Below are 1,153,433 nucleotides of genomic sequence, written 5' to 3'. Positions count from 1 at the left end.
TTATAGGAGTGAAAATTAATGCTGACTGGATTTTCTACAGAGCTAGTATATCAATACTCTAAAAAGAGAAGTCTGAAGCATTCCCTAATACCCAGGTATAACTTGCTCTGTGAAAAGCTATACATCTAAATCATTTTATTTAAGAAACATCTCTCGGGCTTGGCAGTGTGGCCTAGTGGCTAAGGTCCTCGCCTTGATCCCATATGGCTGCTGGTTCTAATCCCGGCAGCTCCACTTCCTCTCTGTCTCTCCTCCTCTCAGTATATCTGACTTTGCAATAAAAATAAAATAAATCTTTAAAAAAAAAAAAAGAAACATCTCTCTTCAGTGTGACGTAAGAGTGGTCTTAGAATGTCATGATTGGATTGGACTGTAAATGGGGAAATATATGTTAGAATAAGTTCATTTAACTGTATGCAAAGTGCTTGAATAATGTGTGAAATGAAGGGAATTAGACTTAAAAAGTAAGGATAGGTTCTGAAGAATAAAATGTGAAAATTTAAATAAACTAATTTGTCCTTTCTGTAAGCTTCTTTTGTCATGAGTTCACTTTTAACAGTTTGGCTGTATAGAAATCACCACAGTAGTCTCACCCCGTTGTGAAGTGACTTCATCCTGAAGTGACTTCTCTCAGAGTCACAAGCAGGAAGTTGCCTAAAACACATGATCCATACAGACATGCTACTTTGTCTAAATTGCTTTATAAATTTTTATAGTCAAACTATAATCTGTAAAAGAAATATGACATGTAGAAAAATTATTTCAAAAACACGTAAAAATGATATACAGAAAAACTGATATTTTCATTTTCATTCCTGACTTATATAAAAATCTCCCCTTAACTGCTTGTTTTCGCATTGTTGAGCTTCATTCTCTCTCAATTTTATGAAGTACAACTACTTTAAAGATTTGCCAATTCCTCCTAAATGTTCAAATTTCATGTGGCTATACAATGTCCTTCATGTGAAATATCTCATTGATTATAAAGTGATTCCCCTCCCCAGTGTCAGCCTAATTTCCCTATTTCCTATTTTGGTGAATTCCTCCAGAGCTGCTAGAATATTTCTTTATTCATCGCAGTTCATCTTTTACCCTCACCTTTCTATGAAACTGCTATGTAAATACCACCAAGATTTTTATACTGCAAAAAGGCAAAGGTCACCATGCTGTCTTCATCTTACGTGATCCATGAATATCTTTTTAGTTGCTAAATGCAAAGGTCAGCATTCTATTTTTATCTTACATGATCTAAATCATCAAATACACAGATGATTATCACCCCCTCCTCATTAAACACTTTAGGAGCTGATTTTTCCAGAACTTGCTACATTTTTAGTGTCACATCACTCAATGATTTCTCCTTCACGGGTGTTTCTGTCAACGTCTCCCTTTCCTTTTTCTTCTCACATTGGCGGGCTAAGGACTGAGTGTACCATTCTTTCATTCTTTTTCAGTATTTGTCACGTTGGAAGTTCCAGTGCTTTAAATACCATTGATTCCTTCTTGTCTCTCAAATTCCATAACAAACTTTTCAGGAAATTTTGTTTTATTTACTTTCAACCTGAGGTATACTGACCTCTGCTTTCAAAGAGGACATGGTGATCTCACACCAGGATTATTGCAATAGCCCCCTGACAACAATCTGAGACCTTACCCCATCTTACTGTACATTTCTTAGTTCGGAAGAAAGAATAACATCTGCAAATGTAAATCAATTCCTTTAAGAATTCTCTCGTGGCTCTCTTTTCTCTTAAAGTAAAGGACCAAAAGATCGTTGCCTTATTTGATGTCTCTGCTCACTGATGTTTCCAGCTACTCTCTGCTTCACCGTGCTCCTTGCTGTGCCATGAAATTAGCAGCAACCCCTCCCTTCGTGGGAATATTTCATGTGCTTTTTCCTATTCTAACCCAAATACCTGCACATCCATTTTCAAGGAAACCTACTGTAAGTAGCCTTTATAAATTTCAGCTGCCAACTTCCTAGACATGACCTCCCAAATCCAAGCATGTATTATTTTTAATAAAACTAAAAATTATTACACAATTATTACCATTTTTTGATTTTGCTCTTTGTTGACTCCCATTGTCACTTGCGCTGTGTCACCAGGAACCTGTCACTTGGTTCACTATGGTAGCTTATCACCCAAAGCTGAGCATGGGGGAGAGCAGCTGCTCAGGAAATATGCATAATAAATGAAGGAGTGACATTACCTCTGTGTCTATTTCACTTGTTTTGTTTCTATTATTATGACTGATTTACTTATTCTTCCAACACATACACACACATACACACAACTCACAAACATTTATACACACAACATACAGTCTTTGAAAGTCTTTCCTGATGCTGGTAAGACACAAGTATATTCCAGCAGCCTAAAGCCAAGTTAAAATATTCCTCATAAAGAAAGCTAACAAATCTAAGGAATTCCAAAATCTAAGGAAGAATGAAAAGTTCTGCAAGAATAGAGACTCAGAATCTGTTTGAAAACGTGCATGAGTTGTATAGCTTCTTTATGCAGCCCTTTATTTGTAACATAGAAATGATAGTAACTACCTTACACAATAATTGAGAAAATTTAATGTTAATGTATGTCAAACAAATTTAGGTTGGCATGTAGTAGGCACATCATAGACATGTACTATAAAGTGCCACACAAAGGATGAAAGGATTTGAGATAATTTACTTTTCAGGTGTTACACTGAGTTTTCATCCTAAGATTTCTATTCTTGTATTTGTGATCTTTCATGAGAAACTACAGTGCTGGGGCATCTTTTTATTCCCCAAAAAAGAGAATTTATCTAGCTGACTTTGCAGATTTTTACCACCATTGAATGTTCATGCTTCTCTACATGTTTAAGAGCTAGAATTTCTCTTCACATGAGCATTCATCTTTAGCCCTTGAACAAAACCCAGGCAGCTATGGGATGGTGCTTCCTTCCACTGACATCCATGGCTACTTCAGGGGAAGGGTGAGACTTACGGTTAGGAGATTGAAATACAATTGTTTTATTCACATCCCGTGGTATTTCTTTATTTGGGTGATGAGAATACTTGACAAAAAGGAGAAGGAAAAGCAATGGGTACAGTTAGGACAATGACAATATCATAAGAGGTGATTTTCAAAATAATTAAAAATAGAAACAACATAGGTACTGATAGAATGTATGACAGCTCTATAGGTACAGGGAATATTTCAAAGATCAAAAAAGGTAAATTGGAAAAGCTATACTAAAGGAAAAAATGAGGAGACATTAGTATGCAGTAACACTGAGAATAATTAAAAGTTTAAATTTCTCCTAGCCCTTTAAACATTTTGTGACTCACAAAACAGCACATCACAGAATTTGCCACTTTTGAGCTGCCAGGATTGTGATCTGTCTGAGACATGACTGACTTAACAATGTCCTCCAACAGGAAACTGGAGGTTCTTCAATGAAAGCGTTTGTTTTGATCCTCCAGTAAAGGAAAATCTACTTTGATCTCAGCAGAAATAAATTTATTTGGCAACTCCATTACAATTCAGCACATTTATTTTTCTGGCAGGATAACTCTAGCAAGGCCCAGGTCTCTTAGATCTGCATTCTGCTTCCTGTCTCTCATTTATAGTCCCTTGTACTATAAAGTAGGAGCAGCTTGAATTCTTCTGGGTCCCTTGAGAGCTGATGCTACTGCACTCCCTCTGCCACTTGGCGATTGGCTTCTGGCAGCACACACTGGCAAGTGTGGTGCCCACTGTTTCTAGGCTCAGAAGAGCAAATGTTTATTGCATAGTGTTAGGAATAAAGATTCTGATGCCAGGCTGCTGGAATTCAGATCTTTACTCTGGCACTTACTAGGTGTGTATGACTTTCTACAAAGCAACACAACACCATCATGTTTCTTTCTTTGTGATTTCAAAATAATAATATGCTGTAACTGATATTACTGTTGTGGGTATTAGGTTTGGTATTAAATCTGTGACACCTTAGTAGGCACTCAGCATGAGTATACTATTGCTACTAAGCTTCAGTTGATTTACTAACACTAAATATTTCATGTAATTCTGAGTTTGTTTTTGAGATCGTCTTGCTTTTTATCCTAGAGACAAAACTTTAAAAAAAAATCACCAGTGCAAGCGTATTATGAATAAAGATAAAACAATCACTGAAAACCATGTTGTATAATTAGTTCTTCATGTTCAACATACAAATCTTTTAACTAGTATCCATCACAGTTTTGATGACTTTGACAGTTTCACAATTTTTTAATGGTAAGCACACACAGTTATTGCTCACTATGCTCTTTGAAAATTATAAAACTGCTTAGAATATAGTGATAATATGTTTTGTAGTTTTATTATTTTTTCTAAAATAAACCTTTTTAACAATTTACGTTAATAATACTTCATTGCAACTGTGTACTGGTGTCTAGAAGATGGTTAAAAATAGGCCTAACACATGCATCACTTGCCATGGCAGTATGCCAAGGTGGCTTAGCTGAGTTTTGGTAACAGTAACACCGTTTCTGACCCCTGGGTCTACAAGGAAATGTCTTAAAGGCCAACTGCCTAAGACACTCTCTGGAACATTCATCATCATTTTAATAAGGGAAGAAAGACAAGGTGATCACCTGAAAAGCTCATTATCTTCTTCCAGTCATTAGACCTGTAATCCTAAGAGTTACAAATTCAATGTTGCCAGTTTAAAGGTATGGGCAATAGATAAATATGGTGCTTTAAAAGCCACTTTAAGGGTTATATTTAGAAAGCAAAGCACTGGGTATTTTCACAGACAGAATATTAACATAGTTTCTCTCCTTGAACACGAAAATGAAGTTTAGAATCAGACTGTGAATACGTTTAGCCAAAAATGTATTATGAATCAAAGTTCTCTTTACACTGGTCAGCAAAAGCAAGAAGTCAGAGAAATGTTCTAATCTAATATAGTAGATACAGTTTCTAAGTAAGTTACAGTGCGTGCACTTACAGTAGTTCAATCAATAATAATTAACCCACCCCCACTTCCTGCACATTTTGTTGGCAGCAGTTTAGGAAAAAGGCAACCAATAAGGCATAACCTCTGCTTTGATGCCATCTCTTCTGGGGAAAAGATACCTGTTGAACTGTGATAATGTACCGATTATTAAAGATTGGGAAGACATTTTTTAAGTGTCTGCTCCCTGTTCACAACTAGGACTGACCATCGCTATCAGAGGTAGAACTAAGACCCAATTTCTTTTTAAAAAAATGTCTTTTTATTACAAGCATTTTAAAATTTTTATGGTACAATTATGCAGGGTCTGAGATTCCCCCGTAATTTCCCTCCCCCAACTGATTTTCCCCATATTCTTACAATAGCATAATCCTTCATAACAAGTTATAATTCCATCAGCCTGCTAGTTAAGACCCAATTCTAAACCTCCAGTTCTCCCTGCCATTAGAGAGGTAGGATTTGCCAGATTAGGCCTCTGCCAGGAGTCACTCTCATGACTTTCAGCAGAGGACACAGTATTGCAGAGACAAAGGAAACCAGAACAAACACTGTCCCTTTAGTATTGGCAGCAGAAGAAGGAAATGTAGGGAGCTGTACATGAGACGTAAGGGCTTTGATTATCTTATTCAGAATCCCAGTCACAGCTCCTATCATTTGTGCACCAGTTGCTGAATGTACTTAATCGCTTGCCTCCATATTTGAAGGAAGATTTGAAACTCAATATATGTTGAGACAGTATTAAGAATTCATTCAGTGAAGAATTTCCTAACCCCACAGTATACCCTTATCCAAGTTTGGACAATAGACTCAATATTGAAAAAAGTACATGTAACTACATATTTGTAAATTATGTTATTCTCATTAAATAACTTTAAGGATTTCCATTGCTAGTGTCCTTATAAAGGCCTCATTATTTCTTATTACATTATTTCAATGCTATTGAAATTGTTTGTTTTATTTGTTGTTTTTATAGTTGCCATACATATATGGGAATGATTTCCATGATAGTTTAATTTCTGTTTACCTTTAGAATTCTTATACCATGGATGGACCAGAGTACATACTCAGAAAACTTGTGACCACCAAACCAAAGATGTGAAAATAATAATTCTAAGTTCAGAAAGTTAGTAAATCTTATTGGTATACAACATAAGATTTTGTACTTCTAAGCAAAAACTTTCTCCAAGCTAGCCCCAATTATTATTCCAAAATTATCTAAAGCATTACATGAAAAAGTGTACATTACAGTTCAAGTTTCAATTCAATTAAAATAGATCATCTCATAAGACATTGTGGTGTTGGATGTCCTTATAGAATTCTGTCAGCTGAACCTAAAATTCATTTATTTTCTTCCTTGGCTTCCATCAAGTCAAATTCATACTTCAAAACCTAACAAAAGTTTCACATAATCATGAACGATCCTACAACTGAAACAAACTTTGGAGCTTACAAATCCTCATTATGAGCATTTTCAGCAGGAAGTCATAATTCAGCTCAGTGAAAAATTATTGTGAACTCATTATTGAGGTTGAGCTGGTTGCTGAAGACTCAACAATGTGACATAGTACCTGCCCTTTAGACACACAGACTAATAGGAAATTCAGACAAACATATACACTACTGGTTGTGCATGTTTTGCCAGCTACAGGCACAGGGTTGTAAACACTCAGTAAGTAAAATAGTTGAGATTTCAGGGAAGACTGATGTGAATACTACTAGTATAATGGGATGTAACAAATCATCATTTGAAACTATGAATGAGCCCAAAAATAGAAGTATGATTTTGCCACTTTCCTGCCCCAAAAATGTGTAAAATCCATTTATCTTCTATAAAACATAACTCATGCTACCATGCATTTATGGCTGCAAGAGAGTTAGTCAAATTAACATAGGCTCAAAAGAGAGAAACAATGATTGTAGCATATGATAATTTGAAGGAGAGAGAGAATACCACACACACACTGGACTCTCACCATTTCCAACCCACTTGACCCCTGCACTTCTCTTCAGTTACAAAATAGCTTTTATTGGCCTTTTTATAAAAGTGATAAAGTATCCTTTATTCTTTTAATCTTCAACATCAGATGGTAATTTCTTTATTCAAGAGAAGTTATTTTAGACTCTGCAGAATGTTACGCACTTGTAGGACACTGATCGACTAATTATGATAAATATAATTAAGTATGATAGCAATATTCATAGGAGAAAGATGTTTCCTCTTTATACATTGTTAAGTCACATCAACTATTAATCAACATTAAAACCAGCCTCTGCAAGAATGGACCAAGTCTGTCTGACATCATTAATGTACAAGGAGAGGTGTTCTCTTTTCCCTCTCCCCCACACCCCCACCACAGACACACTTCTCTCGCCCCTCCTCCCCTCCCTGGCCTTCTCCTGCTCTACCGGCCGCTCACATGAATCTGCGATTCTCATGCAATGAACATTAAAAAATTAATAGTTCTGTTCAAAATAAAAGTAGCCTCTAACTTCCCCCCAAATTATTTCAATTTATTCTCTAGTCTGTTTCCAGCTGATTCACAGTGAACCACAATTTCATTTCCACCTGTCAGAGCCCTTCATTTAAGATGCCAGAAGTTGATGTGAAGTTTCATGCCTCAGGCATCAAAAATCTTTCATCTTTTCCTGACTACACTGAACTGGAGCTTTATTTTTTTTCCATAGGATTTCATTCTATCTGCTTGAATTTTACAGTTAGAGAACACGATGGTATATGAATTCACTCTTCCTGTAGTTTAAAGCATGAGGTGAAGTCTAGGAAAATGTATGGGGGTCACTCAATATATTTCACCATTGTCTGCCTCACCTCTTCCTTCAGAATATAATTGATGCATCTTCAATACATCACTCTAGAGCTTCTCATCCTTACAGCTTTACCTTTATTTATGTTTAACGTTTCCTAAATTTGTGACCTGGCTCTAACTCCTGAATTCAAATTCTCAGTATTTAAACCAGAGGAAGCAATAGCGATGACTTAAGTAGTTGAGTTGCTGCCATCCATATGGGAGACCTTGATTAAGTTCCCAGCTTTCAGCTTTGATGGGAGCTCGCCCTAGATGTCACAAACAGTTATGAATTGAACCAAAATGTGGAAGTTCTCTGTCTACCCCTGCCCTTCTACCACTCTTGCTCTCCTGTATTCCTATTCTCATTCACTCTCCCTCCCTCCATGTGGATTCAAATAAATAAATATTTTAAATTGTTTTAAGAGTAATGTAAGAAATTTTTATTTCCATTAAATAGTTTAACGTAGGTTAAACTATTGATGCAACATCAATTCCAAATTTACAAGTACACAGTACCTGAAAACAAGAACTTTCCCTGACATAATCACAATATGACTATCATACTAAGAAAATTAACACTGGTAAGTTAATGCCATCTGTTATAGATTGTTTATATTCCCCCTCCCTCAAATTTACTCCTTGCATCTATAACCTTCAGTACCTCGGAGTCTGATTCCATTTGAGATAAGGTCATTAAGGAAATGATGCAGATGAGGCCGATCTAAAAGAGGACAGACTGGCATCATGATGGCATAGTGAGAGAGTAAAGTGCCACCAATTCAGATACCTGCGTCTCATATGGGCATGGGCTCACATTCCCCCTTCTGCACTTCCAATGCTGCTCCCCACTAATGGTCTGCGAAAAGCAGTGGAAAAATGGTCCAGGTGATGGGCTCATAGCACCATGTGAGACCTGAATGGAGCTCTGACTTGTGATTTTGGCTTCGCCCAACCCTGGTCATTTCAACCATTAGCGGAGTGAAGCAACAAATGGGATTTCTCCTTTCTCTCTTCTCTCTTTCTCTCTCTCTCTCTTTCTCTCACTTGTTCTCTGTGACTCCAACTTTTACACAAATTTCTTGAAAACTAAATAAAAATAATTTTTACTATTTAAACAATGTAATTTGTGCTGTTTTTTAAATGGGATCATAGAAAACCAAGATCTATGATAATACACAATCCCCAACCACATTATTCAAAGTTTTTCAAGAATAAGATGTTTCATGATGGATCCGGTGCAGTGGCTGAACAGGCTATATCATTGGCCTACAGCACTAGCATCCCATATGAGTGTTAGTTCAAATCTGGGCTTTTCCACTTCCAATGCAGCAACCTATTTATGGACTTAGAAAGTAGTGGAGGGGCCCGTCACAATAGCGTAGTGGTTAAAGTCCTCTCTTTGCACATGCCAGGATCCTATATGGTAACCAGTTCTAATCCCAGCGGCCCCGCTTCCCATCCAGCTCCCTGCTTGTGGCCCGAGAAAGCAGACGAGGACAGCCCAAAGCTTTGGGACCCTGCACCCATATGGGAGACCTGGAAGAGCTCCTGACTCCTGGCTCCGGATTGGCTCAGCTCCAGCTATTGTGGTACTTGAGGAGTGAACCATCAAATGGAAGATATTCCTTTGTGTCTCTCCTCCTCTCTGTATATCTAACTTTCCAATAAAAAATAAATAAATCTTTAAAAAATGAAACTAAGAAGGATGGCTGAAGTCCATGAGCCCCTGTCCAGAAGAAGTTCCTGGTTCCTGACCCCTGGATTCAGATCAGCTTAGCTACAACCATTGCGGCTACATGGGCAGTGTACCAGTTGATGGAAAATCTTTTTCTCTCTCTGTCTCTCCTTGTTTCAGTGAAATCTACCTCTCAAATAAAAATAAATAGTACTTTAAAAGATGCGCCATGATATAGTCAAGCAAGAATTGCTATCTATATTTGTCATCTCTTCATTCTCTTTCATTTCCTAATATTCCAATTATATATGGCTTTAAAACTTGAATAATATATGTTTGCAATGTCATTTTATTAAAACATTATCATTTATCTCATTTGTCCTCATAATTAGACTTAACTAATACCTCATGTATTTTTTCACTGACTCCTACTATGGACAAAATCCAGTAGTAGTGATGCTAATATGAACACTATTTTAGGGCTATGTCTACTGTGATTTTCTACTTTAACGATGGTCTTTTTGCAATTAATTAAGTTTGCTGGTGGTGGTTCACAGTTACTCATGGAAACATAGTTTGAGGTTATTTAAATATTCTGGCTTTTTCATAATTACACCCATTTTTTGCATTCATAGACAATTCTTGCATGAACCTACTACTATAATGTTTGCTACCTGGTGAGCCGTAAGTATCCTTTTCTGATAAACATGTATTACATAGCTTATTGCACAAAAATATTTGCTTTTGCTTCATTTATTCACTTTTTCATATAACATATATTCACCTATTTTGATAATAAAATCCTGATTCAGCAATGGGAGTCTCTTTAAAATGGATTTTGTTCTGTTTGACATGTGTTTGGTATCCTTTGAGAACTGTCTTTACAAAACATCCCAGGCTAATATTGCATAAAAATACGAGATTATAGCCCTACTCCTAGAATCAGTTGTTTCTTCAAGAAGTTCCAGTTTCTCTTAGTGGTAGTGGTTTTCAAAATCCAAAGGACAGATAATCCTAATTTAATATTATCAGTGTTATTAAAAAAAGAGAGGACAGACTGGCATTATGGTGGCATGATTATGGTAAATAAGCTAACGGCTGGGGCTGTTGTGATGGCTCATCTCACTAATTCGTGGTCCATAAGTGCAAGTATCTCACATGGGCACCAGTATGTGTCCTGGCTGTTAACTTCCCATGACCTGAGAAAGCAGTAGAGAAGGGCCCACAGTCTCTGGATCCTGCTTACATATGGAAGACTCAGGGGAAGCTCCTGGCTCCTGGTTTTCAGATCAGTTCAGTTTAGGCCATTTTAGCCATTTGGAGAGTGAACCAGCAAATGAAAGATCTTTCTTTGTTTCTCTCTCTGTAAACCTGACTTTTCAATAAAAAATAATTTTAAAAAAATCACTACTTATGCGTGTTATTTACTCTAAATTCTTCTAGTTCTGTGGAGAGGAAACGGGGTGTGTGTGTGTGTGTGTGTGTGTATGTGTGTGTGATTAAAACCTTGAATTCACACAAATAACCCCAGCCTAATTCCAACATCATAGCTGTTTTTCCATATTTTCAGCTTCTTTGTCTGATGGTGAAGAATCTGGTACTTTAATACATTTTAAAGTGCAAATTTAATCAGTCCCCTTTATTGCAAATAATATGCTGCTGACACCATGCCGGAGTGTCAAATTCTTCCCCTTTTATAGACTGACATTCTATGCTTGGTCGCTTTTCCCCTACTTGATAGCAAACCTATCTCAACAATGCATGACTAAATTACTTTCCTCCCAAGCTAAATTACACAGATAAAAAGGCAGCCGTGACATAAGGAGCCCATGTTTTTTAAATGATATGTTTTATTGTTTATTTATGCATTTTTCCAAGGTGTCACCAAAATATAAGTAAAAGTGATTCTGAAATTGCAATAGTTCTTCTATATCTGTTTGATTACAGTTTTTATTTCATCTGATGAGATCACAAACATCTATGCCTTTGACTCATGACACTCATTTCTTTCAATTCTGCTAATACTGAAAGCTGTGGTTATATATCTCATTAATCACTAACAGTATGCATTTTATATGTATTACATTTTTAAAGATTTATTTACTTGTTTATTTTACTAAACACAAATACAGAGCACAGGAGAGATCTTCCATCTGTTGGTTCACTCACCCCAAAAAGGCCGCAGCATCTAGAATTGTGCTGGCCTAAAGCTGGAGTCCAAAAGATGCTTCTGGGTCTCCCCTTGGGTGCAGGGCACAAGTGCATGGCCCATCCTATGCTGATTTTCCAGGCACATAAAGGAAGTAGAGCAGCTAGGATTCAAACTAAATACCACAGGCAGAGGATCAGCCAGCTACACGTTCGTGTTGGGCCTTACATGTTATCTGTTATGTGAAACACCAGCAAATCTGGAAATATTTCTGACACAACTCCAGAACAATCAAATCATAGTCTCTGGTATCAGGTGCAATTGATAAGTATATCTTAAAGTTCCCATAGATTTGCACCTTGAGTTAAAAAACCACTGATTTTTTTTTATTAATTATTTTGCATTATGTGACAGTTTCATAGGCTCTGGGAATCCCCCCACCCCTCCCCCTCCCCTCCCCCCTGGTGGATTCCTCCACCTTGATGCAGTATTACAGTTCAAATTCAATCAAGATTCTTTCCTTGCAAACGTATACCAAGCATAGAGTCCAGCTACTTATTGTCCAGATGGGTTGAACAGTTTCTTGGGGAGATCATTTCTGGTCCGAAGTTAGAGCTGGTAGAATATCATCCCAGTCAATTAAGAATCCCAATATAACATCAACAGCAATTTGCAACATTATGGAATTGACATGGTTTTGAGTAACCAGTAAGTTAAAAAAAAAAAAAAAAGCAGGTTCTTAACCACAACCTCTGATTAGCTCATTGACATTTCAATTTTAGTTTATATGAGCCTGAAGCAATGATGGGTAGAAAATCTCACTGCCCCATCCTATAACATTAGATTATATCGACATGCAACAAAATGTGTTCTCAGCCATCAACAATTGACTCTGGAGAAAATGTCAACAAGGATGTAGTCTTTGTATAGGAGAAGTCTATAATGAAAAAGCGCTTGTCATTGAGTTTTCTCTTCATCTTCTAAGAGTCCCCTCAAGCAGAGCCAAGGCTACTGAATTAGAGCGGCATCATTCCAAAATCTGCAACAACAAACTGCTCTAAGTCTGAGGCGCTGCAAGTGACACGAACCTCCTGTGACACACAGTATCTGAACAAGTAAATATTGATAACCAGGAAGTGGGAATTCAAGCTACCAGTAATCATATGTCTTATCGCAATAAAAACAGTTTCTGAAAAAGAAAAAAAAAAACCACTGATTTACAGCACCACAATTCTTCCCTTTAAAAATACTTGCTGCTGAAATCACATCATTTGGCCTGTTAATATTGATAGACAAATACTAAGGTATCCATGATTATCTCTATCCACAGTTATTTTAGCCTTTTTACTCACTTTCTCTTGACTCTAGGCAGAAATTACTTCTAGGCAAAAGAAAATGGAAAGTGCAGAGGACTTGTGGAGACAAACTCCACATCAATTCAGTTTGAGTCAATCAGAAAGGAGATTACTTTGCAAGAATGTGACAATTAATCGAAAATCCTTATAAGAGCAAATCAACTTCCCCTAATAAGAAAGACTCTCTGCCTCTGACTGAAAAAAGTGAACTGTGCTACACACAGCCCTGGCAAGCAGACCACGGGCAAGAAGATTCTAGGAATTTCAAGGACCACCAAAGAAAACTGTGTCCTCCGTTCTGTGTCAGCAATAAAAGGTGTTTTACCAATGACCTAGAGAGTTTGCAAGGACCCCTTCCCTTAAGTAAACTAAAGCTTTATTGCTTGCTGAGCAGAAGGCCTAGCCATCCAATATCTAAATGTCCAACACAAAAAATATGAAATAGTCAATGTCTGTAGGCTTAAGTTGTTAAACATATGGCAATCTGTTATGTGGCACAGAAAACTAATACAGTTACCAACATCTTCTTGCCTGGCACTGTTTTCCAACCTTTAAGAGAGATTTATCTTATCTGCAAGCAACAATGAGGAAAAAATAGTGCTTTGGGCACAGGGAAGGTGATCAGAGGAGATTTTTTACTGGTTGTAAATTCCTTACAAATATAATGCATGACTAAAAGAAAATGTCTGTTATGATAATATTTCAACTTCCCAAATAATATTTACACTGTCAAAGGGAATTTGTTGTTTTTTTTTTTTTTTACCTTCTTTTTCTGTGCTGGAAGAAATACCAGCAGCTTAACATCCTTTTCTTTAAACTGCTTAACTATATCTTCCCCAAATTCATATACTAAAAACTTTAACACCCTATGGAAGAGTACCAGAAAGCCAGGCAATCTAGGAGATAATTAAACTCAAACATAGCACCCTAATGATGGGATTAGTGATCTCATAAGCGGTACAAGAATGTCCTCTCTCCTTATTCTTTCTCCTGCTTCTCTCTCTTCTAAAGGTTTAGCAAGATGTTTTAAAAGCTCTCATCAAGAACCAAATGATCTAGCATCTTGATGGTATACTTGCCAACCTGCAGAAGTCTGGTAAGTAAAATCATGTTGTTTATAACACATGTCTACAATATCTGTTTGTAACAGTCCATACTAAGGAAAACTGGATCATTTTACTGACTATGAGTTGCTGGCGAATAGTTGCTACAACAATAAATCATTGGGGTAGAACTTAGAATTAAAAACTTTCTAAAATAGATTGTAGTGTGATTATCTCATTTAATGAAAATAGCACTGATTCCATTCAATCTGATTTGATCCTTCTTGCTCATGAATTCCTCAATCCTAAACACATACAAATCATTAGATGAGAAACTCCACAAGCATGAGTCTTTCAACCAATTTCATAATATCCCCCTTTATGAAAACTCATAAACATGTCCCAAGAATGAAAAACAATGACTTCCCGCTTAATTTTTCCAGAAGTAAAAACTGAAATACAAGCAGAGTTTGAGGTTGTAACATTTGGACAACATTAGGCTCCCCGAAAATGGCATGAAAGCTTTGATAAGTACTGAACATCAACCTGAGCAAGAGGGTGACACTAGCAGAAATCTTACTCTGTATCCTACAAAACTCTTTATGTTACTTCCTTGTCTTAAATTTTCTGGGGATTGACATCTAGTTTTAAATAGTCGATAAGCCTTCACTATCATCTCTACTGTGTAAATAATAAGCTCAACTCCCACTTCAACATCTGGAATACTTGTGCTCCTTCAAAGTTTCAATGTATTATGTGGCAAGCTATCTTCTTAGCAAAGCAAGAGATGCAAACAGCAGAGTGGGCAATCAGGTCAAGATAACTATTTTCTTTCCTTGTTTGCTCTATTACATTTTCTTTCTTCATTATTGGAGTTGGTCTTTCAAAACTGATATAGCTTCATACAAAACCTGAAAGAAAAGTGTAGACCTTTGGCCTGGAGGCGTGGCCTAGCCTTGAACGTGCCGAGATCCCATATGGGCACTGGTTCTAATCCCGGCAGCTCCATTTCTCATCCAGATCCCTGCCTGTGGCCTGGGAAAGCAGTTGAGGACAGCCCAAAGCTTTGGGCCCCTGCACCCAGGAGGGAGACCTGGAAGAGGTTCCTGGTTCCCAGCTTTGGATCGGCGCAGCACTGGCTGTTGCGCTCACTTGGGGAGTGAATCATCGGACGGAAGATCTTCCTCTCTGTCTCTCCTCCTCTCTGTATGTCTGCCTTTCCAATAAAAATAAATAAATCTTAAAAAAAAAGTGTAGACATTTCCAAATACCTGCATAGCCTCTCTCATTCTCAATGGTTAAAAAATTAATGCAGCTGTTACAATTGATAATCCCATCTGAACACATCACTTATCATCTAAATTCTGCAGATATAACTCAATATTTGTTCTTTATTTGTACAGTGTAAAAATTTAGACTAATAAACGGGCCGAGCACGGTGGCCTAGCAGCTAAAGTCCTTGCCTTGAATGCCCCGGGATCCCATATGGGCACCGGTTCTAATCCTGGCAGCTCCACTTCCCATCCAGCTCCTTGCTTGTGGCCTGGGAAAGAGGTCCAGGACGGCCCAAAGCTTTGGGACCCTGTACCCGCGTGGGAGACTCGGAAGAGGTTCCTGGTTCCCGGCTTCGGATCAGCACATCACCGGCCGTTGCACTCACTTGGGGAGTGAATCATCGGACGGAAGATCTTCCTCTCTGTCTCTCCTCCTCTCTGTATATCTCACTTTGTAATAAAATAAAATAAAATCTTCTAAAAAAATTTAGACTAATGTGGGTCCTATATCTCCATTATAGCATACAGAGTTTCACCATTCTAAAAGTCCTCTGCACTCAATCTAGTCATCCTCTACCCACAACCCTGAAATCACTGATCATTTTGTAGCCTCCGTGGTTCTTTCTCTTTGTTTTTCTAAAAGTTTACTTTTGTTTATTTGAAAGACAGATTGACATAGAGAGGGAGAGAGACTGAGATACTGAGACAGAGATCAATATTCCCTCTACCATTTTACTCATAAACGCCTACAGTAGCAAGGGATGTATGGAAAGAGCACAGCCACAATCCAGTAACTCCACCTGGGTTTCCCATGTGAATCGCAGGAAGCCAAGTACTTACTTGCTGCTTTCAAGGGTCCACATCAATAGAAAGCTGAATCTGGGACTCAATCCGGGCATTGTTTCAAACTGCAGGTGTCCCAAAGGTGGCTTAGCATTCCATGATGCAGCACACGCCCTGCCCCCATTTTTGGAAATAGCAACTTTCAAGATCATAATGCATGTTTTTTCAAATAGACTTCATTAACTTCGATGGTATGTTGGAGCTTTTAATTGATCGGGATGATACTCTGCTGGCTCTATCTTCAAACCAGAGAGGGTCTACCTAAGAAGCCATTGAACTTGACTGGACAATAAGATGCTGGACTCTATGTTTGGTATATGCTTGCAATGAGGGAATCTCAACTGAACTTGAACTGTGGTTATGCAACAAGGTGGAAGAATCCACCATAGGGGGGAGGGTTTGGGGAGGGTTTAGGAGGGGTGGGGAGAATCCCAGTACCTATGGAACTATGTCACATAATACTATGTAATTAATAAAAAATAATAATAATAGTGCATGTAAACTCATTTCTTCCTAGAAATGAATAGTATTCTGTCACCTGCATATATTACAGGATTTTTAAATTCATCCACCTACCTGAGGAGCATTTTGGTTTCTTATAAATTTTGGCGATTATTAGTAAAGCTGCTGTAAGGTGTGCAATTTTCTGTGAGCATGAATTTTCTACTCCTTTGATTTGACACTAAGGAGTACTCACATGAAACCTTATATGAAAACTATGTTTTGTTCTGAAAGAAATCATCAAAGTGTCTTTCAAAGAGACTATACCATTTGCATTCCCAATAAATAAATGAAACCTTTGGTTGTTTCACATTTTCACAGCATATGATATTGTCTTATTTCTAGATTTTGGCCATTCTAACAAGCAGTAAAGATATATTGCTATTGTTGTAATTTGCATTTTGCTGATGACACATGTGGTATACAGCATATTTCCATGTTTTTTATCGCTATATCTTTGTTGGTGGAGTATCTATTTAGATATTGAGCTGGCTGTCATGGTCTTGGATTTGTTTTCCTATCATTAAATGTTAAGTGTTCTTTGTATACTTTGGATCACAGTTCTTTATTAGCTATGTCATTTGAAAGGGGGATATTTCTTATAATACATAATTTGCCACCCCAATTCCTTGATACTATCATTCAGAGAATATATGTTTTGAATATGAAAAGTGTCCAAACAACCAATAACTTACTTGTAAGTTATATTTTTAGAGGTGTAAATAGTCATTGCCTTACAAAAGGGCATCTTGTTTCTCTCCTACATTATCTTCTAGGAATTTTAAATGATTTATTATATTTTTTATTCATATCCATGGTATATTTTAAATTGACTTTTATAAATGATCTGTTTGTACCAAGATTTGTGGGGGAAGCAAAGGAGATGTCCAGTTGTTCCAGCATCATTTTGCTGTGAAAATTATCTCTGTTACATTCTGTTGTCTTTACTCCTCGGTCACAGAGAAAATGGCTATAATTATTGATTCTAATTCTGCTCTCTCTATTCTCTTTTCTTCAGCTGCGTGTCTCTGCTTTTGAAAATGTCACATTGTCTTGGTTACTGTGGCTTTATAACAAATTCTGAGTCAAGTAGTGTCAGTACCCTGACTATGCTCTCTTTCAATACTGTGTTAACTATCCTAGGTCTTCAGTTTTAAGCATAAGTTTTAGATTTACTCGGATCTCAATTGAGGCTTTGTTAACTCTACAAAACAATCTGAATGAAATTGACAAATTCATAATATTCAGTCTTCCTGTCTATGAACAAATATCATACTTCCATTTAGTTATTTTGGTTTCTTTAAAGATTTATTTATTTGAGAAGCAGAGTGACAAGTGTGTGCGGAGAGATCCTTACTGGCTTATTTCCCAGATGAGTACAACAGCTACAGTAGGACGGGGATAAAGCCAGGAACCAGGAATCTCCAGGTGTGTGGCAGAGGCCCAGGTACCTGGGCCATTATCCCCTGTTTTGCAAATTATTAGAAAGCTGGGTCAGAGAAAGAGTTGTCAAGAATTGGGCACTCTGATCTGGAATACCAGTGTTGTTGATGGGGACTTAATACACTTCATCACAACACAGGCCCCTAATTTTTTTGTTTGTTTTGTCAGTAATATTTCTGTGTTTTTCCATATATATGTATGTAAATGAAATAAGTAAAAGTACAAAAGAACAATGTATAATATGTATTATATATTCTATATATTGTATCAGATGGAAGTAAATATATAATATACAATATGTATATACTACACATAATGTATGTGTTCTATATAGATATATATTTTATGTTATATAATTATTTATTATATATATTCTGTCTGCCTACTACCTGGTGGGCATGGCTTAGAGCTTACCTCCCAATGGCCTGAGGCACAGCTTCCAGGGCTATATGTGGAGTGTGACCTTCAACATGGCTAGAAAGTCAAGGGGAATAGACATGGAACATGACCAGAAGGTAAAGGGAAATTGACATGTCGTATAGCCAATTAGAGTGTCTTTGGTGGGCGTGGAGTCTGAGGGAAGGCTCCCTTTTGCCCTCCCCTTCCTTACCCTTTAAAAGCTGCAACCTGTGCATAATAAAGCGGACATTCCTCACCAGCTTGTCTCCAGTGGTTCCTGCAGCTGAAGGACACCTTTTGCCTCACCCTCAGTGTTCTCAGGGTGAATATTCTGCATATATTTTAGGTTCTTTTATATCTTATTTATTTCATTTATTGGAAATAGCAAGTAAATGACGTGCTTTTAATTTCAAATTTCTCTGTTCACTGATATTGTAGGAAAAAGATTGACTTTCGTATGTTGATCTTGTATCCTATAAACTTGTAAGGACTTTTTTGGCAATAAATTTGAATTTTTCTCTAAGCTTTATTTATTTTTATTGGAATGGCAGATGTACAGAGAAAAGGAGAGACAGAGAGAAAGATCTTTCATCTGCTCATTCATTCCCCAAGTGGCCACAACTGCTGGATTTGAGCCCATCCGCACCCAAGGCTTTGGGCTCTCCTCAACTGCCTTCCCAGGCTGCAGGCTGAATGGCAAGTGGAGCATCTGGGACATGAACCAGCACCCATATGTGATCTCTAGGCGAGCAAGGCATGATGAGGACTTTAGCCACTAGGCTGCTGCTTTGTGCCCAAATTTTCATTATATATAATGATGTATTTGATTATATGTAATCATATCATCTGGGAAAAAAGAAGATTTTTGCTTCCTTGTCAAGCCAAGCAGTTTTATTTCCTCTGTTCTTGTGTTACAATATAGCTAGTACTTTCAATAATTTGAAAGTGAGTGAAGAGAAAGAATACTCTTGCCCTACTACTGATCTTACTATCAAGGTTTAAATTTTATTTTTACCACAAGTATGAATTTAATCATAGATTGTTTTATGCATATTTTTTACTAAATTGAGAAAAATTCATGTTCCTGCTTTGCTTAGGATTTTAAGATGAATAGATGTTGGAGAATATGTGAATTTTGGCAAATTGTATCTTGGAAGAAATTGAACCATTTCATCTGAGTTATTAAACTTTTCGACATAGAGCTATTTTTATTATTCATATTTGTTTAGTATCTGTGAAATTTATAAAGACAGTGCTGCTTTCATTTCTGATATTAATAATTTAGCATTTGTAATCCTTCTCTCTCTTTCTCATTTGTTTGCTTTTTGCATTTATTTTTAGTTAATCTGGCTATAGGCATCTCAGTCCTTGCTTTTATTTTCTCCATTGGTTTTCTATTTTACATTTCATTGATTTTTAAGTTAAAAAGTTACTTCTCCTGTGTTTACTTTGGATTTAATTTGATTATTCTTAACCATTTCTTAAGAAACTTGTGATATTGATGTTTGCTCTCCATTCTTTTCTCATACTGGAATTCAATGTTATAAATTTTCTAGTACTGAATGTATCCACTGCATTGTATGGGCTTTAATAAGTTATGTTTTCATTTCAATGCATTTGATTCAAAATGTTTTGTGATTTCCCTTGAGAGTTCTTTCCTGACTAAAATGTTACTAAGAAACTAGTTGTTTAATATCCACAATTTAAAAAAATTTTTCCAGTTATCTTTCTGTAATTGATTTCTAGCTTAATTCCATTGCAGTCTGATAAAAGAAAATATATAATTTATATACTTCCATATTTGATAAAGTGTTTTACAGTCCAGATTGTAGTTCTTTTGGCCAAATTCCTTGTTTGCTTGAGAAGTGGGTATTTTTTCGTCAATGTTTTTAGTGATATTCTGCCTAGCACATCTGCTGTATCTGCCCCTTCAGATGGAGGAATATTGAGGTCTCCAACTATGATAATGTGTTCAATTATTTCTTCAAGTTGATGTACATGTTGCCACATCTTGTTTAAGATGTTTTGTTTGGCACACACAATAAGGAATATTATGTGTTCTTGAAAAATTGACCCCTTTATTATTATTATGCAACACCTTATTTAACCATGATTATCTTTCTTTTGAAATTAGTTCTGCTTCCAAGTAACTCATCTGCACCGCTCTGTTTTTGCTAATGTTAGTGTGATGTATTTTCTTTATCCATTTACTTCTACTTCAGATGTATCTGCTATTAATGTGTTTCTTCGTATTAAAAAATTATTTTAAAAAGGCAGAATGGCAGAAAAAAAGAGATACGGAGCAAAGGAGAGATGGCTTTGATTTGCTAGTTCACTCCCCAAGTATCTACAATAGGAATCTGGGTCAGGCTGGAGTTGGAAACCAGGCGTTCCATCCAGATCCCCCATATGGATGGCAGGGACAAAGGAGTTTCAGCCCTCATCTGTTCCCTCCATGATGCATTTACAGAAAGATGACTGGATCAAGAGGTGAAGGCGGGAATACATCTGAGGAACACTGAAATGGAATAGGGGAATCCCAACCAGCAGCTTAGCCCACTGTGCCATAACATTTGCCACTAACCCAAGTTTCTTATAGGCAATCAATTATTCAGTCTCAATTGCTTTCCATTCTGCAGTAGGTACAATTAGCATTTTCAGTTTCTTATCACTCCTCTCCTTTGGAGCCTCCAAGCTTCTCTCTCCTAGTTCTTCATGATGTAAAGTGTGTTACTGTGAACTATGATCACCCCACTGCGCTCTGGAGTTCTAAAAATTATTGCTTCTATTTAACTGCTTTAGTACTCATTATCCAATTATCCTCCCTCCCTCAACCAGCTTCTGATAATCATTCTTCCACATTTGGATTTACTTTTTCTAACTTCCAAATACAAAGAAGAAAATGTGGTATTTATCTTTCCCGGGCTGGCTTTTTTTTTTCTAACTTGGCATGATGCCTTCCAGTTTTCTCCATTTTGCTGCAAATGCTGGAATTTTAGTTTTGAATATATACTATTGTGTATATAGACATTTTCAGGGTTTTTTTTCTGACGATGGATCTTTATACTGATATTTCAGCTATTTAAATGGTTCTTCAATAAATATAGAATTGACAGTATCTTTTAGAAATGGTGATTTAATCTATTTTGAATGTATACCTGGTAGTGGGATTGCTGAATCATATAGTAAAACTATTATTCACTTCTAAAGGACTTTACATTCTGTTCTCCATGTTGGCTAAACTGAGCCACCCTGCAAAGAAAAATGATAAATTTATGCACTCAATACAAGTAGACTGTTTTTATCATTCTGGGGAACAGTGCAGTGTTTCACAGCATGTGCTGATCGAGCTGGGAAACCAGTCTTTTCATTTCCCTGTCTTTTCATTATATCTGAGGTCTACCAACTCCTCCAAACACTTAACATTGTTAACTATAGCCACCATATTCTCTGCAAGGGTTCCTCCTGGAGTAGTCAATATTTAAAGCCCTCAAAGATTACACCAAAAACATTGACTCTAAAATCAAAGATGATTAATTGATAAGAAACACATAGATTTTTTTTCCTTTCTCAAGTCTTTTGGTTTTATAATTTACAACATAAGCTTTTTTTCCCCAAATACACAACCAAAAAGTAAACGTGCTAAATGCTACCATCTGTTCTGAAGTAATTTGCACCGTTGCTATACATAGGTGAGGGAACACTTTCTTAAATGCCCACTTTAAGCAGGTGTTAGTAGTGAATGTTAGGTAACTGTCAAACAATATGGATCTTTGGAAGGAATAATGTTAGCCTAATATAGTTTTATCATTATTTATAAGTATTAATAATGATTATTCTGGAATAATACTATGTATTTTGGAAGGCTTTGTTAGTATCTATGCTGAAAGAAAAAGATGATGCCATGTTTGTGCTGATTTATTTACGACAGCAGATTTACATGGCCAAAAGACCAGGTGAGCTTGCTGGCATGTGCATTTTCTGTTTTTTCATATCTTTTTGTCGTTTTTAAAGTTGTACTTATTTTTCTGGAAGTCAGAGGTATCTAAAAAATCAGTGCCCCTGAGACAATTAGTTGGATTTTTCCAGAATAAGTGATCAGAGAGATCAGGTGAGTCAGCAGAGTGTCCATAATTAAGGATTTAAGTCCAGTCTAAACAAACCGAACCACTTACCCATTAGCCATTTAGTAAGGATCGCTTTTGGTGTATGTGCTATTTTGTCTATAATAAGTGATGAAAGAATTCTCATCCATAAGGATCATTGTGAGCATTTTATTATGGAAAGTCTGGTAAAAAATATAGTAGGCTCACATTCCATTGGACTTTTATGCCAATTTTTCCTACACAGTTCAGCCAGATTATGTCAGCTGAGACAATGGGCCAGTCTACAGCTCTGCTTTCATGCCAGCATCTCATCTAAATGTTGCTTCATGTTCTGACTGCTCCATTTCCAGTCCAACTCCCTGCTTATGAGTTGAGAAAACAGAAGATGGCTGAAGTCCTTGGAACCTTGAAATCACAGAGGACTCCCAGATAAGGCTTACAGCTCCTGGCTTCAGATTGGCTCCACTCATCTTTGTGGCCATTTGGGGAATAAAGCAGCAGAAGTATCTCTCTCTATCTTTGTGCGTGAGTATGTCCTTCTTCCTGTAATTCTACCTTTCCAATAAAACCAAATAAATCTCTTTAAAAAGAAGAAAAAGGATTCAATATGTACAGTAGAACAAAATATTCAGCAATCCTGGCTGCTCTCAAGTATTGATGTATGCTTGGAATATTTTCCTCTCTCCAAGGTTGCACGTTTGGGCCTTGGCAAGTGCTACCAAATACTTCCTTTATGTGACAGCACTACTGAGGTTAGGTATGAACAGTAACTTTACTAAATATCAACAGGATAGGAGGACTCCAATATGGAGTAAGATAGAAAGCAATCATCTTGTTTTTAAAATCTGTCTTACTCTTTTCTGGGGTGTATCCCAGGCACCCAGTTTCCCAGTTTCATTATATATACGTGTGTGTGTGTGTGTGTACACACTTTGGTAAAAACTTTACCCTAGGTTTCTGCCCTATTGGATGTGGCTGCCAATTCTCAGAACCCAATATTCTAGGAGTCTGGACTTGGCAATGTGCTAGGCTTCCTTCATTAAGAACAAACATGTAATCCTGATTTCTGAAATACAAACTGAAACTCCATATTCTCTGCAAGAAAGCTATTGGCACTGATGGATTTTTCACAATTTTTCCTTTCTATAAAGCTATGAGGGAGTTACTACACTCATTTACCATTTTAGGAACTTGATAATTATAAAGGTTAAATACTAGCCCTAAGTCACACAGCTGGTACGTGGCAGAGCCAGAATGACAGCCCGAGTCTGCCTGATGCCAATGACATTGCTCTGTATAGTCCTCATTAATCACCTCTCACCTGGATTATTGGAAATTGCCTAACTTCTGTCTCCTTTTCTCTGTTTTTTTTTCCTACTTTACTGCTCCTATTTTAAGTGGAAAATTAATATGTAAGTTTCTGTACTAAAGATTTCTGTACTTGCAAGTTTCTGTACTAAAGATTTCTGGCTTCCAATTGCTTCTTAGGTTAAGGAACAAACTCCTCATTGTGCCATTTAAGACTGCAAGAACAAGGATCCAATCTCATATCAGCGTGTTCTTCTACCACCATCCTCTTTCTACTCCACGCTTTTCTTACCTTACAAGTTATTGCTGTTAATACAGCTATGACATTCTGTTCTATACACAATGAAGAGGAAGATCATCCAGCGAAAAACTCACCAGTTCACTCAATCCAAAATATCAAGTAATGAGAATGTGCAAGTATATTAACCATTCCATGGAGATTTTTCAGTATTTCAACATGAATCAGTCATTCCCACTTTACTACTGTATTTTACACAATGTATATAATTGTACACATAATATAATGGTTTAAACCTATGAGCCCTAGAATCTAGAAGCTATAGGTTTTTACATAAACTCTGCACTCCCTTATTATACTTGGACAAGCTATTGAGCCTTTCAGAACTTAGTTGCACATTTAGTAAAAATAACATGATAGAATTTCCTGAACAAGTTTTTTTTTCATTGTTTTGTTCATGGTAACAATAAATAGTTCCTTAAGCACAATGCCTGATTATAGTCAGAACTCAATAAAATGTTTGCTGCTTTTAAATTTCACTTGACTTTATTACAAGTAAATATCTAATAGGTGATGAACTTCTTAAAGATTTTTATTCTTTAAAGACAACTGTTAATGTTAGTAGCCTTAAAGTAAATATATACTACTTGAATGAATGGATTTTTTTAATGAGGAGGATATTTAAGTTGTCTGAACATAAAGAATTAACTCATTCATGACTTCTTCTGATGACAGAAAATGTCATAAAAAATATAACGGATTTTGGAGTAGAGGGTTTTGGATGAGAGAACAGATTAACAGATTGTATTTTAGGAAAGAGACTGTAGGGAAGAATGGAAAAACACAAAATGAAGAAATGTTGAGGTAGTGAAAATACTTCTTACAAATTGTCCCAGGACACTCAGTGAAGTAAAATATCTGCCAAAACTGAGATTGCAGAGAACAAACTGGAAGCTCAGGAGCTGAAGAGACTTGAATTATTTTGGAGAGCAATGAGCCAAAAAGGCAATGAGGGAGAAATATCAGGCATGCTGAGCAGTGGTCAGGGCCAAGTTGCAGCTGGTTGTTATAAACATTAAGTAGTCCAGGTCTGCTTGGCTGTAGTTCTTTTTCCAGTGTGGATACAGAAATAAAAAGGGAGGTCCTCATCATGGCACCCGTGAAGGGCAGCACAAAGTGAAAACAAAGATTAAATAGGAAGACTATAAAATGTTACTGCAGTCTTCTATGGAGAACCCAATCAAGTCGCAGTGGAGTACAATATACTAGGATTTTAACAGATATTGAAAAGTCTTAGTGTTATAAGTAACAAACATGCTACTTCTGGAGTGTATCTTTCATGATTAAATCACAAATGAACAAACAGGAGTTGGTTTTAACAGCGCCATATTTCTCCTGAGAAAAAGGCATTTTGTAACTGACTTGCAAAATTCTGATATTTACTTTCTAAAGGATACTCAGAACAGGATTATCAGAAACAAATAAATTACTAAAAATAATGCCAGGCTGCTTTCCCTTTGATGATTATAATTGGAAAGCATCTTATCAAAGAAAAGGAAGGCTCCTTTTTGAAATGAATCATCACTTGATTTTTTCTTCAGATCACAATTATCACAATAAAGATAATGAATTCAAGTCAATTTAGAGAATTAACACATATAAATATGCTTCGTTTTCATGAGTAAAAATGACACAATCTAACTAATACAGATATATCCTGTGCAATTTTTTTCTTGAATTCACTTTTACTTTCATATGCCTTTAATGGCATAATGGGAAGGGAGATCAGAAAGAACAATACAAAAGAATAAGTATGAGAGGGAAATCGTGGAAACAAAATCTGCAATTAGGAGCTCTGACATTTGGACAAGGAGAGGTAAAATGAACTGTTCATTTTGGATTCTTCATTTGGACTTTTCAAAACATATCAGAGCCCTATCAATGCTTCTAGTAATGAACTTCAATGGTGTCACAAGCAAGGAAGCCAGGAATTCGAAGGAAGAAGTAATGCTAGCAAACCAACTCAGGCTTTTTGGAAAAGGGGTGACTTGCATGCCTTAAAATCACTTAACTTGTGCTCCATTTGGATTCTCTCTCTCTCTCTCTCTCTCTCTCTCTCTCTCTCTCTCTCTCTCTCTCAAGCACACCCACACAAAAGCACACATTTATACAAACAAGTAAAATGGCTCCAGAAACTTTAAGTGTGTACTGTTTGGCGCTCTTGGGTTTCTATCATAGCTATAAATACACACTACAGCAAAGTGGATGTGATTTTTGATGACCATAGGGCGTTTTTTTACATGTATCTGCAAAATTACACAAAATAACATCTCATTAATTTTTACAAGAAGAGATGTTTCCTGGAGTAGATCCAATGCTCCCAACCCAACTCCATCTCAACTGTGCCTTGAAAATAAAAATTAAATTAAATTAAATTAAATTAAATTAAATTAAAATAAATTAAAATAAAATAAAATAAAAACAACATCTCCCTTAGAAGCACTCCTATGTCTGTTTGGACACACAAGTAAAATATGACAAAGACCTCTGGAAGCTAAGATATCATTTAGCTTCCAAGAGGAATTAAATGGCTTCATGTAAGTGAAATGTCAGTGTCAAATAGCAGGAAGATGGATCAAGCTTCCTATCTTATGTCTGGGAAGATATCTTAATGAAATTTGCATGCCTTCGTGTCTTCTCCCATCTCTCTAATATTTACTAAAGCTTTTGTCCATACCACCTTCTCAAATGCACTCTGTTTGCCCTACCCCTTTGATGTTTTCACCATCCCAATCATCCCAACAGGAAATTGCATTTCACCCTCATTGCACAAGCATCCGGATTGTTGTGGTATGGGAAAGCAGTAGAAGTTAGCCCAAAACCTTGTGGGCCATCTATGTGGGAGACCTGAAAGAAGTTCCTGGCTTCAGATTGTCTCAGTTCCAGCCATTATGGCCTTCTGGGGAGCAAATCAGCAGATAAAAGATCTTCCTCTCTGACTCTGCTTCTGTCTGTAAATCTGCCTTTCCAATAAAAGTAAATAAATCTTGTTTAAAAATCTGTAATTATTGGGCCCGGCGGCATGGCCTAGTGGCTAAAGTCCTTGCCTTGAATGCCCCGGGATCCCATATGGGCGCCGGTTCTAGTCCCGGCAGCTCCACTTCCCATCCAGCTCCCTGCTTGTGGCCTGGGAAAGCAGTCGAGGACGGCCCAAAGCTTTGGGACACTGCGCCCGTGTGGGAGACCTGGAAGAGGTTCCTGGTTCCCGGCTTCGGATCAGCGCAGCACCGGCCCGTTTGGGGAGTGAATCATCAGATGGAAGATCTCCTCTCTGTCTCTCCTCCTCTCTGTATATCCAGCTTTCCAATAATAATAATAAAATCTTTAAAAAAAATCTGTAATTATTTCAGAAAGGCAAATATATACTACAGAAATCTGAATTGTCCAAACAATGGTAATAGCAAAAATATTTTTGTTGTATTTGGAAACTAAATAATAATAAATACTAGAATAAAGTTTGCCTTGAATTATAAACACACATGCCAAATGGCATGATTATTATACGGGATATCACTTTTGCCCATAAAATTTTATTCATTTCTTAGGATGTTAGTTATTATCTGGAAAATGGTGAAAGTATATGTTCTAAAAGGTATGTGTCTTGTTCATGATGAAGAAGAAGGACTGCAGAATACAGGAAATGCTGCAGTGCAGCTACTTTGGTCCACTGGCGTATAAAAACAGTTCACAGTCACTGCTTTCCATGTAATTCCTTTCCTATATCCATATAATTCCTTTCCTATATCCATATGCTAGATTAGTGAGAAGTACCTAAGCAAACTCACAACACCTTCTCCCTAAATATTGCTCTCTCTAGCTCATAAAGAATACTGTCCAAAAATCTTACTCATCAGAAAGGAATGGATAAATTGCTGAGTCACAGAACCTAGCTGACTTCATTTTGAATAGAGGAAGGAGAACTCTCCTAGTTAATTGGAGAACACAAAATAGTCGAAGAGAAGCTCTCTAAAAGTAGTTAGAAAAAAAAGATATAAAGATACAGTGCAGTAACCAATTTGAAAGAAACAGCCAAGGAGGCGAATAGGAATCTGGAGTTAAAAATATTGTTATAAAAATCTGGTCTGAGTGTGTAAAACTGTAAAGGAAATTAAAGTGGTATGCAAGGAAGGATTTTAAAAGTTGAAGATAAAGACAAAATCAGAATGGTCTGAGCTTGCCCATGTCGACTCAGCAGAATGACAAAATTTGACACATAGGGTTGAACTGATAACTAAGATTAGAGAGTGTAAGAAGGGTAGTGAGGAGATGGAATATTAAGAAATAGGTTATGAGCATCAAAACAGTGCATACCTGCTTACAAGAGTTTGAGATCATAGTTTATTGGGAACAATAATATAATACAAGGAGTGTTTGAAATGACATCCATGTCTTGCATTTCCTAGGATTTGGGGAATTAAGAAAACGCATTTAGTATACTGAAAATGAGACTGTATCCCTAGGGAAAAAGTGGGTATCAGTAAAGATCAAAAGGAGGGCTCAACGTGCACACAGCAAGGTATTTTGTTTTGCTGAGATTCAAGTTCCTGGGCTGAGTACAAAGGCCTGGGTTGGGGTGAAGGATGGCTCTGTGCAGATGACTTAGTCATGGGAGAATAACATTACAAAGAGAATACGTTATCCACCACTGCTGAATGTTTCAAAGTTGCTTTTACAAATCAAGACTTGATACCCAGAAACTTGAATCCCACATTTCCACTGCATCTAGCGATGTCAAAAGTACCATAATCTGTGTTGAGAAGCATTTGCTGGGTTAAACTGTCATGTGCTCCCAGGGTAACATCAATTATGGTTTTACTTCCTTTTATCCTCTCACTCAAATGTTCTCTGGCGTGATCCTCCCCCAACCCATGGATCCCATTCAGTTACACACCTCCTTGGCATGCAGAAATACTCCTCCACCACTTACGTTCCATCTATTTTTTAAAAGAAAACTAGTTAAGTAATACCCTCATGGATTCTTTTATGACACAAGAGGATATTAACTGAGTTCGCACAACTGTTTATCACACGTATGGGGAAAAGTATTGGGAAAATTATATCCACATCTAAGACCTTTAATACATTTCATGACCAGATATTGTGTTACTTTATGTTATGTATTAGAATTTAACTTGTACACATTGCTTCCTTTATTTCCCTATTTCTTGCCTTTTATTTTCTAGAGAATTCTACATTTCAAAACCTTTACTAAAAGAGTCAAGTATTCAAATTTGCAAAATTACTTAATTTAAGTAGTGTAACTTTTAACATTTTTATCTTTATAGTTATCAAGAATGTCCTTTATGCTACTTTCAATAACATTTATTATTATTGAAAATATTTTATTTAGGGCCCGGCACGGTGGCCTAGCGGCTAAAGTCCTTGCCTTGAACACCCCAGGATCCCATATGGGCGCCGGTTCTAATCCCGGCAACTCCACTTCCCATCCAGCTCCCTGCTTGTGGTCTGGGAAAGCAGTCGAGGACGGCCCAATGCATTGGGACCCTGCACCCACACGGGAGACCCGGAGGAGGTTCCTGGTTCCTGGCTTCGGATTGTCACGCACCGGCCCATTGCGGCTCACTTGGGGAGTGAATCATCGGATGGAAGATCTCCCTGTCTCTCCTCCTCTGTGTATCTGACTTTGTAATAAAATAAATAAATCTTTTTAAAAAAAGAAAATATTTTATTTAAATACTTTTGAAGATATCCTGGAAAATAATTTACATTTAAGGAGCTAAAATTATCTTTGGTCATGAGAATTCCATATTCACATGGTGTGGTGATTCCGAGCCACCAAAAAGCATCCTGTTCTTGAAACAGTTCCAAGACATCTGATCTCTCCCTCTTCATATAGCTTGGTCATACAGTTATAGGGTAGATTCAAAGTGAACCATTCAGATTCACTTTCTGATGTGCAATTTTGATCCAGATCAAAGAGATATAGACTGGAATATCATGAGACCTGAGACACTTGATGACCCTTCCTTGGTTTTAATATCTAGGAATTCCTTGTCACTGAAGTTTTACTATTAACTGTCCTTTCAGTAGCTCTGCTTCCAAGGTTTTTTTTTTTTTTTTTTACCATTTGAATACTGTTAAATCTTATACTGTATCTCCTTAGCATGTAAGTAGGCCAAGGTCCAATGCTTTCCACTGCATGTACCGGAAATAATTTTAAAAATACAACAAGTTTACTAGTGATAGACACACAACCACTCCAAACCCAAGGACATCACATTTACACTTGGATAGCTTTTCAAAAATCTCTGATATAAATATCTGTTCAATTTGGACAGCTATATATGGGTGAATCAGTGAAAGTTCTTTTGCACAAATGGATATGCAAAAAATCATTCTAAAAGTAGAGAATAACACAAAGGCATACTTCTGAGATGTGTATGTATTGTGATTATAAAGATATATGGCTCATTTCTTAAATGTGTCATAGAAGTGATTTTATTGCTAGTTACAGCATATGTTTATCAGCTATGAAAAAAATTTTATGGGCTAAATTTCTGTGACAATTTCTACTTTTGTGCAATTTACCAAGGGAAAAAATGAAATGAGACAAAATTAATCTATCTTTTATATTTACTCCTGTTCACTCTATAAAATAAATTGAAAGTGGTTGAAGAGGCAATTATGAGATTTAGGTTTCTCTTTAAGAAGCTCACGGAACTTATCTGTCGCTATTCAGTTGATTTCATAGGATCCCCTTGTGAGTTGGGGAAAAACATCTATTTTATAGCCAGAGAAATTAGTGCAGAAGCACCACATATTGTGTTAACTAAAAGAGCCGGATTAGGACTCACAACCTCTGACTTACATTATGTCAGGTCTGTCCCAGCGCTTGTATAGCTTCCTCCTCTGAACTGTGCTTCCAGAGCAGCAGCAAAGTAATTGGCTGAGCATTTTATGAAGCTTAGCCTTAATTGTGAAAGAAATCACATGGTGTCAATTAACAGCACTCATGGATTAACCCCTGTCTTTACAGTTCTCTATGAAAGCATATGGGTCACTGCTAAAACGTTCACTGGCAAAAGGATTAGGCAAAACCAACCTAGCACTTACAGTCACTTTTTTTAAAAAAAGATTTCTATTAATGCCTCTAGCATTCTATGTGTCTATTATATTTTCATTGCCATATGCCCTTGATTCCTATATTTGCCATCCACTGAAGCCTCAGTTGCTTTATTTCCCATTAGATAAACATCAGTTTGATCTTTTTCCACTTGATTCCTTTACGTTTCAATTTTCTGCGTGAATCAGGTAGCTTCTCCTGGCATAAGGACATCGTTTTAATTTTACTCTAACCAATTCCTACCTATCCTATGTTCTCTATAAGCTGTTCCTTGGAACTTCAATAGAAGTGATCCTCTTTATTCTTACTTCAAGTCACATTTGCTTCTCTGTTATTAGGAATATTAGTATTGCTTATTGGAGTCCTCTTTCCTTGTACATTTGTCCATCAATACTTTTATTATATGCTTTATATCTCTTCTTCTCAAGTGACTAAAAAATCTTCCAAACACAGGGAAACTGATTTACCTCAGGGTACATAGCAACTAACATACTAATTTACTTTTTAAGATTAATTTGTGTATTTGAAAGGATCAGTTAAGGAAAAAGATAATCTTCATGAATTGATTTCTTCCACAATGACCACAATGGCTACGCTTGGGTGAATGCAAAGCTAGGAGTCAGGAGCTTCACATGGAACTGCTCTATGGATGGCAGAGGCTCAAGAAATTGGATTATTAACTGTTGCTTTCCCAGGTGCATTAGCAGGGAACTGGACAGGAAAGGGAACTGCCAGAAACTAAGCCAGTGATATATGAAATGCTGCCACAACAGGCGAAACTGGCCATTCAAAGTAATTTCTGCACATATAAAATAAATGAACATGGTTGACATTTGATTAATTTTGTGTCAGGCTTAAATAAATTTGAGACATGATGTTTTGCAAGGAAGAGGGAACTAAATTATTGATTTGTATCTATTAATTATTAAGAAAATTATGTATTTCATATTTTCAAAATGAATAAATATTTTTTGCAATTTAATAATGGAAAAATGATATTTTATGCAAACTAAGCTTACATACAGTGGGCTAAGCAGCACAAACACTATGTAAATATGATCTTGATAGTCTTGTAGTATAAAATAAAACTTTCTACTGCTTTCCTTTTATTTTAATCTACTGTCTATCAGTCAGTCATTATATTCTGCATAGAGATGAAAAATACCAATAAACCTTCCTGGTGTTTTGAACTTCACTAACAGAATGACTTTTTTATAATTAAATTATTTTTTTTTTTACAATCTTGACATAATCAGAGTAAAAAGGTTCAAGCACTACAAGAAGATGGGCAAAACAATTAGTTCTATATTGTTTCCTCAATATATCTGAGGTAAAGGGGATTTTAAGGGAGAAGCCCCACCCAGTCTCCCACCCACCCCAGGTTCCTGATGTGGGCATGCGCCGAGGGTCTTGCTCAAGTGCTTTTGAAAGTTCAACAGTTCTGAATTGCTGCCAGTCTCGCCAATCCAGGCACGATGAGGTCGTTGGAGAATCCACTGATTGACATAGTCCAACATAGAGTCTCCGTTTGCCCAGTATTTTCATTGCCAATATATAGCTGAGGTGGTTGATTGACTTGTTCTGTCCTCTGTCTTTTGATGGTTAGGGTTCTGAGTCCGGAAGCTCGATTGGGGGGATCCCCAAAGAAACTTTGTCTGAGGTGTTCCCAGACCAGATTCTTGTATGTACTAGCAAGCACAGGGCCCAGCACAGTCCATTGCCCCAATCAGCTGGTGGTTGCAATTGCTGGGTTGGTTCTGTTTCCATCCCTGACTTCCACTTGAACCAGTGGGTGTTTGCAGTCCAGCCTGGTTCTGCCCAGCACACACTCGGCCCTCACATAAACCAGTGGGAGCTGCAGCCTCGTTGGAGCGACCCACAATAACCCCCACCAGGCCCGCCCCCTGCCCTGGTTTGCCAGTATGTGTGGTAGACTAGTCCAGTCTGTCCCACATACTCTTCTGCTCTCATACATGTCAATGGGTACTAAAACCTCGTTCCATCTAACCAGCTCAACTATCCAGCCTTCACGGATGTTGTTGGGTGTCTCTCTGTCTAGCCACCCCAACCCCTGTCCTAGTTTGAGTACCCTCCTGTGGGAGTGGTAACCCAAGAGGGAGGAACCCACTATTTCCCTCCCAGGCCACTCCCACTCCCACTGCCAGATTGTGCACTCTCCTGGTGGTTCTGTGGTTTGACTTGACAGAATTAGCCCCCAGTGCCAACTTCTGCCAGCTGATGCTGCAGCTAAGCCCTATCAACCCTCACTCACTCAAATTGTGGATTGCACCAGTAGGAATAATCAGCCCAGCCTGGTTTTTCCCTGATCTGGTCCACATCAGGTGCACAGGTGTTGTAGCCCTGCCTAGTCTGGTCTACCCCCATCCCAGCTCACACTCTCCAGTGGGAGGAGCTGTCCAGCAAGGGATGCCACTCCCCATATTCCCCCTGCCAGCTCTGCCCCCTCCCTTCCTGATTCTCACGCGTGCTGGTTGGGTGCTGCAGTCACAACTGGCACAGGCAACCTCATAACACAATGGCTTTTGCAATCTTTTGGTTTGAACCTCACTCATGCACAATTGCTCCCCTAATTGTGTAGTTGATGTTGTTCCTTATTTTGACTCTTTTTGTGCAATTGCTTTCACAGTACTTTCCTGGACAATGTCATTCCTCTGAGCTTCTTCCAAGAATTTCATCATGTTCACCCTTACTCAAAACAGTACACATGCAGTGGGTGCCAGGCGGGGCATGTCCATGATCGGTGCCTAACTCCAGCCACCACGTGCACGTGGTGAGCTGTTCGTGGGCCTGCGCGGGCTCAAGTGGCTGCTCCCTTTGGGGTGCGTACACAGAGGGGGGAGGTCTCGGGGACCCAGGCAGGCCCTGGCCCCATCCACCACCACCATTGGGTGGGGAATGGGATTGGGGAAGGGCACGATTTGGGCCTGGGGGCTGAAACTTCAGGCAGCCTGCTGGCTGCTGGCGGGTGCCAGGCTGGGACGTCTCTCTGCTTGGCTCCCTGATTCCAGCCACCATGTGCACGTGGTGAGCTGTCCCTGGGCCTGCCTGGGCTCAAGGGGCTGCTCCCTTTGGGGAGAGTACACCAAGGGGGGAAGCCATTTGGCGCCAGGCTGCTGACCTCCTGGCTTCTAGCTCTGGGGTTTTGGTTCTTTGAATCACTGCTTATGTAGCTCCATGTTGAACCCACTGTTCTTCTGGGATGTGAATCAATCCTAAAGATTTCCAATGACAGAGTAACTTTTCCTTTGAAGAACTTGTAATCACTGAACAATGCTGACCACCAAACACCAGCCCATGCAAAACCTAAGACTCATGTCTTGTCTAGCAGGAGCATATCCTATTACCTGACATGATGGTGGTTCAGGAGACTGGTCATATTAGGCAGGGCCACCACATTAACCAGCATGCCAAAGAACCATATCCAGGGGTAGATTCTGTGGGTGATGTGAGGGCCAAACCCTGTAGAAATTCTAGCCCCACTGGTTAGTTCAAGAAATGGGGTGGTGCCTGATTAGGCTAGGTGTGGCCAAGGAGCCTGCCATCAATCACTGGTAAAGGAACCGAAAACAGTCTGGACTGGTCAAGGCAGCAGCACCCGAATATGCATCCTGAATAGGGTGTGGGGTGGGCCAGGCTACAACGTTCACCAGTTCATACAAGGCCAAATGGAAGACCAGGCTATGCTGGGCAATGGTCTAAAGCCCAATGGCATGTGTGAGAACCGGGTCTGGGAGTGAATCAAGCGGAGGGACTTGGGAAACTCCCCTGGCGAGTCATAACTCCCACTGGTGAACATGTGGTCCAGACCTGGGGGTCGGACAAGCTAGGCAAAGTAGCTCCAATGGCTGGCCAATGTGTGAATTGGTAATAGAATGGGATGTACCAGGCAGGACTGAGCAAACCTTAGCCTACAAGTAAAATTAGAAACCAGGATGGAGCACAGGTCATGCTGAGAGAGGCTCTTGCACCTAACTACTGGTCTGCATGAGCCAGGGATGCTAAGCCACAATGTCTAAGGCAGGGGTCAGGACAGGTGAGGGCCTGTGCCAAGCTGAGATAGAGCAACCACTGGCATGCGTGCGATCTATGGCTGGGAACAGGCCCGATTGGGGAGCTAAGGGAACACCCTAGCTGGGTTGAGGTTCCCACCAAGGGGCACATGGGCTGGAATGGGGGCTGTTCTGATCAGGAAATGGTTGTAGTTGCACTTGACAAAAGTGTGGATGGGGACTGGATGCACCAAGCCTGGCCAGACTGCAACACCTTCTGGTGCTCTCGAGGACCAGGATAGATGTGGGACAGACTAGGCTAGGTCTCAACCCCTACTGAGCCATGTGTGAGCTGTATGTGGTTATGGACGAGCCGTGGCTGGACTGAGACATCCAACAGCAAGAACCAGAATGGGTTGAAGGCCAGTCAAGAAAAGCCACTGTTCCTACTAGGACAGGAGATGAACTGAGTAGGGCTGGCTTATGGAACCATTGGTATGTGCAAAATTTGGCACTGAGAGAGGTTCTGATGGAGGAGCCTGGGCAACTCCTCTGGCAGGACACAAACCCTGCAGGTAAGGCCAAGAAGCATGATAGGAAGCAGCCCAGAACAGGCCATGGAAAGTATCCCACTGGCATACATTTGGCATGGGTTGGGGGCAGACCAGGCTGAATAGGTTCACATCATCCACTGGCGAATCTGAGCACAGGAACTGAGTGTGGGTCAAGCCAGGTTCAGTTGTGACAAAAACCAGTGCACAATATGGAATGCCAAGGTGAGGTTGCCTGTATCAGATGTGACTGCAGCACCCAACCAGCACGCGTGAGAATCAGGAAGGGAGGGGGCAGAGCTGGCAGGGGGAATATGGGGAGTGGCGTCCCTTGCTGGACAGCTCCTCCCACTGGAGAGTGTGAGCTGGGATGGGGGTAGACCAGACTAGGCAGGGCTACAACACCTGTGCACCTGATGTGGACCAGATCAGGGAAAAACCAGGCTGGGCTGATTATTCCTACTGGTGCAATCCACAATTTGAGTGAGTGAGGGTTGATAGGGCTTAGCTGCAGCATCAGCTGGCAGAAGTTGGCACTGGGGGCTAATTCTGTCAAGTCAAACCACAGAACCACCAGGAGAGTGCACAATCTGGCAGTGGGAGTGGGAGTGGCCTGGGAGGGAAATAGTGGGTTCCTCCCTCTTGGGTTACCACTCCCACAGGAGGGTACTCAAACTAGGACAGGGGTTGGGGTGGCTAGACAGAGAGACACCCAACAACATCCGTGAAGGCTGGATAGTTGAGCTGGTTAGATGGAACGAGGTTTTAGTACCCATTGACATGTATGAGAGCAGAAGAGTATGTGGGACAGACTGGACTAGTCTGCCACACATACTGGCAAACCAGGGCAGGGGGCGGGCCTGGTGGGGGTTATTGTGGGTCGCTCCAACGAGGCTGCAGCTCCCACTGGTTTATGTGAGGGCCGAGTGTGTGCTGGGCAGAACCAGGCTGGACTGCAAACACCCACTGGTTCAAGTGGAAGTCAGGGATGGAAACAGAACCAACCCAGCAATTGCAACCACCAGCTGATTGGGGCAATGGACTGTGCTGGGCCCTGTGCTTGCTAGTACATACAAGAATCTGGTCTGGGAACACCTCAGACAAAGTTTCTTTGGGGATCCCCCCAATCGAGCTTCCGGACTCAGAACCCTAACCATCAAAAGACAGAGGACAGAACAAGTCAATCAACCACCTCAGCTATATATTGGCAATGAAAATACTGGGCAAACGGAGACTCTATGTTGGACTATGTCAATCAGTGGATTCTCCAACGACCTCATCGTGCCTGGATTGGCGAGACTGGCAGCAATTCAGAACTGTTGAACTTTCAAAAGCACTTGAGCAAGACCCTCGGCGCATGCCCACGTCAGGAACCTGGGGTGGGTGGGAGACTGGGTGGGGCTTCTCCCTTAAAATCCCCTTTACCTCAGATATATTGAGGAAACAATATAGAACTAATTGTTTTGCCCATCTTCTTGTAGTGCTTGAACCTTTTATCCTAATTAACTATGTCAAGATTGTCAAAAATATAATAAAAAATGGGAAAAGTTTTTTTAAAAAGTACATATTCAATTAAACAGATATCTTTTGAGCAGGTTACTGGGCTGGGTGCTTTCAGTGCATACGGTACTGTGTCAAATAGGCAAGAAAGCATAAAATGCGATTTGATTAATTTATAACACCTTTAAAATTTTATCCAAAAGAAGCCACCAAAAGTCACAAATACCATCCATGTGTGATCATGTTCATTATAGCATTATTTGAAATGCCAAAATTCTCAAAACCAAAACATGGAAAACAAAAACAATACATTTATAAACATGGCCTAGCATATCAGCAATAAGGAATATTGCAAAATAATTTGATGATAAGCACACATGGGAACTGCATCTTGATGTACGGCATAATTTGTTTATTCATTTATTTGAGCATATTTAGAATTACTTACAGCCTGTCTCAAATGTATTTATATAATTCACAACAACATTTATATAGCTGTAAACAATTAAATATATCTCTGACCTTGTGAAGCTTATATATTCATGGAAAATAATACAAACACAATAAAGTGTCAGGTAGTAATGGAGAAAAATATGAGAAGCCTGACTTGGGTGATATTACATGCATGGCCAAAGAGGATAGAATTAGTGAAATAAATATGCAGAAAACAGCATTTCAGATGAAGCAAATAATAAAGTCTATTGAAATGTGTTTGATACTGACTGTAACTGGCATTCAATGCCAACAAATACAAGAATGAGTAAAAGAATGAATTATTCAATTCTTTCTGCTGTGGTCTTAGAGTGTCATAAGTTTTATTGTTTCAGCTCTATACAGACATATGCAATTAGAATTGGTCTTATAATTATGAATTGCCTGTCATTTTCCAGGTACCTTTTCTTACTTACTTGAAATCCTTATCACAAATATAAAAGTTTGAGATTATGCCTTCATCTTTAAAGAAAAAGTGGACTGCAGGCCATGTAGGTAATGTATATTTCCATAGCTCTGCAGTCCAGATTTTAAAAACAGTTATATTGTTTTCTTTCCAAAACTTTCTAGCATATTTCATTGTCATAAAGCTATGAGGATACAAATATCTCCATTTTAAAAAATGTAAAAGTTGTCCCCAGTGTTTGCTTCTATATAAAAATAATTATGAGGTTTTTCTGTTTTTCAAAAATACATATGAAAATAAAACATACTTAACTAATTCTTGATAAGTTTAACACATATACTGCTAATTTGATTTTAATGCATATTTTTCCACAACTTACCTCTTAGTAAAATTCTAATTGATTATCATTAACATTTAATTTTACTATCCATATAAGGAAAATTAAACACTTACTAGAACTAGAAGTGTCATACCCAGACACACACAGCAGATACTGTTAGGCCTGAAGTGAAAGATAGACCCCAATGCAATCTTAGTGGGATAAGAACATGACGAATCTCTACAATAATAATAATAAAATAGATGGAATTAAAAGACACAAAAAACAGGAAAATCATTTACAATCAATGTGAATATTGAATTTCAAGATGCTGACCTTTGAAATAAGACTCCTGCCATATACCTTTTGCAGAAATTCTCTCACAAAAATTCAAGCTGATAAATTTCAGACCTGAAGCTGTCAAAGTACTAGAAGAAATTAGGAAAAATGATTAAAGATTTTGGCATATGCAAAGACTTCTTAAACAAAACTTCAGATTGTAGGCAATAAATGCAATAATTTAAAAAATGGAGCTAACAGGCTAAGACATTCCTGCTCAAAAAGGAAATATTGAGAAAGTGAAGTGGCAACTGACAAAATGTGAGAAATCATTTTCAAAATCTGCATCCAATAAAAGATTAATTTATAGAATATATAAACAGCTCAAGGAACTCAACAACAAAGGAACAATCCAGTTAAGAACTGGGCAAAGGAGCTAATATAAATGGACAACAGCATGTGCAAAAGCATTCAGGATCAGCAGCCATTATGGAAATACAGACTAAAATCACAGAGATATATCAACTTTCTCAAGTTAACACAGCTATTATCAAATAAGAAAATATGCCAGTAATACGGTGGAAAAGAAGATACTTTAATTCACTGTTAGAGGAAATGAAAATGCTTACAACCATTGAAGGAATCAGTATGGAGACCACTCAGAAAATTATAAAGAGAGATAACTTATGACCCAGCTATCCCAATTTTGGAGATATATCCAATGGAAATGGAATTAGCCACTAAGAGAAACATGGAGTCCCAGGCTTATAGCAGCTCATTTCACAGCTGTGCCTGTAATACGCTACAAACATAACTGTACCCACAATGCTGCTGTAAACAAGAGACTACATGAATATATGCATAATCTGATTCAGTTTACATTAGATAAAGAAAATTAGTATGCAGAATGTTGTTCAGGCATATAAAATTGAAATTCTTATATTTGCAACAAAAAGACTATAGCAGCAGATGATAATGCGACGAGTAATAACCACTCCATTTTTTGTCTACATGATAACTATTCATTGCCATGAGACAAAGAACCAGCTCTGAACTCTGAACAGAAAGACAAATGATCACATTTTCTCTTACTTGTTGAAGTTAATACATAGAGTACAAAAATTATGTGGCTGTTCTATCATTTGCAATAATACTGCTTCACTGAATCATACCATTTAAATGACACCATGCCCTTCCTTCCAATGTTACAAATTTAAAAAGGGAAGGGGAGAAAAGGGGGTACTTTTGGGGTACTAGTAACATTTCATTATTAATTTGAGTGCTGGCTATGAATTTGCTCAGTGGTCAAAAATCTCATTTATCTGCACATCTATGTATATAAAGTGTATCTTAATTTTTTTTATTTTCAAAAAGCAAGAGATGTTATGATGCAAGCCCTATTCCTAAGTCCTTTTTTTAGGCTACCATCAAGTGTCATCGTCTTAAAAGTGAGCACATGATCTAACAATGGCCCACCTAACTAAACCGAATATCTCTGAGCACAACATCCAATATGCCATCTTAAAAGTTTCCAGAAGCTTAGAAACAAGAATAGCAGTCATCTTGCTGCTTGGAGGGAGAAAATCGCATCCAAAGAATGGCACAGAGAAATATTGAAAAGTCCAGGTTCCTAATAGAATCATTTAACTTGTATGCAAGCTCTAATCTGCTTATTGCCAGACTTCCTATTAAGTGGGAAAAATAAATCTATTTGTGTGAGACAGTTTTCTGTTATTTTCAATGAAATGCATTCCTAGCAGATAAAAGAAGAAATAGGACCTGAGAAACTCTGTTACAGAAACGTGTATTACCAGGAAAGCAAAGCTAACATATATTTAAGTAAAATATATCAAATTTTAAAAGTAATAAAATTACAGAGATTTTTAAAAGACTTGTGTGTTTTTAAATAAATCTTAGAGAGAAAGAATTTTCCATCTTCTGGTCACTTCTCAAGTGATTGCAATGCCTGAGCTGAGCTAATTTGAATCTAGTAGCCAGAAGACTCTCCAGGTCTCCCACATGTGTGCAGGGTCCCAATGATTTGGGCATTCTTTAGTGCTTCCACAGGCCACAGGCAGTGAGCTGGATGGGAAGGGGAGCAGTCAGGTTACAAACCTGCACCCATAAGGGATCCCCCAGCACATACAAGGCATGGATTTAGTCACTGAGCCATCAGGCTGAGCCCTAAAATTATTATTAAAACCGGTATCCTCAAAATCTACTAAAAGATAGTGCTACCTTCATATAGCAAATAGTCATTTGCAAACATAGAAGGAGAGTTCTATCAAATTTCCTACACAAAAAGGTCGTCCTAACATATTGACGAACTAGAAACAGCACATCTTAAATCTCAATTTTGAAAAAGATTTTGAAAGGGAGAAAAAGAGAGAGAGAGAGCCCTCAGTTCATTCTGTGATACACTTCCCAGATGCTCACTACAGGTAGGGACAGCCAAGCAGAAGCCAGGAGACAGCAACTATGTCCAGGTTTCTCCTATGGGAGGCAGGAGCCCAAGCACTTGGGCCTTCATCTGTTGACTCCCAGGCACATTAGCAGAAACCTGGGTTGGAATCACAGATTAGCAAGAACTCAACCGGGAGACTGTGATAGGAACTGCAGAAGTCCCAAACAGCTTAAGCCATTGTGTCACAAAGCCCACCCTAAATTCCCAATATTTGGTAGGTGAATTACTAGCATTTGTCAAAAATACTTGAGAATGTGATCAAAAGCAATTTCTTTGTGTGTGTCTCTGTGTGTGTGTTTTAAGTTATGTACTACAGATTTTTTTTTTTTCTCACAGTGCTGGAGGCTAAGCAAATCACCCCATGGTAGATTAGAATCACTATCTGCTAAAGACCTATTCCCAGTTCATAAATGATAACTTCAATATCTTTACATAGCGGAACCAGCAAGGCACCACCTGGGAATTCTTTACAAGGGCACTATATCCATTAGGGAGCATTCGTCCTCATGACAATCGCCCCGTACACACAACCTGCCTTCTAATACCATCACATTGGTAATTAAGTTTCAACATTAAAATATTGGGTGGGAAAGGACACACTGAGATCATAGCACTGTGCCAGCTGCAGACTCTTCTCTGTTAAAAGAGCTACTTTGTGTAGGCAGAGAAACGAATTTAATCAGTAACTGCCTCTTTTTAACCAACAAACTGCAACTTTATTATTTGTTTGCGGTCACTACCCTCTTTGTTCACCTCTAGTCTCTGGAGGATTATATCCTGTGCTTATCTAATGCTAATTAATTCAAGGTGTCTGATTCAGAGTTGCTCAAGCAAGAATGTGCTGATGAAGTTCCAAGAGATTCTCTTTGCTTCAGATTCTAGTAGGTCAGGAGCAGTACCTGAGATTCTGAAAAATCCCCAGCACTGTGTTCATGATTCACCAACTATATGAATGCAAGAGAGAGAGAGAGAGAGAGAGAGAGAGAGAGAGAGAGAGTTTATCCTTTTTGATTCATTCCTGGTATTCCCCCAACATATTAACATGACCAAGCCCTCACCCAATCCTCAATAGCTCTACAAGTTGTCCAAGAACATGTTTACATCTTCAATAGTCAAATGTAATAACTGAATGTTCATAATTATTGCATTTTGAAGTCACTATCTTAATTCTGGATCTTTCTTGGTTACCTGATGGGCATTTTTTTAATAGTTTCACACATAGAAATCTGTTTGCTAGTGATCACTATAAAATATAATGCTTATTATCACTACTTTGTTGAAAATATTCCAAAAATTTTGAATTTCAGAGTGGAAAAAAAAGACAACACGATATTTCCTAATAAGTACTCTACAAATCTTGCTAGTTTCATTGCTACTATCCAATGCTCTTTGTTAAGCTAAATTAAGGATGTAATTGACATGATTCTTTTTTTTTCTTTGCCTGTACCCAGTACTTTGTAATTTCTACATGTAGCTGCTCTTAAACTGTGAAAATCATTTCCCTTCACTTACTATGATAATTTTGCATTCTCCTTAAAAAGAAAAGTGTTTGTCTCATTCATTCAGACATTGTAACTACGTGGAAAGATGATTGTTCTTCATTATCCTTGGGTTATTGGTCCCAAGACTCCATGTGCATTTCAAAATCCACAGATGCTCACATTTCTTATCTTAAATGGCATGGTTTTGCTTGTATCCTACAAACTGTCTCCAGTATATTTTAAATTATCACTCTATTACTCATGAAACAATCTAATTTAAATGTTACATTGTTTTTGTTATTCTATTTTTTAATAGCTACTTCTTTCTTATTTGAAAGGCAGATCAGATTTACAGAGAAAAGGGGAGACAGAAAAAAAACTTCCATTCGATGGTTCACTCCCCAAATGGCCACAATGTTCAAAGCTGAGCTGATTCAAAGCCAGGCGCCAGCAGCTTCTGCCGTGTCTTCCATGTGGGTGCAGAGTCCCAAGGCTTTGAGCCACCGTCTATTGTTTTCCAAGGCCACAAGCAAGGAGCTGGATGAGAAACAGAGCAGCCAGACACAAACCGGTGCCACATGGGATCCTGGGGCTTGCAATGTGAAGAATTAGCTACCGAGCCATTGCACTGGACCTTAAATCTTCTGTAGTTTTAGCATTGTATTATTTAAGAGACCATTGACAAGAATATGTTCATACATGCTCTATCTGGTGGTCATTTTTTTTCAAATCCTTGATTCACAATTAAATATATTCTTTTTTAAGCTTTATTTATTTTTATCAGAAAAGCAGATTTACAGAGAGGAGGAGGGACAGAGAGGAAGATCTTCTGTCCAATGATCCACTCCCCAAGTGACCACAACGGCCGGAGCTGGGCCAATCCGAAGCCAAGAGCCCAGAACCTTCTCCTGGTCTCCCACATGGGTGCAGGTTTTCAAGGCTTTGGGCCATCCTCAACTGCTTTCTCAGACCACAAGCAGAGAGCTAGATGGGAAGTGGGACTGTCGGGATTAGAACTGGGGTCCATATGGAATGCCAGTGCGTTCAAGGCGAGGACATGAGCTGCTAGGGCGCTGCTCTGGGCCCTAAATATATTCTTATAGAACCTGTGCATGTGGAAGAACAACCAAACTTACATTCTCACAGTAAGCACGTAATTCAGAAACATGAGTGATTGTGATTTTCATCTATTTCTTTTGTGTCTCTGATTAGTCTTATCGATCCTTATCAATATTTACGGCGTGGTAGAGATAAGTATTCAAAAATTTGTGATTGTGATGGAATACAGACATACATTTTATGAAAAACAGAATTGCAACTGCTTTTCAAAGATTTATTGCATTTATTTGAAAGGCAGAGTTACAGAAAGAGAGAAAGAAAGGGACATATATATTCTTCCATCTGCCTTTTCACTGCTGTATCCTGGAACTCCATCAAGGTCTCCTGTTTGGCTGACCTGGGTGCGAGTACCTATGCAATCTCCTGCTTTCTTCCTATGAGCATTAGCAGAAAGTTAAATTGCAAGCAGATCCACTGGGACAAAAACAGTTGATTTGAAATGGAGTTCAGCCTTTGCAGGCACCAGCTCAAGACTTGGCAACATAAGACTCATTCCCAAACAATGTTTAAATGAAGCAAATAAACAGTAGAAAAAGCATACAACATTATATTCACTACTTTTCTTCTCTGACCCCTGATTAGAAGACAACCTGGGGTTAGTTGGGCAAGGTGTTAATTTAATCTACTTTGTCATACAGCATGAAAAAAAGAAAAATAATCAAAACGTGACATGAATATATTTTAAATAAAACATATTTAGCTCACAACTTTAATTTTAGATGGCAGTCACTTGTTAATTCATTAATTCATGAAATATATACTCAATATCTACTGTACACCTGGATGTTTGAAATTTGTCAGAGCACACCAACAAAAATAAATTTTACAGTTGAACTTTGTGGATTGCAAACTTATGTTCTCTCCAGATTAGCACGTTAAACTTCTAACCTTCCATGTGACCCTGTTTAGCTATAGATCTTTGATGATGGTTTTCCAAACTGCAGTGTAACTGTATTTGGATATAGGTCTTTTATGAATGCAATGGCAGAGGTGGTTATAAAGGGGAGTGGTAGGAGTCCTGACCTAACAGGATTTAGTATCCTTAAAAGAAAAGATCCAACAATGATTGTTCTTGGTCTTAATCTACCATGTGGGTACACAGCCATGAGGCAGCTATCTACAAGCCAGGAAGAGAACTCTAATCAGGATTCAGGTATGTTAAAACTTGACAATTTATAGCCTTCACAACTGTAATAAAATGAATATTCTTTGCCTAAATCATTTAATCTATGCCCTTTTTTATGTCAGCTGCAAACTAATACAGCAAGATAACAATATCAAAGGGAGAATGTATGCAGTTTTTAAAGATAAAAGTGCAGACAATTCAGTGATATTAATAATCTTGAACAAATAATGCTTGAACAACCAGGCATTGTTTTCAAAACACTTAAAGGGGATTCTCATACCAAATGCAAAAATTAACTTAAAATATATGTGACAAACTACAAAATTCATGAAGAAAAAGCCCAAGTTCTTCTGAACTTGAATAAGGTGTTGATTCTTTTGGTCCTTTTTGCATAAAATATAAATCAGCAAAGAAAAAATACAGATAATGGGCAGAATCATAATTTTTTAAATGATTATGATTTTAAGCATTATCATGAAAGTGAATATTGATTCCACAGACTGAGAGAAAGTATTAGCCAGTAATATATTAAGGAAAGAACTAGTATCATTTGGATATATTCCTAGGAATAGGATAGCTGGGTCATGCAGCAGATTTATTGAAGTTCTCTTAGCATTCTCCATACTGATTTCCTCAGTGGTTGTACTAGCCTACACTCCCAGCAACAGTGAAGGAGGGTACCTTTCTCCTCAAATCTGTGACAGCAGCTATTGCTCAGAGAGTTCTGAATGTAGGCCAATCTCACTGGAGTTAGGTGGAATCTTAGTGTAGTTTTCATTTCTATCTCCCTGACAGCTAGGGAGCTGGATCATCTTTTCATGGCTGCAGCATCCAAGGTTGGAATGGCCAAAGCAAGAACCTAGTAACTTCTTCCAAGTCTCCCACATTGTGTTAGGGGCTCCAGAACTTGGACCATTTTCTGATTTTTTTTCAGGCCATTAGCAGGAATCTGGAAAGTAAGTGAAGTATCCAAGACAAAAATGGATATACATATGGGATACTGGACATGGAAGACATTGACTTTATCTGCTGTGCCACAATAGCAGCCCCCAAGTTTATAAGTGCCTACCTATATTTCATGGTACTACTTATTAATTAAACTGCATTACTCCACCACTATGAAATTAAATTTGTCTAATAGTAAATCTCAGTAAATATTTTCATATGTATCTGTAGTTTTCTTTACCAGCATTCTATTTAGAAATTACAATTATCTTGCATTTAAACTGCTTTGGTATTTCATAATACATCTACTTGCATGTCATTATCTTTAAATTTTTTATCCTTCTTATCTTAAGTTAATTTAAATATGTATGTACTTAAAATTTAGACTTTGTAAACAAAAATATCATGATGACATATTAACATTATTATAAATCGTGCATTAATAATTTTTTGAAAGTCTGTTTAATTCCTTCACCCATTTCTTCACAGGGTTGCTTGTTTTGCTGTCACTGATTTTCTGATGGTCTTTGTAAATCCTGGATATTACTCCCCATATCAGTTGTGTAGTATGTAAAGATTTTCTCCTATTCCATTGGTTGCTTCTTCAATTTGTTGATCATTTACTTTGCTGTACAGAGGCTTTTTAGTTTGATGTAGTCACATTTGCTTATTTTGGCTTTGACAACCTGTTTTTGGCATCTTTTTCAAGAAGTCTTTCCCTATTCCTATCCTATCCAGATGTGAAAATACAATACAGTAAGCATCTCTACTTCCAAATCAAAGATGGACTCCCAATGAAATTATTAAATATATCTTGACAATAGGATGCTGGACTCTCTGCCCTTATTTATACCTGCAATGTCAAAATGCACTTAAATGGCAGAATGATGGGTTTATAATGATGGGTATAAAGGACTATACTATTGTAACAATATAGGAGAAATCAGTGTTGGGGAAGGGATTGGAGGAGGGTTAAGAGAAATCCCAGAGCCTATGAAATTGATAATAAAATAAAGAATAAAATTTTAAAAAGAGCTAGTATCCAAAATATGTTAAAGAAATATGACCAATAAACAAAATGGGATAGATTTTCCACAGTTTCTTCATCCATCCCTCTTTCGGTGGGCTTCTGGGTTGTTTCCGTGTCTTTGCTATTATGAATTGTGCTGATTTCACTTTCTTTAGTTATCTTCCCAAGCGTGCAATACCTGGGTGACACAGCAGATCAATTTCAAGTCCTCTGAACACCCTCCACACTTACTTCCATAGTGGCTGCATGAGCTTGCATTTCCATCAACAGTGAAGTAGGGTACATTGTTCCCCACATACACACCAACATGTGTGGTTAGATTTCTCAGTTTTGGTGATTCTCACTGCAGTTAGGTGGAACCTCAAAGTGGCTTTACTTATATTTCCCTAATAACTAGGAAGTCGGAATATTTTTTCATATTTTTATTAGCCATTTGAATTTGTTCTTTTGAAAAATGTTGACTACTCATTTCTTTTGCCCATTTTTAAAAAGGTTATTTGTCTTGCTATTGATGAGTTTCTGAAACAACATTAAATTTAACATTAAATACCATAAATTCTGTTTATTAGTTCCCTATTTGTAATGTAGTGTACAGAGATTTTCTCCCATTCTATTGATTACAAGGAAAAAGAATGAAATTTTACCATTTGTAACAAAATAATCCCAACTGGAGACCATTATGTTCAGTGAAGTGATCAGTCCCAAAAGGGCAAATATCAGGATCTCTCTGACATAAGGCAACTTTCATGCAAAATGTAAAACAAACAGATATGTAGGTGAGCAAGTATATACATATATTCTTACTGATGAACTGTGTAATGGAGACTAGCATGCCAGAAAATGAAAATTAATCTTTACTTCTGAATAAAATAAGGAATCCCAATGAAATAGCAATGAGAATTTGAAACTAGATTTTCCACCTTTGCCTCTCCCTACAATGCCATGATATACTTAAATAGCAAAATTTTAAACTTGTGTTATTAAAGGACTATACTACCATAATAACATGGGGGAAATATGGGAGGGGAAATGAGAAGTGAAAAACAGAAGGGAAAGGAAGGAACCCCTATACTTAGAAAGTATATCATGGAAAATAATGACAATTTTTGAAAGTTTTTAAAAGAGCAAAATGGGAACAAAAAACAAGAAAATGGACAAGTACTTAAATGCACATTTCTTTCAAGATGATATGCAAGTAGAAAACAACACCAGAAAGAATAGAAACATCATTAGTAATATGGGCCATGCAAATCAGAAGTAGAAAAAATGCTACCCACTGGCTATGATGCTAGTATTCCATACTAGAGCACTAGTTTGAGTGTTGGACATGCTGGATCAGGTCCAGTTCTCTGCCAATGCACTTCAGAAAGCAGCGGCGGTTGGCCCAAGTAGTTGGTCTCTCACAAACATGGGAGAACCCAATTGAATTGCAGTCATCTGATTTTGGTCTGTCCAACCCTGTCTGCTGCAACCATATTCCAAATAAATTGGCAGATAGATCTCTCCCAGCTCCCGTCATCCTTTATCTTTGTCTCCCTCCATCACTCTTTCTGTTTTCCTTTTTTTTCTAAGATTTTAAGAAACATGTTCCTTTTTTAAAAGATTTTTTAGTTTTCAAAAATTTTAATTTTTTTAAAGGATTTTAAGAAACATCTTCTGTTCACTGGTTCACTCCACAAATGCACACAACAACAGGAGCTGAGCTGATCCATAGCCAAGAGCCAGGAGCTTCTTCCGATCTCCCACGCAAGTACAGATTCCCAAGGCTTTGGTCCATCCTCTACTGCTTCCTCAGGCCACCAGCAGGGAGTTGGATGGGAAGTGGAGCAGCCAGGAAATGAACCCGCACCCATATGGGACCCTGGGACATGCAAGGCGAGGATTTAGCTGCTAGGCTATTGTGCCAGGCTCCACCCTGACTTTCAAATAAATAAAATAAATCTTTTGAAAAATGGAAGTTGAATGAGTTGTCACTTAATACATACTAGCATGGTCTTCATCAAAATCAGGGATAAGCACAGGAGTATTACTTGTGGTGAGAACTGGGAAAATTAGAATCTTTCTACATTGCTGATAGATGATGATTGCTAAGAAGATAGTTTGGCAGCTCTTCAAAAGGCTAAACATGAAAGTGTTATATGATCCAATAATTCTACCTCTAGAAACATACAGAACAGGTTTAAAAACATGTGTACACACACAAAAGTTTCATACAAATGTTCTTAGCATGATTCATAAGAATCAGAAAGTAGGGCCCAGCGCAATAGTGTAGTAGTTAAGGTGCTCGCCTTGCACGCGCCAGGATCCCATATGGGCGCCGGTTCTAATCCCAGTGGCCCTACATCCCATCCAGCTCCCTGCTTGTGACCTGGAAAGGCAGTTGAGGACGGCCCAAGGCATTGGGACCCTGCATCCGCATGGGAGACCTAGAAGAAGCTCCTGGCTCCTGGCTTCGGGTTGACTCAGTTTCAGCCATTGCGGTCACTTGGGGAGTGAATCATCAGACGGAAGATCTTCCTCTCTGTCTCTCCTCCTCTCTGTATATCTGCTTTCCAATAAAAAGAAATATGTCTTTAAAAAACAGAATCAAAAAGTAAAAATAACCGCAATATTCTCCACCTGTTAGATTTTTTTAAAACAAAATTGAATATTCATGCAGCCAAATAATCAAATATTTGCTGCAAAAATGAAGTTATAATAAGTCACAACATAGATGAATCTTGAAAATAATTTTTAAATATTTAGTTTTTACTTGAAAGTCAGAATTACAGAAAGAGAGACTCCCCGTGGGCCTGTAATGGTCAGAGCAGCAGCAGCCTGAAGCTGGGAGCCAGGGGCTTCTTTCATCTCCTTTGTGGGTGCAGGAGCCCAAAGCTTTTGTCTTCCACTGCTATCAGTTCCTGGAGGAAAAAAAAAGAAGGAATGAATAAGTGAATTTCAATTACTGGAGAAAATGTCCATGTTTGTGTCATGTAGAAAAGTATGCATTTTATCTCTAGACTTCAGAATTAATCATTATTCCACAAAGAATCTTTGAAAGATCTCTATATTTAACTTAATTAGGAAAAATTATACACATCCCTTTATTCTCACCTTTTGAAAACATTTTTTAAACTTCTACACTTCCATTTAAGTGCTTAAAATGTCACTAACAAAAGGAAGAATAAATTATTTCTAAACAAACTGGATAGATATACATGTATGTAATAACACGCTGGTAAAAATTCAGCAGTTTTATTCAAATCAGTAATGTAAATCTATTCAACATATAAATAAATAGTTTAATTCTATTGTTTCTATGCATAAATGCAGATTTAATGTGTGAGGTTTCTTTTTAATTGCATCAGAAATTGACTCCAAAGAAGAAATTCTCATAGCATGCAATATCCTTAAATAGTTTGAAGAATTATTGTTTATCCTATGAAATGAATTTTATTTCCAAAGATTCACATTTTGAAATCATAATTTATAACAATTGGGCCCGGCGGTGTGGCCTAGCAGCTAAAGTCCTCGCCTTGAAAGCCCCGGGATCCCATATGGGCGCCGGTTCTAATCCCGGCAGCTCCACTTCCCATCCAGCTCCCTGCTTGTGGCCTGGGAAAGCAGTTGAGGACGGCCCAATGCATTGGGACACTGCACCCGCATGGGAAACCCGGAAGAGGTTCCTGGTTCCTGGCTTCGGATCGGCGCGCATCGGCCCGTTGTGGTCACTTGGGGAGTGAATCATCGGACGGAAGATCTTCCTCTCTGTCTCTCCTCCTCTCTGTATATCTGGCTGTAATTAAATGAATAAATCTTTAAAAAAAAAAGAAATCATAATTTATAACAACTTAAATATTACTATTTTAAAAGTCTATTAGACATTAATAAAGGTAAAATGAGGTCATTAGAATGGGAAGTATTCTAACATGACTTCTGTCTTTCTAAGAGATTTTGACACAGATACAATCAAGTACATTTGAAGAAACAGTGACATAAAAACCCCCGGTTCCCTATACACCTCAATAAGTCTGCCTTGGTAATGTTGTGGTCAAATGGACCTGGATTTCTGGTTTCTTCAACTGCCAGAAAATGAGTCTTTTAAGCATTCAGAGAGTAACACAAATTTCAAGCTGAGGAAACACCCCAAGTGCTTGTTATACACACAAAAGATTTCAGATTTGACTTGCAAGCCCAGCCACTTATCAAAGTCTTGACTAACATTCAGGGACCAGGGTATGTTCCAGACATGTGACATCATTGTTCAATTACAGAATATGCGGTTCAATTTAGGGTGGTAAACACTCTCTGAGTAAGAAACTCTTGAAAGATTCAAATGCTAAACTAGGATGAGAATTTGGCAGATAATTCACTAGGATGCAAAATAAGGAATTTTAACATTGGTTGTAATCTTTGAATGCATTACTCAAAGAGAGACTGGTGAAAATTTTTATACCCTAGCAAAATAAAGCAGTTAGATTGCAAAATGCCATGCAGCCCATCTCAAAATATTAACCAAATATTGTTAGGATTTGGAAAATATGAGCTGTGTGAAAGAAATGTATAAAGAGCTAATCATTTAGACATGTTGACAATAATATCCTCAAAGCAACAGGAGGATATATTTTGAATGATGACTCCACTGAGATATCTTTTAAATACATCTTAGATTTATAGAATGTCAGTGCTACTTGTTTCCTTTCCATCTGCACACATATTAAGATAATATCTTCTAAATGATAAATAGGAGACCAGCAGAGTTGTCAGCAACATGGCTTGGAACTCATGCAGATCATCATAAGAGAAGTGATGATTCTGTAATGCAGAATTTCCTGTGTGAGACAGTAGAAGATAAATGAAAGCATCATACCCAATTGTCTGTTTCATTATTTGGTGACAGCCAAAGCTGACTGTGATCAAAAATGCTACCAGGATCAAACCTTCAAATAATAAGATTTTTTTTTTGCCAGTGAGAGGTGCTGTCACAGTGGATCAAACAAACAAATGCTGCCAATATAACATGGGCAGTGGATTAGGGGATAAGACCCTGGCAACAACAAAAGGCAAAGCTGTTAAGCTGTTTATACTATTAGTAAGAATTCCAGAACGAAATGGATGGCATGTGAACATTAGGACAGCTTGACAGAGAAAAATATATATATGAAAGTGAAGACACTGTGGGGAATAAGTAATGAGTGGTGCCACATCCATAGCATGGAACAGAACTCTTACCACTCCTAGAAATAATGAGATAATAGCAGGAAAACATTATTAAAACTTAGAGGGATGTTTGTGGAGAAGCTGGGGACAGTCTTAAGGAACACAGCTCATTTAAATTAATTACTGAAGCAGAGTCATCAGGGCTGAAAGTAGCACCACTGCCTTATCCACAGCTTAACTTTCCGCAGTTTTAGTTACCTATTGCCAGTGAAGGTCTGAAACCGATAAATGAAGAATTCCACAAGTAAATAATTCATGAGTTTTAAATTGTACAGCATTCTCAGTAATGTAATGATATCTAGCACCACCTTGTTCAACACCCTTTAGAACCATGCTGAGTGTGTTTACTTGCTAGGGAACAGTCTCAGTTGCCGGATTAATGGTCACGACACCATAGTGTTTGCATTCAGGTATTCTTTATTTTGCTTCATAATGGGTCCATAGAACAGAACTAGTGATACTGGCAGGTTTAATACACTGTTTCACTATAATTTTATATAATAGTTATCATTGTAAATCTCTTATCCTAATTCACAAAATAACTATCTTGGTTGTATATGTGTAGGAATAAACATAGTATGCATAAGGGTTCAGTACTATCCATGGTTTCATATATATTTTGGAGGTCTTAAAACATGTGCCATGCAGATAAAGAGGGGGCACTGAATAATCTGACTTTAAATTACTTTATCCTGCTAATCTTATAGGCCCTCCACTATACGAAGCCAAATAAAAGCTCCAGGGCATAGAGTGTGTAAAGAGAGACTCAACAGAACAAATATCCCAGACAGAGAGGGAAATGGTAAAAATATAGAGAAATATGAAGGAGAAAATGGATAGTAAGCATAAAAGGAGATTACGACCTCCTATCACTACATTAAAAAACTCGTGGAGAATCTGTCAGAAGACTAATGAGATCTCTAAAAATTTACACTGCAAACTATGCTCCCATCAATATGATAATGTCTATTTCCACTCTATTCAAACCAAGGAAGAATGAGTTACTCTTGATCATTTTTCTTTACATATTCAAAATGCATTGTAAGAAAGAATTTAATTCCCTGGTATTCAATATATATATATATAGCTACAAATTATCTAATACAGATTTATTTTTTATTTCATGAATGATAGTCTCTGAAAAGTATAGTCATATACATTTAAACTTACAGGGTTGCTCTTATCACATGCATACAGATAATTTATGCTTGTAAAATTAAATCATGTAGGATAATGAACATGTAAAAGTAATTTGAAATCTCCATTAATATTTATAAGTATATATCTATATATATATAAATACAATGCATATTGATGTGAAACCATTATATTTCTTTTTTATAGTCTTAAAACTATTTTAATGATACACTCCTGTGGGTAGAAACAAAACTATATCTCCATACCTTTGACAACTAAAGCCAGAGTTCCCACTGAGAATATTAGCAAACTATTGAGATTAATTTTGTATTATTTATTGAAATATACCTTGCATACTTCAAAAAGAGTGGAAAGCTCATAGTAAGGGTGAACTTAATGCAAAATATGGATATTGGAGATATAAAATGGGGTAAAAACTATTTAAAAGGAGTAGGGAGACTAAATACTGTCATATAATTTTGTTTTGCTTATTATATTCTGAGTTTAATTCTAAGCTTGTGAAAAATATAGTTCATAAAATTTATATTCTAAATGCATAGATGTGCACACACACAATCTTAACCTAATAACAAAAAAGTTGTTTTACATAAAATTTTACTGAATCGAATATTTGCTATATATATTACTTCACGTTATAATAACCAATTCCAATGAAAATATTTTTAAGTTTAGTTTTCCGAAAGAAAAAAAAGATACTATTGAAATAGATTTTGCAATGAATTTTCTGAGTCCAATTGATGCATTCAAATATTTGATGTGTCCAATGCATGTATTGAATATTCAATAAATGCTACTTATCATTTATTTATTGTTATGAAGGCTATGATTGTCTCTTTAATTGACTGCTCAATATCATGTCAATTCAATCCATAATGATGTTAATTGTTGCAGACGGTATATTAGTGCTTTTATTTGACCGGGAAGATACTCTGCTGACTCTGCCCTCAGACCAGAGGGTCTTCCCAATAAGTAGATGGACTTGTCTGGACTATGGGATGTTGGACTCTATGCTTGGCAAATTCTTGCAGGGAGGGAATTTCAACTAAACTTGAACTATGGTTATGCAGCGGGGTGGAGGAGCCCACCATGGGGGGAGGGTGGGAGGGAGAATCCCAGATTCTATGTAATTACAACACAATGTAATTAATGAATACATTTAATAAAAAAAGAAGAAAAAATATATATAAAAAAATACTTAATGGAAACACATATGACTTAAGTAAGCATATATGGTTATTTAAATTCTGGTGATATATCTTAGTATTGGGATAGAATTCACAGACATAAGAACCGATAATTAATACATCTGTTAGATTCTTTCTGTGTGATATTTCGCAAGTCCTAAGCCAGCTATTGGCAGTTTTTATATTTCAGTCAATTAGGATTGAAATTCTTGAAGATAAATTCTCATGTACAAATTATCTGCTGATTAAAATGAACCATATATGCTGTAAGTATTGAATGTGAGAAAAGATATATTTCTGTTTGGAAATTGTAAGAGCTGTCCTTGAGTCTCATTCTTTTATCCTGCTAATGTATTTCACTGCACTCCTCAGTAGTAAAATTATCTAAAGGTATAGTTTGTTTTAAGTAAGAGGGTAAAGGAATCTCTGGCCAGTGGGGAATACTAGAAAGAAATCAGAAGGAGAAAGCTGAGTGAGTTCAAGATATTTCTTTGTCCTTCCCCTCTCCTGATGCAGGTTGACTAGAAATGGCCGGTGTATACAGCTCTTTCTCATGCCAGAGTTCAATATTCCCTGTTGTCTTGAGGTAGTCTAACTACAGGTGCTCAAATGACAATCAGACATGGCATGAATAGGAGCACAAATAGAGGATGTATTTGGAATTATGCGGGATTTTGTACTTACTCATTGCAGGGACAAACAGCAGTCGCTCACTTGCTCACAGGAGCCTAGAGTGTGAACCAAGGCAACGGAACATTGAAAGATATATGCACATTTTATATATACATCCTTATATAGATATATATGTACACATATAGATGGATATGTGTGTGCTGTGTACATACATACACCCATCATACATATATAACAATGTAATTTGTAAATTAATTTCCTGGTCACATTTTGAAGTCTGTTTTTATCCATCTTTTAAATCGTTTTTATGTGACAGAGAGATAGAGAATCATAGAGTGGAGGGGGGAAGGCGGGGCTCCCATTCAATCACCAATTGCTTAAAATGGCCAACATAGGACTGGCACCAGAATCAGCGCTCCCAGGTAGGGGGAAGGTACTCCACTACTTATGCTACCTCTGTGGCCTCCCAGGTCTGTATTGGAAAGAAGATAGAATGACGAACAAGAGCCTGGGACAAAATTCAGGTATTGTGATGTGGGACAAGGACCTCTTAACTGTTGGCCAAAATGTCCATGCCTAAAGGAGCCTAAGTGATATCAGTTTTTAACAACCTGGAAACTTCTTAGTTTTTAAAACATTTTCTAGAACAGTTTCTATTTTAAAATATCATATGAGTATCTTCAGTGAATTTTAAAACTTAAATCTAAAACTATCTGGGACCAGTGATTTTTTTAGTTAATATTTAAGGAGAAGTTTTATTATTAAAATGGATAAAACCATCAACATTTTCTGTTTCTTTGAGAGTCTGATTAGCAAAGTTATTATTTTCTAGGAAGTTAATATTTTCTTTGTTACTAATTCTATATTTTTAGTAATCTCTCAAGTTTTCAAATCCAATAGGCAAGTTTTATAGATTTTAGGTAATTATCATCTTCAATTTTATTGTTTCTGTGTGTTATAGACAGCACAAGAGAGATGCATACTGCATTGTAGCCTCACATCTTGGTATGACAGTCTTCATTACACAGTTACTATACATCCACTTAAATGAAAAGCTACAATACAAAATCAACAACAGGAAAAAAAATAGGAATTTACAATGTCATGAAGTTAAATAACATGCTACTAGATATGACAGTCTCCATTACGCAGTTACTATACATCCACTTTAATGAAAAGCCACAAAACAAAATCAGCAACAGGAAGAAAAAAAGAAATTAACAACGCCGTGAAGTTAAACAACATGCTACTGAATGACTAATGTGTTGCTGAAAAAATGAAAAAGAAAATCAAGAACATTCTTGAAGAAAATGATACTCCTGCATGATCTATGAATCAATGGAGAATTTAATGAGAAAGTGTTTTGAAAGATGAAACTAAAAAACATCAAAATCTATGATATATAGTTTCCACTGATCTTTGTTGATGAGATATGTCTCCTGTAGGCAACAAATAGATGGGTTTTGTTTTTTTAAATCCAGTCTACTAATCAATGATGTTTGATTGATGGATTTAAGACATTTACATTCAGGGTTAATATGAATGGATGGTAATTTAGTCCTGTCATTTTAGCAATAGGTTGTTCATTGATTTAGGAAACTCTACAGGCCAGAAGAGAATGGAGTGACATATTCCAGGTTCCAAAAGCAAAAAAATTGTCAGCCCAGGATAACGTACCCAGCAAAGCTTTCCTTTGTCTTTGAAAATAAAATAAAATTCTTCCACAGTAAAGTTTAAAGTTAAAAGAATATGCCTTTTCCAAACCTGCTCTACAAATGATACTTAAAGATGTTCTCTTGACAGAGAAGAGAAATAGCATCCACCAAAACCAAAGGCAAATGGGAAGAACATCCCAGTAAAATAACAACAGAGATTATTTTCTTTCAACATTATGAAAAAAGAATTACTTGAATTCAAGTTATATTGCTACTGTTGATATTGCTATAAATTTTCTCCAAAATATTGAATGTTATTTTTATTTTTTAAAGATTATCTAAAAATGTTATAATTAGCACTTCTGAGAAACAAATAAAAAATAGCCTTTTGGTTTTGCAAAAATGTATTTAAACTGACATAGAACATTTATATTTTATGGTATGGATTTTAATGTATTCACTATTTTTTCTCTTTTATTATTTTATGATAGAGTTCCTTAGGCTCTAGGATTTCCCTTCCATCTCCCCAATATTCTCCCCTCCACTGATTCCCCAAATTATTACACCATTACACTTTTTAAAAAACAATCCTAAGTCTGTCATCCTGCTATTTAAGTCTATTTTGACATTGTAGGTATGAACAATAGCAGAGTCCATCATCCTCTTGTCATGATACAGTCAACAATTTCATTAGGAATCCACCTTCGATTTAGAACTAGAGTTGCATACTGCATTGTATTTTTATATCCTGATATAATCTTTATTACACAGTTAATTTATTTACTGCTAATGTAAATTTTCTGTGGCATATCCATTAAACAGCTATCACAAGAATATTGATTGGGGCCCAGCACGATGGCGTAGCGGCCAAAGTCCTCACCTTGGACGAGCCGGCATCCCATATGGACACAGGTTCTAATCCCAGCAGCTCCACTTCCCATCCAGCTCCCTGCTTGTGGCCTGGGAAAGCAGTCGAGGACGGCCCAATGCGGGAGACCTGGAGGAGCTTCCTGGTCCCTGGCTTCAGATCGGCAGAGAACCGGCCGTTGCGGTCACTTGGGGAGTAAATCATCGGACAGAAGATATTCCTCTCTGTCTCTCCTCCTCTCTGTATATCTGACTTTGTAATGAAAATAAAATAAATCTTTTTAAAAAAGAGAAAATTGATCTTGATCAGGGGGTTCCTCAAATCCTACATGTGAGGAAATTTAGTGTTTTCAATTGGATTATTTGACATAGTTTTGCTTTTCATTTATTTAGTAAAGAGGTGTGTACTCATTAATTTTATTGATTTATTTATCTGAAAGGCAGATCATCAAGATGGAACGAGAGAGAGAGAGAGAGAGAGAGAGAGAGAGAGAGAGAAAGAGAGAGAAATCTCTAGTTTGCTGGTTTACTCTAAAAGGCCACAGTAGCCAGGTCAGAGCCAGCCCAAAGTCAAGATTCGGGTCATCCCTTGGGTCACCTATGTGGGTGGTAGAGGCAAAGACACTTGAGCCACCATCCCTTGGGCCACCTATGTGGGTGGTAGAGGCAAAGACACTTGAGCCACCATCCCTTGGGCCACCTATGTGGGTGGTAGAGGCAAAGACACTTGAGCCACCATCACTTTGGCCACCTATGTGGGTGGTAGAGGCAAAGACACTTGAGCCACCATCACTTTGGCCACCTATGTGGGTGGTAGAGGCAAAGACACTTGAGCCACCATCAGTTGCCTTCCCAATTGCATTAATAGGAATGCTGAATTAAAGCAGAGCAGGCAGGACTTTAACTGGAGTTTCGATATAGGAGGTGAGCACTGACATTGTGCCATAATGCCAGCCCTGCTTACCGAGACTTTTGAGCATCTTTTACATTCTGGATATTAGCCTGTTGTCAGGTGAACTCTTGATATATTTTCTCACATTCTGTTGGTTGATTCTTTGCTTTGCAGAAATTTCTGAGTTCTATATACCCCCATGTCTATTTTTGTTGCTGTGCTTTTAGGGATTTATCTAAATGTCTCAAAAGACTTTGATCTACTTTGAGTTGGTAGGGCATAATTTACAAAAGATAAGAGATTGAAATTGATCCTTCCACACATGAATATCCAGTTCTTCCAGAATCTTGTATGGAAAAGCCTGTCCAGCTCTGCCATATGTTTTGGGGAATTTTACTGAAAATCCACTCAATGTGTATCTGCAGAGTCATTTTTATTCCCTCAGTCACTTATATATACATTTTTATGCATGCAACATAATTTATGATCAATCAAGCCTTGCTTAATTAAATCTAATCAGCTATGCAGGAAGTGTGACTAGCACAGACATGAAAACAGGCTTGGATTATGTCACTCCCACAACTAAAATGGAATATTAACATAATAAGGTAGAGCACTTTATTTGGATATCATCATAAAATAGTTTGTTATTAATGATCTGGCTTGAATATTTTAGTAGGTAAAAATTGACAGCAACTTAAAGGGAATTAGTGCTTTATCTAAGGAGCTACAGAGTCAGTTGCCTTATTATTAAAAGTAGGATTGAGAGAACTTTTATCTTTTTTAAAGAATTCATATTTTTTCAAGACTTTGATAAATTTGTGATTTTGTTTTACTATTGATTCAGATATTGAGATATTTGGTAAAATCGTTTTATTCATGAATAACAGAGTATTTATAAATATGTTTTTAAATTTTGGAACTTTTATCTTTGGATAGCTTTTAAAAAACATGGAGTTCTGAGTTGTAAAATGGTAAAACTAATTGTATCTATATAAATGGATCAGTGAAATGAGTTCTGATGTCAAGGAGCATTATAATTAGCTTATTGTTATTCAAAACAAAATTTAATATTTCTCATGGCTTTTAGAATATTCCAGAAAGATTCTTCATGGTTTTTAGATATTCCATAAATATTGTATCACCACTTGAAAAATAGCATTTTAAACTATATTTCTATTCTCTTTAGTTAGAGGAAGGAAGCTACATATCATTAATGGGACTAAAAGAGAATAGGGGAATATTAATGGGGAAAACAAAAATACTTTTGTATCATTGGTCTGAATAAAATAGTTACCTGCTTTATACATTAAAATTAAAGCAAAAGAAGTCAAAATAGCTTTATGCTTAGAAGGATTTTGATTAAATGGTTGACATAATAGACGAAAGTCACAATGAATTCTCACCATTTTAATAAAGGATATAGGTGGATTCTCAGCTGTTTAGAAAATTGTTAATGGCAAAAGTTTATGTATCTAATTAGATGAAACAATTAGCTATGCATAAAAAGTTAATATCAACAACAACAAAGCTGTTAAATCAACACAAATCACAACATTAGTTGCGGTCAGCTATCCCAGGAAAGCAATTCAATAGTCCCAATGGGATGGGTACAACATATTTCTTCTCCTGGAAAAGCAGCTGAATGCACACTTCCAGCTGTTGGCAATTCAGCAACAGCATCTTAATTCAGATGAAAACTTTGAAACAGAGGTAGCCAAGAAGGTATCTGTGACAAAACACTAGACACAAAAGCTAAAGTGAACATAACTGAAATAAACAAGTTTTTTTATTTACCTTCGTATGTATTTTCTTCTCTCGATTTATCCCTGAAAAACTGACCCCTCTGAATTACCGCATTCAGCCTCTCCTTTCAACTAGCTTCCTAGTGAGTACAGCAAACAGGTGACAGGCCAGAAAGCAGTGGGAGAGTCGGGTTTTATATTCTTGCTCATCTCTGTACTCCAAACAACAAAAGACAGAGCAGAGTGACTACATTTTAGCTTCCTAATATTTACAGATACTGCCTTTCCTGTCCAGGTGAATCTCAAACATCAACAAAGAAGCTGAGTTAGTTGTTCAATTTCCATTCATCTCCAACTCACCCCACACGTTCTCCCCCTTGTCTTTTCCCCAAGTGTCAAAATCTGCCATTTGGTTCTTTTTCCCCCGTACCAATTGCACATATTATAATTTTTGAACAATTTCAGTAAATAATTATTTCAGTACATTTTCTTAAGTTTCCAGGGAGATGAAGTTTCACAAAAACGAACAGATCCATAGGACCAGCTCCAAAAACAAGAAACGACACACCCAACATCTCAGAGGCTTGAGATGCTGAACACGATAATCTCCACTCACACCTTATTGTCGCAAGACAGGTTTTTGTTCTTTTTATGACTGAGTAGAATTCTATCACGTATGTATACATTGTCTTTACTCAGTCATCAATTGAAGCACATAAGGGTTGATTCATATCTTAGCTATTGTAAATTGAGCTACTATAAACATGGGAGGTACAGGTAACTTGTTCATATGCTGATTTCAGTTTCTTTGAATATATTCCCACAAGTGAGATTGCTGGGTCAGGGTATTCAAAGTTTTCTTTCCTGACACAGCTTTTGTACTCCTAGTTTTCACTCAACTTGAACCAAAATTATGGTGATGTTTTCACACCTGGCTGCATTCACTAACAATTGTGTATTTATTGTCAATCTAGAATCCAAATGTAATGATCTGTCTGCCTATTTCACCTGCACGTTATGGTGCATGATTTTCCTTCACAGGAGCATTCCAAATTGCTACTAAAATCTGGTGTCTGCAGCATGTCTACCACTCTCTGTTGGTCCTTCCTCTGACAATGACAAAAAAAAAATGATGGCTATTTTGACTTGAGGTATAAAAGTATACTAAGGACAGCCATTGAAACACAATGCGGTAAGTCACAACTTAGAGTCCCCCCATCACAAATTGGCATGTCTGAGATCAAGTGCTGCCTCCACTTCCAGTCCAGCTTCCCACTAACTTATATCGAAAGCAGCAAGAGAAGCCTCAAGTGCTCAGGCCTTGCCACCTACCTGGAAGACCTGGATGGGTTTTCAGCTCTGGCTTCAGCTCTGGCAGTTCCTGCTGTTGCACATATTTGAAGAATGAACAAGAGAGTAGGATCTCTCTCTCTCTCTCTCTCTCTCTCTCTCTCTCATTCTCTCCGTCATCATGCCTTTCAAATAAATATTTTTAAACACTTATTTTTAGCCACTAAGCTATTGTTACAATATAAGGGATAACAGTGCAGGTGGCACAGGTGGAGGGTACAAAGGGAAATCACTGAACCCAAGGATCTATATCATGAAAACTAAAGTATTTTTTAAATTATATTTTTATTACTTTGAGAAGTGAAAAACAAAGGCATGGTGAAAGAGATCACCCATTTGTTGGTTCACGTCCCAAATGGCCACAAAGACAGAGTTGAACTGGTTCAAAACTTAATGCAGGTTCCCCATGTGTGTGAAGGGTACCAAGCACTTCCACTACTGTCCAAGGTGCAACTGCAAGATGCTGAATTGAAAGAAGAGAAGTTGGGGTGTGAGTCTGTACCCATATAGACTGCTGTGTGGCAGGGGCAACTTGAGCTTAATCCATTTATGAAACAAGGCCAATAAAACAATTTCTATGCTTGATATTAGAATATAACTCTGGATGTCTTATTGAATCATCGTTCCAATTGTTGATCTTCAAGATCCTCCTCAAACCAATATTTACACTTTCACTTGTTTATCCTGTACTCACTCTTTTTTAAAAAAAAGATTTATTTAATTTTTATCGCAAAGTCAAAGTCAGACATACAGAGAGGAAGAGAGGAAGAGAGGTAGAGAGGAAGATCTTCCATCCAGTGATTCACTCCCCAAGTGACCACAATGGCAGGTGCTGCACTGATCTGAAGCCAGGAGCCAGGAACTTCTTCCAGGTGTCCCATATGGGTACAGAGTCCCAAGCATTGCGCCATCCTCCACTGTTTTCCCAGGCCACAAACAGGGAGCTAGACAGGAAGTGGGGTTGCCAGGATTAGAACCTGCGTCCATATGGGATCCTGGCGTTTTCAAGATGAGGGCTGTAGCCGCTAGGCCACCGTGCTGGGTCCTGTACTCACTCTGCATTTTGCCCTTATCTTCAAGAAATTCCCTACATCTATGACTACCTTTAGTAACCCTCCTATAACTTAGTGCTGTAATTGTTCTACCATGTTCCAGTTTCCTTCCAAGATCCATCCTTAAACAAACAGCAACAACAACAAATTATCAACATCCCAATCTGAATACAAAATAAAGCCCTTTGGAATTTTCAGAAACTACTAAAAAAAAAATCTATGACCTGCTAGTTTCTAAAGGTGGTGGCATATTATAACAAATTTGTTATTTATTTGCTCAATGTAACCAAGAATAAAAGGGGAAAAAATGAAGGAGAAATCAAGTGCCATTGTGCATATCTACAAGCATAAAAAAGCATGAATTGCTTTTTTAAAATATGATTTACTAAACAATCATAATGCTTTAAAGATCAAATTTCCAAAATGAAAAACATAAATTTCCCTAATGTTTTACATGTGCCAGAGGAAGCACCAATTATGAAGTCACAGATGGTAAAATCACATAAATCACTTCAGCAGTGACATGAAGAGGATAAGTATACTTGGGTGCACTATTAAAAAATCATCAACAAACACAAGGAGTCACAGCAATATGTACAATGTTATTCAGTTCTATTGTCGATCACACACTCCTGCTATCCATACAAAGTAAGTAACAGAGTGCCCAGAGTGGTAGCCTAGCAGCTAAAGACCTCACCTTGAATGTGTTGGGATCCCATTTGGGTGCCAGTTCTAATCCTGGAAGCCCCACTTACCATCCAGTTCCCTACTTGTGGCCTGGGAAAGCAGCTGAGGACAGTCCAAGGGCTTGTGCCCCTGCACCCATGTGGGAGACCTGGAAGAGGCTCCTGGCTCCTAGCTTCAGATCAGCTCAGCTCCAGACACTGCAGCCGCTTGGGGAGTGAGTCAGCAGGCAGATCTTCCTCTCTGTCTCTCCTCCTCTCGGTATATCTGACTTTACAAAAAATAAATCATTTTTAAGATTTATTTATTTTTATTGGAAATGTGGATATACTGAGAGGAAGACAGAGAGAGAGAAAGATCTTCCGTCCGATGATTCACTCCCTAAGTGGCTGCAACGTCTGGAGCTGAGCCAATTCAAAGCCAGGAGCCAGGAGCCTCTTCCGGGTTTCCCACACGGGTGCAGGGTCCCAAAGCTTTGGGCTGTGTTTGACTGCATTCCCAGGCCACAAGCAGGGAGCTGGATGGGAAGCGGGGCTTCTGAGATACGAACCTGTAACCATATGGGATCCAGGTGCACTCAAGGCGAGGACTTTAACCGCTACGCTATCGTGTCGGGCCCAACAATAAATAAATCTTAACAAAAAAGCAAGTAACAAAATTAAGAACACCACACAGAGCAAATTGAAACATCATATAGAAGATTATATAATATGTGTATGATGTAATTTGCAAAGCAACTGTGGTAAAATCCTGAGGAGTAGTTTATAGAAACATAGTGGGAGGCATAAGAAAACCCATAGATGGAATAGAAGGAAAAAGGTGTAGCAAGAGTAGCAATAAAAATAACAATGAAATACATGGATATATCTGAAGAGGTGCTGTGCTTATTTCATGTTTTAGTATCAAGTTTGGGTAAGTATTTATGAACAATAACTCCCCAAATTTGGAATTTTCCCTGAATGTGATTATTATGAAATATTTTTGAAGAGAAAAGAAGTACATGTGTGTTGGTGGAAACCGGTGGGTCATTTGAAGATCCACCTAATGACTGCTAGGAAACATCTGGATGGACTTCCTGTATCCCCTTTTTAAATCTAATTCACAAAATACATACTTCAGAACTGAAAAGGTTATGCAAACATGGTTTGAAAATTGTGAGAATCAAAGATAAACTGGTGACTTTTACTTTGAATTTGAGATTTCTAAAAAGGAACATGGAAAAGTAAATGCTGAGAGCTCTTCCTCTTTCTACTGCACTTATTGCATAAGTAATTGGGTTGTTTTTTATTCATCTGCACAAAATTTAAGCTATAACAAAGAAATATAGAATTGTAAAATTTAGCAAATAGCCTAGTTGGTCAGACTACTTCATTTGAGCATAGTTCTTATCCCTGTAAGTGTGTTCTTATGCAACAGTGATCAAAACGTCTGATCTAAAGATTTTACTCTTTAAAATTTGGTAAACATGGATAAACCTCAGATCAAATTAGAGCCTTATAAGATGACAATGTCAGACTGTGTTTATTTGGCCATTTGAAGAGGGAGCATCTTAGGGAGGCCTTTGGGGGATCAGCTGTATTATTAGTTAAAAGATGGGAGCGAGGACAATTCACGATTACCAAGATATAGAACCAACCTAGATGTCCATCAGCTGGTGAGTGCATAAAGGAAATATGCCATATATACACAATACACTATTACTCAGTTATACAAAAATTAATGAAATTCTGACATTTGTGACATTGCAGTAAGGGAAATAAGCCATCAGAGAAAGGTAGCCAATTTAAATAATAATAATAAAATTTCATCATTCCCCCAGATAAAACTAATCATTCAATTCTTATCATTCAATTTCACTTTCTTCAATTCCTTAAGTCCAAACACCTCTACAAAAATAATTACTCCATACTTTTTCTTTATATAGAGTAATATCACAAGACACCTCTGCTTCCAGTCCAATAAAAATCCATTTTTACACCAGCACATGTAGGAGACCTGAGCAAAAAAAAAAAAAAATCTATTTTTAGGTCAATGACATTACAATTAGAAATACATTATGCAGAGCTAAGTTTTTGAATAAGCTGAAAAACTGCTCCTAAAATTTATAAAGGAAAACTAGGGAATCAGAGCTGCCAAAAAAAAAAAAAAAGAGTGTATTGTATAGATATCTTCCTCTTAGGAAAGAGAGAGAATACTGGACCACAATACTGGGGTGAAATCAGACAGAGCAACCACCTTCTGCCCTGACACTAGAACCCTACCTGTGGAATATTTGGAGCTTCTGCAGGCTGCAGGCCTTTGCCATCACCATCCCCAACACACACTGAAAGTCTAACTCCCCTTGTGCTGAGACACCAGGGGAGAGTTTACGACCATGTTAGAGCTCAAACTCTGGCCTATCATGCCAAGAACTGGCACATGATAGAGACCAAAGTCTTATAGACCAAAGGCTGTGCTCACAACCTGAGTCTTTACATGAGATTTTCCTGGCATCAGGTAGAGATCTGTGCAACAGGCTGGATTCTCTCATGTAGGTCATTGCCAGCATTTGTGAACAAGCAGCCCCATGATTTACAGGGACCTGTGACTAGGGACAGTGGTATGACCATCGTGGGGCTCATCTGGAAGGCCACCTGGCTGTATCTATCCCCATCCTCCAACCTTAGATGAAGAGCCACAAAACTGTCTTGGGACACAATGCAGGGCTGTTAAAACCCAATACCAGGAAAATCCCAATGAGTCTGTACTGAGACAAGTGCCTGTGGACAGAGTTCCCGGACACTCCGTTGAAACAAGCATAGATCTTCACCCTGGTGGGACAGACCTGTTCTGATGCATGTCATCATCAGATTGGCCCTTCCTCTGTAGCTGAAGGGCCTCTGTCACACAACCTACAGCTTTAAACACAATGAGGAATCACAAGAAAGTTATGTGACTCTTAGTTAAACAGATACAATATAGCCTTGAGCAGATCCTAACAAACCCTATCTCAGAACCAGAGCCTATAAACACAGCCTCTGGACCTATTCATTGCCCACTGGAGATTCATGGTTCCAGTTAAGCAGTCTTACACTCCAGTCAGCATCAACAGTTGCTGAGAGATGTTTTGATGGGGAGTGTACCCACCTCAACAGTAGACAGACCATGGCAATATAAACTTTGATCCTACCCCAAGGTTACAGTACTGTTACGGGGCTCAGGGCTCTGGGTGTGATTTGTTACCATGGTCTTTGTGGGTTAAGGTCAAGGAGTCTTAGCCGACCAAAAGGCAGTTCCCAAGTTCATGATGAACATCAACCATAATTTGGGTGCAATTTAACTTTCAGAAGTATTGTAAGACTGAATCTGGAAAAGCATAGCAGCAAAACTGGGCAAACCCCAACTTGAGGTACTGTCTGGTAGTGAAATAGCAGAAGAATACATAGGCTCAGAGAAAACATGCAGATGCTTATAAATTCCAGAATAGCCACATTCACTACATTAAAATGTTATGAGTTCTGGGCCCGGCGGCGTGGTCTAGCGGCTAAAGTCCTCGCCTTGAAAGCCCCGGGATCCCATATGGGCGCCGGTTCTAATCCCGGCAGCTCCACTTCCCATCCAGCTCCCTGCTTGTGGCCTGGGAAAGCAGTTGAGGACGGCCCAATGCCTTGGGATACTGCACCCGCGTGGGAGACCCGGAAGAGGTTCCAGGTTCCCGGCATCGGATCGGCGCGCATCGGCCCGTTGCGGCTCACTTGGGGAGTGAATCATCGGACGGAAGATCTTCCTCTCTGTCTCTCCTCCTCTGTGTATATCTGACTTTGTAATAAAATGAATAAATCTTTAAAAAAAAAAATGTTATGAGTTCTGCAATACAGTGGAGCTGGGACAGTGAATTAGCAGGCTAACTCTCCCCCTGAAACACTGGTATACCAAATGGGCACCAGTTAGTGTCCTGGCTGCTCCACTTCCTATCAGGTCCCCACTTACAGTTAAGAAAGAAACAGACAATAGCTCAAGACCTTGGGCCCCTGCATCCAACTAGGAGGCTCAGAAGAAGTTCCTGGCTCATGGCTTCAGATTGGCTTAGCACCGTTGTGGTTATTTAGGGAATGAACCAGTGGATGGAAGATCTCTTTCACTGTCTTTCTTTCTGTATATGACTTTATTTCAAATCAAATGAAATAATCTTTTTTAAAAAGTCATGTCACATAGTAAGAAGTCAAATGTGGCATCTAAATTTCGAAATGCTATGAGTGGGGCACAAATATGTTTACCTCTTTCCCTATAGCTTTAATGAAGGTTAATTTATTATTTCAAGGAAGATATTTATGCTCACAAAAACGTTTTTGCAAGTCTTATAGATACTACCACTGGCATGGGCATGATCCTGGGAGCTGGAAGTGGTGATAGTGATGGTGTGTAAGGGCCAGGGGCTCATGTCGAGGCAGGCAGAGCAAGCCTAGGGATTTCCACAGGTGCTTGATCCTGGGCAGGATAGGCTAAGAAGGGAAAAGCCCTGGGTTAGCATGCTGTATGATGTGCTGGTGGTCGGGGCTTGGGGAACTGTATGATGTGCTTGGATCTTGGGTGGGCAGAGGAGTAGGATCTGGAACTAGCACAGACACCAGAAGCTTGGGTCTCTGGTGGGTGGGCAAAGCTCCAGGCCAGCACACCACCCCACCGGAAATATTGGGCTAGGGAACCTATGTGTTCCTGGGCGTAAGGTGTGTGGGAGGGAAGATCACTGAGGGAGCACGTTTCAAGTGAGGAATGACTTCTGGGGGACTTCACTGACAAGGCCACTGCATTTGCAGGTAAGTGGCGAGTTGAGACTGGGAGGTTTGGAAGGGGGAAGCTAGAGGGCCTTTATGGGTCAGACCAATGCACCAGCCCATGTGAGAGAACTGAGCCTTGCTCACCATCTGGAAAAGCAGTGGAGGATGTCCTTAAAGCCTTGGGACCCTGCACCCACATGGGAGACCTGAAAGAAACTCTTGGCTCTGGTTCCTGACTAGGTTTGGTAACCATGTGGGGATAGAACCAATGGATGGGAGATCGTTCTCTCTTTTGCTTTCTTTTGCTCTCCTTGTCTCTGTAAGTCTACCTTCCAAACAAAAATAGATAAATCTGAAAAAAGTCATCAGCATCATTATACATCAAAAGTGAATCATCTGAAAAGGAAAAAAAAAAAATTTTCAATTGCTGCAAAAATAAAATACCTGGAGATAAATGTAACCACAGATGTGAAAGACCTCTACAGCAAACACTGCAAACCATTAATGGAAGTAATTGAACAGGACAGAAAAGAACAGAAAGACATCCTGTGTTCATGAATTGGAAAAACCAACAGCATTAAAGGGTGCTTGCTACCTAAAGCAATTTTCAGATTCAGTGTAGTTGTGGCAAGCCGGGATGACATTTCTCACAGAACTAGACAAAAAAAATGCTTCTGAAGCACAAAAGATGCCACAGAGCTAAACTAAACCTGAGCATCAAGAATAAAACAGAAGGCACTATTTTTAGCTGAATTTAAAATGTATAAGAAAAAAGGTACTTGAGGAAGTGTTGCATTGACGTAAAAACAGATATATAGATCAATAATGCAATATTGAAAACTACACATCTTCAGCCCATGGATCTTTGTCAAAGGTGCTAAGCACATGCATTGGGAAAAGGACAGTCATTTTCTTTTTTTTTTTTTTTAAAGATTTACTTATTTTTATTGGAAAGTCAGATATGCAGAAATGAGGAGAGACAGCGAGGAAAATCTTCCGTCCGATGGTTCACTTTCCAAGTGACCGCAATGGCCAGTGCTGCGCCGATCCAAAGTCAGGAGCCAGGAACTTCCTCCGGGTCTCCCACGCAGGTGCAGGATCCTAAGTATTTGGGCTGTCCTGGACTGCTTTCCCAGGCCACAAGCAGGGAGCTGGATAGAAAGTGGAGCTGCCAGGATTAGAACCGGCGCCCATATGGGATCCTGGCATGTTCAAAGCGAGGATTTTAGCTGCTAGGCCACGGCGCCGGGCCCTGACAGTCATTTTCAATACACAGTGTTGGGGAAATCTGCTATCCACATGTGAAAGATTAAATGAAACTAGACTCTAATGTGCAAAAATAAACTCAAAATTAGATACATACATAAGATAAATGTTAGCATTAATACAGTTGAATGTTTTTATTTGATTGTTGTTTATAACCATTGCTTGTTTTTTTCCTCAATTGTGACTTTCACTTTTTGCTTATTGATATCTTCATTTAGTGCAGAAAGTCTTTCACTATAATGTAAATTAGAAACGTGTTATCTCAACAGTTCTACATAAGGGCCAAGCATGGTAGCCTGTAGCTAAATCATCACCTTGAATCCACCGAGATCCCATATGGGTGTCAGTTTCTAACCCAGCAGCACCACTTTAGATACAGCTCCCTGCCTATAGTCTTGGAAAACAGTTGAGGATGGCTCACAAGCCTTGGGGCCCTGCACCTACATGGGAGCCCCAGAAGTTCCTGGCTCCTGACTTCAGATTGATTGTGTTCTGGCTGTTGCAACTATTTGGAGAGTGAATCTGGAGAGAAAATCTTTCTATCTCTCCTTCTCGCTCTCTATCTACCCTTCCAATAAAAATAAAATCAAATTTAAAAACAGTTTTACATAAAATATTAAGTTGGAAAAATGCATTGCATAGCTGAATAAGACACTGAGAATCTCAAGTGTTTAAAAAAAACCTCCAGAGAGTGTGAATGGTGACGAGTTTCTACAGTAGATCCCAAAAGTATAAGAAATAAAAAACAAAAATAAGCTGAAGTAATTTTATCAAACTAAAGAATTTCTACATAGCAAAGATAAAGTGAAGAGGGAACTTATATGATGGGAGAATATATTTACTAAGCTCTATGACTAACAATAGGTTACATCAATAGTTAAGATCCAGAATATATAAGAGACTCAAGCAACTCAATAGGAAAAACAATAGTAATCCAATTAAAATAGGCAGCAAATTCAAAAGGATAAATGTCAAAGGAAGATAAACAAATGACCAACTGGAACTTGTAAAAACGTTCAACACCACTCATCATCAGTGGAATACACATCAAAACCACAATGTCAAGTAGATTCAATCCAAAAAGACAGAAGATAACAAACACTGGCAAGAATGTGAAAAACGGAGCCCTGCACACTGTTAATTGGGACACACATCCATACAACCACTGTGGGAAACAGTTTAGAAAATCCTCAGATTCTAAAAATAAAACTACTATATGCCCTAACAATCACTGTTTTGTGTGTACACCTAATAGAAACAAAATCTAACAAAGAGACATCTCCCAGGTTTATGGTAGCACAATTCTCAAAAACCAATACTGGGAACAAAGTATTCATCCACCAATGAATTGATAACAAAATGTGCTGCACAGACACCATGGAATATTATTTAGCCAAAAAGTGCATCAAGTCATGCCATTTGCAACAACACTGGTAGATCCTGGAGGTCATATACTACATTTTACAGGCCAAACACAGACAGTTCTCACTTGATCTCACTTATACACGGAATCCAAAAATTATGTGATCTCTCAGAAGTTGATATCAAAGTGTACCACAGGCTAGAGTAGAAAGTGGCAGGGATGATACAAGGAAAACTGACGGATACATAGTAATTTATGGCCAGGTAGAACTAAGAATTTTAGATCTATTGTATTGGAATGTGACTATATAGAATAACGTTAGTGTATTCTATGGTTCTCGACGTAAAAACCTAGAAAATAGGATTTTATATTTTATATTTGGAAAGGACAACTATGAGTGTATTCACCATATATTCACAGCATATACATCCAACATTACATAGTACCTCATAAATGTGTATAACTTCACATGTCTTAAATTTTAAGATAAAAAATGTGAAAAATTATATTAAAAAAACCTTCAGTTGCTGGTAATTTACTTATCAAGATGATAAAAATATCCTGGATACAAAACTAATTGGAGACACATTAGTATACATTACAGAACTAGGACTTCAGATAAGAAAAGATAAAGTTCACATCAGCATAGATCTGAAGAGAGTTAAAATGATAGGAAAAGCTTTTAAATTTAGCAGTAATTACTCAGATGGTAGCCATAAATAAAGGACAGTAAAGGGAAAAAAGAAAATTTATGCTAGTAGCAACAGTGACATCAATTAGTAGAGGTAAAACAGATGGCATCCAATAGTTTCTGATTTTACCTGAAAGTGTAGAGTCGGCAGGCAGGGCAGGAGGGAAAGGTGAAAAGAAAGAGGGAGCTAGAGATGGAGAAGAGAGAGCCAAAAATCTTCCATCCACTGGCTCATCTGTCAAATGTCTGTAGCATCCTCATCCAGAGTATACTGAAACCAGTAGTCAGGGTCTCAGTCTGGGTCTCTCACGCGAGTGGTAGAAACACAGTAATTCAGGCATTCACCTGCTGCCTTCTAGAGTGCACATTAATGCGAATCTGTAATATGTACATCTCAAGTGGCAACTTAACCTCAAAGCAAATGCCCACCCATACAGCCAATGTTTACATGCATTTTCTTAAGACCATACATGTGGTTTAGGAAAGCTTATTTTGGGGCCTGTCACAGTTGCCTAGTGGCTAAAGTACCCACCTTGTACCAACTGGGATCTCATATCACCACCAGCTCATGTCCCAGCCACCCCGCTTCCCATCCAGCTCCCTGCCTGTGGCCTGGGAAAGCAGTTGAGGATAGTCCAAAGCTTTGAGCCCCTGTGCTCACATGGGAGACCCAGAAGAGGCTCCTTGCTCCTTGCTTCGGATTGGCTTAGTTCGGGCCATTGCAGCAACTTGGAGAGTGACCCAGTGGATGAAAGATCTTTCTCTCTTACTCTCCTCCTCTCTGTATGTCTGACTTTCCAATAAAAATAAACAAGTTTTTATATTAAAGAAAAATATTAGAAAACAAGAGAGGGTATTTTTCAAAATTAGAGAAAAAACAGGATGAGAGAGGAAACTGAGAGACATCCACTACATTGCATGAGTGCACTTAGGACCACTCACAGATCTGAGTTTCTCATGGATAATGCAGAACCATTAAGCAGAATTTTTAGCAAAACAAAAATATGTATTCCACATATTGTTTGAAAATATTAAGTGATGACAATGTATCAATTCTCTGATAAAGGAGGAAAATTATTAGGAAGAAAGTTCTTTTTATGATTCAAATAAGTAATCCTGAAAATATCCATGTGAGTGTAAAAGCAGTGCTAAATTAAAGCTTATTTTTGAAAGAGGAATCAATTCAATTTGATCGCTGATCAATTAAAGTTGATTTCAAAGTTACTATTGAATACAGTTGTAAATAACAAAAGTTGTAATAAAAATAAGGAAACAGGGTAAGAGAGGGAGATGGAGAGAGATAGAGTAGAAATAGAGAGATAGGAAGAGACATATAGAGATGTGTGGGGCAGAGAGATTGAGGCAAAACCAGAGAAAACTTGAGTGATATATGTAATACAATTGGGAGAAAGAAGTAAAAATAATCTATTTTTAAATTATATTCTATTTTCCATCTTGTTCTTTGTATTTATATTTACCTCTCCAAAAATATATAAATGTCCATGAATGAATAATTATGTAAATATACAGCAACATTTCTACTTTACTGGTAGACTTTCCTGCGCTATATCAAGTGACTATTTCCCTTATGTTAGGAAATACTTGCCTAACGCAACAACTATTTATATACTCGAATTAGAACTCATTCTTCTAGTAAGCACATTGTTACCTGAAAGCAAATTGGACACATTTTCACATTGCATCAAACACTACCATCCAGGTGATGCTTCTGAAACCAAATACAGTCTCACACTTTATAGGAACTGATTCCGCTTTCAAACGCAGCTGACACTGTGCAATGGTTTACTGTCTATAAAAATCAGGTTTTGGTTTTATCCCCATCTTTTCACCTTATGATTTAAATCTAACTTCTTGGGCCCGGCGGCGTGGTCTAGCAGCTCAAGTCCTCGCCTTGCACACCCCGGGATCCCTTATGGGCGCCGGTTCTAATCCCGGCAGCTCCACTTTCCGTCCAGCTCCCTGCTTGTGGCCTGGGAAAGCAGTCGAGGATGGCCCAAATCCTTGGGACCCTGCACCCATGTGGGAGACCCAGAAGAGGTTCCTGGTTCCTGCCTTCAGATTGCCACAGAACCGGCCGTTGTGGTTACTTGGGGAGTGAATCATCGGACGGAAGATCTTCCTCTCTGTCTCTCCTCCTCTCTGTATATCTGACTTTGTAATAAAATAAAGAATAAATAAGTCTAAAAAAAACTAACTTCTTTTTATATTCTTAATAGCACCTTGTAGAAATCAGACCTACCTGGGAAAAACTTTTACTTTTCCTATTAAGGCACAGAGATATAGAAGCTGTTTCATTTATTATTTGCCCTTTGGGAAAATATATCTAATATGACTACATTCAGGAGCTCAAACAGAAGATTTTGGCTTAATATTTTGACTTCATCTGTTTTGATAACCACTTAATACAAATAAATTTCTCACATTTGTTTGTAATATCTCCAGTGAGCTTTTTTTGCTCCAAAACAGTGTATACAAAGAAAAAAGGATAAATACACAGTAGAGAAACTTGGCATACACCGTTCTAAACAAGTTAAACTCTCAACAGCAAGTTAAACTAATAGTTTATACAGCCTAGAGTAATTTGATGAGAAGAAAACTCATCTCAGTGAGACTCTTGTCCCAAAATTGTAATTCCAGTCCAACATTAGGAAAACATCTAATCTACATTGGATCCACAAAATGTCTGAACAGCACTTTTCAAATGTGCCAAAGGGGTAGATATTTAGCCTAGTAGTAAGTCACTGGTTGGGACTCCCATGTCCCATATTAGAACACTTGGATTTACTAACAGGCTGTTACTACTGAGTTGAGGTCTTGCAATCACAGGCCCTGAGAAGCAGCAGTGAAAATTCAATTAGATTATTGTCCTCCAAATGGGAAATTAAATATATATATATATATATGTATATACTTGATTAATATATATATATTAATACGAGGAATCAAAAAACATGTATTAAAATTGTATTTGAAAGGCAGAAAAAGTGCTCTCACCCAATATTTTACTCCTCAGATGTTTAAAACAACCAATGTTAAGTCAGGCTGAGCAAGAAGCTAGGAATTTGATCCAAGTCTCCCATATGAGTACCAGAAACTAGTATGTTTGTGCTATCATCTGTGTTATTCCATGGTGTTCATTAGTAGGAACCTGGAATCAAAATTGGGAACAGCACTCCAACTACAGGCAAAGCTATGTCATGAGGGCATCCAAATAGCACCTTCTAGCTACACCGAATATCCACCCAATGATTTTTAATTGTCAAGGGACTGAAAAGTAAAGAATAACTGAAAAGATCATAAACTGGAAAGAACTGGTGACTTAATAACCAAAAATAATAGAAAATTTAGGATGAGATCTGGGTAGCGGAAAAGAGTTATTGAAACACTTGTGAGATGTAATGTCCCAGCTGCTCCACTCCCCAGCCAGCTTCCTTATTATGGCCTGAGGAAGCAGCGGAGGATGGCCCAGGTCCTTGGGACCCTGAACCTGTGAGGGAGAATTGGAAGAAGCTCCCTGTAATGGTCCCCAGCTCTTGGCTTTGGGTGGGCTAAGCTCTGGCAGTTGCAGCCATTTGGGGAGCAAAGCAGTGGATGGAAGATTTTTCTCTCTGTTTCATCTTCTCTATGTAAATCTCCATTCCAAAAATAAATAAGTAAGTACATTTTAAAAGAAAAACAAAAAATGCTTTCATCTAGAGATTAAGCAGCTGTATGGAAATCATGAGGTTCTTAAAATCAATTAACAGAAAGGCAGAATTGTAATCCAATTTCCTAGTTCACCAAATGCCATGATTTCCTCTTATATACAGTAAGAATAATTCAGCAGCAATGCATTTGCCCCATGTATTGCCATTTGTCTATATTTGATCTATTTCTTTGCTTTTAACCCATTATTTTGCATCTTTATCTTATACAAGAATGTTTAGTAAATCGTGGTTTGTGGAATACGTACAGAATACAAATCTGCTTAGGCTTTAAGCCATTGAATTACAAGAAACAATGATGCAAGTTAGATTTTATGAAAGAATTTTTTCAACTATAATTGTTATGTTACTAGTTGGATTCCTATACATTCCCACACTATTGTGAGTTCTGGAATTGATCCTTCATCTTGTGTGAGGTTGTTAACGCACAAAGATTACATGTAGCAACAATACATTTCTGACCCATATCTAGAAACTCAACCCACCTTGCACACAGATTTATTTATATTGTGCTCATATTTCATATTTGCCAAAAAACAATACTTTGGGAAACCCAAACTGGATATGGTATTTTATGTGCAAATGGTATTGCAAGGAAGTATGCATTACATCAAACATCTACTGAACACACAGTAGTCACAAATGAATATAATTCTCACTTGTTTAATGTGGTTACTTAATGTGGCATACCTTAATTATTTCTATCAAATATCTGTTTCTCCCTCTTTCTCTCAGTCTCTATCTCTATATATAAGCCCAGCAAAGAAATAAATAGTTTTGTTAGGTGTCTATGTCTTCTTCCTACAGCTATGGAAAGGTGGCCCACCCAAACCAGTCCTTTGGGTAAAACGTGATTGAATCAAGCTAGATACAGTGACCTTATGGCCCACCAACTTCTCTGTCTAGAGTCTTCACAGACTAATCTGAAAGTTATGAATGAAGAAAGATGAAAGTCATAAGCCATTTTTGTGCGCTAGGAATGCATTTCTGTCCTCCTACTTAGGAAAAGAAGATGGTTTCCTAACTTGGGTCAGTGACATGTGTAGAAGTGCTATGTAGAATACTGCAATCATACGACCACCTTCCTGAGAAGAGCAAGAAAGCAGTACTTTCTCTCAAGGTTAATAATCACTTACCATCCAAGACATTTTAACTGCCATATTTAACTCAAGCAAAAATCAACTGTTGAATAAACTAATTGATCTGTAATGTTTAGTAAAGGTAAAGTGATCCAATTTATATTGCAACTAAGTATAAAAACTAGGGTATCATTGAGCTCCCAATTCTTTTTAAATTTATTTATTTTTAAAGATTTATTTGTTTTTACCGGAAAGTCAGATATACAAAGGGAGAGACACAGAAGATCTTCCATCCAATGATTCACTCCCCAAGCTGCCGCAACAGCTGGAGCTGAGCCAATCCGAAGCCAAGAGCCAGGAGCCTCTTTCGGATCCCCTATGTGGGTGCAGGGTCTGACAGCTTTGGCCATCCTCAACTGCTTTCCCAGACCACAAGCAGGGAGCTGGATGGGAAGTGGGGCTGCCAGGATTAAATCAGTATGTTTGTGAAATCATGTTTAAAAAATTTCTTTGTACAAAATTTGTCACATTCAGAGTAGTATGTGCATGGACTACCAGTTACAGCTGTGACCTGCAATCCTGTGAAACTGTAATCTTTTGCTGTTCATTTGCTCAAATCTTTGATGGAGAATTAAGCCTATTATTGTAAGGTAAAGATGGAAATTTTCACAAAAATTACAAGAAAGAGAACATAGCATCAGGGAGGAAAAGGAAAATAGAAGTGGGGAGGAAAGTATTGTCTTATTATTAGAGCTATAACTATGACTCACATGAAATTTCTTCTCTTTATATTGATTTAAAAGAGAATTGCATCAGGGCCTGGTGCAGTAGCTTAGCAGCTAAAGTCTTTGCCTTGCATGCACCAGGATCCCATATGGGAGCAGGTTCTAATCCCAGCTGCCCTGCTTCCCATACAGCTCCCTGCTTGTGGCCTGAGAAAGCGGTCAAGTGTTGCCCAAAGCCTTGGGACTCTGCACCAGTGTGTGAGACCCGGAAGAGGCACCTGGCTCCTAGCTTCGGTTTGGTGCAATTCCAGCTGTTGTGGCCACTCAGGAAATGAATCAATGGACGGAAGATCTTCCTCTCTCTCTTCTCCTCACTGTATATCTGATTTTCCAATAAAAATAAAATGAATCTTTAAAAAAAAGAATTGCTTCAAACTGTAGCATTACTCTAAAATAGGGCTTTTTTATAGACTTTTCAGCATTACTCAGGGTTATTCTTTGGATTAAATAATGTGCAAAATACCATTATAATATTTGTCATACTGGGCCCGGCAGCGTGGCCTAGCGGCTAAAGTCCTCGCCTTGAACACCCCGGGATCCCAAATGGGCGCCGGTTCTAATCCCGGCAGCTCCACTTCCCATCCAGCTCCCTGCTTGTGGCCTGAGAAGGCGGTCAAGGACGGCCCAATGCATTGGGACCCTGCACCTGTGTGGGAGACCCGGAGGGGGTTCCAGGTTCCCGGCTTCGGATCGGAGCGCATCGGCCGTTGTGGTCACTTGGGGAGTGAATCATCGGACGGAAGATCTTCCTCTCTGTCTCTCCTCCTCTCTGTATATCTGACTTTGTAATAAAATGGATAAATCTTTAAAAAAAATAATATTTGTCATATGCTATTTATACCATATGCAAATTAAATCGTTTGTATAAATTGTTTGACTATTAGTGCTATTGTCAATACATTAATTTTCTCTGAAAAAATGAAATATTCTGGAGAGATTTTTCAAGGATTTAATGGAAAATGATTGGTTACTTGGTTCTTAATAAAGCTATTTTTATTGATGGATTAGATTATGAAACTAAAGTACTTATAGCATAATAATTGACGGGTAAGATATTAACAAGAATTACAAATATACATTCCTTTACATCAAAAAAGTATATCAAAAAGTAAATTTTCATTCTCAAGCAAATAAAATCTATTAATAACCATTGCTATTTGCACAAACTGAACACTAAATTTTTTGGTTAATAAGTTCTACATTCTGAATTTGATAAATTAATACCAATTACAGTCAGTCTTAAAGTTTTCTCTTGGAGTGGTAAGACAGTGTAAAATTTTGATTTAACAACAAAAGATAAGAGCCTGGCACTATGACTCAGCTAACTAATCCTCCTCTTGAAGCACTGGTTCATATCTTGACTACTCCACTTCCCACCCAACTCCCTGCTTGTGGCCTTGGAAAGGTCATGGATCCCAGCTTTGGATCTGCTCAGCTCTGGCCATAGCTATCATTTGGGGAATGAACCAGCAAATGAAAGATACCTTTCTGTCTGTCCTTCTCTGTAAGTCTTCCTTTCCAATACTGATCATTAAATCTTTAAACAATAACAAAAGACAAGCAAATGTTTTTCTTACACTCATCCCTAAGCATTTGTACACATAAGGATGATATAATATACAATCTAGATTTTTATTAGTTTTATACAAGCACATAGATAAATACACCATTTTTTTCTGAATCACATTATTCTTTAAAATTGAATACAATATTTTTCTATTAAAAAAACATTCTGTAATGCTAAGTTTAGCTTACCAGGCAAGAACTGACAGATTATAAAATGTCTCACACATACATGGTAGGTCATCTACCGGGTCACCTTTTTCTAATAAGCATAAATGCTTACTGACTTAAGCAAATTAGGAATTCATTCTATGCCTACGATGACTTCTTAGAATCAGGAAGAATATTGGAGAAGGGTTATAGAGTCAAGAACAGAGTTAATCTAAAATACCTGTACTTTCTACAAGATGAGTTTGCCTGGGAAGCATTACTCAGACTAATTTGATTCTTTGCTCCCATTCATACTCCTTTCTCACAAAGTCAGAGACATCAAGCACAAGTATTTGCAGTTGACTCCATGAATGCTGAGAAGGATACAGATAATCTTTAAAAGAGAGAGTCCTTGCCCTCAAAACGATTGGAAACTAAGGCTGGTGTTGTTTTGCAGAGGGGTGGACCACTGCCAGTAATGTCACCATTCCACATGGTCACTGGTTTAACTCATTCTGATCCAGCCCCTGCTAATGCATTTTAGAAAGCAGTGAATGATGACCTGATTGCTTGGGACCCTGACACCCATGTGGGACACCTGGGTGAAGCTCCAGGTTCCTGGCTTCAGCCCAGCCCAGTCCAGGCCAGGCCCCCTATAGCCATTTAGGAAGTGAATCAGCAGATTAAAAATGTATCTGTCTTTTCTCTCTCTCTCTCCCACATTTTCTCTGTGTAGCTCTGTCCTTCAAGTAAATAAAAAGAAGGAAAAGATTTGCAATCTAATATAAAAGACATTTTCCAACACAGGCAAGGAATTTGACAGAAATATTAGTGAAACAGAACCTAAAACTACCAAACTTGCCCATTAATCTTCAAGGCTATCATCGGTAACCGTTCTTGTCTCAACATCATTTCCTTCCATAGGTCTTTATTTCAAATTCTTCAGCTGGAATTCTTTCTTTCTTTATGCATCAAAGCTCTGGAAAACTGTTCTCACCAAGTTCAAATCTAACCACTTCTATTAAAATGTCTGGTCCACATAGCCTTAAGTAATTTCTTGCTTTCATAAATATGCCTAACCAATAGTGTATATGTTATCCTATTGGTCAATACATATGTATAACTTGCCTTGTAATGATTTTTTTGTTTGTCTTTTTACACGTCTCTCTTAGCCAAACTGTATGTATGTGAGGGAATAGTCAGTCCTAATTCTTTTTTTTAATTTTCATTTTTTTTTAATTTTTGAGGATGTTTACATAGCCTATCAGAGCGGGAAGTGTTGAGGATGAGGGGAAAGTGGTTGAAACCATTTTTTCCAAATTTCTTCCTTCTTTATCTGGGGGTAGGGAGAAATAAGGGGAGAAGCCACAGACAGCCTCCCAACCACCTCAGTATCTGGGCATGGGGAATAGCTACCCAATGTAATCTATGTCCTGTAGATTCTCAGAACTGCCAGTGAGTGTTATGAACTGGCCCAGCCTGGCCTGTCCCCAGACCTAATCCACACATATGCTGGCAAATATTGTAACCTGGCTTGGTCTGGGTTGGTCCCAGCCTTGGTTCTTGCACTCACCTTCAGGGACTGCATCCAGACAGAGGAGTTTCCTAAGCTCCTCTATCAGGTTACCTCTCAGTGGTAGATCTCACACATAATGGTGGGTTCTTGGCCCAGACTGATTTAGGAGCAATGGTCTTGCCTTACCAGTCCACACCCATTCCGGTACTTACTGTTGAGTGCTACAGCCTGCCAAGCCTAGACCATGCCACAACACAGCTCTCACATGGTTCAGCGGATGCCAAGACCAAACCCAGCTTGTCCTACACCCATGCTTTCATGAGCACCAGTGGGTGCTGAAGTCTAACCCATTCTGATGCACCCCAAATCCAGTCCACATCCATGCCAAGGGATCCTGCAGCCATGTCCAGCCCAGATCGCTGCCCCCATTGTAGCTCTTGCACTCACCACTGGGAACCACAACTCAGCTGGGACATCCAGTTAGTTCCCCAACCAGACCTCTTCCCAGCCACAGTTCTTGCATATGCCACTGGTTGTTCTGACCCAGTTTGGAATTGCCCATTGCCCATATTTGCCTATGACATCGGATGCTTCAGTCTGGCCAGGCCAGGCCTGCTCCTAGTCCCAATTCTCACTGGTGGGTGCTGCAACCTGAACCCTATCCAGTCTACACCCACACCTGGCTGCTACAAACTGGTAGGTGTAATAGCCTAGCCTGGCATGACCTGCACCCCAGACTGGCTCCTGCAAATGACAGTAGGTTAAGGTTTGGCGCAACCCTGCCTGGTCTAACCCCCTCACACACTTGCTAATGGTTGTCACATGGAATGCCATTGTCAGAGGTGGCAGCTTACTCAACTGTACCACATTAGCCCTGTCAATATATAATTTAATTAGTAAATATTTGTATTTATAAGGACAGAATTCACTTATCCCACTGTCTGTGAATACCATCAACGTGATTATGGGAAATTTTAATTTTTCTTAGCTTCTTAAATTAATACAAAACATTTGTAAATTCTAACAGGTACAGTACATCAGTTCCATACTTACACATATTGTGGATTGGTCATTCTTTCATAATTTTCTTATACTTTTTTTGTATTTGAAGTCTACTAACTCCTTTTTTCCAGTTACTTAGTTTGTAGTACATCACCATGAGCTACATTTACTTTAGTGTACTGTGGAGCACTAGAATCAGTTGTTTTTATTAGATTGTGTTTTGGTAATCATTATTCAATCTCCTTCAAATTCACCTGCCCCACCATTTCTGGCCTCTAAGAATCCCCATCCCAAGTTATGAGCTATTTTTCAAACATCAGTATATGACAAAGAGCACATTGGGCCCAGCATGATGATGACTCAATGGCTGAGTCCTCACCTTGTGGCTGCTGGAATCCCATGTGCAGGTGCTGCTTTGTGTACCAACTGGTACATTTTCCATCCAGCTTCCTGAGAGGGCAGTGGAGAATGGCACATGGTCCTGGGACCCTCTGCCCGTGTTGGAAATCTGGAGAAAGTTCCTGGCTCTTGGCTTCAAATCAACTCAGCTCCAGCCACGGTGGCCATTTGGAGAGGGAGCCAGCAGATGGAGGATCTCTGTCTCACCTCTCCATGAATCCGATCTGCCTTTCCAACAAAAATATATTTTTTTAAAGGAGGAGAATGTATCTTTCAGTGTCTGGCTGATTACACTGAACGTAATGATCCACAATTCCATGTATGTCACTGTACACACATACATTATTTATTATTAAAAACAATATTCCAGTTGATCATTATGTTTTATCACTTTCAATGATTACTAAGCTTATTTTTTAAAATTATTAATATTTATTTAGTTCTGTTTATTTGAAAGACAATAAGTTCACTCCCCAAATGTCCACACAGTCACAGATGAGCCAAGCCAAAACCAGAGGCCAAGAAATCATGGGGGGTCTAGACCCCAGGTGGACGACAAGGATCCCATGTCTTGTGGCATCACCTGGTATCACCTTAGGTACCCAGGATACTCATTACCAGACCTTAGACTAGAACACAGAAAAGCCCAGACTCAAATAACTAATCAGATAAGAATCTGTGCCTGTCAGCAGTAGCTTATCCCAATGAAGCAGAACAGCAAACCAGGTATACCACTATATTCAGTTTTCCAGCATTTTGTAAGAATTTTCTATCTATATTCATCAGACAGATGGGCCTGTAGTTTTATCTTTCTGTGTCTGTTTTGGTATAGGTCTAATGTTGTCTTCATGAAAGAAATTTCTGATTTTTGAAAAATTTAGCAAGATTTAATGTCAGTTATTCTTCACATATTTTTTACTAATAAACAGTGAAACCACCTTTCCTTACACTTATGTTGTTGTTGTTAGGACATGCTTTTTTACTGATTCAATCTCATCACTGTTTATTGATATATATGGAAATTTTCTGTGTCTTCATAATTTAATATTAGTACATTATTCATACCAAGAAACTATCTTTCTTTTAGACTTAACAATTTGCGGGAATATAATTAGCTATGTCCTCTAACACACTTTTATATTTCTGGGGCATCAGTTGCAGTTTCTCCCTTTTTCCTTTTTCCATATGGATATCAATCATTTGAGCCTTTTACAGCCTTTTTTAAGATTTATTTTATTTTTATTGCAAAGTCAGATATACAGAAAATAGAAGAAACAGAGAGGAAGGTCTTGCATGCAGTGAATTACTCCCCAAGCAACCACAATGGCCAGAGCTTCACTGATCTAAAGCCAGGAGCCTGGAGCTTCATCCAGATCTCCCATACAGGTGCAAAAACCCAAAACCTTGGACCATCCTGAACTGCCTTCCCAGGCCACAAGCATGGAGCAGGATGGGAAATGGAGCCAACAGGATTAGAACTGGAGCCTATATGGGATCCCAGTGCATGCAAGGTTAGGACTTTAGTCACTAGGTTTTCATGCCAGGGCCATAATAGTTTTATAGCTAGTGTGATGAAACACCTTTTGATTTTGTTCATTCTCTTTTTTAAAAATATTTATTATTATTGGAAAGGTAGATTTACAGAGAGAAAGAGGGAAAGAACTTCCATCTGTTGATTTACTCCCCAAGTAGCTGCAATAACTAGAGCTGAACCATTCAGAAGCCAGGAGCCAGGAGATTCCTCTGGATCTCTCACATTGGTGCAGAGGCTCACAAATTTGGATTATCCTCCACTGCTTTTCCAGGCCACAAGCAGAGGTCTGGGTCTGAATTGGCTCACACCCAAATGGAATGTTGGTGCTTGCAAGAGGAGGATTACTCAATTGAGTCATCACCAGCCTGTTTGCTTTTCAACATGTTTCATCTCTTCAATTTATTCATCTTCTTGTTGTTTTTAATTTTCTTGTTCCTTTATTTCTGCTTTGATTTTTGTTGTTCTTCAAATGGTTTTGTATTATTTGTTTTTGTTTTTCTAGATACTTGAAAGATATAGTTAAATTTCTCATTTGGTATTTTTCTTTCTAATATCAATTATGTATCTATTTATTTGTTTACTTATTTGTCTATTTGTATGAGATATAGAAAGGGCAGAGAGAGGGAGATAGCCATTATGACAGAGAGAGAGAGAGCTCTCATCTATTAGTTCACTCCAGAAATGCTAGCGATAACTAAATAGCAAAATGTTAGAAACAAGGGATTCAATCCATGTCTCCTAATTACTTCAGCCATCTTATCTCCCAGGGTCTAAACTAGAAGAAAATGTTGAAAAGAGAAGCTAGAGGTGCAAATCAAAACTATTGTTGATAAGTGAAGAGCCAATATTTTACTGTGGCATGTTTTCATCACGGTTATTACCTTTTATTTTGTTTTGTTTTTGTAAACAGGGAGCTTATGCAGCTTTTGTATGGATAGACTGGTATTATGAAATCCTTCAAATTGTGCCTAACTTGAATTTTCCTTATTTGTGAAAGATAGCTTCACTGTATAAAATGTTCTTTATTGGTAGTTTTTTTTTTTTCCTTTCAGAACTTAGAATACATCATTCCATTCCCTCCTGGCCTATAAGAATTTTATTAGAAAATTCTGCTGTGTTTCTAACTGCATTTTTCCTTAAAAGTGCGTTGAGACTTGAAGATTTTGAAATCCTCTCTTTGTGTTGTATTTTAGAGATTTTGGCCACAGTGTGCCACAATGACAATCAACTCTTATGTCTACTTGGTATCCAATGAGCCTGCTGTTCTTAAATCTTCTTTTCCCCAGATGTTGGAAGGTTTCTACTATTATTTTATTAAGTTATCTGCTTTTACTCTTCTCTCCCTGGGTAATTACCACAATTCTAAATATTAGTTTGATTAATGGGATCCCAGATGTCACAAAGCTATCTTTATTTTATTTTTAATTTAGTTTTTTTTTTTTTGTCTGACTGGGAAATTTTCAAAAAATTATCTTTAGATACTATTATTTTTTTTTTACTTTTCAATATATTTTTATTTTGAATTCTGAATTATGTGGTACAATTTCATATAGGCTGGATTCTCCTCCCAAACACCCACCCCCGACAGATTTTCCCCATTTTACTACAATGGTGTAGTCCTTCATAAGGAATCATAATTCTATCAGTCTCTTATTTAAGTGTACCCAAGCATTGTTAGTACAGACAGTGTCAGACAGTCCAGCATCCCGTTGTCTACACATGTCCAACAGTTTCATTGGGAATCCGCCTTTCATCCTGAAGCAGGGATGCACATTGCATTATACCCCCACATCTGTATATGATAGACCCCAGTACTCCATCACTATGCATTTTCATAATTGAGAGGCCATGAAATAAGGTCATCAACTGGTATGAGTTACAACAGCCACAACAACAACATCAAGAACAAATTGCGGCACCATGAGAAAATGTGCCACTGAGTAACCAACACAGGATTGACAAAAAGGAAACACAAAAGTCTGTTGGGAGAAATGCTACCGTGTAATCCATGAGTCAGTGATGAATTTGACAAGAGAAAAGAAATTATTTGAAATAAACGAAACTGAAATAAAAAAACATCAAAGCACATGGGATACAGCCAAACAAACAAAAAATCAGTATGGATTGGATTATTGAAGTTACACTTTGCATGCTGGTTTCCTTATATAAGAGAGAACATATGGATTTTGTTTTTCTGTGATTGACTGATTTCACTGAGCATAATGGTCTCTAGTTGGGACCACCTAGTTGTAAATAGCATAATTTCAGTCGTCTTAATAGCTGAATAATATTTCATAGAGTAGATGCACCACAGTTTCTTTAACCACTCTTCTTTGGACGCACATCTGGATTGTTTCCATGTCTTTGCTATTGTAGATTGTGCTGCTGCAAATATAGGATTACAGATCCCCTTCTCATATGCAGATTTCACTTCTATTGGGTATATTCCTAGGAGCAGAAGAGCTGGGTCATATGGCAGGTTTATTTGCAATTTTCCAAATACTCTCCATACTGATTTCCACAGTGATTGTACTAGCCTACACTCCCACCAGCAGTGAAGAAGGGTGCCTTTCTCCCCACATCCACGCCAGCAGGTGTTGTTCGTTGAGTTCTGAATGTAGTACCAGTCTCACTGGTACCTCGATGTGGTTTCCATTTGTATCTCTCTGATGGCTAGGGAGCCTGAGCATCTTTTCACATGTCTGTTAGCCATTTGAATCTGCTCTTTTAACAAATGTCTATTTCCTTTGCCATTCTGTTACACGGTTGTTTGTTTGTTTGTTTTGCTAGCCCTGGGTTTCTGAAGCTCTTTGTAAATCCTGGATAGTAGTCGCCTATCACTTGTGTAGTGTGCAAAAATTTTATCCCATTCTATTGGTTGCTTCTTCACTTTATTGTTTCCTTTGCTGCACAGACGCTTTTTAGTTTGATGTAGTCCCATTTGTTCATTTAGGCTGATTACCTTTGCTTGTGGCATCTTTTCTAAGAAGTTTTTCCCTGTTCCTATATCTTGGAGGGTACTTCCTATGTTTTCCTTTAATGGTTTGATGGCTTCTGGGTGTAGATTTAGGTCCTTGATCCATTTAGAGCTAATTTTCATATACTTTGACAGGTATATTTTAGCAAATTTTTATTGAAGCTATGGTTATCTGGTATTGGAGCTTAGAAATAACACAAGCACAAGCACAGCATAAGATGACACCTAATGATGTATGGAATTGGTCACATGTATTTTTCCTTTGCATAATGCCTACAACTAGGGTATTATGTGGGTATTAGTTTATGTGGTGATGACTGTCCTCTGGTGCAGCTCTGAAAGTATACTGAACAAAAGCTCTCAGGTTTCATCGTCCATCTTTCCCTGGGTCCTTGGGTGAATTACTTATCTCTTTTTTTTTTTAATTTTATTTTAAATTCATTAATTACATTGTATTATGTGACACAGTTTCGTAGGTACTGGGATTCTCCCCACCCCTCCCCAAACCCTCCCACCATGGTGGATTCCTCCACCTTGTTGCATAACCACAGTTCAAGTTCAGTTGAGATTCCCCCATTGCAAGCATACTATTATTTTTAAAATTTCATCCAGCCTGTTTTTGAATTTTTGAAATCAATTTGTTGTGATTTATTCAGTTTCCTGTCTAAGATCTTGTCTGGTTCTTTTTCAATATATTTCTTCACATTTCTTATTTCGTCATCCATTGATCTCCTAATTTCATTTGATTATTTGTATTCTTTCGCTTTGAGTATCATTATAATCATTATTTTGAATTCTTTGAGATATTTGATAAATCTTCCTTTCCATGAAATCTGATATCAAAACATTATTAAGTACCTTTAGGTATATCAATGCCTTTCATTTTCACATGTCTTATATCCCACATCGATATTGCACGTCAGGTGAAAAAAATGTCTCTTTTCTTTTGTAGGGTGACATCAGGGTTATAAAATTTGCTTGTTTGTTTTCCAGAAGATGTATCTTTTGGTTTTAGTTTGGCAGGTTACTTTGTATTTAGTTACAAATAGATGCAGAAATTTGGTTTCTCCATATGCCTCACCATGTTTATGGTAGCAGTAGTAACAGGAGCTGGGGGGTAGGCTCTCTTTGTCTCAGCAAAGGTTTTTACATCTCAACATCAATGACTGAGGTCATAGCAGTGCTAGAATCATGTGCAGAACATGTGTGTGTGTAGCTGCAGAGTCAGTATGTTAATGGGTATCCATCAAAGCCAGGCCATCCCAGGGTCATTGTGGGTCCAGATTCCACCATGCTCACCAGAGCTGGAGCAGGATGTGCAGTAACCCCTGCCTTGGGGGATGACATTAAAATGGCTTCCTCTTTTCTTACCTGAAGCAGAATTCTAGTTACCTAAATATTTTTAAATAGTCTTTAAACATCCTCTAACATGTTCTTGAATTTCATTTTCTCAACATAATAAATGCATAATTTTCTACTTCACACAGCATATCATGTCACTGTCCCAGTATGTTTACTCATTAAGTGATCAATGTATTAATGTGAGCAGTGCAACCATTTTTTATGTTACTTATTTAGTATTTATTTTGCTTTATGGAAGCAGACATAATGAATCTGAGTGTTTTAATCTAGTTAGTGTGCTCAGGTAACTGCTCAGTTGATTTTTGTATTCCATCAAGTGACAATTGTTAAGAAAACACACTGTATGGTTATCACTAATATCACATAGGAAAAAGAAATTCCTTTACCTATGGAAAATTCATTTATTGCTAAGCTTTCACTTCTAAAATTTTGATAAGTTTATCATTTCTTTGAAAATTTCAAAGATATATTTGTCTTTATCCTTTTAGATACATGTTATTTCTGTTTTGAGTATTTAATTTTTATTATTGTAGTTTTATTTGCTAATATAAAGAATACAGATTTCATTAATTCCAAAGATATGATTTCAAGAATACTTCTCTTGCCTTTCATTTTTTTTTTTAATTTTTGTGATAGCATACTTTAATCTACTTTGTAATTACAGGTTCAATCACAAGCTTCTCTAAACAAAGAGCTCTACAAGTCAAAAATAGATAAACAATTCCTCTACAGGATTATAAACAAGTGTCATACACAATTGAATCGCAAGATGTCAGTTTAGCTTAATATGCATTAGGAGTTGGTTTTTGTTCATTTGTTTGTTTTTGTTTTTATTTTTGTTTTTACATCCTATGTATTACCTGTAATGGATCAGAGAAAATATCTAACATTTATCTTTTGGAGTCTAGCTTATTCCACAAGCATAATGGTCATAGTTAAATTCATTCTGTTGCAAAAGACAAAATTTTATTCTTATTATAGTTTCTTTATCCAGTCATCAACTGATGGACATTTGGGTTGAATCCATACTTTAGCTACTGTAAATTGAGCTTCTAGAAACATGGGGGTGCAAATAACTCTTTCACGTGCTAATTTCTTTGATTATATTATCAGAATTGGGTTGTAGTTTAAAAGCTTATGGCTCTAGACTTTTTTCTCACAGATTGCTGATAGATAACATAGCTAAATATTAATCTATGAAACTGTTGAGTATATTTAAAAATTAGGAGCTTCTTTCAACATATCAAATACAATCAAGAATGTGTTTAATTTTCTGTTAACTCAGGTTATGAGATAAAACTAACTTACAGTTTACATGAGCATAATTAACCACTCAATCCATTTACTTATACCGTATATCTTCTATTATATCACTTATTTTGCACTTAATATTTCATCTTTTTAAATTTTCTCTTGCCTTCTTCATTAGTGTATATACAGAGAAGAGGTTTAGGCACCTATTACAATTCATTTAACAGCATTCCATAAATACTCTATCTTTTCAAATTAATCTCAAGAATAAAGTCTGAGATGTGTACATATTCATATAAAATATATGAAATATATATTTCATCTTTAGACAATATTTTATGTAGAAATCACATGAAGATTGAAAGGTCTGTGAATGTATTGTATATTTTTTTGTAAATGGATGTAGACTTCTCACGCTCTTTTTCAGTACAAAATGTTAGCATGCTTAGAATTTCTCAGTTCTATCATGAATTTTCTATAAATAAGAAAATCTGTGTACAAGATGTTAGCCAGCAGCTGACATTTAATTTTTTTTTTTGCTTGATAAATGAGCTAATTTATACACTCCTGCTGAATAACTGAACTAAAATGCGTGAGTTGTTGAATTAGAGAATAAGAAAACACCATTGAGGTCACTTACATTCTTTGATACTAAAATTTCAAGGTTTTCTTTCTTGCAGCATGTATTTTATATTGCTTTCTTGAATTTCAAAATGACCTTACAAACTTAAGATTATTGAAATTGCTCAATTTTATCATCACAATAGTATAATTCAGACAAGAAAACAATAACTGTCTCACTCTCTGTTCAAGATACAAAGAAAGGGGGAAAAAAAGAAACAAAAACAAATCAGAATTCCCAGGCAATGATATTTGAAATTCTAAATGAATACGGTCCTTTATTTTGCATATATACTGTGCAAGAGCTAAGCTGGGAACAAAATCACTTCCAGTTTAGAGCATAGTACAGTTCCCTCAGAGAAAACATTTCTGTCGTGGCACTCTACAAACTCCACCCAAAATAACTCCAGATATCACTCAGACATTACAGCCAGCACGTGTTGACAAGATCAGTGCCACCAAAAACCCAGTTATTCAGGACAGCTGACATTTTCCTAATCCAGGGCACTGATTGAACATAAAAATTGAATTGTAGACCTGTAGGTGGCACATCTAAGAGACCTGCCCGAAGGTGAAGAATCCACCAACCAGAACTGCAATGACAAAAGCTGAAAGCAGAGACAGAGGCACCATGAGCGTTACTGAAGACTCTCGGGCAAAAGAACAAAATCTCTGCCACCCTCAGAGTTAATTGAAGAAGACATTAAGAAAATGGGGTTATCCAAGAATTTTTTTTTAATTATTTATTATTTAACTTCAGTAATTACATTGTATTATGTGACACAGTTACATAGATACTTGGGTTCTCCCCACCCCTCCCCAAACCCTCCCACCATGGTGGATTCCTCCACCTTGTTGCATAACCACAGCTCAAGTTCAGTTGAGATTTCCCCATTGCAAGCGTATACCAAACATAGAGTCCAGCATCTTATTGTCCCGTCAAGTTCAACGGCTTCTTAGGTATACCCTCTCTGGTCTGAAGACAGAGCCAGCAGAGTATCATCCCAGTCAATTGAAAGCTCCAACATACCATCAGCAAAAATTTACATCATTATGGAATTAATTGACATAGTAATGAGTAACCAATATGTTAAAAGTAAATGCGGGTTCCCAGCCACCTTCTGTGACCACCTCACCTATACTTCAATTTTAGTTTATACACAACATATAACATTCAAAACATAACATGTTATACATAACATCATATCATCTTAAATTAAGGCAAACATGTGGTATTTAACCTTTTGGGATTGGCTCATTTCCCTTAGCATTATGGTTTCCAGTTTGGCCCATTTGGCCACAAAGAACTGCATTTTGTTTTTTTTAATAGCTGAGTAGTATTCCATGGAGTAGATGAACCATAGCTTTCTTATCCAATCCTCTTTTGATGGGCATTTTGGTTGTTTCCATGTTTTTGCAATTACTGATTGTGCTGCTATGAACATAGGAGTACATGTTGGTTTCTCATAGAACAAGTGTTCTGGATATATTCCTAGGAGTGCTATTGCTGGATCATACGGTATGTTGAATTTGAGTTGTTTGAATATTCTCCATACTGATTTCCATAGAGGCTGTACCAGCCTGCAGCCCCACCAGCAGTGGAGTAGGGTTCCCTTTTCCCCGCAACCTCGCCAACAAGTGTCGTTGGTGCTTTTATTCATGTGGGCCAGTCTTACTGGCGTTAGGTGGTACCTCATTGATGTTTTAATTTGGATTTCCCTTATTGCCAGGGAACTTGAGCATTTTTTCATATGTTTATTTGCCATTTGGGTTTGTTCCTTTGTGAAGTGTCTGCCCATTTCCCGTGCCCATTTCTTGAGTGGGTTGTTTGTTTTGACATTTTGGTTGTTTTGTAGCTCTTTGTATATTCTGGATATTAGCCCTCTATCACCTATGTCGTGTGCGAAGATCTTCTCCCATTCTGTGGGTTGCCTTTTTACTTTGTTGATTGTTTCTCTAGCTGTACAGAAGCTTCTTAGTTTGATGAGGTCCCAATTGTTTATTTTGGTCTTGATTTCTACTGCATCTGGAGTCTTTTTTAGGAAGTGAGGGCCTACCCCTAAGTGTTCCAGTGTGTTTCCAACATTTTCTTCCAAAAGTTTGAAGGTTTCTGGATGTAGGTTTAGATCTGTTATCCATTTAGATCTGATCTTAGTGTATGGTGAGAGATGTGGATCTATTTTTTTGTTTCTGCAGGCTATCAACCAGTTGTCCCAACAGCATTTATTGAACAGACCTTCCCATTTGCCTGGGTTGTTGTTTGTCTTTTTGTCAAAGATTATTTGGCTGTATCTGTGTGGGTTTCCTTCTGGCGTTTCTATTCTGCTCCATTGATCTTCCAAGAATTAAAAGATACAATAAAAGAGTTATGGGAATTCCAGAAGGCATAGAAAGAGAAGCTTGTATTAAAAGTGTAGTCAATGAAATTGTAACTGAAAACTTCCATAATCTGGAGAAAGAATTGGAAAACAATGTACAGGAGGGTCACAGAACTCCTAACAGAGTTAACCAAAAATGAACCTCACTGTGATACATGATAATTAAGCTCTCTTCAGTTGAACATAGAGAAAAGATCCTTAAATATGCACATGAAAAAAATCAAGTAACCTATAGAGTAATCCCAAATTCATAACTGATCCTTCAGAGCAAATGCTACAGGACAAAAGGGATGGGCGTGACATATTCAAGATTCCAAAAGCTCTCTTTTGTCTTTAAAAATGAAATAAAATTCCACAGCAAAGAAACACTCCAAAAATTCATCTCTTCTAAACCTGCCCTACAAATGATATTCAAAGATGTCCTCATGAAAGATAAAAGGAATAGCAACTACCAAAACCAAAGGCAAATGTGGAGAACATCCCAGTAAAATAACAATATAAGACTAAACCAAAAACAACACAGCGCTAAAATGACAGGACCAAACTGCCACCTATCCATATTAACATTGAATGTAAATGGCTTAAATTCATCAATCAAATGCCATAGATTAGAGGACTTGATCAAAAAAGAAAACCCATCTATCTATTGCTTACAGGAGACACATCTAACCAACAAAGATCAGAGGAAGCAAAATGAAAGGATGGAAAATGATATTCTAAGCTAATGGTAAGGAAAAACATGAGGATGTAGCCATTCTTGTATCAGATGATATAGATTTTGATGTGAAAACTATTAAAAGAGATGAAGAAGATCAGCACGCTATGATCAAAGGATCCATTCAACAAGAAGAGATAACCGTAGTAAATGTACATGCCCCAAATGCCAAGGCATCTACTTACATGAGACAAATACTAATGGATTTAAAGGAAAAGGCTAACTCCAATACAATAATAGTAGGGGACTTTAATACCCCTTTAGCATCAATGGATAAATCAATGAGAAAGCAGCCCAACAAGGAAACAGCAGAACTCACCCAAACACTAGAGCAAATGGACTTAGTTCATATCTACCTAACCTTTCATCCTACAGAGAATACCCATTTTTCATCGGTGCATAGAACCTTCTCCAAGATTGACTATGTTATAGGCCACAAAACAAACCTCAGCAAAATTTAAAAAGTCAAAATTATATCATCTATCTTCTCAGACCACTGTGGAGTGAAACTGCAGACCAAGAAGTCAAAACACCCAGAAAGACATGCAAATACATGGAGGCTGAATAACATGCTGCTGAAAGAGCAATGGATTAGGCAGAAAATAAAAAAGGAAATTTAAAAATGTGATTGAAACAAATGAAGTCATCAACACAACATATCAAAACATATGGGACACAATCAAGGCAGCGTTAAGAGGAAAGTTCATCTCAATCAATGTTTATGTTAAGAAACTGGAAAAGCACTGAGTAAACGAGTTAACCTTACAGTTGAAGAAAAGCAACTAGAAAAGCAATTGCAAAGCAATCCCAGGATTAGTAAAAAAAATAATAATAATAAAATAACAAAAATAAGGGAGGAAATAAACCAAATAGAGACCTAAAGTACTGTACATAAGATGAATAAATCAAAGAGCTAGTTCTTCGAGAAAATCAACAAGATAGGCTCCCAACTAGCCCAACTAATAAAAAAAAAAGATGGAGAAGATATACATCAACAGCATCAGAGATGAGAAAGGAAATATAACAACAGATACCTTGGACATAAAGAGAATTATTACAAATTATTATAAACAACTATATGCAAAAAAAGAAGACCTAGAAGAGAGAGATAGTTTTTGGACACATACAATTCACCAAAATTGAATGAAAAGAGCAGTCAATAATCTAAATAGACCTGTAACACAGACTGAGATTGAATTGGTAATTATAGTCCTCCCAACCAAGAAAAGTCCTGGACCAGATGGCTTCACTGCTGAATTCTACCAAACATTTCAAGAGGAAATTACCCCAGTCCTCCACAAGCTTTTCCAAACAATAGAAAGAGAGGCAATTCTTCCAAACTATTTCTATGAAGCCAATACCACCTTAATACCAAAGCCAAATAAACAACAGAAAAAGAACTACAAATCTATATCCTTGATGAACGTAGACGCAAAGATCCTCAACAAAATATAGCCAACAAAGCCAATTATGGTGTATCACATTTATTGATTTGTGAATGTCGAGCCATCCCTGCATGCATGAGATGAATCCCACCTGGTCTGGTGAATGATGTGCCTGATGCACTGTTGGATCCTGTTGGCTAATAGGAACCAAATGTGGCAAAATAGAATTAAATTAGATCTTGGATTCCAAAAACATGTAAGGATCTTATCTCAATACAAGCAAATTTTCCAAAATGACTGAATATCATAGGCATATACTTTAAATTCCAGTAAAACTAAAATGTTGAAATGGCAGTTATACCTACACATTTCTTTTCAGGATGGGTTCTCACAATAACAGTAAGTTTATGAACAACAATTGCAATAATCACATATCCAAACTGGTATGGTATATTTTACATACAGTGCAAAAATCCAGTGAATACTTGTACAAAAATTATTCTCCTAATTCTGCTTAAATGCCTGACTCTTACTGATTTTCAATATAAACAATGTTCCATCGTTGCATAAAGCAGTGTTTTTACAAATAAATAAAGTGATAACTATACTCAATATGGTTCTGCAAGAGGTTCAAAATGGTAAAGCTGGTACCTGATCTGACAATTACTATCATTTGTTATCAACCCAGACCAAATAGTAACCCTCTGGGAAACCAACTTCTATAATAAAATTTATAATTGTGGGAGCTTTTGTATGAATAGTCTTTACATGGAAAGATATTGGGAGATAAGATATGGCTCATCTTAATTAATGGGTTAATACAATGGTTTTTGTTGCTAATATCCTGTAAGAATACATTTTGAAACACCCCAGCTAAACTAAAAGATGATTTTTGTGTGAATCTTCCTTCAAACACACAGTTCAGGCAGTATTCTTATTTTAAATGATCAAAAACCCATTTTAAAAGGAATTTAAGTCACAAGTAGACATGAATAGAGACTGTAAACAGTTTTAAATATGGAAATTTATTAAAAAGAAACGGGGAACATTCTGTCAAAAGGGTCATGGTAAAAAGGCACATACTGAGCAAGGAAATTGACAAAAAAAGTGTTGAAAACAAATGAGAACAAGAAATACTTAAGTTTTTAGGAGGGAAAATAGCCAGATACAGAAAACAGCAAAAAACCAACTGGGTAATCGAATGTCTGCAGTTTATCAATTAAATATATATTTTTAAATGTTAATGATGTTACACTAAGATGAAACTGAGGTTCCTATTTTTATTTGAAATGTATCTTTCTTGCCAGTTTGTACTTTAAAATCTAATTTGTGGTACTTATCATACCATTTTCTAAAATAAGGTTCATTTATGCCTTATGAATCCTGGATTTGGAGATATTTCAGCCAAAATTTTTGTACAACATTTCTAAGCTGAAATTAGTATTAAGTCCTAGTATTCAAATTGTGTATGGTCACAGAATTATGCGTACATATCTGATAGTCAAATATTTTCTGTTAGTAATTATAGCAATAATATTTTGTTATGTGTTGTTTTATCCGTTGAAAAGAAGCACTAATTCCACAGAATAACAGTGTTGTTTTTCGTTCATTGCTAAGGGTACAGAGCAGTTTCTATGATTAGGATTACTTATACACTACTTTGGAAGCCAATGATTATTTTTTGAAAGAGGCAATATTCTGTCAGAAAAAAATTACTGAGGAAGACATTAAAGGTCTTAGATATGTTATCTAGAAAAAATATGATTAGCTAGGACATTTGAAGTGAGACTAAGTAAATCAAATTGGGCAGAGATTATTATTAATATTAGAAAATGGAAAGTATGAACTGGAAAAATAGAAGAAGCAACCACGAGATGAAGAGTGACATTTTTCCAACTGAAAACAACTACTTGTAACATCTTCTCATAGGAGACTGAAGCACGTATCTGTACAGATGTCCATTGCACCAAAATGTTTTAGTGATTGGTTCTGTTAAATGACTTCTGAAGCCTCAGTAAAAAGCTATTGTAGCAGTGTGATTTAAATAAACCAAAGGACTTTAAGAGCATGATTTTGAGAGAAAATAAATGAAATTATGGTGGTGAGTCACAATAATTGGGACTATAATGAAATACAAGTGTTGTCACAAATTTACAGTGTCATGGATTAGGCATTGATGGAAACTTATTGTCCTGACCATTATGGTCAGCTAGAGTGTCCACTTAGTTTGCTACATCAGAAAGAAGAATGGCACTGTGTTTTGTGGTTGATATTTTCAGTAGTAAAAATTATATTTTCTTGGCCAAATTATAACTTTTCTATGTAGCATAAAACGTATCTCATTTGCTATGATTTTGTCAAAAGCAACAATTTACACTATTATAAAAATAAAATGTGTGACATTTGTTCTTTTGTGTCTGACTTATTTTATTTAATATAATGCCCACTAGATCCTATAATTATGCTGTAAATGATAGGATATCATTACAGATGATAGTCCATTGCATCACTGAGTAACATTCCATATACACATTTTCTTTACCCATTCATACACTGACGGGAAATTAGGTGTTTTCCTTAATTTTCCAAATTTTAAGCTTTTAATTTCTTTGTATTTATCGAGAGACAAAAAGGTAGATGGAACGCACAGCAGAAATCCACACCACAAATGCCTGGAATGATGGGAGTTAGGCCAGGTTTAGGGCCAGGAGACAAGAACACAACCTAAATGTCACTAACTGATTCCTCAGTGCTGCCTCTCAGGGCCTGCACTGGTGGGAATTTGGGTTTGTAAGGAAGCCAGAGCTGGAATCCAGTTTTAGGCAACTTTTATGGGATTTATGCAGTACCCATTCTTGAGTGTCTTGATGGATTCCAGAGCTTAGCTATTAAAAATACTGAAGAAATGAGAATGAGCAGATAGTTCCATTGTATTCTACTTTATTTTCCTTTAGCTAATTATAACAGGTTTTATGAGCCAGCACCTATATGGGATGCTTGCACCACATGTCACCACACCAGCCATGGATGCTTTGTATTCCAAGATAATATTAATCTAATGTCTTAAATAGTAAAAATAAATGAGCAGTTTTAAAGGTTACTTAAATTGAATGACAGAAATATTCAAATATACTGCTACAACTTTTCTCATCATATTCCCTTCAATGAACCCAAGTTGCACTAGGACTACCCAATTGATTACAATATAATACTGCAATGAGGTCTTTGAAAAATACATGTTCAGTGAAAATTTTACTTTGTATCAAATCAATTTATAATTTAAATTTTGGAAAAATTGATTCATAAATAAGAATCTCTCTTTCTGCCTCCCCTATCACTTTCATCATCCTTTGCAAATACGTAAATAAATCTTGAACTTAAAAAATTGAAAATCAATTGTTCTATGAAACTTAAATGCATGTGAATAACACAGGATGTTGTAAATGCCCACAAATAAACACAGTAAAACATCATTAGAGTCACCTGCATGTTACAACAGATATAATTACCTTCTAATTTTAAGCTTTCATGAGGTCATTTCATAAGATGCACACATTTTCAAGATAAAATGCTAGACACAGCAAGCATATACTGTTTACGAACAACAAACGGGCATAAAGTCTATATAGAAGAGACAAGCTGCAATAACAATGCGAGAGATAATTGCATTTTTCCTTCTACGTCTGAAGTCTCCCCATACACGCTTCTTGACACCTTCTTAGATTTTCAAAAATAATAAAACAAAGCAGAAACTCGCACAGGACACTGACTCTCACAAGAGTGTTGGAAACTGAATTTGAAATCTGAAAAAACAAACAAGCAAACAAAAAAGAGACTCAGATTGTATATCACATACAACAGTTCACTGCCTTTAAACGTAATTTACTTTTAATAATTTAATTTATTTAACAAACTATTTGTCAATGAAAATACCTTAACAAGCCTGCCTTTTGGGCATTAGGGATACTCTGGAAACTAAATTAAGATATCTACTGTTTTAGAACCTAATAGACAAGAAGAATTACATGCATACAAATAACTTACAATAAAATCGGAGAAGTATGAGCACAAATAAGCTAAACATAGAGAAGAGCATTAGAAGCTAATTGCAATTTGCTAAAAGAATGTAGTTTTTTAGCAGTAACCTCTAAGACATAGCCTGGAAAGTGCTAGTCCTCCATCGTCTTCCCAGGCCACAAGGAAGGAACTAGCTAGGTAGTGGAGCAGCCAGGACATGAACCAGCAACCATATGCGATCCCGGCAGAAGCAAGGCGAGGATTTAGCAATTAGGCCATTACATTGGGCCCAGAAAATGACATTCTTATTTTATGAAAGGGATAGTGGAAGGGAGGTCTTTAAAAAATGATTTCATAAAACTGAGATTTGTAAGAACAATCACAGAGATACAGCTTATAACTCATATTTTGATATAATCACTCTTGTATAAGATCTACTAGGATTCCTAACAACCACTTAAAGTTAATTTTAAAGATTCCATTATATTGTGGATTAGCCTTTAATGTACAGAGTTCAGAGGGACACAGAAGTTTAATTCACAGTGCATGGTAAAGAGGAAGCAGCAATATTATAAGTTCACAGCCCAAAGATGAAGAATTGACCAAACTGAGCAAAATTTCCCAACTTATTTGATATCTGAGAGAGTTTTCAAGGCTGTGTGGTTCTCATTTATAACATGCAAAACACGCAGTTTTCAACATAGAGAATAAATGTCCTGAATAGATTTAAATACCCATATTCAAATCACAGTGAATATATATAAATGTTTTTCCTTGTGGTACAGTAAATATAAAATTTCATAACTACCTAGGAAGAACTTAAACATTTGATAAACAAACACACATATTTAACTGTAAATTGCATGTTTGTGCTTTTACTCTTTTATATATTTAATTTATATGACTTGAAATGCTATCTTAATGTTTTATTTTAATTTTACTGTGATGCGAATAAAAAATAACAAATATCACAGTGAGATTTTTTGTAAACTAAGTTCTCATCTGTACAGTTTACAATATCTTCTAACCAAACTGTACAGATGAGAAAAAAGACAAGAGTAAAAAGTAAATAAAGCTAAAATAACTTCGTAATACTAAAAGAAACTCCTAGGTACTTGTAGGAAAAATCAATGTTTTGCATTTTTCTAGTATAAAAGAGAGAAGTGGCATAAAATCCTCACACTTCTGCCTAGTGAATTAGTATCTGGGAATTCACTAGATTGACTGTATTGTGACGTACAGACTATAAGAAAGAAGTGATTATAAGTCAAACAATTCACCTCAAGTCAATTGAAAACGCATTATTAAATAATTGAATATGGTTAGGTAGGTTAATTTCATTAGACAGTTTTGGTGAACGTGCTTATTTTTTTAATTTTTCATATGGACAATTCATCAAATTTACCAATTCATATGTCAAATGTGAATACAATCTTTATCAAAATAGAGAAATATACCCCAAAATAATAATACATAAGCAGATAAATGCAAAGGCTGATCATTAGGCCATTCCCAATTTATAACACACAAATTTCTTCATTATAGCTAACAATGCCAGTTTGTGAGGCTTAATGAAAAAAGAATGAATTCTAGAAATTCCTCTTAAAAATATTAGATGTATTTTAGAAAATCCAGCAACATAGTACATCATTTAATTTAGAACAAAATCTAGCAAGACCTGGTACATGTAATATCATCACTTACAAGTTAGATCAGGGAGTATGTTTGTGACCACAAGTGAATATTGTTCTATAATGTGACTTCTTTCATAAAAATATAACTAACATTTTTCTCATGTCTTTTTTAAGTGTTTGTAATCAAGTGGATTTTAAAAACCATTTTCAAAATAAATGGGTTGAGAATGAGTTACTCTTTAGGAAAAAAAAAGCTTGTTCGCATCGTTTTCCTAGTTACATAATTTTGTAAAAGCAATTCCACCTTTAAATGTTACTGATAGCCTGAATAAACATGCATATGAAATTGCCAAGGGTATTTGATCATAGGACTGTTAAACTATGAAAAATGATTGCTACAGCAGAACAAGCTATCTAATTTTTTATTGTAGTTTTGGCAGCATAATATTATTATCCTAAGATGAACATTTCGTAGATCTAAGACCTTTATCTGAAGATCCAAAAGTAAGGTAATTTAAAGAAACACAATATTCCAGCAATATTTTTACCATTAAGCTCAACTCTTGGATTCTAAAGGCCTTCAAGTCACGTTATTATAATAAAATCATAGATAATAGTTTCATACACTCGGAAAATTTATTCAGATTTCAAATCAATCTTTTTAGATAAAAAGTAATAATTAATGCTGTTAACTGCACATACAATATCTCTTTCATAAAGCTGTTTCCCTTTTTTAAATGCTGTAAGGCAGTGTTCATGCAGAGATAAGGAGAGCCAGAGAGAAAGAACTTCTCCATCTACAGGCTTACTACCCAAATGCCATAATGGTCAGAGCTCATTTTGTTTGAAGACACAAACCAAGAGCTGATTTCAGGTATGCCGAAGGGGTGCAGGGACCCCAAGACTTGGACTGTCCTTCACTGCTTTCCCAGACCCCCAGGCTGTATGCATGCACCTAGCTCTGTAGTGAAGCAGGCAGGACAGAAACCAGCACCCACGCGGGACGCCAATGCCACACACTCAGAGAATTACTTGCTGTGCCTCTGCGCTGTCTTCCCACCCCCCAGTTCTTTTCTTGGTGAACATCCAGTATGAAGAAGGCAGGGAATTTATCTTTTTTCTAGCTTTAGTCAACATGTGGAAATCAAACATATATGTAAAGTGTTGTGTGATTTTTCAATAAACGTACAACTTTACCTTTGAAAAACTCCATAGAATGGCTGCAGTGACTTTAGGTGACATTGTTATTTCCAAGAGACCATAATAGAACATTTTCTCATTCTCATGTATTGCTATAATTAATAACACTTGACGTTTTTGTACAGTGTTTCTTCAGGGAAATTCAAAACATGTTAGTATTTTTCATATATGCTTCAAGAAGTAGAACTATTTCTGTAATAACTTTAAAAATTAATCATGCACACCTTATCCTTTCTTCAAGGTCACCAGAGTGAATCATTTTAAAAATCAGGATTATAACCAAGATTTACAATGAAACGTCTATTCATAGTGCAAAAACGACACCACCTCCACATCCCCCATTAAAGCTTGTAAATGAATGTGCAGAATCCCTTGGATAAAATAGGCACTACAATCTTGTGACCTTCAAAGCATTCTTTTACCCTATTTTAAAGTAAAATTGAACTCATAAACACATAATAGGCTCATTATGAAATATAGAAATAAATGAGTTGAAAATCCTAATCGTATCTACAAAAAATGTTTTAAATTAATTCATCTATACCTATGGCTAATGACCAGCTAGACTGTACAGGAGTGCTGAGGCAGATATAAAGCATTACTTTCCTTTGGTTTGTTCTGTTTCCAGAAAGAATAGGCAATTCTTACAACCCCAGAAAGGAAATACAATCAAGAGAGGTAATGTCTCCAAGTAATTTAACCAATGGAATGAACATGTAAGTTAATTGGTGGGAAGACAAGGAAATGTTAGTTCTTATTCCTGTCCAAATAATGGTGAGTGGTCAAGTCCTAAATTCCAGCGGTTAAATCCAGGCTGAAAAACAGGAGCAATATTTTGTGAATCTCCAAGCATACTCATTAGCACAACAAATCACATATTCAAATAAATTGTCTTTCCCCCTTATCTTTAGCAATTTGTGAATGTACTATTGGGAAAAAAGAGAAAAATCAATTTCGGAGGTCTTTTATCAAACAAAACTTAAATTCAAATCAAACTGCTGCTTAGAAAGAGTATATGTGGTCACTGTCATTAAGATGATGTTACCTGGATGAGATAAATACCACATACCTACAGATGCACATGAAGAGAGCACAGACTTGACCTATATGCATTCTTTTCTTTCTTATTATGTATTGCCATTTAGGGTCTGTCACACAGTCCTTGTTCGCATCTGTAACAGACGTTTCCTCCCAAAAGAGTTTTACTGATTCATCGTGAAATATCCCTGACCTTTGTGTATCTCCCACCTCCTCTTTCATTTGTGGAACCGCGACTTAGACCCATCTGAATCTGTATTTGCCATACTGCAATTATTAAAATCCGAAGTGCACTTCTTCTTTTACTTTTAGAATCTTTGAATTTGCATTAATCACCAGACACCAATAAATTCTTTCATAGAAAATTTACATAGAAAATTTCCCAGCATTTTCTATTTTATAATCTGAATTTTTTAAAACTTAAATGCCTCTAGACAAATGAAGTTAAGTTTTTTAGCAGTAACAACAACAAAAATATTAAAATAATGGAAAAAGAAATTGAAACAGCTTTAATCTTGGTGACTTTATATTATATGAAAACAATATGTAAGTAATAAAAATGAAAAACTAACAATAAAAAGTTATTTTGAATCACACAAGCTGTTCCTATTTCAATCGTCGATGGCATGGCCTTTAGAAGTAATTTTAAAATTAAAATTCAAGAAGACAGTTATAGTTTTTAGGTTTATCCTGTTGCAGAGTGGTTGAGACAGCAAAAATTTAGCGGCAAAAATGAAGTACATTTGAGCACAGAATTACAACACTCAAACCATTCGAATAACAAGGATGTAAAGTAAATATAAGTGTTTCCTTATAATGAAATTTTCAAAGCATCATATTTTTATAGTGCTATTTTTGAGTGAAAAATATCCATGTCTTTTCACTGTTGGATGAATAATCCATGATCGCTCCATTATCCTACCTTGTTTCAGAGTCTAGAATCATGTGTCCTTCATACTATAAGTTGAGAACACAATACATTTTTACATTTTTTATTTCATATTTCATGTCTAAGCAGATTATTTAAGCATTTCTGATTATTTTGCTGTGAATCTAGTGTCAAACAACAAACATATGAGGCTGTATCATCTGACTAGTCTTCTTTTTAAAATATTTATTTATTTGTATTTAGTGGCAGAAAGTGATCTTCCATCCACTGCTTCTCTCTCCAAATGGCCACAACAGCCAGGATTTGACAGGTCCCCAAATGACCCCAGGAACTTCATCCTGATCTCCTGTTTGGGAACCAGATACTCTGGCTCCTGGAATCTTCTACTGCCATTCAAAGCACATTCATGGAAATGTTGCAAGCAGGCAGCTTAACCAAGTGCACTACAATGCCACTTCCATTTTATCTTAACAGCAAACCTATGCAAGCATTTTTCATAGAAGATGAACCATGATATAGCAAATGGTCATCTGCCATATAGTTTGGCTCATCTGAAGACTTGCCCTAGAAATGACACTTGCAGCTTTTTATGTTTAACTTTAAAAGATGCAGTTTAACAGGAAGTTACATTCGTGTGATAGAACTGAGAGCAGAAGATTTTGCTCTATGGAAAAGAATTTCACTTGGAAGAACTGGGGTGTCTAGAAAATGTCATTATATTTTTGAGATCTTAAAATATGCTGTGTAAGACATTGAATTTACAAAATTATGTAAGATACAGATTTTCTTCTTATAGATCTCAAATAATCAATCATCTGAGACACTATGACTAATAAAGGACAATAGATTTACTTCAACTTTCATAATGCTTTGAAACCATTTTCAAATAAACCCATTTATAAATACCATTTTAGTTCAGTTTTTATTAATCTGACTTTGAGAAATGAATAAAAGTACATATACTAACTTTCAGGGACAAAAATAAATTCACATTATTTTTTCCATTTTTGTTTCCATTGTCTACCTTCTACCTCTAGTTTTCAGTCAGATAACTCATATTGGGCCCTTATTTATTCATAAGTAATTATTTATTTATAGTTAGTATAAGGAATTAACATATAAATATTTTTCTATCCCCAGCAACATTTTTTGTGGGTTTCTAATCAAAGCTGGAATGACACTGTTTTTTAAAGAGCTAATTTCTCTGTCTCGTTATAATGGAGTAAAAACCTAAATATCATACATACATTATAATTGAACTCTGATAGTACAAATTGTAATATACCAAAGATAATAGGTCTGTATAATGCAATCATAGTTTGAGATAAATAACTCTTCCCGTAATTTCAAGATGCTCAAAAAAAAAACTGGTACAAGAATCATTTCTGCTTCCACAATACATTAGCAGTTCTGTACACATGACAAAATTAAATTGGCCCTGTAATTACAAAAAATATGGAGAGTTCTATTGTATTTAGTAATATCCTATCCCTTCTGTATTTCTGGCAAGAGCTTTGCCAACATGTGATTCAATTCCTCCCCAAATGATTGACTTGGTTAACTAACTGACTTTCAAACTTCTGCAACAAGCAAAGTGGAGGAGTCCTAATCGCTCTGTGTTAATAGCACTGAGCAGCACATTTGTTCTGAAGTTTCACATCAGGAATGAGTCTATGCTCTATGCCCTTCATGAAATTCAACATTAATTAGTTAGGATTTTCCATTCTGCAAGTTAGTTGTTTACATCCCAAACATTTTTAATATGTTTTAATTTAGATGTTCCACCTGGTTTAGCCTTTTATGAAGCCCTTATTTTCTTATGCTCTGTTTCTTTATTGCACTATTATTTTATTGGATTTCTTTTTCCAAATATGTCTGTTTTGCATGGTTTAGTTTATTTTTAATTAAGTTCAGATAGGAGTGGAAAACAAACAGAATGTACTCACACTCTGATAGTGCAAATTTAACAATTTTCTTTCATTTTCATCTGCTTGTAAGCTCTTCAAAGAAACCTGAAAATCCCATGCCTGAACACAAGGCCCTGTTTCTCTGAGAAACAGCATGTTAAAGCTAAAATTCTGATTATTCAATAATATTCATTTCCATAAGGGTAACTCAGGAGTGTTAAAAAAATCGTTTTGTTATACTCAGAACTACCATTTTAATATTGGAAAGCATGGAATGATACCACTTTACAAAATGCTTTTATTACACTCAATCTGTCCCATGTCATTGAGAGCCCCTATGGTTTCTCTGGGTGGAGAAATCTAGGAACGTGTATTTCGCCTGACTAAAAGGTATTTGTAAGTTTATTTTTCAGTGACTAAATGAGGATGTGAAAACAAGTATGAAGCTATCAATATTGTAAGTCCTTTACATTGAATGTTTTCTTATCTAATTTTCTATATTGATATTTGTGAACTTGCATGTTAAGTACTTGAGACACACACACCTATAAAGTTGAATGTCCTCTTATCTATTAAAAGATTTGATGAGTAAGGACAACTTTCAGAATAAGAGGAGTGAAATGATAAATTGCTTTGCATAATATAATACAGGGAGTATTTATTTTCAAGGGTAAAGAGCAGCGAATGCTTTATTTCTTTATTTGATTTTGAATGGTTTGGATAAAGTCATGGGTCACTACAACGTATTATTTTAAGTGTTATTTTTGATGATGTTCACATAGAGTGGGGAGGATCGGGGGTTAGAGGAAAATGCGACAGACCAATGTTCCCACATTTTCTTTTGCTCTCTGCTGTATCTGGAGGAAGGGGAGTGATAAGGGGAGAAGCCACACACAGCCTTCCAACCACCTCAGTACCCAGGAATAGGCAATAGCCACATATATCAACCCAGGGTCCCTGATGTGGAGCATGTTCCTGAGGTTCTCCCAAGTGATTTCCATACTTTTGAAATGCAGTCCATCTCACCAATCCAAGGATGAGGAAATACTTCCAAATTCCATTGACTGACATAGTCTACCTTACATTTTCCATATTTGCTGTCAATGCTTGGTTGGGGTAATTGAGTTCTGCCCTCCTTCCTCTGCTATGGTTCCAGATATCCTCTGTAGGTCCCGATGGGCTGTCATATCCTCCATGTGCATCTGGGCTTACCATCCACTGCTCTCTTAGCCACTAAGGAGGCCCAGTTCTGACACATACACTCTAAGATCAAACCACCAATCCTAGACATGAGCCCTCATGTCTCTGCATGACTCCACCTGGGCCATCCCCCAGATCTCTTGCAAGCCCATACACCACCCCCCCCCCCGAAAATGGGCTGCCATGCAGCCAGTGCGTTTTAGCCAGTGTCATTGTCATCCCAGGCCACTCAACCAAGGCCACACCAAAACCCTTCAACCCTGAGGCTCACAGAGCTGGCACCCACAATGCAGGTGGGCCCAAGGACTCAGGCCAAGTGACCCAGGTCACATAGGAATTCTGTCCCTGGGGCTCATGGACCCAGCACCCTGAACACAAGCAGGCTTAAAAACCTAGTCCTCGCCAGACCCTAGTCCTAGGGGCTAACATCTCCCACCCTGCATACTTGTCGAAAGACCCAGGTCAGGTGACACAGGCCCTGCTGGACCCAGAACTCACAGACTTGGCACCCCTTCCTTCTCCACACACATATCTTTAGAAGAAAAATAATAGAACAGGCTAGGTGACGATGCTGGCAGCCATCAGCAGCCTACCAGCTATTAGCTGCTTTTCTCCCAGCAGTGTAACACTTGACTAGGTACAGTGCAACCTAGGCCATTGCCCACACATGGGGATATTTTATAGTTTGTACAAAAGAATTCTGTACTGCAATTCAGTTTCTTTAGGCCACATTTTAAGTTATTAAAGTTTACCCTTTATTTCCCTTTTAGTTTTAGTGTATTGTCAGGATGTTTCAGGACCAGCATGATGGATCAAAGGCCAAATACTCACCTTACAAGTGCCAGTATCCCACATGAGTGCTGGTTCATGTCACAGCTGCTCTACTTCCCTTCCAACTTTCTACTTATGGCCTGGGAAAGTAGTAGCGAATGATTCATGGCCTTGGGATTCTGCACACACATTGGAGAACCAGAAGAAGCTCCTTACTTGTGGCTTTGAATCAGCTAAGGTGGCCATTGCAATTATTTGGGAAATGAACCAACGAATGGAAAATCATTCTCTCTGCCTGTTCTTATCTCTATAGATTGCTTTTCCAATAGAAATAACTAAATCTTAAATTTTTTTTAAAAGTTAAATGAGTATACCTTCCTAACTTGCCACTAACAGTATTACTTATCCAATTGCTAAACATCATTACCACTTTTTAAACTCAACCACCTTCTAAATGGTAGCCACACTTAGAAATTCATAAAAACATTGCATCATGATTGTAACTTGCATTTTGTTCATTACTGATAGTGTTGAACATCTTTTTACATGCTTAAAGGTCTCTTGACTATATTTTCTTGTAGAGTGTTTATTGAATTCCTTTGTTTGTTATTTACTTGTTTAAGTTACTTAAACACTTATGATACATGTTCTTGGTCAGATAGATACAAGAAAGTATAATTGTCTCCTAATTTATTAAAATTTTTTCAAAAAGGAAGGTATTGATCTCGTTTGAGTGCTGAATTTCACATTATTTTATTACTTAATCTGTTAAGGTGGCTAATTCAGTTTATTTTCAAGTGTTATATAAATAATGCATGCTGGAATAAATGTAATATGAGGATAGATTTACTGAAGTACCAATTTAGTTATACCACAATTTCAGTTTTTAAATAAAGAAAAATCTAAGTTTTGCTATGGAAGTTTCTTGCAAAAGTTAAGTCTGTAATCAATTGATATTAAACATAAGCAAGATCACATTAGGTAAGTTTTCTAGGTAGTCCTTAATGAATCTGATAGAAGGCCTGAAAATCAAAACTAAGAATTTCCCTGTAGAAAGAATCTGTGTCGATGGATGAAGCTTTGGTTCATACCAACTGAATTTTGATTGGTTTACATTCCTCCATTCTGACATTTATGGTTTGAAGATTATTTGTTCTTAAGAATTTATGCAAGTTGGAGGGGAGTTAAGATGGCCAACGGGGTTAGACCGATGTAACTGAGGGTCCTAAAAGTTAGGGACGGGAGCAGTCTGAAGTGAGCCCGAGAGGAAAAGACCCACGGTGAACACTGTGGGAAATTCCCCAGTCCCGTCAGGACTGAGAAAGGTGGCACATGGCAGAAAAACAAACGCGAAATACTGGGATCAGCAGCCTGAGAGGGACAAAGAGGGACCCCTGGGCTGCAGAGATTCGAGCAAAATCAGGCGAGAGAAATTCAGGGAGCAAACCTCGGTGAGTTGCTAACACAGGCAAGTGCCCGCCCTTAGCAGGAGGAACTTGGGACAAAACGCGGTGAAAGGGGCCGGAGCTGTTGGCTCGGACCTGGGCATGCTTGGATCTGGGCAGCCTTGGATCTGGGCAGACAGGCTGGAGAGGGTAACTAAACTCAGAAACCAAGAGCCTCAGTAATCCTGGGAACTGGAGCTCCCCAGCACTGGGGGGCACCAATCCCAGGGCCACGAGAACTCCACAGAAGAGACACTCAAAAGCTACCATAAATATCGCACAGTTTTAAAGAATCTACAAGAACGCAGAATGAAGAAGTAGGGGGAGGGGAGCCCCAAGATGGAAAAAGATCTAACCAGCAAAATACCATTCAAAATAACAGAAAAAAGTATGAAGTATCTAGAAATAAATCTAACCAAAATTGAAGAAGACCTTTATGAAGAAAATTACAAAATACTTTAAAAAGAATTTGAACAAGACCTCAAAAGACGGAGCAACATCCCATGCTCCTGGATAGGGAAAATTAATATCATTAAAATGTCTATACTACCAAAAGCAATATATACATTCAATGCAATCCCAATCAAACTACCCAAAACATTGTTCATTGAACTGAAAAAAAAAAAAAAGATACAAAGGTTCATCTGGAAACACAAAAAAAACGTGAATAGCTAGAACCATTATGAAGAATAGGAACGCAACAGGAGGAATCACAGTGCCAGACTTCTGGACATACTATAGGTCGGTGGTTATCAAAACAGCCTGGTACTGGCACAAATATAGAAAGGAGGATCAATGGAACAGAACAGAAACAACAGAAGGAAACCCACATAGATACAGCCAAATAATCTTTGACAAAAAGACAGACAACAATCCAAGCAAATGAGAAGGTCTCTTCAATTAATGTTGTTGGGACAACTGGTTAATAACCTGCAGAAACAAGAAGATAGACCCATATCTCTCATCATATACTAAGATCAAATCTAAATGGATAAAAGATCTAAACCTACACCCAGATACCTTCAAACATTTGGAAGAGAATGTTGGAAATACCCTGCAAGAGTTGGGTGTAGGCCCTTACTTCCTAAAATGGACACCAAAAGCACTAGTAATCAAGGCCAAAATAAACAAATGGGACTTCATCAAACTAAAAAGCTTCTGTACAGCAAGGGAAACAATCAACAAAATAAAAAAGCAGCCCACAGAATGGGAGAAGATCTTTGCGCACTACGTAGGTGACAGGGGGCTAACCTCCAGAATATACAAAGATCTCCAGAACAACCAAAACACCAAAACAAACAACTCAAGAAATGGGCATGGGAAATGGGCAAACAATTCACAAAGGAACAAACACAAATGGCAAACAAACTTAAAAAAAATTGCTCAAATTCCTTGGCAATAAGGGAAATCCAAATTCAGACAACAATGAGGTACCACCTAATGCCGGTAAGGATGGCACACATTCAAAAAACCACCAACAACACTTGCTGGCGAGATTGTGGGAAAAAGGGAACCCTACTCCACTGCTGGTGGGGTTGCAGACTGGTATAACCTCTATGGCAATCAGTGTGGAGAACACTCAAACAACTGAAAATCTTCATATCATATGATCCAGCAATAGCACTCCTAGGAATATATCCAAACCACTTGTTACATGAGAAACCAACATGCACCCCTTTGTTTATAGCAGCACAATCAATAATTGCAAAAACTTGGAAGCAACCGAAATGCCCATCAACAGAAGACTGGATAAGAAAGCTATGGTTCATTTACTCCATGGAATACTATTCACCTATTAAAAAAACAAAATGCAGTTCTTTGTGGCCAAATGGGCCCAACAGGAAACCATAATGCTAAGGGAAATGAGTCAATCCCAAAAGGTTAAATACCACATGTTTGCCTTAATGTAAGATGAAAGGATGTCCAGCAAAATTATACTTCAACACAACAAATGGCTAAAAACTAAAATGAAATAGACACGAGACAGCTGAATGGTACCTTATAGCCATTTTAAGGTATATAGCAGCCGGTCCTGTATATAAACTAAAATTGAAATGTCAACAAGCTAATCATAAGATGTGGTTAAGAACTTGCTTTTTTTTTTTTTTTTAACATACTGGTTACTCAAAACCATGTCAACTCCATAATGTTGCAAATTGCTGTTGATGTTATATTGGGACTCTTACCAGCTCTAACTTCGGACCAGAAATGGTCTCCCCAAGAAACTGTTCAACCCATCTGGACAATAAGTAGCTGGACTCTATGCTTGGTATACGTTTGCAAGGAAAGAATCTTGATTGAATTTGAACTGTAATACTGCATCAAGGTGGAGGAATCCACCAGGGGGGAGGGGCATGGGGAGAGGTGGGGCGATTCCCAGAGCCTATGAAACTGTCACATAATGCAAAATAATTAATAATTTAAAAAAATAAAATCTGTTGTTTGAGATTAATTGAATGTATGCCAAGGAAAAAAGGGTAAAAGAAACAAGGAGAATAATGGGTGGGGAACACGTGCAGGAGCGAGTGCAGGGAGGCAAGCTTACTGTACTCCTAAATCTGTATTGTAAAATATGTGAAATTTGTTAACTTTATATAAGTAAATATGTTATAACCTAAAAAGAAAAAAAAAAGATGAAAGGATGTCAATCCGGAAAATACTACCTGTATATTATAATATTATCTTAACCTCAAACAGCTTGTATCTAATACATTAAAATATTGTGATGTAATTATTGAACATACAATGAATCAGACTGCTTATGTTCAATATCAAAGAACTGTAAAACCTAATACACTCTTAAGACCCTCAGCTACTCAGAAATGAGGCAGGAGGGCAGGGAAGTCTTCCATCGCCTTAGAATGTGTGAGGAAGATGTAAAGAATAGGCTATCAGAAACATAGCAGGTAATTCATAGACAACAGACTCGAATCAGCATTAAACAATAGTTAAATTACAAAGACATAAAGGGGAACCAGGAACGATCCTGACAACCTCTTAACAAGAGGTCATATGCATAGAGCAGGAGGTGATCCCAGAGTGGAGCAAGTGGACAGGAGGAGGTTTGTATCCCAACCCTGAAGACTCCTGGATCCTCACCAAGGACTATCAGTATGGGCACCCACGACTGCATCCCAACAGACAAGGAGAACCACTGGCAATTGGAGTGCCTTTGGAAGCCGAGAACTCCAAGGTCACCCAGCCATGGCTGGATCTACCACATGGGATGGAAGAGGCCCAAATCCTTCCTCACAGACCCAAGGACATCGGAATAACAGCCAGGAGCCCTGAGCAGTCCATAGACACAGAACAACAGTAAACTTCCTTTGGGACTCGGGAGAGGAGCTTCTTCTGGTCCTTACTTAGTTCCAACTTTGGATCCCCATCCTCTCTGGCAATGACCATCAGGATCTCTCTGGAGCCCCCCTCCCCCCCAAAAAATAGAATAGATAGTCAGAGAAACACAAGGAAAGCTTAGAACCAAACAAGAAATGATCAGCGTGGATCCACATACACCCTGCTAAATAGGACACAAAGATTAGTTACTCCTCACTAGGGGATGGAAGATTTCTCTGTACATCCCTCCTAAAACTGTTCTGCACCTCAACTATTGACAAAGGCCTTGTTAGATTTGTAAGCCAGTTTAGATTATCCTAAAATCTACCAAGCTCAGCAAAATTATTCGTCAACACAATAAACTGCTAAATACTAAAATGAAAACAGACACGAGACAGCTGAATAGAACCCTACAGCCACTTTAAGATGTATAGCAGCCGGTTCTGTGTACAAACAGCCCATGGACCCACCAGTGTGCACGAGATCTTGCATTGGGAGAGGTTCTGATGGAGGAGTTTGGCAATTCCTCTGTTGGGATACAGTCCCTGCAGATGAGCGCAAGACCCAAGACAGGGAGCAGCCCAGATCAGGTCAGGCTCAGCTCTGGGGTTAGCCAGGCTAGGCCAGTTCATATCACCCACTGGCAAATCTGAGAACCAGAATGGTATGGATCAGGCCGTTTGGGCGGTAATACCTGTCAGCTTACATTAGGGCCAGGATTTGATTTTAAGATATGCATAACTACTTCCTTAAATTTACTTTTTGCATAGAATATCTTTTTTTTTTTAACAGCCTTTAACCATCCATTTTATGTAATGTGTGTTTCTCGAAGATGGCATATAACTTGTGTGGGAGATCACCTTTGTATCTGTACCTGCTTGGCCTATGTATGAAGCTATAGGTACATAGCATACTGTGTCCCCAGGGAATCCTTGACAATAATCTTGGCTCACCGAGAACTCAGCCTTGCCTTACCACTGGTTGTACAGTGAGAACGGTGGACTGCACCCCAGTATCAATTCTGTGTCCTTGGATGAGCTGTGCTGGACTTCCCTGATAAACAACTCTGAGAAGTCAAGTGCGATGCAGTCTACCATGTCATCACATGTAGTGACCATGATCTACCACATGCCTGCCAGCCTATGTGTAAAATCTGACCTGAGACATAGCTGCCAGCCATGTGTGTTGTATGTGACCTGTGATTCGTTTGGAGGGTTCAGCTAGACATACCTTCTAGCCAATTACAGTGTCATTGTTGGGTTGGAGGACTGTCGAGAGCCGCCCTTCTGCTTTCTGATTTCTTATTCTATATAAGTTTGCACTTGCTTGAGAGTAAACAGATAGGATCAACCAGACTATCTCCAGTGGTTCTTGCTGCTGCTGAACACTGTCGTCTCACTCCTCAGTGGTTTCAGGCGCCTGCTGGGCAAGAAACCCCTGAAAATTTGATCTTTTTTTTTATCCTTTTTAAAAATATTCCCTAACAATCTTTAGTCAGTTTATCTAATTAGCGTATTAACGTGCTATGTAATAAAAATATTTTAATGAGGCATTTCACTTCCTCTATTCTGTTTTAATTGTATATGTACATATTTAATTGCGGTCTCTGTGGACTATATCATATATGTCCATCATGTACCAGGTCGTGACAATTTAAAACAATTCGTTTTATACTCCCATTTTTGCTTATGATATTATGGTTAAATTCAAATCAGACTACATAGCCTAAAAATGAATACATAAGTTGTTCAAAAGACCTTGTCAATAAATATTAACAGGAAACTATTGTAAGAACAATTGTTAGACTAAGAAGATATTTATTAAAACTTTTCTAATGGTTATGCATTTGGAAGAATCTTCCATGCTATAAAAAATTTTTCTCTTTTTAATTTTTTTTGAGAAATTGTATAAAAATTGGTGTTTAATCTAGTTTATAAGAGTTATGAATCATATCTGACAGCACACAAGATAACATTATTATAGTTTACCAGGGCAATGATCAAAATCAAAACCACACTTTGGTTCATAGTTCATAACATAGCATAATGTTGCAAAGCACAAATGTTATATGTTTCCATTATTATGACATAGTTTTAATAAAACTAAGTATTATGTGCTTTTGTTTACTTATTCTTCCTTATCAACACAACCTTGAAAATACAATTCTGCATGCCCAAACTGGAACCCACTAAATATTAGTTTTCAAGGTCCTTCCCTGAACCAGCTGTGAACCTTGATGATTTGTGTCCCAGCTGTTTCACTTCCCATTCAGCTCCCTGCTTATGGGAAAGTATAAAGGGAAAGCGGTAGAGGATCGCTCAGCTCTAGCTGGGAAACCCAGAAGGAAGCTCCTGGCTTCAAACCAGCTCAACTCTGGCCATTGCAGATATTTGAGGGGTGAACCAGTGTATGGAAGGTCTCTCCCCTCTTTCTGTGTCTCTCTTTTTCTCTGGTTATATGCCTTTCAAAGATAAAAAAATAAATCTTTAAACAAATAAACAGAGCCAACAGAATTACATGAAACAGAGATTTAATAGAAGGAAATGGCTCATGAAATGATGAGAGCGAACATGTCTCCAGCTTAGAAGGGTGAGTTGAAAAGTTAGAGAAAAGGGAGACAGTGATGTTTTATTCTAGAGTTGAATGGTTAGAAACGCAGGAAGAAGAAATATTTCAATCTGAGTCTGAAGGCAGAGAAAAGCCTGCCGCGGTTCGAAGAAACTCAAGTAGTAAGAATTCTTTCTTGTTTAAAGAAGGCTCCATGTTTTAGTGTCATGCCTGAAGTTAATTGGTTGAGCTGTAAATGCATTAGAGAGGGAAATAGGCCTTAATTTGTCTATCTACTGAAATGTTAACCTTATCCAGAAAAATATTGGATATTGTGCACCAATCAATATATAAAGGCAGCCAAGATAGCATGTTTACATCACACAGTATAAAATACTGGTAATCCTGGATGTGGTTGGTAGTGACAAAAAAAGTGAGAGTGTAGTGTGGTTGTCTGGATGTAGTGGTTCAACTGATCTGCTTCTTTTCCCTCTGGGCTGCTGGCTCTACATACCGACCACATCATGACATGTTTTGCACAGCTTCTGTAGGATGCATTGATCCTTCAAAGTTTTATTCCAATATTGGTTTATTATTGGTTTATTCCAATATTTTACAAAGAAATGGACAAAAATCAATCTATAATTTAGGAAATTTAAGTTCAGTATTTACTTGTTCAGTCTTTATTTACCTGACATTTTTATAATAGTTTTATTAAACAGGTTTTAAAGTCTAAATGGATTGTTTTCATATTCTATTTCTGAAGTAATTTTTCAAATTTATGTATTATTTTTCATGAGTATTAAAACAGTCCCACTTTTCTGGATACAGTAGTCATTTGAAGATAGTAGAATACAATTAACTCAAAGTCCTTTCTTCTCTTGATAATATCTAGAAAAATGCACATGACAACTCTTATTTTTGTGGGTGTCTTATGTTTTGGTAACCTCAAAAAGATAAGGAATTTTCAGTCTCCCCTTGCTAGTGTATTATTCATGAGACTATTACTTAGCCAAGTTAATGCTTAGAATTCTCCATTTTCACTTATGAAAAATGTGAAAGAAAAAGCATGCTTTACACAGTTAGTATATAGACTACTTAAAATAATGTATGCATGTATAAAGTTCATAGGAAAATATCCAGCACATAGTAAAAGTACTTGATTGTGTAAACATATTTCAACTAAGGGACTGTAGGCTAGATTACCTCTTTAATTGTAGGTTCTAATCTCCAGAATCTACCTATTTTAAAGGATCTGAAGATCTGTGAATATCATTCCTACAATAATATTAAATCACTACTTCAGTAACTCATCTCCTCAGAATTAAAGTTTATCTTAATGAAATCAAATGCAGGAAGGAAATTCTTTTTCTTTTTTTTAAAAGAAGATTTATTTACTTTTATTGGAAAGGCAGATATACAGAGAGGAGGAGATACAACTTCACAACTGTATAGTGGAGGGAACATTTATTGGTTATGGTCAATTAAATTAACTTACTGTAATTTTTATTTGTATACTGTGTCTTTGGAAGTAAAGTTAAAGTGTATTCTTCCATATTAATTTGTTATATCAGGAAAATATTGCAATTTTTATTAAAAAGGAATAATTAGAAAGTCTTAAATCTATGATATTTACATTGGGGATATTTTTGCATTCTTTTCTCATAAACGTTTATGTAGAAATAATCTGTATAATTTTGTGTCTACTAACACAAATTTTGGGTGAAAACTAAAAAGCAAATTATTCTCAGAGAATTTGCTTGAACTATAGTTTGCTCACAAGCCTGAATCATTGCCACTGTCTACAATGCTCGAGCATTTATAAATAACTGGTACTCTGGTACTTACATTCTAACAAATGATTGTGGAACTAAATCACACCTACAGCTGTACACTGAAGAATTAAACCTGAATACTGATAAATAGAAATAAAACAGGCAACTGATTATAAAAGACAGGAAGCAAACGAAGGACAATAAAGTCAAAAACACAAACACTAACCAATGTATGGGCTTAAACACATGAATGAACAAAAATATGAATGGAATTTCTACTTAAGATCCAGAATCAATTATACTGGTAAGCATTATAGATAAACCTGAGTGATATTATGGAAACTGGTAGAAGAAGTAGTCCCTATGATAAAATGGTTACCAACCGCAAAACAGTAACAGCTTCAATTATTTCAGAACTCTGGAATCTAACCCAAAATTTACAGCAGTCAGATAATTGGCTTACAAAGAAAAGGGCAGTTAATTTTTTAGTCAGAAATTCCTATGGCATTTGTGCTAACTTGCCTAACATTTCTCAACCACTTCCCATTAGTGGTAACTTTTGGACTAAGGCCAAATTCCTTGTGCAGACAACTTGATTTTTAAAGTGCCTAATTTTATAGCAAATGAATTTCTGTTCTTTTTAGGGGAAAAAAACTTCCAATTTCTATTTTTGATAGATTTGTCCAATGGGAGCTAACTCAAGAAAACACAGGGTATCTGAAATTGAGGATCATTCTAAAAGTTTGCCCCATAACCCTAAAAAATGCTACGATCATGACAATCAAGGGGAAAATGGAGAAATTTCTCATTGCAGTAGAACAAAAAAGCCTATCCTGGACTGAAATGTTCTGTTATAAATGACCTTATTGGTCATTTCTGAGTAATTATGTCTGAATTATATGATTTTATTGTTATCAATGCTGATACCCTGATCTGATGATGATTATGAGTTTCAGTGTCTTTTTAAATGCATCTTACAGTTTTCAAGGATGAGCAGACATATTATCAGCAGCTTTCTCTTAGAGAAAATCAGAAGAAAAATGAAGCACAGAGAGAAAACTAATATTGTAAAATGATAAAATCAGTGAAATTCATATGAAGTGTAAAAATGGTATCATTTATATTGCACTTGCCCCATCACCCTAATTCTTATACTCGTGCATTTGATCGATCTAAATTTACTGATCCCTGTAAAACTGCTTGGCTTTGCAACTCTATTCACTCCCGTTACTTTAACCATTACTTTGATTTTAATAATTCTCAAATAAAAACATTCATTCTAGGAGTTTGTTTCTTAGCATCCCACTAATCTAATTCCTCAGTCAAAAACTCTTCAAATGTAACACAATCTATTAATTCATTCATACAGTATACAAATAGTCACTGAATTCCTACCTGGCAGGTGTTGCATCGGTCATCCAGAGTATTTACGTATTAACCAATTTCACTCTAGATAGCTGGAGTGCTGAGCTTTCACTAAACTTGTCACATTGCTTTTGTTTTCCTTTGCTAAAATATGCACCTTCTGACTTCATACAAAATTCTAGGAATTTCCTAGCTTTTGGTTTGCCACCCTCTAAATGCATTTTGTTACAAAATTGTTGATTTTATTTCTAAGGATTTCTTGTGTCTGCCTTTCCCTTCCTGCCAAAGCTCCTTTCCTACCATTGTGGTTCCAACTAAAAGTTTAATCACAGTCATCTGCTAAAATGTCACCTTAAAAGGAAGCTGTATCTAAAAAGCTTATTACTTTTAGCAGCACCAATATGTTAGGGTAAGCATTTTTGATATTTCTACTCAAATATCACTTTACTCACGCATTTCCTGGAAATTTATTCTCAATTTTCACACATTATTGCATATTATTCCCTTTGCAGCTCTGTTGTTTCCCTTATTGCTAATAGCTATATCAGATACTTCATAATTTACTTATTTCTTTTAGTTGGTAAGAGACAGTTTTGAGAAGTTCATGACTATTGAGATTTTTATTTGCCTGTGTCATAATTGAATCTCCAATGCATAAAACAATATTTGTTGATTAAATGAAAAAATGAATTACAACCGAACTAAATTCTTATGAGTACAAAGTAAGGCAGTTTAGAATAAACGTGAAAGTCAAATCTTAGGCGTCGAATGTTCTCCTCTGGCTTTTCAAAAATTATCGTGACTTTGCTTCTAAAGAATCCTAGAGCTAGAGTCAGAGACCATTCACAGGAGACTCAGTCTCTTTCTACAACTCCAAAGAGTCCTCTTTCAGCTTAAGCTTCAATGTCAAAGGATCTGAGTGTTTTTATATTTCCCTGCTCTAGTCAAAATGGTTTAATGGTGCTGTTTCATTCACATTACTTCATGGTGGCCTAACCTACTTTCTGAATATAACATTTTTATTCTATAAATATAAATGTGTGTATATATACATATGTAAAGCATATATGTATATAACTACATATATCGTTTAAGAGATTTGATTGTATGTAAATTTTGCCACAATACAGCTATCAAAAAGTAGTCAAATAAAAAGTGTAACATCTATGCAAGTGGTGCTAGAGATAAGGAGAACTGCTTTGCCTTTTATTAATATAAAGAGAATATATCTCATACAGTTTATAGATTCTATTCTAAGAATATAATATAGATTCCATTCTAAGAATATAATGATATTTTGCTCCCTCCCTTTTCTTCCTTTATTCTCTTTAATAACATATATTTAATTATCACAGACTCAAACATCCACTACACAAAGGTTTCAAATGTTAACATCTTAACACAAAAATTGCATTGAACTTTTTATCTTTATTATACACTATTATATTCATAAGAAACCCTAATTTGTTTTCTAAAATTTAATAAATGTTGGCTTTAACAATTGATTCTAATGATCATAAATATTGTATTATTTGCAAGTCAAACATCAATATTATGTTGGGGCTTTTAAATGGCCCAGAGATTTAGAATAAATAGTATTATCACTAAGCTTCTTAACTTTTGATAGAGAAACAGAGTTCCCATCCCCTGGTTCAGCCCATAAATGGTGGCAAAAACCGGCACAGGGTCACGCTTGCCACATACTTGGCAGAAATTCAGTTACTTGAGACAACACCCTCTGCTTTCCATGATGCACCTTAACAGGAAACTAGAGTCTAGATCAAAACTAATACTCAAGTCTAGGCACTCAGGTGAAGGTATCCTAATTGGTATCTTAACCACTAGGCAAAAAAACACCCTTATTCAGTTCCTGTTTAATATTAAAAATATTATTTTTATGGTTTAAAATGTTTAATGCTTTCTAAACATGAATAAAAACAATAAAATTCTAAGAAATTAAAGACTTTTCCCAAGGTCATACAACCAATAAAGATCAGGTCTGGATTCTCATGCTGATTTATCACATTACAAACTTAGAAACATTTGCAATCTTTACAAGAGTTCCTTTAAGAACCATAAAAGCTTGAGATAATTGAATTTTTACTTGAAGTTTAAATTTTACTTAACTTCTACTCATTGACTCCTCACAATAATCTTATGATTAATTGCTATGATCTGAACACTGAGATCCACTGAAATCCCTGTTTCAGCACTTAATTCCCAATTGTGATAGTATTAAGAGGTGAGCCCTTTAGGAGATACAAAATTATGAGGTTGGGGCTCTCATGAATTAAAGTATCATTCTTAGCATAAAGGTTGAATAGAGCTGCCCTTCCTCTCTCTCACGTGAAGACACAGAGGGAAAATACTATCTTTCTAGGAGAGAAGCAGATTCCTAACCAAACCTGAGAATGCAGGTGCCTGGTTCCTGGATTTGCCAGTATCTACCACTATGAGAAATACACTCTGTGTGTGTGAACCCACACACATTTCTATTATGCATATATGTATGTATGCATATAATGTTTTAAATGCATAAAATGATATCAATGCAATCTATTTCCTTAGGAAATTAAAGCTCAGAGAAATCAAATAATTCACACTTTTCAGGAACTGGAAGTCTTAGTTTAATTCCAAAATATCTGTTCTTGCAAGTGTATCAATAAACAAAAGGCTGAAGACTTCCTGCAGGAATAATTTCTAGACCAGGAATTATATGCTAAACAGATGGCAAATATGATTCAATAAAAGGATATCAAGTTATTTTTACAATTATCAACAAAAAGTTCTCCCACTGAAGTAGAATTTCAAAAAGACTTGAACAACAAATTAAATAACAAAATATTTTCTCTTTTTAAAGATTCATTTATTTTGCTTGGAAGTCAGAGCTATGAGAGGAGAGAGAGATCTTCCATCCACTGGTTCACCCCTGCAATGGCCATACCTGGGCCAGTCCACAGCTGGGAGACAGAAATTTCTTCTGGAGCTCCCACAGGCATTGCACCATTCTCTGTCGCTTTCCTAGTCAACTAGTAGGGAGCTGTTGGAAAGTGGAGCAGCCAGATTACAAACTGGTGCCCATATGGGATGCTGGCACTGCTGGCAAAGGATTATTAACCTTCCATACCACCACACCAGTCCCCAAAATACTTGTATAAATAGGATTTAATTTTAAGGTCATTTCTAGTTATGTGATTTACACACTTAGTATTATACATTTATTAAAGTACAAGTCACATGTATTTTCCTCATTGATTTATCCTCACTGTCATGTATATCTGTGCTTTACTTGTAAATATGACCCGATTGTATAATAGTGGGAATAAAAATTATAAAGTGGCTTGCATCAAATTAAAGTGCTATAATTTTACCTACAATGCTTCCTACACAGAGAGCTTACAAAGGCAAAATTATAGCCAGGGTACAAGTAAATGACATGTGCTCCAGGAAAAAGAAGTTTATACAAATAGCAATTTCAACAAAAAACAGGAGGTCATCTCATACTACCAGTGTAACAAGGAAAATCTTTTCATTTTATGGCTTATACCAGAGAAATTGTGAAACATATTTCAATGCAAAAAAATGTAAAAAGATTGAGCCTATCCTGGAATATTCTGATTGTATGTACAACCAGCATAAATACTACAGAAGTATGAGTAATATTATATCATATGTACACAAGGTATCAAAATTCTTTTTTAAAGATATATTTATTTTTATCGGATAGTCACATATACAGAGACAAGGAGAGACAGAGAGGAAGATCTTCTGTCGGATGATTCACTCCCCAAGTGGCTAAAATGACGGGAGCTGAGCCAATCCAAAGCCAGGAGCCAGGAGGTTCTTCCTGTTCTCCCACATGGGTGCAAGATCCCGAAGCTTTGGGCTATCCTCGACTGCCTTTCCAGGCCACAAGCATGGAGCTGGATGGGAAGTGAAGCCTCTGGGATTAGTATTGACACCTATATGGGATCCTGGGCATGCAAGGCGAAGATTTTAGCCACTAGGCTACCACGCTGGGACCCAAACATTTTTTAAAGATTTATTTATTTTTATTGAAAAGTCAGATAAACAGAGAAGAGAAGACACAGAGAGGAAGATCTTCCGTCTAGTGATTGACTCCCCAAGTGACCTCAACAGCTGGTGCTGAGCCAATCTGAAGCCAGGGGCCAGGAACCTTCTCCAGGTCTCCAATGCGGATCCAGGGTCCCAAGGCCTTGGGCCGTGCTCAACTGAATTCTCAGGCCACAAGCAGGGAGCTGGATGGGAAGCAGGGCCGCTGGGATTAGAACCAGTGCCCATATGCGATTCCAGTGCATTCAAGGTGAGAACTTTGGCCGATAGGCCACCACGCCGGGCCTCTAAATATTTCATTAAATTTAAAAAAATAATAAAAATAATTTAAAAGTGTCATATGATACACATTCCTAAAGCAAATATACAAGATAACTCTGTTGGAAATTGTAAACATAGGTGAAATAAGTATAACTGTTCAAACAATTCATAAGAAAATACAGATGACTTCTCTGTTGAATTCAATAATGTGTTATAGAAATTAAAATCAATTCAAATGGCTACGAGACATTAGGGAAAAAATGTTCAGGCTCCCAAACTAGCAGGGAGACACAAACAAAAACCATTAGCCTACATTCTAAAATCTACTAACACCTGCTGGTGTGAATGTGGGGGAAAAGAAACCCTACTTCACTGTTGAGCATAAGGTAGGCTAGTGCAGCCACTATGGAAGCCAGTATGGAGAGCACTAAGGCAATAGAAAATAGATCAACTCTATGACCCAAATAACACACTCCTTGAAATATATCCAAAGGAAGTGAAATCTGCATATTATGAGACAGTGACCTGGAGCCCTATATTTATAGCAGCACAATTCACAATAGCAAAGACATGGAAACAACTCAGATGCCCATCAAAAGAGGAATGAATAAAGAAACTGTGGTATATTCATTTCAATGAATACCACTCAGCGATTAAAAAATAATGAAATTTTATCACTTGCAACAGAATGTTTCAACTGACCATTATGCTCAGTAAAATAAGACAATTCCAAAAGGGTAAGTATCATATGTTGTCTCTGATATAAGGCAACATTGATGTAAAATACAAAACAAATATATAAATGAACAAGTATACACATATATTCTCATAAATGAACTGTTTAATGGAGGCCAGCTTACATAGAAGTGAACATACCTTGGAACATACATTTCTATTCCTGGATAAAAGGAAGACTCCTGGTGAAACAGTTAAATATAACTCAATAATATGATTCTAAATTTTCTGCCTTTGTCTATACCTACAAAGCCATGGTGCATATGGGTAGCAGAATGTTGAACTTGTAACTGCTTTTAGAGAACTATATTGCCATTATAATATTGGGGGAGCAGAGAGTAGGAGGCAAAGAGAGGGAAGGGAGAATCCCTCTGCCTAAAAACCCGTAGAAATAATAAAAATAATTCGTAAAATTGTTCTTAAATTATTCCAATAAAATAGGAGAGGAGGGAATACTTCTCAACAGATTCTTGGGCCAATATTATCATTATTCCAAATCCAGACAAGACAATACAACAATAAAAAGAAGCTACAGACCACTATTATTGGTGAACATAGAAGCAAAAAATGTTCAACAAAAAACTAGCAAATTGAATTTAACAGTGCATTAGAAGAGGCTATTTATCCTTTTCAAGTGGTGTTCCTCCTAGGGATAATAGATTGATTCAACAGAAGTAAATCAATAAATGTTGTAAACCACACCAGTAGATTAAAGAACAAAAAGTATATGATCTTCTCAACAGATGCAGAAAATTTTCATGATAAAATTTAGCAACTCTTCCTGATAATACCTCTGAACAAATTAGATATACTGGAATGTATTTCAATACAATAAAGACCACATAGGAAAGCCAATAGGTATCATCATATTATCTAGGGATATGAAAACATTAGTTTACAAAACAAAGCAAGGATGCTTACTTTCATCTTATTTTATTAAGTATAATGTATGAATGCCCACTCAGCGAACCTATGCAAGAGGAACATATAAAGGTCAGCTAACTTGAAAAGGATGAATTCAAATATAAAAACTTACACGAACACACCCTAATACATACAGAACACCTCAAACAGTCTACCAAAAATTTTAGAACTAATAGATAAGTTCAGAAATCTTGCAAGATATAAAGTCAACTTGCAAAATGCCAGCATCCTTCTTACATGCCAATGGAAATTATCTGAAAAAAATCAAGATTGCAATGTCACTTTCTTTACCTATAAAAAAATGCATGGCAATAAACTTAATAAAGGAGATTAAAGACTTCCAAAAAAAAAAGTTACACATCATTGATAAATGAAATTAGAGGACACAAAAATGGAAATATATTCCAGATTCATGGATTAAGAGAATAAATAACTTTGTGTTATTAATTCCAAGCATTAATTAATTCAAGTATGCACATTTAGTCCATACTACCAATGTGATTAACAGGTTCAATGCAATATTTATTAAATTGTTAATTGCCATGACATGATATATGAAAGATCACTTGATACTCCGTAAGTATTTATAATTGCATCAGTAAAACTTTTTAAGAAAAAATAGCAAATATTTTCAAATAAACAAAAATAAATATTTATAGGGAATAATTCATAGAGAATCAAAAAGCACCTTCAAAAGCCAAAGCAATTTTGAGCAAAAAGAGATCAGGAAGCATAACACTGCATGATTTTAACATATATTACAAACCAATAGTAGTTAAAATAACATGGTGTTTTCTTAATGTTTCTATAGACCAATGGAACAGAATAGGGACCTTTGAAGTAAAGCTACTCATCTACAGCCAACTGTTCTTTGAAAAACTTCTTTCCAATAAATAGCGTTGACAAATTGGATATCTGTATGCAGCAGAACGAATTTAGAGTATCTGTCTCACCTGCAACAACAACAAAAACAGAAACTCGAAGTGCATTAAGGTCCTAAATAAAAACCTGAAACTTTGAAACTACTAGAAGAAAACTCAGAGAAAATGCTTCAAGATACTGAAATTGTAAAGATTTTTTTTAATTGGAGCTGAAAAGTGCAAGAAGCAAAAGCAAAAATAGGTAAGATTTCATCAAGCTAAACAGTTCCTGAACAGCAAAACAAAGAGGAAAACAAGTAAAGGGACACAGCACAAAGTGGTTAAAATATTTGCAATTTATGAGTCAAAGGATTAAGAAATAGAATTGTCAAAAGAACTCAAGCAACTCAGTAGCAAAAGGCTCATACTGACAAGGTGAGGGGCTCTAACCTGCCATTTCTCAAAGGGAGACAAAGAGAAAAAAAAGGTACAAGAAAATATATTCAATGTAACTATCAAGCACAACAAAACATCATCTCACTCCAGTTAGATTGGCTATTTCAAAAAGATTAAGGAAAATGTTGTGGACAGTGTGAGGAAAGGGAACTTATGCACAATGTTGGTGGAATGCAAATTGGTAGAATAATTGTATAACAAAACAGAAGCTTCTTGAATGCACTGAAAACAACACAAGGAAAATAAGATCAATCTGTTTATTGCAGCACTATTCACATAGCCAGGAACAACTCAAGTATCCCTACACTGAAAAAGAGATTTTAAAAATATGGTAAATATATAAAATGGAATGCATTCCACCATGGGAAAAAATGAACCTTGCTCTTTGCAGCAACTTGTATGGAAATAGAGGTTATTACGCCAAGTGATTTAAGCCAAATATATAAGCACAACTATCAACTGATCTCATACATGTAGTCTACAACACTTATGATGTCACTAGAGCATTGACAGAGTTTAGGAAATGTGGGAAGCAGAAAGACTCATCAGTGAGTGCTAACTTAAAGTGAGACAGGAAGTCTTGGAGTTTGATTGCATCATAAGGCAACTGTATTCCTTGAGAAAAGAAGGAGATAGAATTTTGAATGTTATTACCAGGAAAACTTGTTAAATGTTTCAGAAGATAGATACATTTATCCTCATTACAAATTATGTGCTGTATGCATTTACTGAAACATGAAGTAGTGCCTTGAAATTTGCATAATTTGTATATGTCTATTAAAACAATTTTAAATACACTTTTAAAAAGTAAAAACAATAAATTATTATAAATACAAATACATTCCCATGAGAAAAAAACAATAGTCTACACTGACTCAATTTTTGTAACACATTTAAAGCCTTAAGCATTCAGATGCACAGTATGTTGTGTGAAACAGATCTGTCGAAAAGCAAAGACTTACTACTACCTCACAAAAGACTTTGTTGTTAATTTCCACATTCATGTGAAACTTTTCTAGCTGAACATAGTTAGAAATATATATACTATATGCATATACTGCACTGTCCTTTCTAATTCATCAGAAGCAAAATGTGTAGCACTGTATAAAATTTGTCTTTGCTTCCAAAAGGACCTTTGAAACATAATTGAAACAGAAGATTACTCATCAGAGAAGAGAAATAGCTTTTTATTTGATGAGTTCTGCATTCAGAGTTATGCACCAAAAGAACAAAAAAAATAATATTCTTGCATTTACTAGCCACTTAACATTCAAGAAACAAAATGTGATCTTTATGAATATTATATAGTTATTATTTCTCATTTCATGATGAACCCAGAGAAATACATCTAATTTGGATGTAAATTATTCCAAAGGATGATTTTTAATAAAAACGAAAGCAAATTGTGCCATAACAAAATGAAAATCAAGAACAATCTGGTTTAAATGACTCAGTTCAAAGCAACTTTAAAGACTATTTTAAATTATTAGCACTTGATTCTCCCACTGAAACATAGCATATAATTTTAGAATAAGATATGCAAGACCTGTCAACACTATCATTGTTAAATGTCACTTATAAATTTCATTTTCCTGCTCTAATATTATGCATGCCTTATCTTAGGAGGTAGATATCTACCATTGATAGTGGTCATTTATTTTTAGCTATTCCTTTATAATGAATGCAACAGAGGATGCAAAATCAACATGACATGGAAAACCAAACCATTGTCTGTAAAGTGTGTTGCAGAAAAAATTATTGTCAAATTTGTTGCATTCATTCTTATTTGATCATATTTCAGGTTCTATTTTTATTGTATATTGAAATTTCTACTAATGCAGTGCACTGGCATGAAGTATAAATAAAAACACACATATATTTAGAAGGTACACATTTAAAAAAATAACTAACATGATTACATAACATACAAAATTAGGAGACCCCCTAGGCCAGATGATTAAACTTCCCTTTCCAGACAAGCTTCATTTGCAAAAGGAAGTAAGACTATATTCTCCTCCCATCTTAGCTCAGTAATATTGTTGCTTTTTGCCAGCACCCTGACAATGTCATTACTCCACCCACACCCCACCCCCTGCCATCAAACTGGCCCACTGCATTTTCAACACCCCAACTCATATTTTCAGTACATATTTTCTTCAGAGACTTCATCCAATTTAGGTTAGTAACTAACATTTCAGTGTTTCTATAAAAGATTACACTTACTTAAAAGACAGAGTCACAGAGCTAGTGGGGAGGGGAGAGAGGCAGGGAGTAAGAGACAGAGACCTTCCACCTGCTGTTTCAACGCCCAAATGGCCCCAACAGCCAGGACTGAGCTAGGGAAAAGCCAGGAGCCATGGGCTCCTGCAGGGCTATGTTCTGCTCACTGACTTATTTTTATAGGAAATAAGGGCATTGTTAACAAGACAAGGTTCTAGGGACCAAATAACTTCATCTTTCTGTTTTCCAAATGTACAAGAAGATATCTGGGACCAGCATTGTGGCACAGCAAGTTAAACTGCACCGCCAGCCTCCCAACTTGAGCATTAATCCAAGTCCTGGATGCTGTGCTTCCAATCCAGATCCCTGCAAATACACCTGAGAAAACCAGGCAAGATTGCCCAAGTACAAGGGCTCCTGCAACCCACATAAGAAACCAGGATAGAATTCCAGGTTCCTGGCATCAGCTTGGCCCAGCCCTGGTCATTGCAGCCATCTGGGACATGAACAAGTGGATGGAAGAACCACTTTGTATTCTGTGTTTGTCTTCACTCTCCCTCTATAATTCTGTCTTTAAAATAAATGAAAACAAATCTTTACAAAAATAGAAAGACTATATTTAGGAAATATGCTTGGCTAGAGGCAGGGTGACCTGGTATTTTCAACAAAAGCAGATTTATTTTCAACTGTTACTTTTGAAAACATAATTTAAGACTTTCTTTTATTCCCTTTCTACAATCATTTTGTTAAACAGATTTTTAAGTATGGTTTGACTCTTCACATGTTCTCCTTATTCCTAGTTCATGTAAGCATTTTTTCTAAATTTACATATTATTTCCTTTTAGTTTAAACATTATTTTGATGTGAGATATGTGTGTCCAAAGTGACAACTGAAGTGCTACACCAAACACCTCACAGCCATTGTAGATTCTAATAAATACATTTTCTAAACTCAGAAGTTGTGTTATCAATATGTACAGCCTAGTCCATGTTTTGGATAGTTTGTATAGCTCAAATAGAGCCACATTTTTTATTGTTTTCAGTAAATCTATGCCTCTCCTGCTTTTGAAGGTAACATTGTACAAACAGTGAAACATAAGTGATAAAGTTTTCATGTAAAAGAATATCTTTCATTTTTAGTGCTTAATGGTTTTAAAGTGCCACATATACTATTTTCAAAATTCTAGAAAAAGGGTCCAGTCTTTTGTCATGTAATATTTTTTTTGTAAAATTTCTTTTAAATTAATTTTTTTTTAGTCATTGATTACATTGTATTATGTGATACAGTTTCATTGGAACTGGGAATCACCCCACGTCATGTAATATTTTTTCCTTTAATCAGAAATCTAGTGTAATCTCTGTAAACAGGAACATTTATTTCCGTTAGTTTTTTATTATTATATTAAAATAGAGCAGACCATTTTACTTATCTCAGAAATTTTCTAGCATCAGGAATCATGCTTTCCACATTGAAGATGTATTTTCTTCTCTGTCCCTTCTCTTCCTGCTTGTCTTGAATAATTCTTCCACAAGGGAAAAACCACAGTCTTATACGACTTCATATCTTATAAATAAACATGCTTGAAAAAAATGAGTATTTATCCCCTATTCCATTTCAAAAGAAGAAGGAGGAGGAGGATGGAGGGAGAGAAGAACTCTTGTCTTTGTAACTAAATGGATCAAGTTAAACATCATTATGCTCGGTACAATAAACCAGACTCCAAAAGACAAATATCATAAGTTTTCCCCGATTTGTGGTAATACACAAAGTGCAAAGAAATGTAATCTATGTTAATGAGACTGATATCCTGAGATTTGATTATTGTTTACAAGCTTTGTCTATATTCCTGTGGAATAGTAGGGTTTTCTCCCTTGTATTTTCTATGTATTAACATTTTTATCTGTAAAAAAAGATTAAAAGTAACTGAAAATTGTGTTAAAATTGATATCCAAAATTAAGTTATCTACTTCAATATTAAGTATAACCTTATACAAAGTCTTCCTAGGAAAGCTTTAAACTCATAAATATCTGGCAGGTATTTTCCAAAATTTGTCTACATTTAAATGGTGCTTTAATCAGAAGAAAAAGTAGTGTTCAATAAATTATTATTAGTGTTTAAAAAATATATGTGACTGATCTGGTTCTCTGAAATATCTTTTTTTTTTTTCATTTTTTAAATTGATTTGAGTGGTAGACATACAGATGCATACAGAGAACTCCCATGCACTGGTCCACTCCGGGAATGCCACCAGCAGCTAGCGCTGGATCAGACATGGAGTCTTGGGGCCAGGAATACATTCCAGGTCATCTGCATGGGTGAAAAGAACCTCATTACTTATTCCTTCACCATCTGCATTGATGGGGAACTGGATCCAGGAATCAAATCCAGACACTCCATTGCGGAGTAAGGAGTTTTGGCTATTAGTTTGATCACTCACTCTCCCAATCATCTTTGTTTGTTCTCAGACTAATAAACTTGAAAAGTCATGATGTCTTACAAATTGGCACATTTATCAGTCTAATCTTAGAACTTAAATTTTTCATTCATTATAGACCTTTGTAAGGCATATGACTGTAGAAGATCCCACCTTCAGGTTTCTCATAATAGGAAGTCTGTCCTTTATTTCTCCCTATTTTCCATCTATTTATCTAGAATTTCCCTTTGACTATCTTGGGCCCTTTTTTCATACTAATTCAAATCTTGAATACAGTTTTTCATAAAGACCAGTCTTGTGGTGTATTCAACACTGCTTTAACATTGTCACTTTTATTTGGAATCTTTTCAAACTCATTTTACTTCATATGTTAACCTTTACAATTTAAACAAAGAGCATGTTTCAGAAATCTCAAGAAGAAATAGAGTTAAAAGATAAATTTATTTAGGTTTAAAAAGTTAAACTGTATAAATAGTTCATAGAAATTTTAAAATAGTTCAGAACATTTGAAAAAACATATATGGATTCAAAAATCTTTTCAGAGTAATAGATGTGCTTCTTGAACAAGATTTTGTTTTTTCAGATAACATTTTCTAACTTCCAAATGCTGAATGTTCTGTTAAACTAAGAGCTCAATATATCAACAGTAAAAAGGACACAGACCAGCAAGAAAATAGGGAAGGCCTATACAATAATCAAATGAAAATATATGCAAATTTGCTCATAAATTTCACTGCTGGTGGGAGTGTAGGCTAGTACAATCATTGTGGAAATCCATATGGAGAGTGCTTGGAAAATTGCAAATAAACCTGCCATATGACCCAGCAATCCCGCTCTTAGGAATATACCCAACAGAAGCAAAATCTGCATATGAGAAGGGAATCTGTAATCCTATATTTACAGCAGCACAATCTACAATAGCAATGACATGGAAATAAACCAGATGTAAGATAACCTTTTAATGCCAATTTTTCATAAAAATTTGAAATACTTCATATAGAAAAATCATTGATGCATAGCAGGCAATGTTAATTTACAAATCCAATGATATTGGATAGTTTCAACTTTAACCCTGAATTTTTATTTCAGATATTTTCATCTGTCCTTTTGAATTTTGTAAAATAAGGCTACAGAGGAATATCCAATTAACTAATAGATACAACTATATAGCAACATCTGCAGCCTCCTATTTCTCTCATCTTTTCTGTTTTAGTCAAGTGAAAGTAAGAACTGAAATTTATATATACATATATATGTATATATATACACATACTATATTCAGGAGCCCTATAAATAGATAATTTTAAATTATAACTAAAGTCACTTCACTTAATTCCCAAAATAGCCTTTCTCTAAATTCACTGAGTCACAAGAAAGCAAAGGAATACAACAACTTGAAAAGTTCATGGAAATGCATTATGAAAAAGTTAACCATGAAATTCAAAATTTTAGACCAGGAAAAGCTTCTTAAAATCCAATTTCCATGAATTATTTGAAGTATCTTAGGCTTATTAAATAGGTTTCTGCATGAAATTTTATGATGCACTCATTTCCTCCAGTAATAAAATTTACTTACCTTGGGTGTTTCAAAATGTATGTTGAATTAATTTCAAGTTTACAAAAGAACACTAATGAAAACAACAGATCCAACAATAATACAAAAAGGTACACAGTTTTGATGCTGAAATCTGGCATAGCAGGTCAAATCGTTCCCTGCTAATGAATGGCCTGAAAAAGCAGCAGAAGATGGCCGTGCCACGCATGTTGGCAATTTGGATGAAGCTTCTGGATCTGAGCTTCCGCCCAGCACAGCTCTGTCTACAGTGGCAAGCTAGGGAATGAACAAAAATATGGAGTCTCCCCCTCCTTCTTTCCTGCTCTTTATAGAATTCTGAATTTCAAATAAAACAAATAAATTAAATATTCATAAAATATGCACTCTGAATCCCAGCGTTAATATTTTAATACTTATTAGTAATAAGCTTATTAGTCACTCTATAATCATCTGTACTTTTTTCTAAATCATTTGAGGTCAAGTTGTAGATACAATATCCTTAAACACCTAAAAATATCAGTTTGTGTTTTCTATGAACAAGAATATTCTCTTGGATAATTACATTATAATTATTAATGCTCAGAAATTAAAACTGATATGACAGTATCTAGCTACTTTAGTTACATTTATTTCTGCAATGTAAAGTAACGTAGCTTATAGAAAAAATAAAGTACTGAGTCATATACTGAAGTCAGTCTTCATGTTTCTTCTTTCTTTTATCTCTGATACTGACTCGGACTCGCTGACTTTTTATATTTATGCATGTATGTATATGTATTATTACTTTTTCAAATCCTAACCCAATTACTTTATTCCATGGTCTTATTAAATCCTTTTGGGACCAGTGTTGTGGCACAACAAACTAAGTCACAACTCAAATCTTTCATATTGTGCTTCCAATGCAGCCACTGTTAATGCTCCTAGGAGAACAGCAGATGATCACCCAAGTACCTGGGTCTCTGCCACCCATGTGGGAGACCTGAATAAAATTGGTGACTCCATGCTTCACCCTGGAACAGGCTTTAGTGTTGTAGCCATGAGGAGTAAAGAAACAGATACAAGTTTTCTATCTCCTTTTCTGTTATTCCTGAAATACATAAATCTTTAAAAATAAATAAATTCCTCCATCTTTGACTGTGAAGAAAGCTGTTTATCCACAGAGCACGGTTCTTTTAGTCAAAATTTAGAAACCAAATCAGTCTGCTAAAGACTTTTGTCCCGAAGAAACACGTGTAAACACACACAGAGACCAGACATACAGATGCATGCATGAATGAGATCTTTGTATATAGTTCTGCTTATGTATGTACTTCAACATAGTTCAATACTTGTATCAATATATACTTGACATTTTAAGTTCATATTCATAACTGTAACTCCTATAAACAGATGATGGATTGTGCTTCCTTTTTATGTATTTTAACGTCTCTTAATGTTGAGATATACTTCAATAATTCACATGTATTTACTTATCTGTTCAATTGCAAAATGTTAAGAAAGTAGTTTCAGAAGTTTCAAAAGATGCAGCAACAACATGGAATGGTGACTGTTCCAAAATTTCAGTTGCTTCAGATTGAATTTTAAAGTTATTCAGGACTAATATCAGATCAGGAGCCCAGCTCAATGCCTCAGTGGCTAAATATTTGCCTTGTGAATGCCACCCCGTCCCATTTGGGCATGGGTTCATGCCCTGGCTGCTCCCCTTTCCACCCAGCTCCCTACTTGTGGACTAAGGAATCCGTAGAGGATGGTCCAAATGGGACCCTGCACACACATGGGAGACTTGGAAGAATCTCCTGGTTCCTGGTTTTGGATCAACTCAACTCTAGCCATTGCAGCCACTTGGGGAGTGAATCAGCAAATTGGAAGATCTTTCTCTCAGTAAAATCTGATCTGCCTTTCCAGTAAAAAATATGCATATCTATATACACATATACACACACATATATGCACACACATATAGACAGATACAAATTTCACTACATATATGTGTATGTTTATATATGTGTATAGATATATATAAAATCTGTGATAACTAATAGACAAAGTATATAAAATACAAGCTATATAAGCAAAATTGGCATTCTTGGGTTGGATTATTATTTACAATGTTGATCTACAATAGGGTTTTTTTTATACTAGCTATGCGTTTGTATTGTTATCTAATGGAATGGTAAGCCTGTGATTGTGAAGTGAAAAGTGAAAGCTTAGAAAAGAAGAAGAAGGAAGGCAGGAGAATGGTCCGGGGGGAGTGCAGGCAGGAGACCAGGTAAGGTGGAAAATATCACTATGCTCTAAATTTGGATCATAACGTGCATAAAATTTGTTTTACATAAATATTTTAAATACAATTTTGTTGGAAAATAAAATACATGGACCCAATATAGTCAACAAAATGCAAACCCAAGAAATATAAGGTAAAGTACACCAAAACAGATCTTAATCAAATTGAGTATAATCTTTTAAGATGCTTTAAGAGAATAATCTTAAAAGCAACCAAAACAATATATCATTTGCATTGAAATAAAAAAATAAGAAATGAAAAAATTTTGTACATTGGAAATAGTGTGAGCCAGAAGATAATTATTAGAATACTGGGAAAAAATCACCTACAATTTTTAAAATGTTGTTTAATTTTGTTTGAGAGGCAGAGACAAGGACAGAGACCAACAGACAAAAATAGAGGAGAAAGGGAGGAAGACATTCGTACACAGAAAAAGAGAGAGAGAAGAAACAGTCCTATCTTCTGGCTCGCTGAAACAATTATAACTGGAGATCTTTTATTTCCTTCTTGCCTTTGAGCTTGGAGCTGAGCCAGAGCCAGAGCTGGTAGCCAATAATACACACGAGTTTAAGGAACCAAACTGCTAGAACTATCACTACTTTCTTACAGAATCTGCGCTAACAAAAAACTAGAGTCAGGATCTAGAACTAAGAAGTGAACACAGGCACTCCAACATAGGACATGGATCTTAACTCCTACGCTAAATGCCCACTCCTTCAAGAAATTTTATACCCAATAAAACTATCTTTCCCTATGATTATGAAATACAACAAAAAATGAAATACATTCATAAGCAGTAAGCATGCGCTTTAAAAAGTGTAACATGAAGTTAGCTAGGCAAAAGACTAATACAAGATGAGTGTCTGGATTTACACAAATGAATAAAGCTCACCAGAAGTTGAAGTTACATTGGCAAACACATGTGTGTTTCTTACTATTTAATCTGTTTAGATGCAAACTAGATTTTTGATAAAACAATAGTTTAAATGGCATATATCCTCTAATTTAATAAAATTTTACAATAATTTCATAAATACTAGGATACATAAAAGTGTAAGATCACAAGATGTTCATGTATTTGTAAAATTATACAAATAAGGATTGAATGAAAATATGTATTACATATGTGCAATGTAAGTAGTAAGGCAGCTATTAAAGTAACAAAATGGACATTTTAGATTTAATGAGAAAAATACACAAAACATACTAATGAAAATACATAGTACAAAAAAAAGCAGAAAAACAGGAATAAATTACAACAGGACAGAGAAATGCTAAGGAGACAGACAAACCGAATTATACCAGAATCACATTAAAAATAAACCATCTGAAGAAACTCACAGATGCTTCATATAAATGCACAAAGAAGATAAAAAAGAAAGAAAGGAAATACATACCACCCTAACTTGAATTAAAAAAAAAGTGTTTGGACTGGGATCAGCACACTGTGACTAAAGACGCTACCTGCAATATTGCCATCCCGTAAGAGCACCAGTTGGCGTCCTGGTTGCCTGTTGATCTGCCTGGGAAAACAGCAGAGGCTGAGCGAAGGTCGTGGGTCCTAGTACTCACCTGTGAAACTGCGAGGAAGTGTCTGTGTTCTGGCTTCAGATCAGTCCAGCCATTTGGGGGACAACCAGCAGACAAAAGTGCTCTGTCTCTCGCTCTCTCTCTTTTTCTCTCTCTAATGTTGTCTCTCAAATAAATCAAATAAATCTTTTAAAAATATTTGGATAAACTCATTTAAAATCAGGAAACCATTTTCAGAAGAAATATATGTAAAAGAAGTGCATGTTAAAATAGAAAAGTTAATTAATTAGCAAGGCATTGCAATACTAAATGGGTTGTCGCTAATAGTTTCAAAATATATAAAGCAAAACTGATAAAAGTATAAGAAGACGTAATGGGCTCCACAATTATAGCTGGAGACCATTTACTCCCTTCTTATTTAATGACATAGGAAATAGAAAAGTTGGTGTGAATAAAACTATCAAATGACTTGGCCTAGTTGATGCTTATAGAATACTTCATTACCAACATGAAAATGCACACTATTTTCTAAAGCATAGAGTGTATTAACACAGTAAAATCATTATACTCACAGGTATGTAAGTGAAATAAAATTTTCTATCAACAATGTCACACATGAATGTCTATCACGGTTTTATATAATAAATAATGTCTCTTCTATGTAAAACCATTTTCAACACTTGAAAATAATTGCCGATTCTAACAATTTTTAACACATATGGTAATAGATTTTTACATGTATGCTTTCAAATGTTTATCACTGTCTATGTTTATATGAGATGCGTTTATGTTCTTTACATTTTTATTACTGGAATAATCAGTATGTTGGAAAACTATCTTCCCCTATTGCAAATAGAGCTAAAATATATTTATGCATTACTATTCCCCCCACACACGCCACTTTGTCATTCCACTTGCTATACCTTCCAGTATTTCCTGTATTCCATGGGAATGTTATTGGTTTGTGAAGTGAATAAAATATTCCAATGCCTTTAATTTAATCCTCTTTCAATTTGTTACCAGTGGTTCAATTTTCCCACCACTTCTGTTGTGGTATACACTCATGTTATTATGTTAAATGTCATCACTAATTTTAAAGGTAAATACTAAAATAAAATGCCTTTCACTTGCAATGTAACTTTGAAATAACAGCATGAATTTTATTATACTTGCAAATACCTAATTTCAACATGAAGTAACAGGAAAGAAAAGGTGGGAGAGTAGGATTCTTTTAGGGGCTGCGGAGTCTCACAACAATATTGTGGGGTTTTTTCCATAATTTCATCTGTAGCAAAGATCCAGGCAGTAATTTTAAGACTCCTTGTCCGACTTGTTCTGATTTCTGCTGATTACGAGTCTTAGGAATGTTATTATAGAGAAAGCATGCTGAGAAGTACAACTAGGTGTAATGTTTTGTGCCCATGTGCTAGAACGCTTTATAATTATCTACATATGCATGTATTTTAAGTTAGAAATAAGGGGTCTTATATTAGAGTTGGTGAAATTAATTAATATGGATTTACAGTTAGCATTGATTGCAGTTGATTTTTTTCAGAAAACACCAATTTTCCTATTTTTCCTTCCTTTTAATTTTTACTTTTGTTATGCACACAACTTTCTGAACATATTTAGTTGACTTGATATTTTTGACCACAAACTTTGCTCATTAACTGAAAACTTCATGTGTTTTCTCTCTGAATTAAAACTGAATTCTGATTTATTCAATCAGTTGGCTTTGTTCATTCAAGTTTCAGATAAGCCAATACAAACCCAAAAAATAATCTGCTTTATTTGGTACACAATTGATTACTTTGAAATCCCTTCTCAGATTCAAGATTCCAGAAACTGCAAGAAGAACGCTGATTACATGTGAATTTCACAAATTTAATGTTTTTTAAGGAACATATGAAACAGAAAGTTCAGCTTATTAAGCACTATATTTTGTATAATACTTTATGTACTCCAGGCATCATAGGAAATGAGGTTCATTATATTAAAATATACTCGTTCAAATTAAATATGTATATATGCTTTTTTGCATTTATCTCACAACATGTAAGAAGCAAAAAAAATAGGGAAAACAAAATTTCTTCTCTTCATTCACTAGTAGTGTGGCACAATAGATTGTCACTGGTTATTGACTAGAGCAGGATGTGATGGAAACTGAAGTTAAATGAGCTTAATCTAAAAAGTAAGGGCATACTTCATACATCGCCATCTGAAGTTTAAATGACTTGAAGAAAACCGGCAAATTTGCTTAAGTGAATATCCATTTAAGTGAAATTTGCAGTATGTATCAATTTTCACTTGCTCTTTCTCCCTAGTATTTTAAAAGATATGTGTTTAGCTTGAGTTAGTCACAAAATATAGTAGATATTTAGAAGGGTTTGCATATATACTACCAGTTATTTTTCTTACAATTCTGTTTTTATGCAAGCACTCCTCACTTTGCCATTTCATTGGTTCATATGCATCAAAAGTCTAACAATTCTGATGCTGTTTAAAATCTGTTGCTATATTCGTCAAGGATGATGAAAAATGATATCAGAAACACACACACACAAGCACACAGACAGTGAGAAAAGGAGTGGCGTTAATTAATTCATCTGATCTTTTAAAAATGCTCAAATAGCCATTGCTGGTTTTCAAAAAAGCCAGGGTACTGTATAAGTATATGAAAGATCCTAAGTGTTTGAACAAATTGTAATGGGTAGCTAAGATGTCCACATCACTTAGCAGAGTACCTGCACCTCCTGACTCCAGCCGCTCACTGATGCCATGCCTTGGAAATACTGGTGATTGCCCAAATGCAGTGATTCCTGACAATACCACGAGATGTCTGCAGTGAGTTGTAGGTTCGTTCCCCCAACACTAGTAGTTGTGCCAGTTGAAGAGTAAACTAACAAGTGGAAGATATATTTATCTCTGTGTCTTTCAGTCTATTAGATAAAATTTTGAAGTCAAAAACTATGGGAGTATTTATAGCAGAATATAATTTCACCAGATATCCTGCATTCTGTGACAAAATTAGGTTAACCCAGAGACAATTGTTATATGAAATCAGTTGCACATAGAACAAAAATTGCATCACCTAATTTATACATAAAACCTTTTGCTTAAAAAATAGACATATAATATGCAGAACCATATTTACTGGATTTTGGTGAGGAGAAATAGATCAAATTATAAAACCAGCAATCACGTCAGATGAGCAATATTAAGGATCAAAAATACAATGTGAATCATTAACAACATTGTCATGTGTACTGGCAATTTGCTAAAGGAGTAGATTTTTAGAACTAGTACTGTAAAAAATGTAAAGCTAACTACGTGAGATGGTGGGTATATAAATTTTCATGACTGCAGTAATCACTATGTATATGAATATCAAAAATGATCACCCAATTTTTAAATATAAGATGAAATGTATCATTACAGAAAAGTAGGAGATATGATTAAGAGATATATTGTGGTCATAGATTGGAAAACACTAAAGATTGCAGGATTAGATTCTTACTAAATGTGGCCAGCCCAGTGGCGCAGCCATATAATCCTCCATGCTGCAGTTTCAGCACCTCATATGGGTGCTGATTCATGCTCCAGCTGCTCCACTTCAAATCCAGCTCCCTATCTAGGGCCTAGGAAAGTACAGGAGGATGGCCCAAGTCCTTGGGCTGCTGCACCCTTCTGGGAGAAGCTCTTGGCTCCTGACTTCATCAGCCAGTTCAACTCTAGACATTGTGGCCATTTAGGGAGTGAACCAGTGAATAAGACTTCTTTATCTCCTCTCTTTGCAAGATGTATCTCTCAAACAAAAAATAAATGAATCTTTAAAAAAAATCAAAGTAAATTCAAAAGTAAATTAAGTGGTATTTTTCTCTAGGTAATATTAACTTTATTCGAAAATTGATACAGAAATGTGGAGTTAAAAACAAAAAGATTTTTTAATTTTTTTTTTAGTAATTACATTGTATTATGTGACATAGTTTCATAGGTACTGGGATTCTCCCCTCTCCTCCCCAAACCCTCCCACCATGATGGATTCCTCCACCTTGTTGCATAACCACAGTTCAAGTTCAGTTGAGATTCCCTCATTGCAAGCATATACCAAACATAGAGTCCAGCATCTTATTGTCCAGTCAAGTTCAATGGCTTCTTAGGCAGACCCCCTCTGGTTTGAAGACAGAGCCAGCAGAGTATCATCCCGATCAATTGAAAGCTCCAACATACCATCAGCAAAAATTTACATCATTATGGAATTAATTGACATAGTAATGAGTAACCAATATGTTAAAAATAAATGAGAGTTCTTAACCACATTCTGTGACCGCCTCATTGACATTTCAATTTTAGTTTATACACAACATATAACATACATAACATAACATGTTATACATAACATCGTGTCATCTTAAATTAAGGCAAACATGTGGTATTTAACCTTTTGGGATTGACTCATTTCCCTTAGCATTATGGTTTCCTGTTGGGCCCATTTGGCCACAAAGAACTGCATTTTGTTTTTTTTAGTAGCTGAGTAGTATTCCATGGAGTAAATGAACCATAGCTTTCTTATCCAGTCTTCTGTCGATGGGCATTTCAGTTGCTTCCAAGTTTTTGCAATTATTGATTGTGCTGCTATAAACATAGGGCTGCATGTTGGTTTCTCGTGTAACAAGTGGTTTGGATATATTCCTAGGAGTGCTATTGCTGGATCATATGGTATGAAGATTTTCAGTTGTTTGAGTGTTCTCCACACTGATTGCCATAGAGGCTGTACCAACCTGTAGTCCCACCAGCAGTGGAGTAGGGTTCCCTTTTTCCACATCCTAGCCAGCAAGTGTTGTTGGTGGTTTTTTGTATGTGTGTTTCTGCAGGTTATTAACCAGTTGTCCCAACAGCATTTATTGAAGAGACCTTCCCATTTGCATGGATTGTTGTCTGTTTTTTTGTCAAAGATTATTTGACAGTATCTTTGTGGGCTCCCTTCTGGTGTTTCTATTCTGCTCCATTGATACTCCTCTCTATCTTTGTGCCAGTACCCAGCTGTTTTGATAAACACCGACCTATAGTAAGTCCAGAGGTCTGGCACTGTGATTTCCCCCTGTATTAACAGAAGAAACTTACAATCTTTAAAATGCAGTAGTCTTTACATGAATGAGTAAAAGCAGTATTTCTAACTTGTCCCAGTTCTCATTTGGTGGTAGATTCCATGCAGCTCTCAAAATCAAAAGAATTGTTTCCAGCTTTTATGACTTGTTTCCTTATGGTTAAAAGCAAATCTTTTAAATTTTCAGATAAATTTTGGTAGTAGCATCTTCCAGTGTTTATGGATGGTACTTTCAATGCTTATTTGTAATTGCTCTTATTACCCAGAAATTGCTACTATAAAGAAAAGACAAATAATATTAAAAATCATGTCAATAATTAGATGCTTAGATCACTTTTCTACAAGGCAGGGATTTAATACATAACTCCCTAGTGAGTAAGCTTTAGTGTTGCAATCAGTGAAAGTCTATGACTCTTTGATCTTCCAATAAACATTAATTTGCATGATTTTTACATAATAACCTTGTTAAAATACCCTTTTGATCTTAATAACAAAATAGTGGGCTACAATTTTGTTTTCTATTTATTATATACAGTTTTACCAGTTATAAATAACTGAAAAAATAACAATGTAGTGAAAAAATAACAAAATGAACTACACAGGAGAGCTTAGTTCTCTTCCATAAAGAACATCTAGAGGCAGATGGTCCAATGCAGGTTCTACTGAACCATCATTGACTCAGAATATTAGTTTCATTTTCTACTTTACTTTCAAGGTCATTACGTCAATTCTCAAGCTCTTCTTACAATCCATTTTGGATACTGGGACTCCAGTCACTAAATAGAAGCTTAAAATCCCTTGCCTACAATGTTAATACACACTTAAAAAGCAGAATGATGGACTTAAGACTGTTTTTGAAGGACAATACAATTGAAATAATATAGGGAAATCAGTAGGAGGAAGGAATTGGGATGGGGGGAATCCTGGATCCTATGGAACTATGTCATAAAACTAAAAAACAAAACCAAAGGAAAGAAGGAGCAAATGAAGCTCCTCCCAGTTGAGTTGGTTTGCTGAAATACTCTCCCTAGAAATATATCTTGGTCTTCTCCTTTTTATCTCTGCTTTCAAATCATTTGCTCCATGATAGGTTCATCTCATGTAGAACTTGGTTGAAATGAACATGACATTCTCCCCTTTATGATAAAATAATGATCAAAAGCATTCTCTAACCCAGAACCACAAAATTGATAACAATAACATTGGGACTTCTTTTCTTTGCCATGACACACACAAAAAAATGTTTCAAATATCAACTTTTTAACAAGATTTATGTTACTTATTCTTAAAACAGAGTGACAGAGACAATCTTCCATCTACTGTTTCATTCACAAAATGGCCACAACAACCATAGCTGTGCCAGTCAAAGCCAAGAGCCTGGAACTCTATTCAGATTTTCCATATGGTTGACAGGGACCCAAGTACTTGGATTATATTCTGCTGGTTTCTTAAGCAGATTAACAGGAGTTAAATCTAAAGTGGGGAAGCTGGGATTAGGACAGTCATTTCAATAAGGGATGCCAGCATCCCAAGAAGTGGTTTAACATGTTGTACCACACCCTGATTTATTAATATCAAATTATTGAAACAGAACTTGATTCATTATCTCCTGGTGCTGTTTATTATAAAGAAACCTTTTCTTGTATCAATTTTTTTTGTCCAATGATTTGAGGATGCTCTTTTTACCATTTTAAAACAAACAGGCATGATATAAATACATGTGGTTCTTGACTTCAGTGTCATGAACTATTTGACCTGATAATTTCAAGCATTTTTCAAGTTATGAAATTTTTCCTGTCTTTAATAAATTATACTGCACACTTTATATTGTTTTCTATGTCTTAACTTGATCATCAAGTAGGAAAAGGATAACTCTGTATTTCATTATTCTGATGTTTATTAAGATAATCTCAGAATCCATAAAAGACATTAATTTATTCTCATGATATATGTGGATCTATTCCTGGACTATCCATTCTATTTAATTATTCTATTGCTTTTAATTCTCATGCCAACTACATACCAAAATTTACATTTAGCAGTACTAATGATAGGTACTATAAACGGTCATTTGTGGGTTTTTTTTTCAAGTTTTTATTTGACTATTCTATGTCTTTTGCATTTCCATATATTGCAAATTCAGATTTTCAAAAAGTTAACTTGATATGTTGATTGTTACAACTGTGTAAAAGTTGTAGCTCATTTGGGAGATAATTAACAATGCAAAATATTCAGTATCCCAATTGTTGAAAAGGGAAAATTATTTTGTAATGTTTTGTATAGTTCATTTTACATTTCTATATTTGATATTTTACCGAACATCCATTTTTAAATTGTTAAATTTATTTACTAATTATTTTAGAATTCTTCATTAATATTTATGTATACATGCCTTATTTCTTATTTTTTTCACATTTTGATGATCTTTACATAATTGATTAGGGCTCAAAGGGTCAAGGGCTACAGGAATTACTTTTTGAGTTAGGTGCTTTATGTTTCTGCCTTATTGAGGTGAAAAAGTCCTATTACAATATTGACCACAATAAACTTTCTTCATAGAAGCCAAATCTGAATGTCAGAAAGCAATGAGTTATGTGTCTATGAAACTAGTTTTGCTTTATATTTAAGTATTTAAGAAGTTTCCTAGGCTCAGCGTAGTAGCCTAGTGGCTAAAGTCCTCGCCTTGCACACGCTAGGCTCCCATATGGGCACTGGTTTATATGTCGGCTGCTCCAATTCCCATCCAGCTCCCTGCCTGTGGCCTGGAAAAGCAGTCAATGTTGGCCCAGAGCTTTGTGAGCCTGCAACCTCGTGGGGGACCCAGAAGTTCCTAGCTCCTGGCTTTGGATCAGCTCAGCTCCCAGCCATTACAGCAACTTGGGAAGTGAACCAGCAGATAGAAGATCTTCTGTCTCTGTCTTTCCTTTCTATACACATTTGACTTTCCAATAAGCTAATTATTATAACAAGTCTAAATGAGGTTGCAAGTATTGGATAGAACAGAACTGTGTTTCATGTAATAATCTAGAGCCCTAGACCCATGAGATTATTTATTCCTCATTCCTTCAGATTCCAGTAGCTCTCTCCATTCAGTCTGTAGGTAGAAGTGACAATTGCCCAGATTTTCTTTAAACTTAACAGATAAACTCTATAAGCAATTTGAAAAACGCAAAAGTCATGTACTAGTCTTTAACTTCGAATTCACAATAAAGATCAAAATAATATACCAGTTGCAGATATTTAGAATTCCTTTTTGGCAATCTTAAAATAGAGGTCAAATTACAGAATGACCATAGAACACTGCACAGAAGTACACTTTTGACATAGTAGATTCTGCTTGAGTCTACAAACTATTACAAACTGCCTGGTCCAAGTCCTGGCTCCTTGACTTCTGATCTAGTTCCCTGCTAATGTGTACCTTGGGAGACAAAAGATAATTCAAGTTCAAGTTCTTTAGTCCACTGCAGCCCCCCACAAACACGTGGATGCCTTAGGTTGACTTCCCAAACCTGGACCTAACTCTTGGGATACTTAGAGGGTGGTTCAATAGAGGGAAAGCCACTCTCACATGCACTCTCTGATTCCTCTGTTTACAAATACAGTGAAAATAACTTCTTTACATATCCAGGGGCTCAGTATCACAGGCTAATTCTCCACCATGTGGCATTGGCATCCCATATGAGCACCTGTGCATGTCCTGGATGCTCCACTTCAGATCCAGCTTTTTGTTTATGACCTGGGAAACAGTGTAAGATGTCTCAAATCCTTTGACCCCCTGTACCCATGTGGAAGAGCTTAATGAAGCTCCTGCCTAGCAGCTTTGGATCAGCTCAGCTCTGACCATTGAGGGCATTCGGGGAGTGAACCATTAGATGGAAAATATTCCTTCTTTGTCTCTCCTTCTTTGTCTGCAAAAATCTGCCTTTCAAATAAAAATATTTTTAACATGGATACTGCAGTGAGTTACATGTTTGTGTCCATTTCCAAGATAAATTTTTAAAAGCTGTACAAATGGAGTGTATTGTAAAATATTTTTATAATGCAAATACTTAATATCATCAATGCATGCCATAATCATGCTGAAGACTTTTATGTGTTCAGAATTTAAGCATCTTATGTTTTATTATGAAAAAGCATTATTCTCATACTAATTATTCATATATACTCATATACATTTATATAAAGCATGGGTATCATTTGTGTAGAATACGCTTGAGAGTTGCTGTTAATGGTAATCATTTTGTTCAGTTTTTATTTTTTATGGTTTACACAGCTAGGATTTCAAATAGAATTAGGCCAATTGTAACTGCTGAGAAAGAAGCTCCTTTCGTAACATTTTTGTTTTTCCTATAGATCAATTTACTACTATCCAAAGTACATCATTTTTTTTTTTTTAAGATTTATTTTATTTTTATTACAAAGTCAGATATATTGAGAGGAGGAGAGATAGAGAGGAAGCGGAGCTGCCAGGACCAGAACCAGCGGCCATATGGGATCAAGGCAAGGACCTTAGCCACCAGGCCATGCTGCCGAGCCCCAAAGTACATCATTTTAAAATTAATCACAAATTTCATGTGAGTATTCAGGACTTTTTTAATGTTATGGGCCAGGCCTATTAGTTTAAATACTTTAGTTGCACATAACTCACTAAATCATTGTCTTCTAGAACATACTATGTTTCTGGACTTCCAATACTTTCAATATTTTCAAGCCTTCTTAGGTTTGATCAAGACAAGGAAGTCCTGCATCAGGATTCCTGAAGGCTTTCTCAGTTTCAGTAATCAACAGTAGACGTGCCCCATGAGAACTGCTGTTGTCAGAACTAGGAGTTATGACAGGTAAGAGACAGCAGAATGGAGGAAAATGGCTTTAACATTATGATCAAAAAGCAATATCACACTGTACTAACAAGTAAATGAAAACCCAAAAGAGTCATACAGCAGTAGCTTAGAGCACAATACAGGAACTGAAGCTAGTTTGAATTTAAAACAGAGAATAAACATAAAGAGAGAATTTGAAGTCATTTTTGGATTTATTTTCCCTTTGTTTTCTTCAATTTATAACAGTATTTACCAAATGTTTTCTAAGTATCTTCAAGCTCAAAATGGTGCTATGAAAAAAATGCTTCAAACTGAAACAGGAAAAGATAACAGTGTAAACTAAGCCAATACATGGTAATTTCCTCACTACTAAAGAGTCATAATTCATGAGGTTTTTGAATGAGTGACGTCTTCATGGGGAAAACAGGGCTTTCTACATAAACAAAATACTACATATTTCCTTTTAGTCCCCATTTCTTCTCTTGTGTTACTTATGTGGTTTGTTTAGAGGAGTTACTCTGCCAGTAACACACCCAACTTCTAGTCAAAAACCAGGTTTTGGTGTAAAAAAGAAACTAGACATTTCAACTTTATGGTTTTCACAGTTGCACATCGTTAAGAAACTTGTATTCCCTGGACATGAACAGATTCAAGTAAACATACGTTTCCCTGAACAGCCCTGCCCGGAAAGTCTGGTTCTGCTACTAAAATAGGATTACCATTTAAAGCAGGTGCTATTGTTTTTAGTCTTCTCTCCTTCGCCAGCACATTTCAGGAATAAGAAATAAGGTGAGACAAATATACCTTCCCTTGTCAGATGCCACAGTACTTGTTTGAAGACCCATAGCCGTGTGAGGCAAAGCATCTCAAGTTGTGGTTACTTCTTAAACAAAATCTTCCTTATCTGTCACTTTTTAAAGGAAACAGGATGGCTATTCACAGTCATCCATTACACAACTAGAAACCTGAATGAAATTCATCTCAGATAGATCACACCTTTGAAAGCTATGTTTCCCTTCAGAACTAACTTGTTCAGCTCTGTTTAAAGGAACCATCTTTCGAACATAGCCCCACACTTATAATTTCAAGTAATTCCCGAGAGAGTAAAGCAACAGCTAATTCCTTCCTAACTGATGGCTGATACACCTTGTGATATCAATCCTTTTCAAAGTCTGTTATCTTACAGTGTTGAAGCAAAACAATCTGTAAGGTTAAAGTCTGTTTCAAATTAATTCATAACAGCAAACAACTCTACATTTTGGGAGATAGTTTTGAGCTTAAGAATATTCCCTTTATGCAGAGAACCAACTCATCTCTTCATCGACCAGTTAGAGCCTTTCTGGAGATTATTCTCTGTGTCTCCTAACAATGTATTTACAATCAGGACATGCTAAAATTCAGAGTTATCATATCCTCCAAAAAATGATCATCAAAGAAATAGTTATCTCTGTGGAAAAGTTATTTCCCTAGCAAAGGCCCAGGATTATAATTCTGTAAGACAGCTGCCACATGAAATGCACTGGGAGGATAGGAGTGAGGCCCAGACACAAATAAGATTGGCCCGTGATCTAGAGCGAAAACAGTGTAGAAGCCAGGTAGTGGAATCTTAGTGATGTAGCACCGTTTTCCGTGAATTCTTCAAGTTGTAAGCAGATGTATGGAATAAAGCTCCTAGAAAGAGTTTATAGGTTCATGAAATTTGGAGAAGTTTTGGATAGTATTCTTTCCAGTATTTTTCTATCATTTATGTCTGTTTATTTAAAAAGAACAAATAAGGTTGTCCATTCCCTCCTACCCTTCTTTGATTCCAATTGTGCATGTATCATCTACTAACTCATGATTTATGTTTCTTCTCTTATGTTTTCACATAGTCTCTGGCTGAGTTTTTAAGTTTACTGTATTTATTTTTACAATCTCAGTGCTATCAACCTCATCAGGAGAATTTTCCATCTAATGAAGTGCATTGTCATCTCTAGAAATTTGGACTTTTCTTACATGTTTTCTTTCTCAAACCCAAAATTGTCGTACTCTTATGTACAAATTCCATAATATGAGCCATTTCCTTTTATCTTTAAGAAATCTTTAATACATTAAAATCTCAAGGTCAGAGAAAATCACATGATGTTTACTGCAACACAAATCTCATCAATTCTCCTGTTCACTCTTACTACAACAGATTCCATGTACCTCACAGATGAAATTCTTAAAACAGAACTTCACTTTCATGTTCCCTCATTGCTTGCTTCAAAATCTCTCTCTTGCTAATTTTTGAGATAATGTATTTTAGTTACATTAAAATATAAGGCATTATGCTCCATCAAGTAAAGAATTCAGTGAGTAAAACGTAAAAAGGCCATAGAGCAGCAGTCTGCTTACACAATTTACCTTTGCTTTCATTGCGTATCATGTGCTTTGCTTTGAGGTATATCTTTAAATTTTATAAGATGGCAGGCATGGTGAATTTAATATTTTGTGATTGAATTTTTTGCATTATTCTAAATATTTTGAGGACTTGTTCTGGAGTGCAGTTATGTTACGTGAATAATCATTTGACTCTTTCAATGGTTGCCTTCAAAGTTTTGTTAGGTAATTCCAGTAATTCCTTTAATTTAGCACAAATTTCAGCAATTATCTTTCTGAAAACAGTACTTAGAGAGTATTCTCATTATGTTGGTTGGAAGGATTCCTGACTTTGTGAAAATTTAGGAGAATGCCCCATCCGTGTTTTCTGCTGATTCTTCCCCCATTTTAGGGCATGTAAAACATAAAGTTGGGAGGAGGAAGACAACACTCAAAATGAGATCCGAAACCACTGGAAAAGTAAAAAAAAAAAAAAAAAAAAAAAAAGAAAGAAAAAAGAAAAAGCAAGATGGAACACAATAATTGCAAAAGCATATTCTTTGAGGAGCTCAATAAAGTTAAAACTCTATTCAGACAATAGATCATAAAAACAGACACAGATCACCATCAATAGAAATAAAAGGACATCGAAAGTATGGTAATGGTGTACCTTGAGCAAATTTGTATTGACAAATTTGAATGATTAAGCTGAGTGTAGCACAGTATCTTAATTGGCTAATCCTCCCTCTTCAAAACAAGGCATCCCATATGAGTATCAGTTAGTGTCCTTGCTATCCCACTTCTCATTAAGCTCCCTGCCTGTGCCAGGGAAAGCAATGGAGGATGGTACAAAGCCTTGGGACCCTGCAACCAATTATAAGCCCAAGAAGAAATTCCTTGCTGCTGACTTTGGATCGGCTCAGCTCCAGCTGTTGAGACCATTTGGGGAGTGAACCAGCTGATGGAAGATCTTTCTCTCTGTCTCTCCTTCCTGTAAATCTGACTTTTCAATAAAAATAAAGGCATCTTTAAAAGACACAATTTATCAAAATTATTTCAAGAAAATAGTTTGTCTGAACCCACATTAATTGAAGTATTTGTGTTTGTAGTTAACAATCCTGCCTTCTACAAAAACTCCAAAGTGAGACAGATTTATTTTGAAGACTACAAATTACCTAAGAAACTTATGAACATTGTATCTACTAAACACAAATTTGTCTAGATACTAAAAGAAACACTGACATCTTACTTGATCAATTCTTTAACAATGTATCTATAAAATACTTAAAGGAAAATAAAATTGTAGGACCAAAATTCTTATTAAATTGACAGCAAATTAAATCTGAGAACAACCCCACAAAATACATAACTGATAGAGTTAATCACAAGAATGCAACATATTTATTTCATATTTGAAAATAAAGGAATGTAATTTCTAATAATGAGAAAATACAATGGAAAATACAATAAATCTAATACATGCTAAAAATCTTACGTATAATTAAATGTCCATTCATAAGTACAATCAGAACATAGACAGCAAAGAGAATTCTCATAACTTAATATCATGCCATCAAATAATAGCCATTTAGTCAGCATTGTATTTAGCATAAAAATGCTAATTCCTTACTTCTAAGATCACAAATAATACAAAATGTTATTATTTAAAATGTTCAAAATATCTCTTCAGAATTTTCGAATAAGATGAAATGAAATGTCAAATGAACACAGATACTCTTCCTTTATTTCAAAAGCACGAATTTTCCAGAAATTCCTCATAAATGGATCAAAAAAGCTACCATGGAAAGCAAGTGAATCAAGTAAACTATGACATCAATTTAACAAAACAAATTGTAGTTAATTTTATAAAAGCAAAAATTAGTTTCAACACTTAATATTAACTTGCCAAGTTCAAAGTATTTGTATTTGTATCAGTATTAACACTGTATACTATATATACTATATACTATATAAATACTGTATCAGTATAAAATGTAAAATGATTGAATATGATAAAATTTCTAGAAATAGACCCAATACATCTGGACAAATAGTTATCCACAAAGTTGGCAAGAAAATGCAGTAAGCAAATGAGCTGAGATGGATTGTGCTGCATAAAATGTACCCCAAATTTTAATCTACAGAACATGCGATAATGAATCTGCTATCTATCATACAATTGAGTGTAAGGACTAAAGCTATTAGATCTCTCAAAAAATGAAGAAGAAATGAAAAAATGCTTAGTGATTCCAATTTCAAAATAATAGAAATACATAAAAATAGATTTTCAAACTGGCCTTATTAACAACTAAAATACTTTGCTCTTACAATTATAAAGATGTGAAAGTAGAGAAAACAAAACACATATTTGATAGAGTACTTAAATCCAGAAGGTATAAAGTAAGTTTGGAATTTCACTGTAAGATAAATAACACAGGCTCGAAGAAAACTGCGTTCAGATTTCCAGTGTACAGAACTATAAAAGAAAACTTCACTTTGAACAATTTACTTTAGAGACAGAGACACAAAGAAGACAACAGAAAAGTCCCATATGCTGGTTCACTCTTCAGAGCCCTGCCAGGTGGATGGATTGGCCAAAGATGAGAGGCAGGAACCCAGTGAACCTTCCAGTGCAAGGAGCCCTGTTGGTCGGGCCATCACCTGCTGTCTCTCAGAGTGCATTAGCAGGGAGCTAAAACCAGGAACCAGACTCAGAAAGTCAAACCCACCACTCCAGTATGGGACACAGGCTTCCCAAATGGCATCTTAACCATTAGACCTCTTCTGCTATTCTAAGTCGTCAAGTTGTATGCATTTGCTGCAGCAGCCAGACAACTCATATACTAAGTTATTTTATCCACTCCGAAGGATTTAAATAGATTGTCTGTTCAGAAATAATCCATGATTATTTCTACTGTGGTTAAGTTTTATTTTTCAAATCCCTGCCTAGGCCTCTCTTCTGAATTTAAACTGATAAATTTCAATGGTTGCCAACTTCATCTCTCCCCATGCAAACTCTCATGTGTAGAAGTTGAACATCACTTTAAAACTGCTCCTTCTGCAGTTTTCTTGTCTCAACTAATTTCATATCAAACCCTCCAACTGTTTATACCAACATTCCTACTCCAATGTTGAACCTTTGTTTTCTCCTCATCATTGACACCCTGTGTGTAAAGGGACCATTTTAGCTCCACCATTAGAGTAGTCCCAGAACCTGACCACTTACCAAAACCTCTACCATACACGACCATTATTGCTCATTAGGATTACTGCAGAATACTATAGTTATTGTCAAATGTTCTCTCATATGCCAAGAATTGCAAAACTACCCTTTTAAAAATGGGTCAGATCCTTTATCATTGTCATTTTTATTTGATAAATGTAGAAATAGAGGTTACAGGATGGTAAGAAATGTGTCTGGTAATTTCCGTATCAAAAACCTAGAACATTTTTTTAGATAACAACTACAATTTTTATAACCATATTTTTGACTCTGCATCAGACTTCCTGTTCATTGAATATATGAATAAACTCGAAACATGAATTGCATACCAAAAAAAAATAATAATAAAAATGGGTCAGATCAAGTCATCCTCCTAAAATTATCCATTTCAGCCAGAATAAGAGCACTATGTTTACAACGGTCAACCTGGCAGATTCAATTTGATCTGGATCTTTTACTGCTTCTCTGACCTGATTTCTCTGTATACTCTTACTCACTCTGTCTCAGCCCCACTGGACTCTGGAATGACCTGAACCATCCTTCTTTTGGGCAATCAATATAAACATCCCCTCTACCTAGAATACTCTTCCTGTAGCTATGTTTCACAAGTCTTAGCTAAAATCTCAAATACTAAATGCAGTGTATTAGGCTCCAGCTCAATACAGCGAACACTTCCATAGTTATATCCACTATACCTTACCTTAATTCTCATTTTTATACATTTTCTACTGAAATAAAAATTTTGCAAAATCACTCATACATATTGCTATGGTAACTGTTAAATGGCTGGTTAAAAATAATTTGTAATTGGCATTAAACCAAATTTTTTATAAATAATAACATGATTATATGAATTAAGTAAGGTGAAAAACGTAAGCTGTGGCAATATTTCCTAGAACAAATTTGTAATAGGATGGTTTTCCAAATGGCCTTGTTTTATTACATAATACATTGTTATTACTCAATACAATGCCATTTGCACAGCTATCACCTTGAATTGTAAAAGAAAATAATGCAACATCATGTTATTTAATCATTTAGAACTCTCTTCATACATTTCCAAAATATCTTACAATGGCAAAAAGGTTATTTGTTTCCATGTCAAAGGACTGTGTAAGAAATTGCTGAACAAAGATCTGAATGCCTGAAACAACCAATATAACTTCCAGAAAGTTTTCATTAACTGAAAGAAGTGATTTAAGATCCAAAAAAAATCGGTTGATCTGTTAAACAATTATAGGAGTATTTGGTCGATACAAATACACTACTGAAAACTCAACTCCTCAGTGAGAGCTACTGGAATTAAATAATAAGTACTTTAGTGACAGAGAGAAATTGTTCTCAGTTGTCTGAGCAGCAAATTCGGAACAAAGAATGGAACACAGTGCAATTCACTTTGAAATTCCTTACTAATTCAATATAAAATTATTAGAAGTCTATAAATGTTTTCTGATTTTCACCTAACAGACACAATTAAAAGTTCTGACATTTGATGACACACACTACTTTGGTCTTTTTGTATTCTGTGCTCTTATGCAATTCTAAAAATGCTTTAAAATTTAGAGGACTATAAACATATTATAAACCCTTCATAATTCAGGCTGCAATCACTGCAGATCTTTGATAAAAATGTCTATTCAAGTTTTTATACTTTAAATATAAATTACATTGTTATATCTCATTGTATGTCAAAGCTACTATATAGAGTTCTGCGCATAGTTGTTATCCAACAAATATGTATTAAACAATGAATGAGTAATAAGAGTTACCTTGACATATACCTGAATTTCTTAACCTGAATGATACCTTGCATGAATTTTAAAGAACTGAGATTATTCAAATAGCTGTGTTTAAGAGTTTATTGCCTTGGGCCCAGCGGCGTGGCCTAGCGGCTAAAAGTCCTCGCCTTGAAAGCCCCGGGATCCCATATGGGCGCCGGTTCTAATCCCGGCAGCTCCACTTCCCATCCAGCTCCCTGCTTGTTGCCTGGGAAAGCAGTCGAGGACGGCCCAATGCATTGGGACACTGCACCCGCGTGGGAGACCCAGAAGAGGTTCCAGGTTCCCGGCTTCGGATCGGCGCGCATCGGCCCGTTGTGGCTCACTTGGGGAGTGAATCATCGGACGGAAGATCTTCCTCTCTGTCTCTCCTCCTCTCTGTATATCTGGCTGTAATAAAATGAATAAATCTTTAAAAAAAAAAAAAAAAGAGTTTATTGCCTTAAGGCTGTCCTAATATTTCCATCAGCACACTGATTAATCCCATTAACACTTCATCCATCCTGTGGCCCAAATTGTATTACTCCTCTATCAAACATATGAGGACATTTACAGTAAATGGCTCCATTCATTTATATCAACGATTTTACACACATCTCAGCCCATACTGGAATAATACAATCTCAATATTTAAAATTCATAAATTTTATATCAAATAGACTTACTGTAACTTAAAAGTAGAAGAAAATGTCTTGATATTTAATCACATTATCTTTGACTCAAGTTCTATTTCTACAAAAAAATCACTTACATAAAATGATAATCTTGCTTAGCAGACTGGGTGGAATAGTATCTATCAAAACTTTAAGTTGTTCCTGGAATCTCAGAATATGGCCATATTTCAAAACACAGTCATTGCAGATTTAATAAATTCAGTTAACCTGAGGTCATACTAGAGCAGAATGAGCTCTGCATCCAACAAAACCTTTTTTTTTATGAAAAAGAAAAAGAAAGAAAAGTCACACAAGAAAGGGAGAAATGTGAAGATGGGAACCGATTTTGAACTATTCAGTTACAAACTTAGCAAAAGTAATGATTATTTCCTCTAGCCACAAGAAGCTAAGAGGAGGTAAGGGGATACACCTTGCCTAGAGCCAGCAGAAAGAAAGAGCGCACTCCAGGGTGCCAAACCACAAGAGAAGGAATTTCCTTTTAAGTCACTTCACTTTTGGTAGTGTATAAGGACTGCTGCAAGAAACTATTATTTTGCAGGAGGGAGGATTCTTTTGCTTATAACCATTCAGTTATGAATGAATTTACCTGTATTATTGTTGCAAAATTAATGACAAATCAGCCTATTAAAATATTTATAGACTTGCCTAAGCACTCGATTTGCAATAGTGTCTGTATAAAACTTTCTGAAATGCCTGAATTAGTCCTTTCTACAAAAATTCTGTTTGTTTTTATTCTGAAACAACTCTTTCTCCCTCAATAAAACTAACATCTAGGTGGTAATGAAAGCTTTGGGTAGATACATGGAGAATATTGGGTACAGCACCATGTGTTTTCAGAATATTTCACTGCTTATCACCTATATTTGCCACATATGTTTCTTTTAGGCTGACATTATAAAATAAACATCATAGACTAAAGCTATAGTAAAAAAATCACATTCCTCATATTATTATGTCTACCTTGTGCATTTGTATAAGTTTAGTAGCAATTAAAATCAATCATTTGATGCTGGTAGGTACATAGATAGATGCTTATAGCATTAAAATAGAAAACAAAATGTACTGATGCAGAAACATCCAATCATGCTTATTTGGGAACCCATAATATTATAAATCTTTCTTTTTTCCCTGTTTCTTTGTTTCTTTCTTCTTTTCTTCGTTCTTTCTTCATAGATTTTTTAAAGATGTAAGTGGGTGTTTACACAGTCATAGACAGCATTTGAACACAACTCAAAATTTAATATCCTATTAGATGTAAAAACTCAAAATACATGTAGACCATTTAGGAGATAAAAACTCTGTATTAAAATTATAGCATTTATAACTACAATGTTACCCTCAATAGTCTTTATCTTTGTTTAGATAGAGTCAAACTGAATAATCTATTCTTTGTCAGTAATGAAAATATGACAAGCAATTACAAAGTGAAACTTTCTAGTTAATAGTTTTATAATATTGGAAGAATTATACTCATGTAAATTTGACATGTTTTAATAGTTCATATATTCAGTTTGATATCAAATTCAGGGCTTCATTAGTATATGGTAAAATTCATCTTAGGTTGTAGACTTATATGATAGAGTCTTCAATGTATAAACTTTGTATCCTTCACAAACTAAAAGAGAATTGACTTTTTCTTAAGAAGTTGGGATTCCTCCAAGGGCCAAGTAGCATCTAGAACAAGCCCATTTTTAAACATTAGGTTATAGCCATTAATCTCATACAAAGCCGACTTCAGCAGTTCTCATTAGATTTCTTCCCTACCCCATAGACATGATGATTTGCAAAGGTTAAATTGAATCATGAGCTCTAGCCCACAGAGTTTCATCAAATTCTGCTTCTTTACTGTCATAATACTGCCTTTCCCAACTAATTAGGTCTCTGTTGTGCTTCCTGTTTTTAATTCATGGATAATGTCCAGACTTGCCTTGGCAAGTTATACATCTTCCCCATGATCAATGCCTCCTTTGCACCCATAGGTAGTTATATTACATGTGTTGAATTACCTGAACCCCTGCCTTTGTTCTCTGACTTCCTAATGTCAACTTCATGTCTAGAATTAGCAGTGCTCTTACTATATATACTTTAAATCTCATTGTGTACATGTTGCATTCACTTGTCTGCTAAGGAGCCAATTATATCCCCATCAAACACCCATTTGCAAGAGTATGTACAATGTGATCACATTGTATGAGGGCCAAGATTCTAAATGAGATGCTATTCCTAGGGCTGAACATTACATGTGACATCTTTCAGTTTAATTATCCTGAAAATGTTGATCATATACCAACTCTACCTTTTACATCAGAAATACCAGCAGATGTCAAGAGGCTTTTTGACAATGTTGTGTTTCCAGAACTATCTACTACAGGGATTACCAACACTGAAGCCAACAATATTCATATGTAAGCAGGAATACATTACATTACACATGTATGCATTTATGTATTACTGAAATTAAAATTTGTGAAATACTACCTACCTTAACTATAAGCTTGTATTTTTCTACTATTTTCTTTATTTTTTTTAATTTACTTTTACTTCCACTATTTTTTTATTTAGCAAAAGATCTTTACTCATTATTTGAACTCATGATTTATATATAAACCTGTAATAACCACACTCACATATAATCCAAATAAAAACAAATTTGAGACTCTTATGAGACAATTTTCTCTCAAAATATGAATTTATAAATTCTTTTATTTTATAACTTTAGAAATACGCACATACATTTCAAATTCAAAATGGCTATGTTTAAACCCATACTGTTTTCCAGTGTTGCCTTATTTCCAGAAATCCCTATTTCAGTACCTAAACACTGTACCAGTGAAGAACAGGCAGTCCACTCTTACAGCCGCTTTCCCATTCTTCTCTATGTTCAATAAGTTGCCAAGTATTTTCCATTCTATCTGTTTAATAAAATGCTTAAAGTTTCATTTGTTACATATTCCCTTTGTTAATATTGATGAGCCTCTTTAAAATGTCCCTGAATCCGGCCATAAAGGACATCTGGGTTCTTAGTTTAAACCAAAGAACGCTTTCTCTTCATACTGAATCTAGTTGGATATTTAGAGAAAACTAAGCCCTTATATTATTTTTCCTATATTTAAAATCCTGAATATATTCGTGTTGCTGGTTATTGAATTTTTTAAAAATGAGTCCAGGGTTAATTATGATCACATGCAGTTTTTCTCTCTTGTAATCATTCCTCCTTGATCTGCTGTTCCCCAACATTCAAACATTCAATTTTTTCTACATTTCAAGAAAAATTAAACTCCTTAAAGAATATTTAAATGATGCTGGCAAGAATGTGAAGGGAAAGGTAGCTTATTCCATTGGTGGTTGGAAAATGCATTTGTTCCTACTAGTGAAATCATTATGGAAGAGTATGAAGATTTTTCAGGAATCTGAAAATGGATCCATCATGTCACCCAGCCAAAAAATGAAATCAACATATTACAGAGTTATTTTTACTCTGTTTATAGCAACTGATTTCATACTATGTGAGATATGAAATCAACCCAGATGTCTATTACCGAATGGCTGAATCCAGATAATGTGGTGTATATACACACTGTGGAATACCACTCAGTCATAAAAACAACAGAAGTCTTCCTTTTCCAGCAAAATTAACAAAACTGGAAACCATTGTGCTTAGTGAAATAAGCCAGGGTGTAAAGTATCACTATGTTGCTAAATCTGTATTGCAAAATACAGACTTATATTCACCTTGTATAAAAATTTAAAAGAAGCCTGGATGAATGTTTGATACATTGTTGAAGACTTTCACACTGAATATCAGAAAGCCCTTTTTAAGCCCCAGCTCTGACCTTTTTGTAGCTTCTTGGATGGCTAAATCTATCTTATGCAAACTCCATGTCAATTTTGAAAACATTATTGAAACTAAGGTTATATTTTCCATGATAATCGAAATAAATAAAAGACAAGTTTAGGAACATGATGCTACTTCCTATCCTCCTCACAGCCCACATTATCACGCTTTCCTCCTCTTTCCTTTTTAATGCTTTTAATGTTTTCAATGACATGCTTTCAACTTATTTTATAATCATAAAATTAACCCTCCTTGAAATAAAGAATTCAAGATATAGTTAGTAGAAAAAGCACTATACCTCGAGCGTGTGGAAAGGGCTCTAAAAATAATCAAATCTCAAAACATGGATTTTACTCATCTATATTACATTTTATATGCTCTGTATATTAATTATCAAAAATCAGGAAAAAAACTACGGTATTTGTCTTTTGAAGTCTGGCTTACTTTACTACGTACAATGGTTTTCAATTATATTCTTTTTGGAAAAGAAAGATTGTATTCCTTTTTTTACAGCTGAGTACTATTTCATAGTGTATGCATACTACATTTTTTTTATCTAGTCACCAATTGATGGACATCTGAATTGATTCTATATTTTACCTGTTTAAGTACTATATATATTTTATACTGTAAACATAGAGTAAAATAGAATTTTGGGGCCCAGCACAGTAGCCTAGTGGCTAAAGTCCTCACCTTCATTGTGCCCAGGATCCCATATAAGTGCCAGTTCATACTCCGCTGCTCTACTTCCCATCCAGCTCCCTGCTTGTGGCCTAGGAGAGCAGTCATGGACAGCCCAAGGCTTTAGGACCCTGGATCTGCATGGGAGACCTGGAAGAGGTGCCTGGCCACTTGGGGAGTGAACCAGTAGATAGAAGATCTTCCTCTCTGTCTCTCTTTCTCTCTGTAAAATCTGACCTTTCAATAGACAGAAATAAATTTTTTTAAAATAGATTTATCATAGGCATACCTACAAGGAGATAACTAAGATATGGAATCATGCCAGTTGCTCACCAGCTAATTACCAGACATAATGTGATATATTACATATTATATATTAGATATTGTATTATGTTACATTAATTATATCTGATATATTATAATAAAGAGTTTATCATTAGTATAAGCAAACATTCTTGTGCAAAAACCTACACAAAATAAAATTTTCTTTGGGGAATCCAATAAGATTTCAGTGCATTCTGCTTCTCTACTGAATCTTTACAATTGATTTTATAAAATGTTTCTTTGGTTTGGATACATTTTCATTTTTATTTTTTAGCTCGTTTCTTTTTAAGTCACACATATAGTATAAATTTAAAATTCAAACATATTCGGGCCCGGCGGCGTGGCCTATCAGCTAAAAGTCCTCGCCTTGAAAGCCCCGGGATCCCATATGGCCACCGGTTCTAATCCTGGCAGCTCCACTTCCCATCCAGCTCCCTGCTTGTGGCCTGGGAAAGCAGTCGAGGACGGCCCAATGCATTGGAACACTGCACTCATGTGGGAGACCCAGAAGAGGTTCCAGGTTCCAGGCTTCGGATCGGCGCGCATCGGCCCGTTGTGGCTCACTTGGGGAGTGAATCATCGGATGGAAGATCTTCCTCTCTGTCTCTCCTCCTCTCTGTATATCTGGCTGTAATAAAATGAATAAATCTTTAAAAAAAATTTAAACATATTCAAATTCAGCTATTTGATGACAAATCTCAAGTAAGATGTCTTTTGATTTAGAGACTAAACAGAAATATAGAAATTCCTTGTCTTTGGGTAGATTCTGCCCATCCCTATACTTCGATAAATCTAATCAAGATCGTGTCCTGCCTGCTCTCAGATGTTAAAATCCAGGCCCTTGGTTACCAAACTGTAAAACTTCAGGGGAAGACTTAGTAACCAGGCTCTAATTTCAGTAACCCCTTAATTTTATTTTTAAATTTTTTAGAATGTGTTTCAATTTATAAAACAAAAGATGTAAAATAACAGAGTTTCCATTTGCCACACACCCAACTTCTCCCATACATATTTTTAAATCAAACTGCTGTCTCGCTTAGCTTCTAATACTCTGACAGTTTATTTAGTTCCTTGAATGCTCAAGTTGTCATTTAAAAACACATTTTATGAATTTTATCCATCATTTATTCACATTTTGTAACAGCAGTTTTTTAGATCCACTTGTCTGATGCATAGCTGGAATTAGAAGTCTGTTGAAAAATTTTATGTATATTGTTGCTTTGAAAATGAAGCAGAAGTTACCAGTTAATATAAGTAGCTGTGAAGATTCACAGAAATCACAGCAATCATAAAATCACTGAAATGTGAGAATATTAGAATATTCGCAAAGGGGAATGGTACTGAGAAACCATCAACGAGCAATGAATGTCTTAAATTATAACCTAAATTAACAAGGTAATACATGAAGTATGTTAGCATAGAACGGATCCTGAATTCCCTAAGGGTCACAACAATGGAATGAAGAATCAAAATAGTTCCATCTTTTTCTCTGAGAATTTTTGTTGAGAGCTGTCTACTCTTCTACACCCTGACCCCATGCTGAAATCGCCTCTTTCACAACCAGCTGAACGGTATAGACACGTTCATCCCTGTATCCTCTTAAAGCTTCCTGGATCACACCAAATTATCAACTTATTGGAGTTAGCTCCAGAGCAAAAGGAAATACCCTTTTTCTTCTATTTCTCAGAAGAAAATGTTGACAGTCCAGGTGAAATCTGAGAATATCTAAAATAGAGTTTACCAGTTTTAATGTTTTATGTATTCCATTCAAAGAAGCGCAAATCGAAATTTATTATATAGTAATTTGCTCCCCCCTCAAAGGTAACCAGATAATGAAAACAATATGCAATCCTGCATAATGCATAGACAGCCAAGCAGTTTTGTACAAGTGCTGCAAGGTCATGATAATTTGCAGAGAATGTATATACACTTAGATTATATAGTTTAAAACTGGGAATTCTGTTCATGCATAGCAGAACATTAATTTGCATGAAACCGAATGTACCTTTTATCTATTGGTAAACATCAGTCCTGTAAAAAACTATAGTGCTTTTAAGACATATAAATCATTAACAGCAGCACAGAAAAATGAGTGAAAATTCTACAATAAAAGAGGAAAAGATAATTTGTTGAAAGACTGACAGCTAAATCATGCATTTCTAAATTTTTTTCTGAGAAATAGAAAAAATATTTGGATAGCAGGCGCTTTACACATCTATGTGTTACAGTCATAAGACAAACATGTAGCTGCTATAAAAGGCGAGCTTAAAACACAAAGGACTAAGTAGCTAAGAGTACAGTAATAAAAAGAGATTCCAATAAAGACAGAAATAGAATGAGAAGGAACCAACATAGAAAATTAGAATTCAGTTTCCCATAAAAAAAATCCTTAGGAAGAAAATTAAGCGAATGAGTGACAAAATGAGAAAGCTTCTTAAGGAATCAGGAAAATTGAAATACATGACAAATAAGGAAGGTGGAGAATAAAACCCAATCAACACACTATTGAAGCTACTAAGAAAGAAACATGAAAAAATGGATCAGAAAAGTTAATTAATATAATAGCAGCAATAGTTAAATCTAATAAATTATTCCTCTGAAAGAGAATATATTTACAATTTTTTTACTCCCAGTATATGGAAGCATAAACACAATTAACCCTTGTGCAGTAATAGGTTTCCTTTTTGAAAAAAAAAATCTAAATATAAACCACAAGTAAATTTTCTGAAGAGATAGACAGAAGGCGCCACCTGAATGAATAAATCAGAGTTATTAAGAAATTAAAAGGAAACAAAAAATATTTCCCAATTTGTATTTTCACTGTTTATATGCTTTAAAATAAAAGCATTTAAAGGTTTCTGGATGTAGGTTTAGATCTTTTATCCATTTAGATTTGATCTTGTTGTATGGTGAGAGATGTGGGTCTTTTTGTTTCTACAGGCTATCAACCAGTTGTCCCAACAGCATTTATTGAACAGACCTTCCCATTTGCCTGGATTATCGTTTGTCCTTTTGTCAAAGATTATTTGGCTGTATCTGTGTGGGTTCCCGTCTGGTGTTTCTATTTATTGGTGTCTGCCGTCCCGTGGAAGAAATCACCCGACATACTGGTGATCGTCCGAGGCGGTTTTATTCCAACCTTCAGTTCCTCCTTTTGGGCAGAAGTCCCTGGCTTATATATCCCTCCTATCCGTTAAATCCGTTACCCAGAAGCCTTCAGTTAAGTCAGTTAATTCTGTTATTTCCATTACACAGAGAACCTCCTCAACCCTCCCCCAAGGCCCCTGGCTATCTCTCAATCCTCCAATCAGCTTACATGCCTGAGGCAAGCAGTAAAGGGCCAATCACAGGGCACTTTCTGAAACCTGTCTCCAAGAGGAAGTAGGGTCCAGGCATCATCTTAGGGCAGGGCACATTTGCAGTGCTCCCAAAAACTCCCCCTTCTTGTTTTATTAAGCAAAGGACCGTGCCTGTCTTAGGTGTTCGAGTTCGGGCTCCCCTTACCCGTCATGGGCTAACCACGTGGGCAGGAACGTAGCGCCTGTCTTAGGTTGGTGAAGCTGTATCGGATACTTACCCGTCTCTGGCTACCGGTCCAACATGCCTAGCCAGACTTCTGGGGATTCTCTGTTGTTAAGGGCAAGCACAGCTTACACTAGCAGCCGCTGTATGAAGGGTCCGCAGACCCCAAAGAAATAATTAATAAGATAAGGCCCAGGCCTACTATACCGGCCCATTGGCGTGCAAAGGAAAGACCCTTTAGTATCCAATTTGTCCATTGCTCTACCGTGGCAATCTCTGGTGCTATTTATAGCGAATAACTCTCTGGGCAAATTCAATGCTCAGGACCCATTGGTGACAATAGAAGGAGTAACACACAATCCAGGTAAATGGAGCTTGTACACATACCTAAATAACATTATAGATAACATCACAACTGCAATTAACTTTAACATCTTCCCATATTCTAGAACTATTACTACTATAATTATAATTTTTTATCACTACCTTATCAATAAATGCAAAAGCTGATATATCTGAACATCTACCCCTACTGGTGCACAATACCCAAGCATTCCAGGGCAGAGCAGATACAGATTAAACAGGAATTACCATATGTATAATTATATCAAACTGAACATCCCAAGTCCCGTACAAATAAACCGTGTAAAGTATCAACCTAAACACCTCGAGTCCCATTCAAATAAACTGAAAGGCTTCTAAATAGATTAGATGCAAGTTGGAAACTGAGAGGACCTCAGATAACATGTCCACCTGTTCTTAAGTCAAGTCCACTCATCAGCTTGATTAGCAAGCCAGTCCAAACATGTTAGTTAAACTGCTCCTGTGTCTGAAGAACCACAGAGGTCTGCCACGCCAGGGCGTACACAGTCATAACCGCCGGTAGCTATTGCTGTTACAGTGGCAGCGGTAACCCCGAAGTCATACTCTGGCCGCAGGTGGACTGACAGGTCTTTTTCTTTAACTGTCATTGGTCTGGGAAAATAGGTGGGCAAGCACATCACCACAGCCAGCAGGTACTCAGTTGTATTCCAACATTCTGAAAGAAAACAATCTATTCCACAAGTTAAGTGAATCTCTGCCTAATTAGCATTGCTAACAAGAAACACAAATGGATAAAAGCAATTCTGCAACTGGCCTCCAAAAATCATGGACATTGCTGCTTCCACAGCACAAACAGAGGCTTCACCTCAAAAGAATTCGTGGTTATACTCTGCATAGGATTTTAGTAGGAATACTTATGTCCTCTAAATGTACCATTTTTATCTGTGAGAAAATTTTTGGAAAAGGTAAAAGAATGGTCACTATTCCTAAGGTTTAATTAGTCAATACAATGCAGGGTGATGGTACAGTAGAATTACTAATATTAACACTCACCTGAAAAAATAACTAGCTTGTCCTTTGGGGATCTATATTGATCCCTATTCCCCCTTTCTGTTTATATAGCATAGTTTTAATCTTTTTTTTTTACGCTTCCATAGCTTTATTGCCTCTTGGCACCATTTTTTAGCCTGTTCATACGCTAACTGCTTTACCAAAGGCATTGCTGACTCCACCTCCCCAAAAATTCTAGAGGCAGTTTGAATAAGTCTAGCTACAGAATCAACATAAGGCTCATTGGCTCCTTGAATAACTTTGGAGAGACATCGCTGTAGATCCCCACTGCCTGTTCTAAATTCCACTGGGGGTTTCCTGCAGCAGCATTACGCTGTGCAGTGTCTGAACAAAACTCTTGGTATGCCACCTTCCAAGAAAAAGCATGGGCAGAAATTGAGCTATTTATAAAAAGACCCAAAACAGCTGGCATCACACACCAGACAATCTGATAGTCTGGTTTAAGGAGAAACTGGCAGGAAATATCAGGACCTAAGTGCTTAACAAATACTAATATATAATATATAAAAGCCTGATATACTTGCTTGTCCCGTTGATCTTCCGATTCAAATGCCATCATCTTGGCCAGTACCAGAGCTTTCACAAGACTCAGCAGCAGGAGCTTGCCGGACAAGCCTCTCAGGAATCCACCTAGGAACATTTTCGTTTTTTGGCAAAATATAGACTGATCCTCACCCCCAAATGAGGACGGGATCTGGGTCTTGGGTCTGAGGTACCAGGTTGCTTACTCTTACAGGGTTAGTATAAAGTGAAAACTATCAAATAATAGCTTTACTAAACATTTATCCCAAAGGCCTACTTCCTGTTATAAATGAGACAGGAATACAGGTTAATAATAAATGTATCAATGATATATTTTAAAAACAATTATTAGTAATTTAAATTACATAAATTTCAGAAATCCATGTTAACTAGTAATCTTATTCAAAGTAAATGAATTTGTAGCAAAGGTTTAAAATCACTTAGATATTTTTACAATCCTATCAGAAAGCTCTGGGAGTGTCTGCAGAATTCAGAGCTCAAGGCAACCTGCTTTTGCAGATGATATGCAAATTATGTGTCCTGGGTTTGCAGTTGAGGATCCAGATAGCTGATGAGACAGATGCATTAATTTACCTGCTTTTTAAAATGTTTCCTATAGGAAGTTTAAACTTAATTTACAAAAGCTAGAATATTTTCTGACCAACAGACAGTAACACATTATAACAATTTTAAACAATTTATACAGATGACAAACATTAAGACACACATGTGCGCGCGCACACATACACAGACACATGCTTTTGGAGACTTAGAAAAAATTATTCTCAATCAAACTTAGTAATAGTAGTGTTCTCCAGAAACCAGTAGCTGAAAAGTCATCAAGTAAACAGTCTTGAACAAAGACCTTGAGAAAGAAAAGTCACCGCTATGAAGTCTTTTCATCATTGCAAGAATGCGAATTTTAGTCTTCCCGGTAATATAGCTATCCTAAGAATATGTAGTGGACAACCAGATACAACTGTAGAACTAAATCATTAAAAGTGTGCAAACTGAAATTTAAACCTTCACAACTCCATGGATATATACAACAGTTTGACATGACAGAATTTTACTACATTTGGCAATAATCTTAATCCAATCAACCTGATTAACTGTCTCAACAAAATGGAAGATAAATCCGTTGGCATTCTTGAGGCCTCATAAGAATACCAAGGGAAACCCTAGAATTGGAAACTTTTGAATTCTTGGATACCCCTTTGAGGATGGCTAAAAATATCTGGAAGAAGGTTTTTGTTGTTAAGTATAACACATTATAGGTTAGACTTTGTTATTGACATGAAATCATCACTCAAATACCTTTAAAACAAATACAAAATCTTTACCAATTTAAAGCAGTGAGAAGTTTGATAACCAGCTGAAAACACAAGAATTATTTTAAACTATAAAAATGCTTTATATAAAATAAATACCACATTAATTTAACTTATACCTTGAAATAATTTAATAGTGAATTACAGTTAACTTCTATAACAAATTATTTGCAATAAAATTTTACATTTTTGAAAACATCACAAATGAAGCCTTAAGAATTGCAAGAGATAAAATCGTTTTTTTTTTCTTGACCTTTTCTTCCTGATCATACTAAAAAGATATTTAAAAGGTAGAAAACCAGGCAACAGAAAACTTAGGGTCAGGTAATGGAGGTCTGAATGAATCAAAAAGCGGCCACCTGTAGCAATATAAGGCCTGACTAACAAAATCAGCATCCCAAGAACTGCTATCAGAGCAAAGCATTTAGCCAAGCTTTTAATGGGTGGGGGATCCTCAGAAGACTCACTTCCAGAGGCCTCTTCCTTATCCTCCGAGTTTGACTCTCCTGACTCACTTAACAATCTCTGCAGCAGGTGCTGCATGCGCACCGTGGAGGACAAATTCCCCATTGACCTAACTTTTCTCTAGTCACTCAACCGTGAACCTTCTTGTCACCAACCGCGAACCTTTTTATTTTTGTTTTTGTTTTTCTTGTCGCTAACCTGCGAACCTGACGTGCACGTCCCCGCCTAGTGCGGCTTCCTGAGCAAAAGGCTCAGTTGTAAACTAATTCCCGCTATAAGCGGCTCCCTGAGGGATCTGCTCAGCTACTTACCTTCCTGCTATTCACCAGCTAACTTCTATCCGAGTACCATGGCACCAGATATTGGTGTCTCCGGTCCCGTGGAAGAAATCACCCGACATACTGGTGATCGTCTGAGGCACTTTTATTCCAACCTTCAGTTCCTCCTTTTGGGCAGAAGTCCCTGGCTTATATATCCCTCCTATCCGTTAAATCCGTTACCCAGAAGCCTTCAGTTAAGTCAGTTAATTCCGTTATTTCCATTACACAGAGAACCTCCTCAACCCTTCCCCAAGGCTATCTCTCAATCCTCCAATCAGCTTACATGCCTGAGGCAAGCAGTAAAGGGCCAATCACAGGGCACTTTCTGAAACCTGTCTCCAAGAGGAAGTAGGGTCCAGGCATCATCTTAGGGCAGGGCACATTTGCAGTGCTCCCAACATCTATTCTGCTCCATTGATCTTCCTCTCCATCTCTCTGTAAATTTTATCTGTCTTGCCAATAAAAATAAATAAATCTTCCAAAAATGTTGACAACAAGTACTTGTTTCAAAAATTCAAAATATTCAAAAATTTTTAATCCTCCCAGATTAATTTTTGAGCAAAATAAGATTTAAAACAAAGTACTTTCTATATCTCCAAGATTCTAAGATTCCATAAAATATGTAGCATTGAATGTATTAGATTGATGAATCACACTACTTTTGAAGTACACAAAACAATTGTCTCATCATGATTAAAATAATGGCCAATTATATAGATAAAAATGTAAATGATTGCCTTGAATTTAAAATTTACTCTAATCAGCTGTGTGTTTTTAAAGTCTCAACTTGTTTCATTTTAAATTATGTCTTCCAAACAGAAAATAACTTTTTCTACATACCTGACTACTTTGTAAAAGGCTGACATTGTTCAAAAGGTGTTACATTTACACAATAATAATGCTAACAAAGTCTGATAAATGCACTATGTCCAACAGAACTGTGTCCTAAGTGGATTCTATAGGAGTGAAAAAGAATTCATCTAGAATTCTCTCAATTTTCTAAAGTTTCTTTCATCTTTACAGCAGAATACTGGTGCTATTTTGCTGTCAGTTATTTCTAAAGTTCTAAATACCATGAATTTCACCAGTGAATTTCACAGAACCTGTTGCTACTAGAGGGCAGTACAGTCTTGTTATATGCCCAGGAGATTGCCAGCACAGTTAGTCCCTTGCAAAACCACTTGAGGTTACTGGATGATGCAACTTTAAGCTTGGTATTCTGCCAAGTAGTTAAGTTAGACTGAAAAATAAATTTGTTCCTAATATTTGCACTTTAAACAGAATCCAATCACTTAATCTAGCTCAATCAATAAACACTAATTAGCAGGCCAACCATCATAATTAGGTACAAATGTATTAAAGTTTTATATATATATATATATATATATATATATATATATATATATATATATATATATTCTTTTTAAACTATCAGATACCAAAACTTTTACAGAATTGTTTACTGAAATTCTTTGGGACCAGCTTCAAAACAATCATTGGAGAGTTTAACAATTGCCTCATTTAAGATGTCATGATGAATATTTACTATAAAATCATGTATCTAGCAAACTTTTCAGCAGTTAATTTTTCATGAGAATGAAATAGTAAAAATAGAATGTTGGTACTCCCAGAAATGTGTGCAAAAAAAGCTTAGTTACCTAGTAACATTACAGGGGTAAAAGGATAAGAAATTGTACAATGTTTAGCCATTTTTTTTTGAAATGTTACTCCTATGGTGCAGCATATTAGATCAGAGTGGCTTGTGAACAGGATTTTTAACAGTCAGGAGATGTGACTGTGTTTAAGATTTCCTTTTTCTAGTCACTAGTTCATTGTCAGCGGCAGCTACAGAGCAGCTTTATGTGCATTCAAAGACTGCCAGGAAATTAGTTCTGCATGACTGAATCAGCACTGTAGCCCAGAGAACAGAGATCGCCCATTTCCTTGAACAATTGTTTATTCCTTGTGATAACAATGTTAAATATTATGCTCCCAAAGTTAAACAGCGGTGATAGGATTGTATTTCATGTAAAAATTAAGCCACTCCTAAAAGAGTGACCACATTACAGACTTTATGTTGAGATCAAATGTAGCTAACAAAGCTTTTTTTTTCTTCTTGTTGCCTTCCAAAAGTGCTTGATAGATGCTGATAGCTTACTTAGGATCTTCACACTTGCTTCTAAACTACAGGAAGCAGTGAAATAAAATGTCTGTAAAGTGAATTCAGAGAAAATAAACACAAAAAACCGGTACTAGCTAAATTTAAGGTGGTCTTTAAAATGAAGACACACATCTGCATTTCTATATTTTTTTTCACGGAAGAAAATAACATGGAATTAAGATTTTTCAGAATGAACAGGTCAGCAGGTTATATCCCAAAGTAAAATATCATTTGCCCCATGTGCTTTACTACCTCTCCGCTCCTGTTTTCATTCATTCCTCACACTTCAATCCCCAGACCACTCATATATTACTTATTGCTGCCTATTTAAATTCTGAATTATTGATTTAAATAATACTCATGTATATTGTATAGGAATGAGGAGAGTAATTTTCCCCATCCTCCCTACTAAATAGAAGCAGATGTAAGCCTACAAATTGCCTTAGATAATTATAACATATATTGTCTGTGTAAGCTTGCAAATAGTGTCTTATGTTTTGTATAACAGTCAAATATGGTATATGTAAGCCCATAGTTTTTAGAGCTGTGCTAATATTTATACACTTTGCCTGACTCAAAGTTGCAATTAAAACCTAAGACTGGAGTGGGGAAAGAATTTTAAGGTACTTAAGACCATATTTCTACCTTATATTGTATAAATAAGATTCTTATTTTAATATAAACTGTGTTATTAAATATATTAAATATATGCCTCATTGTGGGACCTCTACAAAATCATTGCTTGTTTTCAGTTTTCACCGTTAGTTTTTGTTAAGCAAAATCAATCTGTTAAATTAAATAATGAAATCAAGAATAGACTGAAGCCGATACACATCCACAGCTTTTCAAATTGTTCATATTTTATTTTGTGATAAAATGATGAGTTTCCTAACTCGGGAGAATCAAGTTATAGCTATGTTTCTGCCTGACCAGGAATCTAAACAGGAAAAAGAAATGGGGATGAGGTGAATAAGTGACTCTGGTTTACTATGAACTGGTGCCTCTGATGTCAGGATTGAAATTACCATACAAGTAAATGTTAAATACATTAGCCAAAGACAACAAATCATTTCAGCTGGAGTCAGTTTCTTAATTAGAGTCTAATAAATGACAAACTAGCAAGAAGGTAGTTATTACAAAGTATAAACTGAGAAACTAGAAGAGGTTGGCATGCAGCAATTACAGTCAGATAAGGGAAGCCAAATACAGTAGAGTAAACTCAAAGTCCGCAGGGTTTTGCACCTTGTGACGCTTTCCAAAAAGCTGACTTTAAATTTTTGGTGTGTGTTTCAAAGACATCTTAAAGCCATCCCTGTAAGTCTGTCCACATGCACACAGGGGACATGACAACCAGCTCATCTAGTCCAGCAGGGGATACCAACTGCCACGTCAGAAGATGGAAAGCAGAACAGGTTGGACAATTCTCATGGCCAAGATTGGCAGCATATTCCTGAATCCCTAAGATGGATGTTGTCAACCTGCCATATGACACAGTTAACCTGCTCCTAGGAATATATCCAAAGGAAATGAAGTCTGCACATGTGAAAGGGATCTGTAATCCTATATTTGCAACAGCACAACCTACAATAGCAAAGACAAGGAAACAGATGCCCATCAAAGGAGGAGTAGATAAAGGAACTGTGGTGAATCTACTCTAGGGAATACTACTCAGTGATTAAAATGAATAAAATCCTACATTTGCAACCAGAGTCCCAAAAAGAGAGAATTATGCTCAGTGAAACAATTCAATCCCAAAGGACAAATATCATATGTTCTCTCTGATATGAGGCAACTTTCATGTGAATTATAAGATCAATAGCCCTTTTAATAATGTTTTTACTGCAACTCATGGGTTTTGATATTTGTTTTTATTTTCAACTCTTCGAAATAGTTTCTTTTCTCTTATTAAATTCTTCACTGACTGATAGATCATACAGCAACATCACTTTCTCTAAGAAGGTTTTTTTGCTTTCTTTTCCATTTCTTCATCAACACATTGGTTATTCAGTAGAGGGTTTTTAACTCCATGATGTCGTATATTTTTTTTCAACTTTATTCCTGTTTTTGATTTTGCTTTATAGCTTTGCCTTCAGGAAATAAATGAGAACTGAGTGAGCAAACTCCCACATGTTAGGGTGTGAGAGATACTTAGCATTTGTTGGATTCTTTTGTTTTGTCTGCCAATTATTTCTGTGATCAGTTGAGTTTATTGCAGAACTACACTGCACAGCACCCTCTTTGTGTTAATAGCATATATACTTTGCAACTTGGTTTCCCCAAGAAGAACAGTGATTTCATCTGGAGAACATACACAAGTATGGTAAATACACAATGAGCACAGCTTTTAAGAATTCTTGGGGGAAAGAGCCTTCCATTATTGTAAACTCATCCTGCTCCCCTCAAAAAAAAAGAGTATCAATATTACTATCTTTATTTTTAAAGAGGATAAGTAACTGAATGGACATATGTAATTTGAAATATTGTTTTCAGATATCATTTGTCCAGTTAGGAATTAGTGTGTTCAATTACTAAATTCCCATGTCTGCCTACAAATCTTTAAGATGACAAATACTTGTTCTATAACCTGATATTTATTCATAAATATTTACTCACCTGATTTATATATGTAAAAGGATACTACTAATTAAAATTTGAAATTTACTTTTCTTGATCTGTAATAACAGTACAGGCCAGTAAAGATATGTCAAAAATTAAGGCTATGCATGACCATAAGGCACTGTATATTTTTTTCTGAAAAATAAAAAAACTGGAAAAAGTGAGATTTACACAAGGTATTAAAGTGCATAATTTTTAATTACAAGAATGAACTCGATGTTAGCCAAATGTAAGTAACAATGAATAATGATTTACCTAGAGTTAGATATCATAACAGTGTCATCAGTTATGCAAGTACTGTCTCTGCTTTTTCAGTGCCTAATGTCCAAAATAAACTTTGTTCTTTCCCCAGGAGGCTCTTGACACAGCACTTGGAAGTTTTTTGCAAGTTTTCATCCATTAACTGAATGGACTGCGCAAATAATTTCTTGTTTTGTCTTTGGTAAGTGTTCTAATGGCCATCTGATAGACTCATAACCCTTGAAAGTAATGGTGTGAAACTGCTCCAAAACTGGCTGGAAAAGCAGAGATCTCATCTCCTGATGCTTGTGCATTATACACTTTTCTTATTAGAGCATAAAATTACCTTTTCAAAGAGTATTCTTCAGTTTTCACACAAAAGAAGATAAGAATTTTGAAATAAACTAGTAAAAACCACTTTATAACCAGATAATTTTTAGTGCAAATGCTACTTGTATGTAAATATTGAGTACATGTGAATAAATCAAACAGATTTTTTGAATTTTCATTATAACATTTAGAAATAATATTTTTAAAAACACATGCTGACATTGTGGTACAGCAGGTAAAGCTTCCTCTTGCAATGCTAGAATCTGAAATGAGTGCCAGTTCAGGTCCCAAAGGCTCTACTTCCAATGCAGCTCCCCTAAGGGCCTGAACAAAGCAGCTGGCTATGACACAAGTTCTTGTGCCCCGATACATATAAGAGAGACCTGGAAGAGGCTAATGGTTTCAGCCTAGCCCCGTCCCAGCTTTTACAGAACATCTAGGGAGTGAACCACATGGTGAAAGAGCTCTTTCTCTCTTTTTCTCTTTCTTTCTCTCTCTCCCTCTTTTTCTGCGGTTCTGATGTTTAAACACATAAATAAAATTTTTTTTAATTTTATAAAAGTAACTGTTTACCAAAGAAATCTTGCCAACCACTGTGAATTATGTTTCAGACATGTTTCTACACTCCCCTAACAACAAGGCGAGGACTGTCATTGTATCTTCATTTTAGTTAAGTACAATAGAAAGGCTCATTTTATTGAAACATTATTTTAAGAATTTCAGTCTTCAAATTGCATTTTTGCCTTCAATTATTTTTCATCTCACTGGACATAACTCTAATTATTAGCATGAATTGATACTTTAAAGAATAATGAATTGTCATTTTAAAACTACAAAATTCAATATCTTATACTTTTTTTAAAAAAATGATTTATTAATTTTTATTGGAAAGGCAGATACACAGATAGAAGGAGAGACAGAGAGGAAAGTATTCTGTTCAATGACTCACTCCCCAAGTGACTGCAACAGTCGGAGCTGAACTGATCCGAAGCCAGGAGCCAGGAACTTGGCGCTTCTTCCAGCTTTCCTGTGCAGGTGCAGGGTCCCAAGGCTTTGGCTAAACTGTTCTCTTAGGCCACAAGCAGGGACCTGGATGGGAAGTGGATCAGCCAGGATTAGAGCTGGCACCTATATGGGATCCTAGCGCGTGCAAGGCAAGGGCTTTAGCCACTATGCTACCTCACTGGGCCCAATGACTTATAAATTTTGAATCATTTTTCCTCTGTGAGAGGTTAGCTAAAGATAATTTACATGGCAAATTCCACAGTGTATGTTTTCTGCATATCCAGGGAAAATCTGATTTCTTTTTCTTCCTAGCAATTATAATTTAATGCCTTATTCTCAAATTACTGTATTCAATAACTGCCATTTTTCTTCCAGTATCCAAACAGCCATATTTTGTTTTTAATTATTTGTTTTCTAAGCATTATGCAGGGAGTTATAATATCTGTGATTTAGGTAGAAATTCACTCTCCTGAGATGGATTAAAGGAACATGCTGTATCAATCAAAAAGCCGCAGACAAGCAGAACACACAGACAGTAGTTTTCATGAGGCAGAAAAATTCAAAGTGAATGGAGATAATGCACTATATCTCTATTTTCATGAAATCACTCCCATTTATCCTCAGAACATTCACCTTCACAGAGTTAATAACTTCACAGAATTAAAAATGTAAAGATATTGAAAATCATTGATAAAAATTTAAATGTGCTTTTGATGCAGTGAAACATTGTACTGTGAAATAAAAAAAAGGAAGATTGAACTTAAAAATGCGGTAGTTGGAAGGCAGTGTATATGTCTGCAAAAGAATGGATTAAAGAAAAAAGGTGAAAATGTAGAAAGTGAATAAATTACAATACTCAGCATCCATACCATTTCTCTAGGAAGGCCAGAAAGTATGCATGCATTTATACATGCAGAATACATAAATGGCAAAAAAAATCCCTGCAACTTCTTGAATTGCCTCATGAGTCTTTGTATGAGCCTGTTTAGCTCGGCTATTAATACTATTTATGTTAAGACACTAAAACTTTTAAATATTTGTATCAAAAATATTTGGAGGCATGGTATATTGAATATTATCGAAGGCATGGTATGTCAAACATTAGAACATCTGGGATCCGGTCTTTGCTCCATTTTCAATCCAGCTCCATGCTTATCTGCATCCTGTGAGAAGGAGATGATCAGGGAACTACGTGAGTTCCAGCCACCCAAGTGAGAGGGAGTCCTGGATGAAAGTCTTGACTCCTGGTTTTGGCTTGACACACACCTGACTGTTGTAGGCATTCAGGGAATGAATTTACAGATGGAAGACATCTCTCTCTCTCTCTCTCTTTCAAAGAAATAAACGGAATTCTACAAGTAACTTTATTTTTTTAAATATATAGCATTTTTTAAATTTATTTATTATTTTTAATTCATTAATTACATTGTATTATGTGACACAGTTCCATAGCTACTTGGATTCTCTCCACCTCTCCCCAAACCCTCCCACCATGGTGGATTCCTCCACCTTGTTGCATAACCACAGTTCAAGTTCAGTTGAGATTCCCTCATTGCAAGCATATACCAAACATAGAGTCCAGCATCTTATTGTCCAGTCAAGTTCAACGGCTTCTTAGGTATACCCTCTCTGGTCTGAAGACAGAGCCAGCAGAGTATCATCCCAGTCAATTGAAAGCTCCAACATACCATCAGCAAAAATTTACATCATTATGGAATTAATTGACATAGTAATGAGTAACCAATATGTTAAAAATAAATGAGAGTTCTTAACCATATTCTGTGACCGCCTCATTGACATTTCAATTTTAGTTTATACACAACATATAGCATACATAACATAACATGTTATACACAACATCGTGTCATCTTAAATTAAGGCAAACATGTGGTATTTAACCTTTTGGGATTGGCTCATTTCCCTTAGCATTATGGTTTCCAGTTTGGCCCATTTGGCCACAAAGAACTGCATTTTGTTTTTTTTAATAGGTGAATAGTATTCCATGGAGTAGATGAACCATAGCTTTCTTATCCAATCCTCTGCTGATGGGCATTTTGGCTGCTTCCATGTTTTTGCAATTACTGATTGTGCTGCTATGAACATAGGAGTGCATGTTGGTTTCTCATAAAACAAATGTTCTGGATATATTCCTAGGAGTGCTATTGCTGGATCATACGGTATGTTGATTTTGAGTTGTTTGAATGTTCTCCATACTGATTTCCATAGAGGCTGTACCAGCCTGCAGTCCCACCAGCAGTGGAGTAGGGTTCCCTTTTCCCCACAACCTCGCCAACAAGTGTTGATGATGCTTTTATTCATGTGGGCCAGTCTTACTGGCGTTAGGTGGTACCTCATTGATGTTTTAATTTGGATTTCCCTTATTGCCAGGGAACTTGAGCATTTTTTCATATGTTTATTTGCCATTTGGGTTTGTTCCTTTGTGAAGTGTCTGCCCATTTCCCGTGCCCATTTCTTGAGTGGCTTGTTTGTTTTGGTGTTTTGGCTGTTTCGTAGTTATTTGTATATTCTGGAGATTAGCCCACTATCACCTACGTAGTGCGCAAAGATCTTCTCCCATTCTGTGGGCTGCTTTTTTACTTTATTGATTGTTTCCTTTGCTGTACAGAAGCTTCTTAGTTTGATGAGGTCCCATTTGTTTATTCTGGTCTTGATTTCTATTGCTTTTGGAGTCCTTTTTAGGAAGTAGGGACCTACCCCTAGATCTTGCAGAGTATTTCCAACATTTTCTTCCAAAAGTTTGAAGGTTTCTGGATGTAGGTTTAGATCTTTTATCCATTTAGATTTCATCTTGGTGTATTGTGAGAGATGTGGGTCCATCTTTTTGTTTCTACAGGCTATCAGCCAGTTGTCCCAACAGCATTTATTGAACAGACCTTTCCATTTGCCTGGGTTGTCGTTTGTCTTTTTGTCAAAGATTATTGGGCTGTACTTGTTTGGGTTCCCATCTGGTGTTTCTATTCTGCTCCATTGATCTTCCTCTCTATTTTTTTTGCCAGTACCAGGCTGTTTTGATAACCACTGCCCTATAGTATGTCCAGAAGTCTGGGACTGTGATTCCCCCTGCTAACTTCCTGTTCTTCAGGATAGTTCTAGCTATCCGTGGTTTTTTGTGTTTCCAGATGAACCTTTGAATCATTGTTTCCAGATCTGTGAAGAATGTTTTGGGCAATTTGATTGGGATTGTGTTGAATGTATATATTGCTTTTGGCAGTATAGACATTTTAATGATATTGATTTTACCTATCCAGGAGCATGGGATGTTACTCCATCTTTCGAGGTCTTGTTCAATTTCTTTTTTAAGCAGTTTGTAGCTTTCTTCAAACAGGTCTCCTACGTTTTTGGTTAGGTTTATTCCCAGATACTTCATACTTTTCTCAATTAATTTGAACGGTATCTTGCTGGTTAGGTCTTTTTCCATCTTTGGGCTATTTGCATACACTATGGCTGTTGATTTTTGTTCATTAATTTTGTATCCTGCCACTCTTCCAAACTCTCGTATAAGATCTAGCAGTCTCTGTATTGAGTCTCTTGGGTCTTCTATGTAGAGAATCATGTCATCTGCGTATAGTGAAAGCTTGACTTCTTCGATTCCCATTTGGATTCCTTTGATTTCTTTTTCTTGTCTTATGGCCTCAGTGAGTACCTCTAGGACTATGTTGAACAGCAGCGGAGAAAGCGGACATTCTTGTCTTGTTCCAGATCTCAGTGGGAAGGGTTCCAGTTTTTCTCCATTCGGTATGATGCTGGCGGTGGGTTTTTCATATATTGCTTTGATTATGTTGTGGATTTTTCCATCTATGCCTACCTTGGTTAGGGTTTTTAGCAGGAAATTGTGTTAGATTTTGTCGAAAGCTTTTTCTGCGTCTATTGATACTATCATGTGGTTCTTGTTTTGCAATTTTTGGATGTGGTGTATCACATTTATGGATTTCCGAATGTTGAACCATCCCTGCATTCCAGGGATGAATCCTACTTGATCTGGATGAATGATCTGTCGGATGATTTTTTGAATTCTATTGGCTAGGATTTTGTTGAGAATCTTAGCATCAATGTTCATCAGAGAAATAGGTCTGTAGTTTTCCTTCTCAGTTGGGTCTCTGTCGGGTTTTGGGATTAAGGTGATGTTGGCTTCATAGAATGAGTTTGGAAGAGTTGCCTCTTTTTCTATTGTATTGAAGAGTTTGTAGAGGATTGGGGTCAGTTCTGTTCGGAATGTTTTGTAGAATTCTGTAGTGAAGCTGTCTGGGCCTGGGCTTTTCTTTGTTGGGAGATCTTTAATCACTGATTCAATCTCTGCTTCAGTTATGGGTTTGTTCAGGTCATTTGTTGCCTCTGGGCTAAGGTTTGGCAAGTTGTATAAGTCTAAGAACTTTTCCATTTCTTGATGGTCTTCTGATTTGTTGGAGTATAGTGCTTTGTAGTAATTTCTGATTATGTTCTTAATGGTTGCAGTGTCTGTTGTTATGTTGCCTTTTTCATCTATGATGCTGTTAATTCTTGCTTTCTCTTGTTTTTTCTTTGTCAGTTGGGCCAGTGGGGTGTCTATTTTGTTTATCTTTTTTTTTAAGATTTATTTTATTTTTATTACAAAGTCAGATATACTGAGAGGAGGAGAGATAGAGAGGAAGTGGAGCTGCGGGGATTAGAACCAGCGGCCATATGGGATCAAGGCGAGGACCTTAGCCCCTAGGCCACACTGCCGAGCACCTTTGTTTATCTTTTCAAAAAAACAGATTTTTGATTCATTGATTTTGTGTATAGTTTTTTTTTGTTTCTATCTGATTAATTTCCTCCCTTGTTTTGATGATTTCTTGTTTCCTGTTGTGTGGGGCTCTTCTGCTGCTGTTTTTCCAAATGCTGGAGGTGTGTGCTTAGTTCCTGTATTTGATGCCTCTCTTGGGCCTTGACATGGGCTCCAATTGCGATGAATTTACCCCGCAGCACTGCTTTGGCTGTGTCCCATAAGATTTGGAATGTTGTGTCAGAGTTTTCATTGGTTTCCATAAATTTTTTGATCTCATCTTTAATTTCTTCTCTGATCTATTGTTCGTTTAATAGCATATTGTTCAGCCTCCAAGAGTTTCTGTATTTCCTGGGGCATTTTGAATTGCTGATTTCCAATTTCATTCCGTGGTGGTCTGAGAGGGTACATGGTATGATTCCTATCTTTTTGGAGTTATTTAGGTTTGCTTTGTGTCCTATCATGTGGTCAATCCTGGAGAAGGTGCCATGTACTGCTGAAAAAAATGTATAATCTGTGGCCTTGGGGTAAAAAGTTCTATAAATATCTACCAGGTCCAGTTGTTCTATTGTTTGTACAAGCTCTGTTGTTTCTTTGTTGAGTTTTTGTTTTGTTGATCTGTCTATTGTTGTTAGAGGGGTGTTAAGGTCACCCACTATTATTGTGATGTCTCCTCTTAAGTCTGTAAGTAATTGCTTCACGTAGCTAGGCGCGTTGGAATTTGGTGCATATATATTCACAATGGTTACAAGTAACTTTAAAAACAGCAATATGTAATTTAATTACACAATAATACAGTTGCTAATGTACAGAAAAATCACAAATTAATGTGTTTAAGCAAGGCAGAAAAGCATTTGAATCTTAGTAACACTATTACTTAAGCTTTGTGAAACATTTTTATCTTATGAATGATGTTGCAGTTTGAATCATTGAATAGAAAATGCTTAGAAAATTATAATACAAAGGAACAATGAAGCAAAACTTGCATGTCACACCATTTTGCTTCCTGTGGGACAGGCAATTCATCCTTTTATCAATATTCTTAAGCTTGTTAATATTTTCTCTGGTAGAAAATAAGTTCTGACCCATTCAGTCCTGTCATAGTGACAGCCTGGACTCTCACTATCCATGAGCTTGTCAGAATAAAGTGAAGCAGGGAGAGGGGGTCAGAGCAGGTGGTCTGTGGTAGATTCAAGGCATTTGAAATTCCTGGTTACAGTGGAATGTTCTAGCATAACTAGCGATAAATGAGGAAGACCAGATAATGTAGACAGTGACACTACACAGAGGTTTTAGATACAGTTGGGCAGACAAGCTGTTTAAAACTTGAAGAGCAGCAATAAAAGTGAAAGTAAATTAGAAAATATGGCAAAAAGAACTGGCACTGTGGCAAAGCAAATTCAACCACTGTTTGTGACTCCAGCATCCCATGGTTAACTGCAGGAATGAGTCTCAGTTGCCTGCTTCTGACCAAAGCTTCCTTTAAATGAACCTGGGAAGGCAGCAAAGATGGACCTAAAGTCTTTGTTCTGCCACTCATGATGGAGGCCAAGATGGAGTTCCTCTTGCCCAACTTCAGGAGGGCTCAGCCCTGAATGTTGCAGGCATTTAGGAAGCGAACCAACAGAGACAGATGTATGTGTGTGTGTGTGTGTGTGTGTGCATGTGTGTATATGTGTGTGTGCATATGTGTGTGTGTGTGTGTGTGTGTGTGCCCGTGTGTGTTTGTGTGTGTGGCCTTGGCCTTCTCTCTTGGTAGTTTTGCTTTTTAAGTAAGTAATTTTTAAATGAAATATGGCAACTTATACTTGGGTATTTTGGAACTAAGGTCAAGAACAAATATTTTCTTTTATAATTTTTTTCAAAAATTTTAGGGTCACAGGAAAATATGGGGAAATACAGAAGTTTCCCATATACTCCCTGAACCACACTTGCATAACTTTCCCAAATCCCTTACCAGAGTAGTACATTTGATGAACTTTTACTTATACATTGTGATATACCAAAGTCCACAGTTTACACTATGGTTCAATCTTATAAATTCTGTTGGTTTTCCAAAGGGGCAATAAAACATATCCCTAATTACATTATCATGTGAGTTATCCTCTAGCATTTTTCTAAGCCCTTAGCAGCCACTGCTCTTTTATTGTGACCTTAGTTCTGCCTTCTTTGAAATATAGATGTGCTAATATGGTATATAGAATATCATGTTTGGTTTAACTATATATATATATATACATATATATATATATACACACACACATATATATACATATATACATCTATATATATACACACACACATATGCATCCATATATTGGATTTCCAAGTATTTTCATGGATTGATGGGTCATTTATTCTTAGAGTTGAGTAATATGTCATTTTCTGGATAGAGCACAGTTTATTCTTCCACTGAAGGACATTTTGGTCATATTAAGTTTAGACTGAAACTACAATAAAACATATGTGGGAGGGCCTGGTGTGATAGCATGGTGGTTAAAGTCCTTGCCTTGAACATGCCAAGATCCCATATGGGCAGCAGTTCTAATCTGGTGGCCCCGCTTCCCATCCAGCTCCCTGCTTGTGGCCTGGGAAAGCAGTCGAGGATGGCCCAAACCTTGGACCCTGCACCCGTGTGGGAGACCTGGAAGAGCTCCTGGCTCCTGGCTTCGGATCGGCACAGCTCCAGCCATTGCAGCCACTTGAGGAGTGAACCATCGGACAGAAGATCTTCCTCTCTGTCTCTCCTCCTCTCTGGATATCTGTCTTTCCAATTAAAATAAATAAATATTTAATATATATTATATATCATATGTTATATATGATATATTTAATATATATGTGGGAACTTTTTGGGGTAGATATATGTTTTCATTTTATGTATAGTTTATTTTTAAATCACACAGGTAAATACTAACCAACACTAGTGTTAGATCAAGTGAAAGAATATATATATTCCAAAGTGTTGTCTCATTTTGCCATTAATGAATAAAAATTTCTATTTCTCTAGGTACAAGTGGCATTTGATGTTGTTATTTGGTGTTCTGGATTCTAGGCATTGCAATACAAATGTAGTTTTACCTCATTGTGATGTTTTGTTTCAAGTTTTATCTCCAAAATGTCATATTTCCTTAATGGTCCGTGCTTCTGTGTTTATCCAAAGAATCAACACCAAACTTAAGGTTATCTAGTTATGTTCTTCTGTTAGTTTTATAGTTTTGAACTTTAGATTCTTATCCAGATTGAGTCCATAATTTGGGAAGAGTGTAAAATCTGGTCTGGAAGACCGACATTTATCACATAATGTATAAATGAGCACAGATAACTCATAATGAACTTCAATTGGTTGTTTTGTTTTTTCACTAAAAAATGAATGATAGAAATACCTTTGTTCCAAGGAAGGATGGATTATATTTGCCACAGATTGCATATCTGAATATTGCAAATACTATAATGTATTATCATCATCAACATTATTGGGAAAAAGCTTTAAATTTCCAACTCTGCTTTATTTGACCATTATATTAAGTCTATAATATATCATTTATAAAGTTTTAAAATTCAGAGTGGATGAGTTCAGTGGTCCAGATACTACTAAGGACACCATTAATGAAAATTATAACCCCTGGTTTAACCTTACCTCCACTTCCTATCCAACTTCCTGATTACACAACGGGAGGAAGCAGCAGATGATGCTCAAACACGTGGATGCTTTCCACTCTATGGGGGACCTGGCTGAAATACTGTCTCCTGGCATCGGCCTGGAGAGGGAGAACAATGAGGAGGAAGGAGAGAGAGAGGAAGTAGAAGAGGAAAAAGATGAATAGGAGAAAGAAGGAAGTTGAATTGGAAGCTGGTGGCAGGAAGAAGAGGAAGTATTTACAGTGAAGTAGACATACTTTTGTCATGTTTCAGTTGCTCAATTTCTATTGGAACAATGCCAACTAAGAAGTTGATTAATGTAGAAAAAAATGAATAATTCTACAATGAGTTGAAAACATACAGATTGAGTTTCAGAAAAATGGTTACTGGAAATTAAGTATTTTGTTTTGACACAAGTGCAATCTTTTTTTTTTTAAGATTTTATTTTTATTACAAAGTCAGATACACAGAGAGGAGGAGAGGCAGAGAGGAAGATCTTCCATCCGATGATTCACTCCCCAAGTGAGCCACAACGGGCCAGTGCTGCGCCGATCCGATGCCGGGAACCAGGAACCTCTTCCGGGTCTCCCACGCGGGTGCAGGGTCCCAATGCATTGGGCCGTCCTCAACTGCTTTCCCAGGCCACAAGCAGAGAGCTGGATGGGAAGTGGAGCTGCCGGGATTAGAACCGGCGCCCATATGGGATCCTGGGGCGTTCAAGGCAAGGACTTTTAGCCACTAGACCACGCCGCTGGGCCCCCACAAGTGTAATCTTAAACTCACATATTCACAATAGCTCTCAGTAGTTAAACTTTTTCTATTCTTCGCATCCTTAAATGAAAGGGAAGTATTAAGAACTTAGCCATATCATTTTATGAAATACTAAGGACAGCACAGTTATTTTGGAAATTCTGCCCTCTTGTTCTTCTCAGAACTTAAAGAAAAACTACTACCCCTACAACCTGATGCAAATAGTTTCATGTGATTTAAATCAGCAAGGACAAAACAACACTAAATTTATATGAAATGGGGTTTGTGATAGCTTAGTTTTGAAAGTTTCATGTCAAACTGTGAGTTAGGAAAATGGTTCATTAGGTCAGCAGAGGATTTTCATTTCTGTCCAATTATTTTCAGCACAGGCCCTGTCTACCTGTGGCCAAAGACTTAGTTATTTTTGCTATTCTAACATGCTGTCAGAGTTAAGTGTATAAAAATCTTGCTAAATTCAAAATTGGCTTTTAATCAGGAAACTACATTGGGGCAATTATTTAATGATCCACTTTAAACCAATGAAATCCGTAGTGGATATTTTAATTGGTTTTCAGGTTTTTTAAAGCTATTTCAAGGCATTCATTTACTTTTATTGGAAACACAGTTACAGAAAGGGGAGGAGAGAAGGAGATCGTGCATCTGCTGATTCACTTCCCAAATAACGGAAGACAAGAGCAAGGAGCTTCTTTGGAGTCTCCCTCAGGGGTATCGGGGCCCAGGAACTTCAACCATCTACCGCTGCTGTAACAGGCCATTATCAGGAAGCTAGATCAGAAGAGGAGTCACCAGTGCTTAAACTGGTACCCATATGTGATGCTGGGACCAAAGCAGACAAAAGTAGCCTAGACTACTACACTACCATCTCATCCCCTTGATTTTCAGGTATAAAATGAGTATCATTGTATGCATTATTTCCGTAAATCAGAAGTTTTAAGCAATGACTATTATTCTTTCAGATGCCCTCAGGAAAAAAAAAGAAAAGGATTTGAATTAAATTAAATGCTGTAAGAGTATGATATTATCTAACAACGATCTATAGGTCTAAACAGGACGATAAAAGCTGCTCTTCATGGTGTCCAGCCATAGCCTAGTGGCTGAAATTTTCACCTTGCATGTGCCAGGATCCCATGTAGTTGCCGGTTCATATCCAGTTGTCCACTTCCCATCCTGCTTGTGGCCTGGGAAAGCAGCAGAAGATGGCCCAAAGCCTTGGGATCCTGCACCCACTTGGGAGACCCAGAAGCAGTTCCTGGCTCCTGACTCCTGGCTTCATATCAGCTCAGCTCTGGTATGTGACCACTTGGGAAGTGAATTAGTGGACAGAATGTCTTTATCTCTGTCTCCCTATCTGTAGATATGTCTTCCAAAAAAAAAAAATCTTAAAACACACACACACACACACACACACACACACACACACACACACACAGCTGCTCTTCACACTAGCTCAGTTTCTCTGTGCCCAAGCAATCATTCTTCCAAGGTCTCCTATACTGTTCTCCTTTAGCCTGTGATCATCTAAGGAGAGAAGTAAAAATCTATTGGTCGATAATTTGTGGTCAGGAGGTGGTTCCCTTTTTACCTGAGGAATAATGTCATTTATTCACATAGTACATGAAAGTTCACAAACATTTCGTTAACAGGGTGCTCAACATGAAGCTACTTCTGCGCTTTGATCACATTTTCTTTTGAAGAATGACATTTCAAATCAAAAACCATGACCAATCTTCCTGAGATCAATTAAAGTCCCAGACTCAGTAATTGCCTACTGTCCTCCAGTCAGCACATTCTGACATTGATATTAGTTATGCCGCATTACTCGTTGTTTTTTTAAAGATACATAGATTAGGGTCTGGCATTGTGGTGCAGTGAGTTAAGCTGCCACCTACAATGCTGCCGCCCCCTCTGGGAGCCAGTTTCCCTTCTGGCTGTTCCACTTCTGATGTAACTCCCTGCTGAATTACCTGGGGAAAGCTCAGAACATGGTCCAAGTACTTAGCTCCTGTGATCACACAGAACACCAAGATGACACTCCCAGCTCCTGGCTCCTGGCTCTACCCTGGCTAAGGTCTGGCTGTTGCAGCCACTTTGGGCAGTGAATTAGCAGATAAAAGATCTCTTTCTCCTCCCCTCCCCTTCTCCCATCTTTAAAATTAATAAATGCATCTTATTTTAAAAAAACATAGATTAAACCTCTTTTGGTAGATCAGATTTTGTGTTGGTTTGCAATTCTGCTAAGAAAAATAATTATTAACCCCTCATAATTAAGATTCGATTCTATTTTATCAAAGCTATCACATAAGAACCTATTCACATTCAGTTAAATTCAGGATTGTGGTTGCAGCATATATTATTATTCAAACATTACCAAAGCTCCTTTTTTTCTATTATTTGGTGTTTCTAGATAAATGCAAACCATTGGCATATGGAGTTTTGTGGTTTTATCACCATTTTTCTAATTTTATCCATTTTCTTCCGTCTTCTACTCTCCTTCTACCTCTCTGGATAACCAATCTTATATACTTTGTTCTTATGTGATCTTTCTTTTTTTTTTAATAAATTTAACACCTTTATTTGCTTTAAAAACATAAGACTTCTTATACAACAAAGCATAAGCATGTTTCATCTACAAAGTCAGAATATCTTCCTCATAGAACACGCAGGAAGAAAGGAAAAACACACACATGGCAAAGTAGTCACAGATTACCTCTAAAATAATTAAGACTTTCAGCCAGAAAAATTAATCTTTTGAAAACAAAAGTATAACAATAACAAAAAGCCATATTTCACACCTGGTATTAACAGTATACATTCATAGTACAAAATTATCTGTTATAATCAAATTCCTATATATTGAAAGTATTAATATCATCAAAATACCCATCATACTTAAAGCAATTTACAAGCTTATTGCAATCTCAAAATACCAAAGACATTTTTTTTCTCATATCTAGAACATTTTTTTAACTACTTTTTGGATTGACATCATTTCATAATAGCCACATCAGTCACAGCATGAATAACAACAGCAACAACGTCAACAACAAATTGTAGCACCTTGATTAAGTAATGTGCCACTGAGTAGGCAGCACATGCTCAACTAAAAGGAAACACAGAAGTCTCTTAGGAACTATGTTGCCATCGCATACTCCATGGGCACTTGATGAACTCCACTAGAGAAAAGAAATGATTTGGAAGCCAACAAACCGACATAAAAACATCAAAACATCTGAGACACAGCCAAAACAGCCAACAGACGCTCAAAAAAACAGTATAGATTGGACTATTGGAGTTACCCTTTCCATGTTGGCTTCCTTATATGAGAGAGAATATATGGTATTTATTCTTTTGTGATTGACTCATTTCGCTGAGCATAACGGTTTCTAGTTGGGACCACCTGGTTTTAAATAGAATAATATTGTTCTTCTTGACAGCTGAATAATATTCCATTGAGTAGATGTACCACAGTTTTTTTAACCATTCTTTCTTAGGGCCCGGCGGCGTGGCCTAGCGGCTAAAGTCCTCGCCTTGAGAGCCCCGGGATCCCATATGGGCACCGGTTCTAATCCCGGCAGCTCCACTTCCCATCCAGCTCCCTGCCTGTGGCCTGGGAAAGCAGTTGAGGACGGCCCAATGCATTGGGACCCTGCACCCGTGTGGGAGACCTGGAAGAGGTTCCTGGTTCCCAGCTTCGGATTGGCGCATTGGCCCGTTGTGGCTTACTTGGGGAATGAATCATCGGACGGAAGATCTTCCTCTCTGTCTCTCTTCCTCTGTGTATATCTGGCTATAATAAAATGAATAAAATCTTAAAAAAAAAAATTCTTTCTTAGACGCACATCTGTTTTGTTTCCATGTCATTACTATTGTAGATTGTGCTGCTGTAAATATAGGATTACAGATTCCCTTCTCATATGCAGATTTTTTATGTGATCTTTCTAACTCTACATTATTGCTTTGCATGTTTTTAAGTTTTCATAAAGGAATAGCATTGCATGTCTAATTTTCTCTCAGAATTTTCTCCCTGAGCACTGCATTTTTTTAGAATTTATCCATGTTGTCATGAGGACCTCAAATGAGCTGCTCTTAACTGCAGTGCAACTTGGTGTGCATAAAGAATATTTTCAGCCATTGAACTGACCAGGACAATAAGATGCTGGACTTTATGATTGGTCAAAACCTCCAATGAAAGAATCTCAACTGAATTTGAACTATGGAAATGCAACAAGGTGGAGCAATCCACCGTGGGGGGGTGGGAAGGGGCAGGGGGAATCCCAGTGCATAAAAAAATGTGTCACATAATGCAATGAAATTAATTTTAAAAAAAAAGAAGAGAAAAAAAAAAGAATATTTTCGTTTCCTTTCTGTACTGGGCATCCAAATGCTGCCAACTTCACTTTCACAAACAACTCTCTGCAAGGGATTTGTGTATACATAATCCCATGTAGATTTGTGCAGAAGTTACTCTGGGACTTCCATTTAGGAAGATAATCGATGATTAAGCAGTGACAACACTTTTCTCTGGAACAGCTGTACCATTCTGCAATCCCTGGAGCTTACAATGCTTTTTCCCTTTGATTCAGACTCTGGCATAGGGAAATCAGATGTTCATTGTTCATTTGCATTTATATGGTGATAATGACTTTGGAAATCTCATAAGTAGAGTCTGCAGTCTTTTTACTACATACAGTTCCTTGACTTTCTATAACCTGAATGATCAGTTTTTTGCCCTATGAAGTGCACCCTTTTAAAAAAAAATGTTATTAAAATGAGAACAGAATTCCGATATTCATAAATGCAATTCTTAAAAGATAACCATAATTTCTACTTTCTCTCCCTCCCTCAGCCCTCTATCATTCCTTCCATTTCCTCCTTCAAGTTTTGTAATAACAAAATTTCAATTTACTTTAAAATCACAGGTTGATGCAACTACCGGCAATATTCAGCAAGTCCAAAGTAGAAAGACCATTGCTCTACAGCAACGTACACAGGGCTGGAAAAGCCTCAGATCGTACGATGCAGTCATTCCTATACATCAGGCTTTTCTTTGAAATTTTGGAAGATCATTTAATATTTTCCTATATATTTGTCACAAAGATGTTTTTTCTGAAACTTTTGTCCGCAACTAGTAGATCCTTAAGCGATCTAGAGTCTTCCTTTGTATGCAAAATTTGTCAGTAGATACAATGCTGCGTTCAAGTATCTCAAAAGAACAGTCAGGTATGAAAAGCAGCAGTGGGACACTAAGAAAGTCAAGAGCAAATTGAAATAACTGACAAGAAAATAAAGTCATGTCTGGAAAAACAAATTGGTAAGAATTATATTTAACAATTTCCCTTCCCAAAGTAAGTCTATTTTCAGATTTTTGCAGATACATTCTAAAATAAACATGAGATAAAGACTTTTGCAAATAACTACATATGAATTCAAGCAGATTTCATCAAGTGATGTGGTCACAATATTGTTTCAAAAGTGGACTCATTATTGTAAATCAGACACTTTTTGTTAAAAAACATGGAAAGCAGCTCCAGTCTTTCCCTCCACTACACTATTTTCTGTTTCTTTTTTCTCTGCCATATACATTTACTGAGATCAAAACTTTGTTGGATTATCTCTTCCTTATAATTTGCTTTTTAAGCACTTCTCCAATAGTGAAATAAGACTTTAGAGATGCGTTGAATGTCATATGTAAGTTATTATCTAAGGCTTAAAATTTGTATAATTTCAATTAATTTTTGAAAGATGATGATTATATAATTTTATGGAACCACTTGGTATTAATAACTGATCATACAACATTTCCATCTGAATGGACAAAATGATAGACACCTGCTTGGATTGAATATAAAAAATTGATCATAGAAATGCTGCAGAATATAACAGCGTACCAATAAGTAAATATATAAAAGTAAGAATTTTTAAAAATTTGTTTATTTTTATTGGAAAGGCAGATATATAGAGAAGAGAGACAGAGAGGAAGATCTTTCATCCAATGATTCACTCCCCAAACGGTGGCAACGGCCAGAGCTGAGCCAATCCAAAGCCAGGAGCCAGGAACTTTTTCCAGGTCTCCCACACAGGTACAGGATCCAAGGCTTTGGGCTGTCCTCAAATTGCTTTCGCAGGCCACAGGCAGGGAGCTGGATGGGAAGTAGGGTCGCTGGGATTAGCACTGGCAACCATATGGGATCTTGGAGCGTTCAAGGCGAGAACTTTTACCACTACGCTAGCGCACTGGGCCCTAGGTATTTTTTAAAAGACAGTATTCACATTTCAAAATTTCAATTTTCTTTCTTTCACCTACTCATGCAGAAAGAGAACTCAGTGATAATTGTGAATGTGGGAAGATCACAAATAGTTTAAATAATTTTGGAGGAAACTATTTCAAATGTGAATTAAGTATGAAAAATTTAAAAATCAATTGTGAAAAAACATAAGGGGTTATTGTAGTAAGTGAACTGTGTCACCATTACATCAGTTTTCTGCAGAAAAGTTAAAAGATCTGTTTAAGAATGAAGTGCTTTGGGCCCAGCACGATAGCATAGTGGTTGAACTCCTCGCCTTGAACACACCTAGATCCCATAGGGGTGGCATTTTCAAAGGCAGCCCCCTCTTTCCGTCCAGCTCCCTGCTTGTGGCCTAGGAAAGCAATCTTGGGACCCTGCACCCAAGTGGGAGACCCAAGGAGGTTCCTGGCTCCTGGCTTTGGATCAGCTCAGCTCCGGCCGTTGCCATCACTTGGGTAGTGAATCATGGGACAGAAGATCTTTCTTCCAGCCTCTCCTCATCTTACTTTGCAATAAAAATTTAAGAAAAATTTTTTTAAAAGAAAAAAGAATGAAGTGCTTCTATTGAAGAGATAAATTAGCATTCTACCATGTTAAATTATTAACCCCAACTATATTAATTACTCATTATATATCACCATTGATAATCTTATTCTTAATATCAGCTGTTTGACATGCTATGCTTCTTTTTCTCTTTAGAAAAAATGTAATTTTATTTAAGAAGGAAAATATCAACTGTATATTTTGCATTTTAGGTTTCTATGAGCATAAATATTCCATAGTTGCATGTGCCAGTGCACAAATGATTGTGTATGTGTGTCTGCTGCTTTTCTTTATTCTTATTTCCTCCAAATAAAATTTTTGCTTATCCTTTTATTTCTTCTTTTCCATTACACAGTTTCATATGAGCAGGGCTTCCCCCTTCTCCTCCCTCTCCTCCCTCTCTGTTTTCCCCTTCCAACGGTCCCATGTATTACATAATAACACAGACCTTCGGTTGTAGTCTCAACTCCAGCTTCTCCTCTTTACATGTGTCGTGACATTGTAGATATGAGTAAAGATAGAGAGCTTAGTATTTTTTGTCGAGCTATATTTAACTCTTTTATCGGGGGCCTTCTTGGGAGTGGAGAGGCTTAGCTACTTAGCTTTTAAATAAATAATGAGACATTCCACACAAATAATAAATAAATAATGAGACATACTTCACAACAATCTCATGCTTTTTACAAACCCAAAACAAAGTTAACATAGTTCAGGTAAAAGTTCTCCCCAGGAGCTTTGTGTGAGCAGAACATAACTCCAACTGATCATCAAGGACAGTTCTGATGACACAGGTGAGAGTTCTTCCTCTTTTGTCATTTCACCATAGTGTAGACTTCAAAAATAACTTTAACTTCACTTTTTTTATAAAGGACTAACAGCAGTGGCAATTTGTGAGCAAATTGAAGTACCAGGGCAAAAAAAACTATGTCAACAATCAGTTAAAGTCAAATGCGCCAAATAGCCTATTGCCTGGATGTCCCACTGCCTGAAAAAAGTAACAAATATATTCTGGTATTCAGAGTCAGATGTCCAATACAAATCTCACAAAGACAAAATCAACACATCTCTGGGGATAACTCAATATAGAAGCTCCATGGAGATACTCATCCTTGCATGTTTCTTCTTGCAGAGGCTTCATCCACTCCTTGGCTTGTAGTTGACCTTCCACAATTCTCAAAGCTAATGAAGAGCTAATCTTGTGTCACACTGCTCTAAGACCTGCTGCAGTCCTATCTCATCTAACTGTCTCTTTCTTTCACTACTAGGTATCTTTCTGATACATTAGACCCACCTTTATCATCCTGTCTAATGTCCTGTTTCCAGGTCTGTGGATTAATATCAGCAATTCCAATTACTGATTGTGCTGCTATGAACATAGGAGTGCATGTTGGTTTCTCATAAAACAAATGTTCTGGATATATTCCTAGGAGTGCTATTGCTGGATCATACGGTATGTTGATTTTGAGTTGTTTAAATATTCTCCATACTGATTTCCATAGAGGCTGTACCAGCCTGCAGCCCCACCAGCAGTGGAGTAGGGTTCCCTTTTCCCCACAACCTCGCCAGCAAGTGTTGTTGGTGCTTTTATTCATGTGGGCCAGTCTTACTGGCGTTAGGTGGTACCTCATTGATGTTTTAATTTGGATTTTCCTTATTGCCAGGGAACTTGAGCATTTTTTCATATGTTTATTTGCCATTTGGGTTTGTTCCTTTGTGAAGTGTTTGCCCATTTCCCGTGCCCATTTCTTGAGTGGAAGCAGCCAAAATGCCCATCAGCAGAGGATTGGATAAGAAAGCTATGGTTCATCTACTCCATGGAATACTACTCAGCTATTAAAAAAAACAAAATGCAGTTCTTTGTGGCCAAATGGGCCAAACTGGAAACCATAATGCTAAGGGAAATGAGCCAATCCCAAAAGGTTAAATACCACATGTTTGCCTTAATTTAAGATGATATGATGTTATGTATAACATGTTATGTTGTGAATGTTATATGTTGTATATAAACTAAAATTGAAATGTCAATGAGGTGGTCACAGAAGGTGGCTAGGAACTCGCATTTACTTTTAACATATTGGTTACTCATTACTATGTCAATTAATTCCATAATGATGTAAATTTTTGCTGATGGTATGTTGGAGCTTTCAATTGACTGGGATGATACTCTGCTGGCTCTGTCTTCAGACCAGAAAGGGTATACCTAAGAAGCCGTTGAACTTGACAATAAGATGCTGGACTTTATGTTTGGTATATGCTTGCAATGGGGGAATCTCAACTGAACTTGAGCTGTGGTTATGCAACAAGGTGGAGGAATCCACCATGGTGGGAGGGTTTGGGGAGGGGTGGGGAGAATCCAAGTAGCTATGAAACTGTGTCACATAATACAATGTAATTAATGAATTAAAAATAAGAAATAATTAAAAAAATATATCAGCAATTCCATTGTGACATCAATTCCCCCATCTTAAGTATTTAAAGATTCTAAGGATTAGGGCATGGATGTTTTTGAGTGCCACTATCCTGCCTCTGATATATATCAAAAACTGATATTTCAGAATATTTCCAGAACTTTCTCCAAAAATATATTGATTCTCATCAATGTTTAAGCTCTTTATTTCCCCATTTATTCATTCAACCGATTTTTGTTTAGATTATTAAGTGATACGCAAAGCAAGACAAAAATAACATTTCCACACGTCTTAAATCTATCACTAGACCAACTGTCCATCAAAACAAAGCAAGACATAACAAACAATTCTATAAATAATTGATTTTTCACTTTTTATTCTTTCTGGTATATATATTTATTTTTAATTTTGGAAAATTAGCAATGTGAAACTGATAATATCCTAGCAACAACTAGGGAACAGTCAACATTTCAAGTGTAATTTCTACTTAATGCATGTATCACTTTTCTTCCATTATAAACTACAAAATTTACATGCTGAAGCTTCTTTGTTAACTGAGGGACTGTCTGTTAATGAAAAACTTCTCATCATTGTTTATCATCAGGGAAATTGAAATTAAAATGACAAACAAATGTCATCTCACACCTGTTAGGATGCCTATTATTAAAAAATGAAAGTAAGTATTGGCAAGAATGTGGAGAAATGGAAACCTTTATACACTATTGGTGGCAATGTAAATTAGTGCATTCATGATTAGAAAACAGTGTGGTTCCACAGAAAACTAAAAATAGACTTGTCATTTGATACAGTTATTCCACTACTGGCTATGTATTCAAAACTGAAATAGTTCTATATGAAATAAACATCTGCTCTGCCATATTCCTTGTAAGCTTATTCACAATAGTCAAAATAATGAGACAAAGCACATTTCAACAAATTAATATATTTTACAGTATGATAGAATACTATGCGTCTTACAAAAATCTTTCATGTGAAGCAATATGACTATAGCCAAAGGACATTGTGTAAAGTGAAATAAGCCAGAAAGGCCTGCATGTGGAATCAAGGAGAGTTGAACTCAGAAATAAGGAGTAGAATGATGGTTATAGAGGATTAGAAGAGTTGGAAGGTAAGTAAAAAGGAAATGTTGGTACGTAGATGTAAACTTTATTAGGAAGAATATGTTGCACAATGTTGACTATAGTCAATAATTAATCATATTTTTCAAAATCATTGAAGGAGTAAATCTAATGGTTCTCACCACGAAGAAAGGTAAGGTTATGATATGTTAATTAGATTTATTTGCTCTTTATAAAAAACATACATGTATTGAAGCATCACAGTCTAATTTATGAACACATAAATTTATAATCAATTAAAACTAAAATTTTATTAGAAATAAGCTGGGATAAATACATTGATATTGTTCAGAACTAAGTGTGAGAGAAGAGGACATAAATATTAAATATCTGAGATCCTTGAAATGCTAAAATGAATTCAGAGCTTTCCTATCTCTGATCACTGTAAGAATGTAGAAGCAATAATGCCTCAAAATCAAGAAACACGCACACTGCCATATTTTAATACCTATTGACAAAAATAGGGACAGGGGAAGAATTACAGGTGAAATAATGGAATCTAATTCTGAACTGTAAAAGGCACAATGAAGATAATACTGGCATATTGTATCCTTTTTTTTAAGATTTATTTATTTTTATTACAAAGTCAGATATACAGAGAGGAGAGACAAACAGGAAGATCTTCCATCCAATGATTCACTCCCCAGGCGGCTGCCTCAGAGGGAGCTGCGGGTCTCCCAAGCAGATGCAGCATCCCAAGGCTCTGGGCTGTCCTCGACTGCTTTCCCAGGCCACAGAGAGCTGGTTGAGAAGCAGGGCTGCCAGGATTAGAACCAGCATCCAGATGGGATCCCGACACATTCAAGGCAAGGACTTTAGCTGCTAGGCCCCCGTGCTGGGCCCGGCATAATATATCTTGCTGCTATGTAGTGGTAAGCGAGTGCTCAAAACCTGAGTAAGTGTATGTTGCAAGGCAAAGTATGACATGAAGACATTCCTCTAAGTGATCCAATCTGGAAAACTTACAGTATCAAAAATAATAATGTGTGGAATATCACACAACAAACGCCAGCACCTAAGTGTATTCATTTGTGTAGATGCTTCTATAAGTTCTAACAGTTTGTATAAATAGTGAAAAATGTATAATGGCAGAGGGTAATCAAAAAGCTGTTCTTTACTGAACAGTGATTAATAATATATACAGAAGTAATAGAAGAAAAACTGCCTTCCCCAAACTCCTGAGACAATAATTAACACAGAAAAGAATCAACTAAATGCTTTTGGCTAAGTGATTTCTTGGGAAAGGATAGAATGATCACTATCTTTTAGTTGTAAATTTCATGATGTTGATATTTATGTTGGCACTTTCCCAAAATTTTAGACAAATTGTTTTTAGAATAATTCTCAATCATATTTATCTGATTATTGTTCCTTTTTTTCTTGTTATAATATCAGGCTAAATATATTTTGCAATAAACTTTACATAGATTGTTGTGTACTTCTTAATGTGTCATAACAGGAGGCACAAAATGCCAGTATTTTAAACTATAGGAAGTTTTTAATTACAATGGCTTGATTGAAGTGTTTGAAATATTTCAGTTGATAATGCATGTTTTAATGTTTTCCATTAGTAGTAAAAATTTGGGGAGTGAACCAGGGAGCAGAAAAACTTTCTCTCTGTACCTTCTTCTCTATGTATATCTGCCTTTCCAACCAAAAAAAAAAGATAACCTGCAGTCTGCATTTGATGTCTTGAGTGCTCATATTTCTTGTGAGAATCCAGATATATGCTGATGTTTGTGGACCACTTTTATCAGTAAAACCTGTTATGCCTGTCTTATGGAGTCGGGACTCTATATTGCAGTCATGCAAAACACACATATTCCTGTAAATGGAAAAGACATTCTTCTGTCCATGAAGAAACAATCTACCAGACCTTAGAGAACAACAGGGAGTTGGTAGCAGTAAGAGATGGTTTCTAGTAACTTAAGGTCTCAGCTCTGTACCTGCAAGGACTGACTTCTGCCTACAACCAGTGCACTTGAAAGTGAACATTGTACATCACATAAGCTAGGATTTCTGTTCAGCCTTGGGAGACTCTGAGCAAAGGACTCTATACCACTGACTCAGACAAATAGAGAGGGATTAAACTATGGTCTAGCAGCAAAGCTGCCATTGGAGGCAACTGCATGCTAATTGAGCACTAACTCCAGTCCTGGATGCTCCACTCAGCTCCCAGCTAATGTGCTTGGGAAATCAGAAGAAGATAGCCCAAGTTCATGGGCTGCTGCACCCACATGGGAGTCCCAGAAGTTCCCTGGTTTCTGCCTTCAGATGAGCCCAACTCTGGATGTTATAGCCATTTGGGCAGTAACTAGAGAATGGAAAGTTTCTTTCTCTCTCTGTCTGTCTCTCTCTCTCTCTCTCTCTGCGTCTTCTCTTGGTCTTTCTCTACCCCATCCCATAATTCTGCTTTCAAATAAATAAGTAAACATTTTTAAAAGAATATCGGAGAACAATTCATGCCTTTAAGCCATTAATTTATGGTAATTCACCATATAATAATTAGTAGTCATCCTCATGTTTTATTTCCAGAGCCATGAATGAATTCTTAACAAATTCTTCATTTGTCACATTTAAATGTTAATACTGATTTTTATGCCTGTTCTTATATTCGTACAGAATCTCCCAATTTTTATGGCTGGTTACTGTACGCTGAATGATCCTGAAAGCAATTACTAACATACTATGTTAAATTAAATGCTTATTTATTAATTATTAAAGTATTGGCAATATCTGAATATAATCAATAAATAAACTTAATTCAGAGCTGCAAAGGATTTAAGGACTGTGATAAAATCTCTGCTGATGGCTAACAGTTAGTTAGGAGAAATATACAATATATTTAAAAAGTTAAAACACAATACAATTTTTTAAAATTCTATTATATACAATGGTACATACAGGGGTCAAGTTCTGTAGTACAGACTAGTGCATCTTAATTTTTATGAAATAATGAATCACTAAGGATCTTATTAAAAACCAGACTGGTTTAGGAGGACCTGAGTCTGGAAACTGATACACTGGTCCTTTTTAGCACAAATTGGGTAGAAAGACATTTAGATGTAATAGAGGAGAGGAGGTATTTAAACATATAGTAGTTAAAGAAGACTTCCTGGGGGAAAAATAAAGATGTGAATATCTTCGTCCAGTCAACAATGAAGAGACAAAGGGGAAGGACCAAATGTATAATAGCACTATTCCTTTTTTTTTTTCATCCCATGCTTCTAGCATCTTCTCAGCATTTAACACATAAGTTAGATGCAGCAGTGAGGGTTGTGCTTTGGTTAATCTTAGTATTTCATTGTATAGAGGAGGTGCTCAGTGAGTAGGCTTATTAAACCACATTTAATTTTCAAACACAAAAGAATCTTCAAAAAGAAGTTAAGATAGACTGTGATGATACAATTTGGTGTTGGTAAAATAAATAGTTCTATCTTCAGAGTGGCACAACTCTACCTGCTGAGTAAAAAAAAAAAGTGAACAGAACACTCTAAATTAGCAGAGAAATATATACTCCATGAAGTTAAAGTGTACTAATTGTGGCATATTAAAAAGAGTGTTTTAGCACAGCTAGATGATAAAAAGCTGTCATGATTGAACAAGCAATGTGGAAGGTGTTTAGAATCTAGCCCACCAAACTCTCCTCCTGATGTCAATCATGTTCTTTGCCATTTTCTCTTCTTTCTGCATCAGAGGCTGAGGATACTAAGGACATGCTAATTCCAGGACAGTAAGTAGGTCATTTGTAAAAATAAGACCTGGTGATCTTTTTCTTTTACCCATATCAAAGCTCTTATATTGATAACTAATTTCTTTTTAACCTTTTGCAAAGATTTATTTTTAAATTGACATTAAAGGAACGTGATGTCAAAGCTAAGGTACCATGTTAATCTTTTTTAATTGGTTCTTTCCTGAATCATTTATAGAGTTCAATTAGAAGGGTAATTATTGATGTTCGCTTGTTAGATACAAACATTGAATAACTCCATTACACTAAAACATGCTAGTGAATACTTACACATATTGTGAATAATTGCTCATGTTCATTCTCACAATTTTTCTTAGGAAAATTTATCTTTAAAGAAGAGCTTATTCACTTTCTCATCTAGAAGAGAAATAGCTCATCTAGTAAGTCATTAAAATTACCTGAAAATTTTTATTTATTTTTAAAATTGTATTTTTGAGAGACAAATGAAGTAGAAAGTTCTCATCAACTGGTTCATCCCACAAAAGCCTACAAATCAGGAATAAAGGTGCAATCCAGATCTCACTCAAAGATAACAGGGACCCAATTACTGCAGTCACCCCTGCTGACTCCCAGAGTCTGCATCAGCAGGGAGCTGGAGTCAGGAGCAGGAACCCAGGCACATAACATGAGCATCCTGTTTTCTTTTTTAAGATTTATTTATTTTTATTTAAAAGGCAGATTTATAGAGAGAAGGAGAGATAAAAAGAAAAGGTCTTTCATCTACTCGTTCACACCCCAAAGGGCTCCAAGGAGCCAGATCCAAGGTGGAGCAGCTGGGAACAGTGCCAGCATCCATACGGAATACTGATGCCATAGGATGGAAGATTAGCCTAGTGAGCCATGGCACCAGCCCCAGGACGTGAACATCTTATCCACTAGGCAAAATGTTTGCTGCTAGAAAGATTTTTTAAAGAAATGAGAATGAGAATTTGCATTACTTTACCATTCTATAAAGATAAATAATTCACACATCTTACTTCTCCGAAGATATTCAATAATATTAATATTTACAAATGGAAAATACAACATGTTAAAATTGTTAGGAATTCATTCATGTGCTGCAAATAAACAATAAGGACTATTATTAATTACAATATCACTAATTATCATAATTTAATGAGTGTAAAATACACAAGTCTTCTCACAATTTTTGAGTTAGAAAAGTGGGTACATACTATTTGGGTCTTCTCTGAGTCTCCTAAGGCTGAACAGAAATCCTAACTTATGTGGTATACAAAGTCCACTTCCAAGCCCACTGGTTGTAGGCAGAAGCCAGTGCCTTACAGGTATAGGGCTGAGACTTTAAGTTACTAGAAACTATCTCTTGTTATTACGAGCAGTCTGGGAGATTGTTTCTTCATGGACAACGGGAGGATACCTTTTTTGAATTTCTGATTTCTTTGGTCTCTGACCTCTACATGTTCATTCAAAGATCTAATATGTAGTTAGGTTAGTATTATCCAGGATAAGGTTTCTGATTAATTTAATGTTCATTAATTAACAATCCAATTACATCTGTGAAATTCCTTTTCCCTAATGTCTAATTTCATGTATTCAGTACTATATCATCATATATGTTATCAATAGGCACACACCATGCCTGAAATAACACCAGGACATTCACAATTAATTGTTTTAATTAATTCATTAAATACGAGAGAAAATACATGTGAATGTTTAAGTCATACTACTGTAGGGAAGAACACTTCCTGCATATTTAAAATTGAGGAATCCTAGGAAAAGAAGATAATAGATTTCCTTATAAAATATTTGCTATATCATATATGGGCTGATGCTATAACTCAAGAGGCCAATTCTTCACTTTGAAGTGCCAGCATCCCATATTGCCACTGGTTCAAGTCCCAGCTGCTTCACTTCCCATGCAGTTCCTTGCTTGTGGCCTGGGAATGTAGTAGAGGATGACACAAAGCTTTGAGACCTAAATGCAACCCAAAAGATGCTCTTGGCTCCTGTCTTTGGATGAGCTCAGCTTCAGCCCCTCTTGTCACTTGGGGAGTGAACCAGCAGATTGAATACTGTTCTCTCTTTTCTTCCCTCTGTAAATCTACCTTTCCAATAAAAATAAATAAGTCTTAGAAGAAATTGAAAACAACATGCAGTTACAACACTGTTCTGCTTTGTAACATTTTGTGGTTAGCACGTGCTATCCTCAGTCTTCACAATAATCTTGCAAGAAGACAATATTTTCACACGTGCTAGAGATCGGTAGGTGTACTCTCTAGAAACAGATGTTAGAATTGGGATCCCCAGAACCTCAGAATGCTACCTAATCTGGACATAGGTCCTTTATGGAGGCAGACAATTTAAAGTGAGGGCAGTAGATTCATTCTTAATAAAATGTCACCAGTGACCTTATAAAAAGAATTGTGGAAATGGAGTCAGGGTTGTACAAACAAAAGGAGAAGAAATAGAAACAGAGAAAAGACATTCATATATTAACCAGAGAGAAGCTGAAACAGATCTTCATTCAGAGCCCTCAGAAGGATTCATCCCCAAGTAATCCTTGATTTAAAACTGTTTAACCTTCAGAACAGAAAGACAATAAATATCTATTTTGTTTTATCATCCAAATATCTTTGATTCATCCATGAAATCCCCAGCAATGGTTTCCAACAGCTCAGGCTCCCTTCCCCTGGTTCTGAAAAAGTGGGCTTCTCTGGAGGGCCCAGGCTGGTGCTTCAGTTTTACCAGGAAACTTTGTCTTTGATATCCTTCCTTATCTGCACATTTTCCTTCACACAATTCAAGAAGCAGTCGTAGTTGTAAGAGAATACTCTTTGCTCAATCCCTATGTTTTATTATCTCCGCAAGAATACTGTCCTTAACATGTTTTAATTAATTTCTATGTGTAAGTCAAATGGTTCATGACCCTTGTCATTGCCATCTAATAATCTAATACAAGTGTTCCTCAAAAAGTTTGGAAAATGGAAGTTCTCTTAATGCAAGAAAATTTTGAAAATCTAAGAGGTGTTTAACATGTTCATGAAAATGTTTATTGCAAAAAAAACTATATAAATTTCCATTTTTGCACCAAAATAAATTTCAATTTTAATTTCATGTCACACAAGCTTAACACACTTGTTTAACTTTTGTGCATAAAGCAAAATAATTATTTAGAGAGATTAATTTGGAATACATCTGACAGTGTCAGAACATGCTTTAATGCTTATTTTTTTTCAAAAACATGCATTTATTTTTATTAGGCAGATTTGCAGAGAGGAGAGACAGAGAGAAATATCTTCCATTTGCTGGTTCCCTTCCCAAATGGCTACAATGTCTGTAGTTGAGCTCAATCTGAAGTCACAAGCCAGGAGTATCTTTTTGGGTCTTCCGTGGGGCGCAGGATCCCGAGTCTTTGGGCCATTTTCTACTGCTTTCCCAGGCCACAAAAAGGGAGCTGGAGAGGAAGTGGAGCAGCCCGATCATGCACCAGCACTCATATGGGATCCTGGTGCTAGTAGCAGGAGTATCAACCAAGCCACTGTTCCATTCCCACTCTAAAATTCCTTTCTCTCTGATGCTCCAGACTGTGTTCTGAATCACTATGATACCTGAGGAAGTGCAGTCAATCAACATGAAAACAAATTTGGCTCTAATATGGTTCCAAAAAACATATTTAAGGGAATATGGAAATATTTTATTCTCTTATTAATACAAAATAGCTTGAGTGTCAAATATTTCCTTGGGAGATGGTTTAATAATTTGATCATTTTAACCCGTTGTCAGCTGCAATGTAAGCTGAAACTAATTCAATTTGTGTACACAAATCCATAGAAATGTTCATATATTTTCTTTCAAGAAAGATTTATCCTAAATGGCATTACGAATGCATAAACTGATTAACATTGCCACATGGTTCATACTATGAAAATATTGGAAACTTTCAAAATGGTTATCCACAGGAGAAGGGTAAAATAGATGGTAGCACATTTATGTGATGGAACTTTATGTGGTCATTAAAAGTGATGATGTGGAAAAATGTTTTAAAGTATAACCAGGGACAAGCATTTGACTTGGCATTTAAGGTGCAGTTTTAGACGCCTCTATCTCATACTGAAGTGCCTAAGTTTGGGTCTCAGCTCCATTTCTAATTTCAGCTTTCTGCTACTGGATGCCCTGGCAGGCAGCAGATGATAGTTCTGGTACTAACTTCCCTGACATCCATGTGCGAGATCCAGGCTGAGTTCAGTCTCCTGGATTGAACCTGACCCAGTTCCACATGTCACAGGCAGTTTTGGGGGCAAACCAGTAATGGAGGATCTCTTTCTCCTGCCTGTCTCTCTTTCAAATAAAATGAAGATAAACAAAAATTTTTTAATTAACCAAATATTTATTATTTTACAACTACTATTGGTGTAAATTTTACATTTGATTTTTTTTTTTTTTGCTTTGTTCATTGCTCTGTGCCCAGAACATAACTGGATGCTTGGAATATAAGGAAGCAGTGGATCACAAATTATATTACATGAGCTAATGAATGCATAAAATATAACAAAAGGCATGAAATTTTAAATTTCATTTTCAGGTTATGTGAATACTCTCTTTTGATCCCATGGCAAAGTGGTTTTTGTTCCCCACCTCTCAAGTTTATGTTTTTTCTGTCAATCTGCCATTTTAGAATTTTTAATTATCCATAATTTTTGGTGTGGAAAAACCATGTTTGTTTAATATCATTTTGGTTTGAAAGGCAAAATCATATGATATCTGCTGATTTACTTTCCAAATGTGTGGCCGAGGCTGGGTGGGGCCAAAGCGAAAACTTCATCCAGGTTTTCTATATGGATGGCAAGGCCATGATGTGCTTCCTGCTGACGTATATGCATGTTAGCAGGAAGCTGAATTAGAAGCAGAGTAGTAAGAATTTGAACCAAGTTCTCTTGTATAGAATGTACACATCTCATGGAGACATAGACCCAACTCAATAAGGCATTTCTCTGGTTTTTTTTTTTAAGATTTATTATTATTGGAAAGCCGGATATACAGAGAGGAGGAAAATGTTCCATCCGATGTTTCACTCCCCAAGTGAGCCACAACGGGCCAGTGCGCGCCGATCCGATGCCGGGAACCAGGAACCTCTTCCAGGTCTCCCACGTGGGTGCAGTGTCCCAATGCTTTGGGCCGTCCTCAACTGCTTTCCCAGGCCACAAGCAGGAAGCTGGATGGGAAGTGGAGCTGCCGGGATTAGAACCAGCGACCATATGGGATCCCGGCGTGTTCAAGGCGAGGACTTTAGCCGCTAGGCCACTGCGCCGGGTGCAGTTTTTTTTTTTTAATATATATTTAAATTTTTTTAATTGGAAAGGCAGATGCAGATAGAAAAATCTTACATCTGCTAGTTCACTGTCCAAGTGGTCACAACTGTCAGACCTGAGCTGATGCAAAGCAGTCTCCCACGTAAATGCAAGGTCCCAAGTTTTTAGGCCAAACTCTAGTGCTTTCCCAGACCACAAACAGTGAGCTGAATGGGAAATAGAGTAGTTAGGACATGAACCAGAGCCAATATTGGTTCTCGGGGCTTGAAGGGCAAGGATTTAGCCGCTGAGCCTTCGTGCCGGGTTCAACAAGGCATTTCTTAATTTTTTGCCTACTTTCCAACTACTCTAAAGCAATAAAAATGTATTTCACATTTTATACTTTCAAGAAAATGTAAGTTGGGTAATTCTTCTAACATTAAGCTACAAATTTACCATAACAAAATATAAATAAAACAGAGCAATGACTGCTGACTTTGGATCGGCTCATTTCTAGGTATTGTAACCACTTGGGGAGTAAAGAAGTGGATGGAATATTCCTTCCCTTTCTTTTCTTGTCTCTGTCACTCTGCCTTTCAAAAAAATGAATTTTCATATGAGTAATTCCCACATATGCAGTAGATTAAATAAATAAGTATAAATATATTTATCTATAAAATGGGAATAATAATGCCAGCCCTGGCTTTTTTTTAATTGTAGAAATCAATCAAATGCAAGAATAGGAATCATTTCATAAACAATAATCTCAGCAGTCATACATGATGCTAATTACTGTGAATTATGTTCTAACCTGAGGATTCATTTTGTGAGATTCATTTATGTTAAAATTTCACTGTATACTCCTCAATACCATAATAAACAACCTTTGTTGCTTGCATGATAGCCTGATTCTGAAATCTGCCCGACTACATTAAAATTCAAATTCTAGACTTTTAAATCAAGCCTTAGAAATAACACTTGATTTTTCGTCCATGAAGAGTGTGTGACACAAACACACCTCACTGTATTTTATTTGGATAATGAAAATTGATGAAAATAGAGAATTAAATGTAAATGGAAATAAATTGATGATATAAAATTATAAATGTACAGCACACTTTTCTTTACCACGATGCTTTAAGGAAATAGAATGTTCTGAAATGAATTTCCAGCAAGAGCACTAAGAGATGATGTTATCCATTTAAATAGATTTTAATTCATTCTAAATTATAATTGAAATACAAAGCACATGAGATGGCCACATTACAGAGTCGTTGTTGAGCAAGTCAGCGTTTGATGGCAGTTTTGCTGTCTGCTTGGGAATGCTGAGCAGAGACAATAGCACTTCTGCTAGGAAATCTGGGAGAGCACATTTTATGGACATCTCTGAGGAGCAATTAAACTAACTGAATTCAATTAAAAACTGGCTTTGAACCAAGAGGATATGAACTTAGCCAGCAGAACAGAACCATGTATAAAAACCATTAAAAATCCTAGTCTTGGAGGCAAGAGTACACTAATTTTTTCAGATACTATCTTGAATGAGATTGTGCTATTGCTATAATAGCAAATCATTTTAATAAGCAAGGACCTTTAGGAATTATTTCCAGGTCACTGCTTCGAAAGCTGTACGAATGAACTGAGTATGAACCTAGTCAGAATAGTTAGCTGGAAATCTCTTCACACCACTTATTCTCTTCTTTGTAACAAGAATTTAAGAGGTGCTAGATAAAATTTAATCTTCCAACATGACATATAAAAATCATGTATGTTTTTCCGAATGAATGATTTTTATTTCAGTGTCATGACTAATAATTTTATTTTGCGACTCCCTGCATTAGCCTTGTCAAATGCACCCAGAATGTATATGTAATAAATAGTAGCCTAGAAAGACTGTTCTCAGAAGAATGCCATTCTGTTATGAAAATTTATGATTAAGGGAAAAAATCAGATTGTCTTCCTTTCTTCATGTGTAACTTATTATTAAAAAATGGTTTGGACATCCAGAACTATTAAGCACAAAGCATAATAGCCATTCAAAGAAGTTTTTAGAGCAGTAGAGTTTAAAAATATTTATTTTGGAGCAAGTTTTTCTTTTTTTTTCCAGCATAGTTTTCACAATACATACTTTCTATGAACTTTTAGAACTTCTTTGATATTCATTTCATATTGAATATATTGTATGTAAAAATAAATACTATTTACTGAATTTCAACATATAGACCCAATGGTAAGATTTGCTTCTAGGTTGGTTTTAGTAAGAAATACTATTTACAAAATTTTGAGATAGTATAGAAATGGTCATCTCTTATAATTAATTGCTAGATACCAGTGTTTGGTACAACTCTTTTTTAAAAAATTATTTTATTTTTATTGTAAAAGTAATTACAGAGATAGGGAAGCAGAGAAAGAGAAAGAGGCCTTCCATCTGCTGGTTCACTCCCCAAATGGCCAAAATGAATCAATCTGAAGGCAGGAGCCATGGACTTCTTCAGTGTCTTCCACATGGGTGTAGAGATCTAAGAACTTGGGTCATCCTTTGCAGCTTTCCCAGGCCATTGCAGTGATCTGGATCAAAAGTGGAGCAGCAGGGACATGAATCGGCACCCCTATGGGATACCGGAGCTTACAGGAAGAGGATTAGCTAGACGGGGTACAACTCTTAAACACCACATGGAATGGCCACTTCCCATTTAGTGCACCTGAAATCTACTTCTCAATCTGCTTCACAATGGAGCTTTTTGCTAATACATGTCTTGAGAAGCCGGGGATGGTTTAAGTAGTTGGATTTCTCCACAGGGTTGAGTTTTCAGCCCTAGCTTCAGCTGGGCTGTTTTAGCTGTTCCATGCATTTGAATGGCAAACCTAAAGATGCAAGGCTTTTGCCCATTTGTATGTGTCTCTACCTTTTAAATAAATAAATAAATAAATAAATAAATAAATAAATGAAAATGTACAAACACAATTATGTAATTATTAATGGTAAAAATCCACTGTTCACTAAAGTGTAGTTTAAATTATGTTAGAATTTTTGGTTGCATTTGTATACTTTGCAATACTTTTATGAAACTGGTAGCATTAAGAGCTCTAATTTATATTTGGGGAAACAGAGAATCCATAAAGTATTAAGGATTATAATTAATGTTGCAACTGTAAATAGTGAGCATTATTTTCCTTTTTTTCTACGGATGATGAAACGGAGGTTCAGACATTAAGGAATATAAACAGTAGTACTATAAATTAGTTCCAATGTTCAGATTTCAGAATTCATCTCCTTGACCAACACAATATAAAAAATATAATAAGCAGTATCAGTACAAATGTTGATATTGCTGAAGAAAAATAGCATAATATTTAAAGTCATTCTTTAAAGCTGGCACCAGAGAATTTCTTAGGTAGGAAATATATTTCAAAAAATACATTTACACATTTTTAGCAAATAAGATATGAAGACATAGATACGAAGAACACAGGAGAAGATAAAGTACTTTTGCTCACTGTTCTATAGAGAAATTTGAGAGATACAGAAGAAAGAAATGTGTGTACAAGTATTACTAAAGGAGAATTAGAAATGTGAAATATACATATAATGTGAAACGAAATACTGTGTTGTGTGGCTTGTAACCAAATCACTACCTAGTTGTAAAAATTAGGATTTTAAAGTAATCAGATTAAGATTTCAGGGGCCCAGCACAGTGGGCCTAGTAATTTAAGTCCTCGCCTTGCATACGCCTGGATCCCATATGGGTGCCAGTTGTAATCCCAGCAGCCCTGCTTTCCATCCAGCTTTCTGCCTGTGGCCTGGGAAAGCAGTCGAGGATGGCCCAAGCCTTGGGACCCTGCACCTGTGTGGGAGACCCGGAAGAGCTCCTGGCTCCTGGCTTTGGATTAACTCAGCTCTGGCCATTGTAGCCACATGGGGCATGAATGATCAGATGGAAGATCTTCCTCTCTGTCTCTCCTCCTCTCTGTATATACACCTTTCCAATAAAAATAAAAATAAATAAATCTTAAAAAGATTTCAGGAGACAAAAAGAATTTCTTATAACATCTGTTTATCCATCCACCTATTTACCATCCATCAAGTAGAAGAAAAGTAAAAATTACAGGCAATCACTGAATAGATTGCAATACCTAGATTTTTTTTCATTCTCAGGGGATTCAAGTATTTCATTCTCAACTATTTGTTTGGAAAATTGTCTTAATCTTACCAAATACTTTATCTTTCATCTGAATTTACAACAGAGAAGCTTAGAAAGACTGTGACATTGAATACCTGCATTGAAAAGAAAGAGTAAATTAAGGTAATGAATGTCCCATACAGAAGATAAGGGAATTATCCAAATTTGGGTGCTTTCCCTAAAATCTGACCACATTTCAACCAATGTGACAAGAAAACACAAAGAGGAATGAATCTTCTTTGATGTATAATATGAGATCTAATATAATATTCAGATAGTAACACTAATTTTCTTTACATAACAAGGGGGATGTTATCTAATTCTAAAATATACGTTGGATTTCAACAGAATGGCAAAATTTTATGAGTCGCATGAGGAATGATTTGGAAGTTTGATGTTTTTGCTACATAGTGGTGATTTATGAAGATAAAGAATTTATCAAACATAAATAATATTCCCTTCCAACGTTTTCTTGAATATTTTCTCCCTACATAAAAGTAATTGATAGACTAAGCATTTATTAGAAAAGGAATAAGCTGGTTGCTGTGTCATATTAAGTCTTATCCACTGTAATAAGATGTTGTAATTTTATAAACATGTAAAAATGGCCCCAAGCACCATTTTATACCTTCTTAAAGCTGGTAATTTAAAACCTAGAAACAGCTAGAGTTCTGCCTTCAATTTTAATTCATGTGAACTAAGCTTTCAATTATTACTACAGTCTGCTATTTACTATAAGCACAACAGAAATTTAATTTTCATGTTACTTTAGTCTTATTACAGAAACACTCAAAGTGCCCAAGTTATGCTCTCTGAGTGTTTTTCAGAACTTAATAAGCAGCTTGACATTAGCTAAAATTGTTCATCTCAGAATAAAACTAGATATACAGTACCTCTTCCAAAAAACTTTAATCATGTAGATTTTTAAAAAAGCTCCAAGATTTTAGGCCCTTGCCACTCACATGAGAGATACGAACCTCTTCTGCCTTTGTTCTGGCCCAGCTCTGGCCACTGCAGCCATACTAAGAGTGAACAAGTAGATGGAAGATTTAATTCTATCTTTCCATCTCCAACTTTCACGTAAATAAACCTTTTAGAAAAAAATGAAAGTAAAACAAAACGAGAAGCTCATATTCACCCCTGTTTTCGTATTACTTAACTCAAAATCACATAATAGGATTGCAATCAACATTAGGTCCTTCTCATTTCCTCCACTGTGTGTGACCCTGTCTGGCTGGTCCTAATATTCATTATAACAATAGAAGTAAGTGTTATTATCTTTCCCTATGATTTTTTTGAAGTATTGAAATCTGATGTTTGTAGGAAATCTAGGGGCCCCCGAAACTAAATAAATAAACACACGATAGAACCCTCCAGGAGCCCTAAAGGAGATATGGGAGAAGAGGAAACACATACATGTGATCTTCACATGTTGTTGAGTTTTTGTCCACCAAAGGATGCTGATAAACCACTTTTTGCAAAGCAAGCTACTCCAGTGGCAGTGCCCTGCTTGGTTCACTCAGCATTTCTTTTTTAACATACACTTTGTTTCCAGAGGGGTTGTCATCCGTGCCTCCTGATTGGTTGTTACTCTGCCCCTCCTCTGATGGGTTACATTTTCATACTCACTTCTCAGAGAACCACACTGCGTATAAAAGAGGTGGTATTCACAAACTTTTCTGGTAACTCCTCCCTTGGAGTCCATTTGCTGACTGTTTTGACTTCAAAAAACTTTACTTTGCTCATTACCTATATCTGCATTGCAATTTCTCACAATGTGCAAGGACTTGGCCCTCATCAGTTGATGACAACATATTTTGCTGAGCTCTACAAAATAATTAGGAGACTAAGTTAAAATGATGCTTCAGTAATGTGTCCCAGGTATACTAATGCTTATATAAAAGCTTCATGTAAGGTTTTTTGACTTTATTTGCATTGTAGATGATGATAATTCCCTTTGAATGGTTTCAAATACTCCGTATGTGTATAGTATCACATTACTCTTAAATGGATACACTAATAACATTTTATTAAATCTATGAATAGAGAACATCATGACAAGTGGGTAAAGCCACCACCTCTTTGGAATATCTAATAAAATAGAATTTCTAATAATTATGATAATTTTAATAAAATATTTACATTTCAAAACTTTCCATGGTATTAAAATTCATGACAATATAAAACGGGTCTTAGTAAGAAAAATTTTCTCCAAAACATTTTTTGAAAGTTCTAATAAAATATTTTATTGCACAAAACATTTTAATATTAATAAAATAAATTGTTGAAAATGAATAACATGTAGTTACTGCTAATCAGGTTTAAAACATTTTACTGCAATGAGTTCTATCACTACACGGTTACTCATACAGACATTTCAAGGATATTGGTAAGAGAATAGGAAGACAGAATAGGAACATAAATTGAACCAAAAAATTCAAGTATATAATAGTAACAGAAATTCTGAAAAAGATTGTGTCTTCATAGCACAGGGTTTTTTTTGCAATAATAAAATAATAGAAGACAGATAATGATGCATTACTCAGCTCCTACCGTGATTTCACCTATAATCAAAAGGAGAATTATTTATCACCTTTAATGTATGTACCAATAATGTTTAAAAGTGAAACAATACTTAAATCAAGAAAATAATTGAAGAGCCCATTAAATACTTTTTATTAGTTCAAGTGTCCTAATCTAGAAAAAGTTCAACATAGTATACTTAGAGAAAATAGAAGTAGTCTCACAAAACTAGTTCCATTAATTGAAAAATCGTGGGAAATAAGTGGGCACAGGAAAAAGAGTAGTAGATTGTAGATATTGGCTCTGCTTTAACATGGATAAAGAAATCATAGTTTAATTTTATATTAATTGCTATAATTATTTAATGAATTCTTGAATAGTTGTGAATTGCTTAAAAACAAAATGCTGATAAATAGGAATTAACCTACATAATACTAAAATAATGATGTTATTCTAATAGTTACTGCTAAGGATGTTGATCAATAGCTCCCCAAACTGGTTGGAAGCATTGTTGTAGAACTCCCAAAGTGAGACAGCCGTGTCCTATGTGCATATAAAGCCCAATCATTGACACTGGGGTGGTGGAAGAAAGTAAGCATTTTATTGCAAAGCATGGAGCACAGAGTTGCACAGCTATTGCTTAATTCCCAGGCTCTCTGAGGAGTCAGGGCTGAAACTACTTACAAACAGATAATTGGGGCTGAGTGGTGTATGCATGTAAGGTTTCTGATTGGTTGGCAATGCCCAGGATGTTTTAGGAAATTTACAATGGTCTGTGGGGCTCCAACCTGTCTGTGGGTTACATGAATATAGTTTTATTTTTTTCCAGAATTTCCTTCCAGACAATACTAGCCATTAAGGTTCTCATTTACAAACAACAGGAGACTGCTTGTGATTAGAAGCTTGTTGAATCACTTTGGCCTTCTCTCAATTTAGCAAATTCCTTTTGACAAAAGGTAGGAAAGGAAACTTAATGCAAAGGGAGACAGACAGGGACTGTGTGACTAGAGGAAATGGCATTGTTCTGGGCAATACTTTTACATCACTGGGGTTCAGTTTTAAGAACATTACAAGGGAAGAATATGATAGGCTCAGTGCACATGCTTTCCACTACAAAAAAATTTTTCATAATCTTTCACATTACTGGAAAAAAATACTAAGAAAGGGTTGACTGACTGGTAAACGAAATTCTGCAGTGGCTTGAGACAGTGTCAATTATTAAGCTAGGAAGTGCCTGTTTTACATCCTTGATCTGTGCTTTTGATTGAGCTTCTTGCCTCTAGCCTCTTGCTAATGTCTCCAGAATGCAGTAGATTGGATTCTTCGGTTTCTGATTCTTGACTTTGACCTGGGAGATCCCTGACCATTACATGCTTTTTACAAGTGCATCAGCAGGTAGAGGATCTGTTTCTCTCTAAGTATCAATCTGTTGTTTAACATAAAGAAGAAAATGAAGTAGTAAGCAGAATTTCCATATTGCCTTAGTGAATAAATGAGGGATAGGAATAGCATTTTGTGAGATAAAAAGACTGAAGGAAAAAAATCACACTTTTTTGGAATATCAGGAATTTTGATTTAATTACCATGAATCCGAGATGCCTGTGAAAAAACATCAGTAAAGTTGTTACTTAGATAATTGATTATTTAAAAACCTGGAACTCAGAGATGTCATAACTAAAAATAGATTTGTTGATGCTTGTTTATATGCTTATATGGACATATATGGATATATTCTTAGGATAATATACAATATCCAGAAATACATTTTATCAAAAAGGAAGAGGTGGTAGAGACATAGGGAACGTTGGTTCAAGACTTAGCTTTATAGAAGTTGGCAATTCAAGGTCATGTAGAGGAAGAACCATAAGCAGTAATCAGTGATCTAAAAGTATACCTGGGAGACTACACTAAAACAGACATAAAGCAGAAATGGTTTTCAAAATGCAGAGTATTGCTGTGAGAATGCTGCTAAAACTTTTAGTCAAATGAGAATGCTTTGTGTACACTTGATTAGACTGTAACTTTTTCTTCAGATTCTTTGATATGAACTTTTTCAGAGAAGTAACAAAATCCATGAAAGACTGAGATGAGGAATAAAGACAGAAAATAAAGTGGATATTGTAGACAATTTTTGAAAGATAAGTTATGCATTTTTCTTGCAAAAGTTTTAGAATAGATGACATAACTCTAAGTATGCATGGTGATGCAAATGATCCAGAAGGAAGGGAGACGTGTTGGTGTAAGAGTTAATAGAAGCAAGATTTAAGTTACTTTGGAAAAAATGGCTTCCCAAATAAGGTAATATACCGTTATGGAAACAGGAAGATGGAAAAAAATGAGTGAAGTTTAATGAATGCATTATGTAAAATGAGAAATGTAACATGTAAAGTTTCCATTTGATCATATCTCATTAAAAGAATGAAAGTTACCAGTGAAAAGTTGAAGGAACGCTTACATTTGGTGATCAAGTAATTTATAACAATATTCATAGGGTATAATGAGAAAGAGTGGTTGCCAGTGACAGCCAGTGACTAACCAGCGGTGTGAGCCCACAAGAACCTGTAAATATATAGGGACGTCAAACTTCCTGACTGTATGTGTTGTTTTTTCCCATTATACAGTTTTGTAGGTATAGGGCTTTTCCCCTTTCCCTCTCATTCCTTTCTTCCATTCTCCCCTCTGCATTGTCCCCTTGTTTTACAATAATATAGTCCTTCAGCAAATGGGAGAACTAGATGAAATTCTTGGCTCCTGGCTTCAACCTGGCCCAGCCTTGGCAGCCACAGCCATCTGGGGGAGAAAATCAAGTGATGGAAAATTTCTCTCTCCCTTGTTCTCTCTGAGCCTTTCAAATAAATAGATCAGTCTTAAACAAACAAAACATGGAAAGGGTATCACTACAGAGGAAATGGCAGCAAGGTAGAAAAGACAAAGCTGGAAAACTATGGAAATGATCAAAATTGTGATAGAATAAAGGATGCTTCTAGAATGTGAGTAGAACATTTGTGATTCTTGGTAATCTAGAATTTTGTTGCATTTTTCTCTCATATCTGCCACTGCTTATGCCAATGCTGCCTTCCTTTATGTAGGTATCAGGAAGACCCTTAGAAATTACAGGGTCAATACCTCTCCTGTGAGGTAACTGAATTAGAGTTGATTCCTTTTTGCTATTGAGGGATTTAAGAGGGATTTAATTAGTGTCAAGTTCATGAGTAAAAATTAAGAATCTTGACATCTGTTGAGATCTAAGTTGATGGTACACATATAAAATTTTATTTAAAAAAGAACAAAAATTTCCTACTGGGTAAAGAATTTTGAAGTGAATTCATACCTGGCACCACTTACCCTGAATTTTGGAAGTCTATATTTTCCAAGATGCTTGTACAATACACAATAGTAATGTTACATGTTGGTAACTCATGGTAGTTTTTATGTACCACAGATGAAGTCTTGGGGATTGATGACCAAAAACTCTTATTAAATGAAATGTTTTAAAATGTATGTCTGCGTAGGAAAATTTAAAAAAAAAAACTGCAAAGCAGATTTAAGTGGGCTCTTCAGACTGAATTAAATCCTGTGATGCCTGGCATGCAATGTATTATACTTAAACTAATCACAGATAACTACCTTACTGTATCTCCCCATACCCTAACTTTATGCCATTATCTTTATATTAGTTTGTTATGTTCTTTATATTCTGAGATGTCTCAACAGAGAATGACTGAAGGAAAGCCAGCCTGGTTCCTGAGGCACTTTATTATTTAAAAACAATGGACGGCAGCATTGTGCAGTGGGTGAAGCTGCTGCCTCTGATGTCAACATCCTGTATCAGAGAGCCAGTGTGCGTCTCAGCTGCTCTGTTTCTGACTCAGCTTTCTACTAATGCCCCAGGAAAGGCAGTACATATGCTCTAGCTGAAATTATTTTTTTATTAAGATTTATGTATTTTTATTGCCAAGTCAGATATACACAGAGGAGGAGAGACAGAGAGGAAGATCTTCCATCTGTTGATTCACTCCCCAAGTGGCCACAATGATCAGAGCTGAGCTGATTCCAAGCAGGAGCCAGGAGCTTCTTCCGGGTCTCCATGTGGGTGCAGGGTCCCAAGGCTTTGGGCCGTCCTCGACTGCTTTCCCAGGCCACAAGCCAGATGAGAAGCCGGGCGGCTGGGATTAGAGCTGGCACCCATATGGGATCCAGGAACATTCAGGACAGGGCCTTTAGCTACTAGGCTACCTCACCAGGCCCCAAGCTGAAGTTCTTGTCTGCTTCTTTGCTTCAGCCTGACGCGTACCTGGCTGGTCAGGCCATTTGGGGAGTGAAGCAGCAATAGACTGAAGATGCTTCTCTTGCCCTCTCAATGCTTTCCTATCTGTGTCACTCTTTCAAAGAAACAAATCTTAAAAATCATAAAACTTTGAAAATGAGGACAAAAGGAAGTTGATTTTATAGTAATCATGCTAATATTAAACATAACAACATATATAAAACGTTGATCATGTTATTAACATAAAATACATTGGAAAATTTTAAGGTAAATAATAGGCTAATTAATGTTTATGCTTCTTCAGATATTAAAGTAATTCTCTGATGATAGTAGTGATTTCCAAAGGCTTTCTTACATTTATTTTGGAGACACTAAATACCGAAACATTAGAGTTCTGAAACAGTCAAACAAAAATACAGACTTATCTGTGTCTCTCAAAGTCCTGCTGCTAATGACAAGCTGCAATAATTAGAATGTGATAAGAAAGTAAATGGCAGAAAGACTATGAAACGGAATGACACATGGAAACACCTTCTGAGATTGTAAACATTTTCCAGAGAGAACACTAGCTGGTTTTTTTTTTTTAGCCTGAGAATTGTACACATAAATTATTAACAAAGATGCTGTAGGTTGAGATTACTTTCAAATGCAGAAAACCTGTTTTAAGGAAAAAAGCAACAAATAAAAATGAAAGCTGGATTATATTTTGAGATATAATCTTTTAAAGTGATCTTCATAGAATGAACAAAAAAGGACAGACAAGCCCAAAAGACCTTAACCTGAAATATCAGGGTGAATTTAGAGTGTGACAGCATGTATATTTTGATACAACACTGATTTTTCAGTATTTCTTGGAAAGTCAATGAAAAAATTAAATAAGGATTGTACTATTAATTTACTAGCTGTGTGTGAAATAAATACAAAGCTCTGTAGTGGCACTTATAAATAAATGTCTCCAAATTGAAATGCATATGTAGATATTATATATGAGGCTTCTTCAAAAAGTTCATGGAAGATGGGTATTGTGAAAAAACTTTCAATGGAGGAAGACAAACTTACACTAAAAAAACCTCATGTTTCAATATTTCCCATTGACTTTTAAACTCAACCCTACATTTCTGTGAATGTGTTGTAGGAAGTAATGTGGGCATACATTCACACACATACATATTATATACATAAGATGTGTATATGTATTTGGATGTATTTAGATATATTCAGATAGGCACACTGCTTGTGCAGGAGATCGGTGAAGACAACACTAATGCTAAAACACAGGAACAGGTAAAAGCAGTCCAGTCGCAACAGGAAGCCACGGACACGGAACTCAGGATGAGTAAACCACTGCTTTTTCTGCTGTTGAGTCACTATGTCAGCAAAGCTCTCACACGGAACACAGGGCGGACATGAAACCAAGTGGTTCCTCCTTGGTTCGCCTTTGGAGTGTGCTGTAGTCAGGGTCCAGAGAAGATTCTCCATCTATGGTTCTTTCAGTGATTCTTGATTATGACCCCCTGAGGACGCCAGAGGAGCCTGGGGTTACTGGAGCTCTTGTCTTGCTTGGCATATTTATCATCTACAAATCATCTGCTATAAATACACCTCAGCAGGATCACCATCAGGCCAGCTCAGTAGCCTGCAATTTATGAAGGTTATGGGAAACAGTGTGAAGGGTGAAGTGCTTTATTAAGGGTGGCTTTCTTTTCTGACCCAGCCCGGCATTCTACTTGAATATAAATGATCCTAGGAGTGAGTGCACGTTTCCATCTAGGATTAAATGGTCTCTCTGGGCTGTGTTCTTATATCACAGTGTCATGACTCGGAAAATTTCCAAAAAAAAAAAAAAAAAAAAAAAAAAAACCACCAGTGATATAAGATGTGACAAATCAGAGGACAGAAAACTTCACTTTTCTTTTTTTTTCTCTTTATGTGAATATGATTTTCTTATTCTTCGTTTTCATTCCACATCCGTTACTGATCTCTTTTTTAGGCGGTGGGGAGAAGAGGAACAGACTAAAATAGCTTGCAGGTATCATTAGAGTCTGAAAGTTGAAATAAATGAAATGTGTTTCTCCTTTGCATGGTCGAATGTTGTTATTAAAATGAAAATGTATTTGCTTACAATGTCTTGGATTTTGCCTTGGCCATAAATCTTATTGCCATTCACATTCCCATGAATTTAAAAAAATTATTGTAAAGCACCAAGCAGAGCATAAAGCCGAGACACCACCCAGGATGTTCTCATGGTGGGGATGTGTTCCTAGGGACAATTCAAAGCCTGCTGAGGAATGATGAACTGTTTCCCTTACAGGGTGTCCTCCCAATTATTCTCTTCCTGAGACACAAAGCCTCCTAGAGGGTCACTGTATTCACACGGACTAAGGGTCAGTCCATAACCTTCTTTTCACAAGGTGTTCTTGGCTATCCAACGACCCCAAGGAAGAGAGACAAGGGGAAAAGGAGACGCAAAGCAAGAAGGAAAGGATAGAAAACTGCTTTATTCAACTGCACCTGCCGCTCACGTTAACTCTGCTTAGGAAAACTGGACACTTTGCACGAATCTCCCATCACGGTCGCTTCCCACCTCATCTCTGCTCCATTTATCACTTGTTTTGCAAACCGCCAACTGCTTTTTCCAAGAAGAGGCATAATTAGGAGGCGACTGATCTTTTTTACAGCATACATCTAAAGCTAGCTCATCAAATACCTCGTCAAACGACTGTCTAGAAGGCAAAATAAATATGTGTGTGGAAATCCAACCCCTTTTCTTTCGCGCTTATATAGACTTCGATAGTTTCTCTTCCCTCTTTCCCCCCCTTCCTGCCACCTCTTCTTCAAACCTGTTACTAGGGAAACTTGAGAACGACTCGGATACATTAAGAAAACAAGACCAAAAGAAAAAAAAAGTTTAGACCCCACAAAAAGCGCGAGCCCATTGCCATGCAAACAGCAATGCAAGATGCCCAACCTCAGTCGCCGAACCGCGGTCCCGACAATGCCAGTACCGAGCCAGAACAAACAAGATGTTAATTGCAGCCTCGCTGAGAGAAACTACTATTGTTCCAGCCAGAGCCCCGCAGCGGTGCGGGAGCCGCGGAGCGCCCCCTCCGCGGCAGACGAGCTCCGTTCCGGGTCCCAGCGCTGAGGAGACGGCATTCGCGGCAGGTCCCGCCTGCGAGACAGACAGGAAGAGAAAGCCCATCAAGTCCAGGGTTCGCCTCCCACCCTTCGCAGTCGCCCTCTGCTGCGCCGCACCTCCGGCCTCGCCTCCCGGGTGGTTTTTCTTACAGTTGGTCGCAGTCAGCCCCAGCGGTGGGAACTGAGGATGCCCAAACCTCCCAGCCTCAGAAAAGACCGCTTTCGGGACGTGCTTGGGTTTGAGTAGCCGTGACGTGCGCACCGCGGCCCGGGTGGGAGCTCGCGGGGACCCCCCTCCCACAGACGCCTCCCACCCGCCTCTACAAGCTCCCGCACTCCCGCCGGGCTGCCCTCGGCCGCCCTCGGCCGCGCTCTCCGGCTCAACTCGCACACACTCGCCCGCGCCCGCCGGGATCATCCGCTCCAGGAAGGCGCCCAGCGCGTCGAGCCCCCGGGGGGCGCGCAGCAGCGCCGCGGGCACGGGGCGCGCACGAGCACGCGGGAGGCCTCCGCGAGCGCGCGCGGGGGACGCCCCCCCCCCCCCCCCAGCCTCGTGCGCGCCCCCGGGGGAAGCGAGCGCCGCGCGCCGGCGCGCACACGAGACAGAGCTTTACTATCTCGCTCCCCCTCGCGCCTCCCTCCTCGCTGGGCATTCAAACAGCTTCCCGACAGCAGCAGCCAAGGATTTTTGCCCCCCCTCTCCTCAGTCGCCGTCCGTCCAGCAGTACCTGAGGGGGGAGGCGGAGGGAGCAGAGCGGAAAGAGGGAAAAAGCATAAGCTTGAGCCTTCCGAACCGACCACGAACACTCCCCGTAATAAACCCACCGCCCCAACAAATCCGCCTCAGCTGCCTCAGCTGCCTCAGCCGCCGCCGGCCGCTTCTCGTCTCAGCGCTTTCTTGGCTTCTTGGCTATTCGGCGTGTGTGTGTGTTGGGGGGGTGGTGAGATTAACTAACACAAACCCTCACTCTCCAACCACTTCCTTTTTTTTTTTTTCCTTTGGTTGGCTGATTTCTTTAGTCTCCCTTCGGGGGGCTTCTCCCCCTCCCCCTCGGCTCGGAGGTTGGATTCAGTCAGACACGGCGCCAAGCCTGTGGTTTCTGAGAGGCTCCCTCTCTCTCTTTTTTTTCTTTCCTCCTCTCACTCCTTCCTTTATCAAGCGCCCAACTCTCCCCCACACCCATCTTTTGCTTCTCTCATGTTTGCGGTTTTTTAAAAAATAAAACCTGCTTTTGGGAAGAGGAGCCAGGGAAGATGGGCAACGGTGGCTGGGAGCGAAGGGGAATCTCTCGGTCGCTGTTGCTGGGACGCGTGCCGGTGCTGGTGTCTTAAGAGCTGGAGCCTCCCTGAGCTTTCGGAGTGAAGGTAAGGAAGGGGTCCCGGGGTCACCTTCGCCCGGCCGGGGGTCGCTCCCGGGGCCGCGGCCGGGTGCCTGGGGAGGGCCGGCGGGCGGGCACGGCAGGGCCAGGCGAGGCTGGGGCCGGCGGCCGGGGAGGCAGGCAGCGAATTCGACTGTCTGCATTCACTTCCCACGCCGCAGCTGAAAAGTTGGAGAAGTCTGTTTTTCAAGACAGGTAGCGGGGACTAGGCAGAGACCTCCTCGGAAATCTGGCGATGGTGATTTTATGGGGAAGGGGAGGGGGGCGAATTTTAGGATAAAAGGAAGTTAAGGTAAGAGGAGGCTGTAGGGCTTCATTTGGGGGGGCCATAGTGGAGTGATGGCGCCGTCTGTGTTCGACTGAACTAAAGTGTCACCCAGAAAAATCAGTTTAGAGAATAGCTGAACTCAAACCCAGTGTGTTTCTCGCAGGGGACAAATAAATAAATAAGTGAATACCACATCCTGGAGACCACTGTGGCTAGAGCTTAAAATCTCCCTCCCCCGCAGCCCCTTTGGCTTTTAGAAAGAAATACAGTTGTTTGAACTGGCCCTGCAGTCCGAGGGGGTGGGAAAGGTGTCCAGTGATTCATTTTCTTTTATTCAGAACCGAACAAGATAAGACAACAGCCAGGCTGATTGAGGATGCGGAGCGTTGGGTTGAGGATGCTCTCTCTGAGCAGGCTTGAAAGTGAAATCAGAGCTATTTTCTCACTCTTTCTCATCATTGAGGACCACAGCATTGCAGACATACACTGTCAAATACACGCATGCAAAAGTACCCATTTCATAAGGACAGGAGACACGACCTGCTTTTGAGCGCCCCTTAATCAAAACGAAGCCCCCTTTCATGGCTGGAATTCCTAATTTAGACACTTATTGTCACATTGGCTTTCGACGCCTACACTCTCTCCTGAAGAACACTGCGTAGACCTGCATTGCCTACAAAGTGCTACAGCAGGAGGAAAAAAAATCATTTCCAAAATTTCCTACAACTTTCCCTTTCCTTTAACCTTTAAATGCTTATTGGCTGTTTTCTAAAGAAGAAGCTGCCTTCTTCCTTGAATCGTGTGCTTGCCACACACAGCACCGTCCCAGCAGTTCTGGTGTGATTTTAACCTGCTGCCATGTAGAGCTTGAGTGTTGAGGCTGCCTTTGCCGGAATCAAAGCATGGAATTATAATCTGGAGAAGGCAACTGTCTTGAGGGGACTTCGGTCCCTGGATTTGGCGTGCATGTGTTAGTGTGTGTTATGCAATGGGAAGGAAGAGGGTTTTAGCCTCTGCTTCTGAGAGGGACCAGGCAAAGGCATGAAAACTCTTAACTGTCTGTATGTCTGTATCTCTGTCTCTGTTTACAGAACAGTGGAAGAGACTGCAGCCTAAAGACTTTTAAGATTAACTTGGCATCACTTTTATCAGCTCAGAGGCTGAGCAAAAAAAGCAGTGTCATTTATTCTAAGAAATAACTTCTTAAAGGTTAATGCTGAAAAATATTCGAGTTATTTTTGGATAACAACTCACAGAGGTAAATATACCCAAGGACTACTTTATTATGCAAGGCCAGAGTGAAAAGGAAAGAAGAGGAGCTGTGGGGCTGTTGGTTGAAAGGGAGCGATTCAATAACTGAAATCGGCTAAGAAAGAAAATGCTAATGTCGTTCCTCTACCATGTGAAATCTTACATTACAGTAGATGACTCCAGGATGAAACAGCCTTAAGTTAAAAAAAAAAACAACAAAAACGGAATGAAGGCTGCCCAGTTACTGTGTTTCTGGAATTTTTCACTGGCTTTGCCTTTAGAAAAAAATACTTGTACGGTGATCCACTTTATGCATCCCAAGAGAGCATGTCACATTGAAATGACTGCCTTAAACCTTGCTTCTCAGTGGGGACACTGAACAACAAGTCTTCCCTGTGTACCTACCCAATCTCTTCCCTTTCTTGGCTGGTGGCTTAAAGATTGTATTCATCCACCCGAGTGCCTGAGTTTTTGCATAGAAATATCAGTTCATATGATGGCCCCCGCAAAAGCAAGTAGGGACATTTGGGAGATGATGTTCCATCTGCAGCAAATTATCGTTTGTGCTTTTAAAATTGTGGCTATAATTTACCATGATTACTTTTCACATTTAACAGAAAAGAAATAATGTGGTGGCAGCTGTTCCCAGATTATCAGATTAGGTTTTGCTGTTTACTGCAGAGAGAGAACTGAGAGAATAGGTTGTATAGGTTGATTCAAAGTATTTCATCAGTTCACAGATTATTAAGGGTTTTTTCAAACTCGGTGCTTTGCCCTTCATTCATTAAAATGATCATGCGTGTGGGGGGAAATCCTGGTAGATAAATTGGGGCATTCCTATTAATAATCTATTAAATGTTATTTTTAAATGGAGTATTGAGAATTTGACCATTGCGAATGGCCACGTGAGGGCGCTGTTCACACAGCAACAGATAATTTCCCAGCATTATAAAATTACCTGCCCTTCTTTTAGAAAGCATTTTTTTTTTTAAAGCTGAAATCTTGAAAACAGCTGGCTCTGCTATTGGAAGGAGTTTATTTTTTTCAATGCGTGTTGACTCCTACTTGCATTTTACTTTCATTGCCATTTTTACAGGCCAAATGACATAGGATGAAGGCTGTTCGTAACCTGCTGATTTATATATTTTCCACCTATCTCCTGGTTATGTTTGGATTTAATGCCGCCCAAGACTTCTGGTGTTCAACTTTGGTGAAGGGAGTCATTTATGGATCGTATTCTGTAAGTGAAATGTTTCCCAAAAACTTTACAAACTGCACTTGGACGCTGGAAAATCCAGATCCAACCAAATATAGCATTTACCTGAAATTTTCCAAAAAGGACCTTAGCTGCTCTAACTTTTCCCTCCTGGCTTATCAGTTTGATCACTTTTCCCATGAAAAAATAAAGGATCTTTTAAGAAAGAATCATTCTATAATGCAACTCTGCAATTCCAAGAATGCTTTTGTTTTTCTACAATATGATAAAAATTTTATTCAAATACGTCGGGTATTTCCAACTGATTTCCCAGGATTACAGAAAAAAGGGGAAGAAGATCAGAAATCTTTTTTTGAGTTTCTGGTGTTGAACAAGGTGAGCCCAAGCCAGTTTGGTTGCCATGTACTATGCACTTGGTTGGAGAGCTGCTTAAAATCAGAAAATGGGAGAACAGAATCATGTGGGATCATGTATACAAAATGTACCTGCCCTCAGCACTTGGGAGAGTGGGGGATCGACGACCAGTCCCTGGTTTTGTTAAATAACGTCGTGCTACCCCTAAATGAGCAGACCGAGGGCTGCCTGACCCAGGAGCTGCAAACTACTCAAGTCTGCAATCTTACCAGGGAGGCCAAGCGACCGCCCAAAGAAGGTAAGTACCCAGAGGGAGGGGGAGGGGGGCCTTTGACAGACACAGTTGAAGCATGGAGTTTCAACCCACAGGTCTCATTGCTACTTTCATTTGTAGTGTCTGGATTCTTGTGATTTGTCAGTGATGAAGCTCTCATTAGCTAGTTTTGGGTTCTAAGGTTTTAGAGATGTGATGGTGCAGGCAGGATGGTTTAGCTGAATGTGCCCTGGAAGTGCAAGTGGAACATTCAGGAGAAAAAGAGAGATGGGAATGTGAAGTCATCCTGGCTGAGGTTGGCGAAGAGGGGCAAGGATGCCTGGTGTGGGACTGCAGCCTGCTGGAATCGCTCTCCTCACTCCTTGCTGAAACAGATTACATACTTCTCCTTTGGCTCCAGTGCAGTCAGTGGTCCCTTTAATCCTTCTGATTTCTTTTGACTCTGCCCAGAATACTCACTCCTCCCCCTCAGCCCCCACCCCACATTTGAATGTATGGGCAATGTGACTAAAGCATGACACACACTCAGAAGCAAGATGACCAAATGATTTCCTGACCCAACAAACTAGAAGTCAGGGATACCACTCCCATCCCCCATCCTTCCTGGAATTCTGTTTGAGTTGCTGTGCACAGCAAGTTCCACGCGCTTCCTCATTTGTGAGTCCAGAGAAGCGCGTTGAAAAGGCAAACTTTGGAGGTCTTAACGGCTGTAATGTCCCCTTCCTACAGGGACATACAATGATCCTTGAAGATTTGGTCTGCCTCTTGCAAGTGGTGTTTTGCTCTTATGGTTCCCTGTTGACATCTGTTAAGAAGAGGTTGTGTCTTAGAGATTAGCTGGAGAGGGAAAATGCAAAGTTCAAAAAAAAAAAAAAAGATACAGGAGCAGCCAATCCAGGAGTTGGGAGGTTGGGAGCTACCAGAGGATTTCAGACTGTGGATTATGTTTAATAATGCAAGAAGGCAAGATGTATTTTCAGAAAATGACTTTCCTGTTTGGAAGGTTAATGGCTGTGTTTCATTGGTTTGAAGACATGTCTAATCCATGCTCATTTTTGCCTCTCAACCCTGCAAGCAGAGAGTGTGTTGATTTCTTATTCAGGAACTGTTTTCTGATCACCACAAAGATCCCTGTTTGTTGAAAGGGACAGCCAAGCTCCAGTCCCTTTCCTTCCCCTCCCCCAACAGAAGTTGTCTTTGTGGCCAATATAAAATTGACACGTTGTTGGAGAATTTTCTTTAAGGATAGCCAAGGCTTTGTAAGGGGAGGGATGTGGGGAGAAGGACTAACTAGCTTAATGCTGTTGCTCTGCTGGCTGCAGTTTGGGGGATGGGAGTTATGAAGGCACTGGCATAAGACCTGTTAGAAAATCAACTCAGACTGGTGGCAGAGAGAGGAGTGAAAACCTTTCAGATTTCTACAGGTCAGTGTTTCACTAACAGCTGTGACTGAGGAGAACAAAGTAGTTTTAAATTACAGGAGTTCTTTTCCCTAGTAAAAATCCCAGAGAAGCACTTGCAACTGCAGGGATGGTATTTAACACCATTTAAAACTAATTAGTGTCCCCTAGAATAAGAAGCTACAGTACACAGCGAAAATGTGGTGTTACAAGCTGGCTGACAAAACTGTTATCATCAGAAACTGGTTTTTGTTTGCTTTGTGGTTGTTTTGCTAAAATACAAAAAAATATGTTTCTTCAGTGGTTATTAGAGTCTTATAGTCAAAGTTGAATATAAATAGCAATGAAGATTGAATCCAGTTTTTAAATAAAAGGTGGCAAATAACACAAGTTTCTGTTTACATTACGCATTGTTTTCAAAGATTTTGCTGGTCATGACCATATAATGTGAGTGAAAAATTGCTGGGATTTACAGAACCTGTGCTGGATAGGCATTTGTTTTGTACATGGATGAGAACTTTTAGACGTTAGGTATTTAAATCATGTTGGAGATTGTATACTTATTTTGGGTAATTTTCTATGAAAAGAAGATCTGCACAGATTAATCAATAATTATTTTTAAAGCATAACAATAATTATATTAAAGGTCAGCAAAATGTCAACCTGGGAAAAGTTTGTGTACTACAGAGTATATGCTGTGTCAGTAAAATTGCACAGCCAATATTCTTTGTATTCTAAATTCATAATCTTTGTTTAAGTATTCTGAGTCATAAAGGTAAGCATAAGTAATTTCTGATGACATAATTGTGGCTAATGCATTTGGAAGTAATTTTTATAAAATATATGCTGTAGTACCCTTTACCTCATTCAAAAATCTTTTTAGCTGTGTTACATTGTAAAGGAAAAGAATGTGAAAGATTCACATGTTATTTTTTTCACATATTAATTTAGTCCAGTTCATGCAAAAAATGTGAAATCTTAGATATTTGATATAGATGATATATAAAACAATATAACAGAATTAACACCATTTCAAATAAGCTATCATATAACATTCACAGATCTTAAGTATTAATCATACATAGTTACACTATGTATAACTACATGTCATACTGCTTTTTAATAATTGTTATTCTATAGTATCTTCATTTTATGCCATTATGTAACTCTAGCTTGTGAAACAAAGTTTTAAAATTTCCACATATATTCTGTATTACCTAGTGATCTATTTTCTGTGGAGAACAGACTACCCTATTACTGATCAGGTAAACAAATACAAGGCTACTTGCTGGTTTTGACCCTTGTTTTATTCAAAGAAGTAAAGTCTGATTCAGAGGGATTACCTTGAGTAGAATCGTTTTCTACAAGTCTTACATCATGGAAGTGATACAAATTTGACAGAAGAATATCCAAACTTGGTGGTAACGATTCCAGGTTGTTTTGTGTGAGGATGATGGTGATGGCGAAGGAATACCAAATGTTAAAATTTGTTAATGTGTCCACTGGAATTAAAACAATAGTAATAATAATAGTAAGAAAAGAAGCAACAGACTGCCAGGAATGAGATGTCTATTTTGAGATAGCATTTCCACTATAATATTCTTTAATAATAGATTCACATACCAAAAGCAGCATAAATGCCAAAAGAAACTATTATGTTTTACAGTGAACCCTACAGTTACAAAGGCTATTTTGAATACACCGTTAAAACATAACTTGGATTGTTTCTTCAAAGTATTAAATTTTTAGTTTGCTGAAACATGTTTTGATTTAGATCATATTTCACATGTTTGGGTTCACATGTGATTGTTGCAATTTAGTTTTCATTGACCCAAATGGTTGGCAAAGTTATGAAGGCCAAGGACATTAATTGTTTTTGCTTTTATTTTTTATTTATTTATGTTTTTGAACATGTCCTGTTTTAGGCAGTTTAAAGAGAAAACCCAAAGAACTTTTCTGTCTACTTGAGTTTTAGTTAAAAATCTGGGAAAGAGGGGCATTTATTCAGACACACACACACAGAAATTTGTTTATTTTCCGAAAGTCTTTACTATGCTTTATAATATGAGTCTTGCTTGAAATAATTATATACTATATGGCAGGAATAAAATGTGGTATCTGATCTAATTTCTTGTAATTTCATTTAAAGTAAGTCCTTAAAACAGTCTAGGCTGAAAAATTCTGCTCCAGAATATCTAAAGACGCAATAAGCCTTAATGGAATCTTTGTTTGCTGCTGACATCAATGGCTCTACTTATGTGAAGGGAAATTGGGATCCCTGTATAGATTCCAGGAAATCTGAACACACACACTCATTTGTATATCCACTCTGCTTGTTACGCTCCTTGGTATTCTCCCACCCAAGGACAGTCTTACCGTGTGCCTATGTAAACTTTAGACCATGCTTGTGTGTCTTTGCCTTTTTAGGTACTCGTCTGAATTTAAAGTAATCTGTTGACTTCCTTTTCCTGTAGTTGCCCCCACATTAATTTGTGAGCCACTTTCCACCCTGTTTAAGTTCCTTCATCTAACCTCCTCTGGCAATGATTGCCCTGTTCCCATATTCTTTGTCACAACATAGGAAGATCACTTACCTGCCGTCCCTTGAAGCATGATCATTCCTCTTTGAATTTTAGCGGAATACCCAGCCCTCTGTATTTTTCTGTACTTCTAACATTTTTCAAATTTCAGTGTGACTTTCTATTTATATTTCTGACTCCCTCTGCCAGATTTTGAATTCTGAAAGTAAAAAGATTGAGTCTTTGAATTGTCTAATCTCTGAAGTTTTATTAAAATTGTTTGAAATGAATGAGAAAAGAAATATCAATAGAAAAAAATAACAGTAAGTTGATTAGAATCAAAGTAAAAATATGTAACACTTAAAAAGCAACCAACCCCTTTAGCTTCTAGAAGAAAGTAGCAACCAATTCCCTTAGTATATTACTTGTTTCAATTTTCGGTCCAAAATATGTTTAACATTTTTAAAAAGAGGGAATGATGCTAGTGAGAAGTATTAGTAATTTCATATATATTCATTTCTATTTTAATTGTTAATGATCAATGGAATATGCTACTAGATATAAGAAAAAGTGGGAAGAAAATTACCATCTTGCAGCTGTTTAACTGAGATTCTTTTTGTCCTTTGGTTCTGATATTATTTGTACAAATGGCATTTTCTAAATCTCCTCTTCAACAGTGTGAAAACAAGCCTGTTTATCTTTTTCTGAGAAAGAGGCAAAGAGTATTTGCATGGCATTTCTGTTACTCTGGATCTATAAAAATGCCCGGTCAAGTTAAATGCTGTAAATTTTCCTTTTGCTGTTCTTTTTAATTAATTCGTTTTCACTTATTAAAAGTCAGAGAAAGAGGGAGGGTTAGTTTTCCATACACTGATTCCCTTATCAAAGGCCCACAACAGCTCAGGTTGGACCAGACAAAGCCAGGAGCTCTAAAACAATTCTCCTATGTGAGAATTGAGGCATCACCTACTATTTGTCAAGTGCATTAATAGAAGTTTGGGAAACGAGAGCCAAGACCCAGACGCAGGCGTGGCATCATGGGGTTTGAGCATCACAAATGTCACACTTCCTTTTGTGTCTTACAATTTTGTCAGTTTAGGAATTAGTTTAATGCATGCAATATTTAATGAAGGAAAACTCCATTATGTGGCAGCATTATTTTTGTAGACGGTTGATTAAGAATACTAAGTAGGACATCAAAATTTAAGTGTTTTGTATGCATGTGTACCATACTAGCAAATGCCAACACATGTGTTTCAGTGTTTTTTTAAAGATAACACCTACAAATAAATATTCTGTAAATTAATTTTTTTCTGAAATTAAGGCAGAGATTTTTCTTCACTTAGAATCCAGCTTTAAGTTGGAATTTTTACTGTATTTTCCATCTGAGCAATTTTGTTTTTGAGCAGAATTTCTTATGTAGCTAACTTCCTAATAAACTTTCTTTAGATTCTGTCTGGTGTATATTACTTAAAAAGTCATCTGTCCCTTGCAAAAGAAATCATTGTTCAGAAAATAAATCCCTGCTCTGCTCTCCTGCCCCAGATAACATGTGCTGTATTGTAAGATTATGGATCAGAAAGAACTGAGTTTTAAGCTGCTGTTCCACATAAATGTGTTGCTTTTTTTCTCACTTGGTGGTAGTAATGCTTATTTCTTTGGGTAAGCAGACTAGGAAGTTACATCATGTATGAAAACACAGTTCAATCAACTAATACCATTAATGGCTTGAACTTTATTTCAGTTCTCATGGAAAGTTCTTCTCAGTTCAGTTAAGTAACAAAGAAATCAGAAAGATGTTACTTTTTTTTAGATGTCAGTTTACTGAAATGAGAGGAATGATTTGGTGTAAGATACACTTGGGTCCTGAGAATGACTCAGTCATCTAGAAGTACCTTTAATAAGACTGAAGCTTGACTCATTACTAAATTGAGAATAGCACTTACTATAATAGATGTAGTACTAAATAAGATTCTACGTGCAAAACACTTCAGCAGTAACTTGAGTTATGGCTCAAGGTAACTTGTGGTTCTGGAGAAATGTCAGTGCCTTATTCTTTTCTTTCAACCTCCCTCTTTTTATGTATTAAACCAATTCCTGACTAAAACTCATGTGAGGTTTTTCTTTACTTTTATAAAGATTTCTTTAAAACTTCTTGACAGTATAACAATCCATTAATGTTCAAGATGGAAAAATTTAGCATTAAAATTGATAAGCTAAATTTGCATGTGTTTTTGTTTTGGTTTGATTTTTTTGGGGGGCTGGGGGTTCTTTTGGCCTTTAACAGATCTTCAGTAATCAGTTATAAACTTGATTCCATTTTTGTTTGGTCTTGGCTGGAGAAGGGGAATAGCAAAGAGGAATCATAATGACTTCATTCACGGTGTGACACGTCTCAGTTGTTAGGTTAGCTGTCTCTGCATAGATTTGAGAACTGTTCCCAACCTTGCTTGAATTGTGCAAGTTAAAATACTTTTGCATACGTGTCTTTTTTTGGGGGGGGTGGAGAAGGGTAATAACAATGATTTAAAAATACTCTTTCCCTATGTATTCATTATTATGCAAACATTAATTATTTAGTGATTAGGAGTCTGTTGAGTGCTTAATACCTGGCATTTTGTATTTGAAGTGTTTTTCATGATGAGTGTAAACGAGGGGACTAGACAGGGAATTTACCTTGGAAATTTTGAGAAACATTTTCATTTTCTTATGTGAATATGGTTGAAAATCTCAATAAGCAAAGCAAAATGAACTAAGGATGTAGCTTGATGTAAAAAGTGTAGTAGATCTGCAGTATGAGACTCTAAAGTTCACAGGAAGTTCTCTTGTAACCTGTGCATTGTAGCTGAAACACTGGAATTTTTTTTCACTGCATTTGTAACTGCTCGTGATATTTCCTTGTCAAGCAAGAATTTAGATCACATTTAGGATTGTTTTGCCTGTGTTTCTGTCATTTTTAATAGAACATCATTGCATTATGTGCAATATATATAGTTGCCTTTACCCAAGAAGTAATTGCAACAAACAGACAAAACCAAAAACATTCCAACCAACATTTCTTAATGTTGCTTTTCATGTCTTTCAAATAAGTAATGTGTAAAAATGATTTGTGCACTCTGAATATTTTTGGAAATATTTTCTTTTATGTTTGCTACTCACAACAATTGTAGTATGGAAAAGAGGGCACCTTGGAATGAGAAAAATCTGTTTATGTAACCTTCTACGTAAATCTGGCAGACTTTCAAATATCTGCTTCTGCACTGTAGAATGAGAAATTTTAGTTTATTTTGGCCTCCCTGAGAGGTCAGCTTCCTCTATAGATATGTCAGCCTGTGGTTAGATCTCTCTGGCTGGCCTTGGGATTTGTAGCTTAGAGGGCAAACAATGCATATTTTTTTAAGTGGTGCCAGAGAAATTAGCTAATTGCAATGGTCTTTTTGTTTTTCACTAGACTTTACTTTCAAATGTTACATAGTAAATTGGTATGGAGTGTAATATTTTGTTTGCATCAAGCTCAACATTTTAGTAACTTTACCTTACAGTTTATTAAAAATAAATACTCTTTAAAATGCATGGATCTGCTAGTGGTTTCTTCAGAATTTTCTGATGATTACATATTGTTCAATTGGTTATAAAAGGCATAAATGAATTTAGTTATAATAAATATTATATGTGCTTGCTTCTGGCTTCCTCCTCATGAGACCACAGAAACCACAAGAGTTGAAAAGTGGAAATTTAGAAGCAGGGAAGAAGCTGATCCAGTAAATAGTTATAACTGATTTTGCCAAAAGAAGTAGATAAATGGTAAGATGTGAGCTAATAGAACATCCCCCACTTTGGTACAAGTAAATGCAAACATTTCTTTAATTAATACTTAGGAGTTTACTGAGTGCTTATCCTTGACATTTTGTATACATAAAAACCAATCTTTTTTTCTAAGTGAAGACCAAGCAATATGTGAGAGACTTTTAAATAAGGTTTTTGATTGAAATAGATGGGAGGCCTAGAGCCTTTGCTAACCAGTCTGCCTTTACTTTCCAGTTGTTTCAAAGGTAACCTTGACAAACTACAACAGAACTATAGATCTTTTTTTGGAACATTTATATGAAGTGAGCGAACTTCGCATTACAGATTTAGGAGCATGTTGATACTTCCCTCCCTCCCTCCAGCTCACATTCCCCACCTATACATGTTAGAGTACCTCCATAAAGTCACATGTAAGAAACTGATGCAAATTTCCCTTTTCTAAGAAATTAGTATTTTCAGTATTATGATCTCTGAAAATGTGTGACAACTGTCACTTGCCTTCATTATGTTTTGATCAAAACGAAATTTATGTTTCCCTGTGGTTTGCACATGTGTGTTTGATTTTTTTCCAAACTTGCTCTTCCTCACACAATGTAATAATCAGATTTGCCTGGGCCTACATCCCCAGCTTCCTTTATGGTGTTTTTCTCATGCATCTTTGGTACATTTTGAGGAGTGTCTCAGAAGGAATCTCTGTGATTTTTCTTCTTTATCTATCCTGCCTGTGTGGCATTTGCTATCTCCTGCAGACATAAGCCTCCCTGCCTTTAGTTAGCAGAATCTTAATGTAATGAAACTGCCTAGCTTAAGCCAGACGCAAGACTCCTCCATTCACCACTCTGTAATGCTTATCAAATAAGGGACCTGCTCATTTTCTACCTCTTGTGCTTGTTATGTAAATACATCCTTCAGAATCTGTCTGGAAACATTTTTTTCCTGAAGCTCCGTGTGAGACATGCAGGCAAGAAGTTCTCAATCATTTTGTCTAGTGATTTGGATTCTAAATCTTTCCAACCTGGGCCTGTAAAAAAGCCTCCTGTAAATAGCTTACTCCACACACACTTCTTGCTTACATGCCAGCTTTTCAGGATAAATATAAATGCTTACTTAAAATCTTTCAATTTTTAATTGCTAAATATCCAGAAGCTCCAAATGTGTATTTTTGCAAGGAAAATGCATTGGGGTGATGTTCGTTCTGACTCTTTGTAATTTTTTTGTTAGTCTTCAGATACTTCAGTTGCAAACTGTCAAGCTTCTTGGAATCAACTAAAATTATTAGGGTAATAAAAATGATTTTTGGTTCCATTTATTGTTTCATACATGATAGATATCCACAATTAAAGACATGTTGTCATTTATATTGACATTCCATAGAAACAAGTAGAATTTTTTACATGGGTATTTATTTTTATTTGAAACACAGAGTTAACAGAGAGAAAGAGGGACAAGAGAGCTTCCATCTGCTGGGTTACTCCCCAGAGGACCACAATGGCCAGAGCTGAGCTGATATAAAGGCAGGAACCAAGATCTTCTTGGTTTGCCATGAGGGTGCAGGGGCCCAAGGGGTTGAACCATCCTCCACCACTTTACCGAATCATAACAGGGAGCTGCATTCAGAATGGAGCAGCTGGACAGGAACCAGCACCCATATGGGATACTGTTGCCTCGGGCAGAAGCTTAGGCCACTATGCTGTAGTGCTGCCCCTAGGTGATTTTGATTGAGATGCTATAAATGCTCTTTACCAAGTAGCTCCTAACTTGTGCCTTTCTGGACACCTGAGGAAATTTTGTTCCCAGTCTACTAAGCATTATGTGAGCCAGAAGGACATTCTTCCATTCTAGCATTAGTCACTCTGTTGCTGAAATAACACCATGGTCTCTTTATCAGAAATAAAGTGAAGAATAGAGATGGCTTGCTGTGTTGAGATGCTTAAGTGTTGTGTGTATTTTTAATACTACAGCCGAACTTATTCTGTTACGATTTTTATAACATACAGAAGATGATTATTGGGACGTAATTATGGTGTTTGCTGAAGGATGGTTAGGTTCATTCGTGATAAGTTATGTCATTCAGCTGTTATGTGGTGGCTGTGATGGTGTTGTGGCGTAATGTATAAAATGTAAGTTTGCGATGTTAGCATCCTATGTGAATGCAGATTTGTGTCCCACTTCTCATCCAGCTCCCTGCTAATGGCCTGAGAAAAGCAGCCAAAGATAGTCCAAGTGGTTGCTCCTACCACCCATATGGGAGACCTGGAAGAAGCTCATGGATTCTGGCCTCTTCCGGGCCCACCCCCCTGGACATTGTCATCATTTGGGGAGTGAATCAGCAGGTGTAAGATCTCTCTCTCTCCCCCTCCCTCTATGTAATTCTGGTGCTCAAGTAAATATATAAGTATAAAACAGTAGTAATACGACGGCCATGTTGTTATATTTTGGAGAACTCACCCACGTCTTGTGAATTGTACTTTGGATATGGATGTATTTGAAATTATTGCTTACAACACTCTGGAACTCATTTGAAATATTTCTTTAAAAGTTATTTTAATCTGGCTGAAGTTAATTAATAGATAACTACAGTAATTCTACATTTATGGTTAAAGAAAAGCTTGCTCTTTCAATGTTTATTTAAAAAAAGCCATTTCAGTTTATCCGTATAGTTTAAAGGTGGATAAGAGAGAGGTCATTGTGGACTTGGTTGAGCCGTAACTATCACAGAACTACTGAGTGGTGAATTCATTCTTGAAGGGTGGAGTTGCTGATAAGTGGAAACTTTTTCTGCTCCTGCTCCTTCATCTGTTTGTGCCTTTCTTCCTTTGCACCTGCTTTTGTTTGGCTTCATACCTCTTTCCCTCTGATCTCCTCATTCCTTTACTGTTTTTAGATACATAGACTATATAAAGTTTTATCTAAGGTTATCTTTATAGTAATCTATATCTGTGTGATATTATTAATATACTCTAGTTTTTTTTCGTGAATAACTATTTCTCTGGTAGTTGTGGGGAGCCTGTAATCACTTAGTAAGCACTGCTTCGTTAATCTTAACAATTTTCTTGGGAGGTTAATTATGTAGCAATAATTAGCCTCCCCTTTGAGTAGGTGGGCTTTTGTCATGTTGAGAAGCAACTCCACTTCCCCTGAGAGGTGGGAGGGAAGAGTAGGCTGCTGTAAACTTTAAACAAGCCCCCAGGAAGTCTTACTGGGAAGATGGGAATTCTTCCTGATGTTAGTGAAATATTGGTAAGCTTTGTTCAACTAGGGCTGTGCCTTTCATTTATTTCCCTGGCTTTCCTGTTCTCAAAGCATTTGGGTTATTATATGCTTATTAATTATGAGACATATTCCAGGATTCAGTGGAGAGTAGATAGGCCTTTGAGTAACTAAAAATTGAAAATTCAAATAGAAAAAAAAAAGACCTGTATTCTTTTAAAGTATATGTTCTGAAGAAAAGTTATAGATTGGTTTAACTGCTCATTGCATTTTCACATGTGATATGTAACACATATATCTGAGTGTGTGGCACTAAATATAGTCAGGCATTATATACTTACACAATATGAAAATATAAATATTTAATAGTTTGAGAATATGTGCATTTTAAGCTGTATATTTACCAAATGCCTATTTAGCTGGAGTGGCTTGTGAGAAGATTTTACAATGGAAATTGAATGTTGTTTGAAAAAGTCACTTGGAGTTGTTCTAATAAATTGTTTCAGAGCAGTATTGTGGTTTTGTGTGCCAGACGTTTAATTATTAAGTAGTATTTAAGGATGCATGATATGCCAGGTAGGCTTCTGAAGTTGAATGGCAAGTGTCAGTTTTGAAAAAAGAGAACAATTTGCTTTTTGGTTTCTGAAGAAGTCATAAATAATGTTAGAACAAATTACGAATCTTAAGTTCTACTTAATCATTTTATTGTTCCTTCGAAACTTTGTTATGTTGTAGAAGCTGAACATCCCACAGCTATAAATTCAGTTTCAGATTTGATATAGTTTGTTACAGGAGGTAATTGTAATGTAAAACAAAAATTGCTGCTAGACAAAGATGACTGCTGTTGTGAATCAGGCGTCCTTGCTTCCAATCCCAGTTTCTGCATTTCAAGCCCCATGGCTTTAAGACTATAATGTATAAATCACTATAAGGCGTGATTTAGTGAAGCAATTAGGAGATTGAGCTAGTGCACCTGAAACACCTGGATACCTACATATGAAATGGGTAATACCTAGGCCCCGGAGACAGGGTCGATAAAAGTTAAGTATTGCCAACTGTATGCTTGTGCATTAGATATTTAGAATAGCAAATACATTTTTGATTTATTGAAAATAATTTATTTCATAGACTTCAGAGAAACTAAAATGTCTCATATTGTTCAGGCTGTGGATGTGTATCATATCTTTAGTTCTGTATTTCCTCTGAATGTCATATTTCTGAGAAAACAGGCTCAGTTGACTTTTTTTTACTTTTACTACTCATTCAAAAAATGAGCTGCCCTTTTTGCGAATGTTCCATTTTCTCCTCTTTAACTGAACTAGTCAGTGCTATCCAATGACTGTTTAACAAGGGTGACTGCCCCAAGTGATGGGCTCCTGGAGATTAGTCCTAAATAACAAGCTGTCCTGATTGCTTTTTGATCTCTTAAGAAATTTTACTTTTTGTTTTGTTTTTGTCCCTGTAAATATGCATTTGCTTTTTTCCATATTTACTTAATTTTTATTTGAAAGATTGTAGAGAAAAAGATTTTTCATCCTTTGGGCCACTCCTCAAATGGCCTTAACAGCTGGAGCTGAGGTGATCTGAAGCCAAGAGCCTGGAACTTCTTCTTCCTCGTTTCCCATGCAGGTGCAAAGTCCCAAGGCTTTGGTCCATTCTCCACTACTTTCCTAGGACACAAGCAAAGAGCTGGATGAGAGGTGGAGCATCCAGGACAGGAGCCAGTGCCCATATGAGATCCCAGTGCTTGAAATGGGAGGATTAGCCAGTTGAGACACTATAGCAGGTTCTGCTTTACTTCTTGATGATAATGCAGTTTAAAAGGATTCAACTTTGATTGATTAAATTAAAATTTTCATTCGGATTGATACTAAGGAATGGTAGACATGTTAAAATGAAGCAAACTATAATTTCTGTCTTGGCCTACCCAAAATCCCTTCTCCTGAGCAGAATTTTTTTTTAAAATACCTTGCTTACTTCTTGTATTTAATATTTATTCTTAGGCTCAATGTAGGAGCACAATAATAAAATATAAATCAATGTCCCATTTTTCAAAAGCTCACACTTTTTTACTTTCAGTTTTATAGGAGTTATATTTTGGGGGTGTTACAAACAAGAGAATTAGGAGTGTAACATTGATTTTTAATTCTCTTTTGCCTCTGCATTTGGAAGATCACTTGGATTAGAAATGAGCCACTTTCATTTGCAGGGGATTTTGCCATAACTCTCTGAGAAGCTTCATGCAAATCACACCAGCTCTCAGAGAGATCTTCAGCTCACTCAGTTATGAGGAACAAAAGGATTGCATGAAAAATAAAAGTTTATTGTAGACTAAACTTACTTGGAAAATATAGTGTTCCAAAATTTTGTCATTGTTACTCTTGACAGAAATTTTTGTGCATATTATTATGTTTTCTAGTTTAATACATTGGCATATGTTTATGAAATAGTGTGTGTTTCTTAATGATGATGAATTGCATGAATTACTGTAAAAATTGCTGTGTTCCTCATCTTAAAGTAAGACTCTAATCTGTGGTTGGGAAAAATTGTTCTGTCTGTCTTTTCTATTAAAGTCAAAGTACTGGGAGTTTGGCTTTATATTGAGACATTTCAGTTTGCTTCCTTGCTGTATCGCCCAGTAGTTTTTGACTTTGACAAGTTGCTTTACTTTTTGACCTCTTATTTTACTGCAACTATAAAATAGAAATCATTTATACCATTTTTTCATTTATTTAAATATTCTTACAGAAGACAGTATTGAGATCAGTGCACAAACAATGCAAAAGTAGGCAGTTTTTTTAATTGAGTTTTTGAACAAAAACTTACCTACTAGAAAGGCAAAATGATGGAGAGGAAGATTGGAGAAGTAGAAAGAGAATAAATGGAGGAAAAAGAGGCGGGTAAAAAGAGAATAAGGACAATGAGGGAAGGTGGGAGGTGGTGGAGAGGGGAGAGAGGCAGAGAGAGAGGAACTCCATCCGTGTGTCAGAGACATAGACATTATCTTTCACATCTTTCCCGGGTACATTAGCAAGGAGCAGAATTGGAAGAGGAGCATCCACTGACTCCAAATCAGATTTGTTAACAATTCTAAATCTTAAAGTTTCAGTTATGTAGAGTAAATGAAATATAATGAGCAGATTAATTCTGTATTTATTTCCTTATCTCTAGGTGATGATCAGAAACATAATGAATTCCCTCATAATAAACTTTCATTCTTTTGTATTTAAGGATTTCCACATTTCTGTGTTTTTTTAAGATTTATTGATTTTTATTGCAAAGTCAGATATACAGAGAGGAAGATCTTCCATCCGATAGTTCACTACCCAACCGGCCACAACCGCTAGGGCTGTGCTCATCTGAAACCAAGGAGCCCGCAACCTCTTCCAAGGTCTTCCACGTGGGTGCAGGGTCCCAAGGCTTTGGGCCTTCGTCGACTGCTTTCCCAGGTCACAAGCAGGGTGCTAGATGGGAAGTAGGGCCGCTGGGATTAGAACTGGTGCCCATATGGAATCCTAGCACATGCAAAGTGAAGACTTCAGCTGCTGAGCTACTGCGCCTGGCCCTCTGCATTTCCTTATTTGAAACAGGTTTACAGGGAGATGAGAGACAGAGAAACCTTTGGTTTAGTGGTTTACTCCCCAAATGGCCATTAAAACTTGTGCTGAGCCCATCTGAAGCTTATAGCCAGGAGCCAAGAGCTTTCTTTGAGTTTTCCACCCAAGGTCTTGAGCCAGCTTCTGATGCTTTCCCAGGCCATAAGCCAGGAGTTGAATTAAAAGTGGAAGGCTGGGACTCAACTAACAGTCATATAGCTTATCAGTGGTCTGGATGAAGGCTTAGTGTTCTGTTCCATGCTACTGGCTCTAAGTAGTTTTCATTCTGATAATCAGACAAGTAGTTTGAAAGTAAACAAACACATCTGTCCCGACCTGCAGGACACCACGCTCAAACCCTGAGGGTGGACTGGGAATGACGGGCTGCTAGCCCCCGAGCTGCTGGCCCAAGAAACACACGGACACACGTACTTGGTGGAAAAGAGTGCCTCCCTCTTTATTTTTACTCCTCATATATACACCTTCTTCTCTAGGGGAGGAGGAAAAGGGGGATGGTTTCCTGGGAGTAATTATCTTCATTGAAACAGGGAAGGAACTAGTCATCTATATTGAAACAGGGGAGGAACTAATTATTTGAACAGGAACAAGGATGGAGTTTCTATTTTGTTTGCTCTACAAAGGATGTTTTGGCCTAATATCCTGCTTGCTGTGGCCCTGCTTGCCCAAGCAGGCTTTGCAATGCAACAGGCTGTCAGGCCAGTCTAAGGCCGGTAAGTCTGTGGCTCTTACCACACATCCTTTCTTTCTTTCGATTCCTGGAAAAGTTCAGAATTCACACTAAAGGAAAATGAGTACAGATGAACACTTACAGAAAGTGTGTTTTGAAAGTTTGATAAAGATGGAAAGCAATTTTAATTTTATGGAACTTTTTGTATTTGTAAAGGTGCAAAGTCTGTATAGGACTCTGCCATTTGAAGTTATTAAAATTCATGTTTATGTATTACTTTAAAGATTTATTTATTTTTATTGGAAAGGCAGATATACAGAGAGGAGAGATAGAGCGGAAGATCTTCTGTCCAGTGACTCACTCCCCAAGTGGCTGCAACAGCTGGAGCTGAGCCAATCTGAAGCCAGGGGCCAAGAGCTTCTTCCAGGTCTCCCACGCGGGTGCAAGGTCCCAAGGCCTTGGACTGTCCTCGACTGCTTTCCCAGGCCACAAGCAGGGAGCTGGATGGGAAGCGGGGCAGCTGGGACTAGCACTGGTACCCATATGGGATCCCAGCACATTCAGGGTAAGGACTGGTAAGGACGTTAGCCATTAGGCTAATGTGCTGGGCCCTCATGTTTATCTTTAAGAGGTATAGATTAGGCAGATAATTTGGCATCCAGTAAAGTTAGCTGATACATTAAACACCTTTTAATTTGTACTTAGAAATACTCAACTTAGGAAGAGTTTTGCAAGACTCAGTTGAAGGGTCCATTATTGTGGCATGGCCAGGAAAGCCGCCACCTGCAACTTTACTGAGGGTGATGTTCAAATTCCAGCTACTCTGCTTCTTGATCCAGCACTGTGGTGATATGCCTAGGGAAGCACTGGAAGTAGGTTCTAAGTACTTGTGTCCCTACACCAACCTGAGAGACCCAGAAGCAACTCCTGGTTGCTGGTTTTGGACTGGCGCAGCTTCGGACATTGAGGCCATTTGGAGGGTGAACCAGTGGATTGAAGATTCTCTCTCTCTCTGTCATCTCTGTCTCTATAGCTCTGCCTCTCAAATAAATTAAAAAAAAAAAAGACTCACTCAGTTTTGAGCCTTTGAGCAAGTATAGAAAAATCAGTAGGCAGGAGTATACGCAGACAACGCATTTGTGTTAGTTTGCATATTTATTTTGAATAATTATAGCTTGCTATGGCATGGCATTACACAGCTTAACCCCTCAAGTTATAAACTTTCCGTTAACTTGGCGTATGTGTGGAGTAGCAACTTTATTAATCTATTAATAGGAATTTATCATCTGTAATGAGTATTTTGGAAAAAAATCAAAATGGAGCAAAACAGGTTACCAAACATATATTCTTAATTTCAGTCTTACAGTGTTGTTGATTTGATCATCAGTTCCTGTGTTAGGTAAAATTTTAGATAGTGCCTCTTTTAATATCTATTAGTAATACTTTCATTTTCCATATGTAAAGATGAGGATGTAAAAAGTTAAGTGGCTTTCCAAGCATCATTTTTAAAAGGGACAGATTTGAAATTAAGTCCATGCTGTTAATCCTTGTACTTTACTGCCATGCTGTAAAAAAGAAACAAAGTCTAGCATTTTTGATATTTAAAAGTACTTAACTCATGCAATCCTTTGTAACTATAGAATGTGTTGCAACATCTTATTTAAACTCTGCAAAGAATATTTAAACTCTGTAAAATACCTTTTCCCAGATACAGTTAGTACCCCATTAACTCACCTTCTAAATTGATGTTTCCCAAGCTATATATGGGTTGCATTGCTTTTCAATGAAAGAAAAGCTTTTCTTCTTCAACAAAGTCTGTTGTGCAAAGAATTCTTCAATCTCGTGGTCCCAGGAAATTTTCAAATGATTAAAACTGGGGTATTGTTTTTGACCTGCTCTGAGACATGCAAAGCTTTTGAAATATTTTCATTCATCTCATTAATATAAATTTAGAGTCTTGATGTAATCAATTAATGTAAGTATTCATTTAGAGATAAGTATCTCAGCTTTTAATATTCTGGAAAATACGAATGTCTTAAGTTACAGGGGTAGGTGATAAAGACCTTGTAGTTTAATTATCTTGAACTTCTCTTAGCACTGTATTAACATAAAGAGATACTTAATCTGCCCTGTAATTGTGATTATAGAAGATCAAAATAAAGATAGAATTGTAATTATCTTTCCTTGTATAAGTTAATGACTTCAAGTTGGTAAGATGTCATTTATACTAGACAAAAATAGTTTATACTTAGATTAAGCATCTTTAGCAGAGAAGATACAGAATATGTATAAAAAGAAAGAAAGGTGAAAAGTTCATCTGCAGCTCAGGGAATATTTTACTAATTTTTGCTTTTAAAATGACTTTCTAAGTTGCTTTTATATTTTCAACTTTTGTTTGCTTGGGCACTGACTGAAAATAAGTGCGATCCTACTAGGCAAAAAATAACTCCTGATTCATTGTGATAAATGTAATTCTTTGTGTACTTGTCTTAAATGTGGAAAATTAAACTTGAAGTTTTTTGAATGATGGTTATTCATGTTTTGGGTATGTAAGCGTTTCCTCAGAGTAAGTAATCAGTACAAAAATTCTTTTGTTAATAAATTGAACAGCTATCAACTCTGAATGAAAATTCAGAAATTTTGTGTAGGTTAATGTCAGTCAAAAAATGAGAAAGATAAAATAATTGGAAAAAGCTTGTGAAGATTTAAGATTTCTTTGCATTTTCTCTTCATTTTTTTAAACTTGTAATATTCTTCATATTTACATGTTCTAGGAAAGGATGCTCACATGTGCTTATCAATTTTTCTCTCCAGTTATTTCTAATGTGATTTGTAAGCCTTTTTATTGTCACACAAATATCAGTCTCATTAATTTTTATATTTAAATCTTTAAAATTGCATTGAGATTAATTACATTAGAATTGTTTGCATTATGCTAATTAAATAGAGGAAGGACATTTGGCTCATGCTTAAAAGTATTTCAGAATTTGCTTGTTTTAAGAGATTAAGGAAGAGAACCTAAAAAAACTGTTTCAGGATAAATTACTTGCTTTGAACATCTGGTTAACAGCTGGAGTCATGAAAGTTAACACAGCAGTAACCATTTTTTGCTCTGATTCCCCATGCACACACACAAGCACTAGGAAATATTAACCATTATTTAACCACTATCAGTTCTAGCTTTTTTTTTTTGCTAAGGATTTGCTTTAATAACAAAGATTTCAGAATTCTTACCTGTAGACTGTCAGATGAAATTTATGTGCAAAATGTGAACAATACTGATTAAAGCAATATTTCAGCTTAATATGAATTGAAAAAGGAAAACTGACTCTTGACAGCTGACAGTTCTGTTAATATTGTTTTTAAATTCTCCAAGCACATATTAGGCAGTAGCTATGGTGTAGTTGCTGATGTCATATTCAACAGAATCATAGAATTAATTAACTTTTGAGGACTATGCACAAACCTGTTATGTTTAATATAATTGCAGGATAACAGTGTAGTATACATTATATTTTTAGAGTGTGTTTTACAATATGAGTTTTTATGTTTTCATGACCCATCTATTTTTATGTATAAGTTCTTCTGTTTTAATATGTTGATAATTCTGAGATGCTTTAAATTGAAAATAGTACATAAGCTTGCATGCTTAGAATCCACAAACCATAGTTTTCTAACTTAATTTTAGAAAATAAAGCTTAGTTACTCTGTTTGGAAGACATCAGAAGATGGTGATGTGGATTGGCCTCTCAAGTTGCAAATCACTTAAAGTCACACACATTAGTATTCTTCCCTTTTAAACATTTACAGTTATATAGCTAAAAACATACATGCTTTTAATAGAGTGACATTTAAAAATGAAGTTGAAACTGTTGTAAATCCAAACAAGATGAACATCTTTTTTAAAAAGTTGCATTAATTTTTATTTGAGCATCAGAAAATGAGGTGGGGAAGCGAGAGAGAGAAAGAGAAAGAGAAACAGAGAAAGAATAGTGCCTATTCCTATAGTGATTTACTCCCCGAAGGTCACAACAGCTGGGGTAGGCTACATAGAAGTGAAAAACTTAAAACTTCTTCAGGTTCTCAAAGAATCTAAGTCTCTGAGTCCTCACCTGCCTCTTCGTGTGCACAATATCAGGAAGTTGGAATTGAAATTGGAGCTGAAACTTGAAAATAGGCATTCCAATGTGGAAGCCCAGCATCTCAGTGACATATTATGTTTAACACCCGCCATTAGAATGTTTCTTTTCTAGCTAAATGTCTCATTACTACTGCAAACTATACTGTTTTGTAGTTACTATTAGATACCACTTTTGTTTTTGGAATTTTCAGACACAGTTGAAGGATTTCCCATCTACTGGTCAGCTTCTCAAATGCATGCAACATCAGGGATGGGTCAGGTCAAACCTGTGACCCAGGATGTCAGTCAGGAATTCCATGTGAGTGGTGGGTCCCAGTTACTTGAATCATTATTCGCTGCCTCCCAGGGAGCCCATTAACAGGAAACTAGGATGAGCAGTGCAGGTGGAATTCAAACCCCGAGACTTCAGTATGGCGTGTTGATGTCCCAAGTGGCATCTTAATTGCTGCACTGAATGCCTGCCCCACTAATTCTGATTTGTAAACTCTTGTGAATATGAATTTTTAAAAAGATGTGTTTATTTGAAAGGCTGTATAGAAGAGAGGGATAGAAAAAAATAAATCATCTCCACAGTATCACTCTCCAAAGAGCAGGCTACAATGGCCAGGGCTCACCAGGCTGAAGCCAGAGTCAGAAGCTTTATTCATGTCTCCCATGTGGGAGATAAGGGTCCAGACATGTGGGCTATTTTCTGCTGCTTTTGCAAGGCAGGGCACAGGGAGCTGGATCAGAATTGCAGCAGCCAGGCCATGAGCCTGTACCCATATTGGATGCTAAGTTGCAGGCAGCAGCTTTACGAACTGTGCCACCATGTTGGTTCCTAAAAAATGATTTTTGACATGATTTTTTCAGAAAAATGCTAATTTAGCTCATTTTATGCTGCCGTAGTTATAGATAGTATATATGTAAACAATTTTATGGAAAGGTAGATAAGCGGCTGAAAGATAATCACAATTATTGATGATTCTTCTTTGCCTAACATCATTTTCAAATGGCAATGTTTTATTTCTGTGTCATTTTATTGGCCTTGAAGAAAGAGCCATTAAATACAAAGAAGGGAATGTATTTAACGCACGATTATACCAAAAATGAAAGGAACATTTAGTCTTTTTTGCCTCATTATAGTCTTAGAATTGTATATTAGAATGTTTAATTTGTATTTGTGTCACAATAACATGAAAAAAAATGAAGCATCAGATAGTATCAAAAACCAAAAAAGAAAAACTTGTAGAATTGTGCCTACAGTATTGCTACAGAAGAAAATCTTATAGGTGAACAAAATAAAAAGGATTGTTGTGGTCCATGACCATTAGAATTTAGATTGAACTTTTTGAAAAATAGCAAGAATTTAGTTTTTGTAACAGGGAACAACTTTCACAGATGTTACGTAAGTGAATATTCATGGACTATTCTGTGGTGTAATGGTTACATTAAAAGTGGTGTGGATTCTTGTAGACACAGGTGGGACAGATCAGAGTTCTTTAGTGGAGACTAGTTGCTCTGGTTTTTAGACTGAGGGTAGAGAAGGTGCTTTTGAGGATCTTGTTGAGAGTTGAAGAAGGCGAACAAAAATTATGAAGAAGGTATAGCTTGAAAGAAGTATGAGCTAATTCAGACTATCTTGGAAGTGGATTAGAAACCAGACACCCTGTTGGAACTAGTCATGGGGCTTCTCCAGTACTCCCAAAATAATGTAGCTAAAAGAATAACATTAAAAATAGTGATGAAAAGCAGTATGTTCAGTTTGAGAGAGTTACAGTGCCAGAATTAATTAGCTTTTGAAGTTTCAAATAGGGACACAGAAAGTCCTGGATTTTGGTAATTGTGGCATTGGTTGAAGTCCCAGTTGCTCCCTTTCCAGCTCCTTGCTAATGGCGTGGGAAAGCAATGGAGGATGACCCAAGTGCTTGAGTCCCTGCACCCATGTGGGAGACCTGGAAGAAGCTCCTGGAAGCTCAGCTCTAGCCGTTTCAGTCATTTTTGGGAATGAACAGAAGGATTGAAGATCTGTTGGTCTGTCTCTCTGTAGCTCTCTGCCTTTCAAATAAAAATTGATTAATATTTCAAAAAACAAAACAAAACAAAAAAACTAGTTTAAGAAGCTGTTGGAAGTGTTTGGTTTCCCAAGGCTGAAAAATATGTTTCAATAAAAAAGTTTTACAATAAATTATGTAGAATGTAAAATCACATTTTAGTACTTGAAATATCTTTGCTCTATGAATACTTTAAGGAATTTTAGGCTATAAATGCCCATTCAAATACATACTACCAATTTTGTGTCTTCGTTGCCAATTTTTATTTAGTTGGTTGAGAGGCAGAGTGAGTGATGCAGACAACTCCCATCCTTTGGTTCACCCCACCATGGCTGGTGTTGGAGTGAGATCTGAGTCAGGAGCCAAGACTCAGTCCAGATTGCCTGTGTGGTTCAGAGGAACCAAGTTACTTAAGCCACCAACACTGCCTTGCAGAGCAGGAGCTGGATTCAGGACCCAGAAGAGGCTATTGAACCCAGCACTCAGATATGCAATATAGGCATCCCAAATTGCATCTTAACTACTAAGCCAAATGTCAGCTCCTGTGCTCTTTTAAATGTCAGTGTTTGTTAAGATCTGCTATTAGTATCTGTGTGTGTCCTGGACATAGAGGGCAGAGTATTGTAGAAATTCAGAAATACCATGAAAGGAAAAAAAATTTCCTTTAAAGAAGATAGAATTCATAATTGCCTGATTGAAATTCTTCCCTCATTCCCTAAAAGCCATAAGTAGCTTTGAACAGAAATAAGATAAAAATAGCAAGATTTCTGCAGCTGCCAATGAGGAAGTTGCTTTGATTTCAGTATAAATTGTAAGGGAAGAATGTAGCAGAATATTTGGCCATTCACGGTTTTTTTTCTGCATCTAGAAAGTTTGTAATTAAAGGTGCAATTCAGAGGTTATTCCAATACTTTAGTATACTACAAATTGTGTTCTCACCATTAAACTTACATCATCTTTAAGTTACAAATAGCCTAACCAAAACATCTTCAGTGTGGTGGTTTCTGTGAAATTTAATTTGCACTAAAACCATGAGACTCCATGGATAAATCGCCCTGTCAACAGAATTTGGAGGTAGAAATTCTATGCATGGGTTGGAAAGCTTATTTTAAAATGGAGCAAAATATGCTTGACGGATGTTGTCCCTTTCTGAATAAAAAATGTTCTCATCTATCACATTTACCCTGTTTCTTCTGATATTACATATGTTTGTAGAGTTAAATAAAAAATTTTATATACATTGTATACAGTATTATTTATGTTAAGGCCATCATGAATTGAACATGAGATGCGTTTGAAATTTTGGATAGAATATTATTTTAGACAGTGTTTATATATCTCTCGATTGATGTGTTGCAATCCTAATCCCAATGTGATGATATTTGCAGATGCAACTTTTAGGAGGAAATTAAGTCATGAAGTGGATGAATTCATGGGTGAATGAAGTTAGTGTTTTTATAAGAAGCAGCTGAGAGTTAACTGAATCTTTTCTGTCATTGGGGGAAAAAAGGAGGAGCCTAGTGGTCTACAACTTGGAAGGGGGTTCCCACTAGACCATTCTGGCACCTGGTGTCAGACTTCAGTCTCCACAACTGTGAGAAATAATTGTCTGTTGTTTATAAGCAATGCAAATCTGTGGTGCTTTTTTGTAGCAGTCTGAGCTGGGCAGGACTCACCCATTCCATTTAGGCTATACTGCTAAATACTGGTTTGTGTGGAGGTGCTTTGTATATTTACATTAGCTGTGTGAAGGCATTTGAGATTTTGATTTCCGGGCTTGTATTTCCAAGGTTCCTTGCAACTGTACGGTAGCATGTAGGTGATGTTTACCATTTAGAATGAAGGGATGAATTAAGTGATCTTTGTAGGCACCCACCAGACCCTGTAATCATATTCCTCTAGTGAAGAGTGACTGTATTTTATTGACATGACAAATTGAACACACAATGGGGCCAAAAGTTTTTTTTAAAAGCATCATTTTGTAAATGTTCATTATTATACAATCTGCAAGGTTAATATAAATAAATAATAGTGTTACTTCATTATAAACCAACTAGCAAGTTACAATTCTGTTTTATATTCACAATTCTTTCATTCTCTATTTTCATTAGTTTCTTTGACTAATTTTTGTATATTGTGATTGTAAAACTTACTTTGAATTTCACAGATTTTATTGGATGACTACCAATAAAAAGTAATGAAAATAATCTTGTTATGAAATTTGTAGAATTCTGACTTGCCAATAATCAAGATGATTTCATTTAAAGGAAAGTGGCTTATACTCTTTGAAAAAAACTTGCACTGAACTTAATCTGATTATTTTTAGCATTTTCAAAGTATGTATGCAACACAGTACTTTCAGTAGTACTATTTGGAAAATTAGAGCTGTCATTCAGTCGTTTTTGTGAATTATTGTACCAACTGCATAACAGTTATGGCAGGCCTCTATGTACATGTGGTACTTTCCTTTTTTAACTTTTTTTTGTGGGGGAGGAATAGCATAGCTAAAATAAGACTGTCAAATTTAGTAGGGTATCATTGGCTCTGCTCAGTTTATAATCATAACTATAGAATTTAAAATGATACTTTGATTACTTACAAAGGAAGATTTGATGAGCTACAAAAGTGGTTACTTATAGTGTGAACCTCTAGATATTTAATATTAAAAATTTTAACAAAGCACATCAAAACTCTGAGGGTTTACAGTTCTTCTGAAGCTGCCCATTCATTGGTCTTCCTCTTCATAGTTAAATTCATATATCATAGCAAGTGTCAGGATTCCAAATAACACAAAAAAATCATAGGATTCCAAATTGCTTGTTAACTTGTTAAAAATTGTAAAAGACTTATTAATTTATTTGGAAAAGCAGATTTACAGAGAGGGGTTTTTAATTTGCTCAAATGGCTGCAACAGCCAGGTATGGGCCAAGCTGAAACCAGGAGCCAGGAACTATGTCTGGGTCTCCCACATAGATGGCAGGGGCCTAGCACTTGGGTCATCTTCTCATGCTTTACCAGGTGTGTTAACAAGGAGCTGGATTAGAAGCAGAGTAGCTGAGACTTGAAACCAGCTCTTGAAATATTGCAGGTGGTGACTTAACTCTTTATGCTACAAAATGATTCCAATATTACTGATTTCATGATACTGTTGTCAAAACAAATAACAGGGCCAGCTCAGATTTAAAACTTAGCAAAACAGACTTTTCATAAACCAAATTGTAAAATATTTTACATGTTTTTAACCAGCTACATCTTGTTATTTGCTTTGGCCAAGAGATACTGATCAGCACTAAAATTATGACTAGCCCCTGCAATTCAAAGCCATACCAGACATGCACACGAATATATGGCCACCCTGCTCTAGTAGAACTGCTTGAAAACCCGAAGAATCAGGCAGCTGATCCAAATAGTCTTGAGACTAATGTAAATGTTTATTTTTTAAGCGAGTAAGTACTGTGCAACATAGGCTGACTAATGACAATGCCTTTTCCAATGTGTTGGAGAGCTGGAAGTTACCATGTCAAACACATTTTATCGCAATTGCTAGAATCAGAACTGAAGCCCCCATTAGATCTTTTGACAGCCTTCAATAATAAGACAATGCCTTGAAAGACAATACGCTTCATGGACATCCTTATACAGAAGAATAGCTTTAAAAATATTTAGAAAAATTTAGCTGAAGTAATGGACATATAGCACCTTCATTTTCTCAGGAGTTTTAGTCTACCTGTCTATCTATGGGCAAAGGACACATGCTTCTAGGTATGTAAGTGTTTCATGTCTGGATTGTGTTTAATGGAAATGAGTCTATTGCCTGCTGCATTCATTGGAGAGCAAAGTGACTTTTGGTTTGGCTGTGGTGTTCAGCTTTTGGTGAAACACAAGTCTATATTTCTGTGTATGTATTTTTAGATGTAGTCAAAACTTGAGTCAGTTGACTTTTGGTAAAATGGATTACTCTGCATGATATGGATGTGTCTCATCTGATCAGTTGAAGGCCTGATGAGAAAAGACTGAAATCTTACAAAGGAGAAGGAGCTGTAACCTTTAGATGTTGTTTGAATTGGACCTGCTGGTTCTTCAGCCTTCAGGAGCACTGTGAACATTTCAGACCTGCCAGCCACAGCCAATATGTTAAACTCAATCTGTCACTCTCTCCCTCCATCCTCTTACTTCTTAGGTTCTTTGTGTTCATGTGTGTGTATGTGCACACATACTCATGTTGTACATACATCCCATTTGTTCTGATTCTAAAACTCCGACTTGAGAGGAGGAGGGAATCAAGGGGACTAATCTACCCAAGTGCACTACTGTTCATATAGAAACACTAAAAACTCAGTGTAATTATTATTGCCATTTAACAGGAGAAAAACTTAGTCCCAGAGAAGACAAGATATTTAATATGAAGCTGTGGTTGGAATCCAGTTCTGTCAATCTTCATATCCTCTGTTGTTCTCAGATTATTTTACTGCCTGCTATCCCTGAGAAGAATTCGCTAGGGACCTTTGTGTTAGTCAGAATAATATGCTACTAAAATGTGAGGGGCCCTGGGATCTAGAGGAGGGCAAAGGGTAAACTTCAAAATGTTATTAGGAACCTAACATGGTTGTCAATAGGGTTTTTACTAGCGGTGTTTTTCCTGCCACCACCCTGGGCTTCAGAGATGACAAAACGGTTTCTCTTCTTGAAAAAAATGGGATGATTTCTCCAGACACCTGGTTTGTGTAATCCATTGAGTTTAAGTTTAAGAAGGTTTTTATTTTATTGCTTCCAAATGTATTGCTCTGTTCTACTGAGGCAGGCCCCGCAGTTGCATATTTCACCAAGCCTTTCCTCTCAGATATATCTTGCAGTCTGGAAGTACAGTGTGTAGGCAATTTTCACTTCCTATTTTGCTACACATGTGTGCTTTTTAGTAGGAATAATAATTGAAAAAATTCAAAGTTATATAATCCTAGAAGAAAGGCAATTTAAAATAACTGTATTCTTTACGCTTTCAAATAAGGTATGGATTTCAAAGCACAGAGCCAAAGATACTTCTGAATATCTTCATTTTTTAGAAGTTCCCTGGAAACCATTTCACATTAATATTTGGGTCTGTTGGATATGATGACCTTAAGACATCATATGGAGATGATTTCTGATAGGATTTCTGAGTAGTTGGTATCATATGTAGATAAAAAAGGAAAGATTTTCTGCTATCAATAATATGCTTTGATTTGACTTTTGTTTATAATTCTTCCAAAGTATTTTAGGTGAAATCATGAATTTGTTGCAGCCTAACAAGATTATAAAAGCTAATGAATTTTATAAGAGATAAAACATTATAAAACTTGGTAGTATGGAATTTTTTCATCCCAGGTAAATATAACATATGTAATTTCAAAGTGGAAATGCATTTACACAAATGTATAAATAAATATAGTTAAACATAGTTGGTATCACAGAGGAAAGTGAAATGAAAATTAATGCCTTTTTTGAGAGGTTTACTAGGGGTGACAAAACAAATACAAATGAAATGTTAACAACTAGAATTTATATATAGTTTGAAAGAAGCATGAATATGTAACTTTTCTTTATCATGTAGAGAGAAAAGCAATTTTACATCCAAGCTGTCTATGAACTGACCCTTGAAAAAAGGGGTTTGAGGGATGTCATCACGTTCAGATGAGAGGAAACTCTTCTGGGTGGAAATACAGTTTGCGTGAGGGAACAGAGACACTAAGAGCCAGAAGAGATGAGAACTACATTCTTTTGATCCTCATATGAATATAGTGGTTTAAACTAAGTGATTTATCCACAGTACCATAAGTAGGTAAGTAAAGAGGGCAAAATTAAAAGACAAGCGTTTCTGACTCCACACCATAAATTTTGTCAAAACTGCAATTGCGGAGGAGAGGAACGTTATCAATAATCATGGATTTTCCTGTAAAAGATGCTGTGTGTTAGAGTCAGTTAAGATAGGAAAGTTGAACTTTTGTAATATGTTTCAAGGGATAACTTCATTAGGGCTAAAGGATGTGTTTTAGGCTTTCCCTTTAGTTTACTTTAGCAGTACTGAAATTTATAATATGCCAGTCTTAATTTTCATTCACTTAAGTGTATTTAGTTGTTATTGTCAGGGAAAAAAGTTACTATTTTTCTGAGTTCAAGGAGAGAAAAGGCAGGTGAATCTGGAAGCATAATAGCTTTCATCTTCCTAACTTTGAAATACATAATTACCTTTTCCCAGCTTCTGTCTTGCTGGTATCAGTAAAAGGAAGGGAAAACAAAGGAAATAAATAATATATACATTAATGATCTAAAATGCAAATTAAGATTCAAAACAAAATGGTGAAACAAATACAAAAAAGTTTTAAGATAAAAAAGATATAAAAAATGTAAAAAAGGACAAGTATACCTGGGTTTAAGATTAAGAAAATAAATACTGTAAGTATAGAATCAAAATTGAAGGAGCGAAAAGAATGATTGGAAATAAGGAAAAGGTTCACTGAGGTGTCTGCTTCTTGGGGTGTGTCCTCAGTCACGGCAGCAGCTTTTCTTGGTAGCTTTTCCAGTGGAAGGACCCAACGTGCCAAAGCAGCCTGGTGGTGTTCTTCCATTTCTTCCTGTCAAGCAGGTGTTGGAGATAGTCTTCTCTCCATTTGGAGAGAAGAAAAAAGTTTCCCAAATTAAAAAAAAAATTCAAATAAGTAGTAATTAAAATAATCTTGTGTTTATGAAAGCCAGTGCTGCTGTTTGATGATTTCTTTTTTTGTTGTTGTTCTGGTTTCTAATTAGAATTATGATAATTTTATCATACTATTGTTCTCTGCTTTATCAAACGTCTGTTTTTGTCTCATTTTAGCATTTATATGACAAGCACTTTGTACATATATTCAGAGTATTCAAAAATACTTTGTACATATATTTTGACCAAATAGAAAGATGAAATCCAGTGTTTTGTTGATTATTTCCAAAATGAGAATGTATCAGTTTTATGGATGACATCATCCTTCTACAATTTTAATGCAGGGAAACCAATGATGCCAATTCATAGCCCAAGAAATGCTGTTTAAGCACCTACCTATGCTGTGAATCTTTTCCAAGCTACACTTTTATGTACTTGCTTTTGTATTACAGTATTTCTATGTACGGTCTTACATTCCCAGGGAAAGTATAGTATCTTGGGACTTTTATGTTTTCCATAGCTCTTGATATAGTATTGAGTAAAATGTGCTTGTTAATAAATGTGTATTGAATTAATGATGCAGTTTTTATGTGCACATAACTTGAGTCTTGTAGCTCTTGTATGCTACTCCATAGCCTTCATTTAAATGAAAATAGCGAGCTTCCTTAAAGACAAACTTTTTCTAAATGCTGATATTCTCTTACTCAATTTGCAATATATTTACATATATAAATACATGTATATATTAAAGCAAAGTTACTCATAAGCCAGCCCTTTCAGAATATTGCTTATTATTAAGTTCCATTTTTTGTTGTTGCATGATTTTGAATCTTCAAAGTAAATAAAGCAAATTTGTTTATAGTAATTTTTTCTTTCTGGAAGAGTATACATTGGGTAGGTATTCCATGTAATAATATAAGAATACTAAAATATTTTATTATTCTGTTTTTTCTTTTATTTAATTATTTATGCAAATGATAATTTTCAAATTTTAAAAATGTTTGTTTACTACTGATTTTCATTTTAGTTCGAGTGGGGTAAGTCTTTCATCTGTTGACTTACTCCCCAAATGCCTTCAATAGCCAAAACCGGCCTAAACCAGGAGTTCAGGACTCAATCCAGAAATCACACATTGGTGGGACGAACTCCCATACCTGACCCACCCCTTGCTGCCTGCCATGGTGTGCGTCAGCAGAAAGCTGGGTCAGAAACAGAGCCAGAATGTGAACCCAGGCCTGTAAACAGCATATAACCATCTCTAGGATATCTCAGTTGCTGTGCCAAACACATTTTACTCCTGGCAGTTTTTTAAGTAATGATTTTTAAAAAGTTATTTCCTTCTTTTCACTACATATTTTGACATACAGTCTTTCACTAGGTTATCACTCTTTTGCTCTTCTTTTATTGCCACCCCTACCTGAATGTTAAATTGATACCAATATGTTCAGAGAAAATATTTAATGGATTTTCAAGTAATATTAAAGAGGAGTTATGTTGAAAAGCTGTACCTAAGTTTCTTCCCTTTTTTATTGTTCATAAAAAAGTTTTAAAATTTCATGAACTATAACCCGAAAAAAGTAACAGTGGTAATATCCCATCTATTGATAAAAACCATCCAGGCAGATTCCATCTTGTTTCTTGAGGTCATGCTAATTCAAGTAAGAGGCCTGTGAGTTTTTGATTTCAGTTGAACTGCAATCTCTACCTTTGTACTTTAACATACAGTCTTAGTTGCTTTCATGTAGTAGAATCTTTAGACCTCAGGCCACATTATGTCCTCAATCCATGTGGTTACCTGCTAGTGTTTCAGTCTTATTTGAAACTTATTTCAAATGCAACTCTGATTTTTTTTCAAATATTGTAAAAGAAAAGAAGATTCAGAAGACTTAGTTGCATTTCTATAAGTTAACAATGACCTTTTATGGTGTATAGTTCTGCCTGTCAGCATTAATGAATCCATTTAGATTAAAACCATAGTCTGGAACACTACAGCAGCTCTCATAAGCACAGAGATCAATGTTAGTTTTCAATAGAGAATCAAGTTAAAAAATTAATGGAGTCATAGTCTCCTCTATTTTATCATAACTCACATCCCTCCCAATAATTTTAACCCCAAAATATTGGCCCCTTTACCAGCCTGTATTATCTTCGTTTTTGTTACCCTTGATTTAGAACACATAAAAGACAGGTGTGGGATATGAAGAGCTATGAAATGGAGTGGAAATGCTGTATGTAATTGGAGTGAGTATAATCTAAGCAAAGCCAAGTAAATCAGCTGAAATAGAGCTACATAATGTATTTATTCAGGTTCAGGTCATTACATTAAGGATTTGTGTGTGTTGGAGCTAACAACCACTTTTCCATGTATTCCTTTGAGAACTTCTCATGTTCATTAATTTTATGTTTTTTGATATAAAAGACTTATATAAAAATCACAACACTCCATTAATTCCAGGATTCACTTAGGATGCAGAGCTTTCAAATTAAACTAATAATGCTAGTGAGTGCTAATAACAACAAAATGAGTGGAACATTATAATAATAAAACATTTCAAAAAGGATATTATTGCAAGTTGTTTAATTACTCACCTGACAGATGTTTTGATGTTGTGCATGCAAATGAATGATGATTTTTTTTTCATTTTTAAACATTTATTTCTTCACTTGTTTAGAAGTTGTAAGACAGAAAGGAGGAGAGGGAGATTGGAAGGAAGAACAAGATATTCCATCTTTTGGATCACTCTTCAAATAGCTACAACAGCCAGTTGCAACAGGATAATGGTAGGAGCCAGGAATTCATCCTGGTCTCCCACATGTGTGGTAGGTGTCTGAGTACTTGGGCCCCATCCTCTGGTGTGTTCCCAGGCTTACTAGGAAGAAGTTGATTAGGAAGCAGAGCTGCCAGGACTTTAATTGGGACTCTGATATGTAATGCTCTTGTCCCAAGTGGTGATTTAACCCACTGTGGCCCTTGAATCATGGTTTTCTGCATGTCATTTCCTTTTAAAATTTCTTGCCTTAAGGAACTGTTGTAGCTTTCAGATTTTCTGTTTCTCTTTAGAGTATTTATTCTGTGTTTTTTTAGTTGTTATACTGTATAGTGTACAACCGCATACAATTAAACATTAGTAGGAGAATGTACAAATTTACAAATACTCATTAATTCAGGTGAGAATATGTACTTGTTGATAAGAAAATTGGTGTAGTGAATACTGCATTGGTTTGTATTATTGCATGATAAGCTCTAATATTAACCCTGTAAAATGCTGTGACGAAATCCAAACTGTTGGTGGCCAAACACAGTAGCTCTTTATTTCTTGCTCATGTAATTATACAGTGAAGGTGAACTTTCCTTCAGAGAATGATAGAGGGATTCACATTCTTGTGAGTCTCTTCCCTTAGGGACATGGAGTCTGAAAGAGGTCATTCTGTTAGGACATAAAGTCCAGTGGACCCATAAAAATAGGGAAAGCGTATAGAGAGGAAGTATACTTGGCCTTAGGAACTGTAAGTGCCACTTCTGTTTACGTTTTCGTTGGTGAAAATCATTCATATCACAGCTACATGCAAGGAGTATTGGGGAGAACAATCCCTTTGTAGGCATCTGTTTTTAGGAGAACTTACTATTATGAAAAAATGAGGAGAACTCTGTTGTCCATCACACCATCTTGTCAGTGGCGGCTCTTCTTGTTACATTCATAAATCAATTTGAAACCTCTATGTATACAAACATAGAGGTTCTGACAAGCAGGGAGGTCAATTTTGTTTTTAATAGAAAAAAACAAAAAAAAATCAACTTGATTTGTTCAACCTCCCTCTGCCCAACTTCACACATTCTGTTGCTCTACTTGTTGAATAAAAATTTAAAAAGCAAAACTTAATTTATTAATTTCTTGCTAGAGCATAAATGTGAACAGTTTAAAAATAGGACAAGCATACAGAACACTCTTCATAGTATGATATATGTATATATATATATATGAATCCATAATATTCATTTATGGTGTGTGATGTGCATGTTTGTGATGCCCATCCAGAGTGGTGGTAATCGTTGGTCTTCAGGGGTTAGTAATACCTGTATAAAAGAGGATGATTATATAAAAATAAATAAATAAATAAATAAAAACAAGGATGAAAAAATACAGTTGAATGGAAAAAAACTCGCCCATTGATTCAGAAGCTCAGAACCAATAGCCCACAGTCTTTAGGGACCCACAAAATGACTTAGTTTTATTTTGCACAATAGGAATAAATAATATCCCTTTGAGTCTGTAAAAATATTCTTGTTTTAAGGTTAATATAATTTTCTTTGTAACAACATAGTAATAAAATACTATTGATTAAAAAAAAAAAGAGGATGAAAATGACCCCTGGCCTCTTGCATTATGTGAGGAGCCAGCTATCCATGAATTTGGAAGTCGGTCCTCAACAAACAGATTTCCCTTTAACTTGGATTGCTTAGACTGCAGAACTGTGAAAAATAGATTTCTGGTGATTATGAACTACCTAGGTTTTTTTTCTGTGTACCCCAAGCAAACACATAGATATGCTGTGGTGAGGCATGCATAGACAGAACATCTGTAATGAGGAAAATCTAGTAATTTGGCAAATGGGGAAAAAGGAAACATATGAAAGTAAAGGATAGTGGCAGTAAAAAAAAACAGCTGTGTTTAAGTGTGGGTAGGGGTTTGAAAGAACTCAGCAGTAGGGCCCGGCAGCGTGGCCTAGCGGCTGGGGTCCTCGCCTTGAAAGCCCCGGGATGCCATGTGGGCGCCGGTTCTAATCCCAGCAGCTCCACTTCCCATCCAGCTCCCTGCTTGTGGCCTGGGAAAGCAGTTGAGGACGGCCCAATGCATTGGGACACTGCACCCACGTGGGAGACCCGGAAGAGGTTCCAGGTTCCCGGCTTCAGATCGGCGTAGCATCGGCCCGTTGTGGCTCACTTGGGGAGTGAATCATCGGACGGAAGATCTTGCTCTCTGTCTCTCCTCCTCCTCTTCTGTGTATATCTGGTTGTAATAAAAAAATGGATAAATATTTAAAAAAAAAAGAACTCAGAAGTAGACAGGATGGAGACAGAATTTTTTAAATTCCTTTGAAAATTTTATTTATATTTTTAATATTCATTTATCTAAGGTATTTAAGAAATAGGTTATGTATTCTAGAACATATCGCATGTGTCTGATGTTGTTTAATGAAGTTAAAGTGTTCTATTGTCTGTAATATTCACTAGGAAATCATATATCCCAATTACTTAGATGTCAGTAAGTCAAGGCATGCTCAAAATATATAGGGTAATTATTAAAATGATTGTATAAGATTGTATAATTTGCAAGGTTAGAGGTGAAAATATTGCACACCAAGAATAATTCAAACTCCAGTCTAATATGGCTCCAATCAGATGTTAATTTTCCAAACTCACTGATTGTGCCCAACATAAGCAGTGAGGCTGAATGGTTTATCATGAAGGGTAGGTTTAATACTGAAAAACCTGGGTAGTGGAGATTGTGTGACTACTGTGAGGCTTTTGATTACATTTGGTGTGATTTTTAAGACAAGTGGAGTGTGTAAGTAGAGAAGTGGCGTTATCTGACTTGTATTTATAAATACCTGGCTATCGTTTTTTGCATTAAACTTTTACATCAAGTTTGTTTTGTGTGGATATCTCATATTGGGCATATCTAATGCAGTGACCTACATGGCTACATATACATATGCCAAGTGTTTAGTGTGTAAGAATGAGTACACTGGGCTCGGCGGCGTGGCCTGGTGGCTAAAGTCCTTGCCTTGATCCCATATGGCCGCTGGTTCTAATCCCGGCAGCTCCACTTCCTCTCTATCTCTCCTCCTCTCAGTATATCTGACTTTGTAATGAAAATAAAATAAATCTTAAAAAAAAAAAAAAAAAAAAAAAAAAGAATGAGTACACTATGAGAGTGATGGGGAGACCAGTAAACTATCTGTAGGAGACATTTATTTCCAAACTCCGCATGGTTGCTGTCATTTGGAGATGAGAGTGAATTGTTACATGATCTGATTTGTTGTGAAGCCTAGAAATCTACATTTTTATATGAAGTTTAAATTTTGTAATATAAGGTGCAACACATCTGGTGTAAGTCCAGTTTTGAAGTGATCATTTGCGGTCTAATTCTCAGTTACAGTCACCTGGGATACTTTCTAACGTTGCTGGTGTAGAATTGGTATCTCTCATACCTGCCCTCCAGTTTTTTCCTGTCACTCCTAATTTAGCCTTCTTGATTTACTTACCTTGCTTATTTTATTTATTCATCTGTTTCATTCCACAGTCTGTACAATGTCTTAGTTTTACCTTCTTAATTTTCATTCCACCAGCATTGTTTGCCACAATTCACCCTATCAGTGGAAAAGAAGCTAAATTCCAACCTTTTTAAAAATAATAGTCCTGTTACCTCAGAGGCAAAAACAATATATAAATTTGTCTTTATATTTAAGAAATAAAGATATGGACATGTCTTGAGGATTTTTTAAGATACTTTATTTTCACCTGAGTGTAATATTAGTGCAAACAGCAGATTTAATGAAGTTCATAAATACAATGATATTTCCTTCTTCCCTCTTTTTTTTCTTTTCTCTCCCTCCTTTTATCCATCTCCTCACTTTCTCTGTTTCTCTCTCTTCTATCTTCCCTTTTATTTTTTTGAGGTAGTATTATTAATTGACATTAAAGTCAGAGGATTAATACTAAGCTATCAAAATAGATGAACACTCTAAAGATGCAAGTTTAAAAGTATTATAGGCAAGGACAATAAACAGTAATCAAATGGAAGGATGATCACTTCACCACTCTATATTATGTTTCAAAATAATCACAGATCATTGGAACCATACTAGTGTAGACGCTCATAACCATTGGTGTGGCAAAGATATCAAACAAAGTTTGACAAAAATATATTTGCAGCTATCTTGTTAAACATTTCTGATATTAGCTCTAATTTATAAAGGAAAAAATGAAGTATATGTGTTTCAACATGATGTCTTCTAGTTGCATCCATTTTAATTCAGATGACAGAATTTCATCTTTTATACATGAATAACATTGCATTGTATGTATGTAGATACAGAGCAGTATAATACAAACTGCAGTTGTGAAAGTTATCACAGGAAAAAAAATCCGTGGACATTTTGAGAACGTGTTGGTAACATGCAAGTTACACTTGGCTTATTTGTTTTGGATAAAAGTAGAGCCATATGATATATAGCCATCTAATTTTAAAATTATTAATAATCATTAAACTCACTACAAATGTCTCACACACTCCGTATTTCCTTTATCCATTCATCTTTGATAGAAATATTGGTTGATTCTTATTTTGGCTACTTTGAAGAGTACTGCTGTAAATGTAGTGTAGAGATTTAGTCTGATAAAATAAGTTTTAACATTTTGGGAAGAAGAGTTAAAAGTTAAGTTGACTTTAATGCAGAAATTTTTGGATCCATTCATAGAAGGGTCTTCAAAATGTCATGAATATGTATATTATGAAAAAAAAACCCATGTACACATTAAAAAATTATTTCTCAAAAATAGCCTTACTTTTAATTCTACTTTCCGTGAACATTTTGAAATACCCTTTTACATAATAATAGTAATGAGGTCATGGAAAAGTGACCCAGTTTTAATTAGGTCCTTTGTTTTAATTTAGCCTTTATTAAAAGGCACTTGATTTCCATTGGGAGAAAAAATGAGAGCAATATGATATAAATTGCAGTATGAGATATTCCAGTGTTGATATATGGAAAAATTTCCACTGAAACTTTGAGAGCATATTTATAATATACAAGTTACACTTAAATAGGTTATTTGTTTTGGCTGGAACGAGAGTAGTATAAGTTATACCTAACTCTTAAATGATTACTAATCAGTAATCAAAAATCTGTGGCTTTTATAGTGAACCCTATTCTTTGGGATATTTTAGAAATATAATACACTGCCAAGGAATCTTTTGGCTTTGCTCTCCGTATTGATAAAATCATGGAAGGAATTGTAAGACTGAACCTATTTAAAGTCAAAGGAGACCATGTTTCACTACCTCACTGCACTCTAGCCCAGTGGAAGTACTTCTTAAGTTGAGGAAAACACTGAACGGAAGCTTGATTGACCCAGTTCAAGATCCTGACATATTTAAATGTTGAATATCTCCAGTGGAAAAATCTAGATCTGTGTTCCTGTCAAACCCAGTGATTAGACACAGAGTCTTCAATTAATTATTTAGCGCTGTACTCCTAAGTAATTTTAGGGAAAGCCTCCCTCTAATAGTAAGAATTTATATAAAGGATATGAAAAAAGGAACTCAGAGGAAATTACTTTTAGGTAATAAAGGAGAACTTCAGAGGAACTGTAAGTTGTTATCTAGAACAAAGTAAAATAATCTTGTATCTGTAAATAAAAAAATTAGGTGTTTTTTTAAGATTCATTTTATTTTTCATTGAAAAGCAGTTATAGAAAGATAAAGAGAGGGAGAGACAGAGAAGATTATTCATCAGTTGGTTGACATCCCAAGTGACCTCAATAGGTGGAACTGTGTAGATCCAAAGCCAGGAACCTGGAGCTTGTTCCTGGCTTGCCATGTGGGCACTCATTTGTGTTTAGGCTGCGCTCCGATTTTGATCTAGCTCCCTGCTTATGTCCTGGGAAAACAGCAAAGGATGACTTACATCCTTGGGCCCCGCACCCACATGGGAGACCCAGAGTGCCTGGCTTCAAATAAGCTCTGACAGTGGGGTCATTTAGGGAGTGAAGTAGCAGATGAAAGATTATCTTTTTCTCCTTCTCTTGGCCTCTACCCTTCCCCTACCTTCTTTCTCTGTAACTGTTTTTTACTTTAGATTTTATTTATTTTTATTGGAAAGGCAAATCAGATTTATGGGGAGAAAGAGAGAAAGAGATAGATTTTTCTATCCGCTGGTTCATTCCCCGAACTGCTGCAATGGCTGGAACTGAGCTGATCCAAATCCAGTAGCTAGGAGCTTCTTCTGAATCTCCCGTGAGGCTGCAGGATCCCATGGCTTTCAGCCACGCTCTAGTGCTTTCCCAGGTTACAAGCAAGGAGCTGGATGGCAAATGGAGCAGAACAGTGAGGACATAAATCGGTGCCCATATGGGATTCCCGAGGTGTGCAAGGCGAGAATTTTACCCACTGAGCCGTTGCATTGGACTCTTAACACGTGATTTTAAAATATTTGTTTGTTTTTAATGGTACAGTTGAAACACAAGTTTAAACAAATAAATTTGCTGTTTCTAAGACTAGAGTTTTCTACTCTAAAACCTTAAGAATTTATTTAAATTTTATTTAATACAATTTATCTCCATAAGTAAAAAGGAAAATCAGTATATTTATCAAGTGCATTGATGATAGCTGTAAATATCTGTTTTAATTGAGTGTTGTTGGGTGTTAAGGTTTTTGCAATGGTTTTGACAAGTATTAAATATTTGTCACAGAATTTATTTTTAGCTCCTATTCAAAATGTTTTTTTCTCCTTCATTACCCTTTTTCTTCCATTGCTGAACATAGAAAGAATGTTCTTATTGTAATAAAACTTTGGTTTCACTATATTGGTAGGAATGTTCTAAGAAACCATTTCTGTCTTGGCAGTATATAAGAGCTTAAATGCATATAGGGATTTCTATAACTAAATAATAGACCCTAAGAAACTCAATGCTAAAATGTGTTCACAACTGGATGTTTATCTTAATTGAGTTTGTTATCAGCCAGATCCATTCTTTTTGGTCACATGGGGAGAGAATGTGGTGAATACTTTTCTTGGAATTACTTTTTTAATGAAAATTGTGCCAAAGTCAGTTACCATGTCAAGGTAGTGCTAAGTCTCCCACCAGGGAAAGTTTCTGCAGCTTAAGTGTCCTTGGCTTCACAAGAAGGAGTCTTTTGCATCTGGCAATTTAGAACCAAATGCACAGCCCGTGTAATCAGTAGATTACAGGGATGGAATTTACTAATGATTTTTTCATTAATAATTTCCCACTGTTCTTCATTTTATTCTATCATGAATTTGCTTTAAGGAGAGGACTTGCATCATAGTCAACTGCTAGACAAATGATACCCTGACAGGGTTTACCTGAATAGTTTAAGGGAGGGCTTCATCACAGAAACAAGCTCAGAGTTCAGAATAAACCTAGGGACAAGCAACAGTAGCAAGTTGTCCATTACTGTTTGCCTAAGGAAGTAGAGGAAAATTTAGTATCTGAACTTACAGGGGGCCCAGAATGGAGTCCTACAAGTCACATCCTAGGATAGTGAAGGGGGAAGATTACAAAAGAGGGCAGGTGCAATTAGAATTCGGACAGGCTAAGCAACACTTTAAGACCTCCTCCCCCAGTCTCTTGCTGGAGCTTCCATAAGAGGTAGTAAGGTGGCATTGGTGTTAGCTCTTTTCAGAGTAGCCCTTTTCAGTTTAAGTGTGCCTCTAACAAGCTGAAACACCAAGATGCCAGCCATAGAGGCAGGAGGGGATGTCAAGGAAGGGGAGAAAAGGGGACAGCTGGGCCTATGAGGGCGGGTAAGGGCTGCAGGAGAAAGGTAGCACACAGGCAAAAGTGTGCCCTTTTCTGTGGCGGGTGGGAGTGGCATGTCACGGTGATTGGTGGATAGGGATGTCGGGCATGGGTCATGAGGCTACAGTGCATTGGTGGGGCTTAAGAGGTTACAGCTGATAGGCAGAGAACAAATTTGAACTTAAAGGGAACACGAATCTTAAGGAAGCTTGAGACCTAAGGGAAGCAGATATTAAGGTACTGAGTCCAAAATGGAGGAGGCCTTCAGGGCCAATGTTCCAGTCAGTCCTCACAATAGGGACCCTTTGGTGTTGCAGTTGTTTTTGTTTGTTGTTTTCTTCTTTCCTTGTTTACTTCTGGCCTTCTCGCTCTTTTATTTTCCTTTGGAAGGCAGCGAGAGAGCAACACAGATTTGGGGAGAGAGAGAAAAAAAAAAGAGATTTACCCACTACAAGGCCACAAAAGCTCAGGCTGGATTAGGCTAAAGCGGAGCCAGCAACTCTAGCTGGGTCTCCCATGGGGAGGCAGGGACCCATACACTAGCTTCTGCTGTCTTGCTAGACAAAGATGACCTGGTAAGAGCAGGTCCTGAATATTTTAAAACAGGATCTGGAAATAATTTAGGCTGTATTTCAATACCTGGGTACATTACTCTAATTTTTTTAAGCTAAGAAATCTTACAAGTAGTTGAAAATTGATAAAAAGAAAGCAAAACTTCTATAGGTTTTGTGTTTCATTGGTTTTGTTTCTTCCACTTTGCTTATTAATGTTTCTAAAATGAACAAGTCTTTTAGATGCTGTGAATTTATATAGGCAAGTAATACTTAAAAGATTTGTTACTGAATGTTGTTTCTGAAGAATGCATATTATGAAGAGAAGGTGGATTATAGTTTAAACACCAAGTAAATTCATTTTTGCAAACTAAAGTTCAGAACAGTTTCTTCGCCAACATGATCAAACCTATTTAGAGCATTTTTTCCTGCCTCTTCCCCATGTACTTTGCCATTTCTGCCCCAGGAACTTTCTGGAAAACATTTTTGTCTTTAGGCATTCTGTCTCAGCCCTTGTCTATTGTGTCCTGGTGATATGCCTGAGTGGGTGTGAAAGTGAAGTCTTGGATTAAAGCTGTAGCTCTAGCTTTCCTCAGGCAGTGAGTGGGAGGCAGCTTCTTTCCCCCTCTGTCTGTGGTCACTGAATGTGTAATTTCGCTGGGAAGTGAGTGATTAATGTGAATACATTAATTGCTTAGCCTTTTTGTGCTATTGAGCTACTAGGAACAACTTACAAGACTAAAAGTGAAACTCTGGGGTGTGAGGAGGAGGTTTGTTCCTACAAGAATGGGAATATTATAATGTTCCTTTGCTAGTTCTGTGTGCTTTGTGAAAGCACAGCTTAAACATGTATACAGACTGTAAGTTTCCTCTTTTCAAAATTTATGTCAAAAAAGGAATAGCTCCTTTTACTATGACACAATAAATAGTTTTATTAAAATGAACATGTTTGCCATTCTGATATGTTTGTTATAAACAGGATCAAATTCCTAAAAATGTGTTTAGATTTATAGAAAAAATGAAGAAATTTGCATTCATAGTTCCTGAACAGTTATTGTTTCATTTGGTGCTAAGGAATACCGAGTTTTAACTTGTAAAAGCAAGGGTTTGTATTATGAAATTAAATGTAAGCTTTAAGCCTATCTTTCCTCATTCCTGTAATGAGATTGGTTAACAGCTAACTACTGTAAGCATTAAATAAAGTTGTATAGGTCTAGCCTTGAATATGTTATAAAGCATGTGCTTGAAATCTGAAATACAACAACCTTTTGCCTTGCTCCATGCTTTATTGTGTTTGTTTCTTAAGGAAAGAAACAATGCAAAGGTTAAAAAAAGGTGAGGCTCATCATTTCACAAAATATCTGTAGTGTTTTTCTGGACAGGTAGATACTTCTTCTGATAATAACACACTATTTTACATGTATTCGGGACTTGATAAATGTTTGCCAAAAATACTTTTTGATTTTATTTCATTTGTTATTATTATAAGCTTTAATATGAAGTAAATTGAGATAATACAGGATTCAGAATGGATTTGAAAAACTGCTTTATAGACTACATGGCCTTTTCTTAATTAACTGCATGGATTGTAATAGGCATTGTGGTAGGTTCTCATCATGTTTTCTTCCCTGCAGAAATAGATTTTGAGTTTGTAAGAAAGTTAAGTCACAGCTGCATGAACATTCAGGAGCCTTGAAAAAGCACCATGCATCTCACCAATACGTAGATGAATACATAGCATCTTCAGTTTTTTACATGCAAGGGGATTCTGAAAGCGATGATGGGACTGTAGTTGGCAGCAATCTGCTTGTACTGTTTGAAGCTTTATTACCAAGTTTTTCAGTTAGGGGGCTCTTCACCTCAAAGACAGTTTATTCAAACTTACGTTTTGTTATGTAGCTACCTACATATAAGTGTCTTAAATTGCCATATACTGTTTCTTTTAATTGCTATTCTCTTATCCAACAATTTTATGTAGGTTGGCAACCAGCAGGAAGACAGCATACTTGTCTTGTGTAATTCACATTTTTTTATCATTAAAATGCATTTTGGGGGCTGGCATTGTGGTCTAGGAATTAAGATTCTGCCCACAATGTTAACATCACAAATGGGTGCTGGTTCATATCCAGCTACTTCACTGCCAATCCAGCGCTGTGCTAATGGCCTGAGAAAAGTAGCAGAGGATGACCCAAGTAATAAAGCCATTGCCACCCATACTGGGACCTTGGGAGAAACTACTGGCTCCCAGCCTTGGCCTGGCCAAACCCTGACTGTTGCAGCTATTTGAGGAATGAACCTGTGGATAGAAGATTAACTGTATCTCTGCCTCTCTACCTCCTACTTTTTCTTTCAAATAAAAATAAATAAATCTTTAAAAATAAAAAAGTACATTTTTAAGTATGGACGCCAGATCACAGACTATTTCAGTATATGGTTAGCTAAAATAAGTGCTAATGTTGATAAATAGTAAGTGTTTTAATAATGCATGCCAATTTCTATTTCTATTTTGCCCAAGAGTACTCTCTGAAGCCTTAATTAAAAGTACCATGTAAAGAGATAGTTTTCTGATAGTAACTTATGAACTCTAGATCTATTGTACTCTCCTAAACTTGGTGTCATAATTCTATGAAAGAAACAGATCTTAGATCATAGACAAAATATTAATACATAGAGGACTAACAAGATTGGCCTTGTGTATACTATACTACTCTCTGTCCCCCCATATATATGACTCTTATTAAAACCTATTGATTGATTACTTGCAATATTTAGATCACAATGTAGTTGTGAACCAAGAATTTCATATTTATTCCTAAACATTGTTTCACATGTCTTTGAGAAAACTTAGAATAGTAAATATTTTCTAATTCTTTAAGTTACTGTGATGCTATCTTGAAGTCAGTTTAGAGTTAAGTAGCTTTGATGTCATTTAAAATGATGTTTACATATGAAATTAGTACTTTTGATCATTCCCCAGGAAGTTAAGTTTCTTTCACATTTAACACCAGGGAGTGTGGGGGAAGAAGAATAGCAGTACATCAAGCTGTGTTACTGAGCAAATACAAACCATATTGGTCAATTTATGTATTCTCTTTGATCTTGAACAATTCCTTTTTTATCTTCTTCTTCTAAAATGAAGAAGTGAGGTGATACTTTTAAATATCTTTATGTTACACCATTTTTGCAGCTTGGTGTAAAAAGCTGGAATAAAATATACCAGGGGTTATATAAAGCTGTATTGTAGAAGCCCAAAGGCCTATGAAATACCTGTTTGTCAGCAGAGGTCCTTAATGCTAAAATCAAACCAGCAAGGGAAGCCTTAGAGATAACTTGAAGTCATTGTTTGAGACTAATATTGTTTACTAGAGGTTATTGAGCCTTTCATTGGTATATTACGTTACTGTAATTTTGAAACTTAATAGAATTTTGGAAGTTGATATGACTGTTTTTTAAAGTTTGCCATTTGACTCCCACTCCTATTTTGAGTGATGGGAAAATGATTTTTCTTACTGCATAGGGGTGCTGTAAAAAGTAATGAAAATGGTAGCTACTAGTGTAGAGAGACAGTTGCTTCCTAAAAAATGTCAACAATGACAGAATGTTTTCAAGAAAGGCTTTTAAAATCACACACTTAAATTCATACTGAAAAACAGGTTGTCTTTAGGGTTTCCATGGTTTTATCCAGCTCTACAGAATCATTTTATGGGGATTTAGAATCTGAAAACAGATTCCATTCAATTTTAAAGGTAACTGTGAGTTGAAGGAAGGAAGTAAAATGACTATTCTTTTATGTGTTTAGTGGATAGTATTTTTTATGTGTTCATATAACCTAATCACTTGGTATTAGGCAGATGATAACTGATTTGCACAGTAAAGTGAATGTAATGAGTTGTTAGGCCTGGGGTTTGACTATCTATTCAAACATATCCAAAATGATATATCTGTACAGTGAACAGAGCATGACGCTGGGAGTGGTGACATGGTGTGTTATGCTGGCATCCCATATGTGTCCTGCTTTTCTTCCTATCCAGGGATCCAGGTCCCCTATGTGGGAGACCCAGAGGAAGCGCCTGACATTTGGGAAGCAAACTTCCTTACAGGTCTCTCTCTCCTCTCTCTCCTCTTTCCTCCTTATGTAAATCTGCCTTTGGACTAAAAATAAAAATATTTTAAAAAAAGCATGGCTGCAGTTTCTTCAGAAGCACTTTTGTATATTTAAGAAATCGTACATTTTTAGTAGCTATCACTAGAAACTTTCAAATGGGCATAATAATAATCACTTTTCACATCATGGAGTCCTTCTGAAAAAACTTTAGAGTTGCTTAAACTTAAATAATACATGACATTTTCTTTTAACAAAGTGTCCAAATTTCTGTATTACTATTATTGTTGTTGTTATTGGAAAGACAAGTTTACAGAGAGAAAGATTCAGAGAGAAAGCTTTTCCATCTACTGGTTCACTCCCCAAGTGGATGGCTGCAGTGGGTAAAGCTGAACCAATTCCAGGACAGGATCCAGGAGCTCCTTCAGGTCTCCCACATGGGTGTAGGGTCCCAATGCTTTGGGTCATCCTCTAGTGCTTTCCCAAGCAGTAAGCAGGGAGCTGGATGGGAAGTGGAGTAGCCTGGACACAAACTGGCATCCATATGGGATCCTGGGGCTTGTAAGGCAAGGATTTAACACTCGTGTGGTGACATACTGCTCCAAGTCAAGCAAACAGGCTTTCCATCTCCTTATCTTTTCTTCTATCTTCTCTTTCCAGTCTCCAGTTATTTACACTTACAGGGTTGATGCATCTTTTCTGTGATGCATATAGACCTTTGCTTTTTATGCATATTTATGTCTGTGAATTACCAAAACAGTTTTTAAACCCTAAATGTATGATATCAGCAGGACTGGGTGTTCTGTACTAATTTAAACATTAGATGCACATTAATCACCAGGAACACATGGCATCTACCCCCAAATTTGGAAAGAACTCAAAAGTGTCATTTGCAAATTTGGGACTGATGACAAAATGAGTAGTATTTCTTTTCATGAGGCATGGTGCCAAGGGCTTGGTGAATTGACATATTGAACCCTATGTATAAGAAAGCATGAGTATGGCTATAATTTTATTTCTTAACTTAAGTAGTAAAATATGTAGATCCATTTAGGCTCACCATCCAAGAGTGTATCAGAAACATAAGTGTTGTGAATTTCTTATAAGACCATCACCCCATGACTTCACTGAGTTTAATCTAAAATCCAGGGGGTAAATAGTATGAAGTCATTGACACGGAAGTGGGGCAGGAGTGGTTCTGTGTGGGAGGGCTAATCTCTCTTGTTTTAAAGCCCTTTCCACACACACACACTCCTGCTGAAATATCCATCATTCCATATGGCCCTCAATTATTTTTTCTATAGGTTACCTTGGAGACATGCTGTGTTCCTCTCAGCCTGACCACGTAAGGTCTGGTATTCTTTTTTTGAGGTTAGTAATCATTTTGTTGTTTCTAGGATACATTAGGAAAGGAAGGAGGTATTTAAGCCTGTCTCTAATTCCAACAACTGCTCGTCTTCCCCAGCCTTCCATTCTACTCTTTAACCAGTTATGATCTTGGTTCCCAAGACTGGGTTCTTATCTTCAGAGAAGTCGTTAATTTCCTTCAATTCAATTGTTCTGAACTTTGTGGTTATGCCATGGGCTTTATATGATCCTGTGGGTTTAGACTTTTAGAAACCAAAGCCAAGAATAATCATTTCATTTCTGTGCTGGGCTGTTTTGTACCTTCTATTATGAGGTCATAGGGGCTATATAATTAGTTGTCAATGATTTCCAATAAAACTTGTTGAGATGATGCAAATATTCAATATTTGTGATTTCCAAAATATTAGCCACTAGAAATGTATGGCTGTTGAGCCCTTGAGATGTGGCTAGTGAGTCTGAGAAGTAAGTTTTAATTTTTCTAGATTTCAGTTAAACTTAAATTGCTATGTGACTATTGGCTAAAATACCGAATAGCAAGTGATTTGCATGAGAGAAATAAGAAAATGGAGAAATAGGTGGCATTTTTAGAATATGGCTACAGTTGCAAAAAAACTAAAAAAGCATGCATAACTATGGATGTGTAGGAGCTACTCTGGGTCAAAAATGAATTTTACTTGTTGAAACTCAGATCGCTTTAGCCATATTGTGCCTGTCTCAGAATGGAATTTCTTGTCTTCTTTTGGCACTTTTGAGCAGAAATGGGTAGCACGAAGAATAGAAGGGAAGGAATACAAATGTTAAGAGAAGGTTCTCTTCTGGGTAAATTTTCAGTTTTCATGATAGTGTTATTCTAAGACGGCATCAAGATGTAAAAGAAAGCATATTTATATGACTTGTTGTGATAGGATAGGAAAAGAGCATTGAAAAGAGCTCCCAACTTAAGGCCATTACCTGGTATCTTCTGTTTTAGAAACTGGGCCTGTATGCATTTGATGTCTGGCCAACTGCTTAGCCATTGATGTCTTATTTTAGCCTATGGCTGGTGAGACTTCCAATGTGTTCTTGAGAGCTCTTGGTGTTAGCGTCCTACCTCAAAGTGGTTGCTGTGTGATAAATAACCCTATCACTTTTCTCACATGGGGATTGCTGAGAATCAAGATAGATAATCTACACATTATTTCCAAGTGCTTTGGGCCCTTGAGAAGCAAGATAAGTGCCTGTGATACATCATATGTGTTGGGGGGAAAGCCTGACACTCGGATATTCTTGGAATCTCCATCTGCACATCAGGGATTTCTGCTGTGGATTGTCTTGATACTGGACGAAGCCCAAAATGGTGGCCACTTTTCAGGATCTGTTTACCTGAATCTTCCCTTTCTGTCCTCTCAGAGTTTTCTGTCCTTCTCCCTGCTTTGACAGGGCTTCTCTTCAATCTTTTTATCAGTTGTTAACAGTAAACTTTTATGACCTGAATTCACCAAGTTTGAATTTTAATATTTAAAAGAAGATTTTTGAGTATTTTGTTGTGAAGTGTGAGAGCGATCACACTGGACCCAAGTGTAGGATGTTAGGAGGAGTCTTTATTGCCCAAGTTTGGTGACAGCAGCTCTTGCTACACTCCAGGAGCCGCTGTGCCAAGCAGCAGAGTCAGGGATTTTTAAGCTTTCATCCTCCAAACAAATTGAGAGCCAAGTAGTACAAAAAGGTTTTAGGCAGGAAGGGAGTTACCAGAGCCCAAAGCTTTCCTATAGTTAACTAACCTAATGTAGCACTACAGTTGGCAGGAGGGGGCAGGTGCTCAGAACCTTGGAGCAATCTCCATACTATCAGCTATTCTGAATGCAGGGGAAGGCAAGAAGGGCAGGTGCGCTTTTCCTGCCTTCAGCTAACTTGAATGGTGCTAGAGGAGGTAGGAAGGGTGGAGTGTGGAAGCTCCGTGCCATGTCCACTGTCAATTAACCTGACAAGCTGCGCCCCATTCCAATTTCACTTTCCGTTTAAGTAAAATGTGGTTTTCGAGAGTTTTGTGTCACTGTGGAGTCAAATGTCTATTTGGGAAGATAAAGGCTTGGGATGATTTTTAAATATCTGGATTTGTATGTTAAAATATAAAAGTCATAACTATATATGAGCCTTGGGTTTTAATTTTGTTATATTTCTTATATTCCTGTTTTTAAAAACTGACATTTGTTGCCATTGTATCCTAAAAAACAAAATTCAAAATGAAAAAAGTCTGAAATTTCACAAACCGATTTAAGTTACTGAAAATCACAATTAAAGTACAGAAGTTTTTTTACATAAAGAAACTTCTGAACTTGTTTTATTAATGTTCTCACAGAGAAATCCTCACCAGTTTCTCTTAAAATGTTTAAATAAATAAAATGATACAAATTAAAAATTTTCAGTTTTGAAAACCATAAATGTTTGTGTAATGTTGACCAACAGAGTATGAATAATTAAATGGTAGCTTTTGAAGTGGCTCTAAATTATTGTGTTAAACTGTTTTACAGGTCATAAAATATCTAAGTTCCTCAGCCAGAAAAAATTATCTATCTGTTTTATAAAACATTAGGTCAACATGGAACAAATCTAGAAAAACTGTAGTTAATTTTTGTTGTATTTGCTTTGAAGGAAGCTTGGGCACTTCAGATTGCTTTGATTGATGGAAAGTTCTTTCAGTTTCCTGGAAATTGATTTCATTGTGTAAGATCCTGTAGTGTGGAACTTCTCACTATTGGAGAATTGCCACCTGTATTGCTCAGTAGTACTGATCAATCAATAAAAACACTAGAGGACGCCCCAAAGCCTTGGGACCCTGTACCCATGTGAGAGACCTGGATGAAACTCCTGGCTCCTGGCTTCAGATCAGTTTAACTCTGGCCAGTGCAGCCATTTGGGCAGTGAATCAGCGGATGGAGAATATTTCGCTCTGAAATTACAGGCACTATGGAATTGCACCATAAAATTAAAAATAAAGTAGAGGAGAAAAACAGTAAGTAAATCTTAAAAATAAACAAAAAACCCTGGAACTGAACATAGTGTCTTGCAGTACCTATGGTGCTAAATTGATCACTTTTGTTGTAACTATTTCTTTAAAATCCCAAATTTGCATTTGGAAACCCAAATCAAAGGTCACAGTTCTTATTATAAAGAAAAAAAAAACTCCCAGACCTGTAACTTAAGGATAAAAAGTAAGAGAGGGAAGGAAGGTGACAGCATGTCATTCAAAGCAAGTAACCAGAGAATGCCCAACACGAAAAGCAGTGCTACGGGCCTCCTGCTCTTCCTCCAGCTGAAAGTAGTCTTCCCAGGCAGCCACATGAGAGGAGAAACTGAATCTCCCTTCCAGAAGAAGGTGGAGTCAGTGATTCTATTAGAAAGAAGTTTTTGGAATTCTAAAACAAGCAATTACAAGTACAAGCCATGCAAACAAACCTAGGGCTAAAGGAGACAGGCTGCTAGAAGAAAAGATACAACTTGATAATTACTGCACCCAAATGAAGGCCTGTGTATTTATACAAGCAGTTCAAATAAACATCTTGATGGTTGCCTTAAGCTGTCCACCTTAACTGTGAATTAGATATTTATACAAATAATGCAAGTGCTCCTCCAGGTTTATGGATCAGCAAGAGAGAAATGTTCTGAATGGACAGAAAGATTTTCCGCCTGCTAGTTCACTTTCCAAGTGGCTGCACTGACCTGAGTTGAGCGAATCCGAAGCCAGGAGCCAGGGGCTCTTTTGGGTCTCCCACATGGGTGCAGGGTCCCAAGGCTTTGGGCCATCCTCTAGTGCTTTCTCAGGTCACAAGCTTCACACTGGTCTACTGCATGGGTGTCAGGGGCCCAGATACTTGGACCTTCTCCTGTTTCTTTCCCAGGCCCATTAGCAGTTAGGTAGAGTGGAAGTCAAACAACCAGGGCCTGAACCTACTCTTGTATGGGATACTGGTGTTCTAGCTCCTGGCTTAACTGGCTGTGTCACAATGTCACTCTTGAATTTTTGCAGATTTAATCCAGGAATTCTGTAGAACACATGAAAAGCTTAAATATCCTAATGATATCTTTGATACCAAAAGGAGTGTAAATCAAATTCAAATTGTGAAGTGCATGTAAATTATTTGGATCTTGCCTCAAAGAAACTGTCATTGATTTGTAAGCAAGTAAATGATCTTTAACTGAATAGGCATAATATTAAAACCAAGACATCAATTTTGTTACCTAGGTGTTCATAGTTAGTAACAGAATGTAATTTCAGATTACTAGTTGAGGCAGGTCTGGCAAATAATAATTCTTGCTGCTAGTTTGCTCCATCTTTCCTGCGGTAGATATTAATCATTAGGCAGGCGTTCTTCTCCACCTGAGGATCCAGTCACACGGACTGTAACTTTCACTATCAGCTGATTGGAACTGGCAGCTAAGATGAAGCCTATTCACACAGCCAAAGTTAATTTGTCTCTTTATAGAATAATTTAATCAGATTTTAAAAAAACCTTTTCTATTTGTGCGATGTTTGTGCCTGTGATTATAGTGTCTCTTTATGTGAAACTAACATATTGAAAATTTGTGTTTGTTTTTAGCTTGATCTCTTTTTTTAGCCATAAGTTCTTTTATGTCTATCTTTTAATTGACAGCTGCAAATTCACAAGATCTAAGTAGGTTCAATTTTCTCTTGTGCTTTAAAACACATTTAAATGGGCACATATTAACTGTTATTCCAGCCTCAAAAAAGAAAATCATAAATTTTCCAGATTAAATGTGCACAGCCACCTGACTATGGGAAAGTTTGCTTTTGTATGCTACTCATTGTCCCAGTCTCTCTTTAAAGGTAGAAATGATGTTTATAAGCATACGAAGTGTTAGTTTTTAATTTTTTCTTATTTTATGGAAAAAAAGGGAGATTGTACAGGTCCCATTAATTGTGCTTTGGCCAGAGAAATATATTGTCCTGAGCTTATGCCACACAAATTTCAATACAGTTTTTGAATACATTGTTTATTAAAATATTTTTAGACGCCCAATAACTTATCGGCAATGCGTCCTATGGAAATCAGTCTTTGTTCTCTGAAGCATGGACTAGGTGAGGGGAAGATGAAACATTCAATAGGTTTGAACCTGGAAAGGCAGAAGAACTAGTATAACAAGACCTTTTAAATAATAGAGGCTGCTAGTAGTATTTCAGCCTTGTTATTGAACATGTATATTAAAGTGGGGAATTCATTACCAGCCAATATAAAATGATGAAGAGCTAATGGTAATATTTTTATCTTCTGAACTTCGTGCAACTATATTGTTTTCATAATTGGACCTCAACAAATACTATTAAGTGAATGAAATAAATTAAATTGTTTTTTTCCCTCATATATTTAATGTGCTTGGAACTTCAAAATCATTTGAATCACTTAGGTTCATAATTTCAGAATATTTAAGATTTTTGAAATATCTTGCATCTGGGATTTCAGCAATTCAATATTGTCAGTTTACATTTAAGGGCATTAAAAATAGGCAGATAAGATAAGCAAATTATTAATGAATAGATGTGAATAAACAAGAATGGCAAAATGTTATTACTGTATTCAATGCAGTAAACATAAAATTGTTTATTGTGAAAATCAGGTTTGTTGTAGGTTTAAATGGTCATAATAAAAAGTTGAAAAGAAAAAGATTCCAAAACAATTTGTTTGTCAGAATACTTTAACATTCTAAATGAATATTTTTGCTCCTTTAACTTGGTAAAAATTAAGAGAAACTAAGAAAAAAGTTCAGTCTTTAATCATTATCTTTAAACTATTGCTAAGGACTATGGCATCATTTTATAGTCATAAAAGCCAGATTTAGATTCGAAATTTTAAAAATTATTCTAGAAAATAGTAATTACTTTAAAATCCTAATTTCTTAATATAAATTGTAGCTAGAATTTGAATAGTTTCCTGATTCAAATATTATCTTATGTTTTAAGATATACCTGAAGGAGTCAGGGAGTCCTACTCTTTAAATTTAGTGAATTACCATCACCACACTATATTTAAATAAGGGTTTGGCATGAAGCCTGCAAATCAAAACTTGTTAACATGTAAGCCCTTAATACATGTTGATAGACTATTAATTATTTATATTTTGCCACTGAATAGTATTTATTGTAGATGTAAATTATGAAGCACTATTTACATTGAATTTGAAGGTTGGCCTTCAAATTATAATCCAGAAGAACCAGACTTCCTGTAAGATTGAGATATGCATAATATTATGGAATGTTAGCCTCACATACTGTATCTTAGTTGTTTTAAAGTTTTATCTCTGTTTTTAGATTTGGGGCACTTAATGAGTAATGCCAAACTCATTATCATTCTCAAGTAAGCGCTCAGGAGTTCATTATAAGTTGAGAAGAGAACAGCATGCTCTAGGAAACAGCTATTTTTAACAGCACTGAATTTGAGTTTACCTACTTTAAAGGTTTTCCCTGTTATTTTAGAAAATGTTCTTATTAATAAGATTTAGATTATATGTCTGTTGAGCTTGCAGCTTTCAATTTCATGTTACAGTAATCGGACATTATTGTCTTCTGACTTAATTAATGAGAACTATATTGTTTTAAATCATATAGCTTAAGAAGGAAGGTGGAACCTGTAGATTTACTCTAAAAAGCAAACAAGCATAAATGATAAAATATTCAGTTTAATTGGAGTCAACAAAAATTTATAATTATTTTGGATATTATAAATCACATTTAAATATTCATGTCATATGAAAATTTTCTTTGGCTAAGAGTGCCACTTAAAGTTTGGAATTTCATCAGTACATAAAATGTTATAATATTCAATGCAACTTTTTTCTCAAATTTAGATAGTACTTCTTGAAAACCATAACATTTGGTTAGTAATTGGCTATATTATCAATGAAATCTAGATGTTAAATGTACTTCTATAATTGCATCAGAATAAATTTATAATTGTTAGAGAATACTGGAAAATGTTTTTAAGATCAGAAACTGCATCAATGGTAGTCATTACACAAGATGATTGTCTCTGTTTTTGTGAAATATAACATAAACCTATTATGTGTGAAATATAGCATAAACCTATTTCCTTTTTATTTACTTTTTCCAAGCAGTTTTGCTTCTGTTTCACTTGTCAAGATTCTTCTCACTTTTGGGTACCAGCATAGTCGTCATTTCTTCTAGTTCATTTCCTGATTCTAGAGGATGAATCAGCTGTCATTATTTCTATAGTACCTGTAAAACTCACTACAGTGTTTAATTGTGTGTTTTCATCTCTAGAATTTAAGATCAGAAAAGTACAAGAATTGTGATTTGTTCATTATATGTTTATTGCTGTTTTTATCTCCTTGAGCCCAGGGTTAATGTACAATAAATTGCAGTAGTGGGTGTTTGCTTCTCTAAGGGTCATTCTACTACACACTGATACTGAAGTGGTCTTGAAAGGAAGCATGCTAACTCCAGGGATCCGCCTTTCTTTTTTTCACAGATATGGGTGGGCATTTGAAAAATCATGAAGAAATCAAATGGTGGAGGTTTATAATTCAGGTATTTGTCCTTCAAGAATCAAAGGGACATATGAATGCTTAAGAGTCTCATGAAGAGACTGTTTTATGGGTATGGGTAGGATTAAGTGGGCCAACCTGAGATGATGGAAACCAAGGTGAAGTGGCATTAGAGGATTAATAAGGATCTTATCTTCTATGTAGAAAAGCATTCTAAGTACAAGTACATATGTGGTGCACAGAATAATAAAGTCTATTTAAAAGATGAGAAAGCAAATTTTTGCTACGTGGACAGTTGAGAGGTATAGTGATCCAGCTGGACAAAAGAGATTGGGGATGAGAGGTAGATTGAGATGACACTTCAGCAACTCCTGGTCTCCTAGAAGACATAGGCCCAGAAAGAAGAGGTCCCTTCCAGTTTCTGGCATCTTTCATGTAGTCAGAAGGGTAGTTGCCCTATGGCAGCTCTCCTCTAAGACACCAGGTGAAAGGAAATCCAGCAGGAGGTAAGCAGTTTGAGAAGTGGGTGGGCAGAATTACATGAAGTGTGGGCGGGCTTAATTCTTCAAACTGTTTTTTAAAAATTTTTAATCAGGTCTTTTGAAAGATTTACAGAGAGAAGTAAATACAAACACACACAGGCAGAGAGAGAGAGAGAGAGAGAGAGAGAGAGAGAGAGAGAGAGAAGAAATCGTCCATCCGCTTGTTCGCTCTTCAAATGGCCACAATTGCTGGAGCTGAGCTGATTTAAAATCAGGAGCTGGTAGCTTCTTCTGGGTCTTCCACATAGATGCAGGAGCCCAAGAACTTAAGCCATCCTCTGCAGTTACCCAGGCCATATCCAGGGAGCTGGATACAAAGCAGTATAGCCGGAAAACAAACCTGTGCCATTATGGCATGCTGGCAATGCAAGCATTGGATTAGTCTGGTATGCCATGATGATGGCACTGTTTTTTTTTAAGAGATATATTTATTTTTATTGGAAAGGCAGATTTACAGAGAAGAAAGAGAAAGATCTTCAATTTGCTGGTTCACTCTACAAGTGGCCTCAAAGGAGCAGAAGCCTGGAGCCAGGAGCTGCTTCTGTGTTTCTCACACAGATGCAGGGTCCCGGCTTCAGGCCATGCTTAAGTGCATTCCCAGGCCACAGACAGGGATCTAGATAGGAAGTGGTGCAGCCAGGACATGTACCAGCATCTGTATGGAATCCGGTAGATGTAAGGCAAGGATTTAGCCACTTGTCTTTGGCGCTGGGCCTGGCCAAATTCTTAAGATTCTTAAAAGCATAGGCCAGTGGAGATTTATAGCCAGGGAGCAGTATATGGGAATTCCTGGAAAATTACAAGGAGAAAACATTAATAAGGAGATATTCTGAGTTAACCAACAAAAGAGGGTTTCTGCTAACAACCAACCAAAGATTTCTTGGGAGAGGGTAGAGTTTGAGGAGTTCAATAATACCTCAAGGTCATCAAACATGAAAGGTGAGGATTCTTAAAAAGCTGAATTTTGCTAAAATTGTGTGATGCGAAAATGGATATGGAAATTCCAAGTTAGATCTCGTATTTAGTATTTAGGAGACTCTGACTGCAGTCTACTTAAGGAGAAAGCTTTTTCATAAGCAACACTGAGAAGCCATTGTGACCTAGAATTTAAGGAGCAAAGGAAAGTAATATTACAGAGACTGGAGTTTAGAGAAATGCAGCACCTGCTAAAATTGGGGGAACAGTGAGTGAGTTGGTATTATGGAGAATTAAGGAGGAAGTTCTACCTCAAATGGCCCACCCAACAAAGGCTGAGAAGCTTGAGAACTCATTTGTGGAAGACAATCTCTCAGCTACAGATAGGACAGAGGAAGAAAATCGGGTCTCAGGATAGGTTAGTATATACTAACAAATATGTATTGTTGCTTTCATTAGACTAAATTGACCATTCCACTTAAACTTATTTTGTCATCAATAAAATTTGAACAGTAAAATGTAATAATGAAGTATTTAAAGATAGTGTGGTTGTTAATCAACTGGCATATATTAATCCCTAAAACTTGCTTGATTTTGATAATCAGAGTAAGCTGAGACAAAAATGTAAATCTCCCAAGTCCTAAGCTTTGAACTTCCCTTTGATTTGATAGTTAATATACAAGTTGATTATAGAAGGAATACAGCTGAAGAAATGCAAGATTAAAAAATATAATGAAAGTATAACAAATTTATTTTGGTGGATATAGAATACAGAATTTAACAAGCCTATAAGAAAAAAGAAACATTATAAATAACAGAGGTGACCACATGCATACTACACATTTATACAGTTGTATGGTAGGAAGGTTTGAGTTTGGACTTTTGTCCAAGTCAGCCATTTTCTTATTCTGCCTCTGATACTTACCAGCTTTGTGATCTTGGGCACGTTACTCAATATCTCCGGACTTCAGGGTAGGTTCTGACCACAACTCTGGAACGCAAAAGCCAAATGTTAAAGTAATGTGAATATATAGTAATTTCCTAGTGTTGTAATGTCATATATTCATTCATGGATCTGTCAGTTATAATCGTGATTGTTTTAATGAAGGAATTTGCTGATAGTGACTAAGTTACAAAAAACAAAAAGAGTTATATAGTCATCTTTTTGTTTTTATGTGGCCTGGTTGAACTGATCATCTACCTTGAAATTTATGTTGAAACAGCACTGAAATCAAGTTTAAATCATGCCTTCTGGCATTGCTCTGCTCTGTACAGGTATTTCTTCTCAGGAGAACTATTGCTTTAATTCAGATTTCTTAAGAAAGTCTTCTAAGTACATATTTTCTGTTATAGTGAGGTAAAATTCTTTGTGTATTGTGTGTGGGTACATTTGGAAAGCAAAGTATTTAGAATTTTACAATATACTAATATAAAGCAATACTCAGTAAAAAAAACAGTGAGTTCCTTTTGTTTCCCTTTAACATGTTAAGGTAGAATAATTCAATCAACTGAGACTCAAGAGTTTTATATATACATTACAGTAATTGAATAATAATACTGTAAATTATTGAGAAATAACCTTTGTTGTTATTCAAAATGAATTAAGGAATCCATTGTATTGCAATAATTAGTAAATAGACCAATTATTTCAGGAACAACTCTGGTAGTCTAAACCAGGTATCATAGCAGTGTTCTGAAGCGCAGGGGAAAATACAGTATGGCTAAAGTCAACTGATTGGGAGATCTGTGGATCTTTTCTAATTGAGATAATTTGCAGCAACTACATCAGTGTAAAGAGAAGTGTAACTCAGGCAAGACTGTTTTCATGTTTTACCTGATTCTGAAGGTATTAACAGGTTCTGGGTTCTGTGATTGCAGTGTTCCACAGCAAGGTTAGCCTTGACTTGACCTTCTTCATTTTCTTCTTCCTGCTTCCTCTTCCTTTTCCTCTAAATTAGCTTGACTTGACCATCTTCTTTCTGCTCCCCCTCCTTCCTCCTTCTCCCGTTTCTTCCTGGTCTCCAGCATCAGTGCAGGGGCCCCATGCTGCTTTCCCACGGCATCAGCAGGCTGAGGATTTGTGTACTATGCTGTTTTGCTGACCCTGACTTGGTGTTTAATTGGATTCTTGTTCCCTGTTCTCATGTGATCCCTGCTCGAGAACGTGGCATTCCTCAGTGGGATTTCTAAAGGGGTCAGTTTTGCTGATGCATGCAATCTGTAAACTTAGCAGGAATTCAGACAGAGTCTCTCATATAGAATTTTTAAAAGCACTAAACAAGGATGTATTGGGTTAATGAGGTCTAGTATTTAAAACTAGATCCAAACTACCGATATCTGTGCTGCATAATTTAATTTAAAAGAATATTTTGAATTTTTTAAAGAATAACTATTTAATAACAAGATAATGTCTTATTCTTGATACATATAACATTTGAAGCTTCATTTAATTTCATTTTATAGATTTTTATCACAGAATTAAGTGAATATTTCATACTCACAAATGATGTCTTAGGAAATTTTGAAAGGCAGTTTTTTTCTAAAGCTTGATTAGTATCAATTCCTTTTAACAGTCTATACCCAATGTGCTTTTTATAAACTTAATAGCATTGAAATCAGAAAAAAAATCATTGTACCAAACTGATTGGCACATACATTGGGGCTTTGATGAAAGCAAATGCATTCTGCATGCTTTCAGGAAGGATTTGTTTAAAATGTAGGTTATTCTACTTTAAAGCTCAGTGCTGTGGACATTTTGAAGAGCCGTTTGCTTCACTAACTACATTCATTCTAAAATACTTTTCAATTTAAAATAGGAGATAATTGCAATACCTTGAAGCAAATGAGATGTTATTGCAATAATTAAATCCAAATGAGATGCAGGTATTTTAGACCTGCTGCTATTTCAGCTAGTTAATAGCAAATAACGTTTCCATTGGTCACACTGATTTCTTTCTTTTCCAGTTGAGATGGAGTACTGCATGCTAATAGTGTTTTAATGCATTGTACAAGAGGTAAAATGTGTAGTGACTTCTATCACACTATTTTAAATTAATTTAGTGTTGCAAAATTGTAATAATTATGTCATGCTGCTGTTATCCCTTGGAAAAATGTGTAAGATTTAGGAAAATAATTTTATATAACAATACGATTGCTTGAATACTAAGGTATGGTTTTCCACTAATGAATTTGCGGTTGGAATCTAGGGGCTTTTTATTAGCCTTCTCAAGCTTTAGAAATTTTCATTGTTTAAAATATGCCTGAAGTTTTCAGCTGGAGGTGTGGACCCTGTCAGTGTGGTTAGATATGTTGATGCCTTTACTAAGAGAATAAAACCACACTATTTTGCAAATAGTGGGATTTTTTTTCTCTGAAAGGAATGTCATTTCTTTCAAGGACAGTAATTTGTTACTAAATTAATCGGAGGTTCTTTATTTGTGTAAAACTGCATACACAAAGGGAAGTTTCTCTGGATAGAGTGACATGAATATAATGTTTCTATTGAAAAACTACTCAGAATCAATGGGTTTGTCTTTTGGTGAAGATCATTGTGAACTTCATTGTTTCTTGAGTGTTCCTCATTTTGGCCCTTGCATGACATCCTTTTATCTTTATATGTTGCTTTAATAACAATGATGGTATTTGCCATAATGATAATGGTTGAAATTTTGTCACTCTTAATCCTCAAAAGGTATATAAAATATGTGTTCTTATTACATCATTTTATAAGGAAAAAAAGCCAAAGCCAGGGTCTGTCTTTCTAGAGCTCATGCAAGCACTTTTGTATTCATCAGGAAGTTTCAAGAAGATGGGAGGAGACTAAGATCAAAGATCAGATAACACCTTTTAAAAAGTACTGGTACTACAACTTTTAAAGTGGACTCCTAGAAGATTCAGAAAAATTCCATTCCCTCGAAGCCCTTTTTTCTTCTGGTTTTCTCTGGATGCAGTTAAATACTTAATGCTCATGCAGGTGCTGTGGGTTTCAGTCTCTTCCCCTTGTGTAGAATGCTCCCACCAATATATGCTGCAGCTCATATCCTGGGCAGTTCAGACGGTCCTGCTTGTGCTCTCCTTACTGTCTTTGTAGGTTAACTTGGCATTTCTCAATGACAAGTGATACCTGTTTCTGGGGTTTGGCTGTCCCATTACTGGTTGATGATGTGCTTATTGCTGAATGTTTAAAACCATGTTGTTTCTTGTTTCCTGTGTTTACATTATTTTTATATCTCTAGTTGAAGATCATCCATTCACTTTTGCTGTGAGCCTTTGAGATAAACTGGAAACACCACCAGTGCACCACACTCTGCAGGCTGCGTCTCTAGTAGCATGCCTTTCAAGTGGTTGCCTTCTCAAAAACTTTCACTCCTATGCTAGTTTCAGAACCTTACACTTGGGAATAGCCGAGTTTCTCATAATTTCTTTGCCTTTGATTCAGCTGGCAGATCTTTTTGGAAGTTGAAAATTCCATTCGGAGGAATGCATCCACGGCTTAAATCTCTCTGAAGTTTGACTTCTTAAGCAGTTTTTTCTTTTTTTAAACAGAATGCTTTCATGGGAGAACATTTAATTATTCTTGTTTCCTTTTTGCTCCTCTAGTTGTACTGTGAAATTAGCCCCACTCTGACTTCATTCTGTGTTGAGTGTCTGTACATTTTCATTTGTCTACCCAAGCCAGTGTTAGTTCTCTGAATCATCAAAGAATAAAGACAGCTAATGCTATCTTTGTCTTTTTAGATCCAGGACTCATAGCTCAAGATAGTGTTTAGTTCCCTTTGCTAAGGTAGTGACATACATTTTCTTTATTGCTTTTTTTATGCCCATTTAAACATTTTCTTGAATTCCTTTCCCCTCTAGAATGTTAGAAAACTGAAATTTCCAATCCCTCTTTTACAAAATAGTTTTAAAAGGTAAATAATTTAATTTTGCTATGAGTATTTATGCTTATCTCATAATACAGTGAAAGAATTTATCAAATTATTAAATATCAGAAAGTATACCTACATAAACATAGTCCTCTGAGGTCCTAATTCAAAATGAAATGAGAGATTGTTTTGCTTTCTAACGGTTTCCCTAAATGCTCTTATTTAACTTTGTCTAGAAATACTTGCCAGCGTGTCCCATCTCCCTTCCCATGCCAGGACCCAGGCTGCTGAACGAAGTCAGTGACATTTTAGGTCCAGTTTGTGGCTGGGTCAGCTGTTAGTCTGTCCCATCCAAAGAATGTTTGCTGTTTTCGCTGTCTTCATCCTCTGTAGACACCCTGATTGATTTAATCACAGTCATGGCTTTGGTCCTCACTCAACCCTATAGTTACCCTTTATGTGACATGTAGAAACATGTTTCTTGGTCCTTAGTAGTGCACATTTACTTAACATGAAAACCAGTTGAGAAGTAAGCACTGTGTCTGTGAAAATATCTTGCCTAATGAAGGAAGATTTGGGAAGAGTTTCTTTAGGAGAGAATATTTTTTCAGAAAGGCATAGCTTTCATGTTACTGTATCTTAAACAGAATGTCCTTGAAACAAGAGAGTATAGAAACAAAAGATAACTTGATGGTAAGTAGTCTAAAAAGTAAATTAAAGCTCCAAAAACAATGACTAAAGGCAAAATTATTATTAATAAATTTACTGACTTCCAGAGTGCAGTAAAAATTTTATGAAATGAAATTTCAGCTGAGGCTTAATTTATGTGTAGAACACCATTGCAATTTATCTGAGTTCAGTATAGTTAAAAAACTTTCATAAATAAAGAGGCAGCAATATTTGGTGACTGAATGAGAAGGCAAAGGGCAAAGCTATATTAGCACTTTTGGTCTTGATCTACACCACAGGCATTTCAATAGCTACTATTTCAAATTCATTTTCAGCTCATTTTTTCTTTTAAATTTTAATAGCTTTGTGTTTGACATTAGAATGCAAATGTGAATTTTTGCCTCTGGCAAATTTTATACCTACCTTGTAAAAAATCACTGGAAACTCAAATTTCCTAATAGTCTTCTGCATGTTTCAAAGATCAGGAAGAGAAAAAATATGCGAATAAAGTGAAAAGGCATGAAAAGGGGGAGAAGAGGTGGTGTTGTGGCATATTAAGCTAATCCTCTGACTGTCGCGCCAACATCCCGTATGGGTGCCAGTTTGTTGCATCTGCTCCATTTGCTATCTAGCTCCTTGTTTATGGACTGATAAAGCAATGTGGGATAGCCCAAGCTCTTTGGCTCCTGCACCTGCGTTTAGAACCTGGGAGAAGCTCCTTACTTCTGTCTTTGGATCTGCTCAACTTCCCAGCCTCTCTGTTAAATCTACCTTTTAATAAGAAATAGGACCCCCACCTGTCACCATATAAAAAAATCAACTGTAAATGGATCAAGGACCTAAATCTCTACCCATAAACCATCAAACTATTAGAAGAAAACATAGGAAGCACCCTACTTGATATCGGCATTAAAGACTTTTTAGAACAGTCACTAACAGCATAGACAGTCAAAGGCAAAAGAAATAGATTGACTACATCAAACTAAGAAGCTTCTGTATGGCAGAGGAACGATCAACAAAGTGAATAAGCAACAAACGGAACTGGAGAAAATCTTCGCATACTACACAACAGATAGAGGACTAATTTACAGAGGATTTTTACTAATTTACAGGGTTTACAAAGAGCTTCAGAAACACAGTGACAGCTAAACAGCCCTGTGAAGAAATGTGTGAAGGAAATGAGCAGGCAGTTTTCAAAAGAGCAAATTCAACTGGCTAATAGACATATGAAAAAATGTTCATGCTCCCCAGCTATCAGGGAAATATAAATAAAAGCCACGTTAGGATTTCACATAAATCCAGTGAGATTGGCCTACATCCAGAACTCTACTAACAATACCTGTTGGTGAGGATGTGGGTAGAAAAGTATCCCACTTCACTGTTGATCGGAATACAAGCTAGTGCAGCCATTATGGAAATCAGTTTGGAGTTACCAAGACAACTGAAAACTGGTCTGTCTTATGACCCAGCTATCCCATTTTTGGAAATACGTCCAAAGGAAGTGAAATCTGCATATGAGAAAGTGACCTGTAATTCTTTATTAACTGTAGCACAAACTACAATAGTGAAGACAAGGAAACGATCCAGATGCCCATCATAAGAGGAGTGGATAAAGAAGCAATAGCATATCTACTCCCCTGAAGACTATTCAGCCATTAAAAAGAATGGATTTTTACCTTTGCAACAAAAATGTTCATAACTAAAGACCATTATGCTCAGTGAAATAAGACAATCACCAAAGGACAAATATTATATGTTATCTCTGGTATAAGGCGATATTCATGCAAAATTCATAATCAGTACATATATAGGAATATATGTGTGTGTGTGTGTGTGTATTCATCTTGAGGAATCTTATAATGGAGATAAGCATATCAAGAAGTGTAAGTACATTGCACTATGCATATCTACTCCTGAATAAAAGGTCTCCTAGTGGAACTTCTGGAATGTCTTGACAGTGGGATGCTGAACTTTCTGCCATTGTCTATACCTGTAATGCCATGGTACACTTTTTTTTTAAAGACTTATTCATTTTATTACAGCCAGATATACACAGAGGAGGAGAGACAGAGAGGAAGATCCTCCGTTCGATGATTCACTCCCCAAGTGAGCCACAACGGGCCGGTACGCGCCGATCCGAAGCCGGGAACCAGGAACCTCTTCTGGGTCTCCCACGCGGGTACAGTGTCCCAATGGATTGGGCCGTCCTCAACCGCCCTCCCAGGCCACAAGCAGGGAGCTGGACGGGAAGTGGAGCTGCCGGGACCAGAACCGGCGCCCACATGGGATCCTGGGGCTTTCAAGGCGAGGACCCCAGCCGCTAGGCCACGCCGCCGGGCCCGCCATGGTACACTTTTAATAACAGAAGGTTGGACTTACAATTGTTGAAGGACTGTATTGTTGCAATAATATGGGAGATAACAGTGGGAGAAGGAGAGTTGAGAGAGTGGAGGAAAAATTCCCGAGTCTCTGAAACTGTGTCATGAAAAATAAAAAGTAAACGAAAATCCTGTCTTTCAAATAGAAATAAATCACCTACAGGAAAAGAAAAGAGGGAGAGTTAAGGATGGAAGAAATACAGTAAGAATTTCTAAAACAGTGACAGTAGAGAGACAAGGGAAAACTGAAGAAACGAGAGAAATACAGCAAATGAGAATTTTAGATATTTAGACTGGAAGAATGGAATTTACTTTTTCCTGATGAGATTAGATCATTATAATTTCTATCACAGTTGTTTGGAATATTCCTTCCTATGACAGGTCTACCAGTTAAGATACCTGATTGTAATTACTTGCTAAGGGAGACTGGCCTGCAGTGGTGAAAGCTGCAACCAACAGGGGAGAAATGGATTTGAGTTCCTGTATCCCAGCTTCAGCCTGGCCCTGTGCCAGCCATTGGTGGGCATTTGTGGGGCTGGAGGTGAGGGGAGGGAGGTGTTAGGGGATGATTCATCCAATAGGAGTTCTTTCCATCTGCCTCTTTTCCCATTTAGTCTGATCCTCTGAAGTAAAGAAAGAAATAAAAATAGCAATAAAAAGTGAATATTCTGGGGATTGTCATGGTGTAGCAGCAGCTTAAAACTTGATCTACAATGCCAGCATCTCATATGTTGGTTTGAGCCTTAGATACTCTGCTTCCTAAACACCCTTCTGTGAATGTGCCTGGGAAGGCAGTTAGGTGGTGATCCCATAGCCTTGGGCCACTGCCACCCAGGTAGGAGATAGCCTGGTCCAGAAACTGACTATTGTGGTCATTTGGGTAGTAAACCAGCAGATGGAAAATCTCTATGTCTCTTTCTCTCTCTTGCTCTGCCTTTCAAATAAATAAATCTTTTTTTTTCTATTACCCTTTCTTTTTCCATGGGAATAGATTTAATTTTTAGAGTTCAAAGCTTAGATGTTTTTCTAAAATAAATCTTACTATGTACTAATTGTTTCTAAAATAAATCTTACTATGTACTAATTGTTTTGTGTGTGATAAAATAGCATAAATTCATTTTGGAATCTGGTAATGTTATTTACGAATCAATTTGTATTTTTATTTATTTATCTCTGAAATCTGGACAGCAAAAAAATTGCTTTTTACCCTTTACTTTATTAAGGCTTCCTTTTACCACACAAGCTGAAAGCTATATTTTGAATCAGCAGATATTTGTTACTTCTCAGCCTTTTCTTTCAAACTAAACTGAAGTTTATGGTCTAATTAGGGAGAGCATATGGTGTGACTAATAACAAAATGACACCTAGATAGAAACAAAAAGGCTGAGAGAGAAATGAATTAGACATTTTGCCACCATTTGCAGTTTTTGATCAAATCATTTAGAGGAAGTTGTTCTGGATCAGATAATCAGAGCATCCACCCATTTGTCTATTGCCTAGCACTACAATCATGCTATATCATAGCTGGAAGAATTCAACATCTCTTTTTTGCTAATTTCATCAAGTCCCTGCTTTTTGATTCTTAAGGATATTTAACATGATGAGATTTTCATTCCGTTGTGTAATAAGACAAAATAACTCCCAGATTGGCTGCTTGTCAAAGTCTTCCTTTTCACCTCTTTTTCTGTGTTGCAGCCTTTCTCTTTCTTCCTCATCAAATGCAAAGTTAACTCTGACTTAACTTCCGCATTTGTTACATTTAAGGCTCCTGTTTCCTACTGTGGTCTTCACAGGACCACCTTCTTGCTAATCCCCTTCTGTGTGTTCCTGCGTTGTTAACCTCCTGGCCCCATCATCTAGCACTGTTTTTCTAGACTGAGTACAGCCAAGATGAATAAATATAATAGTTCTCTCTTCAGTTATTCACATATATCCCTTTATTTAAATCCCTTTCTTTAAATTCAAACTCAAACTTGTTTTACTATGAAATTTAGAAGAGTGTTTTTTCTTTATAGAAAATATCTCTTTATCTGCTATTTGTATATGGTTATCAGCAAATGTTATGTAATTATTTTAACTGTATTAATAAATTTGTTATTAATTTTATAATAGCCATGAAATGTTATTACACATGATAAATGTGAAGCATATGTATGAGATTTTATATAGGAATGGTGTGAGATGAATTCTTGTTCATTAGAATTTCTGTAAATAAACACTGCTGATATCTTACTTTTTTTTTGCCAGCATACAATCTAAAAATCTAGTACCCATGCTTTTGACATTAAAAGGTAGACTTATTAATTGTTCAGTAATTTATATAAAACATTTGAATGTTTTTCCACTTGAATTTGAATTTCTGACTATAATTTCTGATATAATCTTTTCACTTTGAAAAAAATTCATAAATATCTTATTTTCGTATTTATGGCATTTATCAGTATTATCTCTTTAAAATCTTCACAACATCTTATTCTGAAACACCCAGAACAAATGAGAGACCATGTTAAAATAGTAAGTGCATTTTCAAACCTACATTAGAAACGATCTTTGCATCCCACTCATGTCCTATGGCCCTATTACAATGGTTAGAAAGTTTTGTTACCACATGGCAGGAGAAGAATGGCCAATGTGCAGGTGTGCACAAATGCTTGTATGCTTATCTATTTATTTTATCTAATAGCCATCCTGGAAAATGATGAAATTACTCAGCAGGCTGAACAATACAGCTTGATTAAATGTCATGTGTACCACAGTGCAACTGACATGTTGGAAAATTATTTTGAAGGTGTTTTCAACTTTAAATATACATGTCATGATGATAGAGGTGAGAGTGTTTAAGAGTTTATAAAAATGGCAATTTTGTGAGAAAATAATTGTTTATGATTTACTATATGTGTTTTAGTATAAATATTTATGAACAAAGAATTTTTTCTTAAGATGTCTTCTGTTATAATGGAATGAATATTTTAAAATGCATAATTTTGATGTTCAATCTGAATTCCCATTTCTTTTCTGACACCACCAGCTTTGTAATCTTTTAAAAGCAAGTTTTTAAGGCTAGAATATTCTCATCTGTAAAATAAGGTTAATTAGGATTCTTGTCACAATTGAGAATGAGAGGAGAATTAAGTGAGTTAATGTGTGCTAAACAAGTTAGCAGGTCACACTACAATATGTGGTAATTGTCCTTATCATCATTAAAGATTTGCATTAAATAACTGGTTTTGATTTATGAGACCACATACAACCTTGGAAACTTTTTTGTTTCTAGAAAACAACAGGTAGTAGGTCAAAATTAAAATCTTCTAAGAAAATAACTGTAAAGTGCTTTATTGAAATTTCTGGGAGACTTGAATGAATTGCTAAGGAATGTTTCTGTAGTTCTCTGGTTAGTGCTCCAGATTAACACACAACTACTCCTTATTTTTATCTTATCTTTCCCTTTGTATGGACTTTGCAAGAATTAAGTTGTACTGAAATTTGTCAAGCTCTGATAATCACTGAGTTCTCTTTTTCCCATTTACTTCTCACAATAATGTTTTTCAGTTGGTAATATTAGATCCCTTTTTGAAATATCAACAATTGAAGATTGAAGAAGGTATTGACTTTCCCATAGTCAGTGGGAACTGGTAAGTGGTGTACCTGTATTGGAAGCAGGATTTTTCATATTGCGTAGTCCATTTTCCCACTCATCTGTTACTAGTTCAAGGAATACTATTTGTCCATCTAGGAAGGAAACAAACTTTTTGGCTAATTTGTAGGCATCTAGTGTACTTTGTTTCAGTCATTACTATCAGGTACTTTATATTATATTGTGTTAATTTTTACTATTATTAGTATACTATAAATATACTATTTAATATATACTATTAAATATACTATTTAATTCTCCATTTTTATTAACTTGGATTCCATTGGCTACCATTGACAGAAATAACTGGGCTAAAATGTTACAATAAAAATAATCTGCTTTATACAATGATGTGTCCAAAAGTAGGGATAGGAATGACTGTGGGGTTGACATCCTGCAGTGTCAGCTATACTTCTTGGTGGAAAGGGCATAATTGGCATGTAGGTTATGGAGATGCTGACAGAACTTGAGATGTTAGCCTATGTTAACTCCAACTCATTGGATTGGTATTACCTAGATTAGATAAATCAATGTGCAATTATGCTGAGTTGTGGAAATGATAACTGGTAAACTGAGCAATCAGTTTCTGATTACAGTAGGCATGCTATTCAACCATGTAAATGCTATGGGGATGCTTGACTATTCATCTGCTTCAAATAAACTATTAGGGTAAATTTTCCTTACTTATTTTGTGTGGAGATACATATATTAATTTTTTTGAAAGTTGATAAAAAATGGAATTAAAAGATACTGCACATTTCCATGAGCTTTTCGAAGTAACCTTACATATTTATGTTTGTTTAGACATTTATTTTATTTGCACTACACATACAATACAAATTATTTGAATATTTTAAGAGTTATCTATAATTCTCTCTCAGATAATTCTCAGAATCATTGCAGCTTCATATTATGTTCATGATCATGAAAACACCCTGAAAAACATTAGGTATCCTATAAAGTCATGAATTTGCAACTTAACATTTATGCAGTACAACATACTGTAGGTTTGTGTGGTTATTTGAATGCATTAAAATTTGCATCTGTGCTTAGGTATCTTTCTTCTCTCAGTGTAGAGAGGAGTCAGGCCATTCCAGCTCACAGACCTAGCCTTGCTCCATTGATATCACCTCAGTACAAGTAGTTATACCACAGAAGTTGAGAAACAGTACAAATGGGAGCTTCTTCCTTTCACAATTGCCAATCTTCCACCTTGCCCCTTGTGGACATACTTGAGACTCAGTTACTAAGTTTTTTTTTCAAGTTTGTCACTGTTTCTATTTAACAAGCAAGCTTTCTGGTATATTTGGGAGATTTGTGGAGTCTGCATCTAACGAAAATAATTTATCCTCCTGTTCCCTAGAGATAAGCACTGACTTTTGAAAATGATTTATTTTCTTTGAGTCTGGAAACCTAAGATTGAAATATTTATTATAGGATTTATTAATTTTCTCATTTCTTCATTTCTATAAAGAGACCTTGTGATAAGCGTTCTTCATTTCTCATGAGGGTGCTTATTTTTTTACATAGAAGATTCAGCAATTTTCAAGTTCTATCCAAGAATTGTTGTTTGAAAAATCCCTCTTTTTAGAGCGTGCCTCAACATTTTACAGCATATTTATGAATAAATTGCTTCAATTTGCAGTTAAAATCCTTTCAATTAAGGCTACTTTTAAGGGAAATTTTTATTTTTGCTGCATCAACAGTTTAAACTGCTAAATATATATATATAATAATTCTTGTGAAGTTCCTCATAGCAATAGGTGCAAATAAATAATTCACAGAATTTTCTTATAATTCCAAATTTAGAACCCCAGCTATAGATGCTAATATCTCCAGTTCAGATACACTCAATGAAAGCCTTAGCATTAGCAAAAAAAGATAAGTTGTAGAGAGTTCTACATTATAAATATTGGCCTATGAATGCCTTGATATATTTAAAATTATGCAAAAGTCAATTCTACAGAAGTTCATTCTGTATGAAAAAATTAAAATGATTTATGTATAGATAAGTGCAAGGTAATGCATTGGAGGACAGTTGGTTCTATTTGAAAGGCAGTTGGCACCCAGGGAGCTTCCTATACTGTCTGTACTGGTAGAGGACTGGTAATACCTACTTTATTTATTTTTTTAAAGCAATTTAATACAGTTCTCTTGAGTCAAGAGGTTTTTACTTAAGGAACCATGATTAATAAAGATATAATAATATTTCTTCATCTGAATTTATAAATTCATAAAATAGTCATATCTGTCTATCACGCTATGTAGATTTTACTATGTCAAAAAAAAAAATCTTGGGAAATTCCTTTGGCAAGCTGATGCATAAGGACAGGAATGTGAGTGAGAAAGAAAAATGACTTACTCATTACCTTTTAGAAAAGCCGAGACATGGAAATTGGATAAATAATGCATAAAATTCATCTTTGAAGTGCTAGGTTAGTTGAAGTGTTGCAATAGGTCACAGTCGGGAGCACCTTCTGCAAGACACATTTAAGAATGAATACCAAATTTTAGGAATTAATAGTGGGTAATATTTGGAAAGACTTTCAGAAATATTCTGAAACTATTTGGCTTGTTTAAAATGGTAAAAGTGTTTAGCTTATCTTGAATTATTAAGAAAATACAGAATTGTTTTACGTATCTGTTTCTAATAGTTCTCTAAATCACAGTGATATGGGTTCAAAATGATTTCTAAGCTCTACCACAGATCTACTGAATTAGAATTGCTGGTGATGGTGAACCAGGATTCTGATTTTTAACAAATGCGTGGTGTACTGTGGCGTACACATGTGTCACTTAGAGAAATACTGCTTTTGTTAGAAGGAAAAATCTGGTGTACTCTAGAAACATGACTGCCTGCAGCTCAACTGTGTTCTGGTACTTCTGTCAGCTGTAGGCCCTCTGCTCCACCACTGACTCACTGAACACATCTAAGCTGTTAAGGCTGTGAATTCTCAAAGCTGTTTTCTCTTGCTGAAATTCCCTTATCTCAGTATTTACTTCGAGGTAATATTCATTTTTTCAAGACTTGATTCCAGTCTTACCTTTTCTGGGAAATCTTTAGTCAAAATCTGTCTCTCACCCTGTGTTTCCATAAACCTGAAAAGTATCAGACGATTGATCACAGTGTATTTTATGCTATGTATGGTACAGCACAGCCTGGAAAATCATGATCTGAGGTAAAATTTAATCCAGTGCCTGTTTGGTAAATAATTTTACAGGAACACAGCCAAATCTATTCAATTATGCATCATTTAAGGCTGCCATTGTGCTAAACTGCAGAATTCAGTAGCATTGACAGTTAATAGTAATCCTCAAAGCCTAAAATATTTGCTGTTTTGTTCTTTTGCTTGTCAACCTATGCACTAGAATGTGTGGTGTATTTTGCATTAATTATGTATTCTTTTTTTTATTGTATTGTTGTTGACAATCTTTACATAGATAATTATGGTTAAAAAAAAAGGTTCAGGGGGTAGAGGGAAATGGGTAATACTACTATGTCCATATTGTTTCCATCATGTATCTGAGGTAAAGGGGGATATTGAGGGAAAAGCCCCACCCAGTTTCCCGCCCACCCCAAGTCCTGGATGTGGGACATGCTCTGAGATATTTGCTCAAGTGGTTTTAATAGTTCTCCAGTTATGAATCGCTGCCAGTTTCGCTCGATGAGGTCGTCCACTGATTGATATGGTCCATCATAAAGTCTCCGTTTGCCCCATATTTCGCTGCCAACATATAGCTGAGATGAATGATTGACCTGTTCTGTCTTCTGTCTTTTCTTGGTTAGAGTTCTGAGTCCAGCAGTTCAATTGGGGAGATCTCCAAAGAAACCTTGAGGTATTCCCAGACCAGATTCTTGTATGTTCTAGCAAGCACAGGGCCTGGCACAGTCCATCACCCCAATCAGCTGGTGGTTACAATTGCTGGGTTGGTTCTGTTTTCAGTCCTGTCTTCCACTGGAACTAATGGGTGTTGCAGTCCAGTCTGGTTCTGCCCAGCACATACTCGGCCCTTACATCAACCAGTGGGAGCTGCAGCGTAGTTGGGGCGACCCACAATAACCCCCACCAGGCCTGCCTCCTACCCTGGTTTGCCAGTATGTGTAGCAGTAGACCAGTCTGTCCCCCATCCCATTTGGCTCTTGTATTTGTCACTGGGTATTAAAGCTTAGTTCCATCTAACCAACTCAACCATCCAGCCCACACGGATGTTGTTGAGTGCCTCTCTGTCTAGCCACCCCAGCCCCGTCCTAGTTTTCATGCCCTCCCGCAGGACTAGTGACCCAGGAAAGGAGAACCCAGTTTTTCCCTCCCAGGTCTCTCTCAGTCCCGGTATATGCACTCTTTAGGTGGTTCTGTGATTTGACTTGACAGAATTAGTCCCCAGTGCCAGCTTCTGCCAGCTGATGCTGCGGCCAAGCCCAAACATCCCTCACCCACTCTAATTTATGCTTGCACCCACAGGAATAATCAACCCAGCCTGGCTTTTCCCTGATCTAGTCCACATGCAGCGCACAGGTGTTGCGGCCTTGCTTAGTCTGGTCTGTCCTCATCCTAGCCCATGTTCTCCAGTGGGAGTAGCTGTCCGGCGAGGGGGCCAGCCCCTTAATCCCCCTGCCAGCTCTGTCCCTCCCTTCCTGGATCTCACGTGTGCTGGTTGGGTGCTGCAGTCAAATCCAGTATAGGCAACCTCACCCTGGCATTCCATAATGTGTACTGGTTTTGTCGCAACCAAACCCGGCTCAACACACACTCTGTTCTGGTGTTTGGATTTGCCAGTGGATGACATGAACTGATTCAGCCTGGTCTGCCCCTGACCCATGCCGAATGTGTGCCAGTGGGAAACTTTCCATGGCCTATTCTGGGCTGTTTCCTATCATACTTCTTGTGCTTACCTGCAGGGACTATGTCCTGCCAGAGGAGTTGCCCAGGCTCCTCCATCAGAACCCCTCTCAATGCCAGATTTTGTGCATACCAGGGGGTTCTTGAGCCAACCCTACTCAGTTCACCTCCTGTCCTAGCAGGAACAGTGGCTTTTCCCGGCTGACTTTCACCCCATTCTGGTTCTTGTTGTTGGATATTTCAGCCCAGCCATGGCTCGTCCATACCCACATACAGCTCACACATGGCTCAGTAGGGGGTTGAGACCCAGCCTAGTCAGTCCCACATCTACCCTGGTTCTCCATGACACCAGATGGTGTTGGGGTCTGAACTGGCCTGGTGCATCCAATCCCAGCCCACACTAGTGCCTTGGGTGACTGCAACTGTTTCCTAGTTAGAACGCAGCCCCTATTCCAGCACACGCACCCCTTGGTGGGAACCTCAACCCTGTTAGGGTGTCCAACTAGGGGAACTTGTATTTCCACAGGGTTGGGCCCACACAACCCCATAGAGTCTACCCCCAGACCAAGTTCTCTCACGTGCTGGATACAGTCTTGACCCTGCCAAATGTGACCACTCCACCACTCCACCAAGCAGTTGGGTAATGGTACCTATCACTGCCAAAGAGGCCCCCATCCATAGTATTGGTGTGGGCTGGTGTGTGATAATCAGTGATGTTCTAGGCAAACAGGCCATTTCTGTATTCCGAATTGGGTTGGTGTATCTGACTAAACGTAATTGTCTCCTGGGTACTTCCCTCCAAACCACCAGGTCTCAGTCCCCACGCATGCCTAAAACTTCCATGACCCTGTCACTGGGAATCACCCAAGATTTACTACTCATCTACACTAAAATTGGACTTAGTCATGGGTGTCCCCAGGCAGCAAACATATCTTAAAAAACCCCAGAGCAGGCCGCTGGGTGGCCAGCAGGCAAAGCCTGGCACCACATGGTGCACTGGCCGCCCTGGGTGAGGCCGAGGACTCGTTCACTGCCTTGCGGCAGTGTCTTTGGCATGAGCCCCCAGCACTGGGTCCGACCCGGCAGGGGCACCCCCCACAGCCACCACACTGTGAGGAGCAGCACTTGCCCCCAAACCCAAGGCCCGAACCCCTCCCAAACTCACCTAGCCGCAAGATATTAGCAGCTGGGGCGGAGCTAGGAATTTTAACCCAGTTCCCAAGTTCCCTCATGGCACACTTACCCTGAGGAAAGAGCTCTCTTGGGTCCTGGGTGAGGCCGAGGACTCGTTCACTGCCTTGTGGCAGTGTCTTTGGCGTGAGCCCCCAGCATTGGGTCCGACCTGGCAGGGGCACCCCCCACAGCCGCCACCTAATTATGTATTCTTAATAAAATGTTTTGCAGAGATTGGGTCTCTGTAAGTTACATAAAGTAGAATGGGCCATTCTTTGTTTAATTGTTTTCTGAGTCTCTGCAATGTAGTGTTCTGTGGAGATAGGAAGTTTTTCTATCTAGACTGCCCAGTGTAGTAGCCACGAGGCATATGTGGCTGTGTAGCACTTAGTTTGTGACCTGAGTGGTTGCATAAGTTAGTTTTAATTAATATAAAGTTCATTGAAAATTTGTCAATAGTGATTACTATATTTACATGTAGATAGGGAAAAAAAAAGCAGATTTCTAATTGATCTACCTAAAGGCAAACATAATTCAATGGTAGTGAAAAATTTTAAGAAATATTTTAAAATCTGGAAATTCTGATGTCTTAATTTAGCTCTTCATTGTAAATATATGTGATTTGCTGATGATATATTTTGCTGAGCACTCAAGAAATGCGTTAAAATTAGAATAATTCCAAAAGTTTAACTAAAGTTCTAAAAGACTTAATCCTTTTCATATTTCAATTTTTAATAATTTCTCTTTAATTTGGAGGAATCACAAAACCTTCTTTCTGTGGTTTTTCAACATGTACATTTATAAATTGATTACGCCAAGATGCTATTGAATGAAGGAAATAGAAACATGTAAATTTTACACATAAATTCTATGTATGTGATCATATGTATGCTGAGGTTGGACAAGGAATAGTGAATGATAAAAAAAGAGAAAAGAGATATATGTAAGGCTTTGAGTATATTATCACTTGAAATGAGAAAATAGAGGACTTTTGTGTTTCCCAAGTGTATTTGTTATAGGTTTTATTGTTTGTTTTTCTTTTGTTTTGTTTTATTGTTTTTTGCTTTCCTGATCTTTATTTTTATTTTTATTTTTATTTTTGATTTTTGATTACATTGCATTATGTGACACAGTTTTATAGGCACTGGGATTGCCCCCCCCAACCACCTCCCCATGGTGGATTCCTCCACCTTGTTACAGTACCACAGTTCAAATTCAGTTGAGATTCTTTCATTGCAGGCATCTACGGAGCATAAAGTCCAGCATGTTATTGTCCAGATAAGTTCAACGGTTTCTTGGGGAGACCATCTCTGGTCTGAAGGTAGAGCCGGCAGAGTATCATCCCGATCAATTAAAAGCCCCGACATTACATCAGAACCAATTTATAATGTTATGGAATTAGTTGACATGGTATTGAGTAACCAATATGTTAAAAGAGAAAAAAAAAAGAATGCAAGTTCTGAACCACATCCTGTGACTTCTGCATTGACATTTCAGTTATTAGTTTATATACAACCGGGTGCTATACACCTTAAAATGGCTATAGATTACTATTCAGCTGTCTCGTGTCTATTTTAATTTTAGTATTTAGCAGTTCATAGCGTTGAAGCATGATTTTGCTGAACCTGGCTGTTTTTCGGGTAGTCTAACTCTATAACTCTAACAAGACATATGTCCACAGTTTAAGGAGGAGTGTGCAGAGAAATCTTCAATACCCCAGTGAGGAGTGACTAATCTTTGTGTCCCACTCAGTGAGTTATAAGTACATCCCCGCTGACCATTTCCTGTTTCTAAGCTTTCCTTGTTGTTCTCTATCTATTCTAGTTTGTTAGTTTGTTTGTTTTGAGGGGTTTCTGGAGTCACTGTTTTTCTTTAGTTTTCTTCGTTTGGCATTGAACTTTAAACTTCATTGTGTATATGAATGCATTTGATAAAAATCTTAGAGCTATAGAAAAATACAAATTCAGAGTCAACTGTGAATTGATAAGTTTAAGTTTGTAGAATTACATTGATAGACAATAGAGACCCAGCTAGAATGGAGCATTCTTGTAAGTTCATTTTTATAGTTCTTAGGTTGCTAAACTAGGATTTGACCCCAAAAGTAAGAGATGATTTGTTTAGCAGCATCTGCTAAGAGACTCCTAAATCCATAGCTGGTATCCACCTAAGGTACATTACCTTAATCTTCAACATCACCCCTCAAAACTTTGCCTTCCCTTCATATGATTGCATTGCTTTTCTGTTAAGACACTTTGTATTTTTATTTTATCCTATCATAAATAAGTACAATCTTAAAAGGGCAGATATCAGCAAGATTTATACTAGAAACTCGTAACTACCGGAAGGAAAGCATGATTTATCAAAGTTGGAAGTGAAATTCATTGTATGGTGATACAGTTTCTGTTTCAAGTGATGAACCAATGCTAGAATCTTGATTATATAATTAGTTATAAAATCAAGTGAATTTTATGAGTACAGTATAATACTTCAAGTTATAAGAGAAACAGGAAGTAAAATGGCCCCATGACTATCGAATGCTACACGCTTTTCACCCCAGAACCTATATAAGAATTCCGCTGAATTAGTGTGGAATACTTAAGGAATTTGCGTGCTGGTGTAGGCAGCAATTACACAGGGAAACTGTTTCTAGCGTTAGTTTATAGAATCTGTGGAGCAATAAAATGTCAGCTTGGCAAGAAGATAATGGTTCTCTTTTTGTTTTATGTGGCTCTTTTAATATGATGTTCAAGCATTCTGAGAGTTTTCTACCCTTTAAAATGTATTAGACATTCATGTAAATTATCTCAGTCTCAATGGGATATACATTCCATGAACTTCTAAAAAGTTCATGGAAATAGTGGGCGTTTGGTATAGCAACTAAGCTGGCACTTAACTGCTCACATCCCATGTCTGTGTGTGTGGGTTTATGTCTAAATTGTATTTCAGATTCTAGCTTCCAACTAATGTGCGCTCTTGGAGGCTACAGGAAATGATTTGAGCATCTCTTTGTGCCCCACTGAAGAACTATTGAGTTCTCAGCCGGTACTTAGTACTTAGCCCTAGTAGTGAATATTGTGAGCCTTTGAGGACTGAAACAACTGCAGGAAGGTTTGTCTGTGCCTCTTGCTGTTTGCGTCTGTCTCTTTAAACCCCTGGCAACCAAATGAATAAATAATAAGTAAAAACCAAGAAAATAAATTGGGATGAAAATTAGAATTAAAAGTAAGTTTATTTTGGTGCATTTGTTTTTTGGAAATCCATGCATGAATTTTTCATGATACACACTCATCTATGATATTTTTGAAGATTTCTCATATGTTTTTAAAATACTCTGGTTTCCCCTGATTTGTCTTTGGAGAGAAAGTTAGAAATATATGCCTATTTTTAAAAGTTTTTAAATTCATTTTAATTATTTGTAAAACAGAACAGAGGCAAAGAGAGAGAGAAAGGAAAGACTTTCTCCATCCCCTGGAACTCAATCTGTGTTTTCCATGGGTAGCACAGATCCAAGTACTTGAGTATTCATCAGTTCACTTCCATTGTGGGCATAAGCAAGAAGCTGGAATTGGAAGTGAAGTTGGGTCTTTAAGTCTGGCACTTTGACATCAGCTGTGGCCATCCCAGTGGAGGGTTTAACAGCTAATGCCAATGCCCATCTCCTAGATAGCTCTATTGTAAATATGTATGTGTCCAGATAAACAATATTACCAGGTTATTAGGTGAATTCTACTTTTCCAGTATGAAGATGATTAAGTGGAAAAACAGGAAAACTTGAATACACTGGTAGTAATGTAATTTTTAATGTTTTCAGTATTAATTATTTTTTATTTATAGGTTGAGTTGTTAATGAAGCTGCAAATTAGAATGTTACTGGATTTTCTTCATTAACAGCCTATAAAACTCTTTTGCCATTCATTTTATGTACCTTCAATAGCAGTTTTTTCTTTTCTTTTTTAAGATTTATTGATTTTTATTACAAAGTCAGATATACAGAGAGGAGGAGAGACAGAGAGGAAGATCTTCCGTCCAATGATTCACTCCCCAAGTAGCCACAATGGCTGGAGCTGGGCCAATCTAAAGCAGGAGCCAGGAGCTTCTTCCGGGTGCAGGGTGCAGGGTGCAGGGTTCAGGGTTCCAAATCTTTGGGCTGTCCTCCACTGCTTTCCTAGGCCACAAGCAGGGAGCTGGATGGGAAGTGGGGCTGCCAGGATTAGGACTGGCGCCCATATATTATCCTGGCATGTTCAAGGCGAGGACTTTAACCATTATGCTATCGCGCCAAGAGATTTTTCTTAACTATTTAACAGATTTATAATATAATATCCTACTGAATTATTGGAAAGAATCTCTTTTTTAATATATATATACAGTTTTATTCCATACTACAAATATTCCCATGCTTAAAATAATTATTTGGGAAATTGGTCTTGTTATGTGCTTGAGATTATTAAAAACTTTGTCACTTTAAAGGTGAGATTATACTATTAATTTTGAATATTGAAAAACACGTTAAATTCTTGTCCTTTTAAAAACTGAGTCTATCAGGTTAGCCATGTATTTCAAACTGAGTCTATCAGGTTAGCCATGTATTTCAAACCATTATTGCTTGCCGGTCCTGTATATAAACTAAAATTGAAATGTCAATGAGCTAATCATAGGATGTGGTTAAGAACTTGCATTTTTTTTTTTAACATACTGGTTACTCAAAACCATGTCAATTCCATAATGTTGCAAATTGCTGTTGATGTTATATTGGGACTCTTAATTGACTGTGATGATATTCTACCAGCTCTAACTTCGGACCAGAAATGGTCTCCCCAAGAAACTGTTCAACCCATCTGGACAATAAGTAGCTGGACTCTATGCTTGGTATATGTTTACAAAGAAAGAATCTTGATTGAATTTGAACTGTAATACTGCAACAAGGTGGAGGAATCCACCAGGGGGGAGGGGCGTGGGGAGGGATGGGAGGATTCCCAGAGCCTATGAAACTGTCACATAATGCAAAATAATTAATTAATACAAAACCCCATTATTGCTTCAGGGCATTTCAGGTGAAACTGCATTCTCTAAAAACCTAGCTCATTTTTCAAATAAAATAATTAGAGACTGCCATATAATATGAAATACTGTAGGGAGGTTCAAACAGAAATCAGTTCTTTCGTTTAGGGTAGCTTAGGGATTCACGTCATTTAGTCTATATTTAACATCACTGCAAAGACAAAAAAATAAAACAGAACCTCCAAGGAGGAAAATGCATACGGCAAAAGATCCCTAGAAGCTTGTTGCTCTTTAGAGTGCCGCCCTATGGCAGCACAATATTGGTGCTTTTTGCCCTGTGACCACGGCTGCACTCAGAAAACGTTTGAAGATACTAAGCATTTTATTATGTAAGTGTAAATGACTTGTGTTCTGATTTTCTGCTGTGCTAGCGAACTTCTGATAGCTTCCTTATGAAAAGATAATAGGAAGATGATGTGGCTTCTAGAAAAAGAACATGCTACCTGGAGTCATTTCTTACTTTGACCACATTCTACATTGTCTCTGTAGCTGTTTCCTTCCCACTCCCTGGACCCCAAGGTCAAGCAGCTCTTTTTTTTTTTCTCAGAACTTCTATCTTCAGACACTGATACATCCCATGAAATTTTAGCCAACACCAATCTGGGAAACATTTTATCTCCTTAGAATGACTTCTATCTTACTTGCCTAGCCATAGTTTGACATCGTAATGCACAGAAGACATTTGCTTTGAGAATGTAATCCCTGAGCAGTAAATGGCTATGGCTTGTGCTCTGCTTTCATGTGAAAAACAACAACAATAGAGAAAACAAAACTTTTACTTAAAAGCAGGGAAGTCAAATCCTACCCATTTTGTAATTTTTGCTAAGAGTGTGGAGGCTTGATCTTCTGTTAGTATTAATGGATTGGAGATGCGCTGAGGGTAAAGTACATCACTAGAGCACTTCAAAAAGTTATTGCAGTGTAGCATTAGAAGGTAATGTATCTCACAACTTTTTTGAAAGTGTATTTGTAGAATTTTTGAGATATAGTCAATTATATAGTCTCAAATATAAGCTCTTCCTGATTTGTCTCATGATGAGTTTATTAAATACTGCCATGTGCCACATGCTGTGCTGAGTGATGGCTATATAAAAGGTCTATAAAAAAGGTTGAAGTAGCTCTCTAATGGAGATTGCTTTGCTACACAGGGAACACATGGCAATATTTGGGGACATGTTTGCCATCTGAGAAATGTATACTGATATTTAATATCATCTAGTGAGATTTGGGGATGTTGACAGTCATTATACAATGCACTAGGTGAAATATATATGGAACTTAGTGGAGAAATATTGACTGAGATGGTAGGGCAATTGTCAATTACCATGTTGCAATAATAACTCTCTGTTTTTAAAGAGAGGAGGAGACACACACACACATAAAGATCTTCCATCGCCGATTCGCTCCCCATTTGGCTGTAATGACTGGAGGCTTAGCTGAGCTGAAGCCAGGAGCCAGGAGTCTCCTCCAGGTCTCCCATACAGGGTTGCAAAGACTTGAGCCATCTTTCTCTGCTTTCCCAGACTGTAAGCAGGGATATGGATCAGAAATGGAGCAGCCATGGCATGAAACGTTGTCCATATCTCATGCTGGTGCTTGCAGGTGAAAGATTAGCTATTTGATCCATCATGCTGGCCTCTGCAGGAAAGTCCCTTCAAAGATGTGTACATGGAGTATTACAGGAACAGTGTCAGTAGAAAAGTTGCTTCTGTCCTGTTAATAGTCATTCTCTATGTTACTATGTACCAGTCAAGAAAATTTCAAAGTCCTGAAAAGTACTTTCTAAAAGCATAGAGATGTAATGCTAACAGTAAAAAGTCCAGTTTTCATACAATAACCCCTTAAAGCCATTATGGTACAGTTTTCAAATTCCTAGCAAGAAACAGGTTCTATTCCAAGTTCCTACCAATAAATAGGTTTTAACAGCAACATGGAGACTTCGAAATTAAATTAAAGGTTCAATGACGTTTTATTGACTTTTGGAAATGGTCAAAATATAGGTCAGCTACAGGTCAGTCTTCAATATCTCAATCATTTATTGTCTTAGGAAGGAAATACATAATTTAATAAAACCTTGCTTAGGGTGAAACAACTTTTTTATTTCCTAGGTACTAAAATATATTTTAATGTTTGAAAAGCAGAAAATAAAATCAACAAACAAAATTCCACACAAAGCTTTGTGAATAAAGGAAAAATTAAAATTAAAAAACATTTCTAGTGTGACTTTGTGTCAAAATAAACAATTCATTACTGACTTTATCCCTTGGTGTTTTAGAGTCATGGTTCTTACAGTCAGGCTGCTGAATATAACAAGAACAAATAAAGGTTGTTCACACAATTTTAATTTTTTATAAGTTGATATGAAAACCCTTTCCTATTATTTATATCTTTAACTTTTGTCATTGGTTAACATAAATCTCACACAGATAGTGATTTAACTCTAGGGATATAAATGAAAGCAAACTATGGCTTGTATACTTCATAGAATTCTAATTACTGAAGTCATAGCAAATTTTGCACAGAATTTCCATGCATATCACAATTTCCTGAGATATTTTAGTGTTTAACATCCTAATTTATGTGACCATTATTGTATTTGTATTTATCATTCTGGCTGTGTTACTGCAAGGCACGGAAATGTGCTGTTAATCAGTGCAGGGTGTAAGAAAGTTGAGCACATTAGGAAAGGGGGTTTTTCTAGGCAGAAGGGCTGAGACATTCAAGGGTAACATGTAACATTAACGTGCGCTACACTTTCATAAAGAGTAAGTCTGTGTTCTTGCCTTGCTTATAGGAGAGGCAGTGGGAGGTGGAAGTCAGGATTTGAAGGATGTTACAAGCTATCTTGACAACTTAAAAATTTTTCCACCAAGTGATTTATATACCTAAGTTTTAAGCCAGTAAGAGTAACATTATATTTTTATGCTAGAATGATAATTCAGAGTCCAGTTCACTTGATAGATTACACAGAAAACACAATAGTATGACAGAAATCACTTAAGAGGTTGCAGTAGCAATCTACATGCCAAAATTATTAAATAGCATAGAAGGTGAAAGTTCCCAGATGTGGATGTATAAAAACAACATTTTCTTGAAAAATTGTAAAGGACTGGTGGACCTTTAGATGGCAGAAATGAAAAAGATGCAAGAACTTGAGGATGCTGCCATTGAGGATGCTTGGGAGGAATGGGAAATACAGAACTGACTGAAGAACTGTTCAGTGTTTAGGGAGCAACTGGAAAAGGGAATCCAGTCTCAACCTAGAGGTTAGAGGGAAATATCAGGATTTGAAAATAACTAGCAGTGGCAGGTGATGGTGAGTGATTCTAAGAGCAGATGAGTCAATACTACCTCATAGCAGATTGAAAGTGCGGAGGTGGTGATCGATGGAAGGGTAGAGTCTAGGGCTATACAAGGCTGAAATTAAGTTAACTCAAGATATCCAAAGAACTCTCAGGAGAGTGTCATATCAGTTAAAGTAGAAGAAAGTTAAAGAATAAACAACAAAGTTAAATTATGCATTGTCAAGATGAAAGACAAATACGGATATAAATATATATATGTCTAAGAAACTTAATATCAACTCAATCTTTCAGTAACATTTTGGTTAGACACAAGTTTGTGGGATTTTGGTAAATGGCCGATGCTTTTGTTTACTTAGATGACTTCTGCTGAAAATTATCTGTTAACCATATGCTAGAATGTTCTTCGCAAGAGCATTGTTTTGTTGTTGTTGTTGTTAATCATATGAGTGGTTTTCCCCCTTAATCCAAAGCTATAAATGACCACATACCACAGACTACTTATACCAGAAAGCACTTTAGAGATTATTCATGTCTGTTCAACTGTTTATAGCAGAAGAAATTGGAGTACAGAAAGGTTAAGTGTCTCGTCCAGTATGAGGAAGAAGTTGCAGACTGAACCTGGAATTATTAGTCTTGTGATTCTTCTGGTGCATTATCCATTAGCCCATGAACAGAAAAATAGAGGCCATTTCTATGCAGAGAAAAACAAATGAGCTATGTCATTGCGGAAATGTTCTGCATGGTTTGCTGCCATCTGTCTTAAAGTTCATTCTGGACTCACACGGTTTAAGACTGCCGAGATTCATTTAGATGGACCATGTAGATAGTGCATGGAAACTCTTTGTTAGGAAGGTCTGGGTCTTTTCATAAAAGGAAAATTGGAGACACAAACGTTCAGGACAAAATTAAGAGCCTAGAGATGTGAAATCTTTACAATCATACCTTGGCATCCCATTTTGTAAGATTCTGGAACTATATGTCTTTTGATAGGTCTAATTGCAATTGAAGCAAAAAACTAAGCATTGCTTTTAGGGGGAGACTTTTTTTAAAAAGATGCATTTGTTTTTATTGCAAAAGTTAGATATACAGAGAGGTGGAGAGACAGAGAGGAAGATCTTCTGTCTGATGAGTCACTCCCCAAGTGACCAGCCAGTGCTGCGCTGATCTGAAGCCAGGAGTCAGGAGCCTCTTCCAGGTCTCCGACACGGATGCAGGGTCCCAAGGCTTTGGGCCGTCCTTGATTGCTTTCCCAGGCCACAAGCAGGGAGTTGGATGGGAAGCGAGGCTGCTGGGATTAGAACTGGTGACCATATGGGATCCTGGCGATTTCAAGGCGAGGATTTTAGTTGCTAGGCCACCGCGTGTGGGTGCAAGGGGGAGACATTTTTGAATGAGGCAGGGAACTGGGATGGAATTTGAATATCCTGGATTCTAAAAGAATTGTGATAATGTGTGTATGTATACACTTCCTACTCTCAGTAGCTCAGTTTATTTAACAACCTAAATCCATGGCTGAAGCTGTAGATCTTTTGATGTTCCATCAAGATTCATCCAGCTCCCTGCTTGTGGCCTCGGAAAGCAGCAAATGATGGTCCAAAGCCTTGGGACCCTGCACCTGTGTGGGAGATCCAAAGAAGTTCTTGGCTCCTGTCTCCACATTGGCTTGGCTTGTCTTTGGCCACTGTGGCTATTCAGAGAGTAAAACAGCAGTTGGAAGCTCCTTCTCTCTGTCTCTCCTTCTCTCTGCAAATCTGCCTTTTTGCTAAAAATAATTATTGAAAAGAAAAAATAATCATCTGGCAATGCATACACATATTTGAAATTTTAAAATTCTCAAAAGATCTTTTCCTTAGGTTTTTTTTATCTTGACAATATTTTTCTAATTTTATTTAAATTTTTAAAAATTTTATTTTTGATGATGTTCATATAACTGATTTGAGTGGGAAGGGTCAAAGACTAGGGGAAAGTGGGTGAGAATATTGTTTCCACACTTTCTTTTCCTTCTTCCTGCATCTGGGGTAATAGGAGAGATGAGGGGAGAAACGTCACTCAGCATCCCAACCGCCTCATTCATTAGTAGCTTTGTGAGGGCAGGATTTCACAATCTTCATTTAGTGTACTGAAAATATAAGGGAAAACATGCTAAAACTTGTATCTGCAACAACAACCACCCTTCCAAATCTAAACATTTAATTATTTTCTAGACTTATTGTTTCCTGCAGTATAATAGATTTTAAATAATATTAGAAAACTAATTTAAGGCTAGAAATTAAGAATATTTTAGGTTAAAGAAATGTATACCATTCAGTATAATGAAGATTATATAAAGAACATCAGAAAGAATGCAGCAAGATGCAATCAATACTGTGCTCTTTCATGGTTCATTGGTTTTAAATACCTTTTCCAAATTAGTTTTAATATGGTTCTGCAATGTTTAGAGGAAAAAACAAACCTTGAAATCTGCAGTGGTACATTTTTTTTCATAAAAGTCTGCTTTATTAGACTAAGACATGTTCACTAGTAAAAGGAATCACTATAATTCTGTAACTTCTTCTGCTGTATTTTTGTAGTTTAGTTTTACAGGACTCATAAGATTTGTCATACCTAAGGGCTATTAAGATTTTATGTGCCACAGACATGCCTTGGAAATTCATGTCACAAAAAAACTAGGAGTATAGGAATTGATGACAAGAATTATTTGTGTGCATTTTTTAAAGTGGGACATCGACAGCAAGTCTTTCTGAGTGATTAAGGACTTGTCATTTCACTCAAATGAAATAAAACAGTTTTCCAAAGTTTAGCTGAAGCTCTTGCCAGAGATGACAGTTGAACTTTTAATAGCTTCTGAAAATGAAGTAATCAAGCACTTATTTCTTTGTTCTGTTTTATTTCATCTGAGCATTTTTATTGAATTTCAGTTGATTTGACTTTTTTTCTGTGAGAATAGCTTTTACTTGTCTCCGATTGGCATTTTTGATGGTTTGAAGCATTCATGAAATTCTGAAAAGATAGGCTATGTTATTTGAAAAATAAAATATTGACAGAATACACCATAGACATTTTAAAGTGCATATGATTCCCTTTGCAGTTTGATAACGTATTTAATAATGCATGGTAGCTCCCAAACCTGTATTTTCCAGTACATGTCTGTTTGAGTTTTGACAGTATTGTAGTTAGTCTTTCTGTATCTAGATAGACATATGCAGATTGAGTTGTCGCAGCAAATGCACACTAGGAAACTCATCACCCAGCTTTGCAATAATGGACCAGAAGTTAAAAAAAAGAAAAAAAAAGAAGGTGCTTACCTGTATAAATAGGAAAATGTGAATTGCATTCTGAGAGAGAAATGCTGCACCTAAAATGTTTTTTATGTGTTCCTGATTGTAGTAAAGGAAATGATGTGCCATCTGAAATCTCATCTTAAACAATAGAAACAGATTCCTATATCATGCTGAAGAGGCTGACAGAAACAGAACATCAGACTAGAGCACAAAGATTCCAAATGACCAATATGGGGCAGATTCTGGAGGCTTTTCTCTTGCTTCTACAGATCCATCACCCGAATTGCATATGGGCTTTTTGTGCTCTAAGGAAGGCAGTTAGGGGAACTGATCAAGGTTGGAGTCATAAAAGAATTTATGAGAATCCCTTTCTCATCCTTACTATTTACAGAATTAGAGCTAAAGTTTTGATTATTGTGTGGTTGCTGCAATTACAGTTGCTATTAAGGTGGCACTTTTCAGAAAAGTTAACACTCGTGCTGTGCTGATAAAGTATAGTTAGATAATGGATTTTTCCTTGCTTTATCAAGTCTTCATTTACAAATACACATTTTTTTCTGTATTCTTACAGTACAGATCAAACTTCTAAGTGCTAATAATGTACTGTGCCAAGCTATAAACTGGTGAAGTATTCTCAGCTCTGGGTGTATAAAAATGAGGTCTACTAGTAAGGAATGATTAAAAAAATAAAGCAAATGATACCTGGAAACAAGGCTGTGTGTAATTGCTTAGTTTATGTGTCTTCATAATTAAATGCTACAATGTTGAAAAATTGGCAGTATCTTATTTGTCTTTCTGTTGTGAGTGCACATGCATAGATATCTCTCTAAAAGCGAAGAAAAGGAATGTATACATTAGTATCTTTAATTAGTGTATTATAAATAACTTTAAAATTGTAACAATCTAATTCACGAATGATTATGTGATCTTTTGCAAGTTACTTAATTTTCTAAACGAGAGCCATCATAAGAGGTTGGCGAAACTTTGTGGGTCTCAGATAACTTAAACTTATAAAAGGAGCAATATTTTATGGCGGTATAGTATTAAGATATCCACTGCAAAATAGAATCTAAATGACACCTCTTTGCTTTACCTGTTTGCAGTTGTAGATGTGATTCTGGCACACATGCAGCTGAAATTTGGTTTAGGTGACTCAGGCACAGTCAAATGACAGAGGGAGACGAATGAACTATACAATAAGGCCCCATAAATATGGCAATTGTTCAGATGGGGAAAATGCACATGCAGTTGATTATTGACTGTTAAAGAATTATGAATGGTACAGTGTTTCATTCTTTCTGTTTTACTTTTTTACATTACTGTTGGATTCCCTGTTCTTGAAGTTTGAGTAGAAAGAATTAAATGAACAGTAAAATGAAGGGTAGTTGATTGTGTAATTTCCACCAACTCAATTATAAAGAGATGCAGTGGTGGAAGACTGCTGAAGCTATTGATTTAAATAAGACTTTTAAATTATTTGTAATGTTTATTGATATGAATATCTTGATTTGCAATTAGCATAAATCTGCAATTACTTTTCATTCCGGATGTTGCGCGGCTAAAGAAAATGCTCTACTTAACCATACAGGATTTTTTGCTATCAAGTATTGGCTTTCAGGGTTATGTTCAGAATGGAAAGAAAATAGCTTAATTATTCAGCAAGGCAAGTCAAGCCTCTTTATGGATGAAAAAAATGAGTTTTCTGAACTGCAGCCAGCGTGTTTCAGCAGATTCAGGAAACTATAGTTTCTGTCCAGATCGCTGACAGGAAACACTGGACACCCTTCTGTCTCACAAAGAAAGCTCAAAGATACAGGAAAAACAAAATAAAAAATGTAAGCATTTGTTATTCTTTTAGAGTGTTTGTGAGAAGTACTGAAGTCAACTATGTATGAAATGAGACATTGGAACATGGACATTATAGAGTGGCCTGGTTAGAAAGAAAACAGTGTGTGTTGTGTTTACTGTCCCACTGTCCGAGTAGGGACCAGTTTGAACTCGAGAACTTCCTGTGGTGGGGAAAAAGTAAAAGGAGACCTTCTAGAAGCCCTGCTAACAACATAGAAACCTGAGATTTTTGCTTCTGTTGATTCTGCATCCCTTGTGGTCAGAGACCCCAGTGAGGAGAATTTTTGCCTAATGTACTCCATTACAGTGCTTAAGAGGGGAACCTCATTTATAATGCACTCCTCACAACCTATGCTACTATTTTGTTGCACAAATTTGAGTCATAATCCACCTGTACTCTACCCTTGATGCCTTCCATGGCCCTTCATGTCACCTACAAAATCTGATAGTTTCTATGCTATGCTACACAGGCACCCTGCCTCTGCTACTGCATGGGCTGCTCTGTACTGCCTAGACTGCTGGAGTGAACCTGCCACCTGCATATATCCCATATACAAGTTGTGAACTATACTGAATGGGTGCCTGGGTCTACTTTCACATGACCTACACTGTGCTTGCGCATCTAGGGCGATTAGAGTGACAATCTGCTTATGTGATGCTGATGTATTTACCCCCACGTGGACACCGAACATGAGTGGACTCTGCACAACAACTTCTTTCTGTATTGTGCTCAGAACTATGCTGTGACATGCTGAAACCAAACCAAGTCATCATATCCAGCTGACACCTTAAAATGCAGGTCTTCTTGGAAACATTTTATCACTGTGAAAGTTAACCTATATAGTCAGAAAGACAACAGACCTAACAGGTGTTCAGATATCAATGTAGGAACACAAAAAGTAGACAAAAGCAATTTAAAATGATGTTCCAAATACAGTAACTCCACAGCACCATATACCACAGAAAAGGATACTGAAAGAAATTCATGAAAAAGAGTTGAACATTTATTCCATAAATATTTAGTGAGAAATAAAAATGGAGATAATTTAATGAAATTTGGAAGATAATTCATGTTTTCTCATGAAGGAGAAATTCAGCAAGGAGATTTTTTAAAGAAAGAAGCAGAAATCTTTGAGCTCAAGAATATCAAAACAAAAAGTATACTTGAGAAGCTTAACAGTGTATTAGATTAAGCTGAATACACTTCTGAATTTGTAGGCACATCCTTTTAAATAACTCAGGTTTTCTAAAACAAAGAAGAAAAAAGAATAAGGAAATACTCAGAGAAAATAATTAAATTAAGAGATTTTCAAAATATAACTTTTTTTTTTAAAAAAAACAAGAGAAGCAAAATGCCTAGGAAATCTGCTTAACAACAACAAAATAGTTAAAGTCTCCAGAAAATTTAGGAAAAAAATAGATATCCAAATCTAATAGGCACAGATGACACCTAATAGAACTCCAAGCGAAGACTGCAAGATAGAGCTCTCTTGAATACGTAATACAAGTTTTCAAAAATCCGGGACAGCATTCTAAAAACAGGAGCAGAGAAGTTCCAAGCCGTATTTAAGAAAACCTCTAATAGGGTAAGATTTCTCAGTAGAAGTCTTACAAACCACAGAGAAATGGGTTGACATTCAGAATTCTGATAGAAAAACAGTGGTATCCAAGAATAGTATTCCCAGCAAAGTTGTCTTTCAAAATGAATAAAAAATAAGTATTTTCAAAGACATGTGAAAGCTAACGAAATTTATCACCACCAGACAGCATCCTTGAGGGAGTCATTCCTATATAGGTAAAAAGAAGGTAACTGGCACCATAAGAGCATGTAAAACTAGAAATGACTGCAGAAGATCCCGTATACAAGGAGGTAAAAAGCAACAATCTTACCAACATAGAAAACCACTGTACCACAGAGAGAAGCAGTGAGGCAGGAAGAAAGGAGTAAAGCCATCAAAATTCCTAGAAGACAATAAGATGACAGGAGAAAGACTTTACATATCAGACAAAATATTGGTTGTAAGATTAAATTCCCCCAATAAAGCTGTTATTAGATAAAGGATCATAAAACTTGATCAAATGGGATTTATTCTGTGAATGCAAGGATGATTCAATATATACAAATAAATTGATGTGATACATCCTATCAATAAAATAATGAAAATATATCATCATCTAAGTATATGCAAAGAGCATAAATTCAACAATTTTTCATGTTAAAAATTTAAAAATTAGGTGGAAAGGAACATAACTAAAATAGTAAAATATATGAAAAACACACTGCCAATATTTTATCCAATGATAAAGTCTAAAAGTGTTTCCACTTTGGTCAACAACAAGATAAAGATGTCCACTTTGTCCATTCTTCTTCACTGTAGGTCAGGAATCTTAGGGAAGTTATCAAGAGAAAGAACTATAAAGTATAGGAAAGGGAAGAGTGAATACAAAACCATTCCTGTTTTTAAACATTATTCTCTCAATGTAAGTGTGTTAAAGTTCCACCAAAGGACTGTTTGAACTGATTTTAAAAAATTACTAGAACTACAAAATAATAATAAAAAATACTCAACATAGAAGTCAGTAGCACTTTAATATACTAATATTGAATGTTGTGAGAAAGTTACCAAGAAAGTAATCCTATTCATTATAGTTAAAAATTAAAAAGCTAGGAGTGAATTGAACAGAAGCAAAAACTTCTAGAATGAAGAATGCAATTTGAAAAAGCCACACCCAAGAAGAAAATATGCCTCATATTCATGTCTCAGAAGACTTAATAATTGTTAAAATATGCATATGACCCAGAATAATTTATAGAATCAGTGCAATATGAATCAAAATACCAGTGACATTCTTCAGCTAAAAAAGTAAAAAAAAAAAATCTTAAATTTTAGATGAGACCAAAAAGAAGCCAAATAAGGCAGCTAAGAGTATATATTTCTAGCAGGAAATACAAAGCTGAAGGCATCACAATACTGATTGCAAGACATACTATAGGGCTGTAATATCCATGACAGCATGACACCAGCTTAAAAACCAGCACATGCATCAATGGAACAGTATAGTATGTAGAATAAAGAAATTCATGAAAAAACACTTCTCGATCTCAGTATAGTAAAGTGTTACACAGATATGATTCCAAAAGAATAGCCAACAACAACAAAAAAAATGAAGCTTGTGCACAGCAAAGGAAGCAGTTGACAAAATGAAAATATCATGTACAGGTATTTGCAGCTATTCATTTGACCAGGGATTAATACCAAGAATATATGCGTTTCTGCTCCTGAATAAAAGATGAACTCCAAATGAAGCTGTTAAATATATATATTGACAATAGGATGCTAGACTTTCTGCCATTGTCTATGCCTATAATGTCAGGTTACGCTTAAACAGCAGAGTGATGTACTTGTGACTGTTGTTGAAGGACTATACTATTGTAATAATATGGAGGAAATCAGTGGGAGTGGGTAGATGGTGAAGGTGGGAGGGGAAATCCCTGAGCCTATGGAAATGTATTATAAAAGATAAAATAAGAGACTTTTAAAAATCTAAAAAAATAATATATGAAGAATTCAACCAAGCAAGCCCCCAAACTAACCAGGTATTGAGTTATCCTGTTGCTTAGAAATCCTGCATCCCACATTGGAGTGATAGGTTGAGTCTCAGGTGCCCTTCTTCCTATCCAGCTTCCTGGTAATATATCTTGGAGAGCAGAATATGTTTGTAAGTGCTTGGCCTTCTGTGAAACACATGCGACACCAAGAAGAAACACTGGAATCCTGGCTTTTGTCTGGCCCCACCCTAGTATTATAGAATGAATCAGAGATTACTTGGATTTAGTCATGAACGTAATTTATAATTCATACAAGATAGATAGAGATATAGATAGATATAGAGATAGCTATTTGCACACACACAATGTACACTAACATATGTCCAAACAGAACTATCTTTAGAGTAAAACAGAATCATATGTTAGTCATTACAATGCCACATTGTATTTAATTTGAACTGTGAGAAGGAAATATGTATTTGGATACTGATGATCTATAGACAATTGGATCACATTGTTACTATAACAATGCATTACTACTTTTTAAAAAAGATTTATTTATTTTTATGGCAAAGTCAGATATACAGAGAGGAGAGAGAGAGAGAGAGAGGGAGAGAGAGAGAGAGAGAGAGAGAGAGAGAGAGGAAGATCTTCTGTCCGATGTTTCACTCCCCAAGTGACCGCAACGGCCAGTACTATACCGATCCAGAGCCAGGAGCCAGGAACTTTCTCCAGGTCTCCCGCACAGGTGCTGGGTCCCAAGGTTTTGGGCCATCCTCAACTGCTTTCCCAGGCCTCAAGCAGGGAGCCTGGATGGGAAGTGGAGCCTCCGGAATTAGAACCTGCGACCATATGGGATCCTGGCGCATGCAAGGCGAGGACTTTAACCACTACGCTATCATGACGGGCCCCGATGCATTACTAATTTTAAAAGTAATTAGCTTGAGTAAATTACCAACTTGAACCCATTTGTGTGTATATACAAATAGATAGTTTAATGCAATAGAAAAACATGCAGTAGTACTTACATGGTAGTATATTTAGCTTATCCTGTTACCAATATAATTTTAAAGTAATATATTGGACTACATTAAGATGAATTTTGTGTATTTATTTATATCAAAAGGCAGTGAAACAGAGAAAAAGCTCTTACCCTTAGTTCATTGTCCAAATGCCTACAGAAGACAGGGCTGGGCATGGTTCCAGCCAGGGACCTGTACCTTTATCTATGCCTCCCACATGGGTGATAGGAACCCAAGCACTTGAACCATTGTCTTCTGCCTTCTAAGATGCTGAGTATCAGAAAGCTAAAATGAAGAGCAGAGCTGGGACTCATGCCTAGGCATTCAACTGCAATGCCAGCATCCCAAGCAGTGCTGTTTATATAAACTGATGAATTATTCCTTAGGGAGTGAGTACACTTGGTTTAAAATTGGATATTCAAAGCAATTTATTAGTCCCAGAAAATTTAATATTGGACAAGAACAGGGCCATAGCATCAGCTGGCAGAAGCTGGCACTGGGGACTAATTCTGTCGAGTCAAATCACAGGACCACCTAAAGAGTGCATAAACCGGGACAGAGAGACCTGGGAGGGAAAAAGTGGGTTCCCCCTTCTTGGGTCACTATTCCCGTGGGAGGGCATGAAAACTAGGACGGGGGCTGGGATGGCTAGACAGAGGCACTCAACAACATCTGTGAGGGCTGGATGGTTGAGTCGATTAGATAGAACTAAGCTTTAATACCCATTGACAAGTACCAGAGCCAAATGGGATGGGGGACAGACTGGTCTACTGCTACACAAATTGGCAAACCAGGGTAGGGGGCAGGCTTGGTGGGGGTTATTGTGGGTCGCCCCGACTAGGCTGCAGCTCCCACTGGTTGATGTAAGGGCCGAACCAGACTGGACTGCAACACCCATTGGTTCCAGTGCAACTCGGGACTGAAAACAGAACCAACACAGCAATTGCAACCACCAGCTGATCAGGGTGATGGACTGTGCCGGGCCCTGTGCTTGCTAGAACATACAAGAATCTGGTCTGGGAATACCTCAAAGTATCTTTGGAGATCTCCCCACTTGAACTGCTGGACTCAGAATTCTAACCAAGAAAAGACAGAAGACAGAATAGGACAATCATTCATCTCAGCTACATGTTGGCAGCGAAATATGGGACAAATGGAGACTTCATGATGGACCATATCAATCAGTGGACCACCTCATCGAGCGAAACTGGCAGTGACTCATAACTGGAGAACTATTAACTCCACTTGAGCACATATCTCAGAGCATGCCCCACATATGGGACTTGGGTGTGGGCGGGAAACCGGGTGGGGCTTCTCCCTCAATATCCCCTTTTACCTCAGATACATGATGGAAACAATATGGACATAATAGCATTGCCCACCTCCCTATCCCCCTGAACCTTTTTTTTTTTTTTTTTTTTTTTCCTTCTCTTTCTTGATTTTCCTTCAACTATAGTTAACTATGTAAAGATTGTCAACAACAATACAATAAAATGGATTATATATAAAAAAAAAAAAGAAAATTTAATATTGAAATGCCCTTCTTTCTATTTCCTTATTTTTATTTCATTTGAGTGACAAAGAAAGAGAGGCAGAAAGAAAATACCTTTGCCATCTGCTGATTCCTTTCCTCATTGTTTGTAACAACCAAAATTTGGGCCAGCCTGAGAATTAAAATGCAGTCCACATCTTCCATGTAGGTGGTAGAAATCATCCAACTGCCTGAGCTATGTGCTGTCTCCCAGGTCGTACATTAGTAGGAAGGTATGATCAGAAGCAGAGCTGGGATTCAAGTACAGGTTCTCTGATCTGAGATGATGATGTTTGTAGAAATGTCTTAGCTACTGTACTATATACCAGAGTCTGAACTATCGTTTTTTTTTATTAATTATTTTGCATTATGTGACAGTTTCATAGGCTCTGGGAATCCCCCCACCCCTCCCCTCCCCCCTGGTGGATTCCTCCACCTCGATGCAGTATTACAGTTCAAATTCAATCAAGATTCTTTCCTTGCAAACATATATCAAGCATAGAGTCCAGCTACTTATTGTCCAGATGGGTTGAACAGTTTCTTGGGGAGACCATTTCTGGTCCGATGAACTATCGTTTTTAAAGATTGCTTGATTTTATTAGAAAGGCAATTTTACAGAGAGAAGGAGAGACACAAAGATCTTCCATCTGCTGGTTCACTTCTCAAATGTCCGCAATAGCAGGAGCTGAGCTGAGCTGATCCAAAGTTGGGACCTAAGAGCTTCCTTCAGGTCTCCCATGGGGTTGCAGGGTCCCAAGGCTTTGGGCCATACTCTACTGCTTTCCCAGGCCACAAGCAGAGATGAGTGGGAAATGGAGCAGGGACATATACTGGCACCTATGCTGGATGGATGCTTATGTTGTGAGGCAGAAGATGGATCAGTTGTGCACTTGTGCCAGGCCCCAGACTCTGAACTATTTCAAAGGAAACTTATTTTTGTTTATGAAATAAAATTTAAAATTTAAATAAATGAAATGAGATAGAATTCATAATCTGATAGTTTCTTCCCATTGTTAAAATTATAATCTAATCTGGTTAATAGGGAGAGGACTGAGAAGAGGAATTGAGGGAAAATGTGTGAGGTATTCTTGTAAATCATTCAGTTGAACAGGGTCTAAAAGCAGAGCAAATCTCTTGAAATCTCTGTGAGAGTGAGTGAAATCTCTGGAACCTAAGACTTCCATCCACATATTTGTATTCATATAGTCTGTGGTGAGTCCTTGGTAGGAATGTTATTTAAAGAGTTCCAGAAACTTTCAATGTACAGTCAGGATTAAAAGCAATTATTTATGATGCTGGCTGTTGGAGAGCAGGGCATTCACCTGGAAAATTTGTTGAGAGAAACTAGGCCTCAGTGCAACATTTCTGATAGAGTATAACTGTAGCTCGGTGTGGATTTTGTATTTCTTATGTCATCCCAGGAAGTAAAGTGCTTTTACCTGGAGATCACGCTCTGAGAACCATTGCTTACTACCACATCCTTCATCAGAGCGTGCCATCAATGTAAACAAATCTATAAATGTGTAAAGTTAAAAATAAATTAAAGCTGATACAAATATTTTTGCAGTAAAAATATGATGTTATATAAAAAAAATAAGGATCCAGGAAATCCCCTTTAGGAGTTTGGGAAGGAAAGAATTGTTAATGGTACCATACATCAGAAGACAGAATGCAGGCAGAAAGTAGCTATTCACATTTATAAATTAATTCATTGAACCTTTATCTTGACTGGAGTTTATCCATTTTGGGCTACCCTTTGTCATATAAGAGTTTCATTTATACTTTATGATATTTTGATTTTTTAAGAAGACCGAAGACTATGAGAACATCAATTCTGGTATTTTTGGAAACTTAGAGGGATCAGGATCAGAATATTATGATAAGTTCATAGTTCTCAAAATGATGTGACTTAAGTTTTGCGCATGCATGAAATGAAAAAAAATATGTGAGGAAACATTAAATTTGAGGTCATGGGCTTTTGAATGGGTCTGCTGTATGTTTGTTTATATTTTGCCCATGGAGATGCTAATGTAGGATATTTTGTAAGAATATTGGTAACTGTCCTGAGCACAAGTGGATGTAAATAAAAATGAGCAGGGGTGTATGTAGATAGATAATCATAACATTCAACAAAATGTGTGTTAGTATAGTTGGATGGAAATGTTGACCTATCCTTTTTTAAAAAACCATTGGAGAAGCAGTAAACTCTTAAAAGTGAAATACTTTAAGTAAATGTAGCACAAGATAGGAAATTCAAATTTTAGTTTAGTAGGAAGAATCAACCTTCAAGGATAAGAAGGAGTCACTATTTGAGGCTTCAGAAAAGGACACTTACTCAGTCTATCTTTGACTTCTACAAGGAAATCCAACACTAGAATAAGTAAACTGATGTGGCAATAGAGACCTCACATAATGTGAAACACTATTATGAAATTTTTCAAAAGTTTCACAACTTTTATAACAGCAACTATGCCACCTGTACTGTAAACACTTACTTTTCTATTACTAGAAAAGTCACCTTTATCTTTTTTGCCTCCAGTCTTTACTGTTCTCTCTGCTCTGAATAAGATGCATTTCATCTTTCCTTCAAACTCTCCTTCACTCAATGTAGTTATGATGTCATGATCCTCTACCGTGTAACATTGGTTAGTTGCTCAGTGTTTTCACTTTTTAACGTGCAACCTCCAATAAGCAACTGAATCTGTCTTATTTATGGCCATCTGTGACATGTTTAGTACATAATATAACAAAATATAAAATATTACTTCAGTGAATGATCAAATTAAATTGTGAAATCAGTGTTGATTAAAATATAAAATATAGATAATAAAATCTGAGACATTTCTGTCTTAAAAACATGTTTACTAATTTCTGAAACTTTTATCTGTTCTCAAAATAGATAATATCTTACTTTTCCGATGGAGAATAAAGTTATTACTTAGTGAAATTTGAAAGGAATTAAATAGGAAAAAAAACCAGTTGTGATCATAAGTTCCTGGTTTGTATAAGCTACCGATAGAAACATATCTATTAGTTTACTGATTAGATAACTGGAAACTACCAAAAAGATCATGACCATATAACAATATGATTATGTCTGTATTAAAATGCACTGACAATTGCAGATTTATTAAATTGCTAAAATTGTTAAATTGATCATACATTTTGAAACCTTCATATATTTAACTAAATGTTATAACAAAATGTCAGAGCCTTTTAACTTGTGTAACCTGGGATTATCTGATTGTGCCTTGCATGAACTTCTTCCTTGATGAAAACTTAAGTATGAGACTTGGGCACAGCATGATGGCTAAGTGGCTAAATCCTCACCTTGCCATGCGCTGGGATCTCATATGTGTGATGGTTCATGTCCTGGCTGCTACACTGCTCTTTGAGCTCCCTTCTTATGGCCTGGGAAAGCAGTGAAGGAAAGCCCAAAGCCTTTGGACCCTATCCGCATGGGAGTTCCGGAGGAAGCTCCCAGCTACTGGCTTTGGATCCATTCAGCCCCAGGGGTTGCATCCACTTAGTAAGTGACTCAGGGGACTAAGATCTTCCTCTCTTGTCTCTCCTTCTCTCTGTAAATCTGCCTTTCCAATAAAAATAAATAAAGGAGAATAAGGAATTTTTAGAGGCAGTCAAACTGTTTTTAAAATTTTATTTGAATGCTTTAGTTGTGATCCAAAGTTTTGTATGGAAAGATTCCATTAGCTTCCTAACAAAACAGTCACTGAATTTTCTTATGCAATATTTTATGGTAATTTTTACTTTGAATGTAGCATTATGGGGAGTATGTGATTTTATATAATGAATCAATGTTTTATGATGAAATGAATCTTTTAGTGGATCCATTTGAAATGGATCTTTTAAAACCCAGTACTGGAAGGAGGGAGTTCAGCAAAGGTCTGAGATTTAAATGAGGGTTCAGAAATAATGATCTCTGGATGTATAAGTGATAGAGAAGGATTAGGACTGTGAAACCTTGAGAATTTTGTAAGACCAGGGTGCCTTATACAAGACCTGTGCGGTTAGTATGACCAAAGGAGGATGAAAATTGAATTTTGTGGAAACGAAAGACTGGACAACAGATAAATAAATTTAATTTGGTCATCAGATTACATCTTTGCCCAATTAAATTTTTTCACATTTTTGTAAGTAGAGAAAAGTAACCTTAGCACTCAGAAGTCATTACTCAAGGTTGTCATGTTTTTTAAAAACAAACTTAAGTGGGTATTTTAATAATTCACACCTTTTACGCAGATGTTTTCTCTCATTCAAATAAACATACTGCTACATAATAGCAAATATTACATATCACTATGTAGTATTCGGTTTTGTGAGTAAATTGTAATTTGATGTTTTTATTTTTGTTATAAATTTTTCCAGTGTATAGTGCTTGGTAGTATCTTCATGTCTAAATCTTTGCATGTACATCTTTACATGTACCTCAGATTATTGTTTTTCATAAGGTGAACTCACTATCTTAGTAGTTAGGAATTGTGAGAGTTTTATTCAATAATTGTCCCTTGATCAGAGCCAGCTCCACACTTGTTTCTTGGAGTTTACAATTTAATAGGGAAATGCACATTTTTTTTGCATTTTTATTACTAATAGTGTTACACATTTTTCAGTGTTGGAGTATTTTATGTATATGTATGTTCCTATTGGTATTGTCATTATTTACAAAACTATTTTACATGTCAAAAAACATTCACAATAGACCCTTCTTCCTGGAATTAGAGTTTCAGTTCTGGCCTTTGGGTTCTGAAAATGCAAATTCTTGTTGCCTATGTAATACATGTTCTTTATATCATGCAGATAGTATTACTAAATACAAATGAAAGTAGTAGAATTATTACAAGGATCCTGCATTAGAGGTGAAACTAGGAAGATTGTGGATCCTGAAACAGGGATTCCAAGATAAATTCTTTCTTCCCTTAATGAGTTTACAATGTCGTGTTTCTCAGTATTTAGACATCAACTCAGCTTCCTAAAAATGACTATTTCAAATTAAAACCCAAATGTTCGAAACCAAAAATCTCCAATAATAAATATTTGTGAATAGTTTCTATGATTTGAGCACTAATTTCAGGCGTAAGAATTCAGTATTGCAAGAAGTAGAGAAAAAACATCTGAGAAACATCCGTTATGGATGGACTTATATTTTCATGGATGTTGAATGCCAGTAATAAGTGTATCCATCAAGCTGTATCTACAATGTCAGGATACGCTTAAATAATAGAATGAGGTATCTGTAACTTTTTTAAGGACTATATTATTGTAGTAATATAGGGTGAGGGGACAGGAATTTTGGAGGGGGAAGAGGAAATTCCTGAGCCCATGAAATTGTGTTATAAGAAACGCATATTTTTACAAGCTGGTGTTATGTGATGTGAAGAAAACAGAAAAAAGAAAGGGTGATTCACATAAGATGGGATGCAAGTTTTAAATTGCGAAAGGCCTCAAAATAAATCTTTGAATTGTGAAGGTGTCACAAGATCATTGGTTGAGACCAGAGATCTAAAAGAGAAAAGAGGGAGTCATTAGGAATTTGTTCTCATAAGGTTTCTGAGGCAGTGACAATAGATCTAACATATGCAAGTGGTGTAGTGAGGGTAAGGGGAGGGTAATGGAAAGTGTGCATTTTGAGGGAGGAGCCAATAACATTTTCTGAGCAATTAAGCGGAAGGAATCTGTTTACACCACTGCCTGATGCCCCTCTCAGTGTAGATAATTAGCAAAATGGAATTGGAGCCTCAGGATTAGAACTCAGGCACTTAATATGAGATGTTGGTATCCCAAGAGGCATTTGAACCCCATCCCCACCAGCAGAAGCTTTAAGTAATTGAGAGAGGTTGGGACTTGAAGCATAATGGAGGGAGTTTCTTCAGATATGAGCATGGAGAGAAACAAGCAAAGCCAGAATGAATAGGTTTAAGTGCTGACAGATGGATTGTATGACAGTGAGAATTTTTGAAACTTCTTTTGTTTATTGTATTTTGTGAATTTAAATAATGAGATGGAGGATAGGGATTGTTGAAAGTCTGCAGAGAATTAAATGAAATAATTGAGCAGAGAAGTCAATTTTCCTTCCTCAAATCTGATTTTTTAAAAATGATATAAAATAGCAACCTACAAAACGTACACATTAAAACTATATAGAGCCTTTTGTGTAGTCCATTGTAAGGTTTAAGTCATCTAGTTATTTAGTTTCATTATCTCAATGTTTGTTTTAATTAGCTCTCTATGGTTTTGTTTAACTTTCTGTATTACAGGAAGCAAAAGGTTGTAGCAAAAAGTTGTACAAGTGAACAACAAGATTCATGAACAATAGGTACAACTGAGAGTGACAGTATCAATTGTATAGAAATACTTGATCTACAACAATGCCTTTGACACATGTTTAATCAGTTTCTATATACCTGATTGAGTCCATTATAGCACTTCTGCTTTTGTTGTTTTCTGCTAGTTAATGAATGAATTGCTTTCAAAATAGATCCTGGGTATAATGTAGTGAGTAGAAGTCTGGGACAATGATAATCACATACAGTGTTGTGCGTTTGCACAGGCTTTTCAAAGGACTCCAGCTATAGTAATCCATAGTGACCAATTGGAAATAAATATCAACTTCAAACACAGTGTTGTGGATAATCAAACACGTGTAAAACCGACTTGTGACATTTACCTCCAATGAAAATTGGGCATAAGGGTAAATGTCAAACTATACAACTGTTTCTAAAATCGTCCAATAAGATTGAATCATGAATTTCATAGTTCCCATGGTCTTATATGTGCCACAGTGTTGACGTTCATTTTGTTTATTTTATTGTAAAACTAGCATTCATTTATTTTAAAGTTATTCTTTTTTTTATTAATTACATTGCATTATGTGACACAGTTTTATAGGCACTGGGATTCCCCCCACCCCTCCCCGAACCCTGCCCCCATGGTGAATTTCTCCACCTTGTTGCATTACCACAGTTCAAGTTCAGTTGAGATTCTTTCATTGCAAGCATCTACCAAGCATAGAGTCCAGCATCTTATTGTCCAAATAAGTTCAACAGCTTCTTGGGGAGACCATCTCTGGTCTGAAGGTAGAGCCAGCAGAGTATCTTCCCAATTAAAAGCCCCGACATAACATCAGCCACAATTTATAACGTTATGGAATTGATTGACATAGTATTGAGTAACCAGTATGTTAAAAGAAAAAGAAAGAAAAGAAAGAAAAGGAAAAACAATGCAAGTTCTTAACTACATACTGTGCCTTCTTCATTGACATTTCAATTTTAGTTTATATACAACCGGCTTCTATACACCTTAAAAATGGTATAATTATTCAGCTGTCTCGTGTCTATTTTCATTATAGAATTTACCATTTTATAGCGTTGTAGCATAATGTTGCTGAACCTGACTGTTTTTTGGGTAGTCTAGACTGGTTTAAAACTCTAACAAGACATCTGTCAACAGTTTAGGTGCAGAACAGTTTTAGGAGGAAACTCCTAAAGAGAAATCTTCAATACCCTAGTGAGGAGTAACTAATCTTTGTATCCTACCTAGTAAGGTATAAGTGAATCCACACTGATCGTTTCCTGTCTGATTCTAAGCTTTCCTTGTTGTTCTCTATCTATTCTAGATTTTTTTGTTTGTTAGTTTGTTTGTTTTGAGGGGTTTCTGGAGCAATCCTGATGGTCATTGGGAGAGAAGGTGGGGACCCAAAGTTGGAACCAAGCAAGGACCAGAGAAAGCTCCCTTTCCTAGTCCCGAAGGAACTTTACTGTTCTTCTGTTTCTGTAGACTGCTCAGGGCTCCCGGCTGTAGTTCCAGTGTCCTTGGATCTTACAAGGAAGGTTTTGGACTTCTTCCATCCCATGTGGTAGATCCAGATGGAGGTGGGTGACCTCAGAGTTCTCCGTCTCCGAATGCATTCCAATTCCCCATGGTCTCCTTGGCAGTTGGGATGTAGTCCTTGGTGCCCATACTGATAGTCCTTGGTGAAGATCTAGGAATCTTCAAGGTTGGGATACAAGCTTCCTCCTGTCCACCTGCTCCACTCTGGGATCCACCCTGCTCTGTGCATATGACCTCCTATTAAGAGGTTGTCAGGATCGCTCCTGATTTTAAAGTTATTCTTTAAAACACTAGCATGTTTTTACATGGCTTAACATAGTTTTTTACTAACATGTAATAGTAAAAGGTATTTAGTATTCCATAAACTGCAAAATTAGGTATTTATATAGAGGACTTAAGTAATATTTTATAGAATTTAGTTAGAATGGAACCTTTCCATTTCTCCTGTTTCATTAACAAAGATGAATTGTTTCGGGTAGTAGAAGGTGATAACACATTTCAGCTTGGGTAATTGGTAAGCTGAATGATATTGTCACCAAAAAATTGAATATTGAATGTTCTGGTTTCCTAAGGAGGGAATGAAAGTGGAAGAGTAAATGATGAATTTTTGAGTTGTTAACACAGCAATAGTCTTAAAATGTTGAAACACACCTGCACAGCTGATTAAAAATATGTTAATTTGCTTTTTAGGAAAATTTAAAAAAAACAGGAAATACACCCACAAAATAGTGATTTCTAGCATCTAGATTGGGCTTACCATGCACCTGGTACTGTTTTAAATACTTACATTTGTTAACAAATTTAATCCTCATTAAAATACCACAACAAATACTATTTTTACCCAACATAATACAGATTCTGATCCAATTTAAGCACAGCTAGCAAATGACTGACAGTTGATCATAAGCAGTTTGCCTTTCTTAACCACTGTGTATTTTGCACCTTGCATTGCATAGAAATAAATCAAACTTGTTTAGAAAGATGAAATTTTGCATTCTTTTTAATTCCTTGAAGCCAATAAAATGCTGTTTCTGAGAGATGTTCTTAAAATATTTACCCATTTTACTATGCATTCTCACATTACTTTAGCTATTGATGAAAATTCTCTCATAATTTATAAGTGTATTTTGTTTTCCAGAACATAAAAAAGCAATCCATTTTTCAGGCCAAATTCCTTTTTTTTAAGATCTATTTATTTTTTATTAGAAAGTAAGATATATAGAGAGGAGAAGAGACAGAGAGGAAGATCTTCTGTCTTTGGCTGTAACTGCCAAAGCTGAGCTGATCTGAAACCAGGTGTCAGGAGCTTCCTTTGGGTCTCTGATGCGGGAAGCAGGGAGCTGGTTGGGAAGTGAGGCTGCTGGGATGCGAACTGTCTAGTGCCCATAGGGTTTCCCAGCATGTGCAAGGCCAGAACTTTAGCTGCTAAGCTATTGCGCTGGGCCCCAGGCTGAATTCATTTAGCCAAAATTTCAGTTTTGCCGATTTCAGCCTAAATGTGAAATACCCATATCTCACGTGATAATGCCTGGCCAAGATTCTGCACCTGCCAGTGAGTGCTGCTCATGAGAACCCTGGGAGTTAGTGATGATGGTCCCTGTATTTGGTAGACTTCGGTATAGGAGACCTGAACTGAGTTCCCGGCTGCAGGTGTGGTCCTAGTCTGAACCTTGGGGAACAGTATGTTGGTGGGTTCGGGAAATAAACAAGAGTATGATATCTATTTAGTTCTGTCTTTAGTTCTCCTCTGTTCTTTCTCACACTTGAGAATTCAATTGAAGCAGTAAATGTCTCTTGTATGTAGAATTTACCTTGCAAAAGGAAGAAAACAACGAAACAATCCTCATTTGCTTGAAATAAAAGTTATAATTGTGGTGTCTTTCATTGACTACTGCATCTGTGCAATTGACTTTTGAAGAAATGGTAGAAAATTAATTGCTTGTGCTTTTTTCCCCCAGTGTAACCACAAATCATTGTTAATGAGTTGCTTTTTCATAATGCAAAGTAGTTTTAAATTCAGCATACAGTGTAGATTTTGCAAGTCCTAATTAAGCTCACTATTTATCTACTGTATCATAACATAAATGTCTGAATGAAGATTCAAACATTTATAGTAACAGGTGGGATACATTCGAAAAGAAATATGACAGGTTTTCTAATTTCTTTGAGACAACTGACAGAGGAGAGAAAAAAGGCACTATATTCATAATTCTCAGGAAATAAAAGGTTTATTCTTTAAAAAGTGAGTTTACAGTTGAGAAAGTACAGATTTAGAATTGGAAGATTAGAAATTAGGACCTGATTCCTCAACCTCTGTACCAATTTATTACTGGTAATAAAAATGATAATAAAGTGCCACCAAATAGATGTTCCTGAGAAACTGTAAGTGATTAAGGGGATGATTTTGTACATTTCTATAGTTTTTTTAGCAGACCTTTCAAAAGCATCAGTTGATTTGCTTTAGTAATTTCTTTACTTGTCTGTGATTTTAGACTAGCATTTTTATTTAATTCTCTTTGAAGATAATTTGATTGGCACATCCTCTAATATTTCATTTCATGTTCTTAGTCCCATTAAGCATTTGTTTTCCTCTGTGGATTGCTGTATGTGCTCAATTATTGAGTTAGTACGTCTTTGCCATGGAGCACGTCAGTCATAAAAGCAGTAGGCTCAGGGGCATCTTATGTTTCTGTAAGTCAGTAATTTCTGAAGCCACTGGTGGCGTACACATGTGTCAGTTGAATATGACAAGAGGCCATGAACCTATTGAGATCAATGAAATAAAATTTTCCATAGTAAATTAAGTCATAGAATCACCTCTAATTTAAAATATAACCTAAGGTCATATCTCTATGAAAAATGTTTTGCATATAAAAACTTATTCCCCTGCCCAAAGAAAAACCCTTGACTGTGTACACAGAAGCATATGCTGATATGTTCCATGGCCCTTTGTTTCTCAGAGCCTTGAATCATATTTACATAGGTGCATCATGAACAGTAGAAGGGAAATCACTACAGAGAAAGCAATTAGCAAGCATTAATATGTGTTTGCAGGGTTTTTGGTAATAGGTTGGTTACTCTGCTGTGTTGTAGTCTGAATTCAGATAATTCAGATGATATGCTTTTTATTCATTTTTAAAATGATTTTGAGCTGACAGAATGCGTTTTTAAGGCGAGAAAGAATACCCTGGATTAACTTAAATTCTAAACATATCATTTCCCACATTCTTTTAGCATAATCATCTAAGTAGTTTAAAGTGGAATCATTTCATCCAGTTGCAGTTGCAAACTTGGCATTGAACCTGGGGTAAATATTGGTATGGAAATGTGAAATAAGATAGTATTTGAATAGTAAATAGCAGATAACAGAATTTAGAAATATTCAGAATTGTTTAATTCAGAGTTGTTTTAAAAATTCCCACACCCATATTATCATTTGATAAAAACTATCATTTATAGTACTAGTTTTTCATGGGAAATATTACATTTAAGTATGACCCATATAATATTGTTGAATAAAAGTGGTTTCAAATAACCGTATCATGATTACATTTTATGTCCATGTGAAACTGTCCAATTAGACTGAGTTTGCAGTAAAAAAACCACTACATTTCATAAATTATTGTGATTTCATCACTGCAAGTAGGAAATAATCATATTACTGCTATGAAATCTATCAGAATGGTTTCTATAGCATTCTACTCACTTCCTGTTTGACTCATTGCACTCGTTTCACCAGGAACATAATATTGACTCAGCATCTGCCGGTTCCATCCAGAATGGGTCTGGTTGTACCCAGACCTAACTGCCAACAGGTACCAGCAAGAAGATGTCCACTAGAACCCAGATGGGAAGGAGAGTTCAACAGAAATCCCAGTCAGACTCATAGCTGACATCCCAGAGGAAACTCTACAGGCCAGAAGAGAATTGAGTGACATATTTCAGATCCCAAAAGGAAAACATTGTTAACCCAGAATAACATACTTAGCAAAGCTTTCCTTTGTCTTTGAAAGTGAAAGAAAGTTCTTCCACAGCAAAGTAAAGCTCAAAGATTTTTCTTCTACTAAAATCCCCCTTTATGCATGACTTAAAAGTGTTGTACTGAGAAAAGGAATAGCACCTACCAAAACCAGAGGCAAATGTAGAGAATGTCCCAATAAAATGAAAGCCCAAGACTAAATGAAAATGAACAACCAATTGCTAAAATGAGAGGACACATTACCTATGAATAGTAATTATGAATGTAAATAGCTTAAACATATCAATCAAATGTCATAGATTAGCAGACTGGATCAAGAAACGAAGCCTATCTATCTGTTGCTTTCAGGAGACACGTCTCACTTTCCACTAAAGGGAGAATTAGATCTCAACACAATAAAAGTGGAGGTCTTTAATGCCGCACTAACCTCAATGGACAGATCGACAGGACAGGAACAGCAAGGAAACTACAGAGCTCACCCAGACAATAGGTTAAATGGACTCAATTTATTTCTACAGAATGTTTCATCCTACAGATGTAGAATATACTGTTTTTTTCATCAGTACATGGAACCTTCTCCAGAAATGATATTATAGATCACAAAATAAGCCTGAGCAAATATAAAAATTGAAATCATACCACGTATCTTCTCTGATCGTCATGGAGAAAAACTGGAGGCCAATAAGTCAAAACACCCCAGAAGATATGTAAATACTTGGAACTGAAAAACATGCTGCTAAAACAATGGGTTATAGAAGGAATCAAAGGGGAAATAAAAAAATTGCTTGAATGAAGGCATAAATGCAACATATCAAAACGTAAAGAGCAAAATCAAGGCAGTGTTAAGAAAGGTTCTTTTTAATCAATGTCTATGTCAGTAAATTAGAAAAACACCAAGTAAATAAGCTAAAAGCATGCCTCTGAAGGAGCTGGAAAAACAATACAAAACAATCCCAAGTTTGTAGGAAAAAATAATCAAAATAAGAGAGGAAATAAGCCAAATAAAGATCAGAAGAATAATACATTGAATCAACAAATAAATCAAAGTGCTGACACATTGAGAAAATCAACAAAATTGACTCAGCACTAACCAAAGAAATCAAAAAATGCAGGGAGAAGCTATGCATTAATAGCCTCTGCAATGAATAAGGAAACATAACAGTGAATGTCTCAGACATACATAGTATGATCAGAAACTACTACAGGCAAGTAAACACCAATAAATCAGAAGACCTAGAAGAGATGGATAGATTGTATGTGACATATGCATACCAAAATAATGCATTTTAGGTATTATTATAAATAAAAATTGAGCTTTAAGATTGGTTAGCTTATCAAGATAGGGGAATTTTCTTGGACTGAAAAAATTAATTGGTTTTTTAGAATTTTCTTAACATTTGAAGACACATTAGTGAATCGTTGAAATATTAAGTCTTCTGGATATATATATATATATAGAGAGAGATATATCTACCCTTTCCCCTTTAGGGATCGTAATTGATTTATTTGAGTCACAGAGACACTAAATGGCAGAGCTAAGATTTTTTTTTATTTTTATTTTTAAAGATTTATTTATTTTATTACAAAGTCAGATAGAGAGGAGAGACAGAGAGGAAGATCTTCTGTCCGATGTTTCACTCCCCAAGTGACCACAACGGCCCGTGCGCGCCAATCCGATGCCGGGAACCAGGAACCTCTCCCGGGTCTCTCACGCGGGTGCAGGGTCCCAAAGCATTGGGCCGTCCTCAACTGCTTTCCCAGGCCACAAGCAGGGAGCTGGATGGGAAGTGGAGCTGCGGGGATTAGAACCGGCGCCCATATGGGATCCTGGGGCGTTGAAGGCGAGGACTTTAGCCGCTAGGCCACGCCACCGGGCCCAGAGCTAAGATTTAAAGTTAGGTTTTGAACACAAATCCTTCCCGCCCCCACTCTATTGTGTTTTAAGTGATTTACTTCAAGTAACATAGAAGGTAGAAAAAAGGAGGAAAAGAAATCATTTCTGTCTCCTGGCTGTCTATAGGGAATAATACCACAAGACTTCTGCTGGGGAGCAATAGGGCATTGGATGGAAAAGCTGGGTAGTTCAGAGCTCATTTTTCTGGATGGGATACCTTTGGAAGATTTTAAAGCCTAAGGCTGATATGATAAAACTGCTTGAAGTGGCCCCAATTGAGTTTTCTTTATTTGATAGGAAGTAGAAACTAAAGGTAAGTACTGTAGTCATTGTGTAATTACAATGATCTAGGTTTTCAGTAAAGAGGAGAATAGTAAGAATAGCAATCAGAGAGAATAAAAAAATTCATGAAAATAATTTGACAGATGTGAAGAAAATTAATTGTTCCTAATATACAGATTTTTTTAGATGATATGTTGTTAACGGTAATAAAATGGGAATGGTATTTGGAGGCACTGATGTACCTCAAGACCACATCATAAATTTATTGGAGAATTTGGAAGGGCACCTACTTGGAAATGTAGCTTTTGAAGACACAGGATTATTTTACAATGAGAATTTAGAACTCAAATCACTGCATGTAGAAGATTTTGGAATTCTACGTGATGGTATAATTTCTCTGAAGCTATAACTAGAAATATGAAGTGAATGTAAATGCAGATGTCATTTTGAGTTTCATAAAAGAATGATCCTCAGGGAAGAATTTGCTTTCATATTGTAATTTGGGTCACTAATTTGTAAGCAAATTAGAGACGTTTTCTCCAAATCAGACACTGAAACTATAAAAATTTTGCAAACTTTTAAAGTGTGATACATGTTTGGTCCTATGTTTTTCATGAATTTGACAAAATAGTGTTATCCTCATGTTGGATTAGAAAAATTAGACTTGGGGCCCAGTGCAGTGGCCCAGCTGCTGAAGTTCTGGCCTTGTACACACCAGGATCCCATATGGGTGCTGGTTCTAATCCCAGCGGCCCTGCTTCCTATCTAGCTCCCTGCTTGTTGCCTGGGAAAGCAGTCGAGTACGGGGCACCCTGCACCTGCGTGGGAGACCCAGAAGAAGCTCTAGGCTCCTGACTTTGGATTGGCTCAGCCCCAGCTATTGTGGTTATTTGTAGAGTGAATCATTGGACAGAAGATCTTCCTCTCTGTCTCTCCTCCTCTCTGTGTATCTGAATTTGCAATAAAAAATAAACTTATCTGTCGGCAATGCCCGTGTCACCGTGTACCCCGAGTCGAGCGGAAGGACTAGGGTTACATAGAACAGAACATGCAGTGGGCCATTCATGCAAAGAGAATGCCGCTTTATTGAACTGCAGTCTGCCTTTTATAGTCTCTGGTTCCTCCCAGTATTTTTCCAATGTTCAAGCAGCTCCTAAGCCCCCCGGGGGCATCTTGATAAAGGGGAAGCAGGAACTTGTGGTTAAGCCAGGAGCTAAATGTATCAGGCCAAGATTGAGCATCCTGTTACCCCTTGAAAAACAAGCTAAGGTGTGGAGTTAACACTGGGGAGACCGGGTCCTGCATTAATCTTTAAAAAGAAAGAAAAATTAGATTTTACTTTTTAGTCTCTGGACATGTTGCTTTTATACCAGCCCACCAGTAGGGTAATCATTAAGACTGGGAAGTCAGAGGGCATGGTTTGGATAAATGTGTTCAAGTATAACTAAAAACCCAAGAAGAAAAAAAAAGGCTGTTCATTGTAATAATATCATCTACCTACTGTTGCAGGGTGCGAGCAAGATCATACCAGACATGTCTAAGGCTTATTAAGGAGTCTTTATTAACCAAGCCTGGTGATAATAGAGCACAATAGCAAATCACAAGTCCATACGTCAACCCAACCAGTCATAATCCAACCAATCATGATCCCAAAAGAAACAAATGGTCATCATCCTTAAGTCCATTCATTAAGCTGAAGACCTATGTCCCAGCTTCCCCAGCAATATAAGTTATCCTAAGAGACATACAGCGAATAACCTGGACACACTTACAAAGAACCTGGACACATTTACAAAGCTGCAGACATTCACCTTTCCCTGGCTTCTCTGCCCACATTCTACTGCTTGGCCTCACCCCTCTTGGAACTCCAGATAGTACACAAAGCAGAAACAGCATTATTATAACCATTGCCTCTTCTAAGCAATACACAGCGACCATTCTCAGGGGATTACCTGTCCTGGGTCAGCGAAGAGGCAAGGTGCTAGCGTAATGGAAGCACCTGGCCAGCAAGAGAGCCCCTGCTTCATGGGCCTTTTAAAGGGGCTTGTAAGGGGAGTGGTTACACGACAATGCAATATCGTTCCCTCTCAGTTGAGAGGTGAGTCACAGGTGGGCAGGAGCGAATACCTAATGTTGTGGGCTAAGGAGTTGATTAGTGCTCCTTGGGATGGCAGGAACAGGAACTGGGCTTGTAGCTAAAACATCTAGACTAATTGGACTTCCAATATCCTGGCTAATTTAGGATGTGGGGGAAGTGGTTGAGGATGGAATTAACATTCCATTGCTGTTAGGACTCACCTTCAGGACAGAGGATAGAGAACACAGCCAAGTTTCATTTGCCCACTGTCAATGGGTGCTGGCTATCACTGGCTGCACCCCATAACACCTACATCTGTGCATTTTATTTCCTTTATTGCAGCATTTAAGAATGTACCTAATAAAAGGTGGTGTGTAAATTGTTTAATACTGTGTATTAACAATGTATTGTTATGGGATAAATAAGTAAAAAAATGTGTTAACTAGAAAATATACTTGAGTACAAGTAACTCATAAATTAGGTCTACATGAAACTTCTTTCGTTTAACTAGAATGTTTATGTGTGAAAACAATGATGTCCAGAATAAGGAAACAGAAAATTTAAAAAAAACACACACATACACACATAAAAGAAAACACTGTTGCTTAAGAAGTGGAAGACAGGAAGATGAATTTGTTCTCACTGAGAATCAGAGAAAGTTGAATATGAAAACTTGAAGATATTCTTGAATTATAACATATGAAATGAGAGATGGAGACATGGAATAACAGCATGAGCAAGAAATGTCTCCCAACGAATTAAACATGTTAGAGAAAAATGAGACAAGTTCAAACTTAAAACAGGAGATGTATGCACGTCTATGTGTGTGACTGTGAAAGAGAGGCGAGGGAGAGAAGGAGGGACAGAGAGAGAAGGGTGTTTGGAGTTACAGGGGAGATTGTATGTTCTTGTGATTTAGTAGATCCATAAATACAGCTGGATTTATTCACAAAGGAATCAGGGCAGAATCAATATTGAGACACTAATGAGCATAATAGACAGTCCTGGGTTTTGGGCAGTATGGTTAAATACATTTAGCTTTATCTTTCCCCTTAGGCAATTTGTTTGGTGTGATTATTTTCTAAAGAAAAAGATAAGCAAACAGCAAGTACACTGTCATTGCTGACAATCTTAAGTAAAAGCATCCCTTTGGAGGCACTGTGGGATAGGATCCTATAAATTTTAGACCCAACTGAGCATGATACAGTGCCTGTGTTTGACAACAAACAGAAGGGTAAATTCTGACTGTGAATTGCAGGGCAGCATTAGGAGTGAGCCTACAATAGATTAGATGGTCTGTCTGAAATTTTCTTGAAAAATTAGGAGGTAAGGTCACCTGCTGAGAATGAGGTACATGTAGCCCTTAAAGAAAAAAGGTCAGTTGAAAACATCCAGTCCAAGAGGACCAATCAATAAAAATGAATAAAGATGAGGGGAGGTTGAAGGGAGCTAGAGATCAGCCCTGGGAAGCTGAAACATTCAATATTTGAGGGAAGAAACTAAAAGGGAAGAAAAAGATTAAAAGTATTTATGATAAAACAGAACATCAATCTTTTGAGAATAGAGTCCTCTCTATAACGGGAAATAATTTTTAAATAATTTTTTAAATTACATTTCATTTTATAACAGTTTCATGGACTCTAGGATTCCCCCAACTTCCCTGTACCCTCCCCCCAGGGTGGATTTCTCCATCTAGTTGCAGTATTACAGTTTAAATCCAGTCGTAATTCTTTCATAGCAAGCATGTAGTTTGCATAGTGTCCAGCATCTTATTATGCAGATAAATTCAACAGTTTCTTGGGGAGACCATCTCTGGTCTGAAAGCAGAACTGGTAGAATATCATCCTGACCAATTAAAAGCCACAACATAACATCAACAACTGTTTACAACATTATGGAGTTAAATGACATGCTACTGAGTGACCAATATGTTAGAAAATGCAAATTCTTAACCACATCCTGTGATTACTTCATTGATCTTTCAATTTTAGTTTATACACAACCGGCTGCTATACACCTTAAAATGGCTATAGGGTACTATTTAGCTGTCTTATGTCTATTTTCATTTTTGTATTTAGTAGTTTATAGTGTTGAAGCATAATTTTTACTGAACTTGGTGTATTTTGGGATAGTCCATGTTGGCTTATAACTAACAAGACATATGCCAACAGTTGAGGTGCAGAACAGTTTTAGGAGGGATGTGCAGAGAAATCTTCAATACTCTAGTGAGGAGTAATTTATGTTCGTGTCCTACCTAGTAATGTATATGTGAGTCTAGGCTAACCGTTTCCTGTTTGGTACTAAGCTTTCCTTGTTGTTCTCTGTCTATCCAATCCAATTTTTTTTGGTGGGGGGGGCCTTCGGGGCGAACCTGATGGTCATTGCAAGAGAGGGTAGGTATCCAAAGTCGGAACTAAACAGGGCAAATAATTTAGACAAGACATTATTTTGTAACATTGCATGCAAGACTTCCAGTTTTAAATGGTGCTTTAGTCTTTCATGACAGCTTTTTGTTGTAGACATGTCCTTTTCTTTAGCTTCATTGTAAAATGTAATTTTGGTTTCAAAAAGAAGCATTGTTGAAGACTATTTTTAGGCAAAATAGAATTCTTTTTTTTTTTTCTAGGCTCTGATAGATTCCAGGAAACATTGATCTATACTTGCTGTAAGCCTAAGGTACTGATGAAGGGGCCTGTTGGCATGTTTCTTTTTCATTTACCTGCAGCACTGGGAAATCTCTTCAGGTCAAATTAAGGTTAGAGAACAGTGTATAATCCCCAGGACATGGTATATATAACTCCCATTTAAATGCCACCAGTTGAAAAAAAACTACCTTGGTTTAATTTAAAACATTTGGTTAAGGAGAGAGTTACTTTATAATTGAATAACACTGCTTCCTTCCTATCTACCCCATGGGTATGAGAATTAAGAACTAAAACAATTTAATAAGATAATATTTCAAGTGCATGTGGTACTTCTCTTGCCTTACACAGCACACTTTAAATCCAAGGGGAATTGTATGTGCAGAGGCAATATAGAAAGCAAGGCTTGAAGAAGGAAGTGACTGCCTGAATACATCACGAACTACCAAATAAAAGCACCATCTCCTTTTTTATGAATTCCGTTTGATAAAGTGGGGATGGATTATTTTACTGTAGTGCAGGTGCATACTTTACTGTGGATCATATTCAATATTAAGGAAACCACTCAAGGGACACAAGGGCTTCCAGTGCTCTATAGAGACCAGATGGGAGCTGAGGAGTGCTCTGTTCATCATATGGTCTCTAATGTCGAAGGAAGTTGCTGCGAGGAAAAGCCTGTTTAATTCCAAAACCGTTGTTATTCCAGTACTTGCAGATATACTGCTGCTTCACAGAGTGCATTTTTATATTCTTGGAATGATTGGAGTTGTTTAGGTACAGTGTTTCTTCTAGTGTGATAATGGACATGTAATCACCTGGCATGTGTCATCTGTTTGTGAAATATCTTCTAACATTTGGCTGAATTTGTGATGCTGTCACCAGTTCCATTTATCATGTCTGTGTCACTTCTACATCCCCCCATAAATGACTGTTACGCATCTTTCAGCTCATCTTGTGCTTTCACATTCGTTTAACTACTCTCGATTCTCAGCACTCTGATAAGTTAGGAAGTATTTATTGAAATAATTTGACTTTTTTTCAATTTTATTGTTAATTTCTGGTATTCATCCTTCTAATACTATTTTGTATCAGAAGTGCTCAACTTCTTCTGAGCTAAATTCTTTCATTCAGGACCTGTCCTTAACTTAATGCACTGCATTTCCAACTATCTTGATATGTGAGAATCATCTTTGCTGCTTTCACCATGTTATGTTGTAACATAACATGCGGTTTTATAGGGATGATCCATTTACCATCTGCTGATACTTTGGAACAAAGATTGATTTCATTTTTCGACACTGCTTTTTTGCTTTGCAAAACCTCTGAAATCAGTGTCTGAATCTTGGCAGTTCCCTTTTGTCTACCTCATTGGACTAACCAATTTGTAGTTTAAAGCATCTATTTATTTTTAGATATTTGAAACACAGCACAATGGAGAGGAGGGAGGAGGTGGTGGAGATAGGGAGGGGGAGACATAGTCACCCTCTATCTACTGGTTTATTCTCTGAATTCCCGCCATTTGGGGGGCTGGACCAGACCAAAGCCAGGAGCCAGAAATCCTACAGAGCTGATACATGTGGGTACAGATTCTCAGTCTACTTGAGCTATCCTCTGAAGCCTTACAGGTGCATTAGCAGGAAGCCGGATTGAAAAGCAGGGGCAGGACTTGATCCCAGCACACTGAGGTGGCATGCTGACATCCCATATGGTTGATTAAGCCACAATGCCTACCACTTGTTGGTTGGTTTCCTCTGAAGATTTGACTAGAAATTCCTCAGTATATCCTCTTGCCTTTATAGTGTGTGTCTTTCTCTATCACCAAGAGGAAGAATATGGTCTAAATATATGAGTCATGGAGCCTTAAATCAGATCTGTGCTCCTACAGTGGCTTCTGACACTGTGTGACATTTGAGAAGGCTGTTTCATTCTTCTCAGTTTCAAAGATTTGTTAAGATTAGAGGTGATAGATGTCAACAGTTAGCAAGTTCTTGGTACATATAAAGAGCTCAAAATTATCATTATCATCAAAGAGGATTTACCATATGGTACAGCAATCCTTCTGTTGGATATTTACCTCAAAGACTGGAACACAATGACTCAAAGAAATATCTGCACCACCATTTTTATAGCAAGATTATTCACAATAGCCAAAATTTGAAATAAATCAAGGCTTCCATCATATGATGAATGGGTAAAAAGTGTGATAGTTATACACAAAGGAATATTTTGAATATATTGAACATAGTGAAATTTAACCATGTGCAACAAAATGGATCCAAATGGAGGACATCATACTTAGTAGAGTATGTTAGACCCATATAGATAAATACTGCATGTTTTCCCTTATTTGTGGGCGTTTAAAAAGAAAGAAAGAAAAAGAAAGCAAGAAAGAAAGAAAGAAAAAAAGAAAAAATATGTCAGTTGAGTGCTGCTAAAGCTTGTTGAGATTATTTATTCAGGAAAACTGAAACCTAAATTGAGTACTTCATATGAAAGAGCAGATATACTTTCATAGATTTTGAAATTGAAAGAGCAAAGATCTTAATTTCTCCCAGTGCATTGCATGGAACCCCTCTTCTGAGGCCAACAGAGCGGCTGGAGCTGATGTCCTGTTTAAAATTTCCTCACCCTCAGCATGATCTCGGTGCTTTTGTGTAGAAGAATCCGGTCCCACGGTTCACCATCTGTAGAATGAACAATCAATGGCCAGGAAAAAAAATAATGCATCAGGAAAGTTTTCTGTACTCCTGTTTTTCTTTATGAGAGGGTTTCAGGAAGCTCATGGAAAATTTACATTAACTTTTAATTCTAGTTTTCATGAATTTTCTGAAGACTCCCTTGTTATTTCTTGCTGTTTCTCATCTGCTATTGACAGTGACACAACAGTTATACATAATATTGGAAAATAATTTGTATTCCATTTATTTTATGATATCCTAGTAGTAATTTATTTGAGTCATGTACGGTTTTTATTTTATCTTCTTATGTATTCCTGCATGTGTTTTATAGGATGTCACATTGTTTCAAATTTCTCTACCTTAGTTACTTGCCTGTGCAGGTAAATGTCCTTCGCACATATCAGTCCACTGAATTACTAACTCTTTCTTGATGTCATTCTACCCCCCAGTTGAAGGTCCATAATTACATATTCCTTCCATTGTGTTCATTCAGCATTGTTTATAACCTTGTGGCCTTTATGTTGTTCTCCTTTGTTCTATCAGATTGCTTATATGTCTATTTGGCCTACTTTCTCCTAATCCTGAAAGCTGCTTTAGAATATCTATATTTTTTCATTCACTTTAAAATTAGAGCCAGATTCAAGTCTCAGATACATGATTTCTGAGACTGACAGTTTCATATAAGTATACATGCATACAAACACACATAATTTCAAGAGCATTTAGATATAACAAGTGTCCAGAATATGAAATCCAGGCCATTAACTGTTACGTGTTTGAAAAACCTTGACGGAATATTCTGGCAGAAGAGGTTACCCATGACAAAGTGTTTGAAAACACACAGCCTGCTGAGAAAATAGCATATAGTGAATTATAGAGGATCTAGGTTATTTGAATATGGATCTTATTGGTTTTGGTCTGTTTACTATGAAGTAGAACATATACATTTCTTTCCAGACAATAAAAATCATTTCTTTTCCATATGTTTCAGACAAGTCAAATGAAAATGTAATCAAAGTATTGATAAATGATTAGTTTCCACTCATTTATCAGTTCAAAATAATTACATATTGATGTGAATATTTTTCTTCTCTTGAAATGTAATTCACATATTCTTGCCTAACCAAATGTGTCTTTTTCATGAGCTGTGTGTGTACGTATTAATATTTCTGCTTAAATTGAGTGTATTGATTCAATCCTTTTCTCTTTTTCATTTAGGCAGTATGTGTGTATACTTAAATCATTATATTAATTATTCTGGAAATATATTATGATGTGGCTTTTTCATAAAATAATGCTTATAGTTTTTGTATAATTTTTTGTCAAATAGATTATTTATATTTAAGATACTTTTCAGAAATTTAGTTAATGTGACTATTCCTCAGATCCAAATAAAATTAAACATAGACTAACAGGTGACTGCTAAAGGCCCATGTAATAGAGGCTTGGTCTCCAAAGTCTTGTGTTAATGATAATTGGATTGATGTTACTGGAAAATTGGTGAGAAATAACATCTTTTTTTTAAGATTTATTTATTTTTATTACAAAGTCAGATATACAGAGAGGAGGAGAGACAGAGAGGAAGATCTTCATCCGATGATTCAATCCCCAAGTGAGCCGCAACGGCCAGTGCTGCGCCAATCTGAAGCTGGGAACCAGGAACCTCTTCCTGGCCTCCCCCGCAGGTGCAGGGTCCGAAAGCCTTGGGCCGTTCGACTGCTTTCCCAGGCCACAAGCAGGGAGCTAGATGGGAAGTGGGGCTGCCGGGATTAGAACTGGCGCCCATATGGGATCTTGTCGCGTTAAAGGCGAGGACTTTTAGCCGTTATGCCACGCCGCTGGGGCCAAGAAATAACATCTTTCTCTCTCTCTCTTTCTCTCTCTCTCTCTCTCTCTCTCTATCTCTCTCTCTCTCTCTATATATATATGTATATGAATATTTATAAACTTTATACGTATATAAACCATATATACATAAATTTAAGAAGAAACAAAGTAACAGGTGAATTAGGTTAAAAATGAGGGCTAAAATTATAAAAAGAGAATGTTAACACAAATTTCATTGTCATATATTTTTAAAAGCTGAATAAAGAGAAGTCTCATAAAATTTACTCATTGTCCAAAGTAATACTTTAATTTTTCATCATGATTTTAGTTTAGCTGAGTACCATATTGTATCCATGATTTCCATATAGGCAGTGTGAAAACTTAACTTTAAATATTGTCTCAATTGTTACATAATTACCAATTATTATACATTTTGCTGGGTGGACCCATTATTATCTACAATAGTAATTAACTGACAGTATTAACTAATGATTTAATGTGTCTGAACATTGTACAACTTATATTATGTTCATTATTTTATAATAAAAGTCATTTGTTATAAATGAGGCTACCTCCAATGCCCCAAAAAATGAACGTGAAAATTTAGTATTTGAGTTATTTCTGGAAATGACAGACTCTCTCTCACACACATACACACACATCATGCACTCTCTAATATCTCAAGGACATTTCTTCCCAGAGGTGGTTGTCATATGCTTCACTAATGGAGATTGAATTCCTACTAGATAGTAGCATAGATTTCCCCCTAACAGTGAAGGTAAAATTCATTAAAAACTAATTAGAAATGTATGGGAAGTTAATTTTCCATGTTAGGCCTTATCAAAGTGAGATAAATAATTCATAAAATATCAAAGGATTGTTCTGGACAGAACAAAATAAAATGATACTGCACAGTAATATTTCTTCTTAAGTTGGAGAAACTATGACAGCAAGTCAGGACAAAAAATCTCGAGTCCATCTCAGCTTGCTTTTTGTCAAAGCAAAATAATAAATATCATTTCCGTACAACTTTATTAAATAGTAGCTCCTGCAAAGAGTCTTTGAAGTAGCAGCTGTCCATGCAGGTGGACCACCTTCCTTTTAGTATTCTATGTAGAGAAAACTGTGCCATTTGCCAGGATATATTTACCCTCAGCAAAATGTAACTGAATATGAATTCTAGCTAGAATCCATGTCCAATTACTGAGCCTGCCACAGAACACTATAATAGCAGCATGTCCATTTCTCTGAATAAATTTGTCAGCTGCATTCAACATGCAATCTGGATATATGACATTCTGGAAACCAAAGAGAAATATTCAAATACTACAGTTTAACTTTTTTTCTAAACTTTTAGCCACTAGAATGTATTAACATAATTTTTAATCTTACTTCTAGTAAAACAGAGTGGGCTATTTTCATTTTGGAAAAATTCAGTCAATTCTGTTGACTTGATTTCTTGCTACCTCCTACAGCAGGTGTTCTCACTCCTCCCTGGTGGTCCTTAGAGACAGGATAGCTGTTGATAGACAGTAAATAATACAGTTCCTGCAGTCCAATTCAGTTTGTGTCGTCTGTGAACTCCCCCAGTTCAGCAAAGAGAAAAGGAGAAATAAAAGATAGGCGATGTCGTGAATATCCTCAAAGAGGCACACTTTGATTTGCATATTTACATAAATGCACTAAACCTCTTGACTTGGTTCTTTCTGTCTCCCCCTTGTTTTTTTTTTCTGTAAGGCACTTCTTTGACACAGCAGCTGGAATCCCCCTGTCCCCATCTTACCCTCCTCCTTCCCTCCACATCTCCAGTCCCCTCCACAACCTCTGTCTCTGCTTCTCCTTAAATTAGGCTATTAAATGCATTGCAAGTATTATTAAATATGCCATGATAGCATATGTAGTTAGTTGTTTGCTGTCCTTGGCAAACTTGCTCAGTGCCTTGTGTTATTTGCTCGAGTTTTCTCAAGCAAGGGCACTGTGTATTCTGTTGCTGTATTCCAAATTACGAAGGAAGCAGTCATTTGTTTTCTGTGTCATTGTCAGGCTATGCTAGCTTTGAGGTTTTTATTTTCTTATTGATTTTTACCTTAGATCTTACAGTTTTTTTTTTAATTGCACTTTTGGTGTGATTACATTGGTGCTTAGATCTCTAAGGCTTCCAAACATGAAATAATTTTTTTCTTAACATTTTGTTTACCTGTCTTTAGTTAACACATGGAAAATATTACTGTGGTCCAAATAGATAATTTCATGAAACTTTGATTTTTCCTGAGAAATTTTGCATACACAAATTATATCCTCCAATAATTTTGTGTAAAAATCACAGATTCTCATTTACATCAAACTTTGATTTAAATCACTAGATGTTTTTTGAAGAATTGTCATTTTCTTTTCTATAATTTCTGTAATTAGTGCATGTTCCTACAGACACTAAGAGTTTCCTTTTTCTTATATTTTCTTCAGCTTTGTTTTCATTTATCCTTTCGAAAATAACCTTTGTTAACAGTTGTAAGCTGGTAACTCATGATGATTTTAACTTGTATTTTCCCTTATTATTAGTTATATATGTATTTTTTAAATAAATGGAGTGTGTATATCTTTTGGGATAAATGTCTATTTAGATCATCTCTCTGTTTCTTAATTGGGTAATTATCTTTTATGTATTGTATACATTTTGGATATTAAAAGGTTAGTACAGGAATGGTTTGCAAACTTTTTTTCCCATTATCTTGTCATTCTATGTGCAGAAGTATTTTAGTTCAATATAAGCCCATTTGCTTATTTTTTATTTTGCCTTTGGTGTCATGGAAAATTATTTTTGTTTACCAAATCAGATTTTAATTTTACAGTCAGTTTCTGTGTTATTTATTTACTTGTTTTTCTTAATTGTTTCTTAGCACTTCTTGCACTTATTCTGTATTTCTTTTTCAGCTGTTTTCGTTGAATGCTCAGATTATTTATCTTTACACTTCTATGGTTTTTAGTAGATGATATTTCACCTAAGGTTTTTCCTGGATGCTGTATTAGTTTTTCGTATCTTGTAGGCATGACATAGGCATTTTAAGATCATATACATGTGGACTACTATTTTAAAGATTTTATACCAGCTTATATATGCAATAAACTTATGTAAAAATGTGATTAGGATTTGCTACTACATCATTTCTAGATCTTAAATTATAGCATTTATATGAAATGTTATGAGCAAAAATTACATACCTATTTTAACTTTAATGTGATTACCTGTATTTATTGGACTAAACAGTTTTAATAAATTTTACATGTACTTGATTTTTGCTTAATAAACTATTTGAATAAACAATTTATTTGAAGAAATATTGTTAGCAAATATAATAAAAATTTCAATTTTATGAACTTTTAAATTTATTTTTATGTATTTTACAGTCACTGATAGCATTTGATCTAAATCAAATGGTTAAATACAGGAAAAAAAATGTTATGTCATATTCATGAAACAATTATATAGCATCTAACATGATAAAATGAATTAATCATGTAAAGATCAATTAATAATGAAAGCTGATCATAAAATTATGTTTGTCATGGGTTGTTTTATAAACCATGACTCCTCCAAAAATTACATCACGATAGTCTTCTTTGAATTTTTAATATACAATTTGAGAGCATGTAGTTATATTTTCTCAAAGCAGATGAAATTGATTTTGTTAAATATTTTCAATGTTCTCCAGAATGAACTCTACACATTGTTAAAATAGAAGCACTTTTCAAAAGATGCTTCACTTTTATCTTTTTAATTATACCTTTCTAGAAACATAAAAAGTTTTTTGCTATACAATCTACATGTCACTGATACATAAATAATTGAGTATAATAAACTCATTTTTTAAGTGTGTGAATTGGAGTGAAATACCTTGTAACAGTGATGTATTTTCAAAAACAAAAAGTTGTATTTTAAGATTCCAGAGTGTGAAGATTTACCTGCTTTTGAAATTACATTACTGAGGGTCTTAAAAATTTTTAAATGTAACACAATTTCTACATAAACTAAAAGAAAGATGAGTTATTTTTTTATGTCAATACACTTGTATTTGAGGTTTTGGCACTAAGGCAAAGAAAATAATAGTGGAGAGTATTAGTAAGTAGAATAATTCCATGCTGAATCATGTAACATTGAATAATCTGTTTTAAAACATTTTGATTGCTGTTTTTTTTAACTTTGTGCATGTATCCTTTAGGCTAAAGAAGGTTAACAAAAAGAATTATTTAATATTCACTATCAAAACTTAAAAAGCATTGATGCAATTCAAATTAAATGCACAAAACAGGTGTACTAACTCTTACCATCTTTTTAATTACAGGCCTTTATATTTTTTAAAAGAAGTAAAAGTCAGTTAAAATATGGCATACATAAACTTATTTATGATATTTTGAAGCCTGCATTAACTACTCTAAAGCAAAGCTTCCTTAATATATTTGAATTATATTTATATGAGGTTTATCTAGTATAATTAGCATTATTGTTCTTTAAATTATTAAATATTTATGTATACCTAATCTTTATAAAAACAGAAAGAATACAAAGCAATATTTTCTCTTTGGGCATTTAATAAATGAGATTTTAAATAAAACGTTTCAAATAGTTTCATTAAAACTGCAGAAGGAATGGTAGGTGTCATCACATAAGAATTTATTTCTAAGTATTTTCTCCACTTACTCAAATGGTGAAGCTGAGAATTTATCATGTAAACAATGTCCTGAAATTTTGGTGATTTCCTATTGGAATTAGCTGAAGCTTAGTAATTAAAAATGTGATATGACATGTCTATTCTTTCAGTACAGTATTTTGAATAACTAATTGACTATCATCATTTTCAACTAAGTACCACTGTCTTTTATTATGCTAATTGAATGAGAAAAAGAAATCTGCATACTTTGCTGTCTGGTGTTTTATATATAAACCTTAGTAATTGGATTCTGAGACTTTCATTTCATTTTTGTTGTCAGGGCTCTTATTGATTATTTGGCTGCAGAGACACATACTCTGGCAGGAACACATTAAAGGAATAAGCATATTGTCTGATAAATGGTTGCCAAAATCACTGATATGGTAATTTTGGTAATACCTGTCTCTGTCTGAAGGTATAAGGTTGACAATATGCATACATTTTTCTCATCTCTTTGCCTTTTCCTTTCTGATTAGCATTTGCAACCTAAGTGTGTACTATTTAGAAAAAAATGAAACTTCATAAAATAATTGGAACAGTTTTCTAGTTTTCATTTGACTCACAACTGCTAAAACAATACCCACTGGATCTAGGACAAGTAATTAACTCTGTCTTAATTTACAGCATATATTCCTGATGTGGGAGAGTGGTGATTTTCAAATTTATATTCAGATATCATTTCCGTGTGTCCTAAAAGAATCTGTACTCAGTTTTGAAAATACAACAATGTAGCATGAATGTTACACTTTGTTATAACTTTGAACATTTATTGACTGTCACTAAACTATTGCTTGTAAATGAGAGAACAATGAAGCTCCAGTTGTTTGAGCCTTGCCATAGAACTATTGCTGGTATATCATTTGCGGTGATCTCCGAGCATGACATGAGATATTAGATTATGGAGGGAATTGCAACTCCCCTGCAGTCACACACACCTGGCCACACAATCTCAATCACTTGGTTTGTGACACTGAAGTATTCATTCATTCATTCTGCAAACATTTATATAGGAGTTCCTTACTAGAGATTAACATGTTAATCATCATCTCTAAGCTACCTCTTAGCATGGCTATGAATTTAGAATGTGGTAGAGGCAATATAAATGTCACATGATTGGCAGTCAGTAAATACAGTTTCTTTCAGTCCATGAATCCCAAGTAAAGGCTTTTTGATTGTGAGGCAAGAATTCAGCCATTAATGAGTCATAACGAATTGTTTTAAAATCTAAACTTTTGCTATGTACAATTTTACTTTGATTATAAAATGTTTCAATTTACACTTGTCAGGTTCTTATAATTACGAAAAGTTGAATTCATCTAAGGTTTTGTATTTCAAGAAGCTGAAAAGTGAGTAATAATAATTAATCTGTGCATATAATTTGAATTGATTCTTTGTTTATTGAGGCATATATAATCTGTAAGATACTTGCTATATATAATAGAGGGTATACAAATGAATAACCCACTACACTCTACTTGGAGACATTTAAATGTAGGTAGCTGATTTTGTTTTGAAGCCTCTCATGTAGACATCAGTTTGTATACTGAAAATAAGAACAGTTCATGAAACAACGTTCGTATGCTCAGTGAATTGGCATGCTAGTGAAGAGGCAGGCAAAAACAAGTAAATAAGCATATATATAAAACAAGTATATATAACAAGTCAATAAGTATATCATGTTTTTTAATGTCATGAAGAAAACTGCAGCAGCATAAAACAATACAGATTGGCAAATTGTTAGAGCCCAAATTAAGTAGGGTAATTTGTGCAGAGAATTCTGATCATCTTGTATTTTACTGCGAAGGGGAAGGAAAAAGTGCATCAGAGAAAAAAATATGTCAAAAGAGATTTTTTTCCAGACGCACTTGCAATCAGACCACCAGGGTTTTGAGTGTTTGGTAAGAGGCATGGGGAAGTAGGAAGACATTAATCGTGCTTTTTTATGACATCTTGCTATTTGTAAGTAGGGGACTATGTGTGAAGAAAGTTGCGTTTAAAGACTGGAACATTATCTCAATTGAAGCGATAAGGAACCATAGCAATGCTGTAGTCAGGTGAACAGTGAGAATTTAATGAAAAAGACAGAAGTAAAGCATTTCAGAAATTAAATTGAAAAGATTCAGCAGCCTAATGGAGATGGGTGGTTAGAATAAAGGATGGGAAGACTAAAAGTGCATTTTAACTGAGTCTGAGTAAGAAGGGTGGAGGTCCATCTTAGGAAACATGTAAATGAGTAGATGAATATGTGTCTGGTATTTGGACACTTAATTGTAAACTTGGACTTTGGAGATATTTATGGGATTGTTTGCTTAAGATATTTAGGAGACATGAAACTGAGTAGGATTTTAGAAGACTAAAGGTCAAGATACTAATTATTCAATGAATAGATTTGACTTTCAAAAGGCATTTCTGGGGCATGTGATTTTTTTTTTAAGATTTATGTATGTTTATTGGAAAAGCAGGTTTATAAAGAGGAGAAACAGAAAGACCTTCCATCCACTGGTTCACTCTGCAAATTGACCTAATGGCTAGAACTCAACTTTGATCCAAAGCCAGGAACCAGGAGCTTCTTCTGGGTCTCCCATGTGGGTTCAGGGTTTCAAGGCTTCGGGTCATTGTCTGTTGCTTTGCCAGACCACAAGCAGGGAGCTGGACTGGAAGTGGGGCCGTGGGTACCCGAACTGGCACCTGTATTGTATCCCGGTGTATGCAAGGCAAGGATTTAACCACTTGTCTATTGTGTCATGTGATTAAAAATATAAGAAATAATTAACATCCTAGTAATCAATTTAGAGAATTTTATTCTTTTTAGTCCTTTCAAAAGACATTGTTATGTCATCACCAGTGTGAAAACAAAGTACCTCAGTAAGGTAGGCAAAATATTTCTATAAAATTATATCTCAGTAGCCAGTTTAGAGAATTTTATATTGTTGAGTCATTGTGGAAGAGTTATATCATCACTAGTATAAAAACAAAGTACCTCAATTGTGTGGGCAAAAATATCTCTATAAAATTATGAATAGTAATTTCAAGCATTGCATGAATAAGTCTTTATACCTTGTATAAAAAATGGCATGCTTTCTAAACATTTTGTCTTTCTCTCAAACACAATATATGGAGATCAGAATTATTCACATATCTCATTTTTAACAGAGAAAGAACTTGATACTTAAAGAATGCAGCAAGTTTCCCAAAGTTATATGTGGCTGAGTGAGGACTCAAATGCATCTTCTTTTTCAATTTTTGTCCATTTTGTTGTTCAAACACAGAGCTTGAGGTGGCATTGGACCTTCAACAACTTTCAGAGAAAAGGCTGAAAGAATAGAAGTGTGGGTACAACCCTGCTGAGAATGGGATAGAAAGGCAAACACCACGATGGGGAAAAAGGGGTTGTCATGACATTGTCGATGGTACCCTGCTCTTTCCGAGTTTAACACAAAATCATCATGCAGATTCTTTCTTTCATACCTGCACTATCTTCAAAGAAGTAATGTTAGCCTACTCAGGATACTGTCTGAATCAGGACACTTGTGATATTCCGTTCAGAAACCTTGAAAGCACCATGGTGAGTTAGTTCATTCATGTGTGCACTTAATCCACATGTGTTCTTTGAACATCTACAAATGTTAGATGTGGTAACCTTTAAGATGCATATATGAATGATACAGAAATTAGTCCTTTCCCTATACATATACTAAGCTTTACTAGGGAAAGGCTCTGATGCTGTGGGGATTTAGTGATAACATGTAGTCCAGATTTGGAGACTTGAAAAGACCTCCTTTGGGAAATCTTAAACTAAATCCATAAGTGGAACATGGAGATAATCCATGTTTACTGTTAACCAGGCAGAAAGCGTGAAGGCCTAGAGGGGATCCAAAAGAAGGAAGAAAGTTTCATTGAAAAATTCAGTGAAGGGTAGAGTATCATTGAAGCTTAAAGGGTAAGGCAGGGAGTGCCCATATGCCAACCAAAGAGGGAAGCTGGGAAAGACTGTAGGACCTGCACATAAAGGTAGAATATCCAGTGTATTTTCTTTAAATAAGATAGTGTAGTACCTATTTCATATCAGGTTACTTTAAAAAACGCATTTAAGATATTTATGTCCAGTGTTTGAAATTTTATTTTTGTGGGAAGTTACCCTGTGCCGGCTAATGAATTTCTGTAGAAATGAAAAATTTCTGTGATTCCTTATTATTGTCTGTTGTCTAATATCAAATATTCTAATTATCTATTTCATGAAATCTAGTGCTTTTCATGTAGATAATGCTGAATCTTGCATTTTGCCTACTTTGTTTTCTAGAGGAAGGACATGAAATGACTGCAGTTTTCATTCTGTTTTAATAGTAGAGGTTTCCTTTGAATTTCTAAGAATATTCGACTTTAACTCTAATAATTTCTAAATGAAGCTAACATATTTTCCTGCATAATGTGACATTCATAAATATATATCTCTTCATAGATGGTTAATCAAAAGAGGAAGATTTTTGAGCATCAGACATATGGTGGCATGCAAACATTTTATACTGATATTTATTGCAATTTTCTCCTAAAAATTATACTTCTGTTCAGGAAAAAATAATTTCTTAATGAAACATTTGTTTGTTAGAAACATTTTCTGATGACATGAAATACAATAAGAAGCCTAGGAAATCCATCCCAGTTGGCCCCTGAAATATATTATTATGAAACATTAATTTGCATGGAAATTAAACTTAAAACAGTAACATTTTGTCAATAAATGTATTTATCAAAAGTCAACACATTTCTACCAAAAGAAGAAAAAATTGAGTATTCCAGCTACTGAATAAAATCCTGCTTTATAAATATGCTCTCTCTTTTTAAAGATTTATTTATTTTTATTGGAAAGTCAGATATACAGAGAGGAGAGACAGAGAGGAAGATCTTCCATCCAATGATTCACTCCCCCAGCGACCGCAACGGCTGGAGCTGAGCCAATGCGAAGCCAGGAGCCTCTTCCGGGTCTCCCACGTTGGTGCAGGGTGCCAAGGCTTTGGGCCATCCTTGACTGCTTTCCCAGGCAATAGGCAGGGAGCTGGATGGGAAGTGGAGCTGCCAAGATTAGAACCAGCGCCCATATGGGATCCCAGCGAGTGCAAGGCGAGGACCTTAACCACTACGCCATCACGCCGGACCCGATATAAATATGCTCTTACTGTGAGGTTTGAGGAGGCGGCATTCTGGTTGAGATATTTTATATTTTTATTTCATTTCATTTTTCTTTTTACATTAGAGGTGTTTTTGTTGTTTAAGAGAGTAAACAAGCTTGCAGCCATTGCTGCTACCTGATGTTCAATTGTGACAGTGGTGTGATGGAGGAGAATTTCACCATGCCAACAGGGGCATATACCTGCCATTGATGTATGCACAACCAATAACCTCATTGTTGACTCTCACTGAAGGATAGATAATATTCCCAGATGCACATGAAAGATGAGACAGCTTTATCTTCCACAGCAGCGTGTGTGTGGTGGGGTGAGGAGGTTGCACACCACCTAGTGGTGGACTAAGGACAAACCAGAATGGGGACTGCTGAGGGCTTGTTTGAAATGTGTAAAATAATTTGTAAGGACTTCCATAGAGCAGGCCACTGAACTGCAGAAAGCTAACAGAGCTGGGAAAGTGTTGGATTAGATTGGGGAATCCTGAGGGTCTCCCAAGTTCAGGCCGATGTACCCTTCAGTGCATGTGAGAGTCAGGTCTGGGGATGGGTCAGGCCAGGACAGGTCACAGCACCCACCAATACATGTGAGAGCAGAGGTGGGGGTAGGCATTGCATGGGTTCTTTGCAGTCTCCCTAAGAAGGCCACAGTGCCTGCTGGCACAGGAGAAAGCTGAGCCTGGGGACAGGTGTGGCAGGAGTTCTAGGGGGTCTCTCCAAATAGGCTGCAGTACCTGCTGGTCCACATTCTATATGTACTGGGGCTAGGAAATGCCAGGCGGCTGCACACCTCCTGCAGCCCTCATAACACATGTGGCCTGGGGGGCGGGGACTGTGACAGGCCCTTGGAGCAGGAGAAGTTGTTAAGACTACCTGAGGGAGTAGCCACTGTTTGCCACCCTCAGTCAGGGGCCATGTGCAGATCCCAGTCTCCTGTACATGATTGAAAGTTTCCTGAAAGATTAGAGTGGAGTGTCTTGTTTCAGGGAGAAAACAGCAAAATTAAGACAAGTGGCCTCAGTATCGCTGTGTCAATGACCAAACAGCAACTGCCAGAAAATTTTTGGTGCCAAGTTTCCTGACAGTCCCAATTTTCATATTTATTCTTGATATCCAAGATTAAATTGAATTAATACTTAATAAGAAAAAGTGATTGACATAGAGTAGGAGCTCTGTAACTGTTTCAACACCCTTTCTCCCTAAGATTTCAAAAATAACAGATAAGAATAGCAAGACTTCATATTTTACCTTGCAGATCCTTTCTTCAATGCCCTACTCACAAACTTTTCTGCTTAAGTTACCAGCTGTTATGAATTAGTCATGAAAAGCTTTCTGTTTTCTCTTCCTGAAATCATTTTGAATCTAGACAACATGATTAACAACATGATTTTTTGTTTCTTTTATTTTCTGGTTTTAAGGAGATTCCCAATGATTAGCACCCAGTTCATTTATATGGTATGAATGAAAACCTGTATTAGATTATTGTTGTTCTTAGTCATATTACAAATAAGAACTTACATGTTTTGTTAACATGTTTCAGCATAAGGCAGATATATTAATGTGTAAATTCTCACAAAGATCAAAAACTGAAGAAAGAAAAGTTTATGTAAGGTATATTTCATTGAAGGCAATCTTTATTAATATTTATATGTCAACTAATATATCCTCTACACAATTTTGTGTGTATGTGTGTATGCTAACATATACACACACATACCTTCACATGTAAGCGAAAGTATTTATTGTTTGTATTTTCATGTAACACTAGAAAAAGCATACAGAAATAAGAAAAAAAGAGGCTGAATTTTATTTTTTTTTCTGTTCTTGGTCAAAAACCCTAACGAAAACCCTAGTGATAAAAAAAGAAGCTGCAATATTAAAAAAAAAACACAACAAAAAGCACATGATAATTTAAATCTGTAGTATATGTCACATAGACAACGAAAGAGGGATTACATATAATGATCTTGAAAAATAGGATATATTCTTTGAGCGGCTGAGTAGTGTTCCATGGAGTAGATTCATCAGTGTTTCCTTATCCATTCCTCTTTCACCAGGCATCTGGGTTATTTCCATTTTTTCACTGTGATAGATTGTGCTGATATAAATATAGGGTTACAAGTCACTTTCTCATATGCAGATTTCATTTCCTTTGGAAACATTCCCTGGAGTGGAATAGCTGCATTATACAGATCCATTTTCAGTTGTCTGAGCATTCTCCATACTGACGTCTAGACTGGCTGCACTAGTACATTCCCACCAACCATGGAGTAGGATAACTTTTCCCACAAATCCACACCAGAAGGTATTGTTAGTAGTTTTACAGATACAGGCCAATTTCACTGGAGTTAGGTAGATTATCAGTGCAGTTTTTATTTGTATTTCCCTAATAGCTAAGGAGCCAGAGCATTTTTTTCCTGATTTTATTAGTCATTTGAAAACTGCCTGCGCATTTCCTTCCCCCATTTCTTCACAAGGTTGTTTATTTTTATGTCCCTGAGTTTCTAAAGCTCTTTATAAATTCTGCATATTAGTCCCGTATCTGTTGTGTGGTGTGCAAAGATTTTCTCCCATTCTGTTGGTTGGTTATTCACTTTATTGATTGTTTGCTTTGTTGTACAGAAGCTTCTTAGTTTGATGTAATCCATTTGTTTATTTTGGTCTTGATTCCCTGTGCTTTTGATGACTTTTCAAAGAAGTCTCTACCACTACAGAAACATCCGGAAAGTGCATGATCTGGGAATGGGAGTGATCTAGGAGGGAAATAGTGGGCACCTCCCTCTTGGGTTACCACTCCCACTGGAGACCATGAAAACCAGGACTGGGGCAGGGTTGGCTAGACAGAAAGACATCCACCAGTATGTATGTGGGCTGGATAGTAGGGCTGGTTGAACTAAACTAGCTTCAATGCCCAATGACATGTATGAGAGCAGAAGGGGATGTGGGACAGCCTGGACTAGTCTGCTGTACATACTGGTAAGCACTAGAACTAGAGCAGGAGGCAGGCCTGGTGGGGGTTATTGTGGGTCGCCCCGACTAGGCTGCAGCTTCCACTGGTTTATGTGAGGGCTGAGTGTGTGCTGGGCAGAATCAGACTGGACTGCAACACCCATTAGTTCCAGTGGAAGACAGGGATGGAAACAGAACCTACCCAGCAATTGCAGTCACCAGCTGATTGGGTGGATGGACTGTGCCGGGCCCTGTACTTGCAAGTGCACACAAGAATCTGGTCTGGAATCACCTCGGACAAAGTTTCTTTGGGGATCTTCCCAACTGAATTACCGGACTCAGAACCCCAATCATGAAGAGAAGCGCAGGTTCCTTGGTCTGCCATGAAGTGCAAATGCCAGAGCCGAACTTCCTCAGAGGCTTAGATGGAGCAGTGGACAGCACAATCAGGTGCGCATGGAGGATGTGGCAATCTGTTGGAACCTGCAGAGGATACCTGGCACCACAGCAGAGGACTGAACAAATGAATGAACTATCCCAGCCATATGTTGGCAGTGAAAAACTGGCAAATGAAGACTCTAAGATGGACTATGTCAGTCAGTGGATTCCGCAGCGACTCCATCGTGCTTGGAGTGGCGAGATTGCCAGCAATTCATAACGGTTGAACTATCAAAACTGCTTGAGCAAGATCCTCGGAGCATACCCCACATTGGGGACCTGGGGTGGTTGGGAGGCTGGGTGGAGCTTCTCCCTTTATCTCCCTATTTACCCAAGATACAGAAAAAAAGAATATGTGGGCATAATAGTCCTATCCACTTTCTTATAGCCCTTGAACCTTTGTGCCCTAATTAACCATGTAAAGATTGCCAAAAATGAATAAATGAATAAATAAAATAACAAAACAAAACAAAACAAAAAGAAGTCTATACCAATGTCTGTATCTTACAGAGTGCTTCCTATGTTTTACTCTAATAGTTTGATGGTCTTTGGTTGCAGATTTATGTCTTTGATCCATTTAGAGCTGATTTTTTGTTTTGTTTTGTGTTTAATGTAGGATGATAGGTGGGAGTCATTCTTACTTCTGTAAGCTGATACTCAGTTGCCTCAGCAGCATTTGATGAAGTATCCAAACTTTTTCCCTGGGTTATGTCCAGTTCTCTTGTTAAAGATCTGTTAACTGTACATGTTTGGGCTCATTTCTGGGTTTTATGTTTTGTTCCATTGATATTATTCTCTGTTCTGTAGCTGTTCGAGGCCATTGTGATTACCACCAATATGTAGTATGTCTTAAGGTCTGGACTTGTGATTCTGCCAACTTTTCTTTTTTTCTTCAGAATAGCTTTGGCTATTTGTGGTCTCTTATGTTACCAGAAGATTGTTCCTATCATCCTTTCTAATTCTGAGAATATTGTTTGGATTTTGATTGGGATCACATTGAATCTATCAGTTACTTTTGGTGTTATGGGCATTTTGATAATATTGCTTCTGTTGATCCAGGAACATGGTAAATTTCTGCATCTTAAAAAAGTTTTAAAGATTTTACTTTATTATTTTTTCCATTGGAAAATCAGATATACAGACAGGAGGAGAGACAGAGAGGAAGATCTTCCATCCGATAGTTCACTACCCAACCGGCCACAACCGCTAGGGCTGTGCTCATCTGAAACCAAGGAGCCCACAGCCTCTTCCAAGGCCTCCCACGTGGGTGCAGGGTCCCAAGGCTTTGGGCCTTCCTCAACTGTTTTCCCAGGCCACAAGTAGGGAGCTGGATGGGAATCAGGGCCATGGGAATCTATATGGGAATCCCAGCACATGCAAGGCAAGGACTTTAGCCACTAGACTCTCACGCTAGACCCAAACTTTTACATCTTTTAATGCCTTGTATTTCCTTTTTTAATGTTTTGTAATTTTTATCATATAGGTCTTCTACATTTTGGCTAGGTTTATTCCAAGTATTTGAGGTTTTTTTCCACTTTGAAAAAAATGGTCTGTACTTAACTAGTTTTTTTCTGAGTCATGGAATTTTTGTGTATATTAGGGGATTCAATTTATGTTCATTGATTTTATAGAACTTTTACATTAGCATGAGCAAATTTCTACCATTTGCAGCGAAATGCTCCCAACTGGAGACCAGTGTGCTCAGTGAAATAAGCCAACCCCAAAAGGACAAATACCATTTCTATTCCTATAAAACTGTATCGTGGAAAATATTGATAATAATAATAATCAAATAGTATTAACAAAAATCAGAAAAGGAGGAAGAAGAAGGAAAAGAAGGAAAGTAGGATACAGTTTCACCCACGCACGGTGGCTTATGAATAGTTGGGGAACCTGAAGTCCATGGCAAGGATGGAATATGAGCTCATTGGCTTCCTTTTAGTCCTTTATTTAATAATTCAAATGCATGATTTGCCATGCATTTATTCAGAAATATGTGCACCCAGACTACTTTCTGCTAAATGCAGACTCCTACTCTTAAAAGCATTGATGAGAGAAGCTTGTTAACTGACATTTGCAATTTCAGGCTGGCATTGTGTGGGAGACATAATTGCCAATCATTTCTGCCAACGTTAGTCTCGGGGGAAGTATAAATGAAGCTAGCTTGGTCCAATTAAAAGAAGTAATTACGAGTAATGGAAAATAAACAAATTCAAGGAAAATGATATTGCAGATTAAAATTGTTATTCACAATGAAAGACTGTAGTCTTTGATGTATCGTCTTTATTTCTTAAGTATTAATCCTTGATTTTTATATTAAACGATTAAAAAAATCTTACAAACCTCTTTTTGTTGTTAAGTAAAAGTCATCTTAGTGGAAAATTTGAACTGCTCTTTACGGATCATTAATTAGGTCAGATTTCTACTTCGCTTTTAGGTTAGGAAAAATATATAAAATATTTTACTGTGACCCATTTTGATTCTTGATTATGGGAATACTGCAAAGCATCCTAGCAGACCTATTTTACTTTGTGAAGGTTGACATTAGAATATAAGAGGGCCTGGCGTGATAGCTTAGCGGTTAAAGTCCTCGTCTTTAACGCACTGGGATCCTGTATGGGAGCCTGTTCTAATACTGATGGCCCTGCTTCCCATCCAGCTCTCTGCCCGTGGCCTGGGAATGCAGTCCAGGATGGTCCAAAGCTTTGTGACCCTGCATCCATATGCGAGATCTGGAAGAAGCTGCGGCCACTTGCGGAGTGAACCATCGGAAGGAAGATCTCTCTCTGTCTCTCCTCCTCTCTGTATATCCACCTTTTCAATAAAAATAAATAAATCTTTTTAAAAGAAGAATACATAAAACTTGTTTTATATTATAACTCAATCCAACTGTCCTAGAATATAGACTCTAATAAAATTCGTCTTTGTAGCTTCTACTGTGTGTGGGAGGTTTAAACCTGTGTTGTAATAGCTTGTAAAAGTGTGTTCCTGTCTCTGAAAGTGGTAGAGTGTTATCAGTGATAGGAAACTTCACATTAACTGATTTGGCCTGACTTTACTTGCAACATGATGTTATGAATAGATGTTTTCAGAAATCACCCGTTTTGCATTTAAAGTCTAAGGAAGATATGCCTGATCCCAAACTCTGTGAATAGATCGTGATCCTATTCTGAATACCACTATGTATTTTTCATGTGAAATAAATTTATATTATATACCCAAAGTACAAACTTATATATCAGTTTTAGCAAGAATGATCAGGAAAAAACTCAAGAGCAAGGGGATGTTGCCTTTGGACATATGGAAAATGGTGTAGAATGCCTAAAAAGAAACATGCTGCTTAATTGGAAAAATGTTAGTTAGATCAAAGAGAATAGGAATCAAGTTAATTGATCTTTATAGAATATAAGACATTTGCTAAGTCAGTCTGCTAATATCAGCTTTTGGAAAAAATTTTGAACCATCTCTCAAAAATGTTGCAGGTTGATTCCCCACCGAGAGATGAAGGTTCAGGAAAGTCATGCACAGACATGTATGCAGAATATGCTTCAAACATTGACAGAAAGCTGTTATAGAATTTTGCCTTAGCTGAGATCTTAAACATACTAAAAATGCCATCTTATTAACCAAAGAAGGAAATCTAGTAAACTATTACAGTTTAATGCAGTGAACTGAAATAACCTCTTATCAAATACAATATTAAGATTCAATAGGCAAAAGGCTACGTGTATTGAAGCAACCCACTCCTGCTTTTCTATAGACCTGGCCTTTTTTTCTTGTCTCGGACATCACATCAGACGTCCTGAAGTAGATGCTATTTCATTAACATCACTTACTGCCAGAAAATGACAGTGTCTTGGAGAAGAGCCAGGCTTCTGGCATGAGAGATGTGTTACAGATTCTGGAAAAGATTTATCCAGGGAATGGACAAGTGCTATCTAGTATAGTGTATAGTGAAGGCTGCTATAAAACAGATGGAAATGCCTTGTGGATCTCGTTTTGTTGAGCAAAACTAGATTCTCAGTGTCCTCTAGGACAATTCTTTACAGCTTTTTATATACATTTATGAGTTCTCTCAATTTTACCAGCAATGCATTGTCATGCTCTTTCCAAATGAAACATATTTAGCTATAATGTATACTTAGAATACTAACAAAATGCAAATAACTATAACCACAAACCTGAATGCATTCTATATTTTGAACATTTGTTTTCAACTCTACCCGCGTAATATGACAAAAGATTAGGTTAGTCATCAAAATATTTTCAACTTTAGCTCCAATTGTTTACTTTTTAGTTTTTGCAGAACACTTGTGATGATTTTGCATGAAATACCTGCATTTTATTTTTTACTGAACCAACCTGCATATTTTTCATTTTCTGCATTTCAGAAAATATCAAAATTAACATACTTATATATCCAAAATGCTACAACCCCTTTCCCCTTCATGTCCCCCATCCTTTTACGGGACTGCCATCTGGTGGAAAAGATAAGACACTTCTGGTTTGGACTTAACCAAATGTGTTTGATCATGCTTTCTTCGTTAGGTCTCCAAAGGATTAGTATAGAAAATGGGACTTATTTCAAGTGAATATTAGCCAATCACCAACAAAGAAAGCAATGAGATTTATGATTGTAGCAGCCGACAGTGCTGTGGTGGATAAAAATGGCAAGAAGAGATCACTTTATTAGCTAACCTGTCTGTGTGTGTGTGACAGAGAGTGAGAGAGAGAGAAGTAGTAGTAGTTATAGTAGCAATACTAGTAGTAGTGGAAGAAGAAAAGGTAAGGAAAGCACAGTGTAAATGAAGACATCAAAAGATAAACCACACACAGTGCAGTTACCTTTGGTCTCTCCATTCCTCCACAAACATATACCCATTATGCCCACTCACTGATGTCCCTGGCAGGAGCACACACTGACCATGTGCTGCTGAGCCAAACAGGATCTCTGAAGATCTAGATGCTGTAGATATGATTCTGCCTATACTGAATCTCTGTTAGCCTCAGAAACTGTGTCACCAATGTAGAAGAATTATGCCCACAAGCCAAAAAGTACTACTAGAGAGAAGATTTAAGAATATTTGGTGTATCTGAACTTTGGCCACAATCAGAATCTCAGCTCCCTGCTTATTCTCCAGGAAAGCAGAGAAAGATGGCCCAAGTCTTTGGGTCCCTGAAACCTGCATGGAAGACCCAGATGAAGCGCCTGGTGCCTGGCTTCAGCCTGTTCCAGCCTTAGTTGTAGTGGTCATTTGGAGGATGAACCAATGAATGAAAGGTCTCTCAGTGGTCTCTCCTTTGTATGTTACAGTGCTTGTCGAATAAATCTATAAAGACAAAATAAATCAGTCATTAAAGGGAGGAAAATATTATTCTTCTGGCTTCCTAGATTTGTGGAAGAAAACAGCCTTTGACAGCCAAACACTATGTCAAAATTGTTTAAACCAATCCTAGACATTAAACATATAGCATAAGTTATTTTTATTTATTTTGGTAAGCAGACTGAGAGAGAGGGGGAGAGACAGAAGAGAGGCAGAGCACTCTGGCGGAAGAGGAAACTCCCCTCTGCTGATTCATTCCCAAAGCGCACACAATGTGCAAGCTTAGACTGGAGCCAGAGCTGGGGCAGTAATTCAGGTTTCTTGTGTGTGTATAACAGGAACCCAGTTACTTGAAGTCTCACTGCCCTCTCCCAGGGAAGCTGGGGAGATGGAGTCATTAAATCCAGGCAGTTGTGGGAATAAGAACAACTTAACTGCCCAACAGTGCCACATCAGAGTATTACTTTTAGTATAAGGTACAGAGAAACAATGTACTTCTTCATAGTCACATATCTTTTGTGTCGTGTTGCAGGTGGTGTTCTTCCAGCATGGGAAGTAGAGCAGCTGGGACATGAACTAACACCCATATAGGATGCCAGTGTTTGTAGGCAAAGAGTATTAGCCAGTTGAGCTATTGAACCATTCCCCTGTGATAACCAAAGTACATTATCAAAACAAATTTACATTAGTACATTATTTACAACTACAAGGCTTATCTGACATTCACAATTATGCAGTTATTTAACATATCTTAACCGTTTTAATAACTTACTGTATTTCAGAGAGCTGCCTTATAATGTCATAATTCAGAACTCAAAATCTACTTCAGTGTGGATTTCCTAAGCAAAACTTTGCTATCTGCTTTAATTTTATTATTTTCTTTTTATTTGTATTATTCTGACATAAGTGAGTAATGAAACTTGCGATTGAATCAGTTCTCATGGAGTTTAATATTGCTCATTGATAAATCTGAGACTTCGAGGAAAGACTTCCAAATGGTACTCTGCCTTCAGTAAAATTCATATTTTTTGCCGTTTATGTCAGTGTCTTCTAAGAGCTCATAAAACGTCTGCTAGGTCAAGGTCAGTTATCTTTGTGACTTGGTGCTTTCCTTTATTCTACCACACAAGTCATAGGCAGGATGGGATATCATTGGAGGGAAGTGCCACGATAATTAGGGAAGCTAAGTTGTTCCTTCCCTTTTGAAAAATACAAGCAAATATTTGAATTTGTGTAGCAGCTTGCAGTTGCAAAAAGCTTTTGTATGTAAAATGTTCCTTGATATTACATAACAACCGTGTGAAATAGGCAAGACAGAGCTAGTCCTAGAGAGTAAGGTTGTATTATTTCATCAAAAATTCGAAATTTTTCCAGGAATATATTTGTCATAGATAAATCAGTAGGTGAAATTTAATCTGGAAAATTTGATATAGTGATTGGAAGTAGCTAAAGAACTTAACAGAGTAAGCAGGGAAGGGTGAATGAAACTCAATACTAACCAGAAACAAAGGCTGTCTCCATGTTTAGAGCTGAAGGACAGACAGAGCAGAATTACTGGAACTCAGGAATCTGAGGGACTTTGTATAACAGGGCCACTCAGTAGCCAAACTGATATGGAAGCCTGATGGCGAGGGAATCTAGGAAATACAGTTTCAATACATTGTCCCTTCCCTGCCAGGCTGTGATGCAGTATACATCTGAGAGTAAAAGTGTGACTGGCATACACCTGTTTTTCAGATATATTAGGTGTTACCATATTGCTGAGCATAAAGAAAAGAGATTATGAACTGCTTGTGAACTATTTTAATATTCAAATGAAAGCCATTGAGTAAACCACCAAATGTTGTTACTGCTGCTGATGTTCATAATATCTATCAGTTAAAAATATTTAATACTAATGTGCCTGGAGCTATAATAAAGTATTTAAATGCAGTTTCTCTCTTAATCTTTTGAGTTCAGTTTGTCATCTTCATTCTGCTGATATTATTGCTGCTTTGTAAGATTGAGTATGTTGCCTAGAATTACAAGGCTGGATACACCTTCTATATCTAAAATTTATGTGCTTGCTCTATCCTAAATTGCTTTCCTGCATACAATTAAGTGTTTGAGACTCTTACGTTTCTTTTGTGTCTAGGATATGATATTGTGAACACTTTGTCCCAAGGGCCAGGAAGAAATACAGAGGGAACTTTAAGTATGAGTTTCTCAAACTAAGCAAAAAAATAGGGCGAATCAGAACAGCATCGCAGTATCAGCATTTCCAAAATGTACTAAGAACTTGGTATGCCTGGCTACTAGCAGGTAATTCAGAACTGGTGGGGGATGATATAGAAGGAAGAATTTTCATTAAAAAAAAAGCTAAGGAGACAATCAGAAACCATATCATACTAACTGTATAATTTATAAACATTTGACACTCAAATAATGCTGTGATTTCGTCAACGTAATTGTTTTGGCTGTAACTTGAAGATGAGAAAAGTGAGCAGGAGACAAGTCATAAAGCTATCAGAAGCCTACTAAATAGATCCAAGGCTGTCAGTTGAGTCCTGTTTGTTTAAAGCAGTATTACTTTTGGCCAAGTGTCTAGATCCTTTGGATCTCAATCAAATTATATCACAGTAATCTCTCATAATTATGTCCGATATCCATCTAAAGATACAAGATTTATTGTAACCTTTTGGGGTTTTCTTGACTAGCAGGAAAATGCAACCACCAAGAGGGTGTGGGGAGGTAGTCTTCACCATGAACCACCGGAGACAGTCTCATTGAGGAGGTCTCTTTATTGTAAAGCTAGTACAAACTTATATAGACTGAGAAAGGGGAAGGCAGAAGGGCATCATCCCATAGTCCTCCCACCCAACAGTGACACTGTAATTGGCTAGAAGGCATTTCTATCTTTCTTGACCTGTCAATCACATACAACATGCAAGGCTGGCAGGTATGCTTCAGGTAACGTTCACCATGTGTGGCTGGCAGGTAGGCTGTGGGTCGCACTGGACTTCTCAGAGTTGCTTATTAAGGAAATCTCAACACATCTACTAGAAGGACAGAGAAGAGAAACTGGGGTGCAGCCCAACACACCTGCCTGTGTAGCCAATGGTCAGTCCAGGCTGAAGTCTCAATGAGCCAAGAACATTATCAGGGAGTTCCCCTGGGGACATGGTGTGCTGTGTTCCTATGGTCTCCCACGTATGCCAAGCAGGCAGACATCCAGGGGCAATCTCCCACTTAATCCCATTCAGATTTTCAACATTATGTGTTTTCTATAAATTTAAGTATAGATAAATGTACTTCTATTCAAAATGATAGACTTGCTCAAGGATCTAATCTTTTCCACTGGCAGTTATCCACATTTCATAAATGTCACTTGTCAAATATATGAATGCTTTTAGTAAATAGGAAGCTTTTAATACTTTTGTATGTGCTTTAAACTTAACTTCATCTAGTTTCCATTATTTCACAGTCTTTCAAGATTAGAAACACATTTTTGTCCTGCTCACTCATATTTTCATTTGTTCCTTGTCCATGTTAAGATGTGAATAACCTCCTATCACAGAAAAATAGAATCCTTGCTATTCAAGTACTTCATTTTCTTATTTGCTCTTTATTCACTACATTTAATGCTTCATATTTGAGTGCCAAACATCACTACTGCACATTATGATTCAAGTTGTTTGGGTGAATAGAGAAGAGGGATGGCTGATTTTAATTAAGGGAAATGATCACATGAAAATGGGATTAAAAAAAACCCAAGAATCTTATAAAACGTCCTCATCACTAGTTGTTTGCCAAAATATTTATTTAGCATTAATGAGATATGTCGTAATTATTTATGATTGATTATTTGAAAGAAATGTTTCCCTAAGTGACCAGTTGCATCTTCACTGAGTCATACTCTCCTGAGTTCCCATGTTAGTATCCCTCTCTAAATCAGAAGAAATTTGAAAGGTCAAAGTAGGATTGAATGTGGTTAACTGGGGTAGTGTCAGTACAACCCATAACTTATCCAAAAATTAATAATTTTAAGGAAGAATCTGGTGAAATTATGGATAGTGATTTTTGCTTTATGTTGTCTCTGAGTTTGACAGTGTTTTAAGATGTTTTTATTATTGCATATTTGAAAGTGTGTGCGGTGAGGCAGACAGATCTGCCAGCTGCTGTTTCACTCCCCAAATGCCTGCCAGTCAGGTCTGAACCAGGCTGAAGACAGCAGCTTGTAACTCAGTTCTGTTCTCCCAAATGAGTGAAAGAGAGCTGTCACCTGGTACTGCCCAGGATGTGTGTGAGCATATAGCTGGGACTCAAACCTAGATACTGATACGGCATTTGGGCATTGCATGGTGGCTTAACCCCTGTGCCAAACCTTTATCTTGATTTGTACCCCAGGAGTCTCATAGGTTAATGTATCTTTGAGAATAGCCAATTCTCATCTTCTTTATGGTGCCTGAGTACAGTTTATAGGTTGTACATTTTATTTTAGGAGCTAAAATGATACTAGTCTAAGAGTAGGAGGTATGCATCTTGATTTACTCAATATTTTTTTAGAAGTGTTTGACATTGCTTTTGTCTTGTGTGTTTAATACCCAACTTTGTATAAGAATCCTTATTGTTAAGTAGTAGCACACACTTGAATAACTGGTTTTTAAATTCTGAGTCAGGTTTTACTTTCTCTTGAGATATAATTTCTAGGTTCCATTGTAGTCCCGGATCCTTCCTTCTATCTGACCCGAATTGCTTCGAGTTGGTGTCTGTGCTGTGCTAGTAGCCCTGTTTCCTGGGCACAATTCATCATCAAAAAGCCTGGCATTTTTATCATTTTCTGAAACATCAGTGCTCCCAGTATTTGGAATCTGAACTGTAAATATACCTTCTTGTGATAAGAAACAAGGATACTCTTTAAAAAAATTTTTTTAAAGATACTCGTATGATTTTCAGCAACAGCAAACTAACCCTTTTTCTTCTACCTGCCACACCGCATTACAATGGAAGCACTCTCTGCTCTCTTTTTTGTTTACATCATGTAAGACTATCAGGCTGTACTGACAAATATTCCCTGGAACACTGCAGAAACAATCATCAGGAAAGACTACTTGAAGAAAAGGTACAAAGGAGAACCTACCATGTAGTCAGATATTGGACCCTCTGTGTTTCCACATTGATTGAAACCTGTTACCCTATTCCCTAGTAATCTTTTCTCCTGTCCTTTGTTTAAGATACAAGGGTTTCCAACTTCCCTTTCTCCATTTTGAAATTTTAATACAAAATATTGCATGGAACACTAGTTTGCATTAGTGATTGGAACAGTTGGCAGTTGAAGCATTTGCATTGAGATTCCAGAGCAAATGTACATGTTTACCTGATGAGCAGTTGTATATTACATAATCAAAAGGCTTGGCAAAGGGGCCAGAATTGTGGCACAATGGCTTAACATGCTGCTTGTAATGCTAGCATCACCTACAGGAGTTCTGATTCAAATCTTGGCTACTCTACTTCCTGTCCAGCATCCTGCCAGGATGGAGTTCCTGATGCCTGGCTGAGCCTTGGCTATTATATTAGGGGAGAGAATTGGAAGATGAAAGAAATACCTCTGATACTCTGTCCTCTCTATGCCTCTCCTTTCTGTCACTCTGCCTGTCACATAAATAAAGGAATAAATATTTTTGAGAAGAAAACACAGCAAAACTTAAAATATGATTGTTCACATTCAGTAAGCATGTTTCTGAACTTCTTTTTAATTTGCTTTTAGTTAACTGCTTCTTTTTAGTTTGTCCTCCCCCAGTTGTCGTTATCAGACATTCAGAATTTTTTCTTAGTGATTTTTCTCTAGTATTTTTATATCAGAAAGCTAAAGCATCCAACTTTGTCATTTTTTCTGGGAACTTGAATAAGCCTAGAGCAATACCTTAAAGGTGCATGGCTGTAATTAAGCAGAGGGAGACAGTACAAGATCGTGCACAGTATCAGGATTACACTGCCTCATTCTTTCCACCCTAATGGCTTCTTATCTGGGTGATTTTTATTTTTAAAATGCCTTCCTGTTGTTATAATTCAATAGCCTTCAGGTGACACATTATATTTGTATATATACTTGATATTTTACCAAATAAAATATCTTTCATAGTTATATTATCCAGTAAATGCCATATATGTATCAGATACATTAATTTTATTTATGGACATAGGTTTCTCTTTGTTCAGCCTAATGTGAATTACTTTCATATTAATGAATTTGTTTTGATGGCATTACCTATTTTTCTCTGAAGTTATATTCTGTATTTAAGCTTGTAGTTAACTGAAAGTTTCAATATAGGTACATGTAAGTTTAGATTAGTTGTAATTGTATGCATCATTGGAGAATTTTTGTTCATCTTTTAAATCAGGACACTTGGTATTTAGCATGGTATTTACTAAGTATTAAAAATATCTTGTGGCTTTTAGGAACAGTACATGAAAAGCGCCAATTCAGCTCATGTATCTTCTTTCATAGTTTTTAATAATCCAACCAACATTAAAACTTATGAATAGATAAGTTGTCTGTTCGAAAATTTTATATATCCTTAAAAATTTGGAGGACTGTTGAATACTATTGCAAGAGAAAAATATGTAAATTGAAATATAATCCCTTTGGGAGCATCCCACACAATGTTACTCCTATTAATATTCTGAATGCGTATTATAAATTCACATACATCCATATATGTGAATACAATTCATATTTGCCTCTAATGAGATGTAAGAATTGTTACAGCCACAGAATTAGTCTGAAATGCAAGCCAATTCATTTTACTTTGCTGTAAAATTATATTCAACCTGGAAAGAAATTTATACTGTGGTAATGGTTGCATTTTAGATACTTACCTCTTTTATATTCACAATAACTCCATGATGTAAGTAACTATCACTATTCCCACTTTACATGTTAGGTGAAGCTTAAGGAAATTAAGTAATTTACTCTAGTTGTGGCAATTAACGAATATACAATTTTGTAGTCACTTTTAGTAACTTTCTTCTCTTCGTAGTTAAGAAGGAAATTAGAAGCACAGTGATGAGCCATGTTCCTTTGAGGAACATGCTCGGAATCACGATCAGCAGTTAATCCTCTCTGAGCGATTGGTGTGCAGTAAGGATCACAGATGTGGTGGAGTCATGTCAGTTAAATCCAGTTTGATCTTGTCATATAAGATTGACACAAGGGCAGATAATTTTAAAGTTTCAGTGCCTGACAATGGTGGGATCCTAAGATAACAGAACATTGTATTTCCTATTTCTATTCACAATGAATCAGAATGGTCTTGACTGAATTCCTGTGGACCTGTCCCTAAAAATTTATCACTTAATAATCACAAAAGTTTAGTCTTGTGATCAGCTGATGAAATGCGAAGGAAAGGCAGATTAAAATAGAAAACTAAATTATCCTGGACAAACTGATGTTAAATAATGCTGGAAAAAATATCTTCAAACTAATTCTTTATATATATGTAATCAAAAAAGTCAGAGTTCTAAGACAAATGAAATATTTTACTGCTAAATATTCATTCAGTAGATGTTTGAAAATCTAGATGTTGCTGTGAAAAACATAAGAACAATTACAAATTTCTTGTTAAAATCATCAGATTCAAGGATGCACTGATAAAAATGCAAATTTTAAGGTGTTATCTACCTAGAGGTCAAATCAATGTTTTTCATCAAATCAAAATGTGAGAATTTTCTTTAGTCGAGTTTTAATTTGTGAAAATTGAATATTTATGGGGAATGTGAAAGCTGAGATCGAAGTCCTTGAAATAAAGGTTAAATCATGTAATAAAGGAAACAGAGCATTCATGACTGAGTTTGAAGGTGTCTGTGAGCACCTTCAATGAACAAAGCATTATGAACAGAGAGTTTGTATTTTTCAACAGGTTTAACGGTGTTCAAAAATTGCCTTTGTGACTATCTTCTGTTTTTACTAGTAAGTAAGTGATAACACTGTGCTTAACAGCCCTTTAACAAAAAATCTTTTAAAAAACCCATTTGACTTTAAGCTTTCTAACATGATTGAATTTCAAAGTTTTTTGAATCTCACTATTGTTTGCCTTATGATGATGATGATAGTTATATGTCAAGATGTTGTTGTTGTTTTTTAATCAAAAGGTTTTGAGGGAAGAAAAAAGCTTGACATCTCGATAGAATCCCATTTTAATCTAAAGTGTTCCATTCTGTGTTTTGCCACATCATCAGACTATTCTGTATCCTCTACTGACTAAAATATGCCTAAATGTTATTTTCCTCCCGTGGTTGCATTTTAACCACTTGATTTTAGTGTAAATTCCCTTCTACCTGACAATCCCTGTATTATTTCCTAATATTTCAGGGTTACAAATGTCCTCATTACCCTTGTCATTCTTTTGAAATATTAATATTTTTGCACCAGAGTCGTCATAGTTATTCTGCCGCTGGTCTTGCAAGTGATTTCTAAGAATTTTCTGTTTCAAGTGACAGCTTTAGTTAATCGCTTTCTGAATACAGATCTTCTGAAAATGTTTTCCTTATCTTGGAGGTTCGTGGCGAAAGACTCTGTTGTCTAGATATGGTACTATTATGGCTCAAGTTCAGAAAGCTGTAATATGAAATGTTTACTACTATAACTTCTGATAAATCAGTTCAGGTAGAACCTTTAACCATTGACAGCAACTTGGAGGTAATTCTGCCTGAAAATCAAATAAAACTGGTTGGGTTTTACAGATCATTGTTGAAATTTTCTAGGTGTCTGTTAATAATTATATTTACATATTGGGTTGTCTACTGCTTATCATTTGAAAAATCATTGTGAAAGAGTTTCACAGCTCTTGATAAAGATACCTGAATATATTTTCAAATATATGAATGTTTTTCTTATTGAGACTTAGGGCAAAATAAAGCATGGCTGGGATGTCTGTTCCTTTTATCTCAAGGAATATCTAGCAGCTGAAACAAGCAGTGACTCAGAAATGAATAAGCCATCGTGATAATCTCTTATATTTGTCACTTCTGTATTCATTCTACATCATTGGGTTAGTTAATGTCTGGTATTGTTCAAAACAATGACAGAAACTTCTGGAACAGAGACGTGGATAACAATGCCTTCTCCCCTCCAGTAGTTACAGTGAGAGAGAAGAACATATGAATAAATTAGTTGTGGAAAACAAACTGTGCAGTAATGTTTAAGCGCTGTCTAGAGCTGAAAGGGGAAGCTTTCTGGGAATATTTTTCATTTGACTCTAAGTGGATGAAGAATAGGGATGGGGTAGAGTATTTTAAGCAGAGGAGTTCTCGTTGCAAAACTGAAGAAGTCTGAGAGATACTCACGCTTGCTGAAGCCTCTGAGCCATCTGATTGAACTGACCACAGGTCACTTCATCCTCCTCACAGATGCAGTGCCTGCAGAACACAGAGTGGTCAGCAGACATTTTCTGTCTCAACAAAAGTGAGGAAGGAGGTTTAGTATATTTGAGGGCTTGGCCTGGAGTCTCCTGTTTTGTCTGTTGAATTGCTCACCATGAACTGAGGGTTTACGTTTCTGTTATGATTTAAGCCCACGCCAAATGCTTCTGCTTACTTTTGGCTGCATGGAAACAAGGGATCTTCCTGTCTATCAGGTCCTACTCATCAGATTTTTATATGGATTTTTTTACTTGAGTCATGTATGGTCTGTCTCTTTCAGACGATAATTCTCAAACAAGGTGGGTTGAAACCATATACTTGCTTTGTTTCATTAATAAATACTATTTTAAAGATTTTATTTTTGTTTGAAAGGCAGTGTGACAGAAAGAAGTTGCGGCAGAGAGAGATCTCCTGTCTTATGGTTCACTGTCCAAACGGTCACAATAACCAGAGCCGAACTAAATTGAAACCAGGAGCCTGGGGCTTCTTTTTGAGTCTCCCATGTATGTCCAGGGGCCAAAGGACCTTGAGACATCTTGCTTTCTAAGGCCATAAGCAAGCTGATTCTGAAGTAGAGCAGCCAGGACACAAGCTGGAACCCATATGGGATAGTGGCACTGCAGGCAGAGGCTTAGCTTATGATGCTATGGCATTTCCTTTCAGTAGTATATGCTTGGTGCTTAAAAAATAATCAGTTTATCCAGTGATCGATGGATATTCAGTGTACTTTTGTGTTATAATGTTATTCGTTCTATTTGCACTATATTATTATGACATTCTCTGTCCTAATTTCTAATTTGAAGTAATTGTCTTTTTGTATAATAGAAAATCTAGGTACTTTATAGTATCAAGAATATGTGGTTCAGTAGGAGGGGGTTGAGTATAACTTTAGATAAGGAAGTATGGTAGGAAAAAATTATGAAGTGCAAAAATAGGACCTGGTGCAGTGGCCTAGCAGCTGAAGTCCTCACCTTGAACACACAGGGATCCCGTATGGGCACTGGTTCTAATCACGGCAACCCCACTTCCCATCCAGCTCCTTGCCTGTGGCCTGGGAAAGCAGTCAAGAACGGCCCAAGCCTTGGGACCCTGCACCCGTGTGGGACACCCAGAAGAAGCTCCAGACTGGCTTCAGATCAGCTTAGCTCTAGCCCTGCGGTCATTTGGGGAGTGAATCATCGGCAAGAACATCTTCCTCTCTATCTCCCCTCCCCTCTGTATATCTGACTTTGCAATAAAAATAAATAAATCTTTAAAAATACAAAAATAAGGTGTTAAAATACGTACTTACACACAAGCACACTTAAGGTACTGATGACGTTATACCATGGTAGTGACATAGGAAAAGCAGGAGTAAGTTATTTATAGGGAATGATTAGTAAAATTTCATGATTCATTGAATTTGGCTAGTGAGGAAAACAGAATTCAAGATTCCTACCAGGTTACTTGCTTAAGTTAAAGAGTGGAAAGGCACCACCAAGACAAGGAATGAAGAAGGCAGTTTGGGGAGGCTGACACATTCATTAATTTTAATAAACATATCCCAACATTGGTCTAGGTAAGATAAATAGAAAATATAAAACAGACAAATTTTCTATAGTTAGGTAGCTTCTACAGTAGCTTTTGTTAGGTACAGTCTACAGATCAAATAGGTGATATGCAAAGGTGTATGTAATTCCACGTAGCGGCAACTGTTTTCAATAAAAATTAAAGCAGATAAAAGAAGTAGGGAAAGGTCATTGTGGTCTGTGGCTTGCTATGATGAAGTAGATTACTAGAAAAGAGTGTTTAATTGGAAGAACAAATGAAGCAGGTGCTTATGTGATGCTTGTGAAGAAAGATGTTACAGGGATCATGAAAAGTATAAGCAGTGCAAAGCAGGAGTAAACTTGCCAAGGATTACAAAGAACCTAAGTGTGGAAGTGGGTAGGGAATTGGTGGGAAAATGAGTTTCAGAGGGTACAGAGATGGTCCTGCAATGGAAGGAATGTTAGTTTTTTGCCATTTGAGATGGAAACCCTGAAGAGTTTGGCTCTGTGACAAGATATGTGTTTGTAAAAGACCATTCTGACTATTTTGTGTAGAGAATAGATTGCAGGAAATAAGAAAGACTAAGTGGAAAGCTGCTGAAAGAATAATGGAGATGTTTATGTTTTATGTTTTATCTTGGACTTGATAACTGGTGAGGAGTTGAGAAGTGTTTAGGTTCAGTGTGTATTACAATAGATGGATGTAGAGATGGGTTCATTTCAGTTTAAGGAAAAGAATAAAAATGAATGCTTGATTTTTTGGTAAGGAGTTTGAGCAGTTAAGTTGTATTAAGAGTAAAGGTTTGGGGTAATGTGCAAAAGGGATGCTAAGCTTTTGGTGCTTTTTGGATGTTCATTTAGAGATGTTGGGTGCTTGGCTGGACATGTTTGGAGTCAAGGATATAAAGGTAGGGATCATCAATGTATATGCAAGTGAGATCATTTGTACTAGTGAAGGACAGGTGGAGCAGGAAATAGACACATGGAGACTGGAATTATATTACCAAAATAGAGAGGAGGATGACCACAAAGGAAAAAGATAGAATTGGGGGAAAATTCTGTGAATTTCAGTGGCATAGTTTTCACATTCTTCAACTATGACACTGGCACTTCTGAACTGCCTTGTATTTCTAGGAACTCATCCATGCGAAGATCCCTCAAATTTTGTTCTTAATTAAAAACATTTTTTAATTAGAAACATGTTTATGTTAATTTTTACAAACTCAAAGTAAAAATCCTCCTTTAGTTTCGAGTTATAGACTCTTCCCACGGAAGAAAAAGTGTCTCCATGTTAGATTTTCAACATAGCCAGCACCAAAAGCACTTTTCTCCCCTCCCTTCTTAGGCAAAAGATGGAACCCAAATCTAATTGGCAGAAATCATATTTATCTCAAAACATACCTGGAAACTTTAAAGGTGCATGTACGTTTTAAGTCAGAGCATGTGTATAAAAGAAATGAAAGAAGGGAGAAAGGAAAGAAGGAAGGAAGGAAGGAAGGAAGGAAGGAAGGAAGGAAGGAAGGAAGGAAAAGAAAAGCAAACCAAACATCCTTAGGCAAGGTGAAGAAATATTCCAACATCTTAATTTTTCATTTGAGGAAATTGAAATCAAATATTTAAGCTGATTTATCTTGAGTTTCAAGATTCAAGTTTATTTACCTGCTGTACCATGGGAATAGAAGTTTGATTACACTTGCCCACAGAATGGGGATTAAATACTTATTGGCTAAAAATAAAAATCTTAATGTTCAATTTCAGATCATGGAGTATAGTGTGGTATAACAAGATATTCATGAATCTGTTTAGTAAAGCAATTGGTCAGTTCAGAAGAAGCCTAAAATAATCTTTTGGTTAATGAATTTGCTTTATCTGCATATGTTAGTATTACCTAGATAAATTACATTGGAATTTTTAGGACTTAGATGCACCTGTTATGGATCCCAGGGAAGTTATTTTCCAGGTATGTCTTGAGATAAATATAGTTTCTGCCAATTTCTTTTGGGGGGGGGAAGATTCCATATTGCTGTCAAAGTTTAAAAAACCCTGTGACCAATTCAATCATCTTAAAAATCTTTGACAAGGCGCTAATTCCTATTGAATGCAATTGAAATTTCAATGTCATAGTCATTTGCATAAATTTGTGTTTCAAATATTGTGCCTAGATCCTATTCTTCCTTTTGATTTTCCCTACTTCTTTTAAATATTCATATTTGTGTATCCACCTCAATACCTGCTACTGAATAAATATCCTATATTATGCATTACCTCCTGGCCCTTTCTTAATGTTTGTTTCTTACTGGATCTCCCTCCTAATTCTGCTCATTCTGTGATCTCCTCAGACACCCACAGAATACATCAAGCAATGTAAACATCCGACAACTACCTGTGAGCTCCATTACCCTTCACAGTCTATGTTACCAGGACTCTATGCTACTCAGCTGACCTGTCCAGCATTCTCCATGGCAGACAGTTGTGTCTCACCTCATTTTTCAACCTCCTCATCTTTCAACTCTGTTTCATTCAACAGATTATACCCTGTGAAATGTGAAGTCTACCAAATTGTGTGTATAGTGCAACTTTCAGATACATCTGTGTTTCTCTCCAGCTTCCGTCACCATCCTCCTCCATTTGCAAACTTGTCACATTCCAGATATTCCACCTGTGCTCATCTTCATGTTATTTCCATAATGTGGGATTTTGCAATAAATCTTTTTTGCACCTTTGCTATTTTCTTTTCCAGTATCTGCTTCTTATAAACCTACAATATGTTTGAGTTTTTAGTTTGTAGTTTTAATTTATTTCATTCCTTAATGAGATATCCTCAGTGGCTCCAGCTTGCCTGCTTAACCAAATTCAGTGCCTTTTACTGCCTTAATAAAATCTAGCTTTTGCACAACCTCTCAAGTAGCTACAGAAGAAAACCTTCAAAATATCATGCATGGTCATACATTTAAACATTGCATTATGCCGTTCTTAGTCTTGTCATATATTTCAACTTGAGAAGGTCATATTTCTCTTGCAGATTATCTCCCAATGTCACTTAACTGTGCCTTGATTGTTATATGGAGAATTAGTAATGGCTCCTCTGTTGCTTTAGCAATTTTTATGTACTATAGAATTTCTTAATAATAAATGCCGTGTATTGATGACATATTTTAAAATCTCTCTTTTCCATTACACTGTATTTACTCACTTCAGTTTGGGTTTATATTAACTACATTTTATAGGTTTGGATTTATGGTAATTTTATATTCAAGTGCTTTAGGACATCAAGGGCCACCAACAGATATCAATTCATCTTAACATTCCTCTATTAAAGCTCTTTGGTGAGGGAAATTCTTTAATATTTTTCCATGTTACTTATATGTACCCAGTCTCTCCTCCTCTCTCTATATATCTGATTTGCAAATAAATAAGTCAATCTTAAAAATAAGACAGACAATAGCCATTATGTGGCAGGACCCATGTCTTTTGGGACTATGTGACACATTGTGTAACTGATAGATTAAAAAATATACCTATTAATGGGTGACTATATAATGAATTGCTACATGGTATACATTCTATGATGTTCATATTATGGTTCACCATTCCTATCCCAAAACTAGTTTCCTGCTGAAGCACAACCTCAGAGTGGGTGGTGATAGATTAAGTACTTGAGTCCATACCACCCATGTGGGAAATACTGGGTGAAGCTGGGTTCTTTGCTTTGGCCTGGCATAGCCCTAATTTTTGTTGGTATTTGAACAGTGAACCAGTGGATGGAAAATCTCTTACTTTTAAGAAAAATGAAAATAGGTAAATAAATATTTTAAAATATGTATATTTCACTGTAGCAAAATTTTTATCTGCAAAACATGGAAAAAAAAGCCGTGTGTGTGTGTGTATGTGTGTGTAGATACTTTCCCATTTTTTGAAGATTTTACTTTTTTTCCATTTTTTTTTATTCATTAATTACATTGTATTATGTGACACAGTTTCATAGGTACTTGGGTTCTCCCCACCCCTCCCCAAACCCTCCCACCATGGTGGATTCCTCCCCCTTGTTGCATAACCACAGTTCAAGTTCAGTTGAGATTCCCCCGATGCAAGCATATACCAAACATAGAGTCCAGCATCTTATTGTCCAGTCAAGTTCAGCAGCTTCTTAGGTATACCCTCTCTGGTTTGAAGGCAGAGCCAGCAGAGTATCATCCCGATCAATTAAAAGCTCCAACATACCATCAGCAAAAATTTACATCATTATGGAATTAATTGACATAGTAATGAGTAACCAATATGTTAAAAATAAATGCGAGTTCTTAACCACCTTCTGTGACCATCTCATTACTTATTTTTTTTTTAAGCAGACTTACAGAGAGAAAGAGAGACGGAGAGGAATATTTTCCATCTGCTGATTCACTCCCCAAGTAGCTGCAGCGGCCAGAGCTGAGCCGGTCCAAAGCCAGGAGCTTCCTCTGGATCTCCTACGAGGGTGCAAGGTCCCAAGCCTTTGGGACTATCCTTGACTGCTTTCCCAGGCCACAATAAAGGTGCTGGATGGGAAGTAGAGCAGCCATAGCACAGATCAGCACCCATATGGAATCCTGGAGCATGCAAGGCAAGGACTTTAGCTGCAAGGCTACTGTGTTGGGCCCAGAAGTTTTAGAAATGATAAGAATAGCACAGTTGGTTAAATGTATTATTGGTTAATACTTGCAAAAATTTTGTAAACCGAGCGTTATGAAAACATTTATTAAGGATGCAAAGTAGAATTTGTTTTTCTTTGTTTTAATATCCACTCACAATACTTTTTAATGCCTTTAACTAAGTGGAAAATACTTGTAAAATGTGTTGAATAAGTGTATTTCAATGTCAAATGAATCCAGTTTTCTTTTACCCTTGGCTTGGTAAAGTCAAGTATAATTAAAATAGGTTCCGTGAGCCCTTTATGATAGTTTCTGTTCTAACATATTTTTTTCCCTTGGATACAATTGAGAGTGAAGTTTTTGTTTTGCTGACTTTTTCCATCAGCCTGTCAAATATATAGAAATTATAGGTTTGGCTTCTATGTCGGAAAATATCATCTCAATAGTTTTCATAATCACAAGCTTGTTGTCTACTCTGGTAAGAAAATAATCTCATTTTTCAAGAATTTTTATTTTACAACCATATCCACATGTTTATTATATTTAAGGTTATTTTAAAATTCCAATACTATGTAGTTTCTATGATTTTCTTCTAGGTTGTTTTTCACAAGTGTACTGCATTCTATTGGTGGGTGCAATGTAAATATTAAAAAAAACCCTTCAGATCTAACAGTTGTCTCTTAAAGCATTATTATAAGACAGTATAGTCAATAACTCACATAAAAATACACTTAGTGGGTAATATCAGGAAGGAAGTAGAGAAAAAAAGAGGTAGAAGAAATAAAGCAGAATGAAAAATAATGAATGATTGATAAATAATTATTGGCCTTTGTATAGAGATCACTTATCAGAGAATTAATTACAGTGACATTTTTCAGTTCTGGTCAGAGAAATATCTGAACAGTTGCTTGTTAATAACAGAGATACAAGCATGTTGCGCCAGTTCTACTAAGTCAGATTCCTATGAAATGGGGCTCAAGGATCTGTATTTTTCATAAGCATCAACGACAGTTATTGTGCCCGCTGAAGTTTGGAATCTATTGAACTAAAGAGTAAAGTTAATTGAAAATTCTGACCTCTGGCTTGATTTTACTTTAAAAATTATTGGCCTAGGGAATCTATGTTATGATTTGTGTTCAAGCTTTAAATAGAGTATATATTCCAAGAACACTTTAAGAAAATTAACTTTTATGGAGCACATATTGGAAAGCAAAAACTGGCGAGGCTGTGTTTAGTTCCTTTTGACTACTGGTTTTGGATGATGCTTTCTTAAAAATGTGAGCACAAAAGTGTTAGGATTTTTGTGTAATACTTTCTTTCAACATAACCTTAGTGATGAATATGAATAACATTTAAGTAACAAAAGTTAGATGTGTTAGTTTATTTTTTTCTGAATTACAGATACGTATACTTATTTTAAGACTGACTACAAATTTTCTTATGCCAACTTATTTATTATAAATTAATTGACATCACGACATATTTTGTCCAGGCAAATGTTATAAGCATAATATAAATATATACATATAATTTATATGTATATAATTTAAATATATATACATATGTATCAGTGGCTGATTATTGTTAGGATGCATTTTATAAAATTAAAAACTATATTTGAGATGTATTTTAACTGAGGTTTCTTATATTACAAATCTCTTTATATTCTAGGTGATATTTTTCTTATCTATTAGAATAAAATTTAGTATAAAAATTCAGGAGATAATTTCACAGACTTAAATGTAAGTGATAACTTTGCATTTCCTTTATTGAAACATAATATTGTTAGTGTCAGGGCAAAAATTATTGGTTATTAATGAAGAAAAGTTCATACTGTATTTTCAACATGTGTGTTTTATTCTGTATTATTTCTGTATTATCCCGTCTTCTTTTCCCTCCTGTGTTTAAAGTTGAATTTCAACTCAAGCATGTTATGCAAATTAAGACAGTTTTTCCAAAACACTGAAAGTGTAATGTCAGAAAATACATATTTTAGCATATATTATTTAGTGGGAAGTTATTTTTTATTCTTCTGTACTAGTGCTCAAAGCTTTGGACTAAGAATTTAATGGGTCCCCTGTTATACCATATGCTTCAGAGGTTTTAACTCCCTTGAACATACCCAAACATCTTAATATCTGACCTTTCCTGACAATACACTAATTTCATTCTCTGGTTGTTGTTGCTACTGTTATCATAATGAATGTATATAAATGAAAAATGATTCAGTTGATCAGTGATGAATCTTGTTCCCAATCAATTAGAAATCTGTGATTATTGTGTGAAAGTGAACATGTGTGAATCCCAGGAGAAGAGTGGAATAAATCTGTCTATAATTTAAAATACCTTGCAAATGCATCTGATGTGTTACCACCACTATCACTTCCACCCTTAGCCCAATTATCTGTGGGATATAATCTGCCACAATTGATTGGGAACATGTAATCCCATCACAGTTCACATAAACAACTAATTCTAGTACCTGAACATGCTCCTAAAAGTGACAGTATTTTATTTCTAGAACAATGACTTCTGTTAAGAACATTTTAATTCATAGATGCTTTTAAATTTTCTGTTTAAATTTGAGTATATGTGTGTGTAATTCAAATATATAAACAATATATGTAAACAAGCATAATGGCCTACATTTATGGTTGACTTACACTATATAGTCATAACAACATGACTCATATTTTGTGAGATTTATAAATTTAATGTTGAATTATTCTCTTACATCTAACAGTTTTTGAAAGATATGGATCACCAGATTGGACATTGTCCTTTTCTGGATGCTGTGGGTAGATAGATAAACAGATACATGCATCGGCAAAATTGACACATCTTTAATTTATGAGTAAGTGATTCTTACTCCTAAATAAAGGGAGGACTCCTACTGAAGCAGTTAAATATGCCTCAATAATATGATGCTGGATTTTCTGCTTGTCTATACTTAAAATACCATGGTACAATGGATAGCAGAATGTTGAACTTGTAAGTATTACAAGTATTGCTGTAAGTATTGCAAGTATTGCTGTAATAACATTAGTAGATAGTGAGAAGGAAAGTGAGGAGGGTGAGAGGAGAGGGAAGGGAGAGAATCCCTATACCTACAAAACCATTATGAAAAATAATGAAATAATTAAAAAATAAAAAAGGGATCAAGTCAGTGGTAATTCTGGGGAATAAGTAAGGTAAAAGATTTTTTTCACTGTAGAATTTAAATTTTGTGATGTTAGAAATGAAATTGCTTCACCAATACTTTTATGGACAGCATAATTTGAATATGTGGAAAGAGGTATGGTGGGAAAAACATGAATAAAAATATCAGTTTTTAATGCATAGTGTGTTCTTTGGTGACATTAATAATAAAATATAGGTATAAAACAAACCAAGCAACACAAAAGAGTGAGCCCAGGAAAACACAGTATTTCAACCCTCAAATTAGCATACCAGGCTTTAAATAGGCTTGGTAGTGTCAGCTAAATATATTAATGGTCAAAGTTCAAACCAACTTTCAAAAATAATAGATTCCATAGCTAGGATTACTTGTAGTAGGCACACAGGTGTATACTCACTTAGATAATCTAGGAAACAAGCATGACTTGCCATTTGTGATGAAAAGCTTCATAGCAGTCAGCAAATTCTTCAGGGCCCTGTACGCAGCTACTTAAAATACTTAATATGGGATTGAAACTGTGGTTCTTAATATTTCCTTCTACTAATCATACAGAGTTAATACTGATCCTCAAAAATGATCTAAAATAAAAAAATCTAAAATAATTACAACACTAACATTTTAACCAGCAGATTAAATTTGTTAACATAAATTGTCTAATATTTATGAAAAGCGCAAGAATAAAACTGTGCCAAGTTACTTGAGTGAATTTTCAAGATTTATAAAAATATTTGTGTATTTATTTTCAAAGATATAGTCATGGACAGAAAGAAACAGAGAGCTTTTCCGTCCACTGTTACACTCCCCAGATGGCTGCAGTGGTAGTGTTGTGCCAGAGTTTGAAATCCCCAGATAATCATCAAGTCTGAAGTCGGTGCTAAGGCATAAAGGTGGTTTATTCAGGTTAACCTAGGTCTCCCAGCCACCTCCCCTCCATAGCTGGGCGGGGGGAGAGGCAGCCGCAGCCCAGGCTGCTCAGGGAGGACAAAAAGTGTAGAAGTCACTGAATGTGGTTCAGAACTTGCATTCTTTTTTTTTTTTTTTTTTAACATATTGGTTACTCAATACCATGTCAACTAATTCCATAATATTATAAATTGTCACTGATGTAATGTCGGAGCTTTTAATTGATCGGGGTGATACTCTGCCGGCTCTACCTTCAGACCAGAGATGGTCTCCCCAAGAAGCCGTTGAACTTATCTGGACAATAACATGCTGGACTTTATGCTTGGTAGATGCCTGCAATGAAAGAATCTCAACCGAATTTGAACTGTGGTACTGTAACAAGGTGGAGGAATTCACCATGGGGGGGGTTGGGGAGGGCTGGGGGGCAATCCCAGTGCCTATAAAACTGTGTCACATAATGCAATGTAATCAATAAAAAAAGTGAGAAAAAGAAAAAAAAAAAAAAGGAAGGGCGAGCCAGCGAGAGAGAGACAGAGAGAGAGCCTATGCCCCCCAGTTCTTATACATTTCAGGCTACTAATTATACAGTCATGATTTAGCAGGCTTCTCTTGGTTGGTTTGAAACAAGCAACTTTCAAAAAGTACAAATTGATGGGCTATAGTGCGGTGAATCTTATCAAACACCAGGTACCTCCTTCCTGGGGAGTGGTCTGCCTACCTGACCTGCCAGATGTTCTGCCGGGTGTCACCTACACTGTCAGGCCTGGAGTTCACACAGCCCCCAGCCAAGCCATTAAGGCAGAATCACAAAAGGCAGAAAACATCTAGGTTCTTCAGTAGATGTTGGGCCAGTCTGAAGCCAAGAAAACAGAAAGTTTATAAGGGTTTCCCACATGGGAGCCATGAGCCCAAAAATGTGTTCTGCTACATTCCCAAGCCCTTAGCAGAAAGCTGGATCCTAAGTAAAGGAACTGGGTCATGAACTAGAGCCCATATAAGATGCCAGCATCACCAGTGACATATTTACCTGCTCTGCTCTATTTGCCCTCTCTAGATTTTTTTATGATCAGCATAACAAAGAGAGGAAATCTGCTTTCTTAGTATGGTTTTCATTTATCAGAAAATACTTTGAATGATAAACACTGAAGTTTTAAGATAGCCACAAAGGACTTATTTGATTTTTAAGAACACTTGTGTATGTGTGTGCGCATATGTACATATGGATTCTCTTTATTATCATAGTTACATAAAAATTTGTAATGAATTATGAAACTCTGCCAAAGAGAAAGTTATTGCCATTTTATATATATGTCATGTATATTAATCCATAAGATGAACATACTAAAAGATGCAAAACCAAACATTTCAACATAAAATATATCACTATATATGCCCTACAGTAGTTTAATATTTGATAGATTTCTGTTGTGCTTTGACATGGTTTAAAAATTATACTTCACATAATTTTCATACTCATAATGATGTATTTATTCACCCTACTATTGAGATTATTTTCAGTATTGAGCAGTATTAAACTTTTAGATGAGAGTGTTCTTAGGGCAAAGAATTTGTAAAATCTTTGTTGTTGTTTCTCTAAGATAATCTCATCTCATGTGTCAACTTTACACAAACATTTAGTATGTATATATGCTTTTAAAATGTTTTCATGATATAGTTTCATAGGCTCAAGGATTTCCCCTTCCACCATCTCCAATCCTCCTTCTCCACACTGTTTTCTCCTAAATTATTACAGTAGCGTGATCCTTCAGCAACAGTAACAAGTCGTTGATTCTGCTATGTAAGTGTTTCATGACATCGTATTTGTAACTGAACTTTTGACCATTGTCTATGTGTGTGTGTAGAGCAGGTGTGCATTGCTTTTGCTAATTTTGGTAAGACTTAGCATCTTGAAAGAAAATCCTCAAAAGTAAAGTTAAATAATAGATAGGGGGTGTCTTGCACAACCTTTCTTCTATAGCTTTCCAAGTTCTCAAAGAAATCAAGGAATTCTTCACTGAAAGAAGAATGGAATGAATTAAACATCAAATAAAATTAAATCAATGATCAAAAGATTGTATGAGAAAGGAAAAATTTTTACTGATATATAACATGAAAGAAAAGTAATATCATTGTTTTTTAATTATGAAATAAATCGAGTTTACTTTGAATAATCAGTCATTAACCTATGGAGATGTGTCTAATCTGATTAAACTTAGAAATATTAAGCTTGGAACAAGTAGCCAATGCTTCTTGGAATAAAAGTTATGTGTATTTATTATCATGAAGATGATGAAGTATTTGTACTGAGTTATGACACTGTTAAATACAGAGTAATTAGAAAACATAACAGTATTAATATGCAATTATATAAAATTGATTTGCAATTAGCTCTACTGGAGTGCAAAAATAATTTCTGCAATATTAATGACAACCAGATTAAGAAGGAAAGTTTTTTCTCCTTGTTCTAATTAGCTTAGTTTACAAATTCTTATTTATGAAAAAATTGATTTATTTTCTCTAGAAGCCTAGGACTACCAACCTATCTTTTACACTCCATGAAAGGTTCAGTTGTCTTCTTACTTTACCTTAAAAATTATTAAGGAATCACACAAAGGCTACAATTACTGAGGTTAACAAACAAGCAAAATGAAGATGAGACCCAACACCAATTAAATATGTGAGTTATGACACTCCAATTTTTTACCTTTCTATTTCATTTTAATATTTTCTATTTAAAGTTGTAATAGACAATTGAAATTGCACATATTTGTAGGGCACTTTATGTTAATTCTATACATTTATACAGTGTAATGTTCAGTCAGTGTAAGTAGTTCTATCTCCTCAAATATTTCTCACTTCATTATGGTAATAACATCCAAAACCCTATCTCTAGTTTTGTTTTTAATAGAGAAAAATACAGAACATTAATTTTATCTCTGGTAACCCTATGATGCAATGGAACATCAGAAATTCTCTGTGCTAGCTACTTATTATTTAGTGCCTATTAACCTCCCTCCCATCTTGCCCTTTATATTATAATCCCTTTCACAGATGGGGACAGGGACTGTATCAGCATCATGCTTCCCACAATATCCTACCTGTCCTTTAGCCTTGTTGGATCCCATCCCACTGTCCCTTCATATTTTCTACTGGCAGCTGGTTAGTCTGATGTGAATCTGCTCTGTGTTATGCTCTGAAATGTTTGTTACAAAATATGTAGAGATAATTTCATGACCTATACAGTCTTGTTAAGTTAACCTCTGGTTGAATCTTTGCAACATTCATTATCTTTTATAATAGTCATGTGTGTATCTTTCATATCCTTCTTCTGACTTGCAAGGCTAAATTCGCAAATGTGGTAACCTCTCTTTATTAACCTCTGTGTTTCTCAGAAGTAAGCATAGCCCCTGCAACCATGTGCTCAGCCACAGCTGGTATTTTATAGGAATTGAATGAATAAGGAGAAGTGTAGATTAAAAAAATTACAAATGGCAGCATTCAAAGGCTGAGGGAATACATAATGATTAAGTATTTATTATTCTTATTCACCATTATTCATATAAAACTTGTAAATCTGTAGTTCAAATTTACTTAATACACCTGTTTTATTCTTCTAGTTATTTTTCAATATGAGTATGATTTTCCAGTTGATAATCCTGTACAATTTAAATATCCTGTTTAATGCAGTATGCTATTAGAATGCTAAAAGAGGGCTTTCAAGCAAGAAGTTATAAGCACTTGTGTATACAGTATGTCTAGTGAAACCTCAAAACACCCAAAAGAAATCTTCTAATAACCATTAATGTGAATCTAACTTTTAGTAGGAGTATTTGTAATGTAACTTGAACATTGCAAGCTTTTGGTAGTCTGCATTAATAAATTGTAGTTATGGTTGTATTTTTTAAAGTCAAATGGATTTGTGAATATCAAAGATTTCATTAAGAATGTTGTATTGGGATGGCATTTTGGCGTGGTAGTTGAAGTTGTAACCTGTGATACCAGTTTCTTAATTGGGCACTGTGCGTGTTCTGAATGTTCTGTGTCCAATCCAGCTTGCTGCTTATGGCCTGGGAAAAGCAGTGAAGGTTGGATGGCCTATATATTTGGTCCCATGCTATACACATGGGAGATCTGCAAGAAGCTCCTGGCTTTGCCTTGACCTAGCTACTGCTGTTATAGACATCTCAGGAATGAACCAGCAAATGAAAGTGCTTTTTCTCTGTCTCTATCTCTCTATCTCTTATCTTCAAATAAATAATTAAATCTTAGAAAAATATAAAATTGATGTGCTATACCTTGAAACCTGTGTGATAGAGCAGTGGAAAAAAACTATTGTTTTTGTTATCTATTTGCTCACTCCTATGAAATAATTATTATGCTGTATGTTAAATGTTTAGTGCTGTGAATTGCATAATTTTGGAGGTCTGTGATCCAGTGATTGAGAACTACATCTTTGACTGAAAGTGGAATGAGATAGGAAGGAAAACAAGAAACTGATTTACCTCCTTTCCCTGCTTTTAAGCTACCAAAATTTATGAACTGCAGATTCCTGCTGTTCCTGTAGCGAGGACCAGTTCACAATTTTACTGTTTTACCTGAGAAGCTCATGACTGCAGACTTAGTGCGGAAGGAATACAAGCTACATTTTTGATTTCCCGAGGCCTCAACCTTCTCCACCTGCACATTCACTTTGTACCATGACCTGAAACGATGCAGATGTTGGAGTCACATATACACTGTTTATTTTTCACACTTTTAATGCCACTGTACTTTCATTAGAAATAGGAAGCTTGTTATCCACCTACATTAACAAGAACTGAAGGGGCCTAGGATTGAAGATGTGTAGCACCATGCATGGTACACAGGACATTTTCAAGGTTTTCCTTTCCCCTTTTCATTTCCAAACCTGCCATCTGATTTGCTGCAGTGTGTGAAACCAGAATTAGAGAAATGAAACAGCTTGAAGTCATGTCAGATATTAAAATGGGGAAATTTTAGTTTATAGTCAGTGGTTTAAATAATGTGAAACGAAAGGAGAAAAAATATTCTATTCCATCTTTGTTCCACTAGCTATATAGTCTTTGTGTCTGAAAACATTTTGGATCTCATGTAAGTTTAATTATTTGTCACAACCCTAATTATCTACTGTTCCAAAAGTAACTATCAGAGGTTTCAGATCCTCAGGCACATAGATTCAAAGAAATTTTATTATATGTTACCAATACAAAAATTTGCAGTACAGAAAATTCAAGGACAAGAAGAACTCCCCATTCTTCATGTATTATTTCTTACTTTCTCTTTCTAATCTTAAAACTAACTCTCTGAGGCAAGATCATTTTCAGAGAAATCTACACTTTTTCTGTAAAAGATTGAGAAGTACATGTTGCACTGTGTAAAACATTTGAATTCAAAGGAACAATGCGCACGGCTGATGCCTTTTTATCTTGAAATGCTCCAGCTGTCGTCTGGTTCCAGTGATTGCTAAATGAGTAGAATATGTTTATTTTATCAGGGAATTTATACAGCCATTCGTGTATAGATATGTCTTTCATTTTTCTCATCTGTGTATCTGAAAGGATTGTTCTTCTATAACCTGTGGCTGATTGACAGATATGCTGTTCATCATACCCTCAGATTCCTGTAATAATCTTACACACTTTTCACTCCATTTAAACTGCTCCTTCTTATTACAGTGGTCATCTAACTGCATGACCACCTCTCATCTTTCGTTCCCAATTTTCCGGCACTATTTGGCACTTCCTGTCACACCCTCCCCCCGATATGCATGTCCTTGAATTCCTCTGTATGTTTTATATTCCCCTTCTATTCCTTATCTCCTCTGTTAGCCTACTTTTCTTCTGTCTTCAGCTAGATTATATCCTCAAGTGACTGCTCTCTGTATAACTCTGTTGTATTCATTCACTCCCATAAATTGAGTGTAGTTGGTACCTCTAGGGACAGGACTCTCAAATTTCTATATGTGGTTCTGACATCTCCCATAAATACTCAGCTGCTCCTGGGTATTTCTGCCTGAAAGTACCACTGCACACCTCAGAGTCCCAAGATCCAAGGCAAAATTAATTGTTGCCTCATGGAAATTTAATTCTTTTCTATATCATGTTAATAGAAGCTTTGAAATCACAAAGCAGTTTTTTTTTTTTTTTTTTGCTGTCACATTCCTTTTGCTCTCTGTAAGTCTTGTGTATGGAATTTTTCTCTGTGATTTTCTTAGAAAATCTTTCTTGACCATTACTAACCAAATTTTATTACTGTGAACCAGATCTATTTTGAAATGCGGCGAAAACTTGCTAAATATTCAAATCAATTGTATGATTTTTCTTCAAAGTATTTTTCATTGTCTTCTGCATTGCTGGGCATTCAAGGCTATCTACAAAAGACTGTGTTCTAACTTATATACACTAGTCAGCTACATGTTGCTTGTAATAGGCCGATTAATTCTATTGTAGCTATTAATTTTCTCTACCCTTCATGAGACTCTCTCTGTTTCTACTACCACACCTTAGTAAATTTATAATTTCTTCACCCTTCCCTGCCTGTGTCCCCCTTCCCTTATTTTCTTCTGTTCTCCTACTTTCTATTTTGTTTTAATTCATCCTCTTATATTTTTATTTAGTATTTGTCTGCTCATTCCATGCCAAAAAAATAACATCTGTGTATATCAGGTACAGTTCTAGATATTGCAGATAGGATGGAATACCAGAGCAGAGCAGACCCTGCCTTATTGCTTGTTACGGGCTAGAAAAAGGGAGTTATTTTTTGCGGTGGCTCGACAGACACCGTCATCCTACATAGGCAAGACTTCATGTTCCAGCTCCTCCGCTTCTGAGCTAGCTCCCTGCTCGTGGCCTGGGAAAGCAGTGCAGGATGAGTCAAGTTCTTGGGCCCCCTGAACTCACATAGGAGACACAGGTTTCTGGCTTTGGATTAGCTCAGCTGCAGCCATTGTGGAGATTTGGGGAGTGACCAGTGAACGGAAGATCTCTTTCTATCTCCTTCTCTCTGTGAATCTGCCTTTCAAATAAAAATAAATAGATTTTGGAAAAGATAATACTGAAATAGGCAGCTAAACTGCGATTGCTGCTACAATGTAAAGAAAACCGTGTAGAGCTGTGCTTTGTAGGGTTAGTCTGTTGCTCAGCACTTCATTCAGGTGCCACCTTCTTCAGAAATCTGTTATTCCAGTCATCTGAGCATGATACAATTTTTGTGCCTAATAAAAAATATGAACCTTTTTGTTTTTTCAATTGTTATATTCTCGGCATCTGAAGAACATATAATATTGAATGTTCTATAAATATTAAACAAGTGAGACATGGGTTGAAATACTTGGCTTTTGTTTTCCTTCATGAGACACTTGTATTAGCATGCTACAGCATAGTGTGTGATTGTTTGTGTATTTATCCTGCCTCCAGTCTTAAAGTGTCAAAAGATCACATTTTTACTTATGTTTTTATTCTCATAATGCTTAACTCAATTTATAGTATTCTTTAGCATTTATTGAATTGAATAAATAATATTCTTCCAAAGCATTCTTAATTGATATATTCACTACTTAAATACTAACATTATACTTAACTGCTGTTATTGTAGATTGACGGTGATCTCATTTTGCTGCTTGATACTGTTTGGGACTGGCTGACTTAGTGACCTCACTGTGTTTTATTGGTTTCTATAAAAAGGTTTGAGTTTTAAATTAAATGACCTATGTGTATAATCTGCCTCTCTTTTGAATTCATAAAAAAGCTAGTACTATGTTATATAAATTGAAGGACTTAAAAAGGAATTACTAATTTTAATAATAAGCTCAACTGATAGCAGAGCTGTGTTGTTTTGTATAAATGTTTATTGCTCTGGTGGTTATTTATGTTCCTTACATCCATTTCGTTAGGAAATGAAAACACTTAGTTTCCTGATATAATTGACTATTTGGGAAACTACATAAAATTCTACTTAAAATATGTATTGTACTTAGTGCGTGTATGACACTGTTGTTAAGACAAATCCATTTATATTTGATAACTGTCAGGTTATAGATGCTATTTTCTTCTGATGCTACAGCAGAACCTGGGGCATCAGCTTAGATAAGTTATTGGATATCACACAACCAGTAGATGATATTGCTATGATCAGAGTCCCAGAGTTTGTGAAATACAAACTCTGTGCCCTTGAGAATGTTACTCCACTACCTCTCCTGCTTGTGCATGCTTCTGTGAGATGAGAAGAAACGCTGATGACATTTACAAAATCAAGAGAATTAATTTCTTTTTTAAAATTCTTGCTGAAATTAATTTTTCATGATACAGATTTATGAGCATAGGAGCTCATTTCTACTCCTCTTATTTCTCCTACCTCATAATCTCCTTTCCTGGTTTCTTCCCATATATCCCAGTAACATTTTCTCAGTTCACCTTAGAAGATCAACTTGCTGATACATAAATGTGTCATTACCTGACGGGTATAGGAGAAGGTAAAAATATGATATCATAATATAGTTGTATAATTGTAAATATTAATGGGAATCCTATTAATTGGGAGTAAAGCCACATTTGTATACATCTGTTACTTCACAGTGTGCTAACCTCACCTTTACATTACACACATACTTGTCTTGCTCCTATACCTGTCAGGTAATGACACATTTATGTATCAGCAAGTTGATCTTCTAAGGTGAACTGAGAAAATGTTACTGGGATATATGGGAAGAAACCAGGAAAGGAGATTATGAGGTAGGAGAAATAAGAGTATTAGCCACTGCATATCAGAGAAAGTATATGGTATCTATACTTTTGGGTCTGGCCTATTTCATTATGCACAGTTATTTCCAGCCAAGACCATTATGTTGTAAATAGTAAGATTCCATCCTTTTTTTATGATTGAATAGTATGAAATGGAATCCGTGTAATGTATTCTTCCTGCATTTTTCTGTTGACGGATATCTGGGCTGATTTCATGTCTTAGCTATTAGGAACTGCACTGCTATAAGCAAGGGATTGCAGATAATTCTCTAACGCAGATTTTATTTTGTTTGGCTATATCTGCAAAAATGGAATGACTGGGTTATATGGTAGATCTGTTTTTGGCTGCATGAGGAATTTTCATGCTCACTTCCTACTGGTTGCATAAGTTTATATTTTCACCAACAGAAGATTAGGGACAATAAATGAATCTCTGGTCACTGAAGTAAAGCAGTAACATTTTCAGAAGAAATCTTTGGAACCATCCTCACTTTTACATCCTATAAAATGTCGTTTTCATTTGCCAATCATGGAATCAGTCATTTCACTTCCAGGAAACTAGAAAAAGAAACTAGAGCATCAAGGTAATTTCTGCTGCTGAATAATTCTCGGCAATAGAAGGATATACAGGCAATGGAAGGATGTTGTGAAATATTATGTAGTCATTAATAAATGTTTGCTAGCAGTATTCATCAGTTGGGAAATTTAGAACAGATAATTGTGCTTTTGATAAAATCACAATTCTAAACAATTATGCATAAGAAAAAAATGAGCGGGCCCGGTGGCGTGGCCTAGCAGCTAAAGTCCTTGCCTTGAACGCACCAGGATCCCATATGGGCGCTGGTTCTGATCCCGGCAGCTCCACTTCCCATCCAGCTCCCTGCTTGTGGCCTGGGAAAGCAGTCAAGGACTGTCCAAAGCTTTGGGACCCTGCACCCGTGTGGGAGACCCGGAAGAGGTTCCTGGTTCCTGGCTTCAGATCGGCGCGCACCGGCCGTTGCGGTCACTTGGGGAGTGGATCATTGGACGGAAGATCTTCCTCTCTGTCTCTCCTCTCTATATCTGACTTTGTAATGAAATAAATAAATCTTTAAAAAAAAAGAAAAAAGAAAAGAAAAAAATGAGCAAGACAAGTATGAGTTTGCATTTTCCGTACTTCTGATTTGTCTATTTTGAATGTGAAAATACTGACTTTATGATAAAAAAAAGTCCTGCATGTACTTTACCAATGTGAAATTCTCCTAATCGTTAGGAGCAGATATATTGCTCCATTGAGTTAAGTAAATAGATATATAAATAGATAAATTTCTTTTCATATTTTGAAGTTTTTAAAATCCTTCAGTTACTTTTTAAGGTAATGCCAACCGAAATATTTCTATTTTCTTCTCTTGATATTTTCAGATCTTTATAATTGAAGACGGGTATATTTTTTTCTGTCTTGGATGTTGCTTCCAGATGTTTATGGGAAGGTTTTTCTTAGAATCATTTAAATTCAATGAGCAGTCATGTCAGTGACTAATACTCTCAATGCAAAGCAATTCCTATTTAATGTGCTTTGTCAGATGATACTAGTAGAAATTTTAAAATATGTTTAGAGTATATGGGCTATGTTCTAAAATAGGAAATGAAACTCAGTTACTTTGTTAATCTCTATAGTCCCTGCTCACATAAAAATGCTTCCTTTGAGTTAGTAGCTTAAATGACTTTCTCTTAGTAGTAAACAGTTCCAGGTTTTAGATAAAATTCTCTCAGTCTTGTAATTTAGTTATTCCATTGTGTTATGTTCTGTGAAAACTGCAGAGATTGTCTTATCTAATAGTTTTTTATTTAAATTACCTTTTCCTTAGAGAGAGAGAGAGAGAGAGAGAGAGAGAGAGAGAGAGAGAGAGAGAAATATGAATCAAATGATCTTCCATCCAGTTTCAGTGGCTGTAGTAACCAGGATCGGGCCAATCTGATACCAGGAGCCAGGCTCTTCTTCAGAGTCCCCCATGTAATGGGCAGGGTCCCAAAAACTTCGGCTATCTTCTGCTGCCTTCCCAGGAATATTACCAGGGAGCTGGATCAGATGTGTAGCAGCTAGGGCTCAAAGTAGCATTCATACAGGATGCAGGCATTGCAGGCCATGACTTCACTTGCAGCACCAAAATGCCAGTCTCATGAAATTATATATATTACATACAATATATGGTATATATATTATGCACACACACACTCTCATATATATATATATAATTCCTTATAAACTTATTTTTTTATATTTTATTTTTTTAATTCATTGATTACATTGTATTATGTGATTTATAAACTTATAAAGGAAGCAAATTATTTTTGCTCCTTTGCTGAGAGTTTGATAAAAAAAAGTAAATATTTTTTCTTTGACAACTTTTAACATGTTTCTTGCTGCCTCTGTGTGCTGAAGCTTTTTTACGCCTTGCTGTGGGATTCTTTGTATTTATCTGACTTGGTTGTTTTGTGTTGTCCTTCCTGAATCTCAGGTTTTATATCTTTCATCAATTTTGAGATACTTTCACCCATTTTAAATTTGAATATGTGCCATTTTGCATTATATCAATTTTCTCCCTATGAAAAACCCATTAGATTCTAATTTGACCTGTGTTATTCAGCATGCTCCCTAACCTCTTTCATCTTTCCATTTACTTACATGTCTGTGAATAGTTCTGAATAATTTTTTATGTTGTCAGTAGTCTTCATATCAAGTCTAACTTATTACATCTATCATTAGTGATTTTTAAAATATCATTGAATACCTTTTAAAGAAAGTTTAATTTATCTTTATTTAAAAGGCAGATTTTAACAGAGAAAGAGCGATCTAAAGAGAGAGACAGAGAGATCTTACATCTCTGGTTTATTCTCCAAATGGCCAAAAAGATACAGCTGAGCTGATCTGAAAAGCAGGGACAAGGAGATTCCTTTGAGCCTCCCGTGTGGGTGCAGGGTCCCAAGAAATTCATCCATTCTTCACTGCCTTCTAGGTATTAGCAGAGACCTGAATGTGAAGTGGAGCAGCGAGCATACAAACTGGTGTCCATAAGGAATGCTTGTACTGCGATAGGAGGCCTAGCTTACTGCGCCATGGTACTGACTCACACAGACAATATTACGTGGAGTGTTCTTAAGGTACAAACACAATTTGTTGATGGACTGGATGGAGGCAGTGGAGAAAGTCAAGATTGTTCCTGTTCTGAACAACTACAAAGACTAACGTTATTGACAGCAGGGAAATAAGATGACCAGAATTTGGAAAGGTCAGTACTGGAGAGGCCTATTAGACAATCAAGGGGAGATTTGACATAGACATTTCAGATGAGGAGAGCAGAACTAACGACACAAGTTAGTGATTCCCCAGTGTATAAATTTTATCTAAAGCCCCAAACAGTAAATAAGAATAGAAGGTGATGAATTCTAAACATCAGGACTTCAGGATCTCTACTTCCTGAAGTCTTGTAAATTAAGGGGAACCAGAAAATGAACTCAAGTTGAGGTGAATGTGAGGTCCTGGAAGTCAGAACATAGAACAGAATAGAGCGATCAAGTGTGCCAAGTGGGTGCTGACAGCATCAAATCAGATGAGGGCTGTAATTTGACCAAAAAGATAATCATAATTTGGGGGACAGGTAAAAGGCTGATTGAAGTGATTCCAAGAGGGAATAAAAAGAAAGGAAGTTATTCTCTCTTAAAATGACATGTGAAAATGGGGGTGGAGATAGAGGAAGGTATCTCTCAGATGCGTAAACAGCATCGTATTTTTAGACAGAGAAGTGATGAGGGAGGAAAGATAAGGGAGGGCTGCAGAAATTTTGCTCAGAAATGAATGTGCTGAGAAGTGGTAGGATTTAATGAAGTTTAACAAGAAGTGCCTATACTAACTGCACAGGGAACTTTAGATATTTCTTTTAAACCTGGAGTTTTTTTGTTATGTAGTCATCATGGTTTTTACTGATGTGATCTATATGGTTGTCAGGAAATATTAATGTTTTCACAAAGATAATGCATTGTCCTTGTTAATATAGCCTTGCGTAATGTAGTCTGTTTCTCTGTAGTCCAGTATAGCTATCCAGAATTTTGTTAATGTCCCAAAATTGAATGTTCAATACTAGTTAAAATCGAAAAGTATAAGCTATATTAAGGCAGGTATCAAATAAAATGAATCTTTTGGTCTTACGTATTGTCATTTATGTTATAATCAACAGGATTTAGATAACATAAGTCTCGATTCCATCACTAAGTGAGAGAGAGGCTGAGGCATACCTCTATATATGCTTATTATGTGACTCAAGTTTGTGTGATAGAAATGTAGATTGAAGTGTTGATGTCTCAAGTATCTCCTATATCTCAGGTAGAGCAGATAAGCTTTTATATTCGTATTTTTCAAATATAGTTAATGTCGTAGTGCTAATACAAAATTAAGTCTTCAGAATTTCAGTGAAGAGTAAATGTAGAATTTCCTGATACAAAATCAAACACCGAAGGAATTGAGGTGGATTGAAATGTTCAAGTCACTTAGATCTTCAGTGCTGTTTTCTATATCATTTTAACATTAATGGACAGACAGAAGGAAAGCTTGATAAATATGGATTAATTAATTACTAATTAATTAACTGGAGAGGCAGACCAGATTTATGGAGAGAAGCAGAGACAGAGAGAAGATCTTCTGTTCACTCCCCAAGTGGCCTCAACTCTGGAGCTACGCTGATCTAAAGCCAGGTGCAAGAACTTCTTTTGGATCTCCCACATGGCTGCAGTGTCCCAAGGCTTTGGGCCGTCCTCTACTGCTTTGTCAAACAGGCAGGGAGCTGGATGGGAAGTGGAGCAGCTGGGGGCATAAGCTGGCACCCATATGAGGTAATGGCGCTAGCAAGGAGAAGCTTTAACCATTGAGCATTCACTCTGGGCCCAATGCATAGTTACTTTAATATTTTACGAAGACTTAATCATTTTTGGGTGCAGCAAGAGGGCCCAGTGGCTAACTACTCGCTTTGCAAATCCCAGAATCCCGTATTGCCCCGGGTTTGTATCCTTCCCATGCAGTTCCTTGCTTCTGGACTGAGAAAGCAATAGATGATGGCCAAAAATCCTTGGGACCCTTAGCTCATGAGGAAGGCTCAGAAGAAGCTCATGGATCCTGGCTTCAGATTGGCTCAGTTCCGGTTGTTCTGGTCACTTGGGGAATGAATTGTGGACATATCTTCATCTCTGTCTCTCTTTCTGTAAATCTACCTTTCCAATAAAAACAAAATTTAAAAAAATTTTTAATCTTCTTTAAAAAAGACTTAATCGTTTTTTAAAAGATTCATTTGTTTTTCATTGGTAAGTCAGATATATAGAAAGGAGGAGAGACAGAGAGGAAGATCTTCTATCTGATGATTCACTCCCCAAGTGGCCACAATGGCTGGAGCTGGACCAATCCGAAGCCAGGAGCCAGGCAGGAGATTCTTCCGGGTCTCCCACTGGGTGCAGGGTCCTAAGGTCTCGGTCCGTCCTGAATTGCTTTCTCAGGCCACAGCGGGGAGCTGGATGGGAAGTTGGGTAGCTGGGCTTAGAACTTGCACCATATGGTGTCTGTGAGTGCAAGGTGAGGAATATAGCCACTAGGCTACTGTGCCGGACCCTTAATCATTTTAAGAGTAAATTTTAATGGGTAAGAAATAGATATGAGCTGTGTTGACTCAAAATGAAGATCAGGATCCAAAGTATTGTGACTAGTGACTTTTTTCTTTTTTTTTTCATTTTTTATTGTATTTTATTTTCTTTTTTCTACCATTTGCAACAGCATGGTACCAGCTAGAGACCATTATATTAGTGCAATAAACTATCCCTAAAATAACTAATATTATATGTTCTCTCTGATATAAGATGACCTAAATACAAAATACAAGATAAATAAATATTTAAATAAATAGATATGTAGATAGACCTGCATGTATATATAGTCATCCATAAGAACTATAGAGGAACTTTATAATAGATATTATTAATTTGAGATGTGAAGATATAATGCAGTATACATCTTTACTTCCAAGTCAAAGATGGATTCCCAGTGAAACAAATATATCTTGACAGTGGGATGCTGGACTCTGTTATTGCTCATACCTACAGTGTCAGGATGCATATAAATATCAGAATGATGGATTTATCACTGTTTATGAAGGACTGTACTATTGTAATAATGTATGGGAAATTAATGGGTGGAGGGGACTTGGGTAGAGGGGAGGTTAAATCCAGAATCTAGGGAACTGTATCGTAAAATTAAAAAAATAAATATTTGCATATTGAGGAAGACAAAATAGTAGTCATGCAGCATACATTTAATGGAAGTGTATTTTTTTACTTTTTAAATACTTATTTATTTATTTGTTTATTTTGACAATCTTGACATAATTAAGGTAAAAAGGTTCAAGCACTACAGGAAGATGTGCAAGACAATTAGTTCCGTATTGTTTCCTTAATATATCTGATGTAATAGGGGATTTTAAGAGAGAAGCCCCACCCAGTCTCCCACCCACCCCAGATCCCAGATGTGGGGCTTGCTCTGAGGGTCTTGCTCAAGTGGTTTTGATAATTCAACAGTTCTGAATTGCTGCCAGTCTCGCCACTGCAAGCACGATGAGGTCGTTGGAGAATCCAGTGATTAACATAGTCCATCATAGAGTCTTCGTTTGCCCAGTATTTTCATTGCCAACATATAGCTGAAATTGTTGATTGACTTGTTCTGTCCTCTGTCTTTTGATGGTTAGGGTTCTGAGTCCGGAAGCTCGATTGGGGGTCCCCAAAGAAACTTTGTGTGAGGTGTTCCCAGACCTGATTCTTGTATACTAGCAAGCACAGGGACCAGCACAGTCCATTGCTGGGCTGGGTTGGTTCTGTTTCCATCCCTGTCTTCCACTGGAACCAATGGATGTTGCAGTCCAGCCTGGTTCTGCCCAGCACATACTCGGACCTCACATAAACCAGTGGGAGCTGCAGCCTAGTCGGAGCAACCCACAATAACCCCCACCAGGCCCGCCCCCTACCCTGGTTTGCCAGTATGTGTGGCAGACTAGTCCAGTCTGTCCCACATCCCCTTCTGCTCTCATACATGTCAATGGGTATTAAAACCTTGTTCCATCTAACCAGCTCAACTATCCAGCCTTCACGGATGTTGTTGAGTGCCTCTCTGTCTAGCCACCCCAGCCCCTGTCCTAGTTTGAGTACCCTCCCGTGGGGGGTGGTAACCTAAAAGGGAGGAACCCACTATTTCCCCCCCAGGCCACTCCCACTCCCAGATTATGCACTCTCCAGGTGGTTGTGTGATTTAACTTGACAGAACTAGCCCCCAGTGCCAGCTTCTGCCAGCTGATGCTGTGAGTAAGCCCCAACAACCCTCACCCACTCTAATTGTAGATGCACCAGTAGGAATAATCAGCCCAGCCAGATTTTTCCCTGATCTGGTCCACATGAGGCGCACAGGTGTTGTAGCCCTGCCTAGTCTGGTCTGTCCCCATCCCAGCTCAGGCTCTCCAGTGGGAGTAGCTGTCCAGCAAGGGAACCACCCCTTATTCCCCTGCCGGTTATGCTCCCTCCCTTCCTGGTTCTCACGTGTGCTGGTTGGGTGCTGCGGTCACATCTGGCACAGGCAACCTCACCTTGGCATTCCGTGTTGTGCACTGCTTTTGTCGTGACCAAACCTGGCTCGACCCACACTCTGTTCTGGTGTTCGGATTTGCCAGTGGATGACATGAACTGATCCAGCCTGGTCTGCCCCCGACGCATGCCAAATGTATGCCAGTGGGAAACTTTACATGACTTATGCTGGGCTGTTTCCTATCATTCTTCTTGTGCATACCTGCCGGGTCTGTGTCCTGCCAGAGGAGTTGCCCAGGCTCCTCCATCAGAACCCCTCGCCATGCCAGATTTAGTACATACCAGGGGGGTCCATGAGCCAGCCCTACTCAGTTCACCTCCTGTCCTAGCTGGAACAGTGGTTTTTCCTAAATGGCTTTCAACCCATTCTGGTTCTTGGTGTTGGATGTTTCAGCCCAGCCATGGCTCAAATGGAAGTGTATTTATAATCAATATCTTTGTTGTGATGAATAGGAAATAGGATAAAGCGCTATGCCAAGAACATTGAGTAATTTCAGCTACTTATCTTTTGAGAATCTGCTTTTGAATGAAAATGACATGAAAAGAAGTTCACTTAAAAGTCAAAGCATTCAGGTTAATTGCTATTAATTTTTCCACATTTGTATTTAAATGACGATCATGTAACAAAAGATAGATTTTCCGCTTTGATTAAAATAGAAATAATGTTTTGAATAGAATTTGCTTTTATTAGAGGATGAAATAAAATGATGCCATGTAAGAATGCAGTGATAATAATGAGTGTTTGAAGCAGATAGTTACATCTGTTCTAACATACCAGTTGCAAAATTGTCGGTGGGTAGAGTCAGGTCTTTTTCTGGGAAGGAATAAGCAAAAAAGCTGCTCATGTTGAAGCAGATGTAATAGGCTCCATATGAACTTTGACTTTCAGGAAGAATAGTGGTAGATGGAACTCATTTTAAGAAGTTTTGATTTCTTCTGATTCATAAGCATTTCCTTAATCAGAGTCCATTAGCAAGGATTGTTTTTGACATTTTCATATCTATGATAGCATCACAACTAGAAATAACTTGCCCTTTACTGTCACATGAACAATTAAATGAGAGGTGAAGGGAGAAAAGGGAGAAAATTTTAAAGTATGGAAAGGTTCATATTCAGAATTTGAATTTGTAATATGAATCAGCTTTTTCTATAACCCCAAACTCTCAGTTCGAATGAGTTCAGTGTTTAACAACAGAATATAGTACTTGGAACTTCTGCTGTGGTTCTTCTCTGCTCTACATTTTGTTAGGTTTAAGAGACAGTCATAATTCCTTTCATTTTAAATTGAAATAACTAGTATATACAATTTAGAAAAGTGATGTGAATCTTTTCTCTGAAATTTCATTGGCAATTTTGTATTAGATGATCAGAAATTATATATTTTAAGATATCTTATCTCTGAAAATGTCTGGTATTGATTACTGAACAGAAAAAAGGTTGTTAAAATGTAGAAACTGAATTAATGTACTAAATGTTGATGGCATCTCACTGCCTGGTTATAATAATTTTAACCACTTACACAAAAGAGTGGAAGATTAAAATTGTGAAATGGTGTTTGGAAACTTCACTGTGGCGCTTGAGTTAGTAAGTTGGGAATGCAAAAGTGATAATATGGACTGACACCTAATTTTAAAGCATTTGGTTTCTTTCTACAACTGAGCAGCCCAAAGAATTTGGGTTTACTACAGAATAAGTGGGGAAAAGCTGACAGTGTCTAAAAATAGGAAACGCTTAAGTTTACCCACATATAACTGAAGGTTTCATAGGGAAGGGAGTTCTAGAAACACTCTGAGAAGTTCTGCTGTAGTAGTAAGCTCTGTAAAAATGGCAAAGAATTTTATTATGGCAGAGAAATATAGGAATATATTTTTAAAATATGTTGAAACAGAATAGGAATAATGGTAAGAAATCAGTTTAAATGAAAGAAATCAAATATGCCAAAGACACCAATTCTTCTAACTTATTCAGTGGGCAAATGGTGAAGGTTAAGATGGTAAAGGCAGAAGGACTTTTTAATGACTTTGGAGATGCTGAATTTGAAACTTTGTAGAAATTTATGGAATACATTGGTGGAGAAGTTCAAGCTGTTGACAAAGGTGAGCACTGTGTTCAAGAGAGAAGCTAGTGTTTCATCTATTGCTTTAAACTGATGTTCTTGTCCTTGGGATATGTGAATCTTCGAATTTAATAAGAGCAGTGAAAAAAGTCCTAGGTGGGATGAGGAAGAAAACAATTGAATGTGAAACTTTTGGGTTGCCATTAACTGAGAAAGTTGTCAGGGAGGTAGTGAGAGAATATGAATATAGTCCCTGATGTTAAATAGTCAAAAGAATACAATTCTGCACAAAGTTACATGAAATGAGAAAGAAGTTGTGCCCTAAACGGTGGGAGAAATAGTTACACCTATGCTGCCTGCAATACAGTTGCCATTAATTAACTATTTGAGTGCTTATCTCTTCCACATTACACCCAGGCAAACTTTTGATTCATGCTCCAAGAACCTGACCTTATATGCACGAAGAGATTCAATAATGACACTGTTTACATGATCACATTCAATGATTACATGTGAATTTAATCGCCACTTTTGTTATAAAGTGTCAGTGCAGGTGTTTATATCACCAATATTTATTTTAATTTCCAAAATATTTTTAAAGCAAATATTATAATTTAGACTTTGTATCCAAAGTATGTGGAATGCAGTAAGATTGAACAAAATTAATAAAATTTTAAGTTTGTTGATATAAAATATCTTAAAAATATTGAAAATATTTTAAAATAATATTGTTGTATTTAAATTTAGTTAATTGTTAGAATAATGCTATTCTTTGATACACATAATGTTTTTATTATATTTCCATTTATTTAAAATACATTATCACAGTCTCAGTAAAGCTATCAAATTTTTACTTTGATTTATAATTTTTCACTTGTCGTTTCACATCCTTTTCATTAGAGTGTGTTTTCCTGTTGAGAGAATTCATGTTTAAAACATCCTGGTTTTTTTTTTACGTTGTTTTTCTTCTAGCATCAAACTCTAAAGTTAGAGACAGCATGAAACATTTTGTCAAAGCATCACATCTGAAAAGGTATTCTACCACAGAGCTGGTTTTATGAGCTCATTCTGTGTTAGCACACCAAAGACACTCAGATATTAGTGTTTTCAGTTCCTCTAACAATCTTGTTTAATCTCACTTTTCTTTATGTGGATGACTTACTAGATTGTTACCAATGGCACCAATAATATTCATTACAAATTTGAATTTTGTGTAAGATTTTAAGTTTTTCAAAATCATGAATTTGCTGTTACCTTGGTTACATTTGCAATTGTATATATTGATTAAAACGAAAGAATAGTGGATGGATAAAATCATACATAATTCTAGAATACATATCCAGAAAACAGTATCCATTCTGTCTGGATCAGCAGCATGTTTATTCTTAAGGAATAGTGCTATGTTTTCTTCTTGCTTTGGCATCTGAATCTTGGATCTTTGTGATTGAGTTGCTACAATCTACCCAGTGGGCACCTTCCTGTATGTTATTATCACCAGAATGGTTGTTTCAGGAGGATGTTTATAGAGGGATGTCTACTTCAAAAGTTTACAATGTAAGACCTAAATAGCCAACTCTATTATTTATTGGAAATACAGTATACATGCAAGTAAAAAACACAAAATGTTCTAGTGTTTCTTATTTCATTGTCCTGTGTATAATTTTGCATGCTGAATTATTTCAGTATTATCATTTTATGGTGAAATGTACAACCTCATCTAAGATTGAATGCAAATTTTAAAAGGAATACATAAAGATTCAATGAGAATAGGAAAAGACATTTTTAAATGTTAATAGCTATTATAATAGTTTTGATATTCTAGAGGCCTCTTAGTGCCAAAAGAACACATGTATTAAGTCATTCAGGTAAGTGATTTGAAAAATTTAAAGATCTAATCTTTTAGCTTAAATTATTACATTGTTTATGCTACCAAGCAATGGAAATGCAATTTCCTTAGCATTTTAACCAAGTAATTCTTTCTATCTTAAGAGATAAAAAGGTGTTTGATTTCAAATTCTATTCTCTTTTTCTGTTATTTAAGTCAGTGTATCCACTATCTAAATATACTTCAACTCAATAATGCAATAAAAGCTCATTAATATTTCTGCATTATTGTTATATTATTATGTTTAAAAACAGAAATAATAACTTTTTGCAATGAAGACTAGGAAAAACGACTCATAGCTTACAAAGTGACTTAATACTAGTAATATTCAAAAGATGCTCATGGTATCATTGAATTAAAAAATTAAATGAAATTTGTTTGGAGTTTAGAATAAAATGACGATCTGTTTTATATGGTAGCCAAATTAAGAGGGAAATGGGTTGGAGCTGCAGCTTGCATTGCCAGCTTACCATATGAGCACTTGTCGGAGTCCTTATTGATGCATCTGGAAAGCAGCAGCAGATGGCCCAAGTGTGTGACTCCCTGCCACCCGAGTAAAACAATACAACGGAGATCTAGGCTCCTGGCTCCGACCTGGTCCAACCTCAGCTGTGTGGCCATTTGGGCATGAACCAGCCCAATGAGAGATCCTTATTCTCTCTCACTTCTCCCCACTTTCCTCCCTTCCTTCCTTCGACCCTCGCTCCATAAAATCTGCCTTTCAAATCAATACATAGGATAAAAAGAGCAAAGCTTTTTCCTTCATAAAAGTATGAATGCTTTTATCTATACATGTGCGCTTATGTCTGCTTTCTTCTGTGCAAAATCTTCAGCACCAAGTAAATTACATATAGAAGTAATTAATACAAAATATTAAATTAATTAAAAGTAAACTTTATAACCGGGCAACCAAATCCTTTGTATAAGTCAATATAATTTTGTTGTGTAGAGAAAAATGCAATGGAAACTGTGGCCTAATAGGCAAATATTTGATATCATTCTGTGCCATTCTGGTCATTTTGTTGTTGTTGTTTTAGTCTATACAATGCCCAATGCCAGGTGAGATCACATTCTTATATCTTAGGGCCCAATATTTTGTGTTCTTTGATGGTTAATGTAAAGAGGTCAAAATATGGACCAAGCATGGAGGTGTGTGTGTATGTGTGTATGTGTGTGTGTGTGTGTGTGTGTGTGTGTGTGTTTTAAATCAGGAAAAACCTAAAACCCTCTTAGAGGCAGTTAACGCAAGCTTGGTGATTTCTTGGCCATGAACCATTTTTTCTTAAATCCAGAAATAAGATACTATTAAGATAAGAATGACATTATGCTTACGATTTTTAAAAATCTAAATTGTGGGCCAGGAGCAATGGCTCAGTGCCTAAAATTGTCTCCTTGTACAACTTGGAATCCCATATGGGTTCAGGTTCATGTTCCAGATGTTCCACACCCCTTCCAGCTCTGCTTATAGCCTGGGAAAGCAATAGAGGACGGCCTGAAGCCTTGGGATCCTGCAGTTGCATGGGAGACCTGGAAGAAACTTCTGGTTCCTGACTTCGGATTGGCTCAGTTCCGGCCATTGTGGAATGAAACAGCAGATGGAAGATCTTTTTCTCTGTCTCTCCTTCTCTCTGTAACCTTATTTTGCAATAAAAGTAAAACTTTTTTAAAAAAAAGTCTGAATTGTAATTTGAATAAGATAGTTTGATGGTTCCCTCCTGTGCCTACTTGAGCTACATTGACAATTATATAGCAAAGTAATTTAAAAAATAACCACTTAGTGTAAAAACTAGAACCCTGGGAGCTTTTTATCAAGTTGCTAGCTTTCTGGAGAATACTTCAACACTTTCATTTCTCAGTGTAGTCAATTCTGAGTTAGGTTTGCTGAGTTTGTTTGTGGATAATATGGTCAAGTAGAGAGATTGTGGGAGAGTGTATTTGTGGGCAGTAACTAATTATAGGCTGATGAGTCACTAGAACAAGAAAGCCCTAAGTTCATGCTTGAATTAAGCAGAGCAAATGAAATAGTGTTTATAAACCAAAGCTCATGATTTTGCTTCAAAAAACTTTTGGTCAAACTCAAGACATTCAAGGTTTTAGAAAAATCAAAAAGAAATAGCTTTTCTGCAACTAAAAGTTCTTATGTAGCCAACTGGAAAATATATGAATTGGGAAAACTAAAATGGGTCATAAAAACTATCAACCTGTAACATGTTTGGCACAGCATTTTAGAGAATTTTAGAAGGTAAAAGTTTACTGTCAGCTTTTCTGAATTCGTGAACTGGGATTTCAACACAGTGTTTGATGTTGCGTCTGCTAAAGTAAAAAAGTGTTTCATTGTTTTTAAGATTTATTTATTATTGCACAGTCAGATATACAGAGAGGAGGAGAGACAAAGAAGAAGGTCTTCCATCCGATGAGTCATTCCCCAAGTAACTGCAATGCAGAGCTGAGCTAATCTGAAGCCAGGAGCCAGGAGCTTCTTCTGGGTCTCCCACACAGGTGCAGGGTCCCAAGGCTTTGGGCCATACTTGACTGCTTTCCCAGGCCACAAGCAGGGAGTTGGATGGGAAGTGGAGCTGCTGGGATTAGAACTGATGCCCTTATGGAATCCCGGTGTGTTCAAGGCGAGGACTTTAGCTGCTAAGCCACTGCACCAGGTCCCGAGGTGTTCTATTTTTTAAAGGCTTACTTATTTAAAGATAGTCACCAAGGCATGGACTTTGATCTACTAGTTCTGTATCTGAATGACTGCAGCAGCCACACCTGGACCAGGTAAAAGCCAGGTTGGCTCACAAGGAGTTCTTATTTCAAACATACTCACCTCTCTGCTGCTGTTTAGATAAGAGACTCTGCCCAGTCTCATGGAAGGCTAGGCAATTTGATCGTCTTAGACCAGCACTGTTTTCCTAATTTTGCCTGTGTTTATTATCATTGGAAAATGTAAAATACTTTGTCTTTGCCTTCTGTGCTATTTGTAGTTAGACCTATACAAATGGTATGTGAGTCTTCCTGTTATCTTCTTTTTATAAGGAATTGTATGTTTTTAGACATGATTTTTGAAAAAAAGTACTCTGAATGCAAAATATTGTGGATGAGCTAGTATGGCACTAAGTTACTTTCCAAACTCACATAAAAATGAGATATGATCCTATTATTTTTATTCATTATGTTTTATTTTTACTCTGGCTTGGGCAACTCCAATTTCTTCACCTTTGGTTTTCTTTTCCAACTTATTTAATTTTACTTTTTTATTTTTTAAACATTTTATTTTCTTAAATTTGGTTTATGTAATTGAGAGGGATGTATGCCCCTGTGGACCTCCATTTAAGGTGGGATGGGTCAGGTAAGGAGAAATGTGAGTGGGACAAAATTTCAGTTTTTCTTTTTTGTTCTCCTATGTCTGCAGAGGAGGCAGGGCATTCCTTGCTGTTAAACTACATCAGCACTTGGGAATGGGAGACAGTCATTTGATGACGCCTTAGAGACCACAGTGTGGCAAAGAGTGTTCTAAGGGTGTTTCTGCTGCAGTGCTTTTGACAGCTCCAAGATGTCATTGGCTTCATTGGACCAAATTTAAGAATAATCTTTCCAAGATCTATTGGTTGACAAATTCCAACTTATTACATCCATAGTTGCAGGAGCATGGTGCTGGTTTGGCCAAGACAGTTGTCCAACATGTTCTGCTTTCCATCCTCACACAAGACAGTTGATGTTCCCTGCTGGCGTAGATGAGCTGTCTATCATGTACCTGGTGTACATCTAGGCATGGTGTCCACTTCACAGGCATCAGCAGCTGAGGAGGTCTAGTCCCAATACTCCAGGGTCAGATCACACATTCTATAGTTTTTCTGTTTGGCCCAAGTGTAACAGTGTCTCTGGGGAATCCCCAAGAAACTTTACCTGGGCTGACTTCAGAATTGAACCTTGGGAGCACCAGGCAGTGCTGGATAAGGCTCATTATGTCACCTGCACCAACCAATGCATGTACCAGTAGGTGCAGATGCCTGGTCCATTCTGCCCTAGCCCCACATTTCACATGAATCAATATAGCCAGGCATGCCCTTGTAGCGCCAGCTTTTGCATGTGCAAGCAAATCATGGCAGATGCTATTTAGCCCACCGCAGGTCTTTCATGTGCATGAGTGCTTTGATCTGACCCAGAAATGCCCTCTGGCATTCCGCTTCTAAAACACTCTATCTCAGCTTCCTTGCCTACCTGCAAGTACAGAGACCTAGTCCTTGGAAGGCCCCAGAAGCCATTCCTTCTCTGTCAAACATGCCTTTAGCTGCTTCTACTCCAAAACATCCCCAGACTTCCTTTCCTGGGCAATCTGCACCCTCCTGCGTGGGGACCAGGGTGATTTGTCCCAGCGTGGTGTTCCCTGCCTTCTCCACATACCTTTTAAAAAATTAACAAATAATAAGGCCTATGCCGGTATAACTGGTATAGTTAACACAGATTTATAAATTGGGCATCAACTAAGTCCAGAATGCCCGTCAGCTAGTGGCTACTTTTGTCCCAGCAGTGTAATATTTAATAGGTCCAAGGCAAGTGAGGCAAAACCCTACAGCAGGGGAGTACAAGTGTTTTTAAAGTTCTTGTATTAGAGATCACAACTGTTCCATTTCATAGATTTCTTGGAGTCAGTTTGTAGATTTTGTCACCTTTACAGCATACTTCTGCTGTGGTTTCATCATTTGTCTTTCAGTGTTCTTTTTGTTTTAATTTATCTAACGGCATTTTGTCATTATGTCTTACTCATTTTTTTTGTGGAGAAGAGTTGTTTCCCCAGGCTCTGCTTTGTATATGATAGTGGGAGACAATAAGGTTGTAGGAGTTAGCTGATTTTTACTAGCATTGACCTAAATAACTCCATTCAGCAAGGAGAGACCACCACTGCTCTTGGCAAGCAGGTCAGCTGGGCTGGCGGTGATACTTTGCATAGTATGACCATTGCACTTTGCCTTTATCTAATATCTCAAAAATACAAATATTCCCTGGCCTCATGTATGTCTGGGCTCTATGGAACATTACCTCTTAAGAGTTAAAAGTATAATGTCTTTTCTGGAAGCAGAAGAGATGTGAGAGTGGGACAGAAAAGGGTGAAGAATGGTTGATTAATGAGTATTATATTAAACATGGAAAAAAGAAGTTTTGAGGATCTATTTCACAATAGGTTGATTATATATATTATATATATATAATATATATTATATTGATTATAATCAATAGGTTGATTATATATTTTTCTCTAAGGAAAAACTAGAATATATGATTTTGAATTTTTTAACATAATGAAATATTAAATGTTTGAGGATATAGATGTATTTACTCTGTTTGGATATTACACAATATATATGTGTATCAAAACATCACAAGCTATTCCATAACAACATGTACTTATTCTGTGTCCTTCATATGTAGTGAATCTGTACCTACAGACATGTGTATGTCATGACTAATATACTGGCTAAGGTGTCCCCTGTATCTTAAGTACCATATCTGGTTCTGTTTTCTGATGCCTGCCTCTTTCTATTGTAGACCTTAGGAGACAGCAGTTTGCTCTAGATATTCAGGGATTCAGGGCTGATGCTGTAGCTTAGTAGGCTAATCTAACATGTGCAATGCCAGCATCCCTTCTAAGCCAGTTTACTGCCTATGGCCTGAGAAAGCAGTGGAGGATGTCTCAAACCTTAGGTCCCTGTACCCATGTGGAGACCTGGAAGAAGCTCCTGGCTCCTGATATTGGATTAACTCAGCTGCAGCTTTTGTGGGCATTTTGGGAGTGAACCAGTGACTGAAAGATCTCTTTGACTCTCTTATCTCTGTAAATCTGCCTCAGATAAAAATAAATAAAATCATAAATAGAAAAAAATCAGATTTCTATTGCACACATCGCTAAATCTTTGGCTTTGCCTTTAGTTGCTGGCTACTGTGGACATTTAGTCATTGAATCAGTGAATGGAATTTTTTCTCTCCACTCCCCCCATTCCCATGTAACTCCCTGTGATGTGGGTGTATATCCTCCTTTCTCTGCAGCTTAAAGAAACAAAAGCTAAGAAACAAAACACAAATGTACATTGTGACATTCCTCCAGATAGCAAACCATCATGAATCTGTCATGAATCCGTTTTCTCACTTGACCACGTCTTCTCTGCCACTGTGGGATCCCATGCCCATATATCTAGACCTCTTCTTCGTGGATAAAGGAGTTTGGAACTGAAGTGTGTGCTGCCTGAGAGCCTCATTGCAAAGGGTTTGTAGGCTTACTCTTTGTTCTCTTCATCAAATCCAGTTTTCTCTTTCTATTGCATCCTTGAACTTGGACTGTGGTTCAAGGTTGTGGCCTTCTGCCAGCTTCACTCAAGATGGGATTTTCTTCCTTATTTTTTAAAGTTAGTTTCAGAAAAAAAAAGAAAAAAAAAGAAAAACATAGAAACAACTTTAGCATTTTTTTTTTTGGATGTTGAATTTTCTTTTTTTAATGAATAATTTATTGTATTCTTGTTGACAATCTTAACATAGTTAATTATGGTAAAAAAAAAAAAGGTTCAGGGGGTATAGGGAAGTGGGTAATAGTATTATGTCCATATTGTTTCCATCATGTATCTGAGGTAAAGGGGGATATTGAGGGAGAAGCCCCACCCAGTTTCCCACCCACCCCAAGTCCCGGATGTGGGCCATGCTATGAGATCCTTGCTCAAGTGGTTTTAATAGTTCTCCAGTTATGAATCGCTGCCAGTTTCGCCACTCCCAGCTCGGTGAGGTCGTTGAAGAATCCACTGATTGACACAGTCCATCATAGGGTCTTCATTTGCCCAGTATTTCGCTGCCAACATATAGCTGAGGTGGTTGATTGACTTGTTCTGTCCTCTGTCTTTTCTTGGCTAGGGTTCTGAGTCCAGCAGTTTGATTGGGGAGATCTCCAAAGAAACTTCGAGGTATTCCCTGAAAATTGCAGGCTACATTTAAATATGGTGTCTTTTTTGAAATTCTGGTGAACCACCTGCTGCAAGTTTTGATAGATGCTTAATCGGCTAGCAAAAAATATTTCCCTCTTTGTAGTAGACAGCAAAAATGCATAATTTTTTTTTACCTGACCTCATGACTTTGGAAGTGAAATTTCTGTGAAAGAGGAAAAATGTGTTCATGCAGTTTCAAAATTCATTTTCAATTGATTTTGAATATAAGGAATTAATCCATATGCCTGCAAGAAAAATACATTTTGTCTGTGGTTTTTAATTTAGAGAAATTTAAAACTTTCTAATTGCTCTGCATGACTCTAACTTCTGACCCTCGAGATGAAGCCTGTCCTACCCAAACCCTTTGAGAAGTTCAGTTTTTCACATCAAATCTGTAAAGTGAAAACAAAGATGAGGTTTTCTCTCTAACATGCTAGCTCTTTAGTTTTCCTAGTATACTGTAGTTAATTAAAAGTCTTGATTCATAAGACTATGATATTTAGAAATATAAGAGTAAACAAAAATGATAAGGATGAGAAAGTGGAAAAGTCAGCAGTAGTTGATATATTTTTTCTTCATAAGTAGCCTTTGTATTATTAACTTTATATTTATCATACTGTAACAAGTATTATGTACCTATTGATACATCCTTATAGATTAAATGGTAGAATTAACCTGTATTTTTATGATATTAATGTGGATAAATAAAAAAATTTCCATAAAGTGCATTTCTTAAAGGAGAAAAGAAGAAAAAGAGGTCTTCAATAAAAAGTTTCATTTGCTGTCTTTGAAGACTTGAAATACAATTGAATCTGAGTTATTTCATTCAGAGATAGTTTATGGCTTAGCTGAGAAATAGATATAGGTTTAAAGATGGCTTTCCAATCTGGGATTATAGCCTCTCATTTGAAAAATTGGTTTGGTGACCTGGGGGTTGTTGCCTGGCTTCTGAAGGCCAAGCACCCTCTGAGTGGATTTATCATTTGGAACCATCTAGGTACTTCGACACTCACTACCTTCAAGGAGAAAGCCACTGCAATGGAATTTAACCAGGTTTAAAATCTATTTGTAGCAGCAACTTCCAAACCTTATCTCAAAATGTGCTGCTTCAGAGCCTATCAAAGTTAACTTCCAAGCTATTCTTATAGTTTGCCTTGACTCTGGACATTGAATTTTCAACACCTAAGTTTTCATGTTTCTGTGCAGAAAGAATCAGTGAGAAATAGCAGTATTCAGAAAAAAAAATAAGTACACTGAGAATTGCCAACCCGGAAAATTATCAGAAAAAAAATGGCAAGAACTTCCCTGATTTGCTACTAGGTTCCCAGAATCTGGGATACTGGCTTCAGTATCCAGTTGGAAAATTCATACAGGAAAACGGGTTGAACAGAACTTGATATGTTTTGTATTGGTTTAAGTAGCTAGCTGTGAAGTATTGCAATCAGTTTTTCAAAGGATCTTTCTAAGTACAGTGCCCTTTTTTCTATCATGTTTTACACAATTCTACTAAAATACATGTATAGATTTTGCTGTGTGGGCTAGACAATTACAGTAGATCAACTGAGAAATGGAAAGTTATAATTGAGGAAGAAAATAATATAAACAGATTTTTTTTCCAAAATTTGTTTTACCTTGAAAGTCAGCTATTCTTTCAAAACTGTATAAGAAAGCAGGCCATAAGAACTCCTTTAAAATTAGAATACTTAATAATTATTTAATATATACTAACAAGAAGATATTTTCTGAGTTAATGGTAACATTTTGAGAATTTTCTGTTGATTTTTGAATGTTGACAGCTCAAAGGTTTTCAGGTTTTTATGCGCTTTTCAGTTAAGAATGTATACAGAACTGAAATTTGTTTGAGGTGGGGGAAATAGGAAAACAAAAAAGATAGCCTTTCAAAACTGATTAATTAAAATATAAATTTTAAATGCTCAAACTTAGATAATCTTTAAATTTTTTCAAGTGTTTATCAGGAAGATATTTTAAAAATAGTATTTGCTTGATCTTTAGGTATGAAATTTCTCATGAAGCATGAAAAACATCAATATGCTAAAAGTTCCCAGTAGAAGTATTTCATAGTGTATTCTTAGTATTTTTTTAATCTAAGTTTGAACTGAGGTTTTGCAAGAGACTCTAAGCAATGACCAGAATTCAGGTACCATCACATAGCCTACATATTTCAGGTTAAATTCAAAGTTAACAATTTTAAATAGCCATTATGATGATGATAATGATGATGATGCTTTAGAGAGGAGTAGAGAATGCTTCCATTCAGTTGTTCACTCCTCTGTAAGAGCTGGGGCTTGAGCTCTACTTTCAGATCAAGGATGGTCTCCCAATGAAACTGTTGAATTCATCTGGACAGTAAGATGCTGGACTCTCTGCATGGTCCATGCCCGTAATGATGGAATTATGACTGTAATAATATGGAGGAAATTAATGTGGGGGGAGGGCTTGAGGATGGGCTGGGGGAATCCCAGAGCCTATGCAACTGTGTCATAAAATGAAATAATAATAATAATAATAATAATAATAAATAACAAAACAAAACAACAACAAAAAAGAGAGCTGGGGCTTGGCCAGGGTTAAAGCTAGGAGCTGCAATCTCAACCCAAAGCTCCCATCTGGGATAGTAATGTGTCACTGCTGCCACCCACAGTTTGCATTAGCGGGAATCTCGAGTCAGGAGTCTAGAACAAGAATCTGTCTAAGGCCTGTCCAATGTCATCAAATTTGCAACTTTTTAAAAATCACTAAGAACTAAAGTGAATTTTACTGAGGAGAGGAAATATTAAGGATTGGGTGGCAAGCCAATAAAGATAGATGTTTTACGCATAAATTATACAAATCAAACCTGTGAAAAATCTTCAATTAGAATTCAGCTGCTATAAATGATCATTTTTATACATTTTTCTTTCCGTGTTTTTGGCAAAACTGCCCACACTTAATGCAAACAATACTGAAAATTAAAGAATAAAATTTAAAATATACCTCATCAAGATTATGGTTTTTAACGTCAGTTGAACACCATTTCACATATCTTTCAATGTGAGCATTCTAATCTCTCTGTACAAAAATACAAATATAAATTTAGATGAATGGCTGAATGGTGGATGGATGGTTATAGATAGAAAGATTTTAATAAAGAAAGCCAAGAAAAAATAGAATCTTTATAGTTTCACTTGAATTTTATAGAATATAGCAAAGGCCACTAAGGTAAGACTTTCTGTGAAGTTCTAGAGGGAGTTAGGAAGAGGTTAAAGAAAACAGAAGAGAGGCAGCAGGAGAAACAAGAGGTTATATAAATTGTGTACTCTTGAATCATTTTTAAACTGCTTATTTCATTTTTATTTCTAGATAAATTCGTGTTTATTCTAGAATTGTATCTATGTACTATTGGATCTTTTTTATTTGTATTAATAGCACTTCGACATGATAATTGATTTTTGTTGTGATTATCATGGTATTACTATGATCTAATGTGTTAATAATAGTCTTACATATCTTCATTTTAGCAATGCATTTTACTATTTATGATTCTACAGTTTATTCTGTTGCATCTGGTTCCATATAGGTTTTTTTTTTTTTTGTAATTCTATGTTACTGTATTTAGTGTGCCTCGTTAGCCCTTAATATTATGAATTACCCTTTCCTCTGTGGTTACTCTCCTTTAACTTTTCCCTGGACATGTTTCATGACCAAAGTTTATTTTTCTTAAGAAATTCTCCTGGATATTGAATTGTTTTAACTTACTGTGTGATTATACACACCCATTGTCTTTATGAAAAATAACATCTTTAATAGTTCTAGAATTCTCCAGTGACTTTGGTTCCCTAGAATATTATTTTATTGTGTTTTATATTGAATTTTGGAAATGTCTGCACTTGGGGTATTATCTTCCCCATTCTTGGATGACAGTGAAGATGGCTAAGAGGGTTCTGGAGAGACAATAAGTTGACCACACCATGCCCTGGCATTGACTATTTTGTATCAAATTTATTTAAAACGTGGCCTGTTTCTTTTATTTTTAGATGCACTTCTTTGCTTGAGGAAGCAGTATGACAGACTTCTAACACCTCTTGTCTCACATTTGTTGACTCTTTACTTCACAGACATGAACACTTGTTCTGCTGAATTCACTGTATCTCTCTTCCTTATCTACTAGGTTTTCTGTAATAATTGTGATATCTTTATATTTTAAAAAGCAGCGTTAATGACAATGCTTCACTGTCTTCTTCAGTTTTACTGACTTTTAAGTCAATTGCTTCCACAGTTTCTAAATAATATTGTGTTATCTAATTTTAATCCTTCATTTTCTTCAATCTTAGAAAGCCATTTTAAAAATATTTATTTATCCCGTTAATTTATTTGAAAGTGAGAAAGACAAATGGGGAGACAAATGGACATACATCTTCCATTCTCTGGTTTATCATCCAAATGCTCACCACATCTGGGTTTAGGTTAGGCCAAAGCTGGGACCCAAATGCAATGTGAATTTTCCCTATAGGAGCAGGAACCCAAGTAGTTGGTTTGTTTTTTGCTTTATTGGAAAGTCAGATATATATAGAGGAGGAGAGACAGAGAGGAAGTTCTTCCATTGCTGATTCACTCCCAAAGTGACCACAATGGCCAGTCTGAGCCAATCTGAAGCCAGGAGCCTAGAGCCTCTTCTTGGTCTCCCATGTGGGTGCAGAGTCCCATGGCTTTGGGCCATCCTGGACTGCTTTTCCAGGCCACAAGCAGGGAGTTGGATGGGAAGTGAGGCTGCTGGGATTAGAACCAGCACCCATATGGGATCCTGGCTCATTCAAGGTGAGAACTTTAGTCTTGTGCCGGTCACAGGAAACCTATGGGGATTCAGGAACCCAAGCATTTAAGTCATCCTTAGCTGCTTACTAGGGAGGAAATGTAGAATCAGGAGTGGAGCCTGATCTCAAACCCAGGCACTTCAGTGAAATGTGGGCATCTCAAGGCACCTGTTAGAGCCTGTGCCAAAAGTCTGCCCTTTTCATAGCCATTTGAATCTCATATAGTTGTTTTGTTTTTTTTCAGGTTATTTTTTGAAGAATTCACATTCTCAGTGCTAATTTCTAACACAAAATAGTTGTAATAAAGTCCTTTCTGTTTTTTTTCTGTATTGTACATTTCTTTCTTGTGCAATATCTTTGTTGAGACTTCTAAATGGGTTATTCTGAGAGTCTGTAATATAATATGACTTGACCTACAGTGTCAGATGAGTAGATAATCAGTCTTTTTGCCAGTATTTAAGGTTGTTAAAGTATATGTACGTAATTACTCTTCTGAATATTGTTCATAATTTTCCCCTTGATGTCACTAATTGTTGCCCATTTTATTAGGTAGCAGTGAAGAAAATTATAGTACTATCAATATAACAAAGAGCCCTAAGCAAGAAAAGCTTGTTTAGTGATTAAACTTCTTTGCATTCACTGACAAATGCTTTTACAAATACCACGTGTAATTCTAAATGATTATTATATTTCCAAAGCAATGTCATTACATGAACAGTGGCATTTTAAAACTATCAAGTTTTTAAATCTTTGGTTAATAATAGAGTGTTTACAATGTTGTGTTGGGACAATCTTTAAAATTTCTTGTGTCTCTGGACTCAGTTTTAGGTAAAGTGACTTTTGAGCTTTGGCATTGTAAATGGAGGTTGCATTAAACATGGATTTCACAGAGACAGTTCATCACCTTTCTGATATTGCAGACTAGTTGATGAAAAGCAACGAGTCCATTTTTCTTTTCCCGTATGAGCAAGATACCAGCCCTTGCTTACTAAAATTTTGTAATGAATTATTCATTTTAACATTTATTGTTATAATGTTGAGGTAGATTTTTTTAGCCCTTAAAATTTTATCTGGTATCAAGTATGCTACTTTATATATAAGTGGAAATTTATATTCTCTTTCTTTTAAAAAATATTCAAAGTACCAACATCATCTGCTTGCATGAATCTTCTTATTTATCTTGTTTTAAAGGCAAAGGGAGACATATCTTTCTCTTCCAGTGTCTGGTCCTGGGCCAGGTCAAAGCCAGGAGCCAAGAACTCTGTTAAAATTTTTCACATGGGCGGCAAGGACACAAGCACTCAGGTCATCAGTGAGCACTTTCCAAATGCATTGGGATGGAGCTGAATTGGAAATGGAGTAGCCACGTTATAAAATGGCACTCTTATTCAGCATGTGGTTGTCTCCAATAGCAGTTAAGCCTAGTGAGCCACAGCACCTGCACATGAGTACTATATGTAGAAAGTTAGTTTTGAACTATATAGAAATCACACTTACTTTATTCTTTTTTTATTATAAGTTGTTCCACATAACAGCATTTAGGTAAAGGTGTAAGGAGTATCTAAAATAACTAAATGGCCATGTGTTGAATAGAATATCAAAATGTGGAAAAATAAATGAAGCATGCTAATGGCACTCCAATAAAATATGAAAATATTGTATACTTTAGAATTCATAAAAATATTAGCAGTTCACATTCAATAACTTTGCATTTTGAAGAACTGTGAAAACACTTTTACTCTTATTGTATAATAGCTCACCTAACATTTTTTCTTTTGGGGTAAAAAAGTGGATTTAGGACTTAATAAACATTTTATTTTTATCATTTTCATTTTTTTATTCTAAATGTATTTCACAGGATTATTGTAAAATCCCCAGAACTTGAGTGGACTCACCCAGTGGGTGCAGGCCAGTCACTGACCTCAGGGTGTGTAAGAAAGTTAAGTATTAGTTGCAAAGCTTAGACCTAAGAACTCGACAGCAATGTTAGCTCCCAAATTAGAGGAATGTGAGGTAGAGAATATTACATAATGAAATATGGGTTGGGATTTGTATGTTCAGCCAGTGCAGATTTCTGGAAATTTGATGATGGTAAAAGGGGCTTCAGTTGGATGGGTGATACTTGCATTTTTCATTGGGCTGCATTTCTAGAAAGACCCTTGAGACAGGACTAAACATCAAGATGGCATCTGTAAGGAGGGATAAATGACTCCATAGGTTTTGTAATCAGCAACCCAATGGGGCCAGTTGTACTAACCTCTCAATTTAGTGAGTGAATTCTAGGATGTTCATTTGCAGAGAAGCTTTAAGATAAGGGAGGGAGTTGTGGAGAGGAGGACCTAATAACATCCATTATCTACATTAAAGACGATCACTATGGGGGCTCAGTTAATGCCAAAACTCCCAGAGGCATCTTTTGCATAGTATCCCTCTTGGAACAAAAACTTCTTAAGCATTATTTAGCTCATTTTTTCACCTTGAAACAGAACAAAACAAAACAAAACAAAACTACCCTTCAGTGTTCTACACTGTAACAATAGGGCTGTCAGAGATTAGGTAACTGAAGATGAACTAATGTCCTCATCTCACACTAATTTGTCAGAATTTTGTCCCAAGAAGACAACATTGACTAAGCATGTGGAATAATGAGTTACTTGTTTAGATTCAATTGGCTAAAAGTCCAGGAATGGAAACTATGTCACTTTTGTGATTGGAATGTGAAATTATGAGCTGTGTACTTCCGAGCAGGAAAAATGTACTCCATGCACATTTGATCAGCCTGACAATGTTTGGCATGTAATCACATACCTGATGTATAGTTTGCATTGTATCTTTTCTAAAGCCACATTTTCTTCCCATAGAGCTCTTATTCATTCATTTGTATTCATCTAATTTATTTTTACTCATGGGTCAATCTTTAATCTTTTCTGCAATCATGACAAGCCAAAATGGAACAAAGTGTGATATGTATTTTTACAATAATATCTGACAGAAATTACCCAGAGTACATATAAATTAAAATGTAGTTGAGGAAAAAGCAATTAACCTTCAATATAATTCAGTGTAGATTTCATAGCATGTATTATTTTCTAAAGATTTTAAAGCCTGATATTTACTAGCCATAATTTTGGAACAGTGTTCTGGTGTAGCAAGTTAAGCCACCCCTCACAGGTTCAGCATCCCATATGGACGAGTCCAGTTGCCGCATTTTAGTCCAGCTCTCTGCTAACAAGCTGTGAAGGCAGCTGAGCATGGCCCTAATCTTTGGATGCTTGCACCTGTGTGGGAGATGCAGAAGTTCCTGGATCCTGGCTTTGGCCTAGTTATTGCAGCCATTTGAGGAGTGAACTAGCAGATCACTAAGTGCCTTTATAAATATTTTTAAACGTTAGTCGTAAGTTTACCATAAATGATTGAATTCATTCATTTTTTTGGCAATGCACTTAATAACGTTTATATTCTGTAGCCATTCCTTTCCTTAAATTAAAAAAAAGACAAACTTCCATTAGTGGAGAAAAATTATGATGCACTGATATACAGAGGCGAAACATGGAGTTAATGGAGAAAAAAGCTAAAATCTTCAATATGTGTTAATATTTTTTTAAATGTATTTGTGAAACATGTTTTTTAAAATATCTAGCTTACTAGTTTTGGATATTGTCAGTGTGTCAGTTTTCGATCTACCTATCTAAAATATCTTTGTTTAACAGGAACTGAAGGAGTTCTAAGTTAAACTTACAACAAATAACTAAACTGATGTGAAATAATTCAAATCACACGTGGAATATACTACTTAGAATTCATAAGAGAATCCAATTAAATATATATAAGGGTATCATACATTATAAATATTATAGCTTTGATGTTTATTTCCAGTCTGTCTGTAGAAGGAGAATGCTAAAGTCCTTTACCATGTGTGTGCCAAGGGAATTTTCTTTGGAGTAGTGCTGTGAAGAGATTTTTATTAATACCCAAGTTCTTAGTTATGCATTCACCTGATCATTTCTTGACATCCTGTTTTTGTGTGATCTATTTAAGGATAGTGACTATAGTTTTCTGCTTTATTTGATCAGATTCTGGATGCACAGGCCTTATCAACTACCCCTCCACAGCACTTGTTTCCTTGTCTTGTTGGCGCTCTGTTGATCTCTGGCCAGGGAAGCTATTTTGGGGAAAAGAGCTTCTCTCCCTATAGTTTGCATCGTTGCAGTTATAAGGACTCAGTTTTTGAAACTGTGCTTGTTGATGTAGAGCAGTGACTGACTCACAAAGAATCGCCTTCACCTAATTATAGGAAGAAAAAAAATATTTTTGACAGTGCCAGACTTTTACAGATGTAGAGTCTTATCCGTTGAATTCTGCACTCCATGCTCTCCCACACTGACGCTAGGACACATCTTTCTCTCTGGTTTTTGTTGCCATGGATTTCTGGCCTGGCAACTGATCGCCAACCTGCAAACCTTAGGGGCCCTCTCTGCTTTGTCATCTTTCTGGTCAATGATATCCTTGGAGGTGACCCCCTGAGTATAATTGCTTTTGGTTGGCCATGCCTTAAATATCTACTTGTATGCTGTTTATTCAAGCAGCTTCTCATCTCTTTTTTTCTGTGCCTAAGAGCCAAATAGGACAGCTCTTGTGAGGAAGAAAACTGCTTCCAAGCTTATTCTGACACAAAAGAACTCCAAATTTTTGGTGTATGTTGCATTAGTAAATAGTCCCTTTGTGAAAACTTAAGTTTCTGTTTTACTATTTTATGCCTGCCACTTCTTGGTTATAAACTTTAAATATCTAATCTGCAGCAAGGTGATTGATTATCAACCAATCCTTTCCTCTTTTTTATTAACAGTCATTGTATATGCTTACAGTCTACAGTGTAAAGTTTCAGTAAATGTAAGCAGTGTGTACTGGTCAAATCAGTATAACCCATGATTCCTATTGTTCGACATTATTTTTGGTAGTGTTCTGTTCAGCAGGCCTGAGATCCCTGGGGTGTGAGGCAACAGTGCTTCTCTACAGCAGAAATACCAGAGACAAACTGGTGGTGAGGGATGTCCATTTGAAATAAGTCACAAGGTTGTATATGGTAGGAAAAAGGGGCAGGCAGAAAGGTGGTCCCAACAGTACTTCCTCCCTTCAAGGACATTTGTGACTGGCTAGTAGATATGTCTACCTTTCTGGACCCTCCAGTCAAGTTGTAGGTCATGAAGTACAGGAAGCTTAGTCTCAGGGTAAACTCATTACATTCTGAGACAGGATAAATGTAGTGTTGGATTTCCTAGAGTTGTTTACCAAGAAAGTCTTAGCACAGTTCATTAAAGAGACAGAGAAGATAGACTGGGGTGCAGCCCACCCCTCTGATGCATGCCCAGTGAACAGGCCAGGTGAGAGTCTGGGTTAGCTGAGACTCCTGTTAGGGGTTCCACAATACACAGTGTATCATGTTCCTATGGCCTCCCACATGGACTACACAGGCAGAGATCCAGAGATCCCACACTTTATAATTGAACTCATAGAGCGTCAAACTTCTGTTTGGGTATAAAATACATAATATTTCATATTATTTAGTATTAGAGTCGTTGCACTTTATACCCGTAAGAATGAATTAAATACTGCCATTTGCAGCAAAATGGGTGGATTGGAGGACATCATGTTAAGTAAAAGAAGAAAGACACAGAAAGGTAAAAACTAAATGTCCTGTAGAAATAGTTACTCTGAATACAGAATAATGACTACTATAGATTATTATATGGCTGGGAGGAATAGGGATGATAGTAGAGGTAGTTTTAATTTTAGGTACCAAACCAGATTTAACTGAACTGACCACAGCTTTATAAGCACCATGAAATCTAATTTTAAATATTTGTAGATGTCAAATATACTCTCAGTTTATGTTGTTTTCAAATAGTCCCATTCCCACTGTCCTTATGACAGTCGATCATGAGTTTTGTGATTCATAATTTCAACACTTCAAAGAAAAATAAATATTTCTAGCTGTAATGTCTATGTATGTATCTTTATAGAATTCTATTTAAACTGGAACACTTTTACCCTATTTTAGTTTATAAAAGTATATTCTTTGATATTATCAGACATTTTCTTCAATTTTCACAGATAATAAATAGCACTGCAAAAACATGTTAGATAATAATGAATAGCAATAAAATAATGTGTCATGTTAATTCTAATATCTACTATTAAGAATGCATTGTACTAGTAACAATTTTGTTTATAGAATTGAATATCCCAAAGTTTACGGCCATTTAGAAGTATTAACTTAGATAGTAAGTGACAAATTTTTAAACTTTAAAGTAGAAACACAATATAGAAAAAATATATATACTACAAATTTAAGAGAAAAGGTGTTGGTTTTACTAAAAAGCTGCTATAGGCGAATAGATCTAAAACTTTTTGAACTCAGAAAGGATTGACAGTACCTAAATATTTTGGGGGATTATATTTATTCAAATAAGTAAGTCACAGAAATAAAATAAGAATAATAAATGCATAACATAGTAACAGCAATAAAGTACTTTGTGAAAATAATTTTTTCCTAAAAGGATGGGAAAAGGTGACATTGTTTTGCATTTTGAATTATCTTTAATAACATGTCATACGGCAAATAGCTGAATTTCTTTTTTTTAAAGATTTATTTATTTTTATTGGAAGGGCAGATACACAGAGAGGAGACACAGAAAGATCTGTTTGCTGGCTCACTCCTCAAGTGGGTGCAATGACTGGAGCTGAGCCGATCTGAAGCCAGCTCCCGGGCGGGTGCAGGGTCTCCCAGGTGGGTGCAGGGTCTGAAGGCCTTGGGCTGTTCTGGACCACCTACCGTACCTCAGGCAGGAAGGTGGATGGGAAGTGGAGCATCTGTGGTGTGAACCGGCGCCCACATGGGATCCCAGAGCTTGCAAGGTGAAGACTTTAGCCACCATGCTACCAAGCCAGGCCCGACAATTGAATTTCTGTAACTGTGTCTGCATTCTGTGTTTTGTGTTACACTTACAGCGATGTATGAGAAATGAAACCTCACATGGTTAGGCAGTTGAAGTACAGTTGAAGTTCTTTCCTGTGACTGCAGCTGCACTGCAAAATACATGGGAAAATGGGGGGAGGGGTTGAAAGAGGGAAAGAAGTAAGAAAAGGATGGGGGAGCTATATACCTACAAAGCAGTATAATGTCCCTTTGTGGAAAAGGGTCAAAAAGGTAAAGTCAATACCCTGATGAAAAAACAGAATTCTTCTATTATCCTTTTCAAATAACTGTTACCTTATTTGATGATACTGCAAAAGCTCAAAAATTGATATTTTATTAAAATTTAGTTAAAATGTGAAACTCTATCTGTACATAAGCATGCTAGGACTCTAATGCAGGTACTGTAACGTGGGGCAGAGTTGTTGCAGCTGGTGTCTCAATGCCTGCATATTTTGTTGCATTTTGATTGCAATTAAATTTAAGATAATGTTTTTTAGCCAAAATGAGCATATTTTATTAACCTAAATGTTAATACAAAGTTATTGATGTTTGGGCCCAGCATGGTAACATGGTGGATCAAGTCCTCACCTTGCATGCTCTGGGATCCCATATGGACACCAGTTCATACCCCTGCTGCTCCGCTGCCCATTCATCTCCCTGGCTGTGGCCTGGGAAAACAGTCAAGGACAGCTCAAAGCCTTAGGAGCCTGCACCCACCTGGGAGAACTGGAAGAAGCTCCCAGCACCTGGTTTTGGATCAGCTCAGCTCCAGCCATTGCGGCCGCTTGAGGAGTGAGCCAGCAGACAGATCTTTCTGTGTCTCCTTCTCTCTCTGTATCTGCCCTTCCAATAAAAATAAATAAATCTTTTTTTAAAAAAAAAAAGCTACTGATGTTCAATAACATTTACAAATTTTTAACCTGCACTCAGATTAAAAAGTCGCACATTATAGAAACAGTATATCCAGGGGCTGGCACCATGGCTCAACTGGCTAATCCTCCACCTCCTAGTGCCAGCATCCCATATAGGCATCTGTTTGTATTCTGGGTACTCCACTTCTGCTAAAGTTCCTTGCTTGTGGCCTGGGAAAGCAGTGGAGGATGACACAAGCGTAGGAGACCTGGAATAGGCTCCTGGCTCCTCGCTTTGGATCAGCTCAGCTGTGGCAGTTGTGCCCATTTGGGGAGTAAAACAATGAATGCAACATCTTTCTCTCTGTCACTCTTTAAATTTGAGGGAGAGAAAGAAAAAGGGGATTATTTACAGAATGGGGATTTTTAGAAAGCTGATTTCCAAATGACTGATGATTACTGCCAATGAGCACAGAAATAGCTGTATTATCAAGCCTCAGTGTACATTATGTACATTCAGCCATACCTTCTCGCAAAGCGTGCTTTTAAAAAGGTACCTACTTAGCCTCAATTAATATTTCTAAATACTTGTAGGATGAAATTTGAGCATAAACCTTATAGTAAGTCTTTCTCTCTCCCTCTCTCTCTCCGTATTATTATTATTTTTCTTGCTTGCTCTAGAGATTTATACTGTGGAACCTGTATCTTTCCTAAAAATACTTCCTTTCAGGCTGCAAAAGTACTCTAAGTGTTTTTTCTGTTGTCTTCTTTCTTGCAGTTGCTTCTGTACTTAATGCCATATAATCAAGATTATTTCGTGTATTAAAAATGTATCTATATAGTGTCAGTTTGAGGGACTCTTGTGTGAACAGATTGAATCAAGATTGGTGCATGACATTCTAAATTTATTGAACTATATAAAATTATAATTTCATTAACCATTAGATATAGTATATTTATGCATGTTCCGTTTTGCAGGATAAGGGATGTATTAGCCAAAGCTAGTTGCTGGTCGTTTGCCTTTATTTGTCTTATTCTACAATAACTAGTAAACATTTCATTTTCAGCTGAGACCCTAGTATCCCTGAGAGATTCTATGTGACTAAATTTTGAGCAAGTGAGATGGAAGAAAAAGTGCCATTCCCTGAATACAATGTTGTAAGAAGTGTGACTTATTGACTCCTCTTTCTAACATTATTTCCTTGAAACAGCTTAGGATAATAATGAGAATCACCCAGTGAAGCCAGTGGAGCAACAACCTAACCATGAAAGCACAGAAATCAGTGTTGTCTTTTCTTGAGAAATCTCTTGTTATTTAGGGTACATGTTATATTTCTGGAAATTAATCATAGTTAGAGTCAATAAATACCTAATTGTGCAGGTACCAAGCAGTTTAATCTGTGCTGAGAGCCCAAATTTCAGTTACAACTCTATAAATTTTGTTAAATTCCAACTAGTCATGTCCTGAGATTTGAAACATTGGTACTTTCTGATGATAGCTGGTTGTTCTTACGTTGTTAACTTGCAAAATGGTATAAATAAAGCAGGAATTGCCTAAATATTCTATGGAGTATATCAGGACTATGTTTTTTTCTAAGTTTTCTTGAGCTGGAACTCCAAGTGAAAAAATTAAACTATATTGCTTAAATGCATATTTCTCACATGCTAAAGAGTTTGAAGGATTGGTGGATCTAGTGTTTGTCTGCAGAGTTTTTGGTATATATGATTCCAACTTCAGCATCTCCAAATGTGCATCCCAAAAATGAAGAAGTAAGCCAAATGTTGGTGTAACCTCAATTTATTGAGGAGTTTAGTTGGAAATTTAAGTATAAATAGATTTTTTTGCTTTGGTTATGAATGATTTTTGATTATTATTGTATCCTTTAACAATATTTTGGATGTCTTACACAGTTTTATTTGACTTCATATATTAAAAGATCAATTCAGGTAAAAATATAATTTCAAGGTGAAAATTTCAAGCATGCACCTGACCATTTCTGAGCAATCTGAAGTGATAATGGGAGGGATGGATCTGCTTTTTAATAACCCATCTTCCCCTTCACAGTTTAACTTCTCTCCAATGAGTGAACAAAACATTAGCTTTGTTATGGAATGCAAGTTGTGCAGGCTTTGGTCTATCCTGCAGATCGTTCCCGATGTTCAGTTCCTTACCATGGGAGTACAAGACCTTCCCAAAATGTAAATCCTGAGCCATATTCAACTATGCCACTGGTGGAACACTCACACTAACCGTAATCTTACTTCTTAATCTGTAGGATTTTCTCTTGGGTGAATTAGGAATGACTCAAATTCTTCACAACCTTCAATGTTCCTATGTCCCTGGGTACTCTTACGGCTTCTCAAATAAAATGTGTTGTGGTTCAATGCTCTCTCCCTTCTGTTTATCTATCCTGCTGTCTGTAATTTTCCATTGCTCAAAGTGTCCTAAGGCAGATCAGTAAATTTATTAACCAAGTAGATATCCAACCAGGCAGCCTAAGGATAATCTTTCTCTTCTTGTCCACCATGGACACAAAAGGAATGCTGTCTTGCCAGAAATATAAAAATGTCTTGAGGAATGCAACTCAATATCATTCGTTCTTTGGTTTTTCTACTAACTGTGAATAAGAACTGCTCTGTAGGTGTTGAAGACTTGGCATAGCACTATAGGCCTCCACCCGAGGCACAGGCATCCCATATGAGTATCTGAGTTCTGGCTCCCCTCCCTCCCTAATGTGCCTAGGAAAGCAGCAGAGGAAAGTGGCCCCTACACCTGAACACCGCAAGCTCCTGGCTCCTTGCTTTGAACTGGCACAGCTCTGGCCATTGCAGACATCTGGGGAGTGAAACAGTGGAGGGAAGATCTCTCCATCTTTGCTGTCTCAACTGTAACTCTGACGTTAAAATTAAAATAAATACGTCTGTAAAAGAGCGAGAGCAAGAGCGAGAGCGAGAGAGAGAGAGAGAAGAAAGTACTCTGTAATCTCTTGATTAATGGGGTATGTTTACAGATCCAGTTACAGGTATCTCACTATAGAAGGTGGGCTAGTTAAAAATTCTGTGTCAGAATTTGACACTAGTACCATCAACATCTTGTTCTTGTTAAGAAGATGTGTGTAGTGGGATCACATATCATTTATACACAAAAATGTTTAAACCAGAAATACAAAATTGGTTTAAGCAATTTTACAGTAGTTTCACACTAAAGCACACATTATTTATTTTTCCTTTCTCTCAAAATACCTTTATTTAGGAAAGTGCAAAATACTGTTATTTATAGGTTTTGTTTTGCAAAATCTAGTTTGGGGGAATGGTTATAACCTTTATAACTATTATCTTTCTCTAAGATGCTTTGAGTAAATATTATGATGCACATTTGTGCAGTATTTCTGTGTAAGCATATGCCAGATGTGTGATGGCATGCAACCTTGTGATATAATAATAGAAGATTCTAGAAGAGTAGTAACCAAGAAGTATTTTATATACTGAATGTAACTCTTGAGACAGAACTTGCAGATTGTGTATGTGTGTGTGGTAGTACTTTAAACTTTTTATCAGCATCTCATCCAGTTCTAAAGTTCTGTGCTTTGGTTTTTCTAATGGTCTTGCAAAGTAAAATGATTTTTTTTCAGAAAATGCCAATGAATCTAATTAGTTTAACTTCAAAGATTTTATCCTTCTCAGCAGTCAACTGGAAGCTAAAGTACATCAGAAACAAACTAATTATGAGATACTTGAATTTCAGTTATTCTCCATTTATTATTGCAATTATTAATTGCATCCATCTTTCACTTCTTAAACACAGAAAATGAAAATCAAAAATCTTGAATTTCATATTCCTTTCCGAAATGTAAATAGTCTGCAGTTTACATGTTTTCCTTTATGTAGTTACAATTTTAACTGAGTCTATTTAGGTATTTCCTGAAATATTAAATTAAAGATGCACAGTTATTTTTAATATCTCAAATGTACTGTTCAATATTTGCATAGCCACATAGCATCATTTAGTTCATCAATTCAGTGTAGTAGCATAAGTGTTATTTTAAAAAGAAAAAATAATATCAAAGTCTGTTTTTTGTTGTTTAGAGTTTTTGTTAATTCTCATCAGTGAATGATGTATGATGGAGACAAAGAGTGTTCCAATGTACTGGTTAACTACCTCAAATCCGCTAACAAAGCCAGGACTGAGTCAAATCAAAAGCAGAACCCAGGAATCCAATCTAGATCTCTCATGCTAGTGACAGAAAACCAACTCTTTGAACCCTCCTCTGCTGCCTATTAGCGTGCAAGACACTGGATTTGGGAATAGAGGTGATACTCAAATCTGACATTTGGATATGGATGTGGGAATTCTAACTCCGTACCTTTCAGGAGGAATGTGTGCATCCCATAAAGTTTTAGATTCTGATTCTATGCAACAGTTGTCGACACGTATCATTTCGAGTAAAAGCCAAAATTCTGTAGCAAGAAAGGCTGACTCGTTTTTCTTAACATAGTCAATATGATTTTTCTCTGCATACCTTATATAATTAACAGGTAACATCATTGGCTGAATTTTTCCATAAAAAATGAGAGTTAAATATAATCCATAGGGACAGTATAAGTAAGAATATCACAAGTAAAGACATTATAAGGCTTAAGAAATGATGTAGAAAAACCCTTAGTGGGCCCGGCGGCGTGGCCTAGCGGCTAAAGTCCTAGCCTTGAAAGCCCTGGGATCCCATATGGGCGCTGGTTCTAATCCCGGCAGCTCCACTTCCCATCCAGCTCCCTGCTTGTGGCCTGGGAAAGCAGGAGAGGATGGCCCAAGGCTTTGGGACCCTGCACCCGCGTGGGAGACCCGGAAGAGGTTCCTGGTCCCGGCATCGGATTGGCGCGTACCGGCCCGTTGCGGCTCACTTGGGGAGTGAAACATCGGATGGAAGATCTTCCTCTCTGTCTCTCCTCCTCTCTGTATATCCAGCTTTCAAATAAGTAAATAAATATTTAAAAAAGAAAAACCCTTAGTGCTCAGCTGGTTGAGGCATCATCTCAGTGGCTCATGAGGCAGTACTCAATAAGAGCTGTACTTTGTCCAATTAGTGTTTAAAGTATTTACAATTTTACATGGAAATCTCAATTCTCTGTTTTGAAAAATCAATATGATGAAATTGGATATACTCAGGATTTGTCTGCCATTACCTGGAACTGAGTTAACAATTAACTGTTTTCAAAAGGACACATTTTGTCAATGAAGAAGTCACAGGATGTGGTTCAGAACTTGCATTTTTCTTTAACATATTGGTTACTCAATACCATGTCAATTAATTCCATAGCGTTATAAATTGTGGCTGATGTTATGTCGGGCTTTTAATTGCATGGGATGATACTCTGCCGGCTCTACTTTCAGACCAGAGATGGTCTCCCCAAGAAACCGTTGAACTTATCTGGACAATAAGATGCTGGACTCTATGTTTGGTATATGCTTGCAATGAAAGAATCTCAGCTGAATTTGAACTGTGGTAATGCAACAAGGTGGAGGAATCCACCATGGGGGGAGGGTTTGGGGAGTTGTAAGGAGAATCCCAGTGCCTATGAAACTGTGTCACATACTGCAATGTAATTAATAAAAAAAAGAAGAAAGAAGAAAAAGGACACATTTTCTTTTGCTTTTCCCAGTTTAAGCTATTCCTTTTGTTTTGCAAACTATGAATCCCAATTATTAACTAACTTCATTACCTCCAAAAACCTATTGTAGCTTTTCTTTGTTTTTGTTATTTTGTTTGTTTTGTTTATCTAAATCATCAAAGTCTGTTTTTTTCTTTTTTCTGAAAAATGAAATGCAATACTTGTGAGCATGTTCTCAGAAATCAGTCTTCAGAAGTTCAGATCCTAGCTAATGACTTTACTAGGTCTAAGACTCTGCGGATACCATTAAAAGTTTCAGAGTCTAAATTTCCTTCTCTTTAAAGTTAGGAGAACTGAAAAAAAAATCAAGAACTTTCTTGAAGATAATGATGCAACTGTGTGATATATGAGTGAAAAATTTAATATGAGAGGAAAAAACTATTTTGAAAAAATTAAAATAAAAACCAGAGCATCAAAATCCATGATATATAGTTTCTACTGATCTTTATTGGTGAGATGTGTCTATAGTAGGTGACAGATAAATGGGTTTTGTGTTTTTTTTAAATCCAATATACTAATTTATGATGTTTGATTGATGAGCTTAAGCCATTTACTTTCAGAGTTAATATAAACAGGTAGTAATTTTATCCTGTCATTTTAGCAATGGGTTGTTCACTGCTTGATTTAGTTTTCTGTTGTTATTTTACTGGGATATTCTTCACATTTGCCTTTGGTTTAGATGGGTGTTAGTCATTCAGTAGCATGTTATTTAACTTAATGGCATTGTAAATTTCTATTTTTCTTCTTATTGTTGATTTTATTTTATGGCTTTTCATTTAAGGGGATGTATAGTAACTGTGTAATGGAGACTATCATATCCAGATGTGAAGATACAATGCATTATGCATATGTACTTCCAGATCAAAGGTGGACTTCCAATGAGACTGTTTACTCTATCTTGACAATAAGACGCTGAACTCTCTGCCATTGCCCATGCCCACAATGATATATTTATGACTGCTTATGAACTATACTATTGTATAGTATATATATTATTACTATACTACTATAGTATTATAGTGTTATAATATTATACTATACTATGATATATTATAGTATATAGTATTATATAGTATTATATTATATAGTATATAATAGTATATAGTATTATATATTATAGTATTATACTATACTATTATACTATACTATGATATATTTACTATGATATATATACTATGATATATACAATGATATATTTATGACTGCTTATGAACTATACTATTATATAGTACATATATTATTACTATACTATTATAGTATTATAGTATTATACTATTACACTATACTATTATAATAGTATAGGGGAAATCACTGTGTGGGAGGAGGGGTCTGAGGGAAGGATTCAGGGAAATCCCAAAGCCTATGGAACTTTATCAAAAATAATAATAATTTAAAATTGTAAAACAGGGAATCACAGAAAATTTGAAGATTAACTATAAAAATTATGTTGATAAATCCATCATTATGTTTTAATATGTGAAATAGAAAATGATTAGAAGTTACGGATAAATATATAAGTAGATAATGTTAACAAAAACACAGATATGTGGCTATTTAAAAATTTTCATAAATATGGAAATCAAAAAATTTAATTTGCTGCAAAAAAAGAAAATAGAGTCAGGACAAAGACAGTTTCTGCTTTACTAAATTTTGGGGGTTGGATTAATAAATATATGCAACAGGTTTGGAACAGTAACTGCAAATTTTGCATTTTGTGTAAGTGTTTGCTATCGTTATTAAATCACAGTTTAGATGTTGAGGCTCTGAGTTCTGGTTTAAAGGATAAGTGGTCAAACATCAAAGCTAGGTATTGCACGTATATGGATAATGTGGTCTTGAATATAAGAATATTAGTAAGGCTGACAGCCAAAAAAACAAACACAGGTGATCAAAAATAATTCTGCTATTCTTATGCAACTTTAGTTTTGACTAAGAGATTGTGGAGATTAAAAAGTCCTTGTTATTTCTACCTTTAGTTGTCAATTACAAGGAGGAGGAATAATTTTTCTTCATTTCTATTTGAAAGATGGATAATTGGTATTAACCTTGTCAAAAGCTAGAAATAGATCATTCATTGAAGGAGAAAAGAGTAGATGTGAAAACTTGGGTTCATTCCTTTTCAACATATTCTTTTACTTGGCTAGATGAATTTAATGACCTTTTTTGGAATTGCATTGATTGTATTGGAGGGAAATGCTCTCTTTCTTTTTTTACTGATTGTTTACATATTTCATTTTACACTCAATTAAAAAATAACTTTGTGAGATTGTGAATAAGTGTTTAGCTTGTATTTTTTCCACAGAATATAAGTTACACTATAGAAGTTTTTTCTTCCTCTTTTTTGTTTTGAAGTTAACATGACTCCCTGAACTCCAAACAAGAAGCTCTTCTCTAAATTTTTTTTCCTGTCTTTTCAAAATAATGGTAGAAGATTAAGAGAGATGTTATATGTATTAGTCTTTGACAAAATGGGTTTGAAAGTCTTCCACATAAAGAGACATCTTGTTTTGAACAGAAATATGTAAGATGTATGCCATACTCATCAAAATGCAAGACTTTGTTATCCTCCAAAGTAAATTAATTTTAATATCTTCTGTGATTTTATTAAATGAAATTAAATGTATCCATTCTGATCAAGTCTGTTTCCTGTTAAGGTTATCTCTGACGCTTAAGTTTGTGATAAAGATTTGTATAGAAAATCAAATTAGTTTTTCTGAATGACTTATAATTTGTTGATTACATTTTATCAATTAATTTTTCTTGCTACACCTTTCACATAGGAACAGTGAATATGTCTCTGTATGTGCAGAGATTTGACACTTGTTGGAAACCGTATTATAATTCTGTTATGGTGATGTTTTACAGTGTTTTTAGCAAACGGTGACTGCTGTTGAAATTATAGGAAATGAGCATCTCTTTGAAGATAAGTCTCTTCTAGCCTCAAATAGGAATTGTTTGCCTGTAAAAATGTTATTCAATGTCTTAGCCACAGATATTTATTTCCTATGATGCATTAGCTACATTGACACTAGCACTGGTCAGGAAAATAGTCTTTGCGCTAAGATAACAACTGAGAAAATGTTATTTAAAATGATAATGTTGTAAGAAGAGAAAGCAAGAAATAGAAGAGCAATGAATTTGTTGGATTTAAGGTCCAATAATCTCTTTTTAAAGCTTCTTTCTATAATTTCTGTAAACGAAAGCATTATTACAGTTTCTTCAGTGGTTTTTTTAAATCTTAGTATAAATGGAATAGATTCCATGTTTTCTATAGAAACAATTCTGATTGTTTTGTATTTCCTTCTTTCCCATTGTCCCATATTCTCCCCTCCATGCTTTAGTGTTTTTTTTCCTTTAAGTTTTTTCTAAATATTTATTTATTGGAATGTTAGAGTTACAGAGAGAAAGGAAGATAGGCTGAAAGATAGGGAGGGAAAAAGAACAGAGCTTTCATTCACCAGTTGACTTCCCAGATGGTCACAATAACCCAGGCCAGGCCAGGCTGCAGTCAGGAATAGAAAGCCTCTTTCAGGTTTTCCACGTGTTCATCAGGGGCCCAAGCAGCTGGACCATCTTCTGATGATTTTCCCAAGCCACTAGCGAGGACATTTTCAGAAGTGGAGCAGTTGCCCGTATTGGATACAATGATAGATAGCAGCTGTACCTAGTATACCACAATGTTGGCCCCTTTTAGTTACATTTTTGCAATATTGTAATTTCAATTTGCTTTATAGTTATAGGCTTTACTAACCATAATAATCAACAAGTAAAAGGCAGAATGACCACTATTCCACAGGAGTATAGATAAAGGCTTCAAATAATTATCAAATAATTTAGTATCCGTTTCTTTGTTTTACATTCTTTGTTTTCTGTATCAACTACCACATTTTAGAGAAAATATGCTGTTTCTCTTTTTGAGACTGACTTATTTCAGGCAGCATAATAGTCTTCGGTTGCATCAATTTTATTGCAAAGGACAGTATTTCATCCTTTTATGGCTGAGTAGTATTCTGATGTGGATATACGTTACATTTTCTTTATCCAGTCATAAGTTTATTGACATTTGGGTTGATTCCATATCTTACCAATTATGAACTATTTTTACAAATATAAGCACACAAATAATCTTTTATTCAAAAATTAAAAACTAATAAAGGTTGGCAGGAGGTGGAGAAAAATGTACCTTAATATACTGTTGATGAGCATATAAACTAGTTCAATCATTATGGAAAACAGTATGGAAATTTCTCAGAAATCTAAAAATAGATTTACTATATTCCTCAGTCATCTGTTCTTGGGAATTTATCCAAAGGAAATGAAATCAGGACATGATAGAATTGTCCATTTTATGATTTACGTGGACATCTTTCCCTTCAGAAGTAACCATAAGATCACAAATACACTTCTTCATGCTTTCTTGCTCTGCACAGGAAGGATACAGTGGCACTGTTGGTGGCTCATTTGGAGACATCTAGAGAGGTGTTTGGATTGCAGTCAGAATTGTAATTTATTTTATTTTTGCTTGATGAAGGTCAAACTTGTACAAACATCTTAGGATTATTTTAGAAAACTATGCTAGGGAAAGTGGGTGGAAGAGCAATATATTGAATACTTGGGTGTTTAAACTATTAAATGCCCTCTTAAGTGGCTACATACCCATGCATTCTTCTTTGAGAGGAAGTATGCAAAGACATGCTGAGTTCTAGAAAAGAAAATGACTTAAATAGCAGACAAAATGAGTTTACAATTTGGAAATTGTGACAAGCCCTTGTATATATATCTTAAAATATATGGAATTAGTTTGTGATATGATAATTTCACTTTTTTGCATAATTTTGATATAGTTGAGCAACAACAGACAAATATACTTGTTTAGATTTGGCTACTTTTTGTGAGGTTGTAGCTTGGCTTAAAGCCATATTTAGTGTATTTGTCTCTCAGAAGACTAATGAAAATCCCCTGATGTAATGCCATTAATCCCTAGAGAAAAATAACTGGGGCAACATTTGTGTAACAGATGTGATTTCTGTAACAGATGTGATTTCTGTAAGTTCTTGTGGTAAGACAGGCATCACTACATTAGCAACAAGGATTAAATAAGGAAATTTTTAAAATGGAAACAAAGATTCTGCTTGTCCTGAAGAAAAAAATCCATGATTAACCAATACCTTCAGTGGTTATTTTTTGGTAACATTGAAGTTACAATGCATAAGATCACTCTTAAGTTACTGATCATTAATTTTAACAATGAGAAGTATAGTATACTGTTGTGATATCTAGATTCCATCTTCAAAGTCTTTGTATTAATATAATACTTACTTTATAGAGAGTTGAAAAGAAAAGTAAAATGACAACTTCACTTGTATAGGAATTTTTATTAAGTATCTAGAATCCTTGCCTTACATTTTTCTAAAGGTAATTATGTATGTTTATTAGATGGACATTTACTTCATAAAAATTAAGCATGTATTTTATTTTTACTCCTGTTTTATGCTATTTAACATAATATAATATAGCATAGTTATTAGTTAAAATTCTAAAATTATTTCATAGTTAAAGAGTATAATTATAGCCATTCAATACTTAAGATCTCTGGACACTGTTCCACACATCACATCATATATGAGCATTGAAAGTTGACTTTAATAGTGATGGCCTGTGTTTTCCTCATGGTTTTAGACACTGTTTAGAGTGCTAAGGTTTTCTAATAAGATGGGATAATATTCTTTTTAATAAATGCTGCCAATTTTAGGTGTGTTTTACCAATCTTAGAAATGTACGATTTTACATAAATATTACTACTGTAATTCTCTTCTTAAAAGAGGACCTTGTGGGAAATAACATGTTATATGCTCCTGATTTATTATTACAATTACTGGTAACATTTCACATTTTTAGTCTTGATTCCTATGACTATAAATTCTTAATAACTATAAATTATGGGTTATAAAGTATGAAGTTTAGACTCTTAAGATTCCTTTCTCTAATAGCACTTGTTCTGAATAACACCATGGATAATAATAAATAAAAATTTTACCACTTCCTGAATTAGCTTAAAATGAATCTATATTTTATACTTTATATTTAGACAGAGTGGAGGATCTTTATGTATCTTACACAAAAACCGTATGACATTTGGAAAATTAAGAGGCTATTATCTCAGTTGTATAGAGCCAGATCTTGTCAGAATTACATATGTGAAATTCAAATAAGATTACTGTTTATTAATTATTTACATTGATGTCTTTGTATCAAAATAATCATGCAATTAGCTGTAAATTTGTTCAGTTAAGTAGTTTATCTGTGAATATGTGTAATCCCACAAGATTTCAGTCATGTTGCACAGAGCACAATTTTTGGTGTTTTGTCTTTAGAAATAAGAATTTAGAGTCTTGAGAACAGTATGATAAATGAAATTTGTCCTCTATGAAGCAAAATATCTGCTAAAATCCAACTTAGTCTCACAATGCCTAATACTGAATGTGAAAACCTGTGTGGGTAAACTAGATACATCTTCCAGAGCCTTGATGATAACCCTCCTCAAACAGCACTGTGGGTAGAAATGGAGTCCCTTCCTTCCTTCCTTCCTTCCTTCCTTCCTTCCTTCCTTCCTTCCTTCCCTCCTTCCTTCCTTTCTTCCTCCTCCCTCCCTCTTTCCTTCCTTTCCTCTCTTCCTTTATTTTTTTCTTCTCTCAGTCTTATTTTTTTTATTCCTAAAATAAAGATGTGAAAAAGAACATTAGATCTTGGCTCCCTTTCTCATCAGTACATTTCTTAATCTGCTGTAACATCTGACAAGATTAAACAGCAGATATGAAAGTTACCCATTGCAATAGAAACAAATGATTTCCTTTAACTAAAAAGAATTCCTGCAGTCACACGTAGCAACAAATGTATGTGCCCAGTTAGAACTATCAGAAGCAGCTCCCTTAATTGTTTTTTAAAGGGTGTACATTTGGTACAAGCTTTGATGCACTGCCTGGGATGCCAGCATGCCACATTGTATAATGGCATTTTAGTCATGCCACTATCTGATTCAGCTTGCTGCTAATGTGCACCTTGGAGGCATCAAGTGGTGGTTCAGGCTTCTTGATTTCTGACACCTATGTAAATGACCCAGATTCATTTCCGGCCTCCTGACTTTGGTTTGGCCCAGTCCTGGCTACTGCAGCAGTTGGGGGTGAATCAGAGGAAGAACTGCTTTTTTCTGTCTCTGTTCCTTTCTCTTCCTTTCAAAAACACAAAAATCTTAAAATGATAGCTCAGTTTTAATTGTTGGCTTCTGTTTTTTTTCTATTGTGTGATTATTGAGTATCGATATTTTTGTTCTATTTTCTATAATAATTTAATTATGAGACTAACAGATTATTATTCATGTGAAATTGAGGAAACAAGTATATTACTAAAGTATTCACAAACATTCAAAAATATCACAGTATTTTAAATATCAATTATGTTCAAATACTGTAATTGTTTAAATAATCAGAGATCATTTCATTCTTAAATATGGTTTTGGCAAAGTTGTAGAACAAAATTTTACAAAATTGTATTTTAAGTAATATTGATAAAAGCATTTCTTTTATTTTTGTTTTTTGGTTTAAGAAAAATTTGGTTCCCATGGGAGAACATGAGATACTTTTCTTTCCATGACCAGCTTATTTCACTAGTGATGTCCTTCAGTTGTTCATTTTATTGCAAATAGCAGAGCTTATTTTTATAACCAAATCATAGTTTGTTTTTGTGTGTGAATGTACATGCACAGAAGTCAGGTTTACTTTTTATTATTCTAACTAGTTTACATGTGTGGATTTTAGCAAACTTTTTGTTATAAATACCATTTTGCTGTAACCTATCATGCATTGACAAAAATTGAGGTCATATGGCTATATGGTAAATCTAAATATTTAATCATCAAATAAATTCTTAAATTTTTTAAAAATGTCAAAACGCAGTTAAATTTTTATTACATGTATTAGTGTTATATTGGTATACTTTAAGTTTCTTGATTTTAAAATTTTGCTTGCTAAGATCATTGAGAAAACATTTATTAATTATTCAATAGATTGCATCAATATTTGCCTTCAGTGAACATTCGGAAGATGAATATACGTGTATATTTGAGTAGTGGGATGATTTTTCTTTTTAGTTGGAAAGGCAGATTTACAGAGAGTTGGAAAGATAGAGAGAAGATCTTCCGTTCACTGGTTCACTCCCCCAAAGACTGCAGCCTATAGAGCCGAGCTGATGTGAAGCCAGGAGCTTCTTCTGGGATTCCCAAATGCGTGCAGGGTCCCCAGACTTTGGCCCAACCTCTACTGCTTTCCCAGAGTAGAAGCAGGGAGCTGGATAGGAAGCAGAGCAGCCAGGACACGAACTGATGCCCCTACAGGATCCCAGGTGCCTGCAAGGGAAGGACTTGAGCCACTTGGCTCCGGTGCTGAGCTCTATCATATTTTTTTTAATTATTTATTATTTAACTTCAGTAATTACATTGTATTATGTGACACAGTTACATAGATACTTGGGTTATCCCCACCCCTCCCCAAACCCTCCCACCATGGTGGATTCCTCCACCTTGTTGCATAACCACAGCTCAAGTTCAGTTGAGATTTCCCCATTGCAAGCGTATACCAAACATAGAGTCCAGTATCTTATTGTCCCGTCAAGTTCAACGGCTTCTTAGGTATATCCTCTCTGGTCTGAAGACAGAGCCAGCAGAGTATCATCCCAGTCAATTGAAAGCTCCAACATACCATCAGCAAAAATTTACATCATTATGGAATTAATTGACATAGTAATGAGTAACCAATATGTTAAAAGTAAATGCGAGTTCCCAGCCACCTTCTGTGACCACCTCACCTATACTTCAATTTTAGTTTATACACAACATATAACATTCAAAACATAACATGTTATACATAACATCATATCATCTTAAATCAAGGCAAACATGTGATATTTAACCTTTTGGGATTGGCTCATTTCCCTTAGCATTATGGTTTCCAGTTTGGCCCATTTGGCCACAAAGAACTGCATTTTGTTTTTTTTAATAGCTGAGTAGTATTCCATGGAGTAGATGAACCATAGCTTTCTTATCCAATCCTCTGTTGATGGGCATTTTGGTTGTTTCCATGTTTTTGCAATTACTGATTGTGCTGCTATGAACATAGGAGTGCATGTTGGTTTCTCATAGAACAAGTGTTCTGGATATATTCCTAGGAGTGCTATTGCTGGATCATACGGTATGTTGAATTTGAGTTGTTTGAATATTCTCCATACTGATTTCCATAGAGGCTGTACCAGCCTGCAGCCCCACCAGCAGTGGAGTAGGGTTCCCTTTTCCCCGCAACCTCGCCAACAAGTGTCGTTGGTGCTTTTATTCATGTGGGCCAGTCTTACTGGCGTTAGGTGGTACCTCATTGATGTTTTAATTTGGATTTCCCTTATTGCCAGGGAACTTGAGCATTTTTTCATATGCTTATTTGCCATTTGGGTTTGTTCCTTTGTGAAGTGTTTGCCCATTTCCCGTGCCCATTTCTTGAGTGGCTTGTTTGTTTTGACATTTTGGTTGTTTTGTAGTTCTTTGTATATTCTGGAGATCAGCCCTCTATCACCTATGTCGTGTGCGAAGATCTTCTCCCATTCTGTGGGTTGCCTTTTTACTTTGTTGATTGTTTCTCTAGCTGTACAGAAGCTTCTTAGTTTGATGAGGTCCCAATTGTTTATTTTGGTCTTGATTTCTACTGCATCTGGAGTCTCAATGATCCAAAGGTTCATCTGGAAGCACAAAAAACCACGGATAGCTAGAACTATCCTGAAGAACAGGAAGTTAGCAGGGGGAATCACAGTTCCGGACCTCTGGACATACTATAGGGCAGTGGTTATCAAAACAGCGTGGTACTGGCACAAAGATAGAGAGGAAGATCAATGGAGCAGAATAGAAACGCCAGAAGGAAACCCACACAGATACAGCCAAATAATCTTTGATAAAAAGACAAACGACAATCCAGGCAAATGGGAAGGTCTGTTCAATAAATGCTATTGGGACAACTGGTTGATAGCCTGCAGAAACAAAAAAATAGATCCACATCTCTCACCATACACTAAGATCAGATCTAAATGGATAACAGATCTAAACCTACATCCAGAAACCTTCAAACTTTTGGAAGAAAATGTTGGAAACACAGTGGAACACTTAGGGGTAGGCCCTCACTTCCTAAAAAAGACTCCAGATGCAGTAGAAATCTATCATATTTTTAAACAGATATTTGTATATTTCTACATATTACTATGTTATTCCCAATTTTAACCTTTAGGTGGCAGCATTTGAGAACAGTTTTAGTTCAGAGTTCCACCATTTAGAAAAATATGACAAAGAATAACAAATATGTTTAAAATAAAGCTGTTTGTTTTATTATTCTTTCCACTCAGAATCAATAAGTAACCTGTCAAACCATATCATTCCCATATTTTGGAATACTAAAAAGTATTTTTGCATTAATGTAGGGTATTTTATTCCTGTAAAATTTCCATGATCTTTTTGTACTGCTACTGAAGGCAGCTGTGCTTAGAAATGCATATTCCTAAAAGATTTATACTCCCAGAATATCTCCAGTTTTAATGTATTTGGGATAATTAGGCATATCTGGAAAGTCTTTCTGAAATATTAAGATAAAAACATTATCTTTCTTGCAATTCATTAATTTAAGAAGTAGTTTAAAGTTATATGTCATGAGAGATTAAAGGGAAAAATAGAATTTAATTTATATGAAAAAGTGAGGATAATATTCTGTATTTGATAGACTGATCATCACAAAATATAATTTTTTTCAATAATTGGTTATTCATTTGTTCTGATCTCTCATTTCAACCTTTATTTTATTTTTTATTTTTTTAGAACTTTCCTCAGCCTTTCCACTACCTTAGTACCAAATCAAAATCGGGCCATATATAAACAACTTCATTAAGTATGTAGCCATGCCTAGAATCTGTTATATTTGATAGAATTTGAGTTTTTAATTTTAATAGAGGATCACATTAGCTTCTTCAGTTACTTTATTTACATTTATTTTATAGAAGATCGTATTCACTTCTTCACAATTATTTTATTTAGCAGTGAAAATTATTTTTATTTCCCTCCATTTTAAATTTAATATATTCAAAGAAATGTTTTAGGGAACCTTTTTATAATAATCATTGTAACTCCCCTGCTTCCCATCCAGCTTCCCCCTAAGGCGTCCTGTGAGGCAGCAGATGGCAGATTCACATGGGAGACTTGAATTTTGCTATGGCTTCCTTGCTTCAGCCTGGCACAGCCCCTATTGTGGGCATTGGAGTAGTAAGCAATTAGATGGGAAAAGGTTCTCTCTACGCTGCTCACTGCCTCTGAAATAAATAAAAATACATAAAGATTTTTAAAATAAACCATTTTGTAGGAAGTAAATGTTTGCAATGACTTTCACTGATTGTTCCAAAAATTATTGTAAAAGTTCTTATTATCGATTAGTCATCTAGAAAATTATTTTTAGGCATGATCCAAAGTATACCAAATACTTCATTCTTTAGTATTTATTTGTTTCTTTATTTAGAGCGGTAGCATGACAGAGCGGGGGGTGAGGGGATGAGGAGAGGGAAGCTTGGAGAAAGGGAGGAAGGGAGGCATAAAGGGAGCTGGCTCACCCCCCAAACACTTGCAACATTCAGAACTGGTTCAGGAAGAAGCAACAGCCAGAAACTTCATTTTGGTCATCTACTTGGACAATTGGAGGCCAAAGACTTGGGCTGGCCTTCACAGCCTTCTCAGGAATATTATCAGGGAGAGGGATCTGAAACAGAGCAGCTGGAATTGGAATAACACTTTGATATTTGATGCCAGCGTTCTAGGTAGGAGCTTAACTTTTTGCGCTACAATATCAGCTACTGCTTTTTGTTTTAGATAATTGTATCTGTACTACTTATGTTAATGGAAGTTTGATTGATATTTACAGATCCAAATGTGGGGGAAATTAATAATTATGAAACTAATTTATGCTGAGAAGGCACAGTACAAATGTTTGTGTATTCAGCAATTTCAGTTTTTCTCGGGATTTTTCTTGGCGTGGGTCATTTAAAAATGGCTTAAGCAAAAAATAAAACAAAACAAAAACCATGATATATTCCCTTAATTAACTGACATTTCCAGGAATTTGAATGGCTGGCTTCTGTACTGAAAATGTCCCTCCCAATCTTTCTGCTCTGCTTCCCATTTTGCTGCCTTAATTCTCTGTACATCTTTTCCAACTGCTATCAAAGGAAATTTCCGACACTCCTGACATCATCTTTGTCGGTAAAGTCTGAACATCTGTCTTCCTAATGGTCTTAGTGAATGTCCCAGGAAGGCTTGTATCCTCTCAGTCCCAGTTGCAGTCCCATGTCTGAGCTCATCATCATGAGATACTGGGTTTAGTCTGCAGCTGGACAGATCACACTGATTCGTTAATCTAAGCATGGAAGAGAGCGTTAGCCTCATCCACAAAGCATTGACCAAAGGGTGTTAAATGTGGTTTCCTAGAGTGAATTTGAAAAGTCTTAGAAAAGAATGAGTATATGTAATTGCCAGAGGACTAAAATACTAGGTATTTGTCAAGGTACCTGAAAAAATTAAAAGCTAGGTTACCTTATACTGAGATAGAGATGGGAAGAAATTATGTGGATGGATCAATTTTTCTTAAATTATTTTATGATTAGTGAGTAATACATAAATGAAATATGACTGAAGCCACTCACTCAAGCAAGCCAATTAACTGAATGCAAGTATCACTAAATATGCTATACATTTGCATTACTGTAATGCTAAAAATTCTGTCAGTTATTTTTATAATGTGTTTATAATAACTTTTAAAATGTTAAAACATTTTTTATCTGTTTGAAAGGCAGTGTTACAGCAAGAGAAGGAGAAACCTTTCATTTCTGGCTTGTTCACCTGGTGAGTACAATGGCTTGAACTCTGCCAGACTGATGCCAGGCACCCAGAGCTTCTAGTCCTCCTGGAATCTGGGGCTCAGGCATTTGTTCCACCTTGTGTTGCTTTTCTAGTTCATGCAGAAGCAAAGCAACCAGGACTTGAACTGTTGCCCTTTTAGGACACCAGTATTGAAGGCTTAAACCACTATACCACAAGTCTGGTCGCTAAAAGAGATTTTTGATAAATTTTTGTAGTAATTTTAGAAGAGTGTCATATATAAATTGTGAAACCATGTTACTTTTATAAAAACATATGTAATAGTAGAGGCCAGCACCTTCTGAATCCATGCAATGCAAGGAAGTTCAGTAGAGTATTCAGAATATTTCTGTATGTGCCTTAACTACAATTAGCCTAAGCTATGGTATTAGGCCTAAAGCAGGACTATTAATTCAATTTTCTTTTTAGTAGGATAGGGATATAACACACTTGCCCCTTAAAAAATTGGAATTTGCAGAAACTCTTCAAACTTCTTAAAAGGATTGGAATTCACAGAAACTCACACGTTAAGATTATTATGTTACAAACAACAATTTTATGATAAGGATTATTGAAATAAAAATGTTTAGTTTTTGAAAGTTTTAAATGTATTTTTATGGAATAGTTCTAAATACAAAACGAAAATTTTAATGTAGCAATACAGAGTTCCCATGTATTTCTTACCATCATTCCATACTAGTGTCTTCGTCATAATGAAAGAATTTTAGTTACAGAGAAGGGGTACACACACACATACACACAAAGTCACAAAGATTCAGTGTATCTTTTAAACATAAAAGCATCATGTCCATTTTAGACTCACTTAAAGTCCTTAGTTTTGCTCTTGAAATTGGCTGGCTTAAATGAAGTCAAGATTAAATGGCAACAGGTGGAGTAGAGGAAAGGAAGAAAGAAAAAATAAGGAGTAAGAACATGATTGGATGAATGTTCCTCTTTTTCAACGAATTAAGGATTCAGTGGCTTGCTTTCTTGTGATCATGTTATTTCTATTTCAATGATTGCTTGTTCTAAACTTAAAAAAATCCTTCTTCATAAGTACTTCGTAAAGTATTATGATATTATGGAATACCGTTAAGAGCAGTAGGTACTGAAAATATATTAGCAGAATAAATGGAAGAATTGATCAGCAGTTCAGTGTGTATCTTTTCTGATTTTTAACTGTAGTGTATGACTGTAACATGACGGGCTTTATCTTTTTTTGTACTGGAATTTTTTATTTTATTTGAAAAAAAACCGATAGAGTAAGGGTGGGAGAGGGAGAGATAGATGTTACATCCACTGATTCACTCTCCAGATGTTTATAATATCCAGGAATTGTCCACGGCAAATCTGGGAGCCAGGAACTTAAATCTGAGTCTTTCATGTGGGTGGGAGGGACCAAACTGCTTTTACCACCGTTGGATGTCTTCATTAGTAGGAAGCTGGATTGGAAGAAGAGTAACTGAGACATGAATCAGCTGCTCTGAAAAGGGACTAAGCTACTGTGCCAAACACCATCCTCAGGCACACAGTTTAGGTCAACTACAGTCCAAGCATCAGCTGATCATTGTACTCAGTAAAATTCTGAACAAATGAGTCAAACTTTTTATTAGAGTCTTTCTCTCTCTTTTATTCCTGTTACTTTGATCCAGGTCAGTTGTATTTAAAGTGTATTTACAAGCAACCCAAGAAATGATGACATTCAAAACAATTTAATGAAGTAGAATTTTATATGTGTTACAATCTTGAATTTACACATTCGCAGATTGTATGGAAACTGTTCAAAATGAAACTTCTAAATCAGGAGACATTTGTATATTGTTTGAAGATCTGGTGTGTTAAAGATCTAACCCTTGGAAGATGTATGTTTATCTATTGCCAGAGTATGAGGAAGCATATCACTGAGAACTCTGATAATGCACACAATCAGGCAATGTTGCATAAGAATCACAGGCTGTCCCATAAGCTAGCAACTTCATGATTCTCCAACAAGGGTGTCAATTCAAATACATGAGCAACCATCTGCTCTCCTGGCAAATTAGCAAGGAAGTAGATCATAAACAGAGCATCTGGGACTGAGCCTGTGCTCTGATATGTGGGCATAACAAGTTGTGCGTTAATCTGTTCTGTGTTAGCCCACTCCTCTTTCATGTATCTTAATTGTTCTATTAGTGGTAAATGGACATTATGACCATAAATTTCTTTTCTGTTTACTAGGAATATGAACCTGAAATACTAACATATTGACTTTGTATTGCTTGATGAAGAGCTCTGGGATAAGTCATTTAGTCTTATTATAATGGCGTTTTTTAAAGTGTCACTCCTCGTAGAGGTTTCTGAAAAGCTCTCTAAATAAATAAATAAATAAGCACACACACACACACACATACATACACATTATCTCTTCCTTCTCTTTCTCCTTTGTGGCAGGGTTATCTCTCTCAAAAACAACTTATTTATGGTCGTCTTTCTTGACTTTTTCAACCTGCTCCAGGTTCTTAGGGCAGACTTCTTTGTATTGATAAGGCTCTTTATGATTTCATCCAAGTCCATTGTTCCAACCTCATCAGAGATCCTTTTCTCTGAGTTCTCTCATCCTGTTGTTTTACCTTCTTTCAGTTTCCCCAATGCACCATGTTGTCATTTCTATTAAAGCCGCTTTACCAGCAATAGGTCCTCACACTTATCAGTACTCACTCATCCACAGTGTCTTCCTTCAGAAAAGCTCATCTGACTGCCTGATTGTGCAACCCGTCCGTCTCAACATGGCACATATTCTCCACCTATCAGAGGACACAGCACTTACTGTTGCAGTTGTTTTGTTTCTAGCTGTCAAATACTTAACTCCTCCGTAAGGGTAAAGGTTGCTTTTTTTTGAGGGGGGGGGAGGCTGTCTAGCCAAGTGCTAGCACATAGTAGGTACTCAGTAGTGTAGCTGAACTCTATTAATATGCAGTGTATTTCCTGAAGGAGCATTGGTGTGCAAAATGCTATACTGTATTACCAGGGTTGGTAGGACATGTTCCTTCTCTTCTTCTGACTTTGTATTATGTATGCCTGGGCATTGGGATAATTCATGACACAAATCATATAATAAGGTAAGATGTGTGTGCCAAATACAGTTAGTAATGAACAAATGGCTGAGGGTATTTAGTCTTGTATATAAAAGTTATGGAATCCCACAGAAGTTAAGTTTTATTATGGAGCATTTTGATTAGTGTTTTAGACATAGTTCCTCCTTTTAATAGCTAAGTTTTAATTGGCTTTTGTGATAAATGAATAAAACATTATTGTCTGTGCTTGTGTTTCAGTTTGAAGTACTAAAATGAAGAATCATATTTATAGGTTGCATGTGAAATTCCGCAAAATATTTGATGTAACACACTTAAGTATTACCATAATTATAGTTTTATTTTGTTAGGCAGGGCTCATCTAGATTTTATGTATACAGACATGAATTATAGTAATCTATTCCAAATTGCTTATGTGAAATCTATAAACGTTTTGTATTATCATGTCTTCTTAAGTGTTGATCTTATAAATCCATTAACAAGCTCTAATGTTCGCTTAAAGGTTGTTTGACTTTGATTTAGAAATGTTACATTCTCAGTCATTTGATAAATATTCTCTGATGCTTTTTCTAAACCTGAGACATAATATGGGTAAAATTTCTACGAAAAATTATGGGTATTATCTGTGATTACCCTATTACTACAAAGAAAAATGTTTTTAGATTACAGAGTCCCCAAGGTATTTCTAAAAAAAGTCTTTTGAAATAGTGATTCAATATTGGTAAAATGTGTACTTTGCATAGAAATAGTGGTTATTATACTTCCATGTATAACATTTAAGTCGGATACCAAATTTCTCATTTCCTGTTTAGAGTTTTCCATGTAAATGTTACACTGTTCTTCTAACTGAACAGCTATAGATTTCCATTTTATTGTGTTTAATGCACAGTGGAAAGATACCTGTTGTGTGATTTTTTAAGGCATTATTTTCTCAAAGGTCTTAAAAGAATTCTATGCTACCTCAGACTGCATCTGCTTCCTTTGCTCTGTGATAATATTCCATATCTTTTCTCTCCAGATCAAAGTATATTCTGTGAATGAAATTATTCTTTTTCTCTTTAGTTGCCTTAGACTCTACCCTTACCTGAGGCTTGTGAGGTCTCAACAGCTGTAGTTGGCATGAATTATGTCAGGATATTCACTCAAAATGTAGTTTTCTTCATCTTGCTTGCTTTTAAAGTTTTTTATCTTGTTTTTCTTTCAGGGGCATTATTAAAAGAACAAAAATTCTCAACACATTAACTCTTCTAAAATAAATATTTTATAATCACTTTTTTACTTAATGTTCTTGACTTGAAATACATTTGTGAAAGAACAGTTTAAGGAATGAGCTTTAGGAATAGTGGTTAAAAATCAACTAGGTATGTGAATATTTGCAGTGGTTTCAAGCCACAGCTTAAGAACCTGTATTTTACTTTTACTTCTTAAAAATTGTATTTATTTTTTTTTGAAAGGCAAATAACCAGAGAGGAAGAGAGACAGAGAGGAAAATCTCCCATACGCTGATTCACTCCCCAAGCGACTTCAACAACCAGAACTGAGCTGATCTGACTGCTTTCCCAGGTCACAAGCAGGAAGCTGGATAGGAAGCAGGGCAACTGGGATTAGAACCGGCACCCATATGGGATCCTGGTGCTTGCAAGGCAAGGACTTTAACTACTGGGCTACTGTGTCAGGCCCCAGAATTTGATTTCTTTGGGGCTGGCATTGTGGTACAGCGAGTTAAACCATCACTTGCAATGCCAGCATCCTATGCAGATACTAGTTAAAAGTCCTGGCTGCTCCACTTCTAATCCAGGTCCCTGGTGATGTATCTAGGAAAACAAAGGAAGATGATCCAAGTGCGTGAGCACAGTGGGAGACGCAGCAGAATCTTCTAGCTGTGGTATGACCCAGTCCTGGCTACCATGACCATCTGGAAACTGAACCAGCAGATGAAAGATTTCTGTCTCCTTTTCTCACTTTCTTTCAATCTCACTCTCTGAAATGCTATCCTTCAAATAAGTAATGTAAATCTTAGATTTTTTAAAAATTTCTTTAAGACAATATGAATATATGGGTGATAAGTCCTAAAATAATAAAATGTAACCCAACACATTTATGTACAAGAAATAATCTAGCAACTGTGTGAAAGAACTTGCATGCTTGCACTACATATGGTTAATATGTATTGCCTATGTGTGCACGTGTACATATAAATTACATCTACATTGTCATAAAATGTTCCTCTAAATGTGAGAGAGTAAAAAAAATTTATCACAACATTGTTTATAATGGAAAATACTACAGGCCAAGCAAGCACACCAAACTAGAATTTACTTATAAATTTCGTAGAGAGCATAGAGACAATGTTGTTCTGCAATAATTTATAAAAATATAATCACAAAAAAATGAATTGAAAAAAACATGACATAGAACAGTACATTCAGAATGAGCACATTTTAGTACATAAGAGCATATATATCTAGAAAATTATATTTCATGTAAATTCTGTACACAAATTGAGATTGAATTTGTTTAAAGTTAATGATTATCTGAGTAACTTGATTATGGCTAAATTTAATTCTCATTCTTCTCATTCTCAATTTTTTAATCTTATATTTACATTAAAGAAATCTAGTCAGTAGGTAGATTTATGGAAAATATGAGTGAAAGGTAAGCAAACAATGTCAGCTAAAGCAACAGCAGTCTGAAGTCTTATAAGGTTTAAATACCGGAATGTCGAGATGGTGGAGATACAGCTCTTGCGTCTGAAATTTGCACTGTGGGTAAAAGCCTAGGGTAAGAAAAAGCAGGATTTGTAGATGATACATAGGTATGATTTACGGGACTTTATTGTTTCTCATGTTACTAATTAAGTTCATCAAACAGTCCAACTGATTGCATACTCATAAAAATTCCAAAGTTTCTGAGCTGTAATTTGTTATCCAGATTCCTCATTTTCCCCTGCCTACCTAAGTCTAATTACACTGTCTTGTCCTTCATTGCTTTTTCAATTTTGTTTGCTCTCTTGCTTGTCTACTTTCATTGATGTCTCAAAACTGCTTCTTTTCCATGTTTATACCCATCATTCCACTGCTTTATTGTCTCAGGACAGGATTCTGACTATAGAATTGTAAGTTTGACTATTTCCTCCTTCTGATTTCTTCAACATGTGAAACTGACGCCAATATTTTTTTTTACTATATGGGCCTTTTGACCCATATAACGAAATGCACAGAGCCTGATAAAAACATAAAATAAATAGATAACTTTTATAAAAGGAGATATAAATTCTGAATGCTGCCAAATTAAAATTTTATTACCTATAATCAACATCTCCGTTTTCAAACCAGCCTTTCGTAAGGACCATCCTGTTTTCCACTACCATAAATTCAGTATTTTTCAATACCATGTGCCAGCAGCATAATGTGGCATTTGCCTTTATTTGTGCCTGACTTAGGTTTTTGAATATAATTGTGATGGCTTGTATATTCCAAAATTATTAAAATAGACTTAAAAGTTTTTCATCCTTTAAAAAATGTATGTGAGATGATGGATTTGTCAACAAGCTTGATTTATCCTTCTACACTGTAATCAAATATGTATCAAAACGTCACCTTACCCCATAAATATATAATACACACAATCAGTATTTGTTTGCCAGCCAAAAATAAAAGAAAGTTAACCTTCCACATATTTACAGTCTATTAGTCTTCCAGTCATTTCACTAATGTAGAGTAAGTCCAAACATATTCTAGTTTTCCTCCTTTATAAATCTCCAGGATTGTTAGTGTTAGAAAATTGTAAGTCCAGGCCTGGCATGATAGCGTAGTGGTCAGGGTCCTTGCCTTGCACGCACTGGGATCCTATATGGGTGCCGGTTCTAACCCCGGCAGCTCCACTTCCCATCTAGCTCCCTGCTTGTGGCCTGGGAAAGCAGTCGAGGATGGCCCAAAGCTTTTGGACCTTGCACCCGTGTGGGAGACCTAGAAGAGGCTCCTGGCTTCGGATTGGCTCAGCTCCAGCTGGTTGCGGCCTCCTGGGGAGTGAATCATCGGAGGGAAGATCTTCCTCTCTGTCTCTCCTCTCTGTATTTCTGCTTTTCCAATAAAAAAAAAAAGCAAAAGAAAAAAGAGAATCATAAGTCTTCTATTCACACCACTAAAATTCTCCCTGCTTTGTTAGATACACACACACACACACACACACACACACATACACACACACACAAATTCTTTGAACAATGCAGGTTGCTGACTAATTTTAAGGATGTTCAAATCTCACATATAGGACCCGGCGCAGTGGCCTAGCGGCTAAAGTCCTTGCCTTGAACACGTCAGGATCCCATATGGGCGCCGGTTCTAATCCCAGCTGCTCCACTTCCCATCCAGCCCCGTGCTCGTGGCCTGGGAACCTGTCGAGGATGGGCCAAGGCTTTGGGACCCTGCACCCGCATGGGAGACCTGGAAGAGGTTCCTGGTTCCTGGCTTCGGATTGGCACAGCACTGGCCGTTGTGGTCACTTGGGGAGTGAATCATTGGACGGAAGATCTTCCTCCCTGTTTCTCCTCCTCTCTGTTTATCTGACTTTGTAATAAAAGTAAATAAATCCTAAAAAAAAAGACCTCACATATACTGTTGCTTGAAATAGTCTCCCTAAGAACTCTGCCAATTCAGAAAAGATAATGTTTACCAGTGAAAAAAACAGCCAAATCCCTCACCAATCCAAATAATTTTCCTTTGTATATTATACAAAGCTCTCCCTCTTCCCCCCACAAATTATGGAGGTGATCTTGCTAAAATCTCATAACCTGCAATCAACATCTTATATCTTGCTTCCCTTTCTCTCTTTCTTCTTTTTCCTAACATCCCCTCCTTTCCTTCCTTCTCCACTACTGCCAGATTTTCATTGTATTTGGGGTAAAAGCCCCTATACCAGCTGTTCTGTACATTCCCCTTTACTAGAGAATGCTAAGTTCTGCTTCATTGTTTACCTAGCTTATTTTTTTTCTGGGCCTTCACATTTCAGCTCACAGTGGTTATGCTTTTGAGAGCAAAGTTCTGATCATTCTAATTTAAGTTCATGCAATTATTGTCTCTCTGACACTCTGCATGATGCCGTTGCTACATTGATCACTTAATTCTTCACTTACTTCTGTGATTATGTTTGTCTCCCTGCTAGAGCCTGAAACCATGAGTGAAGTAGTGTCTGACACTCTGCCTGATCTAAAAGAAGTATTGTTAAAGTATATACTTTATATACATACTTTATATATATTATATATATACTTTATATAATATACGTAGTAATATATAAAAGATCATTTTAAAGCCTATGTTGCTATCAGAATAAATCTGTTTTAGAAATGGCTGAACCTTGGAAATATGAAAACCAAAGAAGCAATTTCATTTTCTTTTTTTTTTCTTTTATTATTTCAGTTTCAAGATGGAAAGGACTTGGGTCCCACACTTAATGAAAGACAAAAGAAACAACAAACACTGAGTTCATGTCAAATTTTCATTTAATCCTGCCTTTCTTGTTAATAACATTAAACAGCATTCATTGATACAACAGCAATTAGGCAGTGTACCTAAATTCTTGCTTCTTGTTGCCTCATTAAGTTATTTTGCCATAATATTTCCATCCGTATAATGAACTGATTACTTAAAGAATATGTTCTTATTTATCATTTTCAGACTAGAAGGAAACAAAGAGACAGATAAAACTCCCATCTTTTTATCTATTGAGCAAATGCCAGCAATAGCTAAGATTAAGCCAAATCAGAACTCAGTCTGGTGTCTTGCACTTGGGTTTCAGGTATCCAAATTCTTTAGTTATCACCTGGTGCCTCCCATGAGCTAGACAGGAGGAGGTACCGCAAGAACTACACCCAGGCATTCCAATATAAAATATAGATTTGGGCTCCTCGAGATAGCCTAGCAACTAAAGTCCTCGCCTTGAACACGTCAGGATCCCATATGGGCGCCGGTTCTAATCCCAGCAGCCCCACTTCCCATCCAGCTCCCTGCTTGTGGCCTGGGAAAGCAATCAAGGATGGCCCAAAGCTTTGGGATCCTGCACCCGTGTGGGAGACCCAGAAGAAGTTTCTTGCTCCTGGTTTCAGATCAGCTCAGCTCCAGCTGTTGGGGCCACTTGGGGAGTGAATCACTGAACAGAAGATCTTTCTCTCTGTCTCTCTTCCTCTCTGTAGTTCTGGCTTTTCAATAAAAAAAAAAAAAATCAATCTTTAAAAAAAAAAGCAAATTCTAGCACCCCTCCAAACTTGAAAATAAATGTATCCTCATTTTTCCCACAATTCATCATTGAACTTTATCACAAATAGTTGTCCTTGCAGTCTTAGTTTGAATATGCTATTCTAATTTGTATTTAGGAGGAGACATATTTGAATATTTTTCCATTTATTGTCAATTTGTGTATTTTTATGGAAATATTTACATTATTTGAACACTTTCCACCAAAATGCTGAAGCCAATTTCTAAAAACATTTCTTTTATCATTAACCACCCCCTCAAAAAAAAAAAAAAACACACATTTGTTAACAGCTAAAGCTGATTGGATTTATTGTGTTTGTTCTAACATTGCAAAACATCTGTCATGGCAAAATACTTAATATACAAGTTGGCAATGTAATGAAGACTGTTTCAAAGTTAGTAGCAATGAGTAATCACAAAACCTGTCATCTCCACTGGCACACTTAATGGGTGCGGGAGTTGGATCTTCACTGTTTTCCTGCTGACACTACAATTCAGGGATTGGCTCGCTGTCTGCCAAAACAAAGCTGTTCACTCTGACACAAATCTTAACTGCTTGAAGAACAAGAAATCTAACCTTCTCATAGCTACAGACTTAGGTGGAGATCTGGGGAGGAGGGACAATATGACACGTATGGTAGAGGCCAGTGTATGATGGAACTTGTGAAACAGTCAAACGAGCACAGAGGGTTCAGGAGAGGGTAGGAAGAAAAGAGTTTTATCAAGCACTGATAATCACAGTTCTTAAATAGGTAGGAGATGTGAGACAAAGGCAGAATAATAATTCAGCTCAATATGCTATCTTATAAGTATATGAAAATATGCTGTAAAATATTTCATAGTATCTTAAATCATCAGTGTGTATTTTCTAGATGATTATGGGAGAGATAGTCATATTAAGTCTCTGCTCATTGATTATGTAGGGTTGAATGGTCCTGTAGGATAAAATTATACTTTTCTCTTTTATTTTGATAATGTTTAATTTTCTTCATGTTTATTTTCATCAGCATTTGTCAGGTACTTTTTTATGGTACTAGATAATCGTAAGTATAACTGCTTCCTTTCACTTAACAAGAAGTTGATAATAGACAAGTTCTTAACACAATATATGAAATCAGGGTAAGGGCGATGAAGAGAAGCATAGTATAGAGATCAAGGAATGGAGATTTGTATTATTATATGAGATATTCAATGAAGGGAGCTTTGAGGAACTTAAATGTGAGCACCATCTCAAGAGAAACCTGCAGATATCTTTAAGAGCATTGAAAGCAGAGGGACAGTGCAATGTCGTAGCAAGGTGATCCTCCACGTGCTACACCAGAATCCTGCATGGGCGCTCCTTGGAGTCCCAGCAACTGCACTTCCCACATGGCTTCCTGCCAATGGGAAAGCAGAGGATGGCTGAGGTACTCCCGCTTTGCAGACATGCAGGAAGCTTCAGGCACCTGGCTTTGGAAGAGCGCATCTGCAGCTGCTGGGGTCCTTTAAAGGTGTCTCTGTCTTTCTTTCAAGCAGCATGGCTGGGGAGAATGTCCTACACTGATAAACACCATCTCAGTCTGTGCTGTTCAGTGTTGTGATCAAAAGTCACATCATTGAGGAGCTGAATTCTGAATTTTGCTTAGCTTTTTCATTCAATCACCAAGTAACATCTCTAAGACATAAATTGAAACATAGTTTTCCTGTTTAAAAGTTTCCACTGGCTTTTCATTGATCGTAAGTTCCAAACTACTGCACCATGATGAAATGAAGGCATGTCAATCTTATTCTCCCTAATAGCCCAGGTACAACAGCCTCTGAATTCCCCAAACAGGGAAGATCTTTCCCTGTCCAAAGCCTTTGCCCTTTTCTAATGTTTCCTTTCATCCCTAGTGTCCTGTAGAGTGTTCCTGTCTTTTCATTGCCCAGGTCTGTTTATGTGCCACTCCTCAGAGAGGTTTTCCTTGAAACCTTATGCAGATAACTGTTATTGTTCTTTCAACTGAGCATTTAATTTATTTCCTTTACTTCAGGGATCACCATTTGTGCTCATTTGTTTACTTATTTATTTTTCTCTAGACCACTTTCCCTGGATTATAAACTCCCTAACAGCATGGATCATGTATATATATTTTTTCTCAGGTCTGTGTGTGTGCCAGACATATATTGTGTATGGGATAAATATTGGTTGTGTACTTACCAATGCAAAAACAATTGCATTGAATATGCTATTGTTTTAATGAAAGTTTTCATGCAGAGTTTTTGATTGTTGGATCTGTGTATATTGACAAAAATGACTTGGAAAAACTTAGGCAAGATGTATACCCTACAAAAAATTTTTTTAAAGAATTTGAAACAGTACTAGTTAAAAGAAACAGATTGGTTAGTACTTACAGGCAAAAAAAAAAGCTGCATAACATTTTACTGTATAAAACTTTAAAGTTTAGAGTCCTCAACCTCTCTTCTATTTAGGGTCCTCCCACATAGGAGAAAGAGTTCCTCATTACCTGCTTTCTAATGCATACCTTGAATTTATTCTTGGGATTCTACATCCTTGAAGGTTTGGAAAATTTATGATTAAAGTTATTTTGTGAAACTTTAATAACACTATCATTACCCTTCAGAAAATGAGACAAAATAAAAACTGTGATTCTCAGATTGGAAGTTTCTTAAAGAAAATATCTGTTATTGCTTAAAAAACACATCATAAATAAGAACCAATTTACTTGCCATAAAAATAAGTGATGCTTACAATTATGAATAAAATAAAGCAGCTTGCTTGTTGAACTGCCTCTCTTACCTAGATAACCAGATATTGGTACTTCCCCCATAGTTTTTCTTTAATACAAATGAGATTGATATTTATATTTTTATATTTTAACATAAAAGATATTGTCTAAAAATATGTATTTTAAGTTAAATGCTAGATGAATTAGACATATAAAAATCAGCATTTTTTTAATTCTTCCAAATTTGTCTCTAAATGGTAGAGAATTTTGTTTATAACACTGCAAAATAGCTTTTCTTTGAATACCTTTACTAATTTTTTCATCTCAGTCCATTAGAGTTCCTCCTTAACCTATTGCTTAGAAATTGTTTTATTTATTTGCTTAATGGGATAATGTAACACACCCATGTCTGAGCATACAGTTTTCTGACTAATGTCTTTCATTTAAAAAAAAAAAAAAGAGAGAGAGAGGGCCTGGTGCAATGCCTCAATTGGCTAATCTTACGTACGAGCACCAGGATCGTTTATGTATGTCGGCTCATGTCCTGCTGCTCCACTTTCAATTCAGCTTCCTGCTTACTGGCTTCTCAGTGCTGACTGTAGCAGCCATTTGGAGAGTAAACCAGAAGATGGAAGATATTTTTCAAATTGAGCCTTTGTTTCAACATTTTGAATGATAACCTGGCATACAAATACAGGACATGGTGTTTGAGCATTATAAATTGTGCTGGCATATTTATAGAATATGTTCTGGAGTACAACTCCTGCAACTCTGTGAGTTAGAGAGTTCATGTCATAACTTGTTCCTAGACTATTTGCTACTTAGGTAAGAAATTTGAGAAAATAAAAGACAGATAACTCCCAAGTGGTAAAAACTGTAGCATAGAATCCTTAAAATACAGCATTTCACTTCAAATCGTGACAGTTAAGATACAAGCTTAATTTGTTACTTTAAATGACTATTAGTCCATTTGTGATATGAGTTAACATGTTTTCTGTTAGTGTGCAATCAGACAAGATTTCATTACATAATTAATTCCTAACTGCATTCTTTAGATTCTTGAAAAGCATCATATTTAGAAAAAAAAAAAAAGAAGAAAAAGGAAACAAAAACCCTACTGGAGTTAAATCAAGATCTCATGGTTAAAGGGAGTTAGTGAAAGAAGTTACCTACATACTAAACATAGAAGACAGTAATCGTTTTCCTTTGCTTTATTTTTGCATGATTTGAAGAATGTGTATTTAACATCCAGGATTTTGAAATTTTTGTGTTTTTTAAGAGGTGTTGTTTGGGATCTGGGATTCTAATCACACATTAGAGAGTGGAAATGAACAAAACTTATTTATGTATTTCCATGGATCTGCTCTGTGGTCCACATATGTTCTGATTTAAGAGGAGTAAACTAAAGTTCCTTTACATGAAACCATAGCACAGCTTCAAACATGAGTACAGGAATATATACCTATAGTCTCAACCTTAGATGTTGAGGATGGAGTTTATGCAATGCCAGAGCTTGAGGCACAGATTTTTCGGCGTTCCCAGCTGGATAAAAATCACAAAATAATTCACAAATGCAAAAAACGAAACAACTAGAGCCGATCTGTGAAATTTGAATGCCTAGGGGTAAATTGGCAATTCACATGTCATGGTTTTTTTTTCTCCTGAATGGTCATCAGTATGCATTATCTTTTCCTTTGTTTTCCTAAAGTTTAATTAATTAATTAAGATACAGTGAGAAGGAGAGAGAGAAAGAGAGAGAGAGAGAGAGAGAGAGAGAATCTCATGCCCTGGTTTGTTCCCAAATAGTTAAAACAGCTAAGGACCGGCCAGGCTTAAGAGAGGAGTCAGGAACTCTGCTTGGGTTCCCACATGACTGGCAGGAACTCAAGTATTCTCATCATCCTCTGCTGCTTCCTCAAACCCATTAGCAATGAGCTGGAAAAACCAGAACTTGAACTGACACTCTAATATTAGATATCAGCATTATGGCGACATGACTCACTTCAACTCAATTGCAGACCCTAACGTATATATTATTAAAGGAACATTTTTTTAAACAAAACTGATCATCAATTAAAAATAGTAGAGAATCAAAGAAATGTTTATAAATAAAATCAATGATAATTTTCATTTTAAATATGAGACATAAGGGAAGAGACAAAACAAATGGCAGTGGTATTCTTTGCATAGGTAGCAATTTCACATGTGAAGCTTAAAATTCTTAAGCAAGAACAGGAACCAAAAACAAGGTAAGCATAACTTTTTTGTGGACTTGAAAGGTTAATGAAAAATTGATTGTTTCCCTGGGCCGGTGCTGTGTTAAGGCAGGCTAAGCCTCCGTCTGTGATCCACCATCCCATGTGGGTGGTGATTCATAACCTGGCTGGTCCTCTTAGGATCCAGCCCCCTGCTGTTGGCCAGGGAAAGCAGTGAAGAATGGCTCAAGCACTTGGGCTCCTGCACCCATCTGGAAGACTCGGAAGAAACTCCTGGTTCCTGACTTTGGATTAGCTTAGCTCTAGCCTTTGCAGCTATTTGAAAAGTGAATCAGCAAGCAGATGCTGATCTCTCTCTGTCTCTCCTCTACCTCTGACAGATCCCTTTAAAATGATCATGTAGCTTAATTATGAATAGAAGAAGGATATGGATTCATCTGCAAATAACAGCTGAAAGTTGTGTTTCTTTTAGGACTTGGTCATTAGGTTTTGAAAAAAAAGAAAAAGAACTGGAAAATTTAAGATAGTTTCTGAATGTCTTCTATTTTCTGATTATTGCTATAGAATGTGATGACCAAATGAAAAATCCAAATGACTGTGGCACCATCGTCAGCAAATATCAGGAAGGGATTGAAAAATTTCTCTTTTCTCTCTGATCAGCCTAGGATTATTCTCAGCTACCATGAGGAAAGAAAAAGACTGTAAGGAAAAACTTCCAGAAATGGCATTTTTAAAGTTGCAGAACAAGCAAAAAATGAATGGAATCACTGCTTTTATCAAAAAAAAAAAAAAACAGTTTTACTTTTAATTGAGTAGAACTTCTCCAAGCTGTAACTTTTCTGACATAATTAAACTTACTTTAGGAAGTTAAAAATTTTAGGTTTGTATATTTCACTGACAGAATACTGGTTTTTGCTTAGGAAGCAGAAAGTTTGACGAGAAAGACAACTGTAAATAAGGGGAATTAGAACAGGGGTTGTGGTTGAACATCTGATGTTTCACTACAAATTTTAATCAGTATTATTCAGGTCATCACCTGAACCACCACAGGTAAACACGTCCATTTTTTGGGTTAGGCATTGTGGTTCTGTTACCACCTCTGACAGCACTATCCTAGGAAACTTGTTTCTAGCACATGATTTATGGAATCAGTGCCTTTAAACAAACATAAAATTGTTGTTCTTGTACCTAAAGATTGGGGGATCACTTTGTCTTCTGGCTGCAACCAACAACCAGTCCAAGGAATTATACTCTGGGTTATGAGAGCAATCTTAGATGTTAATCTCAGCCTGGCTTACCCAATACACAGTGAAAAGACAACAAATAGAGCTCATTTTGTGTAAATGTAGCTGGTGAAAATATAATTAAAGATTGAGAAAGAAAAGAGGATGAAGATCATTTTATGTGAAATGATAGTTTAGATTTAATTTATAGAAGAAACCTAGAGAAAGAGCATTTCTGTTGGTCAGGATTCTCCAGGAAAATAATAATGAGATGTATTTGGAGATATCAGATGGAGTTTACTATTTGAATTGTATCAAATGCTTATATATAGACTAAAAAGTCCCAGATTGTGCATTAGTTAACTGGAGAATCAGGCAAGCCACTAGTGTAATTCACTCTGAGTTTTGAGGACTGAGGATTTGGCGGCAACTGACCAAAGTTAGTGAGGCCAAAGGTTGGAGCACCTGAAGCTCTGATGTCCAGACAGAAGAAAACTCAAAATTCAAAGTGTGGTTTCCAGTGAATGCATGTAAAGTTGAAAAATCCTAAATCAAACCCTTGTATGTCAAACCATCTGTTCGTGGAATCCAGTATGTAAGAACTGCTGCTAAAGACATGAGGGGCGGTGAGACCAAGGTAAACAGTAGGTAAATCCAGGATTACATAAAGTTGCATTAGGGACTTACAAACAAAAGTGTGGTTTTTTAGTAGCCATAAAGCTGTGAGTCTGCACCATTAGGCAGGATTAAGAGGATTTTACAAGTAAAGATGGCCCTTGCTACTAACTGAAATACACCTGGATTTTTCTCAAGAGGTTTTAACATCCTGCGCAGCAGATAAGAGGCATCACATAAAAACAGCTGGTTGTTTTAACAGCTTTAATGAACCCGTAAGGCTTGCTATGACCTACAGGGTAACCTAAAGGGTAAGATGGTGATTAGAGTCCTGTTAATTTTGTCATCCGCTTGTCATGTCCAGCTGTGTTTCTGTTCCATTTTCAGTTGGGTAGTGAATTTGCTTCCTTCCACATGGTGGGAATTTATATGAAACCTAATTCACTATTCTGATATTATAGTAAGTATAACTTCCCAACAAGGAATTAATCTCCCAGTGAAAAGCATAATGGTATCCCATGTGTATTGGACTGCTGTTCTTATCTTGAGTTATACATCTGTTCCCCAGATCTGTTTTAATGGCCAATATATGAACAATGAATTACCCAAAATACATCAGTTTAAAAATATTACAAAACTTTTATTAATGCATCATTTCTGTGAGTCAGGATTGCGGTTGTTAGCTGAACGCTTCCAGTCCAGGATCTCTCATGACGTTACAGTTGAACAGAATTGTCTCAGTTGAAAATGGCTGGGAATAGCTCATCTTTGTAGTTATTTGCAGACCTTGATTCTTTATAGCACGAGTCTCTTCATGTGGCCTCACAACATGGTAACTGGCTTATTCCGGGACAAGTAATCCTAGAAGTACAAAAGAACGTAAGAGAAGAATCCTTAGTCTTAGTCACAGTTTGGAATCCCTAGTCACAGTTTGGAAGTCTCATAGCATCACCTCACTATGCCCATTTGACAAAAATGTCAGAATTGTAAATCCTAGCACAAAATCAAGGTGATTATACAGGGAGTGGAAGAGGTCAGTGGGAGCCTGCCTAGACATCAAGTGTAAAACTAAGTACATAAACAAACACATGTTCCTTTGATCATAACCTGTGATATTACAGTTTTAACAGTATGTTAAAATGTCAAAAATAAGGAAACGTTTCAGTCATAAAATACAAGATAATAAATCTTTAAAATAGTTACTCATATCACAGAATATGAAAGAAATTACAAAGAAAATAATCAGAGAACAAATTACTTATACATTTACATAAAGGCAAAAATGGCCAAAAAAACCCCACCATAAGAATCAAAATAATGTTCTGAAGTTGGAGTGAGATCATTAGAATTATGTTCTTTTAAAAAATTTGATACTTTTATTACTGAAAAATGTTTTTCCATTTTAAATGGAAGAAATAGTGAGCTCTTTGCAACATTTAACAATAAAATAGTTATTAACTGAACATATACATTTTAATTTCAAACTATAATAAAATATACATAATTGAGAATGTTGACTACTCACCACCAATCTATTAAGTGTTTAATAACATCATCTTAGTATATATACATATCTTAGCAAAAAATTTTGTACCACACTTATTTTGCTATCCATGTTCTGGAGAAAGTATTTGAGTAATTATTATTAATATTGTTATCTCTGACCCAAAATGTTATGTTTAGGTATAAATGTCCAGCTGTTTCTTTACTGAGTATTATATTTATTATTGCACTGAAAGTTGTACTTTTCTAGGATAGTAAATCAAACCACCTGTACTCATGCTTTGTCTTCGTACTTGGGAAATAATTGTTAACATTTGGCAGTATGAAATGATTTTTTTTTCTTTAAGCAAGAGATAGCATGTCCTCCATTTAGTATATGGGAATTTGTGTTTTTTATATGAATCATTAATAAGTAAATATTACCCATTGTCCTCTTAGTATTATGCCAGGGAAAATAAAAAATATTCCAAATATATGTGAAGTATGATTTTAAGAAGATTGTGACAAGGTATATTAGTGTGTATTTTTACATGACAATTATAATTAATATAATTGGTTGAAAAAACTTGGTAATTGGTGATGAAAAAGTCAACAATATTGTTCAAATAAGGCCTTGGAAGGATGAAGTATATTAAATGCTATGAAATTAAAAAGTGCATTTTGACAAATATAATTATACAAATATTTTTACATTTGAACAACAGAATGAAGAATAACTGCCTAATAATTTTGAAACTAGCAATGTCTGCTTTAACTTAGCTTCATGGAATTAAAAGTCTGATCTCACATTACAGTATATAATTTATACATCATGTTAAAATTGATTAATAGTAAGTTATATTACTAGTAATAGCAATAATAGTAAGCCATTGTAGTTTCTCTGGTTTCTGTAAAAAGTCTGATTATGGAATATGGAAACAAAAATGAATGATAAATATAAATATTGAATATTTAAATTGTGATTTTTAGAAGTCTAGGAAATACAATCTTCAGTGTAACTTCTTTCAGTGTAACTCTTAAAAAAAACTAGCAGCCCTTAATATTCACATTTGCTTTGACCTCATTAGCAACAAAGTGATCAAACTATAAAAGAAAGCTTTTGTGAAAAAAGGATAAATTAACTAGGGAGACAGAGCCTATCTTTGAAGTCAGAGTCAGTCATAAATGAAAACAGTACCTAACAGAATTGGGAAGCCCAAATTAAATAGTTTGCAGATACTAAAAAGCAAGATTATACATTAGTATATCTCTGAATCTCCTCTTACGAAAATCAACAAATGTCTGTCATCTCTCTTTGCATGAAAACCCTCCATGAAAATTCTGACCACACATTTCTTTACAAATGGGAAAGTATAAATTTAAGTTTCTCTGAAACATTGTATTCTAGCAGCACATATTTATTTGCTTCAAGCTGTATTTTAATTGCATATATCAGACCTAAACATAAAATGTCTAATATACCAACATCCTGTTGGGATTTTCTAAATAGAAAATTCCACTTACATCTGTAACTGATATACTGTATTTGAAACATGATGAAATAGCATTTCTCCCTAACATACTTATAGCACCTGCAATAACACCCTAAGAATAACTAAATACCACTTATTCAATCTGAAAAAGTATTGGTAAGCTCTCAGTGAGCTTTTGAAAGCTTATGCAGAGGACTTTGGCATTTTTGTTTTTTCTCGCCAAAATCAGTATGAAAGAAAGTCAGACATTAGATGTGAGTTATGAGGGGGAATAGCCAGATTATATTTAGGTGCAGTGAATATCAAACCCTAGAATTGCTGACAGGTAATATTAAATAATCAGATAAGAAAAGTATTTATTGATTGTTTGGACCTTGCGTACCGTAAAGTCCACAGCTATTCTAAAGGACTTTTGTTTAATTCAGAAAAAAGTTTATCATACAAGAAAGCAACTATATGCTATTAGACCTTCAGGTGTTAAATAAAAGCCAGATATAAACATTTTATAAGAAATTTGATCGTTAAAACTTGATATAAGTCAATTCAAATCCTGTGTGAGCGGCATTTGGTGATTGATACATACTTGGTTGTTAGAATATAGGGATCTGTTGAAGAATCATCTGATATTTACAAAAAAATGCATATTCTTGGGACCCTCTATCATGTATTCTGATTGTGTAACTCTTAATTAAACTCTAATATTCAAGGTAAACATTTTCTAGGTATTTCTTGCACACAGTAAAGTTTTAGAAGTGCTAATGCGTGACATTTCATTTTAAAAATCGGGATAAAAGGAGTTGCGGCAAAGATAGCTTAGTGTTGCAGAGACAGGCTTACTGGTACATCACATTCTTCTGGTCTAATAAGTTCAATGTCATACTTGATCTCTAAGAAAAAATCTCAGATATGCTCAAGGCCCATTTCTTTGTCTAGCTGTTTTCATCTTTGACACAAACACATGTAGTGATTAATAGCTTTCAGAATTTCTGGCCAGGAGCCAGAAGCTTCTTCTGGTTTACCTATGTGGGTGCAGGGTCCTAAGGCTTTGGGCCATCCTGGACTGCTTTGTCAAGCCACAAGCAGGGAGCTGGATTGGAAGTGGGTCTGCCAGGATTAGTACCAGTGCCCATATGGGATCCTGGCACATACAAGACAAGATCTTTAGCCACTGGGCTACTGTGCTGACCCTGGACTTCCAGTTTTAAGGACACTTTTGAATTTTATTGATCTTTGAGTGATGTTTTGCATTCTGGAGACTTTGAAAGGAATATTTAATGATGATTTTCAATATTTTATTACTCTAGCTAATTCATAACTTGTGTTCAATGTAGAAATGAAGAAGTATACTAAATTGTACTAACTGCATTACCACTTGCACCACCTGGCATTAACCAAGAGTAGCTAATGATAAGTATTGGACTAATTCTTCAAAAATATTTCTATAAGCACATATACATGATGGAATCAGTGTTGTATTCACTAGATAATGGACCTTGGAAATCCTTCCTAGCCAATACATGTATTTTAATCCATGTACCATATTCTGTATTTGGCTATCTTCCTGTTTGTGCAGTTCTCGGTCATTGATAGACTTTTAGGTTGTTTCTGTGAACAATACAGACATTCAAAATTTGTTGACTTGATTTCTCATTTTCATATCATATGATCCTGTTTCAGATGTTCCTGAAACTGCTCCCAAATGATACTCATTTCTAAAATTTTTATTTAACATAATGAAGTTCTCTTTTGAGTCTCATCCCTTCAATATGGTTAAGACTATTTTGAATGTCAATGAGATAAGTTCATAGAATTAATGGTGTTACATGGGAATAAACTTTACTATTCTTATAAAGATGGGCATAGTCATTTTGTGTATATTGTGAAATTTGGCTCACAGTGTTTAAGATCCTGATGAAGACATATGTTTATGGTATAGGGGCTGTCTTTCCTGTGTCTTTTATTTTCTGGTCAATATATAATGTCATTATTGGTATGTCTGAGTTAATACTTTCACGTAGTATATCCAAAGCCATGCTGTAGTCTGTCAGCATTCTGTTTCTACAAAGATGAGAAAATAATTTAGTGTATATGTATGTATATCCTAAATTATATTCACTTTTTAGTAATAACTTTATCCTTTCTCCAGGTGACATGGATATTATAAAGCGACTAGCTAAGCTTCTAGTATTAAAAATGCCTAGTAAAGTTATTTTTATTCTTTAGCACCTCTGAATCTGTTTACCTCCTGTCCATCAGGAAAGAGCAATGTTTGTTTCCATAAATAAAAACTGAAAATATAAAATTACTGGCCAATAGATATATTTTGAAGCAAAATGACATTGTAATGTATTTTAATTGTAGTAGCAGTGACATCTCTTGCAGGCTTCCCTCTCTGCCTAGTTGGTCAAGCTCACAATTATTGTGTCTTATTACCAAGTTCACCTGCTGCAGCTGGTCCATGACCTCCATCATCAACCCTGACTTTCCACAGCACTGAGCAGAAATGGCGATCGTCCCCATGTCCTCTTGTTTCACAGCAGTTCATTGATTGTTTTTACATTGTAAATGAGTTTTGCAAATTAGGTCAAAACATTTCTCAAAAATTTAACTGCTTTTCCTCTAGCTATAGTCCGGATATTCTGTTTTTTTTTTTTTTTTATGCAGCTGTAGAAGGAAATTTACTCCATTTCTTCACCATGATCTAATTAAATACACAAGTCTATTTTTCCTCCGTATATTCTAGAGAATCTGAACACCAGTTTTTTAAAAATGCTTTTCTAATGTTTCAAAGAAGCAATATATAATCATTGTGGATAATCTTGCAGAAGGCAATAAATTATGGACATAAATGTCTCAAATTATAAAGCTTTTTTGATATTAGTGTTCTTTATAACTACTTTATAAATGTTGCAATAACAATTTCTTTGCCATTAAACTTACTGAAAAATGATTTTGTTTTCCAGTTTCATTTTTAACCAGTTGGTCTTTAATATCTAAATGTCTGTTGCTACAGGAATTTGGCAATAATTATTTAGTCATAGATATCTAAGATATTTTGAATCAAATATATTCAACAAAATAGATTTATTTGTTCAAACATTGGCAATTGTGAAGAGATAAGGTTTGAATGAGGTGGATTCTAGTAGGCTACTCTATTTGTGCTCATTTCGTAATTCACTTAAATGTCCTTAACTTTTCCTGGTTTTATATACAAAAACAATTATTGGTATTTTAGTTTATGTCACTTAAGTTACTACTAGAATGAGCTTGCTTGCTAGTTAATAACTTTTGTCTGTTAATTGTATGTTCATGTAAAGTTGTAAATATTTTCTCAGTTGTCAAACCACTAATTTTATTTGTGATGTTTATTATGTACAGAAAACTTATTATGTGCAGTACAGCTTCCACATAAGAATATGTAACATCTATTAATATTTTCCTGTATCATCTGCAATTTTTCTTTCCCCATCTACCATTACCCCTTTTGTTTCTCTCTTGTCACATAATTGTTTGATACCAGGCTAATTTATTCATCCTTTAAAACTCAAAATAAAGAATATGCATACAATATGATGATTTTAAGGAGAAAGTAACTATTGTGAAACAGTACAGTATGAACAGCACTTAATAATTCTGATTGAAAGTAATAATTTTGCCTCATCTCGTTTTAGCATATTCATTCCTAATTGATTATACTGTACTTTATTTCCATTAAAGTTTTATATGTCTAATCTCAAATTGCTGGTACAGCAAAACTGTTAAATTGAATACTTTATCATGTTTTGAGACATGATGAATTCCTATATATAAAAAATATTTATGTGAAAGAGTACAGAGAGAGGGAGATACCGAGAAGGCATATTCCAGCCACCGATTTATTCCCCACGTGGCCTCAGTGGCAAAGGCTGGACCAGGCCAAGGTCAGGAGCTTCTTTTCAGATCTCCCACTTCGTAGTCAGGGCCCCAGGCACTTGACGCATCTTCCAGTGCTTTTCCAGCTGCATTTGCAGAGAACTGGCTCAGAAATGAAATAGCTGGGATATGAACCTGCTATGCTAAAATGCTGGCTCTACAATAAACTCTTTGATTCTATCAGGTTTTAGGTTAGGCTTACTAGGTACATAACTATACAAATACGTAATATAACCATACATATATAAATATATACATACATACACAATACATATATAATCTAAAATAATACATACATATATAAATACAATACAAATAAAATTAGTTTTATTCCTTGTTTATCATAAAATGCTTTACATCTATGTTGAATTTACTTTCAAACAATTGTTAAGTAAGAATTATTACAATTTACATCCTTAATTTCTAGTTTTTACTTCTGAGAAGTCTGTAATGTTTCACCCATAATAGGGGTGATGATAATAAGAGTGATGATTTGAGGTTTTATTTTCCCCATTCACATTAAAGATTTCTATATTAAAAATCAGCAATTATGTTGTTAAAAGGGGAGAAAAATAGAGAGAGAGAGAGAAGTAGAGCCATGATTCAAATCCAGACACTCTGACATCCCAAGTGGGGGACTTAGCCAGTACACCATATGCCCACATTAGCATGCAGTATTATAGTATTTTTCTACTTCTATATTGATTGTACAATGAAATAGTATGTTTTTTCTGAAAATTATTTTGAGTTGAATGACTTTTTAACAGTTTATAAAATAGTAATACCCATAGTGGTACTTATTTGTCCATGTATTTTTATCTGTTCTTTGGGTTTGTTAGTTTTCTTTTAAGTCTCCATGAGAAACATCTACTTATTTTTTTCTTGGGATACCATATGGGTGCCGATTTGTAACCAGGTGGACCCACTTCCCATCCAGCTCCCTGCTTGTGGCCTGGGAAAGCAGCCAAGGAAGACCTAAAGCCTTGGGACCTTTTTTTTTTTGTCCAAATTTATTTTCTGTCCAAATTCTAGATTTTAAAAAATATTTTCATAAGTTATTTGTTATTTGAGGCCTCCAGTGATTACCTAATCTCCAAATATGATGAACTTTTGGATCCCCAAGAATATCCCTTTTATGGTTTGGTTATGTCTTATGTGGAACTACATAGAGAAATGTTTTCCTAGTATTTCTATTTTCACTATTTCCTTTCACCTTACTCCAAACTTCCTGATTCTGTATCCAACAACCAAATACTGTGTTCTCCAAAAGGATTCTGACGTTTTCACTTGCTGTGCTGAACTCACTCAGTGTTACCCAATCAGTAAAGCTTAATTAAGCTTACTTCCTCAGATTGTTACATTTGAAATTCTTGTTTGTAAAAACTGAAAAGTTTTTAAGGAATTAGGCTCAAAATGAAACAAAACTCAAATAAGTAAATAAACAAATAAATAGATAAACCTCCCAAAGGTGACTCCTTGTTGTGACTACTCAATTGCTTACAAATATGTCATTTCTGCTAATTGTAAATATTTGAAGTTGTCCAAAATACTCACCTACTTCCAGTGCTACAGAAACTAAGTCAGTTTAAGGGTAGTTCACATAGTCTCATGGAAGTGTTTGCACAGCATCCTCTCCTTCCTCTGGTGTGTCATAGCAGCTGAGATGTATCCAGCAACCAAAAGCAATGCTCCTAGGGATTCAGACATTGATCAAATTTGGAGCTTAGGCAATGGTGGAGATCCTCAACCAACAAACAATTTACAAACTATAAGAGAACCTCTGAAATGATCATTGACAGAAAAAGTCAGTACATACTTTTTTTTGAGAGTAACTAAAAAACTAAACAAGTCCCAAGAATACATAAAAATACACAAGTAAATATTATTGATAAGTGGATATCCAAATGGGAAACATTTTAGCCTTCTCTAATTTTAGAAGTGATTCCCACGAGGCTTTTTCTTTTTCTTCTTTTGTGTGAAAAACTGTTAATGGTGAAATGCTCCCCCATACACCTGGAAAAAAATGGCAATTATAATTCAGTAAGCTTTTCTCAGTGAGAAATTACATATTAGATATCTATTAGATGACTGTTAGATAACCCCTGGTACAGGTTCTCAACAAAATCATTCTTCTGCTGGTTATAAATTTCTAGTCTCCAAAGAGAATCCAATACTCAGAAGATAAGATTAATAGAAAAATTCTGGTGGTGTAGCTGTTATATAGGCACTATACATTTTATAGCACTTTAGATTCATCTGTAATTAACTAAGTTTAATATACATAAAGATACCCTGTATTTGTGTATTTTCTTCTGGTATTGCAGGACAAACAACATGGGCCTTGAATACAGGCATATGTAATATTTAATCTCAGCTCTAATTTTTATTGTTGGGCATTATTACATTAACATCCACTTCTTCATTGTAATAAGAAATTTTTCATAGAGAAATGATGTAACAAATTTTTCTTCTTTTGTCAAACAGTTGTGATATCATAAAAATGAAGTATTTCTGTTATATCTATTTAATAACAGATGGAAGAATATTTTACACATAATTCTATGGGTTCTGAGCTTAAATCCATATGATCAATTTATAGTAACATGGTCATGTGTTTATGCAAATTGCTTTCCTGTTGGTTTCTAGATGAGACATCTCACCATCCTTTTACGATATGCTGCTTGAAGTCTATTGTTAGCCTTCTGTAGACTTCACATGAGACTCGGAGGATATAGATGGTAGTCGAGATGGCAAACTACAAGTCTAAAACGTTATGCCACTAAATTCAGATACTGTACATGACAACATTTGATGCTTTCTGTCTGTAGAGGAGTCTGTAGGTGTTGGAAGCTTAGCAATCAAAAAGAAGATGTACATTAAATTTTCAAAATGATTCAGTAGTGTTGTAAAAATGTCATGAGAACTGATGGAGTGTTTCTGCTTAATCTGGACATTTAGCTGTGCCAATTTCAGTGGTGTTTGCAGAAAGCATTAGGGCTAGTAATTACCTTTTTAGCTGGTGATGACTTTTCATTTGCAGATTTGTTTCTGGGAAGGTTTGAATATTCTGTTTTTGGGAAGTGACTTTTTCCTACACAAAGGTCATTCTCAAATGTCAAACATCTTGTGCTGTTCATTTGTGTCTTTTTATTATTATTTTTAGTGTCTGGAAGTATATTTTTCCCAGGCTTGTTTTTGAGGTCAGCTGTGTATTTGAGGTAGTGGGAAATTCTGGTTCCCTGGAAAACATAAGGTTTGAGAAAAAAGCAGAGTCCTGTTATACAGAAAAATGAAGTTCTTGTGTGATTCCGTCATAACCTCTTTGAGTGATTAACAGATCGCTTGTCTGGTAAAGAAGGTCAGTTCTTTCTTAGCCAATTACTAAAGAGAATTGAGCATTGTTGGAAGATTTCTATTATCAAATTAAAGTAGGAGTCAAAAGACATTTAACATACCCAGAGAACACCAAAATTAATGCTTTCGTTTCAGTAAGACAAGAATTAAATATGTGAATTCTTTGTTTTGTTTCTATGCATCTTCCAAAATAAATGTAATATGGTTTAATCCTCACACTTTTAAATACTTCATTTAAAATGTAAATTCACTCTTCATATTCAGTGTAAGAAAATTTGATACAAGTAAAATTAAAAAGTCATTCAGTTACCAAGAATGCAAACGTTAGGGAAGAAAAGACAGCATGATATATTACTCACCATTGAAGTATTTCCATTTTATCCAACTTCATGGTTATGACACTGTATATTCTTTTTTTTAAGATTTATTTTTATTTTATTACAAAGTCAGATATACAGAGAGGAGGAGAGACAGAGAGGAAGATCTTCCCTCTGATGATTCACTCCCCAAGTGAGCAGCAACGGCCGGTGCTGTGCCGATCCAAAGCCAGGAACCAGAAGCCTCTTCCAGGTCTCCCACGTGGGTGCAGGATCCCAAAGCTTTGGGCCATCCTCGACTGCCTTCCCAGGCCTCAAGCAGGGAGCTGGATGGGAAGTGGAGCTGCCGGGATTGGAACCGGCGCCCCTATGGGATCCCCGGGCGCTCAAGGCGAGGACTTTAGCCACCATGGCCACTGCGCCAGGCCCTACACTGTATATTCTTTTTAAGGGTATTTTTGTGTCAGTTTACATTGTGAGGGTCTTATTTTGGTGTGTTTGTCTTTCTGTGGATTAACAAATAAAAGCTACAGACAGTTGGAATTGACCTATGGCTGCGATTATAAAAAGCCTAAAAGCATATGTTTTCCTTATTCTATATTAATCATGTTTGGGCTTGTATATCATGCCAGCATGATAGTATGTACTCCTGTTAATTTAAGAGAAGCAATCCATGAGAAGTTCAAAGACATAAAATTAATTTTAATGTGAAAGATATCTTAATGGTCTTATCAGTTAATATGGCCTGGTGCTGGAGAGTATGATTTAAACATCAATTAGATTTGATATTTTTAAATTCCACATCTAACATGTATAATTTTCATAATGTTTGACAAGCAACAGGATCTCTTGAAACCTCATAGCTTCCAAAGGTAAAATGATAAAAATAATAATAGCACCAAATTTTTACAGAAAATGTAATTGCAGTTTCTATGTCGTTGGAAAGAATTCCAGCCACATGACAGAATGACATAATGTGAATGGAGCTATACTTGTTGAAAATTCATAGAAATGCCAGATAAAATGTAATAATAGGGAAAATGAGTCAAGTTCTAATGAAAAGTGGATTAACAAATGTTCACAAAACAGAAGAACAACAAGAAAAAGGGTGAAAAACAAAACAGTAAGTGTAATTTTGGGACTTTTGTTAGAGAGTTATGAGCTCTAAAGGGCTTAGAATGGAAACAAATTACTACTCTATAGCAGGAGAATGTTGCTATATAGTTTTTGAGAACTAAAATTGACTTGATTACATGAGGTCTGAAGTCTCGAAGTTCTGTGGTTAAGAAGATATGATTCAGTCACCCAAGAGTACTGAGAAATTTGCTTACATTCTGTTTGAATCTTGGGGAGGAGAAGGACAGAGAACAGTTTAAATAAAAACAATAGCATATACAAAGGAAGCATACAGAGAGATTTTATACTTTTGCAATACAGCAAACTGGTGCCAAGAAATTTACTGTTTTAAAAGGAGGATTTTACACAAAGGCCTTACCAGAGTTTCACAGAAGAAATAAATACTGCACAAAATGAACTTTCATGGAAATAAAGAATGGGAGAAAATAAAAAGTTTTATAAAAATCAAAACATGAAGTAGTACATCAAGAACTAGGAAAATAATAACAACACCAACAGTTAAATGAAGTGTAATTAAAATTTGATCAGTGAGGCTGGGTCATGGTGAGCCCTGGCCAGAAGGATGTGTGATGGTCTTGGAGACAGGAGTCAGACTCTGTCAGGGCAAGGATAGACTCTAATTTTGTTCTAAAATTTGGGAAACCATAAAATGCCTTTTGGAAGGAGGTTTACATGATCTGTTTCACCTTTTAAAGGATCTATCTAAAATGTAGAGGATGAATTTTAAGCAGAAAAAATAGCAAAGGGTGGGAGTTAGAAAGCTGTTGCTGTGCCTCTAATGACAGAGACTTTGTGATTTTGACTTGAGAGGTTTGAGACCAGAGTGGAATTTGGGTCAGAGTGAAGAGACCTTGACAGATTTGGAAAATACATTGGATGGAAATATGAACTATAATTTACAAAATATGGAAATTGGAGAAAAATGGAGAGATTCACAGTTCATAGAAATAGCGACAATGTGTAAGAATTATTTTGCCATGGCTAACGTATTTCCAGTGATGTTTAATTGATATTATCAAGATGAATCATACAAGGACAAGTACAGAGATATCAATTTCTAACCTAGTGTTGTCATCATAATACTCCCAAATTTGCCAGGCTTTTGAGATAATCCTTGTGTCAATTTTTATTTTAAATAAACACTTGAACGGAGCTTCCACAACATTTAGAACTAGAAATTCCTTTATCCCTAATAGTCCTGAAGATTCTTTGAGGGAGAGTTTCTTGTCCTGTCTGTCCACTTGTTCATGTATTTCTTGCTGTATTTTCAGGTATTGCTTTGCATTTTCCTTTTTCGTCGGTTTTTTCATTCTTTCCTTTTGAATTCCAACATAATACTAATTTTATTTTCCTTTACTCTTCCCTGTTATGTACCTGTGATATGTATCAAATGGGGTTTTAATAAAACTTGTCTTAGAGATGTAGTTTATGCATTCACACTGTTATTGATTTTGCTTTTTGACTCTCTGTTCTCACACCATCATTGTGGAAACTTCTCTTTTTATTTATCTCTCAAGATTTCCTAATATCATTGCGTTTCTCTGTGGCCCCAGAGACCTTCACCTCTTCCTCCTGGAAGCGTCAGAGAACCTCAGATTATCACTCTATCATTGTGCAAAATAATCCCAATAGTATATATCTTACAACTTCGTGTCAGGTTGGTATTTTTCACACCTAATGGGCCATCTTGATGTTTTTGATAAACCTAAGGCAGTAATCTACGTATTTTTTCTGCCCAACTTACGTTTTACTTTGCTACTAAGTAATTTAGCAAATATTTATTTGTAACACTGTATGTTTATTAAAAGGAAATTTGAAATATACAGCTAGGAATAAGTCTCCTAAGGGAACTGATTTACTTGTTTTCATAAATGTGAAGTTTGTCAGAAACTTTACCAGAATGAATGGTCTAAAAGATTTTGATGGGTATGTGAGAGTTAGTGGATGACATTAATATGCCCAAAAGCAATCCAAAAATCTGTAAGAAAGGTTGAGACTGCAGGGGGGAGAGAATGTTGAAGCAAAACCTAAGAGGAAAACTCAGATTCAGAGGATGAGGAACCATTAAGGCATTTAAAGAGACACAAAAGTAGTCAGTATGAGGAACAAAATGAAGCTTCTGTCAGCTTTGAAAGACGAGGGAGGTGAGCCTTGCAAGAAAGAGAGTGGGGTGGCACGGGCGGAATGAGGCCAAGGGTGAAGGGATTAAGATGAACATGACAGTTCCTAAGAGGCAGCTGACTTCCAGAGAGAGGGTTCTTTCAGGCAAGGTGATTCAAGTCAGATTGTTTGACATTATTGAGTGAGTGGGAAGTGAGAAATTAGATAATACCAACCTTTGACAGGTTTCTTTAATGAGTAAAGAATTGTATAGAAAATGAAATGGGAATTAACTTATTTTGTTATCACTCCTTAGTAATCAAAAGCCAAGGACCCAATTTTCTCGGAGAAAATTTGTAGCAAATGAGCAGAGCATGGTCATGGAGATAAAGCTTGGGATACTCAGAATGCCCACACAAGACAGAAGGAAACAAAGGGAAAGGTAGCTAAGATAATAAACATACTCAGCGTAGCCGGCAAAAGTCTTGGTTTTTGTACTCAAAGGGAACATAAAGAACCAGATAAATTGAAAAGCAAAGAATAATATGTAGTCACATAATTATAGAATTTCAGAATCCTAAGGATAAAAGACACGTAAAAATAAAGGCGGTTTTCCTAATAGCAGGTCTTTTCATAAGCAGCACTGGATACTAGGATCCAGTAAAAAGGTTATCTTTAAGTTCATTTAACATATACATCTGAATCTTGAAAGGCTAGACCTAGTCAAACTAACATTCAAGAATGAGATGAGAGAAAAATGAAAACTGAATCCAATAATGAATTTAGGCAAATTAATAGATTTAAGAGTTAATACTAAATTATTAACACATTATGTTTAAATATGTTGTTTTGGAAATAAGTGACACATGCCATCAGAGCAGAAGGTGAAACGATGGTACAACCGAATCCTTCCCTGGTTCACAATAGTGTCTAGATGCTGATTGACAGTGTAAGTGATAGATTAAGAAAGCAACGAATTAGATAACATTTTGAATAATTCTATAAAAATATATGTGATAAAAATTCCTATCAACCCAAAAGAATTGGAAATTGGAAAATGAAAAAAAAGTGAGAAAACACACTAAATAGAAATACTAAAGTAGAAGAAATAAGATAAATATTTTAATATAGTAACTGTGAATGGATTTAATTCCCTAATAAAAAGAGAAGGATTAGGGCTTGGCACAACAGCTCAATTGGCTAATCCTCCTCATGTAAGCGCCAGGACCCATATGGGCACCAGTTTGTGTTCCAACGTTTCCATTTCCCATCTAACTTCCTGCTTCTGGTATGGAAATCAGTAGAGAACAATCCAAAGCTTTGGAATGCTATACCCACATGGAAGAACCAGAAGAAAGTCCTGGCTCCTGGCTTTCGATCTGCTCAGCTACAGTGGCTGCATCCATCTGGGGAGTGAACCAATGGATAGAAGATTTTTCAGTCTTTGCTTCTCTTTGTAAAATTTGTTTTTCCAATAAAAATGAATAAATCTTTCAAAAGGGGGTTAGATGGAAATTTTAAAATGATTATACAAAGAGAATCCAGAAATTTGATATAGAATCCATATTATGAAAAAGTCACTATGTTTTTCAAAACTATTACATCTTCTCTTCCCTCTCTCCCACCTCCCCCCATATCTATCTCTTCTGTTCGTCCCCAAGTTATAATAATGGCAGTCATTCAGTAAGCTGTTACAGGCTTAATTTTCTGATATGTAAATCAATCATGACATTACAAATGTAGAAAAAATAATAAAAAACACAATGTAAAATTATAATTAAAAATAGTAAAGTAACGTGAATTCTCTTATTTAGGAGAAGTACCCTCATATAAGCTGTATTTAAGCTTTATTTTTGTGTGAATGTCATCAAAGGGGCTGAATATGTGATATAGAAAGAATTTAACAAGCAGAAAGAATATCAAAGCAGCAAGAATAACACTGGTAGCAAACTAAATTGGAGTGAACAAAAAAAGCACTAAGGAGGCTAATGAGACTGAAAAGGAATACTGTAAAGAATATTGTATATTTTTGAAAATAAAACCAACAAGGAAACCCTTACCTTTCTAAATTGCTGGTAATAATCTACGTGAAGATACACATTTGGTAGTCAGGTAAGCCAGAATGTATTAAAAATTAAATTGTGCTTCTGCTCAACCAAGCCACTTTCGAAATTTCTTTGCGTAATAAACCATTGAAGACAGTGTATTTATCTTCTTGGATAGTTTTCAAGATGGAAATGTTGGAAAGATCTAAAAATCAGAGAGTAGAACGAGAAAGGACAAATATTCTCTCCTGAGATGCATAGAGAGTAGATTGATCTTTTAGAAAACCAAATAAAACCAAAACGAGAGACCTTACATTAGGTTAAGCTGCTGCCTTCAATGCAAGCGACCCATATAGCTCCTAGTTCCAGTCATAATACTCCACTTGCATTCTAGCTCTTTGCTAATGCACCTTGGAAACAAGTGGAGGATGGCCAAGATCTTGTGGGTTTTGGGAACCATGTTGAAGCCTCTAGTTTGTGACTTTGGCCTGCCCTAAGTCTAGCTGTTGTAGCTTTATGGAAAATGAATGAGCAGGTTGAAGATACTTCTCTGTCTCTCCCTCTTGTTTTGAAGCTCTGCCTTTCAAATAAAATAAATCTTCAACAACATCAAAAGGAGATAAAATGCTAAAGACAATACAATAAGAAATGTTTATATGACTATGTTATCCATTTAATTAGTCATTAATTAAATTCTATTGAATAAAAGAGTGAGATACACACTTTGATTACCTTTATGTAGTACCACATATCAATGAAAACAGTAAAAGCTACTAAAGGTTTGATGCATATTTGATTATTGTCTTTTCTGAAGTATGTCTAGAAAGTTTGTTATTAATGTGTTTCATAATCTTTATGTATCAGATTAGGAAAAAACTGGTATTTTTTTCTTACAAAAACAAATTTTCTCATCTATATTTGCTGATGTTTTTCTTTGTCTTAGAATGCTGTACGGAATATTGTAAGCACTTATTTATAATGTTTAGAATAGTTCTCCTAAGAAAAATATCCATATCCAAAATAAATAATAACAACAGCATACACGTATTGGTTTAAATATTAAAAATTAGGTCATTTGAGACCTTTAATGCAAAGTAAACCTTGTAGAGCTTGGATGTGGATCAAGATTGCTGTTCCATATGGTTAATTGTTTTGAAGTAACAGAGGAACTCCTTAATTACCCAGATTTATGTATCTGTGTATATGCGTGTCTACATACAAACCAGTTGAACTAGATCTGGCTTTTGAGACTACTTGATCTTCTGATCATGCTGATGTTATGTATCTGTCTCTCACTTCAGAGCACAATATAACTTTCGATTTAAAAAGACTTTGGAAATAAGGTTTCCTATAACTCTGTTTACAACTGAAGAAAAACAGATGCAAGAAATTTGAGGCATGATGCTGTGAAATATGAGTTGCATCTCCTGATTGCCTGTTTTTTTTTCAATCCTTCTCTTTGAGCCTTAGCCTACATCCAGATAAAATTATCTGTCTTTAAATATGAAACATAGCTTTGAAAAGTCTGATCATTTTTAGATCTCTCTACAGAATGTTATTTGGATTTTAATGGTAATATTATCAACTTATGGAAGCAAATTTGAATACATATTAAATGATTTTAGGAATAATTTATGTAGTAGAATAAATATTTTAAATATTCACCATATACTTTGTCCCTTAAATATAAACTAAAAAGTTAAAGGATTGAGATGGTTATTGTAGAAATTGTAGACATTGTTATGGCTTATGATCATTTTTCTTTAAAAAATGAGCCATGTTATTTCATTGAGTAAATATGCATAAATGGTGCTAGCTACATTAGAATATTCTGGAAGTGATTATGGAAATATAGCAATAGAAAAATTATTATTATTTCAGCATATGTGAATGCACTTCAAAAATTTGGTGGAAAAATGTTTAAAACAGAAATTTATTTTGGTGCAAAAGCCATTTAAATCCATTATTTTTAATGACATATATTTTCTCTGAACTTTTTAAATACAGCTAATACAGAGTTTTAAGTTTTACATTGAAATAAACTTTTTCATGACAGTTTTGAAGTTTTATGTATACAGTAATATTGCTTTAATTTATGATGTATGTGAAAGTGATCATTGATAAATTCATAAATGTTATGTGGACATGAACATTCATTGAAAGATCATGTAAGAATATTTTTTAAATAGAGAGAGAACTAACAATGAGATAAATATACCTCAGAAATATGATGCTACATTTTCTGCCTTTGTCTATACCTATAATATTTTATAAGGCTGAGATCTGTGAAAAACATCTAACATTTTAAAAGTTTGGATTCCATGTTAAAACATTTCCCTCAAAACTTTTGGAGTACAGAACATTACTTGACTTGCCAGCAGTTTGAGCCCAGCGGTTAACCAGCAGGAGGTTCAGAATAGGCAGTGTTTCTCTTCCCGTAGGCATGCTCCTGCTACTTTCTCACCAAGAATAAATACTGCTAGTGAATTGTCAATCCTACTTCATTCTTAGAAACTTTTATTTATTCATTTATTTTATTTGAAAGGGGAGGGAGCACAGAGAGAGAGCACACAAGCAGACCAAGAGATATTCCATCTGTTTCCCACCCTGAATATTCAGAACATCTGTGGCTGACAAGTGTAAGCCAGGAACCAAACGCAAGTCTTCCAGTGGTGTGCCAGGGACACAACTTCTTTCAGCCATTACTTTTTGCCTATTAATGGTGTACATTATCAGGAAGATGGAATCGGTAGCAGAGTCAGTACTTAAACCCAGGCATTGTGATATGTGATGTTATATGGATGTTCAAAGTAGCATGCCAAATGCCAGCCCCTCAAATCACAGGTTTATATGCATAATTGCAATAGTGTTTTAGTAATTTGTTCTGCCTCTAAGTTTGTTTTTCTCCAGTGTGCTTTCCATTCAATTAAGAAGAAACATCTGTAATTCAAATCAAACCTTGATTGTTTACGTGAAACCTTTCAGATATTTCACATTTAATCAGATATAGATACATTCCAGGGTTGTGAGCAAAGCATGTAAAAGCCTTAACTATTCAAGAACATCCCTTCTCCTTTACATTCTTAATATTCAAAAAATAAAAAACCAACTTGTGATTCACTCACTTCTGGACACCCTGCTGTATGGAATCTCTAGACCCTCCACACACATTTCTTAGGTTGCTCAGTTTCTATTATGGCCCCAAACTTTCCCTTCAAGTAAATGTGGCCTCCTCTCTTTGAACAATATTCTCTTGTTCCCAGGGAAGCCTGAAAGAGAAGTCTGCTTTCACTCCCAGTATGATGTTCCCTCCCTTGGGAAGCCACTGCAAAGTCTGCTCTGCAAAGAGCATCTCTCTGTGTGTCAGGACGCTGGCCAGAATGAAGAGCTCCTTGATCAGCTTTGGAAAATACAGAACAGCTTCATCCTGGGATATTTTGGTTTATTTTTTTGTATTTCAAGTTTTTTGAATTCTTGTCAGGCTACATTAACAATCACATTATTAAAACTTTAGAATGTGTTAATGTTTAGTGTGTGTAAAAGATGCTAAAGGTGCAGTAAAGCATCTTATTTTGCCACTGTTGTGGGTAACACACCAAATTAAACTGCAGATTCAAGTCCATCAGGGAAGATATTGAAATACTAGTTATTGGAAATAGAATTAAATGAGCATTTATGTAATTATTCTGAAGTTAATTTCTTTATTAGCACTAAATATGAATATTTTCAGGCAAACCACTACTGCTGGTTGCCTCAACAAGGAATAAGATCATAAATTATAATTTATGCAGAAGCAATATTAACATTTCCTATGTGATTATGCAGGGTGATGACTCCTTTAATAGAACAGTGTCTAATTTACTAACATTTCCTAGAAAGCAGAAAGAAAATTGTAAAAATTGTGACACAAGAATTTAGATCCAAAATTTTACATAATCATTTTAGCAATTACATGTAATTTATTTAAAATGTTTATTAAGTATTTGTGAAGGACAGAGATAGAAAAAAATTTAAAATATGAAAGGGAACTTGCATCTAAAATTTTACTGCTTAAATGCCTCAAGGGATGGGACTGAAGCAGAAGCAGATCCAGGAAATGGTAACACAGTGTTGGTCTCCACTACGTATGATCAGAACCCAACTGGGCATGGCATGATGGCTCAATGGTTAAGTCCTCACCTTGCAGGTGCCAGGACCTAGTATGGACGCTGGTTCATTTCCTGGCTGCAGCACTTCCCATCCAGCTCCTTGTTTATGGCCTGGGAATTCAGGAGAGATTGATCTAAAGCCTTGGGACCTTGCACCCTTGTGGGAGACCTGAAAGAGGATCCTGGCTCCTGGCTTTGGATGGGCTCAGCTCTGGGTGTGAACCAGCGGAATAGAGGATATTTGTGTATGTCTCTGCTGCTCTCTGTAGATCTGATCTGTCTTTCCAGTGAAGTTAAATATATCATTGGGCCTGGCACAGTGGCCTAGCGGCTAAAGTCCTTGCCTTGAATGCACCGGGATCCCATATGGGCGCCGGTTCTAATCCCAGCAGTTCCACTTCCCATCGAGCTCCCTGCTTGTGGCCTGGGAAAGCAGTAGAGGATGGCCCAAAGCCTTGGGACTCTGCACCCATGTGGGAGACCTGGAGGAGGTTCCTGGCTCCTGGCTTTGGATCAGCACAGAACAGACTGTTGTGGTCACTTGGGGAGTGAACCATTGGATGGAAAATCTTCCTCTCTGTCTCTCCTCCTCTCTACAAGTATATCTGACTTTGTAATAAAAATAAATGAATCTTTAAAAATTAAATATGTCTTAAAAAATAAAACAATTAATGAGCTATTACTTCTGCATCACAAAATGTGCAGTAGCCGGAAACTTTAGTCACAAGCTGGAAAAAGGATTAAAACCTACATTGTGCCATATGGCCACAATCCTCCTAAGTGCTACACTAAATGCCCACTCTGCAGATACATTGTTGTAGCATCACTTTACATTACATGTTTGTTTTAAGGAGCTCTAAGAAATTCTTGTTTTATATAATTATTTCAAGGTTCTTATGTGGAAGAAAAGTATATAGAGCTTTTTTTTATTATTATTATTATTGGAAAGCCGGATATACAGAGAGGAGGAGAGACAGAGAGGAAGATCTTCCATCCGATGTTTCACTCCCCAAGTGAGCCGCAACGGGCCGGTGCGCGCCGATCAGAAGCCGGGAACCAGGAACCTCTTCTGCGTCTCCCACGTGGGTGCAGTGTCCCAATGCATTGGGCCGTCCTCAACTGCTTTCCCAGGCCACAAGCAGGGAGCTGGATGGGAAGTGGAGCTGCCGGGATTAGAACCGGCAGCCCATATGGGATCCCGGGGCTTTCAAGGCGAGGACTTTAGCCGCTAGGCCACGCCGCCGGGCCCTATAGAGCTTCTTTATCTGAAAGCCAGAGGAAAGTATTTGGATGAGCAGTTACAGTGTTGCTTGAGACCCTCCTCTCCTGTATCTGAGTGCTTGGGTTTTAGTCATGGTTTCACTTCTGATTCTAGCTTTTTGCTAATGCAGAACCTGGGAGACAGCAAGTGATAACTCAGGTACTTGGATTGCTGTCACCCACATGGGAGACCCAGATTGAGTCCTGGCTTCTAGAATTGCCCCAGAGCAGCCACAGATGAGGTGGGCTTCCCAGGAATGAAGCAATCATAGAAGAACTTTTTCTGCCGCTCTAATTTTCAGATACATGAAAATTAAATTAGTGTTTTTAAAATTAAAAATAATAACAGCATGTACACTAAATATATTTGGTAGACCCTATGTAAAATGTTTATGTCATTTAACACTTAACTGAAAACTCAAACTTAGACTCTCTGCAAGAGGAGAGTATTTGGCTTGTCAATGGAAAATTCCAAATCCTATTATGGAATATCTGGTCTCTTTGTCTTCTGATTCTAGTGTGCTTCTGATCCAGCCAAAGGTTATGGCTCATCAATTTGGGTTGCTGCCACCTATATGGGAGACCTGTATGAAGTTCTGTCTCAATGTTCTGTGTGCTCACTCCTGCCTGTTCTTCTGCGTTTGATCTTGGTGCAGTGCGGTGCATACGGGGAGTGAATCAGTAGATGGAAGCTTTCTCTTTATATGTCCATGTGTTTCTCAAAGAAGTTACATACTAATGTTATATTATTTGAATGTTTTGTGTTTCATCCATTTTTGTGTCATGAGATTATTCAGAATATCTCCTTAACAGAACTGTTTTCCTAATAATGTGACCTAAGTGGGTCACGTTCCATTTCTGTAAGAAAAATGGTATCTTGAAACCTGTATCTGACAGTAAATCTGACACCATATCTGACAGTAGGACGAAGAAATGATTGAAAGGCAACAATAATAGTTAACCTGCTAAAATTGAATAAAATTCTAAGATCTTTAATATTTCTTCATATGTCCTAATTTATACATCTAAATATTTTCTAATCATGAACTTGTTGTATATAACATTCTTGAATTTTCTGCAAATTGTCTTTCATTTATTTCAATTTTTTGGCAGCATGAAGTTAATACATTTGTATTAAATACTGAAAATACTTTGGTCAACTTGTTTTTCATAATTTCAATTCTCATATAGAAGAAAAAAAATTTAGTTTCTAACATTTCACCTATCTTCCAAAACGATCTGGTTGAACATTCTGTATAGGTTCTATCATGTCAAAAACAACTTGGCTATGTGAATGGTGAGTCCATCTTTTTAGGTCTCATCGAATTTCAAAACTAATTTTCAGAAAAAAAAGTCAGAGGTCAGAAAGATATAAAAAGAACTGATGGTCTGAGATCTCATTTAACACTTTACAGGATAAATTTTTTCATGTAGGCAAGACTCCAATAAATCTAAAATACATGAATGCTCTTAATATATTTAATAACTCACACTCCTTACATGAGAACATAAGATATTTTAAAACTGATAGTCTAATTTCAGATGGTATTGTTTTTAAGAGAAGTTACTTGTCTACACCACATGTAGCCAGCTAAATTATAGAATCCTTCCTCTTCCAACAAGTCAGTTGTTTAATATTTGATATCATACTGTTATGACAAAAGACATATAACCAAATGTTCATAAGTGGATGATTTGAAGAATGTATTTTTTGGAGATACAACAGCACAGTGTTGTATTTAAGGATACTCTATGAGTTAGGAAGTTAATATAAAAACACAGCTCAGTGGAGCTTAATTATGTTTTGATTAAAATGAATACATTATTTTGTACATTTCAAAGGAAATAATTGTATTTTGTGGATTGCCTTGAGCAATATGCTGTAGGATATCAGAGAACATTTCTTATTTGTCTATAAAACTTTAGTATCTAAGAAACGCTATGTAATTAATAAATGTGTTTTGAGAAAAATAAAGTTGGGCTTAGGGCAATGGGATTTAATATATGAGTAAAGTAATATTTTAATAATAAAATATATTTACAGATAAAAATTTTGACAGCAGAAATACTGATCATCATAATAGAAGATTAATTTTCAAGAACTTTCTTAGAATGTTAATTTTTCACCATTGAAATATTCACTCAACTAGTTAAAAGAGTTGTTCTGGGTATCTAGGAACTTGAATTTTGGAGAAGCAATTTTTAACATAAAGGGCATGTATTTAACAAATAAGAACTAATTGTATCACACACATCTATATTTAAAATAGGAACTCATTTTTAAATTCTTAGACAATATTTTCTTCCCCTTAAAAGTTTCAGAAGTGGTAGAGTCAATAAAACACTTCATCTAAACATTGAAATGAGGTACCATTATTGATTCAAAGCAAAGTCAAAGTTAGGAAAGTCAGAAGATACGTATATTTGGTTGATAAGGCAGTAATTTGTCATGGAGGGGCTACCACTGCAGTTACAACTGCAGAGGAGCCTTGCTGTAGACATGGCTAGAAGAGCAGGTGTTTTGAATGCATGAAAATCAGAAAGGGAGCAGTGAATGATCATTTCAAAGATAGAAAGCAGTGTTGTTTGTCCACAAAATATGAGCAGAATATAATTCTGAGAATTGGCTGAGGAATAATGATGCCTTGGACTTAAATGGTTTCTATGGAGATCCAAAAGAAACTTAGCTGATAATGTGTCACTAGTATTAATCACTGCTTACTAATAATTTGTAAAGCTTGTTGCTATGTTTAAAAATAAAAACGGTAAAATAATAATTATATATATTGGTGTGCTTTAACTTATTTGAGGAATTCAGTTTCACATTTTTATGAACCTTGATTTACAGATAAAAACTTCATAACTGACCACTTACTATCGTGAATCATTTTAGTTTATTTGTTTTTAATGATCGATTTATATATTCCTACATGAGAGAAAAAACACATTAAAAATTAAGGCAACAAATTTTCAAAGCTTTTCTCTCCTACTTAATTTACAGAGAGGACAGCATTCTAGCAAAAATTGCAGTGAAAAATTGAGAAAACCTATCTAAACTTGAAAGTAATAACCAGTCATTTGGGTTTTATACATGAACAACTATTCACCCACCACTGCATTGATACCATCAATATAACGATATAGGAAATATCCTGTATTTCCATAAACATTATTCCATCTGCACAAACTCAATATTATGCTATGCATTATTTCATTTTATTTTGTAACTTGCTTTTCATTCCTTTTACCAAAGCAGATCATCTTTTTATTTGACGGTGCTATTTTTTGTGTAACTAATGTAGTATATTATCTTTGCCAACTCAGAATTTTTGGAAATGAACTAACAACCTATGGAAAGCTTACTTTGTTCTGAAAGGGTAATATGCTAAAGGTTCACCCCAATCCCAATACCACCTAGAGAGCGATATCAAATAATAGCTTACCTTTTTTCTTTATTTTGGATAGTCTGATTGCTTTTATTTTCATTGGAAGTAAAGAAGACAATGTCAACTTGAAAGGGAACACCAGATGTTTTGCAAACAATCTCTTGTAAGTTATAGATGTAGTTACACAATTTTTTTTCCCAAATAAGCACTGTTGTCAAAGAAGGCAAAATAATCTGAAGGTAAAGAAAACTTTTATAGTCGAATATATTTAAACATTGGCAACAGAAACTGGATTAGCTAATAGTTTATATAGTTCCAAATTTCTAAATCTTTTATATGTGGAGTAATAAGTCTGAAATATTCAAAAAATACTACCATAGTGTTGTTTTTCCAACTGGGGAAAAGAAATGTTTAGGTTGTCCTCTGTTTTATATAGAGTGCAGTTATATCATGATTTTAAAATTTCTGAATGAATTTGGTTACTTATAATCAATAACTTCATTTTAAACTTTTGATTATGGGAGAAGTGTGAAATCAAGTCCATAAATTACTGAAGTTTCTTGTCTTAAGTATTGCAAGCCATAAAAAATGGGTTCATATACATTGATTACTAATAATAATAAAGCTGAATAAAATGGATAACATTGAAATTCAACTTGAATTACACATATTTTTAAAATATGTAAATTGTATTCCAGGTAATTATATGAAATAAGTCCCTTACATTTTATTTTTTAAATTTTATTTGAGCTTAAGTTTCAGGAATGATTAAAAGTGAAAGATGACACATTTAAAGGCTCATCATTGTTTCCACAATTTCAGGATAGTAGTTACTATTCAAGTGAATTATTTTACCGTAGAAGCGAGATTACATGGTCTTACTGCTACTGAATTTAAGAATTGTCTCCTATTGGGACATATCACAAAAATTAGATATGTAAGTTTAAAATTTTTTCAGGAAATAATTTTTTATACCTTTTTTCTTCCCACTATAAAAACTACATGATTGAGCCTTGCGCTGTAGACTTGTAGCTTAATCCTCACCTTGCATTCACTGGGATCCCACATGGGCAGGGGTTCATGGCCTGGCTGCTCCTTTTTCCATCCTGCTCTCTGCCTGTGGCCTGGGAAAGTAGTGGAGGATGGCCCAAAACCTTGCGACCCTACAATATGTGGACTACCCAGAAGCAGCTCCTGGTTCCTGCCTCCAGACAGGTTCAAGTCTGGCCTTTGTGGCCACTTGGAGAATGAACTGGTGCACAGATCTTTCCCTCTGTGTCTCCTTCTCTCTATGTTCCTTTCTAATAAACACAAATAGATCTTAAAAAACAAACAAACAAAAAACCTATGTGATTGGGAAATTCACGGTCTCTGTTTGACCATGTTAACACATACAGTGACTTAAATGGTAGAAGTCATGCACACATAAGTTGAATCAAGAGGAATAAAAGTAAGCCAGACTGTTTATGAAAATTACTAACATTTTAGCTAATTCAGATTCAGAAACTTTTAAGTGTATTGAATATTTTTAAGAATATGTAAGATGTCAGGGTATGTAAAATACAACATTCTAAGTATTCAGTTTCTGAAATGATTAAATGACGTGTAATCAGGTACTTCTGATTATGCTGATGAATCATGGATTAGATGTGATGTGGAGTTAGATACAAGCATGATAGACTGAAAAGACTTAGTAATAATGAAAAATAATAATGAATTTTACAAGTCAAATCAAATTGTGTTTTATGAAACCTTCATTTTTCTACCTTGAAAATTAAGTAAACTGACAAAAACAAATGCATATATAGAATTTTCCAGTTTCTGTGTGTTTTGCCCCTTAGGTAGAAGATCTAGAAGCAATGTCTAACAGATCAACCTGTCAAGTGCCATGATTTTAAATTTCTGTGAGCATTTGCCATGACAGAGGAAAACTGTACTGTCATTTCTCTTTATACAAAAAAAAAAAACAAGACTTGATGCAACTGGTGTTTACCAAATATATTAATTAATCACACAAGCCAAAGAGTTGGTGAGATTAATTCCAAAATACCTATGCAATCAGTAGAACAGATTTTACCAAATCATCTTTGTCCTGTGTAAAAGATACGGACCTAAAAGCCAGTTTCTTTCTTGATGTAATTGTAATCTCCTCCCACCTCCATCCCTTGGGCCAGCCCCAAGGACTCTGCATTGATCTTTGGTTTTTATTACAATGACTTTATAGTACTAATTAATTAAACACAAAACACTTGCTTAAATCTAAGCGGATGAATTTTTAAACCTATGAATTAAAATATTGTTGCATAGCAGCTATTATTTTGTTAATTTATTTTTTTCACCCCTTCTTTCTTCTGGCTTAGTCTTAGGTGTTTTGTGTTTCTTACGACTACGATAATATCCATAGATTAAATGACAGAAACCTGGAATCATTCTCTTTCTTAAGTCCTTTCTCTGTTTTAAATGCACTACAACTTAGAAGAAAAAAAACCAACTTCTCATTCATGCAGTTAGAAATTGGGGTGAGGAATTTTAGACAGGGTAAGAGACAATGAGAATTTAAAAGGCGGAAATTCTATGAGAACTTGAGGACATCAAATGCAGGTTCATCTTTGAATGAAGTATTAGTCCATTAACTGGATGTTTACCATAGAACAATAAGGTTGCAGCATTACTCATTCCTAAAGATAGATGTTGAAAAGCTCATGGGGCTGATTACTGTTCTGCAAAGGAACAGCTGCTACTCTCTCTGAAAAACAGCAGTTAACACTGTGGTTGTATTTTTTCTGATGTATTGCTTCAAAACACGATCAGAAAAGAGCATATTATTTCTGCTACTAAATTGAAATAAGATTTGATGTGTCATTTCCTTGAATGTTACTGTTTCTTGAAATTTTGTTTTTGTTTATAAGTTTTCTGATTGGACATTAGAGGTATGCCAAGCACATCAGCCTAGCAAATTTAGAATTGTGAATTTAATCAATTACTTACAGGTTTGTGTAGGAACATATTGCATGAGACAGTGATGTAATTTGTGAGAAATGTCTACACACAAGCTTTCATATACCTTTATTCTGTCTTTAGAATTTGGAATGATGGGAGATCATACAATTAAAAGTCAGCGACCTCGATCTGTTCATGAAAAAAGGGTCCCTCAGGAACAAGCTGATGCTGCTAAATTTATGGCACAAACTGGTAATACGTTAGTTACATTTTACTATTTACTGTCGTTAATTTAATGAAACCACTGCATGTTTTCATAATCTTTTGCTGCACATTTGTCAGTTTTTGGAGCTGATATATATTTTTTGAACCATTTTTCTTTTGTCACCAGTTAAAGTCCATAAATAAAGTAGCTATTAATTGAAAGGTGCACAGAAAATGTATAATAATAATTTTGATTTTGATATGGGAGATTTAGAATTTATGTAATCAACTGTTCAAAATGTATTTTTAAACTAGTAAGGGAGTACAACAAAGTAATTTTTTAAATACTTGATTGACATAAGACTTCTGACTACAAAATTTAAATAGGACATTAGAGGATGAAACTGAATGTATGAAATTTTTTCAGTGTAACATTACTTATAAATGTTAGTTGATAAAGCATATAGAAATTAGAAATATTTTAAAATTCAATACTTGTTATTTGAGCAGAGTTGTTACATGATCTAAATAAATAAGAAACTGAAAGACATTTTTACTAAGCTGGCAATATGCTACAAATGATTAAATATCCATAAAAGGACTTGCTGCTTTATAAAAACTTCAAATTCTAAATTAATTAGATTACTTTTGAATTGTCCTTCCATATGTCTGTACAATTTTTCTCATACTTTATAGAGCATAAACAAATACTTCCATTTTTTTGCACTTTATAATAAATGGGCTGTATTTTCTACCTGCGCATCTTGCAAGTAGCATCTACTTACATGAAAATATATCTAAAATTTTGTTGTGAACATGTTCCTTTATTTGGGAAATTAAAGCCATATAGTTTATCTATTTTTTATGCAGTTTTATGCATCTTAGTGTAGATTGTTTTTTCACTAAGAGATAACTGAAGCACATGATTGGCTAACATTTCATTCAAACTGATACTGATGGAACTCCTTCAGAGAAGGGTTCTAGGGCTCTAAGGTAATGTTTATGCAGAACATTAAATCAGAATCTACAAGTCTAAAATATAAATGTTTATGAATTGTGGTCTCTTGATAGTGGGTGAGTAGTGGATTTTAATACATTAATTGTGAGCAAGTCAAATTGTCAGATCAAAATATTTAGAATAAATTTTGTAAGGAAATGTTTTTAGTTTTATTAAAATATGTGTGGCAGCTGAATCAGAAATAAAGAAAAGTTGCTTATATGTATTGCTTTTGATGCATCGTTTTGCTTAAGAAAAGATGATTTATGTTTTTACAATTTGCTTAAATAAGCCTGAAAATACATCAACAGACTCAGGCAAATTTTCAAATTTCTAAATTTCTAAATGTGTCTTTCTCTTTTATGAGGGAAGAGCAAAATGTTTCAGTCTCTGAGCTGAGATTAGGGGACATTTGGCTCCAAGTAGAGGCATAGAGCATACACTGCCTACTCAGCTGCTTTGGCACCCTCTTCTTGAGGCACTTGTGTAAGATGAAAGCACTTGCCTTTCTTTTGTGCAGAATTGGGAGGCATGGGCCTATTGAAATTCCTGAAATGGGGTGTGGACTGTCTCTGAAGAGTCAGTCAAATGTTTTAAACTTTGCATAGCAAAATAAAACTAGTGTGTGTATATGTATTATGCAGCTTGACTGAGAGTTTTAATATAAATTTGGCTTTTGAATTTTCCTATTATATATACCAAGGAAATTTACATTTTTGAACCAACAACTTTATATAGATTCAGATCTCTTGGAACATTGTCTTTTCCGTGGTGAGAAATTATTGATTTTTAGTTTTACATTTATTCTTTACAGGTTTTTATATATATATATCTGTTACATATTGAGGCATGATTTGTTAGGTAGATAAAAAATTTGCTAAGTAGTTTTAAAACCATTTTCCTGATATTTTAACAGCATACATTAGTGATTTTCAAAAATACAAGTTTTAAAAATTTTAATGTTATGGATTGATAAAAACATTGATTATTTAATGCTAAGCCAAAGATAGCATAGGCAAATATAAAGAAATGCATAATTCATATTTTAAAATGAAATAAGTATATACTAATTTAAGACTGGGCAATTGCATTGTTTAAAAATATTTAATTTCATGATTTAGTGGTAGACAATTATAAATGTGAAAACAGATTTTTTTCCTCAAATATTTTCTGATGTTACATCTTTTTAATGTATGAATCTAATCTGACTAGATGCATGTGTCACATCATAGTAAACTAAACTTTATTTATAAAACTTCTCTGTTTTTCAGACCAAGATAATAAATATAAACAATTATTTTTAAAAATCTGTCAACAGCAAAGAATAATGCAATAGAGGTCAAAACTGTTTAATGATAAAAGAGACATGTAATAATGTTATTTTAATTGTGAGGAAAAGGAAAAGTGCATAATTTAAGGATTATAAGCTCATGACATAGCCTTTTCAATAATAATGTCAGAGGGCCTGTGTTGTGATAAAGCTGATTAAGCTGAAGCCAGCAATCCTAAATGGATGCAAATTTGAAATTCAGCTGCTCTACTTTTTATCTAGTTCACTGCTAATGGCCTGCGAGATCAGGGAAAGAGACACACACAAGAGGTCTGAAAGAAGCTCCAGGCACCTGGCTTCGGTTTAGCACAACCCCCAGATGTTTCAGCATCTGAGGAGTGAACCAGCAGGTGGAAGAGCTCTCAGTTTCTCTCTCTCTCGGTGTACGTCTCCATTCAGTTAAGTAAATAATATTTTAAAAATAATTAATACTATTATGAGTAGTTAACATTGAAATTTAAAACCGAGCTAACGGATGGTTATGTGAACATTTAAAATCGTTTTTAATAACTGCATATTACATTATCAAAGTAACTTGATAAGTATATCCAATTTGAGCACACTGAGATAAGGTAGTTTGAGCACAAAGGAAAAATCTCTAAGAGTTTCTACAAAATATCTGTGTTTCAAGGAATATGAAGTGATGAGATACAGCTATAGATGTTTAATATACACATCTAAATTAAATCCAAGAAAATGGCTGAAGATATTTTAAGTATATCCACTGATGTTTTCCAATATCATGATGATTAAATGAGTTTATGAATATGTTAGAAAATACAGTTTTTTTCCTTTCAATGTGGAAACCAGCATACATGGGTAATAATGGCCATGTTATCTGAAACAGAAAAATTAATTTTAAAATGCCTCTAATTCTATGATTTTAATACACTAGTAAACTTATTTATTAATGTTTTCTTCATAGATTAAATATCTTTCTTAAATCTTAACCCACTCAGTCTAACAAACAGGTTTTGAGGTACATTTTATAGAAGAGATTCAAGGACATAAAGTGACTTTCTCAAGTACTGAGCTAATATTCAGTAGTCTTGCATCAAACATAGGTCTTCTGACTTTAATTGCAATTTCCTCATGTTGTATGCCAGGATAAAGAACTTTAACAGTACCTTAGCTAATGCAGTATCCTGCATGATCTCTGAAATGGATTTTTGGTCAGAAATTAAGACCCAGATTAGTCTATACTGATCTCCAAGGATACATGTGCCAAAAATAGTAGGTTTTCTGCTACAGTGTACTATTTTAATGTTACTGAATATTTTAATACCTTATTTGTAAGTACATTAGGTATTTCTCACGATTACCTAATATTCTCAAACAGAATAGTACTCTTAACAAAGTGGAAGCATAGAAAGTATTGGAAATGTCACTTGAAACAATTACATTTAAGTTGTGACATGACCTTTTTTTGTTGGGAGGCCATTTTTTAAGTAAGTGGCAAAAAAAATTGATTCAAAATGTGGAAACAAGTATGTCTTGTTTCTTTCTGATTAGCAATAAGAATTGTGCATTTGTAGAAAAGAACACCAGTTCTTAATGTTCAGAGCAACATAATTTTTATGCATTTGCACAAAATGTATGTAAAAGTTGGCCTTGAGTCTAACTCATTGATTGGCTTAAATATAATATTTTTCTGTCATTATAACAATGCAAGAGAAAAACAGACTTGTTTGTGGAAAATTATGGCCGATTTTATGCTTAACTTTGGTCATTTCACTCAGTATGAAATTCATATTGTTATAATTTTTGTATTTCAGTTGACAACATACAACCATATTATGTATCACCTAATCTCATCGCAGATCAGTTTCACAAAACAATTCAGTATGTTTTCTAACTTTCAAATTGATTTTTTCATTGCTTAAATACACATATGTGTGTATAATTTTTAATGCTTGTTATATTATTATATTATTTCTGGGTTTGATTGAGGCATAGCTTTAAACATTGTTCTAATAGTCATTCGAAGATAATTTCTTGAAGTTTAATTTGTGAGGATACAGAATAGTGAAATAATCAAGAGTGATCTAGATAATGCTCCCAAGACAAATGTTGATCACCTATTAAAATAAAGTCTTATTAATGGAATATGACATTCCAATTACTACTTCTAGGCACTTTTGATATATGCCCAGCTGTAAATTCTTAGTCATCTATGCCTCTGAGTCCATAATACAGATCAATATAGCAGCAAATGCTACTTAGAATGTTCTGTAAAATATTACTTTTCTACAAACTGGTTGTTCTGAGCTCCCATATATTAGCAGTTTTGACCAGAATGTAAAATCAACTACTTCATCCAGAACATGTTTTATCCCAGCTAATGTTTCTCTCTCCTTCTCTCTTTCTCTCTCGCTCTGCCATTTCTCCTTATTCCTTCTTTCTGTGCTGTCTCTTTCTAACTATCTTTCTTTCCTTCCTTCCTTCCTTCCTTCCTTCCTTCCTTCTTTCCTTCCTTCCTTCCTTCCTTCCTCCCACCCTCCCTCCTTGCTTCCTCTGAATCTCTAACTGTAGAAATCTATGTTGAGTTACATTCTGTTTAGTTGATTTCTTTTGCCCTTGAGCACCAGTTTGTAGATTGGCTACATGGGATGATACTTTTAGGAGTTCCTCTGTTATTTGTCAATTCTCCAAATAAAGTTGAACAAATATATTTCATCCTTCAAATTATTTTCAGAAATAATTTTTGATCAGAATGTAAAATATAGTTAAATTATTTTTGATCTATGCCGTAAGTGATGCTGTTGTAGAAATACTTCATCTATAACATTTTTTTAAAGGTACATTTTTTTTATTTGAAAGACAGGACCTGAGAGAGAGAGGGAGACTAAGTGGCCACAGATGGCCACAATGGCTACAGCTGTGCTGATCCAAAGTCAGGAACCAGGAGCCTCTTTTGGGTCTCACATGAGGGTACATGAACCCAAAGACTTGATCCGTCCTCCACTGCTTTTACAGGCCATAGGTAGGGAACCGGAATGGAAGTAAAGCAGTGGGAACATGAACTGATGCCCATATGGATGCTAGTGCTGCAGGCTGAAACTTAGCTTACCACACCATAATACTGACTCCTTCAGCTTTACAGTAACTAAATGATTAACATAAATAGTTACTGCTGCCACATTAATTACCAATATGAGTTTGGAGAAGATACAGGTTATCAAATGAGTTTTATAATTTATCTTGGGCATCATACCAGGAAAGAATTAGAAAATCATTGCAATGGACTTAGAAAATCTTAATTTTGAGACTCTATGGGCTATAACTTTAGACTATTAATAGATTGCAAGCATAGTTTTGGTGTGATCGTAAGTCTAAGAAAAATACTGAATTCAAAAGTTAATTGGATTTTAGGGTCCTGTTTTGGAATAAACTTTAGCTCATATTTAATCTTTATGGATTTATAGAGGAATATAAATTTCAGCGTTTAACACTATATCATATGCACATGGCTCCAGGGCTCTACCATATGTGACATTGGAAATATGTTCTCACACCAAAAGGAGCTAGGGAAGAGGGCATCAATATATCTCTGCCTATCGAAGCCATGAAGTCTGCTTAGAAATGTGTTTTGTTTTCCTTCTCTTGAAAGTGCAAAGCCTTAGGTTGGCTTAAAGAAAATTGCTTCAAAAATTATTTGTCTTAACATAAAAAAATACTGTCTGTGCATCAGTATTATATGCATTAGTGTAAGTTTCTTTTTTTACTGAAATGATTTTTTATGTGTTTTGATGTATTGTCATATTTTTACATTTAAAGTATTCTTGCATGTCATAGTATCTTTTTGGCGTAATGGTTTTTCAATGGAAATTCAAGACACTATTTCATGTTTATTTGTTGTTTTGCATGCAGGTGAATCTGGTGTGGAAGAGTGGTCTCAGTGGAGCACATGCTCAGTTACTTGTGGTCAAGGGTCGCAGGTGCGAACCAGAACTTGTGTATCACCTTACGGGACACACTGCAGCGGCCCATTAAGAGAATCAAGGGTTTGCAATAACACTGCCCTCTGTCCAGGTAGTGTTAGCAGCAACTACAACTGTGGATGTTATTGAATTATGTCATGCTACGCATTTGGAACAATTTGTTACTTTTGTATGAACTGGGTATAGATATTTAAGTTAGAGTGAATAAGTCTTTTAGTATTTTAGTATGTATGTGAATATCTCTGCTTTCAGAGCTGTCATAAAATTATGCAAGAGACATTTCCCTCCCTAATAAAAATCTAAGCTTTCTATTTCTGTATCTTTGCAATAGTATATAAAGTTCTATATTTTCAAAGGTTAAAAATGTCCAATTAAATATTCAAGAAAAAAATGTAATTCACCAGCTTACTAGTAATGTGATGTGTAGCCGTCTTTTAGGGTAGTATTGCTTAGGGAGAGATTTTCTGTGTTACATCAAAATTTTGTTCTGCAATTCACATAAGCATATTATAGATACAAATTATAGTCATACCACTGACTTAAAAATAAATGCTAACAGAAATTTGGCCCTTCTTTCTAGAAGATCAAAATACATGATTTTGTTTATCATAGACTTGTATAATTACCTACTTATTGTTTGGGTAGATAATTATAAACTTATTTATCACTGTAGTGGAAATTTTACTGCATTCACAACCTATCCAGATGGATATAAATAAGGGTACTGACACTGCAAAAGCCTTTTATCAGCTATATCATATAACAGATATATGATAATCCATTGAAAGATAATCCACATAAACTAATGTTCAACAGGTACATAGTTACAACCTTACAAAATGAAAAAGTCTAGAGGGTCTGTTTCACCACAATATGAGCATTCTTACTAATACAGAGTTTTACAACTGAGCATGCTTTAAGTGATAAATTTCATACTATGTAGTCATAACAATTAAAGAGGGTCTGAAGGTAAAGGAAAAGGTGGGCAGGTTATGGAGGAGGAATAATGCAGTAAATTGAGAATTGGATTATGAAAGAAATGGAGGCTAGTGGAGAAGTAGATAAGGATATAATTGAAAGCTAAGCAGGGAATAAAAAGTAAAGCAGATGAGGAAATAAAGACAGAATTAGGAAAGAAAGTAATAATAGGTGCCATTTAAAATACGAACATTCAGAGAAAATCGATGGGAATCATACAAGAAAAACATGATGTGAAAAATTAAAACACTCGGGAAAAATTGTTGAGGAGATTATAGAAGGAAGATGACAATGAAGATAAAAGTGAGATTCATTAACCACTCAGAATTGAAGCTCATTAGATAACAAGAGAAAAGGGAAAATATAACTTGGGATTTTGGAGATGAAATTGTCATACCACAATAGTAAATGCCAGTGTACTTTAATTAGGGTGAGAATAGAATCGATTGTGTGAGACAATGCTTAAAGCTGGCCTGAACTTAGAATATTTACATTAAGGGTTCTAGAATCATTGTTCTTGTGTATGAGAAAAATTGTCCATAAATAAACAAGTTGGCTTTGAAAAAAAAGTTGATTTCTTCAGTATATGTTTGGATCATCAAGAAACTTTAAACAATTAAGAATATTAAATGAACAGTGAATCTCCAAATGGAAGTGGTTAGTTCTTGAAGTATTCTGCAGTCTGGGGTTACTGTCTAGTGCTTAGCTATGCACATTCATAGGGTGGAGACAAGGCCGTCCGCTCTTGGCAAGAGACCACTGATTAAAACCTGTGGTGTGTCCAGAGAGCCCTACAGCAGGGTCAGCTCGCTGCTTCTTCACAAAACTGCCAAGCAGTCTAACTCTGGTACTGATGTCCAGAACAACAGTCTATGAAGATTTTTAACTTAAACCTAGTGGAGAAATATGTATGAGTTGGTAGTTCCTATTCATCTATATTCATATCAGGTTTTTGTCTTCCTAAATTTGGATAAATAGCCATAATAATAAAAATTCCAATTCTTAATATAGTTTAAGCTAATGAATTAAAAAGAATTTAAAGATTTGTGTTTAAAATTTTAATATGAAGAATAATTTAACAATTTGATTATTTCAAAAATTGCAGAAAAGGTATCCCACTAAAGGAAACTGGAATTTCTTCCATGTAGTTATTCTATTTGATATGAAATATTTTGTGAGTAATATGTTGCTTATTGTCTTGTTTACAAATATATACTTTCTCCTTGTTTATATAAATCCACAAAACATTGAAAAAATGAATTTTAAAAATGTAAATGTTATTTTAAACATCAGCTGGTTTTCAAATAATAAATCCTCAAGAAAAAACTAGCTCAGATTTCAATAGCTAATTAGTCACGCTAAACATTCCAATTTGTCTGGCTTTTATTAAATGAAAATGTCGAAGAAGGGATTATATTACATGGTAAAATCACTTTTTATGAAATATGTAGAATGATAGAAGTAATTTATATTCATCTGCATTATAAAAGCTGATAGAATTATTAATAAGCTACATTTCCCATATTAAAATTCCCAAACATTTTAAAATTGAATTGTATAATAATAACATTGCTTTTAATTTAGAATTTGAGATACCTGCCTTTTGCTAAAGTTTTGCTTTGAGAGACTGTTTTAAATGTTCATGTAATTCAGGTTAGACAAACATGGAGACAAACAGAAGTTAGTTGGGAACATTGGAGAGCTACATTCAATTATATATGTGCTATCCTGATTAAATTACATATTATTGTCTACTCTAGAGTTTCTCAGACTCTCCACTATTGGCATTTTAATCCCAGTAAGCCTATGTGTGTATGCACACGTTATGGGGGAAGTGGGAGGAAGTAGAGGCAAGGTGCTTTGGTGTGCATTTACAGTGTTTAATGGCGTCTCCTGCCTCTGCCCACCATATGCCAATAGTGTCCCTCTCTGCCTAGATTTTTGGCAATCCAGAATATCTCTAGATATTTGTGCATGTCCCCATGGGTGAGAACAATTGGTCTGTATGTATTCTCATGCTCTAGAAGTCTGTGTAGGCCAAGAAACGCTTTTGGATTTTTTTGAAGGGTCACTTTTGGTAAGTGTGATGACTATCATAAGCATGTAATTCTTAAGCAAAACAAAACAAAACAAAAAAAACAACTTCCACTTTAGGTAAAATCCAGTCTCAACAAGAGAAATTGTATGTGTTTGCTTCGAAATTTGGTGATAACATATTTTGCACACTGTATTTTTTTATTGCATTTCTAGGTACCACCAAGAAGGATATGATAATACAATAACCTAATATAAAGAAGAAAACTGTAGTAAAAGTGGATGAATTTTATTTTAATTATTTATTATTTATTAAAATTTTATATTGTATTTGCTAATACAATATATAATTTGTAAATATTATTTTACTTAAAAATAAAAATGTGCAATTTTTGATAAAATAAAATTTTCTAATCTTTAACATAAACCTCATGAACAGTATCCATAAACAATGTAAAGTATATTCTTTAAGTCCTATTAATTCATTAGTATCTGTGATAACAATTTGTTAATAATGGTGCATCCTTGTTGAATAAAAAATATAACCTTTCTAAACAATGTTCTAAATGCTTTAAAAATTTCTTTGTGAAAGATATCCCTCTGTAAAAAGTAGTAACATTAACTTTCTCAGAGTTTCACATTTGTGACTTAACTGAGTTATCAAAGTTAATGAACATTTCTGAGATTCTTGAAGAAAAATCTGCCAATTTAGCAGTCCTGTCTTTTGGGACTGTTCAATGCAGAATCAATGACAGAACAAAAAATATAAACAAGTTCAGAAATGTTAAATTAAGTGGAATCACTACATTTTATGTATAAAAATGTGGGAGCAATATATTATTTTTAAATGGGGGAAATATTGGTAAGAAAATTAATTAAAGTGACGTAATTATACATTGTCATGACAAAATTAATCCATGTAAATTATTTTTAAGATATTCTGCCATAGAAATTATAATGCATATGAGTGTGTGTGTGTATATTTTTAGGTAAATACATAGTTTTCGTAGAGACAAATACAGACTTGTTATATATTTACTTTTATCAATGGATTGTTTCAGGTTGGCTTTGATTATCCGATACCTTCCAAAAAAATGAAACATTCCAGAGTTTCCCAATCTCATGTTCCTTTTTCCCATGTTACTTTTGAAATCGTGTTTCATCATGTTTCATGGAATTTTAAGGAGCTTTTCATTAAATATTACTCCAATGCCACTAATTTTCATACTATTTGAACATTTTCAGAAGTGATTTACTCAGTGACAGAGGAGAATTGGATGCCTCACAAAGTATCATCTCTGAATTTATTACTAACTTATTTATTCTAGATCAGTATATAACTTTCTACATGTTATTATGTACTATATAGTGTTTATATAGGGGAATAATGACATCTACCAGCAGTTGATAAGGACACTTGAATATTGTATTCTTGAAAGTGCTGCTAAGTTCATGTTAAATGTTCTTACCACAAAGTATGAGGTAATTCATTTGTTAAATAGCTTGACTTAGCCATATGTGTTTTTACTATAACGAATTGGTCGACACAAACATCAACAAGATTCCAGATATAAAGGCACTTCAGAGATTTCATGGACATGGAATTAAAAGAAGCTTATTTTGGTGTAAAAATATGAAATTCACACCTAGTGTTTTTCAAAATGCTCATTTCCATAAACTTCTAAAATCCCCTTTGCATTGTACTTATTCATCACATTATTATACTAATATAATTAGTATACATAATTAATATAATCCATATATTATATGGGTTTTTGGTTACTCTACCACCATTGAAAAGATAATATTATTTTTGCCATTTTCTGCAGTAATTTTACACTCCTGTTACTTACTTGAATGGGTATCATGGAAAATATCTCAACTTTTTAACATGCAAGAATGTATTAAGACCAAAGTTTCAATTCAGCTTTTGAGCTGAAGAAAACATTTTTTTCTGTTCTTTTCTGTCCGTTAACCATGTTCTGATATTACTTATTGTCCCCAAAATAAGAATTGGGATGAGACTGATGATTTGACTTTGTGGGGAAGAAATCTCAGCTTTGAAACCTAATGGCCATTTTTAATAAATACCAACATTTACTCATAGAAATTCTTATATAGAAATACAATGTCATGCTGATGAAGTTCGATTTTAATGTAGAGGTATATTAGAAGTATTACTATATCCATAGTTGTACAACACAAATATTAGTGCATTAATTTTCATTAGAATTTATGTTAACTGACATTTTCAGTTTGGCCAAGTTGTCAGAGACAGAAAATCATCCCTGGCATCGTGGCAATCGAAGATCTTTGTATTTTGTCACTCATTTGGAAACATGTAAAAGAGGAAGTTCTTTGGCAATAATACAGTTTTATAAATTCCTCCTCTTACTCAGAAGATGGCAAGTTAAACCTCAATTTCTTGGTGGAAAAGTGTTTATTTTTTTTTCAAATGTGGTTTAAAAATCTATTTAAAATATTCAACTTCAATTTTCTGACTTTTTTATTTTCTAACACCTCAATTCCTTTAAATTCCAAAACTTTGCAAATGTTGGAGAAATTGATGTGACTTCTGTCTATTTCAATGTAAATTTAACTCTAGAAGATCATCTCTGTTGTGAGATAGTGAATTTTCTATAATCTTACCTTAGTTATGTTGCTTTGATGTAAAAATAAGTCATAAATGTTTTCTCATTGACAGAGCTACATTTATGTTTAAAAAAAAAGAAATTTAACAAGTAATTGTTCAAATTTAGAAAAATGCAGGTGTAATTTTCTATTATTTTTGTGAATTTTTAAATAACTTACATTTTACAAGCGATTGCAACTGACATGTTAAAATGCTTCTTTCTGACATTTGACGAATTATCTTAATTATGAAGCCTAAAAAAACTTTCCTGTAATCACTCTGCTTTGGTTGTTGAAGCTTCTTTACTTTATTACAGTACATGGAGTTTGGGAGGAATGGTCACCGTGGAGTTTGTGTTCATTTACCTGTGGTCGAGGCCAAAGAACAAGGACAAGGTCATGCACTCCTCCTCAGTATGGGGGAAGGCCGTGTGAAGGACCTGAAACTCATCACAAGCCTTGTAATATTGCTCTCTGTCCAGGTGAGTGTATTCTGCTTGCTGAACTTTGCATTTAGGCAATTTGTATATGGTATCTAGTGTACATAAGTATTATTGAGACGACAGCTTTCATCCAGAAGAAAGTAAGTCTTTTGCTTATTGTTAAACTGTTTTTCCTTTCCTTAACCTATGTATTTTCCTTTATTCTGTCATACGCAGTGGTGTCTAACATCCCTGAGAACCAACCAATGCACATATTTACTGAGTTGCTATAAATGCATACATTAATATTTTCCAATAAACTGACAGTTTATTATTCTTTCTAAGAAGATTATAGGGCCCAGTGTGGTAGCCTAGAGGCTAAGGTCCTCACGTTACACATGCTAGCGGAATTTCATATGGGTGCCAGTTCTAAACCTAGTAGCCGCACTTCTCATCCAGATCCCTGCTTGTGGCCTGGGAGAGCACTAGAGTACGGTCCAAAGCCTTGAGACCCTGCGCCCACGTGGGGGACCCAGAAGAAGATCCTGGCTGCTGGCTTCAGATCAGCTCAGCTCCAGCAGATGTGGCTACATGGGGAGTGAATCATTGGAGGGAAGATCTTCCTCTCTGTCTCTCCTGCTCTCTGTATCTGACTTTCCAATAAAAATAAATAAATCTTTTTTTAAAAAAGATTACAGAATCTTAAGGACCTAAGTTGATTATTCATTTATAGTGTAACTGGAGACTGGATTTAGAGTCAGACCTTCCAGTGTCATTCAAGAAGGAGTGGGAAGTTACCACTGATGATATATGAAAATGAAAGGTCTTTTCTAGGAAACCAGACTTTGTAGATCTCCTACAAGATTATACAATTATGCAATTATAGGCTATATGTCATATCAGTGTGTTTGTGAGGACTGTATAATTTATTTTTAGTATAAGTTTGATATCTTAAAGTTTTATTTCCTGTACAAATTTGAATTATATTTTTGTACCTTCTTGGTAATTATTTTAACCGGTAAATGTTTGAAATGCTATTATTTAGGTTATTGCAGCACAAAATAGATGTCTGAAGTAGATAAAACTAATTTCCAGGTTCAAGGAACTGTCAATTTATAAGAAAAAATACACTCAACTGGTAGAATTTCCCGGGATTAGCAAAGGCACATTTTAGAGAGCAGATAGATGTGGATGGCAAATAGCCAAAGCCAACAGGAAAAGCAAAGACCCATATAAATAATCACTGTCTACTCCTGGGGAGAATTCTCTCATTAGCCTACTTAGTCACCTGTTTAGCATGCAAGCAGCATAGGTGGCATCTCAGGAAAGCAGTGCTTCATACACATTATCCCACTCACATTCAGTCTCTTGCATCCTAAATCCCCTGAGCTAATATCCTACATAATAAGGCAATGTTTCAAAGTTCTAGAAATTCTGTTAGAAGAATGTAAAAACTATCCAATACATGTGTATGTAAAGATCGTCTAAAAGGTTTAATTGGCCTATTTACTTCAGAGAATGACCACAAGGTTACTACATGGGGTGATGTAGAGATAAAAATCATGGACGTTTAGAGAATTGCATTCTCATCCTCTAAGATTTTGTGAACTCTATGAATTACGACTATAATTAACCCAAATCAATATTTACATTACTGTAAATATGCTGGTGTCAAAATCATGATTACTTGTTTGTACATCACTTCTAGAAAAATCTGGTTATAAGACCATGAAATTCTGCCTTATTTCTCCCCCTCTCTGTAAATGCCCAGATACAGAGAGATATGTAAGTGTTTATGCCTTGCTGGCATTTTTTTTTAATGAAGTTGGAAGACTTATGTGGTTTTAAATTTCTTTTTTAAGAGCTGAGCTTGACATTTCTAAAAAATCAAATATATGTCACTTTATTTCTCCATGACTGGGACAAAATAGATAATATAGCTAAACAAAAATACCTTTCTGTAGAATGTTTTTTACTATATAGTGTTTATTATTTCTGTTACTTCAGTTGGTCCTTGTAACTACATGAATAAAATGGAACTGATCATTTATTGATAAGATGCTGTGAACCAGAACCAGATTTTTTTCATAGTCTATTTTGCATAAACCTTATCAGAGGTAAAATACTTGAATACCAGTGCAAAGAAATTATATTGTAGAATTCATACATTATTTTGCTAAGTTGGTGTAGTTGTGGTTTCTCTCTTAAGAAATAATCACATGATTTTTAAGCTAGGTTGTTTTTAATGTTATTGCCCTGTCTTAGAAATCACTCTAAAACTGCTAGAATGGATCTTTTTTCTTAAGTAAATTCTTCATTTTGTACATAATGTTTATCTCATTGATAAATTTAATCCTGCTTGTATTCTCTCATGTGGGAGTAATTTAACTTATTCTGTGCCTTTTTTAACTCCTGCCATTTTCATTCTACATCATAAAAATATAAATTCACACCACATTGTATAGTAAAACGTATTGGAATTTTCAACAGAGAACACATTTATATAAATTTAAATTTTTTTTAATTTTTTTAAAAGATTTATTCACTTTATTACAGCCAGATATACACAGAGGAGGAGAGACAGAGAGGAAGATCTTCCATCCGATGATTCACTCCCCAAGTGAGCCGCAACGGCCGGTACGCACCGATCCGAAGCCAGGAACCTGGAACCTCTTCCAGGTCTCCCACTCGGGTGCAGGGTCCCAAAGCCTTGGGCCATCCTCGACTGCTTTCCCAGGCCACAAGCAGGGAGCTGGATGGGAAGTGGAGCTGCCAGGATTAGAACCGGCAGCCCATATGGGATCCTGGGGCATTCAAGGCGAGGACTTTAGCCGCTAGGCCACGCCGCCGGGCCCTATATAAATTTAAATTTTTATCTTTTATATATATATATATATATATATTCCTTATTTGAAAGACAAAGTTATAGAAAAAATGTCAGAGACAGAGAAAGAAATGAAGATTCTTGAATCATTGCCCAAATGGCTGGGGCTGGCCCAGAGAGAAACCAGGAGTCAGGAGTTTCTTCCAGGTCTCCTACATGAGTATAGAGACCCAAGCAATTGGGCAATCTTCCACTGTTTTTCCAGGCATATTTGTAGGGCTCTGAATCAAAAGTGGAGCAGCTGGCACTAGAAATAGGGCTAGCTAGCACTGCAAGTGGTAGGTTAATCCACTTGGCAACCACAACAGCCCAATAATTTTACTTTTTTTAAAGAATTTTATTGGCTTATTAGAAAGAGATGATGTGAAAGATTTCTCCCATTTGCTGGTATGCTCCCCAAATAAGTGGGATGGGATGGAATGGACCAAATCAGTAGCCATGAAAGTCATGAACTCAGTCCAGCTCTGCTACAACAACTGAGCTGCAACTGCTGCCTCTCCAAATCTGCATTAGCAAGAAACAAGACTTGGTGAAACTGAGGCGTAAACTCAAGTATTCTGATTTGGGATGTGGGTTCTTACCTGCATCTTAACTGTTAAATTATATATTCACTCCAGACTCACCGTTTTTTTTCAAATACTTTTTTTATTCATTAATTACATTGTATTTTGCAGACTCATCTTTGAATATAGCTGTTACTCCTCTGATCCTTGGTTTCTTTGTTTCTACAGTGGTGGCTCTGTTATTTGCTGTTTCATAATCATGTTACGACTATGTGAGGCCAAAGGGGAGAGAACTCTGATAATATTATTAGTATTATGATGTTCACTGTCCTGCAGCCAGTGTCCGTTAGGATCACGCCGATGTTTGAAAAAGCTAAGTTTGATACTGTTGGTAATGAGAAAAAAAGCCAGCATAAGAAATGACAGGGAAATATACAGAGCTGTGTATGGGCACCAGTTCTAGTTCCAGCAGCTCTCCTTCCCATCCAGCTCCCTGCTTGTGGCCTGGGAAAGCAGTCAAGGACAGCCCAAAGCCTTGAGACCCTGCATCCATGTGGAAGACCTGGAAAAAGTTCCTGGCTCCAGGCTTCGGATTGGCACAGCACCGGCCATTGCGGTCACTTGGGGAGTGAATTATTGGATAGAATACCTTCCTCTCTGTCTCTCCTCCTTTCTGTATATCTGACTTTGCAATAAAAATAAGTAAATCTTTTTTTAAAAAGATACTAAGAGATTCAATTTTGTGGCAAGTGATTCTAGATAGTGTTTAAAGAAGAGAGACAGTTCTGCATTGGATGTTAGTAGGAAAAGGAAAGTATTTCATGACTAGTTATCTTAATGCATTTTGTAGGAGGGAGGACTAATAGCAATTGGTACGGAAGTAGCAGTCATTCATATTGATGCAGGAGAATGTTGGGCATTTCATGCATTGTACTCCGGCCTCACTATTGTCTTTGAAGTGACCTTGTATGATATTAGTGTTTTCTGAGATTATTTTGGTCCAATAAAAAGCACAGCAGATCTGTGAAAAGCCAGAAAACCTGCTATCAGTACAGGTCTTGGTGAAGCATCAAACTAGTCCTGTATAATAACTTCTCCCCTAGGCTAGATTCACTGTAGAATTCACTGTCTTCAATAACTTTGATTTTTATTAATGCTCAACTGTAAAAGTATGTTAGATATAGTGGAATATTTGCATTCTCTAGTTGGTCATCTATCTAAATTATATATATATATACACACATTTAAATTATATATATACATATATATTTATATATACATACATATATTTATATATATATACACACACACACACACACACCAAAATGAAATTTATGGAACCTTATCCAAATTTAAACACTTCAACGAATAAGAGAATATACATGCTTAAGTTCATTTTAAAGCATCATGCTTCATGGTAATTTTACACAGTATTTTACTTTCTGTTAATGTTTGTTCTCAGTAGTTCAAGATTAGAGCAGCCAATGATTCAAGTCCAATCCTTTTTCTCATTTCCCTTTTTCCATTTATCAATATGATTACATATATATTTGTGTGTACATATATGTGTATGTATATTTACACACAATTATATCTATATGCATGTAATTAAGTAATTGCATTACAGAAAAATGATTAATACATTAAAGAACTATTGGCAAATAAGTTTTCATTGATTTACTGAAATATATATAAATGAATCTAATTATATGATTCAGTGGGAAACAGTGTTGTCTGGATTTCAAAAGACATGGATTAAAATTCAGAACCAATTCTTCACTAGAAATACTTGGATAGCTTATTAATCAATTTTCTTATTCATAAAATACAGGATGTATTCATCACTTTTCTGTGATACTGATAAATCATTAAACTTATGTGAAAATATCTAGAAAAGTGTCTAATTGATATGTATTGGATGATGTTTACCATGATTTATATAATGATGCTAATTTAAAATTAAGGAATTTAAAAAAAATTGGGTTAAGTAAAATCTGGGTATCAGATAAATTTGGGGTTCAACAATTTTTTTATGTGTTCTAGAGGAACTCTCCCAGGTTCATTGTAGAAAGAAGTACTTATACATGTAGTTCCATCAGTTTATGGGACTAAGAAGGGTTTTGACATGCCGCTTGCTTCCAAGAAATGCACTGCTATGAGCTCAGACTCCCTGTAAGGATACTAGTAGTCCCTGGTTTTCAGGTGCATTTTCAAGTTCTCATGCAAAAGCAGACCTTCAGGAATATAAATGGATCCACATCTCTGTTATCTAGACTAAATTCAATCTTTGGACCTGAGATTTTGGTCCTCAGCAGTTGTGTGAGGATGACCTCTCAGTGGCCCCTCTGCAGGGAGCCATTCTGTTGGAGACAATCTGTGGGAGGATGCTAAACATTTGCCTGACCTTGGTTCAATGGTCCTGAATTGTCTTTGCATGAGGATGTTATCATTTGAAACTGAAATGCTGCCTCATTAACCTGCTATTTAATTAATTTGGGTTTTTATCTTCTTATCCTTTTAGTTTGATGTGACAATTGTGGAGGTTGTTATGTGCCTTTTTTTGTTTTTAGCCTTATCCTGGTAATATTGATATTCTTAGCTTATAACACTTTTCAAATTAATTCTTATCAATCTTGAGAAACTCTAGTGTACTGTTTGATTTTTTTTAAAAATTCAAGTTCCTCATTAACTTAAAAAAATCATTCTTCACCTTACTATGATTACTTATTTAAACTTTTAGTTCTAATTTTTAAGAATGATACTACTTTTGATTTTTCTTCCTTTGAGGTTTATTTTACAATAGGAAATTGGGAACAAAATTTTACTCTTCACTATGTAACCAAAACAAAAGGCTGCACTCTTCTTCATGTCAAACTTGCGCCCTGAGAGAGTTTTCCAGATCCTAAGGTGATTCACAATGCCATAAAAACCTGAACTCTACAGCTTCACCTTCAGAAACTGAGATAATTTTTTTATTTAAGATTCATTTATTTTTATTGGAAAAGCAGATTTACAGAGAGATAGAGATACAGAAAGACGTTCCATATACTGGTTCATCCCCCAAGTTGCCACAACGGCCAGAGTTGAGCCGATGCTAACCCAAGAACCAGGAACCTCTTCTGCATTGCGCACATCGGTGCAAGGGCCCAAGGCTTTGGGCCATACTCTGCTGTTTTCCCAGGATTCAAGCAGGGGAGCTGGATTGGAAGTGGAGCAACTAAGACATGAACTGGTGCCCTTATGAGATCCAGCGCATTGAAGGCGAGGATTTAGTCACTGGACCATCGTGCTTTGCCACAACTTAATTCTGCCCATAACTGTGCCCTACATTTGACTAAATCAGAAATGTTTAATCTATAGCAGTTTCTAAAGTGTTAGTTTTACTATTTAAAATATTTATGGTTTTTATAAACAGATACATACTATACTTTGTGGGTTTTTCTCCCTGTTTGATATCATCATCCCTTATTGGTCAAGATGTATCAATATGCTGAAAAAATTGTTTTGATATAAATGTGCCATAGAGTTGAATTTGGCCCCTCTACAGGGAAGACATTTTTGTTTCCTACGTAAACACCATTCCAACGCCATCTGTAGAGCAGGAAGATATTTATATAACAAAATAAGCCCCAGAATTCTAGCAATTTTGTCTTTGAAGTTGTAAATATTCTAGGTCTGGAAAACTTGGTGATTTATCATTTCATTGCTGAAATGAAACTTTAAGGTGTCCCTAGGATGACATTGGTATATAAGAGAGCAAATTGCATGATGGTATGATAAGTCTAATCTCTTAGCATTGTCCTAATTTCAAAACAGTGTTATTGTTCTCTATTCTTAGTCACCTTTGTACAGTGACTCATAAAGTAATAGGTACTTGGAGATTTTAAATTGGAAAGCAACATAAAAAGAAATTCAGCTGCAGGTGCTTATGATGGGTATGAAGAGAAACTGAAAATATGTGAAAAATGTAGATTCTGACCTTTTAGAGTATTGTAGAATAAACTATGTGTTTTAATGTATGTTTGCAATATGGTATCATGTGAAGGGGGAGTGGAAATGTTATATATACATTAACTAACTTTAAGTGACACAATTTTTTGCAAAGTATATGCAATATGGTACTGCTTGCATTATGTCCAAACTAGTATTCTGCATTCAATATAACTCAATGAAAAACTGTGATCCCAGAGCCATACACTCTTGGCCTGTTTGAACACAGGTTAAACCTGATTCAGCATGAGGATCCAACCTTCTCATATGTCATTAAGCCAAATATCTAAAAGTCAACTCAGATTCTTTGTTTTTCTATATTGCCCTGAATCTCTTATTTGTATATCCAGAAAATAATACAAAATCATCACTGATTATACCATAACCTGAGCCAAAGCATTAGTCTTCTAGGATGTCCCAGCACTCTTTCATGCCCTTATACTATCCATTCTATATACCACAGCAAATTTAAGTTTTAAAAATGAAATATATCTGTTTACTTCCCTTGTTTAAAATCCTCATATAACTGCCTTTCTTCCTTATTACATAATCCTTAGAATCTTAGGAATTCTGGCTTCTACATCCTGCTTGACCCTACCATTTCTTGAAATGTCTTGAGCTGATACCTGTCATGATTCCCACAACCCCCAGCCTCTCTTCAGTTCTGTGATCCTGAAGACCCCAAGCACCCTAATCACATTGATCTATTTACTGCATTGTCTTCATAATATCTTTTTCCTAAATCTATTTTATTTTTAAAGGATTTGTTTAAATTGGAAAGGCAGGGAGAAAGAGATTTTTATCTGACAGTTCTCTCCCCCAATGGCCATATTGACTGGGGCTGTGCTAGGCCAAAACCAGTAGCATGGAACTTCATATATTCTCCCACATGGGTGTCAAGGACTCAAGTATTTGGCCCAGTTTATGAATTCCTAGATGAATTGGCAGGAAGCTGGATTGGAAGTAAATCAGCTGGGATTGTAACTAACATTTTGATGTGGGATAGCAGCATTGCTAGCAGAGTCTTAACACACTACTATTACCCTGGCCTCCTTCTATACTCATTTATGTACCTGTTAAACATCTGCTTTTATCACAGTACCAAAACTGTATGCACATGAGAGCAGAGCTCAATATTTATCATCATAAAACTGTCAGAGTCTAGTCGAACACTGTCAACCATAGCTACAAGCTCTGTAAATATTTGCTTATCAGAACCTAGTGAGAGGAATTGTGGAAAGCATGTATTTTCAGTAGTCATGAAATTATTTTCTTACAGAATACCAAGAAGTGAGTCAGTTTTCAAGTAGCAGTATGGCATTAGAAATAAAGCTTTTAGGTCTTCTCAGGTTCCTCTGTGTGCAATGACTTTGGTAAGCAATGGCTTTCAAATGTTGAAAGACACCTAGACATCTGGGACTGTCAATGGCAGAGGAGAACCACGCTGTTGTCTTTCTATTAAACCCGGTGAAAAACTAAACCTAAGTTGAGGATTGGAGCAGAATCAGTGTCCCCAAGTATTATCTGCTCAGTTAAACTTCAGATGAAAAGAAAAAAAGCCAAGGGCAGGTTTCTGGCACAATGGTTAAGACATTGCTTAGAACACACATACCCATACCTGATTTAAGGAACCAGCTTTGTTGGGCCCGGCGGCGTGGCCTAGCGGCTAAAGTCCTCGCCTTCAACGCCCCGGGATCCCATATGGGCGCCGGTTCTAATCCTGGCAGCACCACTTCCCATCCAGCTCCCTGCTTGTGGCCTGGGAAAACAGTTGAGGATGGCCCAATGCATTGGGACCCTGCACCCGCATGGGAGACCTGGAAGAGGTTCCTGGTTCCCGGATTCAGATCGGCGCGCATCGGCCCGTTGCAGCTCACTTGGGGAGTGAATCATCAGACAGAAGATCTTCCTCTCTGTCTCTCCTCCTCTGTGTATATCTGGCTGTAATAAAAAAATGAATAAATCTTTAAAAAAAAAAAAAGGAACCAGCTTTGTTTCTGCTCGATCATGTTGCTAATGCAATCATAGGCAACAGGCAATGAGTCAGGTACTTGGTCTCTGTCACTCGCATAGAAGATCCAGATTAACTTTCAGGTTTCTGGCTTTGCCTCCCAGTCTTGTTTGTTTTGAACATTTAGGAAGTAAACTAGCTGCTGCAAAATTTCGCTCTGCATCTGTTTGCTTCTCTTTCTCTCTTTCTTCATGTTTCAAATAAGCAATGAAAATTTTTTTAAAAGGAATAAAGTCATCCCTTCTCTTTGAGGAGTTCTTAGAGGAGTGATTCTTTAAAAATATATGTAGGTTAGATAATATGATACATAGATTTTTAACTCTGAGAGGTAATGCACAAGTCTACCTGAATATGCTTAAATGTCTAAACTGAAAGTTTTAATTTCTACCTCCCAAACCATTCTGTCTTTTGTTTGTTCCCACTCAGTAAAATGTGACATTACCATTTCTTCAAATATTTTGTGGTTTACACCCTTAAAAAAAAGAGTGTAAAACTTAGCAGTTCAAAAATTCTAGGGTATCAAACTGAGGCAAGAATAACTACAAATAAAGCAATCGGGCACTTTGGGCACTAAAATAAATTTTCATGTATATGTAAAGGTCCTTTCCTTTCTGACCTCTCAATTTTCCATTTTCTCAGTAACTTGGACTGACATACTAAAGGAATAAATAACAGATTTTTTTTCATTGTATTTAGTAATGTTTTTTTTTCACTATTGTTTATTTTATCAAGTGAATTACTTTGTCAAGTCAATTCTTCTATAACACTGTGGTTCCAAGGAAGGATCTTCCGACCTTCAAAGCTAAATAAATCAGAAAAAAAGCAAAACTACTTGGTAAATCTTGAGTTTCATTGTTTTCTTTCAATAGTGGACCTTGCAAACAAAACTGTTTACATCTAAAATACAAATTGTCCCTCAAATTTCTAATTAAGTCATTCTGGAATTTTACCCAAAGTAGAATATGTGCATTGTCAAAAAGGACTGAGCAAGTTATTACTAAAATTTATTAATTTAAAGGCACTAATTTTTAAGCAGTGGTGATGATGCACATTCCTCTTCCAGGAAAATATGCTGGACAAAGCATTTTGCCCTTTAGATTCTCTCATACCTCCTTAACTTTTTTGAGAGGTCTTTTTTGTTCCTCACAGAAATATGTTCTCAATACTCACACATTATTTTTTTGAAATAGATTGTAGGATACAGAGCATGAATCTTACTGTTAGAAACCCTTCTCAATGCTTAAAATAGTAGGGATTCATATTGCAACCTCAATATTTTGTTTTAATATAAAGTAAAATTCTGAAGTGAAAAACATAGTAATCTTTAAAGCTGAAATAGAGGGTGGATGAATAATTTATAATATCCTTTTGGCTCATCAGAATTTTCTTTTTATCCTGGAAAATGTGCTACATGAACAATGAAATTATATCAGAATTTTTTATATAAAGTGTGATGTTAAAATCTTCTGAGTGGAATGATTAAATTAACATTTTGGCATGTTTAAGCTCACAAAGGATTTATTAACTACAATTAGATACCTACTAAGCAACCTCGTTTTTAATAGATACATATGTGGCTTGAAATTAAGTTGAAAGTATCTATTCGTATTCTGCCAGACTTTCTTGTTTGCTTGGATGGACTTTCATAGCAACATTAGCTCTGTCTGAGCTTTTGATTAATAGTGACTTTCTTTTTACTTGTGATCAGATTTGGTTACTAGCCATAAAATGATATTGGAAAAAGTAGACAGTGCAATTATAATATTCATATTTTAGTATATGCATTCAAACATACAAATACTTTTCTTAATAAATCCTTTACTTCGTTCTGTGTTTTGGCACGTGGGATAAACCTTTGTCAATGGTTTCTCCTTTATCTAAATTATCCAAATCTAACCATTCCAATTTTAATATAATTATTTTCTCAAATAGATATGACCTGTGTTTTGGAAACTGGAATGCTTCATATTCCATTTTACAGTGCGATTGATTTAACTTTTTATTTCATTTTTTTTGCTTGTAAATGTACTAAATTATAAGATTTTTGAAGTTTGAAGTTACATTCATCTTATCCATCTTAACACCTATTAACATCTGATAACTAACAGATTCTCAAAAATAATTTTAATTAGTTTATGAAAGAACCTCAATTTGATTTTTCAGAAATTCAGTGTATTTTACACTTTGATCATCATCATCAATTGGTTCCTAAATCCTCTATTTCAGCTCTGTTTCAGCCAGTTCTTCATGAGATCCTGTTGCCAACTCTGTAGTAATTTTTTAATTTTTCCAGATGCTCCATCAGAACTGACCCCCCTTCCTAGCTCAGGCTGTTCTCATTTTTCCCAGAATTTCTTTCTCCATGCTCTGTTAGGTCTAATCATAAATTCCTCCACTGAAATCCATTAATGTCTCCTTAATGATCTGAGAACTGTATACAATATGTAGAACACAGCTGACAAAATCCCTGCAGAATCTGGCATTCTCCTTCTTGTCTACCTCTGCTAATTCTATCCAATCTTCTTTCTGGATTCTGTATGCAATGGCCAATTTTCAAGAGTGCCCATGTTTCTTCTGCTGTAGGATTTTTGTTAACGTCAGTGTGTAATGTAAGTTAGCACTCCACATTTTGTCATTATCCATCAAAGTCACATGAGACTTCAGTTGCTATAAAAGTCTCTTTGGGCGCTCTGACCTCTTTCCTGACAGCGTTCTGAAATTATCCTTCGCAACGTCACTCTGTACTCGGTTTATGTAGCACATAATTGTTTATTCTGAGGGGTTCCTTGTTTCAAATATGAGTTTTACTAGGTGTCAATTAGGATTTATTTTGTTCATTGCTCTTTGTATCCATCTCTAGCCCAAAGCTTTGCATTATTGTGTAATAAGTAAATATTTTTAAAGAAATAATTGAGTCCAAAAATATAATGTATTTATAAGAGGAAACAAAAAAAAAATAAGGAAATGCTAGTTTGGGAAGTAATGATAAACCTCAAGCCAATGTGGCCTTCAGTTTTTTCCATTGAGTGTACCAATTGACATTCATTTCCAGGCAGGTTCTAGACTGCGCTTCAGTGCACTCTTCTATTCTAAAAGATCTCCTTACACTGTGTCTCCTTGTGCTTTGGCAGTTGATGGACAGTGGCAGGAGTGGAGTTCGTGGAGCCAGTGCTCAGTGACATGCTCCAATGGGACACAGCAGAGAAGCCGACAGTGCACTGCCGCTGCTCACGGGGGCTCCGAATGCAGAGGGCCCTGGGCAGAAAGCAGAGAGTGCTACAACCCTGAGTGTACAGGTAAGGCCTATGATCACCTGCCACACGCTGAACCAAGTCAAATAGTAATGGAAGAATGATGTAATAGTTGTATATTACCTTTAACTGAAGGTTATTATACTGTAGCTTATTTTGTATGCCATGCTAACCAAGTAACAAAATTCAGGAGGCTCTAAGATTAAATATCAGTAAAATTGTTGAGGCTTAGTTCTAAACTTGAGCGTTTTTATAAGTAAGGTTTTATGACTATTTGGAGACCAGGACACACTCATGTATATATGTGTACATCATTATACTCCACATGTGAGCAGTAAATCAAGTATCTGAAGTTTATTTATGTGGGTATGTTAATAAAAATTGAGGGGGCAGCGATATCTTTAGAGTAAAACAAAAATCCTTAAAACAGTACACAATATACTACTGTCATTCTCCATGACACATTTCTTGCAGCCAATGGTCAGTGGAATCAATGGGGTCATTGGAGTGGATGTTCCAAGTCCTGTGATGGCGGCTGGGAAAGGCGAATAAGGACTTGCCAGGGGGCAGCAATAACAGGACAGCAATGTGAAGGAACTGGTGAAGAAGTGAGAAGATGCAGTGAGCAGCGGTGTCCTGGTGAGAAATACAAACAAAAGCACAAATTCTCTCCAATGTAAGAATTTTGTAACCTGAAAAACAAAAGGATTTTTCAAACATCATTAGGGTTAGACATTGTGGCACAGCAGGCAAGTTAAGCTACCCCTTGTGAATGCCACGTCCATTATTGAGTGCAGATTCGAGTTACAGCTTCTCTGCTTCTGACCCAGCTTTCTCTTGGTGCATCCTGGGAGGCAGGATATGCCGACCTAAATGCTTAGGACCTGGATGGACCCCTGGATTCAGCCCGGTCCAGCCCTGTCTGTTTTGGGTGTTTGAAGATAATTAAAGGATGGAAGATAACACACATGCACGCACAACTGCCTCTATGTTTCTGACATTCTACTTTCCAAGGAGGTGAAACTAAATAAATATTTTAAAAATATGTTGCCATTATTGAAGGATAATACTTCCTCAACTAAGAATTGTAATAAGTGGCAGTTTGTTTTTATAATAGGTGAAGCATCTTTTGTTTATGTATCATAGAAGAATTCTACAGAGTTTTAAAGTTGTTGCAAAATGACACTGAAAAGTACCTGCTAAATAGTAGCAAGACCAATTATGGGTTAAATCAATTAAAAGTGTCTTTCTGCCACGATTTTTTGGAATATTTATTTATTGAGAACACAAAACAAATCAAAACAAATTGGCTAATATTGTATGAGGAATAAAACGATGAGTTTAAATAGTTAAATGAGAAGATATGGAGATAATGAAATTCAGAAAAATTTAAGTTAACTTGTGAACTAATCTCACTTTGATAGATGAATTTAGACATTTGCATTTATTTTCACTTGTCTTGTTTTTTACTGTGAAAATAAATTTCCATGAAGAACACTTTCAAAAAATGAAAGTATACTGTTTTCATTACCAATGAGGAGTGGAAATGCTGTTGCATTAGATTTTACATAAAAAGATCTGACCAGATTATGGATAATATAGTTTTAAGAGATTATCTAGAACAGAGGCTCCTTCCCACTTTTATAAATCCTGCAAGATATTACTAGTGTATTGGGAACTTAATAAATAAGTGAGAATCAGGTTTTAAAATATGCATACGTCCCATAAGATATGACTAGTACAGTGAGACCTCAATAAATAAGTGAGAATCGGGATCTTAGAATGATACTGTAGGCAAATAGTTATAAATATATTAAAAAGGTGATATGATGAAATATTTAGATTTCATAAGCATTGTAGAGGAAAGTACTGATCTTAAAGAATTCAAAGACCCAGTTGTAGTCCAGTTGCTGTTAGTGACTCGTGAGGGACCTGTGGCGTTTTGTGTGAAGAGTTACAAGATCCTTGACCTTCCTTTCCAGCTTAAAAGTTCATGAGTTCTGGTTCCCAATTTACATAATTGGTTCAAGTGAGGGGAAAAGAATATGTTCCTCAACATATTTAAGAGTCAAAACTTGTTATTTCCCCATAATTAGAATCCTGATGATTTCTTGAATAAGAATATTAACAGAAACTTGATTTCAGGAGTAAGAAGATTTTTCAGAACTTGAAAGTTGAAATTAGTTTTGTTCATTCTTAAGATCATTTGAATTCAGAATGATAAGATGGAACTTGCATGAAGTATTTTGATGAAAATCATACCTATGCAGCTTAACACTGTAGAATTTCTCCCATGCTGCCTAAGAATTAAGAAGCATTAAACAAAAACATGAGAAATTTCATTAGGACAGTGAGGCATGATTAAATGAGGCCTTTTTTAAAAAATATTTGAAGTTGTTTAAGCCCTTCTTAGCATACTAAGGTTCTTAACTGGTCTTTTAAAACAGTCTTTCATCTGTGTATAGAGAAGGAAGAGAGTGCTGCTGAAATCAAACTTACAAAGATTGCCACCTGCTGTTTGGAAAATATTTTACAATCCAGTTTATAAAAAGAGATAGTATGCCTTTTTTGCTTGGTGTGTTTGTAGGATTTCATGATTAAACGCAGACTGAAAAACTTATCACATAAAGTTAAAACACTTTTGCTTTGCCCCATTGTTTTGATGTTTTTAACATTTTCATATTGCTATATAAGCAACTTGAATAACTGATGTAAAAAACTACAAATTCTGAAATATATACTTTTATAGTCAATGAATTTTACAATTTCCTAAATAACCTACAAAATAATGCTTATATAAGAAATAAAAATAGATGTATATACCAAGCCTTTGACCTTTTCGTAATCTGGTCTTATGCACAAAAATTGCTTGTCCATCAAAAATTCTGTGTTATCAGTTAACTTAAAAATACCAATGACTTCAGAGAATATATAAAAATAGAAGTTTTTTTAATGTTTGTCTCTCTTGTCTCTGAGAGTTATTCATTTATTTTTATAAGAGAGACAGAGAGAACCTGGTGCAATAGGCTGGTGGCCAAATTCTCGCTGTGCATGTGGCCCCATCCCATGTGGTTGTGTCTCTGTTGCTACACTTCCCATCCATCTCCCTGCCTGTGGCCTGGTAAAGCAGTAGAGGACAGCCCAAAGCCCTGGGACCCTACACCTGTGTGGGAGACCAGGAAGAAGCTCCTGGCTCCCATCTTTGGATTGTCTCAAATCCAAATGTTGTATCCACTTGGTCAGTGAACCAATAGACAGATTCTCTGTATCTCCTTCTCTATATATTTGCCTTTCCAATAAAATAAATGCATGAGAGAGAGAGAGAGAGAGAGAGAAATATTCTGTCAGATTACCATTAAAATCAGCACGAGGCTAGGATAAAGCCAGGGGCTAGAAGTTTCTTAACTGTCTGCTGCTTTTTCTGGGCTTTTAGCAGGGAGCTAGTTTGAAGTGGAGTAACTGGGATTGAACCTGAATGTGAGATGCTGATGTTCAGGCACAGCTTTATACACATGCTGACTCCTAACACTGAAATTTTTTTTCTTCATGTGCAGTCATATTGTTATTTTGTCAAAAGAAAGGAATTAAATTTTTTGCAGCAAAATAAAACTGTCGTTTTTGTCCATTAACCAGTGCACTTTCTGAAGTGCCTTTGTGATTAGGAATATGATGTTTTTAATCACAGCTATCAAATTCCTTCACATTTGCACAATAACAATACAAATTGAGAAAATGTTCAAGTTAGTGTGTCATTCATTACTGAAACATTTTCTCATTGTGTCAATAAAAATGCCTAATAAATGTTATTTTATTTTTTGTTTTAATTTATTTGAAAACCAGATAGATAGATAGATAGATAGATAACTGATTAGCCCCCAAGTATCTGCAACTTGGGTTGGACAAGGATAAAACCAGGAGCGGAAACTTAATCTGGGAGCTCCATTGTGAATGTCTAAGACCAAACTAAGGGAGCCATCATCTGATAACTCAAAGTGCACATTAGCGCTTTAGAATTATGCCTGGAATGTGGCACAGAACCTGAATTCAAACTTAGGCATCCCAATTGGTGCCTTAGTCATTGGAATTAAACATTTATTTTTTAAAAATAATGCTACTTGGGAAATAGGATAGAAAACAATATGGAAAGTTGTTACATGTCCTTAGTTTTCAACTAATCAAACTCACCAAATAATATTTTCATTTATCTCAGTCTCATTATGTAGGCATATTTTGAAGGGTTAAAATGTTAGGAGGGTAATATCACTCCTGATTTTTGTGACGTAGCTAAAAATTAAAACATATAATTTATAATTTCATTTTTCCAGTATCTTTCTGTTTACTATTGTTCAGAAGAAAATGGTTACTGCTGGATTAGCCTAAGCAAATTTTCTGGCTTCCTGTGGCTCTACTTGATCTGTTCTCAGCTGGAACGGCTTTGTGTTTTCTGCAATTCCAATACTAGGATCCAAAGCACTTCAGTCATCAATTGCTAAGTCTGAATCTATCATTTGTATGTAGGTAGCACACCTAACTTAACCATAAGATTTCCTTCTTTGTATGTGGTGAATAAAACTGCAGGTTCAGACAAGCCTGCTTTGTCTGGGAACACATGAAGCAGCACAGCCCTCTCATAAACGAACCCGATAATAGCAACTTAGGCCAGTACTGTCAGAATTATTGCTACATATATCTCTAGCTATTCCTATCAAAGGAGGGCAGCAGTAACTTTGGTGATGCAAAACTTGTCTTAAATAATGCAATGCAGACGTATTTGAATGTGACACTCTGTGATGTGAGTTACCCATCCTTCACTTCGGAGAAAAGATATTCAGGGATTGAGTATTCTTTATCTGTGTAAGGTTGCTCTCCAACAAGAGTAACTTCATTTAGTTTTTGAGTTGTTTCCAACTTAGTATCTGAAGAAAGAATCACAAAGCTTTCCTTTGTGCTCCTATCTTTATGAGTACCTCCTGTCCTTGACTGAAGCAGTGCCCCTGAAGTAGCGTACCTAGGAATTGCCTGGTGTGCTTGCAACAGTACAGATTCCTGAAAAAAAGACTGCCAACAGCTCTAATTCAACAAGCATTGGGTGCACCTGAGAATTTACATTTCTAACAAGGTCTCAGTTAATGCTTGTGATGCAGGTATACGGATGATCTTTTGAGTTCCACTGACCTATAGTAAAATAACAGTGATGGTGATATTAATGTGATGTAATTAAAATTGGAAAGGGATATATAGATATTCCTCCACCTCAGCTCCATGGTGAAAGTTGACATAGCATCCCAAGTGAATTATGAAATTTTATTTTATCCATGCTTCTTTGTAAATTATGAGGTTTTGTTTGTAGAATTAGTTGATAATGAAAATACAGACAATTCCATTCAAGTCTGTGTAGTCAATTAATTTTTCACCCTAATACTCTTTAGCGAAGTCATTTAAAGACAAATAGGGCTACTAGCTAGTCGTTGTTGACAAACAATGATGCTGTAGCTATTATCTATCTCTCAGTTCTCTACTCCTCATTTTTCTAACTCTACAAAGAAAAGATAACTACATGGATATAATTTGGACAAATTTAATACAAAATTATGCACAACAGTATCTTCTTACATATTACTTTTACCATCCACATCAGCTGTCTTGCTGAGAAGGGATATTATACTCTAAGGCTTTGCAGCTGACTATTTAATATGAAACTGTATAACATTGGGCTTGGGGTGGAGTCAGGTCTCATCTCACACTAATTTTTTCCTGAGATCCCATTTAGTGGAATTGGTGAACTTAACACTTTTAACAAAAATGTTTTTGTCTTTTTTAGAAGCAAATTTAATGTTAGACTCTTTAAAATTGTTTGGAGTGCTTCACTTTAAGGGTAATCATTATTTGAATCCCAAACACATCACTTTTAAGTTTGTGGTTAGTTTCTAAAGAAAACAGACATATTGAATGCTGGCAAGGAAGTTGACATTTTACTAATTTCACTATAAATACAAGGTAGTTCATCAAAGCCAGTCTGTTAAAAAGCACCTGTTCCATTGGAATTTCTGTTTTCCCCATATCAGTTAAAACAAATTCTTTCACTTAATGTTTTTGGACAAAGCAAACAATGTCACATTCAAGTGTTCACACCAGTTCTTCTCCTAAAACAAGCCACTGGCTCAGTGTCGACAGCAGGTGGCACTACATATTGACTTCTTTCATATTACATGTATTTGCTTGCAAAGTAACTTCAGGCTTTAAAGTAGAGACAAATAAATCAGAACTTGAAGACACCCAGTGAGAGAGAGAGTGCACCTGTTATTTAATAAGTATCTGATATAGTATCTGATTCTCCAAAGTAGTGACACTGCATTTTATTTCTTTCTCTAATGTATGATTTTGGAAAAAAGTGAACCTCATGAGGAGAACTGAGGAGAGCTGCTGAGGTCTAAGAGAGTCAGCTGGTATACCACATAGCACTGCGTGTTTGTTCTTCAAACCTGTCGCTATGGAAATAATCATATCTGAATTTGTCATAGCAGATTGTGCATCAGATTTGACTTTCAGAAAGTGCCTCCCAGCCCCATGGCAGAAAGAAAAATAATTTTGTTTTAATCTTATATTACTCTACCGTGTCCAATAAGACAATTGACAGTGCTGATCTTTTCCAAATTGAAACATTCAATTAGCACCTTTTGACTAATTTTTAAAATGTCTTCCTTTCATCTTACATCATTTTTATAGCAAAAATGCATGAAGATTTTTATGAGCCAGTTAGAATTGTAAAAATAAAAATAGTGAACACTACCCCTATAAAGGGGAGGACTAGTATTTACCAAGGCTCAGCATTTGCTGAGGCATTAAACCTGAGTGTTAGTTCTTGATATTAGCATCCGCAAGTTTTTCTTACTTCTTGTGTAATGGGATTCTTCTTGTGTATGTCATTGGGATTGACCCTAGAATTCTGTCCAGAGCTCCTGTTCTGCCCCCTCTCACATCTACCATTGCCTCTCTCTATGAAGAACAATTCCACATTTTTGTTTAATCTCGCAAAATGCCTAATAAATCTTTCCTTCCCAGGAACACACACTGAATCTCTGTGACATGAGGAATGTTTCTGTGTGGTGACCAAATTTTTATATTATCCCAAGTAATTCTTCCTTCTTGCATCTGTTTTCGACAGATGGATTCAACCTCCATCAGTTCTCTTTTCTCAGCATTACCCACTAGTGAGGGAAGAACAGTACAACATGAAGAGCCTGGAATATGAAGTCCAGCAAAGTTTAATTCTGAGAGTCAGTATTGTCACTTGTTAAATGGAGCAGTGGTGGGGGAGTTGGCAAGTGTGTGGCACTCTGATTAGGATGCCTTTTGAGACATCCTCATCTCATATTGGAGGGCCAAGTTTGAGCTCAGGCTCTGCTTCCAACTCTGACTTCCTGCTAATGTGCTCACTGGGAGAGAGCAGTTGATGACTCAAGTACATGGATCCCAAGTGTGTGAGAGACTCAGGTTAGTTTCTGGATTCTGCATTTGGACTAGCCCAGTCCTAGATGTTATAGATGTTTGGGAGATGGACCAGCAGATGGGGAAATGTCTGAATACCTGTCTGTGTCTGTCTCTGAATTTCAAATAAGACACAAACAAACAGAATTAATTAAACAGCTAAGGCAGAGAGTTGTTTCATATTAATTGGCAATTTATGTACTCCTTTCCCTCATAGTAGTTTCTGATCTCTTCTACACAGGTTTATCTGACTGTTCTCCCCATTCATAGGTATAGTTATGTAACGTACTTGCTCAAAAAGCTGGCATGGCTCAGACTATAGTGAGATCCCGGAGATTGACATGTCCCCAATCATAGTGTCTTCTAGCTTTCTAGTGCTTTCTCTGTGTGCATATAATAGATCCATCTATTTATATATCATATAGGCAGTTCTATATATCTCTCATTCCTGACTCCAAGAGCAAATATTCTCTCTTAATGCTGCTGTTTATTGTTTAAATTGTTACCCATTTGGACTCTTTCAGTGTCTGCCCTCTAAATTTGCCTGCTGACACAGGAACATCTTAGAAGCCCAGCCCTTCCATTAAGACCTGTTTCTTTCCTTAATAATTCTCATACATCCCATAATCTCATGCTTGCTCTTTCTGGTTTGAACCCTATAAAATTGATCTGTGTTTCTTTTATTATGTTTAAGACATTATTACAGATGTTTATGTCATATCTATTAGCCAGAACTCTAACTCATTTCAGAAGAGCAAGCTACATTTAGCCTCTGGTGTCCATTCCTCTGCATTGAGCCAAGTTGAACATGATAGGTCACGTATTGTAAATTGTGTAACTGGACTAATGAAAACATTTGTATAAAAATATGAAAATAAAAAATTTGCAATGACTGTAATGGCAGTGCTGTACATATTGTAATCTCTTACTCTTTCAAAGTTCTATTAATTAATTGTATGGATAAACTAGCTTATAGACATTTTATCACATATGCATTATAAGTCATAGTATGATACTATTTTCATTACAATAAATGAGATGTTGGAGGTAGGAAAACATGTGGCAACTTTTTTATTTTCCACAATATCAGCAATAGCACTCCTAGGAATATATCCAGAACACTTGTTTTATGAGAAACCAACATGCACTCATATGTTCATAGCAGCACAATCAGTAATTGCAAAAACATGGAAGCAACCAAAATGCCCATCAGCAGAGGATTGGATAAGAAAGCTATGGTTCATCTACTCCATGGAATACTACTCAGCTATTAAAAAAAAAATCTTACTTTTAATGCAGAACTCTTCAGTCCCATAGATCCTTGCAATTCTGGGATTGGTCATACGTATGTTCAGTGATTCATTAGGCCTCCAGACAGTTCAGAGGGCAAGAAACCATGATCAGTGACCTCCAGTCTTGAGCTTGCCTGCTTATCAAACTGTGCCTCCAACTATTAATTTTCTACATGTGCTAGTACTTGGAGTAGGCCAGAAAGCCCTGCTAAATTCAGCTGCTCCATAAGTAATATGAATAATAAACATGATATTATGGAAATCTTTTTATTAATTACATTGCATTATGTGACACAGTTTTATAGGTACTGGGATTCCCCCCTCCCCTACCCAAACTCTCCCTCTATGATGCATTGCCACAGTTCAAGTTCAGTTCAAGTTCACCCTCCCCCTCCACCTTGCTGCATTGCCAGAGTTCAAGTTCAGTTGAGATTCTTTCATTGCAAGCATATACCAAGCATAGAGTCCAGTATCTCATTGTCCAGATAAGTTCAACGGTTTCTTGGGGAGACCATCTCTGGTCTGAAGGTAGAGCTGGCAGAGTATCATCCAGATCAATTAAAAGCTCCAACATGACATCAGCAACAATTTATAATATTATGGAATTAATTGACATAGTATTGAGTAACCAATATGTTAAAAAAAAAAGAACAAGTTCTTAACCACATCCTGTGACTATTTCATTGACATTTCAATTTTAGTTTATATACAACCGGCTTCTATACACCTTAAAATGGCTATAGGGTACTATTCAGCTGTCTCTTGTCTATTTTAATTTTAGTATTTAGCATTTTATAGCGTTGAAGCATAATTTTGCTGAACCTGGCTTTTTTTTTTCAGGAAGTCTAGGCTGGCTTATAACTCTAACAAGACATATGTCAACAGTTTAGGTGCAGAACAGTTTTAAGGAGGAGTGTGCAGAGAAATCTTCAATGCCCTAGTGAGGAGTAACTAATCTTTGTGTCCCATCTAGTAAGATATAAGTGAATTCACACTGACCGTTTCCTGTCTGATTCTAGACTTTCCTTGTTGTTCTCTATCTATTCTAGATTTTTTTGTTTGTTTGTTTATTTGGTTATTTGTTTGTTTTGAGGGGTTTCCGGAACGATCCTTATGGTCATTGCCAGAGAGGGTGTAGACCCGAGGTCAGTATTAGACAATAGTTAAACTACAAAGACATATAGGGGGAATCAAGAGTGATCCTGACAACCTCTTAACAGGATGTCATATGTAAAGAGCGGGGGCGGGGGACCCTAGAGCGGAGCAGGAGGACAGGAGGAGGCTTGTATCCCAACCCTGAAGACTCCCGGATTCTCACCAAGGACTATCAGTATGAGCACCAAGGACTACAACCCAGCTACCAAGGAGACCACGGGGAATTGGAGTGCCCTTGAAAGCCAAGAACTCTGAGGTCATCCACTCCCACTTGAATCTATCACATGGGATGGAAGAAGTCCAAATCCTCCCTCGCAGTATACAAGAGCATCAGAACAACAGCCAAGAGCCCTGAGCAGTCCGCAGAAACAGAACAACAGTAAACTTCCTTCGGGACTAGGAAGGGGAGCTCTCTCTGGTCCTCGCTTGTTTCCAACCTCGGGTCCACATCCTCTCTGGCTATGGAAAATTTTTGAATGCACTCAAATATCAAACTTATTCCAATTCAGTGTAGTAAATCATTACTTAGGATTATTTCTCAAAATTATAGTTATTATTATTAACTTTGCAATATATTAGAACTGGAATTACATTTTATTAGGTTAAGTATGAAATTAAACAATAACAATACAAAGTTTGCTAAGTCTAGAAGCTAAGATACTAATGTCACATTTTGAAGTACCTGGATTCAGTAACTGGTGTGGACTCCTGACTGCAACTTCCTACTAACACAGAAATTAGAAAGCAGTAATCATTTTTCAAGTAATTGGGTTTCTGCTCTCCATATGGGTGATCTGCATTGAGTTCCTACCTTCAGACCTAACCCACCAAGACCATCATGAGCATTGGGGGAGTGAATCAGAGGGTGGGAATGTTCTGTCTCTGTCTTCTTCTTTTTTTCTCTCAAACAAAAACATTCTAAGTTAGCAGGCACTACACACTATTTACACTTAGGTTCATGGTTTGTCGACTTTCAAATCTTTAAAAAAACTACTTTCACAAATAGATTATAAAAAAATCTCTTACTACTCTAACAGAAAAAGGACTTTGATCCCTATTGCATAGATTTATCTGAGAATTATTTTAGCTGTTTGGTCTTCATCTGCTTCTTTTCCACTGACAGTGCTCATGCTCATACCTCTGCTTTAATGGGAACAGCAATCTCATTCACTTTCTGAGATTGTTATGAGAACTTGATTAATTGAATATATAATGCACTTAGAAGAGTAACTAACTCATAGTGATTTGCAAATTACTGTTATGATTATATACTATATCAACTTGAGAGATATAAAAAGCATTTCTATATGAGGAATGCTGTGATGAAACACACTTCACACATATTCTTTTTCCATCCAACCTCCCAGCAGCAGGGATTCCTCACTTGAGTGGGTTCAAACCCTAGAATTAGAACTGTGAACAATGTCAACATAGAGACTGATTACGCTTATTTTCCTCTGCATTCCCCTGCACAGGGAATTCCCAGAACGCAGGAATTTATGAATTATCAGCAAGTGAGACTTAGGTGGGGTCAGCAGAAATGCACGTTTTCCCTTTTTAAATGTGCTTCAGGGCTGCAATTTAGAATCTGTTTCTCTTCATTGCTGAAATTCTAACATATGGAGTAAAAACTGATTTTCCGCATCCAGTTGATTTAAGCTCTGTATAATTTCTGCTGTTTTTAAGAGACAGAAATCAGTTTGAGTAGACAGATTAACAGCAAATTTCTAGGTAATTGCTACCTGTTTTAAGGGAGAATGCTAACTACATACTTGTAACTTCAAGTACAGTTGTAGCTTACAAATGAGTTTTTATATTTGCACTAGCAAGGGCAAACTGTGTGATCTTTCACTGATGAACAAAGCTGCTATTGCATTTTGCTAGGGCCATAAATAAGAGTCCATATTCCCACAGAATAATATATTTTTCTTTTTAAAAAGTCTGAATTAAGTAGGTATTTTATAATTTATAAAATACACACAGGTAATAACATTAAACAGAAAGAAAATCTGCCGCCATTTGTGTTTCTCTGCTGAGCTTTGGCTCCATATATCCACTGACTTTTGGGTAACACCTGGCTGTGTTCAGATATCTCAAGCCCAACAATATTTCAGCACCTCATCCTCTAACGTATCTCCATCTCATATGTTACAGCTCAGGAGATTAGCAAGCAAACATTCTGGCTGGAAATTTGATTTTCATCTTTTCTTTGTCTCTTCCTACCTCATATATTCTGTCAGCCACAGAAGTGAGTTAATTTTCCTCTTAAACAGATTTTTTCATTCATCATTTTTTAAAATAATGGTTACATGGTTGATCAGGGTGGGAAGGATCAAAGGTTTAGGGAAAATTGGGTGAATTCATTGCTTCCATTTGCTGTTTCTTCTTGTTGTTCCTGGGGTAAGGAGAGAAAAATAAGGGGAAAACCACTCACGACTTTTCATAAATCCCAGAATTCAGGGATGAGTTCCCGCCACCTCATATCAACACAGAGTCTCAATGATTTTTGAATCCATCAATTTCCTATTGTCAGCCCCTGTGACTCGACACTCTTTCTCCCAGGGAGATAGTCACAAACCTTCCTGACTCAGTTCTTTTCAATCCAGTCTCCAAGCTACAAATGTAGTGTTTATGATTGTATAATAAATGTCTCTTGCCCTTAAGATAATCCAAGCTTTCTGATTCTGACATCATTCATTAACCCTGCTTGCTTAAAAATCACCTGCTGCTGCTGATTCCCAACTATACACAACATCTTCTGAAACTTCTCCAATTACTTACACGTATCCAGTTGTCTTTGCTCCATATCTTCTCAGGTGTGATTGCAAGGAGCACTTTTCCGTCCTCGTAGGTGAGCTGCCATTTCTCCTTCAGACCTCAGCTATGACATCCCTTCTGGAAATCTCCCAGTGACATGCTTTCCCCTAAGTACTGCTACATCAGCTAGGATATTTCAATCTTAGTAGGCATCCCTCTGTACTCTGATTCCTCAGATTGTCTTCCTGCTCATCTTGGGAACTGAGCAACCTGCCTTCATGTCCTCACACTGTTTATGTAGTGTTCAACAAGCTGATTGGTGCATTGCTCAAGCTCAGGAAGTGCTTGATGATTGAGGAGGACATAGAAGGTTCTTACTAATCAGGACTTTATAAACCTAGTATAGTAGAATTATTATTTTGATGCCTTCTTTGTTTTACTTTTGCATATGTAAACATAAACACAACTATCTTATGGATTACTTTTTTTAAAAAATTGAAAAGTCCTGAACTGGATTGTAGCTCTGAATCTGATTTTTCCGCCTGCTTTTTGTCATTTCTGTCTTTAATTTTTCTCCAAGAAGCATAATAAATCAAAATATTCATGAACCTACAGTAGAACATCTTTAGGTTTGCAACTTAATGTTTTTTGTTTTGTCTTTAATATTTTGTGTTTGAAGACCAAAATGAAGAGAAATCAACTTTCATTATTGAGTGCTGTTAGTGCAAAAACTACCACATAGCCACCTTCTTCCTTAACCAGAGCTAGGATGTTTGTAGGGAACATCAGGAAATCTTATACAGAATCCCATTAGAGATTACTCAGACCCTTCAAATCAGCATTGTGAACTGATAACCTGGAAACTTCTTTTCAGTTATTTTTAAGATCACTATAGTACCAAACTTCTTTTTTAAAGACTTTATTTTATGTATTGGAAAGGCAGAATTACAAACAGAGAAGGAGAGAGATATCTTCTACCCACTGGCCCACTCCCTAAATGGCCACAGTGGAAGGGAATGGGCCAGACCAAGGACTTGGGCCATCCTCCACTTTTTTCTCAAGCACATACACGGTCTTGGATCAGAAGTGGAACAGCTGGGACTTGAACCAGTGCCTACATAGGATGTCCGCAGTGCAGGCTGTAGTCACAGCACTGGCCCCTGTAACTAACTTCCTTCTCTCTTTCTGTGCCTAAGTGGACTGCTTGCTTAATACCAAATCAACTATCTCTCTCTCCATCTCTACCTACTCCACCTCCCCACACACACATTTCAAAACACAATGTTCTCATTCTTTTTCACACTCATCTTTATTGGTAATTTTAATAACTAGGATAGTTGAAAACCAAAACTTTATCCAAAGCAGGCAAATAAATTAATAGCCTAGTATGTGGACATTACAAGATGGCAGGTGCTTAGGAGAACAGAAGAGCAGAAAAATGGGCCGGAGAGTCAGATGATGAGGGAGTCATTGAAAAGAGATTTGAATAAGGGCTAAGGTGGTGGCAATATGAACCACGCAGAGGTTTGAGGAGCGTGAGAAAAGGTATCCCAGGCAGAAAGAACAAGAACATAAGCTGTGAGGAGGAGGGTGCTTGAAGTATTGAGAAGGATCAGAGATGTGTGTACCTAGTGATAAAGCAAAGAGGAAAGTGACAGCTGAGGCACAGAGGACCTTGTGACTGAGAGCTAAACATTGTCCCTGTAGAAAAATATAAAATCCAATGCCAAGTATGACTGTTTTTAAAAATTCACACACTGAGCCATATTTCCCAGCAGGTAATTACTACTTCTGCACACCTTGATTTTTGCATTTCATCAGTTTTAGTTAAAGTCCCAGTAAATGCTTCAGCCTGCTGGGTCATTATTGCCATCTAGTGGTGAATGTTGGAAACTATGTGCTCATGGGAGTTCAGCTTGTCTTTTGAGAAGCAAAAATCTTTTTAAAATTGAGGTTCATACACGTAGTTGAATACTTCCAATCGATTGAGATAACAACTTTAATAGCTGTATATGCAGTTGGCAATGTGTAAAAATATTTGGGGGAAAATACATCATTTAAGCTATTTTTTAAATGAATAGAAATTTTATCCAGATGAAGGAAGAGCACATTCTAAATAAAAGATAGATACAACTTTTACAAAGGTAAATGTGATTGTATAAGCTGTTTAGGAGATGGCAGGTAATTATGTGTGGTTGATGAATCGGAGACTAAAAATGAGCTTTGGTGGGATGGCTAGATTGGGGGTTGCTAAAAAGGCCTTTTTTTTTTTTATCACACTGAACATAATTACTTTTATCCTGTCAGACCTGGAGAAGCATGGGAAGGTTTTAAGCAATGAATTATGGGATTAAACTTCATTTTAGAAATTACTTTGTTGATGAGGCTGAAAAATTGGATTAAAGATGAATGTCACTATTTGATGCCTGATTTCATCAGCTCAGAAAGCAGGGATTGATCTTGACTCCTTTGTCTCCCCTTTCCCACACCTTTCAATCCACAAGAAAAATATGCTTGTATTTACTTATTTTGTATTTAGTACCATTATCATATCAGGTCTGAAGTACTGTATTAGTCCTCTCCGTGGTCTTGCTTCTATTAGATCTGCCCACAGAAGGCAAACTGAGTCTAGAACTAAAAATTATGTCACACCGAACTTTGCTTTGTGTTCTGCACTAGCTGCTTACGTAACTCAGCAGGAAACACTGTTGGTCTGTGTCTCATGGCTATTACTCTACTCTTCTCTTCCCAACTCCACCGTCAGTGAGCAGAAGCTCTGCTGCAAGGCCTGTTGAGATACGATTCTCTCTTCCTAGACCACGTACCTCTCCCACACTAGCAAAGTCATTAAAAAGTATGACAGGAAACCTGTCCTTCAGATGTTAGACTGAAGCACCATATTCTATCTTTGTTTGAAGTGTCAGCCATAATCGTAGTCAAGTAGTTGTACGTTTGTTTGATTGCTACCTCCTCGCCTGAACTGAAAGGATCCCAAGAAACACTGCTTTTCTCTGCCTGCACCACTGTCTTCCTCCAGAATAGGACATGTTAGGTAAACAAATATGAATAGGAGATGTTCCGTAAATAGCGGATGTTAGATTAAATGCATGAATGAACTGTGATGAGGTTGTTCTCTAATTCAAACAGGATGGGATGAATGCTTGGGTAAGCAGTAGCTACAGAATTAAAGATGGTGAAGATCAGAACCGTGAGTAGAGGATAGAAGCCCGAGACGAAGAAAGCATCAGCAGAGTTGGGAAATGAAAGGTAGCAAACAAACAGCAATACCGAGAAAAAGTGTTGGGGGCTGCAATGCAGATGGCCTGACTTTGAGATTTCCTTGCGGCAGCTAAGTAAAACCTGCCGCTCAGCAGCTGGTTCTGCCAGTGTTAAAACCCAAGAAACTATCCAAATCCAAAAAACATGTTTATATTTCTAATTCATAGCTGTTACTAAGGGCATAACTGCACTACCACAAGCCAAGTGTGGGATCAGAAATGAGATGATTGAATTCTTACTGGGACGCCCATATTTACTAACCTTTTTCATTTCCACTGTATCTCCTTCAATGGCGTTAATCTGAGCATGATTTGGTTCCATAGCAGTGACTTTGTCACCAGGGCCTCATTTCTAAACTTTGGCTTTTCCTCTGGGCTAATTCACTTCTCTGTGCCTCTAGTTCTTACCTACCAGTGAGGATATTTGTTTTGTCTAGCTGAGAGATAGTTGAGGGGGATTAAAGGAGTCCTTGCATGTTAGGACCCAGTAACTAAATGTGAACATTGTTATTAATATAATTAGCATGTTTGAAATTATTTAAGGACACAGAGAGAAAGGATAAGATAGGTATGATACCGTGGAAAATACAAAGAATGAGATTAGTAGCGACCCAAGGACTTGGTGAGTGTGTGAGAGACCATGTGTTTTCAATACGGAGAAAAATGTCAAAGTAGAAAGTTCTGCAGGGACAGTCCAGTGAGTGAGTACTGAGATGAAACCATTAGAGTTATAGGGAGTTAATTGGCAAGCTGAGGAAGAAGCATTTTATGAAAGTGAAGCTAGTGAAAGTTACTCAACTGCCAAACCATACATCAAGTAAAGATTCCATGGTTTGGAAGTAGTTCCCTATGTGTGTGTGCTTTTTTTAAGATTTAATTGTTTTTATTGGAAAGGTAGATATACAGAGAGGAGGAGAGACAGAGAAGATCTTTTCTCTGATGATTCACTCCCCAAGTGACCGCAGTGGCGGGTGCTGTGCTGATCCAAAGCCAGGAGCCAGGAATCTCCTCCAGGTCTTCCACGCAGGTGCAGAGTTCCAAGGCTTTGGGCCATCCTCGACTGCTTCGCCAGGCCACAAGCAGGGAGCTGGATGAGAAGTGGAGCTGCCAGGATTAGAACCGGTGCCCATATGGGATCCCGGTGCATTCAAGGTGAGGACTTTAGCTACTAGACCGCACCGCCAGGTTTAATATGAATGTAGAAAATAGGTGTTGGGGCCATGGTGTAGTATACTAAGCCTCCACTTGCAGCACTGACATCCCATGTGGATGCTTATTCAAGCCCCACAAGCACCGCTTCTGGTGTAGCTCCCTGCTAGTGGCCTGGGAAGGCAGCAAAGGAAGACATAAGGACTTGGGCCCCTGAACCTTCATGGCAGACCAGGAAGAGGCTTCTGATTCCTAGTTTCAAATAGGCCAAACTCTGACAGTTGTGGCCATTTGGCGAGTGAACCAATGGATAGATGATTGATCGATCTGTCTTTCCCTCTCTTTCTCTCTCTCTCTCTCTGTGATTCTACCTTTCAAATAAAAAAATAGCTAAATAAATTAATCTATAAAAAAAAGAATGCAGAAAACAGCATGTACATAAACTCAGATGAGAAGACTGTCTTGAATAACCTAAAGTAGCAAACAAGGCAGAAGGAAGTCAAAGCAAAGACCACTGAGAAGTCAGGGTTTTCAGTACAACTGCTGCATCTACTGGCCCAGTCACCTCAAAGGAGCCTCCTCTTTGGGAACTCCAGGACTTGTACTGTGAAAAGGAAGGGCGTGGAATGGAGTAGTTTACACTTTCAGCTCTAGAATGCTCACCTATGTCAGTCAGTCATTGGGTCTTGGATTATTATAAAGAAAATTTAACAAGAAGTTCAGTGTAACCAGTTGCTTTCATATGTACTAATAAAAATAATGTAGCATAATTAGTTCATAAATTTTAAGTGGTATTGGTAGCAATAGAATTACTGTGATCACAGATTAGAAGCCATATTATCCCTAGAAGAGGACATTTTATCTTCTTTTTGTCATGTATTTACATATGTAAAATATAAAGACACATAAATATATATAAAATATATACACATTTTGTCATGTATTTATTTAGGTACTTTAAAATTTACTTATTTTCTTAGATGCTTAAAATGTATCATCACAAGGTATTATTTTATTGGAATAAAGTAAGAAGTGTTATATACATGCTTTATTTATTTTTATATTTGTTCAAATGTTTATGTTTATTTAAAAAGCACTTATGAAATCCCGTAGTCACTCATTTATCTGTTCAAGTTGAGCCCGTTCTGTGTTGGCCTTACCATTAGGTGCAGGTGATATGGAAGCGGTAAAAGCCACACAGGACCTCAGGTGGATGGTAAAGAGCACGAGTCATTAATGGCGTGTGTGAAGATTTTATACAAGGTGTTCAATTAGGAGCAAGCTATCAAAACACAATACAGATAAATCTCCTTATTTCATGATTATGTGGTTTTAATGTGGTATTTTATTTTATGTGTCTTATATTATTAAATTACCTTCAAGTTTCTCCCTCAACAGTTAATTTGAGACTGAATATAATAACAGCATTATTAAATATGTTTCTTCTAATGCAATACTGGAAGGTTGACTTCATTGCTCTTGATTGAAGAAATGAAAAGTTAAACATACTTATTTGGTGTTTACGTGTGTTTATCTTTAACACGAATAATTAATAATTCTGCCTTGGTTTTGGTTTATTGTTTTTATCACTTTATTGTACACACCTTGACGCGCGTGCAGTGGAGAGATTTCAGACTCATTTTTGAGTGGGTTTGATTAAGGACAGATCCAAATGATTTTTAAAAGTCTATACAGTGAGCAGTTTCAAAACGGCTTGCACCTATGTGAAAAGTTTATAATAACTTAAATAACACCTGGAGTTTTTGTTTATGAAAATGTCTTTAACATTTCAACAAAGAGTATATTTTAAAGGAAATGGAAGAATTCTGCTGTTAGAGTGATGCAATTGAAAACTGCTTATTGCCAGTGTTCTAAAAGGTAAGTGCAGCTGCCATTCAGTTCTCTGTTTTAAATTGCAGCACCTTATGAAATATGCCCAGAGGATTATCTGATGTCAATGGTATGGAAAAGGACTCCAGCAGGCGACCTAGCATTTAATCAATGCCCACTGAATGCCACAGGTACAGTAGAATAAGTCACCCAAATCCAGATGATGATTTCCATCCAAAACAAAAAAGCATGCTACGTTTGTTTGTGAAGTCATGCTTCTTCTCCTGTGTCTATAAGTTCTTCAATAAGCATGTCATGAAATAATTTGACCAAAATGCTCCATAATGAAGCCAGTGGAAAGATGTACAAAATAATGCTGATGTCATGGTTTCTTAGTGTGACTAACCATCACAACTATGATTTTGTGTGCATGTTTTTCAAAAACAAAAAAGGTACAACCCTCATATTCACCCTGCCTGCTAATTATGTGATGCCTTCAAGCACCCCTATTACAAAGCTTTTTTCTGCTCTTTGTGACACACAGGCACCACTAGCAGACGCTGCTCTCTCCGTCTTCATGGAGTGGCCTTCTGGGAACAGCCAAGCTTTGCAAGATGCATATCAAATGAGTACAGACACTTGCAGCATTCAGTAGGTGCACAGCCAGCTTTAGTACTTGCTCTGTTTATTTTTTGTTGACGATTTATGTGTGAGAATTTAACCTTCTGTTGTACAATCGGATCAGTAAAATTTCTGAAAAAAATGCCTAAAGGAAAATGAATTATGATAGACAGCTAATTTTTGTAAGTCAGTACGAAATTGTTTTATTCTTAGGTCCTTGGTTTTTTATGGAACCTGCTAACTAAAGGAAAGTATTGTCTTAAGGGGGAAAGAACTGAACAAAATATGTTACTCTGTTTTAACTATTAGAGTTAAACTATATATTATCATTCACTTGATAGATCATGATTTGACATATATCAAAATACCACTCATTTTTAAATGAAATTCATTAACATTCCAGTAGATAAAAAAAAACAATGAGGATGTAACAGAAGCATCAAATTTGTTCTTGAAGTTTGACATTGAGGCATTGAAAAAAATATAAAAACCAAATATTGTCAAATATGTTTATATAGCGAATTATTGAGTTGAGAAATAGTACTTCCATATGACCTTACTGCATATATGTGTTTATGTAATTATTGATGTGCATATCAGTAATTCATGATTATTTTACTATACACAGTCCTGTTTCTGTCATAAGCACATCTTTATAAAGTATATAATATATATACACACACATATATAAATGCTTACATTTATGTCTTGCATAAGAATTGAATTCAAGTGCAAACAGATGTGTTTCTTGATGGGCCAAATAATAATCAATTAATTATTGACTCGATAAATAAAAGTATTAGATAGTGTTTGGTTTTCAGGTATTTGTATGTATTTTCATGTATGTATACAAGTACAGATACATTTGTATACATAAATGTATACAATGACAGAATATTTAAAATGAAGTATTATGAGTTATTAGAAATAACTCAACCCTTATTAAATATAAGGAAAAACTTTGTATATTTATTTTTTCTGATTTTTGATATTAACCTTAGATTCTTTTAATCCAATTATATCCATATTCAGTTCTTATTTCATCATGGTAATGAATCAAAATAATTCCATAGAAGAAGTAAAATATGGTTCAATTCTTAATAATTTGTGAATCATTTTTCTTGCAAATTTTTCCTACTTTCTGAATTCAGTGTTTCGTACAGAAAAATATTGAAAAATTCACATCCTGTAATTGCAAACCATCTAATAACAGAGACAGACTCACTCAATGAAATAGAAGAAATTAAACCTTAAATTGAGAATTCCATAAAGAACCATCAGTAGTTTGACAGCCAATGTATATATTACCTTAATGATCTTGTAATTTTGAAAACACTGTCTTTGAGTTCAGCTCCTAGAAAAGTATCAGGCACTCAATTGGGAAATTTCATAAATAAATTCCAGTTCTCAGAAAACCTGCAAAGTGGATGTTGCTGTCTCAGTTTGACTAGACATAAGATCTACATAAAAGCTATCCACTTAAGAGGGGTGGGAAGAGTAAAGGTTATACAAAAGCATTATTTCCCTAAAACCTCATTTTTTTTCTGTCATATACCCTCCTGAAATAAAGCTATGGATCCAAAGTTATCTTCCCTAGTCTCTGGTGCTAGAAGGCAGCATTTTCTGGCTCCATTCCTTTAGAAAAATTAAATCATTTCATTCAAGACTTAGATTGATGTTTACAAAATTGAGATGGTACCATCCTGTTAAGATCTCTAGTTTTGCAGAAGAAACAGATAATATATTACAAATGTTTGTAAAGGGTAAAGAAATATCATTGTGTGCAGAATATTTGTTTGAAGTTAAAGCATTGCAGTCAATAAAATTTTGAAGCTCAATATGCATGTACAGATAGGTAATAGATTAATTAAACAGGAAGAGGTACATAGGTGGGACAGAGGGTGGAAGAGAGGTGATACACTTGTACATGTAAGTGCATACACAAATCTAGAGTATGCCTAAGGATCACATCAATCGTTCATTTAATATATGTTTCAAATGCTGCTTAACTCAATCAATTTCATCATCTACTCTATTACATCACTAGGAAATTGGAATGAAATATATTTTCCTTCATGGTATTCCTGATTCTGTTGCTTCCCTAAGCCTTACTGCTTTGTCTGACTAGCAAATACAGTGTTTCTCATACACAAGCACAAACACATACCTAATGAAACAGGCTATGTAGAATTGGCAGAATGAATACATAGGTAGAAGGAATTGCACCTACATGTAAATACTTCCTCCTAAGTGCATCAGGCTAATGTGCCACTTCTTCCTCTGGAGAGGAGTAAGTGATGAAGTTTGAGAAAGCTAGATACTACTTCCTTAGAAATCCATCCATAACGAGCTAGGAAGAGTTAGGTATAAATGTTCCTATAAAATCATTTCTTAAAAATTCTGCTTTTGTTTTTCAAATTTTTTTTAATTTGAATTTTTAAATTAATTTTTAATCATCTTACTTAGTTGATTAGGGTACAAAGGGTCACGGGCTACAGGGTGAAAGTGGGTAATACCATTGTTTCCACACTAATATTATCATTTTCCCCTGTATCTGGGGTTAGGGGAGTAACAAAGGGAAAAGCCCCTCCCAACCTCCCCCCCATCCCAGATCCCCAATGGGAGGCATGCTCCAAGGGTCCTGCTCAAACTATTTTGATAGTTCATCAGTTCTGGATTGCTGCCAATCTCACCGTTCCAATCGTGATGAAACCTATTCAGAGTCCACTGGCTGACAGTCTGTTCATGGTTGGGGTTCTAAAATCAGCAGTTCAGTTGGAGGGATCTCCAAACAAACTTCACCTGAGATGATCTCAGACCTGGTTCTTGTGTGAGTTTGCTAGTACAGACTCCAACACTGTCTGACACCAGCTTATGCACATGCTGGTCGTTGGGATTGCTGGGTCCATTCTGCTTCCAGCCCTGTCTTCCTCGTGAACCAATGGGTGTTGTAGTCCAGCTCGATCCTGCCCACTTCATACTCAGTCCTCAGGCAAACCAGTGTGAGCTGCAGCCTAGTTGGGGCGACTCCCCATAACCCCTACCAGTTCTACCCTCTACCCTGGTTCCCATGCTTGCCAGTATTTACTGCAGGCTTGTCCAGTCTGTCCCATATCCCATTTAGCTCTCGCACATGTCAGTGGGCATTGAAGCCTAGTTCAACCCAACCAACCTACTATCCAGCCCATACACCTACTGGCAGGTGCCCTTTCTGTCTAGCCACCCCTGCTCCTGTCCTGGTTTTTGTGCTCTCCAGTGAGCGTGGTAACCCAATAGGGAGGTGCCCACTATTTCCCTTCTAGGCCACACCCACTCCCAGATTGTGCACTCTCCAGGTGATTCTGGCATTTGACTTGACAGAATTAGCTCCAAGTGCCAGCCTCTGCCAGCTAATGCTGCGGCCAAGCCCAACCAACCCTCACCCACTCTAATTTTTGCTTGCACCAGTCAAAACAGTCAGCCCACCATGGCCCTTCTCTCATCTAGCTCACATGAGGCCCACAGGTGTGTTATAGCCCTCCCTAATATGATCTGCCCCCATCCCGACTCACACTTTCCAATGGAAGTAGTTGTCCAGCAGGGCAGCCCACATTCCCCTGTTGGCTCTGCCTCCTCCCCCTGATTATCACTTGTGCTGTTAGGGCACTGCAACCACATCTGGTACAGCTCATCTCACCTTGGCATTCCTTAATGTGTACTGGTATGTGTTGCAACCAAACCTGGCTCGACCCACACTCTGTTCTGGTGCTCGAATTCACCAGCGGGTGATGTGAACAGGGTCAGCCTGGTCTACCCCCAACCCATGCCATGTGTAAGCCAATGGGATAATTACCATTGCCTGTTCTGGGCTGTTTGCTATTGTGCTTCTTGTGCTTACCTGCAGGGACTGTGTCCTGCAAGAGAAGTTGTCCAGGCTCCTCCATCAGAAACTCTCCCAGTGCCAGATTTCGCACATACCAGTGGGTCCATGAGCCAGCCTTACTCAGTTCACCTCCTGTTCTAGCAGGAACAGTGGCTTTTCCTGACTGGCCTTCAACCCAATCTGGTATTTACTGTTGGATGTTTCAACCCAGCCAAGGCTCTTCCATACCACCATACAGCTCACACATGGCTCAGTAAGGGCTGAGACGTAGCCTAGTCTGTCACACATCTCCCCTGGTCCTGCAGAACACCAGATGGTGTTGGAGTCTGGCCCGGCTTGATGCTTCCAGTTCCAGTCCACACTTTTGCCAAGTGAGATTATAATCGTATCCTGATCAGAATGCAGCCCCCATTCCAGCCCATGTGCTCCTTGGTGGGAAACTCAACCCAGCTGGGGTGTCCCCTTAACTCCCCAACCGGGCCTATTCCCAACCTTAGATCACGTGCAGGCCAGTGGTTGCTCTGGCACAGCTTGACAGAGCCCCTCACTTGTCCTGGCCCCTTAGATGCTGCGGCTTAGCGTCCCTGTCTCACGCAGATCAGTAGGTGCAAGTACCTACTTGGCATGACCTGTGCTCCAACCTGATTTCTGTTGTTTCTTGTGAGTTAAGGTTTGTTCAGCTCTGCCCATTCTGCCCCCTTCCAGTGGCAGCCTGGCCCACCCCACATCCTGTTTTAGGATACACATGCATGTGCTGCTGCCTTGACCTGCCCTGACTGTTGTGGGTTCCTTTACCCTTGAGTGATGGCAAGGTGGCATGGTCACACCTAGCTTAGTCCATCCCAACAGCAGCTTGCGAGCTAACCAGGGGGACTTGTATTTCCACAGGTTTGGGCCCACACAACCCCACAGATTCTACCCCCAGACAAAGTTCTCTCACGTGCTGGATAGTGTCTTGACCCTGCCAAATGTGACCACTCCACCACTCCACCACCCAGTCGGGTAATGGTACCCAACACTGCCAAAGAGGCCCCCATTCATAGCTTTGGTGTGGGCTGGTGTGTAGCGATCAGGGATGTTCTATGCTACCAGCCCATCTCTGGATTCCTAATTGGGCTGGTGAATCTGTCTAACCCAAATTATCTTCTGGATACTTCCCTCCAAACCACCAGGTCTCAGTCCCCATGCATGCCTGAAACTTTCATGATCCTGTCACTGGGAATCACCCAGAATTCATTACTCACCTACACTAAAACTGGCCTTAGTCATGGGTGACCCCAGGCAGCAACTACATATCTTAAAAACCCAGCAGGCAAAGCCTGGCACCACTTGGTGCACTGGCCGCCCTGGGGGAGGTCAAGGACTCGTTCACTGCTTTCTGGCAGTGTCTTTGGTGTGAGTCCCCAGCATTGGTTCTGACCCGGCAGGGGCACCCCCCACAGCTGCCACACTGCAGGGAGCTGCAGTTGCCCCCACCCCCAAGGCCTGAACCCTATTTTTCAATTTTTTAATAAACAGATACAAAATTTGTCCTAAGAGCTTGAGTCCTGGTTTAATGATTTTGTTTCTTGATTTTTCTACGTTTGTGGGCATTTTATGAAAGAGAGCTTCAGTTGGTACTAGAGATAGAGAGAGATGGATGGACTGAAAGACAGAGACCAAAACACAGAGAATGGGAATGTATTTTTGCTTTTTTTTTTTCCTGGTACTCCCTCTTTCCCAGATGAATTTTGTTCCTTTCCACCAAAACTCTTCACATGTCCTGTATTTTTGGCAATTATCTCATTGAGCAAATCATCATTGCACATTTTACTCTTGTGTCGTATCTAGGAGAGAAAAAAGAAAACAATCGTCACCACATTTTTTGGTTAATGGCATATATTTATTAAGCCAAAAAGCATGTTAGTCTTATTATTTATTAAATAACAAAGATATCAGTTTTGAATTTGTACAGTTCTAGTTTTTAAATATTTACCAATAACTCACACACAGTTAGAAATAGTTCTGCAAATTTTATGTAATGTATTTTTGTTGCAGGATAGCAAGTGAGGGGAAAACAGTGAGAAGCTAGTTCTTAATCCCAGCTGAACATTATAGTTGCATGGAAATTCTTACCAACATGGAGGCTGTCCAAATTCAGTTAAAATGTAATTGTTAGCAGCCCATACTACACATTTAACAGTATGAGTTACTATTATTACTAATTACAAATTGATTTGGCACTGATACGTATGTATGGTTTTACCTCAAGGGACTGATTCCATGACCCCACAGGACACTTTCCAGCCATTTAGTTTTCAAAATTGAAGATGCTTAAGTTCCTTATGTATTTAGCATAGTATTTATATGTAATCTGTGTGTATCATCTGCTATGCTTTAAATCACCGATAGATTATCTGTTACACCCAATACAATACTCATGTTATGAAAGTGGCTTATTATAACGTAATGTCTAGGAGTAAGAGACTGTGCATGTTCAGGAAAAATTTTTTTTTCAAATACTTTCAGGATCAGGATTGTTGAATCTAGGTAGGGTCTAAATGTATTTCCAGTTACATACCCTACTTATGAAATAACATTGACACCTCGTTGTAACTACCCGAAACACATCAGTTGATGCATTTGAGATCTAGTTGCTGTGCTCCACATGGTTAGCAGAGTCCTCACCTTCTGAATGCCATCAGTGCAAAAACTCAACAATACCAAGGAAACTTAAAGGGCATTCCTTTCTTTAAAGTGACCAGAAGCCTCTGAATTTTACTTGGAACAGCATGCTAAAGGTTTTGAGATCTGAGTTCAACTCCACAATTGAAAAGTTTTAACTTTTGTTCAACTGTCTTAATTTTGTGTATTTATAGATCCAGAACAGGCCTAGCCATTTTTTGGTAAAGGAGAAAATAGTAAACATTTTACATTTTATAAACTGTATGACTTTGGACAATTGTTTTTCTAGCACAAGAACACCTCAACAAAGCTGTTTAATTTTTTTTTTTTTTTTTTTTTTTGCCACAGAAGCAAGGCAGTTGGCTGGATTTGGCTCACAAATCATTGCTTCCTGATTTCTGCCCTTTAACGTATACAATACTTTGTTTAGAAGCTTCTTTGCTTGTTTTTTTTTTTTTTTAACATTTTGTTTTATTTATTAAAAAGGCACACGGAGATGAAGAGAAAGAGAGATTATCCATCTACTGATTCGCTTTCTAAATGGCTTGACAGATGGGACTGAGTCAGGTTAATGCAAGGAGCCTAGAATTCAATTCAGGTCTCCCACATGGATGGCAAGGCCTAAGTTGGGGGGACATCTTCCATTGTTTTCACAGGTTCATCTCCGGAAGCTGGATTGGAAGGACAGCTTCTGTATCCTGAACTTGAACCAGTGCTCTGTTGTGGGATGCAAGTGTCCCAGACAGTGATTTAACACTCTGCACCACAATGATGTTCAGAGTTGCTTTTTTGTTTTTTGTGATTACACCTTTTTGAAATTTCCCATTGAAAAATGAACATTCTACATTGTCTTTCTTTTCCTTCTGTTTTCTTTAGCATTTTAACAGTAGTAATATTCAATTATTACCTAATTCTAATACCCAGATTGCCAAAATTTACTTTTTTCCTTTCCTTTCAATAATCAGCCATATCTTCTGCCCTTTGTAATACTTAACAGTTTGTAGGGAATATCAGACATTGCCTAAAAGAAATATAGAGTCAGGCCAGTGTGTTTGCTCAACAGGCCAATCCTCCACCTTCAAGTGTCACATCCCATGTGTCTGCTGGTCCGTGTCCCAGCTGCTACACTTCCCATCCAGCTTTCTTCTGTGGCCTGGGAAAGCAGTACAAGATGGCCGAAAGCCATGGGACCCTGTCCGCATGTGGAAGACTCGGCAAGCTCCTTGCTCTTGGGTTTGGGTCAGCTCAGCACAGTCCATTGTGGCCACTTGGGGAACAAGCAAGCAGATGGAAGATCTTTCCCTCTGTAGCTCCTTCTCTCTGTAAATCTACCTTTCCAGTAAAAATAAATAAATCTGTTTTAAAAAGCTTTTTAAAAAGAAATGTAGAGTATTCAGACCAGGCTGTGGTTCACTAGAAGGCATCCTCCCTTTTCTTGGTAATTAACATAAGCTGAGGAGCTGATTCATTAGGTCAATTAGCAAATTGAAAAGCATCAGGACAGTTTTGATAAGACATCTGCTCAGTAACCCTTCCTCCAATGTGACTGACAGGCTTTGAATGCAGAGCCTATGTGTGCTCACCCCATCAGCCCTGAGAAACCTCAGAAAATTAAGCTCTACCCTGCTGGCACTCATGGCTCAGTGATCTGGCTTTCTGCCTGAGTAGTTTGAAATCCAGATGCTTGAAGTTGAGATCCTCCCTCAGTAGGCATTTATTTCAACATTCTCACAAAGCTAAGGGAAATTATATTTTTGCATCTGTGTGGATTTCATCCTAATCACTCAGCTTCTTACTCATGTTAAAAGTGGAGAAATGTCCAATTGGGCAACATCCTATCAAAATATTTAAGGTTCCTTCCAATGTCCAATGTATTTCTCCAGCCCAAAGCAACTGAATGGCGTTTGTCTCTCTCGCCACCCCAAAAGCTTCTGCCTGGACCATATCTGCATCGCAGCTTTTGCCCAGATGTAACAGACCCACCCAGTAGGGGAAAAAATGGTGGGAAATTTTGTTTTGCTTCCTCAAGCATCTCTGCCTTCTATAAATTAGCACATCTTATTCTCAATGCTTCTGTGTGTTTCCTGTGCACTTAAAAATGTAATTTTATAGTGTATGTTTTTTTAGTTGTGATATGAATTGGACATTATACTAAACCAGTGAATTTTAACTGTTTCACCAGAGAAAAAAAAGCATCTTTAGGCACATAATTGTATTTCCTGAGCAACTTTAAAACCATCTACTATACTCATATATAAATGAAATGAATTTTATTGTTTTTTAACCTCACTACATTGTACAAATTGTATCTCTAGAAATACAGATTATTTTCATGCTCCTCCCACAGTATGAGTTTCATGTGAATTGAAGAAGAAATACTAAAAGTCAGTATTAGACACTGGAATTCACTAAGCTGAAAAATATTTTTACAATAATTTTAATAAAATGAAATTTCATAAAGAATTATATTGAGACTAATACCAAAGAAAAAAGTACTGCAAAGGCAAAGAAGCACTGCTATTCATTCTTCTTCTACCCATTAATCCATTGTACACATATCTACTGAGCTGTGATGATGTGCTAACCACACTATAAGAATATGATACCTGGATATAATGTTTGCACACACACACTAATACAAAATAAAATGCATAAAAAGGTGGAATCAGTACAAACGATGGCATGTTAGAGGAATTTAATAATGGTTCAGCATGAGGGAAATATTTGGGAACTATTATAGATAAGAAAACAAGTAAATTCTCTGAGGAAGTTAGTTTTGAATCTGATCTGAAAGATATCTGAGTCTAGAGGTATAAAGGCTGAAGAGAGTGAGTTTGTCAAGGGAATGAGGAACATTCTATGCAGCAGGAATTGAATATGGGAAGATTATGTGGTCTTTTAAGGAAGTGAAAGAAGGCTCACTCTCCAGAGGGAGTTTTTAAGAGTGTTTTGAGGTGAAGGCTGAAGAGCTAAGTAGGGGACAGTTTGAACTGTGCTATAATGGTCTTTGCTGTGTGTTTGAGTTTTGTTCTACGTGCAATGAGAAACCACTGAGAGGAGAGGAGTGGTATGATTTTGATTAAAGGGCTACATGGCTCTTGTATGGAGAACAGGCTGTATGTGTTTCAGCAGAGCTGAAATCTGTGAAGCTTACTACAGTAAACCGGATGAGAGCCAATGGTGTTGCTGAACAAACTGGAACCATTGTTGTAGGATCCACTTGCCCAATGCACAGAAACCCAATCTGTGACACTGAGGTGGTGAAAGAAAGTAGATATGTTTTTACAAAGTGCAGAGTGAGGAGCAGAGCAGGTATTACTTAATTCCTAGACTCCCCAAGGAGTTAGGAGTGAAGGTTCATGTAGATTGAAACTGAGACTGAGAGGTGCATGGTTGACTCCTGTGCAAGTTCCTGGTTTGTTGGCAAAGTTAATGATCTTCCTTTGATTGGTCAGTGGTTTTATTGGTCAGAGAATTTATAATGGTCAGGTGTGTTCCAGTTGCTCTGTGGGTTACATGAATATAGTTATTACATTTTCTCTCAGAATTCCACCCCAGACATTGAATACCAACGTCTTTTAAAATATATATTTATTTTTATTGGAAAAGCAGATACAATTTACGGAGAGAAGGAGATGCAGAGAGAAGATTTTCTATCTGATCATTCACCCCCCAAGTAGCCACAAAGGCTGGAGTTGAGCCCATCTAAAGCCAGGAACCAATAGCTTCTTCCAGGTCTCCCATATGGGTTCAGGGTCCCTAAAATTGTGTTCTCCCCTACTGATTTCCCAGGCCATACACAGGGAGCTGGGTGGGAAGTGTAGCAGCTGGGATATGTGGGATGTGGCACTGACAAGGCGAGAATTAGCCATTGAGCTATTGCATCGGGCCCACCATCAACATTCTCATCTGCGGAGAAGCACATGACTGTGATTACAACTTTTCACAGTCAGTTGTTGTCTTCCTTCAATTCAGTGAACTCCTTTTGATAAAAGGCAGGCAGTGACATCTTGTGCTAAGGAAGACTGACAGGGGACTGGACCCTGCTCTTAAGTTAATGGGAGTACAGTTTCAATGGTACCCTTTATGAAAGCATAGTGGTCATGTTTTGTGTATTGCATTGTTATTTTCTGGGATTCTGAAGACAAGACCATGATTTGGGGCAGAAGGAGTTTGGGATTGGAAGGGTTATTTTTAATTCAGTATGGGAGAATACTTGAATATGGGAGTCCGGATCTTATCATCAAACTCCTGAACAGGTAGAAAAGTGTTTAACAGTCAACAACACAAAAAGAAGAGTAAATGAGGGCAGCTGTCTGGTCATCCTATTTACGTTGCCCTGGTGATTAAGAGCAGGAGATTGGAGTTGTATTGAAAAGGAAATGTAAGGTAAAAACAGAATTTTGAACTGTTCTGTCTTAAATAAGAAATATGTGAATATTTTATATATTAAAATGTATAGAGTAAGAAGAAAAATAGCCAACCTTTAGATGAACAAGGTTTATTTTTTAATTCAAGATAATTTCAGTAGAGAATAAACTTTTTCCACTTTTTTCTAGGTAGAGAAAAGAAAATGGGGAAAATGAATATGAATACAGTGAAAGGAGCTTAATAGGTTTTGTGTGTGAAAGATTATGTTTTTTGTTTGTTTGTTTCATATGACGAGTTTCCCTCTTTTTAGTAAGTATGATTCATGATTGTTAGCTAAGAGTAAAGGTTTAGGAGGATACGTGTGTCTTCAGGGGATGTGGAAAGGTATAAAATAGTCATTCCCAGGATATTGGAAATAAGCCTATTTGAGAAACATAATAGGATTACCAGGCTGCCTTGAGTACAGTCTGGTTTGAAATAATAATTTACAATATAGCCAGTTTATTTATGATATTTTTTTTCCCTCCAGCACCATTAAGCTGCATGGGCAGGTACAGAGAAGATACTTACTAGAGCTTGCCTGCTATTATAAATGTTTTCTGTTTTGGTTTTGCTTTTGATCTTGTTTTTTTGAAAACCATAACAATTAGCAACCCTGGAGAGTTTATGATAAATGTAGAATCTCAGGCCTGTACTAAATCTACTTAATTAGGACTCACAGTTTGAAAATTTTGCTTTGTGATTCATATGCACAACAAAATTTGAGATGCACCGTGGAAGATTTTATTTAGGGTTGCAATTTTAATGAAAGAATGCAAAGGAATCAGCTAGGAGCTTAAAGATGTGAAGTAATTCAGTCACCTCTGCACCATCCTAAAATTATGCTATAGTAGGTGTTTCTGATTTTCCTCCTCTGGACCCATGGGGAGAGGACCTGGAAGCTAGGTATATGCATATAGTCACTTGATTGTGCATGGAAGTGATCTTTCTCATGTCATGGCCAGTACAAGATCTTTTATCATTCATCACCTCAAGCGGCTACATGGTGGTAAAGGGCAGAGCCTCCCTGATTTCATTGGTGTAATGTGAGAAATAATCCTCTCAAGTTTGTTTTCAGACACTTCAATTTTGGAGTTGCTTATTGTCACAGCATAACATGTTCTATTCTGGCCAATGAAACTCTAGTCCCTGAAAGTTTGAGTTGTGAAAATAGAGTTAACAAAGCCCTCAGAGATATGCTAGATTACTCAGGGCTCTGCATCCCATTAGCCTCTTCCTGAAATCTTGTGCCCGCTATCCTGCATTAGGCTCAAAGAGCACACCGTAGATTTATCCATGGACTCAAAGTATTGATGAGAACATTTAGTTGTGTTTAGTGTTCAAAAAAGTAGTCTAATTTACATATGCCTGTGGCTCAGGCATTGTGTTTTTGTCAAGTTCTAGCCACAAACTGCTAAATGCAGAATAGTTGAGTGTCCTCTGGGGTAGATAAATTTACTTTCCTCATATTGCTACCCTAAAAGTGCACTGATGAAAAAATGCATTCTATAACTTAACTCAGTTTTCTTTGATGACTCAATTTACTCTTTTAAAAACAAGTAACAATATTCAAATTCATGACATCTTATTTCTCACTTCAGTGATTTCCTCAGACCAAAAAAAAAAAAATGAATTGTTTGATGCCCAGTTGGTCAAATGTTATGCAAATCATAGTTGGAAATTCCAGTCTACATATGTTAAATTATCTCTAGACTAGAGTTGTCTTTTCTTTTTTTAAGATTTATTTGTTTGTTTGTTTGCTTTTACTTGGAAGTAAAACAGAGAGAGAGAGACAGAGAGGAAGATATTCCATCAACTGGTATACTTCCTATATGGCCATAACGGCCAGTTTGAAGCTGGGAGCCAGAAACTACTGGATATCCTGTGTGGTGTAGGGGCTCAAGGTTTGAATCATCCTTTGCTGCTTTCCCAGGCCATTGTCAGGTTATTGGATGAGAAATGGAGTGTTAGGACATAAATCAGCACCTATTTGGGATAATGGCACCACAGGTGAAGATGATTATTCTAGGGCCACTGCAATGGCCCCAGGAGTTGCCTTTTCTTATCTGGACTCCTAACCTGGGTCAACTCTGAGATGAACACAAATTCTTAATGTTGTGGGAAATTGCACGTGTAAATTCCACATGAAGAGACAAACACATTGTTTGAGTTCTTGTCTCACAAGGAGAATTTCATGTGGACAATTTCAGTAAGCAAACCTAAATTTGTCAAAATTAGAAATGTTCTACCATAGTATCAGAAGAGGGATTTTCAAGAGAGAAAGACCAAACAAAATTGTACAAGTGAGGTTTTCTAATGCCGTTTTGAGAGGGAGGAAAAAAATTGGTCAATTAGAGGGTGGGAACTCCACCAAAGGTCTTAATCCTCTCTTGTTCCTCACTGAAAACAAAAAAACCATCAGAAATGTATGATTGGCCTCCTCTGCTTCCTCCTGCTGACATGACAAGGTGAAATCTCAGGCACTGTCTCCTTGCGTTCTAATAAAACCTGGGTCTCCAGGAGATAGAGGTTGACATTTTGATCTGTTCAAAGACAGCATTTGGGGAGACCCCTTGCATTATCCAAGAGAGTTGGGATTTGGGACTCAAATTTCAGCTGAACCTGGAGTTTGACTCTTTGATCTGGACAAGGATGGTTTTGGGAAGACAAGGAAGGTTTTGCATTCCCTGGACAAGATTTTCTAATTTGTTTGCTGTTTTGTGATAAAATTGGAAACTCAGAAAAATGGGATTCATATTCCAATAGGGGCTCCTCCTAGCTGCCCAGCTAGGATAAAACTAGAACCCAAAAGGAACTTGCCTTTCCATGGGGTAAAATGGGGGAGAAGTGAGACTTCATGTTTTCAAAGGAAAATTCCATGAGGGACCATAACCCCGATTACCTATCAGCCCATGACACCTTACATTTACACCAAACACAGAAAAATGTGAGAAAATGTATGTCCTAGAATTACAGATATTATCTTGTTCATTACACAAGAGCCTCTCTGTCCTTCCTGGATATTCCAGTTAGATACATAAATAATTTAATACTGTCATTCAGTGAGTGAGTTTGACCTTAGAAATTGACAGAATTCCGAACTACTGCAATGGTGTATACTTATACTGTTGTTTTATGACAAGAGGATTCATATGTAATTTTCTTTTAATTGAAGCCACTAAAAATTGTGAAAACCTTTAATGTACCTTACAGATGGACTGTAGGAGTTGCTGCTGAAAATAATATATAAATATATGATGTTTAAAGTGTGTCATTTGCAAGAGGGACTATGATATAACTTTTTTTGGATTCACACAATAGAAGCAATTGTGGCTGGCTGTGGGTGGCATAAAACGAAAAGAATAAGGTTATTTCAGAAGCATACCTACTCTTTAGACCATGACCCTTACCACAGCTCTATTTATAGAGCAGGGATGCTTAATCGAGTACTATGAAGGGCAGCTATTTATAGACTTGATTTTTTTCCCCCTTTCACTGTTGATCTTGTCAACAGTACTAAATGTGAATGACACAGAAACTTTTAAGACTTGTCCTTTGGAGCAAAATTGCTCAGAGTGTTGCAATGAGAGCAAGCATAATCACAGATAATTATAATTCTTAAAAACAGAACTAGAATTATAAAACATTTTTGACACTGCAGTGACTCAGTGAACAGAGTTTAAAAAAAAATACTACCCACAAGAGTCCTTGATGTATCCTTTGGGGCATTCCCCTCCACTTAAGTAAGATTACACACAATACCTTTTGTAGATGTTGGCAAATAATTTCAGAAGCATGTATATACTGCATTCCAAAGTAATAGTTACTATTCAGACAATTGAAAAACTTAAACAGTTTAGTAAATTGTTTCAGGTCTTGCTCCTTGTACTCTTTCCTCATATGAAAAAAAATTTAATGTGTCCTTAAACATGAGAATGATTTTTAAATAGTTAAGTACTTCAGCAATGTCTAACAAAATGACTGTGTGAAACATGAGTTCAGAATTTAGTATATGAAGGGTTAATATTACTTTTCTAGGTTCTTGTCGCTTAAAAAGCATTAAAAGCACAGGCCACAGTTAGACTTACAAAGTGGCAAGGTTTATTCAGAAGGTGTGGAATATAGATACACATGGGCCATGTTCAGGGGTAAAGTAGGCCACGAAGGGAAAGGGAGAACACTAGAGAGGTTTCTACCTACTGTCCTCAGTGTTCATGGAGGAGGATAAGAAGAGGGAGCCTTTCCTTCATGGGCTCTTAGGGAGATGGGAAGGGCGAGGCCACAGGACACCACCGCTTTCAGGTCCCAAGGAAGGGCATATGGGCAGGTTTCTCTTTTTTTTGACTCCTTTTAATTGACTGGTGGGCAGACAGGATTACCTCAGTAGGGAAAGTGTGCCTTCCAAACTCATCACGGTGAACCAGCTTTGCACTTAAGTCCATAATGTACAGACTTTGAAATTAGTCTGCCTGTGCTCAAATTTCAGTATGACTGCTAATTAAAAGATTTAATCGGAGTCTGCATTTGAACTTACTAAATTGTCTGCTACTTTGTAAATGTACATAATTAAGTCACTTTCAAGGGTAATTCTTAATTTCTACAGGTATTTCATATCAAAAATAGTCCTAATGTCATGTAACAGTCACTGAACAAATGATATATTATTGTTGTTTCATAAATGTAATAATTATATACCTATAACCATAGTTGTTACAAATTTGTGAAATCACCTATTTTTATTAGCTGAACATCATTTAAATGTAATTCTCCCAGGAAATTTGAAAGTTCTCCCAAGTATTATTTATTTATTTATTTTGAATAATTAGGAGCTAGTGTTTGTACTCTGTTGACATTTGAGGATTATAATCACAATCGAATAAAAGAAATCCCATTGCAGTTTCAGTTCAATTTAGCAAGCCCTTTGAAAAGATACCTTTGTGCACTAGACAATATAGTAGAGATTACAGGGGAAACAAAGATGAATAAGAAACTATAAGCTCTTTAGGAGTTTATAGTCTAGTGGAATCTGTAAGATAAGTATACAAATACTATAATAATACAGCAAGATACAGCAAGATTGCTTCTTTAAAGCTTGAAAGGAGAGATCATATCATGGTTGCAGTTTTCTAGAAAGAATTCATGAAAGACAAAGGAAGGATATAATTTAACAAGAGGGTTTTGGGAGAGCATTTAAAGTTACAGAGGAGCGGGCCTGGCAGAGTGGCCTAGCGGCTAAAGTCCTTGCCTTGCATGTGCCCCAGGATCCCATATGGGCACCTGTTCTAATCCCAGCAGCTCTGCTTCCCATCCAGCTCCCTGCTTGTGGCCTGGGAAAGCAGTCGAGAATGGCCCAAACCCTTGGGTTCCTGCACCCACATGGGAGACCTGGAAGAAGTTACTAGCTCCTAGCTTCAGATTGGCACACTACCAACTGTTGCGGTCACTTGGGGAGTGAATCATCCGACAGAAGATTTTCCTCTCTGTCTCTCCTCCTCTCTGTATATTTGACTTTGCAATAAAAATAAAATAAATCTGTAATTTTAAAAAAGTTACAGAGGAGCAAACGGGGATTATGAAGTACTAAACAATTCAGACTGGTCAGTGTTGGGGTGTGTGCAGCAGGAATGAAACCATGGAGTGTTCAAGCTAACCTTCACGAATCACAATGGGTTATGCATAAACTAAGCAAGTGTCTATCTTCAGATTTGTTGTAACTGAGCTCAGAACAGAGACAGAAAAATCTGTAGACCCTTTAAATGCTGGGGATTAAAATCAAAACCATAGGTACAGGGGAGAGCTGTAGAAGTTTCAGATCATACGAAGCCCTAGTTCTTGGAACTACTGACAAGGTCATCTTCCATATAAACCAATACTGCTGTGGTAAGCCATTTGCCTTGCTACTCTAACTTTATAGACTAGAAAAAAATATAAACAAACAAACAAACAAACAAAAACTATACCTTCCCAGGCCTAGGTTGCCTCTAGGAAATTTGTATTATTTATGAAATCTGGGGGAAGGAAGAGAAAAAAAAAAAAACCTTTTAAAAACTGAAATGTCTAATCTGAACCATGAGCAGATGTAATTAGCATGAAACTTAGCATTGATTGATCCAGTACTATTGAGTTTATGGAAGGGAGCACTACCCCTGTGATACAGACTCAGAACCAGTGTCTGATAGCTAAGGACTTTGGGCTACCTATGGGTAAGTGCAACCCACTGAGGATACGTTTACTACAGTGACAGATAACACGAGTGAAAAACAACATGAGGGAGAATCAGCATATGCAGGACTGGAGATTTAGCAGAAGTTAAAAATAGAAAGTATGAGAAAGATTATATTTGTTTAAAATGATTTTGAGATTAAAGAAATATTTTTTAAGATTTATTTATTTTTATTGCAAAGTCAGATATACAGAGAGGAAGATCTTCTATCTAATGATTCACTCCCCAAGTGACCATAACAGCCGGTGCTGTGCCGATCTGAAGCTAGGAGCTAGTAACTTCTTCCAGGTCTCCCATGTGGGTGCAGGAACCCAAGGATTTGGGCCGTCCTTGACTGCTTTCCCAGGCCACAAGCAGAGAGCTGGGTGGGAAGTGGAGCTGCTGGGATTAGAACCGGCCCCATATGGGGTCCTGGCACATTCAAGGCGAAGACTTTTTTAATATATATATTTTTTTATTAATATTTTGCATTATGTGACAGTTTCATAGGCTCTGGGAATCCCCCCACCCTCCCCTCGCCCCTCCCCCCCAGTGGATTCCTCCACCTTGATGCAGCATTACAGTTCAAATTCAATCAAGATTCTTTCCTTGCAAACATATAGCAAGCATGGAGTTCAGCTACTTATTGTCCAGATGGGTTGAACAGTTTCTTGGGGAGACCATTTATGGTCCGAAGTCAGAGCTGGTAGAATATCATCCCAGTCAACTAAGAGTCCCAATATAACATCAACAGCAATTTGCAATATTATGGAATTGACATGGTTTTGAGTAACCAGTATGTTAAAAAAAAAAAAAAAAGCAAGTCCTAACCACAACCTATGATTAGCTCATTGACATCTCAATTTTAGTTTATATACAGGACCGGACCGGCTGCTATATACCTTAAAATGGCTATAAGGTACCATTCAGCTGTCTCGTGTCTATTTCATTTTAGTATTTAGCCATTTGTTGTGTTGAAGTATAATTTTGTTGATCTTGGCAGATTTTAGGATAATCTAGACTGGCTTGTATCTCTAACAAGATATTTGTCGACATTTAAGGTGCAGAACATTTTTTTTTTAGGAGGTGTGCAGGAAAATCCTAAACACCATGGTGAGGAGTGACAAATCTTTGTGTCCCACCCAGCAAGGCATGAGCCAATCCACGTCAAGGCGAAGACTTTAAGCCGCTAGGCCACCATGACGGGCCTGAAAGAAAGAAATATTTAAGATAATGCAAGACCATGAAAACAGATTGAATATAACTTCTTTAAGTGAAATATACTGTCACTGAGATTGACAGATAGTATAAGTAGTTAATTTTTTCTAGCTGAAAACAGGGTTAGTGATCCTGAAGATGAGTACTAAACATCTGGTGTGAATCCATCTCATGTCCATTAAGAAAAGGATGGATGTGATAAACATTACAAACATTGCTAATATTTGAAGCATAACTAGAAATTTGCAGGTGAATATAGGACAACAGGTAGCATCACTGAATTTCCACTCACTTTTAACTTCTACATGTATAGTAATCCAGTATAACACTCTTGTTCTATTTTTCCATCCCCACCCCCCCCACAGATCAAATGATCCTAGAAGAGAGGTAACTAATGTCCAGTGCTCCTGTGTATTCAAATAAGACCACGATTCAAATACTGGTCTTAAATATCTAAAAGTATGCCTCTATGCACTGTTTAAACTCAACGTACTAATAAGATTTCCAGAACAAATTCTTAGTAAGTAACTGGAAAGTTTAGTTTGAAATTTGAAAGATATATTTTAAAGTAGACTTAACTGCTTCTGAAACAAAGAGAAAGCATTAGTTGAAAGGAAGTATCAATATTCAAATTTGACATTTAAGTAATATTTGATAGATTATATTTTGAGGAAGGGAATTACTATAGAAATTATTAGATTATACGCAAAATCTTAACAATAACCAAAAGGTTAAACCATGAAGTTAAAAACAAAAGAGGAAAGCCAGGATATATTTAAAAGCACTTTGAATGAGAACAAGTGTAAGGTGAGCAAAAGAAGTATCTAGCAGATAAGTTTGAGTTTTCCATTGTAATCAAGGTAGCGAAACAAGAAGCAAAAAGTGAAAAAAATAATCTTTCCCAGGGTGCTTGCAGTATGAAAGGAAAAAAAAATCCAAGAAAGCAGAAATTGTTTTTCAACTAACCTATATGGAAATACATCTTATCCAAACACTGTTTATTCTTTGTGGAAGTGTTATGAGTAGTCTACTTCAAATGTAGCAACCTAGTACAAGGTGTTTTTCCTGGGTACTTTGCATTGACAATGCCAGGAAGGATGCTAATTAGAGCCAATTGTGAAAGCTCGTGTTGTGGTCTGGGCACCTGTGTGCTAAGAGCTGGACTGGGAACAGTTCATTCCACAGAAAGCTGCTAAGCAGCTGTCAGATGGCAATGACGTTAATTTGTTAGTGACTCAGAGCAATTTCATGCTGACCCAGATTGGGAACACTGACTTTCCTATCTCTGGTGAGTGGGGCCATCCAGCGTCTTCTGTAACTATTTATATTTCAAAGGGAAAACATGTCTAAATGCTTTGTTCTTCACGATTCAAGTGAAGGTTGTGATGTTTTTATTTGACAAGAAGCTTGCATTAGGTCTGTACTGGTTAGACCCTCCTGGCTAGGGTAATAGATGAGGGACTGACTTGACACAGCTGGGCATTATTTACCTTGGCAACCGTTGCTGCCTTCCAGTCCTCATAGGGAACAATTTAACTCCTTTGCAACTCAGTGAGTTGCATTACTAGCATAAAACTGAGGACTGAATTTTATGACATTTTTGGGCTATAACCTTTTAAAACTTCATTTCTCTTTAAAACATTCTTCACATTCATTTTTTTCTTTTTTTTTTATTAAATTTATTCATTAATTACATTGTGTTGTAGTTACATAGAATCTGGGATTCTCCCCCCCACCCTTCCCCCATGGTGGGTTCCTCCACCCCGCTGCATAACCATAGTTCAAGTTTAGTTGAAATTCCCTCCCTGCAAGAATTTGCCAAGCATAGAGTCCAACATCCCATAGTCCAGACAAGTCCATCTACTTATTGGGAAGACCCTCTCTGGTCTGAGGGCAGAGTCAGCAGAGCATCTTTAGTGAAGTTGACACATTTTAATCCAAAAGGTCCACCATGTTATTAAATTGGAAAGCTTACTTATCTGGTGCTGTTGTCACAGTGTTATGGACTGAGTGAATGAATAGGGGTAGGAGATGCATGGGGTGAGAGAGCTTTGAAGTGAGCATTACTTAACCCTATTCCCTAGCAGCATCAACGTAGAGGACAGTGGCGCTACCCTTTTGCACCAGGTGTTGGATAAGTTCTCTACATGTTAGGGATATAATAGTAAAGAAGATAGGCAAAATATGAACAGGTAAACTTCGGCATGATGAAGTAGGAAGAGATGATGGAAAATGTCAGGCTGACATTTTAGAGAGGGCATCAGAGACTGCATACGTTAGCTTCTGATAATTTTCTCATGCTTATATGGATTCATGTGAATGAAGAACAAGATATATATTTATTGTTTATTTCAAAGGAAGAGTGGCGAAAACCGAGAAGGAGAGATGAGGAATAGGGGACTGAGAGTTGGAGAAAAGCGCAAATTAAGTAATTGCCAGGTCTGGGTCAGACTGAACCGTGGAACTCTGTCCTGGCTTCCCGTATAATTGTGGAGAGACGCAATGGTGTCCCATTTTCTTGGACCAGCTTCCACTGTCTTCCCAGGAGCATTACCAGAAAGCAGGTTCAGAAACAAAGTGGCTTGTAGTTCCAACTAGCAGCTGGATGAAAGATGCTTGCATTGTAATAATCAGATTTACTTGCTGTGCCACCACACTGTAGCATAAAATGATTTCAAATGTTTCTCCCACACTAAGTGTTTTTTTTCAAATCTGAGATCAGACAAGGTAAAATAAGTCTCCAGTGCACTTGATTATACAAATAATAATCTGCAAAGCTGATATCCAAACTAATGGGCTATAGAGCTCTTTCTGCTGTATTAAGCCGTGAGTGAATAGTTGGGACATAACAGCAGAATCCACTCTAAGAACATTTTACGGTATGCCAAGGCTGTGAGTAAGGCAGGGCAGCTATCTTTAAGATGTAGAAAGACTACTGGGGCTGAAAGACATATAAGCAAATCGTTGGTATTTGCTGTGCAAGGAGGGATGTGCATATAAAGTAAGAAACAGCACAAAGAAGGAATTATTAACTTGGCTTAGATATTTCGAAGAACAAGAATTAAATCTGAGTGGTTTTTAAATAAGCGATATTGGAAGAGAAGAAAGTAAAATGAAGCAGCAACATGAGTCTGTGGAACAAAGGGTCTTAGCAGAAAATTGCAAGTAGTTATTAGTAATTTGGTAACAGGGCTGGACTTCAGGCTGGTGGTACTTATTATTGCAACAACGCAGCTAGCTTCTGACCTAAGGGTCAGTGTACTTATTGTTAGCCATTGCTGTCTCTGTTATAATAGAATTTACTAAAATCACTCCATAGCAACTGGCAGTGAGACTAACATGACAGGTAAAGGCTAGATCATGTATGCCAGGCCCATTGTTTAGGGATCAGTCTGTGTTTGGCATCTACCACTGAAGAGAGATGCAGAACCATAAAAGAAGAAAGTAGGGAGAAGTAAAACTGCCTACACACATTTTTAAAGCATAACATGAAAGAGATAAAGTATGTCTCCCAAGATTTTTGTTTTAGCCAAATACATTTGGATAGTCTTAGAGAAAACAAAAGCTAAAATATACAAAGTGTCAAGAAAACTATTTGTAAAGTATAATTTTTGGAAAATTCTTACTTTTTCATTAGTGGAAATGGATAGACATTCCTTAAAGAATGTTTGGCTTTTTTATAGATAAAATTGGTACTTAACATTAACAGCCTTCATTTTTTTTGTTTCAGTATTTTGTATATTCATTCTTCAATATTTTGTAATTTTGAAGTTAATTTTATGTCAGACTTATCAATAGGAAGGTGAAAATTAGCCTTGTACTAGATTAACGTTTTAGTAAATGCTGTAATGTATCCTTGCTATGTCTGTCTGTCTGTCTCTCTCTCTCCCTCTATCTCCCTCTTTTCCATTTTGCATGCTGTGAAGTGTTTTTTCTATCCTAGATGTAATAGAAATAAATATGAGAACTGGAAGTCATTTCTCTGGCCACTAATTTAACATTTGTATCCTCATGTTTTTTTCTACTTTTGCCAGACAGAAAGATTTTCTTCTTTTGTTTCTTACTTTTCTTTAATTCTTCAACAATATAAAGCTAAGATCACCTAACTTTTAGTCATGTCATACTGAATTTCTAGTTTAGAGATAATTACTTAAACTAGTTTTCCAATGTTGATTTTTTGATACTATATGAGGATGTGTTTATTTTAAGAGGTGAGACAAAGGTTATTAAGTTTACCTTGTTAATAAACATGAATATTTTGAAATGGTTTTTATATCTACCTCTGGTCACAACTCGCTAAAAATGTTTCTTATATTACCACATGCAGAAGTACTTTTAAATATTTTACTGCAATGAAAAACCCAAACTAATACACCTATTTTAATGTGTTGAATGATGTGTTCCAAGCAGAAGGGAAAATTCTGGCAAGCCTGGAAGAAGCTCTCCATCCTGAGTTTTTATCCCCTGAACATTTATCCACTGAGCTTGGGATACACAATTTCTAGTTTTGAAACCCTCCCTAGTGTTGCAAGGCAATTTTAAAGTTGCACAATTTTAAGTACAGTTATTAGATGAAGATTGAAAGTGAAATAGTAATGAAGATTCTGATATTTCTTCTCTTCTTTTGACCATTACAGATTAAAGAGCACCTTGCTAAGGGACAGAGAACCCTAGCAGGTGATGGAATGTCCCAGGTAACCAAGACACTCTTGGATTTAACTCAGAGGAAGAATTTCTATGCAGGCGATCTTCTGATATCTGTGGAAATTCTCAGGAACGTAACAGACACTTTTAAAAGGGCAAGTTATATCCCTGCATCTGATGGTGTCCAGGTAAGGCAGACAATACAATAAAGGAAACAACTTTGAATGAAAATGGAATCACTGTTTAACTCCCCAAGAAACCAGCACAGCCATCGTGGGGGTGGCAGGAGCTGGATGGAGAGAGCACTGACTCCGGTGGAAAGGGGACTGGAGGGACACCCATGCTGTGCTTGTCAGCTCTGGAAATCACCCCAGTGCTCTTAATCATCCTGCACCTCAGTGTCCTCAGGCATTAACTGTGCATATCACACCCTAAGGAGATTCTGAGTGGGAATGCGTGTGTAAATGCTTTGAGCCCTCACTTAGAAGATATGATATCAAATTCCAGATGGTACCAAGGATATTTTATTCCCACATTCATATCACCGTCTTAAGATAGGAAATTAAATACATTAAACGTAATGAAGCACATTGACTATAGCATGCAAAGAATATGGAATATAAAGTTTGGGAATTTGCTAGTGGAAGGAGGAACCACTGACTAAAAATACGAGACAAATAGATAATTGTTCTTGATTGAGAAGTAGGAATTTCATTAACTGCTTGCAGCTTTTGCTTGTTATTGTGGAAGACTTTTAGAACAACATCATTTGTTTCCATAATAAAGTTTAAGTACTCAACCAACTTCAGTATTGCCTTTACCACTAGAGCAAAGCTTGTAAAAGGGCAAACAAATGCAACCCCAATTTACATTTCAAATGAACTCCTTTTGTGCTGTACACTAGCATATACTTTTGCCAAGAATGTTGAGCTGATTTTTGCATTTCTAGAATTATGTTCTTCCTGTATGTCTGCATATAGTCCATTAAAAATAGAGGTTGGCAATACTCCCAGATCAGGTATTATTTTCTTTCAGTTTAATCTTCATTTGGGAGTTTTATTTGCAGTTCAGTTGGAGAAGGCAGTTTTATGTGGTGGTGCTGCTGGGCTTTTTTGTTTTGTTTTGCTTTGGCTTTAGTTAACTAGAGGAAAGAGGCAAAGAATGCTTCTAGAAATCATGGAATCATTCATAGACGGTATTGATGCTGTTATATGCTTTCAATGATGGCAGCGAATGTTGTGAGAATTATTAGAGCAACATCCTGCTAATTGTAAAACACATTAGAAAGGTTGAGTAGATTAACATTATTGATCATTTTTAAGGTGTTATTCTTACACAGAGCAAAGTGATTTTCTAATGTTAAAACATTAAGTAAGCTTTTCCTGCAATCCCCAATTTATTAGCATTTACATTAAAAATAACATTTGATGTCTTTAGAACAAAATATAAGTTGTAATCCCCCAAAACGCTGAGGTGTTTTGTTTGCAGTTGAAATGACAGGGAGACTACTACGCTAAATTACCCTTGACCCTCAAGCGAATAGGGCTTTCATATTTTAGATGCTAAAGGTGAAGTATTTAAGATTATTAGTGTATATTCTGAGTATAGTTTGAATTGAGCTCATTAAAATGCATGGACTCAGTGAACAATTACTTTAACCAATTGCTTAATCATGGATATTAGCTGGTTTAACTTAGAAAAGTCAATTTGGCTGTTTATTTTGCTATCATTTGGGCATAATCAAAAATAGATTTCTGTTTGCATCCAACTTTCTCCTCAGTCCTGTCCGCATTCACAGAGTCCTAAGCATCATCCTCTTGGGAGTGGAGTCTGCATTTTCCAATTTCATTGACTTTGCTGGTGATGTCTTTTCAATGCCACTTCTAATGTCCCTTCTTCTTCCATCTCTACCTGTCAGCATCCTAATTAAAGCCTAGTAATTGTTTCTGAATGTCAGACTACCAAGACTTCAACTAAATATTATAAGGATCTTTCCTTGACCTAAAGAATTTCCTTGACCCTAGAGAATTTGTGCTGCTTTTAATCTACTTTTCACAATTGAATGCAAATAATTTATATGCATAAATAGACTTATTCCTTATTTTCTTGGTTATAAACCAATGTATAATATTACATTCTTAGATGAGCATAAGGTAAACAAGTCATCTAGCTATTTCTGATTGGTTAACACCTTAAACTTAATGTGTCATAAAGTTAACTCATTTTGAATTGTAAGTTGCATTTCTACTTTTTTTTGGTAAAAATTAGCAATCTTGGGATTAGTGCCATGCCTAAGCAGGTGGATCCTTCACCGGTAGGGCTAGCATCCCATACGTGCACTAGTATCCTGATTATGTCTGGGAAAACAGCAGAGGACAACTCAAGTCCTTGACACCCTGAAGCAGCTCTGTGGGAGATCCAGAAAAAGCTGCTGGCTCCTGATTGCTGGCCGTGGATGGGCTCAGTTCCAGCTTTAGAAACTGTGGCTTTAGAAACTCAGATTATGTTACTTTTCACTGAGAAATCTTCAGAACCTCAACTCCCATAAATAGCAGTGCCACATCTTGGTTCATCTCAGTCTTTTAAACCAGTTTCTTAGTACTGTGAGCCTATGTACACCAACAGTGTTGTCTCTCATACACCTGCTTATATCTTTCGTTGTTACTATTTGTTAGCAAATCTTTGCAAAAGAAGACATATTCCTTGTCCATCTTTGGCCCTAGCCAAATGCCAACTCACCTCCTCCAAACAAAATTTGGTATAGAGTCTTAACTACAAATTGTTCAACAAATGTTTGTTTAATTTAATTTGCTAATTAATGTTGATTGATAATCATATAGAGTTTTTTTCCACTCAATTGGAAAATTATTAACCAAGAGTAAGGAAACACTAAATAGAGATTTTAAAAGTTAATCATTCTTGGGGAATGCAGATTGGCTCAATTGACTAATCCAACTCCTGCAAGTACGGGCATCCCACATGAGTGAGGGTTCTTTTCCTGGTTGCTCCACTTCCCATCCAATTCCCTGCTTGTGTCCTGGGAAAACAGAGGAAGAGGATGGCCCAAATTCTTGGGACTCTGCACCCAAGTGAGGGATCTGGAGAAAGCTCCTGGCTTTGGATCAACTCAGTTCTAACCATTGCAGTCATTTAGGGAGTGAACCAGCTGATGAAAGATCTTTTTGTCTCTCTTTCCTTTTGTAAATTTGCCTAATAAAGATAAATAAATCTTAAAAGAAAAAGATAATATATATTTCTAAATGTACTTATTTATAAGATGCTTTATTTTATGTTCAGTAATTCTGGGTTGTGTAAAAGATTGATATGATATTTTGATGAAAGAGACAAAAGATAGATACAACATAAAAACTGTAAGGTAAACTTTTGTGAAGTCCTTAGGAAAGTTTGGAGGCCTTTAACACGGATATGAAAATTAAAAACTTGAAAACTGGCATGGTTTACTTCAGTATAGGTATGAGAAAGTTTAAACGAGCAAGCCTATGTGATTACCTTTAAATTTTAAAATTTGCTTTTATGTTTTTCTAAATGGGGTAGAGAGTAAGACTGACACGGAAACCAACACAGAGATAGAGATATCTTCCTCTTCTTGTTCACTGTCTTCAGATGTTTGCCATAGTCAGGGTAAAGTCAAGGCAAGGAGTGGAGCATGGAACCCAATCACTTGGTTCATAGGGACACAAGCATCTGAGCTACAACCTGCATGGGCTACTTCCGTGGTTGGAGATTATATCTCAACCAGAGTTGATATTGACTAGTTGTCTACTATGGGACATATGTTGAAGCCACTGAACCAAACATTCACCCCAGGCTTCATAATTTTAAATTGTAAACTTTTATTGTTCATGTTATTTTTCCCTAAATAGATTCCTTGCATATCTATTTTTTGCATATGTATTTTTAATATTGATAATTTTTTAACTTTTAAAAAAATTTCTTTGATATGTGTGGTTTGACAACCTCATAAATCCGAATACTATTTTAAGCTTAAGTCATGAATAAATTATGAAGTTAAATTTTCCTGAGAATATCCAGTTCATCATACCTTTAAGAGAATTTAATACAGTGCATGCCGGTTGTATCAAGCCTGGCTAGCTGCAGAGCCATAAAAAGAAGCTCTTCATGAAGCCTTACTCCATTTTACTGAAGTATCCATTTGTTGGATCTGACTGCACATAGTTTGTTCTAGTATAGAAAGTTATCAAATACAATATTATATATACCATCACTTTGTGCTGCTATGAAAGAGAAACTGCTTTTTAACTGTAAAACAATGCTTTGTAGTATTTTATTTTTAGTTATTTTGAATTAACATGGAAAAAATACCTAAAAGTGAAACACGAATCTCTGCATTAGAATAACAAACCACCAGTTTGGTGAACTGATAAAAGATGCTCTTAAAGTCTTTTTCCTCCAAGGATAGTCTCTTCCAAACTCTTGAACTTTGCCATAGCTCTGAAGCTCACATTGTATTAGTTCCCTGTGTTATAGCCTGCCCTTTTCCAGTATAACAAAAGTTCCTTCACGATTAAACTCAAAGATCATTTCTTCTCAACAGTTTTCTCACCGAGTCCCAGGCAAAATTAGATTTTTTCCTACTTGCTTGTCCTTTTGAAAGCTGATAAGCACCTGTACTGTAGCATTCTCACACATAATATCGCAACTGCTGCTTTTAGATCTGCCTTCAGCAGTAAATTTTTGAAGTTTGCTGAGAGATAGTGATGTCCCTAGAGCTTATCCAGAAACTTGAGATCTAGTAGGCATTCAAACCTCTGATGAAATCTTTAAAGAATCAGTTAAATTAACATATTGATGTTTGAGGGAATTCTCTTGGTTTCACAAAAACACAAGAAAATTTCTCATAATACCCAGTTACTAGAGAGGAGGAAACGCTTTCTATATATCTGTCTTTATTCATTTGAAAATTAGAGCTACAGAGAGAGGAAAGATAACTGTTTCTATTTGCTGGTTAACTCTCCAGATGGCCACGATAATCAGCATTTGGTCAGGTCAAAGCCAGAAGCTGAGAGCTTCATCAGTCTCCCATGTGGAACATTTCCTCTGGCTTTCCTAGGACATTAAAACGGAGTTGGATCAGAAGTGGAGCAGCCAGGACAGGAATCAGATGCCCATGTCTCACTCAGGCAATGACTTTACTGACTGAATCGCAGCACTGGACCCCAGTTACTTGTTGTTAAACCATGGAAAACTTTGTATTGTAGCCCATGTTACCAATAGAAGATTGAATTGGCACCATCCACGGCAGAAGCTGTAAGTCCTGATAAAACAAAGGAAATATGTGTTCAAATTCCAGCTTATCTAATAACTGCCTTGGTCTCCTCAAACACATTATTTAACCTTTCTCCACTTTATTTCCTCATTTCCAAAAAGAAGTAAAAAGAATAATAGTATAATTGATTGCCATTTTTTGTGGTAGTTCGTAGTAGTTATATTCTGCAAAATTACAGGCAATATTGAATTAATAAATACTAAATCATTGCTCCAAGAGAAAATACAAGAATCAGTTCTCCTGCAAATTTTATTATAATATAATCATTAAGCATTCACAAGGAATTTGTTTTGGTTAATATATGTTGTTGATATACAAACACTGAGCTCCAAAACAATAGCACTATCTCTCATTCTTTTTTTTTAAGATTTATTTATTTTTATTACAAAGTTGAACATGCAGAGAGGAGGAGAGACAGAAAGCAAGATCTTCGCTTCGATGATTCACTCCCCAAGTGAGCTGCAATGGCCAGTGCTATGCTGATCTGAAGCCGGGAACCTGGAACCTCCTCTGGGTCTCCCATGCGGGTGCAGGATCCCAAGGCATTGGGCCGTCCTCAACTGCTTTCCAGGCCACAAGCAGGGAGCTGGATGGGAAGTGGAGCTGCCGGGATTAGAACCGGCGCTCACATGGGATCCTGGTGTGTTCAAGTGAGGACTTTTAGCCGCTAGGCCACGCCGCCGTGCCCTATCTCTCATTCTTGAACCAAGTTTGTCTAGCTTACATCTTTCTTCTTTTTTTAAAAAAGATTTTTGTTTATTTTTATTGGAAAAGTCATATATGCAGAGAGGAGGAGAGATAGAAAGGAATATCTTCCATCCACTGGTTCACTCCCCAAGAGACTGCAAAGGCCAGAGCTGAGCCAATCCAAAGTCAGGAGTCTAAAGTCTCCCCTTGGTCTGCCATGTGGGCACAGGGTTCCAAGGCTTTGTGCTGTCCTTGACTGCTTTTCCAGACCACAAACAGGGAGCTGGATGGGAAGCAGGGCTGCTGGGATATGAGCTGGCGCCCATATGAGATCTTAGGCATACATGGTGAGGACTTTAGCCACTAGGCTAGCATGCTGGGCTCTGGCTTACATCCTTAAGGCACATCACACCCTTCTTATGCTTAGGATTACTCAATAGCCTTTCAGTACTGTGCTGCTGTCTTTTACAGATGGAATCACCAATAAACAAAAACACACAATATATGTGAAAAAATGGTGCTAAATACCATGTAAGAGTGCTTATTTACAGTGTAAGGTCTGAATAATGGCAGGGCATCACCTTGTTTGATCTCAACAAGAAGGGTGCACAGTTTGTGACTCAAGTGCTGCTCAGCACATTTCTATGATCATTATATCACTGTGGGATTTGATGTGGGGATTACTAGTAAATTTCACTCAGTGGAACACTTCACAAGTATAGACTCTTTTAATAAAGCAGATGACTGAGTCTTTCTCAGAGTTGTTATGAGGCTTAGAAATAATGAAGGTTAAATACACAATGATTCATACATAATGATATTTGTTAATTACCCATTACACAGGAGTTACTCCATAATGCCATTATTGATACTGTTATGAATCTTAATATGAAAGTAAAATATGGGCCTTGCTCTCAGCTGCTTATAATGTCACTGAAAAAAATTACTCGTAAAAAGGCTAAACTCTGATACTGAGGAAGAGAGTTGTAAGCACAGAGCATTTCTCTTCTAGAAGTTATAGAAATACAGAAGTCTAAGCTGAGGTAGTCAGAAAAGAAATTATGGGAGAGTTAGAACTGGAGCTGGATTTTGAAGAAACAAAAAGAGCAAAGAAACAAGCTACAGTTAAAGGCACAGACATGGTATATGCAAGGCACATTTTGGAGACCAGAATTCGTAGCAAATTGGATTAATGTTGGAAAATATAGATCATGAACACAGGAAGATGGAGACAAATGAGAATAATTTGCTTTTTGATTATCTGTAAATGAAGTTGTTAAATGTAACAAAAATTTTTGAAAAAATAGTATGGAGAGTTAGCATAAATTAGTAAATGGATATTGTAAGGTGAGGAAGAAACCATTATAATTTTGTGGCAGTGGTCTAGAGGTGATTAAAGAAGAAAGCAAATCTTACTGACAGTGTTTCCTAATAGACAAAAAGAAATTTTTTAGTAGAATGAAAGGTAGACCTTTCAGGCAGTTTGTATCTGTGTCATGAAGAAAGGAAACCCTGGGAAGGACACCAACATTGTGGGGTCTAAATGTCAGGACTGTCACTCCTTGGCATCTGCCTGTTCATGTCACCAATTGTATATGTCTAACTCAGTGTTTTCCAAGTGTGTTTGGCTGCAATCCACTGTAAGGCAGGCATTTAATAGGAGCAACACCAGAAAGCTAAGTGTTACACAGTTATATTTACCTGTCTCTGTGTAATGTTGTATGTAATACATTCTTGCACTTTCTGTTTCATTAAGAAAAATGATCATGACCTTCAAAGAAGTCATTACTCAACACTGGCAAACAATTTTTTTATCTGACACGTTCTCTAGGGTTGAAAAATTGAATGGCATAAAGTATGAAGATAAAACTCAAGTTTGCCAGTTTCTTTTTTAAATCCAGACTATATTGCAGATAAATGTCTAATAATTACTCTAGGAATTAAATTGAGAGTAGAATTAGTGATTTTAGTAAAGTCAAACAACGTAAGTCTTAAAACACTTGAAGAGCAAATGTAGACATTGTGTGGTGTACCACTTGCATGCCAACATCAGTAACTAAACTCACTTGGAGAGGGTATGTGTAGCCCTTTTTGACCAATTGTGGTCTGCTGAATATGCCATGTGTATGCTTTTATGATGCTGTTTGTTTAGTGCTTACCTTGCTTCTCCAAATTCTACTCAAGTTGTAACTTGCCCTTGATTTTTTTTTAAAGATTTGGTTATTTATTTGTAAGTCACATTGCAGAGAGAAGTAGAGATTGAGAGAGAGATATATATATACAACATTTAAAATAAAACGCAACTGCATTGAAAATATTTTCAATTGGATTCTAACATTTGCATGCCATCTTTCCTAGGAGGCAAAATATATTTTAGATATCCACAATTTTTTTGGATTGACTTATTTCAAAAGCATTAGTGAGAGGGAGGAAAAAGGCAGGCTCTCCCGTCCTCTGGTTTACTCCCCAGATAGTCACCATGGTCAGTGCTGAATCAGAAAGAAGCGAAGGAGCCAAGGAGTCAAAAGTTCCTCCTGGGTCTCCCAGTGGGTGGCAGGGGCACAAACACTGGGCCTATCTTCAGCTGTTTTTTGTTTTTTTTTTAAGCCATTAGCAGGGAGTTGCAATGGAACCAGAGCAGCTGGTATATGAATCAAAACCCAGATGGGATACCAGTGTCACAGTCTGCAGTCTTGCCTGATACACTATAGTGTCGGCTCCCAGGATTTCTTTTCTTATTGTTGGTATTAAGTTGTCTATGTTTCTAGAATTCTGCATTTCTAGACTTCTGTATTTCAAAGTAACGCATTGTATGTTTATACTTCTCTTTCTCATCACAATTTAGCCTGTGAATTTAGTCCTGGGTACTTATAGTTTTCACATGTGAATGTAATTGTTAGCATCATAATGTAACCTTATGATATAATGATACACCTCATCTAAAGAGCTTTTCTAATTTTCTTCACCTAATAATATCTGATCTGGCTTCTCTGGTTTGGAATGATGGTATAACTCTAGCATTCAAGACACAGTCTATTGTTTTAAGATAATGACCTCAATATACATTGTCTAACCAGAAAAGACAGAAGTGTTCTCATGTTTGAGTAGAGGTGATAGGAAAGGCAGTAGACTATGAAGAATTAGAGTGAATACTCTGTAAGCAGGGTACTATTCTTCAGGATGTGTCTCTGCCACTTGTAAGCCGTGTGACCCTAGGTGCTTATGAGATCTCCATGTGCTGCAATTTTCTCTTCCATGATAAGCAACAATAGTATCTGCCTCACAGACTTCACGTGAGAGATAAATTATCTCTATGAAAAATTTAGATAGCATCAAGTACATCATAAAGCTAAGGAAGTGTAACTACTGTAATAGAACAAAAGCAAAGTTTCTAGATCACAGGCAGCTCCTGCCAATGCAGTTGTCTGCATAGTACCTGCCCTTCCAAGTAAGGTACAGTGTTTCTCATGGCGTTGTACCCACCCCACCCTGCTTTTTATCAGAAAGAGGGCTGGAAATGTATTAGGAAAATCAGGAACAGAAACAAAAGCATTTGTCTCTAAGTTCAACACTGCCAGGCCATTTGAGTTTTAGAACAAATTGAAGAGAATTGCTTAAATCAATAACCAGGATTTCTAGCTCTAGAAACTAACCTGCAGCCAGAATCATAACTCTCAACTGACAACCACTCTAAGAAACAGTAGCCGTTTTCAGTGCTGCATGACCTGCGACAATTTCCTATTGCTTCTCTGATGTAGAGAAATTGGCGTCACTAGCATCTCTTCACGGCTGGGATTGAAACCAAGCCCTTACTATAAACATGAAAATAAGAGATTCCAAAATTTGTGAAATATTAAGTGGCAAATCTTGCTCCATAAATCAACATGATTAAATCTGTCAGGAAGAACATTTAGAAGACAGCCACTGATGGTACACAGCAACCAGGTGGGAACAGGAGATGAAGCCAAAAGTGTTAAGAATATGCACAGGGGATAGCACCTCCACCCGCTGGACCACTTCCCCATATGGATACCAGTTCAAGTCCCGGCTGTTCCACTTGTTTTCCAGCTCCTTGTTTATGGCCTGGGCAAGCATCAGAGAATGGCACACGTGCTTTGTGCCCCTAAACTCATTTGGGGAGCCACAAGAAATTTTTTGCTTCTGGCTTTAGAACAGCCAAGCTTTACTCATTGCAGCCATTTAGGGAATGAACCAGCTAGTGGGAAATTCTCTCTTTCTCTCTCTCTCTTTCTCTCCCTGTTTCCCCTCTCTGTAACTCTGCCTTTCAAAAAATATGTATAGTGCAGCCTATCACCATATGATATGAATCAGTGATTTGGGTTGAGTATATATATTAAAAAATATATAATAAAACCTATGATTTGTGATTTTACACTTTCTGAATTTCCCATTATTTTCGTCAAATTTAAAACAATATTGAGATTTGCACTAATAAGATCAAGAGTCTTTTTCTTTTGATATTTTACTTATTAACACTTTTTTCTTAAAAATATCATTGGAGAATTTTTTAATTTTTTAAGCTCCTATAACAAATGGCATGGAATGGGTGACTCAAACAGCAGAAATTTGTCTCACTTGTGTGGAAGTTAGACACTGAACTTGTGAATAGATTTGGCTCCCAAGGCCTATCTGTTTGACTTACAGGTGATTACTTTTTCTCTGCATGTTCATGTGTTCCCTACTCACCTGCTGCACACATCTACGCCTGTTGTCTGTGTGTGCCAATCTGTTCTTCCCATATGGACACCAGTCAGTTTGAGTTGGGTTCTACCCTAATGTTCACTTTCCTTTTTGTTTATTTGTTTATTATTTGAAACACAGTGTTACTGGAAGAAAGACAAATAAATAGTGAGATCTTCTATTAGGTGGATCACTCTCCAAACAGCCAAAACATTTGGAGTTGGGCTGATTTGAGCCACGAGCCAAGAGCTTCCACTGTGTCTCCCATGTTGGTAGCAGGGAGAACCAGGCCATCCTCTGTTGCTTTCCAAGGTGCAGCAGCAGGAGCTGTGAAGCATCCGGGACTAAAATGCAGCCCGTATAGGATGCCAGTGCCACAGACAGAGGCTTGACCAGGATACACACTGCTGTTCCACTAATGTCCTCTTTGCAGCTCTGTCCCCTCCTATATCCTTTCCTCCAAATACAGTGACAGGTGTTTGGGGAGTTAGGATTTCAGTGCGTAGATTTGGTGGGGGTTGAGCAGAGTTGCAATTCAGGTACAGCATGGAATTTAGAAAGATTGAAGAAAAAAATCTTTTATTGATAAAGTATGTGCTGGACACCCTGGGCCAGGGTAGGACCCCCTAAGAGTCTCATGGGATAAATCTGTGATTTGAGGATGCATTTCTCACATGTGTCACACCTGCTGAAACTTGAGCCCCACTCCTTACTTAATTCCTTAGTTAAGATGCTTGACCTGTCTGGATTTGATGATGATTTTGTCACACAGAGCCTACACACACACACACACACACACACAGACAGAGACAGAGACAGAGAGAGAGAAAGAGACAGAGAGACGCACACACCATGTGCTGCTTCTCCCAGGCTGCATCTTAGGGAATAATCATATACTATATTTTTTCATATTGTATCACTGTTTTATTACCTTTGATTATTACATAGCATTTGGAAAACAACACAGAGCTCATGCCCCATTACACTAAGGATTAGATGGATGGGTTCTCCAGATCTGTTGTGCCACAAAGCAGGGTCATTCTGCTGCTTCTTGCTGGGATTCATCATCCCAATCTTACTATGGAGAGGCTGGTAACATTATGTAACGAATAGTCCACCCTGTCTCTTGAGGCAAAATTTAGGACCTGCACTTTAGACGCTGCCAAAGCACTTATGATTATTCTAATAACATACCTTTATTGCACTAATTTTCATAATACCCCACAAAGAAAAGTCATTATTGTACTTCTTTGACCTTTGTGCCTCACTGACATCTGGCAGAGTGCCTGTTAAATAGTACATGGCTAATAATAACTACATTGAAAATCCCTTCTAGCAGAGTGTATTCTTAAAAAGGAGAGCCTTCTGCTGAACAAATTATAGATCTTAAAGTTGGTGGTGACTCAGTTCCGTGCTCTACATATTGCTGAGACAAGAAGAAACATTAAAGGGTGATAGTAGAGCATGCCACTGGTTGTGAAACCTACATCAAAATTATGGAAGCATATTTGCCATAATATGCCTATAAATACAAATCATGCAGCCAGTCATATAAAAGATAATATAAGACAAATAAAATTATAGAGCTGTCATATATCAAGCACTTACCACGAATTATGCACTATTCCTTGAATCACCTCTAAACACCACAAGAGCTCTGCCAGGTGGTCTTTCTTATTTCTCTCTGGAAGATTAGAGAGGTAACACATAGGTGGGTAACAATTATTCAGAACTGTACAGTTAATAATCCACAAGCAGAACTTTGAATCTGGTTGGACAAGTGCAGCTTCAAACAATTCAGACTCAACTGAGGACACTCAGGTTTTCAAATCCTTGTAGATCAGAAGGATATGAACTGTTTGAAACACCACAGACACACACACACACAACCTACTGTTTGATGCATTTTATACAGACATAAGTGACTTAACCCATAAATCATCAAGATATTACCACCCTTAGTAGAACTTTAACAGGACTTTAGCAAGTAATTATTTTGATACCATCAAAGCAACTTCATACTTTGTTTAAAATTTTAGTCAGGCAGTCTCAACTATTTTGAGTCTCCTCTGCAAAATAACATGTATTGAACAATGTCAAAGAAGAATTAATATATTCAATAATTACTATGCATATTTCCAATATACATGAGGCAAGATACAGCAGAGTTAGCTCAAATAACGGCCCTGAATCGTGTGAGACAAACTGAGGTATACTGATTTGGTGACTTCATTATTTCTTTTTTTTTAAAGATTTATATATTTTTATTACAAAGTCAGATTTATAGAGAGGAGGAGAGACAGAGAGGAAGATCTTCCGTCCTGCCGATCCGGAGCCAGGGGCCAGGAACCTCCTCCAGGTCTCCCACACGGGTACAGGATCCCAAAGCATTGGGCTGTCCTCGACTGCTTTCCCAGGCCACAAGCAGGGAGCTGGATGGGAAGCGGAGCTGCCGGGATATGAACCGGCACCCATATGGGATCCTGGGGCACATTCAAGTGAGGACTTTAAGCCACTAGGCCACCAGCCGGGCCCCATTATTTCTTTATTTTAAAAGTTCTGATCTTATTAAGTATCTACTACATGTTAACTAAGCTAACGTTACGCTGCTAAACTAGAAGGAGTCAGTGTCTCAGTAGAGATCTTGTCAACATTTGAGATATTCAGGTTTAACTGTGCCCCAGTACAGCCAGCACTAGTCTATGTAATTCTGTTATCCTCAAACCAGTCAATAGATTATAAGAAAACTTTATCCATGTATTTGGCTTGAAAAATAACACAAAATGTTTCTTGGATTTTTCATTTGGTTGATTTAATGTGCATTTTAATAATTTGTGTTTTTTTCATGTCTACTTTGTAGTAATTTTAAAAACTGAACTCTAAATTTATTTTATCAAGGCATTGTATGTGTACAATGGCCTTCTTGTATAGCAAGGAGTCACTGACCAACTGTCAGTAAAACATGGTTTTTAAAATGTTTTTCGAGAAAAGGAGATGCATTTGCACAAACTGCTTCCCATTCTCTTGATGTCTCTTAGCAGCAGCATGCATTTTTCTTGAAAGCTCACAGGGATTAGGCTGCAGAGCGAGGTCATGACCTGAGCACAGCTAACTGGCATGCACAGGGATGATACCTGCATCTTTTGCCTCATTAGCACCAGGTCCCCTAATGAGTGAACCAGCCACAGGCAGTTGGGGAACTCTGAAGGTTAATTCTTTCTGCCCATAGGTAAAGTTATAGCTCAATGAACTAAGCCCTTAAAATGTTAACGCTTGAAGTACAGAATTTAACTGAAAAAAAAAAGGCCACTAGTACAAAAAGGTTAAATGAATTTTAAAAAATGTAAAAAGACTTGCAGTGTTTCCAAAGGTTGTAAAAAAAAAAAATCCACAGTTTTTTAGAGGTTATCACTCAAAACATGTTTCAGCTGTGTAATTGCCAGAACTGTTAAAATAAATAGAATAAATAGGGCAGTTAAATATAGATACTAGCAACTTGCAACCACAAGAGAAGAGGAAATGTTTTGTTTGTTTTTCATGTAAAAAAACTCAGGTGAATTTATTTGGAATTAGATAAAAATGTTTGTCTTAAAAATTACATTTGGAGGAAGAAAAATTTTGCTTATGTCCATTCTCAAAGAAATCCTGTCCTACACTAATGTATCAGTATGAAGTAATGCTACTGCCAGCATACGTACAGACTGGTGAGAATGATGGGTTCTGATAATATAACCAGGCAGTTCTTGTTCAGGTAGCCAAAGAAAAACGCCATTTTTGACATTTTTTGGGTACCAAACAACCCCAAGTCACTGCTCATCTTCATCAGGCTTCCTGGCTTTCCTCTCTCGGCTCCTGTGAGAATGCAGAGATGTGTTTCCCTGGTGAGAAAATCTCACATGTAAAATGAACACTGATTCCTTAATTGATGCTGTTTCAGTGTGCCCAGGGTGAATGAAAAGTGCCTGTCTACATGAAAAGGCTAAATACAGGTCTCTCTAATGTATTGCTAGTTGAAGATAAAGCCAGTAGGTCTGCAAGGGGTAAGGATATGCAAGATACAAGGATTGAAAACTTTAATAGAAACATTTTACGTTTCTAGTAATTCATCAGGGTTGACTTGCTGGCCAAAGTCCAAAGAGCACAGAGTAATACTTTGAAAATGCCTAAGACATATAGAGCACTTGTTATATGATGTATGCTGGGAACTTAGGACACTTCGTTAATATTTTGAATACTAGCCAGAAAGGACAGAACCATGGTTCCAGTTGAGATAATCCATCTGAGTTCTGCATTTTTTTTTTTGTAGTCAATGATCTTATTACAGTGTTCTTCAAAGCAATGCAGTAAGTAGAAACACAGACAGAAGCAATCACGGATCATAATCAACAGAATAACTTGAAGTTAGACAAATACAGATGACTTTCATTACAGAAGTGCCAGTACTTATTTGTGAGGAAAATTATACGATGTCCATATAGACCAGATTCCAGGGATTTGGGGTAGGAAATAATAATTAAGTGTCTTGCCTCTTTTTACTTTTTTGAGGATATAAATATGAAGCTGTGCAGTATGCTTGCAGAAAAGAACTCAGAGATTCCATGTTAGAGTCAGAAAGTGACAGTACAAATGCTTTTTCATGTTTATCGCGTAATTTATGTGGTTGAAAGCTTTATTCTTCTGTGTAACAAATTTTATCTAATTTAATTTACAGAACTTCTTTCAAATAGTTAGCAACCTTCTAGATGAGGAAAACAAGGAAAAATGGGAAGATGCGCAACAGGTAAGTTCAAGGTTATTTCAGAACTTAAAGTGAAAGTGGCTGAAATGGGTGTAAAAATATGAAAAATAAGTCACTTGATATTCTGAGAACATTAAATGAAATTTTAGAAGACTTCTGTCGGTGTACTTTAGTAGCTTTGAAGAAACAGGTGATCTTTTAACCTGTGAGGGGAAAAGGATGGATATCCATGCAATAATAGATATAGAACATTTTTAAACTGAACAAATTTAAGTCATTTATAGTTTTGAGATAATAGACAGTAATAGCTATGTCCTTTTCTCACAGTTTCTTTCCAGGCTACAGATTATGGGAAAAATAAGAACTACAAAAGCATATATATTAGGTGAGCTAATGGGATATGAGCAGCAAATCATTAGTGTTTGGCACATACATGTAATTTGGGTCATATCTGTATGAATGATTTATTTGAAGTTAATATTTGTAAAAGTGAACTTTCATAAAACTTTTCATATTTTGAATTTTTCTGTTGTGCCTTGTTTGTGCAGCAAGTGACCTCATTGTTCACTTGTTTTTGTTTTTGTGTTTGAAATGACTTGCATTGCCATTTGTGATATACTAACTAACATGGTTGTAAATAAGAGAAAAGGTGGATGGGGTCAAGAGAAGGGGAATAAATGTGTTTTTTGAAGAGTATATGGAAATTAAAGTTAAGCTTTAAGTATTCTACTTGACCCTTGTGAAAAAAAATCTTAAGAGAACAAAGCAATCTTGAAAAAGAATGAATATTTACAGAGTATCAGCTGAACTATCCTTTTCTCTTTATAAAGAGCTTTAAGGAGTCAAGCTTGCCCTTTATTTCTATTTTGATAGGACCTCTAAAAATAGTCCAGTGTGGGCCCACTTCATTATCAGACGCAGAATCTGTGCTCTTCAAGACCCTGAGTCTGTCTTTTCCTATTACTTTGAATTATATGTTTGTCCTTGGTTTTCATTGGGAGGACAGCCTCATTCACTCATTGTTAAGAAAATGGTGTCCTTGTTTGGCATACAGCTGCAGAGGGTAAGCACATCTTTCTAGAATGCAAAAGACTACTCATTACAGACATATTTAGAACAAACGTATAATAAGCCATTTTTTTAAAGAAGATTGAAATTATTTACTGTGATTTCCTAACTTGTAAAAATAATGAATGGTGGCAGAATTTCTCATTAATGGAAAATCTTGAATCAGTGCATAATCCATTTATTTATTTAGGAGCCTGAGTTTGTTCTATTTTTAGTTTTTAAATGTTTTCTCAATACTGATGATTCTTGATGCTATGAATAACTTTTACGTTTAAAAACCCATTTTGTAGCTTTTACTGAATGTAATGTTATTCTCTCATTCAAGTAATAAGTGAATGGAACTTCATTGGCACAAATGGTGACTTCTCAGAAATAAGTGCCATTTGCCGGCTATCAAAAATAATCTCTGTGAATCCCTCTATTTTAGAAGAGCCTCAAAAAAATCTAAATCTAAATCTGAGTTTTATGTGCACTTGGATAAATAGTTGAGTAAGATGGTGAATATTAATAAGAGAGGCTATTTCATAACTTAAAATGAAAATGGCTTAATGAGTATAAACAAGTGCAAAAAACATTACTTACTGTTCCAAGAACAAATAAGTCTTCAGAAGACTTCCAACATTATATCATAGTTGTTTTGCAAACAAAAGCACAACATTGCACAATAAACTGTCATTTCAAACGTTGTTAGTTTTTCGTAAGACCAGTCATGATGGCTCAAACTATGCTTAGATAAAGCATCCTATTTGAAAGAAAAATACTTTATTTGTACTAAAGTGAAAAAAAAACCACTATACACCACCAAGCTGGAGTTGACAATTCATTTCAATCAAAGCAAACCGTTTTGATCATGTACGATCTTTTGTATTTCATTGTTCTATAGAAAGTTCTGTGTCCCTAGAGCAGGAGTGGGCACTCTGAGGTAAATGCACCCTGATTCTCTTTTGTAAGAGCATTTCATAGTGTAGCTCACTAAAGCCATTTTTATATCATCTTTGGCATTTTTGAATTGTTCTGGCTGAGATCTCCTTCTGGAAGTAAATATTTACAGTTTCTTCCTTTACGAAGTTTCCAAGCACTGCTTAACACCATCTGACAATTTAAAAATATCTGCCAGCCTGATAACCTCTTCACAAATGTAGAGAAAAAGAAATCTCTTTTGCTGATAGGCACTAAACCATCATATCATGCATATCCTAGAAAATCCCTGAAGACAAAAAAGAAACTATGTCATTTTTAGAGCCAAATAGACAAAAACTATGATACAAATGTCTTCAAAACAGCTAATTATTGATTTTTAACTAAAAGGACTTGATAGTGCCGTTTGTCATATATGCTCCATCCAAAATTCAGTTAATATTTGGGATGACCATCTTGTTTATTTGGCTTTCTTCAAAAGAAAAACAAGTCCATGACAACCCCTTATAGTTATGATTGGAGATAATTCTGCACATTGAAATAAGACGGATGGTCTCACAAGATAAGCCCCTGTCATTCTATTCCATCCTGTGAGAGACAGTTTACATTTCAAAGGGAAACATTTCTTAATGTTCAAATTGGTAGGAGGCTGTTTAACTTTTAAAAAGTGTATAGACATATAAAAAAGAAATAGGTAGAGTTTAGAAATGATTAGCTCGCCAAAGTAAATGCTCTATAAAAAAGCAGAGAGTGGATGAGAGTAAGCTGTCTATCCTTTATAGTCAATACAGAATATTAAGTCTCATTTTTAATTTACATTCATGCTTACATTATACAAAGAAGTGCATAAGTACTCTACACAAGAACAGAAAGAAAAATGTAGTAGTAGCAAGAAGCTTTATAGTAATGGAAATCTTATGCACATCGTTTGAATCAACATGATGAATCTTCAAAATTCACAGTTAGTGACTTGAAGAATAAGAAGCAAGATTTCTTCCCCAAATCTTTGTGAAATTACAATTACCATAGTTTATGCCATGTGTTTCTAAATACAGTATCAGTTTCCCATGTTGTTAAGTGTATGTGGTTATATCAGGAACATCTAATTTCTGATTTTCAGATGGTCACAGTAAAAAGCGCTTATGAAGAAAACTGTACGTGCCTTCCTCCTGACCTGCTCAACCTTTATTTTCTTGTAGTCTACTCATTTCCAGCTCTGAATGTTTGCTTTCTGCTCACTTGCCTTTACAAACGCCAAGTGGTCAGAGCTCTCTAAAATCGACTTAATTTTTCATGCCCAGAAGTTTCAGTTGTGCTGAATGGCTGCAAGAAATGAAGCCAACTTCAAAAGACTTTCTCCTCTAATGTGCTTATAGAATTCAAATTAACTCTATAAGCTTTATGGGTTATACATGTCCAAACTCTCATGTGTCCTTTTTAGTGGCATTCACTTTCCACAAACCATGAACCAGAATCATGTTGCCTTTAAGAAAACATTCATTTGTACTGTATAAAGTGCTGTGGATGCAGGTAGCCTTGTAAGTAGGTAGATAGCTACACTGAACAAAAGGATGAACATATGATAGACAGACAAATAGATACACATGGTTTAAGACACCAGCAGGTATACTGTTTAATCTCCTTGAACTTGTGCTGATTTGTATCTAAAATAGTAGTAAGAATCTCATAGGTTTGCTTTGTATATGTACATGTTAAGTACCTCTATTCGAATTGTTGTTATAATAATTATAAAATTATTGATACATGTTAATCACCCAGTGACTTTTATAATCATTTGAAATGAATATTTATATCTACATGTGTATTCATTATATAATTGATGGAGTGAATTTAATATTCTAATGATAATAATAGTGTCGTTTTTTTCTTCTTGTGTCCCACACATAAATACTAAACTAAGTTTAAAAAGTCCCAATTCAGTACATGTATTATGTGATATTTAAATAAAGGAATGAGCCTATCAAAAAAGTAATATGCTATTTCTGTGTAGAAAATCTTTTAGATATTCACAATTTCCAAAGATTGATGGAAGATGTTAATTCATCATATCACTTCTGAAGTTCTTGCTGAATGACACCTAGTGTCATCTTCAACTATTAATTGAAAAATACAGCTGCTGCCAGTTGTTGAACTTTTCTTGTGTTACTTACATATTATTACATAAGATTTTCAAATTACACTTATATATTATTATTTTGGACTCATTGTTATAACTTAACTTTTGCTTATTTTCTAGATTTACCCAGGATCAATAGAGTTAATGCAGGTGATTGAAGATTTTATACATATTGTTGGAATGGGGATGATGGACTTTCAGAATTCATACCTAATGACTGGAAATGTAGGTAAGAAATAGGAATTTTTTTACAAAATATTTCACCAATTAAAATTTTGAAAATATCTGCACCATGCATTCCCAAATGTAATATCTTTGTAATCTCTTTAAACATATGTGAGTAAATATTTTATCAATACTTTATGTTTGATACTTTTAGGTGGAACAAATTAAGTGTGTACATTATATAAACAAGTACATACATGCATACACAACAGGCATTTATATCCATTTGCAAACATTTGTGTAAGTACGTATAGGCTTATTTGTATGGATCTACACATCTATATGTAAAACTTAATACTTTTGCCTTTTTTTAAAGATTTATTTATTTTTATTGGAAAGTCAGATATATGGAGGGAGAAGAGACAGAGAGAAAGATCTTCCGTCCAATGTTTCACTCCCCAAGTGACCGCAATGGCTGGTACTGTGCCAGTCCGTAGCCGGGATCCAGAAGCTCTTCTGGGTCTCCCAAACGGGTGCAGGGTCCCAAGGCTTTGGGCCGTCCCTGACTGCTTTCCCAGGCCACAAGCAGGGAGCGGGATGGGAAGTGGGGCCACCGGGATTAGAACCGGTGACCATATGGGATCCTGGTGCGTTCAAGGCGAGGACTTTAACCACTAGGTCAATGCGCCAGGCCCCTTTTGCTTTTTTTTTTTTTAAGATTTATTAATTTATTTGTAAGGCAGAGTTACAGAGACAGGGAAAGAGCGAGAGATAGGAATTCCATCTGCTGGTACACTCTGAGATGGCTATAATGCCAGGGCTGGGCCAGAACAAAGCCAGGAGCTTCTCCAGTTCTCCTACTTTGGTAGCCAGGACCCAAGCACTTGAAACATCTTCCCAGCTTTCCCAGTCACATTAGCAGGGAGCTGAATGGGAAGTGTGGAAGCTGGACTACAAATCATTGCCCATAACGGCTGTCAGCCTTGAAAGCCACACCTTAATCAACTCTCAACACCAGCCCCAATTACTATTTCTAGTTGCTAAATACTTATTGCTATCCAGCCTCATTTTGGATATGTATATGCCAGTGATTAAAAAAAAAAGCAAAACTACTTTTCATTGTCTTCCATACATTACTTGTGAGGGCACTGGTTCACTTTCTTCCTAGGTTTTCCATAGAAGGTTCTAGGTCTGTGCATTGTGAAACATACAAGATGCCTTGAAGGTTCAAGATGATGGTTATCACTTAGCTTAAATACCCTCCAGAACACAGCGGGCCTCAGATTCCTCAGTCTTAGGTTCTGTAATTTTAACACACATAAATTGAAAACATGTTTCTTCATTTAACTTCCTATAACCCTGCCATAGTCATAGTAAGCTAGACCCTAGTGTAGACCTGCACACACTTTGACATTGCCATGACTATCTTGAGCCAACAACTTTATCTGCCAACCAGCACATTTATCTTTATGGTTAGAAATTAGCAAGACCAAATAAATGGTTTTCTTAGCTATTATACACATTGAGTTGATAAAGATTTACAATTTTCTCATTTCTTGCAAGCTTTATCACAATGAAAATTTCCTCAACAATTTTTATTCATTAGTAATCCTCACATAAAAATTACTGACTACAGATAACAGTATACTTAAGTTTATTTTATTCCATGTTACTATTCATGAGACATAATGAAGTTAATAAAAAGTTTTAGCTTGCTGATCAGATAGACAGCTGCCTTCATGGAGAGTATTAACTAGAGAAGTGAAATTTGTACATATTTGTACATAATATAATGCTTTGTGGTTAAAGTTTTTGATGGTATATTTTACACTTGATTTCTTCTAAAGATTCTTAGGTGCTACAGGGATTTATTTGATATTAAGCTGCTTTCCAATCATGTGGTATCAGATTGTAAAATGTACTACTGGTAAACTACTGGTGAAATTATTCAATTCAATTGAGGAAAGTGTGTGTGTGATGTAATCCTTAGAAGTCTGGATACATTTTTATGCTACCTACTCCCTTCATGCAGCACAAGGTCTTACCAGGCTGATGTATTCATGCACCTTTTGAGCAGGTTTGAAGGCCAATACTTCCCCAGAGTGAGTTTGTACCTCCTTGTGCTGGTTAAGGAATGTAGTAAGCTGTTTCTGTGGGCAACAAGTGTAAAAAGGGATCAAAGGTAATACTGCTGTGAAGGATGAATCCAGACTTCAGAGAAGTTCCCAATTAAGTGTCTGTTCTTGGAGTGGTTTATCAAAGAAAGGAAATCTGCCCAAGAAAGATCACATGATGTACTGTGACTCCTAGGACACTTGAAATGAACTACTTTCCTAAAAGCTATATGTATTCCTTGATTGATGACAAATTAGGAGGGGACACTTACCAGACTGGACAATTGGTGAAGTGATTTACTAGCAAAACTTAGGAGCAAAAAAAAGAGAGGATTATTGTTTTTAGTTATTTTATGTGTTGACTAATTCTAAAGGCCTTGATAATTAAAGGTGTTATCAGAACAGAACCTGGTATTTCTTCAAGATGTGTTTGGAAAAAAAATTGTGGGACATAAAGTCACTTTCAAAGTCTGGTAAACCTAAATTTGAGTTCATTAGGGATTTAGAATAATGGTAGAATAATCCGTAGTATAGTATTGCTAGTATTGCTGGCTCTAATTATTTGGCTGGTGTCAATAATTGCAAAAATTTATTCATAATGACCTTGGTTTTGACTAACATATTCTATATTTGGAAACGTTTGGCCTTACTTTATTAATGATATTATGTTGTTTAGATTTCTCTACTTCATTTAGTATCTGAGAAACAGAAAGGGTAGCTAAGCCTGCTTTCAGGCAATTTAGTACTAAAAAAAAAAAAAAGCCAATGCCTCTTTAATTGCCTCAAATCTTGTGTCTAAGTACAGTGCAAGTGCTCAACTTTCTTCAACCTTCTTATTAGTTGTGTGGCAACAGTTGTATGCATTTTCTCAATGTGTGTTTATTAGAAAAGAAGAGTGACAAAACACAAACACATGCACATACACAGAGAACAAGGGAGAGGGAGAGAGATAGTGATCTTTCGTATACTGGTCTGTTTCTCAAATGTTCACAATCAGTGCTGGGCCAAAACCAGAAACCAGAAACTCCATCCAGGTCTTCCTGTGGTGGCAAGACTCAAATATTTGAGTTTTCATCTGTTGCCTTCCCAGGGGTGTTAGCAAGACGTTTGATCAGAGTAGACAAACTGGAGCTTGAAACAATATTCATGAAATTCATGTGCCCAACAGGAGACTTAATCCACTCTGCCTGTCTTTACATCTGTATTTTAAAAACTTATGTTTTGTTAAAAAAAATCTATACTGATTTTTTAAAGGACGTCTTATTCACTGTTGGTTTTCTTAAATCCTAGCCCAAGGACTGACTGTAGTGTAATGCCAGATTTGAAGGGGTTTTTTTTCCTAGTTAGTTGTCTTCCAAGGGCAGCAGGTGATGGCCCAGATATTCTGGTTCTTGCCACAAACTAGGGATAATGGGATGGAATTCTGAGCTCCTGTCTTCACCCTGGCCCAGCCTACAATGGTCAGACATTTAAAGAATCGACTAATTTATGAAAGTGTGCGCATTCCCTCGTGCTCTCTTTTATTCCCTCCCTCTATGCCCCCTCCCTTTCTCCCTACTTCTATGTCCATCTTGTAAGTCATAATGTAAATAAAGCTGGTTTTAGGCATTTATTTTTCCTCAACAAAAAGGAGGTTATTTTTCTTCAAACAAAAATATTGTTATTTTTGGTAAAAGATTTATTTATTTTTATTTGAAAGGAGAGAAGAGACAAGGAGGGAAAGATCTTCCATCTGTAGGATCACTGTTCAAATGGCTGCAGTGGCCAGAGCTGAACCAGTCCAAAGGCAACAGCCAGGAATGTCTTGAAAGTCTCCCATGGGGGTACAGGGTCCCAAAGACTTGGGTCATGCTCCTGTGCTACTATCCCAGGCCATAGGCAGGGAGCTGGGTGGGAAGAGTTGCAGCCAGGACACGAATTGGCACCCATATGGGATGTTGACAGTTAAAGGTGAAGATTAGCCTGTTGAGCCACGATGCAAGCCCTATTTATTCCTTTATTGCAGTAGACAGAAAAGTTAAATGATAAAAATTGCTCTTGTTATTAGGAAATACTTGCATTTTGGAGGTAATCATAGAAATGGAAGAAACTGATGCATGGTGTGGAATAAAGGACATTATTTGATACTCAGCTATGTCAGGTTCATAGTGTTTCATGATTGGAAGGCCAAGACACGTGTGGATCTCTGTTGTCTTACTAATTTGTCTAAAATTGCAAAATAGTGCTTTATTGTTTATTAAATTAACATTTTAAGCATAATTTCTGGGCCTGGCATGACAGCCTAGTGATAAACCCCTACCTTGCCTGCACTGGCATCCCATATGGATGGTATCCCAGCTGTTCCACTTCCCATCCAGCTCCCTGCTTGTGGCCTAGGAAAGCAGTTGAGAACAGCCCACAGCTTTGGGACCCTGCACCCATGTGGGAGACCTGGAAGAAGCTCCTGGCTTCAGGTCAGCTTAGCTCTGGCCATTGCAGCCATTTGGAGAGCGATTACATTCATTAAACTAAATTTGAGAAAAATCAGGGATATGTGGCATGTTGTTAGTCTATTGATTATATTTAATTAAAAGCAAAAGGAATTTATCTCTTACTGTATGAAAAGTCTTTGTTAAATAATCCATATCATTAAAGTAAATTCATTGTGTTCCAACCTACATAGAGATTGCATTCTAGTTGTAGATATAAAACAAAAGTATAAATAAATAAATTCTAGTAGTCTTTGGTATGTTCCATAACATTAGAAATTAACCCCAACAAATGTTAATTTGAGTAACAATTTAAAAAATTAGAATTAGATATTTTTAAGGTTAATTTTGGAGGATGACTGGATTACTGGAAATTCAGAAAGAAAGGGACTGCAAACAAATGGTTACTCTCCAGAGCGTTTCTTCAGCAAATATGGTAAACATATGTCAAAATTGAAATTGTATTTGGGGAATAAGTGTCTATTTTGATAAAAGTAAGTGCGTATGTATCCAAACAAATAATGGAAAAAAATTTAATTCTGTACAGAACATTGGGATTCTGGATTCTGAGGAGAACAAAGAAGCACTTGTTGGACATACAGTAGAACAGGAAAAAAGAGATTCTGTGATTTAGAAAGTGTAGAAGCACAGTTAGTCTGCCTGTAATAAGAAGGCTTTACATGATTGTGTAGCAGATAGTAGACTGAATTAGTAGTGGGAGAGTAGGGATGAAAATGTTCGCATGAATTTTGAGACTGAAGCGAGAATTGCTAAGATTTCACGACTGTTTGAGATATGGGGAGAAGTGCACTTGGCAGCATCTTTCACATGTTCATGTTTCCCTCAAGTGAAACAATAAAATGAAATCTGGAGTTTTAGTTTAGAAAATTAATCTGTAAATACTTGGTGATTAAAGTCAGAATTCTTTTTCAACTGTCAAGACAGTAATGAAAAAAGAATGACATGATGTATTGCCTAGATTAAGAACAAAAAAACCAGGGAAACTGTCATAGCAAAAATGGTTAGAAGTAGTAGTTAAAAGGAACATGAGCATATTTTCTTTAAAAAGTGGTAAAATCTAGACTGGCTTGTAACTCTAACAAGACATTTGTCAACAATTAAGGTGCAGAACATTTTTTTTTGTTGTTAGAGTTACAAGCCAGTCTAGATTATCCTAAAATCTGCCAAGATCAGTAAAATTATACTTCAACACAACAAATGGCTAAATACTAAAATGAAATAGACACGAGACAGCTGAATGGTACCTTATAGCCATTTTAAGGTATATAGCAGCCGGTCCTGTATACAAACTAAAATTGAAATGTCAATGAGCAAATCATAGGTTGTGGTTAAGAACTTGTTTTTTGTTTTTTTTTTTAACATACTGGTTACGCAAAACCATGTCAATTCCATAATGTTACAAATTGCTGTTAATGTTATATTGGGACTCTTAATTGACTGGGATGATATTCTACCAGCTCTAACTTTGGACCAGAAATGGTCTCCCCAAGAAACTGTTCAACCCATCTGGACAATAAGTAGCTGGACTCTATGTTTGGTATATGTTTGCAAGGAAAGACTCTTGATTGAATTTGAACTGTAATACTGCATCAAGGTGGAGGAATCTACCAGGGGGGAGAGGCGTGGGGAGGGGTGGGGGGATTCCCAGAGCCTATGAAACTGTCACATAATGCATAATAATTAATTTTAAAAAAAAGTAAAAAAAAAAGGGGTAAAATCGATAATTTTCTCAAAATGAATAATTATTCAACTGTCCACTAAAAAATAGAATGTAGTGTTTATCCCATGATTCATGACTCACCTGTGAGAAACTTTGTTGCTTTTCAACATAGTCAAGTGACTGACTTGACTTAACTGTGACATAGTATCAACAGGGATCTATACTTGTAACCCTTTTAGAAAATACTAGCAGGAACATTAGCAGATGCATTTCTTTTAAAATTAGCAAAATTGGCTAACAATTCATAATGTATTGTCCCATGTCGCTTTTGGAATAGCCAAGTGGAATGTCAAAGGTTAATGCAACTATGAATCAACATGAGCAAAAAAAAAAAAAAGAAGTCATTGTTTGGCCCTGCAGTTAAGACTGTAACTAAATTGGGCCCAGCGGCATGGCCTAGCGGCTAAAAGTCCTCATCTTGAACGCCCAGGGATCCCATATGGGTGCTGGTTCTAATCCTGGTGGCCCCACTTCCCATCCAGCTCCCTGCTTGTGGCCTGGGAAAGCAGTCGAGGATGGCCCAATGCTTTGGGACCCTGCACCCGCGTGGGAGACCCGGAAGAGGTTCCTGGTTCCCGGCTTTGGATGGGCGCAGCACCGGCCGTTGCGGCTCACTTGGGGAGTGAATCATTGGACGGAAGATCTTCCTCTCTGTCTCTCCTCCTCTCTGTATATCTGACTTTGTAATAAAATAAATAAATCTTAAAAAAAAAAAAAAAAGAAAGGAATCCAGCATGCAGCAGTATAAAATTAGTGTCATAAAACTAATAGGAAGGAAATAATATTTCAAAATCAATATTCTAGTTAATATAACTTGCTAATAAAGCTCAGAATATTGGAGTTAAGAAAAATGTCATGTGCTTATCAATGACATAACCTGAAAATTTTCCAGGAAAAGTACATTAAGAGTGAACATGTTCCAAATTTCAAACCTCTTGATGTGATTTCAATGGTTTACACCCTTAACGTTTTGTTTTAGTTATCTGTAAGCATTTACTTTTTAGATAAATGTCACTATACTCACTGCTGAATCACAATTATCCATAAGGGATTATTTAAATGAATTATATCCAATAGAAGGGAAGATTCATTAGGCCAGTATTATCTCTGTGGTGGGTGTTTGATGCGGCAGTTAAGGTGCATCTTGGGAGGCCTGAATCTCATGATCGAGTGCCTAGTTTTAGCTCCTGGCTTTGCTTCTGATTCCAGTTTCTTCATAATACACACTTTGTAAGCACGTGATGACTCAAATAGATGTGTCCCTGCCACTCATGTTTGAGACCAGAGTTCAACTATGGGCTCCTTCCTTCAGCCTGGCTTGCTCCTGGTGGTTGTAATATTTGGGGAGTGAACAAGTGTTGGAATATCTTTGTGTCTTCTACTTTCAAGTAAATAAAAGTAAAGGATCTCACAGTTTTAAAAAAATCCACACTTATCAGATAGCTTATTTTATTACTTTTTTAGTCTGCATCTAAGGGTAAGCACTGTGACATAGTGAGTAAAATTGCTGCGTGAGACATTAGTATCCCTTAAGGTGCTGGGCCATGTTCCAGCTGCTTCACCTGCAATCCAGCCAGCAGCTAATTACCTGTGGAAAACAGCAAGCGATGGACAAGGTGCTTGGGTCCCTACCACAAAGCTGGGAGACAGGGATGAAGCTTTGGCTCTCGACTTCTGCCTGGTGCAGTCCCAGCTGTTGTGACCATCTGGCAAGTGAACCAGCAAATGGAAAACCTTTTTCTGTGTAACTGACTTTCAAACAAATAAATACTTCTTTTTAAAAAATTGCAAATGTACAATCTATTAATTATAATTATATAAAGTTTCAAGTTTTTCTCATGTATGAACACATTTCTAGAATGTATTATTTCAGTTATTCTCTGGTAATACAATAAGGCCCATAGCTTGAAATCATTAATTTGAGAAATTTTTCTTAAATAAATATCACTGTGTATCCTTGCTTTTGAAGTATGAAATATTACACTTTCCAGAATGCAAGTTTATGTTTCATATCTTGCAGAAATTGAATTCAAATTCAATATGAATTATGGTATAATACAATTTTGACATTTCTCCATATTGCCTTTTCATTAACCTCAAAACTATGTTATATCTTATATTCCCTGGCAAAATTAATCATTTCTTTGGTGGATTATCTTGTTATTCAATTGAGAATCTGATTTTTCACTCTGATGTTGTAATTATAAAGATGAAATTACTTCTTCTAATCTCTTTTCTGCTTCTGTCACTGCTGAGTTAAATGGTTCTTACACCTTAGTCACTTGATTAACTTCCTTTGTTTAAAAAAGAAGACACTTGAGCTGACACCACTCCCTAAAAATACACAATGTGTAATCATTGTTGTTTATTTGTGGCACGTGACGTCAATTTAGTTAGCTAGACTTGAGTCTAACAGTGTTAGATTCTACTTGTGCCTCTAGCTCAGAATTGATCTTGCCAGACAGCTGAAGCAAGTTTTTTTTTTTCACTAAGAAAACAGAAATGCCTGTTTCCTTGTGGTATTAATGTATCCATTTCCTTGAGAAAGCAAATAGTGGGATATGAAATAATATACTGTTATTACTACTGTTATTTCTGTTTGGAGGAGTTTACTACTGTTCTCTTACTCCAAATGAATATTGGAGGGTGGGGAAACATAAAGGAAGCTTTACAGAAAGACTGTATAGCACCTTTCAAGGGGACAGCTGAAATGAGCAATTGGGCAATAGGAATAGGTTCTGTATCAATTCATTTTTGTATCTATAATGACATATTTGAGGCAGGTTAAATTTATAAAGAAAAGTGTTTCCTTTTGATTCATGATTTTATATCAAGGTCTAAATAACGTGACATAGTCTTTCGAGAGGGTCTCCCTTGACTACCTCACATCCTGTTCAGAGCATGCATATCCATCTCTGTCTGTGTAAACTCTTTTTTCCTCCTTATAAATTAAGCAAAATTGAACCTCGTTGGCTTCCACTTTAAAGACTGATACTTGTGTAATCACTTTTTAAAAGCCTCATCTGTAAAGATCACACATAGACTATTTCACCCTCTTAGTGATGTTCACATAATACTTTGGTGATTCAATTCCTGTGTGAGTTTGGCCAGGCAAATAATATTCAAACCATAGAACATTCTCTTCCATTTTGTTGAGGACTCTGATGTAAATTGCTCCCTAATGTTAGCTTAATAGATTGGCAATGATTTATGAATTTAACATGCCATGATTGGTCCTGTGTTCTGAGGATGTTTCAGACAGCAAATTAGACAAAACGCAGTGAAACTGTTTTGTAAGAGATGCCAAGCAAATACGATTTATTGTGCCCATGGTTATAAGTGTTATGAAGGGACAATAATCCAACTGGATTTTGTGATAGAGAGTTTAAGAGGGACATTTCAGATAAGATGCTCAGAAAATGCCTCTCATCAGCGAAGTAATATTTGAACATGAAGCCAGTGCCTTCAGAGCCTGAGATTCAGTGATACACAGTAACAAAACATTAACTATACAGGCCATGACATAGACTTTGTGCTTCACATTTTTGAGGGACCGTTGCTTGGACATAGCTGTGAAAGGAATTGTGCGAAGAGATTAACTAAAACATGGAATGGGTTGTGAGATTGTGAAAAGTGTTTGAGCGGGGAGTGTCAATGGGATGCACTATGTTTGAGAATTTGAATGCAAGAGTGACGTGATCTGGTCAGTGCACTATAAGATCATTCTGACTATGAGATCATACTGGTCTAGGGAACATGAGTGGCTGTAGGGAGGGTATTGAGGTGTATGTTTCTGTAAGCCAAGTCAGAGAAGTCAGAGACTGGGCCAGTGACAAAGGAAATACTGAGAACAGACGGGATATTGGACATATTTTAGCATTTTGATCTGGCAGGCTTTGCTAATGGTTATAGAGTGTGGAAGAAAGAGAGTTGAAGGCAGTGTCTCCACTGCCTTCCTGAGAATAAAATAAAAATAATTTACATCAGAACCTGCCTCCATCGGCTTGTAAGTGTTTTCAATTTTAGACATTAAAACAAGCTTCATTTCTCAAACATTCTCTCTCCTGGATGTAACACATATCCTTATTAATACAATTTAAGCTCATTTCAGTTTTACTTTCCTGGGGAGATTGAACAATTCTGTCGTTTGAAGCTATCAGCTTCCTGTCATGCTTCTACCATCTGAATCCTTGGGTAAAAGCCAGAAGTAAATTGCTCATTAAAATGACTATGGGAAGGTATAATTTAGATGGAGCTGCTAGTTAACCAATGATGTAGATCAAATCTTTTGTTTCAAGTTATTAGCAGACCATGTTCTTGTAGAAGTTAAATTGGGTGAAAATAGTTGTATATTTCCAAGTTTGTCTAGTCTATACATCCATACCGAAGGACACAATTATTCATCACCTAATTATTAAATAGTTGTGCATCTTACTCCTGGAAAAGGTGAATCCACTCTCAATGGCTGTGCTTTGTAGTTTTGAGTAATTCCAGTACTGTAACTTTTGTGTCATGCCATTTTCTAGCTTTAATTAATCACTGCTCTTTTTGATGCCTTAATTATCTACATACTTATGTATTAGTAGCTTTTGTGCCTTTTTCTTCATTTCACATATCACAGAGAAATTAAGTTTATACATTGTTACTTTTAATGCCTCATTTTTGTTGCACCTTACTATAATTATGTGAGAGAGCACTTTATTAGAAGTTTACTACTAGTAGACAGTGCCTATTAGTCTCAAGAACTCTTTTCAGAGGTGGCATTAAAGTGGGATGTATATGAAAATGGTTTTTTTCCTCTTGTCTACTTTTATTTTTCAGAATTTCCAAGAAACATTTGAACGTAGCTTCCTTTGCATTATATAGCATACCAAGAATTAATGTTTTTGCACACGTTCGCGATACTGCTTACTCTTTACTTCCTTGTTACCTGTGTGTGAGCGCATCCCCATCATTTGTCTTGGATCAGTGTGTCCCACTCAGAGGGAAGCACTTAATAACTGAAAGTTAAAGATTTGTTTAATTGTCTTGCTCAGCCAGCCACATTGTAACCTACTTCTGTTATATAATGAACCTCACTGTAGTTTTTTTTTTTATGTGACTCTAGGGAAATTTTACATTTTGTATTTCTACATCAAAGTAAAATGATTCATGACTGTTAGTTTTCGTTTCTAGTAATAGGCTACATAGATACCTACTTTATTTTTTTTTTAAAGATTTTTTATTATTATTGGAAAGCCGGATATACAGAGAGGAAGATCTTCCATCCGATGTTTCACTCCCCAAGTGAGCCGCTACGGGCCGGTGCGCGCCGATCCGGTGCCGGGAACCAGGAACCTCTTCCAGGTCTCCCACGCAGGTGCAGGGTCCCAAAGCTTTGGGCCGTCCTCAACTGCTTTCCCAGGCCACAAGCAGGGAGCTGGATGGGAAGTGGAGCTGCCGGGATTAGAACCGGTGCCCATATGGGATCCCGGGGCTTTCAAGGCGAGGACTTTAGCCGCTAGGCCACGCCGCTGGGCCCGATACCTACTTTATTAAAATTTAAAATTGCTTTTCTGGCTAATTACATGTTTTAAAGGATGCATAAATTATACCTCTTATGAATCTTTTATAACACATCTAAGCTAATGAACATTTAGTGAATTTATTTGTTCCTTTCAATCCTTTTATTTTTTACCAACTGTCCAGCAGGAAGCACCTAGATAGAAGATGAAATTGTTGATCCTAGGGCTTATCATTCACTGGGGTTATATATTTACCTGGAAAATACTCATGGTGTAAATAAGCCTAAGGAAGTCACATGAAATTCAGCTGGATAAGTACAATACATGAAATGCACAGAAATGAGCACACATAGTTAAAACTGAGAGAAAGTTGACTTTTATCACAGCTGTGCATTTATGAAGGAAGTGTTAAAAGCATGTGAGTGAAATGTGTATGGCTGGAACGATTTGAAGGATGGAAGCAGTCATAAATCTTGTTGTATGGAGAATGGATATTGAAAGCTGTAAAATGAAGGCTGAGAATTCCTGGTTTTCACATATGTTGACATGTAGAACTTACCATAGGCAGATTTGTTTTGAGTTCCCTTTATCACCTTTTTTTTTTTTTTGCATTTTCAATGTTGTTGTTTTTTTAATTTAAAAAAATTTTTTTATTCTTTTTTTTTAATTCATTAATTACATTGTATTATGTGACACAGTTTCATAGGTACTTGGGTTCTCCCCACCCCTCCTCAAACCCTCCCACCATGGTGGATTCCTCCACCTTGTTGCATAACCACAGTTCAAGTTCAGTTGAGATTCCCCCATTGCAAGCATATACCAAACATAGAGTCCAGCATCTTATTGTCCAGTCAAGTTCAACGGCTTCTTAGGTATACCCTCTCTGGTCTGAAGACAGAGCCAGCAGAGTATCATCCCGATCAATTAAAAGCTCCAACATACCATCAGCAAAAATTTACATCATTATGGAATTAATTGACATAGTAATGAGTAACCAATATGTTAAAAGTAAATGTGAGTTCTTAACCACCTTCTGTGACCACCTCATTGACATTTCAATTTTAGTTTATACACAACATATAACATACATAACATAACATGTTATACATAACATCATATCATCTTAAATTAAGGCAAACATGTGGTATTTAACCTTTTAGGATTGGCTCATTTCCCTTAGCATTATGGTTTTCAGTTTGGCCCATTTGGCCACAAAGAACTGCATTTTGTTTTTTTTGATAGCTGAGTAGTATTCCATGGAGTATGCAATGACATTTTGATGGCGGCTGTGTCCTGGGGAAGGTGTTAAGGGAAGCTTTTCATGAAGGTTGTTTCTTTGTTTCAGTTCAACAGATCTTGCAGAGCATTTTGTGTAACAGCTTTTGGATAAGATATTGAGGAAAAGAACTATCTGAGAAACTAAGTGACTTTCTATTTCTGTAAAAACCTTGTACTTTAAAGGTCTTGGGGGGTGGGCATTTGGCCCAGTGGTCTTGCTACTTCAGACACCAACATCCAGTATTTGATGTGTGTTAGAGTTCTGCTTCTGTTGTACACTCCAACATTCTGCTGTTCACCTTAGAAAGAAGCAGGTAATGGGTCAAATGGTTGGATGCTTGCCCCCGGTTTAGGAGCCCCTGATTGATTTTTCATTCTTGGAATGATACTGATCCAACCTCAATTGTTGCTGGACCAGCAATTGAGAAATGAACCACACTCTGTCCTTTTGTCTTTTACAAATAAGTTAAAGGTTTTAAAAAAAAGAGGATCTTGGAATAATACTATGGGATACAGCTTAACCCATGAAGCCACAATGTGCAAACTGGGATAAGAGTTTAAATTAGCATATATCAAGTACACTACAGGTGTTCTCTTCAATTAGAAAGATTATATGAGTTTATATGAATAGGAAAAATAACACAGCTTTAATTGTTTCTATTACAGTAACTTTTTATCCCTGTGCCAATACTGGTCTTTGTAACAATAATCAGTGAATAGAAGCGCTAACTTCCTTTTAATAATTTTTTATTTTTCCCTATTCCCATAGTTTCACCTTCCCAGGAGCTTTATATTTTTTTACTTATACTGATGATCTTATGCTAAATTATTTCACTTCTCCATTGTTTTCCTCACTGAGTTCCAAATAAATATGAATTCATCTGAACTTTTTATTTACTTGAATGTTTCATCTGAATTTGCAGACTGAAAAGTCTAATTCACTTTAAATACTTACGCTCTTATATCAATTCATGAATGGATACCATCATGTTTCATTTAAAATGTGCTGGCTTTGGAGGAGCCACAAGCCTTGGCTAACCTTTCTGCAAATTATTTCATCTTTAAATTCCTCAGTTTGTGCCTTTCTGAGGTAAAGACACTTTTTGATCTTCCTGATTATTATCAAGACTGAAGATAACATATATTTACCACCAGCAATACAATAGGTACTTAGTAACTGGTAATAGAAAAATATGGACCTAAATAGATTCTGCTATGGATGGGGATGTGAATTTATTCCCATCATTCAATAGCCCTTAGTTGGAGTCCACACCTATATAGAAGGAACCTCAAAAGTTCCCACCTAGGTTTAATATCTGACATTTTACAAAACCTTGATATTTTGTTTATTTTGTATTTCACATAAAAAATTCAAGATCTCAGATTTCGAGTTAGATAATATAACTAATCTAGAAAATCACATGTGCTGTCTATTTTGATAGGACTTCACTAATAACAAAGACCCACAACAATTTCAATGCTATTTTGCATCATGCTGTCTTAGGAAGCTCCTCTGTTGTTTGTCATTGACTATGGGCTGGCTTCCCTGAAAAAACATACTGTACCAATAGATAATTTCTCATTAACAAATTATTCGTTAGTTGTGATCTGTGAAGTTTTATCAGCTGTCTCTGTAGATACATCAGATAATTTTGTAACATCACTATGTTATCTGCATTTCATCAATTAATTAGTTCACTTTTGTCCTTAATTAAGGACTTTTGAATAGTCAAAAATATTTTCATACTTTTGTAAACTACATAAAACTTTCAGATGAAGAATTAACTTTAAAAAATGAAATAGTTTATTATATGGCAGGAATAATGCATTTCCATTCCTTTTGCCTTTTGTTTTGTTTTGACACATATGTATATGAGAAATCCTATATCAATATATTTTTGTGTGTGTTTTGTAAAATATTTTAGGTAGTTGAAACAGAAGTGCAGTCACTTTAGACCCCATTAAAATCCATGCAATGGACTAGGAGAAATCTTTTTGAAAATCAAAATGGTATTAAATGGTAGAGATACTTTTTAATAAAAGTTAACTTGATTTGAGAATCCAACATTAACAAGAATTAACATGTATAATTTTATATACCAGACAATGTTGTACTTAAGATATGGCTGTAAAAAATACATTATAGTTGCATGGATTGATAAAGCTTATAATGGAATGATTTGCATATCATTATAATAGAGTATATTTCCAAATATATTACTTTATTCAAGCAATGTCTGATCCACTTAAACTGTTAGAGTTCTAACATGAAGTAATATGCGTGACCGAGACTAACAGACTTAAAAGCATTTTCTTTGTCACTATGTTTAAATAATCATCTTCAGTTTGAGTTATACTGTTCCTCTTGGAAATGTGTCTATTTTATTTGAGAGCAATGGCCATTTCTTTTGTCTGCCTTTTTCTTTGGCTTTCACCAGATTCTTTGCCTGTCATTTATTTTAAAATTATGAAGCACTTATTTTTAGAAACAGAAAGCAAATATACTATTTTGTAATGTATTTGAGAATACAGAGATGAAGCAGAATTATAATTTATTTGACTGTTCTTTTTGACCATGTATAAATTGGTATAATGAAACGGATCACTTAATTTGATTTTACAAACTATATCTGTGTGCTGTAGGAAGAGAGGATAACCCATTTTTGTTTAAGGTGGGTGAGTGTGTTTGATCCAAAACCAAAAATCTGAACCTTAGTTGCCTTTATAGTCCATGACTGATATAGAAGGAAATATTTGGAAAAACAAAGTTATGTATTTGTTTCCAAAGAAAATTTTAGTTTCTTTATAACTCCTCATGTAAACTCATGAATTTCTACTATAATGCCATTAAGATTTAAGGATTACTTTTGCTTCCTAATGATCCAAAACTAGTTCATAAATGGTATTAATAATACTTGATACAGAGCGCGTTAGAGACAAATGAGAGAATGTAATGGTGTCAACACTTAAATGCTTGGTAAATGATGCTTTCTATTTTTCCTATTTGTCCTGCTTCTTTATTCAAAAATTTATTTTGTTAGGCACACACATTATTCCTGCTTTGAAAAAGCATAGCATCTCTGGTTTCTCTTCAGAATGATGAAGTGGTTAGAATTCTACTAGCTAGCTAAGATCTAGTGGTTGAATAGTAGTTAACTGAGTTGTTGTGAAATGAAATGGTACAAATACAATTGGAGAAAAGTTGTACAAGGAAATTTATGAAAGTATGTTGGAAGGGAAGGTGACTACTCAATCCTGGAGATCTTGGATAAGAAGTTATATATTACACAAATGCAAAGGAAATTGTTAGTAAAAACACTTATACTTAAAAACACTTTTTATACTTAAAAGCTATTTTTATTTGCATGTGAGAATAAATGGAGAAGACACTAGAATGGACAGGTTGGATAAAGTGAGTAGTAGTTTTAGTTAAGATTCAGTGTCCTAACATATGACCTTCAAAGTGGAGATAAGGAAACATTTTTAAGGTGCGTTAGAAGCAAAACACGAGACAGTGATGAAATTGATTCAGGGGGTGAAAGGTAACTTCCAGAATGAGAATAGGGTGCATGTTGATTCATAGAGATGGAGAAGATTACATAAGGAATGGATGTATTGATGAAGATTAAATGGAAATCAGAAGTTCTGGATATTGTAATGTTTGAATGTCTGAAGTCATTCAGTGAAACAGTCCAAGCTGTTGAGTATCTGTTCTGGATTTCAGAAGAAAATTTCCTATTCCCATTCTTTCCATACTTATGATGCTTATATGAAACATGTCTCTCACTGGTCTGTAATATTAATATATGCAATGATTCTTTCTTCATAAATTTTGGATGTTCCACAGTATTTTACTCCAGAGGGATAATGGTTACAGCGAAAACAGGGGATTACCAGATAGATAGATAGATAGATAGATATACCAGTGTATATATGGAATGAACTGCCTTATCTTAGTCTTCCTGAAAGGCTATTGGTTTTTATAAATGTTCAAACTGAAGAGCAATTAAATTACCTGCCAAAGTTTACAAAGTAAATCAAAAGTTCAGTCTCCATATCCCACATTGATCATATTCAACATCCTGCCTCCTCTTGTATACTTCGTGAATCTCATTTGTTAAGACAATATGTAAGGAACTATCGCAAATACCCTACTATGTGCTAAGATCCTAGCATATAGACATATAGCATAAGTAGGCAAAAGTGTGCCTTCTTTTGATGCTGGTAATATAATGTGGGAAACAAAATGAGCAGATCTATGTGAAAAATAGGATGATACATTAATGAGAAATGGGAACTTGAATCTCATTTAGATGAGGTGATTAAGACAAACTGAACTCAGTATAATGTGGCAGATATCCAAGGATAAGAGTAAAATAAATGTTCCAGTTAAGGAGAGAAGATCCTGTGGTATAAAATAGAAAGAATTTTGTAGCTTGGTCATGTTCAGAAAACAAGATAACTCTGTCTAATGTGACTGCAGGGACAGACAGAAGCCAAGCCATGCTGAGAAATACAGATTTCACTGAATTATTTCAAGTAAAGGGAAAACATTCTCTGCTTTGTAATTTTTAAAAGATAACTCTAGTTTTTGAGGAAGAAACTCAGGGGACATGGGTAGAATAAAGGCCAGACAATCCCTGGATTAGTTCAGGTAAGAGAATTTGGTGGTCTCTAGAGGGTCTATGGCATGGAGAAGAGAAGTGCTCTGATCTTATATGTACTTAGTAATACCAAGAATAAATGCTAATGAATGGGTTGTAAGACGCAAGAGAGAATTACAGGTGCCTCAGTTTCTTTGCAGATGACAGCATCCTGCTGGGGAGACTGAGTAGATAAGAGAAGTATTGCTTTAATAAACATATGCTGAATTAAGGAACCACTATATTCGTCATCTATGACAATTTTGACTGTAAAATTAGGTACCATATTTTCTTACGTGAATTTTCATATATGATGTATGTATATATACTTTCATATCATATTAACAAAGTTAGATAGCTACAATTGAAGGCCAATGCTCTACAAAGCTCAAAATACTTTTTGGCCTTTATATTAAAAGTTTATTGACTCTTTCTATAGAGCAAGGCCTAAATCTAAACTTGGATTTGATATTACTTCTTACAAATTGGATGTTTTCTTTCTCTATAATCTTTTTTTCTCAATATTTACTTACTTTTACTTCAAAGGCAGGTTTACAGAGAGAAAAAGTTCATCTGTCCACTAGTTCACTCCCCAGATGGCCACAATGGCCAGAGGTGAGGCAATCCAAAGCCAAGAGGCAGGATTTCTTCTATGTCTCCCATGTGAGTGAAGTTTCAGAAGCTCTTGGGCCGTGCCCCACTGCTTTCCAAGGCCCAAAGCAGGGAGATGAGGCCCGGCGGTGTGGCCTAGCTGCTAAAGTCCTCACTTTGAACATATGGGCGCCGGTTCTAATCCCAGAAGCTCCACTTCCCATCCAGCTCCCTACTTGTGGCCTGGGAAAGCCTTTGGGCGCCTGAGGATGGCCCAAAGCCTTGGGACCCTGCACCCACGTGGGAAACCTGGAAGAAGTCCCTGGCTCCTGTCTTTGGATTGGCGTAGCACCGGCCGTTGCAGTAACTTGGGGAGTGAATCATCGGACACAAGATCCTCTGTGTCTCTCCTCCTCTCTGTATATCTCTGGCTTTGCAATTAAATAAATCTTTAAAAAAAAAAAAAGTAGGGAGATGGATGGGAAATGGAGTGGGTAGGATATGAGGAGCATTCATATGGGATACCAGCATTCAAAGGTGGAGAATTGGCGTGCTGATCCTTGTCACCAGGTCCTTTCAATACTCTTTATAAAGTACTTAAACTTTACAGTATCTTCTTATTAACTTTTGTCTGTTTTGCACTCTTGAGTCAGGTTACTAAGGTTCTTCTCATTCCATTCCATTTAATTTTGATGTCAGTCAATGTTTATTTCTCCTTATCTAAAAGTGGATCTTTTTTGTTAGATTTCTCAGCTTTTTTGCTGTTATTCCCATAATCCCCACATAGCTCCATAGATACTTCTATCCAATATCAACATAAATACTGCTTACCAAATGACTTTTCTGTGTTCAATAGTTTCCTGATACAGATTGCTCTCATATCATTTATCATTATTGATATCCTGTACTGTTTATTTGTTTTTTGCCCCTTATACTACACCTGTCCCATTTGAATTGAAACTTCAATAGTTTTGTTCACAGTTGTATGTCCAGTGGCCATAACTGTGCCTGGCCTGTAATATATACTCAGTATTTGCTGAAAGAGCAAATCGCTCATTAAAACGGTCTCTTTAGGGAAACATATCAATGTTCACATTAGCAATCACTATTTAGAAAACATCCATTTTGTATTTCTGTTCCAAATTCTTGAGAATTGATAATTCTCAAGATCCAGATATGTTAAACAAGAATGTTATGTTCTAATCTGGTTCTTTTTACATATTTATTTATTTATTTATTTGAAAGTTACTGAGAGAAAGAGAGACAGAGAAAAGGGGAAAAAGGGGAAAGAAAGAATGAGAGAGAGCACTTTCATCTAGGGTTGAGAGTATATCTGTCCATGGGTTCGCTCAGCAAATGACTGCAGCAGCCACGGCTAGGCCAGGCCAGAGCCGAGAACCATGTTCCTCTCAGTCTCCCACATGGCTGGCTGGGGCTCAGACACTTGGGCCATTGTCTTTTGCTTCTCTAGATCATTATCAGGGAGTTTGGATTTGAAGTGGAGAAGCAGAATTTGAAGTGGTACCCCCATGTGAAAATGGCATTACAAGCAGTAGCTTTTCTCGCTACACTGAACACCAGCTGCAACAATCTTTTTCTCAGTCTTTGACCATACATAAGCACGTTGCTGTATGAATATACATCACTATTTCTCAAGAATATATTTTTTTGTAAAGTAATCAAGAGGGAGAGAGAAATGTAAGAAAGAACGCTCTCACCTACTAATCCATTTCTTAGTTGCTTGCTATAACAACGGGAATTTTGGCTGAAGCCAGGAGTAAGGGATTTCATTAGCGTCTCCCATGTGGGAAGCAAGAGCTCAAATACTTAAACAATCACCTACTACCTCCAAAGATGCACATTGGCAGGAAACTGGAACTGGGAGTGAATTTGGGACTCCAGTCTAGGCACTCAGATTGGGATGTACCAGCAGTTCACCATTAGACCAAATGCTTGCTGCTCTACCCTTGGGATATCATAAGCTTCCTTTTGTCATGCTTAAGTTCATACCATTACTAATATCCTGAATTTTCTTCCCCTTCTCTTCACAGTTCTGACAATTCTGGAACATTGTAGGCCTTTCCCAGACTCCTGGTCACTATAGAGTTCCTCCTTTTATTTATTTTCATATGTCAGATCAGAGAGAACTTCAAATGTCAAATAATCACACTCCACCTCATCATCTGTTTTCTACCTGTGAACATTTCTTCCTCATAACAATGTGGAATTATCTGAGCTATTTAATGACTTAGCAGCTATGTGTATTACCCGCTAGAAAGCAACATTTTACCAGGCAAAGACATGTGTCTTGTTTACATTTTAAACTATCAGTAACAGTCATTATAAGGCACTAGGGACTCGAGAGATGAATTTTTGATGAATAAATTGACTGAATGAATTCTTAAGTCCACAGTAATCTTTGTCTTATTAAGATACAGTACATTCCATTTGCTACTGCTCTTCAGGGAGCAGATAATTAACTGTCTTTAGAAGCTCCTGTAACATTGCGTTCAGCCATTGTTTTCTGCCTGAATTGGTGTCTACCTTCTGATGAGTTCTTAACTGATTTCTCTAACAAATATTTGTTTTATTTGCTAAAGAGAGTCAGAGCGAGAGGGAGAGAGAGAGCGAACATTCCTATGCACTGATTTGTTTTCCAAGTGTCTGTGAACTGAGTTGAGGTTGCAGCCAGAAGCAGAAGCTCAATGCCGATCTCCCATTTGGCTAGCAGGAACCCAGTTCCCCTGAGTCCATCTGCACTACGTCCCAAGGACTGCAAGTCTCAGGAGCCACAGAAGCACATGGAAAACAGGCACTCTGAAATGAATCATGAGCATCTTAATAGGCATTTTGACGTATACACCAGGGACTTGCTCCTGTAACAATAAAAGCAAATAAAAAGGCACATGTGCACTTGTGCAAACTAATAGGAAGTTAATGCTATCGATTCAGAATTTCTCAGTGCTTTATACTTATCATTTGCTTCCTTTTTTTGTATGGATACTCTTTTTGTTTTATTGATCAAGTAAAAAACTAAACATATTTCATAATTTATTTTCAGTATTAATTTACTTTTATTGTTCATGTGTACATGCAAAAATGACTTCCTGTTTCATGCTTTATTTTATGTTCATGTTAGCATTAAAACCAGCAGCTACTTTCTGGAGAAGATGCACATTTATAAGTATGTTTCTGAATGATTGTAAAATACGTACTTTTCAAAGTATAAATAAGGTTGCCCTATTCAGTTTCAATGTCCCCACTATGTTATGTGTGATGTAGAAAGAACAGGGCAATCAAAAAAGAGTATGGAGTAAAGAACCTAAATTACTCTTAGGCTATATTTCTCATTAATGAAAAACAATAAAATTAAAGAAATAGCCTCTTCAGGGGATAGACAAATATTGTCCACAAAGATCCAGAAAATAAATATTTGAGAATTTGTGGACCACATACCATCCTCTGCAGCTACTCAATACTGACATCATAGCCTGAAAGCAGCCAGAAAAAAAAAATTGTGCATGTATGAGAATGGCTATTTTGTATGAACACTGCATTTGAAATGAAGAAACTAAATTTCACGTAACTTTCATCTGTTAAAATTATATTTCCTCTTTCCTTTTTTTTCTACTAGTTGAGAATGTGCAAGCATTTTTAGCCTATAGATCATTTAAAAATAACCCTCTGGGATGAATTTAACTGGCTAGTAATAGTTATCAGCTCCTGGAGGCCATTCACTTTGAAAAACTATGTGTGTGGCTTTAGATGTATTTGTACATGAATATTTAATACTGAGAAGGTGGCAGCGAAGATGGAGTAATCTGAGTTCATAATAGGAAGTGCCAAAGGTGACAGGAAGACCCTGAACAGAGAGGAGAAATGTACTCTGTTGCCATAGACTCCCAGGCTTTGCAACAAATAATGGATAGAAATCAGCATTTAAGGCTGATTTATCAAAAATAATTTGCAGGTATTTTTGTGTTTTCATGCTGCAAAGGAATGCAAAATTTAAAGTTTCTTTTAATAATGTTTATCTGAGGGCCCGGCGGCGTGGTCTAGCGGCTAAAGTCCTCGCCTTGAAAGCCCCGGGATCCCATATGGCAGCTCCACTTCCCATCCAGCTCCCTGCTTGTGGCCTGGGAAAGCAGTTGAGGACGGCCCAATGCATTGGGACACTGCACCCGCATGGGAGACCCGGAAGAGGTTCCTGGTTCCCGGCTTCGGATCGGCGCGCATCGGCCCGTTGCGGCTCACTTGGGGAGTGAAACATCGGATGGAAGATCTTCCTCTCTGTCTCTCCTCCTCTGTGTATATCTGGCTGTAATAAAAATGAATAAATCTTTAAAAAAAATAATAATGTTTATCTGAAAGAGTCAGAGAGAAGATGACTTGAAGCTAAACTACATGTACTCACGAGACAGATCTCCCATCTGCTGATTCAGTCCCCAGATATCTGCAACAGCCAGTGCTGGATGAGAAAGAAGCCATGAACAACATCTTCTACCTTCCCTGGAATGTTAGTAGAAAGCTAGATGGGGAAGAGTGCTGCAGGGATCCAATAGGCCCTCAGTATGGAATACCAGTATAGCACATGGTGGCTAAGTCACTACACTACATAATGGTGTTAAACACTAACAAGTTGAACAAGTAATCTTTAAAATACTCCATACTTGCTTTCTTAACTATCCATCTAGATTATCTTATTTTAAAAGCCAGAAGATCTGCATTTTCTCTTAAAAATAGTTGTAAACTTCTGATGGGAATTATGCTTCTTGTTCAGATTTCTGTGATACTGCTCTGGAACTTGGAGACCTTACACTGTAATTTGATGAAGAATGAGCTAATGGGACTGTCTGATCACTGTGGTCATAGCAGATGCTCTGCCTAGCTGTTTTCATTACAGGAAAGCAATGGTTACCGGTGCTCTCCAGCAATACTATTCTTGCTTTGTGACTCTCAAAAGACAAGATGAGAGAAGTAAGGTGTAGAAAGTGAACAGACCAATGTTCTAGAATCCTAAAACATGATTGTTATGTTAAGGTTAGAAAGGAAATACAAAAACTAGCTACATTAAAATGTATATTCACAAGAGATCCAGAAAATTTGTGGGAAATGGAATTAAAATATAAATTTATTTGATGAATTTTTTTTAAAAATCCATGCATAGTTTTTCATAAACTCACTTTCTGTAAGCTTTTTGAAAATCCTTCATGAATATGTCCCCTTTGTTACTACAGGTTTTTTAAAGATTTATTTATTTTTATTGGAAAAGCAGATTTACAGGCTAAAGAGAGAGAAAGATCTTCCATCTGCTGGTTCACTCCCCAAGTGGCCCCAACAGTCAGAACTGTGCCAATCTGAAGGCAGGAGCCAGAAACTTTCTGGGTCTCCCACACAGATGCAGGTTCCCAAGGCTTTGGGTTGTTCTTGATTGCTTTCCCAGGTCACAAGCAGGGAGCTGGATGGGAAGTGGAGCAGTCAGGATAGAACCTATGCCCATATGGGATCCTGGTATATGCACGTCAAGGACTTAGCCCCTAGGCTATTGTTCTGGGCCCTGTTACCACAGTTTTTCAATGAATTCTAGTTTTGCTCTGATCATGGTCATGAGAGTTTTATTACCTTGGACTGCATCTTCATATCTGTTTTTTTTTTTTTACAAGATGGAAAATTTTCTAAGGAGGCAAATTAAAGTTGCTGTTAATTTGTTAGGTAAAATCAAAGTGTATCACACAGTGCAAAATCATGCTATTCTGAATAGAAAACTGAGGTTTGAGAAACAGAAACATTATCACCTTGAGAAAGTAACCTGAATAGACTTTACTTCCTCATTTTAAAATGAGTATATTGATAATGACAGTGCTTTGTAGGGTTGTATTGAACATTAAGTAAGTTATCATTTGCAAAGTATCTGGTCAAGTATTGTACAAAGAACATTTCCTAGCACAGAGTAGGCATTTGATAAATACTTGCTGAAGATTCAGCAATTGTGGGATGAATGAAAAGTGCCAAGCTTTGGCAAGGATCATTGGATGTTAGCTATACTTCCCTTCCTCTCTTTCCCTCATGTGTCCACAGTATTTTACAAGGCATTTAGTATGCTGTGTAAATGTAAAAACCATGGTGCTATGGCCAGCATTCTGCTTAGCAGGTAAAGCTGCCACCCGGAACATGGGAAACGCATATGGATGCTGGCTCACATCCTGGCTGCTCAACTTCCGATCCAACTCCATGCTAATATCCTGGTAAAAGCAGTGGAGGATGGTCCAAGTGTTTGGGCCCCTACCACCTACATGGGAAATCCTGGCTGCTGGCTTTGTTCCAGCCCAACCCTAACTATTGCGATCATTTGTGCAAGGAGTCAGTGAATGGAAGATCTTGCTCTCTGCCTCACCCTCTCTTGATAACTCTAACTTTCAAATGAATAAATCTTTAAAAACAGAAAGCTCTAGTGTTTTAAACTGCTAAATCTCAAGGCAGGAGTGGAAAGTCACACCATGTTCAGGCTCAGCTTAGTCTCTGTGGTACTTGCTGTGGATATACTAGTAAAACTCTTAGGTGCTCTCTAATGCACTGAGACAATGTATCACTCTCCTGCCCCATATTTTTTTGCAGGATTTCAAAGCTATACAAGTAACCATTAGTAATATTGAGTAATTTTTTCCACAAGCAATTCCATTTTGATAACGGAGCTATTTTCTAATATTGATAAATCAAGCCTGAGTTTGTACATTGTTTTCTTCTGAATCAATATAGGACATGATGCATATCCAAACATGATGCAAATTTCCAATATATTAGAAACATCAACACAGGGGAACAGTGAAAAGGAAGGTACGCAAGGCAACCTTAAGCTCTCGTGTTCCCATACTCATTTGTTTATGGTCATAAAGTGCTTTGCCCAAGGTTTTACTTCATTTATATTAAGTGCTGCAGAATTTTAGTTGCTACATTAAGCACTTACATGGATGCTTTAAAAACAGTGCTTTTGAAGTAATCTGTACAGTCTGTTTTCTTGGCTGCAGTGAAAATACCATTCATGATGCAAGAATTCATTCTGCTAGGGCAATTTGTTTTTAATCTTATCTTGTATACTCTAGTGACCTAAGAAATCAACTTCTTATTTTTGGCATAAATTATCAAGAAAAATAAAACAAAGTAAAGGGAAAGCAAGGAAAAGGAAGGGAAAAGGAAAGAAAAAAGAAAACAAGAGAAAGATTGAATGAAAAAGAACCATTATTCAACTTTTTAGGTAGTACCTTTTGAATACTAAAGTGTAAGCTCTATGTGATTTACGTGCAGTCTTCCTTTAAATTATAGTCATATTAGTAATATATACATGTATCTTATGTAACATATATAAATAATAGTTATTTTGTTATATTCAACATAAAGTTGTAAATATGTAATTTCTGGCCTGGGATCACTGAAGGAGAAACAAAAAGTAATATTGACTGAAAAAGCCAATTATTTTATTATATATGGATCATACCATGAGGCATTCTGCCTGGACTTAATTATGAGAAATCTACTCCAATAATAGTAGCTAACCCACAATACTACCCAAATTCCAGCTACTGTTTTAGGGCCAATGTTCTCAGCCCAAGAGCTAGTGGTTTATTTCCTCTTCCAAAAGACTATGAGGTAGATAATGATATTCTCAGGTTAAAGAAGAAATTGAAATACAGACTGTTTAGGTAGTTTTCTGAGAGAAACATAGATTATAATATGTCTATGAAATTTATCTTTCAAATGTTTCAAGACTGATGGAGATATTTTTAGTAATTATACAAAATGCTAGGAATCAACCAGATCTGGCCTTTGAAAACTACATGGCGTGGTCATGCTGAGAGCTTAGGGATCTGAATCCAGAGCCCAGATCCTGTATCTACCAGAAGCCAAATTGGCAGAATGCTGTTTTCAGCTTTTGGCCTTCAATTGTCTGTTTTCCCATCTCAACAGCTTTAAGCCATGGGCTCCTACTACCTTGCTATCTAGTATTTTCCTTCCATAATTATAATACTACTGATGCATCAGTTACTAAACTTAATTCATAAGCATACTTATGATGAGCAAGACAGAACCTTCACCATCCAGGACCTCACAAAGGCAAAGGCTAGAAGCTCATTATTCTTCCTTAAGAAAAAAACATTTATCCTTTGCTGAGTCAAAGGACTCATGATCACTTCCAACCCCCCAAAATAAAAAAAGCTCGTATGCTTTTAAATCCATCTCCAAAAATATCCCTTATGATTTCTTTTGAAAAATATTCTAGTCTGAAATTGAATCTTTTAGAAATTTGCCAATAGAAGACATGGTGCTCTCAAAGGAATTTTATGCTGTATATACAAATTCAGAATGGAATTGCTTAAATTGCAAAATGGAATGCAACTGGTTTTTCCCCAAGATTTATCAGTGATGAGTCACCTATTTTTATTGCATCAGAAATCAAATTTAGTGTCGTAATCATAGCATGATACACCAAGTTTAGGATAATTCTTGGGGCATTCAGGATGTGTCTGTTTGTTTAGGGACACTGTGTCCTTTGAGATACCTTCTAAGCACTTTAATCTTCTTCAAGAAAGGGATTATTTTTTTTCTTTCAACTTATGAAGAAAATTGCTCCATAAAATAAAAACACCCACAGCAATTGTTTTAATTGCCTCAGTATTACAGAAACACAGTAGGCATATTGGATAAATACTTAGACTATCCTTTTATGCCCCTTTGTTGGCATTGGGTACATTTTTATATAAAATATTTTAATAATTTATAAGTTGACAATTTGTGGCTTTTTATGCATAAGATATCTAAGGTATTATAATCTTAGTGCAATGTAGAATATTTAAATAGATCACTACGTATACTTGATGTTTTGTAATGAGAACATTTAAAACTACTTATTGTCTTAGCAAATTTTGACTTTGTTATATGCTATTATAAATAATATGTAATATGCATTGTGATAAATCCAATAGATATGTTTCTGCTACATGAGACGAAAAAATAATTTAATTGGCTATAAGATAGAACTTTTCTGATAATTATCAGATTATAAAAGATTAATTTGATTTTTGTGAGGGTACATTTTTACTGCAAATATAGTTTAAGGAATTAAGTTTTCAATTTTACTGTTTTTCTGTTCAATTGAATAGCAGCTTCTCATTTATTTGATAGCTTTAGCTGAATCTGTATTTTACCTAAGTGTTTATGACAGTTAAACTCTAGTCAACAAGCAAGGAGATAGCGTTTTGGTTTGGTCCAAGTAACCAATAAGGGGACTGAAAAAGGTGGGGTGGGGGGTGTTGTCTTTATTTTGCCATATATGGATAGCTTTCCTCATAAGTCTTGCAGATATCAAAAAAGATCCATAATGTCATCTGTTAGGTTTAGAGTAAATTGTTTTAAATCCTTCATAGCTTGAAGAATGCATGAGCAGATCTTTAAAAATTAATAGAAAATGGAACCAGTAACATAGAGTATTAAACTGCCACCCGTGACTGCTGGCATCCCATATGGGCACCGATTTTTATCCCAGTTGCTCCATTTCCAGTACACTCCTTGCTAATGGCCTGGGAAAGCAACAGGAGTTGGTCCAAATGCTTGGGCCCCCTGCACCCTGTGAAAAACATGGATGAAACTTCAGGCCTTGGGGAGGCCCAGTATTAGCTATTGTAGCCATATGCAAAGTGAACACAGGGATGAGAGCTCTCACTGTCTCTATCTCTCCCTATCTCTTAGTAACTATTTAAAAATAAATAAATAAATAAATAAGAAAATTTTCTCTAATCAAGTTTATGAAAGATCTTTAAAATATATAAATTTCAAGTCTACCAGCAATACCTGCTAGCCTTGATGTGAGGAGAAATGTATCCTAAACCCCTGTTCGTTGGAGTGTAGGTTAGCGTAACCACTATCGAAGTGAGTATGGAAAGTTCTCAGACAACTGAAAATAACCTACCATATGACTCAACTATTCCACTCCTTGGAATATACACAAAGGAAATGAAATTTGCATATGAGAAAGAGACTTATAATCCTATATTTACAACAACACAATCTACAATAACGAAGACATAGGAACAACGCAAGTGCTCGTGAGAAGAGCAATAGATAATGAAACCATGGTACATCTATTCCATGGAATATTACTCAGCCATTTAAATCAATCAAATTCTACCATTTAGAACCAAGTGGTCCAAACTAGAGGTCATTATGCTCAGTGAAACAAACCAATCCCCAAAGGATAAGTATCATATGTTGTGTTTGAAACAAGGCAACCTTCATGTAAAATAAAAAACAAATAGATATATAGGTAAGTGTATATATACATTGTCATAGATAAATTGTATAATGAAGATTAGCATAACAGGAAGTGCAAACATGTTACAGTATGCATTTTTACTCCCGAGTAAAAGGAAGACTACCAATGAAACAGTTAAATATACTTCAATAAAAAGGGAATCCTCCTTTCTCAGCTTTTCTAATAAATCTTGCTTTAAGACTAAAAAAAAAAGAAAAAATTATAGTATGCATCTATACTCCCAAGTTAAAGGAGGACTCCCAATCAAACTGCTAAACACACCTTGACAATATGATACTAGATTTTCTACCATGTCTGTACCTCAGTGCCATGACAGACATAGATGGCAGAAGGTTAGATTGTGACTGTTGCTGAAGAACTATAGTATTGTAATAATATGGAGGGAAGGGGGAGAATAGGGAGGGCAGAAAGAGAGGTAGAGGGGGAAATCATTATACCTACAAAACTCTGTCGTGGAAAATAATAAATAACATTTAGAAAGTATGAATTTCAAAACTTTTATACCATAATAAAGTTACCTTAGTTCCAATTTTCCATAAACTTTTTAAAGTACTCACATAAATTGATGATTTGAAAAATTGCATTTAAATTGTCAGCCTGCTTTTTCATACATCTTTATATAGTGGTTTTATTGATGACACTATCTTAATTTAAAAATACATTATTAAGAGAGTAGACTGTAAATGATCTCATCACAAAAGGTAAATAAAAATATGTGAAGTGATCCATATGCTTAATTATTCAACTTTAGTGATTCACATCATGAACATGTATCAAGACCTGAGTGTCCTACGCCCTTGTGGGAGACACAGGAGAAGCTCTTGGCTCCTGATTTCACATCAGCTCAGCTTTAGCTGTTGAAACCATTTGTGGAGTGGCCCGACATCTTGAACCAGACAATGAACGATCTTTCTTTGCTTCTTCTCTCTCTGTAATCTGCCTTTCAAATAAAATAAATGACTCTTGAAAAAGTATATTGTTTAAACAATTAAAGACATTAAAATAAGTGAAGTTAGTAACCATAACATTCAACATTCATAATTTTGTCATATCTAGTATCCTGTTTCCTTCAACATCCAGTTTAGAAATCATGTTTAAGCTTAATATGTCAAATTATGTGCCAAACAAAACTCTGTCTTCTGTTGATAATGGATATGTGTAATGGCTGTAAAGAGCTTTAATAAAGTAAAATTTTTCTAGTGGGATTCAGTAATATATAAACAATTTAATTTGAATCTAAGCCAGAATACAGTAATATGTTTTCATAACTAATATTGTTAAATTCTTAATTTTTATCCTCTATTGATCTAAATTACAAATTCCTCTACAATGAAGTTGACTTATGAGAACCCTAATGATGTTTCACTTAGGCTTTCCTATTGTTACAATTTTTGGAGATTTCCCATTACAACTTTTCATTTAAATGTTCCATGAGACATTTGAAACTTTACTGTAGAAAAATGAAACACTACATAAAAATTTCTAAATATGTTCCTAATTGAAAATGAACATCATGTAAAAGTGCCCAAGTATTCATATATAATACAAATATATTGACACATTACCAAAAATAGAACTTATGTTTTTTCAATGAAACTAAAATATTTATAGCTATATTACATTAAATGTACATATATATTTTTTTCAATTTGGAGAGGGATTTTTAGGGGTTATTTATTAGTATTAACCTATTTGAGGAACATTTATGTACATGATATTGGTTCTGTGGTAATGGCATTAATGATACTTCATTATTTGATTATGATTCTGTATCCAAAAACGTGTTATTGTTTTTTATGTCTTTATAGTGATCCATCTAATCCATGAAAAATTTTTTCAAAGGTAGTAATCAGACAAAAATACATAAAATCTATTCTGAACACAAAATTTGAATTTAAATGAAAATTTAAGGTTATCACATGCATTAAAATATTTAGCTAAAGTTACATTACAAATTCTAACTTTTGGAAGCTTGGCCTAAACAGCCAGTCAGGCAATCAGGCAATAACTGCTGGTAGAATATCCACTGTAAAATATTATATATCTATTGTGTTATTGACCCTACCTGTGATTCTTGCTAAAGGCATCAAAACCTAGACTAAATTAAAGAATCCATAACCTTGTTGAAAAGCATTGTCTGGTAATCAAATGTCTATTTTGTTCCTCTGACAAGCATAATATGAAAGCAAGCTTCATTTTTAATATAGTTTAGTAATATAGGTTTAGCTTACTCTTTTTTGATTATAATGAAAAGTAAAGCAAAATCAATTGATAATCTGATTTTTGTTTTTAATAGTGGCTAGCATTCAGAAGCTTCCTGCAGCATCTGTTTTAACAGATATCAACTTTCCAATGAAAGGACGTAAGGGGATGGTTGACTGGGCAAGAAATTCAGAAGACAGAGTAGTCATTCCAAAAAGCATTTTCACTCCTGTATCATCAAAAGGTAAAAGTGGATAATAAAGTGAGCATTGAACAAAGCATTTCTGGTACATTGTTTAATGAGTTGATGTACATGTCCTACAACTAGTAACTATAAAACAGCCTAAAATTACAATTCTCAACAAATTTTGTAAATATGAAAACTTATCTTTTTTTTTTGGTCTAAATTTACCGACAGAAAAGATCTGTTGAAGTGGGAAAAATATAAGTGCAAATTATTGACCTGAGCTTAGCATGGTCAGGTTTTAATATTTAGCCTTACCCCAGGGGCTAACATGGAAATTAACATTTTAACTTCAGGTATTGAAATGTTACATGTTTCATGGAAAGTCATTTTCATTTCTGTACAATATTAAAATTTGTTTGGGTTTGAAGATATTATTGTGATCTTCAAAAGACATATTGTGTTAAAAACATCGTAAGTTAGCCGGTAAAATTAAAGGCTATTTTTAGAAGTAGTATTGTATCCTTATTGTCACTTTGGAGATTTTGGCCTTGAACTCAAACATTCTAAAAGAGAATTGGTTCTTTTTTCCCTGTATTAGGAATTCAAACTCTCTAAATCTAACTAAAATGTAGCACTGTCTCAGTCTGTTTAGGGAAAGTTTGCTTCATGATGTAAAAGCCCCAAAAATACTTCTTACAGAAATATTGTCTAATGCATACAGTAGGGTACACAACCTGTTCAATGTATGGTCTTTTTTTTTTTCATCAGAAGGTACAAGAATACTCTTGTGATTAATGTGTTAAAATTTTGTAAAATATCCTGTTTTTCTTCATGTGTTACTAACGTTTTCATGTTATTCTTTTTAGAAATAGATGAATCATCAGTATTTGTTCTTGGAGCTGTCCTGTACAAAAATTTAGATCTAATTTTGCCTACTTTGAGGTAAGCTACAAAGTAATAAGCTGTTGTAATCTTTGAAATTATTCTAACATATGATTATAGTTCATTCTATGAAAGTAGTCAAATAAACTTTGGTAATACAAAGGGCTTTTCTTAAATGGGATGGAAAATACCAATTTAATGAACAGGTTATTAGCATATTTTGCATTTGGAAACAACTGGAAAAGCCAATTTTGCTGTCTGATTACAGCCCTGAGATTGTTTTGTAGCTAATCATGACTTGCCTTAAGACTAGAAAAGATTTAATTCTCCTCAATAGGATGGGTCATTGAAAATTAATGTCTTTTTCCTTTATTTGTACTTAATGATACTGTTCCTCAACATTACATGAAATTACAGAAGTGTCATGATGGCTGGAAAAGCATAGCTTTGTTTTTTGTTTGCACAGATCTCAATTTGTTTGGAAATAAATTTTCAATTACAATTACATTAAGAAAAAATGCTGTTGTTAGGGGACAATTTTTAAGAGATTTGTTAATTTCTTTCCTCCTGGACATGAAATATCAATTACCAGTAGTTATTCCATCAAAATTGATGTATTTTTCTCTGTTGCCTTATCTGCTTTGCCAAATTTCTCAGAAAATATCATTCACTTTCATTTGGATAGGGATGTTATCACTCATGATGACTTGTTTCTTCAATGCTACACGGTTTCAGAGGATTTAAGCCAAGCTGCATTTTTGCAACGCACGGCCACTGTTGCACTTGTCTTTTTCTTGTGCCATCATAAACAAAACTTTTAGTGTTTACAGGTGAGAGGATGTGAATGATGTGTACTGTTTACATCTAGGACAAATAGCTTAATAAATAAAAATAATTAGAGTTCAGGCAAATAAAAACTGATATCCAAGGAAGCAGCAGTGAACAGTTGTGATTCCTTGAAGAAAATATTTTAACATGTAGCACAATTACTTATGTAAGTGTTGATGTTTTTATTGATGCAATGCAGTTCTTTGTCAGGTGTAAGACACTCATGGAAAGCTAAGTTTCTCCTTTGTCCTGTATGTTGAATTCAGGCTGTTAGAATTTGGATAGATTTGAGCTCATCTTTGTTTTGCTAATAAACAACTTTCAAAAATACTAAATATATCTTCAATTTTTTCCACGGGGTTTATGAAAATAAATTGGACCTGTTTCAGAAAAAAATAGTTTATAGTTACACTGCCACTCTGCATTTGTTGTTTTTTGGAGGAGAGTTATGCTGAAACTGAAAGTTCTCAGATATCAAAGTCAGTTATTTCTACAAAATGCTTACTTAGTAAAAGTTGTCTGGAGAAAAAAAGAATCCTGGAGTCAACACTATCTTATAATTAGGGATCTGTGTTTTAGTTTCAAGTTAACAGGACAAAAGTTTTATAAACCTGACTGATCACTCAGCAATTGCCTAGCTTCAACTTTAAAACAAAATCACAGGGTCATGACATAATAGCCTGGTGGCTAAATCCTTGTCCAAGTGCTGCTCCACTTCCCATCCAGCTCCCTGCTTGTGGCCTGGGAAAAGAGCAGAGGATGACCCAAAGCCTTGGGACCCTGCACCCACCTTGAGACCCAAAAGAAGCTCCTGGTTCCTGGCTTTGAATCAACTTAGCTTCTGCCATTCCTGGAGAAGTGAACCAGCAGATGGAAGATCTTTATCTCTGTACCTCCTTCTCTCTGTACATCTGCCTTTCTAATAAAAAGAACCAATCTTTTAAAAGTTTAAAAAAACTAAAGTAAAACTACATTCTTGTGCAGCATTCCCCCTGCTTTCCCCAAGGAGTTACAATGAACACAAATAAGATATTCAATGCAAAAATGCTTTAGATTCTTAATCAGGTTCCCTCTTAGTCTAGCAAAGCTGCAGTGTGATTAATTCTGCATAATATTATAGAAACTTATGTGTACAAAAAGTCAGTTCATTCCATGTTTCATTTAAAAAATCTGTGTTCTTGAGAGAATTTTTAGTTTATTTAGGGTTAATGCATTTTCTTTATTAAAGAAAAAATAATTAATGTTTCAGTATTATTTTTAAATCATTGGAGAAGCATGATTGATGTATAGATTGACTGTGGGTTACTTGATATGACACAGAGCCTGGAAGAGTGGCTCATCTGATACCTACTGATACAAATGAATTGAGAAATGCATGTGGACTAGTTAATGATTTTTTACATATGAGAAAACTGAACTTAAATGTTCTTTCTTCCTAAGATTTACTCATGTACTTGAAAATCAGAGAGAGAGAGAGAGAGAAGAGAGAGAAAAGAGTTCACACATCACATGGTCACAGTGGCAAGCACTGAGCCAGGCCAACCCCAGAGCCAAGAGCTTCATCTGGGTCTCCCACACAAGCAATAGGGGCCCAACCGCTTTCTGCTGCTCTTTCAAGGCCAGTAGCAAGACGAATCACAAGTAGAGTATCCAGGACTCAAGCTATATTCTTTAGGTTGACGTCTTTAGTAAAATTTGTATAGAAATTATGAGTATGAAACTAGTTCATAGTAGCAGGAGCATAGGTCTTAATGTTCTGGAGATAATTATTTGTATTTAAAAGAGACACAAGAGAGGAGTTTGAATGTTCTCATCAAAAAATCTTAATATTTTGTAATTAATGATGTTTTAATTAACCTTATTTGAACACTACACAGTTTTTCCAGTATTGCAATACACTGTATCTCATCAACAAGTAAGTTATTATCTGGCATAAAGAATTATCAAGCAGCTATTAATATGTACACATTCTTCTACTTTCTCTCTACCAAATAATTCATTAAATGACCATCAGAAATCTATAATTCAAAATAATGAAAACAGAAAGCTCAGGATAAAATATTTAAGTACTCTTAAAAATGATGTACAAGTGTTTATGTCTTACTTTCTTTCTTATTTTTAGTATTAAGACAATGTGACCAGTGAATACTGTCAGGCTCGTTTTTGGGGATTTTTTCCAGAAATTTTTACAAGGGCACATAGCATATCCCACACAGAGTGCCAGGGTTTGAGGCTCAGCTCCAAATTTCAGCTTCCTACTACTAAGGTACAGCTGGGAGAACATGACTTCAGTCGTTGGGTCCCTTTCGCCTGTGTGGGATACCCAGATGAGTTTCCAGCTCGTAGCTGCAGACTGACACAGCCTCAGATGTCGGGAGGATCTGTGTGGTAAACTGCCAACCAAAGGGAAATTCTCTGTCCTGCCTTTTGTGAGCCTCTGAGGAGTCAACCCATGAACAAAAGATCTCTTTGTTGCTCCCTCTCTTGGTGACTCGTTCATATAAATCAATAAATTTTAAGAACTGTGCCTTTTAACAAATAAGGGTGATTCTTTCACACTCAGCAAGTATTTACTGAAAAGCAAGCTTGTTAATGGCACTATATTGCTGCTTTTAGAGTTCCTCCATTGTCAAAATGCCCAGAGCAGCCATTAATAAATAACAGAGGGCGGAGGACACTTTCTGGGATAACTGTTCTCTCTTTTAATGTATCCTATGTAAGCTGTCTTAAAAAATAAGATATGCAGAAGCTTAGTGATATACTTCAAATATATTTTAGAAACAGAGGAATGAAATATATATATATCTATTAGTTCGTAATTTTGTGTTCACAGAATGCAAAAGAAGTTTATCTTATGTTAATTAATTATTTACAAATATTCCCAGAATATTTTCTTCAATAATCATTTTATTGATTGATAAATTGTTTGGAGAAAGTGTATCGTATTATTCATAACAAGAATGATGTTAGATTTTCAGTTTGTCAGAAATTTTATATTTTATATTTATCATTTTCAAATGCACACTGCAACATTTTCCTTGTGGGGACTATGAAGGAGGACTTTACATCATGTTTCAAGTAAATGTAATGTAGATTTCACTTCACAAATACACAAATAATTTGAATATTTGCTTTCTTATTTAGATACTACTATTATTTTGTTAACATACATGCATTTATTTTTTCTTCAAGCCTCAACATTCATTTTATCGCTTGCTTTTCCCTTTTGAATTTAAATATTCAAATTATTCCTTTATTTGAAGGAAGCATACCCTACTTGAAACCAAACTAGGTGCTATTCTCAGCCTCTCCCTTTATTCCTGAGAATAATTTCTCACATTTAAAACCACAAAACGATAGGATATAAATGCTGCAAGTTATTTTAAAATGATGTCATCTTGAGCCTCATCTTTTTAGACATCTGAGCTCCTTCTGCTTAAATGACCTGCCCAAGATTATCTATCTAATATGTTAATTACACTCAAGTCTTCTGTCTTCGAAAATAAGATTCTTTCTCTTTATCTCTCTCTTTCTATGCTGTTAATATTGAGTCTTTAAGCAATGTGAACCACAGATAGCAATGCAAACTACTATTTGTGTGAATAGACATATTATAAAGTTCAGAAGGGAGGTAGCTCTGTGTTTAAAGTCTTAGGGAACTCTAGCTAGACTCCATGGCCCTAAACTAGGTTTCCAATACCCAGGCTTGAGTGTGTCACTCCTCCCAATGCTCCAAATTACTTACATGTTTGATAGAAGAAGACTGGACAGCTTAAGCCATGGGAACCTCTGAGGTAGATGAAACACACAGATCTCACTTACAACCAAAAACTCACCAACACCTGCAGCCTGACTAGTTCATAATTTCTTCTGAGATTTGGTGATTACAAGAAACTCTAAAAATACATTGTCATTGATGTATCAATTCTACTTCTAATAATGTTTCATAAGGAAATTGTCTCTAAAGAAATTAGAAAGTAGGGCCTCATGCCTGGTGCAATGGCTTACTTGCTAAATCCTCCCCTTGTATGCCAGGACCCCATATGGGTGCCAGTTTTATTAATGTAGGCTCCAGTTTTATAAAACACCAGTAAATTGCTGAGTATGAGATGAGAACAGGGTATGACTTTTCTGGCAGAAGATATCAGCAGTTGTAGTCCTGTAAAACAAAGGGAGTTAATGCAGCTATTAGTATTCAAGATGTTACAAAAGAATGTAGCTAAATTTTATGTAAATTACACTTTTGTATTACAATGCTAGGGAAAACTACAGATGAATAAAGTGTTACAAATCACCATAAGCCAGTAATAGTTGGATAATATCTTTTAAAAGATAAATTAATTTTGATGTTACAGATTCACTAACTTAAAGGTAAATTATGTTAATGCTTTTGAGAAAGAGTACTCATTTGGATTTCCACTATTATAGAATATCAACAAAAATGGGAAAAGGAAATGAACTAAATAACATTTTAAACAGAAAGCCAAAGCAGTCCCTTTTATATGAATGTACATTAAAGACAATGAACTGAGATGAAAGTGATCAGTCTCTTAGAGAACATTTTTCTTTAGTTCCAGTATTTCAAGTTCCAGTCTTGTTTCTTTTATCTTAGAGTGTAATAAAACATTATATTTTCATGGCATTCTGTATCTTGTGATGATATCCTGTCATAAAGATGTTACCAATTGAAATTATCTATGTGAATGAAAAATTGCCTTGGTTAGCAGTGTAAAAACTTATTATAATATTATATAGTGAAAACATTAGTTACACAGATCTTGGCTTATTTAACCACAACTTTTATAACTGAATTTAGAAGCTGGCTCTGTCGCTTCAGTGCCAGAGTCCCAGCGTCTTTGGTGCTCTGCTTTCAATTCCAGGTTTTAAGCTTATACCCTAGCGAGGAAGCAGAGGATGGTTTAAGTCCTTGGGTCGTTGTATCCAGGTGGGAGACCTAGAAGAACCCCCTGGCTCTGGGCTTCAGATGGGCCAAGCATTAGCCATTGAGGTCATTTGGGGAGTGAACCAGTGGATGAACGATCTCTGTCTCTCCTTCTCTCCTTAACTCTGTCATTCAAATACAAAATAAATTTTATGAATTTTAATGTATTAAATATATATGAATATTTTAAAATACATTAATGTGTGTATAATAATTTTTAAAAATTAGAAATGAGGGGCCAAGCATGATAGTGTAGTGGTTAAAGTCCTTGCCTTGCACACGCTGGGGATCCCATATGGGCGCTGGTTCTAATCCTGGCAGCTCCACTTCCCATCCAGCTCCCTACTTGTGGCCTGGGAAAGCAGTCTAGGACGGCCCAGTGCATTGGGACCCTGCACCAATGTGGGAGACCTGGAAGAGGCTCCTGGTTTCGGATTGGCGGGGTGCTCCAGCTGTTGCAGCCGCTTGGGGAGTGAACCATCAGATGGAAGATCTTCCTCCCTGTCTCTCCTCTCTGTATATCTGACTTTGTAGTAAAAATAAATAAATCTTATTAAAAAAGTTAGAAATGAAAGTAATCCCTGAACATACAGCATTTTAATCATTCTAGAGTCTATATTTTACCAAACGTAACTTGAAATTGTAATTAGTTTCAGCATTGTAACTCCAGCCCCATTTTTCCCCCAGCCATTAACTAATTTAAACTTCTCAACATATCTGTTTAATATTTTGATTTTATTTGGAAAGTAGAAGGATAGAGTGAGAGAAAGAGCAAAACAGAGATCTCTCTTTTATTAGCTAATTCAAATTCCTTTAAGATTGAGGCTGTGCCATGTAAAAGGTAGGAGTTAAGAACTCAGTTTGAGTCTGCCCTGTGGGTGGCTGGGCCTCAACTCTGAGTCACCGCCTGCTGTTCCCAGGTTGCAGATTGGCAGGAACCTGTAATTGGGGGTGGAACCAAGACTAGAACCTGGCACTCTGAAAAGGTTTGTAGGTGTTCAAAGCAGTCTTAACTATTATGCCAAACACCTGCTCCTGACTTTAGTTTTAAAAGGAAACATATTGATTTAAAAGATTTCAGTGGAGGGGCTGGTTGTAGCAAGTGAAGTCACCACTTGCCACACTGGCATCAAATATCAGAGCCCAGGTTCAGGGCCCAGCTAGTCTTCCTCCCACCCAGCTTTTTGCTGATTGGCGTAGAATGGCAGCAAATGACGACCCAGTGCTTGTACCCCTGCCACCCATATGGGAAGTCCATATGGCGTTCCTGGCTCCTGGCTTGGGCCAAGCCATTAGAGCCATTTGTAGAGTGAAACAACACATGGAGTATTGCTCTTGTCTCTTCCTTCCATCTCTTTATCATCCCCCCCACGCCTCTTTGAAACTCTGCCTTTCAAATAAATAAAGAACTCTTAAAAAAATTTTTTGGATGAAATCCCTAGTTTTCCAGAAAACTTGAAATCTTCCATTTTTAACTCAATATTTTATTGTTGAGATTACATATTCTTAATTTGCATTGTATTCAAAGGCTTACTGTTCCACTAAATAAAGAGCTCAGTAAATAAAAATGTAACAGTTTGGCAGGAAAATAAACAAGGACTCTTGGCAATACTCACATGACAAGATACTCAGCTTCACTCACATAATGTAGCTTTTTAATTTTAGTTGAAGTAGAGGGGAGCTTAAAAACAGTCATGAAAATTCTCAGTTTTGAAACTACATGAGCAACAAATTCTTTAAAGAGTTGTTTATGTATTTAAAAGTCAGAGTTACAAAGAGAGGCCGAGACAGGACAAGGGAGGGAGAGAGGGTGGAGAGAGGGAGGGAGGGAGAGATCGTTTCTGCAGCCTCTAGGAGATTCACAGGAAGCTGTTGGTCTTGGGCCTTAGCCTGGCCTTGCCCCCGGCCCCCGCTGCAAGGTGGGGAGTGAAGCAGCGGATGGAAGGTCTCTGTATCGCTTCCTCAGTGATTCCTCAGGAATCACTCAGTAATTCAGTAATTGTTTTTATTTTTGTCAGGAACTATCGATAATCTTATCCACTGTGTTTGCATCATGTTATGCTCCTACCATCATTCTAATTAGAACATTTCTTCACATCCTTGCTATGGCTTACTTTTTTTTTTAATAACAACCATTGTAATAGATGAGATAGCATCTAATTGTGTTGTCAGTTTTCCTGTCTTTGATGAGCATCTTTTTAAAATGCGTGTTGGTAAATTTTGTGTCTTCTTTGGAAAAATATGCATTCAATATCTATTTTTTAGCCTGATTATTTTGTTATTGCTGATTTGTAGTTTTTATAGTTTTGTGTAAAAATTAACAACTACATGACTTATAAATATTTTATCCAATTCCCTAGATTGTTGGCATAGTCCACTTATTTTACCTTTGATTTTTCTGTGGTTTTGGTGTCATATTAAAGTGATCAATGTCATTTCTAATATCATGAAATTTTTCACCCATTTCTTCTACAATTTCTGTGGCTTTAAATCTTATGGCTAGGACTCGATTCCATTTTGAGTTGAGTTTGCTATATGGCATACTACTGTGAGTATCTGTTTTTTCTAACACAATTTGTTTAGGTTATCCTTTCACCATTGTCTAGCTCACATCCTGGGCTGTCTATTCTGTTTCTTTGGTCTTTATGAGTCTGTCCTTATGGCAGTACCATGAATTTTTGACTACTATGGTTTTGTAAAATAATTTGAATCAGGACATGTTCTGTTTTCTTTTTCAACATTATTTTGACTGTTATAGCCCTTTGAGATTTTATTAATATTTTAGCTCTGTTGTACTTGTCCTTTATTTCTTTTGCTGTTTCTCTGAGTTGTAAATTACTTAAAATAATTACAATTTTATAAAAATATTATAAAATTTTGTAAAATCATAAAAATCTTATTACATTGGTCCTTAAATCTACTCTACAATGAGTCCTTTGTAGATAATTTTGATACATTTTAATCACTGTGAACTTTAAGATAATTTGCTTAATTGGGCTAAAGTACCTTGAGGGTCTACAAAAACAGTCAAAGCAGATTGGTATCACTATGAGCAAATAGCTCATACCTTTTCACATGTTTTAGAATCAAACTACTACAGATCTCAAGGACAGGAAAGAATTCCATTATCATAGTCATAAAATGCGTTTGGCCTAAGCTTTGCCTTCCTAGCAGTGAATATAAACATGCACCCAGCCAGGAAGCATTCACAGATCACAAAACCTGACATGGCACATCAGGAGCCAGCTATTCACTTAGGAAAACTAGAATAAATTAAGCATAAATCTGTGCATCATACACTTTGTTTTTTGTAAAGAAGAAGGTGGAAGGTATTTTATAATGTAAATGTGCTAATTTTTTTCTTCCTTAATTTAATATCAAATTAACAGTACATTTTAAGTAAATTTGGTTAAAATGCTATATCAGAACGGCAGAATTGTAGAGGCCAAGAGATAGAGGGAGAGAGGGACAGAGAGATCTCTCACCTGCTGGTCGTTCCTCAAGTTGTCAGGGCAAGCCAAACGAACAGCCTGGAAATCCATTTGGGTCTGCTTTGTGAATATCAATGGCCCAGGCACTTGCTACTTTGCTGCTTTCTCAGGGGCATGAGAAGTAGAAGGATGGGAAGTAGAGCAGCAAGGAGTTAGATCTTCCCTTGTATAGGATGCCAACACAAGTGGCAGCTTAACTTGCTGTGTTACAACTCTGGCCCAAGTATACATTCATTCAACAAGATACTTAAACATGTTTAGAGCATTACGACGTACCCAGAAGAATGCAATTGAGGATATAGCTATGATCAGTGCAAATCTTGCCCTCTTTCAGTTTATAATTGCAGGAAAAAGACGTGCCTAGATTTTATGATTTACTCTATCGACAGTAGCATGTTAATGTGTTGTGGCACAGCATAAGCAATCTTCACATACATGAGAAAAAGCATACCCAGATGCATAAATTAGTGGACTATATCCTTTCCCAAATATATTTAAAGTGTGTTACCACATGAAGATGGCATTGTGATATTGTGGGCAAAACCATTGCCCCCAATGCTGGCATCCCATATGGTAATGGACTCAAATCCCAGTTGCTCGACTAGAAATCCAGCTGCCTGCTAATGTGCTTGCAAAGCAACAGAGGATGGTGCCAACTCTTGAGTTGCTCAATCCCGCTGGGGACCCAGAAGCTGCTCCCTCCTGACTCAGCTCAGGCTATTCTGTCTATGAGTCAGTGGATAGCTCTCTTTCTGTCTCCTCTTTCTCTTGATAACTCTGCCTTCCAAATAGATAAACCCATTTCAAAATTTTGTTACAACTCACATTTGTCCACACATAAACACACACTCACACATAATGCAAATGCCATAAAGTAGAGTCCTTCCTTTAGGGATCTTTTCCACCACACCTTTAAGTAACTGATAAACCTGACATATTACAGTAGTACAACATACAGAGGGCTGTTTTTCTAAGCTATGTCCTTTTCCACAGCTCGGTCACCCAGAAAACAAAATACCTACATACTCATACCCACAGAGAATTCCATAAACATATTTTAAAAATTCATTTATTTGGGAGAGAGAAAAGAAGATTCCATCTGCTGGTTCACTTCTTATACGCCTACAACAGCCCTGAGGGAAATCAGTCCAGGACTCTGATGTGGGTGGCGGGAAGCCAATCACTTGAACCATCTCCACTGCTTCCCAGGGGTCCATGGGAGTCGGGAGCAGAACCTGCATAGGCATTCCGACTTGCATTATACCTCTCCTATAAATATGTCTAAAATAATACAGTAAACACATGGGCTGTGAATTGCCTAATTTGCCTAATATGAGTTAAACATAAGAATCATTGGATTTTCTTTGTGGTGTGATTTGGATTATAAATAGTACCAAAACAAAGAAACGGAGATTGCATGATACATCATATTTTTGTGTTGGGTAACTAAACAAGAATCCAAAAATACTCAGACTGATCTGAAAAAAAAAGAAAGAAAAAAAGAAACAGGAACTTGCTTTTATACATTCAGGACCAATTGTTATGTGAGAGAAGCTGCCATAATTTTTCTGGTGGTGACAGGCAGACATTTCTTCAAATTCTAAACCAATACAAACCTTGTAATTCCCTGGGAGGCCTGTCAGCACTGCTGATACAATCAATCACCCAGGATCACCTCCCAGCTTGGCTAATTCCATCTATTCCCACCTGATCTCCTGATGGCCTTCATTCACAGAAAACGAATAATTTGGCACAGAGAATTTGAAATCTAGAGTTTAATTTATATCCCTCCCAATGCAATTTATCAGTTGACTCATTTAGTAGCAAATGAGTCAAAGGACAGATAACCAGCTCTCACTGCTTTTCCTCCAAGGGCAAAAAACAATATATTTTGCTATTTTATACAATTTAGTAAGTTGGATAGCTTTAGTTTGCAATTTGACGTAACTAAATGCATAGCAAATAGGTATAAAATGCTATTATCCTCAAAATATGCTTATATTCCCCTGCTATTAAACCCACTGAATCCCTACAGCATTCTTTTCAGCTGAAAATTTTTGCCAAATAACTGTACACTTCAAAATTGGTAAATTTTATATCCTGTTAATAAAATCCTTAAAAACGAGTTAAGGATGACTTTTTTTTGATATCTGAAAAGAATTTTCCAGAATACTGCAAGCTCCATGAAAAGGCAGGCAGTTTATTTCAAAAAGAGTGATAAATATATTTATTTCTTTAAACTTGTAGAACAGTCACATCTATAAACCCATCAGAAATGGTCTGCAGCATTTTAAGTATTTTGTACTAAAACCTCCACTTGAAAAAAACAGTTAATTATTTTTAAGTGTTTATAACTTTGTAGCTAGTAAATGCAGTTACGGTTAAAATCACTTAGGTTTCTCTGTGAATGAACTGCCTTTGGTAAGACATTTGAAAGGAAAAATGTATTTCGTTAGTAACTGAGCTAAATCACAGATTTGTAGCTTTCTACTGCTCAAATCAATAGTATTCAACAAATAGGGATAGCACATATTATGTTTAAGTTCTACCTGTTTTTTGTTATTCTGTATTCTAATTATTTGTCTTAATGTCTTTTGACATTGTGCAAAAATGCCAAGGTAGTATTTAGCAAGAAGAAAATTTTGTCATGTGAAGAACAAAACTCTGATCCTCTTTGAGATAAATGAGCTACTTCATTCAAAGATTACCTGAAAATGTGAGATCAGAGTCTATCACTCTTGAGGTGATTTAGTTTTTAAGTAAGCAAAAGTGTGCCAGTGCTGCTGCTTTTTCATTTCTGTCTATGTATAAGTGTTAGAAAAGCCTGTCACGGCTGCCCCTTCCTTCAAAAGTTTCGAATTCCCAACTAACTTTATCTATACATGCAAATTGCTTGTGATTTTTCAAGAATAGCACTGTGATGAATATACCTAACTTAGGGTCAACGAATATGAGATGTAGTAATTAGTTTACATCTATCTTTTCTCCTATTAATCACAATTATTTTGTTCCAGAAACTACACTGTTGTTAATTCCAAAATCATCGTGGTCACAATCCGGCCTGAACCCAAAACGACAGATTCATTCCTGGAGATAGAACTAGCTCATTTGGCTAATGTAAGTACCGCCTTGTTAGCACTGAATTGTGTAAAAACTTAGTCTACGAAGAAAGTATACCATTTCTTTTGACTAATGAATCCAGCCTGAGTGTTTGAACTTTCATGACTGAAAATTAATTTATTGTGAAGATTTGTATACGTAGAAAAAGAGTATCATATTATTCTATGCTTTTGTTCATTGGATTGTCTTCAGTTTTTTTCAATACAATAGTTAATAAATCATTTATCATTATATGCACTTTGAGTGAGATCTGTGCTAGGCACTAAAGGAGACCAGGTGATTAATAACCTAACTTGCCATGTGGTGGACAAGACTAGATCTAAGATCATGTAGCAGTAGAAATTAAGAACATAGTTAAAAAGGAGATTAATTAACTCGGAAGAGGTGATAGTTGAGTGAGGTAGCATGTGATAGTACTAAGTAAGGGACAGAAAAGGTATATTGTCAGCTACTTATGTGCTCTGCTGGTTTAAATCAAATCTTCTATTACAGGCAAGGAAGGTGATGCCTGTGAAGATCTACCTGATTATATTTTGACATAGTCTAAATACATAGTCATTTATTAAAATAAGCCAATCTGCAGGAAACAAGTAAATATTTTTTAAATTTTATTTCTTCCACAGATTCTATATTGTTGACTTTTACACTAAAATAAACTTAAGTAAAATGATTAAGTCATTTTTCCAATTTTATATAGTTTGTGACATGGTAGAATTTATACTCATATTCTTTGGGCAACAAAACTTGCGTATTTCTTGCTATTGTATAATTACTGATTTCCCTAAGAAGTCAGTCTTCGTTTTATTTATTTTTTTAAAAAAAGGGTTAATCATCTTCCTTTTGAACTACTTTTTTACCTAAATGCCTCAGGCTTCCTAGACTGTTTAATGAAAGCTGCAAATCTTTCTGCAATAACTTTCAAACATTGTGGTTAATATTTAACTGCTTGGTCTTTTTCTACTTTTTCTGAAATGTTACCACACCGATTCAGTTTGACCTCGAGAATGTCTTCTTTATACAATATCTGCATCCTCAAAGCCAAAATCTCATCATTGCACAGAAAGCTAGGAAAATTCTAACATTCAAACATCTGCTTTTGAATAAGAAAGCTACATGTTTATGTCTTCAAATCGTTATGAAGATATTTATTTATTTGCTTGTTCTTTGTTTATCACAATAACATCTATAGAAATGCAAGCATTAGTGAAAAGTAGTTAAAGGCACTAATTTGCATACCAAAAGTTATGGAGGGACAGAAAAAACAAACTGTAAAACCTGTTTCTTGGGTAAAAAAAATTCTTCCACAATGCATATTCAGTAGACTTTTTTGAATAAAGTTAAACAGTATTTAGAATGTAAATAACATCCTAATTAAAGAAAACTTGTGACAAGTTGTATAAAAAGTAAACTCATTGATGTAATTGTCTCACTATTTTAATTGAATAAAACCATTTGATATAAATAGTTAAGCTTTGAGTCAAATCTTCCTCTTCTGGAAATTTTTTTTGTCAGCATATTTGAAAAAGAGGTAAACCATATATAAAAAATTACTTTCTACATATGGAAGACAGTATATTATCAATAAATGTCATTAAGCATCAGCTAGAAGTATGGTAATTAAAGTCGGCATACAAGAATGATAAAATAGTTATCACAAGTCAGTAATATAAATTTGTTGTTGGAAAGTATACATATTTTGTGTAAGTGAATTTATCAGGCTCCCAAAAGTATACTATCTCCAATGTAGAAGACCCAGCTTTAATGAAATGACAAATTCATTACCAAAAAGGGCAGAAGAAAAAACCTAGAAGCATTTGCAGTGTCCATCTGTGTCCATCCTCAGAAGCCTGTCCAATCACCAAACACACAATATAGCTTCTCAGCTTCTCTGAACTCCCTCTACTTTTGTAACTCTTAATTTAACTATTCAAAGGACAGAGTGACAGAGCAATGGAATGGAAAGGCTTGGGAGAGAGTCAAAAAAATCTTCCATTGATTGTTTACTCCGCTAATGACTACAATATCTGAGGTTGGTCCTATTATTTGAAACCAGGAGTCAGAAATTCTATCCTGGTCACCCCACAGGGTGGCAATAGCCCATCTTCTGTTGATTTCTTGTGCATGTTATCAGGAAGCTGGATAGGAAAAAGAGCAGCTAGGACTCCATTCAACACTCTCATATGGGATGATAGGGGGTGATCACTTCATCAGAAGCAGTTTAAAGCAGTGGGCCACAACTCTAACCCATACCTCTCTTTTAAATATGTATTGAACTACTGCCTGTGCAACACTTTATTATTCACTGAGGGAAGGGAGGTGTGACAAACACGTTGGCTGCATTAATGTGTTTTTCTTTATTTGAGAAATAGTAGACACACTGCCATCTGCTGAGTCATTCCTCAGATGTCTGAAATGAGCCAAGAATTTAATTCATGTTTCTCACATGGATGGCAGAGACCCAACTCTGGTTTCCACCTGCTCTGAGAGTGTGCATTAGCAGGAAGTGGGAACTGGAAGATGAGCCAGGCATGTGGATATGGGATTTGGGTATCCCATCCATTATCTTTTTTTTATTAGTTGATTTATTTAAAATCAGAATTATAGAGAGAAAGGGAGAGACAGAGAGGTGTAGATCTTTCATCTGCTGATTCGTTCATTCCCCAAGGGGTCACATCAGCCAGGATAGAGTCATGCCAAAGTAAGGAACCAGAAGTGGTATCCAGGCTTGTGTGAGGTTGGCAGCTACCCTCTGCAACTTTCCCTGGTCATTAGTAGCCAGGATTAGAAATGAAACAGCCACGATATAAATCTCAACCCTACAGATATCAGCATCACAGGGGGTGAATTCATCAGCTTTGTCAAAATACCAGCCTGCCATATTGGCATCTTAATTGCAACATCAAATATCTGTCCCAAATATTGTAATATTTGTTATCAGCCAAAAAGATAGGTTCTCTGTGTTTATATAACTGTATTTCCACTGATGCAATATTTTTAAAGCCTTTGATGATCTGTAACAGTCTAAGTGAAAGTGTTAAGAAAATATGGATTGTGAGTAATGAACTCTTAAATTTATAGGGATGAGCAAAAATCAAAGGTGAGCAACACAACACATCAAGTACAGCCACTGCCTGGGATACTGCCATCCCGTATGAGCCCTGATTTGTGTTCCAGCTGTTCCACTTCCAATCCAGCTGTCTGCTAGTGGCCTAGAAAAAGCAGAAGAGGATAGCCCAAGTATTGGGTTCCTGCAACCTGTATGGAAGACTTGGGTCATTTATTTAACTTGGTACTGCCCAAGCTGTGGTGACCACTTGGGGAATAAGTCAGTGGGTGGAATATCTCTGGTTTTTTTTCTCTCTCTCTCTCTCTGTAACCGTGATCTTAAAATAATTAAATAAGTATTTTTTCAAAGGAATAAGCTGAAGCTTTTTACGTATTCATGTATTTGTTTCGTATATGTGTATTCGTTATTATTTTATAAATAGAAATATTTTAGATATAGGATATCCTTCATATGAAACATGTTTTCTTTCACCTGTTTTCTTATATCTGCTGTACTTTTCTGAGCTCAGAAAAGAAAAATAATGAAATTACATCTGTTTTTATGCCATGTGAAGAAAAAGACTGAAAATTAGAAGTTATAGTGAGTCTAGGGAAAAGCTTGATAACATTTTCTAAATGAAATGTGCTCTTTCAGGAAGCTTTTTTACAAATAGCATTTACAACGTGTTAAAAATAATAAGGCCCATGGGAACTGGTTGGAATAGGTAATAGAATGTGCAGCCTTGCAATTCAAAATTGTGTTTAGCAAAGCCAATTGCAGATTTAAGCAGCTCCTGGCTCATTAGTGAGTTATACACTATTTTTAGCCCCACATTTCAAATTCATGTGTTCATTGTCAACAGCCAAGAGTTTGTGGTCTTTACTACTTAGGCATAGTCGTTATTTGCTGTGAATAATAACAATTTGCTTTTTTCCAGGAATTGAATTTTACATTTTATTATTTTTGGTTTCTTCAGATTGTGATGTATACTTATCAAAGTGTTAGATAGTATAATACTTACAGAGTTAATAATTTTAGTGGAAATGTTGTTGAGAACTAAATCAGTTCAAGCAAATCTGTGTGTATACACATATATATACACATACCTACTGTTTTTTTTGAGTTTGACAGTTTTGAACCTTAGGTGACTTTTCATGGTGGGTAATGTCCGTACTTAAAGAGAAGTTAAAAATTTTAAAACTACGTTTATTTATCTCATGTTTTTTGTCAACTTTTTGCAAGTCTGAAAATGTATTATTCTTTCAAATAAAAGTCTTCCTGTGCTTTCCATTTAGAATGGGAAGATGGATTGCTTCTTCACCTTTGGATAAAAAGCGGCGTGGCCAGCAATATAATTTTGTGTTTTGTTTCGAATTTTATCCTCTGGGAACAATTCTAATGTAAGGAGCAACTGCAATCTTTCAAAGTTGATAAAAAGCTATCAAGTGCAGTTTTAGTTTCTGGATTGGTCAGAAGTACAAAAGAGTCCATGGGAATTTGAGCTGTGGGCTTTGTATTTTCACTTGCTATCAAATTAAGAAATGTGATTCATGCATACAAACTATAATTAATCATGAACCACAGCCTTTTTAAATCACAGTGCAAATCAAAGTGGAATACTTTAATATAAGAATATGTGCTTGCTATCAATAGGGAAGCATAAGAAACAATGCATAGAGATCACATTCATCAGTGGATATTTTCTTGAGTATCAAGGGAGCATCACCTAAAGTGTTAAACATTTGGCAGGGGTATAAAATGTCCAGTCTACGTGTCTGTTTATGTCAACAAGGAGTATTTGTATCCCTTTATTCTTAAAATTGTTTTTCTAGCTTAGCTTTCATTAATTTAGAAAAGATTTCTGGTGTTTTGACTGCTTGGAGCTTTGAGAAATTTTTATGAGAGACTCTCAAAATGATAACTAGAGATTGATGACTGTGCCAACAGTTGAAATTGAGATAGAAATTGTTCTCCAGCTACAGTTGTTTCTTGGTTATATTGTAAATTCCTAAACTTGAATAAGCATGTTTCTCACATTTTAAACCCAGCCTATTTTTTTATTCACAGTATTTAACTGATATTTTTCAAGAAGATTTTTAGATAACTGTGGCACTGTTGGATCAAAAGTTTGCAAACTTATTCCGTAAATAATCAGAAAGTAAATATTTTAGGTACGGGGGCCACAGAGGTTTCTTTCACTTCCACTGAACTATGTTGTTACCAAGTGTTAGTAAACACAGGTAATGCATTTACAGATAGATGTATCTCTATTCCAATAAAACTTCTTTTACAAAAGTAGTTGTCAGCCAGGTTTGACCTGAGGGCTGTAGTTGCTTGCTACTTCCTGTGTGATGGGTAGAATAATATTCTTCCACAGTTAGCCCCAGAATATGTGAATATGCCGCCACATGTCCAAAAGGACTTTGGTATGATTATACATCAAAGGGGACCTAGGTATTAATGTTAAAAGGGGAACTTGTGTGATGTGACTAAGAGTAAGAATTTTTGAGAGGAAAATTATCCTGTATGATCTGAGTTGGTCAAAAAAAGATGCAGTGTAAGCACTCAGCCCGTGTCACTATCTAAAACTGAGTGAAGATGACTGTAAGTTCAGGGCTGCAAGCGCCTCAGAAGCTGCAAACAAGCCCTAGGCTCCAAGCAGGAAACAAAGATCTCTGTCTCAGTTCTGCAGCTGCAAGGAACTGTAAGGGTGATTCACCGCCGCTATTGCTGCTAGCAGCTCAGTCTGAACAGCACTCTGATTTCCACCTTGTGAAACCCACTCAGCTGAACTCACTGAATTGCTATCCTGTGGATATTGAGAAAACACATTTGTTCTATGCTTGTGTGTTTCTGTGTCTATGTCGATTTGTTACAGTAGCGATTGAAAACCAATACACCTTATATTGAAACACTACAAAATTAATTAATGATGGTGTTTGTATACATTAATAGTGCTGTTTTGAATCAGATACACGAGAATACTAATAATTTATTCAGTCAATGAGCAATCAGCACATTTTTCCCCCTCTGGTAATATCAGGGAATAAATAGACTTTATTATTATTTTTTTAATTTCAAAGTCAGACTTACAGTGAGATGTAGAGACAGAGATTTTACATGCCCTGGTCCACTGCCTATACGACTGTAACAGCCCAGGCTGGACCAGGACAGAGCCAGAGGCGTAAACTTTCACTTTGCTTCTGTTGGAGCATGGTCTCATCAGAAAATAAAGTGTACTGAAGTAAGTTCAAATTACATTTCTAAAATAATTTCATTTGGTTAATATGGGAATCAAAATTACTGTATAACACAAAATTAACTGAGTAGGTGCTGTTTCCTTGTGTTCCAATTAAGTAGCTGACAACTTCCTGGGAAGACCAACGTGACACAGATGATACTTATTCTGAATATCCTGGTAAAACAAGATGCTACCTTTTAAAAAAATTTTTAGTAGTTGTTTTATTTAAGTAAGGTGAACAAATTTCATGTATTTCGTATCACATATTTAACAACATAGTGATAGTTCCTATCCTACTCCCTCACCACTGTGTTCCCAACACCCAACTCTATCCTTACATAAATATATATATATACACACATATATACTTTAATTTTTTTACAATAACATAGTTCCAGTTACCTTCATAATCATTGGCTTAAAACTCCATTAGGTAAAGAACTCATCAAATAGCAAACAGGAGAAAAAACATTGTTTCTCAAGAATATAAACAACTGTTTCAAATAATAAACAGAGCTCCAAATACCAGTCTCACGCATGTAGCTTTTTTTGTACTCTGCTTATTAGTTACCACAGATCAAGGAAAACATATGACATTTGTCCTTTTGGGATTGGCTTATTTCACTAAGTATAATGGTTTCTAATTGCATCTGTTTTGTCAAAAAGACAGGACTTCATTCTTTTTATGGCTGTGTAGTATTCTAGAATGTATATAAGCCAAATTTTCTTTACCCAGTCATGTCCAGTCAAGGACATCTGGATTGATTCCTTAAATTTGAGGGGTGAATTCAAACAGATGACTCTCTTGTATCTGATCTCATTTTGTATTATCTAATCCAATTCTTCTTTTCTATCCCTTTGGTTTAACTGATTCTCAATGCGGTGCTCTCTATAGAATCTTTGTGCAGCCATAAATATATAAGAACATATATTTGTGCTAAAGAGTATCTTGACCATTAGATTTATGATAGCTGTACCCTCAAAAAACTAAGATTAATACACTTACCTTTTCTTTTACCATTGAAAATGCTAGAATGCATGGTATAGAACATACCAGACTTTGAGAAAAGGTTTGGAGAAGCATAATCACCAGATGTTTTCCTGTTGTTCAGCTACCTTTTTTTTTTTTTCAGCTATCTTGAGTGAACTACACTCTCATAGACTATGGCTTCTGAGCAACCAGAAAGTCAGTGTCCAAGTTTCTGGACAATGTGGCACAAAGAATCCTCCTGTGATACCTGACTGAGAGCAATGGAAATGTTAAAAGAGGATGAAGCCACTGCCCTCTTTCTGACCTTGGCAGGTTTTTCACTTTCTTGCATTACATCCGCAGGAAGTGAAATCTGATACATGAGCTCTGAGCCTTCAAAAGTTTAATTAAAAACAGAGCAGAGCTATTGCACCAACCTTTGAAGACCTCTCCTATTATGTATTTACTTACTGTTTCTTGCCCTTTTCACTCTTGTGAAGTTTGTGGGGGAAGGTGTTTGTTTGGCTCAGCCTTATATTATTATAGTGTCTCCAAAGACACTGGAATGGAACTGTTACCTAGATGATTTTTGCCCCAATTAGTAAAGGAATAGATGAACATGTTTTGATCATCTTTCTGTTTATTTCTTCAGACTTCCTGCTTTGTGAGAATAATTTGTCATAGTTGGATGGAAATTATTCTTTAGGAAAATTATTTAGAAGGGAGTTACAGAAGAAAAATGAATTTAATTTTGAATGTCTTCATTGAATTGTTTAATGTTAGAAAAGATGTACAAATCATCTTTTTTTTTAAATACAAAAGCAAAAGTTATGCAAACCAAAGGAAAAGGAAATTCCACCTGTATACGTTTGTGGGCGAAGCTGGTGATACACTCTGTTATTTTATATTGATGCTGAAATAGAGAAGGTGAAAATAGGAAATATACTTGGTAATTATATGTGGAGTATCTGAGGTGCTTAGGACATTCGTACTTGAAGCATTTCCTTCAAAATGAAAGAGTAGAAGTGTCTAACTCGTGTTCCTCTGTATTTTGAATAGAGTCAAAGAGGCAGGTTTACGATGGTGTTATTTTTATGAGAGGGTTCTTTTTTTATGTGTTTTTTACTTTCTGCCAAAAAAATGTGTTTTTCAACAATAGCATAACAATCTCAAAAGTTTTCAAATACATACATCTTTAATATTTTAAATGCCAGTTATACTGACAGCTTGGCATGTTAATCTCTTTAGCCCATCTGTCTCATTTACCTGACAATTTTTATTCTCTTAGTTCAACACATTTCTAAATGAAATTCTATGGATTCATCCACAACTTGCTTATTTTCCTGTTGTTCTTGTCATTGTATTTTTCTTGCTACTTTCTACTGGGTTCATGATTTCCTATTATTGAATTCTGTAAATTCCTCATAGCACATGTTGAGGCCAGATCCATTTGAGAAAAAGTATCTGAAAATCATGCCAAATATTTATAAGTTGTTTTGCCGCAGAAAGTTTTAGCCTTTGTTTTAGATCTTTAGAATTCATTCATCACTGGTTTTCAAGTTAAGTGTTTCATTTCACTTATGCTTTAAGTGACTAGTCTGTAGAGGTTATAAGATTCCTCTAATTTATTTCTGCAGTGTTTTTCTTAATTTTAAGTATGTAAATTTACTGACTTCAGCATGTAAATCTTCGTATTCATGGAAAATGTATTATTTCGACTTATTTCATCAAGTTGTTCTGGAGATGATTGTGACACAGTGAATTAAGTCGTTGCTTGCTAATACAAACATCCCATCATGGAATGCCAATTCAAACCCAGGTTCATCTGCTTCTTATGCAGCTGTGTGAGAAAGCATAGCATGATGAAACAAGGGCTTGTACCCTAACCGCTCGTTGGAGATCCAGAGAGAGTTTCTGGCTCCTGGCTTTGGTCTAATTATTGAAGCCATTTGAGGAATAGACCAGACCATGGGGAATTTATTCTTTCTCTCCCTCTCTCTCTCCGTTTGCTTTTATGCGTGTCTCCCTCTCTGTCATCCTGCCTTTAAAGTACATGAATAATTCTTTAAAGCTGCCCTAATTCCAATTTTCCATTAGCATTTTTATTTCTCTTCATATTGTCTAGTATTCAATAAATGCTCACAGAGTGGTACCTGTCCGCTTTGTACTTCACACAATTTGGGATAAGTGGTGCTTTTGGGGATCAATGATGATTTCATACAGATGGTACTTTGCTCTTAAAAGGATTAGCTATTTAGCCTACTGGTAAAAGTTTCACTTAAGGCATCAAGCATCCATATCCCTCTTTAGATGGAATTACATAGGTTTGATTTTTCTCTTCTGCCTGAGTCCAGCTTCTTTCCAGTATAAATTTAGCAGTCAGTAATAAATGCTCAAGTTGTGACATCTTGCCACACAAGTGGGAGGCTTGGCTTGAGTTCTCAGTTTCTGGATTAAATCTGACCAGTCCACACTGCTAATTGGCATTTGGTGATCAAACTTGGAGATGGAAGCTCTCTATTTCTGTCTTTGCTTCCCAAATAAATGAAACTTCTTCAAAAACAGATGTTCATAGAACAAACAAGCATGATATAGTAGCTAAGATGTAAGAAAGAAATAAAGCAAGGGATATAACTGGATGTTAACAAAGACATGGGACGATAGTGGAAAAAATATTTCTCATCTTTATACTTTTGTTTGAGATTTCTTTAGAGGAATAAAAAGGAAAGACATATTCGAGTAAGTTTTTATTATATTTCTTTTCTAGTAATGTTTTATTTTTCTATATTATGGAAATGTTAGAATATATACATTCATTACATATATTATACAACATGAACAATAATGGAGATATATTAAGATTATAGACAGTATCTCATACTGTTTATGTAGACAACATAGACAAATTCATTGAGTTAGAAAGTTACCTAGATATAGAGGCTCTGATATTAGCTGTACTTCATTTTTATATCCACTGGATACATACTCCCATAATCTTCATTATTATGCTCCAAAGACAATTTGTTGTCTATAAAGTGCTTTAAGATCCATTGAATAAAATGTAGATAGGTATAGAATAACTTATGACCCAGCATTTTTTTTTTAAAGATTTATTCATTTTTATTGGAAAGCCGGATATACAGAGAGGAGGAGAGACAGAGAGGAAGATCTTCCATCCGATGATGAGCCGCAACGGGCTGGTGCACCCCGCCAATCCGATGCCGGGAACCAGGAACCTCTTCCGGGTCTCCCACGTGGGTGCAGGGTCCCAAGGCATTGGGCCGTCCTCGACTGTTTTCCCAGGCCACAAGCAGGGAGCTGGATGGGAAGTGGAGCTGCCGGGACCAGAACCGGTGCCCATATGGGATCCCGCGGCGTGTTCAAGGCGAGGACTTTAGCTGCTAGGCCACGCCACCAGGCCCATGACCCAGCATTTTAGTCATGGTGAGGGATTACCAGAAAGCCATACATTTCTTGGGGAAAAAACAGGTAAAATTAGATCAGATCTCATTTGAATGCACTCATTTCTAATACATTCCTTCTACATTTGTTGAATATCCAAATGAATGGATTCTATAGGAAATGGGTGACAGCCTACTTCTGCCATAAAAATCTCTGATGCCTACAGGTCATTTGTCCCTTACTTGGTAAATTCTGAGTAGTGACATTTATGTGAACTTAGAATTATGTGTTGTTACATAAAAATTCCACTTGTGTGCTCCATATTTAGTTATATGGAACTATGACTATGTTTTTTCAGGGAAGTATGTGTTTTTTTTTTCCTCTGGGAATCTGTGCTAGAGATATTAATGCTTGATAGATAATATCATGAATACACAGTTCAAGGTACAATGGAGAATAATTCTGATGCCTTAATACTAATAGTAGTCAAATTTACCAGTGAAAGTGATTGGGCCTCATGTGATGGCTCAGTGGCTAAATCCTTACCTTGACCACACCAGTATTGCATACGGGTTCATATCCCGGCTGTTCTACTTCAGGTCTAGCTCCCTGCTTATGGCCTGGTAAAGCAGTAAATGATTGTCCTATGCCTTGGGACCATGCATGTGGGAGACTAAGAAGAAGCTCCTGGCTCCTGACTTTGGATCAGTTCAGTTCTGGGCATAGCAGCCACTTGGGAAGTCAACTGTGGATAGGATATTTTTTTTTTTCTCTGTATCTCTGAAACTTTAGGCTATAAGTGGCGACATACCTTTCACAAAACGCTGGCTTAGACTCCAAAACTTATTTTAATGCTAAGTCTACTCTAGTTCTCATCAAATGATTGAAAAGTATGAGGTGTAAGATTCCAGTCACAGCTTCCTGACACTAAGAGTATGTCTTGACCTACAGAATGGGTCCAGTGACCTCTTTTAGAGTTGTACTTTGAGTGTATTGGTTTATGCATTATCTTTTATCAATGACTTGGTTGGGTGAGAACATAGTTGACCGTGTTTATTTCCTGATTCTGTATTGATGCAAAGCTTATAAGAAATAATGAATGTTCGAGATGTGAAAATCATGATTTAAAAATACCTCTAAAGACTACAGATATGACTCATGTCTGTCAAGCTCGAGAACAGTCTACCAATATATCTATTGCTCTCTTGGTTGCATTGTTAGAACTGTACAGGCAGTAGTAACACAGTATTCAACAAAGGTGGCACACAGTGGATGATTTCCTGAAATACTCTATGAATATATGAAGCAGGAAGTGAATAATGTGGCAGATGAGAACTTCAAGTCTATACAACTATGTTTAATGGACAAGTGAAGATCCTACAGGAAAAGGAGAGAATCTGTATATATAGAGGAGGTGTATATGTGTCTAATTCAGGATGTTTCATTGTGATTATAAATATTAGTTATCTTCATCTTTTTAAGGAAAATAACACAGTTAAAATTTGAGAAAATCCAATGTGAAACTGAAAATCAAAATACGGAATCACAATATATAATAACTTTGCATTAATTTCTCATGAAAGTAAATGTTATGTTGTGACATTAGGACTAAATGTATTGTTTTCCCTCAATTTTGCATCATGGATCACTAAATCTGTAAGAAAGGAAATGCACATTTTTATGAAAAACAAATTAAGGTAGAAGCTTTAAAGCATCACATTGCAGGAGGACACCTACCATTCTGTTTGAATCACATATATTCCTCTGTATTATTGTATGCATTTAAGATCTATTTATTGAAACTGTCTATGCTTATTTTTAGGGTACTTTGAATCCCTATTGTGTGTTGTGGGACGACTCAAAAACGTAAGTGACAGATGTTTTCTTACATTAATTTGGGCAAAGTATTAAAAGCACATTAAATTATTTGAGCCACTTGCTAGTTAACAAGAATATAAGCCAATGGGATGTGAGTTACACTTAGAAAAGATTCTCCATTCTGGATCTACAGGACAGCATGATGAATGTATCTGTGTGTAATGATGTCATCAGGTTATGTCTCAAGACAGGATTGCATTATCTCATGTTTAATGCCCATTGCAGTGTGAATTCAATGAGGATTTCTCTAGAGCTCTAATATTTTAGAATTCTAGAAGCTTAAATGGAATTTCAACAGCTTCTCCATAATTTGGCTTAGCCTAGAAAAATAATGTAGCAGTCTCTCTGATCATACAACCAATGCATACTTTACATGACCTTGAATCTGTTATAGTTAGATGCAGTAGTTATATTTCTTCCAGATTGTTTTGTTATGAATAGACTGAGTAAAATTTATTTTTATATTTTATTATTTTAGACAAAAGAATACAATTTCAGGAAGAAAACCTTTCATGTATTTTTGTGCAAGTTATTTTTATGTCTCTAATCAAAAAAAAATCTTTACACCACAGACAGTTCTGAGACTTCCCGATCTAAAATAATAGGAAAAAAATAATAGTTAAGGCTTTGTCTCCTGCATTTTAAATACCTTTATAAGTTGAAAACTCTGCTTTGTTTTCATAGTGGAGTAGGGGGAAAGAAATCCAAAGCAAATAATAGATGTCCTGTCTGAGCGCCCAATTATGTTCTATACATCCTAAGAATTTTCTCAGTGTTCTTCAACCCAAACAGTATCTATATTTGAGGTTTTGTGTTGTTACTTCCAAAAATCTAGGAGAGGTATACCATTAGAATTGTTAGAAAAAGAGATAACCCCCTGGAAATTTGCTCAGTCCAAGGGAATTAATCTAATTTAAACCTCAGGTGTTTTTATGTGGGTGAGATATATGTAACACTAAATGTATTTTTGACTTATGCATTCTGGTGGTCCTAAGAATCTGATCTTCAGGTTTCCCAGGTGACTTTATTAATGCAACTTTATCTTTTATCTTTACTCTTGATGAATTTGAAAGACACAGAGTCAGAGTAAGAGGGGAACAGGAGAAAGGACGTGAAGATAGGGAGAGGGAGATTTTCTGTCTGCTGGCTTATTCCAAATGGCTGCAGTGGCTGGGGTTCAGTCACATCAAGCCAGAAATTCCATCCAGGTCTCTGACATTGGTAGAAAAGGCTCTAGCACTTCAACTGTCAATCTCTGCCTTCCCAGGCACTTTAGCAGTGAGCTGGATTAGAAGTAAAGCAATTAGGACTCAAAACTTCTGTTCTGATACAGAAAATCCATGGCAGTAAAATATCTGTAAGCTTTCGACTCTCCACAAATAGTCATAGAAGACTTTGGTAACATATTCTAAGGTGCTATTTAGTGTGTTTCGTAGCCAGAGAAATAAAATGCTACAAAATCCAATTTAAGCAGCAGCCTATGCCATTTTAACTCCTATTGCAGCACTTGTACATCTTGGTGAATAAAAATCAACTTTGACTTAGTTTCATTTTCATTTGTGGAGAAAATGAATTTCTGCATTGACCAACAGAAAGAAAGTGTTATTTACCTCAAAAGCCCTTTAGGATTACTAAAAGGACTCTTCAAAAAGAAACATTCCGCTGTTATATACCTCCTTATGGTTTCCTTTCACAGGGAGTATAAGGTGTTGAATTTAATTTACAAAGCTATTGGCATTTGAGGTCAACATTAACCTTAGGAATCAATCACACTCCACTCTCTCCAACATCTGCTGATAACAGTGACTCTGATCCATCACCAAGAACATGGGTAGCCTTACAAAATTCATTTTTTAAGTTGTCCTTGAAGGAAACTCTTGTGAAAGGGAAAGTAAGTGTATTGGCTTTCAAAGCAGATAATCTCAAGAGATCAGTATAGTTCATGCCTCCTTGATGTCCTGAAAAGCATTAAAAGAAAAGACTTTCTGTGACAGAACTTCTGTCCCGTAACACTTTTTACCACATTGTTTTATCATCAAAATGGATTTTCTGGGTCAATGTTAAACAATGAAGGTTATGACAAGTTTAATTTCTATTTCTTCTGTTTTAATTAGGTTAATATATATATATATAAATTTTATTGATGTGAAATAACTTTTGGTATAGTTCACCCAAAAATTAAAAAGCAAAGAGGTGGTGCTCCTTATTTTTATCCAGAAAAAAGAAAAATAAAAAAAGCTGGTTTAAGTGACTCTGCAGCAAGGAAGTTGAAATTAGAACTTTAACAATGGTGTAGTAAGTTTCTGTACTTTTTATTTCTTTGCTTCTTTTTTTAACCTATTTGAGAGGTCAGAACATGCAGAGACACGTTCGTAACCACCGGTTCACTCCACAAATGCCCAAAACCCAAGAGTCAGGAATTCAATAATTCAGTTGTCTCTTAAATGGGTAACAGGGACTGGTTTCTTGAGTCACCAGAACCACATATCATGGTGTGTGGAACCAGAAGCTAGAGCCAGGAATTAAATCCGTTCTGATTTGGGATACCAGAAATCCAACTGAACTCAACCACAAGGTTAAATACATGTCTTCCTTTTAAATCACATTAATTGCTAATTCAAAAAGCAACAAATGAGTATCCTTTACATGCAAACCGCTAACATACTGTCATGGTAAAAGGTATCATCACTGTTCGGGTCTCCACACGTACCTACATCTCCAAGGCCACTCTTTTTGTAACAGCTGACAGCCTCAATTTCCAAGTCAACATATTTCTTAGACATATTTTGTGTTTTATTTACTATCTATATTTCATGGCTTGTAGCTAATGCATTATATAGATACATTGTGTATGTTTATATATATGCATTTATATATCACTCTGGTATTATCTGTATTAATAGACGGTGATGTAACTTTCTTGCTCTTTGTGACACCTCATTGAATGTTCTCACAGCTTACATATCTGTTATTATTTACATCCGGTTGTTTTTGTCTGTCAGCATCATTTTTCTTTCTTATTCATCACTGAACTTAGTTTGTATAAATATGTTTACGCAATATGCATCCATCAAATTTCTTGGCTAATTTTTTTGCAACAATGAATGTTTGTGGATTTTTTCAAGTGTTATTCTTATTGAGGAATTGTCACCATCTTGATTTTGTATTATTGGTTTCTGAATATTTTAGCATTTAATAGGCATAATATTGTTAGGGATAATAAATTCAAACCTAGAATTCCACAGTTTATGACAGTTCTAGGCTCTGTTGCAAATAATGAATTGTATTTCTGAGGGTAATCCTCTAATAATTTCAAACAAAGCCATTTTATTTTACTCTCATTTAACACAATAGTTTTAGGCAATTGAAAATCACATTTTGATTCTGGTTTGGCTCCCTAATTGTCAGAATACCAAAAGTGCTTTATCATATAATAAATTCATAATGCAAATGGTGTTCACTTCAAAATAGGCTGAGATAACAGATATTATTTTTAAGATTTTTCTTTTAAAAATTGCCTACCAAATTATAATTTGAGTAATTGATAGATAATTTGAACCTTTTTTACACTACTCTAATTATGGATTTTGAATATTGGATCATGTATGGTGACGACATAGCCTGGAAATCTTGTAATCTCTCCTTTTAAATCATCCTGTAGTCTTTCTCTGTCAACTTTGTAATGTTATTCATCTGATATTGTTACATTTGAAAAAGATAATATTGGTTTTCAGCCAGTATTTCAAAGCTGCAATTGCCTAAGCTTCTCTTGCAGTTTATTAAGTATTATTTAAATGCTGCTGAGTCATTACATTAGTACATTTGTGATTTTATTGCCTAACTTTTGGTTGAAAGCCTAAGCCTTTTAGACATGGAGTTTTCTAGATTGCTGTATTTCAAATTGATTTTTTTAAATTGTGAGTAGTGTTAGTTACATCTTGACTGACTGTTGTATCTCAAAGTGAAATAGCTAAAATGATTTCTCTCCTTTGCTTACATTTTCCCCATTTCCTGACACCCAGAACCACATTTTCCTCTTTTTGTCATTCCATCCGGAGTCACCATCGCATTTAATTTATAATACAACTCTTGGAAAATATAAAACAAACCCAACAACTCTGCCTCACATTGGTGTAAACAGGTTTTTAATCATTGTCTTTACTCTCTGGATGATTGACAGATGTATGCATTAGAGCAATACAAAACTTATCCAGCCTAAGAAAGATCTGGTATATCTTAGGGATTCAAAGCAACTATTCAAAACGTTACTATTTGGATAGCTAGCTTTTCCTCTCCAAGGAATAACCACACAACACAATTATTATTATTATTATTATTATTATTTTCTCATTTTTAAAAATTATGTATTTATTTAACTTGGAAGAATTACACAAAGAGGGCCAAAGCCATGGGCTCAGTGACTAAATCCTTGCCTTGCAAGCACTGGGGTCTCAAATCAGTTCTAGTTTGTATCAGGGCTGCTCTACTTCCCAACCAGCACCCTGATTGTGGCCTGGGAGAACAGTAGGATGGCCCAAAGGCTTAGGACCTTGCACCATAAAGGAGATAGGGAAGAAGTTCTTGGCTCCTGACTTCATATGAACTAGCTGAGGGAAGATTTTTCTGTCTGTATCTCCTTTCTTCTGTAAATAAATAAATCTCTTTTTTTTTTTTCAAAAAATTTACAGAGAGAGAGAGAAAGAGAAAGGGAGAGACAGAGAGAGAGAGAGAATCTTCCATCTGCTATTTTACTCCCCCAAATGGCCACAATGGCTGCAGTAAGCCAAGCAGACACCAAGAGCCAAGAATTTCTTCCAGTTCTCTCTTGCCAATGCAGAAGCCCAAAGTTTTGGGCTAGCCCTCACTACTTCCCCAGGCCATAAACAGGAAGCTGAACTACAAGTATAGAAGCAGAGCAGCTGGAACTCAAACCATATGGGATGCCGGCCCTACAGATGGGTTGAGGATTAGTCTGGTAAGCCTCTACGCTGGCCTCTACAATTTTTTTAACTTGTTCAAATGGAGCTAGGCTTGGGTAAACCAACATAAAAAAAAAAGATTTTCTTGGTGTTTTAATAATGAGGGAAAAGATCAGGTAAGTCTTATTGAGAGAATGGAGTCTTTATAATAACTAAAACAGAAAATAGACCACAAATAACTAACCCTGTAAAGTAATAATATAATGACCTTACTGTATGCAGAGAACTTTAGAAATGTATTGTTCAGGTCCTTTTCTTGAATAGCAATAAAAAGAAACTATGTTACAAATATTAACTATGGTTATGATTCCAATAGGTCATAATTTCCAAATTTTCCAGTGAATCATTAATCAGACAGGCTCTAATAGCTTACTTACTTCAAAAGTTTTTTTCCTTTTTTTTTTTTGCACAAGTCGGTATGCTTAAAACATGTTAAAATGTGGTAGTATTTAACTGCAGCCAATACTTTGGAAAGAATTCACATGATCATATGACAGACATATGAGCTTTAGTTTTCTAAAACAGCATTGTTCATGTACACCTTGTAATATGTCAAATATATGCCCTAGGTGTCAACTTGCTACATTTTGTTGAATACTTCCTAATGATAATATGTTCTGTAATTGAAGTGGTTTGGCACTTTTGCCTCAGTTGCAATATTCAATCAGGCTAGATATAATTACAGAAGCAGCGTAGTTAAGTTTTTGGAGTTGACATTTAGACAATCAAGATTCAACTTTTTTTAGGTCTAGTAGTGAATTTTCTAATAATATGAAACTATACAATGCTTTTATCTTTATTATATTGACAAAGGTTAAAATAATGGGTTTTTACATTGTAAAAACATTAATCCTTCTTAATAAAAATGTATCTGATCTCAAGGAATGAAATACTACATAATAGTCAAAAATAATCATTCAAAACTTTGATCTAGTTATTTTTGTTATTGATGAGTTTTTTGCTCATGTTTTCAAAGCAACATTAGCATTTTTAAGAATACTACAGAGTAGACTTTTAGCATAAAGGTTGAGCTTCTGTTTGGGTCAAGTAACTGGATTCATATTCTGGTCTACGTTTGGCCCCAGCTTCCTGTGGAGGTACAGCAGTAATGAATCCTGCCTCCAGCATGCACAACCACACTGACTTCTGGGCTCTGCACCTCCTGCTGCACCCAGTCCTGGCCACAGTGGACATTTGAGGAGTGACCCAATGAATTAAAATGCTTTCTTGCTCTTTTTTTCTTTCTGTCTCTCTAAATATCTCTTTCTCCCCCCCCTTCCTTTCCTTTTATTTCCTTCCTCCATACTTCCCTCCCTCTCAAATATATACAATTAACAAAGTGTATGTTAATGTACTGCAAAAAAAACAATTAAATCTGAATTCTACTTAAAAAATCTATAGCAATACAGCCAAGGCTTCATTGGTAGAAAATAGAATGAAATTTTGTTTCCTTTTCCTTTACTGCCTTATAATATACTGTTACTATGTAAAAACTTGCAATATCTCACCATTGTGTGTTTTCTTGTAAAGTCATTACACTTCAACATGAACTCATTTCAACTTTCATTAGGAAAAATTTTTTAATCCCTTAAAGCATTTTAAAGTTTGTAGAAAGTTTAAAATTACATCATAGATTTAATAGTATTAAATCTTAAATGCCTATTTTCCTAAAGATGAATTCTGGAATTAGTGTATAAATGATACCTTTTTGCTGATAGTTTACATAATTGCCTCTAACCTTATTAACAAACCATTATGTCCATTAGCATGGGAAATAAAGTTCATGAAACATTGTATAATGTGCTCAAAAAGAATTCTGAGGGCAAACACTAGAAGTAAATTGGTGCCACATGTTTTATTCTTGTAACCTCTGCCTTGACCCTCTAATGCAGAGCTGGGCAATTGACAGCCTGTGGCACAATGCCTGTTTTCATCAATAAGTTTATCAGACACAGTCATGTTTTTTATGTATTTTCTGTAGCTGCCTCTGTGGGACAATTGCAGAGTTGAGTCCCAGTAAAAATATGTTCTCTAAAAATCCTAAATATTTACTGTCTAGACTTTTATTGGAAAAATATCATTCCTTGACCAAAGCAGCAATTTACTCCATTTTCCATTTATTGGCACACAGATAATTAATTTGTCATAGTTAGATGGGAATAAATAAATGAAAATGTTTACAAACATGGCCAAGAGTAGGGCTCTGAAGGGCAGAGAGACTTGATATCTCTATCAGTTCTGAGAAGTTCCCTCTCATTTTTTTCAAATATCGATTCACTCATTATTGCTTTTTCCTGAATTCACATTTAAGTTATTTTCTATGCTCACCAACATAACCTGCCATCCATATTTCTACTCTCAGTCCCTTTATATCCATTTTAATTCATCATTAAATTTAGTAATCCTCTCTTTTGCTTATCCTATTTTGTCATCCAGCATACTTCATTACTTAGTGCACTAAGTTATATCATGTTAATTACCCCTAACAAATATATTGGTCAGGATTCTTCAAAGGAAGGAAATGCATATTCCTCTGGAAATGATTCAGATTTGCCTTTGTTTAACCTTTGATAACTGAGTTGAATCTGGCGATTTCCTGGATCATCCAGATGATGTGACCCCACACTGAAAGTCCATCTGAGAACTATGTCATTGTCTCATTTTATCGCATGCATTAAAGCATGTCTAGCACCTTTCAAATATTTTATTCTTAAATTTTTTGGAAATAGGAAGTCTAATGAATGTGTTCTCACATCTATCACTCTTGAAAAATACACAAGTGTTCCACAGTGTGTCAGAATAGTATTTTCAAAGATAAAAATTTCACAGGTGGGTGAGTTAAGATGATGAGATTAAAGAATGCTGATGGAATTATGATTCCTTACGAAGGACTACACCATTGTAGCAAAATGGGAAAAATTTGTCGGGGGTGGGAGTTTGGGGGAGAATCCCAGTCTATGTGAAATTGTACCACATAATTCAAAAATTCAAAATAAAAATATTAAAAAAAACAGGAAAAAATGCCATTTAGTTCAACTGATGGTTTTATACTCTCTGGATTGACGTATTCCAAGCTTTCACTATTTTTTTATACAGTCCATATTTATTTAGTAATCACCCAATATAAGCAAAGTATCTCTTCAGGATTCATTTCTGCTTTCCCTGAATCACTTAATATTCTTATATTATTCTTCGTCTTTGGTTCCTGCTAGGTTTCCTCAAGAGTTTGGCCTTTCATTGCCTATTTTCTGCCAACTTTTCCACTCTCAGTCGTGCAATGCTTAAGAAATAGTAGACATAAATTATTAAATGAAATTAATATTTTCTGAAAACAAAACAGCTAGTGACTCTGGCCAACACAGATCTTCATTTATATAAAAGAAAACAAAACTTTTAAATTAAAAACTCTTATGTGTGAAAACAAGTCACTGAAGGGTTAGAATCTACTTATATTTGTTTTGTGTTTCTTCACTGAAATATTCAGTCTGCTACTTAGAAAGAAAAAGTTCATTTGGCTCACAGGTTTGGAGAATCTAACCTGAAACAGCACAGTGTGTCATGCCATGGTGGAGGCAATGGTTGAAATAAGTGCAAGAAGGACAAATAACATCTCCAGACAGAAAGCCAGATAGTAGGAAAGGCCTAGTTTCACTTTTACAACTATTTTCTCCCAAGAACTAACCAGGTCCCACTAGAAATACATGAATCTGCTTCAAGGGAGGACCCCTAATTGACCTCAGCACTCGCACTGACCTGTGTCTTTTCAAAGCTTCATCAACTCCCAATACTTTACTCTGACCCTATGGAGTAGGCTCCCAACACATAAACCTTTGCAAGAGTGCAGGGTAGTAAGACAAAAACATCTAAGCCATAGCATTACATTTTAATATTAATTTTCAAAATGGTATTAAAATTTGTGAATGAAACCTTTCTGACTATAAAGCATGTCTAAATCCAAAATATTGCCACTGATATCTAGATTACAGTTTCCTGTAATCAGTTATTTGTTGCTTGAACAATGATCTGGAAAGGCTATAACTTTTTAAGGATAAGTACTATTTTAGTGAAACTATGGCTCTCAGTTTGCCAGTTAAAGGTTACCTATTCGTTGTAATTAGGAAACCTAAACTTCAACTTTTTCACTATAAATAAAAGAAACTCGAAAATATCAAATCCCTCTAAGTGCCAGATTATTTAACAAATCAAAGTGGGTATAGTGTTGCTGATGTCATTGAGATGGCAGTATCTAAAACATGACAGGTGCTCAGGGAAGTGTTGAAAATACATTACTTTTTAGATTTGACATCAGATTATTTTATATTAAGGCAAACATATGATGTCTGACCTTTTGGGGTTGGTCCATTTCTTTTAGCGTCATGGTTTCCAGTCGGGCCCATTTGGTTACAAAGAAATGTATTTCATTTTTTTTAAAGATTTATTTTACTTTTTATTACAAAGTCAGATATACAGAGAGGAGGAGAGACAGAGAGGAAGATCTTCCGTCCGATGATTCACTCCCCAAGTGAGCTGCAACGGCCGGTGCTGTGCCAATCTGAAGCCAGGAACAGGAACCTCTTCCAGGTCTCCCACGCGGGCTCAGGGTCCCAAACCTTTGGGCCGTCCTCGACTGCTTTCCCAGGCCACAAGCAGGGAGCTGGATGGGAAGTGGAGCTGCCGGGATTAGAACTGGCACCCATATGGGATCCCGGGCGTTCAAGGCGAGGACTTTAGCCGCTAGGCCACGGTGCTGGGCCCCATTTTTTTAAATAGCTAAGATGTATTCCATAGAGTGAATGAACCATAGTTTCCTTATCCAATCCTCTGTTTTTTGGCATTCCGGTTGCTTCCATGTTTTTGTGATTATTGATTGTGCTGCTGTAAACATAGAGGTGCATGTTGCTTTCTCATGTAACAGGTCTTTAGGATATATTTCTAGAAGTGATATTGCTGGGTCACATGGTTAGGTGGATTTTCAGTTGCCTGAGTATTCTCCATACTGATTTCCATTGTGACTGCACCAGCCTGCAATCCCACCAGCAGTGGAGTAGGGTTCCTTTCTCACTGCACTCTCACCAGCAGGTTTTCTGTATGTGGGCTATTCTTATTGGAGTTAACTGATATTTCAGTGATGTTTTTATTTGAATTTCTCTTATTGTCACATTGATAACTTTATTACGAGTTTGACAACACAATGGAGATAAAGATTCATGATTTTTAAGGGTTTTTTTTTCTCAACCCATGGTGGACTGTACCTAAGGGGATGTGTAATGGAAGCATAGCAGAAATAAATATGTCCATAGGTAGAAACAGAGAGAAGTATGTCCTAGTGCATGCAGGGGATGGACTCACAGCAAAATGACAGATAATCTACATTGGTGGGAGACACCTCACAAAAGACAGCTATTGAAAGATGGGAGGGGAGAACAATGGGGAGTGTGAAGGGGGAGGGAAAACCCCAATGCCTGTTAAAGTGTGTCATAAAATAAAGAAGAATAAAAAAAGAAAATGCATTAATTGTCTAGTAGAGTGATTGGTTAGTAGGACAAGCAGAAAAGAACTATTCATGTTCTTTTATGAAACAATGAGCATCATTTATCTGGAAAAGTTAATTTTTGTTAATCATATACCTTGAGAAGGAGTTACTGAGTGGAAAGCAGGAAAAAAAAAGACCGAATGGAGACAAACTAGGAGATGGCAGCCAAGAGCATCTCTTGTGCATCTCTACCATGTGAGATAAATGCTCTGCCATTTCCCCGTCTATCCTGGTTGTACCTAATAGCTCAGGAGGTCATTGAAGTCAGTTTTCCAAGTATTTACTTAAACTAAATGTTCTAAAAGTCAATGATATCAAAACTGGGAATTCTTCCAGTGGTTATTTCCAATTTATGATGTTCTAAGGGCTCTGGGATAATTCCAGGAGCCCCTTTTGACAAGATTTTAAAATAATTGTTAAATATTATTGAGTAGAATACAGTATTAATAGCTACTAGAGCTGGCTGCTAAGGATAGAATCCTGGTGAATTCCCATTAATTTGCTAATGTCTATGATTTGTTTTACAAAAAATGCAGGCTTTAAATTGCTGAGATTTTATATTAGGTAATTTTAGAATCTTTTGTTTTTTAGTTACTTCAAAGACTCAGGCCAAAATTGTCCCTACTCATGCATTTTGTAAACAACAGACTGGACCATTCCTTAATATTTAATTTGCTATTTCTCATTTTGAACATCAGAACTGCCAACTTGTGCCATAATCAGCAACTGTTATATAAGTTTGGTGTTGGACACTATTACCAAGAATTTTGCTATATATTTGTTTTTTAATTGCTTTTATTATTTTTCAATAGAACAGTTAGATCTAGAGGTTCTCCCTTTTCCTTCCCCTTTTCCCTTCCCAGTATCCCATCCCACCTTTTTCACTGTATTATTACGGTAATATATTCCTTTAGTAACAGTCACAAGTTTAACATTATGCTATTTACATGTGTCATGACATTGAGGTACAGACAGAGAGGGAGAAAGTTTAGTATCATTCTTATTGAGGCATATTTAACTGTTTCATGGTAGTTTTCCTTTTACTCGGGAGTAAAAATGCATAGTGTAATATATTTTCACTTCCTGGAATGCTAGTCTCCATTATACAATTCATCTATGATAATATTTGTATAAACTTACTGCCCTATATATCTGTTTTTTAGTTTGCATGAAGGTTGCCTTGTGTCAAAGAAAATATATGATATTTGTTCTTTTGGGATTGGCTTATTTCACTGAGTGCAATGACCTCCAGTTTGGACCATTTGGTTGCAAATGGTGAAATTTCATTGTTTTAAATGGCTGATGTACTATGATTTCTTTATCCATTGCTTTTTTTTTTTAATGAGTATTTGGGTTGTTTCTATGTCTTCGTTAGTGTACATTGTGCTGCTATAAATTAAGGATTGCAGGTCTCGTTCTCATATGCAGATTTCATTTCCTTTGTATATATTCCAAGGAGTGGGATAGCTAGGTCATATGGTAGATGACTTTTCAGTTGTCTGAGAACTCTCCATACTGATTTCTATAGTGGCTACACTAGTATACACTCCCACCAATAGTGAAGTAAGGAACCTTTTTCCCCACATCCACATCGGAAGTTGTTGGATTTCTAAGTGCCAGCCACCCTCAGTGGAGTTAAGTGGAACCTCATTGTGGTTTTATTTGTATTTTCCCAATACCTGGGAGTCTGAACATTTTTTTCATATGCTTATTAACTTTTTGAATTTGTTCTTTTAAAAATGTCTGTTTAGTTCCATCATAAATTTCTTAAGTTTTTTTGTTGTACTGTTGTTGACTTTCTGAAGCTCTTTGTAAATCCTGTATCTTAGTCCTGTATCTCTTTTGTAGTGTGCAAAGATTTTTCCCATTATGTTGGTTGCTTCTTTACATTGTTAATTATTTTCTTTGCTGTTCAGAAGCTTCTTAGTTTGATGTAGTTTTATTTGTTTATTTTGGCTCCGATTGCCTGTGCTTTGGGTGACTTTTCTAAGAAGTCTTTACCAATGCTTATATGTTGTATAGTGCTTCCTGTGCTTTCCTCTGATAGCTTGATGGATTTCTAAATGCAGATGTTAGACCTTGATCCATTTAGATTTAATTTTTATATCAGGTAACAGGTGGAGGCCTTGTTCCTTACAGCTCCTGCAGGTTACTATCCTATTGTCCCAACAATGTTGTTGAAGAGACCAGACTTTTTTCATGAGTTATTTTTGGTAATCTTGTGGAAGATTGGTAGTCTGTACATGTGTAGGCTCTCTTCTTGGATTTCTATTCTATTCTATTCTATTTCTATTTTATTCTATAGCATCTATTGTTCCACTGATGTTCTTCATAATTTCAGTACCAGTTCTAAACTGTTCTTATTACTACTGTCCTGTAGTTTGTCTTTAGGTCTGGAGTTGTGATTTTTCTAGCTTTATTTATTTGTCAGGATAGCTTTGGCTATTCATAATTTTTTCTGTTTGTAGAAGAATTTTTGTATCAGATTTTCTATTTCTGAGAAGAATGTTATTAGATTGAATCTGTATATTTCTTCCAATAACATGGATATTTGATGATTTTATTGTTCCAGGAGCAAAGTACATTTCCTCGTTTTTTAATTTCTTCTTCTACTTCTTTGCATAATGTTTTATAATTTTCATCATAGAGGTCTTTCACTTCTTTGGTTAATTATTCCAAGGTATTTTAGGTTCTTCTCTGCTATTTTGAAAGGAACTTTCATACAAGTTCTTTTTCAGACATGCAGTTATTTATGTATATGAGGGCAATTGATTTATGTGTATTGATTTTGTACCCTCCTACTTTGTCAAACTCTCTTATTAGTTGAAGTTGTCACTTTATGGAGTGTATTGTTTGTCCTATTCGTAGAATCATGTTGTAGATGAAGAGGGACTATTTAACTTCCTTGTTTTCAATTTGAATTCCCTTTGTTTCTTTTTCTTTACTGATAGCTCTGGTTAAGACTTCCCAAACTATGTGAAATAGCAGTGATGAAAGCAGACATCCTTGTCTAGTTCCAGATCTTAATGGAAATACTTCCATTCTTACCTCGTTCAGTATGATGCTGTCACTGAGTTTATGTCTATCGTGCTTAAGGTTTTTAGAATGAAGTGGTATTGATGCTATCAAATGTCTCCTCTGCATCATTTGATATGATTTTATGTCTTTTTATTCTTCATCTTCTTGAGGTAGAGTATCACTTTTATTAATTTGTATATGGTAAACCGTCTCTGCTCTGCATGTCAGGGATAAATCCCACCTGGTCCGGGTGAGTGATTTGTCTGGTGCATTTTTGGATTATGTTGTTGAGTATTTATTATGTCTGTGTTCATCAGGAATTAGTCCACAGTTTTCTTTGTTGTGTCTCTATTTAGCTTTGGTATTAAGTTGTTATTGGCTTCATAGAAAGAATTTGGAGGGCTTTCTTCCTTTTCTATTGTTTCACATATTTTCTGGAGGGTTGAGGTAAATTCTTCTTGAAACATTGTAATTCAGCAGTGAAGTCATCTGGTCCTGGCTTTTCTTTGTTGGGAGGCATTGAATTACTGATTTAATCTCCATCCTGGTTATATGTCTACTTAGGTTTTTAATTATCTCATCAGTGAGTTTTGGTAAATTGTATTTGCCCATTAATGTATCTGTTTTTTCTAAGTCTTCCAGTTTGTTGGCATATTGTTGCTTGTAATAGTTACTGATTATTCTATGTATGACTGAGAAAACATTATTATGTTTTCTTTTTAGTCTCTGATTCTATTAATTTGTATCTTCTCCTCCTGCCCCCACTTTTTTTTTGGATTAGTTGGACCAGTGGGATATCTATTTTTCAAAGAACCAGCTCATTGATGCGTTGATCTTGTGTATTGCTGTTTTGGTCTCTATTTGGTTTATTCCCTTCATTATTTTGATTATTTCTTGTTTTCTGTTAATCTTGGGATTATTTTGCTGTTGTTCTAGATTGTGAACTTAATGCCTTTCTAGGTTCTTATTGTAGATAATGATTACAGTGAACTTTCCTCTTTAGTACTGTCTTGACTGTTTCCATCAAGTTTTGGTATGTTCTGTTGGTGTCTTCATTTGTTTCAGAAGAGTCTTTTTATTTCTTCTTTGATTTATTCTATAACTCATTTTTCATTTAATAGCATATTATTCAATTCCCAAGTATTTGCATATTTGGAAGTATTTTGACTTGCTGATATCCAGTTTTTTTTTTTTTAAGATTTTATTATTATTGGAAAGCCGGATATACAGAGAGGAGGAGAGACAGAGAGGAAGATCTTCCATCCAATGTTTCACTCCCCAAGTGAGCCGCAATGGGCTGGTACGCGCCAATCCGATGCCAGGACCAGGAACCTCTTCTGGGTCTCCCACGCGAGTGCAGGGTCTCAAAGCTTTGGGCCGTCCTCGACTGCTTTCCCAGGCCACAAGCAGGGAGCTGGATGGGAAGTGGAGCTGCCGGGATTAGAACTGGCACCCATATGGGATCCCGGGGCTTTCAAGGCTAGGACTTTAGCCGCTAGGCCACGGCGCCAGGCCCTGATATCCAGTTTTACTCCTTGGTGGTCCAAGAAGATATAGGGTATGAATTTGATTTTTTTTAATTTGCTGTGGGTGTTTTGTGGGTGTAATGTGATCAATCCTGGAACGTGCACTGATAAAAAAAAAGTGCGTTCTTTGTAGTATGAGAGGTTCTGTAGATATCAGTTAAGTCAATTTGTTCTGTTGTCTGAGAACTCTGTTGTTTCCTTGCTGAATTTCTGTCTTATCTGTCTGTCCACTGAAGTCATTGGAGTGTTAAGGGCATCCAGTGTGATTGTATTGGAGTCTAGATCTCCTTTTAAATTTGTTAATATTTGTTTCACAAAGCTAGGTGCCATGGCGTTTGATTCATATATATTTATTATCATGATTTCCTCCTGCTGAATGGTTTGTTTAATAATTATGTGATGTACTTCTTCATCTCTTCTAATGTTTTTCACGTTCAAGTCTATGTTACCTGATATTAGAGTGGCTATATAGTAAGTTGTTTTTGTTTTGCTTTTATGTTTTTATTTTTAATTTTGAATTTTATACTACAGTCTCATAGGGTCTGGGATTTACCCACGCCCCTCCAGCTTGATTTTTGTTTCCATTAGCCTGGAATATCCTTTCCCATCCTTTCACCAAGTTTCTGTGTATCTTAGTTCATGAGATGTTTCTCTTATAGGCAACAGGCAGACTGTTAATCCATGCCTATTGATTGACATAAAGATTAAAAATCTTTCTTAGAGTTCATAGGTCATAAGTTCAATGTAGATATTATACAGCAATCTTACATGTCTCCAAAATCTAAAATGCTCTTTCTTTCAAGAAAGAAATTAATTCTTTTTGTTGTAAAAAATACAAAGTGATTCACTGTTCATGGGAGGAATTTGTAATTCAGGTTCTTATTTTCTCACTTCCTTTTAACAACACCTACACCATCCAGAATAATAATGTGCTAAGATGTAGTACTGCAAAGAATTCCAATAAAAGAAGCAAATCATTTTCATAATTACTGATTAATTCGTAATTTGCTCTGCCAAATAGTTAATCAACCACAGTTGTTGAAAGAAATGATTTTTGTGTGTGTTGATATTATAGGTACAGAAAAAGAGATTTGCAGTTGTCTTCAAATACTACGGAGTGATAATTTAATTTCAAGGATACAAAGGGTTAATTAATAGAAGTATCTTGAAGCTCAAAAATTTTTTTTTAATTTCTTTCTGTTATTCAGATACAGATCTCTACTGCTGCTGAAAGGAGACAATGGTATTTTGTTTGTTGTTTAAAGATTTATTTATTTTTATTGGAAAGGCAGATAGACAGAAAGGAGGAGAGACAGAGAGGAAGATCTTCTGTCCAGTGATTTTACTCCCCAGCTGACCAAAATGGCTGGAGCTAAGCCTATTCGAAGCCAGGAGCCAGGAGCCCCTACTGGGTTTCCCATGCAGGTGCAAGGTACCAAAGCTTTGAACCAGGCCACAAGCAGGGAGCTGGATGGGAAGTGTAGCCACCAAGATTAGCGTTGGTGCCTATAGGAGATCCAAGGTGCAAGGCAAGGACTTCAGCTGCTAATCCAACAGTGGTGTTTTTTTTAATAAATAGGTTTGCAAGAGATCAGCAGAGCTAAAATCTGAGTAAGCCATACTTAAAAGCAAATAACAAAAGTAATAAAAATCATTAAAGCAAAATATATATTCAGAATTACTGCAAATATAAGCATAATAACTTTCAAATTTTTTGATATGTCAATTAGGTACTTAATAATTATATATAAAATGAGTTATTTTTTCACTATGCACATTGCCAGTCTTTTTTCTAAGCTAGTCTCTCCTCTGCAGGATATTTGTATATACAATGAATGCTTCAGCCTCTATTGTTAGGGCTAAGTAAATTAGTGATTCATTAACACTCCATTATCCTGTCACTGGAGAATAAAGTAATACTGATAAAGAGATTTCTACTAAAAAAAGCTTATCTCTTTTCACAACCACTTTATAATCCTACTTATTTAAATCTTTCTTAGAAGACTTATTTCGGCTCTTCAAGTCTTTATCTTCAGCATGATCCAGGCTGAGATAATCTTCCTACCTAAGCATTTGCTGGATCTCTGCATCCACCCTCCTCTTCCCAGCACACAGGAAGTAGCAGTGTCTCTCAGCTTTCATACTGCAAAGTATATGTCGCTTACCTGGCTTCTGTTCACTGTATTCGGGTAAACCTCTCTGTCCTCCTTGTTGTAATACCCAAAATGGTCTCGAAATGCTGCCAAACATCCTCAAATAAGAGAGGGCAAAATTATCTCTGGTTTAGAAGCAGAACTTTTTAAAAATGCAGGTTTATGTACCCAAGTTAGATCTACTCAGTCAACAGCTTCCAAGGCCTATTTAAATATTATCTGTGCTAGTATGTGCAGTTGCGTGTTCCCAATTGGATTTAACATAATAAGTTTAAGATTCATTTCTCAAATAGCTCTCACTTTTCATTTTCTTTTTTTTTTTATTAAAGATTTATTTACTTTTTATTGGAAAGGCAGATAGACAGAAAGGAGGAGAGACAGAGAGGAAGATCTTCCATCCGATGATTCACTCCCCAAGCGGCCGCAACGGCTGGAGCTGAGCCAGTCTGAAGCCAGGAGCCTCTTCCGGGTCTCGCACACGGGTGCAGGGTCCCAAAGCTTTGGGCCGTCCTGGACTGCTTTCCCAGGCCACAAGCAGGGAGCTGAATGGGAAGTGAGGCTGCCGGGGTTAGAACCGGCGCCCATATGGGATCCCAGCGTGTGCAAGGCGAGGACCTTAACCACTAAGCCATCACACTGGGCCCCTCATTTTCTTAACTTCTGTTCCCTAGATGCTAAACCAAGTACCTAAATTGAATCTACAACTTAATGTTAAGTGTTTTTCTAAATACCTTTTTAGTCTCCAAGTAAAGATAAGGACCATGAAATCATGAACTTTCCTGATATCGCTCAGTGCTCCTCACAGCCTGTTCCATGAATTCTTTTTTTTTTAATTAGATGAGCTCATTTATTTGATGCATTAAATTAGGCAAAGAAAAATATATGCAGCTGCATAAAAAGAATCCCGTTCTCCGACGCCTTGGACAGAGAGCAGTGGTCAGAAGGAAGGAAGAGTTGAGTGGACCCCAGGACTGAACGCAGAGAGCACGCTGGCCAGGCCAGGCTAAGCTTCCAGCTTCACCGAGTCCAGGACCACCCGTGCTTCTTTATACTCTTTAGCTTCTTCCAAGTCTTTTTCACTTTCCAGGACCTGCTGCAGGTCGGCGTAGGCAGCCTCCAGCCTGCGCTGGCAGTCGGGGATCATCATGCGCGACTCCTGCAGGATCTCGGCCTGCTTCTTAATGGCATAATTTTCACCATCTTCAGCTTTCATTTTTTCAATCTTTTCTTCTTGCTGTTTTACTTCCTTCTCATACATCATTTTTTCTTTGACCAATCGCTTCAGCACGCGGTCTTGATCTTGATCTGCCGCACACGAGGGTCGGCCATGGCCCTGGAGCGCCGCGCACGAGCAGGTGCGGGGAGCTCCGGGGCGCCCGTGAATTCTTATATTGATGTTCTATACATACCAAAGGGATAGGTGATGTCAACAGGCAATCAGTATTCTGGTTGTAAGTACACTATGGACATGCCTTGTACAACGTGTGGTGAAACTTTCCCGGCCTAATTTTTTTTAATCACTAATAATTCAGCTATTATTTAGATCATTTACCCATTTATATATTCACAAATGGTTCATTGGCAGCTTGCACTGGTAACATAAATAGTGAACAAGGTATGGAACTTGTAATGTATAGGCAAAATATTAGAGAATGGGTCACAAAGTCCAAGGAAGACCTGTGCTCTTCATTAGCAAAGGGCTTTAACTCAGCAAGTCAGCTGTGAAAGGTTAATTAGCAATGTATCTAGTCAGTAAAGGAAGAATACCTTGATTAGCTAGAAAAGAGTATTTAGTGCCTAATGTTTTCCTCTGGCAAGCTAATAGGGAAAATTAATTTAATAGTGCTGCAAACACATTTCCTATATTCTTACTGTTAGGAAAAGCAAATGTTTTTTTTTTTTCTGAAATTAAAACTAATTAACAATGTTTTAATTTTAGAGAAAACCAGTATTTCACTATATTTCCTATTAATTTTAATTTTTAAATCATTATATTAAAAGTCTAGTCTAGTTTTGGACAAATTAAGAAAATGTTTAAACAATGAATGTTAACTGTGAAGTGGGAAATAATCATTGAATGAGCTATTTTTTTTTCAATTCTTGTCTGGAGCCTGTTTTCCTAAATCAGTCTGTGGCTGTGACCCCTTTTCCTAGGTCGTAGAGTTTATTTTCGTTTTTCCGTTTATCAGGAATATCAACAGTTACACCATTTGTCTCCTGTTCCTTCAGTCTTGTCCTCTCTCCAGTTTCCCCTCACTGTTACTAGCAGATTCCAAAACATTTCTTTAGTAAACTTCTTTTAACCTGTCTAAATGTTGTAATTACAAGCTTTAGTCATAGGCTCCAGAAACATTACATATCATTATATCATTCATATCATCTATTCTAGACAGGGATTCAAACAACAAACTGATCTTGTACTTTATATGCCTTTACATGAATAATTTGAAAAAACTTTTTAAGTTAACTTTTAATGAATTCACTTTTTCAGCCAACCGGATTGCAAATTTCTTGCAGACAAAAAGAATCTATCTCTTTCACCTTTGTATCCACTTCGAACCCATTCCCCAAACCTCACTTGCTCTGTATGTAGCAAGGGATATAAAAAAAAGGTTGAAAATTGATCTGTTTATAATGATTAAGAGTTATTCTAAAGACTCATTTATTCATTTGAAAGGCAAAGTTACAGAGAAGGAGAGAGCGAGGGAGAGAAAATAAGTGGGGTGGAGAGAGAGATCTTTTTCCCCCTGGTTCACTCCTCAAAAGACTGCAACAGCTAGAGCTGGATCAGTCTGAAATGAGGAGCCAGGAGCTTCCTTCTGGACCCCTACATGGGTGCAGGAGTCCAACATTTAGACCATTCCCTGCTGCGTTCCCCACAGCACTGGCCTCTAAAATGTGTTACTATCAACTCATTAACCTGTCCACTGAGAGCACACAAATTAATAAGCACCTGATATTAATAAGAAATATTGCTTGGTGATCAAAACAAAAAAGTAAAGTGATATTTATAATGTATAAACAAAAAGAAAAAAGGTGCATATAGGGAGATGGCAGCTGGCACAGTGGTTACCACTGCTTGGGTTACCCAAATCATGGATTAGAGTGTCCATGTTCTAGTTCTGACCCCAGCTTTCTGCTTAAGTTGCACTAGGAAGCAACAGGGATGTGCAGGTATATCCCTGCAACCCGCACAAGTTCTGGGCTTCTGAGTTTGGGAAATGAAGTAGCAGGTCGAAGATGTGCGTGTGTGTGTGTGTGTGTGTATTTCAATCACACCGTTTAACTGTGTTCATCCTCCCTCCCATTCAATGAAAAAATAAACCTTACATTTTTACAAGTGTATACAGGGCATAGCCATCACACTGGAAGTTCCAGGGCAGAACTCTCAGAAACAATGATGCCTGATTAATTCCTGAAGGCATTCACATGTTAGATTTTGGATGAGTGATTGGCAGATGAGGCAAGGAAGTTGACACTACAGAACAAGCAGCGTGCATAGTAGTATGGAGTATGGTGTGTTAGTGCTTGGATTGTTCCGAGTCCTTGGGGCCTAGGTGTAGGGGATGGAAATGATGGACAGCCCTGAGAGTTAAAGTAATGAGGCCTACAGAGGAAAGTGTTGTTTGCCTCACTAGGTAGTTCGGACATTTTTCCTATAGGCTATGGAAAACTATGACAATTGTTTAAAGCAAGAAATTACACAAAGAACCATTTTGAAATAAGCTTTCTTAGATATTGTTAGAGAATTCAGAGCAACGAACAGTAATACTGTAGGCAGAAAAAAGATGTTTAGACAATGGATGTGGGGTGAAGATGTATGGATAAGCTACAGAGGTGTCTGTGACCTAAAACCAAGATAATTTGGTGACCAACTAACCATAAATGAAGCATGAGAAGGGAGAATGATTGAAGGGTTGAGGATGACTCTCAGGGGGGGTCTAAGCATTGTATGCAACTCCTGATTAGTATAGACTTCCATACTATTCTGCAAGGAAATTTAATCACTGTCCTTTTTTTTTTTTCATGCTTTCAATGACTTCTTTTTTTTTTATTAATTATTTTGCATTATGTAACATTTTCATAGGCTCTGGGAATCCCCGACCCCTCCCCACGTCCCTCCCCCCTGCTGGATTCCTCCACCTTGATGCAGTATTACAGTTCAAATTCAATCAAGATTCTTTCCTTGCAAACATATACCAAGCATAGAGTCCAGCTACTTATTGTCCAGATGGGTAGAACAGTTTCTTGGGGAGACCATTTCTGGTCCCAAGTTAGAGCTGGTAGAATATCATCACAGTCAATTAAGAGTCCCAATACAACATCAATAGCAATTTGCAATGTTATGGAATTGACATGGTTTTGAGTAACCAGTATGTTAAAAAAAAAAAAAGCAAGTTCTTAACCACAACCTATGATTAGCTCATTGACATTTCAATTTTAGTTTATATACAGGACCGGCTGCTATATACCTTAAAATGGCTATAAGGTACCATTCAGCTGTCTCGTGTCTATTTCATTTTAGTATTTAACCATTTGTTGTGTTGAAGTATAATTTTGCTGATCTTGGCAGATTTTAGGATAATCTAGACTGGCTTGTATCTCTAACAAGACATTTGTTGACAATTAAGGTGCAGAACATTTTTTTTTAGGGAGGTGTGCAGGAAAATCCTCAACACCATGGTGAGGAGTGACTAATCTTTGTGTCCCACCCAGCGAGGCATGAGCCAATCCACGCCAGCTCTTTCCTGTCAGATTTCAAGCTCTACTTTCTGTTGTTTGTCTATTTATTTTAGGTTTTTTTAGTTTGTATGATTGTTTGTTTGCTATGAGGGGTTTTCGGAGCGACCCCGATGGTCATTGCGAGGGAGGGTGGGGGTCCGGAGGTGGAGCCAGGCTCGGACCATTAGACATCAAAATTGATGACTGTCTCGTGCTCTGACCTTTAACTGTTGTAGTGATTGAAAATGTACACTTTCTTTCAAAAATCTCTATTGCTATGTTTATTAATGAAGATACTACTCTCTGATTTGGCAACAAGAGCAGACTAACCAAAAATGTTAATTGAAAGGTAGCATCCAGATATCCCTATCTAAATTAATTTGTCAGTCACAAAATGGAAGATTTAATTGTGCTGTTGGTGCTGTTGAGAACTATACATCTTTCTGTGTTTATTATTGTAGTTACCCTAAGTTTGCTTTCCTTATTCCATCAAACACATTCTTTGAGTCAAATCTTCATGGTTAGCTCTCTATATAGAACACAATATTTGAGATTTTTAAACTGGGAATTTTTAAAATCAGTTGCAGAGAGAGGGAAAGGCAAAGAGATTTGCCATTCTCTGATTCACTCCCCCGTTGCCCCAATGACTAGTGCTAAGCCAGACTGAATCCAGGAGTGAAGAATTTAGCAGGGTTTCTCATGTGGGTGGCAGGAGCCCAAGCACACTGGTCTTCTGCTGCTTTTCCCAGGGTAATACAGGAATCTGCAGTGGAAGTAAAGCTGCTGGGACAGTGACCAACACCCCTATGCAGTGATGGCATCTTAGCTGGCACCTTCAGTTGCTACCCCACAGCACCAGCCCCTGAATTGAACATTTTTTAAATATGCAAAAACCAAAGTCTCTACTGTGACAGTATAGTTTAAAATTCATATTTGGATTGCTTCCCACTTCAAGAAATACTACCAGTGCCTGGATCATCTGTGTCTAAGGCCAAATATGTTTTTAAAGGATTTATAAGATTTATTTTTATTGGAAAGGCAGAATTACTGAGAAGAATATACTAAGAAATAAAAATCCTGCATCCATGGTTCACTCCCCAAGTGGCCACTACGGCCAGAGCTTAGGTGAATCAAAGTGAGGAGCCAGGGGCTTCTTCCTGGTCTCCAACACAGGTGCAGGGTCCCAAAGCTTTGCGTCATCCTTGGCTGCTTACCAAAGAGTAGGGAGCTGGAGTGAAAGTGGAGCAACCAGGACACAAACTGGCATCCATATGAGTTTCCAGCACATGCAAGAGGAGGATTTAGTTACTGGGTCATATTGCAGAGCCTTTTTTTTTTAAGATGTGGGGATGGTAGTGGAGTCAGGAGGGAGCATGGAACTCACCGGATACTTATAGGAGCAGGGGATGGAATGGGATTGGACTGGGCCAGGCTGCAGCACTCACTGGCACGTGCAAAGGCCAAGATGGAGAGCAGATTATACCAAACATAGACACAATACACACCGGTACACATGAGATATGGGCCTGGGAATAGGCCTGGTAGGGAAACTTGGTGAATTCCTCTGCTAGGCTGAAGATGTAGGTAGGGAGCATAGTAACTGCGGCTAGGGCCTGCCATGCCAGGTAAGACTAAAAAGCTTCTCAGCATTTGCGGGAGCTTTTTCTGGAGACAAGTCATTCTGGGCCAGGCTGCAGAATCCACTAGACATAGAAAGACCAGGGCTGAGGGCAGACAATGCCAAGTAGGGCAGCAACACCTGCTGGCACACATGAGATGTGGGGCTGGATGCAGGCCTAGTACAGGAAGTAGGGGAATTCCTTTGGTAATTCACAGCTTCTTCTAGGGAGTTCTTTATCTGGGGTTGTAGGAGGGACAGCCAGACAAAGCTGTGACACTACTCAGCATTTTGTGTGGGCAAGGTCTGGAAGGGAGGCCTGGGCTGGCCCAGACCACAACACCTGTTGATATGCATAAGAGCCAGATCAGGTTATGGGCCATGACAGGCAGGTTTAGGCTGCAGTGCTCACCAGTGAGAAATAACACTGCAGACAGATCATGCCAGGCTGGACTGAATTAGCCACCCACATGTGATGATCCACGATTGGGGACAGGCCAGGTAGAGAAACCCTGGGGACTCCCCTGTTAGGTTACAGAAGGTGAGTGAAAGAGTTAGGGCTGTAGGGGACCAGGCTTGGCTAGTCTGCATCATCCATTGTCATGTGTATGGGCTGGGTTTGGAGACAGGCCAGACTTGGCTAGGCTTAGCACTGACTGGCACTTATGAGAGCCAGAATGGGTGTGGTCAGGTAGGCTAGGCCATGGTACCCAGCATACCACGTGATAGCTGGGACCAGATGTGAGCCAGGCTGTGCTAGGATGTAGCACTCACCCACTATAGCTTGAATGGATGCAGGCTAGTAGAGCTGGGGCTGCAGTACCCACTTGTAAGTGCCCAAAATGGAGGCCAGCTATATCAGGGTGTGCTGCAGCACTTGCTGGCACATGCAGGATCCAGGGTTGGGAGTAAACCTGTTAAGCGAACTAGGGGAACTCTCCTGCTAGTGAGTGCAAGATCCAGGTCTAAGAGCAAGCCAACCTTGACTCAACCTCAGCACCTTTTATCCTATGGTATGAGCCGGGTCTGGGGGCAGGCCAGGTTAGGCCATTACATGGTACACACTGACATGAGCAAGAGCCAGGATAGGGCACAAGACAGGCTAAATTGGAGCACAACATCCACCAGTTCACTTGAGAGCTGAGGGTGTGTCAACCTGAGCTAGGCTGCAGCACCCTCTAGTAAAAGCTGGGATCATAGCTACAGTGGCTTTTGTACTGAAGAGGGGGAAGTAAATTTGATCAAAGATGTAAACAATATATTGTTGGTGAAAACAAAATGAAAATAGATTCCTTATGGTGGGACAGACAGTGAATGTTTCTGAATTGTAAGATAAAAAAAGGTTACGTTAAAGTGCCAGCATCCTATACGGGCAGCAGTTCATGTCTTAGGTCTTCCCATCTGGCTCAGCTTGCTGCTGATGGCCTGGAAAAGTATTGAGGATAGCTTAGTCTTGGGCCGCTGCACCCAAGTGTAAGACGTGGTGGAAACTCTTGCTTCTTGACATTGGGTAGATTCAGCATCAGCCGCTGTGACCATTTGGGTGTGAACCAGTAAGTTGAAGACCTCTTCTGCCTATCTTTGACTTTGTTAATTCACTGTTCAAATAAAAATAAATCTTTTTTAAAAAGGAATAAAATAGAAAGGAAAAAGACAAAGAAGAAAAAAACTGTATTTAACAGTCAGATTTTTCAGTTTCCTCAGATATTTTAATAAGTTTTCTGTCTCGAAGAGAATACAGTGCTCTGGGATGTTTTTACTTTATACTTCGTGAGTTCTGGACACAGTAAAGATATTTGTTTACTTAACACAGTAATCGCAAAATATTTTTTAGAACTGCACAAAGTTGCCTATTGGAATTTACTGTTTTAATATCTTGAGTTGATGCCCTCCCCCCCGTAATACACGCATTTTTGTTTGTACTGCTGTATTGGATATTGAGATTTTTCGTTAAGATATGTCCTAAGATTATCACACTCGTTTTGATCATTTCTGTGGTAAAATTGTGAAACACAGAGCAGATATAAATAATGCCAGAGTGTAGACCTAATTACATCTAAAGATAATTAAAAATCGGAATTTACATTCATTATCTCATCTCAGACTTTTCTGTTTCCCAGAGTGGAGATTTCCATTTCTTCTTGGGAATTTTTAAATAATATAGATGCAGCATGTCTACATGAGGAAAGCCTGTAACTCTCTTAAGGTCACAAATGAGAATCTTAGCTTTCCCGATTTTTCACTACCAGTTTATGATAAAAATTATAAATTTCAAATAAACACGTTTGCATTATGATGCCTGGGATCAGGATACAGAGCTAACCTATTGACATTCCAAGGCTATGTGAATGTGCCTTCATTGAAGACAGATTATAGTCTGTCTAGGGAAGAGGATTTCTTATTGTTCCCTGCTTATCATTGTCAGTCATTTACTAACTCTGTCTACTCTGCACTCTAAATTTTCCCTGAGACAAGACAAATGTTAACAATTGTGTAAACTGTAAGAAGCCACCAAAACACATACAAATAAAAGCCATCTTGGTACATTTGCTTCACCAGTGCTCTGTTTTAAACAGTATCTAACTTTGCAGCTTGTTAACCTAAAATATGTTTTCTTGAGCCCAGGTCCACTGTTGTTTTTGCTTAATGTTTTTCTTTATTAAAATCATCACTTCTGTTTCTTTCTACTCATTTGACCCAGTTCTCATAGGTGATAGTCAATTTTAAAAGTCACTAGTACAGCCATCTTAATACGTTGTGTTGGTTTCACTATAGTTGACAGTACCTTTCTGACCTCTGTAATTGCCTCATTTAATCTTAGAATCCAGAGATTTTGTTCTGTATTTTAACTACACTACACATTGTGTTTCAAGTGAAATGCAAAGTGAATCTCAAGGTCTCCTAGGAATCTAAATGGAATTTGCATTGAGCCTTTGAAAGAAGTGAATTCACAATTTCTCCCTGAGTTATCTGTTTGAAATCCTGCCTTACATAAATACTAGAAGTTAACCCTGCTGTCCTTTAACACTAAAGTAAAAAGAAGACATCGAGAAAGTGATTTCATTTACCAGCTATTGCTGATAGTGGGAGTTATCATTTTATCTTTTGGAATGCCCAGCAATGTGTAAAGATGGGTCACATTGATGCCACTTAGTATATCATGAGATTAGAGTACCTGTGACTCAGATTAAGCTAAACCTGATGATCAGCTCAATAAAAATAACATGGATGTATCTTGGTATTTAAATACTTCAAGTGAATGGAGCTGTTACTGTATGAATAGCTTTAAGCCAAATGATTTCACTAGAAAAAAGTATGTCCTTTAAGCAACTGTTAGATCATGGATGAATTCATTAATCTTTTGCTTAAAGTATATTTCAACTGTGGTGATATTTGGGTGTTATAACCTTTCTAGTATAATTAAATGATCCCACATATAAATGTGACATATTTAATCAACCAAATCTATGGGCTTGAGACATTTTGTCTCAATAGATTGTGCGTTTTAGTGCAACGGCAAGAATAACTCTAAATTAGTAAATCATCTGTAATACTAACACTGCCACAGGCTTTTGTTAAAGGCCATATTCTGGAATAAGTACATTATAAAATAATGAGAGGGGGGAGAGAGAATGGGAGAGAGTGTGTGGGGGAGGCTGTTACAGATGTTGGAAAAATCTGGATATACCAAGTACTTTGGAAGTGTTACCTGGAGATATTTTAAGACACTCATACATTCAACACAGCTGAAAACTCATGGCACTCTCTCAAAAGAACCTGTGAAGCAGATAATTTTTTAAATCACATTTATGAGTTACTGTAAAGTTATAGTATTCAATATAAAATAAAAGCAAAAATATAATTGTGTTAGAAATAAAACCCTAGATTCTGTGACTTCATTTATGCAATTGGATTTAGATAATTCAGGTTAAAAAAAATAGGTAACTCTTTAAGTTACTCAGTGAATATGATATAACTTCATTAAGTGCTTGGCCCTGTCTAATTTTCCAGTCCTGTATTTCACTGTGATATCACAGACACACACAGACTCACACACACATACACACACACACACTCACACACACCCTTAAGACTTACTAAGAAAGGTATACAGCTTACTAAAATTTCACTATTTTGGGTATCAAAAACGTGATTGAAACACACAGTTTAAGTGTTAATTTAATGCTGTGAAAAAAGCAAAAATTAAAAAAAAGAAAGAAAAATTCGTAATATTGCATGAAGCCATACTTTGAGATTAAAACCTCATACTTACTATGTTTTGGGATTACATGGCATCACAACAAATAAGTATGAACTAATTATTTTATATTAAAAAATCACTAGACTATCACTATCATGTCAGTAAAGAATGGACTCATTGAGATTATAGCTTTTCAGTTATGATAAAAAGCATGCAAAATCCCTAAAAATATTTGTGAATGCTGCCTATTGTCAGAAACCTGTACATGTATTTAAAAATATTCTTGCAACAAAATTAACTTTTAATTACATTTTTCATGAACTTTGTGAAGCACCCTGAAGTATTTAGCAGTGAAAGCATAAGCACAATAATATATTAATTTTTTATTCAATGTTATTTCATGTTAATGTAAATGTCGTCAGTCACCATTTCCTCCTTCAGAATTGATAAGAATATAAACACTTATGCTACATACATCAAAAGTTGATTGTGTAATTTTGATGTCAGCAATAAACATTTTCCAGTGATTCACAGCAAGTATGTTTCACCTCCCAAAGGATGTCTGCCTCCATCTGATAGTTTTGTTGTTCTTAGAGATGTGGTGATGCCACTGATGTCTTGTGAGTTGAGACCAGGGATGCTACTACACAAAGTACAATATACAGTGCAATCCTCTTGGAAACTCATGTTACATCATTATCAGCTTATACATTAGGGAAAAGTACTTTTTAAATAAAACCTTTGATCATATCTTCCTGGGGAAGCTTCACAAAATATTCTAAAAACTTCTGGCCTTTCTCAATCTCCATTATGCTGTACTTTGTACTATGAAGTTTTTATTTATTAAATCTTCCCAAAATATAAACATTCTGAATAATGTGTATTTGACAGATGGCAATATGAGAAGAAAATGGGTTTCCTTCAGTTATACATGTCAGAAATGGAGTCATTGTCACCTTGTGTAATGGCATACACTCGGGTGAGATGCCCAAAACTTAACTTTTACTTTGCACAGTATCCTCTGAGCTGCTCCGAGTAAGACATGCTTAAATCCACTACTCACAAAACATTAAAAGTGCTTCATTAGTTGATCAATATTAATTAATATGATTTTTCAGTCTTGTGGGTATGTATTTATGTTCTTGCATGCATTGCCATAAGGAGCAATTTAAGAAATGTGGAGTAATTCTAAATGTTAAATAGTACAAATGTTAATCCTATTGTTAGATTTAGACACATTAGATATTTACATTTAAAGAATGTTTTTCCCATAAATTCCTGATTCCTAGTATAAACATTGTATTACTTTATTAGATATGTTCATTAGCACAGAATTATGTGTGAATTTTTCCCTCTGTTTTAGTGAAGATTTCCAGGTAAACTATTCTGTGAACATCAATAATTTGATATTACGTATTAACTTCTTTGTTCATTGATCTTCCTTTGTGTGTGTGTATATTTTTTTTCACATTCTTGGATTTGTCCATTGGATTTTGACTGGATACAAAACAATAAATATTATTTTAAGACATTCATTCTAAGCCATATTATGTTCACCAGGAAAATAGTCTCTTAATAATGAGTCTCAAGAAGTTATTTATATGCTGCGACATGAATAACTCCCAACAAATACTGTATACTTTATGCCTCTATTTGCTCTACTGTGCAGTTGAGAAGTACATCCAATTTCAGTGTGGTGTATATTAGCTTCTTTATACTCAGAGTGATAGCCTTAGAGACAGTGGTGTTCACAGCTATGGATGTCACATTTCAACATAAAATATGAAAAATAAGTGCTTCCCTAGACTAATATTTTCTCTCTGATTCTCTCCAATAATAATTATATATGGAGAGAGAGAGAAAGAGAGGAGGGTGGAGAAGAAAAGCCAAAGTTTAGTTTTAAGATACCTTAAAATATGTATTGTAATTCCAGAAAAACTATAATGATGAAATTTTTCCTTTTAAAGTATCCTAAATTGAACTGTTAGGTTGCCTTGTACTAGGCTAGTGTCACACTACTCAGAGAAAAGCAGCCAGTATCTGGCAACCATATTGGGCCTGGTTAGTGCCAAATTTGTGTCACTTATACCAGGATACCAACAGTGTTATCTATTCTTTTTTTTTTCTTTTTTTTTTTAAAGACATGTGGGGAAGTTAGCAAATGCTGGACAAGGACACGCCAATCAAACTCACAAGAGTATTGCCTAGCAAAGGAGATCTGGGAATGTGTTGTAGTGGGAGCTGCTGAGGGCACATTTGAGAAGGGAAGAGTGACTTCTCAGGTATCCATGGGCCAAGCCACTACCCTTGCAGGTAGGCAAGGGAACTGAGACCACGTGGTCTAGAGGAGGGAAACTAGAGGGCATGTCTGAACCAGACCAAGGCACTTGTCTACATCAGGAACCTTGACTGGGCTAAGTATCTGATGAGTTGGAGTTGGAGTGCTGAGAGCATATTTGACAGGGGAAGCATGACTTCTCGGGCTTCCATGGACCAGGCCACTATAACTGCAGGTAGATGAGGGAGGAGGTCAGGTCAAGGCACCTGCCACATGAGAAACCTGGGCACGTGCCACCCACTGGCACACAGAAAAACCAGGGCTGGGGAACAGCCTGACTAGGATAGCTCCAATACCTGTCAGCAAGTGTCAGAGCAGGACAGGGACCATGTAAGGCTGGGCCCTGACATCCAGATTGCAAGAGAACTGAATCAGGGGACAGATTCTATAGAAGACTTTGGGCTCACCTCTGTGGAACTGTTGTACCAACCGGTTTGTGCAAAGACCTAGGGGTAGTGACAGAATGAGATAGGGAGGACAGTGGAACTCACCTGACACTTGCAAGAGCTGGGGCTGGGATAGGGCCAGTCTGGGAGAGGCTGCAGCACTCTCTGGCACATGTGAAGACCAGCACTGAGGGTAGAGCTTGCCAAGCAGGGCCACAGCATTCACCAGCATATATGAAATTCAGAGTTGGGAGTGGACCTGGTAGGGGAACTAGGGGAATTCCCCTGCTGGGGAAAGCTCTTGCTGGGGAACACAGCAGCTGGGGCTGAAGCTGGCCATGACAGGCAATACTGCAGCACTCCTCAGCATTTATGTGGGCTGGGTCTGTGGGCAGCCACAGCACCCAATGAAATATGCAAAAGTCAGGACTAAGCACAGAGTGTGCTTAAACAGGGCCACAGCACACTAGCTTGCATTTGAGATCCAGGGTTGAAGGTGGACTTCGTAGGGGGCCTAGGGAAACTCCCTGGCTATGTCACAGCCCCCAATGGGGAATCTGATAGCTTTGGGGTGGGCCAAATAAGGCAAGGCTGCAGCACTCCTCAGCATTTATATGGGCTAGGTCTGGGGTTAGGCTAAGCTGGGTCAGGTAACAACATCTGCTGACAGATACAACAGCCACCAGCAAGAGCAGGCACTGTAGAAAGGCCATGCCAGGCTGGACTGAATTAGCCACCCACATGTGATGATCCACGATTGGGGACACGCCAGGTAGAGAAATCCTGGGGACTCCCCTGTTAGGTTACAGAAGGTGAGTGAAAGAGTTAGGGCTGTAGGGGACCAGGCTTGGCTAGTCTGCATCATCCATTGTCATGTGTATGGGCTGGGTTTGGAGACAGGCCAGACTTGGCTAGGCTTAGGATTGACTGGCACTTATGAGAGCCAGAATGGGTGTGGTCAGGTAGGCTAGGCCATGGTACCCAGCATACCACGTGATAGCTGGGACCAGATGTGAGCCAGGCTGTGCTAGGATGTAGCACTCACCCACTATAGCTTGAATGGATGCAGGCTAGTAGAGCTGGGGCTGCAGTACCCACTTGTAAGTGCCCAAAATGGAGGCCAGCTATATCAGGGTGTGCTGCAGCACTTGCTGGCACATGCAGGATCCAGGGCTGAGTTTGAGCCTGATAGAGAAGCTAGGGGAACTCCCCTGCCAGGCTGAAGCTCCAGCTAGTGAGTCCACAGCACACACTGCCATGAATGAGGGCTAAGACAGGGCACAGGCAGGGTGTGGTTGAGCTGCAACTTTCATTTCACTTGAGGGCTGTGGGCATGCTAGGGTGAGCTAGACTGCAGCAACCACCAGTGAGAGCTGGGACTGAGGGTGCACCATCTCAGATGGGACTGCAACACTCCTTGGTAAGTGCTGGGGCTGGGAGCAGACCTCTTAGGTGAACTGTGGGCACTTCCCTGATGAGTTACAACACCTGCTGGTGAGTATGAGTGTCTTATCTGAAGGCAGAACAGGCTGGTCAAGGCAACAGCACCCATCAGCAAGCTGTGAGCCAGGTCTGGATGCAGATCGGGCTCAACTAAGCTACCACATCCATAAATATTCACAGGAACCAGATGGGATGCAGGATGGACTGGGCTTGGCCACAGTACTTGCCAACACATGCAAAAACCGAGACTGGGAGCAGACCTTTTCATGGTTTTTGCAAGTCGTACCAGTTAGGTTTCAGTACCTGCTGGTATAAAAGAATACTGGGCGTGTGGCAATCTGTCCTATCCTAAGCCACAGCAGCAGTGGATTTGCCTGAGAGAGGGGTCAGAGGGCAAAACTGACCAGGTATCTGTATGCACCAGAATGTGCATTGGTTGGTGGGAGATAGGGACCAAACCTGACCCTACACTGGCTGGCACACACGAGTCAAGTCTGAGCACACCCCCAACGAGGTTTCTTGTGGCACTCCCCAACCAGATGGCTTGATTCAAACCCTGGATGCAGTGAAAATCACAATATATGTGGTCTGACCTTGGGGTGCTTGTGTTGGGACTAGGCTTCTTCAGTTGGTCATGGCTATGCCATGATCAGTGTGCCTAGATAAGAGGGCATAACAACCAATTCATCTAGTCTAGCAGAGATTGTCGAGAGTCTTGTCAGAGAACTGAAAGCAGAACAGGTTGAACTACTCACCTGTCCAAGCTTTGAAACATATTCCTGGGCCTGTGTGTGTACTATGGTGGACCTGGTCGGCCAGGAGAGCTTGCAAAGATTTGTTTTTTCAATCCTTGTGTAACAAAGTTGGTGATCTCTCAGAACTATCAAAACCACTCAAGTAATACCCTTAAAACACTCTTCACCACATCAGGGTCTCTAAATCATAAAATGACTGTTCTTCATCCCTGGGTGTGGATATATTCTGACAGTAACGAGTTGCCTCCCCCTTCACTCCCCTGGGGATACAGGAGGAGGATGAATTGAACCATTTGTTCCACCTATCTTCCTTCATGCCTCAACCCTCCCCCCCAACTGGAGACCCACATCAGTGTGCATCTCTCCAAGCTGTGTAAACATTGCTAAAAATAATATAAAGAAATAAAAAAGAGACAAAGGAAGAAAAATCATAAATTAGGGGTTGATGCAAAGGCTAAATAGTAGACTCCACTATCTGCCAGCATTGCCATCCCACATAGGCTCTGGTTCATATTCCTGTTGCTACATTTCCCATCCAGCCCCCTGCTTGTGGCCTGAGAAAGCAGTCGAGGACGGCCCAAAGCCTTGGGACACTGCACCCGTGTGCGAGACCCAGAACAGGTTCCTGGCTGCAGACTTGAGATCCGCTCAGCTCTGGACGTTGCAGCCGTTTGAGGAGAGAACCAGCAGGGGGAAGATTTTTTTTTTCTTTGTGTCCTTCTCTCTGTAAATCCACTTTTCAAATAAAATAAATCTTTTTTTCTTAAGAAAAAAATATAAACTTAATTGAAACAAGGAAAGAAGAAATGATGAAATCAAGGGAAGGAAATGAGACATATAGAGGGACATATAGACGTGTTAAATCCCAGGGGCGGGCCTCCCAAACATTCCCAGACACTTGGAAGCCACAAATGTGCTGTTAAGCCCTGGGAAAAACCTTCACTAAATATTGTAAGGCATCTAACTTCGTGCTATTGACTAAGAATGCTTATTCTGATCACTTTTTAATAGTATAATGTGATGTGTGACTGTCACTTACCATGATTTATCTAAAAGACTTCCACAGCAGAAAAACCGTTTATCATAGTCCTTTAGTTCAGTAGAGGCTAATGTATATAAACACATAGAGAATTGCTGATCTTTAATTAAATATAAAGTAGTAAAATGAAATATCCCTTAAAATTTTGCTCAGAACAGTATCTGTTTTTACTCAGTTTCCCCAAGTATTGGACTAACATTGTATCTCTCAGCGCAAATGTTATATATAGTAAGTATCCTGTGCTTGTACTACAGAAGAGTAGGAAAAGAAAATCTGAATTGAATTAATATAAAACTTAGCCCTAAAGTCTGCTTTCTGCCATTTAGTTACTTATAAAAATAGATTCTGAAAAAAATACATTTTTATTTTTATTTCCCTTTTTCCCCATACTGTATCAGAAACATGTATTTAATACATTTTATATTCAGGGTCCTGCTGTAAATTACATGGAATATAATACTTAAAAATGAAAACTTAAATATTAACTTGTTTGTTTAGTCAGTTTGAGGTCACGTTTGAATCACTTTAACTTACTATAATGGATTTTAAGGATTCCCAACTGTACAGATATTGTTCCTGAAATTCTTATAGAATTAAGTGAGTCAGTGTTGTGAGCACCCTAGAAAAACCCTGCACAAAATTTCAAATGTGTGGATTTTTGTACATTTTCATTATTTAGAATGTATATTTAAAACTCCTCTCAAGAAAGACCTACTTTGAGCTTTTAAGAAGCTCCTGTTTATAAATGTCCTTCGGGACCAGGGAGGAGAGCTTTCTCTGGTCCGAGCCTGGCTCCACCTCCGGACCCCCACCCTCCCTCGCAATGACCATCGGGATTGCTTCGAAAAACCCTCACAGCAAACAAACAATCATACAAACTAAAAAAAAACCTAAAATAAATAGACAAACAACAGAAAGTAGAGCTTGAAATCTGACAGGAAAGAGCTGGCGTGGATTGGCTCATGCCTCGCTGGGTGGGACACAAAGATTAGTTACTCCTCACCATGGTGTTGAGGATTTTCCTGCACACCTCCCCCCCCCACAAAAAAATGTTCTGCACCTTAAATGTCGACAAATGTCTTGTTAGAGATACAAGCCAGTCTAGATTATCCTAAAATCTGCCAAGATCAGCAAAATTATACTTCAACACAACAAATGGCTAAATACTAAAATGAAATAGACACGAGACAGCTGAATGGTACCTTATAGCCATTTTAAGGTATATAGCAGCCGGTGCTGTATATAAGCTAAAATTGAAATGTCAATGAGCTAATCATAGGTTGTGGTTAGGACTTGCTTTTTTTTTTTTTAACATACTGGTTACGCAAAACCATGTCAATTCCATAATATTGCAAATTGCTGTTGATGTTATATTGGGACTCTTAATTGACTGTGATGATATTCTACCAGCTCTAACTTGGGACCAGAAATGGTCTCTCCAAGAAACTGTTCAACCCATCTGGACAATAAGTAGCTGGACTCTATGTTTGGTATATGTTTGCAAGGAAAGAATCTTGATTGAATTTGAACTGTAATACTGCATCAAGGTGGAGGAATCCAGCAGGGGGGAGGGGCGTGGGGAGGGTGGGGGGATTCCCAGAGCCTATGAAACTGTCACATAATGCAAAATAATTATTAAAAAATATATATAATAAAAAAGAAGCTCCTGTTTAACTATGAAGTGTTAAGGATCAGAGGTCACTGGTATTGTGATTGAGGCCACGTTCCCTGGCTATCCACAGGTGAAACACTTATGTCTGCATGAGTACAAGGTGATGTTAAGGCACGGATCAGTGAGCAGCCGACTGCAAAGCCAAGGCTGGTGAACCCTGAATGGAAAATAGAGTTTCAGTAATTTTCTACTGATTACTTGGTAGGAAAAAACCTACCTGGTGCCACATCTGATTTATGGAACAGATTGGACTTGTAATGAAAGTCCAAGTATAACTGACCTCTTCCAAAGGAAGTCACAACCCTTTTTTGATATATTCGTGTATGGACTCATGCATAAATTATTCTGAAGTTCTTATTTTCTTGTGAAGCACATTTTTTGTTTGGATTTATTAATTTCACCATAAGAATAGTCAACTATAGATTCAAAAGTATAAACCATTTCATTCTTTTATTGCTCCATTCCAACTGTATTTTTTGCTAAAAGAAAAAAGAATTGTGTTATACATATATTTATTCTCATGACAACAATTTTAAAAGGAAAAATATGCTTAAAGTCATTTTCGTAGGATTCTCAAAATGCAAAATTTCCAGTGGTCAGTTGCTGTCCTCATAAATACTAAGAAAATAAATTCCACTGACCTTGATATGGCCTTGTAGCATAGACATAGGACATTCAGCTCTATTGAACTTTACAGACAGACTGTATGTTTCTTTTCTGCTGGTTTAAAAAACTAGGAGGTAACTCTGCAAGTGTTAGAAACATATTTTTAATGTATAAATAGAAGCATAAGAATCATAATCCATTTAATCACAAGAAAGTCTCAAAGGGGCTTTTCAAATACTTGGGATTAAAATATGCTGTGTTTTGCTACACAGGATGCACTACATTCCTTCTGGAGATCTCACATTTTTGTGGTCATGTATTCTGGTTCAGTGGCATATTGGATTGGTGTTTGGGTGTAGATCATTTATACTTTAGGTAGAATCATCATGTATAGTTGCCATTATTTCAAATGTTTTTATTGGAGAAACTATTCTAATCCCTTGGAGGCAAGGGATCCCCTAATCCCTGATGGCAAATGGGCTCTGTGCTATTAAGTTCATTGCCTAATCTATTACAATAAAGCTATCTAAAATTTAAGAAGATCAGACAAGAAAGAAGTTTCCTGTTTCTTTCCATTCCTCTCTTACTCTTCTCCCAATGTGAAAGGAGAGTGAGAAACACAGACAGGGAGGGCTCCCTGCTACTGCTCAGCTTCCTGTATTAGCCAGGACTGGACAAGACTGGACAAGAGCCGAAGGCAGGAATCAGTAATGCAATCCACACAATCCTGGCCTCCCATGTGCATGACAGGAATCCAGTGACTTCAGCCACCACCTCTGCTTTCCAGGGTATACATTGGTGGAGAGTGTAATTCTAAGCTAGAAACAGGAATCCTCCCCAAATATTCTGATTTTGGACACAGGATATCTTAACTACTGGATTTAAGAACAACTCCCTTTTTTCTCTTCTTTAGCAGTCCAGTATGCAGACAGTCCAAAGACAGTAAATATCTCTGATTCATGAGATCACCTGAGAGCCTGCACTACACCATTGACTAGTAATGCTACTTCATCATTTTCAGTTGGGTTTCTAGTTCCTTGAGTTCAAGATAGATTGAATTCCACTCATCACCGTTTTCTAGCCAACAGAAAGAAGAAAGCAGACCAAACACTTTTTTTTCTTTACTAAGCATGATTTTTAGTTGTTCATATAGTTAACATGTCTTATTGACCAAATTTTAGTCAAAATCATATGCCTCTCCTCCTTACTGTAAAGGCTGAGGAACGTAATCTCAGACTAGACATGTACAGGGTCCTAAAAGTATAAAGAAGGATAAAATTGGGGTCACTTTATGAATCAAAAGAACGATACTTCAAGTTTCCAAAATATAAACAGAAAACAGTCTTACATGGCTTTGTCTGTCTGTCTATCTATCTATCATCTATCAATCTATCCATCCCTAATTTATCTGAGGTTATGGCTTAAATGTATCCCATAAGTTTTAATAGGTTGAATTTAATATCCATTTTGAGATATTAAAGGAGAAAATTTAATAGGACCATGGTATTTCGAAGTAGGATTTGAGGAGGTGATTGGGTAATATCATAGGATGGAGCCTCTGATAAAACGAGGGAGAACAGGTGACCACAGGGTGTGCACCCATACACATGCTTGCTGCCTCCTGTGATGTGAATGAATTCTTGAATTTCCCCAGGGTCTCTGCTAGAAGGAAGCCTGTCATCAGAGGTGCCTCCGTGAATTCCAGAAACGTGAAGCAAAATAATTTTTTTCTTCATAAGCTCTTCAGCCACAAGAATTTTGTCACAATAGCATAAAGACTACAATTTCCCTCCAGTTATTCCTTGTAGCAATGCTTTTTTATAATTCTCCTGTAACATTAGAAATTAATAAAAAAAAGTCCAGTTAGATATTGAAAGTCAGTAATAGTGAACACAGTAGCAAATAATTGACATTCCTCTATAAATTTCTGTAAATTTCATAGGAAAAGAACATTTTCAAAAGATGAAAAATATCTCCCCAAATGACCAACTGTATTAACTTGTTACCCAATTTAGAAATGTATAGTATTAGCGTTTCTTGGCTTTTGGTCTAAAATCTTGTATAGAAATTTACAGTACTTATTTTTAACCCAAATATGTGAAAAGGATAAACTTACGTGATTCTGGTCATCAGTCAGTTTTGCTTCTGGTAAGTTATTCAAAGATTTTTCAAAAGTAACAGAACATAATTTTTATGTTCATGATTTCTCTCAATAATTTTTTAAGAGATTAACAGTGTAATGATCTATTACATTATGTCTTTTTATTATATAAATTTTATTTTTGGTAATTTTTACATATTTGATTAGGATGCAAAGGGTCAAGGGCTAGAGGAAAGTGGGTGGAACCATAGTTTTGACGTTTTCTTTTTTTCCTTCCTGTATCTGGGGGGAGGGGAGAGATAAGGGGAGAAGCCACACCCAGCCTCCCAGCCATCCAGGGACATGCTCCAAGGGTCTTGCTCAAGTAGTTTTGATAATTCAGTGGTTCTGTATTGCTGCCAGTCTTGCCATTCCAATCATGAAGAAATCTCTCCAGACTCCACTGGCTGACATAGTCCACTCTAGAGTCTCCATTTGCCCAGATATTCAACTCTTTGCTGGGGTAGTTGATCAATTTGTTCTGTCCTCTGTCCTCTGTTAATGGCACCAGGTGCCCTCTGCAGACTCCAGTGTACTGCCATATCCTTCTTGTGCATCTGGATATGCCGTCCACTGCTCCGTCTAAGTAACTGAGGAGGTCCAGCATTGACACATGCATTCCGTGATCAGACCATGGAACCTGCAATTTCCTCAATGGTTGGAGTTCTGAGTCCAGTGGTTTACTTGTGGTGATTCCCAAAGAAACCTCGTCTGAGGTGATCCCAGACCTAATTCCTGTGTGTGTATGCCAGTACAGGATCTAGCATAGTCCGTTGCCCAGATTGGCCTATACACACTGTTGATCACAATTGCTGGGTCAGTTGTCTCCAGCCCTGTCTTCTGTGCAAACTAATGGATATTGTAGTTCAGCCTGATCCTCCCCACTGCACACTCAGCACTCAGGCAAACCAGTGGGAGCTGCAGCCTAGTAGGAGTGACCCATAATAACCCCCACCAGGCCTGCCTCCTGCCCTGGTTCCCGTGCTTGACAGTATGTACATCAGACTGATTCTTTCTATCCTACATCCCATTAAACTCTTATATATGTCAATGGGCATTGAAGCCTAGTTCAACCCAATCAGCCCTATTATCCAGCCCACACATGTGCTGGCAGGTGCACTCTCTAACCATGCCTGTCCCAGTCCATGTTCTCATGCTCACCAGTCTGAATGGCAACCTACGAGGGAGATGTCCACTGTTTTCCTATTAGGCCCGCCCCCACTCCCAGATCTTGCACTCTCCAGGTGGTACTGCAGTTTAGCTTGACAGAGTTTTCCTCCTGTGCCAGCATCTGGCAGCTGATGATGCAGCAAAGTCCAACCAACCCTTACCCACTCTGGCTTATGCATGTACCAGTAGTACAGCCCCATCAAGCCTGGCTTGTCCCTGATCCAGCTTGCATGAAGGCCAACAGGTGCTGTAGCCCTGCCTGGCCTAGTCTGTCCCCAGTCCAAGCTTTCATGCTCACCAGTGGGAATAGTGGCTTAGCAGGGGAGCTCCCTGTAGCCCCCTACCAGGTTTGCCCACTCTCCTCCGGGTCTCACATGTGCTGTTTGTGCACTGTGGCCCAGTCTGGCATGGCCCACCTCACTTCGACATTTTCCAGTGACCGTCTTGGCCCACCCCCATTTCCAGTTCACACTGGTGGGGACTACAGGCTAGCCAGCCCAGCCAGCCCCCAGTCCCAGCCCTAATGTGACCTGGCTGGTATTGTGGTCCAACCTGGCATGACCCACACACCACTGTGGCTCTCGAATTTGCCAGGGGGTGATGTGACCTGGCCCAATCTGGCTTGCCCCAGACTTAAGCCAAAGGTAAACCCTTGGGGTACTGCAACCTGGCCTGATCTGGGCTGCTCCCTTTCTTGGTTCTTGTACTCACCTAAAGTGACTATGTCCCAGCAGAGGAGTTGCCAGGCTCTTCCTTCAGAACCTCTCCCAGTGCCAGATCTCCCACACACTGGTGGGTCCATGAGCCAGCCCTACTTAGTCCATCTCCAGTCCTAAAAGGAACAGTGACCTTTCTTGACCATCCCTCACCCATTCCAGTTCTTACTGTTAGGTGCTACCACGTAGCAAAGCCTGGTACATACCCAGATATAGCTTACAAATGGCTTAGTAGGGCAGGGACCTAGCCCAGCCCATCCTACCCATCATGGTTCTCACCAGTTCCAATGGGTGCTGGAGTCTAACCCAGTCTTGCATGTCCCAGACCAAGTCCACACACACAAGAGAGACTGTATCCATGTCCAGACCAGACTGTAGACCCCACCCTGGCCCCCGCGCTCACCAGTGGATTCACAACCCAGCCAGGGCATCTCCTTAGCTCCCCAACCAGGCCCAATCCCAGCCACGGATCTCGAGCGTGCCAGTGGTTTTTCTGACCCAGTTTGGCATAGCTCCTCCCCTGTCTTACTTTGCCTTCAGATGCTGCAGCCTGGCCTAACTGAGCCAGCTCTTAGTCCCAACTCTCACTGGTGGGTTCTAGAACCTGTCCCTGTTAAGTCTGCTCTCATCCCTGGCTCATGTTTAATTAGACAGAAATTCATCATATTGCCTGTGTCCGACAGTGTATTGAGTTTACAAAGTATGAGAGCTTTCTTTTAAATACATGTTAAAACAGATATTATTACTAAATTTTGTATATTCCCAGAATATTACTAGAGTGCAACTCCTGTGGGACTTACGTTGCTGGACAGCAAAGGCGGAGCCTAAATTCTGAGAGGGAAAATGAAATATTCCAGTAGCATCTTGATATGGTTTTGTTAGATTTTTGGTCACTATTTCATGAATATTCCCCTTCTCCCATCCACTGTCTTAAGTGCTTCACTTTTAACAGTCCATATGCAAGTAGTTTTATAACCACTTTACAGATAGAAAATGTGTAATTTAGAAGAATAATGGGAAGAGTCAAGAAGGGAATAATATTTTCCCCTCTTTTTCTTGTTCCAAATCCTTATAAAATACACAAATCTTACTCATATCTATGTAAAAGCTGATGTATAATTCAAGGTTTTCCATATAAGTTGCTTTCCATTTCCAGATAACAGCACTACCAGAAGGTATGCATACACAGTCTGAAAAATTCATGCAGCATGAGACATTTCGTAGAGCAGTGAAGAAGCCTGTCGCATTGGAGACAGAGGTCTCTGGTTCAATAGCTGAGTCCAGCTCCCGGCTAATCCATACCCTGGGAGACAACCAGTGTTAGCTCAAGTGCTTAAATTCCAGCTACCCACATGGCACAGTTGGTTTAAGTTCCTAGTTCCTGGTTTCAGCACCTGCCCACTGCAAGCCAAAGCAGGCATTTGTAGAGTGAACCACCTGATGGGAATTCAATATTTATTTGGAAGGCAGAGAGAGACAGAAATAGAAACAGAGTTTATCAAAACTGCATATTATTATGAAAACTATGACTTTCAAAATTTTTGCACCAAAATAAACATCTTTTAATTCAAGCTTACATTAACATTAAAAAAAGTTGTGTGTGTGTGTGTGTGTAGATTTTGAGGAGCAAGATAAATACTGGAACACAGAAAAATATACCTATTTAAGGAATTCATTCACATAATTATGAAGGCTAGCAAGTAAAACAGAGAGCAGGCCAGCCAGCTGGGGAGTCAGGTAAGAGTTGATGTAGTTTTGAGTCTGAAATTTGTAGGGCAAAGAAGCCGACTGATAATTTGGGCAGGATTTCTATGTTGTGGTCTTAATCAGAATTCCTTCTCCAGAGAACCTGCTTTTGCTCCTATGGCATGAATCTTTGATGAGGTCCCCCCACATTAAGGAGGAAAATCTGCTTAATTTAAGTGAACTGATTGTAAATGTTAATCCTTCACAGTAACATTTATATCAGTGTTTGACCAAGCAGCTGAGCATTCTTGCCTTCCTAAGTTGAGTCACAAAATTATCATCACAATAGATTTCAAATAATACCTCTCTCTCATATTCTCAAAGACACATGCTTTCTCCTCTAAACCTTATTTTGTGCAACAACATAAAACTAGAAGCATTGGGCTATGAGGAAATTGGACATACAAGTTATTTTTCCAAGACATGGATGGGATTTACATTTGTACAGAATGAAAAAGAAAAACATTGTAATGCCTGTGTAAACTGGAGTAGGGACCAGTGCAAATCAGGGACGGTGTGCTCTTATTTCTTCTGGTTGCAATAAAATTGAAGACAACTTTTTTGCTGCAGGTGGTATTAAGGAGGCAGTGTTTCTGAAAGATACAGTATTAAACCAAGCACTGCTTTCTTTAAGGTTGACACTGCTAGACTGTGATGAAAGTAGATGGTTTTCAGAAGCAAACTTTCATTAACAAACTGATCGTCCTTGGGCAGGTGGCTCATTGCCTAGGGCAGAGCTTCGTGAAAGCACATTACGGCAGTGTGCATGCTGCGCTTACTAACGTGCTTCACTGATGGGGCTGCTTCATTAGTCTCTGTCTAGGGGGGGTTGGTATTGTAAGCTTAGCCCTTGACTGATTGGCTCTGCACGACCTGCTTCACAGCTGCCCCTTCCCAACAGCTGACTTACACTGAATTCAGATGTCAAAACCCTAGAGATATGTTCTTAACTTCTAATTGTTAATATTGTCCTTATTACAAAATATGTATGTGTCAAAAATAAAAAGATAAAGGTGAGACAAAAGGTATCTCTAATCCTACCAATTATGTTGGTGATTTCTGAAAATGTTTTAAATTTAGCATTCTTATTAACATGAATTTAGTTATAGATATAGGTAGGATATAATTGTTAAAATAGTTACAAGCTTTTGATTGTGATCTATGCCTTGTCTTCTCATTTGTTACATCATTAATAACATCAACAGAAGTTTGCAAGTGCTGTCTGGACTCTATAAAATTGTTTTCTGTTGACATTCTCAACTGTGATTGCTGAAGTAAAGTTTGTAATCTACTGATAAAGCATAAAGTATAGTATTCTGCTAGAGTGCACATTCCTGAGATTTGTGTGGCTCTGAGGCTACCAGAACCACAACATACATTAATTTGTTTCCTATCTTTAAACAGGAAGAACAGAAAATGATATTCTTGTGCTTTCTAAATTACTACCCTGTAATAAGAAATATCAGAACTCTATTAAAGTTAGCCAAGTTCTTGGAGGTGATCGGTAATACTTCAGGAGTAAACATTACTTTAAAATTTAATTATCTCAACCATTTCGGTAATGGGAATGATGAATCAAGGACAGCTCATTTTTAAATTTTTCATTATCTCTAGCTTTAAGGCAGGCTTCAAACCCAAGACAAATTTTCACTGCCCTCTAACTGTTGTCTGGTCTTCTTGTATCTGAGTATGGTGTGTTTTATTGAATTAGATTAAAAATAAGTTTTGGAGCTTATTATGCAGTGCTCCCTTAAGAACATATTTTTCTCCACTACTGCCTATTTTATGAATTGCTGATTTAAAGCCATTGCCAGCCTTTTCTAGAATGACTATCTTAAAACATGTGAAGATAACAGAGCTGTCTAATTGTAACATTTAAATTTTCTTTCACAAGTCACAGAGATAGCAGCTATAGTTTTAGGTCCACATCTGCATGATACAATAAGACCTATTCTGTATAAGTGGAAACTCTAGGAATTCTAGGTATGGGCTATACCATTAATCAACTTATGAAGGTAGCTGTCTCTCAGCTTCAATACCTTTTAAAATGAGGTGGTGGAACATTGTGAGCTAGATGAACATTGATAACTTGTACATAGTGTTTATGTAAAAGCATAAATTCCTGTATAGTATCGCTTTATACATTGATAATTTAGTACAAGTCCTGGGGTTCTAAAGTGGTCAACGTCAAAATGTAAAGAAACAGTCCACCATAAGAAGTTTAATATTCAGTATTAGGTGGTTTAGTGAATCATCTGATCTAAATTTAGAGAAGAGATTCCCAAAACCTCGACATGGAACTTGACCAGTCTACTGGACAAATATGGCTCATGTTGCAGTAAGCTTAGGCTATCACTAAGAACCTGGGTGTAATCTATCCTCTCCAAATGGATGCCTGGCACCCTGCTTTTCTCATCTACCTCGGTTCTAAATTTAAGCTTTAAATGATTACCTATGATTGAGTGGAGCCTGAAGTCACATTCAGAACCTCAATTGCAGGTGTCTCTGGAACATGTTTCATTGTAGATTCCCAGCCTCAAGGGGCATTCCACCAGAAAGAAGGGTGGAGCTGATATGTAAGGGTTTGAGTCGAAATCCTAAATGCTGTCACTATCACATTGATACCATAAATCCATAAAAAGACCACTGGTTTCTTTAAAATAAAATCCTTCCATGTCGTATTAAGTATGTAAGAATGCATTGTTATATACAGCTTAGAAAGTTATGTAATAATCAATAAGTAAACTTTGATTTGATCTACCCATAATAACATTTCATTTTTGTAACAATGTATTGAAATTATTTTTATTTAGAAGAATTACAGGAAAAATGAGAAACAGAGAAAGGTCAATCCACTGGCTCACTCCCCAGATGACCACAACAGCTAAGTACTGAGACAGTCTGAAGCCAGGAGCAAGTAGCTTCTACTGGGTCATGTATATTGGGTGCAAGGGCATGAGTCTTGAGCCATCTTCTGTTGCTTTCTTAAAGCTGTAAGAAGTGAGCTAGAGATGAAGTAGAATACCTGGGACAGGAACCGTGTCCATATGGGATGCTGGTACCACCAGGAAAAAAATTAGCTTGCTATGCCACCATGCCAGATCCAGTACAGTATCTTACATACTGGTTTTCTTCTTGAAATGAAGAATGTATGATAAATATTCCCTAAAAATATGAAATAAGCTGTAACTTCGTTCATAGTTTGTTTCACTCAATAAGAGAGTTACTATTGTGATGAACATACCTGGACATCACAGATTTCCCAAAGCTGGTGTTAGTTATTTGTACTATTCTCAGTCCACATATCACCATGTAAATAGCCTTCCCTTAGTTAATCATTGCCTCAGAAGATTTCTGACACATGAGTTTTCTGTTTCTGGATGAGCTAATTATTTCAGAAAGAAGAATGGTGAGTGGTTGTTTCTACTTTCTTTTATCATTATGATTTATGTAACAGAAATTTCAGACACATGTAAACCTCCGGTTAGGGTGGAGAGGGTCAGGATGGTGAGGCAAATGTTTCAGTCTTTTCTCCTGTGTCTGAGGGGAAGGGAGGAGTGTACTGTCCCTTGCTATCAAACTACATCAACGTTTACGGACAGAGACAGTTGTTTGATGTCATCTTGGAGACCCCAATATAGGGAAGAATGTCCTGGGGGCTGTTACTTGGGTGGTCTTGATTGTTTTTAGAAGTTGTTGGCTTCCTCAAAACAGAGGTGAGCAATTCTTTCTGGGTTCTGTTGGCTTATCATGTCTACCTCAGTGTGTACACAGACCTAGGTGCTTGCTTCAAAGCCTAGTCAAAACTGTTATTCTACCTATTATGCTTTACATATTTTGATGATGTAGTCAAAGTCTTCTGTTCACTTAGATGAGCTGACTGTATTGTCTTTCGTGCTTACCACAATATGCTCTCTATTCTTGCACAGGAGTCAGCAACCAAGGTGATTCACTCCTGCAATGTGTGCTACAGGGTCAGACCGCATGTCCTTATGATTTTCCCTGAGATCATGGATTGAGTGTAATGGTCCAACTGGGAAGTCCCCTAAGAAATATTGTCTATGATTTCCTCAGACCTGGTTCTTATGTGTACCAGTTAGTGCAGGGTCAGGTCCAGCTTATCTCCTGAACAAACTTGTCTCTTGTAACAGTGGGTATAGCTGTCTGTCCATTTTTGCTGCAAGACCCAGCTCTCACACAATCTGGCAGTTGCTACATCCTAGCTCTACCCAGTCCACCCCCATGCACAGCCCTCACTTATACCAGCGATGAGGCAGTCTAGTTGGGTTGATCCCAAAGAACCCCTACCTGGCTTGCTTTCAACCCCATTTCTTGAGTGCACCAGCAGGAGCTGTGAGTGGTTATTTTGAAGAGCAATAGGCATTAGATTTATCAGCATATAATGAAATATTAAATGAATAGGGAGAATTATTCACTCATTCATTCATTCAGCTAATTTTTTAATTCAATGTAGGTGGTGTGAAGTAAGGGTTTGGCATAAATAAGTGAACAAAACAGCAATATTTTTGTGTTCTTGAAGTGTATACTCTAGGATTGATAGATAAGCAATTCCTAAGAACATAATCCTTGAAAATTGCATTATTTATATTATTTTGAATAAATAAGAAGTAGAGCACAGTGGTATGGTGGGAACTGTAGCAGGGCATGATCCGCATAACCCTTGTTAAGAAAGGAAGTTGGAGCAAAGCATTTGAAGGAAATTCAAAGGTTTGACTTTGTGATCATCTGGACGAACAGAATTCCATATAGAACGAGCAAATGGAAGAAAATACATTATGTTGGGGATTTGTATGCACGAGAGCAAAAATACTGATGTGTCTGTTGTACAGTGAACAAAGACAAGACATAATAGGAGATGAGCTTAGAGGCTGAAAGCCACATCACAAAGACCTTATAGGCTGTTTGGGAGTCGGCTCTGAGGACATGAGGAGTTACTTCAGGACTCTGAGCCGCGCAGAGACAAAGTAACATTTAGAGAGTATTTTGTGGTGGTTGTTGTATTGGCTACAGGCTGCAGGTGGGTAAGAGTGGACACAAGGCTAGAGAGAAGTACTGCAGTGGACCAGGTAAAAGGTGGTGTGTCTCCTTGTTTATGTTACAGCAAGGATAGTGGGAAGTGATCACATTTTTAATTTAAATTAAGATATTAAGGTTAGAGTCTGGGAAGTACAGAATTTCCAGGTAACTTCAGAGGCCTTGGCCTGCACTTCTGGAAGAATGGAATTGCCATTAAATGAAATTTAAAAATAGTGCAGGCAGGTCAGGTTTGTGGATTAGGAAAGGGTGTTCCATGTCGTTTTGCTAAGGAGTGGCAGATACATATTTATATATTGCAGGCTTCTCAAAATGCTATATGTGGACTAACAATCAGTATCAGCTAACAATTTAATAGGAAGGCATACCCTTGGGACTCATTCCACTAAGTTCAAGCAGAAGCTGGCCATAAGGCTCAGCAAGCTGTTCTTTAAGCAGCCCTCTAAGCAACTGGTGAGCAGTCATTATTTCCAAGGTTTAAAAACCAGGAACCGTGGGGTTTTTAGAACAGAAACATCCTGGAATTTGGAATTAGAGTAACTGGATTCAAATCCTGACTGATTGGGGCCAATATGGTACCTCTAGTTGAGTTCTAACTTCTATACCTTTAAAGGGTGATGTCATTGGATTGATATGAGGACAAAATCTAACAACATTTGGATAAAGTAGCTTTTCAGTTGCATGTCTTGTTGCTTTTTCCAAATGTTGTTTTTCTCGTGCAGCTAAAATTTCTCATCTTTGTTTCTTTTTTCCAGTGAAATTTCCTTATATTATCTTATTATTTTCTTTTTTATTCCTTCTTTCTTCTGTAATACTTTCTAGTATTGTTACAAAATCAGTTGATAGATTTTCTGTTTTTCCACATTTCCTAATGTTTTCTAAGCCCCACATTTTTTCTACACCGCAAGATGCCAGTGTGAAAATTCTGTATCTTCTAAATTACACACGCTGTCACTTTGTACTAATTACTTAATCCCTAGGTATCTGAGATTCTTCATGTAAAAAGTAAAGACATGAGACCTACAAGATAGAATTGTTGTAACATTTATAGAAATCTGTGAGAAGTAACCAATTCATGTTAATTAATTAACAGCCAGATTACTAATTCAAAGTTCATTTGTTTTTATTTGTTAGATAGTTTTGATTTTGAAAAGTACTTAGCCAATTACAATTTTAATTTCAAGATGTTTTTGCTTTTTGATTCTTCTTTCTACAAGTCAACCTGTTTGTTTTCATATGAGTATAATCAATATAACAAATCTCTTGAGAAAAACTATTAGGAAATGGGAATTTCACCTCTGATTTGATTATTTCCAGTTTGTGAGTCTTATTCTATTCATATTATCTGGCAGTTTGTATTTTTGCTGTTAGCTTTCTTCAAGTACCTTGAGAAACTTGGTTTTCAGTCAGTGTTAATGGATGAAGAATGTGGGATTTTAGCATGAGGAGCACTAACTTTTGGGAGTCTGAATGATACCAACTTTTTCTCCTCCAGATCTTCCTGTAGGGTAGGAAGGCTCAGTGAAGGGTCTACATAACCACACTGAGGTTTCAGTGGGCAGGATTCTTCTAACAGTGCATTCATAGGAAACAGCCAGTCCTACCAGAGAACGACCAATGTGATCTGTCTCCTAAACAGCATTACCTTTCCTCGATTATATTAATTTCTATATCATTTGCAAAATTCCAGATTTGGGTAATTTTCAGCTCATACAACCCTCCTGAGACAAATTAGCCACTTTCTAAGAGAATTTTGTAGGCTATACCTCGATTTCTTGGTGATATCTGCTGTGATCTGAATGTTCATGGGAACATTCAAATGTTGAAAATTGGAATCCCCTACTCCATTCCTTGCTGTTAACATTAAGGAGTGAAATATTTGGGATATGACTAAGGGCATAAGGACTAAATTGTTGATTGAGGTAGTGCCTTTAGAAGAGACTTCAGAAACATCCCTTAATCCTTCTGCTTTGTGAAGACAGGCCTAGAAGGTGCCATCTATGAAACAGAAGCCTGCTCTGCTAGCACCTTCAGCTCTGAGTTTCTGTGGTTTAAAAGCCACCCACTCTATGGCATTTTGTTACAAGCACTGTCATGACAGTTAGCATTCTAACAACTTCTAATGCCTAGAGTTATGTCACACAGACTGTTCACAAGCTGCCTCAAAAAAAGTCAACTTCATTAGCGTAAGAACTGAAAATGAGGTTTGCAACTGAGTTTAATCATACCACATTCAGTCATTTTACGCCTTACAAAGCACATGTGATTTATTATTCTGGCTTTAAAATAATTAAAATTGTCATGTTTCTAAGAAAAACTCTACCTTATTACTTCTTAAACAATTGGTAAATACCTCTTGATTTAGTCTGAGAGAGGAAAAATGACACTATATATTTATGTATATATGGAGTTATTTCATGCTTGACAGCCTCAGATGAATTATTATTTATATATAGGTTGAATGATATGAATTTAAAATTAACCAAACAGCATTTCTTGCTATATATGTGAGTATTTTTGTCAGTAAACTTATTATTTCCAGCTTAAAATTTCCAAACTGAACGTTTCATCATTTGTTGTAAGCAAAAAGGAATATATAGCTCTTTGCAAATCTCTGTCTTTTTAAAAAGATTTATGTATTTTTACTGGAAAGTCAGATATACAGAGAGGAGAGACAGAGAGGAACATCTTCCGTCCACTGATTCACTTCCCAAAAAGTCACAATGGCTGGAGCTGAGCTATTCCAAAGCCAAGAGCCAGGAACTTCTTCCAGGTCTTCAACGCAGGTGCAGGGTCCCAAGGCCTTGGACCATCCTCTGATGCCTTCCCAGGCCACAAGCAAGAAGCTGGATGGGAAATGGGGCTGCTGGGATTAGAACCGATGCCCATATGGGATCCTAGAGAGTGCAAGGCGAGGACTTTAGCCACTAGGCTACCACATTGGTGCTCATAAATCTCTTTTAAATGGGTTGAAATTTTATATTTCCATTATGAGATTTTTCTGAGCTACACTAGTTTTTATAAGTCTGTCTGTGATATATTAGTCTGGTTACAACTGATACTATCATAGGACACGGCTTATTTTTATATTGTTGTTTTTCTTGCCAATACAGAATAATGTGGCTTCTCATGTCCAATTGATATTCTCTTAGATAAAAGCCAGTCAAACTGATCCTTTCTTTAACTGCTAAACGAGGACATGTTGGTCTAGTTACTTCTCCAATCTACTTTTTATTCAGTGACTAAGTGATGTGGTTCAACTTACTATATATTTTGTAATGAGCTACAAGAAAAGAGTTTGTAGACTCAAGCCCAAGAAATGATGTTTGAAGAGAAGAAAATTGCAATTACTTTGATATAATTAGTATACATTAACAATGTGTATTAAATTACCATACAGTTGTGCATATGTAGAATAATTATGTGTCCATTAAAATAATTTTAATAAAGATATTTTCTCACTGTCTTCAATGTACAAAAACAGGTGGGCTATGATTTTAAAAAGTGATTTTTTTTCTTGTTTACTTTGTGGAAATCCTACTGTATATAAATCTTATTTCAGTTGTGTTTCTTATTTCAAAAATTCTTGATATTCAAAAGTCTTGCTTCCATCTCAGAAACCAGAATTCATAACTGTAAGATGTTAAAGCATTGCTGTGTTAGTGTTGCAGTATTCTAGGGATTTTTGTGAATCAAGGTCTACAAAGCGAAGTTAAAATCAGAATAATAGGGGTTTCTTCTATTACAGATTTAGGAACAGATGCCTTTGAAGATTCCTTTAATACTCTCCTCAAAAAATGCTGGAGCTGTCTCCTTAGAGAGAAAGGGGGTAAAAGGCAAAGAGCCATCATAAAATACATACATATATACAGGTTTACCATTTTAAAAATAATTCAGTTATTCCCTGTCTGGATGAGAAGCTATGGGTAGGCTGTACAAGCTATGAAAGACACAGCTGACCTTGAGCTGTCTCTGCTCACCATCAGTATTTAATACATGTTCCCCTGTGTTCACTGTCACAGTCTGTTTGTCAGAATACTTGAGAGCTATCTCTTTATTTGTAAGTCAAATGCATTTCTGTATCTTTACATCATCAGTTTCACTTAAAGACTTTATTCCCCAAACCAAAACGACAAAATCCACAGCTTAGAGCTATTTATTAAAATTTACAGTCTCAGTTTAAGTAAAAAAAAAAAAGAGCTTTTTATGTGATCCTGTGGTCCATGATTTGAAGAAAATTTTTTAATTTGTAGAAATAATACTGTTAATTTAATATGTTGCTCTTCTACATTTAATATACAGGAACTTTAATAATAGATTATTTTTTTCCCCGAGGTCACTTTCTGCTATTTGTGAATCATATAGAAGGTATAAACTAACTCCCACCTCCAAAGATAAAAAGAAAAAAATCTTCCAGGAATCATTGATCCAGGCTTATTGCCAAGCAATCTATTTTTAGTACTTTCTCAACAAAGCACACAATAAAAATGTAAATAGAATGGTGCCTCTTTCTCCTCAGACTGTTTTAAAAAATGAATTTGGTGCTATTGTTTTTTTTTCTTAAATTTATTTATTATTTTTAATTCATTAATTACATTGTATTATGTGACACAGTTTCATAAGTACTTGGATTCTCCCCATGGCGCTATTGTTTTATTAATTTTCAAAGTCTTTAAGGACACTGGTTACTCCTTAACCAATGTCTTCTTATTCTGGCTTCAAAATAATTAAAATTGTCATGTTTCTCTTAAGTTTATGATACTGGCCTTGATTATGAATCTCAGGTTCTTGAGCTCTCGTCTCACTCTTGGTTGCTCTATTTGCATTCACCAATTGTGTCTTACCAAAGTCTTTACATGCATTACAGATGGTGAATTCAAGTTGTGAATCTATTCTCCATGAGATTCTCAGTTCAGTCAGGCTTTTCTGAGGGCAGATAATTTATTTTTATAAAACACCACTAAATTATGAATTATTTATGGACAAGGAATGATAGATAAACCTCTGTTAATCTTTGCATCTTTGTGAGGTGGTCATTAGTATTATCTTCATTTTACTGATGAATTAATCATAAATGCAAGTAAGAAGGAGCTTGTTCAACACCATACAACTAATATGTAAAGTCGCAAAAATTTCAACCTAGGCAACTCTTAAGCTCTATCTTATGTTGTCCACTAATTAGTGGGGAGTAGAAATGCAGAGTACTATGTGGAATTAAACAGTTGAAACCATATGGAGCTGTCTAAATCTGGGAATTATGCTCGTGAGATGAAAACATAAAATTAAAGGAATTGGAGCTCATGTATGGCCCAGTGAGCTAAGCCAGTGCCTGCAACACACAAAACCCGTGCAGCTGGTGGTTTTATTCCTAGTTGCTCTACTTCTGATACCATTCCTTGCTAACAGGCCTGGAAAGGCAGTGGAATATGGCCCATGTCCTTGAACTCACTACTCAGGTGGGAGATCCACATGCAGTTCCAGGCTCCTGGCTTCAGCCTGATAGAGCCCAGATAGTTGCAACTATTTGGAAAGTGAAGAAACAGATGGAAAATCTCTCTCTCTGTAACTCTTCCTTTCAAATAAAAAAATAAATCTTTATTGAAACAATAGAAAATGACAGAATAAGGAAGTCAGAGAGTAGCATCAAAGATAAAAATCAAGACATGATGAAAGAAGAAATTAGCCCAAGGGTGAAAGATTTAGTGCTGACTAAGTAAAACACAGTTCAGAAGAGCTCAAGCATGATTCAGGGTAATAGTTCAAAAATGTGAATTACAAAGATCACATCTGAGAAGTAAAAACTATATGCTTCCCAAAAGATTTCTGCAACTCAGTAGCCCCCTAGTTAAAACATGTCCAGGAATTTGAAAGATTCACATGGACTCTTAGTCAGGTCATGTCAGCATCACAATACTATCCGCTCATAGGATCGCCTCCAGACAAGACAGTGCAGTTAGTTCTGTCTGCCAGCACCAGTATTTCAAACGAGGTTCCGAAGCAGAACAGACCTGTGCCTTGAGTAACCAAGTATTGAGGTCAGCTCCCAGGAGCACAAGTTCCTGTTCCAGTGTTGATATTCTAAGCTGCTGTGGAAGCTTGCTTATTCTCTCAGAGTATCAACTTTTTAAAGAATGAGGTAGCTATAATAGTCACTTTATTCTCTCAAGGATACTGTAAAGTCAACTATAAATTCTCTTAAGAAAACTTACTATATCAATTGAGGCATTTTCTGATTTTAGTCATTTTTATGTAAATACAGGGTACATTCAACTAATACTATTCCTCAGAATTTAATAATGAACTTATAATATTTCAAGCAATTGAAAATAAAAGTTCATAAGAAAGAAGTAGGATTATTGGAAGAAGAGAGTATTAAATAGAAAACTCTTCAGAAGACATTATTGACAAGCTGGGGATAGTATCACAAATTAAAAATAAAAGCTAAAAAAATCTAATTTCAAAAAGTGCCATATATTTGTATTTGGATTGTCTCTTATTTTACATACATTGTATGTTCTTAGCCTCTCAACCCCTTAATCCCATGTGAGTTGAAATTAGCACCTCAGGTCACATGGTGTGGAGGTCTCACTGAATTCTACATGCTCATGGTCGTTTACGGTTCTTGAGTCCTTCCGCCATTGCTGGATTCTGTCTCATTGTCAATTTTGTCTTTCTACTAATAGTCTAATGATTCATAACCATTGTTTGTGGAGTCAGTTTATTTATAACCATGGCAGAAAATCCCTTATTTTAGCCTTTTAGAGTGGATAGTTTATGAACAACAGAGGCCAGGAATTCTAAGTCAAATATATGGAAGAATTTTTCTGGTAAGGGTTCATCTGTTGGTTCCTACATGGTGCTTCTCGTTGTGTCCCTGCTTGGGAAAAGGGGAGAATGAGGTCACTTGTATTGAAAAGATTCAAGACAGATCATGCCATGATATTCAGACCATAGCTTCCTTCTTTCATTTTGTCATACCTCAAAGTTTCCAAATCATGCTTGTTCACCTCACATGCCTCTGTCATTGATGTTAGTGTCTTTCTAAAAGAGGGGAGATGGTGCTGCTCTGATTTCAGTAAAGTAGGTTTAGAAGGGTTTTCCCTCACTTTCTCTTTCACTGCACTGGTTTTTCTCCTGTTTCTTTCTGTTGTGTTATTTAAAGGCTTTCTGGGTGTCATTGAAGCAAACTTGGAACAGTTCACAAAAAATTTTAAATAAAAGATAAATTTAATTTGCCACAAAATGTTTAGATTCATTAATAGGGTTTTCATTACATACAATTTCCATGACACTTGAGGAATCCTCAGATGCATGGTTTTCAAGTCTTTTTGTGCCGGATTTTAACTCCATTTTCTATTAACTTTTTGATATGCTTCTTGCGCAGTTTACACATTCTATTTCTGACTTATTTGTTCATATGTTTGTCTTGGTAGCTACCCATTATTTTTAAATTGTCAACTTTCTTTCGCAATGCCTAATGTTGATCATTAGCTCAGCCCTTTTCTGAACGATACAAACCTTTGGAGCTGTGTACCTAGTCATCATGCCCTCTCAACTTACTCATTATTGCTTTGTAGACTTACATATCTACCTTGTATAAAATTCCCCAAATTTATACAACATTATTTTTGCTTTAAATCTGTTCTTGCTGAGTTTTGATTGCGTGTGATTATCATAGTCTTTGCTCGTGATTTCTGTCGACATTTCACTCCTTCCTATTGTGTCAGGTTTCTTTTAGTAGGTCTTCCAAGCATCAAATCGTGTAAGTCTTTTCCAAGTATTTGTCTCTATTCAGTATTCACTACTGTGTGATTAATTACGTATTTTTGCTAATTACTCCGATACTTAATGGCATTTTATGAAAATAAAATAGTCAAATGAAAATTAGTAGTTATTTTAAAAGATGTTTTGAAAAGAAACTATACATTTGAAATTTTGGAAGATAGCAATTAATTACTCCAGAATTTAAATATGCAATAAAGTAGCTTGAAATTGGAAAAGGAAAAATATGTAACTCAATATCCTTTCAGTATAAATCACTTAATTAACAATTATGGAGTTATCATGGAGATCAAATAGTAGAATACTGGAGGCTGATGTTGGAAATTAACCAAAATAAGATAAAGAAATGAGACTGAAAATTCTCATTGTGTTTAGCACCAAACTGAAAAGAATAATTTTAAGTCTGAATAGAAGCTCCTGTTATGAAATGTCAGTGAGCAGTTTCTGTCTGCGGCTTCACAATGGAAGCATGAGAATTTAAATGGAACTATTAGAAAATTATCACTACGGATATGCTTTAAATGAACACTGTCTCTACACACCATCTATTCCTATTTGTCCTCCCTTTTCTATCCCCATGTATGCTCTCCGCTTTTCCTCCAGCGGCTCACTTCTTTCTCTCCAACTAAAGGCAAGCATAAAGCTCCATTTTCCCCAGAAAGTTTTCTTCATCTTCTCAACTTACTATCTTTCCACACTTTGTTTCACTAACTGAATTCTCAGAATTCACTTGATAATGAGGAACATGTTTTTCACTTCCACGTTATCCACATACCACACTGTGTGTCATGTTTCAGAAAGGATAACATCTCCACAGAATACACTAAGTCAGAAAAGATTGGCTATATAGCCTTAGATGTATTTTTTAAATTAAATGGCATCTTTGGCATAAAAATAACCATTATTTACACTTTTTGGTTTGTGGAAAAATTTTGTTTTAGACTATTTCCAATGGGGGTATATTTCAATGCACTGAGAATTCCATTTCATTTCTGACATATTTCTTAAGGACTTGAAGGACCACTGTCCATGTAAATGTTACAGTAATAAAAGGAAACCTTTAAAATTCCAAATAAGTAAAATATATGATTATGCTAAGTAATGACCTTTGTTGTCCATTATATACTTTTTAATCTCTTCTTCTGAAAATAGACTTACAGACTATTCAGCAGCAATCACTATTACATTTTTTTTTTGCTAAGGATTTTAATGTATTATATCAAACCTCTTTCACTAAAGCATTTTCACCTCATCATATTGATTTTAAAAGTGCCCATAAAAATTACAGTTTAAGTTAATTTAATGACAAGAAAAATGTACTAATCTGTTTTTTATAAGTTTCCTAATTAAACAAGGGAAAGGTCTACGTATGAATTAATTTCTACATACAAAATTTTTAAGGGCCAACAATATGGAACTTACACATTTCTATATCATTATTTTTAAAAATTATTGCTTCCATTCAAAAAAACTTCTTGGCGAGTGAACACGAATTAATTACCAGGAATTCTCAGCCTCTTGTGCTTAAGGATACCAAAGGACCAATTTGAACTTCAACATAGGACATTCAGCTACTTTTGCTTTTTCCTTTACCATTATTAAAAGCTTCTCTGAAAATAAAAGGTCCATAATATCCAGGAAAACAGAACATGGGGACAATTAGGAGAAAAAGAAAAAATACCAAGTGTTGATTTTGGAAAAGTCATAACAGTTTATTCTCTGGCAATAAACAGAAAATATTCCCTTTACTGAGGATTCCCTATGTAATTGAAATGAAGTACAAAGAAATGTACCAAGATGTAACTTTGATTTAGTCTTCACAAAGGAAGCTGCAAAATCACAGAAACAAAAATTAAATAATAACTTATTGTTTTTCTAGCATATTCCTTAATGGCATAGCTTCAGAAATGTGTGTTCAATAAGGATATTTCAAAACTTGCATAGAATGAATTCTAAAATCAGTTTATGATGCAAAATATGTAGTCTATGCATAGAGAGTCTCAACTACAAAAAGTTCATGGAAAATGCTTATTTTGAAAAATGCTGCATGCATTTTTTAAGAACCTTGCACTAAAATAAACTGTCTTTTAATTCCATTTATCCATGAACTTTTTAAGCATCCCTGTATAATATATCAGGTTATACATATGTGTGTGCTGTAATATATTTAGGTATGTTGATATGGGTATGTGTGCAAGGTGGTGTGCATGGTCATAAACCTGTATAAACTGCAATGGACAGAGACAATTTTGAAACATAAGACATGTCATCCTGATATTAGCATTAGTATTCCTTCCTCATATTCTGTATGTAACATTGGTATGAGAAATAATTTGTAAGTACAGTTATAATACAGGCTAAGCAGAAATGTTCAGGAATGTACACTTATTATTTTTCTCAATGACTGTATCGTTCCAAAATGTAAATAAACCTCTTTCGAGTGTTAGACAGCCTAAATGCCAATTATATTTTGTGAAACATGCATGTATGATATTGAAAACTGTTTTTTATTTAATATTAACTTTTTGTCTATTTGTACGCATCTAGACATTTCAGACTTCCCAGAGAAATGCATTCTTTTGTATTGCCTTTACAATTGTTTTTATTTTTGTTGTTCTCTACTTTTCATTAGTTTTTCTTCAAATGAATAATTCACATTTTCTTCTATCCTTTAAATTTTTGCTTTGAACATTTTCGCTCTTCTTTGAAACTCCATTTCGTCTAGTACTCGGAGCTGTATTTAGAATCCAGACTTTCCAGTAATAGATTATTTTAGTGATGAGTGCATTTAAAGGAGAATTGTTTTCTCCCTGTTTTGGTAATGCCAGTCTCCTTGTAGTGATTGTGGAGTGCATAAACATATTATCTACTAGGACCAATGACTTTTTTTTCTTTTTTTCTTTTTTTAATTATATTTTTATTTTGAATTTTTGAATTTTGTGGTACAATTTCTTATAGACTGGGATTCCCCCCAACAGATTTTCCCCATTTTGCTACAATAGGTCCTTCATAAGCAGTCATAATTCCATCAGTCTCTTATTTAAGTGTGCCCCAACACTGAAGGACCAATGACTTCTATAGGGACAATTATTTCATTTAGTGCAGAACAGATTTCTGTTCCTCATTATTGTTTCATTCTTTTTCAAAATAATATATTTTTTACAAAACAAAATATCTTTTTTAACCCATACCACCAGTGTAGAAGTTTTTCTTTTTGTAAGATTATTTGAAACCTCAAATATGAAATTAAATTGGCGACCACTATAGCCCCTTGTAACTCCTATATTATTGCCTTTTGTGAAAGCGTTTGTTACCTTGAGAGTGTGAAGGTGTGCTCAGTATTATATTTCACTTCCTAAACGCCTGCAACAACTCTTTACACTCAATCCAGATCCCCCATTGTGACTAGAGCCAAGTTACTTGAGCCAATACTGGTATCCCCCAGGATCTCTGATTTCTTGAATCTGGACTTAGGAGTGGATCCAGAAATCAAACCCAGCGTCCTAATTGCCAGGGCTCTTAGTCAATGTCTTAATTGCTAGGATAGCTGCCACCACTGTAATGGATATCTTAATGCAAAAGTTTACAAATTTGCAAAATCCTTTCCTCTTGTGGATTTTTTTCTCTCAGTCATTTTAACCTTCTCCCAGTAGGATATATTTGAACATAATAGTTATTTGTGTCATCATCAAGTCACAAGAATGATAATGTGAGACTGACCATGCATTTTCTGTGGTAAGTGTTCAGCTTACATAGACTAGCTTATGCTGAGATTAATTTAAAACAAACACAAAGCAAATTTTAGTGACTTAAAATCTATTTATGAAACTATAATATTCACTGTATTAGTTGCAATATGCTAATTTTATATGAAATAGCAGTTTTATGTATATTGGCTCAAACACAGAAGGTCTCTATCTTCTTCATGCTGACAGAACAGATAGAGTTGGGCAAGGTACTTTTCCAAGCAGTGCTTCACACTATTAACATTATTTCAGAAGTTGCTTTGGGGTCTGAGTAATTCCAAGTAACAACCAATGTGGAAACATAGGGAAGAGCAAATATGAGGTTTCAATGACTCAGTCCTCCAAAGAGCACCCATTTGGATATAGCAGTATTGCATGGCTATACTGAAGAGCAAGGAAGAATCCTGGTGTATATGGCTTCCTATTTTCCAGAGAAGAAGAGAAAAAATGCTGTGTTTTTGAATATCTGACAGTCTCTTTCATATTACTTTGTTTAGGAATGTTACTCCAAAACAAGGTGAGGAAAAAAAGATGTAATAGTAAGACTAGTGATAGGTATCTTGTATAGAACTAGCATGATCCTCAGTGAGTTCAAAGCACATTCAACTGCAAAATTTCAGAATTGATTTTTAACTGATTTTATATATGTATGCATGTAAAAGGAAAAGCAGGAGAGAGGTGGGAGATGAAAAAAAAAAGAAAGAGAGGGAGATTGGATTTATTGTTTCACTGTCTAGATGCAACAGCCAAATCTGGACCAAACTAAAGCCAGAAGGTTGGAACTACATTGGGTCTCTTATGTGGGGGCAAGGACCAAAGCGCCTGAGCCATCGTCTGACGTCTCCCTGATGCATTAGCAGAAACTTGGACGGAAACACAGGGTGCAGCACATGAATTCGCACTTGAGCATAGAATGGGATTATCCCAAGTGCTGCATCACAATACCCACTCTAACAGCTCTTTTTTTTTTTTTTAAGTACAAGCACAAATGTGAGATGATTCCGATGTGGTACCATCATTTTATCATTAGAATTTATTAATACACTTACTCAGTGATGACAATTGTTCAAGTATTCATCATATAAATGTGCCAAAATCTTAGTGCAATTTAAAACAATCCTTAATAGCATCCAGTCTGTATAATTCTGTTGACAAGTTACTTGATTCTTTCATAAATTCTTTTTTGGAAAAGGAGGCTGGCTCAGTGTCAGGTTCTTGGCTGTTTAAAAATGAATTATCAGATACAATCAATGCTTTTTTATTGAATGCGCTATTCTGCCATGAATTTCAAATTAATGAGATTTACAATATTAAGTTTACAAAATGGTAAGTTAATGAATTATAATGATGAATAAGAACATTTCATTGTAAAGCTGCCATTAATACTAAAAGGGAGAGCTATATGAAAAAGTTCACACCATAACTCAAATGACTAAAGAAAGCACTGGTTATAAGAAAAATGTTAATGTGAGAAAAATTGCTTTAGAATCATCAGAGTACTCTAGAGGAAAATATTATTTGACTTTAAAATTAACTAGAAGATGCCTCCATTCAGAGTAAGCAGATATTGGCTTCTGACTTAACTCTAAACTTAAGATTTTTATTTGAAAATTGATCAAGGGGCTGGGATTGTGGCAAAACAAAGCCACTCATTTGAAGTCCACAGCTCACACTGGAGTACAGACCTGGGTCCTGACTGCTTCACCTCAGAAACAGCTCCCTGCTCATGTACCGGGGAAGGCAGCACATGATGCCCTATGAGCTTGTGCCTCTGCCATCCACTTGGGAGACCAGCCTGGGATTCTTAGATTCCATGTGACTCTGCCCTAACTGGTTTTGCTATTCAGGTAGAGAACCAGCAGATCGGAGATTTCGCTTTTTCATTTATGTGAATAAATACTTAAAAATAAGATTGGTCAACCTTGCCTGTCCTTTTTAAGAGAGTGGCTATGCTATGCATGTTTGCGTGCCTTTATTTTTCAAGTCACTCAACCCTCATTTAATGCCTCCTCACTCTTTCACACTGGATGATAGATATATTTGACAGTGCAGAACTTTCCCCAGATAGTGCTTCACCAGGGTTTGCCTTTCTAGCCTGCATCCAACACTGTACATCGGTACTCAGTCATTCCTCTCCCATGTTACCAATACTCATTGGTCAGGTGGCAATCCCATAAGGACTTGTTGCTGTAGTGAGCCACTCAAGGCCAAAATGCACTTCACTTGCTCATGTTAAGACTGAATGTTTAGTGTCCTATTAGTGCAAAAATAGTTTCAAATAAAAAATCCCAGGCATTTTTGCACTCAGGAGGTAATTTTATTGTAGGTGTATGTATATCTCATCATCCCTCAAATCACAGCTAATATCTATTGGATAAGGTTGTATTTTCTATGTATGGATGTATTTTATGCATAAACAATATAAAGAAGTAGGTAGAACAGATAAAATAGCTGATGTTTGTGACTATCATGTGCCATTTACTTCTATAACTACTTGTTTTCTTTAATACTCAAAACATTTACTTAAAAAGTATGAAACATAAGTTCTGTACTTCTGTTACAAATGGGGATACAAATTCTCAAAGTTTTGTAAACTTTCATTTTCTTATTCAAGTAATGAGTGAGAGAGAAGATAAAAAGTATGAATCTTTTATAGGCCAACATCTATTGTCTTAACCACAACTAGATTACTATGATTTTGAACATATCTAAGCTTTGACTCTCAATATGAACTGAACACATGAGGGTTTTTTGTGTGTTTTCAAGAAAATTTTGAGATCACTGTATACAAAGCAGTTAGTATGGAGATCTATACAAAACGTGTTCTACTGTGTATTCCCAGCACGATAGCCTAGCAGCTAAAGTCCTCACCTTGCACGTGTCGGGATTCCAATATAGGTGCCGGTTCTAATACCGGCTGCTGGTCCTCCATCCAGCTCCCTGCTTGTGGCCTGGGAAAGCAGTCAAGAACGGCCCAAAGCCTTGGGACCCTGCACCCACATGGAAGAGCTGAAAGAGTCTCCTGGCTCCTGGCTGCAGACTTGAGATCAGGTCAGCTCTGGCCGTTGCCACCGCTTGGGGAATGAATCAGTGGACGGATCTTCCTCTCTGTCTCTCCGCCTCTCTGTATTTCTGACTTTCCAATCAATCAATCAATCAATCAATCAATCAATCTTTTTAAAAAGTGTCTTACTTCACAGTAACCTAAACACAGATTAGAGCCCAAGTAAAGATTCTCATATCTATAACATGGTTTCCTCTTGCACTGTAGCAAAGATGATATATCAAATCCACTATTTTAGACATTTCAGAAGTGACCTCTTTCAAACTTCTCCTCTAAGCAGCTTAGCATCTTATATTGCAAAAATAGCCTATTGGAAAATGGAAACAAATTCTAAGTTCAATGAAAACATGCTCCTTGGCAATATTTTTCCCTTGGCAATATTTTATGATTAAGTTTATATTTTAAATTCAGTAGTGATGCCTGATACTAACATTATAGACAATAGAACAATTCAAGAAAATTGAGGCTGGACTCTGCTTTAAAAAAGAAAAAGAAGAAGCAAACCAAAGAATTGCACTCTTAGTTTGTCTTCTCCTAGGTTAGAATAATATGCATATTCACACATAAAAAAGACACATAGAACTGAAAGAATAACTGTCAGGGCAACGCCTACTCGAAGATATGAGGAGGCATTCACACTGTGAAGCAAAATTGCTACCTTCCCTGTTTGTTGCCATGAGCCAATAAAAGAACCAGTATTAATCCAATTCAAGACATATCAGTGGACTGCCTGTGAGTACTGAAAGGATGCTGATGACCCATGATCAGTATGGTGTTTTCTCTGAGCAATCATTTTTCCATTAGCAGTGATACATGTATTTGGCTCTGTCCTTCTTATAACCAAGGGCACGTATTTTGAAAACAGCTGGTCAGGGTTTGAGATCTATTTCACAGCTGCTCAGAGACCAAAGTACTCCTCCACACAGGGAAGAACTTATACTGCCAACTTAATTAGTATCAAGGGTTAATCAACAGAGCTAAATAATTGCAGAACACTTTGCCACGAAGTGCTGCCTGTGAATATACACTCAGACACAACTATAGGTACAAAACCAGATGCTTTTTGAATTTAAAAATCACAATGGACCATTGTAGGTCCCCATACCAGTTTTTGAAACCATTTTAAATTAACCTCTCCAAAAAATTGTGGGGACCAATCAATTTAACCAATTGAAATCGTCCTCCTAGAAAATGGCATATTAAAAGCATTTAATTAAAAAAAAAGCACTTGTTAAAAATCAAGACCTAAGAGTACTGTCAGAAAACTGTGTTCTTTCCACATTTTGTTAGAGATTACTCATCTTGGATCACTCTTCTATCAACATAACTGTTGGTGTCAACATCCAGTCTCCTTGAACCTGAGAGGTTCCTTCCTGAGCCACTTCCATGAAAGTGTGACTTTTAGGACCTAGTTTCTAGTCCCAGCTGTTGTTTTACAAGCTAGCACAGGCGCATCCCACCTGCTGTTTGCCTTTCCTCAGCTTAGAATGTAGAGCTAAGACACTCCAATTTGTAAATTTCTCAGGTTCCAAAATTTTACACCATATTTTTTTTTCTTTTCCATGCCATCAGTTAACAAAACGTCTTCGACTGCTCTCCAAGGTTAAGGCATTTCTTTTCAGTGAACCTTGAGATTCTTCACGTGATGCCTTTTCTGCTTTCACTTTCCGCTTGGCTTCTTGCTCTCCTTGTCATTCTTGCCTACTGTTTTCTGCTCTTTCAACAACCTGTGCACCTGGGAAGACTCTCTCCCTATCTAAGATAACACTGTATCCTGCTTTCTCATGTGCGTTAACTGCTTACTCAAGAATAACATTCTCAGTCTGGTGTTGTCTTCCTGTTCTCAAGAAATATTTATGTGCACACTGGCTTTTCCTACAAGATACAGTCTCCTGAACACTTACTGTAAAAACACTGCATATTTTCCTTATGTGTCCTACTTTCTACTTTCCTCCACAATCATATACATTACATTTAGGAAGATATTTTTAAACTTTTTTCCTTCAATATATGTATATATACTCTAATGTCTGACTAAATGTTTCTGGAGTGAATAAGTGAGTGAAATTATTCCCTTTCTTAATTATCATGTTTAGACTCTCTTGTCTCTGTGCATCTGACATCATAAATGGTTTGGCCATTTTATTATTGAAACACAATCAGTAACAACTTACAAGTGCTTTTGATTTTTGTCTCAGGTGGGAAAAGACTTTTTTTCAAGCCCTAAATCTGAATTTGGTGTTTATTTTGCAAAAATTCTTACATTGATGCATAAACTCATTCAAAATGAGTTTTTTTTCCTGTGGAGCCACTGCTTCTTGTAGCTTCCATAGCATCCAGGGAGATATTATAATGGTTGTGCTTAACTTCAAGACCCAAATATGACTCTTCTTCATGCAAATTGATCATGAATTTATTATAAGCCATTAGTGAGATAAATGTTCTCTTATTATGTAAATCTGTGCCTTTAATCTCAAATGTGGAAAGCAAGTTGCTTTCCAGAATATCTAATCTCTGATTCTGTAAAGAGGAAAACAGGTGGTTAATTACAGGTGCTGTTAGTAACTATCCTTCATTACAAGAACAAAAATAGTAACTCCAAGTGTCCCAAGTCAGTTATATGGGCATTTGTGTTGACTAAACAACATTTAAATTCACAGTTGTGTTAAATATCTGAATATGTAAGCAGAACTGGGTATGTGTTTTTATTTTAGAAATACTAAAGTTGGCCCTTCACAACTGATGAACATTTAGGAATATTTAGTTGGCATATTTAGATGAATATTTTGTACTGTTTATAGTACTTCTTGGTTAAATATCCTTTAAGCTAATGGAACAGGTAGATAAATTGTATTTATCTACATACTTATGTTATACCATAATAGCATTTTGATACATTCAGTTTATGATATTACTTATTATTAAATAACTAATAATGTTAAGGAAAGTATTATAAAACAGGCTCACATTCTGAACTTGGAATCATAACCAGCTATAGCCCTAGAAGCAAATTCCCCATGAAGTATCTCCTAAGATTTCAAAAGGATTACATTTAAGTATGTAGGAAACCTAACAACTCCAGTATGTAAAAAATTATCTTTTAAATTCTAAACTGGCAAGAGGTTCAAAGAAAATAGAATAAAAACATAGTTTATAGCGGCATAGAGTTACCCAAAGCTAAAGACAAGAAAACTAAAAAAACTGTCCTTCAATAGGCATGAATCCTCCAGACTTTCACTTGCTTTTAATCACATACCTTTGAAACCCTGGGATGTGAACTGCTATCTTTTGTCAAGTTTGATGATTCTAAAATAGGTGGAATAGCTCAGGGAAAAATAAGTTGGAACTTTTTGAGATGGACTGTAGAATAACAGATTGAAAACAGGTGGAGAATAATTAGGGGTTGACATTTTGATATTCAAAATGTTGTAATTGTCTTTCAAAGAAGTAAGAAGTTGATTTTTTAACAAAATATGACAACATAGCGTTCTCCTAATGAGGAGTTAGTCAAGTTTAATGTCCAGCCATATAAAAAATGTGACAAATTTCAAATGGAATCCATCAGAAAAAGATCATTTGACTTCTTTCTGAAGTCTTCCTCCTGCTAAAAAGAGTTCAGTGTATGATCTGGCAACAGCAAAACCAAATTAGGAGCATAGTAGTAAAACTACAGCTTGCATAATTTTAAAAAACAAAATGACTTTACTAATGCAGTAATAAACCTGACTCCTGGAACCACACAGCAAAGGTGATCTTCCATGATACGAGTCACTTTTGATATATATGCACTTCCTTTTCCTACGGTTCTTTGTCCATTGTCTGTGGTGGATCAATGTCAGGATTTAAGAAAATATCCTAATTTTCAGGAGCTGTGACAGGCCTGCACTGATAATCACTCATTGCAGAAGAAGGGATTTGACCCTTGAGCTCTGGCTCTAGATTACATCATCCATTATACTACACTACCAAAATTTTTTATGCTTTGATGGTTCATAGTCACTTCATTACTTGTATAATGTGCTGACACAGCAAACATATGAGATCTTTCATGATTTAACCCCTATCCCATCATTCACTCTTCTTTCCCACATCTCTGCTTTGTCATTCTGAGAATTTGTCATCGTATTATCTCTAATAACCACATTGACTAATAATTGTCTTCAAGCTGTTCCGATTGCCTATAGTCGCTTTCTCTTTGTCTGGAAAATTCAAGTCACAACTCTACTATCTATTTTTTCCCAAATTATTATTATTTTTTTTGCTAATACATGTAGCACTTAGTAATAGGCTTCTGTGTTATTGGTAACCTCACTCTGCAAGTACCAGGGTCATAGACATTCCCGATCAACCTGATTTCACAATACCCCAGTTCAGATCCTAACCTGCAGCAGACTATCTGTTAAACTGAACCATACAGTGTACCTCAGTCTGCACAATGTATCTATCCATTCATCTGTCCTTTCATTCAAACAACAGGTATTGAATTGCACAGTATTGTTCCTTGTTTTTTTTTCCTACCACGGACTTTGCTAAGTACAAAAATAGCATGTTCTTATAAGTGAAGACTGATTACCTTAAAAGTTTCAAAATTGCAGTAGCTTTCATAGTTTAAAAATGATAAATTGAGTGGAGAATATTGGAAACAGATTTTGTTCACGTCTTGTAATTTAAGTAGCACTGAAACTTTTAATAGATTTTTACGAGTATTCTAAAATCCAAGACCTGATTTATTAAGTTGGATTAGAGAGTTAATTTCATAGAGCTAGTAACCTAATGTGTCACTTGCCTCAAATGGCGGACATGTACAATATATCTAATAAAAAGAGAGAAATGAATAAACTGAGGACCCCAAGTTTGCTCTTTCTAGCTTGTCTTCTAAGACACTACCAAGATAAATTTTAAGAAATATCTGCATTAAGGGAGAGATTATTATGCAGGTTTTGTATGTGTGTTTTCATCTGCCGAACTGGAATAATGACCCGTAATATTTAGCTTCTTTCCTGGAAAACTAAGGAAAAGAAATTCCAAGCAACAACAAAATATAGCATTTATGCCTTTATTTGTCTCAGTAAACAGCTTTTATGTTCATCATTGTGTATCATCTAATCTAATTATTATAAAATATTTTCCAGTGATATTTTTAAGGAACTATTATGTGTGGAAATAACCACTACAGAGTAGAGAATTAGGAAAAAGTCAGCTATTATTGTTGATGTGAATCAATCTACTGCTATCATTGAAATTAGAATTATTTTTAAGCAGATACTGAGTGCAAATAATCTCAATGGAAATCTTTTTATATACCAAGCTGTTTCTTAAAGTATATTGTTCTTAGACTGAGAAGATGACTGTACAAAAATGGGAAGCTTTTTTTTCTTCATTTTGTAAGGTTCAAATGAGAGAAATCATGTGCCATTACCTGTCTTAAGCCTGAATATTTCAATAAGCTGCAAGAAAAGTTAGTAATTTTCACTGTTAGTGTTTATAAATGAGTACTTTCCTATGTCTTACACTTGTTTCATAAAATCCAAATGTGGACATACAAAAAAAAATTGTATTTAGGATATTTATTAATTCAGTTTTAGAGACTTACTAATTTAAAGCTAGCTCATGAAAAACTTATTGTTAGTTAATTAGGATATTGTCTTTGTCTTTCATAGAAATGGGAAGCTCATTTTCAGCAAGATATCACTATTCTAAATGTTAGTCATGAAATGGTTACAAAGTGGAGATTATCCCTGACCTCAGGGTAATGAATAAGGTAATTTTCAGAAACTGGAAAAAAATATGAAGGAAACAATGGATGTGGATGTGATAAAGATTGATGATGTCAGTAGGGAAGCTGAGATCTAGGTGAGCAGCTGCTTCAGGTTAAGTTGCTCTGAGAAGGAACTGTTTGAGTTGAGGTCTAAATAATGAGAAAGAGTCTCATGGTGAACTGGGGTAAGAGTGCTGATGGATGAGGATAGAGCAGACCAATGGCTCTGAGGCAGGAAACAGCTTGTGATAAAAGGGGTGGGGAGGAAGGAAGTCTCTGTGCCTTTAGCTTATGCAGCCAAGAGAAGAGAGTTGGTGTCAGGTCAGCTCCTGTGGGCACTTTAGGGCCCTGTCAGGGATCTGGTTATTTCCAAAAAGTAAGTTTTTTTGGAAGGTGCCTCTGGTTGCCAGGTAAACAATGGATCATATACAGACAAGGAAATAGCATACAGATAACGACCAAGGAATATGTTAGAGTCGTCACTTCTGTCTTGGTCATTTAAGAGGCTAATGATCTTGGAGATCACATTTTTATGTTTTTATAAATGAAGAAACTTAGATATTAGGTAAGGTGACCTACTACTTGATAATGAAACTTCCAGGATGCCTTTACATACAATTCAAAGAAGACACCCATTAAATGGATGGTAAAAACATGACAAGTACCCTGGACCCAGATAACAGGCTTTTATATACTTGGCTATTTTACTAGCTAGCTGGCTATGTGCAAATTTTGAGCATTGGGCCCAAGTTTTCTCATCTATAAGCAGACATAATAATAATTACTGAGTTAATAATCATAAAGCAAAGAGGACAGTACCTGATAAGTAATATCAAAAGGTTATGAAAAATGTCAGAATAAGACACCAGATGCTGAGGTGGCAAATACCGCAAGCAACTAGTGCCATACACCTAGGAGACACGTAGGGAGCACTTGTACCTAATGGAGCACTTGGGAAGCAGTACACTATGTGGAAGGACTAATGTACACTCTTCAAAGAAATTGCTCAATGAGACATTTTTCAAAGCATCCACTCCTGGCTTCCTACACAGCAATCATTTCCCTTCCCTTTCTTCCTTTCTCTCTCTCTCTCTCTTTTTTAATTTCTTGTAGAGCTGTGTGTCACAACAAAAGCTATAACATCACATACAGTTTATTTCTTAGAATTCATTTCTAGACTTGGCTGTATGGTACTGGCAGTGTGCCATAAGGAAGATCTATGTGTAGCAGAGAGCAAAGGAGGCGAGTAAATTATCTCTCTGAGAACACAAAAAGAAATAATACTCCTGAGAGTATCTCCTTTCAATTTCATGATTTTAGTTATTTTCTACTTTTAGTTTTATTTAAAAGACAGAGTTTCAGGGAGAAGGAAAGAGGAAGAGAGAGAGAGAGAATCATCTATCCACTGATTCAATCCCCAGATGGCCACAGTATCCAGAGCTGGACTGGTCCAAACCTGGGATCCAGGAGCTTCTTCTGTGTCTCCCATGTAGGTGTGAAGAGCTTAAAGACTTCAATCTGCCACTCTGCCAGGGCATTAATGAAGAGTTTGATCAAAAGTGGAACAGCTGGACTTGCAATGGTGTCCATACAGCATGCTAGCACCACAGGCAGAGGCTTAACATGCTATGACCACATCACTAGCACCTGGACTTTTTCATATGGGGAATTAACTACTGCAATGGCGGCAGCCAAAATGTGATGTAAAACCCAAGTGAATAACAGAATGACTGGAGTCCAGAATCGCTAAATTTTCTAACATAACACTATGTTAAACCTTATCCAACATTTTTAAGTGTGATTTTAAAATAAATTCTTTAAGTCTCTTTGGCCTGATGTAGTGTTACCTGAAATAGAACCATCCTCTCTCTGCACTCACTGATTTTTTTCCAAAAAATATTACTTAAATCTACCTAATGCTAGATAGTCTACATAATCTTATTATACAAATATTATATGAATAAGTGATATATGATCCTGGTAACACTTGTGATGGTTTTCTTATTCACTGTCTACTTGTACATTTCCTCCCTGCCATATTGTAAACAGTATAAAGTCAGGGATTGTTTTCTATTTGTTTCCATCTTTATGCCTACAAAGTAGCTGCTGAAGTTCTTTTTATGTCATGTGTACTTGATTAATGTTTATGGAATTGTGTATTGAATGGCTTTGGATAATTGCATCTTCCTTTTTCAGTCTCTAGTAGTTATAACTCTATATGAACTAAGATGATGATACTGAGATTGAAAAACATATCACATTAAGTATTTATTTTCTCACTCTATACTAAAGTTCAAAGGAAGCAACACAAAGCAAGGCTTCAGAAATCTTAAAGTCAATATGAGTAGATGTATTGCACTAATTGAAGACATCTGGTTAAGAAGTATGCTTCACTGAAATATCACTTAAAATGGAAAAACAAAAAATTCATCTTGAATTTCTAATAAACTTCCCTGGGTATTAATACTCGTTAGAGGATATTGCAAGTGGAGGGCTCCATGAAATGTCCCTAGCTAATAAGTGTTTTAGCATCGCAAAAGTACGGTAACAGCTTTTTCTGAAACTGCTTGAAGAATTTTTTTTTTCCATTTGCTGCCATGCAGCATTTTCTTATCTACTTCAAAGTGAACATAAGAGCATTTTCCATCGTGAGCTGGTCTTCCAAACTCCAAAGTGAATAATGCAGTAATGCAAACCTTAATATCATTTGATTATCACAATTTTTCAATCTTTTTGAAGATCTGAATAAGGCAGAATCAAGCTCCTAATTCCATAGTTTTCATAAAGCATTATGTATCTTTCTTATTTCCCTCAGGTTGTAAACACCTCACTGTATGCTTTGTCTTAGGAGATTATTCTTACGCTTTATCCGGTGCAGAATACTAAGACATTATGGTTGTACTCTAACATTTCAATTTTCAAAATACACTTTGGGTTCTTATATGGAATATGAAATGTTGACATTCTTATGCAATTAAGCATCATTTCTCACTAATGCATTTCTTTTCATTGTCCCTGAAGTTCTTCCTATGCATGTTCTAGTCTGTTTTTTAGTTTTACCTCCTAAAAAAGTCTTTGATGTCTAAAAAAAATTTAGAAATTCCAAAATTTAGTAAATGGCCTTCACATCACTATCTCACTGACCTTTGAGCTACAATTGTCACATTATGTATGGATTACAATTGATTTTTGTGATTTTTTTAATCTTATTCTCCACTTCGGTTTTTAGCAGAGTTGACTATGCAAATATATTGCTCAAAGACACATATTAACAGTATCATATGCTGGGCCTGGCACGATGGCTTAGTAGCTAAATCCTCTCCTAGCATGTGCCAGGATTTCATGTGGGTTATGGTTCACATCTTGGCTACTCCACTTCACATCCAGCTCTATGCTTGTAGTGTATAAAAGCAGAATAGGATGGCCCAAAGCTTCAGGACCCTTCACCCATTTGGGAGACCTGGAAGAAGCTCCTGGCTCTTGATTTTTGATTGGCTCATTTCTGGCTTTTTCTGTCACTTGTGAATCAACAGATATGAGATCAATTTTTCTCTGTGTCTCTCCTTCTTCTAATTTGCCTTTCCAATTTAAAGAAAACATTCTAAAAATATTTATTAGATACCAAATACCTAGATGCAGACGTAGACATAAATGAGCCCTGGTTCAATGGCTCTTCCATCAAGGAGAGAAATCAACAAGCAAACAAAATGCAGTTTGATTTAGGTATACAGAAAATGCTTAATAAGAGCTTAAGAAGGAAATGGAGGCATGAGAAAGGGCGTATCCACATGTTCATGCTGAGTATTTTACCTGTATTCCTTCATTAGTGACCTCATGGTGAATCACAGATCTGCACATTTACTATTATTTTTTCCTCTGAATTGTCCTGAAATTGGATTTTCATGTGTGCATCTCCTCTTGGATATCAGATATACACCATGAATATCATTCCTAACTTGAAGTTACATAATGTTTCCCAAAAACCTATAACTCACATATTTGTCCTTGTCTCAGTAATCATTCTTTTTGCAGGTAAGTCTAAAGTAGTGTCTCATTTTGCTTTCATGCCCCAATCAAGTTCTTTAGTTATTATTGTCAAGTCCACCTTCAAAACGGTTCAGCACTTCCACTGCGCTTTTTGTGGCAAGCTTCCCATGGTCAATAGATTATTACAATAAACTTTGCAGTGATATAAACTGTTTTCCTGCTTCCAGCCTTGGCCACATAGTATCTCAAAATCTCAGCCAACTGATAACATTGAGTAGAAATTATAACATGTTAAGGCTTTGGTACTATACCCTCCACAGACTTGCACCCCGTGCAGAAAAGTCCAGACCCCTTACCATGGGTTAGATATTCTCTCTTGATATCTCTCCTTCATCCTTTCCTCTTCAATTTCATCTTTTACCGACCTTTTTCCTCACCCTAACTAAACCATGCAGGTTTCCTTGGTGTTCTTCCAAGGTCTCTAGCTAAGACCATTTACATTTGCATGTACACCATCACAGCATTCTCCTATCCGTGTCTCAAAATGTCTTCATCAATTATATCGGGACTTTGCTCAAATGTTACCTTTGTTCAAGTCTTCCTGAACATTGCATTTAATAAAATTAATACCCTCTCTGCTATTACCAACTTCTTACTACTTGTTCCCAATTTGTTGTGCTGTTTTCTCATTATCTTCCTGAATAAATATTTTTATTTATCAGGTACTTATTTTCCTTGTGTCTTAGCCACTTTTTATGTTTTTGTAGCAAAATATGTAACACTTGGTAATTTATAGAAAATGGAGATTATTACAATTCTGGAGGCGGGGAAGATCAGCATTGGTGACTTACATCTGATGAGATTCTCCTTGCTGAATTACCCACAACAGAGGGTAGAATGTCAAGAGAATATGAAGAGTCAAAGTCAAAATCACTTATCATATTAATGTACTCTCACAATAATTAGTCTATGAAGTCAGAACATGTTTTGTGCTTCCAAAATACAATAACCAAAGGTAAGTAGTGGTATAGCTATTCCCATTACAAAATTGAAAAATTGGCAAGAAAAAAGGAATAATTTGTCCCACAGAAGTCCAAAACCCTAAAATACCCATCATTGAATTTTGTTTGTTTGTTTATTGGAAAGGCAGATATACAAAGAGAAGGAGAGACAGAAAGAAGATTTTCTTTTTGCTGGTCCACTCCCCAAGTGGCCGCAATGGCTGAGGCTGAGCCAGTCCAAAGCCAGGAGCTGAGAGCTTCTTTTGGGTCTCCCACATGGGTGCAGGGTCGCAATTCTCTGGACCGTTCTCAATTGTTTTTCCAAGTCACAGGAAAGGAGCTGGATGAGAAGTGGAGTAGCTGGGACACAAACCAGAGCCCATATGGAATCTCAGCATGTACAAGGCAAATTTAGCTGCTAGACTACCATGCTGGGCCCCCATCATTAAGCTTTAAAGGTGAAGAATAACTTCCTGATCCCATGTTCTAAATCATTAATACACTAAGGTGAGGTTTGGGCTCACAAGGCTTCAGAGAGCCATTCTTCTATGATTTCACTTAAATGAGTCCACTCAGTAACTCCTACAGAATAGAATTTATTGACCTCATCTTTCTAAGTCTGGAGTTGCATGCTAGTGGCTGCATCAACCTGGCATCTCAGAAATGACCTTGCATCTGTTGCAGCACTAGAAATTACAGTTGGAGATCATGCTACAGGAGCTCCATCCCATGATAACTCTCTGCTGGTGTCAGCAGGCAGCCTGAAACATGTTTTGAATTTGGGAAAGCCTCTAACATGGCCTTCCCCCAGCTTGTGCACTCTGTGAGGTTGCAGAGATAATATCATGTGGACATCACCAAGTTGTATGTCCTGTTCAACCTAAAGGGTTAACTTGCCACAACTAGCATAATTAAGGTGCACTGCACAGAACTTCAGGACAGTCTCCTGAGATGGCCCTGGGCAGCACACACTGAGCTCATGTGCAGCCTTCTGGAAATCTTACCCTCAAGGTCCTAGTTTTTTTCTGAAGTCTCCGAGATGCCTTCAGGGTTATCCTCTCATTGTCTTATTAGAGAGTGCCTGGCTCTCTTCTATCCCTGCTAAACTCTTTAGCGAATAGTCACAAGGCCAGACTCTTATTTTGCTTTTTTTAAAAAATGCCTTTTTAGTCTTTACACAGGCAAGGTGCCAATTTTCCAAATTTTTCAGGTCTCACTTCCCTTTTAATTACCAATTCTGTCATTAAACCATTTCTCTCCCTTTACATCTTATAAGTAACCATAGAGCTCCTTAAATATTTTACATACTGATATGTTCCACCAGATATTCTATTCCATGTCTCTTTAACTTTTGCCTTATCTAAAGCTCTAGGGCATGGATACGATTCAACCAAGTTCTGTGCCTGTTAATAACAAGAATGACCTTTACTCTGGTTTCCAGTAAGATGGCCTCCACTCTCATCTGAGACCTCACCACATTGGCCTTTACTGTCCATATTTCTCCCAGTCCTCCGATCAGGACCAATTAAGTGATCCCTGAGAGGTTTCAGGATTTCCCTATTGCTCTTTTCTCACAGAATCGCTCTTAGCACTTCATTCATAGCAATAGAGGCTTCTTCTAGCCTGTCCATTAATGTATTTCAACATTACCCTGCCATCCAGTTCCAAATCCACTTTTCACTGCCAATTTTCTGTCTTGGTTCATCTTGTGCCACTGCAACTGAACCCAGAGACTACATAATTTATAATGAACTGAGGTTTATTTCTTAGAGTTACATGACGTGGGAAGTTTAAAGGACAAGGGCTTTTATCTGGTGATGCTTTCCTTGCTGCAACATTCATAGCAGAAGGTGAAGAGGAAAAGATATGCATGAGTGGGAGAGGGGACTGAACTCGCTCTTGCATTAATGGCCCTACTCCCACCAGAGCGACTTTGTTCTGTTCATAAAGCAAGAGCTCTCTTGAAGTAATCCACTCTTAAAGGTCCCCCCCCCTCAGCACTTTTGTATTAGGGAATACATTCCCAGTACGTGCACATTTAAACTACTGTGAGCTGTTTGTGCTGACCACTGGACTGTAAACTCCAAACTAATAACTTTTCATCTCTTCTTTCTTTTACTGAGAAATTAAGAACATGTACAATGTTAACAGGTAAAATTGAGTTTTCATTGAATAGATGCAGAAGAAAGGAAGAGATACTAAAGTGCCTGTGCTCTACGAATGGGAAAATTTTTCGTGAGGTCAGTTGTCTTTGGTTTGTTGGAACAGGCTATGAAACTTCAGAATGCATAGGGGCCTCAGAAAACTGCAAAATGTGAGGTATGGGAGACAGCATGGCCTGCTTATCCACTATATCGTCTTTGTAGAAAGATGGCTTTACCAGTTATTATCCTTGTAGCAACTCAGTCATGTTCGTTCATCTCTCTGAAACTTGTTTTTCTCCATTGTACAATGAGAATAATCAAAGTATCAATCTCATAAAATTTGCTTAGGAAATTCTCCTAAGATATTACAAAGAGATATAGTGGCTATAATAAAGCATTATGTGTAGTCCACCCTCAAAAAGTGGAACCTATCATCATAAAAATTATTAGTGAACGAAATAAATGTATGATTTACCTAGCATAGCTCTAATAAGACAGCTAATAAGACAGCTTACTAAAGACAGCTAATAAGACAGGCTTACTAAAGCTTCTTCAGCTGCAGGCACATCTGTTGAAATTGGGTGAAAATGAAAATTCTTAGGATGAATATCACAACTCGAGGGAACAGTGTTTTAAAAAGTGAGCCATAGAAAGAAATTTTTAAGATTACCTAATGATTTTACAATGTATCCTGTAACATAGTGATTCACAGTCACACACCCACATCAGTGTCACCTAGAGGACTTGTTGCTAGATCTACAATAAATTCTCAGATTTTCCATTTCTGAAAATGTCCACATACATTCTTTATTTAATTTGTATAACTGAATAGCTCAAAAAACTTTCTAAGTTGGAAAAATTAAAATTTGCCATCTTACAGGTTTTGTGGGTTGAGAATGTGGTTGAAGATTTCAGGGAGGCTGTGAGCAGGGTTGTGGTTGCATGCAAATGCTTAGCTTGAGGGCAATCTGCTTATTCATGAGTGTATTGATGGTGTTCCTCTATTCTCCGACTACTGACCTGACAGCCTGAGTGCCTTACCAGTGGCACTGAAAATGTCCATCAGGTTGTTACCAGAAAGTTTCTCCATAGAACACCCAAAGGCATGGACCTGGATCCTCCCAGAATGAACGAGCAAGAAGACAATAGATAGGTTCAAGGTTAAAGACATAGACTTTTTGCAGTCTCATTTTGGAAGTAATATCAGAGTCACTAAGTCCAGCTCACACTCAGTGGGAATGGCTTGGGTAAAGGTAAGAATACCAGGAAGTGGGAATCATCAACTCCCAAGGTGATGACTGTGGTTCAGGTGTAGGGAGAATAATTTCAGAATCATAGCTGAAAAGAATTCTAAGTAAGTGTGTGACATAAAGGGATATGGTTTGAATCAACATTAGAAATGGGATGAAATTACAAAGAAAGCTGGTATAGTAACAAAATGCTAATTTTATATATTTAATATTCTAATATTCATAAATATTAATATAAACTCCCATTAGATAGTTGAATATAATTTTTAGTTATAGAAAAAGAATTGTGAAAGACCAAATTTCATTAAGCATTTCAGTAGGATCTTGCTGCTGGGTTTATCATTAAGGTTGAAGTGTCATTGATGATTTTTCAACTTGGCAATGACTACATTAGATGGAAACAGCCTTATAGGTACCTGTTATGTTGACCTTACAGATGCAAGTAAGCTAGGAAGTTGTAAATATGATAAACTTCTTTGAAATAAACAAAGCATAATCAACAAGCATCTTTGCAACAAGGTGGAGGAACCCATCATGGGGGGAGGGTGTGGGGAGGTGTGGGGAGAATCCCAGATCCTATGAAATTAGAACACAATGTAATTAATGAATAAATTTAATAAAATAAAAAAAAGAAATTCAGTAATCAAACCTAAAAAAAAAAGAAAACCTGTTTTTGTAAATCAGTTTTCTCTTTATAATAAAGAAGGATTCAAGTATAAAAAAAAATACAAGCATCTTTGTCTTCTGTCCCTCTGCAAGCTTAGATAATCTGGCAAGTAAATAATACAGATAAGGATGCATAATTGTTAAAACAGCATAGAGAAGCAACATAAACAGTATTTTATTAAATGAGGGGAAATGATTTAATATAAAGGTATAAGTAAATCATTTGGAAAGTGTGTAAATTATGTGAAATCTTACATATTATTTTTAAATTCATTTACAGTGAACAAGTTTCATGTATCTCATATATACAGACTTAAAAGTAGAGTGATACTCCCCACCCTCCACTCTACTTTCTTTTTTTCTCTTTTAATTTTTAGAATGTGGATATTGTTTCAATGGAATTTTTTGCTTGGAAATGCATAGTGCTCCTGTTATGTTTTTCAAAAACATGTCAGTTCAATTAAGACTCCACACATAGGACAACAAGTCCTGGTTGCACAGTCTGGAAGCTGTTTTCCAGCTGAGAGGGCAGTTGGTTCGCTGTCCTCTTTCCTTTTCCTTCCATACTCTAGGTATTGGTCACATGAAGTTCCAAAATCAGGTTTCTTATTCTTTGTTGCAGCACCAGGAGGTAGCTCAGCCTTTTCATTTGGAGATTCTGTTAACATGGCTTGCTTACTTGTCTGGAGTCTGTTCACTTGCTGCAACTTCTTCTTACCCCCTGGTTATTGATTTTGGCTGACATTTAGTTCAACATGTTATCAATTCTCTTAATCATCTCAAAGAGAGAAGGGAGCAGAGATGCCCTAACTATTATCCATCACATCAGCCCACGACAGCTTTAGGTCATCCATTCCCCAGACAGCAGCTCAAGTTGAAATAAGTTTTCCTTACCAATATCAGCCGCAGCCAAGAGCAATGAAAAAGCAAGTGCCTGCATCTAAAATGTCTGCTTCCTTACTTTAATCAAGCAACTGTTCTCCATCTCTATTGTAATTATGTGTCCTAGCCCCCTACCCTTATTGCCATGAAATAAATGATTAATGCTTAGGTAAGTGCAAAATAGACATGATTTTGAAAGATTAAATACTACTCAAAAAAAAAACACCACAAAGTGAAACCATGCAAACAACATAAAAATTTTTAAAGACAAATAAATGTTTTCAGTTTGGCCTTAGAAATGCTAATTGGCTCAGCTAAGGAATTGTAGATATAACACGCTGTTGTGGCATGACCCAAGGTCCAGGAGAACTAAAACGGGCAGGCAGATGCCAGTCATCAAAATTGTAGGAGGATAGATTAAGAAGTTCTCATTACTTTTGATCATGATTACTTGTACACATGTGTGTCTGTCATCACTTATTTAAGCCATAGATGATCTGTTTTTAGGATCTGTATCTTTTTTCTGTTATTGTGTCTCTGAATCTAGCACACTGCATGGCACACAGCAGGCACTAAAGGTGTTTTCGGGGTAAAGAAAGAAAACAAACCAAAAAAAAAAAAAAGCAGACAAATAAGCAATATTTTTTTTCTGGTCAAGGAAAAAGAAATAGAAAAACTTCATGAAAGGAATGATTGCCTGAACAAAACCTGTAGAATAAGAGACAAGAAGGTGTAATTACAACTATGCACTGCAGTGATTCCATAAAGAACCTGAGGAAACACATTTCTTCATGATTTGAAAATCTTGGGATAGTGAGCATTCTTGAGAAGGACCTTGTCAGTAGACAATACTGAGATGAGCATTTGCCCTGGAAACTGCCATGAACATAGCTCCTGAACATGTATCTTTTTTTTTTTTAAACAGGGGAGATATAGCATCCACACAGTTGTAAATTTTCATTGTTTCTTCTATTTGTTTCAAAAAACTAGGAACGTCTCTTGGCAGCTAGCTCAAAAACTGGCACTCGTGAAGTGTTCTGCATATCGCTGTAGCATGGATAAGTCACTCCAGTACCAGACGCTGCTGTCATCCTCTCTTCTCTCCTCTCTCATCCCTGCCCCCATCTTGCCTCTCTCAGACCATTGTTCTGCTTGTTCTCTGTAAAGGCTCCTCATTTCAAGTCGCTCCCCTCCCAGATTTCTTCACACTTTTCTAAAATCCAAACAAATCTTACTTGAAATCCTTAAGTCCACACCCAGCAATTAATAGTGGTGTTCCTTTTAGGAGACACAAATATTTTGGAAAATCTGATACAAGCCATGAACACAGCTTAAAATACAGCTACAATGCAACATTGTGGATCCAGTTTCTAGGTGTTTATGATCTCCCTACATCCCATTTCTCATCCCGATGAAGATAAAGGAATCATAGATTTAAAATCTCAGGATAAAACGCAAACTCTTTAGGGCACAAGAATCTGTCCCTTGGGAACATGTTCAAGCACTGTCCCTTTCCTCGGAAGTCATGCCTCCAACTTCACTCCAAACATGACCAATGTCAGTTTTGTAGTTTACTTTCCCAAATGCTTTTACTTTCTTAAAAACACTTTGTTTTCTTGGAATTAACTTTCTTCTAACCCCACACATTTGTTTGATTGGTTAATTGTCATCACCCTTCCAAAACACATCTGCCTCCTCTAGAAAGTCTTTTCCATCAGAACTTACTAAGTTCATTGTTTATTTCCTTTAACTACCTATGGTCAGTGACCTATAGGTTATATCTTGCAAGATTCCCCAGTTGTATCCTGGCTGCTCTGCTTCTGAGCCATTCCCCTGTTAATACCCTGAGAAAGCAACGGAAGATTGCCTTAATGCTTAGGCCCCTGACATCTGCATAGGAGACCTGGAAGAATCTCCTGGCTCCTCTCTTCAGCTTGGCTCAGCTCTGGCTATTGCAGCCATCTGGGGAGAGAACAAACAGATGAAAGATTCTCTCCATTTCTCTCTCACTTTGTTCTATTATTTAGATGAAGAAACTGAGGCATGAGAATGTAAATTTTAACTCCTGGAGTAAATACCTTTATCCAGTTAAAATGAATCTTCAGTGAATTGCAGTATTATAAATAGAAATCCTGCAATATCAACAAATTGCTGAAGTAATACACACAAAAGCTGCTCTTTCTGAGCACTGGCTACTTTTACTGAAATTTTGGGATTTTGCATTACTTATTTTTACTAATATTTTCCATGCTGCAGCAAGGCAGGCTTTAGTTTTCACTGTGAACAATGTAAGAAGCCAGACCTTATGCTTAATCCCCTGACACTTTGGAAAATTTCTATGTAATGAGCATGCAGAAGAGGGGCGCTCTGGGAGGACATCTCAGAGAAGTTGGTCTATGAAAAAATTATGAAAACAAGAGTTTTGGCAGGTTTTTAGCTTGGGGAAAGCATGCAGTGTAATAGATGTGAGTCATCTGAAGAAGGGCTCTGTTTTCTCAGAAAAATCCCCACAATGAGTCGAACATTAATATTGTCATATTATCTTGCCCTGTGCTTTGGGCATTTGCAAATATGAATATTAGTGCCCCCATGGATCATCAGGTTTTAAAAGATTGCTACTCATTACTATGTCAATTAATTCCATAATGATGTAAATTTTTACTGATGGTATGTTGGAGCTTTTAATTGATCGGGATGATACTCTGCTGGCTCTGTCTTCAAACCAGAGAGGGTATACCTAAGAAGCCGTTGAACTTGACTGGACAATAAGATGCTGGACTCTATGTTTGGTATATGCTTGCAATGAGGGAATCTCAACTGAACTTGAACTGTGGTTATGCAACAAGGTGGAGGAATCCACCATGGTGGGAGGGTTTGGGGAGGGTTGAGGAGAATCCCAGTACCTATGAAACTGTGTCACATAATACAATGTAATTAATGAATAATATATATATATATATATATAAAGATTGATTCAATGCAAATACATTAAGAAAAATATATAAAAACTAAAACCATACTCTATTAAGTCATATTCCATTCATTAAAAAGTCAATTTTCTCCTTGTTGTCAATTCGGTATGAGCAGTTAAATCACAATGAAAAGATTGCCAGGGGTATTCATGAACAAAACTGTAGGAGCCAAGACTTAATTTTCCAGCAAATATTGAGTGCCTTTATGTGCCTTTCACTCTTCTAGGCAGAATACAACAGTGAAAAGGAAAGGTAAATATCCTTCTCTCAGATACTGAACAACATAGTTGCGTCTTTAGACCTTGTACCCTGTCCTTCTGTCTTCAATATAAACAAACCAATCACATACTAATCAGGATTATAAAACATGTCAGTCAATATTTCCTCTCTGTATTTCTCGTCTGCATCACATATTATGTGATTGCTGTTTAAAAATCTACTTTAGATTTTAAAATGTTTTCTTAAGTCATAGTCTAGTATTTAGATTACATTCAAATCTTAATCTAAGGGCAATCTGTCCTTTTCTGTCCATTTCAACAAATGTTTATTTAGAGTTGACTTCATGTTTATAAATAAACTGCATGTTTATTTAGAGTTGACTTCAAACACCAGGGGACTACCTTTTCCTCTTCCAGATTTTTGGACATTCCATTTGTGGTCCTGTATATCACCTCTGGAGATCAGTTTGAGTGCAAATATGCTTCAGTGAAATGTCTAAACCTTAGCAAATGGATTACTGTGTGTGTGGCTTACATTAACAGAGAGATTGAGCTAGAAATGTAACAAAATCAATTGACAAGAATTCAGAGAAATAAAACCTTAATGTTTTGTTTTGGAGAAAGATTTGAAGGATTTAGAGTAAGAAATTATATAGTTAGATTCATGTTTTTTAGAAGGTACAGATTTACAAACTAAAGCTCAAGAATCCCCGAAAACTTTTTTTTCTCTTAAAATTGATCCTGGGTTCTGTTTTTAGCCTCCATACCTTTATACAGTATAATTGGTTTTTCCATTGAACACCTTACTTCAGGCATTGGGGCTTTTCTCGGCGATTTCAAAATGTTACCTTCCTAGATTTGAAAATATAAACTCCCCTCAATATAAAAGAACAGAAGGTACATTCGTCATATTCTTTAAGAGTCCAGAAAAATACAACGCACTAGAATTCTTTCCACATGGATTTCAGAAGCTCTACCACAGAAATAATTAGTCAGCTTGTATTGGAATGGGTAAAGACATTAACATTTAGATGGTTAGTGTTCTTGAGTGTTCTACTCAGTGAGTTTTTGTAGCAATGTAATCATTTCCGTGTGCCGAAGAACAGAGAGATAGCTAAATAGGGAGCTGGATTTAAAGTAACCATGCAGTCCCAAAAAGGGGCACAATGTATATACTGGGGGTTAATTAAGTCCCTGAAATTTGGATATAGGATTGAGGTTTATATTAGCAATTAATTTAAAAAGAAATATATATCGTTTACACTTAAATGTCCCTGAAATTCTAATCTGGAACTTTTAAAAAATGTTTTACTTGTTTATTTTGTTGGTTTGAAAGGCAGAGAGAGGTAAGATATCTGCCATCCACCATTTCACCCCATAACTGCTCACGATAGCTTGTGCTCAGACCAAAATCAGAAGGTGACAGCTAGTCAGGATCTCCTGCACGTGCAGCAGAGCCCAGTCACCTGAGCCATCACTTGCTGCCTCACAAGATGCACATTAGTAGGAAGCTGAAATTGGGAGCAAAACTTTGACTGGAGCCCAAACACTTCAGTGCAGAATGAGGAATCCAGACACTCCAGTGTAGAATGGGGAGCCCAGACACTCCAGTGTAGAATGAGGAGCCCAAACACTTCAGTGCAGAATGAAGAACCCAGACACTCCAGTGTAGAATGGGGAGCCCAGACACTCCAGTGTAGAATGAGGAGCCCAAACACTTCAGTGCAGAATGAGGAATCCAGACACTGCAGTGTACAATGGGGAGCCCAGACACTCCAGTGTAGAATGGGGAGCCCAGGCACTCCAGTGTAGAATGGGAGGCCAGGCACTCCAGTGTAGAATGGGGAGCCCAGGCACTGCAGTGTAGAATGAGGAGTCCCAGACACTCCAGTGTACAATGGGGAGCCCAGGCACTGCAGTGTAGAATGGGGAGCCCAGGCACTCCAGTGTACAATGGGAGGCCAGGCACTCCAGTGTAGAATGGGGAGTCCCAGACACTCCAGAGTAGAATGGGGAGCCCAGACACTGCAGTGTAGAATGGGGAGCCCAGGCACTCCAGTGTAGAATGAGGAGCCCAGGTACTCCAGTGTAGAATGGGGAGCCCCGACACTCCAGTGTACAATGGGGAGTCCCAAGCCATATCTTAAACACTACACATGTCCACTTCTGCGACAGATTTTAGAATCCCGTAAATTGTGTAACTCAGTGCCTATCAATAAAAGTTATTTAATTATAGTATGGTACCAAGTTGATGGAAATAGGGAAATATGCTGTTGGCATCAATTTTAGGCTTATACAATTATAGTTACCTGATTAAGGATGTGACTTAAAAAGAGATTTCTAGCTGGGAAAACAAAATATTTAAAGAAAAAAAGAAAGGAAGGTAATTTATTAGGTAATGTTAGGGTAAAGTTAGGGCATACTAATTGCCTGAATATTCAATGTTTCAGTACCCAAGTCATGCTTTTGTTGGAGAACCAAAGATTGCTTAAAAGGAGATTATTTTCTGATAAATTATTGCCTTATAAAACTGGTTCTTATTAAAAGCATTCCACACAATTTGAAACAGCATTTATCCCCATGAGTCTGACTGAACCTTTTCAAAATTAGCTATTTCATTATTATGAATCATAAGTTGTCAACTTATGCAAGTAGCCATTTCCTTCAGCACTTTAAGGAGCATTTTGGGAGACCCACAGCCCATGTCAGAATGTCTCTTTTTGGGTTCCATATCCATTTCTGATTTCCCTTTCCTGCTAATGGACACTCTGGGGGACAGCAGGTGATGACTCAAGCACTTAAATGATTTCTATCCGCACAAAGGACCCACCCAGATGGAGTTCTGGGCCTCTGGCTTTGACCTGGCCTACTCTCTCTTCTTGGAAGTGATCCAGCCAACTCCTAGGAAATCTGTCTCTTTCTCTCTCTCTCTGTCTCTCTGTGTGTGTGTGTGTACATTTCCAATAAATAAAAATTAATTTTAGAACTTTCATATATCTGAAAACGTAGAAGAAATAGTCTAGAATGGGAGGCAGAGAAAAGGGCAAACTGCTCCCATCTAAGGAGTTCCTATCTGTAGTACTAAATAAAGAAAACAGAGTTTGTGTAGAAAAAGCAGGGTTCCTCCATAGTCAATGCCTAAGGGATGACAATAGATTAAAAGGGAATGAAGGATGATATAAACAGACTGGATCCAATAGATGGATGGATTGCAAAGGAAATGCCTGCTGATTGTAAATCTACATACAATTTTACAACAGCTGCTAGAATACGGCTTAGATTGAAATACGCAGCCCACATCTAGTTAACAATAGATCTTCAGGGTCTATGTGCAGTACTGAGGGTGGCTTTATACTGGAGTTTGCCTTCCTAGCCTTATTTTCTTTGCCTGTTTGTCCTATTTCACACTCATTTTATTTTCCATTGTTATCAGCTATCTTATAACTAGGTGTGAAGGGTATTATATAGTGAACAACTAAAAACAATAAGCATTACGGAGGTTTTCAAAAAATTAAGTTGAATATGTTGGAGATACTGGTTTGATTCTAAGAGGCAAACATGATCCTGTGAGAAAAAAAGTAAAGGATAAGTACAGAAAAACTTAGAATTGCTTGGAAAGCTCTCTCATATGCTTTTGGAACCTAGTAATTCTGCCAGCAGTCAGCTCAAGGAGACCGTTGAGAGTTTAGGAAGCACTACCAATTCTGAGCACCGTTAATGAGGGAAGTTAACCCCAGGGAGACGCTGTGAATGGATTTCCTTTACTTCTATTCTCAATAGACCCAAGAAAGTAGAAATGTCATGAACGTTTTACTAGTATTTTAGGCAGGATTGCTTAGAAACACTCAGAAGTAATTTTCTAAATTCTTATAATAAGAACAGGTCTGAGGCTTTTTTTTTCCCTGAAAGAACTTCTGTTCAAGTGTATGTTGAAAACAAAGCATTTGCTAAGAAGCTCCTAAATCTATGCTCTTTAAATGATGTAGATTGTGAAAAGCATACTTTCAGCACTCATAGGAAGTGTTCCTTTTTTTTAGCCAACTTCATTTCTATCAGCAACCCTGGAGTCCCTTCTCTTGCTCTGGCACATATTACCTAATTTCTCAGCCTTGCTTCCAGAACGTGCCTCTTTCCTCTTCCTGAAATTAAAGCATGAACTGCTCAGAAATGGTAAAACATATTATCAATTTTCCGTGATATTGTTCTCTGCCATTCAAGTGCTTAGGTAAAAGTGTATGCTGAAGGACAAAGTTGTATGGTGTATTGGAGAAGGGGAAGATATAACTGAGAAGGAATCATGGTAAAGCTTACGGAAAAATCACCACTGACTGGAGTAGGAGCTTCAAAAATGAGTGTAGGGCCCAGTGCAGCAGCCAAGCAGCTGAAGTCCTCACTGGAATGCGCCGGAATCCCATATGGGCACCGGTTCTAATCCCAGCAACCCTGCTTCCCATCCAGCTCCCTGCTTGTGGCCTGGGAAAGCAGTCAAGGACAGCCCAAAGCCTTGGGACCCTGCACTGGTGTGGGAGACCCAGAACAGCTCCTGGCTCCTGGCTCCTGGCTCCTGGCTTCGGACAGGTGTAGCACTGGCCGTTGCAGTCACCTAGGGAGTGAATCGTTGGACGGAGGATATTTCTCTCTGTTTCTCCTCTCTCTTCAAACTTCTGACTTTCCAATAAAAATAAATAAATCTTTTTAAAAAAATGAGTGTAGAGAAGGAGGGGCTGCACACTGTCACAGAGGGTTAAGGAGCCATCCTCAACACTAGCATCTCTGTGGGTGTCAACTGAGGACATGACTGTTTCATTTCTGATCCAGCTGCCTACTAATATTCCTGGAAATGCAGAAGTGTTTGTGCCCCTGACGCCATAATGGGAGATCCAGAAGTTGTTCCTGGCTTCTGATCTCATCTTGACCTAGCCTCAGCCTGTGTGGCCATTTCAAGAGTGAAACAAAGAATCAAACATTTTTCTGTCTGTCTCTTTCTCTCTTTCTGTTACCTTATCTTTAAAACAAAATAAAAAATCTTTAAAAAAGAAAATTGTGAGGGCAGAGGATTAAGATACTGAGTTAGAGCATGAAAGTAGCAAACAGTTCACTATTTCTTGAAATAGAGGAAGTTGACTTGGATAATTCATGTGAGGTATAATGTATTAGAAGCAAATCAAAGAATCTTTCTGATCAGTGTCATGCAATGGAATTTTAATTCAAGCCACATGTAATTTCTAACCTAATGACCATATAAAACATTAAGCAAAAATGTAAATTTAGTTCTGATAACATGTTTTCTTTAAAAGTATTTCTACAATATTTTCAACTAGCATGTATTCATTATAAAATTTGTTAAGAAACTAATCACACTCTTTCTTAGAGAGTCTGCATTCTGTGTGTGTTTGATACTTACAGCATATCAGTTCAAACTAGCTACCATTTAACTGCTCAGTGGTCAGGTGTGGATAAATAATTCTCATATTGAACAGTGTACTTCATTTTAAATTCTTATCTTTACTTATTTTTTAGGCATAGAGAATAAGAGAGGGAAAGAGGAGTGAAAAGAGGCAATAAGAAAAGAGAGAGAATGCTCCCATCTGTGGTTTTACCCCTGATATGCCTGTAAGAGTTGGGACTGGGTCAGGGCTTGACCTGGAGCTGGAAACTAAATTCAAGTCTTTTATGTAGGTGGCTGGGAATCTGTATGAGTACATCACCTGCTTAATATCAGGACAGTATCAGGTAGCTCACATAAGAAAATGTGCTTACAACTGATAACATGGCATTCTATTACAGGATACAGGAATCGTAACTGATGTCTTAACTGCAAACACTGAATTTTAACTAATGGAGAAAAAGAAAGAATGCGTGAATGAGTGAGTGAGTTGAAGAAAACTGGGACATAGCACTCTTCATTCAACATGTGTCCCTTGTTTATGTATGTTGAGAAAAACATGCAATTTTCCGAAAGTCCTGCCTATTCTACTCCATGCACTTTTGTTATTTTAGTTATCATCCCCATTTCCACAGCTTCCTCCTATACTCATTAGCTTTCAGTTTTTCTTCTTAAGATTTATTTAATTATTTTATTTAAAAGGCAGATTTACAGAAAGAAGGAGCGGTCTGCTGGTTTACTCTCCAAATGGCCGCAATGACTGTGGCCGAGCCAATCAGAAACAGTAGCTTCTTCTGGATCTCCTATGTCAGTGCAGGGGCCTGAGGGCTTGAGACATCCATTGCCATAAGCAGGTAGCTGGATAGGAAGTGAAGTAGCTAGGACACGAACTGGTGGCCATACAGGATGCTGGCACTGCAAGGCTAAGGATTAGCCAGTTGAGCTACTTCCTCTTCCTTTTCAGTTCTGCCAAGTTACATGTAATTTATTCTCACTCTGATCAACTTAAACCTTTCTGGACATAGTGGTTACTTTAGAGGTGGTCAGTGAGATTGGAGGAGACATGTTTCTAGGGGAATATAAAAAAAAAGATTCCTCTTCTCTATATTGAGAAGGCACTCTGGGTGATTTGTTTTTTATTTGATATGACCTTTAAATTTTAGGCAGGCATCCTGCAACTACGTATATAATAAGCCTAAAGAAAGAGTATACAATCAAAAAGAGAGTTCTTGATTACACCAATAAACTACAAGAATCTATCTAACCATATAATCTGTGGAAGAGGCTACTACCCAATACTTCTTTTCTTTTTCATTCCCAGTATTGCACTCTGCTACTTAATTCTGGCACATTGCCACATAGCATACATACCATGTTTGTTCCAGACTCCGTTTCTAGAAAGTATAGCCATATAACTAGCTGTGGCCAATGAAATGCAGCAACAGTATTACATGTCATTTCTTTGAAGTCTAAAATGTAGGCAGTAGCTAAGTGAGAAAAAAATAATACCCTGGACTAAGATGGTAGCAATGGAGGTGAAGATGGATGCATGTTATTTTAGATAACTAAAGCAGGGATAAGTGGGAGGAATATTATAAAGTTAATTAGGCTTAAACTGTCGCTTTTTTGTTTTATCTGATTGTAAGTCATTACTACATCTTTAAACAACAGAGGACATAAAGAGAGTGGAAGAAAAATATGTGAATAATGACAGTTGGGTGGAAAAGGGTCAGAGAAAGGGACAGTGTAAGAATGACCAGGGAATCCAAGAAATAGTTTTTGGACACAAAGCAGATGAGCAAATGGTGGCACCCTAATAATGTAAGATGAAAGACAGGCAAAGCACAAAGTAAGAGATAATGCTGAAGAGTGCAGTTATGCTCTTCAAAATTTCACCCATATTCTATAGAAAATACAATAGCTAATAGAATGAATGTTTCAGGGATCTAGAGAAAAGAATATCCCATAGTGTACTGACAACTCGTGAAATTCTTACTTTAATTAAAATGGCTTGTTTATTATCAGTCATGTTTTATTCATAAAATGTGACGTTCACAGTTAATTTTCTTCATAATATTTATTTACAAAAAATTCTACCTTCTCTTAGTCATGAAGATTTTATTCATATCTCATTTTTACAAATATTTTGTTGTAAGACATAATATAGCATATATGCATTATAAAAGATATGTAAAATACAAAGACATAAAAAGCTGGAGATATCTGTAATCCCACCACAGAGTATACTAAATTCTCTTTTAATTGTTTTCATATTACAAAAATTCAGGTCATATTATTTTTTGAAATTCAACTTTTGCTTTATTTCACATACACTATCAAATAAACAGCTTGGTTCTGTAGCATTTTATTAAAATAATTTTAATAGATATATTTCAGTAAATCATACATTCAAAAAACAAAATCTTTGATTTCATGAGTTTGCGTAGTTTCCTTATCACTACCTACATCTTAAACATCTAATTTTTCACTTTTTTGTTTCATACTTTTTTTTTTAACATTTACCGCATTCATACTAGGATGTGTGGAAAGTCATGAGCGATTTCCCGCTTTGCCTATCCCCGTCCCCCAGGAACAACAAGTAGAAGTAGCAAATTTGGAAGCAATGAGTTCACCCAATTTTCCCTAAATCTTGATACTTTCCACCTGATCAACCATGTAATCATTGTTAAAAATAAAATTATGATTTCAAAAAATAACATTTACCACATTCACTTCAAATGTAGACATTACATGCTACTTTTTCTGAAAAATAAAGATAATTATATTATGGCATAGAGTACTGACAACAATTGTCATAATGCAGAGAGAGGATAGTGTGTTGTCAGTTACATGGGCTGATTCAGTAAGCATTATTTATAACTAAATACCCAATGATACAACATCCGCACAATTTTTTTAAAAATTTATTTTTTATCGGAAAGTCAGATATACAGAGAGTAGAGAGAGAGGAAGATTTTCTGCCCACTGATTCACTCCCCAAGTGGCCCCAACAGCTGGAGCTGGGCCGATCTGCAGCCAAGAACCAGAAGCTTCTTCTGGATCTCCCATGTGGATACAGGCCCCCAAAACTTTGGGCCATCCTTGACTGCACTCCCAGGCCACTAGCAGGGAGCTGGGTGGGAAGCGGGAGCACTGGAATTAGAACCAGTGCCTATGTGGGGTCCTGCACTTGCAAGGTGAGGACTTTTAACTACTAGGCTACCATGCTGGGCCCAGCCATCCACACAATTTTTCTGCTTCCTTCTATGTATGTAATCTTCCACAAATAAAACATGATACTTTTTTTTTATATATATATGGCTTGTTTCACTTAGGTTAATGATCTCCGATTCCACCCATTTTGTTGCAGATGTCAGAATTTCACTCATCTTTATGACTGAGTAATACTGTGTAATGTATATGAACCTTATTTTCTTTATCTAATCATCATTTGATAGATAACTAGATTGATTCCATGTATTGTTATTGTGGGTGGACCTGTTATAAACATTGGAATACAAGAACCTTTTTCGCATACTTACTTCATTGTCTGTAGATGTACTTCCAGGAGTGGACTAGCAAGTTCAAGTCATATAGTTATTTTTAGTTTTCAGAGGAATATCCATAATGTTTTCAATACTGGTTGTACTAATTGTCCATTTCAACCAAAAGTGCATTGTAGTATATTTTTCTTTGCTTGGATAATAGCAGTTCTAACAAGAGTGAGGCAGTAATGAGTTGTGGATTTTTATTTGCATTTCCCTGTTAGTTAGTGACCTTGAACCTTGTTTCATGTTTTTTTTTTTTTAACTTTATATATTTGGTGATGTTTACATAGTTGATTAGGCTGGAAAGGGTTGAGGATTAGCGAAAAGTGGTTGAGATTCTTGTTTCCAAATTTTCTATTTCTTCTTCCTGTATCTGGGGGAAGCAGAGAGAGAAGGGGAGAGCCTGCACCCAGCCTCCCAACCCCCTCAGTATCCAGGCATGGGAACAGCCCCCCAATGTCATCCCAGGGTCCCTGAGATGGAACTTACTCCTAGGATTCTGCTCAAGTTGTTTCAGTGGTTCTGAAATGTTGATCTTGCTGATCCAAGGATAATCAAATACTTCCAAGTTCTATTGGCTGACATAGCCCACCTTAGAATCTCCATTCACCCAGATATTTGCTGCTAACACTTGGCTGGGTTAGTTGACCAATTTGTTCTGCCCTATTTCCTCTGTTATGATAACTGATGTTCTTTGTAGGCCTCAATGGACTGTCATATCATCCATATGCATCTGAGCATGCCTTCCACTGCTCTGTCTAAGCCACTGAGGAGGCCCACTTCTGACACATGCTCTCCACGGTCAGACCACTGATCCTGCGATTCTCATCATGGTTGGAGTTGAACTGAGCAGTTCAGTTGTTGGGATATCCATAAAAACCTTGTCCAGGGTGACCTCAGACCTGACGCACGCAGGTGCTTGCCATGGGGTCCGACCAAGTCTGTCAATCACATCCGCCTATACGCACAGTGATAGTTGCAATTTCTGGGTCAGTTTTGTCTCCAGCCCTGTCTCTTATATAAATCAATGGGTGCTGCAGCCCAGCTCAACCCTTCCCACCACATTCAGTCCTCATTTACACCAGTGGGAACTCGAGTCTAGTTGGAGAGACCCCCAACAACCCTCACTAGGCCCACCCCCAGCCCTAGTTCCTGTGCTTGCCAATATGTACAACAGACTGGTCCAGTCTATCCCTTATTCCATTCAGCTCTCATACACATCAATGGACATTGAAGCCTAGCTCAACATAACCAACTGCACCATGCAACCCAAACTTTTTGCGGCAGCTGCCACTGCAGCATGTTTAACAAGTCCTTCCCCAGTCTTGGTTCTCATGCTCAACAGTGGGAGCTGTAGCCCATCAGAGAGGTGGCCTGTTTCCCTACTGGGCTTGTTGGTTCTGCAATCTAACTTAACAGGATTTGGCCCCAGTCCCAGCACTTGCCAACAGATGCTGCAGCAAAACCCAACAAGCCTGCACTTACTCTGGCTCATGAATGCTCTAGTGGATACAGTTGTTTAGCTCAACCTGGCTCTCCCTCTAACCCAGTTCACATGCAGCCCAACAGATGTAACCCTGCCCAGCCTAGTTTGCCCCCAGTCCCAGTTCTCACACTTGCGAGTGGGAGCCGTGGCCCAGCCGGGGAACCCACTCTGCCCCTCTGCCTGGCAATACACCCCCATCAGGTCTCATGTGTGCAGGTGAGTGCTGCAGCCCAGACTGGCATGGCCCACCTTAGGTCAGCATTGGTCAGTGGGTGCCATAGCCTGGCCCAGCCCGGTTTGCACCCGGTTCCAGCTTATCCTGGTTGGTGGGTCCAGCCCAGCTAACCCCCAGTCCTGGCCCTGATGTGACCTGGCTAGTGCTACAGCCTGACCCAGCCTGTCCTGCATCTGTCCTGGTGCTCAGATCTGCCCGTGGGTGTTACGAACTAGCCCGGCCTGGCCCACCCCAGTCCTGAGCCACACACCTGCCAGTGGTACCGTAACCTGGCTTATTCTGGGTTGCTCCCAGCCTTGATTCTTATGCTTACCTGCGGGGTCAGTGTCCTGACAAAGAAGATCTCCAAGTTCCTCTGTCAGGTCTCCTCCCAATGGCAGATCTCGAGCACACCAGTGGATCCTTGGCCCAGACTGACTTAGTCCATTTCCTGTCCTACCATGAACAGTGATCTTGTCCAACCAGCATCCATTACTGTTCTTACTGTTAGCAACGTTGTCAAAAAGCCCACCCACATCTGGTCCATGCCCAGACACAACCCTCACTTAACTCAGAGGGAGCCAAGACCTAGTCTAGTAAATCCTCCACCCACCCTGGCTCTTAGGAGCAACAATGGGCACTGGAATCTAGCTCAGTCTAGTACACCCCAGATCCAGTCCACACCCAAACAGAGGGACACTGCAATTGTGTTCAGATTGCCACAACCATCCTGGCTCTTGCACTCACTGGTAGTAACCACAGCCCAGCCGGGAAGTCCCCTTAGCTGCCCAACCAGCCTGTTCCGAGCCACAAATCTTGTGCCTGCCAGTGTTTGCTCTGATCCAGCTCAGTGTAGCCCAACCCCCATCCTGGCCTTTGTCATCAGGTGCTGCAGCCTGGCCTATTCTGGCCCGTCCCTAGTCCCAACTCTCACAGGCAGATGTGGCAGCCTAGCCCCGACCAGTCTGCTCCCATCCCTGGCTCATGCAAACCGATAGGTGTGATAGCCTAGCCTGGTATGACCTGCACTCCAGCGTAACTCCTGTGTATAGCAGTGGGATAAGGTTGGCATGACCCTGTCTGGTCCACCCCCTCTAGAACCAACCCACACACTTGCCAACATGTGGAGATACTTTGCCCAACCTGACCAACACTCAGGTCTGAATCACGTGCTCAGCAGCAGGAGCTATGTCCCAGTAGAGTTTACCAAGTTTCCCCACCAGGGCCACTCCCAGACCCAGATTTCACATGTGTCAGGAAATGCTAGGCCCTTAACTGGCATAATATTCCCCCTACCACCCGGCTTATGTATGAGCTGGTAGATGTTGTGGCCTGGCCCACCCCACATTCTATTTTTTTTAAGATTTATTTTTTTTTTTTTATTGCAAAGTCAAATATACAGAGAGGAGGAGAGAAAGAGAGGAAGATCTTCTGTCCAATGATTCACTCCCCAAGTGAGCACAACGACCAGAGCTGGGCCAATCCGAAGCCAGGAACCAGGAGCTTCTTCTGGGTGTCCCACGTGGGTGAAAGGTCCCAAGACTTTAGGCCATCCTCAACTGCTTTCCCAGACAACAATCAGGGAGTTGGATGGGAAGTGGTGCTGCTGGGATTAGCTCCTGCAGCCATAGAGGATCCCGGTGCATTCAAGGTTAGGACTTCAGCTGCTAGGCAACCACGCTGGGCCCAGAACATACCCTGTTCTTCACTTGATCTTAGCCAAAAGGCCGAGAAGCAATTACACACCCTATTCTTGGGTGTGTCTGCATATGTTGCATCTTGGAACAGTCCAGCCTGATCCCAACCCCAGTACCCATGAGTGTCGGAGGATTCCATGGTCATGCCTAATTCAGCCTATCATCACTCCCGGCTCTTAAACAAATCAGTGGAAATGGCAGTTCCACAAGGTGGGCCCACATATCCCCCACAGAATGTGCCTCCAGACCTGGTTCTCTCATGTGCTGGTAAGTGTCATGACCAAGCATAATGTGACCCACCCTCTATTCTGACTCTTGCTGGTGGGTACTGTGACCTAGCCCTGCCAGGTAGACCCCCTCAGCCCTAGCTTTAATGTGCATGAGTATGTAGTGTTCTGCAATGGTGAGTGCTAAATTGCTCAGCTCAGATCTGCCACGTGATCTGCTGCATCTGATTGACTCAGAATGGTCCTTTGGCTAACCACCTCCAAACCACTTAGTCTCAGCCCCCTCTCTTATCTACGAGTACAGTGGCCTTGTTGATGGAAGTCTCTCAGAAGTAGTTTATCACCTGTAACAAACTCCCTCAGCAGTCCTCACTCCTGCACACCCTTTACCTCTTCCCCTGATCAACCCAGGAGCACATGGGTTCCCTAGCCCAGCCTTTTGAAGCCTGATCTGGTGGGGTGGGGTGCTAGCCTGGGGCTCTGCCCACCCACTAAGGTCCCAGGCTTCTGACAGGTATGCTTGCCTGGGACCTTACCCCTCCCCATATCCAAGATCCAGGCCCTTTTAAAGTTTCTCAAGTCCAGTCCTCCAGTACACCAGGCCAGCGTGCTAACCTAGGACCTTCTCCCCTTCCACCACCCTGCCTGGAACCATGCACTTGGAAAATTCCCAGGCTTTTCTCAGATTGACTGGACATGGGCCCCCGCTAATGCCATCCCCCAGGCCCCCTGAAATCCTGCAGCCACAGGTCCCAAGGAGCTTGCCACTGCTGTTTCTATTGAATATTTGTGTTTCAATATTTTAAATATTTCTGTTCATATGCTTTGTCCCCCTTTTAACTGTTATTTTTTAATTGTAGTGAGTTTCTTGAACTCCTTATACATTCTGAGTGTTAATACTTTATTGGATGCATGCTTGGCAAATGTTTTCTCTCATTCTGTCAATTTCCCTTTTTCTTTCCTTTTTGTCTATTGCCATGTAGAACTTCTTAGCTTGATGTAATCCATTTGTTCATTTTTGCTTTATTTCCTATGCAATAAAATTATTGCCTAGGTTAATGTCTTCTAGCACTTAATCTGTGTTTTCCTCTACTAATTTGATGTTTTAGGTGTTAAGCTTAGGTCCTAATCCATTGCGAATCAATTTTTGTAAAGGACGTAAAGTTAGAGACATATTTCAAACTTCTGAATATGAATATTCAGCTTTCCAAATAACATTAGTTGAAGATACTGTCCCCTCTCCAGGGAATGATTTTAAATCATTTATTAAAGATTAGTTGATAGATGTAAAGGTTAATTTTTAGGGTTTCTGTTTTTCTCCATTGGTCTAAAGGTCAATTTTTGTTCCAGTACCAGAATATTTCAATTATAACATCCCTGTAGTATGTCTTAAAGTCTGATACTATTATGCCCCTCACTTTGGTTTTATTGATAAAGATTGTATTCAAGATATTCACTGTTCATTCAGGAGCAATCTATTTAAGCTTCTTGCATTTGTGTATTTCCTGGAGTTTGTTTTAATTTGCTGCTTCAATCTATTGTAGTCAGAAAAGTTACATGAAATAATTTCAAATTCTTTTTAAAGATTTATTCATTTTCATTACAAAGTCAGATATACAGAGAGGAGGAGAAACAGAGAGGAAGATCTTCCTTTCGATGATTCACTCCCCAAGTGACCACAACAGCCAGTGCTGTGCCGATCCGAAGCCAGGAACCAGGAACCTCTTCCAGGTCTCCCACGCGGGTGCAGGGTCCCAAAGCTTTGGGCCGTCCTTGACTGCTTTCCAGACCACAAGCAGGGAGCTGGATGGGAAGTGGAGCTGCGGGGATTAGAACCGGCGCCCATATGGGATTCCGGCGCGTTCAAGGCGAGGACTTTAAGCTGCTAGGCCACGCCGCCTGGACTGAAATAATTTCAAATTTTAAATGTGTTGAGATTTGATATATGGACTTACATATGGTCTTTCCTAGAGATGTGTTCCACACAGATCGATAAAATGTGCATTCTGCAACTCTGGAGTGCAGTATTCTATAAATATTTGTAATGTCCATTTGATCTATAGCTAAATTAGCTGTGTTGCTGCTGTGTTCATTTTTTGTTTGTTTGTTTGGTCTGTCATTGATGACACTGGGGTGTTAAAGTTTCCAATTACTGTTGTTTTAGAACTTATGTCTCTCCTTACATCTATTAACATTTGTTTCATATTACTGGGTGTCCCATCATCAAACATGCACATTTATGTAATTACATTTTCTTGTTTTGACTGATACCCTTATCCTTACATAATAACCTTCTTTCTATCTTTTAATAGCTTTTGTCCTAAAGTATATTTCTTCTACTATCAGTCTAGCTACATCCCCTTGCTTTGCCTTCTAGTGCATGGAGTATCTTTTTGTATCCTTTCACTTTGAGTACTTGCTTCTTGTGTTTCAAGTCAGTGTTTCTTGTAAGCAGTGTAGAGATGGGTTTTATTTTTAATCGATTTTTAAAGTCTGTATCTTTTAATTGAGGAATCTATTCAATTTATATTAGGCTATTATTGATAAGCAAGAAGTTGGCCCTGACATTTTCCATACATATTCTTTCTGTAGTTTGGAATCTCCTTTGACTTTTTGTTAGGAGGTTTTCTTCCTTTATATTCTTTCAGGATACTGATAATCTTTCTTTCTTTCTATGTGTAGTACATCTGTAAATATCACTTATAACACCAGCTGGGTGATGACAGATTCTTTAAATCTGGCTTATCTTGAAAGGTTTGATTTCATCTTCATTTGTTGCTGGATAAAGTATTCTGATTTGGCACTTTTTTTCTTTTAGAACTTGAAATGTATACTGCATTTTTATGTATGTGGATAGATACATATTACAAATATTTATGCATTTATATATTGAAATTATATATATTAAAATACATATGTGTGTATGGGAGTTCCTTTAAAATAACATGGCATTTATCCCTGGAAAACTTTAGTAATACTTCATATTTCATTTTCGAAAGTTTTGTTTTATGTATTATGAAGGTATTCTCTGGGAGCTGTGTGTGTAGATACAGCAGTGACTGGCCATGTGCCCAAAGGGGTTGGTTTTTCTGTCCTCTCTCCTTGTGGCCTTATCATATCTGTTCAGTTTTGTCATTTCACCACTGACGATTTCTCTCAACAAGTCATCTCAGTTTCTTTTTGGTATTTTTCTATGACTGAGGTCAGTGTATCTTCTCAGCTAGTCAACCATTTGGATCCTAAAGGAGACTACCATCTTTTTCAATTAAATGATTTTGAGATAACTGTTTTTGTGCATAAATATCTGACTTCATTTCATTATTATTTCATTAGATCTGTTTCCTAAAAGCAGATTACTGAGTCAAATGTGTAGGTTGCTTCAAGCTTCTTTTGGTATTATCCTGGATTTTATTTTTTTTCCTTTCTTAAGTTTATATAGTAAGTATGGCCTGTACTTTCCATTTCTGCCTTAGTTTAAATCAGTCCTATCTTCTCCTTCTCACTAGCACTGCTGTAGACAAGACCTAAGTATACATGCATTAAATTCTTGGTAGGCTCCTCTCTTAAGTCCTTCTTCTGTCCTCACTCAAGTCACACACACACACACACACACACACACACACACACACATCACCTGGGAGAGCAGAGAGAGAGAGAATGTGTGTGTTCCATCTTCTGGTTCACTCCCCAATTGTCCACAAAGCCAGAGCCCAGCCAAGCTGAAGCCAGGAACCAGAAACCCTTCCAGGTCTCCCACGTGTATGCTAAGTCTCAAAGAATTTAGACATGCTCTGTTGCCTTCCCAGGTGCATTAGCATGGAGCGGATCAAAAGTGGAGCAGCCAGGACTTAAATTATCATCCTTACAGTATATTGATGAGTCAGGCCATGGTTTAATCTGAATACTGCAATGCCAGTCCCTCAAAAACCTTTTCAGTGGTTCAGTCCTGAAAACTTAACTAAGTACAGACACCTCACCCCAACAATAAAATATTGAGAGACTCCTGTATTGGTTTGTTCCCCTAATACCCGGCTGGAACATGGAACATGGTCTATTATGTTCAACTTCTGTCAAGCTCTTTGAAGAATCTGAGATTCTTCCCAATTTGTTTAAAGTCTCCTAAGTTCACCTGCTGTAGTTCCATATGTGCTGAAATTGTATTTAAAAGCCTCAAACTGAGACAAGAGATGGTTTATTATTGCCAAAAGGGATTCCAGAGCAGGAGCACTTTTTGCACTAATTTTTCAAGCCTGTCTTTACAGTGGCTGACACAGACACCTGTACTCCACATGTTGTGCTGCAGAACAGGAACTCGTGTGTGGGGAATCTTTTATGATGTACAAGGACCGTTTCTATTCTTTACTTTATAAGAGTGACACTGTCTCTATATTGGACATGTATTCCAGTGAAAAATGACAGTTACATTCTCCTAGGACATGTGAAAACATAGCAACTCCATGGAATTTGCTTCCCTGACTACTGTCAGATTTTTCTTCTGCCAGTAATACTATCTTCTTAATTTGTTTTCTCAGGATAAAGGCCCTTAAAAGTATTTTCTGAAATTTCCTTGAGGAAACCACAAACATGTTCTTCTTTCTTTGAAGGTTTCTGTCACCTTGTACCTTTTCTATTTTACCTATCTTAACTCCATTTTGTCCTGTAGACATTTGGTCAACCAGGGTTTTTTTTAATGTTAACTTGTTTATTTTTATTTATTTGAAAAGCAGCATGATATATATGAAATAATCTTTCATCTGCTGGCTTATTTTTCAGATTTCCATGACGACAACAGAGTCAGGCCAAAGCTAGCAACCAGGAATTCCATTGTGCTGTCCTATGTGGGTGCAAAAACTCATTACATGAGTCATATTTTTGCTTCCTGGGAACACATTAGCAAGAAGTAGGAAAGGATGCAAAGGGTGAAGGGATACACAATCCCTGACACTCCACTAAGGAAGGCAGGCATTTCACATGTTGTCATATCCCACTATACCACAAAGCCTACCCTGCTACCTATATTTTTACAGTCATTTAGATCGATAAATTCTTATGGTTATGGATAACCTTACTTAGCATTATTTCCAGTAATTCCTAGAGATATTCAATAAGTGAGTAAAATGCAGAAACTTGAGTAGTTGCAGTAAGAGGAATTTCATGGCAGATATTCATTACAGCTATTGCCTGACCAAATTTGTCAACCTCAGTCATTTTGACCTGGAAAAATGGCAATAATCAGTTAGTTTCCAAAAAAGAAAATGAAGATGCCTACATATAGACACACACATTCTGCAAAAGGGAGGTATTATAATATATACATAACTGAGTTTTAAGTGATTCACAATCACAAGAACAAACTTACGACAGAGAAAAAAAAAATGCCAGTAGAGTACTAAAGACACCAGGTAGTTTGAGAACACAAGCATAGTGTGGCATGGAGGAGCTAGAAACTCAGCCCCTGAGTTACGATCCTGCTGATGAGGAACTACAGACTGTCTTGGACATGAGCCTCTCTTATGAATTTTCAGCTCAGCACTGCTTTTGGTTATTATTGTTTGGTTCTTTTCTTCCTACTAGGCCTGGAACTCTGATCAAAATCATTTTCCTTTTTCTACTAATCATTTTGCTTTTTGTGCTCTTCACCACCACATCCTATGTTTTTTGAGGTAACCTAAATCACCCTTTCTCACAATCAAAAAAAAACGCAGCATAGCAATAGTTGGATATAACTGAAGGTTTCATGGTAAATATTTGACAACTGACTCCAAGGGAAAAATGCCCTAATTTGTAGCATTTGTCATTTTTCCTGGAAAATACTCCCACAATGACTGAATTCCAGCTATCAACAGAACACTGTGGAACAACACAAGAGTGCTAAAAATACGTGCAATTGACACTTGGTAGCCTGTTTGAATTGACTATACCATGTCACCGGGTGAAGTGTTAAATCTCAGCGTGTGCTCATAGATCTTGTTTTTTAAATTCTTCTTTATAAAATTCAATACCTGCTTCCAGAATCATTACTTTAAAAATGTGATATTACTGTCACATGGCTATTACTACCCCCTGCAATCCTGCTATTTTTGCCAGTTACCCAATTTATAGGACAATTTAACTTCCAGTTACATTTTGAAAGCTGCACATCACTTTACATTTTATATTTTTCTCTGTATGCACTTCATTTTTGAATAGTTTTGGTTAGATTTGAAGTGACTAAGTGTCTTTCAAATGATGATATTATAAAAACTGCTTGACTTTCAAATCAAAAGACTTCAAATGATGGGAAAACCTTTAATACTTTAGTGCTTTACAATTACCTCATACTATACACAGTGATATAAAATGATTGTAGTACTCTGCTTTTTGTTATAACTATCTCTCCCATAAGTTGTGGGGACTCTGATCTTACAAGTAAAAAATAGTTCAAAATTATTAAAGAGCTCCAGGTTTTTAGGAGACCTTCATTCTTTTTTTTAAAGATTTATTTTATTTTATTTTATTTTATTTTATTTTATTTTATTTTATTTTATTTTATTAGAAAGGCAGATGTACAGAGAGGAGGAGAGACAGAGAGGAAGGTCTTCCATTCGATGATTCACTCCCCAAGTGGCCACAATGGCCGGTGCTGCACCGATCCGAAACCAGGAGCCAGGAACTTCTTTCCAGGTCTCCCGCGTGGGTGCAGGGTCCCAAAGCTTTAGGCCGTCTGCGACTGCTTTCCCCAGGCCACAGGAAGGGAGCTGGATGGGAAGTGGAACGTCGAGACTAGAAGCGGCGCCCATATGGGATCCCGGCGTGTTCAAGGCGAGGACCTTAACCATTATGCTATCGCGCCGGCCTGAGACCTTCATTCCTTCAATTTGGAATTTCAATTTGTGAAGTGCTCCAGTAACTTTAAGTTGCTAAATACTATAGACCCAAGGTTCAAGTACAGATTTTCTGTAATTGAAATACTTGTGAACCATTTAAGAACCTTTCAGCTAACTCTCAGAGGACATGGCTAGGTTATTGATTTCTTTTATTTCCTAAATTTGCAATAAAAAGGAGCATAAATGATATATGTGAAGAATAAAAGTAGATGCATTTAATCATCAATGTTAAATCACATCATGAAATGTTAATATCTCTGAGATGTATGGTTTCTATCAGACTTTCAGAAACACTACAGACTTGGAGTAATGGGAATGGAAGCAAATTTCATAATTTAGACTCAAACTCATTTTATGAAGTAAAATATTCTAATATTATCTAATAATATAATTAATATGTTTCATGGATATGACAATGCTAGTAAATTAAGTATGCCCTTATCTTCCTGGAATTATAATAACTATCTTTGATAAAAAAAAAACTAACAAATTAACATTTCAATTGAAATAACAAATTCATAAATATTCAAGGGTAAAAATGCTGAAACATGGTATGTTTACAAATTAAAGAGTGAAACTTTTTTCATTGAATTTCATATTTGAAGTAACTTTTGAGGCCAATGGTCATGAATGGTTATGCTTTGTTTACCCAGTGAACAAATGCGTTCATTGGTTTCGTTGAGACCTGTGTTGAAGTAAATGAAGTAGGTCTGAACACATTGGCTTTAATGCCATATCCATCAGTCAGCATGAATGTGCTCTAAGAAGCAGATTCATGGAAACACTAATATTGATAAAACTCAGGTAACCTACCTGTCACAGAGAAGAATATAGCATGCAAACTCTTCTGCATTTGCAGACTGTTATTGTATGATATAAGTCCTAAAATATTTCTAGCCCCTCTTGGCCATGGAACTGCCAGGACAAACCATATGATCTTCCTTATCTTTCAAGAAAGGAAAGCAGTGTACCTGAAGCACTAGATCAGACTGGATCAAGGAACGTTTTGAACACAGACCAGAACATGGCATATTGGTACAAGTACCAGCATATCCTTTCTTTGAACCTCTGCCTTCCTTTTATCGGCTGCTATAAATAGTGAAGACCTTGCTGAATTCATAAAGGACCACATTCATTCTTATCACTTCTTTTACAAGAAACTAAGTTGATCTTATTTCAGAATGCTCTATATTTAGAGCTTGATTAATATGATTGAAAAAATAAAATATATGTGTGCATCTCATCTTTAAAAGGCAGAACTTAATTATTTAACTGACTTTTAAGTTGCAGTGAATACATGATGACTTCTGCACATTTTGAGAAGCAATTAGCATACTGTGAATTCCCAAATGTTGAATGACACCTTTATTCCACAGTCTGGCCTCTAATGTGTTTTAATTTGTATTTCCAATAAAGTATCCATATCAAATGGGGGTTTTTTAGCAGTAGAAAATAAACAAAATCATGATAAGCCAGAGTTCCAAAATGATCCAAAAAAAAAAAAGGATATTACAATTTTAATTTTAAAAATGCATGAGCTATGTGCCTTTGTTGGTGACAAGTGGGAAGATGGCTGAGTAGGAACTAGTTATCAGTTAGCTTTATTGGAGATTTGTGTTGCTCTAGAGAAATGGTAAAGCTTTCACTGAAGAGTAAAAGAAACTGGGCATCTCCTCCACTGGGCCTTCAAATGACTCTTCAAATATGCCACCTAATGAAGCACCAAAAATTTTAAAGTTGGCTGATAACACTTTGCTGGCCACACAGAACATCATTTTGCTGTCTCTGTGCTTATTTCACAGCAAAGAAAAAAAAAGGTAACATACTTCTTTTATGAGTGACAGTTCTGCACTGGATTATTCATCTTTTCCACAGCAGCAACACTAGAAGGCAGCATAGACTTTGTTGCCACTCAGAAACCTGTAGTCTGTTTTGAAGATAACACATGAGGTTTACTTCAATTTAATTCTCCCTTTCTTATGCTTTGCACACCAAAAATGCAAGTGTCAAAAGTGGGCAGTTTGTCTTCTGTTCATGTTATTCTTGGCACCTTAAAAATAGTCTGGAATATATTAAATACTCAGTCATTATTTTTAATACAGCTATAAAATTAAATATTTAAAATAGGATAAACTAGGATCTCCCAAGTTATTACATTAGCCTTGAGCCAAATCATTGCTTCCTCAAAGTCAGCACCATTCTTCAATGTATATGTGAATTTGTACATATGTTCCTGTGTACATAGAGTTTTTATTTTTTTTGTGTGCTTAAGTTTTACATTTTAATTGAGCTTTTAAAATATTTTATTACAAACCTATTTGGAATGTGGGTATAGCAAATGGTGTCTTTTTTTATTATTTATTATCTTTAATTCATTAATTACATCGTATTATGTGACACAGTTTCATAGGTACTTGGGTTCTCCCCACCCCTCCCCAAACCCTCCCACCATGGTGGATTCCTCCACTTTGTTGCATAACCACAGCTCAAGTTCAGTTGAGATTCCCCCATTGCAAGCATATACCAAACATAGAGTCCAGCATCTTATTGTCCAGTCAAGTTCAATGGCTTCTTAGGTATACCCTTTCTGGTCTGAAGACAGAGCCAGCAGACTATCATCCCAGTCAATTGAAAGCTCCAACATACCATCAGCAAAAATTTACATCATTATGGAATTAATTGACATAGTAATGAGTAACCAATATGTTAAAAGTAAATGCGAGTTCCTAGCCACCTTCTGTGACCACCTCACTTACATTTCAATTTTAGTTTATACACAACATATAACATTCATAACATAACATGTTATACATAACATCATATCATCTTAAATTAAGGCAAACATGTGGTATTTAACCTTTTGGGATTGGCTCATTTCCCTTAGCATTATGGTTTCCAGTTTGGCCCATATGGCCACAAAGAACTGCATTTTGTTTTTTTTAATAGCTGAATAGTATTCCATGGAGTAGATGAACCATAGCTTTCTTATCCAATCCTCTGTTGATGGGCATTTTGGTTGCTTCCATGTTTTTGCAATTACTGATTGTGCTGCTATGAACATAGGAGTGCATGTTGTTTTCTCATAAAACAATTGTTCTGGATATATTCCTAGGAGTGCTATTGCTGGATCATACGGTATGTTGAATTTGAGTTGTTTGAATATTCTCCATACTGATTGCCATAGAGGCTGTACCAGCCTGCAGCCCCACTAGCAGTGGAGTAGGGTTCCCTTTTCCCCGCAACCTCGCCAACAAGTGTTGTTGGTGCTTTTATTCATGTGGGCCACCCTTACTGGCGTTAGGTGGTACCTCATTGATGTTTTAATTTGAATTTCCCTTATTGCCAGGGAACTTGAGCATTTTTTCATATGTTTATTTGCCATTTGGGTTTGTTCCTTTGTGAAGTGTTTGCCCATTTCCCGTGCCCATTTCTTGAGTGGCTTGTTTGTTTTGACATTTTGGTTGTTTTGTAGCTCTTTGTATATTCTGGAGATTAGCCCTCTATCGCCTATGTCGTGTGCGAAGATCTTCTCCCATTCTGTGGGTTGACTTTTTACTTTGTTGATTGTTTCTCTAGCTGTACAGAAGCTTCTTAGTTTGATGAGGTCCCACTTGTTTATTTTGGTCTTGATTTCTACTGCATTTGGAGTCTTTTTTAGGAAGTGAGGGCCTACCCCTAAGTGTTGCAGTGTGTTTCCAACATTTTCTTCCAAAAGTTTGAAGGTTTCTGGATGTAGGTTTAGTTCTGTTATCCATTTAGATCTGATCTTAGTGTATGGTGAGAGATGTGGGTCTATCTTTTTGTTTCTGCAGGCTATTAACCAGTTGTCCCAACAGCATTTATTGAACAGACCTTCCCATTTGCCTGGATTGTCGTTTGTCTTTTTGTCAAAGATTGTTTGGCTGTACCTGTTTGGGCTCCCTTCTGGTGTTTCTATTCTGCTCCATTGATCTTCCTCTCTATCTTTGTGCCAGTACCACGCTGTTTTGATAACCACTGCCCTATAGTATGTCCAGAGGTCTGGAACTGTGATTCCCCCTGCTAACTTCCTGTTCTTCAGGATGGTTCTAGCTATCCGTGGTTTTTTGTGCTTCCAGATGAACCTTTGAATCATTGTTTCCAGTTCCATGAAGAATGTTTTGGGCAATTTGATTGGGATTGCGTTGAATGTATATATTGCTTTTGGCAGTATAGACATTTTAATGATATTGATTTTACCTATCCAGGAGCATGGGATGTTACTCCATCTTTTGAGGTCTTGTTCAATTTCTTTTTTAAGTAGTTTGTAGTTTTCTTCAAATAAGTCTCCTACATTTTTGGTTAGATTTATTCCCAGATATTTCATACTTTTCTCTGTTATTTTGAATGTTATCTTGCTGGTTAAATCTTTTTCCATCTTGGGGCTGTTCGCATACACTATGGCTGTTGATTTTTGTTCATTAATTTTGTACCCTGCCACTCTACCAAACTCTCGTACAAGTTCTAGCAGTCTCTGTGTTGAGTCTCTTGGCTCTTCTACATAAAGAATCATATCATCTGCGTATAGTGAGAGTTTGACTTCTTCATTTCCCATTTGGATTCCTCTGATTTCTTTTTCTTGTCTTATGGCCTCAGCGAGTACCTCTAGGACTATGTTGAATAGTAGTGGAGAAAGTGGACATCCCTGTCTTGTTCCAGATCTCAGTGGGAAGGGTTCCAGTTTTTCTCCATTCAGTATGATGCTGGCGTTGGGTTTTTCATATATGGCTTTAATTATGTTGTGGATTTTTCCATCTATGCCTACCTTGGTTAGAGTTTTTAGTAGGAAGTGGTGTTGGATTTTGTCAAAAGTTTTTCTGCATCTATTGATACTATCATGTGATTCTTGTTTTTCAGTTTTTGGATGTGGTGTATCACATTTATGGATTTCTGAATGTTGAACCATCCCTGCATTCCAAGGTTGAATCCTACTTGATCTGGATGAATGATCTGTCTGATGTGTTTTTGAATTCTGTTGGCTAGGATTTTGTTGAGAATCTTAGCATCAATGTTCATCAAAGAGATAGGTCTGTAGTTTTCCTTCTCTGTTAGTTCTCTGTCCGATTTTGGGGTTAAGGTAATGTTGGCTTCATAGAATGAGTTTGGAAGGGTTGCTTCTTTTTCTATTGTTTTGAAGAGTTTGTAGAGGATTTGGGTCAGTTCTGTTCGGAATGTTTTGTAGAATTCTGTAGTGAAGCCGTCTGGGCCTGGGCTTTTCTTTGTTGGGAGGTCTTTAATCACTGATTCAATCTCTGCTTCAGTTATGGGTTTGTTCAGGTCGTTTGTTGCCTCTGGGCTAAGTTTTGGCAGGTGGTAGAAGTCTAAGAACTTTTCCATTTCTTCGTGATCTTCTGATTTGTTGGAGTACAGTGCTTTGTAGTAATTTCTAATTATGTCCTTAATGGATGCGGTGTCTGTTGTTATGTTGCCTTTTTCATCTTTGATGCTGTTAATTCTTGCCTTCTCTTGTTTTTTCTTTGTCAGTCGGGCCAGTGGGGTGTCTATCTTGTTTATCTTCTCAAAAAAACAGCTTTTTGATTCATTGATTTTGGATTTTGTGTATCTTTTTTTTCTATTTCTATCTGATTAATTTCTTCCCTTGTTTTGATGATTTCTTGTTTCCTATTGTGTGGGGGGCTCTTCTGCTGTTGTTTTTCCAATTCCTGGAGGTGTGTGTTTAGTTCCTGTATTTGGCGCCTCTCTTGGGCCTTGACATGAGCTCCAATTGCGATGAGTTTACCCCGTAGCACTGCTTTGGCAGTGTCCCACAAATTTTGGAATGTTGTGTCAGAGTTTTCATTGGTTTCCATAAATTTTTTGATCTCATCTTTAATTTCTTCTCTGATTCATTGTTCGTTTAATAGCATATTTTTCAGCCTCCAAGAGTTTCTGTATTTCCTGGGGCATTTTGAATTGCTGATTTCCAGTTTCATTCCGTGGTGGTCTGAGAGGGTACATGGTATGATTCCTATCTTTTTGAAGTTATTTAGGCTTGCTTTGTGTCCTATCATGTGGTTGATCCTGGAGAAGGTGCCATGTACTGCTGAAAAAAATGTATAAGCTGTGGCCTTAGGATAAACAATTCTATAAATATCTATCATGTCCAGTTGTTCTATTGTTTGTATGAGCTCTGTTGTTTCTTTGTTGAGTTTTTGTTTTGTTGATCTGTCTATTGTTGTTAGTGGGGTGTTAAGATCACCCACTATTATTGTGTGCATATCTATGTCTCCCCTTAAGTCCGTAAGTAATTGCTTCATGTAGGTAGGTGCGTTTGAATTTGGTACATATACGTTCACAATGGTAATTACTTCCTGATGGATCAGTCCCTTCACCAATATATAATGTCCTTCCCTGTCCTTTTTGATGTGTGTCAGATTGAAGTCCACATCATCTGAAATTAAGACAGCTACCCCAGCCTTTTTTTCTCGTCCATTGGCATGAAATATCTGTTTCCAACCTTTCACTTTCAGCTTCTTAGAATCTCTTCTGGTTAGATGTGTCTCTTGTAGGCAACCGATAGTTGGGTGCTGTTTGATAATCCATTCTGTTAACCTATGCCTTTTGATTGGTGAGTTCAGGCCATTTGTGTTAAGAGTTAAAATTGAGAGGTTGTGATTTTGCCCTGCCATACTTGTTTTTGTGGGTGTTGATATCTGTGTAGTTGCCCTTCCTTGTGTGGACTTTAGTGGGGAGACCTTCCTGTTTGCCATCTTTGCTTATGATTCACCTCCTTTTTTTCTGGATTTAGTGCATTTCTAAGGAGATTTTGTAGAGCTGGTTTTGTGCTGGCATATTCTTCTAATTTCTCTTTGCTATGAAAGTATTTGATTTCGTTCTCAAATACGAATGAGATCTTTGCTGGGTACAATATTCTTGGTTGACAGTTGTTCTGAGTCAGGATTTGGAAGATCTTTGTCCATTCTCTTCTTGCTTGTAAGGTCTCTTCAGAGAAGTCAGCAGTGATCCTGATTGGTTTTCCCCGGTATGTGATCTTTTCTCTACTTCGTACTTGTCTCAGGATTCTTTCTTTGTCTTTGTTGGAGTGGAACTTGAGCACCATATGTCTGGGTGAAGATCGCTTTGGGTCATATCTGCTGGGAGTCCTTTGACCGTCCTGGAGTTGGGCTGGGTTCATGTTCCAAGTGTTTTGGAAGTTTTCCTGTATAATTTCATCGAGCACCATTTGTTTTCCTGACTCTTTTTCTGCTCCTTCAGGAAGGCCAATAATCCTAATATTCGATTTTCTGAGGTTGTCTTTCATTTCTTGTATGGTCTTATTGGCTTTGTTCAGACTTGTCTCCAGCTGTTTAATGAACTGGGTATGTTCGTTTTGTGTGTCTTCCGTTTCAGAGATCCTCTCTTCTGCTGTATTTGTTCTGTTGGTTAGGCTCTCAATTTTGTGCTCTAAGTCAAGGATTTTACTTTTCATTTGTTGTATTTCTGAGGCTATGTGGTTCTTGAATTCCTTGAAGTCCTCCCAATTCTTCTCATTGTCTCTGACATATTTTAACATTATTTTTTTGAATTCCTTGTCTGGTAGATCTTCTATGTCTTCATCTCGCATCTCCAAAATGGACATTGGCTTTTGATCCTTTATTGGTGGGGTGTTGGCTCTCTCATCTGGATCATTACCTTTTCTGGTATTTCTTCCCATTGTGTTAGTGTTTCTTTTTTGAGAAACCTAGGCACCAGCGTACTGAGGGGTCTCCAAGCACTATCCTGTAGAGATCGGAGTCTGCAGGTGTGGAGTAGCAGGGTGTGGGAATTTTCAAGGCACTTTTGGTGCATCTCCAGAACACTGGACCTCAGGGCGCCACTTCCAGGGCCCAGCGGATTCAAAGCACACTCTCAGCTCGTCCCCTACAGGTATGCTACCACAGGGCATGGGGGAGTGAAGGCACTCTCTGTGCGTGCCCCCTGTGCGCGAGATCACAGGGCTCGGAGGATTCTAGGTGCTTTCTCGGTGTGTCCCCAGTGCCAGGGACTGCAGGGCGTGGAGGTTCCAGGTGCTCTCTGGGAACGCCTCCTGCACGCGGGTCCGCAGTGCCCTCCTGGTGCGTCTCCCAAGCATGGGACTATAGGGTGTGGAGGTTCCAGGTGCTCTCTGGGAACGCCTGTACATAGAGTTTTTAAAAGCTGGCTATGCTTTAGCAATTTCTTGGGCTTCTAATCCTTTGCATGCTCATAGCAACACTTTTTTAAAAGACAAAATCCAGCTGAATTGATTCTTCAGTGTCTATGATGTAAGCTATAAGGTAGCAATTATCAAGATTATAATTAACTAATTTAAAAGGCAATTATACGCTTAAAAATTCACAAATTTACCCATGACATTGGATCTGAACTGCTATGTGCCAGAGGTGAGAATTTTACCTGTTTTGAGGCTTAGGGCATTTGCAACTGCTGTTTGTGTGTGTGAGAATGCTTGGTGATCTACTAAAATTGCAATGGAACATCTCTACAGTGACTAACAGGACTAGCAGACAAATATCTAGTCTTTTTTTAAAAATATATTTTTTTAAAGATTTATTCATTTTATTACAGCCAGATATACACAGAGGAGGAGAGACAGAGAGGAAGATCTTCCGTCCGATGATTCACTCCCCAAGTGAGCTGCAATGGCCGGTGCTGTGCCAATCTGAAGCCAGGAACCAGGAACCTCTTCCAGGTCTCCCACGCGGGCTCAGGGTCCCAAAGCTTTGGGCCGTCCTCGACTGCTTTCCCAGGCCACAAGCAGGGAGCTGGATGGGAAGTGGAGCTGCGGGGATTAGAACCGGCGCCCATATGGGATCCCGGGGCTTTCAAGGCGAGGACTTTAGCCGCTAGGCCACGCCGCTGGGCCCAAATATCTAGTCTTTACTGAAAAATATTTCCATCTGTAGGGTGAAATTATGTTATTTATATAATGTCCAAATCAAGCAGTAATGATCCTTCATATAGCAGTATTCATATTGCAGCTTATCATCACCTTTGAAGTTATTACCTGGTGAGTCTTGTTTCCTGGAACTCAGCCAACTTAGAATGGAAATCACTTGCTTCAGTCTCAACAAAAATCAAAAAATATTCTAAATACAGGAACCTTTAAGGCCCACATTTCTATGAAATTTCTCCAGCTTTTGAAAGGCTAGAGTCTTGGAAGGAAGTTGAAGACGAAGTAAGTATGAAAGAGAAAAGCAACTGGAGGTGCCAAGCATGGCAGACACTGGCCAATCACCAAATTCTACTAATCCAGATAGTTCACAAATCAAAAAAGTGAAGACCAAACTGGAGATTATCAAGTCCCTTTCACTTGGGGTCATTCAGAGTGGAAATCACATTAAGGTATGATTTATTTTGTAAAATGACATATTTTCTCAAAATTTTTTCCCAAATGTCTGTTATCTGATTACTATCATCTTAGTTCTAGACATGACTGGAGAAAGAAGGGAAATTCATATTGAGGAAATAATCATTCTTAATTCTTATCAAACCAAAAGGTTGCTTTTAAATTTTTCTCTTCCCCTGACTGATAGAAATTTCATGAGACGACTTTTCTCTGGAAGTTAGTAGTCAAGGAATATTTTAAGGCCCTCTTCACTATTTTTCCCTCATACTATTTCTTTTTACTAGGATTATAGGTCTTGCTTCTCACAACAGATACGTTTTTTACTTTACATTACATTACATTTTTCTCCATATTTCTTTACTACTTGGCTTCACAAGCAAATGAAAATTAGAAATGCCTTTAATTTTCAGTCAAATTAGATATCTGAAATAAGACAAAATTTTAAAAAATCATAAAAGTTGTATGATATTTTAAAAGACATTTCTAGGCTTGATTGAATAGGAGCTATTTCTGCCTTCTTTTTCTACAGTCACTCATGGATTTATGTCTATTGAATTTAAATTTAGACTTTCCCCTGGAATTTTATGTGCATTTTCTAAATTTTTGGTTGCAAAAGCATAGCTTCAGAATTTGAAGATACCATGTTAATATTAGAAAATGTTGAATTACATCTAGTAGTGACATTTTTGCAGGGATACAGTCAGAACTGGGACTTGAATAATTCAACATATATCATAGCACTTTGGGTCAATTCCTTTGGGGACTGTTCACCAACAATTATCATTCCAACTATATTTTCTTGTTTGCATTTATGCCAGCACTCTCCATAGTGGCAATCCCTATTAGTATTTGTCTGTGGTATTGCTTTTTCGCATTAAAGATGCTTGCATCAACAACAAAAACAGAAGATTTTAGGAACTGCTATTGACATAACACAAGTATTGATGTATTTGTTATAGCTTTGTGAGGATTACTATGAAATTATTAATGTGACTATAATCAGAGTCATATACATATTCACTTTAACATTTATTTCCATGGAAATGAATTCTGTCTGGTAAAAATGCCATCTGGTTCAATATGATTGTCCTTAAGGACTCTCTCGGAATTATAAATAGGTATATCTATTATAATTTAGGCCAATTTCTGTTAAAAAGAGTCAGCGGTTGACCTTAGATACTCATAGGTAAAATGCTAATCTTCTTATTTTGTAAGATACTGCAATACATTTAACTTTATTTACTCATATTTTATACATCATTCTGCAATAGAAAGGGCCTTTGTAGAATGTAACAACACTGATATCCTATATTTGTATATTGCTGTTAAATTTACAAAACCTTCATACAGTTAATTCCATCTGATATTCTCATCGTGGTACCATCACCTCTTGGAAGTGCAATCCTGAACTCCAAATACTATGGGCTTTATCCAAGATTGCACAGTAGTAGTGGTAAAGCTAAGACAAGAAGCCATGGCTACTTGCTCCTAGTTCCAAATTGTTTTCATGCTATCAGACTGCATCTACTTATCATCATTCTCAGCATTCCAAGTGTAAAAATTCAGACTTTTTCAAATTTATAGTTAGTGTATCTTTACAATAGATAAGAAGAATTATAGAAATCCATGAAAATAACTAAACTTATGAACTAATGTATCTTTTTGGCAAACACATAGTCATGGTACTGATTCTCTAATTGGCATTTGTATTAAGAAAGCAAAATTATTCAATTCTCCTAAAGGAAATAAGCCACTGACATGCTACTGTTCTGTGATTTATCATCACCAACATAATTACACTTTATAGTTACAAAACCACACTGCAATATGCTAGCTGAAATTATTGTTAAATACCTTTTTATATTGTTATTGAATATATATCTGATGGAGGAAGCTTTAGAAATCTACAGTCCATAAAAAGAAGTATATTTGAAATGGACTCTAATTCCCTCAATGAATAAAAAGCTATGGAAAAAATAGCACTTGGAGCAGTAAAGAATAATTTAGACTGAGAAATCATGATAGTACAAACCAAATGAGTGTAATTGATTGGTTAGAGATTGGAGGTGTGGAAAGCAGGGTACAAACACATCTGGGGCCAATAAGGGTGAATGTTTCCTTATCCAAGCCTGGAGTAGAGAGTTAAAAAACAGACTGGGAGAGTCACGCAAAGATGACTTGGCAAGCAAGATCCTGATGATTAATTAATTCTTAGATTTAATCCTTGTCCATGTAATGTTTAGTTGATAAATTTTCACTAATTTATAATGTGAAAGGGTAAAATGGTTCTCAAACTCTTTATTTTAAAAAATGATTTCTCTTAGGTCAAAATAGACAAAGTTGAGCTATTTGATTTGAGTGTATGATGTTCAACTCTATTGAGATCTGGTTTACATCTTAAATATTTTAAAATTTATCTATACTTTTATTCATTAGACTTCTTGAGGGTCTCATATATTCTGTATTGCCATAGCTGGGGAAGATAAAACAGTGAATAATAGAAGCTTGTCTCCAGTCCATGTAGAACGTGTATCTATTTCTAGTATCATAAGTTTTTCACAGCTAACAGCAACATCTTTATACACATTGAAATAGTATTGAAGATTATAAGCTTTGTCCACTTATTAGCTTTCTAGAATATATGAATGGATAGAATGGATAGAATGAATATATATATATCTATATATATATAGTACACAAATATTCAGAAAAAATTTTTGTAACATTTTAATATCACTAAATTTAAACTGTAAAGTTAAATTACCTTAAGCTACATTTCCTTTTGTTTTTATGTCATGACTTGAATTATTCTCACATTCTTATATAGGCAATGCTTACAATTTTTTATCACGAAGCAAGCTTCTGCCCTCTACATCCATCCCTCCATGTGCCACATCTAATTTCACCTTCCCTCCAGGTCTAGCCATTTCTTACGCTGACTCAGCATTTCATCATCTTCCAGCTCCCCTCTCCTTCTCAGGGTTCAACATAACAGTTGAACTCTTTGTATTTGCCAACAGTAAAAAGTACCCAAATTCCAACTCCATTCTGTGATTTTTTTTAGCTTTGTTCACATTTGTTGTCCTTTTGAAAAAGAATTTTATAAAGGAAGATAGTATCTATGCCTGACTGCAGATTTGCTTCATTGTCTGTATTGTTTTTTTCAGGCTCCCTTCTCACCTCAGTTTCACCTTGATCTCTTAAAAGATTAAGATTACCCTAGAGACATCAATATGACAAGGTGTTGAATACTAAGAGAGTTAGGCCTATTTCATCTTTTCTGATACTGTGACAAACTGTGAGAGCACACTGGAGGAGTTTAATTACATCCCATAATCTCTGTCTCTCATTGTTTGCATTCTATCTTGAGAGATGCCATATACTTCTAAAACAAAATGCATTTGTGTTTATTTCATTTTTAATTTAAGTTATATGACAAATAGGTAAGGAAATTGGAAAGAATTTTGCTCAAAATAAAAGAGTAATAGAATGTACTACAGTCCAAACACATTGGAAATGAGAGGTGTGGTGTTTAATTAATCCTTGCCCAACAATGAGCACAATGGTCTGTTCCAAAAGGGAGAACTCAAATGTATTTGTTCTTAGTGATGCTGATCAAAACATAGCATTACTGAGAAGAGATCATCTTCATAGCTTATTGCTGTGACTGGACACTCTTTTGGCTTTCCAGATTAGCTGAATTTCTTCATTTCTCCTGGTTTCTCCACATAAGAGCAGTTTGACATGTTAAGGGAAGAGGGGAATTAATAGTAAGTTCTACTGTTTATTTTCAAAAACAGTCTTGTGGTTGTGTGAGAATGAGCTTGTAAATGAGATGGTTTGGTTTTGGAACCTGTTTCCGCTCATTTATATTGTTAGACATGTGATGGTAATCAGATCACTTTACTTCCAGTAAAGTTAATCTCTTAGGGACTTTTGTGCTCAAAAACAGAATCTTACTATTGCTAGAACTTTTAGAGTTGAATAATTAGGAACAGGATCTCTAAGGCCATATTACCTGGGTTTAAGACCAACTTTAAGATTATTGACTATGTAAAGTTGTGCATTTTATATCTCATCTCAGTATAATAATAATACAGGGTTTTGAGACTTTAATTGCCACTCTAAGAAAAGTTCTAGCAATGTGGACGTGAATTCAACAAATGTTAACTACTAATATTTTTTGTCTGGAAAATGAGTATATATGGGTTTGTTTTTGTAAAATATTGGATTAGGCAAACACATTGATCCTACTACTTTTAGCAATTAATGGAAATGAGAGGGTACCATTTCAATATGCTAAGAATTCAGGAACAGTCTTTTGCACTTTTTTTGGTTCTCACTGAGCTCTTCTTGGGGACATTAGACTTGAACTTTTTTCATTATTTACAGCTCAATTACTGGAAATATTTCAAGGCCAAATAAATTGCAGATACTCCTCTCCAAAGTTTACGGCATCGACTGAACTTTGATATCGTATGAAACAGCTGAAATCCCTGATTTTGATAATATGTTGCTTTTCTTCTCACACCTTTTTCTTACTTTCTGTGATGGAAGGTGAAGTTTTCATTCATTGGTTTTACAGTATTTTCATAAATACAAGAGCAGACTAAACAGAATCCTAACTGTACTGCCTCTCTCCCTGACTCACCTCACCTTTCTAAACATCGATTTAAATTAAATCCTCTTTTTTGCTTTACAACAGAATGAATATGTCATAGCAAGGCCTTATTTATCTTTCAAAGTTTAGAGTTTAAAAAACAACTATTCACTTGCAATTAAAGAATTGAATGTTCTATGTATATAAAAAGTTGTACAAGGCTGACACAATCTCAAATAACTTCTGAATCGAGTTTTCCTTTAACTTTATGAGGTTTACAATGTTATACATGGGTACATGAACTTATAAACTTTTGTGGATGTTGAACATCTTATCTGTGAATTACACATGAATTAAAGTTACGGCAAGAATTCTGTGTTGCATCATCAGTTTAGCTTCACAAAATGTCATTAAAGCATTAATGTATTAGCTTAAGCTGCAATACAACATGCTGTAGATTGGATGTTTTAGATAACAGAATCTAAAAGTCCAGCATCATGGTATTAGCGGGTTTTTCTTTCTACTGAAGCCTTTTTCCTTAGCTTGTAGATGGCCATCCTCTCAGTGTGATGTCACATGACCTTTCCTTTAGAAATGCAAGCCAGGTGTCTCTATCTAATCTCATAAGAACACCATCCATTTGAGATTGGGACCACACCATAAGGGCTTCTTTTAAACTTAATTACCTCTTTAGAAGTCTCATCTCCAAATGCAGTTACAGTCTGAAATACTAGGGACTTCAGTCTATGACTTGTGGAAGAATATGACTCAATTCGTAACAGATAATCTAACATTTTTTGTTCATTATTTTGTTTTTATTTAAAGTAGTAATTGCTTGGTCTTACTCAAAGGGTCATGTGTCATCTAGTGAAAGCCAGCATGGCTTAATGAAAGCAGCAAGGGTGTAAGGGTCAGAAAGTTCTGAATTTGAATGTGTTGTTTTTGGAGGCAGCGTTTTACTTTCTGAGCCCTGTTATTTCATCCTACTTGTGAAAATTAGAAGTGATTGCACAAAAAAAGAAAAAGAAAAAAAAAGTGATTTCACTTAGCACTCTTTCAACCATATCTATGTGGGTGTCTAAGAGCTGTTGTTATTATATTAATATAAATATCTGAAAATTGTGTCTCATATGTAAGACAAAGGAAAAAATTCTGCTAGTAGATTTTAGCCAAGATTAATATGCTGTTTTTTATAATCAGTAATTATTCAGTTAGTTTGCAGTCTTCTAAAAAAATAACTTTCCTGTTTATAACTTTATGTATTTTTATATAGTAAATCCTTATAGTGTTGCATACACATGCATATCCTGCTATAATAAGAATTAATGTTTTGGTCTAAATTTTGAAAGCAAAATACTCTATGATCATTAGCCCTCAGACTATTTTTATATTGTTGGAATTTTAGCTGTCCACTTACTTTAAATGAAAAATTCTGATAAAACGTTGACTCATTTCAGGACTTCAAAACAAGAAAATGTACACAAACACATATATCCTTGGGCATGCTAATTCAAGGAAAAGGCATAAATATAGTAAGTATATCAGATGCTCAATTTAAATTTCCACTGGTTTTCCAGCTTTACATTTCCATTCACCTGTTCTAATTGCGGGAGTCATAGATCCCCTTGTCATGTGATTCATATTTCACACCGAAGCATAGAAAAAGTTTAGAATCATAGATTACAGCCTTTATGTTACAAATAGTATCCGGGATAGGTGTTTCATTGATATGGAATAATGTCCACCAAGATGACCTAAAATAAATAAGCATTCATAAAATGAAGTTTGCAAAACATTTAATTTCATGTACAGAGAGCTTTTACACGTTGTACTCACCTAGCCTTTTAGTCTTTCATTCTTCAACTCAACACTTACCTCCTTTGATTTCTTAATACTCATTCCTTCCAGATCATTTCACTGACTTTAAAACCCTTTGACTCCTTTATATTTGTAGTAATGCAGATAATTCCATCAGTTAGGAATAATATTTTATACTACTTATGATTCTGAACCTCTCAGCAATGATATTACTATAGATACTCATATTATTAATTTATTACCATTTGACATAGGAAAGAATTATGTATTTGTGGTCATTGTTCTGCACTTGAAGGCATCTGTGCAAGATCGAGACTTTTGTCAGTTAACGTTCATAATTGTATCCCAGAATTTAGAGTGGCACCAAGGAAGACCTAGGCATACAAAATAAAAAACTAAAACAACTTGGGTGCTATTGAGGATTCTAGTAATAAGGATATGAATGTGATTATTAATGTTCCTGCTCTCATGAGGTTATATTCAAGTGTAGATAAAATTACGGGTGTACATGCACATATACAAACAACCACACAATTACACATACCATGTTAACACACACTGTGTGAAGATAAAGCAGGGTGCGAGGATAGGAGCCTGGGTTGATTGAGTGGTGTTTTAGATAAGGTGACAGGAAACTTCTCTGAGGTGATCAAATTATTACCACAGTGCTAGCAGCAGCTGCAGAAGTCCTAATGCATTAGCAAATTCAATATGTTTTACAAGAAGAATGCAAGTAAGGGAATCCAAGGGAAAGCTAAGATAAATCTGGAGCGGTTAACAGAGGCCAAATCATGTAAGACCTTACAATCATCTAGAAGGAGTTAGTGTTTTAGTTTGGCTGCATTGGGAATCCATTGGATGAGTGAGTTGATGCACAAATGTTATATGATGTGTGAAAATTCACTTTGAAGAAATTAACTGATTAATTGCTACAATATGGGTTTCCACATAATAATCACACCATCTATCAAAATCCAAAAGATATCAGACCATTTAATATGTTTGAAGCTCAAGGGTTGGTTTCACTGGGGCAAATGATGAGAACCATAAACCAACCAAGTGTGCAACTAAATAGTAGTCTATTACCTGGACCTACCAAAGCAGTCAAGTTTAAAGTGGAGATAATGCAAAAACACAATATTAGACAATAGGCTTCAGAACAACTGTGACTGTGGCAATAAATACCTCTGGAGTGGATAGACATCTGAAAACTTTATTTCCTATACTTTTCCTTTTCCTTGGTTCAGCACATCTCTGCTTACAGGTCATTGGGTGATCTGTAACTATTTTAGTCCAACTGCAGTCCAAACACTTTAACTGGGAAGGAGTGTGCTAACTGATCAACCACCAAGATTCTAGAGTCAGACCATTTGTAATGAGAGTTGAGTGATCATAGACAAGTTACACTGTCTTTGCTTCAGTACTACATACCAAGATAATCTTCAAAATATTATGATGAGATGTCCATGAGATAATTCTCTTGAAGTATAACAGAGCTTCAGGCATGTGACAATTATTTAAGAAACAGGAGCTCTTCTTATGATAACCACAAAAACAGGATTTTCCCTGTTTTTACTGGTTATTTCAATAGATTTCTGAATCTTCAATTAAATTAGCCTCTTTTCAGAGATGAAAACTTATCCTGTTCCCACTTTTGTAGTTTAGGACAAAGCATTACTGGGACAGAAGCCAGGAACATACTCAGAAACAGTAACAGATTGCTTGTAGGTAATGTGGAGCTTTAGAAAACGAGGCGTTTGAACCCGGAGGATGGCAAATGAGCCTTGACTAAGACACCTACTTCACAAACGATCTTTTGGAACCTATTTGACTCTAGAGTGCTGGTCTTACCTAGGGAGAGTAATGATTACATTTCTGTTGCAAGGTTTTTTTTTTTTTTAAATTAACAGTGAGCACATTCTTAAGTGGCCCTTAGTATCAGTGTCACCCTATTTGAATATTTATTTAATGCTACTGAAGTTTGGAGGGCTTTGTTTTTGACCGAAAAAAAAAAAAAAGATGGAGAAGTTACTTGATCAGATCTGGCATTAGCAATCTGAAGTAGAAATAAAATGTTTTTCTATTAAGATTGCTAGAAATTGATATTGGTTATTCTGGTTTGTGGTATATTTGTCTCTCTTTTTACTTTAATGCCAGAAATTAATTTCAGTTTCTTTAAAGAAGTGTGGAAAAATCTTTTGAGGCTGTTGTTCTTATGCCAAAGGTGGTGGTTTACAGTTTAAAGAAGCTGAGAGGAAGAAGGCAAAGAATTAGAGTGGTGTCTGCATTTCACAAAAACAACTATTTTGGTAGTGGTAGCTTGAAGAAAATCTCTAGATACCCCATCCTTGACATTAGTTTGGCAAGCATGTAGCACAGATGTGGTGGAGAGAACATTAAGGCTAATTTTATAGCATCAAGCTGTTGTCATCATACAAGTGAAATTAAACTCACTTTGACAGATCAAATTAGTAACGGGAGATGTGTGCCTTATAAAGTAGCCGAAGCCTAGGAACATAAGCCCTGATGACCCCTGAGACAAAATGTTAAGGGCTGGGATTTAACCCAGCAACAGGACACTCTCTACATGCAGTATTTATTTTCCTGAAGGTTCTGAGAGAAGACACAATGCTTCTCTTCAAACCAGAAATCTAAAGGTCTATAGAGGAAGAAGCAATTGCTACAGCCTGATGGAAACAGCTGTGGAATATCTTAAGGGCTCTGCAAGGGTCCTGTGCTGCATTGCCGTGGAACTCTGTGAAGCTTTGACACCTTAGGAGTGCAGCACAGACTAAAACATAGCAGAAGTCTGCAAGAAGATGGCTTTTAGAAAACTAGATGAAGTCAACTCTTAACTGCTCAAAGTAGAATTTTCTATTTGTTTTCATTTAAATTTTTGTAAGTTTTTGTGTTAAACTTTTTTTAAAAAAGATTTATTTTATTTTTATTACAAAGTCAGATGTACTGAGAGGAGGAGAGATAGAGAGGAAGTGGAGCTGCTGGGATTAGAACCAGCGGCCATATGGGATCAAGGCGAGGACCTTAGCCACTAGGCCACACTGCCGAGCCTGTTAACCTCTTTTTTTTAAGATTTATTTATTTTTATTGGAAAGTCAAATATATAGAGAAGAGGAGAGACAGAGAAGATCTTGTTGGTCCACTGACTCACTCCCCAAGCAGCCGCACTGGCCAGAGCTGCTCCTATCTGAAGCCTGGAGCCCAGAGCCTCTTCCGCGTCTCCCGTGTAGATGCAGGGTCCCAAGGCTTTGGGCCATCTTCAACTGCCCTCTCAGGACACAAGCAGGGAGCTGGATGGGAAATGGGGCTGACAGGATTAGAACTGGCACCCGTATGGAATCCCGCGTGTTCAAGGCAAGGACTGTAGCTGCTAGGCTACCGTGCCGGGCCCTCAAAGTAGAATTTTAAAAACTAAGAGAAATAAATGAAACAATAAATTTTCTAAGCCAAACTGAAATCTATTATCCTTGAAGTTTTGGGAGAAACTTGAAGCCCATGTTTCTGTCTTTATTGATTTGTTTAAAAATGTAAGACAGACCTGTTTAATAAGTGATGTAAGATGGACAAAATTCTTCACTAAACACATGACTGAACCACTTCCGCATGTGATCCTGCTGAATAAATCACCTTGTCCTTCTAGGTCTTTAGATATGTTTCTCCAGATTTTTCCATCTGAAAAACAAGAAAAAACAGTGGTACAAGCTATAAGACACTATTATTTTTTTCTCTCATCCAGAAAGTCTCCCTTTTCCAACTTGAACTAACACCGTTTGTCTTGAAGTGCTTTGTTCACAAGTCTTCACACTGTGATCTATGCCTCTGCCGTCCCATGGTCACTTCCCTCAACGGACTTGACTTCCTTCTCGGGCTCATGACACTGTCCTGATTCCAGGACCATATTTGATCTGTTTTTGTTTCTGTTTTTATTTTCCTGTATTTTCTTTGACACCAAACTTTGAAATACTCCATTGTTTTTTGTTTTTTTTTTTTTAACATTTTATTATTATTGGAAAGCCGGATATACACTAGAGGAGGAGAAACAGAGAGGAAGATCTTCCATCCGATGATTCACTCCCCAAGTGAGCCATAACGGGCCGGTGTGCGCCGATCCGATGCCGGGAACCAGGAACCTCTTCCAGGTCTCCCACGAGGGTGCAGGGTCCCAAAGCTTTGGGCCGTCCTCGACTGCTTTCCCAGGCCACAAGCAGGGAGCTGGATGGGAAGTGGAGCTGCCGGGATTAGAACCGGTTCCCATATGGGATCCCGGGGCTTTCAAGGCGAGGACTTTAGCCGCTAGGCCACGCTGCTGGGCCCAAAATACTCCATTGTTTTTATTCAACCTTACTCAGCCTTTCTTACTATTTTTCTCTCACCCCTACCTCCCTTTCGTTTCCTTTGTTTTCTCCAGTTTTAGGATTCCTAACTCCTAAAAACGGGAATTTATTGAAATGCTTGGTTTTGTTTCACTCTCCTCTATGTATTTATTTTCAGTAATTTAAAATAGCAAAATAGATGCATTTGTCTCATTTATGTGGTTCTTTATAGTGTCAACAACATCACTCCGTTGTTCAGTCCAGGAATTATAATCACATGGAAATTACCAACATTGGATCCATTCTAAATTCCATTCATACTCTACCCTTTCCATAGTTTGACTACTCTTGCAACTTTAGGATATCCCAACCATTTATCAATCCAACCTATAATTTTAGCAAACACCAATAAGTATTAAATCACCTGCTATTGTAACTTAAAATTATATGAATAATACAACTAAAATATGACATTACAGTCACTACCATATTTCCTTTCCGGGGGGTAGGGGGGAAAGCTCTCCTTTATAATTTTTTCTGTTTTGAAATACATGCCAACTTGATCTTTTAAGTGATTTTACCAGAAGTTGAATCTGGGCTTATCATGAGAATATATTATTTCTGTTCATTCACTAATGTTTAACATGGTGAGGCCTTGTTTCATTTACAGATGTTTTAATGTTGATGAATGCTCATATGAAATTGACATTTTAGGTTTCCATGTTGCTTTTAATAGAGAAAAATTTGAGACTAATATCTAATGTGATAGACATTTGAATATATAAATGAGAAGTTTTTGAGATATAAATGAGAAGGTATTCATAAAATGTTTCTAAAACCCTTTTGCTTTCTATAATATTAAAGTGGAACCTGTCTATATATTTATATCTAGATGCTAAAGTAATTTCATTATCCAACTTACAATGTAATAGCATTCCAATCCATGCTTTCCGTGTGTGTGTGTGTGTGTGTGTGTGTGTATGTATGTATGTGTAGGAAATAGATTGTTCCCTTGCTTGTGTCAAATCCACAGTTTACACCTAACATATTAACAGACTTTTCTATGAGCAGAATTGGAAACATTCTCTGTATACCTACACTTTGAAGTGGCCTAGTTGATATTCCAAGTAATGTTTAGAATTGAGTTGGTCATACGGTGTGTTTTTTAGGGTTGTTTGTGCTAAGTAACTTTTTTTTTTTTTATGAAAACCATGAAGTGTAACTACTGAATTGAGAAAAGCTGGGTGTAAGAACAGAGGGCATTTGAAAAATCTGATACTTTATTGGCAGTTACCAGAAATAAGTGCATCCGGACTTTAAATTTGCTAGTTGAAAAGTGATAAATTCCACAGATGCCTGAGGCATTGCCAGAAGAAAATCTTTGCTGGCAAAAAGTGCAGCATACGATCAAACGCAGGACGTTGGAGTTTCATGACCTTCAACAATAATAGCCAAGTGATAAATTAGTCTTCCCAGATGCTAGTGCATAATCATAGCAACAAATATTATATGAAAATTAACACCATGACAGATAGTAATCACATAATATAACATATTGATCTCAACCTGCAAAAGAGCACTGAGGCCTTAGAGAAACCTGGTTAAAAATACAGTTATTTAATAAAAATCTACTTGTGATACCAGCACAGAATAATACAAAGAGGTTGTGACAACAATTTTTAATCATAGCTTTGTACTGGAAAGAACATAAGCATGTTTGGTTCATCAGCTTACATTGTCATAGTTGTATGATCATTAGATTGATTAGGTTTTCACATTCTTATAAGTCATTAGCGAAACAACTAGATATGTATGGATATCTTACCCTTTTTAATGAGGTTTATTTTTTTGATTGGAGAGACAGATTTACAGAGAAAAGGAAAAACAGAAAGATCTTCCATCTGTTGGTTCACTCACCAAATAGCTGCAACAGCTGGAGCTGGGCTGATCAGAAGCCAGGAGCTTCCTCTGGGTCTGCTACATAGGTGTAGAGTCGTAAGGGTTTGGGCCATCCTCCGCTGCTTTCCCAGGCAATAAGCAGGGAGCTGGGTGAGAAATCGAGCAATTGGAACACGAACAAGACCCCGTAAAGGTGCCAGAGCTTGGAGGTGATGGATTAGCCAATTGAAACATTGTGCCAACCTCATGTCATTGTCTCTTAGAATAACTCAATGCTGTACCATCATATACAAGATAAAACCACTCTTGTAAATGTTACACTCAAAGTCGTTAAAGTCATCCTTAAAGTCCTTCGGATCTGCACAGCTCCGGCGGTTGTGGTCACCTGGGGAGTGAATCATTGGACGGAAGATCTTCCTCTCTCTCTCTCCTCCTCTCTGTATATGTCTGACTTTAAAAAAAAACTTGGTATTTTCATGCCTCAGTAACACAAACCATGCATCAAATGATATTTGAAAAACTTTAAATTCTGTTATAATGGTATACATAATTTGCAATCTCCTGATTTAATTTCCTACATTTGCCACCAAAATTTTATCTATCAGTAATCTCAATTATATCCTTGTTCTTGTGTACAGAGCAAGGTTTGCCACTAGTTTTGTCTTTATTTGTATTTTAGTTTACCTCAAATTGTTCCTGCGGAAATGTTTTCAGTCATCCTTAAGATAGTTAGCAGCTCTGATAAGAAAAACAGAGATGCCACTTGTTTCTCGGCATTGCCAAAGCGGCATCTGTACCAGAGGCAGATTGTTAATAAACAATGTTTACCAACTGACTGGCTGATCAGTGGCACACTGAGAGTGAATATTAACCTTCATTCCGAACATGTTAACTTAAACTTTCAAAACCTCTATAAAATTTGGCAAGGCTTTTAGACCTAAATGTTCCATGTGAAATCAGAGTTCTCAAAATAGTTTCTCTTAATGGACAGTGTATGTTTGGTAATACTTAAGCCTTTTCTTCCTTTATCAAGCCACCGTGGCACTCTAAACATTAGGATGAGAGTAACCGTTTCAGGTTCTACGTGAGTGAAATCAGGCTGTACTTGTCTTTCTGCGCTTGGTTCGTTTCACTTAATAAAATGAACACCTGTTATATCCATGTAGTAGCAAATGTCAAGATTTCATCTTTTTACGACTGTGTAGTATTCCACTGTATGTATCTACCATGTTTCAGGAATCAGCTAATTTGTGAGTTTGTGCATGAGTTGCTTCATTTCCTAACTATTACAAATGGTGCTATAGTAAACATAAGGACATAGATTTCTCATTCACATAGCAAGCTCATTTTCTTGGCTATTTACCAGAATGCAAAATTTCTATAAAATATGATAGCTCTTTTTTTAGATTTATTTATTTTTATTGGAAAGGTGTATATACAGAGAGTAGAAAATACAGAGAGAAAAATAATCAAAAATACTGATTCACTCCTCAAGCGGTCGTGATGGCCAGAGATGAGCTGAGCCAATCCAAAGCCAGGAGCCTGAAGCTTCTTCTAGGTCTCCCATATAGGTGAAGGGTCCCAAGGTTACAGAACATCCTCTACTGCTTTCTCAGGCCAGAAGCAGGGAGCTGGATGGGAAATGGGTCAGCTGGGACACAAACCAGTACCCATATGGCATCCTATATGCAAGGCAAAAAATTTAGCCACTAGGCTATCACACCGGGCCCAATATAATAACTCTAAGTTTAATTCCTTGCAGGACTATCCAGACAGCTTTATACAATGGTTATATTAGTTCACATTCCCATCAACCACTTGCCAAGAGTCCCCTTTTCTTTGTATCCTTGCCAACACTTTTTATCTTTACCTCTTTGATAATAATTAATCTAACTATACAAGAGAAGTGAACAAAAAATATCATGCAAAATTGAATCATCTATATAGTGATGGAATAGTTCCATGCTATTTATGTTGAGCTTTTTTATGCCAAAATAGAGATAAGAGATTCATAAACTCATCTCTTTTGGATTTTTCTTTTCTGGATTTTTTTTTTTTCAAATAGCAGTCCACTCAGAAATCAGAAGACATGTCATAGAGTTGCCACCATTGAATTTAGAGTATTTTCTTTGAGCAAGTCTTTTAACCTGATCAACCCCCAGTTTCCATGAGTGTAAAATTCTAGAAATATGGTAAATTATTATCAATTTATTTTACAACGTCAGTACCCATGGGCAAAATTAAATAACACCTAAATTGTATAGTTAATTTTGTGGAGTTTATAGACTTCTCAATTACTGAAAATCACAGCTCTCTTGTTAACATTTTCCTAAAGTAATAATCAGCAAAATCTAGTGTTATAAAACTAAAGTTGGTTGAAGTTAATTTTGTTCACATGTGCTCATGTATTCTCTTTAATTTGTTATTTAAAATATTGTCCAAGTAAAGACTAGGCCATTTATGAGTTTTCCACACATATATCAGCAAGCCGGAAGTAGACTTCATTAACACAGATTTCTGTGGGTTGAACAGAATATTGTCTGCCACTTCCACCATCAAAATACTGACTTAGATTGGTGATTTTTCTCTCACTACAATAAAGCTTTATTTAGCTCATGTTACCTAGAGGCCTCATTGCTGCTGGTTTTCTTTGCCTTCTGTAAAGCGGTGAGGGGACATTTAAGCTTCTCTGAAGAGAGACCCCCTTACTTATGCTTGCCTCCTCTGCGGGGAGCTGAGGCTATGCCTTCGTTCTGCCTTCGCTCTGCCATCCTTCATTTTTAGTCAGAAGGGATTCTCCTGGTTAAAAAAAAAACAAAAACAAAACAAAACAAATAAAAAAACAAGCCTACGTTCCCAAATGTCCTTTTCGCCTAAATCTGGTTAAACAATGAGATTTAACTAAAACCAGTACATGTAAATTGAAGGAAACATCCTTAGGAAGAAAGTTTCAGTTTTGTCTATTTTTTTAACATGCTACCTTCAATGAAGAAAAGCTGCCCGTGGCTATAAGAGGTATATGGAGGATTAAATGAGAAGTCATCTGAAAGGAGAGAGAGAGCAAGAGAAAGCAGGAAACCCAAGGCCCTAGAATTGAACAATATCATCTCAATCTGCGCCAACTTCCCGGAGTTTTTTTGGTGAAAGAGCATGTTATCTGAAGCTTGCTCTCAAACTTAGTCCAATAAAATCTTCACGTATTTTGAGTGCACCTAAGTGTGGGAATCTGCCTTAAAATTTTACATGAATTGTATTAGTTTACTCTATACAGCACTATGAGGTAGTTATGTCATGGAAGATGTTTAGTTGGCCTTAACAAGGCTTACTCATCCAAGTAGAAGTTCTGGACTTTCGTCACTGACTAGTTGTTACCCTGCCCTGCTTCTTCGAATTAGATGTTTATTGATTCATATTATCATCTGATTCTCACTCACATTTAAGATTAAGAATTTTTACTATTGCCTCCCAGAACAGTATTTGTTGAATACATGAGTGGATGACTCCAAACTGTCTCTGAATCACTGAATTATACTATCATCCAGTGTTTCATCTTCTGTGTGGGTTACAAACAGAATACGGGTATTGCACATATCCCAGCACTGTTAAATTATAGGGCAAATGTTTAGATACTGCACAATCCAGAGAAGAGATACACTCAAAAATTCGCTTTTGGGATAGGTGCTCAACACAATAGTGAAGATACCTCTTAGAACGACTTCTCATGTTGGAGTTTCTAGGTTCAAGTCCTTCTTCCTTTTCCAGCTTCCAATTCCAATTCCAGCTTCCCGCCAATGTACACACTGGAGGACAGCAATGATAATTCAATTAACTGGTTTTCTGCCACCCACACAAATACCTGGATTGAATTCCAGATTCCCAACTTTGACTGGCTAAAGCCTGTGTGTTACTTGTTTCTGGGGAGTGAATTAGCAGCTGGAGTAGCTCTCTGTCTCTCTCTTACTCTTTATCTGTTCCTCTGCTTTTTAAATAAAAATCAATATTTTTCAAATTGAAAAAAATACACTTTTTTTATTATATGAGCTTATTCTCATTCTTAAATATAAAAGAAATTTAATATTTTCTGGCTGTATAAATGTAATAATTCCTGTGTTAAATTGGAAAATTTGCAGGAAATCAAATGTTATAATCTGATCGTAAACAGTACAACATTTGAAAGGTTAAAAGCTTGTTCTTCTCACTTCTTTGTTTGTAAAATATGTTTATGATGGCCTTGTCTTGTATTATCCTCTAATAAGATTTGCTGAATTGGTAAAAACAGAAATACAGTAAAAATATTAAAATGCATACATAAATTCTTTCAGCCTGTAATGGGAGGAACTCAAGAATTTACATAAGGATAATTCAGACTACACTATCTCGAACTGTCATTTTATGTGGCACATAGGATTTTTTCTAATATGAGAGCTAATTTCTGCCATTTAAAAAATAACTTAAGGTTAAATTTGATTGTTGCTTATTTTATGCAAATTTGTTTACTTAAAAAATTGAAGAATCTATTGTAGAAAATGAAATGTATACCCTTCCCTTTTGTTCCTCCATACTGATAAATCAAACTTGTTGCTTCCTTCTTGATTTTGTAGGTAGAGTATTTGAAAATATGGATAAATTATTCCTACTACAAATCCCACTGCAGACAATCTGCTAGTTTTGTGAGAAATTTGTAATGTATTAGGAAAGAAAACTGGGGGGTCAAGGGAGCAGGTAGCAGCAAGTTTCTGATTCCCTGCATCCATGTGAGAGACCCGGAGGGAATTTGGCCTGGCCCAGCCCCAGCTGCTGCGGGCGTTGTGGGAGTGAGTCAGCAGATGGTTCCCTCTCTCGCTGTCTATTTCTTTGTAAATATGCCTTTCAAATTAATAAATCTGTTTTTTCCTTTTTTTGAAGAATTAGTAGTATATCCAGCAAGTCAGAATTGGCTTTCCATCTTCTGTCTTGTTTTAGAACTTTCTCATTGATCTGTGGGCCTGTGATGTGTCTTTGCAGTAGTAGGGAGATTGTAGGAGGTATCACACATCATTTTAGTTTGAAATTTATAAAGAAGTGAAAGGGAAAATAAAATCTTATAAAACAAAGCTGATGAATACCTTGACAAATGTATTCCTGTAACATGATCAAACAGTGTTCCAGTTGAACCCACTAAAGAAGTGAGTAGATGAGAGCTCTAAACTATTCATTTCATGGAGAAGTCATTTTATTTCTCAATGACTGTGAATAATTAGCACAAAATTTAACAAGTAAGTATATTCAGTGGTTTGTTCATAAAATACTCTGTCCACTGCTTCAAAGAGTTTTGAAGTAATCATGATTTTCTTCCTGGTTTATGTATACATTCTAGGAATGAGAAAATCCACAAAATAGGAAAATTAATGTGCACTTACCTCTCACATTACATTTATCATACAATTTTACACAGAATATTTTCTGCCTATACAATATAGACCTATGCATTTTGTGATGTTTAAGAAGGTACTTTTTATGCTGTACTCCAGCAAAAGCATGGGATGGTATAATATGCATTTTCCTGGTTGTACTCCAGGTTTCTTCCATCAACCGTTATTTTTTTATACCACTTTTAATGTTACTTTGATCTTTCATTGTATATGTTTAAATGTCATAGCCAATCTTCTTGTAATCAAAAGGGGAAGAGCTAGGTTACGTAGCTGGATCAGCAAATTGATGAGTAAAAAGAATATGCTATTGTGCTTGCTGCTGTCATGTTTTCAAAGTTTGAGTTTGTTTCATGAACTCTGTTTACCACCGAAAGTTCATGTTATATATATAAAATGTATAGTAACGTATATAGTGGTGTGTGTGTGTGTGTGTAGTGGTGTCGAGTACACTGATGAAAGCTTCTGATGGAAGGAGGCCACAACAATTAACCTTTGTATAATATGCATTTTGCTATCAGTCATGTATAAAGAATCCTGTCAAAACACAGAGAGCAGAGCAGCCCCTGGGTATGAGATATCAAGGAAAATTTCACTTAAGAGAGGATATTGTTGGGGCAGGCAGGAAGGCTACAGAATAAGTAAAGACAGAAAGACAAGAATATGTGTGATTTGTTTTCAAAATCTCTTTGATTTCCTTTTTGCTTTAGTTTTCATTTGGGAGAGGTAATGCACTGAGTGTCAGACTGTTGGGACGTGGGACGGGTCCTCAGCAGCCACTGATTTTGGTTCTCAATGCTCCTTGACTCAGTCCTCTGCCCTTGATTACTCCTGTTTTATTTTGTACAAGACCATATTGATATTGTTGGGCCAAGCTGCATGTCCAAGAGCTATACTATGTTAACAGAAGGAAATTTTAGCAAGCACTTTGTCGTAAAAGTGACTGATACAACATCCAGCTTGATGACACTCACTGCACAGAACCGACTCTCCAAATCTGCTTAGGTGTTAAATGAAGAAAGCATTCCCCAGTGGATTGGTGCGGAGGTAGTTTTGAAGCATGTGTGGTGTCTGAAACGAGTAATTCTATCCCTAGAATCACCCATATCTCAATTTCTGAGGGCATTCATATTCTCAAAAGAGAATACACCTCCCCACAATATTTTTACTAATTATAAATGAAAAAAAAAATAGGGAGTAATCTGGTAGAATTAACCTTGACTATGGGATCAGCATTAAATTAACATGACCAGGTACATGACTTTCATGAGTTAAGTATTTTCTGATTTGATATACCAAGAATGGCAGTGTTTTCCTTCCATAGTATTCCTGTTTAAGAAGTTCGTAACAGTAAACAGATGTTTGTTACAGCTGTTGTGATGCCAACAGGGATATTCAGATCAAGTGTAGGAGTTTGGTTCTCAACTTTGCTTTCAGTGCAGCTACCCATTCATGCAGGCCCTGGGCCACAGCAATGCTGTCCCATCTGCTTGAATCAGGAGACCCTGCCACAAACGTAGAAGGCCTGCAGAGTTCCAGGCTCCTGGCTTTGGGGGATAGTCCTAACTGCTGTGGTATTTGCAGAGTGAAGCAGCAAATGAAAGGTCCTCTCTCCCTCTCTCTCTGTCCTCTTTTTGTCCTCCCAATAAGTAAAAATAATTTTTGAAATGCATAATCTCTTAAAGACTAAGGAAGGGAGGGGGGTAAATGGGAGCTATAGTGGAGAACTGAATATGGAGATATCAAAATACATTCGTATGGAGGTACAAGTAACAGTGTTCCACACAGTTTGGTGACTATAGTACACAGTATTTTACATAGTTTGTAAAGAAGTGGAAGACAGGTGCTGGTGGACTCCAGAAACAAAGAAAAGATAAAGAAATAGAAGAAGTGTTTGCTTAGTTTGATCAATTTGTGCTGGGCATATGTGTTGAAATACGTGACCAAACCCCATAAAAATGTATGGGTATCACACCTTGATAAAATCATTTAAAAATATTTGTAGAAAAATGCATAGGACCTGGTAAAATGGTCTAGTGGCTGGCTGCTCATCTTATATGCACTGAGATCCCATGTAGGCACCAGCTAATGTGCCGGCTGTTCCACTTCTAATCAGCTCCTTGATTGTGGCCTGGGAGGGCAGTGAAGGATGGCCCAGAGCCAATAAACCCAGAAGAAGCACCTGGTTCCCAGCTTCAGAATGGCTTAGCTGCAGCCATTGCAGCCAATTGGGGAGTGAACCAGCAGACAGACAGGCATACACTCTGTATCTCCTTCTTGCTGTATATCTGCCTTTCAAATAAAAAGAAAATAAATCTTAAGAAAAAAAGGTCCAGCACGATAGCGTAATGGTTAAAGTCCTCGCCTTGCACTCCTAGGATCCCACATGGGCGTTGGTTCTAATCCCAGCAGCCCCACTTCCCATCCAGCTCCCTGCTTGTGGCCTGGGAAAGCAGTCGAGGACGGCCCAAAGCTTTGGGAACCTGCACCCATGTGGGAGACCCAGAAGAAGCTCCTGGTTCCTGGCTTAGGATTGGCTCAGTTCCAGCCATTGAAGCCGCTTGGGGAGTGATTCATTGGATGGAAGATTTTCCTCTCTGTCTCTCCTCTTCTCTGTATATCTGACTTTTCAATAGATATAAATAAATCTCTAAAAAAAAAAAAAAGAAAAATTGTTGTTTACAAAAAAGAAGGAAAGAAAAATGCATAACCTCAATCAACTATTGAAAAAGACATAGAAAACAGACCCAGCGCAGTAGCCTAGCATCTGAAGTCCTTGCCTTAAACACACCAGGATCCCACATGGGAACCAGTTCTAATCCAAGCAGTCCCAGCTCCTATCAGGCTCCCTGCTTGTGGCCTGAGAAGGTGGTCGAGGATGGCCCAAAAAATCTTGGGACTCTGCACCCACGTGGAAGACCCAGAAGAAGCTCCTTGCTCCTGGCTTCAGATCTGCTTAGCTCCAGCTGTTGTGGTCACTTGGGGAGTGAATCGTCATACAGAAGATCTTCCTCTGTCTCTCCTCCTCTCTGTACATCTTTCTTTGCAATATAAATAAGCAAATCTTAAAAAAATAGACAGAAAACTAAGTGGAGGGATCTTGTACAAAATAGGTGCTCAGTGTTATTCATGTTGGTCCAAATCTTGAAAAACAAAAGATTGAAAGGGTGCCAGGCTGGAAACTGAAGAGCTAAACCAAGTAAATGCAGTACAATGCATCCTGTGTTGGGTAATGAATCTCATACACACACACACACACACACACACACACACATTACAGGTACCTTTGGATTTGGAATAAAATTTGTGGAAAGCTAATAATATATGCTAAAGTTAATTTCATAGCAGACTATACTCTGGTTTTATTAGCTTGAAATATAGGCAAAGCTGAGTGAAGCTTACATAGGAATTTTGTATACTATTTTTTTGTGTAATCTTTTATGACACTGCAGAGCTTTGTCCAATCTCTCAAAATAGCATTCTTAAGGCTGACTGAAAGGCGTCCTTCCACGGTTGAAACAAAATTTCTCTGGTTTCTTTATTAGTGAGGAAGAAGTGTGGGTCTGTCTTGCATACAATGAAATAAATTTCTTAGAACCTGGTAATTCTCAAGCACAATGTCACTAACCCTTTTCATTCTTTTTGATAGGTAAAAATGAATTCAAAATTTAACTGAGCTCTTGAAATTGACTACTTTCTAAATTATAGTTTTCAAACTCTTCTATTGGGATAGGAGATTATAATCTAAATAAATATGTATTCCTCCCAGCATGTCTTTAGATTGTACTAAATTATGATTTAGTGTATTTTGGTGACAGATAATATTTTTCATCTTCACCAGTACTTAATAAATGCCTGACAATAGTGGGCACTTTTATTTATTAAAGGAAGACATGATGTAAAGCTCTAGGCTAAAAATTTACTTGATGGAGAGGCCCTAATGGATCTAAACAGAACTGTTTTCCATCTCCAAAGACTCCTGCCTGGGGTAATTTGCATTTGAATAACCAGAATTAGTGAGAAAATTTACTTAAGACCTCTTCAGGATCCAAGTTCCTAGGGAGAAGCTAAGTAACAACTTTAATACCTTGTTAAAGAAAAGTCACCCACAAGGCTCTGTAGGGGCTATCGGAGGGCCGGACTCTGGTGGTTGGGAACCAGGCAAAGAAGAGCATGGAAATAAGGCTGAGATGGACACTCTGCTATTATCTGTAGGTAAAGCTAGGACTCTGCAAAGACCAGAATCGCAGAAATCACTTTGGGAGACCACAACAAAACTAGTGGGATTTGGTCTCCGGCGTATAGCTGTTTAAAGGAACACTTGAAATTAAGCCATGGGATTAGTTCTGTAAAAATAGAAAAATAGTCAAGAGAGACCAAGATTCCAAGGCAAAAAGAATCTGCTTAGACAACGTTACTGGAAAGTGCCCATCTGTTAGTCAAAGACTGATGGTGCTGATGGTCATCAGCTTGCAGGGAAGTGTGGTCCCAGTGCCTTCAAAGTGACTTTCACTGGCCATCCTCAGTGCAGTGAGGATATATGGTAAACAGGTTTGAGACAAAGAGGTCAGAGACCTACCCACCCCACTCCCATGCCTGAATTTACTTGGCATCTGCAGATGGTAGTATGCAGAAGTCATGAAGGAAGGGACTTACTGAGGGAAAAGGCTCTTAAGGGTCATGATTATTGAAGGAACAGAGAAGAATGCAAATCACCCCAGGTCCTTTCAGCCTCTCTGAATTCAAACCATTAGTGGATATGGAAAAGTGGACCCTCAGCATTTCTGAATGCTAAAGGAGTGGACGAGATGCCTTGTCCTGAATAAGGCTCCGAAGACAACTCAACAGTGTTCCTTAGTAGCCCAGTCCTCTGGAGGCCAAAACGAAGTCAGTGCAGGTGTCACCAAGAAGTGTGGGAGAGGGAGATTGGACATTTTAACACTGCTTGGAATGACAATATCCCATATCAAAGAAACCGGGTGTGGGCCCGGTGCGATAGCATAGTGGTTAAGGTACTCGCCTTGCATGCCTAGGATCCCATATGGGCGCCAGTTCTAATCCCGGCGGCTCTACTTCCCATCCAGCTCCCTGCTTGTGGCCTGGGAAAGCAGTTGAGGACAGCCCAAACCTGCGTAGGCGATCTGGAAGAGCTCCTGGCTCCTCTCAGCTCCAGCCGTTGCAGCCACTTGGGGAGTGAACCGTGGGATGGAAGATCTTCCTCTCTGTCTCTTCTCCTCTTTGTATATGTGCCTTTCCAATAAAAATAAATAAATCTTTAAAAAGAAAAAAAGAAACTGGGTTCAAGCCGAGGCTCTGCTGCTGAGGCTGTCATGCCCAGATTTTGAGATCCCCAGAAATCAACGGGAGTCTGAAGTCGATGCAGTCACACAAGGGCAGTTTATTCAAGCTCGGCATGTCCAAGCTTGGGTCCCAGCTGTCACTATCACAGTGGCTCCGGACTGAAACTCCAAGACAGAATTTTGAGGGGTTTTTATACAACTCAGGCTTAACTTTCAAAAAGTGCAAGTTGGCAAGTTTCTACTGGTGCAGCAACGAAGTTTCAAACAAGCGAATTGGTGGGCTAAGCAAAGTGGGCTAAGCAAAGTGGCATTGGGGCAACCAAGTCCTTTTTCTCTAAGGCACACTCTGAGTAAGCAGGTCTTATCTAAAAGGCACACTAGGGGACCTTGCCTTGAGGAATGTCTTGCCTTCGTGACTTGCCATATGTCACGTAAGCTGCTAGGTCCGCAAGCTCACACAGTTTCTTAGCCAAGCAAGCAAAGCAGAAGTTAAAAAACAGAAAATATTGCAGTTAGCAATGAACAATGAGGAAATGGTTGGGATTCTAATTTTGAGGTTCTTCAATGCCAGCTTTGAGATTACCCTGTTTTTCTATTTGTCCCAAAAGCTAGCAACAGCCAGGGCTGGGACAGGCTAAAGCTAGGGGCCTGGGACTCCATCTACACTTGCCCTAGGAGTGACCAAGATCCAAGGAGTTGGACCATTATCTGCTGTCTCTTAAGGAGTGTACCAGCCAGCAAGAAACTGAATCAAAAGCAGAGGCAGGATTCAACTAACATTCCAGTGCGGGATGCAGATGTTCCACAGTATCCACCCCTTCAGTTCTGCTCTTGATTCCAGCATCCTGCTAATAAGTACCCTGCGAGGCAGCAGAGAATGGCTCAATAAGTTGGGTGCATGGTGTTGTAGGGAATTCAACACAAAACACGGCAGCAACCTTGTTTCTTGTCTCGCATGAAAGAATTCTCATGAGGACAATTCAAGTTTGCAAAGCAGGATTTATTTAGGGGGCAAGGGGTTGTGGGAGAAAGAGCTCCTATCGTAGTGGCAGGAGGGAGATCCATATGGCCCAAGGAAAACCCCAGACCTCCAGTGGCAGGAGGGGGACCCAAGGAAGGAAAGAAAAAGAAAAAAATGCCCTAGGAAATGCTGTCTTTTATGTTCCACCTCAAGGGAGTTACCCAAATGACACACACAAAAAATCATTCACAATAGCAAGTGGTCCAGAATCAAAGGACATCAGAAGGGTGGGACTCATTAACTTCCTCCTCCCACTCTAATGATAATCAGTTCATCATTCAGGCACCCTCTCTTTGGCAGTGATCTAGAGATGAGATTAGGTGGGCCACGTCTCCTTGCTTTTGCTATTACAATTCTGAAATGGTGAATTGATATGCTACTTCTGACCCTTTGCCTTTCCTCAACGGGAGACCAACCGTGCTCCCTGCTCTTGAAAAGTTAAGAAATAGGCAGAAATATGATTTTTTAAAAAATAACTTCACTAGGGACCAGAAACCCTAACTGCCTACTATCCCATCTGACTGCTCACAAAATGGGAAACCTGGATGAAATCCTTGGTTCTTGGGCTTCAGCCTGACCCAGTCCTGGGTGTTAAAGGCACTTCAGGAGCAAAACAAGTGCAAGATCTCAATCTAAAAGAAGTACAGGATACAAGGGATCTTATCAGTACCTTACCATAGGCAAGTCCTGAGACACTGACTATTTTTCAAGCAAAAGTCTCCAAGGTATATCTGCATAATAAGTGCAATTAAAACTTGCATGAGGAAGAAAGACTTTCAGGAAGCAATGAGTGGCACACAAAATAAAACTGACAAAACCTGGCTTGGGCATTTCACTTATCTAATTTTCAATCTCTTATGCTTGAGTGTGGCAGTCATAAATTATCTATAGTTCAGCGGCAAGGCTGGGGAAAAGGCAGTGTGATACAGCAAGAGACCAGTGCTTCACACAAGGTGTCCTGGCTGCAAGCAGAGGAAGTACATGTGTTTCCCAGTATCCCATGGGCTGCAGCATGTCTCAACTCTGGCCCAGCAGGGACTTGGATTTGCCTGAGAGATGCAGTGTGAGATGGATGATTTGATGTTCACACATTCTCTCCTGTGTGCCGCTAGGCTGATAAAAAGCCCTGGTTTGCTTCTCTTCACAGCTCTCTTAGCTGTCAGGCGGAAGAGCTCTCCGTCCTTGAGTCCATCCTGAGATGTATGTGAGAGTAAGATTTGAATCTGGCAGAGTGGAGAATAATGTGCCTATAGCCTTTCTACTCCTATCAGTATTTTGTTTTTTTATTTTTTAATGTATATAATGTAGGTGGTGGAGGAATTTGGCTCCGAATCACTCACTGTTAAAGGCTACAAGAGTGTATTATGTATCAGGCCATTTTCTTTCTATTACCACAATGAAATACCTGAAATTAGGCACTTTACAGAAATAAAGTGAGCTAGTTCACAGCTCCAAAGGTCAAGAGCATGGCATAGGCATCCATTCCTCTCTGGTGAGGACCCTCTTGCCTGAGTACGGTGAATGATATCATGGGAGGACCATGTGTGAAAGCGAGCAACCCCAAAGAAAGAGGGGGGCCAGAGAGCAGGAGGGGACCAATCTTACTTGTTTATGACTCAATTCTGAGAGAAAGTAACTGGAGACCCCACAGGAATTATTAAGGACAGTGTCCTTCGATGATCTAATCACTCCTACCAAGCCCCACTTCTTAAATGTCTTAATGTCTTTCACACCTACTGCACTGAGGATCAAGTTTCCAACTTAAACCATATGCACATCATAGCAAAAATTCTCAAATGTATAGAAGGTTTTGGATGGGTACTTCTATTTGCATAATTTTTGCTTTTTTTTTTGGTGAACTTGTAAACCTTACCTCCAAGTGGAAAAAATATATCAAAATCTTTCAAGGTTTACATTATAAAAACAAGAAATCATTGTTATATTAATTTAAAACATTTCATACAGAGTGGTCTGAAAGTATTTGTAGTTTAAAATATAAAATCCCTTAATGAAAGGACTGATTCTGTTACTGAGAGAAGCTATTTATACGTTTTCTCCATATTTCTCTTATTTATTTATTCATTTATTTATTTCCCCTGCCCCAATCCTAAATCCCCTCCCCCTCCACCGAATTCCCCTATATCATTACTGTAGCATAGCTCTTCATAAACAATCACATGTTCACCATTGCAGGCATGGACAATGGCAGAGAGTCCAGCCTCCCATTGTCAAGATACAGCTAATGGTTTCATTAGTAGTCCATCTTTGATCTGGAAGTAGAGATGCATACTGCACTGCATCCTCACATCTGGACATGATAGTCTCCATTGCACAGTCATCACACATCCCTCTTAAATGAAAAGCCACAATACAAAATCAGCAACAGGAAGAAAAATAGAAATTTACAACACCATGAATTACTCAAGAGGTTTTGATAGTTCAACAGTCCTGAATTGCTGGCAAACCCACTACTTCAATCATGAGGAAATCTCTCCCGAATCCACTAGCTGCTATAGTCCTCCTTAGTGTCTCCATCTGCCCATATCTTCACTGCCAATGATTGACTGGGGTGGTTGATTAGTTTGTTCTGTCCTCTGTCCTCTGCCATGGTACCAGGTGTCCTCTGGAAGCTCTGATGCACTGCCATATCCTGCATGTATATTTTGATATTCTGTCCTCTGCTTCATCTGAGCCACTGAGGAGGCCCAGCTCTGACACATTCACTCCCACAGTCAGCCCGTGGAGCCTGCAATTCTCTCCATGGTTAGGGTTCTGAGTCCAGCAGTTCAATTGGTAGTGAATTGCCAAAGAAATCTCATCTGAAGCCATCCCAGACCTAATCCTTGTGTGTGTATTTGCCAATTCAGGGTCCGACACAATCTGTCACCCAAATCAGCCTATACACACTGGTGGTTGCAATTGCTGGGTCAGTTCTGTCTCCAGCCCCGTGTTTTACAAATCCTGATGGGTGTTGGAGCCCAGCCCGATCCTGCTCGCCACATACTCGGCCTTCACGTAAACCAGTGGGAGCTGCTAGGACAGGAGGTGGATTGAGTAGGACTGGCCCATGGACCCACCAGTGTGCATGAGATCTGGCACTGGGAGAGATCCAGTTGGAGGAGTCTGGGGAACTCCTCTGTTGGGACATGTTCTGTGCAAGTGAGTACAACCACCAAGATGGGGAGCAGCCCAGACCAGGCCAAAATATGGTACCCACTGGCATACATTTGATGTAGGTGGGGGTAGGCCAGACTGGGTCATCCATATCACCAACTGGCGAATCCGAGTTCCAGAATGGCATGTGGGTCAGGCTGGGTCAGGACGCAATACCAGCCGGTCCACATGAGGGCCGGGATTGGGGGCTGGCAGAGCTGGGTTAGACGGTAGGCCCCACCAATATGAGCTGGAATTGGGGTGGGCCTGGCATGGCCAGGCTACAGTACCCACTGGCAAATGCCGAGGTGAGGAGGCTGTGCCAGACTGCCCACAGCACCCAACCAGCACATGTGAAACACGGGGGTGGTGGGGATTGCCCCAGTGAGGGGGCTGCAGAGGCCTCCCTGCTGGGCCACTACTCCCACTGGTGATCATGAGAGCTGGGATGGGGACAGACCAGCTGGGCAGGGCCACATCCAATGGCCTACATGTGAGCTGGATCAGGGAAAAGCCAGGCTGGGCTGATTGTACCTTCTGGTACATGCATAAGCCAGTGTCGGCGTAAATTGATTGGGTTTTGCTGCAGCATCAACTGGCTAAATTCTGCCAGGTGCAGGCATGGCTTAGACAGATGGTGGCACCCACTGGCACCAGTGTGTATTGGATAGTGTAACTGGTTGGGATAAACTGGGCTTCAATACCCATCAACATGTACGAGAGCTGAATGGGATGTGGGACAGATGGGACCAATCTGCTGTACATACTGGCAAGCACAGGTACCAGGGCAGGGGCGAGCCTGGTGGGGGTTTTTGTGGATCGCCCCGACTAGACTTCTACTTATGCTTTAAATAACAGTTAACTCTTACTCCTATTTTAGACACTCTGAGTAAAATTATTCCATTTATAATGTCCCATTCACATCAGAAATTTATATAAAGTACAGTCTTCAACAGATTATGTCACAGTGCAAATGTACAAATAGGGTTCGGGTCAGCCCATATTTGGGTTCTCTGGGAAGAGGAAGTATTTGGAGTGTGAGCGAGATCACACCAAACAAGTCTAAGGTTTATTAAGGAGTCTTTATTAACCAAGCTTGGTGATAACAGGGCCCACTAGAAACTGCAAATCACAACTCCATATAGCAATCCAGTCAATCGAAACCCCAAAGGAACAAATGGCCATTACCCTTAAGTATATCTATGTCTTAGCTTCCCCAGCAATACAAGTTACCCTAAGAGACATGGAACAGATTACCTGGGCACACAAAGCTGCAGACATTCACCTTTCCCTGGCTTCTCTGCCCACATTCCACTACTGCTAGGCCTCACCTCTCCTGGAACTTCTGATAGTCCACAAATTAGAAATACAAAGCATCTTAGCACTGCCATCTTTACTGTCCCACCCAAGCAGTAAACAGAGGGTGAGGAATATAGACGCACAGGGTCCATGCTCAGAGGATACCTATCCTCATAGAGTTTTCATGGGAAGCCAGAGAGTAAACAGGTACTGGGGAAGCCAAGAGTCAGAGTGCTAGTGCGACAGAAACACATGACCAAGAGTGAGCCCCTCCTTATCATGAGCCTTTATAGAGCTTATGAGGGGAGTGGTTACACAATACTGCCCACTCTCAGATGATAAGTGAGAGTCACAGGTGGGCAAGAAGAAACACCTAGGTGGTGGTGGTGGGGAGAGTGGCTTCCAAGCTCATGACCCGGAACTAGCTGCCTACCTCATTACAGAAGAGGATAACTATAAACAACAGGTTTATTTTCATCTTTGCATATTCGCAATGATGTGAAAAATTAGTTAACTTAAGGATGTCTGTACTCACAACCTAACAGAAATCATGCTTATCTACTAAAATATTGAATCTTAGGAACCAGATCCTTCTTATTATTACTATTTTCTGTGCTTGAGTTTCATAGAAAAATCAGTCTGTTTTTATAGGAGGATTTGTTCAGCAATTTTGTTAGCAAAGTAGCCTAATTAGGTACAATTGGCCCAAAGAAGGACAGTTATGGGTAGCAACAAGATGTAAAACCAGTGAGAATTTGTGGTGTCACATACAATGGAATTTCTATGTATCTGTTGTCTTTTTTTTTTTAACAAATGTTTTCTAAATCTACATTTAATTCATATAGTAACGTTATGTTCATGTGGAATTACTATGGATTCCCATCAGGATTTTTTTTTATGTTAAGATCTACAGAAGTCACTTTAGTAGTATAAAACATTCCTGGATTGGATCTCTATATCTCTTTCTCTCTGTCAGAATGGCGATAAATAAACCTCAGGATATTGAAAACATGTTTCATGTTCTATTTTAGAGAAGTTTGAACACATTAATAACACATCTCTTTGTCTTTAAATTGTAGAACTGGAAATTCTTATATTAATGAAATGAATTTTACACACAGCTCTGAAATAAACAATATCAGCTAATCTTCCCAAATGTACACTCAACAGGAAAATTTCTGGCTTCGTGGAGTTTTCTTTGCATCCTAGACCGTTGACTACAGAAATAGATAGTTCAGGATTGGTGTGGTGGTACAGCTGTTAAGCCCACACTTGTTGGGATGCCCTGGGATAATTGAATCCTGCCTCTCCTAATCTGGCTTCCAGCTAATGTACATCCTATCCTGCAGCAGATGATGGCTCAAGGATTTGCTTCCCTAGTATTCAAATGGGAGAGTTGGATGGAGTTTTCTCACTTGTGCCTAACCCAGCCACAGCTGCAGCAGGCATTTAGGAAGTGAGTTAACACATGGAAGGTCTCTCTTGTCTTTCCCTCTCTACTACTATGCTTTCAAATAAGTAAATAAAATGAAATAAACAATGGCAAAATTGGTTAATGATAAACTGGGTTGTTCATTTTATCGTTCATTATTCTCTGACACCTTTTGGCAACTTGTAGTCCTCTTTTTCAGATAAAATCTCTGTCGGTGACATGTATACCATGTGTCAGCAATTCTTCAAAACACCAGAAATTGTTGTAGGACAGTCATTCTTTAACTTATATAAATAGATTCATTTATATACTTTTGATGTCAGAGTTACAGAAAGATGGAGAAAGGAGAGAGAGAGATCCCATCTGTTGCATCAGTCGCATATGTCTACAACAGTTGGGGGTGGACCAGGATAAAACAGGTTTTCTATATGAGTGGCAGAGGCCCAAACACATAAGCCATCTTCTGCTGCTTTTCCCAGGCCACTAGAAGAAAGCAGTGGAGCATCCAGGACAGGAACTAGCTCCCATATCATATGGTTACAGACAGAGGCTTCCCCCTCTGTGTTACAATGCCAGCCTCAGTACTTTTCAACTTTTAAAAAGTGTCTTTGGATGTGGTTAATAGAAAAACAGAAGTGAAAAGCACAAGGACACAACCAGAGTTTGAAACTCACTAAAACATTGTGTAACTCATAGCAAATACACATGGTGTCTTTGGTTTTATGACTAAATTCATGTGCATAATATAGTGTTGTTTAGTTACTTCAAAACTGTGTGAATTATTAGCATGACTTTCTTAGAAAAAAGCTTGAGTTTTTTTTCATAGTACCAAAATATTCAGAATTTTTATTCTTTACCTAGTAACACTGGAACATATTGTGTGGTATATGTAACTGTGTATAGTGATGTTTTTGCAACAATCAGAAAGGAAATATGAAGCTGGAGAAGCCAAGGTTTTGTATTTGTGATGCTGTATTAATTGCGACAGAAAAAGCTTTTCCTTTAAAACTTCATTTTCAAAGGGCTTGAAACAGTCCAACAGGAAATTTTCTGACAGGTTAGGTAGTTGGTTGTTTTTTTTTTTAATTTATTATTTATTTTTATTACAAAGTCAGATATACAGAGAGCAGGAGAGACAGAGAGGAAGATCTTCCGTCCGATGAGTCACTCCCCAAGTGACCACAACGGCCGATGAGCGCCAATCCGAAGCCAGGAACCTCTTCCAGGTCTCCCACGCGGGTGCAGGATCCCAATGCATTGGGCCATCCTCGACTGCTTTCCCAGGCCACAAGCAGGGAGCTGGATGGGAAATGGAGCTGCTGGCATTAGAACCGGCACCCATATGGGATCCCGGGGCATTCAAGGTGAGGACTTTAGCCGCTAGGCCATGGCGCTGGCCCCGGTTGGTTGTTTTTGCTTAGTAATTTAAATGGGGAGAGCAACTTCCAATGTTTATGAGAAATTTTCTCTAGGACTAAAAGTGGTTTTCTATAGAAGAGAACATTTTTAAGTACTTTCTGAAACCTCAAAAGAAATAGCTTTTTAATGTCCTTCAAACTTGTCAAAGACAGAATACGTTAATACCTTTCTGGTATTGGGCAAAGTTTGATTTGCAAATAATTAAAATGCAAGCATTAGCCAATGCTTCCTCTGCACAATATTGTGTCCCCTAATAGCAGGTTGGCCCATTGTAGCTTGCAAATGAGGAAAACTTGCAATTACTTGGTCACTTACTGAAAATTAAGCACTTCTTTATTGTGAGTGTTATGGCTATGGTTTTTGTGCATGCTGAAGTGAGCCCAGAGCTGGGAACTAGCTGTTTGACTGTAACATGGCATAGCCAGGTATCAGAGAACTTTGTTAACAAAGGAGAAAGTAGTAGCAAGCTCAAACTGTAGACTGTGTGATCTGCTGTTGTTTAAAACCACATTAAAACAGAATCACCTCTTTCTTCCATTGTTCAAGCTCAACAGATTGAGAACCACTCTGGAGACAAACAATTGAAAGCCTAGACATGAAAGGCCTTGACTGCTCATTAAAATGTTAATTATGCCATTGATGGTTCAATGTTGTCCTTCAATTAGAAATTTCAGTGCTTACATTATTAGCGTATTAAGAAGGCATAGTGGAGAATGAAGATGGCGGAATAGGGTAAGGACACATTTAAACGGACGGAAAAACATTTAATCAAGATGAAGCAGAGAGGACATATTCCAGGAAATAGGAAAGGACAGAACAACAGCAGAGGGGCACCTGGAGACTGACAGACACAGGAAAGCAGCGGACACAGCGATGTGGTGTTGCAGTGACTGATATTCCAGCGGCATTCAGCTAAGGGCGATCTGAACTCGACCAGTAGCCAGAACTCCACCAGCAACCAGGACCTGTTCCAACCGGAAGTGGGGAAAAGGTTGCAGAGACAATGGTGCAGCCTCAGTACGGTATCACAGGAGGTGGAGAGTGGTGAGCCAAGAGCCAGGGCTGTGGAGACCATTGTGGAAATCTGACATAAGAACTCAGACCTGGAACTCGCTGGAGGTTGTGGCACAAGTGGCTGCAAGCAAAAAGTTGTGTTCCAACTGAAATAAGTAAAATCGCATTGTAGACCTGTAGGTGACACAGGTTAGAAACCTGCCCCAAGGAGAAGACTCTGCTAACCAGAAGTACAGTGACCAAGAGCAAAAGAAGAGACAAAGGCACAATGAATATTACTGAAAACTCCCCTGCAAAGGAGCAAAACCCAACCTCAGAGTTAACTGAGGAAGACACCAAGAAAATGGGGCACACAGAATTCATAAAACTAATTTTAAAGCTTCTTATCAACAATGAGAAGCACATACAAGAGTTCAAAGAATTTAAGGAAGCAATAAAGCATATCAAGGCTGATATATCAGAAATTAAGAACACAGTAGAGCAAATTAAAAGTACATTGAACAGTCTCCAAAATAGAATGAAGCAAGCAGAAGAAAGAATCTCAGAATTGAAAGATATTTCCTGTCATCAGGGGGAAGCAAACAAAAAGCTGGAAGCAGAGCTGGATCAGGCCAAAAAAAGTATTCAAGAATAAAAGACACTATTAAGAACCAAATCTAAGAGTTATGGGAGTCCCAGAAGGTGCAGAAAGAGAAGCTGAGTTTGCAAATGTGTTTAATGAAATAATAAAGGAAAATCTGGAGAAAGAATTGGGAAACAAGATCCAGGAGGGGCACAGAACTCCCAACAGGCTTGATCAAAAGCAATCTTCACCAAGACACATGATTATTAAGCTCTCTTCAATTGAACATAAGGAAAAGATCCTTAAATGAGCATTCAAAAAAAAATCAATTGAAATATAAAGAAATACCAATTAAACTCACAGGAGATCTCTCACAGGAAACTACAGGCAAGAAGACAATGGAGTGTCATATTCCAGATTCTAAAAGAAAAAAATTGTCAGCCCAGGATAACATATCCAGCAAAGCTTTCTTTTGTCGTTGAAAATGAAATAAAATTCTTCCACAGTAAAGAAAAGCTAAGAGAATTTGCCTCTTTCAAACCTGCCCTACAAATGATACTTCAAGATGTTCTCTTAACAGAGAAGAGGAATAGCACCAAACAAAACTAAAGGCAAACTGGAAGAACATCCCAGTAAAATGACAACAGAAGACTAAACCAGTGAACAACCCATTCCTAAAATGACAGGACCAAAGTACCACCCATGTATATTAAACTCTGAATGTAAATGGCTTAAGCTCAATCAAATGTCATAGATTAGTAGACTGGATTAAAAAACAAAACCCATCTGTTTATTGTCTGGAGGAGACACACTTCAACAAAGATCAGCGGAAACTGTATGACATGGGTTTTGTTGTTTTCTGTTAGTTTCATCTCTTCAAAACACTTTCTTCTGATTAAATCATTCAATGACTCGTAGATCATGCAGTGGCATCATTTTCTTCAAGAAGGTTCTTGATTTTCATTTCCTCAGCTACACATTAGTCATTTAATAGCATGTTATTTAACTTCTTGGTGTTGTTAATTTCTTTTTTCTTCCTGATGTTGATTTTGTTTTGTGGCTTTTCATTTAAGGGGATGTATAGTAGTTGTGTAATGGAGACTGTCATATCTAGTAACATGTCATTTAACTTCATGGCATTGTAAATTTCTATTTTTCTTTCTATTGTTGATTTTGTATTATGACTTTTCATTTGAGGGGATGTACAGTAGCTGTGAAATGGAGACTAACATCCAGCTGTGAGGATACAATGTAGTATGCATTTCTACTTCCAGACAAAGATGGACTTACAATGAAACTGTTCACTCTATCTTGACAATAGGATTCTGGACTCTCTGCCATTGTCCATTCCCGCAATGATGGACATATGACTGAGTATGAAGAACTATATGTTAGTAATGATATAGAGGAACTAGGTGGGGAGAGGGAATTGGGGAGGAAGAAGGGAATATCATTTATAAGATGATAATAATAATAAAATGTAAAAAAAAAAATGAAGGCATAGTACCTCAGGAGCAATAATGATAGGAAATTAGAGCATGTACTTATTTGAAAATATGGCAATAGGTATTTCTTCAAATGCAGATTTTCTGAAAAGCACTGACACACTTTATCATCATAGCACTCGCCACAAGTCATAACTGGCCTGCAGACTTTGGAATTTTGTTGGTTGTTGTAGGGGAAATGAGAACCTGTGTGTTTGTGCCCAAGTATACTTAAGTAAAGGAACTATTTTTAGTATTTAATTTTTTCAGTCTAATACTTAGTATTATGTCTATCACAAAAAAGATGCTATACCATTTTATTTTTTTTTTCAAATGTACTAGTTTAAAGCAAAAGGTTTTGTTTTATTTTTACTTATTTTATTTAGTATTTTAGATTGTCTAAATCAGCACCTGAAACCTTCAGTATCATTACTTATAATTTCATCAATTTGATGTTGGTACTAATTTAGTAATCAACTTTCGCTGAACTTCAACAATCATACAACATAAGCAATTCAACAACATTCTTGTTTCTCTATTAGCCTTTTGGCTACCATTTGCCATTGCAACTCCCTAATTAGGTTGTCATGCAGCAAAAGGCATGTAGCTTGGTAAATCATCTGCTATTCAGAAGGGTGTTCTTTAGTCTTAGAATGAGTTTTGTTTATTTACTTATTTTTTAAATTCTCATCACTATGGACAAGTACAGTGAACTCATTTACCTAACAATTTGTTGTTCATCCCTTTGAACTCCCTTACAGTCAGTTTATAAAAGTAACTATTGTTGTGAAATTTCAAGCATTGTTCTTTTTTGACCATAAGATATTGTTTGGGGACATTATTTGGAATACTCTTACATTCCAAAGAGATTGCTTTGAATGCAAATGTTACTGCAAAATTCTTAGTAACAGCAGTATTTAGGAGCTAGCAAGAATACATTCTTCACATTTTATTCTAAGATGTGACAGAGACTTGTCACCTTGGTAGTATATAATATTCCTTTTGTTACTTTGCTGGCTGCCCATGATTTCAAAACAGCATTTGATTTAGTGGTTCATTCTCAAGTGACTATGTGATACCAAAGAAATGTGTTGATCCTGAATTCTGTATCCAGTTTCAAAAGTCTTTATAATGGTTTTCAAAAAAATGACAGTGAAAATAAATTTATATTACTTCTTTTGTTTTTTAAAGATTTATTTATTTTTATTGGAAAGGCAGATTTACAGAAAGAAGGAGAGACACAGAGAGATCCTTCTTGCATTAGTTCACTCCCAAATGGTTCCAAAGGCTGGAGGTGAACCAGTGTGTGGCCAGGAGCTAGGAGCTTCCCCTATGTCTCTCACATAGTGCAGGGTCCCAAAGCTTTGGTTCATCCTCTGCTGCTTTCCTGGGCGATACACAGGGAGCTGGATGATAAGTGGAACAGCCAGACACAATCCAGTGCCCATACGGGACCTGGTGCTTGTAGCAGAAAGATTAGCCAATTGAGCCATTGCTCTGGGGCCCATATCACTTTTTTCTTTATTTTGAGGAATTAATTACTTTATTTCTTTAAAATTTAGATGTAACAAACCTGGACTATTTTATTTCTTTTCAAACCTAGAAATATGATGGTTTATGATCTCACTATAAGGCAGAGAATGAGATGGATGATATTCTTGTTGATTGAACCCCTGCTATATAAATTGCTATTGATAAAGCAGTACATGTGATCCTCATTATAACATGCTGTTTATACAGAACACTTGCCTGTAGAAAACATTCACAATGTCATTTATAATTGACAGAAGGTGCCATTAAATAAACAGCAAATATCCATCATCTTGATTTCTATCAGTACAATATCCCTATATGAAAGGTATAACATTACAAATATCCAACCTTATGGGTTTTTTACTTGATTGGGATGATACTCTGCTGGTACTACCTTCAGACCAGAGATGGTCTCACCAAGAAGCCATTGAACTTACCAGGACAATAAGATACTGGACTTTATGATTGGTCAAAATCTCCAATGAAAGAATCTCAAATGAATTTGAACTATGGAAATGCAACAAGGTGGAGCAATCCACCGTGGATGGGAGGGAGGGTTTGGGGAGGGGCAGGGGGAATCCCAGTGCATAAAAAAATGTGTCACATAATGCAATGAAATTAATTTAAAAAAAAACAACAAATATCCAACCTTATACAGAGACGCTAAGTCCCAGACCAGCAACTGGTGTCCTTCATATGACAGCATTGTCATGATGAAAGCAGAAGCCAAATTATTGGTTGCCACATCTGGAATGCTCAATAATAAAATAGAAATAAATATGGAAGACAAAGGATTTTTTGTTACATCCAATAAATGGTGTAAAAAGTGAGGAAAACTGGTAAACTTTTAAACATCATCACAAGCAAATGCAAAGTGTAAGTAATTTCAATTATAAAGAATTTCAATTTATAAAGGATTATAAAGAATTTCAATTATAAAGAAAAAAGATGAATTTTTTCTTCAATATTTACTGAGCACAATTTATATATTTTTGTATCATAGCACCCTTTTTTCTTTCATTGAGTAACTACAAAATGCTTGCAGTATGGCTTTTATTGAGTGAGCTTTTTGATTTTGAACACTGCATCACTGAGATATTGATTAGTTTTATAAGAATTCAATAATTGCAAATGAGTGATTTTGGCACTGGTACATAATTAATGCCCTAGCTAATAAATACGCATTATCATACAGTTGACTTGTGATTACTTTATGCTATTTCTTTGTTTTTGTACATAAGAAATGCTTTGTTTAGCCATTCCAGTCCAGTCCTTTTTACATATATCCCAGTTCCCAAACTGTACATAATACACTAGGAAACTTGAAAATATTTTATTAATTCTTAAGACTCCCATTTTCAGAGTTCTAAGAACATCACATAATCTAAGTACTTATTTAATACATACAATTATCCAATGAACCTTCATATTAAAATTTGCTATATAGGCAATGACCAATCATATTTTTCAAATATAATTAGCTCAAAATTTAAAATTTCCACTTTCTGAATTGAATTCTGACATCACCATCACATAATTCTAACACAATTCCAGAATTAACACAACAGAATTTTCAGTGAATTAAACTGAAATGCCTAATTAACATCCAGTTGGTTGTTCTCACACTAAATTTTGAAAAATATTCTTCCAGATTGGAGTAATATTGTAGGCATATGTTCAAGATTTTCTTTGAAGATTTATTTTTATTTTTATTCTAAAGGGAGAGTTACAAAGAGAACGAGAAACAGAGAAAAAGTGTCCATTCAGTTGTTCCCTTCCTGAGTGGCTACAGTGGCTGGAACTGAGCCAGTCAGAAGCTAGGAGCCAGAAGCTTCTTCCATGTTTCCCACATGCGTGCAAGGTCCCAAGGCTTTGGGGAGGCATCCCACACTGCTTTCCCAAACAACAAGCTGAGACCTTAATCAGAAGCAAAGCAGCCCAAACATGAACTAGTGATCACATAAGGTACCGGTGCTTGCAGCAGCGTTAGACAGTGTTGCCATCTTGTTGACCCCAGAAGATCAAAGTCTAAACTTAGAAAAAGGATTACACATGACCCGGTGCAAAAGGAAAGCTACATTAGTGTTTACCCAACCCAGACCCCGATTATAAACACACACAAAAAAGGAAAGATGTAAAGCTGATGGTTGCGTAAAGTGCTGACATCTAACATTGTTAGAGTGTTGTATAATGGGTTACGTCACTGTTTTTGATGCCAGCCTCCGATGAGGAAAGTGCTCTACTTCCAATTCTGCTCCCTGCTAATGCACCTTGATAAGCAGTGGAAGATGTCTCACACGAGTGCTTGGGTACCTGCACCCATGTAGGAGACCCAGGTGAAGTTTCTGGCTCATCCCCTAGGCAATTGCAACCATTTAGAGAGTAAACCTGCAGACAGAAGAGCAATTTCTCTTTTTTTTTTTGGTAACTTTCCAAAATGAATACGTCTTTTTAAAATTGATTACTAAAGAGTTCTGCTGTTGAGATATCCAGAATTTTAGCTCACAGAGAGTTGCACGTCACAGATGCGTGTTATGGAACTTCATAAGATTGTTTCCTATTTTTTTTAAAGATTTATTTATTTTTATTGGAAAGGGGGATATACAGAGAGGAGGAGAGACAAAGAGGAAGATCTTCCGTCCGATGATTCACTCCCCAAATGGCCGAAATGGCTGGAGCTGAGCCAATCAGGAGCCAGGAGCTCTTCTTGGTCTCCCACACAGGTGCAGGGTTCCAAGGCTTTGGACCGTCCTCCCAGGCCACAAGCAGGGAGCTGGATTGGAAGCAGGGCCGCTGGAATTAGAACTGGTGTCCATATGGGATCCCAGTGCGTGCAAGGCAAGGACTTTTGACCACTATGCTATCACGCTGGGCCTTATAAAATATTTTATTAGATAACATCTCTGATAGTATAGAGACTCTGAGGTGCTATGAGTTGTGGGGGAAAAATCCATAAATCCGTAATTTTCTTAATCTCTTTCCAAGATATGTGATATAAATTTTCAGGGGAAGCAGCTAACCTCCACTTACATGTGTAGGACCACATGCTATTTTATAACTTATTTTTTGGTTCAACTACAAAATAATTATTAATTCTTAAAAATGACCATTTTAAATTAGCAAATAATTTGCTAAATGTTTCTTATTGCTATGAATCTAGATTATTTATATGCCTCCGCAAAACATTGTATAAGATTATACATTCTCATTAAATAGTGGAAGGTAATAAAAATGGGTGTTAATTTATGAACCACTGTTAATTTGATTCAATGAAAAGCATGCTGCTGTAATGTAATACAAAATATTCTTAGGCTACAAAATGACTTCATAAGCAAGAATGAAAAAACAGAGGATCTATTGTAAATATTTTAGATTCCTAAATCACAAAGAAAGGTGAAAGTATTTTAAAAGATATATAGATTTAGTTATAAGATATAACCTTATGATGTGAGGGTTGTTCAGCTGAAGCTATGAAAATACTTCAGAAGAAATATTTAATTTTCTGTACTGTACAAGATTCAAACTGTTGATATTGCATATTGGCTTAGTAGTATTTCATCTATTTTTTTTAGTTTGAAATGGGTTTTGGCTTATAGAAAAAATACAGTTGCATGAGGAAAATGGGAAGTACAAAAAATGATCAAAATGCATACCCCAAATTTAAAACCTAGAGAAAATACTGTTGATTTCCTTTAAATATAATTTCATTATTTTTTCTAAGGTGTATTTTTCTGTGTCTTGTTTCGAATTGGTCCTCCATAAAACATTTGTGAAGTAAAAGCCATCAGTCAGGAAATGAGCAGGTTGTTAGCAAACCAGTGGGCTGTTTGCTGCATATTACATTTTATAAAGACTTTATCCCAATCAGAGAATGGCTTGTGTTCAAATTATTTGAAAAGTAATGTAGAAGTAGCGTATGTTTAAATTTGTTCTGTTTTATTTCAGTCATTTTTCTTTTTTCAAGATTGTATACCTCAAACTGTACAGATTATTTCAGGATATATCTTGGTTACTATCCCACATAAATAGATTTGGGATAGTATGAATTATTTTATAATTTTTAGATTAACGCAATCAAAATTTATTTGAAAGGAAATAAAAAAAAATTTTAGGACCCATTTCTTTTTACACACAAGAACATTTTGGTAAATGTTTTAATGCAGTTGTATACAGAACTAAAGTATATATTTTATTTTATAGAATGTATCATACATGATTCATGACTGAATTTAAGTATATGGTAGGATTCCTCTTCAATCACATGAAAAAGTCTGTTTCTATATCCCCCACATTATCTCTTTATTACCCTTATCAAAACCTGACTTTTAAAAAATGGTCTAAATAATTTTCTTTTTAGAAATCTTGGTGGTAAAATAGAATTACATGAGAATTCATACTTGGATTTTCTTATAAGTTATTAAAAGTAATAGTGCTTTTTCTTTTGCAGTTCACTAGAAAATAATTTTTCTTTTTCCTTCCTAATGTTAATGTTCTCACCATTAGTCTGAATCAAATAGTGTAAACTACATCTGGTAATTTTAGCACATTGTGTGATGGTCTCACTATCTGCCTAGATTGTTCAGATTTGAATTGTGGACTCTGTAGATCTACACTGTAAGGTATTGAAGATTCATTTCCACCTGTAGGCAAAAACAATCTTGCAAAAAATGTAGGTTTCTGTGCAGACTTTTACACAGTTTTTTTTTTTTTTAGCTTTTATTGCTAGCCTCTTTGATGTCACAGCTTCCTTTTTAACTTGTAGTAATCTAAGTACTGTCTGACTCTTCTACTAATATGGTTCCCTCAACAGCTCTCAACAACCTCCTTCACGCTGGTAGCAACTGTTCAAAAGCCACATTTTCTTAGTCTATTATTTGACTTTTGACCCATCATTTTTTTTTCATGAAATCCTCCCCCACTTATTTTCTGTAAGGTTTTTCAATTGCTTTTCATGCTACAGAATATTACATCTGTGTGATTCACACTTGTCCTGTGCTCTGCCATTGTATGTCTCTCACTTTGGAATCAAGCACATTTGGATTCAGTTTTGGGGTACAGCCTTTTACCAGCTGGGTGTCCTGTGGAAAGACACAATCTCTTGCCTCCATTTATTTCTCCTTCAAGCATCAAATAATAATAATACCAAGAGGGATAATAGAAGCCTTATACAAATATATTACGGAACTCAATCCATATCTCCTACATGGGAAGCAAGGAAACAAAACTCAGGAGCCTCACCTGCTACCTCCAGTAGTGCACATCGGCAGATAGCTGGAATCAGGATCAAAGCTAGAACTTGAACCTAATCTCTCTGATATAAGATGCAGGCATCCAAAAGTGATGCAAAACCACAGTGCCACTTAGGGCTTTTAACATGAAGTGATGTTAGATGTTACCAAATGCCTTATCTGCATGTCTTGAGAGGATCATATGATTTTTATTCCTCATTTTTTGATGTGGTGTATCACATTTATTGATTTGCATTTATTAAACCACCCCTGCATACTGGGATAATTCCCACATGGTCTGATTGAATGATTTTTCTGATATATGGTTGGATTCTGTTGATAGTGTTTTATTTATCAGAAATATTGATCTGTAGTTTTCTGTCTCTCTGATATGTCTTTATCTGACTTTGATATTAAAATGATGTTGGCTTCATAGAAATAGTTTTTGAGGTATTACCTCCTTTTCTGCTATTTTATATAGCTTGTGCAGGACTGGTGTAAGTTCTTGAAACATTTGGTAGAATTAGCAGTGATGCCGTCTGATCCTGGCTTTTCTTTGTTGTGAGAGATTTAATTACTTTTTCAATCTCTGTCCTGGTTATAAGTCTATTTGGATTTTAATTACCTCATTATTCAATTTTGCTAAATTATGTGTGTCCAGAAATCTGTCTATTTCTTCTAGGTCTTCCAATTTATTGATATATAATTGCTTGTACAATTTCCTGATTAGTTGCTATGTCTGAGGCACCTGTTATTATGTTTTGTTTCTTGTCTCTGTTTCTATTAATTCATAACTTCTCCTTATTTTTATTATTTGGGCTAGTGGGGTGTCTATCTTGTTGATTTTCCCGAGAACCAGCTCTGATTCATTGGTCATATGCCTTGAGGTTTTGGTAACTGTTTGGTTTATTTCCTCCTTATTTTGATGATTTCTTTTTTTTTTTTTTAATCATGGATCATTTTGCTATTGTTTTTCTAGTTCTTTCAAACATATGGTTAGCCCATTTGCTTATGTCTTTCTACTTTCTTGACAGGAGAACTAACTGAAATAAACTTTCCTCTTATCACTGCCTTGATTGTGTCCCACAATCTTGATAAATTATATCTATCCCTTTGTTCATTTCAAGCAATTTTATAATTTCCTCTTTGATGTCTTCATGAACACATTGTTTATTTAGCAGCATGTTGTTCAGTTTCTAAATATTTGTGTATATCTGGGGTATTTTGTTGGTCTCCAGTGTTACTCCATGATAGTCTGAGAAGATACATGATATGATATCAAATTTTCAAAAAATTTTCTAGCTTGCTTGGTAGCCAAAATGTGATCAGTTTTGGAGAATATCCCAAATATTGTTGAAAAAAGATACATTCTCTATCTTTAGGGTGAAAAGTCCTGTAGATATCAATTAAGATAGTTTACTTTATTGTCTTGGTGAATTCTGTTGTTTCCTTGTTGATTTTTTGTGTTGTCAATCTGTCCATTGAAGTTACTCAGGTGTTAAGGATGCCTACTATTACTGTACCGGTGTCTATTTCTTCTTTAAATCCGTGGATATTTGTTTCACATAGCTAGCTTCCATGGCATTTGGTGCATGTAGATGTATTTTCATGATTTTTTCTTGCTGAATGCATCCCTGAATCATTATGTGGTATCCTTCTTTATCTCTTTTAATTCTTTTCATGTCAAAGGCTGTACTATCTGATACTAAAATAGCTGTACCAGCTTGTTTTTTTGTTTCCATTAGCCTAGAATACCTTTTCCATCCTTTTGCTTTGTTTCTACATATTGATGTTGGTGAGATCTGTGTCTTGTAGGCAACAGATAGGTGAGTTTTTTTTTTAATGCAATCTGCTAATTAGTGACTTTTCATTAATGAATTTAGGCCATTTACATTCAGGGTTAATGTAGCAGGTCTATTATTTAGTACTAGATTTCTCATTGTTTGATCTAGGTTTCTTCTGTGGTTTTATTGAAATGTTTTCCACATTTGCCTTTGGATTGCCAATATTTGAAGGGCAAGTCTGGTAGAGATGTAGTCTTTCTTTTTCTGTTTGGTTTGGAAGTATTCTATTTTATTTTCAAAGACAAAAGAAAGCTTTGGTGAGTATGTTATATTATTCTATTTGTTTGTTTGTTTGTTTGTTTGTTTGTTTCTAAATTGCCAGTCCATTCTATTCTTGCCTGTAAGATTTTCTCAGAGGTCAGCTGTGAGTCTGATTAGGGTTCCTCTATAAGTCAATCGACTTTTCTCACATGAATATTTAAATATCTTTTCTGTATGGTCTATAGAAGAGGACATGCTTATGATGTGTCATAGTGAGGATTGCTTCAGATTCAGTCTGTTTGGGGTTCTGTGTCTTTCCTGTATTTTGTTTCTCATTTCTCCATGTTAGGGGAATTCTTATTTTTATTTCATTGAATGTCTCTTTTAACCCAGCTTCTCTCTTTGTGCCCTCAGGTACTTCCATTAACCTTATTAAAAATTTTTTAATTGTTTATTTTTATTGGAAAGGCAGATCAGATTTATGGAGAGAAGGAGAGATAAAAGAAAGATCTTTAATCCATTGGTTCACTCCCCAAATGGCTGCATTAGCCAAAACTGAGTCAATTTGAAGCCAGAGTCCAGGAACCAAGAGCTTCCTCCAGATCCTCATGCAGGTCCAAAGTCCCAAGGCTTTGGGAGTTCTTTACTGCTTTCCCGGGCTACAAGCAGAGAGCTGGAAGAAAAGTGGAACAGCCAGTACACATACTCACACCGGTATGGGATCCTGGCAGCTGCAAGGTGAAGATTTAACCATTGATCCATGACACCAGGCCCTTTCATAACTCTTAAGTCTGGCCTTTTGATACTTGTCACTTAACTCTTGGATGCTTTTGTTAGCTTTACTCAGTTTCTTTTCCAACTTTTTAATTGTTTCAGCATTTTTCACAGGAGGCGAACAGTTCTGTGATTCTTTCCTCTGCCTTCCTCTTTCTATTTGAGGCTTTCCAATGAATTTCTAATTTGCTGTGTTGTATTCTTCATTTCTAATAATTCACTTTGATTTTATTTCAATGTTGCTATTTCCTCTGTATCATATTTCTTGATGTCCTTGAGTTCGTGTATGTGCTTATTGTTTTTAATCAGCTTTCTCAAGATTTTAAAGATTATTTATCCAGCAGTTCCTTGATGTCCACATCGGTTTAATCTGAGGTTAAAACAGCCCTTTACTCCTTTGTGAAGGAGGCATCAATAACCTCATTCACTATCCCTGTTCCTCTTCTTTTTTGCCCTGGACCATTGCAACTCAGATTATCACATTCTTTTCCTTGGGACCAGTTTTTAAGTTGTGTAATCACAGGTCTACATGTCAACATTTTTTAATCCATTCTTTGCCCAGAATCTTATCTTTTTGCATCACTTATGCCACTCCCTCCAAACTCACATGTTGATTCCTGCCATGCCCTCCATAACTGGAACTCCTGGATTACCCTCTACATCCCCTGTGATCCCTTGTTATGGTGCACTGTTTTATTCCCAGTGTTGCTCCCACTAATGGTTCTAGCAGTACCCAGAATTGAGGAGATACCAGCTGTAACTTTAAACTAGATCATAGGGCACAGTGTTCCATTGACAAGATTTTTTTTCCTCTTCTTGCCTGAATCTGCTGGCAGTTAAGTCTGAGAACAATTTGAACTTGTTTTGAATGAAACCCATGGGCTGCCATGTCAGTGTTAGTTTTCTCATGCGACCACTGCAATGTGTTGAACTGGAAGTATATTGCTCCCTAGCTCAGCACATGCACAGCTCACTTTTGTTTCCACATCTCCAGTGGCTTTGCTGTGAAGTCGAAATGTTGCCTGATGTGGCAGTGGTAGGAATCTAGGCTATGAAATTCACCCTGTTCCCACATCTGTCCAGAAGGACCCTGCCACTCCATCTCTGCTCGTGATCAGATTAAAAACTCAGTGGGACCTGCCATGGCTGGATTCACCTCCTGAGCTGCTGGTGATTTCCCCTTCCCACTGACGACCCGTGGATCTCTGATCGCTGCTGGAGTACATGTTCACTGTAGCATGGCTCTGCTGCCCCTGCTGATTCCCTGTGTCCATAGGTCTTCCGGTGTCCCCCTGCCATCGGTCTGTCCTCTCCTATATCCCAGTATTATGCTGTTTTTGATTCTCCTTGGCTAATCATTCTTCGTCCGTTTCAGTGTGACCTCACCCTATTCTGCCATCTTACTCTCCTCAGCATTTTGTTTTAGTAGGAATTCTTTAGCTTCTGTATTCAAACTGAACTTGATTATGGGTGCCAAGAATGGAAATAAGGAAGTCAGGGAAGAGATTAATCCAAGCAACAGATGATGTGCCCATGGAACAGAAGAATTGACAACAGTTTGTGGAAATAACATGTAGAACTAGTAAGGAAGAAAATGTTTTTGGATTTTGTATAGCAGTCTCAATTAGACTGTCAACTTCTCCAACAAAAATGTACAGTTATGTATTATATGTGTATGTATCTATGTGCCTTTTTATCACATCAGGTAATTAAAACACACCAATTAAATTTATATTAACTGGTCAGTGAAAATTCATATCTCACTATTGGATTAACATAATCAACAAAATATGCTGAATTAAATGATCTTTTAAGAACAAAGGCAAGTAGATGAAACTCTTAAAATATGATACTCCAGATTATATGGTTGCTATATACTAAAGTAAAGAAAATGAACTGCAACTGAGAATACATATATGAATTAAATTTAATATTAGTATGTTTCCTTTGGAAGCTGACATTTGACCTGTGGCCAAGATGCGTGTGTCCTGTATCAGCATACATAGGTTGGACTCCTGGCTCTGGCTCCTAATGCCAGCTTCTTAGTAATACAGATCCTGGAAGGGATCACTACTAATTTTAGCCTCAGCATAGTGGAAGACAAGCATTTTTCCTGGAGACGGGTGTTTATCTGCTTCTTAATCTTAGCCAAATATAATATATATCTTATATTGGTGATAACTTTTTTAAAATTTGTTTCATTTATTTAAAAAGCAGAATTATTGAGGAATGGGGAAATGAAAGAGTGAACGTCAATCTATTATTTTATTCCCCAAATGGCTGTGACATACCAGGCTGGCCCAGGCTAAAGTCAAGAGGTCGAAGCACTTGGGCCATCTTCTACTACTTTTCTAGCACTCTGGATAGGAAATGGAGCAGCTGGAACTCAAACTGACACTCATGTAGGATGATAGTATCGCAGGTGGTGGATTAATCCAGTAATCCACAATGCTGGCTCCTGGTGTTATTTGTTTTATTGCAGATGGATCTTCTTTTCCTGTGACTTCATAGGATATTCTCATTATGTTCTGATTTTAGACAGATTACTGAGGCCTGTCGTGGTAGCTTAGCAGCTAAAGTCATCTCCATGAATGCGCCGGGATCCCATATGGGCGCCAGTTATAATCTCAGCTGCCCCACTTCCTATCCAGCTCCTTGCTTGTGGCCTGGGAAACCAGTTGTGGATGGCCCAAAGCTTTGGGACCCTGTACCCATGTGGCAGACCTCGAAGAAGCTCCTAGGTCCTGGCTTCGGATTAGCTCAGCTCCGGCCAGCAGTTGCGGATGCATGGGGAGTGAATCATTGGATGAAAGATCTTCCTGTCTGTCTCTCTTTTCTATATATCTGACTTTCCAATAAAAAGAAATAAATCTTTAAAAAAAAGACGACCATAGGATCCTAATCACTAAAATAATTTTGACTTAAAATGAGAAACACAGCTTTGTTTCTCACTCTGATGGAAAGCAACTTTTAAAACTCATTGTGTTTCACTTTCCGAACCCATAAATAGAAATGTTTAATATAGATCCATGATTCTCAATCATGGCAACACACTAAAATCTTCTATGGAGCATTTAAAAAAATAATATCTCAAGGTTTAATTTTTAGAATTCTCCAGATCATTTTAATCTAAAACGAACAAAAAACCAATAGACTAGATTATTATTAAGGTTGCAAGTAGCAAATTATTTTTTTATTCATCGTGTTTGGTATATTAATGGTTGCTGTAAAAGATAATGTTTTCACAATTTACCTAAAAGTAACACTGAATCATCATTTGGGCATAAAATAATCTATTTTCACCAGATTCTTAGAAGTTGTAATGGCTGGAAAGCAATTTATTTCAATATTGACATAGTGAGGACATATTATTTAGAGATTGTGTATTAAGTTCTCTTAAAATGCTGTTGTTAATATTTTGATTTTTCAGTTTAACAGTTATAGCCAGCATTGTGCAACTTTCTAAGCTGCCACATGCAATGCTAGCATTCCATGTTGGAGAATAAGAGAAGGCCAAGGCTGCTCTGCTTCTGAGCAAGCTCCACACAAGTGTACTTGAGAAAGCATTTGGGCTTTTTTCATGCCTGTGTGGGAGACCTGCCTGCCCGCATGCCAGGCTGCTGGCTGTGCTTTGGCCCACTCTTGAAAAAAAAAAATGAACTTATGCCCAGAGAAGACACCGTGAAGGAAATAAATGAATTTCAGCAATATTTGTACGGCTGTGTCATTCTGTGTCTTGCCTGACATGTGCGTGTTGTTCTTTTTTATCTTTAAATTTGATATACATTTCACTATATTTCTATGTGATATTGATGACAATGTAGATAGACTTAATAACTAAGAATTCAGAGACATGCCATTTATTATAGCATGTAAAATTATGACATTGGAAGAATAATGTGACTGCTATAATAGTCCACATGTTTAAAATCCTTGCTCTGTGCAGAATGGAGAAGCCATTTTGCTTCACATTAGCTCTACAATATATCAGTTTGGTTAACAAGGTTTCCCTGAAATCAATCAGACACATGTACCATGCTTTCACAGAGTTTTGAACAATATGAATTAACCATAAAAAGTTTGAAAGTACAAACCACAGATGCCATAGTGCTTATATTAGTAGCGACACATCATCTAATAATTAAATAAACTTGTAAGAATTTAATACTAGCTTTATAATATTAAGAAATTTTATGAAAAATAAATTTGTATTGCATAAGTTTTAATTTGGAAAGAGCATATTCGACTGTATTCAGTTTGTCCTGTATTGCTATATGCTAATTTAATCAGATAAAGTCAACAAAAACATAATGGAAAGACAGGGACAAGGGTTATTTAACCTTATGAAGCTATACACAAAATTAGCCCCACCTAATACTAGAAGCAATTGTATTAGGAAGCTAGTATTAGTTTCCAATATTCCCTAGGGCTGTGCTAGTTCAGTAATGCAATCATTGTGCAAAGTAAAGTAAATTGACCAATTTTCCTTAAGATGACATAAAATTTACATGATCTGCAAAGCCTAACAATTGAATATTATATATAGACTTTTTATCTGACAGCTGAAGTTTAAAGATACTATCATTGTCTTTTTTTAAAGATTTATCTATTTTTATTACAAAGTCAGATATACAGAGAGGAGGAGAGACAGAGAGGAAGATCTTCTGTCCGATGATTCACTCCCCAAGTGAGCGCAATGGCCGGTGCTGTGCCGATCCAAAGCCGGGAACCAGGAATCTTTTCTGGGTCTCCCACGCGGGTGCAGGGTCCCAAAGCTTTGGGCCGTCCTCGACTGCTTTCCCAGGCCACAAGCAGGGAGCTGGATGGGAAGTGGAGCTTCCTGGATTAGAACTGGCACCTATATGGGATCCCGGGGCTTTCAAGGTGAGGACTTTAGCTGCTAGGCCACCACGCCGGGCCCCTACTATCATTGTCTTAAATGATAATCATTAATTACATGGATGTAAATATATAACTTTCTTGATCTTATTTGTATTAAAGTTTTTGCTTGTTAATGTATTAAGTTGGTTTGTAGAGCATAGCTGCATAATGTGCAAAGTTTAAGTTCTATACTCCATCTTGGGAACAAAGATAATGCTTTAAATTAAGATCATGTTTTAACATAAGACTGTTACCTAGGATAAATAATTTAGATGCTGTTTTAAAACATGTCAGATTCTTTTTAAGTATATCTTCTATCTTTAAACTTTGATCAGCTGAGACAAATGTTTTTCATTTGGACTTATCTGTTTTTCATGAAAATACAAAAAACAGCTAATGAAACAAATTGTTGTGTTGCTGTGGCTAGAAAGAATTGGAAAATAATACTGTTGAAAGTGTGTTTCTTAAAAATACATGACTATGGCATCATGAGAAAGAAAAGAAACCCACAACGTTTTAAATTACTCAATACTTAGAAATATTTGGATAAATTGTGTACAATTTTTATTAAGTTCTTGCCAATGAAATACTTTTTTAATAAAGGAAATTTTAATTGCAAATACATTGAGTCATGAATTTTAATGATGAGAAATTCTGAATATTGAAGATATTTCTTATAGTTACCAAAAAATACTTGTGTGGATTGTATTTTATTGCTCAACTTGAAAGTTCAAATATCATGAAGAAGTATCTCTCATTGAAATCTCTTGGGGACAGACTACCTGTATATTTAACCCAGTAACTTTAGGCATTCATAAGAGGAAAGAATAAAAATACCATATCAAAATCAAAATATGAACCCAATGTCTTTCTTTTCAAGTTTTAGAATCACTTTTAGCACAGATAAGAACTTTTCTTAAAGTTGAAGCATGCACATATATACAAGTTTGCTAGCTGGAGAGTTTCCATGCCTGAGGGAGGAGAGGTGACTACTGGTGCATTCAGTATAGAACACGTGTAGTGATAATAAAGTTGATTGGTTGAACTCTGTAGCTTCCCCCCACCTCCTTTTTTTCTCACTTCCCGTAGAGTAGTTCAAAGGAGGGTTGGCTGGTGGAAGAGTTCTCTCCCTCCTCACCCCCCCCCCCCCCAAGGAGAAGTAGGTTGATACCATTTTTATTGTTCTGCTGGGGTGGAAAATAAACCATATGCTTTAGCAGTTTGAATGGCTATACCAAAGAGAAAATTAAATCAGACCTTCTTTCCCCCTCCTACAGGACTTGGGTGGGGATATCCCTCTAGCTTAATATTTCTGCCCCAGGGCAGAGAATTGAATGAGGGAAAGAAATAAGGGCTTGAGAGGGCTGAGTGAAGCATAGAGTGGAAAGCTTATGTCTAAAACCCACCCCTCCCTGTATACCAGGCAAAGGCAATGAGAGTAGGAACCAGCTGATGCCGCTGCTGCTGATTCCCGTTTCCAGGGTGAAATTTTCACAGCAGGCAATTCTAACGGGAGGAAAAATCCCTAGCCAGCAGCGGAGAAGATCCTATCACCCAGCCTAAGCCATGTAACCTTTCAGGCAGGCTTTTCCAAGACAGCTGCATCTTAAAAGCCAATATTCGCGGGCCGAGAATCAGAGCTGGTATGAAAATATGAAAAGCCTCCTTACACCCTGAGTGTTTGAAACGATCCGATGAGCATAGGAAGTGGCTGCCAAAGCTCTGGCGGCTGCTCGTGCTGCCGCTGCCGCCGTTCTTCACAGAGGGCTGGACAGAGCCAGTCCTGGTTTCAGCACCTCCGGCGCTGGACAGCTCTCTGTGCGCCGCACCGCCGCCTGCTTGCCTTTTCCCACTCTCGCTTTGCATTACTGGAGATGCATCTAAATCACGTCCTGTTCAACAACAAGTAGATTTTCTTTTTTCCTGTACGGGAATTACAGTAGACGATTCTCTCAAGCAAACCGCATTTTCTTCTTTACGGATTTGGCTGTCAGGAGTATTTATCCCGATCTCCACCCCTACCTCCCCTTTGCAGGAACGAGTCTTTGGGAACATGGTCCACCCAGGGATGTAAAACTGTGCTTACCGATGCATCCCATACGAAATGCTTATGTGATCGTCTCTCTACCTTCGCCATTTTGGCTCAGCAACCTAGAGAAATAGTAAGTAACAAAGGGAAAACACGGCTTTAATGCAAAGGCAAGGGACATTATTGCAAGGGTTTCTCCAGGGAACTGCATTTTAAATGGGAAAATGGAAAATGTTGCAGGGTAGCAAAATTGGGTTCTTCTCCTTAGCTACAGTAGCGTGGTGAAATGAATTCCAGTTGATATGCTTTAACTAAATTCTACTCAATTTTATGTCTTCTAACTTGAAATTTCTGCAGTGTAGTTTTGAGGCTTTCTCCAATCATATTACTAATGCACTGCAAACTATCAAATAAAAATTATTACCAACTTAACCTTTATTTAAAAACTGGAAAGCTGTTCTGGATCATTTGTGAGGATACTGTTAGTAGTACAATGAAGACCCCAGACATTGAAGCTGAACACATTGCAAATCTGCATGAGATATTTTCAGTACAGGTTTTCTGGGGTGTCCTTGGATATGTGTGTGTGTGTATACACACACACATATATATAAGTTTTCTTGAGAGTATGACTTTCAGGGACTGTAAGATCATTACTTAAAATGTAAAAGTGTACAGATTTTGCAAAAATAGTTTCTGGAAGAGATAAATGTGTAGAACTGTCTAAAAGAAAATAGATTCCCTTTAAGTATATTTTAAGAAAATATCGCAGAATTTAAAATGTTGAAAATTATTAACTGGAGAAATGTGACTTCCTACAAAAATATGGCCTAAATAATTTCTCTTTTACTTATTTTGATTAAAAAGGCCTAATTTGATTTGATATGCATATTTAGATTTGAGAAATCACTGATTTTAAAGTATTCCTCCAAACTTCCAATGTTAAAATTATGGGAAAAAGCAGATTTCACTAGTTAATGCCATATTAGTGTCTAAAGAAAGAAAACTCTCAGATCAGTGTATGCTTAGGATATTTATGTGTGTTTAAAACATATAATGCTTATTTTCAAGGTCAAGCTTTTAAGGACTGATACCAGCATTGTGAAAATTATCTTTGCATGTTATGTTCATGGGAAAATAGTAAAAAATATATTTGAAGGTCTTAAAGATGATGTTAGATTTTTGTTCCAAATCCTTAGAGGCCAAACAAGTGAAATTTACTGTGAAGATACTTGACTGAGACCAAAGTTGTCAAAACTCAGAAACTTTGAAAAATGTTCAATATCTATGTACATTTGGGTAATACAGTTAAGTGTAAGTGAAAAGACCAAGATAAATTTCCACCAAAAGTACATTTTGAAAATGTCAGTATCATAGTTAATTGAAGAAAAATGACTACTACTTGAAACTTCAGCTAAATAAAATAGAGTATATGTAGTTGATCAAGTTGTAGTTTCAGGTCTTTAGAAAACTGTAAGTACGTGATATGCCATGATGAAGCACAAACTTGAAGGACTTTATTACTTAACTATTGGAAAGAGAACAGAGCTAGTTAGTCACTTCAGAGATTAAGAATATATGAACACAAGCAGATTCATGAGTATTTATCTGGTAACTATAGCAACTATACATGCTATTCTTGATTAGTTTGCTGAGCTTAGAAGTTATTATAATTTATTCTTTTTTGTTTGTTTTGTTTACACTTTCAGATCATGGAATCCTCTGGTACTCCTTCAGTTACCTTAATTGTGGGCAGTGGCCTTTCTTGCTTGGCCTTGATCACGCTCGCAGTTGTCTATGCAGCATTATGGAGGTATGTAATAAACGTGCAGACAGGAAATGGAATACTCAGTTGTTCAACGTGTATTGGGGAATGTGACTTGTCTTTTAACTTATTGAATGCCGTAATTTTACAACAGGGCTGTAATATCTGCATTTAAGATGTAATAAATGAAGTGTGTTTGCCTATTTTTCCTGTCTGTTTGCAGTGAGATATAAACAGTACACACACACACTCACACTCACATTTTTCTTCCCAATACAATTGACAATAGCCTTCAACAAGTTGCTTGTCCATGAGGATGATACTCTTGCGTTTCAACTTCAGCTCTTATGTAGTTACTGTTTATCACAGTTGATACTGAGCATGGAAGTTTGATTAGTACATACTGATTTGACAAGAAATGTGTTGTCAAGTTCTTAAGTTTCAAATACATAGTCTCAGTATATCACAGTGAACATAAACTTCTTTACTATTTAAAATACATCACAAAGATGTAGTAAAAAGCTTGTAGTTGAGTGTTTCCAATAAGTCAATTTGAACAAATTGATTTTAAAAAGTCATGAAAATTCATGAACAGGGGGAAGTGGTTAAAGTGTTTCACCCTACAGTGTTCAAATGTTGGGTTAAAACTGCATAACCAATTTGAAAAAAATCATATGCTCTAAAATCCTGATAGATTTTTAAAATAATTTTAGATGCTAAACATTGCTCATTAAAATGATTTAAATACAGTTATTGTATTAGTAGATAGATAATTATGTTATTTCCTGAATGTTTGCAAAATTGATGTAGATGTGTTTGCCTCAAAGATCTGACAGTGCTCATATTTTGCTTAAGAAATAAACCATTAAGTTGAAAGGCTAATTACAGTTTAATATGAGGTTGTTTAACTTAATACATTTCCTTTCTAAAATTGCACTGATTTTAGTATTTAATATTTTGAGAGCAAGAACTAAAGATTGAAGAGTAACAGTTTCTATGCTTTGAATAAAAATAAAATACATCTTTGCCTGTTAGGACAAGTACCCAGCAGAAGTTTTGCCATGCCGAAAAGGAATTATCTTATAGTGAGACCCTGGTGATGTGGGACAGTCTGACAAAATATGGGTAATTCCAGGAAATGAAAGAACTGCTTATTCCAGGCATGACATAATGGGCACCAGGATCCTGGTTTCAGAACTCAGTCAAGCAGGCTCTGTCCTGGTAATGTAAGAGCAAATTTGACAAAGGCTGGGAAGGAAATAATTTTCTCATTCACAACTGCCTTACTGGCAGCTCTCAGAAATTATGCAGAATTTAAAGACCAGGGAGGGTACTGGTTAATCACAAAAGTAGCATAATTCACACTCAGAGTAGTATTTCTGTTCCTTAGCCCAAGAGATTAAGCAACCATTCTAGCTTCTGTGCCTCAATACACATGTCTAGCACAATCATAAACATTATCAGTACTAGTGATATTTAAATGAGTCAAATACAGAATAGCTCATCTATCACAAAATATTCTTTAATTCAGAAAATCAAGGAAAGTGACTTACTATAGTATCTATCTAAGAATTCCCAAGAGATCTCAAAGAACCTCTCAAAACATATATACATATATGTGTGTGTGTGTGTGTGTGTATAATTGAGAATTTCAGAACTGAGTGTAAAGAAACAACAAAAATATAGATATCTGAGAAGTGGTGGTCAACAACATATTGTTTGCTATGAGCAGAATTTAAGTAGTATCAGGATTTGGGGAAAGTATCAAGTCTCCTGAATTACTGAATTTTGTATGATTAATTTAACACATTCTAAGAACTTGGTATACCCTATAACATTACTGCATGTAATAAGCATATTAAGATCCTTCCACATTTTTTTCTGTAGAGTGATTGTTACATCAAAGAAAATTAGGCACACATTTCAACCAGTGTGTTTACATGAAGGATTCACAAACTTTGCTTAAACATCAAATGTGGAGTGAGTAGTTTTGAAAACAGAGATAGTTCATAGAAACTTTAAAGATACGAGTGATGTTTTAGATCAATGCTCTATGTTATATCCTATACCTATAAAAAAGGCGGACAATTTAAATCCCGATGATGACATCAGCATCCTAGTGTGTGGCCAGTTATAGTTTACTCATTGAGGGTATGGGGGAAAACTCTTGAGGCCATTTTGTGCTAAGAATCAATTCTACATTAGTCTTACTTGGATTAACTGTGAAAAAGGGAAATCTCCTCTACATTGTAAAAAATCCTTTTTTATACTTTGTCATTAATCATGAGGCATTTTTGAGACTTTTTTGCATTGTTTTCTCAAATGCGTGATGGAATCTGAGCTATCTGCTTAAATGTTGTTCAAAATAGACACACAAAAAAAGAAGGAGCTCTGATATATTTTGTCTTCAGATAGTATCTGCAAATCTTTGTCACCCTAACAACAGAAAGCTCATGCCTGCTGGGACGGTAATTCCATGTTACAGTGAAAATTGAACAGACTTAAACACACAGTAAATGCAAGAATTTTTTTTTGTTATTGTCAGTGACTTACCATAGGGCACAGTAAACTAGCATAGCTGTTACTCTCTCAGAGTAAACAGCTGGTAGAACATTTGATCCTGAGCCGTTTTCTTTATGACTTAAATTCTTGGTACTCTTAGAAATCATATAACAGACTGTACATAAACACTTCTTTATTAGGTAAAATATAGCAGATGCTAAGTAAGGATCCAGACTAATGGTAAATTATCATTTGTGAATTGTACTCACATTTAGAGGCAAAGATTAATTTTTTTGAAACAAGTGTTCAAGAAAAGAGTAATACAAAGCGTTCTAAAAGTCTACGGGAAATGGAAGTAAAAGACAAGTTTATCTTGTTGTAAAATTTTTGAAAATACATCCTTAATTTTTCATAATATGCATTATCCTCAAACTCTTGGGATTTCCCTCATACAGCATGTAACAAGCTGACTATATAACATATTTGCATGGATGGTAATGAGTCCATCAGTGCAGTGTCATTCCCGTGATAAGTAAGGGTGATACTTCAGAAGCCTGTGAATTTTTTTATGTTTTTAGTTTCTGTTTTTGATATACATATAATACTATTAAGTGTATGATATATATCCACACTCATGAATATAAACATATTCATACTAACTGACCCAGTTCTCAAAAATATACTCAAGTAAGAAAAAAGTGTCATGGTAGCAAAAAATGTACCATGATATCAAATTCTGATACTAAGACTGTATTGGAAATGCCATAGGTCTGCACTAATGTTCAAGGGAGAAAAATAACTATAAAGGAAACTTGCATATGACATGTCACTGTAAAACTGAATCTCAAATTAAAAAGCTTATTATGTTTTTATTTATATAAAAATGGTGGTCTAATGTTTTCTTTTGTTGACAGATTCCACCAAATGTATAATAACGAATTGTTCATCCTCCCATTGAATTTTACACTCTTTCTGTCTTTGACCAGGTACATACGCTCTGAAAGGTCCATAATTCTAATTAACTTCTGCCTGTCTATCATTTCATCCAACATTCTCATACTGGTTGGACAGACTCAGACACATAATAAGGTAAGACTGCTAACTATTCTATTTGTTTTCATGTGTTTATGTATTGGGGATGAAAAGAAAACTTCTGATGAAGGGGAATCCTATTGGAATTGGAGGAGGATAAAGAAAGATAAGCAAAAAAGGAAAGAAGGTAAATATGTACAAGCTGGAAGGGAAAGTGGAAAAAGAGAAAGTGAAGGAAAAAGATAGGAAGGAGAGAAGATAGGACTGTGAGCCCCACGGTGTTAATAAACCATTCATCTCACCCTTCCCTGATTGATTGCACACTTCCACTGAGTTTAAGATTGCTCACAGGGGCTCATTGGCTGGCTAACTAATTTCTATTCTCAATTCTTTAATTTCTTGTCCTTGACTTTTCATCTAGAAGAAGGGAGCTTCTCTCCAAAGTAGGAATTACATGTTGGGTCCAATAACTGAAAGAAATCAGAGTCATCTGACAGCAAGTTTTAAAAGTTTTCACCGTTCAGTCATTCCTTCCTGTCATTTTAAATCTTCCAATCACCTGGAGTTATGCCTCATATCAGATATGGAATTCTGAATTATTGTCTGTAGGAAATACAATTTTTAAACTTCATGCTGGTGGCAAAGCTTTTAAAACTTTTAACTAAATGATAAAATGGAATTTTTGTAAGATTTACTACATAGTGATTAGCATCTATATCACTGCTGCCCAATGGAAATACACAAGACCGAAATGCACTGCATATTGAAATTTAAATTTTTTAATAGTTACAGTGGCAAAATATAAAAAGAAGTAGGCTAAATTTGTTAATTTAACTCAATCTATTGATAGTATTGCAATCTCAATGAATAGTTCAAATGAAATTATCACTATATTTTAAAATCATTTTTATTTTCCAGAATTGGGCACATATTTTATACTTTCAGTAGAGTGCAGTTGGCACCCTTCATCTTAAGTGCTCAGTGGCCACATGCAGCCAGTGATTATTAACCTGTGTAGATCCAAGTGGTAACAGTATTCAAAGACTAAAATGGCTTTAAAGTATTAGATTCAGCCTGGCCATTTTGGCCTTTTTTTAGGTTTCAAATCTCCTCTGCTCATAAAAAATCTTTTGAATATCTTCAAATACTATTAAAATCAAAGGCAAGAAAAGACTGGTCTAGAATTGTCAGAGATGTCTGGTATGGCTTTGAAAATGTTTGGTATGATTTTGTCTAGGTAACTATAAAATAAATTCCATATGGCTTTGGAACCACAGTGGTTCTGCTTCTTGTTGATTATGCTAATTTTTACTACCACAATTATTGATGCTTATGGCTAAGAATGGGTAGGAGGTGGTTGTAAGGAGAACGAAAGTGAGAAATTACTAGTTTTCACTTATGGTGTATTAATTTTCCTTGTTAGCTTTGAATAGGTGTTCTGGTAAGTCTACGACAATTGTGTTGAAGTGACTAGCAGAGCAAAATGCAAAGCACTGAGATTTTATTGGAATGACTGTCAATAATACTGTTAGAATTAATGATCTAAAGGAAACATAGAAGAGACTATCACTAGGTATATCACCTATGTAAATATAGAACTGGAAAACTCCAAGAATGTATTTTTTAAAAGCAGCATTTTGATCAATGGCTGCAATATTTTAATTTGGTTTTATGTAAGACCGCTTTACTGATGCAATGATTTTCTGATTGGGTTGACTCGTGTCTTTGGTCTCACTGATAAGTTTTGGTTGATGCTCTGGTGTTACCTACTTAGAAAATGGAAATATCTTGTAGAGCTTCTTGATAATCAAATTATTTTTCATTGCCTCTGAGAATAGTCTTGGCTAGTTTGAATGAAATCTGATATTTGATACTGATGTCCAGGATAATTTCAAAGTATCAGAAACTAGAATATTTCTCTGAATTACTTGCTGAAATGTAATTGACCTGATTTTCTTACTGCTGTGTATCTCTGTTTGCTTTTGAATTAAGATAAGAACCAAAATAATCTATTATTTGAAAGATATATGTGTTTAAATTTTTGAATTATAGATTCAGTTGCTGGCAGTGAAGTAGATACAAATGCAGTTTCATATATCTCCTCTTAAAATTCAGTTGTAAAATTTAATTGTAACCCATTTCATTATATATTGAGCTTTCTTATAAAGCAGCATTGCTTTTTGATCCTCCTATGCAATTAAAATTTCAGCCAGGATCATTGCTCATGCTTCAATCAAATTTTACTTGTCAAGACTTTTCTGTACACCTTAAATGTGAAAGGGCTTTTTGAGGCTATGTAGATTGTTTCGGTTTGCTTATTTTGCCGGAAGCAAAAATTATATCAGAAAATTTTCAGGAAATAATTAAAATAATCACAAGAAATCTGCTTCTTTCAAAAGAATTTGAGGTTTTTTTTTTTTTTAGATTTTATACCACTCTCCTTATGTAAATAAAATTTAACAAAGCTCTTTTTAAAAATAAAATAATGTTTTCCCCAAAAAAGTTACAAGTTCTGGTAACTTCTCTTTCAAAACCACACTGTCAGATACAATGAAAGCAAATGGAAGTGTAAATTTTATCACACAATCATCTATATCTAAGACTAACCTATGTTAGCAAATCAAGAACAAAATCTCAACTGTGTGCTCAATGAAAGCCTAGGTCGCTTTCATTTTAGATATTTTGTCCATATTTCATTTCACTTGAACATAGCAAGCAACCCCCTAGAAAGGTCTATGCTCTTTATTTATTGATTTATATAAATAAATATATACTTATATATTATTTATATTTATTGATTTATTTATGCTCTTTATGTATTTGGCATTATTTAATCAGAGTTCTTCCTAATCTGTTGTCTTGCAACTGACCATTGTAGATAAAATCATGAGCACTATCTTTCAAGAAAGGCAGAATATAAGCATTAATGGAATCTTCCACCAAGTTCATTCAAGAGCAAAAATTTTCTAAACTCTATGAGCCAGTGCATAGATTCTCAATAGATTCTCAATAACTTTATTTTCACCAAAGAGAATTCAATAATAATCCACCCTAATGATTAACGATGTACCTGTTCATTTAAGTCATCCTCTTACTTTCAGCCTGCCGTATCTTGTTCTTTAGCCACTTCTGGAGTAAGGGACTTTTGAAATTAATGCCAGGTGATCGTTGTGATGTGTGCTTTACTATACTACATCCAGAATTGAAGGTTAAAGTAATTGTCATTTCATATTCAGAATATGAAAATATAAAATGAATAACCAATATTCTAACAAATTTATGTTAGTATTTTAAAAATCAGTACTCAAATGTGAAATGACAAATTTTGACACTTGTTTTAGTCTTAGAAGATCTGGGAAACAAGTCAAAGTCCTCATTGATGGATATAGGGGAGCTTCTAACTTTATTGGGGTGGGCAAGCATTTTCTCATCATTACTTAGAAGGAGTTTATCTCATGGTTCTTTATACATGGATCATTGCATTACATATTGTACTGTGATTGATTTATTCTTCCAAAAGATACAAAAATTCTCTTTCTGGATTAAGGAAATCCATTTACTCTGGAAAGTTCTCTTATTTAATCTTCTGGTTGTTTATATTTTATAAAGATGTTTTGTTCTGTTTGGAGAGATAATTAGTAAGTCAGAACTCTATAGTCATTATGATGGGAAAGAGTTTCATTTTGTCAGTATTGTTTTTAAACATAAAATCTTGCATTTGAATATCTTTAATTGGGTCAAACATTTTATAACTATTTCCCACTGATATGCTCCAGGCAGACTGCTCCTGCCTTTGAAATTCAGTTCTTTGCACACTTTTCTGGGAAATATTAGTCTCCATAGTGGAGGTGATTAATATCTGGAATCTTAAACCTGAAAGACCTGTGTCTTAAATCTGTTTAGGTGATCTTGAACTTGATATGCAGAATGTGTAAGCCTTAGCTTCTTTAAAAGTTAATGTAAGATAGACATGCGAAACACTTATTCCAGACTCCAGTCATCTATGAGCATCCCTCAAACATTAACTGTGATTGTGACTCTTGGATGTGCATCTGATTCTGTACAATTTCTTGCTCATAATAACTGAATCATTTATGTCTCCATAATAACTCAACACACTGTTTATAAAAAAAGTTCTTCTGTGGTCTCCAACATAGTCATCTAATCTAGATCTCTGAGAGTTATACTTAATTTCTCTTTCTCCCTTGTGAACTAAATGTAATATCATCAGCTTGTTCTGGTTGCACTCAAATATATCCCAAACCATTTTGAGAGACTAACATCAGGCATACGGCTTCCAGCATCATCAAAAATATTCACTACTTAGGAACTCAAGTGATAGAGTAAAAATTCAAATCTGACCACTCTACTCCCTGTGTCTGCATTTTATTTTCATTTTAATCTGCTATGGAAATGATTTACAAACAATCCTCAGGCATAAGTTGTGAAAAATACTGTATTTTTCTATAGCATTTTTATATAGTATCATTTTTGTAATAATCTAGTAGAATTTAGGAATAATTTTACTTGAGAGTTTTGCAGCTTGAGAAAGTACCAATTATAATAATAACTTGTGTTGACTTCTCCATCATCCTTCTATGTTGCATTGGTGTTTCTATGTTGCTATGCTGCAGCACGGAAAATGCTTCCACTTTCATCATAATAAATCGTTGGTGCTTGTTCCGTTCTGTACTTCATTCTGGAATACCATTCTTCCAGCTTAAATACACCCGACTTCCTGAAAGCCTTCACTGAGCTTGTGTACATTCTTTGACACTCTGCTCAGTCCTATTCTCTTGGAAACCCTCCTCTCTCTTCCCTGCTTGTACATACCATGCTCTGATTCCCAGTGCATAGCTAATATTTTCTATTCTTTTACCTAATTCCAACCAGACTATTCACTTCTTATATCATCACCATAAATAATTTACTATTAAACCCATTGCCACACATAATCCATGCATGGTAAACACATGATAAGTAATAAACAGGCTAGTAGGCAAATCAACTTATTTGGATTCATCATTTGGGCTATACCTCTGAAGTTAATAGCTATCGTATTACAAAGGAGAGGAGCTCACATTCTACACAGGATCCTAACCAGTATGATGGAAAAGATTATTTTTCATGGACTTAAGTTAAGTTTTACATGATTAACAAATGCGTTCTAGGTGATCTGCTTCCTTTAGTTAAAAAGACTAAGAAACCTAAAATATGTGAATTATTTTACATGATAAGTCTTGTTAAATGATGGTTATAACCTTAAAAAGAATTGCACCTAGTTGTAGTTCTTCTCCTAGAAAGCATATCCTGCCAATTATGTCCCAAAACTATGTTTTTATTCTCTCAAAGGTATGTGTGATCCTAATGACTGCAGTTACAATCTCTTATTTAGATTTTAAAAGCCTGATTTGTTGACTTGCTATGATATTTGCAAAAGAATTTGTAATAAGCTTATGGGTGGTTCATTTGAGTGCATTTGAAGGTATCTTACTCTACTAGGATCCTTCTAGATTCTTGAAAATCTTCATCAAACCAAGAAAAAGCATGAGTGGTTAATTTCTAAATTTTCCCACATTCCTGACAATTAAAGAGTATTTTGTCTTGTTAATATTGTATTAAAATAAAGGATAGCGGGGTCGCTGAGATGTTCTTATCCTGCTGCAACACTTCAGTCCCTTGATTATACATTTCCCGTTTTTTGTGATAGGAGCCAGAGACCACATTATTAAAGTCAGCTTAAAAATAGGGCAAAAGCAATATAAAGTATGGGATCAAGAGGAGAAAAAGAGGTGAAAGTGGAATTATTTGACAATAACAAGTTGCTGAAATAGTTAGGATGTCAGATGCCAAATAAGTTTGAGTGACAAGAAGCCAATTTGGATATTCAATAAATGTTCCTTGGTCCAACTTTGACACAGGGAAGAACTGCCCAAGAGTGATCACCACAGAAAGTGAAACACAAGTCTCAGTTGATTGTACAAGCAATTGCCTTGAGTCTAGAAGGCCTACTGTGATTATGTTGCATTCATTTGTACACGGGGAATTATAGAAATAGTTCTTAAAGTAATGTAAAGAGATTCCTTGACTTATCCAATTCCTATTTTTCATTCCAACCACTCCTGCTTTAGATCTGTTTTTCATTATTTCTCCTTGGGACTATTATAACAGTGTTGTAACTTTGGTCCGCCCCTTAGCTTTTTGCATTAGCCCATCCTTTATACTGATCTTAAACAGTATTGTGACATTCCCCTATATAAACCTCCACAATAAGTCAACATATCTCCTGAGAGGAGCTTCTGGTTCTGAGCATCTCCCACTTGCAGAGCTGCCTCTGGTACTAAGTTAGCTTTGTGGGAAATAAGAAAGGCATTCCTTCTGTATAGAGAAGTCATATGCATAGTTCTCTCCTTGCGAGTTGACACAGTCTCTAACAAGACCTCTGCTAGGCAGCAAGATCTGGATTTCAGACTCCTGTTTCTATTCTTGGCAGGGTGTCCTGTGGGTGTTTCTGATTTTACATTTACTTTTTAATTTATTAAATAACTTCTGCCACACTTCAGGAGCTCACTTGCTTTGTGAAGTTCCTTCAAAGTTCTGGTCAACTTCTGTAGCATGGTCTATACTGTACCTCAGTTTTTAACACCAGTGACACTATTTGATTCATTCATTCAGTGATCAAACATTTCCACTATCCCATGATTCTCAAGGATTGTGTTTTTCTTTTGTTTTTAGATTTCAAGTTTACTTATTTAGTTTTCTTGAAAATCAGAGAGACTATCACTTTTATCTGCTAATTCATTCCTGAATGCGTATAGCATAAAATAAAATGCTCACTAGTACACAACGGTGAATTATTTAATCATAGATAATATTACCATAAAATGAAAGGACCTTGATATAGCACAGCCCATTATATTAGCTTTTGGACTTTGCCTTTCACAGTAAATATGGGGTGAAAAGCATAGAGCTTAGGTTATTACTAAACATCTTTTGAAGGTTAAATTTGTGTTAGAGATTGAAAGGTGTGGAAAGCATATTCCAAAATCAAATTCAGGGTTCAACAAGCATTTGCAGTGAAGTTCACATAATAAATATATTAGACTTTGTGGAACACTCATTCTACTAAGTCTAGTCACCACTGATATTGTAGTTTCAAACAAATCATAGATATAAGGCATGGATGTGGCTGGATTTGGCCTGAGGCTGTTATATATCAAATGTAGGCAATTTTCAGTTTTCTAGAAGTATCAAGTGCTAATAAAAATGGAAGGACTACAATGTAAGGTGAGACCAGCTCATTTTTAGACCAATGCTTTCATGTAAAAATGACCTCGAGTTCTGAAACATCTACTCAAGGTTTAGTCTGTGTAGCCTGCAGACCAGAACAGAGGGCATTTGACAGATTGTTTAACGGCCTCTACAGAGATGAAAAGGCTGCAGAGCACTTTGATACAAGCACTTTGGTACAAGAACTAAACATAGAATTCCTTCTCTCTGTGGTGACTGTTGGCTACTGTATACAAGAATAAGAAATAAAACCTGAATTGACTCACAACCACGCAGGGCACTTTATAAACTGCAGAAGCTAAAAATAGCTAACAAATGCTCAGTGTATGAGGCAACAGCACTGGCTCTTTGTAGAATAAAACTTCTTAAAGTGCAATAACAAATGTTAAAGGCCTTATTACAGAAACTCTCTCATTTGACAGTGTTAGACAGGAAGTAACATCTGAAGCACAAAACAAGGATTGCAAATTCCTGATTAAGTCCTAGTAAATCTATTCACAGTCCTTTTATGTGCCTGGGGTTCCTCACTCCATCCTAAAAGCCAGATCATTATTATGTATATTAGAGCTTAAACATTGCTATAACAAACCTTAGAACTTGAAGACCAAGCACTCTTGCTAATAATCAGGAAAATGTTTGAAGACTAAAGTCCGTTTTACACATCCTTTGTGATGGCTAGTCAGTCAATTTGCAATATTAAGCCTCTAAGAAAGAAGCCTATGATTGTTTTTAATCATGAAGCTTAAGATGTATGAAATTCAAAGAAATATATCATTCAAAGTGAGTAATTAAGATATATACATATTTATATATATAGTTATTCTGGACTGCTAGTAGATTGAAGATTAATGTTTCACTTGTAATGTAGAAATTAGCTTTAACAGTAAAAACTACAACAGAAATTTAAATCATTTACAGCCATCATGGGAGCCTGTATAAATGTTTCATGTTAGACTACAATGAATATAGTTATATGCATCTCTATAGATGTGTCTTGACTAGATTGTGTATCAGAATATATACAATTAAGCTCATGGAGCGTTTTGAGTGAATATTATCTGAATTTAGCATTCTTATTGCAAGTAAATTCTATTGGAATTTTAAACTGATTTTGCTAATGGATGGGAATGATGCATATTACTTTTACAAATTAGTTCTATTTTCTGATTTTCTTTTTCATGATGCTCAATTTTTGTTTGTTTCATTTTTACCAAAAATAAAACCATCCATTTCTGTTTATAAATTTGTTATGTGGTTTTCCAACCCCCCAAAATGAATCTGAAAGCTGTATCTGGTATGATTAGGGAAGAACATCTTCTGTTGCAAAGAAAAGGGTAATATGTATTAGTTTTCTACTGATAATTAACACATTACCTTCAACTTTGAGGTTTTAAAACAATAAATATTTATAATCCTCACAGTTCCTGTGAGTCAACACTCTTAGGAATGCTCTGCAGACACTTCTTGCTCAGAGTCTCTCATCAGTGTGCAGTGAAGATGGTTGGAGCCACAGTGTTCTGAAAGCTTCACTGGACATGGAAGGCCTACTAGAACACAACCCATCCTTTCGGGTGTAATGGAAGCTTTGTTTATTCTAACTGAAGGGTTTTAAGCTCTACCATTTTTGGATGTATTCCATTTGTCAGTTATTTAATCATTCTTCCCACAGCTGTCTTTTAAGCTTGTAAGTCAGATCATGATGACACTTGTCTACTCAAAACCCTTCAGTTAGAGGAAGTGATACTTCTATTACATTTGGGATGAAATCCAAGCCCTGTAACATAGCTCAGAAACTCCAATATGATCTGGACATTACATATATTCTGCCACATTCACTGGTATTCATTACTTTTCCTTATATTCCTGTCAGGCTGGTCACCAATCAGAATTTCTGTAGGGGAAGCCAGCAACCAGCCAACCTTATATTTAATTTGTGCCTTATGTCTTGGTACAAAGATTTACAATTCTTCTTTCAGAAATATTGCATCAATGGGATACTTGGCCTTGCATGTATGTACCTCTTTCCTATTTTTTTATATTTTAATTTTTTGTTTATATTAAGTGGACAGATTCCATATATTTCACAACACAGATTTTGGAGGATAGTGATGCTTTCTCTGCCTCATCCCGCCCCACCTCTTGTACCCACATTCCCCAAACTCCCTCCTTACATGTTTATTCCTTTCTCTGTTTCACAATCGAAGGCTGAACACTCCATTAGGTAAAGGATTCAAAAAATAGCAAGTAGAAAAAAGCAAAGTTTTCCTCAAGAGTTAGGTAAAGGCTGTAAACAACAATAAATTCTCCAAATGTCAATCTCATTCATATAGATTACATTTTTGTATGCTGTGTATTAGTTACTACATATCGGGGAAAGCACAATATTAATCTTTTGGAGACTATTTCAGCAAGGATAATGGTCTCTAGTTGCATTGGTTGCATTGTAAAATAATAGATACCATCCTTTCTATGGGTTAGCAGTATTCCATAGTGTGTGCATATCACATTTTCTTTATCCAGTCATCTGCTGATGGGCATCTGGGTTGATTCCATATCCTATCTATCGTGAACTGAGCAGCACTAAACATAGTGCAGAAATAACTCTCTCATGTGCTGCTTTAGTTCATTTGGGTAAATTCCCGGTTGTGTGATAACAGAGTTATATAGCAGGTCTATTTTCAGATCTCTGAGGAAGCTCCATACTGTACTCCATAATAGTTATACTAGTTTATGTTTCCACTAACAATGGGTTAGGGTACCTTTTCCCTACAACGTTAGCAGTGTTTATTATTTTGTGATTTGGGATAATATCCATTGTAAGTGAGATAAACTGAAACCTCATTGTTGTTTTATTTGCATTTCTCTGATGGCTAATGATCTTGAGGAATTTTTCATGTGTCTGTGGTCCATATGTATCTTATCTTTTGAAAATTGCTCATTCATGTCTTTTGCCCATTTCTCAACTGGGTTGTTTGTTTTATTGTTGTTGAGTTTCTTGAGCTCCTTTTAGATCAAGCTGCATAATTTGCAAATATTCTCTACCATTCTGTTGGTTGCCTCTCCACTTTGTTGTTGGTTGTCTTTCCAATGCAGGCACTTCTGGGATTTGTGTTCCATTCCATTGATCTACATGTGTAGTTTGGTGCCAATTTCAGGTTGTTTTGATTACAACTTCGTGACAGTGAATCTAGGTTTATTTGTATGGTTTAGTGTTGCTTTAGTTATTTGGAGTCTCTTGAGTTTCCATATGAATTTAGCATCAGTTTTTCAGGATCTGAGAAGCATGTCATGGCTATCTCGATTGATATCACATTGAGTCTATAAATTGCTTTTAATTGTATGAATATTTTGATGATATTATCTCTACCAAATCCACAGATATTTAAGATTTTTCCATTTGTTCATGTCTTTTTTTTCCTTTCGTTAGTGCTTTGTAATTTTCATTGTAGAAATCCCTCATATCCTTGTTTAATGTATTCCTAGATATTTACATTTTTCTGGCTATTATTTTTGAAGCTGATCTTACAAATTCTTTCTCAACCTTGGGATTATTTGTGTTTGCAAACAGCATTGAATTTGTGTGTTCATTGTATACCCTTTAACTTAATTAAGCTCTCTTATGAGTTCTAATAGTCTCTTACTAGACTGTTTTAGTTTCCCTGTATAGAAAATCATGTCATCTGCACAGGGGTAGTTTGACTTTCTCTATTCCTGTTGGAAATCCTTTTGATTTCTTTTTTATGCCTAATGGCTTGAGTTTAAACTTCCAGTACTATGTTGAAGAGTGATGCTGAGAGTGGGCATCCTTGACTGGTTCTATAATTCATTGAAATGCTTTCAGCTTTTCTCAATTCAATATAATGCTGGCCATGGGATTTTCATATATTGTCTTGATTGTGTTGAGAAATGTTCCTCCTATACAAAATTTCCTTATTTTGTTTATCATAAAATATGTTGTATTTTATCAAATGCTTCCTCTGCATGTACTGAGAGGATTGTATGATTCTTCTTCTTCAGCTTGGTAAAGTGATGTGCCATATTTGTTAATTTGCATATATTGAACATTCCCTGCACACCAATCGTAAATTTCACTTGATGTTAATGAATGATCTTGATGATGTGTTGTTTCATTTAATTAACTACTATTCTGTTGAGGATTTTTGCATCTATGTTCTTCAGGGATACAGGTCTATAGTTTTCTTTTTCTATGTTTTTCTGATTTTGGAGTTAGATGATGCTAGTCTCAGAAATTGGGGAGATTCCCTGCCTTTCAATTGTTTTGAATAGTTTGAGAGTGAAGCCATCTGGTCCTGGGATTTTCTTTGTTGGGAGGGTCTTTATTATTGATTCAATCTCTATCTTTGTTGTAGGTTTATTTAGGTTATATATATCATCGCATCTCAATTTAGGAAGATTTTGTGCGTGAAGAAACCTATCCATTTCTCCTAAATTTTTCAATTTTTTAACATATGGCTCAATTCAATAGTAAGGGGAAATCTTTTAAACAAATGGTACCAAAAAGTTGGGTATCCATACGAAATAAAAAGAATACTATCCAATATTCTGTATTGAATTGTTTTTGTTAATTTGTAAAATAAAATGATTGCCCTTACAGGTTTGGTTTTTTAAAATATATATGTCTATACTTAGGCAAACAGTACACTCTAATTCATTGCAGTTACTATGACCAGTGCAGCATGACCAGGATTGGAGAAGAAAGTGCAAGGCCATTGAAACAATAAGAAATGAGATAGACACAAGATAAAGACCATAAAAGCAGGTGGCCAGAGGGAAGCCCATTCTCCCATTCTCCGAGGAAGCAGTTTGACCTAAAAGGCTTATTGCCTGAACCTTATATTGAACTGCTGGAGGAATCAAATTAAGGAGTTGATGTGGCACAAATAATGATGGCTACACCCCATATTGGTGTTAACCAACCAGTGCTTGATGATCAGGAAGCAAAAATGTGATCCACGTACAAGAGTTAGTATGTGAGTGTCTTAAAAATATCCTGAAGCACACAGTTCTGTAACCTTGGAACTCTGCGGACCCTCGCTCGCAAACCTCAGCTGTGACCTAGGACTTTTGCCCACTTGCAGAGTTTGCACTCCGAGTTTGAGCTTGGTCTCTGGCGGCAGCAGTCTGTGAACTCAATACTCTAGTCTGTCCTGCTCTTCAATATCAAGTCACATTGTTATATTTACAAAGTGACTGTGGGGCTAGCACCGTGGCCTAGCAGCTAAAGTCCTCGCCTTGAATGCGCCGGGATCCCATGTGGGTGCCGGTTCTAATCCCCGCAGCCCCACTTCCCATCCAGCTCCCTGCTTGTGGCCTGGGAAAACAGTCGAGGATGGCCCAAAGCTTTGGGACCCTGCACCCACGTGGGAGGCCCGGAAGAGGTTTCTGGTTCCTGGCTCCGGATCGGCACAGCACCTGCCGTTATGGTCATTGGGGAATGAATCATCGGACGAAAGATCTTCTTTTTGTCTAATCTAGTTCTTTGTCGTAGTATTTCTAATCTAGGTGCATTGCACATCTAAAAATTTTAGAAAGAGCTTTCTTTCTGATTCCAAAAGGCTGTTAAAATTGACTGGTGATACATTGACTCCTCAGGTTAATTTAAGGAAAAAATTTTATTAGCTTTCAGTAACTATTAACAATGATATGGATTTGCTGCATGATGCAGAATTAATAAGATGTTGTGATCAAATGAAAGACACTGCTGAAAAGAAAGGGACTGTACTTCTTATTAAGTGTAGAATAATTGGAGATGCTAACATTTGATCTGTTAAACTGTTTATTGGACTGCTCACATTTCATATAAAGTGCTTGTGTAGATTCCAGATTTCTGCTAATAATAGTGGAATTTGGTCTTTGCTACTGGTAAGGGAGACCTGAATTAAGTGCCCAGATCACAGCTTCCACCTGGCTCAGCGTTAGTTGTGTGCATTTCAGGAGTAAAGCTAGGAGATGGAAAGGTGGGAGCTCTCTCCCCCTCTTTCTCTCTTGCTCTCTCTCTTCTTCTTTCTATCTCACTCACTCTTTCTTTCCATCTCTAAATAAACACAGAGAAGGGAAATCAGTGATCAATCAGGGGAACTTGGTCTTAATTCAAAAGAAAAGTTTCTGCTCTAAGTAGTTGTTTGCTTTGTCTTACTCTGCTTTCATCCTTAGCTCTTTTTGTACTTTTCATGAAATTGTTTCATAAATATGCTCTACTATAAGAGCAGAGCGTTTTCCTTTCAAAATACTGTTTCCAATATGTCAAAATAGCTCATTAACTTTTACTTTTAATTTCAGTAACTCTCCTACCTTGTTCATTACTAGTTGTGGGTAAGACATTTCTAAAACCAAAAGTTCATGAGCCATTTTTAATGACTTATTTATTTTTATTGGAAAGGCAGAATTACAGAGAGGAAGATCTTCCATCTGTTGGTTCACTCCCCAAGTGACTGCAACAGGCAGAGCTGATCTGATCTGATTTGAAGCCAGGAACCAGGGCTTCTATCATGTCTCCCACGTGGGTGCTTTCCCAGGTCGCAGGCAGGGAGCAAGATGGGGAGTGGAGCAGCCAGGATACTAAGTGGCATCCATTTCAAATTCAGACGTATGCAAGAAGAGAACTTTTGCCACTAAGTGCCAGGCTCTCATGAGCCACTCTTCTCTTTAAACATATATCAACCCCTGATGACCAGGTATAGAAAAAAACATCTGTGCAGAGTTAAGAAATAAACAGCTGTGTCCCCCAGCCCAGAGTCAGAGGCTAGTGGAATAACTTCTTGCGTGGAAACAAAACATTTCAAAGTAATAAAAGTTTTAAAGAAGTATAAGGGCAAGAATGTATGCCAAGTAGGCACTCTTCAGCTCATCTCCAGTGAAAGCAAACAAATGCTAAAGCCTGTGTGTAAATATTCAATCTAGAAGCCTTGCTATTTACGTTCCACTAGCTAGTTAAAAAAAAAAAGATATAGGTAATGTTCTATATCTTGCCTCTTTTAAAATGGTCATCATCCCATGTCTGAAAGCAGCTGCATGTTCTTGTAAACAGAATGAATGCTGTTAATCAAATATTAAATACAAGATTTATTTACAAGTCATTAATAAAGTCATGTTCTTTTTATTAACATTGTTATAGTGTAGTTTGCCTATATTTTTCCAAAACACTAGGAAGTATCTTGTGTATGAATTGTGTACTAAGAATTTTCTACTTCTCCGTGCCAGAGTATTGCAGTGATAGTAAAACATAAATATCCAGCATAGCTGTTTCTACATTGTCCTGTACTTTTCTTTTGCTTTCTGTACAGCCAAGAAAAAAAAAAGATGTGTTTTCGTTGATCACTAAATTTGAAGCTGTGAATCTTGTAACTATGTCCCAGATTATCTTACTGAGTGTTTCTCCTTATTCAGTTACACGTGCCTTTTAATTTAAAAAAAAAAAATCTTTGTGTCCACTGCAGCTCCTCTCCTGTGGTTCTTTTAGCTAGTTGTTCTAAACAAAAAAGGAAATGCCTTCTGAAGTAAGTAAAATACTGTTTACCTGTTTCCACTGCTGGAAAGCGACGATGAACTCAACTGAAAGCAAATGGTAAGAATGCATTACACAGATGGAGAAAAAGTTAATGATTTTTTCACTCCGCTTATCATGTTCGAGGTTTAGTTGGCTGATCTGCATTAGTGTCTCAAAGGGAGTCCAGATGAATTTTGTGAGAGAAGTGTGTTTTCAGTGTGCATTTCTCCCCTGGAAACCTTCTTGTAATTTCTCTTGATGAAAATAGAGCTTAGCTTTGTACCTCAAGGGAAAACTGGATTCTTCAGGGCATCGTGCAGGGTAACTCATCACGATAACCTTAATGCTTGTTGGCAGACCTTTCTATTTGTTTCTATTTATTCTATAGTGGAGAGTGCTTTGTTTTTATTCGATAGTGGAGAGTGCTCGATTGCATTTATATGGGTTTGCCAGTCTCATATCCAGTGACGAAGAGGATCCTTGACAAGTTTCTGGGGCTTATTTGTTGGGAAAGAGGAATTTGAAAGAAATATCTGCAGCTAGCAATATAAAGATAATGTTTAAGCTCAAGTTTCAGAAGTGGAATTGTATTCACAAAGAAAGATTTAAAAAAATAATGTTTCTATTGGTAGGAAGAATTCTAAGAAAAGTGTAAGAATTCTTGTGGATTAGAGAAAACTAAGAAGAGAAGTTACAGAGCTCAAGGTAGTATTGAGACAGAGGAGCTGATTTTAAAATGTTTTGTGATTAATTTTTCCTGAGAAAATGGAAGGCATATGAATAATGTGTAATGTTTGCATTCTGTCATAGAATACTGAACTGTCAACAAAAATGTAAGTTGAAGTCACATATGTGAGGGTGCAGTGCATTTATGGAAAAAAGCACATTTTCAAAAAAGTCCATAGATAATTCATATCATATAACTTCATGGATTTCAGGATTTTTTTTTAGCACCAAATTAACTTACCTCTTAAGTCAGTCTTTTCCATGATTTTTTTAAATGCCTTGAAACATAGACATGAGGAATAGTTGGGAATTGTGCTAATCCTAAAAGTATTAGATAACATGAACGTATTCAACACAGTGAAAAATTGTAGAAGTTGCTAAAGAAATAATCTTTATGTAACAAAAGTGTCAGGACACAAGACAGATTTTGTGATTCATGGAATAAGCTGTTATTTGGGACACTTGAATCCTCTGTCATAGTACCTGGGAGCAAGTCTTACCTCTTCTTCCAATCCAACCTCTTGTTACGTTCTTGGGAAACAGAGGAAGGTCCAAGTACTTAGGTTCCTAGCATTGACGTGGGAGACCAGGATGAAGGTTCTGGCTCCTGGTTTCAGCCTGGCCCAGCAAAGGCTGTTGATAGCATTTGGGGAGTGAATCTGCACATGGAAAATTCTCTCTCTCTCCTATCTCTTTCTCTGCCACTCTGCCTTTCAAATAAATAGATTTTTTCCCCCAAATCTATTAGAGCACCCACACATTTTTCTAAAAGAATGGTGTATAGTCCCAGGCCTTTAAGTAGGGACTATTTTTTTTTAAAAAATTTACCTTTTTATTCATGAAAGGCACTGTGACAGAGACCAGGCCTAGGCCAGGCCAGAGCCAATAACCAGAAACTCTAAGTTTGTCACTTGTGTGGCAGTAACTCAAATATTTGGACTGTTGTAATCTTTTTTACCTCCCAGGTACATCCTCAGGAAGCTGAATTGGTAACATGTGGATTTCCAACCCAGCGTTCTGATATGGGATAAAGGTGTCCAAAGAAATGATTTAATCTGCTGCATAATGCCACCTACCCCTAGGGGTTTTCATTTGTTATTAGGAGACAAACAAGTTTAAAAGAAGGACTTTAAAGGAAAATGTATCTAAGAACCAAAGTACATAGATTGGGAGTGTAAACTAATAGTTTAAGATATAGATAGAAGGAGACAGGATATTCAGAACCACCTAGAGAATTCCGCAGACCAATTCCAAATCCAAATTGTATCATGCCTTCAGGAATTGCATGACTAGACTAAATGTGCTCCATGGGTGATTCTGTTGGCATCTTGGTTAACAAGCGTTGCTATGGAACTGGAAACAGAAAATGGAAAGCTGGGTAAGAAATAAGAGGATGAAGTCTGCCTGTCAGTGCTTCTTCTGTGTTCCCCATGTAATCTTCTACTTACCTCAGCTTTACTGAATGTCAAAAAAGGATAATAATATACTTCAGCAATGTTAGGAAGATTAATGTTTAAACTGTTTGACCTTCCCAGAGAAAAGCACAAGATATTAGGAGAAATAAATCCAAAAAAGCCTAAAATATCGCTATCATTTCAAATTTGCTTAATAAGAAAATGAGTCAGTACAGTGTAAATTAATGCAAGCTCTTAACTCTAAGCAGATGAAATTCAACAAAAGCTGGGCCTACAAGGGGATAATTTTAACTAACAGGGAGCTTGTAAGTATTCAGTGATTAACCTTATTGCAGCCAAATTTGTCAGCCCTTCAACTACATTTCTTTAGCTTTCTTCTCTTGTGCCTGTATTCAAAAACCTATAATTAACTTTAACTGTACAGTTTTAAGCAAAGAGTATGTCTATAGTTTTCCCCCAGTCTATATTTATAATATCATTTTACAGTATAATACCGCAGATGTTATATACATACATTCTGAATGGACTCAGAGCCATAGAGGAATATGTATATGTACAAGAAAATGGAAATAATGGAATAATAATAATAAGGTAGTTCTTTAGACTGAGTAAATTTTCTTTGTAGGTTAAAATAGGTAATATTTCTGACCACAAAATCATGATTAGCAACAGGAAAAGGTAGCTAGAAATAAAAACTATTTAAATGATATTCATAAAATTAAAAGCCATCTCTTATCTAGGAATGCCTTATTAAAAGATTTATTTATTTTCATTAGGAAGACAGATCTCCAGAGAGAAGGAGGGACAATCAGGAAGATTTTCCATCTGCTGGTTTACTCCCCAAGTGGCCACAACAGCCAGAGCTGAGTCAATCCTAAGCCATTAGCTAGGATTTTCCTCTGAGTCTTCCCACCCTGGTGCAGGGTTCCGGACTTTGAGCCATTCTCTAGTGTTTTGCCACAAGCAGGGAGCTGGATGACAAGTGGAGCAGCTGGGACACGAACCAGCATCCATGTAGGCTGCTGGGGTGTTTAGGTAAGGGTTTTAGCCACTGAGTCATCATGCTGGGGCCTTTATATAGAATTTATTATACAACATTTTGTGTTTCTGCTATGTATCAAAGTAAATACGTGTGATGCAATTGATGCTCACTAATAGGTTTTTTGTTATAGTGATTCTCCATTTATGATGGGAAAGAGAATGGGAGGGTGGAGCACTTAAATGTTACATTAAAAAATAATATATATGTACTTTTAATGCATAATGTGCCAGAATATGAGTGTATGAAAGCAGCTTTAAGATAAACTATTTTATATGTGTATATGTATTTACCTTTCTTTGGGAAGTGCAAGAGAGATACAGTGGCATTATTCACTGGAGTAGAAGTAGATTTGTTAATTTTTGTGTTAGTGTTAGGATTTTACTTCAGAGTCAACTTGGCATAGCAGGATCTTTGCCTCAAGCCTGAACTTGTCACCAATCAAAATATGATTTGCATAAGACTTCTAGCCTGCTTCTATACCAGCGTTCAAACATTCAAAGAAAAATATGTGTATATATGTGTGTGATGGGAAGTCGGTTAATAGAGTTGGCCTCTGCTAGGAATGGAAACTACCTTTATTTTCTTAATAGCTCTAATAGTATTCCCTAGAGAGAAAAATGCATTTTCTTTTTGGCCTGTTTTTTTTTGTTGTTGTTGTTGCAATATCTATAAACCTAATTTGAGGCTAGAGTCTTCTTTTTGTCAAATAATCTAATTCTGCAGAGTATTAATATTAAAATGTGGACATCAATACTTGTTCACATCAATTTAGTAGTGATATATTGTTATACTAAAAAAAGAAATTGTTTTATTATTTATCTGAGCCAGTCTAAACTGTATTTTGGAGCATTATCTCCCTACAACTAGGCTAAATCTGCCCTCAGTCACTTATACAAAGAACTTCCTAATAGCAATTGTGAATAAATAGAGTAAAGCACAAAACTATATCAAAAACCATAGAGGTTCGTTTACTTTTGGGAGAGCAGGGTCGCCATCCTTTGCACATCTCTTTGCAATAGGTTTTTACATTACATTTGAATAATTACATGCAGTTACACTGCTGACTAGAAAAATTGTCACTCCCCACCCCCCCAAAAAAAACTTTCCAGAGAAAATGTTAATGCCAAAGCTAGTCTGTAGCTATGGCCTTTCTTAATGAGTATTGCTGGGCAATTTTTCAGAACTCAGTAGGAAAATGCATGATTTTGTAAGAAAAAGGTCTCAAGCTGTTAAAACTGATAAATTTTCACAAGTTCCAGTTCAGCTTGCAGTAGGTTTGTAGATTTTATAAACAGAATGAAGAAGCTCCTTTAAGATATTTCTTGGAAATCAAAATTTGTCTCTAATTAAAAAATCAACTACCAGTTATAAAAAATAAAAGATAAATGTGAACCCCAAATATGTAGGGACTACTAGATATTATTAGGAATTCTTGTATAGATATTCTAATTTCTTCATGTTTAATTTGTTTGTACAGTATAGTATTTTAGTAAAAATCATTCAAGTGTTTTATTCAGGAATCCCAATAAGTATATGTATGTTTATGCATGTTTGTCTCTTGGGGTGTAATTGTCTTCCAGCATAATTTACAAAAGTATATAATAGTTGAGCACACAGGGTAAATTATTGGCTTATGTTTTGTGGCATAACTTCAGCTGTCTGAACTGGAAAATAAAGATGAAACTATTTTTAAACTTTTTAAAATAAAAAGTCCATGATATAAAATATAACCATAATTAGAAACAGTAAGTTGAGATTCCATATCTAAGTCTGTATTTATTTATCTCTAACAATAAATATAAGCTCATGGAATGTTTTTTGAAATGACTTCACCTCAATTTATGATTAAAGGATATTTTTATTATTTAGCTATAAGCTTTTATAATTACTGTTAGCATCCTTGGTCTTGAATGCATTCTATATCATGTCTGAACACATAAATTTGGCATTGAGGGAAGAGTAATTTAAAGCATCATAAAGGAGCAAAACCCTGTTTATCTCTTGTCTTTAAGTCAATAGGCCTTTGATGCTGTCCACGATATATCAGCTTTGTATCAAACTCTGATTTGTACAAAACAGTAGCATCACTGTGCATTACTTAAAGAAACAGGCATGTATTTATGCTTGCTTTTTCATAACTTTTGGTCATTATTTGTTATACATTCTTGAATTCCTGACACCTTGCCCTGAAAGGTCTTGAATTGAACACACAAGCGGATTGGAAAGCATGTGAAAGGCCAATACTTATAAGGAATGTTTTTATTTTCATCCTTGTTTCGTTTGGTTGTGTTGAGTATCATTTCTTTACACAAATTTTTTGATGAATATTTAAAGTTGTCGTCATGATATTTCATTTTCAGTTACTTTTGTGTTTGAAAAACACCTATCATTTTCTATAATATCTTTATTTTTCTCACCAACCACTTAAGCCAGTTCCAATAATTGCATTTTAAATATAAATTTGAGAACTTTTACACGTGGTATTTTCTAAATACAAATGTTGAATTTCCCCAAAATGGAACTTTGTTACATTTGATTAACTTGAAATGCTTTAAGAAACATGCATTGGACATTATTCCAACACCAAAGTTAAAATTGAAGTTGATTTTGGGGATTGCTTGTTTAAATTAAAATGTAGATCAGCATAAATATTATAGGAATTTACCAACACCACTTTACTATAACTTTCTTTAGTTCATGATCCAAAGCAAGAAAGCAACTCTGGATCTATGCATTAAGTTATCTATAACACTTACGTAAGTTATTTATGTTAGCATTGGTACCTGCAGTTGGTAAGGCTTCATGGAAAAGTAAAAACTCAGGCATATTAAATGAAAAAGAAGATTTCATATGATATTTTCACAGGAGTTAATGTACTGTTGGAAGAAGTCTATGTGATTAACGTCATTCAGGACTTTCATTTTACTGAGGCATGGCAGTTTAATGAAAGAAAATAATTAGCTGCAGGGGTGGAAGCAACTTCCTCCTCATGCTCACGTGAACCTCATTCAACTATCTTCTATATAAAATTTGGATATTCCTTTTACTCCATATACATTCTTACAACTCATTGCAGAGACATAATTGTAATGGGACAGAAATACATTGAACCTTAGATGGGTACCTACGTATGCACTGCTGCACTTACATTCATGCCCTCACTTTTTTCACCAGTTCAAAAAGAGGCACTAAGAGAAAATTATGCCTATCAAAGTTTCTTGGAAAAGTCAGTTTAAAAAGAAGTACCATCACTAGGGGAATTATTTCTGCTTGAAACACAAAAGTTAAGTACAACTAGGATATCTGTGATCCATAGACTGAAGAGATTTCTAGTTAGTAACTGCCTTAGCTATTTCAAGCACACCATGGCTTTGCTTTCAAAGTGCTAAAAACTATATATCTACCATCAGTCTTAACTTGAACTGTCAATCTTAAGAATCTGTTCTTACTTACCATTTTTGTTTTTAACACTGTGTGCTTAACTAGGGTTTTTAATTTTTTTTATTCCTCTTTGCACTGAGACCAACTTTTTCACTAGATAAGTATGTCTTTGCAACCCTCGATTTTGGATTTATGTATTAACTTGAGCGTTGTATTAATTTAATGATGTACACACTCTCTCATGGTCCCTCGTGGACTCATATTTGTATTCCCAATTGTAGATGTTTTCACAAATGCACCTATCACAGGCAATCATTCCAACTTATTTTAACCATCATCCAGAATAAATAGCAATACCACGGAAAAAGGATCATCCAAATTTTTTTCAGCCTTAAAAATGTATCTTTTCATACTTACCATAAAAATCTGTTTCTGAGCAAACTGTCCTATAGTAGTCTCAAAGTCTTGTTCATTTTATTGATGCATTTAATTCCTGGAAAGGCTGCATTGTTGTCACTAATTTTTGTCACAGGAGGATCATCCTCAAAATATGATTAGCCTGCATCCTGTCTGTTTATATTATTCCCCTCAGCCATTTCTATCTCTCACTACAGTCTAGATAATAGCCTTCCACCAGGAACAAATCGGCTGGAACATTGCCTTACGTGGGTGGTTATCAGTCCCAGCTACTCTTCAGAATCACCCATATACTTTTTAAAACCTGGTAGTCCTGGGTCTAAACCATGAAATTAACAGGATGAGGACCTCTGACACTGAGCTAAGGAACCAGAGTTGTGAAAGTTGTCACATGTGATGCTGAAATGCCATATAACTTATAATAGATATTATTATTTTTTTTTAATTTTATTTTAAATTCATTAATTACATTGTATTATGTGACACAGTTTCATAGGTACTGGGATTCTCCCCACCCCTCCCCAAACCCTCCCACCATGGTGGATTCCTCCACCTAGTTGCATAACCACAGTTCAAGTTCAGTTGAGATTCCCCCATTGCAAGCATATACCAAACATAGAGTCCAGCATCTTATTGTCCAGTCAAGTTCAACGGCTTCTTAGGTATACCCTCTCTGGTCTGAAGACAGAGCCAGCAGACTATCATCCCGATCAATTAAAAGCTCCAACATACCATCAGCAAAAATTTACATCACCATGGAATTAATTGACATAGTAATGAGTAACCAATATGTTAAAAGTAAATGCGAGTTCCCAGCCACCTTCTGTGACCACCTCATTGACATTTCAATTTTAGTTTATACACAACATATAACATTCATAACATAACATGTTATACATAACATCATATCATCTTAAATTAAGGCAAACATGTGGTATTTAACCTTTTGGGATTGGCTCATTTCCCTTAGCATTATGGTTTCCAGTTTGGCCCATTTGGCCACAAAGAACTGCATTTTGTTTTTTTTAATAGCTGAGTAGTATTCCATGGAGTAGATGAACCATAGCTTTCTTATCCAATCCTCTGTTGATGGGCATTTTGGCTGCTTCCATGTTTTTGCAATTACTGATTGTGCTGCTATGAACATAGGAGTGCATGTTGGTTTCTCATAAAACAAGTGTTCTGGATATATTCCTAGGAGTGCTATTGCCGGGTCATACGGTATATTGTATTTGAGTTGTTTGAATGTTCTCCATACTGATTTCCATAGAGGCTGTACCAGCCTGCAGCCCCACCAGCAGTGGAGTAGGGTTCCCTTTTCCCCGCAACCTCGCCAACAAGTGTTGTTGGTGCTTTTATTCATGTGGGCCAGTCTTACTGGCGTTAGGTGGTACCTCATTGATGTTTTAATTTGAATTTCCCTTATTGCCAGGGAACTTGAGCATGTTTTCATATGTTTATTTGCCATTTGGGTTTGTTCCTTTGTGAAGTGTTTGCCCATTTCCCATGCCCATTTCTTGAGTGGCTTATTTGTTTTGACATTTTGGTTGTTTTGTAGCTCTTTGTATATTCTGGAGATCAGCCCTCTATCACCTATGTCATGTGCGAAGATCTTCTCCCATTCTGTGGGTTGCCTTTTTACTTTGTTGATTATTTCTCTAGCTATACAGAAGCTTCTTAGTTTGATGAGGTCCCAATTGTTTATTTTGGTGTCGATTTCTACTGCATTTGGAGTCTTTTTTAGGAAGTGAGGGCCTACCCCTAAGTGTTCCAGTGTGTTTCCAACATTTTCTTCCGAAAGTTTGAAGGTTTCTGGATGTAGGTTTAAATCTTTTATCCATTTGGATTTGATCTTAGTATATGGTGAAAGATGTGGGTCTATCTTTTTGTTTCTGCAGGCTATCAACCAGTTGTCCCAACAGCATTTATTGAACAGACCTTCCCATTTGCCTGGGTTGTCATTTGTCTTTTTGTCAAAGATTATTTGGTTGTATTTCTGTGGGTTCCCTTCTGGTGTTTCTATTCTGCTCCATTGATCTTCTTCTCTATTTTTTTGCCAGTACCAGGTTGTTTTGATAACCACTGCCCTATAGTATGTCCAGAGGTCCGGAACTGTGATTCCCCCTGCTAACTTCCTGTTCTTGAGAATGGTTCTAGCTATTCGTGGTTTTTTGTGTTTCCAGATGAACCTTTGAATCATTGTTTCCAGATCTGTGAAGAATGTTTTGGGCAATTTGATCGGGATTGCGTTGAATGTATATATTGCTTTTGGCAGTATAGACATTTTAATGATATTGATTTTACCTATCCAGGAGCATGGGATCTTACTCCATCTTTCTAGATCTTGTTCAATTTCTTTTTTAAGTAGTTTGTAGTTTTCTTCAAATAGGTCTCCTACATTTTTGGTTAGGTTAATTCCCAGATACTTCATGCTTTCCTTTGTTACTTTGAATGGTATCTTGCTGGTTAGATCTTTTTCCAACTTGGGGCTGTTAGCATACACTATGGCTGTTGATTTTTGTTCATTAATTTTGTACCCTGCCACTCTACCGAACTCTCGTATAAGTTCTAGTAGTCTCTGTGTTGAGCCTTTTGGCTCTTCCATATAAAGAATCATGTCATCTGCATATAGTGAAAGCTTGACTTCTTCATTTCCCATTTGGATTCCTTTGATTTCTTTTTCTTGTCTTATGGCCTCAGCGAGTACCTCTAGAACTATGTTGAATAGCAGCGGAGAAAGCGGACATCCCTGTCTTGTTCCAGATCTCAGTGGGAAGGGTTCCAGTTTTTCTCCATTCAGTATGATGCTGGCATTGGGTTTTTCATATATTGCTTTGATTATGTTGTGGATTTTTCCATCTATGCCTACCTTGGTTAGAGTCCTTAGCAGGAAGTTGTGCTGAATTTTGTCGAAAGCTTTTTCTGCATCTATTGATACTATCATGTGATTCTTGTTTTTCAGTTTTTGGATGTGGTGTATCACATTTATGGATTTCCGAATGTTGAACCATCCCTGCATTCCAGGGATGAATCCTACTTGATCTGGATGAATGATCTGTCTGATGTGTTTTTGAATTCTGTTGGCTAGGATTTTGTTGAGAATCTTAGCATCAATGTTCATCAAAGAGATAGGTCTGTAGTTTTCTTTCTCTGTAGGATCTCTGCCCGGTTTTGGGATTAAGGTAATGTTGGCTTCATAGAATGAGTTTGGAAGGGTTGCTTCTTTTTCTATTGTTTTGAAGAGTTTGTAGAGGATTGGGGTTAGTTCTGTTCGGAATGTTTTGTAGAATTCTGGAGTGAAGCCGTCTGGGCCTGGGCTTTTCTTTGTTGGGAGGTCTTTAATCACTGATTCAATCTCTGCTTCAGTTATGGGTTTGTTCAAGTTGATTGTTGCCTCTGGGCTAAGTTTTGGCAGGTTGTGTGAGTCTAAGAACTTTTCCATTTCTTGGTGGTCTTCTGATTTGTTGGAGTACAGTGCTTTGTAGTAATTTCTGATTATGTTCTTAATGGTTGTAATGTCTGTTGTTATGTTGCCTTTTTCATCTTTGATGCTGTTAATTCTTGCTTTCTCTTGTTTTTTCTTTGTCAGACGGGCCAGCGGGGTGTCTATCTTGTTTATCTTTTCAAAAAACCAGCTTTTTGATTCGTTGATTTTGTGTATGGTTTTTTTTATTTCTATCTGGTTGATTTCCTCCCTTGTTTTGATGATTTCTTGTTTCCTGTTGTGTGTGGGGCTCATCTGCTGCTGCTTTTCCAATTCCTGGAGGTGTGTGGTTAGTTCCTGTATTTGGCGACTTTCTTGGGCCTTGACATGAGCTCCAATTGCGATGAGTTTACCCCGTAGCACTGCTTTGGCAGTGTCCCACAAGTTTTGGAATGTTGTATCAGAGTTTTCATTGGTTTCCATAAATTTTTTGATCTCATCTTTAATTTCTTCCCTGACCCATTTTTCGTTTAATAGCATATTGTTCAACCTCCAAGAGTTTCTGTATTTCCTGGGGCATTTTGAATTGCTGATTTCCAGTTTCATTCTGTGGTGGTCTGAGAGGGTACATGGTATGATTCCTATCTTTTTGAAGTTATTTAGGTTTGCTTTGTGTCCTATCATGTGGTCGATCCTGGAGAAGGTGCCATGCACTGCTGAAAAAAAATGTATAATCTGTGGTCTTAGGATAAAAAATTCTATAAATGTCTACCAAGTCTAGTTGTTCTAATGTTTGTACGAGCTCTGTTGTTTCTTTGTTGAGTTTTTGTTTTGTTGATCTGTCTATAGTTGTTAGCGGGGTGTTAAGATCGCCCACTATTATTGTGTGTGTATCTATGTCTCCCCTTAAGTCTGTAAGTAGTTGCTTCACGAAGCTAGGCGCATTGGAATTAGGTGCATATATGTTCACGATTGTAATTACTTCTTGATGGATCAGTCCCTTCACCAATATATAATGTCCTTCTCTGTCCTTTTTGATGTCTGTCAGCTTGAAGTCTAGGTCATCTGAGATTAGAACAGCTACACCAGCCTTTTTTTCTCGTCCATTGGCATGAAATGTCTTTTTCCATCCTTTCACTTTAAATTTCTTACAGGATTTTCTGGTTAGATGTGTCTCTTGTAGGCAACATATAGTTGGGTGCTGTTTGATGATCCATTCTGTTAATCTATGCCTTTTGATTGGTGAGTTTAAGCCATTTGTGTTTAGAGATAATATTGAGAGGAATTGGTTTTGGGCTGCCATGAGTGTGTGTAAGTGTGCAAGTGTGTATTTGCGACTATTAGAGTTTCTGATTGGTTGACTTTCCTTGTATGGATTTTAGTGGGGAGGTCTTCCCATTTGCCATCTTTGATTTTGGTTTGTATTTTTTCTTTCTGGGTTTAGCACCTTCCTGAGGAGATTTTCCAGAGCTGGTTTCGTGTTGATGTATTCTTCGAGTTTCTCTTTACTGTTGAAGTATTTGATTTCATTCTCGAATATAAATGAGAGCTTTGCTGGGTACATTATTCTTGGTTGGCAGTTGTTTTGTTTCAGGATTTGATAGGTTTTACCCCATTCTCTCCTTGCTTGGAGCGTTTCTTCTGATAGGTCGGCTGTGATCCTGATTTCCCTTCCCCTGAAAGTAATCTTATCCTTTTTTCTTACTTGTCTTAGAATGGTTTCCTTGTATCCACTTGAAGGTAGCTTGAGGACCACATGTCTGGGAGACAATTTGTTTGGGTCTTATCTACTGGGGGTTCTTTGTCCTTCCTGGATTTGTGCTGGATTTATATTTCCAGTATTCTGGAAGTTCTCCTGTATTATCTCATTGAGCACCCGTTGCAAGCCTGTCTCCTTTTCCACTCCTTCGGGAAGGCCTATTATTCTAATATTTGATTTTTTGAGGTTGTCTTTCATTTCCTGTATGGACCTATTGGCTTTCTCTAGATTTGTCTCCAACTGTTTGATGAGCTGCTGCCTTTCATTCTGATTGTCTTCCAATTCTGATATTCTGTCCTCTGCTGTGTTCATTCTGTTGGTTAGGCTTTCAATTTTGTGCTCTATATCGAGGATTCCCTTTTTGACTTGATTTATTTCTGCAGTGATATGGTTTTCGAATGCCTTAGACTCTTCCCAGCGCTTTTCACTCTCTCTGACGAATTTCATCATTAGCTTCTTAAAGTCCTTATCTGATAGTTCCTCTATGTCTTCATCTTGCATCTCAGATATTGAGATTAGTTTTTGGTTGTATTGGGAGGGAGTGCTTGATCTTTCCTCTGGGTCATTGCTTTTTCTGATACTTCTCCTCATTGTGTTTTTGCTTCTTGTTGTTTTGAGATTTTAGCGGTGATTCAGCTGAGCCGGCTCTGGTTTGGGGTCTCCAGCTGAGCCGAGCAGGGCTTACTGCCTGAGTCACCAGCTGCTTTCAGGGTCTGTAGATCACAGCCCCGAGCTGGGTCAGGAGGCTTTGTGGGCCAGCCCTAGTGCCAGGCCCCTTCCCCTGTGGCTCCCTCTCATAGGCAGTGCCCTACAGATTCACTCTGCTGAGCCGCGCCTGGGCTTTGGGTCACAAGGCTAATACAGCGGGGGTCTCTGCCTCAGTGCTGAGCCGAGACTCTCCTTCAGGGCTTGAGGTTAGCACAGCAAGGGCTCCTGCTGCTCGGAGTCTAAAATCCCCAACGCTGGCCTGTGCTGGGCTGGAGATCTCCGCGGCCCCAGTGCCAAACTCGGAAGCGCTGCTCCGCCGAGGGCTGCAACACCGCAGGCAGGTCTTTCGGAGCGGGCTCCTGCTGGGAAAACCTGTCCGGCCAGTTCAGCTGAGCCCGCTAAGGTCTGGCCTCTCTAGCTGAGCCCAGCTGGGGACTCCGCCCTGAAGAAGCCACTTCCTCAGCTGCACTCTCTCAAGGGTGGAAGCGGATCTCTGAGAGGCACAGAGCCCTTGAGGTGAGACATGCCCCCACTAGTCTGCTCCTCTGCCCAGGACGTGAGGCCCTGTCGAGCGTTGCCCAGCCTCTGGGGCTCCGGGCGAGTCCAGCAACAAGATCCACGGACTCTCCCGCAGCCAGTCCACAGCTCGGAGCCCATACGGGGATCTCTGAGCCCCAGTCCCACAGCGCCGCTCCTGTTCCCTCTGCACTCTCCCACAGCCGCTGAGCAGCGGGTAGGCAAGCCTCTGGGAAATCTCCCCTGCTTTTCCTCCACTTCTGCAGGGATAATGCACCCAATGATCAGTCCAGTAGCCTCCTCTGGGGGCTCCTGCCTTCCAGGGGACTGGTGCCCCTGTCGGTGTGGGCGCCTATCCTTCCAGCCGCCTCTGTTTTCCCTGGGGCGGTTGAGCCTCTGCCGCCTTCCCCCTGCCTGGGATCGTGACTCACCAGGTTTCTCGCAGCGTGCTGTATTTTCTTTCCTACTTTTTGCGGCTGTTCCTTCACGCTGTGTAGATCTTCTTGCTTTAGTGAACTCCAGTGACCTTCTTGCTCTTCTCCCTACAGTTTCGCGCCTCCTGGCCTGTTTCTCTGCTGGATCGGCTCCCCTCCTTCCCTACTCTTCCCCTTCACCAGCTCTCTGCAGTCGGCCATCTTTTTCAGTCCGGTCTATAATAGATATTATTGAGTGATAAGACTTATTTAGCTCAGATAAAATCATTGGCTGTTGACTCAGTAAGATGTAAATGTCTGTACAAAACACAGTCACCTTCCCGTACCCCTGTCCACTCATCGCAGAACCACAGGAACACTCCTTTTCATTCATCTTATTAAAATTGACCTCACAGTTGATTTATACGACAATCTTGTGGGACCTTTACTTATCCATCCCAATCTGGCCATTGTGTTCCAGAAGAACTTGCCCAGTGTTTCAATTCAGGTGAAATGAAATAAATAAAATTTTGAATGTGTATCAATGTTTAACTTAATTACAAAACATTTCTAAATTTAATCTGATTTAGATGAAAGCAAGTTATATGTTCCAAAAACTAATTTTTGTCCCAACTTTTGAAGAAACCCAAAATATCAAGTGTCTATACTAATATCTTTAAATCCTAAAGCTGTCAATTATTGTGAGAAGAAGTCACTCATGCTCACTTTTTCCCTATCTCTGTTCTCCCCCAATGCTGTCTTTGCTTTCACTCTGATGCACATTTTCAATAAGCTTAACCCACATCTGTGATGGACTCTGTAAGCAAACAACACAACTATGAAAGACAAATGGCTTCTCCAGAGCGGATATAATTTGCCTCAGTCCCTTCATTCCATGCCCATTATCTACATGCCTAAAAACCGAAAAAGGATTCAGAATTAGTTATTTTTTTACTCTTTTCACAAAGTATACTAAGATAAAGCACTTACAAGAGCTTTCTTAGAGTTTTGTAGGATTGTGTTTGCTTGTTGCAATGGCAACATTTTATGCCAAAACCTTGTTGTTTTGGGATTTGTTTTCTTACTTGATAACTTTGAGAAATGAGGAAACAGAAAGGACAATATGGTTCAGGGCTAATGACAGAAAATCTTCTCTGAAAATTAATAGTAATAGATATTTGTATATGTATTTTTACATGACAGTGTAAAGTATCTCTTGTTGACAGTTAAAGGTTGAAAATCCTGTGTGTGTGTGTGTGTGTGTGTGTGTGTGTGTGCACACCTGTGTGTTTTAATTCAAAGGGACCTATGTTACTTTTTCAGTGTGTATGTATGCTTTGGAATTGTGAAGGGCAACATTGCAGTTACCAGAGGCCCAATGCACATTCCTGTCTCCAGAGACCTTTGCAAAAGAAACTAAGCTCCATGCACAAATGATTTATTATGGCAGATGGGACATAATTGTAGTTTGTTGTTGTTAAGCTGTTTAACTGCTCACTAGATTCAATGTATATTTTAGTAATTTAGCCAATAATGCTTCCCAGGTAGGCGATTTTAAAAGTCACATACACAGGTACATAGGTATACACCTATATGTATACATATAATTATATATAACCACAATAGCATCATTTGATATACAAAATAAGATATTTCTTTATAAAGAAGCCACTTGAAGCCTAAAAATATCTTACAGTGAAATAAGCTTGGTTCTTGTAGCTGAATTGTTGCTTGACTTAAGTTTATTGACTTTTCACTAAGGTTTAAATTCAGAAACTTGTAGCTAGTTTTGGGACTCACATTGTCCTGGCCTCAGTGTCTTTTCTGACCGTCCAGCCACAGTACAGAAATCATCAGCATTGGCATTGGACAGCAGTAAGACCTGAAGTTTAGACCTGGCAGGAAAGTAGGAATATTACCCCTATAAAATATTAACTTTTATAAAAGGAGAGCACTATTTCTTTCATAATAAGTAAATTCTGGATTACAACAGTTGTGTGTTTCTAACACGTTAAAATACTCATGATGTTAGAATACATTTCTGTTCAAAACAAAAAGCATACTGTATTAAAAATTATTTGTATTTATAATATATAATACAGATGAAGATTTAAAGATTCCGTTCTTAAAACTAATCTTGACAAGCATGTAGATATTTTAGAGGCATGTTGTATCTGCTTGTATTATTTTTTGTGCTCTTCATATCTTATTAAAATAGTAATCTGACAGTAAGGATTCAGACAGTACTGTGACAGTATTCGGATTTGTAACTATGGTGATTTGGCATATAAGTTTTCCAACATGTTTTTGAAATGTGCAATTATAATTTGAAGTTCAAGTTAACAGTGGAATTCTGTGAAAGCCAAGGAATGGCTGTATTTTATTTTGCTAAGCATTTATTGAACTCAGTCCCCTCAATCAGCTTCTTTTTAGATGGATAGGAAGTCACTCCCACTCTACAAAGTTAACCAGTTATGACAATGTATCCAGTTGAATTTACTGCTGTTCCTATGAGACTTTTTTCCAAGCAATCATCACTTTGACAAGATGACCATGCTAACATTTTAAGGCAGATATAAGGTTGGTTTGTTTTCAGACTGCTAGGGTATTTCTATGTCCACACACTAAGATTGACACAGCCTGGCCTGGGGCCTGGGCCAATTATTCCACAAGCTTTATGACTTCTTACTTAGAAAAGGCTCCTTGAATAAAAACCTCATATCGAATTTCTTGGCAATCAATAAAGTGATTTTAACATTGCTGTCCTAATCATTGACTATTCATTAAGGCAATGTTTCCTCTCTGCTAAACTCTAGTTCCAATTTCTTAGTTTCTCAATTCCAAAATGGGCTGGCAGCAACTAAAGGCAGGACTGTTTAGTAAGGAGAGAACTTTGGAGAGAATTAAAGAGCTAACATCTTGAGGATGTCACTGAAGCCTCTTGGTCTTGATGTTTTCTTGCAAATAGCATACATTTTAGACTTCTATTATTGGCGCTGTGTTTATATTCACATAATAAATTGAATTTTATATATCCCAGATTAATCGAGCATTTACTTTCTGCAGATGATGCACTAAATTATCATATTCATTCCTCAAAACAGTCCATTCGAGTGGATTCTTTCCTTTTCTCCGCTTGAGAAATAAGGAACCTGAAAACTCTAAATGTTAAGTACTATGCCCTTGGTCACACAACTAATATAAGACAGACCAAAGTATTGAATCTAGGTTTTTCTAACTCTGGCAACAATACTAGAGGTTTATACAAAGTGAAATATAAATGCAGATTGTATCAAATACACAAATTTCTTGTGGTGAATTGAACAGGAGAAACATGTTTAAAATCTTGATCATTTGAAATTATTTTGGGGGTGGTATTTGGCACAGCAGTTGAGATGCTGTTTCGGACACCCTCATCCCATGTTACAGTGCCAGCTGGTGTCTGGCTCTGCTTCCAGTCCATCTTTCTAATGTGTACCACAGGGTTCAATGTGTGATAGATCATGAAGCTGAATTACTGCCATACTCACAGGAGGGTTGCCTTGAGTCTGGCTCTTGATTTTGTCCCAAAATGTAGTAAATGTGCTGTTGAAGCAAGTCTTGGCCCAGGATTTGAACTTGTCTCAGCCTTGCCATTTGAAGAGTAAATCAGCAGATGAAAGCAATTTCTCTTTCTCTCTCTCCCTCTCTCTTACTCTTTTCTCTTTCTCTCTCTGCCTCTATTGTCTCTGTCCCTCTCATTCTTTGTTCCTCAATGAAAAAAAATTCATAAAGTAAAAATTTGCCCTATAATTTGAACTAAGCTAAGAAACATACTTTGATAAATTGATTTGGGCTTATAGTTGCACATTTGAATTAATTACAAGTTCAGTGTTTTTTTATTAGAATTTGAATCAGATAATAAGTAGTCTGTCAAATAATCTTTGTATGTCACTGATTCTCATAAAGCTTAAGGAGTCAATGTTAGTACCAAATAATTTACATTTCAGATTAGGAGTATCATTACTGATGTGCTCACAGGGCTCATCATTTTGTGGTATCATGATTCTGTAAGTCAGGACTATGAAGTTACCCTGAGGCTTCATTTAGTTTATCATTTTCTTGATTCTTTAGGTTTACTTAGAATCAAGTAGGATTTCCTCTATTAAAACTTCCATTTGAAATTTAAAAGCAAACAATGTAGAAGTTACATTACTTCATCATCTTACAAAATTCTTTTTTCATCAAATTTAGTAAATTTTGACAGCATGCAATAACACACTTGTAGACTGTAACTTAAAAGACTTGCAAGAAAGTTTTAAATTAAAGATGAGTTCTATTTCTCTTCTTTATTCTTGGTTCATCAGAACTACATGCCTGGCCATGTCAATTTTTGGAGTTCATGATGGGCTTATGAGGTTTAATGAGCAGGCTTCTCTGCAATGACTGACATTTTGATATTAGACTTCCAGCAGTGAAGTCTTGTCAAAGATGAGGGTTAGACCACAAGGCTGTCTGTGATTAGAGCTTTTGGTACATAATTTCAAGTATGCTCATCAGTTAAATGAATTAATTGTAAATGAGCATACTGTTGGGAACACAGCAGCAAGAAGAAAGATCATCATAGAGAAAAGCCTTGGGATTTGGAATATATCCTCTTCTTTTTAGTATCAGCTTTTATTCGGCCACTGTTTTTCATTTGAACTTCCAAAGGACTTTATGTTAAGCAAAGACTTGAGAGCATGATTAAAATGAAATTGGAAGTATTTCAATAAGAGCAGTACCGACATATATGACTTTAATACCAAGAAAAGGAAGCAAAAATATGTCAGAATAATCAAATTGTTCTTTTATGGGATATAGAACTTATTATATATGTTTTATTGAGGAAGAAATTTAAATATATAAAGCCTAAGAAAATCCGTAAATTAGTCAGTCACAATTGGGTCTATTTTCACAATAAAATTTTTACCTCAATTCATAATCATATTGCAAATTATTAAGGAGAAAGGAGAGTGAGATCCCAGCGTTTACTTACTGTGTCACTGTTAGGTTAAGCATGGTAGTGCTCCAAGGTTCATTCATTGCAAATCATAGATTAAGTCAATAATATATGTAAATTTAAGTTGCTTATTGGAAATTTTTTTACCATTTATATAATACATGGCTGACAGTATTTTAAAGGAAAACGTTACATGAAATAGGTATTTTTCAACTGCAAAATCATCTTCCACCATAACCTGAAATAATGGTGAGAATAAGTAAATACAAAATAAAACTGAAAAATAAAAAAAGAAGTAGGAACACTGTTAACATGGTATTCAAGTTTGTGCATGCCAAAGGTTGAAGATAAATTGGCAGAGGGACAAAATAACCAGAAAATATATTATCAGCGCTTTATCTTTAATTAGGTGTCTAGGTCATAGGTACATGTTACATTATTAATGTATCCAATGAATGGATGAATCAGTGATGAAACTGTTTCACAAACCAAGGGTAAAGATGAATTCAGCATTGGTACACCTGATATTTTTAAAATGTGATTTTTTAAATTTAGAAATGCATTGTTTTGTTTTTATTACATTGTTATTTTAGGAAATATGTTTATAAATCTGCAAGAAAGCATCAGTGTTGTCTTAATTATGTAGCATTTTATCCTGAGTTTCAGTTTTCTATTCTAAGCCAAAACATGTGAAACATGTGGCTAACTTGTTTTAAACCACAAATTTAAAGCTCTGTCTAGTGCACCTTGCTTCTTTCTCACTTTCACTGTTTCCTTCATCCATCTGTTTGATCTGGTTCTCATTTGCTCTGCAAAGTTCATGTATACAAACTCATCTGTCTAATAACAGGATGAAATGTAATAATTAAAATTTGTAATTAATCAGAGTTTTGGCTTCTGCTTGTTTGGTTTTGGGTTTCTTAAATACAAAAATTCCATTTTGATTTTAGTAAGTACAGCGTATTTAAAAAGTTAAATCTTTCCATATTCATTAGCAAAATTGCAATTTATAAAGGCATCACTCTGTGTTTTGTACTACATATTTCTTTATTTGTTGAATACTTAAAAAAAGGAAAAATGAGCTCAAATATATCCCAAATGTATTAAGAAATAAAGGGTAGGAATTTGGCCCAGTAGGTAAGGTACTAATCAAGAGATCTACATGCCATATTGAAGTGTCTGGGTGTGAGTCCAGACTGTGCTCTCTGTTTCAGCTTCCTGTTAATACAGAAGCAACAGTTGAAGGTTCAAGCAACTCTGTCTCTATGACCCACCGAGTGACCTGACCTCAGTCTGGCTAAGCCCCAGCAGTTGCAGATGTTAGGGGAAGTAGATCATTGCTTTCTCTCTCTCCTTCTCTCTATTTTCTTCTGTCTCCTCTTCCTTCAGTTAAAGAACTAGTACTGAAATAAGGAAAGGAGAATTTAAAACATAAAAGCAAATGTTTAGGGCCCGGCACGGGAGCCTGGAGCCTAAAGTCCTCACCTTGCACACACTAGCATCCCATATGGGCACAGGTTCTAATCCCAGCAGCCCCTGCTTCCCATCCAGTTCCCTGTCTGTGGCCTGGGAAAGCAGTCAAGGACGGCCCAAAGCCTTGGGACCCTGCACCCGTGTGGGAGACACCCAAGAAGCTCCTGGCTCCTGGCTTTGGATTGACTCAGTTCTGACGTTGTTCATCTCTGGCCATTGCGGTCACTTGAGGAATGAATCATCAGATAGAAGATCTTCCTCTCTGTCTCTCCTCCTTTCTGTATATCTGACTTTGCAACAAAAATGAATAAATCTTTTTTTAAAAAGCTAATGTCTGTACACATAAACAAATGTGCATTGACCCATAGATTCATAGGTGCAGCAAAATTTGGTCCAAGTATTTGGAGAAATTTCCATCTGAATTTAAAATATACCCAACATTTTTTTGTAGCTTCTGGTTCTTCCATTCTCCCTCACCACCTTCCTACTAGGCACTAGCAGCAGTTCAGAGATAAATAGAATTTCTTTCCTGTCCTGGAGGAGATAGGCCAGTCAGCAGATAATTAGAATGCAGTTTGGTTATTGTCACGCTAAGAAGAGAAGGGGAAATCACTAAACATTGAAGGTAAGAACAGAAAGCAGAAATCATTGGAAGCTCTGTGGAGAACATGGACTTCGGAATTGTCTTGGCATGTGAATAGGAATCTGCCCAAGCAAGAAGGCAGAATGGGGGTGACCATAACAAGTGTCCAGTGCATTTAACACCCAAAACACATGGGGAAAGGAAGAAGGCCTCTGGAACTGGGGTGAGATGGGCTCTAAATGACATGGCAAAGATGTTGAATGGGAACTTTACTTTAGAAAAATAAAATTGGCTACCATGAGAGGCATGAATTACAATGGACAAAGTGCACATCAGTTACAACAAATGAATAGAAGATGATGAGCACTTGGGTAGAGCAGCCACAAAGGGGTTGGTGACTGGTGGGTAGAGGAAAATGATTTGACATGAGATCAACACTCCTGCCTATCCCCTAGCGTCTGGTATGAGTTGGGCTCACAGTAAAGAAGTTTTGAATTAGTCCCTAAGCCTCAGATTTCCACCTCTACTTTATGTTCCTGATAACTATTGACATCATTGCCATTTTAAAACCAAATTCCCTTCCATAAATATCCACTTCTGTGAGCAATATGCCTAGATGGCTTCTGCTAATAATTTCTTGTTTGCATAAGGGAAGGTATGTAAATTCCAAATGTGACATCCATTTCTCCTCTCTAAAAGAAAATGAGGCCACACAAAGTAGCAATTTTTTTAGTATATGCGTATTTTTAATAATTACATTTTTTATTAATTACATTGCATTATGTGACACAGTGTTATAGGCACTGAGATTCCCCCCACCCTTCCCCAAACTCTCCTCCCATGGTGGAGTCCTCCACCTTGTTGCATTACCACAGTTCAAGTTCAGTTGAGATTCTTTCATTGCAAGCATATACCAAACATAGAATCCAGCATCTTATTGTCCAGATAAGTTCATCGGCTTCTTGGGGAGACCATCTCTGGTCTGAAGGTGGAGCCAGCAGAGTATCATCCCGATCAATTAAAAGCCCCAACATAACATCAGCAACAATTTATAACGTTATGGAATTAATTGACATAGTATTGAGTAACCAATATGTTCAAAAAAATGCAAGTTCTGAACCACATCCTGTGACTTCTTCATTGACATTTCAATTTTAGTTTATATACAGCCGGGTTCTATACACCTTAAATGGTTATAGATTACTATTCGGCTGTCTTGTGTCTATTTTCATTATAGTATTTAGCATTTTATAGCGTTGAAGCATAATTTTGCTGAACCTGGCTGTTTTTCGGGTAGTCTAGACTGGCTTATAACTCTAACAAGACATATGTCAACAGTTGAGGTGCAGAACAGTTTTAGGAAGGGTGTGCAGAGAAATCCTCAATACCCTAGTGAGGAGTGACTAATCTTTGTGTCCCACCTAGTAAGGTGTAAGTGAATTCACGCTGACGGTTTCCTGTCTGGTTCTAAGCTTTCCTTGTTGTTGTCTGTCTATCTATTCTAGATTTTTTGTTTGTTTGCTTGTTTGTTTGTTTGTTTTGATGGGTTTCTGGAGCGATCCTGATGGTCATTGTGAGAGAGGGTGGGGACCCAAAGTTGGAATCAAGCAAGGACCAGAGAAAGCTCCCCTCAAAGTAGCAATTTTAATGACATACATAAAGCTTGGTTCCAAAAAAATGTGCAATCAAGAAAAATAGAAAATTTGTCCCCAATGAGAATTGTAATACAGACATAGAAATTCTTTTTGTTGATTTTTGCAGTGCTTCAGAATTGTTGTGTGTACACGATCTAATTAGTTTATTTTAAAAGTACTATCTATCCAGTCTTTATGCAAGGTGCAGGAAGGCAATCCAGTGGTGATTGCAGATATGTTAGTTAGCATGTCTTTCTGCCTCAAGTTCAGAAACAAGCCAGACAAGCTAAGAGTGATTGAGTTTTCCTGCTGTGCAGTGGTGGAAGTGTTACAGGCTCAGGGTTTATTTTCAAGGTCTTCATTTTTAGATGTCTGAAGAATGATCTCGCACTGGCTCAACTCTTTCACAAATTTGGCTTCTGCACTTGATCTGGTATCATACTCTTCCTTAAGTTCAGACAGCTCCTTTCTATCTGCTTCCTAGTTTCCAGTGCGAATTAAAACCTTGGGTCTCCATGGCTATAGCTGCCATCTGGAACATGTGATCTGATTATGCTCTCTGTCTTGACATTTTTGTATGTTTAGCCATTTACAGGACACTCTTGAGCTGCCCCACCAGCACCAAGAACCGCAGCAGGGGCTGGACCCTGGGGTCCCACAGAGGAGACCAAAAACTACTCTTAGAGGTTTTTTTTTAAGATTTATTTGTTTTTATTGGAAAGTCAGATATACAAACAGGAGGAGAAATAGAAAGGAAGATTTTCCATCCAATGATTCACTCCCCAAGTGACTGCAATGGCTGGTGCTGCACCAATATCCGAAGCCAGGAGCTAGGAACTTCCTCCAGGTCTCCCAGCGGGTGCAGGATACCAAGGTTTTTAGCCATCCTTGACTGCTTTCCCAGGCCAGAACCCAGGATTTGGATGGGAAGTTGGATGGGAAGTGGAGCTGCCTGGATTAGAACCGGCACCCATAAGGGATCCCGGGAGTCTTCAAGGCGAGGACTTTAGCTACCAGGCCACCGCACCGAGCCCTCAAAGAGTTTTAAAATACATGTCAGCTAGGGTATAAACCATAGACTAAAGCTGTGAATGTGACAATTTAGTTTGTACTAAGAATCTAAGACTGTAAAGCATATTTCTCCATCACTTCTTCGTAGGTCCATTTTGGGAATTTTTATGTGCTAGACATTATTTTTGAAAAATGACAGCTTTCAAGTTTCTTTGTGTGGCAGCATAAAAACACTAATACTGAAGAAAAACAACATAACCTCTAGCAGTTGTGAAAGCTTTGCCAAGACTCTAAGGAGCAGTGTGTTTCTGCTGCTGATGAGAGAAAGGAACTGCAGTATGCTGTGAGTTATCTCTACTGCCACCGAAGGGACTATGAATGTGGAAAACATTGTCACTAAGGTTAAATTCTCAACAGTCAGTAGCTACTTGAATTACAGATGACACACAGAGTTAGAATATGGACGAAAGCTCTGGAATCGTGAAGTGATTATATGATAATTGGCATCAGGATGTGTTGGTTGTAAATGATTTTTGGACATGTGATAAAAAGATCAATAAAGATATCCAGTATCAACAAATCTTTATTTGCAGCTAAAAGAGCTGAAATGGGCATTTTGAGCAAAGTAAGGTCGAGGAGGTGAAAAGATTACCCATATATTGAAGTATTCCCTGTTCCAAGTTGTACTCTAAAATGGCTGAAAAGGATAAAACAAAAATCAATGTTTTCTGTGCTGATGCACAAACCTTTCACCTCTGGGAATATTCTTTGGGTTTTTCAACTAAACCAATTTTGTAGTTTTACCCTTCAGTCGTCAGGTCACAAACAGCTAAATAATTTTATCTGAATTGCAATGTTTATGCCAACAATGAAAGAACTTCAGAGTTTATTACAGGACAAGTGACAGTGGTGTGGCAGACAACATGTACTAGGGAAAAGGCTGTCTTTGACTTTAACAGATGTGCCCCAACCCTTCCTTCTGCTCCTGTTCTCTCTCGCACATGCGCACACACTCTCTCTCTCTTTCTGTATGTTCATGTGCTTGTGTCTGTCACAGATTCAGAGTGAATATCCTGTACCTCTTGCATGTTTTCCAGTTCTCTGATGTTAGTTATGGAGCTAAGATGCCAAGAGCATTGTGATCTCACTACTGTTGTTTACTTCCAGAAACTCAAATTCAGAGTGCACTGAATGGGTTCAGTACCTTGTGCAAATTCTCACGAGTGTCTGTGAAATTGAATTATTATTTGTCCATCTTGAATTAAATATCTTAGGAAAAAATGATGGCGGGTCTAAGATTTTTGTTTGTTTTTTGAAGTGAAAGAAAATACAAAGGAAGAGACAGAGGGAGAATGAAACATTCACATATTGGCAATTGTCTGAGACTCCTCACTGGTCTGAGGATTCCAACTACATCTTTTGTGTGAAGAATTTTCTTACCTTCAGCTTTTTGTGGAAGGCCATAACTGAAATTAATTATATGCAGTTATGATACACTAGTATTCCTCATTTTATCAGAAAATGAATATATTTATATAATGTGTCATCCAGATGCAAATACAACATACAGAGCACCCAACTAGTGTGCTTTATTCTTCAATCCCACTTTTCCATAAAGTTCTGGAAGCCCCTCCATACATAATAACTCTTTCACACATACTGCAGGCAGTCATTTGTTCCTGCATTTTCAAATATGATGAGTTTAAAGAAGTCTGTCATTATAAAAATTAGTAGAAAATTTTTGCACATTACTCAGCATAGTTCCAGAAACTGAAGTAAAAATACAGATACCTCCTCAGTACATGACATTTTATGAAAATACTTACTTAAAGCGTATTCTGAGTATTTTGAGGTTAATGGAATGATTTTCCCTTAATTTCAAGGCTCATTTCATTCTGGAGGAAAGAATAATTCGTCAAAAATAATAACATCGCATTCAAAAGTACATGCTATAAGATTCTTTCATCATTTCAGTAAATCTCAGTAAGACCTATTTATTCCCCTCTTTCCCTTTAAATACCATATACCCATGAAATCTAAGCATTTATTATAGTTGGTTGCATTAAATAATGAAACTTTGTATCATTTTACTTTAACATAAACATAAGTCGTCACATAAATAAAACTCAATAACCGCAGAAGAAATATGAATTACTTTAAGTTGTAGAGAGGATTGTGCTTGAATTCTACAGCATCTGGTATTTTGCGAATTTCTGTGAAATGCCTCAGTTTAATCTTTCCCTCATAAAGAAGAGGGAAATTTTAATCACACTCAAATACTACACAAATATCCAAGTATCAGCCAATGGTCAAATAGAGAAGAAATTAAAATATGGACTCTTATGAATTTGGACTATGATCAGGGGACATTTCAGTGAGTTTTGAAAGAAAAGCAAATAAGCAACCTCAAGTTGCTTTGTAAGTCACTCCAAATCTGAGTCAAAAAAAAAAAAAAAATGCTCCAAGGCAGGTGAGGAAGAAGAAACGCCTGCAAGACAGAAATGTTTAAATAAATTTCTGTCATTTTTAAAAATCAACATATAAATGTTATGTGAAGGGTTTCTAATTTTAACCCTTCTGCTACCTGGGATCAGAAGGATGTCCACAGCTTTCTCTGCAGCTTGTCCTGAAGAATGTAGGGCTTTTATTGAGAATGAGTAAATAGGATAGGAATGGTGTGCAGTCAACTCCCCACTTGCTATTCTCATTGTAGCTTGCTGACCTGAAACCTTTCTGACCTTCTGAAACCTATAGCAGAGAGTGTTTTTACAAGACAAATCACTATTGTCTGAAGTCCTCACACCATCTGTTCAGTTAAAAATTGCACTTGAGGACATTCTTCTACGATTGCTGGTCTGTTCCACACTAGGCAACACTGTTCCTCTTGTGGGCAGCGTGGTCTGTACTGTGTTTGATAGGTGTCCAATATAGACCTAAATTTTATGCATTGGTAAATACAGGCTATCCACATTGTTTGAAGGTTTTGTAGAGTTGGCACTGCTCAAGGTGGCACACGAGTTTGTAAAGGTTTCAAGAGCTTTGAAGCTGTCATGTAGATGATCACAGTATCAGCTCTCAGATGATGTCATGAGCCACACCTTAGAGTTCTGCTATTAATGATTGCTACGCAACTAATATTCTCCTGCCCTCAGTTAAGATGATGATGCTAAAATGAAGAAAAGGTGGTAAAGAACACCAATCCATAACTTGGTCCTCTGACTTCACCACTTGCTCTCAGATCTTGAGAAAGTTATTAGTCATTCTTGCTTTTAGTTACAGATTCATTAAATGCCAACAATGATTGTAGTCATCTGGTGGTTTTGTTGCACTAAATGGTGTAATACACGTGAAGTGCTTAGAAAAGTCTGTGGCATGTGGTAAGAATGCAGTGGGTGTTAATAGTTATTGCTAATGTTATTTCATTCTTATGTTGCATACTGAGAGCAGTTTTCTATCCTTGTAGACATTTGTGCTAGATCATGCACATAAAATGTTTATTATTATTGAAACTTTTTTCTCTAAACAATAAGGTTTGAGATTTTTAAAAGTCATGACCGTTCTTACAAAATTGCTGTGTATGTTCCTCATGGAGACGCACTGACTGGTCTTTATCATTTTCTATACTATGAGGTGTCCTGGAAAAACACCTTTAATCTATTCACAGAGTGGAAGTATTCCTACATTCTGATCTGTTTCTTTCATTTTTAAAAAGATTTTTAAAAATTTACTTGAAAAGCAAATAACAGAACAGCAAAGAGAGAGGGGAGTGAAAGGGTCAGGAAGAGAGATCTTCCTTCTGGTAATTCATACCCAGCATGGTTGCAATGGCACAAGCTGGCCCAGAGCAAAGCCAGTGACCCTGAAGACCATCAGTATCTCCCCTGTGGGAAGAGGTGGTCCAAACATGCAGTCCATCATTTGCTGCCTCCCAGGCACACTAGCAATGGTCTGGATCAGAAGCAGAGTACACCAAAATGGAATGCCAACATTTCAAGCAGCTCCTTAATATGCTATGCCATAATGTCAATCCCAATCTGTTTCCTTTGTAAGAAGACAAAAACGCTTTGCTCTAACTTCTTCCCTTTTTCATCACATTGAAAAAAGATTAATCACCAGAGCTTTCAATTTAGTGAGTTCTGATAAATTCCTGTGATACTTACAGTAGTGTGTTAGTGATTAATTAACTCTATAATAAATCAGCTATTAGAATTTCTTATTATCTTACAAATTATTTTCTCCCCATTGTTTATGATATCTTGTACCTCTCTTCACATCATCCAATCTGTCTTTTGATGAATAGTCTAGAGAGTTCATCATAAGCATGTTTCAGAAAATTCCATGTTAACCCTTCTGTATCTGTGACAGTTTTGGACTTAAGGCTTGACAGTCAAGCTTATTGAAAAATAAAAATAATAATATTAATTTATTGTCTGCTATAAGAACCAAAAAAGTTCCTTCATAATCAGAATGGGTTCCTCATTCAAAAAGCATTCTTATATCTTTTGCTTTCCTTTGGATTTGGTCTTAGTTACTTCTGTAAACTGGGAGTAATAATATTGTTTGCCTTTGAAGGTTATTTGAAGTATTAAAGAAAACAGAAAAAGTTATGTAAAATACCTCCTGACAGTTCCTGGGATATAGGAAAGTGCTCATTCTGTTTAAACTATTATTAGGGGACAGCTACTTCAATTTAATCCAATTTAAAGTCTCTCATTCCTTATTGATGCTTTCTTTATTTTTTTTAAGATTTACTTATTTTTATTGGAAAGGCAGATCAGATTTATGGAGGGAATAAGAAACAGAAATATCTTCCATCTGCTTGTTCACTCCCCAAATGGCAACAGTGACCAGAGTTGAGCTGATTCAAAATCAGGAGCCAGGAGTTTCTTCTGCGCTTCCAATGCAGATGCAGGGTCTCAAGGCATTGACCCAACCTCTACTGTTTTCTCAGACCATAAGTAGGGAGCTGGATGGGCAATGGAGCAGCAGGGACATAAACTGACACCCATGTGGGATTCTGGCACTTGCAAAGTGAGGATTTAGCATCGAGTCATCGTGCCCAACCAGGCCTTATTGATGCTTTTTGAAAGCATCAGTATCTTCAAGAAACGAAGCTTTCTTGCCTACATTTAAAAAGTTGATTAATACATATGTGTGTGTGTGTGTGTGTGAGAGAGAGAGAGAGAGAGAGAGAGAGAGAGAGAGAGAGAGAGAGAGAGAGTGAGTGTGAGTACACACATAAATATTGGAAAACACCAGAGTAACTTCTTATGGGCAGTGTGCTTTATTCTGACATTATCAATCTCAAGATTAATACTGGCTGTCCTAACTCCTACTTGGCCTGAGAGGCCCAATCTCTGTGACTGTGGAATCCAGCCTCATTTTGGAGAGCTGCTAAGTTGGTTTCATTCTAGAAATTAAGGAGAGAGCTGTTGGAAGGACCTGATAAAATCTGTTCTCTTGCATGAAGCTATTATTACCTTTCATCTTTATACACTAAGCAACTAGTACTCCCTCGGTGTGTCTTGTCTCTTGGAAAAAAAATTCCAAGGAGTAAAAAATACATTAGAGAAAAACCACCTACTGTTTTCTTGTGTGGTAGTCATTGGCCTGTCACAGTCCTGAGGTGCCTGTGCTCCTGACTCCTGGCCAGGCGCCCTAGTGACACACAGGAGAGGGATTGCTAAAGGAAGCTGGTAGGCAGAGTAAGGGGGGAAGCCAAGATGGTGAGGCTTTTAAAAAATGTAATTGTGTGCTCCTGGTTTTCATGCTTGTACTCCAATTTGCTGTGTGCAGGGAAGTATTCTTTGTGACAAGAGTCTACGACCAGATGATCTGAAGATTTCAACAATCAGAGCTGCAAATCAGACAGCATTGGTGATTCTCAAGTCTTTAAGCTTTCCTTTGTTAGGAGCCAGAGACTTATGGGCCTTAGACTTGGCCTACCTAACAGCCTGTTGCATTGCAAAGCCTGTCTTGGGCAAGCAGGGCTACAGCAAGCAGGATATTAGGCCAAAACATCCTCTGTAGAGCAAGCAGAATAGAACCTCCATCCTTGTTCCTGTTCAGATAATTAGTTCCTCCCCTGTTTCAATATAGATGATTAGTTCCTTCACTGCTTCAGTGAAGATAATTACTCCCAGGAAACTCCTCCCTTCCTCCCCCTCCCCTAGAGAAGAAGGTATATATATATGAGGAGTAAAAATAAAGAAAGAGGCACTCTTTTCCACCAAGTACGAGTGTCCGTGTGTTTCTTGGGCCAGCAGCCCGGGGCTAGCAGCCCGGCATTCCCAGTCCACCCTCAGGGTTTGAGCGTCGTGTCCTGCAGGTCGGGACATTCCTTGATTGTAAACTAGGTAGAATTGACTCATCTCCCATTTGTAGGCTTCACTTTAATATATATAACAGTGCTTCAAAACGTTAATGGAAAATGAAATTAAAGATACATATGATCTTGAGCAAAATGTTTAAAAACATTTTTAATGCTAAAGATTCATATCCTGAGAAGATTCATGAAGTTCAGAATATACTTCATTCTCTTTCCTGCGAACTTTTTGAAATCCCCTTGTATCTGGTTCTAATCTGTATCTTTCTGAAAAGCAGCATTGTATCATGGTTAAACTCAAGCTCTTTGACCTGCTTTGGACTCCTGACTGCCCCACTTATTCTCTAGGTAACCTTGAGCACCTTACACCAGTTACTTTGTCTATATAACAGAAATAATAATAGTGCATCTACCATAGGGTAATATTGTGATGACTGAATGAGTTAAAATGCTTATGAGTCTATCTCTGTGTGGTAAATTCCAACAAGAGGTCACTTGTCACTTTATTTTTAAGAGAAAGCTAACAGATTTTAATCAGCTCCTCTGCTCTCCAAAACTCACCACAATGCCACTATTTTAGTTCTCACTGGCTGTGTTATCCAGTTGCTATAAATAGCGAGTATCCTATGCAGGCTTCAGTGGCAAAATAAAAATCACTTGTAACCACAAGAAATGTGTAAGAAATATAATGAAAAAAGGAAAAGCAAAAGAAAAAAGTCTAGTTCTGTACAGCAGGAAGCAGAGTCTCAGTAGGCTCTTCTTTCTATCAAAGTACAATGTCCTAGTAACCAATCTTTGAGAATCCCCTCCTGAAATACAGCAGCAGGTCAATTAATTAGCATGAAAGCTTAGTCAAAAGGACAATGCTACCTGGAGAACTAAGCAATTCAGTCAGCCTCTCAGCATTTAATTAAGGCACAGATCACGGAGCAACTTTGTTTGGTAATTTAGACCATACATTTCCACTGGAGCGTGTTTTCCAATTCAGGTCTTCTGTATGGCTGCTTTTGTTTCTGATCAAGTATGTTCAGAAATAGAAGAGGGGAAGCCAACATGATCTGCCCACACCATGGGCACAACCAAGATAGATTGCCAGGTTCTGCTCCATATTTGCTAGGGCATTGGAGCATATTTTCAGATTCTTAGAACATCAGCTTTCATATTCACTTTCTAGGAAACATACAGTAGAACATTGAGATGCTGGAGGAGGGAGACTTACGGTGGTTTGAGAAAATCTTCGATAGTTTGACAATCCATATAAACGTCTTGCTGTTTTTAGGAAACCTAGCATAGAAGAGACATCTGTAGGTGTAGAGCAAACCTTTGGTACTGGGCTCAGGTTGTTCAGAACGATCTGTTTTCAGGCAGCTCATACCTGTAACACTTCGGTTTGCCATGTGCTGAGTTTTCCCAAATATGAATTTTCCCATGGTACTGGCAATGGTACTGGCAATTCTTCTCTGAATCAGAACGTAGCCCATCCTGCCAAGATTCAGGAAGGATTAAATGAGAGAATCCATGGAGGACTCCTTGGGGGAGATGCCCCTCTGACAGTCACAAAAGCCTGACTTTTGTAACTATCAGAAAGACAGTTCCAAAAGTCTGACATTCTGTTGCTTATTGGTTGAAACTACATAATGGGGGTAGGTGTTGTGGCCTTGAGGGTAAAATTGCAATTTATTATACCTGCGTTGCATATTGTATTGTGCATTCCAGTTGCAGAACCTTCAGTTTTGATCCAGATCCCTGACAGTATATCTTGGCAGGTAGCAAGTGACGGCCCAATTGATTTTGCACTTTATATGAGCTAAAGGACAAAGCCCAGCTTCTGCCCCTGCCACCCATGTGAGCCACACAAATGGAGTTACTGACTCCTAATTTTGACCTAACCAACTCCTGGCTACTTCAGGTGTTTGGAAAGTGAACCAGCTGATGGAAGAGCTCTCTCTCCTTTTTCAGTCACTCTGTCTTTCAAGTACATGAAAGTAAATGACTGCATTTCTTTTTAAATCCTACATAATGGAAAGCTATGCAAACATTTTTTTTAAATCAGTAAATTCAGTACTGTGTATCATACTACTCAAAAGAAAAAATTAACTCCCTGATGACTGGGGAAAAACAGTTACCAAAAAAAAAAGTTTGATATTATTCTAAGTGAACAAGTTGTGGAATGGAAATAAATCAGCATTCATAAGGGCATCTCTCATGATGCATAATCTAACATGAAAGTCTCACAGAGAGCAACATCTGGTTCACATTGTACTCTCGACAAAGGGTTCTCCTGTGTACTGGAAGTTTAGTATGGAAAGCTGTTCCTCTCCAAGTTCTTTTGAAAGTCTTGCCTTTAACTCCAACCCAGTATTCTCAAGAGAAAAAGCTGCAGAGGAGAATCATTCGACAAGAATGAGCATCAGGATTTGGGCATCTAGAATAGAAAATGGCTTACATAGGAACCCACCCCTGCATTGATTTTAAGAAGGAATAAGATGCTTGAGGCTTATTACCAGAACTAAATGATGAGACGGGTTTTGTAAGTCTAAAGGAATAATAGATACCAAATGAAAGAGTAATAAAAATGTCTAAAAATGTCTCAAATTGTGTGTAGCCAAAAGTATGTAGAAGTAAATTGAAAAGACAGACAAGTTCAATGAAAGCACTGAAGAATCAAAATCACTTTTGTAAAAAGTAAATTAAAATGTGCTTTAGCTGCTTCATCTAAATAACATGAAGTTTCATAAGTTGATATTTTAAAATTTCAATTTCAAAATCACTTCAAAAATGTTTGTTTTTGAAATAGAACTGTAAGCTGTGCATGGGAGGTGCAGAATGTACAGCATGAACAATGATTAATAACATTGAGACTTAAAATGTCCAAAATTTGCCAGGTGACCACATAGAACTAAATACAACTCTGTAGGATGGGAGTAGAGCAAGGAAAAAAATTGTATCATTACTTACCCAGTACTGGCTAGGGATTGGGTGAAAATGGGCATAGAGCAGTCTCTACCTTTAAGTAACTTAAAGCAAATAAACAATCCCATCATTCAAAACTGTAGAAGATACACAAAGCCATGAAATATAGTTAGAATTCATGGAGAGTACAGAGAGGAAGGTGAAAGATGATCCAGGGACATTGAGTTGAAAGAGGATGAGGAGAAAATACTGAAGATGGGTTAGTGATGAGATGCACTTACTCCAAGCTCAGGATTTTAGAAGTGATCCCGGCGGCGTGACCTAGCAGCTAGAGTCCTCATCTTGAACGCCCCGGGATCCCATATGGGCACCGGTTCTAATCCCAGTAGCTCCACTTCCCATCCAGCTCCCTGCTTGTGGCCTGGGAAAGCAGTCCAGGACGGCCTAAAGTTTTGGGACCCTGCACCCACGTGGGAGACCTGGAAGAGGTTCCTGGTTCCCAGCATCAGATCAGCACAGCACAGGCCATTGCTGCTCACGTGGGGAGTGAATCATCAGACGGAAGTTCTTCCTCTCTGTCTCTCCTCCCTATATATCTGACTTTCTAATCAATGAATCTTTAAAAAAAAAAAAAGGATTTTATAAGTGATAGAGACAAAGACCTGGGAAAGTAAGTGAAATTTGAGTCCCTAGGAAATTCCCTGCAGATTGAGAGCTACATGAAATATCTGGTTTTCTGCTTTTGTTTTTTGACAGGGTAGTGACAGGGTAGTGGGGATCATTTCAATCATAATTAAGTCATAATGCATATCAAAAAAGGCACTTACACTAGAAATCAGTCAAGCCCTGAGGCCTGCACTCCACTTCCTGCTTCACCTTTTTTGATCAAGGATGGAGAGGGTGTACCCCTTCACTCAACTGACTGTATGACAGTTACCTGTTGGAGCAACCTTTTCACTGCCACAAGTCTGGGCTTACTCATTCCACCAGGAAAGAGCTCCCAGAGAACTTGGGCATTGCTTTGCTTCCTTGTGATGGTATGTATATTCAGTTCTTGGCTGCTTGAGTTTGAACAAATTCCCTGGCCTTTTCATGTTCTCTCTTTTCAAGTAAATTTGCCGCATTGATTTGCATTATGCCAAAAAGGAAAAAAAAAAGTTACAGGTATGATTACAAAGTTATAAACAGTAGACTCGCTTTGGGTTACTAAATAGTCTTTAGAAAACCGATGTGTACTCTACTCCCTTTGATGCGTAATCTGAAAGAGTCTTGGTGTGAGAGACAGCTCAGCATAAAGGAGTGAGGCATTAGCATTTTGAACTGTGACTTTACTAGATGGGAAAAAAGCAAGCTTAGGCAGAGTGGTGTCAATTTAAAGGTTGAGCTTTGTACACATTCCGCCATTAAAGTGCAGCAGCATGACACAGTTTCTATAGTCTGTAAGCTCTTCCCTGAAAAGAGAGAAAACAACCATGACTCATAGACTGTTAGCTCATTCCACAAAAGGGGCTCTGGAATGATGCCTCTTTCTTTTACCCAAAATTGCTTTTGCTACTGCTGTATGTAGGTGATGAAGAAGCTCTAATTCCCATTGTTTTTAAGATTTATTTTCTGAGCTTGTCAGAAGCAGAGTAGAATTGATCGTCTATCACCCTTCACATTGCCTGGCAGCACTAGCCTGAAGCAGAATCCTGAGTTTTTCTTTGTTGCTTCTCATCTCCTTGCTCACCTTTCATCTCTCCTCTCTAGCATACTGCCTTTATGTACAAACTTTGCACAGAGTTCTCATATTGTTTCCACTACATTTGTAGTCCAACTTTCCTTAACACTCCACCAGACAATGAAAATAGTTGCTCCCTGTTGTGTTCTTGGTAAAGGTCAGAAAATAGAAGCAAATCAGCCAACTTGATCTGTTTGACTACCAGCAAGCATTAGGATTCCTACAGTGGCAACTTGAGAAGGCTGCAAACTTTTAGAATTAAGACCATAAGCTTGGCCAAGGACCCAGCAAACACCCTATAGGCATCTCATAAAATTAGGCAAGAATCTCTGGCTACTGCTTTGCAACATCTGGGCCTTTATCTAAATCTTTCTAAGAAGAATAGAAAGACAAATTGAAACAGGATTTTATGTTTCTTAACGTTGTATGCCCTGCTCCCCTGCAAGAAATAACTTAGATTTAATTAAGTTAGCTTTCCCACTTAACCTGAGAATTAACTACAGATGCTTCCAAAAATATCCAGGAATTTGTATCTAACCAATTTTTTTGTTCCCCAATTTAATATTCTTCATGAAAAATGTGGAGGGAAGTACCAAAATGAAAAACCAGAGAGAGAGAAACCATTTTAATGGGATTTATAGTACGTGCAGAAAAACAGCAGGAAAAATTGAGAAGCACAAGAAAAACACTTGGGAAATAAAGTTCGAATTTAACTAATGAAATTGGCAAGAAGTTGCATATAAAATACATTAGGGATACGGCATTCATCAAAAATGAAAAAATAATTAAAATTGACAATAAAAAATATATAACACCTTTTGGGACTAGAAACATGCTCAAAGAAGACTTCGAATTTACAAGTTCTTAGAGTTTGTTTGCTCAAGAGGCATAAATGTCTGAGTAGTCCTCAGGGATTGGCAGGGTATACTAGTTGCTGTTATCAATATACCCACTGAGAAAAATTGTGGCAAGGGAACACATCCATCAGGAAAGAGAATAAAGATTAGTCCATGAACCTCCCTTTTGATAAGTTCACTTGTTGCCTTGTCTTCATTGCCTCTGTTTTCCAAAAACCTGTCTCCCTGCACCAGCCTCAGAGTGGGCTCTACTTCCCCATCTCCTTCCACCTGATTTTATAGTAATCTTCTCTTTTTAAAGATTTATTTATTTTTTATTGGAAAGGCAGATTTACAGAGAGAAGAAGGAACACAGAGAAAGATCTTATGTCGTTTAGTTCATTCCCCAAGTGGCCAAAATAGCCACTGTTGAGCTGATCTGAAGCCAGGAGCTTCTTCCGTGTCTCCCATTTGAGTTTAGGGTCCCAAGGCCTCCAGCCATCCTCTGCTGCTTTATCAGTCCACAAGCAGGGAGCTGGATGGGAATCATGTTAAGTGGAACATAAAGCAGCACCCACATGGGATCCTGTTGTATGCAAGGTGAGGATTTAACCACTAGGCTATAGCACCCTGCCCTATAGCAGTCTTCTTAAAGTGACACTCTCATTGTGAACAGCTCCAGTGCAACACTGCTTTGAAATCTTTGTTTTGAGATTCTGTATGAACTCTCTAGACCGTGCCTCTGTTGAGTGTCAGAGTCTTTCCAACACACCTTCTGCTTGAGTGTGGCCTCTCCTCCTAAATACTACCTCTAGGCATATGCCAGCATAGTTCTACTGCAAACACAGCCCTTTCATGGTTTAGGTGAAGTAAGAGTTTTACCCCAATTAAACGCTTTTCCAGTCTAAGCAGGCCATTGAATGATGCCTCTGCTGTTCCATAGTTCCTGGCCACACCTGGTTTCTAGTCTAGCACTAACAACATGCTCTGACAGTCCGCATTTTTAATAGTTTCCGGCCTGTCACTCCCCAACACTCTCTGGTTCTAGACATCTATCAGTAGTATATCGTCATTTCTAAACTTAACACTTTCCCAGCTACCCAGCTACCTGCAATTGTAGTTTAATCATTCTGTGCTGTGTCTGATGTGCCGTTTATTCCCTCCTCTTACCCTTATTTTAAAATTCTCCTTTCCTGTGTTTCCATTCTGTGTTCTCTTGCGTTGATTCTGGAGCCTCTTGCTCCTTGCTTTCAAGTATCTATTTCTGGCAGCGACGTGGGAAGCCCCAACATACAAAGGAGATGCTACTTGCCTGTCCTCCTTTTAATTGTCATTTTGCCAAAGGCTGTGAGTGCCAAGCATCTCAGGTGCAGCAAGACCAGCCTGGCAGGTGAGGTTAGAATGAGCAGCACATCCACAGTTACAAAAGTGAGGCCTGCCAGAAAAAAATGACTCAAGGGCCAAAGAGAGAATGCAGATGTTGCCAGTGTAAACAAACAAACAAACAAAAAACCCACAGACACTGTGATGGAGTCTTTTCAAAGCTGGAAGCTTACACTTTAAAAATATGGTGTTTTAATAATTGCTATGTTTAAACCTGTCATTAAATCCTCAACATTCTTGACTGGAGAGCAACCTATTGCAAGCAAAGAGAATTAAAATTTTAACTTCTGAAACATAAAAGTCAAATCAAGTTCTCCACATCTTACTAAGAAATAAATTACTATATAGCACTGGTGCTTTCAAATGTGTAATATTAATGATCAACTATGCTCACCTCTGATGAGCTTAGTGTTGGTAACCTAATATCAATGTAGGAATTTAATGCATGAGTTGTGTAAAATCTGTGGACCCATTTCACATCAAAACCGATTATACTAGGTAATCTTTAATATTTGCATTGCATAAACATAATAAGTTGGTCTATTTGAACAATGAAAACAGTTTTGAGGTTGAAGTTTTTAAAGTGGGTGCATGTATGTGGTATATGCTGACATACCTATATGGATGCAAGTTTTACTTCTTCCCTTCAAGGTTGTGTGGCCTGTTTTTCCATTTCTGGGGTGCTGTGGCTTTTAGCACTTATCCACAGCTGGGAGAAGGTTGCTCAGCTGAGAAGGGGTAACAACACCTCTTTGAAACAAGAGAGCTTTTCCTATGAAGGAAGGAAACAAAAACTAAACCTAGCACAGTGAAGGAATCAAACAAATTATCTTCCCAGTGTTGATTTATGGACACTTCACAACAACTCAGAGACAGTATAATCCCCTCCTTTTTTGTTTTTTTAACAGTTGAGGAAACTGAGGCCTGGGAATTTCGATGTCACAGAGGTAAAAAATGATAGAGCCAGGATTTAGACGTAAGCTACTTGTACTTGAAAACCCATGTTCTTTTTCATTGCACACACCTTTTGGATATGCATTTGCCTCAATTTCTCTCCTAATAAGGTCCTACTAAATAGGTCTTAGGGTTGCAAATGACTTACAGGATTGCGTGTTTCAGCTTGAACCTTTTCTGTAACTGAGAATTTCCAGTCACTATACCATATCTCCTGGAGTCTTAATAACAGTAATTCTTGTTTGCTATTGTTCAAGAACGATTACTTTAAAATGTATAGCAACTTTCAGAAGCCAACTTTTTAAAAAGTGGAGATTTGAATTCTCACTGTGTTGTTTTACGTGAGTAACTGGAATGCAGTACCAGTAACCCTTGGTTTCTGAGAGTGCCTTTTCTACTGCGATTGAGAAAGTTGTTTTTCCTTCAAGCATTCTCTAACAACCGAAATGAGGTTTCAGGTTTACCTTTTACATTGTTGCACACCTGGGTAGCCTGGTGTAGCTGTCAGCAATATGATGGCAATTTTTGCAGGTGAGTCTCTTCAAGAGAGTCATAGCTTCTGGACTGGGGTACTTTCTGGGCAACCATATTGTTTTAGCTTTCCCAATGGATTTGGGTTTTTATTTATTTTTCTATGAACAGTTGTTCTTCAGATATGTTGCAAAATTTATGTTGATAACAATGCAACTTGGACATAAGGACTGATAGAAAAGATACTTTCTTTCAACTTAGCTTCCTCATTTATATTTATATGTCAAAGTGACGCTATTGTTATAAGCAAAAGCTACTGCTATTCAAAGAGGACACACCCTTCTTTGGTACACTATAGTTCCTTTCCCGTGGCATTGAGTTTGCGTGTACATTCCTTTAATCCCAGTGGTGAAATGTTTGACTTAAGTGTACTCTGCTGTGGCTTACTTGCATTTCCAATCAAACAGCTTGTGAAATTACAAAGTAATTGGTGAGAAAGAGAAAGGCCTTTTTCCTGAACCTTGCTAACACAAGAACACTTAAGAGATGATTTCCTAAAGCAGACTCCAGTTTTACATCCAATAACAGTGCAAATAAAACTAATACTAGCAACAATAATGAGAATTTGGGGCTGGCATGATGACTTAATAAGCTAATCTTCCCTCATGCAAAGTGCTACCATTGCATATGGGTGCCGGTTTTACTCCCTGCTGCTTCACTTCCTCTCCAGCTCCATGCTAATAGACTGGGAAAGCCATGGAGGATGGCTGAAGTCCTTGGGCCTCTGTACCCCTATGGGAGACCTGGAAGAAGCTCCTGGCTTCAGCAGCTCTTGCCAGTGAAACCATTGGCACGGTGATCCATAGGTGGAAGAACTAGCTCTCTTTGTCTATCAATTTGTCTTTCGAATAAAAATAAGTAGATATATTTTTTAAAAATGATAGTGTGAATTTTTTTAAAAAATTTTATTATTATTAGAAAGCCAGATATACAGAGAGGAGGAGAGACAGAGAGGAAGATCTTCCATCCGATGTTTCACTCCCCAAGTGAGCCACAACAGGTCGGTACGCGCCAATGCGATGCCGGGACCAGGAACCTCTTCTGGGTCTCCCACGCGGGTGCAGGGTCCCAAAGCTTTGGGCCGTCCTCGACTGCTTTCCCAGGCCACAAGCAAGGAGCTGGATGGGAAGTGGAGCTGCCGGGATTAGAACCGGCGCCCATATGGGATCCCAGGGCTTTCAAGGCGAGGACTTTAGCCGCTAGGCCACGTCGCCGGGCCCTAAAAATGATAGTGTGAATTTTAAGCCAGCTTCAAAAGAGGTGGGCAACGCAATGTAAAGTGATAATTTGGGGTATTGGAGTGTTGAGCTGCCTCACACATCACATCTCTGACACAATTACCTAAATAATACCTACACATCTGGGTGAATCAACACACCTGTCTTCCTCTGGGAAGGTGTGGACCTCGTTCAGTAGAGGCCCAGCTTTTCGAAACAGTCAAAACTCTCAGCTTAGAACATTGAGTAGAACTCTGGTGGGAGAGAAAAGGCAGAGGGTTGTGTTCATTCTTGTTGCAGTTTCTGTTTTCATTCCCACTACTGCTTCACACTTCCACAGAAAAGATTTTATTTTAGATATTGCAGTTTTGCCTTAGAGAACTCTTTGGAGCCATGCTTAGTGCAGCTCTAGGCCATGAATCTCATGGTTCTCCGTTATTACTTATACATGTTTACATCCTCATGCCATCAAAGCAGCTTTAGCTAAGTGTGTATGTCGAGGTTCAAGTGCTTGATTTTCATCCAAGGATTGTATGTTTTTCCATTCCCAAGAATATTCTTGCCTTACCATTTCACCTTAACTATAAAAATGGCACCTACTTGAACTTAGGGGTAGCAGTCTTGGGCTTTCTGTTGCTTTTCAGCAGCGTCCAATCAATGACTGGTTGTAGTATGTCCTGTAGTATCCTTTGTAGACATGTTTGTCACATGATATGTGAAGTGAGGAGCGTGGAACAACCACTGGAAAATAATTTCCCCTTACTAGTGAGGAAAGAAAGCCTCTGAAACCCTACAGGCATTAGATTATGTTAGAAGCTTACATTTTCAGTGGTGACTGATGAACATACTGTGACCAGCACTGTCACAGGTTGCACTGCCAGTATATTATTGCAGTTCAAGCTGCCAACTTAAGAGGATTGAATTATGCCAAATATTAACAGAATTGAAAGGGGGAATAGTAGAGAAGGATTGAGTCAGCTTCATCATTAATGTAACTGAGTGATTATAGACCTTTTCTCAGGAGAAAATCCGACAGTAACTAGCCATTGAAATATAAAATAGAATCCTGAAGAAGCCTGGAACAAGATCTGTGCTTAGTAGCTAAGAATAGTAAGGTTAATTACAGAAGGGAGTGAGCGAAACAGGAAAGCAATAGTCACACAAAGGAGAAGCTACTGCAGAGGAAGTTCTAAAATAATTAGTAAGGGGCTGTTCTTGGAGTTTCTATAATATTAGCTCTGGAGAACTAGGATTGAGAGAGGCAGAGAGAAGGGAGAAAGAGGCACAAACAAGTAGATTGCTGTGATTTCTACTCAAATTCTGATACTTTTAATGAGAAACAACAGCTTGTCATCCCAGTTAGATTCTGTCTTTAATTGCGTTTGTCAATATAAGGCCAACTCTACTTAAATTCAGAGTGTGTGATATCCAAACAGACCCATCCAATTCTGTATCACTGTTATTCTCTGACAAGCACCAAGTTCTAATGAAAAAATGATTGGTGTCAAATTAGTAAGTTTCATAGTGAAAGTCTAAAAATCCTTGGTTAATAAATTCTGTGTCCTTGATTTCTAATAATTCTGCTTGATTTTGTTTCAGTTTTGCTATTTCCTGTGTGACATATTCCTATATGTGCTTCTTGTTGTTGATAAGCTTTATGATGAGTTTTCTGAATTCTGTATTTACCATTTCCTTGATGTATTCATTAATTAACTTTGAGGTTGGCAGAAGCTTTTGTTCCTTTGCAGGGCAGTCTTCAGTAACATTCATTGTGCCTCTGTCTCTTCTTATGCTCTTGGTCATTGTACTTCTGGTTAGCAGATTGTTTTCCTTTAGGCATGTTTCTAAGCTAAGTCACGCATAGGTCTATAGTTTGATTTTACCTACTGCTTTTGGTTCCCAGTTCTTTGCATTCACTTGTGCTACTCCCTCCAGTGAGTTTCATGTCTGGGCTTTTGTTTTAGGCTTCCACCATGGTCTGTGTAGCCCTGGCTCCTGGCCCGCCATTCTTCACCTCCTGTGATCCTGTACTATGTCTGCACTGTTGTCTGTACAACCTTTCTCCCACTTCCTGTTTGAGCAGCTCTCAGGGTTAAGGAGACACCAGATGTCCTAAATAACTAGGTTGTTGGTGGTGCTGATCTTGCTGAAACCTGCTGACTGTTAGATCTGAGAGCCATTCAGACCTATTTTGACCCAGAGAATACCAAAATCGTTATTATTTTTCCTGTGGTACAAGTGAAATGCATTGAGGTGGAAGTGAGTTTGCTCCCAGTTCAGTGCATGCACAACTCACTGTTGTCCCTGTAGTCTCAAAGCCTTAGCCACACTGTACAAAATGGTGCCTGATGATCCACTTGTGGAGTTCTGGATCTACTGGCTATTAGGTCCGGTTGATTCCTGGACCTATTTTTGGTAGAATCTTAGGCCACCCTAAGGTACCCTTAGGCTACCTCCTTACACAAATGGCACCTGAATAGGCTCTGATTGAATCAAACAAATCATCAGGATGGGCAGTTCTTTGCCTGGATTCACTTCCTGAGCTTCCTGTGAACTCCGCTTCCCACCTGGTTGCTGGTGGAGCTACGGCTGCCAATGGAGCTCAGTTTGCCACTCACTGACTGCCACTGTGGTATCCTGTCACTGCAATACAACACCATTGTCTCTACTGCTTTTCCATGTTCGTCAGTCTCCAGGTGCCTTTCTGCTGTCAGCCTGTCCTCTTCTATATCCTGGAATGTGGCCTCTCTGCTTCATCCTAGCTGATGATTCTCTGTCTGCTTAAATGTGTCTTTACCATATTCCACCATCCTGATTCTTCTCAGTCAAATTTATTTTTAAGATTCAGGACAAAATGCCAAAGTTTTTTCTATATCCCTGAACCCAGTTTAGAGAAATTTACCTACCCTTGCGTATGCTGTAGTTTCTTCAAAAAGGGAAACCTTTGGTAAGCTCTTAACCTAGTCATAGTGTTTAGGACACAGTATCCCCCAGATAGGGCACTTTGGCATATTCTAAGCTAAAGGAATTTGAGGATGTACAGGTAGGTCTTTCTGATCTTCCTCGTTCCCTCTTCCTTCCTGAAGCAGGTCATCAAACCTATCACACATTTGCTGACTTTCCCCTAAAGTAGATCATAAGCTCTCACATGAAAGATGCCCTCGCTATAACTGGTGGAAAGAAACATGATTTGCTCTGAAAGGGAAAGATTACAGTACAGAATTTGAACAAGAAACCCTGGTTTCCTCACCCCGGTTTATTGCCTTTACATCATACTCTGCCCTGTAACATTTCTCCACAACTGGCATCCTTCATGAAAACTGAGATGGAAATATTGGGCTTGAACTATTTTTACGACTCTTCATTTTCTTACAAAGAGTCATGAAAAGTATATAAATTTGTATGTTTTTCTCTTCTTAATCTATGTTTCATTAATGAGAAACCACATATGAACCCAGGATGCAGAGAGGAAATAATTTCCTTCCCTACACACTTACTGAAAAAGGAAGATGAATAATTATTACTAAGTATAATCAAGAGGTGCAAATCGTCTCCCAGATCACCTCAATTCTTCTTTCCTTATTGAAAAAAATAATTGATGCATCAGACAATGGATGACACATTGCATGTCCCTCATTTTCAAAATTTCTTTGTTTCATTTTAGAATTCAAAAATAAAACTTGTTTGTATTTATCATGTACAATATAATGTTTTGATATTTGTGTACATTATGGAATGACCTATTTTGAATGTGATTTATTTTATATTCTATAAATTTTGTGGTGGGACATTTAAATTTTTCTTTCTTAGTGACCCTCAGAAATAGTCCATGTTATTAACTATAATCATCATGAAATGGTCACAGATATCTTGAATTTATTTTGCTTGAGTGAAGTCTTGCTTTCATTAACCAGCATCTCCCCCAACCCCTGATAAACCACTGCTCTACTCTGCTTCTGTGAATTCAGCTTTTTCAGATCTCACCTGTATGTAGGATCATGTAGTATTCACATTTGTCTTGTGTACCTACTTTATCTCACTTAATAATTTTCTCCAGGGTTATCCACATTGTCTCAACTGGCAGAATTTCCTTATTTTAAAATCCGAGTAGTGCTTCATTGTGTGTGTATGTACTACATTTTCTTTATCCATGCACTCCTTGATGGACATCATTTTAGTTCAAATTGTGCTGTTATTGTGAAATCATTTCAAGTTGTTACAAGTGTTTTGACTAACAGTACTGAAGAAGTCCAAGATTTAAATGGCCAGCATCTAGTGAGGGCCTCACTGCTCTATCATCTCGCAGTGCAAGGCAGAAATCAAGAGAGGATAAGACAGCAGTCAGGAAGGAGCTGGATTCTCCCCTTCTTAACAAACTCACTCTTGTGAAACCCACATTAATCTACTTGCTCCACTCTTGTGCCATTTACACGAATTCTTTACAGGAATGACTAATTCATGTCCCTTGTTCATTTTTTTAAATTGAGTTGTTTTCTTTCTGCGTGGAGCCAGTTGTTTCATTTCCTTGGAACCAGGGCAGGTATTCCACAATGTAATTCTTTGATGTATTTATTTTGTGTAGCATCCTTTGTCCATCTGCTGCCATTCCCACCTCTTTCTTTGCTGTGCTCCCCTTCAGATCATAGGAAATTACATTTACCAGGCTCTGTTACTTTTGGCTGCTGGGCAGGCTCCACCAGTGGGCTGTTTTGAAGGAAGATTGAAGAGAAGAAGTGATGAGAAGTTTCCATCTCTCTATGGTTAAAATGACTTCATCTCTTCTGTAATTCTAGTTCCTGTAGATTACCCCTTCTTCCTCAGGCCTATTTCCCACCTGGTAACATGCCATGATTGTAGCTCACATTAGATTACCCCTGCTGTTCGGCTTTAGCCAGCCTGTCCTAAAATTTGAAGGCCTCAGGGCACAGCTTGTACAGTATCAATATGTGTTCCATATTAAGTTCAAAACCAAATATTTAATACTTTAATTCTGACAAAAACATCTTTGTTATGGCATTTTAAAAGCCCCTGGCTTGGGAATTCACAAGACAAACAGCCACATCTTCTATTTATTCAGATGGGTTAGGAGGAGTGAAGTGTCCTGCTTTCAGATTCAAGGATTGGATATTCACACAACCTGGCCCCATCTGTAAACTTCCAAGAATACTCTTCCCTGGAGACAGTGAGACATTTCTCCTTAGTACAGCTAGTTCAAGCCAAGAATTCTCTGCCCAAAAGTGCCTCCAACCTCCTAACCTGGATAATCTTAACCCTTTAAATTCCTCAAAGGAACATGAAGCTGTAAGCCCAAGTTCAACTTTTAAAATTTCAAGTTCTTAGGCCTCAGATTTGTATCCTGTTCTTTTCGTTCTCTCTTGATTTCATTACAAGCTATAAGAAACCCTGACACATTCATGTGGACAGTCTAGGTTTCATATCCAAACTGTATCTACTACCAAACTTCATCTCCCCATATGTAAACAGGAGCCTCCTCTTGCGCACCATTGGCTCGTTGGATTTGGGCTACTCGAGGTAAAATAGATCCAATGAAAAGGCTCCTTCTGACCTGGAAGACAAGCTCCATCCATTTGAACAGAATAGACCAAAAACTTACCTGCATGAAACGTGATCCAGCAGAAGTTTGAAGCCTACAATCTATCTAAATGATTATTCTTTTGAGTAAGAGGTTTCTTCTGTTGGGAAAAACAAACAAATAGACAAAAATGTAGCTTAGAAGGAACAGAATGGAGTTTCCAAGGCAATCTTTCAACTTGTTTTCAACCACCAAATTTGAAGATATCAGACGGGATATCTTTGGGGGACTCCTTTCCTATTGTTGCCATTTTTGGACTACATAATTGTCTTATGCTTTTAATCAAATACTTATATTAAATTCCCTCTCCTTGGAACACCTAAAAATATTTCTGCTTTTTAGACTAAGTCCTGGATGATATAAGTTGTTTAGAAGCTTTTCAAAATATCGTATTGTAGCAATGTTTTCTGTGCATTGTTGGCTGGAGTAACCTAAATTATAAGAAGAGATTCCATACAAAATATTATAGATTCAGAGATACAAAATATTTTCTGACAATCTATACAATATCTTTTTCTCACACATATGAATTTCGTAAGTCATATTTCAAAAAGCATTGTATATTTAGCTCTACCCAAATTTGCATATGGAGTTACAAGGTAAATAGGACAGATGGGAAAATAGAAGTGGAACATTTCAAGACGTCAGACAGAGGGACAAGAAGGTGATAGTGAATCAACTAAATGCTGCCTCTTACTTAATATAGAGCCTTTGATGACAAGCTGCAGTCTTTGGACTCTCAACAATCCGCTCCAACACTTCCCACATTGGATCTTTTTCATGTGTCATCCTACTAGGGCAGTGCACTGCTAGCTCTTCAAATAAGACTTACACATATGGGACTTATATAAGGAGGATAAACCCCTGCAGCAGGGCTGGAAATACTCACATTTGGTCTCCTGATAATGCTTGCAGAATGATACTGCCTGGGTTATGTAACAGTCCAATTCCCAGGTGAATTTTTCCTTTCCCTGGAAGGCTCAAGAATTTGACATAAATCTGTCTTCTTATCTTTGCCCCTTTTTGCCGAGAAATAAGATTTTGTGTTTTGAAATTCCTAATTTCTGTGATAAGACATATGCTCTGTTTTTATAGTCTTTATCACCATGTACAGTTCATTGCTGATACTATCATTGCTGAGAAAAATCAAGAATATATTTGGTGATGTTCTGTCATTCCTGTTTCCAAGCCTTTGTTTGTGACTCTGCTTCACTGCAGCAAGCCTGCTCAGACTGACCTGGTATACACATTGCCAAGATTTGGCAATTGCTTGCCAAAAGTAATCTACTTTATTACCTGATGTTGCTAAAAACTGCAATTATCCAATTTTCAATTATCTATGTCAGTAGATATGGAGATCTTTGAAATCCTGATCTAATCTATAAATAACAAGGCAACAAGAGAAACAAAACAAAGGAGCTTTTTCTGATCAATAGTAGTAGCCTTTTTCTGTTTTGTTTTTGTTTTGCTTTGTTTTGTTTTGTTTGTTTGCTTTGTAGAGATTTCCAAGTAGTCATCATTCTGCCTTCTAGCAGAAAAACAGATCAAGTCTCAGGTCAAAACTGTGACTGGTAGAGTGCTGAATTGAGGACCCTGGCCTTCATTTTTAGGCAAAAGACCTCCTACATCCCCTCTCACCTCCCTGCCAACACACACACACACACACACACACACACACACACACACACGAGTGTCTGCATTGAACTCACCCATGGAGAATGCAGGAAGAACATCTGGAAAATTGGAGGCTTCTACACTTAGGGCAGGCTATGTGAACATCAGAGGAAATTAGACAAATTGCTGCAAAAGCAAAGGAGAGGCCATGCATCTTAAACCTATCCAGTGGACAGAGTCAGATGTGACTGCAGTGTGATTGTAGTACCCTGGCATCCTGAATGCAGATGCTGCATCATGCAGATATCAGGCAAAAACCAGTTTCTCCTAACACTAAGTCCTAAGCTATTAAGGATATGGAACAGTCTACTTTTATTTTTGACAGTAGCTGGATCATTCATAATAAAGTCAGAGAAGGAACATCTGTACTCTTCAAAATAGTGAACCACAATGCCATGAAGAGTTGTTATATTTGTTGCTCCAATTGTTTGTTCTGTTCCAAATCTTGAATATTTGCTGAATTCCCATATGGGAGCCAGACCTGAACATATCTGTAAGTCAGGAAATCTTACATGCATCTTGTGGGAGAAGTCTGAGACTACATAGCCTGCTAGTGGATTACATGCAGTTCTTTAGAATGGTTTTTAATGTTTTCCAGCTTCTCTGTACAGTGATATCATCCTCATTACATTTAAAGCAAACAGTAAATTGTACTTTGTTAGTGACCTCCATCAAACAGGAAACCTTTGTCGCATTATTCATATTTACTGAGTCGGTGAGGATCTAAAGTGTGAGAAGGTTATTATTAATAATAGCTGTAATAAGCACAAAAGACAGAATTATGCTGCAAATTTCAAGAAATTAAACAGGTCCCTGGAGGTTAATCATGGCAAATAACTAGCATGCATGGTTATTTTTATTGTCCTGTTGTAGTACAAACAGGAGACTCAACAATGTTTTTGTCTCATGATTTTTCCTGGCTTATTTTATCTTTACTTACTTTTCCCACTTTTCCCCATCTCCCAAGTGCACATTTTGGGACATGGCAGCATTTTTCAAGTGTTAATATGAATTCATGTCTTCCTTAGAAATAATTAGAGCTCCACACATGTCAGAAAATTATGAGACAGAGTGTCTTTCAGCTCAAGTAATGTTCCAGCACAGGAGGCGATGAAAACGCATTATCTGAAAATTACTCCATATAAAGGGAATAGTCATGTTCTCACTTGAGTTTGTCAGAAACAGATGGCCACTCTCCCAGTAATAAAAATAATTCTCCTTACTTAACAAGCTCTTATTTCAAAATATATTCACTTGAATTATGTCATATTAAATTCATATCATTCCTTTGAGGGGAATCACGACCATGAGCTGATACTTCATGGAGGAGTCCTGAGCACAAATGTCTAAACCCAAACATTGAACCGGTCATCACCTGTAGGTGATTTCATAGTTCCTTCCACTTAAGGTGAAGATCTCTAGTTTATAAACGTTATTCTTCTTTGTGAAAATTTGCTGCTGTCATAAAAATGTTAAGATGCATGTCAACTGGGTAACATTTAAACATCACTTGGTCAGATTTTTGCCTTTTTCAGATTTTTAGTCCAAGATAAATGCAGCCTGATGAATACACAACAGCCACAACTACATCAGTGATGGAAACTGCCTTGTCTAGTCATCAACCCTTGGTGATGATTTGTGCCATGGTGGTCGTAGTGTAGATTATGATGACTTCTAGTAGCAGTTGGTTGTTATTGTGTGAATTCCATAGAACCAATATTTTGTGGTCAGCACAATACGTGCTAAGGAAAACCACACTGGAAGTGAATCTTTCCATTAATTTCATTCCACACACCACTTTAGAAAGCTTAAGCAAACTTCTACCTCAAGAAAGCAGGTTTTAAGGAAGCTTGTTGATGTTAAGCTACTAGCAGTATACACATTTTCTGTCATTAAGATATGGGGGAAGCAAAGGTGATAACTCTGAACTTTCTTCCTCAGTAATCAGGGAGGGCGTGTTGAGGGGAAGGAATGTCAGTTATCAGGTGCATTCAATGAGAAAAGAAGGGGAGTTTTGAATGGCTCACAAGTCGTACAAGATAAATTTAAAAAGAAGGAGAATAGTTAGGAACTAAAACCTCTGGAAAACGGGAGAAGTAGAAACCTACATGAATACTGAAAGGGTGCCTGTAGGTGAGCTCAAAATGGAAAAATGAAGTTGTTAGGTATGTATGCATGTATGTATTTGAAAGGCAAAGTGTCCCAGAGAAACAGTGAGACACAGACAGAAAGAGATCCTCCAAATGTAGGTTCACTCTCATTGCCCTCAAAGGCAAGAACTGAACCAGGTAAAAACTAGGAACCGAGAATTTCATCTGGGGCTCCCACATGGGTGATAGGAACCCAAGAAATTAAGCCATATTCTGCTGCCTAACATGCAGGGGGTCCATTAGAAGGGACCTAGGTCAGATCTGGAACACTCAAGACTGGAAGTAGCACGCCAGTACAGGATTCAGGCATTATTGGTAGAGATTTAACACCTTTGCCCCTAAAATGTATTTTAAAAAATAAAAATGTGTTTGATTTGTATAAGATTTATTTTTGGTTTGTTTGTTTGTTTTTTACTCAAAAGACACTGCTACAGAAAATGAGAGAGAGGTAGAGAAATCTTCCATCTTCTGGTTCACGCCCCATATGGCCAAAATGACTGGGGCTGGGCCGGGAGCTTCATCTGGGTCTCTTACATGGGTGCAGGAACTTAAGCACTTGGGCCATTTTCCTACTGCTTTCCCAGGTGCGTTGTCTGGGAGCTGGATTGGAAGTGGTTGTGATTCAGCCAAGTCTCAAAACAACACCTATGCAAGATGACAGTGTTGCTGTCAGAGGTGATGCAGCAGTGACTTAGTTGGGCACATCACAGCACCCACCCCCAAAAATATATTTCAAAGCAATTTGTTGCAGTTTTTTAAATATATATCTTTTCTGATATTTAGTTTTCCTTTACAGACTGAACAAAACTTGACTTCACTCTTTGTAATTGCTTTCCTGTTAAGCTTGTTTGCTTTTGTTACTAGGCCTCTTGGAGTTTCAGTGTCCTCACTCCATATGGGAATTATTGTGAGAGGCACACAAAACCACACGTATTGGTATGCATGATACTAAATTCCTTTCCTCTGTGAAAGAAAGCCTGCACAGCACACTGGTAAAAATAACAAAGGATATGTATCAGTCATTGTCTCCCCAACAGATTCCTCTAGTACCCTGTTGCCAGATGGGGTGAGCCTGCTGCCCACCACCCAGTCTCCTGGCATGCGAGAGACAAACAGACAGGCAGGGGTTCGGTCCAGCAGTTCCGGTTTATTTGGGAAGTACAGAATCTTATATAGGGTAACAGATAGCCTCAGGCCAGAAATTTCAGGAATTCCAGGAGGGTAGAAACTAGGAGCCAATTACTAGGAGCATGACTGCAGAAGCCATTTCCCATAGGCCAGGGGTAGGTGAGCCCAACGGCCCTACCCAATCAGTTATTCTTTGAAGCAATGTAACTCCTGCCCTGGTTCATGCCCAGGGCTCTGTCCTTGGTCTCCATCTTACTCACCACATGCAACCCGGTGACCTTGACTGATAGTCGCCATCTTGTTGACTTAGTGACCCCTTTGCCCCTGAGTCCCACATTGGAAAACAGATTATCTGCAACAGGACACAAAATTGAAGTTTACAGAATGAAGGACAATAGAGTTCTTTAAATTTTATTTTTGGTGATGTTTACATAGTTGATTGGGGTGGGAAGGGTCACAAATTAGGGGAAAGTAAGTGAGACCGTTGTTGCCACATTTTCTTTTTCTTCTTCCTGTATCTGGGGGAAGTGGGAAGACAAGGGCGACAACACCCTGTTGGCCTGTATGTGAACTAGGTTAGAAGGAGAGCCAGGCTGGGCTAACAGGTTATACCCACTAGGGCAGGCATGAGCAAGAGTCAAGGCAGGCTGATTGGGCTTTGCTGCAGCATCAGCTGCCATGTGCTGGGACTGGGGCAAGTCCTGTCAAGCTAGATTGCAGAACCAGCTGGAGAATGTAAAATCCAGGGCAGGGTGTGGGTCCAGTGGGGAAACTATGGGCACCTCTCTGATGGGCTGCAACTCTCACTGGTGAGCATGAGAACCAGGACTGGGGGCACTGGTCTGGCTAGAGAGGCAGTGACACTTACTAGAGAAAATTGGTTGGTTTGAGATAGGCTTCAGTGCCCAACAATGTGTACAAGAGCTGAATGGGAGGTGGGACAGACAAGACCAGTCCACAGCACATATGGGCAAGCACAGGAACCAGGGCTGGGGGCGGGCCCAGTGGAAGTTACAGGGAGTTGCTCTGACTGGGATGCAGCTTCTACGGGTTTACATGAAGGCTGACTGTTTGGTGGGCAGGGTCGGGCTGGGCCACAGCACCCATTGGTTTGTGTGGAACTTTTAATTGCTAGAGTGAGCTATAGGAAGGCTACCATACTTCCAGAGGACTTGGAGAGCAAGATTGGTCAGTGTGATTAGGCCATCTGTGTTTACTAATTGTTAGCCACCAACCCTCCCACACAACCTGTGGGAAAATGGTTTTATCTTTATTGCGTGTTACATTTCTCTGTGTTGACTTACAAGTCTTTGAGAAAGACATTTCTAGACAGTAGAAGATTTACATCTCAAAGACAGAGCTGTAGAAAGAGTTTGCAGTGCAGGTTCTCCAAGTGTTGGATGAGGGGTCTGGATCTCAAGTCGGGAAGAAGCCCACCAACGCAGAGGAGCTGAGATGAGCTACCTCAGTCACTCTGCTGTTACTTACTATGTCATGCAGCAAGTCACAGTCAACATTTTTCCTTCTCAGAAAGTTTTGGTGTCCAGTCAGCTGGTCTTAGATATTCTGATCCTTTGAGAATCTATCTCATCTCAAACTTTTCTTACCATTTGTGTCATTTTTAGGCTATTATCTTCTTTCCTGCACAATAATAGACATTGAAACTGCAGATAAAAATGACCTTTCTGTAAAGGATTTTCTGTTTAATGGAAGGTCTGTGAAAAGGAGCTTTTATTTTTTAGGAGTTTGGAATTTGGCTTAGTCATAGTATAGAACCTCATGATTAGCTTTATATCAGCCATCTCCTGTGAATTATGATTTTTCTCTGGAGGATATTTTTCTTGACCTCATAGGGCTTGAGGATTCAAAACCTCTCTACTCTATAATTGTTCTTACAGCTCTAACTGTCATGGGCCCATGATAAACTTGTCTGCTTGCAACTTTTCTGTCTTCTTTTCTTCTTTCAGTAATCATATTCTAAGCTAGAAACTCAACTAAAACAGAAGTTTAAACAAAAGGTGTTTACAACATTATTTACTAATTTCCTTGTTGGACCAAATTTTTGCATCTTTGATTATAAGTGTGTAGTAAATCAAAGTGAATGGAACAGCAGAGCTAATATTTTGTTTTTCACCCTAAAAACTTATAGAGAATGAGCAATTAAATCAGCATGAAAAATGGCGTTTTTTTTTTCTTTTGAAAACCAAAATATAACATTCACATGAGTTGAACATATTTACTAAGTTCAAGACCTTGATTTCAGAATTTCATAATAAATTAAGTAGTTCTCTTCTTACTTGAAAAAAGAATGGGATAGAATAAAGACAAAAAACACTGAATCGTAATACAAATCTAGAGGTAGTAGATGCTGCAACTCTCTCCTATTTTATCCTTTTTAAAGATTTGTTTTATTTTTATTAGAAAGGCACAGTTACAATGAGCAGAGACAGAGAGAGAGAGAGAGAAAGATTTTCTATCTGCTGACTCACTCCTCAAATTGCCACAATGGCAGGATCTGAACCAATCTGAAGCCAGGAGTCAGGAGCCTCCTCCGAGTCTCCCACATGTGTGTAGGAGCCCAAGGACTTGCACCATCCTCCACTGCCTTCCCAGGCCATTAAACAGGAGTTGGATGAGAAGTTGAGCAGCTGAGACTTGGGGCTCATATGGGATGCTGGCACTGCAGGTGGAAGCCTAACCTACTATGCCATGATGCCAATCCCAAGCCTGTCTCTTTATGATTCAGTAATATTAATCATCATTTTACCTATATTAAACTATGAGTACTTGTTATCTCTCTGGCCACTTGTTGGGTTTTGTATGTCAGAGGTATGCATCCCATTATTTCTTGTGCTGCTTTGTTTTTGGCATGTTGAATGCAAAAATTAGCAGTAGAGATCTTGGTAGTGTATTCTTTCTTCCCTTTCTAATTTGTCATGTCCCTGGGGGGCATAGCAATTCTTTATTTTTCTTAGTTCATCTTCTTGAAATGTTAGCACATTTTTATTGGAATTGTCTGCTTTGGAGAATGTATTCATAGTTGTTTGGTAAAATTATTTGCAAATGAAGAGTTGAAGCCATGTAATGTGTTGATCTTTTGTGAACCAAGCACACAGTGCCTGGTTCATAGCACTGATTCAGAAACAAACAAACAAAAAAACAGGTTTTTGTTACTGAAAATGTAATTTTCCTGAATTATACCAATTCAAACTATACTCAGTTCTAAAACAGAAAAATATAATGTAACCCCTGCTTATTAATCATAAGGTGTTCAAATTGACTGTGCCACAAACCATTATTCGTCATAATGATTATTATTGTTTATTTTCAGAAGAGTTACTGCTTAGCACATATCACTAATTGATAAATGTGATGATTAGGAAACTACTCTTGAAGAATGAAGAAACCATCTTTCAGCTCCATCAAGTTTCTGCCATTCTGTTATGAAGGAGATGCTCCAGATTTACTTAAATTCTTTTTCTAAAACTAAGATTAGATTTCTAACTTTCTCTGCACAGATTCCTTCACAGTTACTCTGGGGCCAATTAAGATTAGTGTGTCAGAGTTTAGGGAGAGCAGGAGAAACAGAGTGAAACGAAATCACGCACGTAGGGACTAGACCTAGAGTCAAGGTCACAGTTTTGGAACTCTGGTTAAATAGTCTACCTGAGCCTGATTCCCTGGCCACAGAGTTTTCTCTTATACTTTAAAGACCCAACTGCGTTATTCTTATTGGTTCTAAGTATATAATGATGTTGGGGTGAGCTGAGAGTTGATAAATTACTATGGAATTTCTTGTGTGCCACAGAAATTAAAAGCATGTCAACAAATTATCCACCAGCATCATGTTGTTTTCATAAGGCTAATTATACTTTAATGCATTGCCTTTTGCCACAAAATTTCTTTTAAAATCATAATCACTGACATCTATCTTCTGTTGTGTTTTCAGTTAACTCTCCAATTTCCTTTTTGAAATAAATTTATCATTTAATTACATTTTCCAAGAACTTTTGAAATTCCAAGATACAGAAAAATGTGATGCCTCTTTTCAGTCACGGGAAAATTAAAAATACCTTCATTTATAAATTCATTAAGTTGAGAACCTATGTGTTAGGTATAAAAACATATACAGGCTGGAAATATAAATAGAGCTTTTTCAGAGCTTACATCAAAGTGAGATAAGGCAGGTACATCAATAACTATAAATATGCAGTGCAGAAAGTGCTAATTCCACTACTGATTTACTCACTCATTCATTCAGCAACTATTTTAAATTCAAAGCACAGGCCAGACTCATGTTTAGTTTTGGGATGACAATGAGGAACACCAGAAGCAATAGTCTCAAGTAGAAGATTTTTTTTTTTAAAAGATTTATTTTATTTTTGTTACAAAGTCAGACATACTGAGAGGAGGAGAGACAGAGAGGAAGTGGAGCTGCCAGGATTAGAACCAGCGGCCACATGGGATCAAGGCGATGACCTTAGCCACCAGGCCACGCTGGCGAGCCCAGAGGATTTATTTTTGATTTATCCATCTTAACGTATGTGTATGGGAAATGTGGGCAAACAGTTATAGTGATCTGCTGTGAAATGTACTAATTTGGCTGTGAGGTTGGGGCAAGAGAATAGGGCCGCAGAAGGGCTTATCACAGATCTGAAAATAAAAAAACAAAAACAAACAAATGAGCAAACAAAAAACAGAGTATCCCATCCTGTTTATTTCTACAAATGCTGTTATCTTTGCACTGCACAACTTGCAGTTTTTGGTTTAATTGAAACTGCGTCTCCTAATCCTGTATTTTGTAGTCCTGACATTGTGTGGTTTCATCACTTTTTTGGGCCTCTAGCAATCTTTTTTTTTTTTTCACTTTTCATATGATGGCCATATCCTCATGTCAGACTACAATATGAAGAACAGCTGCATTGCATTCTCAGCTACTACTCCTTTTCGTTGAACTTTGTATTTGAATTGCAAAATGTATCCTAATCACATCTTCTAGAGAGTTACAATATTACAGACCCATTCACATTTAAACTGATTAAAAATGTATTATAGCTAAATTTCTGATGAATTTCAGAATCACACTTCTGCTGAGTGTTACATTTTAAAGGATGCTAAGTATCACATCCATGCTAGAATGGCTCATATTAAGTATGTCAGGTTTTAAAATAAGTGAAGTTCTACAATCTCTGGCTCTTAAGTAATTTGAATACTGGAACATTCTGAGTTCCTAAAAGACTCTATTGAAATAACTGTTAAGTGGATGTTACATTGTAAAGCATATACTCTACATTGCTCTTTTTCAACTTGCCTTCACACTTTTGGAAGTTCCTTTTTTTAACCAGGTAATATCTCCATTTTTCTGTCTCTTTATTTTTTTTTAAATCCCTGTTTATTGCCATTCTTCTCTTTCCTTATGTTATTATAGTCATTTTAATCTTTTTGCATGAGGCATCTGAGATCCTAAATTCAAGTTCTGAAGTAAGAAGAATTACATAGCTGACTTTTTTTTCTAATTATTGCTCTAGCTAGTCTGATTGGCCCACCTGTAGAAGAACTTGGGGAATTCTAGTTGCAGTATTACACACTGAAGAAAATGAAGTCCACAAATCTTGACATAAGTATGCTGGAAGTATAGAACGGAATCATGCAAAGATTTGTTGAGTGACAAGTTCTAGATGTGTTAAATTTACCCCAGTCTAATGATTTCAGCTGATATAGTCAATTTGCAATTAGAATACCTTTACTATGACTAGTTTGTATACAGGAAAACAAATGACATCAGGAATAAAACTCCATAGACCTGAATTTGGTCCGGTTCTCCCCTTACAGTGTGACTTTAAGAAAATTCATCTTATTGAGAATGTTTTATTCATCCATTAAATTGAAATGATGATAGCATACATACCTTTTTATAGAGATTAAAGAACAAATGAGAGATGGTAGACATTAAAGTATTGTGGAAAACCTCTCATACTACAACTTTCATTTATTGCTATGTGAAAGAGGATTTTTGTGAAATCAAGAAAGGCATGATCCAGAGTGTATTACATGAAATGTAAACATCTGAATTAATTTCAGAGCCTGGCAAATGAATATAATTTATTCCAGTTGGTTCACAGATTGTATTTAGTCAAGCACATTATAGGGTATTTTATCAATTAAGAGTATAATAATATTAGTGGAAGTTCATGTATTATTTCAAAATGCAATCATTAGATTTATCTTTGATGATGAATTACAGTAAAACTCAAAAAATGGAAGTGATAGAAAATGATAAAAGATTTTGGGGACCAGTGCGGTGGTGCAACAGGCTAATCTGCCACTGCACGTTCTGGTACCTCACATAGGCCCTGGTTCTTGTCTCAACTGGTCCATTTCTGATCCAGCTTCCTATTTATGGCCTGGAAAATCAGTGGAGGATGACTCAAGTCTTTGGGCCCTTACATCCATGTGGGGGACCTGGAAGAAGCCCGTGGCTTGAGGGTCTACGCTCCAGCTTTTGTACTCATATGGGAAGTGAACCAATAGAAGGACAACCTCTTTCTGTGTCTCTCCTTCTCTAGGTAGATCTGCCTTTCAAATAAAAATAAGTAAATATATTTCGAAAGTTTACTTCATTCTCACATACATATAGGTAGCTCCATGTCTATTAAGGACTCATTTCCTACTAATTTGCTTTTTTTGTGCCACACTTAACTTATAAACTTTCACTTCAAGATCCAAGGTAGCTGCTACAACCCCAGCTATCATGTCAATATTCTTATTGACACAAGAGAAAATGAAAAGAGAAGACACTTTCCAGTTTCACATAGTGTTACTATTTTTCTTCCATTGAAAATGATCTAATCATGTGGAAGTAACAGAAAATGTAGGAAATTCAAAAATGCTGTGGTTCTCTTTGTACCAATATCAGATTTTTGTAAGACTGTGATTTGAGGACAAGAAAGAACAATTATCACAAGAAGCTAGTCATCTCTATAAAAACATTGACTGGATAATGTTCTCAGCCACAAGTCAGCAATATTCTGAATACTGCATATTCAGACAAATTCTCCTTGAAATCTTTGATATTTCTTTTCCAGCAACAAATACTCCTTGTGCCAGATAGTCCATTGAACATAATAAAGGGAAATAATCGTCTACCTCTTAGAAACTCTAATCAAGAAATATGAATAAAAATAGGAATTTGCAACAGATTTTGTAACGATACAAGAGAAAGAGATTTTGATTTTATGAAAGAGAAAAGGTGCTGTATTTTTCTGAGGTGCAATCATTATTTGCTGTAGTCATGGGTTAAATGACATCCTAGACACACACAAGAAAGAATATCTTCCTTTCAGAGTGCTTCATTTACGACAAGGGAATAATTCATACACTGAGAGACTGCAATTGAGAACTGAATGTCATTCGTAAATCTGGTTTCTCTTAGAAATGTATACTTGATATGTTCAGGCTGAATTGAATAAGATAGCTAAGTAGATACTTAGAGAAAGCCAGAATTTATTTTTATAATATTAGCTCAATTTGAGAGGACTCAATTACTTATGGAGACTTTGGTTCATTTGATTGCAGTATATTCCGTAGCAAGACTTTATTTCAGAAGTGTGGCAGTAAGGCACTGTGTTCACAGTAGGAGGACAGGTTGCCGAACATGATTGGATTCTCTTTCTTTTCTCTTGTTCCAGTACTAACTGACTAATGCCACACCTCTCTTCAGAAGGCAAAAGTGTGTGGAGAATATAAGAGGCAAAATAGAGGTGGAGTAAGAGGAACAATTTATGCCACTTAAAATGGAGGGAATAAAATTATACTCTCCAGAGAATATGGGGGATGCATTTCCCCTCCTCCATTCTTTGTTGCTGTCCTCCTCACCTAGAGTCAAATCCTTTGGGATTTCACTTCTTTTTTTTCCTTGTTGATGTGTTTCCCTATTCTGGTTTCAAATCAAAATTGTAAATATAAGAAGAATGGTATAATGCAGAATATGACATACTGAAGCCAAAAGAGCTTCGTAATCAAACTTTGGCTCAAGTCAAAAACATTGAGATCCAGCTGTCACCATTTCTGAACGAAGTTATAACTAACTGAATGATAGAAAGCCAATGTTTCATGTTTTGTAAATAACCTAAAATGATGTTTGACAGCCTTCCTTTTTCCCACGAATTATTTGCTAGTCCCTTTAAAAATCAGCTATATTCTATCCTGGCAAAAGGGATAAAGTATTTTTAGAAATACGTTTTAATTTTTAAAAGTTTTATGTATTTATTTTGAGAGGCAGTGGTGCATAGAGGAGAGTCAGAGAAAAAAAAGTGGCCTTCATATGATTGATTACTTTCCAAATGGCTGCAGTGGCTAGCACTGGGCCAGGAAGAAGCCGTGGAATAGGAACTTCATTCCGACCTACCACATGGGTACAGGTGCCCAAGCACTTGTGGCATTTTCTGATGCTTGCCCAAATGTATCATCAGGGAGCTAGGTGGCAAGCGAAACAACTGTGGCTCAAACCCATGCCTATGTGAGACGCAGACAAAGCAGGAGAATTCAGCCACCGCAACACAAAGCAGGTCCCAGGAATGTATTTTATACACAAAACAACAAGAGCAATATAAATTCACAGCTGAAACTGCCCTTATCTTCTTGGTGTTGCTCATTCCAGGAATTCATTCTACATGCCTGCATATGTTGTTGTTGGGGGATTTTTTCTTTGTTTTTCTTTTGTGTTGGTTTTGTGTAAAATGTAACTTCTCTGATATGAGGTTTTGTTACTGTGGATACTCAGTATTTTAGATGTGAATTCATCAATCATAAAACTTGCTAAAACATGCTTTTATTTATTTATTTATTTTAGAACATGCTTTTAAAAAAGAAAAAAGAAAGGTCACCTAGGATATTTTTCTGCACTGAATTGTTCTTTCCAAATAAATGCATGCCTTCCAAAAGGGTGTTTACACTCATTACTTACAAAGGTACTGGAGACAGTTTTGCCGTCTGCTAATTTGGTCCAATCTAAAGTCCAGTACCCCAACCATGGTTGTTTTTCCCACTTGCTGGGAAACTGAGAATCTAGCCTGGTAGGGTTTCAAACTTTGAAGCATACTTGCTTATTTAAAAGATAACAAGCTTCCTGACACACATCTTCAATCTTGCTTCAGAATAAGTGTTATCTCAGCATTCAAGTATGAAAGGGTATGTCACAAGAAGTCAAAAAGTGGAAGAAAATGCAACTATCTACTGGACACTAAATGAGAAACCAAGAGAAATTCCAAATAGAAAAACATGCTGTACCGTTGGATTGGCTTCCACGGTTCCAGAGCTGGGAAGTGACTGATGCTGTTTCCCAGTTATAATGAGCTGATAAAAATGCAAGGTCATTCAGTTCTACACAGGCTTCCATATTTTCTGGCAATTCCAGGTTATCCGGCTCTCTAATTCTGGGCAAATATAGTTTCCAATCTGTTCACATGTGCTCACACCTCTTATTCCCCTCCTACATCTTTAACTTTTGCATCTGACCCAACTCCTACTCCAAAAAGCTTTTGATAGCTGTCACAGACTGAGATGTTCTCACCTTCCCACCACCAAGTACACTGATTTTGCTACATCTTTGTCCGGTCTTTCTTCCTTTCCATTTTATTTCCAGTCAAGAAGGGATTGGCCTTTTATCAAAAGCTTTCCAGTTCTCATACGCTTTAGGGTTCATTTCCCAGAGTGCTCAAAAATGTGATGCATTAAGTTCATTGGTCTGTTTTATTCTTCACTTCGTACTTAAACATATTTCATTATGTATCATTGTGGAAATAAATCCCAAACCGTACCTTATTCCAACAATTATAAAACTGATTAACTACACCTTATGTATATGGAGGGAGTATTATACATACTTGAAGATTCCTTCAGAACAGGAAACAAGGGACTTCTGTAAGAACATACCCAGCTCTAGAGCTCTCAGAAGAGTGGTCTACATGGACTGTGATTCCTCTCGCTGCTAGCTCAGGAGAGAGTAAGTGATGATCACAAGAGTCGTGGAAATAAAAATGTCAGTGGATTCAACATACCATGATTTCAGTCCAGAAACTACCACTAGAAATTGGTAATTGATGGAATTTAGGGAATTACAAGGATGACGTCCAGGGTTTTAATTGAAAATGAACATGTTCTTTTACTGGCAGTAAACAATGAAGGAGGGCTCAATGTCAAGTGTGAAGAGTTTACATTTGGACATAGTAGGTTTGGAATATCTGAGCTTGATAAATAAGTAGGGATTTGAAAAAAACAAAGGAGATGAGCCACTCTCATTATTGAAATTGTAACTTTCAAGTACAAATTATTTGAAATCTCCATAAATTATCCCAAAATTTCAAAATAGGCATAATGGTGGCATTTAGGTTATTCAGCTGCATGGGTTTTTCACAGCTTTAGGCATCTACTTTTAGGTGTCTGGAAAAGATAAAGAGACAGACTCCGGTGAAATTATGCTTTCTTCCCGAAAACCTTCAATTAACTTTTTTAAAAAAAATTAATTATTTTTATTGAAAAGTCAGATATTCAGAGAGGAGAGACATAGAGGAAGATCTTCCATCCAATGATTCACTCCCCAACCGGCCACAATGGCTGGAGGTAAGCCTTTCTGAAGCCAGGAGCCAGGAACCTCTTCCTGGTCTCCCGCATGGATGCAGGATCCCAAGGCTTTGCACTGTCCTCGACTGCTTTCCCAGGCCACAAGCAGGGAGCTGGGTGGGAAGCGGGGCCACCAGGACATGAACCGGCATTCTGTGCCTATGAGGCGAGGATTTGTAGCTGCTTTATTTCTTGCCGGGCCCGCAATACTGCATTTTTGCTATTTTTTTAAAAATGTGTTCTTCATTGTGTGATTCCTTTAAAAAGTAATTATATGTTAATTAAAGCTTTTATTACATGTTCTACAAGAAAGCCTATCCCATCTCATGGCATTATAAATTAAAATTTAAAGGCATAGCAGAATGTTCCGATTTTGTTACTTTGTACTTTGCAAGTGGCTGATTCCAAGCAAGCTGCCATAATGGGTTGTGATGATGTACGAAGAGTCATTATTGTTCAAGAGTTTGAAAATTAATTAAGAAATAAGCACTTTATAATAATTATTTTTGCAGTAGGTATTTTCCCTTCTCTCTTGCTGAAGAAAGAAGCTGTAACAAATTATATACTTCTGCAAGATGACATATTTGATATCTTTATTTGCCAAGAGTTAGTCCATGACTGTAAGTCACTGATTCTGAAACTGGATATTTGCTAACATCATCTGTGAAGGTTTACAAATTCTAATGTTAGGGGCTCACCTCAGACAAATTATATCGAATCTCAGGGTCTAGTACTAAGAGCCCTAACAGTTTTCATTGCTCCCCAAATGATACCAATGTACCAATGTTAAGAGAAATACTGACTTACCACTATAACCTGTGATCTTGTAATGTCACGCAAGCTTTAAATAAAAATTGCTTTCATTTGAGGATGAAATAGTCTTGTAACACCAATAGGACTATTAATCAAACATGATAAACAGAATGAATACTTTCTTCATAGAAGCATCATCTTTTTCCTGCCTTCCAAGTTATCAAAGAATCATTTTCAAAACTTAAGTTTTGTTTGCTCTGCTTGTTACAGCTTGAATGCAACTTTCTATATGCATCTATAAGAAATGCATATTATAGAGACCATATATGGTGCTTACAAGCTGGGAGACATATTTGAATACAACTGAGGGCACTAATACCCATGGACAAGTGCTTTCTTTCATATTTTGAAGTTTTTGCATTATCAGTAAGGCTAAAGTTGAACTCTTGGTCTCAACACGTGACTTTGTTTTAATTCAATTTTGCATAAAATTGTTGCTTTCTTAAACCTAGAAATAACAATATATAAGAAGCATCTGCTGTGTATAATGCACAAATGGTTGAATTCCAAAAGGACACATTTCAAAAAATCAGATTTTCCTCTAAATGAGACAAACTTTCCAAGATCTTTAAATCATGAGTGAGTTTTCTGCAAAATATGTATTTTGACATCTGCGGAACAGACTGTTATCTCTATTGACTTATGTCTAGCATTTTCTTTTTTAATGGTACTGCTTAATTTTAATACAAAATTATAAAAATCTAGCAAATGAAAGTTGTTTGAGATACTCATATTTAACCACTGCTTTATTTCTTCACTCATCAATTATGTTGTGTTATATCCTACTTCACATTGTAAACTTCTGCTTAGGGTCCATTGTAAATCAGAGATTTTGATTATGTAGAAACTAAATCCCTTCTAAATATTCAAAAATGGTGGAGAAGTAGTTAAATTTCCCACTTCAAAGTGCCTTTGGCTTGATTTCCAATTCCTTCTCTTGACTCAGTTTCTGACCAATCCACACCTTCAGAGGAAACAGTGGTAATTTAAGTAGTGAGAAAGCTGGGATATGTTCCTGCTTCTTGTGGGCATTTGGGAGGGAACTGGCAGATGAGTGCTCTCTCTCAAAATAATAGTAATAACAATAACAATAATAAAAATTTTAAAATGGGTCAGGGAGATGATAGCTTTGTGTTGTACCTTTTAGATCTAACTCATTTGAAAGTCAAAAAGAGAAACAGAAAAAGCCTCTTTCCACTGGTTCACTTTGCAGAAGGCCATAATGACTCAAGAGAGAAGCCAGACCCAATCCTGACCACCCACATACATAGAAGATACCCACTCCACTGAGCCACTACTTTTGCGCTCCAGCATTTACATTAGCAGGAAGCTGAATATTTGATGCCAAAATTTTCCCTAAATTTGGTGAAATAATGAAGTTTTTGACCAATAAGCCCAACAGTTCCAGTGTTTTATTTCATTGAGATTGGTGTGTGCTAATTAAGTAATCTTCAAAGAACATCTGCACATGTGTAATGCAGTCTCTGCAACCAAAACATATTTGGAAATGAAGCATTTGTCAACTCTAATCGGTGGTAATTTTGAAAATAAGAGCTAATTACTTAACATAATTTTATTTAATCATAATCTTTTATTTATTTACCATTTACATTCCCTTTGTCTAACAAATGACTTGAAGTAGCTCAGAGGTATGATATAATCATATAAAATTGGCATTACCAAAATCAGGACTAATGAAAGCACAAGATATATATTATATTGAAAGAGCACGTGCTTCTTTGCCTCCTGTGCAACTTGCAAAAAGTTATTTAACATCTCCAAGCTTCTAACTCCATTGTATTCACAATGCAGTATTGCTGCAAAAATAGTCTCAGGTAGAGTAGATGCTTGATAAATTGCTTTCCTCATCTCCCATTTAGATATTATGCATCTTCAAGCATATTTGTTCAGCCAAATAAAACATCAGTTCATGTTCTCAAATTTTTTAATGTGATCTTAGGAGTGGCTTTCATTTGTTGAGCACTTACTATGTGTACAATTATGTACTACGTTTCCATTTTATCACTATCTTTATATTATTATCATTGATTGGTTTTTAGTCTGTAAGAACTACTGTCATCTAAATAATGCAAATGCCCATTTGTAAGTGTGAATTTTTAAGGAAATAGCTGTGAAATCACAGGTGATAATGAGCTAAACTTTCTTGTTGCGGCATCATGCATATGTAAAGGATCACTGATATTTCCAGAATTTCTATGTACATGTGTTATCCAATTTGAATAGCAGGATATAATAGGTTCTAATGTATTTGTTTAGATAAATCGATATGTGAAGGAAAGTAATTAATTCAAACAACAATCACTTTATATGGAATTCTTTTGGTTCCCCTGAATTGACTGAAGTGTTGATATGACTATAAATAATACTGACATCCATAAATATTTAAGTGTGCAGATAATTTCTGTAATTTCTGTAGTAAAGAAACTCGAGAAAGAAGCTCAAACACAAGAGAATAGAGGTGAGCAGGTAGTAAAAAAGTTATGTATGGCTTAACTTTTCAAGGAATTTAATGACACTGAAAGAAAAGAAAGAACAACCAGTGAGAATCTGTGAGACTATTACAGTAAAAAGTCTTACTGCTTAGCTAGTTGGTTTAAAATGGTGATCAACAAGTTAATGACATGAAAGATTATGAACGTAAGTTAACTAAAGGGGGAGAGAATATGCTTGACTAGATTTAGAATAAGGAGTAATTAGTATGATTTTTTTGCTTGTAGAAGTCAAACTAAAGGTTAGATTTGGGGCCATATCATTGAGAAGCTGCAATATTTAATTTTTTATGTTGATTTTAGCCATCTGAATTTATGAGTTAAATGAAACTTTGTTACATTATCCACCATGGATAAACACATATTTATTTATATAAATGATTAAGCTTTGTTATAAGTCGTGACATACCTATTAAGAAACCCTCCACAAAGGATAGTCTCAAATTTATTACATGTATGATGTAATTTCATCTTTACAAAAATCTTTCCAGGCATGTACTATTATTATTCTTACACTACAGATTAGGAAGGAGAATCACAGAGCTCTTAGGTAAATGAAGGAATCAGTGTGATGAACACACATAGTAAGAAAACAGCAATCCATCTCTTGGCTCCTTTATTAAAGTGTTCCCAGGAAGGGCAGGGCCAAGGGGAGAGTCAGTGAGCTTAAGGGGAAATTTGAAGGTGGAAACCACAGGGAATGTTACTGTAATATGGATGGATGATAGAAGATAAAGCTATCTGATAAAAGAGAGGAATAAACTTGGAACTTCAGAATGTAAAAAGATCATTATGAAGCCTATGTTACAGAATGAGATAAAAATCTTGCCGAGGTAATGAAAGCAGTTACAGAAATATTCAAGTTATTGAATGAGAGACAAGGCTTGAATCTTTTCACACTACTCATGAGCCTTGTGACATTGGCAAGATAGTCTCCAAAGCCTCAGGGGCAAAATGCTTGTGGTTACATCTGAGCATGTTTTATAGCATTGAAAAAATTGTTTTTAATTTTCCCTATGAATTACAATTCAGCCTTCAAATTAAAAATAAAATGATTAAGATTTAGTGTGAACTGTGTTGGATATATTTATCCAACTCAGAGACACGGGCACAAATTTATTATCAAATTCCAATTCATGAACAGTACATTTTCTTTTTTTTTCACATGTTTTGTATGTTTCAATTAAATGTTAAAATAATCTGCAATGAAATTCCAGAATACTTATTTTACTTTATTTTATTTTTTTTGTAATCTCATTAGTTGATTAGGGTACAGAGGGTCAAGGGCTACAGGAGAGGGGGAAAAACCATTGTTTCCACACTAATATCATTTTCCCCCATTTATCAGGGGTCAGAGGAGGAACAAAGGGAAAAGCCCCACCCAGCCTCCCACCCATCCCAGGTCCCTGACGAAGGGCATGCTCCGAGGGTCCTGCTCAAGCAGTTTTGATAGTTCAACAGGTCTGAATTGTTGCCAATCTTGCTGATCCAATCACGATGAAATCTCTTCAGAATCCACTGGCTGACAGTCTCTTCATGGTTGGGGTTCTGAGATCAGCAGTTCAGTTGGAGGGATCTCCAAAGAAACTTCATCTGAGGTGATCCCAGACCTGATTCTTGTGTGTACTTGCCAGTCAGGGTCTGGCACCATCCGTCGCCACAATCAGCTTATGCACATGCTGGTGGTTGCAATTGCTGGGTCAGTTCCAAAACACTTTTGTTAAAGCTATTTGAGAGTACTTTATAATTTTTGCTTTGATTAAGATTAGCACCTTTGCTTCTAGCTGTTAATATTTCCTTAAGCATTTTATTTTTTCTATACAATTTCTTTGCTCAGTCCCTGTAGCAAAATTATATTTTTTACATTGAAATTGTACTTTTTATATTCTGCTGTCTACATCCTTTACTTTTTTCTTTGTTTTTTTTATTTCATTTTTCCCCATCTTTAAAGATTTTTTTCCATCTTTGAAGACTTTATCCATTGCTTTATTATCCTTGGGTGCTTGCTTATATATTAAAATCTTAGCTGTGAGCCAGCATTACAGTATAGTAGGCATAGCCAGCACCTGTTACACCAACATCCTGTATGGTCTGCTACAGTTCCAAGCTAACCCCTTGATAATGGCCTAGGAAAAGAAACAAAAAATGGGGAAGGTCACTGCTTCCACACAGGAGATCTGGATGAAGTTCCTGAGTCCTGACTTCAGCTTCACTCAGATATGGCTGTTATGGCCACCTGGGAAGTGAACTAGCAGATGAAAGCACTCTCTCTGTTTTTTTTTTCTTTCTGTTTCTCTGTAATTCTGTTTCAAATAAAGTCTGTGTGTGTGTGTGTGTGTGCGTGTTTTCCACTGCAACATTAAGTAGGTGGATTGGCTGCTTAAGGAGGGGTTTCGTAGTGTTAATCAATGATGAATTACAGTATAAAGATTCCTTTCTCTCTGGGGGAAAATTCTAGTCTCTGGCATTCTGTAGATGTATCAGGATGAGCAGAGAATATTATATGGTGGAATGCATACACTTGTGCCTGTCCTGTATACCTCAGTACCAATTCATTCAAACACTTTGGCACTTACATCCTACATCACAGTAACTGAACTCAATCCCTAGGTCTGCCTGTTGCTGCCTGCTTCCTGCTAGTGCAGACCAGGGGAGCTTAAAAGCAATTATTCTACCATTTGGAACAAAATGGTCCCAGCAGAGACCATTATGCCCAGTGATATGAGCCAAACCGAAAACCACAAATATCATATGTTCTCTCTATTATAAGGCAACTTTAACGGACAATACAAGATTTATATCTATATATATAAACATGTATATATATATTCATGTAGGGAAACTGAATAATGGAGACTAACATACTGGGAAGTGAAGATATGTTGCAGTGTCCATCTCTACTAGTGAATACAAGGAGGACTCCCAATGAAACTGTTAAATAAAACTTGACACCCAATTGGTGGACGCTCTACCATTGTGCACACCTACAGTGTCAGTATACACTTAAGTAGCAGAATGATGGACTTATGAATATTGTTTAAAGACTATAATATTTTAATAATATAGGGGAAATCAGTGCGTGGAGAAGGAGGGGAAATAGGGAGGACAGAAGGGGAAACTCCTGAGCCTAATGGAACTGTATCATGAAAAAACAAATTTTAAAACAAAACAGCAGTTACAGTTCTTGATGCCATGTGGGAAAGATGTATTGAGTTCTCAGTCACTGGCAACAGCACTGAAGCAGCCTGAGCTGCTGCAGGCATTTCAGGAGAGCAGACGAGAGCTGTCTTTCCCTATCGATGTGTCTCCATCTGTTTCCCTGCTCCCCACCCCCTTTTTCCCAAAAGATCAAAAAAGAGAGAGAGAATCGGGAGTGGGTATATCAGGTTAAGTTGCTGCCCACAATGCTTGCGCTACTGTAAAAATAAGTAGCTAAATAAATGAACATCTGAAATCTGCATGTGAGTGGTCTACAAAAAGGTCATGGAATGTGCATGTGTTGAAAAAAAATTATGCAGGGATATTGAAACGTTTGCACCAAAAATAAACTATTAATTTCTCTTCAACCTTTTTCTTTTAGATTTATTTATGTTTTCCTTGGAAAGGTAAATTTACAGAGAGAATAAGAGACATATGAAAGATCTTCCATCCACTTGTTCACTCCCCAAATGGACACATCAGCCAGAGCTAAGTTGAGCTGGTCCACAGCCAGGAGCCAGGAGCCTCTTCTGGGTCTCCCACATGGGTGCAGTGTCCCAAGGCTTTGAACCATCTTCCACTGGATTCTCAGGCCATAACAGGGGCTGGGTGGGAAGTGGACAGCTTGGACAGGAGTTAGTACCCATATCAGATCCTAGCACTTGGAAATGGAGGATTAGCAAGTTGTGATATTGCACAAGCCCCTACAAATTTTTTGGAAGTACACTAAACGTTTTCTGATTCTCTTTTCAATCTTTTGTAAACCAGTGTCCTCCAGTTTCTGGTCCTTCCAACTTCAAAATATTAAATTCATTGAAAAATCTGAACTCGCTCTATTACAAACAGCTTTTCCATTACTACCCTAATGGCCACCTAATATTTAGGGTATAAATTTCTCCACTATTCTGTATCAATTAACTCTTAATACCTCAGCATCTTCCAAATTTGTCAACACATTGCCTTCACTGTGTCTATGATTTTAATTTTTCCATACCACTTAACTTGAGCAAGAGGGAGAAGAAAGCAAAATCTGTCAAATCTGTTTTTTGCATTTCCAAATGATTTTTTGGAAAAAAATTAGATATACTGATCTTGTTAGAGAAATAAGTTTTATATGCTGATGTTTTATTTTGTTACTAAGTTCTTTTTATTATTTATACTTTAAAAATTAACTATCAGATTTTCTAGTACAAAAATATATTGTATACAGTGATGTCTACATTGTCTCTATTTCCCTATTGTCTATTCTTGTATCATTTGGGAGAGGACCTCCTGTGCAGTTGATAGAGGTCATAGTGGCATACTCCTCCCATACACGACTAATGGAAATTCTTCTAACATTTCATTATTGAACATGATTTGGGGGCCCAGCATGATGGCTCAACTGGCTAATCCTCCCCCTTGCAAAATCTGATCCCATGTAAGTGCCATTTCATGTCCTGGCTGTTCCTTTCCAACCAGCTGCTTGCTTATGGCCTGGGAAAGCAGTGGAGGATGGCCCAAAGCCTTGGGAAACTGCACCATTTACGGAGACCCAGAGAAGGCTCCTGCCTTCTTCTTCTTCTTCTTTTTTTTTTTTTTTTTTTTTTAAGATTTACTTATTTTTATTGGAAAGTCAGATATACAGAGAGGAGGAGAGACAGAGAGGAAGATCTTCCATCCGATGATTCACTCCCCAAGTGAGCCGCAATGGTCGATGTTATGCCGATCCAAAGCTGGGAACCAGGAACCTCTTCCAGGTCTCCCACACGGGTGCAAAGTCCCAAGGCTTTGGGCTGTCCTCAAGTGCTTTCCCAGGCCACAAGCAGGGAGCTGGATGGGAAGTGGAGCTACTGGGACTAGAACCAGCGCCCATATGGGACCCCGGGCACGTTCAAGGCGAGGACTTTAGCTGCTAGGCCACGCCGCAGGGCCCAGGTCCTGCCTTCTGAAATCAGATCGGCCTGCTTCTGGCCATTGCATCTATTTGGGGAGTGAACCAGAGAATGGAAGATCTTTCTGTCTTTCCTTCTCTCTGTAAAGCTGCCTTTAAAAAAGAAATGATTTTCACTCTGTTTTGAATAGATATTTTTCATTGGATGAGACTAGTCCCCCATATTCATAATTTGCAAGTGAAAACTGGGTACTGAACTTTATCAGATGTTTTCAGATTTATTTATGCTCCTGATTTTTCTTCTTAATCTCTTAATGCAATTGTGTTAGTCCATTTTCAGCTGAGGCATGCGGACCTCTTTATGAAGAAGAGAGGTTATTAGAGCTCACAGTTCTGGATGTGCAAAGTCTAGAGGCCTCATCTACTGATGGACATGTTGTTGGCAATTTTGAAATAACACTTAGCATCACTTAACAAGAGACTGGTAGTACAACTACACCTGTGTGTTTCTGTCTCTCTTTGCATCTTCTTATAAAGGCTTTGGGATTCCAAACAACTCTGAACACCAGTGTAGTATTAAATACTCACCCCGCGTTAATACCTCACATTGGAGATTAAATTTCAACACAGGAAGCCTTGCTAAGCACTCAAATCTTATCCAAATCACAGCATAATTTAATTACATGGAAGCAATATTTGATGTTAAGCCATCCTGCATTTCTGAACATACTCTGATTTGATATGTTTTATCATTCTTATACTGTGTTTCTTGGTTTGGTATTTTATTTAGTATTTTTAGATTTGTTTGATAAACACAAGTGGTTTAGAGTGTTCTTGCTCATTCTGGTATCAAAATTAGCTTTCTTGTAAAGTGAGTTGGATACTTCTAATCTTTTGTGTTAACCTGTAAAAACCTGTAAATTGGGGATTATTCTGCCTTTTCTGTTTCTTAAAAAATCACTTTACACTGAGCTGCTTACTTGGCCTTTTAGAGTCAAGTTGGGTTTCATTTTTCATTTCATTGACTTCTAATTTCATCTTTTTAAAATCCTGTTTTCTGATGTATTTAAGTACCCCATTTGTTTTCATTGTTCTCTTGTTTTCTATCTTAAGGTATGAGTTTGTATTTACTTACATTGAGTGTTCTCCTAGCAGGACTTCATGTGTTTATATATCTGCTTCTCCAATCATTGTTCAGTTGCTTATAACTTAGATCATAGTCTTCCTTTAATTCATGAAGTTTTAACAAAAAGATTTTCTGTTAAATGGTGGAATTTTTCAATTTTTAATTTTATTGTAGTCTGTAATTTTTATTAATTATGTCGTATAACTAGTTTGCATCTATAAATGTTCTATTTGTGCTTTAGGTTGTGCATATTTGTTTTCTATGTACAATATTGTAGAGAAAGAAGGCTACTTACTTGTTCTCATGGTGTTGCTCTTCCACATTAATATTTTTTCCATGGTTTGTGAGAGCTGTAATTAACTCCTATATTATAATCTTGGTTTGACAGCTTATCCTTATGTTAATTTTTGCTGCATCTACTTTGAAAAATTATTATTGGTTTCATAATGCATGTTACTTATGAAACTTCTTAATGACCTGCTTCTTTGTCAGTATGAAAATCCTTCTTCATCTCTTTTAACGCTTTTTTCAATATTAACACTGTGATACATGATTTTTGCATTTTATCTCTCTATTTCCAGTTACCGTGTGTCATTGTGTTTGAGAGATATTGCATAAATACTTTACTGAAATTCGAGTTTTAAAATGCATTGAAAAATTTTAACTCTTAACTGTTGAATTCAGACATTTCCATTTATTGTTACTTCTGTTTTGTTTGGAGTTACAGATTTCTTCTTTTCTTCTTTTTAATAATTTGCTTATACAATGTGAACAAATTCAATGTATTGAACAATACAAGTTTGGGGGCACATGAGTACTTCTTATTTAACCCCACTTGCTACCTGTATTCCCCACCCACCCATCACCTTTCTTTCTTTCTTTCTTTCTTCCTTTCTTTCTTTCTTTCTTTCTTCCTTCCTTTCTTTCTTCCTTCCTTCCTTCTTTCTTTCTTTCTTTCTTTCTTTCTTTTTTTCTAGTTTGTTGTTTTATTTCACCTCATAGTCACAGGCTTAACACCCCATTAGGTAAGGTTATGAACACATAGTTCATAGAAGATAAAATTTTAAAAACACCTACTGTTCCTCAATGATGTAAGTAAAATCTATAAACAATAATTAAATCCCAAAATGTCAGTCTCACTCAGATAAATCACTTCTTTATTTCTGCGTATTAATTTTCACAGATTAAGAAAAATATATAATGCTCAGCTTTTTGGAACCAGTTTGTTTCATTAAGCTTAGTGACATCCAGTTGCACCCGTAAAAGACAAGATTTTGTTCTTTTGGTTTTTGTTGTTTAACGACTGAGTAATATTTCATGGTGTATATATTTTCCACATTTTCTTTATCTACTCATCCAATAACAAACATCTGAGACATTGTGATCTCTTTGTCCACCTTCTGTTGGATTGGTCATGTTTTTTTGTTTTTTTTTTTTAAATTCTGCTCTTCTGCTCTTTTACAAGTAAATTGTGTGTTACTCTAACAAATGTTAACAAAAATGCTTAGATAAGTTGAATTATCCTGAGGCAGTCAGCACTACTAGCATCACTAAAATCACATAAAAGAAAAGAGGTGTGGCGTGTAGCTATCATCCCTATCATCTTTTAAACTTCACTGCTATTATTTTGAATTTTATGTCTAGGGGGTTTATTTTCTATGTAATTTATGTACATTTATAACTATATATATGGATACATATATAAATATATATACAATGTCTACTGCAAAAATGCATTTGATTGCTTTCTTTGTCATTTATCATTTAATATATCTTATTCCTTTCTTCAAGGCTGCTTCTTTTTGGTGATTAATATTTTGTGGCAATTCTTTCCCAGCAAACCTTCAAACTTCATTTCATTTTCACCTGCAAAAACCTATTTTTGCACTCCTCAGTTGAATAACTGTTTACCTGGCTATAGAATTCTCTTATTAAATTATTTTTCCTCAAGTATATTGAGGATATTATTTTGCTGCATTTTGAATCCTAGTGTGCTCACAAGAAATATCATCAATCTGATTCCTATAATTTTGTAATTAATCTTTCCTTCAACTGTGATAATTTTAAGCATTTTTCTCTTTATTCTTGAAGGTCACCATATCTGGGTGTGTGTTTGGTGTGTGTATATGAATTTTTCAGCTTTAATATGTATATTTCATCTTTAACAACCAGAACATATTTTTTAATTTCTGAGAAACTCCTGCATAATATTATAATGCTGCATTTCTCCCCTAATTTCATATATTTATTCCTTCTGGAAGTGCATCTAAGTGGTTATTCAACCTCATATGCCATGCTATGTACCATATTTGCTCATTACTTTTCATGTCATCATTCCAACTCCCAACATGACAGCTGTAGTATGTATCTGCAATTTGTTCTCATATGTTATCTATTTTCATAGGTTTCACAGTCTGTAGTTCATCTTGATTCATGCTTCTTTTCCAGTTATCTTAAGTTATTTTTCTAATGTCTCTAAAGATTTAGGATGAAAGAGATTACTTCAACAAATTCATTTGGTGCAAATGAACTTTGCAATTTATGGTAATTTTTTGGAGTACAAATTTTCCATTACATTTATGGAGAATCTGCCAAATCATGGATTTTAGCTCTTTTTTGCTCCAACTTATCTTTTCATTTGATTTTCAATGAACGTCTTGAAGTACTCTCATCTTCGAGAGCGATAGGCAGAAACAGTGTTCATTTGCCAACTTCAGATTGCTTTCATGGCTTGCAGTATTTGTAAGCAACATGAGTCAGCTGTGACACCAATAAGGTGGGTTGGACTTTGCCCAGACAAGTCCTGAAGTGCAGGTGCTGAAAAGTTCATCTTCAGAGTGATGAACTGTGAGTACTCAGTGTCGTAGGAGTGAAGAGTAGATAAACAGGTTAAAGAAGGAAATGCTGTAAGACAAGAGGTCTAGAGAATGGGTTCAGTTGTAACAATAAGTTGAAAACTATCAAAATGTGAACGTATTTATGAAAAAGGAGAATCAGAGGCCAAGCTTTATACGTAGGAAAAGTTCCAACACAAGGAGATGTGAAGGTTGGCTGATCTTTGAGATTTGCAGGTGTGGAATTTAGTTTGTAAAAACATCAAAAATTCTGAGGCCTAAAAGTTAGAATAGTGAAGGCTGATGTGACATCTGTGGGAAATAATAAAGTTCATTCGAAAGCTGCTACTTATCAAAGTTGTATTTTAAAAGAGTATTCACACTAGCACAACATAGCAAATATATCAGAAGACAATCAGTGTATCAAATATTTGATTTGATAAACTTATAAACCATGATGGTGAAACAAAATGTAGTTCTTTTTCTGTTTCTCAGGGTCAAAGATTTTCTTTTTATGCTCAAATAAGACTAGTCTGTGAGTTTCAGACTTTTTTAGTCCACATGTACACACCTCTTGGGCTGAGATAACCTGCCTCTGTACTGAGAGCACTTTTAAAACATGAATATTCATTTGCCATAAAAGGATGTTATTGCCTGTAAAAATAGGCCTTACTTCTTTGGTTACAATGTTTTCTCCTGAATAGGCTGTAGCCAGGTTATTATCTAAAGAGACATGAATTATAAATGTCAGCATCCCCAAATTGCAACTAGTTCAATCGTATTTGAATTTAAGTGAGTATCATGGAGCCCCAAAGTAGCAAACACAATACATATGCTTTTGAATTTGTTATTCAGACATTATAACATTTCAATACATCTAGCACTTAGGGCCATTCCGCATTTTAACCTTCCTTGTTGATACAACCTTTTTTGAAAGTTCAGAAATGAACCGAAATAACTTTGCCAGCATTTAGAATTGAGATGAAATAAACTGAAGGAAAATCAGAAATGTTTTTAGAGTGTAACTAATCTTCAGATGATAATCGAATGGAAGAATTGTTTTTGCAAATCAAATTGGAGCAGAGACAGTAGATTAGAAATGAACAAAAATGTTCAGTCTATAGATATTTTAACCTTAATTTGGAAAACAAATGTCTCTGTGCCTTAAGCATAAAAACTGAACTAAAGCTGCTACAGTTTATCTGAGAGGCAAGTAAAGATGTGGAGAAGAGAGTTAAAGAAGTCCATGATTTTATTATATGAAGTGCAATCTTTGTAGGCAAAAATGCAAGTGTTAAGTAAATTTAAGTACTATATGAAATAGGAATCATGTGCTAAAATACACTAGTTAAATCACCCTAACTAGTTGATTGTGTACTGTATGCCTAGCCAAGTGCTACTGAATTTCTATATATTATCTTTTTTCATTTTTTTGCATTTTATTATTATTATTATCATTTTATGATACAGTTCCATAGGCTCCTGGCATTTCCCTTATCCCCTCCCCAATTCCCTCCCCCCCACCTAGTTCCTCTATATCATTACTAACATATAGTTCTTCATACTCAGTCATATGTCCATCATTGCGGGAATGGACAATGGCAGAGAGTCCAGAATCCTATTGTCAAGATATAGTAAACAGTTTCATTGTAAGTCCATCTTTGTCTGGAAGTAGAAATGTATACTACATTGTATCCTCACAGCTGGATGTTAGTCTCCATTCCACAGCTACTGTACATCCCCTCAAATGTAAAGTCATGATACAAAATCAACAATAGAAAGAAAAATAGAAATTTACAATACCATGAAGTTAAATGACATGTTACTAGACATGACAGTCTCCATTACACAATTACTATACTATACATCCCCTTAAATGAAAAGCCACAAAACAAAATCAACATCAGGAAGAAAAAAGAAATTAACAACACCAAGAAGTTAAATAACATGCTATTAAATGACTAACGTGTAGCTGAGGAAATGAAAATCAGAACCTTCTTGAAGAAAATGATGCTACTGTATGATCTACGAGTCATTGAATGATTTAATCAGAAGAAAGTGTTTTGAAGAGATGAAACTAACAGAAAACAACAAAACCCATGTGATACAGTTTCCACTGATTTTTGTTGAAGTGTGTCTCTTCTAGATGGGTTTTGTTTTTTAATCCAGTCTACTAATCTGTGACGTTTGATTGAGCTTAAGCCATTTACATTCAGAGTTTAATATGTATGGGTGGTGCTTTGGTCCTGTCATTTTAGGAATGGGTTGTTCACTGGTTTAGTCTTCTGTTGTCATTTTACTGGGATGTTCTTCCCATTTGCCTTTGGTTTTGGTAGGTGCTATTCCTCTTCTCTGTCAAGAGAACATCTTGAAATATCATTTGTAGGGCAGGTTTGAAAGAGGCAAATTCTTTTAACTTTTCTTTACTGTGGAAGAATTTTATTTCATTTTCAACGACAAAAGAAAGCTTTGCTGGATATGTTATCCTGGGCTGACAATTTGTTTCTTTTAGAATCTGGAATATGTCACTCCATTGTCTTCTTGCCTGTAGTTTCCTGTGAGAGATCTCCTGTGGGTTTAGTTGGCATTCCTTTATATGTCAATTGATTTTTTTTCGAATGCACATTTAAGGATCTTTTCCTTATGTTCAATTGAAGAGAGCTTGACCATCATGTGTCTTGGTGAAGATTGCTTTTGATCAAGCCTGTTGGGAGTTCTGTGCCCCTCCTGGATCTTGTTTCCCAATTCTTTCTCCAGATTAGGGAAATTTTCCTTTATTATTTCATTAAACACATTTGCAAACTCAGCTTCTCTTTCTGCACCTTCTGGGACTCCCATAACTCTTAGATTTGGCCTCTTAACAGTGTGTTTCATTTCTTGAATACTTTTTTTGGCCTGATCCAGCTCTGCTTATAGCTGTTTGTTTGCTTCCCCCGATGACAGGAAATATCTTCCAATTCTGAGATTCTTTCTTCTGCTTGCTTCATTCTATTTTGGAGACTCTCCATTGTACTTTTAATTTGTTCTACTATGTTCTTAATTTCTGATATATCAGCCTTGGTATGCTTTATTGCTTCCCTAAATTGTCTGAACTCTTGCATGTGCTTCTCATTGTTGATCAGAAGCTTTAAAATGACTTTTATGGATTCTGTGGCCACCATTTTCTCGATGTCTTCCTCAGTTAACTCTGAGGTTGGGTTTTGCTCCTTTGCAGGGGAGTTTTCAGGAATATTCATTGTGCCTTTGTCTCTTTTTTGCTCTTGGTCATTGTACTTCTGGTTAGCAGAGTCTTCTCCTTGGGGCAGGTTTCTAAAACTGTGTCACCCACAGGTCTACAATGTGATTTTACTTATTGCAGTTGGTACACAACTTTTTGCTTGCAGCCTCTTGTGTCACAACATCCAGTGAGTTCCAGGTGTGGGTTCTTATGTTAGGTTTCCACGGTGTTCTCCACAGCCCTGGCTCTTGGCTCACCATTCTCCACCTCCTGTGATACCATGCTGAGACTGAACCGTTGTCTCTGTACAATCTTTATCCCACTTCCGGTTGGAGCAGGTCCCAGGATTAGAGACTCCAGATGTCCTATATAATTAGGTTGTTTGGTGGCGCTGATCTTTTCAGAACCTGTTGGACGTTAGGTCTGGGTGCCACATGGACCTATTTTGACCCATACGATGCCTGCGGGACCAGTGCAATCCACGGAACTCAGTGAGTTCTCGCGAGCTCAGCACATGCGCAGTTCACTATTGTCCCCTGCAGTCCTAAATCTATTACCACAGTGTGCAAAATGGCACCTGATGTACCATTACTAGAGTTCTTGATCTGCTGGCTGTCAAATCTGAGGGCTACCCAGACCTGTCTTGGGTGGAACCTCCAGAATGCCACATTGCTGCAGTTCACTGAGTCAGAAATGAGTTCACTCCCAGCTCAGTGTATGCTCAGTCCTTTCCCTTGCCTTTGCCTCCTTACGCAAAATGGTGCCCAATTCAGCTCTAGGGGGCCGACTGGGCTATGAAATCCACCCTGTTCTCGCACTGCCCGTCTGGAATCTTCTGCTCTGTCTCTGCTCCTGGTCAAATCAAACAGACCAGCAGGATGGACAGTTCTTTGTCTGGGTTCACCTCCCAAGCTCCCAGTGAAAGTCCCTTCCCACCTGGTTGCTGGTGGAGTTCCAGCTGCTGTTAGCTAATTCTGTTGGAGTATCAGTCACTGCAACACCACACCATTGTATCCTCTGCTTTCATGTGTCTGTCAGTCTCCAGGTACCCCTCCGCTGTTGTTCTGTCCTTTTCTATTTCCTGAAATATGTCCTCTTTGCTTCATCCTAATTAAATGTTTTTCCGACCATTTAAATGTGTCCTTACCCTATTCCGCCATCTTGGTTCTCCGAATTTCTATATTATCTATAATCATTGAAACACCATAGTATGCAGACCATGATAAATTAAGTTCCATTCATGGTATTGAAACAATTGGAAGCTAAAGAAATTCACCTGGTGAACTTCAACAAAATAATAGCACAATAAATAAGATTTATTCATCTTTATTACTAAGTCAAATATACAAAGAGGAGGAGAGACAGAGAAAATTTAAGTCCAATAGTTCCATCCGATGATTCACTCCCCAAGTGAGCGCAACAGCCGGTGCTGTGCCAGTCCGGGGCCAGGAACCAGGAACTTCCTCCAGGTTCTCCCACACAGATGCAGGATCCCAAAGCATTGGGCTTCTTGGACTGCTTTCCCAGGCCACAAGCAGGGAGCTGGATGGAGAGTGGAGCTGCCGGGATTAGAACTGGTGCCCGTATGGGATCCTGGCACGTTCAAGGCAAGGACTTTAGCCACTAGGCCATGCCACAGGGCCCCAATAAAATTTTGATAAGAGATCCCTCTTTAAACATGGTTAGGAAAAATGTGGGAAGACACTGATTATACTTTTGTGGTTTTAATTTTAAAGATCTTATTTTTTGTCCTATTTTTCTTTGTTTTGGTCTTTTACATTGGGAAACAACAATACTGAGACGTACAAAGGAAGCAATTCTGTTCTTGCTTTTATTTTCTTAAGGCTTGCAGTTAAGCAAAATTTACACCAAGAAATTAAACCAACAGTGAAGTCAGTGGCAGCCCTTACCAAAATGAGGCTGCTGGTTTTTTTGCACACTGGTCATAACTAATGGTTGGCACTTCAAAGTGATTAAGTTGCAAAAAGAAAGGTATCTGAAATCATTGCTGTGCATTACCTGTTACTTGATTAGCTTTTCAAAATGATCTGATTAAGACGCACATTACAATGCAATAACACAATAACAGTTCATTAAATGCTTTAAAATACATGTTAGTTTTGTGCTAGGCTATTAGCCAACCTCATTTTGTACCTTGCTATTATACCTTGACTATTACACAAATACAACATATATAAAAGCAGAAAAAATTTCCCTTTTGAAAAGCTATTGTGCTTGCAAATGTAACGTCAATATCAATGCAATTTAAACAACAAAGAAGTAGTCTTGGTTACAAAGGAAGGATAAAGAATGTAACCAAAATAATTATGCAGGCTATCCATAGTGTAAATCAAATAAAGGACCATTCTCATATTTCAAGGATAAAATTCCAGGAACATGGTAATTTTAATTTCCCTTGCATTTAAAATTTATATTCAGGGTTCTCATGATTAAAAAAATTAAACTCAGGTACAATTAGAACACACATTATTCTGTTGTAGATTTTGTGCACAGCATAAGGACTACACCATTTCTCATTCTGTAAATAATTATTTGTCCCTGGGAAGAGGTAAGTATGTGAAATTAGGCAGCAAGTCAGATACTAACAGTTCCTGAAGGCCATATGAGTTCCCTCCTAGGCTCAGTGGGAATTGTTTTTTGTTTCCACAGAGTATCTGTACAACTACTACTGCATTTTTGCACTTTTTCTTCCTGGCTTCATTCTGTTGGGTTTTGACTGAGGCGTGGCAATCCTATATGGCTGTGACTGGAAAAATTAGAACACGGCTTATACGGAAGCGCTTTCTGTGCCTTGGATGGGGTAAGCATATTAATCCAATACTCTCACATTATTGTTAAAATAATGTTGGGCAATTAAACTTTGAAACAGTAGAGAGTGATCATCCTCAGGCTACTTTGATTTGATACATGGAAGAGGAAAAATATGGAAATGATCAATTTTGAACATCCATTTGTTATTTGAACTTTAAAAGGAAATATGTATTGAATACCCATGTAGTACTCAGTTCATCAACAGTGCCCATGTGCTATAAGATGAGACCTGAGATATAAATAGACAAAGTGACTTTCTGCTAATGCTTTTGGAAAATACAAAAATGTAAATAGTTCAAAGAATGACAATTCAGTAGATATACACTCCCTTCAAGACAATTATAAAGAATCCCAGAAATCTTAAAACATATTTTAAAAGAAGTCTTCATTGAGCAGCTTTTAGAATGCAGTAATTTAAGCCACCATTTGGGATTCATATCACTATGTCAGCTGAAATCCTGGCTCTTCTACTTTGTTTCCAGCTACCTACTGCTCTGTCTTGGAAGGCAGTTCCTGGGCCATCATTGCTGCCATTTGGGGGGTGAGACAATAGATAGAACAGAGAGACAGGCTGTCTCTGTCACTCCCTGTCTCTGAGTTTCAAAGAAATTAAATATATCTTTACCTAAAGCACAATAAAATGAAACCAAGCAACTATGAGTAGTAAAAACTCAAACTTCTGGTGCCTGGATTATAAGATTTCCTACGGGTATTTGGAATAGTGGTATATGTATTGCATTACGGAACACTGCAACACAACGAATTCAGTAAAGAAATTTATGTCCAATTCCATGTAATAAGAGTATTAATTCCTCAATTGTAATCCAGGACATAATTTTTTCTTTTGCCTGTAGACATATTTATTTCCGCTGCGCTTCCATTAAACTCCCCCTTAGGTACAGTCCCCTTCAGGTTGAGAGGGAAAAAAGAAAGAAAAAAAATGAAATGAAATGAAATAGTGAGTCTTCATCTCCATGATGTTGTTGAACTTGTAGTAGAGGCATCAATGTGACCCTAGCGTGGCACAGAAGAGTGTCCAATATCTTCCTGTAGAAATTAATGCTAGAGTATGACCCATGTGGTTCAAATGGGAGTATAGTACAGACTAGATCATGGTTACCCATGAGTGGTAGTAATAACAGTGACAAGGAGGACATTAACAATCTCAGGTGATCATATACAATCAGTTTCTCATGAATTTCTGACTCATTGTTTACATCATAATATCTTACTGCATGTACAGTACAATTTATAGGTATAATTTTTAGATTTGATATCATATCATCTAATATAACCCATCAATAAAAAAGTCAAAAATTACCTGCATGATGAAGGAAAAAAAAGTAGAGAAGGAGGCAGAGATCAACACAGAATTTGTTATAAATGTGATTACCAGTGTTTTTTTTAAAAATGGAATGCTCTGTCTAGTTCCTGTTGTTAAACCTCAAGAAGTGACATGATGTCAGTAGGAAAGGATCACAACACACAGAGAACAGCAAAACTCATAGGCTCTTTTTTGTTGTTGTTGCATTGTATTTTTTAATCAATTTAATTAGTTACCTAAACTACAAAGTTAATACACACATAATAAAGATAACATATAATTGAAACACTGACAAATGGTCTTTGGAGTGGTGATGAATTCCTTCATGAGAAAATGTAAAAGAAATGAGATGGGCAAAGGAAATGGCATGATAAATTTTTCAACCTGAAAGGCAAAGATCTTTCTGAGTAGAAAGCATGAACACTGAGAAAACTGTAAATAGTATAAATTAGGAGAAGTTCTGTTGACCAAAATACAATGAGGTTTCAGTAAACTTGAAAGAGCTAAGTGTGATTTACAAAAGTGTGTACCAAACCATGTTAGGTCAGAATTGAATCAGGTAAACAGGTCATTGAATTCCCTGTTCCCACATTCTTGTTCAATTAGGTAATCAAGAAAGAGATAAATGAAACGTACAATTTGATGAGAGTCAATATGTGGCCCACTGAATGTTGCACTTCTTTGATATTCAGTCACACCAGAACCTGTGGTTTTGCCTTTCTGACTTTATAACTATAAATTCCCTTCATAACAGAGTAAACCCCTAGGGAAAAAAATAACTAAGATATGCTAATTCTCTGTTATTACTTCCCTGGAAACCCATGCCAAATATGGTGGTAACCTAGCAACATCAGAGAAGTGAACTAAGTTAAAAATCCAGCTGTCCTTCTCATATTTTTGTACTGAAAGAAATTTTATAATGGGAATACAGTTTATGAAGTAAGCCATTCCGAAGTGGCTGCTCTGTTTTAAGCATGTGGAGTGTGCCCTGGCTTTTCTCAGGTCACTGCCCAGGGGTTACAGCTGGCTATGAAATCTGACATTGTTTCTCTTGCAGGTTTACCAGCATTAGTAGTGGCCACATCAGTAGGCTTCACCAGGACGAAAGGATATGGCACTGATCACTAGTAAGTCCATCCAGAATGATGAACCATGCTAGTAAATAAGCACATAAGGAAATGTTGATGAGTCTTGTTTGGCACTCCAGATGTCCTGCGTTTTGTTATGGAGTCATTAACAATATTAACCTTACTGAGGAATGATAAGACTGTGTAGGTACACAAGGTTTAAGGAATAAAGACCATATCACTCTTTAGAATCCTTGCTTTAATATCCCATTTCATGGTAAGGCCAATACAGTGTTTTAAATATTCCAATTTCAGTATGCATGTTCAGTGTCAAAAATATTTTAGAACTAGATAAATACTGATATGTTTTTCTTCAGAATAATTCAGCTCTGATATTATAATTTTATTGATGATAATTTAGATTGTTATTAGCCAGCTTTTGCTACAATGACTCAAATTTTGTTGCTATGTTGGGGTAATAATATGAAAATTTGTAAATTAGGGAACTGACAGGTTCTGAATCAGAAAATTCTTGGGCTGTGGAAGAAATTAGAAAAGAGGAAAGGCTCTTTAATGCCAACCCATTTATGCCTGAAATGATGATAAATTCTGTGGCAGTCTCTATAGTTAGGTTTACATTTAATCAAATTTAAAACAATGACATTTTATATTTTACTGTGTGTGTTCTTAAATTTCCAGAGATAACTAAAAATGATGCAAGAGATGTGCCGCTTATTAAAGGCATAAATTTCAAAATGTGATGTTCTGTTTAATCATCCTTGGATTTAATCCCACTTAATTAGGCTGTCTGATTTGTTCATCCAAATTGGGAGCATGCAAAGAGATATCTCTGCACCTGCACAACCAAGCGAAATATCTAAAGAGGTTTAAAACCTAATGTTATAGCACTTGCTGTTCTTGTGAAGTATGTACTGCTGAAAGAAAAATTCTGGTACCCTGCGTAATAGAACTATAGCACTGTTATTTTTATTGCTTTCTGCAATAGGATTATTTTAGCTGGAATTCACTATTTAACATCACTGTGATGGAAATATGGAAAGAAGTAGGATTGTAGATGTCACAGTTCATATTTTCAAGGAGTTTATAAGTTGAATACAATGCCATGAATAACGAATTGATTTTATAACTAGCTTTTCTTGATAATAGTGTAAAATAACTTAAAAGATATACTATACCTTTGTTATTATTACTTAAAAAGATAAAGAAAATCTCAGCTGTAAGAATAACTTACACAAAATATAGGAAACATTCACTGATCATCTCAGAAATACCAAAATATGTGTTCTGTCAGACTAAGTTCTTTTTTCTCTGAGAATTTTATTTCAAAAACAGAACCACAACTAGCATCAATAAAGAACACTTTATTAAAACAACTGTGAAACAGCAGATATCAAGGATTCTGCTTAAAGGCAACTTGCTGATTCTGTAGGCAAAGAAAGTACGGAATGGGTCAAATACAAAGAAAAAACAGTTGCTTGAAATAATGGGTATGAGTTTGCATCCGCAATACAAAAACAAAAACAATAGTCACTCACATTTTGCTACAGATAAGTTTCCTGGGTCGTGTATATGTAAATATACCACTCTGCGAAGTCTCTCTTACCCTGTTTGTTTCCCTGTTCTATGAGAGAAAGAATGTTTTCATGCAAATTGATCATCACCTCTCTATCAAGGCAAACCCACATCTCTTGGTGAACTTTATTACAGAAACAAACATTCTTGTATTTAGTTTTATCAAAAAACGTATCTGTAGTGAATTTTCCTATTAATATAGGAAGAAAATTACAAGACAGTTCATTCTATGCAGTGACTGCCTTTTTTACGTTTCTCCTGAAATCTCAGTGGGCTCAAGGAAGAGCAATTAAATGCCTGGTGTAAAAGCACACTGCTATTTCATTAAAATATGGTTATATTAGTCTCAAGCATATTGTTGTTCCTCAAAGGAAAACTTAATTCAGGATACTGTGAATGCTGATATTATTAATCAAAGGAAATGATTGTTCCAAAGCATGTTTTAATTATGCAGATTGAAAAGGAAATATATACACATGTTACTAAGCTCACAACTTCAGACGCAATGTAAAATTAAAAGTAGATTCCATTCTATGTTTTGAGCAATTCAGTTCACTTTCTCAGAGGGGTTTTTATATTTTAAATAAATTATGTATATGTAAGTTTATTGTTGATATTGAGCATTAATTTGGTTTTATATGTAATACTGTAAAATTAGTCATAATAATATTTTATAATTGTTTAGTAGCTTATATATGCATTTGTTTATATGCATGTGTTCTGCATATTTAACTTAAATATGGCCATCCTTGTAATAAAATATAGAGATCTCACTGTAAAAGGGTTTTAAATAAAGTCTTTCTACTATCTGAAGGTTAACCCTTCAGATTAAAGATTCTTTTTAGGGAGAGGTAAGTAGTATTTCTCACTCATGAAATGATTGAATTTTAACTTATTCCGTGTTTTCTACATTTTTAAAAATTATGAATCTTTGAACTATGCCAAAATTCCAAGACTAACCATGTAATCAAGGTTATATATGAAGCACTGTTTATTGATCTAATACTTATAATTAATTTTTGTTAGTTTTTATCTAATATTCTTTTCAGCTGCTGGCTGTCTCTTGAAGGAGGACTACTCTATGCTTTTGTTGGACCCGCAGCTGCTGTTGTCCTGGTAAACATGAAAATCAGCTATTTTATTTTCTTAACATCAACAACAACAAAAACTTTGATCAGTTAGAGTGACAATTTTGATAACATGCTTATTTTGTAGAAATTTTAAAATTTAACAAACTTACTCTGATTTGAATTTCAATTGCTTTCGATCTTTTGTTACTTTAAATATTCTGATTTTGAATACTGAAGAATAATAAATGAGTATGGTATTTCTCTTAAAGTAATTTCACATTTCCGATGAAGAATGATGCTACCTGTTTAATGTATAGAAGCTCGTCATTTATTATTTTACTTTTACACAGTCTGTACAGGCTAAAAATTTATTTCTATGAAGATCTCTTTAGGGCTGCTTCTTTCAAATATCAATATCTCTATCATCTATCTATCTGTCTATCTATATGGCAGGTTTCTCAAGCTCTGTGATACTGACATTTTGAAATAGAAATTTCTTTGTTGTTGAAGCTTTCTGTGTATTTTAAGATGTTCAGCAGCCCACTCCTCCACCCTCTGTCATATAGTAGCATCCTCCAGTTGTAGCGATCAAAAACAGTCTCAATACACTTCTCTTCCTGATAGTTAAAATAAACTCAGTTGAGAACCATTGCCAGATGTCATGCATAAGAATTGAAGCATTTGCTTTTTGGATCACAAACCAATTCAAACATTTTTGTTATAGTAGTCTGCAGAATTTCCTTCTCTTTCTCTCTTTCTGTGTCTTTGCCTTTTCCCCTTCCCTTCTCTGTTTCTAAATCTGCCCCTCCTTTTTTCTTTCTTTGTCTGCCTCTCTACCTCTCCCCCATTGGTTGAGTTATTAATTTTGCTTGCCAAAACAATCTTTGCAGAAAATAAGGGAGAAGAGAAATGATCTGCATGAAATACAAAGGTTCATACCACTGTGCAATTAGACTGCTAGCTGAAAAATTAATCTGATTTATTTAACAGTTTTTAACAGCTGGGAGCATGTGACATCTTTCTCAGCAATTCTGATATGTGATTTTTTTTTTCTGACTCTGAAGTTTTTTCTCCCTCCTCAAAGGTATAATAGGAAGCAGAAATTGCTCATAATTCATCAGGAAACCAAACAACACTACGCAGGAGAATTGGCAAAGAGTACAAGGAATTCAAATGTAGTAGACACACTTTTGTCTGCTGCATTGAATTTTTATTTGATCAATGGGATTATTTTCATAAGCTACACAGTTAATATACACATAGCCCTAATGTGAAGAAATAAAGATATGTGTATAATTGAAACACTAAAGAATGGTCATTGGAATGATGATAAATTCCCTCAGGATTAAGATGCATATTAGTAGAATCCTTGGAATCCATTATCTTGTAGTTAAAATAATAAGAAATTCAATGACTAATCAGTATTCTCTTGATTAAGAGATATCCATGTATCTTTTAGTTCCATTTTTTTTCTGAACTCTTTGAGCTTCCCTCATTGTGCATCTTTGTAAGGTTTTACAAATTTACTTGAGAAAATTTTCCAACTGGTTTCATATGCACTATTTTATGCAAAAGAATTTCTAAATATTCTTAAGAGAATCTTAGAAAGGAAATGATAAATGGTCACGAATTGTATTTGAAGAATTGCTGCCAGTGTCCATCTCTTTAGGGATTCTGGTGAACTGAGTAGATTTTCCCTTTTGCTTAGAAAAGCATGGTGCAGCACTATGCTATCCACCCCGTGGTAGGTGAAGAATTCAGGGGTTCGGTCCTCCCTGCTGTGCACAGCTGATAATTCTGCAGTGCCTTTGGTGGCCAGGGATCACTCAAGCCTCCCACTCTTGAGATTCAAAGTGTTTTTGCTCTTGGGTATAGGGTCAACCCAATTTACTCAATTTATTTAAAGCAGGGTTGACTTAGAAAAATTTCAGATTGAACGTTACTTTATTCAGTGTTTGCTGCAAAACTTGAGATAAGATATACTTAATGTTCTTTGGAACATTGAAGTAACATCCCACTGTTAAATTGTTCCTTCCGCAATTATATAAGAAATATGCTGCCCATCCCTACTATTGTGAGTACACAACTCTCTAGTGATTGTAAGTTAAAGAGAATTTTCAGAGAAACAGGGTCCTGATTCCCTTCAGTACCATTGAAAGGTCAACTTTGTTTCTGTTTGACAGGTCAACATGGTGATTGGCATTTTGGTATTTAATAAACTTGTTTCCAGAGATGGGATCCTAGATAAAAAGCTCAAACACAGAGCCGGGTAAGCTGCAATTGGTGGATTTTGAAGAAACTTTACCAGTGAATCCCATTCTCCAATTCCAGATCATCATTGACCGTATTTGACTGTGCCTTGGAACTTGTATGAGTGTGCCTGCTAAATTCTGTAGTTTCATGTTTGCCATGTGCTGTTTTTGAAGAGTATGATGAAAAACATAAAAATTACTTAATAGAAAAAAAATTTGGGTTTTTGTACTTATTACCTCTTGTCAGATAAAAATGCTAGATTTAAAATACTTCTCTTTAAGTAAGGGTTTTCAGTGCCCTCCCATTCATTTCCACGAGGACAGCAGATAAATTAACACAATGTTGGTATGTAACCCTGATCTGAACTGGAATAAGCAAATCAAATTTTATTCATTAAATATATCAGAAAAAAATCTTCACTTGAAATAATAACTTATCAAACACTACTCCTGCTACATGTTTTCATTCATTATGACATTTTGTGTATAACTTGCTAGAGTTATTCATAATTTTCACTTGTCCATTTTAGCCACTTTAACATTTAGAAAAGCATCTACTTTTATCTCACTATTATTATAATATCACTCTGTCTAATGACTTAAGAATGTTTCATATGCAAATTGATATCAGCTTTTTCAGCGTACTTCATCACTTCATAAAAATTTGTAGATACTTGAATGAAATATTAATGCCTTTGATTTTTCCCTTTGCATCTTTTCTTTTAAAGAGGCGTATAGCTTTCTCTTTTCTTTTAAACTACACCTTCATTCAAGACATGCTTTCATAATTATTCCCTTTGTTTTCATAATTTATGGCATTATTTTATATTAATAATGTTTGACCAGCTAGCAGTGAAATTTTTAGGTGATTTGTATTTTCATTTATAGGTGATTTGTATTTATGTTAATATTTATAAGTTAACCCATTTTTCTTTCCAGTAAAAAACTAGTTAAGTGCCTTCAGTGTAAAAATTTGATGTCAATTAATATCAAATATTAAAATTGCAATGGTATAAAATACAACATTGGTATTTAATTTTTAAATGGGAGATCACTTCCCATTTTAAGTCTTTTTTTTTTTTTTTGGAGGTGAAATGGTTTCTTCGGTAGGAAGACTTGGACTTGGTAGAGATGCTGAGCTTCCTATACCATTTAGAAATGACTTTTCATGTAGTGACTCTCATTATTCTGCACCAACTGTGGTTGCATTTGAAGATGTAACCCCTTCGGCTATTTCTCTACAGAATAAGTTTATCATACCAAGTACTGTATACAAAAACTCAACTGCACAACAACAATGGGATTTTTACTGGTTAGGATAAATCTTTGAAATGAAGCAGAGTCTTTCTTGGTACCCAGCTCTGCAATTTCCTTGCTCTGTGTGTGTATATTTGGGCATTTTGTTTCACTTCTCTGGTACTCAGTCTCCTCATCTTCTGAATTGGCAGCATTATCTTTTCTGCATTTTGATGTGAAATATAATGTATATATGATATTCATTAGAGTCTCTAGCAAATGGCAACAAGCAATGGAAATTGTTGAGTTGAATAAAATGACAGGTTATTAGCAAAGGTCTCTGATTATCCATCAAGAATCTGTGACTACTATCTAAGACATTAAGGAAAGGAAAAGTTGTAATCAAAAAGTGAGTGTAATGCTGGTGTTTTGTTAAATTCAGTGTCACTGTGGTTTGCTTTGGCTTAGCTTGCTCCATCACATTATGAATTTAGAAAATACTCATTTCAGACTACATATTTAAAAGGACAACTAGAATGCTCAAATCTCTAATGCTAAAATTATTTTTAGCTATGAAATTTGCCTCACTAGCTACACTAACCTCTAATTCCAAGGCCACTGTTGAGAAACAGAAATGTCTGTTGTATAAAGGCAGAATGCTTGTCACTGTCAAAAGCAGAAAGCAGCTTAACAAATTAATGAGTCCAGGTTTTTGAAAGTATTTCTACAACATCAGATGCAATTTCAAGCTAATAAACGTATTTTAAAATTCGCTTTCTGTTACAAAGTGTTGTTGGAGGAACCCTTTTAGAAGCCGACTGATGCAGAGAAGCAATGGGGATAGTAATAAACTTTTCAGTGAAAAACAGGACAGTAAGAATTAACTAAATAAACAGTATCAGGGAACTAAATGATTACTTAATTTAGCTCTGTAACTGTGAAACTGATAATTTAAGATTGCTTGAAAATACATGTATTCACAGTGTTTCTCTTGGAACTGTAGTGTGATTTAGCACTAAATATGTTCCTGATTCTTTCTCCTTTTGCCTGTTTCTTTGTTCCCTGTCTTATCTTTCACAATGAATGATAGGATATGGTCAAGTGCACAGCTTTTGTTTTCTATTAAGGAATAAAGGGTTTGCTCTCTGTATATAAAAAAATACATAAATGTAATAAAAATTTAAAAAAATAGTATTGACTTACATGTTTTATAATACCGAACCCATATTAAATTCTAATGCGGAAAATATATTTACCAAGGGACAATTTGTTACAAGTAATACTGTATTTTACATAGACCGTGATTACAAAGGAAAAAAAACAAAATAAAAGAACTTGTATCTTTTAGGACATATTAAACAAAATTTAATTTTCTCTAATTTTCTGCAGTGGTGCTTTATTGTATCTATGGCTTGAAGTTGCTTTATCATATCTACTTAAGATCAAGGAAACTAATTGCTAAGATTATCTGTCTCATGAGAGTTTTCCAAATGGAAGAAGACACATTCTATTTCCAATGAATTTTTTAGAGAACTAATAATAAATTGGTCAAATAATTTATTTTCCTATATTTGAGAAAGGAGCTAGAGCCTATGCATTTTAAGATACTATTACAATAACTTATATTCTAGCATTATAATAATATTACACTAATCACCTGAGTAACCAGGACTTGGAGACACAGCAGTGAAAGGACCCATGTTCTTACCTAGCATCCTTGTGGAAATAGGCTAAAATGGAACAAATGGGCAATTTCCTTAATAATAAGGAAACAATATTTTGATTTTCAGTGTGACAACTCATGTAGCATCTAAACTGCACATTTTTCACATTAATGTCTATTAAATAAAGTAGGAAAGATGTTATGTGTTCAGGAAATCAGTTGTTTCTCTACACCGTTCACATCATAAATACATGCAAAGTGTGTCCAACCAGTCAGCATCAGGCTTGATTTTTAACACCTAACTCTAGTTAAAACAAGAATGTATTAAAAAATGGTTAAAAATCAGTCTCAAAAGATCTCCAGTCCAGGCAATAAGCATTTAAACACTAGCTTAAAATTCATTGTTAGTAAATTTTGTACTTAAAATACAAATTTTCAGGATAGAATGCTTACTTAAATCACATGCTCAAAGTTATTTCTGGTTAATCTGTCTTTTCAATCTTATTTCAGAGGCTAGAAACAAGGTATCTGTAAGTTGAAAAAGATATCTGTTTGCCAAACATGGATACTAAGTAGCCCATCTTCTGTGGTAAAAAAAAAATAATAAATTGTCCCATGTAGTTTAAAAATGAATCATATCAGACTTTTAAAAGATTGAAGAAAATTAAATGTATAGTTAGAGTAGTGGTCATCATTTGCCAGAACAATCCAAATTAGTATGAGATTGGGGTTAGACAGCTAGCTAACGGGTAACCACTTTGGAGATAACGAGTCAGGGTTCCCTTTGGGAGTACATCATTTCAAACAAATGCCCAGTGAGGCATTTGTAAACTTCAGCTGGATGTACTACAGGTTATTAATTATTTTGACAGATTTGGAAACGTGGTTGGCTGGTCCACATGGCCTGATTTGAACTAGGAAAGTTTTTACATCATACTTCCCGCATCCCCACCCAACGCTGAAAGCCTGGATTTTACTCATAGGTCCACGAATAAATCTGCTTCCTTCATAAGCTTCGTAAGCTTCCTTATAAGCTTTCAGGCATATAATCTCATTAGAGCACTATTCACAAATATGCTTACTTATGTAAACATGCTAAATTATAAGAATATTAGTTATCTCTTCTGCCATTTTTGTTATAGAAAAGGCAAGGCACGTCGCTATAACATTGTGTTGAAATCTATAGGACAAGAATTACATTTTACATAAAAACACTATAACATGAGGAATGCACCAGAGAAAGCTACTGCAGAAAACTATTTCAATGTGTTTGAATTTTGGTACCAGTAATTTGTATTTGTTTTTCTTAATAGATTTATGTTCTAATAAACATATCATTTTCAATGGGCACTCTTCTAAAACAGGATGTGTATAAGCTTTTTTAATGCAGCATGATTTTGCTTGTAGGATGTTATAAATGGAAATGTGGATTTAGTGCCAAAATCCTGTAGACCAACAAAGACCTTCCAAATGCTGTAAGATTGGAGCCTACAACAAATGTTCAGAAAGAAATTTTTACCTAATGATTATGTTTTATTAAAGCAGAAAAAACCCTCCACTCCTTATTATCAACTGATATTTCATCAAATTTCATCAGTCCCTATATTCAGATCATGTAAAAACACGAATATGTTGATGCTATAATGAATTTCAAAATATGAGTTTATTTATATAAAAGCTATTGTTTCACAATTGAATACTCTAAGATATGTAACTTCTTATATTGAACTTCCAAAATAAATGCTTATTTATATTTAGATGATTTCAACTAATTTACTTGCCTTCTGCAAATGTCAATGAACATTTTAAAACCAGTCTTTGCATGTTTAACTATCAAGGTCTGAATAAAGGGTTTGCACTGTTTATCTATACAAGAACAACTTATCAGTATACTAGACAACTTTGATCTAATGACACAAGGGACACTTGTGTAAATAATAGAAATAGCACTGAGTAAAACAAGCGACCATAAATGTTACAAGATAGTATGTAGTGTAAATGCATCTGTTAACTGACCTAGAACATTAATTTTTGATAAATATACTTTCTGCATGAAATCATATTTTAAAGCTAACTTGCAGCAGCAACGTTTTTGGTGACAATTCAATATTTTGTTCTTTTTGTGGGTGTTCTGTTTGTTTGCAGTCAGATGAGTGAGCCTCATAGCGGTTTGACGCTCAAATGTGCCAAGTGTGGAGTAGTTTCAACAACAGCTTTGTCAGCCACCACCGCCAGTAACGCCATGTTAGTCCCAATCATTTACATCTTCTTGTTACAAATCTTTTACAGTGCATGTGAAAAAATACTATGATGCAAAAAATTCTGTTTGATAATACTAGAGCTAATGCAATACTTAAGTATTGTAATTGGTATTTGCCTTTGTAATTAATGTGGGATAGTTTATGAAACAAACTCAAATGTTATCTGCTTAGTGGTTTCCAAGTTAATGGTCTTGGTGCCACATACAAGAATGATTTGTCGAATGGGGGTGTGGTTATGTCCTGGGGCACGTTGTGCAGCTGTGTAATGTTGCTTTCTCTGTTTCTCCATAGGGCATCTCTTTGGAGCTCCTGTGTGGTATTGCCCCTCCTGGCACTGACGTGGATGTCTGCAGTTCTGGCTATGACAGATAAACGCTCCATATTGTTTCAGATACTTTTTGCTGTTTTTGATTCACTGCAAGGTTTTGTTATAGTCATGGTGCACTGCATTCTTCGGAGAGAGGTGAGAAATACAGTGAGAGTGAGCTGAATGACTGTTTCCTTGCGAATACTCATGCTGTTGATTTCAATACCTCGATCTGCATATTAAAGCTAATGTCCTCCACTGGAAACTATTGATGAATCAGAGCTTAAGGGAAACTTTAAGGCCCTAACCCTCTGAAAGTGACAGATTAAAACAAATGAGACTGAAGAAAGGGAAAAACAACCCCAAGTGTCAAGAACCAGGGAGAGAAGATTCAGGAGAAGCCAAGTGGAATGATTGGCATGTAATCTATTAGAGAAACTTGAGGCCAAGAGAAAAAGGTGCACTTTTTCAAAACAAAAAGTTAATAATAATACAATGATATTTCTTAAGCTCTACATACCATATCGTCTCTTTACAAATATTAACTAATTTTATTTGGTGTAGGAACTGTTGAAGATTAATGAACACTTCTTTTGATTCCATATTAAGTTATGCTCAAGGTTACTAAAGAGTAATAATTTTTAGTATAGATGTTAATGTTCAGAAATGTGCATAGTGGGGTATGATAGGCTGTAACTGTCCTCAATAGCAGTAGGCTGATAGTCATAGCATTTCTCAGAGATATGATTGAGAATTATTTTTAACAGTGAGAGAAGAAAGAAATAGTCCTTTGTCAGGGGAGACACTAACCAGTGTCAGATTAATCCAGAACAGCAAGAAGTGTCAGACTTGCACTGTTTAGGGTTAAAATGTTGCTTTTCCACCTGTGAGAAAACTATTCTTAATGCTTGCAAGCACTGACACAGTATTTGCAAAGTTTTTGAGTCATGTTAATATTTACTCTGTGGATTAGTGGTGACTAAAACATAGGCTGTCATAGTGCAATGCTAGTGGTTCTGAGAAAACAGTTAATTATATCATTTTACATTATTTGGCTTGTTTGAAACGTTATTGTGATGTATATACTGAAAAGGGGTGTGTGTAAAAGGGAGCAGACACCTTGTACTTCCCACAGTGGTATCTGAATTAGTTTTTACCTGATTTACCAGATGTGAAAACTAGTATTTCTGAGCTATTTCAACAAGATAACAGATGTCAGCAATAAATAGCAGTAAACCCAAAGGTGTATTCTAAGAACATTCTTTGATGAAGACAGAGTGGCTTCACATTACAGTTATGGAGGCTATCTCATTGTTTAAAAAAATCTACTGCAGTGTACAGTTGCCAAGGTTACTATTCACTCAAGTATCAGGTTCTTTATAGATCAAAGTAGTAAATGTTGAAAGGAAATTGAATGATATATTGGGTTATGTCCTTCAACCGTAACTATCTTGTGGGTGGTCTGTGTTATTATCCCTAATGTGTTTCAAGAGAAGATTTTACAAAATGTGCAAGCATGATGATTTTTGCACCTTTATGGGTTATAGTGTGATTTTTTTCAAAATATGAAAACTGTGTGTAGCAATAAAATTAGGGTAGCCAACATAACCATCTTCTTCGAGATTGTGATTAGAACCGTGAACCTCCTTTGATTGACAATCAAGGGTGAATTGCTTCAGTTTGTCAAAGATATTTTACATAATGCTTGCAATTTTCAGGGAAATTAATATGTTAGGTGTTAGATATTTTTAAATATCCCATCCTTAATCAAGCTTCTCTTTGTTGTTGTTGATTCGAGAGATAGGAAGGGAGAAAGGAGGAGAGGAAGAGAAAAAAGAAGGGTGGGAGATAACAGAGAGAGAGGTAGGACAGATCTGGGTCCGGATCCAGTTTCCAGGGTCTGGAAACTCAACCCAGGTCTACCAAATTGGTGAAAGGGACCCCAGGTACTTGGATCATCTTCTGCTGCCCTCCAGGTGTACATTAGCTGAAAGATGGAACTGGAAGTCAGAGCCAGGATGCCAATCGAGGCTCTCCAGTACAGGTTGCAAACAGCTTAACTGACATCTTAATCACTAAGCCAAACCACCCACCCCAAGCATCTCTTTTTCTTCAAAAATAAGCCCCTAAACAGTCAAGGTTATAGACAGAATATGCAGGTTTTTAAGTGTCAGGTATTATAATGGCTTGCTGTCAATTTTTTTGCTGCTTACATGAGAAAAATCTTGGCACAAAAATTGTTGAATCTCATCAGAACTTTTCATTACCAGTTAAGTGGACTATTAACTGTCAAAGTATGATTTAAAGTTAGTTAAGTCAAAACATATAACAAATGCTTCTGTTAAAATAGATGTCTGTAAATACATGTTTTCTCTATTGATAATGAGTAAAATTATGAATGTTGTACCTGTTGTGGTACTTTCTCAATGATTAACTCAAATAATTTTAAATCTGGTAAATTCATAGCATTATGTCACAACAGTCTTTAGTTTTTCATATTCACTTTTCATGTTCTTGCACAGCACTCAAAAAATCCCCTCAAATATTACTATAAATACACAGAGCAGATTTTGATGGTACGGCAAGTCTCCTACAAAATTCCTAATACTGTTCCTGAAAAATCAAAGCCCTTTGTTGTACAAAAATCGAGAGTCATAGCTTAATGTGCCTCCCTGGGCCCACAAAAATTATTTTTTTTAAAAAAAGATTCATTTACTTTTATTGAAGAGACAGATCGGATTTATGGGGAGTAAGAAAGACAGAGAAGAACGACATTTTTCATCCCACTGGTTCACTTCTAAAATGGCCTTAATGGCCACAGCTAAGCTGATCCGAAGCCAGGAACCAGGAGCTTCTTCTGAGCTCCACACAGGTCCAGAGTCCCAAGGCATTGGATCATCCTGCACTGCTTTCCCAGGTCACAGACAGGGAGCTGAACGGGAACTGGAGCAGCTGGAACGTGAATTGGCACACATTGGGCACTAATATATTTGTTCTCTTTGTTCGTTAGTGATTGGTCTGAAATGAGTTTAAAAGGCTTTGTGCATTTGCTTGTTCGGTATTTATGTGCAGGAGATAGTAGTACATAACGGAAGAGTAGAACCTTACTGGAGAGGAAAAAGAAAATAGTAAGATACATTTTGAATGTGGTATATTTGAAGTTTAATTCATTTACTAAGTGCTTTTGTGTTTAATGAGTTCAATTTTAAGACTAAAATCATTTCAAATCAGGAATGAAGGAAGAGATGATAACTCTGGTTGTTCCAATTCAATTATATTCCAATTGTCAAAAAGCATATTGGACATGCTTTTTAGAATACCCTAAAGTATCTGTTCTGTGTCTGACATGATATCTGAATACTTAAATTTCTTAAATGGTACATTGCTGAAAATACAATTTCTTCAGTGAAAATTTTTTTTCTCTACAAACAGAGGGGGAAGAGGTGAGAATAATTTCAAAACCTAAACTGATTTATCACCACACATTTTTCAGCAACAAAATCTAAATCTTTGAAGCGATTATGTATAACAGTCAGTAGATAAAATCTAATAGAGCAAGTATGGGTGTTTCCGTCATTTATGCATCATTTCTTGATTAAAATTCATCTGGATTAAGCAGATAAGAACATACAGTATTTACTGTTCTCCACATTGCCATGGAAATTGAAACTGCACAAGAGTTATGGAACCTTTGAAGTAGTTACTGTTGCTAGGAGACCACTTTCTTGGTTCCTGCTTGTTCCCCTCTCTGTCTCTGGCTGATCCTGGCTCTAAAACAATCCTACAGCTTGATGTCAGACCATGAAAATAACAAGATTGTGATACTAAATAAGCTACAATAAAGCCCTTCCACTAACTGAAAGGGAAAAGGAAAGCACTTAAATGGATAATTCTGTGTGGGAGGATCCTGTGGCTGCTCTGTGGCATGCATTGCAAGGCCAGGCTCCTCTTTCTCCTTCCCAAGCACTGGCAGGAGGTCCACACAGCACCACCCAAGGTCCCTAAAATCTTTGAAATCCTGTGATGTTATTTTGCAGCAAAAGACTTTAAATAAACAGGAACTGTTTCTTTCACTGCCCCTTTATCTACCCACTTCCCCTGTTGGTTACTTGCTTATATTCCTTTATTTTATCAGTAGGAAAACAGATAAAATTATTTATAAACGTGATTATGAATATATGCAACATGCACATATTCATATCTATTTAATCTAAAATACTCCTTCAAGGAAACTAGAGAAATAAATGGTAACAATAGTGGTGAAATAACAAGACAGCAATGTAAACAGTTTGTATTGCACAAGCACATTTCAAACGCAGTTGTGTGAACATTAAATTGCAGCCATTTACAAGGAAGGTAGGCTTGACCCTTGAAACAGGTATCTGTGCTCTCCTTTAATAGCTGATGGGGCAGGATTTTCATCTGGTCTATGAAGGTGAAGACATGACTGTTAGGAGACTTTGGTGTTACAGGGGTTCAGGAGAATATAGGTTGGAAAATTAAGGAAGTAAAGGTTTCAGAAGAAGAAAGCTAGAGGTTACTGACATGATTTCCATAGGATGGAAGCTATTGTAAATAGTACAGTTTGATTCTTCTCTGGACAAGGAGGGACACCAAGAGACATAAAGCAAGTTTTGAAATCCCAGACACCATTGTCTTTGTTTTTAATAGCTAACAATGCCATACCAAGAGGGAAAAAGCTGATAGCATGTGTTCCCAAGAATTCAGTGGATAAGTTCTCAGAGGCAGTGCTTATCACAGAGATCAAGAGGCTCTGGCATGTCTGCCAGTTAGCATTTAATCATGGCTTTCTGTTAACCAAAATTCTTTGGCAGGAGCTCCCCAATCTATACTCGACCCTGAATGGTAGCACAGTGCTTGTGTGAGGAGTCATCAGTGTTCCCAGACACAGATGTGTGAACTGGAACGCTTCACCTTGCCTAATGTGGCATTGCTAAACTGGTAATAATATCTATCGTGTGTGTTGAATAAAGGTTTGAAGTAAAAACTAATGTAGTTATGTCATATGGTAACTCATTTTTAAAAGTTAGAAGATTAAGATATAACAACTCGATTTCTGGTAAGTTAGAAATGATTTTGGATTCATTCCTTCATATAAGCCAGCCTAGTCCTTGTTCTGCTTGGCCATAACAGAGCTAACAGAATGTTGTACTGGGTACAGGGTTGACCTTCAGTTCAATTGAACTGCTTCCATTTCCAGCTCTGCCATTTATTGTTATGGTCCTGAAGCAAATTACTAAGCTGTCTAGGCATTAGTCCTTATCAGTGATAGTGGGACGATGTCTGTCTCAAAAGGTATGGCCCAAGACTGAATTAAAATACCCTCTCTGAAGGCATGGGCTTATGGTGTCTGCCGTATAATTCCCTTTGCTTCACTTCCTTGTTTGCTTGCTAAAGAAAGGTGGCTACAGTTTTTCAGATCCTGTGGTGAAACATAATTTATAGAAATGCATACTCAAATAATCCCCTCCCACAAACAGATATAAAATTACTTTGAAGATAAAAAGCTAACACAATTTTAGAGATTGCATGATCAATCTTTTAGGTGTTTGGAAACTTTAACAGAGATTTAGTAGGCCTGAAATTTAAGACGGCAATCCACATTTTTTTCAGTGGCTAGAAGGTGACAAATCTTCATTTTTTTAATTCTTCTGCTATCAGAAAAGTCAGGTTATATGTTAATGATGTGAAATCATGTATGCTGCTTATGCTGAATGGCATAATTCATTTGAAATCTAGAATAATCTTACTCAATAATTAGGTTACATGAAATTGAATGACTGCAAAGACTTGAGCCATTTGTTGAAATATGAAATAATGCAAGCAATGGTAAATGTGAGATGCAGGAAAAAACAGATCACATTAGACACCCTCTGCTCCCAAGGAGACAAACTCAAATTATTACCAGAATGTGATGTTCTTTACTTTCCGGGTTTAAAATGACCCATCAGAATTTAAATTCAAGAACAGTAACTGCAGGTAAAACTCTCTTTTTAAAAGAGGAAGCTACAGGTTTGAGCGACTTAGTGGACAAATACAGAGCCTGTTTCAAACTGCACAGCTCTGTGCAGCAGGTTTCTCTACATTGCAACACTGCCAAACACAGTCCAGTGCTCTTCCCCAGCAATCTGTAAATCTGGCACCAACGTCACAGTAACTCTCTGCCATCTCCCTTTCTAGCAAATACCAGTTGAAAGGTGTTCAGCTTGCTGGTGTTGACATGAACCGAATCCCTCTTCCCATGGGACAGACAAGCAAGACATAACCCCACAAACCTCTGTGTCTCACACAGGAATCCATGCACACAAAAGGCTGTTGCTTTTCCAGTTTTGAGAGTTGCTGCTGACAGCAGTGAGTCAGGGCAATTTTGGTGGTGTACAGTTTCATCCTTCCTCATGAGATTACCTTAGAGGCTTATTTTCTCATCTCACCTTATTACTGAAGATGGTTTTTGAGATTCTCTTTGTTTGACAACATGACATGCACAAGATTTCCATAAAGTCTCCCAAGCATTCCAAAGGTAGTTATGTATCTATACTTAGCTGTTCGCTTGGATATAAACCCTCAGCTTGACTATCAATTAAGAGGAAAGGTTATTAAAATGACCTGCTCTCCATAAATAGGAAATCACAGACAATTATTGTACAGCATTGTAAATACAGTTGTTGAATGGAACATTTTAATTTCAGGATGGAGTAGCCAGATCTGGATTCTTTGATCTATTTTTTGTAACCTTTAATGCTTCTGGTATACCTGAAATTGAGATCTTTTAGATCTGTTTATTTTGGAATTCCAGCTATTTTCTATCAACATAATTCACATTGATGCCCCAATGACAAGACTCATTTAAGTCTGATAAAAAAAAGTGTAATTATCAAAATGTTTCCAAACAGCTGTGGATCCTTTTCGCAGCACTGCCTTATCTGCAGCATCATCTTCCATATAAAGAAAATGCAGTGTGAAATCTATCCTACTCATTCTTCTCTGACAATGTTTACCTAGATTGTTCCATTGAACTTTGAGCAATTTATGAAAAGAATCAAACCGAACATTTGAAATAAAACGAAATAACTCCTGGAAATCTTTCTGAGTTAAAGATATAAGAAGCACTGAGAGTGTCAGAGAACCTAATGCTTAAATCAAGGCACTTATATGACAGATATAATGACCTTGAATTTACTGGAGATTTTATGCTTCAGTGTCTGTATTTCTTCTGAACAACACAGAGTGATTCATGAAGCTGACATCATTCTGTGGTGTAAAAATACCCTTAATCCACTGTCACACTTGAAGTGTGGTAGTTGAGAGTATTGATTTTCAATGTTTGTGATCTGAGAAACTGTTGGGTATCTTTTATATCTCCTTCAAGCACATATATAGTAGATTCTGAAGAGAAACTTACAGAAGTTGCTTTTCCATATATGCTTGTTAGCCAAAAATACCACTGATAACTAAACTCTGAAGGCCTAGAAATAGAGAGTGGTTAGAGAGGACCAGTCAAATTAACATTTGATATTATCAAAAAGTCTTATGTTTTGTATGTGCTAATACAGAAATAGATATGGAAGAAATCTTCATGTGACAAGCTCCCAGAAGGAAACATTTTCAATCTAGTGTTTAGCTTCCTTTATAAGCTGATCTACTTTGGAGTCTGTGTAGTGGTGTTAAATCGATCTACTTTGGGGTCCTTGTGGTGGTGTGGCAAGCTAATCCACCTTCCATGCCCACATCCCATATGGGTGTTGGCTTGTGTCCTGGCTGCTCTATGTCTCATGCAGCTCTCTGCTTATGGTGGGGGAAACAGAGGAAGGTAGCCCAGGACCTTGGGCCCCTATACTCTAAGGGGGACTGGAAACAAGCTGCTGGTTCCCAGCTTCCAATGGGCTCTGCTCTGTTGCAGCCTTTTGGAGAGTAAACCAGCAGATGAAAGACTTCTCTCTTTGTCTCTCCTCCTTCCGCAAAATATGCCTTTCAAATAAAAATAAATTCTTTTAAAAACTTGATCTACTTCAATAGATACATTGGGAGCACAGACAGAAAATTAGCATGTACCTGTTTTTCTGATGTTAGTTTTTAGGATTGTTTTTCCTAGAAAGAGGGCAGAGTTTCCTAGTAGTTTCCCCAATTCAAATTTCTGCATAACAGAAAATGTATGGCATGTACTAGACTCTGCCAATTTTTTTAAAAAGATTTGTTTATTTTTATTGGAAAGTCAGATTTACAGAGAGAAAGATCTTCCATCACTGGTTCACTCCCCAAGTGGCTGCAATGGCCAAAGCTGAGCTGATCTGAAACCAGGAGCTCGGAGTTTCTTCTGGGTCTCCCACGTGGGTGCAGGGTCTCAAGGCTTTGGGCCGTCCTTGACTGTTTTCTCAGGCCACAAGCAGGGAGCTGGATGGAAAGTGGATCACCCAAGATGCTAACTAGTGCCCAAATGGAAGTCAGCACACTCAAGGTGAGGACTTTCACCACTAGGCGACTGTGCTGAGCCCATCAATTCTTTATTTTTTTAAAAACATATTACTTTATAAGCCACAACAATGGTTTCTTAAAACATTCAAAACTGAAAAATTTAACTTAGCCTTAGTGGTATCTCTTTCACTGGGAGAAAACAAGATGTTTCTGTCCCAAATGTTTAACTGATTCTTCAGGAAAGTAGTGATTCCACTGTATTTCACTATGTCTGTACTTTACTGAGTATTTGAAATAGGAAACAACAAGTTACTATATAGGCATATATCAGATAACTACTTCTTTTTAAAGAAAAATTTTAAGTACAATATTAGAATCATGGAATAGAAAGGAAGTCAGAACATACTGAGTCCATCCCTCAACCCTTATTCTACAAATGTTAGGGCCGTATCATTTGGACAGAGCCTAAGGTGGAGGAAAGAAGTGCACTCAAGTCTCACTGGACTGACTGTCCATTCTGTGTCCTTGTTCAGGTTCTGCAGCTTGGAAGGAAGAATGCTAATGAGATGAAATGGCTGAGAGGAAAAACAGGAAACATAAGCAACAATCTCATAGGGGCTAGCACTGTGTCATAGGTTAAACCCCTACCTATGGTACCGGCACGGCATATAGGCCCCACCTTGAGTCCTGGCCGCTCTACTTCCCATTTAGTAACCTGTTAGTGTGACTGGGAAAGCAGCAAAAGGTGGCCCATGTCCTTTGGGACTTGCACCCCTGTGGGAAATCTGGAAGAAGCTCCTGGCTCCTGGCTCAGCTCCAGCCATTGCGGCCATTTGGGGAGTAATTCTCTCTCTTTTTCTCTCCTGTCTCAGTAAATATGCTTTTCAAATAAAAAGAAATAATTATTTTAAAAACAAGCTGTATTTTCTGGTTGATGTGTGTATTATGCAAATCACATTGAAACAGTGACGTGATATTTAATATAAGTGCTGTACATATCAAAGATGTGTCTATCTTGGCAGTCTCTCTAATGGTTCCTCATTAAAATAAATGAAAATACAAAACAATCTATGTTGATTGTTTTTTGATCAAATAAAAGTGGCTACAACCAAGAAGGGAAATATTCATGAAATGAAGGCAGGGAAGCAAAGTATTAGTAAAAACAACCTTGGTGTTGACCTGGGCTAATAGCTATTTGTGGAATGTCTGTCAACAGCTTGTGAGGAACCTAACAAGCTACAGGAAATGAGATGAAGGTGCTGCTGCTGAGGCATCATACAATCAGAATAGCTGCTGGAAGTTTCTTGTGTTTGCTGTTCAGCCATTCATGTATATTGCTTTGTTCTTTATTTAAGGAATCAGTGTGATGCTCTTGCAGCTTGCTTGGCTCTTCATCCAATATATGGTTATGAGTGGATATTAAGGAAGATTAGATGAGCTAAGTGATTTTTTTCTGAGATAATCAACCAGAAGTAGAGAAGTTTTGCTTTTCTTTTGTTTCATTGTGTTCTGTTTTTGCATAGCACTTGATGGGAGACAAAAAATGGTTTCCCCCAAGATCCTTTACATGAAATATAAAAGCAAAAATCCAGAAACAATTTCATCAAAAGACCATAAGTACTCCATTTTCACAAACTACAAAGCTGTTGTGAGGATTATGGCATCCCAAATAGTAAATTCTCCTTGAAAAACATATGTGTTATTTGTTACAACATAAATAAAAAGTCCTTTGAGGAGAAGTATTGGAGTTGAGCCAAATACATCCATTTTGACAGACAGACCCTGCGCTTCCACCTACAGATTATGGCACATTTCCATGGCACAAGCAAAATTAAGCTACATTTGTATTTGCATTAAGAAATAAAGAACATGGGTATTAGATCTTAAGAGCAATAATAGCAGTGTGGGTCACTATTAAGAAAGACAAAAATTAATTTTGTTTTCCTCCCGCAGGTTCAGGACGCATTTAGATGTCGATTGAGAAACTGTCAGGATCCAATCAATGCTGATTCTTCAAGTTCTTTCCCTAACGGACATGCTCAAATCATGGTGAGGTTTTATTTTTCCTCTGTTAATTAATTCATGATTTCTGCAGGGGTTAACTAAACATTCTTGTCAGTAATGTAGTAACAAAATCCTAAATTCAGTAGATTTGGACTTCTAGGGTCGAATAGGTACTCTGCCTAGATTATCTTTGGTTTTTTAGCTTCCTAAGATGTTGACTGTTGAGGTCCTGGTTAATACTGGAGAGCATTTTCATCCCTGCATGTATACAATTTTTTAACATATCAGAACACTCTGACTCCTATACTTCTTCTGTAGAAGCATTGTTCTTGAACTTGACTGCCCGTGAGAAAACTAAGGGATACTTCAAGCATGCAACTTCTGTGTATTTTACAAATGAGATGGATTCTAAGTTGTATTAATAAAAACAGAGATTAAATACAAAATTTTTAACATTTATTTTACTATTAAATTTTTTTGTTGTCTAAGTGACATAAAATAGGCTAAGCTGAAATCCTTAGTTCAAAATGAATTTATTGAAAATATATGATTGGAGGAAGTTGTTTAAAGCAACCTAATTTAATTTTGCCATTAAAAAGTAAAGTCATTTGTTCAAAATAAAAAATGAGAATGGGCTTCTACTTTAGCAGGTTCCAGATCAAATGAGTATTATTTAATCTTCAATTTGGTTTCTACATCTGACATCTTTTAGTTACATTTGAGTGAAAAGGAGTCATTAGAAAAGCCAAGTTTAAATATTAAGCATTTAACAAATCTGTATTCTAAGACACTATATTACAAAAAACCATATTCAGACTAGATGTTTCAAAAAATAAATGTCAGCATATACGTAGATTCTCCTTAATGCACATGCTAATCCTTTTGTTTTGGTTAGGGTCTGCTACAAAAGCCTATCTTTTTTAGATATAGTTGTCATTTTCAAAACTGAAGATGACAATGGGTGCAGTGTTGCTCTATTAAAAATTTAATTCCATGTCTTTATTGATTTTATTCAAGATTTGCTTTCTAAGAAATACTTTGGAAAGCAATTTGATTATTCCTTGAGAAACTTGTTTTGTACAGAACAATTAACTGGCACTGCCTAGTCAGATATCTGTAAAACTTCAGATAATTGGATTAGTAAGAGGCATTTGAGGTCTTCATTAAATGATTGTCTATGCCTTATTATTTCTTGTTACAGACAGACTTTGAAAAGGATGTAGACATTGCTTGTCGATCAGGTAAGAATATCTGGATTTTGAAATATAATCATTAGCAATATTACATCACTTATATTAATTTTGATTTAAATTCAGACACTGAGGTTTATGTATCATATTAATATGAAAGAGTAAATAAAACTTTTGAAATGGAAGCATTGCTATGGTGGAAATCTGTGGAAGGAGAGAGGAAAAAAGAGGAAGGAGGGGAGAGAGAGAGAGACATGGAGAGAAAGAGATGGAGGAGAGAAATGAGAAATTAAGAATGATTGATGACGCTTCCGTGACAACAGAGAAGCACTGACCTAAAGAATGAAGACTTGGATTCTACTGGACAATGTCTGTTGAGTGCAATTTAAGCTTCTCTGTCGCAGTTTCATCATGCCTTGAACATGCGTTGCTGTAAGGATAAGAGCCCAGTGTGTGTGTGTGTGTGTGTGTGTGTGTGTGTGTGTGTGTGTGTGGTGATGGTGGCTATTGTTTTAGAGAACACCAGGAGAAGCCATGCAGCACACCTGCTGGAGTTCCATTGTCCCGCAGACTGAGAGTACATACTTGCTAGGGTATTAAGCCAGATATGTCTTAGGAATTTGAAAGCAAACTAAATGTGTCATTGTTGAGATAGTTAATTATGTTGGGAAATCCTCATTTGAAAAATTGCCTCATTTTGCTTTTTTAAATTTTTTAAAGATTTATTTATTTTTATTCCAAAGTCAGATATACAGAGAGGAGGAGAGACAGAGAGGAAGAGCTTCCATCCGATGTTTCACTCCCCAAGTGAGCCGCAACGGGCCGGTGCTGCGCCGATCCAAAGCCGGGAACCAGGAACCGCTTCCGGATCTTCCAGGTCTCCCACGCAGGTGCAGGGTCTCAAAGCTTTGGGCCGTCCTCAGCTGCTTTCCCAGGCTACAAGCAGGGAGCTGGATGGGAAGTGGAGCTGCCGGGATTAGAACCAGCACCCATATGGGATCCCGGCGTGTTCAAGGCGAGGACTTTAGCCGCTAGGCCACGCCGCCGGGCCCACCTCATTTTGCTTTTTATTCATTATTTTTAGCACTGCTTTCCAAAACAAAATTGGGTACTTACACCCAAATAGTCAAGCATAAGAAAGCAGCAATCATTTAACCTGATTCATTTTTCTCTGAGTTATGCAAGTTATGTCTTGTCTTAATTCCTCCCGGGGATGATGCCTGTAGAAGCCTCTACTTCATCAATAAATCTAATTTATGATACCAAATGCACACGTGCTTACTTATACCTGTCCAGCGTTTATCACAACTGTCTCTTATATTAATATCATTTACATTTTAGCATGATTTCTCTCAATACTAGTGTCAACTTGTCATCTGCAACTCATATGATCTTTTATAAGTACTGTCAGGGTTCTTCAAGTCCAAGATTCCCCAAAAGCTCTAATGTGAGCATGCTTTAACTGGGGAGGAGAGATTTGCTTTCATTTCTGATATTAGTTTACTTACTTTGGGTTCACATACCACACTTTTGAGATGAACCATGAACCACTTGAAACATCCTTGAAGCTTTCAACAGTGACAAGATACCTAGCAACCATTCTACGTTCACTAAGGCAGCCTGTATCTGTTAGCATGTTCCCTTTATGAGAGATTTTCAAATTCAACTCATAGCCATTAAACATTGCTACAGAAACTCAGATCACAGCTTTTGTGGTAAGTACAACAGCGTGATAGGAAAATTTCACATTCTCCTGCTGGAATTTATCAAAGTATGCCATGGCCGTAGTAGAGCAGTGAAATAACTGCTATGATATAGCAACTCAGAGTAGTCTTGTGCAAAGAATTGGAAACCATCCTTTTTGAAAATGTAATAAAATATTGACAAGATGCAATCTCATGAGTATTCGGTTTTCAGAATCTACAACTTTCCTCTTTAGATAATTTGTACAATACTTCCCTTTGTTTTGTGCTTCAACGATGACTATTCACAAATCACCAGCTAAGACACCAATTTTCACTTCTACCTCTAAGATGAGAAGTGATTTGTCTAGGTCCCAAAGCTTCAATTTATTTACACTGGTTAGGCATTTAATCTCAAATCTTCTTCACTCAATGTGGTTCCTTTCTGCTCCTTTTGGCATGTTCTACTTTCTACAGTTCTCCTTGGTAGACCAGTAGCAAAAACAAGGACAGTTTTGTCCTCCTCTTCTTTAATAGCTGCTGACATTGAATCAGTCCTAGTCAGAGTGTAGTCTCTACAACAAACAGTTTTTGGAAACTTCTTAGAAATGTGAATTTTGAAATCTGACCTCAGACCTTTGGGGTTGTTAACTTCCACAAGTCATCCAGGTATCTGAGATGCGTAATGAATTTTGAGTATCACTGCATCAGCTCTTCCTTTTGGAGTTGTGATATCTTCCTTTCAGTACTCATCTTGCTGTCTTTTGTTAACTTTCCCATTTTTCCCAGGTCTCTGAGATTGATTGATTTATATATTTACTCCTTAAAGATTTATTTTTATTAGAAAGGCAGATTTATAGAGAAGAGAGATAGAAAAAAGATTACCCATCTACTGGTTTATTACCCAAATGGCCTCAACAGCTGGAACTGAGCCAATCAAAGCCAGCATCCAGGAGTTTCTTCCAGTTCTCCCACATGGGGTTTAGAGTCCCAAGACTTTGAATCATTCTCCTCTGGTTTCCCATGTACTGGCAACCATATGGGATGCCAATGCGTGAAGACAGAGGAACATCCAGTTGAGCCATTACTCTGCTTGTGATCTGAGAAAGCAATAGAGGATGGCCCAAAGACTTGGGACCCTGTGTCTTCATGGGAGACCCCTAAGAAGCTCCTGGCTCCTGGCTTTGGATATGCTCAGCTCTGGCTATTGAGTCCACTTGGAGAGTGAGCCAGGATGCAAGATCTTTCTGCATCTCCTTCTCTCTTTAAATTTGCCTTTCCAATAAAGGTAAATAAATCTTAGAAAATAAAGTCAGAAAATTAAACTTTGTACTGATACTAAGGGACTGTACTATTGAGAAAATAATGGGGGAGGGGAAGAAAGGGAAAATGAGAGATAAAGAGGAAGGTGAGGATCAATCCTTATTTCTATAAAAATATATCACAGAAGAAAAGATAACAACCAAAAATTTAAAATAGTTTCACTTACTTTAGAGACATTTTAAAAATATTTTATTCAGAATATCACTAAATATGTTCATTTAACATACTTTATCTCTTGACATATTCATGTATGCTTACCCTAAAAACCACTAATTCATTAATAATTATTATTTTAACCGTCTTATAACATATAGTAGTTAAACACAAGCTTCAAACTGTAGATTAACTTTTAAATCCCTGCATGTTGATTTAATGTGCTTTTTACTTGTAAAATAAAGCTACACAAATATAAGAACTAGATCCAATATCTCTAAGGTTAGCAGATATCACATGAATGATGCATGCCTTGAAGTACTTTTAAAGATTTTACCAGGAAAGAGACTCATAATCTGCTTTTCAACTTTAAATAAATGTACAACAGTTATGATTCTATTTGAAAGTTAGATAATAATCAGTAGAATTTTATGTGTGTTACATTTGACAAGGAGACAATAAACCACATATTTCACAGTTTTCAAGAGCTAATTATATTTTAGATGTTCACTCTTCAGCTTTATACATTGGGTGGTTTTGGGTAGGCATGTTGAGCCAATTCTTACCCAGTGGTCTTTTATGTGATTTTATTACCAAAGTCATCACAAACACGCCCTCAGAATTTTCCTATTTCATATTCTTGGAACCGATAGTGTTCACAACTAAGACTCTTTGAGCTTTTCTATATCTCTTTATCCATAAAGCCTAGCTTTTTTAAAATATAGAGGCCAGGAGAGTTAAAAAAAAAGTTGTCAAAAGTATGCTTTCATGAGGAATTAGGAACTCTTTTGTTTATTGATTTGTTTTAGTTCAGTTATGTCTTCTCAGTTGTTCTGTTTGGCACTACAAATAATCATATCTTTTTCCTGTCATTGTTTTTCAGGCTTAAAATGGAATGGACTCTAAAGAGGCTTATATAGTTTTTTGTTTAAATTCAATTGGAATTTTTAATATACTTTCAAGGGTATTCAAGGACATGTATTGAACTTATATTAAAAAAATAACTCCTATTGTTCTATAGAGAAATTAAGACTATAGATACTTTTGAGACTTTTAAGTACCTGGAGCATGTGGACTTCAGTGGAAACTCATTTATTTTCAACATACATAGATTTTCACTCAGTTCTCATTAACTGTCTATCTCAAGAAGCATTTTAATGAATAAAACTTACAGAACACTGTAAAGCAAAAGCCTTGAAAAAAAATCAGGGGGCTGCGCTGTGCCTTACTAGGCTAAACATCATCTGGTGTCAACATCCCATATGGGTCTGGCTGTTCCATTTTCCGTCCAGCTCTCTATTTATGGACTGGAAAAGCCGTAGAAGTTCCTGGCTCCTGGCTTCCAATTGGCTAAGACCCCGCCATTGCGAGCGTTTGGGGAATTAACTACTGGGTAGATCTCTCTGTCTCTCTTTCTCTTTGTAACTCTCCCTTTCAAATGCAAAACAAAATAAATCTTAAAATATCAAATTTGTCTGATTGTATACATGATTTTATATATATATATAAGAATGAGTAGACTAATGGATAAAATTCTCTGGTAATTTACCATTACCCTGAAAATGTATGTAAAGGTGTTTCAAGAGAAGTCACTGGAATTTTTGAAAGCCTATTAATCAACTTTTGGCTATGCTTCAACTGTAGGCAATCCAAGTTCTGGACTAAGTAATCTGGACCATGCATATATAAGTAGATATGTAATTTTTTCAATAATGTTTTTTATTCTATTAAGGCAGTTGTTTAGTAGGAATAGAGACAACCCAAAATGATCATAAAAAATAAACACTGACTTTCATTTATGAACTTTTATATTCTGATTCACAGTTCTTCATAAGGATATTGGCCCTTGTCGAGCAGCAACAATAACAGGAACACTCTCCAGGATTTCTCTAAACGATGATGAAGAAGAAAAGGGAACAAACCCTGAGGGGCTAAGCTATTCAACGTTGCCTGGAAATGTCATTTCCAAAGTCATCATCCAGCAACCCACAGGTCTGCACATGCCCATGAGTATGAATGAGCTGAGCAATCAGTGTTTGAAGAAAGAGAATACTGAATTGCGGAGAACTGTGTATCTATGTACGGATGATAATTTAAGAGGGGCTGATATGGACATAGTTCATCCTCAGGAAAGAATGATGGAAAGTGACTATATTGTAATGCCAAGAAGTTCTGTAAATACCCAGCCATCAATGAAAGAGGAAAGTAAAATGAATATTGGCATGGAAACCTTGCCCCATGAGAGGCTATTGCACTACAAAGTGAATCCCGAATTCAATATGAATCCCCCTGTAATGGACCAGTTCAACATGAACTTAGATCAACATCTTGCACCCCAGGAACATATGCAGAATTTGCCCTTTGAGCCTCGCACAGCTGTGAAGAATTTCATGGCTTCTGAGTTGGATGATAACGCAGGACTATCAAGAAGTGAAACTGGATCGACAATATCAATGAGTTCTTTAGAGGTGAGTGATAAGAGATTCAAAGTACATATTAAATGTAAGACCAATTAATTGGTTTGTATGCCTCTGGCATTGTAAAACAAGATTCACATTGGTCTTTTTAGCTATGCATCTTATAAGAATTTTTGAAATGAAAATATTATTATGAATGTAGTGTTTTTTCTAGCATTGCATTAGAATGCCCTTATTAAGGTCACGTTTTCTTTATTTTTAAAGAGTTCTTTATTTAGAAAGCATTATCTATCAGTCATTATCTTATTATCCCTAGAGCTATGTAGAACACATAATTGAAAACATAACCCTCAAGATGTTTTTGGTGCACAAAAAATGCCTGTGGTTGGTAAAATCATGTTTTAAACCAAGTCTGGATCCTTTTGTAAGGGAGCTATTACTACAAAGAACATAGAATATTTCTCTGAGTCCCTCCATTACACTTACTTTAAATTCTAATTATCACAATTGTCTGAGTAAATGTTTTGCTCCTAACTTTTGCAAATTGATGACCACCGAAGTTGTGGCCTTAAATTGTGACTTGTCAGGAAGGAGGTCATCTGAGCACCCTCAGAGTTAGGATTCTGAGGTTCAATTAAACGGCTGTGTGCTTCATACATCCACCAAAAGAGAAAAAAAAGCAAACTTTCCTTAGCTTCTTTTCTGACCATAAAATAAAGTAGAAAGAAACTATGTGTTATTAAATAAGATCATCCACGTTGTATTAAGTTTAATCAAATAAAACAAAAGGACATAATGTCTTATACTTACTGACATTTCTTTTTTTTTTTTATAGATTACATTGCATTATGTGACACAGTTTTATAGGCACTGGGTTTCCCTCCCCGCACTCCCCCCCATGGTGGATTCCTACACCTTGTTGCATTACCACAGTTCAAATTCAGTTGAGATTCTTTCATTGCAAGCATTTACCAAGCATAAAGTCCAGCATCTTATTGTCCAGATAAGTTCATCGGCTTCTTGGGGAGACCATCTCTGGTCTGAAGGTAGAGCTGGCAGAGTATCATCCCGATCAATTAAAAGCCCCGACATTACATCAACTTACTGACATTTCTAATTAGTAATTTGTATGTGATCTTTACATATTTTTTCTTGAAATCTTGTTGTAAGTTCACTGCTGATACATAGGCTCAGTATGCAAGGTTCTACATGCATTATTTTCTGCATACTGCCAGTAATCTTAATAAATTACTGTAATTAGATTCTATAGAAGGCGTTATAGTTGATTACCTGTTCCTACCATCAGAATTTGCTGATCATTGTGTAGTGTGGAGTCCAAAAAAGCAACAGATAGAATTGTTCCTCTCTTCTCCACCAAGAGAAGATGAAGGGAAATTGAAGAAACATGGCAAATAATGTAATTTTAAGGTATTTTTTTCATTTGGCTCAAAGAAATTCTAGAACAAAATTAGGAGGTAGACAGGATCTGGGATAAGTACTCTATCAAATAAAAAAACAGCTTGCACGAATAACTAGGTCAGTATCATTCCTGTGATATAAAGGCAAAAGTAATGACAGTGATGCCAAATTAAGCTGCAGAGCAGCTGCGACTTCACCTGGGCATAGGCACTCTGTTCCTCTAAACCAGCAGAATAACTATTGTTTCCCTGTTTGCTACTTGCATGTCTCAGAGACTGGCAGATCTGCTACAAAATTAACCACATAAGCAGGAACTACAAACGTTTATGCAAAATCCCTAATGTTTTTAAAAGGAATTTCAGTGACAGTGCATATAATAACAAACATCTCAAGTATTCAAAGCTCTTTTTAGGTGTCCTAAAGAAGTTTGAACGGAATTTCATGAAAATATTCCAGATATAAAAATGCTTTACATTTAAAAGTCTGTAAATCTTGCTGGATTTAATATTGTACAGCTTATGTGGCTTGAACAATAGACTGTATTTCCAAATGTTGCTTTATTCAATTTGTAAGTTTTCTAAATCTCTATATCCTTATTATTGAGTATAAGCATTACATCTAACTCTGATTCAGCAAAAAGATCTGCATTTAAATGGCCTAGCGATTACTAGACTTAAATATTGAAAAGAAAGCAAATTCAAGATTCACAATGAAATGTTGGGTCCTCATTTTCAGCCCTTGAATGAATTTAATAGTTTGTAATTACTTAGGCTGACCATTTTGGAAGACAGCTTAAAGAGACTGTGTAGAGGTAGGAATGAATAATAAAAATTAGCATTTATATAGAATCTTTCATTAGCGAATACTCAAATCACCTTAAAAACATGAATTGATTAATCTTCATACACCTCTATGCAATGGATAAATTATAATCTTCAAAGAAAAGTCATTTGTTCAAGGTTGCAAAGCAAGTACATGGTAAATCTAGGGATAGAATCTTTCTGTCCTGATTCATGTCGTGTTATCTAGAAGAGGCAGTGATGAGCCTGAACTGCAGACTGAAGGTAACTTGCAAATTCTTTTGAACCCTTCTCAGCTACTTGGACCTAAGGTGAAAAAAGGCATGAAATGGAAAAAAGCCTTGATGCCATAAGTGCATACAACTAAAATGTCTTGGAGGTTTGACAGTGATCCATAAAGTCATCAGGACAGGTTTTTTTTTTTTTTTTTAGCAGAAAGTTGTATTGTTAGAGTTGTACGCTCTGCCAGATTGTATCTGCAAGTTCAAGTGGCAAGAAGATGATATTGCAACAACAGTTGGAAAAAGGAGAAAGATGGCTGCATGTCTGCATGGAGAGGGGGCAGCCACAGTAGTCAGGAGGTGTCTTTTTTTTAACATATATTTTTATTGCATTTCCTTTTTTTTAAAACTAATTACATTGCATTATGTGATACATTTTTTTATGCACTGGGATTCCCCCCGACCCTTCCCAAACCCTCCCCCCACGGTGGATTGCTCCACCTTGTTGCATTTCCATAGTTCAAATTCAGTTGACATTCTTTCATTGGAGGTATTTACCAAGCATAAAGTCCAACATCTTATTGTCCTGGTAAGTTCAATGGTTTCTTGGTGAGACCATCTCTGGTCTGAAGGTAGAGCCGGCAGAGTATCATTCCAATCAATTAAAAGTCCCAACATAATATTTCCAGCCATTTACAACATTATGGCATTAATTGACATGATATTGATTAACCAATATGTTAATAGGAAAATGCAGGTTCTCAACCACAACCTGTGACTTCTTCATAGACATTTCAATTTTGGTTTACATTCAACCGTATTCTATACACCTAAAAATGGCTTAGATTGCTATTCAGCTGTCTCATGCCTATTTTAATTTTAGTCTTTAGCAGTTTATAGCATTGAAGCATGATTTCGCTGAACCTGGCTGTTTTTCAGGTGGTCTAACTGTATAATTCTAACAGGATATATGTCAACAGTTTAGGTGAGCATGTTTAGGAGGGGTGTGCAGAGAAATCTTCCATACCCCAGTGAGGAGTAACTAATCTTTGTGTCCCACCCAGTGAGTTATAAGTGCATTCCCGCTGACCGTTTCCTGTCTGTTTCTAAGCTTTCCTTGTTGTTCTCTATCTATTCTAGTTTTGTTTGTTTGTTTGTTTGTTTTGAGGGGTTTCTGGAGCGCTCCTGATGGTTATTACGAGTGAGGGTGGGGACCCAAAGTTGGAAGCAGGCAAGGACCAGAGAAAGCTCCTCTCCCTTTTCCCGAAGGAAGTTTACTCTTCTTCTGTTTCTGCGGACCGCTCAGGGATCCTGGTTGTTGTTCCGATGACCTTGGAACCTGCTAGGCAGGATTTGGGCTTCTTCCATCCCATGTGGTAGATCCAAATGGGGGTGGTTGGCCTCAGAGTTCTTGGTCTCCGAAGGCACTCCATTTCCCCGTGGTCTCCTTGGCAGTAGGGATGTAGTCCTCGGTGCTCCTTGGTGAGGATCTGGGAGTCTTCAGGATTGGGATAAAAGCCTCCTCCTGTCCGCCTGCTCCACTCTGGGGTCCCCTCTGCTCTATGTGTATGACCTCCTGTTAAGAGGTTGTTAGGATTACTCCTGATTCCCCCATTTGCCTTTGTAGTTTTGCTATTGTCTAATGCAGATTGCTTATGATCTACATCAAAGAATTGTAAAACCTAATAAACTTGTAAGGCCCCATGATACTTGGAAATGGGGAGGGAGAGCAGAGAAATCTTACATCACCCTAGAAGGTGTGAGGAAGACGGGAAATATAACCTATCAGGAACATAACAGGTAACTCACAGACAACAGACTCGAATTAGCATTAGACAATAGCAAAACTACAAAGGAGGTGTCTGAGTCTTTAAAGATGACATGAAGATGAAAGTGAGTGAATAGGCAGGCTACATGACACTGCTGTGACAGAACTTTGTCTTTTCCATCAGAGTAAGAAAGAAAGGAGAGTAAAGTCACAGGAATGTCCAACCTGGAAACCAACAGAGTATGGGCAGGTGCTCCAGGATACTTTCAGTAATGTGTTATAAAGATGATCATATTAATTCATGCAGATCTGCATTTTTCCAAATTGATATCATGAGAATGGTGAAGAGAAAAAACAAAAAGGTGAAAGTTATCAGTTAGAATACAGAATTTGTTATTCGTGATTAAAAAAAAAAATGCAAGTGAAAAAAAAAAGCAAGATTTGAAGGGGAGAAGAAAGCCAGAGAGTTGATTGGGTGAGGGGAGGAAGTATTTATTACAGTGAGCAGGAAGCAGAAGAGAAGCAGATTCCCTTACCAGGAAGTCAGCACCAGCAGGGAAGGGCCCAGCTTTCAGGTGAATTTGTTCAGCTAATATCCAATTCTTGGGTACAGAAATGTCTGAAGCTTTGATGAATTTGCTTAGTGTGATAGGTATGCTGGTTTTCTCTGTGCCTAATATCAACATGTTTCTTTATGTCTTATAATGGGCTGTCATACTAAGGATGATTATTCCCAGAATTGAGTTGTTAAGCATTTTTTTGGATTTTTCAAAAGCAAAAAATAAATAAATAGTTTTTCATTAGCTACCACACTGCTATAACATACTTTTTTTACTTTTTCTTTTTTTAATGTAATTTTTAATAATCTTAGTTGATTAGGGTACAAAGGGTCAAGGGTTACAGGATGAAAGTGGGTAATACCATTGTTTCCACACTAATATTATCATTTTTTCCCTGTATCTGGGGCCTGGTTGCGGCGACTCCCCCAACCCCCACCAGTTCTGCACCCTACCCTGATTCCTATTCTTGCCAGTATGTACTGCAGGCTTATTCAGTCTGTTCCACATTCCATTTAGCTTTTATACATGGCACTGGGCATTGAAGCCTAGTTCAACCCAACCAACCTACTATCCAGCCCACACACATGCTGGCAGGTGCCTTTCTGTCTAGCCACTCCCCGCTGTCCTGGTTTTCATGTTTCCAGTGAGAGTGGTGACCCAAGAGGGAGGTGCCCACTATTTCCCTAATAGGCCATTCCCACTCCCAGATTATGCACTCTCCAGGTGGTAGTTCTGTGGTTTAACTTGACAGAATTAGCTCCCAGTGCCAGCCTCTGCCAACTGATGCTTTGGCTAAGCCCAACCATCACTCACCCACTCTAATTTTTGCTGACACCAGTCGGAACAGTCAGCCCAACCTGGTCCTTCCCTTATCTAGCTCACATGAGGCCCACAGGTGTTGTAGCCCTGCCTAGTCTGGTCTGCCCCCATCCCGATTCACGCTTTCCAATGAGAGTGGTTGTCCAGCAGGGGAGCCCACATTCCCCTATCGACTTTGCCTCCTACCCCCGGTTTTCACATGTGCTGTTTGGGTGCCACGACCACACCTGGTACAGTTCATCTCACCTTGGTATTCCTTAATGTCCACTGGTATGTGTCGCGACTGAACCTGGCTCCACCCACACTCTGTTCCTTTGCTCAGATTCGCCAATGGGTGATGTGAACAGGTTCAGCCTGGTCTGCCATCAACCCATGCCTAATGTATGCCAGTGGGAAACTTTCCATGGCCTGTTCTGCACTGTTTCCTATCATGCTTCTTGCGCTTACCTGCCAGTTTTGTTTCCTGCCAGAGGGGTTGCCCAGGCTCCTCCATCAGAACCTCTCCCAGTGCCAGATTTTGCGCATACCAGGGAGTCCACGAGCCACACCTACTCAGTTCTCCTCCTGTCCTAGCTGGAACAGTGGCTTTTCCTGACTGGCCTTCAACCCAATATGATTCTTGCTGTTGGATGTTTCAGCCCAGCCACAGCTTGTCCATACCCACATACAGCTCACACATGGCTCAGCAGGGGTTAGGACCTAGCCTAGTCTGTCACACATCTATCTTGGTCCTCCAGAACACCAGATGGTGTTGGAGTCTGGCCCGGCTTGGTGCATCCAGTCCCAGTCCACACTTTTGCCAAGTGAGATTACAACCATATCCTGATCAGAATACAGCCCCCATTCCAGCCCATGTGCTCCTTGGTGGGAACCTCCACCCAGCTAGGGTGTCCCCTTAGCTCCCCAACTGGGCCTGTTCCCAGCCTTAGATTACGTGCAGGCCAGTGGTTGCTATGACTCAGCTTGGCAGAGCCCCTCACCTGTTCTGGCCCCTGCCTTAGATGCTGCAGCTTAGCGTCCCTGGCTCACGCAGATCAGTAGGTACAAGGGCCTACTCAGCATGACCTGTGCTCCATCCTGATTTCTGTTCTTTCTTGTGAGTTAAGGTTTGCTTGGCCCTGCCTATTCTGCCCCCTGGCAGTGGCAGCCTGGCCCACCCCACATCCTATTTTAGGATGCATATTTGGGTGCTGCTGCCTTGACTTGACCAGACTGTTGTGAGTTCCTTCATCCGTGAATGATGGCAGGTGGCATGGTCACACCTAGCTTAGTCTATCACAACCCCAGCTTGCGAGCTAACCAGCAGAACTTCGATTTCCACAGGGTGGGTCCACACAACCCCACAGAGTCTACCTCCAGACCAAGTTCTTTCGCGTGCTGGATAGTGTCTTGACTCTGCCAAATGTGACCACTCCACCATTCCACCACCCAGTCAGTAATGGTACCTAGCCCTGCCAAACAGGCCCCCATCCATAGCTTTGGTGTGTACTGGTGTTTGGCCGTCAGTGATGCTCTATGCTAACAGCACATCTCTGGATTCCTAATTGGGTTGGTAAATCAGTCTGGCCAAATTATCTTATGGATGCTTCCCTTCAGACCACCAGGTCTCAGTCCCCATGCATGAGAGAAAGTTTCATGACCCTGTCACTGGGAATCACCCAGAATTCATCTCTCACCTGCACTAAAACTAGCCTTATTCATTGGTGTCCCCAGGCAGCAACTACATATCTTAAAAACCACAGAGTTCGCCGCCGGGAGGCCAGCAGGCAGAGCCTGGCACCACTTGGTGCACTGGCCACCCAAGGCTGAGGACTCATTCACTGCCTTCCAATAGTGTCTTTGGTGTGAGTCCCCCACATTGGGTCCGGCCCGGCAGGGGCACCCCCACAGCTGCCACACTGCAGGGAGCTGCAGTTGCCCCCTACCCCAACCCCAAGGCCTGAACCCCTCCCAAACTCGCCCAGCCACAAGATCTATAATACACTTTAAACGTATAATAAGGTAGCCTTTAAATTTGAGGTGGTCTTAAGAATAACAAATGAACAGAATTCCAAATTTTTGAAATAGGTGAATGCTGCAGTTATAGGAATACATTTAGGAAAACTGTATAGCTCTTACAGAACCAGCAATGTAACTTGTTGTACACTTTTAATTGAAAATAAAAACAATAATTGAAAAATAAAAATACAGCATGATAGAAAAATCCAATCCTCAGTTAAGTGTGCTGGGTACATATAAATTTTGAGGGAGAAAAAAAAAGGAAAATGGTTGATATTTAAGTACAGAGTGACTAGCTAGACCAAAAAAAAAGATTTAAAAAATCATAAAACCTCTAGTTTTCTATGACTGATATCCATATAGTTGCAGTATTGTCACTATGAAAGTGGCTTTATTAAATTTGCATATGTTATACTTTATTGGCAATTTGCATGATGGTTTTTAAGGCCCTGGCAGACACATGGTTTATGGAAACAAGACTGGATAAAAATCACTGGATAAAAATGCATTTTATTATTATATATTTTTTGGTCCACCAATATTCCGAAAAAGGATAATTCACTATAACATTGTCTTATCACCCAAATGCCTCAATCTATGCATTTAAAATTTTTAACCAACTTTGGTATTGAAAGATTATTAGCAAGACATTATTTTGGCAAACTAAATCTTAAACATGGCTTTTCAACAGGATTTAAAAGGTGACGATCCCTAGAGTTCCATGTTAATATGTAGTTTTCAAAACCTTACAAGGATAATGCTTAAAATATTATACATAGTTAATCTAATTAAAATAATTAGCTTCAAAATGACAAATTGATAAGCTAAGTAAAGCCTACATTATGTAACATTTGCTTGGAAACTTGAATTGTCAGTTATGCATAATAAAAATTCCAGTCATCAAGAAAATTACCAAAATTTCTTCAGGAAATATGATTTCTTTCACCCATCAACTTTTTAAAAATCTTATGATAGATAAATACCAGCATGTTTTTATTTCTACTCTGAACCACATAGGAATGATGCATTTGGTTAGATTAGCATTCGCATTGTTATATTCGATTTCTCTTTATATAACTTGGTAAAATTTCATTGTTAAGCAATTAAATTTTTTTTTATTGGAAAGTCAGATACAGAGAAGAGGAGAGAGGAAGATCCTCCATCCAATGATTCACTTCCCAAGCAGCCACAATGGCTGGAGCTGAGCTGATCCAAAGCCAGGAGCCAGGAGCCTCCTCCAAGTCTTCCACACGGGTGCAGGGTCCCAAATCATTGGACCATCCTTGACTGCTTCCCTAGGCCACAAGCTGGATAGGAAGTGGAGCTGCTGGGATTAGAACCAGTGCCCATATGGGATCCCAAAGAGTGCAAGGAGAGGACTTTAGCCAATCGGCTACTGCACCAAGACCTATTTTTTTTTCTAATTTAGAATCTATGCATTGATCAAACAATTGAAATAGTTATAGGGTAGAATTTTTCTTAATAGTAGCTCTATTCCTAATCTCATTGTTTACAATTAAGAAGTTAAATTATAGCCCGAACTTCAATTATTCACCTTCAAGTAATTAAAATATGTTGAATGCATGGTATGTGCACAGAGAAATATAATATAAAAAAAGCACCTTAACTTTTTACTATGAATCAAGAAAGGAAAAACGAAGTATTATAGTCCTCAAGCACTTAAAAGTCTACTTAAGTCTGGGATGGTGGTTTTACTTTTTCTGAAAAAAAAAAAAAAACAAAAACACAAGTGTCTCATGGTAAGAAGAGAGGTCAGTGTTTTCAGTAATATATTCAGTGTCACAGCTGTCAGGTCTAGACAGTGAAGAGTATCATGCCCAGAAATCATCCCAGCTCAGGTGCATGTCCTGGGCCTGTTTGGCACATGATCCCTGCTCTGTGCCTTCTCCCTGGGCCTCCCAGGACTGAAACAGTTCCCTGTGTCACTGACTTCTAGCAGGGTTCAGCTAACAAGAAACACCGAGAAACTGGAGGTGTCAGAGAGGAAAGAACCCTCACTCCCTCACTCCCTCACTCCTGATCTGATGCTTCCTGTGTGTCTTCCGCTGCAGCTGCCACAGTGCTTCAAGCTGGCTCTGTGTGCTGCAATCCCTGGGTTAAACCACAATTCCATCAGCCTTGATCTAGCCCTGGAGCTGGATTGGTCTCTTCTGTTAATTGCTGGTTAACTCTAAAACTCTGATTAGGCTTCTCTGCTTTTTCTGTCACTGAATTGCTGTGGAACATTTTGTTCTAATAGAACACATTATGTGGCTTCTGTTGTGCCCTCACAAACCATACTTTAATTTTCTTGGCTATAAAATATCTTAATACTTCGTAAGATTTAGATGGTATGTTACAAAATTATTTTTATCAAAAGCAGAAATGTCTGCTGCTTGCAGTTTTTATGACCGTGTATGTGTAAGCTTACTCATGTTGTGAAAACAGTCTTAGATAACTAACTCTCAGTTTCTAAGTGGCTGGAGAGACACCGTTTGAGGCTAACTTTTATATGCCACTTTGCCTCTGGATATGAATCACAGGCCTCTCGGTGTAAGGGTTTTTAAAGCTAAAATGTGTTAGTGATAATGTCACTTTACAGGTGCTTCGCTTGCGGCTGTTATGAGGATAGAATTAGATAATGCACATGAAAAGCCTTTGAAAACAGATAAGGAGCACTTCTGGTGTCAGGCGATGTTATTATTATGTCATTACTATTATGCCCTAAGTTGTGGCGAAGTAACTTGAATGCTAGTACTGAATCGATATGTGGGATATTAGACAAGATGTTATGGCCTCACTTGGGAACTGGGAAACTCTATAACTAATAGAAACCATGATGAAACTGACCGTGTGCAGAAGCAACTTTTTCTTTATGCTTTTTTGTTTTTGCTGGTAGAGGGGAGATTTACTGTCTTCTACTGTTTTGTTTTTTTGTTCTAAAATCAGGGTATTTTTTTTTACTGAGGCAGGCAAACAAGATTAACATGAATAATTGTTATTTTTTTAAATAATTAGGCTCAGACTTCATTTCCGCAGTTACTTTGAATGGGTTTGCTGTCAAAGTTTTCTTCTTGCATATGGGTTCATTGCTTATCCTATAATGGAAACTTTTAATGACAGTCATATTGCTACGCCTTAGTCATTAGAAATTATTACTGGTGTAATCTTCTAGTATTTTGTCCACCTTAATTTGTAGACACAAACAATGAAAAACTCCTTTGGGAAATTATTCATCATTTTATACAACTCAGGTATGAAAAGAAAGCTGGGTGTATTACCCCCCTTGTTCCTCTGACTTGCTTCATGCTTTCATGCATTTTTATACATTTAAATCATCCTAAATATTTTTCCTTTATATTAGTCATAACCCCTCCTCCCTGTAAATTCTCTTGATTCTCTTGGCTATCGATTGATCTTTTCATAGTGGCTTTCTTTGTATACTTAATACATCTGCTGCTCCAGATTCTTCCAAAGTATTCTTGAGAAAAGCAACAAAAACACACAGTTCTATACTTTTGAATGTTTAGTGCAAGACCTTCAGTCCTATAACAATAATATTTGGTTGTCTACTATTGTGTCCTATCCTCTTGTACATTGCTCTCTGTGTGTGTGTGTGTGTGTGTGTGTGTGTGTGTGGAATATGAAGGGGAGCCTTCTTTAGAGAAGATGGTCTGTAAAACATTTGGGACTACTGTAAAGAATAAGAATAAAGTTTACTCCTAACATGACCTGTAAGGAGTAAGAAATAAAGTTAATCCTAACATGGCCTGTGTGGCAATGCAGTGTGGTGGTGGTGGGGTGGGGGGGGTAAGATAATGTATCAGGCCAAAAAAAAAAAAAAAGCCTGCAAGTGCATAGATAATGAGGTAAGAAAGACCTTGACATTCTCATTAAACATCAGAACTTCCTTGTAGCTAGAGAAGAATTTCTTCACATGCAACTGCAATAGGAATAAGAGACTTTGTAAATCAGTGTTAGCAGATGAAACCTATTAAGCAGAAGATTGTCATGATCATTTTTGCATCCAGCCAGCCACCTGTCTCATCACTTTGGTGGTTTAGAAAAAGAATTAAGAGTCAGTGGTCATAGAAGAGAGAGGAGAGCAAAATTTACCACTATGAAGATAGTAAAGTAATCCAGAAAATAAATGAGTTTGCCTTAGATATGCAAGTCCAGATGGAAAAGAGTGAGAAAATCAAGACATATTTCAATCATGGATCAGAGAGCAGGGGCTGGTGCTTTTGATCTGAAAGATGAAATACGGAAATGAATAAAGGCACGAGTGATAAAATTCCTTAAATTTTGGATTAGTCAACGAGAATGTAACATTCTCTAGGTTGAGAAAGAAATAATGAAGGTAAGAATGTTTGGAGCTTAAAACACATTGTTTATACTCAAGGACATTGATTACTTTATCCTGGAAAGAATATGAAAAGATTGAGAACTGAGAAACCCAACGTTTAGAAAGCAGGAATAGGAAGAGCCAACCAAGGAAACTTGAGAAATACTGCCCCAAAATAAGAAGGAAAAAGAGAAAATAGAGATCATGAGTATTTTTTAAAGAAAACATGTCTTAGGTGGGAGTTGTGGTACAATGGAGTCAATGCTTGGAGCAGTCACATGCCGTATCCAAGTGTATGATTTCAATAGCCGCCTCTGCTTCCCATTGTGCTTCCTGAAGATGCCTGGGCGGGACGGGGGGTGCACAGCAGATGATGGCTTACATATTTGAATCACTTGGAGAGATATGGATGTAGTTCCAGGCATCGGGCTTTCGCCTTGCTCAGACTGTTGCAGGGAATTTGCAATATGAGTCAGTGGATGAAAGATATGCATCCATTTGGGATGCCGACACTGCACTCTCTCATGCTCTCTCTTTGCTTACCCCTACTCTTTACTCCCTCCATTCCTCCCTCCTTCTCTCCTTCCCTCTGTCTTTCAAGTAGATGAAAATCAATAAAGTAATAAATAAATTTTAAGAAGTAAATCACAAAGACATCTGTGAATCTAATAAGATAAGCACAAAAAATTGATGTTGGAGTTTTATAAGATACATCACAGATTTTTTTAATAAGAATTTTAATAGATTGTGAGAAAGGAATGATAAGAAGAATTCTAAATGTGAAATTAGAAATAGGAAATAAAATAGAAGAAAATTAATGTGGCAAAAATTATTTTATTTTTATCAAGTTACTTGGGAAATAGTGGATATTTAAATAGAAGGACTTAAAACTTCATAAAATATTTTAATATTGGGGCCAAGAAGGTAACATATCATGCTGTTCTCCCACCTGTGACACCAGCATCCCAAAGGGGTGCTAGATTAAGGTCTAGGAACTCCATTTCTAAACAAGCTCCCTGCTAATGACCTGGAAAAGCGACAGGGGATGGCCCAAGGCCTTGGGACCCTGCACCCCCTGTGAGACCCAGAAGAAGCTCCTGGCTCCTGGATTCACACTGGCCCTGCTCTGGAGGTTGTGGCAATTTAGGATATGAACCAGTAGATGGAATATCTCTCTCTGTAACTGCTTCAACTAAAATAAGTAGATTTTTTAAAAATATGTTTCAGTATCACACAGACTTACTTTAAATATACATGTGATTTTTTTTTTTTTGCAATATCAACTTGCCAGAAACTTTGTTATTTACTCAGTCACTTATTCTAAGTAATTTTGTTTTTTAAAAACATTTAGCCATTGTTTCTAACCATTATTTTTAAAAGCAAGCTTTTGGTTCATTTTTTTTAAAAAAGTTTTCTTTGTTTATTTGGAAAGCAAAGTTACCGAGAAGACTACACAGAGGCAGAGGCAGAGAAAGAAGCTTCCATTTGCTGGCTTGGCCACCAAAGTGGACACAATTGCCTGGACTGGACGGTACCAAAATGTGGAGCCAGGAACTTCATCTGTGTCTCTCATATGGATAAAGTGACCCAAGTATTTGGGCCGTTTTCTGCTGCTCTTCCCAGGGGTATTAGCAGGAAAATGGATAGGAAGGAAGTGGAGCAACTGGGGCTAGAACTGGTACCTATATAGGATGCCAGGACTGCATCAAGGCTTAACCGGATGCACCACAACACTGGCCTTCTATCCACCTTTTCATACCTTACAATAGTATTTTAGAGAGCCCAGAGGGTGTTTGAATAAATGTGTAAGTTGTCTACAGCTTTAACACATTCTAGGGCTTTGAAAGGCACTCCAGCTTACTGCATGTGTACCATGAATGGAAACAGAACAAAACTAAACAAAATTAAAAGTTCTGTTTCTCTCTTATACCAGCACATTCCAGTGCCCTGTACTTCCTGAAAATAAGCTAGATTTTACAATGGAAGAGTAACATCTGGATGTAGATGTTATCATCCATGAACTAGCACGCATTAGAATGACATTCAGTTTATTTTACTCAACACAGATTTTCTTTTTCAAAATATGACTCACATTTAAACGTTAATCTACTGAACCCTGTACCATGCTTAGAAAGCATCTCTGTCCCACTGCTCAGCCTTCACTGCCTGAATCACCTAAATTATTCTGATCGCATTCCAGTGACTATGTACCAAATATCACAGGCATCCAGAATTTTATCTTTGTGTTACTGAACTAAAACTAGGAGACAGTAGGAAAAAAACAGACAAAAACAAAGAGTGGGATTTAGAGTGGGGAAACCTGAATTTGAATCACTTGTTTGCTTACTTCCCAGCTAACATTAGCATCAATCTTTAGTTTTCTCATTCATACAGTGGAGGTAATAGATATTATCTTCCCTGACGGTCCTCCAGGGTGATTAACATATCCAAATGCATAAGCACCTTGTAAGTTACAAGTTCAAGTACTTGGTCAGTATTGTGGGGATTTGAATAAGGTTTCATGAATTCTTAGCTCCTTTAGACTCAAAAAGGCTTTCACATTTCATTCTACTTGCTTCACTGCTTTCACATCCACTGTCACCACCTTCCCCACGCCTCCCTCCCCGCTACCATTCCCGTCTTCAGACTCTTGATTAAAGTCTGTTTGCTTCATTTGTTCATTCCTTAGTCTAATCCCTCAAGACTGCCAATTCTGCTATTCCCGTATATTAGAATTTAATTTTAATAGAATTAAAAATGGAGAGTGATCTGTTGGTAGAAGTGCATCCATTTTCTTTGCCATATTTCACATTGACGTGCGACAGCTGTTGTCAGAAGCGAAATCCATCTCTGGTGTTCTAGGTTTCATTTTATTCTTCCTTCTAAAATCCATAGCCTTTGGCAGTGTGTATCCAGCAGCATTGCTAGTTCTCAGGCAACACAGCCCTGCCTTCAGAGATAAGCAGGGAAGCTCATGGCCATGGTCACCTTCAGCAGCAGAGAGATCTCTTGGCACTCAGCACGTGTAGACGACCCTGCGACTGTTGAGCTAGCTGAACCTTTTCATAAGATTTTACTCTTTAATTTTCAAATGTGATGCAGTGCTCATGACTAACATTTTATAATAATTACTTAAAACTAAGTGTTTTTATGCTTGGATTTTACTGTATTAAGATGGAATTTTGCTTAATGCATACTTACAAAAATGTCCCGCTGAGTCACAGTGCCAAGAAACAAAGCATCCAACAGTGGAATGAAAACACTGACATTTACTCTAGCATATTGCAGCCAAGTGTGGTGCAGTATGTCGGAGCCTGATTTGCAGACAGCACGATTAAATAACAATAGAAGCCATGAGATGGCTAAGGAGGGCTCTATTCAGTGCCTTCCCATGTCTTCTGGTGCTTCTGGGATTATCACCAAGGTGAAGCCATGGTGAAGTTGGACACAAGAAGCAAAGTGAGAGTTGCCTTTCATAATGCAGTTTTCTTTCAGCTCTCTTCTTGGTTGCACTCGCAGACTGTATTCTCAATCCTAAACAGCGACACCAAAATAAAATCATTCACACACTTTCCACCTTCATTTGGCATGTCACCTTGCATCTGCACGAACATGCTTTGAGGAATGCATCTCACAGCGTGGTTTTGGTTTGACAATGGCAATGGTAGGTCCAACTGCAGATTTGGTTACAATTTGCAATAAAATTTTTGCTTTCCTGTGCCTCCTAATGTTCAATAGTGACAAGAGAGAACAGCATCTCTTCACATCCTGCCTTGCATGTTGATTCTCTGTGCAGCCAGTGAAATTAAGATTGCAGGTACTGAGAGGGAAGCAGGGAGAAAAATAAAACAGAAGTTTGCCAAATGGTTTGCATATTTCTCAGCTGCCTCTAAGTATTCCTTGATTTAAATATTTATAATATGCCTGTGTTTCAAAAAAAAAAGGTTTTAAAATCTATGTTAGAGATTTGCTTTGTTCTCGAAAAATCTGAAGGGCTGTTTGCAAATTTATCAGAAAAATCCCTCTGAAACTCAGCCATGTTAAGATCTGAGTAGCTTCTTGGAGCAGATACGAAGAATGCTTTTCCCAAACCAACATCATGAAAATCATGTCATCAGATGGGATTGCATTATTTCATTTCTATAATGTTTCCTGATTTTGTCATGCCCATTGCCTAATTACTTTATTTCATTAATGCGCTTTTATCTGTAACTGAATTCAGGAATGGCTAAGCAGATTCAGAGCTATAGAGGAACACTGTGAAACATTTTTATCTACATTTTTCTGGGACATGGAATATTTGTTACTTGTGTTATTAAATTAGAATGAACATTTCAGTTCCCAAGGGTCAGGGATTAGGAAGCTTTCCTGTCATGGAACACTATTAAATTCCAAGAAATGTGTGCATGAGACTGCAAGAACCTTGGGACTTAAAGGATCAGATAGAGTATGGTGGAAATGTACAGTAGATATTGATTGATTGATTGATCTTTAGTTACTTTTTTTGCCCCTTATTAAGCATTTAATCATCTGTATTTGTAGTTTTACCAAAGTGAAATTCTTGTCTGAAGATTGAAATGTTCATGTAAGTTTTCACAGGAAAAACCTCTCATTAAAAATTATGGTTAGAAAGTCAACATGAGAAATATTCTACATAATGATATCCTTCTATTTTAAAGGAAGCACTGGAATACTGTGATGTAACGTATTGAAATCGTAAAAATGTTCACATGTTTTAATGGGGAGCAAATTTGTACAACACAAAGATCAGGCTTATCTTTATTGAAAAGAATGATTTTTATTTTATTTGAATGATTAAACATAACTTTATTGGTTTTCTCCTTCTTTCTAAAATCACCATCTATCAGAGAAGAAAATCACGCTATTCAGACCTTGACTTTGAGGTAAGCTTCTGTGAATTCTTTTATAATTTTAGTTATGTAAACTCAAGCTTGATTTATAACTTCTTAACTATGTTATTCTACTTAGCTACGTCAAGGTACTGCTAGTTTAATTAAATAGGTCAAACATGTATAATTAAATTCAACCCATATGGTATAGATAGCTGTAGAAAAAAAATAAAATTCTTACTTATTTCACTGTATAGTAAAATGAAATGTCCTGGGCAGTAAGGCGTAAATGCTAAGAACATCATTTATGGTGGAAATGAAGTTACACAATAAGAATGTCAGTTTCCTGACTTTTACCTTTAGAACAATTTTCCTCACTTTTTGCAGTGATTAGCTGGAAAGATTCAAAAGGATCTTTGCAGTGTTCAGCTAGGCTTTCTCTGATCTTGCTCTTGTTCTGATTGTTGCTGTTTAGGTACTCTGTGTTACATTCCAGTCTATTCTTTACATAGCAAGTGTTGGTGCAATGTGCTCCTGTGTTTTGAAAATGTGTTTTCGCACATGTGAACAAGAAGAAGATTTTCATTTTCTAATTTACATTGAATTTATATTGATACTGCCATGCCAATGCTAGAAATTACTAAAATCATAGCATTGGAGCAGTTTATGTTAAGCATAAAATTAATGATGTTTCATTATCAAATGCATCTTGACAATTGGATATGATTTATAGCCTGCTGACATAATTGGATATAATGTGTTGCAAATTTCTCCAGCGTACTTGCACCTTTGTGATGTACAGATAATATTCGATACTTTTACATGCTGTATCTAAAATTGTGGAAGCCTTCTGGAATGTGGAAGTTCCTAATTCAGTCATTTCATTGGTGTTGCTGTGTGTTGTCACACTACACTGTGCAGTATGCATGAAAAATAAAGCTTATTTTATTTCAGTGGTAAGCATTAGTCTTACCCTGAGGGGCATTCGAAGAAAACGGTTTTCTCTTTATTTTCTTGGTTTTATTGGTAAGAGCTCAGACTACAATATACAATGTAATGACAGAATCTGACCTTAGCGATTAAAAAACAAATCTTAATGCTGTTATAGTTTCACTATGGTAACCTGGCATGCAATGAATAAATCTTTCACTGGATTCAAAAATCTTACCATAAAATTATCAAAGCTGTAAATTTAAATAGAAAATATTCAAAATTCTTCACCTTTTGATTCTTTAGTGTGTGTGTTGCACATATACATTAAAACCCTTTCCTATCATTTCTTTGGATAGTTTAAAATAGAGAGCTGTATCATATATATTTTTGTCCTACAAAGAGTAAGTTGTTATGTCAGTACAAAGAAAAGGAGGTGTGAATTAACCCAGTAGGCATCAGTGGCAAAATATAGTAGAAACCTAGGCCTCAAGCTAAATGGCAGTGAAACTAGCCAAAGTTATGCACTCATCAGCACAGAAAAGAAATCTTACCATGCTGTGTCGCAGGGAGCGTTACACAAACTGTTCTTTTTCCGTCTATTCTCTATGGCAACTGATAGCAGACTCCTTTAGCTGATGCTTCTTCCTTAGCATAGTGTTCCACACATAAAGCCACAGAATTAACAAACCATTTGCTAATGATGAAAAGAAGGCACAACATGAAGACCTGGACATTTTCTGTAGCCCTCTAATTACAAAAGAGAGAAACTTTGAAATGTTACTTTTCTTCATCAGAAAAAGAAATGTTTCTTTTTCTATATTGCTTACTGCTCCTCCCTCTAGCCTCATGTGCACTTACAGGTATGTGGCAAATATCTCAAGTTGTTGACCGATTTAGGCTCACATTGTTTATGTATTTTCTAGGGCTGGATTTTGAGGAAGAGTTCAAACTGTTTGCTTTTAGTTTAGACTTGATGAAATGTACGTGAAGTTTCTTAGCATGTCTTTTTCCCCAGGAAACTCAACCACACAGGGCCAGTTTAATGCTTTGCTACTGAGAGACTGTCTCCTGGACTCTTCCCTTCTTTGATTCAAAACATATCCCTTCCCCCTTCCTGTCCAAGGAACTGATATTCTTCAACACACATATTTACAAAACCCTTGTAGCTAGATAATGCTCTACCTGGGGTGGGGGGGGGAAATCCCTTTTATGCAGCTAATCTTAAGAACAACTTTGTGTTTCTTGAACAAACACATCAAAGGTTTGAGTGGTCATAAACCTGTTGAACCCTGATTCTTATTTTCCAGAACGTATCCAGATAATATTGAGATGATACTCCCATGTTCTATCACTAAGTACCTCAGTGAATTTGTGTTTACAGCTCCAAGCACAGATCCTGATATGTAGGAAGCAGTTGATACATTTTGGTGAATAAATGATAAAAATAACATTGCTTGCCAGTGCAGTTGGGTTTTATTTATTTATTTTTTCAATGAAGAAATCATACTAGACTGTTATAGACAACTGTAGGTCCACAGGTAACACTTCCAAGTCAGCTCCATTAGATTTCAGAGTTATCCATAGTAAATAGAAGTTGAGAATGTCCAAGTGGTAGATAAAGTTCCAAGAAGAGGAAAGGACATGGAGATTGATTATGTGTGACATGCTGAAGAAGTAATAAGCAAGTCACAATTCATTTAAACAGGGCTCTAAGAGTGAAAATAGTGGATGAAAGGGGTAATTCTGAGAGTATTTCCTATAGCCCAATAGGAGTTTTTACCTAACTTGTTAATTACTACCTGCTGCTAGTGCTTTTCTATTGTATCTTGTTTGCTTGTGTTTTGGGAATGGTTTACTATGATCTGGATTTAAGAAAGATTAGTGTTTCCACAATATGGAGGATGGATTATAGTAAGTTAAAAGAGGAAGCTGAATTACCAGTAGGAATAGTTAGTCTCAGATATAATAAAGGTCCTTTTCCTGGACATCATGGAAAATGAAAGCGTAGGGGTACTGCAGAGTTGGAATCTGTAAAATTCGGTCCTTAAGTGAAAACACAGTAAAATGATAGGAAAAGGATGACTCTGCAGTTGTGACCATGAACTTCTCCTAGCTCTTACAATACAGTCAAATAAATCACACAGACATGTTCATGGTAAGTTACATTTTAATACTGTGGGAATCCAGTGCCTAACAGGATGCTGAATAGTAAGTTTTAGGCAGGTTATTTAAGTTGTCTGTTTTAGATTGAAATGAAGTTCTTGGTATTCCTAGGAATGCAATTAGGTATCTACTGTGAAACTGTTAAGACCCAGTTAAACATAGAGAGATTTGTAGTTTTACCTTCACTACTAAAAGCACAGAAATCTTCTCGCATCTTCTATGACAATCGTGTAGTCCCCACGTATCATTAAATCCATCTTTCAAACTGAGGGAATAGTGATTGAAGGCAGGGGCCAAAAAAAGACATAGCTCCACCCTTGTGGGCCTGGGAATTTTATTAGAAGTTTTGAGCAAACATAGCCAAGGTAAAAAATTGCTTTAAATTAATTTTATATTATTGCAATCAGCTAAGCTGTTACATAAAAGTTAAAAATTCATACCTAAATAAGGCATAAGATTTCAAAGAAGTGTCTTAGCCATAATAGGTCCTTCCTGCTTTTACCCTGACCTTAAGTAGCAAGTGTGCTCTAACACTTTTGAAGGGAAATTTAGAGCAATTTGGTCACAGACTATATCAATTTGCTTCTATATTACTAAATGTAAATTCTTGCAAAATGATGAAAGCAGCAAATTTTTTTTTTAAAAAATCTCATTTCTTTTTCAGATGCTTTGTTTAGTTTCTCATAAGCCTTAGTAACATATATGTTACAGAACAAATTTATCTGGGGCATAAATCCTTGTCCGGCTTCATTCTTTAGGCTATAGGATTAGTCTTAGGGACACAATGTGATTCTGGCGAAGAGCTACATAAATTAATCTCATTTTACAATACACATTGAAGAGTGAAGCTTAATTGCTACAACATTTCCTCCTTATTAGAAGTTTGGACATGAACTTAAGACTATTATTTAACAGCCCTCTCTGGAAAGAGTAATTATATGCAACGCAAGTAGATAATGGTCAGTGGCAATGGGGGTGTATAAAATTCTAAGATTAACAAGAGTCATTCAAACACATTTGTTTCCACTTCCTCTCACTCTGTGGTTTTCAGGCAGCATACTCCAAATTTTTCTGACAATTTCTCCCCGTTTCAAAAAATCCATATGCGATAATGCCTTTCTTTTTTTAAATTATTATTGTTTATTATTTTTAATTCATTAATTACATTGTATTATGTGACACAGTTTCATGGTACTTGGGTTCTCCCCACCCCTCCCCAAACCCTCCCACCATGGTGGATTCCTCCACCTTGTTGCATAACCACAGCTCAAGTTCAGTTGAGATTCCCCCATTGCAAGCATATACCAAACATAGAGTCCAGCATCTTATTGTCCAGTCAAGTTCAACGGCTTCTTAGGTATACCCTCTCTGGTCTGAAGACAGAGCCAGCAGAGTATCATCCCAGTCAATTGAAAGCTCCAACATACCATCAGCAAAAATTTACATCATTATGGAATTAATTGACATAGTAATGAGTAACCAATATGTTAAAAGTAAATGTGAGTTCCTAGCCACCTTCTGTGACCACCTCACCTATACTTCAATTTAGTTTATACACAACATATAACATTCAAAACATAACATGTTATACATAACATATCATCTTAAATTAAGGCAAACATGTGGTATTTAACCTTTTGGGATTGGCTCATTTCCCTTAGCATTATGGTTTCCAGTAATTCAGACTAAAATGCTGAATCTATGATCCACAGTTCTGAATTTAAAAGTGAAAACTTCCAGTTTGTTACAAGCCTTTAGGTCCTTTACAAACATTTCATATGGAAAGATAAGGGAGTACCATAGAACTGAACAAGGAAGAAAAACAGGGTTCCTCACTAAAATGAGCATCCACACAGTGGGAAGATCTTTCCTATGGAAAGAGAGAGCACAGCACTTATAATAAGTGGTACTTCCCTTGCTTTATACCCGTGCTTCCTCACATTTAATTTATTCAGTACATGATTGTTGATCACCTAATGAATGGTACACATTGTTTAAGTCAGAGATGCAAAGATAAGTAAGTCACTGCCCAAGAGGTGTTCAAAGATTAGTGAAAAGATCAGGCCTTAAAAAGAGTCACAGTCCTATGGGAGAGTTACAGTTCAAACAGTCTGGAGATTATGGGCTAACTAAGGAAGAGACATGTAAAACAGCATACAAAGACAACTGAGTTGGGATTCAGAAAGAATTCCAGCTCTCCTACCACACCTCTAAGCTTGGGAAATTCACTTACCCTTTTTGAGCTTCAATGTCCTAATCAGTGAAGTGGAGATAATGGCTCCTATCTCCCAGGGTTATTGTGAGGATTAGGAAACATAATAATGCCTGCCATTTCCTAAGTGGCTCTTATCAGAATAGTCCATTGCTAAGTGCTTTTTATCCTTTTCGGTTTTATCTTCAAAATAACTCTGCAAGGTAAGTCTGATTACTAAAACTGGCTCTAAAGGGAGATTGGATTTCTTGTGTCAAACCACACAACTTGAAAGTGATAGAACTGAGATCTAAACATAAATGTGTTCAGATCTAGATCTCTTGGAGTTGGCATCTTTCCGATATTCAAAGAATCTAGGGAGAGTTCCTGGAAGCTTGTGGTTAGACCTCCCCTTTTTTTTCTTTGTTGTTCAGTATCTCAAATACCGTGAATGTATTTTATAGTCTATCATTTTTTTCTCTTTCTCTAATGTCAACAATTAAAAGTTTGGAACAACTGCCTCTCTTGAGTTACAAAAATAGAAATGAAAGCAAGCTATTCAGGAGAGCAGAATTCCATGCAGCTGGGTGGTAGTCCTCTCGGGAGTAGGGTTCGTACATAGGCATGGCTTCACAAATTTTTGAAAGACATAAATCTAAGTGGAAAGGAATGTTAATTACAACGTGCTTATCTGTACTGCGGAAGAAGCCTATAATATTGATGGGCATTATAGTTAGAGGAGCCTGAATTATTTATATATAACAAATCTTTGGTTTTTATCATCACTATAAGACTTTAGGAAACTCAGTTGTAAATTGAGTCTTTCATGCAAGTCACCTTTTCCCCTTCAAGTACTACCAAGGCCCAATTTTGCTTAACTTCTGAGATCACCCAAAATCAGGCCATGTAAGTCAATATGCTTGGGAAACAGAGTAGGTCTACAAAAAGGGGAAAGGGAAGGATAAACAGAGGAACCTAATCTCAGCAAAGATACAAAAAATTTGTTTAATTAGAGAAGATTTATAGGCATACAAGCTTCCACTTAGGTAGCTAGCATCAACAAAGGCATGAGTATTACAAAAAATATTACACAAGTACATAAAGAAAAATTAAGTTTTTAAGAAAACTAAACCACAGCTACTGGGTTGGAAACTTTCCAGTATTCACTATAATGTTAGCGTTCCAATCAGTGGAGCATGTCTTGTTATAAAGACTCAAAGATGTTTCTGAGTTTATGAACAGAGAAAAGCCTTGCACGGAAAATGAATCAAAGCCCAAATCAGAGACATGAACTCTGTATGGCAGCTCTTATGTGATAATGCTGCCAGGAGCCAAACTGTCATTGCTATGGTGATATCTGGCTTTGCCAAGGTGATAGTTTCAAATTGGAATAATTATCTGGCATGAGGATGTACTTGCAACTAATTTTTCTAGGTAAGAAGAGCATCATGTTTTAGCATCCATATTTTTCATTCACTTCCAAGAAACTATTATATAGAACATTTTCTAATCATTTTTTGTTTTGTAACATTTAGCCTCCTAACTTTTAATTTTCCTTGTATGTTTTTTAGTATTTCCTAGCATTGTAATTCAAAATAAAATCTATCCAGCTCAGAATCAGGTAATGTCTATTCCATCAGAGTATGACTATTAAAACCTCCAGTCAGTTAATGTAAACTCTTTTTATGGGGCATATTTGATACTTGGTTTCCTTCTTCAACATATCTTTTTTTTTTTTTTTTTGTAATAGATATCTTTTTTTCTCTCTCTCTCCCTTTTTTTCTTTCTCTCCTTTCTTTTTAATAAGCAACGTGTAATGGTGTTGACTGGCAAACATGAGGGAATTTTGGTGGAAGGATATGGATTAAGATACCTCTTTCAGAGAACAGTGAGGCCCTTGATTGACATTTTCCAACATGGAAAGCTTTGGCTCTGCCAAGCCCTTGGTGTTCTTATAAGATGACAGATAAATGGAGACTTCACAGGCATCATTAGCTGTCTATATCAGAACAAAGACTAGCATTTGGTAGTAGCTATTTTAGAAGACAATGAGTTTCTTGTCTTTGGAAACCAAATATCTCATGGAGGACAGGGTATTCCAGCATAGGAATTAGCTATCTTCTGAAATCTAGAAAATGGAAAGAAGTAAACAAGGTTGTGGAAATTAGTGATGCAAGAATTTTTAAGTTATCCATGTATATGTAAAAACCTGGAGATTGTCTCACTTGGATATATCTTAGCAAACACCCTATCACTTATCTTATAGCAGCACCATATGATTTCTTCATTGCACGTGTGTTAGTACATTGATTTATTATGTAGTGATATCTGTGTCCTCCATTGGACATTAATTTAGAGCAGGCAGAACTTTCAGATTTTATATTTCATTGTTACACCAATGTGTGGCACAGAAAGGTGATGCCTGTAAATATGTATTAGCTAACAGAATGAAATATTCCAAAGAAACAGCAACAGAATAGCATAGGGCATATAGTGCACCACAGAAGAAAATAACTATGGAGTAAGATGTATTACTATGAAAAAAGAGGCATGATTTGTAAGTTAAAAGCAGTGTTATCATTCTAATTATAGTGATTAAAAAAGGAAAGCATGTATTGTGACACAGTCCATATTTCAAACAGTATCATAAGGCCCACCCGGGGCCTTGTGCTCCATGGAGTATTTCTCACCCCAAGTATGGAATGTAAAACATTCTGTTTCCCATAGTATTCAAAATCTCCCTGCTGAGTCTCTTATGTAAACCCTCTCCACCATAAATCTCCATCAGCTTTCACAAGTCAAATTATGTTTGCCTGGTGTTTCTCTGTAAATCCTGCAAATCTGTTTTTCGTACTCTCCCCAAAATTGATGGGAAGTTAATCACTTTGTAATTGCTTGCTATGTTTCATGTCCTCATCATGAGTAATGTTTCCATGTTCTCATCCTCAATCACCTGATTCTTCAACAGCTAACTCCTAGAGATAAGAACAGCAAGACTTAGAAATGGTAGAATTATCTATAAAAGTAGATTAATAAAAATTGAAGACAGTAGATAAATAATGTATTGCTTATTTATATATATTTATTAAATATGGTAAACTGAAATTTGCATTGGAAAGAATAGGCTTATGTAATATTACAGCACTCAATTCCACAGCTTTTTAAAAGAAAATTACACACTACAGATCTTACCTGAAAGCTTTAATTCTTATTCTAATCAAATGATTGTTTTTTAAAATATTTGGTAATTGAAATACTCAAACCATAAACTTAGACATGAGTATAACTATGTAAACTGTATGAACAGATGATGAGTTATGAAGTAGATGCTTTTAAATGCTGTAAAATCTGGGTAATCACTATGGCATAGGGCATTAACATGCTGCCTGCCACACCAGCATTCCAAATGGGCACTAGCTTGGGTCCCGGCAGATCCATTTCCAATCCAGCTCCCTACTAGAGGATGGCCCAAGTGCCTGAGCACCTGCACCAATCAGGGAGATGTGGAAGAAGATCCTGGCTCCTGGCTTTGGTCTGACCCAACCGCAGCCATTGCAGCCATTTTGGGACTGAATCAGGAGATAGATTATCTTTCTGTTCCTCTCTCTCCCTCTCTCTCCTGTAACTCTGCGTTTCAAATAGATAAAATAATAAATAAATAAATAAATATTGTCAATCATATATAAAGATGAGGGCATACTTGTAGGCTATAACTGAAATACTGAATTTAGTTTTAAAAACTGAGACTGAGGAAGCCATTTTATCCTTTAAAACAGCGTTTGCAACTTCAGTGTAATTATTACCTATTACTTGCTAGTGCTCTTTTAAAGGCTTAAAAATTATACTATCAACATTCTATGCTATCGTTACTTTTATTTATGACCTAATTTGTTAGGTTATAATAAAGTTAGGAGAAAATATTGTAGGAGGGAGAAAAGAACTAATATTAATATGTGTTTCTATGAATTTAGAAGTTTATCATGAACATGATGTTTTGAACACTAATTGTTAAGATTCATAAAAATATGAAAACTCTGGATCATATTTTTCCTTCTGTAAAGCTCAATCATTGTTCACTTGGAAATTACAGTTTTCACTCTTACACATTTAGACACTTTAGAGGACTGAATCAGTCTCAATGGGCTGGCCTGGAATTTTGCTCCCCTTTTAGTACAGGCAGCTAGACTTTAGTGTGAATAGAAATAAACCATTAACAAGTAATATTTCCCAGGATGAATATCGGACTCGGGTGCTTTTATAAGTCAAACTTTTTTAACATTTTTGAAAAAATATTGCAAAAGTTAAAAAAAAATTTTCAGTGATTACAATCTTACACAAGGATGACTCCTACCTTTTTAATACATCCATAAGCAAAGCATCATTTTTAAAAGATCTGTTTATATATTTGTAAGGCAGAGTGACAGAGAGCAGGAAGGACAAAAGACAGAGTATCTTCTATCCACTAGCATACTTCTCAGATGGTCACAACAGCCAGGACTGATTGAAGCAGAACCCAGGAGCCCCACTGTGCCTTCCTCCCATGTGAGTGACAGGGGTCCATGCACTTGAATAATTTTCAGTTGTCTTCCTAGACACACTAGCAGAAAGTGAGCTCAGAACTGGAGCGCCCAACACTCAGACTGTTGAAAGTGGCAGCTTTAACTGTTGTTCCACAACTCTAGCTCCAGGAAATAACAAAAACCAACCCAACAAAGCCATTAGTTGTTGGTAATCATGCAGCTGGTGTTGTGGTGCCGCATATTGAGCTACTGCTTGATATGCTAGCCCCTGATATCAAAGGTGCCAATTCCAGTCCCAACTACTCCACTTCCTATCCAGCTCTCTGCTAGTGCATCAGGAAGGGCAAGTCCAAGATGATACAAGTGCTTGGGTCCCTGTTACCTCTCTGGGAGACTTGGATGAGGTGCCTGGCTTTAGTATGGCTCAGCCCTGGCTGCTGTAGCTGTTTGGGGTGTAAACCAGCAGATAGAGGATCCCCCAACTATCTGTCTCTCTTGTCTCTGTGTGTGTGTATATATGTGCGTGTATATGTCTGTAACTGCCTTTCAAATAAATAAATGATATTTTTAACGGAAAGGTATATTCTGCACATTCAAGAAGTGCTGAATATGAGACATGTATTTGATGCAACTTATTTGCATTTGTGGCATTTTTGGGACCCCCTTAATTTCTGCCAAATTTGTTTTTATTGTTATCGAAGTAAAAAACATTAACTCTATTTTATAATAGATAAATTAGGAATGAGAGCCATCCTATTCTTTTTTGCAGAAGGTCATGCACACAAGGAAGAGGCATATGGAACTGTTTCAGGAATTAAATCAGAAATTTCAAACTTTGGACAGATTTCGGGATATACCAAATACAAGCAGTATGGTGAGTATGCTTTACTTTGTCCGTGCCTGGTGCCATATTCAGTGATACATGGCACAGATATTATCCCTGCCCATCCCAAGTGCTGAAAAGTCTCAGGAGCATAAAACTATCATAAACAGAAAGAAATAATAAGTCTCAAAAATGTACTTTTGGAAGGCTGCTAAAGAGACAGAGTAGGGATGACAGAATCTTTAATTATATTTGCATTTCAAATGTCTTCATTTATAAGCTTTAGTTAAAATTAGTTATGTATCAAAAATATGTTGTCCAATGGCCAATAACATCAGAGTTAAAATTCACTTAATTATATTATCCAAATAGTTAGATAATTTTTTAGCTTGCCATCTGAAAGCCATAAAATGCAATTACTAGTTGGTACCTGAAACTACTCCGGTAGGTTTTTGTTTCTGAGTGACTTTCTCATTTTCATGTTTAATCACAACCTTGCACTTCTCATTCATTCATGCCACTACAATCCTAGCATCTCACTTCATCAAATAAAATATGTTGTAAGATTTCTACATGGAGAACACGGTCACTTTTTTCACAATTTTTTTGTAAGAACACTAACTAGGTCGGGACATTGGGAGTCACTATAGTAGTTGAAAATTTAACAGAATGGTCCAGTCTGGAGTGGATCACCCCACACATGTTTCCAATCCTTGATTTCCTACTCCTCAGTGGATCGTAAAAAACAGTGACTAATGTATATCTTCTTTGATCTTCACAACACTTTCAAAATCAGTTCGTGCGTATAGTATGAGAACTTGAGACTCAGCTATAAGAAGTGAACTGGGACTGCGATCCAACACCAGTTCTTTTCTTCACCTCTCCTTTCCTTAACCCTTGGCTGCTGCTCCCTTTCTTACAGATATATAAAGTTAGGTTTGTGTGTGTGCATGTGTGTTACCTTAATATACATGGTATATGGTCATCTGTTAAACTGAGTAATCCTTCCATATACATCTTATAAATCATATCACCTGATTAACGAAGCTAGTTTGTAAAGAACTAAAGGACAGGAATCTACATATCTATGACTTCCATTCCTCTTAGAACAAGTTCAATGCTTACCATAGTAAGCTATTGGTAAATGGCTATTAAATTGCATGGCTATGGCAATTCAGTTAAACAAAGGACATAAGGAATACTGCGCAGTTTAACTCTTAAGTGATCTTTAAGTAGTTTATGCACCTATCAATCTGTTTTCCTCTGCAAAGCAAGAATGATGTGTTGTTATCTTCAGTACAATGGTAGCATGCAGAAGGTACCTCATACATAATGAGTGCTTATTTCCCATCCACTCCTTCAAATATTAAGCCATCAATTTTTAGCTATGAGGCAAGTGAGAATTACACTATTGAGATTAGCCCTAAACACATTAACTACTCATTTCAGAATATTGAAAGCTAACATTGAAATAAATTAAAGAAATGTCATTTGTCTGGGAAAAAAAGGGAGGAAGGGGTTATGTTTACAAATCTGAACGGCTTACGCAAGCGATGCAGCTGGCTAACTGCTATAATATGATTGTAATTTCCCCTTGCTGTTCAGTCTGGGTATTAAATCATTAATAGCACAAATATCTGTATCTCAGTTTCCTGACAACCAAAATAGTCCACTAATTACACCACATCCCTGCAGCACCATGCTTTTCCTACAAGAGGTTTATAAATATTTACCATTTCAGAGGCTAGGAATGGAGAGGATAGAGTTATCATTGTGCCTGACTATTATCCTAAATATCTGAGAACAGAAAATGTATGAGTTCTTTATTCAGTTTTGATTAATAATCAGCATGTGAGTGAGTTTATTATCCTTAATTCAGGCACATAATTCATTGTGGCACATTGCTAATGAAAAATTGCATAATTGGATGGAGAAAGATATTTTTTAAACCTCAAGTAAATTGTTTTTTTCCTTTCTTTTTCCCATGCTGCTTACACCTGCCTAGCACTGCAAATGTTGGCAATTATGCAGAGTAATAGAATTTGGAGAATCAAAGCGAAACCAAAAGACCATTTAGTCCAGTTCCCTACTTCTAGGCAGGAAAATGTTTGAATCTTACTGCAAAGAAAAGGCACTCTTGAATGATATCCAGAGAAGAAACTCTTACTTTGAGTGTGTCTTACAAATCAACAGTCAAGATCTCTTTGCCCCAAGTAGCTTCCCTAAATTCTTGATCTTTTGGAACAGATGCATTCCCTTTTGTTTGTCCTTAACAAACCATAAATTGAAAGAAGGAAAGAAAAAGTGAAGGAAGAACAGGGGAAAAAAGTGAAGGAGTATGAGAAAAGGATGGAAGGATGGACGGAGGAAGGGAGGATTTATCTGCAAATAGACAACCTGCTCCTAGCTTTGGAAGCTATGGGAGACACTAGGCAGGCCTGCCTACCTTTGGGAGGCTCCTACATTAATTAGCATTTAGCTACTGATGAAATTTAAGATCAAATTAGGATTGTTGGAAGCTTTGTGCATGTTGGCTTATATATAGTTTATAGTTATTAGGCCTTAACACACATGCTTCAGTTAAACTACATGTATTCTTTTCTCTATTTGAACTTAAATAAGCCAAAAGCTTCATAAGCTCAGGAACTTACATTAATTCTGGGTTTTCTTCCATAAGATTCAAACCTGCATTGAAGCCTTTCATGGCACATACTGCTCTCACTGTCAAATTCAACCTTTGCCATGGGCTCTTCCACAGCTTGTCATTCAGTTTGAAGCACTGAGAACACTGGGTGTTTCCCTTTCAGTCTGTAGGCCGTCTTCATGTCACTCCCAACCCACAGGAGATGAGTGACTTGTGAGCACCATTCCCTGTCGCAGGCTCGCTCCTCGCTCTGCAGATCCTGTTCCCTCTCTGATTACTGGACCCAGAAGTTCTTCACTATTAAAGAGGCAAGGGGCCTCTCTCTGAACAAAAGGGTGTTCACATACTTGCAAACAATGGTCAGAACCACCGTTCAGCTGAGAATGATGTAGAGCAGCGCAGAAGAGGAAGAAGAAATCCATCTTACAAATCAACTTATGACTCACTTTGAGACTCTCTTGGAAATTCAACAGCTGCTATAATGAAAAATAGTACTCTTTAGAATCAATTCAAGATGTTATACTAAAGCTAAAAACTGACCACTTAAAATTGTGTATTTATTTTTATTTTGTTTGCTGGACTGTGACAAAATGACAGATGTGAATACAGAGCGTGATTTTCTGTTCACTGACTCATTTCTCAAATACCTAAAATAGCTGGTCACACTCATATGAAGTAAAGGGATGGAAATTTGGGTTTACATGCATTCAACTTTAAATCGTAGGTTCCCAAATGGACCAAGCTGTCTCTTCATAGTTTGACACTTTATCCTTTTATAGTAGCTAATATATTTTGCCCAGAGCAGGTGATAAATAAAAATTGGTTGGAAGGAGATAAAGAGGGAAAAGTGGTAAAGGAGAAATGGAGGAAGTAGGAATTATAGGACTATAAATCTCATGAATTTAGCATACTTACTAACAACATAATTAATCTCCTGCAATATCTAAAAAATTAACTTTTTATTATGTGGTTATCTATAGGTATTTTTTGGAGTAAAGCTAATATTATTAGAAATGTGTGTTGGGCCCGGCAGCATGGCCTAGCAGCTTAAGTCCTAACCTTGAACGCGCCAGGATCCCGTATGGGCACCAGTTCTAATCCTGGTAGCTCCGCTTCCCATCCAGCTCCCTGCTTGTAGCCTGGGAAAGCAGTCGAGGACAGCCCATGCTTTGGGATCCTACACCCGTGTGGGAGACCTGGAGGAAGTTCCTGGCTCCTGGCTGCGGATCGGCACAGCACTGGCTGTTGCAGCCACTTGGGGAGTGAATCTTTGGATGGAAGATCTTCCCCTCTATCTCTCCTTCTCTCTGTATATCTGATTTTGTAATAAAAATAAATAAATCTTTAAAAAAAAAAGAAATGTGTAATAGATTAAAGATTTTACAAATTTAATATTTAGTTATGGTAACTATTTCTATAAATTGTTGCTTTCTCTTACTTATACCTGGAGGTGATGTTTATTACACTGAGTGGATCCCAGATAACAAGTTAATGATAACTATATTGATCCATTTGGTAATGTAATCAATTGAGGGCTAGAGTTGGAGTGGGAGGAAGGACCCAATTAGTAACTACCTGTTGTTCCCATTAAATATAATGTTCCATAGTGAAAAATGAAGATTAGAACATTGGACTCCTAAAACTATTTTAATAATTTTAAAAACAGAAGTTAATAGGTAATAGATATTTAAAGGTAGTTATTGAAGAGGAAAATTCCTATAAATCTTGAGGTATTTTGTTATTATAAAATTGAAAGAAAAACCATAAGAACAAAATTAAATTGCTTCTCATGAATAGTTTTGATTTTAGTAGATCTCTGTATTGAACTGAAACCTGGACTAGGAAAAGCTGATGACTTTTACTTGGCATTTCCTCTTGTGACAATGAGTGAATTCCATTCTATGTATTTCAGGGGCCATCAGGTTGTGCACATGGCTGTTTTAGTATGTTTGTTTTCCAAGGAATTTTCAGTTTTCATCAATGATACTAAACTTAGTCTATCCCATTTAAATTCTCTCATTTTAGAGAAATCTTTAAACAACATGTTTAAAATATAATAAGTTGGCAGCTCTGAGTGAAATTGTAATTAGGAAAACCAAAATCTTAAATAATAATGACACGTGTACCATAAAACATAGCGGACATTTTGAAAGGCTCGCTTGGATTGCCAGGTACATTTTTCACAATACCATGTTCCTTGAAGGAAAAAATTATTTTTTGCTAAATTAGTGAGCTACCCACTCAACCATGCAGAAAATGGTGGGAGATACAGAGAAAAAAAACGTAGATTGAAAACTAAGAAAATATAGCCGCATTTAAATATGCTAATCAGGGTAAATTTCTTTTTTAAAATTTATTGTACTTTATCTATTTGAGAGACAGAGAGAGAGAGAGAAATTGAAATAGAGAAAAATCTTCCATCTGATGATTCACTCTCCAGTGCCTTCAGTATTGGGGGTTGAACAAAGCCAAAGCCAGGAGCTGGAAACGCAGTCCTGATGTCCCACATCCATAGTGAGCTCCAATAACTTGAGCCACTGCCCCCCTCAGCATCCACAGCACCTGGAAGCTGGGACAGAAGTGGCATGAGGAGTAAAGCTGCAGTACTGGCCACGTGGTTCCCAAGTGGTAACATAATGGTTAGACAAAGCAACTGTCATGAAAAGGATTCATTTCTTGAGAAAAACTGTACAAAGATAATGAGTTAATTTTACTGACGGACTATTGGTTTGGGTTAGTACTTTTATTATTAAATAATATGCCCCATTAAATATTCTCGAACTTATCCCACAGAAAATTGTCACAACACTAGTGTTTTCTTTATTTAATCTTAGCAATGATTTTTCTGACCATATAGCCATACTGAAAGTTTGTAAGATTTCCACAACAAAATAATCATCTACTTTGCCTTTTCACAATATTATTCACTTTCTTTAATTCCTGAAGAGTGTTGGATGAGTTAGACATGGTGTTCATCAGCTTGTTCAGTGGAAAGAAAACTGATATCAAAATGATTTCCTGCAGCTGGCCACAATTACAAATCATCTCTGAGTCACATAAACTAGATTAAGGTTACAAACGTGCGCTCTGCCTGGGCGCTTCAAGCAGCACCACTCACCCATGAATAAGTGACTGTCTTTCTGTTCAACAGGAAAACCCAGCACCAAACAAGAATCCATGGGACACTTTCAAAAACCCCAGTGACTACCAACACTACACCACAGTCAATGTCTTAGATACAGAGGCAAAGGATACTTTGGAACTGAGGCCAGCGGAGTGGGAGAAATGCCTCAATTTGCCTCTGGATGTGCAGGAGGGCGACTTTCAAACAGAAGTTTAGCAAGACCGAACTAGACCAAGGTGGAAACTGATTTCTTGCACTGACCCTTGGGACTTTGGAAGCCTGCCGATGCTGTCTGGACGGTGTGATTATCCTGTCAGGATTTTCACGTGCCAAATGTCAGTGGTGTTTTTGCGTGGTAACTTCTCACCGGTGAGACTAGTGGTGAGATGAACAGGTGTACAGTTCTGACCATCCTGTGTTGTAAGTAACTGTGGAATGGATTTGTAAGGTAATCTTTATAGATAAACCTCAAGCAACGATTCATGTTGTAACGGCTTCATATGGTTTAGTTTTCAAAAAACTTCACCATGAAGCACAATGTACATATTTATGCAGTTTTTAAAGTTTATAACAGTCTGTTTGGCCATTACTACACTTTTTACTTTATAATATAAAAAGCAAAGTTTTTGTCATTAAATGAATGTTTGTTGAGCTACATTCTTCATTGCTTTAAATGCAATAAAGTAATAATCTCACTTTTATATGAATAATATATTTCACATCTTTATTATTGCAGTTTTCTCAAGAAAGCTCTGAGTAGCTTTCTCTGCTGCAGCTGTGTATAAAATATTTAAAATGTTGTATGGTGTAAATAAACTTTTGTCTACATACCAGTTTTTTAGTGCATTTTATTTTGGATTTGTTGAATGGAAATGTACATATTTATAAAGTGTTTTTCAACACAGATACTGAAACTATATCCACAGTTTTAATAGCATACCGTTATTTCTCCTTTGAAGCTGATCATTTCTTGTATGTAATAATAGGTTTGTACACTGCTTCCGTATTTCTCCTGAAACACCATTTGGAACAACGTACCACGGAAATGGGGCTTGTCAAAAAAAAATTGCTTACCATTACACTCTTACATGAATATTATGTTTCTTCTATCTTATGACAAAAAGACAACTAGTGAAAAAGAGTTAACATACAGAAAATAATACAGGGAAAATGTTTTTTTTAAGTAGTGCAGTTCACTTCATGTTTCACAAAAGGAAACGACTCAAAATAACAGTTCTTCATAGCTTCAAACATGAGCCTATTGAGGATGTTTTTAAAGATCGTGTCTATACTCTGGTTTGAAAGCATAAAGCCTGTGGCAGATCGACTGCCCAGATGGCTCCTCATGACCTCCCCTGCGCAGCAGCCACCCTGTGCTGGCTCTAGCTCCCTCTGACGCACAGCACGCAGACACGCTGGGAAGATTTCAGCGGTGCGATGGCCGTTCCAAAGATCTGACCTCATGTTTTCAAGTTTGACGCAGATAAGGGGAGTGGAAGAAAGACTGGGATCATCAGAATTCCACTTCTGCATGAGCGTCTGTGGGCTTTCCAACAGAGTGACTCGGTCCCTGTTTCCCGTGACCGTGGGGACCCAGAACTCAGGCCATGACGGAGAGACAATGGTGCTTCAACCACACAAGTGCACCTCTAAGCTAGGGCCTTAAAACCACACAGCTCCAACCGAACGCCTGTCGTATATGGATAGAATCTCAACTTCAGGATGTGAAAAGTATATTTTTAATCAGATTTTTAAAAGTGATATCATTATACAAAAAAAAGTGTAACATAAGTGAGGACTGATTTTTCAATACAATAAACTTCATGCTAATTATAATCTCATTGTATAGCCTATTGAGTTTATAAGATGTATTTTTTGTAAGAACAAGCAGTGAGCATCTCTCATATACATATATACACCCATACACATGTGTTTATGTATGCATTTATATGCATACATCCATAATTCTGTTTCAACTCAGTACCCTACAGCTATGAATGTAAAAAATGTATGTAGGAAGCCATTCCAAATTTTATGACCTTCATGTTGAAAAAATCCTACACATATGTTTAAAAATACATACATTCAATATATTAGGTTAATATTTCTTCTAATTATTCACTGCCCTAAAATAAAACATTTCATTCTTTAGTTTAATGCTCTTTTAAGACTAGTAAGGTTAGATTAATATATGGAAACTTACTGGAAATTGCCCATCTAAACATGTTATGCTGAATGTTTTTCATTACTCCAAGAAGGATGCCAACTTGAGGCAGTAGCAATGAAGAGAGTCCTTTTTTTTTTCTTTTTTTTTTTTTCATCTATTAAAAAATGAGAGCAAACTGGTAATTACTTGGGGGAAAATGCTCTCTTTTCTCTGTCGTTCTCTCCCTTCTCTCTCCCCTTCTCTTTCGCTCTTGCTGTTCTGCTGATGCCTCTACTTCTGCCTCTCCCAATATCTGTCATGTTCTGCCAAAGCTGAGTTACACCTGTCCCTTTACACAGGGAACATGTCCTCCAACCACAGACAGATCCTTCCTGGATCACTGTATTCCACAGCCTCCAGTCTTCCTGTGCCCTTGGACTATATGTTCTTCCTCTTCCTCCATTTCTAACTTTTACTTATGCTGCTAGCTACAAATTGTATTTCATCCTCATGAATTTTTTCAGGTTTTCCAAACTAGAAATAATTTCTCCTGTGAACTCTTACGGCACTGCTTCTGTACCTCTATTAAGACTTTTCAGACCTTATACTGGTTATTCATATGCATTTCTGATATCCTCTGGTGGGCTGTAAGTGCCTGGAGGACAGGGTTCATGTCTGGTCCATTTTGTACTACATAAGGCACTCAGCACAATGCTGTTCACACAATAAATGTTTGTTGAATTATTTGTGGACTTCATTTCAGTATGTTTACAGTCACCTATATCAAATCACACACTCAAAAATGCTTAATGAGCAACTATTATGCATTTGTTCTTCTATTAAGCAGTTGCAATATTCACAAGTTTTCAAATTTAAGTAGAACACAACTGATAGGAAATATACATACATACCACAAACCCATATATTATCTGTTTTCACCCATGAGATTAGCACACAAGTCAGACATTAATATTCTAAAGAAATGGAGGCTCAGAAAAGGTAAAATGACCCACCTAAGGTAATCCTAAGTAAAATATATGCCCCAAATTTGGTGCTAATGGCTCTATCGTAGGATCACTTCCATGATACCATGATATTTCCAACTGTTGCAGATCAATTATACATATCAAACAAATTCCATGGGAATATTTTCAGAAAAATATTCAGAAGCATAAATTTGGAAATTCCATTATAAAAGTATAAAAACAATGATAAAAGTAGTGAAAGTAGTTATTAAAGTAGTGAAGCCAATAGTTGAGCAGAAAACCCGAGTTAATCTAAAATAACAAATGATTTTAAGGGCTTTGAATCTTTACTCTGTTGCAGGATTTTTATAATATATATTTTAAATGTAGTTAATATGTCAGCTTATTTTTTTTTACCAGTGCACAGGAGACTGAAGGGAGAAACCACTAAAATCTTCAGGTTGTTCAGAATCTGTAAGAAATACATGACCACGTTTCTTTTTTAAAAACGTAATCAAAGGGTCTTAATTTCAGAAAACTTACTTTCCTAATTTTAAAACTTCTTCTGCTAATTAGAAAACTTCTACTGGGTTTCTTGATTTCCATGGTTATCTATGTCAAACTCAATTAATTAAATTCTATAAATATGTAATACATCATTACAAAATGTGAAATGACCATGTCTGTAGCATTGTCAATCACACAAAGCTTTTCACAGTGACAAACTATCTTGGCTGAGAAGATTCTGCAAATAAATGTGTGACAAGGTGGTCTCCAAACTAATATCCATTGAATATTGAGGTGGGAGAATGTCAGTCATCAATGAAAATGGTAATGATTGATTTACCGGTGTTTAAAGGAAAGAAATACAGACATAGAAAAAGCAAGTCTTGATTGGAAAAGACTATTGCAGTATGAAAATGTTATACCCAGATTTTGAGATCCCCAAAAATCACCAGGAGTCTGAAGTTGATCCAAGTGCACAAGGATGGTTTACTCAAGCTCAGCATGTCCAAACTTTGGTTCTTGATTGAGAGCAGGTAGCTGGCAGACCAACCGGCCAGCCAGCCAGCTGGGACCAACACCCCTTACAGGAGTGTGGCCCCGAACAGCACATTTATAGGTTTGTATAGGGACAGTCCACAATAGCCTGCAAGGCGGGGGGGAAATATTATACATTCCCTACCTATCTCGGCTGGACAGCCCAAGCCTCCAACAACTAAGGCAAGCACCCAGTTAATTACTTGGAGCCACCTGGGAGATAACCAGACTTAGGTGGGCCTTGATTCATGAAAATTGGGGCCCATCAGTGCTAAAGGTCACATAGGCCACTAAAGGTCACATAGGCTGTTTGGCCTGCAAGCTCACACAGTTTCTTAGTAGCAATGAGCCATGAACAAATGGTTGGGATTTTGATACTGAGGTTCCTCAAGCACGGGACAATTGCAATGGGGAGAATACTCTAGCTGTAAGATCCATGAGCACCACAAGTTCTTACAGCAAAGCCTCTTCATTAATTTGGAAGAGCAAGCAAGCATAGCACAAGAGATGAAGCCAGGCACTTGACCAAGAAACATCTTTGCTTCTGGTCAGCCCATTCTGAGACAGGTGGCTAGGAGGTTGTGCTACCTTCCAGAGCTTGATTAAGATCTCAGTCCTCGCTCAGAGCCAAGAGTGCTTCCAAGTTGGGGGAGAAGGGGGAATTAAGCAAGATGAATGACTGAAGTTTTGGTGAAGCTTATCCAGTGTTTAGCACAGATCAGTTGCTTTATTTTCTTTTTAAGATTATTTATTGTTGGAAAGGCAGGGGATTTACAGAAGAGAAGAAGAGACAGAGAAATATCTTCAATCTGATGGCTCACTCCGCAGGTGGCTGCAATGGCCAAAGCTGAACCCATCCAAAGCTTTAGACAACAAATTCAGTTGGTAATTTCTGAGACAAAGAATACTAATTCGGGATATCTGTATCTGACCTTGCCAAAGCACTTGTCAACAAGGAGTTCGTCCACGTAGTGTGCATTTAAATAATGTGAGGGAGGGTATTCTTTGCAGTAAGTCACTTTCTGTAATACAAAAAGGGGGAAGATTTCCTGACCATTGCAGTTAATGTTTTAAGGCTCAGGTAAAGCTCAACTTTACCACAGGTGAAGATATTAAGCCTACTGAAATGATGGAACCATCATATTGTCAATGTTTAGCCAAGAATAATCAAAAGATTTTCTCATCTTGGACAAGTAGTCATGGTTCTTCTAAGCTAAAATAATTCCACAGGTAAGTGGTAAATATTACCAACTAAGTGAGAACGTCTCATTTTATTGCTGGGCTTAGCAATCATGTTCTGGGCTGGGCCCCTGATTTTACCTTTGTACTGTACAACTTGCCGTTCTTGTGATGCTGGTTCCGAAATACTTATCTTAGAAAATTAAAAAAAAAAACAGGGGGCGGGGTGATAGCATAGTGGTTAAAGTCCTCGCCTTGAACGCACCAGGATCCCATGTGGGTACCAGTTCTAACCCCAGAGGCCCCGCTTCCTATCCAAATTCCTACCTGTGGCCTGGAAAAGCAGTTGAGGACAGCCTAAGGCTTTGGGACCCTGCGTGGGAGACTAGAGTAAGTTCCTGGCTTCTGGCTTCAGATTGGCTCAGCTCTAGCCATTGTGACCATTTGGGGAATGAGTCATCGGATGGAATATCTTCCTCTCTGTCTCTCCTCCTCTCTGTATATCTGACTTTCCAATAAAAATAAATAAATCTTAAACTTTTTTTTTTGACATGAGTCCACAAACTTGGAACCAGTCACCCCTCCACTTTCCCCCCAAAAAACACACTGGACAAAATTACACAGGCATAGCCTTTATTTGACTCTCTTTCAACAGGAGAAAGAGTCCAGAACTCAGACTGAGCTAAAGAGGCTGGCGAGATATTAAGATTTCAGATGATAGTAGGGAGGAGCGAGTCGTAAGCCACCTGCATTTGCTAATTATCTTTACCGTAAAGAAACACAAACTTTCTTGAACCTTCCTGACAGGATCAAGTGTCTGCAGAGGTTGAGCTTCTACTCAAAATAGAAATGAGAGGTGGGACACTATCTTCCTTGATGATAGTTACATTTCAAAGGGTTGGCTTGAGAAACATGCCCCTGAGCTGTAAAATCAGCAAGAAGCTTTTTTAAAATGACATCTCAGAGAGGTAGATAAAAGAAGTGATAAGCAAGGATCAGGCATGTGGTGCAGAAAGTGACCACTTCAGATGATGCCCTCCTCTGGGGTGATGATCCGCAGCAGCTTCATCATCGTGGGAGGCGGGAGATCATGCACCAGGTACTCGAGTCCCCGCCTCCCACAAGGGAGCACTCTGTGGAGTTCCTTTCAGCCTGGTCCAGCTGGTTGTTGTGAGCATTTGGAGAATGACCCAGCTGATGGGTCATTCTCTCTTTTCTCCATAAAAATTAACTAATCACTATAATGTCTTTAAAAAGTCAATATCATATGGAGCAAAATTTGTATAAAAACAGTTTACATGTTTTCATGGGGAAGGCATTTGAAACATCCACATCCTGTACTGGAGCGTCTGGGCTTATCCCCAAGTTTGCCTCTCCATTCCAATCTCCTGCTGATGCAGATCATGAAGGGCAGCGAGTGTTGACTCAAACAGTGGATGCCTGCTGCCCACATGGCACTCTCCAATGATTAGCTGGTTGGTTCCTCTCCTTCACCCGCCCCATCGCAGATGTTACTGGTTTTGGGGAATGTAACCAGCAAATTGAAAATTTCTCTCTCTCTCTCTCTGTCTGCCTGTCAAACATTTTTTTCATCTCAAAAAGGCATCTACAAGTTTGAAAATCTGTAAGAAAAGGGGGTGAGAAACTTGGAGTGAGAAATAAGCCTGTCTAAAGTTTAGTCAAGTTGAGGAAACTGTTAAGGTATTACTCGTGACAAAGTAACAGATCAACAACTGAAAACCAGTGTAACTGATAAAATGTCTATCAGCTTAATCCATTAGGATACTGATGGTACAGGCAGCAGCTGAATCCCCCAGTGCTACAATGTTGGCAATTTTTTGAATGAATATTTCACTTTCCGATATGTATAATACCACGATTTATTTCCCCATTCATCTGATATTGGTCACCTTGGTCGATTCCATATTCTGCCTGTTGTGAGCAGTGCTACTCTGAAAGGTGCTGGAGTGAGGTGGCAGAGATATAATGAGTTTGGATTTAAAAATAGGGGAATCAGAGTGATTTGTTTCTAATAGGAAATGTTAATGAAGAAAAGGTGATGAGGGTATATGGAAACTTGTACTAACTCATAGTTTTTGTTCTCTAAATTTAATAATAATAATTTTTTAAAAAGAAGCCAAAGTACTCAACCTGAAACTTTAGTTATTCTTGTATAATGACAATAATGTATTGGGAAAACAAATCTTCTCTTTTTTTCTTTTTTTTTTTTTAAAGATTTATTCATTTTATTACAGCCAGACATACAGAGAGGAGGAGAGACAGAGAGGAAGATCTTCCGTCCAATGATTCACTCCCCAAGTGAGCCTCAACGGGCCGGTACGCGCCGATCCGAAGCCGGGAACCTCTTCCAGGTCTCCCACATGGGTGCAGTGTCCCAATGCATTGGATCGTCCTCAACTGCTTTCCCAGGCCACAAGCAGGGAGCTGGATGGGAAGTGGAGCTGCCGGGATTAGAACCGGCGCCCATATGGGATCCCGGGGCGTTCAAGGCGAGGACTTTAGCCGCTAGGCCACGCTGCCGGGCCCAACAAATCTTCTCTTAATGGCCACCTAATTAGGAGGTTAAAATGCCCCCTGAGGGAAGGCTGAGCACATCTCCCTTGTCACCAAAGCCACTGGTCCTGGGAAGGACGCCCTGTTTCCTTTGGTCAGGGATTTTGAGCCACTAAAGTTAAAATTGAAGGGCAGTATTTCAATCCCTATGCTTCTGTTTTACCAGCTCAGAATTTGTGTCAATTTTTGAGATAAATCGCCTGACCAGCACTATCTGCTATTTTTTTTCCTTCTCTCAAATTTAGAATTTTACTTCTAAAATCCTAAATTCTAAAGACAGGAATATTATCTCTTGCAGCTACTATACTGTGCATTGTCCTTGATAAGTATTTTTTTTTAAGTTGGTGGGCTGGAATTTCACCCAGGGTTTTCATGTGAGTGGCAGGAACCCAGTTACCTGAGCATCACTGCTGCCTCCCAAGGTGTGAATCGGTGTGAAGTTGAGCTGGGCACAGAACCAGGGAGTAAACTCAGGCACTTTGCTATGAGATGCATGGTAACAGGCATATCAGCTACTAGGCTAGTGTTGTTTACCCTGTGGAGGCACCTCTTGTGCCTGTCCCTTCTTGAAGGGTAATATGGTTTTTAATTTTATTTAAAGATCTACTTACGTTATGTGAAAGGCAGATTATTTTATTTTATTTGTTTTTTTACAGAGAGAGGAAAGACAGAAAGGTGTCTTCCATCTGCTACTTCACACCCCAAATGCCTCAACCCCTAGAGCTGAGTTGATGTGAGTCAAGGGAAAAACAGAGAGAGGAGAGACAGAGAAAGCTCTTCCACCAGCTGGATCACTCCCCACGTGCTGCAACTGCTGGAGCAGAGCTGATCTGAGGCGAGGAGCGTCTGTCAAATATCCCATGAGGGTGAAGGTGCCCAGGACGTGAGACCTTCTCTGCTGCTTTCTCAAGCCACAATAGGAAGCTGGATCAGAAGTAGAGGAGCCAGGACCTTAACTGGCACTCACATGGGATGTCATCACCACAGTCAGAAGATCAGCCCACCATGTCACCACACTGGCTCCTATGTTGTTTGATTTTTTATGTCAACTGGACTAAGCCACAGCACCCAACATTTAGTCAATAATAGGTATGAAGCAATTTTATTAGATTTCATTCACCTTTAAGTTGTTAGACTTTGAATAAAGCACATTACTCTTGCAAATATGGGTGAGCCTCATACAATCAGATGAAGGTCTAATAGGAGAAAAGTGCAAGCCTTAAGAAGCTCCTGACAGGGAATTCTGCCTTTGACTGCTGTTGGACCACAGTTGTATTTCTTCCTTGGGTCTCCAGCTGTCTGTCTTCCCTACACATTTCCTAGTTGGCAGTCCTTCCAATCACATGAATGAATCCCTAAAGAGAAGTGCGTCTCTGTGTATGCATAGAAATATCTTATCAGTTCTAATTTCCTTGGAGAACACTTAACACCATGTTACGATTGTCAGAAGTATGAACGTAATATGCTACAAGTACAAAACTCTCCTATGATCTGGTTGAACACAGAGAAGACATTAACCATATCCTGCTTCAAGACTTCATCCATGGAGGATGGCATTTAGCCTGGTAATTAAGATGCCCATATTTCATGAAAGTGTGACTGAGAATGAGTTCCAACCCTGCTCTGATTCCAGCTTCCTCCTAATCTACACCCTGGGAGGTAGCAGGTAGTAGCTTAACCAGTTGGGTCCCTGTCCCCACTCATCTGGGAATCTTGGCTTCTACCCTCCACCTGGCCCATTTAGGAAATGAGCCTGGGGGATAGAAATTCTATGTCTCTCTCGCTGACCCTCAAAACACAACACAACACAACAAAAAAACCTTACTCACAATAGAATTTCTCACAATAGAAGTTTTGTAATATCACTTAATATTCAATGAACCAAGGAAACATATTCTACCACTGCTTATATTTTATAAATATACTGAAGTACATGTATTTTCCAGTATCATACAGCTGGTAGAGCTAGAATTTACCCTCATAGGTTAGACTTAGGGAGTAAGTTCCAAATTACTATGATAGAAAATTAAGGGTGTTTAATGACAGGAAGGTCAACATTAAATTTGATAACAACTCTCTGGGGTAGATGAAGGGTGGATATGAGTGCTTTACCCTGGGGGACCAGAAGCTATCATCAACTCTGTCCATATGGTAGAAAATCCAACAAGAACTCACTCCCAACACAAGTCTGGGTTTGACTTAAACACAAGGACTTCTGAGAACCTGAGATCCCAAAGCTCCACATCAGAGAACATTGAAATAACAATCTTTTCCTAGAAAATAGCATCATCAGGTTCCAAAGGCATGTTGTGCTCACCAAAGTATTCTTTACAACTTCACTCTTCATGGAACATCTAACTTTTGGGTGATTCAATTTAAGTGAACCATATAAATAAACTGGCTGGAAAAAATAATCCACAGCAACTAATTAGAATTAAGCAGCCATCTAAATATGTACTAAAAATCATAATTAGAATTTTAAAATTGTGAATTTAAAGTTGTGTTTACAGATAATGGTTCTATCAGAGAACAAGAGTTTGTTTCTGGCCATATTTTTCTATGATAATAATCTTAAAGAGGAGGAATGCTACAAAAAAATTACTTTCGTCTTTCCTTACTCCTAATTGCAGAAGAGACAACATACCCAGTTTATTCAAAGTGGTAGCAAGGCAAGTGTTGTGGCACAGTTGGTTAAGCTGTCTAGGCACTGCAATGTGCTGGCTGGAGATTTGGTGCTCTCTGTTTCTAGTCCAGCTCACTACTTTATGTGTCAGGAAAGCAGCCAAGGATGCTCTGAGCAGTAGCACCATGCAGAAGATCTGGATGGTCTTTCTGGCTCCTGGTTCTTGGCTTTGGCTTGGCCTAGTCCAAACTGCTGTAGCCATTTGTACAACGAACCAATAGACAACATATCTTTCTCCATATCCGCATAACTCTGTCAAATAAGTTTAATAAGCCCCTCAAAATGTTAGAAATTATACTTTTAAAAAGAGTGTAGTGGGGGATCCAGCGCAGTAACATAGTGTCTAAAGTCCTCGCCTTGAATGCGCTGGGATCCCAAAGGGGTGCCAATTTGTGTCCCTTCGGCTCCACTTCCCATCCAGCTCCCTGCTTGTGGCCTGGCAAAGCAGTTGAGGATGGCCCAAAGCCTTGGGACCTGCACCCACATGGGAGACCTGGAAGAGGCTCCTGGCTCCTGCCTTTGGATTGGCGCAGCTCCAGCTGTTGCAGCTACTTGGGGGAGTGAATCAGTAGACAGATCTTCCTCTTTGTCTCTCCTCTCTCTATATCCACCTTTCCAATAAAAATAAACATTAAAAAAAAGATGGTAATGGGGCTGGCCCTGTGGAGTGATAAGTAAAGCTACTGTCTGCTGTGCTGGCATTCCAAACGGTGCTAGTTTAAATCCCAGCTCTACTTCTGATCCAGCTCCCTACTAATGTTCTTTGGAAAGCAGCAGAAGCTAGCCTGAGTCCTTTGGCCCCTGCACCCATGTGGTAGACCCTGAAGAAGTCCTGACTTCTGGCTTCAGAGTGGCTCCAGGAGATCGATTTCTCTCTCTCTCTTTCTTTCTTTCTTCTTTCAATATATTTATTTTTATTACAAAGTCAGATATACAGAGAGGAGGAAAGACAGAGAAGAAGATCTTCTGTCCGATGATTCACTCCCCAAGCGAGCGCAATGGCCGGTGCTGCGCCGATCCAAAGCCGGGAACCTGAAACCTCTTCCGGGTCTCCCACGCGGGTGCAGGGTCCCATGCATTGGGCCATTCTCGACTGCTTTCCCAGGCCACAAGCAGGGAGCTGGATGGGAAGTGGAGCTGGCGGGATTAGAACTGGCGCCCATATGGGATCCCGGGGCGTTCAAGGCAAGGACTTTAGCTGCTAGGCCACGGTACCGGGCCCCTCTTTCTTTCTTTCTCTTTCTTTCTTCTTTCTTTCTTTCTTTCTTTCTTTCTTTCTTTCTTTCTTTCTTTCTTTCTTTCTTTCTTTCTTTCTTCTTTCTTATCTGTCTCTTTTTCCCACTGTAATTCAGACTTTCTAATAAATAAAATACATCTTTTTTAAAAAGTGGTAGCAAGTAATTAATGTAAAAAGGATCTGGGAGCTAGCCTGGTTTTGTCACAACTCTAAACTCTGGAGCTGATCTTTTGGAGAGAGCCTCAGCACCAACATTGACTCTCAAGGTAAAATTAAGACACTGGTTTTAGATAACAATCATGCAACAGGGAATCATAAAACTAAGCAACTAGTCTCCACCTTTTTTTGCTTTTTATTTTTTTTTATAGGATTCCCATAAAACTGAAAGAACATAGCCAGCCATCAAAGAAATATTAGCTCTCTGCTTGGACCTCCCAAGCATTTTCTACCAACTATACCAACTACTTTTTGGAAACCTGAACTTGTGATTTTACTCTTGTTGTAGAAAACTGCCTTGCATTTTGGATGAAAAGTCTAGCAACTAGCAAGTCTGCATTTGGAATAAAATAAAATGTTAGTAATTGCGGGGTCTCCCCACAGATTCCTTTAGTACCCCATTGTCGGAGGGGATGAGCCTGCTGCCCGCCACCCAGCCTCCCGGCCCGCAAGAGACAAACAGACGGACAGGGGTTATGTCTAAGCAGTTCTGATTTATTGGGGAAATTCAATTTCTTATATAGGGTGAGAGATAGCCTCAGGCCAGGAATTTCGGGAATTCCAGGAGGGGAAAAACTAGGAGCCAATCACTAGGAGAATGACTGTGGAAGCCACCTCCCATAGGCCAGGGGCAGGTGAGCGAGACAGCCCTGGCCAATCAGTATTTCCTTCTAGCTACGTGACTCCTGCCCTGGTTCACCCTAAGGCTCTGTCCTTGGCCGCCATCCTGCCTGCCAGTGACCTGGACTGTTAGTTTCCATCTTAGTGACCTCTTTGCCCCCAAACCCCACAAATAATTTGATTATTCTTAAAACTAAAATTATTTCCATAATTTTCTTCAGTGTTTTCCCAGGCAGGAATGATGATTTGAGGACACATAGGTCAAATTTGTCAAGTATATTTACAGATGAAATTTTGTGTCTTATGCTTGTATAGATTTTACTGTATGGCTGTCACGTGAATTATGCCACCTGCTTAATCTGAATGATCTTGGGTGTATGTATATGCAAGTTCTGACCTTTAATAATAGCGTGTATCTAAGCCTGGTGCCAGATCCTCATGCATCAGCCTGGGAAGAATGCTGCTTACTGATTTTTCCTTTTCAACAGAGGGAAACTGAATACAGAGGCAATTAACAGGGCTCTGCTCTTACTATCCAACCATTTCAGCAGGTTAACCCTAAGAAAAAGAGACGAGCAGCACAGCAAACCATGATAGGGTCTCTTCCTTGCTTACATCCTAGTCATCTTAACAATTCTGCAGATAGCTGCAGCTGAAAAGACAGGATGAGCCTTCTGCAAAAAAACAAAACACAAAACAAACAAACCACAGCAACCACAAGGCCATTCTGCCTGATACCTCTCTTTGCTCTAGTGTGTGAATCTTGGAGCATGGTGAGCTCTTAGCTGACTATCACCTCCCACACTTCATATCCAAAGTTCTTGAGTCTGAAGTCCTGGGAGAGTTGGCATGAAGCAGTTCCCTTGGATAGTCTCATTATCAGTCAGGTGAGAACTAGACCTTTTTTTTTATGGACAGGTGCGAGTGTAACACATGCCACTTGACATACTTTGCACGGAGGTGCTCTGGCCATTATCATGGTCTTCAGTTTTATTCACTTGTATATTCTTTTGCCAAGAAGCCTTCTTGTTAGGTTATTTCATGCGTCCATAGGAAACTGCTGGGGCTTGTTGACCCACAAGGAGTGGTGCTTATGCTGGAGCACCAGCTACAGTGTAAGCCAAGAGCTTTTCTCTCTGCCACAGAGAAGCATGAAGGAGGAGGCCAAAACAAACCTTTATGCCTGCCAAGTTTGGCAGCAGATCAGAGAGTGCTTCATAGAAACCCATTCTGTGGCCTCCTGAGCAGGGACAAGGCATTTGTTGCAGGCATAGTTTCTATTAATTGAAGGACAGCTCATGTATCTGATACAAACATTTCATTAGGTTCTTGGAAACGCTTGGATTCTAAGTAGGGTGTAGCTTTTCAGTTGTAGATAAAGATACACAAAAGCATTAGACCCCAAATGCTATTTCACATATTTTTAAAAGGTAGTTCTATGAGATGTATGCTTTTGCAGGATAACCGGGAAACTGCTAATAAAGACACTGCACAGATTTTCCTGAAGAGATGCTCTGGTGGGTGTTTACAAGATAGGTTTTCTAGGCCATCACAGAGCTGAGGTCACACATCTTTCTATTGGCAGACACATGATGACAACCGTGTGCTTAGACAGAGGCTTGCTAGCCCTCGCCCACAATTCCAAAGGCTTCGCTTCACCACAGCTGCACAGAGACCTCCCTGACCTTATTTTAATTAGTGTAATTAACTTTCAACATTATAACTTCTAGCATGGTAAATTTTTCAGAATTTATCACTTGAAAGAGAGAAAAATGTTTCTGAATATTGTTTCATTTCTAAAGGAATTTATTCTACCCTTTTTTTTTTTGTTTCGTTCATCCAACAAGACATTCACGGGCAACCACCCGGCTATACACAACCTTCCAACAAAATTGTATATATGATGCACATTCTGATTGAGTAGAAGATGCTGTAGAAATGTTTGGTATGCTGAGGGTGAAGAAGACTGAATTATTCATCCCATGCTTTTATTCTTTTATTTTTTTATTTATTTTTTAAAAACTCATTTATTTTTCTTGCAAAGTCAGATATACGGAAAAGAGGAGAGACAGAGAGGAAAATCTTCCATCCAATGGTTCACTCCCCAAGTGACTGTAACGGCCGGTGCTGTGCCGATCCGAAGCCAGGAGCCCAGATCCTCCTCTAGATCTCCCATGCATGTGCAGGGTCCCAAGGCTTTGGGCTGTCTTCCACTGCTTTCCCAGGCCACAGGCAGGGAGCTGGATGGGAAGTGGAGCTGGCGAGATTAGAACCGGTGCCCATGTGGGATCCCAGCGCATTCAAGGTTAGGACTTTAGCCTCTAGGCCACGGTGCCGGGCCCCTGTTCACCCCATTCTTGCCCAAAGCCAACTGATGTGAGATCGTTCAAGCCCGCTAAAATCCTGTGTCATGCAAGCCTTATGAGGGCCCTTCTCCCTGAGCCACCATCTCACCATCCCAAGTATTGTACCAGGAGTATTGGCAAACAGGATAGTGTTTAAATCCTGAGAAATCAGACACCTCGGTGAAAAGGGAAACCAGCCATTTGTCAGGAAAGCCACCATGTGAACCTGCCTAGGTGACCAGGAGAATCATCCATTGAAGTGGGCAGCACAGGATTTGCCTAGCCATTTTCTACTTTGAGATCACCAGTAGGGGAGGTCCTCCATAAGTCTACTGGTCCACCCAGGTGGGCATCCGGCAGAGGGACCTGCCCAGTTGATCGCCATAATGAGGAGTCAGGACACTTCCTGAAACCCCGGTGTTTTTCTCTCTCCTTTCAGGAGACACCCCATCTCCCGGATCCTGCCCAGCAGGTACTTTCCTCTTCCTTTTCTCATTCACTTGCTCACTTCGCAATAGAACTTTTCCTCTGTCTGCAACCGATTTCTTTTTCACTTCAATGCTAAGTTAAGGGAAGAAGCCATAAAATATTATGCATGTAGAAATTATTTAGTAATGGCTATTTTCCTCCAAAATTTGTGGCCCAAATAAGAGAGGCCTAGGTATGTCAAATAGCTACATGCTAGAAGTTTTTCTGCTGCTAGAAAAAGGCACAAGTAGGAGAGATTCCAAAACATGAACTAAAGAATGAAAATCAGTGTACTGCTCAGTTTGGTGGTCAGTGCTCTATTTCAGCAACAAGTACAACAAAAACATGAGCAGTGTTTTTGAGGGGCTGACTAATGAGGAGGGGGAGAGAGAGATGGGCAGAGAAGAAGGAAGAAAGGGACTGGGAGAAGAAATTAATGATACATAAATTGAGAGAAATACAAAAGATGTAAGTAGCAAGCAAGCTGGGAACAAGAAATCGAATGTGTACTTTTCTGTTACCCGAAAGCATGTAAGACCTATGGCGTTAGCAAAGCATCTAACCTTTGCTGAAAAACACCATAGGTTTTGCAAAGAAAAACCAAGAGGCACTGCAGTACAGTGAATGGTAAAGCATGGCAAATGTTGAAACGGTAGGAACACCAGACTGGTGTGATGCGGATGAGATGCCAGGGCGGTCCCTCAGCTTCTAACAGACGCCAGTTGTTGTGTTCAACATTGTATATAGTCAGTACACAGTCTTCATTTCTTTTCCAACACAGACTTTTCACCTATCAAAGGAAAATTGGTGTTCTAGTAGATGGTATAAAACCCATAGTAAAATTATTCATAGACCCATAGAAATTTGTGACTATATGGGAAATTATAACTTTTCAATTTAGCTTGAAGCCACCTTTAACTTTCTGCCCAGGAGCCAATCAAGATTGAAAATAAGATTTTCCCCCTTAGGACTACCATTTCCCTAAACTCTCGATTTGTTGTAGAAAAAAAAAGAAAGAAAACAAACAAACAAACAAACAAAAAACAAGCACTGCATTCCAAATAGCCCAAAGGAACAATTATTCTGCTTACTTATGCATAAAAAATGAAAGGAAACTGCTGAGGGAAAAAAAATGTGGTGGAAAATAAAAGGGAATAAGAAGGAGGGAAAGTGGGACAGCAAAGCAGGATTAATAACTTTTTCACAGGACAGTATATTGAATTTGATGTCCTCTTAAGACCTAATATAAACTAAAGAGTTTAGGATTCTGACGGCTTTAATCTCCCAGATTGATAGACGTCATAATTGATCACAACAAACATATGTAGTGTTAGAAAAACAATGAGCGTAGTTGAGAAAGTTTGTGTAAAATGGAATGAAAAGATATGTTTATTTCATGGCAAAAATTTTATAACCATGTGGACCGGACATGTTCAAATTGTGAAAGGAAAATGTGTGTAAGAGAAAAATTCTGCATATATTTGAAGAATTTCTCTCAGCAGAAAAAACTCTTAATTCCACGTTTCTACTAGTTTTTGAAGTAAACTTGTATGTTAGTGAGGAGATCATGTGATTCTGCATTCCTGTGACTGAAGCTTCTGAAACATAAATCCTGTCCATGGAATGCCATGCCATGGCCATCCTTGGTTTCCAAGCGATACAGAAGTGTTCCATGCTACTATTCTAATGGGAGACGTTCATAATACGTGCATCATCTTACTATGTTATATAAACTCTTTGAAAATGTACAGGTTTTTTTGTTTGTTTGTTTTGGTTAAAATTTTGGCTTTAATGAATGTGAAACAGTGCATTTTCCAACTCCTTTCAAAGGTAAGAAAAGCAAAGCGCTTAGTGGCCATTATTACACACCTTCATTCACATCATAGGAAATGGCAGGGAGCCCATTGCTGTTTCGGTAATATAACAGATTGCATAATTGGATCAATGCCATGTGAAATGTTTTCTTTCTTCAGAGAGAGTAAGAGGATATTGAAATAAAAGATAAGATTGGTCTGGCCCGGTTAAAATACCCACCAGCAGCAACAATGTATTCCTTTTTCTGAGAACAAAGAAATCTTTTCTTTTTCTTGATGAGGATAACAAAGCAATTAAAAACTAGTTATTAAAAAGTATGTTATCACTGGCTTAGTTATTTCTTGATGCAATTAGGTAAATGAAAAGGGCTATTTAATTCTGTCAAGTCAAATGCCAGAACTACCTGAAGAGTGCATAATCTGGGAGTGAGTGTGGCCTAGAAGGGAAATAGTGGGCACCTCCCTCAGGGCTACCACTCTCACTGGACAGCACGAACACCAGGACGGGGGCAGGGGTGGCTGTACAGAAGGGCACCAGCCAGTAGGTGTGTAGGCTGGATAGTAGGTTGGTTGGGTTGAGCTGGGCTTCGATGCCCATCGACACGTGCGAGAGCTAAATGGGATGTGGGACAGACTTGACAAGCCTGCGGTGCATACTGGCAAGCATGGGAACCAGGGTAGGGGGCAGAACTGGTGGGGGTTATGGGGAGTTGCCCCAACTAGGTGCAGTTCCAACCGGTTTGCGTGAGGACCGAGTATGAAGTGGGCAGGATCGAACTAGACTACAACATCCGTTGGTTCACGAGGAAGACAGGGCTGGAAACAGAACAAACCCAGCAATCCCAACGACCAGCGTGTGTATAAGCTGCCTGGTGTGACGGACGGGGTTGGACTCTACTAGCAAACTCATGCAAGAATCAGGCCTGGGATCATCTCAGATGAAGTTTCTTTGGAGATCCCTCCAACTGAACTGCTGATCTTAGAACCCCAACCATGAAGAGACTGTCAGCCAGTGGACTCTGAATAGGATTCATTGCGATTGGAACTGAGAGATTGGCAGCAATCCAGAACTGATGAACTATCAAAACTGTATGAGCAGGACCCTCAGAGCGCGCCTCCCGTTGGGGATCTGGGATGGGTGGGAGGCTAGGTGGGGCTTTTCCCTTTGTTTTTTCCCTGACCCCAGATACAGGGTACAATGATATTGATGTGGAAACAATGGTATTACCCACTTTCAAAAAATAAAAAATAAAATAAAATTAAAAAAAAAAAGAATATCAGTGAGGAAGTATCTAAATAAAGAGAGAAACCTCATGTTGGTCAGTATTAGGGTATGCTAAACCTTGTAGCATGTGGTAATTTACCCAACCTTACATACAAAAGATTTTTTTCTCTCTTAGGCTCCAAGCTGAATCTGGCTCCTTAAATCAGGTTTTCTAACAAAAGGTGATAGTATTCAGCACAAAGTATTTCTATATTTATTAAACGTCAGTGTCTGGGGGTGGGGGTGAGCTCTGCTGAACCTACCCTTCTCCTCCTCTGCTCTTATGTGGCTCAGCAGGGACATGCAGCAAGTTCTGGTCTGTACCTGACTCTGAGCCTAGCCTTGTCTACTGTTGCCATGCTGGAGACATGGCAAGCTTCTTCTGGGCCTTGATTGGACCACTGCCCTCTCCACATCATGGAATGCTTACCAACCTTGCAGCTCTTGTGCCTGTGTGGCTGACCTCAGAGTTTGATCCATTCTTTCAGTAATAAATATTTCTTAGGAAAAGAACACTGCACAGAAAAAGAAAATTTTGTCAAGATTTCTTTGAAAGCCCACTTGAGGATAGGCTCACTGTTTCCTGAACTACTGAGCAGTAGAGAGAGAATCAGCTACTTACTGTCCCTTCAATTAATGATGACCTCTAAGGATCACAACATAATAATAAAAATTGCTGATACAGCCCCAACATTTTCCCTTCCAATTAAAAAAAATGTATTTGTGGGGTGTGAGTGTGGTGAGATGCAGGCTAACGCCACCTTATGGCACTGGCAAACCAGATGGGCACCGGTTTATGTCCTGACTGCTCCTCTTTGTATCCAGCTCTCTGCTTAGGGCCTGGGAAATCCGCAGAGGATGGCCCAAAGCTCTAGAACCCTGCACACATGTGGGGAATCCAGAAGGGGTTCCTGACTCTTGGCTTCAAGTTGGCTCTGTCTCTCTTTCTCTCAAACCTAAGATTTATTTACTTATTTTTGTTGGAAAGGCAGGTTTACAGAAGGAAAGAGGAGAGATGGAAAACAATGATCTTCTATTCATTGTTTCACGCCCCAAATGGCTACAATGGCAGGAGCTGAGATGATCTGAAACTGGAAGACAGGATCCAGGCGCCCCTCCAGGTTTTCCACATGGGTGTAAGGTCCCAAGACTTTGAACCATTCTCCACTACTTTCTGAGCTTCAAAAATAGGAAGCTGGATGGGAAATGGGGCAGCCAGGACTTGAACCAGCACCTTATAGGATGCTGGCACGTCAAGCAGAAGATTAGCCAATCATCATGGTAGCCCAAGTAAAACTTAAAAAATATATACTTCTTTACTGGTTCTTTAGAACTTTTAAGAACACTCTGAATTTCAGATAATGAAATTCCCTTTTTCTGAATCATGTTTACATCAAAGGCAGGTATTTGGATTATTTCAATTATTCAAGTAAAACAGCACACACTGCCTATCACATTGCTGTCAGCAGCACTGTGTGTGTGAATAGATAACCATTGTTACAAAGCAATTTAATTCTCCAGCAAAGTGTTAGGAAGATGTGCTCATCTCAAAACCTAGTCTTCATTTGTCAGGCTGCTTCTAATTCTGTGGTTGTCATTAGGACTTCATTGATTGTTACAACCAAGTTTCATGATCTCAGTAGCCCCAAGTTTAATACTTCGGTGTTTGCACGAAATAGAACTATTTTCACAAAAACTTTCAAAAGTTGGCTGGACGACTTATTCTAGAACAGAACTTTTCTGGAATACATACCACCCTCCCCCCTTTACCATCACTCAAGTATCTGAAAAAATAAAACAAGGAGGAACACATGCTGACAAGAAAATTGCTTCTGAATTATCATGTACTCCAGAAGGAAAAGATTTAAGAAAACAGCTAAAGAATAATTAAGAGAAAAAAAATTCTGCCCAATTGATGGGTGTCTGTTCCAGTTCAGCTGTGGCGCCTACACATGCTTGTGTTCTGGGTGTCTGGACCAGAGCAATCCATCAAACCTGCTCACCCAGAGTAGAAAGTTCAAGAAGTGGGCAGGATTCATGTCATGACCGCACCCATAGCACAAACCATTTTCAGGTTATTAAGTAAACGAGAAATTCTTACAATGCCTTCAAGAGGCCGGAAGTACTCCCATGGCAACCATAGTACTTCAGGCAGAATGTCGACCATAGTACTTCAGGTGCTTGATGTTGACTTCCTGGTAGATCATACACAGTGTAACAGGATGTGTACTGAAGGTTGACATTTAACACAATTAATCGTTTGTACTGATTCACAAATGCCATTCATACGTGACAGTTATTCTGTGCGGTTTTGCTTCTGTTTGTTTCTCTGCCAAATTTGCCTTGAAGAACAACACAATGACTTTCAGTGACATCCTTTGCCACTGCTTTTGTCTGTGCTTAAAATAGCACCAGAAGTTTTGTCACTGCTATTTTTATGCTATTAATGTGCAAATATTAACACAGTGGAAAAGTCAAATAATGTCAACATTATTTTGGTAATAGCTACAGTTTTGTGGACTTTCTGCAAAGATTAGGAGGACTCAAAGGATCCAGGTGCCGTACAGTGAGAACCACCAGGGTTATGAACTCTACATAAGTGTCAAATGATAAGGGGGAAGTACACCATGAATATTGACTATGTTTGGCATTAATAATGGATATGTTATTGGAATCATTGCTATCAATATAAGTAAAAAAAAAAGAATATAGCTATATTGGGAAAATATAAAAATGTGTGTTGTTGTTGGGAATAATGGGAAATAGTGAAGAACCTGGATATTTTCTGCTTTTGTGATTCTGCCTTAATTGCTTGGCTGGGGACTGTGTGAACTGCAGGTCTGACAGTCTATGTGACACCCGGCAGGACACCTGGCAGGTCACGTAGGCAGACCACTCCTCAGGAAGGAGGTCCCTGGTGTTTGATAAGACTTACTACCCTATAGCTCACCAATTTGTACTTATTGAAAGTTGTTTGCTTCAAACCCACCAATAGAAGCCTGCTAAATCATGACCGCATAATTAATAGCCAGAAATGTATAAGAACCCTGTGCTGTTCAACCTGAGGGCTCTCTGGCTCTTTTTTCCTGCCCTGCTGGTACTGCAGCAGCCTTGGCGGAGCGGCCCCTCCCCATCCAGCCCTGCTGGGCTGGGGGAGATGGCTGGGAGACCTAGGTCAACCTAAATAAACCACCTTTATGCCTTAGCACCAACTTCAGACTCGATGATTTTCTGGGGATCTAAAAATCCGGCACAACAGTAGAGTTCCTATCTAAAATAGGAAACCAAGAAATAAACATCTGGAACAGGGAGTTAAATTGCCACTTACTATTCCTGCGTGCCATTCTGCAGTATTCGGTGCAAAACCTGGCAGTCCTATTTCTGATCCAGATTTTTGCTAATGTATCCTGTGAGTCAAAAAGTGATGGTTCAAGTGCCTGGTCCATTTCAGCCATGTGGGAGACCCGGATGGAATTTCTGACTTCTGCTTTTGTCTGGCCCAGGCTTGACTGTTATAGGTATCTGAGGATTGAAACACAGATAAAATATTCTCTCTCTCTCTCTTTCTATCTTTCAAATAATTGAAAAAAAATCTAAAACAAAACTTTAAAAATACAAAAAAAACACCCCAACATATTTAGTTGCCGCTAGGTGGTAAACAACAAAGGAAGCTGCAACAAGTTTCAAGTTGTCCTGATTTTCAACACTCTTAGCCCTCACTTTAGCTCGTGCTGAATTCGCTCCCACCACACTGCCACTCTGCCTGCCTGACTGCTTGCATGATCCGCCAGCAACCTGCTAATGGCCTGGGAAAAGCAGCAGCAGATGACCCACGTGGTTGGGTTCCTGCCACCCACGTGGGAGATCTAGACGAAGCTGCTCTTTCCTGGCCTCAGCCTCCTGCAGTCCTGGCTGCTGGGGCCACCTGGGTCGAGAGAAACAACAGATGGATCTCTCTGTAACTCTACCTTTCAAATAATTTTTTTGTTTCAAAAGTAACAAATTCACAAAAATATTTTTGAAAAATCAGAACATGTGCATATATGCCTGAAAATACTGCCACGTTCATCTCAAAAATGTTTCTTGTGGTTCTGCTTGCTTTGTTGATTTTCTTTGAACTTAAGATGAAATCTACTCTCTTATATTTTCAAATGCATATAGTGTGGCTAGGTATAAGGACTACACTGTAGAGCACATCTCTAAAACTTACCCATCGTGTATCACTGAAACTTTGCATCCATTTCATTGTGCAATTCGAAAATTGTCAGCCTGTCCCCTGGGCGGGAGCATACCCAGACAGGGCATGTGCTATGCCAGCAGGAAATGTGCTTGATTTCAGCTGCTTCACATCCACTCAGCCAAGAGTTCTTATGACGGAAAAACTGCACAAACCATTGGCAGCAACCCTGATACAATTGAGTCCTGGGGTGACAACAGAATCCATCCTTAACTATCTTGACAGCACCCATAGTTAGTTCCATGCAGTTTCAGCCCCGTAATTTGTCCACTCTTTCCTAGAACAAAGCTCAGGAAAAGAGGAAGGAAAGAAAATATGAAAGCACACTTTATCAGAGCCATACTTGTTGTAATATCAGGAGGCAGATAATAAAATTGAGGAGGCCTGAAGGTGAGAAGATAATCAATCAACACTAAGGGAACAAAATGACAGGATGACAGATGATAAAAATAAGTGTAAATATCTGGTGTCAGTTGCTTTTCTGTTTTTAGTATAAGGGAAAGAATTTGAAAAAATGAGTGGGCTGGATCAAAAAGGAACTGGGATAGCAGCCACAAAGGACACAGGCAGGACATTAAAACCTTCACAAATAGGTTTAGAGTCATTTGCCATCAACTGCCTGAGGTCAAAGCAAAGCTATACGGATCTGCTGCTGTCCCTGGGGTCTACACAAAGTTCAGCCATGTCCCATACTGTCCAAGCCGCTTTGCCAGGTTGAGGAGATTTTTTTAGCTTCATTCACATCATGAACAAGGAGCATCAGTGGGCAGGGATTATGACCCAATGGGTCGAGTTGATGTTTGAAACTCCCAGATCCCAATATTAGAATGCCTGCTTTAAGTCCTGGCTCCTTGCTTCCTGTCCAGCTTCCTGTTAATCTGATCCCTGAGTGGAAGCAGATGATGGACCAAATATTAGAACCCCTATCATGTATGTGTGAAGCCTGGATTGAGTTCTAGGCGCCTGAATTTGACTTGACCCAGATTGGGATGTTGTATCATTTGCAAGAGTGAAACACCAGAACAACAGGATCTTTCTCTCTCTTTCTTTCTCTCTCTCTTTCTGTGTGTTTTTGTGTCTCCATTATTCTGCATTTCTATTAAGCAAAAACTTAATAAACAGTTTTAAATAATCAAAAGCATCACAATTAAAGTACTCAAGTCACTACATGATCCATTTACTCAACAATGCTTATTGAATATCTTCTGAGTACTAGGAGCTACTCTGAGAGCTAGAAGCACAACAAACAGTGAAAAAAAATTACCCCAGACCTTGTGGATGTTTAGCCTTATGAAGACTACTGTCAATCACGAATTTCTGAAACAAGTGCTCTTGAGGAAAGAAGTGCTAGAACACAGTGCCATAAGAGCCCACAAGGAGAATTTGAGTTGGTGTACAAATCGTGATTTTTTTTGAGCAGTCTCAATGATGAGAAGATATTTCATAGATAAAAAGCAGAGGGCTGAGACATCAGGTTGCAATGAGAGGGGGTAGATAAAGAATGAAGTATCAAAAGAAGGTTCGTACACTGAATACACAAGAATTTGGACAAGTTTCAGGCTTGGCAATGCCCACAGCAATTGGAGTGTTTTAGGACATGTTATATAAATTTATCTTTAACCCAAGATAAAATGGAGACACTCTAAAATATGTTAAACAAAAAGATGATGTGTTAAGTACTTCATTTTGTTAACATTTTCTTTCGGATATAATGTGAAGTATGGGTTTGATGGGAGTAGGTTGAAGACAAGGTAGCAAGTGACAGAGTTGATAAAAGTTGATAGTCATCCAAGATAAAACAGTTCCTGAAAGATGGCAAGAAGTGATTGAATTCCAATGTCATTGAGGTGAGTTTGATATATGTATATATATGTGTGTATATATATACATGTATGTAGAGGCAGGATAAAAATCAAAATGAGTACTTGATGTCTAAATTCTTCAATCAGTTTGACGATGGTTACAGGTTTTTTTCAAGGTGGAAGACATTTGAAGATTTTAAATTGGAACAATGAATGAGAAACTGGACAACATAAATTCAACATTCAGTTAAATCTTTGGAGCACTCAACAAATGATAGATAGGACCAAGGAGAAAAGTTTGTGTTGTTGAGATACACATGTGGTGAATCTGCTCACAGGGAGCCATTGAATCTGTGGAACAGAGGTCATCAACTAGGGAGTAGATTCAGAAATGACAGAAATTAAGAGCTGTGACTTTTAACATATCATGAGTGGTAGAGGAAGGAGAGCCTCCAACAATTTAGAGCTAAAATAGGCAGACTGGAAGAAAAAAAATAATATTATGCCATGCAGTGCCAGCTCATAAAACAATTAAACTTAAAATGGGAGAAATATCCAGTGTATTTTTTTGTTGTTAAGCAGGAATGATCTAGAGTTCATGATAGCTATATTAAAATCTATTAATGATATTTTAAAAATGTGAATCTCTAATGACTTGTTTTACAAAACTCAGTAAATGTAGGCAGAAATGGCCGACTCCTTGTAGATAGTAGATCTTGAATAGCTCAAAGTAATCATCATGTGATCTTTCAGCCACTACTGATGTCAGTGCAAGACTGGTGAGCGGCGATGAGAACATTTGGAAGTGGCATAGCCAAAACAAACAAAAAAACAAAAAACACCTATTAAGAGCTAATAAGCAATTGTGAATCTGTGTTTTACGTAAAAAGTATGATATAAAAATAGGAATGCTGTAGAAATATCTAGACTCAAATGCAACATAAAAGTGTTAATCCTAATAATCCAAAATAAGGCCTTTTTGGTAGCTATGATATGAATTTAGGAATGACAATAGTGCAAAGTAGATGTTGTTTGCTAAAAGTCATTCTCCTTTTCTTCCTAAAACAAGTACAGTGTTGTTATTACGTGAATGTTTATTTACTTATTTTAAAATTTATTTCAGAGGCAGAGTGATAAAGAAAGAGAGAGAGAGAGAGCGCGACATTCTACCTGCTCACTCAGTATCCATATGCCCACATAGCTGGGCTCTGCCAGGTAGAATTCAGGAGAAGAAACTCTATCCAGTTATCCCACATGCATGGCAGGAACGTAAGTACTTGAATAATCACCCAATGCGGCGCAGGATGCAGTTTAACAATACGATGGATTAGAAGCAGAAGAACTGGAACTCTGTCAGCCATTCCAACCAGCAGGTAAACCAACTTCACCACAACATCCAGCCCACGTAATTGAAGTGTCTTCAGTTGGAAGATAACTTGTTCAGGCCTCTCCTGCAGACTGTCGTAGGGACTTCTAGAAAATCTCCTAGGAAGGAAAATCTGCCCTTGCTTATCCACTTGCTGATGCCCGTTGCTTGACTTGTGAATATGAAGGTTGTCCATCGTTTTGAATTTTTTTCCATAAACTTTAAGATTTTATTTCTTCTTTCGAAAGGCTTAGTTTACAGAGAAGGTCTCCCATCTCCTGGCTCATTGCCCAAATGGCTGCAGTGGTGAGAGCTGAGCTGATCTGAAGCTGGGACCAGGAGCATCTCGGGAGTCCCTCACCTGGGTCCAGGGTCCTTTACTGCTTCTCAGGCCACGAGCAGAGAGCTGGATGGGAAATGGAGAATTGAGACATGAACTGGAGCCCCTGTGGGATGTTGACACCACAGGGCAGGGGATCAGCCTGTGAGTCACCATGGCAGCCCTACCATAAAGTGTAACAAATCATTTTCCTCTGGCATTTTCTTTCCCATAGTGCAAAGTTAAGATGGATTCTGTAGTAAGTAAGAAACTTCAGAATTTAAATTTCATAAAATGGGAGGCAAGGAAATGATGACAGAGCACCTAGCTACCTCTTTAATTGCACATTAGTCTCTAGGTAGGATGCTCCACCCTTTGGGATTGAATGGACAGCCTGCAGAGGCAAAGTGGAAAGCAGTGAATTTGCAGAAGAGAGGACAGGCCAGTTAGATGGGAGATGATGCAGTTCTTAGGAGAAGCATGTATTTAGCACAACACATTTGAAATAAAGAATCTGTGGATGCCATACTGATGGCTCTGTTCCAGAACTGAAATTTGAGCAATTATAGACAAGTTTATAAAGAGTACTTCTGGTATGAAACAAAAATGGCATGGAATATAGAATAAGAACAGTGCAAGCTGGAGGAAAAGAAACAAAATCATCTTCAGCACATCCCAGTGAGAGTTTCACCAACTTACAATAAGAAAGCTGTACGTTTGCAAATGTTTGAAAACTATTGATTATTATTTAATAATGTTCTATGATTGAACTTAACTGTACTTGTATTTAGATTCTATTTCCCGGGCCCAGCACGGTGGCCTAGCAGCTAAGGTCCTCACCCTGAATGCGCTGGGATCCCATATGGGCGCCAATTCTAATCCCGGCAGCGCCACTTCCCATCCAGCTCCCTGTTTGTGGCCTGGAAAAGCAGTCAAGGACGGCCCAAAGCCTTGGGACCCTGCACCCGCGTGGGAGACCTGGAGGAGGTTCCATGGGAGACCTGAAGGAGGTTCCTGGCTCCTGGCTTTGGATCAGCACAGCACCAGCCATTGCGGCTCACTTGGGGAGTGAATCATTGGATGGAAGAGCTTCCTCTTTGTTTCTCCTCCTCTCTGTATATCTGACTTTGGAATAAAAATGAATAAATCTTTTTTTAAAAAATTGATTCTATTTCCTTTTTTTCCCAATGAATTCTTCTATCATTTAGAAAAAATTCCTGAGGAAGGCCTCCTCGTAGTTGTGGGTGCATGCGAAGACATCTGGATGGGGCATCTGGATGGGGTTGACCCTCCCGACAAGTACCATTAGAATTCCACTCATCTATCTACCTTTTACTTGTACAGCTCCTTGTTTAGCGGAAGATTAAGCCTATGGTTATAAAGTCAATTATCATGAAAAATTAAATAAAACAGAAAGAAATGAAGAAAGAGAGGGGGAGGCAGGGGAAAGTATCTTTCTATTATCATGAAATTCACAAAATCTGCTCTCTATATTAATAAATTAAAAAATCTAATACTGGGAGAAAATTAGAGAGGTAAATTCTATGGCTTTCAGAATGTTGCCTTTTAAGGCTCATTCCAGCCCGCATTGTTAACTATGAGATACTTTGATAGGTAGACTCTTCCTGATTCTGACTTCCTGACTATTTCTAAATCTACACATTGACATCACAAACTCACAGGGAACAGAACTGAGGAGCTTGTCTTTGCCTGCACCAACATCCACCTTACTCTGTGGCATTGCCATCCTCATCCATCTGGTTTGATCTAGCCATATGTCTCAGTCGTCGTAAATTTTCTGCCGACCTAGCTCCCTCTGTGTGTTCCCTCTGCCTTTCCAGCAATCACAAAGTCTAAATTTTTCATAAATAAGTCAATTCAATTATCTTTTTTCCTCCTTTCACTGCCCTAGTTCAGTTCTCTGTTTTGTCTATAGCTATCTTTCTAAAATAAAGATCTAATTGTTTCATCTTCTTATGTTGGAAAACCTTCAGTGTTTTCATCCTGCCTACTGGATGGAAGCCAACCCTTGAATTAAACTTTCAAGACCCTTAAGAATTGAGTTCTACTTGTCCAGCCATATCTGCTGCTACCTCTCTATTTTTTGTTTTGTAGACACATGCACACACACACACACAAATTTATGTACTCCCTATATGCCAATCATTAAAGGCTAAATTTCCTTGTAAGATTGTTTTATATATCTGAATGTCAGAGTTACAAAGAGAGGGAGAATGAAAAAGAGATGTTCCAGCTGCTAGTTCCCTCACTAAGTGGCTGTAACAGACAGAGTTGGGTTGTCAGGGACATAAGTATTTGGTCATCTCCCACTGTTTTCCCAGGTGCACCAGCAGAGAGCTGGATCATAGGTAGAACATACGGGAATTAAACAAGTGTCTATAGAGGATGACATCTCTGGAGGTGGCTTAATCCATTATACTGCAAAACTGCTCTGAAACTTTTAAAATGTAATTAGGAAGTGTTTATTTCCTCCTGGCCTAAGTGCAGGAATTTCCATCTGAGTCTGGAATTACTGTAATATTGTGTTTATAACCACAACTAGCATTAATGATCATGTTACCAATCCTCAGGTCCGCTCAAAAATCACTCTCTGAGGAATCTTCTCAGATTCCAAAGGCTAAACAGTGTGCATTTGGTTATTTTGGTTGGCTTTTTGATGTACCAGCATAACACACAGCCCAGCACACTCAGAAATGGAAGAAACACTGCAGACTTCTTGTTGAGGTTGCATATTGGACAGAACATTCCAGGAGTATCATCTAGAGAATAAGAGATTACACATAGTAGAAGGATATGGATAGGACTTCCAGTGACTTCGTTTTTTTGGCTTTTGTTCCATCACATTCAATATTTCATCAGTGAGCTTGTTAAAGACAGAGGAGGAAAATTGAGTAACTTATGAGGTAAAAATGAAACATGGGAAAAACCTAAGAAACTAAAATACAAAGAATTAAATCTGTGTCAGTAGATTTTTATTTCCCAGCTGACATACAATATAATATACATACATGATTTGGAGACACACACTTCATGTTCAAAACACTGCCTGCCCAGGAAGAGGTTGGGGCAGGGGGCTGATTTAATGGTAATCTATATGAACTCAACCTAGTTACAAAGAATAGCTACTGCTGAATATGGATGATGCTAAATTCTTTATTTGCAATGCTACTTCTGCGGTCACATCCTATACTATTATATTTTAGTATTTATTTTATTTTATTCAAATGGTAGAGTTATGAGAGAGAGAAAAGAGAGAGCAAGGGAGACCAATACCTTCCATCTGTTGTTTCAACTCACCAATTGGTCATAATGGCCTAGGCTGGGCCAGGCTGAAGCCAGAAGCCTGTCCTGGTCTCCTACATGGGTGCAGGGGCCCAACAACTTGCTCCATCTTCTCCTGATTTCCCAGGCACATTAGCAAGGAACTGGAACTCCAACCATCAATCCATATATAATACAAACATCTCCAGAGGCTTAATCTGCTACACCCCAGCACCAACCCCAAACAATAGTATTAGCAATGGCAACTGAGCCACAGAATGATTACTTCAAGGCAAATTAAAACTTGTGAATCTGGTATTTGCAATAAAGCTGTCTAGCTAGGAAGGCAAACTTGTCTAGCACAAACCAGTTGTAGGATGTGACTAATTTAAATTTAAAACTCGAGGATGGATTGTATTAATTGAAAAGTACTGTCTAAATCAAAGGAGGTATTGTTTAGCTTTAATTAATTGTTCTCCAACAAAACCAAATTTGGAGCATTGAGCTTAGTTCTGGGATTATTTTGAAGAAGAACATGCACTATAATAGGCAAAAGTAGGACAAAAATTTAAATAAAGAAGCATCCTTCATCTCAAGATAACAAAAAATAAATTTTAGAGGTAGATATAATAGAAAAATAACATTTAGAGTTGTCAACAAAAATAGTAATTCTCTTTACAAAATGATGAGCTTCCTGTGGCAGAAATATTCAAGGGGAAAGTAACTTAGAACAAAGAAATGTAGACAGGAATTCTGCTAATTAGAGAAGGACTGGGTCAGTGTTAAGGGAGCTGGTAATTCTGTGAAGGAAATGGATATGAATAGAAGTACAGAAGAGAAAGATGTGGCATATTGGGAAGCTTTCCTGAACTGGAAAGGAAGGCAAAGACCACATAAATGGAAACAAAGTTGGCTATTCAGTTGTAGGGATCCAACTTCTTTTTCAAATGACCAATATCTTTGTTGACTTAGGTTTTTTTGTTTTCTGGGTTTTTTTTTTTTTTTGCTAAAAATAAGTATATTTATAAATATAAATATATATTAGAAATATACCTATTTATAAATATATAGTTGCCTAATGTTTACCAGTCATTGCTCTGAGCACATTAACAACTATTACAGTATATAATTCCAAAGAAGTTTAAGTTACTATTATTATCTCCTTTCAAAGATGTGCACTCTTAGGTGCCTCAGAGTTTATCCAATCAGCTCTAAGCTCAAGGTTTATGAGGATTTTGAAAACAGCAAATTGATGGCCCAAAACAAAGGAGACAGTAAAACCCAGTCTGTATGAATTAGTCACATCTGCATCAGTGTGCTTCAGATTGATACCACTTTAAAGTACAACTTCTTAATATGAAATATATAAATGACAAACTATTTTTAATATATCCTTATTGCTGCAACAAAATGTTTTAAACAGTAATTTATAAAGAATTGAAATTAATTTTTGACAGTTTGGGTGGCTTTGAAGTACAAATACATGGCACTAGCAGACTTGGTGTCTGATGAAGGTGACTTTTCTTCTAAGCTGCCATCTTACTGTGTCCTCACATGACAGTTGAGAAAAAAGAGGCAAACACTGTCCTCATATGGCACAAGCAATGGAAGGTTGGAGAAAGCTCTCTAAAAATTCTTCCATGAAGTCAGAATTTCATTCACAAGGCAGGAATTTTTAAACTTTGTCACTTCCCAAATCATCCACTTCTTATTACTGTCATCTTGGGTTTAAGTTGCAATATATGGAGTTGAAGGGACAAATACATTCAAGCCATAGCCACTATGGAGAAAGCGTATATGTTCTCCCATCACCATTATTCATATGAGTTATCTTGCTCAGCTACCTGGTAAGCATACACAGAAAAGGATGATTCTCGGAGAATCAAGATGGTGGAATACGATAAGGACGCATTTTAACAAACAGAGAAATATTAGCCAGTGTGAAGTAGAGAGGGCACATTCTAGGAAATAGAAGAGGACAGAACAACAGCAGAAGGGTACCTGGAGACTGACAGACACAGGAAAGTAGCAGACACAACGGTGTGGTATTGCAGTGACTGATACCTAGCACGATTTTGTTTTAAAAGGCAAGGGCTATGAGGCAGGACTGCACATACGCTGAGCTGGGAGTGAACTCCTTTATGGCTCAGTGAACTGCATCAATGTGGCATCCTACAGGTTCCACCCAAGAAAGGTCTGGGTAGTCCTCAGACTTGACAGCCAGCAGATCAAGAATTGTAGTAGTGGCATATGAGGTGCCATTTCTTACAGTGTGGCAAAGAATTTAATACTGCAGGGGACAACGGTAAGCTGTGCATGCACTGAGCTCAGTGCATTGCACTGGTCCCCCAGGAAAATAATATGAACTTTGATTCCGTACGGGTGAAAATAGGTCCATGTGGCCCTCAGACATAATGACCAACAGGTTCTGGCAAGATCAGCACCAACAACAACCTAGCTACATAGGACAACTGGTATCTCCCTAATCCTGGGACCTACTCCAACCAGAAGTGGGAGAAAGGTTGTAGAGACAACGGTGCGGCCTCAGCACGATATCACAAGAGGTGGAGATTGGTGAGCCAGGAGCTGGGGCTACGGAGACCATGGTGGAAGCCTAATGTAAGAGCCCAGACGTGGAACTCACTGGAGGGAGTGGCACAAGTGACTGCAAACGAAGAGTCATGTACCAACTGCTATAAACAAAATTGAATTGTAAACCTGTGGGTGACAGAGCTTAAGAACCTGCCCCAAGGAGAAGAATCTGATAACCAGAAGTACAATGACCAAGAGCAAAAGAAGAGACAAAGGCACAATGAATATTACTGAAGATTCCCCTGCAAAGGAGAAAAAGCCTTTGCCAACCTCAGAGTTCACTGAGGAAGAGATTGAGAAAATGGGGGATACAGAATTCAAAACATTTGTTATAAAACTTCTTATCAAAAATGAGAAGCACGTAAAGCAGGCATCGAGGAATTCAAGGAATATGTCACACAAAATGAATCAAATGAAAGCTAATATATCAGAAATAAATACTACAGTGGAGCAAATTAAAAGTACAGTGGAGAGTTTCCAAAAGAGAATGAAGGAGGCAGAAGAAAGAATCTGAAAATTAGAAAGTATTTCCTGTCACCAGGGCGAAACAAACAAAAAGCTGGAATCAGAGCTGGGCCAGGCCAAAAAAATGTATACAAGAATTGGAAGACTCTATTAAAAGGCTAAATATAAGAGTTATGTGAGTTGCAGAAGGTGCATAAAGAGAAGCTGGGTTTACAAATGTATTCAATGAAATAATAAGGGGAAATTTTCCTAATCTAGAGAAAGAACTGGGAAACAACAACCAGGAGGGGCGCAGAACTTACAACAGGCTTGACCAGAAGTGATCTTCACCAAGACACATGATCAAAAAGCTCTCTTCAATCAAAAATAAGGAAAACATCCTTAAATATGCACATAAAAAAATCAAGTGACATATAAAGAAATGCCAATTAAACTCACAGGAGATCTCTCACAGGAAATTCAACAGGCAAGAAGAGAATGGAGTGACATATTCCAGATTCTAAAAGCAAAACATTGTCGGCCCAGGATAACATATCCAGCAAAACTTTTCCTTTGTCTTTGAAAATGAAATAAAATTCTTCCACAGTAAAGAAAAGTTAAAAGAATATGACTCTTCCAAACCTGCCCTACAAATGATACTTCAAGATGTTCTCTTGACAGAGAAGAGGAATAGTACCCACCAAAACCAAAGGCAAATGTGAACTTCCCATTTTGCCGGTGGGATGTGTAAGTTCCATAAAATTATTTGTTCTGTTTGCAAGGTAACCACAGGTAGAACTCAAACTTCAATGAATGTATGTTGGCCTAACTTTTATGTTGATAATTTTGAACATCTGTAGGTGTTACTATAAATACCCAAATGAACCTTGGCAAGAAAAAGGTTCTCAAAGCCTAGACCTAAATGTAAACTTTGCAGTGTCTAAGTCATCACGTATAAGCTCTGTTCCCTTTGGGTGGGAGTAGAGGGATCAAATGGAATGCAACACCCAAGGAGGACATGAATTTCTCCCAAAAGTAGAATATTTGTTTGATAGATTTATGCATAAACAACCCTTTGCATAAGACAGTCTATACTTACAGTTTTATAACATTAATACCAGCTTTATTAATTTATCAGAGGCTGAAAGAGACTTAATAGAAGACAATTATATTAGCAATTTTGGAGTTTGAAAAATGAAAGAGATCAGCATTACATTTGCTTCTTCCCAATCCCCTAACTCGTTTCAGGGCTTTTCAAAAGATAATTGCCTGTACTTCAGAAAGTTCATGAGTTAAATTACTTAAGACCCTAGAAACATACATAAGACCTGAGGAAGGCCTTGAGACACCATCTGTAATCTTTTTTCCTAACAGGATTATCTAGACAGAGTGATTATAAAGATGCTGTACTAAAATGATTTAAAAATAATCTTTTCAGTTCATGCATGTGTGCACGAAACAAAGAAATTAATATATTTCATGGCATCAGTACTATTATAAAAGCATCGTATTACATGTAGTTTTTGAATTGAGAAAAGCGTTTATAATACACAGCAGTCTCCATTCTTGCCCCACCTCCTAGCATATCCTAAATATTTTTACTTAAGATTATTTTATTTCGTTGGAAGAAATATATTTAGAAAGGGAGAGACAGATAAAGATCTTCCATCCACCGGTTCACTCCCCAAATGTTTGCGATGGCTTCCCCCAGCTCTCCCATATGAGTGCCAAGAATGCAAGTTCTTGTACCATCCTTCAGTGCTTTTTGAGTGAGTCCATTAGTGGAACAATCAGGACTCATTCTGGCACTCTTATTCAATCACAGGGAGCAGGTTAGCTCATTGTACCCTAAATCTGAACCCAACATACTACAAATAGCAAAAATACTGCAGAAGTAAGATGAGCTATCCACATGCAAACCTTTATGTATTCTTAATATGAGGACACACACAGTTTTTCTTTGCGTTCTTACTTGAATTTTGTTTGTTCAATATATAATTGATATATTTCTTACAAAAACACACATCCATATCATCATTTATAATGAATATATGATATTCCATTTCATGGTTCTGTTACAATTTATGTCACTAGTATTTCATTAAAGGATATTTAGCTTTCCAAGCTTTTGCTTTTATTATTAATATTGTATTGTGTTTTTGAATCTATATAAGGCATATCTCAAAAAAGTTCATGGAAATTTGATTTAGAAGATAATTCAAATTTGGTGTAAAAACTTTTGAAATTCATGCATAAATTTTTTATAATACAATTTGTTTACACTTATTTATTTTGAGAGTAGAGTTACAGACAGAGAAGGACATACACACACACACACACACACACACACACACACACACACACACACCAGAGATAAAAGAGAGAGAGAGAGAAAGCCTCCATCCATTGATTTACTCCCCTGATGACTACAACGGCCAGGGCTTGGTGAGGCAAAACCGGGAGCCAGCAGTTTCACTGGGGTCTGCCACATAGGTGACAGGAACCTGTTCCCTGAGACCATCTTGCACTGCTTTTCCTAGGCTGTTGATAGGAAACAGCTTTGAAAGTTGAGCAGCTGGAAACCAAACTGATTCCCTTATGAAACACTGGCATTGCAAGGCATTGGCCTTAATCAGCTACACCTTGGTGCTGGCCTCCTTAGAATACATTTTTCTTTAACTTTCTGAAAATCCTTCTTGGGACTCCATATATTGAGATCCTATTCAAGCAGAATTACCATTAGAAGAATTACTGGACAAGAAAGTGTATGTATTTTTAATAGATAGTAGCTAATACACATACCATATACACATGAAAATAAAAAAGTTTAATTTCTATCAGGTTGGTGTTATTGTAGATTCAGCTGTTACTTGAAATATCAGTTTTCCATATTGGAGTCACTGTTCAAGTCACTCTGCTTCCCACCCAGCAACCTGCTAATATGGCCTGGGATAGCAATAAAAGCCGGCCTCAGCGTTAGGGCCCCTATCATCAATAGGGTAAAATGGGATAGAGGTTTTTTTTTTTTTTTTTTTTAAGATTTATTTATTTTTATTGCAAAGTCAGATATACAGAGAGGAGGAAGAGAGAGAGAGAGGAAGATCTTCTGTCCACTGATTCATTCCCCAGGTGGCTGCAATGGCCAGTGCTGCGCTGATCCAAAGCCAGAAGCCAGGAACCTCCTCCAGATCTCCCATGTGGGTGCAGAGTCCCAAGGTTTTGGGCCGACCTCGACTGCTTTCCCAGACCACAAGCAGGGAGCTGGATGGAAAGTGGAGCTGCCGGGATTACAACTGGCGCCCATATGGGATCCCGGGGCTTTCAAGGCGAGGACTTTAGCCGCTAGGCCACGCTGCTGGGCCTGGGATAGATTTTTTAACTCGTGGCTATTGAAACCATTTGGATAGCAAACCAGCAGATGTAAGGTCTCTCTTTCCTTCTGTCTCTTCTTTCTCTTTGTCATTCTGTTTTTCAACAAATAAATACTTTTTAAAATAAAATAATTACCAGATGAGAAGTAGAGATAAAATTCAAATTTTGATTGAAGATAAGGCAGAGGTTATAATTAATAATTTGCCTCCAAACACAAGGGAGTTAATATGAATTCTTTATTTTTGCTAAAACAAAAGAAGTCATAATTTCCTTTTTGAACATTTCAGAAAAAACTTCCATTCATTCAGGACCCTGGATGTACATTAAGGAGATACATTGTGAATGATGCTTCATGTACACATATCTCAAAAATGCCAGAAAGTAACTTTTTTGCAAAATAAGTAGATAAGTAACACTTTACAAGAGCTAATTATTTTGAGCATAAATAAATAAAGTCTTCCTACTAGATGAAAACTTATGCTTCTAAATCGGACTACTAGTAATGCTGGGGAATTTGAGCACAACACATGAGCATTATTGTGTGTAAGACAATGTTTGGGAACATGTAGATTCACCTGCTCAAACATGCAAAGGGAATTCCATGATTACTAGTCTATGATAAATTTTCCTCGATATGCCAGTCATACATTAGACATGTCTCTTAGCTAAAGCAAGCTGTGCCTCAATTTGAAATAGAAAGCTAATTCACATAGTAGGTTAATTTTGTTGTTTTTTTGAAAGTACTAGTTTTTCAGTTTCTACATTCTTCTAGGTTCTCTCCATGCATCAATTAATAAATTAGTATAGAGATTTCTCTAAGAAATGTTTCTCACTTAAAGACCAATTAGATAGACAGATGATCGATAATAGGTAAATAGAGTGTCTTTAAATGTTAACATTTAGTCACGTATTTCCTCCTTTCGGGGACTTCGGGCCATTGTCAGAATTGCTAAAAATGAAGGTACAGGCAGCCAGTGATGGCTCCCTTGTCAATCTCAGTGGGTATGAGCAGTTGCTGGAGCTTGCAGTATCAGTTGCTAGGCAACGTGTTCATCTGCTGAGCCTGATATTTCAATTCAGCAGCAGTGAACATCTGTTATGCTACATCCTTCGAAGCTACCTTTATTACATAATGTCTACCTTTATAATAAACGAGGGCCAAACATTTAGGTGTGTGAAGGGAGTAAGAAAAATCAGCGCAGCTATGGCATTGAGATGATGTTAAATTAGACTTTTTGCATATAAAAAATATAAAATGATGACATATTTCATGCTTTGCCCTCCCTGGAAGAAAACTGAAAAGCATCCTGTGAGGTTATTTACTTGATGATATCAAATCTAAAACTGTTCCCATTTTAGAAAAGTTCTTAACTGCCACTAATGAAGCTGAGCAGTGGTTTTAAGACATAATAGCAATATTAATATTCTGGAGATAAAATGAAGCTGGATATCTGGACAAGTCTTTGTCCAAAGGACAGTTCTTGAAGAAGGATTTTTATGGAACTGCATTTAAGCCCTAAAAACACCAATTATGTTAGTATTCCCAATTGCCAATCTTGCTTAAATATTTTCCATAGCAAATTGCATGAGATTCTATGACCTTCATTGGAAGTGACTTCAAATAGTCCACTCTTTATCCTTGAGTTTATTTTAGAATAAAGAAAATGATTGTTGTAATCAGATGGCTCAAATCACAGTTTTGTTCACTTACCTACTCTGGGCCAGCCTTCCCTATTTATAAAACAGAAGGGGTCTCGTTTCATTCACCCTGGTAGGACAAAAATAGCATAATCTGAGTGGCTTGGAAACAGCAGAAATTTATTTCTTAACTGTTCTTGGGTCTGAGAAATCCAAAACCGAGTCACTAGTAGATTCTGTGTCTAGTGAGTGCTCACTCTCTGCTGCTTAGATGGGGTTTTCTATGTGTCTTTATTAGGCAGGTGTATGTTATAATTATCAACCTCAGTTATGAGAATGGATCATATTTCAAACATCTCAACTCTTAACACCATCATGTTGGAAATTAGGCTTCAGTGTCTTTTGGAGAGATGGATGCATTCAGACACAGCAGAAGTGAAGTAATTAAAATATAGCTTTAGATTTAATAACCCCCAAAGCTCAAAGTAACAGAATCTTAAAAGACATAGAAAGTCGCTTTTCTTTCGTGTAAAACTTTAAGTAAGAAGTCCAGAGTTCATGTAATCTCTTCTGTTTCTCCTATTGCTGCATTCAATTTGCAGTTTCTTTTTTATGTTCTAAAACGCCTATCAGAAACTCCTTGAGCCAATGAAAAGGCCAAAGGAAAATGCATCCTCCCTTGAAGAGGATGACTGGTAGAGAAAATAACTAGAAATATCTGGTTCGCTCATTTACCTCACTTCTTTCAGAAACAGTGCCTGGGGACTGGCATTGGAGCACAGCTAATTAAGCCACTGCTTGTGATGCTGGCTTCCAGTAGCTGAGCACCAATTTTAGTCCAGCAACCAGCTTCCTGTTAATGACCTGGGGGTATAGTGGAGGATATCCCAAGATTTATTCAAGTAAGAGACCAGGATAGAATTCCTGATTCCTGACTTTTGTTACATTCCTGCACCATTGGTTACATTTTGCCAGGTTTATACACACGTGAGACCATCACAATATACGAGCAAATGGATGCAGCTGCCATCCCTTAATCACTATTTGATTTCTGGGACCATTTTCTCCAGGCACTATTTCTTTTCTTTTAAATACGTTTACTTATTTACTTGAGAGGCATAGCAACAGAGAGGTCCAAGCAGCAAAGAAAGAGAGTGAGGAGACAGAGAGGTGCATTTTAGTTATATTCAGTTTAGTGTATGCCAGTTCTCCCAAATGTAACTTCTTCTTGAAAAGAGTAGGGAATGTGAAAAATCAGCATGCACTCAGATAAATGTCATGATTTCCCTAGGGAAGCAGCTGCCGTTGGGGTTAAGTTCAAGGTCCTCAAGGTAATAGTTTCATCAATAATGTTCTCCACTGAAGCAGAAAGCCCAAATATGTGGTCCTTTACTAGGATGATAGTATAAAAAATATAGAAAAAAAAAAAAAAGGAGGACTGTAGCTGGAAATGGATCATGGAGCCACTTGGGGAAAAAAAAAGACAAAAAACAAAACAAGGTTTGTCTCATAATGGTTTATTCATGACCTCTCTCTCTGGCCACAGAAGAATCTGCACTATTCAGTCCAGAGTCAAGTAATTTTGATGAAGTATGAGAGGGCCAGCGTTCTGTGAAAAACGAAGTGGAAGCGTGAGAATATGCTCTGTCCGGGAAGAGTGGTCAGAACCTCCAGGCAGCAAATGATTTGCAAAGATGAGGGGAGCAAAGGCACTTTATTTTCCTATGAAGAGAAACAGAAGAGGAAGCAAAACCACAGGCACCACAGCCTTCCTGCTTACACCAACTCACACTGAGAAGATACACTGTGAGGGTTATGAACTTAACTCCTTTGCTTCCATTTACACTTTTCCTAATTGCACTCATTTAAATTAATTCTTTGTGAATTCTTATATGTATGGATTTTATAATCTTTATTTATTCAAACTTTTTTTTTAGGTATCTGCTTTTAACCTGCAAAAGACTTTGCTAAACTCTAGGGATAAAACAAATAGATTAATAGGGCCAACACTGTAACCCACCAGATACAACTGTTACCTGTGATAATGGTATCCTTTGAGAATGGCTGTCCAGAGTCCCAGATGCTCCTCTTCCAGCTCTTGGTGGAAAAATCCTACCAGCAGGCCCCAAGGCCACTGAGGGATGACACGATGGTGTTCTTTGGCCGCAAGAGCCCCTGGAGACAAACTAGTGAAGGATGTCTGTTTATTGTGTACAAATTATGAGCTTATAAAGGCTGGGGAAGGGGATGGCAGGAGGGCGTCTCCCAACAAACCCTCACTCACTCACCCAACAAGGACACTGTAATTGGCTAGAAGGCATGTCTATTCCCCTAGACCCTCCACTCATGTCAGAGGTCACATTCTGGTTCTGCACACAGGGACATTATGGGCAAGCAGGCTGTGAGACTCTGCCACCAGGTAGCGGGCAGAGATCAAAGGGCAGTCTCCCACATTCAGATGCTTGCTAATGGCTTGGCAAAAGCAGCAGAATTTAGGTTTCTGCCACCCATACGAGAAATCAAGATGAAGTTCCTAGCTTTTGGCTTTATTTGGCCCAGCCCTAGTCACTGCAGCCATTTGAGGAGTGAACCAGCAGATGGAAGCGTATACTCTCTTTTTTCCTCTCTGTCATTCTGACTTTGAAATGAATGAATGAATCAATCAATCAATCTCAGCCAAAAGAAAAAAGTAAATAATCTTATCTCCAAAGAAATTCATAGTATGGGAAGAGGATACAGGTAAAACTCAAATTGCTGTAACTCAGTGTATACATTTAATTCAAAAGTTTTACTACTCCACTGTAAAATACACTTCTCATAAGCAAGCTTAAAAGAGACAAAAGGTAAAATGCAGGAAGACTGCTTTTTGTCCTAGACTGCAGAATTCTTTCCTTTTGCACGCTATCAAGAATTTTTTTGTTTGAAGTTTAGAATTCCAAATTGGTGGGCTTGGCCTCTGCGTATCCTTGGCATTCCTTGTTTCCATGATAGGGAAGTATAAATAGAAGAAGACAGATTGAGGAGAAATGAGGCATGCATAAATTTCAAAAGTAAAATAAAAGCTAAAACCTTTATCCTAGAGCCAGGAAAACAGTGAGATCTTATGTTAATGAATGGTCCATAAGCTAAAAAGTAAAACGTATTTTATTCTACATTTCACATAATTGTTTTCCATCTATCTTTATCTTTCATCTCATATCAACAAAGAAATATGAAATATGATATGCTACATCAAGTGACTTATCCATAGAAATACCATATCTTTTTTTTTTAATAACGCTATTTTGTTCTAAAGGAGCTAAAAAAGTTTTTACCAGTGAATGGGATGAGCTCAAGGTTGACATTTTTTGGTTTTTAGTCATGTGTCACTTTTTGAATTCATTACATTTGGATGAAATGTGAACACATGGGTTTGTGCATGCAGTAGAGGCAAGATGAATACAAGGAGTACATCTAAATGGCAATGGTAATAACAGCTTAGGTGAAAATAATCTTACATTATTGCATCCAATCTATTACAAGCCCAAGATTCCATAATGTTAATTATCTAAATTAATTTATGTAAATAAGGTGACTCATGATTTTAATTTTCTATAGCTTCTTTTATGTTAATGAATGGTCCATTTTCTATGCTATCAAAAGTTTTCTAAGTTCCTTGTAAATCATCACTTGCTTGGTGCTTTTTGACGCCTTTGTAACCACTTGATTAAATGTTTCATTTTTATTTTAATACTCCCATTGAGTCAAATGCAATTGGTAAACTAGTTAAAAGGGTGGAGGAAATTGATTGAGGAGGCAGTTCGATTGAATAAGGTAACTGAATTATAAAGTAGTGACTGTGCTTCTATAAACAACCAGGACAATTTGATGTGCCTGGGTCTTACCTCCTGTCTTCACTCATACTACCAAAAACCTAACTGAAGTGCCCCAAGTTTCCTCCAAATTACCAATGCTGGCACAGAGCACTTCAGTGCTTAAGGAGGAAACAGGTTTCAAAAGGCAAAACAGCTTATCCTATCTACCAAAACTTCATCTTCATCAAGTAACTAGACATTATTATGCTCAGTGAAATAAGCCATCCCCAAAAGGACAAACATAATATGTTCTCTCTGATATAAGGCAAACTTCACTGAAACACAAGATCAGTAGATACATAGGTAATCATGTATAAGCATATATTCACCTAGCGGAACTATATAATGGAGACTAGCCTACCTGAAAGTGAAGATACCATTGCAGTATGCATCTCTACTCCCAAATAAAAGGAAGTCTCCCTATCAAACTGTTAAATATGTCTTGACAATAGGATGCTGGACTTTCTACCTGTCCATACCTACAACGTCATGACACACTTAGACAGCTGAAAATGGACTTCGTGACTGTTGTTGAAGGAGTATGTTATTGTTATAACACAGGGAAAACAACGTGGAGGAGGGTGGAAGGGGAAATCCTTGAGCCTAGAGAACTATATTGTGAAAAATAAAAAAATTAAAGTTAACTACAGAAAGTCAAATGCTCTACAGACACTGCCCTCTGTACTCTTACTACATAGTGATACTGATTATTTTAATTTGAAATGAGAGCCAAAATGTCCATCCCACCTCCTGCTCCATGGTCACTGTGTCAAAAACTGGTTATGGATTCATATAAGAAAAAGTAATGCCTGTGATGGCTAGTTTGCAAGTTCTACAGTCTTGAATGTGTTTCATATTAATAATGTGAAATCTCTCTTTACAAAGTTGCAGATGTTAACATGTTTTGGAGTTAACATTTCCATGGGCCACTGTGGGTCGGATGGAAAGCAAGCAGTGAAGTGGATGGTATCTGGCATCCCCATCTTGAATTCCTTAGGTAGATGATTTCAGCCATTGGGAATATTCACCAGTTGAGGTTTCATTTGTATTTTTATAGGGAACTCTGGAAGAACAGCCTTCAATTCATAAAAAATAAGCCAGGATGATACATTAGGGTTGACATTTAAGGGATTTTCCATCAATATATCTCAATTAAATAAAAAAGCCACTTACTTAATCTCTAATAATAAAATGCTTGTTAACTGAAATTGAACATGTGTGCAAAGTGTTGGAATAACTCTATAGATTATAGATCAGATTTTGGCAACTTCTGTGGTTCAAAGTGGTTAATATCTTCACGTTATTAACACACTTGAACTATTAATTTTTTTTCACTCAGTAGATTACCATAGTGTCATGAGTTGGGTAAGCTATTAAAGCTTCAACAGAGAACAATGCAGATATTTTCTTGTGGGACCTTCTAACAACTGTCTGAAAATCAGTTTTCATAGAGCATAGATTTACTTCAGAAAAATGGCCTGACAAAAGCCTGCCCAAGCAGTGTCAGAGAAATTGTAGATTAACTCATCAGATGAAGTCAGGTTGGTAATTACCAAGTAGTTACCATATTTAAGACAAGTTTAACCTAAATCTCCTTTATGCTTCCCTTTCCTTGCTCCTCTAAATGTCACATGTGAATGCATGATTTTTTTAGGTATATAACATTTTTTAATGCACCAAATGTGTCTTAGTTAGTAATACTATAGGAGCTCAATCAAGGTTAAACAATCAACGACACACTCAATGTCATTAATCTACTCACCAGCATCTATCAAGCAAAATGATTTTGTATCTTAAGACCCAGGCTAGTAAAAGTGTCACTTAGGAAACAAGACATACTACATCATAAAGTTTAGAAACTGGAAGGCCTTTTTAAGTCATAGCATCTTGCCCTACTCACCTGTAGTGGTAGCCTAGGGGATTTCACAATGTTGTTCAATTACCAAGAAGGGGCACTGTAGGAAGTTCTCACACAATTTGCTCTTACATGTCTCCAAAGGTCAAGAATTCAAATGCGTCCTTTAGCATTCTTTGAAGCCTATAAAGCGAGAGAGATTGGTCTCTGTTTTTAAGAGAATATCTCCTTCTTTGTGGAATCAAGGACAACAAGGCCATCAAAATACCAGCTGTTCCCTGCTGACAATTCTTGCCTAGTTCTAAGAACCAGGCAAGATAAAACCAGAGCTTCTTTTGTATCCCAAGTCAGCTAGCGTTTTCTGAAACTCAGGGGTCTTGCTATGTGGCAGAGGGTGGTGTTTAAAGTCTCATACTTTCTCAGCAGAGCAGCTGAACATCATCAGAATGAGCAGGCGGGGTAGATGATCTGCAGAGAGAGGCTGGTGAGAGAGTCACACACAGGGTCTGATTTCATGCTTTTGTCCTAGTGTAATTATTTCTCCTATAAATACAAGAAAGAAAATGATTGATCTTACAACATTGAAGGCTATTGGTTCACTTCAGTATACAAAAGCTATATTTAAAAGTTTTCTTGAAAATGTGACTACATGAAACTGTGCATATCATTTTCCCATGAATCTTTTAATGCATACTCACATCTATAAAACAGGTAATTGACTTCAAAGGAATACACACAAGATCTTGCTTCAAGGGAGCATGTTAACTGTGAATTTTGTCAAAGGACATGGATTCTTTTCATTTGCATGATTATTTTTCTTTCCTTGACTTTCTATTTATTTATTTATTTTGAACATTTATTTTTTTAGCGGCTGGTACTAAGTCTCAATGAGCAAATTCTCCACCTGCAAGCTCTAGCACGCTCTATGGATGTTGGCTTGTGTCCTGCTGCTCCACTTACCATCCAACTCCCTGTTTGTGGCCTGAGAAAGCAGTAGAGCGTGGCCCAAACCATTGTGTCATTGCGCTCACGTGGCAGACTCAGAAGCAGCCTCTGGTTCTTGGCTTCAGATTAGGTCAGCTCTGACCATTTGGATCATTTGGGGAATGAACCAGCAAATGGAAGTTCTTTCTCTCTGTCTCTCTTTCTCTCTGTAGATCTGCCTTCTCATTAAATAAATAAATAAATCATAAAAAGTATTTTTTTTATGGGATGCAGGCACCAGTAGTTGGAGGATTTGCCTGTATGTCACTGTACTGGTCCTTACTCTTTCCTTGTAAAACCCAATTAATCAGATTGCTATTTTAACTTGAAAAAAGCAAAAATACTTTCCTATGATCCCCTTCCCTTTTTCTCAGGTAGGTCTTTATTTATAAATCATGAGAACTCCAAATACTTAACTTAATGAAGCAATACATATCATATTTCACTGAAAAGAAAAATTCTCTAGGATGAAGTAGAAAGCCCATTGCTTGTCCCTTTTCCTGCTTATAATTGCTAAAGAACTAAAACTCAGGATATTTTTCCCAGATGGGGGAGAAATCTGTTAACAAAGGAAGTTAGTGACACTCACTGGTTTTTTTTTTTTTTTTACTGGAACTTGAGTTTATTGCCTTTGCAAACTTCAAAACTGAGACCTTAAGTACTAAATGTAAATGTATTTCTTTAGGAAAAAAACCTAGAAATTCAAGCTAGAATATAGTTAATTTATCTAGAGGTTGGTGTCTTCTTTTTCTAGAGGAAAAAAAAAGTGAAGTCCAATGTACTGGCTGTTCACTTTCTCACTGTTTCTTTCTTTCTTTTTTTTTTTTTTTTAAGATTTATTTATTTTTATTACAAAGTCAGATATATAGAGAGAAGGAGAAATAGGAAAATCTTCTGTCCGATGATTTACTCCTCAAGTGACCACAATGGCTGGTGCTTTGCTGATCTGGAGCCAGAAGCCAGGAACCTCTTCCGGGTCTCCCACGCGGGTGCAGGGTCCCAAGGCTTTGGGCCGTCCTCGACTGCTTTCCCAGGCCACAAGCAGGGAGCTGGATGGGAAGTGGTGCTGCCGGGATTAGAACCGGTGCCCATATGGGATCCCGGTGCATTCAAGGCGAGGACTTTAGCTGCTAGGCCACTGCGCTGGGGCCCAACTTTCTCACTGTTTTCAACCTATGCAGTTCCTCCCCAGATGGTACTTGCCAACAAATGTAATTTTTCGTTTAGATTGTCTTTCCAAAGTTAAAGATACATGCTTGAAAGACCGCAGGAAGACCTAGTATATGTCTGACCTGTAAGTAAGAGTGGTCATTTACTGAAATTACTGCCCCGGTCAAGACCAGAAAGCTCTGTCCTTAAAAGCCTGGACGGAGAGCAGCAGAAGCACATGGACATGAGTATTAGTTTTGGATTTTGTTTCCACTGCGCATAAACCCAGCAGATACAAATAAAATAGATAAACAGCGAATTTGGGCACTTTTAGGCACAACTGATTAGCTAAATCCCAGCAAGGGTAGAGACTCATGAAGCCTCAGCTACATTTTAAAGTTAATTAATTAGTTTTATGATGCAGTTCCATAGGCTCTGGGATTTTCCCTCTCACCTCCCCAACCCCCTATTTATTGCAACAGTGCAGTCCTTGACAAACAGTCATAAGTTCGTTGTTCTGCTGTTTAAGTGTATCCTGACATTGTAGGTATGGACAATAGCAGAGTCCAGCATCCTGTTGTCAAGATATATTTTAGTTTCATTGGGATCACTTCTCGGCCTTTTGGCTAAGATCAAGTGTAGTTTCATTGGGAGCCCATCTTTGATTAGGAAGAAGAGATGCATACCACATTATATCTTCACATCGTGAGATGGTAGTCTCTATTCTACACTTCCTCTTGTGTACTTATATATTTATTTTTTACTTATATAGAGTTTACTTAGGTATCTATTGATCCTCAGGAACATTTGAGACCACAGAATCCCAACTGAAGCTTTAGGACTCCACTTGCATTTCTAACCTCGCCTTTCCCCATTGTGACTTCATTGTTCTCTATTACTACTGAGAGTTTTTTCCCCCACAGGACAAGAAATATGACTGTTGGAAGTTTCACCTTAGCAACAAGATGAGAACAGCACACACACACACACACACACACACTCAGAGAGACAGAGAGAGAGAGAGAGAGAGAGAGAGAGAATCCTTTTGTAATGAAGATGTGAATCAATGTGAATCGCAGGGAGTAACTGATGGTCCTGGGTCACATTTCTACTCTTGGGTAAATCATTGCTTTCAGGGAAATGGGTCACTCTAACCTGTTATACCCAGAACACAGTCACATTCAGCTTTGTTTAGATATCTCTATAATGTTATCTATGAGGAGGGCAGTTTAAGGCAAGAATAAAGCTGTCATGGATAAAGAGGTAGTAGATGCTCTTAATAGCTAAGAGCAGGTATTTGGTGTTCTTTGGATTTCATAGTGACTATTTTTACTTACTTGTCTTAGGGTGACCTTATCTAATTTTGATGTTCCATCAGTTGGCTTACATCAAATGGGAGAACAACATGATCTAAATGTGAGAATCAAGCCAACTTTTGTACTGTTCAGTCTTCATTGCACCAAGCCAGCTGTGACCGTCAGCTCCATTTTTACATGTCAGGACATGCTTTTTTCTTTCTTAAATTTTGATAACCAGGCAATCTGTACATATTTGGGGAAGAATTTTGAAACAGTTATTTATGAAGTGAAAGCAGAAAGAACAAAGAGAGAAAGAGATCTTTCTACTGGTTCTATCCCAGTGGTGACAATTGCTCTGGACTAGGAGCCAAATTTGGGAGCTGGGAACTCAGTTCAGATCTTTATAGTTGGAAGGGATTCAGTTACTTTTATCATCACTGCTACCTCCTAGGAACTGTGTTAGTGATCAGGAAACAGAACTGGTTATCGAATTCAGACATTCTGACATGGAATGCAGGTGTCCAAACCAGTGAATTATAGGGGCAAGAAGAGATTTTAATGGTTGCAAATTGTTGAGGACTGGTCAAAGTTTTCAAGTAATGTTGAACAAATGGGCCTTTATACACTTAGGGGTAAAAACTGATATATAAGAAAAAACTGTCCCTGAAGGAAAGGATTAGAAAACTAAAGACTTGGAAAAAAAATCTATAGGCAAATGCATAGGAGCCAGTAAAAAAGGATCACTAAATGCACTAGGTGCTTGAGGAATTGAAGGAGCACATGACATGAGCTGAAATATTTATTTCCAAGATAAAGTTTCATACATTTCTACAGTTTGTTTCTGTATCAATTATATTTCAATATAGTGTGTGTATGCTTTTAAAAAGTAGTTACTCTTAGTTTGGTTGTTGAAGGAAGACTAGTATTAATAAAAGCCAAAACACAGAAGAGAGAAAGCTTTCAAAATAACTTACTAGTGAATCGAACTTAATATATAGTTGCCTGACAGGAGTGAAGGAAAGGATTGGAAACAAATAAAAAGGCACCAGGGTACCATGAAGAGTATGTCCATGGTTCTTTAAAAGTAAAGAAAGAACACATTTTGGGTTCAGCTAAGGTTAGTCCATATGAATTTATGATGCAGCTGGCTCCAGCATGACTGCTGGAGGAGGATAATGCAGATATCATTTTGGCACAGGGTTGAATAATGGCAGTTTTTCCATGAGATTAAGATGTCAGTGTAATGTTGATTTGATAATTCTAGTATTCTGCATATTTAAGTACAGTTGATTCCTTTCTTTGTTTCTTGTGAAAATTTACCCAAGGAACTAGATTTTTGAAACAAACTGCTGCTCATTTCTCATCTTATTGCTTTACAGTCTCTACTATAATACTGCTTGAGTTTTTTTAATGTGTAAGATTTTCATTTGATTTTACTGATTTGAGATTTGGAATGTTTTAAATAAGTTCAGATATGTAAATATTCAGATTCCCAAATATGTAATATTTATCAGTTTGAGTGAACATGCTTCATATTCAACCCGGGCCCTCAGCTAGGAAAGAGAAACAAATGAAGAATACTACAACATAACTTGACATGGCTCCATTTAATTGCCATCAAATTAGATGTCTATAAAAAGGTCTTTATCAAAATGCCACTAATATACGTTAACCTGAGATTGGTAACATATTAAATCAAGTCAACTTTCTGCTATATTAGTGGCTAGAGAAATAAGTTGCATCTTAAATTACATATATGTAAGTTGGTTTTTATTCTTCTGTATCTGTAAGCCAGAATATTTGTTGCATAGCAAGTGAATTATTTAAAACATAATGAAATGCGGAACACCTAGAATGTAGCTTAATGGAATGGCTGAAACCTGCTTGAATCCATTAATTTTAAGTTCTGAGTCTTACTTTACTTACTTATTTTGAATTGATGAATGAAACTTGTATGCCTTTCTTGAGAAAATGTGATAGTTTGGTATGTGATATGTTGTGTGATGCCATATAATGGTAATCATGTTTATTTTGGGAGCCAGCACGGTGTTTTAACAGGCTAACATTCTGTCCCTGTAGAGCCAGCATCACTTATGGGCATAAGCCTATGTCCCTACTGCTCCATCTCTGATCCGGCTCCTGGTTGTGGCCTAGGAAAACAGCACAGGATGGCCCAAGTCCTTGGAACCCAGAGGAAGCTCCTGCCTCCCAGCTTTACATCAGCTTAACTCTGGCCTTTGCAGCCATTTGGGGAAGTGAGCCAGCATATAGAAGACCTCTCTCTTTTTAAAATTTGTCTTTCAAATAAAAATAAATCTTAAAAAAGTCTATTCAAACATGTATCATTTTATCATGTAAAAACCTCAAAATTCCTTTATTTAAGCTTTTAAGAATGTATAATGTGTGGCATTGGCACAGTGACACAGCAAGATAATCCTCTGTTGCACCCATATTCCCTATGGGTACCGGTTTGTGTCCCGGCTGCTCTTTTTCCCATCCAGCTCCCTGCTGGTGTGCCTTGGAAAGCACTGAAGGATGACCCATGTCCTTGGGCTCCTGCACCCACGTGGGAGACATGGAACAGGCCCTGGCTCTTGGCTTTGGATCTACCAAGCTCTAGCTGATATGGCTTTTTGGGGAGTAAACCTGTGTATGGAATGTATCTCTCTCTGTCTTTCCTTCTTTCTGTCTCTTGCTCTGCCTTTCAAATATAAATAAATTAAAAGTATACAATGATGCACTACTGTATCTGTAGCTCCTCTATTATGCAATAGAACACCAGAGTCCTTTTCTGCTGTGATTTGTTATGTATTAAGCAATCTTTCCCCATCCCATTGTTTTTCCTAATCTCTCCAGCCTCTGAACACTCTCAACAACTTCTCCTTCTTTTTAAGGATTTACTTATTTTTATTCAAAAGGCAGATTTACAGGGAGTAAAAAAGATAAAGAAATATCTTCCAACTGCTGATTCACTCCCCCAATGACTGCAAGAGCTGGAGCTGAGCCAACCCAAAGCCAAGAGTTTCTTCCAGGTCTCCTGTATGAGTGCAGGGTCCCAAACACTTGAACCATTGTCCACTGCTTTCCCAGGCCATTAGCAGGAAGCTGGATCAGATGTGGGATAACCCATGTGGGATGCCAGTGCTGCAGGTGTACGCTTAGCTTGCTATACCACATCATCGGTGAGATCAACCTTGTTTAGATTTCACATATAAGTGCAATTATTTGACATGTGCTTAGTTTGTTTTACTTAACGTATGACCTCAAATTCAATTCATATTGTCACAAAAAATAGGATATCATAGTTCTACCCAACAGCAAAGAGTAAGTTAGTACTCAGGTACTTTCTATTTGTGTTTGGTGATAGATGCAATAACAACGTAGTGGTAATCAAGCCAAAGACTACTACTATGGAAGAGAGGTAAAAATGCTTTGGTTTATGAGGAAAAGTATGAAATTTGAAAGTATAAGTTCAAATCTGATTTCAATACAAACCTGAAATTTGTTATAATGGGACTAGTCATATTGGCTACAGAAGTCTACAAGATTTCACTTAATGTCAGGGATTTGGTGAATTATTCTTTGTTGCATAATAATTCTTTGGTAGCGTGAAAATAACAGACTAAAGATTTCTTTCACCTTCACCTTGCCTCTAAATCAAAACACTTCGTCCCACTGCCAACATTTATGGAGATCCAGTAAATTTAAAACTCTGTGATCTTTCCCTGCGTTTCTACTCCTTAAGGTTCTAACTTACTTTAATTTTAGTTCAGTGTTCATTTAACCTAACCAGATTTAATTCATTGGAATCTAAGAGGGGTAATTTTAATTAGTTGTTCCAAGGAAAGGAACTATGGCTGTATAGAGATTTCTGCATGACTCACTTGGGCCATTGTGTCAGTGCAAAGCAGTCAGAGATGTAGGAATAATTGTCCTGCCTTTGAAACAATGCTTTAAAAATTACATTTGTGGAACAGACTACTCATGTAAAGGGCACAGATATATCAAATGAAAAACCAAATATGAGCTTAGGGCAAGCAAAACTCCACTTGAAAATATTATTGTAAGAGAAGAGGAAGGGAATATAGCAGTAGGGACAATGTTTTTACCATAAGATCTGATGCATTTCTTAGGCCAAAAGGAACTCTTCCCTCAGTAGGAGTGAGCAAGGCTGGAGAGCATGCCAGAAGAGGTGGGACAAACACAGCAACCTGTTCTAATTGAGTAGTGGAAGCAAAGCAGTTTAGTTGGATTATTTATAAGGCAAAGAATAGAAACTTTGGAGGGTCTTTGCATGGCTTTGTCACTAGGATAGAATCATGGTCCATCATCAGCTGACTTCTCTCCAGCTGAAGGAACCCAGCAATCTTCTAACATCAGCCTGCACAGTGAAACAGATCCCTATCCACTGTCCTGCTCTCCAGAGTTTAGGAAACACAAATTGTCAACTAGAAGGCTGAAAACTGAATGAATTCCTTGCTTCCTCCTGCAGTGAGTTCTGCTCAGAATTGCCTCTAGCCTTTTGGAATCACTGAAATTCATGTCTTTGATAGCAAGCAAGATTTTATTGTATTTTACTCTTTACTTTTAAAAAATGAGTATGATTGCTGTTAAGAATTCTGAACACAGGACTACCAAAAATGGGGAATAATGGAAGCTAGCTGAGTGGGACACAGCTGGCTGAGTATGTATTCTTCAAAACCTCTTTTAAGTTATGAGTATCTATGCAAATCCTGAACTTCTCCAAATCCCTCTCCTCTCATCTGTCAATTAGAAACAGAAGTACTTTCCTGTCTTGAGATAAAAGGAATACATGACATATTCGTACATACACACACATATATATATAAAATATATTTAATAAGAATCAATACTGTTAGCTGCTATTAAATAAGAAATATGAAACTATAGAAAATTTTACTTTTGTTTTTATGAATTGTGATTTTTTTTCCTTAATTTGAATGTGCAGCAAGTTAAAATTCTTGATGCTTTTTCTGAGGGTGATGTTGGTTGCTTTAATTAATTTTGAATTTTGTGGATTTTTTCATTTGTTTTCACTTTTGTATTTCTAATTTCAATAGAGATATAAGGACAAAAATTACAAAGTTCAAGATATACTCTTCAAATCATTTTACTAACAAAGTAATAAGGTTAGTCAAGAAAATAGAGGGTACTCTGTTTAGAGGCAAGAATGAATCAACAAAGAAATTTTTTTCAGGTTATTGAAAAAGACATATTCTAAGCTAAAAAATAGGACAAATCTTACATTAGAACAGAATGTATTTTAATGCATTCAAATGCTTGGCTATTAGGGAAAAGTAGACATAAATGCTCTTATAACTGCTATTTAGAATGATTTAGTAGTACAAAGGGTGAAATAATAAAATTCAAAGGAGATTTTTGAAAAAAATTCATGCTTAGTTTATATTTAGTTTGCTAATAAGGCTGCTTATTTTTCCTAAGAAAATCTCTCAGAAAGGTTTAAGTGAATTGGTATGTTCTGATTTATTTATTTTTAATCATCTTTGCCATTTAATTAAAAGCTATTCATTCATTCAATTTTCTGATTGAATAGAAAAGCAATTTTATACATGTCAAAATCTAGATAATTCTTTGTATTTTGCATTTCTACATGACAGTCATCACCAATTTGAGCTCTTAAAACCTATGAAAACCCCTAATAGAAAAATATTATCAGTACAGTGTTCTATCTTGATTAATCGAAGAATAAAATAAACTCAAAAGAGCGTTTTCAACCTTAAAGTGATCAGCATCATATAGGTAATCTGAATTTCCAGATGCATGGTGGGACACAACAGAAAAACAAAGGAAGGAAGGAAAGAAGGAAAGAGGGCAAGGGAAAAAAGGTAGGGAAGGAGGAAGGAGGAAGGAGCCTCTCTCAAGGCAACGCGGAGTGCGGCCTCATGGACACCACACCTTCAGATTGTTCATAGGCTTAACTCTCCACCGTTACAAAGTGCATTTGTAATCAGAACAAAGAAATTTGGTGTTATGTCTTGGTTTGTTGAAATTGCTATTGCCTTGCTTGCCACACATTTGTAAGTGTATATGACAATAAGTAGAATATTCTGGCGACAGAGGCTCCATTCCAGACATTCCATTCCAGCATTTTATTGTGATAAATGAGGTGTGTGTGCAGGCTGGCAGAATAATTTATTGGGGATGACAAAATCCTAATGACAACACACAAGGCCCAAGTTTATAGTCCATGAAGGCACCTTTAGTTATTACTATGTAATTTCAGAATTATTTATAATTAAGTTTCAGATTAAAATCCTTGTGAAAATGATTCATCATCTGATGAATGAACTGAATTCCTAGGCTTTTTTTCTTTTGTTTTCTTCCATTTTGTTTTCTTTTCCCAACAATACTTGACTTTCTACTGACACTTATTTTATTACATTCCCCATTGCTATAAACTAATGCTCCTACTCCATTTTTCAGCTGTTCCAGTAATTTGATGTTTATTTTGTATTCAGATTCTCTAATAAAAATGCTAATTATGATCATATCTAACGGTGACTGCTGAGGCACCCTACCAGGTCCTTCCTACCTCCAACTGGACTGGTTCACATTTATCATCAGGGTTTGGTTTGCCAGCCAGATTGCCGTATTCCCAACTGGTTTTCTCAAGCCTGTTAAGTCCACTTTGGGAAATAAATCCAATTCACAGGATACTCTGTCAATTATTTTAGCAAACCTCAGAAGCAGAACTGTGTTATGTTTACTTGCCAATGAAATACCACTGGGAAACAAAAAATATTGAAGATAAAATTGGATTTATTATTACCTATTCTCATAATACAATCACTTGTTGTTTCTATATGTATGCAGCCTCTGTAATCATCTGTCCGATAACCTAGTTTTCATGTTTGCCTGTCTTTAATGAAACTGCATATAATAATTCCTTTTATAGGAAATTCTTTTTGCTATCAGCAAAGTGTGTTGAAATCTGAACTTGGTCTCTTGATTCTATTTTAGTATTCTTGAGTGTTCTTGTTATTTTCCTTAATTCAATTTTGACAAATTCTTTCAAACTATAAAATAATAAAAGCTTGTTTTTTAACTAAATGTGTTAATGAATACAATTCACTTACTTTAAAACACCCTCATGTTCACTACTTTTCATTTTCAAAGATAACCATTAGTCACCCAGAAATGCTATTGATTTTTTTCAAGTCCTATTTTTCAAAGATTTATTTCACTTTTATCTGAAAGGCAGAGTCACAAAGAGGAGAGGCAGAGACGGAACGTCCATCCACTGGCTCCCTCCCCAGTATGTCACAATGGCTGGAGCTGGGCCCATTTGAAGCTAGGAGCTTCTTCCTCGTCTCATAAATGGGTGCAAGGTCCCAAGGACTTGAGCCATCTTCTCCTCATTTCCTAGGCCATAAACAGGGAGCTGGATTGAAAGTGGAGCAGCCAGAACACGAATTGGTGCCCCTGTGGAATGTTGATACCACAAGTGAAGGCTTAGTCTACGATGCCACTTCAACCAGCCTCTGAAAAATAAGTACCATTTTTACAAGACTTACAGATGTTGGAATAATAATTTGCTGTGTTAGAATGGAAAGATATATCATGGAAGAAAATTGTAATGCTTTCTCTCTTTAAATACTTTAGGCTTGCTGAAATCAAAACATGTGCAATTTTCTCATGAAGTTCTGAACCACTCCACCATTTTTTATCAAGCATTTTCCACTTTTCTTCTCTTCACCCAGAGATAAGCAACTCTTTTTTATTTGCACATATCTGCCAGTCTGCCCACTCTGAGTGTCAGTTTCAATCTCTGTCAGTTATAGTCCTTGCATACCTCAGCTCTGCTAATGCAATACAGTCTTTTGGATAGTGCTGTCATGAAAGTGACTTCTTGTGCAACCCACAGCTGCAGATAAAGCAACTCAGAAGAGATATACAGCCAAGAGTTCAAAACAAGCTCTAGTTTTTCCCCCGAAGAACTTGATTTCCTTTTATCTAAGTTTGTGGCTGCTATTCAGATACAAGATCTATTGCATTTGGTTGCAAGACTTCATCCTACTTGCTATAGGGTAGTTAAATAACACCTCAAGAATACCACTCAAATATGTTACCACAGTACAACTGTGAATGATTATATAAAGTACTAATGTCACTGTTAGATATAAAGTCCGCAAATCACTACTTAGATAACAGATGTATTTCATGATCAGTGAATGAACGCATGGCTTCTATGAAAGTCTAAATGTGCATGGTCCCTGTCTAAACATTATTGCATTCATACAAAGAAAACATACTCTTTTGTTGCCTCCATAAAAAGCAAAACGTACTCTTTAGTTGCTTCCATATGTTGTTCCTTGGTTTTAAATCCATGTAATATATTGCAAACAAGAATAATTGAGAGAGAAAGCTGACCAACAAAAAGGAGAATGCAGCAAAGAAATCTGGACTAACGACCATGTGCAGGTAAATTGGCACGTAACGTCAGTGGAGTTACTGCCGATGGTGGGACATCGCCCCCATGAGGGGAGAGCAAAGGAAGGGGCAGCTTTGGACACACATGAGGAAGTGGTCATGGAAAACAGGATGACACTGTCATGGAGGAAGCAATGATGCCAAGCATTTCTTTCAGGATTTTTTGGTTGATATTTCACAACATTGGGAGAACAAACCATAAAGTGTTTTTTTCTAAGCAAAATGGTATGACAATTGGCCAAGGCATAGGGAAATGCTCAATCTGTATCAGTTAACATGATCACTACGTGAACACTGTTCATTTTTACAATGAAATCTGATAATTTAATTGTTAATGCTTATAGCATTTTAAATGGCAATGGGATGAATAAAGACTATGATTTTATATTTTAAGATATTTTCCCTATACATATAAACTCAATAGAAACAGAGTTTGTAATGACTTAACAGCAGTGGCTAGCGGTCATGCAATAATCACAAATGTTAATCATTAATGAAGATTGCTTTCATGCCATCATCTTGCATAGGCATGTAATATCCTTTCACTTTTATGCAAAGCAAGGACTACCCATGTGAAAAACTTAAAAAATGTATTTTTAAACACCAATAGCTAATAGGGACCTGTAGTTAGTCACTAGAGATTTATTTTGTATGGTATCCCTTGGACATTCAATTTTAATATTTCAGCACAAAATAGCATATTCCTAGTTTTATTCCTAGTTTTATTTCCTCCTCAGAATCCTAATCTAAATGCTACACAGGTTCTGATTTTCTTCCTTCCTGTACAGAGCTCAAGTAGCTTACACTTCTGCTAACAAAGTCACACATTGTTCTCCGATGAGTGCAGATGTCTAAATCACCCAGGAAACCAGAGATGCAGTTCTAAAAGCAGCTCTCAAGGGCTTACAATGGACTGACTTCCATTGGATGTTGGAGCTGAACTGCACCAAGAGAGCTCTATGTACACACTTCTGAGCCCAACCATGGCTGTTGAAAGCCTGCAAGAGGTTTGGCAATTAGAGGAGGGGAAAAAAAGAGCTCAGAGAAGCTGATGGAATCTTTTTCTCAAATTTGCAGATTGTCTAAATTAAACTTGCCACTCAAAGTAGGAACACAGATTGTCTCTTGTTTATTCAGAGACTTACAATGGCCCCAAGGAGAGTGACTGCCAAAGGGACAGAACTACTAGAACAGAACAAGACATCCCCATCCTGCAATAATTTTTGAATCCAAAGAATGCTGTTTGGAACCCCAAAAGCATTTTCTCCTATACTCAGTGTTGTTCGTCGTAGACAGGAGAGTCCACAGAAATCTATTTCTCCTGAAGTGCAGCTCAAGGGTGGTGGGCATTCTGTAATCCTTGATCTTTCTAAAGGTTATGATTTTGCAAGATCAAATCAAGGATTATATTCAGAATACTAGGGAGGTGTAAGCAGTCTACAGAATCTTTTGATTATTTTGATTAGGAAGCCTAAGTATCAAGAAAAATATGACTGGAGCTCCACCACTCACCGATAATTATTTACTATTTGGAAATGCATTATCTAACACTTGTTTCTATGCAAACATATATTTACATGCATAAATGAGCATAGTGACATTTTAAGCAAAAGTTTGATGATACCATGAATTTTGTTTTGACATTTGCTTTTCACCACTTAACACATTACACTTGCTGTAATAAATAACACGTATCTGTATCATATTTTTGAAGGGCTCTTTTTCATTATGTAACTACAGCATTACTTGGCAAGCAAGCTTTACTTTGGGCATGGTTGTGTTCTGCATGTTTCCCGCTCCATTCCACTCATATTAGAGGTGGAGCCTCTAGGAAAGTGATGAAAAGAGCAATCATGTATAGGCTTCCTGCCCTCATCCAACAGACCCCAGGGAACTACTTTGCTCTTTCTCTTTCATGAGAACAGAAAGAAGGCACTAGCAACAAAAAAGGGGCTCTCATCTGAGACCAAAACTACAAGCCTCTGGATCTGAGACTTCCTTTTCTCTTCAACAGCCGAGTTCTGCTATTTAAATTAGCAATGCATGGGTATTTTTGTTGCATGTTCGTTAACTTCATGTTGATGAATGTTTACCGTTTTCCTCCCCAATGTGGACTGCGTACACTGACTTTCTGTTTAGGGGATGCGTAATGGAAGTGTAGCAGAAGCTGATATGTTCAGTGGTGGAGATAGACAGCAGTATGTCTCCATGCACGCAGAACAAGGATGGACTCCCAGCTGAATGGCTAGAGACATCCTGACAGCAGGATGCTGAACCCTCCCACATGGTCCATGCCTACAATGGAGGGAGACGCTTCAGTGGCAGCATGATGGACTTCTGAGTGTTCATGAAAGACAGCCAATGGGGAACTAGAGGGGAAATTAGTGAGTAGGAAGAGGGATTTCCGGGAGGCGGACGGGAAGTCCCAGCTCCTGTTAAACAGTGCCATGGAACAAAATAAAAAAAAGTTGCTACCTTTACAATGTTTTTTATACCAGCCTGAATGGCTTGAGATGGGCATTTATATTGTTTCATTATTTTTGTTTTGTAAGTATATAATATGTATCTTTCATATGGGGAAACTTTATAAAACATGGGTGGCAAAAGGAATTGAAAGATAATGAGCATTTACCATAAGCTTTTAAAATCTTTCTTGTTTTCATAAATTCCTGAAGTTAAAATTCTAAGAAAAAGAGAATACTATATTGAATAATTTTGATCTGTATCTTTACAAAATGCCTTTTAAAAAAGTTGTATTATCTTGCACTCCAGTCTTGCTGTATGAGAAAAGCTCATGCAGGCCTGGAGTGGTAGCCTAGTGGCTAAAGTCCTCGCCTTGAACGTGCCAGGATCCCATATGGACTCTGGTTCTAAGGTTCTAATCCCGGCGAACCAGGCTTCTCATTCAGCTCCCTATTTGTGGCCTGGGAAGGCAGTCCAGGTCGGCCCAAATTCTTGGGACCCTGTACTCATGTGGAAGACCTGGAAGAGGCTCCTGGCTCCTGGCTTTGGACTGGCTCAATTCTGGCCATTACAGTCACTTTGGAGAGAGAACTCAGTGGACAGAAGATTTTCCTCTCTGTCTCTTCTCCTTTCTGTATATCTGACTTTGCAATAAAAATAAATAAATCTTTAAAGAAAAGTTCATGGAGCCTAGAATTAAGAGAGACATGTATTTTGGTGCCAAAGTACTTGAAATCTATAGATAATTTTTCATATTGAGCATTTCCTATGACCTTCCTGAAGGTCCCTCTTATGTGTGGCTGTTTGAACATTTTGCATTGAATTAAATTTAACTTTAGAAAAGATTTCTTTCTTTCCTTTTTCATCTCTTTCTTCTTCTTTCCTTCCTTACTCCCTGCCTATTTCCCTCCATCTCCTCTTTCTTTCATTCCTTCCTTTCAATGATATATTGTATAGCTTTGTAAACCACTACTTTAAGGTATGTGGTTGCTATTCTTTTTCCCTTTTATTGGCAATTGAATCTATATTTATCTAACACAATATGCTTATGTGGCTTATTTATTAATTATTCCATCCTACAGATATTTCTCTGTTTGTCTTTCAGTACAGTGCTCCATTTTACTGTGAAAAGGACTGAGTTTTGTTCCAGTAGATAGATTAGTGTAGGAAGACCTTGATATGTACAAGTGTGGTTTCAGGTTTTGTTAAAATGTGTCCATTTTGACTTTTCCCATTGTCCTACATTTGTAGCTGTTATCCTTAAGTTACGGCCCTCCAGATTCTACGGAAAGAAGGGAGTGCTTAAAAAACAAAAACAAATGAACAACTATAGCAAAGCCTATTCATTAAGTTTGGGGAGGAGAATCAAACTCCTCACTCTGTATTTCCAGCGTGCAGGCACCTGCTAAGATGTCTGTGCATCTTTTAAAGGCCTTTCAGTCACTACTATCCTCTTCAGGGCCTTGGAGGCACATGCGTGCCATTTTGGAGTCAGCCAGCAACTGAGAGGAGATTGCACACAGAGTGTGGAGCTCCCTCTTGCTTTCTTCTTTTTGGGATTCCTCTACGCTTGATGTCTAACACCCAGCTAAAGCTGTGGAAAATGTAGCTTTATCCTAGATAAAGTCAGCAATCTGGTGGTTATCTTCACATCCGAATTCTATTTTAACACATATTTCTTCATCAAGTTAGGAAATAATGCTTATTGATATCTACATGTAACCAGAAATATTAACACACTTTTATTTCCTCTTCTCATTTCCCAATTTTTTGTTGAAATAAACTCTTTTTAAACTATCCATTATTTTCTTTGGTTCTGAATATTGCATGTTTTGTAATTAAAGACATTATATTTGAAATTTAAGTTAAATTATGATAATAATCCATGGCAGTATTTCCTTAACTCTAATTTTTAATTAACATTCTTTTTGTAATGCTTGCAGGAAAGGTAAGCAGATGAAATATTTTCTGGATCCTTGTTTTTCTCTTAGTGTCTCCTAGTTTCTCCTGAAATGAACAAAAGGCTTCTCAGAGTTGATAGGTTTTTTGTTTTTGTTTTTCCCTCTCAACTCTGCTGACATTTCTTCCCCTGTCTTCCATCATTTAATTTTATTAGAAAGGCAAAATAATTTCTGTGGGGTTAAGGTTTCCAAACTGGGTGCTTGAAATAATGCTTGTTTTTAATGCATGATTTAAATTTTGATTTACTAAATTATAATTGTTTCTCATAATTTTGTTTGGCATTTTAAGTATTATGAAGGTCAGCCATTTTTAAATTGCACACGAAGGCGGGAGGATGATGCATTGTAGAGCTTATTCATTCAATTCTAGTTTGTTTAAGTTTCTAACTGAAAATTGGAATTTATGTAAGAGTTTACACATTTTTCTTTGCAATGTTATCTAATACATTACCTCCTTGCTTAAGTAATTTGCTCCACTCTGTAAAGAAATCAATAAAGTTTCAGAAAGACAACAAGGTTAGGCAAAGGAAGAGCAAGACTTGATTCATGTAACAGGTGTACTGCCTCTGGCCCTAAATTTCCTGAAAAAGCCCTTAGTATGCTTCAGTATGTTTAGTTTGACCTATGCCCAGTATCACATATAGTGACTGGATTTCCAAAGAGTCATGTGTATTCTTAAAAAAGCACCTTCTCCAGATGGCAGTGTACAATATTGAGACATAAAGCCCTATGAGTGGTCCCAGGCTGTATAAATTACAGGAATATTGATTTTAAAATAGTAACGCAGTAAATAATTGAAGCTTTAGCTTGCACTGCCACTGGCATTGTTGGAAGTTGTGTAGTTATAATGGTCTCCCAAGCAATCCCTAAATAGTCAAGCCCATTAGCTCTTTATGGAAATCAACTTTGTCAACTTATTGACAGATTTCTTTAAGCATAGAACTTTTTTTTTTTGAGACTGATTACTTGCTCTGCCATAGTGATGACAAAGTACACCATATTATCGCAACACTCATTTAAAGCAGCTGTAAACACCTGCCTATAAGATGAATGGAGGTACAAAACCGGCAATGTTTTCTTAATGCTTGTGCACTATTCTGTAGACAAAAAAATGCATTCAGAAAATGGCATAATTTGAAATTAGAGGTATAACTTGTGTTACCATTACCACTAATACCACAAACACTTTTTTGACAAATTGAAAGTGGTTTTCATTCTATAAAAGACTTTCAGAAGATGACATGTATTTGCTACATTTTAACTTATTAATATGTAAACAATATATTTAATAGATAAAATTTCAAGAATAGAAGCACACTTTTCTCTGTGAAAGCTCTGTCCTTCTTCCTTTGAGACTTTTGCAACAGGGGCCTGGTGGAGCAGCCTAGTGGCTAAAGTCCTCACATTGCACATGCTGCAATCCCATATGGGTGCCAGTTCATGTCCTGGCTGCTCCACTTCCATCCAGCTTTCTGCTTGTGGCCTGGGAAAGCAGTCCAGGATGGCCCAAAGCCTTGGGACCCTGCACCAGCATGGGAGACCTGGAAGAGTTTCCTTGCTTCTAATCAGCTCAGCTCCAGCTATTGTGGACACTCGAGGAGTGAACCAGTGGATGGAAGATCTTTCTCTTTGTCCCTCCTTCTCTCTGTAAATCTGACTTTCCAATTAAAAAATACATAAATAGGGTAGGTTCCAGGCCGGGGTGTCTCCATGCTTGGATACCTGACTCCAGCCACTGCGTACACATGGTGAGCTGTCCCCGGGCCTGCCAGGGCTCCAGGGGCTGCTCCCTTTGGGGTGAGTACATCGAGGGGAGAAGTCTCGGGGGCTGGGCAGGCCCACCTGCCACCATCATTGAGTCGGGGATGGGATTGGGGAGGGGCAGAACCTTGGACCTGGGGGCTGAATCTTCCGGCAGCCTGCTGGCTACTGGTGGGTGCCAGGCTGGGACATCTCCATGCTCAGATCCCTGACTCCAACCACCGCATGCACGTGGTGAGCTGTCCCTGGGCGGCCGGCAGGCGGAGCCTGGTGCCAACTAGCGTGCTGGCCGCCTGGCTGTAAGCTCTGGGGTTTTGGTTCTTTGAATTGCTGCGTAGGTAGCTCCATGTTGAACCCACTGCACTTCTGGGATGTGAATCAATCCTAAAGATTCCCAACGACAGAGTAACTCTTCCTTTGAAGAACTTGTAATCACTGAACAATCCTGACCACACGAGTCCATGCAAAACCTAAGACTCGGGTCTTGTCTACCAGGATCATATCCTATTACCTGACATGATGATGGATCAGGAGATGGGTCACATTAAGCAGGGCCATGACATTAACTAGCACTCGAGAACCATATCTGGGGTAGATTCTGTGGGGGATGTGTGGACCAAACCCTGTGGAAATTCTAGCCCCACTGGTTAGCTCAAGAGTTGGGGTGGTGATGGACTAAGCTAGGTGTGACCAACGAGCCTGCCATCAATCACAGGTAAAGGAAACGACAATAGTCTGGACTGGTCAAGGAAGCAGCACCCAAAAGTGCATCCTGAATAGGGTGTGGGGTGGGCCGGGCTGCAACATTCACCAGCTCATACAAGGCCAAATGGAAGGCCAGACTGTGCCAGGCACTGGCCTAAAATCCAATGGCATGTATGAGAACCGGGTCTGGGAGTAGATCAAGTGGAGGAACTTGGGAAACTCCCCTGGTGAGTCATAGCTCCTGCTGGTGAACATGTGGTCTAGACCTGGGGGTCGGACAAGCTGGGCAAAGTAGCTCCAACAGCTGGGTAATGTGTCAATTGGTAATGGAATGGGATGTACCAGGCAGGACTGAGCAAACCTTAGCTCACAGGCAAAATTAGAAACCAGGATGGAGCACAGGTCATGCCGAGCTAGGCTGTTGCACCTTCTGGTCTACGTGAGCCAAGGACGCTAAGCCACAGTGTCTAAGGCAGTGGTCGGGACAGGTGAGGGGCTGATCCAAGCTGAGTCAGAGAAACCACTGGCATGTGCGTGATCTATGGCTGGGAACAGGCCCAGCTGGGGAGCTAAAGGGACACCCTAGGTGGATTGAGGTTTCCACCAAGGGGTGCGTTGCTGGAATGGGGGCTGCACTCTGATTAGGGTACAATTGTAGCCTCCCTTGGCGAAAGTGTGGACTGGGACTGGACGCACTAAGCTGGGCCAGACTCCAACACCATCTGGTGTTCTGGAGGACCAGGGTAGATGTGGGATGGACTAGGCTAGGTCTCAACCCCTACTGAGCCATGTGTGAGCTGTATGTGGGTATGGATGAGCCATGGCTAGGCTGAAACATCCAACAGCAAGAACCAGAATGGGGTGAAAGCCAGCCAGGAAAAGCCACTGTTCCAGCTAGGACAGGAGATGAACTGAGTAGATATGGCTAATGGAACCCCTGGTATGTGCAAAATCTGGCATTGGGAGGGGTTCTGATGGAGGAGCATGGGCAACTCCTCTGGCAGGACACAGACCCGGCTGGTAAGCGCAAGAAACATGATAGGAAACAGCGCAGAACAGGCCATGGAAAGTTTCCCACTGGCATACATTTGGCATGGATCGGGGCCAGAATAAACTAAATCAGTTTACGTCATCCACTGGCAAATCCGAGCACAGGAATAGAGTGTGGGTCGAGCCAGGTTTGGTCACGGCAAAAACCAGTGCACAATACAGAATGCCAAGGTGAGTTTACCTGTACCGGATGTGCCCGCAGCGCTCAAACAGCACATATGAGAACCAGGAAGGGAGGGGGCAGAGCCAGCAAGGGGAATATGGGGGGGGGGAGGAGGATTCCCTTGTTGGACAGCTACTCCCACTGGAGAGCATGAGCTGGGATGGGGGCAGACCAGGCTAAGCAAGGCTACAACACCTGTGTGCCTCATGTGGACTAGATCAGGGAAAAGCCAGGCTGGACTGATTATTCCTACTAGTGCAAACAAAATTAGAGTGGGTGAGAATTGTTTGGGCTTAGCCACAGCGTCAGCTGGCAAAAGCTGGCACTAGGGGTTAATTCTGTCAAGTTAAACCACAGAACTACCACCTAGAGAGTGGGCTCCTCCCTCTTGGGTTACCACACCCACGTGGGAGGGCATGAAAACTAGGATGGGGGCTGTGGTGGCTAGACAGAGAGGCACCCAACAACATCCGTGAGGGCTGGATAGTTGAGCTGGTTAGATGAAACTAAGTTTTAATACCCATTGACATGTACGAGAGCTGAATGGGATGTGGGACAGACTGGACTAGTCTGCTGCACATACTGGTAAGCCAGGGTAGTGGGTGGCCTGGTGGGGTTTTTGTGGGTCGCTCTGACTAGGCTGCAGCTCCCACTGGCTTATGTGAGGGCCGAGTATGTGCAGGACAGAACCAGGCTGGACTGCAAACACCCATTGGTTCCAGTGAAAGTCAGGGCTGGAAAGAGAACCAACCCAGCAATTGCAACCACCAGCTGATCGGGGCGATGGACTGTGCCGGGACCTGCGCTTGCTAGTACATACAAGAATCTGGTCTGGGAATACCTCAGACAAAGTTTCTTTGGGGATCTCCCCAATCAAATTGCTGGACTCAGAACCCTAACCATCAAGAGTCAGAGGACAGAACAAGACACCTAAGTTATATGTTGGCAGTGAAAAACTGGGCAAATGGAGACTCTATGATGGACTATGTCAATCAGTGGATTCTTCAGTGACCTCATTGTGTTTGGAGTAGCGAGAGTGGCAGCAATTCATAACTACTGAACTATCAAAACCACTTGAGCAAGACCCTCGGAGCATGCCCCACATCAGGGACCTGGAGTGGGTGGGAGACTGGGTGAGGTTTCTCCCTTAATATCCCCCTTTAGCTTAGATACATGAAGGAAACAGTATGGAAATAATAGTCTTACCCACTTTCCTGTAGCCCTTGGACTTTTTACCCTAATTAACTATGTAAAGATTGTCAAAAATATAATAAAAAATGGAAAAAGAAAAAAGTATATAAACAAAAAATTTTTGTGACAACATACTTTGAGTTTACTTCATAATCACAGGCTCAATGCTCTTCTAAAGAACTCTGCAAGAGAAAGGTAAATGGACCAGTGGTCCATAGTGGTTAGATAAGCATTGTTCACAAGGGTTATTAAAAACAATCAAATCACAAGCTGTCAGTTTAGCTTTATGCACATTAACTTTTTTGGTATTATATCTATCTTAGCTATAACCAATGGAGGAAACATATATGATATTTATCTTTTCGGATCTTGTTTGTCTCGTTTTACACAACAGTCTCCAGATGTATTCATTCTGCTGTGAAAAACGTAATTCCACTCATTTTTAAAGCTGACTAGTATTTCATTGTGAGTGGAATTTCATTTCATTTTCACAATTTCATTATTCACTTTCCAGCTGCTGGACTTTTGGGTTAATTTTATATCTCAGCTATTAATGAATTGAGCTATAATAAAGTTGGGGGTACATCTAACATATTCATATGTGGTTACAGTCACAGGAGTAGAATGGCTAAGTTATATAGTAGATCTAATTTCAGATATCTGAGGAATCTCCATACTGCCTTCCACAATGGTTATACTAGCTTACATTCCCATCAACAGTGTATTAGGGTGACTTTGTCTCCATACCCTTATATGCGATTGCTATTTTTTGATTTTTATGATAGCCATACTAACCAGAATAAAGGGAAACTTCTGTTGGCTATTTGTATTTCATCTTCTGAAAATCACCTGCTCATGTCCTTTGCCTGGCTCCTGGCTTTCACCCTACTTAGCCTGTATCATCATGGACATTTGAGTAGTGAACTAATACATTGGCGATTTAATCTCCCTCTCTTACTCTTAGGCTGTCTTTGAAATAAATGGATCTTAAAAATAAAGATTACAAATGGTTTGAGTCTACAACTCATCACTTTGTGATTTTGGATATTTTACACTTCTGTCACAGCTTTCTCACCTAGAATAGTGTTACATTCCTAATAGAATAACATGTTACAATTTATGTAAACATTTGCATTGTTTAAAGGGAACACATTATCACAATATTTTAGTATCTTCCTCACTTAGGAAATTGCAGTCTTATTTTGAGATTTCAGAGATCGTGTTGGAACAAGCCCAACATTCAGCTGTTTGCTTACGTTTACACGCTTGTGTGGACAAAACATTAACATAATTGATAGAATTCTACCATTTGGCATTCTGTAGATAGAACTACAATAAGCTAAATTCTGTAGTTTTATGTTTTTCCCAACATCTTCAAACTCCAGGCAACAAAGAGCTTGCACATGTAAGTACAGCCCATCTACAACCTGAACAGAATATTGGAACCAAGAACAGAGCAAGTGTTTCTGCTGGGACCTACCCGTGCTACACTCATCATGCTGAATCTTCTGTCTTCATTCATTTCTTTCTTATGATTTTGCTTTAACTTTCTGAGTTTTTCAGATTGCATTAATCACTGTAATCTGTGCCTATGCTGAGCAGCAGTTTTCTTAGTTGAGGCCTCGATACCCTACTTGATTTTCACTTGTATCCTGCTAGTGAAACATAGAATCAATTCTCTCTATTCATTTCCCCCATTCTCCACCTCGTTGTCTTCAGGCATTGACTGCAGACTTGATTCAGCCTGAAATAACCATCAGAAAGCTGTAATATCACCACCTACCATGCTGTTTATTAGCTGAACCACTAATTACCAGAGAAGTCACTTTAGTTACTGGCTCAGGGTTTATTTAGCTGATAAAATCAAAGCAATTAAAACAGAATTTCTAGAACTCCAGTGTGCACCTACACCCACATGCTATGACTTTCTGTAGGCTTCTAGAGATAAACCATTCATGCATCCATCTGAAATAGGCCTCCCACATTACCCATGAATTTCATCCCTTCTTGTCATTTCAAGAACTTTATTCCGGCCATACCCTTCTCTTTCTCCTATACTAGTATACGTTTTCTCTATTAGACTACTAGCAACCAGATACGTAGTTACTTCTCCCATCTTACATAACAAAACAAAAGCAAAACCCTTTTATTTCTCTCACTACCTGCTACCAGGTAGCATTCTGTATGACTGGGGGGAACAACATATAATAATTCTCACTATACTTACAGTGTTTATCTATGGCACCCGATGTGTGTGGGATTTTGAATAACAAAACAAAATAACAACAAATAAAACCTCTTTTTTTTCTTTTACTTGCAAAGGAGATGATTCTGAAGATCGAATTTCACCTAGCTCCTCCACATGGGTGGGTGACAGTGGCCCAAGAACGCACTTTTGCCTCTCAAGATGCATTATCAAGAAGCTGGATTAAAAGTCGCGATATCAGGACTTGAACAGGCCCTCCACTATGAAATGTTAGTTTCAAATGGCAACTTAACTCATCTTGATTCTTCTCACACACCAATTCAGTTCTCTAGAAACCAGTTGCATGTTCTACGATTTTACACAATTTGCACATTATCTTGGGGTTGCATCAGTTCACACTTATTCACAGGTCCCACAAGCTTTCCCTTCACTTCAGATACAAATTCCAGCAATAGGTCTTTAGGTTATGTACAACTTCTATAAAATTTGGCTACTTTCTACTTCCTGATTTCTGTTTTTTACCTAGGCATCTAGTTATTATTAGACTAACAGTTAATTACAAAGGCTATACCTGACCAGCCGCAGATGTAAAACATGCATAGGACAAGGTATGAGAGATAGAGAATGGAGCTTCTGTGCCTCTAGGGACTTACAGTTCTTTCTGGGACCTTTCTGATCTCTATAGTTCAAGGACTTCTGTGGCAGTTTTATGATGAAAGTATCAATGAGTTTGAACTCAGTCTCTGGTTCCTCTCTGCTTCCCAGAGGATGAGGGCTGAGACTGAAACTTTCAAGCTCCTAATCATGGCTTGATAATCAGCTCCCACATAGAAGCCCCCAGGAATTGCCTCAAATGTTTAAATTATTTAATTAAAACCATTTAATCAATTTAATTAAATCAATTAATTTAATTAATATTTAATTAAAACAAATGTTTTCTTACTACACAGAAAATCCCAAGGATCAGGAGCTGTGTGTCAAGAAACAGAGTTGAAGATAAAAGTATATATTACATATAGTGAATCAGAGTATCACAGCTTAGGAAAAACTACCTTGAAGGCATTGTCTAAATTCAGTCTCCTATGATCCTTGGTTAAATCAAATCCAGTGTATCTTTCATGCTCCACTTTACCACAACCATGTGTATCTGGATCACCTGTGAGCGCTACATTGCCAATTGTCATTTCTGCTATTCCTTCATCCACAAGCAGATTTGCTATGAAGAGTACTCCATCTTCTTGGTACTCTTGGCAGCTCTGCTGCAACGGGAGAGTCATCCCTCATCTCTACAGCCAAACCCTGGGATGAGCTTTAAATTATGCCCAGGCTCTGACCACATTTCTGCTGCTATCCCCCAGCTCCTGTCACCAACATATTTCTTTGGACTATTGTAAGGACATCCAAACTAGTCTTTTCGTTTCCACACTTGCTGCATTATAAGCATTTTTCAAAGCACCAGCCAAGAAAACCCTGACCAAGTTTGAGTCACATGATGTCTTGCTGTTCAAAATCTCTCAGTGGCTTTCCATTCACAAGGACTTGGAGGTTATAGCTTGCCAATTCTCTCCTCAGAAATACTCTGCTTACTTATTCTGAATCAGAATATAGACTTGGTTTTCTCAAACATACCATCAGAAGTCCCTTCTCTGCTAGAGGTGCCATGCCACGCTTACTGCTTATTTTTGTATCTAAGTTTTTCTTTTTAAGAATATATCTGCATGGAACAACCTGAAACCAGTACAGCCCCAACTATAAAGCAGTTTCAATGTGTAAGTTGCTGCTATCTAGGTCACACAGTAAAAAGAATGGGATTAGGATGGTGCTATGCAGATTAACCTGATTGATATGCCACAAAAATGGGATGATAACTAAAATTTAACCATGTAAAATACAAGCTGTAAAAATTAGTAATAATATAACTCTGTATAAACACAAGAAAAGAAACTGCATTTGGATAAAAGAAATCCATAAAATAACATACACACATTGCAAACAATGCAAAAAAGTTTCACCTTTCTGTTCTTAATGGACCCGTTAAGTAAGAGATTTTAGACTCCAGACAGCTGTAACATCTATAAAGTTTTGTTCCCATAAGCAACACAAAATACCCAGAGTAGGACCAAGTGTGATAGCCTAGTGGCTAAATCCTCACCTTACATCCCCCAGGATCCCATATGTGTACCAGTTCATATCCTGGCTGCTCCACTTCCCTTCCAGCCAGCTCTCTGCTTTGTAGCCTGTGAAAGCAATAGAGGTTGGCCCAAGGCTTGGGGACCTTGCACCCACTTGGGACACCTGGAAGAAGTTCATGGCTCTTGGCTTTGGATCGGCTCAGCTCCGGCAGTTGCAGTGACTTGGGGAGTGAACCAGCGGGGGAAGATCTTTGTATTTCCTTCTCTCCGTGTATCTGTCTTTCCAATAAAAAATTAACTTAATCTGAAAAAAAATGTCCAGCTTCTGTTTTGGTAACAGCTAAAACATGTCTTCCCATATAAACTAGTTATTTATTCGTTATAGATTGTAATTTGGGTAGTAGGACAAATCTGTAGTAGACTGCTAGATTTAATAAGTTCCTTAGAAATATATACACTGGTTAAAACATCACCATCATTCTCAAAAGTGTTACAAAAAGTTTTCATTTCAAAATCTTACAGGAATCTAAGAATTTTCTCTGGTGAGCACTTTTTTGTGTGTGCTTCCTGTGAAGTTGTGTAATGAAGAAATTCATAATGACTACCTAAAGGCCACATTTACAGCTTTAAATAAATCCTAAAATCTTGTCATCTCCTTATACTGTTATTCCATTTCTTCAAACCGAAAATCTGTACTTGTTCAGAATATGATATAAGAAAAGAATATTAAACTGGAAAAAAGTATTTTGTATTTTATTCATTTCCTAATGGTAGAATTTTTCATTAAATAATTCCAAAATCTCAATTCAGCATCCTGCGTTGGTGTTAGCTTCTGTCATTGCTGTTTTTTCCACATCACTACATCAGTCCTCTGGGTTCCATTCAATCATTGATAGAATTGCCAACACAGCTCTAAAATGTTTTGCCATGGGATAAATTCCAGTGTTTTTGTGGGACTTTCTTTGGAAATAGATTTGCTGCTTTATCCAATATTTCACACACATCTGAGACCATCGCTATTCACAATACTCTACTTCCAAATCATTTCAAACATTTTTTACTTGGGACCAGCAAAGATAATATGAATAATTTTTCCATGGGTTATGATAGCACCTTTAACTGAACTTTCTTCCTGAAATATTTTTTATACCTTTTATAGATATTCTAAATATAGTTTACTGAATGCACGTATTGAGGTTTATAATTGGGAAATGAAGAAGAAGGTGTTGATGGTTTCATTGAAGGAGGAATGATCAATTCCTAATATGAACATTGATCTTAGTTTATCAATTAACATGTCAAGGAGGTTTTGTCTGCCTTTCCTCCTTTTGATGATAGTTGCTGGTTACTAAAGAGAACAATTAATAAACCTTCACTATGCACTTACTAGCTGAGAAGGCTATTTTGGATAATAAGATATGTAAACAATGGCAACAATAATTTTATCACATATCATATAGAAAATATTAACCTTAATATTTTAGTACCAATTAGGCATATCCCAAAGAGGGAGCATAGAGCACACCCAAGAGAAGACATAATTGAAGATGTAAGAAATATTTCTGACTTTCTGAAGGGTTGAGAAGTGCACACTGGGAGAAAACATTTCCAGATAACTGGAATATGGTGATCAGAAACCTAGACGTCTGAAGGTAAACGTCATTAGTTAACCAGAGGTTAGTAGCCCAGAGGTTGTTTTGAGCTAAAACCATGGTTGATAAAATAGTTGTCTAGATTGGAACTGAAAATACAAGTTAAATGCAGACCTCAGAGGACCCTGGAGAAAAGCAAAGAAATTTAAATATTACATTTAAATGTATCATGAGTCAGGATCAGAAACTAGTGGTCTGTGGGCTTTACTGGCAGAACCTGTTTTTCCACTTCTCTATCACATGAAGGTTTTGCATTTGTAGCTTCTGCTGTGTTTAGTGAGCAATCATCTAAAGCATTTTACTAGAGTAACATGAAGAATAAAGTGGTTTTAGGAGAGAAGTCTGAGTATAGTGCTCAGTCAGAATTGGGTAAATAAGGCCTGATGGATGGCTCAGTGGCTAAATCCTCACCTTGCAAGTGTCAGAATCCCAAATGGACAGGAGTTACTGTCCTGACTGATCCACTATCAATCTAGTTCCCTGCTCAGGGCCTGGAAAAGCAGTAGAGGATGACCCAAAGCCTTGAGACCCTACACTGATGTGGGATACCCTGAAGAAGTTCCTGGCTCCTGGCTCCAGATCAGCTCAGCTCCAGCTATTGCAGCCATTAGCGGTGTGAACCAGTAGATGGAAGATTTTTCTCTCTGTATCTTTTCTCTCCATAAATCTGATCTTACTTTCCAATAAAAAATAAGTGTTTAAAAAATACATGTTTTAAAAATAGAGGTCAGTAAAATACAAAACAAACAACGAAAAAAATAGAGGTAAGTAGACAGACTGGAATGACAGAAATCTTTTAGGACATGAAACAGCAACTTCAGAGTGAGATAATAAGGCCTGAACTAAAATAAGGATAGTGATAAAGAGGAACCAGGAATTCTTGAGGACATTCAATATTCAGTCACAAGTCTTTATGCAAAATCTCACATGGGGGCCAAACCACTAACAGTCTTTTCCCTCATGCAGCCTGTGGTTTCATGTGGGAGACAGACTTAATCAAATAATAACATAAATCAAAACAAAATTACAAATGTTCTAAGTGCTTCAAATGGTACAATGGGATTACAATGGATGACTTTTGACCTGAATCCGTTGGGGAACATTCAGTAATGTTTCAAGCTGCATCTGAAGGATGGATTGGAACTAATCAGATATAGAGAAAAGGTTCAGGGCAGAAGATACAGACTATGGAAAGTCTCTGTGGTGGGAGGGCCATGGAAAGCAGTGGGAAAGCCAGAAGGTTATTTGAAGGTTGTGTACACTTGTGTAATGGGCTCAGAATTGTTTTTAAAAAGCACACTTTCTTGTTACACAATCTAGAAATAAATCACAGGAAGTCATAGCTGAAACCAAGTCCAATTAGAAATACTGAAGTTTGGACAGAGAGAAGATATAGGGGAAATAAGATATTCAGCACTTCTGAAAATACCTATTAAAAAATCAGTGTAAAAATCCTGAGGGTACAGTATTCCATGACCCAGTATCCTTGGGAAATGTGACATATTCTATCTCCCTCTGGGAGGCCTATATTGAATGTAGCATATAAATTGTTAAAGCTGTGAAAGCAAACAGCTAAAAACCAAAACAAAGCATATTTAACTTTGTTAAACCCAGAATATCACAGCTGTATCTGACCCTGAAAGTTACTGCATCCAGAAGACCCCCTAAGGGACTTTAGCTACACTCTGTTTCCTTACAGACACAGAACTGCTTTCTACTAAATGGCTCCATCTTTCTACATGGAAATTACTAGAAACATTTTGCTATTTTAATTTTAAGAGAAAAAGCAATAATAACATTTAACCCGATAGGACCAGTGTCGTGGCATAGACAAAAAACTACTACCTGAATCACCCACATTCCATATGGTTGCTGATTTGAGTCCCAGATGCTCCACTTCCAGTCCAGCTCCCTGCTAATGCACCTGAGAAAGTAGAAAAAATGGTCGAAGTGTTTGGACCCCTGATCTCATGTGTGAGACCCAAATGAAATCCCTGGTCCAAGCTTGGCAGTTGCATCTCTCTGAGGAGTGAACCAGTGGATAGAAGATCTCTGTGTGCTTCTCCCTTTCCCTCTCCCTATAACTCTGCCTTTCACAGAAATAAAGTATCGCAAACTATTTAATCCAATCTATATAACGAATAAATAATTTTAGAAGCATAGGGAAAGAGTAAAATAGACGAACGTACTAATTGAGAGCTGTTGTGGGAGAAAAAAAAATTCTAAAAACTACGTATGTTGTATGTATGTATACATACCTCTAACAATAATATAGGGGTGCTCACACTAGCTAGTTTCCAAGATGGTTCCAATGATCCATGTCTCCTGCTGTTCATGTCCTTCCTGTCTCATGATGAGTTGGGTCTGTTTGGGATTGTTGATGAGCAGCATGTAGTGGGAACAACAGTGTGAATTTCAAAGTTGCATTATATTTGGACACTGCATTTTCACATGGGCTCTTGGGTTGCTTACTCTGGGGAAAGTCAGTCATACGGACCCCTAAGCAACCCAGTAGAGAGATTAGATCAGCATCAAAGTGCTAGTCATGAGTGTGACACTTTCAGACAAGCTTTATTTTTTATTGGCATAGTATGATACTTCATGCAGGAAATATAAGAACATGTAGGATTGTGTGCTTTTTGTTGTATTACAAGCACATATCCTCTGTGTTCTTTGTGTTGTATTACATGTACCACATTAACATATGTTAATATAAACTCCAGATTGTAATGTATTTCAGAAACATATACAGGCAAGCTTTCAGATGCCCGGAGACCACTGAGAACAACCCTAACTTCAGCTGCACGAAAAGACATCCAGCAACAGCTACCTGGCTAAATCCCCACGACTTCTAGATTTACAGAAAACAAAAAAGATGAGAAGAGATTATTATCATTTAAGCTACTAAATATTTGGGGTGTTTCCAAGAGTAGCAAAAGAGAACTAACAGAGATACTTAAAAAATAGCTCTTTTGAAAGATGATTTGCTTTTTTTTTTAACATTTAGCAGAACTCTTCTTAGTCAATTAAAAAGCAATGATTGTGGAAGGATTTAATTGCTGTCAAATATACCCGTATTATACTCCTCAGAAAGTTCCAAGAATATCATAGAGCAATTTGCAGAATCAAAAAAAAACTTATAATATAAATCACAGAAAATGACAGGTAACATCCTAGACACTAATGTATAACCCTTCTTCCTTAGTGGAAGCAAATTGTCACAGAAATGGGACTTTAGAAGACTGTCATATTGTGACTAGGATAAGGTTTCTCTGATGATGAATATGACACAAAGGCTTTGAAAACTCTGCTAGCTGCTCTGAATGAGGCAACATTTTTCACAAAATGAAGAGAATGAATCTCACATTTTGCAAGGTCTTTCCCTTAATAACATCTACCATACCCTCTCCACCATAGCCTACTCAATTAGATATAATAATGGAGGCCTGTGATAGCATAGATAATTCATTTCCACAATCTTAACACTTCATTTTATCTATTAGTTCCAACCTATTCCTCACAACTTGCCTAAGGATAGTTCCAACAGAGAAAAGTGACAGTCTCAGAGTTTTCTCTAAGATTTTCTTCTCATTCTCAGCCACTTTAGGAATTTTTTTTTTTTTAGTAAATAGGATTGCTTTAAGTCAGACAGGAAAATACAGCCAGCAAGAACCTGTAAATAAAACTGGTCTTAGGAAAGCTAAGATTTGACTATTTTAAGTATTGCTAGTTTTATTTTTTTAATTTTTAAAAAAGATTTATTTTTATTACAAAGTCAGATATACAGAGAGGAGGAGAGACAGAGAGGAAGATCTTCTGTCCGATGATTCACTCTCCAAGTGAGCTGCAACGAGCTGGTGCTATGCCGATCCGATGCCGGGAACCTGGAACCTCTTCCGGGTCTCCCACGTGGGTGCAGGGTCCCAAAGCATTGGGCCATCCTCAACTGCTTTCCCAGGCCACAAGCAGGGAGCTGGATGGGAAGTGGAGCTGCCGGGATTCGAACCGGTGCCCATATGGGATCCCGGGGCGTTCAAGGCAAGGACCTTAGCCGCTAGGCCACGCCACCAGGCCCAGTATTGCTAGTTTTATTTATTTTTAAATATTCTTGACTAAGAAGTTCTGAAAAAATTTATATTAATCACAATGTGGAAGATAATATAAAGTTTCACATATTTTATATTTTTAAAGTACTTAGCTTCCAGTTTCAGCAGTGCATGGAAAGAACATGGCCTGTCTCTGTGTTTGTGCTCCATCACTGCCGTCCGCTATGCACAATGACCCAATAAGCCCAACCCATTTTGGAACATGAATCTCCAGAACAGCAGCTGAAGGCAACTTTGTTTCTCCATAAATAGCTTGGCATATGCATGTGTAATGGTAATGATGATATACACGAATACTCATCCACTGGTCAAAGCAGCAGCTTGAGACCTGGAGGCTTAGGTGAAATGTAGAGCCACTAGCAAGACTGGCTCCCAGGACCAGGAGCTATTGGAGCCATTAGCAGGAGGAAATAATTAAATGATAATTTTGATGAATTGCTGGGGAATAAGTGTGGAGTATCTTAAAAATAAGAACATTCGGGGGTTTGGTCATAGGAGGATCCCAACATTTATATGGATTTACTCCCAGGAACTTCATCATATTTTCACAGCAAATATCCAAGCAACTCCTTCCTCCTTTTGTGGACTTGGTGTTGGAATTAATATAACCATTTTGAAATATAAAGGAGCTTCAAAATATTTGTGGAGAACTTACATTATCTTTTATTTCCATTTTTCAGACAATTTTTGAAGCCCCTTGTAACGGCACAGAACTTCCTCCATACCAAAGACTACTCTTCAAGGCAAAAGACCTTAAAAGATCTTCAGCGTATCTAAAAATAAGGCAATTATTAAGCTACAGCTTCCTCTGGCCTTCCCGTCTTACCAAAGGAGAGAAAATAGGACTAAAAAATACTCATGAAGGTCACAATCCAGAGACTGAGGCCTCCTAAAAGATAGATTGAGCAACATCAAGACAAGATCTGACCATCATAAAAGCGAATTTTCACTGATGAAGTTGAAGGAGACTCTATTTAAGAGGGAGTTTTTAGGAAAACATAGAACAAAGCATGGGACAAAATTGAGGGCACTAAACCCAAGTGACATCTCTGGCAGCTATAAAGTTAAAACAAATTTTAATCATGTTTGGCAGATGAAACAATGGCAAGACACCAGCATCTCATATGAGAGTACATGCGTTTAATTCCAGATCTTGACTCCTGTTCCCTGCTAATGTGGACTCTACAAGACAGTAGTGATGGCCTAAGCGGTTGAGCCAGTGCCATCAAAGTAGGAGACTCTTGAAGTTTATCAACACAAATGTCAACAACTGGAAAGCAAAGATAAACAAGAATAATAAAGAATAAATGCAAAAGAAATGTAATACTATTTCAAAACTTATAGAACATATTTAATCAGAAAGAAGAGAAAAAGTCACAAGAAATGTTGGATTTAGTAACAGAAGACAATTTCCCAAAATTAAATGCAAACTCATAGCCACTTACCTAGGAAATTCAGAGAATACAAAGCATCAAAAAGGAAACACACATATATAGAAAATTAAAAACACACAGAGATTGTTGAAAGCAGCTAGATGACCATGGCGATGGTAGTGAGGGGTGGTGGAAGGGAAATTCTTCCCCACAGAACAAGTTATGAATTGCATTGAATTTTTGAAGAAAACATATGAACAAAGAATGAGATGAAACATTTCATATTGAAAGAAAAACATATTTCACCCACCTTGAATCCTGTATCCAAGTGATTTTATTCTTTAAACATGTAAAAGAAATAAAACCTTTCTTCAAACAAAAATTTACTAGAACAAAGTTCTTCAGAGACAAGGAAATCATAAGGGTCAGAAATGTAGACTGTATTAGAGAATCAGAGCAGGTTAACATGCTTTGAGTTTTAAAATCTTCATTATTATTTAATATAATTGATAATTGCTTAAATTAATATAAACAAAAATGTATTAGTGATAACTACATATGGATAAGTGAAATGGACAAAGTGTTATAAGTTATGGGAGGGAAGAAATTAGGAAAGATATTGCTGTCAGGCACCAGTAATAATTGTGAACTGTTAGAGTTTAATTTCAAAGTGTACTGAGATTAGCTGTAAATATGCATTGCAAATCCTAGTGAAACTGGTAAAATTTTTTGTTTAAAGATTTATTTATTTTATTGGAAAGTCAGATTTATTTTTTACATTATGCCATCATAGACTTCCTTCAAGAAATTAATTTTAAAGATAAACAGGTTTGAAAGAGAAGTGATGGGGAAGGGAAAATAGGCTAGCACTAGTCAAAAGGAAGTTGGAATACTGGCACTAATTTCAGACTGAACAAACTCCAGGAAAAGGATCAGTACCTTTTCAGTAAGACATAATTATCCAGAATGTGTGTACACATAACAAGAGAGTGTCAAGGAAAAGAGAGAAATTCAGTTTTGCATTTGAGGCTTTAATAGATCTCCTTCATCGTCAGATCAAGCAGGTGGCAAAATAAGTAAGGATAAAGTGATCCATTAATTGATGCAGTCCACACGTGTTGACTACTGTTATAGCCAAATATTATTCTGCTGTGTATATGCGCCACATTTTCTTTATCCGCTCACCCACTGATGGGCACTTTGGTTGATTCCACGTCTTGGCTGTTAGAAATAGTGCGGCAATAGATGCGGTAGTGCAGATCTCTTCTCGTCATGTTCGTGTCATTTGCTTTGTTATATGCTCAGTAGAGTATGGCTCACATTGTGGTTCTATTTTTAGCTTTTTGAAGAACTTTCTTACTATTTTCCATAGTGACTGGACTCACTTTCCAATCAACGTTTGAGATTTCTCCACAATTCCTTTTTTTTCTGTCCTTTCAGTTATAGTCTAAGTGTGGTGAGGTAACATCTCATTGTACTTTCGATTTACAATTCCCTGACAGTTTGTGCTTTAATTAGTTTTTTCTTATTTCAACTAAAATATCTGATGGAAGTTACTTAAGGAGGAAAATATTTTATTTCTACTTGTGGCTGTGAAGATTCAAAGACCAAAATTGGATGACCGGGACTGGCGTGGTGGCCTAATGTCTGAAGTCCTAGCCTTGAACACGCCGGGATCCCGTATCGTTGCAAGTTCTAATCCTGGTGGCCCTGCTTCCCATCCAGCTCCCTGCTTGTGGCCTGGGAAAGCAGTCGAGGATGGTCCAAAGCCTTGGGACCCTGCACCCACATGGGAGACCTGGAAGAGCTCCTGACTCCTGGCTTCGGATCAGCGCAGCACCAGCCACTGCGATCACTTGGGGAGTGAATCATCGGATGGAGGATCTTTCTCTGTCTCTCCTCTTCCCTGTATACCTGACTTTGCAATAAAAATAAATAAACCTAAAAAAAAATTGGATGATCACATCCGTGTAGCATCTCATCAAGATTGTGAAAGTCGAACACAAGTGGAAGATCCAGGAAGTAAAAAGACAGAGAGCAAACTCTTGCTCACCACATTGTGTCTATAAAGCCATCATCACTTAATCATAGGATTTATCACAGCAGCAAATCAAATCCAAATGCTCCATATTCAAGCACTACCTTTGGATCAATTCTTAACTCACGAACCATTGCCATTTATACGTTATAAACAAAGATTATGGGTTGTAAGTATTAGAATGTTTTGACAGACCCAAATCTTGTTTAGTTCACTCTAGTAGTGAGGTCAAGGATTCTGTTCCTGTTGACCATTTTCATGCCTCTTTTGAGTATGGCCAATTCAAGTCTAATGTCCATTTTTAAATTAAGAGACACAAAAAGACAAATATAACATGATCTTATTCATATGTATATTTAAATGACTGTCCTCATTGAATTTGAGAGTGAAATACTAGTTACAAGAGGTTGGGGAGAATAAGGGGTCAGAGTTTGACAAAGAAAAGTTTTCCCTAGATACATACTATGCTCATATGGCAAAAAAAAAATCTATCTATAAAGTCTTACCATAGTTTAAGCTCTCATTTTCTGTCTGTTGTTTGTTCCTCTACATCGTCATCAGGTATTAAGTTTAGTGATCCCTTCTTCAAGGTCTGGGAATCAAACTGCATGCATCCTGTTAGAATCCTACGAAATGGACAGTTTTCCATCAATTATTTTCAAGTAGTCTTGGATCATTTTTCTTTTTTTTTTTTTTAAAGATTTATTCATTTTATTACAGCCAGATATACACAGAGGAGGAGAGACAGAGAGGAAGATCTTCCGTCCGATGATTCACTCCCCAAGTGAGCCGCAACGGGCCGATACGTGCCGATCAGAAGCCGGGAACCTGGAACCTCTTCTGCGTCTCCCACACAGGTGCAGTGTCCCAATGCATTGGGCCGTTCTCAACTGCCTTCCCAGGCCACAGGCAGGGAGCTGGATGGGAAGTGGAGCTGCCGGGATTCGAACCGGCGCCCATATGGGATCCCGGGGCTTTCAAGGGGAGGACTTTAGCCGCTAGGCCACGCCGCCGGATCATTTTTCATGAGTGAACAATTTATGAAAGCTACTTGTAAACAAATGCAAATAACCATCTTACAAAATTTAAGATTCTAAGCATATGGAAGTTTGACTTAGCAACTATATATAAAAACCTTTTCAGATGACAACTGCAGTTTTCTAAAGCTCTAGACCAAGGCTGAAGTAGGGAGAGTGGGCTCTAACTCTTAACATTTTTACTATAAACACAAAAACAAACGTGCCATTGTTTTATAACTTCAGAACTGCTTTTTATATCATTTAAATTGACTCATGCAAACCTCTCTCTTAAATGTAACAATGTCATCTAGTTCCAGAGATCTGGCTTAAAGTTCCAAAGTCACAAGATTCCATTTCATACATTAAAGAATTGTCAGAGGTTTAAGCCCTATGGTCAAAATCAAATAACTGATTGAACCTGAGCAGTTTGACCAACGCTGCTATTTCTCTTACTGTCTCCCATTAGAGTTGGCTCAGATGCGAGGGTGGCCTAAGAGCGGTGCCAGGCTCTCTAGCTCAGGCTGTGGATGCTTGAGAGGAGTGTCCTTCTTCAGTGAGCCAGTTGAGAGCAATTTGCCTGTTCAACTCAGCCCCCCACAGCCTTTTCTGTTGTGGCTTGTTTACCTTGTAAGATAGCTGTAACAACAGTCTTGATCTAGGCATGTCTTTTTTGTAAGATTGAAGTATTCTTTCTATTGGAAAGACCGATCAGATTTATGGAGAAAAGGAGAGGCAGAGATTATAAGATCTTCCATCCACATTTCCAGGCCACCGGCAGGGATCTGGATGGGAAGTAGAATAGCTGGGACACAAACTGCCCTCTGTTTGGGATGCGGTTCTTGTAAGGTGAGGATTTAGTCGCTGAGTCATCGTGCCAGTCCCCAACTGAGCCATTTTTATGTCCTTTGGAGTTCCATTGCTCCTTCAGCCTCTCTCTTTTTTAAAGATTGATTGATTGATTGATTTATATTGGAAAGGCAGATGTACAGAGAGGAGGAGAGACAGAGAGGAAGATCTGTCTGTTGATTCACACCCCAAGCGGCCTCGGATGGAGCTGCGCTGATCCGAAGCCAAGAGCCAGGAGCTTCCTCTGGGTCTCCCATGTAGGTGCAAGCTTCCAAGGCCTTGTGCCACCCTTGACTGCTTTCCTAGGCCACTAGAAGGGAGCTGGATGGGAAGCAGGGCTGCGGGACACACGAACCAGCGCCCATATGGGGTCCTGATGCGTGCAATGCCAGAACTTTAGCCACTAGGCTACTGTACCAGGCCCCTCCAGCTGCTCTTGTAGCTCCTCCTTATAGACTAATGGAGTGGGGATATAATTTTATTTTTTCTACACACCTTATGAACCAACCCTAGTTCACAGAAAAGCCCTGAATTGCCTCTTAATATTGCTCCTTACTCAAAGAGAAGTTACACTCAATTTAATACTACATTTCATTAACTAATGTTTCATACCTTTTGCACACAGGTCAAACATTACATTATAGAAGTTGGTACTGTAGACATTTCATATTTTGAGGGAATAGGTTATACACAAAACCATTTTAACAAGTTTTGTTATTATACATATTATAAATAAAAATGACCATTCTGAAAGAACCATTAAGAGAAGGACAAGACAAGCCCCAGCAGGGAGCTGTTTGGCTGGGCAGTGATGCTGCTTCAGGCAGTGCATCCTTCGTTAGAGAGCCTGGCTCCGAGTCTTGCTTTCTGCCATTGCAGACTCTAGGAGGCAGCAGGTGTCTGATGAAGTGATTGGATTTTTGTCAGCCGCTTGGAAGACCTGGATTGTAATCCTAGCTCCTGGCATCAGTTTCAGATGTGAACTAATCACTTCGGATGTTTGGAGAATAAACCAGCTGTTAGCTGATCTCTTCCTCTACTTCTCTGACTCTCAAGCAAATAACAAAAATAATGAAAAGAAAAGGCAAGCCCCAGACCAGCTGATAACATTGAAAATCATGTCTCTTAAGAAATAACTCTTAAAAACTCAACAACAATATAAACTACAAAGAAAAATAAGCAAAATACAGTTAAGCAAAAAATTTGAGCAAACAACTTAGCAAAGAGCTTATCCATGTAGAGGGCAAAAAAGCATTTTAAAAGATATTCAGTGTCATTTATCAACAGAAAACTGGAAATTCAATGAGCAAGAATAGACCCATTTGTATAACAGTCTAACTCCACAAAAAGCAGCAACAATGTGATTCAATTTAAGAAATTATCAAGAAACTTTCTGTTACCCCAATGATAAAAATTAATCATTAAGGGAGGGCACAAAGGAGGAGCTTGTTGATAAAGAATCTCTGAAGGATTTTCATTTCGGCAACAAAAGCAAATACAAATGAACTTAGATATACTGCTCAGTAGAGAACACAGACAAGTGTTTTCTGTCTGATTTCGAAACTGAATTAAAATGTTTTGGGGGTGCTAAAAGTAGCAAATAAAGAGATATGGCTAACTTAAGAAAAGCTAAAAATTCTCCAACTGTCTGTAATGATTTGAATGCATCCCTCACAGGTAGGTGTCTGCAACTTGAGTGTTGGAAGATAAACAGAATTTGAAGAGGGCGTGAGCGTGGGATGTCCGTGATGGCATTAATGGCTTTGGAAGAACAGCTAACACATTGCCGTTCCAGCATATGATGACCTCTGCAGCAAGAAGATGCCACCCAGAAACCAAGCAGACGCTGGTGCTGTGCCCCTGGCCTTCCCAGTTTCCAAAATCATGAGCCAAATGAGCTTTTTCTTGTCTTCTTTATAAATAACTCAGTCTCTGGGATTTTGTCATAGCAACAGAAAATGGACTAAGACACTTTGCTTTTTTTTTTCTTCTCTAAGATTTACTTCTTTTTATTTGAAGGCAGATTTACAGAGAAAAGGAGAAACAGAGAGACTTCTATCCATTGGTTCACTCTCTAAATGACCACAACGGCCAGAGAGGAACTGATCTGAAACCAGGAGTTTCTTCTGGATCTCCCATGTGGGTGCACTATCCCAAGGTTTTGAACCTCGCTCCAGTGCTTTCCCATGCCATAAGAAGGAAGCTAGATGGGAAGTGGAGCAGTCAGAGAACCAGCACCTATATGGGATGCCAGCACTTGCAGGTGAACGATAAACTTGAGAGCCACTGTGCCAGTCTCAAATAAGATACTTTGTACTACCAAACTTGTGGGGTGCCAAGAAAGCCAGCTACTCAGAGAATAACATGTAACAATGCAAATCATACAGGTGTGTGAAATGAGCCAAGTATCATACACTTATTCTCTTTCCTTTATTTCTGAGTCATTATCTCCATTTGAATTGTCTTGGGCCCTTTATTTCCCTTTGAGCATGAGTCAACAGAGAAAAAGAGATTGTTACCTGGTTATATGGTATTTTTAGAAGATACAAAATGAAATAATAAGAATTTTTCTGAACTCAGAGATTACTGAGAGTCTGGTGTTATCATGCCATGGTTAGGAATTTTTGCCATTAATCAAAGACTCCGGACACAGTGAGTCACACAGGAGGTCCCCATTCCAGCAGGAGAGGTGGCCACAGGAGAGGGAGAGAATGCAGGGCAGAGGAGGATGGCCATGCAAAGGGAGAAAAGACAGACAGCAGAGAAAGAAGAGAGAGAGGTCTCCTGTCAGTGTGACAACCGGGGGCGTTCCAAGGGAGGCCAGTGGGAGAATCGAAGCCAAGAGCTGAGAGCGAAGAGAAGGCATTGGGAACACAGGGCTATGAAGGATAGGTGCATAGGGCCGTGCATAGGAGGGGGGACATGAGGGATTGGTAGATGTGGGGGGTTGGTAGATGTGGTGGTAGGTGGGTACTAGGGTGAGGGGCCACAAGGGATTGGCAGGTATGGTGCCAGAGGTTACAGCATTGGTGGTATGAGGAGTCAGGAATAATAGGCAGTTAGGGTCTCTGGTCCCTGGTAAAATACCCTTTAAAAACCATGCTTCTCCCCATTGCTTAGTCTTCCAAGAGCACTTTCTCCTCTTGGGGGAGAACAAAGGGACAGAATCGACATATAGTTCCCATCCCTTAGAGTTGGTGTCATAATAAAAACAAACAGACATGGCTTATACTAATCACATCTCTGGGTTACCATCAAAAAGATGGCGCCTGAGTATTCAGTTTATCATCGCAATGGGAAGAGGAAGCCACCCAGTCCCACCCTTGTGACGTCCTTTAGCTCTGGGTGAGGTGATAGACATTGCTTCCCATTGCAAATGAGGGCTTTTTTTCCCTTCCCTTTGGGTGACTCATGTGATCCCCTCCCTGAGACAGTGCATAAAAGGTACCACTTCCACCATTTCTTCTGGGACTTTTCCATTCTAGGAGCCCCTCCTGTCACTATGGCAGGAAATTTCTCTCTCAGATTTCCTCATCTCTTTCCTCCTTGGAGGCCCCTCCTGTCAATTCGGCAGGAGCCCTCTTTCCTAAATAAATCGTGCTTTGAAAACTAGAGTTGGCTGTATGAAAATTCTTTTTTTTAATCCTTAAAAATTTTAAACTTTTAAAAATTTTATTTTTGATGATTATATAGTTGATGAGGGTGAGAAGGGTCCAGGATCAAGTGAAAACGGGTGAGACCTTTGTTTTCACATTTTCTTTTCTTTCTTCCTGTATCTGGGGGTGAGGGAGAGACCAGGGGAGAAGCGGCACCCAGTATCCTAACCACATCAGTACCCCTGGGTGGAGGATGGCAGCCTGATGTCCTCTCAAAGTCCCTGATGTGGAGCATGCCTCAAGGGTTCTGCTCAAGCGGTTCCCATAGTTCTGACATGCGTCAAACTTGCCGATGCAAGGATGAGGGCATCCTCCCAAGGACCACTGGCTGACACAGTCCATCTCTGAGCCTCTGTTTGCTCAGAAATTTGCTGTCATGCTTCACTGGGGTAGTTGATCAATTTATTCTGCCCTCTTTCCTCTGCTATGGTGACATATGTCTACTGCAGGCTTCAATGGTCTGACATAACCTCCATGTGCCTCTGGGTATACCCAGTTTTGACAGATTTACTCCATTGTTAGGCCCCAGGTCCTGTCATTCTCCCCATAGTTGGAGTTATGAGTCCAGTAGGTTAGATGGGGGAATCCTCAAAGGAATCCCATACGTACTTCTTTTGTGTGTACCCACTTGTACAGGGTTCAGCTCATTCTGTCAGCCATATCAGCCTACTTTGACACTGGTAATTGCAATTACTAAGTCAGATCTATCCCCAGACCTATTTCTTATGCAAACCAATGGGTGCTTTGACCTAACCCGGCCCTGCCCTCCACCTAATTGCCCCCTCTCCCCCCGTACACCATTACACCATCAGGAGCTGAAGCCCAGTCAGAGTGAGCCTCCTTAACCCCTATTGGGTTGGGCCCTAGTCCTGGTTCCTGTGACTCCAGCATGTGCAGTGGATTGGTCTGGTCTGTCCCACCCCCCCATTCAGCTCTCATATACATAATTGGGCATTGAAGCCTAACTCATTACAACCAGTTCCACTCTCCAGCCCATAGTCATGCCAGTGGGTGCCATTTCCTTTCTAACCATGCCCACCCCACCCCCAAGTCCTGGTTCTCATGCTCGCCAGTGGCTTTAGCCCATCAGAAGGGTGCCCACAATCTCTCTATTGGGCCCATTCCCAGACCTGGATCTTGCACTCTCCAGGTAGTTCTGCAATCTAGCATGACAGGACTGTCCTCAAGTCCCAGCACTTGTCAGCAAATGCTGTGGCAAAGCTCAACCAGCTTGCCATTATTCAGGCTCATGCCTGTACCAGTGGATACATTCAGTTAGCCCAGCCTAGTTCTCCCCCAACACAGTTCACATTCAAGCCAACAGGTGTCTTAGTCCTGCCCAGCCTTGTCTGCCCCCAGTTTCAGCTCTCACACTTACCAGCAGGAGCAGTACCCCAGCAGGAGAGTACCTACCACTCCCCTATCAGGGTTGCACTCTCTCCCTCCCCCAGTTGGTAGGCACCATGGCCCAGTTTGGCATGGTCCATCTCAATGCATGAAAATTCTTTTGTGTGAGACAAGAAATGAGGTTGCTGTCATTTTTCGCATAGAATTCCCTGCAGTGGTGGGAATAAGGTTACGAAGTTATAAGGATTGGATTTAAGATGGCACCAAGTCTAAAATGGGAAGTCTTTCCTCACAGCAGAAGGTTAAGCCAACACTTAGTATGCCCAGATCCTATATCCTAATGGCAGTGTTGACTACTCTTGGCTTCTGATCCAGTTTTCTGTTAGTGTTCCTGGGAAGTGAAGGATGGTAGTCCCAGCATTATGGATAATTCTAGCTGATAGACAAATGCAGCCTCAACTCTTGTCTCACATGAAAGAATTTCCAGCTGGGTAATTTCAGTGTGCAAGGCAAGATCTATTTAAGAAGGAGGTGTTCTCTCATAGTAACAGGAGGGGGCTGCAAAGCAGAAAGACTGAAAATCCTGTTCTTAAAAGAGACTGAAAAATCAGGGCACCATCTCCTTGCCTTTGTCATGACAACTGGAAGACATGGAAATTTGTATTCTGATAAAAGCTCCACTTAATGCCCCAAATTGCTGTTTATGGTAAAACAAGCAGCTTTTTACTTCAAAAAGTAAAATGGAGGAGAACTAATTTTTTTTATATATTTTACAAGAGACCAGGGACCAGAGACCCTAACTAGCTAATTAGCCCATCTAACTGCTTAGATGTGCACTTGGCTTTCTGCCACATGTATGGGAGATGTGGCATGGGGATGGGAGTTTCTTGTCCTCCGACTTGGTTTAGCATGTGTTTGTGGATTGAAGCACTTTTTTAGAGAACCTGTGTATCAGACAGAAACCATTCATATGTTCAGCTAAAACTTAGAACTCTTGTATTCATAGCAGTAAGGTTCATAATGGTCTCAATCTGAAAAATATAAAATTCTCATGAAGAGGAATGGGGAAAATGTGATATATTCACACAATGGAATGCTATATATAAATCAGTGTGGCTATGCCTCATAAACATAATGCTGATGGAATTCATCCAGATTTGGAAAGCACTGCATTATACTATTTATATAAAACACAAATAGGTAAAATCAATCCAAACTGTTAAAAGTCAGGTAATAATATCCTTGTGAGAGGTAATGTTCTCTTTCTTGATCTGGGAACTTATAAGTGCATTTGGTTATTCAAAACTATATGTTTATGGTATAAGGGTACTTTAAAAAAGTGAATGGAGAAATGAAAAGGTAAGCTTATTTTACTAAAAAAAAGTTTAGAAATTCAAGCATATCAAGGAGACTACTAAAACTTTATAGAACTTGCATAGAATGAAAGAAGCAGTTATTTCCATTGGCTTTACACCAATATAAATTTATGTGTAAATTTTTTTCCCCACAAAATTTTTTTTGAAGTAGTCTTTATGTGAGCATTTTGTAGATGAACTGGTGTTTTGCACTAACTGGTAAGAACACTGCCCATAAATGGGTCTTTCAGCATTAAATAGAAAAGTTTTTATAAAATCCTACCTACCATTAAGTCAAAATTCTCCTGCTGCTGTCTCATCAAGAGGCTTCTGAAGACATTTATATAACTTTGAATGGTCTTTAAAAGCAGATTGCTTTAAAGTGACAAAACATGGAGGTGAGTGATGAGATGAGAACAAAAACACACTAAGATTACAATAGAAAAGAACAAAATCTTGTCAGATTTTTATCTTGACAGATCAAATTTTAGAGTTAGCAAGTCATTTCATTGTTAGCAGTTCTAATTCTTTGTTTTGCTTTAAAAAAAACTCTAATAAGTAATTTTAATGAAAAATTCAGCAATCATGTTTTTGTGAGATTTTATATTAAAGTAGCAAGTAAAAAGATGACTTACTTGCTTAGTTTTGTTGTCACCTGATGGCAAAAATCAGAATTACAGGCACAGTAGGCCTTAGCAAATACTTAAATGAAACTTATACTCAGCACATGTGCTTAACTGTATACTATTTAGGCTTGTCAAATATTATAATGAGATATACTGTGTCATATACATTATCCAGAAAATTCCTGTGACAATTGCTAGGTCATAGTCATTTTTTATTAAAATTTCGAAAGACAATATTGCATATTGTTTACAACAATGTATAGCTGGCAATAAATATTCCACTTCACATTGTAAGTAAGCACTCAACTCAAATTTTTAATGTATTCTGAGAATGTTAGCACATTATTGCTAAGACCAGAGATGAAAATAGAAATATAACAATAGATACCTAAGACATACATAGAATTATTAGGAACTGTTACAAGCAACTTCATCCCAACAAATCAGAAGACCCAGAAGAAATGGATAGATAGTCAGATAGATACAATATACAAAAATGGAATCATGAGACAATTAATAATCAACATAGACTTACAATAAAGACTGAAATTGAATCAGTAATCAAATCGCTCCCAACCAAGAAAAGCCTTGGATCAGATGACTTCACTGCAGAATTCCAGCAAATGTTTCAAGAAGAACTTACCCCAATCTTCCATAAGCTATTCTAAGCAATAGAAAGGGAGGCAATCCTTCCAAACTCTCTCTTTTTATTTCTGAACTCTTTCTATGAAACCAATATCACCTTAATATTAAAGCCAGATAGAGAGAGAACAGAAAAAAGACAACTACAGGCCAATAGCCCTGATGAAACGTAGACATAAAGATGTTCAACAAAAATGCCAACTAACAGGATCCAACAGTGCAACAGAAAGATCATTGACCTGGACCAGATGGGATTTATTCCTGGCATGCAGGGATGGTTTAACATTCTCAAGTCAATAAATGTAATTCAACACATCAATGAATTGAAAAATCAAAACCTATAGGCACTTGGTGTTTGTGTCCCAGAAAACATCTCAAGGAGCAGGAATCATTACCCTGCAGGTATAGCATCCCCTTCTTAGCATATTAAAATTTCTTCAAAAAATTTCCACGGAGAGCGCTGTGGTGCGGTGTATTAAACCATTGCTTGGGACGCTCACCTCCCATATCAGAATGCCTGTTCAAGTTTCCTTTTAATGCATCCTAGGAGGTAGCACATAATGGCCCAAGTACTTAGGCCCCTGATACTTATGTGGCCAACAAATTTTATAAAGTCAGACACAAGAAAGGTATTTTTTATATTAGCCCATTCTATCAAGTACCTTGCTACGTGCCAAGGTTCAAATTCAAAAATTTAACTGGGTGTTCGATTCTTCAACCTTACTTTGCAAGCCACCTGAGGTTTTACAGGCACCGTAGGCCATACTCAGTTCTCACTCCTCAGAGGTAGTTATGGAACAGGGGAAGAGTCTTAGAACTTTCTAATGAAGTACCACCATAGATACCTCAAACTCATTTTATTTGATATTTTTTGCAAGACTTTAAATGGACTGGTAGATGTACTGGAAATATCTGATGACTGGTAACATGCTAGACTCGGCCGTAGAATGTGTTTAATGTACAGTCGCTCAACCTCATTTCTATCTTATTTTTGTCATTAAATTCAACTGTTTGGCTTGATTGCTTCCTGTGGAATTCCAAGAGTATAGATAAAGCAGAATTTTAGTTTTATGAGGATATTTAGGTTGTTTGAAAATGGTAGCATATTCAATTAGGAAAGTATACATTGAAGCAATTATCATAACTAAGAATGGAACAAGAGAGAATGAGTATGTGACCCAGCAACTGATATGCTGGTTAAGAGGCCTGCACCGCACATTGTACTGCGAGGGTTCTATATCTGACTCCACTTCCTGCCTCAGCTTTCTGCTATTGCAAATCCCAGAAAGCAGCAATGATCGGGCTACTGGCACTCGCACGAGAGTCATAGATTAGGTTCCTGACTTCCAGCTTTGGCCCCTGCCAATGCAGACATCGAGCAGTGAATCAGAATTTAGAAGCTTCCCCCATGCCATCTCTTGTTTCTCTCTCCCTTTCTCTGTGCCTCTAAGATAAACAAATATACAAATAATTTTCAAAGCTTTGGATTTTTGCCTTAATGGCTATTATTTAGTTTTCCAAGAAACAGAGATGGGTTATAAAAGACGGATATGGATTTTTATGGTTCATTGCTTCTGTGATGAGTCAGAATAAAGTACAGGAACTGGTAAAGTCAGAATCAGACATAAAAGCTGATCTAGTATCTTCATTTTTGCCATTAAACGGGGTGACCAATATAGATTCCATTCAGCAATATTAGCTTTCTCAGGAAATATTAAATAGCTCCTTGAGCATAATATCTCTGTGCCCCAGGACATAAATACATGAATGGGCAATAATTAAGAAGGACATGTTAGATGGATAACATAATATGATACAACCAGAGAAAATAGAGCTATAGCTGTGCAACACATCTGCACTAATACCCATAGGGTAAAATAGAGCACCTCTTTGCAGCCTTTCACTGATTTTGTCTTTCTTAGAAGTGAAACAAGAAGAAAAGCCCTCTTCATTCCCTGTCTCACCAACAGCTTAGATATCTGCCTTTTGGTAAAGATACCTTATAATCTCTCCACACTCATCATCTATAAAATGACACCAAAAGACTATAAATGACCTCACTTATCTGGCACTTTAAACATAGATTAATCATCATAAAATATATGCATGTTTATTATATAATAAAAACAAGGTATTATATAATCAAAAACAGGATATTATATAATCAAAAACAGGGTATTATGTAATCCAGGCACTGCAGTGAATTTGATTACCTTATCTTCCCTCTTCTTTTACCGATTACCTCTGACCAATATTTGCCACCCTCTCTGCGGATGTGTCTCTCCTTTCTGTCTCATAAAATCATCAGACAAATATCAAGGCAGAGATACATTGTAAGTAAACATCTGAGTCACAATGATAGGTCCAATAAGTGCTGTAGGCATGAGTGATGGACAACGGAGGAAAGCAGGGCCAGGGGCAAAATGCGGAAATGAGACAGGCAAGCAAGAACTTAGGCTGCTGCAGGGAACACTATCTGTCAGCTCATGGCTTGAAAAACCAAATAACACCTCAGGCCTCCCAATAACATAACCAACATCTCGACCTTCATATGATCTTTCTCATCGTCTCAACATCAAAATTTCCCATTGCCATCTTTCCACAATCACATTTCACTAGCAGGTTCTCAACCCCAAACTGCCACAAAGGAAATACAAAAAATCTTCATCCTTGTAAAGGAAACTCTATACTGTAATATCCCCAGAGCCTAAAACAGGGCTTGTATTATTGGTTAGTGACTGCTCTATTACTCATATAACATCACTAGTTAATCTCTGCAAATGTTCATATTCACGTATACTATGAATCCCCCAATACATATAAACACATATTAAATAGAGGAATGCAGAGCTGGCAATGTGAACACAGATCCTTTCATTCAGAGACTTGCAGCCTAGATGGAGGAAAGGGCACGCAGCTAGCGCTGAAACTCAGTATGCGCTGTTTGCTGAAATAAGTGTTGTCGTCTTTGGACATTTGGAGGAAAAGACCATGAGAGACAGGTGGACCAAGTAAAGGAAAGATTGATGGTGAGATAAACACTAGCAGGTGTTACTCAGTTTTTAAGCACTTCCTTTAAGTATAATATCCAATTCTAATCACTTCCTAGTGCCTCATAAGATATACTGTTATTGTACCGTTTATAAAGATTAGGAACATAAGGATCACACAGCTTAGGGAGATTTCTTCAGGTCATACACCCAGGAAATGTGAACCTGAATCGAGTGGTACTCATAGCTTCTATATTATATGAAAAGTAGAAACATACACTAATTAGTACTAATGATGACAGCTTCTAATAATAACCTAGTGTTTTCTTTGTGCTAGGCATTATAGTATTTACATTTATTATTTAATTCACATAACAATTTTGTGAGGTAGGTTCAGTCATGATTACCACACTGCCTAGAGACAAACTAAGACTTTAAGAGGTAAAAGTAATCTTCCGAGTTTTATAGGTAACATTGAAGACAGAGCATACGGTGAGTAAGCCCAGCCTAAGAGCTTGCACACTCCATCACTGTAGAGCAGGGATAAGTTTTAAGTTATACATGGTAGGCAGCTTTGGAGATCAAACCACTCAGTGGTAAAGAGTATAGCACTACGCAAGCATTTAAACCCAACCGTATTTTCCACTACTTTTAAAGGAATGAGAACTCTCTGAAGCTTCTGTTTGAATGGAGAACATTCCATGGATTTGAAAGAAAATGATTTCTGATGGTTACACAGAGATCTATTGATGGAGAACTCATTGTTGTGGAAAGATGTTGCTGTGGAGCTCTGAAATTGGACCAGCATAGCCACCGAAGTCTCTTCACAGAGCAACATGGGTGGTCCTTGAAGCAAGTACAAGTCACTAAAGAAATGAACGTTCCTCTGATGACTTGTGTCAGCGCAGTCATGTAAAAAATAAGGCACCACAACGAGAAGACCAGGTGACACTGTGCAGTTGGTATAATAAGCACACTGCATGAAGGCTTTGCTGTTGTTACTATTGCATGGCGTATCTTTTAACATTGTCCACATTAACTAACTTTTCCTAAGCTCCATGTCTCAGTTCTCCCATGTCAATGCGAATAATAATGTCCACTTCTCAAGTCTAATGTGAGGATTTAAATGAGGTAAGAGTTTTTATGCTTGGGCCTGGCTTGATAGTGCAGTGGTTAAAGTTCTTGCCTTGCATGTGCCGGGATCCCATATGGCTGCCAGTTCTAGTCCTGGAAGCTCCACTTCCCATCCAGCTCCCTGCTTGTGGCCTGGGAAAACAGTCAAGGACAGCCCAAAGCCTTGGGACCCTGCTCCCACATGGGAGCCCTGGAGAAAGTTCCTGGCTCCTGGCTTCGGATCGGCACAGCACCGACCATTGCAGTCATTTGGGGAGTGAATCAGCAGATGGAAGATCTTCCTCTCGGTCTCTCCTCTCTATGTATCTGACTTTACAATAAAAATAAATAAACCTTTAAAAAAAAGAGTTCTTAATTCTTCACACAGTGCCTGATACAGAGCAAACACCAAGTAAATGGTATTACAACAAATAAGTACAATTACTGTCCCTAAGTTCATCACAATAACTAGAAATAAGTCACATCAGCAGTAATGACTCTCTCTCTCTCTCTCTCTCTCTCCTTCTCATACACCCCCTGCCTCCCAATAACAAGAATTTCTGCTGTCTAAGGAACTAAAATAGGGAAGAAAATCATTCAGAGAGCATGGAGAGAATCATAGTTAAAGAAGTTAAAAATTAAAAGAATGTGGACTACAAAGAGAAACAATTACACGTTAAAAATCAGTAGAAGTTTGAGAATGGAGATTCTCAGTGCTGTTAGAAGGTGAGCTAACCCACGGCAGTTAGTAAGATTCTGTTGAGGTGTAACTGTGGAATATACCATCTTCTGAGGTTTGGGGCAAGGAAAACAACACCCGTGTCTCCGAGACAAGCCTCTCAACACCACCTAATCTGTAACTGATGCTCAATACAAATACTTAGAAAAAGAGAAGTCAATCATAGTGCAGCCATAGGCATTTCCCTTTCACTGTGTAAAACCACCACCCGATACCAATAACCCCCACAGTGGGGATTTGCTTCAAAATATTGAAATGATTCATCTGGACAACTGCAAACTCACCTCCAATGTTCATTAGAAAATTCACTAGCAGGGCATGACAGCTAAAGAATGAGAAAGCTCCTTATGACTGTCATGGCTGGTATACTTGTGCAGTCTGAGCACTAAGCGTAGATTCACCTGCCCTCTCTTGTGCAGAAATGAACTCAAACTGTCCTGGAGAGTTGAAAAAAAAAGCCTCATTTCATTGAAATCATCTCCTTTCAACTTTATATGTCAGCACAGAGTTCTTAACTTCCACAGATAATTGAATTATATTTTATATCACTAGGAATGGGTCAAGATGGGGGCTTCATGAGTCTTGTCATACTTTCTGGAATAGCTTGGGTTCATTCCTATAATGAGGGCTCTAGGAAAATCTTGGCAGGATATGGAACATAACAATCAAGACTGCAAGGTTTGAATAGCATATAAGAGAAGGCCATAAATACTCTTTTTTGAAAAAATTTTGTTCCAGCTGATGATATTGGTAGTAGATGAGATGATTAATTTTACATCTCAAATTGTGTCATTGTGCCCAGATATTTGAACAAACATTTTTCTGGATGTTTCTGTCAGGGTGTATTTTAAGGAAGGTTAACATTTAAGTTGGCAGGTTTTGAATGGAGCAGGTCATCCTCCACAATATAGTTGGATCTCATCCAAGTACTCAATGGTCTTAACAGAGCAAAGATTGACCTTTGTTGAGCAAGAATGAAGTGTGCCAGTAGTCAGTCTTCAGAACTGACCACCAACAAAGACTCTTCCCTGGGTCACAATTCCGTCCCTTCACCCTGCATAGTTTGACTTACCAGTTACTACAACCACTTTGGCCAATTTCCTAAAAGCTTAATATCTCTCTTTCCATATATAAATACATATATACACACATACACACACACTTCTATAGTAAAAGGAAAAGTTTTAAATGGATTAAAATGACATGTTTTAAAAAACACATGTCATTAGAATGGTACATTTTGGCAAGTAATACATTATATTATAAAATATTACTTATGAATGTTTCTTAAAATTGACTTTTATTTAATTACTTGAAAGATATATATATATCTATATATATATATATATATATATATATATATATATATATAGAGAGAGAGAGAGAGAGAGAGAGAGAGAGAGAGAGACCAATATACTATTCACTGGTTCAATTCCCCAAATGGCCATAGCTGCTTGGTCTGGTCCAAACTAAGGCCAGGAGCCAGGAACTCCATCTGGGTCTCCATTAAGGATGGAGGGAGCCCGAGTATTTGGGCCATCAGGTTCTGCCTTCCTTGGTACATTAACAGGAAGCTGACAAAGCAGTTGGGACTGGAACCAACAACCCCTTGGGCCAAAATGCATGACTCAAGTAATGTATGTTTGATGGGAAAGTTGCTTACCCAATAAGAGAACTCTAATTGGATGAAAGGCTTTATTTATTTATTAGTGCCCACACATTGAGTTTTCTAATGGTTTTGTTTGGTTTATCCATAATCTGGAATACATAGGGAGGAAGAAATGTATTCATTCCGCTTTAACTGCTAGCGTCATTCAGTCTCCTAATTTTTGGTTTGTGATTAATCTTTCCTCAGTCTTTACCCTCTTTGTTCTCCCCCTTGCCCTCCCATTTATAGTTACCTTTTCCTCATAAATATGTTGTCAGTCCCCTTGTGTGACATATAAGAGCCCGAATTACTCATATGTCCCCTGCCAAATTCAGTGGAATAACCATTAAAAATAATCACAATTTTAATTTTCAGGGCTCCCTCACTCCCTTGGATAGCTTTCAACATTCTAGAAAAACTTCAGCAATAATTTTGGAAAATGTTGAAAAGTAAATTCTTTTGAATCTCTCTCTCTCTTAAAACTCCAGAATTATATTAGTCTTCAGACCTGCACAGACAGGACGTGTTTCTGTAGCCGATCATATTTGTTTAACAGTGTCAATAGATAATCTGAAATCAGGCAGAACATATAATATATAGTATAATGGAATCAGGAACTTGAAAATGTTTAAACTCTAAGATAATGAGTCACCATCACAAGATTAATAACTAAAAATGTGTATGAAGTCTTAAGTTTAGCTTTGAATAATCATTTGCTTTAATGCAGACTTAAAAACAATGGTTTGACATCCAATCACATTATAAAGTCCAAAGATGATGACACATATATAAGGAGCCATCAGGGAACCATCAGTATGACACAATTGCTATAAACTCCATGTAAGGTTAGTTACCAAAGTGTTATGTCCGAAACAGGAAAGATTAAGTAGCCCCACTTTTCTCCATGCTGGACTGATCTTCAGCAATCAGATCTAAATGAAGTTTTCCAAGAGGAGCTTGTTCATGAAGAAAGAATGTGAAGATAGTCTGCTGGTCTAAGAAAACTATTATAGGCTCATTTAGCATTATCAATACATGAGTGAAGAAAAGCATAGATACTGCATTTAATTCATTGAATAAGCATTATTTGGACTTGGAAGTAGATACTTCATTTATTTCAGAAAAAAATGTAGAAACAATAGGTGAAATTGACCAAGAGGATACATTCAGCAATTGGACTCAGCAGCCTGATCAAACATTTGCCATGTCACTTACAAATCCTCCTTTTGGTTGTATTCTTTCTCAAGCCAAGTTAGATTAGTCATGTTGCATTCTTTGGTCAATATTTATGAAAAGCTGTGATTCTCAAACTTAAATGTGGTTATTGCATTACTTGAATTAACTGTTAAAATGAGAATTTGTAGGCATTTTTTCAAAGTATGAAATACAAATGACCAAAAGATACAAGAAAAAAATGCTCAAGATTACTAGCCTTCAATGCAAATAAAACCACAATGAGCCAACTAGAATGGCTACCACATAGAAATCAGAAAACAATAAATGTTGACAAGGATGTGGGGTAAAGGTATCCTAACCTACTATTGCTTGGAATGTAGGTTATGTATGTAAACTAGCACAAACACTATTGAAAACAGTATAGATACTCCTCAGAAATTTGAATTTTTTAATGATTTATTATACATTAGTTGGGAAGTCAAAGTTACAGAGAGAGGAAGAGACAGAGAGGAGTCTTCCATCTACTTTCACTTCCCGAATGGCTGTATGGCCAGAACTGGAATGATCGAAATCTGGGAGCCAGATGCTTGTTCCAGATCTCCCACAATGGTGCAGGGCCCAAGGACTTGGGCCATCATCTGCTGCTTTCCCAGGCCATAAGCAGAGAGCTGGATTAGAAACAGACCAGTTGGAACATAAGCCAGTGCCTGTATGAGTTGCCAGCAGCAGCAGGAATAGGATTAGCTTGTTACGCCACTGCACATGCCCAGAAATCTGAAAATAGATCTATCGTATGGTCCAGTCACTCCATTCCTGGGATATGGGTACCCATAGTAGAAATCCTTGATATTGCATTTTTGACTTGATGACCAGTAATTTCAAAGCTCAAGCTTTGAATGTTAAAGCTACTGGTCATCAAGTCAGAAGTGTATTAGCAAAGATTTGTATTACAACTAAGTTTCATGGGGCATCAAGACTTTCTTGCATCTCTTACTTTTCCCTTTTGCCAAAAAACTAATGTGTCCTAAATGCTGGGCCATAGAATAAGAGAATGTGTACAGGCAGAACCACAACCACAAAACATTAAATATATGTTTGGGATTATTTATTGCTTTAGAAAGGCTAACTAATGCAAAGCCTATCCATGAGTGATCTCAAAAAAGAACATTTCTGAGTAGGAAATGGGCTGGTTTAATCAATTCCATGTGTCTTTAAACATTCAGGACTTACTTTTCTGAATTCTGGCTCATATTGTTGGTTTATTTGTGCCAACCACTCAAATATGATCATGCTCATGTGCATCAAAAAACAACTAAAATAGTAGAATATCAGGATTGACATTTCTTCTTCAATATCACATCTGGCTGATGTGTTTGCACTTTTGGAGATCTCTCAGCAGTTCAAACTGAAAGTACGCTTGAGTGGGATTAGTAATCATAAAGCTTAATTTGCCATCAACACTGTGGAAAGAGTCTTAGGAAAAGGGAGGTTTCCATTCTGTTCAGAGAAACACCCCACTCAAAATGGAAAGAGATTTTCTTCAAGTTACTAAAGATTTATGGTGGGAGCCAATAGGGAAGTCATCCAAGAAGAAGAATAAAAATGGAGACTAGCAGATAAAAATGCAGACTTCATTCAGTCTGATAAAAGAGTAGAAGGTTTTAGGTGTTCTTGCCATGGACACACAAAGGGGTAGATATGTGAGACAAGGATATGTTCATTTGCTGGACTGTAACCCTTTCATTATATATAAACACACAGACATACACACAATATTATGTTATACACTTCAAATAATGTGTAGTAAAAATAGAGACTTCAGGTCAAAAGTGAGAAGTTCCTCATTCTGTGACAAAATTATAACTTTCACTGTTGCAGGAGTCTAGTTTAAGATAAGCAATACAGGTATGTGTTTGAGATGATGACTATCAGACTATGTCTCAAGAGATTTAAAAGTAATCGTCTTCCCTAAAAAGGAAAATTCCCTGGATGAAAGGAAAGTATACCTTCCTCAAGGTGGCCTGAAAGAAGAAGTCACTGCAGACAGCTCGTTCGAACTGGCTGACAGACGCACACACGAGATGGCAATTTTGGCAGTACCGAGGATAAGCTGTTGCCAACTCCATAGTTAAGCCATTAATTTAGTGTTGTTTTATTTTAATTAAACTTATCACTCTAGCCATTCACTAAGTGTAGCTGCCCTTTCTTTCCAGTATTGGAGATGAAAACCAGATGTGACATGCCAGATCAGCAATACTCCATGAAAGTCATTATTACCATGAGAAATTTGTTAAATTGTTAAATTGTGCTCTCACAATGAGGTTTGCCTTAGACTTGCTCTTAAGGTTGTTCAGCTTAATTCTTAAAACGACTGGAGCAAAAGTAAAATGTTTTTTATAAAAATTTTGAATGAGGACCTTAAAGAAAAATGGACACTTTTTAATATGCTGTTAATCAGCTTATCTAGTTCATAAGCTTTTAGCAACAGATTATTAATCAATCTTGCTAAATCCCTCACAACACAGTATTTGTATTTTCCTTCTTAGATACTGTAAAACTGCAATATAGTTGAATGACTGTTAACCAGATAGTCTAGAACGTGGAAAAGTTACCACAGCATGCTCCAGGATAATAATCTGCATTTAGCTGTGCCCTAGCTTAGAAACCATTTTTTTAAAGTGTTGATGTAATTTGTTAAACTTCCTTTCTAATAATAATTTTTGCTCTTTGGTTAACATAATCATACACATTCTGTTAGTGAAAAATTCATTTACATGGGTAGATTAATGCCCACTTTACCATTGAAAAGTAGACTTCAATTTCTAGTGAAAGTATTTTTTCATAGCTAAAAAACTCTTTTGTGTGTGTGTCATGCCATAAACTGAGACTACTTACAAGATACTTAGCACTCATCATCATCATCAAAACATACTCAGGAAAATGAAAACTGGGGAGAATAAAACAATAGTGATTAGATGAACAACTTATGCTTAAATAAATGCTTTATTTCAAGCTCTAATGTCATAGTTCTAAACTTCATTCCATGTTTTGTTTCTGTTTGTTTCATTTTTGTGGTTTGTTCTTTTCTCAATTGTACAGTAGCTCAGGAAGAGAACATGAATTTTCTGTGCATCCTAGATAATGACTCACTGTCGCATGTTTTTAAGGTTCATGCCAGCACAATCCTCTATTTGGCCAAGATTACTGTTCCAAAAGAAAAATAATATTTGTTTACTTCTCTAGAGAGCCACAAATTTCAATTAATGCTCTTAAAGAGCTTTTGACCTCCTTGAATGTGTACTAGCCTTTGTATAATGATTTCTAATTTTGGTTTGCTCATATTTTTAAAATCGCCTTTAAAATGACTTCCATGGCAGATAATGCAATAAAATCTTGGGTAAGCTAAAATTAAAAGAACACTATGCATTTCTAACGTTCGACTCCCTTGCACTGGAAATAAGGGAAGGTGCCCTGTGACCTTCAACAAAGACATTACAGAACTAAGAATTCCATCCTCTGGAGAATGGCACTTCGCTTGGCGTTGCTGCATAGCACTGTTCTCTGTAATGTACATTTTATCATTAGCCAACCAATAGCAGGAACATCCCCAGATTTGTTTGAATTCTGATAGCTACCACTGATAAGATAAAATCTGTCATGAACTTCACTCTGTAATTTAAATATTGCTGCTTCTTCATAGAAATTTAAGAACTGGAACAAATTTGTTATACTATAAATTAAAAGTACTTCCATTATTTTGGAGTTTATGCTTTGAAGCATAAACACAACACTTGAAAGAATTTATTTTTCTAATATGACACTGTTCATACTTTTTTCATCACAAAAGCAGTATCTGACTCAAGCAATTTTCTTGCATTTCTAGACCTCACACAAATACCAGTTTCTGGTTTTGTTTCCTTAAACAGCTTTTCCCTTATCTCCTTCTAAATCTCATGAAACAGAACTGCAAATTAATATTAGAAAGGAAACATTCAGCTTTAATTGTATATATACATATGGGTGTTTACATAAATAATACTAAAAAGTTAATAGAAAAATGGCTTTCTTTTCTGTTTTTACTACTCCTAATTTGAAAATGTTCTAAGTCCAGGGTTCTTACTGTACTATTTTGAAAGTGCATTTAATTGGGAAATAAATATATATACAGACAAAGCAGAGCACTATGTCAGAGATGCCATAGTCACTTTTTAAAGCTAGAAAATAATTTTTCAATCTATTTTTACCCTTCATTTCTGAGAAGTGGCCATCAGCGAGAAGTTGGTATATGGTCTTCTATTCGTGTTTCCATACATATATGATTTCATAAACAACACAGAACAGAGACAGGAAAATTTTCAAAACTGGCCATGGTATTTTTACTGAGGCCCAGGAGTTAGAATAATGTTTAGGTTTTTAAAGGGCTAAAACCGGGAAGATGGGTGTGTACAATGGAAAGCACACTTGATCTTCAAAGCATAAATTATTCATTATCTGACCCTTTACAGAGAAATTTACTAATTGTTGATATTGTTTTGCCTGTTTTAAACATTTAATGTAAACCTACACTTTTTGTGTTTTCACTCAACATTGTGTCTGAGAATAATCAGTGTAGACATCAATAGGTCTAATTAATTCCTTTAAACTGCCAAATTGTTAAAATTCCATTGAATCTATCACTATTTATTGTGTAATATGTTAATATTTCTACTTGGCAAATTTAGATTACATTCAGTTTCTGGCCAGTATGGTTGTACCTGCAATAATAAGCTCATACCACTTCCTTGCCTGCTATGTCTGGCCTCCCCCACTGTATGTTCATTGAAGCAGTGCTGCAAGCTATAAGATAGGCGTATTTTTGGCATTGTTAAAATCGTCAAAACTTTACTCACATAACTTGTTGATGGTCTTCTCATCAGCAATATGTGATTATTTTTGTTTCCTTACATCCTTGACAGTGCCTCATATTATCACATTGTTATGATTTTTATCATTGGTATCCTCTTATTTTACCTACATTTTCTTGCTTTGCCAGTTTTCAGTTTTCTGCTTCTCAGTTCCAACTCTGCATACTTTGTCCTGATCCACAATACGAGAGTAGGACCTTCTAAATATTTGTCCTCCCATGTTAGGACCTGAAATAGAAGTCATTGGATAGAGTGTAAAACCATGGTGAGAGAGGTCCTCCTTCTGCAAGCTGCCATGCTTGTCTTGCTCAGGGCTGTAGCCAGCAAAGGGATGTGTAAGAGGTCTGCCTTGTTTTCTAACAACCTGCCCACGAATGCTAGCACGTGTCTGAGTCCAGTCACCCAGCTTGCTGCTCCATGAACCTGCTCGAGCATATGTTCCTGGAGGTGTTTCTTCTGGTTGAATGCTTAAGGGACTGGAAAAGTCAGCATGTTCTAAATTCTTCTCTTTCTTGTTCATGGCTCCTCAGCCTATAGGTAGTAACCACTGCTATGCAAGTATCTGCACATTTACTACTTCTATACTATTTAGCACCTTTTAAAAGACTTTTTTAGTTAACCAAAGTGTTGTGACACAACAGATTAATTCATCACTTAAAATACTATAATTCCATAAAGGCACCATTTCAATTCGCAGCTGCTCTACCTCTGCTCCAGCTTCTTACTAATGCCCCGGAGAAAATAGTGGGGCGATTGAAGTATTTGGGCTCCTTTGCCCATATAAGTACCTAAATGAAGTTCCAGGCTTCTGGTTTAGCCTCCCCCATCCCTGGCAGTTGTGATTATTTAGGAAGTGAATGAATAGATGAAAGTTCTCTCTCACTGTATGCCCAACCACTCTCTGTAACTCTTCCATTCAAATAAATAAATAAAAATAAAACAAAACAAAACCAGTTAACCACTTCACTTTTTACTAAATTCTTTATTTTAATTAATGTGTTCAAATAATTGATATGATTGATTTCTCCAGAGGAGATCCTAGTTTATACAACCAGTGAAGTTCAATATATTTTTATAGGTTTACTGATTATTCATATTATTCTCTTAATCACGAGTAGATATTTAAGTATGCATATAAACAGGTGAATAGATAGATTGGTTGATGAATGGACAGATAGACAAATGTACAGACTTCTTTTGGGGTTTCTTCACTAATGTAGTAAGAAAATACATACTTGAATGTGTTTGTGTAAGTAGGGTCCGTTTCTGAAGTCTCTCATTTTGTTCACTTTGGCCTGCTCATCTGATCTTGTGTTAATAGCCACTAGTTTAATTGCAATGGTTTATGAGTCTTGAAGGATGGTATCTCTACTTGGTTCTTCTGCATCGCTACTTTCTTCTCCTCCTTTAAATTTGTCTTGGCTATTATTCGCCTTTCACTCATCCATTTGGTTTCCAAGATCAGACGAGATCGGGTGCGTTCAGGGTGGTATGGCCGTAGACCACTCATCCATTTGAATATAGGTTAGATTTACCAAGTTCTAGGAATAGTATGTTTGAAGATCTTTTAAAAAGACTTATTTATTTTTATTGGAAAGGCAAATTTACAGAAAGAAGGAGAGACAGAGAGGAAGCTCTATCCACTGATTAATTCCTCAAGTGGCTGCAATAGCTCCCGAACCCAGGAGTCAGAAGCTTCTTCCAGGTCTCCCATGTGGGTTCAGGGTCCCAAGGCTTTGGCCCGTCCTTGAATGCTTTCCCAGGCCACAAGCAGGGAGATGGATGGGAAGTGGTGCAGCCAGGAGATGAATCAGAGTCCATATGGGATCCTGGTGCATGCAAGTCAAGGATTTCACATTGGTCCCTGTAGTTTCTTAAAGAAAAAGACTGAATTTAATAAGAAAACTAAGCAAAAGAGAAACTTAACCATGTTGAATCTTTTCACTCCTAACATCATGTTACTCATCATGCATTTAGGTTTATCTGCAATAAAAATTTAACTAGGATGAATTCTGCTACTTTTATTTTTAGATGCCTTACAATGTTTCTTGGATGATATTTCAAAACTATATATCCTAATTGGTTTTGATGTTATATAGAAAATCTCTTGATTTTTTGTTATAGAGTGTTTGTGTGTTTTAATTCAACCAACTTGCTGGATGACGACTCTCTCTTGCATTTTCTATGGAACCAATTCTATCGCCTGAATTTTGCTTTGAATTATCTTTTAAGTGAAATAATGTAACATTCCTAAAGAGCACTGTAGTTAGTTATGGAACTTGAATTCATTACTAAAAGAATATTCATGGTTGCAGTTATTTTAAAGAAAGCTTCATAAATGAAGTTCAGCAGCATTGAGAGCCCTCGTGTGGAGATAAATCAAGTAAAACTTTCACTTACATTTTTTTAAAGCCAGCTCAGCCCCAAAACTGATGTAATTGCTTCTGTCGGTTTTTAGGTACGCAGAAAATTTCTAAAGTGTAATGGTCCAGAAATGGTCAATAAACACATAAAAATTGGTCTTTCAGTAACAAGAAATGGAAGTGAAAGCATTTTTGTTGCAAGATTTTGATGTTCATATTGGTTTTCACTTGGGGTCTTTAAGGAGTAAGAAGAATAGGGTTTTTTGATATTGTTTGTGTTCAGGGAGGTGGTACTCTCACAGACTTGAAAAAAAGATTTATTTGTTTTTATTGAAAAGGCAGACACAGAGAGAGGAGGAGAGACAGAGAGAAAGATCTTTCAACTATGATTCACTCCCCAAGTGACCACAATGGCCAAAGCTGAATCAATCTGAAGCCAGGAGTCAGGAACCTCTTCCCAGGTCTCACACACAGGTGCAGGGTCCCAAGACCGTCGTTGACTGCTTTCCCAGGCCTCAAGCAGGGCGCTGAATGGGAACCGGGCTGCTGAAATTAGAACCAGTGCCCATAGGGGATCCCAGCATGTTCAAGGTGAGGATTTTAGCAGCTGGCCTACTGTAAAGGGCCCTCTCACAAACTTTTTACAGGAGAAACAAATCAGTGAGCAGGTTGGCAACATTTACAAAAGAGTACCTAAATCATAAAGCCACTTAATCCAAGAATTTCCTTCATTCTAAAGAAAGAGATCTGTGGAAAATATGAAGAAAAAAAGGAAGTTTTGTGGCATTATTTATAAAAAGAAAAACTACAGGCTAATTACAGGAATTTGGCTAGTGAGTTGCCATACATTCGTATAACAAAGTACCAAGCAGCCATTAAATATCATGTGGAGAATACCATTTTATTATAAGCTAGAAATAATTTTTCAAAGATAATTCTTACAGTTCCAAAAAGCATATGCATAATAACATCTGCTTGACAGTCTGAATGTTCATAATGGGAACTTTTGATTATTGAGTGCTAAGCATACACGTATATAATTTCAAAATATTTCAACAACAGGTCTACTTTCATCACTTCATAGATCAAAAGAATCAAGTTACAGGGGATTCAGTAATTTATCTAAGATTAGGTAGCAGAAAGTAAAGTAAATTACATACACAAACATTTATTCTAGAAAATTCATAGTACTTGTCCCTGAGCAAGGGGATTATGAATCATGTTTGGATTCATGTGTATGTGTGTTTTATATTTTCCACCTTCTGAATTGAATAGCTGTTAACAAGCTGTTAACAAATTATATTAGTATACATGCAAACAATAATGTTTCTTTGAGACCTAACGATACATTCTTAATAATAGGTAATGGAAAGTTGTAGTAATCCTTTTTACATATATATTTTTGTATCAAATTCTGGACACTTAGTTCAGGTTTCCTATTGATTAGTACTATTCTATACAAATAAGTTCTGTGAAAACAAAAATAAAATTAGAAAGCCATTCCAGGGTAGCAGCATTATTTTTCTGTCAAGTTACATTTGGGTGGGCTCCAGGATGGGGTGTCCTGCTCGGATCCTGACTCCAGCCACCATATGCACATGGTGAGCTGTCCCCAGGCCTGCCTGGAATCGGGGGGCTGCTTCCTTTCAGGGTGGGTACACCGAGGGGGGGAAGTCTCCGTGACGGGTAGGTCTGGGGCCCACCCACCACCCTCGTTGGGCGGTGAATGGGATTGGGGAGGGGTGCCACCTTGGGCCTGAGGATTTAAACTTTCAGCAGCCAGGAGGCTGTTGGTGGGCTCCAGGATGGGGTGTCCTGCTCGGATCCCGACTCCAGCCACCATGTGCTCATGGTGAGCTGTGCCCGGGTGGCCAGTGCGCCATTTGGCACCAGGCTGTGCCTGCTGGCTGCCTGGCCAGGGAGCTCTGGGGTATTGGTCGCCTGAATCGCTGCTTAGGTAGCTCCAGGCTGATTCCAATGTGCTTCTGGGATCTGAGTCAATCCTAAACATTCCCAATGGCAGTAACTCTTCCTTTGAAGAACTTGTAATCACATAACAATGCTGAGCGGTGAACACCAGTTCATGCAAAAGCTAAGGCTCGGGGCTTGTCCAGCAGGATATCCTTTTACCTGACATGATGATGGATCAGGAGATGGGTCACATTAGGCAGGGCCATAACATTAACTAGCACTCGAGGACCATATCTGGGGGTAGATTCTGTGTGGGATGTGTGGGCCACACCTTGTGGAAATTCTAGCCCCACTGGTAAGCCCAAAAGTTTGGGTGGTTTTGGATTAAGCTAGGTGTGACCAAGGAGCCTGCCATCAATCACAGGTAAAGGAACCCGCAGCAGTCTGGACTTGTCAAGGCAGCAGCACCCAAAAGTGCATCCTGAATAGGGTGTGGGGTGGGCTGGGCTGCAACATTCACCAGCTCATACAAGGCCAAATGGAAGGCCAGACTGTGCCGGGCACTGGCCTAAATCCCATTGGCATGTATGAGAACTGGGTCTGGGAGTGGATCAAGTGGAGGAACTTGGGAAACTCTCCTGCATAATCATAGCTCCTGCTGGTGAACATGTGGTCTAGACCTGGGGGTCGGACAAGCTGGGCAAAGTAGCTCCAACAACTGGGTAATGTGTCAATTGGTAATGGAACGGGATGTAGACTAAGCAAACCTTAGTCTACAAGCAAAACTAGAAGCCAGGATGGAGCACAAGTCATGCTGAGCTAGGCTGTTGCACCTTCTGGTCTACATGAGTCAAGGACACTAAGCCACAGTGTCTAAGGCAGAGGCCAGGACAAGTGAGGGACTGAGCTAAGCTGAGTCAGAGCAACCACTGGCATGCGCGTGATCTATGGCTGGGAAAAGGCGTGGTTGGGGAGCTAAGCGGACCCCCTAAATGGGTTGAGGTTCCCACCAAGGGGCGCATGTGCTGGAATGGAGGCTGCGTTCTAACTAGCAAACAGTTGTAGTCTTCCGTGGCACTAGTGTGTACTGGGTTTGGATACACCTGGCCTGCCCAGACCCCAACACCATCTGGTGTTCTGGAGAACCAGGATGTGGGACTGACTAGGCTAGGTCTCAACCCCTACTGAGCCATGTGTGAGCTGTACCTGGGTATGGACGAGCCATGGCTAGGCTGAAACATCCAACAGCAAGAACCATACTGGGTTGAAGGCCAGTTAGGAAAAGCCACTGTTCCAGCTAGGACAGGAGGTGAACTGAGTAGGTGTGACTAATGGACCCCTGGTATGCGCAAAATCTGGCATTGGGAGGGGTTCTGATGGAGGAGCCTGGACAACTCCTCTGGCAGGACACATTCCCTGCAAGTAAGCGCAAGAAGCATGATAAGAAACAGCCCAGAATAGGCCATGGAAAGTTTCCCACTGGCATACATTTGGCATGGGTCAGGGGTAGACCAGGCTGAATCAGTACATGTCATCCATCCACTGGCAAATGCGGACACCAGAACAGAGTGTGGGTTGAGCCAGGTTTGACCGTGACAAAACCCAGTGCACAATATGGAATGCCAGGGTGAGGTTGCCTGTACTGGATGTGACTGCAGCGCCCAACCAGCACGCGTGAGAACCAGGAAGGGAGGGGGCAGAGCTGGCAGGGGGATTAAGGGGCTGGTCCCTTCGCCGGACAGCTACTCCCACTGGAGAATGTGGGCTGGGATGGGGACAAACCAGACTAAGCAGGGCTACAACACCTGTGTACTTCATGTGGACTAGATCAGGGAAAAGCCAGGCTGGACTGATTATTCCTACTGGTGCAAGCATAAATTAGAGTGGGTGAGGGTTGTTTGGGCTTAGCCACAGCATCAGCAGGCAGAAGCTGGCACTGGTGGCTAATTCTGTCAAGACAAACCACAGAACCACCCAAAGAGTGCATAAACTGGGATTGAGACAGACCCGGGAGGGAAACAGTGGGTTCCCCCCTCTTGGGTTACTACTCCCACAGGAGGGCATGAAAACTAGGATGGGAGCTGGGGTGGCTAGACAGAGAGGCACTCAACAACATTCGTGAGGGCTGGATAGTTGAGCTGGTTAGATGGAACTAAGCTTTAATACCCATTGACAAGCACGAGAGCCAAATGGGATGTGGGACAGACTGGACTAGTCTGCTGCACATACTGGTAAGCCAGGGGGCGGGCCTGGTGGGGGCTATTGTGGGTCTCTCCGACTAGGCTGCAGCTCCCACTGGTTTATGTGAGGGCCAAGTACGTGCTGGGCAGAACCAGGCTGCACTGCAACACCCATTGGTTCCAGTGAAAGTCGGGACTGAAAACAGAACCAACCCAGCAATTGCAACCACCAGCTGATCGTGGAGATGGACTGTGCCAGGCCCTGTGCTTGCTAGAACATACAAGAATCTGGTCTGGGAATACCTCAAAGTTTCTGTGGGGATCTCCCCAATCGAAATGCTGGACTCAGAACCCTAGCCAAGACAAGATAGAAGAAAGAACAAGTCAATCAACCACCTCAGCTATATGTTGGCAGTGAAATACTGGGCAAATGAAGACTCTATCAATCAGTGGATTCTTCAACGACCTCACCAAGCTGGGAGTGGCAAAACTGGCAGCGATTCATAACTGGAGAACTATTAAAACCACTTGAGCAAGAATCTCAGAGCATGCCCCACACCCGGGACTTGGGGAGGGTGGGAAACTGGGTGGGGCTTCTCCCTCAATATCCCCCTTTACCTCAGATACAAGAAGGAAACAATATGGACATAATAGTCTTACCCACTTCCCTATAGCTCCTGAACCTTTTTACCGTAATTAACTATGTAAAGATTGTCAACAATGTAATTTAAAAATAATTTAGAAAAAAGAATAAGAAATGTCAATGAAGAAGTCACAGGTTGTGGTTGAGAACCTGCATTTTCCTATTAACATATTGGTTAATCAATATCATGTCCATTAATACCATAATGTTGTAAATTGTTGTAAATATTATGTTGGGGCTTTTAATTGATTGGGATGATACTCTGCCGGCTCTACCTTCAGACCAGAGATGGTCTCCCCAAGAAACTGTTGAACTTACCAGGACAATAAGATGCTGGACTTTATGCTTGGTAGATGCTTGCAATGAAAGAATCTCAACTGAATTTGAACTATCGTAATGCAACAAGGTGGAGGAATCCACCATGGGGTGGGGGAGGGTTTGGGGAGGGTCGGGAGGAATCCCAGTGCATATGAAAGTGTGTCACATAATGTAATGTAATTAATTAAAAAAAAGATGGAAAAAAAAGTTACATTTAGGGCTAGGGAGAAATTTCCCATTCCTCACACCTTGATGTCAGACCACAGCCTGTGCCTCTGTACACTCATTGCTTCACCAAAGAAGTGGGTTCTGTAAGGAAAACTACTGCCCTATTTAAAAAAGTGTCATCATTGAAGAACAATCACTATGCTTTATCTTTCCATGAGTATCTTAATAACTCCTTTGTATCAGTTGTCTCCCAGGCGCACCTGGTTCATAGAACAAGATGGATAAACAATATGAACCACATGGGAATCACATAGGAAAAAGTTTGCAACCAGGACGGGTTCACGCTCATGAAAAAAACTACAAAAGGTTGCCCATTGACAGCAAGCTGTATAATTCTGTTTCCTTGCTTTTCACCCCTCCAAAAGTAGCTTGTCATTTTAGAACAGAGCTATCATCAGATCAAAGGAAGCTAAGGAAAACCTAATTAGTAAATTCAAATGTTTGATTCGTGAGATGAACTTTTGTAAGAAACAATTCATAACTTGCACATTAGAAAATGATCATTTAATATAACTAAACTATACATTTCTCATGGGAATAGGGGAAACATTTTATTGCTTTTTCTCTAATAGATTGTAGGGAGGATTTCTAAAGAGAGGTACAATGAAATCTTCATGAAATATAAATTCTTTTTACCGTAGGAGACATACACACACACACACACACACACACACAATATGCATACATTGGCATAGAATGTACCAGTAACTCTAGTGACTTGGGTAATTTAATCATGCGAATGATGTCCTTTTTTTCTCCAGGTATTTTATTCTTAAAAAGCAGATCAATAGGTTCAACCTACACTCAACAGATAGGGGATAACACAAAGGCATAAAAAAATCTTAAAAGTCAGTGGACTTTTAACAAAAAGTTAACAAATTTAGTATTAGTAACAAATTGAGAATTAGAATGTACTCAAAAGTATTATATTGTAAATTATAAGTGCATCCCCACTGACCGTTTCCTGTCGGTTTCTAAGCTTTCCTTGTTGTTCTCTGTCTATCTATTCTAGTTTTTTTTGTTTATGTGTTTGCTTGTTTTGAGGGGTTTCTGGAACGATCCTGATGGTCATTACCAGTGAGGGTGGGGACCCAAAGTCGAAACCAGGCAAGGACCAGAGAAAGCTCCTCTCCCTAGTCCTGAAGGAAGTTTACTGTTCTTTTGTTTCTGCGGACCGCTCAGTGCTCCCGGTGGTTGTTCCGATGACCTCGGATCCTGCAAGGCAGGATTTGGGCTTCTTCCATTCCGTGTGGTAGATCCAAATGGGAGTGAGTGACCTCAGAGTTCTCGGCCTCCGAAGGCACTCCAATTCCCAGCGGTCTCCTTGGCAGTTGGGATGTAGTTATCGGTGCTCGTACTGATAGTCCTTGGTGAGGATCTGGGAGTCTTCAGGGTTGGGATACAAGCCTCCTCTTGTCTGCCTGCTCCACTCTGGGGTCCCCCCCACCCGGTCTGTGCATATGACCTCCTGTTAAGAGGTTGTTAGAGTTATAGAGTTAGACTACCCGAAAAACAGCCAGGTTTAGCAAAATCATGCTTCAACGCTATAAACTGCTAAATACTAAAATTAAAATAGGCATGAGACAGCTGAAGAGTAATCTATAGCCATTTTAAGGTGTATAGAACCCAGTTGTATATAAACTAATAATTGAAATGTCAATGTAGAAGTCACAGGATGTGGTTCAGAACTTGCATTCTGGTTTTTTTCCTCTTTTAACATATTGGTTACTCAATACCATGTCAACTATTTCCATAACTTTATATATTGTTACTGATGTAATGTTGGGGCTTTTAATTGATTGGGATGATACTCTGCCGGCTCTACCTTCAGACCAGAGATGGTCTCCCCAAGAAACTGTTGAATTTATCTGGACAATAAGATGCTGGACTTTATGCTTGGTAGATGCTTGCAATGAAAGAATCTCAACTGAATTTGCAACAAGGTGGAGGAATCCACCATGGGGTGGGGGAAGGGGGAGGGAAACCCAGTGCCTGTAAAACTGTGTCACATAATGCAATGTAATCAATAAAAAAAGATTATATTATAAATTAAATTTTTCCTTTTCTAAAATAATTTTTGTCAGAATAAATGATGATTACAAGCTATTCATGAAAGAGACAGAGAGAGATGGTGAGTGGTAGAAATTAACTTAGCATTTATAATTCTAAGACATGGCGAGGGCATGGCATGACATTCTTCACAAATGTTTGTTATACAGCCCTTAGGACAGAGGTAGAGGCTGCCTGCTACTTATCCCTCTGCTCTGGCTGTGTGCTGCCATCACTGTTGGAGCCCATCTGGTAGAGTTCCAATGAAGCTCAATCTGTTACCACCCAAAGTGAAAGAGACAATTCCACAGTGGAGGTGAGGTGACAGCAAGGATGTGGTCTGTGGTCATTTTGTGGTGAACCTAAACTGCTCTTATCTGTTCTCCAGAAACAGAGCCCAAGTCAGCTTCCACCTCCCCCTTCCCACCGTGGCTAATAGTGGCATCTTGCACAAGTATGGGTCCAAATACACCTCTGCAAAAGTTTGTGGATCTTCAAGTTACTTATTCCAGGTTCTATGGATACTCACCTCTGGTAAAGTCTATGCAATGTGCAAGGCAATAAGAAAAAAAAAATTTTTTTGATAGATAGATTCTTGGGTTGAGATAGGAATATCATAGATTTTTGGGTTGAGATAGGAATATCATTTTTAAATCCTTTCTGTGTTTTGAATCCACAGCTGGATTTGGAAATTGCTGTCATCTGAGTAGGGAAGACAGCAGGTGCCCATTTTGATTCAGATCAGTGCCACTAGCTTTAAAACCCTAGTTATCTCACCTGTAAAATAAAATTACATAACTTAAACCTTTGTTATTAGAAATGAATATGATCATACAAATAAGTGTCTTATTTCAGTGTATGGAAAAATGTACACTAATGATAAATGTAAGCTATGATCATTGCTATAACATGCTTTAGGAAATAACAGACATTAAATGTGTGCCATTGGAGATTTCATCCCCAAGTGTATAACTGATTTCCACCCAACTTCTGCAGAATGAACTTTAGAATATGTTCCTAAGTTATTGAGAGACATTTGTTATAAATACTTTGAAAATTATTGCTTGCTACATAAATACAAGGACATATTTCTATTTTAATCTTTCATGCATACCATCACCGTTCTGTACAGGTACATAATGGACAGCGACTATGAAACAAGTGCACTCTGATGGGAACAATCGACAGTAACAAAAACCATCTATGATGTAATATCAGCTTGTGACCGCTTTTAGGAGGAAATGTAAGGCCACACTGGAGGGAGGAGAGCTGTAAGACTGAGAGCAAGATGTGCTCAATACATGAATGAAACCTGATAGACAGGGCAGGCCTTTCAGGGAAGGTAGCAACTGAGCAGAGAGCTGAAGGCATAAAAGTCAGTTTATGGAAAATTCTGGGAAAAAATCCCTCTGCCACGACCACCCTTTGTTGAGGAAACAGCAGGAGAAATACCTCTTAAGCACCCTGTGTGCTGCCTCAAAGAGCAACAGCAGGACAGACCGGGCTAAAGTGCTGCTGATCCAAAGCAGGGAGAGTAAGTGGGAGGAAGGAGCCTGTGCAGCACGCAGGCAGATCTAACCCGGGGTCCACTGTCAAGGATGCAGACCTTCCTCAGGAGCACCACATCATTAAAGGGTATTAATAACAAGCCACATGATTTGATTGTTTTTATTGAGATAAATAGACATAGCATTTATCATTTTAACCATTTTCTGTGTACTTCAGTGACATTAAGTGCATTCACAATGTCATATAATTGTCATAACTCTTTTTAGAGCTTTTTCCGATTCGAAATGGAAACATAGCACCCATGCAGCAACACATTGCCACTCTTCCCTCCTTTTGCCCTTGTACAATGCATACTCATACTTTTTATCGCTGAAAAAGCACCTTTTCTTGGTAACACATGCAAGTGGAATCACACAATATTTGTACTTTGTGCCTGGCTCTCCCTCACTTATCATGGTGCTATAAAGGCTCATCTATCTTGGAATGTATATTTGAATTCTGCTTTGCAATTTTTAAAAAAATGACTCTTGTGTCCTTGCTACAAACTCCTACAAATAGCGCAAGCATAGAAAGAGAAAATGAGTCAGAGAATGCTGCACCCTGGTGAGAGATGATAGAGGTTTAGTTCAGGGTGACAGTAGGAGTGCTGAGAAGGGTTAGAGTCGCAATTGATCTACCCATTTTTCTGAGATGAGCTGTTTCTCGCACGTGTGTGTGTGTGTGTGTGTGTGTGTGTACCTATACAGGAGCAACTTAGATGGCTCATAGAGGTGTATCCATTGCTGACTTCAGACACAGTTATGGCAAATGTTTAGAAAAACCTCTTCTCTCTCCTGAACTGTCTTAGCCCCTTAAGGACCTAAATCTCAGACTTCTTCATGCATTTGGTAGAGTCCAAGAGAGTGTTAATGAAAAAAATTTTTAAATGTAGTCAGCAAGAGAAACCACCTTGGAAAAATTAGGGAATCTATCAAGATAACCACTTTGTAGGACAATACTTAATTGAACGTTTAAATTGAGTTTCACTTAAAGCCCCAATTTCATTTCTTTAGTTAGATAGGATGTATGTCACATACTTTTTTATGTTAACTTCTCAATGAGTACTTCCTGAGTCACTTAAGTGTCCAGCATTCTGCCAGTCATTGTGGATGATCAAAAATTCAATATTTCCATTCCTTTAATCCAGGTTAGGCTGGAAGACATGCATATAGAAATAATGAGGCATGCACACTTGAAACAATAATTTAACACAAATTCAAAATGGAATCCAGGACAATGAACTATAAATTGGCAGAACCTCTGTGGTTAAAATAATAGTATGCTGCAATCAGAAAGCTAGTTTCATTCAAAGAAAACCTCCATTGTGAAAGACTGTGCTTGCTTTTTCTTTTAAAGATTTATTTATTTTTATTGGAAAGGCCAATTTACAGAGAGAAGTAGAGATAGAGAGATGTATCTGCTGAGTCCTTCCTCAAATGGCCACAATGGCTGTAGACAATTCAAAACCAGGATCCAGGAGATTCTTCCAGGTCTCCCCTTTGGGTGCAGGGTCCCAAGGCTTTGGGCCATCCTCCGCTGCTTTCCCAGACCATACTAATGAGCTGGATAGGAAGTGCAGCAGCCTGGGTAAGAAGTAACACCTACAAGGTAAACTGGTGGTTGCAAGCAGAGGATTAGCCAATTGAGCCATCATGCCAGCCCGAAAAATGGTTTTATTTTTATTTTTATTTTTATTTTATGACACAATTCCATAGGCTCTGGGATTTCCTTAAACCCTCCCAGACTCCTTCCCTCACCACTGATTTCCCTTATATCATTACAACAGTATAATCCTTCCTAAGCAATCATAAGTCTAAGACGGTGTTTTCTAAAGAAAATTTTTAGCAGATTCTTTAAGAATCTTGTCACTTACTTGCCAAGAGATAAAATTTATACCTTGTCCCTAAGTCTGTGTAGGCCTTTCACACTCGGGCAGCCAACAGGGTAGGGCAGACAGGCACTATGGTACCTATAGGTGGAGATAACAAAGGCTTATATACCTTTGCAGTTAATGAGCTCACAGATCAGTTGTCTGTAAGAAAACTCAAGCAGCCCATAAAGGTGCACATACAGAAAGGAACTGAAGGTCCTCTCGTTAACTCCCAGTCCCAGCCCTGGCTGGGCTTCAGCTGCAACTGATACCAACTTGTCAGCATGTGAGTGAGATTTCTTGGAAAAGCACCAAAATATTTAACCGATACAGGAAAATTGATACCTTGAAGCTTAATTATTGTTTGCAGTCTTTGTTTATGCTCTGGAGAAAGTCATTTTTTATTTGGTATTTATCAAATTTGTTACCTATGAAGTGTTCAGCCTGTGATTGCAAAGTGAACTGAACGTATGCAATTGTAAAAACCAAAAGGAAATAAAGAGGAATATGGGAGGAAAATGTGGGCAGGAGAGAGGGCAGGGTGGGCAGTACCACTCTGCTCTGAAATCTGCATGAAGTTTGTACACCTTACATAAATAAAATAAAATAAAATAAAATATATTTATAAAAAGAAACAGAATTCTCTGCCCCTGCTGAACCTATTGACATTGAGTGGAGTGATCCCACAAAGCCATACTGTCACAGCGCAAATTTCTGAACAAAAAAATTATTTAGGACACAAAATTTTACTGCTTCATTTCTCAGCAATAGGTCACTGGAATGCCTCCTCAATGACACGCTTCACTTTTCACTTGTATTCTGCGGTTTTCTTCAACATGAGAGAATAGGCAACCCCCCAAAAGGTACACAGAATCTGTCTTCATTAGGCCCAAATATGCTAAAAACAATTGTTACTGGTGTGCCATTTATAGTTATTCAATACATATGAAATGATTTTCTAATACTATACAGCAAAATGAATTTGCAGAGCCAGAAATTATCTCTACAGTTTTGTCAAAATTCAAATATGTCTGATGGGAGAAAGTTCAGAATGTTAACAACATGCATCTTTCTGGAGGAAAAACAAATATAATTTCATGTTGTAGAGTTTTAAAATGGCAAATAAGTGAGAGCTGGGGAGTTCAGGGAGGAACCATAGGAGAAATGGAATTTGGACTAGGAGTCAAAGAAAGGAAGCCATTTGCAAAGGCAAGTTCTAGCAGGCACACAGGGGAAGCACTATGGATACAGACACTCTAGGTGGGAGACAGGCCTCACTCACTGTTCTTCTCGGTCAACTTTGCTACAAGTGGAAAGAAAGCTTGAGAATAAAAGAAAAGGTAAAGCCAGACTGCCAACAAAGCTAACATGTAAAATTCTTTAGGACTCATTTTTGCATGGTAGTTTCCAGTAACTGCTGTCAACTGGCCAATTACGCTTATATGCTTTACTTAAAATTCCAAATAAATCTCTTCATGGTTTTCCTTCTCTTTATTCCTTCATATAGAGGCAACAGCTAGTTTCTCTCAAGTAGCTCCTCAGAAGTTTCTTAAAAAAAGTTTTCTTGTTTCTAAAATAAATTCAGTATTTCTTTAATAAAGTCTAATGCCATAAATTTTCAATTGTCAGTTTTTCCTAATAACCCTCATAAGTTAACCAAAAATATTGATAACTGTGTGCTTCCGCTCATAAGCTGTTTCAAAACTGCAGAGTAAAGCCACAGTCTGCTTACAATCAACCTACTCCAGCCACGTATCTTCATCCCAGGATCCCAGTTCTGATATCAAGTCAGAACATCCCAAGCTTCGATATGTACAAATGCACTCATTCATCCACTAACTAATGCATTCTGGGCACTCTTCCAGTCACTAACATCTGTAGCCAAGTCCCTGGAACAATGACTTGCTGGGTACTGGGGAAGACATCATTTCTCAAGGTCTTTAGGTAACCAGGTAAACAGTTTCTTCTCGCTCTTCAGATTCTGAATCAAACAACACCTATGTATTGTGGGAGAAATATCACTAAGACAAATCAGGGTTGGAACACAATTTTTTTCAGTAGGCAAGTGAATTTCACATCTCCCATTTCTGACTCCCAGAAACCAATGGCTATACCCTGTATTGCGCTAGGGAAGATTTCCCACCCCTGGCTCTAAGCAGAGAGAGAACAGAGCATGTTTCCAGTTCCCAGAGAAAGAAAATAGAAGAGCAAATGCTACAGATGCTCAGTCTTTCTCTCCATATTCTCAGAGTGAGATGTGTGTGTGTGTGTTTTTTTTTTTTTATTGTAAAGTCAGACATACAGAGGAGGAGAGACAGAGAGGAAGATCTTCACTCCCCAAGTGACCACAATGGCTGGAGCTGAGCCTATCTGAAGCCAGGAGCCTGGAGCCTCTTCCCAGGTCTTCCACATGAGTGCAGGGTCCCAAGGTTTTGGGCCATCCTCTACTGTTTTCTCAGGCCACAAGCAGGGAGCTGGATGGGAAGTGGGGCTGCCAGGATTAGAACCAGCGACCACATGGGATCCCAGGCATGCAAGGCAAGGACTTTATCAACTAAGCTACTGTGCCGAACCCAATGTGAGATTATGGATAGAGATCAAGAATCTCATTGGCACACAGGAAGGAAAGAGACAAATTGTGGCCAAAGTCTGTCCATGCCAGGCTCTTGCACAGCTTGCAATTAAAAAAAAAATATTTTAGAGCTTTTAGTGGTTGAAAAAGAATATTTTGTGACATGTAAACATTCTGTTTTTCAAATTCCAGTGTCCATAAATAAATTTTGATTAGAACTCAGCCACATCCATTTGTTTCAATATTGGCTATGGCTGCTTTTACACTGCAATGACACAGCTCAGTAGCAAGAGTTATGTGGTCCACAAAGCTTAGCTTGTTATTTGTGCCTTTACAAGAGAAGTGGGCCAAACTCAACACAGAGGAGAAATTTAGGATGGGGGCAAAGCATTCTCCCAGGAATCTTTTAGATGGAGATGGAACCTTCCTCTGCATTTTCGTCTGTGACGGAGGAGTTCCATTTTCCTCTTCGCTCTCCATTTCTATCCATTTGAAACCTGGCAAGCACTTGGTGCTTTTCTTCACTGTTTATCTAACAACTTATGTTTTCCATTTATTTTCCCTTTAAAATGCCTTTGAAATTATCTTTCCATTTCCCTCTGCTGTTGCCCCAGTTTTACCGTCATATCACGATCCCCAACACTTTTCCAATTTGCTGTCTTAATTCCAGTATCTCCACAGTGCTTTAGAAATGAAAATAACTTTAAAGAGTTTCTGTTGAATTCCCTCATTAACAAAATGAGGGAACTGTTACTCTCTGTGAGACAAAATGACTTTCTTAAATTTGCAAGTCTGATTTGAGGTAGACTAGGACTAGACTTCCACCTAGACAGTAGCGCAGCCGTGTCTCCCAGTGGCATCGTTCTTGTGAGAGCCTGCAAGACTTCCACTGATCATATCAAACTTATAATCTAGTTGATAGATAAGAAAACAGTAATCTGTGTGTCAAATTTTGCTCTCTACTCTGTCATAAATACAGTTTTAGCAGCACCCAGTCATGACCATTTGTCTACTTTATATGACTCCTTTTGTACTGCAATGGTGGAAATGAGTTAGTTACACCAGAGACTACATGCTTCATCCCCAAAGCCTGAATTATCGACTAGGTAGTACTTTACAACAAAGAGTTTGCTGACCCCTTATCTAGGGCTTTCTTAAAGCCCCTTCCTCTTATTACTGGCAGTAGGGATATTACCTTCCATAGTAGGAGTTTTGGCGGGATTCACATTTTCAAATCAGCACTTCCATTGGCTCTAATTGAACAGTTTTGTCCTTTCAATTTATTTAAGAGATACTTTATGATCTTGAAAGATGTACCACCATACCTTCAGCTTAGCAAATTGCAAATTTGACATATACATTTAAACTAAGTAACAAAAAGCAACTTTGATATCCTTTTCTTGAACTGACATTCAGGCTGTTTTTTCCCTTTGGAATGGCACGTCTTGTTTATCCGAGGCCATTTGTGTAAACCAGTGTGCAGTTCTTAAATGGTGATGTGTGGTCTGTCTATTCACATTAGCTTACAGCAGAACTCTCGAAACAGCCTTACAAATGAATTGATTCCAGTGTCAGCCAAAAGCCTACCTTGAGACAAGTGCCTAAAGCTGCTTAAGAAAAAAATTGAGTTAGAGAGATACATGGATACTGATTTTTTTTTTTTTAATATACAAAGGCCTCTTGCACCCAATTCTCTCCACTTACAGCTTGAGTTTGCTCTTTAGCTGTGTGGCCAACTTTCCTGGGAGAGGCAGACAGCTTCCTATCTGTAGAGGAAAATGAGATCATGAAAGCAGCAGAAACTTGTCAGATGGCATGAGAACAGAGTGACTCCTGAGGTTTTTATTTTAGACCAACAGTTCCTGTCCATATCTCCAAAAGCTTAATCTCGCAGTCTGATGGAACACTTTGTTCCATCTTCCTGATTCCTTTGTCAGTTGTTGCTACTTTTCAAAAGTTCTTGTCAGAAATTCCCAGTCCCAAAAAATGTGTTTCATGCCACTGGGTCTGCGTGCATCATTTTCACGAGTGTTGGTCTGAGAAAGAAATCATTCTCCTTCACCTTGCTTTTTGTCTTCAGCCCCACTTGACCTGCTATTAGACAAAATCCAACCCGTGGAAGCCTCTTTTGCTTTCAAGTAACTATTAACATATTAGCAAAAAAGGGTTTTTTTTCTTCATGATATTTCGTACGGGTCTTACATCAACTCCAAGTTTTGCCCTATCTGCTCCTAGGTTTCTAGCTCAGCGGCCCCTTCAGCACCTATCTCCTCCCTGTCCTCCTCAGACCATTCTCAATTCAGCTCAGTTTCTCTTATGCGTTGTACACACTGCTTATTCCTATGGCATCTTCCGACCCAGGACTATTCCCCACAAAAGCAGAAGAGGAAGAAGGTAATATGACTTAACATTACATACAGCCTGCATGTAATGCACATTTAAGGCAATCAGCCAAGAGATGGCAAATGCAGAAAGAATTCTATCTTCATATAGCCAAGAAAAAGCAATTCATTACATACATGTTTCAAGAGAAATAATCACTTTTCTTTAAGTGGGAGAACTTAACAGTGCCATTTGTCATAGATAATTTGTGCTAACTTTTATAATTGGGGTGACCATCTGTATTAGCTAATTAGCCATATTCAGAGAAAAAACAGACTTTTCATATCTTTATCACAAAAAGTAGTTTTGTAGCACAGGGCAAGGCAGCCATCCAAGTTTGACTTCCATCTTCTCACAGAAACTGGGAGACAGAGGTACTATTTCATTCAAGCCTACATAGCACTGAAAAGGTTCCCCACTTCAGAAATCCTCATTCTGTAAGATTTTCATAAGTTCCAGAAAATGGAAAGCTTTGCACTCTTTTCCAAATTACTTTGCTGGGTAACCAGTTTAGGAATTTTTGACTTGGGGCAAAACAATGTGAATACCTGTATAATTTTTCCCTGAGTTGATTTAGAGAGCTTGACTTGAAGATTCTAAAAGAAGCTGGAATTAAATAAAGCACTTAATATTAGTAATTTTTAAACAAATAGATAAATCCATTCCACTTAAAATATTTTTGAAAAATGGAATGAAAAAAAAAAAGTCTCCAGCCACTGAAAGAACAGCTGCTGCTATAGACAGAGCCTCTCTCCCTCCCTCCTGTCTGTGTTTCAGAAGTTTGAGAGCTGGAGCAACATCACTTCTGCTGGTGATGAACAGCAATAATTAAGCACAAAGCTTGACTGAAGGCTGAATTTTCTGAATAGCATTCGAACCCTTAAGGTAGAGAAAATGGGAATTTCTTAGCACCTGCAGCTAAACTGCAAAGCCTACAAAAGATGTTTTCGAGAGTTCTTGGTAGGTGGGCAGCACTGTTTGGCAGCAGGTTTCCATCCAAAGAACAGCTGCTCTTAAAGTAGTGTCTGAAGGACAATGGAGATGGGTGGAGAGCTAGGGAGGCCAGATAAAAGTTCAGAGAATATTTTATGAAGCTAATATATAATCTGATATAAAGTAAAGTGGGAGAATAAAAGGGATACATGTCTAATAATAGAATGCAGGATGCAAGATGAATCAAGATCAGAGCTAAAATTAATCTTATATGATTTGAAACATACCACAGGTTGTAGGAGGCTTTTATAACTCTATCTAGGGAATAGAAGTGTAACCATCTAAAACCACCTGTGTCACATAATACAATGTAATTAATGAATTAAAAATAATAAATAAATTAAAAAAAATAAACATAAAAGAAAAGAGAATGATTCATTCTTATCCTTAACTGAGATTCAGCCTCACATTACAGTTATTAGGAAATCCAGTTTCTCAGCAACATCACATTGAATTAATGTAATTACAAAGCTATTATTTGTTGGATACCTACTGTGTGCTAAACAGGAGGCTAAGTAGCCCATACATTTTATACAAGCAGGTATGAATTCATGCAGATAGCCTGAGTTGCTGAGAAATAAAGTACTTAGATTGTACAGTTAGGGAATGAGGAGAGCAGAATGAAAACAGAACTGCTGAACACAGAGTTTCATGCATTTTCATGTTGGTTTCCAGTTCGGTCTACGGATTATGTTTCTCACTGGCTTTCTCTCCTAGGCTAGATTACAACTAGGCAGTAGACAGATGTACACTCAGAAGTCTTTGTTCAGTATGTTATTCCTGGTCACTTGAATCCCCCGTCATCTGTAAATGGTGGACTTTCTAACTTTCCATTTGCAGTTGAGTCAGCAACCTTCAAATTCTTTCTATAATACTCGCCTCTCAGGACAACATTTCTGAATACACAGTACCAATAAATATACAAAAAATAAGCAAATATACTTTTTAAAAGATTTATTTATATTTTATTACAAAGTCAGATATACAGAGATGAGGAGAGACAGAGAGGAAGATCTTGCATCTGATGATTCACTCCCCAAGTGGCTGCAATGGCCGGTGCTGAGCAGATCCGGAGCCGGGAACCTGGAACCTTTTCAAGGTCTGCCACACGGGTGCAGGGTCCCAAGGGTTTGGGCCGTCCTCGACTGCTTTCCCAGGCCACAAGCAGGGAGCTGGATGGGAAGTGGAGCAGCCGGGATTAGAACCGGCGCCCGTATGGGATCCCGGGGCGTTCAAGGCGAGGACTTCATCTGCCGGGCCCATCCAGATATTTTTAATGTGATGATTTAAATAATATAAAATGATAACCATTTTCAATATAAGGTTTTTACATATAAGTTTTATTTATTAACACAGCCTATGTCTGTAAGTGTATTTGAATATGCAGCATTTTTTTAGCTTTACAACACTGTTATTTATTTATTTTTGTACCCAAGTAAGGGATCTTGCACTTGCTATTGTGATCATTAGTAGCAGATACTCACCTAGTAAATATGTTTCCCTTGACTTCAATCAGCTGTCATGCAGAACTTAGTAAAAAATGTCACTTGCTTATTTTTTTAGTAAGTGGGTTCAAGTACTCACTAAAATAAAAAATAGTTTAGAAAATGTTGCTTCGAATTTCTTAAATGAGTGAGCTTGTCTGTGAGTAGACTTCTTACATTTATTGCAAAAACAGTAAAAAATTAATAACTGCCATGGTACCAAAGTCAGTTGTTTTTTCATTTGTTTTTAATACAAATCTGGCACGTGGATAGTTATGAATATAGTTGGTTGAACCTCTCAGATCTGGGTGGGTAGATGATCATTGTCTTAGTCATGTGATGTTCTAACAGCTCCTAGAGGGAGAAGTGTCAGTGCCAACAATTCCTTGGGGTGCCTGTGTGTTTTTATTATTAATACGTTTAATTACAATATCCATTACATTTTCAAAAATGTGTATGTACATATATAGTACATATAGTCTAGTCACCACAAGACATTGCAAAAATACAAAATGCTATTTGAGTCACTACGATCTGCAGTTGAAACAAATCATATCTGTAGATGTGTGTGTATACACTTGCCTGATTTGGCTGCAAATCAGACCTGTGGCCTAAGCAAAGGTTTATTTCTCTCTCTCTCTTTTTTTTTTTTAAAAGATTTATTTATTTTAGTACAGCCAGATATACACAGAGGAGAGACAGAGAGGAAGATCTTCCGTCCGATGATTCACTCCCCAAGTGAGCCGCAACGGGCCGATGCGCGCCGATCCAGAGCCGGGAACCAGGAACCTCCTCCAGGTCTCCCACGCGGGTGCAGGGTCCCAAAGCCTTGGGCAATCCTCGACTGCTTTCCCAGGCCACAAGCAGGGAGTTGGATGGGAAGTGGAGCTGCCGGGATTAGAACTGGCACCCATATGGGATCCCGGTGCTTTCAAGGTGAGGACTTTACTCGCTAGGCCACGCCGCCGGGCCCTATTTCTCTCTCTTAAATGAGGTCCAGAGGCAACTGCAGAGTGTGCAGTACCAGCTGGGTGTGGTTTTCTTCCTCATGGTTGTCTCCTAACCCACACTATGTGTATTTCAGGCACTGAAGGATGAAAGATGGCAGGAAACAGCCTAACATTTGTGGAGTTAGGTTTCATTGAGGAGCTGCCTGGAAGCCTTACTCGGATATCCCTGGATCACCACTCATTGCAAGCTGAGAATTGGAGCCTTTATTTAGGCATTAGATCCTGTTTGGTGTAAATTCCAGGTTTTCATCTACTTTTCAGTTATTTTTTAAAAAAGAGTTATTCCATTTATTTGAAAGACAATGTTTAAGAGAGGTAGGAAGAAAGAAGGAGAGTGAGAACAAGAGCCTGAGAGAGAGACAGAGAGAGATCTTCCATGTGCTGGATATTCCCTAAGTAGTCCCAACAATCAGGGCCAGGACAGGCTGCAGCCCAGAAATAGGAGCTTCTTCAGGGTCTCCCCCATGAGTGAGGAACCATAGCACTTGGCTCATCTGCTGCTGCTTTCCCAGGTGCATTAACAGGGAGCTGGGGCAGAAGCGGAGCACATATCGTAACCTGGCATTGTGTGTGGTGGCTTAAACTGCTACACCACAGCGTCAGCCTGGGGCTATCTTTTATTAATGTGGAAGGAATGATATTTGAGTAGGTCACTGGAAGACTGTGCTATACTTCTGCTCTTAAAACTGCCTTTACATTTTCCTTTAAGATATAATAGTGACAGGGCCTGGCGCCGTGGCCTAGCGGCTAAAGTCCTCGCCTTGAAAGCCCCGGGATCCCATATGGGCACTGGTTCTAATCCCAGCAGCTCCACTTCCCATCCAGCTCCCTGCTTGTGGCCTGGGAGGGCAGGAGAGGATGGCCCAAAGCCTTGGGACCCTGTACCCGCGTGGGAGACCCGGAAGAGGTTCCTGGTCCCGGCATCAGATTGGTGCGTACCGGCCCGTTGTGGCTCACTTGGGGAGTGAAACATCGATGGAAGATCTTCCTCTCTGTCTCTCCTCTCTGTATATCCGGCTTTCCAATAATAATAAAATCTAAAAAAAAAAAAAAAGATATAATAGTGACAGAGCAACAACAAAAGAAAAAAGAGATTCTGCATGAGAGAGAAAAAGAAAGTACAGATAAAAAAAATGATTTACTGAAATAGGAACAGCATTGTGGTGCACTGGGTTAAGTTGCCTCTTGCAATGCCAGCAACCAGTTTTGACAGTCCAAAGTCCCCGCTGCTCTGCTTCAACTGACCCACATACTTGGGTCGCTGTCACTCACATGGAAAACCCAGATCGAGTTATAGGTTTTGTGTCAAACTGAGGGGTAAACAAAACAGAGATTCTCTCTCTGTTTTTAAGCTAATAAATTTTAAAAATTACATAAATAAAAATTATTCTGACAAACATAGGAGGGGAAAGAAACGGAGTACAACAATAGATTCAGCTATTAGTGGAAAGCTTCAAACACACCCTATTTTCATTTGTGGAAACTGAATTAAAGCACAGTGAACTGAAGCAGAGAAATGGAAGAAGGACTAAACTTCATTATCTTTTTCCAGGAATCCCGAGAGTTAAAGAGCATCTTGGAATCTGGCAACTAGAATCAGGTCTTTGTGTGAAGCACAGAAGGCTAGGCTCCCCTTTTGTGCAATTACTATCCCCAGGACACAGTGCTGTTCTCTGTTCTGCATGCCATGTGGTGAACCTTCTATACAATACTTACTGGTAAATAGATTCCTTGCTTTTTGAGTCAGTTTGCTACCTAAGTATGAGCAGGATCTAAATCTCTGCACATCTAAAAGTTTACAAATATGTCTATATTTGTGGGTTTGGTAGACATGTGTCCTCTAGCCATATGAACAAATTTTCACTATCATCTTAAGTGTTTCTTATGAAATTACACAAACAAAAGCATTTAAATTTAGTTTGAGGAAAGAAGGTTTGGCCTACACTTTAAAATACTGCTTAAAATGCCTGTACCCATATTACAGTGCTTAGGTTTGAGTTCTTGCTTCACGCAGTTCCCGATTCCAGCTTCCCATCAATGCATGCTGTCAGAGATATCCTCCATCTGTCTCTTACATTGAAATAAATCTGTTGATTAATTTTATTACCAACCAGGCCAAAGCACAGTTTTCCTAGGCAGTACTCCACAAATAATGATAATATTCTGATTCAAAGTAATGCCTAGGTTTTAGGGATAATTGAATAATATGGTGATTAGAGGCAGAAGTAATTCCTGGATTGGGAACCATTCTCTTAGTCTCAAACAGAAAGTTCAGACCACAAATGCCTATCATTCCCCTTCAAGCAGAGGAAATAAAACATCATGAAATGATCCAGCCCTGAGTATGACCTAAAACTTGTGGAAAAGTTCAAATTGAGCCTTGTTCTTTATTATGAGATAGCCAGATATGAAAATGTCAGTTATTCTAAGGACTTGAACCTCCGGCAGGCAGCCACCTTGCTGCCTGCTGGGGGCCTTGGGATGGCCACGCCTCAAGCCTGGGAACACACAGTGGCTACCACGTACACGTGGTGAGCTGCTCCCAGACTTGCCGGAACCTCGATGGCTACCCCTTTTCTGGGTGAGTCCCGGGGGTCTGTGTAGCGAGTATGGGCCTCTCCTACTGCTCGCCATGTGGCTGGAGCTGGGGGCAGGAGCCAGGAGGGGTGGGACTGGGGCCTAAAGACTTGAACCTCCTGCAGGCAGCCACCTTGTTGCCTGCCGGGGGCCTTGGGATGGCCACGCCTCAAGTCTGGGAACACATAGTAGCTACCACGGACACGTGGTGAGCTGCTCCAGGGCGGCCAGTGCACCATTTGGCGCCAGGTTCCGCCTGCTGGCCACCCGGCCAGAGAGTTTTGGACTTTTGGTTCTTTGACCTGCTGCCTGTGAGGCTCCCTCCTGAACCCACAGTGCTTTGGGGCGTGAAGTACTGTGCTTGCTAATAACCTGATCTGGGAACACCTCAAAGTCTCTTTGGTGATCCCTTCAGTCAAAATGGAGGAAACAGAATGCTGGCAATGAGGGAATCCCAAATGAACTTGAGGCTTGAGCCTAATGGTCCTCAGAGCAACCACGGGCAGGTGTGCGTGATTTACGGCTAGGAACAGGCCCAGTCTGGGAGGTAAGGGGACACCAAAACTGGGATGAGGTTCCCACCAAGGGGCGCATGTGCTGGAATGGGGGCTGCGTTCTATCTAGGAAACAGTTGTAGTCACCCGAGGCACTAGGGTGGGCTGGGATTGGATGCACCAGGCCGGTTCAGATCCCAACACCATCTGGTGTTATGGAGAACCAGGGTAGATGTGGGACTGACTAGGCTGGGTCTCACTCCCCTACTGAGCCATGTGTGAGCTGTATGTGGGTATGGACGCGCCATGGCTGGGCTGAAACATCCAACAACAAGAACCAGAATGGGGTGAAAGCCAGCCAGGAAAAGCCACTGTTCCTGCTAGGACATGAGGTGAACCGAGTAGGGTTGGCTCAAGAACCCCCTGGCAAGCGCAAAATTTGGCATTGGGAGGGGTTCTGATGGAGGAGCCTGGACAACTCCTCTGGCAGGACACAGTCCCTGCAGGTAAGCGCAAGAAACATGATAGGAAACAGCCCAGAATAGGCCATGGAAAGTTTCCCAATGGCATACATTCGGCATGGATCAGGAGCAGACCAGGCTGAATCAGTTCATGTCATCCACTGGACAATCCGATCACCAGAACAGAGTGTGGGATGGGCCGGGTTTGGTTGCGACAAAACCAGTACACATTATGGAATGCCAGGGCGTGGTTGCCTGTACTGGATATGAATGCAGCACCCATCCAGCACACATGAGATCCAGGAAGGAAGGGGCAGAGCTGGCGGGGGGATTAAGGGGCTGGTCCCCTTGCCGCACAGCTACTCCTACTGGAGAGCGTGGGCTGGGATAGAGACAGACCTGACTAAGCAAGGCTACAACACCTATGCGCTGCATGTGGACTAGTTCAGGGCAGCAGAACCAGCTGGCAGAAGCTGGCACTGGGGACTAATTCTGTCGAGTCAAATCACAGGACAACCTAAAGAGTGCATAAACCGGGACAGAGAGACCTGGGAGGGAAAAGTGGGTTCCCCCTTCTTGGGTCACTATTCCCGTGGGAGGGCATGAAAACTAGGATGGGGCTGGGATGGCTAGATAGAGAGGTACTCAACAACATCTGTGAGGGCTGGATGGTTGAGTTGGTTAGATAGAACTAAGCTTTGATACCCATTGACAAGTACCAGAGCCAAATGGGATGGGGGACAGACTGGTCTTCTACACATACTGGCAAACCAGGGTAGAGGGCGGGCCTGGTGGGGGTTATTGTGGGTTGCCCCAAGTAGGCTGCAGCTCCCACTGGTTGATGTAAGGGCCGAACCAGATTGGACTGCAACACCCATTGGTTCCAGTGCAACTCACGACCGAAAACAGAACCAACCCAGCAATTGCAACCACCAGCTGATCGGGGCGATGGACTGTGCCAGGCCCTGTGCTTGCTAGAACATACAAGAAACTAATCTGGGAATACCTCAAAGTTTCTTTGGAGATCTCCCCAATCGAACTGCTGGACTCAGAACTCTAACCAAGAAAAGACAGAAGACAGAACAGGACAATCATTCATCTCAGCTATATGTTGGCAGCGAAATATGGGGCAAACGGAGACTTTATGATGGACCATATCAATCAGTGGACGACCTCATCGAGCGAAACTGGCAGCGATTCATAACTGGAGAACTATTAAAACCACTTGAGCACATATCTCAGAGCATGCCCCACATCCGGGACTTGGGGTGGGCGGGAAACGGGTGGAGCTTCTCCCTCAATATCCCCCTTTACCTCAGATACATGATGGAAACAATATGGACATAATAGCATTACCCACTTCCCTATCCCCCTGAACCTTTTTTTTTCTTTTTTTCTTCTTTTTCCTTTAACTGTAATTAACTATGTAAAGATTGTCAACAACAATACAATAAAATAGATTTTAAAAAATGTCAGTTATTAATGTTAGAAGCCCTTCACTTTGCCCAGTGCTCCCAGTTCTGAACCAATGTTCCCAAATCTTGAAAGTGACATTCTTAAAAGTACTTCTCCAGCCTTAGTAACTGTTGTCTCCTGGCTGTCTTTCCTGCAATGTGCCAGTCTCTGCCTTGCCGACAAGTTAACACTAATCGTGGGTAAAATGTCAAGGAAGATATATTTGAGCGTAGATGTCTGCTTTCATGAGATTAACTCTATTTTCCTGGATCTGAAAGCAACTTTACCAAAAATCTTCAGGACATGCAATAAGGAACTGAAATGCTTTCAACATTTTCAAATAATAGCATTCATTCCTAATGTAAAAAATGCATCTGGTTTATATATTTTGCACAAGTAGCCTTCAGTGACAATTTGCAAAACAAAATCAAAAGGCAAAAACATAGCCTCTGGTCTGAATCCATGGTTTTTCAATGATAAAACACAGAAATATATCCCGACAGATTCTTTGAGTTTTCTGTTTATTATACCCCCGAGCCTTTTTGATATTTTATTTTCTGGATATAAAGCCAGTATTGGTATCCTCATTCATTTTTAAAGCTACATTCCTAGACTCCTATTACCCAGAACCTAGCATACTGCTCCAAGAACAACAAAGTCTGTTGGTGTTTGGTAACATTCAATTTCTATTATTTCAAAGGACTTAGTAGGTAGTAACTCTGCAATTGCACTAGAATACCAAAAGAAATGAAATATGTTGGACTATAGGTACCAGAATTAGCATAATACTGTATTAACACTGCGAGTTTTACACGTTGTAATGCTCATGTATCTTCCTAAAAACTATTATCATTCATTTTTAAAAATACACAATTTAAGATCAACCTAATCAATTATAATTGTTAGCCTACACAAAAAGATTATGATTTGAGGTAAAAATAGCAATTTCACAATTTTCAGATTCAACGATTTTTATTTTAAAATATTTAATAGTTATTTTTTATTAGTATCTTAGTCAATATCTAGATACCTTTAGAGATTATACATTTACTAATATTTATATTTTAGAGCAACTTTAATAACACTGTTTTATAACTAAGATATGCAGACATTTTAAGTAGAAATATAAAGTAAGTTCAATTTTCCTACTTAGAAACAACTTTTCAATTATTCTGTATTTACTATAATGTCTTTTAGAAAAAATTTAAATTCTGGGCTCGGCAGTGTGGCCTAATGGCTAAGGTCCTCGCCTTGATCCCATATGGCTGCTGGTTCTAATCCCGGCAGCTCCACTTCCTCTCTATCTCTCCTCCTCTCAGTATATCTGACTTTGTAGTAAAAATAAAAAATAAATCTTAAAAAAAAAAAGAAAAAATTTAAATTCTATATACCAACTATAATGGATATTGGAATTATTTCTTCTATCTGCATAAGGTGATGGAGGGAGACAGAAACAGAGAGGGAACAGGAAAGGAGAAAAGGAAAGAGAGAGTAAGAGACAAAGTGAAAGAAGGAGAATAAAAAGTTGTCATTGTTTTGTAGCTATTGTTCATTTTTTATATGGTAAATATTTCATTTTTTCCTTTTGATTTTGAACTCAAAATTTTAACCTTGTATTCTTGGAGCCAACTCATAAGACAAAATTTCAAATTGATTGTGTCCATGGGCTTAAAGATTTGTTATTTTCTTTTTTTTTGAAGATTTATTTATTTTTATTGGAAAGGAAGACAAACAGAGAGGAGGAGACAGAGAGGAAGATCTTCCGTCCGATGATTCACTCCCCAAATGACCACAAGCCAGGAGCTGGATGGGAAGTGGAGCTGCCGGGATTAGAACTGGTGGCCATATGGGATCCTGGCTTGTGCAAGGTGAGGACCTTAACCACTATGCTATCATGCTGGGCCCCCAAATTTTGTTATTTTCAAATTTTATTTTTCAATTACAGGCTCAATTCGGAATTATGATATCAAGGACAGTTCAGTAAGAAGCTATACGTAAGCTACAGATAAATAACTAAACAAAATGATGACTTTATTATATTCTCAGAAATTAAACTCACTTTTTAAATAGAATTAAGATACTTAGTAACAAACCGGGTAAACAAAAACTAGGTTTTCATGTCTTTAAAACTTGTGGAGTTTTATCAAGTGAAATTTCCTAGGCATTGACTTATTCTTATAAGACCAATGAGAACTAAATAAAGGAGAATCCGTGTTGTAGGCAAGAACAGAGGCAAATGGGAGGTGAAGGCCAGCTAAGTTAATGTGCGAAACAATCTCAAACAGGATCTGAATAATGAACGTTTGTCACAGTAGCCTTGGTTTACCTGCTCTTCCTTTCTTGAATTCATAATTCCTTTTCTACAAGAGTGTACTCAGGAATAATCAGTGTTTTTAAGAACAGTTTGAAGGCAGAAAGATTACTCTAGTATGCGAATTGTGATTATTATTATAATAGCCAGGGGCAAGAAGAACAATGCAAGAATCCTAGTTGATAATAGAGAAGATGTCTTTAACCATCTGTGAAAGGGGTGAAGAAGACATGAAAAACACGCTTTAGCCCCAACAGCAGAGGTAAGGAAATACATCATACAAAATGGATGAGGGGTAAAAACGCAGTGGAATGTCCTAAATGGATTCTTCCACTTTTTGCTGAGCGCTCTGTTTTTTTTTTTTAAGATTTATTTATTTTATTATCAAGTCAGATATACACAGAGGAGGAGAGACAGAGAGGAAGATCTTCCGTCCAATGATTCACTCCCCAAGTGAGCGCAATGGCTGGTGCTGCACCGATCCAGAGCCGGGAACCAGGAACCAGGAACCTCTTCCAGGTCTCCCACGCAGGTGCAGGTTCCCAATGCATTGGGCCATCCTCGACTACTTTCCCAGGCCACAAGCAGGGAGCTGGATGGGAAGTGGAGCTGCCGGGATTAGAACCAGCGCCCATATGGGATCCCGGTGCGTTCAAGACGAGGACTTTAGCCGCTAGGCCACGCCACTGGGCCCTGAGTGCTCTATTTTTAAATGTATACTATTGTCTTAAAATTTAGATAGATACTAATACAATGTTCATTCCAGAATAAAAATCTAAATCTTCTTTGATCTAAGATAGTAAGAATGGCAAATATTGCTTTGTGTTAAATGTCTGTCTGTGTTTCCCAAATATTTCACATTTGCAAAACACGTATACAAAACAGGTATATGAACATTTCTCGATATCTTTATTTCAACGGTGTGTCGTTAAGTTTAAGATACATATTTCTAATCCAAACACCCTTTTGAACTCCATATTCACATATGAAGCAGCTATCTTCCAATTAGATACCTTAATAGGTACCTCAAGTTCCATTTACCTAAAAACTATAATTGTTAGTATCTCCCCAATTTTCTCATGTGTCTTCAACATCCACATAGACACTATTTACTCAGTTTATCTGAAAGTTATTTTCCATTCTTCCTTTTTTTGCATAATTCATATTATCACCTCCAAGTCCTGTCAATCCAACTATGTGCATATCTTGTTATAATTCATTTTTCTTTATTGCAAATACAACTGTCATTATAAAATCCAACTTCATTTCTTGCTTAAGTAGTTATTTTTCTCTAGTATTTTTGCTAACTTTGTCCCATCATTATCAAAACACTAGCTGAAGAGTCTTAAAAACACAGAGGCCAAAAATTGTGTACAATGGGTAAAGGCACAGCCTGAGACACTGGCATCCCATATGAGCACTGCTTCGAGTCTGGCTTCTGCACCTCCATGCAGGAGAAAATACTTCAGGTACCTGGGATCCTGCAGCCACCTGACAGAACCAGGTAGAGCTCGAAGCTTTTGGTGTTGCCTGATCCAGTATTGGCCAATTGGGTAACAAAACATCAGTTGGAATCTCTCATTCTCTCTCTCCTTCTCCTCCTTCCTTTCAAAGAAATAAGTCATTATTTTAAAAATGTAAATCAACAACATCATACACCTGCTGAAAGCTGGCCAGTGACTTTTCATTTTACTTGGGATGAATAATTTTTTAATACTTCTAATCAAACAAACATTCTGTCTAAAGTTTCCTCAGTCTCCATACATTTACATATTGTTTTTTTACTATACATTTCTACATCTCCTTCTCAGCATCTTGCACAATTTGCAATTTGTTACTTGTTTGCTTTATTTTTTAACACACCCTTCCCCCAGCTAAACTGGAAGCTTCACAATGTCCAAGGTCATCGTTATTTTGCCTACTATTGTAGAGACAGTACTGCATAGTCATAAAATGCATTTGTTGGGATACTGAAGGATGTGTACTTTTGGGAAGCAGAGACTGCTGTTAAGTATGATTCTCACTACACCTAATGCAGAGGCCTTCTCTTAGAGAAATTAACAATGGGAAGTTAAAATGGTTGCTGGCATGTTTTCCAGTCAGCTCAGTGTTCACCATATGCTAAGTATCCTTTTTGCTTTTTGTATTCTGTATCTTCTCACTTAGAAAGCAATTATTTCTTCTTCCTTTCCTACTGAAAAATTATCTCCCTCTTCAAAGGTTTGGTGATGCTCCATCTTGCATTGCCAATCAGTCTGGGCACTCATATCATTCTCAACAGTCCGCCTACCTCTATCACCTCGATCGTTTTCTCACCTGTTACAACATTCTAATCACGAAATACCACTCATCTTCCCGTCTGTCTCTCTCCTTCTATAGATGCTTTACAGGGCAGTTTATGCTATTTCAAAAGCCCAGAACAAGCTCCCATCTGCCATGTGTGAAGCTATCATTTTTTCTTCATTAAAGCTCTTTCTTAAATTCAAATTCATTTCAGAAAAAGAATGAGTTTAAAAAGGAGAGAGATGCCTCACCTTTAGATTCAAGTGTCCTGTAAGGCTTCCATGTCTATCTTAGCTTATTGAATAATGAAAGCTTATAAAACAAAGTCTAAAATAACAGCCTTCATATTTCTTATTTGAGTACATGTGACCAAATTTATAATACAGATGCATGCACATATTCTCTAGGTGGTGATGTTTCAACATGATAGGAAACCAAAGGCATATGCACAATGTCCAGTGCATTGAGTACATACAGTTAATACATAAATATCTGCAATATCATAGCTGTATTAATGTTCAAATTATATAATATACCTGTAAGATTTGAAAAGTTACATGCCAGGTATTGGTTCACTTCTGCTTATTGAGAAAATACTTCTACATGGTAGTGCTCAAGTGGACTGAAAAGGCTCTACTTTTTCTGAAGTAGCTAAACATTTCATATTATTAATAAGCCACCTTCATCAAAGCAAAAGAAAGAAATTTGTCCTCCAGTAAGGGTACAATCCAAAATGCATGCTTAGTCATTGAGAAAAGAATGTTTCACTTAGTACCTGTAATTTTTTTGAATCCTAAACAAACACAATTGTGGAAAATATTGGCTAGACATTAGTACCACACTTTAAAATACGGGCAACAATAACAATCATGAGTTAGTTGTGAATTGGCACCTAGTTTTTCGCTATCCTTACTTAAGGAGTTGGCTAAATGAGAACAATCAATGGTTCCTTTTTGCTCGTATAGGCTTAATGTTATTCTCTATATTCTAGAACAATTTGGAGAAGTTTTAAAGGACCCTAGAAAAAGAGATCAAATTGATGGTTAGGGTGGTAATAAAATTCAACATAAAATGTGGAGAGATTTAGGCTATTTAATTTTCAGAAATAATGGTAATGAAATGACAACTTCTTTAAAACTAATGCTGCATGGGTCCAGGGTGATGGCTCGGTGGTTACATTCTTGCGTTGCGTGCCTCAGGATACCATACGGGCACTGGTTCATGTCCAAGCTGCTCCACTTTCCATCCAACTTCTTGCTTGTGGACTGGGAAAGCAATAGAGGATGACCCAAAGCCTTGGGACCGTGCACCAATGTGAGAGACTAGAAAGAAGCTCCTGGTTCCTGACTTCAGATCAGCTCAGCTCTAGCCATTGTGGCCACTTGAGGAGTAAACCAGCAGATAGAAGATCTTTCTCTCTGACTCTGCTTCTTTCTGTAAATCTGCCTTTCCAATTAAAATAGAAGAAATCTTTGTAAAAACTAAAGTAATGCTATGTAAGTGGGAAAATGCATTTATTGTGTGACTGCTGAAGAGATTTACAGTATTGATAAAAGGAAGTTTATAGTATAAATTACAACACTCCATAAGATGCGTTCACAGAAGTTAGTGTAATTTCTGATCATGGATGGACTTTGAATAGCATGGATGACAGCCTATTTAAAGTTTACTGGATATTAAAGAAAATTGGGCAAACATTTGCAATTAGAGAAGGGTACACTTAAATATTTTGATTCTTGGATTCTATTTTCAGTGATCCTGAAAAACTTTAGAGAATTGTTTGTTTGTTTGCATGTTTATTTATATTTGAAAGCCAGAGAGTTACATAGATAGACGAGGAGAGACAGTGAGAGGGAAAAAGATGAAGAGAGACATCTTCCGTCTGCTCGTTCATTCCCCAGATGACTGTACAGCCAGAGCTGGGCCTCTTAAAGCCTGAAGCCAGGAGCCAGGAACTTCCTACAGCTCTTCCACATGGATGCAGAGACCCAGGAAATTGGGTCACCTGCCTCTGCTTTACCGGGTACATTAGTAGGGAGCCTGATCAGAAGTAGAACATCTGGGACTTGAACCACCACCCAAATGGGATGCTGGTGCTACCAGGCAGTGGCTTTGTCTACCCTGTTGTAGTTCCAGTGCCCAACTTGTTTTCTTAATAGCAGCAATATTGAATTTCCAAATTTAATGTAATTAAAAATGTAATTAAAATGTAATTCCATGTATTTACTTAACTGATGTTTATTGTTACAAATCTCTATGATGTGAATATAAAACAAGATGTGAAGTCACGGTGATGACATAGGTAAGCAGCTTTATAAACTTACCAGTTAATTTTGTGTGTAGGGGGAAGCACATTTCTTCCTCATCCTTTTTTCTTCGTAGTTCTGAAGGTACTTCCAATAAAACACCAAATCCCAAGAGTTCAGAGCAGCTACCATTAAGTTTAAAATCAGGAGAAGTTTAAATCAGGAGAAGTTTAAAGTTGAAAATTGAATAAGATATGAATACTGCATGGTGAGCCATTGGCTTTCATTACTACAAGAAGTGTCTTCACCACCAATTTGTAGTATCATTCAAGAGAGATGGGGTCACCCCATACCATGTAAGTAAATTCAGCTACCCTTCTGACCTTTTTGTTCTACTTCCATTGTATGGGGTTATATTCTATTCTGAACTTCATTTTTTCCTATAACAGCATACCCCAAATAATATCTGCAATAACAACAGGAAGAGTTTCTGCTTGATCTTTACTTATTACAACAAGGAGATTGTTAATATTCTTTAGAAAACTGTTGTACTTGTAAGCTGATAAACCCTTTATTTACAAAGAAGATGTTGGTTCAAGTTAAGTCATAAACAGCAATAAACAGTCCATAAAATCCAAATAAAGACTGTTCACAGTAAATATGTGGAATTATGTCATTATCAAAAATGTCATCCTATTTATAATAGATATTGTACAATTATATTAGTATGAATAAAATCAACATAACCACATTCATCTAAGTTCTTCAACTGTACTGATTTTTAATTTTCTAAATGCGGATTTATATTATAGATTTTTTGAGATCTTTCCAATTAAAAAACTAAAAAGTCTAGAACATTTGATTTCCTTTTCATTAGTGTGATTAGCCAAGAGTCCATACAGTGCCTCCATCATTAATGTGCTCTTAAACGTTTTGTCTGCTTGCTTTTACGTAGAATAGTTCAATTAGGAAGCCCATCTTGAGTGCAAACATTGTAATGCTCCTGTGAGCACAGTCCCTCTGACCATCACTTCTCAGAACCAAGGTCCTCATCCTGGACAAAGCGGAGGACAAGGACATAAAGCAGTAGCAGCAGCAAAAACTGTACCTATGTGACTGAAAGGCTTAAGTAATGATAGTAGGAATCAAAGACTGAGACAGAAATATGCAAAGTCTATAGTTACATAGATAATGTGTGACATGTATCTGCTTAAAAAAAGAGAACTCAAGCAAGGCATTCTGTGCCCTATGTTGGAGTGCATAGGTTTGAGTCTCAGTTTCGCTTCCAATTCCAGGTCCCTGTTCTATGTGCATGCCTGGAGGCTGCAGGTGACGGTTAAGGTAATTAGGTTCCTGTCACTCATGTGGACTTCCCTTTCCAGTCTGGTAATGCACTGGCTGATGAAGGAATTTGAGGAATAAAACAGCAGATGGAGGTTCTTTATGTCTGTCCCTCTGCATTTCAAATATAAATTCAATAACTAAATATTTTTTTAAAGATTTATTTATTTTTTATTACAAAGTCAGATATACAGAGAGGAGGAGAGACAGAGGGGAAGATCTTCCGTCCAATGATTCACTCCCCAAGTGAGCCGCAATGGCTGGTGCTGCACTGATCCGAAGCCAGGAGCCAGGAACTTCCTCCAGGTCTCCCACGTGGGTGCAGGGTCCCAAAGCTTTGGGCCATCCTCCACTGCTTTCCCAGGCCACAAGCAGGGAGCTGGATGGGAAGTGAAGCTGCCGGGATTAGAACTGGCGCCCATGTGGGATCCCGGGGTGTTCAAGGTGAGGACTTTAGCTGCTAGGCCATGCCGCCGGGCCCAATAACTAAATATTTTAAGAAGAAAATAAACTGACTATTATTAACAAATTTTTAGATATCAAATTTTATATCTGAAAAATAAAATTAATTGACTAAATTATCTTTAAAAGCAATCATAAAGTCAATGTCTTAAAAGGTATTCAGAGATTTTGCTAATTTATTGAAGCCTTTTTGGAAGAGCTAATGTACTCCTGCCTTTTTAATTAATTATTTCAAATAATTGAAAGTAAAAATGTAAAGTTTGACTAATGACTACTTATGTTGTCATATAGATAAAATAGTCTAGTGCAGGTAAAATCAAATACATAAGATTATTCTAACATCGATCTTCCATTTCATGTCATATCGATATGCAAATATACCCAGAGAAAGATAACGTATGAATTTACTTTCAAAACAAAATTTATATGAATTTATTGGATGTGGATTTCCATATAGAAGAAATGTGGATACTCAAATTTAGTGTGCAAACAAGTCAGGAACCAAGGAGAAAGGTCTTAGCAGAATGGGTAGCAGGTGACAGAACCACTCCAACCAGAAAACACAGAGACACATTAGCACAGTGACACGCAAGCCTTGATCCATTTGAGGCATTGCTGAATTCACATACAACACCGTTACCTCGCTGAAACTGTTTCTATTGCTACCTGCTGATTTCCTCTGTGTGTGTTTATTCCAGGGGAGACTCAATGAGGAAGGGAATAAGCAAAGGATGGGAGGAGCTGCTATGAAACTCTGAATAGGACGTGATTTTGTGAAGACATACCTACTCGTACAGATAAGCTGTCTCATAGCAAGTTTGATTACTTCTTTTCATTTCACGGCTCCCTACATTGCACTGTACTCATACCAAAAGAAAGCAGTCGCATTCTCACACTGAGTGAAGAAACAGAAGTCAAATGTTACACAATCCCTTCAACTACCTCTGGATTCCAGAACTAAAAAGTATTGTTCTGCACAAAAGTAGCTGTCACACTCACTAAGTTCTTGCTCCCAAATCTGTTTCAGAATAGAAGTATCGATTTAATCTAAGAATTCTGTCCTACTCTTTCTTCAAGTAATTGCTTGTCTTAACAATTAGCTTCTTCGGCTGGACAAGCCATAGGAATCATCATCCTGGTCCCAGCACAGAATTGATCCTAACAGTGATCAACTATCTAAAACTTTGGATTCTTTGTGATGGCCAACTCCTGATTTCTTTTGAATGTATTTTCTCTAACTTATGTTGGAAATTTGCTTTTATCAGATTTCTATTATTCATCTAGATGATACTTCTGCTGAAGTTATAGGTAGATAGTGTATGTGTGCAAATGCCAAAACACAAATAATGATAGCAATAGACCAAAGTGAAAAATTGTAGTTTGAGCTCTGAAGAGCAGCAGCAGCAAAAATGGCTAATTATTTTTACTGTAGGATGAGGATAACATTCAGTAATGAGAGCAGAGAACACCTGTAAACCACATTATTCAAAGTTATTTCATTTATATGATGCTTCTTATTGCTATTTCAGATTTCTTTTGCCTTTTCTCAAGCTCACAAGTGTGAGCCAGTATTTCACTTCTCAGAAATATTAAGCTAAAGTGTGGCTTCTCCCACAGCTGTAAATCTTCAGGAGGTAAAATCAAGGTTCCTCTGACTGATCTGCAGCCATTGATCAGTTCTGACTACAATATCTTTTTCTTTTTCTCATCTTTTTCTTCTTCCTTTTCTTTACTCTTTTTTTTTTCTGGCCATCACCTTCAAAAACATAAGCTACCAAAGCACAGGGAGATGGCTCAGTTTTGCTCATTGCAAATTACCTTATGCCTATAACAACAAATGACCCCTGGCCTGTCACGATAACATAATGGTTAAGTTCTCGCTTTGAACGTGCCAGAATCCCACATGGGCACCAGTTCTAATCCCGGCTGCTCCACTTCCCATCCAGCTCCCTGCTTGTGGCCTGGGAAAGCAGTGGAGGATGGCCCAAAGCATTGGGACCCTGCACCCGCGTGGGAGACCTGGAGGAAGTTCTTGGCTCGTGGCTTCAGATTGGCACAGCACTGGCCAGTGCAGCCACTTGGGGAGTGAATCATCGGATGGAAAATCTTCCTCTCTGTCTCTCCTTGTCTCTGTACATCTACCTTTCCAATAAAATAAGTAAATCTTAAAAAAAACAATAAATGACCCCAAATCAATACATACCTGCCAGACAAAAAAAAAAAAATACTGAGAATTAGAAACAATAGGTAGTTTAAGCAGCCAATGTAGACTTTTTCTAAATAATCATTACTATTGTCACCTTGCTAATTGACGTTTTAATGGGCTATTTTGCTTTGAAGATGTGTAACACATATTCTTCAAGAAGCTCAGAGTCCAATTGAAGAGATAGAAATAAAAATTACAATACAACAACAGTAACTGCTATGACTGAACAAAATGCTATGGAATGAAAAGATTATTAATTAATTGTTCCTTGGGAAGTTAAGAAGAATAATAAAAGTTGACTTAAGTATAAGAAGAATTTGCCATATTGCTGAGTGAAATTTTAAAGAAAATTCAAAAGTTGCTATGACTCTGCCATGCATCATTCTGTCTTATTGGAATAAACAATTTTAATAAGCATAGCAAAAACTACAAAATAATGCATGTCAACATTATTACACCCATTGTCTTTTGTGAGACGTTTGCATGCTCACATTAAGGAGGGAAAAATAACATATACAAATTTCCCTACTGAAATTTGTATTTCCCAGGTCCCCGTTGGCTAACACCGCTGTAGTGCTGCACTACTTTAAGAAGTCACTTAAAACTTTCATAGAAACTAAAGGGTTTAACCCTCTAAGAAGATGTAAGTTAAAAATTATTTCTTATTTTATCTGAAAGACAGAGAGAACTCACACTTGTTGGTTCATTTTCTAAGTGCCTGGAACAGCTGGGACTCCACCAGGCCAAATCCAGCAGCCAGAAACCCAAGCTGGGTCTCCCACAGAAATGGCAGGGGCTCAGTCACCTGAGTCACCACGTGCCGCCTCGCAGGGTGTTAACGCCATGCCTTCACAAGAAGCACAAATGGAAACAGCCAGGACTTGAACCCAGCTCTAATATGCAGGCATCACCAGCTGTATCTTAATGGCTAGGCCAAACGTCCACTCCAAGGCACAAGTATGTCCATCAGCCTTCACAACTTCTGCCTGGATTGGGCCTGAAGCAGGAAAAAGAATGTAAACATTACCACCAGTTGCTGAGTAAAAAACTTGTAACTCTTTGCTGCTTGTTTTTACTGGACAGCAACATGGCATTTCAATTGGCTTCCGTCAGGTCTTGATGTGTCCCAATTAGAGTTAAACATTGATACATCCACAGGAATCCATTTTCTGAGTTGAATCTTATTCCCAATATTTCCTGTACACTCTGCTGATGGCTAGGTGCAGACTCAATATTTTTTGTTTGTTTTGTTGGTTTTTGTGGCATAAATGTAGCCAGACATAAGGTGAATGGGCTTATGTTAAATTGGAACAAGATTAGAATAATTTTGCGGAACAAATATATGTAATTTGTTATTTGGGGAAGGAACTTTCTAGCTGAACTAGAAGAGAATTAATTGATAATCCAAAAATACTTTAATTTAATAAATTAAGACCAACATATTATAGCTAAAATTATTACTGTGCTGCAGGGTCAATAAACTTTTCTGTAAGGGGGCCAGATAATATTTTTATACTTTGGGAAGCACATGTTTCCTTTGGCTATCTGTTATCACTTAATGAAAGCAGCCATAGATTATACGTCAATCCAATAAAACTTTATAGACATTGTAACTGAATTTTAAATGATTTTTGCCTGTCACAAAAGATGATCTTCCGCCAGTGTTTCTAACCATTTAAAAATGCAAAAAAACCATTCATTGTGTCACTCCTGATTTAGCTGCTTGGGATGTCCTGCTGTAGATAACAATCACTTCTTTCCTAATTCAGTTCCAAATCTTTTTGTTTGCCCTTAAAAGAGCTTTTCTCCAAATACAAAGTAAATATAAGTGGAGAGTTTTAAAAGTACAAAAAAATGTAACTTTTAAATTATACATATAATTGCTTAACATTGTCTAAAAAAATGCCAGAGATCTACAAAAATTGAAGGGGAAGTTTTTTTTAACAAAAAAAGAAAAGTAGATTCTCAAGCATGGTATCTTTTAGACAGTTACAATACAACATCAGTTCTCTTTAATGGAGTCTCATAAACATATATACATATGTATTGCAAATACTAGCAATCATATAGGTTATATCCCATGTCATTTTGTAGCTCCTATCACAGGAGTACTCGATCACCAGATTGCAAATGGGGTAGGCTGAATATTTTCTATTTTAGAGCAGCAGGAGGAGGCAGAGATGTCCCAGTTTAGTCAATCCCATTTTCTGATTTGCAGGTCACACACCAGCCCGTCAGTTCATGAAGTTCCTCTCTATTTCTGGAAGAAAAGCTTCCCTTGCCTGTAGAGCACTTCAACCATGTCATCTCGGCTTTCTCTGCAGCACTTTGTGAGAAGACAGTGTAAACCTGACAAGCTTAAGGATTCAAATGATATATCCCAGTTAAAGTGCACTTGAAATGCAAGCACCAGTACCATGAGCAATGTATGTGCCAAGAGGAAAGAAACATAAATGCAACCAATGGCACACAAGAAAGCACATGGTGAAAGTATTTCAAATGAGCAGTTTTCAAGCTGTAGATAAAGACAAGAGGTAACAAAGACTTGCAATAATCAAATTTAGCTTTGTAGTAGTCAAGCTCAAAGAACTAACAAGAGGAGGTAAGGCACAGCTTGTTTCAAAACAATACAGCATTTTCACAAATTCATCTCTCACTACATTCCTTTCCATGCTCCTTCTCAGATGAATATTTGCCTTTTGAATTACGAGAATGTGGGAAGAAATTTGGAATCTGTTGAGTCACTGAACCTGAATCCCCAGGCCCAGTAGAGCCAGTTGCAGATGATCCAAAGGCAGTGAAATGTTTATTGCTCAGGAGAGCCCTTGCCTGGGAGATTCCAAATTGTGAAGACAATGCATTATAAACTTCACTGAGGAGCTTCTTGTCCATCTTTAACCCACCATATCAGCATCCATGTGGCACTCTGCACCTCGCCCAGTCAGCAGCTTAACAAGATATGCTGCTTCTGGTCCAAATGAAGTGTAGCCTGGCTTCAAGCCTTCTAGCCTTTGTCCAGGCAGGCTAAACCCCCAATATCCTTTACTCCCCATTGTCTTCTGCAAAATAAAGTCTTTTTAAAAAACTTTATCTGGATACCTCTTCTTTTTCCTCCAATGCTAAAAATCCTAAAACTAGAGGGCATATCAGACTAATCCTCTGCCCATAGTGGTGGCATCCCATGTGGGCACCAGTGCATGTCCCAGCTGCTCCATTCCTGATCTAGCTTCTTGCTTATGGCCTGGGGAAGCAGCGGAGAGTGGCTCACTTACATGGGAGACATGGAAGAAGCTCCTGGATCCTGGCCTCTGGCTCCCAACTTTGGATCATCTCAGCTCCAGCCAGTGCGGCCATTTGGGGAGTGAATCAGTAGTTGCAGGACCTCTGACTCTCCCTTTTCTACCTCTGTAAAATCTTCCTTTCAAATAAAAATAAACAAATTTTAAAAGAATTCTAAAACATACAGACAGCACTAACTTAGTAAACAGAGGATCATAGTGGCTCCAAGAAGCATCCAAGATATGCAACAGTAATGAAGAGAACCAGGAGTGTGGGAAAGACGCAAATGAGTATTGGACTCTGTAAGTCCAAAGTCACAAGTTGGAGCTAGGAGCTGAATTCATTGAACCAATAGTCTATCTCTTTGGCCTGCATTTGTTGACTCACACAATATTTAAAAGATGTGAGCTTACCAACATTAACAAATGTTGAAATTCCAGGATCTCTGCAAGTCTGATCCTAGCTCTAATCTTATCCTTGATCGATCTTGGGTAAGTTATTCTGTGCCTAAATTCCTTCATCTATAAAGTGGGAGTACCATATAATTTACCTTAAATGAGTATTTGTAGATTAAATGACGATATATTGATGGTGCTTTGTAACAGTATCTGACACAGTGCCACAATGTTATACTTACTAGATTTGTACTAATTTGTACTAATAATATTTTCTATTACATTTAGCAAACCGGTCTTTAAGATTGTGAGGTTAGTGGAGAAATAGACATAAAGACGTGACCCAATACCAAATAAGACATATTTGCAGTCAATAAACAAACAAATCAGTAGATAACCTAACAATATAATTGTTCACTAAGAGGGAGCATTCCACATGCACGATAACCTAAAGAACATTATTAAAATGTTATTATTTTCTTGTTTTCAAGATTTTATGTTTATTACAAAGTCAGATATACACAAAGAGGAGGAGAGAAAGTGAGGAAGATCTTCCGTCCGATGATTCACTCCCCAAGTGAGCCGCAACGGGCCGGTGCGCGCCGATCCGATGCCAGGAGCCAGGAACCTCTTCCAGGTCTCCCACGCGGGTGCAGGGTCCCAATACATTGGGCCGTCCTCGACTGCCTTCCCAGGCCACAAGCAGGGAGCTGAATGGGAAGTGGAGCTGCTGGGATTAGAACCGGCACCCAATGGGATCCCAGGGCGTTCAAGGCGAGGACTTTAGCCGCTAGGCCACGCCGGGCCCAAAATGTTATTATTTTCTATGATATGATTTTACAGGTATTAGGATTCCCCTCTCCACCTCTTTTATCTCCTTCCCCGTCTCCCCTCACCTCTCCCATATTATTACAATAGTATAATGTTTCAGCAAAAATCACAAGTCCATCATTCTGCTATCTAAATGTATCATGGCATTGTAGACATAGGCAATGGTAGAAAATCTAGTATCATATTGTCAAGGTATATTTTACAGTTCCATTGGAGTCCTCCTTTTATTTGGATGTAGAGATGCACACTCCAATGTATCTTCACTCCCCAGTATGCTAATCTCCGTTACACAGTTCATTTGTGGGAATACATGTATATACATGCTTATCTATCTATCTATCTATCTATCTATCTATCTATCTATCTATCATCTATCTATCTATCTATCATCTATCTATCTATCTATCTATCTATCTATCTATCTACCTATCTTTTGTATTTTGCATGATGGTTACCTTGTATCAGAGAGAACATATAATATTTGGCCTTTTGAGATTGCGATTTTTCACTGAGCATAATGGTCTCTAGTTAGAAACATTTTGTTGTATATGGTACAATTTATTCTTTTTAAAGGCTGAGTAGTATTCCATGGAGTAGATGTACCACAGTGTCGTTATCTGTTTCTCTTTCAACAAGCATCTTGGTTAGAAATCTCAGAAACAAGTACTAATGAGAAAGATAAATGTAAGTTTTATCTCATCATCTTTAGCTTGGGCTGTCCACTAAGAAATAGCTGTCTATATGGCAAGGTGTTATGTGTATTTCAATGACCTGTGGGACAATGACTGCCTTCCTCTGACTCTATTTAATATCTTGATGGATTCCCTGAAAGCCCATTAAATTGGACCAGCTCACTATCAAAACCTGAACATTGTGTTTCTAACCATTTATTCTCTTAAATGCCTCAATATCATACAGAGGATCAGAGAACAGGAATTGTGACCTGCTGTTAGTCTCATAATGTGAAAGAAAAGCAGAATTTAGAAGCAAGATCCAGGAGGAAAAATGACTACCTAAGAGCTTTAAATGTCTCTGTCACACAAACAAAATTTATAAATTGGGTAAGAGACTAATGAAGAACTGGGAATACGTTTGTCATGCACATGAAAAACACCATCTATTCTTAGCATTTAAAAAGCTCTTACATATCACTACGGAAAAATAAAACAATTAAAATGAGCAAAAGGCATTAACTGATGAGTACAGAGAAAATAAAAAAATTTAAAGCATATAAAAATTAATATTACTTATAATAAAGCAAATTAAAGCTATGACCATTTTCATCTCTTAAATTCACAATGTGAATTGTTGATTCAGAATTAATCCCACACTAATAATGGCTGTACACATTGATATAATCTCGAATGAGGTTACACTAAAATTGATCTTATCATTAAACTTTTAGGGGCTGATAAAGTTAAACAAAGACAACAGTATGTATTCCAACATTGTTTGTATTCACACAAGACTAGAAAACAATCTGAAATGCATTAATAACAGACTGTTTAAAGCTAAAAATAAATGTTGCACTATGAAGTAATACAAAAAAGGTATATCTATACATACTGATACAGAATGATTATATGCTGATTATTAATTTTTTAAATGGAGGTAAACAATAGAGTGTACATCTTGTTTCCATTTATATCAAAAAGCACAGGTCCTTTTGCTCAAATAGGCTAGATACATTTACCCAATCTTTTGTGTTTAACACAAAAAACTATGTTTTATTGAACATTTACAAGTGATTCGCATTTTTCTTAGTGGTTGATACCTGAAAAGCAATTCTGAGTGTATCATACAAATTTCACCCCCATCTACCAGATGAAGAAACTGAGGCTTAAGAAAGTAAGTAATTTCCCTAAGGTCATAAAATGAGCAATTGGCAGTTGTCATTTCATACCGTCTGTCTCCACAGTCAGTATTTTTAACTATGAAATAGTTAATCTTTAGAGAGGGAAAAACCAGGAATCAAGGTTGGAAGAAATAGTTATTTCCTCTTCTATGTTTTAAAATTTTTGTCATGTATGTGTGTTACTTGATCAAAACATGGAAATAAAAGTTCTTAAAAGTATGATAGATTCTAAAGCATATCTATAGACAGATGGGAAGAAAGCTCAGTGTCCTCCTAAAGTCTAATGAAGAAGAAGTGATTTCTCCAGATGGTAAGGCTTCTGCAAACAGAAAAATTTAAGCAGCAAACTGTCAGAAGAATTAGCTGAAGGGAAAGTAATTTAAAAGCCAGTGCTAGCAAAATAAAAATGTCAAAAACATGAAAACATACATGAATTATTTAATGAAAAGTAAATTGAAGTAACAAGTATAAAAGTGAAGAATAAAAATCAAGGGATGGGCTACTCTTGGGATAAGAAAAGATTTTCTTTTTATATTTTGGTGTTTTATTTTACTTTTTAACAGATTCAATGTGATTTGTAGATACAGTTCTAAGATTTAATGCCATTTATCCACTTGAAAGGTAGAGTATCAAAGAGACATCTTTGATCCATTGCTTCATTTCAGTGGCAGCAGGCTGGCCAAAGTCAGGAGCCAGGAACTCTACCCAGGCCACCCATATGGCAGGGGCCCGAGGACTTCAGCCATCATCTGCTGCCTTCCTGCACTCATTATCAAGGAGCTGGATTGGGAACAGAGCAGATAGCAGGGGCTTGATATTGGATTCAGGCCTCAAAGTGGAGGCTTTCAGGAATGGCAGCACAACGACAGTGGCATGAAGCACTTTATAACATAAATTACAATGGAGAAAATAATCATGAGAGGACAGGTCAATTTTTGCTAGCATAAAAATTCTAAAACTCTACAATTAATATGTCATTACCAAAATGTAGGGTTGGTATTGTGGTAAGCCACTGCTTTTGATGTCTGTGTCCCATGTCTGTATCAGATTGAGTCCTGAATGCTGTTTCTGTCTCAGCGACCTGCTACCATGCCTGCAAAAGAAGCGGATGATACTCCAAGTTCTTGGGCCACTTCCATCCAATGAGATACCCAAAGTGGAGTTCTGGGCTTGTGGCTTTGGACTGGTTTAGCCCTAGCAATTGAAGGCATTGGGAAAGGGAACCAGTGGATGGAAAATGTCAGTATCCCCATCTTTGTATTTCAATTATGCTTTTCAAATTAAATAAATAAATATTTTTTAAATGAAAGATCCCTGGTGAAGAATTATTAACATTATCTGCAAGTGTAATTATATATAGACAAGTTAAGATAGTGAAAGAGAAACAAGAAAAGAAAATGAACTGACCACAGGGGGAAAAAAAATCAAAAATCACATACAACCCATTTAATTTTATCTTTTAGATAGACACCATTTTTCTACATTATAGAGAAAATCTGACACTCAGAAATATCAAGTAGCTTGCCCAAGATTATACAATTAATAAAGTGTAAGCAGAGATCTGAACTGAAAATGTATTTGACTGCAAAGCCTATGCTTTTTTCATTCTTGCTACACTCTATAGATAATGACGTATATCTCTATCTAGGTCTTCCTCTAGTTTTTAAAGAATTAAATCAGAAGAAGCCCATCCTAGATTAAAAATAACACAAACAAACATTGAACTCAACACTCATCTAGTGATTAACTCACTGAGCATTACAGCTTAGCAATTCTACTACCAGAAGAGTGTCAGTAATTCATACTCGTGAGCACATGGTGAATGGGGCATGTGGCCCATTGCTGCTCTGTGCTACAACAAACCAGCAGCCTGATAAAAGGTCCAGATTAAAAATTCAAAATATGATTTCTGTGGAATAAGCATCACTCACACCACTGCAAAGTTGAAAAATTTGGAATTGTATCATTACTTGGGCACTGTCTCTACAGATACATCAAGAGCAGTAATAGTATACAGCTATCAGAAGTAGAAATGAGGAAACTTTTGTTTCATGCACCTTATTTATGAATTAATGTAAAACTTTCTGTTTAATTGATGAATTGATGTAGTGCTTCACTATTTGTTATAATAGCAAAAGCAGGTTCTTGTGATATCTGGTAAATTCAGTGTACCACTTTTGGTAATGAGCTAGTACAGTGTTATCCATGTGGAAGTTTATGTTATAGGAGTGCTATCTGGAAAAACAGATGTAAACCTCTCAAAAGGGAAGAACCAAACACATTTCTGCTTGAATACAGCTCTGTCCTATTTAATAGTTTATCAGGAAGCCAGAGACCGAGTAACAATAGCTACCTAAAAAATTCTGGATTGATGAAAACACCATGAAGCATTTATTATTACTAAGAACAAACCGAAATTATGATCATCTTAGTCATATCTAATTTGTTTCATTTGTTTGAATTATTCAAAATAATTTTATTATAACTAGATAAAACCTCAGGGTGTTTCTGTTGAAAAGTTAATATCTATATTCTCAGCTCAGTCAGCTTTCTTGCCAAATTTTTGGTCCAAAGTTTTATTATTGCTGGAGTTAACTGAGTGCTAGTCAAAGAAAGATAATGTCAACCTTGGGAGGAGAGGTTATCTCCGAAGCTTTTATAAACTCTTGCCAAATCTGAGATCTATTTCAGTCTTAAGACATCTGTTACTCTGAAAGTGGCCTCTATCCTCCCCCTTCCTTCCTCATTTTTTTTCCAGAGTCACCAGCTTTCTTCAGCCCAGAATTTCCATCGTTCCTCTTATCAGTGTTTTACACCTTCTATTTCTTCAGGAGCCTTGTTCCATAGTAATGCACTTTTTATTTTAAACTTCAGAGGTGGTAGGAGGAAAGGCAATCATTTGTATGTGTCAACCACAATCACAATCCATGAGAATGAGAAATCAGGGGTTGGAGCAGGGAAAGGAACAGAGGGAGAGAAACAGTGGGGGTGAGTGAGCTATTTAGCCCTCTCCACTATAGCTCAGGTCTAATGCTTTGTGGGAAAATAATTAAATAGTAGGGGTAGAGACAAGGAGCGGGAGGGTGCCCGTACTCAGTTTCAACAATAATTACTGCTGCCAATTGGTAATACTTCAAATAGTCCCTCACTAAACAGATGGCATACAAGTTGTATCCATGGAAAGCATGACACTTTAAAATCCATACAATGAGTCACATAGTAAAGAATTGAACATTAAATGTATACTGATATGTATCATGCAATTATATCTCAACAAACAATACTAAACAGAATATAAAATATTATTAGCTAACTCACTTGGTCTACTTTACTCAAGTTGCTAGAACACGTACATTTTGAAGAAGCTACACACAGAATGAATAGGTTTCTCATACTCAAAACATTCAGTTCCATTTTCTATGAACTTTTAAAAAACTGTCCCACTATCTTAATACTTTCTAAACAAAACTTCAAAGAGAAATAGAAAATTATGTTGGGTTTATTTTGAACATGGGTATGGAATAAGTTAAACATAAATGGAAAACAAGAAATCCTGTGAAGCATAGACATTATAATAAATTAGTGCATAGATATGCATCCTATTAGAAGTCATACAAGTATTTTCTGTTGGGTTTTGTCAAGATTGTAGCTGAATGCTATTCATGAAATAGAATTTTAATTCATGATACATATTTCATAACTGAATGCTATTCATGAAATAGAATTTTAATTCATGATACATATTTCATAACAATGCATGTGAGAAGTAGATATGAACAGAGTTTAATATTACCAAATGATACCTTGAGTTTATGGAACTCAACTTTCATTAGCATCAATGAGTTATAGAAACCCAAACCCTTTCTGCTTGGAAAAAAAAAGCAAAAAACCGCAACAACAGCAAAAATGAAAAACCCAAACCCAAGCCTTTTCACCTTGGACAAACAAAACAAAACAAAACAAGACAAAGCAAACAAAAAAGCCGAGCAAAAATCAAGATCCAAAACCTAAACCCAAACCCTTTCTCTTTGGACAAAAAAGCTGCAAACAACAGCAAAAACCAAGATCCAAAACCCAATGACTTATAAGAGCAACTGAGTCCCCATCACTGGGAATATTTTTTATTTGAACATATTTTTCTTTGTTTAAATTCTATTTGAAGAGACACAAGTGGTTATGCTCTATGCAAAAACAGTAAAACAGATGTTGATGTTTGCTCACAATATGCCAAAACATAACTGGTCCATGTACTAAAACCAAATTTTACCCTGGAAAACCATAGGCTTCCTGGTCTCTTGTAGTTTAGTAATACTCAGTTACTCGGCCACCCTGAATCTACTTTATTTAAATGAATAACATTTGCTAGCACTTAGGATGAAAGGAGCTTTAAAAAAAAGTTAAAATCACCATGAAAAGGGTTCTTCTCGTTTGACTTTACCAGTTTTACTCTTAAAATAAAAAATTCAAAATTTCCAGGAAGTAGTAGGAACCAGGAGTCTCTGGCTCTACTCCATCCCTTTGCAAATGGCCTTAGTTTCTTGTGGCTCACTCCAGAGATAATTCTGTAGCTAAGCAGGAAAATGTGAAACTTTCTTCCTTTTCAGCCAAATGGGTCTTACTAGTGCATCGTTGTTTTCTCATTCATCTCAGCTTTCTTTTCTCATTTCTCTCAGGGATCATTTTGTGTGAATTCACAAGAAATTTTTTTCACTGTGCAGATACCTTAATTGATAAAATGCTATATTGATTAATATTTCTTCTCATATTATTGTAAATAAAGCTGCATATACATATGCTAATTACACATGCAACTCTGCTTAGATGTCAAATTCTGTAATTATTAATATATTTGTTGAAATAGCTCAGGAGCATACTGTCATACTAAAACTATTTTGTATGGTGATTTTTTCCTCTTCACAGTCCTTTCCAACTCTAATTGCCAAGTGTGGCTCAGGTTCTAAGTGAACATCATTAATGGTGATATGGCATATTAAATTTCATTAAAATTCTAAATGGCATTACCCATAGTCAGAGTTTTGCCTTCACTGTTTGATCCCAATTAGGGAACATAACCTGTCTTTCTTTGTAGTTTTGGGAGGAAGCAGAGGAGGTTAGTAAACCACATTAAATCTGAACTTGTGACACCAGCTTTGATCACTTTATACCATTTCAGCACTCTTGCAGCATGAGTATCAGATGGATTAACACTTAACTCATCTATATTAGAGTGTAATTTAGAGTCTTTGCAAATGACTAGGTTCAGCTATAATTCACTTGGGCAGCAAAATAATTTACTGGAAAGACACTGAGAGCTCATGAAACTGCATGAAGGAGACAGGAACTAAGACACTCAGGTGATTACTTCTCCACAGAGACATCACGATCTACAAAGGCCAGGAGAGAGACCACAGGGCTTGATTTCAGTAGACTAATATAAAAAATCATATTGAAGAAAACAGGAAGGAAATAGCTGCTCATGTCCGCCCTCCACCGCCAAGGCGTGCATCCTGGAGAGCCCTTCTATTTGTGAGAGTGAGGCAAGCTGAATCTCACTGCCAGGTCCATGGTGATAAAAATCTCAAGTGAAACTGAGCCACACAGGTCCTGCCCCAGATCTACATCTGCAGATCTAGAATTTTGGACCTTCTTGGTAGGCAACCTCTGCTACTCCTCTCCAACCACCACCACAATGCAGCCCAAAGCTCCACCAACCACCTGTGGAGATACCAGGAGAGGGAAGTTTGAACCATAAGTTATACCTTAGAGCTGAGGAGGACTGCTGCTTTGAGACCTAGCATCTAAGAAATCTCAAATGCCCCATCCCCTCAGCTACTAATTATAGACAGAGTCTCCCTATATGCCTGGTGCAGGATAGCCTAGTATTAGTGTGTCTCACATGTGGTCGCAGGTGGGGCTAGTGTTCATTCCCAGGACTTCATGATGACCACTGAAATTGGGCCCATGGCCCGTTGAGGCAGCTAAGGACTGTCTTACCTCCCTCCTCCAGACGGGAAGACAGCAAAGAGCCATAAGACTATGTCTTGTGACTCAATGTTGGACTGAAAAATCCTGACGCTGGACAGACTCTGATAATTTAATCTACTGGCAAGTGTTTGTGCTTGGAGTCTCTGAACTTGTTCCAAGCACCACATGCAGTTGGGATGTTTTGTGTTACACAACCACCAATCCCACATGGGGTTGGTGTTCATCCACAATAATTAGCAGGGACTAAAAACCCTGAAATTCAGGTAAGATCATTGGTAGTTGTGAGGCTGCCTCTATGTCCCCTCAATGAACCTTAGGCAGAGAGCAAGTAATCACAAGACTGCTTTGTGAATCAGTGGCAGTTTGATAAAAATCTCATTGATCAGATGATGACAGTTCCTGTCCTCAGGCCAGTACCTAATAGGCAGAGTGTCTTTGGCCTTCTTTAGTGCCAATGGATTTTTGTGGTTCCACATGACCAATTTTATGTTCCTACTAACATCATCAATAATTAGGAAGTAGCAGCACTGTACAGGGAATTTCCTCAGCAGAAGATACACTATTGAAGGGTTGGCTTTGGTTCTATTCCCAGGATGCACTTAGTTTCTGGGTATGATCTATTATTGTGGCATTGATAGAAGTTTGAGCCAACCACATGCCTAGATAGAAATTGGTAGGTCACTTTTCAGGTAGTTCTTCAGTTCATTCTCGATAATGTATCAGTGATAGGTTGGGGAAAAATTAAGCTCTGGAAGTTATGTAGGACTAAGTAAGTAAAATTTATCATTACTTGATCTGTAACAAACCTCAACTTTGGTTGCCTTCTAGTGCTGAAATAGCAGAAGTGTATTTGGACTCAGATAAAATAAATACCTGGTCAAAATTTCTAGTAATGGCACAAACAAATCCAGATTAATTAAAACTAATCCTTTGCTAATTAGATGACATTATAACACAATAAGCTTCAGGAATATCCTGGGAACAATGAACTCACCTCAAAAGCAAAATAAAACACAAAAAACCAGTTATCTAGGAGCTGAAATCTTTAAATGTTCAAATAAAGATTTCAAAATAACTATTTCAGGGGAGCTTAATGCACTTCAACAGAACATGAAGAAAGAGTTCGATATTCTGAAAGGGAGATAGAAGTAATTAAAGAAGCTCAAAGAGAAATTCTTCAACTGAAAGTACACCAAATGAAACTGAAAATGTAAAAGAGACATCAATAACAGACAGATCAAAGAGAAAAAAAGAATCAATGAGCTTTACGTCCAGCCATTCAAAACACACAATGGGCTGGGGGAATCAATGAAATGAAGAAAACGTAGCAAAAAATGCGGGACTGATGACAAGAACAAATATTTGAGTTATTGTGGCTCAAGAGGGACTTGAGGATATCAAAGGGGGTAGAAAGCATATTCAGAAGGATAATGATGTCTGGTATTCTTTATAGTGGATAAAGCTGCTGCTTATATGGCTGGCATCCAATATGGACACTGATTCAAGTCCCAGGTGCTCCATTTTTAAATAAACTCTTTAGTAATGACCTTGAACAACAGCATATTTTCAAGCACCTTACCTTTGCCACATATGTGGGAGACCCAGAAGAAGCTTCTTGCTCAAGCTTTGATGTGGCCCAACCTGGCCTTTGTAGGTATATAAAAAGATTCAACCAGCAGGTGTAATGTCTGTGTCTATGTCTTCTGAGCAAAAATGTTACCAGTCAAGAGGGGCTGTGATGATAATTTTTACAACAGCAAGGGAAAAATATTGTCAGCCAAGAATATTATACCCAGGAAAACCACCATTAAGATATGAAAGAGAGATAAGATGTTCCAAGACGAAAAAAATCTGAGAAAATGTACCACCACCAGACCTGTCTACAGGGCAAAAGTCATATTTCCTTCCTTCCTTCCTTCCTGCCTGCCTGCCTGCCTGCCTTCCTTCCTTCCTTCCTTCCTTCCTTCTCCTCTATTTGAAAAGTAGACTTACCGAGAGGAGAGACAGAAAGCAAGGTCCTCCAACTGCTGATTCACTCTCCAAATGACCACAGCAGCTAGAGCAGAGATAATGTGAAACCAGGAACTTGAAGTTTAAGGTTTTTCTGGGTCTTCAACATGGGTGCAGGACTCCAAGGACCTGAGCTATGCTGAGCTGCCTTCCCAGGCTATAAGCAGTGACCTAGATGGGAAGGGCAGCAGTCAGGAAAGAACCAGCACCCATATGGATGTCAGTGCTTGCTTGTGGAGCATTAGCCTGTAAACCACTTGTGTCAGCTCCTAAAAATCTCTCCTCCTCCTCCTCTTCTTCCTCCTCTTCTTCTTCCTCCTTCTTGTTTTTATATTATGTTCACTTTTATTATATATGGTTTTTACGTTTTTTTCATGATGATTACATAATCAGGGTGCGAAGGACTGGGGGTTAGGGAAAAGTGGATGAAGTCATTGTTTCCAAATTTGCTATTTCTTCTTGTTTCTGGGGGAAGGGGAGAGATAAAGGGAGAAGCCACATCTCACATCCCAAATGTTTCAGTACCCAGGTATGGGGAACCACCAACTGAAACCCAGAGTTCCTGGGAGGTGCATGTTTTGATGGTTCTGCTCAAGTGGTTTGGATAATTCTGAAATGCTGTCAATTTCACAGATCCAAGTCGAGCTCAAGTCTCCATTCACCCAGGATTTTGTTGTCATTGTTTGGCTGGGATAGTTGTCCAATTTGTTTTTACTTCCTTCTTCTGCTACAGCACCAAATGGGCTGCAATATTCTCTATGTGGATCCAGATCTGTGTCCACTCCTCTGCTTTTTTACACTAAGGAGGACATATTCTTGCAGTCAGTCCCAAGGACCCAGGCCAGGTGACTCAAGCCTTGCCATATCTCCTACCCGCGGGGCTCATGAACCTGACACTCATGGAACACAGGCTGGCATGGCTCACCTCACCTCAGCAACCACTATCGTGTTGCGCAGCCTGAGCCAGTTCAGCCTGCTCCACGTTTCCAGCTCTTGCTGGTGAGTGTGGCTGTCCAGCCCAGTCCAGTCAGAACCTTGTCCCAGTCCTAATATGAACTGACTGGTGTTGTGGCTCAACCTGATTCCTCCTGCACCCTGTCCTGGTTCTCAGATTTCCAGTGGATGTTATGAACTGGCCTGGCCTGGCCTGTCCCCAGACCTAACCCACATGTATGCCAGCAGATTACTGTAACCTGCCAAAGTGTGGGTTGCACCTTGCCTTGATTTTTGCACTCACCTTCAGGGATTGTGTTAGGACAAAGGAGTTTGCCAAGCTCCTCTATTGGGTCTCCTCCCAGTGGCAGATTTTTTTAAAGCATTTTTTAAAAAGATCTTATTATTATTGGAAAGCCGGATATACAGAGAAGAGGAGAGACAGAGAGGAAGATCTTCCGTCCGATGATTCACTCCCCAAGTGAGCCGCAACGGGCCGATGCGCGCCGATCCGATGCTGGGAACCAGGAACCTCTTCCAGGTCTCCCACGCGGGTGCAGGGTCCCAAAGCTTTGGGCCGTCCTCAACTGCTTTCCCAGGCCCAGTGGCAGATCTTATGCACACCAGTGAGTCCTTGGCCCAGGTTGACTTTGTCCATCTCTTATCCTGGCAGGAACAGTGACCTTGCTTACCTGGCCCACATCCATTCTGGTTCTTACTGTTGGGTTTGCAACCCAGCCACACCTGATTCATGCCCAGACACAGGTTTTTATGTGATTTAGCAGCAGTCAAGACCTTGCCCAGCCCATTCTATACCCACCCTGGCTTTCATCAGTCCCAGTGGGTGCTGGTGTCTAGGCCAGTCTGGTGCTCTCCAGACCCAGCCACACCCAAGCTGAGTGAGGCTGTAGCCATGTCCAGCCCATTGCCACTAATTTGAATCTCATCCTCACCAGTGGGAATCCCAAACCAACTGAGGCATCCCTTTAGCTCCCCAGCCAGGCTTGTTCCCATCCATAGCTCTTGGGCATGCCAATGGAGATTGCAGTTCCACAGGAGTAAGCCCATATCTCCTCCACAGATTCTGCTACCAGACCTGGTTCTCTCACATGCTAGCTATTGTCATCCAAAAATCCCCTGTCTTCTGTTCTGACTCTCACTAGTACTGCCTGACTCAGCAGGAGAGATCCCCCAGCCTGGGAGCCACCTGAGGCCACCATTTGACCAAGGCAGAGAGGTCCTTTGGTCGGGGGCAACCTGAGGGAGGTTTTTACTTTTTTTCTTTCTCTATTTGTTATGTAATAACACCTTTAAACGTTGGGAAGGGAAGCCTGTTACTGTGAAGCAAATGAATATGCTATTGTAATAATTTAGGAAAAAAATAAGAAAATAAGAAAAAATAAGAAAAGACAGGGAAACCACATACTTCCAAATCTGTGTCATGGAAAATGTGAAATAACTCATCTTCATGTGAATTAAAAATAATAAAAGCTAAAGAAAAAATTCAGAAAGAAGAAAAAGCATGAGTTCTATTTCTTCAGATGGTATTTAAGTATCTCAAAAGCCTTGAAGTTTGCTCTTTTCTACTGTCTTATTGGAAGGGTAGAAAATTTCAAATTAAAAAAAAAACACTTCTTGGAAAAGATCCAGGGTTTACACAGAGGGATCCGTATTGGTCATGATGAAGGGATCATATTCGTCCACAATGATTAGTGGATCAGGCACAGGATCTGCTCTTAACATGTAACCATAGTTGCTACACATCTTACTACATCTTCTTGAAATACAGTAATTTCATGCGTAAAATACTGAAGCATTACTAGTAAAAACTGAAAATGGTACCTTCTGCCTGAATTCATTAGTGATACTTTCAGGTACAAACACAAAACAACTCCTTTGGAGAATATTTGGGTATTCACATATTTCGTTTGCCAAAGTTTTTAAGGCATCTTTTAAAGTTTGAAGTTAATTTTTTCCATATGGTGCAGGTAAAAAATTACCACATAGAATGAAGCAAGTTAGAGGTCCTGTGAATAAGCAGACAACATCGTGTGAAGTTTTTCTAGTACTTCTACTTGGGCCAACAAAACTTTAGATATGAACACAACTGTGGCATCTTTATTCTCATCTTTTAGTTGTTTCAGTTTTTCAGAAGTCTTCACTGATGCACTAGATTGTTCTCCAAAAAAAAAAAAATACTCTTTCCATTGCATGTCTTCATGGTACTAGAGGGTTCAGAGTGTGGAAATCCAAAGGCATCAACAGAAAACACTTGATCTAAACCAACCTTCTGCTAAGACAAAGCATGTCTCTGTAGAGATCACTGTGGAATTGAGCCTTAGTAAGTTTTAGTTGTACTGTTCCAGTAGAATCTTCTAGAAAAAAACTTTCCCTCTTTTAATTGTATTATCATTTCAAGAACAACCACATCTTCGATCTTGGAGGTACTACCCAATTAGGTTTCTATTGTTTTAAGCTGGAATTTGCTTCCACTGTTATCGAGCTGAGAACCTATCACTGGAGGAGTAAATAATTCATGTCTGTGAGTCTGCTAGTGCAAAATGAGATATCGTTCACAAAACAGCTCTGCTTTATCTCTTGCTGTTCCAAACAAATTTGGCGCAGGATGGTTGGTCATTAACAGAAGGAAAAACATTTTTCTTTCTGTATTGTATACAAAGTGTGGGCTATCAATTGCTGCTATGATGTTGAAAATATGTTCTATAGTTTCATCTACGGACTGAGCACCGCACGACTGCTGCTTCTACCCAGATCACTCAACTATGTTTGAAGACAAGGGCTGCTTTTCATGCAACAGCACTGTTGATCTTGTCCAGGGCATCCCCCAGCGCCACTGAAGAGCTTCAGTAAGGTAGTTCATAGCTTCACCCCAGAGCAGCAAACCTTGAAGCTTGAAGGGGGGAAGAATGCCTGGCTCTACTAAAAGTCACTTATTAAAACCAAAAGTAAGAGATGCTAATGAGCAGAAAGAAAACATTACAAGAGGGAAAATTCACCGGTAAGAATAACTATACAAACAAATTCAGAATGCTACAATAGTACAAATATTGTACAAAAATGATTTATGTCTTCAGAATGAAAATAAAGTGTTATAATTACTATGTTAAAATGTAAACAGGGGAGCTATACATAGAAGTAAAGCAGAACATTTTAAAGATTGAAAATGTGGAAGGGAATGGAACACAAGAATAAAATTTCTTTATTATTATTTTTAATCCTTTTTTGTTTGCCTATTTAATCATTACAACTAATGTTAACTTAGAATCACTTAAGAATAACTTGTTACAATAAAAAGTTTTTATGAGCCAAATAGTAGCCACAAAATAAATATCTATAATAGCCTTACCAAAAACAACTAGTCAGAGTACACAACTAGAGAGAATCACTCAGCCTCAAATAAGGATTGTAATTTAGGAACAACCAATAATTACCTCAAAGGTACATGGACTAATTTCCACAATTACAAATCCAAGTAATGGGCCCAGCGTGGTAGCCCAGTGGCTGAAGTCCTCGCCTTGCTTGCTCCAGGATCTCATATGGGCACGAATTCATGTCCCAGTGGCTCTGCTTCCAAACCAACTCCCTGCTTGTGGCCTGGGAAAGCAGTCGAGAACGACTCAAAACCTTGGGACCCTGCACCAGCCTGGGAGCCCAGAAGAAGCTTCTAGTTCCTGGATTCCAATTGGCTCAGCTCTGACCATTGCAGCCACTAGGGAAGTGAATCATCAGACAGAAGATCTTCCTCTCTGTCTCTCCTCCTCTCTGTATATCTGACTTTCCAATAAAAATAAATAAATCTTTAGAAAAGATGGAGTAATTGGATGAATAATCTTTAAAAACAGTCAACTATATGGTACTTACAAGAAAATGTTTTCACCTCTAACTAAAAGTTAAAGGATGAAATTAGATATGCAAGAATAGTCATGCTTCTATAGTATAAAGTAGATTTTGGAATGAAAGCAGTAAAAGCAACAAAGACATTTGTTATATAATGATAAGATGTCAAATTCAATAATAGAAAATAAAAATGGAAAATTTATTGTACCTGATATAAAAGCACTCAATTACATATAACAAATATTAATAGATTTAAAAGGAGAGATAGATTTTGTAAAAATAGCATAAGACTTCTCCACCCCACATTCAGAAATACGCAGTTCATCCAAACAGAAAGGCAATAAATAGCAACAGATTTAAACCATACCCTAGATCAGTTGTCCCTGACAAAATCTGCAAAACATTCTGTTTATTAGGTGAAGAATACATATTATTTTCGATAGCACATGGAACATTCTCCCATGTAGATTCTATGGTACAGCACAAAGCAAATCTCGACAAATTAAAAAAAAAAACAGAAATTACATTGAGGATCTCTTCTAACCACAAAACGTTGAAACTAGGAACCAATAACAAGAGGTGCTTTGGGAACCAAGGAAATAAACAGAAATTAAACAACTTACTCGTGAACAACCACTAGACCAAGGAGGAAATTTTAAAAATGTTTTAAAATTAATAAAAACGGAAGTACAACAACCCCCAACCTCTGGGATACAGGAAAGGCAGCACAAAGGTTTATATCAATCAACCCCCGTATTAAAAAACTGGAAAGATCTCAAGTTGTTGCACATCAAAGAATTAGAAAAACAAAACAAAGAAAAATCGAACACTGTAATAGAAGAAAAGAAACAATAAAATTCAGAACACAAACAACTGACATAGAGAAACCCCCACCCCTCCAAAAAAATCAATGAAATGCATAAGTGGTTCTTTGAAATGATAAACAAAATTGAAAGATTCTCATCTATGCTAATAAAAAATACAAGTCTCAAATACATACATTCATAGATGAAAATGTCAACATTGCAGCTGAAACCATGTAAACACAAGAAGGGTTGTTGGAGACTAGTCTGAACAACTACATTGCAAAAAAAAATTAATACCTAAAGAAACAGACAAATTCCTGGACACATACACATTACCAAGATTAAATCACAAAGAAATAGACCATCTAAGCAAATGATGCATAACAAAATTGAGTTAGTGATTAAGAAGTCTACCATCAAAGAAAACCCCAGGATCAAATGACTTCACTGATAACTTACACCAAACACTGGAAGAATTAAAAATCAATCTTTAATAAATTATTTCATAATTAAAAGAATAGGTTCCAGCACAGTGGCCTAATGGCTTAAGTCCTCACCTTGAACATGCCGGAACCCCTATGGGCACTGTTCTAATCCTGACAGTCCAAATTTCCATCTAGCTCCCTGCCTGTGGCCTGGGAAAGCAGTGAGGATGGCCCAAAGCCCTGGGGCCCAGCACCTGCAGGGGAGACCTGGAAGAGATTCCTGGTTCCTGGCTTTAGACTGGCTCAGCTCTAGCCATTGAGGCCACTTGGGGAGTGAATCAACAGACAGAAGATCTTCCTCTCTGTCTCTCTTCCTCTCTGCATGTCTGACTTTCCAATAAAAATGAATAATAAAAATATTTTTTAAAAAAGACAAAAGAAAAAAAAATTATTTTAAACTCATCCTATAATATCAGTATTCCTTTGACACCATAACCAGACAAGGATAGACCAATAATAACAAAGGAAAGATACAGGACAATAACCTTGAAGAATGCAGATACAGACATCCTCAGCCAAATTCTACCAAATCAAATCTATCAACACAGTAAAAGATTATTCACCATAATCAATTAGAATTTTTTTCTGGGATGCCAGAATGGCTTAATATAAGCCAATAAGTTAGATCTACCATACCAACAGATACACAGGATTATCTCAATAGATACAGAAAAGACCTCAGGTAAATCTCAAAACCCCTTCGTTATAAAACTGCAAAAAAATTAAGCATAGAAGGAACATGCCTAAATGTAATCAAAAGCCACACATGACAAGCCTATAGCTGAGGATTGTCCCCCCAAGATCTGGAAAAAAAAGAAAAATTTCATTTTCCAACATAATCCTGGAAGTCCTAACCAGTGAATCAGGCAAGAGAAGAAAACAAAGGGCACTCAAATGGGACATGCAGAAGTCAAGTATATATATATAATCATGTTATTTCCAGATACTCCATTAAAAACTGTTAAACAATAAATTTAACAGTTATGTGATACAAAGTCAACATACAAAAATCAGCACTATTGTTAGAAACCATCAGTGAATCAGCTGAAAAAAATAAATGAAGAAAGCAGTATCACTATTGATAGCATGAAAAATAATAAAATAACCTAAGAACTAGCTTAACCAAAGATGTGAAAGATCTTTACAATAAAAACCATAAGCCACTGCTGAAAGCAATTGAGGATGACACACAAAAAAATTGGAAAATCAGCCTGTGTCATGGATGGAAAGAGCTAGTATAATTTAAAAATATGCATAGTAGTCTCAAAGCAATTTACAGATTCAATGTGGTCCCGATTATAATCCTAACGGTATTTTTCGCAGAACTAGAAAAACAGACCTACTAAAATCTGCATAGAACAAAAGATTCTGATAGCCAATACGATCTTCAGCAAAAATCAATCAATCAATAAATAAAGTTGTAGACATTATATCACCCAACTTCAGAATATATACTGTAGTTCTGCGTAATGGTTAAGTTGGCTAATCCTCCCCCTTTAAACACCAGGATCCCAACTGGGTCCTATTGTGTGCTGCTCTCCACTTCTCATTCAGCACCTCCCATGCTTCCCCACCCCAAATCCCATGGCCTGCGAAAACACTCCAGGATGGGACTCTACACCCTTCTGGGAGACCTGGGATAAGCCCCTGGCTTTGGATTGGCTCAGCTCTGGCCATTGTGGCCACTTGGTGAATGAACCAGCAGATGAAATACCTTTCTCTTTGCCTCTCCTTCTTTGTAAATCTGCTTTTCCAATAAAAATCAAATAATTTTTAAGGGAAATATACTAGAAAACCCGTGACTAAAACAACATGGTACTGGCAGGAAAACACATCCATAGATCAATGGAAGAGAACAGGGAATTTATAAGAAAATTATCATATCTATGGCCAACTGATCCTTTACAAAAATATTGAGAATATACTCTGTAAAAGGATAGTCTTTTTTTTAACAAATTGGGCTGGGAATATTTTATATACACAATCAGAAGAAAGAAACTAAAGCTCTAAATCTCCCCAGGTACAAAAAAAATCAACTCACAATGGATTAAATATCCAAATGTAGGAACTAAAACTCCAAAACAACCAGTAGGAAACACTGAAGAATTCCTCAAGACTTTGGAATGGGCAAAGGTTTTTCTAGAAGAGGGCCCAAAAACACAGGAACAAATGAAAGTAGACAAACGGCATATTAAACTAAGGCACTTAGGCACAGCAAAGGTATCAACCAACAGGGAAGGGACAGTAACCTAATTGAGAGAAAATACGGTCAAGCTATATATCTGACCAAGGGATAATATTCAAAATATAAAAGAAACCCAAGAGACCAATGGTTATTCTGGTATTGCCGGGAAAAGCCAAATCTATGGGCACCAGTTCTAGATCTGCCTCCTCCTCTTCTGGCTCAACTCCCTGCTAATGTACATTGGCAAGCATAGAAGATGGCCCAATGGCTTGGGCCACTGTACCCATATGGGAGACCCAGAAGAAGCTCCTACTTGCTGATTTCAGACCAGTCTAGCGTCTGTCATTTTGGTCATCTCTGGAATAAATCGGCACATGGAAGATCTCTCTGTCTGCCAAAAGTAGCTCAAGCAACTCCAAAGCAAAGAAACAGTGTGATTTAAAATGAGAAGTCGATCTAAACAGATATTTGTCACAGACTACATAGAAATGAAAATAAGTACGTGAAAAATGCTCAACCCCACTCATCATCAGAGAAATGCAAGTCAAAGCTGGAATGGGATACCACCTCACCCATTTAGATTGGTCATTATAAGAGAAGACAAAGCCTAATAAATGTGGGAAAGGAGGTATCAAAAAGGAACTCTAACACACCACTGGCATAAACATAAATTAATACAATCATTGACAAAAGCAGTATGGTAATAACTAAAAAACCTAAAAGTAGAACTACCATGACTCAGCAATCTCATTTTTACGTATGTATTTAGATTGCACATTATACAACGTTGTCATGTATCAAAACATCGCAAAATACTCCATAAATATGTATGCTTTTATGTATATTAAACTTATACAGTACTTATTTATTTGAAAGGCAAAGATACATGAAGAACAAGAGAGACAAAAAGAGAGGTCTTTCATCCACTGATTCACTCCTCCAACAGCTACAACAGCTACAACAGCTGGGGATGGGCCTGGCCAAATGCAGGACCAGGAACCTCTTCTCAGTCTCCTATGTGAGTCCAGGGCTCGTCCTTTGCTGCTTCCCCAGGTATATTAACATATGCCTGTAGGTATATTAACAGGTATATTAACAGCCAGAACTTGAACCAGCACCCATATGGAATACTAGAACTATAGGCAGCAGCTTGATCTACGATGCCACGCCCCAACTCCTAAAATGTCTTTTTGAAAAATTAAAAAGAAATGCCTGAAGGGTCAATTTTGAAGAGCAGGCAGAAACTGATGCAACCCAAGGGGTCTGGAAGCAGAGCTATCTTCACAAAGTGAGATAAATTTCCGTAGGACATTATAACCATGGCCCTGAAAGACTCCTGACCAGATATCAACAATCCCCTTTCATCTCCTGGCAGTATCTTCATTTCTTCTTCTTTTCTTGAGGGGACTCAGTTCATGTTTCAATCTTCAGTTTTAATTAACTAAATAATTAATTTGAAAATGAAAGCAAGAGAAGTGAGTGAGGGAAGAGTGAAAGAGAAACCTGCCACCTGCTAATCCGAAATGCCTGCACTAGCCAGGCTGTTCTAGACTGAGCAGGGATCCAGGAACTCCATCCAAATCTTCCATGCAGAGAGCAAGGGCCCAATACTTCAGCCATCACTGCTTCCCACCTCCCTCCACCCAGCTCCAGTTCCACACTGAGAGGAAGCTGGAATCAGGAGTTGGATCCAGGTGCTGCAACATGGGATGTGGATGCTCCAATCAGCATCTTAACTGCTATGCCAAGCACCGAGCCCTTAATGCTATCCGCGTTTCACATTAAGGAATGTGTTTTTTATGTAGTATTTAAGTTTGCATGCAGATGTTTAACCCTGTTCTTGAAAGATGTGTGTCAGGTTCTCTCTCTCTCTCTCTCTCTCTCTCTCTCTCTCTCTCTCTCTCTTTCTCTCTTACTGGTTTCAAGCCAGTAATTTTTAATTGATTTCAAGACCCACTAATAGGTTGGGACCTGCAGTTTGAAAACACTGTTCTAGAGAGATTGATTCAGTCTATAGTGTCACTGTTGATAAAGCGTACACGCCTGTGTCAAAGGTAAAGAGTAAACAAGACTTTCCTGAATTTGGAGGAAATCAGTACAGAAAGAATGGAATATGAAGATTGCGCTTCATATCTTTACCAGCAGAATGAACCTAAGCCAAGTTCACTACTCTATGCAAGATTAACATGCTTACGTCATCACTCAGCACCGAAGCAGTGCCAATCATGGCTTTCCTCACAAGGGAGGAGGCATCGAAGGGAGGGACGGAAGGCAATGGTCTAGTGCTATTTTAGCACATGCACCAGGGGCACTAATTTCACGCAACTTCTCTGAAAAATTCACGTTGATTTGGAGGCAAGGCTCACTTTTCCATGCGCCCTGTTCTGTTTGTTACACTAACCCCTTCACCTCACCATTATTTAGTCTAGCCTCTGGTTGTCTAACATTAGCTATCAACATATTGAAAGTCGTAAAATTAAAAAGCCTACTTTTGTAGAATCCTACTTATACACATAATTACCAAGATCCCGCGCTAAATTCATGCCATGTTGGAGGCCATCAAATAAATCTAAACTCAATATTGAGATTATGTTTTGAGGTTCACAATGTTCCCAACCATGTGCTCAATTTCATGATGTGTCTCTGTCTCTCCCTCTTGCTCTCATCAAGTGGCGAGTGCTGCTCTCCTGGGAACATTAAGCCTTGCTACAAGGTTTCAGCCTTGGCATTTTTCCGCCCCACAGTTCTAAAGTTAGTAGAGAAGTAGAAATATTTCATTTCCTTGATTATGCCTCCACTCTTTCAAATTACTCCCAGGAAATGTCAAAGCCAGAAGAAATATCTTGGAGACTATGACTAAATTAAAATTGTGCAGAAGAGCGGTCTGTCGTAATGAGATTATCCAGGCCAGTCATATTGCTGAGGAGTAGTCTTAGCTGAAGGAAAGCGTTTTGCGAATGGCTTTCTTTCTCAGGGACTAATCTAAACCTCCCTGGCTGGCTTGATAGCCTGCACTGCTCAGGAAAGGCCAGCTGGAATCTCCCAGCTAATTAACCATGCCCTCTGTGGCAGGTGCCCCTCACTTTGATCTCTTCGCCCGCGCACTTGAAAACCCCGAGTTTTGCTACTATTTGCAATCACATTTGTAATAATGGAAAGAAAAATAACTGACTTCTTGAACTCCTCTTAGGTGTCAGTCAGGGAGAGCAAATATAGCTCACTCTGACAGTTACTAATTTAGAGCTAAAGGATTTCTCAGCAACTCAGTGGTGTGAACTTGCACATTCTTAAAGCTGGTTGCTTCCTGGATGCACTATCTCTGCAGATAAGGATGTGAAACGTGTTATAGAGAATATTTGGCATCCACAGGTGACAATCAGATTCTTGTAAGTCTAATTATAGACAAAAAAGATGATCAACGCAGAGCTGAATTCCTACATGTGGTAGGCGGTGAGCTGCCTCATTACCATGAGGCTTTCTTCTCTCTTTGCTTCAGCCCAAGTCCACAGAAACCTCACATCCCAGTCAAGCAGATGGGATTGCATGTTACAAAGAAAACAAAGTCAAGTTCTGGGTCACACACATACATACACAAAGCAAATAAATGAAAATTCTCTAAATGTTTCTTACATTTCTAGATAAATAACTGCTAAGTCTATTGTTTCTTGATTTTTGTCTATTATTCATTCACATTGACACCATAATCTAATTTCACTAAATATTAATTCTTCCATTTTATCTAACCAATCATTCTGAGTAGTTCAATAGGTAGCATTTAATGATAATATTTGATAACATAGAACAAAGATTTCCATGTCACGTCAAGGAATATACATTTTGTGAATACTATTTATTTCTGGTTTTTAGAGTTTTTTTAAAAAATATTTAACTTATTTATTTGAAAGACTGACAGAAATGGAGATAAATAGATGCAGGAAAGAGAGAAGCAGAGAGGACCCTCTACCTGCTGTCTTGGTACCTGCAATAGCTGGATGGGCCAAGCTGAAGCCAGGAACTCCATCCAGTTCTTCCACTTGGGTGGCAAGGACTCAAGTACTTGGGCCATCATCAGCTACTTCCCAGGCAGATTAACAGGGAGCTGTATCAGAAGTGGAGTAGCCAGCACTTAAACAAGCACGTAGATACAGCACACGAGTGTCCCAGGCAACTATGCAACAAGCTGTACTCAATGGATGCAGTTCCAAGTTATTTCCATTGACTGACTTGTAATTAATGTTCCCAAGTGCCGAAGAGTGGATGCTTCTATCAAGTCTAGCATACCACATAACTCTGAAAACAGAACTGAAGTTAAAAAACAGATGTGAACTGTAAGCCTATTGTAGAGGTATGCTCCCAGTCCCCTTCTCTGGGTCTTCTCTTTTTCTCAGTAAAAAGTAAAAGTCATTCAGAAAGAATAAAACAGAATATGTCTGGAATAGCAGATGTCTGGAGCTGTTGAGAGTGGTAAAACAGTACTGGAAAAATGTTTAAGAAAAAGCATACATGTAAGTTTGATCCTTCTCAAGTTGGGCACCCAGTCTCTTCATCACATTGTGACTTGGCACACTTATACAACTCTCCAAAACTCAAAAAAACGTTTTTGTAAAAATCTACTAACAAGCCAAAACAATTACCAAGCATCATTGGCTACTCAACAACAAACAAACAAAAACTCTATACCCCAAAAACCTTTACTATGCTTTGTTAAACTTTAAGGTGATTCTTGTGCTATATAAACTATCCAAAATGGCTTTTTAAAATTGTTTAATTTGCTGAGCTCACTTTACTATGCTGGTGTTAACTAACCAGATAACCACACATAAAAATACAAAATAAAAATTAAAGCACAACCCATAGTCACCATAAATATATGTATAAAATAATATATAAAGTGACGGTAAATCAAACCTGGCGCTATCTTAGAAGGGTACTTTGATAATTCCACTAATCAACTGAGAAATATTAGTGAATTTATGTTAAACTGAGAAACAATTAGCACACAATATGCATATAGCTACTGCTATTTCTTGACACTGTAGAATTTCTGAATGCTGTATTAAAAGTTTAAATCACAAGTAAAATAATTTGAAAGACTCTCATCTTAGGAAATAAATCTACTGGCAAAGAACTTTAAAGTGTTAAGGGAATACATAAATGCTGTGTGTATTAAAAAATGACAGCTAGCCTTCTTAGATACCAAAAACATGTGGGCAGATAACGTAATGGGATAAAATTTATTAGCATGAGAAAATGTAATATCTCTAGTAATAAACACTTGAAAATGTGTGCCAGATATAAATTATAAATATTTCTCAGAAATATAAAAGGAACCTGCCTTAATTTAAAGGCTGATTAGGGTAAATATTTTAGTCTCTCTCTCAAACTAATTATTGTCGTAATGAATTTCCATTTAGATTTGATTATTTTGTACGTTGTAAAAGAGATTGTAAGTACATTTGAATTACAAATAAGATGGAAGAGATAAAAACTATATAAATGTAATGAAAGAATACATTTCAATTAAAACAGACATTTTGGATAATTCTATCAGAACAGACAGACTAAGTGAGCTGGCACAGAAAAGACAGAATTAGACACTAACAGAAATCATACTTTAACATGCAATAATGGCAGAATTGTCAATCGGTAGCAAAATAAGTTGCCCCACAAAGACACTGGAATAATAATGTGTCAGGAATTACTAAAATAGTTTAGCATTTTCACTCACATGCAAAATATAATGCAGATGAACTGAAGATTTAAAAACAATATATGAATAAGCAAACAATAAATAAACTATTTAAAAGCCAGGTAATATGCCAACTAAAAAAAAAGACATTGCTTTCTCAGCATAACTTGATTGCAAAAGCACCCTAAATAAAAAGATTTGTTTCATTTACCACAAGATAATAAAATCCCTTTGTTCATTGATAGCCATTATAAATAATACAAAAAACAAATAAATGGGAAATATATATAAATGTATACAACAGGTAATGCATAAATATCTTTAATTTATGAACTGCTTACAATCAAAATGGCACGAATAAGTAATAACACATCACAAAAGATAAAGTACACAAGCAGAAATGCAAATGGACCAGTAAGTATAATTATTTTCAACACTGAGATATTAATTTAGTCTACTAGATTTGTGACCATCTATCCAATCATCCACTTATCTGCTTGTTTAAAAGAGTGGTAAGAACACAGGAAAGTGTGTATTTTACTAATCTATTAGAATGGAGATTGTAAGCATTTTCAAGAAAAATCAAGATAGTAAATATTTCCAGCACAATAGGTCTCTGTTGCAGTCACTACAATATGCTGTTTCAGCACAAAAGCAGTCACACGTAAATGGAGATGGATGTCTTCCAACAAAGTGTTATTTCCCAGTACAGGCAATGGGCCAGATCTGGTCTGTGAGCTATGGTTCACAGACTCCTGATTTAGAGGGAAAACTGCAACAGTTCTGTGGATCAGCTTGCCTGGTATATATTGAAAGCCTTAAAGCATATGCTTATCGTGTAACCGAGCCATTCTCTTCTAGGAACATATCCTATATACTCTTTAAATAGTACATGTTAAAAAAAAAAGGTTGGTTTTGCATATTTCAATAGTAAAATTGCACACATAGCACATACACATTTAGCAACTTTAACATTTTATTGTATTTGCTTCATAGGTAATCCTATATACATATTATTTTTAAAAATCAGGTGTATATATAATATTGCATAACTGTCACACATAATTCATGACAAAGGTCACAAAATGTGGGCCCTGCGGCGTGGCCTAGCAGCTAAAGTCCTTGCCTTGAATGCCCCAGGATCCCACATGGGCGAGGGTTCTAATCCCGGCAGCTCCACTTCCCATCCAGCTCCCTGCTTGTGTCCTGGGAAAGCAGTTGAGGATGGCCCAGTGCCTTGGGACCCTGCACCCACGTGGGACACCCGGAAGAGGTTCCAGGTTCCCGGCTTCGGATTGGCGCACACCGGCCCGTTGCAGCTCACTTGGGGAGTGAATCATCGGACAGAAGATCTTCCTCTCTGTCTCTCCTCCTCTGTGTATATCTGGCTGTAATAAAAATGAATAAATCTTTTAAAAAAAAAATAAGCTAGTAACTCAGTAGGCACAGTAAAAGGTGGGTTTTATACAATATATATAATAAAATAGCTGTTATAATTCCTTGGGAAATTAAGTATTAAGCATATTTTTCAAAGAATGTAAAGAACTTCCACATCATTACATCCTAACTTTCTCAAGAAGCTGTAAGTTGTCCATTCCCAGTTCACAAATGTAGTCAGAATTAGAACTCAAAATCCTGTACAGTGTTAAGAAATTGGAAACTTAATCCATGTTTCCCAAATCTTAGATTTTAACTATTTTTTTCCTTTTTTTAAGCTTGAATTTTTTTGAATTTTGTGGTACAATTTCATATAGACTGGGATTCCCCCCAAACTCCCACCCCCTGACAGATTTTCCATCTGTTGCTACAATAGTATAGTCCTTCGTACAGACCCATAATTCTATCAGTCTCTTATTTAAGTGTGCCTGACATTGCTGGTACAATGTCAGACAGTCAGCATCCTGTTGAAAAGAGCTGGAGCAGCTTTTCATATGTCTGTTAGCCATTTGAATCTGTTCTTCAAAAAAAAAAAATGCCTGTTCATTTCCTTTGCCCATTTTTTCCCAGGATTTTTTTTTTACTGTCCCTGGGTTTCTGAAGCTCTTTGTAAATCTTGGAGATTAGTCCTCTATCACTTGTGTAGTGTGCAAAAATTTTCTCCCATTCTGTTGGTTGCTTCTTCTCTTTGTTAATTGCTTCCTTTGCTGTACGGAAACTTTTTAGTTTTATGTAGTCCCATTTGTTCATTTTGGCTTTGATTGCCTTTGCTTTTGGTGTCTTTTCTAAGTCTTTCCCAGTTCCTAAATCTTGGAGAGTGCTTACTATGTTTCCTTTAATTTTTGCTGTGATCCTGGCTTTAATATTGAAACCTTAAGTAAAAGAAAGTAAGATGGAAAAGGAAGTCTAGGACACTTAATAAATAGTAATGGTGTTAAAGTGGGCAATCTAGCTTCTCTCAGGCTCAATATCCTTGTACTTCATTGGAATGAAAGTAAAAAACTATCAAAGAGTGCATGGTTGTTTTGAAAACCAAATTAACTATAGCAGAAGTGTTTTGTAAGCATTAATGGCTAAGACAAATATATATGACTTGCTCAATTATTGCAGGAAGTTTAAATGTATTGCATAAAGAACCAGAATACCCAACTACTTCTACCTTTAATAAAATTGTCACCCAGAGCATAAGTGAATTCTGGCAACCAACAACTTTAGTATGAACTTGTTCAACATTCATGCTAGGAGATATTCCCTCCTATGTAAGTGTGAGTGACTATGTACCATGTTAAAATTATACTATTTTAGTAGGCAAAATAGTAAGTCCAGGGTGTATTCGCGTATCAAGACATTGATAAGAGAAATCAAGATAAAGAAAAATCTCTCTTAGGACCAAGCAGCTAGATGTGAAATCCAAACACTGAGAAGAGCAGTTTCAACACTCAAGGAAACCATCAGGTGTTATATTCTGCCTATAAGACCTTGTAGAACTGTCTAATTTGGGTCAGCAAATATATGTAATTACACAAATAAATGTTCTGATGCTTATATAGTCCTACTGCATTCTGTCTTCTAACAAATCATCACTAACATTTAAGCCTACCTTTCATTACTGCAGCTTAAGAGTTTTGCATTTATGCATTTAAATATACACATCGCATGAATTTTGTACAAGGCGCTGATCTAAATACTTTAGTAATATTAACTCAAAATGGCAACTCATCTTCATAACCCTATAAAGCTTAAACTTCCATTATCTCTATTTATAGGAAAATGAAACCATAATAGTTTGTTGCAAATTTTTTTTCTTACTAGAGTAGTTTTTAGAAACGATTTTTCTATCTTCATCATTTCTACAATTTACATCAAGAAAGGATTTGAAATGTAGTTGCTAAAGGCTTTATCCTACTAAAAATGACAAAACATTCTGTGAGTTATTTCAGTAAAATCTTTGAAGTGAACAGATTAGCTTCAGACAAAATGTACTGTAATTAGAGGTGACATTGTGGTTTTCTAAACAGTGTCAGTTTTAATGAAGCAAAGTTCCCTCCCCACAAAACAAAGGGTGCCAAGTTGTCTGTTTTTGATTCACTGTGCCTCTTGAACACTAAAATTCTTTTTTATATTTTAAAAGTGCATACAGTTTTTTTTTTTTAAAAAAGCTTTCATTTTATTCTTACCACTTTCTAATAAACATGAAGAAACCTATCATTTCCTACTCTTAAAAGAAACAGACTCTGTCCTAGCGTGGTAGCCTGGTGACTGGGTCCTCACCTTGCATGCACCAGGATCCCTTGTGGGCACTGATTCGTGTCTGGGCTGTTCCACTTCGCATCCTGCTCCCTACTTGTGGCCTGGGAAATGATAGAGGATGGCCCAAAGCTTTGGGACCCTGAACCGGTGCAGGAAATCCAGAGGAATTTCCTGACTTCTGGCTGTGGATTGGCTCAGTTTTGGCTATTGGGGCCACTTGGGGAGTGAACCAGCAGACAGAAGATCTTGCTATCTGTGTCTCCTTCTCATTGTTTATCTGCCTCTCCAATAAGAATAATTTAAAATAATCTTTAAAAAAAGGAAGAAACAGACTTGACAGATTTTATTTATTTCACAAACTTGTCTTTAACTTATTTCCAACCATTTATCTTTTTTAAAAAAATACAATGGGCTGGTCTCATGGTACAACTCGTAAGAGTTGCCTGTGCCTCCAACATCCCAGTTTGAGTCCCTGTTGCTCCACTTGCTGTCCAGCATCCTGCCAGAGTACCTGGGAAAGCAGAAGCAGATGGCCCAAGTGCTTGAATCCTTGTACTCTTGTGAGAAACCTGGATAAACCTCCCGGCTCTCCAGCCTGGCCCAATTGTGGCCATTGTGGCCATCTGGCTAGTGAGTCAGCTGACAGAAGACCTTTCTCTCTCCTTCTCTGTAAATCTAACTTTCAAATAAAAAAGAGTAAATATTTTTCAAAATAATTTTGAGATTTATTTTATTTTTTATTGGAAAGGCAGACATACAGAAAGAAAAAGATCTGCTCACTGATTCACTTCCCAAGTGGCCACAATGGTCGTAGTTAAGCTGATTTGAATCCAGGATCCAGGAACCTCCTCTTAGTCTCCCACATGGGTGCAGGGTCCCAAAGCTTTGGGCTGTCCTCTACTGCTTTCCCAGGCTGCAAGCAGGGAGCTGGATGGGAAATGGAACAGCCAGGTCACAAACTGGCACCCATATGGAATCCTGGTGCGTGCAAGACAAGGACTTCAGCCACTAGACTATTATGCCAGGTGTCTAAAAATTATTTTTAACATTCCAAACTAATGGATGGCTGTGACTCATTTGCACTTCATGAAGCACACACTATTAACCCAAATATTACTGAGTAGCCATGTGATTTTGAAATTTCATGAGTACAATGGTATCGATTGGACACGATTAGGAACAATACTATTTACTTTCCAAGCCAATAGATAGTTCTGAGATAAGCGTCTATAAATTGAAAACTCCTTTTTTGCTGGGACATTTCAAGTTTCAGATGTGTGTGCCAGCTGCTTGAAGTACGTATACAGTCAGCATCAAGATTACCAGCAGGTGAAGGCTTATTGTAGACAAGGACAGGTAACATCTCAGACTAGATCTCTTTGCTTGAGAAGTTAATCTCGCCTGTTAACTAAAAATAGCTACTTTTCCATGAAGAATTTATGAGAAAAAACATTCACTGACATTTAAGCTGGAGAAAATACAAACATTGTAATAATTTGCTGCTCACACTAAGGCATTTAAGCTTGTCCAAGAGTAAACACCATCATGATCATTAGTGCTGCAACCTCACGACAAGCCCTGAGGTCGGGCTGCCAAGAGCCAAACAGAGATTACTCTGACTTCAGTTTGATTTGAAAGTTCACACACTGAGCCTATGTTGATTCAGGTTTCATGGTGTCTGATAATATACACAGAGTGTTTCATTAATTAAAGTCACCATCAGAGTGCAAGGTAATATAACTCCAGAAATAGTCGAAAGAGCTGATGTTTATTTTAGGCTTACCATGTCCCAGACACTCTGATCAGCACTTTATAACTCTTAAGTCTTATCTTCACTTTGAAAATGAGGGGACTGATGCTGGAGAGGTTGAGTAAACTGTCCAGAGTCACGAGGCCAGAGGAAGAGTCAGTAATGACATCCCGGCTGTCTAGTGCAAGAGCCCAGATGAACAGCACAATTCTAAAGCAGACTTCTCTGTCTCAGAAAATGAGCTCTCCTCTACATAAAACAGACACCCAAACCCCACGCATAACATCTGTAACAGACTTTAGTAAACAATTCACTTCTGTATACTTATCTGTCAGTTACTGTCATAAAACTATAAGCTTTAACTGGCACACAGTCAAGGTCAGGAATCCGAAAGCAGTTTGACTGGACTGCTGCTATTCTGAGTCTCTCATTGCTGTCAAGCAACCATTTGAAGGCTTGAATGGGGTTGAGAGCAACACAACTATTGGCTATAGTCCTTTGTTCCTTGTGACACATGCTTCTTTATAAAGCTACTTAAGGACCATGACATCTGACGGCCCCCGAAAGCGAATGATCCAAAACAAAGCAAGTCAGAAGCCCTGAGTCATTTGTAACCTAACCTGAGGGGTTGCATTACTTTTTTTTTTAAATTTAACTTGGAAAGTCAGATATAGAGAGAGGAGCAGAGACAGTGAGGAAGATCTTCCATCTGCTGATTCACTCCCCCAAGTAGCCACAACAACCGGAGCTGCATGCTCTGAAGCCAGGAGTCAAGAGCCTCTTCCAGGTCTCCCATGTAGGTGCAGGGTCCTAAGGCTTTGGCTCATCCTTGACTGCTTTCCTAGGCTACAAGCAGGGAGCTGGATGGGAAGTGAAGTTGCCGGGATTACAACTGGCACCCATATGGCATCCCGGTGTGTCAAGACAAGGACTTTAGCCACTAGGCTACCACACCAGACCCCTACTTCTGTTTCATTCACAAGGTAAAATGCAACCAAAAGATAGAATCTGAAACCACTTGTAAGTATATATTCTCTTGAGCTTGCTTTTCATAGAATGTTCCCTAGTTTCCCTTTTAACATTGCACTCCAAAGGGTGTTGGGTACCAGACCACATCCAAGGAATGGTGAAAGATTGGAGGAGCCAGTCTGGCTGACCCCAGTTGCAAGGGCATGCACCTGTACCAGTCCAAAGTAAGCTCCTCTCACTGTAGTACAAAACTGCCTTCCTCTTGGCAGGATTTGGAAGGCATTTTTTGAGCATGGGATGGCGTGCATAAGCATGACAAGCTTCAGCACCTGCTCTAGGTGACCTCTAAATGTTATGGCCTCAAGCCCCTCAAATGCATGTAAGGCCTTGCTGCCTCCTGGATCAAGAACTGCTGCTTTGCATCAGCTGGCAGAAGCTGGCACTGGGGACTAATTCTGTCTAGTCAAATCACAGAACCACCTAAAGAGTGCATAAACCGAGACAGAGAGACCTGGGAAGGAAAAAGTGGGTTTCCCCTTCTTGGGCCACTATTCCCGTGGGAGGGCATGAAAACTAGGATGGGGGCTGGGATGGCTAGATAGAGAGGCACTCAACAACATCTGTGAGGGCTGGATGGTTGAGTTGATTAGATAGAACTAAGCTTTAATGCCCATTGACAAGTACCAGAGCCAAATGGGATGGGGGACAGACTGGTCTACTGCTACACATACTGGCAAACCAGGGTAGAGGGCAGGCCTGGTGGGGGTTATTGTGGGTCGCCCCGACTAGGCTGCAGCTCCCACTGGTTGATGTAAGGGCCGAACCAGATTGGACTGCAACACCCATTGGTTCCAGTGCAACTCACGACCGAAAACAGAACCAACACAGCAATTGAAACCACCAGCTGATCGGGGTGATGGACTGTGCCAGGCCCTGTGCTTGCTAGAACATACAAGAAACTAATCTGGGAATACCTCAAAGTATCTTTGGAGATCTCCCCAATCGAACTGCTGGACTCAGAACTCTAATCAAGAAAAGACAGAAGACAGAACAGGACAATCATTCATCTCAGCTATATGTTGGCAGCGAAATATGGGGCAAACGGAGACTTTATGATGGACCATATCAATCAGTGGACGACCTCATCGAGCGAAACTGGCAGCGATTCATAACTGGAGAACTATTAAAACCACTTGAGCACATATCTCAGAGCATGCCCCACATCCGGGACCTGGGGTGGGTGGGAAAACGGGTGGAGCTTCTCCCTCAATATCCCCCTTTACCTAAGATACATGATGGAAACAATATGGACATAATAGTATTACCCACTTCCCTATGCCCCCTGAACCTTTTTTTTTTCTTTTTTTCTTCTTTTTCCTTTAACTGTAATTAACTATGTAAAGATTGTCAACAACCATACAATAAAATAGATTGAAAAAAAAAAAAAAAAGAAGCGCTGCTTTGGGAACTAAAACCAGATTACCCCTGCCTGCAAGTTCACAGTAGATCTTTCTTAAACTCAGACCTCCTGAGTTCACCTTTGTTTGCCATTTTCCAATCAACAATCCATTTGTTCAGTAACAGTGAATTTTTAAGTCCAACACAATCTCTGGAGAGAGAATTAGGTTTCACCCTTGGAAGGGAGTGTCGGGAAACTTTGTTTTAGACCCAATGCCACATTAATCTAGTTCAACTAGAGAAAATTTGTTATTCATTGTTAATCTCTTTATTATTAAAATTTAGTTTTATCTTTTTCTTGCAACTGTTCTGCTTATGCACATGTTATCTCATTACAAATATTGTAAACATCCTGATTTAATGTCATCTTTTTTCCATTTACCTTGTCTCTATTGCAATGTACTGGAAATGTGTGAATCCGGGAAGGAGACTAAGTAGCAATTCCACTAAAGACATTCCATCGGAGGGAAGATAAAAGCGCAGCGGCATCTCTTCACCTAAATCCTATTTTGCAGCCATGAGATTCCCTAAGTGTCTGAATCCATTATCTGAGTTAAATTTATAGATAAGAAATGTTTGCTTCAGACAGATGGCTAGTGCTCCTCCCTGGATTGTAGGATACTCCTTTTACCTGCCCTGGCCCACATGTCCCCATCAGGTGTGCCTGAATTCAACTTGCTTTTCCATCTGTTCAAACTCTAGGACCAGATCTTCAGACATTCACTATCCCCTGACCCCAGTGGGATAGACAGATTCAATCCCAGCCAGAGTTCCTCAGCCTTGGTGCTATGGACATGTGGGGCTGGATAGTTCCATGCTGGCTAGTGTTATCATGTGCATCCTTGGATACTTGGCAGCATTCTTGTTCTTTACTATGAGATGCCAGTAGCAGCACTTCCCAGTGGTGGCAAACAAGAAAGAGTTCGAATTTATTTCCTGGAAGAGAGAGGCAAAATTGCTCTCAGTTGAGAATCAATCAATATTTTCAACTGAACTCTGAGCTTAGTATACAACATGAGCCTTATCAGATAAAATATATGTAGAGAAGTCTTGTGGTTCCCATAAAAGAGGTGGTCTACGATATTTTGAGATAAAAAAGGATTTCAGCATGAATCATAATTTGATTAGTAGGCTGTTTCTTCATCTGCCATTTGAGCTTTCATCCATTAACTCAGCAGACGGCTATGGTGCATTTTCTCAAAAACAGAAATATTTGAGAGATACAGAACAATAGGGAAAGGAAAATAAAAGTGATTAGAATGAGAACAAAGAGCATAGACAAAGCAAACTTTTCATATTAAAATTAGTTTAGTATAGTTAACATTTTCTACTTTTTTAAATTAATGCCCTAGTGAATACCACTGACATACTAAATAGTCTCCTAAATATTTTCACAAAATACTATCTCATTTAATTTTTGTAACCACCTTGGTCAGGTAGGTACTATTATCCTCAATGACACATGAAGCAACAGAGACAGAGTGCTATTTTGCTTAATAATCAGTTTTGTTTTGTTTTGTTTTCAGATGTTCTTTCTGACCAACACCATGGCTGAACTGGCCAATCATCACCTGTAAGTGCCTGGATCCTATCAGTTCTTGTCCCAATTGCTCCACTTCCCATTCACTCCCTGCTTGTGGCCTGGCAAAGCAGAAGAGCATGAGCCAAAGCCTTGGGCTCCTGCACCCAAGAGAGAGACCTGGAGGAAGCTCCTGGCTTGTGGCTTCAGATGGGCTAATCTCTGGCCTTTGTAGCCACTTTGGGAATAAACTACTGCATGGAAGACCTTACTTTGTGTCTCTCCTTTTCTGTAAATCTGCCTTCCCAATAAAAATAAATAAATCTAATAAGAAAAAGTTTTTCTTTCTCCCTATTGTATTCCCCTTGGGATTTGGTTTTCTTCCAATACTACTTCTCACAGTCCCCTGGCATGTTTTGTACTAAGTACTGGAACTTTAAAACATTGACAAAATTTCTTAGGTACATCTAGCTCACCACTATCCACAGGGAAACAACAGAATCCAGAGTCAACAAGAACAATAATAGTGACCTCAATAGTTTCCAGACCTCAAGCGATTAAGGCGACTGCAAGAATATAGCTTCAGAGATGCTAATGGGAGATCAAAATTGGAGGGTATCATAGAAACATCCTATAAAAAGGTATTTTTTTACAAGAAAGGGAAAGGATTTTTTTTAAACGAAACTTAGATTCTACTGGAAATGTGGCCTCTGACTTTAACTGAAAGTAGGAACTTACCTAAGATCATTACTGCCAGGATTAAAATGTACCCACAAAAGTGATACATTCTTTACTTCATAAAGAATTATTGAATGTCCACTTTTTGTGTTTAGCCATGAATGCCACCCTTGCCATCCCTTCCTTCTCAAATGTTCAGCAGCTCTTTACTGCATTCTAAGTTTGGTAATGGAAGTCTATCTAACCTCACTCTACCCTCTCAGCCTAATCTTTGTCCTTAATGCACAAAATTGAATTACTTGCATTTTCCCTGAAATGCTTCCTGCATCTTTCGACTCACAGTTCCCCTTGCTTAAAATAAACTTTCTCCAGTATCTGCTATCTGCTGTATTAAAATTTTATCATTCTTCAAGGCAAAGATTGAATAGTCTGTCTCTATGACTCAAACTCTCTCTGGCATCCCACAGTTTCCAGTTTGTACTTGTTTGAGAAACTTTTGGAGTTAATTCTGAATTATAATGAGGCAATATCTGTCTATTCAGACCCTAAAGAGTAAGTTGTTTAGAAAGAAGGAATACATTTTATTCCTCTTTGTTCTAAAACTTTGAAAATCTGATGTGTTCAATAGACATTTGTTATATTGGAATTTGAGCAGTTGACACCTCCTTTTGAAAGATTAAGCAAAACCTAAGCCAGCGTAAAAATTTCCACTTTGTGATGTATGCTGCCAAATATCTTAATAACTTTGGCATCTGTAGAACATTTTTTTCTTATGTCTGAAGTCCTTTATAAATACATGTATCCTCTAATTAACCCTTCAGTGGCCCTGGACTTGCCTTCTCGCAAAATAAAGTGATGATTTTATATCTCTTGGTATTAAATAACAGAGATATTCCATGAAGGAGTGAAGTTGGATGCTTTCCAGAGCACAGGGAAAAGCAGGAAACCAGCAGGTGCCAAATGAAATGAACTGCCAGTCACCACAGAGGAGCTGAGGCAGAGGAGATAAACATGGAATGCAAAGACTTTCTCTTCTGTTGTATTTTTTTGTTGTGATTATTGATGCCATTATATGCCTACTTCTAAGGGCTAATTTTCAAAAATCCTAGAATCAAATTCAAGTCTCTGTGTTCTAATAATATATTTTTGTATTAATTAAAAATGCCAGATGTAATAACATAAATTAATATGTACTGATCTGTTACAGAAAGAAAAAAATAAACTTGCTTTTGTTTATTTTTTATTTTTAATCCATTTTTAAAATGCATTGAAGACCACAATATTAAGAATTAAAACCACAACATTAGGTAAATATCTGGATTTTGGGAACAAATATATTTAATAACTAATTGTTCATTTTAGCCTAAGGAATCCCAGAAGTTTTTCTCTATATATTATCTATAGTTTTTAATTCACGGAAACACTAGACTGCATTTTTTTTTCAGGAATATATCTGCAAATAGGCTTTAAGAGGGAATTTTCCTGCCTGAACAAAGTGCTTCAAATGTTCACACAGTGCTTCAAATGTTCACACAGTGCTTCAGGGCTTGTACTTGGCCACAATGCACAGCTGTAGCACTTCCTTGGCTGTGTAGCCTCCCACTCTGGCCTCCAATCCCATGCTTATCTGGCAATAGCAACACTAAGACCAGATGCCAATGGTACTTTTTCCTCTGGGATGTCACAGAGTTATATATATATATTATTTTTTATATATAATTAATTTATTTAGCAATGATTCCTATATGTGTGCAATGTATTAATCCCCATAATCCATTAAACACCCATAGCACTCCATCTTATATTAGAGTTAAACATGAACAACAGTGGTCTCATGAAATTACAAACATCTTGAGCACAGAGATGATATATTCAACTCTTGAGGAGTTTCATGCTTACTAATACATACTACTAGGTGGAATAATACTCAAGTACATCTTTCCAATTAGGCAATGTTAAAGCCAGTTGATATTCTCCCAGGTAATTACATATAGAAGTATATATGATTCGGAAGGCATCATGGAGCAATGTGTTGAAGTGACACCTGCGACTCTGCTGTCACATATTGGAGCACTAACTCCAGATCTCCAGCTTCCTGCTAATGTGCATTGGAGGTAGCAGATTAATGTTGCAAGCAGTTGAGTCCCTACCGTCCTCCTGAGAGACTCAGAGTTCTGGGTTCCTGGGCTCAGGCTGGATGTTGTGGGTGTTTGGAAAATGAACCAGAGGCTGAAAGGTCACTGTTGATCTATGTGTTTATCTGTTTAGCCATGTATCTACCTATCTATATGTCTGTCTGTCTTTTTCCCTCTCATTCTGCCTTTCAAATAAAACACTTTAAAAATGTGCATAGTGGAACTCTCCTAATCTACAGGGAATGTTTCGAATCTCTGGAACCTCTTATACAAGTACTTAACTACAGAATGAATTATTTCACTATGTTTCTTGCTATACGTGCATACATTACAGCGTGAGAATGTTGCACAAAAGGGTAATACATGTCCCAGACTGGATGGAGTGGGACAGAGTGACATTTGATCCTAAATTTGTTACCATAACTAAACACCATAAGCTGCTTGTGAATAAAAGTAATCTTTTTTAGCTCAATCTGTTGGAGCTTTTGATGACCCTGATGTTGAAGTTTTGTTGTACTCCATAACATCACAAGATAACAGTGAGTACATGTGTTTGCGTATGTCTTTCCCTATAAAACCACCACGACTTAATCATGGAGGGTTCACCCCAGCAATCCAATCCAACCTAATTTCTTCCCAAATATCTCACCTCTGAATACCAAAATTGGATTAAAAATTCTTCCCTTTTAGTATTATTAACATAAAGACTGTGGGGACCAAGCCTTACTACTTGATTTTGTAGTATCAAACACTGCCTCAATCAGGTGATGAAGGTTAGCATCAACAGCAATAAATCAGAAGCTCTTGATAGAAGGTGATGAAAGCGTAAGTAAGGGTGTCTCATATCCGCAGTCTTTCACTTGAAAAAACATAATTCCAGTCTAGCAATGAAGAAATTATTAAACAGTTGCAGTATAGGAGCATCCTACAGCAAAGTTGACCTGTGCTCTTCAAAACGCTCAAGGTCATCAAAAAGCATATTTTTCACAGTAAGAGGAGTCCCAAGGGACATGGCATTTAAATGTGATGTGCTAACCTTGGTAGAATCTTAGAACAGAAAAAGAACATTTGGTAAAAGCTGGGGAAATATGAATAAAATATGTACCTTAATTAATATTAATAGATCAATATTGGTTCATTAATAAGAACAAATGTACCATTCTAATGTAGGAAGTTAATAATAGAAGGAGCTGGGAATGAGATATATGAGGACTCTGTGCTATCTTCACAATTTTTTTTGAAAACCTAAATCATTCTAAAATAGAAGTTCATTACTAAGATGATTTGCAACACAAAATGGGGTAAATGTTTATCATACTTATATTCAGAAAAGGACATACATACAGAATGCGTCAAAACAGACCCATTTCAGAATATATAGGAAAAAAGCTGCCTCCTGAGGAAAATTAATTAATGTAGCTGAGTACACATTTCACACAAAAAGATAAGTAATCATGAGCAAATAAGATGTGTCTAGCATCATTATTTATCAAGATCAAGAAATTTACAACTACAACAAACCATTTCACACATCCACCCAAGGGTTGTAATTTTAAAAGCTGATAGTGCTAATGTTGATGGGGATGTGAATTGTTGGAAGTCCCAATTACAGCTGTTTTAAGATATATTGGTACAACAGCTTTGGAAAAGCAAATTACTATTTATTCAATCTTAACATAATTATATCCTATGCTCAGCCTTCTTCATAATAATCCCAAAATAAAAGTAGCCTAAATCCCTTCAGCAAATGAAATGTATAAACAATGCTTTGTATTTTTATAATGGAATATTACTATATAACAATCAAGAAAAATACTATTACTATATAATCGTTGTAGATGATTATCACAGAAGTGGATAAAATAAGCCAGATACAGGATCCCTATCACATGATGTAATTTACATGAAATTCGCAAATTAGGCATAAAGAATCTGTAGTGATAGATGTCAGCTGGATAAGTGTCACCTCAAAGGGGAAGTAATTGAGAGAGGCCATGAGAGATTTCTGAAACAATGGCAGTCAATAGCCTGTGTAGGTCTGGGTGGTCAATACTAATCTTTGTGTTCACCATGGAGGCGTGGAACTCCTTATACTACATTTGTATAATTTTCTGCATGTGAGTTGTACTTCGATAAAATTATTCACAGAAACAACTATGCTGAGATGATTTTTCATCTACAAGTTTGTACAAAATTCTATAGTTTGCCAACATGCTCTGTTGGGTGTAAAGAAAGGGGTTTTCCAGGAAATGCTGGTGGGTCATCTAGGTCAGAGTCACTGTAGAGGAGATAATGCCACCTTCCACCATCGAGATTTGGTCTCCCCAGAATTTATGCGTAAACCCCCAACCCCAATATCTCAAACTGTGACTATATTTGAATACAGAGTTTGTAAACGAGTGACTGAGTTAAAATGAGGTTATTAAAATTGCTTCAATCCACTATGGTAAACGATACGGTGGTGTATACTTAGCAAATTTTTGTGGATATTCCATTTGTTATAACAAACTAAAAATAATCAGCTGAAAAAGGAAGGTAATTGATGGGACACCTAAAGATCATAGAAGATCCTGATCTGATAACAATTTGAACAAACTACAAAATCCAAATTGATATTTATAAAACTGAAGAATATTTTAGATATTTGATATTAAAGAATTGTTTATTTGGTAGATGATGTGATGATACTCTAAAAGCTGTGTTTTAAAATGGAAGTTGTTGTTATTGAAACACATTCTAAAACATTTAGAAATGAAATTGATGTCTTGGAGTTTCCAAAGTAACCTATGTGGGGAGAGGCAGTAATGACAGCACATAGGGATCAAGGAAATTTTATTATACAATTATTTTATTATTTTAAAACATGAAATAAATTTGGAGCTTTAAACAGAGGAAGAATTTACTTCAACAAAAATAATTATGGCTGAAATATCAACAGAAAACAAATATTAAAAGAAAATATAAAGTATGGATTTCTCAGTTGAGTGTTCAATTCCTCCATCCTACCAAAGAAATAACTTTCCTGTTTTTTAGCTAATACAGAACATGGCACACTGAAATGAATTAGTCCCTTTAACAGTTTGCTTGCAGCATTTAATTTATCAGAAAAAAAATAAAACCTGCTGATGCGAAACACTACTCCAGCATAATTCACTTTACAATTACCCAGGAGCACTTCTTAATCCAAGCTAGTCTAAAATTCATAGGCATAAGTTACCCAAAGAATTAATTACCATTCAATTTATTACTTCTCATATCTTCTGAGATGTTGAAGAAACTGGTTATCTGGAAAATTAAGTATTTTTGGGATACTTGTCAATTTAATTTGGTTGAGTTTTATGGCAGAACTAATAAGCTATTTCCTTTTTCTTATGCCCACAAAGCCACAGATGTGCCTTCTACAGGACTGTTGGTTTAATATGAGGGGCTAATCCTGCTCTCTGCAGCTGTTCAGTCAAGAGTACCAGAATTTACTATCTCAAAGGATATAACTGCAGAAATTGCTACTGAATCTAACAGCTGGCAACAACTAATTTCCTGCTAGCATACCTGGTTTTCTAACATGATAGCAATTGATTTGAGACTTGGGCAAGTGCTTGATGTACTTAATGTTATATGTATTCTAAAATGTAAAATCCATATTAATACACTATCAGAGTTTCTTACATTTGCTTTCTTTGCCAGTTTAGTGGGAATAAATTTGAATGTCACAACACCAAGAAACTATCTTAAGAATCTCAAACAAAATCTTTATGTTTTATGTCCAAATATAAATATAAGGGTTGATGTTCAAATACTACCTTGTGATTTCCCATTACTTGCTTCATTTAATGTTTTTCCTCGCTATGGTTGTCACATATGGTAAACAAACAAGCAGAAAAGGACACCTGGTGAATTTGAACTTTGTATACAGAATGAAAAATATTGTTTAAGTATGCCCAGTGGATCTTAAGTATATCTCATATAATATCCAAGAGACATATGTATTGAAAAAATTGTTTATGGGGTATTCAAATCTAATGGGATATTTTATATTTCATCTGGCAACCCCAGCCATCTCCAATGTCCACATCATTGGTAAAGCTCCTCTTGGTTTCTAAGGAAAAAGATGAGTCTTTAACCACAATATTGTGGTATAATGCTTCAAGAGGGCCATTGTGAAGGCATGGACAGCTATATTCAATCTTCCAAAGCCAACCTCAAGGACAAGTTTTTACCTGAAAAGCCAAGTCAGTAGAGCAATTCAGTTGATTTTTCGTGTGGATTCAGTTGAATTAGAGTTAAATTCATTGTTGGGAAACATGGTGTCCTGTGCAAAGAATGCCATGGACTTTCCTCTGTGACTTGGGGCAACCACAGTCTGGCTGAGAAAATCAAAGTAATCTTTGCTACAAAATTGTTTCTCCAACTTTAAAAGTATGCAACTTTAAAAAGTATTCAGATTTTGTTAAAATGCATATTCTGGTTCAACAAGGAATGCATTCTACGTTTAAAACAGCTCCCAGGTGATTCCATAGCCGCTGGTCCATATACCACTCAGAGAAGCAAGGAACCAGCATAGAGCAGTTTACATAAGCAATTCTGCACAAGGTTTGATACCAAGAAAAGCTGCTGAATGTCAAAGAATTAAGTCTCAGAAGGGCTTTGAATCAGAACAAGTGAATTATGCTTATAACTGGGAATATAGCCAATTTTTTATTAAATAATGACTGAGAACATACTGAAGCCAGTTCTAATTGTATACAACCTTAGCCTGGAATAAGTAACACAAATAACAGACGCCAGATTAAAAACTAAAAAAGAAAGTTTGTTGGAAAAAATAAAACAAAATGAGCCTACATCTATCTCAAACTGAATCTGATGCTTGCACCTTAAAGTTCATGGTGCCTGAGTACTCCAGGAATAGACTTTGAGGAGCTCAAGAAGAACCTGATTATGCAAAATTAAGTGCTAATAATGCAGGGCTGATTAAAATTATTTAATAACTAGAGTGGCTCACATGTTATCCAATCAGAACATTTTCCTACTGAGTTTCCATTGTTTACTTGGCAGACAATAGTGGTGGGTCCCCAATGAATATGAGAAGCCTGTTTCCCTCAGGATTTCTTTACTGTTCATCAGACACACAGTCATTGATTTAGAAAATGTCTTAACTACAGATTTTATGGATCAGACCAAGAAATGAAAAACAGTATAATTCAACTGAACATATTATAAAATTGCTTAATGCTGTTACTGTTATTACTAGCTTTTTTTTTCAAAATTTGATTTTGTATTAAAGTCAGCATTATTGTACAATAAGTAAAAGCCACCACCCGTGACACTGGCCTACCTAATGGGTGCTAGTTTGAGTTCAGGGTGCTCCACTTCCAACCCAGCGCCAATGAATCTCTCAGGCAACAGAAGACAACCTAAGTGCTTAGGCCCCTGCACCTACATGAAAGACTCAGAGGAAGCTTCAGGATTCTGGCTCTGCCATGTCCCAGCCTTAGCCATTTTGGCCATTTGAGGAGTGAACAAGTGGATTGGAAGATTTCTTTCTCTTCCTCTGTAATTCTACCTTTCAAATAATTACATCTTAAGAGTTAAATTATCACAGCCAAGCATTGACAGCAAATATCTGGGCTAATGGAGACTCTAAAGTGGAGCATGTCAGCCAATGGACCTTGGAAGGATTTTCTCATCCTTGGATTGGTGAGATAGACAGCATTTCAGAACTATCAAAACCACTTAAGTAGAAATCTTTGGGGCATGCACCACATTGGGGACCCTGGGATGACATCAGGTGGCCGATTCCCAACCTGCGGTGTTCTGAGGTCGTCTGCAGGCTGCGTATGGCTTCTCCCCTTTTTTTCCCACATCCCCCAGATACAAGAGGAAGTAGAATAAAATTTGGAAACGATGGTTTCATCAACTTTTTCCTAATTTTTGACCCTTCCCACCCAGATCAACTATGTAAATATTATTAAAAATGAATTTAAAAAAAGAAGTTAATCAAATGCTACTAAAGTTTAATAAGAACTTCAGTAAATCAGTTACTGTATTTTTCTAGAACATATTTACTTCACTACATGAAACTGATGCAAATCAATTTAATAGATCAGTTCAAAAAACATCTAGTTTGCTAATATGCCTGTTTGGTCTCTTTTTTCTTTAACTTTTCAGTTTCTGTTTAACAATTCTCATTTTTAAATAAAATTATTGTAAGGAATGTTTTATTTGTTTTCAGCTTAGTTTCCACTCTCATAAATGTTACAAAGATTAAAAAAGGAACACTCAACAGACAGACTGAGGGACAAGGAGAGAGGAGTGTTCAGGACAGAAGAATACATTGTTGCTACTGTAAAGCACCGTAAGAAAACACAACTCCAAACTGGGTTGAGACATTTGACCAAAAAAGACACACAAATTCCCAAGAGGTATTTTTAAAAATGCAGACCATCACCTATCACTAGAGAAATGCAAATTAAAACCACAATGAAAAATCACCTCATAACTTTAGAATTGCTGCCATAAAAAAAAAGATGAATGACAATTACACACTCTTGGTAGGAATGAAAATTAGTATACCCACTTTAGAAAATAGTATGGAGGCTTAATAAAAATCAACCTAACTGTTCACAGCTAACAAATACAGAAAACTTGATACATAGACATTACAATATTATTTAGCTTGAAATATTAAGGAAATCTCATTTTATGTAACAAAATCAAGGAAATCGGAGGATCTTTTACTAAGAGAAGTAAGTTAGACACAAAAAGACAAATACCACATGATTTTACCTACATGTAAAAGCTTGGACTCAACAGAAGGAAGAAGGAAAAAAAGGAGTGGCACACTGGGGAGGGTGAGATTGGAAAGATGCTGGTCAAAAGATATAAAATTTAAGTTGGACAGGGAGAATGAGTGCAAAGAGATCTGTTGTATACATTATGACTGTGGTCAATCACAGTGTATTTTATTTTATTCTTGAAAACTGTTGAGAGCAGATTTTAAGTGTCTTTACTTCAACTAAAGGAAGTAATACTTATGTTAATTAGTATTGCCCATTCCACAATGTATATGGATGTGAGAACTTTATTTGTACACCATAATTATATATTGTTTTTATCAATTAAAATCATTTTATACTTTGGATGTAGTAGAACTATGAGTATATTATTTATTCACAAAAGTGCTGCCCTCAAAGTAAAAACATATTCCATATTATATCAAGAATATATTGGTGAACTAGCAAATCTACTTTCAGCAAACTGCCTGAGAAATTTTTCTCACGATTTAATTATAGTAACAATAGTAACATGTCTATTAGCTTATACAGGGAATCGAAAGAACTTCTTCATTAAAGATCATCTTTACCTCCTCAGAGAGAAAAGACAATATGGCTAAGAATTTTCATTTGAGACATGACATAGTGGTGATTTGATTCCTTCTATTTTCTTTCTAGTCCCATAAGCCCCAGACTTGGGCTAGACTTACAGGTCTAGAAATGCTGGAAGTCAGAGACCAAAAGAAACAAACAAAACCACCCTGCAACAGAAGTCCAATCTATAATCAAAGGACCAGTAAAAGGACAAACTAGGAAGACAAAATACTTTCAGACAATAACTTGTTTATTTCAAGCTAACACTGGAGGGAAAATGCAGCCCTACCTCTACTCATGCCACAGGAAATTAATGACATGGAGAATTTCTGCCCTCCCACAGAGATAACAAAGCAAATCAACAGGAGTTTCACATTTATCTTCTGGATCCCATCTCAAGGTCTCATTGTAGATCACATAGCAGCTGGAAATTCTATACAACATAATGGGACTCCCTTCCCAACCTACACCAGTATGTATCAGAGGAGGCTATTGAAGAGTCAGGTTTTCCAACACCACTAGTTAATTACCATGACCAACCCCAAAATGGTGTTAGGAACCACATGGGACTCTGCTTCTTGACTCTAGGTCAAGAAAAATAAGGAACTTCCACTTTAAGGGTCAACAAAGAATCTAGGATATTTGAACTAATAATTCCATTCAAACCCACCTCTCCAGTGAGCAGTCACAGAGGACATCAGTTACAATAAGACTGAATCTCATAACAATATAAAAGTGTCCAAGTTTCAATATAAAATAATTTAAAATGACAACCAGAAAAATCTGAAATAGAATAAATGAAGGGCAATTGAAAGATGTTAACTCAAATGTTAATAGAATGTTAACATTATCTGAAGAGGATTTTGAGTAGCCTGGATGAATGTGCTTGAGTAGCAATCATTAATATGCTTGACACAAACGAAAAGTAGATAAAATATTTTATTAAAAAATAGAATGCATAAAGAACAGCAGAAAGTAAATTTTAGAACTGAAACATAATATCCAACATAAAAAGTTTAGAGGGTGACTCAGCAGCCCTCCCATAAAGAAACAGTGAAAATAATGAATTAACTTGGGGGAAAAAAGCAACTGAAATTACTTAATCTGAATAACAGAGAGAACAGACTAAAAATAATAGTGTATTGATCTCCTGGGATCTGTGGGCCTGTAATAGAAGAGCTACTATTTGTGTCACTAGGGTTTTTAGATGAAGTAGAATAAGATTGCTGCTGAAAAGCTATTCAAAAACAATGGTTGAACACTTGCAAAAGCTGGTAAGGGACATCAACTCCCAGTTAAAGAAATCAAGAACATGTTAAACAGAATAAGCCCAAAGAGATCCACACCAAGGAGCTGACACCATGATGTAATAGGCAAATCCTCTGGCTGCCAGCACCGGCACCCCATACAAGTACTGCTTTGTTTCCTGACTCCATATTCTGATCTAGCTCCCTCCTTATTAGCTGTGGTAAGCAATGGATGATAGCCCTATCCCTTGGGCCCCTGCACCCATGTGGGATACTTAGAAGAAGTCCCTGGCTTCCAGCTTCACACCAGCCCAGCTCTGGCCACTGAAACAAGTTGGCGTGAACCATAGAGGGATGATATCTCTCTCTCTCTCTCTCTCTCTCTCTCTCTCTCTCTCTCTCTTTCTCTCCAAGTAACATAAAGAAATCTTTTAAAAAAGAAAAGAGAAGAAATCCATACCAATATACATTAATATTAAACCTGAACAATGAAGGACAAACTCTTGAAAGCAACCATAGAAAAATGATACCTTACATATAAGAGATGAACAATTTAAATGTTTGACAAAAAATTCAGAAACCATGAAAACTGATAATTAAAACACATTTTTAAAAAGAAATACAAAAAGTCATTAAAATACAGGAAAACTCACCATGTTCCTGGATTGGAAGAACCAACATTCTCAAAATCTCCATTTTACCAAAAGTAATATGTAGATTCAATACAATTACAATCAAAATCCCAGCCACATATTAATCAGAAATAGAAAAGATGATAGAAAAAATCATCTGGAAAAAACAAGAAACAACAAATAATCAAAGCTATCTTGAGGAACAAAAACAGACTTGGAGAAATCAAAATTCCAGATATCAAGACATACTACAGAACAATGGAAATCAAAACAGTCTGGTACTGGTACAAAAACAGAAGATCAATAGAACAGAAGAGAAACCCCAGAAGGGAACCCACACATGTACAACCAATAAATCTTTGGCAAAAGAACTGAAAATAACCTAGGGAGAATGTTTGGTCTCTTAACAAATACTGTTGGGAAAATGAAATATCAGTTTGCAAAAGTAAGAAGCAGGACTCCCATATTTCACCTTACACAAAAAGCATCTCTAAATGGATCAAGGACCTAAATATACACCTAGAAACCACCAAACTACTAGAGAAAAATATAGGAAGAACCCTGAAAGATATAAACATTTGCAAAGACTTCTTAGAAAAGTCACCAAATAGGCCTGGAGCAATAACCTAGCAGCTAAAGTCCTCACCTTGCATAATTGGGGTCCCCTACGGGCACCAGTTCTAATCCTGGCATCTTTGCTTCCCACCCAGCTCCCTGTTTATTGCCTGGAAAAGCAGCTGAGAACAGCCCAAAGCCTTGGGACCCTGCACCTTCATGGGAGATCCAGAAGGGGTTCCGGGCTCCTGGCTTTGGATGGACTCAGCTCTGGCTGTTGTTGCCACTTGGGGAGTGAATCAGTGGACAGAAAATCTTCCTTTCTGTCTCTCTTCCTCTCTGTATATCTGATTTTCCAATAAAAATTGAATAAATCTTTTTAAAAAGTCACCAAAAACACAGGCAATCAAGGCCAAAATTTAAAAATGGGACTACATTAAGCTTCTGTACAGCAATCAATGATAAAAGCAAAAAAGCAACCAAAAGAATGGAAGACCATCTTTGCAGACTACATGACAGAGGACTAATATCCAGGCTTTATAAAGAACCTCAGAAACTCAGCAACAGCAAAACAAATAATCTTGTTAAGAAATGGGTGAAGGAAATGAGCAGGCACTTTTCAAAAGACCAAGTTCAAATTGCTAACAGATATGTGAAAGATAGCTCAGGCTCCCTAGCTATTTGGGAAACTCAGATAAAAAACATATTAAAGTGCCACCTCACTTCAATGAGAATGGCCCACATTCAGAAATCTGCTAGCAACAGCTGCTGGAGTGGATGTGGGAAAAAAGATAATCTATTCTACTGTTGGTGGGAGTGTAGACTAGTGTAGCCACTATGGAAGTCAATATGGAGAGTTCTCAGAAACATGAAAATTGATCCACCGTATGATCCAGCTATCCCATTTCTGGCAACATATTCTAGGGAAGGGAAAACTACATATGAGAAAGCAATGTGCAATCCTATGTTTATAGTATCACAATCCAAAAGAGTGAAGACATGGAAATAACCCAAATATATGTTGAAAAAAGAATGGATAAGGAAACTGTGGTACATCTACTCTGTGAAATATTGTTCAGCCATTAAACAAAACGAAATTCTACCATTTGCAACAAAATGGTCCAACTGGAGGCCATTATGCTCAGTGGAATGTGCTGAGCTGTGGACTGGTTTCATTTCAGGTAAGGGCTGTGGTTCAGCCTGATTTGGCCTGTCATCCACTCCCAGATATCCATGTAAATCAATGGCTCCTAGAGTTGACAGAGGCAAGCCCACAAATCTACAGAATCGGCCTTCAGATCTGATTCTCTTACATTCTGGTTGGTGATGTGGCCCAGCCTCTGCCTGGACACACCTGTTGGGTGAGAGGGTATTGCAGCCTAGCCCTACCAGGCAGGCCCCCTCCCCAGTTGCAGTTTTTTTTTGTTGTTGTTCGGTTTGGACACTTTTTTTTTTAAAGATTTATTTATTTTATTACAAAGTCAGATATACAGAGAGGAGGAGAGACAGAGGAAGATCTTCCATCGGATGATTCACTCCCCAAGTGAGCCGCAACGGCTGGTGCTGCGCCGATCCCATGCCGGGAACCAGGCACCTCTTCCGGGTTTCCCACCCGGGTGCAGGGTCCCAAAGCATCGGGCCATCCTTGACTGCTTTCCCAGGCCACAAGCAAGGAGCTGGATGGGAAGTGGAGCTGCCAGGATTAGAACCAGCGCCCATATGGGATCCCGGGGCATGCAAGGCGAGGACTTTAGCCGCTAGGCCACGCGGCCAGGCCCCCCCCCCCCAGTTGCAGTTTTCACACACACACCAGTGGGCAGCATCAACCCAGAATTCTATACAGTGGAAATAACTAGTTGGAAACAGATATCTAGGTACAGCCTGGACAAAGCAGTGATGACACAGAGACACACCTCTATTAATTCGCTTTACAGTGCATAAGATAATACATCTTAAAATCTGGTAATAAATTATCTTCCCTAGAGTATCATAATTTTTGCCACTTTATCTTTAAAATAACTTTAATAACATCTATACATCATCTGTCTGTCCTTTGGTATATGTGCTAGAAAGAAGAGCATAGATAGGTTAGAAAATCCCAGGGCTGGTGTTGTGGCACAGTGAGTTCAGCTACCACATGCAACACTAGCATCCCATAGGAATGCCAGTTAAAGCCGTGGCTGCTGCAGTTCTGATCCAGCTCCTTGCTGATATGCCTGGGAGAGCAGGAAAAGCTGAACCAAGTGCTGCTACCATTACCCCCATGGAAGACTTGGATAGAGTTCCAGGCTCCTGGAAGAAAGGTGTCTAGCAGAGATCTGACTACTGCAGGCATATGAGGCAAGAATCAGAATATGGATGATTGATCTACTTAACTCTATATAAATTAGCTTTTCAAGTAAATCAATATATTTTTATATTTAAAAATATGTTGTGAGCCTGGCATGGTAGCCTAGCAGCTGAAGTCCTCACCTAGCATGCACCGGGCTTCCATATAGGCCCCTGTTTGTGTCCCACCTATTCTACTTCCCATCCGGCTCCCTGCTTGTAGCGGGGGAAGGCAGTAGAGGATGGCTCAAAGCCTTGGGACTTGGTACCCTCATAGGAGACCCAGAGGAGGTTACTGGTGCCCAGCTTCGGATCAGCTCAGCTTCGGCCACTGAGGTCACTTGGCAAGCAAATCTGTGAATGAAAGGTCTTTCTCAGTGTATCACTTGCTCTTTGTATATCTGTGTTTCCAATAAAAATAATAAAATAAATCTTTTAAAAAAATCCAACAAGGAGGCTGGGGTTCATCTTAAAAAGGAGCTATTTTAAAAGGTTATCATTACTCATAATTTAACAGTGTTTGATCTTTGCTCTTCACAAATAACATTGGCAAGCTCCAGTATAATAAGATTAAATTCTTGTTTCTGCATCATTCACCGCAATAGCAAAGTAGAAGTTACCACATTTGGTAGAAGTCATTAAGATGATTTAAAAATGGGCGGGTGCTATAGCCTGGTGGCTAAATCCTGGTCTTGCATCCTTCTGGATCCTATTTGGGCGCCAGCCCACATCTCAGCAGTTCCACTTCCAATCCAGCTCCCTGCTTGTGGCATGGGAAAGCAGTTGAGGATGGCCCAAAGCCTTGGGACCCTGCACCCGTGTGGGAGACCCAGAAGAGCTCCTGGGTCCTGGCTTTGGATCAGCACAGCTCTGGCTTTTACAGTCACTTGGGGAGTGAAACATCGGAAGGAAGATCTTCCTTTCTGTCTCTCCTCCTCTCTGTATATCTGACTTTCATATATATATATATATATATATATATATATATATATATATATATACACACACACACACACACACACACACACACACAGAAAGATACAGATTTTCCGCCCACTGGTTCACTCCCCAAGTGGCCACAGCAGCCTTAGAATCAGTACCCATATAGGATCCTGGCTCCTGCAAGGCGAGGTCTTCAGGCTACCATGACGGGCCTGAGCCTTCACACTTTATCCACTAGGTTTTCACCTCCTTCTCTGGTTTGATCAGAAGGAGCTTAGAAGTCACATGTTTAGAAGTACTGAGCTGTGCTCTGCTTTGCAGCTTGGCCCTAATCCACCATCTGCAATGCCAGCATCCAATATGGGCACTGATTCAAGTCCTGACTGCTCCACTTCCAATCCACCTCCCTGTTAATGTGCCTGGAAAAGGAGTGGGGAATGATCCAAGTGCTTTCACTACTGCACCGTTGTGGGAGATCCGACACAAACTCCTGGATTAGATCTGACCCAACCCTGGCTGCTGCAGCCATTTAGGGAGAGAACCAGCACGTGGAAGACCTCTCTGTCTCTCCCTTTCTCTCTATAACTCTGCTTTTCAAATAAATAAAACAAATCCTTTTAAAAAATGGACAGATTCTGTATTCTTGAGTCATAGCTTGAGAAAACAGCTGCTTGGCAATCAGAAACACTGATTTCAAACTTTGAGTAAGAAATAATTTGTCTTTGCTTAAGCAATTCAAATTGGTAGATAGATCTTTACAGCAACTAGCAGGGTGCTCATCACTAATGCGGCAGTTTGCATTCCATCCTATTCCTCACCCACTAACCACTTTTTATTTCCCTTCTCCAGGGCCCTTTCCTTGCCTCCATTCTCATATCTATTCAACACAGATTTTTTTCTAGCTCCTGGACCATGTACAGGCTTCAGGGCAATGATCCTTCAGCCCCTACAAAGGGTTCTCCTTTTCCAACTTGACACACGCAGCACCAGGACCATTTACAAGGAGGGGGACTGAAGACCGCTTCCAAGGGCGGAGCTAACGCCAACTTTTTATTATGCCAGTGTTTTTTATGATCTATATCCAGGACTCTGCTGCAATTTCCTTTTTCTTTTCTTCCAGGAACCACCTTGACCCATCTCTGTTTTGTGAGTTTTTGCAAAGAGAAACACAAAATAACACAAAACCTGGACACACAGGACCACACCTCTCTGCTGCAGGGTTACCTAGTCAACCTTTAAATTAAAAAGCTACGTGTTTCCAATAGTTGGCTTCTGATTGTTCTGCACGCAGCCTGACTTCCTGCTGAGAGGAGTGATCCAGGCACTTTATCTGAGCAAAGGAGGATCTGGAAGAAAAAGCAGCAAGGACACAGACATGACACAGCAGACCATGAAAAGAAGTTGGGATGAAAAAAGAAGAAAGATGCCAGCTTCCTGTGTCACCTGAGGAGGCACGGGAAGAGACAGCAGATTTGAAGTGACATGACTGTTTTTAGTTGTTTGTCACGAAGTAGCAGACGCCAGCTCGGATTCAATTTTTCAGTAAGAGTTTCTTTAAAGGGCATCCTAGTAGGTGTTCAATAAATTATAAGTGGAGGAATTCAAGAGAAATCAGGAACCTTTCTCTGTAAACAAAAAATGGAGTATGGCTACTAGTCTTCTGACTTCAAGATATCGTTTAAATTCTTGTAAGTGTGACGTCAATAGTATCTTCTTATACTAAGAAGAAATCTCATTAATCCATGTTTGATACAAGCAAATTTATTTTAGTTCTATTTACTTCATAAATCAGAGTTAGACTGGCATTGAATATGATTCAAAATTTATAATTAAAGCAGATTTTGCTAGCCACCATGCATACTGAATACTGTTTCTTTTCCCATACAGCTAAAATAAAACCCATTGGTTCTAGTTCCTCTAATTCTCCTTGGTATACTGCTTGGGGCCCAGTAATATTTCATTTCTTATCTGCCTCAAAGTCCTTGGAACACCAACCAATTCCGATCTAAAGGAAAAGAAGGAGTGCAATTTTTCCCAGTGAATGGACAACAGATTTGGCTTTAAAGCAGCATGGCTCAGTTCTAGTCCACGTTTAGTATTATATCTCTGCTGGTGCTCTAGTACCCGAATAGGTACTACAGACAAAAGACAGGTCCAGACCAATCCAGAGGAGATGGCTTCTGCCACATTCACTATTCAAGCAGGACCACTGAGAAGTAAACGAACAGTGCTGCCTACTAGTGTCAAATATGGGGAAATTATACAACTGTGGAGCCCTATGTTAGGTCTCTGGGCTTCCATGGCTCTTTCCAAAAGCAAGGAGGTTTCCAGCTATAAACTCCCCTCCAGCAAGGAGAGCTGGCTCAATTCAATTTAGAATTTCAAGTTCTTTTTTTAAAAAAGATTTATTTATTTTTACTGCAAAGTCAGATATACAGAGAGGAGGAGAGACAGAGGAAGATCTTCTGAATGATGATTCACTCCCCAAGTGACCACAAAGGCCGGTGCTGCACCGATCTGAAGACGGGAGCCAGGAACTTCCTCCAGATCTCCCATGGGGGTACAGGGTCCCAAGGCTTTGGGGTGTGCTTGACTGCTTTCCCAGGCTGCAAGCAGGGAGCTGGATGGGAAGTGGAGCTGCTGGAATTAGAACCTGTGCCCATATAGGATCCCGGTGCATTCAAGGCGAGGACTTTAGCTGCTAGGTCACGAGGCTGGGCCCTCAAGTTCTCTTTTTAAAGCAACAATATTGATGTTAAGAGCAGACATAGGTGGCATTTAATTGTCCTTAACATCAGATTTCCAATTTCTAAAATATAAGGAATGGGAAAAATTGAATATAGGAAGGAAATATGCACATCTTCTTTGCATTGTGAGTCTCTAAACTGGCAATATTGAGTTATGTTAGGGATGGATGTTGTGGGAAAGTGGGTAAAGCAGCCATTTGGGAAAGCAGAAAAGCATTAAATAGAACACATTTGAAATTGTTCTCTTAATGTTATTTAATTGCTAAATTATGCCAAAATATGACCAAGTAGTGGAATTTATGACACAGAAAAGCACATTGACTGTATGATCTTGGAGATAATGTCAAGAAAAGTATACATTTCTTCTTTGAAGAAGAAGCCATTGTCCATTCTGGAAGTGGCCAAGATTAAAACCGAGAATGTAATAAAAATTGGGGATATGTGAAGCAATAGTGATACAAAACAGGAAGTAATAATGTTGCCTCACGATTTGGCAGCAAAATATCCAGATGGTTGTCACTTTAAAATTACTGGGGTTAGGTTTAAAAGGATCGACACTTTGTCAGAATTCTATTACTTGTTTCTAAGTTGATTTGTGTTTTTATTTTATATTTGTGAAATCACCTTGTTTGTAACGTATTTATAATGATGCTCAGAAAATATTATTCCTTAGGAGCATCTTCTAAAGATTTTTTTTCCACACAAAATGATAATCCCATGGATACATGATTTAAAAAAAATAAAGACTGCTATAAAATGCAGTAGAGAAAGACTTCAAATTATATATCACCCTCTTGAAAAGAAAAGATTCTGAGAATTTTCCCTTTTAGCAAGCTTACATTACGTGAGGCCCATGCAAAGCTTCCTATTTCAGCAGATCCTCAGAAAAATCCAGTGCTACGCATGATATGATTATCTCCATTTTTTGAGGCTTACCAAAATCAAGCAAATCACCCAGATCTTGCTGTCATTAAGTTGACATAAAATTATATATATGTATTTTTCGTCCAAACTCCAATTAACTCAAGAAGCAAACACAATTTGGGAAATGTTGCACAAGGCAGGTTGGTTTCTCAGCCTAAAGCCACCCACTGCTACTTCTTTGCTGATCCCTCATGCCAAACAGGAAACAGTAGTGTGTGTTTGTGTGTGTGTGTGTGTGTGTGTGTGTGTGATCTGCCCCCCCTCGTCGCAGGCATTAGGAATGTCACCATGCAAGAAAGATACTACTATCTCAAATCTCAGATGCCCAAATCCCTAAATCCTCAGAGGTTTATGCAAATGTCAAATGGAAATTCAACTACTCTAGCAACTCACTCCTGGTTTACACTCTTTCTAATTTTATCAAGGCACACCACTTTGGATGTACCCCAGTTTAGCAATTAAAATAATAAGACAAGCTAAATGGATCCATGCTTGCATTTTTCGAGCAAACTGAGCACATAAAAATAATTGTCCTTGTTGGAAATGATGGAATTCTACAATCAAAGAGGCAAATTAATGAATTCTGTCATTATAGGCAAAGTATAGGATGTCAAATCCAAGCTAAACAAATCTACACTTTAATTTGCAGCCAAGTAATTAGGTAACAATAAAATATGTCCTAAGTCACTTCTTCAGAGCCCAGCTGAAACTACGAGTTCGCAAATGACTCTGTAATTATTCCAGAGGAAAGAGTGGATGTTTGTGCATGTGTTAATAGCACAATAGAAAATAAGCCCTTATCAAAACGGAATTTCTAACAACTCAGGAAAGTGTATAGATTTCCATGATGAAAGAGATGTATAAAAACACATACAGTTTTCTCAAAATTACTGTCAGCCTCTGAGAGCAGCTGCTCCACAAACAGTAAAACTTGGGAAAAGAGACTAGTTGGCTTTTTATCTCTGTCACCTTATTTTCTCAAAATCTATCAAAATAATACTTTTGTTTTCACTGTAGAGGCATAGCTTCTTGAAGCTATAAGAATATTAAAACTTGGGTGTCAAACATCTCATTAAATTTAAAACTTTTATTTGCTTTCAGACAACAGAACAACTTTTAAAATTGGAACCTGATACTTTTATTAGGAGACTGTAACCTCACATTTTAAATCAAAAGTAATAAATATGTTTCATAATACACATGAATTTTATATTTTTCTGAAAGTATTTTTGCATTATAATTATATAGAATTAAATGTACTTACTGTTTGCATAATTGTGAATTTTTACAAAGAAAATGGAGAAAAATTGTAGCCTGACATTTTAAAATACATATTATATACAAATTGCAAGTAGAGTAACATGTACTTTTGTATTTGTTGAGCTATGGTCTTTTGTATTTGGGGCAAGAAATGTATCACGTGTCATTAAAACAAAAATGCACACTGTCAGTTCTGTAGATAACATAAACACTGAACATATTTATACTAAAGTTTCATCTGCATTTAAAATTTTTGGCTTACTAAGATTTTCTCTTCTATTCACTTTAACTTATGCTTAATAACTTGAGTAGATCAACATTTAATCTGATGCTCTGACACTACAGTGGTTCTAATTTTTGATAATTCCATTTTAGGTTCATTAATTATATTGGGATTTCTACTTCTTCTAACATCAAAATATACTTCATTATCTTTCCTCCATCTATCTCATCCCAAATATCAAATACAATATTCTTGGCCTTCTTGGTTTTTGTGAATATTGTTTCCACTTGTCCTTTTACCTATAACTGTTAATTATTAAGGAGTCTTTAAAAAAGGCTTGAGGTATTTATTTACTTGAGAGAGAGAGAGAAAAGAGAAGAGAAGAGGACAGGAAAGGAGAGGAGAGGAGAGGAGAGGAGAGGAGAGGAGAGGAGAGGAGAGGAGAGGAGAGGAGAGGAGAGGAGAGGTGAAAAGAAATACCTCATCTCTGGTTCACTGTCCAAAAGGCCAGGGTGGACCAGGCTAAAGCCAGGGGCCAGGAATTCCATCTGGGTGTTCCATCTGGGTGACAAGAACATAAGCACTTGAATCTCACCTGTTGCCTCCCAAGTGTAACAGCAAGGACTGGATTAGAAGTGGAGATGAGACTCCATCTTGGGGCATTCCTATACGAGATGCAGACATTCCAATCCACAATTTAACAAGTCACAATGCTCCCAAAAGGTGGTTTCTTGCATTTATTCAATGAAAGTGTGATAGTCCCAATCCCTGAATAAATTTCTGAAAACCCATAAATTAAAAGAGAAAATTGGTATCAAAGTTAAGGAGACTGATGTTGGAAATGCATTTTAAAAAGCCTACAAATACTTATTTACTAAAAAATCAAAATAGGTCCTTTGTAAAAATCAATAATGTTACATAAATAATCTTTATTCAGTGACATATAAAGAGTGCTTTGGGCCTGCTTCATTGTGCATTTACACACATACTTATAAAAATCTACCATCCCTTTAAAACATACATATATATACATAGAGGCTGTTATTTTAAAATCAACAAAAAATGTGTAAAAAATACAGATATTTATGCATCACTTAGCTACAGAATGAAATTCTACACTGTTCCCTCAAATACTAGAAAGTTAGTAGATTTAGTGCTAGGTCTGATTAATGCGCATTACAAAATGCTAAAAGGAAGAGACAAAGACAAAACAGGTTTTATGTCCATGTAAATAACATAAAGAATGTTCCAAAGGGTCATTGGAGATCATGGTACTATCCAGTTATTGATAGACAAGAAAGCTTAGAAATGTATTTCTCAAATAATCAATTTATATGACATCATTGTCCTTATGAGGACCCTGAAAGGGCCTAATTACCTTCTCCCCAGAACATAATGCTTCCTGGAATTCATCTTTTGACAAATGTCCATTTTGTTAGGACTCAAGCAAAAAAATCTGCAGGACCTCAGGATGTTATAAGAAATTAGTTTGGATTCTGAACAGATGAGGCCCAACCCTTTCATTATAATTAAAGGTGGTGCTGGGGCAAATGTTTTATGGCAGGCTTGATTACATTCCAACAGTCAGTAACTCTTGTGATTCAGCCTGAGATTAATATGAGACAGGGACATTAGTGACAAAGAGGAAATCCAAAACCAGGGCCCAAACTCAAGGATTTGACACATTCTGTTTAAGGTCTTGTGACTAATATATTGACCCAGCCAAACAATTTATAGTATATATTGAGGTGAGTTTATAACTAAGTCATGGAAGCCAAGAAGAAACCTATTACAGGAACTAACACTTACTGAGAATGTGTTTTGCCAGGTACTCTTTTAGAATATTTGATGCATATTGGTTTAAGTCTTTTTGTCCACACAGCACATCTCTCTGGTCCTATTTTATCTGGGGAGCAATTGATGCATTCAGTTGCACAACTAGTATGTAAAAGAGCTGGTGTTCAATAGTTTTTCATCTCCAAATGCCCAGGCTTCTTTTCAAGTCCATGTGTTTCTTTCACTTTTGCCAGCATATGATAGTCCCTGTCTTTTGCTGACAATTCGAATGAGGGTGCTGTGCTGGGTCTTTCACTAATTCCTTCGTTCAAAATTATTTTCTGAGCACTAATGACAGGTGAGGCATAGTGGCACATGCTGGGGATAGAGTCTTTTATAAGCTCTCTTAGAGCCTTTTTCTTTTAAAATTTACAGTATAGCAGCAGAGACAAAAAATCAGTATGTCCAATACTTCTCCCAAATGTGATGAAAAAATAAGCCAGGATAGTGAAAGTACCTATTCTAGGAGGGATCCTAGTTTTCAGAGTGGTCACAGAAGGGCTCTTTGACCTTTTAATCCAACCTAATGGGAAAGGGTTGGTCAAGAGCAATGCAAGCAAAAGGAAGAGCGAGTACATAGGCTTTGAGGGATTACGACCTCTCTCAGGAAAGCCAAGCAGGCTCATGTAGACCAAGCATGATAACAGATGAGATAAAGTGAGACAAGTTAGACCAAAATCATACAGGGCTTTCCAACACCATAGAAAAAAATTGAGATCTTCCACCATCAATTTTAGACAGAAGGTATCTGAAAAAGAAATCCCTCTGGAAAGAACCTAGGGAAGAGATGTGATGATCCAAATGATAGAAAAATCCACCTTTATCCCCTCCCCCCCAAATACAACAAAGGTTTGATTTCCCACTTGTTAAAAAGACCAGAACCGATGATGGGGATCTAGGAAGACAAGAGCCATTCTTTCCTCCAAGAGCATCACCCTCATGGTCTTGAGGATTTTATATTTGTCTCTGGTCATCTGGAAGTTACAGAGAACCATGAAACACGTGTGTTTTCCCTTCATTTTTTCATTCCCATGCTAGAGCTTGGGTGAGATTCCACATTTAAAATAAAATGAACTCTGGGAGTTTGGGAGGGGTTCAGGCCTTAGGGTTGGGGGCAACTGCTGCTCCCTGCAGTGTGGGGCTGTGGGGGGTGCCCCTGCCGGGTCAGACCCAATGCTGGGTACTCACACCAAAGACACTGCTGGAAGTCAGTGAATGAGTCCTTGGCCTTGGGCAGCCAGTGCACCAAGTGTTGCACGGCTTTGCCTGCTGGCTGCCCGGCGGCGAACTCTGGGGTTTTTAAGATATGTAGTTGCTGCCTGGGGACACCCATGACTAAGGCCAGTTTTAGTGTAGATTAGAAGTGAATTTTGGGTGATTTCCAGTGACAGGGTCATGAATGTTTCAGGCATGCATGGGGACTGAGACCTGGTGGTTTGGAGGGAAATATCCAAAAGATAATTTGGGTTAGACAGATTCACCAGCACAACTAGGATCGAGCTGGACTACAACACCCGTTGGTTCACAGAACGGATCCAGGAATCTCAATGACCAGCATGTGCATAAGCTGATTGGTGTGACGGATGGTGTTGAACTCTGTACTAGCAAACTCACGCAAGAATCAGGTCTGGGATCATCTCAGATGAAATTTGTTTGGAGATCCCTCCAACTGAACTGCTGATCTTAGAACCCCAACCACGAAGAGACTCTCAGCCAGTGAACTCTGAATAAGATTCATTGCGATTGGAACTGTGAGATTGGCAGCAATCCAGAACTGATGAACTATCAAAACTGTTTGAGCAGAACCCTCGGAGAGTGCCTCCCTTTGGGGATCTGGGATGGGTAGGAGGTTGGGTGGGGTGTTTCCCTTTGTTTCTCCCCTGACCCTAGATACAGGAAAAAATGATAATATTAGTGTGGAAACAATGGTATTACCCACTTTCACCCTGTAGCCCTTGACCCTTTGTACCCTAATCAACTAAATAAGGTTATTAAAGAATAATTTAAAAAGAAAAAAAATAAAATGAACTCTGAGGAATACTTTTATTCTGTGCAGGCCCATACAAATTTTCAACTCCTTTCTGATTTGAAGTGTTAGTTGTGAACTCAATTTCCTGTATCAAGTCATAGTGTCCAGGTTACAGCAATACAGAGTAATGTGCATATGAGGGCTCATGACAAAGATAACAAAATAAGCTTCCATTTGGATTTCGTCTTCCATGAACTTCTTAAAGAACTTTTAGACTAACTAGAAAGACAAAGGATTTCTGGCTAAAGGTCTGCTGAAAGAAATAGTGATGCTGCCCAAACGGAACATGGATAATGAAATCCTTATGAACCAGTCAGGTAAATTCATACGTAGAAGCAAAAGTAGTCAAAAACTGAAGGGGTCTGTAGGCAATGGGCACCTGCATTTATTAATTTAAAATTGTATGTAATTATTTGAGAGGCATACAGAGGGAGAGAGAAAGAGAAACAGAGAGATAACTGGTAGTGCAGTCCAGACCTCCCACATAAGAGGCAGGAAATGATTACTTGAGCTATTACTGCTGCCTCCCATGCAGTGCACCAATCAGAAGTCAGAGTTGTAACCAACCCCAGATGCTTTGATATGGGAAGTGGGCATCTTAACTGCTAGATTGAATGTTTGCTCCCTCCCCTGCACTTTTTGTTTGTTTCCTGACATTTTTAAGGAAGATTGAAGAAACAGTGAGACAATTGGGATGACATTTAAGTATCTGAGAAGTTTTTAGGGCTTTTCTCAAGGCTCCACTCCAAGTCACATAGATACATAGTTTATCTTCCAATAAATGTCTTAGCAAAATTGCTAAATCTCAATCAGCCCCAGGTCTCCAGTTTCCTTCAGTTTACCAAAACTGTATTATACAAATAGTGTTCCCTCTCTCTCATTTGCCTTGTATTCCTGTTCTACTCACGTTTTAATTCCTGTTTTTGTTTTATTTATCTCCAAAGAGTGACAAGCAGTAGACCACCCTGTAACAAAAGTTGTACATGCTACAATATTTCATTGAAACTAACAGATATGTGGAACATAGTTTTTATTTAAACTCACATATCCTAAAACAAATATTCCCAGATAATTCCATAGTGAAAAATTCCTCAGTTCCAGTTTCCCACCCCATCTTTACCTCTGTCGCCAATATGTACAAAGATCAAAGGCTCCCTAATAATTTACTAATACTTGATGTCATTGATGTTGAGCACTTTTTTGTTTGAATATGGTGTAGTGATTCACAAGGCAAGATCAGAAGCTGAACAGATACACATTGTTATAAATGTGTACATTGTTAATCACTCAATTCCCATTCCAAGATTTGTCACTCTGTGTCTTGGCTCCTTGTACTTTTTGTCTACATTGCCTTTCCCTCTCATCACTTCTTTTAATAGATCAACTCAAGATCTCCATCATACCTGCCTAACTAGTTCACATTTTTAGGTGACCTGCTTCATCCATTTAGCAGGCAACATCTCTCAGCAAATATGGTAAGTCTGTATTTCACTATTCACATATGTATAAATATATATCCTTGGAAGGGAAGACAGAGAAGTCTAAACAATAAATTGAATCTTAGTAAAACACTTGCATCAATGAATATTTGAGATTTTTGCTTGAAGACAAAAACATAATTTGAAAGGGTTTGATCATCTTTGGATTATATATTAGGAAAATTACTTACCAAACTCCTTTCTCCTTTCTGCAGCCACACAAGATGTGGAAAGGACAAAAGATCAAGACGAAGAATGTGGTCCCAGACTCAGGTGTCATGAAAAAGCAGGAGACCAAGAAGTTAGATAATCCCCTATTTGGGAAAATGTCAAATAGTTTTGTCCTATAAATAATATCTAACACCAAAAGCACATACACCATGTTGTCAAATGGCCCTGCTACATCTGGCTCCAGTGTTAAAGTGCTATCCTTTAGAAGTAGTTGAAAGTGCTTTCTCTAACTAAGTAGTATACTCATGCCTTGGACTTCCCACGAGTCAACTGTTTAAGATCACCCAAAAGTAGACCAGAAAGCAAATCAAGACAAGAAAGCAGAGACTGTGGGCAACCTGGAAAAAAAGAAGAAAGCTACTGGCAAAATAGATGTTCCCAGTAGTAGATAACCTCTCCCTTAGCTAGGGATCAGTACTGTCCCTGCTTTGATGAGAAAAAGAAAGCCAACTTATCTTGATTAAACATGACATGGATCCCAGTGAACTGGTTCCTTTGTGTCATAAAATGGGGATTCCATGTGAATCATTTGGGGGGGGAGCCAGATCAGGACTTCTGGTTCCATAGGAGACCTACACCACCGTTACCTTCACACAGGTGAATGCAGAAGACTGAGGTTCTATGGATAAGTTGGTGGAAGCTGTCATGACCATCTACGACAACAGATACAATAAAATCTGCCATCTGCAAGCAGGCCAAATCCTGGGGACAAAGTCTGTCTCTAGCATTTCCAATTTGGAAAAGGCAAGGGTTGGAAAACTTACTACTAAACTGGGTTAAATGTACACTGTTGTTGAGTTTTCTGTACACAAAAGATAATAAAAAAAAGTCTCCCCCCCAGTGCCAAAAAGAATTCAACCTCAGGATTTAATCCCTTTATTTATCAGTGAAGGTCACTGAACGGATTTTAAACGTAAATGGATGTCACTTGGAACTATCCTGAGCTATTTTTAGTCAGAACAGTTGGACATCAGAAATAAGAAGAAAAAAAAAATACTCAAACCAGGTTTGGGAACAATAGGTATGTTTTCCTTTCCTTACACATTTGGTTAAAGTTATTTTTTGGAGATTTATTCATTTTTATTTAAAAGGTAGATTTTAAAGAAAGAGAAGGAGAGACAGTTCTATTTTGTTTCACTTCCCACATGCTCACAATGGCCAAAGCTGAGCTTATATAAAGGTGGAAGTCAGACATGTCTTCCCCATTGCCTGTGTGGGAGCAGGGCCCATGGGCTTGGCCAATCCTCTTTTGCTTTCCCAGCCCATACGTGGAGAGTTGGATTGGAAGTAGCTAGAATACAAACCACTGCTCCCACGGGAATCTAGCACTAGCAGGTGAGGGTTAGCTTGCTATGCTGCTGTACCAGTCTCTTAAGGTTAACTTTCATGTATTGAGTATATTTCCATTGTGAGAACCACCTATACAACATAAGTAAAGGTCATCAATTGCATTTCATGTAAGTAACTGGATATGAAAGTGGAAACCTGGTTAATTCCTGGTTAATTTGGTTATTCTCTCTCTTTTTTATGCTGTAAACTAAATACTTCAAAGCAAAATAGTTTAAATTAGTAAATGGTATAAGCCTCTTGTGTTACCAGGCAGGAAGGAAATTTGATAAAATTACTGTCAGGTAATTGAGTATTTTGCAGGCACTGAGTAGGCTTTTATTCATGGAACTTAAAAACATCAACTGAAAATAATCTAGTTTCAAAAATAAGTCAACTTTCATTAATTAAAAATGATTTTATAGTAGACCATTTACAATATTTAATATAAATTATTTGTTAGAAGTCATGGAATGCTATTTGTAATGACAGCAGGTAGTCCTATGTGTTACAGAGTAATTAAGTAATTGAGTAATTTAAGGGACAGGTGACAAAAAGAATATCATTTTTCAAAGGGGCAATCATCATTTTTGAAACCACTGGAATATTAGCATAAGGTTTGGAAACTGTTATGTCATACAGATGTGCATCTCTCAAGCTCAAAAGTAAATAACAAACCAATAAACAAAAACTACCAATGGCCATATTTCCGTTTTTGTCTTAAAGAAATTTAAAGGAATACATAATAGTCGTGCACACGCTTGTGCGTGTGGATACACACACAAACAATATTTTTAGAAGAGAAAAAGTTTCATAGGTTAAATTCAAGGAGTATGAGTCAACCGAAAAACAGTCACTGTTGGAAGTATTGTTGGAAAAGTTTTGGTTTTTTTCACTTGCATTTTGTCTACACTAAAATAGAACAAAACTGGGAGCTCGGAGATAAACATAACCCTGAAATAGATTTCCTGCAAGAAGAATTTAGAAAAGGGATAAAATCTATTCTCAAAGAAATAAAAAGGGACTGAGCATCTATTAAATAAGAGACATACAGGATAAAATAAAAACAGGATGAATCCACAAAAGACCCAATAAAATCACTGCTGAGAGCAGTGAAGAACTTGGGTACTAGGGAAGCAGTTGTATGATGGTAGCAGAAAGAAGGTGAAAGTTAAAATCTGAAATACTTGGATCAAAACTGGCTTGGTCATTTATTCACTATGTGGTCATTTAATGTCTTTGAGCATGTTTTTTCATATATAAAATCAGGGTATTGGCATCTTCTATTCTGATCAGAAACATCCCATTGCACAGTCCTGAGGAATATAAAGTGGATGATACTATTGAGTAATACAATAGGACAAAACTACTGTAAAAAATACATTACTGACCATATTCTAAACATATAATAGACCATTTGAACATGTTTAATTTCACCTGAAACCATGAAATTTAGGATTTATGAGGCTGACACCATGGTGTAGTAGACTAATTCTGCACCTTTAGCACTAGCATTGATGTAGGTGCTGGTTCATGCCCTGGGTGCCCAACTTCCTAAACAGCTCCCTGCTTATGCCCAAGGAAAGCAGCAGAGGATGCCCCATGATCACCATACACTGGCACAGAATAAACTGCTGGGGTCTATGCAGTACGTGCGAATAACAAGAAGGTGTGAAGAGAACAGCTCCCCTGCTTGGCACGGCCTGGAGGAGCTTCCAGCTTTTTGGCAGGGCTGGGCGGATTTCTCTCTGACCACCTTGACACAGTTTCACACCCTATTTTCATGAACACTCAACCACCCCACTAAGAATTTTGTAATCTATTGAGGCATTGTTTGCCCCTGTGAGATGGCTTTTACAACCAACATGAGGTTGAGAGTTAATGTTATTGATAATGTCTTGGTGAGTGGGCCTTTAACTACACACAGGAGTACAATTAACCCCATGCCGTTTCTGGACACCTTATTGTGTGCCTACCCATGGCCATGAAGTCTGGCCCAGACATTTAGCATGCTTTCTGGGAAATGGCTTGGTAAGAATTTTACAAAGAAAGTGATGGGAGTATGGGCTGAAACTGCTATGACAAAAAGTATAGCTACTGGGACCCTAAAGGCTATCCTGTTACTGGGACACTAAAGGCTGAGCTTGCAGGCCTACTGGCCAACTAACATCAATGACCCCAATCCCCATAAACCAAGACCCCAGACTTTTTAACCTATACATAATTCAAGGCAGGGGTCTGGTTGTCACAGGAAGTGCCAAAGTTAGAGCCCAGACTTGAGGAGAGCAGGTGGGGGGGGCTGGCAAGCCGAGATAAGCAAAGAATGTGGAATCCTTTCTCACTCACCTCTCAAGCTGTTGTAAATTGTGCCCCCCTTGGAGCTGTGTCAAACTGCCCCTAAAGAAAACTTTGTATTGTGCTGCTTGGGGCCACACTCTGCAGTCAAGTGGATGCAACATCATAACGTAAAAAGTCTGTGCCAGAGCTTGTGACTGCTTCTGTATAAATAAAGTGGACAGCTTTCTCGCATTTTCCACAATGGTCTTGGAATTGTAGTGGTCCATCTCTCTTCTTTCTATGCCTATTTCACACACTCTCCTCGAGCTCTGAACTCAACTGGAGCTGGACTCCGGCAATAAACAAATATAAATATTAGAAATTTGCAAATATGACATCTTAGAAGAGTAAACTACAGGATCTGATTTACAAATGACAATGTTTTCCAAAGAACACAGACTGTACATTTAGGATCAGGAGTAAAAATGAACATGAAGAAAAAGTTCCAAGGGCCCAGCACGGTAGCCTAGTAGGTAAAGTCTTCACCTTGTATGCGCTGGGATCCCATATGGACACTGGTTCCAACCACGGCAGCCCTGTTTACCATTCAGCTCTCTGCTTGTGGCCTGGGAAAGCAGTCGAGGACGGCCCAAAGCCTTGGGACCCTGCACCTGTGTGGGAGACCTGGAAGAGGTTCCTGGCTCCTGGCTTCAGATTGGCTCAGTTCCGGCTGTTGCAGCCACTTGGGGAGTGAATCATCGAACAGAAGATCTTCCTCTCTCTCTCTCTCCTCCTCTCTTTATGTCTGACTTTGCAATAAAAATAAATAAATCATTTAGAAAAAAGTTCCAAGCATAAATAAAATTATAATTAAGATTAGAAATAGGCATTATCATGTACCAGATTATTTTAAAATGTGAAGTAAACATGATTTTTGTAATTGACATCTGCATAGTACATTATGTTTAAAGGGATAGAAAATGAAACGTCAGAGACATTTTTCTCTTCTGTGCTAATTAAGGCCAGAACAAAGAAGTTACAGTGACAGCAATCTCCCATGTAAGCAGTCCAAAAGGATGATTCCAGGTGTTGCTCATGTGGAGTTACCAAAATAAAATCCTCAGATTTCTAAAATATCTGAAATGTACTTTCTCAATGAGTCTAGTTAAAATAGGGAATGCTAGATGTGAAGATAATTTTTGAATGCAGATGCCATCATGAAAATATTTATATTGCTTATGCAAGTTCAATTTAATATGAAAGGCGGTGCAGAATTTAAAAATAATGACTAAAAAGATAACAAAAAACAAAAATGTTGGGGCAGGCATTCAGCCCAGCCGCTGGGACACTGCTTAGGATGTTTGCAACCCACATCAGACTGCCTGGGTTCACTTCCTGTTCCTGGCTCCTGCTTCCTGCTGTTTTAGTCTGGGAGACGGTGGTAATGACTCAGGATGCTGAACTCTTACCATCCACGTGGGAGATCTGGACGGAACTTCTCAGCCCTGGCTTCAGACCTTCAAGCCCTCTGCTTAGAGAGTGAGTCTGTGAACTGGGGACTTCCCTCTTTCTGCCACTTTGTCTGAAATAAATTAATTAATTAATAAATAAATAAATTAATTAATTAAAAAAATCCATGGAAGATGGGCTTTTAATAAATATATCCTATACCAGCTTTAAAAAAACAATTTCCAAGCAGCCTAAAAGATATTTGGATATATGTAAGACTTTGGAGAGCAGATGGCACAGCACAACTGAAAAGAATAGTCTAGAAATGATATTATTCAAGCAAAAGTGAAGAAAACAGAAACTCAAGCAAGATATCTGTGGGCAAGAAAGAGACAGAGAGAGAGAGAGATGGAAATTGGAATGGGTTTTGCTCTTGTACCAAGTGTTATTTAAACATATGTAACACTCTTATATTGTGTATGTTTTATTAAATGACCCCACCGTTAATATTGATATTGTTTGACTATAAAACAAGCCTAAAATAGAGTAATTTGTGAAGAACAGTTCAGTGGAAATTCTAATTGTCTGCAAATAGCGAATTCTAAGAATAGACACAGTAAGAAGCAAAATCTTTCCACGTGTCTCCAGTAATTGGGAGTGATGGAGACGCTGTTTGTAGAACGAAGTAGAAATTAGATTTCTTAATTTAGAAATTAAGATATTCTAAAGGTCTCATCTAGTAAGTGTTAGGAACAGAGTAAAATAGAACATTTGGGCAAAATATGCATAGAACATCTTAATACACAAAAATTGGCAATGTGTCTTTAAATAATAGCAGAGAAATTAATGACACACTTATGAATACAGAGATAAGTAAGATGACCAATAATGGATTACAAAAATGTGACTGATATTTCAAATTAACAGAAGACAAAAAAAAGAAAAAGAAGAATAGCAAACTAGTCCAAGGCGCACAAGTACGAGATGGAATAATGAGGGGAAAGCAATATCAAGTGAAATATATCATTGCTTAGAAAAAATTGAATCAAATAAACACTCCCTTTAAAAACAGTAATTGGTGGGACCAGGGTAGTGATACACCTTCAACACCGCATCACACTTTCACACTGAAGTGCTGGTCTGGGTCCCTGCTGATCCACTTCTGATCCAGTTCCCTGCTAATGCACTTGGCAAAGCGGCAGATTGTGGCCCTAAATCCTTAAGCTCTACCACCTATTTGGGAGACCGACCTGCAGTTCTCCTGATTTAAGTTTTGGCTGTTGCTTTAATCTGGCTGGTGAGCCAGTGGATGGAGTATCTCTTTCTCTATGTCTCTTCTCCTTGTCACTCTGTCACTCTCCTTTTAAAATAAACTAGACAAACAAAAACAAACAGGACTGCAAAAGCAAAAGGTAGTGATTGTCAGATTCATTTAAGAAAAAAAAAGTTTTGATCATAAAAAGCACAGTCAAAGCAGTTATGAAGATGTTTTATTAATTAAAAGATAATTAGAGATTGAGATAGATGCAACAAAAATTAGAAAGTTGAAAATTAATTTCTGATTAAGTTTAAAGGGATTAAATAGAATTAGTTTACCTCTTAGTAAAATAAAAGGCAGCATCCATAAAGATAATACAGCAGTCACAAATCTATACACATTCATTTATATACCAAAATTCAAGCAAGAAAGCATTCTTGCCTAATCAGCACTCCACATTCCCATCATTTCATCAGCTCCCACTTCTCTTATTGCTCGCATCTTAGAGCACATCCAACTCTTTGCCGTCTTATGTTCTTGCATTTGCTGATCCACTGTCTGGGAAATGCTCCATTTGCTCGTAAGGGCAGGATGCATGTCATCTGTGAGATCACTTCTGCTCCGATACAAGTTATACCCTGTCCCGACCCGCAGGACTTCAACAGGGGCCAGAACCTACGGTATGGGAGATGGGGACAATGTACCCCAGAGTCCAGGTTTACCTGCCTACTCAGACAAGTGAAAAATAAAAACAAAACAAACAACAGAAACAACAAAAAGATAAAATATCACAAATGGGTTTTAAGATCTTGGACATTGGCAATGATGGATAGTCATCCCTAAGAATCGGAACCCAAATGAGTGTACTTGTTATGTCACTAACTGAAAGTTTCTAAGCAATGGTTTGCATCTTTCCTTTCTTTCTTCCTCTCCCCTCCACTTATCTTCCCTACCTTTCCTTTCCCTCCCCTCTCTATCTTCTTTTCCCTCCCTTCCTCACTTTTCTCTTGTATTTCTTCTTTTGAATGTTCAAATTGGCATTGTGTTGCAAGTTACACTCTTCTAAAAAAGATTTATTTGTTTTTATTGGAAAGTCAGATATACAGAGAAGTGCAAAGACAGAGAAGAAGATCTTCTGTCCACTGATTCGTTCCTCAAGGGGCCTCAATGGGTGGAACTGAAGCAATCTGAAGCCAGGAACCTGGTGCCTCCTCCAGGTCTCCCACATGGGTGCAGGATCTCTAGGCTTTGGGCTGTCCTCAACTGCTTTCCCAGGCCATAAGCAGGGAGCTGAATGGAAAGCAGGCTGCCGGGATTAGAACCAGTGCCCACATGGGATCCCTTATGTGCAAGGTGAGGAGTTTACTCATAGGCTACCATGCCGCTTCCAAGTTATACTCTTTATTGGTATATTTTACTTCATATTCTGGGAATTTAAAATCTAGATTTATACTTCTCTTAAACAAGACATTGACAAATTTGTTCTAGACAGAGGCAGATAGTGAATATTTTAGACTTCTAGGCCTGGGGTCTTTATGTAACTGCATTATATAAATATACATGGCAGAGTTCCAATAAAATATTATTGTTAAACATAAATTTTGAGCAGCCACCAAGGGACTAGAGAACAATTCCTTCACAATTGCTGACAGCCCAAAGGGTGAAGCCACACATTTTTGTGAGTAGAACCGTGAAGCATAAGAAGAAATATTGAAGTCCTAACATTGAGTCCCAAGCACCTCTTAGTGACCCTAGCTTTATGTTTTCATAAATGGATTCTCATAGTGCTGCTGTAGAATGGAGACCAACATACTGGGAAGTGAAGATACATTGCAGTAGGCATCTCCATCCCTGAATAAAGAGAGGCATTCCTGTGAAACAATTAAATACACTTTGACAATATTATACTGGATTTTGTACCTTTGTCTATACCTACAATGCCATGATGCACTTCAAGAGCAGAATGTTAAACTTACAGCTGTTACTGAAGGACTATACTACTCTAACAATGAGGGGAAGTGAGGTTAGAGAAAAGGAAAAGGGGAATCCCTCTACAAAACTGCATCAAAGTAATAATGATAAAAATGTAAAAATTGAAATAAGGGCTTTGCAATTATCATCATTACTATGAAGGAACCATGCGTCTGGGCAGGCCTGAAGTCAAATGACTGTTGTCTTTACCAAGACCCTATGAAGACACAGACAGACACACAGCATGAGAGCCTGTGATGATGGATGAAAAAGTCACAGCAGTGCAGCTGTAAGCCAGGGAACAACAGAACTACTAACAGTTTTAATTCTACCCTAGAAATACCAGAGGGAGTTTCAGACCCGACAGGAAGCCACATGCAATGCAGGCATGTAGTTTACCGCATCTGTACTCTAGTATTGAGAGTGACTCTGGACTATAAAAAACAAAACGACAAAAGAGCCACAATTATTTCACAAACATCACAGATAAAATTTGATTACAGAAAAATTAAAAATGTTTTTATAGCAAAATATATATTAAACATATTCAAAAGACAGAATTAGAATAAGGACATGATAATCTTATAATCTTGGATATCAAAATAGAAAAAAACCTGTGAGGACAGAACAGGTTTTCTTTTGCAACCATGTATGGTTCTATTGTTTGTATGGACAAATAGAAAGAAATAACGAATAGGACACCTACCTGCATGAAGATGATCAAAAAACTGCACTGGTAGGTGCAGCGCAGTAGCCCACTGGCTAAAGCCTCGCCTTGCACACACCAGGTTCACTTATGGGTGCCAGTCCGTATCTTGGCTGCTCCACTTCCCATCCAGCTCCTTGTGTGTGGTCTGGGAAAGCAGTAGAGGATGGCCTTGGGACCCTTTTAGCTGCATGGCTTCGGGTCAGGTCGGTACTGGCCATTGCAGCAAATTGGGGAGTGAACTGGTGGATGGAACATTTTTCTGTCTGTCTCTCCTCCCTGTAAATTTGACTTTCCAATAAAAATAATAAATAAATCTTTAAAGAGAACTGTGTTGGCACATCACTGCATCATGGAATATAATGAAGTTTATAATAATGAAACCACTTCCAGATCAACAGTAAGTGACAGGCATAGGACTAACACTCTGCCAAGGTCTGTGGGGGAGCTGAGCTTTACCATTCTTTGAGATAAAGAGTTTGCACACCCTCGTTTCAGAGGCGCTGGCAGAGAAAACAAAACTCTGAGATCAAAAACAAAGATTTTTTAGTCATAATGTAACAGTCTCTATTTGTATTTTCCAGGTTGTTTCATCCTCTAACATATTTGTGAAGATTTTTCTGGACCAAAGTAATCATAAAATGTATAGGATTATCATGGGATACTTGCCCTCCAACTTCTTATTAAAGCAATTATAAATATTAAGTAAAATGTAAAAATGAAAAATATTTAGGCAAATATTAGCACTGTGGAGTAGTGGGTTAAGCCTTTGGTTTTAGTGCCAGCATATCATATTAGCAATAGTTTGTATCCCAGCTGCTTTACTTGTGATCCGGCTCCCTGCTTATGGCTTGGAAAAGTTGCAAAGAATGGCCCACGTTCTTGGGCCCCTGCATCAACATGGGCGACTCAGAACAAGCTATTTGGCTGCTGTCTGCTGGCTCCTGACTTGGGATTAGCTCAACTTTGGTCTTTGTGGCCTTTTTGGGGCATGAACCAAGGGTTGGAAGATCCCTTTCTCTGTCTCTCCTCCTCTCTGTAATTCTCATGCTTCTTAAGAAGATTTATTTTATTTTTATTGCAAAGTCAAATATATATATAGAGAGGAGGAGAGACAGAGAGAAATACCTTCTGTCCAATGATTCACTCCCCAAGTGACCACAGCAGCCGATGCTGTGCCGATCCAAAGCCAGGAGCCAGGAACTTCCTCCAGGTCTGCCATGGGGGTGCAGGATCCCAACGCTTTGGGCCATCCTCGACTGCTTTCCCGGCCACAAACAGAGAGCTAGATGGGAAGTGGAGCTGTTGGGATTAGAAACGGTGCCCATATGAGATTCTGGTGCGTTTAAGCAGAGGGCTTCAGCTGCTAGGCCACTGCGCTGGGCCCTATTTACGATTTTTTAATGGAAGGAATTCAAGATAGGAAAGAGTGCAGTGGCAGTATACATTTGTAGGTAGCTTCTTCTATGAGACGCCCCTTCAACATACAAGGAACAGAGAAGCTAAAACTCCAGGAGCCTAAGGCCTATTAGCTTGAGATTCAAAAATAGAATTTACAGAACCCCCAAAGCCTTGGAATTGAGGGGGAAAATTCTGAAATGAGGAAGACATTCACTAAACGAAGCTCCCAAACATGTAAGGAGGGAAAAAATCACAAATTTTGGTTAACCTCTAAATTGTACTTCCAAGGGAGGACTCCCGAGGTAATAAAAAGAAATTAAAGGTATTCAGACTGGAAGAGAAAAAAAAATAAATGAAGCTATCTTTGCAGAGGGACTTATTTTAAAAATTTCTCAGCACAATTCAGTAGATAAAATGAGATTGAACAATCCAAGGTCAAGGTAAAACACCAGCTTTATTTCTATATACTAGGAACAAACTATCAGACACTTAAAGACTATCATTCGTAGTGGCATTCAAAGTATAAAATGCTGAGGGATATGTGTGACAAAGATGTAGGAGACTGTGCAAAATTACAATACACTGCAGAGAAAAGTAAGACTTAAATGATTGCAAACTCAGTTCAGTGATTCCATCCCAGTCATCCTCAAAAAATATAGTAGATATAATGTAATCTCATAAAAAATTCAGTAAATGGTTTTATACACATTGATAAGATTATTCTAAAATATATATGGAGATACAAAGGATCTAAATCTTTTGAAAAGCAAGCATAAAAGCTGTAGAGTCTATAATACCATATATCAAGATTTTATAAAGCAAACAAAACTGTGAAAATTGGTGTAAACACAGAATGATAGTTCAATAGAAGAGTGGGTATAAAAAATACGTCCAAACACATATGGCCTACTAATATTTTTTTTAAAAGAAGCAAAGGTAATTCACTGGCTAGAGAATAGTCACTTTAATGGTGCTAGACAGATTACATGTGCATATGAAAAACAATGGGATTTAATCCATACCTTGCATCATACATATGTGTAAAAAATTAATTTGAAATAGAGCATAGACTATATTGGAAAATATTCACTAATAAAACCAAGAAGAAAGCTTAAAGAAGTTATTTTTGAAATACATAAAGACAAAGGTTTCTTAACAAAGACACTTAAAGCACAAAAGAACGGCTTTATGAGATTTTACAAAAAATTGAAGAACTGATGCTTAAAAGACATAGATAATAAAGTGAAAGTTTAGGGTACTGACTGAGGGAAACTACTTGCCAACCACATAAAGGACTTGCATGCACAATGTGTGTGTTTCAAGACCTCACAAAGGGCAGATAAGCTTATGAAAGCCTGCTCACCATCGTCCTTAGAGACACGCTTCCAGAAGTTCAACAGAGGAGACTGCCCGTTTGTTCACAGCTGGTGCACGAGAGCAGATCATTAGCTGCTGATGGAGATGGAGGCTCCAAAGCAGTCTGAATGGTGAAGGACCTAGTTCCTAGGGCAAGCACAGCAAAAATCAGAACACACCCAAACAAACTGAGTAATTCAGAGAATAAGGCCGT

At 37.2% G+C, this 1,153,433-nt stretch overlaps 1 protein-coding gene and 2 pseudogenes across 2 annotated transcripts; 1 reads left to right on the top strand and 2 right to left on the bottom strand.

Annotated features, from left to right (window-relative positions):
- Positions 1-214,312: 214,312 nt before the first annotated feature.
- ADGRB3 (adhesion G protein-coupled receptor B3) lies at positions 214,313-940,536 on the top strand. Of its 2 annotated transcripts, XM_004580472.4 has the most exons (32): positions 214,313-215,096; positions 216,470-216,636; positions 217,726-218,497; positions 473,066-473,176; positions 479,326-479,487; positions 485,357-485,521; positions 497,981-498,145; positions 498,575-498,739; positions 517,139-517,240; positions 517,594-517,700; positions 540,664-540,858; positions 556,078-556,146; positions 560,348-560,456; positions 591,352-591,501; positions 592,311-592,386; positions 604,602-604,704; positions 617,189-617,232; positions 777,534-777,660; positions 779,237-779,340; positions 782,781-782,883; positions 876,392-876,542; positions 878,935-879,004; positions 881,587-881,653; positions 883,791-883,876; positions 888,904-889,002; positions 889,311-889,482; positions 899,713-899,808; positions 900,965-901,004; positions 905,936-906,579; positions 923,327-923,362; positions 933,885-933,989; positions 939,734-940,536. In XM_004580472.4, the coding sequence occupies exons 3-32, from the start codon at positions 217,741-217,743 to the stop codon at positions 939,920-939,922; spliced, it is 4,569 nt and encodes a 1,522-aa protein (XP_004580529.2). In that variant the 5' UTR covers positions 214,313-215,096; positions 216,470-216,636; positions 217,726-217,740; the 3' UTR covers positions 939,923-940,536. The 2 variants fall into 2 exon arrangements, with proteins under 2 accessions (XP_004580529.2, XP_004580530.2); XM_004580473.3 differs by lacking the exon at positions 216,470-216,636 and having other exon boundaries at positions 214,756-215,096.
- LOC101533156 (tubulin-specific chaperone A-like) lies at positions 635,284-635,782 on the bottom strand (annotated as a pseudogene).
- Positions 940,537-1,094,017: 153,481 nt separating the features above from the next.
- On the bottom strand, positions 1,094,018-1,142,128 carry LOC101524385 (DNA polymerase epsilon subunit 2-like; annotated as a pseudogene).
- Between the last annotated feature and the right edge of the window lie 11,305 nt (positions 1,142,129-1,153,433).

This window comes from Ochotona princeps, chromosome 1 (assembly GCF_030435755.1).
Source record: "Ochotona princeps isolate mOchPri1 chromosome 1, mOchPri1.hap1, whole genome shotgun sequence".
NCBI classification, from domain to species: Eukaryota; Metazoa; Chordata; class Mammalia; order Lagomorpha; family Ochotonidae; genus Ochotona; species Ochotona princeps.
Note: the sequence above shows the minus strand (reverse complement) of the source record. Positions and strands in the feature narration are given on the sequence as shown.

Coding starts and splice junctions, on each gene's coding strand:
- ADGRB3 (XM_004580472.4), top strand. CDS start 217,741: ATGAAGGCTGTTCGTAACCTGCTGATTTATATATTTTCCACCTATCTC. Junction 473,177..479,325: donor TAAATTTATGGCACAAACTG/GTAATACGTTAG, acceptor TTTTGCATGCAG/GTGAATCTGGTGTGGAAGAG. Junction 617,233..777,533: donor TTGTGGGACGACTCAAAAAC/GTAAGTGACAGA, acceptor TCCCCTTTGCAG/GAACGAGTCTTTGGGAACAT.